At 42.4% G+C, this 1,086,846-nt stretch overlaps 6 protein-coding genes, 3 long non-coding RNA genes, 1 other non-coding gene and 2 pseudogenes across 29 annotated transcripts; 4 read left to right on the top strand and 8 right to left on the bottom strand.

The window, feature by feature from the left end:
• Positions 1 to 18,699: 18,699 nt before the first annotated feature.
• LOC116570443 (cathepsin L1-like) lies at positions 18,700 to 22,546 on the bottom strand. Its single transcript, XM_032307579.1, has 8 exons — positions 22,481 to 22,546; positions 21,942 to 22,077; positions 21,529 to 21,651; positions 21,283 to 21,429; positions 20,876 to 21,100; positions 20,268 to 20,430; positions 19,291 to 19,408; positions 18,700 to 18,823 (listed from the first exon to the last, which is right to left on the bottom strand). Exons 2-8 carry the CDS (start codon positions 22,065 to 22,067, stop codon positions 18,724 to 18,726), a joined length of 1,002 nt encoding a protein of 333 aa, XP_032163470.1. The 5' UTR covers positions 22,068 to 22,077; positions 22,481 to 22,546; the 3' UTR covers positions 18,700 to 18,723.
• A 6,066-nt stretch (positions 22,547 to 28,612) lies between these two features.
• On the top strand, positions 28,613 to 31,935 carry LOC116570447. The gene is made up of 3 exons (XR_004277433.1): positions 28,613 to 28,697; positions 29,862 to 30,142; positions 31,400 to 31,935. It is a non-coding gene; the product is annotated as an uncharacterized LOC116570447 (long non-coding RNA).
• A 20,783-nt stretch (positions 31,936 to 52,718) lies between these two features.
• FBP2 (fructose-bisphosphatase 2) lies at positions 52,719 to 85,160 on the bottom strand. Its single transcript, XM_032308562.1, has 7 exons — positions 84,870 to 85,160; positions 79,991 to 80,153; positions 77,891 to 77,983; positions 64,747 to 64,887; positions 62,273 to 62,410; positions 56,410 to 56,529; positions 52,719 to 53,124 (listed from the first exon to the last, which is right to left on the bottom strand). Exons 1-7 carry the CDS (start codon positions 85,037 to 85,039, stop codon positions 52,930 to 52,932), a joined length of 1,020 nt encoding a protein of 339 aa, XP_032164453.1. The 5' UTR covers positions 85,040 to 85,160; the 3' UTR covers positions 52,719 to 52,929.
• An 11,581-nt stretch (positions 85,161 to 96,741) lies between these two features.
• FBP1 (fructose-bisphosphatase 1) lies at positions 96,742 to 121,566 on the bottom strand. The gene is made up of 7 exons (XM_032307714.1): positions 121,164 to 121,566; positions 111,022 to 111,184; positions 108,676 to 108,768; positions 103,229 to 103,369; positions 99,802 to 99,939; positions 98,693 to 98,812; positions 96,742 to 97,070 (listed from the first exon to the last, which is right to left on the bottom strand). The coding sequence occupies exons 1-7, from the start codon at positions 121,331 to 121,333 to the stop codon at positions 96,879 to 96,881; spliced, it is 1,017 nt and encodes a 338-aa protein (XP_032163605.1). The 5' UTR covers positions 121,334 to 121,566; the 3' UTR covers positions 96,742 to 96,878.
• Positions 121,567 to 203,725: 82,159 nt separating this feature from the next.
• Positions 203,726 to 536,285, top strand: AOPEP (aminopeptidase O (putative)). Of its 13 annotated transcripts, none has more exons than XM_032308866.1 (17): positions 203,727 to 203,825; positions 235,194 to 236,129; positions 251,436 to 251,602; positions 271,549 to 271,702; positions 279,756 to 280,001; positions 389,497 to 389,686; positions 393,651 to 393,757; positions 413,416 to 413,518; positions 414,146 to 414,253; positions 425,626 to 425,669; positions 435,342 to 435,402; positions 460,322 to 460,384; positions 460,798 to 460,872; positions 514,307 to 514,423; positions 530,790 to 530,876; positions 531,939 to 532,051; positions 532,587 to 532,674. In XM_032308866.1, exons 2-16 carry the CDS (start codon positions 235,333 to 235,335, stop codon positions 532,014 to 532,016), a joined length of 2,397 nt encoding a protein of 798 aa, XP_032164757.1. In that variant the 5' UTR covers positions 203,727 to 203,825; positions 235,194 to 235,332; the 3' UTR covers positions 532,017 to 532,051; positions 532,587 to 532,674. The 13 variants fall into 13 exon arrangements, 12 of the variants coding, with proteins under 12 accessions (XP_032164763.1, XP_032164761.1, XP_032164765.1 ...); XM_032308864.1 differs by having other exon boundaries at positions 531,936 to 532,051; XM_032308863.1 differs by lacking the exon at positions 531,939 to 532,051 and adding an exon at positions 535,773 to 536,285 and having other exon boundaries at positions 203,728 to 203,825; positions 532,587 to 532,731.
• LOC116571110 lies at positions 414,530 to 417,073 on the top strand (annotated as a pseudogene).
• Positions 536,095 to 539,765, bottom strand: LOC116571111. The gene is made up of 2 exons (XR_004277712.1): positions 537,873 to 539,765; positions 536,095 to 536,593 (listed from the first exon to the last, which is right to left on the bottom strand). It is a non-coding gene; the product is annotated as an uncharacterized LOC116571111 (long non-coding RNA).
• A 3,811-nt stretch (positions 539,766 to 543,576) lies between these two features.
• On the bottom strand, positions 543,577 to 807,482 carry FANCC (FA complementation group C). 3 transcript variants are annotated; one of them, XM_032308876.1, is made up of 16 exons: positions 807,399 to 807,482; positions 722,095 to 722,308; positions 720,277 to 720,361; positions 715,831 to 715,925; positions 638,896 to 639,009; positions 637,865 to 637,929; positions 610,651 to 610,815; positions 589,775 to 589,931; positions 579,196 to 579,248; positions 577,783 to 577,882; positions 570,434 to 570,509; positions 567,703 to 567,784; positions 565,264 to 565,438; positions 560,903 to 561,109; positions 544,275 to 544,454; positions 543,577 to 543,887 (listed from the first exon to the last, which is right to left on the bottom strand). In XM_032308876.1, exons 2-15 carry the CDS (start codon positions 722,257 to 722,259, stop codon positions 544,302 to 544,304), a joined length of 1,692 nt encoding a protein of 563 aa, XP_032164767.1. In that variant the 5' UTR covers positions 722,260 to 722,308; positions 807,399 to 807,482; the 3' UTR covers positions 543,577 to 543,887; positions 544,275 to 544,301. The 3 variants fall into 3 exon arrangements, with proteins under 3 accessions (XP_032164767.1, XP_032164768.1, XP_032164769.1); XM_032308877.1 differs by having other exon boundaries at positions 722,095 to 722,337; positions 807,399 to 807,477; XM_032308878.1 differs by lacking the exon at positions 807,399 to 807,482 and adding an exon at positions 735,446 to 735,475.
• LOC116571109 lies at positions 805,456 to 807,399 on the bottom strand (annotated as a pseudogene).
• Positions 807,483 to 869,188: 61,706 nt separating the features above from the next.
• LOC116571268 lies at positions 869,189 to 869,352 on the bottom strand. The gene has a single exon (XR_004277826.1). It is a non-coding gene; the product is annotated as a U1 spliceosomal RNA (small nuclear RNA).
• Positions 869,353 to 893,273: 23,921 nt separating this feature from the next.
• Positions 893,274 to 963,836, bottom strand: PTCH1 (patched 1). 6 transcript variants are annotated; one of them, XM_032306525.1, is made up of 24 exons: positions 963,749 to 963,836; positions 953,566 to 953,758; positions 934,353 to 934,542; positions 931,182 to 931,251; positions 930,996 to 931,087; positions 929,407 to 929,605; positions 928,987 to 929,108; positions 928,035 to 928,182; positions 927,077 to 927,208; positions 926,519 to 926,674; positions 925,774 to 925,872; positions 925,118 to 925,243; positions 918,874 to 918,992; positions 917,819 to 918,221; positions 917,074 to 917,383; positions 912,333 to 912,475; positions 910,119 to 910,302; positions 908,414 to 908,694; positions 906,540 to 906,677; positions 903,562 to 903,704; positions 899,910 to 900,009; positions 899,143 to 899,397; positions 896,937 to 897,492; positions 893,274 to 896,189 (listed from the first exon to the last, which is right to left on the bottom strand). In XM_032306525.1, the coding sequence occupies exons 1-23, from the start codon at positions 963,749 to 963,751 to the stop codon at positions 896,938 to 896,940; spliced, it is 4,161 nt and encodes a 1,386-aa protein (XP_032162416.1). In that variant the 5' UTR covers positions 963,752 to 963,836; the 3' UTR covers positions 893,274 to 896,189; position 896,937. The 6 variants fall into 6 exon arrangements, with proteins under 6 accessions (XP_032162416.1, XP_032162414.1, XP_032162418.1 ...); XM_032306523.1 differs by lacking the exon at positions 963,749 to 963,836 and adding an exon at positions 955,424 to 956,517; XM_032306527.1 differs by lacking the exon at positions 963,749 to 963,836 and adding an exon at positions 954,448 to 954,697.
• LOC116570036 lies at positions 956,600 to 1,011,138 on the top strand. The gene is made up of 5 exons (XR_004277261.1): positions 956,600 to 958,270; positions 990,835 to 990,973; positions 1,000,068 to 1,000,113; positions 1,004,728 to 1,004,850; positions 1,008,983 to 1,011,138. It is a non-coding gene; the product is annotated as an uncharacterized LOC116570036 (long non-coding RNA).
• Positions 1,011,139 to 1,086,846: the final 75,708 nt, after the last annotated feature.

The following is a 1,086,846-nucleotide window of genomic DNA, read 5'->3' as shown; positions in this document are numbered from 1 at the left end:
CTGTAATGGAATATGATATAGCCATGAAAAAGGGAAATCTTGCCATTTGCAATGATGTGGTTGGAACTAGAGGGTGTTATGCTAAGCGAAATAAGTCAATCAGAGGAAGACAGTTATCATATGTTCTTACTGATGTGTGGAATTTGAGAAACAAGGCAGAGGATCATAGTGGAAGAAAGGAAAAAGGGAAACAAGACAAAACCAGAGAGGGAGACAAACCATAAGCGACTCTTAATCTCAGGAAACAAACTGAGAGTTGCTGCAGGGGAGGGGGGCAGGAAGATGGGGTAACTGGGTGATAGACATTGGGGAGGGTATGTGCTGAAATGAGCACTGGGTAATATTTAAGACTGATGGAAAAAATGCCTACTTCTGAGGGGATGGTGAGGGTCATAGAGGATACGTTATACCTTGGTGAGCACACAGTCCCTCGCATGTGGCTACTACTGTTATTCCTAAAGATGTTCTGGAATTTATGAGGGCCCTTAAACCATCAGAACACCCTAGTTGGGGTCATAATTTAGATCTATTACTGAAGATTATGGAATTATCAGACAACACAGAAAAATAATGGAACATGTGACAAGACCTTGAGGTCTGGGCACGTGAGCACGTGAGGTCACAAGACCAGCAGAGACCAGGAAAGGATTAAGAACACGAGACCACAACTCTCAGCTGGAGCCTCACGGGTGCTCTGTGCTCAAATGGAGCTAGAAATCCGATGGAGAATCAAGAACTAAGGTGACCTTGGAGGCTCTCAACCAAACAAGCTTCCACCAGCATGGCTTCGCCCCTGGCTTTCCCTGCCCGCTGAGCTCCCAAATGCACACGATGCACTGAAATAGGTCGTGTGGGGGCAGACTGTTGGCAGAAGGAAATGCTGTGTCCAGGCCTTGCCTCGGTGAACTCTGCTAATCCGTGCTCCGTCTGGGAAGCTGGTGTTCTTCCTGCTCTTCTCTTGCACGTTCTCAGAAAACCAAGCCAAAAGCCACTTTGGAGACTTCCAGTGGCTTCACTCTCCAAATGGTCCTGGCATATCGGACTTGCCAGAAAACATGACTTAAATGATTCTCTTAAAACTTCAGTCTCTATGTCCTGGGCCTATCCAGAATCTAAAGGGAATGCAGTGGTTTGTTGTAAAGGTGAAGAGTGTGAATGTTTCACTACCAGAGGAACAAGGAACCAAACCAGTTACCTGGCTCGTGAGGAGCAGGGTCACACTTTCCCGTGTTGTGCTCCTGGGGATGGGACAATCATGCACCATTGCCCTGACTTGTCTCCTCCCCTTCGAGTTTTCCTGAACGACTTAGTAGTAGTTGCATTCAAGGATCCTCAGAGGATGATGGCCTCTATCCTTCCAGCAGCTTCTTCTGTTCCTTTTTCTTATTATTAAAAAACAAGTAACTTTAGAATGTGTACTTTTATAAAATGAAATGAAATAAAATGAAAACAAAATGGAAAAAACATGCAGCCAACCTCCCTTCCACCTTCTTGTGGGCTCTGGAAGCCAGTGGACAGCTGGGACATAGTCACAAACACTCTGCTTTGGGTGGTGGCCTTTGTGCACCATAACAGCCCATATCCCATGTTCCAGATGAATGAACCGAAGCTTTGAGGGGCCTGGCAGCTTCCCTGGCTGGGGAGCAGGGGGCCAGGGTTTGATCTTAGGAGTTGTTACTCCAGACAAGGCAGCACACAGGGCAGGAGCAGACCTGGGATGGAAGCTGGCCATCAGCAAAGATCGTTAAAGAGAACTGCAGAGGGCAACAGCTAATGTTTCATGCTTCCGTCCTGGGGACAGCAACCAAGGGAACACACTCCTCCCTGGGGCCCCACATCATTACCCCAGGCACCATGGCCAATCCTCTGCCACCGTGTCCACTTCAGCATTTCTGGAAAGTTCTTCCTGTGCTCTGTGACTGTGCACAGACTTCTAGGGAGATCCTCTCTTCTCTGTGAAGGAACCACCACCCCTGGCAGAAGAAGCTCCACTCCTGAGTTATTTCCTCTAGAGCAGGTTGGGTACGGTTGGCAGGGCTGTGGGGAGACCGTATTTAGATGCTGAGGGGGTCCTATAGCCGCCTGCAGACGTGTGCCATGTGTGAGGCAAGGGGAGTGATACTTTCTGTATATGTCTGGGTTCTTCTCCCGTTTGTGCTCCATTTCTAGGGACTTGTCCCCTCCTTAGAGAGACATCCTTGTCTCACGGATTATCAAGATTTCAACAGCAGGAATGCAAAGAGAAGTAAGAGTCACTGTTCAGCACTCGACAGCCCAGTTAGAATTCCTGAGTCCACAAGGACCCTGAAAGCCAACTGTGAAGGAAAAAAAAAAATACCTTAATCCCAAGGATAGAGAATTCCTCCCATAAGATCACTGTCATCAAGGAAAGAAGTGTCCATTTGTCTAGTGGCATGGGAGGAAGAAGGGAGAAGGGTCTCCCCGACACTCGGAGTGGGCAGGGGTTTCTCAAAGGCTGAGGGCCATAACCTGCTCTCACTCATTCTGTGTGAGGCTGGTCTGGGGTGGGGTGCTCCGAGGCTTCCCAAGCACAACCATTGGCAAGGAGGGGGCGGATCACACATCCTGGGATGACTAAGGGCTTCAAAAACACAAATTGTTATAAAACCCCAGGACACTTGCACAGCCCTTGGGAGAAGGAGAGTGTCCGTGAATGAAGGAGATTACAGTTTGCACTGGGGTATTCTAAATTACATTTGTTTTAAGAGTAAAGGAATATACCAGTCCTTAATAGTGTGGAGAGTAATTATGCCCAAAGTCTGGGTTACAATCAGGTTGAGTATAAAAAAGGCTGATTAGCTCACAGAAAATGGAAGGAAGTGGCGGAGGGTTGATGCACTCTGGGGAACTGAGGTTTATATGTTCTCTTAAGGCTTGTCCTATGATCCAGGGACATCACCTTGACTTTCCGTCCTTCTCAGATGCTAGCAAGGATTAGGGTTAACAAACGCTTAAGTCAGAGTCTCTCTAATAGGTTAGGACATTTTGTCTGCATCAGCCACGTGCCCTCAGATGTTAGTTTCTCAGTCCTGGCTGGGGATGTGCTTCCCCGCTTCCCACTCTCCTCCATCTGAGCTGTGTGCACTCCTGCAGCAAAAGGCAGGAATGTTCTAGGTTGAGGCATTGATGAAGTCCCAGAACCTAAGTCAGGTTCGGTGGGGTGAGGAGGTTCGGAGCCGACGACTAAAGAAAGAATTCTTAAGACATCGTTGGTGCAAAAGGTGATTTATTAGAGCACAGGGACAGGGCCCGTGGGCAGGCGGAGATGCGGCTGCCCCGGGTTGTGAGGAGTGATTGGTTATATACACAGGAGTTGGGTAGGTGAGGACAAAGGGGTGTTCAGAAGGGCTATTGGGGCAAAGAATACTATCAGGATATTGAAGGCTTAGTTGCTATCAAGTAAAGACAATTGGAAGTCTGGTGGAATGTTACATTCCTGCTATCAAGCATCCTTGTTAATGAGATTTAAGTTTAGAAGAAATTTAACTTTATTTATTTTTCCTTCTACTTCCACCTCCTTCGGTTTTTATGGAGGGGAGGGTAACATTAGGCTTGAGGAACTGAGTTCTGTGTCTTTGGAAATTGGGCTATTGATAAGGTAACTTCTTTGTTGTAATCTCAAGGAAATTTGCAAACCAAGGGAGACTCCTGTCTTGCAGGATTGCGATCTCAGCAGTTTTATCATTTTATGGCAGTCAGGGGTGCCTGAGGAATGCTACACATATGGAGGGGAGCGGATGAAGGGGGGTGGGTGCAAGGCGCCAGCTTTTGCTTTGTCCTCAGCCAGCCTCCTGCTCTCTCATCATTCCCCCCTGAACAATTTTGACCCTTAAATCTTTAAGGTGGTTGAAGGTGGAAGGTCTCATCTTCTGTAACTTCTTCATGCTGAATAGGGGCGTAGAGCTGTCCCTACCTGCTCGGGTCAATATTGATCAGGGTAGGAACGTATAGGGGAGTTACAAAAGGTGGAGGCAGCTGAATCCAGCGCTGATAGTGAAGAGGCGTCCTCGCGCGCGACAAGGATCGTCTGTTGTGGTGAAGTCATTGTAGCAATGGAGTCTCGGCACCAAGTAGAGAAACATGGAACAAAGCAACATATTAAGGTTAATAAGGCGATAAGAATGAGAAGCCTGAAAAGGAGATTTGGCCATAGTCCTCCTTCAAACCAGGAACTTAACCATTCGCTGAGAGGGAAGGATCTTGTAGGGCCTTATTCTGGGTATTCATATCTTTTATTAGTCCTGTGACATTTTTGTGATAGTCTGGGATGTACACACAACATTCTGTCTTGATGATTGCACATGTGCCGCCCTGGGCTGCTGTCAGGACATCTAAGGCCATCCTATTTTGTAGGACTGCCCTGCGTATCTGTGACACTTCGGTATTAAGTAGGGAGATGCCATTTAGTGAATCATTGAGTGCCTTTGTAGTATATTTATTAAGGGCTTCTACATGCCACATGACATCCTCTAGTCCCGCAGATGGAACAAAAATGGATGCTAAGTGATCATATCATTTAAAAGCAGATTGTGTCCATCTTTGTTTCAAGTTGGGGAGATTAGCTGGAGTTGTAATGGTTTTAGTAATGCGCCCATGAATCCAGGCAAATCCTGAAGTACAGCGACCCATCCACCCTGGAGGAAGCCAGGCCCACAGGTTAGTTCCACATATCCAGTGGGTTCCATTTGGAGCTGGCCATCTGATGACAGGTCGCCTTGCCCAGTCAGTAGCAAACCAGTCAGTAGCCTGGATTACTATTACTTGGGAACACATTTCTAGTGATAGCCATCCCAGATATCGTGTGTTCTTTGCCCAAGTATCACTCGTATGATTTCTTTGTTCCCAGCATAAAACCACCTTTTGACTGAGCCTTCCAATCGTGGGTGTAAGCCACAGATATGTATCCCAGATTTGATATATATCATCCTTAGTATAGCGATAAGGAGGGTTTCGTAACTTAGGCCCATATTTGATTGGGGAGTTATGGCTTGATAGCAATCCCCTTTCCTTCCAAATAGCTCCATGGGCATGTAGTACCAGTAAAGCATATTTGGAGTCAGTATAAATGTTAATTCTTAGGCTCTGGCAATTGCAAAGTGCTAGTGAGCACTATGGCACACCTAGCTTATCTTATTTTTTCTATGAAAACTATTGTCATCAGAAAACCAACTGTCAGTCGTATTTTTAACAGGGGCATCTTAAATCTGGACAAATAGAGTAAGCAAGATCAATAACCTCTTTTGCTCTATAGAGAAAGAAGTACAGGTCAGGTTCAGGCATACAGGTAACTAGGTTTAAAGTTTGACAAGTTTTAAGTATTATTTCTGGCATATCTGTTAGTGTAGCCCAGTATTTAATAAGTTGGCCTCCATCATCTATTGGTGGCCTTTGGCTTCTAAGACAAATCTGGACCTGATGTGACATCATTACAGTCAAGGACTGTCCCATAGTGAGCTTTGAGGCTCTTTTATAGGAGGGCTGTTCCATAGTAAGCTTTGAGGCTCCTTTTATGAGGGCTGTTCTATGCTTAGCTAAAGCATCTGTTTGCAATTGCACCTCAACACAGGTGGCCTCTAGGATAAATATGACTAAGGGATGAAACCAATAAGAAGACCTTTGAGTGGTCCAACCTTAACAATATCCTGATTACAGAGGATCATTGTCAAGTGGGAGAAAACTTGTCAAGAGATAAGGGGAGTCCCCCATGAATCATCCAATCGACTCATAAAGAAAGTGGGGTCATCCATTATCTCCACAAGTCCATCGTTAATCCTATGGAGTGAGACAGGTTGGCTTTTAGGCAATTTCATTATTCCAGTTGTTTAATCATGTGCCGTGGGGTCTGCTAATATCCCCACAAAACAGTAAGATCGACTAAAGAAGCTATTGTGTAACTTCTCTGAAGTTTACCTCAAATTGTTTAGCTTAGGTAAACAACATTTAAAGACAATCAAATCTAGAATTTAACACCCATAAAGGTGTGTTACTAAAACATAATTTTTTTCTCTCTAAAATAACCCTCATTTACAGAGATAGCCAAATCAGGACTAATTCACTTGTGAAACAAGTCCAGTTTTAACAAACTTGGCCCATTATTTCCATAAGCTCAGCAAGAACAGTGAGTGTGATCAATAGATCTTTTAGAATATGCTTTGCTGGAACTTCTTATAAGGAATCTCTAGGTTGAACTTTTAGTAGCCTCTCCAGGCCAGAAGCCAAGCCACGAACTTGCCATCAGGCATGCCTGCAATACCTTTGGGCGAATTCCTCTTCCCGAGACTGCACCTACCAAGGAGTGACATTCTTTACTCACCTGGTGAGGCTGCTGGGAACTCTGTAAGCAAGGTATCAGGCCAACAGTCCCAAGGGGCTTTATGGCTCCAGGTTTCATAAAGTCAACCTTAGTTCCTTTAAACTGTCTGCTCAGATCTGAGTCTTTTCAAATATGACATCCCAGTCAAAGCCTTGGTAAAATAACCAGTTTCCAATGGTGTCCTGTTACAAGGAGAACAGATTCTTATTGAACTTATGCAAATGACTGATTGCCATGGAAGAATGCTTACTGAGACCTTTTGGTTTCAGAGGGTTCAGATAGAGAGAAAAGCTTGAATGCTTTGAGCACTTTTACAAATGAGCACTTTTACATCTCTATAAGTTACAGATAACTAGGAGGAAGTATCCCTAGTCTGGAAGAGCAAACATTAGAGAGAACCAGTAATGTTTAAAGTAAGAGACACAACACTATAATCTTTTAGTTCATTTAGTCCCATGTTACTAATTCTGGTGAATGCGGCTTTAGTCAGTTCTGGAAATTCTTACCCATTTCAGTTTTAGGATTTTCAAGTATATCAAATATCTGTATTTGTCCTGAAAGTCCTTTATAGGAATCTCCTTGAAGATAAAACTCATTTTACAAGAGAATTAAAACAATTATAAATTACAAAAACTCAGAATGGATAGGGTTAGAGCTAAAGAGACACGGGAGTTTACAATTTAGCTGCAAGGAAATCAGGTTATTTCTGTGATACATAATATTTCCATAATTACAGTATCAAGCAGTGGTCTCTCAAAACATTAAAACTGTAGGAAGTGCGTAGAATCTCTAGAATAGTTATAGTATTTTCCCATATGTAACCCAAGGTTTATCATTGGTTCAGTAGTATTTCATGAGCAACTTCACATACCAAGGAAAAGCCTGAGTTAAAGAGATTTACAATTTAAATCTTGTCAACATTTGCTAAAATCTTAGAAAGTTTTAAAGCACATGCCTAAATATAATTAGGGATGTTAAACACCTGATAAAACTGAACATAGAAACTTGTTTTTCTGGGCAGGCAAAGAGAAAACCATTTTCTTAACAGCAGATCAATTGATCTAAGAAAACATTGTCCTTTTGAACAGAGACAATTTCAGTCTTGTACAAATGTACCTTTAAAACCCATTCATTTCAATCTTAGTGCATTCTTGACCATAGCTAAAATTCCTTTTCTGAAGATTTCCCTTTACAAACCTTCTACAACTTCCTTTGCATTCAGGTTTTGTCCCAAGCCATTTCCTTCTAAACAACCATCTCATTTAGGACAAAATTACATTCTTTCCTTCAACAAAATGTATTCCCATTCCTTAAATCTTTCTTACATATAGAGTTTCCCTTTATTTCCATCGGTCTTAGTTACACTAAGCAGAACTTTGTGTTCTTAGAAACACATTTAGTTATTAACCAATTGTGAACTGTTACAACAGAATTCTTCAGGTGGCAATTTATGAATCAGTTAAGTGGCAAACAAGTTTACCAACAGATTTAAATACTCTTAGTTTCTTTGCAGTAAGAAGTCAAAAAGCACAAACCTACATCCAGTAATTAACGACTTAGCATTTTATCCTGTTTGGTTAAGACCTAGATGTCCACAATTTAATTCCATTTGTCATCCAAGCAAAACTTTAAAACTTTCGGGTTACCAAAGACTTTGAAAGCTACTTCAGCAATTACCCATTAGAACTTTGAGACAGACAATTAACCACCAGTTTAGTCATTTCTTTGCTAACAAATTTTAATAACACAAGCTTATTTGACCTTCAGTAAACTTTGATAGAATAAAAGCTTCACATTTACTGCTGTTAACTTCAAAGACGCATCTATCTTAATTAAACCAACAAACTTAACTTAGTTCCAATACTGATTTACGTTCCACCTGGACCCACTCCACTTTGAATGTTTACCTGAGACATGCGTGGGAAGATCTGGAGTGGGTGTTAGGTCCAGGGGCTGCGCTTCTTGCTCCTTGACAGTGAAGAGAGAAGGAGCTGTGGTGCATGATCTAGAGGCTAGCCATGCAGGCTGCACGCACCTTGGTGCAGAAACACAATAAGGGGGAAACAGAGGAAACAAAGTGCTGCCAAGAGGCAGAGAAAAGATTCCCGGTTTTAGAGCTCATAAGCCCCAACAGAGGAGCAGACACCATGCTTTCCCTCCAGCAAGGGGGGAGGGCTTAGGCAGTCCAAGTCAGGCCAGAGAACACAGGGAAACTTCCCCAAAACAAAGAGAGTTTCGGCAGCTGCTTGGGAATATTCCTTATGGTCTCTGTCTCGAGTTAGACCAACCCCAGTTGGCTCCAGTTATAGCCATTAACACGGGAAGTGAGTGAGGGAGAAGCCCCCACATCTATTAGGAGAAACAGAGAAATAAAGCCAGAGTCTCCTTTGCTAGGGATGGCCCAGCAACCTGGGTTTACTAGAAGAAGGCTTATTTACGTAATTATCATCGAATATGTCAGGAGAAAGTTTACAGCTGACTCATTTGGGCAAACACATTCCGCAAAAGCCCCCTTAGTCTGGGGTCCTGGTGCAGAGCAATGAAGGCCTAGGTATGAGCAATGCAGGCACCCTAGGTCCATTTGCCCTGTTTCCTGCAGAGATCTAACTAATAGATCCCACTGAGGTCATGCAGTGTTACAGCAGCTCAGTCCTTTCCTAAGTTTTGCAATCCAAATCATTTCCAGTGGGTTAAAAGGCACCCCAAGGTAGAGTCCTTGGGAACTGAAACAGCCTACTGAGGCCATGCTTCCAGAAAAGTAAAGAAGGTCCATTACCAAATCCCCCAACTCCTGGGTGGCGTCCCACACAGGGTATGTCAGAGGTTTTAGGTGTCAAAAGCGACCTGAGGCGTCCCTCAAGATACGCTATTGATCACCATCCTGCCTTCCCCAGAAGGCATTCCTGCCCTAAGAGGCCCTGGAGGGGTGCCGGCGTCCCTCCACTTCCCCATCGCATCCTAGGCTACAGATGGGTGCCTGGTGAATGCACTAAAATGCTTGTGCCATGCTATCCTACGTCCTGAAGACTGCATACTGTTTTGCCATATTAACCCATGGAAATGCTAGAGAAGTTTTGGCAAGGGGAAATTACTCAATTTCATAGCTTTAGGCGGTTTGCCGAAGACACTGATGAGAAACAGTAAAGACTGAAATCCATCATGGTCTATGCGACATTCCAACACATGTGGCCCTTACAGCCAACTTCCCTAGGAAACGGTCCCCGGTTGCGTTTTAATTCAATCGGGTACTGGTTTCGGCCGGCTCCCAGTGGAGGTCCCGCGGCCAGAAGTGGCTAGACCAGGGATGTGGAGGGGATCACATTAGATCAATCAGGAGGAAACCTCACACGGGAGTCTTAAGATTGGCAGCCATCCTGGTGACTTAGTTGGCTGTCCCGTGCCCAAGAGAGACAACTTTATATAAGAACAGGAACAAAGAGAGGCCATCAAGTTTCTGGGTCTTATTGCCATTCCGGCCAGGGTACTAGCTTACAGCCAAAAGGCAGACGCTCTCCTCCCCGTACAGTAGCCACGGGCTAGAGGATTACAGCCTGAGCAACTGACATGCAAGTGTTCCAATAAGACCATACTCCTTGAAAAAGCCCTGGAATGAGAGCAAAGGAAAAGGAGAGAAAGTACTCACCAATTTTGCACCGAAGCTCAAGTCCAAATGTGAACTCACACACCTCCTGGCTGGCTCGCCAAAAATGATGAAGTCCCAGAACGTAAGTCAGGTTCGGTGGGGTGAGGAGGTTCAGAGCCGACGACTAAAGAAAGAATTCTTAAGACGTCGTTGGTGCAAAAGGTGATTTATTAGAGCACGGGGACAGGGCCCGTGGGCAGGCGGAGATGCGGCTGCCCCGGGTTGTGAGGAGTGGTTGGTTATATACACAGGAGTTGGGTAGGTGAGGACAAAGGGGTGTTCAGAAGGGCTATTGGGGCAAAGAATACTATCAGGATATTGAAGGCTTAGTTGCTATCAAGTAAAGACAATTGGAAGTCTGGTGGAATGTTACATTCCTGCTATCAAGCATCCTTGTTAATGAGATTTAAGTTTAGAAGAAATTTAACTTTATTTATTTTTCCTTCTACTTCCACCTCCTTCGGTTTTTATGGAGGGGAGGGTAACATTAGGCTTGAGGAACTGAGTTCTGTGTCTTTGGAAATTGGGCTATTGATAAGGTAACTTCTTTGTGGTAATCTCAAGGAAATTTGCAAACCAAGGGAGACTCCTGTCTTGCAGGATTGCGATCTCAGCAGTTTTATCATTTTATGGCAGTCAGGGGTGCCTGAGGAATGCTACACATATGGAGGGGAGCGGATGAAGGGGGGGGTGCAAGGCGCCAGCTTTTGCTTTGTCCTCAGCCAGCCTCCTGCTCTCTCATCAGCATGATTTGCTTAGTACAGAGTTCACCAGTGTTATTCTTATGCATATGGCTCTCTGATTTTCCCAGCACCATTGGTTGAAGAGACTGTCTTTTTTCCACTGGACATTCTTTTCTGCTTTGTTGAAGATTAGTTGACCATACAGTTCAGGGTCCATTTCTGAGATCTCTATTCTATTCCACTGATCTAAGTGTCTGTTTTCGTGCCAGTACCATACTGTCTTGATGACTACAGCTTTGTAATAGAGCTTGAAGCCTGGAATTGTGGTGCCACCAGTTTTGTTTTTCTTTTTCAATATTCCTTTGGCTATTTGAAAAGATCTTAAATATCTTCTAAGAGCTCTACTTTTACTGAGAGGCTGAAGGAGGGCTCATTGTCACCTGCCCAGTTCCTAGTGAGACTAGAACCTGAATCTGACTTTTCCAGCCAGAACACTTGTTGCCCTTGACCCGCAAGGAGGACAAGAAGCCTGGTTCGGAGTTAATGCTTCATCTCTCCTTTATTTCGTCAACTTCCTTAGCTTATATGCAGCAGGGTAACCAATAAGGGGCCAAGCAATGGGGAGAGCCAATGAGAGTCTTGTTACTATGCTGATTAAATTTGAAACAGCCAATGACTATGTCCTCCTTTAGACGGGCTTCACCAGAAAGTTCGTTGTTTACTTGCAGCGTATTTTGCTGGCAGTGAGCCAAGCGCCATCTTGTAATGGTGGGGACTTTCCCGGCCGGAGGCGGTCCCGGACAAACACTCTCTCTGGATGACATTGAACAGAGAGGGTCTCCCTTATTCCCAACCCCTGGGCTCTGTGCTGTAGGGAACCAGGAGGAGAGGACAAAATAAAGGGAGACCCTGTTCTGTTTTTCAGATCAGAATGATCTGTTTTCTTTCTTTTCATTTTTATTGTTGGTGCAAATGTCAATACTTATTTAAAGTAGAAAAAGAAATCACAACATACCAGTTTTTAAAAAGCTAATACTATGTTAAACATTATAAAATCCAGAGAAAGAATATACAATTTTTAATAATTAACTACCTGACATAGTTTTTCTCAATAATTTTTTTCATTGCATACTCTCTGTGTTTTCAAATGACAATGCTTTTGTAATTTTCTATAAGCAGAATTGGAATGATCTATTTTCAACAACATGTGATCATTGCACATATTCACACAATACAAGGAAAGTAAACAACATTATAACATCAACTTCTAGAAATCACTGTCAATAAGATGACACATTCTTAGAAGACACTTTTTTTTAAAGATTGTATTTATTTATTTGCGAGACAGAGAGAGCATGAGCAGGGGGAAGGGCAGAGGGAGAAGGAGAAGCAGGTTTCCTACTGAGCGCAGAGCCTGACAAGGGGTTCAATCCCAGAACCGTGTGATCATGACTTAAGCCAATGGTAGACACTTAACAACTGAGCCAGCCAGGCACCCCTAGAAAACACTTTATGGATATGTACATACTATGTACATAGTATATGTGTGTGTGTGTGTGTATGCATACACACATATTTCATACATATATATTATATATTTGTATGTATGTTTATATATGTATATACACATATTTGCATGCACACATGTGCATACATCTATACATATATATATGAGAATACATTCAGTCCCGTAACCTGTTTCTTTCACTGCATATTTTGAGAACATGTTTTGTTATCAATATGTAAAGAATGATAACCTTTCTATGCATGAATAGATGTGCAACACAGTATATCTCTGAAATATTGCGGATACCCCAGAAGACATTAACCGGCCCTTATAGATGTACATTTCAGTTGTTCCTTTTGTTGTCATAACCAATTCTGCAGTGGCATATCTTTGTGCATTTATCTTTCTTTTATTTGAACTATTAGTTCCTTGGGATAAATTTCTGGGGGAATTTGAGATAACTGCTGAGTCAAAAGGTATGGATACCTAAAATTTGAAATCATACTGATAGATTGACCTCTGGAAAGCTTGTGACTGTTATGTTTTCCTTCACAGTTCATGAGAATGCTTAATTTCCCATGCTACTGAGCACACTCGTCTTTTAAATTTTTGCCAGTGTCATGTGCATTTTAGTATTTAGTATTTTAATATTTAGTATACATTTAGTATTTTAGCATTTAGTACACATTGCTTTTTATTAACATTTATTATTTTATTAACATTTTCCCATTTGCTGCCGGATATTTGTGGTTCTTTTCTGACTTGTGTGATTATTCTCTTGACTGGTTTTCCATTTGGGAACTCATCCTGTGGTAAGATCTACAAGGGGTCCTCGTGTGGTCAGCCTGTTCACCTGCTATTGGTCATTCATGGGCTGATGCCTTTGTTCTCATTCGAAACCTCTACTCCAACAAGATTTATGGTATTTCTTTTTGTATAGGAGTTTTATTTTTTAGTCATAACATAAAAATCATCTTTCATGGATTCTAGAAGAGACACTCTTTAGCTTAGAGTGGAAGAGACTATGAAACATCTCCAAGACTGAGAGCGTGTAAATAATTTTGATTTTATCAACCTCACAATTCACAACCTGTCACTTTTGCCCTCAATGGGTTTATGTGTGCTGGCAAAATATGACCTTTCGAAGGAGAGGTACAGGAAACTGCACTTTTGAGAACTTCACTTTGAAATGAAAGAAAGAAGAAACTTATCTGAAGTTTCATTTTGGGGGAGCAAAGTTAGGTCCCAGCATCCTGTTGACTGACTGCCACTTGGTTCCATGGGATCGCCAACTCTTTTTCACTGGGGTTCAAGAAGGCTTCCAGGGACAGCCAACCCAGCAGACCACACCATTGCCTTTCCACCACAGAATACATGGCCTCTCTTTCCATATCCCTCAGAAGTTGGTGAGGGAATGTATCACTTGTAAATGATTTGTATCCCTCTTCCAATTTAGAACGACTTCACACACTTGGTCTGGAAATTTTTTGACTCTTCTCCCACACCTGTCTTAGAAGTTCTCTTAGAATGGCAGACATACTGAATGATTTTTGGGGGCTTCATTAATAACCGCATGAAATCCAGAACAGCCCACTGAGAGACAAAGAGCGTCCTAAAGCTTGGGGTAAGCATAAAGCCCTGATATTAGGGCATATGCATGGGACTTTCCAATGCAATCGTTCCATTTAAAAGCAAATATAAGTGAGCAACCAGAATCTATATATATGTGGTAGCTAAGCAAACAAATGACTTGAGGGATTCTGGCCTGAACTCTGAATTTTTTTTTAAAGGTTTTATTTATTTATTTGTCAGAGAGAGAGAGGGAGAGAGCACACAAGCAGGCAGAGAGGCAGGAAGAGGCAGAGAGAGAAGCAGGCTCCATGCCAAGCAAGGAGCCGGATGCAGGACTTGATCCCAGGACTCTGAGATCACGACCTGAGCCAAAGGCAGCGGATTAACCTACTGAGCCACCCAGGCAACCCAAGAACTCTGAATTTTTTAAAGTTTTTACTTAGATTCCAGTTAGTTAACATACAATGTAATATTAGTGTCAGGCTCAGAGTGTACTCATTCAACACTTACATACAATACCTAGTGCTCATCATGACAAGAGCACTCCGTAATCCCATCACCTATTTAACCATCTCTCCTCTGGTAGCCATCAGTTTGTTCTCTATAGTTAAGAGTCTGTTTCTTGGTTTTCCTTTCTTTTTTTTTTCTCCTTTATAATTTGTTTTGTTTCTTAAATTCCACATATGAGTGAAATTGTGTGGTCTTTGTCTTTGCTTGACGATTTATTTGCTTAGTATAATACGCTCCAGCTCCATCCACATCATTGCAAGACACTAGAGAATCTCTTTCTGAAGAAATAACAGAACTAAAATTGAAACAAGTCAAAATCAGAAAGGTTATTAAGGAGATGCAATAAAAAATGAAGGCTCTAACTGCTACGATAAATAAGGCAGAAGAGAGAATCAGTGATAGAGAAGACAAAACAATGGAGAATAAAGAAGCTGAGAGTAAGAGATAAACAACTACTGGGTCATGAGGGGAGAATTCGAGAGATAAGTGATATCATAAAGCAAAACAATATCAGAGTAATTGGGATCCCAGAAGAAGAGGAAAGAGAGAGAGAGGCAGAAGGTATACTGGAGCAAATTATAGGAGAGACTTCCCTAATCTGGAGGAAGGAACAGGCGTCCGACTCCAGAAATGGAAGGAAAACTTGCAAACTCAGTGGATGAAGCCAGCATTACCTTGATCCCAAAAGCAGACAAAGACCCCATCAAAGAGGAGAATTACAGACTAATATCCCTGATGAACATGAACATGTAAAAATTCTCACCAAAATTCTAGCCAATAGGATCCAACAGTAGATTAAAAGGATTATCCACCATGACCAAGTGGGATTTATTCCTGGGCTGCAAAGTTTGACCCAACATCCACAAATCAATCACTGTGATACAATACATTAATAAAAGAGAACAAGAACCATATGATACTCTCAATAGATGCAGAAAAAGCATGTGACAAAGAGCAGATCCTTTCTTGACTAAAACACGTCACAGTGTAGGGATGAAGGGAACATACCTCAATCATAAAAGCCATACATGAAAAGCCCACAGTGAGTGTCATGCTCAACGTGGAAAAACTGATACATTTTCCCCACCGTCAGGAACATGGCAGGGCTGTCCACTATCACCACCGCTATTCAACATAGCACTAGAAGTCCTAGCTTCAGCAATCAGACAACAAAAAAAAAAAAATAAAAGGCATCCGAATTGGCAAAGTAGAAATCAAGCTCTTCGGCTTTGCAGATGACATGATACTCCACCCCCAATTGCTAGAACTCGTACAAGAATTCTGAAAATTGGAAGAATATAAAATCAATGTACTGAAATCAGTTGCATTTCTATACACCAACAATGAGACAGAAGAAAGAGAGATTAAGGAGTCAATCCCATTTGTAATTGCACCAAGAAACACAAGATACCACCAAGGAGGGAGCCCCATGAGGGGCTCAATCCCAGGATGCTGAGATCATGACCTGGGCCGAGGGAAGAGGCTTAACCCACTGAGCCACCCAGGCACCCACAATACTCACATTTTAAATGGTGGACCCTAGAGCTGCAAACTGTCAGGACTGTCATTAAACCAGACAAGCCACGCACAGTGCCTGCCTCAGTGGGGACCCCATGACTATTTTTATTTCTATGTTACAAGGAGACATACATACCATTCCATACAGGGTACAGATTTCTCTGGAATGAACCAGTTCTTAAGGACACATAGACCCTGAATAATTCATTGAACACATACAAGGTAGTTTTTCAATTTCAAAACAACCAATAGCATTCCAGCTCCTGGGATGCTTTACGACAGATTTGGCTTGGAAATCACTCACCTGTAAGCTGTCTTGACTTCATGCTCCCCAGGAGATGGATGTAGTGATCAAGTCTCTTCCCCTTTCCCTCTGAAAGGACAGACCCTGCACATACAGACCCGGTGAGCATGCCTCCGCAGGAGGAGTCCCTTGTGCTGGTGGTAGCAGCTGTTGGGCCCGTCCCTGCTGCTCTCCGTGCAAGCCTGGACACCTTCCGGTTCTATAAAGAGGGTACGCATCTGTCTATGGAGAAATAGAGGTAGAAAGATCGGAAAAGCACCCTAAGATACAGCAGGAGTGACACTATGGTACGCAGAATTCAATGTAGAATTTGGGGCGGGGGGCTGTGGATTTCACACAGTTCATCCTGCACCCATAACATTTATGCCTTCTGTTTCCACCTGTCATGACCAGATCCAAATACCCATGATTTTAAATACATTATCAATATATTGAAATGGCTACATAATTTGATTGGTATAGCTTGCTTTACTTTTTCCCAGTTGTTAGACCTTAAAAATTTTTAAAGAATGTTACTACTGAGATTAACACTGGAAAGGGTTCTTAGGCAAGTCATTTTGTGTTCTGGTGTTTTTGTAAGCTCACATCCATAAGGAGAATCACAAGAGATATTTTTTTATGCCTCTTGACTATTGTTTACAAAAAGATTGTGACACTTTGTGTTTCTGCTAACATCAGAGGAGGGCCTAAACCCCTAGCTTACCTAAACAAAACTGCCTGACTTTTAATCTTAGCTGGATTTATAGTGCAACTGAATTTTGATACATCTCCCTTACTCTGGCTGATAGGCTGATAAGCTCTCACTACCCCCAGGTCACGCGGGAAACCTCAGCCCAACATTAGACTTTACTTTCGGGCATTTATAATGCTCTAAACCGCAGCAGTGAAGACCTGAATCACGGCGTTCTGCTGTTTGTTTATGGATCTGAAGGAGAAGAATCCGAGAACCAAAACTATTGCATTATCAAGAACAGGTATAGAAAGCCAAGAATACTTATCTTGGACATTGAAAAGGGAATCCTTTTTGGAATCGGTGCTTGGAGACAAGTCCCCCAACCCTTGAGCACACTTGTTTAGACAAGTGTGCTCAAGAAGCGTTTACCCCACGTGGCGGGAACACAAGCATATCATGGGACGACCACAGGAAGGTACTGTCTCAAGCTGGGGGTCCTGCGATAGATTTCCACCACTGCATTTCTAAATTGGATTTTTAAAAACTCCTGCACACATCTGGCCTGAAGATTTTCCTTTTCCTGCTCATGTTTCAGTTTTGTGAAAGGTCTGGGAAAGAAGGACTGTGTGCTGGGTTAGAACTCGAGCACGAACAGGAATGGCCTCTTCGGGTTCTTTCTGAATCTGTCCTGGCCTCTCGTGCCCTGCTCAGGGTCGGGTGTGATTGTTCATGACGGGAAATGTGTTTGTTCCTCTGGAATAATTGGCAAACCCTGGCTTCTTTCAACTGGGGCACGGACTGGGGCACACAGGGTTCCATGCTGATGGCCAAGGCCCTAGACAACCAGTGTGGAATGACCACCATGGCCAGCTTTCCTGCTATGTGGGAGCTTTCAACCAGCAGGAATGCTAAGTGGAATTTGTACTGAGGTTGTAGATTAGTAAAAAAGCCACAAGGTTTCTTTCTATAGCTTTCCCAGCTTTGAAGTCCCATGTGTGCCGCAAAGGCTGTCTCTGTACTTCGCAGTGCAGGGAGGGCACCTCTGCTATGGCAGACTCGTCTCCTGCTTGTTGGGGACAGAGGACCCCCTGGGCGCCCTCGCACCCGCTGTTTCCCAAGGAGTTTCGTATCCAGATAATCCATGTACCATTGTGACACATTTTGGGGTGTCCTTCCTGGCCCCCACAGTCTCTTCCTCTAAAACTCCCTGATATGTTTACAGACTACTAGCTGAGCTGGGGACTGTGGAGAGAGAAACCCAGTTAGTAACTGAGGGGTGGGAAATCTGCAAAGAGTAAGAGGACATAGATTAGAATGAGGATGAATAACAGGGGTGAAGGGGAATGGGAGGTCCAGGCTTCCAGCTATGGAATGAGTAAGTCCCGGGAATAGAAGGCACAGCATAGGGAATATAGTCAATGATGTGGTAATAGCACCGTAAAGGTACAGTGTGAGACTGACAGATACCAACTATCCTTGCGTTGAGCGTAGCGTACTGTACAGGTTTGGCAAATTATTGGGTTGTGCACCTGAAACTAAAGTAACATTGTAACAATGTTACAGATGTAACAATCATTTATACTCAAAACAATCGGACCACCCAGTATTCTCCCAGGGACCACTGGCCTATCCACGGATATCCTAGAGCCCAGTCACATTTGGACTCTATAAGAGTTAAAGTAGTAACATTTTACCTCCCTTCTACTTTGAAGTTTTTTATTAAAAAATAAAACTTCATACATTTTTTAAAAAAATGAAAATCCAAAAGTTATTAGACAAGTCTGTCATACAAAGGCTTTTACATCAGTAACGAGCGAAGTGGTAACATTCCTCATATAAAATCCACACAGTCAGATCCCAGCTTGGGTCTTCAATGGTTCATGTGTTTTATCCCATATCATAAGATGTGGTCGGCTTTCGAACAAAATTCATCTTCTCGATATTTGGTTCCCAGTCAAGGCCTTCTGTACGCCCTCATCTCACACGACAGGAAAGCTGGCCATGGTGGCGATTCCACAGTGGTTGTCCCGGTCCTTGGCCAACAGCATGTAGCCCTCCATGCCCCAGTTTGTACCCCAGCTGAAAGAAGACAGGGTTTGCCATTTATTACAAACAATCAACCACATTTCCCCTCATGAACCATCACACCCGACCCTGAGCAGGGCACCAGAGGCCAGGACAGATTCAGGAAGAATCCGGAGAGTCCGTTCCTGTTCCTGCTTGAGTTCTAACCCAGCACAGAATTCCGTCCCCAGACCTTTCGCAGACGATGAATGGAAACACAGAAAAAAGAAGCTCTTGGGGCCAGATGCATTTCAGAAATGAGAAAATTTTCAAGTTGAGAAACGCAATGGTAGCAAAACCATGGCAGGACCCTAGCAAGCTACTGCCGTCATCACATGAGTATGTCCCTTCCCCCTTAATGGCATAAACACTTCAGGGATTTCAGAAGCGTGCTCAAGGGTTTGAGGATCTGCCTCCAAACACTGATTCTAGAAAGAATTCCCTTTTCAATTTCCAAGGTAGGTGTTCTTGGCTCTTTATACCTGTTCTTGACAATCCAGTATTTTTTGTCCTCCGATTCTTCTCCTTCAAAGCCATAGCCAACCACCAGAACGCCGTGATTCAGGCGTGTATTGCTGCAGCTTGGATCATAATAAATGCCTGGAGAAGAGAGATTCAGTGCTGAGCGGGAACACCCAAGTGACATGATAACATGTGACAACAACCTAGTGACCACAGCAAGGGCAGCATCTCAAAATCCGGTTGTGATAGCAATTGAGATAAGGTTTAGAAATCAGATCTTTTCATTTAGCTAGGCTAGGGATTTAGGTCATCATCTAGTACTACCAGAAATATATGTTGTCACAATGTCTTTTGTGAAGAACAGTGAAGAGGCGTAAAAGAGCACTTGTTGAAACTTTGTCATTCTACCCTATGATGTCAGCCGAAGAAGCAGCAGAGAACAGAAAATTACTTGAGTCAAGGGGTTCTTTCCAGTGTCTATTTCAGTAGTAAAATTCCTTGGAAAATTTCAAGGTCCAAACATTGGAAAAAAGTGAAGTAAACTACACCAGTCAAGTTATGTAGTCATTTAAATATATTTATAGGGGTGCCTGCGTGGCTCAGTAGGTTAAAGCCTCTGCCTTTGGCTCAGGTTATGATCCCAGGGTCCTGAGATCGAGCCCCACGTCAGGATCTCTACTCGGCAGGGAGCCTGCTCCCCCCACCCCGCACCCCGGTCTTCCTGCCTCTCTGCCTGCTTGTGATCCGTCTCTCAAATAAATAAATAAATAAAATATTTTTAATAATTAAATATATTTATGAAGTGCTTAAAAGCCTGGGGATATGGGTCAAGTCATGCCAAATGGTGACAACAAGCACAAGGACTACATATACAGAATGAGCCACCATGCTAAATCCATACCCTCCTGAGTCCCACATACAAAAAAGCCCATCTTGTTGTATGTCATGCTGGTTACCCGTATTTTCTGGCCAATTTTCTAGGTAGACAAATGCTCACCTGTTTTATAGAACTGGAAGGAATACGGGCTTGAGTCTACAGCAGCAGAGACGGGCCCCACAGTTGCCACTGTGGTCATAAGACCATCCTCCTCATTTAAGACGTGCCAGAAGGTAGTCACATTGGCGGCAGATTTCTCAGGCCTGTATCTGCAGTAGCCATTCTTTCAAAGGTAAAGGGGAAGGGACTTGATTAATACCGTCCACCTCCTGGGGAACACGAGCTCAAGACAGTTTGCAGCTGAATGATGTCCAAGTCGAGTGTGTTATAAAACATCTCAAGAGGCAAAATATGATTGCTTGTTTTGAAATTGAGAAATGAGGCAATATCTATTCAATGAGACACTCCTTTGGTCTACTTGTGCATAGATTTTTCACTCTGGAGATCTGTACTGTATTTAGAACGATATTTGTATTGCTGTGTGGCTGAGAAGTGGGAACACCTGTATGGTAACCCTCTAGGTGGAGAACTGTGCCAGGCTAACAGATTTTAATCTGTTCTGACCATGTGCAGATACAGAGTCTACAGTCTAAAATGAGAATTTGAAATATAGGCTTTGTTTTACTGAATATACTCAACTTTGATAAAAGATAAGGAAGTCTGTTTACCCTTGCAAGATACGGGTAGGATTCCTCAGATTCCAGGCCTCCGTTGTCCATAACATATTGGAAGGCAAAATCCATCAGGCCACCGTGGCAGCCCTCATTGCCTTGAGACCAAGAGCAGTCCACGAGGTTCTGCTCGCTCAGTGACACAAGTTTGCCCGTTTTCCGGAACATCTGTCCTTCAAGGGCACCAGCTGCACTAAAAGCCCAACAAGATTGACACTGACCCTGAAAACACAATGATACAGCTCTTAGTCTCAAAGTTAATAGCAAGACTTGACAATAGCCCTGACATCTGCAAACTCTTCCAAAACATAACAAACTGTATATGGTTTCTCAACTTCCATCACGAGGGCACTGGTTCTTCTTGGCTTTGCTCTTGGAAAGGGAGCTGCCGAGTACTGTCTCACCTGATCCTTCACGGGGGTCACGTAGCCTTTCTCTCTCCAGTCCACGGACGAGGGGATCTCAGCAAAGAGAGGTGCTTGGAACACATTCCGGTCCTCTTGCTTCTGGATTTTAAGGTCACTCAACACCTGTTGGAATTCTTCACTGGTCTTCAAGGAAAAGGAAATAGAATGTTGACAAGCATGAGATTTTTTGGAAAAAATCCTTAGAGGAAGCACAAAACATTCAGCAACTCCAGCTGCACTCACCAGGTCACCAAAGTCATTCATTGCCATCGTGAAGCTGTGTTTCCCTTGGCTGTACTCCTGGTTGTGCTGTTCAATCACTTTCAGATTCATCTCCCACACTGTTCTCCTCCGCCCTTCTTCATCCTGGAGACAAACATGCAACCATCCTGTTGATTTCTATCTAAGCCCAGCTCACCTGCACCAAGTGGATGTGCTCACAGAGGGAGGAGGGACCTGGACCAGGGCTGGGCTGATGCTCCAGGAGCTGCTCTCCAGCAACCACACAGCAGGACATCTGTCCCCATCATGCACAGTCACAGTGCCCTGCTACCTGCCTGGGTACCAGTGGCCTCCAAAAACTACTCTCCACTGTGGACTCCCACCAGCATGGAACATTCCCTGGGGTCTCAGTGGACAGCTCAGATGTTACCAACCTTGTGGTATAGTCTCTTGTGGGCCGCCTTCCACTGGGACCAGCGTGCATCTAAGCTCTGATTGGGTTGTGGAGCAGCTGAGGCTATTCCCAGGCAAAGGGCAGCCAAGAAGAGAGAAGGATGCATGTTCCAAAACCTAGGAAGGGAAAAGAAATGTGTTTTGGATTAGACCAACCATCTAAAGAGCCATCCTTTATTCTGAGGTGTTAGAACCACTCTGGTACAGTAAAGACATTGCGTTAATCCTCCCACGTGTTTCCACGGGGCTGTGGAGAGGTGGCGCGTGCAGGGGGCCTGCTGGCCTGTTCCCCGCCCTGCAACCCGCAACCCACCTGCTGCTTCCAGAGCATGTAGATGGCAATACAGGGAGTGACAAGCCCTGAGTCTGGGGTGTAGGGGTCAAGCTGCCATGCCTAGAGGGACCAGGCCCTGGAAGAGTGCCTCCCCAGAGCCCTAAACCCCTGGCCCCCAAGGCTGGTACCCCCCTCCCCATGTTTGAAGGGGTAGCCCTTCCCTTCAGTTCCAGGCTGGGATCTCACCTGAGGCAGGTGCAGTCAGAGGTGCAGGTCGGAGGTGTCCAGCACGCCTGCTGATGGGTAGGAGACTGTCCATTTAAGCCTGGGATTTGGCCCTGCTGGTCCTGCCCCTGGCACCTGCCTGCACAGCAATTGGCTGAGCCAGCCTGTGGGAGGGGGCTCTGTGCCCTGGAGCTGGGGGCCTTGGGGCATGTGATAGCTGGGTCTCTACTTGTCCCAGGGGAGATTGTGCCTGCCTCAGGGGACCCGGGAAAGTCAAGTGAGAGGACTCGGGAAAGCCCTGTAGAAGGGGATCCAGCACCTTCCTAGGGACCTCGATCAACTAAATAACAGGAATTTATGTGTTGGCAGGTGGTTCACAAAAAGAGGCTCACAGGGAGCCCCAAGTGGGTTTCCAGCATCACCCTGCCTATCCTCTAGTCTTTGGTTAAAATCTCCCTGAGGGCTGAGAACAGGATAATCTAGTCTTATTGTTCCTGTTAATTCCAAGCAAAGGGGCAGCTGGAGGAAGTAGAGCCCTCGGGGGATAGTGTTATCACTGTTTCAGGGGGTGCTGCCTGTGCTCTTGGGAGAATCTGGAGACAATTGCTATTGTCCAAACAGGGGATGCCCTGGGCAAGGCTCAAGTGCTTTTCAGCAAAGGAACGGATGGTAGGAGTGTCCAGGGAAGGTGTGGTGTTTTGGAATGTTCCTGTCCTGACTGCCCCCACCGGGATTCTTCCTCCCTCCCAAGCCTTTCTCAAAACCAACAGAAATGATTTACTTCCAGAAAAATATGGTTTAACAAAGGGAAGAAAGACGGAAGGTAGAAACTGCTTTTTCCTCCCCACTCTCTGCCTCATGGATGATTGTGTTTCTCAGTGTCCAATGTGCTTTTCTCGAGATTTAAATTTAAATGTTTTAGAAAAACAGCTCTTCTAAAGAGGAAAAAAAAACAAAGCATTCATCAGCAGACCATGAATTTTCCCTCTGATGACCAGTTTTGCTCTTCTTAGGAACACGATTCCACGCGTCTAGACAGTGGGTCACAGCCTCCTTCTCTGGACCTCCGTGAGACTCCCTAGTGAGCTTCCACACTCCTCATCTCCAGCCCTTCTCTGCTCGGGGAGGGCAGGGGAGAAAGGAGTTCCATACAGGGGCCGGGAGTCAGGGCGGGGCTGGCATGAGAATTCTGCCCCTCTCGGCTAGTCCCCCACCCTGGCAGGCTCCGCAGCACCCCCAGACTCAGTTTCCTCGTGCAGGATGTGGGGCAGTGATTTGATTTTCCTCAGAGGATGTTTATGAGACTGAATGAGCTAACACAGGTCATGCATTAGCATAGAGTAGGGCTCATTCCATATTGCTTTCTTGTGAGGTCCAAGGGAAAATCCTTCCAAAGGTCTCGCTTAATTTAGAAAATATTTATTCAAGGATTTGTTACATAGGCCATCCCTACTTACTTCTTTACTTCTGGGAAGCCAGGTTACCACATAATGAAATGAACCCTAAAGTATAGGTAAATAAGCTTATATGTTAAAAAGCCAAGCTACATCTAGTTAACATTCTTTTTTTTTTTTAAACATTTTATTTATTTATGACAGAGAGAGAGATCACAAGTAGGCAGAGAGGCAGGCAGAGAGAGAGGGGGAGGCAGGCTCCCCGCTTATCAGAGAGCCCGATGTGGGACTCGATTCCAGGACCCTGAGATCATGACCTGAGCCAAAGGCAGAGGCTTAATCCACTGAGCCACCCAGGTGCCCCGTCTAGTTAACATTCTTAAATCATGCTCCCAAACTGATATACAAGGGACACACATATCCTAGGATTATGTCCACAGTCCCTAAAATATTGTCTCACGTTTGACCCGTTATGCTAGAGCTAATATCACATTTTCAACTACAGATAGCTTATTTTGCCTATTACAAATTAGGAGGTCATCGAGGGTGTTTCTCTAAGAGCGATCAGGGTAACAGCCAGATGATGTTTCATACCCAGCAGCATGGACGATTGTGACGAGGGGCAACACCTGTGTGCGTGAGCACGTGGAGTCGTGGGAACTCTCGGCCCCTCTCGGTGCGGGTGCAAACAGTAAGCCACTCTGGCAGGGGCTCCGCGGCTTCTTATAACAGGAACTGCACACCCGACACTAACTCAGCATTTCTAGGGTCCGGTTTCTACCCACGTGAGCATGTTCTTTTACGCATTGTAACTTCCAGCGGGAAAACACAGGAGAATGAACAAGCACCCTGTAGTACATTCACACTCGCCAATTGAAAGGAACAAGCTTTCTCTGTGTGCACCAACACAGATGATCCTTTTAAGATTTATTTGAGAGAGACAGAGAGGGAGAGGAAGAAGCAGGCTCCCTGCTCAGCGGAGAGCCTGACTCAGGGCTCGATCCCAGGACCCGAGAGCATGACCCGAACCGAAAGAAACACTTAACTGACTGAACCACCCAGGCAACCCAACAGAGATGATTCTGAAAAACACTACGTCAGGAGTTGCCTGGGTGGCTCAGTCAGTTAAGTGTTCAACTCATGATTTCGGCTCCCGTCATGATCTCAGGCTGTGAGATCAAGCCCCACGTCGGACTGCACACTGGGTGTGGAGCCCTCTCTCTCCCTCTCCCTCTGCTCCAACATCATTAAAAACACCATGTCAAGCAAAAGAAGGTACATATTAAAAAGTACATATAATTAATTGTATTATATAAAGTTCAAAAGGCAAATATAATCTGCGGTGACAGATATCAGAACAGTGGTCTTGCAGGGGAATTACTAGCTGGAAGGAGGCATAAGAAAATGTATTAGAAAGTTGGGAAATTCTGTATCTTGATCTGGGGGCTAGTTCCGCGGGTGCCTACATTCATCGAAACTTACCCACCTATGTACATAAGACCTATCCATTTTACCCTATGCAAAATTCTACATCAACAGAAACTTTGTCAGGATAAAATTTGAGATCAAGGCAAAAAAAGTTACATAGTAAAAAAAAAACACCCAGAAATCTGTATCAGGATATTGAGCAGATTCCTGCCTTTTCTCTCAAAAGACAAATCTGTAGCAAGTAGCCAAGAATCTTTCTACTGGCCCTAGAGCTGTGCCCCCAGGAAGACTATTAAAATCTGTGCTCCTTGACTCGGTGGGAAAAAGGAGCGACAGCAGGTCTCGATGCAAAGATTAAGAAAACTGACTCAATGTAAAACCTGAGTAATTAATGGCTCAAGTAGTCGGTTGTAAGATCTCCTTGAAGAGCAAGTGATAGGTAGCCCAAAGCAATTGAAATCATTTTCTTAAAAATAGAATTTTGGCAAAGACATCGGGATGTTGACAGAGTTGATAGCAATGTTGAAGAAAGAAACAGAAATCAGGACCGAAACAACTGGAATCTTGGGCAAATCTGGGATCTAAGCAGCAGGAACTATTAGGCAATATTGTCAGGGCTCTGTTGCTGGAAGGAAGAATTCACACTGTTTCTTTCACCCTTGCATCATTCTGCTTCCAAAAACCTGGGAGACACTGTCTATCGATATTTCCTCTCATGTCTAGGGGAGGGAAGGCATCTTAATTACAGCCCCATTAAGACTCCATGCAATAGGGAAGAAACAAGTTTCCCGAAAGAACCCACAGTGCTCCTACCAAGACCAGAGGAAGTGGATGCTGGTGGCTGAGAAAAGCTTTGGTTCAACACAGCAGCCCCCATTTAGCTTCTCAACACACAGATAAATGCTTTCTTTTCATTAATGTTTTTCTTTAGAGAAAATTATAGAGTCACATGCAATTGTAAGAAATAATACAGAGAAATCCAATGTCCCTTTTACTGGTATAAAAACAGACACACAGATCGATGGAACAGAATAGAAAGCCCAGAAATAAACTCACGCGTATAAGGTCACATCACTTCAACAAAAGGGGTAAGAATATACGAAAGGGGAAGAACAGACTCTTCAGTAAATGGTGCTGGGAAAACTGGGCAGCTACGTGAAAAGAATGAAACCGGACCACCGTCTCACACTGTACACAAAAATTAACTCAAAATGAGTTAGAGATTCCACTGTTATTTCTGAAAGCATAAAACGCCTTGAAAAAATAGAGGCAATAAGCTCCTTGACATAGGTCTTGGCAGTGTTGTTTTTGAATCTGACACCAAAAGGAAAAGCAAAAAAAGCAAAAACAAGCAAGTGGGGTTCCACCAAACTAAAAAGCTTCTGCAAAACAAAGAAACCCATTAACAAAATGAAAAAGCAGCCTACGGAATGGGAGAAAGTATTTGCAAATCATGCATCTGATAAGGGTTTAAAATCCAAAATATTAAAGACCTGAGAGAAGGCAGTAACAAAAGATGCCTGGGTGGATCTGTTGGTGAAGCATCTGCCTCTGGCTCAGGGCAGGATGCCAGCGTCCTGGGATCAAGTACTGCTTTGGGCTCCTTGCTCAGGGTGGAGCCTGCGTCTCCCTCTGCCTGTTGCTCCTCCATTTCCCCTGCTGTGTTTTCTCTCTCTCTCTCTGATGAATAAATAAATAAATAAAATCTTTAATAAAAAATAAAATATTAAAAAAGAATGCAAAAGCAAAAAAAAAAAAAAAGATTAAAAACTGGTCAGAAGATCTATATAGACATTTTTCCAAAGAAGACGCACAGGTGGCCGACAAGTACAAGAAAAGATGCTCATCATCATTAATCATCAGGAAAGGAAAGTAAACATCGCCATGAGATGTGACCTGCACCAGGCAGGATGTCACCATCAAAGACGAGGAATGAACAGCTCGGTGAGGTGTGAGGGAGGGACTCCGCTGTGCACTGGTGGCGGGAAGGCAAACTGGTGCAGCCCCAATGGAAAAGAGTACAGAGTTTCCAGCTCATTAAATGCAGAACAACCATAACATCCAGAAATCCTGCTTCTGGGTATTTACTCACAGAAAGTGGAAACAAAACTCAAAAGGATGATCTATGTGCCACATATTCATCGCAGCATTACTTAAAAAAGCCGAGACATAGCAACAACCTAAGTGTCCATCAGTGAACGAATGCATAGCGACATAGAATATACACACAACGGAATATTACTCAGCCATAAAAAAGAATGGCATTTTGCCATTTGTGACAACATGGATGGACCTTGAGGGCACCATCCCAAGTGAAATTAGTCAGACAGAGAAAGACAAATACCATACGATCTCTCCACTGTGTGGAAGCAAAACAAAAACAAAAATCGAGCAAACAGACAAAACACTAAACTAAGCACACAGACACAGAAAGCACATGATGATTACCAGATACAAGGGCTGTGGGTGGGAGAAAAGGTATCAGGGTCAAAAGGTAAAGAATATTACAAAGAGAAAGATAAGGGAGCCTGACAGTAAAAGCTGTTGATTCCTCCTGCGATCTCAACTTCTGTTCCATCCTTAGGTGCCGTTCCAGCATTAGCTTGGGGCACAGAGTGTAGTGCCTCTCCCCTGCGGGTAAGAGGATGAACAGAAGCTGATACACCTTCAATTACTGTGTGCAGAAAGGGTCTCTCTTAACAAGGCTTTATTTTCTTCCCTCTGTTTCCAGATGGGCTGGCACGCACAGAAGAGAAGCTTTTCTGAAAAGGAAGTGCCATTCTTCCTGGAGCTTAGCGCAGGCGGCAAGGAGTAACCACCACATCCCACGTTCTGAAGGTTTCCTGCCAAGTTTCCTGGCATCCAGCGCTGTCTGTATCCCTCGGTATGATGGGCTCCAGGTCAACGACTCCGCAGCAGACACTGCCAGCTTCTTCGCTTACTCGGGAGGGAGAGAGTCACCCTGGCTGCCTCTGCCCTCTGCCAGCTCAGCCGATGCCACGTTTCATAGACTGTTACTTCTAATGCCCCATGTCCACGTCCCGGTCTTTCCATTAGACGTGATGCTCCCAGCTTCAGGTGACAGAAGCCTAACTCAACATGCTTTCACACAAGTTCTTGTGTTTGCATGTGAAACAGGGCAGGTGATCTCGAAGCACAGCGGGAGTCCCTCAGAAGCTTGGTGGGTGTGGGACAAACCTCCCCGAGCCCTGTCACCGCGCCCCGTGCACAATCCTTCCCCCCCATCCTCTCTAGCTCCCGGCTCCGGGCTCCGCTCTCGGACTTCTCAGACTCACTCTTGGCAATTAAAGTCCCATCCATTTCTCAGGACGGCATCCTCAGAAAAGGGAAAGGATCCTGCCGAATCGCGCAGACGGTATTGGAACAGTTCCATTGGCTCTACTGGGCTGTGGCAGGTGCTCATTTTAAATCATCTCTTAGAGTGTAGGTGAAGGGGCAGGTCTCAGCTTGGTCCCAGGGACAGGTCTGGTGGGCAACATCAGAAACACTCCCGAGGAGGAGGGGGTGATGGAAAAGGGGAAAAAGATGGCCATTGCTGGGTCGTAGGGTAAATGAAGGTTTGATTTTATAAGAAACTGGTTATAAAGGAGGGGAATGCAGGGGCAGGAGGGCCAAAGGTACAAACTTGTTATCGATAAATAAGATCTGGGGACGTAACGTCCAGCATGGTGACCGGCTTAAACACGCCACGTTGTACATTTGAAGGTTGCTAAGACAGTAACACTTAGAAGTCTCTATCGCAAGGAAAAATAATTGTAACTACATGAGGGGAGGGATGTTAAATAAAGATATTGTGGTGATCACTTTGCCATTTATACACATATCAAGTCATTGTGTTATACACTTTAATACAATGTTATAGCTCAGCGATATCTCAGTAAAATGGAGAAAAGAAACCACTAAATGACATTCCAGAATGGCTGCACCTTTCCGTCCCCCATCCAAGGCTGAGGGACCCAGTCCGTGCACATCCTTATCAGGTGATGCCACGACTCTATTCTACCCGATCTAGTAGATGTGGGACGATGTGTCATCCTGGCTGACCCTGCATTTCACTAACGGCTAGTCGTGATGAGAATTTCCTCCTGTGCTCATCGCCGTCTGCGTGTCTTCCTTGGTGAAGATAAGAAGTTTCCAGCACTCCCCTTTGTGCCCCGGATGGGCATAAGTCAGGAGCTATTTCAGCGTCAAACGGGAGGGCGCTGCCCTTGTCTGTGTTCTGTCCAGGGCTCACGCACAGACCCCGTGCTGACCACGGCTCATTTACGCGGTCTGCCCGTGAACACGGGACGGTCAGCAGTGCGTCTGATCGAGAAGGGTAGCGAGTGTCCTCTCTCTCCGAATCGTCGTCAGGACCCTTGAGGCTACTTTGAGAAGCTCCTCAGAACCAGTGTGCACTGCGGTTGTCTCTGCTCAGAGAGACTGTCTCTGCATCTCTGCAGTCGTGGGCTCTCCTTTGCACTTAGTGACAGGAGGCACTGAGCTTAATATCCTAACCACATGCCTTTTTTTATCCTGAACAGGAACATATAACTGGTTATTTGTTATTAACCCCCTAGTGATGTATCCAGGAATCATACTGTCAGCAAGAACTCCAGATCTGTGGGCAGCAATGAAGGTCACGGGAAGACTGTGTCATCACCAGGTGTCTGTCACACAGTCTCCATCCCCTTCCCAGATCCTGGAAATGGAGCCAGAAGAGGACGAGGGGGTCTGGAGGGCAGTCGGCTGGGTCATCAAGACACCAGGGAGCTGGAATGGAGGCAGCAGATGGTGCCGGTTTCTCCTGCCCGTTTGTCACATCATAAGCATCTGTCTGTCCCTGTTGAGCAAAACATTTGTGAGTTCATGTGACCCTGACCCTAAATGTGTGCCCTGGGGCAGGAGGGTTCCTGGGATATGAGGCAAGGGAGGAAGCATGGAAAGCTGGTGAACGCTGTGCAGATGAACAAGGTCAGAGCCCAATAGCACTGGGTCCTGAAGATTTGAGACCAGATTTGTCCTGTGTATCCTACGCTTTAGAGATGAATCCTGAACACTAAAAGCCTCTAGGGCAGGGCTTCTTAATCTGCAGTCCACTGAACGCTTGGGTTCATGGATACACTTCAGGCAGCCTTTATTAGTCAGGGTTCTCCAGAGAAGCAGAACCGATAGGACGTAAATAGACAGAATGAGATTTATGATAAAGAATTGGTTCCCATGATCATGAGGGCTTAGAAGTCCCAAGATCAGCAGTCAGCCAGTCAATAACCTGGAGACACAAAAAACCCAAGGTGAAGTCCCAGTGGGAGCACCTAAGGACCAGGTGTTAGACCTGCATCACCAATGGTCTAAGTTCCAGGCAAGCCCAAGGCCCAAGATGAGCCAAAGTTTCAGTTCCTGTCCAAGGTCAGGAAAAGACCATTGTCCCAACTGGAAGTCAGTCAGAGTCCTCCATTACTCAGAAGAGCGTCGTGGTTTGGTTTTATTTTGTTTCTATCTATATAGGCCTTCAGCCGGCTGGATGAGGACTGCCCACATTAGGGAGGACAAGCTGCCTTACTTTGTTTACCAGTTCAAATGTTAATCTCACTCCAAATCATTCTCACAGACACGTGTGAATGTGTGAATATGTGTTTGAGTATTCCTGACCTAGTCAGGTTGACACAGAAATTGAACCATCACAACTCAAGTCCTTGTCCACTTGGCATAGGTACACATCCTCTCAAACCATGATTTCCAGTTAAAGACAGTAACAAGGTCAGAATTCTGCCTAACATGATCCAACTAAGCTGACACAACCAAGAATGCACTAAGGCCTTGACCCAAAGAAGAAATAAGGTTCTTGAGTGGTCTTTATTCCTTTTCTTTATACCCCATAACTACAATACTATGTCGTAAATTCCATAATACCTAAATACTATGACACAAAGTTAGTACATCTTATGTTACACAGTAAAGAAATAAGAGAGGGAAAAAGACAAGATATCTTGCACACAAACACATACGTATTCATGACAGAATAGGAAGGAAATGCTCATAATAATGGCAACCCTCATTTCTGGAACTGGTTATGTGGTCTGACATATCTGGTATTTACAACTGCTTCCTTCCACAGGTTCCATCCCCTTCCCTAGTACTGGAGATGGACCATTCTGCATCCTCATGGACCTCAGCAAACACCTCAGCTGGTCATGATTCTTTACCAGGTGTGGTGACCCAAAATTTCATCTCTTCAGGGTCTTGGGCCATTACCAGTCTGCTGGAGTGGGTCGCTGTAATTTTCTGTTGAGCTTAATCCCAGATGCCCTAAGGTATCTCTTATATTCCAAACATACTCTCCTTTACCTTCATTGTGGAGTAGCAGCCCATTTCTTCTTGGTAGTAAGGGTCAGTCACCACAGCCGGCACCATAACTCCCTTCTTTTCCTGTTGACTCAAAAGTGTGAAGAATGTACATGGCTAGGCAGAAGTCTTAACTTCCAAGTCAATGGAATTGTTGTGTATATTCTGGTGGAATCATTTCTCCTTGTGCAACTAGGACATCCAAGGCAGAAGAGAATAAGGTGATAAGAACAGGTAGCATAAATTTTATCAGTGGACCACTAGGGGTAGTAGTGAATAGTGACACTCCCGTGTCCACCACTGAATTCTGGAACCTTTGAATTTTGGTTTATTGGAGAAATAGCACCATACTAAATGCTGGTTCAGTCCACATACAGCCTCCTAGAGAGCCTTGCGTCAGTCCTGCAAGATACTGCCACCAAGCTGGTGCTGTTACTCGAGTCTTCAAAGTCCATTCCACCATTCTATCAAGTCAGCTGTTTTGCATGTTAGGGAACGTAATAGGACCAGTGAATTCCATGAGCATGGGACAATTGTTGCCCTTCATTGGCTGTAAAGTGAAAGTCCTTGAACATAGCAAGGATTCCACAATAGACAAAGCATTCTATAGTGCATGGGTAGTAGTTTTGGCAAAAGCATTGTATGCAGGGAAGGCAGGTCTTTACCCAGACTGTCCATTTCAGGAAGAGCAAAAGGTTTCCCCTTCCATGATGGAAGTCGTCCAATGTAATCCACCTGCACCAGGTAGCTTGCTTATCTCTCTGAAGAACGGTGTCAGGGCCCATTGTTGATCTTTGATGCCGGCACATGGGGCACTAAACAGTGGCCATTACCAGGGTACCCTTGTGAATAGAAGTCTGTGTTGCTGAGCCCATGCATAACCTCCATCCTTGCCACCATGGCCATTTGGTCCACAAACCCATCAGGCCATGGGAGGGGTGGCTGGGCATAGAGGCTGATTGCTATGCACAAAATGGATCATTCTACCCACTCGATTACTAAAATCCTCCTCTGTTGAGCTCTCCCCTTGGCGAGCATTCACACAGTACACAAATACCTTCAAAACTTCTACCCATTCAGAAAGGTTTTTTCACATATTTCCCCCCAGATTTCCCTGGGCCAGAAATCCAGTCACGGTCCACCCAAGTCTTTAGTCATCTTGCCAAACAATGGGACACAGCTCGTGAATCAGAATATAATACCATGTTCGGCCATATCTCCTTCCAAGCAAAGTGAACCACCAGCTGTGCAACTAGAAGTTCTCCCCCTGGGGAGACTCTCCCTTCTCCACTGTCTCTTAGAGATGTCCCAGATAGGACTGAAGTAGTGTAGTTGTCCACTTTCAGGCGAGCCCTGTCCGTTGTGCAGAGCCATCTGTAAACCAGGCTTGTGTCTTATCTTTCTTTGTCAATAGACTGTAGAGAACTCCCAGTGAGGCCATAGGAGCAGGCTGGGCGAGATAAGGCAAGGCTGGGAGCCATGACATTTGGGCTGCTCCTTACGGTAAATTACTCACACCTTCAGGGCCTGTGTAGGACTAATTGCACACATACCACTTCCATCTGATGGAGGAGTGCTGCTGTGCATGTCCAACTTTATGGCTTGGTGCATCAGATAACATCCATGCATGATGGGCTCCCCAACTCACACTGTAACCTGATGACCTGGGGATAACTGTTCAGTCTCTATGAAGGCTCAGGAGCAGGCAGAGACCTCTTTCTCAAAGGAAGTATACAGTTTTCCCCCGAAATCCTCAGTGTCTGTGCTGTGACTCCTCTACAGGGAACTGCCAAAGGCTCCAACCTGCCACTACCCTTCGAGCACCACTGAACGAGACCTGAGTGGCAGAGGAGTCACACAGCTACTGCACCTGCAGCAGAGCTCCTCATGTTTCTGAACCTCATCCAAAACCAGCCTTATTCTTTGTTCCTCGGGAAATAGGTGGGGCATGACATTCACAGGAGGACTATGTTGTTTCCAAAATCCAAAGATGCCAAAACCCAAAGGAGACCTTGTGCCTCTTTTTTGGTTTGGGGGGTGAAGGGGTGCAGATACGATACCATATCCTTCTCCTTAGAAAAGATCTATTGACCAACCCCATACCTTTGGGTCCCTAGAAGTTTCTCAGAAATAGAAGGCCCTTGAATTTTTGTCTGATTTATTTCTCACCCTCTAACACAAAAATGTCTTGCCAACAAGTCTAGAGTCATTGTTAGTTCTTGCTCACTAGATCCAATCAGCATAAAGTCATCAATATTGTAAACCACTGTAATATCTTCTGGAAGGGAGGGGCAGTCATGGTCCCTGTGAACTAAATTATGACATAGGGCTGGAGAGTTGATATATCCCTGACATTCACCAAAGAAAGTGTGCTGCTGGCCTTGCCAGCTGAGGAATAGACTTTTGGCTTTATTGGCATTTTCTTTAATAAAACAGAAAACTGGGCCACACTCTTCAGGTTATGGAGAGTTTCTGACCATTCCATGGACCCTATCTGAGGTATGGAAGTGATGGTCTTGCCAGCTGAAAGCTGCTTCTGGTTGGTCTCATGGCAGACATGGAGAAAGAGGCATTTGCAGAGACCAAAGGTATACACTCGTACCAGGGTGTGTTAATTTCTTTAAGCACGACAACCACATCTGGTTCAACACTGATTGAAGTGACCACCTGCTTAAGCGTATAATGATCTACTGTTAGTCTACAGGGTCAGTCTGTCTTCTGCACAGCCCAAATGGGAGAAGTGAGTGGGGATGCGGAGACCGTCACCACTCCTGTGTCTTTCAAGGCCTTGATGGTGGCACCATCAATATCAGCACCTTCTCCAGGAATGTGACATCGCTTCTGGATTATAACTTTGCTGGGGAGAGACAGTGCTAGTGGCTTCTGCGTCACCTTCCCACTGTAATATCCCTCACTTCATAGGTCAGGGAAGCAATATGAGGATTCTGCCAAACACAGGGCTCGGTTTATCTATTCCAATTATGCATTCCAGAATAGGATGGGGTTGGGGACCCACTGGGTCCACTGGAAGATGGATTTGTGCTACAACTCCATCAATGACTTGGTTTCCGTAAGCCTACACTCTGGTGGACGACAGTGACATTTTGGGTTTCTTGGAATCAGTGTTGATTAGGAGCGAGTGTCTGATTATTTCCAATGTGGTTACCCTGATCAAAATCAAAGGTTCCTTTAGGAAAGGCTGAAGAAAGAATAACAGGAATAATCTTTGCTGGTTACCAGGATCCTTCCTCAAGGGGAACTGGACTCTCCTTCAGTGAAGGGTCCTGGGTCTATAAACTTGCTGACGTCTGGGAACTGATGAAAGGATGCGATTCTCTTTTATGGATCAGGTTAGACTTTTGTTCATTCTACCTGAACTTCTGTGCTCAGTTAGCATTTAGCAGGCTTCCTATTTATTTCACATCCGGGAACACTGTGACCAACCAGCCAGCGCCACAGGTCTTCATGAGTCAGACGCTTCTGACTGGTGCTTTGGTTCTGCTGACCATTACAAACTATAGAAATGATCCCTGAAAGTATAGTCTTCTGCTGACCATTACAGTGAGCGTGCCCGCCCTGCCTAGGGCTGTTGAGTGCAGACTTGGCCCCTCACAAGCTCATTTCTCACAGAGTGGTCCAAAGTATGTCTTCTGCGTCCTCCCAGTGTGGGTGAGACAATGACAAGTTGCAATGACAAGTCCAATCTAACATTCCAGTTGCCCTTGCCTGTAAATCACTTCCTCTACATTCAACCAGGGAATGCCTGGCATTTCCAGCTGGCTCTCTGTGGGCCACCATTTGGTCCATGTTTCATGAACAACCAACCACACCATTAGACCCTTTCTGAGTCCCCAGGATGCAGCATTAAATGCAGAACCTCTTCTTAGGGAGCGCATATCTACCAATCCATTCTTTTTTTTTTAATATATTTTTAAATTTATTTTTATTTATTTGACAGACAGAGATCACAAATAGGCAGAGAGGCAGGCAGAGAGAGGGGAGGGGAAGCAGGCTCCCTGACAAGCAGAGAGACCGATGCGGGGCTCAATTCCAGGACCCCGGGATCATGAGCTGAGCCGAAGGCAAAGGCTGTAACCCACTGAGCCACCCAGATGCCCCCTACCAATCCGTTCTAATCCAAGTTCATGTTCTCCTTCCCACTGTCTCATAGCTTAACATCCATTTTCATGCATGTTCCCCAGAGTTGTTTGTATAAGTTAGAAAACTCAAATAGTTGCTTTGGAATGTAGTGTATTTCCGCGTGGGTCTCACTTTGAACCTCACCTCTAGGGGTCTGCTGAAAATTGAGTTTAGCTTTAGCAAGCAGGGGAGGTTGGGGTCCTGTCTTTGTCCACGTGGACTGCCTTAACAAAATACCATAGACTGGGGGACTTAAAGAACGGAAATTTATCTCTCCCAGTTCTGGAGGCTGGGAATTCAAGATCAATGTGATCGTTGATTAGGTTTCTGGTGAAACCCCTTTCTGTCTTGCACATGGCCACCTGCCTGTCGTATCTTAAAAGTGGACTTTCCTTGTGTGCATGGGGAGAGACAGAGATCAGTTTCTCTATATCTTCTTATAACGCCACTAGTCTTATTAGATTAGGCCCTCTCCTCCACCACGATGTTCTCATTTAACATTAATTACCTCTTAATTGCTCTATATCCAAACACAGTTACACTGAGAATTAGAACTTTCATACTGAATTGTGGGTGGTACACTATTCACGGCACAGGCTAAGACTCTATAAAAGGGAAAAGAACATCTTTCTTTTTTTTTTTTAACTTTAATCAAAAATTTGCATTCCTTTCAAGTATGTCTGTCACTAACAGACAGGATATTAACAGTACTCATGACTTTGCCATCATGAGAAATCAGTTGTTTCGTATCACATTACAGGTGGTCCATGTATCTTAGGAAATCGCTTACGCTTGTCACTATTTCAAAATAATAGCATTCGAAGATCCACCACTGCAGACACACATATTATCATGTCACCAATATATTTGTATTTTGGTAAGTGTATTTCAATATCCAATCACCTTGTAATTTCATGTATTGCAAACATTTAACAGCATTATCAAGAGACAGGGTCTTTGGGCATCATCAGATTGCCAGAGGTGTCAGGGCTGAATGTCTCCCATAGAGGGAAACCTGTATATTTAAGTTTTTGGACTTCGGGCTGTGCTCTACTGGTTACGAGGTCTTCAGGATCACCCAAAATTGTCTCAGAACTGAGAAGTGGACAGCTGAGCTGACATGTCAAACAGGAGGTCCCTTTAACAAGAAAGGAGTTTAGTGACCAGGCTGTTAAATAGAAACATGTGGGGCACTACGCAATCATGGCCAAGAATTCTGCAACTATGCTGAGGATTATTGAAGCCTTGAAAAGAAGGCTAAGTTGGACTAATCTTTAGCTAGAATTATTAGCAACCAACTTTTCTGAAAGAACCATGCTCTCTAGCATAGTTTTAAATTCCCCTCACTTAACGGAAACCTGTCCTAAAATTAACAGGCGATTATTTTCTGGATTGTGAATCAAAGCTTAAAATGTGTCCTCTTTTGAACAGATATTTCTCAAAAATGGCCACTAAACACACGACAAGTTACCCAGTATCATTAGTCATTAAAGAAATACAGACTAAAATCACACTGAGAGCCCTCATTCTGCCTACTAAGATAGCTAACATTGAAAGGACTGACAAGATCAGATGGTGAGGATACAGAGATACTGGAAATCTTATGTTGCTGGGGGGGAGTTAAAAACGGTACATCCCCTTTGGAACACTGGCTGTTTCTTAGAAAATTAAATCATAGGTGTCCCTCATGACTGAGCAATTCACTCCTGGGTATTTCCTCAAGAGAAATAAAAGCAGGTTTCCACAGGACAGATTACTCTAGAATGTTAATAGCAGCTTTTTTGTAAGCACCGAAAGGAGGAAAGAATCCCAATGACCATCAACAGGAGAATGTCTGGATGAGTGTGGACACCGTGCCCTGCAGAACCATCCAGCCACGAGGAGAGGGAACTGCTGGCAAGGGCAACACTGTGGGTGAAGATCATTGACGTTATGTTGAGTGTGAGAGCAAGACACACACAGGAGTGCCTTCAGTGTGATTCCACTGATGGGAATGACTAAACATGCTCCAGAGATCTGTGGTGAAAGAATCCAGCAGTGCTTGCCTCAGAAGGTGTGGAGGGTGGACGTGGACTGGAAGAGCAGCTCGATGGATGGTGCTGGTTGGCTTGGACGTTCTGCCGTCTGAGTGTGATTTTGTTCATACAAGTAAATGTGTTTATTAAGACTCATCCATGTGTAACATAGACCATTAAACGTGTACCACAACTAAAACAAAATGGCACATGGACTCTCCCATATAGTAAACATATGGGAACATTTCTCATGCCAAAATTGTTTTTCTCTCTGTAAAATTATAATTAATATACATGCATACATAAAAGACGTGTCTATCTGGTCATTATGGCCAGAGTGTCAGCCCCGAAAATGTGCCTGATGGACAGGGGAAAGAGAAGTGCTGGTGGGGGATGGGAGGAAGGCGGGAGGAAGGGGCGTTCCCCAGGAAACCTGCCCCAACTTAGAAGAAAGGATCGAATCAAAGAGGACACAGGCTGATGTATGGAAGGTTGTTGAGATGGGTCAGAAAGAAATCGCGTTATGTCACTAAAAATAAAAACTGATATTAATTTTCTGCAGGAGAAATAGTCCTAGCCATATTTTTCAGACATATTTTGCCCAAGACATTTCCTCTATGAGGTGAGAGTTATTTTCTCCTAAGGAAAAATGTTTTGTTCGTGTTTTCTTCTTAATTTAGTTTTCCCAGGGGCGTCTGGGTGGCTCAGTGGGTTAAAGCTTCTGCCTTCGGCTCAGGTCATGATCCCAGGGTCCTGGGATCAAGCCCCGCATCGGCCTCTCTCTCTGCCTGCCTCTCCACCTACTTTGTGATTTCTGTCTGTCAAATAAATAAATAAAATATTTTTTAAAAAAATTTAGTCTTCCCAGCTTTAGAACATCTAAAGCTGACTGATTTAGCATGTAAAATATTTTAAAAAATAATAATAATGGAATCTTATAAAAGTCTCAGCATGAAGTGTTTCTGGAATGCAAGGAGGAATTCACACTTCTCCTCCAGGGAACCACAGAGTTGACTGGGGCCAGAGGCAATTCTGATATTTCCATAAACTACAAAACAAAACAATGACATTCCACCATTCTGCCCTGTTCCTTACTTGTGGATGGGAGATAGCATTCATTCATTCAACAAATATTTATGTAAGACTTGTTATATGCTACGTGAGTGGTGGATGCAATGGTTCCAGGCAAAGGTAGACAATAATCAAATGAATAAATATGTAGTAATTCAGGCCACTGATGGAGGAATGAAACAATTCTGGGTTCAAATCTTGATTCTGCTTCTTAACAGCCGTATGCCCGTGGGCAAGACCCTTCACCTCCCAGAGACTCCATTTATTTCCTCTGTCAAAGGAGATTAAAAATGCCTACTTCTGAGAGGATAGTGAGGGTCGTAGAGGATACCTTATACCTTGGTGAGCACACAGTCCCTTGCATGTGGCTACTACTTCCTAATGATGTTCTGGAATTTATGAGGGCCCTTAAACCATCAGGACACCCTAGCTGGGGTCATACTTTAGATCAATGACTGAAGATTATAGAATTATCAGACAACACAGAAAAATAATGGAACATGTGACAAGGCCTTGAGGTCTGGGGACGGCTAAGCACGTGAGGTCACAGGACCAGCAGAGATGGACAGGGGATTAAGAACACGAGACCACAACTCTCAGCTGGAGCCTCATGGGTGTTCTGTGCTCAAAGTCCGATGGAGAGTCAAGAACTAAGGTGACCTTGGAGTCTTTCAACCAAACAAGCTTCCATCATCATGGCTTCGCCCCTGGCTTTCCCTGCCCACTGAGCTCCCAAATGCACACGATGCACTGAAATGGGTCGTGTGGGGGCAGACTGTTGGCAGAAGGCAATGCTGTGTCCAGGCCTTGCCTCGGTGAACTCTGCTAATCCGTGCTCCGTCTGGGAAGCTGGTGTTCTTCCCGCTCTTCTCTTGCACGTTCTCAGAAAACCAAGCCAAAAGCCACTTTGGAGACTTCCAGTGGCTTCACTCTCCAAATGGTCCTGGCATATCGGACTTGCCAGAAAACATGACTTAAATGATTCTCTTAAAACTTCAGTCTCTATGTCCTGGGCCTATCCAGAATCTAAAGGGAATGCAGTGGTTTGTTGTAAAGGTGAAGAGTGTGAATGTTTCACTACCAGAGGAACAAGGAACCAAACCAGTTACCTGGCTTGTGAGCAGCAGGGTCACACTTTCCCGTGTCGTGCTCCTGGGGATGGGACAATGATGCACCATTGCCCTGACTTGCCTCCTCCCTTGGAATTTTCCTGAACGACTTAGTAGTAGCTGCGGTCAAGGATCTCAGAGGATGATGGCCACTGGCCTTCCAGCAGCTTCTTCTGTTCCTTTTTCTTATTTTTTTTTAAAAACAAAACAAGTGATCATTATGAAAACTTTAGGAAGTATAGATAAGTAAAATGGAAAAAAACATGCAGCCAACCTCCCATCCACCTCCTTGTGGGCTCTGGAAGCCAGTGGACAGCTGGGACATAGTCACAAACACTCTGCTTTGGGTGGTGGCCTTTGTGCACCATAACATCCCTTCTCCCATGTTCCAGATGAATGAACCGAAGCTTCGAGGGGCCTGGCAGCTTCCCCGGCTGGGGAGCAGGGAGCCAGGGTTTGATCTCAGGAGTTGTTACTCCAGACAAGGCAGCACACAGGGCTGGACCAGACCTGGGATGGAAGCTGGCCATCAGCAAAGATCATTAAAGAGAACTGCAGAGGGCAACAGCTAATGTTTCATGCTTCCGTCCTGGGGACAGCAACCAAGGGAACACACTCCTCCCTGGGTCCCACGTCATTACCCCAGGCACCATGGCCAACCCTCTGCCACCGTGTCCACTTCAGCATTTCTGGAAAGTTCTTCCTGTGCTCTGTGACTGTGCACTGACTTCAATCAGGGCAAAAAAGAGAGGGAGACTGGGGATTCCTTCTCTCTTCTCCATGCTGGAACCACCACCCCTGGTAGAAGATGCCCCACTCCTGAGTTATTTCCTCTAGAGCAGGTTGGGGTGCAGTTGGCAGGGCTGTGGGGAGACCGTATTTAGATGCTGAGGGGGTCCTATAGCCGCCTGCAGACCTGTGCCATGTGTGAGGCAAGGGGAGTGATACTTTCTGAATATGTCTGGGTTCTTCTCCTGTTTGTGCTCCATTTCTAGGGACTTGTCCCCTCCTTAGCCAGGGACATCCTTGTCTCACGGATTATCAAGATTTCAACACTAGGAATGCAAAGAGAAGTAAGAGTCACTGCTCAGCACTTGACAACCAGGTTAGAATTCCTGAGTCCTCAAGGACCCTGAAAGCCAAACTGTACAGAAAAAAAAAAAAAAAAAAGATTTCCTAATCCCAGGAAGAGAATTCCTCCCACTAGTCCATTCCCTGGAGGAGTGGGGGGAAGAGGGGAGAAGGGTCTCCCCGAAACTGGGAGAGGAGCAGGGGTTTCTCAAAGGCTGAGGGCCATAGCCTGCTCTCACTCAAGCTTTCTGAGGCTGGTCTGGGGGCGGGGGGAAGGCTCTTGAGGCTCTGGAGGCTCCACAAGCACAACCATTGACAAGGAGCGGGGAGATCCCACACCCTGGGGTGACTAAGGGCTGCAAAAACACAAATTGTTATAAAACCCCAGGACCCTTGCACAGCCCTGGGGTGAAGGAGAAGCTCATGAATGAAAGAGACTAGAGCTTGCTTTGGGGGGGCTCCTAATCACAATTATTTTAAGAAGCATAAAGGAATATGACAGTCCTCGGGAGTGTGGAGAGTAATTGTGCCCAAAGTCTGGGTTACAGTCATGGTTGAATACGAAAAAGGCTGATTAGCTCACAGAAAATGGACGGAAGTGGCGGAGGGTTGATGCACTCTGGGGAACTGAGGTTTATACATTCTCCTTAGGCTTGTCCTATGATCCAGGGGCATCACCTTAACTTCCAGTCCTTCTCAGATGCAAGGATTAGGGTTAAGAAACATTCAAGTCAGAGTCTCTCTAATAGGATAGGGCATTTGTCTGCATCAGCCACCTGCCCTCAGATGTTAGTTTCTCAGTCCTGGCTGGGGAACTCCTTCCCGGCACCCCACTCTCCTCCACCTGAGGTGCGTGCACTCCTGCAGCAAAAGGCAGGAAGGTTGTAGGTTGAGGCCCCATGATTTGCTTAGTACAGAGTTCACCGAACTCAAAATCCAAGCCGTCTGGGCATGAGTCCAACCCAGGCCGTGCCAAACGGTGTTACTGGAATGGTCAGGCTTGGTGTCAAGGATCACTGGTGCAGGAGGAGAGCCCGGCCCCAGGAGCACAGGGCTTGGGTTGGACGCAGGTGAGACGTGACCCCACGGCCTCTCAGGCACCTGGGGCGTCTACACAGCGCTCAAGCTGGTGCAGGTAAGATACTCAGCCCGCTCCACCCCTGCTTGCCGGAGCGCAGGCGGAGGACAGGGGGTGCCGGCAGAAGGTCCTGGCTGGCTGGTCACACTCACAGACCGAGGACATGGACACGGGAATATCCCAGGGGAAGGAGAGCGGGAACGCTTATTCTCGAATGTACTTGTTTCTCGGATTATGAAAGTGGGACACTTGCAAACAGGAATGTAAGACAGAACAGCGTAGTCCGCTTTTCGGTGTATTTCTTTGCAGACTGTTGGTCCAGCCTGACAGAGGCTGCGAGGTGCAGAAGCACGAGCTTGTCCGCTTTGCCGTGAAGCCTGTCAGAGCGACCATGGTCAGGAAGAGACTTCCCTAGTGACCGTGGGCTCCTGCTCGCCGAGAGCGGACCAGACTGCGCATGACAGGTCTTCCCACACCGCCCGAGTTGTCACCGTGAGACGGAGGATTAGAAGAGACTCGCGTGCGGCACCGTGAAAACAAGCATCTCGCGGGGAAGCCAAGTCTTAGAGGGAAACCGTTCATCGTTGCTAACTCTGACCCCTAGTGGTGGGAAGCGGCAGGCCCGGTGGAGCAGCCCCCTGGGCACCCTGAGCAGAGACAGAGCGCCCCGGGGCTCCTCTCTGGGGACCGCAGGCCGCCTCCCCTGCAGGCTCCTCCTGGACACCTGCTCCCCCTCTGCTCTGGGTATGTCCTTCCTGCTGCAGCCCCACAAGGCCACAGCCAGACCCTCCGCTGGCCGCAGAGCGAGTCTGGGAGTGGCTGCCAGACGAGCCGCGTGGGGAAGACCCAGGGGCCCCAAGCGGCTGCACACGGAGCAGCCGGGATCCATGCGTGCCCCCCCGCTCCTGCGTCCTGCCCGGTGGCTTGTTCCTTCTCCCCCTGCACCTTCAGGAGCCAACGGCAGGGCCAGGAGTCTAAGGCAAACCTGCAGCCTCTGTCTGAGTGATCTGTGTGTGCCCACCGGGGCCTTTCTCCCGGGAAAAGGAAACAGTCCTGGCCCTTCTGGAGGGGCTGGGGTTGGGAGGAACCAGGGCTGTGGCCTGGGAGGGAGCAGAGCACGGCCCCCCAGGCACAGCAAAGCCTCTGTGCACTGACAGAGCTGCTGTGTCCATGACCACACCTCCTTCCGCAGAGCCACAGTCAATCCAAGGAGCCTGTCCCCTCCTCCAACCCGGTCTCCCCCAGGAGGCCCTCCTAGCCTGCCCATTTCCTGCTCTCCCTCTCACTTTCTCTTAGGGCCCCCAGATGTCTCCAGGGGGCAGGGGAAGCCCTATAGTTTGCTTTGGGGTGAATCAGGAATCTTGTCAGTCACCACACCCCAACCAGCGATTCGTGCCAAACAGCCTAGATCCTTGCTGACATGATGAGAAAAGGCCTCAGGGTAGCAGTTCCCATACTTCCCTGCATACTGGAACCGCGGGGTGTTTCATAACTCCAGCGGGCTGCATGCGCCCACCCCCTTCTGGGCACTCTGCTTCCCTCAGTCTGAGTGCAACCCCAACACTGCAGTTGTAAGCGCTCCCTGTGATTCTGACATGTATCCACGTTTGGGGACCACTGTCTTAGTTGGAAGAAATCTGAGCCTTGACTAAAGTTGTCTGACTTCCAGCCACAACACTTCTGTCAGAGACCCAGGATCTGCTCGGTACACAGGCAGAGGACCTTCAGTGACAAAGGTTCCTGTCCATCACGGAGCCTCTGCAGTGACAAGAAAACCACCAGCAACCAAATGCCCCCCGTTTGCCCAGCACTTTACAGTTTGCCAAATACAACTCAAGGAGACACTCTTCAGGCTCCCAAAAGAAAAGTCTGCCAGCGTCATGGAAAGTTCAACCTTTGGCGTCAAGGACGAGGTTTACGTCCTGAATCTGCCCGCCACCAGCTGTGTGGTCAGTCACTGGGCCTCCTGGAACCTGGGCTTCTTCATCTGCAAGGTGGACACGGGGGCCCTCACCGCACAGGCACTTGAGCGGATCAGAGAAAACCAAAGGGAAAGAAGCAGCAAAGCGGCAGGCACAGAAAAAGCAAGCAGCGGTTATTATGAATAGAGCACTGAGAATTTCCCGGAACTCGCTGGCTCTCTGTCCAAGATGGAACAGGCTGGGAGCTGGATGTTTGCATTCTGGCCTTGCCCAACCCTATGCCCCTGAGCCAGGTGCTAACTCCCCGGTAGCTTGTCACAAGGAGCAGGAAGGACCTGCAGAGTAGGCCAAGACAATGGATTCGTGGGGAATTGTAGCTCATGTCATCTGGAGGAAACCACCAGCGTGAAATTCATACTTTGGGGTGGGTAAGACTTCCCATCCTTGTGAAACATGAGACCCCAAGCAGCTCATGTCATCGCCTCCGCTACCCCCCATTCATTGTGAAATTTAAAAAACCACCTCTACCCATTTCCTGACACTCCGGGGGGAGCCACCCTCTATTAGACCCCCTCATGTGGATCCTGAACACATTCTTGGGGAGAAATCTGTGTCTGCACTGCAGGGGGGAGGGGGCTTAAGTTGTCTTGTCAGTCCATACGTTTGTACGTAGGCCAGATTCTCAACAGAAACACTGCTTTGTTTTCATCTCCACTCAGTTGACATGTCTAGGAGCATAATTTTAAAGAAAGTTTTCTAGGGAAGCCATGGGCTTCCTGTTCCAGAAACACAACCACAGTCCCTCTGGGGACAGCTCACCTCCTGGGGCCACAGTGAGACTCCGTCAGTGCAAGGTCCCAGGAGCCTCAAAGACAAGCCTCGTGGGCAAAGGGCTCTGGGGAACAGGCTCCTCAACCCCTCTGGGCGGCGCTGCCCTTGGTACAAAGCCCCCTCCTCGGCTGCCCTGTGGGGCCCGTGGTCTCCATATGGACAGGAGCTTCCCAGCGTCCGAAGCCTCTGTGGAATGTGCTGGAGGCCACCATGGGAGTTCTGATTGGCTCCAACTCTGGACGGCACATTTTGAAAAGGAATCAAAACTATAGGTGGAGATTCTGGAGGACAGTTTGCAGAAGGGGTTTAATTACAACTTAGGAGTCCCTGAAGTGACAAAACCACATTTGACCCCATCGATGTCCAGAGTCCACATGGGTTTTACTAAACCTTAATGGTGTGGCCCTAGAAAAGCCCCTCCAAAGTGAGGGTCTCAGTTCACTCTTCCTACAGGCACAGCGGCGACGTGCCTGTCAGGGAGTGTGGTCAGGAGAGCTGAGCTTCGTGTGGAAGGCCTTAGTGAAGGGGAAAAGCTAGTTCAGTTTGGAAGATGAAAACAATCTGGGGACGGATGGTGAGGATGGTGCCCAGCGCTGGGCGTGTGCTCGTTGCCCTGTGCCGCACAGGGAAATGCAGCTCAAACAAACAATGTTTTTTAACTTAAATAAAATTAAGGGGCACCTGGGTGGCTCAGTCAGTTAAGCGGCTGTCTTCGGCTCAGGTCATGATCTTAGGGTCCCCAGATGGAGCACCGCGACGGGCTCTCTGCTCAGCAGGAAGCCTGCTTCTCCCTCTCCCTCTGCCTCTCCCCATGCTTGTGCGCTCGCTCTATCTCTCTCTCAAATAAAATATTTAAAAATAATAATTAATACGTAAATACATTTAATTAACATAGAGTGTATTAGTAGTTTCAGAGGTAGAGTTCATTGACTCATCCATTCTATATAACGCCCAGTGCTCATCACATCACGTGCTCTCCTTAATGTCCAACACCCAGTTGCCCCACCCCCCTGCCCACCGCTCCTCCAGCAACCCCCAGTTTGTTTCCAATGATTAAGAGTCTCTTACAGTTTGTCTCCCTCTGTGATTTCGTCTTGTTTTGTTTTTTCCTCCCTTCCTCTATGCTCCTCTGTTTTGTTTCTTAAATTCCACATGTGAGTAATATTGTTTTTCTCTGATCACCTTATTTCGCTTAGCATAATGCCCTCTAGTTCCTTCTACAACCTAGAAAATGGCAAGATTTCATTTTTGATGGCTGCATAATACTCTTTTTTAAAAAACTTTTAATTTTTTTTATATTTTTTTGCTTCAGTGGTATAGACCTGTGAATCGTCAGTCTGACACAATTCAGAGCACTCAGCATAGCACATACCCCCCCAATGTCCATGAAACAACCACCCTCTCCCTCCCTACCTCCCCCCAGCAACCCCCAGTTTGTTTGTGAGATTAAGAGTCTCTTAGGGTTTGTTTCCCTCTCTGGTGCCATATTCTTTCATTTTTTCCCTCCCTCCCCCCATGGTCCCTGGCCCAGCATCTCAAATTCCTCATATCAGTGAGATCACATAATAATTGTCTTTCTCTGATTGACTTATTTCACTTTTTGTAATACCCTCTAGTTCTATCTATGTCATTGCAAATGGCAAGATTTGGGGGATTTGATGGCTGCATAGTATTCCATTGGATGTATATATCACATCTTCTTTATCCATTCATCTGTTGATGAACATCTGGGCTCTTTCCATAGTTTGGCTATTGTGGACATTGCTGCTATAAACATTCAGGTGCACGTGCCCCTCTGGATCACTACATTTGTATCTTTAGGGTACATATCCAGTAGTGCAATTGCTGGGCCATAAGGTAGCTCTATTTTCAACTTTCTGAGGAACCTCCAGTTTGCATTCCCAGCAACAGTACAGGAGGGTTCCCCTTTCTTCACATCCTCGCCAGCATCTGTCTTTTCCTGACTTGTTAATTTTAGCCACTCTGACTGCTGTGAGGTGGTATCTCACTGTGGTTTTGATTTGTATTTCCCAGATGCTGAGTGATGTGGAGCACTTTGTCACGTGTCTGTTGGCCATCTGGATGTCTGCTTTACCAAAATGTCTGTTCATGTCCTCTGCCCATTTCTTGATTGGATTATTTGTTCTTTGGTGTTGACTTTGATAAGGTCTTTATAGATTTTGGATACTAGTCCTTTATCTGATGTGTCGTTTGTGAAACTCTTCTCCCATCCGGTCCATTGCCTTTTGGATTTGTTGACTGTTTCCTTTGCTGTGCAAAAGTTTTGATCTGGATGAAGTCCTGATAGTTCATTTTTGCCCTTGCTTCCCTTGCTTTTGGAGATATTTCTAGGAAGAAATTGCCACGGCTGAGGTCAAGGAGGTTGCTGCCTGTGTTCTCCTCTAGGATTTTGACAGATTCCTGTCTCATCATATGGTTCTTGTCCTTTCCTTTATTAATGTATTATACCACATTGGTTGATTTGCAGATGTTGATCCAACCTTGGATCCCAGGAATAAATTCTACTTGATCATGGTGAATAATCCTTTAATGCACTGTTGGATCCTATTGGTTAATACCTTGCAGCTTTTGAGGATGAGAGTGAAAATGGCAGCCTCCAAATCTCTGGCCTCGAGTCAAAATCTCAGGGCCCCACTCCTCAGTGTGCCCTCCGAGAAAAGAAGTCATCTACTCCTGTCTCCCTGGTCTCCAACTGCACTCTGTGTTCACCCAGCCTGTGATTGAACACTTCTTTGTGAAGCACACAACCCCGTTTTGAGTCTCCAAACCCTGAAGGTGATGCACTCCTGCGCCACTCCTCCCAGAGGAAGAAGGGGATGTCACCAGTTCCACACTTGTTGGTCCCCAGCTCATAGAGCAGTGGCCCATCTATGCCGTAGTTCACAGTTTGTTACAACCTGGAGTGGAGAGCCCACTCCTGGACTCACTCTTTGAAGGTTCTCCACTCTGTTGCCTGGGAGCTCTGCCACACTCAAGCACCCCTGATCTTCCTGTAACCCCCAGGATCCTGAGACAACACTATCCCAGCTAGGGTTCCACCCCCTGCTTAGCAGCCTGAGACATGTCCCTCACCAGAGCAGACTTCTAAAAGTTCTGATTTTGTGCTCTGCTGCTTTATCACTTGCCAGTAGCCGGCTGACAGAGGCTCCCTTCTCCTGCGGTCTATCTTCCTATGTATTGCTTCCAATTCACTTCACCACACTTCCTACCTTGCAGACAGTGGTCACTTTTCTATTCGTTGAGTTGCACAGTTATTCTTTTCTTAGATGTCTGGTTGAGTTTGCAGGTGGTCAGAATAATCTGATAGCTATCTAGCTGAATTCCTGGGACCAGACAAAATTAAGGTCTCCTACTCCTCCACCATCTTGGACTCTTCTTCTCAAATGCTTTTTCTACATCAGTTGAGAAGATCATAAGATTCTTGTCCTTTCTTTATTAATGCAGAGTATCCCATTCATTGATTTGTGGATATTGAACCAACCTTGCAGCCCAGGAATAAATCCCACTTGGTCGCGATGAATAATCCTTTTAATGTACTGTTGGATCCCATTGGCTAGTATTTTGGTGAGAATTTTGATCCATGTTCATCATGGATATTGGTCTGTAATTCTCCTTTTTGGTGAGGTATTTGTCTGGTTTTCAGATAAAGGTAATGCTGGCCTCATAGAATATGTTTGGAAGTTTTCCTTCCATTTCTTTTTTTTTTATTAAACAGTTTCAGAAGACTAGGTATTAATTCTTCTTTAAATGTTTCGTAGAATTCCCCTGGGAAGCCATCTGGCCATGGGCATTTGTTTTTTGGGAGATTTTCGATTACTGCTTCACTTTCCTTGCTGATTATTGGTCTGTTCTGGTTTTCTATTTCTTCCCGGTTCAGTTTTGATAGTTTATATGTCTCTAGGAATGCATTCGTTTCTTCCAGATTGCCTAACTCATTGGCATTTAGTTGCTCATAATATGTTCTTATAATTGTTTGAATTTCTTTGGTGTTGTTTGTGATCTCTCTTCTTTCATTCATGTTTTTATTTTTCTTTTTTCCTTTTGATTAGTCTGGCCAGGGGTTTATCAATCATATTCTTTCTTTCAAAGAACCAGCTCCTAATTACATTGATCTCTTCTACTGTTCTTTTGGCTTCTGTTTCATTGATTTCTGCTCTAATCTTTATTAATTCTCTTCTCCTGCTGGGTTTAGGCTTTATTTGCTTCTCTAGCTCCTTAAGGTGTAGGGTTAGGTTGTGTGCTTGAGACTTTTCTTGTTTCTTGAGAAAGACTTGTATTGCTATGTACTTCCCTCTTAGGACTGCCTTTGCTGCATCCCAAAGGTTTTGAACAGTTGTATTTTCATTTTCATTTGTTTCCATGAATTTTTTAAATTCTTCTGATTTTACTAGTTGACCCATTCATTCTTTATTAGGATGCTCTCTGGCCTCCATGTATTTGGGTTCTTTCCCAATTTCCTCTTGTGATTGATCGAGTTCCAGTTTCAAAGCACTGTGGTCTGAAAATATGCAAGGAATGATCCCAAACTCTTGGAATCTGTTGGGACCTGATTTTGTGACCCAGTATGTGACCTGTTCTGGAGAATGTTCTGTGTGCACTTGAAAAGACCATGTATTCTGTTCCTTTAGGCTGGAATGTTCTGAATGTATCTGTGAAGTCCATCTGGTCCAGTGTGTCATTCAAAGTCCTTGTTTCCTTGTTGGTCTTTGGCTTAGATGGTCTGTACATCTAAGTACACTGTACTAGAGACAGTGAGGAGGGTTTTAAGTCCCCTGCTATCATTGTATTATTATCAATGTGCTTCTTTACTTTTGTTATTAATTGGTTTGTAAATTGGCTACTCTCACGTTAGGGGCATAAGTATCTATCATTGTTAGATTTTCCTGATAGACCCTTTAAGTATGATATAGTGTCCTTCCTCATGTCTTATTACAGTCTTTGGTTTAAAATCTAATTTGTCTGCTTTCACGATTGCCACCCCAGCTTTCTTTTGATGTCCATTAGCATGATAAATAGTTTTCCACCCTCTAATTTTCAATCTGGAGGTGTCTTTGGGTCTAAAATATGTCTCTTGCAAATAGCATATTGATGGTCTTGCTTTTTTATTCAATCTGATGCCCTGTGTCTTTTGATTGGAGCATTTAGGCCATTTACATTCAGAGTAACTATTGAAAGATGTGAATTGAGTGCCACTGTATTATCTGTGAAGTCATTGTTTCTGTATAATGTCTCTGCTCCTTTCTAGTCTATGTTACATTTGGGCTCTTTCTTTGTTCACAGGATCCCTTTTAATATTTCTTGAAGGGCTGGTTTAGTGATCAAATTCTTTTAGTTTCTGTTTGTCCTGGAAGCTCTTTATCTCTCCTTCCATTCTGAATGACAGCCTTGGTGGATAAAGTATTCTTGGCTGCATGTTTTTTCTCATTTAGCACCCTGTATACATCATGGCAGTCCTTTCTGACCAGCCATGTCTCTGTGGATAGGTCTGCTGCCATCTAATGTTTCTACCCTAGTAGGTTAAGGAGCTCTCATCTATAGCTGCTTTCAGGATTTTATCTCTGAAATTTGCAAGCTTCACTATTATATGTCAGAGTATTGAATGATTTTATTGATTGGGGGGTGGTTCTCTGGGCCTGCTGGACTTGAATGCTTGTTTCTTTCCCCAGATTAGGGAAGTTCTCAGCTGTAATTTGTTCAAATAAACCTTCTGCCCCTCTCTCTCTATTCTCATCTTCTGGGACCCCTATTATTCAAGTACTATTGAACTTTATGGTGCCAATGATTTCTCAAAGCCTCTCCTCGTGACCTAGTAGTTTTTTCTCTTTTTCTCAGCTTCTTTATTTTCCATCATTTTGTCTTCTATATCACTGACTCTTTTCTGCCTCATTTACCCTAACAATTAGAGCCTCCATTTTTTACTGATCTCAGTAATAGCATTTTTAGTTTTGACCTGATTAGATTTAGTTCTGTTATTTCTACACTAAGGGATTCTCTAGTATCTTTTATGCTTTTTTCAACCCCAGCTAGTATCTTTATAATCATTACTCTGAGTTATAGCTCTGACATCTTATTTATATCCATATCTATTAAATCTATGGCAGAGAGTATTCCCTCTGCTTCATTCTTCTGTTGTGAATTTCTCCTTCTAGTAATTTTGTCCAGAAAGGAAAAGAGGAAAAGAATGAGAAAGAAAAAGAAGGGGGGGAAAAAGGAAAAAAAACTGTAATAATCAACAACATCTTCAGGAAGTAATTCTGGTGTACACTGTGTATACTCTGCTATGGTGTTTTGGCTGCTCTTTCCCACTGGTCCTTCTCTACAGAGTTCTTCCTTGTTTTGGGAAGGGGGGGTACCTTTGAGTAGGGATGCTTTGGGTTTTTTGTGGGGTGTGTGTGTGTGTGTGTGTGTTTAAGCCAGAAGCTGATGTTTTCGAGTTTTCTTTAATTAGTATACCTGGTATATGCTGGGGTTTGTGTTTGTCTTCTGAGGGAAAGGCCTGCTGTGCTGGCTTACAAGCTGACTTACCCTTAGAACTTGCTCCTGCCAGGTCTGGGGGTGGGGTTTAGTGTAAGGGATTGAAGCCTCTACCAGAGGTGCTGTGTTTCTCTCTGGAATCTGTGCTGGTAGACAGGAAGAGGGCATCATGTAGAGAAGGTAGAATATGGTGTCACCTCATCCCCTTGTCCCTAGGGGGGCAGAACCCTCAGCAGCTGTTGCTCAGGAGGCCCTCCCAGATAACTGAACAATCTCCTATGGCCAGGCCTTCATCAATTTCCTGCCCTAACCTTTCTATGTCCAGGTCATCAGCATGCCCAGAGCCACAGATCTACTGTCTTTTATCTTGGCCAGTGGCTGGGATTCAAAACTCTAAGTTTTAAAGGGCCTGGTAAGGTGTGCATATCCAATGTTGTCCCCAGGCAGGGAGGATCGGGCTGTGTCCAGCACAAGTCCATCCATGAAAAGCCTTCACACAGTATGTGTGCAGAGGCTAGAGTTTATCATAACACTGATGGAAAGCTGGGGCCAGGCTATCAGCCATCTGCACTACTCCCTACTCCCTTTTTCCTAGAAAAGCCATCACAGAGGCTTGGATCTATTGTGGCAGACAGTGAAGCAGCAGCCATGTTACCTGTCATTGGCTCCAGCCTCCACACTGGCCACAGACAGTCCAAGAAAAGTGACTATTGGCGCATGCACGCAGAGGTTCAAGCCTATTGTGGCTCAGGGCAAAAACTTAAGAGGTTTTCTCCCCTCTGTGCACCCCCCTGACCCTACTGGAGAGCTCCCCTCAGTGGCTCCCTGGCTGTCCCTTTGGCTCTGGAGAGGACAAATAATCCTCAAATGCCCTCTGGAAAGGGGAGCAATTTTTCCCTGAGCAACCCAGGGATCCACTCGACAGCTACTTAGGGGGTCACAAACTGCTGCAATCTTTCTGACTTCCTCTCTCTTCCTGACTTTGCTCTGCAAACCGAGCTTACACCCCTTCCCCACTCCACGGCTTCCCAATCCCCCAGTTCAGAGCTGTGAACCACACTTCTGCCAAATTCCCTCACTCCATACTCCTCCCATCCTTTTCCTAGTTTTTCAAAAACTTCAAGGCTAGTCTAATTGTATTTAAAACAAAACAAGTTCAGGGTCTGCCTAGTACTCTGCCATCTTGGAAGCAGTCTCCACTAGGTTCAAATTTTAAGCCAACCAAGACAAATTCTTAACTGATCCCTAAACCTTTTGCCCAAAAAATCCGTAGCTGCGAATTCCCTGGCTGTCAGACTTGGAACTCTAATCCTATTAGCTGTTGTGCTTGAGAGAAGACAAATCAAATTTGTTCTTTTCAAATGTGGGTTTTTACTTTGAGCCCTTCCCATGGAGCATAGAATCGTCTCTGGCTCCTGGAGCCCGGAGGAGCACTTCATTGCTGCTCTTCTGGGGCTGATTCAGGGGTTTGTCTTCTGTGACTCATCACCACTGTTTACAATGATTGTTTATTTTGGGCCCTTAATAGAAGGGACAAGACAAAGAAAAGGCAGCATTCCTGGTGAAACGCACTACCTGCCTGCCTGGCTTTTCTGTACACAGGTGAGGTACTCTTTCACATCATCTGGGGACCCCAGAATGAGGGGAACTCGCTGGTGAATGGACTCCGGTTTCACGTCCAGCACGGGCTGGGTGCCTGTGGTCGCCAGGCCTCCAGCCTGCTCTATGATAAAGGCCACGGGATTGCACTCGTACAGGAGCCGGAGCTGTGGGAGAAAGAGATTCAGGTGGACAAGTTCTGCAAGTGGCCCCAAATCCCGAAGCCACACCCCTAAAGCTCGATGGGGAATTCCAGCAGCTGAACTTGTGTCTTATTAGCACGACTATGCCAGGTTCATGGCCATGTCTTTGGGGCACTGCTGGTCAGTCTCTACCTGTCTTGTGATCTTTGTGCTTATGAGAGGCCTGCCTCCTCCCTTGGGAGATGAGACCTAGATCCTTGCTTGCTGTTAGTTCAACAGAGAGCTAAACTGATGCTGAGCGCTGGTCAGGAGCCTGTGTATGTGAGGCCTCACGGCAAGGGAGCCATCCAGCTTGGGTGAGATGGAAGGTCACCTAGAGAGTGCTAGGTGGTCTCTCAGGATAACTTCAGTGTTCGGGATCATGTGAAGAACCCCACATCATCGACCTAACTAGGTAGTTTGCTGGGGTTTAAATGGCCTTTTCTCTTGGCCCCCAAGACAGAGTTAACGTCCCCTGCTTGCACTCCCACAGGATCCTGCACATTCCTCTTCCTATATTTGTCACACAGAGGCGTGTTTCATATCTGCCTTCCTCCTTACACGCTCGCCCTTGAGGGCAGGGACAGAATCTGTCTGGGTTGGACATTGTGGCATCTCCCTTCCCAGTAATATCTGACCCAAGGGAAATGTCCAAACAAGGCTACTGTGTCCCTTGCCCAAGGACTCCCAGTGGAAGGCAGAAATGGGCAGAGTGGGGAGGGTAAAGTCAGCTTGTGCCCTGCTTTCCAAGTCATGCCCATGTACCCAGGGCTGAGCTTATCCTGAGCAAGGACTGCTTCTTCTAACAGGCACTACAGGAACCAACAGGTGTCTGCCCTGCGTCCCAGTGAGTGCTTGGGGAATTGAATAGAAATGGGCTGGACCCAATGCCCTTTTTAGGCTTGTTTCTGTGATTGTGCTATGATGCACTCCTCACCAACCCACCCCCTACCGAAAAACACACACATATCCCATTAGATTCAGGGTGACAGGCTAGCTGCATGTTCTAGCCCAGTATCATACTGTCTTTTCCTTCCTTCCCAATAGGTGCAAAAACCTGTATTTAAAAGATAACAAGTTCCTTCCTGTAATCAGCTTACAGAGTGGTTGTGCCAGCTTTCTATAGCCTTTTCTTTCCCATTCTCTTCTTCAAACCCTTTCTGAAGATCATCTGAAACTCTTTGAGAAGCAGTCATATCTTATGCTGATTTTTGAATCGTTGTTATTTCATGGTGAGAAGCAAAATATCTCTGGTCTAGGTTAGAGAGACAGGCATTTAGGAGAGAATAAGTTAAGATTCTGGGGGTATTTACTGGCACTTTGGTAAAACAGTGTACACTGCCCTCCACCCTAGACCTCCAGGGTCCAAAGAAGCCCCAGTGGGTGTGGACACACTTGGATCCACTAGTTTGGTCCCTGTTCACCCAGAAGAGGGACACTGGTGGCCAGCTGGTCCTGCACAGCCACCTTTCAGCTTCTAGAGTTTGGTTTTTTCTTCGTCCTTTCCTTGCTCTGGGTGCTTAAGGATGAGGGATTTGGGATGCCAAAGTCTCAGACTGTAACCCAGTAGCCTTTGTTACCATGTTGATTCAGATATTTAAAAGAAAAAGAAAAAGCACAATATCCTCACATAAAGTTTGTCTTTGAGCCAACACTGCCCTTCACCTAAAGTTGTCTTTATAGTAAATTCATCTTAAAACACAATGTGCAGGGCTTCGTGTCGCTTTGACCTGCAGCCCATGTGATCTTCTTTTTTATTTTTTCTACAATTAAAATCTAAACAGATAGACAGAGAAAAGCACACACAGGAGAAAAGGCATACGCATCTACCCCAGCACCAAAACACACACCAAAGCACTCACAGAGACCAACAAAGCTAAAACACAGAGATTAGGAACCAGCGGTATTTTCAATAAGGATGGTGATGGTGTCGTGAATATAGATCTATACATGGAATTATATGTCTTTACAGAAATGTCTCGTGATTCCATGTGCATATTTTCTGGCTTATTGTAAATTATTTTTAATAATTGGTAAGAAACAGACTAATGTTTTCTGTGTTGGAACTGAGCAGACAGCAAGCATGTTTCTATGCAAGCATTTCCTCGTTTTCCAGACCTCATTTAATACCCTGTCCCCGCACCCGTCATGCAGACTTGGCTGTGATTCTTACTTCCGAAGGTTATAATATACCTGAGCTCAACACTCGCATGAAGAGAAATTCCTGACACACTAATCTGCATATTAAAAATCTTCCCACTGGTCTCATGTGCTCTTAGATTTCTTTTTTTTTTTTTAATTTTTTTTCTTTTTAATTTGACAGACAGAGATCACAAGCAGGCAGAGAGGCAGGCAGAAAGAGAGAGGAGGAAGCAGGCTCCCTGCTGAGCAGAGAGCCTGATGCGGGGCTCAGTCCCAGGACCCTGAGACCATGACCTGAGCCGAAGGTAGAGGCTTTAACCCACTGAGCCACCCAGGCGCCCAGATTTCCTATCATGGCTTTGAGTCTGGGATTCCAAAAATTCAAATTGCACAGCCTGGGACACAGATATACACACGGCCAGTTGTGGGTGTGTTTGAGAACACAGTAGATCTTTATTTTGATTTGTCTACTTACCTATGATTTCTGTGGTTGGTCAGACATGTTTCCATGGGAGGGTCTATTCAGGATAGATGCATTCGGATCTTAAGATTCTCATCTGATCATACAACTATTTTGGAGTTTGTGTCATAAAGTTGCAGTAAGATCACCCAGGGGCTACCTTTCCAGAAGTATTAAATAAGTTCTGACCAGAAGTTCTTACTCTGAAGTTTGGGAACTCTCTGGAGGATTCATCGGTAGACTTCAGGTCATCTGTGAACCCCAAAAAATGTATGTAATGCCTGTTTATGTGCATTTATGTGCATATGGAAGTGGATCCATAGCTTTCATTAGATTCTCGAAGGGTCTCTCATCCAGAATTAGGTGTTGCTCAAGCTACAAGTCAGGCACAGCACGTAAAAAGCGGCAGTTGAACACAGCTGACTCATGGTGAATGACAGGCCTGAGACCAGGGAATGCAAAGACCAGTGAAAATGGCCATTAACATTTTCAGCCTCCACCGCAGCCTCAAAATCCATTAATGGGAAATACGCTTCTTTTTTCTTCCACCTGCACACTCACAAACAGACGTGAAAAGGACAGAGCAGTAGCCAAAAAGCAGGCATGAAGAGAAAGGGAACTCCAACTGGCTTACTGACCAACACAGCCAGGGGACAAACGAGAATTACCTTGCCCTTCGGACTTTTCTGATTCGCCGGGTACAGGAAGATCCCTCCGTAGACCAGGGTGCGGTGCACATCGGCCACCATGGAGCCCACGTACCGAGCCCCATAGGGCGCACTGCCATCCTAGGAGGCGGAGAGAGAGGAGACAGGATGCTCGCCTGGATTAGACACTCCCTTACCCACGTACCCTGCCTTAGGAGGTTTACAGAGCAAAGCAAAGTAACTGTTAAACCCTTCTAGGGAAAGAAGGTGACATCAGCAGCATTTAGGCTTGCGTTAGACAAGCAGGAAATAGTCACCTCCCACCAAAATGAATTGGATTGCAATAAAAGCAGGTACTACCAGTGATCCCAAACCCTGAATATTAGGTGGAATGCAAAACATGCCAATTACTCTCCTAGTTAACAACATGAGTAGGACTGTTCACAAATCGCGTGTAAACTCAGCCCAATAAGTAATTTTTCAGCATCTTATTTATGCCTGGCACCAGGCCAGGCCCTGAGGATGCCAAAAACAGGAAGATAGTCTCTGCCCCCAAGGAACTCCCAACTGAAGGGAGGGATTAACATACATAAATGAATAAAAATAAATGAATTTACAATTTTATGATAAAAAGAGGAATAACCCCATTTTAAAGATAGACCAAAAACTTAACCTATACCACATGACAAGTTAACTCAAAGTGGTTGGAAGACCGGCACATTAAGAGCTAAGGCTATAAAACGCTTAGAAAATATCAACAGACTTTTGGGGGAAGAAACTTGAAAGAATTGGTATTAAAATTCTCTGACAAAGAAAACAAGAACATTTGTGAAAATGAAGAGTAAGGAAAAAATTATCTCTACCAAATCTAAGAGCACACAGTGAACAATATTTACATATGCAAGGAAGAAATGCAAACACTGACCAGTAGCTCAGAATAGAGCCCAGTTATGGGCCTAAAGATAGACAAGAATTTCATTTATGCTGAACAGGACCTTTCAATCAGTGTGGGAGAGGACTATTGGGGAACAAACTGCACTGTGCTAACTCCTTAGAGAAGAGGGGTGTAGGATCCTTACCTCATTTTTTACAGCCAAATTATTTCAAGATGGGGAGAGACTTATAATGAGAAAATAACAAATAATTTAGAACAAGGCTGTCCAGTGAAATTCTCTGTGGTGATGAAAACACTTTTTTAAAAAGCTTTTATTTATTCATTTGAGAGAGAAAGAGAGACAGAGATATCAACAGAGCATAAGCAGGGAGGAAAAGGAGAAGCAGGCTCCTGGCTGAGCAGGGAACCAGATGCGGGACTTCATCCCAGGACTCTGGGATCATGACCTGAGCTGAAGGCAGATGCTTAACCACCTGAGCCACCCAGGTGTCCCAGCAAAACACTTTTTATCACCAATGTCCCACTCGGCAGCCACTCACCACTGTTGAGCTCTAGTAACGAGACAAGTGTAGATGAAAATAGGATGATTTACATGTTATTTACTGGCAATTAATTTAAATTTAAATAGCCACATGTGGCAATTAGCTATTTATTGGACAGCACTTCTATAGGATCAAAAGCTGAAAGTCTATACATATTTCTAATATGAATAACAGACAAAAGCTAGTTTCCTTCATTTACTAAGTGCCTATCCAAAGCAACAAGAAAAAGATAAATAACACTAAGTAAGTATTTGCTAAGGATAGAATTAGGCAATTTACTAAGACAAAAGTAGGTGCTTGATAAATACATAAATGTGCTTTATGACATAAAGCATAATTAAACATGTGCAGATCGAGCCACAAGGTTCACCTTTTCACCATCAAAGGGACAAAAATTTTAAAAGATTCACCATATCTCACACTGGCAAGGACATAGGGAAATGGGTACTCTTTCATATGGTGCTGGAGGCTATAAATTGATGCAACTTTTCTGAAAGACTATTTGGTAACAAAAGCCCGTGAAATATTCATATCCTTTGACCCAGCACCTTCAGTAAGACATGTGCCCTACAGATACACTTGCAAAAGGTTATGAGTATATACATTTGGGATCTCTATGGCAATTATGTCAATCTCTAAATCATGAAAAAGAAAATCAGGTGAAACTAATAGGGTCTACCTAATGTTCTAAAAGGGTAGTGGTACAGATATGGAGATGAATGTGCATAACCCTTCCCCCCATCCCAGCTCAAAGAATAAAAGCAACACTTGGCAGTGGTCATCCCTGCAAAGAGCCCCTTGAATAAGGGAAGGAGGGTTTCACCTTTAATTTTGTATATTTCTGTATGTTTTACATTACCTAATCCTAGATTATATTTTTTAATTGAAGTAAAATCTACATCAGATAAAATTAACAATTTTAAAATATACAGTTCAGTGGTATTTAGTGCATTCATAATATGGTGCAGCCATGACCTCTATCTGATTACAGAACATTTCCATTGTCCAAAGGAAAACATCATACCCATTAAGTAGTCTCCGTCCTCCCTTCCCCCCAGACCCTGGCAACCACTAATCTGCCTATGTCTCTACACGTTGACCTAATCTTAGCAAATGGCTTTTTCCACTTAGCATAAATGTTTTTGAAATCATGCTATCGATCAATACTTCAATCCTTCTTATGGCTTGTAATACTCCCTTGTATGAATGTACCATCTTTTATTCATCCACTCATCCGTTGATGGGACATTGTTCCCACCTCTAGTTATTGTAAATAATGCTGCTGCAAATATCTGTGTGCAAGTTTTTTTCTGAATATATTGTTTTGATTTATTTGGGGTATATACTGAGGAGTGGAATTTCTGGGTCATATGGTAACTCTATGTTCAACTTTTGAGATATATTACTTGTTAAATTTTGTTAACAAGAAAAGAAACTAGTTTCAATCAGGTGGAAATATTACAGATTATTTAAAAAGAGTTAAAAGTACTTAATAAAAGAAAGAAATGGCTTCATCCCAATATCCCCCAAGCTAGCCTCTCCTGCTTTCATCTCTGTCCTTCTCTCTTCTCAGAGAATTGCTGAGGGAAGGGCGCACAGATTCTTTTCCCTAATTTCCTTTTAATCTTTCTAAGGGATCACTGTCAAACTCCACCATAGCCGGGAGGATGCCCACCACTCTGTTGAGGATATCCCCCTCTGTCCAAAGTCAAAATTCCTTTTTGTATCTATAGGAGGAAATTCTGGAATCCAACTTGGGGTTTCACTGTAGCTCTGTTTGTCTTATCAGTTAGAACTGTTAACTCCCAATCCAATCCAGCACTTCCATCAAAATGATCATTGTTTTTTTACATCAAGAAGAAAGTCCCTTCCTGGACTATCAAGCGTGGCCTGAGGAAATTATCAAGCATTCACACCAGTGTCCTGCTGTTACATGTAGACTAAACTTTCAGGGCCAGAACCAACTAATGCCTAGTTTTCAGTTTATGGATCTTATAAGGGATTTTATGTAAAAAGTAAGCAAAACCAAAATCTTCTAGAGACAGAACAAATCCTTTTATGCTAGGGGAAGATGTAAATTAAATCTGGAGTTACACGTTAAAAAACAACTGGAGGATTCTGGAGCCTTGCTTTATATTGGGGAGTATGTGCCCTCCTTTGCTGTTGAGAAGGGTCTCCTCTTTGCATCGACATGGAAATATTGATTAATACATTGTGCTCAATAGTCTATCATTTCCATGATGAGTGAACACTGACTTTCTGTTTTCTAGGAGGGATTGCTCCACTGAACAGCTGTTACAGAGCAAGGAAGAGATCAGAATAACTTGCTATTTAGATCCTACTGCACAAGTCCTACTCGTTTGCATACTGGGTGCAATAATGAGCAGCCATCCATGGGCTATTTGAGTGACATTAACCTGTTCTGTATGCAATGCACACACTCCCTTTTATTTTTGTCTCACTGTCTCCATTCTGAGAATCTGTAGATTACTTCTATGATATAGTGAAATGTTTAAGAAGTTACCCAGCACAGTACACTTTTTCAAGTGTGGATGAAAATCCATTCATGGATCATAAAATCCATTTATGGGTCATTGCTAAACATGTTTTTGAAAGAAATGAAATGCAATCCAAACAAATGGACTGGAACAGAACAGACCAGATCAGATCAGAACAGAATAGAATTGAATAAAAAACAAAAGAAAATAATGAAAACATATCTTAGAGCACAGTAGACAGAAAGGCAGTTTACTTCTGTTTCAGTGTGCGTGTGCATGCTTGCACAAGTGTGCTCTGAATTAGACATAAAATGCATTTGTTATTAATGGTCACAGTAAAAAATTCTTCAGAACCTCTGGCCTGATGAACTTCTCTTACTCCTGGGACATCTCTTGGGAAACTGTGTAGATCCTATTAAGGTTATTTACTCCATTTTGCAAAATTACAGTGGGTAGCTTTATCTTAGAACTTAGTGTCTTTCTTCTAGCTGTAATCAAACCATCTAAGCTGGACTGTGAGAAACGAGACAAGAGAAACCCTTTTTTTTCTTTTAAAGAGCAGAGAGCCTTACCTGGGTGGAGAAAAAGTTAAAATGGAGTTGAGAAAGATCTTAAATAACTCCTAAGAGTTCCGGTTTTACTGAGAGGGCAAGGGATTCATGTTTTTTCTCTGACTAGCATAATCATCATGCCCTTTGAGTGGTTTTCCATTTGGGAGCTCATCCTGTGGTAAGATTTACAAGGGGTCTTCGTGTGATCAGACTGTTCACCAGCTGTCAGTCATTCATGGGCTGATGCCTTTTTTCCTCACCTGAAACCCCTCCTTCAAAGAGACATATGATAATTTTTGTGTAGGACTTGTATTTTTTAGTGGTACTTGTATTTTTTATGGGCTCTAGAGAAGGCACCTTTTAGCTTAGAATGGGGGCCACTTTGAAACATCTTCAAGACCAGAAACACGTAAATAATTTTGAATTTATCACCTTACAATTCACATCTTGCGACTTTTGCCCTCAAGACATTGGATGGGTTCGCGAGTGTTGGCAAAATACAACCCTATGAAGGAGAGGTACAGGAAATGGCACTTTTGAGAATTTCACTCAAAAAATAAATGAAAAGAAGTAGAAATTTCTCTATAGCTTCACCTTGGGCCTGCAAAGGCAGGTCCCAGGATCCTGTTCACAGACTGCCTCTTAGTCCTGTGGCATCACAAGCTCTTTTCCCAAGGAGTTCATGAGGACTTCCAGGGACAGCCAGGCTGGCCCACCACACCACTGCCTTCCCACCACAGGACAAAGGGTGTCTCTTATGGAATTCCCCAGAATTTGGTGAGAGATGGTCCCACTCATAGACAAGCTTGCATTCCTCTTCAATTTAGGCCAGACTTTACACAGTTGACCTGGAAAGTCTTTGACTCTACTCTCACACCTATCTTAAAAGTTTTCTTAGAATGATGGACATGTTGAATGGATCTTGAGGACTTCATTAACAGACACATGAAGTCCAGAACTTGGTAATCCCATTGAGAGACAAAAAAAAAAATCCTAAAGCTTGGGGTAAACACGAGGTCTTGATATTAGGGCATATGAATGGGACTTTCAAATATAACTACTCCACCTAAAAGCAAATAAAAGTGAGTGACCAGAGTCTATATATGGTAGCTCAGCAAACAAATGACCTGACAGGTTCTGGCCTGAATCCTGAATTTTGAAAATGTGGTCTGTTTCCTAGAAAAACTAAACTAGGGAGTATTCTCTTAAGTAGGTAACTTTTAGCTGTCAAAGACATTGCTTGTTTATGAAGAAAGGCAGAGCCCATCATTCTCGTACTAATCAGATCCATAAACAGTGGTATCAACTCTTTCAGCCAGACCCCCAAATCCGGCACCCAAACAGGGACCCACTGAGGCAGCATTCTCCCTGCTACTGCCTTAAGCTTTCTTCACTCACCTCAGGAAATTTCTTTTTCTGCACATATTCTGTGGTGGCAGCATCAAAATATTTGGCATAGCCCTCATTGAGACTGTAAATCTTGCCTTTCTGTTTTATCTTGACATCTTTTTCCACCAGGACAAATTCACCGAGAGCCTAGAAAGATGAACAGAAACACCAGGAAGGAGAGAGATACCAGGAAACAGAAGCCAACAGCACTGCCCCCAACAATCAGAGAGCATCAGAAGGTGCGGGCCTCCTCGAGGACCCAGCAGGTCCTCATCCTTCGGCAGCTCCAGCCGCCCTCCAGCAAGAGATGAAATAATTCAAAGGAAAGAGGGAACGTTTCCTTGGTAATTTTCACTGCCTGTCAGGTCACTCTTTCACTGGGAACTTCTAAGTATTAATACCCCCAAGTTCTCATCCCTAGTTAATTCCTGATGTTTCCAGGAAGATTTGGGCCGTCGACAATGAGAGGAAGAAGTTCCATGGAAGGGTTTCATCATAAAGTTGGGGGATGTAGTTCCCTACTAATGTGTGGTCCATTGATTTTAATGACTTGGTCTTAGAAATCACAAAAAATTCCCAGTATCCCAGTGACTCTTATACAGGGTAATAAGGAAATCAGAAACTGTATTCACTTGGCATAAGGAATAAAAAGGATAAAATGAAAGAAATCTTCAGAATTATTTAATCAGATTATACCCACGGCCCCCACTGTGGTCACTCCGCAGGAGACCCCTCAGGTACCATTTATCTGAGTGTTTATGGGCGTGATTAACTGGTTGCAGGCATCACCTCGAAAGGCTGGATGTCTAAGTCACTAGGATAAAAACCAGGCTTGGAATGTAATCAGTTTTAATGAACTTTGAAGACTAAGAAAATGAAATCCCCTGGGACAACAGCTCACAGCAGGCGGCTAGACTAGAATGTTCCGAATAAACAAAGCAATTTATAATCCCAGAATATAAAGAGGCAAGACCATGCTGACCATGTCTGAAATAAGACAGTGATGAGAATACTCAGCAACCACAAATGTAGCTAAGCATCCCTCCCCTCTGCTGCATGTGAGGGACGACTTCTTCTTTACCAGTGAATCTCTACCTTCACTTTAATCTTCCTACCTCCTAGATAAAAATTACTGATACACAATCATTTATGGTATCCACTCTCAAGCCAGAATGGACCCTCTCTTTCTTGAATCCTCCCAAGATTATCAAGCAAAAGTGCACTTGCTGTAGACTAAGTCCATGCCAGCTCCCTCCTGGCAGGACTCTCTACTGTTCTTCTAGAGCACAGCCATCCTTGTTCACTAAGTCCTACTTCTTTTTGTTATAGGAAAGTTCCTGATAGTCTCTGGCTCCTGAGCTTTAAGAGCTTGCTGTGGACATTTGTGGAGTAACACTTCCTAAAAACAGCCTAACTCCCTTTGAAGAAGTAACTCTTCTCATTGGATGCCAATCTAGGAAGACTAAGCTGGCTCTCCTCCAGCCCAAGGTCAGGCATGTGACTTAGCTTGGCAAATGAGATACTCCTTTTTGGCACTTGAAACCTGAGTGAGAGACACAGAATCAGGGGTAGGGTCCAGGCCAGACTGGCCATGCTGCAAGCCCGTTCCTGGGACTCCTGCATCCGGGTCCTCAAGACCTGCCCATCCCCAGCCTATGTCCTGAGCTTTACCATTAATATGGTAACATCTTTTACTTAATTGGGAAGAACATGTACATTAGAAGGAGTCCCACAAATCCATGCTGTCCAATGGGGTAGCCACTAGTCACATGTGGCAATTTAATTTAATTAAAATGAGACAAATTTGGGGTTTTTTTTTAAGGGTTTTATTTATTTATTTGACAGAAACAGCAAAAGAGGATCACAAGCAGGGGGAGTGGGAGAAGAAGCAGGTTTCCCACCAAGCAGGGAGCCCGATGCAGGGCTTGATCCCAGGACCTGGGATCATGACCTGAACCAGAGACAGATGCTCAGCAACTGAGCCACCCAGGTGCCCCAAGACAAAGTTTTGAAACCAAGTTTCTAGTCACACTAACCACATTGCAAGTGTTCAGTAGCCACAAGAGGCTAGTGTCTGCCATATTGGACAGCACAGATAACAGAACATATGCCAGGTCACAGAAAGCTCTATCGGAACATGCTACTCTAAAAATATCCATGTTTCTGTCTAGACACTGGCAACATTAGGCTTTTTAAAATGATTGTATTTCCATAAGCCAAAGAGGTTGAATGCATTTTTGGATTAGAAAAATCCTTAAGGGCAGAGGCTGGGCTGATATGACAGACCCCACAGAACCCTTCAAAAGCCCTCTGGGGGGGTGGACACAGGTCATTAACGTTCATTGATGTTGGTGTTGATTCCCCAACCAGATTCCCTTGTCCCAAAAGCAAGTATTAAGTATGAAATTACCCCAGCCAACTGGAATTAAAGCACAGAGACACAGGGAGTCCTCAGTACTGATATGAACACACTGGATACCTACTGGGTCAAGCATGAAGAGGTCCACTCCTTGCCCAGTGGAAAGAGCCACCAAGGTTGCACTACCATAGAGGGCATAGCCCGCAGCCACGATATTTCGGCCTGGCTGCAGAGCATCCTTTTCAGAAGGCTCGTCCTCTGAAGTCTGTGGAAGAGAAAAGAGAAACATAGGGTGTTATCGTCTCTGGACAGAACACTCTACCAGAGGCCTGGGCTTCAGACCTCCTTGAACCACTGAAGGAAATGCAGTCCTTAGAATTTTGAGCTGAGGCCAATGCATCTGGAGGGAATGCATTGCCATGGTAACAAACGGTTCGAGCCAAGCCATTGCAGAGACCATTCTTGGACTCCTTGCTGGTTTCTGAACACATCCATCTGCGTCCTGCCAAAAAGCACCCCAAAATGCTAAAACCACAGGCCCTCTTAAAAATTATAAGCCAGGCTCCTTAACTGTTACAGAAACCAAGGTCATGAAGCTCTGATCTTGTGCCCTATCCCATTGTATGTGCTCAAGAGCCCTTGGAGGGAAACATCTTTATCATCTGGATTATGTAGATGCAACACTCAGGCCTGAATGTTTGAACAACTCACCTGATTACTTTGGAAAAACAAGTAGCACACTGCTGGGCTCTGCTGTGAGAGCTGAGTTGGGGAGCGGGAAGGAGAGGAGGCATGCCCTGCTCTTTCCTCACCTTCATCCGGTTGTTCTGGCTTCACAGCAAAGTCTTCAGGGATGGGGGAGAATTCTGGACTAGTACTGGAACTGGCCCTGGCCCCTAACATCCCTGTGGGCGGCAGATGTGACAGGAGCTTGGAAGGAGAGGCGAATGGGCAGACTTCGATCAACTCTTCAAATCAGAAGACCCAGATGGATTCAGCTCCACAGACCATGGCAAATAGCTGTGACAAATGTGACAAGCTGAGGCTCCAAACTCACTTTCCCAGAGCCTGTCATACCCAAGGAGCGTGGTGCTCGGTGTGCAAGGGTTAAATACGAATGGTTGGCCTCATTGCTTCTGGGCCCTTCTATTCCCCACTCTCTATTTTCCAGCACAGCTTCCTCTGCTGTTTAATTAGATGCTCTGTTCTCTCTAGATGCCAGTGGATTTGGGCTAAAAGGCCAGTCCAGAAATACTGCCTGGAGATTCCCTACTGAGCAGAAAATTCCAGAGAATTGCAAAGTGGTGGACGTGAAGTTATGAAGACACACTGGTGATTATGTCATTAGGAACCAGAACAACAATATTGAGCCTGAATATTATACACACATCTAAAATCTGTCAACTGGGGCACCTGGGTGGTTCAGTGGGTTAAGCCTCTGCCTTCGGCTCGGGTCATGACCTCAGAGTCCTGGGATCGAGCCCCGCATCGGGCTCTCTGCTCTGCAGGGGGAGCCTGCTTCCCCCTCTCCCTCTCTACCTGCCTCTCTGCCTACTTGTGATCTCTCTCTGTCAAATAAATAAATAAAATCTTTTAAGAAAAAAATCTGTCAGTTATGTTAATTGACTCCCCTGAAGAACAACTTCTTCAGGGTAAAATAGTTAATTTATATTTATTTGGGGCTTTATCTTTTTCAAAGTACTTTCCCATCCTCATGCTTTTGTGAAACAATGGAGACTCTCCCTAGTCCTCATTTAAAAGTGAAGGAATGGAGGTCAGGGGAGGTACCCACACATTTTGAAACAATTGAGCGACACAGCTGGGATGGACCCACATATCCCAGTGCTAAGCCAGCATCCTTCTCCACACTGTCACGGAATATGGGTGGCTCAATCTGTTAAGTGTCCTACTCTTGGTTCCTTTTTTTTTTTTTTTTTTTTAATGCTATGTCATGTTAGTCACCATCTAGGACATCATTAGTTTTTGATGGAGTGTTCCATGATTCACTGTTCACATTTAATACTCAGTGCTCATTACTCCACATGCCCTCCTTAATACCCATCACCGGGCTACCACGTCCCCAATCCCCCATCCCTCTCCCCTCTGAAAGCCTCAGATTGCTTCCCAGAGTCCATAGTCTCAGGCGGTTTATATCCCCCTCTGGTTTTTCCCCGTCTGTTTTCCCTCCCTTCCCCTAATATCGTCCATGCCATTTCTTATGTGTCACATATGAGTGACACCATATGATAATTGTCTTTCTCTGCTTGACTTATTTCACTTAGCATAATCCCCTCCGGTCCCATCCATGTCGATGCAAATGGTGGGTGTTCATTCCTTCTGATGGCTGAGGAATAGTCCATTGTATAGATGAGCCAACTCTTGATTTCTGCTCAGGTCATGATCTCAGGGTCCTGAGATCGAGCTCCACATCATCCTCTGCACAGAGCACAGAGCCTGCCCAAGATTCTCCCTCCCTCCCTCTCTTTCATGTGCGGTCTCTATCTCTCAAAAAACAAAAACAAAAACAAAAAACACCTAATTTCCTTTTTTTTTAAGATTTTATTTATTTGACAGACAGAGATCACAAGCAGGCAGAGAGGCAGGCAGAGAGAGAGGAGGAAGCAGGCTCTCCGCGGAGCAGACAGCCCGATGCAGGGCTCGATCCCAGGACCCTGGGATCATGACCTGAGCCAAAGGCAGAGGCTTTAACCCACTGAGCCACCCAGGCGTCCCAAAGCTAATTTCCTTTTAATAGTCTTTATCTTCCCATTTTACATTCTTTCAAATAACTTTTTTTCTTGCAACTAATTACATTTCCACCTGACTTTCTCATGTGTTCAATAAATTGGCCTTGTTTCTAATTCCTGGCCATGTATGCATTCTGAGAACCAGGCCCTGGAGCAGACTCTCAAAGAAGACAAGCAGTATCAGCATCCCCTGTGATCTTGTTAGAAGTATAAATACTAGTCCCCCCACCACTCCCCCAACCAGGTTTTGGAGTCGGAAACTCTGGGCCTCCGGAAAGCTTGCAGGTGATTCTGGGGCATGCCAGTTTGGGAACCACAGCTCTAAAGCATGAGCTCTCAAGAATCTTTAGAAAAGTGGAAGTTGTTTGTTTTTTTTTTTTTTTTACTAAAATCTTCAGTCGTCACCATCGAAGCTTCTGAAACACCTTCACTCGGCCACCAGATGGACCACATTTTCTGTGTAGGAAACCAGAGTTCTGTCCTGCTGATTTCTCCCTGACCAGAGGAGCTGGGGTCTTGCAGTCCCCACACAGCCTAGCACTCTCTCCGTGGCCCTCTGGGCTCTGTGCTGGGGCTTGAAGGGAACCACTCCTTCCCCACTGGCTTCACTGCTTCTAATAACAGGTGGAACCCTCTGGCCCACAGAAATAAGAAAAATAGTTTCTAGATCTCAAGACTTCCCTCTAGCCATTGCCCTATCTCTGTCTTCATCTAGGTCTGTGAGTCTAGAATGCCTGTCTACCTAGCTGTCTGTCTTCTGCCCCCACTGCAGCCTCCCAGAAATGACCCATCTACCACCTCAGGAGCACAAGGTTTAGTCCTCTTTACCCTACCTCTGGGCAATGTCGGGTCCCTTGATATGGGTCTCCATCTTGATATGGGTCTCTCCTGACCATTCGTCTGCTTCCCTCTTTTCCGACTCCCAATTTTGTGATTTATAAGAAATATCTATTTGCACATTCAGATGACCGAAATGCATTTCTCCTATATATTCCGTTTTCACCCACATTTCCTGGCTCACAGTTTCCAAAACCCTCAGACTTCCCTAAGTGTTGAGAGTGATAAAATGTCTTTGTCATGCTGATGAATGACTTTTGGACGTCACTGGAAGGAAGCTGGCTTGTTGCCAGGAGAATCAAGCTCTGTAATTTTTAGAAAATTGGAACTTTCGACCTCACCCCCTGCAAAGGTGGTAAGGGATGGAGACTGAATCTACTGCCAGCGGCCAATGATCTCATCAGTCAAGCGTATGTAATGAGCCTCCATAAACCTGAAAAGGACAGAGCTGGAAGAATTTCTGGACTGGTAAACACCCAGAGTTTCAGGGAAAGTGGTGTGCCTAGAGAGGGCAGGGACACTCTGCACCCTTTCCCCATACCCTCCCCTAGGCATTTCTTCCATCTGGTTCTTCCTGAGTTATATCCTTTAATAATAAACTGGTGACCTAGCAACTTTTTTTCTCTGAGTTCTGTGAGCTGCTCTAGCAAATTAATCAGAACTGAGGAGAGGGTCTTGGGAACCTCTGATTTCTAGCTGGTTGGTCAGAAGCACACATAACAACAGGGCTTGCAACTGGCATCTGGATTGAGTGGCCAGGGGGTGGATGAGGTGGAGGGCAGTCATTAGGACTTCCAATCTATAGCAGGTCGGTCAGGAACACAGTACAGATAATAGCCTGGGGTTGCCTTGTAAGAATGAGCCCTTCACCCCTGGAATCTGATGCTATCTCTGGGTAGATAGTGTCAGAAAAGAGTTGAGTTCTTGGACACCTGCCAGTGTCTGAGAATTGCTTGGTGCAGTGTGGGGACCCTATCTCACCTCCATGTTGGAACTGCATCCAGGAACCTTTCATGGCCTTTCAAACTCTCTAGCTGTGCCTTCTTATTTGCTTTTGCCACCTCCTATTCCTCTGACCCCTTAAATGTAGGTGCTCCTCCTGATTCCTCCCCACCCTTGGGGTATATAACCAGTGCAAGATGCACTTTCTTATCCATAAGATGCACTTTCTTACCCAAAAGTACTCTGAGTTGCTGTGAGACAAATTTAATGAGGGCTGGGATGAATGTCTGACTCAACCTGGCCCAATCAGAGTCTGCTCCAGAAATCCAGACTTGGGGCTAGAACACCCTGGTTCATGTCAGCCTGGGAGCTGTGGGACAACACTTTCCTTCTGCCACTAGCCAGAGAACCAAAGAAAACCTGATTCACAGAGAGAGGAAGGAGTAAAGTGGCCAGGTGGCAGGAAGGCAAGATAAGAGACTCTTTTCTGGTCCCAGCCTTCTCTGAAGCTGCCATATTCCTGCCTTAGCGTTTCCTAATCCATTCCTGCCATTTACGCTAGAACCCTAATCAGTAAAGCTCTCTTCTCAGTCTACACACTCCTTGGCAATCGTACCCACAACCAGAGTTCAAAGCCCTACGCACCTACCGATGATTCCTGAGAGCCCAGCCTCGGAGTCACTGCCCACTGGACAACCCTAGTCAGGTATCCTGAAGATACGTCAAACTCAAGATGGAATTTGCCGGGACGCCTGGGTGGCTCAGGGTCCTGGGATCGAGTTCTGCATCAGGCTCCTTGCTCAGCAGGGGGCCTGCTTCTCTTGCTGCCTCTGCCTGCCACTCTGCCTGCTCGTGTGCACTCTCTCTCTCTGGCAAATAAATTTTAAAATCTTTAAAAAAAAAAAAAAAGATGGAATTTGCCTGTCCCATCTCACCCCCCAAATCCCTGCTCTGCTCTCATTATGTCTTGTCTCAGCAAATGGCACTGTCATTTGCTCAGTAGAAACCCAAGAGTCACCAGCCTCTCCCTTTCGCTGACCATCCTCCTTGCCCTCACCCACGCCTTCCTCTCAAGTCACTAAGACCGGGCATTCCTGGCACCTCCCTTCTCAGCTCCATGGCCCTCTCTCCCTCCTCACCACCTCCACTTCGCCCCAAGTGACCTTCACCTCCTGCCTGGTCCCCCAACTCCACCCTTGCCCCATCTGGACCCATGTCGCTTCTCTGACTGTCTTGTTCATGCCTGTTTTCCTACCACTAGGTGCAATCTGGCCCATGGTTATTGCACTCAGTTGAGAGACACACACAAATACACACGCAAGTTTATACACATGCATATATATCATATATGTACATATACACATGTACATATACACATGTGTATGTACATATATGTAAATATATATATATAATATATATTTTTAAAGTATGCGTACATACTTTTTCAGGAGCAGGCTGGGCAGGCAATTGCATAGGCATTTCTAAATTTAATCAACCTCTTATTTAAAATTTAGATTTCTTTTTCCCTAAAATTTTTTAAACTTTGTTTTAAAATAATGGTAGATTCACAGGAAGTGTGTAGATAGTACAGAGAGCCCCAGTACCTTTCACCCAATTTCCCTCAGTAGTTTCATGACATACATTTTACTATGGTACAATATCAAAACTGGGAAACTGACATTGGTATTAAGTCCATGTGTCGCTCTTTGCCATTTTATCACATGTGTAGACACCACATAAAGATACAGAACTATTCCACCAGGTGGAGAAATCTCCCTCATGCTACTCCTTTACGGTCACACCCAACCTCCTCACCCCACCATCCCTAACCCCTGGCAGCCACTGATCTTTCTCCAGCTGTACAAGTATGTATTTTTTTTTAAGATTTGTTTATTTATTATTAGAGAGAGAGGGAGCATGGGGGGAGGGGGAGGGGGTGGGACAGAGGGAGAGAATCTTTCAAGCAGACTCCCTGCTGAGCACAAGCCAGATGCAGGAGTTGATCCCACAACCCATGAGATCACTACCTGAGCCAAAACGGAGGGCTGGATGCTCAACAGACTGAGCCGCCCAGGTGCCCCTGTGCAAATATGTCTTTTAGAGAAGATTACATAAATAGGATCATATATTTTGTGAACTTTTGAAATTACCTTTTTTCACTCAGCATGATACCCTTGAGATCCACCCAAGTTGTTACATGTATGGATAGTTTATTCCATTTTATTGCTGAATGCTTCCTCATGGTAGAGATGTATCATTGTTCAACCACTCACCTATGGTAGGATGTTTGGGTTATTTCCAGCTGTGGGTGATTAGAAATAAAGCTGTCACGAACAATCACATGCAGGTTTGTATGTGGACATAAGTCTTCATTTCTCTGGGATAAATGAAGAAACTGCCAAATTTTTCCCAAGTGGCAGTGTCACTTACATTTCCACTAACAACACATGAGGGACATCATTTCTCTCCATCCTTCCAACATTTGGTATTGTCACTATTTTATACTTTATGGGTTCTATTGGATGTGTAGTGATGTCTCATCATGGACTCACTTCACATTTCCCTAATGGCTAATGATGTTGAACATCTTTTTATGTGCTTATTTGCCAAAAGACTCATTTTCACCTGCTTGGTGATATGTCTCTTCATGTCTCATGTTCTAATTGGATTGTTCAGAGTTTTTTACTATTGAGTTTTGAGAGCACTTTTATGTTCTAAAAAGGAGTCCTTTGTCAGACTGGTTTGTAAATATCTTCTCTCATGCTGTAGCTTGTGTGTTCATTCTCTTAACAGAGTGTGATTTTTGAAGAATTGCTCCATTTCATCTGAGCTGTCAGATTTATGTGTGTGCAGGTGTTTACAGTATTCCTTTATTTTTCTTTTGATGTCTCCTCATTTTTTAAAATACCAAAACAACTTTGAGATGAACAATCTAGTACACAAATATGTGTTTCCCTAAAAAAAATAAAAATTAAAAAATTAAAAATAAATTTTAAAAATATGTGTATCTCTGATTATTCTTAGAAGAGAAATTCCAAATAATGAAACTATTGGGTAAAAGACTATTAATACATATTGAAGAGTTGCCCCTCAAAAAGGTTGCATTAACTTGCAACTTTACGATCAGTGATAAAAGTATTTGTTTTTTTGTTTTGTTTTGTTTTGTTTTGTTTTGTTTTGTTTTAGAGAGAGAGAGAAAGAGAGCACATGCACATGCACCAGTGGGATTGTGTTGGGGTTGGAGGAGGGGAAGAGAAAGAGGGAGAGACAGAATCTTTAGCAAGCTCCAAGCTCAGCACTTGTGACCCAAGCCAAAATCAAGAGTCAGATACTGGGGCACCTGGGTGGTTCAGTGAGTTAAGCCTCTGCCTTCGGCTCAGGTCGTAATCTCAGAGTCCTGGGATCGAGGCCCACATCAGCCTCTCTGCTCAGCAGGGAGCCTGCCTCCCCCACCCCCATCCCCTGCCTCTCTGCCTACTTGTGATCTCACTCTCTCTCTCTCTGTCAAATAAATAAAATTTAAAATCCTAAAAAAAAAAAAAAAAAAAAGAGTCAGATACTTAATTGACGGGCCATCCAGACAACCCAAAGCATTTGCTTTAATCCAATCTGATGACTATAAGAGAACATTAGCTTTTCAACTTGGTCAATTCGAAGGCTAAAAAAAATTATATTTCTTTTGTTTAATTTCCATTTTTTAATGGTTAACAATGTAAACTTCATAGGATTCTTGGCCATTTTTATTTCTTATTTTGTAAGTTGCCCTTTCATGTATTTGTGTATTTTTCTCCTAGCGTAATTGTCTTTGTGTTGATTATTTTAATACCTTTTTACATATGAGAGATAGTAATGCCTTATATGTTTTAAATCTATTTTCCTCAAGTGCTATCTGTCTTTTAATTTTACTTATAGTGTCCTTTTCTTTTGTAGTGCAATATTTTGGTAATTAAAATTATTCAGGCATCTGGGTGGCTCAATCAGTTAAGCATCTGCCTTTGGCTCAGGTCATGATCCCAGCATCCTGGGATTAAGTCCCACATTGGGTTCCCTGCTTAGCGGGGAGCCTGATTCTCCCTCTCCCTCTTCCCCTCCCTCACTGGTCGTGCACCCTCTCTCTCTCAAATAAATAAATAAAATTTTTATAAATAAATAAATATATATGTATATATATTATCCATTACAGTCCAAATTATTTTCTTCTCTATCTTTATGGTTAGATAGGATTTCTCCTACATCAAGACAAAGCCAGACAAATAGTCTTCTATGTTTTATTTCTCCATGAAATTTGTTAACCCATCTATAATTTATTTAAGCTCATGAAAAATAGAAAGACTCATTTTTTTCCTGGCTTTGAGACTTCAAAGATCTACTTCACATTAGTCATCTCTATTACCATGACACTCTCCTCAGGAAATCTCGGAGTAGTTGGCAAACAATTTAGTGTTATCTTTCTCTGATCTTTTTATTTCTTCCTACCCCAATAAAACATCTAAATCTGTCAATGTAAAGGAAGGGATGCACCCTATGGTCACTTACCAGTAAAGTTAATGGGAATTGCAAAGGTTCACTCTGTTTGGTTGTAGAGGGTATGGAAAAGTGGACCATTTTTCTTTTTATTGAGGTATAACTTACACATAGCAAAGCACACACATCTGAATTGTATAGTTCAATGAGTTTTTACATATATGTAATATACACTTATGCAACTACCAAAATCAATTTACAGAACATTCCTTTTTTTTTTAAGATTTTATTTATCCATTTGATAGAGAAAGCAAGAGCATGCACAAGCAGGGGGAGCCGCAGACAGAGGGAGAGGGAGAAGCGGGTTCCCCATGGAGCAGGGAGCTTGACCTGGGGCCTGATTCCAGGATACTAGGATCATAACCTGAGCCGAAGGCAGACACCTAACCAACTGAGCCACCCAGGTGCCCCATTGCAGAACCTGGGGCCTGATTCCAGGACACTAGGATCATAACCTGAGCCGAAGGCAGACACCTAACCAACTGAGCCACCCAGGTGCCCCATTCTAATAACCTAGAGAGACTCTTGCACCCTCCTCAATCACAATCACCTTCCCCAAAGGTAACCTCTACCCTGCCTTTCATCATGTAGATATCAAAAGGATAATCACCTTTGCCTGTTTTGGAACTTCATTTAATGAAATCCTAAAGCATATGTTCTTTTGTAACTGGCTTGTTTCACATTATGTATTTGTAATTTTATCTGTGTTTTTGCACATGTCAGTGTTCTGTTCTTTTTCATCGCTATGTAGTTTTCTGTTGTATGAATGCATCACAATTCATTTATCCATTCTAACGCTGATACACAGTTTGGCTCTGTTTGCCCACCAGGGGCTATTACAGATTACTTACCGCGTGTCTTTGGGCAGACCCGAGCACTCACTTATCTTGGGTGCGTACCAGGAGTGGATTTGTTGGACCATAATGTATGACTCTACGTTAATCATCAACAGGTGCCATCCCAACTTTCTAAAGTGTTTGTGCTATTTTTGCTCCCACCAACAACGTACAATTCCCAGTTTCTTCATCGACACTTGGTAGGCACTTTTCATTTTAGCCATTCTTGTGCGGTGAATGATGTCTCACTGTTTTAATGTTCATTTCCCTGATGACCAATGATGTCGAGTATCTCTCTTGTGCTTATTATTAACCAGCTGTGGAAAAAACTCTCTTCAGTGAAGTGCCTGTTCTAATCTTTGCCCAGCACTGTGATGAGATAATGGCATATTTAATTCATTTGTAGAAGTTCTTTACTTATCTACCTAGAGGTCTCTTTTTGGAATTATGTCTTAAAAATCTTTTCTGCCAGTCTGTGGTTACCTTTTCACTCCCTTAATTTTGACTTCTGATGAACGAAAGTTCTTAATTTTAATGAAGTACAGTTCATTAGCCTTTTCTTTCATGGCTATTGCTCTCTATCTCTTGTTTAAGAAATATTTACCTTCCCCAAAAGCATGAAGATATTCTCCTGTGGCTTTTTTCTAGAAAACACTGGTAGTTTCCAGAGGCAGGGGCAGAATGGTGAGGGGCAGAAGGTTGAAGGTAACTAAAAGATACAAACTTCCGGTTTTTCGATGCTAAGTCCTAAGGATGTAATGTACAGCATGGTCACGATAGTTAACAATACTGATTGTATATTTGAAAGTTGCTATGAGAGTGGATCATAAAAGTTCTCATGACTAGAAAAAATACATATTTATTTTGTGTATATGTATGTATATATGTATCTGTATGTATATGGACATATATACATACAGACCTCAAATAACTATGTTGTTCACCGATTCTAATACAGTGTTACACGTCAGCTGTATCTCAGTGAAGCTGGAGGGGGGTGAGAAGCTATGAAGAGCCTGATGGGCAGAGCTGGAGAGCCTGTTTGAACACCTGACCTGCCGGGTCCTGACTGGTGATTCTCTCTGTGCTTCAGTTTGTTCACCAGTAGGAAAGTGACAGCAGTAAGTGCACCTGCTTCACAGGCTGAGGCAAGGGCTGAGCCAGGGGCTTGGTGCTTACAGGTGGGCAGAACGTGGCCAACTCATGATCTGTAGTCCATAGTATTAGCCATAATGAAAAAGTCAATGCTTAAAACCACCTCAAAGGTATAACTGGTACCTTTTTTTGGAATCTCATGAAGATCACACCATCCATCCCTTTATTTTTATCTCTAAGCTGTACCTTAAAGGGAGAAGCAAAGCTCCTTTATTCACCAGGCTCATTTTTGCTTGACCTCAAAACATCACCTTAGTCTTCCACTCTCTCAAATACCAGAGAAAGTGTCCACAGTCATTCTCGCCTGCCCCCTCAGCAAATGTCTCCTTTGCTCTCTCGGCAGGAAAAAAAGAGAGAAGCACCAAGTGGGAAAGCAAAATTCTCAGAGGTTCCCTCCAGTCCAGGCTGGCTTGGCCTCCATTTGGTTCTCCACGACAGGAGTAGCAGAGCCCACTCCTGCTCCTTGACGTTCTCCTCAGAAAGAAGCTTAGACTAATTCACATATCCTGCTAAGGTTACTTTTCTGCTAAGCTTTTGCCCCTTGAAAATCAAATTCTGGCCTCTTTCTTTGAACAACCATCAGCCAAGTAGAAATATCTTCAAATATCAGTATCTACAGACAACACATGAGGTGACATGGGATAGATCCAGTCTTTCCCTCACGTTTATCATCTAAGAGCACTAAGGAAAACATTCAGAGGAAGTTAATCACATGCACATTACAGAATTAGTGCCAAATCACTGCACAGAAAGTCAGTGATACCCACGATTTGATCCCAAGTAGTTTAGTGGACAGAATGTGTGCTGTGGAGACAGTGGCATGGGGAGGGGCCTCCACAACCAGCCTGGAGGGAAGATTACCCAAAAGAACAATCCTTAAGACCATCCAGCAGCCTTGGTCTCCCTTCTGACTGAAAGCCCCCAGGGCAGAGCCCAGCCATCCTGACTAGAGTGAGGACTGATCCTCAAATTGTGATCCAGTGTGGGTTATGCGGTTTGCCATGAAGTCTCCAGTGATACAGGATGGTCACAAACCAAGCCATAAAATCCTCTCTGTTGTTAGGTATGTGTGGTAGGCAAAGGCCCCAAAAAGATCCTAATCCCCAGAATCTGTGACCGTGTTGTATTATTTGGCACAAGGGACTTTCAGATATAATTAGGGTTACCAATTTAAAATAAATCATCATGGATTATCTAGATGGGCCCAATCTAACCTAATAAGGCTTTATTTTTTTAAGAATTTTTATTTATTTGACAGCAGAGGTCACAAGTGGGCAGAGAGGCAGGCAGAGAGAGAGAGAGAGAGGAGGAAGCAGGCTCCCGGCTGAGCAGAGAGCTGGATGAGGGGCTCCATCCCAGGACGCTGGGATCATGACCCGAGCCGAAGACTTAACCTACTGAGCCACCCAGGAGCCCCTCTAATAAGCCTTTAAAAACAGGGAACTTTCTGTGGCTGAGGCCAGGGGAGATGAAGCAAAATAGGGATATCAGAGAGATTAGAAGTCTGAGTAAGACTTGACCTGCCTCTGCTACCTTTACGGACACAAGAGTCACAAAACACAGAATGTAAGAAGCTTCTAGAAGCTGAGAATGGCCCCAGCATCAGCCAGCCAAAAAAAGCCAGGGACCTCCATCCTACCACAGAACGGAACTGAATTCTGACAACAACCTAACCGAACCTGGGAGCAAACTGCCCCACCCCCAGTTTCTCAGGAGGAGCCCAGGCTGGCTGACACACAGATCGTGGCCTTACGAGATGCGAGCAGGGAACCCAGCCATGCTGTCAGACAGCTGACCTACAGAATGGTAGACAATAAGAGGGCACTGTTTTAAGCCTCTAAACATGTGGCCCATTGTTACAGCAGCAATAGAAAATCAATACAATAAGATTTGAGAAACATAACAAAGAAGCAGAGGAGTCCTCAAATGCCATCAAGAACCTAATACCACATCTAATATCTGTTCACAACCAGATTTTCCAAACCAGGTCCCATCTGTCCTCTGATGTTACCATCCCACCGGGGCAGTGAAGAGGGCAGTCAGAAAAGTACCAGTTCAGTTCTTCCGGTGAGGATCCCGAGACTGAGCGAGCTATGGTTTGCCTACAGTGGCCTGTCTGGTTAGTGGAAGGACAGAGACTAGAACTCCAAACTCGTGGCTCCCAGCCCAGCAACCTTCCAGAAACTCCTAGAGGGAGGAGACATTAAAGATCAGACCATCTACCTACCTTCCTGTAGATGGCAAAGATGGTTCCAATGGAGGCCAGGCAGTCGATGTTAGAAGATCCATCCAGTGGGTCAAAGCAGACCACGTACTTCCCCTAAATGCACGGAGAGAAGAACCACCTGATTGGTCCCCTTTCAAACAACACACTCCATGTAAGTGGCTGTAAATGGCAGGCAACACTACATCAAAAAGTGATTGAGAGCAAAGGGTTATCCTTACCAAAAAATGCAATTACTAAGGGTGGCAAAGTATATCAGCATCTATGAATCCTAAGCCCAGGACCAACCTGCCTGTAGACGGATGAGCTGATGCCCACGTGAGGCAATCCAGGTCCCATCCACCTCCTCGCTTCCTCTGGCTCTGCCCTCCCCGGCCCCCTGGAGACTCAGGGCTGCCGATGGTGTGACAGGAAACCCAGTCTGAAACTGACAACTGGCCCAGAGCGGTAGAGAAGCAGAAGGTGAACCCGGGCCAGCTCTATCCATAGCCGTGGTGAGATCGGTTATAGATTTATTCATGTCTCTTGCTGAACCCCTCTGCAGACAGGCTTTCCTCCTTTTGGAGCATTTTTGCCAAAAGACTTTGCCAAAAGAACAACATTCCAGAGCCTCTGGATCTAAGAGAGCTAGTATCCATAAATAGTCATGGGAATGAAAATACTGTCCCAGGTTTTGCTGCAGCCGACCCACCTGTCCTACGTGAAGACCAGAAGACAGAGTGGGTGGGATCTTTCTAGCTCACCCCACTGCTGTTACAGGCTGCTCCAGCTGTCACTCCGTAGAAAGAAATCACCAGATACTTTTTACAGGCCTCTATGTGCAAGGTTCCAGGAGAGCTGGAGTGATGGGAATCATAGTCTCCTGGCTAATTCCACACGGATAGTAGAACATCTAGGAAGACAGGAGTCATCTCTTCCACCACTAAAATTACTTCTCCCTGACTTTCTGGTGAGTAATACCCTAGCTTAAGCTGACCTTTATTTCTTTTTTATTCCTTGCTCAGTGGGGATGAGGGCAGATTAAAAAGTGGGATAATCCATAAATTTGGAAATTCCCCATTCTCCCTGTAGATAATTCAAGTGAGCCCATTCATTCAGGCATGCATGCTTTCTACAAATATCTGTTGAACATCTGGAACATGCAGGAAAATGCTCAAGGAGCTGGCATGGAAGTAGGCATGGAATATTCAAGAACTAGCACTAAGACCTGTATGGCTTGGGTCAACTGGTGGGGAAAATGATGAATTAGATCGGAGAGATGATTGGGGGCATATCAGTGGGAGCTAAACGTTGAAAATGATCAGCGTCGTTTAGTTTAAATTGTGTGACACAGCGAGAGTAAAGTACTTTGCACAGTCTCTGATATACAGCAGGTATTTAATAAATTTGGCTTTACCTGTTCTGTCCTCTCATTATGAAGAAATGGTCTCCAACACCTAATGTATAAAACAAGGACCAGTCCCAGTATTTATTTTGTATAATAGCTGAGCATAGGTTGAATTTTTGGCCACCAGCAAACCTCTGTCTTTAATGAACTGTTTGTGAAACCAGAATGACTACAGACCCTCCCCAGTCACGCCCTGCACTGACCAGGTTTGCCATTGTATTAAGGCAACAGCACATGATCCTTACGCTTTCTTTCCTACATGAATCTGTTTCTCAGGCACAAAGAGATCTCTGCCAAAACCAGAGCTCCCTTGGAGAAGTGTGTGTTGGGGTAATGGGGCATAGAAGTGGGATGGGTGCTCTTCCTAGGAACTCTACTTTTTATTGGACTTAATGACTTTGAAGCCACAAAAAAAAATGCAACACTTATTCCGGGCACATGAAAACACATGAACCCCACCCATTGAGGCATTTCCAGTAAATTACTCTGTTTTACTTCCTGAATGAATCACTCCGTCATAGAATTTTTTTCACTAGACAGTGTCAGACTTCTAGCTAAAGAAGTATGCAATCCATTTTTTTTTTTCCAGGAAACAGAATTTAAGGAATCAAGGAAAATCCCAGAAACTAAAGAAAAGCAAAGCAACCAGATTCTTCCCGACTCGGTAGTGCCATCTTCTGGTGAAGATGGGAACTGCATTCCAGCCCTGCTCTCACCCTCTTCTCCTTGGCGGTGATAATCGCGTCTTTATTCTCCTCCGAAACCAGGACGCAGGTGCTGTAAGAGGACTGGAGCATGTTGATCACCAAAGAATTGGATAACACGTCCAATTTCTTCACCTCATCCCCGGTCACATTCACGCTTCCCGCAATTCCATACCTAAGAAGAGGGGAGTCTGAATTAAATCACTAAAGGAATCCAAACTCCAGCAGAGAAGCCCAGAAGCCATTGTATGCCAGCTTTTCCCCTCATGGCTGCAGAGTCTCCAAATTATACAGACCAAGTGTAACATGACTCACAGTGGGGATTCTCAACTTTGCTTCCTTTACACTTAAGGGATATATGGTCTTATCCCCTTATTTTCACAAAAACCTTACCGAGAACTCAGTCTTAATAAAACACAAACCAGCATTGGGCAGTGGGAGGAGAAGGAAAAGGGCTAGTTCATAAACTCAGACACATTGCTGTCTTTACTGACTCCAGCAAATAAAGGCTCATGGCTTTCCAGCCCGGAAATTTCAAATATCTGTTGATTACCCAAATAGTGGACCAGTGAGTGGAATGAAAAATAGCCCCATTGACAGCTTTGTGTTCCTTACGAAGGAAAGTTGGGGACACAATTCACTAGTTTAATTTTGTTCTTCATTGCCATTTCAAGCAATGTAAGAAAAATTCTATCTAGCTTTTTATTTTAGAATATCCATATGCAAGGTCTCCCAGTTCCCACCCTCATGGACAGGATCCTTCTAAAATACCAACCAGAGGGACGCCTGGGTGGCTCAGTTGGTTAAGCAGCTGCCTTCGGCTCAGGTCATGATCCCAGCGTCCTGGGATCAAGTCCCACATCGGGCTCCTTGCTCGGCAGGGAGCCTGCTTCTCCCTCTGTCTCTGCCTGCCACTCTGCCTGTGCTCGCTCTCTCTCCCTCTCTCTCTCTGACAAATAAATAGAATCTTTAAATTAATTAATTAATTAATTAATTAATTAAATACCAACCAGATAACTCTGGTCTCACCCTGAGTTCCCAGGTTCCCCACGGTGGACCTGAGGTCCCACCAAGGAAGCCCTGTCCCACTCACCTCATTCAGCCAGTCTCACCTCCAGAATCCACCGGACACACACTTGCCTTACATGTACCCCTGAGTTTGCCATCCTACCCCCACACTCTTCCACACTCATCCCTCTAAAAGTGGAGTGGCTATTACCCCGCTCAAGCCTTTTTCATCTCAACAGTACAACAGTCCTGTGGCCACCAGCACCCAGCAAACTGTTCCCCTCCTTTTCACCTTCACTCATGGTGTTTCTCCACAGGAATGCTCTCTGCCAACTATCAGCTTTTCACTAGTCTCCCTCCTTGTCCCTTCTGGAAGGTTCCTTGGTCCCACTGTAGTGGGACACTTCCCCACACTGGACACATCCCCTATCATCCCTCCCTCCCACAGCAGTTCATGACCTGTTCATGCAAAAACCTTTCCTGCTGGACTGTCTGTTCACTGAATGCTAGACTGCTGGCCTACTGTACTGGTTTCCATAGTGCTCAAGGACATAGTAGATGCTCAATACACATTCAATGAATTATGAAGAAGGCATGGCAGGAAAGTAATTTCCCTACTTCTCCTTTATTTAATGTCATTTATTTGTTGAAGGAATCCTCAAGTGGTTCTAACAGGTAGCCAGGGTTGAGAACCACTGATCTACCCTCTGCAGTAGACAACTCATTTCCCACCCTCCTTGACTGACAGCCTTCTTCCAGATGCCATCTACCCTTAAACCCCCAACAACACCCCTCCTTCCAGAAAGAATGAAAGCTCATTCATACTGAGACCTAATTGTCTGACAACTGCTCCAAGTTAGGTCACAGATGCAAGAGAGCTTTATAACCCACAGGACAATATCTTTTGCCATTTTAACTAATATTAAAACTTTACTGACAATTTTTGGGGTGCCTGGGTGGCTCAGTTGGTAAGCATCTGCCTTTGGCTCAGGTCATGATCCCAGGGTCCTGGATTCCAGCCCCACATTGGGCTCTTTGCTCGGCGGGAAGCCTGCTTCTCCCTCTCCCACTCCGCCTGCTTGTGTTCCCTCTCTCACTGCGTCTTTCTCTGTCAAATAAGCAAATAAAATCTTTAAGAAAAACGTTACTGACAATTTTTAAATGGAATATTCTACCACTGACAGTAGAAAACCATGAAGATGTTTCCAGAAGAAGCATTCTAGCATTCCCTTCTTCTTACAGCCACGAGAAGACCAAAAAAGAAGGAAAAAAAAAAAACCCATGAAAATTTCTGATCCCTTTGGTATTCATTAAGTTTGTGCCTAAAAATATCTTCCCAGAAAAAGGAAGCAAAAGAATGAGGGGCTTGAGGTCCCCTAAGTGAGAAGGGACAGAAGTACGTGGAAGTCCCATTTTCGTGAGCAGAATTGCTCCAGGACAGAGAGCAACCCTCTAGCAATATGAGAAGCAATTCCCTTGCTGTTCCATTGTCCTGTTAATTAATCTCAGCATTTCGTTAGAAAGAAGGAATTTCCAGACAATGGGCTTCTCACGCTGCCACTTTGGTGTTTCTTACTGAGGGGCTAGGGAAGGATGTCATCTGAATTGGCAGGGTATGGGGCTCCTGCCAGCCTGAGGACCCCTGTCTCACGGCCTCTGAGAAAAAGGTGGAGCCTGACATCTTGATTCGGTGGTCTGCACCTGCCACCTAGTGGACAGTCAGCAGCATGGCCCAGCCAGCCACAAATTTCCTCAGATCTGCCCTGGGAACCACTATAATCATGAGAATTTACTGAGCATTTATTATGGATCTGGCCTTTTTGAAATCTTCATCCCATGGATCCACTAAGCCTTACAACAACCCTGTAAGCTAGGGGCTGTTAGCATACCCTCCAGGTTACAAGTGAGAAACTGAGGTCCCAGCAAGTGTAGATAATCACACGGAAGGAAGAGCCAAGTTCAATGAAGCCCCTATTACCCAGTTCCTGAGTCTACTTCATCTGGACGCTCAACAGCCACAAAGCTAAGAGTTCTGAAGCCAATTAGTACAACCCTACCACAGCCGCCATTGCCTAGCTAAGCATCCTGCCAAGAGGAGAAGCGCATTAAGGTGGGTAGAATATACAGAAATGTCAGCAAGCAGCGGAGATGCCCAGAAAATGGCTCTAAGCATAGCAGGGCCCATATTGCAGGGACAGGGAAAGTCCCTATTTAGTGTCACTCAGCATAACTCATCACCTCATAGGAACAGGACAGAGGCAAATGGCTTCACCTCGCATTCACGAAAGTTCTTAATTGTAGAGCTTGGCCATTATCGCTGGATGACACAATAATACAGTTATAGCACAGAGAGTGGGGAAAGACGATCATAATACATCTTTATTATTTATTTATTATTATTATTTTTTTTTAAGCAGGCTCCACTCCCAGTGTGGAGGCCGATGCAGGGTTTGAACTCATGATCCTGAGATCAAGACCTGAACTGAGATCAAGAGTCAGATGCTTAACCAAATGAGCCACTCAGGTGCCCCATAATGCTATCAATTTTTTTCTGTATTATAAGTACTAAATTGTTAAGAATTAATACTTTAAATTATCAGATTTTGTTATTTCTTTTTGTTATTTCATTTTTGGAATAATAATAATGGGTCCTTTCAACTTTTGAGAAGACCTCCACTGGACTTTCTCTTGGAACCCCAGAGAAAATCAGCTTCTTTTTACCACAGACTTAAACTGGACACTTGGCTTTGTGAAATTTTATTAAAGGTAAACCTCACTAAAATTGAGTCAGGAGGCCAGAAGGGGGAGCCCTCACACTGGACCACTGGAGGTCATTGCCGAAGTGTTGTCAATTCCAAACCCTAACAGAAGAATCCTCCAGGAAATCATCAATTAATTACAGACTTCTATAAGAAAAGATGTGGGTGGCATCTCCTACAAGAAACTGACTAGCCCAGCAACGCAGTCAGTAAAAAACCGTGAAGGCCCTGAACTCTTGTTTTTCACCAATGGGCTTTCGTTCAAAACAACCCCTGCCAATTTCCTCCTCTGTAAAATAACCTTCTTCTCCTTTGTTAGACCAGCCTCTGGTTTTTGGCAGAGCTTACTTGTCCCAGATTGCAATTCTCTACTATTCCTAATAAACTCATTTTTGCTGGCAAAGTAAGCAACTTATTTTTAAGGTCAGCAGCTGTGACAGTCAGCAGCTGTAGCATGAACTTGGCCTCATTCTGCGCTTGGAAGGAGTACAGAAGAGAATCAAGTGGAAGAGCGCTCTGCATTCCTTCCTCCTCAACCCAGAACATCCCAGCTTCCTGCACGCCAAGCAGAGAAGATAAAGAGTCACAGAGAAGAAACAAAAAATTGTCTTAAAAGCAAAAAAGACTCCTTTCCAAAATAAGACTGAAGCTTCAGGGCAGGGAGTTATTTTGTAAATGATTCCTAGCTCCTAGCACATTGGCAAAGTTCATGGCAATAAAATGCTCATATCTGCTAGGAGCTAAAGCGAAATCTCAAGTGTTTCTCACTGTTGCTTTGCGCAGCAAGAAACAAATCATGATAATTCAACCTATATAAATGCAACAAGCCCCTGAGCTGGTCATCATTATAATACATGGCAACTGGAAAAATTATACATTTTTTTTTAAAAAGAAAAAGAAAAAAAAATTTTTTTCCTCCATACCATCTCTCCCAGTATTTTGTTGTTTTCTTGAAACAAGTCAAGAGCCCTTCATCAGAGACAGAAACTTTAAAAGCACCTTCCCTCCAGACACAGAGGCAGCTTCCCCAAGCACCTGCAGGTTTGCCCATGCCCCACCCGTGCCTGAATCCCTGCGTGTCAAGGGCGGGTCTGAGCACCCGCACCTGCTCCCCGCGGACTCACAGGTGGGCCAGGCCGGCCTTGCGCACAGCCGAGGATATGGCTTTGATGGCCGTCAGCATGGAGTTCAGCAGTTGCGTGAGCTCCCCAGTCCCTTTGGCCTGACGCCCCTTTTCCATAACGTAGCGGGTCAGGGTGAGCATGTCCGTTTCAAAGGGGCTTCTGTCCGACATCGTGGCGGGGAACTTTGCAAATCCTTCTTTTCTCCCAGGAAGCCCTGTTTATCTCGAAAGGCTGTAGCTCAGTCGGTATCAGAGCTGGTTCCTGCCCGCCCTGCCAGGACCGTTAAGGAAAAAGTGCCCCAACCCACGTGGTTGAGACAACTGGGCAAGCCCTCAAGGAAATCTCTCTGGCAGGCTGATTTGGAAGGATGCCAAAGCACCATAAGCAAGCTGCAAATAGAATCAGGCAGCCCAGAAACACACACCTCATTTTTCTTGATGATCCCAGGAAGCAACCCTTCAGTAACTGGTGGGAGAAGAGAAATCCAGCCACTAAAAAAAAAAAAAAAAAAAAATCCATAAAACCCTCTCCTTCCAGGACTCAGGATGCTTTGCATCTACTACAGAACCCAATTCCCCTGTGCCTATGGGAGGCACGCTGGCAAGTAACTTATCTGGGGTATAGGTCAGGTGATGAGATAATCCTGGTTCTGCTTAGCCAGGGGTCTTTCATAAACGTTTGCAAAGGGGGCTTCTTATTTCCAAAAGCACGTGTGACCAAAGGGGTATCCATGATAGATAACCAAATCTAGAAGAAGAAAATTACCCTCCTAGCGCAGTGTCTCACATCAGGGTTTTTTTTTATCAAGTCCTCTAGATTTGCACTTTTTTTTTTTTTAAAGATTTTATTTGTTTATTTGACAGACAGAGAACACAAGTAGACAGAGAGGTAGGCAGAGAGAGGGGGGGGGAAGCAGACTCCCAGCTGAGCAGAGAGACCGATGTGGGACTCGATCCCAGGACCCTGAGACCATGACCTGAGCCAAAGGCAGCGGCTTAACCCACTGAGCCACCCAGGCGCCCTAGATTTGCACTTTCAATTCAAAAATGCTACTTGCTTACTGAAAGGAAACATTACGAAAATATATAAAGAAAAGTGAGGGGCACCTGGGTGGCTCAGTCAGTTAAGCATCTGCCTTCGACTTGGGTCATGATCATAGGGTCCCTGAGATCGAGCCCTGGGATCAAGTCCCCCATGGGCTCCCTGCTCAGAGGAGGGTCTTCTGCTCCTCCCCCTACTCGTGCTCTCTCTCTCTCAAATAAATAAAATCTTGAAAGAATGAATAAAGGAAAGAAAGAGAGAGAGACCTCACCACCAGTCCAGCCCCCAACCCACTCTGTAGGACTAACTGGGTTGGTGGGGGGTCTGTATGGGTCATAGGCACTGGTGGGGGCCTGCCTAGGGTGGACCAAGAAGGTTCTGTAGGGGCACACACACCCGGCACTGAGTCCCAAGCTAGTTAGCTACCTGCTAGATATCCCCGGGAAGTTTCCTGAATCCTCAGTTTTCTCTCTTATAAGTGGGAATAGCAGTAAAACACCTACCTAGAGTCATTGTCAGGGTTAAAAACAAAAAGATGAGCCTGGCACATAATAGATACTCAGTACCTCTGAGCTATTATAGATATATATATATAACTATTTTAGATGTATATTTTTTAGATGTGTATTTAATAATTACATGTACCTATGGTTTAGATGTATGTACGACTATTGTTAGAGTTTTTATTTTTGTTGTTGTTAGATTTTTTAGATGTATATTAACTCTTATGTATATATAACTATTTTAGATGTATATGTAACTGTTATGTGTACATATATAACTCCATTTTGCAAAATAGAATATGCACATGCTCTGTCGAATATAAATGAAGACGTTGCGATGGGATTTTTTTTCTGACAATTAATTCAATCAGAATGTGTTTAGCTGCAAGCAAGAGAAAACTCAGACGACTTAGATATGCGGGAGTTTATTTTTCTCATGTTTTCTCATGAATTCACTAGGAGTGGCTGCTGGCATTTATTTAGCTACTCAAAGTTTCCATGAGGAGCCCCTCTGTCTCTTCTGTTATCTTTGGTCAGCTGGCTTATGCCACTAAGCTAAGACACCTCAAGAGCACAAAATGGCAGCCACCATTCTGAACATCTAGCCCACACTGAAGACCCAAAGAGGGGAGAAGGGCGCTCCCATCACATCAGTTGCCTTTTATTAGAAAAGAAGTATTTCCCCAGAACACTCTCCCCCGCCCTCTCCCTACACACACACCAGTGGACTTCTGCCTATATAGCTTTGACCAGATTTATGTCATATGGGGACCCCTTGTTACGGGGGTTGAGCACTGGTATTCCATAGACCAGCCCATCTCAAGTGGCTGCCATAGCAAACATCTCAGAAGTACACATCCATGTTGGTACACAGAGATATACTGCAATCCAAGGTGTGGACAGTTTGATGATTCTGGAAATATTCACTCTTGAAACAATGTTTCAATGAGCTTCCATATCTTTGTGCACCTGCTTGTGTGAGCCTTTAGTAAGATACAGCTGTGGATACCTGCTCTGTCAGAACACTTAAATTTTGACACCACCAGCATCTAAATCAGAGAGCTCTCTTTTTTTTTTCTGAGAGCTTTGGGAAATGGTGAAAACTATGGAGGGAACCTTCTTTACTTGCCGAGTCATGTTGCCATTAACGAGTAACAAGTTTTGTCTGATCAACAATGATTCTTCTGACATGACTATAGTAGGAGATGTAACCGGGTGTTAGGAGTCCTGGGCCAGTAAGTGAGTACACTTACTGTGTACTGGTTATTGGTTTCCAGATCTCCTTTGAAGTACAACATTGTCATCACAGGATTTCCCATGTGACGGTACGAAAGGATGCCGGTCAGTGAGCCTTCACATCTTCCCTGGAGAAAGGATTATGTCTATGCACACTAACACCGATTCATGAGTATTTGTAGCAGCTCTATTTATAATGTCAGAGACTGCAAACCCAAGTGCTCCTCAGTGAATGGATAAACAAACTGGGGTAGAGCCGTAAAATAGACTAGAGTTCAGCAATAAAAAGGAGCAAACCTGTTGCATGCAGCCCCGGGACGAATCTCAAAGACACTGTACTAAGTGAAAGAAACCACTCTCAAAGATTACATGTGATATGATTCCATTTATATTTTTAGAAAACAAAATTAAGTATAAAGAGAACAATTCCATAGTTGCCAGGGTCTACAGGTGTGGGGAGGGTCGAGACAAGGACTGTTGCCTGATGGGACTGTTCCCTATCCGAATTATGGTGATGGCAATTCATTTTTTTTGTTTTGTTTTGTTTCGTTTTGTTTTTTAAGATTTTATTTATTTATTTGACAGACAAGTAGGCAGAGAGGCAAGCAGAGAGAGAGCCCGGGAAACAGGCAGAGCCTGTTGCCGGGGCTCTGCTGAGCAAGACAGCCTGATGTAGGGCTCGGTCCCAGGACCCTGGGATTATGACCCGAGCCGAAAGCAGAGGCTTCAACCCACTGAGCCACCCAGGTGCCCCGGTGATGGCAATTTGAATCTATACGTGTGTTAAACTCAAATAGCTTTACACTTTTTTAAAAAATTCATATTACTATAGAACAAAATACAAAATGGATCATGGACAGTCTGCAAACTGTACCAGTCCGTGACCAAGTTAGTAGAAATATTCAAAATATTTAGAAATGTCTATAGCCATTGTCCTATGTTGTGTTTGCTCTGTCTGTATTAAAATGTGATTTAAATCTAGCAATAAGGGGCGCCTGGGTGACTCGGTCAGTTAATCATCTGCCTTTGGCTCAGGTCATGATCTCAGAGTCCTGGAATCGAGTCCTGCATCAGGCTCCTTGCTCAGTGTGGAATCTGCTTCTCCCTCTCCCTCTTCTCCTCTCCCCTGCTCTCTCTCTCTCTCTGGTTCTCCATCTCTCTCTCAAAAAAACAATGAAATCTTTAAAAATAATAATAATAAATCTAATAATAAAATGTAATTTAAATTTAAATGAAATTTTAATCTAATACTAAATAATCAGGAACTGCATTTTATATGTAATTGTTTTTTATTTCATTTTTCCAGGTTTGGGTTTTTTTGTTTTTTTGTTTTTTTAACCACTGTAACGATTTTTTAAGCACACCGTGCAGTGGCATCAAATAGATTCACAGTCTGCTGCATCCCTCAGCTGAAACTCTCCTTAAAGGATAACTCTCTTCTTTGGCCTTTCCTGTAAGTCTTTCTATTATGTTTTATAAAAGTATATGTTAGCAAGATTGGAAGTGAAACCAACCAACCAGTACCTCGGGGTAAACTCCCAGAGAAGCTCTGCGCCCAGGCACACGCCCATGTTAAGAATACGAGAAGACTGGAGACCTTGGAGATGGAGGAGGGAGTGGTATTGGCTAGTGTCCTTTCTAAGTGGTCATGACTCATCCACAAAGGTAACAGGGGAGGGTCTGCTATTTGTGCCACCATCTGGCGCTGGGCGCAGCGATCACACCCCTTTTGCAGCTACACTTAAATGTTACAAGTTCGAGTTACCTAGTGGTCTAAAATTGCAACTGATGACCTTTCAGCAAATGCCAGAGTTCCTTCAGGGCACACAACAGGGTGGAAACAGAGCGGCCATGGTGGGAGCCGGCAGAGAGGGAGAGCGGTACCCAGCCCTCATTTAGCTCAGGGCCACTGATCTGCCAGTGACTCCAAGGCTGCCTGGAGCCCTGCTCTGCTTGATGGCGGATGCTCACAGTCTGAGTGAGTAAGGACAAGCAGACGCCCTGACAGTCGAGCCAATCTTGCTCTTGGATCAGGATCTGAAGACAAGGATCTGGAACGTGACTCTAGAGATCAACCAAGGGATGCTTCTTCGTTAGCAAAACCCTGCTAAGAGAGTTTCCATTCACTCCCCCATGTGATCCCAATGTACGGGGTTGCTTTTTAAGTTGTCAATCAGAGAGGATTTTATTATAAGAAACAGTGCCATCAGGCAAAAAAGAAAAAAAAATGCGATTGCTGCGAAATGTTTAAAAATGTGCACACATTTGCCCCCGTAGGACTGCAGTGTTTGCTGTGTATCTGAGTGGAACACCGAGGCCGTTGTAAGCTGTTCCACGTGGGGAATCTGGTTGTTTTTTTAAGATTTGAATTTATTTATTTATTTGTTTGTTTTTTGTTTGTTTGTTTGTCTGTTTGACAGAGAGAGACACAGGGAGAGAGAACACAAGCAGGGGGAGTGGGAGAGGGAGAAGGAGACTCCTGGCTGAGGGGGAGCCGGATGCAGGCTCCATCCCAGGACCCCGGGATCACAACCTGAGCCGAAGGCAGACGCCCAATGACTGAGCTACCCAGGCACCTTGGAAATCTGATTGTTTGGGGGATTACCCTGTTTTTCCTCACGCACCAGTGAAATCAGCTTAAGCTTCAACTTTGCAGGATAAAAGAAAACAAAGATAGGAAATCAAGAATCCAATTTCTACTCTTCTATAATATACTAAGTCCAGTTTTCAGTGCCTAAAAACTGTATGAGGAAGTGCTATATACATTCGTCAAGTGGAAAAAACAAAGTTAAAGTGGAACGAGCCCATGTTAGAGCTATTTTTTAATTCAGTGGTAACCGCTGTGCTTTTTATTCTTATTCTCACCATGCTATGCATTTTTTAAAAAACATTTTAAGACTTGGGATGCCTGGGTGGCTCAGTCAGTTCAGCATCTGCCTTCAGCTCAGGCCATGATCCCAGAGTCCTGGGATCGAATCCCACATGGGACTCCCTGCTCAGTGGGAAGCCTGCTTGCTTCTCCCTCTGCTTGTACTCTCTCTCTCTCTGACAAATAAGTAAAATCTTAAAAAACTAATTTTAATGAACTATTGGGACTTCATCAAGATCAAAAGCTTTTTCACAGCAAAGGAAACAGTTAACAAAACCAGAAGACAACTGACAGAATGGGAGAAGATATTTGCAAACGACATATCAAATAAAGGGCTAGTATCCAAAATCTATAAAGAGCTTATCAAAGTCAACACCAAAGAACAAATAATCCAATCAAGAAATGGGCAGAGGACATGAACAGACATTTCTGCAAAGAAGACATCCAGATGGGTGCCTGGGTGGCTCAGTTGGTTAGGCAACTGGCGTCAGCTCAGGTCATGATCCTGGAGTCCCAGGATCAAATCCCACATTGGGCTCCCTTCCCAGCAGGGAGTCTGCTTCTCTCGCTGACCTCTCTCCTCTCATTCTCTCTCTTGCTCTCTAAGAAATAAATAAGAAAAATACTAAAAAAAAAAAAAAAGAAGACGACGACGACATCCAGATGGCCAACAGACACATGAAAAAGTGTTCCACATCACTCGGCATCAGGGAAATACAAGTCAAAACCACAATGAGATAACACCTCACACCAGTCAGAATGGCTAAAATTAACAAGTCAAGAAATGACAGATGCTGGCGAGGATTCGGAGAAAGGAGAACCCTCCTACACTGTTGGTGGGAATGCAAACTGGTGCAACCACTCTGGAAAACAGCATGGAGGTTCCTCAAAAGTTGAAAATAGCGCTACCCTATGACCCAGCAATTGCACTACTGGGTATTTACTCTAAAGATACAAACGTAGTGATCCGAAGGGGCACGTGCACCCCAATATTTATAGCAGCAATGTCCACAATAGCCAAACTATGGAAAGAACCTAGATGTCCATCAACAGATGAATGAATAAAGAAGATGTGGTATATATCTACAATGAAATACTATGCAGCCATCAAAAGAAATGAAATTTTGCCACTTGTGGTGATGTGGATGGAACTAGAAGGTACTGTGCTTCACTAAATAAGTCAATCGGAAAAAGACAACTATCATATGATCTCCCTGATATGAGAAAGTGGAGATGCAATGTGGGGGGTTTGGAGGGTAGGAAGGGAGGGAGACAAACCATGAGAGACTCTTAATCTCACAAAACAAACTGAGGGTTGCCGGGGTGGGGGTAGGGAGAGGATGGTGGGGTTATGGACATTGGGGAGGGTATGTGTACCCTGGGGCTAATAATACATTATATGTTTATTAAAAATTTTAAAATAAAAATAATTAATTAATTGATTGATTGATTGATTTTAAGACTTTGGGGGTTTTTTCTTAAAGATTTTATTAATTTATTTGACAGAGAGAGATCACAAGTAGGCAGAGAGGCAGGCAGAGAGAGAGGGAGAGGAGGAAGCAGGCTCCCTGCTGAGCAGAGAGCCCGATGCGGGGCTCGATCCCAGGACCCTGGGATCACGACCTGAGCAGAAGGCAGAGGCTTTAACCCACTGAGCCACCCAGGCACCCCCAAGACTTTGGGTTTGGGGGTTTTTTTTTAGAGCAGTTTAGGTTTACAACAAAGTCAAGAGGAGATGCGGAGATTTCCCTTTTCTCCCTGTACCCCACACGTGCACTGTCCCTGTTACCAACTCACTCACCAGAGTGATACATTTTTTTTTTTTTTTTTACAAAGACAGACCTTCGTGGACACATCAGAATCACCCAAGGCCCGTAGTTTGCCTTAGGGTTCAATCCTGGTATTGCATATTTTATGGGTTTAGACAAACATATAATGACATAGATCTATCATCATATCATACCATACAGAGTATTCTCACTGCCCCAGAAATCCTCTTTGCTCCACCTGTTTATCTCTCCCTACCCCCCTCCCCTACCCCCATCCCCCCAACACTGACCTCTGCCAACCACTTTTTACTACACCCATTGTTTTGCTTTTTCCAGAATATCATACATATAGTTAGAGTCATATGCCATGCAGCCTTTTCATTTTGGCTTCTCTTAGAAATACACATCTAATTTTCTTCCATGTCCTTTCATGGCTTGATAGTCCATTTCTTTTAAGCACCAAATAATATTCCACTTTCTGGGTGGACCACAGTGCGTTTATCCATTCACCCACTGAAGGGCATCTTGGTTGCTTCCAGGTTTTGGCAATGATGAATTAAGCTGCTCTAAATAAATTTCTGCAGATTTTTGTATGATTTTTGTATGATGTATGATGATTTTGTATGATGTAAGCTCCCTTGGGTATCAGGTCCTGTGATGGCTGGGTCATATGGTAAGTGTATTCGGTTTTTCAAGAAAATTGCCAAGCTGACTTTCAGAGTGGCTGTACCACTTGGCATTCCCACAGGCAGTGAGAGCTCCTGTTTCTTCACATCCTCATCAGCATTTGGTGTTGTCAGTGTTCTGGAATTTGGCTATTCTAAAAAGTAAGTAGAGGTGTTCCTTGAATTTGCATTTCCCTGATGACATATGACGTGGAGCATATTTTCGTATGCTTATTTGCCATCTGAGTATTTTCTTTGGTGAGGTGTTTGTTAAGGTCTTCAGCCCTTTTTTAAGCAGTCATTTCCTTATTGAGTTTTTAAGAGTTCTTTGTATCTTTTTGGATAACAGTCCTATATTAGATGTGTCTTTTGCAAACATTTTCTCCCAGACTGTGACAGGTCTTCTCATCCTCTTGACACTGTGTTTCCCAGAGCAGTTTTTCATCTGCATGAAGCCTGCCTTATCAATTACTTCTTTCATGGATCATGTCTTTGTGTTCTATCTAAAACGTCATTACCATACCCAAGCTCATCTAGATTTTCTCCTGAGTTTTAGGGTTTATATTTTGGCCTACGATGCATTTTGAGTTAGTATTTGTGCTGGGTATAAGATGTGTCTAGATTCACTTTGTATATGTGGATGTCTGGCTGTTCTAACACCATTTGTTCAAGAGACTATCTTTGCTCCATTGAATTCCCTTTGCTCCTTGGTCAAAGATCAGTTGACGATATTTATGAGGGTCTGTTTCTGGACTCTCTATCCTGTTCCACTGATCTCTTTGTCTGGTCTTTCACCAATACCACACTGTCTTACTCTAGATTTTTAAAAATACCTTATTTACTTGTTCATTTATTAGAGAGAGCAAACATGAGCAGGGTGAGGAGCAAAGGGAGAGGAACAAGCAGACTCCACACTGAGCACGGAGACCAATGGGGAGCTCGATCCCACAACCCCAAGACCATGATCCGAGCAGAAATCAAGTTGGATGCCCAATTGACTGAGCCACCCAGGCTCCATTAATTTCTGTAGACTTATAGAAGTCTTGTAGTTGGGTAGCATCACTCCTCCAATTATGTTTTTCTCCTTCAATACTGTGTTGGCTATTCTTTTGTCTGCCCATATAAACTTTAGAACTAGTTTGTCAATACCCATAAAATAAACTTAACAGAATTTTGTTTTGGTGGCCTTGAATCTATAAATCAAGTTGGGAAGAACCAACATCTTGACAATATTAAGTCTTCCTATCTATGAACACAAGAGTGATTCTCCATTGATTTAATTCTTTGATTTCATGTATCAGAGTTTTGTAGATCTTCTATTTTGTTAGATTTGTTATGTATTTCATTTTGCTGGGTGCTCCCTCTGGAGCTGTAGGGATGAATCGTCCAGCTTCTGGTGGCTGTTGGCATTCCTTTCTTTGGCTTGTGGACACATTGGTCTTGTCTCTGCTTCCATCTTCACACTGCATTCTCTGTGTGTCTCTTAGAAAATCGCATTATCATTCGATTATGGACCCACCCAGGTAATCCAGGATAATCTCACCTCAAATTCCTTAATTAAATCTGCAAAAGATCCTCTAAGTAAGGTCATGTTCATAGGCTCTAAGGATTTGAATATGGACATGGCATTGGCAGGTTAGGGTTGAGGGAGCAGTAACAGGTTGCCACAATAATCATTCTGAAATTTTGAGAACCAATGATGCTCATCTGGAGTTTCTACCCACTTCCTGGTCACAGGGTGTTCCATCACCCAGTGGCATAGTATGGTGGCAAAGCCAGGCCAGCCAGGTGCTTTAAGTCAAACTGGACTTAGCTTTTGGTGAAAAATGAAACAAGCATGCCATCATGGAGAAACTCCTCTGCTGATATACTTTGAAATATTTAGAATTTAGGCTTACGTCCTGGCATGATTTTAACTTGGAACATGAGGGACACAGCTACGGAACCTGTAGGAACCAAAGTGAGACCTGTAGGTGGCAGCAGGGAGGCCTGGGGAACCTTTACAAACCCTGCTGACGCTGTTACTGAGGAACCTAATAGAAAATCCCCAGGTGAGTGGTGAAAGGGGGTGTTCTCCTTTGCAAAAAGAATACTATGTGTTAAGAGTAGGACTACACGTGGAGCCTTAGATCCAGCAGACCTGAGTTCCTGCCACACCACCACGTAATGCTCAGTGAACACTCTCCCTTAGTCCTCATCTGTGAAAGGCATCTCAGCATTTCCAAGGTCAAATCCAGATCTGAGATTCCACAAATCAGAGAATTACTGTTCATGCTGCTGATTCTTTAAGTCTGTGACTATCTTCCTCAGTGTTAAAAAAGACTGGATGCACCTATCCACAGCGAACACCAACAAGTACCAGTTGAAAACTCTGAAACCAATGGCCTCATCCAAAGTCACCACACAGAACATACCAATGGTACAGCAAAGTTATCTGTGATTTTGTTTGGTTTCATTGTGGCACTGAGTTAAGGGAGTATCATTTCCCATCCAGCTCTCTTAACAGTAAGAAATGGCTCCCAGACCACCCATCTCCCCCACTGCTTTTAGAACCAGGAGTTACAACAAAGCTACAAGGTGGTTAAAAATCCAAAGGTGTAGGCACCTGGGTGGCTCAGTGGGTTAAGCCTCTGCCTTTGGTTCAGGTCATGGTATTAAGGACCTAGGATCAAGGCCCACATTGGGCTCTCTGCTCAGCGGGGAGTCTGCTTCCCCCACCCCCACCTTTTGATCTCTGTCAAATTTAAAAAAAAAAAAAAAACTTTAAAAAAAATGATCGTAAAAGAGCTACTTTAAAAATATATATATATCCAAAGGTGCTTTTTGAGTTCTGGAGACGTGAGGCCTAGACACAGGTCGAGTTGGAAAACTACTGGCTTTAGGTCCAGTCACTGGACAAAAGCTCATCCAATGCTTAACATCAAACCAAGTTTCCCATTAGAAAATGCTCAATTAAAAAAACACTAAATTAGCAAGAATTGGAGGGGAAAGATAGATTTACACATACACATATTTAAACTCATTATATAAACATACTGACACACTAAATATACTTGATTTAAAATATTGTTAAACCCATTAAATGTATTAATTTGTATTTCCTATGAACCTATGTATGTATCATTATTTGCCCAAATCTAGAGCTCAAAAAATTCCAGATTTTTAACATGTAACTTGCTTGGCCATTTTAGCCCAGGTCAGCTGAGAAACTGCTTATATGGAGACTCTAGCAAGAACTCTACTAGCTTGCAACGAATTTCCTTGAATCTTGTTTTTATAACTTTTTTTCCTTATGGTCATTAGGCCTTAGGAATGCCTAGGCTCTGCAGCCAATCACTGAGTAAGCAAGCCTTCCCTTGCGACTCGGAGGGTTGCACCCACAAGTGAGGCCAACAGGCCACAGATGGGCCGCCCTTGACTTCTCACTGTCCAGTACCCAGGAAGGCGTGAACACCTCCGCCCAGGTTAGTTCTGCGTGCTGACCTCAACAGTAACTATTCCCTGGCCAGAGAGCACTCACTGGCTGGAGACCTTGGGCAAGTAACTCCCCCTCTCCATCTTTGGGGGAGAAGAGTACCCAATTCCCAAGGTTCTTGTAAGAATTAACCACGTTATCTAAGGATGGGGCATTCGCTGTTATCCTTACTGCTATTTGACACAAAGCAGATTTATTTTATTTATTTAATTTTTTTTTTTTAGGAAAAGACATTTTTATTTCTCCCCATGCACTCAAAATATGCCCTCAGCAGCATTACTGGGACAGGAAGACAGCACCAGGCACTACAGTGAATTTGATAGTGAAAATATCCATGCTTTTTATTTCTGCTGTCTAGGGCTGTGGATGCAGTCAGAAAGGGACAGCACTGTGCAAGACGAAAAGTCCAAGATAAATGGCCATTCTTTTTTGTGCTGGCAAGGCCAGGTCTTCATTTGGCAGTGTGCTTCTTATAGATCTCCAGGAACTCCTTCACGTCTTCAGGCGACCCCAAGATGACTGGCACCCTCTGGTGGATGTCAGTGGGAACAATGTCCAGTATAGCTTCCTTCCCAGTGGTAGCCAATCCTCCCGCCTTCTCCATGACGTAGGCCATTGGGTTACCTTCGTATAGCAGTCTCAACTGGGCGGGGGGAAAAAAAGCCAAGAGCAACACACTCACACCAGCAATCACTACACAGAAAAGGGATGCACTCTGTAGCCAACTTGTACAGAGCTGGTCGGAGGAGTTTCCAAGGTAACCGATACTCTCTCTTTCCATCTTCGAGGTTCTAACAGTCCTCACCCTCACTCTGAAGGCTGCCTCTTAAAACCTAATGCTTAATTTAACCACTTGGTTGAATTAAGCCATTCATCAAGCCATAGCCAACAACAGATTGTCTTATGCAAATGTGAGACAGACCACCTGGACTCAGGACTGAATGACATTTTGGCAGAACTAACGGTTCCCTTCTCTTTATAGCATGGAAACTGGACCTAATGAGTGACTGTGTGTTTTGGATGGAGCTTTGCCTATTCTAAAAGCATTAAACGTCCATGGTAGTGTCTGGCTGCAGACATCTGGAAAACAGATTGGCTCCTCCAAACAGTGTAATATTGTTTGCAACCCTGTACACATTCCTTTTACAATTCTCTGAAGGCTTCAGGGTTGGGATTTAGTATGTTATCCATCTTGGCATTTACTTTAAATATTAACTTTTTTATTGTCTGCATTTTCATGCAGTCTGCCTACTGAGGAGACAGCTTCTCACAGGTGTTTCCTGGCCGTATTTGCATACAGGTGTCATGGCCAGATTTGCAAAATAGGGGGGAGAAAGGAGGAACCTCAGTAGGTGCGTTAAACAATTTTTTGAGGCATTAAGGAAAGTGCTACAGAGTAGGCTAATCACACAGGTTGAGAGGCCTGCGGTCGCGATGGCAAGAACAGTGGTTTAAGTAAATAAGGCGGCCTTCAATGACCTTCCAACAGCTACGTACAGACACCTGAAGGTATCTGGAATGTACACATTTCTATCTGTATCTTGAAGGGATTATTGTTCCTATTCCTTCTCTCATGTATTAAAAAATAATAATAATAAAAGACAATCTACTAAAGAAAGCAAAGGGACAGTATTTGGGAAGGAAAGACACTATAATGGAGAAGACTAAGTGGGCTGTCCCTTAGCCAGCGTACAAAAGCAGAGCCCCCATCCCCAGCCTCCATCCCAGCCCCCACGGCTTCAGGACACCGTGGGCATTTCTCAGCACAGTGCTGGTTAACAGCTCACCTGAAAGCTCTAGCTTTCCCCAGAGATTCTTTCCTTCCCTAGGAAGGTATCGTTTCCAAGCAGCCCATGTCAGCTCATTAGTTATTTCTATTTAATGCCTTTTGAAAGCTATCAAAGGAAACCTCTATTTAGATACATACTTTATTTTCTGCCTTGGTAATGAAGCTGAACGTTTCATTTCACACTGTGAATGGCATTCCTTTTGCCCAAGCCCCCCAGTGGAAGCATCCATCCTGACCATAACACTGTTATGTGGCTTTAGCGATGGAAGCGATCTCCCCCGACCATCTCCCGCTGATCATCACCTGCCCTTAAGACAACCTTCAATCTAGAAATGATGCCCCAGACATCCTCAGTATCGTACTACCGAGTTTAACAGCAATGTAACAGCTCATCTCTCTCTCTTTCCAAGTCAAATCCCCTATGCTGCAAAATGGAACCCACTGCTTCTCAACCACTGTTCAGGGTATCTGATTACCTTTCCATTGGGGCTCTTCTTGTTTGCGGGGTACAGAAAGATCCCTCCATAGACCAGGGTGCGGTGGACATCAGCCACCATGGAGCCGACGTACCTGGCACCGTAAGGGGCTGTGTTGTCCTGCAAGGGGAAGACCAGCAGTAATTAGGGGTGTGGAAGAAAGTGTTGTGTGTGTCCTCTCTGCTCATCCAGTTCAATGATCATTTAATGAGCACCTACAGGTGCGTGATTGGAGCTGTGCCAGGAAATGTGATGAAATTCCTGAGCCCCATATGCAGAGACAGCCAGCCTCTTACACATTTAACAAGGTCAAATTAACCTGCAGAAGCCTCCAGGAAGTGGTTGATTCTGACTACCGGGTAAGGACAGACATTACAAACCCTGCCGGCTGAGGACTCTGCCAAGCTAAGGAGCTGGGCCAGGGGGTGGAACCCTCTGAGCAAAGCCTGCAACCCACAGGCACCCGCTGACTACCTGGGACCGGGGGCCTGGGGAGGAAGCCGGTGCACTGCAGGCCAAGGTAGGAGAGAAGCAAGCAGGAGAGCATGCCTCTGGCCAGCCCAGAGCCCCCGAATGTCATCCTAACAAGGGCTGGGCTTCCTCCTCATCACACAGTGGTTTTCAATGGCCTTGAGTAGTAGAACAATGAATCAGATGTTCCTACATAGAACCGGCTCTGTGAACAGCAATTTCCTCTCTTGTAACCTCTTCAGAAAGTACCAAGACGGACATGCTCAATCTTGAGAAATCCATCGGCCATGCCAGGGAAGGAACCTCAGTTCAAGAACTATGTTCTGTACCATCCAAAATCAGGGACCACAGAAATGGAAATGTTTTACTGCCATGAGTTCATTCATCTGGCTGACCTTGTTATTTGGATTTTCTTCTGCCAGGAGAAAGTAGTAGAAGCTGAAACAGACCCTCTTGACTTTTGACATCCAAGAGCAGGAGTTCCAGTCCCCAGGACAAGGTGGGAACCTCACCCTGGGGTCAGTGCACAGCGGACTCCAAGCTCTGGACATTCCTGCCACCTGCAGCCTCCAGGGTAAATCATGAACCAAGAGATTCCTACGTAACTTACCAGGGCCTTCCGCACAGCCCTCACTTACCGAGGGAAACTTCTTCCTCTGGACATACTCTGTGACAGCAGGATCGAATTCCCTGGCATAACCCTCATTGATGCTGTAGATGTTCCCTTTTTTCTTGATTTTCACATCTTTGTCCACCAAAATAAACTCTCCAATGGCCTGAAAGGAAGGAAGGAGACGGCGGTGCTGAGCCAGGCCTGTGTGGGGGTGGGGCAGGCGCCCCCGAGGCTGCTTCTCCCGGCCCTGGGACACACTGTCCCTGGCCTGCCACTCCGTAACTGTGATCAGGCCCAGGAAGAGGTAGAGGGCAAGAAAGGAAAACAGGAGGAGAAGAGAGGCTGCGCTGATGTTGTCAAGTGATCGAAACCGTTTGACTTGCCTTTAAAACGTGAAAGGAGAAAGAGAACAGATGAAGTAGGGAGGACAGAAATACAGAACAGCAGAAACACGGAACAGCAGAAACACACGAACAGCAGAAACACAGGAACAGCAGAAACACGGAACAGCAGAAACACACGAACAGCAGAAACACAGGAACAGCAGCAAAACCTGAGGAAGGAATAAGCATTGTGTCCACTCATGTGGAATTTAAGCAGCAAATGAGCAAAGGAAAAAAAAAGAGACAAACCAAGAAACTCTCTTAATTACGGAGAACTGCTGGTGAGGATGGGGGAGGGGGCACAGCATGGGGGAGGGAAGGGGCAAGGGACGGGGATTAGAGAGTGCACTCATCATGATGAGAAAATAAATAGAAAATAAACAGCTGTGCCCTCGAGGTGGGGAAGGGGGAGAAAAATGTGTGTGCAAAGCAACAATTTTGCAAAAACAAAACAAAATGAACCAACTGTGGTGGGCACGGAGTCACACCAGCATTTCCCCTCTATGTGCTACCAAAGGAAAGAATCCTGAGTGCGGACTCAGAGCCTCTATGAACTCCATCCAGGTGCTCTTGTTCGGGATCTGCAAAACATCTCTCGGAACTCAGTCCTGCCACCAAGTTCCGGTGCCGAGCTGATGCCTTCAGGGCTGAGGGTCTTTAGAGGAGACTGGAATCTGGGGAGAGGGTTGGCAGAGAGCAACTCCTGTTGCTCTGGACTGAGGACGGTTTGGGGTTCCCGCGTGCCCTTGAAGCTCTGCCCCGGTAGGGAGGGGGCTCCACCCTGCAAGCAAGCGTGAGAAGGAAGGAGGTGCCACACACCTCTCCTGGGCCATTTATCCCCATCACAGAGAGTGCTTCCTGCAGGTTGGGACTACGATCGAGAAGGGGAGGGAGAGGGGGCAGACAGGAGGACAGGACGACGACAAGGAGGGTGAGGAGGAGAATGGAGGAGGAGGAGAGAAAGGACACGAGAATTAACAGCAGTCCTTGAAAGGCTTCACAGGAGTCATTTATTTTTTTTATTTTTATTTTTATTTTTTTGGTATTTCCAAAAATTCTAACTGCAGTTCTGTAGAAACGCTTTTTTTATAATCAGAAAACTAGGTATCTTTACAAAGTAGTGTCGAGAGCCAAACCATCGCACAATGGGCGCTGCAGGGGTCCCAGAACTGTGCTCCCCCCAGACGGCCCACCCTGGCATCCAGCCAGAGCATCCAAGATGTGAAGGAGCTGAGTCTCCTGCCCACGCAGACAAGAGCCTGAAAGCCTTCTGAGAGTTCAAGCCCGCTGGAGATGCACACAGAGCAGCAGGTTTCTTTGCAGCAGAAACCGCCAGCCAAAATTAAAAGAAAGCGCTGAGGGGGTCCAAGGTTCGCCCCACAGACAGGGGCCAGGGGTGGGCTAATAAGCAGTGGCCCCAGCAGGGGACTATTAGAGCAGACCTGTGCTGTTCTTCCAAAACACTGTGGAGACATTACGTCTCGTGACCGCCAAAGCCCATTATGTACACAGAAACGAACAGACTCCCAGAGACACCAGTCTACGACCTGGAAAAGGTATCATTTCTTCTACACGGCTATAGACTCGAAGGGAACAGAGAAGTCACCAGAAGAATGCCTGGGGAAGCAGTAAATCTTCCGCAAACCAGTCCATGTGCAGACTTCAGTGATTCCAGAAAGTGTACGCTGGGCTCAGGGTGAACTTTGCTCTGGGTGCTACACCACTGTGTTCCCCTGAGGTCGCCCCATTTGGAGGCTTAATCTAGTGTTGTTCCCCTACCCTTGTTTATTTATTAAACGCTGGTACTTCCAAGGAGCCAAAGTCCAGTTGTGCAAGAGTGCAGGGGGCCAAGGCAGCCTACGTCCTCATCGCTACGACCTGCCACATACGCAAAGCCTAGAGCTACCTGCCTCCTGCCAACTCCTGCTGTCGTCTCCTGCCAGCTGTGCGTACCCTGTGTTCAGTGTGTCCACAAAAAGCACGAAATAAGGTCTCATTACTGTCCTAGGAGGAAATGTCTAAAACTAAAATTGTTTATAAACCCAGTTCTTTTCCCTTTGGAGACTGAATCAAGTTCATGATGAACATGCCGACGTACTGAATTCTACGTTCAGTGGGAGGTTGACTTGGGCCAAACAGTCAAAGTGTTTCTGCAATTCATCGGCTCCACTGAAACCGTCATCTACCTGAGTAACTCCAATTAACAGACACAGAAGAAACTACCCACAAACTCCAGCTGTTAATGAAGATTGTTCATGGCACCCTGGGCTTCTCTCCACTAAGTAGCTTTTCTCTATCACGGGGAATGAGGACTTACCCTCATTTCCTTTACTTTCTCTTCCTTGAGTTTATCAAAGCCTCATCAAGCGTTCCCAAGGCATTCATGGCATACACACGACAGCCACGGGATCTGGTAGCTCTGTCTGAACGAACAATGCAATCCACTCCCTCATCTGGGGCACCCATTCACCTCTGCAGAACAAGCTAGTCCTGGACGCAGTGGGTGGCATAGACACCATCTACAGGCCTCATCTGGTCCATAAATGCGTTTTAGCTGGCTAGCACTTATGTTTTACAAATCCAGAAATACTTTTTTTTAATCCAGTGTTTCTCAAGCCATTGGAGCCCTTGGCTAGACTGGGCGCCCTATTACCCAATAGTTAACAACTGCTAGACCTCTCCGGGTTACCCCTGTCCCCACCACTGCATTTGGCCTTCCTTACCCCCATCCCCCACACCTCACTGATTTACATGGCCTGCTTGGACTCAATGGGCATTTCAGTCATTTTAATAATGTCTGTTTTAAAGAATTAATCATGGAACAAAGACTCCCTCTTGTGCTATGGAGTATTATTTTTCCACATTATTGTACTATTTCTCACCTCAGTCATCTACTCATGACATACACATGGTTCCTCCATCTCCTTCAGCCCCTTGCCTACTCCATCTCTGGCCTTCTGTGGGTCTCATTTCCCACCTCTATGTACCCCCCCACACCCTTCCACACAAGTTAACAGACCCTTGCAAACAGTCACCAGCCGAACACCCAAACTCCCACAGGTCTCTCACCGGGTCCAGCATGAAGCAGTTGACGCCATTCACCATGGCCAGGACCAACATGGTGGCACTGCCGTACAGGGCATAGCCAGCAGCTACCAGGTTCCTGCCGGGCTGCAAAGCATCCTTCTCAGAAGGCTCATCAGTTGAACTCTGGGACAAAAAAGAACACAAAATGTTTTTTTGTTCTGTGTTCCATTTCTTTTTTCCAGTTCAGAGATTATCAAGGTGCCCTCTCCTAATGCTACAGGCCATCTTCCCAGATGGGGCCTTCCTCCACACATCAGTAATATCCTGATTGTATTTACCACAGCAGCCACATCCCGCTCCCTGCCCCCGTCCTCCCCTGCCCCCCGCCCCTACCACAGATTTCCTGCATCTGGATCCTTCTTTCCAATCAGGGTCCTCCTCCAATTTTACTAATTTGATAATTCCTTCATTTCTCCATTATCACTTCCCAAAATAAAAAAATTTTTAAAAGGCACGCCTTCTTGCCAGCTCCCGCTAATTGAATCTTATTACAGGCATCAATGTCTTCCATCTGCCTACCCCATCTTTATTTAAGCATATTAATGCTGGGGCTGAAGGACTGCTCTCGTCTGGCCAGGAAATCAGTTTTATGAGCTCTCACCAGTGGTGGCACGTGCTACAGTGGGCACTCCCGCATCCAGCCATTCTCAGAAATGCAGGGACTTGGAATTTTCTCTCTGGTGTCAGTACACGGTAGGGCAGTTGCTTTCCGGTTTTTTGGCAACACCCACCATAAAAAATACATGCACACCATAAATGAGTACCAATACACACACACACACACACACACACGAACTATACAAACAGAATAAAGCAACGCTTACACATGGAACATTACACGCTCTGTCATCTTTCCTGCTTCAGTAAAAACACAGCCCAGTGGGTCATGTGACCATAGTTTGATACTAAGGGGACACTTTAAGAGGATGACTCCTAAGCAATGTTTACTTGATTGATTTGTCAAGCCTCAAAACAAGCCCAAATACATCTTTCAGCTCAAATACTCTCTACTTGAACTTAACAGAAATGAAAATGGGCAACTTCTGCCAATTTCATTTATTCCTTTCCCCAACCAGAGATTCCAGTGGCCAAAATTACGTACGGAAATCTGTATCACAATCCTGGGGATGGAGGTCATCCCCAGCAAAAACATTCCTGGTAATTTCTTCCTGCAACTTCTGAACACGTATCCTAGGAGTAGAGCCTACGTTTACTGAGCCTGACTTTGTGAGGAGGGGGGTGTTCCTGAGAATCTGCATTTTACTGTACCCCACCCTGACTCTGGCACTAAAGTTTTTATATAAAGCAGAATCCCAAGGACCTTTCTCTCCTTTCCCCCCTCATCCCCACTCCTGGGTTTAATAAATGGTTTTCACATAAGGTGGCTGGTTGGTTGGTTTAGGTCAAGTTATTTGATTTAGTTTGCATTCACGAACAGGGCACTGCCTCTGAATACAGACTACATGTAGTACCAAAAATGAGTTGTTACCCAAACTCCAAATTTTACCAATGCCCAGCCTGAAAAAAAAAAAAAGAACCAGCTTCATTCAAAGCTGGTGACATACAGGATGACTCAGCCTTCCAACTAACTATCCCCTCCATCCCCAACTAGTTAACCCTACCAGGGTGCTGAGCAATCAGACCAGCAATATGTAGACCAAGTTGACTAGGAGCCATTAAAGACTGGGAGCACCACTTCTCCACTAAGAAAATCCCCCAGGAGGTCCACCTCACCTAGAACCATCCATGCCTGCCTCTGTCAAAGACGCCAAGAGTTAACAGGCTCTCCTGAAATGTTGTCATGTAGTCATCTTATCCTCTGACTTTTAAAAGAAATGGTACCATAGTCTAGGATCCACACACTGAAGAGAAAAACAATGCCATGGAATCATGGATAAGGCAGCAAATTCTTTCCTAGCCTGGTCTTACTAATCCATGAACTCCTTCCTTCAAACCCCAGCAGGGAAGGCCTTTGCTCTCAAGGATGCATCACATGCTCACGCAGAGGCTCACAGGATGACCAAGTCACATAAAGCCCTTGGCCAAAATTAGAAAGCTCCCAGATCCCGCCTTTCTCTGCCTTTCCCAGGCCACAACCCACTGGGGATTATTGGTTTGTCTTACTCCCCGCAACCTCCTCAAATGTCTACAGGTAGGCACCATGGATTCTGGAGACCTGAGGTGGTGGCAGTGAAGAGTATCTGGCAATGTGGGGACAGGCTGTCATTGTCACCAGATGGGTCTTTCCCCAGAGTAGTCAACCCTCCTTGGAAGGGCTCATAGAGCATTCCAGGTGTCCCCCATAACTCAGCCAATACTGTTCACCAATCATCATGCTATGCAATTAGCCTAAAAAAAGATACATACAACGGGATAGGGCCCCTGCATTTATAATCAGCAGTGAAGATGGGTTGGTTTTTGCCTGGCCAGCATCCACTCTCTTCCCCACATATCAGCACATTCATCTCCTGAGATAATGCCTCCCTTGCCCTCAGCTCTCAGGTAGGCACATGACCCTCTGGCCAACATTGCATGTCTCAGGCCATAGTGATTGGCTATGGCATGGCCACGTGACCTAAGCTAAACCAATCCAATCAGCTCCACTGAGATGACACTCCTATTGGAATTGTGGGGAGAGAGGCTTGCATCTTCCACTGAACTCACTGAGAGCTGGGTGTGAGCCTGGACCTGCTCCACCTCAAGGGAGGAACGTAGTGGACAGAAGGGTCTCCTGATGGTGTGGTCTGAGTCCCTGAATGCAGCAGCACCTGAAGCACATCTATCCACTGAGCTTCCTAGTTACGAAAACCAGTAATTTTCAGGGCATTATTTCTCATTTTCAGTACTTCCCCTTTACAGATTAGGAAATAAGAGGCAGAGTTACTTTGCCCAAGGTCCCATAGACCTGTGTCAGGGTCAAGAAACAACATTCCATATGGTTATTAATTAATAACTCTTTCAGTTAAAGGACTTGGATTCTGAAACTGCTAAAGCACTTTTGGCCTAAACTAAACTGTGTCTACTTGTGGGGACTGGATATATTTAAAGGATGCTGCAAATCAGAGTATGTCCAGTATAGGCTGACCACACTAGGGAGAGATCTGGAATCTCATACTGACATATGTTTATCTTAAAAAAATTTTTTTAAAGGGAGGGAGGACAGGGCAGGAAAGCCAATTCCAAACACTTAAAAATAGAACAAACACACAAAAGACCTTATTTTCAGATGCTCTGAAAGGCCAATGTGCATTAGGGAGATATGGTTGATTCAAGATGTGAACGAACATTCTAACTACAATGTTCACTCAACCTCAGGAGAATTCTCCCCGCTTCTTGGTGTCTCCACAGCAGAACTACCTGCGACACTGGACCATGTGCCTTTTGAGACACCTTTGGAACCTGTTTCCAGGCATCACGAGGGCAAGGCCTGATCACTGTTGCCACATTCAGTTACCAATACTGTTGCTCACAGAGATGACCTCTAGCCTAGAACCAGTGCCGCAGAAAGCGTGGAATGTGTCCTCTGAAGCATCAGACCGAACAATCGTTTACACCCCGTAAGCCCTCAAAATGGTTTCAAACAACCAGTAACGTTTAAAAACTGCGATGGCAAAAATGTGGGGGTCATACTCTAAGTCTTTCAGAGAGCCACTTTAGGTTTCTTAAGATAGCACGAAGGCTTGAGTTCTAGCATTTGTTAACTCGAGCTTCTATTGCAACCTGGTTTGATTTTTTTTTTTAGCTGCCAGCTAGTTTTCTGGTCCAGATCCAGGCCTTTATTGAGGGGGCTGAGGGGTAGAGACGGGGGCCAGCCAACATCAGCAGCCCCGTAGTTTTGGTTAAGTCATTAACGAGGAAGGAGGCTTCCCTCACAGAAGCATTTTGCTAGAAACCTCTCCTGCACTACTATGGATTATCATACTTCGTAAGGAAAATTACCTCCCTCCATGTCTGTTAACACGAATGGTATGTTTCATGGTCTGACCTGGAAAATAAGTGGAGTTGTTCCCTTTGCCTTTTTGTTTCGAGCCCTAGAACCTTCTATGACTCCAACTGTCTTGATGTGGATCTGCCTTTCGGCCAAGACAAAAAAGCAAAATGCACTCTAGCGAGGGAAGAGCAGCATCCCGTGGTGGACCATGGGTCTGGAAGGAGATTCTGTGCCACACTGGACAACAGATCACTCTGGAAAAGGAAGGTACAACTACGATCTCAAGCTGTGGCCTCCGTCTGAAGAAGACGGCTGGAGGAAACGCACAGGCCCGCTGAACGAAGCTGCCTCATACACGGAGATGAGGAAACGGGGTCCGGCTCAACCTCATCTGGGAGGTTTTATTTCTAAAATACACAAGGGCTGAAGCCGGGATGTCGGACTTTAGATTTGAATGTTTACGATGGGCCCATGGGCATTCATTCTGTTTCTCACTTGTCTGTGTACCTGAGTTGTTCCGAACACATGCACACGCACGTGGGCACACAAGGAAAGGGCAGGCAGGAGGCGAGGTGCTCACACACGAGAAATACCCGGAGCCGGAGTCCCGTCCCCATACTGCACCACCGCACAGCAAGCTCTCCACAAAGGGACAGACAGTAAAACCTTCAAGGCTTTGCCACCACCATTCTATCACAGCTACTTTACCTGGCACAGCACAGCTCAAAATCAGCCAAGGGCAGTATGTAAACGAATGAGCTGATCATACGCCAATAAAACTTTATTTGTGGACAGTGAAAATTAAGTTTTATATGAATGTCATGCATCATAAAACATTCGTCTTTAGACTTTTTTTCAGCCATTTCAAAATAAAGGGGGTATTTTCTGCTCCCAGGCCATACAAACCAGGCAAGAAGCTGGATTTGGCCCCAAGGAGTCTTGGTTTCCAGACCCGATTCAGAGGATTTAAAGGACAATTTTGACAATCTCTTGTTAATAATCGTAATTTGCAGTTTATACAGTATGATCACTATAACGGATCTATACTTTACTCTCTTAAGAAAAAGCAAGAGTTAAAAAGGTGAAATATTGGCCGCCCGGGTGGCTCAGTGGGTTAAAGCCTCTGCTTTCGGCTCAGGTCACGATCCCAGAAGTCTTGGGATTCATCCCCGCATCAGGCTCTCTCTGCTCAGCAGGGAGCCTGCTTCCCCCTCTCTCTGTGCCTGACCTCTCTGCCTACTTGTGATCTGTCAAATAAATAAATAAAATCTTAAAAACAAAGAAAGGTGAAATCTCTCTCTTCCCACCCATGTTTTACTTCATTTTCTTTTAAACCACTTAAAGGATCATCAAGCAAGCTGAGAAACTCAGAACCTAAGATACAAACCTATGTCAAGCCTCAGAGTTTCATGACATACATTCTGCCTACTCCACCAAGAATGAATGTCAGCCTTAACTTTTTATCTCAAACCAGGGCTTGATTATTATTACATTTCACCTTTTTGTAGATGCCAAAAATTGTTCCGATGGACGCAAGGCAGTCGATATTGGAAGATCCATCAAGGGGATCAAAACAGACCACATATTTACCCTGAGCAAAGAAAAAGGAAACACAACTTTACAATGTAGAACTTTTCAAATTGTAACAAAACAATGTATATACAAAGATGATAAAACAAGGGAATCTAGGAGAAAGTCCAAGAAATAGTCTGATTTATACTCTGTAACGGATGGTATGAGGTGCCATACAGAACATGAACAGTTTATCTATCCCAAAGGATCACTAGGCAGAGAAACATAACAGAATAGCAGATACAAATGAAGATGATGAAATACAGAAAAGTCAGTCAGAATTTCCTACACTGTTGATATAGATGAATCGCTATTTTGGTTTGAGTTTCCTGACAGCCAAAGGAAAAAAAGAAACAAGCCTGGTCACTAATTTCTCTTTATTCATAAGAGAAAGAAAGAAAAAAAAATACTTTGGCTGAAGCAAAGGTGATATTAAGGCTATTTAAAAGAACTTCTCTCATGCACATCTTACAGATGCCATGAGGTTGCAGCAGTGCAGAGTTCCCAACAATAGCCCTACTGCAATTCCTAAATGGACCCTGTGTCTTGGTGGGACTACCAAAATTTCATTCTTTGAACCAGATTTTCAATGACATGCTGGAGCTGGTTCCTATAGTGTCCAAGAACTAATGTGCACATCTCTTCCCAAAATTCTGCCTTCAGGGGCACCTGGCTGGCTCAGTGGGTTAAAGCCTCTGCCTTTGGCTCAGGTCATGATCCCAGAGTCCCACATCCAGCTCTCTGCTCAGCAGGGAGCCTGTTTCCCTTCCTCTCTCTCTGCCTGCCTCTCTGCCTACTTGTGATCTCTGTCAAAAAAAAAAAAAAAAAAAAAAAAAAAACTCTGCCTTCAGTGTGATGTCATGTTGGCAGCTTGAAATACTATGGTGCTCATTCACATGGTTGAAACTGTCAGTCCAAGTTTTTTTTTTGTTTTTTTTGTTTTTGTTTTTGTTTTTGAGAGCACATGCACAGATTTGGATGGACGAAGGCAAAGGGAGAGGGAGAGAATCTTAAGCAGGTTCCACACTCAGCACACAGTGAGATCAATCTCAAAATCTGGAGATCAGGACATAAGGAGTCCCCCCTTTTAACTGAGCCACACAGGCACCCCAGAGGATTTTATTGTTTTGGTTTGTTTTTGGTTTTGGGTTTTTTGTTTTTTGTTTTTGGAGAATTAACCAGTACACCACTGGGGATTTTCCATCTCCAGATTAGCCACTTTAAGATGTGGTTTTTAGATCTTCTGCATCAAATTAAGAGGTTTCCCTGATTCCCTGACCTGTAGCTCTTAAAAATCACCCTCCCCATACGGAGGAAACTGTCATCTGGAAAACAGAAATATGCCTATTATCAGGGCACATTATAGTCGGGGAAGTTTCGGGTTAACTGATAGAAGATATTAAACAAAATTCAATCCACATGCCTAAAACTGCCAACTACCTTGAGAAACCCAGCAGAGAAAAACATGAACTTTAAATCATGAGGTGGTATTTTAGGAATGATGTATAACAAGCTCATCAGATGTGGCTCCCTACCCCTCTTACAAAGGTCAAAACTGGGTTATCAGACAACCTCTTTAAATTCATCTTCCAACTGGTTTTTTGTTTTTTTTTTTTCCCTAATGCTACTCCTTCCTGTCCCCATTCATCTCGAACAAGATGGTGACCCCATAGAACTCCACATCCCATCTCCAACAATTTTTTTTTTATTTGTGATTGTTTTTCTTCCAAAGCTGACTATACTTTCACTTTTTCAACAATTTATTGTCAAGCCCATACAAGCAGCCACATACCGAGCTAGATGCTAGAATGCAGAAAGAATATAATCCGTACCTGTCTTCAAGAAGCAATCAAACTAATGGGATCCCAACAGACTGTAACGCATGATCAGTGACGAACTGAAAGTTTAGATTAGCAGGAAAGGTGAATGGAAGGTTGACTATTTGGTGGGTAGAGATGAAGAAGAGGCAGTTAACAGAAGTCAGACTTTGAAGAACCTTGAACATGAACACAAAAATTTATTAGGGTGGATTGAGTATGAGTGTACGAGTCTAACTAACGCGTGAGTACACGGGGGGGGCGATAATGCACTTAACTCTAGTGGTAGAGTGGACAGTCAAGGACAGATCTGAGATATAAGGTAGAATCTGTGCAATGGTAACTGATGGACATAGGCTGATTCCTAGGTCTGAGCCTGGCTGAGCTGAGTCATTTACAAAACCAGCATCATGATTACACTGAACCCCCCACCCCCAGCAGAAATTCAGACCCACCCTTTTCTCCGGCTCCACTATAATGGCGTGCTTATCTTCTTCTGACACAAGTACACAAGTGGCAAATGATGACTTTAACATGTTAACAACCAGGTCATTGGAAAGGACATCTAGCTTCTTCACTTGATCACCGGTCACGTTGGTTGAGCCAGCAATTCCATAGCTAGAGTGAAGAAAGTCACAAAAATGTAAGCCATGACAACAGAATAGACACCATTGCACCTACAAACCCACTGAAAGCAGGTGTTTGGCAGGCAAACAGGAACGATGACGAGGGGTCTGGGAGACACAAAACAAGAATGGTCATCCCCCCGATCGACTCCTAGTTGTAAGAGCAGTTATTCGCCTGTCCAGTACCTGTCAAGTACCCAGCACACCTTTGTGGGTAAATCCACATTTCTCAACCTTATCTTTAATGGCCTCTGAGAAGACTTTTTGGCTTTTGTTCCCTAATCACACTCCTCCATGAAATTTTAGTTTTACCACAAATACAGTGTCTATTTGCACTTCGTTAAAAAAGACTGATTTCTTTTTCACCAACCCCCAAAACCAGTTTTTCCCCTGAATGCACAGGTTAGCCCAGAATCAATCAGCTGAGAGGTACAGCAAGCAAGGAAACTTCTGGATAGGGTAGCACCAGACATGTGAGCTAAGCCAAGAGATGCTATGATTTTATAGCTGCATAGTTCCTAAGAGACAATACAGACTGGCCCCACCACTTCATTCTATAGAGGAAAACAGGAGGCTCATCTGCAGATCTAACGGGCTTGCCCAAACCAGAGAAGCAGAGCAGAGGTGAGAAGCCCGCTGACTCCCAGGCCAGGCCTCCCTCACGGGCGTGCCACTGGCCCTGGCAGGAGTCCTTGGGCTGCCAGAGAGAAGACTCTGGAGTCTTGATTCTACTTTCAAGGCATCCATATATCAGCTTTAATCCCCAGAACCGGAGTGGCTTGGGCAAACAAAATGCAGCCTAGTTTGTGAAAATGGAGAAGACACAGGTTGTCCTACCTGGGCTTGAACGGCAGTGCAAAGAGGGTGAAGCTTTAGAGAAAGGAAGCACAGGCCAAGAAGAGAGACTGGATGTGGGAAAGGAAGGTAGGAGATGAAGACCCCGCCTGACAGCTAGCTGAGGGTGGCTGGCAAGGGAGGTTCCAGAGGCCCTGGCTGAGAAGGCTGGGAGCACTCGCCTGCGAACTGGCGGTCCCAGCAGCCCCTGCTTCAGCTCCTGCCAACACATCTTCTCTTCACAGACAGAACTCGCTGGTCTCTGGCTGAACGAAAACGCAGCCAGCACCAGAGACTGTCCCATCCCAAACACCTCGCCTGGCCTGACTGGCTCCGGAAGGTACATCCGGCGTCACAGCAAGCCCACCTCCGGTGTCGCCGTCACATCGTTCCCTAGCCCACCTGGAAACCGCATCTCCTGCACCCCACCCGCCCTCGGCCCACTGCTCCCCTTCCCAACCTGTCGCTCCTCGTTCCTGAGTAAATGACCAAGCCATCGGCCACACTTGCAGCTGTGGCCCAGTCCCCTTTTCACGTTATCTTTTTCTCACCCAACTCTAAGGCCGATGCTGGTGGACAGGCAAATTCTAGGTGGGGAGAGAGAGCTTGGCAAGGTCACCAACCCAAATCAATCTCCCTTGCTGACCCCACAAGCCCTAACTGTCACTCCTCCTTAGCCTGAGATGTCTTCGCTGAAGTCACACTACTAATTCAGGGGGCAGACAGGCTGAGCTTTCTGACAGGGACCTGTCTCAGACCTCACCACTGCCAGCTGCTTGTCCTTTGTCTCCTCTGGCACATGTGCCCACGGAGGTAAGGATACTTTGTGCTGTGCTAGAGCATTCCATGAAGCGACCCATGCAAGCAGTAAGCACAGCCTTTGGCACCTACCAGGGGAGGGGAACGTCCATCACCTCGTCTGTTCTCTCAAGGGAGCCCTTATTAGGATGCTGCACCTGCTGCGGGACGGGAGGGTGGGTCTCGGGAGACCCCTAAGCTTCATCCCCCATCATGTCAGCATGGCTGGTTCATCTTTCATTCCCATGAGCAAGACAGAGGCTATGTGTTCTTCCACTGTGTCCCAGGACATAGAGCCCTCAAGAAATTACTCATAGCATGAATGAATGCCATTCACTGAGGAAAGCAAAACCCTGAGTTCAGAGGAATGAAAGAATATAGAAGTCATTCCACACCTTGGAAGAGCTGGGAGAAGCTACTGGCATGGTCCCCAGAGGGGCAGGCTTATTGGAGCCAGCTCCACAGAGGCCAGGCCGGGGAGGCTGGGGCAGAGGGACAGGGCACCAGAGTCAGGCATGGGAAAGGCCTATTTCACACTTCCGCCCACGTCCACCTGCTCATGTTAAGTGTCTCATCCAGCAAGATGGGCAAAGAGGAGTCAGGCCACAGTGCCTTTTCTCAAAGGCATCCTAGAGGCCTGTGTTGAGCGTTCCTTCATTTCCCAGTATCTATCACCCTCCAGAACTGTTCTCAGGGCTGGGCTTGCAGTGCAGAGCAAGACAGATGAGACCCCTGCCCTCCCAGAGCTGGATCCCGGTGAGCAGACAAACCAGGATGTGCTGCAGAACGGTGGAGACCACCAGCCAGGTTCCTCACCGCTGCTCCAGGGTCCTGAGCTCCTGTTCTGGGTCACAGAGGGCGGCACCCTGTGTGCCATCGAGGTCAAGTGCACGATTTAACACACTGCAGATGAACACTCTGGGGACCTCGCTATACCTAGCACCAAAACAGCCACTTTTCCCTGCCCAGCTGCTACGGATCTCCAGCCACTTCAAGTCCCCTGCAAGGCCAGGCAGTTACCTCTCGCTCCTCCTCCCGACCCCACAGAAGATCCCTCCTCTGTTCTAACCAAAAGGACCCTTTCCCAACTATCCTCCAGTTGCTTGTGAAGCATTTAAAAAAAAAAAAAAAAGGGCGCCTGCGTGGCTCAGTGGGTTAAGCCTCTGCCTTCAGCTCAGGTCATGATCTCAGGGTCCTAGAATCGAGACCCGCATCAGGCTCTCTGCTCAGCAAGAAGCCTGCTTCCCCCTCTCTCGGCCTGTCTCTCTGCCTACTTATGATCTCTGTCAAATGAATAACTAAAACCTTGAAAAAAAAAAAAAAAACCACAAGAGAGAATATTCTGGGCCCTCAAACTCAAAATTCAGGCACTTTGTAACTTTCCTGGGACATCTGGTGGGAGGCTTTCCCTGGTGAGACCCGGTGGTAAAAAAAAGTCTTCATGGCACAGGTAGAATCAGGGTTCAGGAGAAGAGTTCCCAGATGCCATGTCCTTCTAATTACAACCAAGTATATTCTTTGCATTTTGTCTTGGAACAAGAAGTCAGCCATGACTGGTGTCTGTCCCCTGTGTTACTTGCTTAAGGATGAGGAGCCAGACAAGGCCATGCTCAGTCAGGCTTCTCCAACACGCCCCAGGAGGGGCCGTCAGAAGAGCTGAACGGCACCCCTGAGGAACAAGCTCAGTGAAAAGCTGGAAGCCAGTTAAGTCTCCAGTAACTCTGACAAGAGGAGAAAAACCTCCAGTAACACCCTCCAGGAACTAATTAGCTGAAGAGCACATGGAGTTTTTGTTTTCTCCCCAAGTTCTCAAAAACCCCCTTGAAACAAGAAATTTCTTCATTCTCAAGGCTGCAAAGGATAAATGACAAGGGCCCTTGCTATGTATTCTGATGGCCACGAGGGGAGAGAAGCTGTTACCTGCCGACAGAACTGGTCGCAGATACGGCCCTCGACTTCCAGGCAGGCAGGCCACACTTGTGCCCACACCTGTGCCCGCCCACTTGAACTAGGACTTGCTGCACCCTGATCACACAGGGACAGACATTCCTTTGCTAACTTGATCAGCTGAATCAAGTGACTCGATTTACCAAGGAAGCTTTTCCTAAGTTCAAGTTATCCCAGAAGGAAAGGGAGTATTATTGGCTTTGCTCCAGAGGCTGGGGCACTCTGTAATGAAGTTCAAATCCTAGCTCTGTCACATGCTAAGTCAGCCTTGAAAAGCCACTTATCATCTCTGACCCTTGGTTCATCCGTAAAATGGGAATTAACTTAACTGTATCTACTTCGTAGTATATGGGGAGGCAGGGCTTAGAACAGAGCCTGGCATATATAGGCCAGTGAGCAAAAAATGTAATCATCCCACTCCCAATTCAATTTTCCTTGGCAATAATACAACCATGCTGAGACGCAAGGCGGGTCCTAGCAAGGACAGACAGCTGGGTCCAGTCTGCCTTTCCCTCTTACTGATTCTGTATCAAGGTGTCTCAACTACCTGGTTCTTTCTGCTTCCAGATCTTTAAGGATGATTGGCTAGTCACTGATGCCACCAAACAGCAGCCCTGTTGTCTCCAACAGAGCCCCACAGGCATCCACTAAGTAAACTTTGGCTGATACAGGGGAGAGAGAAACCACGACCTCTAGACCAGTTTGACAGGAAACTTCTGGAAGTCACCCAGAGCAGAACCATGTCACAGGTAACTTCACAAAGAAAAGTACTTGAAGTTTACTTTTGAGCCTAGTCCTACTGAGGTGGTCTTTCATTTGAAATGCCTAAACATTTCACTTCATTTTTATTCAAATTAGTTGGCAGTCCCAGTGGTTCAAGGGTGGGAAGCATTCCTGTGAGGGTTTGAGCCCTTTTGCATGTTCCTTTTCATGCCCCTTTCTGAAGGCTGGGAGCAAAAATCAGTTTGAAGACCTGCTACCACAGTATCTCTTCTTTCCCTTGTATTTCATAAACCTCACCGAAAATTTGAAAAAGCTACATTGCTTTAATTCATACACAATAGGAACTCCTAAATGAATAAAAAGCATAGGTTCAATTTGGCCAGTGTTTTAAAAGCCTTAGAAATCTGGATAAAATTGTTGGCATTGTTTCAAATTTGAACATTATTTCTATGATAGATGAGCCATCAAGTTTGCAATTTCATTTATCAGGGGAAGAAAGTTGCCTTGAGCAACATTTCCAAAGACTCAACCAGGGTTGGAGGCAGGCAGGGCTCCTCCCAGGCAGGGAAGAAAGCTCCCTTTGCATTTCCTCCCACCATCAACAAGGCATCGTGAAGCAGCCACCAGGCAAACAGAAGAACCGGAGATGGAGCTCACTTTCAGGACACCTAACTGAAGAGAAAGGAAGGTCGATTATTATGTAATCTTTATCACAAATGTCGAGGGTAGCAAGACCTGTTATTGATTCCGAGGTAAATAACCAACCGTTCACCCAGACAGAAATATCCAAGGGTCGGAGCAGAAATTCCTTGAGGAAGAAAGAGATGCCAACCAGAGCAGTTTTCAAAGGTCACAAGCCCCAACCTTTGTTTGTGTTCATGCCAGCTCGAGGTGGGCAAAGGATGCCCTGGGGCAGCCTGTGCTCCTGGCATGGAAAGGAAATTACAAGTCACTCTTTGGCAATATAGGGAAGATAATTCAAGATTATATATAAAATATCTGATGACGTTCCAGGAGTTTAATGTCAAACTCGGCAAATTTGGAAATAAACACATGACCAGATCTGCTAATACCAAAATTAAAACTGAAGTGATTATTCCCTTCCATCAAACCACTAGGAGCGCCCCATACATAAAAGCAACTCTTCTGGACACATACAGGAGGAGGTTTCCTGTAATTAATCCGATGGTGCAACATTGTTTTTATATGGAACATTTCATGCCGGAAAATTAGGCCTGGAGATGTACAGGGCTGTATGGGGCAACTACTAAGGATTAAAAAGCAAACAAAGATGTATCAATTTACAAAAATATAATCATAATCTTCACCCTAGGAAAACGATGACCCTATGGACACCTGTTTAATGAACTCACCCAACTCTGAGGTTGAAAACAAACAGTGGTCTCCATCTCACAAGTGAGGGAACACTGAGGTTCAGAGCTAGGACATCCATTGCCAAAATCCTCACAGGATTCAATGGCAGAGCCAGGACTCTGAGCCAAGCTCCATGACTCCCCAAAATGTGCTCTGAAAACCCTGTGTGTACCTATTCTGCAAAATCCGGCCCTGATTTTTTCTTCTCGTCCTCTCCTGCCTCAGGGAAAAGGTACCAAAAGCCTGTGGCCCAATCTTGAGGCAGGGCTTCATGGCCTAATCCCCCAACTGCAGGCTGGACGTGGTACCTCGGACTGGGCAGAGCTCCAGCAACCCCTCAAGTTCACTGTTTCCAAAATGTTGGGATCTTGCCATCCATGACCAGCCTCTAAAACCAGCTTCTGCTTTGGAATTGTTTTTGGTTTTGGTGTTGCTTCGTGTTTTAATGGTGTCCTTGCCCTCTCAGTCCACACTCAAGACGTCCCTCAGGCTCTCTTTACCGTAGGCTCTCGCCTCCAATTCCTCACCCCTCCACCCTGAATGGGTTCACCCCATTTCAGCTTTGTCTCCCAATTCTGTACTTCAGCCATATCCTCCCCAGATTAGTCACTAATCATACCAATGACCTCCTCAGAAACTTGTACTCTGCCCCCATGCATGCCCCCCCGAAATATATTCACCCCAGCCACTGGAAGCTCCCCAATGCACCCACAATTTCACACACACACACACACACACACACACACACACACGGACTCTAGGCTTGAGTCCAACCAAATAAGCACATTTTCCAGGAATGTTTTCCCACCCACCACTTTCCCTTGCACAACTTGCCCAGCTCAGAACACTCTCCAGCCACCAGGCCTTAGGACAGCTGCCCACTGCCAGTGCTTATCTTGATGCACAATCCTTTGCATCCATGCACACTGCATTTTTGGAACCTCTGTGAAAGCACCTTTCAAGATCTTTATTGGGTTTTATAACAAATTCCATCCTGGTCTAATAGCATAAGCTGTTCTCATCTCCATTCTCGAATTTTGTACATTGCAGGTGCTCAACACGTTTTGCTGAAGTAAAAAGAACCAGTAAATTCTTCAAGCAGTGATTTGGTGACACGTACATAGGAAAAGCCTAAGCCACTGGAGAACCACGTTTTCCCCTAAATGAGTGAAGACAAAGATATGAGCAACAACTTCATTTGAACCATGAATTCATCAGATCCACTTAACAAGCCACACTGTCCGTTCTCCTCAGAGAACAAAATGCTGGTCGCCCATTGTAGGCATCTGCATCCCTTCCCTCTGGGAGTGGGTAGAGGGGAACCAGAAACAAAGAAATAATAAGGCTTCAAGAACAGGTTTTCTAGAAGTCAATTGCTCCTTGAGGTTTAATTCTTAATTTGCCTCAAAAATAAAATAGGTGACGGGGTGCCTGGGTGGCTCAGTGGATTAAAGCCTCTGCCTTCGGCTCCAGTCATGATCTCAGGGTCCTGGGATGGAGCCCCACATCGGGCTCTCTACTCAGCCGGGAGCCTTCCTCCTCCTGCCTGCCTGCCTCTCTGCCTACTTGTGATCTCTAACTGTCAAATAAATAAATAAAATCTTTTTAAAAAAAATAAAATAAAGTAAAATAAAATAGGTGAGATTTGGAGTTTAGATGAATTTAAGTGACTTCTGAAAAATACGTTGTAGTGTAGAGTCCCCAGCCTGGGCAACAGGCCCACTCACCTCATCTCCCCTGCACTCAGGGTCCTAGGCTGTACAAAGGAGGGCTGGACAGGGTGACTTCTCAGTCTTTCAGCTTAAACTCTAGGATTCTATGCCTGTATTAACAAAAAAACTGGCTACAATATCAACTGTTGGTTGACAGAGAGGGAGCAAGAAAGAGCAAGAAAGCGAGAGGATACTCCAGGCTCTGCTCTCAAACTGCTGATGCTGTGTCCCTGGTTAAGACTTCATGGCTGAGCTCCCTAAGCAGGTCCCTGTGAGCTTCCTGCAAACCTGCAGCCTCCTTTTGCCGTCTGGATACGTGGCCTTCCAGTGCAAGCCTTCAGGCGTAGTAGCCAAGTCACTTGCAGGCACACTGGCCTATTTCAATAACGAATGTGATCTGGAGGCCTGGCTTGAGATCTTGCCTAACTGCTATCTGCCCAACTGACTACACATCATACAAAGATAGCTGAATTTCCCACAGGAGTATGGAAGGGTCCAGATTCTGAGCCATACCCTGTCACTACCTACACAACCAAGCATGAAGCCCTGTTTCATAGGTAAATTACTGGAAACAAAGATCCGCAACAGCCAAACCTAGAGAAGAGTTGAATAGATCATTTAGCCCTACAGAACCCTTACAAGAAGGAAGTGGATTTAAGTCCCAACACTGAAATGTTCACAATTTCAATGCTGTTATGTTACTGAATGATGACAGCGAAGTGCAAATATATTACATGCAATGCCGTTTGTTATTTACATGTAGGCCTATGTAATAACATACCCATATATGTTTAGATGGAGTACGAAGTACTAGATGGGAAAATGGCCAACAAATTAAAAGTTGGTACCCCAGTGAACAGAAATGAGGGGGTGCTTTCCCTTTTTTGTGTTGAGTGGTTGGCACTTTCGCCAAGGACTTCAACTTTCTAAGTTAACAGCAGCACCAGTATTTTTTTAAAAACCTGGTATTTACAACTATCTAGCCTAAAAACACCCATTTTCTTTAGCCAAAATTAGCCCTCTTTGTCCAGATTCCCCTATACAAGATCCTCAATATCTTAAGTCACTTAAAAGGGGGGAAGTGGGTTGCCTGGGTGGCTCAGTCTTAAGCATCTGCCTTTAGTTTGGATCATGGTCCCAGGGTTCTGGGATTGGGCTCCCTGCTCAGTAAGTCTACTTCTCCCTCTCCCACTTGCCCCTGCTTGTGTTCCCTCTCTCACTGTGTCTTTGTCAAGATCGATCGATCTTTTCCAAAAGCAAAAAAAAAAAAAAAAAGGAAAGGAAAAATGTTGGGAAGATACACCTCAGTCCAGATCTTGTATGTCTGAGTCCTTTGGGGATGGTGAAAGGTACTTACAATTTTTAAATAGAAGAAATGCCAAGCGCTCTATTAACAAAGCTCCCTGATTCTCAAAGGCAAGGAAATCAATGAAACACCTATAATACTTTTCAATTAAATCTGAACTCAGATTTTAACCCAGTGCACTTCCTAGAGCTCAATCTCCATAGAAATGTATTACTAAGGGCTCTAGACGAAATAGTAACGGAGCCACCACCTTCCTAACATACTCGTCCCAATCCCAGCAAGGCCTGTCTGTGCTTGACATCTGTAAATAAATGTCATCAACACTCCTTTAAGGGTCAGCTCCACCAACCCACAGTGTGGGGCTGAAGCAGAATAGCTTTCCAGAAAAGCAATCTAGATTGCTAGATTGCTAGATCTCCAGATCAGCTGAGCATCACACACTTTTCCGTAGTGTTCAAGAGCAGGAACATTAGGAAGCTGTGTGGGCAGTCAAACTCCTCTAGCTTCAACTAAAGCGAAGATCAGTCTAAGTGTTAAAATACATGTGCACATCAAAGTGAACCAAAATGTATGGTGTTACCTACAAAATGCCTCGTTAAGATGCCCACTGAATCCCCATGTCCCACAACTCCCTTACTACTCACAAAAGATCTGCAAACCTACCACAGAAGGTGGAATTCTTCATAGAAATGCAGAATCCCAGGCCCCACCCCAGACCTACCGCAGCCCTTTGCACATCAACACTGCTCTGGGCATGCGGGCTTCCTCCCAGCTTGACTTAGGTTTCCTTTGCTCCTAACGGAGCTTGTTTAGGGTCGAGGTACTAAATAACAAACGTGACTTGGAAGCCCAATTCCCGAGAGTGAAGGAGGTCAAGGCAGATAAAGGGAAAGGAAGCACCGCTGCAGGCACTTTTGGGGGTGGTGGGTGGGGGGTTCACCAGTCGGCGGCTGAAAACAGGTGCAAAGGCAGCTTGCTCAGCCCAGGAGCGAGGACTGCATTATGGAGGCAGGTATCAACCGTGAGCCAGGTGCCCCCCACTCCCACCTCCGGCCGGTCCCCGGCTGTGAGAGCACTCCCAAACTCAAGGGCGGGGAAACCACAACTTGGGTGCAATTGGGGGAAACTTTTGTCAGAGAAGCCACCAAAAGAGAGTAAGTTAGATTCCCATTGGACAGGCTGGCTGACAGGGCCAGGAGACCACACATCAGACTCCCAAGGCAAATCCCCAACTAGACAGACAGGACGTGGTCCAATGGCCTGGAGGCCTGACTCACAGGTGCGCAATGCCCGCCTTGCGCACGGCCGTGGAAATGGCTTTGACCGCCGTGCAGAGCGAGTTGAGCAGCTGGGTCATCTCGCCCGTGCCGCGGGCCTTCCTGCCCTCCTCCATGACGAAGCGGGTCAGGGTGACGATATTCGTGTCGAAAGCCGCCTGGTCCGTCATGATGAGGCCGGGCTGCGGCGCGCTGGGCGGCAGGTGCGGGATACAGGTGCGGGACACAGGTGGTAGCGCCTGAACACAGGCGGCGGCGGCGGCGGCGGCGGCGGCGGAACGCAGCGGGAAAACAGAAAGACGGCGACCAACCTCTCGACGGTTCACAGCTCACCGGCCAAGGCCAGGTTCCTCCGCCCTCCCGGGGAGCTTATAGGCGAAGGTCGCCGCCCACCCCCACCCTCCGGAACACCTCCGCGCCGGGGCCTCCCCCCAGCTGTCCGAGTGCGGCTCCGCCCACGCCGATCCCCGCCGCAGGCATTGCCCCCGGCCGCCCCTTCGCCCCCCCTCGCCGCTTCCTGCTCTGCGCTTTGGCCCTGCCTCGCCTCGGCGCCGGCTGCCCGCGGCCCCCAGCTCGGCGGACTGGTGCTCAGGGTCACCTGCACGACCTCCTTCAGTGCCCACCGGGACCCCGCCTCGGAGGGCCGGCCCTCACCCCTTGCCACGAGTTGTAAGACCGAAGTTCGGCAGGTTACCGCAGGTTTCCCCGCGGCGCGGGGTGCTGGGGAGGCCCGCACTCCAGCCCGCCCCGCGGTCTCAGAGCTCGCGCTTCTAGCCGCCGACCACCGTCCCCACGGCCTACCCCTAAGCCCCGTCGCCGCCTACCCCTGCTCTCTGCTCCCTGCTCCCCGCCAACCCGCGTGGCCTGCCACCGGGCTCTTCTTACCAACCTCGGGAGAAGTGGCTTCCCTCTGCCTCACTGGTCTGATGGCCCGTAGCTGGAGTTTCATGCAGGCCTCGTCCTTTCAGGATTCCTAGAAATCCAGAACTATTGGAGACCACGGTTTTCTGTATCTGTGTTTGGCAAAAAAAAAAAAAAAAAGAAAAGAAAAGAAAGAAAGAAAAAGAAAAAAAAGAAAAAGTCGCAGAGACCGGGAACTGTCCCCAGAATGCCACATTGAGACCCGAGACTCCGTAGACCACATCCTGATCTCTTCACAGTCACTACACCGTTGTCTTAAGCTGGTGCATACAATGATTCGTGGAACCACATTTATTGAAGACCTACTATGTGCCAGGCACTGTCCTCTGCTGCACTAGGGACAGAGCCTGAACAAAACAGATAAAATGGCCTTTGGGGCTCTGGGTTGGCTCAGTCCTTGGGTGGACTGCCTTCAGCAGGTCATGATCCCAGCATCCTGGGATCAAGCCCCACGTAGGACTGACTCCGTGCTCAGCAGAAGCCTGCTTCTCCCTCTCCCACTCCCCCTGCTTGTGTTCCCTCTGTTGCTGTCTCTCTCTGTCAAGTAAATAAAATCTTAAAACACACACACACACACAACTCCTGCCTTCTTTGACCTACCATTTTAACAGAGACAATAAAAAAATAATAATAATAAACCAAGCGCAGATTTGTATGTTAGATGGGCTGTAAGAGCTGTAGAGGAAAATGAAATAGGAAGTGGGGACAGGGAACATTGGGGCGAGGGGTTAAAAACTAGAATAGTGAAGGAAACCCTCACTGAGGACAAAAGTCTCCGAAGCAAAATATTTCCTTAAATATAACATCTGAAATGTAATGACGGCTACTGTGGCCTAGAAACCAGTAACAGTAGCTCCAGTCAAGAGTTTGCCCTTTCATGTGTCAGACATGTAGCACCTAAGGATCTCAGACAAGCTAGGACCCTGAATGCTGCCTCCTCCAGTTCAGTCTCCCTGAAGTGTAATCCCTCGGAAAGCAGCCCTGGTAACCTTGGAAGAGCTCAGGATTGGAGTTAGACAGGCTTGCTGGATTCCCAGCTCCAGCCTCACTGGCCCAGAGACCTAGGCCAGTTACCCAGTCTCTCTAATTCCAGTTTGTCTGTATAGTGAGATGATTATTCTAGCTGGGTGTCATGGGTGCGCCATGAGATGATGTGGGCAGAGCTCTCATTTCCAAGCCAGGCACAGAGAACACATTGAACAGATGCCGGAGACCTCTGTATGGCTCTGTTATTGACCCCTGTCACCACCCTGCGATAGGAAGCCTGCAGCCTACAAGGCCAAGCAGATGACTTACGCATAGGCCACTTTGCCTGGGCAGGGCAATAAGGTAGGAACTCGTCAAGGGAATATTTCTTAGGAATTGACCTTTTCTTCCAGACTGAAGAAAAAAGGGAATGGGGTGAGTGAAGAACTTGCAGAAGTATAGGCAAAGAGAGCAGCAGGTGCAAAGGCCCTGAGGAAGCAATGGGCTGGTGTATTCAAGGAATAGCAAGAAGATGGCCAGTGCAGCTAGAAGGGTGGGTGAGGGGAAGACCCACAAAAGATGAGGGGAGAAAGTGAAGCGAGGACCAGATAATGAAAGACCTCCGGATCATTAACAAGACACATGTGTTCCATAAATAGTATGGTGAGGAGCTACTGGAGGGTTTTAAGCTGGAGTGATATGACCTGATCTAAAGGCATGGGAATGAACTGCAGGGCTCAAGGGGGAAACTCAGCTGGAATTTGATCCAGCCTCTACTTGATTGCCTGTCAAAGATGAAGAATGCCGTCATAATCCTCGTAAATCTTTCCGTCTCCAGTAAGTATTTTCACTTCCTTCAACTGTTCCTCATAGGGTATGTCCTGCTTTGGGCCCATTGACTTCTTGGAGCTCCTTCCCACACCATGTTCTATTTCTGTGATTCTTTCTCTACTCCGTCAGCCCCACCCCATGCCCCAGGGGTCTGTTCTCTTATATGAGAAATTAATCCTATTTTCTTTCCCCTGGTGATAATTTTAGCAACAGGCTGGTTATTACAGCAGCAGGAGGGGGCAGAGGGGAAAGCTGAGCTGAGGCACCATAGCAGTAGAGAGCTTACCCAGCCCTGCCAGGAGCTCTAAGCCAGGATGGCCCTTCAAAGTTCTCCTGAGTTGGGGCAAGGGGGTCACCCTTCATACCCCCATATCAACCTGGCATTAGCTATAGGCAGCCCTGGAAAGGGGCATGACCCAGGATAGGTGGCTCTCTTCTGCTAGGGCAATTGTCCCAGGAGCTGGAGAACAAGGCTTTTGTTCTCAGTGAAGAACTAAGTGGCCTACCCCAGCATCCACCAGAATCACAGAGGACTGGAGCTGTCCCTACATCGCTTGGCTTTCCTCTCCTCTATGCATCATCACTTTCAGACATCCCTCCTCTCTCAGGAGCAGGTATGACCACAGGCATTTCCAGACCTGTGTTCCACTGGCTCGGCTCTTCCCCCTGGTCCCAGCAAAAACCCAGGATTGAGCTCTTACTGGCCCAGATCGATGACCTTTTCTCTGCCAATGATTATTGTTACAGCGGTAACGGGATCAGCTCTAATGTAGAGAAGGCGCTACACATGTTAGTACTCAGCTGTTATTCAGAGCCAATGCAATCGTGAGTAAAAGCGTAGTGCCTGGAAATTGGTGGGTGCTCAGTCTACAGGGTTGCTGGGGCTGCTGTTAGGAATTAGATGGGTATTCAGGGTCGGTTGCTGAGATGGAACATTCTGAGGCCAGGGTAACGTAAAATAGCATGAGAAAGACAAAGATGAGTTGAGGGACAGTGAGCAAATCAGGTTGACAACTTGGAGTGTTTCAATGACAGACCAAGAGCTGGCAAGCCTGTAAAGTAGGTTGGCAGAGACTACAGAGGGTTTGAACAGGATAACGAGGAGTCTGCAGATTGTCCTGCGGGCCACTGGCACTCTGCTCTGCAAAGTCACCTGTCCAGGAAGAATACCAGAACAGAAGAAAAAAAAAAAAAAAAGCTATAGCAATTGGACAGAACAAATGTATGCCTGTTGACTCAAACAATAAATCTTTGGGAACTGTATTTTTCATCTTTTCTATTCCATTTTTTAGAAATTAATTTTTATAAAAACAATGGTCCATGATGGATTGGAAATGTTTTGGTTTTTTGTTTTGTTTTGTTTTTTTTAATTAGTCCTTCCCCCCAGAGAGTTTGGAAAGCACCACTGAGACCCATGAAGGCCATCTGAGTTTTATGACAAATGACATGTACGGGATACCACTTTTCCTAGATTGAAGTCGAGAGAAAACGGAGCTCCCATGACCTTCTGGGTGAGCATCTCTACAGGCCAGTGGCAGCGGAGACCTTGGCGAGGAAGGATTCAGGACAGGGGTTCCGTTTCTACTGAGGGCTGGACTCCACGGGGCGTCCACGTGCAGGGAGAACTGTGACGCAAGTGGGAACCAATCTACCGAGAGGCCCCCATGCTTCAGACACCACAGGGAATCAATCTGGGACTCCAAACACAGTACTCGGGCAAGACGACGTTGCCCCCTGTCTCATCACACAGCCCGCCATCTCCGTGTAGCCTTGGCCCTGCTGCGTGCCTGGGCCCCACCCCCAATCAGGTCACATTGGTACTGCTTCTGAAACAGCTCTCCCATCCCCCCACTTCTAGCTGGGCCCCCTTTCTCTCACCTCCCGTCTCTGCCCTGAATGCCTTATCTCCCCTGAAGGCACTTAGATTTTGTTACTCCCTAACTCCAGAACCTCTCCTGGCTCCCCACGATCTGGGGGAAACACCCAACTCTTGAGTGAGGCATTGAAGATCTACCACCCCCTGTCTCCAAACCCCACCTTTCTACCGAAATGCCCTCTTCTCCCTCTCCCAGTGTCCCAGCCCCCCTTCCCCTTTTGCCTTTCCTCCACGTCATGCTCTACCATGAATTAGTAACTATGACAACGAACAAACTCTCCAAGGCGACTCCCTGAACCAAAAAATGTAAGGGACCTGGGACCCTCCCATGGTCACCTGGGGGTCATCCAAGACCTGGCTGCCCTGTGATGCCCTCTCATTTTAGCAAATGGGAGGAAAGGTCAGAAAGCAGGCATAAGGAAGTGACCTTGGCCGGGTTTCGTGCTGGTGTCCCAAGGGCTAGCTTAATCCCTTCTTGAAAAGAAAAGGATCAGGGTGAGGCTCCTTTTTCACCCGGGTTTTGGCTACGTAAGAGTCTGGATGTGTAAGGGGAATTACAGTGACTTGGGTACACAGGTACTCATCCACTCAGTAGGTGCCCAGAACCTACTGGGGTGTTCAACCCCGTTTGTAGCAGAAGGTAGACAACTTCACTCGAGTGTCCAACGCCACAGAGTAGTCAGCAGCAGTGTGGGACTCTGGACCCCAGCACTAGACAGGTTGCTTCTTAATCTCAGATAAGACCAAAAACAGAAACACCCAGAAGCCAGGACTAGGTGAAAGCCCCGACCAGATGAAAACCAGCCTACCTGAGGAATGTCACTTAATCTCTTTTAGCAGACAACTAGATGTTTTTGCAAGGTTCCTCACTTCTCTTACGTTCTTTGACCCTGAGTAGTAATAACAGCTGATATTTGTTGAGTGCTTGTTACACGCGCTGCTATCAAGCTAAGTGCACTTTTAAGCCAATTATCTCATTTGATCCCCTGTGCTCTTATGAATAAGTGCCGCCGTGATTGCCCTTTGACAAAGGAGGCTGTGGTCTGGAGAGGTTAAGTTGCTTTCCCAAGGTCACAGTTCCTGAAGCAGAGGAGCAAGTTTCTGACTTCGACGCGCTGACTCGAGTCCACACTCGGGCTTCCAGAATCGCCAAATCCAGGTCTTCTGTGAGGCCTGGCTCTCTTCAGCCTCAAGCCTGGGCCACCAGCCGCTTCCTCACCGAAACAGTCCACCCACCTCCCCCAAGTTCACTTGTCCTTGGTAATTTCTGGCCACCAGACAAGTCTCTGGAGGGCCAGTCCCCTGCGTCAGGCCCGCTAGCCTCCCCCAAGGCCTTCCTGCTGTCCTGACCTTCTCCCATCATCTCCCTGCTCTTTACTTTCCCAGTTACTTTTCTGCTGTCCACACTGGGCTATAAGCTCCAAGAAGGCTAGGAACACCCCCGCCAGCCCCAGCCGCCTTGCTTCCCCAGGGCATAGAACAAAACCCTGCATCCTGACAGGAAAATGTGTTCACTCAGCAGCCCTTGCTGAGGAGACGCCAAATGTGAATGCTGCCTCACCTCAACCGGTTCTAACTGGCTGAAGCAACACTGGTTGCTAGGCCCATCCCAGAAGCCATTTAAAGACTCTTTTGTGACAAAGAACAATGGGACTGTTTCTAAACCATCCTGTCCAGGGTGCCTGTTGTCAGTCCTTAATTAGGATAGCCACTATGAAACCTGTTTTTTCTAATTCATTTTAGGAAACCCTGAGTTTCTTTCTCCCAGAAAACATGTCAGTGAATTTCTTCACTGTGTGTTCCCTCACCCGGCAAGTAAAAATCACAGCATTATTATTATTCTCATTATATTTGTCAATGGCTCTGATACTCTGTCTTATTCTTCGACAGCACATAGTGGATTCAATGAAGTTTTTGATGAACATCATAAATACATAAATACATCATAAATACAAACACCGGGTGAGGGAGGATATGTCCATGGCTGCCTGAGGAACCAGGAGGAAGGCAAAAATCACTTCTCCCCAAGATAACAAGGGGGACGTTCATAGAGCAAGTGACCTGGGTTTTGGTGGTCATCATTTACTTTTTTCTAATCCAATGCTTTCTTAGTTCCAGCCTGCCTTTTCCAGCATAGATCCCACAAGGCGTCAGTTCAATGTCATTCTTAGCAATTGTCTCAATGCCTTGCCCTTCTGGCTTCCATCACCTCCCCCTAGACGTACCCAACCATCTGCTCTCACCCCCAGACACTGCCAGAGAAAGTCCCATTAACTGGATACATGGGGCCCTCCACAAATTCATGAAGTCGTGCTTTGTTCTCAACACTGTCGGAACGTTTCTCTACTCAATTCATTCCCTTATTCTAAAACTTCCAGCTGTTCACCTCCTCCTTCCCTGATTAACTAAAAGCCTCAGGTAGGAGCTCTTCAACTTTTCCTGCCTCAGCTAGAAATCTAGCTACATCGGTCCCAACCAATTCTCTTTCCCTTCTCCTAAAGCCAATCCCGTATCTGAGCTTGGAGCCCATCTACTTGCCTTCTCAGCGGAATGCCCCACCTTCCCCGGGTCCTTCTGGCTCATTCAGCCACCCCTCTCTCAAATGGATCCATCCCATTATCGGTTAAAAATGTTCAAATCCTTCATATCTTAAACGGAAACCAAATCCTTCTCTCTCTCTCTTGCTCTTTCGGACTTTCACTCTCTTGCCTCTCTCTCTCTCTGTTTTAGTAATCTCTGCACTCGATGTGGAGCTCACACTCACAAACCCAAATTCAAGAGTCACAAGCTCTACTGACTGAGCCAGTCAGGCATCCCTCAAAATCCTTCTCTTAACCCTCTTACTCGTCTCCAGCTACAGTCTCACAGTCAAAGCTCCTGAGAAGATGGAAGAAGGGTCATTGAGGATAAAAACTCCCTTCATTTCATCACCCTACTGGAGGTTAGCTTTCACTTCCATTTGCTCTTAGAAAGAACACTTGCCAGGGTCACTGATGACTTCTATGTTGCTAAACTTAACAGATAATTCTCAGTTCTCCTCTTGACTTCTTAGGAACACGTATTCGACCGCTCCCTTTTTCTTGCAACACTCTGTCTGGGTTTCTTCGTCACACTCTTCTGCTCTGCCTGTTACCTCTTGAGTTCTTCACGGACCCTCTCAGTGGGTAGTCTCCCAAGACCAGCTCATGATTTTAATTACCATCTGCTTTCTAATGGTTTCTAAATCCAATCTCCGGGGTGCCTGGGTGGCTCAGTGGGTTAAAGCCTCTGCCTTCAGCTCAGGTCATGATCCCAGGGTCCTGGGATCGAGCCCCACATTGGGCTCTCTGCTCTGCAGGGAGCCTGCTTCCTCCTCTCTCTCCCTCTCTCTCTCTCTCTCTGCCTGCCTCTCTGCCTACTTGTGATCTCTGTCTGTCAAATAAATAAATAAAATCTTTTTTAAAAAAAATAAATTAAATAAATCCAATCTCCATCTTGGATCTCCCCTTAGAGTTCCAGACCCACATATCAAATTCCTTCCTTTTTTGTTAAGCCTATTTCTAAGAGCAGTTTTAGGATCATAACACAATTGACAGGAAGGTATAGAAATTTCCCATATACCTCATGCCCCACACATGCCTAGCCTACCCCATTACCAGCATCATTCACCATTTGTCACTAAGGATGAACCTACATAATCACTTAGTTTACATCAGGTTTCATTTTGGGGTTGTACACTTCCTAGGTTTGGACAAATGTTTAATGACATATATCCGTCATTACAATATCACATAGAGCATTCTCACGACCCTAAAAATCCTCTGTGCTCTGCCTATTCATCCTTCTCCCCAACCCCATTGCTGACAACAACTGATCTTTTTTAGTGTCTCCATAGTTTTGCCTTTTCCAGAATGTCATAGTGGAGTCTACAGTATGTAGCTTCTTCAGATCAGCTTCTTTACTTAGTAATATTCATACAAGTTTCCTCCATGTCGTTTCATTACTTGATAGCTCTTTTCTTTTTAGTGCTGAGTAATATTGCATTGCCTGGAAGTAGCACAGTTTATTTACCCATTCACCTACGGAAAGACATCTTGATTGCTTTCAAATTTTGACAATTGTGAATAAAGCTGCTATAAAGTCCTTGTGCAGATTTTTGGGTGGATGTAAGTTTTCAGCTCCTCTGAGTAAACACCAAGGAGCCTAACTGCTAAATTATATGGTATGAGTATGGAGAGTTTTGGGATGCCTGGGTGGCTCAGTCGGTTAAGCATCAGTCTTTGGCTCAGGTTGTGATCCCAGGGTCCTGGATCGAGCCCTCTTATCTGGCTCCCTGCTCAGTGGGGCCTCTGCTTCTCCTGCTCCCTCTGCCTCCCTCCACCCCTGCCACCCCCTCATGGTCTCTCTCTCTATCTTTCACAAATGAATAAATAAAATCTTAATAAAAAGAGAGAGAGAGAGAGAGAGAGAAATCACTAAACTGCCCTCCAAAGTGACTGTGCCATTTTGCATTCCCAACAGCTACATATGAGAGTCCCTATGGTTTTACATCTTGTCAGCATTTGGTGGGTGTCAGCTGCAAATGCTTCTTGACGTCCCTACCCAGATGCCCCAAAAGGCATACCAAACTCAAGACTCGTGGTCTTCCCACCCCCTCCACACCAAACCAAATCTTTGGCCAATATTATATCTTTTGGATGATAACATCACCAACCGGACAGAAACCTAGGATTCTTATTTGATACCCTCTTCCCTCATTCTCTATATTCACCCCACACTCGACTTTCGTGTTCATTTTACCTTCGTAATGCCTTCTGGATTGGTCCAGTTCTCTTCAGCTCCTCTGGTGTCGGTGCAGCTCAAGTTTTCATCTTTCACCCAGACTATGGCAAAAGCCCCTAACTCTCCTACCTATCTTATTCCCTGTGTTGCAGCCAAAGTAATGTTTCCAAAACCTTGACATGATCATGGATCCCCTATGTTGAAAATCCTTCAGTGGCTTTGCTTCTTCGTCTGTTTTAAGTAAAGACCTGGCCTTCAGAGCCCAGGCCGTCTGGCCCCCCGCCTCTCCGGTGTTGTTTCCCATATTCCATCACTAGTCCCTCCTTCCCTCTTTCCAGTTCAGGCACATTGTGCCTCTCCCTCCACAAGACCTTCACACACAGGGTTGCTTCTGAATAGGATGCCCTTCTTCCCCTGCTCTTTGTCTGGCTGGATCCTGCTCACCTTCTTTTTTTTTTTAAGATTTTATTTATTTGAGAGAGAGCACAAGAGGGGGGAGGGTCAGAGGGAAAAGCACACCCCCCACCAAGCAGGGAGCCCAATGTGGGACTCGATCCCCAGACTCCAGGATGATGACCTGAGCCAAAGGCAGTCGTTCAACCAGTGGAGCCACCTGAGCACCCCACGTACTCACCCTTTTACATCAATCAGTATCAGGTCCTCAGCAAAGCCTTCTCTGACCTGGCTCAGACCAGGTTTTTAGACATTATGGAAACAAATGTTCCCTTCAGAGCCTTCCTATCAGTTTGTAAAACATACACACTGATGTAATTATATGACGGATGCCTCTTTCCTCCCAGTAGCCTGTCCTCTTGCTGAGAACAAGGGTATGTCTATTTTACTCATTGTTTGATCCCCATGTATTATTAATATAGGGTTAGAAAGACTGTAAACCCTTAATAAATATTTGTTCAATTATGACTGAACGTGGGGGGGCAAAGCTGCTGCTTGTGAGTTTTCTGAAGGAGCGGACTGTGATGAATTCCCTAGTGTACCTTTGGAACCTGGCTGACTCTGGGCCCTGCACCTAGTAGGAGCTTAATAAATGCTGGTAGGACTGAATTGAATTGAATTGAATTGATGCTCCATGCCATCCATCAGAGCACCATCCCAGCTCCCCTCTGAAATAAGTCTTGAGCTATCATTTACTGAGCAGAAAACTATGTGCTCATTATTACGCTGAGTGCTTTTCGTGTGTTATCCCATTTAATCCCAAAGACATCATGAGATGGATATCAGTTTTTTTCAATTTTTATAATTGAAGGAGCCACATCAGTTAAGATCTCTATCGGAAACAGATGACACACCCAGCTCAGGATGATTTCAGAAGAACTGCATGACGGTTCTCTTAACAAGGCTTTGTGCAGGGGCGCCTGGGTGGCTCAGTGGGTTAGGCCGCTGCCTTCGGCTCAGGTCATGATCTCAGGGTCCTGGGATCGAGTCCCGCATCGGGCTCTCTGCTCAGCAGGGAGCCTGCTTCCTCCTCTCTCTCTCTGCCTGCCTCTCTGCCTACTTGTGATCTCTGTCTGTCAAATAAATAAATAAAATCTTTAAAAAACAAAACAAAAAAAAAAACAAAACAAAAAAAAAAACAAGGCTTTGTGCAGGGGGAGAGTAAGACACAGGAGAGGATGTAATACTCCAGAACAAGTAAGGGCTGGGAGGAGTTCATTACTATTTCTAGCCCTGAAGGTTACCAGAGCCCATACACACAGGGAGCAGGGAGGAAGGGGCAGTCAGCCAGGACCTGAGACCATGGATGGAGGGATGTGGCCAGCCATTGGTGGCCCAGAAGGAACATGAATAAAATGCCCCAACCTCACTTTTCTCCCTCATTCTGCAGCACTGTACTGGCTGAATCCAATGGGGAACCAGAGAACAAAGGAATCTTTGATGCTATCCTAGAGTCCAGCTTCCCAAGGCCTATAGCAGCTGGGGAAGGATGGAGAATGGAGATGGAGATGCGAACTAGAAACACCCAGCATGAGTCCCAAGACCACCGCCCTCAGAGACAGAGCTCTCTTCCCCAAGGTCCTCACTGCCCACCTCTAAAATCCTCATAAAACATAGACTTGCTGTGCATGTAAATCTCTTCTTGGAATGGAGATTGAGAAGTTAGGGTTCTTCTACTTGCCAAGCACTGATGACTAGATATTCCAAGACTGAGTCATTGGCTGGGATAGCATGGGGCAGTGGCCCAGGGGATATTGGAAATACCGAGAGGACATAACGGGGTGGTCACCAATCCAGCATCTTCCCATTATCCATGCCCAGAAGGATGCAGAAGAAGGGAGAGTCTGTCCTGAACTTAATTCATGCACAGGGTGGAGAGAATATAAAATCCAGCCACCTTTAAATCTCATGGTTTGCATCTACTCCTATACTTTAAAACAGATCATTTGAGGGGTGCCTGGGTGGCTCAGTGGGTTAAACCTCTGCCTTCAGCTCAGGTCATGATCCCAGGGTCCTGATATCTAGCCCCGCATCAGACTCTCTGCTCAGCAGAAGACCTGTTTCCCCCTCCCCCTCTGCCTGTCTCTCTGCCTACTAGTGATCTCTCTCTCTCTGTCAAATAAATAAATAAAATCTTTTAAAAAAATAAAATAAAACAGATCATCTGAGAACAGGCTAACTCAACTAACATCCATTTCACCCTGATTTAAATCTGGTGGCTATAGCTCTAATGACACATTCCGTGTTCTTAGACTTCCTCAGTGGCTCAGTCTCTAAAATGAGGACCAGAGGACATGGAGACATCCCACACTTGCATAATTTTAATGACTATCTGCAAAAGAAGTACAGTGAGCTACTGTTATCTATTATGAACATTCTTTCGAACATCTTCCCCTTTCTATCTTCAACTGAAGCTTTAGACTAGTAAACAACTACCAGCTGAAGAAGAAATCCAAAAGTCATTAACCAAGAAGCACCAATTCTAGCAAACTTGACTCAGCAGGGACAGATGTTCCTCCTACTTCCTTAATAATTAAATCCAGCTCCTGCTGGCCAAACATTTTGTTGTTGTTGTTACGGAACCACAGGCTGCTTGAATTTTATTATTTCTTTGTCCAGTTTGCATGAATTTGTCTTCAATAAACTTCTTTCTCTATAAAGCCCCTATTCCCACCATACCTAGCAAATTACTGGATGCATTTTTTACATGGAAATGATGAAAAAACATATTTTAAGACAATATGAACATGTCAAAATCAGTCATAGCTTTTATACTACTCAATAGACAACTCAAGCTTTTTTTTTTTTTTTTTTTTTTTTTTAAGAGAGGCATGGAGCCCAACACGGGGCTCGATCTCTCAACCCTGATCTAAAATCAAGAGTCAGACACTTAACTGACAGAACCACCCAGACAACAAACTTAAACAAACTTGTTTAAGTTTGGCCAAATGTTGACATCGAGAGTGAAATAGAAGGACATAGTGAGTTGAATGGTGGCCCCTTCCAAAATATATGTCTGCTCAGAACCTCTGAATATGGCCTTATTTGGAAAAGGTTCTCTGCAGATGTAATGCTGAGATGAGATCACTCAAGATTACCCAGGGATGCCCTAAATCCAAGGACAAGTGCCCTTATAAGGGAAAGACAGAGAGAAATGTGAGACACACAGAAGGACCAAGGTGATGTGAAGAAAGAGGCAAAACTGGAATGATGCAGCCACCAAACCAAGGACCGCCCAGAGCCACGAGGAGCGGAATCCTTCAAGGAAGGATTCTTCCACAGAGCCATCAAAGCAAGCACAGCCTTGCTGACACCATGATTTCAGGTTTGATCTACAGAAAAGTGAAGGAATGCATTTCTGTTGGTTTAAGTCATTCAGGTCATGGCACCTTGTGATGGCAGCCACAGGAAACTGACATAAGGACCATTCAAATGCCCTAATTGAATTCCTTCACTGCAGATGAGGGAAATAATAGCATTCGCAAGTATGAGATGCTTCACATAGCTGATCATGTTCAGTCTTTATCACAGCTCTATGAGGTGACTGTTTCGCTCAAGGGAACAGAACTTAAGTCCAAGGAAGTTCAATGATTTGTTCGAAGAGCCTTTGAGCAATGGTAGCTTTGGTGGATTCTTCTTGCAAAGCTGGTCTTTTCCCAAAGAACCTCTCTGCCTGTGGCTCGGCGAGCTCCAGCAACTTGTCCACATCACACAGGGGATGAGAAGCAGTCTAGAACACGGATCGTTGTTTTTTGGGTTTTTGTTTTTTTCCCCTCCCCATGTCCGCTATAGGAGTCTACCCTGTACAGCAGGTTGAATCATAAGGTCAAAACAGTTGAACAGTTAACCTTCAACTGATAAACAGGATGACCTCAAAGCCCATCACCTAGATCCCGGGACCAAATAAACATTGATGTCTCCAAACACAGGGGTAGTGCTGTGGGTTATTTGAATGGGCGGTACAGGCTGTTCATTTGTTCATGAAATATCCTTTAAGATTCTCCAAACACTCAGAAAATCAACATAATCAACAGCTCCCCAAGGCCAAGCCTGTTTGGGGACCCTCCTTTCTGGCCTACCTTGTAAAATGTTTTATTTACAAGCTGCAAGGATACCACTTCAAAGTCCCAGAGGTTCCAATGGTAATGAGTGAATAATCCAGTTGAGCAAGTAATCAAAAGAACAATAACAATTGTTCTTACCATAAAGCCCCCCAGTTTGCAATTACTTAGCCATTTAAATTCACTTCATTTAGAAAATTTTGCCTCTGAGGCAGACTGAGGCTCTGTCAGAGGCTAATTAGATTAAATTAGGAGTGACACATTAGCTGAGGAGACTTAATTCATGTGGGGTTCTGTGCAGCTTTAATTATAATCGAGATACAACCAGAACCACACTTTGGAACATTTTCTCACCTCTGCCGGTGCTGGAGGTGATTGGATCCCAGGAAAGATGATCTGGGTGGTGCGTGGCCAGCCTAGTGACCCAAAGCTACTTCATCACCAGATTCTGCTCTAGACTTCCTCTCTCAGCTGCCACTGAACAGTCACAGGAAGTGACTTCAACAGATCTTCCTTTTTAAAAAGTAGCTTTATTAAGATGCAATGAACAAACAGCCCACATTTAAAATACACAATTTGATAAGTTTTGACTGTATGTATACACCTGTTTAACTACCCTCATAATCAAATAAGCAAAATATCCATTGCCCTCCTAAATTTCCCCATGTCCCTTTATAATCTCTCCAACCTGGACCCCACACAAACTCAGGCCAATCACTCATTTGCTCTTGTTACTATAATTCGTATTTTCTAGGATTTCATATAAACAGAATCATACAATATGTACTCTTATTCTTTCACACAGCATAATGATTTTGACATCCATGTTGTTTCTAGTATCAGTAATTAATCCCTTTTTATTGTTCAGTAGCATTCCATCGAAGGGATGTACCACAATCTGTCTATCTATTCAGATATTGAGAATTGTGGGCTGTTCCCCATTTGGGGTTGTTACAAATAAAGCTGCTACAAACTTCATGTGCATATGTCTTCATTTTTCTTGGGAAGATACCTAGGAATAGAAAGGCTAGCTTACATGGGAGTTACATGATTTGCTTTTTCAGAAACCACCAAACTATTTTCCAAAGCCATTGTACCATTTTACATTCCCATCAGCAGTGTATGAAAATTCCAGCTGATCCATATTCTTTCCAGCACTTGATATGTTTAATTATTTTAATTTTAGTCATTCTGATAAGTGGGTAGTGGTATCTCATTGTAATTTTAACTCCCACTTCCATTATGACAATGATATTGAGCATATTTTCATATCCTTATTTGTCAACATGTGTCTTCCTCTGTGAGTGTCTGTTCAAATCTTTTGCCCATTTTTTTCTTCTGCCCATTTTAGAAATTTAGTTGATTGTGTTCTTACTGAATTTTGGAAGTTCTTTATATATTATGCATGCGAGTTTTTATCAAATACATGATCTGCAAATATTTTTTCCCAGACTGTGGTTTGCCCTTTCTCTTAATACAAGTTTTGAAGAGTTGAAATTTCTAATTTTGATGAAATTCTGTTGACCAATCTTTTTATGGATTATGGTTTGGTGTCATATCTAAGAAAATCTTCGCCTAACGTAAGCTCACAAAATTTTCTCCTGTTTCCTTCTATATGTTTTACAGTTTGAGGTTTGCCTTTAGGCCCATTATAGTTTGAGTGCATTTTTCTTTGTGGTGCAAGGTATAGATCCAGGTTGAATTTTTGGCGTGTGGAAATTCAGCAGTTCAGCACCTTCCTTTCTCTATTGAATTGCCTTTGCAACTTTGTCAAAAATCAATTGTCCATGTATGTGTACATCTCATTTCTGGACTCCATATTCTGTTCCACTCATCTATTTGTCTATTACATCAATACCATATATTTTGACTATTGTAGTTTTAAAGATTTTATTTATTTATTTTATTTGAGAGAGAGCTTGAGCAAGAGGAGGGGGGAAGGGTAGGGCAGAGGGAGAAGCAAACTCCCCAGGGAGGTGAGGGGAGGGGGAGGCGGAGGAGGAGGGTGGGGCAGAGGGAGAGCGAGAAGCAGACTCTGTTTAGCAATGATCCCAGGACTCCAGGATGGTGTCCTGGGCTAAAGACAGACGCCTAACTGATAGCCAGCCAGGTGCCCCTGAATATTGTGACTTTAAAATAAGTCTTGAAATCAGGTAGCATTAGTTGTCTGACTTTGTTCTTGATCGTAAAAGTTTGGCTTTTCTAGGTTTTTACATTTCCATATGAATTTTATCGGCTTCTACAAAATCCCACAAGAATGTTATTTGGCATTATGATCCACGAATACAGCATGTTTCTCACGTTATTTAGATATTCCTTTATTTTTGCCAGCAATGTTTTGTTTTTTTCAGATGTACTTATCTTGCTCATCTTTCATCAAATGTAGTTCTCAGTATTCTATAATGATGTTGTAATAAATAGCATGTTTTTTGAAGTTCAACCTCTGTTATTTCATTGTTAGTATGTGTAGAGAGAAAAACTGTTATGATCTTATATCTGACACCTTGTTATTTTGTCCAGCTTTTTCCAGGTATTTCAGATGGACCGGCAAACCTAGTCCCTGTTATACCTGTTGGCTTAGAAGTCCTAAGGCTCTCTGAAAATTCCTAATTAGAATTTGGATTCCTGGGCACCTGGGTGGCTCAATGGGTTAAAGCCTCTGCCTTCAGCTCAGGTCATGATCTCAAGGTCCTGGGATGAAGCCCCGCATCAGGCGCTCTGCTCAGCAGGGAGCCTGCATCCACCCCCCACCCCCCACCCCCACCCCCCTCCCCCCGCCTGCCTCTCTGCCTACTTGTGATCCCTCTCTCTCTGTCAAATAAATAAATAAAATCTTTTTTTTTAATGTCTTATTTGCTATAATCACGCCCCAGAGTCAGGGCAATTGGTAGGCACCTTGAGAAGGAATTTTCTGACCAGGAAAGAGGCTTGATTTTTCTAGCCTCTAAATTCTCCTCTTACTGAAAATTCCTATAGGGTAGTTTTTCTCAAATTCTGATGTGCATTAGAATCATCAGAGGAGCATATATATATATATGTGTGTGTGTGTGTATTTAAATGTTTTATTTATTTATTTGAGAGAGAGAGTGAGCAAGCAAGGGAGAGAGAGCAGGCGAGTGAGAGAGCATGAGCCGTGGGGGTGGGGGGGAGCAGCGGAGGGAGAGGGAGAAGCCCACTCCTTGCTCAGCAGGGAGCCTGAGGCAGCGCTGGATCCCAGGACTCTGGGAACACGACTCAAGCTAAAGCCAGACGCCCAACCGACTGAGCCACCCAGGTGCTCCCAGAAGAGCTTTTAAAAATATAGATTCCCAGCATTCCCTCTACTCAGCCCAAGGAAGCTGAATCCCAGGAAATCTGTAGCATATTTTTAAGCCACTCCACAGGAGATTCTGTTATATACCTAAATTTAGACACCTCTGTTATAACCAAACCTTGTGAACCACCCAGTTCAGCCACTTGGAAAATCCCGAAGCTGTAAAACTTGTCTCCTCATTGTTGCTATTCATTGTTTTCTCTACTCAGGCTCTTAGGTTCTGCATATCTCTCCCCAGCAAAGCAAGTTGGGCAAATTATTGTCAAGTTGTTCTAGGGATATCATATTGGCATGTTTTCTCATACTTCCTTCCAAGAGAAATTGCACAGTCAACAGCCTGTCCTTCCTGGGAGGCCCTGTGATCCTGCCTCAGTGCCGTCCCCTGGCTGCCACAACTTACTGGGCTCAGGGTCAAGCTCTGACCTGAGAGCGGTAAGAGCAGGGTATATCCTGGGCCAGTGCGTTCCTGGGCCTTCATTCTCTGCCCAAATGTCCAGAATGGGTAAATCTATAGAGACAACAATCAGGTGGTGGTTTCCAGGGGCTGTGGGGAGAAGGGATGGAGTGGGCTGCGTAGGGTAATGGGGTTTCTTTTGGGGGAATGAAATCCATTGGGACTAGATAGGGGTGGTGGATGCACATTATAATTGTACTAAATGCCGCTTTCAAATAGGACTTTCCACTAAAGAACAAAAGTCTGAGAAGTGGGTGCTGTGGTGATGTGAGGCCCTCAGAGCCCCCAGAAGATGGTGTTCCTCAGGAGATCCTAAGGGACACACTTTCTGTGTCAAGAATAGGCTCGTGACGGGACACCAATATCACTCCAAGTTCTATGTGGGCACCTCTGCAGGCAGGCCAATGGTAGAGAGAAAGTCGCAGAGCTCAGCTCTCTGAGAGCAGTGGGGATTGCCTCTCACCCTGGAAGCAGGAAGTCAAATGGCAGGCCCCACGTGAATGGGAGAGGGAAAGTCTCTGTGTCTTCTTTTCCTTGGCCTGGATTTTGAAGGGGAGTCAGTGACACCTACAACAGAGTCCTAAAAAGGAAACTTAGATCTCTTAAAAATCACTTTAAAGGCAGCACAAGTACAGAAGCATGATCACAATATATTGCTAAGTGAAAATAGTAATAACGCTATCTAATACTATTTTTGTAAAATAAACAAAAAAAAAAAAACAGAGAGAAAGACTGGAATAATTTTCAAGTTACAAGTAAATATATTTTTTTAAGATTTTATTTATTTACTTGAGAGAGAGAACAAGTTAGAGAGAAGACGAGAGGGGGAGAGGAGCAAAGGCAGAGGGAGAAGCAGGCTCCCCACCGAGCAAGGAATCCCATGTGGGGCTCGATCCTAAGACCCCAGGACCATGAACTGGGCCAAAGGCAGACGCTTAACCAACTGAGCCACCCAGTCGCCCCTCGAGTTACAAGTTTAAACGAAAAACAAATAATAAAACATACTACAGTATGCACAAAATCCTTAAATTTGTGTTTAAAGGACAGTATATATAACTGATGGGAAAAATCGTATCACAGAACTTCTAATTTAAATCACTTGCTTTTATAAGAAAAGGCACATAGTGAGGAGAAATAGAATAGAATAAGGAAGCCTGTTTGTGGAGGAGAAAAGAACACTGGAAAAAGTCTGCCGAGATCCACAACATCCTGCTCTTCTCAGCCATTTTCAAATTATCCTCCCAGTAGTTTTGCTGTCTGGGCACAAATCGACACATGCCGGTAATGGGAGCGTATTAGAGCAATAGGACTCTGAGGAATCCACCCGGCTTTTAAATGTGGTTCCATTATGGGATTACGCGGCGCCTCCAAGTCCAATAGCCACGCACAGAGGATGGGAGACGTGACCCAGGGAACCAGAGCAAAATGACAAAGGAGACCATTCGGGATCTATGACAGCAAATCACTTTTTCTTCTTCCAAGGAACCACAGAGCCTTTTAAAAAAACAAACGGAAGAAAAATGCGGGCAGAAGTACCCCTCCCTGGGATAAACAGATGGGGAAGAAGAAAGTAGAAAGCAGGTGAACTGCCAAAGAAAAGGCAGGAAAGTGGAAAACACCAAAATTTCCGAGTTAATTATATACCACTGCTCAAGAAATGAGAGATAAGAAACCAGAAAAACAGTAATTTAGGGAAGGTTGAACAACAATTCTTTTCCCAGTGGCAAAGAAAGGGAGAAGCAAGCGTCTCAAACGCCGGCAATTATGCAGATGGCGGAAAGAGGATGAAATGTCGTTGAGGACGCAAGCCCACATAATCAGGGAGAGTATTAGGAAGACAATAGCAGTCTGAAGTGTTTACTCTGTGGCGGGAGCCAGCCGCTCAGCCCGCACTTAGAAGGCATTATCTGAGTTGTGAAAAATTACCCTCAGAAATCATGGAAATTAATGGAGAAGTTAAACATTGATTAAAAACAAGATTAGAGATTACAGGAGAAAGGTCGAGGCTGCCGGGGCAAAGAAAGCTGCATCAGCTTCTTTTCTGCACCACCCACTGAGCGGGTCGTGTTTGATTTGGAACCTCGAGGTCCAGATGTAAGTGGAGCTTCCGGACACCCCGTCCTCTTTGGGGACCTCAAGTCTGCACTGGAGGGAAACAGCCGGTGGTGTCAGCCGTTTTTGCAAAAAGCCAATGATGTAACCGGTGAACGACGAGGACCCCTGACCCCTCCGTGACGTGCGGACCCAGGGAAGCGAAGCCAGCTTTTGTTTGTGTCCAGGTAACTGGTTGGCTTCAGCAGTGGCCAGCATTCAACACGGAACCCAGCCCCTCTCAGCACCCGATGGCGTGGACTCCATCGCGCAGGTGAATGAGGCACCTTGCTGTGGACGGCAGTTTTGCCTCCCATCCTCTTTGCCAGAAACGTCAAGCAAACAGGAAAGCACTGGAATAGACAAAGGAGGGGCTGCTGTTTCTTGGCAGGGAGCTGGAAATGAGGAAGGTTGCTGGAATATGCACAGAAGCACTTTGGGGGTGCAGGTGAGGAAGATGGCTTTTCTTGATGACTCATGAGTTTGCACCAGACACCCTTCTGTGTGGGGGTCCTTTTCACACCAAGACTGAGATCCAGCTAGTGTCAGGTCCTCACAAAACTTCGTGAAAATATGAATGGCACAGAATCCTCAGGCAGTCGAGAGACAGAAAGGAAAATTTCCTGTCCTCCTCCTTTGATCTGATTTGGGGTGGGGGAATACGTGTGACTGGCTCCCTTCGCTAGAACGCCATGAATCAAGACATACATAAAAACTGTACATGACCAAAATTTTCGCCAGATTTCACTAAAATATTCTCATGTGTCTTAATTCATGACGTTCTAGGGAAGGGAGCCAGTCACGCATATCCACAAGAAAATCAATGAGACCACAGGAGGAGGACAGGAATTTTTACCAGGAAGAAGATTAAAAATTTTGAAATAAATTTTTTCTCTAAAAGGTTAACTTCAAACCTTTCTACAGGCTGTAATACATACCACCTTCTGGGACAAATGTTCCATATGGATAAATGTGTGCTTTCCTGTGACAAAGCAAGGAAGTACTAAGCATCAGAAATGTTTCATACAAATGTTAAGAAGAAAAAATAAAATGTTCCTTTGCCCAGCAACTCTCATTGAGTCAGTTGCGTTCATTCCTGCAGCCAGCACCCCAATTTCAAATTGAATGAAACCTCTGGCATTTGTCCTGATGCCTAGAGTTTTGAGGTATGACAGCGTTGATACTCTAGTACCCCACAGTTCCAGGAAGTCAGGTGATGACATAATATAAATTCCAAAATGAGAATAAGTTGTGAAAAATATTTGTGTTTCAGATCACGTGCATTAGTATTCAGAGAGAAAGGAGCAAAAATGGCTCTTCCCAGAGCTCCCCCAGAACGTGACTGACTGTAAATTTATGCCTCGCACTTAGGAGAGTGAAATGTATCAGTCAGCAGCAGAAAATAGAAGGGCCCTAGGGACTTAAAGCACAAAAGGGTTTAATAGTATGTGAGTTTCGTGCTTACAAAATCATCAGAAAGGTTGGAGGGATCGCCCTCTAAGGTGTTGGTCTGACTCCCTTGCCATCAGAGAGCTGGGGAATCGAGAAGCTGTCCAGGAACGATTGCTTTCCGCTTCAGTGCAGGTCAGGGATCAGAAAGCCTCGTGGTCTCAGCTGTTCCCGCAGAAACCCATCTCTTGTCCTGCATCTGCACTGGCAAAACTGCGTGTCCTTTCATGTCTCCCGACTCCAGGGGGCTGTGCTGCTTGCAGACAGTCTCACTTTCGTCCCCAGGTCTGCCTGCAGAAAGAGCAAAAACATGCAAATCATATCCAGACCCCAACTGTGAGAGTCTGGAAAGGAGCTCTCTTACTTCCTTTTTTTTTTTTTTTTTTTAAGTTTATTTATTTATTTATCTAACAGACAGATATACAAGTAGGCAGAAAGGCAGGTGGGGGGGTGGGGAGCAGGCTCCCTGCTGAGCAGAGAGCCCAATGCAGGAGATCATGACCTGAGCCGAAGGCAGAGGCTTAACCCACTGAGCCACCCAGGTGTCCCAGAAGCTCTCTTACTTCTGAGGTGGGTGCCAGAAGGCACCCTGAGGGGAGCTGGAAATGATGGCAGCAAACCATCCTAGCATCACAGGTGGAGTGAATCAGGACTGGGCCTAGAAGCCAAAGAGCCGAATGGGATCACTAACTCTCCCCTTGCCAGTAGCGATGTGATGGCCATGAAAGCTCTTGGTTCCCTCATGTGCAAAACAAGGAAGTTGGACTACACCCTTTCTAAGAAACCTCTCAGTTCCTGAAATAAAAGTGCACTTCGATAAACCGGATGAGGAGAGACCATCTCCTGTCACTATCCTCCTGCCCTTTGTTCCCAAATGTAGCATCGTTTTGTCTTTGTGGTTCTCATCCTTTCTTGGAGGATTACTGTGGCAGCTGGAGCTGAGCTGTTTTCTGTTTAGAGGATTCCTCTAGAAGCCCTCCAACAGCCCACCTTGGAACTTGACAGTCCAGTGGAGTTGAGTGTAGTTAGAAGTAGGAACAGAGCAGGAAAGAGAAGTTGGCAGAGCTGAAGTTCTCTGACCCCACGTCTGAATTTCCAAGAGTCCCTGGAGGCCTCTACCATCCGCCCACATTCCTCGAGTAACTGTTGTGAACAGAACTGAGCTGGAAGACCCATTTTGTGGCCCATGGTGCTGCATTGGGCTTCTACACAACCTGAGAAAAACCCCTTCTTCTTAAGAGACTCTAAGAGCAGTGCTTCTCAGACTTTGATGTGCATGCAGAGCCCCAGGATCTTTGCAAAAATGAAGATCCTCAGTCAGTGGGTCTGAGGAGGGGTCTGAGATTCTGCATGTCTGACAAACCCAGACATGAGACAGACTCAGACTCATGAGACATGAGTTTCCCACTGCTTGGTACACCGCACTTGGAGTAGCCAGGTCTGCACTTACAGACACCACACTCCGACCCAGCTTCACCCCAAATGGAATGAGTTAAATGCAGATATCTGTGACAGAATGTCATAAATTGAGGATTATGTGAAGAACCCTGAAGATAAGTGTTTGAGAGATTTTTTTCGCATTAAATATTAAGTACCGATCCTGAGATAAGCACCATACACTGTGTTGCTCAGAGAGAGACACATATCCCAAGGGTTCTGGTTGACACAGTGTCTCCCCTTCCTATATCATCCCTATTTCCTTGCCCACCTTTTCTTCTGAAGCCAGCTTTCTGGGTTTGGGCCTCAGTTTTCTCATCTATAAAATGGGGATAGAAATATTTATCTCTAGGACTGGTCAGAGGAATCGGAGACACTGCACGCCAAGAGCACTTGGTATATTACTAGAAACTTTGAAGGTTGTTTCCTCATTATTGGCGTCATTGTCTCAATCCTTCTTCACCTTGGCCCCTCTCTTCTCTCAGGTATAAAGAAAGATACTAGGGGTGTCTGGATCGCTCAGTTGGTTGAGCTTCTGACTCTTGATTTCAGCTCAAGTCATGATCTCGGGGTCATGAGATTGGGACCTGCACTTAGCTCTGCACTAAGCTCACTCAGCATGGAGTCTGCTTGAGATTCTTTCCGTCTCCTTGTGCCTGTCCACCTGCTCATGCACTTTCTCTCTCTCTCTCTCTCTAATAAATAAATACATAACATCTTAAAAAGAAAGGCAGGCAGGCAGGCAGGCAGAAAGGCACTACTCACAACCACTTCTCTCACTTTCATAGCATGGCTAGTCTACCATTCACCCTTGAAGGATAAGGAAGAATATTGAAAAGCATGAGACAGCAGCGCCTGGGTGGCTCAGTGGGTTAAAGCCTCTGCCTTTGGTTCAGGTCATGATCCCAGGGTCTTGAGATCGAGCCCCACATCAGGCTCTCTGCTCAGCAGGGAGCCTGCTTCCCCTTCTCTCTCTGCCTGCCTCTCTGCCTACTTGGGATCTCTGTCTGTCAAATAAGTAAATAAAATCTTAGAATAGCACGAGACAGAGAACGACCTGTCATGTAAGTTATGGCAAGAAAAAACAGAAAAAATGAAAGACAAAAAAGAAGAAATTGAGCAAATAAGCAAAAAGGAGGCATAAGAAATAAGTCAAGCGCAGAAAGACAACTATCATGTGATCTCCCTGATATGAGGAAGTGGTGATGCAACATGGGGGCTTAAGTGGGTAGGAGAAGAATCAATGAAACAAGATGGGATTGGGAGGGAGACAAACCATAAGTGACTTAATCTCACAAAACAAACTGAGGGTTGCTGGGGGGAGGGGGGTTGGGAGAAGGGGGGTGGGGTTATGGACATTGGGGAGGGTATGTGCTTTGGTGAGTGCTGTGAAGTGTGTAAACCTGGTGATTCACAGACCTGTACCCCTGGGGATAAAAATATATGTTTATAAAAAATAAAAAATTTTTTAAAAAGGAGGCATAAATTAAGAGTGTTTATGGCAGCTTTGTATGTAATGACAAAGAAATTAGAAACGTCTTAAATGTGCAGCATTCTAAATACAGGTGTATAAAATATGGCACATCTATATATAGAGTATTGTGTAGCCTTACTCTTTTGTTCAGATTTTCGTGGCATAGAAAAGGCTTAAGCTATGATGTTTGGAGTAAGAAGAAAATGAGGCTACAAACTGGTCAATTAAAACATACAGAGAAAAAAAGCAGGAAGGAAACATGCTACGGCATAAATCTGAGTGGCTGTGATTTTGTTTGTTTCTTTGTGCTCTTCATACTTCCCGAGGCCTAGTAGTGACAGTGTATTCTGAACACAGTGTGTGAGGTGTGATTGCTGCTGTGCTGCTGTCTCTCCCTCTTTGCCACCTACCAGTTGGGCTAGTCATTGCCCACAGTTCTCTGTGTCTCTATTTCCTCGTCGGTCAAATGGGGTTAGTGATTTGCTTAGGATGAAATGAATGAACATTTATGAAGTGCTTAGAACGGTGCTTTATACAAAATAAGTGTTTTGCAAATATTGGCTCTTGGTATTTTCATTGTTGTTCATGTTATCAGAGGAAAATTAGTGAAAACTGAGAAAAAGATCAAGAATTAAAGAAAAGCATGTATAAACATTAGCATATCTGTTTTAAATAAACTTTTTATATTGAACAAATTTTAGATTTATAGAAAAGTTGGAAAGAGTTCAGAGAGACCCTATATATCTCTCACCCAATTTCTTTGATTGTTAATACTTTACATTATTGTAATATATGCATCAAAACTGTGAGAGTATTATGGGTACGTTTCTATTAACCAAACCCTGGCTCTTATTTGAAATTCACCTATTTTTCCATTTATGTACTTCTTCTCTTCAGGGATTAAATTTTTGATTGCTAACTAATGTGGTTGGGTTGTTTTTAATTAGGAAGCATACGTAAAAGTTTATAAAACAAAAATGCACCATTTAAAAGAAATCAGAAATAGAACATCACTATTACCTTAGTATCTCACTTGGTATGCTTTTCTCATCATATTTCCCTTCTACCTTTCTACCCTGGAGATTTTTTTTTTTTTAAGTGCTCTACAGATTCAACACAACTCCTATCAAAACCTCAGCTTCCCTTTTTGCAGAAAGTGAAGTTGATCCTAAAATATATGTAGAAATGCAAGAGATCCAAAATAGCCAAAGCAAACCTGAAAAAGTACAAAGTAGAAGCACTCACATTTCCACTGTGATGCTACAACAATCAATACAGTATAATACTGGCATAAGGATAGATACATAGATCAATATAATAGAACTGAGAGTCCAGAAATAGCCATTCATTTATGTCCAACTGGTTTCAACAAATGACAATAAAATTCAATAAAGAAAGGGTAATTTTTTCAACAAATGATGTGGGCCAACCAGGTATCCACATGCAAAAGAATGAAGTTGGACCCGTACCTCACCCCACATATGAAAACTAATTCAAAATTGATGAAAGACCTAAATATAAGAGCTAAAACTACAAAACTCTTAGAAAACATAAGTGCAAATTTTCATGACTTTAAATTAGGCAATAGTTCTTAGCTATTACATCAAAACACAAGCATTTTTTTAAAAAAATGACAAATTCGACTTCATCAAAATCTTTTTTTTTTAAGATTTTATTTTTTATTTATTTGACAGACAGAGATCACAAGCAGGCAGAGAGGCAGGCAGAGAGAGGAGGAAGCAGGCTCCCCGCTGAGCAGAGAGCCAGATGCCCGGCTCTGAGATCATGACCTGGGCCGAAGGCAGAGGCTTTAACCCACTGAGTCACCCAGGCACCCAAACTTCATCAAAATCTTAATGCTCTTTTGCTGTAAAGGACACTACTTAAAAAATAAAAATATGATGCACAGAATAGGAGAAAATATTTGCAGATCATATATTTGATAAGGGCCTTGTATTAAGAGTATGTAAAAAATTCCTACGACTCAACAGGAATAAGGTGAATGTCCCACACAGACAAACAGGCAAAGATTTGAAAGATATTTCACCAAAGAAGACATAAAAATGGCCTATAAGTACAAGAAAAGATGCTCAACATCATTAAACACTAGGGAAATGGCAACTTAAAACCACAAAGGGACACCACTTTAAGCAAGTCATGATAATGATAATTATAATAATGAAAAAAAAAAAAGGCTGACAATAATAAGTATCGGCAAGGTCAGGAACCTTCATGCCCTACTAGGGGATATGTAAAATGGTACAGCCTCTTTGGAAAACAGTATGACAGTTACTCAAAAAGTTAAACAGAGTTACCATATGACCCAGTAACTCCACTCTATATATCCAAAAGAACTGAAAACATATATCTACTTGAAAACTTGTACACAGGGTGCCTGGGTGGCTCAGTAGGTTAAAGCCTCTGCCTTCAGCTTGGGTCATGACCCCACAGTCCTGGGATGAGCCCTGCATCGTGCTGTCTGCTCAGGTAGGAACCTGCTTCCTCCTCTCTCTCTCTCTCTGCCTGCCTCTCTGCCTACTTGTGATCTCTATCAAATAAATAAATAAATAAAATCTTTTAAAAAAAAAAGAATACAAACAATCCAAATGTCCATGAATTGATGAATGAATAAACAAATGTGATGTATCTATGTAATGAAATACTATTGAGCAATAAAAAGGAATGAAATACCGATGCACGCAACAATATAGAGAATGCTTGAAAACTGTGCTAAGTGAAAGATGCCAGTCACTAAACGTCACATATTGTGGGATTCCGTATAAATGAAATGTCCAGAATAGGCAAATCTATAGAGACAGAAAATGATTAATAGTTACCAGGTGCTGGACAAAATGGAGTGACTCCTAATGAGGATGAGATTTTTCTGTGGGGTGATAAAATTGTTCAGGAATTAAATAGCGGTAATAGTCATACAACTTTGTGAATACACTAAAAACCTCTGAATCGTATGCTTTAAGAGAGTGAATTGTATTGTGTGTGAATCATATTTCAATTATCTTTCCAGAAATATTTCTCAGATTAAGCCCTAATAGTAGATAAACCACAAAAGCAAAAAAATAATTAATTAAATATGTTCTATTTTTCACAGACCTGAGTTTGTAGCTTGAACATCACACTTGCTACAACTATTTGAGACATCATTATGTTAATGTTTAAATTTGCTCTCTCAGGGGCACCTGGGTGGCTCAGGGGGTTAAGCTTCTGCCTTTAGCTCAGGTCATGATCTTGAGGTCCTGGGATGAAGCCCTGCAGCGGGCTCTCTGCTCAGCAGGGAGCCTGCTTCCCCCCTCTCTCTCTGCCTGCCTCTCTGCCTACTAGTGATCTGTCTTTCAAATAAATAAATAAAATCTTTAAAAAAAAAATTTGCTCTCTCAGTGGTCTTAGCACCTCTGTGCATTCCCAAGGTTTGTGTGTTGACGCCAACCGTCTCTACCTCTGGGGTCCCCTAGACCATGCCAGAACACCTTTGTTGGTGCTGTGTGCCATGAGCTTTGTGGATTGTGGTATTTTATAGAAATACAAACTCTCTATTTGTAACCCTGTTTCTGACGAAGAGCAGCCCTGCCCTTGCTCATCTCTCCGCCAGGATTCCTACATCTGTGTTTCCATCCCTGACCTTGGAGTCTTCTCTGGACCACAGGAGCGTTCACAGTTAGCCGTTCTTCTGTCACTTTCTCTATCCACACAGATTCGGCGTACTTCATAAAACCACATGGTGAACAGAGCTTCTCTTCCGTCTCTCCGTCACTGTTAACAGCCTGTATTTCCTCCTTGATGGAAGTTTAGTAGGCACCCACACAACCTCACTTCATTCCCACAAGACCTTTGTGAATTGCTCTTACTGCTGTTTTCCATTTTACACACACATTTGAGTCTTTTAGACTCAAAGAGTGAAAGGCGTGGCAGAGCCAGGACTCAAACCCAGGTCTATAGCCTCCAAGCCTCTAAGGAAATACTGTGTCCTCCGTTTCTTCTGTTCCTCCACAGCCAGTCAGTCACCAAGGTGCAGCCTGTGTGAAGGACTGAGCTGCTGAAAGGTTTAGCACTGATAAGGCTCTTCTGCTAAATCATCCTTCATAACATTTCACCATGTGGCCCTCACCATGCCCACTTCCACCCTAGGTGATTCTCCGGTTCCATCATGATCTGGAGGGCCTGTTAAAACACAGAACGTTGGGCCGCATCCCTGCACTCCATCCTGCATACCACCATTCTATTAATTGGCCATCGTTTTTTAATTAATTATTTTTATTAACATATAATGTATTATTAGCCCCAGGGGTATAGGTCTGTGAATCATCAGGCTTACACACTTCATAGCACTCACCATATCACATACCCTCCCCAATGTCCATAACCCAACCACCCTCTCCATAACCCCCTTTCCCCCAGCAACCCTGGGTTTGTTTTGTGAGATTAAGAGTCTCTTATGGTTTGTCTCCCTCCTGATACCATCTTGTTTCATTTTTTCCTTCCCTACCCTCCAAACCCCTCACTCTACCTCTCAAATTCCTCATTTGATTGGCCATCTCGTTTCTTTCTTCCAACTAACTTGTGAGTCTGAGGAATGAAGCTCATACCTCCTTGTATTTTTTCTGCCTCACCCACCACCCCACACCGGCCTAGCTTGTTCCTCCGGGTCTCACCTGAACCCTCATCCTGAATTCTAATCCCTGCCTGTGGCTAATACCTTGACCTTGGATAGTCACGCAGCCTTTTCAAAGGCAGTTTCCAACTCTCTAAATGGTATGATGGGAATGGGTGTATGCAGAGTTACTGAGAGCATTGAATGAGAATAATGTTGACATAATCAAGTGGACAGTAGGTGTTCAATAAACCCTTACTATTATTATTTCCCACTCTGCCCCTTGTCCACATTATCCATCTTTGCCTTTACTCATAACTGCCCTCTAGCCTAGAATATTAACTCCCTTCTGCCCCTTCTCTCCATCTAAGCCGCTCCCACCCTTTCCAAATCCACCTCTCCTCTGTACCTCTGTAGATTTGTCCAGCCCGTGGGGGCTCTTTCTCTTAAATTTGGAGTGCTTAGCTATCTTTGTCACTCATTAGTCCAGACTCTCAGACTGCCTTACAACATCCTTTTCACAGTTGTGTTAGTTAATTGTCACATATCTGCAAATAAATTGTCAGAAGCTCATGCAATGTTTGCATATTAGTGTCCATAGCCCCAACCCAAATCTCTAGGAGCATTTGCTGAATGAGAATTTCTGTTCTTAACAGACTCAACAGAGAATTAAGGTATTGAGTAACAAGGAACATGAGAATTCCAATTTTTAAAAGTCTTGACTTCAGGGTTTAATTTGACTGTGTTAGCACTGGATCTCTTTTCATTGGGGCTTAGAATATTGTTTCTTAAATGTGAGTTTCTTGGCTAAAAGGCAGGGGGTTGCCAGTCTGTAGCGAAGCTTGTAACCCTTCAAAATAAGTGAGTACCATGTGGGGGAAGTCAAGAACCAACTCTGGGAACTTTGATTTCCTTCCCTCCCAGATTTAAAGGAACAATCCTGCCCAGTCAGACAACAGATGGAGATACAAAATTTGCTCTTAGTCTACATGATACTTAAAAAAAAAAAAAAGGTAGAAACAAGGTGGAACAAAGATTTTCACCATTCTCTGGATTCCTGAAATAATGTTGAAATAGACCTTTTCCTAAGGAGCCATTATGAGCTATTGTGTTTGGCTACTACAGAGTGGGTCTTTTCCATTCAGAGTTATTCAATTTTTGCTTATTATTATTCTGCAGAAGTGTTTCTGGATCCCATCCTTTCTCTCCACTCTCATGCTACAGTCAAATTAGCAGCACATCACTGTTGGACCAAGTTCCAAGTCTCTCACCGCACCCAGCTGTCTCCAGTGTCTCTCCTTGTGGCCAGCTGACGGCAAGTCCTCATCATTTCATAGATGAATACAGGTCTCCGGCCAATGGCTGAGCACTTCAGACTCCCCATCACGTTTTCTTTTAGCAATCATTTATTTGAATACCTGTGATTGCTAAGGTTTTAAATTCGTTATCCTGTTTAATCCTCACAAAACCTTGTAAGGAGGTTGTATAATCTCCCTCTTCTTCATCAAAGAGCTGGAAGCCACAAGCCAGAAGCAATGGGAATTTGGCCAGCCAGGAGTATACACTGACCACTGAGATAAGGGAAACAGGAAGGAGGTGGGCAGTGGATAGATACCTCCTCTGCCATGGAGTTGAAACCCTTCCAGAGTGGTCCCCCTTGGAGACTGGATATGCCTGCCATACAGTCTGCTGGTTCTCTTCGTGGGTCACTGTTGATACCATTATGTCTTCTCTTGCCTCACAGTGCCCCCCTTCTTTGTCCCCACTGCCCTGGGTTTGCACCTTGCAAATAAGATTTCAGCAACTCAATCCTTGCCTCAGCCTCCACTTTCTTTCTTTCTTTTTTTTTTTTTTAAGATTTTACTTATTTATTTGATAGACAGAGCTTACAAGTAGGAAGAGAAAGAGGAGGAAGCAGGCTTCCCACGGAGCAGAGAGCCTGATGTGGAGCTCGATCCCAGGACCCCGGGACCATGACCCGAGCTGAAGGCAGAGGCTCAGCCCACTGAGCCCCCCAGGTGCCCCTCAGCCTCCACTTTCTTGAGGACCTGGGTTAAGGCAATTATGTTCTATTCCCAATTTACAAAATTAGGTTATTTTTTTTAAGATTTTATTTATTTATCTGTCAGAGAGAGAGGAGAGAGAGACAGTGAGAGAGGGAACACAAGCAGAGGGAGTAGGAGAGAGAGAAGCAGGCTCTCTGCTGAACGGGGAGCCCAACTCGGGGCTCCATCCAGGACCCTGGGATCATGACCTGAGCTGAAGGCAGATGCTTAACAACTGAGCCACTCAGCTGCCCCTAGGTTATTGTTTTAAAATGGTTCACTGAGGCACAGTAAGAAAAATAAACACAGTAACATAAACCACAATTCAGAAAAAGCATTCCACATATAAGCAGTGGGTAGGATTCTCTTGTGAATACAGAATATAAGTCTGTGTGGATCAAACAAGTGATTACTTCATGTAAGAGAAAACTAAAAGTCAAGTTGAACATGTATTGTATTCTTTGAAGCTTTGTTAAACTTCCGCTTTATTTTCACATAAAACTCTGAGCTCTCCAGCAGAACAACTGAATTTTTCTAGGATGACTTCAAGACAATGCTTTCCAGTATGCAATTTCACTGCTAAGGTCTAAGAGGAGACAAAAACTATAGAGACATCCTTCGAACTCCTACCCCTGTTAGTAAGAACAAGTAGTTTACTTTGCTGCCAGGATGCTTATAAAACCAGTCCGAATTTACAAATGTTATGCAGAAGAAAAAGCAGAAAAATTGATTCACAAAATTCCTGTATAAAACATCTCTGTGGACATCACATAAATCCAATGGCATAAAATGTGGAAAAGCCATTACTATCATATGTATATGAGCAGATATCTTACTTTATAGCTGGAGAGAAAAATGCTCATGTCCAAAGTATGAATCAACTTTTGGCATATATACAGGACAAGTTAGGCTGAACTACATAGCACAACAAATAAACACAGAAACCACACCTTTGTAAAGTTTGATGCAGCTGGGTGAACCCCTCCCGCCTTACACCCGGCCCCTGTAGAACAAGGGTCTTCCAAGATCATTGCAGCATGGAAAGAGTTGGCAAAGGCACATCAGCTCTTAAGTATATTGGCCTGGAAGTGACACCGTGGGAAATGCTGGGAGGAAACAATGCCGGGACATCGTAACACTGTTCCTGCCATTCTACTTGCAGGAGGGAGAAGAATTAATGACTTTGCTACAGCTAACTACCAAGGAGAACCCAAGCTATCCAAAAATGATGTGTGTGTGTGTGTGTGTGTGTGTGTGTGTGTGTGTGTGTGTGTTTGATTAAATAACCTGAGCAGTATCACAGCAGGGAGCCTGCTTCCCCCTCTTTGTCTCTGCCTGCCTCTCTGCGTACTTCTGATCTCTGTCAAATAAATAAATTAAAAAAAAAAATCTTTAAAAAAACAAAACAAAACAAAAACCTGAGCGGTATCAGGGGAACTGGAAGAGCAGTCACGTGATCACGACTGAAGGAGGGTTAGCTTTGTGTCCACAAGAGGGGGCATTGCTAGGTAAAGAAAAGAGAAATGGATAAATGCCTAGAGACATACAATTTCCCACAACTGAAGCAGTAAGAAATGGATTATTTGAACAGACCAATTACCAGCAATGAAATTGAATCAGTAATCAAAAAACTCCCAACAAACATTAAGTCCAGGATCAGATGGCTTCACAGGTGAATTCTACCAAACATCTAAAAAAGAGTTAATTAACACCTATTCTTCTCAAGCTCCTCCAAAAACACAAAAGAGGAAGGAAAACTTTGAAATTCATTCTGTAAGGCCAGTACCACCCTGATACCAAAACCAGATAAAGACACCACCAAAAAAAAAAAAAAGGTGAACCACAGACCAATATATGTGATGAATATAGATGCAAAAATCCTCAACAAAACATTAGCAAACTAAATCCAACAATACATTTAAAATATCATATACCATGATCAAGCAGGATTTATTCCCAGGACGCAAGAGTGGTTCAGTATTCACAAAACAATGAATGTAATACATCACATCAATAAGAGAAAGGATAAAAACCGTATGATCATATGAGTAGATGCAGAAAAAGCACTTGACAAAATTCAACATCCATTCATAATAAAAAACCCAACAGCGTATTTCACAGACCTAGAACAAACAATTCTAATATTTGTATGAAGCCAAAAAAGACCCTGAATAGCCAAAGCAATCTTGAAAATGAAAAACAAAACAGCAGGTATCACGGTTCCAGACTTCAAGTTAAATCACAAAGCAATTATTTACATAGTAATTAAAATAGTGTCATTCTGGCATAAAAAATTTAGGTCAATAGAACAGAATAGAGAACCCAGAAACAAATCCACAATTCTATGGTCAATTAATCTTCGACCAAGGAGGAATGAATATACAAGGGGACAAAAGATAGTATCTTCAACAAAATGGGAAAACCCAACAACTACATGCCAAAGAATGAAACCAGACTGCTTTCTTACACCATACATAAAATTAAACTCAAAATGGACTAAGGACCTAAAGTGAGACCTAAAATCATAAAAATCCTTGAAGAGAGCATAGGCAGTAATTTCTCTGACATGGACCATAACATTTTTCTAGATATGTCTCCTAGGAAAGGAAAATAAAAGCAAAAATAAACTATTGGGAATACATCAAAATAAAATGCTTCTGCACAGTGAAGGAAACAATCAACAAAACTAAAAGGCAACTTATGGAGTGGGAGATGATATTTGCAAATGATATATCCAATAAAGGGTTAGTAACCAAAATATATGAAGAACTTATGAAACTCAACACCAAAAAACCCAAATAACCAAATTTAAAAATGGGCAGAAGATATGAACGTTTTTCCAGAGAAGACATCCAGATGGCCAAGGGACACATGAAAAGGATGCTCATTGTCAGTAGTCACCAGGGAAATGCAAATCAAATCCACAATGGGACATCACCTCATACCTGTCAGAATGGCTAAAATAAAAAAACACAAGAAACAACAAGTGTTGGCAAGGTTGTGGAGAAAAAGGAACCTTCATGCTCTGTTGGTAAGAATGCAAACTGGTGCAGCGACTGTGGAACACAGTATGGAGGTTCCTCAAAAAATTAAAAATAAGAACTACCCTATAATCCAAGAATTGCACTACTGGATATTTACCCCCAAAATACAAAAACACCAATTCAAAGGGATACATGTACCTGTATGTTTATTGCAACATCATTCACAATAGTCAAGACATGGAAGAAGCCCAAGTGTCCATCAATAGATGAATGGATAAAGAAGACGTGATATATATATGTATATATATAATGGAATATTACTTAACCATGAAAAATAACAAAATCTTGCCATTTGCAATGACATGGATAGCGCTAGAGAGTATAATGCTAAGTGAAATAAGTCTATCAGAGGAAGACAAATACCATATAATTTCACTCAGATGTAGAATTTAGGAAACAAAACAAATGAGCCTAGGAGAGAGACAAACCAAGAACCAGACTCTTAATTATGGAGAACAAATTGCTGGTTACCAGAAGGGAGGTGGGTGGAGGGACGGGAGAAATAGGTGATGGGGATTGAAGAGCACATTTTTCATGATGAAAAAAACAATAAAATAAAACAGGCCACATCTGAAGGTCAATCTACACTCAGGGTTATCCCCAGAGAATAGCCGCGGTGGGCGATAGCATATTCCTGAACTTGAATCAGTATTTAAAATGGAGAAAATGGCACCTGTAATCCAAATCCATATACTTTCTTTCCCCGTACCTGCATTTGGATTACAGGTGTTATTTTTGTGGTGGCGAGAAAAGAGCAACAAATACAAGACATTGCTTTTCCAAAAAGAATTATGACAGCTGTCAAAATGAAGAATGCTCACACGGGTTTTTGAAATGAAGAATGATAATTTCAGTAAAGGTCATTGCTATGATTTCAAGATGATTGTTCAAGGGACATCTGGCAGCAAAATTTTCAGTCTCTTGGAAGACCTGAATCAATCACTTCAGGCCCAAACTATAAAAATGTTTAGCGTTGAGAATAGGTTATCCAAACTTTGGTGAGGATGGCCAAGCTCAGGTACCTGAGTGGCTCAGTTGGTTGGGCGACTGCTTTCAGCTCAGGTCATGATCCTGGAGTCCCAGGATCGAATCCCACATTGGGCTCCCAGCTCCATGGGGAGTCTGCTTCTCCCTCTGACCTTCTCCCCTCTCATGCTCTCTCTCATTCTCTCTCTCTCAAATAAATAAATAAAATCTTAAAAAAAGAAAGAAAGAAAGAAAGAAGGAAGGAAGGAAAGAAAGAAAGAAAGAAAGAAAGAAAGAAAGAAAGAAAGAAAGAAAGAAAGAAAAAGATGGCCAAGGTCTGTTGCCAACAGCTTAGTTCCTAAGAGCTGGACACTCCTAACTGTAGGTGACTTTCTTCGCTCATTGGTGGAATAGCTGATGGCATACTCTTAGGCATACATAAAAACTCAAGCTCCAAAGTTGCAACAGAACATTAGGAAGTTATTTCCAAGAATCTATGCTGCCCAAGAATGGATTAGATGTCCATGCAATCAAGGCTACCTCCTAGAAGAAAACTCCATTTTTCAGCTTTCAAGCAGGACAAGCCCATCCTAGCCGCAGCTGCAGGGTGCTAAGAGGTGTCCCTAAGGAGAAATCTCTCCCCAGAGAAACTATCTGGCAAGGTTACCCCATACTTGTCATTGGTAATGACCTATTCCTTTGAGGTAGGATACTCTCAAAATAAGGAATAAAAAAATAACGAATGGGGAGCCTCATCTATGCATCAATCCATTTACTTTCTAGCCAGATACATATTTTTGGTGAAATATTATAAACATAGTATCCTTGTCACTAACATGAAATGTATTATTTAAAATATTAAACAAATATTTGTAGTTAAAATTGTGATGAATCTTTTAAGTTCTCCTGAAATTGCCCGAGTGCGCACTGCACATCATTGAACAGCTCATAAATGAAAAAATGTTCCAGGAACATCCTTAGCTGCTCCTGTGAATGGCCACTGGGGAGTCAGGGGATTGAGGGCTTGTCTCCTGGCTTCTGTTGGCTCTAGGCCCCAGGGAATGCTGGGAGGAGGAATGTGATGCCATAGTCCCTGAGGCCCTTGTACTCCCTTTACCTGCCTCTCTTCCCTTTGTTTCCTGGTGGCAGGTGTGAGCAAGGCTAGCCAAACACTTAGGGTCCAGATGGTGAATTTCCATCCAGATATGAGGAGACTGTCATTAATTAAAGGCCTGGAGAACAATAGCAACTATTGGCCAATGGAAAAGTTCTCTACACAGTGACTTCTAGCACCTGGAAGGCAGGAAGATTTTGCTGGTGTTGCAGGTTGTCTAATATTATGGTGTTTCTTAATTTTTTTTGCCTATATGTCTCAGTAAATAATATACTTATATTTATAAAGGTGGGCATGTAATATATATTAATATACAAATACACATACAAATACATGAGATATATAGATAGATAGATAGATACATACATACATACATATACAAATATATGAGATATATATAATGGAAACAAAAGTTCCCCGGATCAGTATTTTCCCTTCTCCTTTGAAATACACTCTGATAGGGACACCTGGGTGACAGCCAGTTAAGTGGTAAGCATCTGCCTTCGTCTCGGGTCATGATCCTGGGGTCCTGGAATCGAGACCCACCTTGGGCTCCCTCCTCAGTGGGGAGCCTGCTTTTCCCTCTTCCCACTGGTCATGTGTGCACTGTCTCTCTCAAATAAATAAATTAAATAAATAAATAAGACCTTTTAAAAAAAGAAATACACTCATATTTTCTCTTCTCTCATTCCCATTCTGCTCTATTCTGCTTCCTTTTAAAAATGTTGCTCAAATGGAAAACAGGTCTGTGGTTTCCAGGGGTAATGAACAGGATGACAAGGAGGGAGACAGATGACCATAAAAAGGTGACACTGACTTCCGGGGTGAGGGAGAGTTCTGTATCTTGATTATGGTGGTAGTGGTCACACAAAGATATACATGTGACTGAATTATACACGCACACAGAAAGGCAAGCATGTAATAATTTGAAATCTGAGTCAGGTCACTAGTCTCTAGTAGTTAAATACGCGTTGTCAGTGTCAGCCTCCTGGTTCGGATAAGGTGCCATTGTCAAGGAAAGCGAGCTTCCACTGCGTGAGGCTTGGTGATGGGTACATGGACCCTCTCTGAACTATTTTTGCAACTTCTTGTGCATGTCTAATTATTTAAAAGCAAAAATATTTAATTTTTTATTATTGATTTTTTAAAAGATTTCATATATTTATTTTATTATTTATTTATTTATTTGGCACAGAGAGAGATAGAGCACAAGTAGGCAGAGAGGCAGGCAGAGAGAGAGGAGGAAGCAGGCTCCCTGCTGAGCAGAGATCCTGATGCGGGGCTTCATCCTAGGACCCTGAGATCATGACCTGAGCCAAAGGCAGAGACTTTAACCCACTGAGCCACCCAAGCATCCCTCATATATTTATTTTAGAGAAAGAAAGCTCAAGCAGGGGGAGGGGCAGAGGGAGAAGCAGAAGGAAGGGGGAAAAAATCTCAAGCAGACTCCAAGCTCAGGGGGACTTGGGGCTCGATCTCATAACCCTGAGGTCTTTACCTGAGCCAAAACCAAGAGATGGACACCCAACCAACTGAGCACCCCCTGGGACCCCCAAAACAAGAATGTTTTCAATGTTACTCAAGATGCGTTAAAATGATATCGTGAGGTCACAATCCATAGCTTGAAAGCGAAGCCCTTGTTCACCAAGGGTGGATATTGGATCAGTAAGTGGCTGTGGCACATGAACTTGTCCATCCAAAGCGGGCCATCAGCCTGCACAGACCCGTGTATCTGAACAGGCTGGAACTCTACAGCCTCAGCTTTATTGGGAGGCTTGAGACGTTTGCCGAAACTGGACATGTGACTACGTGGGATGTCAGTTACAACACTGGAAGTGGATGTGAGTTAAAGCTCCTCTGTTGTGAAGATCGGATTTCTGAGGGTAGCTCTCTCTTTCCGACTTACATGATCCTTGAGCAATAAAGTTTCCAATGTTGACACATAAGCCATGTTTCTTGCCCTTTTTTTGACAAAAACACTACTTTGGTGACTCAGTTTCTCCAAATGTGAGGACAAAAATTCCAGTAATCTCCCTAATTCATAGTACTTCCGGAGATAATGACCGTTTGTTCTCAGATGGAAGTAATTTCATTAGCATAAGTGGATGCATATTTTATAAACACAGGCCCATGTGTTTCATATTCTTCTCATATTTATTTACACATTCTGTAAACACATGTATACACAGAGCCACATGGACATTTTTAGAAGAGCACATGGAACATTTTGCACATGTAAATACCACAGTTGATGCCTCGGGGGCTTTTTTTCTCAGGTGGCAAATCAGTTACCACTCAGAGGCTCTTGGTTACTACCTTTTCCCAAGTAAGAATGTACCCTGCAGTGCGTCAGCCTCTTGGTTTCCTCAACCTCCTTCCTCCCCTCAGGATATCCAGGCCTCTAGAGCTTCTAATTTATAGGGAAACTGATGTATCCTGAAACGGTAATGATTTCTAGTAAGTCAATATCATGGCGTTCCCACATAATGTCTCCAAATATACCCAGCCTTAAAGAAAAGTTTAATCAGATTGACAAGGTGGCAACTTTTCCCCGAGTAGATCCCATAGCTCCCTTCTATGAACACCAAAGGTCTCGGACATACTTGGAGTCAAGTTAAAGTGAGCTCATTCTGGAAACTTAGGCCCGCCCACTGCTGGGTGGGGAAGCTCGTGGGATGGCAAAGGTAGCACAAGGTAACTCTCAGATTGTAAAACATTTTCTTTCGGGGACCCTGGCTGGCTCATTGGCAAGAACATGTGACTCTTGATCTTAGGGTTGTAAGTTTGAGCCCCAGGGCAGGTGTGGAGATTACTTAAAATGAATATATAAATTAAAACTTAAAAAACAAAAATAGTTTATCTCTACTGAGCCTCCCACATGAGGCTGAAACAGACCCAAATGTTATCTCTTGCATCAGAAGCAATCAGTTAACTATAACCCAATGTCTCTTGAGCTCAATTTGATTCTTTACTAGATACTAAATATATGGGCAGGATAAGAATGTTAGTAGTAGATGGTACTACTCCAATAATCTCCTGATTTAAATGGCATGTTTTGGTCCCAAGGTGGTGTGATCCTCCCCCCCCTTTAAATTTGTTAAGGTTTTGTTTTTGGCTTTTTTTTCTGATAGTGAAAGCAAAAGTCATAGCTCTTTCCTGTTAAGGACTTATGTTGCAGCAGGAACATGCTAAGCTCTTTTACATTCATCCTTACAAAAGGGCAATGGGGCTGGTATTCTTTTCTTTTTTTAAGATTTATTTATTTGTCAGAGAGAAAGAGACACAGAGCACAAGCAGGGGGAGTGAGTGGCACGCAGAGGGAGAAGCAGACTTCCTGCTGAGCAAGGAGCCCGATGCCCGACTTGATCCACGGACCCTGCAATTATGACCCTTTACCCAACTAACTGAGCCACCCAGGGACCCCTGGGGTTGGTATTCCTGAACTCATTTTATAGATGAAAAAATGGATGCTCAGAAAGAGCCAATAGCTTGCTCAAGATTAAACAGCTAAGTAGTAGCTACGATGTGGAGCTAACGCCCATGGCTGTGTTGGATAGTGTCCCCCCAAAGTCATGTACTCCCCAGAACCTCAGAATGTTACCTTACTAGGAAATAGGGCCATCCCAAACGTAATTAGTTAAGGGCATAAGAAAGTAGGATGGGCCCCTGCTCCAATACGTCTGGTGTCTATAAGAGAAGAAACACAGAGCTCAGGGAGAATCCTGCCTGACAACAAAAGAGACAGAGGTGGGGGCCATGAGGGTTGCGGGTGACGCCTGAAGCTCAGAGAGAGACCCAGACCAGATTCTTCCCGAGAGTCTTTGGAGAGAGGACGCCCCTACTGACAACTTGCTTTCAGACTCCCGGCCTCCAACATTGTTGTTGAAAATTCATTGTTTCAAGCCACCCGTTGTGTGGTACCTTGGCCCTAGGAAACTCACACTGCCCACGATATACCCTACAACCTGTTTACTGTGAAATTTTCAAAAACAAAGAAGAAAAATTACAACATCCTCGTGATCTCAAGTCCCAGAGCCAACCACTATGGATTGTTACATTTCCAGGTTCCCGTCACTTCTTCCCCAAGGCTATTCCATCCGTTTCTACCTTTTAAAAAATGGTACCTTCACTTTGTGCCTTTTGTGTGTTTTCTTCTCTTTTGTTGTTTCATCAGCTGTACTCTCTATAGGATGTGCTTTTAAAGTAGTGAGAACAGCTGTAAACCCCAGAATTCTTTGTATTTTATCACCATCATGAACAACCTCATCCTCATCCTCATTTCAGCTCATTGGGATAGGTTCTATTGAGAAAGAAGATGGTCAGACCCATCTTTGACTTGGAACACTGGCCCTAAAAAGGGAAAAGCTGGCAATGTGTGAGATCCCCAGAAGATGGCAGTGTGGATCACAAAAACCACACCATCCACGGGGCCCCTTAGCCACCAGCGTGATAGGTGGCAGGTGACAGGCTTCAGCCGAGGAGGGGCCTTTGTAAAGAACACTGGAAACAGCAGCCGCACCACTAACTGGCCTGAGGCCCCTTGGAGTGAATGTTTTCCAGCCTTGCGGGGTCCTTTCTTCTTGCTAAAGAGAGACATTGAACTGCCACTCCAAGCCTTTCTTTCCAGTTCTGACATTGGGGATCGTTGTCACCAATAGTTTGATGTATCGACTACAACCTCTAATTTCTGTCTCTTACTGATCTGAGGGTTTAAGGCAGTCATCTCAGTTCCCCTATATAGAGACTGTGCCTAAAAGAAGGGAGGGCTGAGAAAGAATGAAGCAGAGAGAGCTTGGGAGGAGCAAGGAGACAAAACACCTGAACAACGTCTACTAGCTGTGTGATTCTGGCGTGCTCACGTAACCTGTCTGAGCCTAAGTATCCTCTCGTTTTATTTGTTTTGCTTTGTTTTGTTTTGTTTTTCATGGGGGTAATGTCTGCTCTGCTGACCCTCCACTGTCAGAGAACAGCTCAAATGAGAAATGACTACTAAAGCTATAAAATATTTCTATCAGCAATTATTTTCATAACTATAGTCTAGCAGTAATTCTCAAGCATTATCTTGGATCAGAATCACCAGCAGAGCTTATTAAACCATGGAGTGCTGGGCCCTGCCCCAGAATTTCTGATTCAGTAAATCTGGGGTGAGTCAGAGAATTTGCAGCCCAGAGAGATCCCGAGGTGACGCTGGTGTTGCTTGCAAGGAAGGTATCTGGAGAGTCACTGGCTAGAGCAAGGGTACCAGCAATTTGGTACTCTGGAGGCCTTGTACATTTCTTGGAACTTCCTAGGCTACTGCTTAATGCAAAATTAAAGAAACCCTTTTCAAAACATTAGGAAATGTTGTCCTAGTCTTTATACTGTGCATATGGGTGGTCAGTAGACAAAGATGTAACTGTCTCTTAGATTGTGTCACTTTCGCTGGTCTGTGGTTTGCAGGAGCAGGTGTTTTCTGCCTTATGGTGACTGCAATAGTCCACTCACCATGGCTGCCACTGTGAGCTGGTGGCTGCCACATGCATGGTGGAATTGATGTGGCCCAGGGTATTCCCCTCAAAGGCCAGAAGGGAAGCTCAGTGAGGACCAGGATATGTCTAGGGAAGGCTTCGAGGAGTAGCTGGAAGAGTTTGGGTCACTGATGGCTTTCCAGCCCCTTACCCTGCTCTATTTTTGCTGTAGTGCCCAGTGTCTTCTAATTATATTTTTCTCTCATTTATTTTTTGTTTGCTGTTCTTCTCTTTGCCCCCAAATGTAAGGAGCAGCAGTTCTGTTTAGTTCAGGATATGAGTACAGACACACAAACATTGCACTGAAGGAAGAGAAGATAAATGCTGGCCATTTCCTGCCTTTCCCAGCTGCTCATGATTCCTCCTAGCACACATGAGTCTAGTTACCTCCTCCCAGAATGACGGGAGGCCTGCAGCACGGTTGTAGGGAACAACATACCAACCATGAGGAACCATAAAACCCAGGTACTCAGTTCACTCTCAGAGCATGAGGTAGGGCTTACTGTATTTAGATTTTATGACCGTGCTCCTGCATGTTCTATACCTCACGGATGCCGAGGTCGAAACTGAGTAGCTATTCTCGCCAGTCTGATATTCTGTTTTTTTCAATCCTGTAACTCGTGACTTGGGCTTTTGAATGAGACCAGTCATAAGTTCAGAAAGGTTGGTTCAGGATGATGATCAAGGTTCTGCCTTGAGAGAGACTAGAAAGGTATACAGAGAAGGCTCAGGGGAACTAGAAACTCAGAAAAGGTGTAACCTGAAGAAAACAGGTATGCACACCTGAATAAATGCTCCCAGAGTACAACCAGCTAAAAGGGCCTTAGTAGAACCAACATCCCCTGAACACTGACAACATGCAGGTGGCAAGCCTAGTGCTTCATCTTCAGGACCATCTCATTCCCTAGCAACCTATAAAATACATGCCGGGCTGTGCCACATGAAATTGGCATCCTTAGACGTCAAAAAAGGTTGAGTGCGGCAATACCATTGGACTTGAACTAAACGTTATCAATCCCATTTTATAGATAAGGAAAATGAGCCTCCGAGGGAGTGAAATAAGCTATCATCAGTCATTTGGGTAGAAAATGATGGAGTAAAAGATTTTGAACCCAGATCTGGTAGGCCCCAAAGACCATTCTCTCTCCACCATATTATAAGGCTCTTGGAAGAAGGTTAAGCTTAGGAAAAGCCCTACTACAAAGTCGGTTTGTATTGTGCTGGTCAACATTTCTTTTAGTAACTTACAGTTCTTTACTCTTCCTTCATAGTCATAAATAATGCACTTTAGGAGAACTGTAAGTACTATGTTGAAGGAGCCCTGAGTACTGAGCGAACCACAAATGGCTGTTTTCAAGTTATCAAATTTTAATAACATTATTTTGTTGCAATGCTGCATCTAGCCTTTTAAAGAGAACGTTCCAAGAACTCATTACATGATTATAAAATAATAAGACTCTTTTCACAGAGTGAGCAACAAAAGCCAGTCCCTCCTTGTGGCAACACTCAGAATGCCCTGAATTTTTTTTTAAATCCTAAGTACATAATCCTCAAACAAGAGTAGATAAAGCACAAAGTAAGGATAAGGGGGGAACTAAATAGAACAAGATCAAAATTAATCTGGCACCTAATGATGACATTCTTGATCATATCACTAAATGGTAATAGTCCAGGTGTTGGTGATTTCTCAAGCAACTGTGATGGGAATGACTTTTACACATGACCAAGTTGAGTTTTGGGGTTTCTCTTCTTTAGTATTCTGGTCTCATTGTTGAAAGTTTTCGCTTATTGTGGGTTGTTTAATCCTAAATGTGTATACTTGCATGACACAAGTAGAAGCTTAATAAATGTGGAACAAATAAATAATATTGAAAGAAGAACATCTTTGTATCATTTTATCAAACAGTTTGGTTACCACTGCACTAAACATTGGGATGAAAATAAAGCAGTGGGGCACCTGTGTGGCTCAGTTGGTTGGGCGTCTGCCTTTGGCTCAGGTTATGATCTCAGGTCCTGGGATGGAACCCCACATCGGGCTCCTGAATCAGTGGGGAGTGTGCTTTTCCCTCTCCCTCTGCCCCTCCCCCCGCTCCTGCTCTCTCTCTCTCTCTCTCTCTCTCTCGCCAATAAATAAATAAAATCTTAAAAAAAAAAAAGGCAGTTTCTGGTTGCTTACATTGGATGTCTTGAGATGAAATTTCTGTGATCTGACACTGATTGGTAGATGATGTATAAACAGACCAGAAACAGTTCCTGAGTTCACGAGCTTTTGCCACTACAACATTAAGAGGGGTAAAAACGTGAGGGTGGCACTTTAGCTTTCCTCACTTACGCACAATGGGTAGAAAATATTATTTCCACAGTAGAGACAGCCACTCTCCTATAACTGGATTTTTTCTATTGTAACAAGTTGTAACAAGACATAATATAGACACACAAGTGGCTGTACCAGAGGTTTAAATTTATAAAGATTGTGGTAAACTGGGGGTGCCTGGGTGGTTCAGTCAGTTAAGTGTCCGACTCTTGATTTCTGTTCATGTTATGATCTCAAGGTCTTGAGATGGGGCCCTGAGTCAGGCTTGACCCTGGGCGTGGAGTCTGGTTAAGATTCTCCCTCTGCTCTTCACCCCAAAACAATATTTCCTGCATGTGTTCTTTCTTTCTTTAAAAAAAAAAAAAAAAAAGAGAGAGAGAGAAAGAAAGAAGAGAAGAGAAGAGAAAAGAATGGGAAAAACTGATTATATGAGGATTCTTATGACCAACTTCACTTAATTAAGGATCTTTTTTTTTTTTTAAAGATTTTATTTATTTATTTGACAGAGAGAAATTACAAGTACACTGAGAGGCAGGCAGAGAGAGAGAGAGAAGGAAGCAGGCTCCCTGCTGAGCAGAGAGCCTGATGCAGGACTCGATCCCAGGACCCTGAGATCATGACCTGAGCCACCCAGGTGCCCCAAGGATCTTGATAAGAATCCAATATATACGACGCTCCATGGTATCTGTGATACCTGGCATCACCTTGTTTAAGAGGAAACTTGTTTCCTAGAATCTCCCCCTATGTGGTTCCAGGTTAGAGTTGTCCAAAAGAGGGATTTGCATGAGGAATTGAAGCAAGAGCCATACATTTTGGAAGATCATGGCGGTTAGACACAGCGACAGACATTCTTTTTATTTATTTATTTATTTGACAGAGATCACAAGTAGGCAGAGAGTCAGGCAGAGGAGGAAGCAGGCTCCCCACGAAGCAGAGAGCCCGATGCGGGGCTCGATCCCAGGACCCTGAGATCATGACCTGAGCCGAAGGCAGAGGCTTAAACCACTGAGCCACCCAGGTGCCCCAGCAACAGACATTCTTACAGGTGCTGGAAGGTTCCAGGTTGTTCCATCTCCTATACTCCCTATCTCACTCTTCTTTCTGACTCTGGCTCTGCTGACCAATGGCAACTCTCAGGCCCCTCACCAGTCGCCCAGCTGTGGAGCCCCAAAGACAACAGTTTCTCCCCGAGCTGCTTCTTGGTGGTCCTACTTGAGGGACTGGATGTGCTTGGCTTCTGGGCCTGATGATGCTGACTCCTTGATCCCTGAACCCTCCTTTTAAGTCTTCACTTCCCAACACCTCCCACCATTTTGTAAGATCTACTTCCTATAACAGATCCTGTCTTTCATAACTCAAGGTGATTCTGTTTTCCCAATTGGACCCTGAAAGAAACAGTAACGATTTAATTTGTAATAGTTTTATTGTTTTTTTTTTTAAAGATCTTATTTATTTATTTGACAGAGAGAGTGAGAGAGGGGGAACACAAGCAGGGGGAGTGGGAAAGGGAGAAGCAGGCTTCCTGCTGAGCAGGGAGCCGCATGCGGGGCTCAATCCAGGATCATGACCTAAGCCAAAGTCAGACACCCAACAACTGAGCCACCCAGGCGCCCAGTTTTGTTGTTTGAAACTGAATACATACTCATAATTTTAAAAATAGAGCAATACCGAAAAGTGTAAGGAAGAAAGCCAAGAAACAACCCCAAATCCCATTTACTTAGTCTCAATAACCAGAAATAGATGCAGTGTTAATTTTTCACAAATTTGTCTTTGGGGTTCTACTCATGCACAGAAAGATGGAGAAAATCATTGTAATGGATCTGGTAAATAATTAAGTTTAATGCCATTGCCACCTTGAGTTGTATTTGTGGTTTATTGCTTGAATTAAAAAATAGATGTGTTTACTTCCCATTGCACAAGCCTGATTGACAAGCATATATGTAGAAAATTTAAAGTGGCATTTCTCCCTCATTTTAACTAGGGTCCATATAAAATGTTTTTGCTCCAGTTATAACTATAACTGCCCTTCTTCAACCAAAGAAGCAGAGTTGAGTGTCATTTGTGGCACACTCCATTTCTAACTTGAGTATCGTTGCATTTTTTCCCAGAAGAGCAATCTCTTGGGAAAAGAGTCAGGGTACTTTGGGTAAGATGTCATAGCAACAGCTTAAATGGGGAAAAGATTGTGGAAATATATCTTCCCACACTTTCCAAACGCAGACTTATGCTCCATTCATGCTTTTAACCATGAAAGACCCAAATACAGCATGAGAAATTGACATCATTTGTTTTTTTCTAAAGCATCCCTTAATTTCCTCTCCTGAAAACATGTTGCAAGAGGAAAGTTTGGCCCTTGGCCTTTTGCCATAGATAGATCTCAAGATCTTCCAACTCTGCAAACCCTCCAGCATGTACCACAGGATGGAACAATGGAAATGAGCTGAGCTGTGTTTGCTGGCCAAGTGGTCAGGATCACTCAAGATCTTGAGGGCTCTCTCCTGCAGACCAGCCTCCCAGAACAGAGGATTGGAGTCTGCGCCCAGGCATAAGGGTCAAGTTACTTGAGCTCAAGTATTGAATCTGCAGCCTCCTGGACTAATGCAGTAATGCATTTGACTTTCAGTCTGAAGATTCATAGTCGAGCTCCAGCTCTGACACACACGTGATCTTGGCTAAATTACCCAACCTTTCTGTCATACAAGGTGAAGATCAAAATGACATAGTGTCTCAAAACATTTTGGGAATTATAGAATGCCATATGTATACAGTGTATTAGGGCAATCCAAGTGCCTGGGGTGCAGAGTTCGCTCCAAAGCATTTCCCGAATTTCCTACAAATTCTCGGGGCTTTGTATTCTCAAGGTCATTCCTGGCTCCATCCTTCTACTTTCTCTGAGTCTTATTTCTGGATCACCTCAGGTTCCCTACTTGCTGTCCCTGTGCCGTATGTGGCAACCCATTTGTAGAATTCGGGTCCTTTCCTCAATTTTCCTCCCCAAAACTTCACACAAGGCTGTGCTTGTAGCAGACTTTGCTCAAGTTTGTAAAGAAACAGAGTGGCTTTTCAGACACTCCAAACACCATAAAACTGAGTCATTGAATGAAGTTTCCCTCCCTGCTCTTTGATGTATTTCCCTCAGAAAACCAACATTGCCTGCACTCACCCTTGTCTCTTGCTACAACCCCCTAACAGGCCACCTCCTGCATATTTAACAGTGCTCCCTGCGCTCTGTCCAAGCAAGCTGCCATCACCAGGTGTCTCCCTTTCTTCTTCTCCACTCCCAGTCTCTGGGGGGGAAAGGGGGTGATAAAAACATTTTATCTTCTCCTGGAGAATAAATTGTGTTACCATCACACTTCTGCCTTAAAAGAAACAGCTATAGTCCACTTGCCTTTAACAATTTTTTCAATTATTCATTCATTCAACGAGTATTGATGTCTTTCAAGGCGCCAGGTCCTGTTCTAGATGCTGAGATAAAGCTACTAAAGACAAAAATCCTGCCATTGTATTCTTTTTTTTTTTTAATTTTATTTATTTGACAGAGAGAGAGATCACAAATAGGCAGAGAGGCAGGCAGAGAGAGAGGGAAGGGGAAGGAGGCTCCCCACTGAGCAGAGAGCCCGATACAGGGCTCGATCCCAGGACCCTGAGATCATGACCTGCACCGAGGCTTAACCCACTGAGACACCCAGGTGCCCCCTGCCATTGTATTCTTCAGACAGCAGGTGGGGAAGATAATAAACAAATGCACAATTAAAATGAATGTATATCCAAGTATGAGAAGTAGAGAAAAATAAAGCATGATAGGGCAATAGGGAGAAAGGATACGGGAAGCTAGCTTGCAATTTTATACTAAGCAATCAGGGAAGGCCTCTTTGAGAAGGGGCCATTTAGCAAAATCCTGCAACATCCTGGGGAGTGGGTCATGAGATTGGGGGAGGAAGGGAGATGTTGCAGGTAGAGAAAGGACCTGTGCAAAGGCCCCGAGGCAGCTTGCGATCACATCTGTATTCTATCTGCCTGAAAGAGAAGATTTCACTTTTAGTTTAGTTCAATGTTAGGAGTTCCTTTAAGGTTAGGAGTTCCTTTTAGGGTCCCAGAAATTCCTCAAATTTATCCTTACCTTCCTTCTGTATTTTCTTTTGGTTCTACCACCTAAATATATCTTGAATCCTTCCCATCCTCACCATCTGACATACCATTGCACGTGTTTGTGCATTCATGAGTTCTCCCCTGGGTTACAGACACAGCTTCCTAACTGGAGAGTCCAGCCCCCTTCAGTTCCTCTCACAGTGATTTATAATTCCAATACAAACCCGGTGCTCTGTGGCATTAAATAGCTCAATCAACCCCTTCCCACCCCCACACACTTAGAACAAAATTCTACCTCCTCAGCATTGCTGTAGCAAAGATTACCAGTGCCCCCACTCATGTCCTCTAGCACTGGCTGTTCCAGGACATGCCCAAAGCATGCTATTGTAAGCACCTGCTTGGCTCTTCACTTGAGGGATTTCTTTGTTGTGAGCAATGGGCCATAAGTGCCAGGAAATTAATGCTCCTGGGGAGGAACCCTCGGTCAGTGATAAATGGGAATTGAAGGATAAATTCTCCATCTTCCTGGCCCCTGGGGCAGAGAAGCAGGGGGAAGAAGGAGAGAATAACTTTGAGATATTTTCCATAGTATCGCCCAGATTTTCCCAATGGAGTTGACCCCAACTGCCCACAGTAGCAATCTGTTCCATGATGCACATTATTTTTGCTTCCGTCCTTTCCCCGTCTCGCTTCTCCACTCCTCTACCAATGCTTCCTAGAATCACCCTGCCCCGCCCCAAATAAACTACTTGTACTCAGATCTTTGTCATTTTGTTATTGTTGTAAATTGAATTGTGTTTCCCAAATGATATGGTGAATTCCTCATCCCCAAGTACCTGTGTATGTGACCTTATTTCCTGATGGATGTAATTAAGATGAGGTCCCACTTGATTAGGGTGGGCCCTAATCCATCCAATATGATTTTTTTTTTTTTTTTTAAGAAGAGAGGAGAAGGCCATGTGATGACAAGAGCAGAGATCGGAGGGGTACTTCTGCAAAGCAAGGGCTCCAAGGGTTGCCAGCAATGTCACAGGCTAAGAGCAAACCATGGAACAGATTCTCCCATAGAGCTGTCAAAGAAAGCAGGCCCACACACTGGTTTCAGATTTCTGGCCTCCAGAACCACAAGTCAGTAAATTTCTGTTGTTTGAAGCCTCCCAGTCTGGGGTCCTTGGTTACGGATCCCCTAGGAAATTAATGCCGCTAGCTACTGCCTCAAAACTTAGTGACAAAAACAACAGCCATTTTCTTTAATCTCCCAACTTTCTGGGTGAGGGATTTGGGCTCAATGAAGTCTTCTGTCCCATGTGCCACTGACTAAAGTTACTCACTGTGATTCAAGGCCAGAGTACCTGAGACAGCTTCTCACTGTGTCTGAGATCACTGTGAAGGGGCTTCGAGGATGGCTAGAAGGCTGGCCTCAGCTGGGACTGTTGTCCAGAGGGCCTCCATGTTGTCTCTCTAACATGGCAGGTCTAGACGTGGCAGCTCAGGGCTCCCAGAGAGAGGATGTCCCATGAGACTCAGGCAGAAGTCAAAAGGCTTCTTGGGACTTAGTCTCGGAAGTCCCGAAGGTCACGGGTGAATAAACAAACAAACAAAAACCAGTATTAGACCCATAAATACAGAGAACAAACAGATGGTTGCCAGAGGGGAGAGGGTTGGGGAGATGGGGAAAATAGTTCTGAAGGGGAGTAGGAGATACAGGCCTCCAGTTGTAGAATGAATAAATCACAGAAATAAAAAGTACATCATAGGGAATACAGTAAATGGTATTGTAACAGCATTGTATCTTGACAGATGGTAGCTATGCTTGTGGTGAGCCTAGCACAACGTATCCCGTTGTGGAATCACTATGTTGTATGCCTGAAACTAATGTGACATTATGTGTCAACTACACTCAAAAAAAATTTTTTTAATGGTACTTCTATCATATTCTGTTGGTCCAGTGGATCACTAAACTCATCGCAGGTTTAAAGCATTGGGAATAAGACACCACATGTCTCAAGAGAAGTAGCAAAGAATTACATTATCTCTAATCTACATCATATTGTCTCAGGGTCAGCTGTTGGAGGAGCCCAACCTAAGACAGCAACCTACAAGGGTCTTGGTCCTGACTCTCCAGGGGCATCTCTTGCCCTCACATTCCGCTTTGCTACCTGATATGCCAGATTCCTCTCTATTTTCTAACACCCCATATTCTGTCTTGCTTCCATGCCTTCGTATACTTTATTTTTTTAGACACAAAGTAAAAACAAAAACAAAAACAAAAACCTATCTTTCTATCTACAATTGATGTTCATGCTCTTCCCTGCCTAGAATGTCCTTTCTCTGATCTTTGCTTACCAGGCAGGTGGACTCTTCCTTCAAGACCTACACTACTGGAAGGCTCTACCTTCTCTTATCCCAGCAAGGTCACATGCTTCTCCTCTCACTTCTGTCTCAACTGCTGGCTAAACATCTGTTTGCTTATCACTAAGTTCCTCAGGAGAGTGGACTAGTCTGTTCTCTATCTGTGTATGCTCTCGTCTGTTGATGGATGAATGGGTGGGAGACCTAGGTGAGAAGACAATCAGATGCAGTTATTTGATTTAAAACGATGGGGCTGGGCACCTGGGTGGCTCAGTTGGTTAAGCGAGCCTTCAGCTCAGGTCATGATCCTGGAGTCCCAAGATCGAGTCCCGCATCGGGCTCCCAGCTCCTCGAGGAGTCTGCTTCTCTCTCTGACCTTCTCCTCGCTCATACTCTCTCTCACTGTCTCTCTCTCAAATAAGTAAATAAGATATATTTAAAAAAAATAAATAAAATGATGAGGCAGGTTACCAGAGGGCAGGTGGGTGGGGAACAGGGTAAAGCAGTGCTGGGGATGAAGGAGGGCACCTGTCATGGTGAGCACCAGGTGATGCACTGACGTGTTCAATCACCATATCGTACACCTGAAACTAGTATTCCACTGTATGTCAACCACACTGGAGTTAAAATTTTAAAAAGTAAAAATAAAACGATGAGACAATATATGTACTTGATTGTCTCTGTACCACCATTTAACTCTGCTTGTTCCCTAATAGGCTTGACTGATATCTTAATAGAGGAGATCTCTTTCTTGTCCCATGTCCTGTTCTTGCAGCTTTTATAAGAAGTTACAAGGGCTCCCAACAGGGGAGCTTTTGTTCATAGACTCTGTCAGAGTTCTACTGAATAGAAGCTGGAACAAAACATAAAGGCAAGAGCAGGGGTCGGTAAAATTTTTCTACAAAGGGACCATCAGTAAATATTTTAGACTTTGTGGGCCAAGAGGCAAAAAAGAGGATATTTTGTATAGATGATTATATAACCAATTTCAAGGTAACCTTTGAAATATTTTTTTTTAAACATCCTTGAGCTGGCAGACAGTGGGCCAGATTTGGACCATGGGCCATGGTTTGTCAACCCAGGGTGTAGCAGATGGAGAGCTAGAGTTGAGGCGAGGAGAGCTGGTCTCAAGCCTTATCTTGTCTCATGTGATCTTCAGCAGCCTCCTCCCGTGCAGAAGGCCCCGCAGAGATTCTGAGAGGATGGAGCAGAGTCAGGGATCCTGGCTAACCTCCTGTGTCCCAAAGCCAAAGGGAGTGCTGGATACTTAATCCTTGCGGCGCAATGTTCAGAAAGGAACATGTGAGTTCCTGGGAACAACTGTGAGCTCAAGCCCCACCCCAACACCACACAGATGGCCTTGTGATGCTGGGCCATGAATAATGTAAAGGGACCTGTGTGGCAGACCTCAAGCCGATGCAGAGACAGTAGATCTAACCGGAGGCCCCTGTCCAACAACCCATCCATTTGGATGAGTGCCCCCAAAAACATGCCTTTCACCGTCAGGGTACCAGTTCCTCATACTCAAGTCCCATTATCCAGGAATGAAATAAGCCCTAGGGTTCTCAGCCAAGGGCTACAGTGTATTCCTAGGGCATCTAAAAATATATAAAGCTGTTTCCTATCAGCCCACTGAGCATATTTATGGAAGGGCATATGCCAGAGAGGGCACAGGTTCTGCAATTCCTGGAACAGACCCACAATGAAGACGTGTCCTGACCAAATGCCATCACTGCCTCCATTGAGAAACTTTGCTACTGAGGCACTCTGGTGTCCCCGGGTTATTGGAATGGGGACAGGAAAGACATGCTCCTCCTTACCTTCTTCATCTAAACACAAAGGTGCTTGCAAGAATCAAGAGATAATGGGGCAGGCGCGCCAGGGTGGCTCAGTGGGTTAAAGCCTCTGCCTTCGGCTCAGCTCATGATCCCAGGGTCCTGGGATAGAGCCCCACGTTGGGCTCTCTGCTCAGCAGGGAGTCTGCTTCCTCCTTTCTCTCTGTCTGCTTCTCTGCCTACTTGTGATCTCTGTCAAATAAATAAATAAAATCTTTAAAAAGAGAGAGAGAGGGGCAGCTGGATGGCTGGATGGCTCAGTCGGTTGGGTGTCTGTCTTTGGCTTGGGTTGTGGTCTTGGTCACGTCAGGCCCCCTGCTCAGGGGTAAGTCTGCTTGTCCCTTTCCTCTGCCCCTTGCCCGTTCATTCCTTCTCACTCAAATAGATAAATAAAAATCTTTTAAAAATTATTAAGAGTCAAGAAATAATGCATATGTAACTCTTTTGTAGACTGTCAAATGTTAAAAATCTAAAAATCACTGTTATTGTTACAAACAAGAGTGTCCTCAGGTGACTCCAAAATGTGATGCCTTTTTGAAAAAGTAAATGAGATATAACTTGCATTCAGTAAAGCAGACAACTCTTAAGTCACAGCTCAATGACCTCACATGTATGTATATACTTCTCCACCACCCAGATCATGCCCCTTTCTAGTCAATACCCCCTTCCCAGAGGCAACCTGTCTTCTGAACTCCCCATAGATTAATTTTGCATATTCTTGAACTTCATATAAATGGAATCATACCATATATGCTCTTTTGTGCTTTCTTTTGAGATTCAGTCATATTATTGCTCCTATCAGCAGTTTATCTCTTTTTATTTTTTTTTAAAGATGTTATTTATTTATTGGAGAGAGAAAGCACAGAGAGAGAGTGAGAGGGAGAAGCAGACTCCCTGCTGAGCTGGGAGCCCAGCGTGAGGCCCAATCCCATAACCCTGAGATCATGCCCTGAGCCAAAGGCAGATGTCCAACTGACTGAGCCATCCAGGTGCCCCAGTTTATACTTTTTATTGCTGTGTCATGACATAAGTCTTTTTGGGGTCAAAATAAAATTTTTTTTCTCACACTTATAGCAGAAGCAACAAAAAAAAATCATTTCATTCCCCTCATGACTTCTGATCCTGGTCTCTTTGCCAGCCTCACTCCCATACTTGGGGAATTACAAAGTCAATTAGCTTTCAGCTGTGTTGGGTTCAGACCAGACTGTCATCCCTAACAAGGACAAGATCTTAGAGGGGAAATGGATCTGTTAGCTGAACATTCATTCATTCATCTACTTATCTGTTCTTCCAATCAAAATTTGGTTGTTTCATAATTAACCATTTTATTTACATAGATATAAGAAAGACAGACTAGTCTCTCAACTTGGGAACATGGTGCTTTAAGACAAAAAGTACACATTCTTCAAACAAGACGTGGAGAATGGAATGGAAAACTCCACTGAGTGCTTTCCTGGCTTCTTGCCATTCTGTGAATACTTAATGACATATATATTTTTAAAGCCAACTGTTCTCACATTTAGGCCAATTTTTCTTTTGCTAATATGGTCTTTTCTTGTCTTCGATCCAAAACAGATTGAGAATCTAGGAAGATATATTCTATCTACACTTTGATTTCACCAATAGTCTGCTCAGTTTCTACTAAGGACAATTATTTATATGTCTTTAAATATTAATATTGGTGCTAAAGAACACAAGGCCGATGCAACACTCCGAGCCCAAATCGAGTAAGAACTCCCGCAGAGATGCAGGTGAGGGGAATTTTAGAAAATTTAGAAAATTGGTCAGTTGATCTGGTAATGCCCATTGCTGGAGGTGATGTGCCCCTCAAGGAAATGAATGAGCCCACAGGGACCAGTGTCTGTCACCAGTCTGTGTGTTTTGGTACGTGGTGTCCAAAGCATTTTCTGAAACTGTCAATGGTGCTATATTAAGTTGAATCTGGACTTCCTTAGAAGGGAGAAGGGTGGGGTACTCCCCACCCCTGCTTCTTGTCACTGGCATCACTGCACCAGTCAACATTCTCAATATGAGCCTTTGTATTTCGGTCCCAGAGTTCACCCAAGTTTCGTTCTTAGATTAACCAAAGAGGTAGTTAGGAAAGTGTTATTGCCACCCTGAGGAGTTTATGAGGCTAAATGAATTCTGTAAGTAATGCAGTTAGGAAGTGGAGGCTCTGCCTCTTTTCTTCTTCTGCCTCCAGGTCATTTTAAACACTGCCCTAGAAGAAACATCAGAATAAGCCCTTCAGAATATTTCAAAAAGGCTAATTAAAAGGTAGGCTCCTGGGTGCCTGGGTGGCTCAGTTGGTTGGGTGACTGCCTTCAGCTCAGGTCATGATCCGGGAGTCTCTGGATTGAGTCCCACATTGGGCTCCCGGCTCCGCGGGGAGTCTGCTTCTCCCTCTGACCTTCTTCCCTCTCATGCTCTCTCTCACTCTCACTCTCAAATAAATAAATAAATAAATAAATAAAATCTTAAAAAAAAAAAAAAGCTAGGCTCCCTATTTGCATTCGATTAAATATAAATCTTGTCTGTAGACTCAGAATTAAGTTGCTTCATTTGTCCCACTGAACTGACTAAAAGTAATCAGGTATTATGACTTCTTGTCAAAAACTGCTCCCTGAGGGCAGTGACTTTGTTTAGTTCACCTTCATATCCCTGGCACCTAGATCAGCACCTGACACACAGAAGATAGTCTACAAATCCTTGTTGAATAAACAAGGGGATGTAGAAAGGAATGATGGAAGGCAGGATAGAATAAAACTCAGATAAGTAAAGTGGCTTGCGCAAGGCCTCACAACCACGGTAACCTGGATTTTCAAGAGATCGATCATAAATACCACCACTTTGCTACATCTTTTTACTTTTTCTTCATATCTGTTGGCAGTATTCATGGTCTTTATGGGGGTAAAGGGGATGAAAGCGGTGAGAGGTTGCCATTTTTCTAGATGGACACTTGTAACAAGTCATCAGTTACTGCATATCCTACATGAAAAAAAGGGCAACAAAGATGCTCTGGGAGTGGATGCTGGTGACTGGGTAGGACCACCAACCAGCCAGGAGTAACTTGCTGACTTACGGCATATGATTCCAATCCACAGGTGACAACATATCAGAGACCTTAGCGAGGCTGTGACATTCTAATTCCACAGATATTAAAGATCTGGCCAGTTAGTTGCCCCAAGGGCCTTTTTTCTTTTTTTTTGAAACCACATCACCTAAGATCCTTGTGTATCACAAGACATATCCATAGAAAAGGGAGAGTTGATACCTGATGCTCTTTTCCTTCATGCTTAGGGCATACTAGAGAAATATATCTGCTCATGAATATGCAAATAATTGATTTAAAGTCTAACTGAGTCGTAAGAAAATTCTTGAATCACCTCCTGGTGTTCTAGGAATTCAGTATTTCTCAGTGCAAATATCAGACTCCTACTCAGATATACCAAATGGAGACTTGGCTGCTTTTGAAGCATCCATTTGCTTAGGAGAATAAAACCCACACTTAGGAGAAAATGTGCCTTATTCTATTTGATGTTCCAAATGCTTCTTTGCCTAAGGATTACTCCACAGGGATGCCAACACAGACAATGCAGCTTCATAGTGAAAGGGGGATCCCATCCAGCTCGGTATTACCTATTGATGTTTCACAAAATTGTAAGGCTCACAGCAAGGAGAAGGAGGAACCAATGCAGATAGACATTGCTCATGCTCTTTAAAAAAGAGGAGATGTCAAAACAGGGTGGTACCATGTAGCACACCGGATGCCTTTTTAAAAAAATGTATGCGTGTACCTTTCTTTCTCCTTCTAGTCTGTGTTTTCCAGACAGAGAGCCAATCTGCGGCTTAACAACGTTTTCTACCAGCAGAAAAATCATAGTAACCAAGCATACCTGAAAGCTCATAATTTTCCTGGCCAGCCATCTTGAGGTTTATTCCTTTCATTACATTAGAAATGGAGGCTAATTAAGGCACTGTGGCTAGAGCAAGCCAAATTGGATTTTTCTTATAGCTCTCCCTTCATCTTACAGAATGATGTCATTAAATGTTCAGACTATGAAATGCTAGGGACAGCCTGTTTCCACTGCACGATGGGTCATGCTGGAACGCGAGGGAAATATGCCACAGAATGTCATAAAGCTTTACAGAAGTACAATAAAAACCTACATGGAGGCCAAGCAGAACACGGGCATTTACTTCTCTTTGTAAATAGACTCCACGAAGCCAGAAGGAACATAGGTGGGAAGTCATGCAGGAAACGGTGAAGCAGACGGCATCACAGAGCCACTCTGCGGGCTGTTTGGTCTGGGGGCCTCGTGAATGACCAGTCATCACTCAAAGGCTTTCTGTAGAACACAGGACCAGGACTGCCAAATCACATGCCTTCTTGGCAGATCTACCGGACCACAGGCAGCTCTTGAGTTATAGGTCTATATTACAAGGCCACCTGATACCTGTTTATAATTGAGCAAGCTCCAGTGGGCTTTCATAAGAGAGATATATTAGTCAAATCAGTTTACCTCATTTGTTTGCATGAACCCTGTGACTTGAAGAGTTAAGTGTTACGTTATAGTCCCCTTACCCAGTGTGTTCCATATAAATGGTTTTCTTAAATTGGAGTAGCCCTATTTCACTCTGAAGTGAAAATTATTTTGTCAGACTCCTCTGGTGTTATTCTTTTCATGTGTCTAAGTGGTATTTGAGTCCTTAACCTTACCCAGACATAACCATTTATGCTGACGTTGATCAAAACATGTGACTATTACCAACTATCCAGAATATACTACTAATGCCTACTCTGGGTAAGGCATGGTCCTCGGTGCTGGGAGGTAGCCATTGATCAGAAAGGTATTATACCTGCTCTCAAAAAGATAAGCTAAACACACAGTAAGAAGATTAACAACATAAGACAGCCTATGAAAAGGGCAGACAAATATGGCAGTTGAAATTAATAACTGAAAGAATATGAGGGAAACAAGGTCAAAAGAGATTAATATAGCTTAGGAAGATTGGGGAAGGTGTAAAATTTAAGAGCAGTGACCTTTAAGGATGGGTAAGCAGAGAAAAGCAACAAATAAGTGGGAATTGTTAGGAGCCATCCGATTAGAATAAAAGTTTGGCCATGCTCCACTTATGGACTATCTTAAATGCAAAGCTAAGGAACTTGTTTTTATAGGCAACGGGGGAAATACAGAAGTTTCTTAGTAAGGGACTTACATGACTTGGGACTGTTTTATTACAAGAAACAGAGAAGCCAACTTGAACTGACCGAAGCAATAGAGTGAGTTTCTTAGCTTACATAAGGGAAATACCTACAGGTGATGCTGGCCTCTGGTGAGGCTTGATCTAGCTGTCCCAACAAGGACATCACGGAACTGGACCTTCTTTATGTCAGCGGCATCCTCAGATGCCATATTGTCCCTCCTTCCCAGCCCATCCTCCCCTTTGGGAGCTCCAGGCTCTCCACCCACAGTAGCAAAATGGCTGTGGCAATCCCAGACCCCAGATTTCCTCCTCCTTCCAGAGGAAGAGTGAACATCTTTCCTGGTAGCATCCGTGGAAGAAAGAGGGTGTTTTCTTTTTCAGCGGTCTCGAGCTCTCCTTGTGTCTTTTTTTTTTTTTTAAGATTTTATTTATTTATTTGACAGACAGAGACCACAAGTAGGCAGAGAGGCAGGCAGGGAGAGAGGAGGAAGCAGGCCCCCGCTGAGCAGAGAGCCCGATGTGGGGCTCGATCCCAGGACCCTGAGATCATGACCTGAGCCAAAGGCAGAGGTTTTAACCCACTGAGCCACCCAGGCGCCCCTCTCCTTGTGTCTTGATGGATCTGACTGGGTTACTGGCTTATCTGGGAACCAGTGGAGGAAGTGAGTCGGTAAATGAAAAAAGCTGATGGGTTTAAGTAAACCAGGGTCAACACCAGGAGAAGGTGGGGGGTGGGGTGGGGTGAAGGGTGCAGTCAATCCCTTTTAAACCACAGAGCTCAGAAGGAGGAAGAAGAGATTTCTTGAAGGAATATACAAGTACTGTTAGAACAGAGAATGGCCACTGGGTGGCCAGAAACTGACAGATGGCCACTAGAAGGAAATACATGATAAAAGTAGGATTGTATGATAGGCAAGACCCGTCTATCATGTTATAATATTGAAGAGGTATGATTTAACTACCTAGCTAGCCATCTCTCCCACTTTTGCCTAGCCCCATGTGCGCACACCTTGCCCTTTTCATTTTAGAAAGTCTTAGAAAGGCATCACCTTGTTCCATATAGACCCAAGGGTGATTTCTCAAATAGAAAGAATTCTTAAATTTTTTATTTGGAAATAAAAAAATATCTTTCTAGAAACACCAACATTTTTCAGAAATCACATCTGTGGTTGTCAAGTTTGTTCTGTATACCGACCAGCCAAGAGAAGACAGTAGGCATTCAGAATTCATGAGAAAAGTGTGGTCGGTCTTGAACTCTGCCTTTTTGTGTGTGTGTTCCTTTTTCAAAACCACTGGGCTCAGCCCTTTGGCCCTGACAAAAGCAAATTTTGACACTGACTTCAATGGAGAGAAGGAAGCCACATTTTCAATAGAAGGGCATTTTTTTGTCTGGCTTCAGTCACTGCAGCCGGAACCCATTGTGAACTACAAAGCTATCTGTGCACAAATTAGGAGCACACCCACTGGCCTTGCCAGCTGTTCTGCCTTCTTCAATGAAGTCACAACTGTCATTGCCACCACAGTTCAATGCCACAGCAACAATTGTAAGGGCTTAGTGTCTGTATTGCTCAAAGTTTCCGGGGGTGGGAGAGAGAGACAGGTGTCCCCCACCTGGCTTCCTCCATCGCAGGTTCACACCCCCCCAACCCCAACACTTACTTCTCTGCCCTTTGCAAATGAATGCAGTTCCAGGACGTGTGAAACTAGGCAGTGCTGGGAGGAAATCCTTGAATGAGAAGGAAAGACAGCGAATTCAAAAGAAGGCCGTTTGACAGTGACTCCAGACATGCCCCTTATCAAGCACATCTAAGCTTGGCATGAATTCTCTAACCCTAAGAGGGACTCTTTTATGCATGGAAGACCTTGAATTCACATGAGCTGGCAGAATCATTACAGCTCTCGATGGGGAAGGAAAATGCAAGTTCAAGTCAGAAAGAAAAATGAAGAGCAAAGCAGAAGTCTTCCACCCCCAGCCCATGCTTATTTGTACTCACCCAACAGCTGGACAAAGAGGGATTTATTCTTATCCTCTCTGGCAGTGAACTTACTCAGAATGCGAACGTTGATTTGATGCTGAGACCAAAGGCTCCAGGTTTCAAGAAAAAAAAAAATCATCTCCCCCATGGGGTGGCGATGGCACACCCTTTCTTAAATGTAGCAGCTGATGAATGACCCATGGGAGATAATACTGCATGACTGGAAAAAAATGATACAGATGAAAAGTGAAGAGAAATGAAACACTGCAAATTGCTTCATACTGAGTAGACAGGGCCTTGGTATAGAGAGTCAGAGAAGGAGAATGCAGGAAGCCACGGGGTTGGGGTGGGGAGACACCGTAGGATGTTTTCCCCCTCCCGGTGTCCCAAGCATTTGGGTCACTACTAAGGTTCCTGGCATTTAAGCTGGTGGGATCTATTTCTGCTACTGATGGCACCAAGGAAGTGACCTTGGACCCGCCTTTTTCCTTCTCTTTCTCCCCCTCCTTCCCTGTTCTAAAATACCTCTTTGCGAGGTAAGTAGTTTGGACTTTGCCAAGTAGTTTCTAAGGCCCTTGAGCACAAAACGGAGGTAAACAACTCTAATTCAGTTTTCTTTTCTTTTTTTCAAAGGTTTTTATTTATTTATTTGACAGAGAAAGACAGAAAGAGAGAGGGAACACAAGCAGGGGCAGTGGGAGAGGGAGAAGCAGGCTTCCATCAAGCAGGGAGCCTGATGTGGGACTTGATCCCAGGACTCTGGGATCATGACTGGAGTGGAAGGCAGATGCTTAACGACGGAGCCACCCAGGCATCCCTCTAATTCAGTTTTCTGACAGCTCACCAAATAAGTAATACTGAGGATATTGCTTGCTTTTGCCAAAAAAAGAACAGGAGGACCATATCTTTGTGCCACAATAACCCCATCTTCTTCTCGGCTTCTTATCAGTCTGTGTTCACGACAGGGAGTGACACAGACCAGCTCCTGATGAAATCAGTAGTCTTCCCCACAGCCCCTGCACTCCCCCTGTGCCACCACGTTCCAGTCATTGAAAAAATAAAATAAGATTTCTGTGTTTAGTTCTTCTGGAGGTTTCCATCACAACTCTTTATTTTATGCTTATTTCTCAATTTCTTGACTTAACATGAGACTATTTTCTTTCTTTCTTTCTTTTTTTTTTTTTTAAGATTTTATTTATTTATTTGACAGACAGAGATCACAAGTAGGCAGAGAAGCAGGCAGAGAGAGAGGAGGAAGCAGACTCCCCAGGATCCTGGGATCATGACCCGAGCCGAAGACAGAGGCTTTAACCCACTGAGCCACCCAGGCGCCCCGAGACTGTTTTCTACCTCTGGTAAGAAAGATGATGTTTTAATTGACTTTTGTCTCTCCCATCTCTTCCTTCTGCTTCTTTAGCGCTTGAGAATTAGATGATGATTATTAGATTTTTCTATGGTTGGTTTCTTAATTATAAATAATACACTATACTTAAATATTATGTCATAATACTTACATACTATGTTAAACATTATACTTAAATGTTATGTATTACTTATGTACTATGTTAAATATTATACTTAAATGTTATAATATTATATAATATAAATAGCATACTTGAATCTCTAGTTGTTCTTCCAGCAATTCCTCCTTTTATAAGATGAAGATGTTACCTAATTGGATGGGGTTTATTTCCTTTCCTCCCTACCCCCTGCTCCCCACCTTCTATTGGCTATGCCCTTTCCATTACATCCTGAGATGCAGCCTAAACCTCCAAGCCCTCCATGCTTTTGACTGAGACTAGCTCTTGAAGTGGAAATCCAACACACAGAGATAACCACTCACTTACCCTATGTCCCTGTCAAAGGGATGTATTCCTTTCCAAGGTCAACTACATTACCAAGCACCAGCTCAAAGAGGCACCTCTTTGATTGGGAGACATAATCCTAACAGAGGGTTTTAGCCTCCTACACATTTTCCTGGCCTAAGAAATTTAAGATGTAACCTCCTTGAAGCTTGCTGCTTCAATCACTGTATTTGCGTAAATTAACATTTCAACCTGTGAAGCAAGTGGTTTCTTAACAGCCTTTTTTGATGCAGAGAACAAAAGACCCAATTACAAATGTACAGAACTTTTGGCAGCCAAGTGCCCCATTTGGATTGTTAATGGTTTCAAAGTGTATTCATCCGCACTTAATGGTCCCCTTGAGTGGGCTTCTAAACATATAGAACTCAAACACCCTTCTTTCCAGTAATGGAGATCAAAATGTAACTAGAGTTAATAGGAATAACTTTGCTTCTTGAAATATAAACTGGAAAAATTTCCACAACAACCAGATATTTCTTCATATTTGACAGAAAACAATCCCCATATACAAGTTAAAGCTTAAGTAAGGGCAGTAGTATAGCCATACTTAACTTTTTTTGAGCAGCCACTAAGATGTGCAACTGTCCTAGTTTGCTTGGAACTTCCTCATGTTTAGGACTGAAAGCCCCACATCCCAGGAGATCCATCCCACAGTCCTGGAAAAATCTGAGATGACTGATGACCCTACATATGGTAACAATGATGACAGTAATATTTTTTGTGCTCGTTACGGGCCAGGTACTATATTAAGTGATTTAGATGGTTTAAAATTTAACTTTCATAGTAACCATACAGAGTGGGTATTATTAGTATCCCATTTTAAAGATGGGAAAACTACCGCTTGACAAACTCAAATTACTTCCCCAATTTCATTTAACTAATAAGTGGCTGAGCTAAGAGATTCAAACACACGTTATCTGACTCCGCATTTTTTTCCTGCATTAAAAAAATTCCATCACATTTCGGATTAAGGTTGTCGGGTAAAACACAGGGCCCCAAATCAAATTTAAATTTTAGAAAAGCAAAAAATAATTTTTTAGTATATTCCCAATTGCATGGGACATACTGACACTAAAAAATTTTTTATTTATCAGAAATTCAAATTTAACTGGACAGTTTGTAATTCATTTGCTAAATCTGACAGCCTTAATTTGGGGCAATCACCTTTTCCAGTAAAAATAAATTTTTAGGGGTGTTCGTGTGGCTCAGTTGGTTAAGCATCTGACTTCAGCTCAGGTCACGATCTCAGGGTCCTGGAATGGGGCCTGAATTTGCCCCCCACCCATCAATTGGGAGTCTGCTTCTCCCTCTCCTGCTGCCATTCTGCTCATTCCCCCCCAACCCATGAAAAAACAAAATCCTTCTAAAAGTAAAATAAAATAAAAATAAATTTTTATCAGGGCACGTGTGTGGTACGGTTGGTTAAGTAGTTTCAGCTCAAGTTGTGATCTCAGGGTCGTGAGATTGAGCCCCATGTTGGGCTCTATGCTCAGTGCAGAATCTACTTGAGTTTCTGTCTCCCTCTCACCCTGCCTACCCCCTGCCCTCTCTTTCTCTCTCTCCTTCCCTCTCTCTCTCTCCCCCTCTTGAAAACGAATAAGTAAGTAAGTAAGTAAATAAATAAATAAATAAATATTTTATTGGTGTTTTATGTGGCCAGATATATTTATGGGCTGGTGAGATCTAGGGAAATAGGTTCAAATTAAAGGAAACCAAATAAATTAGAGCAAAAATACATCCATGTGTTGTTTTATTTGAGAAATCTGGTTGATCTAAATAGGCTCTTTCTGAGCTAGGGTAGTAATTCTGATATATTTGACTCTGACAATAGAATGAAAGTAGGGGACATTTACTCGTTCATTTAGTCATTCATTATGTATTGAGTGCCTACTGTGTTCCAGGCACTATTCCAGATACTAGGTTACAGCCAAACAAAAGAAACTCCTAGTCGTCCTAGAGCTCACATTTTCTCGGGGGGAGATGGGCACTAAGTCGATACACTAGCAAGTAACATAGCTTCTGGGAATGCTATATGCCATGAAAAAGAATATAGTAGGAAAAGTGGTCGAAATGAAGGGGGATGTTGTAATCGATATAGTCAAGAGAAGGTACCCAGTGAGGGGTAAAATCCTAAACGAAGAGAGCAGAGCCATGTGGATGTGTGGGAGGAAAGAGGCCAAGTAGAAGAAACGGCGAGAGCTAGGGCCCAGAGGTGAGAGTGTGCGGGCCGTGTCAAAGGCATAGCACAGAGGCTGTAGGCAATTAAGTAAATTGCAGAGTAGGAGGCAATGAAGCCGGAGAGAAAGAGGCAGGGGTTAGTTGCTTAGGGCTGATTGGCTGTGGTCATAACCTTGGATTTTATTCTAAGTGTGAAGGTTTACGAGCAGGATGATAAATGATCAGGTTTATACTTCAAAGGCTCCTGGTGGGTGCTGTGCAAAGGAAATGGTGCTGCAGAAGTAGAGGAGAAAGATGCTTGTGGCCTGAAGTGAGACAGGAGCAGGAGAGAAGTGTTGCATTTGGGATATATGCAGACAGTGTGGCCCAGCCAAATCTCTACCCGTGTTGTCTCAAGTGACTCTCCAAGATTAAGGAGCACAGCTACTTTACATTATGATAAGCTATTTGGACCATCACTTCCGTGCTTTTCAACGTGGCTGCACTTAGTAACCACCCAGGGCACTTAAACAATACTAATGCTTTGGTTCCACCCTCAGAGAGTCTAGAAGTACAAGCGTGGACATTGGGGTTTTTAAAGTCTCCTTGGATGAGTCTCACGTCAGCCACAGTGAACACTTATGATCTAAGAATGGTGGGAAGGTTGGGGTGTGAGGTAGATGGACGTTTCCAGGCATGGGGCAGGAAAGGAAGGAGGGTAGATAAATGAGGGCCAAGAATTCATCAACGTGCTTTCCTTTTAAACAAGTTTTATTGAAAGCCCTCAGAGATGGCCATAAACATGTGTGGTTGCAAATGCCTCTGGCTCAGGAGAGATCATGTAAGTTCTTCGTGATTACATGCATTGGGGCTGCCGTGGCCTGCCACGCTTCCTGCTTCCCTCTCTCATGTGCACTCAGAAGCTGGGCCGCTTGACAGCCCTATGGTTGCCTAGCCCTCAGGGCTTGCCAAGGCCTTAGTAGGGACCTAAGCTGCTAGTGTCATCTCCTTCATCCATTTCTGCCTAAGGCAGCTCAGTTTCCAAGGGATTTCAAGGTCTTAGAGATTGCAAGATAAATTGGGAGGTGACCCGAGAGCAGCTCTCTTTTGTTCCTTTCCAGGGAAGGCATATGGCGAACATTCCCCTCTGCTCAGGAGCAGCCCTGAAATTCTCTTGCCATTGATGGGAAAACTCAAACAAAAATCAAAGTAATAATCAATGTCACTTAGTGAATTAGTGATGGAGACAGGAACAGAATCCAGACTTTCTAACTTGGGGATCCCCTGCTTTTAAGTCTAAATGTTTTTTATTTTAATCCAGCTGTGCTGAGTTAATAAGACTTTGACGAAATCCAGCTCTGTATTTTGTAGAGTTAACATATTTGATATTTACCTCAGCTATTTGTTGTCTGTTTAATAAGTTTTGTTTGTCTTCCCAGATGCACATTATTCGGCAGTGTATAATCACATACGATTGTTTACACCATTTACTGTTTGCTTTCAAGTCTTGCCAAGAAGGACTTGGTGTAAACTAGCTGTCTGCAGCAGCCACACTAAGTTAAGCCTTTAAAAGGGTCTAATCGAGCCTATGTAAATAAACAAAATGATATGGAAAATAACTCTGTACAAATTTACTACACGGCTGCCCAGGTGGTAAATATGCAGACCTTTTCTCCTAGGGAACAGATCAGATTAAATCTTACTCAGGACAGAACGGTCCTTGTAATGATTACAGAGAGTTATTTAAGTTTTAATTCAGAACTCCATTCAAACCCTGCACACACACACGTGCACGCACACACACACACACACACACTCCTTTCAGTGGCAATAAATTTCAGGCATGTGGTTAGCAAAGTTTCACTCTTTCATTTTCAGAGAAAATGCTCAGTGAAGGAAATTTCATATCTGACCATTAGAAGGTCATGATAGCTAGGGGGAGCACAGGTGGTTTGCTCATCTTTTAAACTAATAAAGGAGATCAGCAAAATTCACCCACTAACTACTTAGGCTTAAAGAAACTAGAGCATAAGGAAAACGATCTCTTTCTGAAAATGTCCAGTATGATCCATCTGGCTGAGAGTTAATATTTATAGTCATTTGGGTAAAAAGTGAATTTGACATTCATTTCCTCAGTAAATGGTCGTTGGATAGGCACCGTGTGTCAGGCACGGTGCTGGGCATCACAGCCAAGGCAGCAGACTGGCAAAGATAGAAGGCCTAGTCTTTGCTCTTGAAGAATAACTAATATCGGAGATTCTGTCTTCTTTATGCCTTTGTTCATGCTCATTCCTCCAGTAAAAAGGCCTCTTCTGACACTTCAGAAGAGGCACACATCCTTCAGTTTCTAAGGAACCATACTACCTATACCCTTCCTTATTTGTGCGCCCGATTCCTCCTGCTTTGAATCCCATGTAATTACAGAGACTCCCACACTCCAGAAGGCCTCATCTCCTCGGTCTTTGTATCCTGTGCCTAACAAGACAAGCATTCAAGAAAACACCTGTTGAATCAGTGAGTGAGTGAATGATGGTAATATTTCTTTGAATGATGGCAAGCTCTTTGAATACTTGATTGGAGTATTTGAATTTACCTCCTCTGAAGTGGTAACAGAACAGTATTTGAATCTGTCCACTTTGTTTAATTAATAACAGAAAGGTTTCTCTTCACTAACATCCTGGGAGAGCATTTCTGTTTCATCTAGCAAATTTTATTTAAAGCACCTTTTTTGAAATTATTGTTGATTTTGGAGCGTGTGTGATGAGGGCATTGTGGTTATGTTTAAAGGGGAGAGTCCTTGTGTGTCAGAAATACATACTGAAGTATTTAGGGATGAAATTAGGTGAGGTCTGGAATGTGTTTCACAATAACTGGGGAGGGATAAAGAGTAGGAGTTAAGATGAAGAAAGATCAGCCATGAGGTGATCCTTGTTGGAATGACGGATACATGGAGGTTCATTCAACTATTCCCTTTACTTTTGTATATTCACTTTACTTTACTTTACTTTACTTCTGTTTAAAATTTTCCATACGTAATTAAAATAATTTTTCATTTACAGAAGAGAACAATCAGACATGAGTGTCACAACTGGACAATAAAATGTAAAACTGTAGGCCAAAATTGCTTCTGTTCAGAATGCCCACAACACTATACTTTTTGGACAAAGTAGAAAATCACAGACTGATACAACCGTAAATATTCTCACTACAGAGCCAAGTAACATTATGACAATCTTTTCTTTCTTTTATTCATTTTTCTAGAATTAAGAATTTCTTTGTTTTTCTAGTTGGATATCCTTAATTATTTGCATATGTTCTATTATAGTGCAATTCAAAGTATGGCCCCATAGACCAACGATATCAATGTGGAAACTTACCTAAAACTCTGAAAAAAATGGATATCCATACACACACACAAAAATAAAGAAATTGCCAAACTTTTTCCAAAGTAATTGCACCACTTTAAATACCACCAATACTGTGTAAGAATTCTAGTGCCTCTACACCCTTGCTAACATTTGCTGTGGTCAGTTTTCTTTTTAAATTTTAGCCATTCCAGTAAATTTTGTAGTGGTATAATGTTGTGATTTTACTTTGCATGTTCCTAGTGACTAATGATGTCAAACACAATTTTCATGTGTGCATTTGCCATCCATATATCTTCTTTAGAAGATTCTGTTGAAATCTTTTGCCCATTTTCTACGGGGTTGTTTCCTTTTATTGAGAATTTTTAATATATTCTTTCATAAGTCTTCATTGCATATATTCTTTGAAAATATTTCTCTAGTGTGTGGCTTGTCCTTTCATTGTTGTAAAATTTTTTCAAAGAGCATAATTTCTTAATTTTGATAAATTCAAATTTTTCCATTTTATTTTCTTCTATGGATCATGTTTTTGAGCTCAATTTCTTAAAAAAAAAAAAATTAAACGTTTGAGCCAGGCATTCCTTTCCCAGTATTTACCCAAGAGAAATGAGAGTGTATATCCACATAAAGATTTGTACATGAATCCTTGTAGCAGCCTTATTTACAATAACTAAAAACTGGAAACAATGTCCATTAACAGATGAATGAAAAAAAATAAATTGTGGTATGTCCATACAATGGAATTCTACACAGCAATAAAAAGAAATCAATTACAGTTGACCCTGGAATGACATGGGTTTGAACCCATGCTGGTCCACTTAAATGTGGATTTTTTTTTTCAATAATATAGTACCATACCATAACTGTATTTTCTCTTCCTCATGACTTTATTTTTTTAAAAGATTTTATTTATTTATTTGACAGACAGATCACAAGTAGGCAGAGAGGCAGGCAGAGTGGGAGGAGGAAGCAGGCCCCCTGCTGAGCAGAGAGCCCAATGTGGGGCTCAATCCCAGGACCCTGAGATCATGACCCAAGCCAAAGGCAGAGGCTTAACCCACTGAGCCACCCAGGCGCCCCTTTATTTATTTATTTTAAAAAAAGATTTTATTTACCTCATGACTTTCTTAATAACATTGTCTTTTCTCTACCTTGCTTTATTGGAAGAACATAGTATATAATACATAAAACATACAAAATATGTGTGAATCAACTGTTTATGTTATCAATAATGCTTCCAGTCAATGGTAGGCTATTAGTAGTTCAGTTTTGGGGGAGTTAGTGCCAGAACCACTCAAGGGTCAATCTACTGACACACACTACAACATGGCGGAATCTCAAAATAATTATGCTGTCAAAGAAACCAGACCAAGAAAGAATAAATATTGTAGGATTCCATTTATGTGAAATTCTAGAAAATGTGCACAATCTATACTGACGAAAAACGATCAGTGGTTGCCTAGGGAGGGGGATGAGTGTGAGAGAAGAAAGCATTACAAAGGGACAAGAAGAACTTTCTGGGATGATGTTATGACATCACAGGTGTAAAATTATCAAAAACTACCAGATTTTACACTTTAAATTATGTGCATCTACATACAATTATCTCGTCAATTATCTCATGGTACAGTTGTTAAAAAATACTGACATAATCATGGTGTTATGTGTGTTGAGGGGAATGTTGGGGAGTGCTTCTCTTCAGCAATTTCACAGCAAGGGAGATGGCTTTTATATCTATTAGAAACATGCTGGTACCATCAAGAAACTAAAATATCAAAATAAGTTCATAGAAAGGGCAGTGTACATTGAGAATGGTTAGGTACTGATTTAGTTGGTCTGCAGCAATGCAAAAATTGCAGAATTTCCTCAAGATAGAAAAACAATGCTGTGAGCTATTTGTGTGTTCAGTTGGTGGTGACTGTCTTGCTGTCTATGTGGCCCGATCCACTCCTCCTTTCACGTTGATCTGTTGCAGCGTTTTGTCACTTCGTTTTTCATTCCCCAGTGCATGGTTTTCATCCTTCTTTGGTTGTTTCAAAGTGTCACCATGATCAATTCGTTTTTCTTGGAAATGTCAACCAGTTGAGGAGGATATCAACAGAGAAATTATTCCTTGCAATCTGACTGCCTTCACCTCTCCACGAATTATCTCTGTCTTTCCTCTTTTCTACCATTACCTCTTCCCTCAAATGATCTAGGGTATCTAGAATGGTTGCATTGGCTGGTTGAGGACACTGAACCTGTGACTTTGTGCCCTTGTCCCCAGGCCACCTTTCATGCTATGCTTTTCCTGTGACTCCAGAATACTTAGTTTCACCAGAGGTTTGCTGCAATATAAACTGATTTCAGAAAAACTCTCCCTGGGGGTGATCATAAGTGATCTGGATCCTCATGGGACATTAAACACTCTGAGGACACTTATGATTGGTATTTTGGGCTATTTTGAGGTGACAACAGTTTTCTTCTGCTTCTGGGCACCTCAAAAACGCAGCCCTACATCGGAGAATTCCCTAGGACCACCACACGCTAGGAATGTTGACAATATGCCGGGACATTCTAGATCTCTGTGTGTTCACACACAGACAGGATTATGCAGATGCCGCTTTAATTAAAGCCATGGGGCTTTTATTTGAACAAAGTTCAGAAATCAGTAGAAATTCAGGACTGGAATAGTCAACATGTCTTCGATCAACTGTGAAGTAAACTCTACTCGTTTCTGGAAGCTGGCAGGGCTCAAGCCAAGCCATCTGGTGTCCCTCCAAGAACGGCTAAGGCCACCCTCACTGCATCTGCAGAAGTTAAAGCAGATTTGCAAATCTTACAAATGATTTAGGTAGGATACTACATTGTGTCATTGGGTAGGTACTTTTAGAAAAGCCATGAAGTGTGTGCCACTTTTAAAGACTGGAGCTTATGCTCAAAATATAGTTTGAGGCATAAAGCCCACCCACAACAAGTTTGCCAATATACGGTCTTTTAAACAGAAAATGTGAAATAAAAGATGGTGAAATTATTTATGACTGTAACTAGAGATTTGGCAAGCTTTACTTCATATCTTGATAAATCATCCAAACACTGAACAGCATTTGTGTTCAACTGAGATAGAACTGGAATTAATAGGGTAATGTCATCCAAGAGTGTATATTATTAATTCTTAATGGCATGACATTATTTTCCCTGATGGAGACATTTAATGTCCTGGAATCAGAGTGAAGAGTAATGTGTTAGGAAGCAAGTGTTGTTGCTCCATCACACCCCTACACGGGGCTACCTACATCCAAGATTGTCATCTTTCTTTTTTATCATTTGTTCTTGTTTCCCTCTTTGAAGTTGTCACCTCTATCTGAAGTAATGGACCAAATAGGAGTCATAAATGGCTCCTTTGTACCCATTGGTACGGGGCCATGTACCCATTAAATGCTCATTAAATTGATCTCAGAATAAGAGAAGTTTTTGGAAATTCTCCAACTGCTATTCAGGGAGGCAGTGGACTGTACTGGTGAAGAGTTGTCCTAGTTTGGGTTCCCCCAGCCGCAGACTCTGAGACAAGGATTTAGGTGCAAGTAATTTATACCAAAGTTGATCTCAAGAACTACTGAGGAAGAATTAGGGAGGGAGGAAGGCCAATAGGGGTAGATGAAGGATGGAGTTGCCTCTGTGGGCAAGTGAGGTTAATTTCTGCCAAGGATGCTTTGAGAGACTTTACACAGCGTATCTCAGCACCATGAGTGAGGGATGAGGAAGTTGGCCTCTTCATTTACCAACTCTTGTCCTCACTGGTGAGTATCACTTCTATGAGTTAAATCTCTGGGCACACATTAAATGGATGCCAGACAAGACCCTCACACAGAGATATCCAAGAAGCGTGGACATAGAGGGAGACTATTTGCAAGTGACCTCACAGGTGGGCATGTGGAGGGCTGTCTTCAGGTGACCTTTGAGGTGGAAATGAGGGAGATTATCTGCAGGTGCCCTCCTGGATGGGCCAAGGGGATATAGGTGCAGAACTTAATCACCTCTGCTACAAGAACTCTGGTATGGCAGACCTCAATTCAAATCCTCACTCTAACACTGACTAGATGTTTGGTCTTGGACACAATCTTTCTAATCTCTCTAAGCCCTGATTTCTTCCTCTGGGAGAGTAATAATAATAATAATAGTGCACACCTAGTGGCAGTTCCAGATTGAGGCATGTTAGGAAGGAGTGCTTAAGGACTTGTCTAGAAGCTGCATTTCCACAGTAAGCACACTGTTGTATTAGAAGAATACATGTTTCTTTGCAGTGCCTGATAAAGATTATAAGGTTGTTAAACTTCCCTAAGTTAGTCCCCTAAGGTTGCCATTGTACTTACCATAGAGAAATATTATAAAGATAAAATGCCTATAAGGCAAATGTGATTGCATCACTCCCCTCCTTAAAACTCCTCAATGGCTTTGCACTACCTTCAGGAAAAGACCAATATCCTTTAACACAAGGTACAAAACCCTGTAAGCCCTGATACCTCCCTATTACTCAAATATTTCCAACTTTTCTCCTCTCTTCTGTAAGTTTCTTGGGTGTACCATGTATGTGTTTGCCACCGGATCTTTGCATGTACCATCCCTCCTGGGATGCTACTCAGCCCTCCTGTCCACAGGCTAACCTGAACTTCCACCACTTAACTCTTAGGGTTAAGGCTCCAATTCTTCTCCTTGCTTGGGCCAGCTCTGCCTCCGCCCTACACTACTCCCACTCTCCTATCACCCATTATCTTCACTGGATGGCAGGGAGTTGATTCCCCGGGGACTTCAACTTTAGCTTCCTGAAAGAAAATCTCTTCCGAGGCTAGGGAAATAAAACGCAGAACACAAAGACTTCTTGGGACAGGGAAAGACAGCCACTCCCCCTTCACTCCCACAGCACTAAGAATAAACCCCAAATTAATATCTACCATAATTATCTCATCAAAAGCTGGTTTCATATCTCACCCATATCCATTCATTATTAATATAGGAAAGCATTGCTTAGTGCTTTAAATTCCTCACATACATGTAGTATCTTTTCAAGATATTACTGCATTTCTGTTAATGAAAAACTTCGCAGTCAGCAACTGTTTTGACTATCTGCCTTTTCTGAGTACAATTCTTTCTTTTTTTCTTTTTTCTTTTTTTTTTAAGATTTTAACCATTTTTTGACAGAGAGAGAGAGACAGCGAGAGAGGGAAGAGAGAGGGAATACAAGCAGGGGGAATAGGAGAGGGAGAAGCAGGCCTCCCGCTGAGCAGGGCTCAATCCCGGGACCCTGGGATCACGACCCCAGCCGAAGGCAGATGCTTAACGACTGAGCCACCCAGGCGCCCCTTCGGAGTTCATTTCAATGAATGAAACTAATTACTAATGTCTGCTTTTCTTTTAATTCAACCAAACAGAAAATATTGAATTATCAGTTTCTCTGAATGAAAACCAAAAACACTGATGGAGAACAGGAAACATTATGGTAGAACATATTAATGTTTTTTCCTGTGTTCAAAAGAATCTCCCAGGGGATTCTGAGCTATCACTCCACCCTGACTCATGCTCTCTAAAACTTAGCTGGCAATAGGAAGCTACCTTTTTTTTTTTTTTTTTTTTAAATACATAAACACTGGCTACCAAAATAGTGAGGAATGGTCAGGTTGTCCCACATGCAACTTCATCATAGGATACCTTCCTCTGAAAAGTTAAAGATAGATATAGAAAGAGAGAATGGTTATGAGTCTCCTCTACTGATTTCATCTTTTCTGTTCTTGAGAATTAAAAAAAAAAGTTTTCTCTGAAATTAGGTCTTAATAACTTAACAGAGACTGCAGTTCATGAGAAGGAACATTAAAAATAGGCCAGACTGTATCATCTCAGTGGATCTCCATGATGTGATTAATCACATTAGTTTTCTGGCAGCAGAAGTAAACCTTACTGAAATGGTTGTGCTGTCGTCATTCTTATAGGCCAGCAATTGCCCAGAGCCACATGTCTAATTTCATCTAAAATTTTTTTTGCTTCATCTGCTGTGAGGGGTACTTATACACTCTTGGCAATAAAACACGAGATTTGGGGATCAGCTCTCCCCTCATCCTCTTCTAGAGAAGGCTACCGGCAGCCATGTTTGTGTCACATGACTTGTTCTACGGCCAGAGATGACTGGATTAGGGGTGGACCCTTGACCTAAAATTGTTTTAATCATGTTCCTTCTTTCAGTGATTTGGAATTGGAATTAGGAGATCTGCTATCTTTTAGAAGGAAGAGATATAAACCTGAGTCTTCTGAGATGACCGTCTTTGCTTATTGCATATCTACAGACTTAGACAAAATAGATCTAGGAAGAGAAAAAAGAATAGTGCAGAAATACTTTAAAACAAGAGAAGGGAGAAGAAGAGAGAGTTCTGCAGGCTTCCCATGGTTCCTCTGACCCAGCTGCATTCCTGCCTTTGGGTTCTGTGAGTCACTACTGTGTTTTTATAATAAATTCCCTTACGTGATACTTGAAACCAGAGTCACAACTAACACAAGCAACCAGCCAGTGGTAACCTTTTGTTATAAGACAAGAGATTAATGTTTATCAATCCTTTTATGGAAGTGTTTGTATTTTAAGTGGGTTTAAAAACCAGATTCCTTAAAACATTGTTATTACTGACAGTAATGGAGCTAGAAAAATTCAGTGACTTTTGAAGGGCTTTCAATCAAGTTGAATCCCACAGATTCTTAGAAATATCTCTGTAGGTTGGGACAAATAGCACATTTTTGCTACTGCTTGTGAAATCATTGTGTAGGTTTTTTTTGTTGTTTTGTTTTTTGTTTTGTTTTGGTGGGTAAGTTGCCCCTGATCTTGCCTGTTTCTGATCCTATCATCAGTGAGCAGTGAAATTCACTACCAACTGCATAAACATGACTAGTATGAGGGGACCTCCTACAGGGTGGGTTGCCAGGGCCCCACCTCTTGTGAGAAGGCCCCACCAGAGAGAGCTTTGTTGGTGTCTTCCCAGAGCTATATCCCTGGGTTTGTGCCTGGATAAAGTATTACCTTGTACTGTGTTGACTCCATGTCTGTATATAGATAGAATATGCCTTTTTTCAGTTCCCCAAAGAGAATGTTTATCTTTTCTTGTGCCCACTTCCCTTCTTCCACAAATGTGGCACAAAAGTCATATGAGTCTTTTCTTGAACTCACCCAATTCTTTTAATAAATAAAAATTCTTTTAATAAATAAACATCCTGAGCACCTTCTGGACTAGTCAGAGCTGGGTGTTGAGACCAGCTGCCCACACTAATTTGAGGCTGGCAAACCACTTAGGGTTTCCCATTCTGTTAACCACAATGACCATTCTAGGGACACCCCACGCTATATCCATTTGACCTGTTGCACTTGATCTTGTCCTCAGCTTTCTTGGTTTCTCAACCTCCACTCCTCTCCCCAACTTTTTCCTTGTTTGTCTTTTCTCATCATCCTGGCTTTGCTATCTGGGACCCATCTAGGATACAGGTCCAGAGCTCTGACCTGTAACGGAATAAGCCACTTTTATCTCTACAATATCCTGGAAGTAGTTTGATGTCAGGGACATATTTGTTCATCTTTGTATCCTCAGAGCCCAGAAATGTACCTATAAATGGCAGTGCTCAGGAAGTGTTAAAAGAGAAAGAATGAACATGACTGTATGTATTAATGCTCTGTCTCACATAACCCCTTTTCCACTGAACATGCTCCTGCGTTAGAGAAGAAAAGAGAGACCAGACATGAGTGTAGAGGGGCTTTCTTTTCTAGAAGCCAGAGGCTTTATGTAGTCCATGGCTGAACCCCTAAAGGGATTATCTAGAATCCTTTGAAAACTGTTGTTTCCTCCTCTAGTAAAAATGGGTATGTTATCATGAATGCCATTCTCTTTCTTTCTAGGAGTCCCCATATCCAAACTTGGATGGTTCCCTGTACCTCTTACTTATTTTAGTAAAAGGAGCATCATTTCAGTTTCATTGCCTTGGAAATGACCCTGTTGCTTTAAGCCACAATACTCTTCTTCCATTTACTTCTGGCATGAACCACCAGTTATAGTGATAAGATCTGTGGCTCAAACTGCTATATGACTAGACAGTTAACCCTTAAACAGCAAGGGAGTTAGGGACGCTGATCCCCTCCCCACACTGTGCAGTAAAAAATACACATACAACTTGGGACGCCTGGGGGCTCAGTCTGTTAAGCATCAGACCTTTTGATTTCCAGCTCAGGTCATGATCTCAGGGTCAGGAGATCGAGCCCTTACTGGGCGTTTGCACTCAGTGTGGAGTCTGCTCGATTCTTTCCCTTTGCTCCTCCCCCTGCTCCCCCTTCTCTCTCTCTCTCAAATAATAAATTGAATCTTAAAAAAAAATAAATCTTAAAAAATACACATATAACTTTTGACTCCCCCAAAACGTAGCTATTATAGTCTACTGTTGGCCAGAAGCCTTACCAATAACATAAGTGTATGTTTTATATATTAAATGTATTACAAACTGCATTCTTACAATAAAGTAAGCTAGAGAAAAGGAAATGTTATCAAGAACATCTAAGGAAGACCAAATACATCTACAGTCCTGTACAGTATTTATTTAAAAAAAAAATCCATGTGTCAGTGGACCCACACAGTTTAACCCCATGTTGTTCAAGAGTTGACTGTATATAAAATCTATGATAATCTCTTCAACTCATGTTGACCAAGTCATTGAGATGATTTGTGGCTCATGGCTGTCAGGGCAGTCATTACATTCAACTTTCATTTACCAACCACCCTACTCTGGTACGATTTTTCTTTTAGAAACTTGCAAATATTTCAAATCCTGTGTTTACATTTTGACACATTCATTCCACCTGTCTTTCATCAATCCACAAGGAGTTTTGTTTTATTTTATTTTATTTTTAAAAGATTTTATTTATTTATTTGACAGAAAGAGAGATCACAAGTAGGCAAAGAAGCAGACAGAGAGAGAAGGGGAAGCAGGCTCCCCGCTGAGCAGAGAGCCTGATGTAGGGCTCGATCCCAGGACCCTGAAATCATGATCTGAGCCAAAGGCAGAGGCTTAACCCACTGAGCCACCCAGGCACCCTCACAAGGAGTTTTAGACAGATTTTTTTTTTTTTTTCCCCGTAATTCCTGCCTTAGGAAATCATGGCATGCAACCCATACTGGATTCTAACATACTCACTCCCTTTGGTATGACGTGTGGGTGGACTATGGTGACATTAAATGGGCCAGAGACAAGCAGACAGGCTTTAGGCTAATTTCCTTATTCTTAAGGAAATTCTATTAAGAGCTGAGGGGCTTATGTAACTATGTTTGGTACTTATGGGAACTTAGAAAAGTAGAAATTTGAAATTAATAAAAAAAAAGGCCATCATAAAATCATTTAGTGACATTCTCTCATTATACAAATGAGAAAAATGTGAGCTCAGAGAAATTGAGTGAGTTGCTAAGGGCCATGTAAATAGTGACAGAATCAGGAACAATTATGGGCTTTCTTGGAGTGGATGGGGGTTTAGCAGACCACTCATACCCAGAAATCCTGGGGCCTCTTGTTAATAAGGCAAGGCACAACTTTATTTTCTAGGGAACACAAAGACTCATTTTCTTGCTGTGAACTCATTACAATTCAGCCTAAAACAATGGTAATGGCATACCCCAAACGGCACTGGTTAGAGGTAGGCAAAGGATCGTTTAAATCTACTGTACAGTACAGTAAATCGTGGAGAAGGGATTATCAGCACATTTGAAAGAATAAGAGAGTAGCAGTGACAAAAACAAGAACAGGAGTAAGAACAGAAGCCTCAGCAGTGAGTAATATTTAAATATGGGAAAGAAGGCTTGGTACAGAAAAGAGTGAAGAGAGAAATCCACATTGTCCAAAATGCTGGGATTCTTTTTTTCCTCTTTTAAAAAATTGCACACACCAAAAATTAATTAGCAGCAGCAATAACCACAAGCCTTACTAATGGGAAAAATCAGAAGCAATATTGTTTACTAAGAAGTCCAGAGATAGCTATCAGGGTCAGCATCTCAAAAATGTCAGTAATGACTCAGGATCCCACGCTCCTTCTCCCCCTCCTTTCTCAGCATGTTGATTTTTCATCCTTATGCTTACCATCCATGGTCAAGATGGCTGCCGAACTCCAAGTATCTTTTCCCTCATGCCAGCTAGCTCTTCTTTTATGACTTTTTTAAAAATTCCCTTTCTAGATTTTATTTATTCATGAGAGAGAGACAGAGAGCGAGAGAGAGCGAGCATATGCAGGGGGAGGGGCAGAACGAGAGTTGCCATGCGTCCTGCAAATATAGGATATTCTATTATCTAAAATTTGATAGTTTGGGGAGCCTGGGTGGCTCAGTTGGTTAATCATCTGACTCTTGGTTTCAGCTCAGGTCATGATCTCAGGGTTGTGAGATGAAGCCCCTCATCAGGCTCTGTGTTCAGCAGGAAGTCTGCTTGAGATTCTCTGCCTCCCCACTTCCCTGTGGCCCCCTCTCTGACTCATGCCTGCACGCGCTCTCTCTCTCTCTCTTTCTCATAAAATAAATAAAATCTTTAAAAAATAAAATTTGGGGCATGCCTGGGTGGCTTAGTGGGTTAAAGCCTCTGCCTTTGGCTCAGGTCATGATCCCAGGGTCCTGTGATCGAGCCCTGTGTTGGGCTCTCTGCTCAGCGAGAAGCCTGCTTCCTCCTTTCTCTGCCTGCCTCTCTGCCTACTTGTGATCTCTTTCTGTCAAATAAATAAAATCTTTAAAAAAAATAAATAAAAATAAATAAAATGTGAGGATTCTATTAGTATGAAGAAAAGAGACTGGATATTGGGGGTAACCAGTAGTCTCTGTCTTCCCCTCCTCTATCATACATAGTTAACCTCAGTCAACTCAGAAAGGCTCTTGAAAATGTTCCAATATGCTAAATCTCAGTGGGGATATGAGCAGATTTCATGGGCTGACAGCATCAAGGGGAAAAACAGTCATTAATTAAAGCATATCTCATGTATGCACTCCAGTTACCCCAGAACTTAGGAAATACCTCTGCTTGTGGCATGAATAAATAAATACTCACAAGTAAGAGTTTTAGAAGTGAAAGACAAGCTAAAGATTTTCAGGAGTTACTGAGTAAATATAAGATGTTGACTCTGTCATTTTGATTCTGTGGTGTGATGATTTTGTGTATATGAACATAAACATTTAAATCAAAATTATACCTACATCAACCATTTTCATTAAAAAACAGTTTTTCTAGAATTTGTTTTTTTTAAGAGAAAGAGCACATGCCTCATGTGGGGGTGGGGAAGAGCAGAGGGAGAGAGAGAGACAATCTCCAGCAGACTCCACACTTAGCATAGAGCCCAACAGGGGGCTTGATCCCACCACCCTGAGATCATGACCTGAGCTGAAATCAAGAGTCAGATGCTCAACCAACTAAGCCACCCAGGTGCCCCTTAGAAAACTATTTTTTAAATGTATGATGGCAGCATTAGAAATAAAATTCCCAAACACTCTTGGACCCAATCAAAACACTTTCCTTCTGTGAAAAATTTCTTTAAGAAATTATCTTTGATACACCTTTGAGATTTATCCTTAAGAAGTAAGATACAAGTTAAGGTAAACCAAAAGCAGGGGTCAGGTAGACTTTACCTTCAATTTGCTGGCCTGGATATTTCTGATTTACAAGCTGAGGGATTCTTTTCCACTGATAGACAAATAGTATATTTAAAAATGTCTAAAGGCTGAAGCTACAGGTGTATAACTAGAGACAGGGAGTTAAAAAAAAAAACAGTGGAGTGACTGGATGGCTCAGGCAGTTAAACATCTGACTTCACACATCAAGATCAAGGTGTCCTAGGATTGAGCCTCACATTTGGCTCCACACTTGGTGGGGAGTCTCCTTGTCCCTCTCCCTCTCCCTCTGCCTTTCCTCCTGCTTGTGCTCTCTCTTACTCTCTCTCAAAGAAATAAATAAAATCTTAAAAAAAAAGCAATGAGTTTTAAATTCTTTAAATTTAAATTTTCATTTTTAATCTGTATTTCTATAAAGAGTGAAAGTGTCGATATTTGCAAAATTGTATTTGAAAGAAAACATGTATGATATTGCTGTTTTGTGAACAAGGAATAGAAAATGACTTAAATTTTTCTGTTTTTGTGATACAAGAAACTGATGTAAAAGTATCAGGAATTTTTAATATTTCAGATTTAAACCAAAGAAAGCATCTCCTCTGTAGGAAAGATGGCACTCAAATAATTATAGTTTTAACTGTTGTGCAAAAAGTCTTCACAGAACATACACCATATTTGACATAAGCCAGAGCAAATCCTAGAAATCTATTCCTTTAAAAAAAACATGTTTTTCATTATTATCCAAATAACTGAGAAACAAGTGGCAAGAGAAAAAGACAATGGAAGGGGATCTTTATCCTTAAGAGAAACAAACATAACAATATAAAGTGTCAGCTAAAGTATGAACGTGATCAGTAATGCATGAATAACTCAGAAAAACAAGATAGCGCTTACCAAGTGTTGTTGTCTTTGCTTGAGTGGCTGGTTAATTGCCATATGTAGAGTTTCAAGTGCGTACTTTTCCAGTTTTCCAAGTTCTTTTTACCCATTTATCATCAAAATGAGAAAATTCTTGCATGTAAACTAACTTTCAATAACTGTTAATATCAGAAATCACCATACTCTTAACTTCAAATCCAGGCTTTTCTAAAATTCTACTTGAAATCTTTAAAATATATATTAAATTCTTAAAAAAAAAAAAAAAAAGGCAAGCATGGGGCACCTGCCTTCACAGGTCATGATCCCCGAGTCCTGGGATCCAGCCCCACATCAGGCTGTCTGCTCCGCCGGGAAGCCCGCTTCTCCCTCTCCATCTCCCTGCCGCTCCTCCTGCTTGTGTTCTCTCTCTTTCTGTCAAATCAACAAATAAAATCTTAAAGAAAAAAAGAAAATGAAATAATAAGAAAAGCAAATTTCATTATGCCAATGAAATGTCATGTTTGATTTTATATTATAGTTAAATGGTTACTTGCTTTTCCATTTTACTAAAATTATTTTCACTGGAATCAGTTCCAGTTTTTCCACATAAAAACTTCACACTGAAGCTATAATTCAGTGTTATTTTTTTCTTCATGAAAAATTAAAGCCATTAGAGCTTCTGATATTATGAGCTTTCTTTTGTGGTTAATTAACCAAGACCATTTTTTTTTTTTTGTGCACAAACCTTGTAAATTTTATTTTGTCAAGCAAATTTGGTTTTCCCATCAGCTTTTAATAAATAACAACTTCACCATGTCTGTTTTTCTCAAATTTTCCAGTTTTCAATGTTACCGACCAGTAGTTCTTTCTCATTTTTTATTCTATAGCAAAACTGTGCCTAGTTTGAGCCATTGCTAATTTCATTTTGTATTGATTATTTTTTATCAAGTCCAGTTTTTTCTGTGAACCTAGTCACAGTATCCTTGGTATTAAAACAGCCATGCAAGAACCCCCCCCCAAAATTCGAGAGAGTAACTGTGGTATGTTTGGTGGCTTTAGAAAACATAATTTTACAAATGGAACAGATCTTAGAAATCAACTAGCTCAATTCTCTCATTTTACAAGTGAAAAAACTGAGCTGCAGAAAGGTTATGTGGCTTTCCTAAAGAGAGATACAAATGCTTCATCAAAGTCAGTGGTTAGTTAAGAATGGAGGTGATTAAAAAAAAAAAAAGAATGGAGGTGATAAAAGAAAATGGAGATAATGGGCAAATGTGATAAATATCGAGGAGATCAAGGTCAGGACGTGTTTGGTTGGACTGTGAGATAAGGGAGAGAGATGAGCCAGGGATCATTCTGGATTTCAGGCTTGGGTGCCTGGGTGGATGTTGATACTGTTAACTGAAACAGAGAATAAATGAGTGGGTTAGGTTTGAGGGTGGGGGCAGATGATGAGTTCAGTTTTATTTATTTAAATTCAATTTAAGGGCACCTGGGTGGCTCAGTGGGTTAAGCCGCTGCTGCCTTCGGCTCAGGTCATGATCTCAGGATCCTGGGATCGAGTCCCATATCGGGCTCTCTGCTCAGCACGGAGCCTGCTTCCTCCTCTCTCTCTCTGCCTGCCTCTCTGCCTATTGTGATCTCTCTCTCTATCAAATAAATAAATAAAATCTTAAAAAAAAATAAATTCAATTTAATTAACATATACTGTATTATTACTTTCAGAGGTGAAAATTCAGGGGTTAATCAGTTGCATACAACAGCCAGTGCTCATTACATCATGTGCCCTCTTTCGTGTCTGTCACCCAGTTACCCCATCTCCCCACCTATCTCCCCTCTGGCAACCCTCAGTTTGTTCCTATAGTTAAGAGTCTCTGATAAGTACAGTTTTAAATGTCAAACCTGAGATGCCAGCTGGACATCAGGTGAAGTTTGAGTATTTCAATAGGAAATTTTGAAAAGGTTTGGGTGGAGAGGCAGAATTGGGAGTTATCAAGTTACTGGTGGTAGTCACATGAAAGTGGATGAAGTCACTGTGCAGGGAAAATACCCTCCACAGAGGCAAGCTTGGGGCGTGCAGATGTGTTTTGTTTGGTCTAAAATAAAAGTTTGACAAAGTTCAAATTAGAGACCGACATTTAAAATTTAAGAAATTTTATGTAAATATTGATTTATCTTTGAAAATGAGGTTCTGACAGCACCAAGCCAGCACTCTTGGTTGGCAAAAATCTTCCAGAGCTGAGTAGGGACCATGAACTCCAGTTCTCCATAGTCTCTAATCATGAGCTTCACTCTTTTGTGTTCAGTGCCTGAGGGTCTAGGCTTTTGGGGTTCCAGCTTGATGTAGCATAACAAGATCAAGGAAGAAAGAGTTAAGGAAAAGGGAAAGAAAGAGGATCCCCTCAAAAACTGAGAGACAAGAAAAGAACCAAGAGGGCTTGGTAACATAGAGGCAAAGGGATTGGGGTGGAAGGAAGAAGAAGCAAATCTTGCAAAACATTAGAAATTGTTTCAGCTGCATTATCTGGTTTTTTTCTAGGCCCAAAATTGAGGAGTAATTCTGACATCTTTCCTTTCCTTTATTGCCTTACATAATCCATCTCCAAGTCTGTCATCTCTAGCTCCAAATTATTCTTTAAATTCATTTCTCTCCATCATTTCTTACAGCATCAGTGCAAAAGCAGCTTGCTCTCTTTGCATCCTTTGTCTCCCAATAGTCCATAGTATACACGACATCTAGGGCGGTTTTACAAAAACAGATCCTGTCACTTGCATGTCTAACTCTTCACTGGCTACCCATTACAGTCCAGATGAAACCCATGCCGTTTATGATGACGCAGAAAAGCTCTACAAGATCAGGGCTCTACTTGCCTTGTTGATCTCATCTTCTGTTCTTTCCCTAGGCTCCTTTCTCACTTTCTCTTATACCCTTCCCGTAGCTTTCGAACATGTCGATCCTTCTCTTTGTTGTTCTTCCTTCAGCTCTTGACAGAGCTGACTTCTCAGTTCAACAAGCCTCTTCATAGTTACTTCCTTAACATCTCAAACTAATGGGGCAGCCTCCTTCCTTTAGTTTCTGAGCAACTTTTCTCCTTCCACACACTTCTGATCTCTGGGAACGCATGTAGATTTGTTGAGTTATTCACCGTTTACTTTCTTAACTAGAAAGTAATCTCCAGAAGATAACTGTTTTGTTCACTGCTGTACACCGCCCCCCTCCTTCCGTTAACACTGCTTGCCGGGCACACAATAGGACTTTAATAAATTGTGGAATGCATATGCACACTACAGTTATATATACCACGTACAGGGTAAAATAACGAATAAAAAGTGCACTATTGTTAATTCAGTAATTTTTTTTTTTTCTTAAATGCCTATAAGATTTTGCAGTTAGAAATAACCCGGTAAAAAGGTAATCCTACAAGGCAAACCCAAATCGCGCCCGTCAGACCACGCTCGCCTGCCGCAGCTCCGCGTTTGCGCAGACTTCTCCCGGGAGACTCCGCCCAGCTCTTCCGGAGGGGGCGGGCCGGACCGACGGCGGTCCAGGCGCGCTTGGATGACGTCACTAGGCGCGGCCCGGGTAGCCCTTGGTAACCCGGAGTCTGCGGAAGTGGAGACCGGTGGGCAGGCGGCTAAGACAGGTAACCCGTACGCTCCCTGTTGGGTCCATGTCTTTCGTGTTCTCTGGCGTCTTGATGGCGGCCAGCACAGCAGTTTCCCATTGAAGGCGACCGGGAACCCTCTTAAGTCCTCATCTTCCTTCGGTGGGGTCCCCTTTCCCTCTCAGTCCTCCAGACTGCTGAGGCTGAACCCGTCCTGGGGACTTCGGCTGAGCGGCCACTTCTTTCCGCCTCAGCACTCCCGGTGCCGATGGACACTGACTTTCCTTTCCCCGTAGCACAGACCATTCTTCAGCCTGCATTTGCCTCTTTCTTGCTCTCTTGCCTCCAGGCCCACTTTGCCCACCCCTCTCCGGTTCTTGCCCCACAAGACTCCTATCCAGGCTTGTTTAAGGAGATACAGTTTACGATTCTCTTCAATTCCAGTTGGAGTGAAACCCAACGCCTTCCCTGCCCCCGCAGCTGTCTACTTCCCCGCTCCTAGGATCCTTACTGCGTACACCAAGCTTTGAGTTTTGGTGTCCCTAAAGAGCATTCGTACTGGCGGAGTTTTGCTTCTTAACGCATGTATTTGTTGAGTAAGGAAGTGGCGTAGTAATGTGAAAATCTATTGTACTAATAAATGATACACATGGGATCCAGTCAGCTGTTGAGATGGATGGAACTGCTACAGCATTTCATTAAAATGTTCCTTGTTCCTGGCTTTCAAGTAGTGGTAACAAGTGCCTTTGCAAAAAGTTAGCCGTCAAAATAAATAAGCAACAGAACCCCACTAGGAATGTTTAGACAGAAAAAAAAAAAATCATCTTGTTGATAAAGGAACGTAGGTATTACAAAACCAACCAGGGTAGCAGAACCCCACTAGGAATGTTTAGACAGCAAAAAAATAATAAAAATTCATCTTGTTGATAAAGGGGTATGGGTTATTACGAAACCAACCAGGATCAATATGGGAGGAAAGGGAGGATTCTGAAATCTTTGGTCCATTGAAGGTTTGGTTTTGTATTTTTTTGTATTTTGTGTTCCATTTTTGAATAGAGCCTATCTTCATATAATTTTGAGAAGCCTGCTAATGACTGGCTAATTGGCAAGATTAGATTCTTCTAATATTAGGGGGACAAAGTAGAGTAAGATTAGGGAATAACAGTCACTCATTGTTAACCATCTTCTGTATCTCAGGGATTATGTTTGAAACTTTGCATATGTTTTCTTCTTAGCTCACACAACAGTCTTGTGAGTTAGGAATCTTTATCCTCAATTTACAGAGAAGAAAACTGAGGCTCAGGTATGTGAAGATAACTTGCCAAAAACTCATAGTTACTGAATGGTGGAGGCTTTAAGTTCAGGTCTGCATATGACTTCAGTGCCTATACCTTTTCTTTCTTTTTTTTTAAAATAACTCTACTATAAATGATCAAATTCTAGGCTTTTCACAATAGTCTCACATAATTCTCTGAGTTTATTCTCTCATCAGTCTAAGTGATGAGTTTATTCACTGATCACTCTAAATGATTTGTAATATCTTCAGTATACTCAAGTTCTTACATACCTGGAATTAGAACACCCAGAAAGCTTAATTTATGATCCTCCCCACCCACACACACACTATCCTTATCTTTAAGATTGAGATAAGAGGCAAGCACGACTGACTGCTCAGTACAACCCTTTTTAGACCCCTCAGGGAATGAGTAATTCTGTATTGTTGAAAGTTTTACCCTTTTAGAAATGAAAATCATACCGATCGTTTTGGATGGAAAAATTTTAAATGCCCTAAACAATTCCTTGCCTTCTTAAATACTAAGTATACTGACATATTTTAACCTTTTCTTATATCTCAGAGCAGTCATTCTAAATATTACTTACTGTCCTGTGTCGTGATACAGTGATTTTCTCAGAGCTCTTATTGTATTTGACTGCCCAGATTGCTTTGCTTCGTTCCTCTTTATGGCTGAATAACATTCCATTGCATAGATATAGCATATGCTATACTTCCAACGCATATTGAATTATGCTTCTGTATACTCACTTCATATGGTATGAACTTAAAACTTGGTGATTTGATTTGTGAACTTCTAGAGGATGGGGATGGAAATATCAGTTGAAATAATGTTATTGAACAGTGAACAAAATACCTGGTAACAGTGTTAAACTGGAGCTTGAGCCTGTATTACAGTGTGATTGTTCTTCTCACCTAAGACTTAGTCTCAATATAGTAAGGAAAATAATAATCATGATAACATCACCTGGTATTACACCTGTTTACACCGTGCCAGACATTATTCCAAGCACTTTACCTGTGAAGTAGGTACTATCACCGTTCTCTTTTACAAATGAAGAAACTAGGCACAGAGAACTTAAATTAATTGAATTGTTAAATTTACAAGGCTGGTGGGTGGTGAAATTCGGATCTGACCCCAGGCTGGGTGGCTTCAGAGTTGATTTATCCAATGTTTGATGTTGACACTTGGCTCAGTATCAATTTTGCCATGTAAATTGTTTTGCCTGCCACATTCTTCCTCTACCCTCTCTTTTTTATACTGTTTTAAAAATAAAACATTGCTTCCGAGCTTAGTTGGCAGTGGAAGAACATCTGAACTCAAATTGTCAAAAGGGTGACAGGTGCTTCTCATTTGGTTGGGGCGATAACATTTGAATGACATTCAAACTGCATTTTCACAGCTTAGTTCATATTTCTTTCTCTTTCTCTGAGAGCCTGTCTTTGAAAAAGCAGGGCCTGAAATATTTTAAGATCTCATATTGCATATCGTGTTGGTGTTTGACTTTAGATATTGTACAATTCCCACATCCTTTTTCTGTGGGTAAAAAGAGCTTTTTGTTTATAATCCTGTTTCTGACTGTCAGAATAGTTTATGGCACATTTATTTTGTTGCTAACTCATTACTCTGTATTGTTTGATTCCTGAAGAAATTATCTTGAGATAGCATTTTTAGATACATAATCAATTTCACTCTCATTTTTTTCTTGGCTTTTTCCTTTGCTTACATTTTATTTCTTTGACACTTGCAATTGAAGGTTTAGTTTCTGAAACTGATGGGAATTGGGATATGCTTGATAGTTTTGGCAGCAAAGGAGAGACATCTCAGCCTATTTCTTTTGCACTCATGATATTTTGTGTGTGTAGCAAGCATGGTGCATATTTGGAGGTGTGAACTGTCTGAGTAATGTCTGGCAGAAATCGAACTATAGAATGAATGTTGAGGATACAAAGGGGCCTTAGGTATTTCTCTCATACCCTTCACTCAGCAGTCGGGAATCTGAAGCCTGTGATGATTAAATGATTTGCTTATATTCAAACAATCCATTTTTAAAAAAAGAAATCCAGCATTCTGTGTTATTTTGAATCATACCTCATTGTTTTTGTGTAGCATCCTATTTGTAAGAGGAGACTCCCTTTTTTTACTCTTAGGTACTTAATATTCTATATGTTTTAGGTGAGAGGAAATGCCCGGAATTGGCTAGGTCACCAAGAGAATGAACCAATATGATGGATCCAAGTGATACATAGGTTAAGTCAGTAGGGCTTTGCAATTGTTCCTTTGTGGGTGAGAGTAAGAAATCTGAGGTATCTGGGTACCGGAGAAGATGGTGGTGTTGTTCATTAGGAAAACTTAGAAGAGGTTGGGATTAGTGTATGCGTTCAAAGTGACCAGAGGATGGATTTCATTGACATGTTAGAAAAATTGAAGCTAGAGCTGGGGGGCACATCAGCATCTAGGAAGGGGGAGAAGGAAGCACCAAATCAGTAGGAGGAGATGGAGTGGTATCACAAATATCAAAAGAAGAGAGAATTTTAAGGAGGGTATGGTCATGTATGTTCATACTCTGAAATTCAGGACTGGAAGAATCTGCTGAAGTTGATATATAGGGAGTCATTTGCTTCCACTGTGGAGTTTTCTTGGCATGGGAGGGGTGTGCAGTGGCCTGGGAGGGAGATGGAATGACAGGGATAGGGAAGGAAGACAATTCTTGCAAGGAATTTGGCTGTGTGGGGAGAGAGAAGAGTTAGAGAAAGATGTGGAAGTAAGGAAGGGTTTTTGTTCAGTTGTGTTTTTTCCCTGTAAGAAGAAATTGGAATAATCACTTATTACTGAGGTGAAAAGGGCTGAGAAAGAGGAAGAAGTTGAGAGAAGGAATTTAGGGGATGGGTGAAGCAGGGTCCCAGATGTCAGTGGAAGGTGATAGAGCACAGGCCACGATCAGGGAGTGCTGGGACAGGAAGGATACCCACTGCACCTTCCTGGGAGGGCTGGCTCAAGGAAGGGTGGGGAGAGATATGGTAAGTTTAAGGATGGGGAGGGAATATGTGCAAGTTCTTGTCTGATGGTGGCAAGATTTCTTAAGCAGGTAAATTTGCTGATATTGAGTGTTGATTTGGTGAGGTGAGGATTGAAGGGAGGGGTAGAAGTTCAGAATAGTCACTGAGGGGAAAGAACAGGAGTTAAGAGGGCAACTAGAGAGAGACACGAAAGGTTGCCTGCCTGGTAATGCGGGGGGTCCTGTTGAGGTTGGAATCTGTGAATATGTAGTGTCTGCCTTTTTCATGGTCATGTGATATTTATTTAACTTTTTTTTTTTTTTTTAAGTTTTAATGAGTTCAGTACACTGAGTTTAGAAGTAGAAAACTTGGGTGGTTCAATTTGTTGAAAGTTAGGTTTTATAGAACAGGTGTCAGAAGGATGAAAGAGCAAGAGAATTGAGGTTAAAATGTTCTGAGTGATTGAAGAAATGAATCACGTTATCCAAAGAAGGCCACAGAGAGATTCTCAACTTAAGAAACATTATAATTCTCCCTCATAGGGGCTGCCCTGTGCATGGTAGATGTTTACCGTCCTTGGCCTCTACCTACCAGATGCCAGTAAGCAACCCCTCCCTTGGAGACCATCAAAAATGTCTCCAGACATTGCGAAATGTCCTCTGAGGGGCAAAATCATCCCCCAGCTGGAACTTCTGCCCTAGGGCCAGAGGGAGCAGACGCATTGAAGATAATGGAAAAGTCGAGGGACTGGAGTTCCAATGTAGTAAGAGTTGGTGAGTAAGCAAGAGAAAGAGTAGGAAGAACAGGAGGGCATACTCTGATATTAGATTATGGAAATGAAGTATTTCGGTGATGGAGCTGTTCCAAGTAATGAAAATGTCAAGAATGGGCCATTAGTTTGCTGAGTGGAGTGAAGGCAAAGGTTGTTGGCACTGAGTAGGTAATTTTGGGAGAGGGAAAATAGCCAGTAGATAGTGATGGAGCAAGCTGGGGAAGCAGCTGACGAACAGCCTGAGTTTCTGAAGTGAGAACAGAACTAAGATTTTCTGAATGCTTGCTTCCTTACTCTATCCATTCAGTGTTTCTCAGCTCTTTTTCTAACGTTATCAATTCCCAGATCTTGTACCTCCCTTCTGTAATGTTTTAAAGGTGTGGAATTTATCCAGTTTAGTTTTTCTAGTACTTTTTTTTTTTTAGGTGAGAAGTTCTTTTTTGTTTCTTTTTCTATATTCTCTTGATCTGATTTTGTGGTCCTTTACCTCTAAATATAATACGTTCCAAAAGGCCCTGGTTATGTGCTGTGTGACCTATTTTCAGGGTATTTCTTTTGTATTTGGGGATCTCATTATGAAGTCTGCATTTTGGCAGAAGTGTCAACATATCCTTAAGTCTTACAACCTCTTCGAGCTCTTCTTTTCCCTTGCTTTCCCCGAGCCCCATTGTCTTCTCTTTTGTTCCTTATTGTTTCGTATTTGTTTTTAAACTGTAATTATATGTATGTACAGTGTTGATTGAGAAGTAATTACAGTGGACTCGGTAAGCCAGACCATAAATACTTGTAGAATACGCCTTTGACTGCTTTCTCCTGTGTTCAATAAATCCGTACTTCAGTGGAACGTTTTTTGTTTTTTGTTTTTTACTTTATTTAATGTGCTTACCTTGTGTTATTCACCCAGAAAGACTGGGCACTAATTCCTACCTCTTTTATAAAGCATTGAAAAAAAAATCTTAATCTACAGATACAAGCTAATGTAGGTTTTTATATTATATCACAAGTGCTGTCATTGCAAAATAGGAAGTAAGTAGGTGGCATTAAAAGCCTTGACATTTTTACTTGATTCTTATGTGAATTATTTTTTGTGGATGCTGATCTATTTGATCAATATGTTATACTATATTTGGTAAGGAATAATAAGTAGCTTTATTAAGGAATATGTTGTGATGGCTAAATCCTCCAATGGTGATTAACAAATGATATTTTATTACTTTATTTCTATACTTAAATATGAGGATTTCCAAGAAAAAGATTAATTGGTTACCTCAGTAAAAAGTGATGACCATTTTTTCATAAGGATTTGATCTGTCTTGGTGTATATGATCTAGCACCTCAAAGGAGAAATGAATTGTTCTCACCAAACCGCAAAGACGGACTTTCATCCTACCAAAGGCATGCCAAAAGACAACATATTGTCACAGAAGCTATGCTTTAAAAAGCAATCGCATCCATCCCATCCATTGTTCTCTAGTGGCAAATGACACTAAACGATTTTTGTGCTCAGTCTGCAACCACACTCAGTATGTGGACAGATACAGGATTCTTTAGGGGTCACATTGGAGCACAGGTGTGCCCAAGGACTTTGGCTGTTGTTCGTGACAAATCATTCTGATTGTGAACATGGCTAAAGACTTTTTTAATAAAGAGAGTGTTTTAGGTTTTGGAAATACAATGATTATGTTGTGTTTCGTCATGTTCTTACAATAATTTAAGGAAGTCATGTTTTTCACACTTCTTGGTAAATCGTTAATGTTATGCAGTATTTGCAACATTTAACCAGCTTATGGCTAACACTTTAAAAACACATTTCCCTGTTGGTGTTGTTCTGTATCATTTGCCAGGTTTATTCTGTTTCCTTAAGTGTATATAGGAAAGTCTCAAAGAAAAATAAACTGTTTAACCTTACTTTTTAATCTTCTAATTAATTTTAACATGGGTCCCAATTACCTATGTTCAGTTGTGTATTCAAGTTGAAAAGGTAATGGAGACTGTGAAGATCTTCTAAAGATACTGAAGCTATATCAAATGCATTTTTTATCTTGCTCCCAAATACTATTCAATTTCTGGGAATTACTTTAAATCTCTTTTCTTGGAAGGAATAACTGCATGCATGTTCAGTTCACCACTTAGAACCTGATGCTAGAGTATATTTTAAATCTAATGGCATGGATTTGAAAGCTATTTATAGGGAGTGGGGCACCCATTTGTAGTGTGTAAATTCCAGACCTATCTCTCAATGGAGAAATCTGTTATATATTTATTCCCATGGAGGACCAGAATGTAAATTATGAGATCTGAAGTTGTCAGTATTTCTATTGAATCTAATGTTACCTTTAGACACAGTACTCCTCATGAGAGTTGTCAATAGCTATAGCCCTGTGACAGTCACCAAATAAATCACTAAATGGAGGGAGCCTGTCTTGATTTCTGGCTAAAGGAAATGCAGTTTCCTAAGACAGGAACAGAGGGACCTCTTGCCCTTCCTACAGCTTTCCTGCTATAGGAAGTATGGTTTCCTATAGAGGATAGAAAGGTTATCCATGCAGGGTAGGATTGGGGGCTATAGGTTCACACAGAGGTCAGGAATTAGGAGAGGGATGGGAAAGGTTCATCTCTGCAGTTGGCAAGAAAGGACAAGTTTTTCACCTGTACTGCAAGTTTTGAATGATGGGAATTTCTTGAAGAAACTGAGCTGAGCCCTACACAAGAAGCCCTGTAGAAAATGGTTAGAGAGTTTGCCAGATGGAGGCTTTTTTTTTTTTTTTTTCCTTCTTCCAGCCTCATTGAACTTCACAGTGAATCCTAAATAATGCTGGTTGTGAGGAGACCAGAGTTAGCTTAAACCACTGGTTCTTAAAGTCTAGTTGCTACCAGCAGTGTTAGTATCACCTGGAGCTTGTTAGAAATGCAAATTCTTGGAGGCCACTAGTTGGTATTTTAAGAGGATCTTCAGATGATTCATTTCAAGTTTGAAAACCACTGTTTCAGGCAACTCAAAGTGGTTCAGAACCACTTTGCCTAATTGTGGTGTCAAAGTCACAGTGTTGAGAAAGAATGAGTGAAAACTATATTGCATACTGGAACATCCTTTAATCTTTATTAGGGATGAAGTTCTTTTTACAGAGTATGCTTTTCAAGTTGTGTTTTCTAGTTGAAGGGCAGAAGAGATGTGGGTACCTACACTAAAGATCTAACAAGCTTGTTCGTGGAGTATATTCCCTGTTCATGGATGCAGTTCACGCTGGAATCTAAATTCTTCCAGACCGCAGTAGAAGACAACTTTTCATTTTGCTTCCTTTTTCATTTTAAATATTTATCCCTTGATTTCCTTTTTGTACTTTGTGTAGGCAGTGACCTGTGAGAATCCTATTTTCATGGCTTTTTGATAGCAAGAGTTCAAGTAGCTAAATGGATCAGAAACATTAAAGTAGAATTGCCTAGACATCTTATTTAAGATGTGGATTATTGGCCCCTGTCCCTTGAGACTCTGATTTAAAACATCTGACACAGTGTCCAAGAATCTGTACTTTTTTTATTAGACTTTTTTTTTTTTTTTTTTTTTTTTTTGAGGAGAAGGAGTGGAGGGAGAGGGGGAGAGAGAGAATCTTAAGCAGGCTCCATACCCAGCGAGGAGCCTAACATAGGGCTTGATCCAGTGACCCTGAGGTCATGACCAGAACTGAAATCAAGAGTTTGATGCTTACCTGACTGAACCACCCAGGTGCTCCCAAGAATCTGTATTTTTAGCAAGCACCACTCTCATTAGCCTGCCCCTCACCGTTTCATTCTCAGGCACATGATCTTCAGACCACATTTTAAGAAACACTTTTTGGATAAAACACAGTTTTATCCTTGGGGAGTTCTGAAATACAGATGTTTTCCCAAGTTTCTGAAGATACTCACAGATATGAATCTTTTAATTGCTAGTACTGAAGCTATCTGCATGTTTAATACCCACTGGGAAAGTGTACAGAGATGCTTGGGGTAAAATTCTAGAACTCATGAGTATTCTTCTTCTTTCACATAAGAAGTTTGTCTAGTCTCTCCTGTTTATTTCTTTGTTTATTCATTTGTTTATTTACAAATGCCCCTGAAAGACCAGTTTGACAGTGTAACGTTATAACACAAAACCAGTCAGATTTAAAAATTTGTTGTTCTGTAATTCATGTTTCCTGAATAATCCTAATGAAGCCTACGTTTACATTTATGGGGCTGCATATTAAAACTTCACACGGAAAAGGAATGAATTAACTTGAGAAAATATTGGAAAAGTATATCTTTTCATTCTCCAAGCCATGTGCTAGAAGCCCATAAGGCATCAAGAGTGTTAAGAAAATACTGTCAGTGAGCCTACAGGCTAATACCCTAAGTTCACTCTGAGAGGATGGCAGAGATTTGTCTAAAATGATTTAAGATTTTTTTTCCTGCATAGAATGATATAAAAAGTTATTTTATCTGGCATCCAAGAAAATGATTCAAGACCAGGAATTGGGGCAAGAAGCATTTCTCTCTCTCTCTCCCTTTCCTTTCCCCCCCCCAGTTGTCTTTGGAGAGAGCCTCTCCTTACTGTCTTTCTCTATGCCTCACTATCCAGGATTCAGCTAGGGCTTCTTGGAATGGATAAGAATAAAGGCAGTGGCATGTAATTGTTTCACCTATTTAGGATGGATAACTACAAAAAGAGGTAGTCCCCTTTGCAATGAGAAAAGGAAGTTAAAAAAAAGTGATTAAATATTTCAGTGTCTACAGTGTGGTTTTGTGGAGAGGTGTGGGGGAGTTGTATCATGACATTCTACATCAGGAATGGGGGTAAGCTGCTCTTAAGAAGCTGTTTCAAAGCATCCATAGTACTAAAATTTTAAAATGAAATCTAACCCGTATTTCTTTTTAGATGGGACGAACAGGTGTGGTAGAGCCCAGAACCTCTCTACCCCAGAGTACTACTTTAGAAGTGGGCCCTTTTGCTGGCTTTCAGTACTGGTGTTGGCAGGAAGGAAGCAAGGTCAATCAAAAGCCTTCCCCACCTGTCCATTAGGCAGTTGGCTGTCAGCCAAGTTCAGCTCTGTTTGACAAGCAGAGCATGGCAGTAGCACCTGAACTGTACCAATCCATGCCCAAGAACTTGTAGAGAAGACCTAGCATCCTTGTTCTTTCAGCTGCTTCCCTTATGGAGACCTATTGCCTGTCATTTTCTCTACCCTCCATTCCAGTATTACTCTCAAATACCTTTTCTTGGCTGAATGCCAGCCTTGTGGTTCCCACTGCTAATGGACTTTTATAGAGTAGGATAGTCCTAAATTTTTACTGTAAAGTGGCTTTCTGAACATTCTGATTTCCTTCCTTATCATTTTTTAAAGTGTAGCTATAGATATGTTAACAGGCTCAGCTGTTTTTTTTAAACCAGTGTTTTCTGGATTTGTATACAAGATAATTTAAAATGGTACATGGGTAAGCATCTTTGAATTTTAATAGTTATGTATCTCTTTTAATGTATGTGGGGAAATGCAAATTAGCCATTCAAACTCATGTTTTCATGGATTTTATAAAAGGTGAGGCAATGGTCAAGTGGATTAAAGAAAAAGTATTTAATAAATAGTAAGATGATGGTATGAGGATGGCAAAAATACGGTGGTACATATATGACTGAAGTTTGCGAGCTAACTCGGGGCTTACACTTTTTGAAATAGTCTTTAAAATAATATACAAGAGGGTGCCTGGGTGGCTTAGTTGTTAAACATCTGCCTTCGGCTTAGGTCATGATCCCAGGGTCCTGGGATCGAGTCCCACATCGGACTCCCCGCTAGGCGGAAGCCTGTTTCTCCCTCTTGCACTCCCCATGCTTGTGTTCCTGCTTTCATTGTCTCTCTCTCTCTCTGTCTCTCTCTCTCTCTGTCAAATAAATAAATAAATAAATAAAATAATACACAAGAGGTGGGTGGGAGAATGGGGTAATTGGGTGAGGGGGTTAAGGAGGGCACATGATGTGATGAGCATTGGGTGTTATATGAGACTGATAAATTATTGAACACTATATCTGAAACTAATGGTGTACTGTATGTGGGCTAATTGAATTTAAATAAAAATTAAAAAAGAAAAAAATAATATACAAAGTAAATTCTAAGGTTGAAATGCCTTGCCACATTGGAAGATGTGTACTTGGCATAGCATAGTTCTTTAACTAAAAATTCCTATTCATATCGAGTGCATCTCTTTTAAATAGCCCTTTTAAAACACTAAGCTTGGGTACCTGCGACTGCCTTTGGCTCAGATCATGATCCCGGAGTCCTAGTATTGAGTCCCACATTGGGCTCTCTGCTCACCGGGGAGTCTGCTTCTCCCTCTGACCCTCTCCTCTCTCGTGCTCTCTCTCACTTTCTCTCTCAAAAACAAAACAAAACAAAACAAAAAAACGAAGTTAAAATAATCCTTGCTAATATGTTTTTTTTTTCTTGCTAATATGTTTTTACTGAATCTTTTGTTGTAAATTATGTGAGATTTTCTATCCTCTGTAGGACATGGGTAAGAAAACCACTGTAAAGCTTTGTTTAAATGGTTTGGTGTTCTTTATTTTTATTTATTTATTTATTTATTTATTTTTGCCCCTTTTGAAAGTAATAGCTTTGGGGCATGAGGCTGGCTCAGTCAGTAGAGCATGTGACTTTTAATCTCCGGGTTGTGAGTTCACGCCCCATGTTAGGTGCAGAGCCTACTTAATAAATAGCTTTATTGAGATAAAAATTTATGTACCATAAAACTCACTCTTTAAAACTGTATAATTCAGTGGTTTTTAGTATATTCAGAGTTGAGCAGCCATCTCTTGTGTCTAATTTTTGGGTATGATCACTCCAAGACGAGCCATGGGCAGTCACTCCCCATTCTACCCTTTCCTCAGCCCCTGGCAACCACCTTTGTCCCTGTGGGTTTGTCTACTGTGGACATTTTATATAAATGGAATGGTATACTATGTGGCCTTTTGTATCTTCCTTTCAATTATCATGATGTCTGCAAGGTTCATCCACATTACAGCATAGAGCATGCTTCATTCCTTTTCATGACTATAATATTCCATTGTATGAATAGATCACATTTTATTTGTCCATTCAGCATTTGATGGACATTTGGGTGGTTTTGCGTTTTTTTTTTCTTTCTTTCTTTTTCTTTCATTTTTTATTTTGTTTTTTTCTTAAACAATACTTGAAAATACCTGGGGTCTTTGAAGCCATTACTGGATGACTTTCTGGGTGTGTTATAGAGGAGACTCATGCAGTGAGTGGGAACTGGATTTTGAATACTTTGTTATCATGGATTCAAGGAGTCTATTTTTTTGCTGGTAAAATATGTTTTCCTGTGAGCTGGAGCAGTGACTATTTTTCCATAGTAGAACATTTATTAATAAAGAAATTATTTTCATAATACCTCTTTAAGGACTGAATTTTCAAAATAGCTTCTGTTTAAAAATGGTGTTTTTCAACAATTTTAGAAGAGGAAATCTTACTGAAAAAGCTGATGTTTTTGTCTATATTTTCTTTTCCGATTTCTTTATTTTTACCCAACTGAACTCTGTAACCCAGCTCTATTAATCTAGATCCTGTTTCCGGTATATGAATATTTATAGACAATAATAAATTATATTCTCTTAATGGTGTTTGAAAAGTTTTGTTAACTTTTATCCCAGCACAAAAATTCCTGGGTGGTCTGATTAAACCCTCATCTTTAAATATTAACTATCAAGTCAGTTCTTTTTATTTTTAAAGGTTGTATTGACTGAATTATATCCACAAAAGTGTACAGTACTTACTTTTCTTGGGCCTGTGGTGTGCAAAGCACTTCATAGAGTAATAACCCTACCTTTTGCATCTGCTGAAGTCATACCTGATTTCAACATTGTATCAAATTCTGCAGTGAGGACAGTTGGTGAATTTGAGTGTGAACTGAGATAATGAAGGTTCTAGAAACTTTGTTCTGTGAGAATCAGGTGAAAGAACTGAGGTTGGGAGAGAAGACTCTGGCAAGTGTGTCATTATGGCTCTCCCAGACACCCAGAGCTTGTCTTGTTCTGGAGAGTTTGGGTGAAAGAAGCATCTGTCATCAGGGCTGGTACTCCTGCCAGCTGAGGAGGCCTAAAACAGGAGTTTGTGTTCTAATTTTCCGTCCTCATACACCTTTCCACCATCTTCCAGTTCTGGGAATGTCTTGTCCAGTGTCTGAGGGTAAGAATGATTTCTGGAGAGTATCTTGCCTACTCAAGGATATGTGGCATGTTATATTATTATGTGAATATACGACCTTATCTTAAACACATAGAATAAAAAATGTAGTGTTGTTTAGTATAATGTGGTTTTATTAGGTCAGGATTTTTTTTTTTTTTAAAGATTTTATTTATTTATTTGACAGAGATCACAAGTAGGCATAGAGGCAGGCAGAGAGAGAGAGAGGAGGAAGCAGGCTCCCTGCTGAGCAGAGAGCCCGATGCAGGACTCGATCCCAGGACCCTGAGATCATGACCTGAGCCGAAGGCAGCGGCTTAACCCACTGAGCCACCCAGGCGCCCGGATTTTTTTTTCTTAAGATTTTATTTATTTATTTGACAGAGAGAGACCACAAGCAGGCAGAGAGGCAGGCAGAGAGAGAGAGGGAAGCAGGCTCCCCGCTGAGCAGAGAGCCCGATGCAGGTCTCGATTCCAGCACCCTGGGATGATGACCTGAGCCGAAGGCAGAGGCTTTAACCCACTGAGCCACCCAGGCACCTCTAGGTCAGGATTTAAATTTACCTTCCATTTGGTGTATGTGGAAGGTTTTGCCACTCCTTAAAATGCAGGGACCTGTAAAATAGTAGCAGCAGAATATGGTGTTGTTTAAGAGTGGTGGGGAAGACTGGTGATGTTGGGTGTCCATGTTCGTATGGGGATGCAGGGGTAGTTCTTGAGCTTTTTCAGTGTTGCTGGTCTCATTCAACTTATGATTTTGAATATAATGCACTTTGCTGTGCTTTAAATGAGCATTTTTTATCTAGGCTTGGCCTGTACCTGAAGCAGTAGACTGTAGTGCTGACTCTAGGGTCTGGAGGCAGAGCCCATGAATCTAATCAATATATCAAATATCATAATATATAATTATTATAATATATAATATATTATTAGATAGTAATATATCTAATATAATCTAATGATAATATCAAATCATTATATCAAATATCAGATAATCAGATTCTGCCATCTAATAACTATGAACTTGGAGAAGCATCTTAATCTCTCTAGGCTTTAATTTATTCATCTGTAAAATGGAGATGATAGACCTACCTCATTGGGTAGTGAGGAGTAAATGAAATGTACTGAATGTGCCTTGCCTGTCTCATAACAAGCACCCAATAGATGTCAGATGCTATTGCTAATTATTGCTCATGGTTGCTAATTATTGCTCCTAGTGTATAAAGGTCCAGTACTTTCTCGAAGATTTCTCAGTAGTCCAGAGGAGTTCTGAATTGACTGAATCTCCAAAGGGGAAAGACTCTGGTCTCCCTGCTCTCTCTAAGGCATTTTAGGTTCATGATGCTTGCTTGGGACCAGCACATTTTAGGGAGGTTTGGGGTGAATGGCATTTTCCTGGCTGGCCATAGTCTGGATCTCTTCCACACTTTGTTCCCGGAACCTCTGAAACGTGGAATGTTTGTGGAATGGGTGTTTCTCTGGCATTTTTTCAGAAGTTCATGGCTAAATGCGCAGTTATTCCACAGAAGCACTGGAATGTCAGAGCACTTTGAAAAATTGTACCACCTTATGCTATAGGAGAAAAACAGTATATTTGTCTCAGGGGAGATACAGTAAAGGACATGAAAAAAGAGTTTAAGTTAATAGGATGACAGAGTGTATTATATCTAAGTCTTCATGAGTGTCATAAAACTATATTCAATTTTCTATGATTGAGGCATCCATTCAACTAGTGTTTTTTAAACATTTATTCATACTGCTTACCTTTATTCTCTCCTTGTCCAGGAGAGAGAGTATTACAAAACACCTTGGTTTTTGTTCCTGACACTGCTTCTCAAATCTAGATAGGATCTTCATGCTCTTTTCCTGGTGACAGATTTCCAGGGCTTATCCTGGTTTTCTCTCCTCTCCACCCAGTCCTTTCCTGGGATGTTATTTTTCCCAAAACTGGCTGCAAATTGGCTACACTTGCTTTAGCTTTTACCTTTCCTTGTTGTCCCCGTGGTTATCTTCAGACCCTTTTGGGATTCAGGATTTTACTGTGAATCCTTATGGAAAAAAATAGAAAAAGGTTAATAAATGCAGGGTCATTTAAAGATTTGGAGTTTTTACAATGACAGTTACCATTTCTGTGCTAAGACAGTAACTGCTAAAATTGTAACGGAAAGACAATGAACAACTGGGGCTTCTGTCTTCCTTGTGCTGAACACGAAGCTCACCATATTCTGTCTCTGATTCACCTTTTATCTCCCCCCCATCCACCCTAAAAGTCCTCTCCAACACTAGTAGAGAATGATGAAATCAAGAAAGAGCCATCATGGTCTTCATGACACCAAGTAGGTAGTTTGCATTTCCAAGGACCTCCTGCAAGGGTGATAGTCTGTTTTAATATGTACCCAGGATTTGCTTTAATCAGGTGACAGACATAGAGACAAACTGCCTTTGAAAGAAGAGTTTAGGGGCGCCTGGGTGGCTCAGTGGGTTAGCCTCTGCCTTCGGCTTGGGTCATGATCCTAGGGTACTGGGATCAAGCCCCGCATGGGACTCTCTGCTCCGCCGGGAGCCTGCTTCCCTTCCTCTCCCTCTGCCTGCCTCTCTGCCTGCTTGTGATCTCTGTCTGTCAAATAAATAAATAAAATCTTTGAAAAAAAAAAAAAAGAAAGAAAGGTTTATTATTTATAGTTCCCAAGAGAAGGGGGCACACCAGCAAGGAAGCACCAGGGTTGGTCGGGAGGCAGAAGGAGCAAGGGGAAAGCATGAGCATGAGTCTTTATTGTAGTTTCTGGGGGATGACAAGGCAGGGCGAAGTATGCAGACTAGGACTGGCTAGTTTGAGTGATTTTGGAGGGCTCTGGGCTATAACAGTGGTCCCTAGTCCTTGGTATCTTGCCCTGGGAGGGATTAGGGTGGGGGAATATTGGTTTGGTGTTTGAGAATTAGAGGAGGTGGTTGAGGGTGTGAGCTCTGGATTGGCTGATTTGTACATTAGCTGGCCCTGGTAGGGCTTGTCTGGGATCAGCAAGGCCCCAAGATGTCAAAGCATCATCAAAACAGAAAGTAAACATGGTGAACAGACATTCTATCCAATGGAGCTGTATGTATCACAAAAGGGTTCTTTCAGCAGCATTTTCTTATTGAATGATATAAAGAACAGTAAGCTGGCTGCCTGCACTCTAGGAGTTTATAGTCTAGCTTAGTAGATAAAACTTGCACGTATAAAATAGTGACTACTCACGCAGGGCACAAGACTATGTGCCAGAAAGATTTACAGAGTGCAGTGGAAGTTCAGTGGAAGGAGAGACAGAGTATTCTAGAAGCCATAGACGGCAGTGGTTAAGAGGACAGACTGCTGAGCTCATCTGGCTTCATCATTTGTTTGCTATGTGGTTTTGAACAAGTTATTTAATCCCTGTGTTTTAGTTTCCTCATCTGTAAAATGAGTTTAATAGTAATAGTCCTCATCTCATAGAGTTAGCTGAGGAGTAAATGAGTTAATACACAAGAAGTCCTTAGAACAAAGCCTAGCACTTAGTATTCAGTGTTCACTGTTAGAACTGTGGAGAAAAGTTCGGTGCAGTGGATAGAATTGACTTTTACTTAAAGAGAAGAGAGAGGGGCAATGTTCCTTTTCTGGAACCTGGGCCGGTGGGTGGCTGGAAGTGAGCCTGAAAAAGTCAGGAAATGGGAGGTTATTCTGGTAGGATGAGACTGAAAAAATAGTTGGTGAGTTTTGAATGCTAAGGAGTTTACATTTTCCTTTAAACAATAGACATTCATTTGAAATGCCTTTTTTTTTTTTTTTTTTTTTTTTTTTTAAATAACAGAGACAGGACATTAAATTTGTGCTTCCAGGAATCAGTCTTGGTAAGCATGGTTTTGGAGAGAGGAGAGGCTTGGTACAGAGTGTTTCAGTCAGGGTAGGTTAAGTTAGCATAGTAACAAACAACTCTAAAACCTTTGTGGCTTTAAAAAAGTAAAGGCATGTTTCCTGCTTATTGATGCATGTCTGTCGCAGCTCACCTGGGGGCTGTACTTAAAATCATTCAGAGGCGCCCAGGCTGATAGAATAGCTACCTAGCCACCATTTCATATTTGTTTGCTTTAGAGAGGAGCGAGCACTCGGGAAAGACATGTGCTAGCAGTTAAATATTAGGCGATCACAGGCTTCTGAAATTGCCATCCTCCCATGTTTGAGGGTTAGAGACCCAGGAAGAACTGGAAATATCTGTAAATAGCATGAATGACTGCTCACCACAAGGGAGACTCGTTTCGAAGGCAGTATCGTCTGGATCCAGGTTGTTGCAGGCAACGTGGAGAAGAGCTGGATAAAAGAAAGAATTTGAAGGAATACAATTTAAAGGTTCACAATTGGGTAGAGTTATAAAGGTGGGAAGAGTCAAGATGAGACAGAACATTTAGACCCAGTGGAAAGTGATGCTGCCATGACAGAAATCAGGAAGCCAGTGTGTGTTAGGGCGTGATAGGGGGTCAATTGAATGCTCTGCAGGCCACCAGAGCTGTGCTCCCTGAGGACGAGTCGGCCGTCCAGTGTCACCACACACTGTGGTTGGTCCACAAGGAGATAAGGACAAAAATAAAGAGTCATCATTCATAAACTACCATAGTAATTATTTTTTTCCCTCATAATGGTTTATTCTTTTTGTGCTTATGTTAAATCTGATAATAAAATTATCAAGCTTGTATTTTGTAATTTTTTTTCCTTTTCTTCTTTTGTGGTTTGTTTTGGTTATGTTTTACAAAAGTGTTGACCTGTAACAGGGTCAAAAATAACCAGCCCTTCACCACAGAGAGTTTGAGACACATTGCTTTGGAAGCGACAGGGACTGATGGAGGTCAGGAGGTAAGTCCTTTCCATAAGGAGATTAGTTGAGTACGGGACATGTGAGCACAAGACAGACTCCAAAATGAGAAGATGCCCAGGACTGGGCTTTGGGGGAACGTCCATTGTTTGGGGGCAGATAGCTAAGAGGTGGTATAGACTGTACAGTCTCCCAGGAATCATCACAGGTGATGGGAGATTAGTAGTGACAGATGCCACAGAGAGTCAAGGAAAAGAACTGAGGTCAAGCTAGATTTGGCAAGAAGGAAGTCACTGTGGATGTTTAAAAATAAACTTCTAGTGAAGTGGTATGGTCACATACCAGATTTCAACTGTTGTAAGAAATGTGTGATCATAAAATAGAAGAGGGTATGAACTGTTGGCTGGAAAAGTTTGATAGCAAAACAAAGGCAAAAGCTGGAATGGTAGCTATTGGGCCAAGGACAGGAAAGCACATTTTGCTGTTATTGGATTTTTGGTTTTTTTGTTTTTGCTATAGGAGAACCTGAGTAGCTTTAAAGGCTCCTGTCAGCTGGGAAGTGGGGACATAGACATGGGAAGGAAGGAGGAGGTGGCAGTGGTCCATGGCAGGAGGAGTGGAGAACAGACGCATGGAGGGAACCTGGGGGGTGCGAATGGGCACTGCCTGAAGAGGAATGGTGCCGTGACCCTGGTAACTGCTGGGAGGTAGCAGACGCTGGTTAGTAGGGGAGATGGATGAGAATTTGGAAATCTCAGTGGATTCAAAACAGGAAAATGAATGACGGGGTATTACTGGGGTGGAGCACTGATGTGGTCCGAGTTCATTTGGCAGGGACTTGGAAGCCCTAGTAAGACCATCGGTGAAATGACGCCCAGCCTGGGAGATTGAGCTTCTTACTCTAATCAACACTCAGTAAATACCAGTACTGCAGAGTAATGGGGGGAGAATAGGGAGGTCATATCATCCCCAATCGTGGTTATAAGAAGAATAAAACTATGGTAATAAATGGACTTAAGATAAAATTTAATTAAACATCTTACATTTAAAAACAATCGTTATTTAAAGTATGAAAAGAATACAAGTATGATGTTTTAGTTACTCTAAACTTAGTAAAATTTGAAATGTCTCTCAAAACTCCTGTCAAGGGTGCCTGGGTGGCTCAGTGGGTTAAGCCGCTGCCTTCGGCTCAGGTCATGATCTCAGGGTCCTGGGATCGAGTCCCGCATCGGGCTCTCTGCTCAGCAGGGAGCCTGCTTCCTCCTCTCTCTCTCTCTGCCTGCCTCTCTGCCTACTTGTGATGTCTCTCTGTCAAATAAATAAATAAAATCTTTAAAAGAAAATGTCTTCAAAAAAAAAACCTCCTGTCAAAATCCTCTGTTAACTAATTTCTCATTTTCATTGAGTACGGTCTTCTAAGTATTAGAATGGGAGAAGAGCTGGGTAGAGAGGTAGTGTCTCTTGTTTGTGCCCGTTTGTCCCTTCCCTGACTGGATTATTCTCCCTCCACAGTCCTGACCCCAGCCCCCGTTACCCCTTCACCTTTGCTCTTGTCTGTGATGGGCCTCTGGTTTTCCACACGTCATTGATACAAGGCAGCATGTTTTGGTTACTCTGTAGGTTTGCCATGCAGTAGAGGCCATAAGATAATAGTTAAGAACACTCTTCAGTAGAGCTACTTGAATTCAAATCTTAGTAACCTTGAAGGGCACCTGGGTGGCTCAGTTGGTTAAGCATCTGCCTTTGGCTCAGATCATGATCTTGGGGTCCCGGGATCAAGCCTTGCATTGGGCTCTCTGCTCAGCTACCTTTCCCTTTCTTCCTTTCTTTCTGCCTCTTCCCCTGCTTGTGCAAATGCTTTCTCTCTCTCAAATAAATAACATCTTAAAAAAAAACTTGGTAATCTTGTATACTTAGCATCTCTGAATATCATTTTCTTATCTGTTAAAGGAGACAGTAAGAATAAAAAACATTGCCAGGGATTAGGAGAGTTTCAGATACATAATTAAGCCCTCAATAAGTATCAATTATTTCTTCTTCTAGATAAAGTATCTAACAGATGTTTTCACTAGCTTTTAGTTTTTCATAAAACTGATAAATCAAGTTATTTGCCTCTGGATAATGGAGAGTTGTTAGTTAGTAGGTCTTGTGCCTTAAACAAGATGGCAAAGAGGGGAGAATAAAGGGAATCCATAAGGACAAATCTTCTGGAGAGGTGTACCCACAGCGGGCTGTGTTACAGTGGTTGAGTTCTTTCTTGTGCTCTATTGACATATTAAATGGTTTTGATACAGATACGTTGTTTTCTAGTTTATGAAACCTTTTTTTAAAAAATATTTTATTTATATATTTGACAGAGACACAACGAGAGAGGGAACACAATTTGGGGAGGGGGCATGGGGCGTATGGGAGAGGGAGAAGCAGGCTCCCTGCTGAGCAGACACTGAGGCCGGGCTCTATCCCACAATGACCTGAGCTGAAGGCATATGTGAGCCACCCAGGCGCCCCTAGTTTATGAACCTTTAATTGTTGAGAATGCCAGGAAGCAAAACAGTGTTGATGAAGACACATTTAAGGAGGAATCAGACCTGTAGTTCACCAAGTAAATAACCTTTCCAGTGCCTTCACTGGTCAGCTGCCATGGGGACAAGAATGACTTCTTGAGAAAGGGGTAGAAAAGTGAAATTTCCTGTTTTCTATAACTGTAATGCATTCTCCCAGGAATCCTTTTGCGATCACTCTGCTATAATTTAGTTTAAGTGGCACTCTTTAGAAAACTGAAACAAGCTCTACTTTGCAAGCAAGTAGCAATCAAAGGGATAAATTCTTTTCTCTTTGAAAATAGAGTGAAATCACTTCCAATCTGATCTTTGCAACCCAATGCCTGCTGATAATGGGAGCATAAACACATTAGGCACCAAAGAAGAATGGCATCTGGATGCTGAGATGGGATCAGAAGAGCCAGAATAAACACAAGCTGCCATCAGGGAGGCTGAATTCCATCATATCACATCACGTTCAAGCATAATTCAGGCTAGTCATATACTGATGTGAGTAAAATCAGTTTTTGTTTGCAGTTTTCACATTTTAGACCTGTCCCCCCCTTCACCTCCGCCCTTGACTGGTTATAATATATAAATCAAGCCACAGCTGATAGTGATTTGCTTTCTTTATCCGGAAAAGGCCTTTTACTCTGGGGTTCTGACTTGGCTTCATTGCCCTGATCCTCATCACAAGCACTTTCTGTAATTCCCACAACAACATTAACTCCAGTTGTTGTGTGTTTTTTTTTTTCCCCTGCATATACATATCACAATAGTTCTTTCATTACGTGATCACAAATTATATGCAGTTACCCGTCTATGCTTCATGAAAGCTGTACATTTTAAAGAAAAGAGAGGCTATTTAAAGCAAGACCAGAGGCTACAGTTTATCTTATTTACAGTTTGGCTTAAAGATTGGTATTTAAGTTAGTATCATACCACATGTGGTAATCCTGCAAAGTGCTACATATTTTTATTTATATTTAAGGGACTACAGCAAAATCCCCCTTTCAGTATGTTATCTTGCATTATTTACTCAATGATAAATGACATTGCCTCGCAGGTATGAGTTTTGCAATGAAAGACCCTATTGTAGCATATATTTGTACTAAGGGGGGGCAGTGCAGGCTGTTAGAATTAGGGTTCCAGAGGGAATTTAAACTGAATATTCTGGTACCTGTTCAGTTAAAACATATAGCTTAATGTTGCATTTTTATTCAAAGTAGAACAAAAATAAAAAGAAATGAACAAAAGTTAAAATGCTAGAAACCAATAAAATGAAGGCATGTTGGCATAGCCTAAACTCAAAGATCAAAACTGTAGCAGAGATAAAGGTGATTATCTGATTGGCTTGTTTCTGCTGTTTAAAAATAACTTCATCCTTGTCTGTTACCTGTTTCAGACACTGGTGAACCATTTCTATGAAATTATTGACATATAAAAATGAGCTGAAAGAAAAGTTCTGAGGGGCCAGTTTGATAATCACTCAAACCTTTGAGTAGAAAACCTGTTCCGTGCTATGTCAGTGGGTCCACGAGTCATGAGGATTTCTGCTGAGTAGGGAAAGAACCAGTTATTTTGGAGAGTGTTAATCTTTTTGAGTTTGTATTTGTTTTGAAATAGAAATAAAAATTTAAAAATAAATAAGAGGAAATACCAATTTTGAATCAAGTGGAAATTACTTCAGGCCCTGCTCATTCAGAAATTTGGAGAATTTAAGCAGCTGCTGTTTTACTAAGTACAAAAATAAGGAGACTTTATAGCAAATTATTATAAAATAAGTAATATCTTAGGACTAATATATTTGAGGCCAATGTGCTCCCCCAAATTCACTTAACACTTAAAAGATAACCATTCCATTATTTTCTGGGCCTCCATTATTTCTGATGAGAAATTATGTGTTATTCTGATGAGAATCCAGCTGTTATTTGTATCTTTTTCTTCCTGCATGTAATGTTATTTTGTACTGGCTATTTTCAGGTTTTTATCCTTATTTTTGGTTTTTAGCAGTTTGACTGTTGTACCTAGGTGTGGTTTCCTATCTTGTTTGGGTTTGTTCTCAGAGTTTGAATCTTTACATTTGTATCTCTCACGTTTGAAAAATCTTAGCGATTTTAAAAATAAGTAGTTTATTTTCCAATATGTTCAGATTTACCAAGAAATTTGCAAAGGTAGTATGGAGTTCCCATATATGTATGACCCAGCCTCCCCCAATATTAGCATTTACATAATCATGGCATATTTGTGAAGTTATAGAAGTAAATTGGCAAAATGCTGCTAAGAACAGTTTTTCCACTAGTGCCACCCCCCTTTTTTCCGTTTTAGGATCGAGTCTACGATACCACATTACATTTTATCATACCCCCAAGTCTCCCTCAATCTATAACAGTTCTTCAGATTTTACTCGCTTTTCATTGACTTGACATTTTTGAAGAGTACTGGCCAAATATTTTTTAGAATGTCCTTCAGTGTGGATTTGTCAGATGTTTTCTAAACCTTAAACTGAGGTTATGGATTTGGGGAAGAATACTACAGAGGTAAGCTGCCTTTCTCATTGATGGAATCATATCAGGGGATAACGATACCAACATGGTTTATCCCTGTTGATAGTAACCTTGATAATGTGGTTAAGTTTATGTCTGCCAGATTTCACTACTCTAAACTTAGTATTTTTCCTTTCCCATTCTCTATTCTTTGGAAGCAAGTTACTAAGTACAGCTCATACTCAAAGGGAAGGAAGTTAAGCCCTACCGCCTTTTGGAAGATGTCATATCTACTTATTATTTGGAATTCTTGAAGGACGGTGTACCCTCCCTCCCCATTTATTAATCATTTGTTTTTATCAGAATAGAGTTATAGGTTATTTATTTCATTCTTTAGGTTCTAATCCAATGCCATCATTATTTTCTAGCTCAGATTGTTTGTCTTTGGCCATTAGAAGCTCCTACAGTTAGTTCTTGTGTCTTTTTTAGATGCCCAGTTCCCACACCTCACCTTTTTTTTTTTTTTCCTTTGGTTGGTTTGTTTGTTTTTAACTTTCTTCTTTTTTGGGCCTATCTGATGCTCTGGGTGTATCTTGCATTTTCCCTGCCACACTCCTAGAATCAGCCCTTTCTCCAAGGAGGCCTGGTTCCTTTCATTGGAAAATGGTATTTAGGAACCATTATCTCATTATTTTTTAACATATTTTTTGCTGCAGCATTCTTGCTCATCTGAGCTTCTTGAGATTTAAGTTCTGTGTATGTTAAACCTTTGTTGCATGGGTACCTGCAGCTTTGTTCATTGATTTCACACTTTTTCTCTCTGTTCTTCAGATTGTGTAATTGCTATATAAATATTTTCAAGATCACTTACTCTTTCTTCTGTAATGTCTAGTTTGCTAGTAACGTCAGTGAATTCTTAATTTCATATATAGTATTTTTCAGTTCTTAAAATTTCCCTTATTTTTTTCCAGCAATTTGTTTCTCTGCTGAGTTTTCCTTAGTTCATTCATTATGGCATTTATGTCCTTAATTATAATACTAATACTAATATACTATATTAAATTCCCTGTTTACTAATTCTGATATTTGGTCCACTCAAGTCAGTTTCCATTGATTGCTTTTTCTTTAAGTATGGGTCATATTTTCTTATTTCTTTTTATATCTAATAATTTTTTACTTTATTGTAGACATTGTTATTGCTACTTTAGTAGAACCTGGATTTATGTTCCTGTGAAGAGTATTAATGTCGTTCATTAGCAGACGTTTAACTCCAGTGAACTCAAACTTCCATCCTTACCTTCCCTGCAGTGGGCTGCAACAGGAATCCTAGTTCAGTATATTTAGCCATACTTGGACTATTTGGTCTCCCCCTATGGTTCAGGGTTTCATTAGAAAATTGGGCAGTATATATGCAGATTATGGGGCTCATAACTTTTCTGAAGTTTTCCTTCTTTACCATCCAGTTGCTGAGTCAGTCCTGAACTCTGTTCTCTGATTTTTTAGCCACTAAGATTGCAGGTTTCAGTCTGAATTTTAGCTGCACATGGCCTACTAGAGCATACTCTCAGATGAAAAGCTATGACACAGGAAACTCAGTGCCATTCCCTTCTCCCAAGTGTCAACTCCCTACAGTTTTTGTCAGGTTTTTGCTCATTTTCATGTGCCTTCAGATTTTTGTTGTTGTCTGGAGTTTATAAGTGCTGCCAGTAGGAGAATTGGTCTGATATAAGTTACTCTGCTATTACCAGAAGTGGTATTCTCCTTCATTTAAGAGGAAGAATAATATTAATTAAGTGATCAAACAAAAAATGTAAAATGAAAACTATTATACTGTGAAGAAGTACTCAGTGCTATGAGATCTAATGATAGGGAGATTGACTTAATGAGGTCAGGAAAGATTTCCTCGAGGACATGGTCAGGGGAGAGAGAGTTAATAAAGAGAATAGAAGAGGATTCCATATATTTGTTGAATGAATGGGTAATATGGTCCAGCTTTCTCTGCATCTTGGCTTCTTTCTTTGCCAGTATTCTTATCTTCTCCATTTTTTTTTTTTTAAGGTTTTATTTATTTAGGGCACCTGGGTGGCTCAGTTGGCCAAGCAACTGTCTTCGGCTCAGATCATGATTCTGGAGTCCCGGGATCAAGCCCCACATCGGGCTCCCTGCTCAGCGAGGAGTCTGCTTCTTCTTCTGACCTCTCCCCTCTCATGATCTCTCTCTCTCTCAGATAAATAAAATAAATCTTAAGAGAAAAAAGAAGGGGTCAAGGCCCTGATATCTATTCAAGGAAGAGGTACCTGGCTATAGACCTAGCATATGTTTTTGTATTATTCAGAAGACTACTAGAGATTGACCTGAAGTAGACATGTCAAAGAAAATAAATAGATTGTTTAACTGATGAAACAGTATAGGGAAAAAACAACTTGGAAAAAATGCAACAAAAAGCAGAAAAAGTAAAAGCTAAGTAGCAAAGAAAATCATAGTAGATGGACAGCACAAAATAATTGGCTGAGAGATCAATGCTATTACAACAGTAATCATGATAAATTAAATAAATTTACTTCAGTTATTAAAAATGATAATTATATTTTTTAAATGCAGCCAAATATTGCTTTAAAAAGATATCCAAGGCAAAACAACCCAGAGCAGTTAATACTAAAAACAAAGGGATAGAAAAGATATCAGGAACAAAATAAACCAAAAGAAAGCAGGTGTGACAATACCAATCTTGGGCCAAATGGAATTTCTAGGTGTTTCATCCAGCAAACACTTGCCCATGTGCACCAGGAGACATATAAGGATGTTCATTGCGGCATGGTTTGTAATAATGAAAAAATTAAAAGAATTTAAATATTAGCAGGGAAATGCATAGACTAATTGTAGTAGAATATTCATATAGGGACACTAAGCAGCAGTTAAAGGAAACAAACTAGATTTATGTGCATCTGTTTGGCTGTATTTCAAAACCATTGCTTGAAAGAAGTAAGTTACAGAATAATATGTCAGTGTGACACTTCTAAATACAAAATAATACATTTGTCCTTCTAAGATTCCTTCTAGTTCTGAAATTATTTTATCAGATTTCACAGTAATAAGCCATGTTTGTATGATTATATGGATTTGAATGTCTGAGGAACTATGCCCAGAAACAGTGTACTTTTCATTAAGTGAACTAGCTGTCATTAAGAGCAATCACTGTATCCTACAGAGTGAACACACTTGGAATAGCAGAAAGCTATCTTTCTCTGGACAAGTAGTCTGTAAAATTAAATATTTTGTAACAACTCATAGTGTGCTCAGTACTATATAGTAAGCTTATGTGCAGAATTTCTCCTTTTCCCTTGAGCTGCTTATAGGAAAAGAGATGTGGCTTGGAGGGACAGGTGAAGACATGAGAAGAAAAAATGAGAGCTATTTGGAGGAAGATGTTGGTTAAGCTTGATTTTCTACTAGACCTGTGCAAGCCAGAACCCCTATTCTGTGGATAGCTAGAAATTATAAAGACCCTCAGATGTCAATTCCACAGATAATTACTGAGAACCTGCTATGTACAGGGCTTTCTGCTCACTGTGGTCATGCACGCAAAGATGAATCAGGAATCCCTTGTTGCTTACAGACCATTGGAAGGTACAGGTAGCTGCAAAATGAAGCAGATTAAGTTGAGGGTCATGAGAATGATGTGCATGGCTTTGTAGCTTGAAAGGAGAATGAAATTGTTCTCTTTAGAGGGATCTGGAATGGCTCTCCAGAGGCTGTTTTACACATTTGTAGATGTGTGCATTTATGTTTGGGTGATTGAAAGTGGCAGGGCAGTTTCTTCACCATGCCATAACTCTGTTTAGTTTTTGATCCTCTCTTCCTCCCCCTCCTCCTGCCTTTCTCAAGAAAAATACTGCTGTACGTTAATTCTTTTGAAGCCTTTAATGGTATTGCTGAGACAATCATTTAAGCATTTAAAATACATACCACGTAGTACCCTTATTTTAGAGGCAGCAGTGGTTAGCCACTGGAAACTAACCATTGGCTTTGATAAAGAGGGGGATTTTATATGTTATGGCTTATGACAGAGAATGGAAAAATGCTTCAGCGAGACAGGCTGGCATTTTAAATTGGAGCACAATAATAGCAAAAAGTGCTGAAGTCAACAGACTGCTCAGAAATATGGTTACTATTTGCTGAGAGAGGCCTTACAAGATGGCCCCGTACAAGCATTTGGAACCACAGTTATTTCAGTTCATACTTAAATGTGGGATTGTGACCCTGATTGACGTCAGTGACAGTTGTATACCTGCAGAGAAAGGAGATTCAGGTCATCCAAGAATCCAAGGCAAGGAGGAAATGGGTGTAATAAGCAGCGACTTACACATTATATACATAACTTAGATTGGAAGCCATGCGAGGTGACCATGATCTCAATCTTCTGGGGTTGGCCTAAAAATTCTCCTTTTCCCCCCAAACTATTAGAATATGAATTGAGTCTAGTCCACACAACTTGAAGACAGAATGAAAGAATGAAAATATAGAAGACAGTCTTACGAGGTGACATTTGATGTATGACTTGGACAATATGAGGAAAATGGCCTCAAGAGCTGGAGGATGAGAATAATTCTTCTTCTTCTTCTTCTTCTTCTTCTTCTTCTTCTTCTTCTTCTTCTTCTTTTTTTTTTTTTTTAAGATTTTATTTATTTATTTGACAGAGAGAGAGAGAGACAGGGAGAGAGGGAATACAAGCAGGGGGAGTGGGAGAGGGAGAAGCAGGCTCCCTGAGCAGGGAGCCCAGTGCAGGGCTCAGTCCCAAGACCCTGGGATCAGGACCTTAGCCAAAGGCAGATGCTTAACTGACTGAGCAACCCAGGAGCCCCTGGAGGATGAGAATTCTAAGGGAAGAACCCGCAAGGAGAAAAGCATCAGAAATGAGTGACCTTGCCAAATTGCTTTACCTCTCTGGTCCTCTTTGTCATCATTGGTAAAAGTAGAGAGTTGGACTAAGTGAGCCCTAAGGAATTCGTGAGCTCCAAAATGCAAAGAAATGAAGACTTAGTTAACATGGGCAACAGGGCTAAATATTTTTGTTTGTTTGTTTTCTCCTGGTTTAATTGAGATATAATTGACATATAACCTTGTATTAGTTTAAGGTATATAACATAATGCTTTGATAGATGGATGTATTGTAGTGTTTGTTTTGGAAGATGGTAGCCCTGGGGGGTGTTTGAAACATTAGGAACAGGATGGAAACGAGAGGAAGTAAATGTTGGCAAGACAAACATCTTCTGTCAGATGCAACAAGATTCCAAATTAGTGGGAGAAGATAGTGTTTGGGGGAACAGCTCTTTCTTCTTTCTGATGTTTCCTGTCTTGTGAGGGGAGCTTAATTACTGTAGCATTGCCTATCACTTTATTTCTTCTGCCCTAGGGGAGGTGGAGTGGGAAGAAGAAATTGAGCATGTTCTACTGCTTTCAGTTCTTCCCTTTTGCTTTTGGGCAGCAATCCTGATCTTAGAGGGCTTTTCTCCTTACTTCTCCAGGCCCTAATTCTTGGCCGGGAATGGTACCTTCTCCTCTGGGAGCTTTGACCTGATCCAGTGTTTCTTGTGATCCTGTGGGTAAATCTTTTGAATTTGGGGATTCAGTTTTCATGTACCTTTGGCTGCCATGCTGAATCATACTGTCCAATTTAGCCTTCGTCAGTAATGATGGTGATATTTTGGTATCTTTCTGCCACATCCTCGTCTTAGTTTTTGGTTATGTTCAGAATTTGGATGGGCAAGAAGAGGGCCATTCGTTTGGCCCTTTCAGACCCCAAAAGCTAGGATTCAAGAGGAAGGGAATTAGCTTTGTTGAGAAGGGATATTGTTTCCTTTGAATCTGATGGGGAGAAGGCAGTAGTTGTGAAGAAGTACAGATACTTGAGCCGTGATGGAGTTTCAGAGATTTGAAATCATCTCAGTAAAGTAGGAGGCCAATAATCAATGGAGAATGAGTCAGCAGGTGTGGAACTGGAAAGTTAAGAGAAGAAAAGAGTGTGGGGGGTGCATTTAAGAATCCACTGAAGAGAAGAAAACTGTTGCCAGTTAGGGCGACATGGTGATGTTAACAGGCTTGGATATGGTTGGCGCTCAAAGACCACCTCATTATCTGCCACCAGTCACAAAAGGGGTGAAAACTGGTCTGTAGAATATGTTTTAGTATTAAATTATATTAATTTTCACGAACAAATGGAAAGATCTATTAGGGTTAGACAATGAACATATTGTTACAGAAGCTAAACAGTTCTTCAGACATGGTTTACATAGCCCCTAAGTTAAGCCTTGTCTCAATGGATTCAGATTTTCTTCTTGTCTGTGTGTGTGTATGTGTGTGTATATACTCAGGTTAAAAAAAAAAAAATACTAAGTAAGGTGTTTTTAACCTTACTTTCAACAAAGACTGCATATTAGCAGTACCCAACATCAACAGGATGATGTTTTAACATTTGTTGTTTTTCATTACGTAGATATACCCAATGGCTTTATTGAAGGTTGCTATTCCTTACACGACAAGTTCAATTGCTTTCATGCAGAAAAGAAAATACTCTGCTTTCTTCCCTTTGCCCATTGATTCTTCTAGAACTAAGGGGAGTGCCAGCTTCTTTATAAAGTAATCTCAAAGTATTCTTTGCATCCCTGATTTCTCTCAATTCCTCTTCCTTTAAAAATCAGATTGTGTATCCCCACATGCAGTTTGGTGGAGGGTGGGAGAATAGGGAGTAAGGAAGGATTGCGGGAGGTGATTGCACTTGAACTGGGTGTGGAGAAAGAATAGAATTTGACAGGTGGTTATGGCTGTGTGCCAAGCATGGCACATAGCTTAGTCCAAAGAGTGTGGAGGCCTGGGATCAGATCGGAGCAGAGTGTTGAGCAGGCCCTTTGGCTAGAGGGCAAGGATGCAAAAGGTGTATGGTCTCTACAGTGGGGAAAGTAGCATGAAACAGGATTGGACAAGGCTGCAAGAAGCCAGATTTCCCCCCCCCCCCACCGCCCCCATTAGGGTAGGTAAGATTTTTCTGAGGAAATAGGCTATGGAGATGTAGAAAGTGAAAATTCAGTAGGTTTGATTTCTAGAATTAGATTCTAAAAGGAAGAGAAATAAGAGTCTAGCAGACGGACAGATAAAATCTGAGGGGAGGGGAGGAGGAGTTAAACAGAATGAAAAGGGAGGTTTCAGTTGTACTTGAAAAGCAGGTGATACTGTTTTGTAGTTGATACAAGAATACCTCCTGTTATTTAGAAATACAAAAATTATTTTAAATATATCTACTCTCTCAGAGTTGTTATCCCCCCCCCCCTTTTTCATCATTGGTAAAAGAATAAAAAATAAAGTACAGCATATGCTGAAAGAAATCAGGTATACAACAGGGACTGAAATAATTTCAAATAATTTTTCTTTTAGGCAGATTGCTATTATAAAATAAGAATACATTTTGATTCAGAACTTTTATGAAGAACTTGGGCATTTTATTACAACATCTGTTTCTACATTTTAATTTCTCCTTTTCCTTTTATAGATATTTGCATACTTTTTTTTTTCCAAATGAGAAGACCTTTTTGTTTGCCACAAGAAAGCTATTATCCAGAATGTTAATGGGTTTTCAGCTATTAAGATGTAATGATATACCTTGAGTATTTAACTATAAATTTGAAAAATCTCCATGAACAATCTCAAAGGAATACTTAGAATGCACTCCTGGTAAATTGGCTCATTTTCCTGTAATTTACTGGAAGTGCTGATATGAGAGCAGTCCTAATGTGAAAAGTACATTAATCCCTGGAGTTACATTTTATGTATTAAATTATTACTCTCAAAGAATAAAACGTATGAGGCCATTTAGCCTTCATTCACATTTGTTACTTAGAATCACAGTAGAGAAACAGTCACTTATCTCTGATGCACAAAATTAGAAATGTTGCATTTAATATCTTTTAAAACAAGAGGCACAGTGATGCTCAGTTTATGCCTTTGCATAACAATTGCTCTTTTCCCAAACAAGGGCTGTTCTAGTTAAGAACAGGATTCTTCGGGGCTTTGTGGAGGCCCCTTTCATTCCATTGGTAATTGAAATATTTTTAGAAACCCATAATGCAGCTTTCTCTGATGTCAGTCAGAAAGATTAGTCTGCCTTCTAGCCCTGAGCTTCTACCACATTGGGGGTTATTAAAGGAGCTAGTCAGTTTGCTGAAGCAGTGGTTGTAGGAACACTATGAGTCTTATTTGGAATTTTCTCTAATTGTGTTTTTCTTCTTTGCCAGGGGACTGAAAGTTGTGGAACCACAATTTGTGACATCAGGTGTTTTTTGGGTAAGCAGCCATTTATGATTCTGGAAGATTAAGGCAGATAGGAAGCCCCTTCTGAGACTGTAACAAAGCTCTCGAACAACAGCCGACACCATGGACCTAAAGCTGGACCCTTCCCGGGATGACCTGCCTCTCATGGCCAACACCAGCCACATACTGGTGAAGCACTATGTACTGGATTTAAATGTGGATTTCGAAAGTCAAATCATTGAGGGCAGCATAGTGCTTTTCTTTGAGTCTGGGAACAGGTTCGAGAAACAGAGTGGTTCCACCAAGGAAACCCGCCAGTCAGAGTCCAGCGAAGCCTGCAGATTTAGGATGCCTGAACCCTGCCATAGTCCTGGGACAGATACAAGGACCTTCTCACCTAAAACAGGATATAATGATTTTGCAATCTGTGGTAAAGGTGAAAAAGATACTTCTGGTAAAGATGGTAACCATGACAACCCGGAACAGGCTTGTGGGATTTCTAGCTCAACATACTGCTGTGACACAGGGAATCACAGGAATGAGGAGTTTTTGCTGGTGTTGGACTGCTGTGATTTATCTGTGCTAAAGGTTGAGGAGGTGGATGTTGCTGCCGTGCCAGGTATTGAAAAATTTACAAAGTCTCCCAAGCTCACAGTTGTTTCTGAGGAGCTCAGGAATCAGATCGTACATGAACTTGTGACTCTGCCGGCAGATCGTTGGAGGGAGCAGTTAGACTATTATGCTGGCTGCAGCCAGGCTCCTGGCTGTGGGGAACTTCTGTTTGACACTGACACTTGGAGCTTACAGATCAGGAAGACAGGGACTCAGACAGCTACTGACTTTCCTCACGCCATAAGGATATGGTACAGCACCAAACCTCAGGGGCGATCAGTTACATGGACCTCAGACCAGAGCGGCAGGTAGGTTATCTGGGCGCTCCACGGCCCCCTGCCTGGTAATCGCCACACTGGGAAGTGAGCCTTTGCAACGATGCTCTTCCACAGGGGACAGTCTCGGGGCAAAGATGCTCCTCTTTCTTCTGTGGCATTACCCATGTAGCCTCAAATCCCTAGGCCCACAGTGAAGCAGGTGAATTCCTAGGCCTGCTCAACTCTTAATAGGATTATTTCCCTTAAGTCAGGATGAAAGGATTACTTTCTCAAGCCCGTGTATTTCTGAGTTAGGAGATTGAAATGCAAGCCTAATAATGAAATCCTGAGCCTTGCTCTCCATTGGGATCTCTGCTGGCGACTTAAGTGCCGTAGATAAGAGTGATACAGGTCTCTGAGCAAATCCTTTCTCAAAGTTCCTTCCTATTCCTCCTGAGGGAATCAACTGCCACCACATTGGGTGGGTCTGAAGCCTGGCCAGGTCCTTCTTCCAGATAAACTCAGCTCTGCTTTGTGACTTTCTTGCCCTACCTATTCCTTGGCAGCCATGCTTCCCTGGACTTTGTCAGTTGTCATATAGTGCAATCCTGAAAATACGGGGAAGGACTGGTTCTGAGGAACGTGGCACGACCTGCTGAAGCTACACACTTGCTCCTTTGGCTGCTGTTCTTCCTATTTGACACCAGGAGACTCCATCTTTTTTTTTTTTTTTTTTTTTTAAAGTTCTATTTAGTTCCTTGAGAGCGAGCACAGGAGCCCGGGGTTGGGGGCACAGAGGGAGAAGCAGACTCCCTGCAGAGTGGGGAGCCTGATGTGGGACTTGATCCCAGGACCCTGGGATCATGCCCTGAGCTGAAGGTAGCTGCTTAACCGACTGAGCCACCCAGGCGCTCCTGGAGGCTCCAGGTTTTGAGTGTGGAGAGAATTGATGAGGCATTGATTGCCAGGGGCGGTGTTTAGGCAGCCATTTGTCCTTTTCTTCTTGCCCTTCCTCCAACAGTTGTTCAGGGTTCTTAGAATTTGAGAATTTTAAAATCAGACTTCATTGATTCGTCATTATTTTACCTGTTTCTTTGTGCTAATGTACTGCAGGTCGGTACAGTAATTATTGTAGAGCTTGGCTAGAGAAATGTTGATCTCAGTGACCTTGTTTTGAGTGACTCCCTTGACAGAGCGGTGATCTTAAGAAATTGCTTGGATCTCTTCCCCAACTTACCTCCTAAAACCTTTTAGTTTTTTTTTTTTAAGCATCACTTTGACTTTGAGCTCTAATTATACTTTTCCTCTCCTCCAATCTTGCCTCTCTGCTCTGCTCTTCCTCCCCACTGAGAATGAGTTCACTTCTTATTTCTGTTGGAGTCTGAGGCAGCCTTTGAGAAATTGCAGTGTTGGTGCAAACTTACACTGGTACAAAAGCATACTGATTTATATATAGAATAACATTGGATATTCTTGTGAAAACAGGAAAAGAAACAGGTGTTCTTATTGTATCTTTAAAATTTTTTTGAAATTATTAAGGGTAGGGTTTCAATCAGATCTAACAAAATATGGCTTCTGAATATTTAATTTAGGAAATCATAGTTTTTAACATTCCCAGGTATTTCATTTTTGAATTAGAATATTGGGGAAGAAGAATCTGTTGACAGTAGTTGGAAGAAATACTCAATTAATGGCTTCAAACATGGCTTTCTTCTCAGTGCTCATTACACAGAAAGAGATTAGACTTGTGTATTATATTACATGTCAGGTGTTGAGTAGGAATGAGTTATAGATAAATGCTGATTTTCATTAAGAAAACAAAGAGGGGCTTGGGCACATCTTGTTCCTGCAAAGGTTGACTTGGCAAAATTACTTGTGATGTTTCCTTTTCTGATAATTCAATAAAATGCATGATCACAGTAGGAGTTTAAACTGTATCCTTGGAAGTTTGTGATTATACATTAGTAAATAAATGGCATATATGCAGCCTTACAAGAATAATAAATTTTGTTTTAAAAAAGAAATCCTTAAAAGATGTTTTCTCTCCCTTTTGCCTTTTTTGGGGGTAATTTTATTACACTCAGGATACTTTTCCATGAATGGCCACCGAATCTTTCTAAACTCTCCCACATGCATACAAATAAATCTAGGTTTATATTGGTAACTGTTTGGATATTTTAAGGACTTTTTTTTTTTAAGATTTTATTTATTTATTTGAGAGAGACAGAGCGAGAGAGGGAACACAAGTAGGAGAGTGGGAATGGGAGAAGCAGGCTTCCCGCTGAGCAGGGAGCCTGATGCAGGGCTTGATCCCAGGACTCTGGGACCGTGTGACCTGAGCTGAAGGCAGATGTTAACGACTGAGCTACCCAGGAGCCCTAACTTTAAGGACTTTAAGATGCCAACGGATCCCAGGTTGCTAGACAGAAAAAAATTCCTTAGTGATAAGAGCAGATAATAATTATTAGGGCTCCAGGGTTTTATGAATATTATTATGTGAAAATATATAAAATTTTACAATTGTGTGAAAAATATAATTGGGTAGAGCTTATTTTCTCCATGGGATAGAGTCTGCAATTACTAAGACCAACATTTTATTCTTGAGTGACAGAATACCGTCAGCGTACCTATATTCTTAATACTGGATACAAAACATTTTATTCTCATTTTACAACTAGGAGAAGTGAATGAAGTTACTGAAAGTGCCTTGAAAAAAATCCATGTTTCAGTTGTAAAAGGGAGCCACATTTCTTATTTTTGATCTTTAGCATGTCCCTTATTGTATGCAGAGATCTCAGTACATTTAAAAAATATATTAGCTTTCAATAATTTTTCTATTTTTAAGGAGTTATTAGATGCAAACTTAAGAAAATCTCTAAATTGGTACCTTCCCTTTCAAGTTCTATCAGTGGCTTCTCCCCTTGTGACCTTCACCTGACCCCATCTTGAAAATAAAACTTAAATTATTTAGTTTGATAATAAATAAGAGATCAAAGGATCCCAGAATGGAAAGCAAATCATGACAAAACAATCTAATTGTATTAAAAATGTATGAAAATGGGGCGCCTGGGTGGCTCAGTGGGTTAAGGCCTCTGCCTTTGGCTCAGGTCATGATCCTAGGGTCCTGGGATTGAACCCCGCTTCGGGCTCTCTGCTCAGCGGGGAGCCTGCTTCCTCCTCTCTCTCTGCCTGCCTTTCTGCCTACTTGTGATCTCTGTCTGTAAAAAAAAAAAAAAAAAAATCTAAAAAAAAATGTATGAAACAACCTCATTGTAGGGGTTTGGGGGGCAAAGGTGCTGAGCTAGGTCACTTTGGAAATGTGTGGAGTTTGTAAGACTGAAGGCAGAAGGAACTGCACCTAAACACTGTGCTGTAGTTGATAAAATTATTTCTTATGGGAGTACAGGTTAACAATTCTAGTACCACTATACATGTATACTGAAACTGAGCAATTAAGTAAATTAAGTAAATCTGGGAGCCAGGTTTCTCACTGTTGAAGTGGGAGGTTACAGATGAGCAGGAGGAAGAGGCTAGAATGATCTCTGTGGTAACAGAATTGGAGACATCACTATAAACTCATGTTTAATGTTTAGTTTAAGATGGTTACAGGTGGTTGCATATAGAAATAATTATAAATAGGTGTTTCCCAAGGATTAGTGTGCACATGTAAATTTCCTTGCTTGTCATCTGGGAAGGTCTAGAAGCACAGTGCCTGGGTCTTGATTTCTAATACCATTCTCCAATAATGAAACCAGGGCTTCTTAGAGGAATGGCTAGGACTACGGGAAATGCACAAGATGAGCCTGGAGCATCTTGTAGTGCCAGAAAATAAGGAAGTACTCAAACAATAGCAATAGTAGCTGGCAACTTGAGGGCATATGCCCAAGGTCCAAGGAACCATCGGAAAGAATTCCTAATGACCAAAGCTGAGCAACAATATAAAATGGTCTGGGATGATGACCTGAAGTATAAAATAAATAGTCATGAGCTCACGTTGCTATAAATAAACACATGGAGAATAGACCTATCTAAGGTACAGAAGTTGTCCAAGTTATTTAGATACTCCATCCTCAAGGAGGTGAAACATGACTCTGCCCCTTACTAAGTATGGGCTACATAGAAGCCCGACAAACACGACCTCAGTGAGGAGATCAAGGTTAGCATCAAAGTGAGGAGTCATGGGGTGCCTGGGTGGCTCAGTGGGTTAAAGCCTCTGCCTTCGGCTTGGGTCATGGTCCCAGGGTTCTGGGATCGAGGCCCGCATCGGGCTCTCTGTTCGGCGGGGAGTCTGCTTCCTCCCCTCTCTGTCTCTGCCTGTCTCTCTGCCTACTTGTGATCTCTGTCTGTCAAATAAATAAATAAAATCTTAAAAAAAAAAAGTGAGGAGTCATGTTGATAGTGTGATGTGATGAAATGACATCTTTGTGATTGTCCTCCCCCAAGCCCATAACCTCAGTCTAACCAAGAGAAAAACATCAATAAATCCCGACTGAGGGACATTCAACAAAATACTTGACCAGTACTCCTCAAAACTCTCAAGGTCAGGGCTCTCAGGTAGCTCAGTCGGTTAAGCATCTGCCCATCTCGGGTCGTGATCCCAGAGTCCTGGGATTGAGCACTGCATTAGGCTCCCTGCCCAGTGGGGAGTCTGCCTTTCTCTCTGGCCCTCTCCTAGCTCATGTCCTCTCTCACATAAATAAATAAAATCTTAAAAAAAAAAAACCCGACTCTCAAGGTCGACATAAACAAAGTCTTAAGAAACGGTCCCAGTCAGGAGAAGCCTAAGGAGACATGATGATTAGAAGTAATGTCATATCCTGGAACAGAAAAAGGACACTAGGGAGAATGAAAGAAATCTGAATAAAATACAGACTTTAATAATGTATCCATACTAGTTTATCAGTTGTGACAAATATACTGACAAAAGGTGTTAATAACAGTGAGTATGGAGTAAATGGGAAATCTGTGTGTTATCTTTGCACATAAAAGTAAATCTAGGGGTGCCTGGTGGCTTGGTCGGTTGGGCCTCTGCCTTTGGCTCAGGTCTTGGTCTTCGGAACCCTGTATCGGTCTCCCTGCTCGGCGGGGAGCCTGCTCCCCCCTCTCTCCCTGCCTGCCTCTCTGCCTACTTGTGATCTCTCTGTCAAATAAATAAATAAAATCTTAAAAAAAAAAAAAAGTAAATCTAAGTCTAACCAATAATAATGTTTATTACAAAAAATAAACTTCAAATCTGGAAAACAGTCACCATCTTTCTACCTTGAAAGCCCTTATAAAAGTCAGTAATTTCTTTCTCCCCATTATTATTCCTTTTTTCTGCCTCATTATTCTAGTTCTAAAGTGAAGTGTCTGATCTTATAAAAGCTATCTTTTCCTACTGGGGCTTAGCCATTGTGGGATTATGGAAGTTCTTGAACTGAAAAGATCTTTCTTGCCTCTATCATATAGATACTGGATTACAGGTAACATTTAAAAAGGACCACCAAAACAGGACCCCTGGGTGGTCAGCGGATTAAGCTTCTACTTTCACTCAGGTCATGATCTTGGATCCTTGGGATTGAGACCACATTGGGCTCCCTGCTCAGCAGGGAGTCTGCTCTCCACCCCTCTGCCTCAAGGCCTACTTGTGATATCTCTCTCCCTGTCAAACAAATAAATAAATAAAAATCTTAAAAAATTATTAGAAAGGGGTGCCTGGGTGGCTCAGTGGGTTAAAGCCTCTGCCTTCAGCTCAGGTCATGATCCCAGGGTCCTGGGATTGAGCCCCACATCGGGCTCTTTGCTTAGCGGGGAGCCTGCTTCTTCCTCTCTCTCTCTCTGCCTGCCTCTCTGCCTACTTGTGATCTCTGTCTGTCAAATAAATAAATAAAAACTTAAAAAAAAAATTCTTAGAAAAAAAAGGACCACAAAAACAGACACCTATATGATAGTCTGATACAACAGGCTTCTTGGAAAGCCTGTTTACTTCGTGTAGTGTGATTCTTTTCTCTGCCCTCTAAAAATATTTTGAGAACTATTTGAGAACATGGGCAGAGTCAAGAATGTGTTAAGGGGTTGTTGCAAAGCTAGGAAGGGAGGGGACTTAATATTTTGGTTCTAGATCTTCAGTATGCTTAAGAAAAAAACTTTTAGAAATGAAAGTCTTTAATTCAAAATTTATGTACTTTTCTATTCCACTGAATAAAATGTTATTTAAAACCAAAAGCATTCTCCCGTTCCCTTTTCCCTTAGGATCGTTAATAGTTGTGGAACCAGCCCAGTGGTCTAGAAAACCTGGGTTTAAGCTAATGACATCACTGAACATGAGCTGAATGGAGTGGAAATTCAGTTAAATATAGGAAACTTATTTTTGAAACTCCACTTACTTGGATCATCATTAAAGATAAGGAAACTGACTAGGAAAATACATTATAATTTAAGGTAATATTAAAAATTTTAAATTTCTTAAATCAGTATGATATTGTTTTGGACAAGGCCAGGATGAAGTTGGCAAAATACTAAAGAAAATCATTTTTCTCTATCATGTTTCTTACTTAGCTGTTGGACCAAGGAAGATGTAGACTTTTGGAGTATTTTTAGTTTGACATCAAAACCAGATGTTAAAACATGTCTTTTTTCTTCCCCCATGAAATTAGTTTCATTGTTTAATATCTTACTATAAAGGAAAGTTTGAAAAGAATAAGCAAAGAGATTCTCTTTGGTAGGAGAGTCCAGGTCTAAAAGGAACATTTCTACAGTTAATCCTTTTTTTTCCTTTCCTGCTTCAAGAAACCAACACAAAATTCCTGAGAACTGAAGTGGAAATACACATTAATGCTATAATATCATTGTAAGATTACAGGAGGAATTGATAATCCCAAACTTGAAGCTGTTTGGAAGAATTCTATTTTAACCTGTTTCTCCCCTTGATTATAGATCTGCCTCTATTTACCAGAATCCCAGGTGAGTCCTAGTAGAAAAGGTAATAATGATGGGCAGTCTTAATTTACACAAGTAACCCAAATGACTAACCAACCAAACAGAAAAACCCTGAATAACTAAACATCAACAGAAAATAACAAATCACAATGTTGGAAAGAACCTAGAAAGTGAGAGCCAGGTGACCAGAATACTTATCTGAGCTGTGCTGCCCATTAGCTGTGTGACTTCAGATAAGGCCCTTTATATCTCTGGAGCTTAATTTTCTCATGTGTTAAAAAGAGGTTTCATCTTAGGATCTCCAGATGAGACTTCCAAATGAGAAATACTGTCTTTGCCTTTATAAACAGCTTGCCTCTGTGGGTGTGTGTGTGTGTGTGTTTTTAAAGATTTATTTATTTATTTATTTGGCAGGCACACACACACACACACACACACACACACACACACACACACACACACACACCCCACCTCCACCCCCCGCCCCCACAAGTAGTGGGAGCCGGAGAGGGAGAAGCAGGCTTCCTGCTGAGCAGAGAGCCTGATGTAGGCCTTTGTCCCAGGACCCTGGGATCATGACTTGTGCCGAAGGCAGCCGCTTAAGGACTGAGCCACCCAGGCGCCCCACAGCTTGCCTGTTTTGCACCCAAAACACTTGTGCTGAAAAGTGGTGAATTTCTGACTCAAAGCCACTTCCATTCAGTCTTGTGCATTTCGTACACAAAATCTGAGTCAAAGCAGCATTTTCCTTTGCACTTGCCATATGTCCAGTATGATTGAGAGGGATCCCAGTTTTGGTAATTGTGCCATGAAGGAGAATTTATTAAGGAAGGTGTGTGTGTGTAAAGTTGGGGGGAGAGAGTGAGTCATAGTTGACATTTCCTGCTTTAGTAGCCTGCCTCTTGGTTTTTGTGGCGCAAGAAAGCAAGAGGGTTGCTTGCTTATAATTCAGGTTTAATGAGAACGTGGAGTCTTACTAAAGAACGGGTGCAGGAAGAAGAGATGATAAGGAATTGGAGGAGGCCTGAAGACTTTGTAACCCTGGCCAGTTTTCTAAAAGAATCAGGCTCATGGAAATGTCCCATCTGTGGCCTCCTGTCCTCCGGAGACCAGATCAATACTTCATTGTGGGAAAACATCCCAACAGCCACACCATGGCAGCTCGGCTCATCTTATCACCTGCTGCCCGCTTCTCCTAAGGCAGCCCTGTCCCCCGTCACTGAATGGTAGTACCAAATCTCTGAAAATGGGTGGTTTTGTGGAAAGTGGTGGGACCTCAAAGATTTTTTTTTTTTTTTACAGATTTTATTTATTTATTTGACAGACAGAGATCACAATCAAGCAGAGAAGCAGGCAGAGAGAGAGGGAGGGAAGCAGGCTCCCTGCTGAGCAGAGAGCCGACATGGGGCTCGATCCCAGGACCTTGGGACCATGACCTGAGCCGAAGGCAGAAACTTTAACCCACTGAGCCACCCAGGCACCCCTCAAACATTTTTAAAATTAAGAATTACCCCCTTTTCACACTGACTACAAAAGGACAAATGCGTGTCGTTGTCAACTAAAGAGAAATAATATATATAATGTATGTGTGTGTGTGTATATATATATATATATATATATTTAAATATTTTATTTATTTATTTGAGAGAGAGAAAGCATTAGAGGGGGGAGGGTCAGAGGGAGAAGCAGACTCCCCACTGAGCAGGGAGCCCTATGCGGTACTCTGTCCCGGAACTCCAGGATTATGACCTGAGCCAAGGCAGTCACTTAACCAATTGAACCACCCAGGCGACCGCCCAAATAAATAAATTTTGGACTAATCCCGTGCAAGTTTTCCTTTATGGATGGCTCCTTAAGAAAATGAGCAAGCATGTGAGAGTTGACTGACCCCTAACCTTGGAAGGTGTATGTTTTAGTCTATTTGGGTTATGATGACAAAGTACCACAAATTTATCTCTTTGTGTTCTGGAGGCTGGAAGTCTAAGATCAGGGTGCCAGTGTGGTCAGGCTATCATGAAAGCCCTCTTCTGGGTTGCAGACTGCTGACTTTTGGCTGCGTCCTTGCGTGGAGGAAGGGGGTAAGGAGCTCTGTTGGGCTTCTTTTATAAGGGTGTCAATCCCCTTTATAAAATCCTTGTCCTCATGTGACCTAAGAACCTCCAAAAGGGTGTGCCTCCTAATCCCAACAGTCAGATGGGCATTAAGATTTCATCATAGGAATCTAAGGGGGACACATTCAGCCATAGCAGCATAGTTAGTGTGTCTCATCCTTGTTTAACCACGGCACGAACACACAAACATGTATGAAGCTGAGGGAGTAGCCATTCTGGCAAGTTCTTCCTCAGTTTAGAAGTTCCATAATGGCAGCAAATCATGATAGGTCTGCTCTCATGCTGTCTTTCGATCTTCTTTCTGATTTTCAGTGTCCTTCTCCCCACCCGCCACAACTCCTGTGCCGTTTAACTGGACTCCCCAGGGAGCCTTTCACTGGGTGGCTATTCCAGGGCATGTGGGATGAGCCCTGGTGTGAGAGAGTTTTCCTGCTGGAAGGAATTATTGAGTCTGGAAATGAAGTTCTGCGCATTGGAGGCTGGCGCCTTCACATCTGTCCCGTGAGCGTTTTAGCAACATGGCCGAGGTGCAAGGCTGTGTGTGTTGAATAAACACAGCTGCATTTACTTCAGTGATTACACATCCAGATAGCTGCAGAGCATATTTATAAATGTGCATAGATTTTCCTCCCCTCTTGGGGCACAGGGTATGGGGAGAGGAAATCAACTCTCTGTAGTTGTCATTTATAGTGGTGGGAGCCATCTTGATTCTTGAATCACCATGTGGGCAGTATGATTTTCATGACTCCCCCCATGCCCCAATTTTTGTCACATGCCCCAAATTCCATCACTAGAGTTTTACCCAGTGGTTAAGTTTTCATCTCTTTTAAAAATATACTCACTTGAGATGCCTGGGTAGCTCAGTCGAGTCTCTGCCTATGACTCGAGTCATGATCCCTGTGGCCTGGGATGGAGTCCCATATTGGGCTCCTTGCTCAGGAAGGAGCCTGCTTCTCCCTCTGCGTCTGCTCCCCTTGCTTCTGCTCTCTTTCTATCTCTCTCACAAAAAAATAAATAAATAAAACAATAAAAATAAATATATATAGTTACTTAACTTTACATTGTTTTAGATGTTTGTGCTAGGGTGTGTGACATGCATAAGGATATCAGGTTGTAAAAGCTCCAAAGGCTATTGCTTATGAAGTCATTGGTGCTTGGTGTGGGCTCACTGGGAAGGAAGGGGGGAGGCTGCATCTGAGAAAGAAGAAAAGTCCCAAGAATGGAATAGGCTGGAGCACAAAGATAATCTGTGTTTTCAAGAAATTTTGCCTAGGTGATGGTTTTCCCATTTGTGAAAACATTCCAATAAGAAAGCAATTGAGTCTTGTATCAGATGTGGCTGTATTTATAGATGGGGCTTTTACACTTTCAGAGTTACAGCTCTGGAGACCAGAGGGAAGTGTGGTGTCTCTCTCATTTGGATGGGGACCCCCAAATGTGGGGCATCCCTGTGAGATGGGGGCTGGCAGCACAGGCAGTGCAGAATTCTCTGGAAGCACAACAAAGGAGCAAGAAGTTTATTGAATATACTGCGGGGTGAGGCAGGCAAGACCACAAAGGAGAGCCTGTCTGCCAGGAGGTGGTGGTAGTGGTGGAGGGGAGGGGAGGTTGTACTTAAAGGGGGAAGGTGAGCAGGTATGGGGATGTATGGAATTTTCCATTTTGGGGTACCTGTGCCTCATTGTAAAGTAGCCCATTGATTTGTTAGGGCTTATGTGTATTTTGAGGTGGGTGGCCTGATGGGTCAGATGGTCACTGTGGGCCCTTTTGCCTTGCTCTACATTCCATTGCTCCAGCCTGTTGCCTAAAAGTGCCTCTGCGGAAAGCAAGAAAGAAAACACATGGATTTTAGCAGCAAGGTTGCCCCAGTAGTGTAAAGAGGAGGTAGCAGAAGAGACTTCTGAGGACAGTGGTGGGGTGGTGGTGGTAGGCAATAGCTTCTTGGGAGCCTGGCCAGGTAACTAATCCCCATGGTGGGAGAATTCAGGTGCCCAGGGACAGTCTGGTAGAAAGAGCCTTTGAGAGGATGCCAGGGGGCGGAGTCAGGACAGAACTCTAGAATGAAATTTCTAGAGCTAGACAGACCACTTAGAGGGGAAAAATTGAGAATGAGAGAGGAAAGGATGGTGATAACATGCTTTTCAAATATCCAGCCAATGGGAGGAATTCCTTCCGCACACACACCCGGATTTATGGGTGGCACCCAGACTCAAATCTGCTGGCAATCAATCAATAGTTCATAAACCTCTCATTCCTCAATGTTCTGTGATCGGTCCAATTTCAGGCACAGTCCCACTGCTGAATGCTGTACTGTTTGTGCTTTAGAAAAATCGTGATCTCTGTGTCCATACAAGTGTCCTCTGCCATAGTGTGTGCACAGAAAGCCCTGTATGTGCAAATTAAATAGGGACTCTTCTTCTCCCTTGTCCCTTCCTATGATCTTGCTTGTCATCTTGACTCTCTGTTTAATTGCTTTGCAATCCCTCTTATCGCCTGAGCCAGAAACCTGAGAAAATTCTGTTATCTACTACTGCATACAAATCACCCCAAACTTAATAGCTTAAAAGAACGAACATTTATTATCTCACGCAGTTTCTGAAGGTTAAGAATCCAGGAACAGTTTAACTGGGTGGTTCTAGAAGTTTCAGGATCTCTTACAAGGTTGCAGTCAGCTATCTGTCAGGGCCACAGGCCTCTCAGGGCTTGACTACAGATCGAAAATTCTTTTCCAGATGCATTTGCATGGTTGTTGACAGCCTCAGGTCCTCACTGCCTGTGGGCGAGAGGTCTCTCTTTCTGCTGCTTGGGCCCCTCCATAGCCTGTTTGAGTACTGTCTTGACATGGCAGCTGGATTCCCCCCAGAGCAAGTGATAGAAGAACCCCTAAAAAACCATATTTTTAAATTCTCGGTTCTCAGGAATAACATCTCTTCTGCCACATCTTATTGGTCATATAGACCAACCCTAGTACAGTGTGGGAGGGTACTTCGTAAGGATATGAATACCAGGAGGCAGGGGGCATTGGAGGCCCACTTAGAAGCCAGCTGCCTGAGAGAAGCTTTCCTTCTCCCTCTTCTTCAGCAGCTAACTAGGTCCATCTGATTCCTCCTCTGCAGTCTTTCTCAGATGTGACCTCATCTTAAGTCTGATTGTTTCTTCAGGGAACAGGTGTGGAGGCTGATGGGGGAAGCCTTGGGGACCATATACCTAAGGGCACAGACCAAATGCAACTTCATAGGGAGAAGGAGAGCAAACCTCTTGGCAAGCCAGTCTTTTGGGGAGGATTCATTCCCTGTGCGGGGAAGGGGATATCTGTAACATCAGAGTCACCCTACAGAAACCAGGTGCTGAGCACAACAGCAAGAGAGCACAGTTGCTTTCAGACTTGACCTAATCTGGAAATGTTGGGGTTCAGGGCCAACTGCCAAGGAAGAATTCTGGAGACCTCTTTTGTGCAAAAAGGTGGTTTCATTAAAGTACAGTTAAAGGGGCCATCTGGGTGGCACAGTTGGTTAAGTGTCCAACTCTTGGTTTCTGCCCAGGTCTGATTTCGGGGTTGTGGGATCAAGCCCTCTGTCAGGGCTCAGTGTGGAGTCTGCTTGAGTTTCTCTCCCTCTCTATCACCACCCCCCCAGTAAATAAATTAATTAAAAAAAATAAAGCACAGAGACAAAACCCTGGGCAAAAAGGGCTGCACTTGAGTAGTGAGGACCGGCTGATTATATACTTGGAGTTGGGGTTATTAAAGACAAAGGGAAGTTTCCAAAAGGACTTTCATATGCTAGAGAAGACTCACAGGATCCTGGAGGCCTAGCTGGTGTCAAGCTAAGGTTGTTTTTCCCTCTAGCAAAGCATTAACATTAAGACGATTGGGAGTTTCTGGAGGAATGTCATACTCCGCCTGTTTCAAGTATTTGTCCATGGGCTGCAGGTTATAAGGGCACTTAATTTTATCTACATTTCCTTCTGTCTTTGTTCTCCGCATCACTAGGACTTAAGACCATGATATGAGGTCAGCTCCCTTTTTTTGCCTGAAAGTCTTAGGAAATCTCTATCTAGGCAAGGGTCTGCAGCTTCCTTGTAAGTATCACAAATAGTTTAACTCCACAAGTCTACTTAGATCAGAAGTGGCTACTTAGATTGGAAGAAGAGCTCTTGAACTGACGAAAGTTGTGGGATCTGCTTTAGTGAGAAAGAAAGCCTTGAGTCTTAGCATCTACCATTGTCAGAAGAAGCAGGAGTTAAACCTGCCATTTGGCCAGTGGGAATACACCCTGTTTCCACTGGGTGAGACCTTCTCTAAGGTGGGCTTCTGGGGAAAAAGCAAAACACTTAATAGGTAGGATTTTCAGAAGTAGGCATATCTTAATTACTTGAGCTGCTACAGCACCCTTCCCATTGGGTGCATCCACCACTACCAGCCCCACCTGGGAGGAATCAACCCTAGTAGGCTTCCTCATTAGGTTCTTCAACAGCCTGAGGCTGCACAGTTAACCAAGATTAAGTCAATTGACCAAGGCCCCGGGGGACCAAGGTGGGCATTGAGAACTCATTAGTGGGAGATTCAGAGTCTTCTATGAAAATTTGCTTTTGTTCTTAGATTTATCATCTTGGGATCAGAGGGATAGGTTTATGCCTAGAATAGAGGTCTGCTGTCTGCCCCCCATTGCCATTTGACATGTGACTCAGAGAGGTCAAGTCATTTAATAAGTTGGCCAGGACTACAGTCTCCTGAATCTTTCCTTGCCCCGTCTTAGACCTGTGAGTTATTATAGCGTGTACACTACTAGGATAGGTAAACTGCAACAGCGTGTTTGCTCTGAGGTCCAATTTCTGCTCTTGTTGTGATCTGTGGATGACAAGGAACCTCATTTCCCAGGATCCCCTGTCTTCTGCTTCCTACTAAGTTTGGCCCTTGTAGGGCAGTGGGAGAAAATTTGAGAGCAGGAGTTGGTGGAGAAACGAGGTATTTCTTCCTCCCTCCCTGTTTCCTTTCGCATCTCCAGAAGTGACTGAGTCTTCTCTGATCCCAGCACCCATTGGACAATCCCTACTGTGACTCTGGCTTCTGTCAGATGACCCCTGCTGCTGCAGCCCCTGCCAACTCCTTCAACCAGAGGACTCACAGCAGCTACTTACCACTGTGGCTAATCCCTGGGTTGCCTCACTTTTCCCTGTTTGGCTTCTCACCTCTTCTATCACTTAGATCACCTGTCCCCTAAGTTAAATCACCTCTACTTGTTAAGATCCAGACTGGTATGTCTTTTCCTTACTGGGCCCTGACTGATGAAGTTGGACCAGCATTCTGGATATTTGGGCACTTTGTAGGAACACAGTAAGTGTTGAGTCATAATGATGCTAATGAAAAAGGAAAATCAGTTTACCCAAGAGAGTTAGTGCTCTGCTCTGTTGATTTACTCTGTAAGTCAGGCAGATATATATAGAAATACTATATCGTATTTCTTATAGTTCCTGAAAAGCAAAAGGTGGAGACATTTTCTTAAGACATTTTCCTGGGGGTCACTCTTGTGCCTTCAACTCTGTGATATCAAAAGAATGGATTCTTTCAATCTCAGATTTTTTCCATTGCTGCCTTCTGACTTAATCACAGAAAGGATCATTCTTGGTATGGGTGGGTTTGTAATTTTTAATTATAGAAGAATGAGACTTAATGTCATACCATTTGGTTTCCTACACTCGCTTTGTAATGGCTCTACGCTTGGCCTTTCCATCACAAGCCCCGTTGTTGTGACCTACAGTCCTGTTTATATGCCAACCCCTGTTCTTGGCCTCCACACAAGGATTCCCACAAGGGTTCCATTTGAGATGGTGGTTTCCAAGATTGGGGATATCTGCCCGCCAGCAACTGGATTTGAGACCACCAGCTTGTTTTTCCAAACATTAATATCTCGGTGATCTCCAAACATATTTTCTTTTCCAGAATGTTTTCCAAAAGGTTTGTAAGAATGTCTCTAAAACTTTTTTTCTTTTGAAGGTGTAAGGGCCTAAGGGGAAGGACAAGGTTTGTATAAATTTTAAATTGGCAGACTAGTATTTAAAACTTTATCCAAAAAAATATTTTTCCCTTTTAAAAAAACCCCCTCTCTTTACATATTTAAGTAATTCATTTGGGAGAAATTACTACTCGACTGTTCACATAGCCAGCCCTTGGCAGTTTCAGTTCAAAATGCATTGAAACCAGTCAGCTATAAAGCTTTAAATGTTTTCTCTTTGAAAGCTCAACTTAACCTTCACTACCATGGTGGTGAGAAAAGTGACAACTCATTTAAAGATTCCCCCGTTTTGTTTCTTTGTCTTTCTTCTGCAGGCCATGTGTTTATACTATAGGATCTCCCATAAACAACAGGGCCCTTTTTCCATGCCAGGAGCCACCCGTTGCCATGTCAACATGGCAGGCTACAGTTCGAGCAGCTGCATCTTTTGTTGTTTTAATGAGTGGGGAAAATTCTGCCAAGCCAACACAGCTTCAGGAAGGTACTGTACATGTGTTCTGTGCTTCTTTCTGTAGTGTGCGCATACTGGACCCAGGGATCTAATACGCAATGTTTTTCTCAACTTTAAAAGAGCTCCTTTATGAGTTGGGTTGAAATGAACATACTAGAAACATTTTGCCAGAAAAATGGCAGGGGATGGGGAGGGGCACTTGGGAATCTGGACAGCGGATGAGGGGCTCTTCATGCCCGAGTTATCAATGCCTAAATTATTTTAGGGGTTGCTCTTACCTGGTGGTTGGTGGGCCTTAAGTGGGTGGTCCTGGTTGAAGACTTTGGGGCAGGCAAGTGTGTCACGGAAACGCCGTTCATTACAGTTCACTTGTCTGTAGTTCAGTATGTGGGGCGCTAGAGCTACTGTTGGCTGGCCTGCTGGAGTTGTCCTGCTAAGGCATCTCTTCTGCACACCACTGGCCCATTTGGCTCCTAAGTAAAGGTGTGTAAGAAAGATGGAAGGCGACTGCTAATGCATCGAGGTTTTGTCTTGCTTATGGCAATAATTAACTCTTTCAGTTGAGATCTGGAGCAGGTTAATGCCAGGTAAATTCTTACTGTGTTATTTCTTCATTTAAAATATTGTGTCTTCTCCCACGTACTTATTGTAGAAACTTTAACATTTATAGAAAAGCAAAAATAATAAAATTATTTTTGAGAAAATGGTTGTTAACATTTTGCTTCCTTTCCTGCCAGTATTTATTTTTATTTTTTTCCTGCCAGTATTTAAAATCTATATGTATGCTACATGTTACCAACTACATGTTACCATTTCAAAATGTTCATCCTGGCATAGAACAGTTTTATATTCCATTTATTTCATTCTAGTATATCTGAATGTTTTCCACATCACTATGTATTTTTCAAAAATATGATTTTATTGTCTGCGTAATAATTTTATTGTATGAGCATATCAGCTTTTATGTGATGTTTCCATATTATTAGACATTTTTATTGTTTCCAGGGGTTTTTCCCCTCTATTTTATTGTATTAAATTCCTGAGAAGATAATTTGTTTAAAATGAGAATTAATGAGTCAAAGAGTTTTGAACACGTTTAAGGGTGTTGGTACATTTTTCAACTTATTTTCCAGAAAGGTACCAATTTACACTCCTATGAGGGTCCCAGTTACTGAGAGCGTCCCGTGTCTGTTGGACAAGAGAAGGTCTCTCTTTAATTGGATTATTTCGATGATCAGTAGGCCCCACTTTTCCTCCAAGTATTCTTAACCATTGTCATTAACTCTTCACTTCCTTTGCCCATTTTTATTCTGAGGCCTTAGGGAGGCTTTCAAAAGTTTGTTTCATCTTTTAATTTGATGGGCTCTTTAAAAAAATAAAGATCTTGGAGCTTCCAGGTTGCTAAACATGAAGATGCTGGGAGAAAGTGCAGAAGCTCTGAGCCCTTCCCCGCATACCTTCTCCCCACATCTCTTCCCTCTGGCTGCTTCTGAGTTGACTCTCCACTGTTCATAAAGGCAGTAGAAAAGTGCACTCGTGAATGGTTTCTTTGGGGTTCGTTTCTTTCCAGGGACTCCCCTGGTCACAGACTTACATTAAGTAAATCTATAAGCTAGTTTCATATATAAAAGAATAAAATAAAATAAAGATATTAATCTTTTATGATGTTTGTGGAAAGCATTGTTCCCAGTTTATAGTATACCTTTTAATTTCATATAATGTTTTTGATTTATAGGAGATTTTAATTTTTATGTAGTCAAATCTGTCGAGTTTCTCTTAGAAAGTTTTGCTGCTCTGAGATTCGCCATTTTGTTCTGATATTTTTATTTAAGTTTTAGTTTAATTTTTGTAATTTAACTCTTTAATTTGTTGGTAGTTTATTCTGGTCAGTGTTGCAAAATGAGAACTAAACTACCCCCCCCCCCACACACACACAGGAAACCAGTTGTTCCAAGATCATTAATTAGATCTTTGCTAACTTGTAATATCTCCTTTTTTTTTTTTAAGATTTTATTTATTTATTTGACAGAGATCACAAATAGGAAATCATAAGTAGGCCCAGAGACAGGCAGAGAGAGAGAGGAAGGGAAGCAGGCTATCCGCCGAGCAGAGAACCTGATGTGGGGCTCTATCCCAGGACCCTGGGATCATGACCTGAGCCAAAGGCAGAGGTTTTAATCCACTGAGCCACCCAGTGCCCCTCTCCTTTTTTTAAATTAAGTTTTTTATTTTAATTCCAGTATGGTTAACATATACTATTACATTAGTTTCAGGTGTACAATCTAGTACAGAATTCAGCAATTCTGTACATTACCCAGTTCTCTTCATAAGTATACTCTTTTGATTTGTGATATCTCCTTTGTCGGAAACTGGATTTATGCATGTACTAGAGTCTTCAGTGAGTGTTAACTTGATTCTCAAAGTCAAGACAAAACAAGACAAGTAATATATATTTTTTTAATTTTAAAAAAAAAAAGGTCACAAATACATGGCTCCTTTTTTTTTTTTAAATAAAGATTTTTATTTATTTATTTGACACAGAGAGAGAGATCACAAGTAGGCAGAGAGAGAGGAGAAGCAGGCTCCCCATCGAACAAAGAGCCCAATGTGGAGCTGGATCCCAGGACCCCGAGATCATGACCCAAGCTGAAGGCAGAGGCTTAACCTACTGAGCCACCCAGGCACCCCAATAAGTGGCTTCTTTACACATGAGCAAAGGCCAAGAAAATTGCAATAAAGTCTTCTTTTCACTCCTTATTTCCAGCTACCCAGGAACTGCCCCCCAAGGCAATCAAGGTGACCAACTTCTTATGTATATAGTATAGTCTTTCCTTTTTGTTGCACGAATCATCACATGCTGTGCACATTGTTTTGTATTTTGCTTCCTTCTTTAGAATAAATTTATCTTATAGCAAATTTCATAACTGAACATAACAGAAAGCTTCCTCATTATTTTTATGACTACAAAGTATTCCATAAATGACTGTTTCACAGTTTAGTTAACCGATAGCTCTTGACTTCGCTCTAAATTAAATAATAAATTTAATGGGCATTTACTTCTCTCATCTTCCCTCACTCACATTCCCCAGTTTTAATTAATACACATAGATATTATCTTTATACTTTTTTTGTCTTCTGTCTTCTCTTCTAGGAATTATAATTACTGTTTTATATTTTCGTTCAGTTTCAAACCATATTTGTAATAAGTATTTAGACTTTCTTTATTTTTGAGCTCTTAAATTTGAATCAACTCTCACTTGGGAAATGACATATATATATGTGTGTGTGTGTACACACACACACACACACACACACACACATGTACATATATATTTATCATATATGTATTTTTAGGGGGGGAAGGGGCAGAAGGAAAGGGGGCAGAAAGAATCCCAAGCAGCCTCCACGCCCAGCATCGAACCCAACATGGGTTTGATCTCACAACTCTGAGACCATGACCTGATCCAAAATCAAGAGTCAGATGCTCAACCAACTGAGGCACCAAGGAACCCCAGTAATTTTTTTCTAGAAGTGTGGATATTTCTGAGCCCTCCTATACTTAGGTTAGCTTTTTATTGTATTCAGTTGTGAGCAGTCCTTGGCTAGGTATTCTTAGGACTTTTTTTTCCCCTCCTAAACTGACTCAAACCTTTTCATTATTATCCCTTAGTATTTCTGAGGAAAAATCTGATATCATTTTTTAAAAAATTCTTTGAAAGTAGTCTGATTTTCCTGCCTGGAGACTCACAGATTAAATTTTTTAATTTATGTAACTCAAAACTTCCTAGAATGTAGCTAGTTGTGAGGTACCATTTTTAAAAAATCAAATTTATTAAAGTATGACTTAAATATAATAATGTACACACAGTTTAAGTATTGTTCATGAGGTTTGGCAAATATATACACCTATGTAATTAATCAGCACTCCTATGAAGATGTAGACTATGTTTGGTACCCTGGATATTGCCCGTGCCTCCGCCATCTGTCCAGTCAAACACTGATCTGAGTTCCCTATCTGTAGATTACTTTTACCTCTTCTATGGGTTCATATAAATGGAGTTATTCCGTTCATATAAATGGAGTTATACTTTTTTGTGTCAGCCTTCTTTGGCTCTATGTGTTTGTGACATGTATCCATATTGTTATAGGTAGCAATAGTTTATTCTCTTTTAAAGAAATTGATGGGGGCATGTAGCAGCCTCAGCATATGACCCTGATTTCAGTGTTGTAAGTTTGAGCCCCAGGTTGGGGTAGAGTTTACTTAAAAATTTTTTTTTTAAGAAATTGATGAATAGTTAATATGAATAAACTGCAAGTTTTTTGTTGTTGTTGTTTGTTTTTAATCTGCTCACCTGTTGAGGGAAATTTGCATTATTTTTGGCCATCGCAGAATATATGCTGTGGATATTCATGTATAAGTTTTTTTGTGGATATCGATTTTCATTTCTCTTGGGTAAATACCCAACAGTGCAATCACTGGATCATATATGTATATTTTAACCCTGTAAGTATCTGCCAAGCTAGTTCCAAAGCGATCGAATCATTTTTTATTCCACTAGCAATGTATGAGAGTTTAGCTGCTGTGTGTCCTAGCAAACACTTGGTGTTGTCAGTCCTTTTAATTTTAGCCCTTCAACTGGGTGTAAAATGCTATCTCCTTGTGTTTTAATTGCATTTCTCTGATGGCTAATGATCCTGAGCAACTTTTCATGTACTTATTGTACATTCGTAGATCTTCCTTTAAAAGCATCTCCTCAAGTCACTTATTCATTTACTTAAAGTGGATTTGTAAGTTGTTCTGTTATTAGATTGTATATACTGTATATATATTGAAATTATATGCTCTAGATACAAACCCTCTGTTGGATGTGTGTATTGCAAATATGTTCTCCCAGTCTGTATAGTTGGTCTTTTCAGTTTTTACTTATACTCTCTACCACTGATTTTCTAGACATTCTGTTCTTTAGTAATTACAGTACAGATTTGTTACTGTAACAGTTTCTTGTAATTCTTCCTCATCTTTTTTATCATGTTGCTTTGTTGTCTTTTGATCTTACTCTGTTACATTGTCTCAGCCTGATGTCTTCTCATGGCTTTTTTCTGTTTTTTCATAGAAGACATGTCTTCTTGTATGATAATGGGAATGCCAGTTTCCTAAGATCATTTTCATTTCTGTAGTAAATTGATTTCTGAGGCTTGTTCTTCCTCTGAGTTCTTAGAACAATGTTTTCTTTCTTTTTTTTTTTAAATATTTTATTTATTTATTTGACAGACAGAGATCACAAGTAGGCAGAGAGAGAGGAGGAAGCAGGCTCCCTGCTGAGCAGAGAGCCCGATGCGGGGCTGGCTCCCAGGACCTTGGGATCATGACCTGAGCCGAAGGCAGAGGCTTTAACCCACTGAGCCACCCAGGCACCCCAGAACAATGTTTTTTTTTTTTACCTTTAAGCATTTTTTCTTAAAGTGCTCATGCCTTGCCTCTTTGGTATGTACCAACAGACAGGAGAAAGTACATGGATTTCCCTTCATTCTGGTCACTGACCACTTGTGTGCGGCCTGAAGCCCTCTCTCTGTTCATCACATGCAAGGCTACTGAAGTGCATGGCTCCTTTATCCAGGCTCTGGCATCTCCTTGCCAGTTGTCTAATGAAGTTCTGCGGGCTCCCATAGGATCTTTTTCTACCCTCCCTACTAGGTTTCATGACATGCTGACTTCACTGAGTACATCAAACACTACAGTCTCAAACAGGCACTGATACCCAGACTCTGCCATCAGACTCCATTGCTGTTACTGTGATTTATTGTGATGACTGCATCTCCCAGGATGCTGTGTGGCTCTCCCTAACCCCACCCCACCAAGGCTACATACTTCCTCATTCATGATTTGGCCCTGCAGTTATGAAGTAAAGGTTTAGCAAAGTTGAGCATTATTTATCTTTTCGGTGTGTGGCGGGGGGGATATCTCCAGATTCACCGGAGTTCACTTAAATTATTTGTATTAGAATGATATTTTAGAAAGTATAAATATAAGACTAGGCATAAACTCTTGTATATTATATGTGTAATATTACATATTATAATAATATTATATAATAACTCCTATACATCTCTAAAGCCAAAATAAAATATAAATTAAACATAGACCAAACTATTAAATCAATAAAATTCAAATAAGCAACTCAGTTTTAATGGAGAGATGAATATTTTGCTGTGATAAAATTGCCCCTCACGATATGAATGTAGTGCTGACAGCTTCATGAAGGTTCTTTTGAGATTATTTGCCTCTTCTACCCTGAGCCACATTATGATCTTTTTCTCCACCACTTTTCTTTCATGTGTTGTCAAGCTTTTGTTTACATGGCATACCGTGATGTCATCTAGCCTTTACTCACCAAAACGACATCCTTATGTTCTTTTCTCATTATCTCAATAGTTAAAGCAGCACTGCATGTCCCTGTGCAGTCATATGCACTAATGCAGATGTGAACTCTGAAATTTGGTAGTACCCGGTTATATCTGCATGATCCAACCTCCTTGCGAAATCTGTTTTTGTAAATAAAGTTTTATTGGAACATGGCCATTGCCTATGGCTGCTTTCATGCTGCTGTGGCAGAGCTGAACCGTAGCAATAAAGACTGTATGGCCTGCAAAGTCTAAAATATTTACTAACTAGCCCTTTACAGAAAAAAAACCTTCTGACTCCTTTGATATCTGTCATTGTCTGTCTCTTTGAGGATTATAGAAAAAAAAAAAAAAAAGAATTGACATTAAAATTTCCATGGAAAATGTTCATACTTGCAGGAATTGTCTGTGGATCTCTTTCAGAATTAGCAATTCAGGGCAGAGTTGTAACAAAGCAGATGCTAAATTGTGATTTGCTTACGTTCATACCACTTAAATTTATGCGATAGCATGGGCTTCCATTCATACTACTGACACTTATGCGATATGGAGCAGACTTTACCAATTTAAGTGGAGGGAGGATTGAGCTAGATGAGGAAAAAAACTCTGTGCCTAATATTGCAGTTCCCCTGCAGTCCACAGCTGGGGTTTTTCAAAGGACAACCAGGAAAGAGTACTAACAGAGCTCTTTGCCAGACCCAAAGTGGCTGTCCTGAGGATGGAATAATGTCTCCAAATGTCTCTGCACTCCTTAGAGAAAAAGGGTATGTGGCTACAAGATGATACTACTTCCTTTCCAAGTTATGTTTTCTAGATTGTAGATTGGTCTCCTAGGACCTCCACTCTGTTGTGCACAATGCCCTTTAAAACGATGAGCTCTCCTTTAAAACTCTAGCGGAAAACCCAACCCACAAGTCACAGTTTCCATCACAATGACACATCAACATGATTAGCACATTTGCCAGGCCCCAGCTGATTTCTCGGAAGAAGCAAAGCACCTGGGAGCAGCATAATGTGATGAAGCAGATACTAGTGACAGAATTGACAGCAGCCCTTAGGCAGGGGACAAAAATCAGAAGACGGACCTCTGAGTCCTTGCTACATGGGGGAAATCCTTCCTCCTAGCTGTTTATAAAAAGAAGGCTGATGGTTTAGATTGTAGCTTGATAACCATCATAAGAATTTTATTAGCTCAGAAGTCACCCACCTTTTTTTTTCAAGAAGGCTATGTCAAAGCTATAGATTTAGATTGACTTGTTTGGTTCCTTTATTATTTAACTTCCTTAGCATAATTGAATTTGGGCAGGCAGAAATTTAGCCTGTGTGTTGTCCTCAGCCTCTATTCCCTGCCGAAATGTAGCTCAACTATTAAGCACAGAGACCCCATGCCCAAAAAAGTACTCTGTATGTAATAGGTGCTTGATACTTGGTTGAATAAATGTGTTCTGTATGATCAGGTAGAAGTAATATGTTCATGGAAGGAGCATTTAGAAGCACTACTGAGGGGCGCCTGGGTGGCTCAGTAGGTTAAAGCCTCTGCCTTCGGCTCAGGTCATGATCTCAGGGTCCTGGGATCGAGCCCCTCATCGGGGAGCCTGCTTCCTCCTCTCTCTCTGTGTCTACTTGAGATCTCTGCCTATCAAATAAATAAATAAAATCTAAAAAAAAAAAAAAGAAGAAGAAGAAGCACTACTGAATAGTAACAGAAATGATTTTGGGGTCATTTCTGTAGTTAGGCTTCTGCTTAGAGTTTATACCTTTTCTCTATGCTTAATAAATAGATTTTAAGAGAAAAAACTGCAGACTACATTCCTGTTTTTCCCTGTTTGGCAATTCTTTTGTTTAGTTTTTTTTTTTTTTTCAGGGTCTAATTTAGTATATTCCTACTTCCTAGAAAAATAAAACATTCCACTTGTTTTTCATGGAAAGCCTCAAGTAAATAAAACTAACTTAAGCTCCTTATAAATGTAAGAAAAGAAGCATATGAACAAGTGAAAGGTGGTAAAAACTATATGTGCCCTCACAAAGTATCTGATTTCATTTTTGTGCAAAAGTAAGAGACTGTAGACATTACTTCATCCTGGGCAAAATGCTACTCTGGCCTGCCCAAGACTAACTCTGACATTCTCTCTCTTGACTCTGTGTGGGAAATTCCAGGAAAAAGCCAAGATTTCAAGGTCCAGACCCTCCTGTGTGCAATTGAAAGCCAACTTTCTTCCTTTTTAATGGTTCAAAATGAGCAATACTATTTAGACTGCTCCCACAGTATGCGAGCAGGAATTACGTAGAAGGAAATGGTAAAGTAAAAGACATTTAGGAATGGTTATGATTAATAAGAGTTTTCACCACAAAGAGAGAATGCAAAGTAGAGAAAGCTTCTTGTTTCTAGAACTGAGGAAACTTTATTCTGGGCACATACATTATATTTCATGGGGTAGGAGTATGGAGTGAATGCATTCATCTTTTCTCTTTAGAAAGTTACTGGTGATTGAGACAGTGTTCTGCTCTGTTAACCTCCCTCATGAAGTCTCACATCAGGCCCTGGCACTTTCCAAATCTTTGTCAGTTTGTGATTTGCCTTTGACTAGTTCTTTCTTGCCCTCCTTCTGTTGCACTTAACCATATTTGCCATCCAGGAAGGTCATCATGATTTCTTTTGGATAATGATGATTCTGGCAGGCATGTTCCACTTCTTTTTGCTATGGGTTTTTGTCTTGGGCTTGGCATTCATGGATTTTCTCCTGTGAGCGAAGTTCCAAAGTGTACCTGTGACCATCTAGAGCAGTAGGATTTGGTGTCTGGTTTGCTGACCCACTTGATACTTAAGGTTAAGGGGAACCAAGTAATTTGTGTCACAGGTCAGAATGATGCGTGAAATTTGGAAGAACAATTTCGGAGCTGCATATTCCTTTAGGGATTCATTAGCCACGAGGGAAAACCTCCAAATTTATGGAGGTGCTTGAGCTCTCAGCTCGGTAGGTGGCGCTCTTTTACCTGGTTCACAAGAACGATCTTGAAGGTCATTCTCTTCTGGGTCTCCTGTGCCGCAGGCGGTACCATGTTCAGGAAAGCTGAAGCCCTGCTGGGTGGCATCGGTGCTTGAGAAGCGGTGGCATGACCTGGCACATGGCCTCGGTTAGGCAGTCCCGGCGCATACCAGTCCAGAGCATTCTTACTGTCTCCTTTGTTCTGGTGCCAGTTCCCGCCCTTGAGTAACAGCAGAGAAGAGCTAACGAAAGAGTCACGCCATGGGTATTCAAGAGGGTGGCACTAACTCATAAAACCAGAACGTGTAGACACAGCAACTACAGAATAGTGAAAGAGAAAAGACTGGGGTTTGCTGAAAGACCCGAGTCACTGGGCTAGGAAGCCAAGGGAAGAAGAGCAACCCAAACTGGGACCTTGACCTCTTTTTTGTGTGTCTGTTATTACAAGAAATACATAAGATGTATAAAACATGCACATTGTGAATGGTGCGACTATCTACATTTACTTATTAATACACATTTTCTTATATACATATGTTCCTGTACATATTAAGCATCTTGAATTTGTGATACAAAGATATGCCAGAATCATGAAATAGCTTGTTATATGGAATGGTTTGGGCTGCAAACTCTGAAGTTAAGAAGAGTGGCGAGAGAAGGATTCAGTGATGAGGTAGGAAACAAGCAATGACTACAGAAGGATTGAGGAAAGAAATCTGATATGTTAAGTAAAAGCATGTATCAATTCGATGTTTCCAAATGCTTCATGTTATTTGTCTAACCTACAGTGCAAGAGTTTAAAAGATAAAGTGAATGCTTTTAGTAGGAAGAATTTAAGAGCCTGTCTTAATTTTCAGTGAAAACAATAACTCTTTACATACAGAAAATTATGTGAGATGTTTAACTTTGCAAAGATAAATAATCTGCTTTTGCCCCTGTAGAAGCAGAACGGTTATAGGTGCTGTGGCTGTATTTTTGCAATGTGTTTTGTGAGTATTTCCAAGACTCCCCTAGAAACAGGACAGTGACTTAACCATACATTTTGTCTTTACTTTATTATTCGTAAATAGTTTATATATATATATTAATTTTTTTCTTTTCATAAGAATGATACTCCCAAATAATTGGGAAGGTTTTTCACAGAAAGTTTTTTCTTTTTTTGGCAGAAAAGTTCTCTCTCCCAACCGTGGACTGATTCCATCATGTTCTTCCTTTTTTCCTCTTCAGTCTTTCTCCCTTAGAAGATAGAATCTTCAAAAATATTCATAGGGCAGGTTTGTTTTTTTTTTAAAACGTGATACATAAGAAAATAATTAAGGCAATTGTTTTAACGCTGTCTGGTTAGAAGAATTTTTCAGAGCTAAATTTTAAACTGCTTCTTGTGATTGGAAAAGTAACCCATTTCAAATCCTTAACCTACCCTACAAAAAATACAGTGATCTTATGTTTTTTCTGAAGAAAAGTACAGGCCCGTTTTGGTCAGGAACATGTCTATTTGGATCTTGTAGCAGCTGTTACTGTGATTATAAGAACAATCCTTGATACGAAGTATCTCTGTCTTTCTAGTGAGGCAATCAGAGTATAAGAATTTTCCACCCTAAATAAGTTCCAATTTGAGAACGTGGTGTAGGGGTATTCAGGAACTTTCTGAGGCCCAGAAGGGAGGCGAGATGGGTGGCTGCTCAAGCCTGTTGGGTTAGGGAGTGCCACTTCCTCTAGGCCCCTTCCTACCTCCCCCCTCCCTGTTAGTCTTGCTAATGAATCCCGCCTGGCCGTGAAATTATCCAGTGGTGTGATGGGCTTCTGGCCTTTGCAGAGGAAAAACTCTGGGTTAATTCAAGTACAGCGTGTTCTCTTTGTTTTGCAGCTGGTGTAGCAAGGGAGTCTAGGGCAAGTGGATTGAATCAAAAAGGAAAATGAAGGCATTCACTGTCTATTTCATCGAGGATGGCTCATTTAAAGTAAACACCATTTAAATAGTCTCCAAATGGCCCATTCTATATGAAGTCATACAGGATGCCCCCTTTGGGCTGTCATTCTCCTTTAAATGGATCGCTTTGTGTGCACTGCGTTTTAATGCCATTCAACCTTAAACCCCATATGTGGGCCTCATCAGGCCACAGGCTTCAGTGCACATGTGGCAGCCATACCTTCAACATTCTTTGTCTCTGCCTCCAGACAGTCAGCCCAAGCAACAGGGGGAGGGAGTTGTAAAGACAACAGCAGTTAACATTTCTTCAACACTTATTATGTACCAATTACTGTGTCTAGTGATTTCTCCGTATATTATCTAATTTAATCCTCACATAATCCTAGGGGGCAGGTACTACGATGATTCCCTTGTTACAGGTGAGGGGATTGATGCATAGAGGGATTAAGCAGTGTGACTGGTAAGTGTGGCTCTAGGAATTGAACCCCAGCAGTCAGATTCCAGAGCTGGAGCTCAATCAATGGACACATTCAGAAGAAATAAGCTCTCATCAATTCTTTTCTCAGGGTAGGCTTATCCCAAACAATAGCTAATCCAGAAATTATTTCTCTTTGTCTTTGGAATGCATGCTCTGCTTTCTGCAGGCAGAAGTTCTACCTTGTTACTTGCCCTTTTTGCAGTCGGGTTTGAGGATGAGATCAGGTATTCCTTGAGTGCCTAGCTCTCTGTGGCAGTGGGCAGTCTTCATACAAGATTGGGCTCAGTGGAATAATCCATCAACAGACAACCCAAATGAGGCTTTCCTACCAGACATGCCCTCATAGTAAGAAACTAGTAAAAACCTCCCCCAGAGAACTGGAAGCATTCAGTTGTCACAGCAGTGGCTCCAAACGTTCACCCAGGGTTGGGCAAAAAGCCCAGGGCTGGACAGCTTTAGGGAACTTCTGTAAAGGGTCCAAATAGGGTCTCTGGGAAGCGTGGTCCTGGCCAGTTCCTTTTTACCCTTCCCCCCCATTGATCCGCCCCTGTATAACTGGTACTTGGTAACCTAGAAAACCTTTTTTTTTTTGCTGTGAAAGCCTGAAGTCTGAAACAGTTTATTCCACTTGAGCTCTACTAAGTAGAGGAGCTTCGAGAATCTTAAAAAATAAAAAATCTTGAGGGTGGTATAGAAGAAAATCATCTTGAACATTTAAAATACGGGTTTGGGTGATGTTTTCCATACGTGCCCCCCACCCCCATCCTTTTCTTTCCATTGTTTAACTTCAGAGAAGACGACAAGGGAGCAATGGGAGTTCTGAAATATTTTTGCTGGACCTAACTGAGGTTCTGCTACCACTTTTGCTATCTTACTCCCAAACTTCAGGTCATTTAAGGTTTCTGCCTTGAAAAGAAAAGAGAATAGAGGAGAAGAGAAAATTAACGTCATTTCTCTCCCCTGCTACATTTCTTTATGGCGTCGTCGTCTTCTTCTTCTTTTTTTTTTTTTTTAAGATTTTATTTATTTATTTGACAGAGAGAGACACAGTAAGTGAGGAAACACAAGCAGGGGGAGTAGGAGAGGGAGAAGCAGGCTCCCCGCTGAGCAGGGAGCCTGAATGCGGGGCTTCATCCCAGAACCCTGGGATCATGACCTGAGCCGAAGGCAGAAGTTTAACAACTGAGCCTCCCAGGTGCCCCTCTTTATGGCTTCTAATGCCCTCCCCACATCCCCTCTAGGATACAGATATTCTGATAAAGGCCCTGGGACAGGATGTGATTTGGGCACTCTCTGTGACCTTGTGCAGGCATCTAACAGATACCCCTTATTCCATTAGCATTGTCCTCTCTGGAAAGCAGTTCTGGTTCCTGCTGTTTCCACAAATCTCTTCTTGCCCATGTGCCAGATGTACGGTACCAGAACCGGAGAGACAGCAAAAATCAGATCAACACTTTTGATGCAAATTGTAGGGAGAAAGCCTACTGTGTACACAGTTTCATTCTTTTCCCTCCCAGCTTTATTGAGATATAATTGACATATAGCATTGTTTAGGGAATACAGTGTCATGATCTGATGTGTGTATATGTTGCAAAATGATTAGCACAATAAAGTTGGTTAACACATCCATCACCTCATTTAATTATAATTTCTTTGTTTTAAGAATTTTTAAGATCTACTTTCTTAGCAACTTGCAAATACATGATACAGTATTAATAACTAGAGTCACCTGGCAGTATATTACATCTCCAGAACTTATTTATCATATAACTGGAAGTCTGTACCCTTTGACCCCCTTCACCCATTTCTCTGCCACATCCTCTACCCCCCAACTGCTGTCAGTCACCAGTAATCTGTTTCTATGAGTTTGATGGGTTTTTTAGATTCCACAAATATGTGAGATCATTCACTATTTGTATCTCTCTGTCTGACATATTTCACTTAGCATAATGCCTTCAGTGTCCTTCCATGTTGTCCAAATGGCAGGATTTCCTTTCCTTTTTCTTTTTAAAGATTTTATTTATTTATTTGTCAGAGAGAGAGAGAGAGAGCGTGAGCACAGGCAGATAGAGTAGCAGGCAGAGGGAGAAGCAAGCTCCCTGCCAAGCAAGGAGCCCGATGTGTGAGTCGATTCCAGAACGCTGGGATCATAACCTGAGCAGAAGACAGCAGCTTAACCAACTGAGCCACCCAGGCATCCCAGGATTTCCTTTCTTTATGGCTGAGTAGTATTTCATTGTGCATATATACTGCACTTTCTTTATCCATTCTTCTGCTGATGGACACGTAGGTTGTTTCCATGTCTTGGCCATTGTGAATAATGTTGCAGTGAGCATAAGAATGTCGAAATCGCTTTGAGAGAGTGATTTCATTTCCTTCGGGTGTATACCCAGAAGAGTCATTGCTGGATCATATGGTAGTTTTATTTTTAATTTTTTGAGGAACTTTTGTACTGTTTTCCATAGTGGCTGTACCAGTTTACATTCCTAACAACAGTGCACAGGGGTTCCTTTGCTCCACATTCTCACCAGCACTTGTTTCTTGTCTTTTTGATACCAGCCATTCTGACAGGTGGGAGGCAGATCTCATTGTGGTTTTGATTTGCATTTCCCTGATATAATAAGTGATATTGAGCACCCTTTCATGTACCTGTTGGCAATTTGAATATCTCCTTTGGTAAAATGTCTATTCAGGTTCTTTACTCATTTTTAATCATATCTTTTGCTATTGAGCTGTATGAGTTCTTTATATATTTTGGATATTAATTCCATATCAGATACGTGGTTTACAAATATTTTCGCCCATTCTGTAGGTTGCCCTTTCATTTTTTTAAAAAAAGATTTTATTTATTTATTTGACAGACAGAGATCACAAGTAGGCAGAGAAGCAGGCAGAGAGAGTGGGAGAAGCAGGCTCCCCGCTGAGCAGAGTGCCCGACATGGGGCTCGATCCCAGGACCCCGAGACCATGACCTGAGCCGCAGGCAGAGGCTTAACCCACTGAGCCACCCAGGCGCCCCACCAGTGTTTTATTCTTTAAAGCGTTTTTTAAATAGGCTGTTGTCTCTTACTTATCTCTAAATTGTCTCTTTCTTCTTAGGTATATTTTATCATTTTCATATTACCTCAGGACCAAAAATATTATTCTTTTTTTCTTAAGATGAATTTAAGAAATTAATTTCTTAAGATGTACTTAAGAAATTAATTGACTGATTATTGTAATATTTTTATACTAGAAAGGCATATGTTCAAAGAGTCAGTTCTGTTGGGTTTATTTTAATTTAATTTAATTTTTAAAAAGATTTTATTTATTTACTTGAGAGAGAGATTGGGAGAGAGCGCAAGCAGGGAGGAGTGGCAGGCAGACAGGGAGAGGGAGAAACAGGCTCCCTGCTGAGCAGGGAGCCAGATGCGGGGCTTGATCCCAGGACCCTCAGATCATGACCTGAGCCAAAGGCAGATGCTTAACCCACTGAATCACCCAGGAGCCCCCGTTCTATTGGGTTTATTTTACTTCTCCCAAAAATAGCAGTCTTCAGTATCTCTATTGTATTTCTTCTGTTTCAGAAGTAACCACTTTTACCTGTTTTATTTAGCTAATTATCTGGTGTATATGTCCATGTTGTTCAGTAAGATGCATGATGTTTGCATCATGCAAGTAAGTAAGATGTTTGGGGATGATAAGGATTTAGCTCTCTCCACCCTACCATCACACACATACCCCTTCCCCAAATCCCATCATCCTGATATAATTAATATCATAACCTTGATTAGATCAGTATTCTTTATATTATTGTATCTATGCTGTTAACAGTTGAGTCTTGTACAACTTTGATTACATTATTATTTCTGTACATGTTCTTTTTTCATGGGGGCTACTCATTGTGTTATTATTTGTTTTTCCTATTTGCGTGGTTTTCTAAGTACTTACCAACCCCAGAGGCTTTGACAGTTGTTTAAATCTGCTAAGATGCTCAAATACATCAAGTTTTCTATCAGTTTGCTCCTCCTAAAAAAAAAAAAATTGCTCCTCCTGAAGCAGCCTCTCCCCAGGCTCTGGAAGGTGCTCTGAAGAGCAGGGTTGCCCTCTCTGCTGGGCTGTAGCTGGCTCCTGGGATCTCACTTCTCCATTATTCTACAGGTTCCCTTTGCTTCTCTCCTGTGTTGGCTTGTTCGCCTTCCTCTTGGTTTACTATATCTTTTTGAAGCATATTTTACATACTTAAGTAGCTTCCAGAGAATAGAATACGTGGGAGGTGAATTTTTGTGAAACTGCATGTCTGAAAGTGTCCTTATTATATGTGATTTTTTTTTTTTCCTCTTTCTGGAAGCTTGTGGAATCTTGTCTTTGTCCCTAGGGTTCCAAATTTCATAACAATATATCTCGATGTGGATTGATTTGTATCCAGTGTCCTGGGTGTTATATGCCCTTATGAAGTTGGAAGCTCGTGGCCCCTTAATTTGGGGGAAATTTTCTCAATTTTTTTAACTGATGCTTTTCCCCCTTCTATTTTCTCTGTTGTCTTTTTCTAGTACTTCTATTACTTGGATATTGGACCTGCTGAGCTTTTCTACTTTTCCCTCTTTTTTTTCTTTCTTTTGCTCTACTTTCCGGGAGACTGCTCCAACTTTATATTCCATCTCACACCTTTATTGAGTTTTTCTTTTCTTCTGTCACGTGTTTCATTCTCTTTACTTTGGAATGCTCCTTTTGTAAATCATACTGTTTTTATTTCAGCACGGCAATATTCAGCTCCTACTGGGTATGTGTTTGGTGTTCTCTGAAATTTTCTTCTCCTTACGTGACCAGTGACCTTTAACTTGCTTGTTTCTGTTTGTTTTGGTCTCTCAGTGTCACAGCAGCGGCTTTCTAGAGGTCCTGAAGTGCTTGATTTGTCTGTAGGCAATTAGGAACGGGGACTAAAATGCTGATGGGAAGCTCTGAGTGCTTGAGTAGGGCTTCTCAGCTGTGAGTTTCACCTTAGGCTGATCATAGGACACCTCAGAAGTGAGTCTCCTTAGTTGTCTTCTCATGGACTATTTAGCGTTTTTTTCGTTCCTCTGCCTGGAGGGTAAAAGCCTGATTGCCTGCTTTCAGGGAACCAAACAAGAGAAGATGGCTGGTGGTCTCAGCATCTGATATGCATATGTTCGTCTAATCCCATTCATTTGCCGTCAGTTGTGCTGTTTAACCCCCTCCTCCCCCTCGCACCGCCCCCAATCTGGAGCCCTCTCTCTTACTCTCTTTAGAAAATGAGTCTCCAGTTATTTGCTGGGGTTTGGGGGGGATGGGGAAATAGGCCACATTAGCGGTAGAGATTACTTAAAAATAAAAAAAATTTTAAGAATCCCTTTACTATCCTTTAATTGGGTTTGGGGAAGAAGCAAGCATAGCCTCATGTGTGCAGTCTTCCATTTGTACCTGGAAGCCTCACCATTGCTGTTTAGTTACTGATGCCCAAGTGACTGAAGCTTTTAAAAGGGAAATTCAGTGGCCCATGGTAAACGCTCCAAAATATCCTTCAGAGAAGGAATGACCAGACCACAGCGCTTTGAGTAAGAGAATTCGGTTAGTCAAGATTTTTTCTTCTAAACCGAGGCTGCTGAGAAGGTTTAGTTCCTCATCTGCACCCTCCCCCCAGACCTCTCATTGTGTTGCCCCATCCAGACTGAAGTTCTTGTGGGACAACCGTAGAGAGGCATCAGACTGCAGAGGATGAGGTCCTGAAGGGAAGGTGGAAAAACTGAGGGAGGGGGCCTCGGGGCAGTGCGTCCTGTGGGATCCACGTCACGCTTTTATCAAGACTGCTCTGCCTGTCTCTGTGCCCTTCTTACTGGCTGGGGATCAGAGCGGCAGTGCTCTCTTAAGCCATGGCTTTCTTTCAAGCTCCAGAGAAACTACACACATCACTGGACTGGCTCCAACATCACCGGATTTGGTTGTCTCTTTAAAGAGGAGCGTGCCTTCAGCTTCTTAGCTGTGGCAAGAGGGATCTTGTGTGGCTGTTCTGACTCCAGAAACAGGATAACCTCACAAGCATATCTACCTCTGGGATGGGTGTTCAGTAGTTTCGAGCCTGCCCTTCTATAGTCCTTCTTCAAATAGCTCCTCGAGTGACTTCAAAACTTGATGTCATGTCGTATTAATTCTAACTTGATATCATGTTTTTTCCCTTATGTTTAAACCTTTGTTTCCTATTGAAAATTTTGTTTTTCCTTTCTTTTCTTTCCTTTTTCCCTTCCTCCTTTCTCTCTCTCTCTTTCTTTCTTTCTTTCCTTCTTTCTATCTTTTCAACAAATATTTATTGAGTAGCCATATCTGCCAGGTCTGGGGATTGACATAGTCCCTGCCCTTGTGGGCTTAGGTCCTGGCAGAGGCCCAGTGGAAAGTCTTGGGGTGGTGAGATGCGGCAGTGGGAGGTACAAAGGGGGATGGATGCTTCCTAGTTTTGGGCAAAGAGGCCCGGGGATGTGAGGGGCGGTGGCCCGAATCATAGTCATGCCCTTTCTGGCTGATGTCTCCCTGCTGCGTCCATGCAGCCATTAAAATTTTGTTTTTCACTGGAGGAGTTCTGTAATGTATTTCTTTGGATCTAAGTTAGTATAATTTCAGGGGATAATAAATAATGACCCCTCCACCTTCCTGAGTTCAGAATTAGTTGTGAGACAAAGAAGATAAGCATAAGGAGATAAAAAACGAACCTTTATTATTGATTTTTACTGCCAAAAGATTTTGAAAAATGTCATGTTAGGTCTGTTGGCCAATATGGGCATGTTATTATTTTGACCCTGTATTTGACCTCTTATCTACTCACTGACCTAATTGGCAATCATAGGTCACTCCATGAGTGTCTGACCATCTAAAACTTTTTATCAAGAATAAGAGGAATAGCTCCTATAAAGGCGTTAGTAAGAAGCTGAAAGAGAGGCTAGAGGTATTTGTGTAATGGAAGTTCCCTCAATGTAGAGTTCCTTCCCTCCATGAGGAGAGGAGAAGTGTGTTCCATAAACGTGGTAATACCAATTTCCCCGAAGGCACACCATCAATTTATAGCAGATGTTCAGGAAGAAAAAAAAATACTGCATTAGATCAGGTTGTATGACACATTCAGATTTCAGAAACATTAAAAGCATTTTCCCATCTTAGAAGTCAGGAAGGATAGTGTTATAAGCAATCAGTCATTTGTTCTTTTGGTAAACACCTTCACTCCGTTTGGCCTGAGTGGTGTGCACACCTCTGCTGGGGCGGGGAGCTCCTGATGAAATTCCAGGCCTGTTACAAAAGAGCTGGGAGTCCTTGGCTCCCCTGAACCTCTCTCTAGGCCTGGTTTTCATGTGCTTAGTGAGGAATCGGGGACCAGCCCAATACATGAACAGAGAAAAAGGATGAAGGATAAACTTGAGCTTCCATAGCTAATTAGTTTCAGAGTTGGGACCAAAATCCAGGTATCTTCCTTTTCTAGTCTCATTGTTCTCTACCATGTCCAGTTGAGACTGATTCTTAAATCGAATGTATACAAAACAGTTTAGCACCACAGAAGTGATTGCTCATTTGTTCATTCATTCATTCATTTACTTATTCATTCAACAGAGCATCATTTTTGGTGCCAAATACTGTGCTAGGCAATAAGTATGAAGAAAACATGGTCTTGGGGCGCCTGGGAGGCTCAGTCGGTTAAGCTTCTGCCTTCAGTTCAGGTCATGATCCCAGGGTCTTGGGCATCAGGCTTCCTGCCTCTCCCGCTCACTCTGCCTGCTGCTCCCCCTGCTTGTGCACACAGTCTCTCTCTCTGTCAAATAAATAAATAAAATCTTAAAAAAAGAAAAGAAAACATGTTCTTGTCTCTATAGCAACATATAGCCTCTGCCTTTACGTGTTTGTAGCCCTTACGTGACCACCTCAAGTACCATCTTTTACTTATAGCCTGACTTGAAGCACTTCAGACTGATCCCAGGTCTTCGAGGAGTTACAGACCTCGTTGGCTGCCCCGAAATAGTCAGCCCTTTGTGCTCTCCCTAAGACCTGTAGTGATGCTCCCGCCGTAGGTAAGACCCACCCCCAAGAATAGCTCGTACCATCATAGCACACAAGTTCAAGTGCCTAAAGAGAAAAACTATAGAGTGAGGTCCAGAACCCTTTATTGGCCTCATTATGGTTCTTTCTCTCCTTCTGCTTCTAGGGTGCACAAGCTGGCATTACTACGTCACCATGCCAATGCCAGCCTCCACCTTCACTATTGCAGTGGGCTCCTGGACAGAAATGAAGCCAGAGATCTGCTCGTCCAAGGATCTGGCAGCAGAGAGATCCCTCTCACCTTCTGAGACTGACTCCAGGTTGGTATTTGGGAGCTTGCTGAAAAACAAACACTTAAAGGACCAGTATGATGCATTTATTCCAAGCACTGGGAACGTGAGTCATCCCTGCTGAGAAGCTAGACCAAAATATGATTAAGCAAAGCAGGAAAAACCCTACTGGGAGGATAAGAGAGTTGAGAGGCAGAAACGTGGGCATATTATTCATGCAGAAAGAAAGAGAAAAGGAGGACATACGAAGTCCTCTGTGAAGTCAAGTGACATAATTTTATGTGTTGGGGTAAGTCAACAGAATCCTCAGACTCAACATTTTACCTCCTTTATTTTTTAACTTTGGTCTTTAGTGCTTAGTTGGTCAAAAACACAACTTAATGAAAAGGGGGTGCTTGTCTGTTGGATCACTTTGTGGGCCACCTGCTGTTTAGATTCCCGGGACTGCTGTTAGCCGTTCATTTGTAGGGATGCCCGCTTCCCCCACTGCCCAGTGGGGCTAGTCAGCCTGCTTTGGGGCACCAGACACATGGTAGCTGTTGCAAGGTCATGGGGCTACAAGTAACCTACTGGCTCAGAACTCTTATCTTCGGTAGCGATTTCTTCTTTTTTCGGACTGATCAGAGCAAAATCTGTTTCAAGTTTTTAAAAAGCAACACAGGCTACTGGGTATTCACTTGCAGCCTCCGCACACGTTTAACTATTTCTAACTTCGAAAGCCAGAAGAGAGGAGGGGAATGTCCGTAGGAGGTACAAAGTGTTCAAAGTGTGGGGCGTTGCCTCATATTCATCTCTAGGACTTTTACACCCAGCTCAGTTTAATCACTTTTCCTGTTTACACAGAGTCACTAGGTCCAGTACCTTCCGGAGGAGAAAGCCCAGGGTAATGGTACAGATGGCTAGCTCATCCTGGAAGACCAACTAAGACATGCTTTGGAGCTCAAATTCCTTCTGTGCCAGTTGTGTTTTGCCATGTTGCTTTCCCTCCTCCCGCAATGGCTGCAGTGGCTGGTTGGTACTATGAGGACAGAAAGCTATTAAGCCCCCTCCTGGGACAGGCATGTTTTCACTGCTTGCATTTTGCTTTTTGGAGGAAGGGAGGTAGTTTCCACTTCCTGCTTAGTAACTTGGCTATTTTGGACTATCTTCCCTGAGCCATATAGAGTATCCTAGGGTTTTATTAAAATCCTTGGATTTTATCTATGCACACTTGAGAGAAGAGGAGAGTTGTGGACAGAAGTGATACATGTCACTTTCACATGGAAATATTTAATTGCATGTAAGACCCTAAGTGATCCCTTCCCCTGACACGGAGCTCAGAATAGGCCTCATTTTGCAATCTCAGGTAGCCCAGATTTCTGTGTGGGGAGGACAGGTGCTCTGGAGAATTACTTGGATCCTCAGTGGACTTGTTATGAGCAAGAAATAAACTTTTTTTTCGTTAAGCCACTGAAACACTGGGGATGTTTGTTATTCAATGTCTTCTAGCCCATCCTGAATTGATACCAAAATCACTGGATGTTTGAAGTCAGGGAAAGTCTTTTTTCTTTCTTTTTAAAGATTTTATTTATTTGACAGAGATCACAAGTAGGCAGAGAGGCAGATGGGGGGGGGGGTGCAGCCTCCCCGCTGAGCAGAGAGCATGATGTGGGGCTCCATCCCAGGACCCTGAGATCATGACCCAAGCTGAAGGCAGAGGCTTAACCCATTGAGCCACCCAGGCGCCCCGAAGTCAGGGAAAGTCTTGATCTAAGTGTCATCTTGGTTAGTCCTGAGGGTATGTCTATAAGATAAATAGGCTTTATGGTCTCTGTTTTATAGATAAAGGTACTGAGGCTGTAGACAACAATGTGTCCGGGTTCATAGCTCTACTGAGTTATAACACCTGGATTCCTATCTGGGCTTAACTCCATACAGAGGTGATTCAGAATCTTACCTGGGGACATTCTTTTTTTTTTTTTTAAGATATATTTATTTAATTTAGAGTGTGCAAGCAGGAGCAGTAGAAGGGGAGGGAGAAGGAGAGAGAATCTTAAGCAGACTCTATGTGGAGCCCCATGTGGTTCTTGATCCCAGGACCCCAAGATCGTGGCTTGAGCCAAAACCCAGACTCAGATGCTTAGCTGATTGCATCACTCAGGGGCCCCTATCTGGGGACTTTTAAAAACTGTGTATAATGTCCATGCCTCGCCTGGAGTCCAGTCCAACTTCATATCTGGAGAGTCATTCCCATACTGAGTCACTGTTACTGATTGTAATGTGTTACACTGGTACGGAGGATGGAAGTTGAGAGTTCTGCCTTTGAGTGTGAAGGTGCCGTCTGTGCTGCTTGGGTAGGTTTCTTGGGGCAAAGCCATACTTTCCTGCTCTGTGGAATAAAGACGTGGCTTGGGGTTCTCCAATTCTTCATAGTAAAGAAGCAGCTTCGGGGCTGCTTGACCATCAGAGGACATGTGCAGTTGAAGTCTGTGCGCCTCAGGGGAAGGCAAAGGAAGAAATGTGTTCTTTTGTCTTTCTAGCCATATTCCCAGGGATACGAGGTTGGGGAGTGGGCAGCAAGCATTTCTTATGTGTTCCCTCTGCTGCCCAGAGGCCACTGAGGTGGCTTTTCCTGTTGTTTGCATCCATAATTCTGAAGGAGGAGACCATAGCCCCTTCACGTTGGCATTCTGGGAAGAGACGGCATCTGAAATTCTGGTTGGGGTTTAGGAGAAGGGGTCCAGTTTGACTCTTTACATGTCCTTTTGAATTGACCAGCTGTGACACAGGGAAAAGAAGAGCACAGGAAGTTTCATAACTTACAGAAGGTGAATTCGGGACAACTCGGGGGTATGGCCTCAGTGGGCTTTCTGATACTCCGTTCCCAAGCTAGACGGACTCACCCATCTAGTTACCTCCACAACCCAGGCCCACACAGCCTGCCTCGTGTCCAAAACGTCCCCTGTCTGTGGGCAAGCAGATTAGAAAAGAGGAAGCCCCGTGTGGCCAACCCTATCAGAGCAACTCAAGCCAGGTCAAAGGTGCCAGTCCAGGGAGGCACACTCTCATGTGGGAACGCGAGGCCCAGTCCAGGGAGGCACGCTCTCATGTGGGAGCGCGAGGCCTAGGGCATGGAGTCCTTCCCACACGCTCTTCCATGTCTGACATGCTATGACTAAGTTTTCCCTTCATTTATCACCGTGCTTGTCCATCAGAAATGTACTGCTGATAAAATAATAGCTTGCATTTGCTTAATCCTCCCCTGGCTGCGCGCTTCGTGTGCGCTGTCTTTAGTCATCAGAGGGTAGCTTTGTGCTTTTATCCATTAAATCTCTGGCTCCGTGCTCAGTTTGCCAACAAAGGTACTCTGAAGTGCCAACTGCAGTCGTGTTTTTGGTTATGTTCACATCTGGTCCCCTTGCCTTCCCCACCCCCCTCTTCCACTTCAAACCCTCCTGAGACCACCAGTTCAATTCACGTAAATGTAACTTTTATAGGGGCCTTATATACCACAGGCTTTCATTTGCCTAAAGTGTTCATCTGGGTCCCAGAAATTTGGCCAAAGTACTGGTCACTGAACTTTTGAGCACTGCTCATGTGGGCTAAATTATAGGAAGAACATTCCCTCTTCCAGCTCCAATTCCACACGTGCACCGGCCCACTCTGGGGGAGCGTTTTGGTAAATATGTTAATTAGAAGGCACTTGGGTAAACAGTTGAAAGTTTATTAATTTTCTTCGGCTGCAGCATAACCATCTCTAGCCACAGAGGAATCTTTGTATTATGTTTAACCTCTGGAGACCTTTGGTAAAGCATTGTCTTACTTTGGGCCCATACAGTTTAAGTACGACAGGAAACTTGGATAAAGTCCAGAGGAACTCAGCAAAAATGACTAAAAGCGTGGAAAATACGTACCATGAAGGAGAAAAGGCACTGAGGTTGCTCATCCTAAAGAAGGGAATGGCTTGGTGGGAGAAGCAGTCTTCTTGAGCGTTGTGAAGTCTATGGAAAGTGGCCTGTGGACCTTGCAGTCTCTATTTCTGTACCTTTGAAAGGCTAGGAAAGAAGGAATGATTTTAAATCATGAGGGGAAAACTGCCAATTTCCAGTACACCCTTTGCTATGAGAGAAGCCTTTCCAAATCTTCCTGGCTTGGTGTGATTTCTCCAGCCCTGGCTCCCTGGTGTAGTTCAGCCTTCTGGTTTTTATAGCACATACTGCATTTTGCTTTATAATATCCTAGAATGCCCTAAGGAAACCCATCCAACTTTCAGACACGACCACATCATTGTATATGTTGACATCATTGTCAACGACTCATTGGGGGCTGGTGGTGGCATTTTGAACACTTGTGATTTTTACGGTATCCAAGCATCTACTCTGCTTGCTAAAATATGTTAAGAAATTGTCTAACCATCTTACTGTGTCACTGTACTCATCAGAATTTTAAATTTTTTCTTCCAACCAAAATATAAACTCCTCAAAGGTAGGGTTGGAAATTTATTCATATGTGTGTCTGCAGCATACCTTGGGGTGCCTTGACTAGAGCAAGAATGCAGGAAGTAATTACTGAAGTGTCAGGTAGAACTGTGAAAAATGGACATGCATTCCCAGGGGAAACTTCCAGTGATTCCTTTTGAGCCTTTGACAGGGAAATGTCTGTGTCAGCTACTTTCAATACATCTCGTTCTTGAAACAAGAGGAAGACTGAAGGAGAGAACCTCTTTAGGCAATTTCCAGTCTTGTGATTCTGAGTAAAACGTAGTCAACCCTTCTTCCACGGAGAGACCTCTTATAAAAAATTTCATCCCAGCAATCATAGGAGAGGGAACCAATGATCTGGCTCCCATCATTTACCAGCCTAATATTTATTTCACCAGTTCTTCCCACTCTTGGCAGTATTAATGGGCAACATTGACAAGGAAGAACAGGAAACCAGAGAACCACAGAGCAGCTGAGGTAGCTTCTAGAAAAATCCAGGACCTAAATTTACTCAAGAAGATTAATGCAGTACTTGGGAAAGGAAGGTTGGGAGGGAGGAGCTTATGATGACTCAATGTGATGAAAAGAATAGTTCCTATTCCTTAGGAATGTTGTGTGGATTAATTGGGATAATGGACATGAAGTGTTCAGAACAGTTCATGACATGTAATAAATATTCAGTAGCATTTGTGGGAGGAGTTATTGTTTATTATTCTCATCACCAGTGCAGATTATTTATAAATAACAAGCATTATTATTAATCTTAACTATTACAATATTTACCCTGATTACGAGTGTAGGCATAGGGAATAGTGATTTACAAAGGTCTGATTTGCTGATGATGCGAGTAGGTTGGAGTGGGCACAGACACAGAAATGAACAGCTGAAGGTTAGTGGGAAAGGAAGCATCTTTGAGTTAATTCTGGCTTCATGGGGGACAATTCATGACATTATAAATGTACAGTATTCCCTCACCACTTCAGGAACAAGGCTGTTGGCATGAAGAGAGGCGACGGCCTCATGTGGAGAGTTGCCATAGAGTCGCAGCGCCAGAAGAAGCCTTAGAAACCATTTTTTGGTTTGTTTTTAATTAAAGTATAATTAACATATACTAAAATGCACAGATCTTAAGCATTTGGCTTGATGAGTTTTTGACCATTGTTTATACCCTAAACTGACAGAGAACATTCCAGCACCTAGTAAGTTCCCTCTAATCAATTCCTCCCCTGCCCCTGCAGCCATTTTTGTGAGACCACGTTAGACAAGAAAGAGACTGCAAGTAGTGGGGGGCTTGCCTCATATCACAGTTAGCCCATCTGAGAACAGCACTAAGCCCAGCTCTCCTGATCCTGACGTCAGAACCTTTGTGTCATCTTTCCTGATGCCACTTCCATTTTTTAAAAGATTTTATCTATTTATTTACTTATTTATTTGAGAGAGAGAGAGAGAGAGAGAGATCACATGCATTTGAGCTGGCGGGGGGGGGGGGGGGGGGGGGCGGAGGGCAAGAAAGAGATGTCAAGCAGACTCCCTGCTGAGTGCAGAGCCTGATGCTGGGATCTATCTCAGGACCCTGAGATCATGAACAGAGCCGAAATCAAGAGTCTGATGCTTAATTGACTGAGCCACCCGTGTGCCACTTCCATTTTATTGGGAGCCTTAATGGTCTCACTTATCCATAGCTTGATTGTGTTAAAGCCCCGCATTTTCTCCCAGGCTTTGATCATGAAAAACGGTACTAATACACCTAGCTGGAGTAACCTTCATTCCCCTAGCTAGAGCCGTCTGTGTCCAGAGAGAATTTAACTCACCTTTTCTCTTCAACAAATTGGCTTTTTTTTGGGAGAGAGAGTGTGAGCCCTTGAGCTGGGGAGGGGAGAGGGGCAGAGGGAGAAGGAGAGAGAGAATCCCAACAGGCCCCATGCCCAGTGCGACCCTGATATCATGACCCAAGCTGAAATCAAGAGCCAGGTGCTCAACAGACTGAGCCACCCTCAAACTGACTTTTTGTTATACCTCCAACTATTCTCTGACCTCTCTTGGCTGCAAGAAATAGTGGCCCCGTGATGCATTTCTAGATAGGCCCGTGGAATGCCTCTTTGCGAAATTGTGCTTTGATAGAATTTAAACTTAAGCCTCAGCTTTGTTCTGAAGATGCCTCCACACCTGCAGCCTCTCCATTATTTCATGTGCTATGGAAGTTTTTTAGTAGAGTGTGAGCTTAAATTATTATCGCCCATTATACATCTATGTAAATATATTAGGTGGTTAACTCAATAAATGGCTTCATGAGACCTTTGAGTACTTGTCATGGGGTAGACATTTGCAACACTTTCAGTTAAATGTTTACCAGCGGACACCTTGCCTCAACTTTCTCCATAAAGCAAGGGTATCAGTCCAGGGGTATTGGCTAGCATTCGATGTCAGTCATTACCATTGAATGGTCAGTTTGTTACCATTTTTCTTACACTCACCAGGGGTGAAATGTCTCTGTGCTGGAAGCCATTGTTCTACACACCAGGCTGGGGGAGGGCAAGGCTAATCTCCATAGTTATGTGGATCTCCTTGGGCAGTGCTGGCCTTGGATGAGTGAAAGGCACTTCAGAAATCTGGAGAGGAGTTATTGTTGTGGTGCGTACCTCTTGGGACATGCCAACATTTTAAGGTTTCTCGTTATTCACTGTGCTGTGACTCCAACAAGCACTGGTAGTTAGAATTATAATTTGTAAATTAAAATTAGAGGGGCTTTCCATTGTGTTTGAATAAAGGATGTGTTAACAGGCCAAAAAAGAGAGTTCCCTTTGATGTGGGTTTCTGCGGGTAGATAAGTTCTCTGGAGGCCTATGAGTCAGGTTCTAGGAATTCTTGTTCAGCTCCACCTTTGACAGAATAACTGGTGGCTTGGATGGTACCGGCTGGGCTCTGATCTGTTTCTTAAAAGGTTGATTCAGTTCCATTTGTACCGAAAGAGCACTGGGAAAAGCGTCATTTCAAGAATGCCTCCGTATTATTCCCTAAGAACACAACTTCTGATGGCCTTTAGTAAGAGCGCCTAGATACTTTTTAGTAAAATGGGTTGTGTTCTTTTGAAAAGTTGAAACCTATCCTGTCATTTGGTTCATTATTCTTCTTGAGTCCACATATTTTTTTCTAGGATATTCCAGAATGGGATCCCAAATTTGGCTTTGAACCATCCTTAACGTTCTGAGTTACGAATTGTTTCTGATTTGGAGATTTTTTTTTCCACGTGATATTTGAAAAGCACATTTCTGAGGGCAGAAATTTTACGTTTTATTTTCAAGAGGGGGTTGTTTTCGTTGTTTTGAGTATTGAAGGGTTTTCCCCTGTTATTCTAAAATAAGTCGTAAAATCTACTTTCACTTAGCTTAGATTGAAGCTACTCAGAATTGCAGCACGTCAAAAAGTATTTCGACCAATAGGTTTTCACTGCTGCACAGAAACAGACAAGGCAAGAATTCAATTGAACTGCCTGGATTGTGAGCCCATCTGAGCCACTGTCTCTTAGAAGTTGTGCACATCTGCGAGAGTTGTTCACCTCAATGGCAACAAGAATAAACCTGATTTACCATAAAGCGCATCTCTTCATTTCATGTCGTTCCCAGGTATGTTGGCATTTGTGGTCACGTGGAGTACCCCTGCCGCTTCCAGAATCTTTCTGCTACCACCCAGGAAATTATTCCTCATCGGGTCTTTGCCCCACTGTGCCTCCAAGATGCCTGTCAAGAGACCCTCCTGCATCTGATCCCTCCCTGCCTCTCGGCAGCGCACTCTGTCCTGGGAACACACCCGTTCTCCAGGCTGGACATCCTCATTGTTCCTGCCAACTTCCCGAGTCTGGGGATGGCCAGGTATGTTGTGCCTTGGCGGCACTAGGATTACATGCTTCGGAATTTCTTTGATGATTTTCTGCTTTCCCTGAGCTCTGTCAGGCTGCCATTTGACTAGGGTGGCCATGCTTGGACATCTCTTTGCTGCCTTGAGAGGTGGTTTGTGTGTGGACTCCACCACATGGGAGGGAGCCCTTACGTGTCATGGGCTCAATCAACTGCCTTGAAAATAAAAAGCTCATGTTGTTGCCTGGATTAAAAACACATTGTGCCCGCAGAGTGAGGTATGTTGGATCGTGGCTGATGAGTGGCTGGTTAGCTTAGGTGGTGAGAGCATAATGCTAACGAGCCCAAGGTCATAGCTGGGCAGAGCACACAACTTAGTTCCAGGGCCACAGGCTGCTCACCTAATCCTGACCAGCTGTCTCATCCATTCTCGCCATTGGTCACAAGGGCAATGACTTGAGAGCCCCTGTGTCAGAGAGACTGTGGATGGATCAGTGTAAATCCATCACCACTGCTGGAAAAACAGCTCAAAGCAGATGGCTTACTGGGGGGGGAGGGGGGGAAGTGAGAGGAGTCACTTGTCTTGCTACTATTATTTAATATAATAAATGCATTAGTCTTACTGTTATCTCAGTTTTGCTCTCGTGGAAGATTAAGACATGCAAGTTGAACCTTCCCCTTTATATTATTTTCATCTAAAACTCATTCATTAATGCTGTTTTTCATTCAGTAATAGATACCTGCATTTCCCCTCAGCATTTTACTTGTTATGTACTCAGGATTTTACTCAGTTATATTTCTGTTTGAAAATCGTAATCATTAACAGCGAATATGCTTTACTAAGGATAGGAAAAATAGGCTCATCAAAGCATGTGACTTTAAGTTTTTCCCTATTAGTCAAGGAAATTCCTGCTGCCAATTAATTTCCATGCTTTTGAACAGCTGTCATTTGTGGTGTTTTCCCTGAAAACTGCATACATTCTTCGTAAAACCCATGAGTAGAAAAGAACTGACCAGAACATTTGCTTTTGATCTTTACTACATATGTATACTTTTTAAAGCTGGCTGGCTATTCTTAATCCTTGAGGAGGTCTGAGAAAGTCATTTAGCCTGATTTTTATCCTGTATTTATGAAGATAATGGGAATGTAGAAACTAAGATAATTATATATATTTGGTAACGTGCATCAGTATTGTTTGGGATGTCTATAAATAGAATTTGTCTTAACAAGGGGGCTTCTTTGGTCCCTTTGAAGAGTCTGCTGGACTTAATTTAAGCAGAATTATTGGCGAAGAAAGGGTTGTTCATTAAATGTTTCTCATTTGTACCCAGTTTTGAGGGGCTGTGTTTATTTGGGAGTTTTTAACACTTGATGAGAGTCGCAGTTTTTCAGGGCATGTTTACTAAGAGTTCTAAGTTCTGACCTGAGGGAACCAGAGGCAGAGTATTTTTCATACAGAGGACCTCATTTTCTGTAGCTCCTTCCCAAGAGCAGTCTGCCAAAACCAGAATTTGTTGACCTGCAGGCCATTCTGCAAAGCCTCTCTTTGCAGCTTTGCGTGCCCAAGCAGGTAGGCAGTGGGTTTGCTGCTTTTTGGGATATTTAAAGCGACTTAAACATGCTCAACTCTGTATTTTGAAAGTAAGAAGCCTAAGAACCCTAAGGCCAAATGGTACTGGGCACCAATGTCAGAAAATATGGTGATAATAACTCAGCAGCAACAAGACTGCTTTTATGCTTAAAAACAGAAGAACCGTACATTTAAAAATTTGTGGTTGGTTGTCAGATATCATTTTCCTCCCATTTTTTTCTTCCATTTTAGACTGTGGAGTAGTCTGCCCTGGTCTAGATGTTTTCCTGGGCTTAGTTACTGTTCCCCGTATTTGAGCTGCGGAGGGGGATTGTGGTATCTTCCACTGCAGAGGGGGGACTGTCGGGGGAGGGGAGAAGCACTCTGTTTTTCCTAACTCGGGCCTAAATTGATTCCACTTGCTTGGCTTGACTCTCTAGGGATCCCAACACCTTGAGCCACATGCGATTGAGTGGGGTTTATGACTCAGCTGGCTCCCGGGGCCCTGCTGCCTTATTTATGGTCAGGGTTTTGCTTAGGGCTCTGTAAAAGCAAAACTGGAACAAAAAATGACAGTCTTATAGGTCAGCTCTGTCCCCTAAACAGGAACAGAAAAATCCCAAGTCTAGTAGGAGCCATCCCAAAAGACCTCCGTACTGAAACTTGTCATTGTTTTTGTTCATTGTAATGCACTAGAGATCAAAGGATTTCTTGGTAGATTAAATGGTTTTTTGCCGAGTCCACATTTTGTAAACATGTATGCAAGATCATAAATTCCATACCTCTGGACTTCTTTAGTGATTAGGTCTTAATCATAATGAATACCATTTTATACCAGTGTAGTATTCATTTTCGGTGAATGGCATTAAACATTCCCACATGAACTAAAGTGGGTAAATTGTTAGTGACCATTTTGAAGAATTTTTTAAATTTTTGGATGACATCCATAAAGATCTCACTGTGTTTTAAATATTACACATCAGAGTTTGTATGGCTAAGCATAAAACTCTCCTCTCTCTTTGGAGCCCGATTCTGATATTTCAATAGAGTGGGGAGAAACACACTTGTATAATTTGAATGTATGATAATGACCAATCAGTTTATCAGCAGGTAAATGACAAAAAGACAGCGTTTTAGAACTTGGAATGCTTTTCCAACATAACAGTAACTAGACTATCTTTCAAGACTGCATGTTGTGGTTTTTGGTCACCTTTTTGTATAAGAGGATCGACTTATCAACCTCACCCTTCCTTTTTTTAGTCACTGTTCCAGGGTAGAGATACTTTCATTCTGTTCTGATTCTGAGAAAAATCCCTAGTTTGCCTTTAAGACACTACCGACTAGTTCTAGTCTGTAATTTTCTCATTTAGTGCATGTAGGCTCTTTGTTTTTGTTTCGTTTTGTTTGTACCTTCCGAGTCTGCCATATAAGGAGCTGTGGAGTGTACCTTTTTTCAATTGAGTAATATGGTGTCTAGCCAAAGATATGAATGCATTTTATGTGAATCTCCAGAACATATAGACACACTCTCTTCATGTTGATATAATCAGCATTCTTCCATTTTCATTGTGTTCTCGTAGTTTCTCAGGTGTCTCAGCTAGGGATGGACGAGTGAGCCTCATTTCCCAGGTATTGAGAAATACATGAAAGGAGCTCATCATCATGCTTACGTTCTTTGTTATAATAATAATAATGTTAATGGAATAATATCCTGGAACCAGATTTATGACAGTTGCTTAAAAATTAACACCTCAGTCTTACCTCTTTCGTGTTTATAATAAATGCTTTGCTTCACCATTTGTCTTTCAGCAGCTCACAATTACATGTCACGGGGCATAATTAGGTTGGCAGAACTACCTTGCTGACATCCAAATACATTGTTTTTTTTTTCCCTTCCTCTGTTTGAATTTCAAGAATCTCCTGCAAATCATTTCAGAGCGGTTTTATGTCTAGAGCATTGACTAAAAAAAAGCTGTGTTTTCTGTGACTCTACTTCCCAACTCTACCATTCATCGGTAGCTTCACCCCTGGTTCCACTTGGAAAATTGTGGGGGAAAAAAAAAGTGGCAGCGTGGCAGACATTAGGCGACAGTTCTGCTTTGACTCGTTTTTCCACTGGTTTCATACCCGATTGTCTTGTTCGTCTGTTCATTGTTTGTTTATTTATTCATCTATTCATCCATCCAGTAAATTTCTATTAAGCCCATACTGTGTGTGCCAGGTAGGATTTAAGATGCCGAGTCTGCAGGGGAGAACAAGATTGATGCGATCTCTGTCATCACGGAACTTAGTACTAGTCAGGGGAGAGAATTGTGTACTTTAAAATCAGGAACTAAGATGTATGCTTTGAACAATAAAAACCAAGTCAGTGACAGAGTGGTTGTTAGGGTCTGGGGTGGTGGCAGGCAAAGGCTTCTTTAAAGAGTGGCAGGTACCGTGAGACTTGAAGAACAGAAAGGAGCCAGCCTCATTAACAATCTGGGGGAAAAGAAAACCCAGGCTGAGGGAGTTCAGGTCCAAAGGCCTCTAAGTGGGAACCCCTGAGATGGGCCGGAGGAGCAGAAAGAAGGGCAGCGTGGCTGGAGGGCAAAGAGCTTTTAGAGTGACTTTTCTTAGTTCCTTCCTTACACTCCCAATTTTGGGTGCCAGGAGGTCCCACAGTCCCTCAGGTCTTAAGTCACCGAGCCACCTGTGCACCAGTACGAGGAGAGTGAGACATGGCAGCGGTTGAGCGAGGATTGGTGGTTCCAGGCCATCAGGTGTTATGGGGAGAGGGTCGCAAGAGAGGCCAAGTCTTTTCTCAGTTAGAGGACCAGCAGTGCCATACCGTCTTGTGATTGGCTGGTGAGAACCTGCCTTGGCTTAGCAACTGCTGTCCTTGAGCAGAATTCGCCACTGCAGGAGCCTCAGAGCTCCTGGTGCAAGGACCAGCAGCTCTCCATTTGGGGAGCAGGGAGAAAGCAGGCCCAGGGCTCCATGTTTTCCTTCCCCGCTAGCGGCTGAAGGATTCCTTCCCAGCTTTTCTGACATGGCAGGTCACGGGGAGGGAGGCACTGTTTCTATGATTGCTCATCCTAATTTTTAAGTTTCTCAAAGACTGAGCACAAATAGGATTGATAGGGAGCAGAGAGAAATAATCATCAATTACTTAAGTACCTTCATTGGGCTTCGCAGCAACGAAAGACTGTGAAGCTCCCTATTATACGTGGCTTGTTCTAAAAGATGTGATTGTGCAATAAAAGGCTTCTGGGTGCTTATACTAGTTCCTGACTGTTGTAGGCACAATTTTCTCAAGTACCTCAATTTGGGAATGAACGGTGTGCACATACACGCCCAAGAATGACCGTCACCAGCTTTCCCTCCGCCCCCTCCTCCTGGGGTTAGACAGGGTGTTGTCCTGTTTATTCTTATCTCCCAGCCAATGTGTAATAGAATAAGCAAAACATAACATGCTGGTACAAAAGGCCTGTTGTTCGCAGCCTTCTAATTGTGCTCCTTTCTGCCGGGAAAGGAAGCAGTCATAAATTTCTGTCATTATCTTAAGTAGTAAGGTTTCACAGCTTTGGGAATTTTTCTGTGCTTGTTCTTTGTTGGCTTCTACGTGAAGTTTTTGTCCCCCCACCCCCCAACAGACTGAAAATGCCATATTTTTAAACAGTCCTTTACTTTCGGGGGCCTGTGACTTCATGGTTTCAATGCAGGATGCAACCATAGTGATTCTCTCCTTTGGGAATCTGATTTGAGCCATGAACAAGTGTACCTTTCTCTTCCCAAGAGTTGCCAGCTCTCCTCTCTCTGACGTGCTAAGGATTTGGGTTGGGGGTGGGGAGTTGTCTACGTGTGGGTTTTGTTTCTTTGTGATTGCTCTTTGTCTCCCAAACTCTCAAATTCTTAAATTTCTTTCCGAATGGATTGTTTTCAGAAATATTTTGAAGGGGCATTTCGTTCTGCTGTTTTCGAGAGTAATTCTCTTGTGTTTTTCAAGTAGGTGGGTGTGAATGATAGAAAGCAGCTCATACCACCCTTTTCTTTTTCCTGCAAGATTCTTGTTCTTTGTTTACTGGCACGCCTGCCACTGCCGTAGTGATGAACACGTGGGGGAGTAGTGAGGGCCATACCGGGAGGCTGAACTCACAAGCATCCCCTTTGTCACTTTGTTTGGGTTCATGTCTCCATTTTGGTTTTGGTCTCTATTTTTCTTCTTGGGAAAATTATCTGACTTTTATTTCCCTCCTATCTTACAGAGAAGGTTCTCGTGTGTCTTTATCTTATAGAGAAGGTCCTTGTGTTTTTCTTTCTTTACCAGAAACTGGTATTCCTAAGGTCACCTTCTTCTGGGACCCTGAGAGTCCCTGGCTTTAGTTTTGACAATACCAGTTTATACTGAGCGAGGCAGGTAGGGCGAAGGTGGATGTATGATCCATTCTTTGTGGTGCAGGGGCAGGAGGGTCTATGATGTCCCACGTCACGTAGAGCCAGCAACACGGAGAAAGATGTAGAAGGGCCTTATCCTGGGATGGCTGTTGGTATCTGGGGTTCAGACTTAAGCGAATGTTTTCTGTAACCCTCTCTGAGGTTTATGTGTTTACTTCAGGGTCTATCCATGGAAATCATAGTGTCATGGAGTCTACATGAAGATCAGCATTCACCACGGGCTCAGCATGAGGCAGCCACAGAATCTGGGTACCAGGCAAATTCTTGGATCACATGAATATGCTGGGGCCAGGCTCCGTCTCCCTCTCTATTCTGTTGGAACAACAGCAGAGTGAACTCACAGCTTTTGGCTTAGCCAGAATCTTCTTCTTGCCATCTAACAGCTGTGCTGCTTGTCAGACCCAGAAGTAGCATTTTATCATCATTACGCCATGATTCCTCACGCTCTGAAAGATTATGCTTAAGTGTTTTGTTTTCTTTGAACTGTTCTCCACACACATAGACTGACAGTCCTACCTTCACAGAACACTGCTGGGGCCATCCTTCAAGAGAAGTTGTCAGGCCTTTGAAAGGCCTTCCTGAAGCAATCATCCCTCTGCCTACATTTGTAATCTTCTTCTCTCCATAGGCCCCTAATCTCTTCCAGCCCTTGAGCCTGAGATGGCCAGTCGGCACGCACTACCTTTCCCTTTTTCCATTGCAAAGAAAAGCCTTTTATTTTCCCCCCTCCCACTTACTTCTCCACAGAAGCATTATTACTGAGTAGAACATCCACTCTATGGGTGAGAAAGAACAATGGAATTCAATGCGCAAAGTTGCCTGAATTGGAATATTCCCAATCTTGTGCGTTCTCACTCTTCAGGCCACTACGCAGAGGGAGAAAATGCTACCAGCTTCTGGACCGTGTTATATATATATACGTGCGCACGGAGCTGTGTACATATTTCTTTGAAGGCTAGACTCCTTTGGGGGAAAACGCCAACTCTGGAAACAGTCCTCAAGCAAGGTACAGTGTATGAATAGCTCTGCTCGGTAGAAACATTGCCTCTGTTGTATCACAGCCCATATGCACCTGGAACCCCTGACATCTGAGCCACAGAGGCCTGTGGGCATCAAGTGGATGAGAAATTGCCTTGTCACTTGACCCCACCTCTGAAATGTAACTGGAAGAGGGTAGCAGCTACATTTTGTTAAAAAGTAATGTTCACCTTAAAAGGCTGTAGATGTGAGGAAGCGCGCCTTAAAAAAATAGATTACTTTTTAAGAAATTGATTACTTTGTGGGATTTGCAGGTATAATGCAAAAGTTCACCCTGATTTAACCCGAGTGGAGCTCAGAGGAGAACATGTTCTATTTCTTGGTTAACTAACCATGCTATTTATAGAGGTGACTCCTCAGAAAGTCTAGACATTGTTCCGGGAAGACAGAATGCCAAATCTGCCCTTCACTTTCCCAGTTAGCTTGCTGAAAATAACCACCTCCCCTTCTCAGCATAAAATGGAAATCTTAGAATTCCCTTTCAGGAGAGTGTGAATGATGCTAGGGCTCCCCGGCCAGGACTTGGGGTGGTGAGGAGGAGAGGGTGGTGCTCTTGTGATCCTGGGGACCCACTCCCGGCCTTTGCTCCCTAGAAGCCAGCTTGATGAGTTGTGGGGACTGTGGTTGGCAGATCCTTATTTTTGAGTTGGTCTCCTCATAGAAGAGACCCTGAGGACCTACTCTGAGAGTGAGCCAGCTGCAGTTTCTGGCTTTTCCCACACATGTGCCATTTCTGAACGTGCTATGGAAAGCCGGCAGTTGGAAAGGGCTGGATAGGCAAAGCCAAGAATTCATTCGGTAGACATGTTTCAGTGGGCAGGTGTGATGAGTGCTGATGATTCTGTGGCTGAAAGGAAATAGGAAACTTTAGTCTGAATAAGGGTTTTCTGCAGCAGGTTCCAAGGAAGACTAGTTTTATGGAATGTTAATAATGCGGGAAAAGGAACTGTGGCTTAATTAATTCAGGAAATGAATGGATTAAACAGAGTTAAAATGGAGTCTTTGCTGGAGAACTTCTAAGAAAGCCTTTAATATCCTTATTATCCTGATTTAATATCCTGGTGTATGTGTGCCTTTTGAGGACAGGGCCAGAAGAAGGTGCACTGTTCCTCTGTATGCCATGCCCAGGGATCCCCCCTTGGTAGTGTGGCTTCCATGGGACCATAATGGTCTTGAAGAAACCAATCCCTAAAACAAACTTTGAGAAATGATTCTATTCCAAAATAGCCTGGAGTCTGCTGTACAGCTGACTTTTCATGGTATCAGTGTTACTTGAAGGGCTGCCATGTGTCAGGCCTGGCAAGGGCCTACATTTATCACAGTGAGGAAGATGGGCCCACAGTGCAAGAGGCCCCATGCTTTTCTGATTATACATCTTTTTTTGAATAGTCACCCCTTCCAGATAGTTCTATGTGTTCATAAGTTGTATACATTTAGTACAGTGTTAATTTCCTGGGCACACTACAAAATACACACAAAAATAGAAATTTAGAAGGATGAGAAAAAGTATTTTTAAAGAACGTGTTGAATGTTATGTTGAACAGGGGTGGAGGTGATTCAATTTCATTTGGCAATTTTGAGAGAGAGAGAGAGAGAGCACGAACGGAAGGGGTAGAGGGAGAGAGAGAATCTCAAGCAGATGCCTCACTGAGCCCAGAGCCTAACACAGGGCTCGATCCCACAAGCCCAAGATCACAACCTGAGCTGAAACCAAGAGTCGGACACGTAATCAACTGTGCCACCAGGGCACCCAGAGGGGGAAAAAATTTAAGAATTTCTACCTCTTTTTATACCCCAATGGATGTGCTAGAACCCGGGATCCCTTGAACCCGTGTCCCACTATGGAGACTCTGATTCAGTGGGTGAGCAGCAGGATCTTGGCATCTGCAATGTTAGCACTTCCATGCCGGTGCTTTTGCTAAGGTGTTAGAGGGCGGTGTGTTTGGTGGTGACTTTGTGGAGGGCACACCTCTGAACAGGTTAACTATCTTCCTGGGGACTCTCAGACTCTGTACCCTGCCATCTTCTCTCAGGTGAGACTGTCAGATTGAGAAAAGAGGATGGTGTGGAAGCTCCGTGGTGATGCTCTTTGCTTGTCTGTTACTCTGAAGGAAGATGTGTTCCTGAAGGGCTGGGCCCAGTGACAGGCGGGGACCCCAGGCAAGTCTTCCTCCCTGGCCCAGTTTTCTCCTTTGAAAAAGTAAGGGGCTGATTTGGAATTGCCTGTGAGTGTCTTCGAGCTTTAACATTCTTTGATTTAATTAGGTCTGAGTTTTTATGTTGAACAGGGGTGGAGGTGATTCAATTTCATTTGGCAATTTACATCCACGTATATTTTCTTTTTGATGTAAGGGCTAGTTAGATCATAAGCCTGGGATTTTCTTGTACTCCTTGGGCAGCATACTCCGCCCAGGCAGTGGGCGTTTAAATTTTAGGCCCGCAAGCAGAAGGTTCAGAAGGGGCCTCTCTTCCTCCTGGTTAATTGCAAAATAAACAGATCTCAAGGGCAAGGGCCCCTTCCTTTCATAATAACCGCCTCTGCTCAGTGCCCCATCCGTGCAAAACAGCATTTCCAAATACCGCATCAGGAGCGCGCTCCATGGATGAAGGCCTTCATCCTCCAGCCCAGACATTCACAGCCAACACCCCCTCCCCTTGCCCCCTCGGAAATGGCAGCTAACTTGGTCCCCCCACCCCCACCCCTGTTTTTAGCCTCCAGATACCTCCATTTGCAAGCTAATAAGTTGCACGTACATATGTTTGAACAGTTGTCAGGCTTGTCTGCCGCTCAGACTGTGCCTTGGTTTAAAACAAACAATAACAGAGAGCCCAAAGGAGGGCATGGATGAAGACATTTTAGTTGTACCTGCAGGTGGTGTTGTTTTGACCTTGACAGTCAGTTTTAAACGACCTGTCAAGCACCTTTGTGTGCTCCTGGGCACACCCACCTGGAAGATATTATATCCCCTAAGCTTTATGTGCCCCAGCAGGCAGGCACCAGGTCTCTGGATTTTGTTTTCATCGTTGGAGGGTTAACGCATGCATGGCAGGACTTTAGGGAGGGGGCCCAGCTACAAGCGCTGTTTTCATTTAATTCTGATTTCTCTCCTCCCTGGGCCTAACCCTCCCTGCCCTCAGGCCCTTCCCACCACCCCCCTTCCCCTCCATCCCCTCCAGACTCCCTCCTTCCCCCAATCAACCTTCCCTGCTCTTTCACCCCTCTGTTTGCCTTCAAACCATTTCTTCCTGGCTTTGATATCTTCTTGAGAGCTGCAAGCAATCAGGAAATTATGGGCCCCAGAGCTCAGCAGGGCACATTGCCTGGTAGGGGGCTCAGGCCCCAGGCCACCGTAGAAAACCGGGCCCAGAAAGCCTGCCAGCCTCCAGGACCCTCCCGCCCAGCCCCTTTCCCCTTCTGGTAACCAGTTTCCCTGGGGTAGGGGGCGGGGACACCTCCTCAGCCTCATTGCTGTCTGGGGAAACAGGTTTGGGAATGATTTTGACCTTACCTATGTGGTCCAGGGTCACCTCAGTTTGAAATTTATCTTTTTCAAGCTTGAGTGTCCCCTCTGCTTTCTGAGCCGTATATGGTGGTGCTGGAAAGTTGGGGTGAGAAGAGTGAATGGACGCAAGGAGACCTTTGGGTTCAGCCAGTGCCAGGATAGTTCAAGTTCTTCGAGAATAGAGATGATGGCTCTTTACTTTCAAGTTATTCGAGGATACAGATAAGGGATTTACAGGCAGTGCCTCTTTCTTGACATCCATGTCTAAGGCCCCAAGTTGCTGAAGGAAGTCTATTCTGTATTTCTAAAAGACGAGATGACAGAGAAGGTGCTTGTTCTCGTGACCAAATGTATATCTTATCACTCTTGTAAGACTTCCTTCAAGGTCTGAAAGAAATAGGCCCAGTTCTAGCGACTTAACCGACATTGCCACACGCGCCTGTGTTCACAGAGGTGGCGGGAGGAAGCAGGGGAGGGAGTCTCAACGGAGATCTGACCCAGGATCCAAGAGGAGACCAGTGCTTGTCAGCCTGTCCTCCTCAGACCTCTGGAATCTTCCCAGGCCCTGGCAGTGCATCACACCATCTCCCTCCTGGGGACGCATGCCATGCACACTTCCCACACACTGCCACAGGGGCACCTGTGTACCAGGACCCTGTTACTTAAGATTGGCACAAGTCCCAGTTGGAAATGAGGGGTAGAAGAGGCTGAGGAGTGTATGGTGTGGGAGACTGGACTGGGTCTCTGAGAATGGAAGAGAAGCAGAAATATGGGTGAGGCATGGCATTCACGTCCCCTGCTCTTCCCACGGGTCTGTGAACCTTCACGAAACAGGGCTTTGTTTGGTCCAAGCTGGTTGAGTTGGGCTTCTGTCATTAAAATCCAGGGTCCTGACAAATGTACAAGGGCTCCTTCTTTTTCACCTGTACAAACAAAAGCAGCATTAGACCTAGGATTGGAAAAAGGAGTCATGGGGCGCCTGGGTGGCTCAGTCGTTAAGCATCTGCCTTTGGCTTCAGTCATGACCGCAGAGCCCTGGGTTCAAGCCCTACCTCGGGCTCCCCGCTTAGCAGGAGGCCTGCTTCTTCCTCTCCCACTCCTCCTGCTTTTGTTCCCTCTCTCTCTGTCTCTCTCTCTCTCTGTCAAATAAATAAATAAAGTCTTAAAAAAAAAAAAAAAAAGGAAAGAGAACAGTGGCTTTGAGCTTCTCAGGATCCTTTTCCTCCCAGTTCATTAGTGGTGATGCGACCTGTGTGACTCTTAACAGCTTAGACGGTCTTCATGTATGTTCTCCCTCATCTGAACCTCCCAGACAAGCTCTCAGCCCGGCCATGGCCCAGCTTCCTTCAAGCCCAGCCCAGCCCAGCCTTGGCTCTCCCTGTGGAATCCCTCCTGCCTAGAGAGGCTCTCCACCTAGGCCCTGCCGTGATTTTCCATCGCCCAGGCAGGGCAAGCTCTGCTTTCTGTTCAGCCCCCTAGTTTATCTTGTGGGGTGATGAGTCTCAGCAGGTGCTGACAGCCAGGATCAGGGTCGAGGCCTCTGACTCTTGGCCTTAGAGGCATAGGGCAAGTGGATTCTAAGGACGGATTGTTTGCTGGAGCTGAGGAGTAGAAACATGTAGACCCCAGCATGCATGGGTTGTGAGCGAAGCAAGGGCAAGCCCCAGCCAATGGAGTGCACTTCCTATCCTTTCCTTTGGTTTTTTCCTCCTTGGTTATCCTTTTGAACCATCGTGCTGTGGCCACTTTTCAGAGCCTCTATCAGTCCTTCCTCCCGTCGGGATGCCATGTAAGATGATAGGAAGAGACACAGGTTTCAGAGTGAGAAAGACTGGGTGTTGTGCAGCTGTGCCATGGACTTGTGAAAACTCAGCCCAGTTACTCATTTGTGAAAATCTCTAGGACCGCTCACCACCGAGACTCATGTTTGCATTAGATATGATCATGTGAAACATACCAGCTACATCGTAGGCTCTTGGCAGATACTGGTCTCTTGCTTCAGCAGGCTTGGAGAAATGTGGTAGTTTTGTGAGTCCAGAACCACCTGAGATTGGCTGTTTATTAGCATGGATCACAAACTCTGAGGTCCCTACCAACCCAGAATGTCCAAGATTCTCTGAAATAATAGCTCCAGGCAGAAAATAAAAATAGGTATGACAGGTTACTATGGTAGCATGAAAACATGAATGGTTTGTTACGAAAAGTCACTGAGTCCAGATTACTCAGACTGTACAAATGGAATTTCTCAATTCAGTGAAGGAGCATTTTAGAGTAGCGCATTCCTGTTGGCTCTTCCTTTAAGGATGTAGCTTGAACTTTAGTAGTTTACATACGAACTTTTCCAACCCCCCCCATCTTCTCCGTTAAAAAATTAAAGAAGGCAGCAGAGTAAAACTACTGGACATCTTTGGTTCATGTCAGATGCCTTTCTTAGTTCCTTTTCTACATGTAAAAGAGTTCCTAGTCATCTGGGGACTTGGGATACCACCTGGACTGTCCAAGCCCCCCCAGAACTCTGCGTCTGTGACCTTGACCTCCTACCCTATCATGTATGGATCAGAGATGGAGCCCTGTCCCCTCCTGAGGCAGCTGTGTCTGATCTGTTCTTGGTGGTTTCAGAGGCATTGTCTGACCTGTGCGTAAAAGGACTGGGTGATGGAAGCTTCCAGAGAAACCCTGTGTCACCACACCTGCCGCTTCCGAATGGAGCCAGACAGACTCCGCATCAGGAAGAAGGCCAGGATGGAGGGGCATGAGCCTTGGCGGGGGAGCGGGGTCAGGGTGACGTCCTGCTCCGCTCTGATTTGAACGCCAGCCCTGCGCAGGCTGCCTTCCCAAGGGCCCTCTCCCAGAAGCACACATAGCGTGTTGTAAATAGTAAGCACCTGTGTTGGTTGAGATGCTCCTGTAGGCCAGAATGGGATTGACTCGAGACACTTGGGCAGAGCAATCAACCTTAAAGGGCCTTTGAATTGTAAGTTTCTTTAGTGAAATTGTTTTCCTATTTTTGTTCCTTACCTCTGTTCCCATCTACCTTATTCTTCATTCCTTAGGTACTTTTATTAGCTTTTTATATAACTTCCTATGTCTCCTCATGCAAATGCAATAATAAATATCTCATAAAACTATATAGATTTTACTCCTCCTCCCTTTTCTTACACAAAAGGAGGCAGAGCACACACACTGTTTACTCTGTGTCTTTCATCACGTAACATTACAGCCTGGGCTTCTTTTTACTAAGTCTTAGTGAATTCTCTTTCTCTTTCTCTCTCCCCCACCCCCTTTCTTTTTGATTTAGTGGCATGGTGTTCTGTTCTGAGGATGTTCTCTGTTTATTTTTCCAAAATATGGGTCTTTGTGTTTTTTCGCCCAGTGTTTTACTGTTGGCAACAATACTGCATGGAGGGCTTTGTGCATCTTGAGTCCGTAAATGCACAAAACTTCTGTTAATATACCTGCCAGGTCATGGGAGTTAGGGAGGGGTGTGCCTCTTGCTTATCCCCTACTAGTGCTGTAACTGCAGGGGAGCCCCAGGACTTCTCTGTTTGGAGAAATTTCAGAAGCAGTCGAATATCAGCCCTTTTGTAGGCTCACCACAGCGTGGAGGAACCACCATGCTGAAAAGCGGGGATGGAAATGAGTAGTCAGTCTTCACCCCAAACCGAAGGCCTTTGTTGTGAGGCTCTTGCTCACTTAGATTTCAGTCTTGCCAAAGTCACAATGGATGATCCTCTTCTCGGGGTTTGGTAATGATGTTGTTCTTCAGATTTCTTAATTTCAGCAATTGTGAAGTTGTGTTCTTCCTGTTCTCAGTAACTTCAGAAATTTAGAGAAAGCCTCTTTTTTCCAAATGAATGTACGTATTTGACATTTTTAAATAGCATTAAGAAATGCCATTTATTTTTCTGGTTAAGAGAAAGAACTAAATATTACTGATAGGTTTGGGCTGTTGGTTTTATTTATTTGGGTTGCACTGTGGTGTTGAGTGAGAGGTTGTAGCTGGTGGAGGGACCCGCAGCCGCGTGTTTACTCCGCAGACTTGGAGGTGGGGAGGCAAGCGTCTGGGCTGAACCCAGGCCAAAAGGTCAGCAACCAGTCTTACAAAATAATGCCGCTGTGCAGGTTTCAAATCAGAAAGTTTGAAAGAGAAAAAGGGAAAATATTCTTTAACCTCTGTAGAGTAAAAAAGTGAAGGGGGAGAGCTAATGCCGTGTCTTTTTTTAAATAGGAGGATGTTGAGAAGACAGAGATTTTTAATGGTTTTAATCTTCAGATTTGGGCATAAGGCCAGGCATGATCTGAAAACAGAAAAAGTGGAATGAAATGCCAGAAAGGGAGATGGAAGTAGTGGGATATGGAAACAACCAAACGTGACCGAATTTCCAGTCTTCTCAAGGAATGGGTTGGATTGTGGCAGAGTTACTGAAAACGTGTTGTTTTTTTTTTTTTTTTTAAGTTCAGATGAATGTCCATGTGCCACCCCCCACATAATTCTAGAGCATATCACCCAAAACTCAATTTTAAACAGTAAGCAGAGCCTAGGCTGCTACCCCATTATGGTTTCATGTTGGCTACAATAATCAAATTTATTTTTCGGTGACATCAATGGGAGGTAAGCAGGGGACATGATTTATCTCAGCTTTAATAAGGCATGACACTAAAGAACAAATTCAGAAAATGTTCTTTATCAGCATAGCAAATAATTTTTTTTAATCTCTAAAGGGTAACAATTTTAGTGGATACAAAATTTATAGAAGCTGTAGGCCTTGGCACTGTGTGTGTGCAACCACACACACACACACACACACACACACACACAGAAAAGCATTAGTCTGTTGACCTCCCTGGTACGGAATTACCAGAGATACACACACAAAATACAGTGACCCCGGTTTGGCAGGACAGTCATCACTTAGGGGGAACAAAGAAAACTATCGCAGAAGGGCTCAGAGGCTCAGGGAGTGCCATGAGGGGAACTGCTGGTTATTTGTGTCACTTCCCCTACCTGACAAGACCCCTGAACCCCTTTAAGGATGTGGTGATCTTGTTAGAAACTGAAGCAGCAATGGAAGGTCGTTTTTCCTGTGCTTTCGAATGGATGCCTGATCTGATGGAAAATAGACTTGTGCTTTTCAGACTCTAAGGCCAAGGGAAATGCCTCTTCATAAAAAGAAAATTATAAGGAAGTCCTTTTTTATGGCTAACCCTTGCTCCTCTTGCTGCAACAACATACCTTCTCCCATGGCCCCCTCCAGCAACAAAGAGCTGGTCACCTCATTGCTGAAGAATGGGGTGCTTTCTTGCTTATTTGCTCTGTTGCTAAACCTTCCAGCTTTTCCTTTTCTAGGCTAGATAGTCCCAATAGTTTTGAGCTCGTTTTTGGTTTCTGTTGGCCTTTTCTTTAATCATGTCACTTGCTTCTTCCGGATCAGTTTGTAATCTTCTTCATAGTCCAGAAATGGAAAAGTCCAAAGCAGGAAGTCCAAAGCAGGAAGCTACAAAATGTATGTCCTGGATGACTAGAGGCTTCATTTATGGAGCACTTCATTCTAGGCCCAGCCCTGGGCTGGGACACTCCATGGGTTGTCCCTTGTAAACCCTACAGCGGCCATAGGGTGGAGGCGAACATTACTGGTATTTTGTAGATGAGGAAGCTGAAAAGAGTAGTCGTATCTTGCTCAATCTCCCAAGTGACATAGCTGAAACTTAAGCCGGGTCTCTGACAATGGAACCCCTAGCCTGAACCACGTCTCCCTGGTGCCATGATTTCATTCACCAATTCCAAGATCTTGTATTTCATAACTGTGCTGGACCACTGATTCGTTTTCCATTTAAAGACTATCACAGCTCCCTTTTGCTACTTACTAACACACGGTTAGTCATTCCTTACTTCAGACTGGTCTGCATGTGTTCCTGGAAATTCATTTATTTAACCGCTTTTCTAAGTTCTTTGATTCTCCTCGAATTCGAATTCAAGCCCTTAGAGAAACTGTTAGCCCTCTTAGCTCAATGCCCTGGAGGATCTAATGAGGTCTTACCTGGTAAGCCCAACCCGGACTCCCCATGGGAGTCTTGGGTGTCCAGTGCCCACCCTGATGTCATCCCCGACACTTCCCTTGGTCCTTCCCTGGGTTTCCATGGTAGACAGAATGGAAGGAGGTTGGAGTGAGCCACAGTGTTGGCTGCCCAGTGGTGGTGAATTTTTAGGTATTGTCTATTTATTCAAATTTGGAGAATTTCACAGTAACTTCAGAACTGGGGAAATCTAACTTGGATTTTGTTTCAGGGCCCAGGTTATTGCATGCTCATGGTTCTCATGGAGAATCCGGGACACTGCCAAGATGTCAGTTTGTGCAAGCCATGCCTTTGGAATAAAAAAATAAATAATAAATAATAAAATAAAATAATATAAATATAAATGTATAAATATGTATATAAAATAAATTTTAAAAAATAAATAAAAAACTCACCTGACATTGAGTTGTAACCCAGCCTGCTACATAGTACCAGGCGTGTAGATGACATTCAGATTATTTACTAATTATTTGTAAAGTGAGGGAAAGAATGCATGTAGGAATAGCTACAGGGATGAAGGTAATTTGTGATTTCCCCAGTGTCTGGACACCAGTTTAAGCAAGAGATGGTAAGACAGGAATCACCATTCCAGTTGTCTTCCAAATTACAGTTAAAGTAAAGTTCTCTCATGACACATTTTTTTGGAATCGCAGCAACAACAACAGCAGGGGCGCCTGGGTGGCTCAGTCCATCGAAGCCTCCGACTCTTGATTTCCGCTCAGGTCATGATCTCAGGGTCGTGCGACTGAGCCCTGGGTGGGGCTCTCTCTGGCTCATCGGAGAGTCTGCTTTTCTCCCTCTCCCTCTGCCCTCCCCCCTGTTCGAGCTCCTGCTCTCTCTTTCTCTCTCTCTCAAACGAGTTAAAACAAAACACCCAGCAAAGCAATGTTGCAGAATCCCACGCTCCTAAAACAAGGATTTCAAAAGTCTTTGGTCTTTAGCTTTCCTTTCCTTCTCTCCTTTTCTGGTTTTTGCTTAAAGATGTTAAAACCAGCCAAGGATGGTCTCCTGCGAGTTGCTTGCAATTATACCCATCATTGCAAGTGTAGTTTGGCATCCAGTGCATTTAAAAACTCAGAAGTACTTGGATGCACTGCTGGGAATAGTCGCTAACTTTCAGGTGGAACCAGAAAATAAATTATTTCTGCCTCTACGGTGATGCTTCTCCAGCCGTTTGTCAAATTCAGCTCAAAACAGGATTTTGAGTACAGAATATTTTTTCTGGTTGCCGTGTAGCTCAGCGAGTCTGTGAACCATGGGAGTGTTATTGAGAGCATTTGCAGAAGGGTGGGATGGGGAGCTTTAGCGCCCCAGCAAGAAAAATGTTTCATTATTTACAGAGCAAGGCAGTGAACCCCAGACACTTGAGTTCCCTGTCTCCTCGAGGGAATTGGTGATGCATTCCTTCACCTTGACGGAGGAAAAGAATTAAACAGAAACAACCATTCTTTTACATTTCTTTTCCCACTTTCGGTTTTGCTCTCGAGTTTTCGCAATGTACCCTTCTCAAGTCTTGAAAATACAACTGCTTCCCATTTGGTAAGCTCTTTTCCCCCCCCTTCCATTTGGCAAGAGCATTTTCCTGTGTTTTCAATGGCACCAAAATTAACATGGCTGTTTTTATTTAACAGGAACAACTTCAAGTTTTCTATTACACGCCCAACCAAAGAATCTTTGATTTTGCCCTGGCATTTCCCAAGATGTTAGCATGGCTTTGAAAACAGGGCTGCTCCACTGCTGTTGCAAAGACAGGCAGGGGCAGCAGGGCAGATTGGCGAGGCAGGAGTGAGAGGGAGAAGGGAGGAGGTGAGGGGAAATTTGCCTCCCCCAACTTGCTATTTTTAAAGTTTGCTTGCCTACTGAATAGCTCAATTTACAAATCCTACTGGATATCATTTTGACCTTCCCCAGTTTTCTTCCCTGTTGAAAGCGTGATGGATGCGTTGGTGGGACACAAACCATTTGCTCTGTAGATTTTGCCATGTGCACGCTTCCTGATGAGCACCAGACCCTCCATTCCTCTCGATAGGGGATACCCGCATGGTCAAAGGCATCGTGAGTGCCGGAGGTATCCAAGCCCAGAATTTCTTAGGAGGTGGGATCTCAAACCCCAATTAGAAACACTCCAGGAAACACACATCTTTATTTGTTAAACAAATAGTCTTATGTGAGCCTTGGCGAAGACACTCACTTATTTTAAATAAGCGAAGTAAACATTATCCGTGCAGGGGAGCGCCTCCTTATTTTAGATTGTAACTTTGAAGCCCAGTTTTAAGGTTTTATGTTGGAACATGCACTGTTCTTTTTTCCTTGGCTTGGGTTCTAGAGAATGTTGTTTCCTCATTTAGTAATTGGAGAGTTAATGGGGTTCTTTGTGATGCTACTGTAGAAGAGAGACTGTGTTTTATTCCATTCTGGGGCTGTAATTAAAGTGGCGCCCATCAGCGTGCTTAGAGTTAAGGTTGCTTCAGCTTTTCCAGTATAAACTCATATTTCAGGGGTTTATAACCAGCTATAAAAATTTGCTTCTAGCTACAGACCTGGCATATTCCTTGTCAGCCTAGGAATAACCTTTACTTTTGAAAATATCTTTTACAAAGGATAATTAACAACTCAGTTTACCTGCTTGTAACCGTTACAAGGATACAAGGAAGTAAAAATAGCTTTTTTTTTTTTTAGCAAAAACGTGTGACCCATTTTTTTAAATATGGGCAGGGTTCTTAGATATTTGTTACGCCTTCAAAGGAAAATACAGCAAAATCTCTGTGAAAGCTATTTTAAAAGGATATTGTTTCAGTGTTCCTCATGGCGACAGGCAGGGCACTAGTAAATGCCCGCCTTGTTCTTCCAAGACATGAACCTCCCATAGGAATACTGGCAAAGCTGTTTGTCAGTGAGCTTCAAGTCATTGTAACAGAACTCCTGGCCAAGGAGCACAGAGCAGCCTCTTCCTGGCAGATGGAAATATGGCCAGCCCTTCCGGTGATGAGGCCACGGCTACTCATCTATCCCAGCCCTAGCCTTCTGGGCCCTAGCCTTCTGTCCCAAGTAGCACGTTGGGACACAGTGAGCAGCCCAGGGACAAAGCCATGTTAGCCTCCCACCTGGGAGGCTTAGAACCTTCTCGCAGCTCTTGCTCTGAGTCTCACAAGAGTAGGGAAGGAGAAGAGGGAGTTGGCCTCTCTAGGAGTCTCTCTCCCTTCAGCCCAGTGGCAGTTGCTGCCTCAAGGAGATTTTGGTGAGGCCATTTTTGTACCTGCTGAGGGATGGGTGTGACACTGTTTGCACCTGTGATCCAGAAGGTCTCCAACTAGAACCTTCTTTAAGGCTTCAGGTAAAGCAAGTTTACCTTCAGCTGTTCCTTCTCTAGCAGCTAGGGTTTTGATTGAGGCCATGTAGTGATACTGATGGTAGTGATGATTGGGATGGGGGAGGTGAGAAGGCATTCGTAGTCCTGGTGATGGTGTTGATGATGTAGCTGGTGGAGGTGGGGGTAGCCGCAGTGGTGATCATGGCGGCACCCACTGTGCAAGTGGAGGAAGTCATAGTGGTGCTGGCTGGTGAGGGTGGTGATGGCAGCCCTAGGGGGTTACAAACTTCTGCCTGCCCAAGCTCTTTGCAAAAGCCATTCCTCATCTTCACAGAAGCAGCAGCTTTAGGAATCTGCTTGTTGTGCCTTCCCAACACACAGTATGCCAGTGGAGCTAACAATTGGCTTTTGATAGATCTTGCCTTCCACTGAACTGGTATGGTTTGCAGGAGAGGTGGGTACCTTCCCTTTTTAAGAGGCAGGTCTCCATTTGAGAGCCGGAGAATAGCCTGTCTTCTTTTCTATGGCTTCCAGTTTAGGACCAAGGAACATGGTGCTGACCTGAAGCTCTAGAACCCTAGAGCTGTTAGTAGAGACATTGTGGGACATACCTAATGTTTTTACCAAAGTTGAATTGCTGGTATGTCCCAGAAACAGTGCCCCGAGCTTTACGTATATGATGTCTGTAAATCCTCTTAACACCTCTGTAAGGCAGGTTTTTATCATTTTTGTTCTGCAATTTAGGAAAGTGAGGCTTGCCTCAAAGGAAACAAAACTAGGGTTTGAAAATCATGGTCTTTGTGACCTCAGATGCTATTTACTTCTTCCTCCACGGTGGCCACTGAGCTTTTCAGTCCTCCTAGAACATTCCTGGAAGGTTTCTTGTCTTTACTTAGGTAAGGGTATGGGAAGAAATTTATAAGAGAATATTCTGTATTTGGTTTTCTGCTCTAACTTAGCATGAGTGCAGAGAATGTCCTTTCTCCCTACATATTTCCTTACACTCATAGTGTACTTGGATGACCCTGTTAAAATTCATATGGGAACTGTTTGGAGGCTCTTCCCGCATGTTTTCAAGGCTGGAACTGTGGAGTGATCTTTTCCTGACCTGGCTGGTCTTTGGCCAAATAGGACATTGAGCAAGCCAGAAACCAGGCCCCAACAGAAAAAAAGCAAATAGAGATAAATATTTATCCTCATCCCAGTGGGATCCCTACGTTTTGAGGATCAAAGGCCTACTTTGTGTGTGTCTGTTCGTAAGCCTTGGGTAAGTATACAGAAGCAGGCGACCTGTAGTATAGCAAAGACTCTGTGGTACCCAGGCTCTGTAACCCTCAAGTAAATTCCCTGGTGATGTTTGAAAACAAAACAGAACAAAAAAACCCATAATCCCATTTACATAAATAAAAATATAAATTATATTCCCTAGACGCAGAATAAGGAAAAGGAGAAACAGAGTGGGAACCAAAAGAGAAAAAAAAGAAGAGAAGACAGAAAGTAAGCAAAGAAAGGATGGAGAGCCATGGTTTGGGGCTTGATGCTGAGGGATCTTTTTTATAGGAAGCACGGAAGCAGATGATAGATGTGTACTTTCCTCTTACTGTGTGCGTCTTCTCAGCTTTCTTGATAGTGTCCTTTGAAGCATAAACATTTTGTTTGGATGAAGCCCAGTTTATCTGTTTCTTCTTTGGTTGCTTGCTCCTTCCGTGTCGTATCTGAGAGACTGTTGCCTAATCCAAGATCATGAAGATGTGCACCTATGTTTTCTAATAGTTTGATGGCTTTAGCTCTTACGTTTAGGTCCTTAATCCCTTCTGAGTTGAGTTCTGTGTGTGGCATGAGAATGTCATCCTTTGCATGTAGATACCCATTTGCCCCAGATTTTTATTCCTTAATTCAGCAAACATGCATGATACACATATTGCATGCCAGGCATTGTGATAGATGCCAAGGACACAAGTGTCAACCCAACAGCCATTGGTTTCAGAGTGTTTCAGAACCTGGAGACAGCAAAAGCAATTTAAGAAATTTGGTGTTAAGATTGACTTTCTGAGGATTTAGACTCTTGAACAGCATTTGTTTTTGTTTTGTTTAATCTTGTTTTCCCCAAGGAAAACTGGGAAATGAGGAAACCTGCCTGAGGATTACCTAGAATGCTTGTTAAGAGGGCAAACGGAGTGATTTTCTACGTATGTGATTCTTGTATAACTAAGATAGAATACTTTATATTAAAAGCCAGGTAGGCCTGGTTATTGTTTCCTCTAGGATAATTATGAAATATCTGAATAACACTGATTTATATTTTTTAACATTACAAAAATCAGACCTCTTCTGTGGTCTTATTTTGAAATCCAAAGAAGTGAGGCCATTGTCTAACCACATACCAGACTGCAGTTGTGGAAGTCATTCTTCCAGAAGCCTATTGAGGAAGAAATGTTTTAGATGGGAAACATGATACATGTCTGGAAAGGGATGTTAGAAATTGTTCCCCATTGCTAAATTGGATGCGCTTCACAAAATAGGCCATGCCCATGATGCCAGGGCATTGGGCAGAGTTTCCCTGAGCAGCTGACTGCAGCTGCTCTTGCAACCAAAATTCTTCTTCCTTTCTCAAAAAGAACACCCACAAAATGACTGTGTGAGTAACCCCCGACTCGCCCTGGCCACGTGGCAGGTGCCAGCTGGCCCTAGGTAGTATCCATTATTCCCTTGAGCCTAGATTTCCTTTGCTGTTTGTCCTCTGAATAGAGAGGGAACAAAATGACTTGACTCTAGCTCCCTCTGGGCATTTGAGGCGGTTGGTGGGTTGGCTCTCACCTGACATTATGACTGCAGATGGCACAGAGGAGTTCTGGAAAGGAGAAACACGACGATGCATTCACATGATTGTCTATCTGCTTTGCCTGTACCATCCAGGGGTTCATGTGTGTTCAAGAACAGCACACAGAGTGACTACATGAACTGCATCTGATGTTTGACTTTTTCTTTTTTTTTTTTAAAGATTTTATTTATTTATTTGACAGAGAGAGAGATCACAAGTAGGCAGAGAGGCAGGCAGAGAGAGATCACAAGTAGGCAGAGAGGCAGGCAGAGAGAGGGGCGGAAACAGGCCTCCCGCTGAGCAGATGTGGGATCCATCCCAGGACCCTGAGGTCATGACCTGAGCCGAAGGCAGAGGCTTTAACCCACTGAGCCACCCAGGTGCCCCTGATGTTTGACTTTTAAAATAGGAAATGAGGGGCGCCTGGTTGGCTCAGTGGGATAAAGCCTCTGCCTTTGGCTCAGGTCATGACCCCAGGGTCCTGGGATCAAGCCCCCCATCAGGCTCCCTGCTGAGCAGAGAGCCTGCTTCCCTTCCTCTCTTACTGCCTGCCTCTCTGCCTACTTGTGATCTGTCTGTCAAATAAATAAATAAAATCTTTAAAAACAAAAAAATAAATAAATAAGATGGGAAATGAGCTACTTTCAGCACGTTAATTGACCGGACCTCAAACTTTTTCTGTATGCTTAAAGGGACTGACAGGGCCAAGGTGAAGATCATTAAAATTATTACGTTAAGTTCTAGAAGAAAATATGAGTGAGTTCCTAGTTTAGCCTCAAACTGAAGAAGACTTCTGGATTCAAAATCTAGACCCAAGAAAATGAAAGTTTGATAAATTAGGGCACATGAAAACAAAATACTTTCTGCATGTAAAAAAAAAAAAAAAAAAAAGCAAAACAAATGACTCATTGGGAAAAAATATCTGCACTTTATGCCATAGACAAATAAATAATGAGTTTCTAAAAATGAAAGAGGAAAAAACCCCCAATAACCATATAGAAAACTGAACTACAGATATAAACAGTTCACAGAAAAGAAATGCAAATATCTCTTAAACCTATGAGAAGATGTTCAGTTTTGTTCATCATAGGAGAAATGTAAATTAAAACCACTCTCATTTCTTATCTATCAGAATGGCAAAGATCCGAGCGTCTGACAACATACTTTGTTGATGGAGCTGCAGGGAAATAGGCAATTTACATTGCTCGGAGAAATGCAAAACAGTTTTTAACCTCCATGGAGGGAAATTTACATATCTAACAAAATTAGGTGGTTCTTTTATTCTACAGTCCATCTTCTAAGATCCTATCCTAAAGAAACATTGGCAAACACAGGAAAATACTTGTGTATAAGGTTATTTGTTAGCACAGCAAGAGACTGGAAATAGCCCAAATGTCCATCAGTTGGGGCTGATTTAGAGAAACTATAGTTTTATTCACATAATGGAGCTCTATGTAGCTGTAAAAAGAAGTGCACACTGTCTCTAAGGCCGTGTATTCTTTAGGATGTATTGTTATGTGAAAAGAGCGAGGTGGAGAAAATGTGTGTAGTATGAATTGTTAAATTGATACTAAACATCAGTTCCTTTGGTATTTAACAAAAACAATGGAAATAGAAATGAGAAAACTTTTTAAGGTGATTACCTATAGTGGAAGAGAATAGGGTGACAGAGACAGAGATCGGAGCTACACTCCTTTTAACTATACCTTGTGTTATAGATTTGCCTTTGGAACCAAGAAAATGTTCTATATGATTATAAACCTAGGTATTTTTTTAAGCAATCCCTGAAAATTAAAAGCAAAACAAAACAAATGAACTTAACTGTGTTTCAGATTGGCAGCCTCACTATATACAGTAACTATTCCAAATGCTTTAAAGTACAGTAATTTGATTGCCTACTTCTAGTGGAATTACTGTGGTCTATCATAACATGAGTGGTAGTGATGCTATTTATTAATATGAGGTTTTGTCTATTTTAAGATAAAGCAAATGAGTAATTAGGCTGGGATTTGGGGGGACAAAGATTTAAGCTGTGGAAGAAAGAAGATCCAGATGTAAAATTGATGAAATTAAGTAAAAACTCTGTAATCATGAATTTGACATCATGTAGTTCATCCTGAGAAAAACTATCTCCTGTTTGTGTCAACTGAAAGGCTGAGGGATAGTGTAGCAATGCATCTCTAGCACAGTTTTGTGGTTTCTAAATACCATTTCTGACTAAAAGGAACTAGGACTCTGTAAAGAAATGATTGTTTCCAAATCTGGCGCAGAAATTGCACCACTTGTGGTGGAGGTTTTTTTGTTGTTGTTGTTTTTGTTTTTGTTTTCTTTTTGGTCATACTAGAAAACAAAGAAACTGTCAAAGATTGCTGGAGCCACAACCAAAGGACTCAAGAACCAAACTAAAGAGGTTTCCTGGCTGGGCTCGGAGGCTCAGCCACCCCAACATCCTCATGGGCGCCTGGGTGGCTCAGTGGGTTAAGCCTCTGCCTTTGGCTCAGGTCATGATCTTGGGGTCCTGGGTCAAGTCCTGCGTCAGGCTCCCTGCTCAGTGAGGAACCTGCTTCCCCCTCTCTCTCTGCTTGCTGCTCTGCCTACTTGTGATCTCTCTCTGCATGTCAAATAAATAAATAAAATATTTTTAAAAAATTAAAAAATAAAGAGGTTTTCCACTGGGGCAGTGTGACTATCAATAGGATAGTAACTGCAATGGTTTAAAATACATCAAATATGTTTAAATCCATGAGTTAATAATAATAAAAATAAACTTACATAATTGCTCACCTTCTAATGGTGCCAGAGAATGAATTCATTATTTTGAAAACAGATAAATAAAGAGAGAGAGTCAAGCATTTATCCTGTCTTTCCTGTGTACACTGTCTCACAGTGTAATCAAATTGTTAAGAAGGGGAGTCTCTCTTTATAGAAGAATTCCAGCTAATAAATTAAGAAGTGATGATAGAATGGAGTATTAGCATTTTGCAGCCCCTAGTTAATTAATGGATCTAGGCAATGATCGTTTTGTGTCTACCAGAGGTTGGGGGGCGGGGTACACAGCTCATCTCTGTTGAAATTTTCTTGGCCAATGAAAACCAAACAGCCTGAATCTGATCCAGCCTCTGGAGCTGATTATCAATTTACAGGAAATACAGAAGACAGAGAAACAAGTTAAATGATTCTACAGGCATATAATGAGCAAAATCCGGGCAATATTATAGACCAAAACCCTGTCTTTTGCAAATAAATTGCAAGGAAGGAGGAGCATTGGAATCTAAAAGAAATTTAGAGAAATACCGACCAATTCTAATTATGGGCCTTATTTGGATTTCATTGTGGACAAAATAACTATAGATAAGCATTTATGAGAAAATCAAGGAAATTTTAATACTAGACAGTTGATTATATTGAAGAATTATTATAACATTTAAGATATAATAATAGTATTGTGGTTTAGTTTTTAAAAAGAGTCCTTTTAGAGCTATATTGCAATTATTTGAGGGATACAAGATGTATATCATGAAACCGTTACAACATGTTATAGTGAATCGTCTAAGAAAATATATATTGAATTATTTTTGTCTATTTACATGATTCTTTCCTTAATAGTCACTAAGTCTCTGGGCAATGACCCTTTATTTTCATTTCTCTAATCTCAGTGCCTACTGCCATGCCTTGTCACTGTAGAGCCTCAGTAGCTCTTTGTTGAATGAATATTGAATCACATTTAAGGATTAAAGGGTATGATAGTGGCATGTATTTAAGTATAATGAGAGCTCTAGACTGAGAGAAGAAAGAGATCTTTGACATATACAATTATCAAAGAATGCTTCGTGGATGAGGAAGGATAGATGATGTTTTAAGGACGGTAGGAAGAGCATCCTAGCATGACAGGAAGAATGGCATGAGTCCCCAGGATGATAGGGCAGCACTGATAATGGTGCCTTCAGGGAATGGGGTACGTGGGAGGAGGGGGGAACTTGAAGTAGGTCCAGCTGACCTAGGAAGTTGTTGAAGTAGTTTGAATGTTAGAATGGAAATTTTATACTTGTAATGGACAGTGAGGAGCCATTACAGATTCTTTAAAAAGGAACAGGCATGATAAAGAATACGGATTCTCTAAGAAGATCCACAAATATATGGTCAATTCATTTTCGACAGAGGCGAGGTTAATTCATGGGGAAGGGACAGTCTTTTCAACAAATAGTTCTGGAACAACTAGATAGCCACTTCCTTCCTTCCTTCCTTCCTTCCTTCCTTCCTTCCTTCCTTTCTTTCTTTCTTTCTTTCTTTCTTTCTTTCTTTCTTTCTTTCTTTCTTTGACAGAGATCACAAGTAGGCAGAGAGGCAGGCAGAGAGAGAGAGGAAGGGAGGCAGGCTCCCTGCTGAGCAGAGAGCTCCACGTGGGGCTCGATCCCAGGAACTTGGGATCATGACCTGAGCCGAAGGCAGAGGCTTTAACCCACTGAGCCACCCAGGTGCCCCTAGATAGCCTTTTTTTTTTTTTTTTTTTAAGATTTTTCTTTATTTGACAGACAGAGATCACAAGTAGGCAGGGGGGCGGGCAGCAGACTCCCCGCCCAGCAGAGAGCCTGATGCGGGGCTCAATCCCAGGACCCAGGGATCATGACTCGAGCTGAAGGCAGAGGCTTTAACCCACTGAGCCACCCAGGCGTCCCTCTAGATAGCCTTTTTAAAAAAAATTAATATTTTGGGGGCACCTGGGTGGCTCAGTGGGTTAAAGCCTCTGCCTTCTGTTCAGGTCATAATCCCAGGGTCCTGGGATTGAGCCCCACATCGGGCTCTCTGCTCAGTGGGGAGCCTGCTTCCCCTCCTCTCTCTCTGCCTGCCTTTCTGCCTACTTGTGATCTCTCTCTGTCAAATAAATAAATAAATAAAATCTTTTTTAAAAAATTAATATTTTGGGCACCTGGGGGGCTCAGTTGGTTAAGCGTCTGCCTTTGACTCAGGTTATGATCTCAGGGCCCTGGGATTGAGCCATCTGTTGGGCTTCCTGCTCACTGGGGATTCTGCTCGCCTCTCTTCCTCTGCCCCTTTCCCTGCTCAAGCTCTCTCTTGCCCTCAAATCAATAACATATTTTTAAAAAATTAAAAATCTTTCCTGTTTGAAAGACGAGTGAAGAAAATTAAAAAGGCAAGCCAACAGAGTAGGAAAAAATATTCATAATATATGTCTGACAAAGTACTTTTATTCATAATAAATAATTCTTAAAACTCAATAAGAAGACAGTCCAATAAATAAGTAACAAAGTTTTTTAAACAGATACTTTAGAAAAGTGAATATGCAGATTGCCAACAAATAATTGAAAAGTGATCAACATCCTTTGTCATTTTGACCCTCAGTGACGCCTCAGTTGACCTCTACACATTAGAGGAGATACGATTAAAAAGACTGACTGGCAATATCAAGTTTGGCAAGTATATAGAGCAACTGAAACACTCATACTTTGCTGGTGGGTATACAAAATTGTACAATAATTCTGGAAAATGGTTTGGCAGTTTGTAAGTTCAATATACATTTTCCAAATGACTCAACCATTCCACTCCTAGTTAGTCCCCTAGCAGAAATTAAAATTGTGCGTATGTCCACACAATAACTTATACACAAATACTCATTGCCGCTTATACTAGAAACAGCCAAATGTATGCCATTATGTGCATGGTTAAACAAATTGTGGTATATCCGTGCTGTCCATATAATGGAATCCTACTCAACAATAAAAAGAAATGATACACCTAGCAACATAGTTGAATCTCAAAAATATTATGCTGAAAGAAGCCAGACATGTAAGAGTACATATGGTATAATTCCATTCATCTGAAACTCTAGAAAAAATAAATCTTTGGTGACAGCAGATGAGATTAACTGAGTTAATCTCTTGTAAAAAGTACAAGTGAACTTTTTGGCAAGATGGAAAATATTCTATACCTTGACCATAGTGGTGGTCACGTGGGTGTACGGATTTGTTAAAACTCATCAGAATAGACCCCTTTAAACTAGTGTGTTTGATTAGATGTAAATGAAGCAAGGGGAAGGCCCCCACAGCACATACAAGAGTGATTTCCCCCACAGCAGAGCTGATGTAGTCCAGGTTTTGCTTTGGCTCAACTCTTGTCTACTCTGTGGTCATCCCTGGTGTGTGCCTTCCTGACTTTGGCCAGTACATCTACATCACTAGATACATCAAGGGCATTGGAGAAAATTTACTGATTGATGGAAGAGGGCGCAGAAGATACTCAACCATCCAATAAGCCTCTATTTTTTCTCCTTTAAAATAAGGAAATCTAACTACTCTCCTGGTCTCTTGCTTTCCTGCATTCCCCAGTGACTATTGCAATTTAGAGGTGTAAAGCCTCCTAAGAAAATGCATTGAGACTCCTGTTTATTTTTAAATTTTGCTCTGTTAACCAGACAAGAGCAAAGACTTTAACACAGAGTTTGTAGACCAGTGCTTGAACTTTTTTTTTTTTCCTGCTTCAGTTGAAACTCTATCTGTGTAAAAATCAAAAAAGCAGGTGAGTGGAGGGAGTGGAGGGCCAAGGCAATTCTGTGTTTATGGCTAGTCCCAGTGTCTCTTCCAGGCAATGAGTTCAAAGGCTCCTTTGATTGTTTGATGTTTTAGTGGGATTTTCTGGATTCTTCCGTCTTTCCTTGTTTTTGTCTTTGTTCTCTTTTCACCCCCAAATCAGTCAATCCCAGAGGAGGGGATCTTGAGGTCAGAGATATAGGGTACAGAGTAGATAGAGGTATGTAGCTGGGTGTGTTTATCCACAGGAGAAAGCGCCTTGATAAGATTGCATACATTTGGATGACTTTTTTCCCCTGGCTAGTTTGTGTACTTGTGCACATGCGTGTATGCATGCAGCCATATTTGCAAGTGTGCAGTTGCACTTTTTCCAAGGAAAATGTAATTGCCACGTAACTTTAGACGTGTATGGAACTCCTACAAACATTCATATACAGGTTTTGGTAGGAACATAAGTTATCATTTCTCTAGGGTAAACATCTAAAAGGGCTACTGGTCATATGTTAAGAGTATGTTTAACATTAAAAGAAACCCAACTATTCTCTCAAAGTGGCTTTACAGTATTACATTCCCATCAGCAGTGAACATGAGTTCTCCTTGCTCCACATCCCAGCCAACCCTTGGTATTGTTAGTTTCAAAATGATTAATCATTCTGTTAGGTATGTAGTGGTATCTTATTGTGGATTCTCATTGCGTTTCCCTACAGTTAGTGATGTTAAACATTTTTTCATATGCTTATTTTCTTTAGTGTAGTATGTAGTCACATATTTTGCCTATTATAAATTGGGTTGTTTGTTTTCCTACTATTGAGTTTTGAGATTTCATGACTTATTTTAGATGTAAGTCCTTTGTCAGATATGTGTTGTGCTAATACTTTCTCCAGCCTGTAGCTTGTCTTTTCATTCCCTGATATTATTCAAGATACTGTTAAAGTCTCTCTCAAAGACCAAGTGATTTTAATTTTGATGGAGTCCCAATTTGTCAATCTTTTCTTTATAGATTGTATTTTTGTGTTATGTCTAGGAATTCTTTGCCTAATTCCAGGTCATGGAGATATTCTGTTATGGTTTTTTTCTATTTTGGAAGTTAATAGTTTTAATGTCTTATATTTAGATCTGTGATCAATATTGAGAAAAAATTTAGGTCAAGGTTCATTTTTTGTCTATGGATACCCATAGACATGCCCATCATTTGTTGAAACACTACCCTTTTTCCATTGCATCTTAGTCCAAAAATCAGTGACCATATTTTTGTGGGTCTGTTTCTGGACTTTCTCATCTCTCTCACACTGATCTGTGTGATTTTCCCTCTCCAATAGCATACCTGTTTTGATTACTGAAGATTTTATAATCTTAAAATTGGGTAGTGAATGAATCTTCCAACTTTCTTTTTTGTTTTGACTAGTTTGATTCTTTCAGCTTTCCATATAAATTTTAGAATTAACTTATCTACCAAAAAAATACTGGAATTTAGATCAGATTTGCATTAAATCTAGAGATAAATTTGGAAAGTTGACATCTTTACTGTAAGTCTTTACTTTGAGTCTTCCAGTTCATGAGCATGGCATATCTCTCTATTTATTTAGGTCTTCTTTGATTGCTTTCATCAGTGTCTTGTAGTTTACGGCATACAGATTCCTATACTTGTTTCACTAGATCAAAAGCTAAGTATTTAATTTTTTTTTTTTAGAGTTACTATAACTGATACTCTTTTTAAACTTTGGTTTTTGGTTTTTCAAAGCTAGTATATATACATATGATTTATTTTTGTAGGTTGACCTTCTATTTGTGATCTTATTTCTCATTTATTAGTTCTAGGAGTCAGGAAAAAAAGGACAGTTTTATTTCTTCTTTTGTAATTTGTTTGACTTTTTTCTTTTCTTGCCTTATGTGCACATTGATGTTGAATAGGACTTGTATGAGTAAACATCCTTGCCATGTTCCTGATCATAAGGAAAATGCATTTAGTCTTTCACCATTAGGTAGAATGTTATCTGTAGGTTTTTGTAAATGTCCTCCCCAGATTGACTATACTCTCTTTTATTCCTGGTTTGCTGGGAAATTTTAACATGAATGGATGTTGAACTTTGTCAGATGATTTTTCTGTATTAACTGATATGATTATGTGGGGTTTTTTCTTTAGATTGTCAATAAAGTGGATTACATTGATTTTCAAATACTGAACCACCTTTTCATTTCCAGGATAAACCATACTTGATTGTGTTGTATGATCCTTTTTCCTTATTTCTTCATTTAATTTACTAATATTTTTTGAGGATTTTTTTATCTCTTTATGAGGTATATTGGCATAGTTTTTTTTTCTTTTATTATCTTTGACTGTTTTTGACATCAGGGTTATTCTGGCCTTATCAAACTGAGTTGGGGAGGGTTGTTGTTTTGTTTTTGTTTTTGTTTGTTTGTTTTTGTTCTGTTTTCTGCAAGAGATTGTGGAGATTTGGTGTTATTTATTTTTTTATACATTTGGTAGAAACCACCAGTGAAACCATCCGGGCCTGGAGAATTTTCCTTTTTATTTTTTTATTTTTTGATGGAATTATCTGATAAATGTCTTATTTTTTTCTCTGCACCTTTTATTTTTTATTTTTCAATACATAAAATATATAGCCTTATATTTTTGGTTTAGTGATTCATCCCTTACTTATAACACCCCATGCTCATCATAACAAGTGCCTTGCCTTGCTTAATACCCATCATTCTTTTAGCCCCCCCCACCTCCCTCCATCAACCCTCAGTTTGTCCTTTGTTGTTAAGTCTCTTATGGTTTGCCTCCCTCTTTCTTTTTTTCCCCTTCCCATATGTTCATCTCTTGTTTCTTAAATTCCACAAATGTGTGAAATCATGTGGTATTTGTCTTTTCTCTGACTGACTTATTTTGCTTAGCATAATACACTCTAGCTCCATCCATGTTATTGCAAATGGCAAGATTTCATTCTTTTTGATGGCTGAGTAATGTTCCATTATATATATATACACCACACCCTCTTCATTCATTAGTCAATGGACATTTGGGCTCTTTCCATAGTTCGGCTATTGTTGATGGTGCTGCTATAAACATCAGGGTGCATGTACCGCTTCAGATCTGTAGTTTTGTATTCCTTTGGATAAATACCTAGTAGTGCAATTGCTGGGTCATAGGGTGGTTCTATTATTAACTTTTTGAGGAACCTCCATACTGTTCTCCAGAATGGCTGCACCAATTTGCATTTCTCTGGGACTTTAAATGACACAGTGTTAACTCTTTTTAGTGGTATTACATAAGAACCTGAAGCTTTAAGCATTAAAAAATTTTTTTTCTTCTCTCTGCTGTTCAGCCTAGATTCTGTCACTATATCTTCAAGTTTATTGAATCTTTGTCACGTTTAATCTGCTATTGAGCCTATCCAGTGAGGACTTTTTTTTATCTTGGTTCTTATATTTTTCAGTTTTAAAGTTTTCATTTGGCTTTGCTTCGTATCTTCTGCTTCTTTGCTGAAATTTTCTATTTATTTCAAGAGTGTTCGCTGTTACTTCCTTGAACATTATTATAACTACTTTTAAGTCTTTCTTAGATCATTTCAACATCTCTGTCATCTCTTGGTTGTCATCCATTGACAGTCTTTTCGCTTGTGACTAACAACTTGATTCTTCTTGCGCCAACTAATTTTGGATTATATTTGGGACATTTTAAATTTTATGAGATTTGCGTCTTATTTAAATCTATGACTGGGCGCCTGGGTGGCTCAGTGAGTTGAGCCGCTGCCTTCAGCTCGGGTCATGATCTCAGGGTCCTGGGATCGAGTCCCGCGTTGGGCTCTCTGCTCAGCAGGGAGCCTGCTTCCCCTCTCTCTCTCTCTGCCTGCCTCTCTGTCTACTGTGATCTCTCTCTGTCAAATAAATAAATAAAAATCTTAAAAAAAAAAATAAATCTATGACTAATTGTTGATTTTTTTTTTTTTTTTTTTTAGCAGATAATCAATGCAGTTGGGTTCAGGCTAGAAATTTGACCAGTCTTCTGTAGACTATGGTTTTAGTGTCTGCTTTGTTTTAAAAATCTTTGTATTGCTACTTGGGTTTGTCCCTTCTGTGTACCACTCTATGGGAAACCTAGTGGTCTTTCCCTTAGGGCAGTTCTCAAACTCTTTGGAATGCTGTTTATGATCAGATGGCCATATGCATGGCTTGGGAGTGAGCTCAGGAGTTTTTAAACAATGTTGCTGGATCCTGAGTGCCAGCCTTCCCCCCACTCCCTCCACCGCTTGCTTTGCCCTGTCTCCCTGTTACTATCTAGTTCCCTGACTCTCCTCTTTTTTGGTCTTCTTGCCGGAAAGCTGGGGCTTTAGTTGCCCCCTATGTCATACACTAACCACATCCATGCTCTTGTCCAGGGCCAAGCAGCAGAAGTACTGACAGAGGGGAAAAAAAAAAAAAAGCATGCGTATTTACCCTAGCCTTTTGGGACCACAGCTTCAAGTGTAAAAGAAGTTTCCCTCCCTCAGTTTTAGGTGCTTTCCATCCAACTGTCTCCACTGCCTGTCACCACAGCCACTCAGGATTGCCTGGGGCTGGGGTGTGAGCGAATAGAAAAGAAAAGAAGAGGAAGTAGGGGATTTCTCTCTACTTCTTCTCTCCTCCCCCTTCCCTTTCCTCCCTCCCCCCTTTCGCAGAGCTTTAGGTTTTCTCCTTCTGCATCCCATTCCCCCTTTGAATTAGAGAATTTCTTCTGGAGTTCTCTCTTTCCTTGCCTTAGTACCTATCATTGTTTTGAGTCCAGTCTGGGCAATATTGCAGGGAAAATGGGGATTTCACTGATTCCATAGTATTTTGAGTTCTGGTCTTTATCTAGAACTTTTTTGTCACTATTTATTTTTCAGTCTTCAAATACTTGTTTCATGTATCTGCCAGTATTTCAGGTTTGCCTTCATTGGGAGACAGAGGGTGAAGTGGGCTTATTCTGTCTTATTCACAGCCAGAACTCCCCTGGACCTTTATTCTTTTAATTGACATTTGGGGCCCCTGCATGGACCAAGAGTTTTTCTCAAAGGACTTTACAGTATTCTTAATTTTTGCTCATAGCCTGCATTATAATGACACTAATAAAAGTTTACTGAAATTTTTATAGTGGTAGTTTAAAAAGTTAAAAATTTATCATACATTTTTATTCACCAAAACTGGATAAAGTTCAAAAACATTTTCATAGTGTAACTGGAATGCTTATCTTATATGGAAGTAATAATAAGGAAAAATAACCAGAAGTAGTAAGAAAATGTTCAAGCCTTCAAAAATGCCCATGCTTGCCTTCCCAAAACTTATTCATGTGCCAGTAAACTTACTGTATTGTTTGAAGGCTGTGGGGAGCCAAGTCCTGTGGTTTTTCATTTTCTGTCAGCGGGTGAAGTCATTTGTGTCCCCTCTGCTTTTATTTACTGAGGCTTTGTGTGGTACAACAAGTAGAGGGCCACAGTGCCAGGGAAGCGACGCCCTTGACCCTGCAATACCTAGTCTCTCCAGAGAGGTCAGAGAGGCAGGGCTCTCATGCCTGATTTCTCCTCAGGCTGGCTCTGGAAGCTCTAAGAACAACCCGAGTGTAATGGAAGCCCTGCTGCCCTGCTGCCGCATTCTGGCCCAGGTAGAGTGCAGAGTTGCAGACGGTTTCTTCCTAGTTGTCACCCTCCTCCCTCCCCACCTCCCCACTTCACTCCCTCTGTGTTGGTGGCACTGCCACTCATTCAGTGACTTAAGACACAAAGCTTCACATCAGTCTGCCCTCTTGCTGACTTCCCACTCACTCCATCCATCACCAGACACTGCCCGTTTTTCCTCCAAAGTATCTGTGAGTCCTCTCTTCTCCCTTCTGAGGGTACTTCCTGATTAGAGTCCCTGTCATTTCAGTGGGCTTTTAAGAAGGCCTCCTCCTGGGTTCCCCTACCTCTGGCTCTGCTCCCTCAGATTTGTTTTCTGCACTGCTGTCAGAACCATCCTCCTAAAATACAAACCTGATTATCCAGCCTGCCTGAAAAGCGGCTAGAACTGGCTGCTTATCACCTCAGCACAGCACACAAGGCCCTTTCCTGCCTGGCCCTGCCCCAGTCTCAACATGGCGCCCCACAGCAACACAGATTTCGTCTCAGTTCAAAATCTTCCACCACTGGAGCTTTTTTGTGCCTCTGCACCTTTTCTCATCTTGTTCCTTTTGCCAACCTTGTCCTCCCTATTCCCCCACACCCCCCTCCTTTGCTGCCTGGCCAGCTTGTACTCTGACAACTCACTTCAGGAGTGTCATCTCCGGTGGTCCATCTTCGATCCCCCGGCGTGGTTGATCCCATCCTCTTCTTTTCTCATGGTGCCTTCCGTATATTTCTCTCTTGTACTTTGTGTTCTCTCTTGTGATGGTCTGTGCATGTTTCCTTCTCTTAGCCTTAGTTCTCAGGGAGCTCACAGTCTACTGTGTCCGATTCGTACTTCTGTCGCCCGCGCCTGACACAGCATCTGCGTCTAGAAGAGGTTAATCCATGAATGGCTAGTTTGTTATCATGACCATTCTTGCTCCTGTAGTTTCCTGGGTGAGTTGAGTGCCAGACATAGAATGCCTATGAGCCTTTGAAACCATGTTTTTTAATGGAAATCATAGGTAAAATTCATTCTGTTTAACCAGGACTCTCCCTTTGTCTTGTCTAGTATTACTAGACAAGTAATTACTAATAATAACCATTGAATACTCTCTTATTTTTCAGAACAGAGAAGATTATATTTACACAAGCCAAACTATAGATTTTGCACTTGGCTCTTTGTTTCCCTCTAATATACCTTCTCATCTATTTTTATGTACGTCTCAGTGTTATTTTTTTCAATTATTGTGATCTCAGTGTTGGTAAGATCTATGCTATGGAAAATAATGTCTGATAAATCTACGTATAGTTATTGCTTTATCTAACTATAGGTGGGCTGTTGTAGCTTTCCTCCACACAGTTGCTCAATTATACTTGGCACACATACTCCTTACATCCATAAGCACACTGCTACTTTGTGCCAGAAGTCCTTAACATGGGGGATGCAAGTGAATCCAGAAAATGTGTCCTGGAAGAACTCATGGGCTCAGAGGGCAGGCAAGCCCTCAGGTAGGAACAGCCCAGCTGGGGGCTGCCTATGGGAGTGGAGTTCATGTGAAACCTGTTAGGCCAGGGCATAAGTGACCCAAGCCGGTAGGTGAATACCATGTGGAAATTTAAAAAAAAAAAAAAAGTCCATTTTAGGGGCACCTGGGTGTGTAGTCGGTTAAGTGTCTGACTCTTGGCTCACATCATGATCTCAGGGGTGTGAGATCAAGCCCTGTGTTGAGCCTTGTGTTGGGTTCCATCCTCAGCGGGGAGTCTGCTTGAGACTCTCTCTCTCTCCTTCTTTCTCTGCCCCTAGCCCCTGCTCTGTCTCTGTCTCCCTCTCTGAAATAAATAAATCAATCTTTAAAAAAAACATAGTGTCCATTTCAGGAAAAAGTGAAGAAGCCCAAGAATTTTTTTTTAAACTTTATTTATTTATTTGACAGACGGAGATCACAAGTAGGCAGAGAAGCAGGTAGAGAAAGAGGAGGAAGCAGGCTCCCTGCTGAGCAGAGAGCCTGACGTGGGGGCTCGATCCCAGGACCCTGGGATCATAACCTGAGCCAAAGGTAGAGGCTTTAACCCACTGAGCCACCCAGGCGCCCCGAAGCCCAAGAATTTAATCACTCACGCAGTCTGTCAATTAATAAATATTTCTTGAACTCTTACTATGTACCAAGTACTATTCTAGATATTCCAAACAGACAAAGTTCATTCCATTATAGAGCTTAAGTTCTGTTGGGGAACATAATACATGTGTGTCATAATGTGTGGCAAGATAATGAAAGTGCTATGTAGAGTCAAGAAGGGTAAGGGAACTAAGAGCATAGAAGTTTGCTGTTGTGCAAATAGTGATGGTCTGATGTCTTCCTTCTCTGCTTGGATACCTTTTATTTCTTTTCTTCCCTAATTGCTCTGGCTAGGACTTCGTTTGTTGAATATGGTGCTGTGAATGGGCACCCTTAGGTCTGATCTTTGAAGAGGAGCTTTTAGCTTTTCACCATTGAGTATAATGCTAACTATGGGGGGGAACTTACTATTTAATATGACCAATTCAGGTGGGACTTTCTAATAACGTGATACTTGAACACAGACTTGATTGAATCGGGGAGTGGGCCAGATGAGGCAGAGCCACTGAAGTAGGAATGTATTTAGCAAGTTGGAAGAGCTGCAGGAAGACCAGGCTGCTTATGTTGAATGAACAAGAGGAAGTGGTAGGAAGTATACATAGAGAAGTTGCTGAACACCCAGTTGTGTAAGACCTTCTAGGTTTTTTATTTTGAGTGGTATGGGGAGCCACCTGAAGGTTTTGTGTGGCTAGTAAGAGGATTTGATTTGTATCTTGAAATGGTCATTCTGGAAGGATGCCTGATATTTTGGTATAGGGGATGTGGACAGGTAAAAGCAGAAGCAGGCATATAAATTAGAAAGCAAATGGGCAAATCAATGTGAGAAAAAATGGTAGCTTGGTTTGGTAGTAGTGGGGTAGTAGTAGTGAATGAAGTAAGAAGTGTTCACATTTGGGATATTTTGAAAATAGAGCTGATGATATTTTGGAGCGGGTTGTGTGTAAGATGTGAAGGAAAAAACCACTTCAAGATTTGTGGCCTGAATAAAATGTTGGTGCCATTTTATTGAGGTGGAAACAGTAGGAAAAGATAAGGTTGTAGGAGAAAATCAAGATAGGCTTTAAATTAGTTGATTTTGAAACATCTAAGAGTAACTGTAGCTGAAATTCAAAGGGAAACCTGTGGCTGGAGATAGAAATCTGGAGTCTTTAGGATACAGATGGTATTTAAAGTCATGGGACTGAAAAAGCACATTGTGGAAGGAGATGGAAAGAGAGGATAACAGGTGTGAGGACTGAGACCTGGTGGGCAAGAGTGTGAGCCCCTGAGAAGTGAGTTATATGAGGACTGATAATGGACTGTGGGATTTGGTCTAGTGGAGGTTACTGATGATCTTGAAAAGAACAGTGGTGGTGGAATGGTTGAAAAGGAAGCTTACTTGGAGTGAATTCAGAAGAAAATGGGACAGGAAGTTGAGACATCAAGTACAGGAATCTCTTTAAAGGAGTTCTATTATAAAGGAAAGGAGGGGAATAGGGAAGTTGCTGGACAAGCTGTAAAGTCAAATGAGCGTGTTTTAAGGACAGACTATATGAGAGAACATGTCTATGCTGATGAGAATGATCTGAGTAAAGATGCAGAAGTGATGAGAAGGGACAAGTGATGATGGCACATGTGTCGCCATGGCCAGAGGTTTGGGGATCTAGAGTTTAGAGCAAAGTGGGTCTTTGATGGGAGCAGCAAAAGTTCACCCCACTGTCAGTGAAGGTGACATGCACACATGGAGGTGGGTGCAGGTAACATGGTAGATTTGGGGGTGGAAGAACTAGGGAATTCCGTATTGATTGCTTCTGTTTCCCGCACTGGACGAGGTGGAGAAAGCCTTGGCTTAGGAGGACATTCAGGGACTATTGCTTGGAATGGGTGACATCTCTCTTTGGTTCTTTATGCTGGTGGTTTCTTGTTAACACCTACTTTTTTTGGGGGGGGGGAAATTGACTAGATTCTTATAGAAGATTGAAGAAAATGAAATTCATTCAAGAAGTAATGAAGCAGAACAGTGTTATTAGGTGCCGGGCGAGTAGCTGATTTCCTTAATAGGTTGAATCATTAATGGGGTGGGAGATTGGGGCCTTCTGTGTGGTAAAAGAGGAAACAGATATGAGTGGGAGAAAATTTGAGTTATGTTGAAACCGAAACAATCTCATTAGTTACTCTTAATATCCTTAGACATTCTGTAGGGACAGTTGATACCTCTTAGCAGTTGAAGAATGAGAGCACAGGGCATTTCAATAACTGCTCATAGCACCCAGCAAAGTCGTGGTAGATTGAGGATTTAAATGGTTTCCATGAATTCCCAGTTCTTCATTTGGTCCCTGGACTAAAGTGAAGTGCTAAATCTTGACTTAAGCCACCTGCAGGATTGGGAACATAGCTTTAGTCTTTAATGTTCAGGCCCTTGCTGCTTCTTGTAATTTCTACAACTAAAGTGGGAATTATTTGGCTACTGGCTCCAGGGGAAACGTAATACTGCAATTAGTTGTTTAGTTCCCAATTTAAGGCCCTCTGTGGAAGAGAGCATCTCATCAGCATATATTTGGTTAATGAGGGTTAATGAGTAAAACATGGAGCCTGCCTCCGTGATGGCTGTAACTGCTGTGCTTCCTGCCTTCTGCAAATGCATTTCCAAGTTCACGACTGGGGACGCGCACACACACATTATTACAGTAAACATGAACATCCAGTCTAAGATGCATCCTGATTTCAGCAGGGGTAGGAAAGATAGGCAGAGGGAAAACGTGTTAGAGCTAGAAATGAGATAGCTCACATTTTCACTTGACATTGTATTGTGGAAATATTTACACATTGAAGGCAAATCTGTTTTGTTTGAAATTAGTTTTAAGAGTGTTTCACTGCTAAGCCTGACTCCATAGACTGGTTTTAGGATTAAAGGAGACAATGCATGTAAGGCATTGATAGCAGTCTCCAGCACATAGTAAAGGCTCAGGAAATATTCATTTCAAGTAATAATATTTGTAATTGTATTTCTCTGAGTATATTTTCTTTTTTTTTTTTTTTTAAAGATTTTATTTATTTATCAGAGAGAGAGAGGGGGAGAGAGCAAGCACAGGCAGACAGAATGGCAGGCAGAGGCAGAGGGAGAAGCAGGCTCCCTGCCGAGCAAGGAGCCCGATGTGGGACTGATCCCAGGATGCTGGGATCATGACCTGAGCCTAAGGCAGCTGCTTAACCAACTGAGCCACCCAGGCGTCCCAACTCTGAGTATCTTTTCTGGGGAGCAACAGATTTTCTGAAGTATTTCTAATGATAAAATGTTACCTTTTAGTCAGGACCGTCTTTTTGCTAGCAGTAAGAAGAAATGGACCTTTTAATTAAGTTATTAATATGCAAAAACCCCGCAGATGAACTTATTGAACACCTAATTGAGCATGGCACTGGGCTCAGTGCTAATCAGAGAGAAGCCTTCTCCCCCACAATCTGGTCCTTGCCTATTAGTTGTTTATAACCTATGACAGATGCCATGGAGATGAAGATGATCACTAACATTGACTAAGCTTTACTGTGAGCCAGAGTCTGTTCTAAGCACTACGCATTTACTCCTCCCAGCAGTCCTTCTTAGCTAGGGAGTCTGGTCATTCCTTTATCAGAGAGAAGATTGAAGCCAGCACACCCAGTTAGTTGAGGATGTAGTGGGATTTCAGCCTACTGCCCAGCTCTCTTAAGCACGCTGCTCTACAGACTGTTTCTAACATGAAGTAAACTGAAGCAGACCCCATTGCTTGCCATTAGGCCAGTGGGACTGGCCTAAAATCCAGTCCCACTCTCTTGCTTGCCAGAAGAGCCTTGATTTTGTTTGGTTATTTACCCTGCCCTGTGTTTCTCAGAGAAGGCGAATCCTGTCCACATTTCCCTTAGTACATCCTGGTTCATCTGATCCATTCATGGTGTCCATTTCCCCTTGCCAAAACTCTGGTTAGGCAAGGGCATTTGACATGATTCTGGCCAAGGTAATATGAGGGATAACGTTTTGCAGACTTCTGAGAAAGAGAAATGGGTTTCTTCACTGAGAGAAGTAGGCACATAAGGAAGGACATCTCTTTTTTTTCTCTTGATCTTCCCTGATCACATTTGGATAGGAAGCCTAGCAACGTGGCAGCCATCTTGACATGGACATAAAAAGGAAGCCAGTACTCAGAATAAGGCACTGCAGAGACAGTGGTGGACAAGCAGGCTAGGACCCCACATAATATGCCTGGAGGCACTTAGCTCCTGCGTGTGTAGGAGAGAATACAACTCCTCGATATTTAAGCTAGCTTGAGTTGGGCTTTCTGCCACCAATAGCTAATGGTATCCCCATTTGGAGCATCCCCACCACGTGTGCCTTGGCATGCCAGTTCTGCAGATGTGTTGCAGAGATGCTGAGATATAGATGCCCTCTGCCTTCAGGTGTTTGGGGGGGACCAGGGACACCCAGAGTCCCAGGCCTGTTATCTTTAGCCGCAGGCAAGCTTGATGTTTAATCCAGAAAATTAAATCTTTTTCTATGTGTGTTAACGGCATGGAGAAGGTTGGGAAGATGAAAAGATGCTCCATATCATATGTCACCAGAAAATGCATATTATAACAAAGACAAGGCCTCACTATGTGTCCCTAATACTTAAATCCTAATGGCCAAAATCCAAATGCTGGTGAGGATGGGGAGCAACAGGAACTCTCATTCATTGCTGGTGGGAATGCAAAAGTGTGCAGCCATTCAGGAAGACACTTTGGCAGTTTTCTTCCAAAACTAAACACACTCTTACCATGTGATCCACAGTCATGCTCCTTGATATTATCCAAAGTTGAAAACTTATGTCCACACAAAAACCGGCACACTGATGTTTATAAAGGCTTTGTTTGTAATTGTCAAAAGTTGGAAGCAATGAAGATAGCCTTCAGTGGGCAAGTGGGTAAATAAACTGTGGTCTCTCCAGACAGTGGAATGCCATTCGTCACCAAGAAGAAATGAGCTATCAAGCCCTGAAAAGATGACAGAAAAACCTTAAATTCATATTACTAAGTGAAAGAAGCCAATCTACATACTGTATGATTCCAACTCCATGACATTCTGAAAAGAACTATGAAGACAGTAGAAAGATCTGTGGTTAGCAGGGATTGAGGTAAGGAGGGCTGAGCAGGAAAAGCACAGAGGATTTTTTAGGGCAATGAAACCACCACGTATGGTCCTGCGGTGGTGGGTACATATCATTTTACATTTGTCCAGACCCATAGAGTGTAACACCGAGAGTGAGCCCTAATATGAACTGTAGACTCTGAGTTGTAGTAATAAATCACTGTCATCGCAATAATGCGGTGTTCACAGTCATCACTTCTAACAACCATCCCACTCTGGTTGGGGAGGCTGATAGCGGGGGAGGCTATGCATGTGTAGGGGCAAGAGATATAGGGGAATCTCTGCCTTCCATTTAATTTTGCTGTGGACCTAACTCTGCTCCTAAAAAGTCTATTTTTAAAAGTCAAAATACATGAAAAGCCCTATGAGTAAGATGAAAATGTACCCAGGGCTGTTACAGTTAGCTCTATTGGCTGGCTAAAAAGGTTGGGAAACACTGTCCTAAGTGATCAAAAATATATAATAGAGACATTATGTGTCAGTGTGTGTCAATAATAAGAATATTTTAAAAGGGAAGTGTAGGTTCCTAAGAAAACATCCTTTTTCCCGTCACTCTTTCAGTCTGATGACCCTCATGACCCTGTTGAAGTATAATTTCCTCTGAGAAGCCTTCCCCAACTTCACAGGTCATTAATTGCTCCCTCCTCTGTGTCCTATAGAAGATTTTTCATATTTCCATTATAGTACTTACATCACTGTGATTTAAAGTTTGGCTTTTCAGGTCTGTCTCTGCCAGTAGACTATAAGTTCTTGAGTGAAAAAGAGTTCCCTATTGAGAATGGCTGTCAGGAGGCCATAACTGAGCTCAACTGCAGTACCTAATGAAGCTAGATGTGGTGGTCATAGAAAAATAGGTCCCAGAGTATTGATTCTCAATCTTGACTGCTTTTTAGCAACATTCCTGCCTGGTTCCCATCTCCAGAGGTGGTGATTTATCAGGGGTGGGTTGTGGCTTGGATGCTAGTACTTTAAAGGACCCCATGATTCCAAAGTGCAGTTAAGTTGAGAACCACTGTCCTGGAGGGAGAGAACAGAGCCAGAGGGAAGGATGACGGAGACCATTTTGAGAGCTGTGATGACAGTAGATGTAAAAGGCACCAGCATCAGTAGATCTACTGGATCCAAAGAATCCAGCAGGGAGCTTGTCACTGTAGCTCTGATGAGAGATGGTGATCCTAGCAGGTGGGTGAGAACCTGTGCGCATAATAATGGAGGAACTACCATGTCAGATCCCTTCTAGCAATGCCATCTTATGACAGTGATTCTCATCCTGCCTACACTGGGGAAGCTTTGTAAAACCGTAAGTACTCAGACCCCATCCCAGAAATTTTCGTTAAACTGATGTGGAATGGAGTCTAGGAAGTCCTACTTCTTAATTTTTTTAAAGGTCTCCAGGTGATGCTAATGAGTTGCCAATATTGAAAACTACTGCCTTTAAGAAGAGCAGTAGAACTTGACCCTACTTCGATAGGAGAATTTGAGCAGAGGTTATCCCAAGCTTCTGGGCTTGAGATGTTGGGGGTAAGTTTGCATAGACCAGGGGTGGTGAGAGGCCTGGCTGGAAGTTGCATATAGGGTCAGGGATAAGAGGGAAAGATAAGAAGATAACTTATTCATGAGGTTTGGCTTGAGTGGACAGTGGGGTCCGAAATCAATGACAGGTTTTGGCTAGGTGTTACACCGACCAGCTGGGAGGCTGGGAGCAGTTCCTCAGTGTGGCTCATATGGATTCTACCACCATCATTTTCTATCAGGTGGTCTGCAGGTGCGTTGGCAGTTTTGGGGGATAAATCAATGAAGTCATTTTCTTCATACACGTTTTACTTATTGGAAATAATACTATTTTCACAGGAATCCTGTTGTTAATAATCTTTATCCTCTTAAAGGTAGTGTATGTGCTAGAAAGACTGTCAGTCACTTCGTCTCAGATAACACTTGGTCAGCTGAAGGAAGTTCATCTCAGCTGACATGTTTTTACACCATCCACCATTATTGTTCACATAAATTTTCATGTATCATAGCTATACACCAATTTGAAAGTATAGCTCAGTGGTGAAGGGAAAAAGTAGAATGGAATGAGTCAGGAAATATTAGCACTCAGAGTAATGTTAGAACTATTAACAGTGAACAGGACACCGTGAAAATATAGAATATGTATCTGTCGCTGGTGGGACAAATGATTCCTTGAGTAGGATGATTTAACAAAGCAGCCAAATAAAGAAGGAAGAACAGATGAATATCTAAAATTAGATTTTATTGAATCAGGAATCCACTCAACCCCACCTCACTTGGTACTGTCCTTTTATCAGATAGTGGCATTGAAGTCATTGAAGCTTTTCTGTCACTTTTTAAAAAGATTTTATTTATTTGACACAAAGAGAGAGCACAGCAGGGGAGTGGCAGGCAGAGGGAGAGAGAGAGAAGCAGACTCCCCACCAAGCAAGGAGCCGGAGGTGGGGCTTGATCCCGGGACCCTGGTATCATGACCTGAGCTGAAGGCAGATGCTTAACCAACTGAGCCACCCAGGCGCCCCCCTGTCACTTTCAAACACAACAGAGATAAACCTATTACATTTCTCCAGAACAAATCCATAATTGTGCTTTTCAAAATAAGATTGATGAATTCTGCAGTGAAATCAGAGGACAAGCCAAAATGAAATAGTATTCAGTGGTATACTCCACAAAGAGGTACTGTCAAAGGGTTCCTAAGACTGTCTCCAAAGTTAGTGACAAGCAGAATTCTCCAAGAAGGCAGGCTTGGGGATTTGGCAAAATTCTCTCATGGATGGAAATTGCGTGATATCCATGGTATAACAAGTAGAGAAAAGCAGTTACTGTGGATATATATTCTAGCAGATCTTTTACTTTGCATTGGGCCAAATCAGTGATGTGCAGGTTAAGCATCAACTCTTGGCATGTATGTAGTCCTTCTATGAAAAGAATTGCTTGAAGAATTTTTGTTCAGAAAAACCCTTGTCATCAGAAAAGGTAGCTTGGTTTGGTGTGGTTAGGTTTGGTTAATGATTGTGTTGTGACCCGTGAAGGAGAATGCAAAAGGTAAGGTGGGATGGGTAGTGACAGATAAGGAAGGAGAAAGAACATTGCTACATGAATAAAAGAAATGACACTAGAATGTGAGTAGCAACATTATTCTCAGAGAACAGTTTGCGGTCTGTCATGTGCCTCTTGATCCTGGTTATAGTCGAATGAGTAAAAAGTATGACAATTTCTCATAAATGAAGAAAAAGGGGAGCACGTAGCATAGTGGAGGAAGGTACCTCACAAAAGAATTTGGAACGTGGTATCTTCATGTCTTCATGACACTGATTAGTGTCTGTAAAGATCATTTCTTTCTTTCTTTATTTTATTTTATTTTTTTTATTTTTAGATTTGGAGTGAGAGCGAGCACAGGCAGACAGAGTGGCAGGCAGAGGCAGAGGGAGAAGCAGGCTCCCCGCCAAGCAAGGAGCCTGATGTGGAACTTGATCCCAGGACGCTGGGATCATGACCTGAGCTGAAGGCAGCTGCCTAACCAGCTGAGCCACCCAGGCGTCCCATGTAAAGGCCATTTCTATTGTTTGGGTGGCTTTCTCAAATGATAGGCTAGTTGGGGGCTGAACTAATGTTCAGATATTTACTGTTGGGGCGCCTGGGTGGCTCAGTGGGTTAAAGCCTCTGCCTTTGGCTCAGGTCATGATCCCAGGTCCTGGGATCGAGCCCCAAGTCGGGCTCTCTGCTCCGCAGGGAGCCTGCTTCCTCCCCTCTCTCTCTCTGCCTCCCTCTCTGCCTACTTGTGATTTCTCTCTCTCTGTCAAATAAATAAAATCTTAAAAAAAATAAAAAGATATTTACTGTTAAATACAAGAAATCCTGTTGTTGTGTGTGTGTGTGTGTGTGTGTGTGTGTGTGCGTGTGAGGACAGAGACCCTGTCTCGTTTCCTACTGTATCCCTAGTACCCTGCAGTGTCTACAGTTGTTCAATAAATAGTTGCTGAGTGAATGGATCTTCATTCCTAAAAGGAAGAACTGATGGTGTATTTTAAGTTATGTTTTATTATCTTTTTTTAAAAAGATTTTATTTATTTATTTATTTGACAGAGATCACAGGCAGGCAGAGAGGCAGGCAGAGAGAGAAGAAGGGAAGCAGGCCCCCTGCTGAGCAGAGATTCCAATGCGGGGCTTGATCCCAGCACCCTGGGATCACGACCTGAGCCCAACGCAGAGGCTTTAACCCACTGAGCCACCCAGGTGCCCCAAAGTTATGTTTTATTATTTTTTAAGGATTTATTTATTTGTTTTAGAGGGAAGGGAGAGAGCACTTGTGAGCAGGGGTGGGGAGCAGAGGGGGAGAGACAAAGAAAATCTCTAGCAGACTCTGCGCCAAGCGTGGAGCCCAAGGTGGGGCTCAGTTTCATGACCCTGAGGTCATGACCTGAGTCAAAACAAGAGTCGGACACTTAACGGACTGATCCACTCAAGGACCCTGTAAGTTATGTTTTAAAACCACATCCAAATGCTGTTACATGGTTGCCAAGTGCAACCACAAAAAAGATTTCGCATCTATGGGTTGTTTTCTTCCCTGATGGAAGGAACATGCAGCCCAGTAGTTCTTGGCTCTAAGGTGCTCATGAATTTATGTTTACCAGGCCCCATTTATGTTTCCTTGGTGAGAAATCACCCCATAATCACCAAACACTTGCAGCCCTTCTGACAATTTCTACATGGAAGGTTTCTAGTTTAGTAGAAATAAAGACTAAGAAACTACCTAGAAGCAGCTCCGACTAGTTGTCTTTATATGTATGACAGATTAGTTTGTTGTTACAGGTATGAAGTCCGATATACATTAGCTAAATACTATAACACTAGGTCATCCCTCTCACTGATATGAACTTATTTAAAATAGTAACTTTGTAATATGTTTTCGTTTATCACTTAAAAATTGTGAGGAATCTTTTTATTAAAATGTGCCTGGAATTGTTGTTGGTTGACATGTGGGTCAGATGCCCGTTATGTTTGACGAATAATGGCCTAGAGATAGACAGAATGTATTTGCAAATTATCCTTATAAAAACTACATTATATAAAGTCCCAGGCATCCTCTTCTTGAACTCTGGGGTGAGACGCAAAGAACATATGACAAAGGAGAGGCACACCTCTGTCATCAGGTGTTCACAGGTCACCACTGAGGAAGCATTAGAATATAAACCTGGCAAAGGGACACGTACATGGGGTTCATATCTTAGGACCTACTCACATCCTGAGAGTTCTCTCTACCAATGGCCAAGAAGCAAGCTCTTGCAGGGGAGGCTGATACTCTGGGCATTAGCTCTGGGGTTGAGGGGTGTACACAGCAGCAGGGAGGTTAGTGCCCCTGAGTGCCATGGCTGGGCACCCATCACATCTGGTGCCTTTGACTCAGGCCACGTGCTCATAGATGAGCCCGCACGAGCACACCTGCCCGGCACCTGCTCTCAGCAGAAGTATAGCGTCATCATGGGCTGCTGTCTTCACGGAAGCTCATAACGACTGAGGTGTAAAAACAGGGTAGGCTCTGTGAAAACAAATTCTTTGGCCAAATAGCTCTTTACCACCAGGGACATTAAGGGGAGGACAAGGGGAAGGGAGGAGGCAGGAAGATGATGGGATGCTACATCTGTTTGAATATCGTATCAAAAGAACTGATAAAGGGGTGCCTGGGTGGCTCAATCGTTAAGGGCTTGCCTTCCACTGAGGTTGTGATCCCAGGGTCCTGAGATCGAGTGCCGCATCTGGCTCCCTGCTTGGTGGGAAGCCTGCTTCTCCAGACTCTCCCACTCCCCCTCCTTGTGTTCCTCTCTTGCGGTCTCTGTCAAATAAATAAATAAATAAATAAATAAATAAATAAATAAATAAAATCAATCTTTAAGAACAAAAAGTATAGCTCATCATGGAATAGGTTTACAGTGCTTAAAAATGAATTTGCCTCTAAGAAATACAAGGTAACTTATTTTTTAAGCTAGCAGACGTACCTCTCACATCTGAATCAGTGTAGAGAGGCAGAGCACATAGCACCAGAGGAGGGCCTCATAGACTTGAGTTTGAGTCCCAGCTTGGCCCCTTGTTGGCTGACTGTCCTTGGGGAAGTGACCTCAGCTAGCCTCAGTTTCTCAGGTATAAAATGGGACAGTTGAGCTAAATGATCTCCAGAGTTCTTTTCTACTGTCAAAATATTCTGACAAGTGACGTGCTTTTTTAATAAATCTGACTGCTTCCAAATATGCTCTGGGCTCTGTGAAAAGCATCTTTGCTCAGGAGATTTTCTTACATTGAAACGTCCTCACCTTCCTGCCTTGCGCTCTGTCAAGACTCAGCAAACTTGAATCACTGCACCTAATTGCCTCAACCATATTTTCTCGCTCCCTCTCATCTGGAGCTTTCTTTATGCTCTCTTACAGCAGTTCTTATGATCGTCATTTCTTCAACCAGATTTTAACTGCTGTGAATTCACCTCATGTATGTTCATCTTAAACTGCAGAGCCATATTGACAACAGCTTTGAAAATTTCCGATTTCCTTTGGCAGGATTAATTTCCAGCGACTTAATATCCTTTTCCCATCTGGAAGCTCTGAATGGAATAATAGCAAGATGGCTGCTCCAGTAAGAGGGCTATTATTCCTGTCCTCTGGGTGGGAATACTGAGGGTGTGTTAAAATGTATTTCTTCACAGTGTGTCTCACCTCATAAATATTATTTGACTTCGTATGATGTTAAAATGAGTCATTGGAAATTTATATTTCTAGGCATCTTGTCGTATAAAATTATAGATTGTCTTAAAGCAGAGTGCATTATCAGTCTGCCAAATCCAGACCTTAATATATGAGGCAGAACTAAGACCAAGAGGTAGGCTGAAAGATGAACTTGAAAGTACAATGCCTTTAATTTCGTGGACTATGATTCTTTAGCTATTCTAAAGCAGTTCTTTACCTCTTGCAAATTATTTCCTTTATTATGGAAGTGAAAACAGAAGATCTTCGTGGATCCAAAAACATTTTGGAAGCAAGATGAAGACATTGTTGCTTTGGTTTTTATAAAAGTCTTGAGCTTTGAAACATTTTTTACCTCTACTGGTCAGTGGTTTCTTTTGTCTTGCCTTATAATTTTCTTCTTCCTCACTGCTAATTCTTGACTCGGGGAATGCATGGCAGGAGTGGTGCCGAGAATGAAGATGTGATGGTCACCTGTGGCCGAACAATGTATGGCAGAGTAGAGATGGGGAATGTTGGGAAGGAGTAAAACTTTTCCAGATGTAAACCACTATATATTTTAGCAAAATAATGTTGTGGACTCTATATTAGTTTCCTATGTCTGCTGTAACAAATTACCCCAAACTTGGTGGCTTGAAACAATGGAAATTGATTCTTTCATGGTTTTGGAAGCCAGAAGTCTGAAATCAGTATGACTGGGCTCAAATCAAAGTGCTGGTAGGGTTAGACCCTCTCCCAAGGCTATAGAGAGAATCTGTTCCTTGTCTCTTCCAGCTTCTGTTGGATGCATCTAGGACCTGTCTGGGTAATCCTAGATCATTTCCCCATCTCAAGATTCTTAGCTTAATCACTTTCCAAAAGATCTTCCCTCTTTTTTTCTTTCTTTACTTTTATTTTCTTTTTTCTTTTCTATCCTTTTCCTTCTTTCACTTCCTTTCTTCCCTCCCTCCTTCCTTTCCTTTCCTTCCTTTTTTTTTTTTTTTTTGCCGTATAAGGTAACATCCACAAGCTTCAGGAATTAGGACATGGATATCTTTTGGGGGACCATTTTTTAACCTATCCCAGACTCTAGGTTCCTATATCTTCTATCTTCTGATATAATCTGGTAAGTGTTAAGAGCATACATATATTAATATATTAATTCAACACATATTTAATTAGGACTTAACTATGTGCCTGTCACTAAATTCTGTGGCTATAGTGATGAACAGATAGACATAGTCCCTTGTCCTCATGGGGCTTATAGTCTGATTGGGGAGATGATCATTAAATTCTTGAAAAAAAAATACTACAAATTGGTAAACGCTACACAGAAGAGGTGGCTTCTAGCAGGGTCTTGAGGAAGGTCCATCTGGAGAAGTAATGTTTAAACTGAGATTTGAAAGACAGTGGGATATGAACCAGGCTAGGAACAGAAAGGAGAGCAATTCATGCAGAGGGCCAGCCTATGGCGGGAAGGAACTTGGAGTTTGGAGGAACTGAAAGAAGTGTTGGTAGAATTTACAGAACTTTGGGAAGACTGGGGTGAAACAAGACTGGAGATGTCATCGGGGCCAAAAAAGGCCGGGCCTTCTAGAATTGTGTGCTTCATCTCAAGTGTATTGGGAAGACTGGGGGCTTCAGCAGTGGCAAGATAGGAACAGAGGTGGGTCTGACATGATCTGGTTTATGTCTTTACAGAATTACTCTGGCTTCTGGTTGGAGGATGGGTTGACAGGAACAGAGTGGTAATAATGGCTTGGTGAGGTCCAAGGTGTGACTATAGTCCAGACAAGAGGCAGAGTTGGTTTGGATCAGGCTTGAAGATTCTGCTGGTAGAGAAAATTGGAGAGAGGCAAGATAGGCTCTGGAGAAATGACAGGAAGTTCTCAGAAATCAAGAACTTTATGTGAGCGAGTCATGAGGAAAGTAGGAAGACAGGAGGAGGAGTGGATTTGAAGAAAAGATCCTGAATTCAAGTTTGTACATGCTAACCTTAAGAAGTCAATGCGCACCGTGCCTGGCACAGAGCACACCATAAATAGTAGCTTCTGTTTTAGTCATTTCAGAATCATAACTGGCCTTTGCGTCTGTACATACAGGTTCTAGTTCTGGCTAGGCCACTTTAGATAAATAAACCTCTTGGGGCATTAGCGTCCTCCTCTGTAAATTGGAGGCAGTCGAAGTGGATACGTTTTGTGGTCCCTTTCAGGTTTAATATGCCTACGATGCTGTGAAATTTCTTGGTCTTGACCACCTGGAATGCTCCTCTGGCCAGCTGGGTCTGCTTCAGAGAAGCTGATGAACTAGAACTCTGCATATGGGTGGCAGTTTCTGGTGGAAGCTGACGCAGAGGGAGCCCTGGCCAAGGCAAACTGTGGCTAGCGAGGAGGCCTCATGACGAAGGGGAAGGATGTGGTTTGAGGAGAGCAGCAGCTGCTGCTGTCACCAGACAAGCATGAAATTCGCTGGGCTGCAGAGGAGAGTGCAGCCGAGGATGGCTGTTTATTAATTGACGAATTAATGTGATTTGGGGCATATGGAGAAATGGCGACGGGCAGAAAAGAAGACGAAGTTAGAAAATCTTATTTCCTTCTTTCCTGGGCGCTCATCTATTACCGGCAGAGTCATTGTTGGAGCCAGAATGGGTTTCGGGGATAGATCATCTCCAATCCAGCCCCTCATCACTGACAGATACAGAAACCAAAGTCAACGACAAGTTCCACAGCAACAAGCCATGGTAGCCCTCAAGTCTTTTCACCACCTGGCCCGTGCTTTCCTGTTCCACCAGGCTGCCACGGAGGGTTCCTGGGAGCCATTTTAGGCCCCATTTTGGAAAAAGAATCAAGTTTGGTTTCATTTGCCTTAGAGCAGACTCCCAGAGAGATGGTTCATTCCTCCTCACCTCTAGACATAAAAATACCATAAGATAATTCGTTACATTTTGGGCCCTCTCCTCTGTCTGTGCTTTATTACTCAAGGTAAAGCTGCCTGGACCCTGATTCCATCAAAATCCCTCTGTTCATCTGATCTCATCTGGGCTCCTCAGTGGTATAATGACACTTGCTCTTCCAAAACACATCCTGCCTGTGCCCAAGTCACTCCTTAGCGTAGACAGCGCCGTTCTTTTCCTCAGGTGTTGGTTGGTCAATTTTTAGAACCTGAACAATGGCTTTGTTTATGAGGAACAGCTGAAAGGGAACTTATGAGAAAAGTTGCTCCTTCATCCTGTGACTGTGGTTAGCATGTGAGTAATCAAATTCCCTGGCCTCTTCTTTGGAAGCAGTGACTGCTCAGTCTGTGGCTTTGCTGTTGTTTCACAAAGTAGGAGGCAGAACACCCTACCTCTGCCTAACAGTTGAACTTAGAACACCTCATCGGGGAGGTGAACAAGACTTCACACGTGTCCGTTGCCCAGTAAGAAGCACAGTTCTCTAGAAGTCACTGTTGGGCTGAGCGTGGAGCAGGATCCCTGAAGAAAAGCAGGACGCTGGGCCCGAGGCGTCTCGGAGAGTAGGCTCAGGGAAGTCGTCCGTAGTATCAGGCATGTGCTGTGTGTAAGGCAGGGACAATCTGGAGCAGAGGTTCCTCTCCTGAATGAGGGTGTGAATGGTGAGGTGAGCCATCCTTTATGAGACTCTCTTCAAGGCAGAGAGACCACATTCTGAGAAAAGGGAGGGCTTGATTTCCAGAGGCCACACATCTGGTTGACCTCCTTCCAGTCTCCTTGAACATGCTGTGCTCATTACTGAAACAGAGGTTTCCCTGCTGTCCATCCCCACCCTGGGGACACCCAGCCAGTTTCTACGGCTGCTGCGGATTCAGCCCCTTTTGAAGCTCACCTCAAGGGCCAGATCCTCCCTGGAACTTTACCCAAGAACCTAGTCCTCATTGGCGCTTTGGCTTCTGCATTCCTTCCACAATTGCAATCTCATTGCACACTCTCACTCTTTATTCTTTGCTGCTGTGTGTTGTTTCCGCTGGGAGGGTGTGTTGGGAAGGAGGATGGGCAGTTTTTTCACTGGCTAAATCACTAACTTCTTAAGGATTAGAACTCAGTCTTGAATTTCTTTATATTTTCTCATAGTATCCGACTTAATTCTGAGGACAAAATATGTGCTGACAAATACTTCCCTCTTGTTGGAAAGAGTCTCAGTGTGTTTGTCAAATAATGGATTTTTAAAAGACACGTTAAGTCTACCTGTGCCTATTTTTCAGATTATTTTCAAAATCATATCACTAAAATTTAATGTGGCTGCACAAGACAGAAAACTCAAAATATAATGACTTAATTATGGTTGGAATTTCTTGGGGTTCCTGGGTGGCTCAGTTGGTTGAGTGTCCAACTCTTGATTTCAGCTCAGGTCATGATCTCAGGGTCATGAGAGCGAGCCCCATGTCAGGGTCTGTGCTGGGTGTGGAGTCTGCTAGGGGGATTCTCCCCGACCCCACCCCTCATTCCCCTCTCTCTCAAAAAAAAGAAAAAAAGATAGGACTTTCTCGATGGGACCAAAGGGAAGAGGGAGATTGTCCAGGGTGGGTTGGTCTCCGCAGGGCAAGCACCCAGCCTTAGCGTTCTTTCTCTCTTGCTGCTCTGCCGTCCTAACAGGTGATGTTCATTCTCAAGTTCAACACATACTCTACAGTGGCTGTTTGAGCTCTAGCCATTACATGCACAATTTAGGCAGCAGGAAGGAGAGGGGGAGGAGGAGGAAGAAGGGACACAGGGTTTGCATCAGCTGTGTCTCAAGGAGCTTTCTCAGAAGCTGCTGCAAAATGCTTTTGTTTGCATTTTATTAGTTCATACCTCCTGACCCCTAGCTGCAGGGGAGGCTGGGAAATGTAGTCTTTATTCCAGGCGGCCATGTATTCAGTGGAAACTTGGGGGTATTCAAGAAGAAGGGGGAAAACAGCTGGAGATTTGGACACATGGGATCAACTGGATAAAGTGAGGTACACTGGAATAACTGAGTCTTTTTTTTTTTAAGATTTTATTTATTTATTTGACAGACAGAGATCACAAGTAGGCAGAGAGGAGGGCGGGGGTGGGGGGGGTGGGGGAGCAGGCTCCTGGCTATGCAGAGAGCCTGATGATGCAGGGCTCGATCCCAGGACCCTGGGATCATGACCTGAGCGGAAAGCAGAGGCTTAACCCACTGAGCCACCCAGGCGCCCCTATAACTGAGTCTTTTTAGCTTTGTCTCATCAGACCATTTGTGAATTCTCCAGTGAGCCACTCTTTGGGTCTACTATGTGCCTGGTACTATGCTATGTGTTAACAATAGAGCAGAGAACAAGACAGATGTGGTCTTTACTTTCAGGAAGTTTACAGTTCAGGTTGGGGAGACAACAATAAACAGGAGAGCAAATAAGTGTGCAAGATGATATGAGATAATAGTAAGTACTAAAAAGAAAATAAAATGACATGGCCTTAGTTGGTTTCAAAAACTATCCATCTACTGGGTGTGCTTACAGTTGTTTACTACATCAGTGAAACATTGGGCCTTCCTTAAAGCCATTTTGGTTTCTCTCTTGGATTGTGCTTCTAAATCTCCGTGAGCTTTTTAGGTGAAGAAATGCATTAAAAATTGCTTTGCTAGATCAGTCCTAAGAGGATTTATTTAGACTGGATAGTTTTAAGCTGACGTTTCTAAAAAGTTTATATCTGAGTATGTTTATATTAATTAAGGTTTTGTTTATATAATGTAAATGCACATTTTCAGGAGCCATTTATTTAAACATGTAAAGACCATTAAGAAAAGTGTTGTCAGTTTTAGAAGAGACTTCTAATGGTATGTGTTTAATAAAGCTGTGTAATTTATATAATACTTAGAAAAATGTTAATGTTTTAAACTTTTTTCCCAAGGGAGGAATTTTTATTTCCCTACGTTCCAGACACAATGGTATGATTCAGTTATTTAAATTTTATAATAGGTTGCTATTAGAGTCAGATATGTCTTTGCGAAGGAGTTTTTTGGGGTTTTTTTTTTAAGTCAATAAAACTAGCAACACTTGTGTGGCTTTGATTTGATATGCTTTGTCCCAGTCCAAGCTGATTTCTGGACTCCTGGAGTAAAATTGCTGAGGCTGAAAGAGACATTTCATGAAACTTTGATTTTGTGACTCTCATTAACCCATACCCGAATGACTTTCTACTTTCTAGTATTAATTTTCAGCTATTTCAGGCCATGGCTTATCATCTCTCAGTTATGGTGGAGACCACAATCTGGAGAAGAAAGAGAACATCCACGTTGTTTGGAGTATGTTTAAGTAAGAAGTCCTGGAGAGCAGTTTTGGACTGGCCAAGCAGGAATGTTACTCAGCAGCAGAAAGCTGTGCGCTGAAGACGTGCTGAAAACAAACCAGGGCTTAGGAAAAACAGGAAATTTGACCAAACAGCTCTTCCTAGTAACAGGTTTTGTGTGTCTTTGTTAAGATCATCACAGCTTGTTTTAATTCTTCTTTAACTTCCTTTCCAAAATTGGGTGTTGTGTTTCTTTGCAATTTTATACACAGCTTTCATTTAATAAAGCGCTCTTCCCTTCAGACCAACCACGTTCCGATAACCGGAACTGCACACAAGAGAACTCCGTAATGAAATTGTGATGCTGTGTACTCGTCCATAGGCAAGTTGGTTTTAGAGACTACTAACTAGTGGGGCTTTTGCTAGCATGGTGCTTAAACAGCCTTCCATGCCAACCTACAAGTGGTGATATGATCTGGCATTTGGAAGAATGGGCATATGTTTTGATTACCATTCTTAGCCTTATTCTTATACTCTGAATTTTAAACTTGACCCTTTGTTGTCATCGTAATGCAAGAAACCATTCCATTTAATCTGGGACAGCTGCAGATGTTTAGAGACTAATGCATAAGTTCTCACCGAAATCTGACCTAAAACGGACAGATGTTTGAACTCCTATGTAAAAATCTATTCTAAACATTCTGGGCTACTGCTAGACAGGAATGCCAAACATTCCCAACCACAAATTATACTTGATAATAACCACCTTGATAACAGAAAGCAGCAGACCCCCAGTTCCATTCCATGATCTGGAAGAAGATAACAGGTCATTGGCATTTCAGCTCAGCTCTGCTGTATTTACTGATGATTATGGCCAGTGCAAATTGCATCGTTGTGAAACTGTTAATTCATACACAAAAATTCTCTGAGCACAAAGACGTAGACTCTCTTCTCCGTGTAACTGGGCGGGAGCTGAGAATTGCTAACAGTGAAGCAGGAGCCAGCTGAAAACCGGGGAGGCTGAGTACACAAAAAGCCATATGGCTCACGGGAGGAAATGGCCACGCGTTCCCTTTTCAGTGTTCTGAAATCAACGTATTCCTGAAGAACCATTTGAATAAGCTCACCAGCATGTTTTATTTTATAAACCGTGGGGCGGGCTGGTTATGAAACGGGAAGCCTGAAATGTGATACATCCATCTTAACCAGCTCAGGGTTTGATTCAATTCTTCAAGCTTTAATCCTATTAACTCTCAGGCACAAAGGAAATGCAGGGCTCCTCTCAGCCCAGGCCTCATGGCATTTGTAAACCAAGTCTTGAATTTTACAAATAAAGCTCCTTGGTTGACCGAAAATATAACAAGCATCAGTGGAGCCACCTTTCAAAAAGAATATTTTAGATTGTTTACTTTAAGAAAAGCCCTTACAAGAGACTGATGACTTCAATCGGTGTATAGATTTTGAGTTTTTGTTTTGTTTTGTTTTAAGAACAGCTCACTTGGATATGCAGATTTTTGGTGTGAAGCACACTGAATATGTGGCTTTTTTAAACCAAATCTCTGGTTTTACAACCAAAGCTCATTGGTTGATTAAAAATATAAGCAGCATCAATGTAACCACTGTTCAAAAGAATGTTTTTTTAGACTGTTTGCTTAAGGTTTTGGAGGGTTTGGTGATTCACCATCAGTTTATAAAATCGAGGATTTTTTTTTTTTAAAAGCATCTTTACTTGAGTAAGTCAAAGTTTTGGTGTGAAATGCATCACACTTATTTCTGGCCTTATGTCCTTTGGACCCAGAGCTAACCCAGCAAAATACCAAGATCTGATTATGATGTTGTTGGGAGTTAATCTCATTGTAGTGAACATGAGCTAATAACACATTAGTCCATATTATATTATACCCTTTTCAGCCTGTGGCCTGCTGTTTTGATTAAATTTGGTTCCTGCCATTCAGATTTGAAACCGCAAAGTCTCCCTGTTACCACCTATCCCCTTTACAAAGCCTTTCTCTAAAATTTTGAACTATTTTAGATCTCCATTACTTACAGAATTGTGGCCAATGTAAAATGTTATCGCTAATGTAAAATCAGAGAGGATGTTTCCCTCCATCCCCTTTCTGTTCAGAAAAACTTGCTATTTACAGGTGGCGGGCTGTCATTAGCACAGCCTGCTCTGTGCTGTGGTGGCCTGGAACGTCTAGTCATTTCGGTTTACATAACAGTTTCACTGGGGTGTTTGCTTTCAGAGGTCATGTCAATGTCAACCTCAGCAGCACACACACAAGTCTGCCTGTTCCATGCAGTTGGCCAAGGAAAAGAAAATATTCTATCCAAGCATTCCCCCCCTACTTTGTTTCCTTAGCCGAAATTATTTGAATATACATTGAAAGAGTGGTAAAATTCACCTCATATTCTGAAGAATAGGTTTATTTTTCTGTCTGACTTCCTATCCTGTCTGACTCTCTTCCTGCCTGAGAGGCACCTGGCCTATTAGCTGGAACGGCTGACTGCTCCCTTTCCAAACACCTTGGCCTGAGTTAGGAATGACACTGGGTCAGTACCCCTTCAGACCCTCACCAGAGTCCTCCCCGCTCTGAGAGGATGCAGTCTGATTCAGAACATCAAGGAACATTTCCTTGGTGAATGAAGTTGGCTTCTTATGTCCTAGTGCATGGACTTCCCCAGAGCTCAGTAATTTAAGCCAGTTGCCTTATATTTCAACCATGTCAAAGTATCAAATAAAGGTATAACATCAGACCAGCTAGGAAAATGAGAGTAACATGTTTATAATATAATATAATATAAATCTAAAGTAACATGTTTATATAAATCCTTCCTGTTTTCTCAACCCTTGCTCCTCTGGCTGTTTTCCATTCTGACAGTCAGAACACTCTGGAGATTTGCCTACAGACAGTGGCCACCAATTTAAGGATTTGTTGATTATTTATTAAGGAAAATTGCAAAGCTCAAATAAACAAACCCAGTGCTGGGTAAAACGGTTGACCAAAATTAGCAATTCCCAAGATTCATTAGCATTAATGACCCTGACCACCAGGTTGGGCAGGCCTTTGTGTCGCTCAGTCCCCAGGAAAGCAGTTTGGAGGTCTTCTTCTTTCCAGACCCAGATACCCAAGATGTAGCACTGTTCTCCAAGTGGGGAGGCCAGTCTGCTGCGAGTGAGAATACCTGCCCGTCCCTTGATCTCTGGGATTGTGCTTTCTGACCTTGGAGAAAATCTGTTTCAAAACTTTGATCTTTCCAGCCATTGCAGTTACACATCACGTGTCTCCTGGGCTTTTGAGCCATTTGAGGAATGCTCGTGAAATGGTTTAAAGGTAAAACTAAAGTCCCTGGTCCCTAACTGGAAAACTCAGGGGGAGCCCTAAGGAGTTACCAGCAGCCCAGAACTAGGCCTCTAAGCTCTAGTCTGTTGAGTGTATAATGATGAGCTTTCTTCCTCTCTCTATTTCTCTCCTCTCTCTGTCACACACACACACACACACACACACACAGGTATTCAAGACACCTTCACCAAAAAGTATGACCATATCTACCTAATGATATTTGGGAAAAGGGTGGTTCCAGAAGAGAATGTGGTTAACATTACCAAATAACATTAGGAAAGGGAGTATATATTCCAATTAGATTCTTACCTTCTCTTTAAAATGGCAGACTTGAGGCACCTGTCTGGCTCAGTCGATGGAGCATGTGACTCATGGTCACAGGGTTGTAGGTTCAAGCCCCACGCTGGGTAAAGAGATCAATTAAAAAAAAAAAAATGAAAAAAATCTTTAAAAAAGTAATAAGATGGAAAAAAAAAAGTAGTAAAATGGTAGACACTTCAATCTTGCTTTCTTTCAAAGCATGTATTTGAAACTTATGCAATCCAAGATACTATTCAGGAGATGAACTTAAATACACATACTGTCAATTAATTGAACATTCATTTCAGACTACTGGAAACCATACCTCGTTGGAAGAGAACTCAGTAGTTAACTTTTCCCCGGACTGGCTACATAATTGGTTGGGCTCAGTACAGAATCAAAATTTGGGGCCCCTTACTCAAAGGCAAGGAAAAAGGGCTTTACCTTTTATTCCCCAGTCTCTCTCTCTCTCTCTCAACGTGTTATGATATGTTTTATTTACCATCTAATGTTAGTTTTATGTAAAGAAAAATTTTAAAATTAAATTATTAGTGTGAATTTTACAACTCATCTTTATATTATGCCAAGGCTATTTTAAATGCAAATATAAAACATTTAACTCACATCCAGAGTCATTGAAATTACACAGTTCTTTGTAGCACATACATACCTGTTTTTTGGTTTTTTGTTTTTTTCCTTACTGGAAGTAGAAAGGTTGCAGAAAACTAGCTCACTGTTTTTATTTCACTTCTTGATACATGCCCATTCTACCAACACTCTCTACTTTTGACTTCCTGATGACTGAGGGAGAACTAAAAAGAAAATGAGCTATAGATCGCCCTGTCCTTCCCTTTCCTTCTGTCCCATCATTTTCAGCATATGTGGGTGACTAGTATAGAGAAGTAACAGCAGTAAGAAATGATTGTTAGTGTTTCTTAGAACTCTTTTGCCGTCTTTCTGCATTTGAAGAATATTCTGGTTCAAATGGAAAGCAGAGCCTTTTGGGCTGTCGGCAAGCCCACTTACTCAGTTTCAGACATAACACAGCTATCTCGTGCCACTTTGAGTTTTCCTGAACTCCCACGCAGTGTGGGTCCACCAGAATTCTTTGTTCATGGGCATTGCGACTGCTATGTATGGGTAGGGTGGCAAGGACCATTGGCTGACACATGTGATGCACATTAATAGCTTCTCTGCTCATGTGTGTGCTCCCTTGTCCCCTCCATCTTTCCTTAACAAAACACAAGTTCAAAGATAACATTAAGAATTTCAAGATTGAGACATTAAACCGAAGCACCAGGAACTCAGGGCCCTGCTGTGACTGCATAGGTTACATGCCAGTGAAGTTGGCCCTGAGTACTCCTGGACTTTAGCTGACTTCCAGGGTAGACTAAGATCCGAAATGGTGTAGGGCTTCAAGCTTCACTGGTATGATTTCCTTTGGCCTTCTGGGAAGGTCTTGAAAGCGGGAATTAGCCGCAGACTGATGTTCTTCCCTGACCCAGGTTGGCTTTAAATCCTCTTGTTCTATCAACAAGTGGTCCAAAGGGCAAGAGTGGCTCTTCTTACCTTTAGCTCAGCTCCCTCTTATCAAACCCTCTTCCAGTCCTTCCTCCCACCCAACCCAGTGAAATGGAAATAAGAGTTGCTGGGGTCCATTTCATTATCACTAAGAGTTCACAAATATCATCAGACTTTATTTCTCTCACAGATCAGCAGTTTTCCATCATGGAATAATAATAATAATAGTATTTTTATAATAATATAATATAATAGCATTATATTATTATTTAGAGAGAGAAAGAGAGAGCCAGGGGGAGGGACAGAGGGAGAGAGAGAGTGCCAAGCGGGCTCCATGTCTAGTGCAGAGAGCCCAACACAGAGCTCGATCTCAAAAGCCCAAGATCATGACCTGAGCTGAAATCAAGGGCCAGATGCTTAACCGACTGAGCCACCCAGGGCCCCCATCATGGAATTATTATTATTTTTTATATTTTCTTAGTGCAAAATATTTCAGACATGTAAGAAGATTTAGAGAGGTACATCAGTATCACCCAAACAAGACCTAAAACGTTACAAATATAATGGCAGTTCCCTGTGTTACCTCCCCGCCCCTCCCTCCAGCAACCACTATTATTTTTAAAATCTTCTGCATTTCTTTATAATTTTATTTTGTATTTTTATACTCTCAAAACACTTACTTAGTATTTCTGGTCATGTTTTAAAGCTAATGTGAATGTGACTTCAGTCCATATCCGGCAGCTTGTTTTTTAGCCTCCATTGTATGTTTTTGAAATGTGCCTATGTTCTGTGGCAGGAGCCTTTGTGTCCAGTTTAATTTTATGTTTCCGAAGTTCCAAGTGTTTGATCTTGTACAGAATTGTTGATTGTTAGTGAATGCCCCATTTCTAGCTTGGGTGAATTGCATCTAGTGATTAGCCTTTGAGGCTTTATTTAACCAAAAATTTGTTTGGAGACTTGAGTCATCAACCCTTATCTATTTCATTGAGTTTCCATTCAGCCCATTGTCTGGGCAAAATATGTGTTGGAAAAGTTTACTAGTGTTTCTTGGCAATCATTAGCTGTGGGATGGCACAGCCATGCAGAATGAGTTGGGTATTGTTTTTTGGTTACACCATTTACCTTTCAATTAGACTGAATCAGTGTAAAAGGAAGCCTGTAGAGATACAGAATCCAAGCCAGATAAGACTCATCTTACTTAGAAGCAGAATGAATGATTACTCATCTATAGAACGCCATTTGGGGACAGCCTATTTGCTGTGAATATTTCTCCAAAGGTTACTCCTTTATGTAATCATTGCCCAATACCATTATATTCATTGCTTTTTAGAGTCCGTAGTATTAAGCATCGCAGGTTGATATGAGTGACATTATCAAATTGATTCCTCTCTTGATAGGAAGGATGGGGTATGTTAAGGGCACTTTGCACTTGGGCAGGGGAAAGCCATAAAGTTTTTTTTTTTTTCTAAAGGAAGAGGAAATGGCCAAAACATGATTATTTTTTTTTTAAAGGAGAAGAGTACAGAGAATTAATCATAACCATTTCCATTTCTAGAATACCAATTACATGCCCAGCACATACTAAGTGTTTTGCATACACTCAAATCCCACTCAGTCGTCAGCAATGACCCTGCGGAACCGATGTCTGTTTTATCATTTTATAAATGAAAGAAGTTCAAAGCCATGAAGACAGTCCCCTCACAGTCCCAGAATTGCTAATGGAAGGGCCAGGATTGGACCCAGATGTGGCCACAGAGGCATGGCTCTTACATACTCCGGGAGACCCGGCTTGCTGATGCCACAGTTGAGCGACAAACCAGCCCCTCCCTGGGCAGGAATCGCCACTGAGCTTGGCAGAGCGTGACGACGCATGCGTGCTGTGCCTGTTGTGGCTAGGGGATCTAGAAGTTGGATGTGGGTCTGCTCAGTGGGAAAAGCAGTAGAATGTTAGTGGTTATGTGGTTTCTAAGGAAGAGCCAGAAAAACTAAAAAGTCACCGTGATTTGGGTTTTTACAGACCCGCCTTTGGCCTTGAAGGATCCCTGCCCTACTTAAGGTCTGTCTGTGGCCGGCTGGCTTCTGAGGGGTGGTCAGGCCATCACCCGCCTCCCTCTGTATGGATTGGGTTAGACCAGAGGCCTCTGCTCTGGCACAAGTAATTTTCTTTTCTCAGTGCACGTGGCTGCGTGTTCCTCTTTCTCTCCATCACTCTCTCAGCCTTTTGCCCCAGCTCTTTTGAAACATGGGCGTAACTCTGAATTCCTTTCTCTAAAAAGGTCTGTGCCCTGGAGTACATTCTGATGCCCCACCCTGACACCATATTTTGGAACCTGTGTCAGCAACTTTTCTACTCACTCTCATTAGAGCCCTTTCAGATGACCTTGATTCATCTTGCTATCTTTAGCTTTTCTCTCTTAACCATAGGCCCAGGTAATGCTAAAACCCAAGCAATCACAGTATCTCTGAGCCTTGGTTGCTTTTCAGCCTTTCTGTTTTAAACGTGTCCTTTATTTATCATCCGCTCAGGAACCTCTCTGGGTTGATGGCATAATTTTCAGACTTCCTGACATCTGAATGCAGCACGTACACTCCCTCCTTAATGTTGGCTGATTTTAATCTTCTCGGCCACAATAAATCTGACACATACCTCAAGCCAATGGCATGCTTGTCTTGATATTTTGATCCTTTTTCCTTTACCACAGTGATTGCTTGATTTAAGAAAGTAGCTCTGGCATGTACTGTTTTTACTAACATTGAAGTGTCAAGTCGGCCTTGACTTTATGCAACCCGTTACCAACCTGATCCTTCCAGACTTAAAAGTATTTTGCTTATCTGGTATTTGCTGGTATGGAGAGCAATTAGGTGTTTTTTGTTTGTTTGTTTGTTTGTTTTTCCTTTCCTGTCTTGTATCTCATAGAATCAGAAGAAATATGATGGTTTGAAGACTTTTTTTTTTTTTTTTACTAGTTTTTTTATAGTCCAACAAGATACCTATAGGAAGTGAGTGGTTCTGCGACAGGAAAAGTAGGACCTAGAATTTTCGTATCACTTCCTCTCTTTTCTTCTCCAGGTCTTATTTGGGTGGCATTTCTTTGCATATCTGAAAAACTGGTCCTCCAAGTAGGGCTTGTTTAGATAAGTATCACATTATGCTGGTGAAGATCTAAATGAGGGTACTGATTCTTTAGTTTGTTTTTGTTTGGCTTGTTTAGTTTTTAAAGGTCATCTATCCAAGTGAAACCTCACTTCCACACTATATTGGGTCTCTAACTGATGAAGCAATAGAAACGCCTCTTTGAGGCCAAAGTTCTGTATTGTATTGTTTAGCCTCTTGAAGCCATGTGTTTGCTGTACTCTTGAGTAAAAGAACTTAAATATCTAAAATTCGTTTAACCTCAAATCCTATTATCCCCAAAGAGGCTACCCCTTATTTCCATGAGCTATGTCCACCACCCGAACTCAATCAGTAACTATTTGTTGAAGTTACATTGCATGTTTTCTGAGGCTTAGCTGTAATACTCCCTGTGCTTGAGTAAGCTGCCTGCTCAGCTGGGAAAAAAGGCAAAAAGATTATCTCACAGTAATAAATGCTAATTGTGTGGTACCAATCATTAGTGCTATGGAACTTTAAGGGAAATGAAAATCGCTGGAAGTTGGAGCAGTCAGGGGCGGCTCCTGGAGAGGTTTCTCAACTTGCAACATTAGTTAAGCTTTCCACAGGGAAGTTAAGTAGCAAGACAGGAGGACTCGTCAAAAAGGAACCCAGAGGTCAGGAGAGGTGACAAGAACAGAAAATATATCCAAGGGCAGTGAGTTAGAACACAAATAAATAGATCAAGAAGGCTTGCAGAGGTTATGGATGATCCAAAGAAAAACCAACAAGGAAAGGGTGGGAAAAGGAAACAGGAAAAAAATGGGGAGGGAAAAAAAGATGAAAATGAATCACCTAATTAATGGGTGGGAATGCCGGATGATGGTTTCCAGGGGCACTGTTTCCAGGCCAATTATCTGTCAAAAATGCTTTGGCGTCGTGGCCAAAGGAAACCGAGGCGAAAAACTCCCTGCTAAAATACTTGAATGCCTTTCCCAAACCTCGACTTTTCTTTCTCTTATTTGAAAGAAGGCGTTACACTATTTGCCCCAGAATATGCTTTTAAAGCCCTGATTCTAGAATTCTTGGGAATTAACATACATGTGGTGTGGTCTTTATCTCATCACTTTGGGAAACACCTGACATCTTTGGAGCCAAATCATAACTTAATAAATTACAGTCGCCTGGGTGGTTAGGAGGTAACTCCGAGAAGGAGCTCGGGACTTCAGCCAAGTTGGAAGAAGGAACAAAGAGGAGGGGAAATTGCTGCTCTTCATTTCACTTTTGTCTACCATATTTGGTTTGTTCATCAGAATTCATCAACCTGCAGAATCCGAGCCATTATTTGGGGACCCTAACATTTTTGTTTGTTTTCTTCATTCTATTTTTTTTTTTTTAAGATTTTATTTATTTATTTGACTGACAGAGATCACAAATAGGCAGAGGGGCAGGGAAAGAGAGAGAGGCTCCCCGCCGAACAGAGAGCCTGTTGAGGGGCTCGATCCCAGGACCCTGAGATCATGACCTGAGCCAAAGGCAGAGGCCTAACCACTGAGTCACCCAGGCACCCCTCTTCATTCTATCTTTTTACTTCCATGTTTAATACACTGACTTAACAAAGGGTGAGACAATGCTTAGTATAATTTTTTTTTTCAAAATGCTTCTTTAAAACAGTAATAAGTTCTCTGTCTCATCAGCAGGGCTTTAAAAAGTTGTAGGTAGTAACTGATAAATTCCTGATGTAATTCAGTAGAGTCACATCCACTGTGCTCCTTGAGGTGAGAAGATGACATGTCCTACTTTCTGTGGGGGTTGAGTCAACTCTTAGTAGGAGACTAGGTATATTCGGTCTTATGTGCCGCCTGGATGTGGGACACAGCTTCTCCTCAATAAAAAAAGAGGGAATAAGCCAGAGCATGTAAAGAATATGAGAGAATTATGTTTGATTTTGTGAACATGGAGAAATACGGGCTCCCTTTAAAACTAAATAGAAAAAGATGGAAACTGTGATTAGAAAATTGCCTGTTATAGGTCGTTAAAAAATTATTTAAAAAATTTAAAAAATTATTTTAAAATTTTTAAAAATAAATTATTATTTATTTAAAAAACTTTAAGTGTATTATACAGTTCTTATTTAAAAGATTTAAAAAATTATTTTAAAAATTTTAAGTGTATTATACAGTTCTCCTGTGTTACCATCCAGGCAGAACCTTGAGTGTTCTCAAAGGCATGGCTCAACCACCTACTCCCTTTTTTTAATCCTAGAAAAGTACTGATGATTTAATGTTCTTCTGCAAGGATGGCTTCCTTTTGGTGGTATTTATTTTTATTTTTTTTTAATTGGTTACGGACAGCAACCAAAAGAACATTCTCTTTTCAAAAAAATAACCACAGGAAAATAGCGTTATTTTTATAATGATAATACTTTATACAGATCTGTGGTCTTTCAACTCAGAACTTTCAAGCACTTTTCAAATGTTGACTCATCGATCCATGACACACTTAGAAGATTGGGCAATAATTCTGCTTCCATTTGATTTCAAAGAACTCACTGTGTCCTAAGACATGTGGACTCTCTTGTTACTTTTTTTTTCTTCCTTCTCCCTTTCTTCCTTCCCTTCCTTCTCTCTTTCTTTCCCCCTTTCCTTTCCTTTTCTTTCCTATCCCTCCCTTCCTTCCTGCTTCCTTCCTTCTTTCCTTCCTTCCTTCCCTCCCTCCCTCCTTCCTTTTTTTGTTTTTTGTTTGTTTGTTTGTTTAAGGCCAGAAGAAAAGTGGCTTTATCCCAACCCACTAGGAACTCAGTGTGATGAAGGAAGGAACTGTGGAAAAGCTCTACAGATTTTCAGTAACACATGCTACAACTTAAAAACCAGAGACGGAAGTCTCTACATATTTTTGAAGGTCCTGAAAGGCATTCAGAAGATTTCGAGCCCTAAATTATTCCAAGATACAGAAGGCAGACTTACTTTGCTGAGTTGACATTTTAATCAGTATTTTTCTTATTTTTTTTTTTTAACAGAACAACTATGTTATTTCTAATGTCCTTGCCGAATATGAAGTTATGACTTTCACCTATGTAGAGAAAGATGATCAAGGATAGATGGATTGAGTCTTGGCTGAATTCACACATAAAAATTTCTCAGGCCAAGAACAGGAAAGTAGGCTGTCAGTAATTAAAAGTTTTATGAAATATCCATTAAGATTTTGTTGATTAATGGTCTCAAGATTTAGCCTTTATTGTCTTACTGATTTCCTGTGGTAGGTAGAGTTCAATGGCCTTTCTAGCTACCTTTGAGTTGTTAAAGTAGAAGACTGTATTAAGGGCTTTTTATTTTTTATTTTTTTCAGCTCAAGGGCCGTAATTTCTCACCACATGCTTTTTAACTCCTCTACTTCCAGTTCAAGAATGCTATCAAAATACTTTTAATGAGGGGTGCCTGGGTGGCTCAGAGGGTTAAAGCCTCTGCCTTCGGCTCAGGGTCTTGGGATCGAGCCCCGCATCGGACTCTCTCCTTGGTGGGGAACCTGCTTCCTCCTCTCTCTCTCTGCCTGCTTCTCTGCCTGCCTCTCTGCCTACTTGTGATCTCTCTCTCTGTTGAATAAATAAATAAAATCTTTTTAAAAAATACTTTTAATGAGTATGGATCATTATGCACAAAAATAATAAAGTTATGGGAATAACGTAGCTGCTTCTAAGTATTGGAAAAATATGTTTCTCTGTCTCTCAGGCATGCATCTAGCATAGTGTACTCCTATGAAACAATTTGGGTTGATCACAGAAGATATTAGTTAAAACTTTTAAATGTGAATTGAGGGTTGAAAAAGAGATACTAGAGACCTTATAGAGAAGGTGAGAGAGAAGACCCATAGAAAGATGGGTATTTGGGACCTCCAGCCCAGGCAGAGTTTCTGAAAGCTGGGACCAAGGGCAGACCTCTGGCTACCACTTTATTATTTTTTTTTATTTTTTTTTTTTTAAGATTTTATTTATTTGACAGAGAGAGAAATCACAAGTAGGCGGAGAGTCAGGCAGAGAGAGAGAGAGAAGCAGGCTCCCGCTGAGCAAAGAGCCCGATGCGGGGCTCGATCCCAGGACACTGAGATCATGACCTGAGCCGAAGGCAGCGGCTTAATCCACTGAGCCACCCAGGCGCCCCTGGCTACCACTTTATTTCTCAGAACTACACCTCAAGATGGAGTCACTTCCTTGAGTGTCTCCATTTTAGGATTTCATGAGGCACATCCCTAGCTCATGCTCTTCTGCTCTGGGATGTGAATTGCTATCTGGATCTCCTCTGGGGACCTTTGTCTTCAACAGCCCCAAGCAGGCCCCAAGCCTAGGGGGACTTCCTGCCCCTCTTGGTCTGGAGAGAGATGGAGAAAAGAAGAAACCAAAGAAACCATGAAATACCTTTTACTGCTGCTATTTACTTCTTCCTTTGTCTCAGATTCCCCCCATATGTTAGCAGGTAAATTGTTAATGAACAATTAGAGGTGCTTCAGTGAGGCTTTGAAACCCAAACCCCCATGATAGCCGTTCTACCAGCTAAAGAATGAATTCTTAAAGAATTGGCTGTGATACTCCAACCTGACTGCTAAGAAAGCTGAAGGTGAGATTCTGTTTGGCAGTTAGAACTTTCTGACTGGACACATAGTTAAGCTAAACTTGAATTAGCATAAAATATGAAACACATGTCACCAGCCCCAAAAGAATCTGTGATGGCCTCAGTATCGCAGAGAACACACACGCTAGAGCTGGGACCACAGGCTGCTGACCCCAGCCCTGCCACTTGTGATCTCGGGCAAACCGCTTAACCTCCCTGCACCCAAGTTTCCTCATCTGAAAAATGGGAATGATATTATTATAGTATCTCACAGGGTTCTTAAGTTGAAGTAAATTAATAATACATCAGTAGCTCTGTAATCAGGGACTGGCACAAATAGATGCTACAGTAATATTTGCTGCTATTATTGTTGTCATTGTTCTGTACTAAAAAATATAAAAATAGCTTATACTGTCTAACATTCAGACGGTTGAAGGGGAAAAAACATGGAGGAGTACACATTAACAGGAAGTATTTATGATCCTGGGCCTGGTCATGGCTAATATCACCCCTGTCCACATTCCATTGGCTAGAACTCAGTCACATGGCCACACCCAGGAAGCCTAACATTGGGAGTCCAATAGCAAGAGGAGAATGTAGATTTTGGAGAAGAGAACGCTCTACCACAACCCCGAAACCCATCAGTAATCCCCTAGCTTTTTCCTTCTTTAGAGAGATCAAGTGGGCAAAAGACATGTGATACATGTAATAAAATACATATTTTGCTAGCTGAACAATGAAATACGGGGCCCGAAATTTTTTTTCTGACTTGTGAAACCTTTTTATTTACTGTGAAAGTCTTACAAAATCATCAAAGTTCAGTTAGTTTGATTGTATATTTAAAAAGTTACCTTAATTGAAAAGGATATTGCTGTGTGAAATCCAAGCAGTGCTCAGTGACAAACAACTGACCCGTCATTATAAAATCTACATTCACTTCATTGGTTCGGCGGCCAGGGCCACTGCCAATATAATCCCGAGGTTAGTACAGATGAAACCAGAAAGTGTTGGTGAAAATTAAAACCACAGAGCATTGTGGAAAATTGAGAGGTTTGGATGGGATACAAGGGTAAGAACAATAGAAAATTATCTGATGAAAAAGTTAACCCAAAGGAAAAGCAAAAGTAATATGCATCTATCAGGTGGTGGGCACTGGAATTTCCTTAGCATTTTTTAAAGTATACAAATAAGATATAGCCAAGGGTCAGATGTGCTTTGCTGAATTGTATAAACGCTCTTGAGAAGATGTCTGTAAAATGAGTCTGTAGAAATTCAATGTTAATGCTTTAAAAAAGATACCTTTGTAATCTAGCCCAACAGAAAAGGCTTAAACTCCTTTTAATTACATGGTCTGTAAGCCTAAGTAGTTATTCTTTTTTTTTCTTTAAAAGTAGATCATCCCACCAGGTCACATTATATATGTATGAAAGCAAACTTGTGATAATTTTAAAAATCCAGGATCAGGGGATGCCTGGGTATCTCAGTGGGTTAAAGCCTCTGCCTTTGGCTCAGGTCATGATCCCAGGGTCCTGGGATTGAGCCCTGTGTTGGGTTATCTGCTCAGCGAGGAGCCTGCTTCCACCTCTCTCTCTGCCTGCCTCTCTGCCTGTGATCTCTGCCTGTCAAATAAGTGAATAAAATCTTTAAAATTAAAAAAAAAAGAAAAGAAAATTTTAGACTGATTTCCTACAGTGGGATTGTTCTTTGTTCCTTAGTATTATTGAAATGTGGGGCAGTGCGGTTCAGTTTTATACAGGATTAATGCAACATTTTAAATGAAGTGTCTAAGTCCCAATAGTTGAAATTATCTTTAAAATGCCTTAAAGCATTCACAAAATATACTACATGTGGATTTGTTTATATAACCTATTATGTAATATGAATGTATAGTATAGATTAGTGTACAGCCGTGATGAAATAATACATACAAGTATTGTCTCATGGCACTATTTAAATTATTATTCTCTGTTTTTTTCTTATGAGTGGGTTTGGTTTAGTCCATGCAAGTTAAATCCATGGACGATGGCATTCCCTGATAGAGAGGAACAAACACTGGACTTGAGCTGGAAGTCCTGGCATTTTATGACCTTGGGCATCATTTGATCTTTCTAAGCCTTACCTCTGTTGCGCATAAGATGAAGCTACTACTTATTTCATAATTTCAAGATCAAATGAAATGATGTGTAAACTCTAACATGCTATAAATATCAAGAGGTTCCCACTAGATTGAGAGTACCAAGTGGGCAAGCACTGTATCAGTCTTATTGCTAGTGAATTTTCATGAGTCTCTATAGGAAGTCCTGTTGGATGATCAAACCAGGGAAGAAGTGCAGTCCTATATTTTCTGCCCAGAGACAGACACACTCCAATGGACTTATGCACAGAGTAGTGTTAACATATCTGAAGTAATTAAGGCAAATTGGTTCTCTCTTAAACTTCAGCCTGTATAAAAGAGAAGCTAGTGCTATTCATGTTTAAGTGAAATAAGCCCATACTAGAGAAATCTAGTATAAACACTAGAAGTTTCCCTCATTAGGCAGTGAGCAGTGAGTTTTATTGGGAATGGATTTGTCAGACTAAATTTTTTTCTAATTATAAGGCCATTGTTTGCTTTGACTATCGAAAATAATGTGTGTTCACCAGACTTTTTCCTTTTTTCTAATATTACATCTTAAAAAGATAATTATTTTAATTACAGTAGCATATAAATAATTTAATGACAAGGAAAGGAGTAAAAATGAAAGTGAACCAAAAAAATCCATTCTTAACAGCTGAGGGGACAGCATCAACCAATTAGAATTTTATTCCCTTCTCCATAAAAGTGAGACTTTAAGCATGTTCGACCATAGTGCTCCTAAAACGTTAATCCATCATAGAATAAATTGAGTGCATGTGTGAGCATGCGTGTGTGTGTGTGTGTGTGTGTGTGTGTGTGTGTGTGTATTTTTTATTTTGGAATAATTATGGAGTCACAGAAAGTTGCAAAGAAATGTACAGGGAGGTTCCGTGTACTTACCAGTGTTAACATCTTGCCTAACTGTAGTAGGATATCAAAACCAGGATATCAACATTGGTACAATAAACAGAGTTATTCAGATTTCAGCATTTTACAGTTGACCCTTGAACGATGTGGGAGTTGAGGGCACCGACCCTGCACAGTCAAAAACCCACATGTAACTTTTGATTCACCCAAAACTTTACTAATAGCTTTTGGTTGACTGGCAGCCTTGCTGATAACATAAGTAGATTAGATAATTAACACATATGTTGCATGTTATATATATTATATACTGTATTCTTATAATAAAGTAAGCTAGAGAAAGAAAGTCTTATTAAGAAAATCACAAGAGAAAATACATTCACAGTACTGTAATGTATTTACTGGAAAAAATCCACATGTAAGTGGACCCACACAGTTCAAACCACTATTGTTCAAGGGCCAGCTGTACATACATTTATTTCTCTCAGCATTTTACATGTGTGTAGCTCTCCGCAATTATATTCTGTATGTAACTGCTCTTCAGAAGTTTAATTATGATGTGTCTAGGTATGGAGTTCTTTGGTTTTATCTTATTTGGAATTTATTTAGCTTCTTGAAACTATAGGCTTATGTCTTTTTGCCATGTTTGGGAAGACTCCTATCATTATTTCTTTGAGTACTTTTTAAAAAAATATTTTGTCAGTCCCACACTCTTTCTCTCCTTCTAAGACTTTGATGATAAGAATGTCAGATCTTTTGTAATTTTCCCACAGAGCCCTAAAGTTCTGATTATTTTACTGTTGTTCGAATCTAGTAAATTTTATTGATCTGCCTTCAAGTTCACTGATTCTGTCCTCCATTATCTCCAACTACTGTCAAGTCCATCCAGTAAGTTGTTGTGTTATTGTGTTTAACATTTTAGGTATTGTGTTTTACAGCTCTATAATTTCCATTTGTTTCTTTTTTAAAACTCCCTTTCTTTGCTCAGATTTTCTTTTTTTTTTTTTCATTTATTTCAAAAGAATTTTTAAAAAATTTATTTATTTGACAGGTGGAGAGGCAGACAGAGAGAGTGGAAGGGAAGCAGGCTCCCCGCCGAGCAGAGAGCCTGACGCGGGGCTCGATCCCAGGACCCTGGGATCATGACCCGAGCCAAAGGCAGAGGCTTTAACCCACCGAGCCACCCAGGCACCCCGCAAAAGAATTTTTTTTAAAGATTTTATTTATTTGTCAGAGAAAGAGAGCACAAGCAGGCAGAGTGGCCGACAGAGGCAGAGAGAGAAGCAGGCTCCCCGCTGAGCAAGGAGCCTGATGTGGGACTCGATCCCAGGACCCTGAGATCATGACCTGGGCCAAAGGCAGCGGCTTAACCAACTGAGCCACCCAGGCATCCCTCAAGAGAATTTTTAATTGATTGTCTAAGCACTATTTTATGATACCTCATAGAAAAGGTAGACAGCATATATGAATAGATGGGGAATATCAACAACAATAACAACAAAGGACACTAAGAAAGAAGTGAATGGAAACTCCCAAAATGAAAAAGAGCATAAATGACACATTTATGTAATGGGATAAAGAACAGAATAGACACAGAGGAAAAAAGGATCAGGGAACTTAAATCAATAGATTTTATCTGAAATAAAATGAAGCATTTTTTCATTTTATGAATGGGGCATCTTAGAACTGTAGAACATTAGCAACTGGTCTGACACATATGTAGTTGGAATTGCAGAATGAGAAAAGAGAGAGAATACAGAAGCAAAATACTTGAAGTGATAAGGGCTAAAAATTTTATAAAACTAAGAAATCAATCTACAGATTAAAGATGCTCAGCAAATCCCAAGCAGGATAAGAAACTGCAAAAAAAGTACATCTAAGCATATGATGTCAAAATGCTAAATATCAAAGATAAATAGAAAATCTAAAATGCAGCCAGATTAGAAAGAATTATTACAATCAGAGAAACAACATTGAAAATGATGACAGGGCGCCTGGGTGGATCAGTAGGTTAAGTGTCTGCCTTCAGCTCAGGTCATGATCTCAGGTCCTGGGATCAAGCCCCTCATCGGGCTCTCTGCTCAGCAGAGTCTGCTTCTCCCTCTCCCTCTGACCCTCCTCCCCAATTGGGCTTATTCTCTCTGTCTCAAAAAAAAAAAAAAAAAGATGACAAACCTCTTCGTAGAAACAATGGAAGCTGAACACACGGTAGTTTTGCCATAAGGATGACAGATCAGCAGAGCAGAATACAGAATCTAAAAACTGACCTGTACACATACAGTCAAATTGTTTTTCACAAAGATGCCAAGGGAAATCAGTGGGGAAATGGGACTGAAAAAAACTAGATAACACTGTAGAAACAAATGAATCTAGACCCCTACGTCACTCTATAAATAAATATTAATTTGAGATGGATCGTAGAGCTAGATATGAAAACTAGAGTCCTAACTCTTCTAGAACAAAATATGAAATATTCCCTTGAGGGGCGCCTGGGTGGCTCAGTGGGTTAAAGCTTCTTCCTTCAGCTCAGGTCATGATCCTAGGGTCCTGGGATGGAGCCCCACATTGGTCTCTCTGCTCTGCAGGGAGCCTGCTTCCCTCCCCTCCTCTACCTGCCTCTCTGCCTACTTGTGATCTCTGTCTGTCAAATAAATAAATAAAATCTTGAAAAAAAAATATTCCCTTGACCTCTTAGTGCAAACAGATTTCTTAGAACATAAAAAGCACTAATCATCAATGATAAAATGAATAAACTTAAAAATTCTGATTATGAATTTTTAGAAATGAACAAGTTAGCCATAGACTGGGATAAAATTATTCACATTATAATGGACTTATATTCAGATATATAAGGAAGACAAATAACTCACTTTGATAAAAGCTTGAGTAGTCACCACACACACACACACACACACACACACACACAAATTAGAAATGGTCAATAAGAACATGAAAAGATAAAAAATCATCAGTCATCAAGAAAATGCAAATTCAGGGCACCTGGGTGGCTCAGTTGGTTAAGCAACTGCCTTCGGTTCAGGTCATGATCCTGGAGTCCCCAGATCAAGTTCCACATTGGGCTCCCTGCTCGGTGGGGAGTCTTCTTCTCCCTCTGATCCCTCCCCTCTCATTCTCTCTCTCTCTCTCTCTCTCAAATATATAAATAAAATCTTAAAAAAAAAAAAAGAAAATGCAAATTCAGACCATTCTGAAATAACATTTATACCCACAAGAATGGCTAATGGGTGGATAGGATTATGTTAGCAAGTATGTGGAGCATCTGGAACTCTTGTGTATTGTCTGTGGAGCTGTAACATTGGAAAGCCACTTTGAAAAACTTTTTGGTATTTTCTTATAAAGTTAAAAATACACCTACCATATGACTTAGCAGTCCTGCTCTGAAGAACTTACCTAAGAGAAATAAGAATATATCTATAACGGGGATAAAAATATATGTTTATAAAAAATAAAAAATTTAAAAAAAAAGAATATATCTATAAAAAGACTTGTACAAAGATACTTATAGCAGCCTAGTACTTAATAGCCCCAAACAGAAGCAACCTGAATGTCTCCTAACATCAGAATGAATAAACAAGTTGTGGTCTACTGGTACAAAGTCAATTAGTACTTATCAAGACAACACAGATGTCAAAAACACTATGTTGAGCAAAATCCAGGTACTAAAGAATACATATGATGTGATTTCATTTATATGAAATTCAAGAACATGGAAAATTAATTTATGTCCTGGAACTCAGTGGTGGTCTTTGGGGTGGGGTGACTGGAACAAGGCATGAAGGAATTGTTTGGATAGTGGAAATATTCTGTATCTTGATTTGGGTGGTGGTCACTTGTGTGTATTCAATTATCAAAACCTATCAAGCTGTTTAAGATCCATTCATTCTATTGTGTATAAATTTTAATTCAATGAAGAAAAAAGAAATCTCACTAAATATCTTAGAATGGAGTTCTAGGCCTCAGCACTGCCATTTACTAGTAGTTGCACCTTCAGGAAGGTGTTTAACCTTTTTGAGGTTTTTGTCCTCATCTGAAAAGTGAGCATCAAAGCAGTATCTACCCTATGGGGATGCTTGAGGTGTAAAGTGGTTTAATACATATAAATAACTTAGCATAGTGCCTGGCATCCAAAAAATATTCATTAAGTATTAGTCATTATTTTTTATTGTCCTTCTTTTTTTTTTTTTTTCCCAATTGGAGAAACAGAATGGTTTACTACTTTGCACAGGGATACTGGTAGTATTTAACAGAAGTGGAAAATTAATCCAAACAGTCTCACTCCAGAGTGAAATTTGTATATCAAATTGTTTTAGAAGGACACGGAGAATTACTTATGATTAATTGATTCTTTGGTTGGTTAATTGGTTAATTAAGCCGACACAGAAACATGATAGGCAGCTAATCAATCTTGTAGTATTGAACCATACTGTAGGAAGATTAATCTGGTAGTGTTTTCCAGGATTGACTGGGTCATACAGAAACTGGTTAGTTATGAAGCAGTTAGAGCCATCCTGAGAAGGGGGTGATGCAAGCCTCAGTAGGGTAGTAGAAATGGGATTAGAAATGAAAGAATGGATTCTAGATGGTGGGTAGGTGGATTCTTGATGACATGACAACTGGTTGAATGTGGACATTGAGGGATAGGGTGGAACTGAAGATGACTCTGAGAAGAATGGTAGGGCCATGTAAACAAGTAGGAACATCACAGGAAGGAAGTGGTTATGGGATCAGGGGTAGGGGAGTCAAGGTCTGAGCAAATGAATGTGAACAACCAGCATAACACCCAAAAGATACATTGTGGGTCTGTCAGCATAATGTCTGATAGATAGTTGGATCTCTGTAGCTGCTCTGGAGAAGTGGGCCTGGAGGGTCTCTCAGAGCAGGTCGGAGAGACACATGTTAGTGACAGTTGGCTTTCTCTGAATGAGCAAAGCAAGGAGAAGTGAGAGCTAAGGGTGGCAGCAGTTGAAGAGTGGGGGAGAAACAAACTATGGAGCAAGGTGGCTGTTGATGTCTGTGTATAACGACAGTGCTGTTGTTGCGTGACCAATGGATATATGTTTTGTGCTATTTCTTAATGTGGTTCCCTCCCTTTCTCCTTCATAGAATCAATATATTATAAAAATTATTGCATTTCTTAAATTTTAAAAGGCCTTGGTGTGCCCTTTTAGAAAATTGAGCTCCAGGGGCGCCTAGGTGGCTCAGTGGGTTGAAGCCTCTACCTTTAGCTTGGGTCATGATCCCAAGGTCCTGGGATCAAGCCCCACATCTGGCTCTCTGCTCAGCGGGGAGCCTGCTTCCTCCTCTCTCTCTCCCTCTCTCTTTCTCTCTCTCTCTCTCTACCTGCCTCTCTGCCTACTTGTGATCTCTGCCAAAAAATAAATAAAATCTTTAAAAAAGAAAAGAAAAGAAAACTGAGCTCCAGAGATGTAAAATTATAGCTAAGATCACAGGACCATGAGGTAGAATGTCAACCAAAGTACTAGCTTTTCTTAATTTTCCTCTTGTTGATACAGCAGGTGTCTACTGAACATTCTTCTGGGTACTCTCTAGGATAGAAAGGAATGTAAGATTCTCAAGGACCTTATTGTTTTACTAGGAAGACAAGAGATATATTAAACAGCTGGGTAACAGTACAAGACCCTTTAGATCACATGCCAAAACACATCTGTCTAGTCAATGAAGGTCACAAAAGTAGAGACACTCCAAGAACTCAGCCTGATTTTATATGTGTCAAGACTTGAGCCTTAAAGATGGGTATAACATGAGCCAAGGAGAAGACATTTAAGAAAAGAGAAGAGGGGTCATCTGGGCGGCTCAGTTGGTTGAGTGTCCAGCTCTTGGTTTCAGCTCAAGTCATGATCTCAGGGTCGTGGGTTCGAGCCTGGAGTTGGGCTCCATGCTTGGCACAGAGTTTGCTTGAGATTCTTTCCCCCATTCTCTCCCCCTCTGTTCCTTCCCCTGCTCACATGCTCTCTCTTTAAAATAAAAATAAATAAATAAAATCTTAAAAATAAATAGAGCGTACAACTGGGTTTTTAACAGCCTATATATCATCCTGTTTTAACCTTTTTACTGACTCATTTTACCACGGATAGCTATGAAGTGAATGGCTTATTATCAATTAGTCTTGTGTCCGTGTGAGGAGAAACTGCCTAGGGCCAGTTAACCCCAGAAAAATAAACCCATTGAATACAGGGAGCATTTATTCATGAATTCATTCATTCAGCAGCCACTTACTGAACAACTCTGTCCCAGGCATAGTAGCGAGGTGTTAGAGATACAAACACAAATCACATAGGTCTCCTGCTCTGAAGAAACCAGTCATGCAGAAACAACTCTATACTATTCTTAGACAGAAAAACATAAAGTGTATAATTGTCTGCTTTAAAAAATATTCCTAGTTAATGGATCATTTATAGAAATTAATCACATCAGGACCTACTAAAAATGTTATCTAGTTCCTCAAAAGAAATAAGATTATCTCTGAACCCAGTGCAGTAAAATAATAAATTAGGAAATAAGAAAAGACCAATATCCCTCTCCCCCAAAGTCTTCTCTCTTCATCTTTACATCAAAGAAGAAATTAAATCTAAACTGGGAGAATATCTAGAGAAAACATAAAACACCATCTAGCCCAATCTATGGGGTGCCACTAAAATTGTTCTTGATGAAAAATTCATAGCCCAAATCAGTTCTTAAGCAGTTGGAAAACAATGATAAAATCAACCTCAAGAACACAGAAGAGGTAGAGATCAAAGCAGACATGAATTAATTAGAAAGCACGAAAAAGAAAACCAGAATTTATAAATGCATCCAAAAGTTGATTTTTTGCCAACAGCAATAAAACAGAGATAGCTTAATTAGGAGGAGAAAGGGAAGAACTAATACAGAAGATTAGAAACTAAAAATGGCAAACAACAACAGATGGCAAGGAAAATTTTTTTAAAAAATCATAAATACTACTTTGTGAATTTTTCAGCAAATAATTTTGACAATCTGAGTGAAATAAGTGATTTTCTAAGAACAAATGAATCAACAAAAATTGATACCAAAAGAACTGTTATTAGACAACTGAAATAAACAATACCCACAGAAGAAATGGAGAAAGTTACTTGAAATTCTCCTAGGAAAACCACCGGACCCTCGTGGCTTTATAGATGAATTTGCTCAGATTTTCAATAAACAGATAAGTCCTAGCTATAAAAATATTCCCATAGAAAGGAAGGCTTTCAAATTATATATATGAAGCCAACAAAATACTAATTCCATAATCTGACAATTTAAAATAATAACATACTACAAGCTATTCTCATTTGTGAGTATCAATATAGAACATAACAGACTATTGACAAAAATAATGGAAATACTTAACATATCACAAGCATGATAAACCAAAACCAGGTGAGTTTTTTACCAAAAGTATAAGAATGGTTACATCTTTTTTTTTTTTTAAGATTTTATTTATTTGAGAGAGCAGATTGAAAGAGAGAGAGAACACGAGCAGGGGGCAGAAGCAGAGGGAGAGGGAGAAGCAGACTCCCTGCTGAGCAGGGAGCCTGATGCAGGGCTCCATTCCAGGACCCTAGGACCACGACCTGAGCCGAAAGCAGATGCCCCTAGAATGGTTACATCTTAAGAAATGTATTAACAGGGGCACCTGGATTGCTCAGTGGGTTAAGCCTCTGCCTTTGGCTTGGGTCGCGGTCTCAGGGTCCTGGGATTAAGCCCCACTTCAGGCTCTCTGCTGGGCGGGAGCCTGCTTCCCCTGCCCCAGCCTGCTGCTCTGCCTTCTTGTGATCTCTGTCAAATTAATAAATAAAATCTTAAAAAAAAAAAAAAAAGAGGAGCACCTGGGTGGCTCAGTGGGTTAAGCCTCTGCCTTCGGCTCGGGTCATGATCTCAGGGTCCTGGGATTGAGCCCCCAGTCTAGTCAGGTTCTCTGCTCAGCGGGCAGTCTGCTACCTGCTCCCCCACTGCCTGCCTTTCTATCTACTCGTGATTTCTGTCAAATAAATAAATAAAATATTTTTTAAATTAAAAAAAAAAGAAATGTATTAACATAACTTACTGTATTTATAGGTCAAAGATATCAATACTCAGTAGTTAATAAAATTCAACAATATTCCTATAAATGCTCTTAGAGAAAATAGGGAAAGGTGAATTTTTTTTTTTAACATTATTTAAACTGTATGTGTGTGTGTGTGTGTATGTGTGTGTGTGTGTGATCAAACACTGGCATTATGCTTAATAGTGAAACAGAAAAGCATTCTGTTTAAAATGAAGATTAAAACAAGGCAGGGTACCCACCAACACCATTATTATGTAACATAATTTGGATTCCAGAACAGTGGGCCATTTTCCTGTTTTTGCAAATAAAGTTTTATTGGTAAACAGTATCTCCCATTCATTAAACTTTTGTCTCTGGTCACCTACCCACTATACTGGTAGAACTGAGTAGTTGTGACAGAGGCTTTATGTGATAAACCCATAAGACTTACTGTTCGGCTCTTTAAAGAAAAAATTGCTCATCTCTGTTCTGAATAATACAAATAGACAAGACAAAGAAATAAGATCTATAGATATTGAAAGGAGGGAGCAAAATTATCATTATTTGCAAAATTCACACAGGAAACCCAAGACAACTGAACAGAAAATAAAAATAATAGGAAAATTCAACAGGATGGGTGGTTACAAAATACATTTCTTAAAAATCATTAATTTTCTACTTTAGAAGCCGTAAAAAGTATAGTGGAAGAAGAGCTTTAGAAAATCATAAAACATGGGGCGCCTGGGTGGCTCAGTTGGTTGAGTGACTGCCTTAGGCTCAGGTCATGATCCTGAACTTCGGGGATCGAGTCCTGCATTGGGCTTCCAGCTCCTTGAGGAGTCTGCTTCTCCCTCTGACCTTCTCCTCTTTCATGCTCTCTCTCACTCATTCTCTCGCAAATAAATAAATAAAATCTTTAAAAAAAATAATTAAAAAAAAAAGAAAATCATAAAACAAGGGACACCTGGGTGGCTCAGTCCGTTAAATCTGCTTTGGCTTGTGTCATGATCCCAGAGTTTGAGGACTGAGTCCCGCATTGCCCAGCGGGGGGTCTGATTTTCCCTCTACCCTTCCCTCCTCCTGTGCTTTCTCTCTCTCTCTCATAAATAAATAAAGTCTTTATTTAAAAAAAAAAAAAAAGAGAGAGATTGAGAGAGAGAGAGAGAGAGAGGGGCGCCTGGGTGGCTCAACCGTTAAGCGTCTGCCTTCGGCTGAAGTCATGATCCCAAGGTCCTGGGATTGAGTCCTACAACGGGCTTCCTGTTTGGCGGGGAGCCTGCTTCTCCCTCTCCCACTCCCCCTGCTTGTATTCCCTCTCTCGCTGTGTCTCTCTCTGTCAAATAAATAAATAAAATCTTAAAAAAAAAAAAACAAAAACACAGGGGCATCTGGGTGGCTCAGTGGGTTAAGCCTCTGCCTTCTGCTCGGGTCATGATCCCAGGGTCCTGGGATCGAGCCCCACATCAGGCTCTCTGCTCAGCAGAGAACCTCCTTCCTCCTCTCTCTCTCTCTCTCTGCCTGCTTCTCTGCCTACTTGTGATTTCTGTCTGTCAAATAAATTTTTAAAAAACATCGAACATTGTATATTAAAAAAAAAACCACAAAAATTTTTCTTGAAATTTGGAAACATCTGAAGCAAAACCTAAACTTTCTTGAGGATCCTAACAGAAGAAAAATGATAGAAAGTCTTACAAAAAAATTTCTCATTATCACTTATTTTACATTAAGCTCTTGCAGAAAGACTCACCAGCCCCAAGTAATCTTTAAATTCAATTTGATACCAATTAAAGTATCAGTAGGATATGGGTTGAAATGGTGCAGCAAGAGGGACTTAAAAATGGTATTAAGTAATGTAAATACAGATGATTGCACACAGAAAATGTATAAATATGTGTATATACATGGGTTAGTATACACACTTCTATTTCATTATTCTGTTAGCTCCCAGGACCTAGAAGCCAAGAAACCCTGGCAGCAAAGATCATACCCAGCACCCAGAGTTTGACATTAGTAATAATATTTTCCAGTAAAAGAAACCAGATTCCTTGGAGGAAATGGCTGATTCTAGGACTGGGGCAGGGAATATACATGATAAACCTGTAGAATCCTCTAACGCCAGAAAGTAAGGAAGTACTGAAAACAAAACCCCCAACAGTGATGTGGTAACCAGTCAGTGGGACGCAGGAACCAACTGAAAGAATTCTCACTGGCCAAACCTGGAACAGTTTGAGCGATAAACAAATAATGCAGTATTAGAGAGTAACCCTGGTCATGATCCCACACAAGTGCCTATGAATCTGCACTAAGTAAACGATTGAGTAAAGAAATAAATAAGGGAGAAGATACAGGTCTCCTGTGCAGAGTTCCAAATACTGTATGTAGAAATTTCCCACTGAAGTAGCTGGATCATAACGCCCGACCTCTTAAGTGTAGGCTATGCGTAGTGACTTCCTTCTAAAGGATACGGTGTGGAAAGGGGCAGAAGTAACTTTACAGATGAGAAACCTGACAGGTACTCCTACCACTTTAACCCGATGATCAAGGTCATTGTCAACAGTGATAAGTCATGTTGATAGCATATTCTTCAATGTGATGAGAATAGCACTTTACAGCTGTGGTCTTTTTCCCCAAAACCTGTTAACACCTCACTATGAGGAAAACATTACGCAAACCCACATTGAAGGACATTCTGTAATATAACCTGAGCAGTACTCCTCAAAATTGTCAAGTTCATCAAAACCGAGGAAAGTCTGAGAAACTCTCACAACAAAGGAGGATGAGAAGACACGACAGCTAAATGTAATTATGGTCTTGAATCGGATCCTGGGATAAAAAAAGGGGACATTTGGTCAGACTGAATAAACTATGGACTTTAGTAATGCTGTGTTAAGGTTGTTTCGTCATATTAGTATACATTTGGACAAATGCATTTACCTCTATATAGACATTTTGACAGATGTGTCATACTGATATAGGATGTTAACAATAGGGGAACCTGGATGTGGGTTATACCGTCTTCACAACTTTTCCATAAATCAATTCTAAAATTAAAAGTTTAAGTAAAAAAGAATACAAATTGAATGTAAAATATAATAAGGTATAGAACTCAGCCTCAATAAATTTCCCATATAAATATATATTTTTAAAAAATAGAAGAAAAAAGCCCCAAAAAATCATCTGAAAAAAAAAAAAGTGAGAATGGATGGAAAAACATCTTTTAAAGATTAATAACCGGTAACGGGTTCTAGTTCTATCATACATGAAAACATGTTATGAAGATACACTAATCAGAGTAGTCTGTTACTAGGAAGGAATGAAGCCCTTGAAATGGAATAGAATAGCACTAGGAACTAGATTCAAATACATTGAGAATTTTTCATATGCAAAAGGTAATGTGTCAAATCAGCAAGGAAAAAATGGTAAGTAAATGTTACTGAAATAACTTACAAGCAGTTTGGGGGGTACCTAGTGGCTCGTCAGTTAAGCGTCTGACTGACTCTGGTTTCAGCTTGGGTCATGATCTCAGGGTGTGGGATCGGGTCCCATGTTAGGCTCTGTGCCCAGCAGGGAGTCTGCTTGAGATTCTCTCTCCCTTTCCATTTGCCCCTTCCTGGTTCTCTCTCTGTCTCTCTAAAATAAATAAATAAAATATTAAACACACACACACACACACACAACTTACAAGCAATTTGGAAATTTAGCTGCAAACCATATTTCTTTCACAAAAATCCAGATCAAACATTAAATGTAAACAAATGAACAAACCAAAGTAGTAAACAAATATGAATATTTATACTCTTAAGATGTGGGGATTATTTCGTAGACAATAAAACCCAGAAACCATAAAGAGAAATGGTGATAAATGGGTTTATGCTAAAATTTTAAACTTCTTTATTGAATGAAATGCCAAAAACAAGACCAGAAGCAATAAAACAAATGGGGAAGGGGAATATTCATAACACATGACAAATATGGGGCTTGATTCCTTATTTTATAAAGTGTTCTAACAAGTATTTTTTTTTTTTTTTTTTACAATCTCTCTCCTTAAAATGAGGATAGAATGTAACCCAACAGAAAACTGGGCAAATGAATCTGGCATTCTCACTTTTTTTTTCTTTTTTTGTGGGAGGAGAAATTGCTTTTAAGGCAATTTGGCAATATTTACGAAACTTTTAAAAGCGTATTCTCTTTGACTCAGCACTTCCACTGCTGGGAATGTCACCAAAATATGGGTGGATGAATGGGCAAGAATGTCCTAGTATTGCCGGTAAAAACAAAACTCCAGAAACCATCTAGGGCCAGGTGGGTGCAGTTGGCCACAACAGTCAATGGATTTCTCTGTGGCCTTCAAACGGAATAAAGTAGAAGAACTACATGTGGGAGGTACAGTATCATCTTAAGAAACAAGACATAGGGGCACCTGGGTGGCTTAGTTGTTAAGTGTCAGCCTTCAGCCCAGGTCATGATCCCAGCCTTCTGGGATCGAGCCCCGAGTTGGGCTCCTTGCTCTGTGGGGAGCCTGCTTTTCCCTCTCCCACTCCCCCTGCTTGTGTTCCCTCTCTTGCTGTCTCTCTCTATATATATCAAATAAATAAAATTAAATCTTTAAAAAGGGGGGAAAAAAAAAACCAAGATGCGGTGGGCATCACACTTTTGTCCTCTATGAAAATATTTTCTGAGAAGATTCATAATAAGCTTTTAACACTTCATCTTGGCAAAGAAAGGCTCAAAGTGGAGGACCAATGAGAAGAGCATTTTCCTCAACATTTGCTTGTTTTTAGACTGAGATCTTTTCACTGCACATGTTTTTAATTATTAAAATTATGAAAACAGAAAAGGAACAAAGTAAAGACAACCTTTGTCGATAAGCATCACAAGATTTTAGAACTGACATTGCTTGAGCCCCAAATTACCATCTAACTAGAATTAACAGAGTTATAATAAATTTAACCAAAAGCAGAGACTTGGCACTTGAATCTGTGTTGCCTTTTTTTCCCCCAGTAAATATGTAGATTGATTTGACCTTTCTGAAATACTAAATATAGGAGGCGCTTGGGTGGCTCAGTCAGTTAAGCAGCTGCCTTGGGCTCAGGTCATGATCCCAGGGTCCTGGGATCGAACCCCATATAGGGCTCCCCACTCAGTGGGGAGTCTAATTCTGCCCCTCTCCCCTGTTCATGCTCTTTCTCTCTCAGTCTCTCTCTCTCCATCTTAAATAAATAGATAAAATCTTTAAAAAAAAAAAAAAAGGAAGGAAGAAAGAAAGAAATACTGACCCATAATTCATTCCCATGGACTTGCAGGACTCAGAGGGGTACCCAGGGTTGCTATATAATACAAAGAGCACTGGATGGGGAGTCAAAGCATGGATGTCACCACTAACTTGCTCACTGTGGGACTTTCCCTTACCCTTTCTGAGCCTCTTTTCTCCTTTGTAAAATGAAACTACTGGGTAAAATGTGGTGGCAACAGTCCCTTGTTATCAAAGTCTATGATTTATGAACATTCTACTCTGACCTAAGCAATTGTGATAACCACAGTAGCTAGCTAATGTAAATGTTATTCTTCAAAATACATCTTTAAGGACCCAAACAGTACTATCCCTGGGTCCTGCCAATATCTAGGGCAGGTGGTTCTCCACCCCTTATGGAGCTGAGTGCAGAGCTGCTTTTTCTCACCATTTCTGAGCCTTTCAGATCTTCCCTGTGCTTCCCTCTCTGTCTAGAGAATCTCTTGCATTATCATCATCATCTTCCCCATTTCTCACTGCTCCTGCCCCAGACTGCACTAAGAAAATGTTTTATGGTACTTGGATAGGAGATATCATGGGACACGAGCTATTCCTTCTGGAATAGTATTCAATACTAATAATTCTCCTTGAAACGTTTTTCTGTGCATGTCTGTATCTTTGTCAACTTTCAGGTTTCTCCCTGAGAGAGGAGAATGGGGAGTGTTGATAATCCAAATGTCATCTATATTTGGCTTCAGCGTGTTTTCTACTTAGCTTTTGGTTCTAGATATATCTGAGATTCTGGGAACTGACTTTAAACAAAATCACGAAGCTTTGCAGTGAGGATACATCTGACTCACAAGTTAAGTGGGATGCTTCCCCGGTGCCCCATTTCTTAGACCTTGCTCAGGTCTTTCCTACAGTAAGTCTATGCTTGGATTAGCTCACTTTCTCTCAGATCTTGGCAAAACTGACCTTTCCATATTCCCTAAAGTCAGGCGTGGTTACCATTTGGGTTTCTGTTTCTAATCCATGCAAAGTAGAGTAAGTAGTGTGAAACATCATTGCAGTAAGTAATTAGATGGGAGATTTACCAAAACAAGTAGAATGTGACACCCACTATCGATAACCAGGAAATCAAATGTTCATAATCTCCCCTGACTCGTGTGGACTTGACTTATATTTATGGCAACTTCCACCTTTTAATGGGGAATGACAATGAATAGAGTATTTGGATTTGTTCAAATTAAAAAATAATTGATTGCTTCCTTCTGTGCCCCCATACCTCCCAATACGTTCTTTCACTGTGGCAATTTTAATAAACTAGTATAGTAAAGTGTAGTTTATTTTTATTTTTATTTATTTTTATTTTTTTTAAATATTTTATGTATTTATTTGACAGACAGAGATCACAAGTAGGCAGAGAGGCAGGCAGAGAGAGAGAGGAGGAAGCAGGCTCCCTGCTGAGCAGAGAGCCTGATGCGGGGCTCGATCCCAGGACCCTAGGATCATGACCTGAGCCGAAGGCAGAGGCTTTAACCCACTGAGCCACCCAGGCGCCCCAAGTTTATTTTTATTTTTGTATTACATTTTTAACTGAGATATAACTGACATGTAACATTTTGTTAGTTTTAAGTGTGTGATCTAATGATTACATATTTGTGTATATTGTGAAATGATCACCACAATAAGTCTAGTAAATGACCATCACCATACATAGTTTAGCATTTTTGTCTTGTGATGAGAACTTCTAAATAAAATCTTTATTATTTATAATAAAATAAAAATGGGCAGAAGACATGGACAGACATTTCTCCAAAGAAGACGTCCAGATAGGCGACATATGGTCATCATCACTCATCATCAAGGAAGTGTAAATCAAAACTACAGTGAGGTATCACCTCATACCTCTCACAACAGCTAAAATCAAAAACACAAGAAAGACAAGTGTTGGCAAAGATGTAGAGAAAATGAAACCATCACGCACTGTTGATGAGACTGCAAATTGATGCAGCTATTGTGGAAAACAGTATGGAGGTTCCTCAAAAAATTAAAAATAGAACTGCCCTATGATCCAGTAATCACACTACAGGTATTTACCCCCAAAATACAAATACACTAATTCAAAGGGATTCATGCACCCTGCGTTTATTGCAGCATCATTTACAATAGCCAAAGCAAAAGCACCCCAAGTGTCCATTAGTAAAGAATGGATAATTGCCATTTTCAACAACATGGATAGAGCTAGAGAGTATAATGCTAAGTGAAATAAGTCAGGCAGAGAAAGAGAAATACCATATGATCTCACTCATACATGAAATTTAAGAACCAGAACAAATGAGCAAAGGAAAAAAGAGAGAGAGAGAGACAAACCAAGTAACATACTCTTAACTAATGGTTACCAGAGGGGAAGAGGGGGCAGGAGGGTGGGGATTAAAGAGTACACTTTTTATGATAATAAAGTGAAATGATTTTAAAATATTTATTCTTAGGTGTTTTATTCTTTTTTATATAGTTGTAAATGGGAATTGTTTTCTTAATTTCTCTAAGAGTTTGTTATTAGTATCTAGAAATGCAACTGATTTTTGTATATTGATTTAGTATCCTGCAACTGTACTGAGTTTATTGATGAGCTCTACTAGTTTTCTGGTGGAGTCTTGGATTTTCTTCATATACTATCATGCCATCTGCGAATATTGACTGTTTTACTTCTTCCTGTCCGATTTGGATGCTTTTAATTTCTTTTTCTTACCTGATTGCTTTGGCTAGGACTTCTAATATTAGGTTGACTAAAAGTTGTGAGAGTAGGCATCTTTGTCTTTTTCCTGATCTCAGAGGTAGAGTATGATACTTTAGAGTATGATTTAGCTGTGGGCTTGTCATATATGGCCTTTATTATGTTGAGGGAATAGTGAGTGTTTTAAATGGGAAAAGGCCCTGTGCTTGTCATCCTTGAACCCCCTCCACTTGGCTCAGTGTTCCACATATGGCCAGTGTTCATCTGATAACTGTGCCTTTTATCTTTTGAATGTGGGATTAACCCTGAGTACTTAGGACTACCCTCTGGTTCTCAGTGTCCCACACACATTTTGCGGTCCACAAGAGGATAAAAAAAATTATGACTTTTTCCATCATTTTCACTTAAACACATATACTTTTCACTTAGGAAAGTGCTTCTGAAACTTTAACATGTATATGAATCAACTGGGGATCTTATTTCAAATTCAGATTCTGATTTGCCAGTGCTAGATGAGTCCAAGAGTCTTCATTTCTTGTAAGCTCCCAAGAGATGTTGATGGTCCTGGTCCCAGACCACATTTTGAGTATCAAGAACTTAGAGTTGACTTATGTGTGCTGTTAATTGACTATTTAAGTAGGAAAGAAAGTCATGTTTCCAGTGAATATGTTATTTTGTGTTTCTTACTCACACATATGTAGAAAGGGATGAATAGGGTTTTGTGTGAATGATGTTGAGAAAATGAGAAAGAAAATAATGAAGCTGGCTGGATCTTACTTGGTGTTCTGTGCTTCAGCTCAGCAAATGAATCCAGAGTAGGGTGAGCAGGTCAGCTGTTAGAATACAGGTTACTGTGTAGGTGAAACTCAGCTGCTACTCAATGTTTTACCCACCTGCATGCCCCTTTTTAGGACGGGAAGCATAGGTAGGTTTTGTATCCAAAAGAAATGACAAGGACTGGCATTTTAGATAGATGGGTGGCAATTGCCCAATTGGGAATTTACCCAAGATAGCAGTGGTGTGATTTGTGTGACGTATCTCCTACAAAGTTGTGTTTGTCTACCTCCAGTACAATTTAGGTGCATTTTCTTGCGCTCGGTTTCCTACCATTTTCTTAATGTGTATTGTGTGTGCACACACCATTTAAAGAAGAAAATTGGAAGCTCATTTTTATCTTTCTGGGATAACTTTTGGCATTTCCATTCCTTGAAGTAGTTCTGCTTGTTTGCTTCTGCTGTAAAGATTGTAACAGGCCCCCGTGCTGGGGGAAAATGGTAGCAAATGGATCTGTAGTCAGACGCAGCAGGTGTCGTCCTCACCCTCTCTTTATGGTAATTGAATTGATTGAAGATACATGGAAATCCAAACTAGATACACTTTAAAAAATATCACTAAAATACTTGTGATTACTATTTGATTGCCATTTGATGCTCTTTGACTGTGCACCACAACTACACTATTTGGCCTTCATTTTGTCTGAAATGGTGCTCTTTGCTACATCTTCAGCTGAGTGCCCACAAGCCTGACTAAATTAATCTCTCTGAAAATATAGAGGGTGAAATCAAATGATTTGAGGGAAGTCTGGCCGAGACATTCATGTATCAAAATTGTACGTGACTTTGGAAATCCTTACAGCTTCCCTGACACAGTAGGTATGATGTCTATGTTAGAGATAAGAAACTGAAGCCCAGAGAGGCAATGAACTTGGCCTAAAGTCACACAGTTATTGTGCACTCGGGCCAGGATTTGCACTCAAGTTATGTCTGGCCTTGAAGCTTGTCAGACTTGCCAGCCCTCTGACTGTTGCACTGCGAGTCCTCTAGGGCCACTGGGCAGTCATCTGAAGCTGTGTTTAAGAAAATCATGGGAGGGGCACCTGGCTGGCTCAGTTGGTTAATCTTCTGACTCCCTCTCTTCACCCTCTCCCTCTACCCCTCCCCCTGCTCATGCTTGCTCTCTCTCTCTCTCAAATAAATAAATTAAATCTTAAAAAAAAAAAATCACAAAGGGGCACTTGGGTGGCTCAGTCGGTTAAGTGTTTGCCTTCAGCTCAGGTCATGATCCCGGAGTCCTGAGATCGAGTTCTGCATCGGGCTCCCTGCTCATTGGAGAGCCTGCTCTTCCTCTGCCTGCTGCTCCCGCCTGCTTGTGCACTCGCTCTCTCTCTCTCTCACTCTATCTCAAATAACTAACTAACTAACTAAATAAATAAATAAATAAATCTTAAAAAAAAAAAATCGCAAAAAACGTCAATGGCTCTCCCTCTCACACTGCAGATAGAGCCCTGCCCCTCAGCATCTCCCGTCCTCCTGTTTCCTTCAGGCTTCTCTTTTTAAAGCCTGCCATGATGTGAAATATGACAGCTTCAGTTAAAATATCCTTCTTATCATGATTAACAATGAAAATGAGAAAGATCCTTTCATTGTACATTTCATACCCTGAAGAGTTTCGTTTTGCTCTAAGTGGTCTTTTTAAACTGAGTTCTTAGTCTTCTGAGGACGTCAACTTTATTTTCCAATATTCTTTTTTTTTTTTAAATCTACCTGAAATACATGTATTTGTGTCATTTAGGCCACCAGTCTTTATTAGAAATAAGTGTCTTCGCATAAATACTGGTAGTTTGGAAACAGTTGAATGTACTAGAATCATAGCACAGATTTCAGCTGCACTGTTAGCATCCTCACTAAGGCGAGTTTATTGTTCCAGTTTTAGTCATTGTAATACAGTCCTGTTTAATATTGCATGATCCGTGGGTTGCCATAAACTTGGTACAAATTGGAGTGCTGATATAACATGAAATGAAGCGCCTTGTCTGAATGTTGCTTTTGTTTTGCATTTAACAAATTAGTATGTTGACATTTGTCACTGATGGATTTCATTATTTGCTGAAAGGGTTTTAGGGGGTTTGACAGCATGAATGGTTGGTCCTACAGACTTTTGAGAATTGATAAAAGCATCTTTGTTCTTTGTACAAAAGCACAACAGATATCTTATTGATGGATACACAAAAAGGGATGGCTTGTGTAGCTGCAACATAAAATAAACCAAGAAAATAATTTTTGAGTTGCTACTTATGCTTTTATGTGATTTTTTCCCCCTCTCGTCCTTTTTTTCCTGATTAAAGAATGCATTTCATTCATCTCGGTAACAAGCTCAAGAGCAGTTGGTGATCTTTTAGTAGATTTAAAATATTGGTTTCTTTATGCTCCACTTACATTTTGTTTAAGACAAGTGGTTGTAAAATGTTATAAAAACAGAGGCGCCTGGGAGACTCAGTGTGTTGAGCCTCTGCCTTTGGCTCAGGTCATGGTCTTAGGGTCCTGGGATCGAGCCCCGCATCAGGCTTTCTGCTGGCAGGGAGCCTGCTTCCCCCACCCCCTCTGTGCCTGCCTCTCTGCCTACTTGTGATCTTTCTCTCTCTGTCAAATAAATAAAATCTTTTTAAAAATGTTATAAAAGCAACTATTGTGTAGGCATTGCATTAAATAATGGTCCCAGGCCCTCAGATAGCAGAGAGGTGAGATGGAGTCTGTTTGTGGATCAAGAAACTAAGAGTTACAGGGACTCCTGGGTGGCTCAGTGGGTTACCCTCTGCCTTCAGCTCAGGTCATGATTCCAGGGTCCTGGGATAGTCCTGGGATCGTCCTGGGATCATCCTGGGATCGAGTCCCACATCAGGCTTTCTGCTCAGCAGGGAGCCTGCTTCCCTTCCTCTCCTTGCCTGCCTCTCTGTCTACTTGTAATCTCTGTCTGTCAAATAAATAAATAAATAAAATCTTTAAAAGAAAAGAAAAGAAACTTAGAGTTACATACAGAAAAGAAAAAAAGACAAAAATTTAATTTCAAAGTCTAATTTAATCAAAACAGTAAAAATATATGTTCTGTCATTTCTTGCCTATCATTATATTTATGGGGATAGCCTTGTCATTCAAATGTACCTTCCCTCTACATGTCATTGAGCACTTATTGGAAAGTTGCTCACCTCACTCTTTTGCCCCAACCGTCTTAAAACCTATCGTAAAATATATTCTGGGAAGCACACATACACACATGCACACACATGTGCACATGCACACACACAGGCACACATACACACGCTTCCAGTAAACACCATGATAGAAAGCTACACATAATGAAATCTATCAAGGATCAGATAATAACGCCCATCACTAACAACTGCCAACACTCAGACTAACTCAGTCAGACACTGTGCAGAACCATCCATCACCCCTGTCATTTCAGCGGGGAGTAGAGATCAGAGCCCGGGAGGGAAGGGCTGCAGAAGCCCTTGAGTGAGCAGAGCACCAAGTAGGTTGGGGGTGGGGGGAGGATGTGCAGATCTGAATTCGTAAACAAAAACACAGGAACCAAGAGAGGGAGAGAAGTGAATAACTGAGCACAGAAGTAGAGTTGAACTTCCAGCATGTTGCCCCCTGCTAGACTGTGATCTCTCCGACCACCTTAGTCTCTGCCCCTTTTGTTTGTGAATGTATCCCGTGCACCAAGCACAGAAGCCTGGCACTTAGCAGGCTCTCAGTAAACGTCTGCTGAATGAATGGATGGTTCAGCTCCAGTATCTACCCTCTGTGTCCTTTTTGTCCAACCAAGTCTTGTACCAAGAATTTATGTTCTCAGAATGAATTCACTTTGTGAACCATGGAACCGAAGCTGGCCCTGCTGTGCATGTGTCCAGAGTCCCATTTGAAGAGGGGCTGGAACGCAAGCCAGCTACACATGAGCTTGATGGCCCAGGTCTGTCTTTCCCTCTTTCTGAGTCTTCATTTTGTCACCCGAACGGGGAAAAAAATCCACAGCCCTCAAAAAGCTGTTGAGGTTCAGTTAAAAAGAGAAAGAACAGCTGGATGTGAAGGGCCTTTTAAAGTTATAAGGGTATTACTATTTATTAATTGAAGAATTTCTCTTTTGGGAGGTCACCGATAGGAGACTTAATTTACTGAAGGAAATAAAAACACATTTGGGAGTGACGTAAATCACTCTGATATATGAGTGATTTAAGAGCTGAACCTGCAGCCACGTGTGGAACGTGTAGACAACCCTGCTGGGTGACTTCTGCATGCTGCTTCTCAGTTGTCCCTTCGCTGTCACCTCGGGGTTCTCTCTGCAAAGGAGAAAGCTGAAGATCTGAGAAATCTAGTGTTTGGCCCCAGGCCCCCGAGCAGTGTGGTTTCCCAGAGTCCCAGGGGGCAGGGTCGGCTGCTAAGTGCGTTTGACCCTACACATCAGGTTGTTATGGGCAAAGGTGTAGGGGGAAGGGCCTGTTATGTGCCCCTTACACACACACACACACACACACACACACACACACACATCCCAGCCTCTCCAGGGCTTCCTCCCTAGCAGGATCTTGGGCCTCAGAGCATCAGTGGACATCTCTTCTTTTGGCCAACCATGGACCTTCGTTGTAATAACCCCTCTGCAAACTAGAATGCAAGGTATTTTCTCCTTCGAGCTGCTGATAAAGGTGTAGGCTCTGTGTCGGTCTAGAAAGTGAGCTACCCTGGCCAGCCAGGGACCGAGACGCAGTCCGTAGCCTATTCGGAGCCTCAGTTTCCTTTCTTGCTGTTTGGAAGTGGTGGTTACACCGAATGACCATTAAGTGCCTTTCCAGCTCTGAAACTCTTTGAACTCCAGGCCTCTTCCTTTCCAACTTATGGAAATTATTTTCCCCACTTTTCCTGAGAGGGGAAGTATAAGACCCCAGGCTGTCTCTAACAACTGCCAAAGCGGCTGGTTTTTAATGGAAAGTCAGCTTCCTTCTCAGGTTGCTTAACATAGCAGAAGCTTCTGGAGAACAGAGAAGCCCAATGTTTCCCCCTAGCTTTTTGACGTCATTTGCCTGTGGGTGGGTTCCCGTCCACTGCCACCTCTCCAACCACACCAAATTTTATTGCACAGATTTAAAGAACACACCTCGGTGTGGCAGGCCACCTAAAGAAGCAGTTTAGCTCGGGAGCCCCGCCGCTAAGCTGTGGCCAGGAGAGCTAGTTTCGGTCCAGCCACGGACTGTGCCAGCATCCCGTCTGGAGGAGTAAATTAGCCACCCTCTCCTCCGGGCCCCCCGCCAATACAAGCGGACTGTTCCCTTTACACTATCTCAGGGGGGATTTGAAGAATCAATTCTAAACACAGACTTGAAAGCACTTAGCAGTCTAAGAGAGAGCATAAGAAGGAGGGACTCACATTTGTGGTGTTTTTCTCATGTGCTGGTACAAGTCAAGGCACTTGAAGAAGAGAGTAGACAGAGGGAGAAAAGGAGAAACCAGACCTACCCTAAGCCCCTGAGAAGCTACAGGTCTTTGCCATAGTTAACACTGTGCACGTGGAATTTAAAAATTGCATTATGTTCATTTGCAACTCGTAACTCTGAGGCCTTAGAAGTATATCTGTTAACACAAATACTTTGCCCTTTTGGTGCTTTCAGATGTCAGAGAGTTCAGCCGAGTGACTGCGTCTCCAGCCACTGATAAATAACCTAGAGATGTTCATCTTCTTCCAGTATTTTCCTTTTTAAGCTGAAAATAATTTTGCCAACCCTCCTAGTATGTGTTTAGGTGATTCGTCTTAAATGTGCACAAGGTGGTAAATCCAGAACTGAACTCGGTCGCCAAAATAAGCAGCGTTGCCCATGACATTATGGAATAAAAACACACACTTGGCTTGGTCTCGCCTGCTTTGAGGCTTCTATGGCCTGGTAACGTGAGCAGTGTTCACGGTGAGGCACATATGTGGAGATCACGCCACACGGATGCTGTGAGTCAGGTCTGTTCTCAGAAGGACTGAGGTAATGGCTATTAATATTTTATTTCATACATTACAGTGTTTGCTTTTGCAAACACTGTAGTTAAGGTTACCTGCATTGACGCTCCCGCATAACCCAGTTTTTCTTTATGCCAGGCTTTCTTTCCAGAGATGTGTTCAACTCAAAGGTCAATTTGCAGAGCCTTAAAAAAAAAAAAAATGAATGAAAGAACAAGAGAGAAAATTCTAAAACAGTCAGGTATACTGTTAGAGTGATGCACTGAAGATGTGACACTTTTTCTACTTAGAAATAGTATGGAATGTTCTTTCTCTGCTTTGTTATTTTCCTCCCATGTGAAACCGGTGAACGACGGGGGAAAAAAACGGGTAATGTGGTTGAAGCTCTCTTTTGGGGTAGCCCTCTGTCAGTGGGAGAAAAGGCCAGATCTTACCAGAGGGAGCATCCCAGTAAGCAGCTGCTGTTACGGCGTAATGTTCATCTCAGAAGCATTTTGTGGCCGTGGCTGTGGCTGCGGAGTATGGCATACAGGGATTTCTGCCCTCAGTCACCACGAGCTTCTAGCTTTGCCTCAGCCATGGGGCCTTTGCCTTAGGCATGGGGCCTGTGCTGGTTCTGCTGTGACTGGGATTTCGTGAAATGGTTTTGAACAAAATGTCTGTCAGACCTGGGTCTGATGTGAATTTCCTGTGGCACAGAGGCAGCTCCCAAAACGGGGAATGAATGAGCTAGCTCTCTGGGTCTTTGTTTTCTCATATGTAGAATGAGGAGGGGTGAGTCTCTAAGATCCCTTTTGGATGTATTGTCCAGGGATTCCAGAACCAGTCTCTTACCTAACCCACTTTGGTATTAACGTATCTCCCTGGCCCAGCCCATCTCCCCCCTATAAGCCAGATTCTACATAGGCCTTTGAACCCCATGTCCCTGCCCAAGATCCGCTCTTCTTAGCCCACCCCACCCCCAATCCCCATGGGCTAATTTCTTTTCCTTGACAGAGCTCCCTACGCTCATCTTTCCTCCTCACCTCTAATACTCCATCAAAATGAACCCGTTCTCTTTCCCAGCACCCTTCCTGGCAGCTGGCTAAACATATGTGGCATGCATGTTCCTCTTGCGGGCAGTGGCTGTTATCTCCCTCTGGGCCCTGGGACCATATAGTACCCGAGTCTAATGGGGGTTGACTCTGTTATGGAAGAGTCCGGCATCTATGCGAGGCTGGGTTGCTGAAATCACACCATCCGACTGGGGTTCCAGCTTCTCTGCTGTGATGTTCTAGGCTCATTCCCTCTGGCTTGCAGGTGCAGACATGGGTCTTAGGTGGTCACAAGCTATGCGGCACGTCAGCTGCACATCAGCTTGGCCTCCCTCCAGTCTCCCTGCTCTGGCCACTCCTTCTGCTGCTTTTGACTTCAGGATCTATTCCTGACCTGAAACACCTGGCTGCACACTGAGCTGGCGCAGGCCAGGATGCGGGCAGTGGAGGGGGGCACTGATCAGGGGCACCACTTTCTGAGGACAACACACTGTCATTTGCCCCGGACCTATCTTCGGCACTTCCAGTGTGGGATGAAATGGTGTTTCTAATTCTCTGCTGTTTAAGAAGTATGGAAATTTTCAAAGATCTTGTGGCAGCTCCCGACCTCTCTGTAGAGAAGGATCTTGGGTCGGGGAGGAACAGTCTATAGGACGAGCCATATGAGATTGCCCATTTTGGGGTGTCGAAAATGTCGAAAATGTCGAAAGTATCAGCAGTTTCATATGGGTCATCCCAAAAGTGGAAAAGATGGAGGAGAGTCAGGGCCTTGTCCTATTGTATTTGCTTAATCAGCATGCTGGCTTTTGCTTAGAGGACGTCAGTATTCTACATCAAAGAACATTATTGTAGATGCTATTATTACTACTACTGCTTATGCTATTATTATGACTACTACCACTTGAGGCCCCTTTAGAAACAACTGATAGTAGTAGAGGGACGCTTAACCCACCCCCATCCCCCAGGAGGTGCCACTGCCCTAGCCCCAGGCCCTGGTTTTCTGCCTTTGGAACTAGTTCTTTAAAACAAGCTTTCCATTTTATGTGTGTTGAGTTTGAGGAGTTCTTTATAGATCCTGGATATCAGCCCTTTGTCTGTAGTGTCATCTGTGAATATCTTCTCCCATTCTCTGGGTTGCCTCTTTGTTTTGTTGACTGTTTCCTTTGCTGTGCAGAAGCTTTTGATCTTGATGAACTCCCAAAAGTTCATTTTTGCTTTTGTTTCCTTTGCCTTTGGAGACATATCTTGAAAGAAGTTGCTGTGGCCAATGTCAAGGATCTATAAAGAACTCCTCAAACTCAACATACATAAAATAGATAATCATGTCAAAAAATGGGCAGAAGACATGAACAGACACTTCTCCAATGAAGACATGCAAATGGCTAACAGACACATGAAAAAATGTTCATCACCACTAGCCATCAGGGATATTAAAATCAAAACCACATTGAAATACCACCTTACACCAGTTAGAATGGCTAAAATTAGCAAGATAGGAAACAACGTGTGTTGGAGAGGATATGGAGAAAGGGGAACCCTCTTACACTATTGGTGGGAATGCAAGTTGGTACAGCCACTTGGGAAACAGTGTGGAGATTCCTTAAGAAATTAAAAATAGAGCTACGCTATGACCCTGCAATTGCACTATTTACCCCAAAGATACAGATGTAGTGAAAAGAAGGGCCATCTGTACCCCAATGTTCATAGCAGCAGTGGCCATGGTCACCAAACTGTGGAAAGAACCAAGATGCCCTTCAACAGACGAATGGATAAGGAAGATATGGCCCATATATACAATGGAGTATTATGCCTCCATCAGAAAGTATGAATACCCAATGTTTGTATCAACTGGAAGATATTATGCTGAGTGAAATAAGTCAAGCAGAGAGAGTCAATTATCATATGGTTTCACTTATTTGTGGAGCATAAGAAATAACACGGAGGACATGGGGAGATGGAGAGGAGAAAGGTGTTGGGGGAAATCAGAGAGGGAGACAAACCATGAGAGACTGTGGACTCTGAAAAACAATCTGAGGATTTTGGAGGGGAGGTGGGGTGGGGGGTTGGGTGAGCCTGGTGGTGGGTATTATGGAGGGCACATACTGCATAGAGCACTGGGTGTGGTACATAAACAATGAATTCTGGAACACTGAAAAGAAATTTTAAAAATAAATAAAAATTAAAAAAAAAAAAGGTAAAACAAGCTTTCTCCTCCTCCCTGTCTCATCTTGTTGGACCAACATGGTTAGTTTCAGCGATAAGGGACGTTAAGTGATCAATGGCCTCCAACAATGTGGCTGCCACAGTTTCATTTTTGAAATGTCATGGCAATAAAAAAGCCATTTGCTAATAAAAGGTGGGATTCATTGCCGAGTGGCGTTCTGCCCATGCTGTCACTGCCTCACCCAGATTTCTCAGAGCTGCCGCTGGCTTAGTATCGTAGTTGTATGATGTCATTTCAGTCATAACGTAATTTTCCAGCTGACCAGGATGGAAAGGGGGTTTGTTATAGTGGCATGTTTTCCACTGTGTCTGAAGGAAAATGAAGCCAGCATGGATATATGACAATATCAGTTCTGTTTTTACAGGTGTCTGGAGGGTACAAGGTACCTTTCACTTGCAACAGAAATGTGACTCTAAGGCAAAAGAAATTAAAACAAAACAAAACAAAACAAAACACCTTTTCCTCAAGAGATTTAAAATTTCAAATACGCACGTAATTAGTGTTGGAAACTGGCCTGGAGTACACTCAGCTTTAGGGACTAAGGAAAGGCTGCCCTATCTCTGGTCTCCTTTCTGTCCCTACTAATGGGGCTCTGGCTGAATCTTTGCCTTAATTTTTCCAAGAAGAAAATGACCACCTCCCAACATGCTTGTTTGTCTCTCTCTTTTTTTACTTTTCACTGAAGTACACTACCTTGCAGAAGAGTACACAAGTGTACAGCTTGTTGAATGTTCATAAATTGAATATACCTTTATAACTAGCACCCTGATCAAGAAGGAGAATGTGGGGGCACCTGGGTGGCTCGGTCGTTAAGCATCTGCCTTGGGCTCAGGTCATGATCCTAGAGTCCTGGGATTGCCCTGCATCAGGCTCCCTGCTCAGTGGGAAGCCTGCTTCTCCCTCTCCCACTCCCCCTGCTTATGCTCCCTCTCTCGCTGTGTCTCTCTTTGTCAAATAAATAAAATCTTTAAAAAAGAAAAAAAGGAGAAAAGAAGAAGAAGAAGAAGAAAGGAAGAAAGGAAGGAAGGAAGAAAGGAAGAAAGAAAGAAAATATGACCTATGCCCCAGATGACCCCCTTTCTGCCCCTTCCCGGTCACCTCCCACCCGACACACACGAGACCCAGTGTCCTGACTTCTAAAAGCAGTGAGACTGGTGTCAAACTTCTGACCTGCAGAACTGTGAAATGATAGATTTGTGTCGTTTTAAGGCACTGCATTTGTAGTCATTTGTTAGAGCAGCACTGTTAAACACCAATGCAGTTGTTATTGGGAGAGCCACGAGTCAAATGCAGGACTCTGTCCCCAAAGCCTGAGTTCTTAAAAACCACCATAACATAACAGCATTGCCTTTATCTTTTTCCTGGAGGCCAAGAAGGTAAAACAAAAGTCCAAATGTCAGCCAGCATCATGTTAAGTTGAGAAATAGGTAGACTGTGTCCTTGAAGGACATCAGCTTGCCCATCCTATAAGTCCCCATCTTCAAATTGCCTCCAGCTAGAAAAATATGAAATACATTACTAAAACTTCCATGTGAATTCTTAGTGCATTGTTTCTTCTGAAAGAATTTGCGTTCTAAGGGATGCAAGGAATAGCTCTCTAACATCTCTGAGACGGAGGGTTGTGCAAAGGTGTTGTAGCCAGCCCTACACCCACAAGAACCCCCATCTTCCAGCTGCCTCGCTCGGCCTTGGGATCAGATAAAGCCAAAGAGCCTCTTCCCAGTGCTGCCTTACAGCTTGGGGTAACCAGTGAGAGGGAGTCTGCTGTAGACTTTCTAGGGCACATTTTGCTTTCTTGATTAAAGGGATAGATATTGCTGGCACAGCACCCCTTTTCTCCCACTTTTATGTTCTATGTTAAACATGAAAGTGGTTCCTGGAGCTGTGGTAACCAACTTGGGACCAAGAGGTGGCAGGCCTGAGGATGAGAGTGAACACAGTAAGAACGGCTGGCAGAGTGGGATGATAGAAAGACCCAGAGCTGTGATGGCATGGCTGAGTCACTGAGCCAACCCCAGAAACCACCCTCTTCTGGGGGTCTTGTTATAGGAAGGACGAGACCTCCCCTTGCGTTTGCCAGCCTGTGTTGTCTTTTCTGTTGCTTGCAGCTAAACATACTACGAACAGATCCAGGTGTCTTTTCACGAGACCAGAAGGCAACCGCCCAGGAATGGGCCCATGGGCACCAAGAATTACTTAGGAGAGGAACTCTTGTGACCCTCCCCTACACTTCCAGCATGGTGAACACATCAGAGAGAAATGGGAATTAACTATAGATATCCAGTAAAAACAGAGAACTTCCATTTGAAAAGAAGAAAGGGAAAGACTAGGAATTTTAAACAAAAAGCATAGTTAAAAATCAGGAGACTGGAGAGGGAAACCTTTTATTTGTTTATTATTTTGTTTCTGGTGTAGTTTATTACCTTTTAAAGGGAAATGCTGTTAAGTTCAGTATGTCTGAGAATGACCATCTGCCCCATACTTTCTAGGACCACCCTGGAAAATATGAGACATATTGTCCCCTTATATCCTTAGGCATGCTGTGTTAGTCTGTTTGTCTATTTGTGGAGTCAAATAAAGATGAGGGGATATGGCTATTGTTCTTAAAGGCAAAGTTATTTATGAACACCCACCCCCCCCAGCCAGGTGATCCCTTATCCTTAATGGCATTTTTTGATGCAGATGAGTACTTCAAAAATTCAGAGAGACATTGACTTTGTAAGCGACCACTAAGAAGATCTCTGACTGGATAAAGATAACTCAGGCAGGCTAATCCTTTCAGCAAAGGTGGTGATATATGTTGTGGCAGCTGAATGCTTCTTGACAGCCTAGCCAGAACAATCATCGAATTCATTCATTTAATTCACGAATTTCCCTTCTATTTACACTTTCAGCAAACATGGCAGCTGTTTGCTTAGCTAACAAGCTCTGCCTTCATTATAAGCCATTAGTGACTAGTAATAATTGAAACTGTGTTTGGATTTCAAAAATACAATAAACCTAATTAATGCCATGCTTAGTAGTATGGAATTTGTAGTGACTGACTTGAGGGAGGCTGAAATTTGGCGCCTCTGTGGAGCAAGAGTTTGCTAAACTGTTTTCTAGACATGAACCAGGTTGATAGAATTTTTCATAAGGAAAACTAAATAAGAGATTAAGTCCACATGCTTCTAAGGAGTCAGGCAGCAAATTTAAATGAGTATATGGCAGAGCATCTCTTAGAACACTTGGTCTTCTCTGCCCACTTTTAATGGAGACACGGGTAGGAGAAATATTTTGCCGGACCCCTGGGTGGCTCAGTCGTTAAGCATCTGCCTTTTGCTCAGGTCATGATCCTAGGGTCCTCAGATCAAGCCCCACGTCGGGCTCTCTGCTCTGTGGGGAGCCTGCTTCTCTCTCTCCCACTCCCCCTGCTTGTGTTCCCTCTTTCGATGTCTCTCTGTCAAATAAATCAAATCTTTATAAAAAGAAATATATTGCTTTTCTCTTAATCCTGCTAATAAGAAAGGAGGAGAAGAAAACACTCCTGATAAGTGGACTGAGCCAGTGGAAACAGAAAGTTGGGGGGGAGATGGAGTCTGAGGGCCTGGGGCCCCCTCTGAAAGGGCCAGCTGCTAATCAGCTGCAGCCTCTGACCCAACTCTGCAGGTGGGGGCCCAGTGATCTGTTCTAACAAGCCCTCCAGGTAAGGTTGCCAGGTTTAGCACGTATTGCATGGGATAGGACATACACTAAGAAGTTATTTATTTTTTATGTGAAATCCGGATTTAACTGGGTGTCCTGTATTTATCTAGCAACCCCGCCTCTAAGTGATTCTGAAGCCCACTGATATTGAACAAGCGAAACACACAGATGAGCCAGGCTGCCTGTGTTTGAATCTGCTTCGTCGCGGATTAACCGTGGATCTTTGGACAAGCGATGTGACTTCTGTGGCTTAGTTTATTTGTGTATAAAATGGGGTTGATGATAATAACAATACTGTGCCCATCGTGACCTTGTTGTTAGAACTGAATGGCTTAGTGAAGGTGGAGTAAGCAGAATGGTGCCTGGGAGAGAGTAAACATGTCTTAAGAGTTTATTGGCATCGTTAATAGTTTGTTTTTCCTCTTCTTCCCTCCCCCCACCTCCTTTTTCACCACCATCGGACCAACCATTAGAGACAACCTGAACTCTGCTTCCTCTCATTCTGTCTTCCTAGATCTACCTTTGGTTCAGTTAGAGATCTGATTCTGTTAAGCCATGCCCCAAGGCAGCTTGGCTTTGAAAGCTAGCTGACAGTGTGGCTGTCTAGCAGGAGGACCCTGTCTTCTGCAAGAACATCTGCTTCAGGACTCACTCCGTCCGTCTGCGGTGCCCTGCCGTGCCTGGGCCTCTGGCCGTCCAGACCCGCCTTTCTGCCTCGCGTGTGCTCTCAGCCGCTCCCGGCACAGTATTTAGATATCTTTCTGACCACATCTTGAGATTTCAGATTCCCGGAGTGCCTCTCGGTTGTGGAAGCAACGGGTGACCTCCCCACCCCCACCACCCACCAGTTAGCATTTCTGTGTGTTCTTTGGGAAATCCCCACCTTTTCTTTTTCTAGACAAGGAGCATGGGAAGACATGATTTGTGGACCTAAAGAGTGTTCACACCGTATTTCAAAGGAAACCCGTGACCACACACTTCTTACTGAGGGTTGTGCAAGCCGCCTGAACATGTTCCTTCAGGAAGCAGCTTCCCATCCTTCCACATGGCCACAAATGACAGACTTATCTGCACAGCGAAAACCAACCGGATGAGCTATTATGGGTCTCAGGCGCGCCATTTTGTTGCTGTTCTGGGAATGAAGCAAAATGCGTTATTTTATTAAATAAAGCTTTCCCCTGTATCACAGGGAAAGCTAATTTTATTAGCTCTTTTATGGGAACAAACAACATCACCCTGGTGGGGAGGATGGCAGCAGGAGGGGACGAGGGAGTGGAGGGAATCACATTTTGTCATCCGTGTGCTCCAGTGGAGGCTGCCAACGTGTTTTCATTGGTAATTACTTACCAGAAGAGTTCTCCAGATCCTGCAGAAAGTGCACAGCTCTCGGTTCTTAACTAATTTTGTGATTCAAAAGACATGTTTGGCTGCGGTAAATACTGTTCTTATAGTTTTGATATGGGTGGGTCCATGGTGTCCAAAACCCCGTGTTTGGTAACTTCAAAAAAAGTTGTCTCTGTGTTCTCCTCTGTCAGAAAGCAGAGACCGCTTAGGTGCATGCTACGACTCAGAAGGGAAGAAGTCCAAATACAGTTGGATCGTTCGAATACTAGCCTCTGATTCCTTAGCTTTAAAACCTGAGACATCCACTTGTAGCTTTATTTCACTTTTTAGAGGAGCTGAACCACTAGATACCAATACTGCCACCATCCTCAGGCTGGGTGGCCCGAGCTAGAGGTAGCCAATTCTTAATAACGGGGTGCTAGTGCTGCCTGCATTTAGCACGCAGGGCTGAGGTCTAGATAGCATTCGCAATGGGCGATTTGCCCGGCAGGGTGGAAGGGCAGTGTCCACTGCTCTGCTTTTTGATAGCGAAGTACTCTGCCAAAGATGGCCTCTGTTTTCTTGAGTCAGAAGTGTTCTCTGTTTTGTCGCTGCCGTGCTATTATTTTCCCCATTAGCAATAGGCCTGAGGTCAATGCTAAACCAAATTATGAAGCAGGCAAAAATGTTTCGGTGTCACTGAGTGCTACCCCTTCTTCCCTCCTTGTGCATCACTAGGAGCCCCCTCTCTCCTAGCTGTCATCTGCGCTCAGCTTTTGAGCATTTCCCCATTTTCCATGAGCATCCATCCTGAACCCTGGTAGGATGCAGATCTCAGTCATTACCACCTCCGTGCGCAATGAAGGCATAAGCTTCTTCCGTACGATAACTGCTTTAAACCAGAGATGAGAAAATTGTAGCCCCTGTCCATAGGTTGGTTTGTTTTGACATGGTGTTTATAAAAATTGCTGCGTATTTCCCCTCTATTGTTTTCTACTTCCCTGTTATAGTTACCTGTTGCCCTACATCCTTATCATTCCCTAATCTACTTCCTTCATCTTGTTATTCACCTCCCAACTTGTTGTCTACTTCCTCCTTCCTTTTGTTATCTGCTTTCTTTGTTTTATCTGTTTCCCACCTCTCCATGTCCCCTTCCCCATTTCCGTGTGCCTTTCCGCTTCTCCTTATCTCCTTCCCCACCATCTCCTTGTCTCCTTCCCCCTCCTTATCTACTTCCCCCATCTCCTTGACTCCTTTTCCTTCTCCTTGTCTATTTCCCCCCTCCTTGAGTTTCCCCCTCTTCTTGTATTTTTCCTCCTCTCCTTGTCTGTTTCCCTCATCTCCATGGTTCCTTTTCCCTCTCCTTGTTTATTTCCTGCTCCCATTTTCCTTCTTCTATTTCCTCATCTCCTTGTCTACGTCCCTCATCTTTTTATCCACTTCCCCCATCTCCCACATCCCTCATTTTATTATGTTCTTGACTCCTGTCAACCTTTGAGTTTGTGATCTGCTTTAAACCATCTCTTCTTGGGAAAAAAAAAAAAAATCAGGTGATTGTTCAGGGCAGTGAAACTACTCCCTGTGCTGTGTGATACTGTAATGGTGTTCACGTTCATACATTAGTCCAAACCAATAGAATATAGCACACCAACAGTGATCCTCAATGTAAACTATAGACTGTGATAATGATGCATCAGTGTAAGTTCATCAATTGCAGTAACAAATGCGCCATTTTGGTGGGGCATGTTGATAGTAGGGGAGGTTAGAAATGTTTGAGTAGAGGGAGTGTATAGGAACTCTCTGTATCCTCTGCTAGTTCTGCTGTAAACCTAACGCTGCTCTAAAAAATAATGTCTTTTTAGGAAAAAGAAATGTTCGGCTTTAGTAAAAATGGGTGGGAGATGTAGGCCAGGGAAAGTCTGGTTTGTTGCTCTTCTTAAACTCCTGGGGAATAGCCTCAGCACCTTTGCACCTGCTTGTCTATCTAAGCATCCCCTTGAAGTGTTTCCTGAGGAACTCCTGGCCTAGGACAGAGTTTGGGAGAATGAGGTGTTACTTCAGGAATTTAGGTCCTTTGAGGACATCAGAAGTGGAGTAGTGAGGTTTTCCTTGCTTTGTGCCCTGTCCTTTCCATCATCACTCTACTTCCCTCAAGGAAGAGGCTGAAGCTCTATGATCAAAAGGTCTGGTAACCTTAGGCCAGTCTGGCTCTGACATAGATATAGGGAACAGAGGTCCCAGGGCATGGCTGGTGGCTTCCCTTGGGCGGACCGTGAAGATGTAGTTCCAACAAGGGCCTCATTGCATCACTGGACTTGAGCTGGCACAGAAGGATGGGAGCCCAGAAGTTACAGGTCTAAACACAATGACCCTGGGCCAGTGGATCAGAGTAAGGCTTCAGCGTCAAGACCGTATGAGTAGAAAAACTCCATTACTTGCCAGCTATGTGACCTTGAGCTAGTCACTTTACCTTTCTCTACCTCACTTCTATAATCTGTAAAATGATGATAATAAAATCTATCTCCTGAGGTCATGAGGTAGGTCAAATGGGATGATGTGTGTAACAGACTGTGCCTCAAACCCAGCAAATGCTCAAGTGATAGGAATCTTTAGAAGGAGAGTGCGTTTTTTTGGTAGAAATCTCCGGAATGTGGCCCTGGGCGTTCTCTTAGTCACTCTCTGCTCGGTTTATCTTGGCAGTTTCAGCCAAAATCCATTTAGGTAAATGAGTCGATGTTTTACTGCCTATTTCCCATTCAGAATTTTTTTTTTTTTTTTTTTTTTTTTTAAAGATTTTATTTATTTATTTGACAGAGAGAGATCACAATTAGGCAGAGAGGCAGGCAGAGAGAGAGAGGAGGAAGCAGGCTCCCTGCTGAGCAGCGAGCCCGATGCGGGACTCGATCCCAGGACCCTGAGATCATGACCTGAGCCGAAGGCAGCGGCTTAACCCACTGAGCCACCCAGGCGCCCCTCCCATTCAGAATTTTTAAAGGAAAACTTATACTTAATGCTACCCTTTTCTTTCAAACCTAGATCCCACTGTTGATTAGATATAGTGAGTTTTCTTCCGAGGTTTTAGAGCTGGTTTCTACCTCAAACTCCTGAAAGTCCCTGTCCCCGAAAGAACATTCCCTCATCTTACGTAGCTCCAGTTTGAAGACAACCTTGTGCGGCCCCAGTGGGATGCCAGATGGGGCAAATGGAATGAAACTAGATCCTACTGAGCGGTCTCAGAGCCAAGTGGGAGCAGAGGCTCTCGAGGTCATCTGGGTGCCCCTTTGCCTTTGGGACCACAGATGCATCCCCTACATTAGGCTGATGTAGGAGTGGGAGACTACAGGAATTCACTGCAGAGAAGAGGGGCCCCAAGTTGAGCATTTTGATTTGTAAACACATAGGTTGAAGTGCTTGGCACATACCACATCACAGCTTAAGAAGAGAAAACCCATTCTGAATCTTAAGGAGTGGTACCTAGATTTGTCCTCCCTTGCCGATTGCCCCAGGCTACCATGAGTCCTACTTTGAATTTTCCAAATTAGATGAGCAAGTAATTAAGTCATGCAAGCAAAAGTTGCTTTCACGGGATCAGGAGACGCTTTAAGCTCTCCAGTTTGACTCTGGGCAGGGGGTGGAAAGGAGCCCCTGTTCCCCTTGTTTCTTGGTTCATCCTTCCTCTCCATAATGGGATATGGAAGTCCACGTATTGTTGAGATTGTGAAAAAGTTTGAATCACTAAGAAGTTCAAGCTTGAGGAGCGTAAAAGTCGGTTTCCTGGATGCACTTCCCAGGGATCTGTACAAAAAGTGAATCTGCACTCCCCAGGGAAATTGGGATCAGCTCCAGTATCATGGGAGGGGTGGCCTGGGACTCTTTTTGTCCTCAACCAAAAGCCGGTTCCTGTCCTGCTGGTCCTCCCACCGGCCAAGGCAGCAACACGGAGCTGGAATCGGTAAGTGCTGGATCTCTCCCTGGGCAGCAGGATGGGCGCTGGTCGCATCTTCCTGGACAAAGCTGAAATAAATCACAGAACAGCCCCTGCTTAAGATCTGATGAAATTCTCCATTTCCGCTCCAAATTGAATTCCTCCCGAAGGATTGGAGGGGCTCTTGAGAGTAATGAAGGCACTCCTTCCTCCTCTGCTAGAAGCATGTTTTAAATTAACAGATACAGCCTTCTAATCTGGGTGGGGAGGTAGCTTTAGGAACAGTCTTGAGAAGCTGTTTTCAGGCCAGAAATGGTATTTTTTAATCTCGAGGGGCGAGGCAACAGACATCCAACACCACATGTACTCCTCTGGAAGGAGCAGCCCTGTTGGTGGTCTCCTGGGAAAGAATGAGAACACGTGTCCTCCTCTGTCCCACTGTCCTCCTCGACCACTTGTAGCAAAAGGGAATTTATGATGGAGAATACAACTCTGGGGGCTGGTGCTTTCTGAGAGTTGAAAGTCCATCTCTTATTTGGGAAAAGTGGTAAATTCTGTGAATTTAAAAAAAAGAAACCTGTTTTTAGGATGAAGATATCATTGAAGTGATTATCTTCTGTCCTCTGCAATGATGAATCGACAATTTGACATTTGTAGAGGCAGCCGACACAGGCCCTTTCAGGGGAAAACAAGAAAACCTGTTTTCCAATGGGTCTTGTCAGAGTGAAGACGGATGACCTGCTGGCTGATTAGGACCATGAATAAGGCTCTGAGAACTCGAGAATGTGTGAGGAAACCAGGGGTGAAACTTATAAATCAAGGTTAAGGTAGAAGTAGAAAATTCTAAACATCCATTCTATCTTGAAGGTGGGCAGGAAATAGATTATCTATTCGTAAAGGAATATTTAATATTACTCCTTGAAATGAGCTTAAGAGCATTATCCTTTTCCCCACTCACTGTTGAAAAAAGGCAGTGTAAAAAAATCCTACTTGACAGGAGAAATTCTGACTTTTAGGGTCGAAAGGAGAGGAGGAAATTCTCCTTGAAAATAAATTCTATTGGTTCTTTTATGTCAGAATTTTGTTAATAGCCCTCGAGAAAGGTTATCAAAACCTGACTCCATGTTTTTAATTTAGTTTTAAGAAGGAAGCCATTTCCTTTATAGGGAAATACGACCCCAAAGTAGCCCACAGGTAAAATCCAGCCTCAGAGGGCGGACTCCACTGAAGGAGGATTTAGGGTCTGGTTCTCAACTGGAAAATTGCTTTTCATGGAGAAGGTCGTGTTTTCCACTGATAATAGGGTCCCTTATATCAAGTGAAACGCCCTTCCTTCCGACCCAGGAGGACATTTCAGCTTTGATCTTTCTCAGAAGACAGTAGGAAGTACATTTATTCCCCACTAGAAAGATGGGGCTGGGGATGGGAAGTGGGAGTATAGGATTCCAGCCATGTGGGTCCATCCTGAGCACAGCCAAGACGCACTGGGGCCCGGGACCTGGTGGCGTCCAGGCAGGTGGGGAAGGAGGTCTGATGGAGACAACAAAGGCCGTTGGAGGGAAAAGATTAAAGGGCAGGAAAATGCACAGCCACCCCCCCCCCACCCCCACCACCACGCAGCTGCTTTCGTGCATTCCTTCAGGCTCTCTAGACTTTGATATTTGCATAAATGGGCTTTGGCTAGGTTTCCACTCTGGGACAGAACAGAGAGCAGTCACCGAGGACACAGGAGGCTTTCTCTTGGTGATCAGTCTGGCTGTGATTTCAGCCATCAGCTTGTGTAACCTCCCCGGGTTGAGCGGACTGGTCAGCCCTCCAGTCCCTGTCACTGGGTGCACACCGTCTGTGTCTCTGGCCTGGAGACCCTTCGGCCGCAGGCAGGCTCGGCTTGGAGCCTGTTTACAAGGCCTGCAGTTACTTCTGTTTTGTTTTAGCCAAAAAGGGTGAAGTGCTGCCAGCAGTATGTCTGGAATGTTATTTACTTGGTACATTTCTGTGGCTTTTCTTTGTAGCGCTGCACAGGCCAGAGCAAAGGGTCATTGACTTGCAGATGCCAGGTTTCGCAGTTTGTCTTCTCCGTGGGGCGAATTTCTCAGTAAGAAGGAGGTTAGCTCCTGTGTCTCTCTGGTCCTTCCTCCCCACCTGCCTTCCTTCCACCAGTGCTCCCTCCCGTCCTCCCCTCTTTCCTGCCGCCCCCCCTTTTCTGAGTGAGTGCGCTGAACTACTGTACTCCTCCCTCTCCCGTGTCCTAAATGCCCCGAGTGCACTTTTAATTCCTGGGGTTTCTGGTGGACTGCCGAGGGCCTGGCAGGCGCTTTTCATTTGCGTGCCTGCCCTGTTATTATTTCACATGAAAGCTGTCTCTTTTGGCACACATGGCTCCTGTGATTTCAGGGGAGCTCTTGGAGCTGAATGGGCGATGTTGTGCAAGGGAAGTACAGGTGGGGCATTCTCTACTGGTGGCCGTGGGGGCGGATGACAGATCCAAGCAAGGTCCTGGCTTGTGCCGAGCCAAGGTGAGAACAAACAAATGGCTTCTGAAGGAAGGAACCAGGGTGCGTGGTTTCTTAATTCGGGAGGTTTCACAACTGTTCGAGTTCAATTGATAGAGGAGAGGTTTTTTTGTTTTGCTTTGTTTTGTTTTTTAAAGAGCAAATTCTTCATTTAGACAAACTGTAAACAAGTCCCAGATCAATGAGCAATGTGGAAGGGGACGCACGGAAGGTTTTCTGTCCGCGTCTTGTTTTCAGCCTCCCTTTCTCCACCTTCTACTATGCAGTTCTAATCGTGGTATTTGGGGCTTTAAAACAAGGTATGGAAAATGAGATTAAATAAATCTCTCCAGCTGGTACCAGCCCTGGGGCCGTTTGCACACCTGGGTGGGTTACCTTCACCCTACCCCCTGCCCAAATTTTCTTATGTCATGTGAATGTATAAGCATCTACAGAGAGATGAGACCTTTGAAAGCTTTGCCTTATGGAGACTCGGACTTTCTCTGAGTCTCTGGGACACCTCGCCCATCCGCGATACCTGTTAGCATGTTCACTCCGTAGCCAGCCCCAGTCTGTGATGGAAAATTTTGGTCCCATTCTTCTCGGCTTTTCCTGTCCTTCTGCATGACTTCTCCATTTGCATGTAAGCTGCCCGGATTTTTGGCTGAAGGGGCTTCTTTGATCACTCTCCTGACAGTATGGGCTTCACATTCTCACACCTGCTCTTCTTTTACAGTCCAGATTTCAGGGTAAATGCTTCCATCGCCTCGTCATTTCTTGGGTATAAAACTTGGGTGCAGGTTACTGATTACGGGTAATAGCCGTTGGATGACGGAGACGACTGCTTGGCACAAACAGCTCCCTGAACCGCTGCCAGAAACGTAAACTGCCACTTTATTTATTTCTGAAAGCATCTAAGCTGTGAGCCGATCGGTCATGATCTAGCATGCACATGATAATAACAGGCTCGAGGGGCTGAGAAAGCCGCCCCATGGGGCAGCCGCGAGGGCAGGCTCTAACAAGACTCCCGTGTGTTTTCTCCCCCATTATCCACAGCCCACACATCATCTTCCTCTCTCAGAGCGTCTTGACAGGAACGAGCCATCTGTGTGGGACCCGGCTGTGCCATGAAATCGCTCATGCCTGGTTCGGCCTAGCCATCGGGGCCCGGGACTGGACGGAGGAGTGGCTGAGTGAAGGGTTCGCCACTCACTTGGAAGACGTGTTCTGGGCCGCAGCACAGCAGGTGGGTTTACAGTGACCCTAAGCATTTCCCGACCCGGAGTCATAGTCTGTTCACAGGCATCTGTTCACATTCCACAGATCAGGAGAGGGCTTCTTGTGCGCTAGGACTATGCTGGATGCTGGGCCACCGGGGTGGGGGGGCGGGGGTGTTCTCCCTGTAGGGATGGGTGAGAGGTCAGCAAAGCAGACAAACACATTCCTACCACGTCGGTGGTGAGCACTGTGAAGGCCAGTGAGGCTGGACAGAGAGTCGGGGGTGATCTCAGTTTTAGAAGGCACCATGAGAAGGCCCCTCTGATGGTGGACATTTGAACAAAGACTAGAATAGAAGGTCATCCCATGGCATGACCACTGGTTATGGTTGTGGTGACACCACCAACTTGTGTCTAGTTTGTTGTTTGTTTGTTTTTTAATAATAAGATGAAAATTTACATCAGGAGGCATAATCTCAGATGTCTTCTGGCATGTAATGAAGAATAAAGTGGCTGGTGTCATAGGTTAGGGCATGCCGAGGGCTGAGACAAGCTGGCAGTCTCCTCTGAGCTCCGCCACGGGTGGCGGGGCTGGCAGGAGGGCGTGGTGGAGCCTGGACTCCTGGTTGTTTAAAAGGAAGTTCTAAATCTGGATTTTTACATGAAATTTAGTAATTTAAAAAATCCTATGCCAACTAAACAAACAGCCTCTACTTTAAAGAACTGACTGCCAGTTCTAATGAGGATATGGCAGCTAAACAGCCTCCTGCTTATTTTTCCGTTCCTAATATTTGGTCAGTCTTTTCCCTGCCATCCCCACCCTTTCCATGCTGAATTAGTTAACATTTTCTGAAATCCTCAAGTTTGTGCATACCTGAATGCTTCTGTTCAAGCTCCTCCTGCCTGTTGAAATCCTGTTTATTTCTCACTAACCAGCTCAAGGTCACCTTCTCTGGGTAGCCCAGGCCGATCATTCCACTCACAATACTTACTCTTCTAGAAGCTTTGAACTCCCACGGTATCTAGTGCTTACCTCTTTTGCCTCGCTTCTTTCTTCTCCCTCCTGTCGTCCTCACGTAGACTGCGACCTCTTCCAGAGTGGAGCTGCAGTTTTACTCACCCTCTCACCCCTCTCCGCACCGTGGCCGGCAGCATGTGCACCTGTGTCCCCTGCCACACAGTGAAGACAGGCCATGTGGCAGATTTAAGCAAGGTGGTGGGGTTTGGTGTCAGACTGGGCAGGGAATCCCAGCCCTGCTGTTGACTGGCTCTGTAGGTTTAGGTGGGTTACATAGCCTCCCTGGCCCTCAGTTTCCTCATTTGGAAAAACACTTGTAAGAATTTGCAGACTGGCGCAGCGAATGGGATAATTATGAATGACACAGGGAGCTCGTGCAGGAAACGCCGGTTCTCTTTTTCTCCTCTTTCTGTTCATATTTTCCACCCCCTGACTGATGCACAATAGGCACTAAGCAAGGGTTAAATAGGCCAATATAAGCAAGACCCTATCGTCATCCCTTCTCTGGGATGCTTCTGTCCTGAGACAATCAGATTTCTGCTGTTCTTGGTAATCCGAGTATTTTTCAGGCATCTAACGATGATCTCTCTGTCCTTTACCTGCCATCTCCCCAAAAAGCACTCCTCGTCTCCTTGGCCCCTGCCCACATCTCCAGAGGGTCAGTTCTGAGTCTCATTGCTTAGGTCCTTCTTCTCACTGCCCTGAATATGGCCGTCTTCACTAATAGAGGCATGAAGCCGGTCTGGCCTCATCCCATAGCTGCATACCTTCCATGGGTCTGTTCCCTGCCAGACCTGTAGGGATAAAAGGATGAGTGAGACCCAGCCCTGCTCTGAAAGAGGTCAGAGTTTAACTGTGAAGATAAGAAAAGCATACAGCAGAAGGAAGAAGAAAATAAGTTGGGAGAGAGAGGTAAATACCAAATATTGTATGAGTTCAAAGGTGGGAGAGCTCAGGCCTGAGCAGATCCAGAAAGTCTTTTGGGAGAAGGTGACTTCTGACATGGGCCTCAAAGGTAAAGTAGGAATTGAGGTCTCTCTGCTGCTCCTTTTCCCTTAGCCTGGCATAGGGGACAAGCCACCTCACTATCCTTTAGGGTATAGGCAGTATCTCTTCAAGTTGTGAAAGCACTTTGATCTGAAGTCAAGTGGCCATTCTGGATTCCAGCACAAAGTTTGGAAGCCTTTGCAGAGCATGTCGATCACTCTAGCCCCTTCCTTGAAGGGTGAAACTGAGATGCTGTTGGTTTCTGATGAGTGTCTGCAGCAGACCTTCCAAGCTGGACAGAAGGGCTCTTCGGGGCGGGAGAGTGTGGGCTGGCTTACAGGACTCTCCTGGTCAGTGGCGAATACCTCCAGGGAAGAGGGAGTGATGCACATCCAACACTGGGCAGCCCAGACAGACTGTGCTCCGTAGCACTGAATGGTAGCGAACACGGCAAAGTGAGGGAGTGGGAAACCGCTGAACGAGGATAGAGAGTGGTGTTCCATAGGGAGAAGGGAATTGAGTTCATTGCAAGATTACATCACATAACTTGTCATCAACCTGGGTAAGGTCTGACCTCCTTCACAGGTGTCTTAGCTCAGGCTGCTGTAACATAATACCACAAACGGGGCGGGCTTGAACAACACTTGTTTTCCCCTAGTTCTGAAGGCTGGAAGTCCAAGATCAAGGTGCTGACAGGCTTGGATTCCCGTGACACCTTCTTCCCTTGGCTTGGTGGTGGTCACCTCCTCTCTGTGTTCTCCCGTGGCCATTCCTCTGTGCACATATAGAGAGCTCTGGTGTCTCTTCCTTTTCTTGTAAGGCCACCCATCCTATTGGACCAGGGACCACAATAATAACCTCATCAATTTTAATTACCCCCTTAAAGGTCCCATCTCCAAATACAGTCACATTCGGGGTTAGGGCTTCAACATATGAATTTTCCACTCATGATTCGTTCCCTAGCAACAGGGAACACGGAACCTGTGGCTCATCTGCCTGCTCCTGGCTACTTGGCACCTGTCTCTCCCGAGATAATAGCTTGCTCCCCGCCTGACTATACCCCTCACCATCCTCTAAACACATCACGCTCTTTCCAGGCCCCTTGAACCTTGCACATGCTTTCCTTCTTCCTGAAATTCCTCCTCCCTGGGCTGACTCCTGCTTCCCTTGGGGGGACCGACACAGGCCCCACCACCTCCTCAGGGAAGCCTTCTGACTCACCTGGCTGGCCAGAGAGCATCTCTTCCTTAACCTCTACCACCGCTGTACTCTGATGGCCTGTGTTCTGACAGACTCTGTCCATAATGGACCCAGGGTCTGGCAGAGACTCGGTAAATACCTGTTGGATCAACTCTTAAGGATCTTTCATTTCCAGAAATGCTTGTTGAGACTGACATGTCCCTCCCAGGTGGCTGTTCTAGTGCCCTCCCTTACAGAGGCTTGAGCCGTGGGGCCTCATGAGCCCGGCGGCCGCGGCCCATTCTCGCCAGCAGGCCAGGGTGTGATGGCGTCCCCCTCGCCCAGAGTGAATCCAGGCAGTACACTTGGGTTATATGCAAACAAGAATCATCTGGGCCGCATTAGCAGGCTCCACTGTAAACAGCCCTTAACCAAACCGAGGGCTGGGAAAAGTAGGAGGTAAATGGAGGGGCCAGTCCCCACCCTGTGCAGCAAGACAGAGCCGCAAAGGGCTGGAAGGACTCAGTGGAAACGACCCTTTACGGAAGCCTGCCTTTTCTGGGCCCCCCGGGTGTGTGAGGCAGACAACCCGGCACAGCGCCATCACCGGCAGAAGAGCGAGGGGCTGAGTCTTCGTGTGAGGACCTCCCAGACCCCTTGCCCCTCAGACTTTTCTGATGGGGTGCCAGGCACAGTGTTTTCACCCTGAAACTGAGCAAGCTACTCTCTTGGGCCGCTGTGACCCTGCACGAGGACAACAGTGACTGTGTTCTGTGCGCATGTGTTTGTGTGTCTGTGGCCCTGAGCAGCTGGCCCCCCACGAGGCGCAGGAGCAGCAGGAGCTGAAGGCATGTCTGCGCTGGCTTCGCCTCCAGGACGAAGTGCGGAACTCCCCCCAGGAAATGCAGGTGCTGAGGTAAAGCGCCATGAGCTCTCTTCCCCTTCTCTCCCTTTGTCCCCCACCTCTTTTCCTTCAAGACGGGCATTGGGGCCATCTATTAGATCTGCTGTGTTTCCTTCTTAAATCACGTTGGGTTAGGTCACCCATCCTCCCAGGGACATGACTGCCCTGTTTGAAGTCCTTCAGGGCGGGCGTTTGGATTTGCCTTCTGACGTTTCCTGGTGTCTCTGCTGAGGAAACACGGACACAAGGCCATTTCCAGGACCAGGACTTGTTTGAAGTTCTAATAGTCACTTGGTGTGGTGATTGAGGACTTGGACAAGGCAGGGGTTTGGTAGCCTGACAGACAGTAACCCTTTAAAGCCAAAAGAACAACAGCAACAGCTATAACAGCCCTTTAGGAAAATACTGATTCCGAAGTGTTTAGTAGTAACAGATATTGGTGTCAGTGGGCCCTTTTGTTTTGGGTCCTCCCAGCAGGAGGCCACTCCCATGCGTGGGGAAGCTTCTACTCCCGGCTCCTGTGTGTGGTGTCCACGTGTGTCTTGCCGCACTTACTTGTAGGATTGCTTCTTGCCATTTTTTCCAGTTCTGCCCCTCTGCTTTGCTTGTTTTCTTCATTTCTCTAAATAGTTACTTATCTGCAAGCCCAAGCCTAGGCCCCAGGAATACTGCGATTATTATGACAATAGAAGCTTTGGTCCTGCCCCCTCTCCACAACAGCCAGGGGTGTGGAATCTGCCCTCAAACAGGTGGGGAGACAGCCATCCAGCAGTGCCCCCGCCCCCCCCCCTCCCGCCCAGTGTAGATGTCAAGGCCAGTCTATCTTTGGGGCAGAAGCCAGCCTGAACCAGTTTGGTTGTTTGTTTTTATTTTTATTTAGTTAGTTAGTTAGTTTTTGTAAAGATTTTCTTTTAGTTATTTGTCAGAGAGAAAGAGAGCGCAAGCAGGCAGAGTGGCAGGCAGAGGCAGAGGGAGAAACAGGTTCCCTGCTGAGCAAGGAGCCCATTGTGGGACTTGATCCCAGGACCCTGGGGTCACGACTCGAGTCAAAGGGAGACGCTTAACTGACTGAGCCACCCAGGCGTTTATTTTTAAATAACCACCTCCCACCCCCCCCCCCCCCCCCCCCCCCCCGTTCACAGGGACTGCCCACTGAGACTGAAGTTTGAGGACAATGCACGGAGCCCAGCCTGACTCCAGGGACGCTGGCTGGTGCTTTTGTGCAGCATGGCTGCATGGGGTGTGGCCACTCTGGTGGGTCTTTGGTCATCGAGTGTGGCGAAGAGGGAGATGAGAGCGTCCAGAATAATTCTAGGCTTTTGATTTGAGCCGCTGCATAGACGGTGAGGCCATTTGGTGAGACCTCCAAGACATCAGAAGGAAAAGCGAAAGTCCCAGTTTTGTTAGACGTTAAGTTTGGGGAGCTCGAGAAATCGGTGTGGCGAGAGGGTGGGGTGTTGCCGTGAATGTTAGTTGATGAAATGTGCTCTTGGGTTATAAGCAGGCCAGCCGCACACGGGGAAGTCAGTACGCACATGCGGAGAGCCTTCTCTGTGGACTGGGTGGAGCTGTGATCAACCCTGCCGGCCCTGATGGCCAGGAACTTTTCCTGTGTGTGTAGAGCTGGGAGAAGAATATGTTATTTTTAGACCCTTGTGCTGGAAAGCTTATTATGGCATTTGTTTTTCTTTTTCTTAGTATTCAGAAATTGTGTTTGCCTAAATTTAGGCTAACCATGAAATGACTGCATTTGGAAGATTTGTTGCACATCGGTATGGAAACTCTTGTTATCGGCTGTGCTTACAATGAAGAGGAAATGCTTCTGAACCTGCACCGAATTATATAGCCAAGGTTTAGTTCACTCCCATCCTTTAGAATTCTCCCTTAAATGGGCATAGAGAGCCTAGAAATTACTGAAAGTGAGAGAAAAAAAAAGAATGAGAGTTATAAAAATTTATCCTCAGATTTTATTTTGGCGTCATATGCAAATAAGACCTTGGGAAAGAAGTCACTTATAACAAGACAGTAATCAAAGATGCTATTTCCACCCCCTCCTTAAGATAGCCCATGGCCTTGAAATGATGGATCAAGAACAATTTAGAAGTCTTGGTTTGTGTCTTGATATGTTCCTCATGCCTTGGTGTTGACAGAGAAAATAGAAACTTCTCTTACTCATCTTTGTAGCAGCTTTCAACATGGTCGACCACTCCCTCCTTCTGAAAACACTTTCTTCTTTGGGCTTCTGTGTCACACTGTCCTGGGTTTCCTTCTGCTCTGCTGCCAGTCCTTCCCCAACTCTCCTGCTGGCTAGTCAGCGTCTTCACTTAGATGACTCATAGCTCAGAAAGAGGGATTAAGGGGTCCAGCATCACGCAGCCAATCCAGAGCAGAACAGAAATTGGAATCCAGGGATTGAAACGACCTTCTTTTCCCTACACACTTTCTCTCTGCCTTTAAGGAACTCCGTTAAAAACAAAAACAAAAACCCGCTGCAGGTGTCTTGAACAGTGAAAGGACGTGAAGGCCAGAGTGAATGAAAAGTGTCCTTGGACCAAGTATCTTTGTCTTTTGACACATGAGTACATGTGTCTCATTATTTTAGCTATCAGGGAAAAAAGAAAACCTGACATTGTGTTGATTACAGAGATATTGGAGTATTAACAAAGTGAGAAGAGGAAGAACTAAAATTGCACTTGGCTCTGGCTTGCTAATTTTAGTCATTTACAAGAACTGTTTCCCAGTCGTGTCTTCCATATATCCAGTGTTGAGCATGGCTCTCATCAGATGTGTCCTGGATTGACTTAGTTGTGAGATTCATTTGGTTACAACAGTTCCTGTGTTTTCCTTCTCAGCCTTTCTTGGCTGGGAAGCCTTTAACGTGGCTGCAGGCTCTTGAGGCCTGGTGATTTGCTCAGAAGGTTAGGGGGTCACATTACTGACTCCACGCCTTTTCTCATTTGTTAATTATTAAAGACGCTTTTCCCGTAGACCAGACCCTAGTGGCTCTCCTCCGACTCTCCCTCACTTGTCCACTGACCCTGGGCACAACTGTGTGCCAGGCGAAGCTGATCTTGCTGCTATCCTACTCTGCCTGGCTGCCACCACTCTGCTCTCCTCTTGTTTCCACCCCCACCCTACCCTTGACCTTGCAGCAGTGGTGACTCTTGCCTGGGAAGATGGGAAGGGCCTTCTGCAAGGCTCTCGTGCCTCTGTTCCCCGGGGCACTGTAGGATTCCTGCGTTCTCTCTCTAAAGTGCTTTACTCTGCATTAGCTAGCTTTACTCTGACAGGCCTGTGGGCTGGAAGAGCTACGGTGGCAGGGTCAGAATAAATTGCTGTTGGTTTTTTATTATTTGTGATTTATTATCACTTCCCCTCTTTTCTGGATTCATTGTTAAAGTTGGGCTCGTGCTGACAAAAATGTGAAAATATATCACGTTGAGGGGCGCCGACAGGCCCCAAATCCAGTGTGGCTCTTTCTTCTAGCTACTGCTTACACAAGACGACAGAACTCTGGAGAAGCGCAGAGAGCTTCTCCTGCCTTCCTCATAAGTGCCTCATACCCTGGTCATATTATGATTCCCAGGGAAGTCCCAACTAGGCAATTCTCCACGGACAAAATGTGATCTGCATGCCAAAGGCTCTGTGAGTTTGCATGATGCCTAAGTACTGTATGTTCCACTTAAAACTATAAGACTTTAGGGGCGCCTGGGTGGTTCAGTCATCTGCCTTGGCTCAGGTCATGATCCCAAGGTCGAGCCCCACTTCGGGCTCCCTGCTCAGTGTGGAGCCTGCTTCTCCCTCTGCTCTCCCCCTGCTCATGCTCTGCACCCCCCGCCCACTCTCTCAAATAAATAAATAAAATCTTGAAAAATAAACAATATGACTTTTGAAGTTAGTCTACATGTACACCTCTAGTATACATGAAGCTTTCACCTCGGAAGTTTTTCTCAAAATTTTTATTTCTGATCCTTGAAGAACATAGCAATATTTTCCCACCCACATGTGGGAACTCATCCACTCGCAGCCACCAAACCTGCCTCGTGGGAAAGCTCCCCTCCTTTGAGAGTCCCTTGTCGCTGCCACACACCACCTCTAGCCCAGGGCCCAGGCCCTGCTGCTCCTCCATCCTGGGGTCCCAGAGTCCCAGTATGCCCACTTCAGGCTCCACCGGCCCTGCAGGCTGGGAACAAATCCTTTCCCTCTTCCCTAGGCAGCTCCCTTCCCCATGGCCTTTAGTATCCATCCTCCCTTCCCCGCTCTTCGTTCCTTCACTTGCCTCCCGTCCCCCAGGGAAAACGGAGGCCATCAGCCATGTTCTTCCTTCAATTCTATAAACACATCAACATCCACAACTCTCTGACTTCTCAGAAGCCCGAGAGATAACTTACAGGTCTCAGTGTAACTAGAGACACATTTCTAGTTCCAGAGGTGGCAGTGGAAATGTGCACGCATTGATGCAAATCTAGAACTTATATATATATCTAAGTGAGCTTTAAACCCTCTGCTCATGAGGAAGAAGGGAAGGAGGGATCCATATATGAAGGGAGAAGGAAGCTCACATCACTTTGGACCATGGGCCAGGGTCATGAGTCTAGGGAAACTATACTTTTTTCCTGAGGTCATTTTGCCCTTCTGATCACCAGGTTCTGTAAACATATTCCAGTCTTTATATTACTGCAACTCCTCTGCTTTGTTTGGTACTATTGATGACTCTTCTGTTCTGGGAATCTGTCACCTGGCTCTCCTGAGCAGGGAGAGAAGCAGAGGGAGAAGCAGGCTCCCCGCCAAGCAGAGAGCCTGAAGCAGGGCTCAATCCCCAGACCCCGGGATCATCTCTCTTGCCATCATTTGCTTTCACCCCCTAGCTGCCTACAGTATCAGTTTTCCAGGGCTTCTGTAACAAGCTACCACAGGCCAGTATGTGCAAATGTACTTCTTACACTTCTGGAGGCTTAAAGTCCAAGATCGAGGGGTCAACAGGCTTGCCTTCTTCTGCAGCCTCTCTCCTTGCCCCTTCTCGTTGAGTCCTCATGCAGTACCCCCTCGGCGTGTCTGCCCTCCTGGTGTCCCTTTGTACGTCTGCATCGCCTCTTTTTGTAAAGGGTACCAAGGAAATGCCTCATTTTAACTGACCTCACTCTTTTAAAGGCCCTGTCTCTAAATGGAGTCACCTTGTAAGGTACTCAGCATTAGGGCTTCCACGTAAAAACTTTGAAGAGCTATAATGCGGCCCATAACATCTACTGTCTACTTGCTCTTTCTTACCTCCTTGTCTTGTCTTCAAGTTGTCTCTATTAGAATAGCCTCCCCTTGTCACATGACTCCGAATCATCACAATTCAGCACACATATCACTGTGTTCCAGAAGTCTCAGGCTCTCGCCTGACAAGATAAGCACATGACCCTCGTCTCTACTTCCTAAATGCTCCGGTTATGCCTCCATCCCTGATCGTACTATGTCATTAGACAATTATATTTAGAAAGAATCAAGTTATGTTGTCAATATTTGACCATTTTTAACCAACGGAAACAGCAGTTTCATATGATCTAACCTAATGCATCTTTCTTCTGGGTCATGAGCCTTTTGAACCCAGGGACTATGTCTTCCTTACCTTTGTTTCCCACAAGGTTGGGCACTGAATGGGTACTTGATACATGTTGAAGAAATGAACGTCATAGATGACACAGCCTCCGTCCCTGAGATTTCTATATTATTTACATAGAGTTGAAATACTGGTCACAAGACAGTGGATAGAAAAACCCTAGGCTGTGTCCTCAGAGTTCTTAGGACCGAGAGGTTACTATTGGTAGGCTTAGCTAGAAAGGGCAACTGGGAAGGTGTGAGGTTTAAGCTGGGATGGTTAAGAAGGGCTAACATTGAAACTGGGAAGGAGCTGGAAGGAAGAAAATTCGAGGAGCAAAGCCTGGCAGGCATATACAATAGATTATTTGTGGAAATGCGCCATTAGTGAGAATGAGCTTCCTGGAGAGAATAAACATCAGGAACCCGTGAGACCAAAGGGGCGAGGGAAGGACAGGCTAAGTAATGGAGTTCCCTAGAGGCCAGATTCAAGATTTTGCATGTGACCGTCCGGGCACTGAGGAGCTATTTTCAGTTCCAGGAATGACATAATGAAATGGGAGTTCTGGGAAGATTACCGAGCCTGTGAGATCATGCATGATCAGAGATACAGAGTCTCCAAGCCAGATGGAATTGGGTAGCCATTTCAGGAAGCCACACCTGGGTTTAGAAGATCTTGGGATGCTCTTCCCAATTGGCTCATTGGGTGATATTCAAAACTGGTTGAAGTGTCAATACAGCTTCAGAGAAGGCTTCTAATAATATGATGTAAAGCGTTCTCTGATGGCAGATAAGAACTGACCCACGAAAGGAAGTGGTTGAATTTGTGGGCTTTGTGAAGTTTGTTATGTATGACTATAACAGAGTGAAAGGCAACAGTCCCAGTTCCTTCTTGGCCAAAGCCTGATCTGTCCTGCCTCATTTTAGAGAAAAATCGTCTGAGAATGCAGGCCTGGGCTCTCTCCAGAGCTTGTAGGTCTTCAGATCTCAAGCCAGGAGGGTAGTCTAGGGTTTAGAGACCAAGCTTGGAAGCCGGAGTGCCTGGATTTGAGTGCCATCTTGATGCCTCAACTTGCTGTTTGACCTTTGGAAGTTCCACAAGCACAGTGAGCTTTGGTGTCCTCACTATAACATGGGAATTATAACACGGGAATTATAACACAACAGTCTTCTTCAGAGGTGGGTGTGGTGGATAATGTGATGAATACATACAAATCAGTTAGAATACATGTATTGGGTTGAATCACAGAGAATTTCCATTTTGGTGGATCCGAAACGGGTCAGTATTGTCCATTTCCAGGGGTTCATCCTATAGTAAATACTCAACACGTCTTAGGGGCTGGCATCTAGACCCTCTGACACCTGGTCAATGTTTGCTGAATGACAGAGGTCACAAGGACCCAGCCCCCACAGCCAGCCCCACTATCTCTTCCGGTTTCTTCTGGTTTCTATCTCTTTCGCTGTTGCTACCCTCCCCTGGCGACCACACAGGCACCCTGCTCCTCTCTCTTTACCCACCAGAGCCTGGAAACACCTACCTTTCCTCTTGACAAGCTTGCAATTCACTAGACTGCCCAAAAAGGTAGTTTTCTTAAGAAGTTAAGAGGATGTTTAAAAAGGGAGAGGGTAAGGGAGGCAAGAGTGCCTGGTTACAAATGAAAAGATAGGATTAAAAGCAAAAACAAACAAAAAAAAGTTTGAACATTAAACAAAGATGCTCAAACTAATAGCTTGAGGTAAGAATTAACTTGGCAATGCTTCTGAGACAAATGGAATCTTCATACCTTCCTGGAACGTACTTCTGGTCTAATCTTTACATTAGGGCCCTGCTGGTGTCCCCTCTGGCTCCACTCCATACAATTTCCCCGGCATTCTATACAGAATCTGACCACGACCCTGAGAAGAAAACACTCCTTGTCTCCTCTATGACTTCGGGTTCCAGCCACTGAAACTGGCCTGCACTGTTCCTGACGTCTCCCCATGTGTATCTGGCACTTCCTAACCTCCACTCCATCCCTCAGGCCCGGGACCCCCTTCACCGTCATTGTTTCTGTCTGGTTCTCTTTTTTAGAACTACACTCACTAGCAAGCTAGCTATGTAGACAGTTTCTACCCTTTCGTGACAGGACAGGGCTGTAGCTGTGCCAGCATTTTCTGAAAAACTTGAAGGCTCTCAGCTAGCCAGAAACAAAATCTGCGCTTTCCTGTTGTTTCGAAGACCAGCTCTATCCCCCTGAGCTGCCCACTCAATTCCTGTTTCCTGTTGGAGGGACTCCCTCAGTTCTCACTTCTTTTACCCGGCAAGGATGACAGACATGTCCTGAATATTTGAACTCAAATAACACTCCCTGTTCATTTTTCTAGACCATTCCCTGGTTACTCATCACTCAGGTATTTCTAAGGGAGGGATGGAATTCTCCTTGATAGGTCTTTAATTACATATTTACTGTACACAGTGTTTCATTTTTGCAATTACATTTGGTAGGGTTTTTTAAGTCTAAAAAAACATAAAAAAGAAATAAAACAGTTCATAATCACTGCTTAGTTAAAAGTGCATAACAGGAAAATCCAAACAAATTTAGAAAGATGTACAATTTCATCACCACCGTTGGAGTCTTTGCCTTAAGATAATCCCTGCTAGCATTTTCTTGTGAATCCTTCTGAAAATTAATTTTTTAAGTATGTATGCATACTTCTATATTGCCCTGTGTGGCGCTGATTCATTATAACCCCACTTGCCTGTGAAATATTTTCCTTAAAAAATAATTCGAATACCTAAACTGATCTATAGTAATTCACTCTTATTTTGCCCTTCCTCTGAGGACATTTCATTCACCTAGCCGGTCCTAGTACGATATACATTACATTCTTGGCTAATGAATGTTAGTTTCCCATTGAGAAAAACTCTCATCCTCAATGAATCCTTCCCCCTAACATGGCCATTTTGTTTGTGTTTTGGCCAATAGTTCTGACCCAGAATGGCTGACCAAAAAATAATGCAGGTATTTGCCTGGACCTGCTACAAAGACCCAAAAGAAGAATATTCTGCTACACTTTAAATGTACTCTATAAAAAAAATGACTTCTTCCTCTTCCATGTCAGCAGTTGAGGAGAGAAAGAATGGAAAAGAGGGTTAGTAAAACTGTCTCTTTTCCTAGATAACATTATGTTATATGCAGGAAATCCTAAGAATCCTCCCTGCAAAAAAACTCTTAGAACTAATCACAAGTTCAGTAAGGTTACAGGATACAAGGTCAATAAATAGAAGTTTGGACAGGTATAAATAATCTGAAAATGAAATCAGGAAAACAAATTCATTTATAATAACATAAAATAATTAAATACTTAGGAATAAATTTAACACAGAAGTGCAACACATATACTGGAAACTACAAAACATTGCTAAAAGAAATTAAAGAAGAACCAAATAAATGGAAAAACATCTTGCAGTTCACGAGTTGGAAGACTGAAGATTGATAAAATGACAGTACTCCCTGTACTGACCTATGGAGCCAGTGTCAGAATTTCAGCTGCCTATTTTTTTTTTGCAGAAATGGACAAGCTGATCCTGAAGTTCATACGGAAATTCAAGGGATCCAGAACGAATAGCTAAAACAGTCTTGAAGAATAACAAAGGGTGAGGACTCACCCTTCCCAATTCCAATACTTAGCACAGAGCTACAGTAATCACCATAGTGTGATACTGGCATAAGATCAGACATGTAGACTAATGGAAGAAAATTGAAAGCCTAGAAACAAACTCTTCTTTCTTTTATGGTCAGTTTTTTTTGATGGGTGCCAAGACCGTTCAGTGAACGAAAGAATAGTCTTTTCAACAAATGGCCATGGGACAACTGGATATCCACATACAGAAGAATGAAGTTAGACCTTCTGCTTCATGCCACATACAAAAACCAACTCAACATTGATCAAAGACCCACATATAAGAGTGGAAACTATAAAACTGTTAGACAAAAATCATAGGTATGAGTCTTCATGGCCTTTGGATTAGGCACCAGTTTCTTAAACTAAAGTACAAATGACCAAAAGGGGAAAAAAAATAAGTTGGCCTTCATCAAAATTAAAAACTTCTGTGTTTCAAAGGGTTCCATCAAGAAAGTGAAAAGACAGCGCACAGAATGGGAGAAAATATTTGCAAATCATATATCTGAGGGGACTTGTATCCAGGATATACGAAAAACTCTTAGAGTTCAGTAATAAACAGACAAATAACTCAATTGGGTAAGGGGAGAAAATATGGGAAAAGGATCTAAATAGACATTGGAAAAAATGAATGGAATTGAATGTCAGGGATGTGGGGCCTTTTTTCTGGGGTGATGAAAATGTTCTGCAGTTGGGCACTGGTGATGGGATGGAGATGGGAACCTTATGAGGATACTAAAACCAGTGAATTGTACTTTTTAAAAAAATGACGAATTTTATGATAATGTGAATTACATCTTAATTTTTTTAAAAAAGAGGGATCTATGGAAATCATTGGATATTTTATAACATCTCATAACATCATCGCAGCTTTAGCAGGGTCGGTTAGCAATGCCTGAAGGAGAGATGGAAGGTAAAATTATGGCAGGAGGCAGCTGGTGTCCTCAAGGCACTGGGTGGGACTCAAGGCACCATTTCTAGCACTGGAGGCCTGGAAGACATCTCCACAGTGTCTGTGGTGTAACCACGCACCTAGAGATGATTCACTTCCAAGAAAGCATCCCTCAAGCACAAGTATATATGCATAAGTGTGTGTATGTGTGTGTGTGTGTGTGTGTGTGTTTCCACTACATGCTCTACCTCCCATTTTTCTCTTAATAATACAGTCCTCACTGTTGTTCTGTTATCAACACATGTAGGCTTTTTCTGAATGTTCCACCACTCACTACGTAACTACCTGTTAACTGTTGGACATCTTAGCGATTTCTGTGTTTAGCTTTTCCAAACAATGCTCTGGTGAATGGTCTTACTGTTACTGCACAGCCTGTTAAATAGAAGACTTAAATCGTACACCGTTGCCCATGAGACTGGATAGAGAGCTGTTCTCCCAACTACTCACCCTGTTTTCTATCCTGGTAGGTATGGGGCTGCAAAGCCAGGCAAGGCTCCACCCCCTGTGGCTTCCAGTCCCTAGCGCCGTGCCATCCTCCGCCCAGGAGGGAAAAGTCCTTCCTCAGTTCCCACAGACCATCTGCTCCTCTTGGATTCATGAGACGAGCCCTTCCGCTGCCTCAGCATACAGCACCACACGTGCTATTGGTGTACAAAAAATGCCTCTGGCCTCCCTTACAAGATGAAGCTGGTGTTTGTCTCATTTGCCTCTTTCCAGGAGGAATCATGGGGTTTTTTCAGAGAAGTACCAAAAAGTTTTCTCTTGCTCCCTTTTCTCCAAGTTCTTTGTATTCCTGTGTTCTGAAAGTGTGTGGCCGACTGACAGCTTACGATTTGTTATGATCCCCCTTGCCCTTTTAACCTGGCTTATGAGGATGCACGCTCAGGCTTACCGCATTTTCCCAACTCCATCACCCCCCCCCCCCCCCCCAGACTACGACACTGGAAACAGGATAAGCGAAGCAGTAAGAACTGCTTGAATCCTATATTCTTAGGCTCAATCTCTCTCCGGTTATATGTGGTTGAGTAAACTTCAGTTAAGTTTCCTCTAGTTCATTTAGGTATTTGTTGGTTGGTTGGTTTTAATCAGAATTACCCTTGATGCTCATTTGGCATGACCAAGGCTGCAGGGCAAACCTACTGACTCCATTGCAGGGGATAATGCTGGCTTACATCTAAATGCTGCTGCAGCTGAGGGGCACCTGGATGGCTCAGTTGATTAAGTGGCTGCCTTTGGCTTGGGTCATTATCCCAGGGTCCTGGGATCGAGGCCCACATTGGGCTCCCTGCTCAGTGGAGAGCCTGCTTCTCCTTCTCCCTCTGCCTGACGCTATGCCTACTTGTGGTCTCTCTCTCTCTCTGTCAAGAAATAAATAAAATCTTAAAAAAAATTGCTGCAGCTGAAGCTATGCTGGGCCGTTTTATCTCCAAAATCATAGAATATTAGGGTCAGAAATGACCTTTAAAGTGATTTCAGCTAACCTCCCATATCCCTGACAGCCAGCCACCCGGGTTCTACTGAAGATTTCCAGGCCAGTTCTCCCTGTTCTAGAAAGCAGCAGATTCCCTGTTGGGTACACTCATCTTACAGGGGCTTTCCTTGGACTGGGCTGCCCTGCCACCCTATAACACCCTCCAGGTCATCTCCTTTACCTCCCGAGTTGCATGGGATTTGTCTTGTTCTGCCCCAAAAAAATCCACATATTTGAAGACCGTGGTCTTTCCTTTCCTGGTCACTAGGTCACAAGTTTTGAAAATTCATCGTACATAACACAAGGTTGGGAGAATCCTTGCCTCCTTGGGTTTGGTCCTTTGTTGTCTTTGTTGACAGTGGCCTTCTCCAATTGTGACACCTAGACTGAACACAGCACACAGTTTGAGGTTCAGCCTGTGAAGAATGCAGTGGGACTGTTACTGCTTCTCTTATATGGCTGGACTAGAAAAGAATGGACCAGCACCAGTTAAGTTGGGTTCGCTCACATATACACCATATTTCATTTTTTAAACCACTATGATCTACCTTCTCATTGTGGTCTTACTATCCCAACCCCCTCGCCTTTTTCTCTCTTTAGTAACATTCACTGAGTGGTTCCAATGTGCCAAACACTGTTCCAAGCAGTCTATATACCTTATCTCATTCAGTCCTCAAAATGGCCCCATGAGATTGGTATTGGCCATCTTCCTTCCCGTGTGATAGATGAGGAGACCGATGTGTAGAGGTATTAAGCATTGGGCCCCGTTTCCACAGCTAGTAAGTGGCAAGCTGGGATGAAAGTAGAGGAAAGTCTGGCTCCAGAGCCCAGTCTTGACCTCTGCTCTGCTTGCTGTCTGACCCCCTCCCAGCAGTCCTTCCCGCTACCTTCTCATTGCTCCTGTTGAGCCCATCTACCAGTGTGGTTATTAATTTGGAAGCCACATCAATCACCTCTGGCTGAATGCTGAGTTTACAGACAATTTAATATATTAAATCTTCTTCATAGGCCAAGGTTAGTATTTTTAAAACCTCTGTCCTTATTAACAATTGTCATATTAATTTTCGATCTTCATTTCAGCCTGTGCTTGCTGTTCTTGACGTGGATGCTGTCAGTCAACCAGCTAGACTCCCAGCTTGGACTGAAATGCAAATCTGTTACACCAGAACATCATGATTCTTTGGGCTCAGCCCTAAGTACTGCTCCGTCCTGGTTCTAGCAAGTAATTAATCAACAGCCTTGAGTTCTGTTTTTTTAACCTACAAACCATGAAACAACCACCAGACACTTACCACTTCTACATCCATTCTGCTAGCTGCCTGTAAAAGTCTGGGTGCATGATACCCACAGTGAATTTCTGGATGTGGCCTTTTAGATCTTATGCTAACTCCTATAGTTCATCATCTTCTGTTCTAAGCACTCATGAGCTGTCTGTTCAATAACTCAGTCTCAAATTTTGCCTTCTCTCCTCTTATACCCTCTTCCTTGGCAAATCAGAAGAGCATTTGTCTTTCCCCACCAGTCCCTTCCCCATTGTCTCCATGACGGTACTCCCAGAGGTCTGTATTGCCGGTGGAAGCTTTCAGAGCTGTGGCAGGTCGGAACTCTGGAAGGGAGTCCCCTTCCCCTGTCCCAGGTATCAGTTCCCACAGAACAATGCTCGCTCCGCCATATACATCATTCTCCCTAGCGGGAAGGTTGGAGCAATGTCGGAGTCAGGTAGTTATGTTGGTTCTATCACCTCTTAACAGCTGGTCTTCTTTATGCTCTGAACATGGTTTCTAAAGCCCCTTTCATTGTCCTGGACATTCTCCATTAGCATCAGCTCATTTTGACTTTTCACCTTCTTGGCAAGGATTTTACAGCTTCTGGGCTCTTGTATTCATCTTTGGGTTTTTGGTTTTTGTTTTTTTCTTTCTCCAGGATAACCTGCCCCGCCCCCCCCCCCCCGCCCCCGCTTCCATCTTTTGAACATGTCCTCTGAAAATTCACCTTATGGAAACATCCTGCACAGTCATAGTGGGGTCTGTGCCCTCCATTTTCTTCTCATCTCCTTTGAAAACATGTCCAGATTCTCCCTTGCTATGTTGAATATGGTAATATATAACTCAGATCATTGTATTCATCTGTTCTTTGTTTTTTCTCTGGGATTATGTTTCTTAGGAATATCTGATTTATGACCACTCAAAACCTGAGGACTGTTTTGGTTTTGTACTGATTCTCATTACCTCCTGCTTTTCTGAATTTCATCTTTCACATTCCTACCCTGCTTATCAAAATATGTGGACTCTTCGTGTTTTCTACAGTTCTGCTAACTACAGAATCTTTCCTTGTCACCTTCTTCAGCAGCTGACATCTCCAACCACTGGCTCCTTTCACCGTCAGGGGACAGAATATACCGTTGTCACTTTCCTCTGGCTCCTCGGAGGGAAGCCTCCTTCTGTCTTATATCATCTCAGCAATTGCCTTTTTCAACACGAGAGCAATACCTGCTGTGTTGGCGACAGGATAATGGTCCCTGACGGGGAAGAAACTTCAGGCTGGGTAACTGTTAAATCCATTGTGAAAAGCACACAGATAATCAAACTTGCCAGACAGTAGCCCTGACATGATACAACGTCATTTGTTAAAGGTGTGCATGACTATCTGTGCTTCTCTCTGGTAGTCAGGTCGGTGGGAAGGAGGCATATTTTATAGAGGGGAACATTGTTGCAAGAACTAATGGAGGATATAAGATTCCTGTACTTCGAATCATTCCGCCTTCCTTTTATTTATTTATTTTTTTTATACCCAGAAATGTAGTATAATCTTCTCACAGAGTGGTGTGGACTGTGGGCATGTGTGTCAGGAATCTGACCACGCCTTGCTCTCTAGAACTTTAGGCGACACCTGAAATTTGTTCTTTCTTTCTGTTTGTTTTCTGATGATTCAGCAAGGAGCAGCTTAAAAGACCAACACCTGAAGGGTTTAAACTCAAAGTTCGGTTTCGCAAAGAAAGGCGGAACGGCTCATGTATGTGCCACATCTTCTTTAAAATACTTATTTGGGAATGATTTTAGGCTAACAAGAAATTACTAAAATAAGAGGTCCTGTATACTCTTTGCCCAGCTTCCCGTGAGAATAGGTAGTGCCGCAGAGTGAGGTCTTGTGAATGGTTTCTCCTGTTAGAGGCAGGGTCAGCGGCATTCTCTGAACTCCAGTCAGAATGTGTGATGACCAAAACAGCAGCATATTCATGCTGGGCTTACAAAATGCCAACAGGAGCTCTGGCAAAGCGCTGTTGGATGCCACGGCAGCCTGATGAGGTGTTTTGGTCATGATCACTATCCCCTTTCCACAGACGAAGGATCGGGCTTCATGAAGTTGGGTGTTTCACATGGTACTTAAGTGGCAGAGTCAAGATTCACCCCAAACCGTTAACCAGGGTGTCGGATTGCTTTCCCCATAGGTCTCACCTGTGCACTTAGGGCTCAGCTAAGTACCGTGAGACCCGTTTCTGCACAAGGGTACTACTGAACTTCCTCTGTCGTGGGTGGGGTGAGTGAGGGCCTGCTCCCGGCCCTTCACGCCATGTGCTTCAGTCGTGATTGAGAGACAGACAAGCGTGTTGAATCACTGGAAGGATATTGTCTCGTTTCTTTCTGTCTCATGTCCGGGATGCTTAGTCTCTGGCTCAGGCACTAGAGTAGCGAATTTATAGATGAAGATATCTCGTGGCTCTCGCTTCTGCTGCCAAGGGGTAGGAGATACAGAATGCTGGCAGATGGCCTGTTGGGGCTGTGGCAGAGCCAAAGGTGTTCGGACCCAAGTGGACACGCCTGAGCACCTTTCTGAGGCATTTTCCCAAATCCCACCTTTGGTGACACTCCTGCAAAATCAGTCCTTTCTTCGGGAGGTTTGATTCTAAGTCAGATCACTGTGTATCAAATACCACTGCTATCTGACAGCTCTTTCAATGTCCATATTGCTTCTGAGCACAGTGGAAGGGTAAGAAGGCAGGAAGGGAAAGGTCATGCTAATCTTGGTTGTTACAGTTGGTGCCAGGTACAACAGAAACCAGGGGCATTTAAGCACAAACGACCTTGGTAACTTGATCTCTCACATTCCATGTATTCCAGCCACAGGAATAAACACTGGTGTGTAAGTTCAAGAGATGCTTAACACTTTTGTGTTTGCAGAGTGCTTCCAAATGATCTGAGCCTCCTCACACTCTCTGTAGGTAAGGAGCTGAGCTTCGGGGAGGGTAAACAGCTTTTCTCAGTTTCTCCACTTCTATCTGGCATAGCCACTCTGGGGGCCTGGGTCTTGGGGAGGTCTCGGTGTTCAGCAAGGACTTCGGTGTTCCATGAACTCGGGTTCCAGCCTCAACTCTGTCACTAATTAGCTTTGTGGTCTTTTCCACGTCTCACTTTCCAGTGCTTTAAATGGGCATAATCATAGTACCTGCCGCAGCAGGTTCTTCGGAGGGTAGGACAGGATATATGTAGGAAGAGCTTGGCAGAGTACCTGGCACAGGGGAATAACAGGAAGTAGGAGCTGATAATAATAGTTCAGTTCTTCATCCATTAGGAATGAATCTGGCTATAATTAATAGACTAGTAAAGCAATCTTGACTTAAACAAACGAGAGTTCCTTAGACAATAAAAAGTTGGAAGGCAGCCAGTCTTGGGCTGGCCAGCAGCTGAATGATCATTAAAGATTGCTTACTTTCTTTCATTTGATGGATTCTGGTCTCCATAGTGTAGTGACTTATTGTCTCCTGGTTGCAAGGTGGCTGCTGTGCCTCCATCTACCAGTCATACTTCTGTCTATTGTAAGGAAAGCAAAAGCTTTCCCAGAACGCCACCTCAACTGCAGTAGATGTCTGCTTTTGTCTCATTGGCCTGGACCATGTCTTTTGACTATTCATAGCTGCCGAGACACTTGGAAATTGAGCATTTTGCTTTTTAGATTTAATTGTATAAGAGGCAAGAAAGAAGGTAGATGAGAATGGGGCTGAGCCAGGTGTGTCTGCCACAGTTCTTTCTGCCTCTCCTGGCGTCATTTAAAATACATACTTCAAAAAAAAAAAAAACAAAAAAACATACTTCACTGGTGCTCAGGTGCTCAGGTGCTCAGAGGGCTTAGTTAATCCTCGTCTTATGTTCATGGTACATGAACAGCAAAGCTCCTTTCCTAGACTAATTCTCTTTTATTCTCACAAAGCATGTACTGCTTTGCATGCATCTATTTTTTCTTAACTTTCTGATCGGAATGTTACATACATAAAGTACATAGGTATTTCTAGATGGCTCAGCAGATTTTTATTCTGTATCCTTGCGAAAGCACCACTGAGATCAATATATAGAACATTCTCAGTGTCTCAGAAACCTTCCTCTTTTTCCCCGCTCTGACAGTACTCACCCCCAAGGATAACCATTATTCTGGTTATTCTGGTCTCTGTCCCCATCAGTCTCTTTTGCCTGTTCCTTGACCATAATTATTTAAGTGGAGTCATACATTGGCATGTAGTCTTTCTAGGCCAGTCAACTGTTTTTGCATGAAGGGGGAATTGATTTGTTTCCTGCTTTGTGTCCGTGCTTTGTCTCTCTGCCTAGACCTGGGATAAGAGGCATCAAGAGAGCTGGAGTAGCACAGAAATGGAAGTCACTTTTTTCCCATTCATGGAGTATTTTCCCTCGTAAAAACCACTCCCTTAGATTTCTTATAAAGCTTCCCTGCACACTGCTCTCTCCAGCACAACGCCTACTTTAAAAGGAATCTCTTGGGGACTTGTATATTTGCCTTGGATGCTGTCAGCCTAAAAGAATTTTTTTGAACACTTCTTCATTTGGAGAAGGTGAAAGAAGAAAGTAAGAGAGGGATGCTTTCTGGAAGGACATATTTAGGCAAAGGAGAAAAAAGCACCAACAACAGGCGTCACTAGGAACTTGAGCTAGAAGCCAGCCTTTGGAGCTGAGATTGACATGGGTCCTCTGTGTCCCTCCCCTTCTGATGGTTTCAGTACAAAGCGTGAGGCATAAGAGGCTCACAGCAAGTCTGTTCCTCTTGGGGCTGGGAAAGCTGGTTTGGATTTAGGCTGACCCTGAGAAGCCATCCTTCTGCCAGGGCTGTGGGTGGTGGGCTTTTGCCTGTCAAAGCCAGGGTGGTTTTCTTTAGAAAAACCCTCAGTCCCAGGACACACTGGAGAGCAGGAATAAAGCTGGTGCTTTTCAATGGAGTCTTAAATGAAGATGAAAGAGACTAGTTATCGTTGCAAGTATGGTCATGTATGTAAGTCAGGGATCAAGCACAAAAATGGAAACTATGCAGTTAGCTCTGGTGGCCGGTTGTTGTCTCTGCTTTAGGAATCTGCTGGTCCCGTGCCTTCTTTCTGGTGAGATAACCTAGAATACTCTGCAGAGACCTAATCAGAGGTTCTGGCTTGGCAGCTAGAACATACTGCAAAGGTCCTGACTGGCAAGGTGGGCCATCTTCAGGCACTTCCATTTGGGTCTACCATCGCCACATGTTGGTATCTGTGACCATATGGAATTAAGTGGATGGGCCACTGAAACCCATTGCCTCTAACATCAGATGAACAACCTTGAATTTAGCAGTATTAATTGCTAACAAATTTAGACTATCCTAGTAAGTTTATTGAATAATTTTTGTATCTCTGGTCCTTGCTAGGGGCTTTGTATAGTATCTCAGTTATTCCCCACAGGAACTAGGGAGTTGGGTGGGATTATTCCCCGTTTGCACATGAGTAAATTGAGGATAAGAGAATTTAAGTAATCTGCCAGTGGGGTTGAGATTCAGCACCAGTTCTCTTGGATTCTGAAGGCCACGTACTTTGTGACACCACACTACTTTTGAAAAATAAGCTCCCGCCCTTTCTGACATGCCACCCCGCTGATCAGCTCTTGCCTCTCCTCACCCCAAATCATACTCTTCAGTCTGTCTGTCCAGTTAATGACTGGTTTTAGAATAGCGGAAACTGTAAACACCTTGTCGCTCATTTAGATTTTCACTAGTTGTAGAAGCTTCATTATTACCCAATTATATTTTTTAAAGTAATTTAAAAAAATACTTAAAGTTATAGGGGCACCTGGGTGGTGCAGTTGGTTAAGCGTCCGACTCTTGGTTTTGGCTCAGGTCACGATCTCAGGGTCATGAGATTGAGCCCCGAAATCTCACTCTGTGCTCAGCGGGGAGTCTGCTTAAGACTCTCACCTTCTCCCTCTGCCCCTTCCCCCCAGCTCTTCTCTCTCTCTCAAATAAAAAGATAAATCTTAAAAAAGAATACTTACAGCTATAGAGCAAAATGGAAAGCACCCTGACAAGTAAAAGTAGACATTGGTTATAATGCTGACCATGACTCAAAACAAGCTGTGAGACTTGGGTTGCAGACTTATTTCTGTGCGCCTCAATTCCCCTCATTTGTGAGAAGAACAGGTTAAAGTGTATGCTGTCAATGCCTCTACCTGTTCTAAAAACATGGGCCGTTATGACTTTTCTTTTTGCTTTTGATATTCTAAAATGACTTCAGAGTACAAATATTTCTTAAACCTTAACTGCTTAAATGCAAATTGAGAGAAGTGGATAACATTGGGGCTTTCAGAAATTTTTTTTTTAAAAGATATTAGTTCCTTGCCCTTCTGAGTAAAGCTGCATTTTCCATTGCATTTCCCAGTCCATCAGTCCCACTAAAAGAAAAGCCCTTAGATTCTTAAATAATTCATATTGGAACTCAGATTCCTTGAGGGTCTGGCAGGCTTTCATGTTGGATAAGATGATGTAAAATATTGCCAATAGCCAACCTCAGGTTGCCAACCCAAATATAAATCCCTCCTTGTTTAATATATGAATTTATAATATAAACTTTTAAATTATACCTGGTACAATTGAATAGACCTCAGACACTGTTGAGCAACTTTGAAAATAAGAAATAAGATGATATTAGGATCTAATTATTGAAAAATGTGCATACTGAAATGAAATTTTACCGCATCATTTTAGACCCAATAAAGAGAAAACTGGGCATGTGAGTGACTCAGGATCTTCTGTCATCAAACATGGGCTCAATCCCGAGAAGGTCTTCATGCAGGTTCATTACTTAAAGGTAAGTGCATCAAAGGGGCAGAAGCCAGTTGTTATGGGAGAACACTGTTCAGGTTATATATATAAACATATAAATAGGGCTGGGCACAACAAAGAGACTTTCCACATTGTAATGTCATTTGACTGGGCAGGTATCTGAGAGTCCAATATTTAAAACACTCCATCCTCCCAAAATGCTACATGAATACAGTTTCCTGGCCCTGAACTTCCCTTCTCTCTGTTTCATGTCAGTTTTGAAGAGCAGAATCTTGAAATTGCTGTTAGGTTCCAAGTGGACGGCAGGAGGAATAAGGAAATATTTTACGTTGCAAAGGCTTTTCCTGCTAGCTGAGGGAGACAGGAGCTGGGCCCCTCTTCACTTTTGGTCCACAGTGGACATCAGGCTTCAGGTAAACTGAGGAAAACGGCGATGGTGATACCATTAACAGAAGGGTTGAAAGCAAAATAGTTGTTCCCTAATTTCCAGGTCCAGCCTTACTGGGAAGATCTGAAGGGCAGCCCCCTACAGGTCAGGCAGAACATCCTCTATGTGCAAAAAGCACTGGTGGGAGGTTAGAGTTGGCTGCATAGTAAGCAACTTTCTCATGAATCCATGATAGACATCTTTTTTTTCCTTCCTTTCTTCTAGGGCTATTTCCTTCTCCGGTTCCTTGCCCAAAGACTTGGAGATGAGACCTATTTTGCATTTTTAAGAAAATTTGTGCACACATTTCATGGGCAGTTGATCCTTTCCCAGGTAATTTGTGAGTCATCATGAGTCCATGATACATAATTGAGGGGTGTGTGGCATGTGGGGACTAGTATCAAAAAGTATCAAAAGTATCAAAAAGTAGGGAGAAGCGATGCCTGGGTGGCTCAGTTGGTTGGGCAGCTGCCTCCAGCTCGGGTCATGATCCCGGCGTCCTGGGATTGAGTCCCACGTCGGGCTCCTTGCTTGGCAGGGAGCCTGCTTCTCCCTCTGCCTCTGCCTGCCTTTCTGTCTGCCTGTGCTCGCTCTCTCTCCCTTTCTCTCTCTGACAAATAAATAAAATCTTAAAAAAAAAAAAAGTAGGGAGATTTATGATTTAATGCACTAAGAAAAGTAGGGAGTTAATGAGGTGAATACAGGGAAGTGTTGTTTCGGGGAGGGGGATCTCTCCCTATAGCTTTGGGACAGACTGTAACCCAAAGCTGTTCTGTGCACAGGGATGTGGATAGTCTCACCTTATGTGACCTTAAAAACAAAAATAATGCAATCCTGCTCTTCCCTCTACCTGGAATGATCTTTGCAAGGTTGTCTTCTTCTTATCCTTTTGTCTTAGCTTGAATACCACAATCTCAGAGTCACCCCTGCTGAACAGATAATGTACCCGCCATGTTATTTTTGCCCTTTGCCCTTTTCATTGCCTTCATTGTCATTACCATGATTCGTAATTATATTGTCATTGGTGGATCCATTTGTTCTTTTTCTGTCTCCTCCATTCTGTGCATGAGCTCAACAAGGTCAGACCATGCTCTTTAATCTCACCCCCAATATACAATTGACATACCGTATGTGTGGCATACATATTTGGTGAACGAATTGATTAATAACAAGATACACTGAAATATTCAGATAGCCTGGCCCCCAAACTATCAGAGAGAGACAGTCAGCTTATATTGATGTCGGGCCAAGCTGCACGTAGTGAGAAAGTTCGCAAAGAGAGAGAGGCTCTGAAAACAGTGCAGAGAATAGAGGATGCAGCCTCAACACAGATTGGTCCACTGGGTGTTCTTGACATTTGACAGTGGTGCTCATACAGTTTTGAAGTCGTGTTGTCCACAGTGTTAGATGTGATGTATGGGTGTGTACAGTCTGAATACATATGGTGGGAGTAGCGTGAGTATAACAAGACGGTTCCTTGCCCCTACATTCTTTTTTTCTTTTGGTTGGGGGGAAAGGGGGAACCTTCCTAAACATATATTTGGAAAGGCATTTTGAAAATAGGCTCAGAAGTTTTACATGCTTGGGGACCAATTAGCCCAAACTCCCACTGGCTAAAACCACTGCACACTGAGCTACTGCAATGTTAAATGAGCACGTTGCCCGTCCCTTGACTTCTGAGGCGCTGATGTCAACTTCCCGTTGGAACACTTAGTGCCCTGTCTACCAGGTCGCTCAGGTTTTCTTTTGTTTATCTTTTCTGAACAGCAGATTTATTGGTTTTTCATGACAGCTTTATGGAGATAGAATCCACATGCCATAAATTTCACCCTTTTAAAGTGTACAAGCCAGTGGTTTCAGTATATGCATGAGGTTGTGCAACCCTCACCACTCTGCCATTTTCAGAATATTTTCATCAGTCCCACAAGAAGCCTCATACCCATTAGGTGTCACTGCCCCACTTCTACCCTCCACCCCCACCCCAGCTCCAGACAACTGCAAACCTACCATCTGTCTCTCTGGGTTCGCCTCTTCTGGACATTCCACATAAACAGAATCATAGAATACGTGACCTTCCGTGATGGATTCTCTTATGTAGCACAGTGTGCTCTGGGTTCATGTGGTAGCACAGAGCAACACTTCATTCCTTTATTTTGAATTTTACTTTTTAAACTTTGGTAAAACATATGTAACAAAACTTACCATTTTAACCACTGTAAAATGTAAAGGTCAGCACATTAACTACATTCACATTGTTGTGCAACGGTCAGCACGAAGCATCTCTAGAATGTTTTAATCTTCCCAGACTGAAACTCGGATCCATTAAATGATAACTCCACCTTGTTTCTTTCTCCCCCAGCCCCTGGCAACCATCGCTCTACTTTCTGTCTCTAGGAGTTTGACTGCTCCAGATACCTCATATAAGTGGAATCGAACAATATTTGTCCTTTTGTGACCTTTTGTGACTAATGGCAAGGTTCATCCATGGTGCAGCACATGTCAGAATTGCCTTCCTTTTTAAGATTGAATATTCCGGTCCTCTCTGCACTGGGAACAGCTCTCCTGCTACAGCCCCTCATTCCCTGAAAATGTCAACCTGTGCAGTGCTCTTCTCCACCTCTTCTTGGTCAGGAGCACCTCTCAGCTGTTGAGCTGATAACTGTCTGCAGTGGTGCTAAAACCACCCAGGACACTGAGAGATGAGAGCCTCAGCAGCCTGGCAGCCCCACATTCCCTGACCTCACTTATTTCTAGCTGCAACTTCTGCATTTCAAGGGACATCTGCTGCGGCCAAGTTTATTGGGGCTGGGGCTGCCATGGTAGGGGTGGCTAGCTCTGGAGCTGGAAATGGGACTGTGTTTGAGATTCCTGGCATCATTGGTTATGCCAGGAATCTCTCTCTGAAGTAACAGATCTTCTACACCATTCTTGGCTTTGCCCTCTTGGACACCATGGGGCTCTTTGGCCTGATGGTGGCCTTTCTCATCCTCTTCGCCATGTTAAGGAGCGGTGTCCACCTCCCATAGGTCTTTCTCCTGTGTCTCATCTGCCCTGTATGTTCCTTTTCCTATACCTCTCCAGACAGCCTGGGGAAAGTGGTTGGCTCAGGGTTGGACAGATAAAAGACAAATAAATACTGTATTAATAAGAAAAGAAAAGAAAAGAAAAGAAAAGAAAAGAAAAACTGAATATTTCATTGTCTTTATGGACATTGCCACATTTTTTTTTTGTTTGTTTATCCATTCATCCATTGATGAATGCTTAGGTAATTTACACCTCCTGGCTGTTGTCAGTAATGCTGCTCTGAACATTCATGTACAAATACCTGTTTGAGTTTCTGCCTTCTAGTCTTTTAATTGTATTTGAGGAACTGCCATACTGTTTTCCACAGTGACTGCACCATTTCACATTCTCACCAGCAGTGCACAAGAGTTACTATTTTTTCACATCCTTACCAACAGTTGTTTTTTTAATAGTAGCCATCCTTGTAGGTGTGAAGTGGTATCTCACTGTGGTTTTAATTTGCATTTCTCTGATAGCTAATGATGTGGAGCATTTTTTTTTTTTTAAAGTAGGCTCCACACCCAATACTTGAACTCATGACCCTGAGATCAAAGAAACTCAGGTTCGGGGCTGCCTGGGTGGCTCAGTGGGTTAAGCCTCTCCCTTCAGCTCAGGTCATGATCTCAGGGTCCTGGGATCAAGTCCCGTCTGCTTCCTCCTCCCTCTCTCTCTCTCTCTCCCTCTCTGCCTACTTGTGATCTCTCTCTGTCAAATAAATAAAATCTTTAAAAAAAAAAAGAGAGAGACTCCGATTCCACCGACCTACCAAGCCAGCCAAGGCGCCTGGGTGTTGAACATCTCTTCATGTGTTCATTGGCTTTTTATATATCTTCTTTGGAGAAATGTCTGCTTAGCTCCTTTACCAATTTTTTATTTGGGTTGTCTTTTATTTTTGAGTTGTAAGAGTACTTTATATGTTGCAGATGCAGGTCCCCTATCAAATATATGATTTGCAAATATTTTTTCTCGTTTTATGGGTTGTCTTTTTACTTGATAATGCCCTTTGTGGCACAGAAGTTTTTAATCTTGATAAAGTTCAATTTATCTTTTTTTTATCCTTGGTTGCTTATATGTTAGCTATCTTATGTAAGAAAACATTGCCTAATTGAAAGTTATGAAGATTTACTTCTGTTTTCTTCTAAGTGTTTTATAGCTTTAGCTCTTATATTTAGGTCTCTTATCCATTTGAGTTCATTTTTGTATACGGGGTAAGGTAGGGATCTAACTCCATTCATTCATGTGAATGAATATTCAGTTGTCTCATGACCATTTGTTGAAAGATTATTCTTTCCTTCCATTGAAGTGTCTTGGAATTCTTGTTGAGAATCAATTGACCATAAATGTAAGAGTTTATTTCTGGACTCTTAATTCTGTTCCATCAATCTGTATTTTTGCAGGTACCACAGTAAGTTTGGAAATTATTGCTTTTCAACTGACACACACTCATTATAAAAATTCAAGCAATACATAAAAGTACAAAGAAAAATGTGAAAAGCTACTTAAAATCCCACCACCTGTAAATACCCATAATTAATATTAGGTGAACTTCATTCCAGAAATTACACTATTCTCTCTCTTTCTGTATGTTTCATGGTAGGTATACATGCATCTGTATGTTAATGTGTACATGCATGTAATGATACAAAGGTATATGTAGAAGTAATTTTATAAAGGTAGGATTATATTATATGTGCATAGTCAAAAAGGATGATTACAAAAAAAACTTTTATTTTTTTTTCCTCTTTAGCTATTTATTCCATTCTAAAAATGGAATAAATTTTTAGTTTTATTCACTTCTGCAAAAGTTTGGGAAATTAGCAGTTATGTACTTCTACTACTTTTCCCCCAATTCAAAATTTTTCATAATTAAATATTTTTACATAGTTAAGGTTTATATCATTTGTTATATGTGCTGTAATCATACTTTTCATACTTGTATAGACTTAGCTCTGGATTTAAAGGACTTTGATTCACCACCAGTCATTTTGCCATGCTTCTGTATTCATGAATGCTTTATTTTGATTCCACTTTATGTTGGCCGAGTTTTGTTATCAAACTGATGTTCAAGTTGCAGACTCACTGCTTTTGTGATTTTTGAACTCTTATGTGCTTGAGAATGTTTATCGGTTGCCTTTATATTTGAATCACAGACTGGCTAGGTATAATATTCTCTGGTCACATTTTCATTTCCTCGGAACTTTGTGGCTATTGCTTAACTGCCTTCTGATTAATAATGATGTAGAAACTTTAAAAAAAAAAACCATTTTATTTATTTATTTAAGAGCTGGGGAGAGGAAGAGGGTGGGGGAGGGAGGATTAGAGAGAGAGGGGCAAGCAGACTCCCAAGCCAAGAGTGCAGCCCGACTTGGAGCTCTATCTCTAAATCTGGAGATCATGACTAGAGCCAAAATCAAGTCAGATGCTTAAGCGACTCAGCCACCTTGGTGCCGCTCTGTAGAAACTTTTGAAGTCAGCCTAATTTTTCCTCTTTATGCTACTCAGATGACAGAAGAATTCTTTCTTTATCTTTGACATTTAATAGTTGACTTAGAAAATAGCTTGGTATTATGAGCCCGCATCAGTTTTGTTTTGTTTATTTTCCTGCAAAGGAGTGTGCCCTTCCAGTCTTAACTTCTGTTCTTCTTTCTTTCAGCGAAATTGCCTTAACTGTATGTTTGAACACATTCAGGTTTTTCTCCCTCGCAGGACTCTGGATTTCAAGATTGCCAGTTATCCTTATGTTATATCATCTTTGTCCCCCATATCTTTCATTTTCTAATTGCTTTCATCTTTTTCTTCTTCGTGGTATGTGTTTATCTCAAGTGACATTATTTTTATTCTTAACATTATTATAACATTATTATTAATTTTTTTCTTTAATGTCTATATTTTTCTTACTTTTTTGTGTTATTAATTGTCCTGCACTGGTATTATTTTGGTCCTTAATTTATTTTCTTGGCTTTGAAATCTCTCTCTTCATCTCATTTTGTTTTGTCATCTAGTCTCTGAGCTTTCATTTTATTGACTTTATGTTCTTATTATCATCTTTTGTTAATTTATTTTATAGTGTAAAACAATCATAGAAAATTTTCTTCTATTCCTTGGGTTATGTTTTCTTCAAGACTGGAGTCTTTGTCTTTTGTCCTATGCTTCTGAGTTCTGTCTCTCTCTCTTTATGTGGGTTTTTGTCACATTAATTTGCATAGTTGCCATACTTCCTTCTTGCTCACTCTCAGCATGAGTAGCCTGACCTTCTATTTACTCTCATATGTGTTGGAACTTGAGTCTTGATTTTTTTTTTTTTTAAGATTTTATTTTTATTTATTTGACAGACAGAGATCACAAGTTAGCAGAGAGGCAGGCAGAAACAGGCTTCCTGTGGAGCAGAGAGCCTGATGTGGGGCTTGATCTCAGGACCCTGAGATCATGACCTGAGCTGAAGGCAGAGGCTTAACCCGCTGAGCCACCCAGGTGCCCTTGAGTCTTGATTTCTATCCCAACTCATTATAGACATGTTTTCTTTCCCTCTGAGCTACAGTTCGAAGTTTGGATGTTGTGCATGGAGGGGGTGGAGGGGAAGAGCTCCACTGGAGCTGCATACAGCTCTTGTTGCAAGGATTCAGCTCCCCTGATTCTTGAATTCTGTTAAATATTCTAGCCATTCTCCTCACCTAATTTGGGTGCAGCTTTTTCCCCACTGCACATACTCTCTCAATTAATATTGTTTCTCCTGTTTAGCATGGAGCTTTAGAAGCTCTACAGCTCATTAAAGAGCATCTTTCTTCCTTGTTTATTTCCCAGCTTTTGCTCATCTCTCTCCAGTAAACATTTCTAGTCCCTTCACAGTCAAAAAAAAAGAAAAAAAAAAAAAGAGGAAAGATACTCCTGTTTCTTTCCAAATGTGTGGGTATTCATGAGAATTTGCAGGGTTTGGGCAATTTACCAGTCCCACTACTGCTAAGCATGAGGTTGGGGGTGGTGCAGAGGGAGGGCTGGAGGCTGTTGGAATCTTATGTTTCTTTCCTTAGTTGTCTCCTTTTGAAGTTTATGCCATGAGGCTGTCCTTCTTTCCTTTTTTGGTTGTGTCTGGTGACATTTCTTCCCCCCTCCCTTTTTTTAGTGGATTGGGTTTTTGTTTATATTTCTTGTTAGTGATGAGGAAGGCTGTGATCCAGTTTCTTTGCTCAGAAGTCCTTCAGTTTCTTCTTTTTCCAGTTTGCTTCTTAATCTTTTCCCATGTGAATACCCCCAACATTCTGGTTTATCACTGTCCTGGTCCCCACTGCAGGTTAACAATGGCTTCTTGCCGGGCAGTTCATGTCTCGGTTCTTATCCTGCCAAAACTGTCCTTGCTTAAATTATTTAGTTTTTTGTTTTGCCTCTTCTACCTCCTCCTCCCCATGACCATGGTAATAACTAAACCTGTGCAATTATTAATCCATTGCCCGTTTATCCCATAAATCTATGTGTACCTCCTTTTTATTGAATATTTTTACCAGGACTAAAAAACAATTACCAAATTAGCCATGTGCCAAAAATCAGTGTCTTTTTTTTTTTTAATTATTCTTAATTTAGTGTTGTTAGGTATTAATCAAAATAAACTGTCTGGGACTGACCTGATTAGTGTATAGATTATTAAGAGAGTAGGAAATGGAAAAAATTTTCTCAAGGAATGTATTTTTTGATTCGGGTGAGGGCTTGTAATAATTTCTAAGGATCCAAATAAAATTTTACCCTAGCCCATTGTCAAAACAGCAGGAGGCCTTTTTTGGTTTTGGGTTTTTTTTGTTTGTTTGTTTGTTTGTTTTTCTTTTTCTTTTCTTTTCTTTTCTTTTTTTTTTCTTGTTTGCCTTTGGTTTTAATCTCTTTTCAGACATACTGTGGAGGTGACAAACTGGGGCTCTGGCATTTATTGCTAGCTAACTTTGTCTATGATCCTAGACTCAGCCTTGAAGGAAAACCCTCCTTGTCCATTTAAGATTTATAAATTGCCTTTACAAAACTGCCAATATGCTGAAGGGAAGAGGAAGGTGGATGAAAGAATTGAAAAGAGGTGGTGAGGGAAGTAATAATCATAGGACGCATTTTTCTTTTAATGTCCTCCTATTGTGGAGGGTGGGGAAAAGCTTCTATCATGAGTCCACTCCAGGGGTGTATGCCAGTTTACAAAAAGAGCCAGGAAAACTAGCATGTCATGGTAAATGATTAGGTCTATGAAAGGAGTAAGAAAGGCCAGTAGGGTTCAATCCACTGAGAGCTGGTACAGCAATGGGGCCAAGAATCTCTTTGGATTGGATGGAGCCTGGACAGAACATCTAGCACTGTGGATGGGCATTCACATAGCCTCTGAGAATATAGGCACCATGACTTAGAGATGCTTGAGGTGTTGGGGTTTTGTGATCCATTGTGATCCTCTAGACTCATTGTTCCCAGCATTGGTTGAGAGCCTCCATCAAGCTGCTGGGTAGCCTCCAGGTCTCAGCCCTAAGTCAGGAGAGGCAGATGGCCACCTACTAGGAGGCAGGACAAGCTTTCTTAAAAACGAAGCAAGGTTTGTTGGGGACCTCCTGTACTTTTCCTATATTGACACAAAATTCTGGAACATTGTGTTCTGCAGTCCTATAAAGAAAGATCCATTTGTAATTGGAAAATGGAACTGGGCAGAATTAAGGTTAACTCTGAATTTCCTGTTTCTCCTACAGTTCAATTCTCCCCCTTGTCATTGAGTTGATATCATTCCTCCCCCAACACACACACATAATTGAGCATAAGTTGCTGGACAAATATGGGATAAGTTGATAATGGACTATAAAGAGATAATGAAGCAAATTTAGTAAGAAATTATCAGTGCAGCACTCAGATATTTTTTGAAGATTTTAATTTATTTGACAGAGAGAGAGAGAGAAAGCATACAAGCTGAGGGAGCTGCAGACAGAGAGAGACGGAGAAGCAGGGAGCCCAATGCGGGGCTCAATCCCAGGACCCTGGGATCATGACCTGAACAGAGGGCAGACGCTTAACCGACTGAGCCACTCAGGCGCCCCAGCACTCAGATTTCTAAGAAGCAGGAATACTGTCAGTAAGCCAGTAAAATATTTGCAAAGTAATCAGCATATCAGATTGCGATAAATTAATTTCTAATTTAGCCTTTTTGCAAAGTAAGTGTCAAAATTATAAAAATAATGACTTTAAAAACGTCAAAGAAAAATAATTCTTCACATTCTAGATATGACTCATTTCCCTTTTTTCTCCATATACCCACTGCAGGTGCTAGGAAGGACTCTAGATGTGAGACCTTATTCTGTCTGGAGTTGTCCCTTTCCGTTTTGATTGCATGATCCATGTTTTTTGTTTTTTTTTTTTTTTTTAAGATTTTATTTATTTATTTGACAGAGAGAAATCACAAGTAGACGGAGAGGCAGGCAGAGAGAGAGGGAAGCAGGCTCCCTGCTGAGCAGAGAGCCCGATGCGGGACTCGATCCCAGGACCCTGAGATCATGACCTGAGCCGAAGGCAGCGGCTTAACCCACTGAGCCACCCAGGCGCCCCTCCATGTTTTTAATATTAGTTTTGTTACTCTTTGTATCATTTATTGTAGGTGAAGCAACAGTAGACAAATAATGACTTAGAAGGAGAACAGAGGTTAGGAGAAATAAATCTTTCATTAGCAGTTCTAGCAGGGAGACTTCGCCTCCAGAAGACCCGGCCCTAGCCATGTATAAGCACACAGAAAGGGACGGTGGCTCCGCCCAGTGCCATGATGGGGCGAGAACACTAGTCATACAAATTGTTTGCAGATTCCCATTCCTCTCTCATTCTGGATGTTTGTAATAGGGCGTGGTGCTGCTGCTTCCATCTTGCATTGGGTCCTCCCTGGATCTCATCAGATCCCCCTGCTGGTGCTGACCCTGGATCTGCAGACCTGGGTCTTGCGGGTAGAGCAGAGGGTGTAGCTTCTTTCTGTAGGAATTCTGGCTGGGTAGTGTCTTGTTTGGTCATCTGGGCTTAATGCACAGGCCCTTCTTTAAAGGACTTGTTTTAAAAGATTATTTTCAGCTTATTAAAAGGAAAACTTCAATTGTAGATCTTATTGAATGTCCAGTATCAAGTGCAGAAAGTTAAATGTTGTTCTTCTCCGTCTCATGTTCTGTATTTGTCCATAAAGCTTCTTCTCAAACCCTTCAGATAACTTAGGGTTAACACTGGCCTTCGGTCACTTGGCAAATGAAAATGGACAACCCCCACTTAAATTCAAATTTCAGATAAACAACAAATAATTTTTTAGTGTAAGTATGCCTCCAATTTAACTGGGCATCCTGTAATTTATCTGACAAATCTGGTTGACACCAAATCAAGATTCCAGAATTAGTTGGTGTAAAAAGATTGGTCACAATACTCAAGGTGCCAATTAAATATAAATGTAACCTTGAACATTCATATGTGAATATTTTAGGCCTATGGTATTGTAGTTATGTTTTTAAATGGTCCTTATCTTTTAGAGATATTTATTGAAACATTGATGGTGTTATATAACATTTGGTATTCACTTCTGAATAATACAGGGGACAGGTAAGAGGTTAGGACAGATTGGCTGTGGGTTGATGGGTACATGAAGGTTAATTATGTGCTTCTCTACTTTTGAGTGTGTTTGAAATTTTCCATAGTACAGGAAAAAAAATAGTTGTGTCTGAGTTACACGTTTAGCTTGAAAAAAATCTATTATTGAAAGATCCTAAATGTGGACCAATAGGAGATGGCGGTATCACTAGAAGCAGCTTCAGACTGAGGCAGGGGTCCATGAACCATTTTGTAGTTGTAACATCTTTGTTCCTCCACTGGGATATGAATTGTCTTGATTTTTGTCTTCATCTTTAGTTGTTGTTGTTTTAGGTTTTGTGTGGGTTTTTTTTAAGGATTTCATTTATTTATTTGACAGAGAGAGAGATCACAAGTAGAGAAGCAGGCAGAAGGGGAGAGGGAAGCAGGCTCCCTGCTTAGCAGAGAGCCTAATGCTGGGCTGAATCTCAGGACCCTGAGATCATGACCCAAGCTAAAGGCAGAGGCCCAACCCACTGAGCCACCCAGGAGCCCCTAGATTTTTTTTTTTTCTTAAGAATCTGTATACCCAACGCGGGCCTCAAACTCACAACCCTGAGGTCAAGGGTCACAGGGTCACTGAAGGAGCTAGGCACCCCTGTCTTTATCTTTCCATAGAACAGTGCAAGAATGTTGCAAGGTAGTTCCTAGCCTTTTGGAGTTGAGAGTGTTCAGGTGTCACAGGATCTCGAGGGAAAGCTTGGGAGGTGGAAAACCTGATTAAGTAGAAAGGGGATAGTGCTTTATGCTATGGGCAGCCTTTTGAAAATAGTTAAACATGAAATAAACTGTTGGTTTAGGTCAAAACAACAAATAGTACATTTTTCAATTTGTTTGTGGTTTTTACAAAACAATTCTCTTTAACTGATTGGATTGAAGCCCTGGTAAATTAATAAATAGGGTATATAGTCTAATAAGTCAACACAGGCCTAGCTTCCCTAGCAGGTGAGCTGTCAGCAGCTGGGAGCACTCGGGCTCTGGCAGGATTCCGGACAGAGTTATTTATTGATGGACATCTTTAATGGTTTGCTTTTTTCTTATTCCAGGATTTCCTTCAACTGCTGTTGGAGAATATCCCAGAAGAAAAAAGGTGAGGACCAATTTAGGAATTAAGAGCTCGGTTTTACTTTTCATGTTAAAAAGGACCCTGCCATTGTTTGGCTTGTTACAATCTAGAAAGTTCAGTCTTCGTCTCTTGACAGAAATAGGGACCTGGCCCAGGACAATGAACCAGACCTAAAGCTAGGCCCCTGTGGATATTGGGAGCCAGGGGGCATGCAGCCTTGGGAGGACCCAGAGTCAAAAGTCCTGAAAGTAACGTGAGAGACAAGCCAAGGACACTTTGTGGCCTCAGATGTTGTAAAAAAAGATTGGAGGAGAGGAAAATTCTAAGTGAGGGTTCTTTAGTTAACATGGCTTCATATAAGGAAGTACTGTTTCATTGAAGGTCAAAGTGTCATGTAGTAATAAGCCTGGGATTTGAAGTCAGACTCTCCTAGGTTCTTACCCCAGCAGGGCTCCTTCCCAGCTCTGAGATTTGGAGCAAGTTACTTTATCCCTCCGAATTTCAGTGTTTCACCCTTGGGAGGAGTGCAGGAGATAACATCTGTGTAAAGTAGGTGTTCAATCAATGGCCGATATGACAATAGTCATCTTCTGGGCCTCAAGCCCTGTATACAGGGTCTATATACAGTAAATCACTTAATCCTTATTACGGTGCTCGCCCCCCCAACTACCACCATCTTCATAGTGGGTATTAGAAGCCAGCACTTTCTGTATGCAAGCCCCCAGTTAATCCTTCAACCAACACTATTTAGCTCATGCCATGTCTGTCCCTATTTTACTGGTAAGAGCACTGAGGTTCTGAGGGGCTGACCACGTACAGGAGGAGGAGGTTTAGGACCTACATCAAAGTTTACACCAGATTCGTTCCAACCCTCTCCTTCTCATTTCTTATCTTAATTTAGACACCAAAAGTGAATACCCTGAAATATAATTCTCAGTAGCAAAATTGGTATGTAACATTAAAGGGGGGCATCTTGAGAAATTAAACATTACTTTGAAGAAGAGCCAATGTTCTTCTCTTTTCTGATCCACAAGTTTAACTATGTTTTTATGCTCACAGTAGGTTTCCAAATGTAGAAATGAATTCTTTCACGCAGACACTGACTTGGACCTGGGCAAGGCCATCCTCCATGTAGGTGGGCCAGCATCCTGGGCAGTCCAAATGGAGTGTCTTCTAGCGAAGGTGGCAGGGTTCATGCCCCCAGGAAATGACATGCAAATTCAGGATGGGGGAATCCAGGGGCCATGAAGACACGAAGATTTTTTCCCGAGTGTTGGATTTTTGGCCTTTTCTTTAAACTCCTCCTCTTCCACCTTCTACTTCAATTCTTGCGTTATTGTTAGCCACTTGTTTTTTAAAATTAGATGTGAACACACACACACACACACACACACACACGTAAAGCAAGCCAGTGCATCATACAGAATGAACATACCCATCTTATTTCATAAATTTCTTCATTTCTACCTCTTTGTGTTCATGCCTTTTGATGCCGAAGGCAGTCTTATACAGGGTGATTGCGTGGGGGCATTAGTAATTGCCCAAGATAACTAGCTTTTCAGGAAGCTGCTTGAAGGAAATGTGGCTTGTTTTGGAAAGTCTGAAGTGTTTTGGATTTATCATCCTTTCTTTTTAAGCAGACATATGGGGTTTTTTTTTCATATGCAAAGATCATATCAGATGTGGCTATTATTCGTAAGGTCAGGAACAACAGTTTACCTGCAAGTTTCTGTTTGTTTGTTTGTTTGTTTGTTTTTTCCTTTTTCTTCTGTACCTGCTCTGGAATAACTTTTGAGGTTCTCTGATAAAATGGAGCAGTTTCCTTAGAAACTAATGCAAGGGAAAAAAGACAAGACAATTACTAGAAATAGCATATTCCTATTACAAAAGTTTGTTACTATACGTTCTTTTGGGAGAACTTCTTAGGGTACAAGTATAGCAAATTTCATGGAAGCTACAAAGTGCATTTTTCATTTAGGAGGGCTTCTTTCTTTTCATCCACTTCCTAAGAAGGTTATGAAGTTAATGGGGATGTCCCTGAGCCCTCTGGCTTCAGGGAGCCTGGATCTTATCATTGTGAATATTTATTGAGGGACACACTATTGGGCCCACAAAGAGACTTCTGTTGCAATGATGGCAGAGCAGAGTCAGTCTGTTTAAGGGTGGCCACTGACCACCAACCTTCACCCCCTGAGAGGACGGCTTTCCTAGTTAGGGTCATGTTTTGGCTAGCAGGTTTAAGCTTCCTTTTAAAATTCCCCTTAAAAGTTAAGGCGATTTCCTTCCTGCAATGCAATGCATCTATTTCAGCAAGTACACCAGAGCTTTTTTTGAAACTCGAACATCTTCTTTCCTGCTAACTAATGTCAGAATCGAATTCAGCTATTAAAACAGATCGTTTGCCCTTTTACCTATGCAGCATATTGTACCAATTTTATCTGGGTCTCCAAAGGCCCCACACCTACCCCCAGAGCCTCTAATCTGTGGCCTGGCTGCAAACTGATCCTTGGGCACATCTGTCAGGCACGTGAGCCATTGTTAGTGGGGCAAGGTTCTTCAGATTAGACCAGCCACTTAGTGTTCAGGGGCCGGTATCCTCCATGTCACACTGTTTTGCGTTGTTCTCTTGCTTCGATTAATTTAACGTTATCTATTGAGCACCTCCCTAGCAGGCTTTATGCTGGATGCTGGGGGACAGAAAGGAGTAGGTTCCATGTCCAGTCTGGAGAGAGCTCCTTGTCAACATGAAGATCTGTGTGAAAACAGATCATTATGTCTCAGTGTTGGAAGTGCTCTGGGGAGTTTCAGAGTCCTTGGTACCAAAGGAAAGGCCCGTGTGTCTTAGCCTCGAGCCTTCAGGCAGAGAGGTACCCCTCAAGGTTCTCAGTAGGAGAATGCCGTCAGCAGATTGGAAGGCTGCTCCAGCGGGGAGCTGTGGAAGATCCATGTGGGCTGGGAGGACTAGAAGTCATGAGATCATTGAGAAACCAAGACAGCTGTTCACTCACGAGATCTATAGCTGGAACCCAGGCAGGGGTGTGGCAGGGGCAGGAGGGTTTGGGAGAAATGAACAGATCCGAGGGATGTTCCAGAGGGGCCATGGTTTAAGACTGGGTTGTTGGTTGTGAAAGGTACGCGGAGGAGTGCAGCACAACCTGGCTTTTCCTTCTGCACCACTCAAGGGACACTCTGGAGTAGCACCGGAAGCAGAGTAGGCCGGGAGTTTGTCTTGGGAATCCCTATGGGGCAGGAGGAGTGGGAGGGAGAGCATTTGGAGGTAGAGGGGAGGGAGGTGAAGGTGTTGTAGACCTCTTCAGTGTGAAGAGTGAGTGAGCTTTCTGTTTACATGTTGATGTTTTATGAGACCAAGGGAAGGAAAGCTAAAAGTGCTTAGAAGGAAATCCAAATAGACCCTGGGTGCCAGCTGGCCCTGCCCACCTCATACCTCCACCCTGTCAACAGTGGCTTGCTCTTTCTTTCCTTTTTAAAGATTTATTTATTTGAGAGGGGGTAGGGAGAGCAGGGGGAGGAGCAGAGGAAAAGGGAGAGAGAGTCTTAGCACGGAGCCCGATGTGGGGCTTGATCTCACGACCCTGAGATCACGACCTGAGCCAAAACCAAGAGTCAAACGCTTAACTGGCTGTGCCACCCAGGTGCCCCAACAGTGGCTTTTTCTTTGCTCATCAGTTACTGTGTCTGTGTGCACGTCCCTGTGTTTGGTGTCATTCACTGCCTTCCTTCCCCCGGGAGCTAGGGAGTGTTTGCTCAGTGACCTCAGCCATCTTCATTATCTGCCCGAATACAAATGACCCCTTTTGACTGAGAAACAAGTAACTCTGGGCACGGTTCTGAGATGCTCACTATTTGTATCTATATGTAGAGAGGGAGCTTAAAAACCTCAACTATGAAAATTTTTAAAAATCTGTGAAAAATGTTGGTGGCACTGCCAAACGAGGGTCTTTTGCTTTCAGACCCTGAGTGCCGAGGCCCCTAATGCTTGAGCTCATCCAGTACCTGCCCCTGCAGAGTTCCTTCTATCTGTGGTTTAGTTCACGTGGCAGTTGTGGGGGGGCTTTAGGAAGTTGCACTTTCCTTCAGAGGCGCGGACAGAAGTGATGCAGTTGGGAGCCGAGATGGTGAAGACCTTTCTTCTGATCGGCTGCAAGGTGATAGGCACAGGTGGCAGACACAGCTGAGAGTCAGCCCTGCATCCTCGTCCCTCTGCCCTCGGAAATCAACTGAGCAGGCAATACAACAAGTATAATACCATTTTTGCAGGAGGCTGGGTCTGTTCCTAGGCATGCTAACATCACAAAGGGAAGAGCCACCGCCTCGCAGCTTTCTCAGCTTTAAACACAGCTTGTCTCTCTCACCAGCGTCATGCCACGGTGTCCAGCGTATTCTGTCCCCTGCGGTGTTAACTATGTGTGACCAGGTTTATAGCTCAGGGGACCTGGAGAAAGAACGCCTGAAACTCAGAGTTGCCTTACAGGATGTAGGAGTGCCGAGAGGGAATTCTGCAGCCAGCGGGTAAAATAACCTGCTGTTCCAGATGCCCAGGAGGCTTGGGTAATGAGGCGGAAGTACCGCTCACCAGTACAAATGGGGGGCATGCAGTTGTGGGTCTGTGTACTTTTAGCTATCTGTATAAAATCAATTTCCATAGTGATCAGACATGCAGAAGAGTAATTTCCTGTAAGTCCTGGGTCCCAGCGAAGTGGAAATGCTTCTGCTTGTCATTGTGATTATTTAAGCCACATGATCTCAGAGGGGAAACATTCACCATTGGCTTAGACCCTGAGTATCTTGATTTGAAAAAGTCAGCTTTTGCTTTACCCTGGCTATCTATCCAAGTCCAGACCTAAAAATTCACCTGCACCGTCATCTCAGTTATTATGATCAAAATAGCAAAAACTACGTAATTGTACTTATTCCCTCCAAACTTGAAACTCATTTTTCCCTTGCGGATTAAGTATTATTGGGACACTGGCTGGCTCAGTAGAGCATACAACTCTTGATCTTGAGGTTGTGAGCTTGAGGCCCATGTTGGGCATGGACCCTACTTTAAAAGAAAAATTCAGCATATCACAATCTCATAATTTCCTTGGGAAGTAAGGTCACTTACCGTACCTTAAAAAATTTTTTTCCAGTAGCAGCTTAAGTTATTGTTTTCATCATCCTCTCATAGTTTAAAATCTCATTCCCTGTTAGCAATCCCCAGACAGACGTCAGTACAGTTCCATTCCAGCAGTGGTACTGGGAGTCTAGAAACCTGGGTTTTTCTTTAGCCCTTTGTCTGGCCTGACTTTGGCCAGTTTTCTTATGCTACAGTGTCTCCATCTGCTCAAAGCCAGACAACAATTGACACCCACTTCATGAGGATATTATGAGAAATGAAGTGATAATGGTTATAAGATGCTTTGAACCTTTCCAAAGGAAAGTGATCTGAAAACACATGTTCTTTTCATTCACGATAGAGTGTCTTTTGCTCCTGGATGCAGCTGAACGATGAACTCTCCTGCCCTCACACTTTTGCCCCTCCCAAGGGCCTCCGCATCTCTTCAGAACTATAATCGAAGGGCAGACAAACTGGGCCACCACAGCAGGGGCCAGGCCGCCTTCAACAGGAGAGATGTGAGCAAGAAGGAGAAGGCAGGGCTGTTTGGAGCAAGCACAAGCCCCCCTTTTCCACAGGCTCGCCTGCTCCCCGAAAGCACAGCCAATGTATTCAGTCAATGACTGAATTCAGCCTAGCAGGAAAAGTGGGGGCTTTGCAGCCAGGCAACATAGACTTGGATCTGTGTCGCCTTCCCGGAACCTGCATTTGCTTCTCTTTGACATGGGGATAGTGCAAATATCGTAAAGTTTAAATGAGACTTTCTCTCTAGTGCCTGGTACACAGTAGGTATTCAATAAGCAATAGCTACTACTTTTATACCTTTACTTGGAAATGGGCAGAGGGGTTTTGGTGCCACTCTGTGACAGTACCCATGTGTGCAAATACTAAATATGGCAAAGCAAAATTTGCCTTACTACTTTCCAATGCAATAACCACACAGTTGGCCCGGCCAGCTGTTCAGGTCGTAGACTGTAGCACAGATTGTTTATAGCCTCCACTTTGGTCTCCCTGCCTCTGGCCTCATTTCCCTCAGTTACTCTTCTTCGACCCCCTTTCTCCTTTGCACCTTCTGCAGCCATACTCAGAGCCTCTTCAGTGAGGCCAAGGCTCGGTGACAGGATGTCAGGGTTCTCACAGAACACCCCTTTTTTCCCCCTCACCTCATTCTGTGTGCCAGCCCTGTTGACCATGGCTTTGGACTTGCCTGCTTCTGCTCCCTTTGCCCTGCGTGCACTTTCCTTCCATTTTGCTGGCCCTGCCCCATCACTGGGGACAGCAGGGCCTTCCTCCATGACATGGTTCAAGCTTTGCTTCCTTTAAGATTCCCCTGACAAGCCTCCCACTGTCCTCCTCCTAGCTGAGCCACCTGAGGCAGCCCCGCCTCTTGCACACGTAGTCCCACAGCTCTGCATTAGTGCTAGTGGCACTGTGGGCATGCCTATCACGTGTCCCTATCAGACAGTCACGTCCTGGGGGGTCCCAGCTCAGCCCTCCACAGAACCTCATGCCCAGTAGGGACCCACCAAACCAATGCCACAGGGAGAATCATGGCCTGTTCTTCAGTTTTCCAGGGCTCATCTCCCCGGCCCCTCCCCATGCCACCCTTAAAGTTGTCGTATTTCAGCTAAGATTCCCTGAAGGAAATTTATGTCTGCGTCCTCTTACTCACTCCTCCATGGCTCTGCACAACAGCTGTTAGTCCTCCTTTGTAAAATCACTCAAAAATGGCCGTGAAGTCATCCCAGACTTCTCTTGTTCAGGACATTGAACCCCGGTTCCCTCAACCCCCCTCGTGGACCCAGGGCACTCGCCCCTTTGATCCTCACTACGACTCTTGTCTAAATCCTTTCTTAATCCTCTGTCTTCCTCTCTAGTTGTGCAAGGTTTAAGAAAGCTCGTTTTCCTAGAACCACAGCACAACAAAGCTCTGGTCAGAGTCAGCCCCTTGCTTTGGCTTTTCTGAGTTCGCGGGAAGGAGGGTGACGGGAGCCCTTGGCCCCAGCGCTCCGGACGCCCAGAGTGTCCCTCTCTGGCTGGAAAGGAAGCAGATGAATGGACGGCTTAGGAAAAGCTTCAGGGAAGGAAGGACCTGGAAGAAAGCAGGCGTGCCTCTCAATCAGGACAGACAGCTTAGAGCACCAGCTGATCCCCCACAGCTGTTGAGGCCCCAGGGCAGGAACCCAGCACCACCAGGTGAGCCTTCTCCTGGGTGCCAGACAGTAAGGTGGGGATGGTCTGCGTCCTTCCCATCAAGAGCGGGCCTTCCAGGGAGCCTCTTATGTTCGGTGGAAATCGTACAGTCTGTCTGCCCCTACAGCCTTGCACCTTTCATTACAAAGTGAAACAACTTTGAGTTCTTCCGACACTTCTGTAAGGCTTAACCTTCAGCCCCACTCTCCTCCTCCTCCCAGCCTGCGAAGGGCATTGCCCGCACCTCTCTGTGCAGCCAACCGGGCTCAAAAAACAACCGTGCTCTGGATCTAAGGTGCTCTGAGAGCCACCTCCTCCCCTCCAGTCACCCACCCACCCCTGCCCCACGTGCTGCACACAGTCACACAGGCACACTAGTGCACACGTGCACACAAACACATGCCTCACGCTCTATGTTACAGCAGGAAGCAGGCTGCTTACACCTGGGTTGATGCTGTTGAGTGGCCACAGAGACGTAGTGGGCCGAGGCAGGGGGATGGGGACACCTGTGGGCACCTGCCAACAAGGCATGCCCAGTAATTCCACTGAGTTGGGGAACCTGAGGAGCCCAGTGCAAGCATGTTTGGGAGGTCATCATTCTCCCCTTTTCTACTTCTGGCCTCTCCCACACAGGGGCATCATCTTGAAATGAATCCAAACCATTTACTCTGCATAGTCCCTCCGGCCCCCCGCCGCCCCGTTTTCTCTGGAAATACTGACAGTTGCTCCCTTCTGCAACCTTTGCTTCTCCTCTGGCCCAGGAAGACTAAGGTGACTGGCTTCTCATTGGGGAAGAAAAGGTCGATAAAATATTGGTCAGCCCCTACTTCCCCAACCCCCATACAGGTCCGCTTCTCCCTCCTCCCTTTCTCACTGTTGCCCAGCCGGGAGCAGAGCCCAGGAGGTGAGGGAGCACTGGGTTCAGCACCTTAACAATGCCGATGGACAGAATTTTATCTTTCCATAGCTTCTCTGCAGTCCCTAAAGGGAGGGGGAGTTAGGGAAGGGATATGATTTATATATGTTTGTTTATTTGTTTATTTATGATGTAGTATGTAATATATAAAATTTGTATAGGTTTGGAACCTAACACATTGGGAATCTCTTACTGGAAAAGGTGATTTTTTTTTTAAAGATTTTATTTATTTATTTGACAGATCACAAGTAGGCAGAGAGGCAGGCAGAGAGAGAAAAGGGAGGAAGCAGGCTCCCCACTGAGCAGAGAGCCCGATGCGGGGCTCAATCCCAGGACCCTGGGATCATGACCTGAGCCGAAGGCAGAGGCTTTAACCCACTGAGCCACCCAGGTGCCCCGGAAAGGTGATTTTTAAATTAGAAGGGAATACTTCTTATTGAAACAAAAGTAAAATGTGTTTTCATTCGTTCAAATAAAAAATATCTATGGGAATCATCTTTTATACCAGGAACTGTTCTTTCTTCTGGATTTAGAGAAGCAAGTTGAACAGCCATAGACCCTAATCTCAGAGAGTTTCAGACCAGTGGGGGAGACAGTTAAAGCGCCAGTAATGGAATAAACGACAGGCACACACTGCTGGATGCTGTGGCACAAAGGACAGGGAGTGAGGTGAATGCCACCCACACAGCCTCGGAGAGGGCTCAGGAGAGGCCTCTGGGAGCAGAGATGTGAAGCAGGAGCTGGGGTTATCTAGAAATGGGATGGGGTCGCTTTAAACGTCATTAGCCCAGGAAGACAGGAAGACCCAACCTAAGGTCTGCTGACCCCAAACAGACTGGATACTTAAGGAATGTAAGGAGTATTCAAATCAGCAGGCCACGAAACCAAAAGAATTTCAGCTGACTTTGGGTCAGACTTAACGAGCAACTGTCATATTTCAAACAAAGTAGCCCGTGGGCCTGCTTCAGAGGTGTACAAACCATGCGTGGTCCCTGCTCCTGGGTCCCTCTGCGCTCTTGCAGTGGGTCGCGCCATTTGTGCTCATCGCAGCCCTTCGTCACGACAAAGTTCCAATTTCATTTTGGTGTATTAAATGCTGGGGCCTTCCGATTTCACTCTGCTGCCTACTGCAAGGAAGCAGTTGTGCCTGATGTGTCCTGTGGACATGCTTTATCCTTCCTGAATTGTCCAACCCAGCAGCCCCCTCGGGGCCTTAAGAGCACCTACTGTGGTGTGTCTCTGGTTCTTAGATTCCACCCTGCACGTTCCTGTTGACCGAAGTGGCGCTGTGTGACTGAGCGCCTTCTGCGCTTGAACCTGGGACAGCCTTGCTTTCTCCAGCCGAGTGGCTACCTCTCTGGAAGATCCATGCTGTGATGTACCTTTCCCTCTTTTCAGAGGAAAAAATGCTGTGTATGCAGTAGGTGCTCTGTAACGTTTTAATCCTTACCTTTTTGTTTTATTTTTAAAGGCTTGGGTTGTCTGTGGAAAACATCTTCCGAGACTGGCTGGAGAGTTCTGGAATACCACAGGTGCGCTCAACAGAACTGCTCGGGAGGGTCTGTGGGGGATCGTGGAGCTTGCTGCTTAGCAGCTCGATTTTGACAATCATTTGTTTGTAGGTGTAGATATAAAAGTAATCACTGTGCTGAGTTGGAGTGTCCGTACATCAGGAAATAATGGTGTCCCATCCTTTACGTCTGCGATCACAGTATATGCCTCTGGCCTCTGCCTCAAGGGACTGTGGTGCCGTAGTGGGCGTGCTGGTTGACCTCAAACTGTGTGTTAAGCAAGGTCTTGCAAAGTGTGGTGTGTATTTTGGGTAGTGTCACCAGGCAACACTTCAGGCCATCAATGGGTTGAGCAGGTGCCTCTGGCTTTGGAGACGGCCAGATGAGTGAGTGAGCTGGCTCGCCTGTGGCTCTCCTCTGACCTGTCATGCCCTTAGTTCTCCATCATTTCCCTGATGCAGCTGCCCCTCAATGTCCTCCCCTGCTTCTGCATCCCTGCCTCTAGCTGGTCTTACCTGAATGAGCCACGTCGATTCATTTCTCCATCTTACAGACCAGGACCTGTCCCCGCTGGAGGTGGTTCTACTGTCTCCCGCCCTTTCAGCCCAGGGGCGCGTCTGAGGGAGAGATGTTTCCAACCAGTCCCAGCTCCGTGGGAACTGCCTGGCTTGGAGCCTCCCCTCCCTCCTCTCTGCCCAGGTCCTGTGCTTTCTGAATCCTGACGGGCAGCCCCCAAGTGCTGACCCTTACCAGAGCATTGGCCATGGGAAGTTGAGGGTGGCATCCTGCGTGGGGCTGGCCAAGGTACCCTGCAGGCCTGGAGCTTCCCAGTCTGGCCTGTACACCCTCCCCGCTGCCTACTCTCCCTCCCAGCGCCCCCCGCCCCCCACCCCACAGCAGCTGCAGACCCATCAGAGTGAGCCCCAGTGTCTGGGAGTGGACCCCCATGGCTGTGAGAAACTCAGCCCTAGGCCCAGGCAAGTAGCCCCCTTAGCCTGCTCGTTTCCAGTTTCATGGCTGGTTATATGAGCTTCCCCTTGGGAGTGTCTGAATGTCACTGAATGTCTGTGAACCATGAAATTAAGGAACAGGAGGGGCTGCTCTCCATTACCTTTTCATCCCTCTCCACATCTTTGTCCTAGCTATCAAACAGGGGAAAATGTCGGCCTCCAGCCCCCATGAACTCTTTCCTAAAAAGGACGCAGTGCCTTCTGTCCAGGGATGCGTGTCACCTGTTACAAGTTATTTGTTTGGCCCAATCCTTCTGGGAGCAAAAAAGAATAAAACCCTGAGGTCTTAAAGAAGCAAAACAAAACAGGTGGGTAAGGCAGCACCTGGTTCTGGGAGGCAGCGCTTTCAATGTGTAGGTATTACAAGGAGGTTCTGTGATTTCTAAGACAGGGGGCTTCCAAACCCGGCCATTCACTGAGGAGAAGAATCTCAAAAACAAAGTTAAGGTTTGTCTGATCCCAAAGAGCCAAGCGTTGCCGTCTTGTTTTAGATGGGGGCAGAGGGCATTCGCCAAAGGTGTGGGCCTTGTATTCTGAGGCAAGGCTGTAGCAAGGCGCCCAGACATTCTTTCCATGGCCTGGAAGCTGGGAAGAGTGGGGAGCTCAGAGAGCAGAATCCCGAAATTTCCTGGCTCCAAACAACAAGGCTGCTGTGTTCAGCAGTTAGCCCCGAGGGAAGAGAAAAGAAAGAGTCCTTAATCGAGTGCCCAGAAGCAGGCGCACCCCACTTGGGCTGTAACACTGGGGCTGACCCTCTCAGTCCCGGGAGGCTCCCTAATTTCCCCTGAAGAGAAGGAGGCCTTGCCACCAGCGGGAGCTTTTTGCTTTTCATTAAAAGGGGGAGGGGCGCGGCAAAGGGAGAGGTTTGCCTCTGAGCGGTACATTTTTTCCAAGGTCTAGTTGCATTTGTGACAGCTTATAGTGTAGACAAGAATTTCTGCTATAAACTGACGAAACCTGCTGTCAAAACACAGCCAGGTGCAATGAGGCCAGCCTAGCTATAAATTGTCTTTAAGACCCAACTGGTATTTCCTTGGGCGCTTAACTGTTCAGTAAAAACAACAGCGTCAGACAGAAAGGACCCTGATTTAGTGCACATCTTTCCATTGGTGAATGATCAGAAGGCGCCTTTTCCTCTCCATACCCATTCTTTGCCGTTATTTACATGGTTGGTGATGATTTACTTGCTTGCGGTCCTTTCTGCACTCCTTGAGAGTTCCTTCTCTGTTCCACTGCAGTGAAAGGCTCTGCAAAGGCCCCAGACCCTCTGGGTGCAGCAGCCTGGCAGTGAATGGGACACCTTGTTCTTTGTCCCCATCATTATAATATAAAGTTACTAGTGTGCTTGGCCAGGATTGACAAGCAGAGTACTGAAATCGCTTCGATGCTCTTTGTTCTCGTTAAAAATTTCTGTCCTCCAGCGATTGAAGTCATTCATGACAAAAGAGTCACGTTCTCCTGGTAAAGTTTTCATTCCACAGGTTACAGAGGCTTTTTGTCTCCTCTCAGGAAGGCTTGCCTTGTGGTTGGCCTCGATTTTCCTTTTTGGCCACACTGAATGGAAATCACTAAAAAAAATGTGGAAATCACTTCAGCAGCAATAAAAGTAAGCATGAGCCCCAAAGAAGTAAAAGAAATTGGATCCAAACCTCTTTAAAGAACACCCAACCCTGTAACCTTTGGCTTTGCAAACAGATTTAAAATTGATTGTACCATCGGTATTATAGATTATTTCCTTTTATGACTTTTTCCCCCCTGGTTTTAGAAGTATTACATATTTATTTTAGAATATAAAAAATTTCAAAATAAGAAAATTAAAATGGTCCAGAGATAATTTTTTGATATAAATCCTTTCAGTCATTTTTCTGGAGGTCTGAATACATGGTTTACCCTTTTCTTTGTCTCCCTTTTTAAAACTCAAATAATGTGTTCTCTGTAGCAAGTTCAAGCAATAACAAAATATAAAAAGGAAAGGCCGTTGTCCCCTTCCGTCTTTCTCTGCAGAAATAATCCATGCCTGCTAACAGCGTGGTGTGGGTCCTTCCACACATTTTCTGTGCTATACAGAACAGAGGTGCATATCCTTTTTAAACAAAATTGGAATCTTATTATCCAAGCTGAAAGTTCTCATTTAAAAGTATATCTTAAGCAGCTTTCCATATCCCCTTTGATATAATTTAAGAGCAGTAATTTTCAACAGCTGCCTAGCTTTCTAACGAATAGTACTGTAATTTGATTTACTCCGATTCCCTCCTTGCCCCCCCATAGTATACATTATGTCTAAGAAAGTCGCCCATTCTGCTAATTTGACCGTTCTATAAATAGATACTGACAACTTTTCATGTCTGCCCAAAGGTCTCTTCCAACCCCCCACCAGCTTATATGCGCATGTATTCCAACTCCTTTTAAAACATTTATGTGCAGATACATTAGAAATAACTTTTCCCATCCAGCCTTTCATCTGTACTTCCTTATTTTAGTTGCTACAGAATTCTCTGACTCCTCTTTTTCCTTGAGTTCCTGGCCACATTGCCAAGTCCTGGTATCCTTTTACCCATATTTATTACATTTTGAATTTTCTTTCTTTTCCTACGGCCTCCCCCATTTCTCATTATATTTGGCTTGGACTGGTTCGGTAGCTAATTGGTTTTTTAGCCACCAAGCCGTCTGCATCAGTATTAAGTGGATCTTTCTAAAAGATTCCTCCTCACCAGAAACTTACTCCCCATTAACTATGGATTGAGAATAAACTCTTTGGCCTGCTATTTGAGGCTCTCAGCAGAACTGCCCCGGCTGTCTTCTTAAACCTTAATTTCTACCCTCCTAGGCATATGCTCAGCCATACTTACCAATCTCTAAATGTTTGTTTCTTTGCCGTGGGTCTTCCTTTGTGCATTCCCTTTTCTCCTTGGAATGCTTTCCTTTCCATGTATTTAGCAAGTGTCATGACCCACCTTACATTGTTGCTATTTGTATATGGGTCTCATACATAGGCTTCCCCACCCTGGGGAAACAAGGACTCTGTCTGACTCATCCTTGTCTTACTGCTGTGATGCGCACAGTCGATGCTCGGGGTCTCGATGTCCAATATGGCGGCCACTAGCCAAACGTAGTTATTCAGCGCTTGGAAAATACCCAGTGGCCTGAAGAGCTGAATTTTTTGTCTAATCCAAATCTAAATTTAAGATCTAATAATCCAGTTTTTGTTTGGAACAACTTTGGATATGTGAATGCATCTACTTTTTTTAACCTTCAATTTTATGAAATCTAAATAGAGACCAAGCATTTCTGATTAAAATTTAGCACTTGAGGTGGACTGTGAAAACACTCAGATTTAGAAGATTTATTACAAAGAAAGGAAGGCAAAATATCTCTTTAATGGTTTATAAAATACTGGTTACGGGGCGCCTGGGTGGCTCAGTGGGTTAAAGCCTCTGCCTTCCGCTCATGTCATGATCTCAGGGTCCTCGGATAGAGCCCCCACATCGGGTTCCCTGCTCAGTGCAAGCCTGCTTTTTCCTCTCCCTCTGCTGCTCCCCTGCTTGTGCATGCATGCATGCATGCCCTCTCTCTTTCTGTGTCAAATAAATAAATAAAATCTTTTAAAAAATTAAATTAAATTAATTTTAGCTGTTACATCTTTTAAAATGTGGCAACTAGGACATTGTAAATGACAAATGTGGCTCGCATACATTCCCAGTGAACATTACTGCTCTAAAACTATTAGTTGCATTAAAATCTGAGTGCATGATGCCTTAAAATCCCCCACCAAATAGATGTAACTGAAATCATCTGTATTTTTGTCAAATGTGTGGATAAAGATAGAGCTCAGCCCATCCATAGACAGCGTTCACTGTGCTGTGACTGCGCCGATGATTACAATACACGGATGGGAGTGCTTATTCACAGTGGGCATCCTGAGGGCATGCACTAATTACCAGCCTCACTTCAGCTCTTAATTTCGCCTCCCAGGCAACCTGTTTCCTGAGGTACTAACAAGTAGCTCACTGGCACCAGTGAACCTCACGGCCCTTCTGTGGCTCCGTCCGCTCTCTGGGGGAAGCGCTCAGCAGATGTGAGATGGCAAGATCTATGGGCGCTGGGGGCACTGATGATGACAGAGAAGATGGGTCATAGCCAATCACCTCGGGTGTCTCGGCAACAGGCAGGAAGCACCTCAAGCCCCGAGATTCACCCCTGCACCCCCACCCCAGGACAGCAGGTTCTTGCAGCATCTCGGAATATGCCACTGCTTTTCAAGCAGACACGTGCAAGTTGCCAACGGCCACACAAGCAAATGATGGACGACTTCAGTCTCATAGGGAAAATGCTGAGGTCACAGAACTGAGGAAATTTGATAAGATGTGATGCTTTTAGCACAGAGAGAGCCAGTGGTTTATGAGGAGAATAACTCGTAAACTTCTTTTTTGCAGTTTATGTAATCACATCAACATAAGTTTAAGGCCCATTGGGATACTCAGTCTCGGTGGTGTCTATAAGAATTCTACATTTAACGGTCATTCCCGAAAAGTGAGACTAGTTATTTTGTAAACTCCAGAGAAATGATATTTTTCAAATTACGTGTGCTATGAGATCCTGGCTTCTTTTTTTTATCAGTAGTAGCAGTTGCTATAATGGGGTGTGTTTTTTGGGCTTCTAATAATTTGGCTGTCTTTTTAGTCCAGTGGTTTGGCTTACATTTTCTGAGTGACTGAATAACCTGTCAGGGGATCTTAGAGATACATTGACTAGATATTCTGGTCTCAATTGGGGCAGGGCCCATAATGTCAATGAGCTACCACAGTTCACTGAAGAGCCCACAAATCACTCAAAGTGCTACACTGCTCCGCATTCACCAGAGATGAGGAGAGAGTTTACTGAAGTCCTTTCATCTGTAGCCTGATTTCTTTCATTTTTGGCATCCGTGCCTTCGTGCTCATATTAGTTAGCTCAGGCTGCCATAACAAAATCCCGCAGGCACAGGTGGAATTTTGCAACAGACATTTATGATCTCACAGTTCTCGAGGCTGGAAGTCCAAGGTCAAGGTATGGGCCAGGTTGGTTTCTCCTGAGGCCTCTCTCCTTGGCTCGCAGACGGCTGCCTTCTCCCTGTGTCCTCACACGGTCTCTCCCCTGTGTGTGTAGAGATCTCTGTCCCAATCTTTTCTTTTAAGGACAACAGCCAATTAGATTAGAGCCCATTTCTGTGAACTCATTTTACCTTAATCACTTTTTTTTAAGTCCTGGTCTCCAGTATAATCACATTCTGAGGTATTAGGGGATAGGACTTCAACATGTAAATTTGGGGGGAGGGGAATTCAGCCCATAACAATGCTTTTTCCCAGCACTTCCCTAATTCCACATTTCTTGTGAATCCCTTCAAAACGGCCAATAAAAATCACCCAAGTCAACCTATTGCCCTAAGGATAAATATTTTTAGGGGTCTATGGATTTTTGGAGCCCCTAGCGACATTCTGTGTTGTGGAATGAGAGAGAAAGATATGTGGGAAGGAAGGGTCTATTCTGGAGAGTACTAGGTAACTGAAGGTCTGTGCTGGGCGTCTGTATTTTTGGGGCTATATGATCTGACACTGTCTAAATGCACTGACCTCTTGGGAGCACCTGGGTGGCTCAGTGGGTTAAGCCTCTGCCTTCAGCTCCGATCATGATCTCGGGGTCCTGGGATTGAGCCCAGCGTCCGGTTTTCCGCTCTGCAGGGAGCCTGCTTCCCCCCCCCCCCCCCCCCCCCCGCCGCCTGCCACTCTGCCTACTTGTGATCTTTCTCTCTCTCTGTCAAATAAATAAAATCTTAAAAAAAAAAAAAATGCACTGACCTCTTCAAAGCAAAAGGCACCACGATGTACCAGGAGGCATTTTCCTCTGGTGCCCCAAATGAAAGTTCTGTGTCCTTTCTTCCTTTTCTCTCTCTTTCAAAACACAATTTCCAGAAAGAATATGAATCTCACTCACAATAGTCTAAGATGAGACTCCAAGTGAATAATAAGGATTAAAAGTGTTTCCTCTCCGGGGCGCCTGGGTGGCTCAGTGGGTTAAGCCTCTGCTTTCGGCTCAGGTCATGATTCCAGGGTCCTGGGATCGAGCCCCACATCGGGCTCTCTGCTCGGCAGGGAGCCTGCTTCCCCCTCTCTCTCTGCCTGCTCTCTGCCTTCTTGTGATCTCTCTCTCTGTCAAATAAATAAATAAAATCTTAAAAAAAAAAAAAAGTGTTTCCTCTCCCTTGAAGATTTCCTTTGTAACTGTATCAGAGCTTAGACATCTAGGGAACTGCCAAGCATCCCACACCAGATGGATGAGATTTGCAAGAGGAAACTTCCAGGATCTGAAATTGTACCTCCTTGTCCTGTGCCTCCCCACCCCCATTCCTTCCCTTTGTCCCATGAATATAACTGGTACTCTCTATCCTTTCTGAGGGATTGTGGATGGCTCAAGGATGAGAGAACATGGGCTTTGCCCTCAAGATGCTTAATAATTAAGTGGGGAAAGTAGGTACACGTGTAACCGACCCAAGGCAGAATGCAGTAACTTGTGAAAAATGGTCTAGCTTCCAGCATTTGGGAGAAAGAGGTCGTTTCCCATTGTGGGAGCAGGGAGGGTTGAAGTACCATCGGAAGCCAGTCTTAAAAGACACATAGGGGAGAAGGCCATTTTAGACAGGCAGAGAGTCAGAACCAGCATCTAGGGGATCTAGGGGCTGGAAAACAGAATATGCATGTTTGAGCAGCATTGGATAGAATCCGTGCTCAATGGGCTGTGGCTGAGGAACCAGTTTGTCATAAGCATAATTAAGGCTCAGGGGGTAATGCCCCAGGACCAGAGGAATGGATGCAGCTTCCTGGTGGAAGGGGAAAGCGCTCTACCAGCCAGCCTCACTGTCACTCCCCTCTCCCTCCCCAGCCCCAGCCTCTGCCACACTCTAACCAAGGTCATCTGCCCCCCCCCCCCATAATAGAAGGATCAGTGCTTTTTTTTTTTTTTTTTTTTTGTAGCGATAAATACATCAGGTGAATGCATTTTTTTTTTTTTAAAGATTTTATTTATTTACTTGAGAGAGAGACAGTGAGAGAGAGCATGAGCGAGGAGAAGGTCAGAGGGAGAAGCAGACTCCCCATGGAGCTGGGAGTCCGATGCGGGACTCGATCCCGGGACTCCAGGATCATGACCTGAGCCGAAGGCAGTCGTCCAACCAACTGAGCCACCCAGGCGTCCCAGGTGAATGCATTTTGACCACAGCTTGGAAGAGTAATCTTTCCTCTTGTTGCGATAGGCTGGTTAGGAACAGGTGTATTGTTGCCTGCTTTGTGTGGAGAGCAGGAGCTGCAAAGGTATTGATTAGGAACGCAGGACACTGCCAGACTACACAGGAACTTGGATATGAGGCTGGAGGCTTGCCACAAGATTCAAGAGCCACAGAAGGCTACCAGAGGCCTGTGAAAGGGTGCTAATACTTGAATGGCAATTAGGTCCCTGGGCAGGTGGCCCAGCAGCGTAGCTAGCAGGAAGACACCTAGATGAAAGGACAGGGCCCTCCCCTCCATTCGGGTACTAGGTAGTCTCCAGGAGTGGGAAGAACAGTGAGAGAGATCTTCACCCATTGGTTTTCAACTTTGAACTTTCAGGTCCTGGAGCTGTTCGCTTACATGGATGCTTTTTAAAAGCATCATTAAGTATCTGGATGGCTGGTGATATCTCCCTAGAAGGCACAGCAATGGGCTGAGGAAACTCTATAGGTGTCCTCAGAGAAATACATAGGAAGCCATGAGAAACAAGTACAGATTCGCGTAATGCAGGGACATGCCTGAATCCCGCTCAGTGAGGAGGGAGAACAGTCAGGATACTGACCTTGACTAAGGCCTGGAACCCTTCAGGAGCTCAGATTGGACATCTGTTTTTAAAGATTTTACTTATTTATTTATTTGACAGACAGAAATCTCAAGTAGGTGGAGAGGCAGGCAGAGAGAGAGAAGGAGGAGGAAGCCGGCTCCCTGCTAAGCAGACAGCCCAGTGTGGGGCTCCATCCCAGGACCCCCGGGACCATGACCTGAGCCAAAGACAGAGGCTTTAACCCACTGAGCCACCCAGGTGCCCCTGGACATCTGTTTTTTTTTTTTTTTTAAGATTTTATTTATTTATTTGACAGAGAGAGATCACAAGTAGGCAGAGAGGCAGGCAGAGAGAGAGAGAGAGAGAGAGAGGGAAGCAGGCTCCCTGCTGAGCAGAGAGTCTGATGCGGGACTCGATCCCAGGACCCTGAGATCATGACCTGAGCCGAAGACAGAGGCTTAACCCACTGAGCCACCCAGGTGCCCCTGGACATCTGTTTTTAAAGTGAGCTCAGAGGAGGACATGTAGGCCTGGCTCTCTTATGTGGATGAAGAGCATTTGAGAACTTGTTTCTTTTTAAAGAATGGAAATTCTGAACCAGCCCAGATGGACACAGACATGATTGGGGTGTGACACCATGGAGAGAAAAACAATATTTGCTTGCCTTTGGAATCAGAAGGAAAAGGAAGCAGGAGCCACTAGCTTTGAAAAGTCTACTTGGTTCCATCCAGTTGATAGAGACAGTTGGTAGTGGCCTATGCACACATGGTTTTCTTTTTTCTTTTTTTTTTTTTAAGATTTTATTTTTTAATTTATTTTAGAGAGAGGGGGGAGAGAGAGAGAGATAGGAAGTGGGAGGAGGGGCAGAGGGAGAGGGAGAGAATTGCAAGCAGACTCCATACTGAGTGCAGAGCCCGACATGGAGCCCAGACCCATAGCCCTGGGACCGGGACCTGAAGCAAAACCAAGAGTTAGATGCTTAACTGACTGAGCCCCACACATGGTTTTTAATAAGGAGACAAGTGTAGGTATTTTCTGGAAGCATAGCCTTGCAAACTTGGGTTAGAGGCCTTTAAGGCCATCTAGCCCAGTTATGCTGAGATCTGGTTATCAGAATCGCCCAGGAAGATGTTTACAACTACAGGTCCTGGAGGCATCTGGGGAGCTCAGTCAGTTAAGCATCTAACTGTTGATCTCAGCTCAGGTCTCAATCTCAGGGTCATGAGTTCAAGCCCCAGATTGGGCTCCACATTGGGTGTGTGCGCATACTTAAAATATAAAAATACTATAGATCCTGGACTCAAGCCATACCCAGTGAATGAGGATCTCTTTAAGTAGGACTGGGACCAACTGAGAGAATCCATAATCATGTCACATTCTGCAGTATATTGAATCAACAGAAGTTTTCTTATTCCTTGAGTATAATCTAAACTCTTAGAATCGTTTAGTTTTATGTTCCTCCTGAGCAATCCAAATATTTGGCTTTATGGTTTGGTTTATTTGTTCAACCGTTATGCCAAGCACTATGTGCTGGGCATCGGGCTTACAAGGCTGACAGGACACAGTCCTGCACATGAGCACATGGCCCATGTGGGCATCGACAACCAACTGTTGTTCAAGGTGTGCCCAAGTAGCCTCTGCCCTGAGCTTGAGACCTGAGAGGATCCAAAGAAGTTGACTTTTCTGTTTGCCACAGTCAGCTGGGAGACCAAGCCCATTGGAAGACCTGGAGGCAGGAGATTTGGCTGTGCCCCACTGGGTCACAAGTCAGCCAGCTCATGTGCAAGGGAGCCAATTTAATTGTCCTTAAGGTGCAAAGTCTGGCAGGTCATGTTTGGACATAGGGGCGTTACCTGTTTTTCAGGTTCATACATATTGTGTGCCCACAAGAGAGATTCACTTAAGTAAGGACATTGCCGCAATCATAAAGAAGAATACCATTTAACAGGACTTCATTGTAATGGTGCTTTGTCTTTTTCATAGAGATCTTTGGAAGGCAGAAACAATGTAAACTTAAAGGATTAGGACAAAGATATCAGCATCAGGTTGTAAACCTATACATCAATAGAACATCTGCTTCTACTTTAAGAACTACCCCTATTCTCTATTTTATTACCCTGAAGACATATTCTGGCAGACTCTTCATCAAAGGCAGATTCTTCTATGCTTGCATTATGCTCTTGCCACCCCCAGGAAAAGCCCTGGGACCCAGCGGTGCGGCAAGCTGTGCACATGGGTGCACAAGTAGACAGGGCCCCTTGGCACCCTGACATGCCACAGTATTATGGCGCATATGATGTTCAGCTCTGCATTTCCTGCTTCTGGACAGCAACTCTGACAGTGGCCCTCCACCAGGCTCGCGGGGACTTTTGCCAGCCCTCGCTAGCAGAGCACCTACTGACAAGGAAAGCTATTAGGAACACTTGGCTGATTTTAGAACATGGGGCTTTTTCCCCTTCTCTTTTGTGGAGAGCCATTATGTCAAACAAAATAGGTGTATGTTTACTCTGTGCATGGTATAGAACTCTTGGGTGTGGCCCCTATTGCTTCCTGGTTAAATATTAGTCTTCTCTGGTGTTGCATGACTTTGGGTCTGCTTTAGAATCGCCCGCAGGACCAACTCTTGGTGAGGAGCTCTTTGCTGTTCCCAGGAGTGGTGGCCTGATCTGCCCAAGCTGGGAGCCCCTGTTAGAGGTAGAGCCGCAGCTCAGATCCAGGACCCTCAGCCTCCTGTCCATCCAACTAAGGTATTTTGTGTTTTTTAGCAAGGTTGCTTTTAATCCAAATCAGCTTGAACCCATCCTTGCCTGCATTTTTACAAGACCTATGAAGAGATAATAAAAGAATACAGCAGGGAGCTCTGAGCAGTGATGATTTTTGATGTAATTAATGACTGCTCTTTTTCCCCCGAATCTGTTCTTCACTATTCTTTAGTGGGCAAAGCTGTGCTTTGTGCATGCAGTAATATGAGCCTCACTTGCCAAGACTTTTCAGAAATACGTGTCATGGTCTGTACTTCCTTCGTCCATGTGATATCTCTAAATGGTAGTAGCCTGCTGATCTGACGGAATGTTTTACATAGGAAATTCTGGGCTTTACTGCATTGAAAAGTTGGAATCTTTTTTGGCATGAATGAATACGAGTGTGTGTAGAGGTGCTTTGCTTTTAGAAAGACACAGCTATTCCTCCCTTGAGATGGAAACTAAATTAGATAATAAATATCAGGTCACCCAAACAACAAATGAGAAAAAGCAATTCGTCGAACAAAGAAATGTCTTTTTGTGCCATCTAAAGCATTTAAGAGACGCCTCCTTTATCTTCTTATTTGCATTCAAAAGCCAATTCCAAGTAGAGTCCCTGCCTTTTGCCCTCATTTTATCCTCTCCACTGACCCAAAGCAGGAGAGCTTGGAGGGCACAGCCCAGAGGTGGCCCAGCAGCAGGTGTTATCACATTTGTCAGGATTACAGTGATTGTCAAACTGCCCAAATCCATCTGTCTGTTTCTAAACAGGGCAGCGTGCCTGTCACATGCGTATCTTTGTATGGCAGTTGTCTGTGATGGTGCTTGGTAATGGATGTGTTCAGTTCATTCAACAGAAGACCCTGTCCTTCCAGGTTGGTCCTCCAGCTTGGGCCTCTGCAAGCTCAGTGTTCTGCTTCCGGTCCTATCTATTTATAACTGCCACTACCATATCTAAGTATGGTTCAGACAATTTGATGCATAAAATGCAAGGCCGCATTATTTGGAGGTCAAAGAGCAGGAGCAGAGGCTGGGTGGGAAAGGAGAGTCAGTTGTGTGCTACCCAATTTGCTGTTTTCACAGAGGATGCTGTAGTGAACTTTTGTTCTGGAATCTTAATCCTATATTGGATGAAGGAGGTAATTGATATATTAGATGCGTCTTTGGAAGCTGTGTGGCTTTGGGCGAGCCGCTTGCCTTCTCTGAACCCTCACTGCTTCTTTGGGGAATGAGTGGGGGTTGGCCTGGGTGAAGGCCAGAGCCGGTTTTTGGCCTCATGTCACTGTATGCTATGCCTGGTAGCTGAAATGTGCGCTCTATCTAGATGAGCCTGGTTGCTCTGAGAGGAGGGAAGTCTGGCTTTACTTTTCTTCCAGGTATCTCCCTTTCCAACCTAGGAATCTGTTGCCTTGCCCACAGACTGGAAACTTGCCCTTGGTTTGGAGTGGTATTGGAAGAGTTTTCATGTGTTTCCTCCTGAGTGGTGTTTTACAAAGGTACTTATCAAGAAACCTTGTCTGTGCATTTCTTTTCTCCTCAGCTGGAAAATTGTTATATGAAAGATTATTGGGAGAAATCACAGGTAATAATCAACCTGCAAGAGCATTTAGCCTGGTTGATCATTGAACAGGCATTTGCTTCTATTGCAGATCAATTATTCACAGATAGTAACCTGTTTGATCCACTAGCAAGAGATGAAAAAAATTTTGCTTGGGTTGTCAATGCCTTGAAATGCCTGTAGATCGGTAAAAGCTGCAAATGAGCTTTACCTCAGATAGTGGCAACTATTACTTCTAGGATACGTTTTGGGACATAAGAGTAAATACTCATTTTTGTCTCTTGTCCAGATGATCCAGTGAGTTCTAGCAGGGGAAGAAGACATTGGGGCCAAATGCTCCAGAAGCAGCCCCTCATTTTTTATGCTGATTTTATATTTAAATCTGTAGGTTATTTGCCGCTTTAAAAAGTAAAACCAGCAGAGCCAGTAATGAAATGTTTGGGAGAAATTGCTACAGTGATCACTATAGAGCTTGTGGCCGAATGTTGCCATGTTCCTTATATTGAGAAAGCAGAACCTATTTGGCATTGAGGTATAACAAGAAATGATCAAACCCAGATGCTTTCCTAAAATTATATTTTTGGTACATTTATATGTCTGTTAAAAGTGTGCTACATGCTAAAAATATTTTCCTTTGTAGGCTAAGGGAATTTCAAACCACATCGAGGGCTCTATAGATCAGGTTTTTCTTAAAGAGCATTAAGGGCATCCTGGTTGTTATTAGTCCCGACCTTCCAGTATGACATTATTTATGCCCCAAAGCTCCACAATTCACTTCTTAATTTCAGCAACTTTACTGGCATGAAAATGCATGGAATGGAGGCCAGAGTCAATACATCGACTGGGGCCCATGACTCCTGGGCAACAAGTGATACTAGGGTTGGACTAGAGAGAATGCCTTCACCCCACCATGGCCTATTTCCATGGAGAGAGGCCTTCCACATCTGGTGGCTCCTCCAGCCTTCCCTCCAGAGGCTCCATCTCCCCTTCTCTGTGTTCCCTTCTTCCTCCATCGTGCATGCTGTCACTTTTCCATGCGGTCAGCCAAAGATACATTCTCTTTAAGACTGTTCTCTGTTATAATTGTTACAAGGTTGGCTTCTCTAGAGTTCTCATGGAGTCTGTCCTCCTCAAATTGTGTTTCTTCATCACTGTTATTGATTTTATAACTGAGGGATGTCTGCCTGGGTTTTGCATAAGTGCTTCTAGCAAATGAAATTATAAATGGGTAAATCCAAGAACATGGAAGTCGGGTAGCTCTGTACAGAATTGTATTTGTGGTTTTTTTAAAAAAAAATATTTTATTTATTTATTTGAGAGAGAGAGCGTGAGAGAGAGGATGAGCATGAGAAGTGTGAGGGTCAGAGGGAGAAGCAGACTCCCTGCCGAGCAGGGAGCCCGATGTGGGACTCGATCCCGGGACTCCAGGATCATGACCTGAGCCGAAGGCAGTCGCTCAACCAACCGAGCCACCCAGGCGTCCCTGTATTTGTGATTTTAAGCCTTCTCTCTTTTTAATTATTACATTGGTTTTAAATGCATGTAAATTTTAGATGATTTTAGATGTTTTTGTATCTAGTGCCTGTCATGTTGGTACCTTCAGAAAACAATGTCGAAATATCAAATTTCAATTCTGATATTCTTAGGACAACAGTGAGCTTATTGTTTTGAATGCGATGGGACCAGAATCAGAATGATCTCCTTTATCGTAAAGCATATGAGAAAGAGAATTTGCTTCCTTGTGTCCCCTGGTCCTTTGGAAAGAGACAGGCACTTGTCTGTCATAGCTTGGCCATGCCATATCACTGTGGGCTCCATGAGAGGTGTCATATCTGTGTGGTGGTCAGGTGATGCTTTTTGTTATGATGCCACAAGTCATTGCATAGGTTCAAAAAATACAAGACAGGCTTTTGTTTCTGGGGTATAAGAGGCAGGGAATTAGTATCTCCTGGTTTACTTTGTGCCTCTGGGTTTATGTGCTGTCTCATTTCATCCTCAGCACTGCTCTGCGAAACAGCATCATCTGCTTCTAATAGGCCCAGAAAGGTTGTGTGACAAGCCCAAGATTGCACAGCTTCTAGCTGGTAAGGACCAGAGGGTGCCTAGGTCTAGGTTCTGAACTGTGTATTTCTCATGACACATGGCTTCGTACAGAGCTTGTTAAACCGCATGCACAGGCCAGCACTTAGAAACAACAACAGCGTATTTAGTTGTATGTTAGCATGATTTCCAATGCCCTTGAACCTCAGAGAGCAAGGCAGTGAGATAAGAAATGCTCAAATAGAAAGCAAAGCTAAAGTGAACTGCTGTCTATGCTTTAAAGTGAAATCCATAATTATAAAAGAGAAATGACCAGAGACTGGTAGGTTTAAGAGAGTCTAACATACCTAATATTAATAGGGATATAAATTCACTGGGTAGATTCTCAAAGGCTACATATTAGGTGTTTATGATGAGTCTAATAAAGCTTTAATGTTCTTGGTGGTTCTTTTTCATCTCTCATACTCCTGAGCACAAAAGCCGTGTTGTATGCAGAATGGCTGGGTTTATCCCTAGCAGAGAGAAGTTATGTTTGGTATCTAAAGAACAATGAGAGTTTGCTGCTTGGCTGATCAATGCTGGATCAAGTTCACATTCCCCAGCTCCTACTCTCCCACCTACACATGCAGGGGGTGGAAGCAGAGCAAAAGAGGGAGGACGGATCCTTTTTTCACAGAGAAAGAGATGTGAGCTTGGGCTTTCCTAATATGGACACAGCTGGGCTTGTGTAGCATTAAACACTGATTTAATCCACTACTGGAGGAAACATCATACAAAAAGTAAAGAGATTAGCAACCAATTAATTCTGGCCCTTCCTGTTGTCGTCCTGGAACGCCTTTTATATCGATTTAAATGTTTGGTGAACAAACATTCTGGAAAATAGCTTTCTCATATATTATTTATATTGGGGACAGCCTTCCCCAGGACCCCCCCCCCCCCCCCAGTTGTGGTGGATTTTACTTTCCCCACTCTCTGTGTTCTTACTTCTGAATAGAGGTGGGACAGTTTAGGCCCATTGTACTTGTTTGCAAATTGTGACTTCATTGGGTTCTCTTGGGAAGCCAGATGACAGGCAATCCAGTCTGAGTGCCAATGTTTTTAAAAATAGACATGCTGGAAAAAGAAGAAGAGACATGCCAGGGCCCCAGATTCCCAATGCATAGCTTCCTTTGAAGGCACCGTGAAGCAGGAGGCACTTACAGACACCGTATCCACTCCCTCTTAGGGAATAACCAAAGGGACCTAGACATGAGTATTTGCTTTTGAAGCTACTGAAATGTTAACATCCGCGTTTATACTTTTAACTAATTAGTAGTTAATATCTTTTGTAAGGCATTTTGCCAGAGTAGTTTTCCTATAGCATCAATGTAGTGTGTTTTTCTAAATAAGGAAGCCCATTTAGTTAGAGCATGATGCGCAGCACTAAGGAAGATCAACCTGGGTTGCTTCCTGTGTGGAACAGTAGCTTCTGCAAATAACAAAGGGTCTTTTCCATTGGTACACACTGTCCCTAATTGCAGCCAGCAGTCTTCCAAATGCAAAATATTTGTTTCCAGGGAATCCGTGGCAGCTATCGACATAAGTAGAACAATGTCTATTAGAACAATGTCAAGGGCATGAGTGGGAAATAATACCTCATATGTATGTGAGGTTCTAGATTCCCTGAAAGACAAGGATCTTTTTGTTCAGGATCCAGAATTCTATTACCCATGAACCTGGAAAAACTGGAAAAAACTCTAAAAACTCAAATATCTATCCATCCATCCTTGCCTCCCTTCTGGTTAGTGTTGGGATCTTCCACTTCTTTTTGTTTTGTTTTGTTTTTGGATCTTCCACTTCTTTTTAATTCGTGTGTGTGTGTGTGTGTGTGTGTACACACTTAACTAATCTTGCCCAGAAGTTTATCCCTAGGTGTAAGCTATAGGAATTGCTAGCGTGGGTCAGGGCAGCAGCCCATTCTGCCCAGCATTGTGTCTGCTGTTTACCCAGAGACTTATTGAAATAGAACTTAATAGATGGCTGTCCTCTGTGGCATTGACCTTGAAATTTAGATGTCTCCCAAACATCTGGAATGTCTTAATAGTAACTTGTGAGAGATGGGTCGTCATTAAAATGATCTAAACCGGTGGTTCTCAACACTGGCAGTACAGTGGAATCACTGGGGGAGAGTTGGGGGTGGGAAACACTTCAAAAAGGACTGATGCAGGGTCCTACTCTTGGGATGGGAATTTCAGTGATCTGGAGTGCCACCTGGTTAATGGGATCTATAAACCCTCCTGGTGATTCTAATAAGCAGTCAGGGGACCCTCTGATTTAACGCCGCCCCTACATAACTTTGTATTTCACCTGTGAAACTCTTTAAGGTCAGAATGTCCATGAATGTTAAGCTCCTGTAAAGAATTGCAGTCATACAGGTGCTGAAGGGGGTGTACAATATCTGTTTTCTGAAATGGCTGTTGCAATAGACTTTTATGGTATGGGATAATATTTTATGGGCTGTGTTTTGATCTGAGGTTGATCTGATCCACATAACAAGCAACTATTTTAAAGTAAGACTGTCATGCTAGATGTTCCCTAAGCTCTCATGCTGGAGTAGAAAGAGTACTGCACTTCCAGCCTGGAGATCGAAGGGCCACCCAACATTAAGTATTAAAGAAATGAAATTTGGGGGACCTGGCTGACTCAGTCAGTAGAATATGTGACTTTTGATCTTGGGCCTGTGAGTTTGAGCCCATTATTCGGTGTAGAGATTACTTAACAAAATCTTTAAAACAAACAAATTAAAAAAATGAAAATTCCCTGAGACTCAGTTTCTTCATCCTGAAAATGGGACTGTGTGAGAAACAAACTGCGGTCTGTATGTGGAAGCCCTTGGCGGACCACTGAGACCTTACAGAATTGGCCACTCTGCTTCTTTCTTCCACTTCTGAGGTCCCATGTCTTTGATACACATAGCAGATGGGTACTTTTTATGGTTTAAGCTCACTTCCCTCCAGTTTCTAGAATGTTGCATTGCTTCTAGAATTTGATAAATAACAGCTGCCTTGCCTCGTAAGCACATCGCATGTGCCTGGATCTTCGCAGTTCTCTAAGAAAGGAGGCATAGAGAGATCACGTGACTAATATATGGCCGAGCCCGGATTCAAACCCAGCACACTGCCCGTGTGCTGCTTATACTATGCCAGGTCACACGAGTGTCCTGAGGACAGGGACGGTGGCTTACTCATCTGTGTTCACAAAGTCTAGTGCTCTGTTTTGCAGTAAGCTCTCAGTATGCTTGTTAAGTGACTAACCTGTCTCTAGTTTACATTCTTGTTCCCGAGGTCAGAACCTATTTTCTCTGGTTTTGATATCAAAAGAAGTAAAATATTTAGTTGGTTAACATTTTTTTATTGTAGTTTAGCACCAAGTTTATATAATATTGTATTTACTTTTATTTTGTTTTGCAACAGTTCTTTTCCTTGAATTTTACAAGTAGGGCATAATCATACGTCCTTACCTTTTGTGCTTCACTTCTAAGTGTTTTTAATGGAGAGAAATATTAGAACCATGACATTTTATCAGAGCCCCTTACTCTCCCCCAAAAAGAAAAAGAAAGTTAAAGAAAGAAAAAATAAACCCAGAATATTTTTTATTTATTCATACTCTTCCTTGCCCAAAATGGAGTTAAGACAGCTTCTAAAGCAAGATAGAGTGTGATAAAAATAAATTAAAATATAAAAAAACAAAGCAATGTGAAAATAATAGTAGGAAAATAAGATGGTGCCAGGAATTAAATTGTCATACAATATGCACCCCTTGAAGTTCTTATGCTTGGTTTAATGTAGGGGCACAGCATTTTCTAGAAGAGGGAAAAGGGATCAATTTGCAATGTTCATGAGGTAAAATAAACCAGGTGCCCGAGTCCCCCTATTCCTGGTGTTGATATCAGGCTCCCTGTGGGGCCTCTCAGAAAATTACTATTTAATGTAATAAACAATCCTCTGAAACTATCCTTACGGTAAACACTGGGATGGGTTTTATGGGACTGTTTCTTATAATGCACCTCAATAAAGGTTGATGGCTTCTTACCAGAACATAATGTGATAAAAGGAATTTCACAGAGCACCAGTAAGACGTCGTCCTGTGCCAGCGGTATGGTGGTCTGCACTAATCCAAGAGGATCTTAGAGTATCTAGGGCAGGGGTTTGGGCAGTCAGGAAGGTCTGTAAACCTCCTGACAGTTGATGCGTGTGTGAGAAGGGAGTAGGGGACTGTTCATGATTGTAGGTGTATTTCTGTCCAGGGAGCCAAAAGCTGATAGCTAATGCTTCATCAGATTCTCGGAGGGAATCTAGAAATGGAAGAACTGAGTGTGTTCCCTCAGGCAGACTCTGCAAAAGTTTCTGAATAACAGTGAGTTTGGGGTTATGATGCCTGAGAGGAAGAGGTTCTCTTAGCCAGTTCAGGGCAGAACAAATGCGGGAAGGATTTCCTTTTTTGAAAACTATGCTTTATAAGGATTCCACCAAGGGCTCCATTTAGCAGGGCCAACATCCTCTTGAGAAAGAAGAATTAGGCATTTATTCTAACACAGACACAAAATAGTCAATAATAGAAATGATAATTTTTTCTAAAATCAAAGATATCATAAAGGAATGTTATCTTCTAAAAGGGTAGAACAAAATTTAAAGGCCTAGAATTTGAGAACGTTGACCCTAATCAGGATTATTTCCTTGTTATTATTTGCAACTTAAACTAATCTTGATATTATTTCTGGTTTTGTATAGGTGCTTACTTTTTAATTTACCCTCAATATATGTTGGCTATAGAGCCCTTCTGAAACAAGCAAAAGCTTCTGGACTTCTCTATAGTGTTTGATATTAAAAGATCTTCTGACTTCTTATAGCAGATAGTTTTTCCTCTCCTGTGCCTGGGGGAGTGTAATTTGCCATCCGAGGCTGTTTGGACTAATTAAAGGGCTCCTCTTGTCTGCCCTTTCAGCTTTCTGGGTGACTAGGAAGGCGTTCTGCTGCTTCTCATTCCTCTGGACTGTAGCTCACCATGAAGCAGAAGCACGTGTCCATATTAATAATATGAAATTGATATCACTACCATATTCCAATGAAAAGAGTAATTTCCTCTTGACAAGAAGAAGAAAAAGAAGAAGAAGGGAAGAAAGAAAGAAAGAAAGAAAAAGGTTTTCTTTCTAAAAGTAATCTCCAGCCACTAGATTAAGTAATGCTTTTATTCTAAAGCAATGGCATTTTCCTCAGCCTCTGAAGTGTCTTCAGCTATTATAAGCTGCATTGACAAGAAAGTTTCTTAAAGCAACTTCCTTTCAAAACTTGGATCTCTATTAGACGAAACATTTTTTAAAACATAATTCAAATAGAAAACATCTGTTTTTAAAAGATAGCTTTAAAGTGCTTTTACCACTTTCTTAAAGATAGTTATTAGAGTATCCATCCCTGGCTACAGAATTCAAATTTTATTTTTTTAATTATTACTTTTTTAAAGAGAGAGAGCGGGAGAGAGAAAGTGTGCATGCATTCTGTTGGGGAGGGGGCAGTAGGAGAAGAAGAGTTTGAGAATCCCAAGCAAGCTCCACACCCAGCACAGAGCCCAGTTGGTTGGGTTTGGGGGGTTGGATCTCACCACCCTGAGGTCATGACCTGAGCCTAAATCAAGAGTCAGATGTTTAAACGACTGAGCCACCCAGGCACCCACAGAATTCCTTAAATAAGTATTCTTCCTCCAGTTTTTCTACACCCTACCTTTATTGGGGCCACCCCATGAAGAAAGGAAGATTTAGACAGGCAAAAGGAGAAATGTGTGGAGGTTATATTGAACATAATAAAAATAATTAATATTTTCCTTATAAAATAAAGCACGTGGGTAGCTTAGTCCCTTAAGTGTCTGCCTTTGGCTCAGGTCATGATCCTGGTGCCCAGGATCCAGCCCCAAGTCAGGTTCCCTGCTCAGTGGGGAGCCTGCTCTCTCTTTCTTCCTCTGCTGCTCTCCCTGCTTGTGTACGCTTTCTCTCGCTCTCAAATAAATTAACAAAATCTTTAAAAAATGTATCTTTCCGATAATTTTGAAATGTGTTACTATTTCATTCTAGATCAAACTCAGCTCCAAGCACTGCATTTTGGAATACAATTTTCATGATTAATATAAGAGGGAATTAAGAATCTTTATTTCTGGGCACCTGGGTGGCTCAGTGGGTTAAGCCACTGCCTTCAGCTCAGGTCATGATCTCAGGGTCCTGGGATCGAGTCCCACATCAGGCTCTCTGCTCAACAGGGGGCCTGCTTCCCTTCCTCTCTCTCTGCCTGCCTCTCTGCCTGCTTGTGATCTCTCTCTGTCAAATAAATAAATAAAATCTTTAAAAAAAAAAAAAAAAAAAAAAAGAATCTTTATTTCTAAAAAAAAAAAAAAAAAGAATCTTTATTTCTCATTTCTATTTTTATTTTTACTTTTTTTTTTTTTTTTAAAAAGAGGTCATTTTGGAAGTACCCTGGCAATGTAACCGATGTCCCATAGTCTCTTTCTTTTAAAAAAAAGGCACAATTTTTGCTCTTTACAAAATAAGGTATTTTAGTGGAGAAACAAGCAGGAGTTAATTAGATCTTCATCTTGAGACTCTACCCCTTGAAATTTCATGTGCTATTCATTCAGTCATTTGTTCCTATAGCTTCCATTTACTTAGTTCACATTTATTTAGCATCTACTATGGCCAGCAGTATTTTAACTGACCTGACAAAAATCAAAAACTAAAGAGACAGGATCTCTTTCTTCCTGGACTTTAAAGTCCAGCTGGGGAGATAAACATTCAACAAATTAATAATAATTTTTTAAAAAAAGGTGTAATAGAACTGTACAACACAGAGTGAACCCTGCTGTAAACTATGGGCTTTGTTTAATAATGGTGTATCAAATATTGGTTCCTGAATTGCAACAAACATACTACCCTAATGGAAGATGTTAGTAATAGAAGAAACTGTGTTATGTTGGCACATGGGAACTCTGTGCTTTTTGTATAAATTTTTGTTATCTACTCTAAAAAATAAAATCTCATAATTAAAAATAAATTTTAATAGCTCTAAAGTGTAAGCAATTTAGAAGAAATAAACAGGATGCTATTCGAAGGAATAGTGGGGGTGAAATAATTTGGAATGGGGAGTAAGGAAAGACCTTTCTAGAGTTGTTCAAGGCCAGAACTAGAGAATAAGTAGGAGCCAGCCCGGCAGAGAAGAGAAAGCTCATTCTTGGTAAAGGAAAGTGATATCATTTGAAATACCTTTCGAAATATTATTCTGGCTTCTCAGTGGAGGATGGATTGTGCCAGTGGGTGTGAAGGTGCAGGACTACAAAGGAGAGGAGTTAGGAGGAAATTAGAGTGGACCATAGCTTTATCACCTACACACAGTAGCAGAGTGACAGTAGGATTCTTTCCTTTGCTCAGCTTCTGCCAGAAAGCATTAGGTTCTCCATGAGCTACAGAGTAGGAAGAAAGGAGACTGTCATTGGCAGTAAGACAGGGTTCCCAGGTCTCAATTCCTAAGATCTTTTCAGTGACTTAATGGGATTTTTAGTGTGAAGAATAATTGTATGTGTGTGTGTGTGTGTGTGTGTGTATTTGAGACTACAATCAGATGAGAATTACAGTGAAAAACAAGCCTTCAAATACTAACTATCCATCTGTAATAACAGATTTTCATAGAAGTCTGTTTATGATTAATTTTCAATAGTTTCCTATTCCCACTACTGGATTGTTGGAATTTATTTTATTTTTTGTTTCTTTTTAGGCTACATGTTCAAAAATTGTTGATAAGTCAACAAAAAAGATACTTAAGGAAGGTCTATTTAAGCAGGATGCTGTTTTGGTACATAAGTATTGGAAGGTTTTTATCAGAGTTCTTAGGGGTGGTGAATTCCCAAGGAAGAAAAGTCTAGTGGGTAAAGGGAAGTGTCTATCAGTGATAGATTTCTATTGATTCTGAAACTGTTCTTAGTAGCAGGAAAGCTCAAACAGTTCGGGATTTTATTTCCATTTGAAAGTAAATAGCTCTTCAATTACATAATCCACTCCATAATTTTAATTTTTATCTAGCTCTGTATGTGTACTGGAGATGTGCAAGGCATTAACTACTTTTATGCATTTGTTTTGCAGTGGAAAAATTGTATATGATAGTTGTACATTATATATAAAAAGATCTGATACCACTTCAAAAAATCTTTAGCAAATGAGCATGCATTTCATAGTCCTTACCTAATAATAATAGAAAATGGCTAATCTGCCTATCTAACTCTATAAGTACCTTTTTTTTTTTTTTTTTGTATTCTGGAAACACAAAAACTTAAGTGAAGAATTCCCCATTTGAGCAGACCTGCTGTTTATTTTAGAACCTATAAGTGCATCATCAATGTAATTTTAAGTAGTCCAGTTATGAATATGGGATGAAGGGATAAAATCAAGTTTTCCACTCTGATGTCTCCATTAAGAAGCTCCTCTTTGTGTAAAATACTCCGTGGCAAAGTTGCTTCTATTTAAAGTAGTGAGTTTGATCTTGGCTTTGATCTAAAGCTTTTGATCTTGAAAGAAGGATGGAGTAGCAATAAAGAGAGGGCAAGACAGATTTTCTTTAAAGAAATGCGATAAAGTTAAAGGGATGGTCAAGATCAACAAACGCGAGTGCGACCCGACTCTTCTCCCCAAGCGCTCACCCCCATTCTGGTTCAGCCAACTTCTCATGCGGATGGGCAGAAGTGGTGTCTGAGGAAAAATTTGGAGCATGGCAGACTTTACAAACTAAGTGGAAACTATCCCCCTAATTATGAAGACAGAGTGTCGCCTTTTAAATTCTCCCCAGTCGCTGTGGGGGTCCGCGGGCAGGGTGCGCGCGGCGCCTACGGCACTTAGAGCGCACAGGCTCCGTCAAGGCGCGGGCGGTGCGCCTTCTACGCTCTCCGGGTTTCTCCCCCGGGAGGTCACCTGCCACCGCCCCGGAGTCAGGAGGGGCCACTGGAAAACGTCTACTTAATGGCGTCTAATCCATTCCCGGAAAAAAAATCCACTAGGAAAGTTCCTTTCCGCTCCGCGAAGGCCATCTGGACACTTAGGTTTCTGACCCGAAGAGGGAGTTCGGCTAGCCTCGGGGGTGGGGGCGCTTCTCGAGCTAAGCCCTGTCGCCTGCGGCCGGGCCACGCTCTTGATCGCATAGTGGCGGAGAAACCCTTGCGCGGGTCCGCAGGGGCCAGCGGAGAGGGTGGGGGCTGGAAAGGTAAGGCGTGCGCGCCCAGGTCGATCCGCGCGTGGGAGGGCGCGGGAGCGCAGGCGCGGGCGGGACGCGGGGAGAAGCGAAGAAAGACGTTCGTAAAGAGAACAATAAAATAGCCGGCGCGCCGGCGGGGGCGGGGGCGGGGGCGGGGGCGACCTGCGGCGAGGACGGAGCGGCCGCCTATACCTTTAAGGCAGGCCCCGCCCCCGCCCCAGCGCCCGCCCTCCGCCCGCGCCGCCGCCCCGGCCCCGCGCCGCCCCGCCGCCCGCGCTGCGCCTTAGGTGTTGCGGGCTCCGCGCGCCCGCGGCTCTCTGGCGGGCCGGCCGGGCAGCGGTCGCTGGCTGGGCGCGGGCGGCGGGGCCTTCGCTCCCACCCTCACCTTCCGCGGGTGAGGTAGTGGGTCAGCGCGCCGAGCTGGTGGGGCGCGGGGGAGGGAGGCTGGGGTGGCTCCCGGGGTAAACTTGACTCTTTCCCCTTCCCCCGCAGCCGCTGCAGAGGGAGCGCCAGGCCGGGGCGGAGTGCGGGCTCGCGCGGCAAGTGAGCGCCGAGGTGAGTGCGGGAGGCGCGCTCCCTGCGCTCCCCTCCCTCTTTCTCTGGGGCGGTGGGTCGGACGCCGCATCCCCATCGCGGACTCCCCGCGGCGCCGACGCGCGACAGCGGTGGGTAAGATGGCCCCATTCCGGGGCTCCGGCGCACACCGGCGCGGGGGTGGCCGACCGGGCCCGTGACCGGAGGGAGCGGCCCGGGCGAAGGTCACGGCCTCGGCGCGCCGCACACGCGCGCGTCTTTTGGGTCCCCGGCGCTGAGGCATCTCGGCGGGCCCGGAAGGTGCTTGTGGCTTTCCCAGGTGAAGCCCGGGAAGGCAGCGTCGCGAGGCTGTCGATCGTTTCTTTCTCACGCAGAGGGACGGCCCTCAGGACTCGTCGTCGTGTTTAAATTGCTCTGTGGTTTTTGAACTTTAGGTCGAGAAATGGATTCGAGTGAACCGGAGACCCCGAAAACGGAAACGAAGGGAGGCTGAAGAAGTGTTTGAAAAGGTAGGGTCCCCGAAAGACAGCACTGGGTGGAGTTCTTGAGAAATCTCCCCGTCCGCCCCTGAGGACTTGGTGGTAACAATAGAGTAGCATTTTTTAAGTTTTAATTCGGTGTCCAGTAAGCCGAATAAATGTGGGTGGTTATTCAGAAATACTGGTTGATAATATTAATAATCATGGACATACTAGGGAGTAAGAGAATGACTCGGGGTGGAGATCTGTTTTATACCCATTAAATAGAGCATAAGCGGATTCCATTATTTTATTAGACCCCTTGGTAGTTCTTATGACAGTTGTTAAGGTACCTATAAAAAGGGGGGTGTTCTGAATATATTGCCCCCAATATCAGGTTTCTCTGGTTGTGATAGATAAAGTGGCATACTTACTCATTTAGCCTTTAGATTTTAAATTAGAGTAATCTTAAAAAACGGAGGGAGATGAAAGAAGTGGATTTCTTTTGAAACACTAGGAAGGGATTTTATTTACTGTAAAGCAAATGAGAAATTTGTTTTTCTAAATTTAGAATTTCAGTATGTTACTTTGCAGAAGTTTGGATTACCTATTTTCTCCTGAAATTGTGTTAAATTAAAACTTGATTCGTCATTGTAAAAAAAATTATGAAATAAGGTAAGTTATGTGTTGTTTTCTGAATAATGTTTTACCAGTGTTAGCAGGTACGATTTTTGTTGCATTTACTTAATTACTGTTTTTCGATTCTTGATAGCACCAAAGGATTAAAATAGATGTGTGTTGTTTTTCTGCTGCTAGAATGTATGATGAATCACTCCTGATTCTGAAGCCAAATTCTTGCTGATAGCATTGCTGCCAACTTCTCTGATGTGTTGCCTTAGTATGGGCATTGCAGCGTCCGAGAATGTGCACAAAGCACATCATAATGAAGGTGATTCCAAAGTTTCAGAGTGCACGTAAGGATACCAAGGGCAGCTTCTAAGAGAATTGGGAAAAGAACTGGCCTAGGATCCTGGTCATTTGTAGGGAGACAGTGCATGAAAAGCGGTACCACAGCCCTACCTTTTTAAACAGTCATATCTGTCACTTGAGTTAAACAGTAATAGAAAACGGTTTCATTTTGAATATACTTGAATTTTCTGACCATACCTCGGCATGCCATGGTAGGTTGTGTTTGTTTAACTTTCATGCTCCAGGTGTTTTAAAAAATGTCCGTGAGGTGATGAATGAGATCATAAAATGTCCAAAGAAGGGAAAAGTTTTATGGCTTGTTTACTATTCAAAAGAATATTTTCTGGCTCTTATTTTTTTAAGCCAAAAAGGATGGTTACCCAGATGCACAATATGTCACGGGTGAATGAAGGGAAGCCACTGCCTTTGTGGATTACTAGGTGCCATCACTCAACATCTGAACTTGAAGGAACCACATGTGTGACACCCACGATCTGAGCATTGCCTTCTGAGAATGAGAAGGAGGGCACTGAGGATTTCACCTCCCAAGAAAATGGGGTTCTTTGCTGAGCCTTTCTTCTCGATAGAGGCTGTGTATGAGAGCTAGGGTGCACGTTTGGCTTTTCTTCTTAGAAAATGTGGGCAGCAGTTTTAAAGAGGATACAGAAATAAAGTAGGTTGGGACCAACGAGCTGAACTTCCTTTCAAGGAGTGAAGCTTAAAGCTGACTAGCTTTGAGGGAGGGGGTGGAGAGGGCCGGAAGATAAGATATTTCAGAGCTGGATCAGAGAATATTAATTATCAGCGTGTCCAGTCTTTCTTCCTGGCTCTGCCCAGCAGCCAAGCCCTTTGCCCCCTGTTTTGCCTCTTTTGCAAAGAGGGGTTGAAGCTCTCTGAGGCAAAGCATGCGATATTTTCAAGGGCAGAGTGGGAAGGGAGTGGGATCAGTGACCAAGGGCATTAGAGCAAGTTCTGAAAGGCACAGAAGCCACCCTGCAGCTGGTGGCCGAGGTGCCGTCCCCTGTTTGCCCGAGTGTCTATTCCGAAGTACAGATCGAATTCTGTGTGGTAATGAGTAATTAAACCGAGATCATTTGTTAACCTTTTGCTACAATTTGAACCTGTTATTAGTAGGAATCTGAGTAGTTGAAATTCACTGTTGAGTTTCATAAATGTATTTAAATGTCTGCCACAGCGCAAGTAGCAGCAGATTAGTCAATTTCTCCTTTTTAACACATCCACTATCTTTTTTTTTTAATCATTCAAATAAAACTGCGGTATTTTCGCTTTTGTTCATTTTCTTTTACTGTAAAATAAGAAAATTAGTTTAGTCATTTCTGGTAGGCCTAATTTGAAGTCTGTCCCTTGCCTGTATTTGCCTACTTTGTTTTCTTTGCCCACTTCTCCCGCACACTGCCCTTCCTCCATCCTCCCAGTCTCTGTTTACATCTTTCAGGCTCACGCAGAATTCAGCCCAGATGACTGAACTTGGTTAACTAGTCTGTGTTTAACTGTGGGAGGGTAGGAACATTTTTCCTCCAGTATTTACTGACTTGTGGAAAGCAGAGTCGTCTGAGCTGCCTGAGGAAGGAAAACAGAACAGCGGTGCGAGGCCAGAGTCTGGAAGCGGGCAACGGGGCGAGGAATTAGAGGCAGTGAATGTGATCTTACAGGAGATATTTGTTTTCCCCTTAAAGAAAATCACGAAGGTGCTAAGTGGTCAGCACAGGCTGATCTATGGGTTGAGTTTTTCAGTGAACTCAGAAGGGGAAGCAAAACAAACTTACCCTGTTCTCAGCTGTGGGTTAAAATAACGAATAATGAAATAAAGTAAACTGGGGTGAGTGAGAGGTACCACGCGGAGAAGTGATTTAAAATGTTCTCCTGGCCCTTCCAGGTTCTTCTGCTTACTGTGCAAGTCATTCCCACCCCTCACCCATCAGGTAGCTGTGCTTATAGGTTTTCAGCTCTCCTCTTCCTGAAGCTACATCAGTCTGCCTGGCACACCTTTTGTCTTCTCTGACATTTACTTTCATTTTATTTTTCTCTTCACATCTTTGCCCCCTTTCCAGTGCTGCGACTCAGTTCCTTCCTACTGGTCTCTGTTTTCTTCATTTCAGATGACAAAACTCACCTCTCTTTTGCCTCTGGTCCTCAGGTGTATTTTCCTTACGTTCTGATAGTCTTTCTTCTTAAGTGTTTCACATTCCTTTCATTTAGTTGAACAGGAATGGATCGGCCTGCTCCTCAAGGGACAGTGAAACAATGGTGGTGACAACAGCGAATTGTATAGCGTGTGTTTTAAAAATAATGTTATTAGATGTTGCTGAGTGGCTGTTGGTTTTAGAAGAGGAACATAATTTTTTTTCTGCTTTTATCTTTAACTATTCGAAGATAAATGCAAATTATCCATCACATTCAAAGATTAAGGGATAATACACTTTTATAAATACACATAAAATACGAAGTTTTTAAATCTTACTTTTTATTTTAAGGGTTAATAATACTGTAGTATAAAGAACAAATTGCATATTGAGGAAAATATATGAATGGCGTATGATTCCTTTAGAAGAAGAAAATGCCAATTTTGAGATTCAGAAGAAGCACCTAAAATCCTATTTGAAGCATATGTGATAATGTATGGAGAATAAATTTTAAGATACTAATTTCTGGTCATCGTCAAGTACATATGATGATGTCACGCATATGCATTGGCAAACTTTCAAAACACTGAAAATTCAGTAATAACAAGGTTGGCTATTACTATTAACAGGCTGTCCCTACATGTGTTAGTTTCCAAGCTAGTGGTTTTGGTGAGGGTGAATGTCTGGCCTGTGTTATGATTAGTTATAAGCAACACTAGGTGAGGTGCAAATGGTTTCTAACAAAAGCACCCCTTAAAGTAACCTAATTGTTCTTTCCTGCTGGAACCTGAAAAATAGTTTTTTAAAGCACGAAATTGTTAAAAATTTGGTCAAGTTTTCCTTGAAATATCAAGCAGAACAAAGATCTAGAAAGAAGGTTGTGAAAATGTGGACTTCATATCATATTTAATGGCCATTTCAGTTGGAGCCAAAGGATAAATTCTGCTTTCTGAGTCTTAGAGAAAACAAACGAGGGCACTGTTTTCATTGTGATAATATGCTTCCTCGATTCTGAAGCATTTTCTCTCACTTTTAGTTCATTTGCTTTTTCCATTCGTTTGATTCTGAACTGCAATGATCATGTTGGTATGAATGATAATTTACGGATTTAAAAAATTATGTATAAAACCCAATTTGGTTTATGCATTTTGCCACATTTATTGCTGCTTTTAAAATGTTTATACGTTGGAAGAAAATGCTTTTACTGCAATTCTAATATTGAAATGTTCAACATGTTAAAGGTAGGTACAAATTTTAAACTATTTAACAAAGTGCTTTACTGCTGTTTGTCTTTTGTGACAAAGATCTGTTTTATATTAAGTTTATGATTTCTGGAAAACGATTTAAGACTAATAAAAATTATCTGGCTCTTACTTGGACCTGTGACAGCAGACGGTCACGGTGTTAGGCTTGACTCTGGAGCCGTCAGGATACAAAGCTTGGCAAAATGGCACAAGATGAATTTAGAGAGGGCTGAACCAAGGGTCCCTTCACTTTATAGGATCTACCCCACATTCAGCAGAATGGTAGGCTTCAGGCAGCCACTCTTATGCAACTGAGGCAGCTTTGGTGTTGAGTGGTTTCCCAGGCATTGGTGCTCTTGCTTCTTTTTGAAAATGCTCTTGCCCTGTGAGAATTCATAACTAGTCTACATTTATATAGCTGTAATCGCTTACAATAGCTTCATTGATACTTGATCTCTATAGAAAAGCTTTATGGGTTCTAATGAGTCACTGCTCTTGAGGCACCAGCCGCCTTCCCTATCTGTGAATGGCTTTGTGTCCTGTGTTGTACTGATTGTGCCTTTGGATGACAACTTACTTGAGTGATGGGGAGAGGCAGAGTAATTTATTAAAAGTAATTACAAAGAAACCAAACAAAAAGAGTAATTACAGTGCTGTTAATATGCAATTCGTTATTTTATTGCTGCAATATTTAGAACTGGGTCTTATTTGTGGGTCTCCCTTTCTTCCTTGTAAATCTCTAGCAAATACATAATTTATCAAATTCTCTGTACCCAGGTCTCAAGTTAGATCTGGTCTCAAAAGATCTTGGCTTTTTCTGCCCCCTCCCTTCTTCTTTTTTTTTTTTTTTTTTTTAATCTGGACCAAGGAAGAATTGCTGATAAAATGTATTTTTGGTAGCCTCAGGAAGGAAGTCTGATCTGTGTGATTTTATACCATTAAGTTTTCATTTGTTTTGTAGATTTATTTTCTTAAGAGTCTGCCATTTATATAAAATATTCTAAGAATTATGAGTGTACTGAAATCCCTTCCATTTTTGACTAGCACAACTCAGAGAATTAAAGTATAGTCATCCACTTACCCTCACGCACTTATTCACGTATTTTAAAAAGAATCTGTGAATGGAACTATTAATATAATAATAGCTGACACTTGTCATGTGTCAGGCACTGTTCTAAGTGCTTTGCATGTATCTGCTCATGTAAATGCGCCCTTAAAGTGGTACCGCAGACCGGCAGTATGCCATGAGGGTGTCGTAGACTAGGGCAGAAGCTCTGGCAGTAGGTGAGGTCTAAACAAGTCAAATAATTGCTTCAGAAAAGAATGCTTTGGGTAAGATTTAAAAAAAAATTTTTTTTAACCCAAGCCATTGACAGTCCTAGACCACCAGCATAAAGCATACATTTCTAAATGAGGAAAATCCCACCCGGCGAGTATTTTGAAAACACTTGAAAGTGTGCAGATAATTACACTGTTGTTGATTTTAGCAGATTCAATGCCAGCAGCCAGCAGCTCTTCTATGCCATGAAAGATGAAAGCCATTTTAATATAAAACACGAGTTTGGCTGGAAAGGGGAGGCGGGCAGAGAACAATTTCATGACTTTTTAGTTACTTTTATAGGAAGCATTAGTTACGTTCCTGTGATAGAATGTTTTACTTGGCAATTATTCTCATCTGAGGCATTTTAATGACTTCTGCTCTGTGCCTGGTATCATCTGGCACTAATGAGATGCATTATTTTAGTAGCACCTACCGGTGTCAGTATAGTTGAGGGCCTGTTACCATTTCCATTCATCTTCTCTTTTAGGAGGCAGGCACTGTATCTTCAGGTATAGCCAACCTGTATTTCGTTTGTATTTCTGGGTATCAGCATACAGCAAAAAGGACACTCAAGCCTGTATCTCTAGCACTTAGAGAAGGGCCTGATCACACACAGCCTCGAAAAGTAGTTGTTCAATGAATTAGGTGAATGAATCCCACTCATGGTACTTACCTTATTAAGTCATACCTGGCTATTATGTGTTTAAGAAGTTGTAACGGTCCAGCTTTTATTTATTTTGTTCTTTGATGACAGAAGTTTTCATGAAAGCACATTCAGTAGAGCTGTCTCAGTTGCCATGGGTCATCTTGTTCATCCCTCCTGTAAAGAGAGCTCAGAGCCAGGAAGGCCTGACCGTGGTCCCAACTCTGCCACCTAATTGTGTGCTCCTTGATTTTGTCACTTTTGCTTTCATCTGAAAATCCTTTCATTTAAAAGGCCAGTTAAGCCAATGAACAGTAATTATAAAATTAATGCGTATGTTTGGTCTTGATTCTTTCATACAGTTTTATGATACTTTTTTTTCTTTCGTCCATTTTTTCTATTTAGATGGCTTGGACTTTTGTTCTAATGGTTACTTTGACATAATAATACATTTTGGTCTCTCTTCACTTTTTTTTCTCCTCTTGTGTTTTGCTTCCCTCTGTGAGCACTAGTGAAGTTAGATATTAACCTTTTCTTGCTCCTCCTCTCTTTATTTTTTAATCATGTGACATGAAATAGGTCTTTTTTGCTTCCAAGTAAATACCTTTAATATGGTCAGTAAACTGTATTATTTATATGTTCTTCCCACTTCCTCCCTTTTTTGGTAGTTGTATTAGATTTATGATATCATAGCATGTAGACATTATTTTTTTTTTTAAGATTTTATTTATTTATTTGACAGAGATCACAAGCAGGCAGAGGCAGGCAGAGAGAGAGGAGGAAGCAGGCTCCCTGCTGAGCAGAGAGCCCAGATGCTGGGATTGATCCCAGGACTCAGGACACTGGGATCATGACCTGAGCTGAAGGCAGAGGCTTTAACCCACTGAACCACCCAGGCGCCCCAGCATGTAGACATTGTATACTAACTACCATATGCTTTATAAAATAAAATAATTTTAATTCTGCAAGTAAATCTATAATGTTATCAGCCACCCTCATACAACTGATCAGGGATTTTGGTTTTTTGAAGTTACTTCTAGAGCAGATTTCTCAGGAAGAGCATGGGGGCAACTGTATTCCTTGAGTGTTTGCATATTTTTAAGTTTGTCCTCTTTCTCCATGAAGGTCAGTTCATCTAGATGTAAAATTCTTGATTCATGTTTTCTTTATTTAAATATCTTGAGCGTGTTACTCCATTGTCTTTCTGCTGGTCTCATTTTTTTCCCTCAGAGCGACCTGGTCTTTGCTCCTGGATACCCAGATTTTTTTTTTTCTTTAAAGTCCAAAAAATGTTCCTTGACTGTGTCTCACTGTGGCTTAATTTTCCCAGTTGTCAACTGGCTTTTGAACTTTATTTTCCTCATTTGTAAAATGGAGAATAGTGGTAACCTCAAGAGAGTGGATTTGAAAACAATTAGGATACTGTGTATAAAGTGCTTTAAATTTATTTTATTTCCTTATTACTCTTCAAAGTCCCGTGTTAGGAACTTTAAAATTTAGAGTACTTCATTTTATGGGCATTTGGATTTGACTTGGCTTTATATTTGTGAGAAATCTGAAGTGGGTCCTCTGAAGTCTTTTGTCTACATCTTAGCAGTATATAAACGCCCGCTGATTCCATGTGGTAAACAGGCTTTCTGTGCCCATGCATGGGAACTACTGGCCTAAAAGCAGTGGTGCTTTCTGAAAGTCTCTCATGTAGAAAACTCCTTCTCCATTTTACTCTTCATACCCTCTTGCCCAAAATAAGTTACCTTCCCATACAAAACTGGGTTTACGTGATCATGGTTTGTGCACAGTACAATATACAGGAAAAAAATTAAAGGACTCTGTTTTTCAGATAATGAAAGCTGAAAACCCAAGTCAGTTCTAATCAGCCAGCATGTCTTCTTGGATTTGTTATACATAAGACCTGTGTAAGAAGCTGCTGGAACATACCAGAGTAACAGGAGATGTCATTTCTGGCCATGGGAGATAAAACACACACATATCAAAGATCATTTCCAAAGCAGCATGTGATAAGTAAATTCAAACCAGTATGGCATAAACTAAGGACATGAGTATATGATGCGTTTTACCGGAGGCCACCCTGGATTCGAGTTTCCACGCCTGGGCCTTGTTTGGATAAAACAACCCTTTACACATGCAGCCTGGAAGTTATGGTGGGAAATTGGTTAACTGAATTAACTGAATCCATTTTAATGCTTTTACCTGATTTGAAAGCACAGATAAGGGTTTGACTGACATACATGTAAATAACATGAGTGTCTTTATTTGCATATGTGACTTTTAAAAATAAGTTCATCCATGTTTTGCATGTAAGGCTGGAACCTATCATAGAAATTCTGTTGACACAAATCAGGATGATTTGAAAACCCAAGGCTAGAAATACAATACTGCCTACAATTCCATGTATAACACATTCCGTATTAAATTCTGTATTTATTTGAACAATTTATTTACTAACTTCACTGCATATCCACAACATACTAAGCCCTGAATAAGGAGTACAGGGTACAGAAAATGGAAAACAGTCCTGAAACAGTTTACAGTTGAATGTAAAAAAACTGTATAGAGTAGGAAACAGAATTGAATCCAGCCTCTATCAGTGGTACAACAGGTGTGTATACAGAGCATCTTGGATCTCTGTAAGGAAAGGGAGTCCTCTCACTGTGGGCTTGCATTTTCCATAAGTCTTCTCCAGGATGATTTCAGGATGCAAATAATTCCAGCTTAGTCAACTTTTGTTATTTTGTAGAATTGAGGATACCATCATTTCAGTTCTCAAAATTCTGATCGTCTTCATGAGAACATACCGAAACTGGGAAATCAGTATTTCCTTTTGGCTCTTGTGCAGTCAGAGGCCTGCAGCAAGTTCCAGCTACCAAGCTACCTCTAGGCTTGAGGATGTATAAAGTTTTCAGCCTCTTTCACTGTTTTTTCCCTTTGATTTGCATTAAGTTTTGGGGTTTTGTCCCTTCCCTAAACATTTGGTCTTCAAGGCAAAAGGAGAAATGAGAATATTTCAGAGTTAGGGGTGGTGACTGCAAGTTCTAGAGCCCTTTAGATTCCTCTTGTGATTTTGGAATGTTGTCACTCAAAAAGCATCCCACTTACTCTCAGCACCACAGATATAGCATGACCTCTGTTTTCTAGAAAAAAGTTATTAAAAAATAATTATACACCCCTTTTATCTTTCTGCTGATGAGTACAAATAGACGCACCAGGTGGACTACAGAATGGCATTAAGCATGTACCCAAATCCTTTTAACATTTTACATTTCCTGTCAATCAAGAAATGTTTGTTTTTCAGAGTGTTAAATTCTAAATCATAGGTATGGGAAGGTGCAGACTTCATATATATATGAAGCAGGAAAACAAACTGATTTGCTTTAATATCAAACCGTGTAAAGTAGGAAAAGATCTTTTCATAGAAAAGGCAATAGTTGTCATTTTTTGTGACCTCGTTTGTAACTGAAAACCATAGAGTTCATTTTCTGTGGCAGTTTTCATTTGGTGTCCAAGAAAAATTCATGATCTCCGTCAAGGAGGAATAGCAGGAAGAATCTAGAAGAGAAGCCAGTCACAGCTCTGGGTTTGTGTTCATGCACAAATTTGGTTTCTGAGTTTTTCTCCTTAATTATCAGCTACAGGACCTTTAGTTTTCAGTGTTAAAGGCACAGCTTTAACAGTGATCCCTAACAGTGATGGTAAAGGTCGCTGAGTGCTCCCACGCGCAACAGAAGATAGTGGTTCTGATTCTCTCTTGTAGCAGCTGTACCAAGTTTTATGTATTATGTCTTTTATATGCCATGAAATGCACCCATATCCAGTTTCTTGAGTTTTAAGACACACAGTTGTGCAGCCATCGCCACAGTCCAATTTTAGAACATTTCCATCATCAGAAAGTTCCCTTTTGTCCATTTGAGGTCAATCCCTATCCCCTACCCCTAAGCCCCAGACAACTACTAATATGCTTTCTGTTTTTAGAGTTTTGCCTTTTCTGGAAATTTCCTATACATGAAATCATACACACTTTAACCTTTTGCACTTGGCTTCTTTCATTTATCACCCCGTTTTGAGGTTCGGCAGTATTGCATGTCCCGGTGTTTGTTCCTTTTTGTGACAAGGTAGCATTCCATTGTGAGGATGTGCTGCATTTTGTTTTTCCGTTGAGAGGTTGACAGATGTTTGGAGTTTTTGCAGTTTTGCCTTACTATAACTAGTGTTTAACTTCCTTCATGCAGACATATTTCTCCTGGGTAGATATCCAGGCCTGGCATGGCTTGGCCATAGGGTAGAGTAGCTTTCCAAGAAGCTGCTCAGCTGTTTTCCAAAGTAGCTGTAGCATAGTACATTTCTACCAGTGGTGCCTATTGTTCCCAGTTCCTCTGTCTCCTTGTCAGCACTTGGAATTGTAAGACTTCTTTATTTTAGTCATTTTCATGGGAGTTGAACCGCGCTTTCTCCACGTGGTTGCTTTTATTTCTTGTGAGGATCTGAAAGTATCTTATCCCCTAATGTGCTGTTGTCCTCCATTTTTATAGATCGGAAGGCAGTGGAGCAGTTACTGGAAAATCTAAATGTCTTGCCCAAGATTCCCAAATGAGTCACTGAGCCTAGAGTCCTCACGCATCAGTTGGAAATAGAGCAGCTTGTTTTTGTTCCAACTCTTGGCTCCCTGTGACTCAGACTCCTCTTTGTCCTCATAGCCTTGTTGGGTGTGGCTGTCTTTTGATCTTTGTTGAGTGATCCATTCTTATCCTCTCGGAATTTGGTCTGATGAAATCCAGTTGTTTTCTGTGGAGATGGGCTAGTGTCTTCTTGGAAAGGTGCTCCTGTGCGGTACACAGGCCTGTCTGCTTCGGGGGTGGTCCCTGTTGACTGAGCCAGTACCTGTCTGTCGTCCTGTCGAAGGGGGTAGATCCTTGCCTCACCAGAGCTTTGTGGGAGTTAGGTGAGGTGACTTATCTAAGACAGCTGGCATGTACTAAATATTTTAATATGTTTTATGCCACCTCTTCTAGTGCCTGTGAAAGGCTGATTACCTTCTGACGTGGACAGTAACACCAGTCATTGGGTTTTTCTTCCCTGTGATCCTGAGACAGGAAAACACTCTTAAATTTATTTCCTAATTAAAAAACAAAATTCAGCCATGGTTTCTTCCTGTTCTTTGGTCCCCGGCAAATGTAGTAGTAGTACTTTTACAAGTTTCTGTACATGCCCCGTTTTCTGACTTATTCTAGAAGACTCATCCTGCTTCTCAGAGCATTTCATCAGCGTCTCTCTTCAGTTTGTCCAGATTGGAAACTCTCAGAAGTGCCCTTCTGGCTGTAAACTGTAGTCTAGCAAAGCTCCATTTTAGACCATTACCTTTCTTACTCTCAGAACGTCATTGCTTTTGCACCTTTAGGCCAAACTGTTTTGATACGAAATTCCTTTGAAGGCTGGTAGGGCTTATACAAATGCCCAGCCATTGAAAGCCACTTAATATGGGACACGTCTCGGTCTCCCTGGTCATTTTGCGGGACCTGGCCAGTTGAAGCGAAAGTTCCAGTTACCTCTGTCACCTTTCTCTAGACAGGGTCGCAGTGTTACATTTATTTCAGAACAAAAAGTGAATTCTAGTACAGGTGGTTTGTCTGTGAAATGATTATTTTCTCTGAAGTGAGTGTTGGTCACACTGAGTTTCTAAATGTTAAAGGGAACATGAGGGAGCACCTGGGTGACTCAATCGGTTAAGCATCCTGACTCTTGATTTCGACGCAGGTCCTGATGTCAGGGTTGTGAGGTGGAGGCCCGTGTTCGGCTCTGTACTGAGTGTGGAGCCTGCTTAGGATTCTATCCCGGCCCCTGCCGCCACCCCGTGTTTGCTCTCTCCCTCCCTCTCAAAAATAAATAAATAATAAAGGGAACATGGCTTTTAGATCTATGAAAATCTCTCTTGGTCTGATGCTGCCGCACAGCACATGGGGAGGAGCTAAGAGGTCGGGAACTTCAGAAAATGTAATTGCCACCACCAAGGAGCTTCTAATTTTTTAAAAAAATTTTTATTAACATATAATGTATTATTAGCCTCAGGGATTAGGGAGCTTCTAAAGTACCTGCTGGAGCTGTCAGTCAGGTACCTGGCGCGGAGTGTCCTAGTCGCTGTGGTGTTAAGAAAGCTGCTTGAGGTCCTGAATACTCAGGGGTGCTGGACGGCAAGAGAGGAAATGAGGGGGAACATGTCTCATGGGAAGTTGAACAACTCGGGTTTCACTTCAGCGCTTTATTTGGGAGGTTGTATGGGACAGAGCTGCTGGACTCAGGGGCAGACTTTGCAGCTTCTCAAGGGCCAGCGGTTCACTTACACGTGAGAACATGGAGGCCCCAAGAGCTTTGGGTCCCAGGCTGGAGAGCTGGCTTAGGATCAGACAGAGCCCAGGTCTGCCCCCCCCTGCCACCGCCCTTTTTTTTTTTTTTTTTTTTTTTGGCTCTTTTCAACTGTTCCTCCCAAAGCAGGGGGTGGAGACAGAGTAGCCTTGGGTTCCAGGTGAAGAGAAATGGGTCACACGGGTCTTTATTATGTTGAAAGGCAGGGACACCTGTGAGAGGCCCAGAAAAAAGGTTTGGGAGACTTGGGATGACCCTCCACGGTCATCCCTTGTCACCTAGGAACACATGCAGAGTGGGGGCCTTTTCCTAGTAGACGGAGGCTTGGTGGGGCATGGACCGTGTCCGATTTTGAGGGCTCAGTCGTTTCCGAGCACAGAGTAAGACTTTGTGGAGGGGCAGCTAGGGTGTCTGCAAGGGTTGATGTGAACTTTTGCTTTTCATGTTAAATTAGTGAATCCTGCAAGGCACAGATTATTTGAATTTTTGCGATTCTTATCACAGTCCAAGCAACTGCAACATGAAAATGTGGTGGTGGTAGTTTTTCAGTCCAATGTGTGACCAGATAACTAGTCATTTTATTTTGGAATGCGCTGAGGGTACACCCACAAATTCCTTTTCTTCAGTCTTTGCAGGTATCTTTTATGGTTACGTTATTTATTCTGAAATGCAAGGCTGCTTTCCACATTTACATGTATTCCTACCTTGCTGTATTGCACATCTAGAGTCACATTTTTCTTCTGTCTCTCTCAGCTCATAGTTTAGATCAAATCAAACCACCTCCACTCCCAAATGCAGTATTGATAAAACTAATGCTGAACTTGGATTATGAAAGGTTTAGTTCCCAGAACTCGCTGTACTGTTGGCAGGGCGAAGTGAGTAGGAATATTCTGATTTAGGGAAAAAACTGCTTATATTTTTATCTGTAACACAGCCGGTAAGATACAGAAGGATAGTGCCGGAAATGAGCAGGTGAAAAGGGAATGTAGCTACTGAGTGCGTCAGACTTGCAGACGGGAGGGGGGGGGTGTCCTCTCCCGCCCCCCAGCAGAGTGAAAGGGGCAGGAGAGAAGGCCCAGGATGATACTCCTGTGTTGCTCATCTGGCATACTTTGAGTCTTCTTTAGAGATTAAGTCACTGACTTGGTTAGCAGTAGCGTTACCCAATCTCAAAGCACCACATTATCTTAAGACAAATCTAAATGACGCTGAGCTGCCTTCAACAAAGGATCCTGTGTAGCGCATGCACGTACAACTTGGGTGGTTGTGTGCAGACATACGCACTCACCTTCCATCGGCCTTTGACCTGCAAACCGGGAGGTGAGGGGCGAGACCTGCTGGTGTGACCACTGTCTCCCATCTCAGAGCGAAGCTGCGGGCGCTATTTCCAGAGCTGGCGCTGTTTGCCTCTGACTCTGACTCATGCTCCCGGAGAACTGCCCTGTGCATAATGCAAAGTCATTGTCATCATGAGCCATCCTAGGGAAAGGTTCAGTGGAAAAAGTGAAGGTGGAGCAAACCACGCTCTGGAACAGGAGGCGAAAGATACAGGTTTTGTTTGGTTTTGCTGAACTTCATAGTCATGTCTTTGAAAACTGCAGTAATCCTGGTGGGAGTTCGTGATAACAGAAGAGAGGAAATCAGGCTTGTTGCTGCAGGACTCCTCTTATGTTCAGATTCTTAAAGCAGGTGGAGAGGAGAGTAAAATAATCCCGGGATTGTTGTAGATTTTGGACACATATTCATAATTTCTCAGTTTTTCATTTTTTGTGTTAAACCTATTTTGTGATGATGAACTGTTACAGAGAAGAGAAAGGGATGTATTATAAATATATGTAAACTTCAGGATTCTAATTACTTATCTTCAAAATGATCTTCCAATAATCAGGAGGGTGAGGCACATCATTTACATGAGGGTTAAGAATAAAGAAGTTATCTCTTTGCTAGTCGTGGTGGGACTTTTTCCTGTGAAAAACTATTACCAGCATATCTGGAAATACTTCCTTATTATTTTAAGACCATTCTTTATAGTAAATCTTAATATCAGAAATAATTGAAAGTTGGGGCACTTGGGTGGCTCAGTTAAGTGTCTGACTCTTGGATTCGGTTCAGGTCACGATCTCAGGGTTGTGAGATCGTGCCCGGCATTGGACTCCACATTCGGTGGGAATTCTGCTTGGGATTCTCCCTCTTCCTTTGCCCCTCCCACTCACTCTTTCTCTCTCTCATAAATAAAAAAATCTTTTTTCAGAAAAATAATTGAAAATTAAAATAAAGTAGCTGTTGGAAGAGTAGCTCACTAGAAAGAGTTCATGTGTTGAGAGCATTTATTTCCCAGGCAGTTTTTTGACTCAGTTTCCTTAGCAAGAAAAATGTTAATCTTTTGTGGATGGACCCTTTTTTTTTTTTTTTTAAAGATTTTATTTATTTATTTGACAGAGATCACAAGTAGGCAAAGAGGCAGGCAGAGAGAGGGGGGAAAGCAGGCTCCCAGCTGAACAGAAAGCCTGATGTGGGGTTCAATCCCAGGATCCCGGGATCATGACCCGAGCCGAAGGCAGAGGCCTTAACCCACTGAGCCACCCAGGTGCCCCAACCCTTTTTTTTCTTTTTCCCAGAGCATGTGTGGTTTCCATTAACTTCTTTTTTGACCGAACTGTGGTGATGGCTGTAGCTGATGCCTGTGGGTCATCTGTGCTCCTAGAATTGAACTGATACTGTGTCATCATATGCCCTCGCCGCTGTTGTCCTTCACAACCTGGAAATCATAGACAGGTAGCTGGAAATCCCATGTTTATCCCTTACTGGTTTTTTCATCTTGGACAAACTAGTTTGTGAAAGCTTCAGTTTCCTCATCTATAAAATAGTTACTATAAAGCATTTAGCAAAGAGCTGCCACTGAATCGTTGCTCACTGACAGTAGTTATTAATGTTATCAGGGATGGGCTTCTCTGGTACCGTCATCATGGGTGAAAGTCATTTATCATCTGCGGTGTACTAAGAGAACAGAAGGCACCCTGAGAAGCAATAGGATAGATCCAGAAATGTAGCTGCAGAAGAATGGCATGTTTGGAATATCTGCCTGGTGTCTGAGCCAGCTGGAGCGTCCCCAGCGTGAAGACCAGGGAGGCAGCCCGGTTACTTCTGTGACAGGTCTCAGCTATGCCTAGAGGTGCACCTCTCTCCTAAGCTAACCCAGGAATCTGCTCTGTGGGGCCGCTTTACCGCAAGCAAATACTACCTGGGGTTCTGTTGGAAGTTTCCATTAGGCTCCTCCAAGAAAGTTTTAGTTGAAGTCCTTAGTCGTGGTTCTGTTCATTTGGGTTGAGGTCTTAATTAAAGTCATCTCAGTTGGCAGAAGCTCTGGCCAGCCAGAAATACAGTTCTTGCTGGTATCTGAGTGCAGTAGAATTCCAGGAAGTTTTCAGAAATAAGTGTTGAGATATCCCTGTCCCCCAGCAACTATAGAGGTCTGAGTTTACAATAACTATTATTCTTATGTAGAGCTGGCTCCAAATAGTGAGTTTCCCCAGGCGTGGACTTACTAATAGAAACCCACTTAGACCCTGAAGAAATGGGCCCAGTGTTCATCTCAACTATGAGTAATGTATTATGCATGATTTAAAAAGGCTTCTCAGAATGTCCTTGCTTATGTAAATCAAGAATCAATATTTTTTAGAAAGAAGTTTTTATAGATAAGCCATCACATTATTTGATAATCAGACATCATTTTCAAGTAGTTAAAAGGGTCATTGGACAAAACCCAGTGGGCTGACTTTGCTCCCTAATTGCTAAGGATTGAAACTCCACATGCCCTCTAAATTATGAACAGGCTTGAATTTTTTATGGGAAAGAAATTATTTTTTTATGTAGGATAATTTTCATGTCAAATGTTGTATTAGCCAGTGAGCTCTATCAGAGTATACAGGTTGCTGCTTTTCCTCACCTGATGCCTACTTTTCCTCTGTGAACTTTATTTTAAATAGAGATGAAAGAATGAGCGAGAAAGTAGGTTTGGAACGAGGAGAATGAATCATGAGAATACACTGCTGGTCCTTCTTATTCGTCCTTGGCATTCCTGGAATATTCTTACCTCTGTTGACAGAGAGCAGCAGTGGCAGGCTTGCTCACGGTAAGGGGCACTGTGGGCCCCCCTGAGAAGGAGCTTGCTGGAACATTCTCCTCGTTTTCTCCCAGGCAGTGCCGTAGCTCTCCATGAGTGGTAAGAGCCACTGGAAGGATTTCATAGGCCCAGGGAGGGTGCCTCTCAGCGGATAGCTGCAACAGTATGCAGGCGTGTGCCTGTGTGACCCCGTGTGAGTGCCTGCTGCCCCAAAGATGGTGTGTTTCTCCATTCTGGGCTGGGCGGGGGCCCCGCCATGGCAGCCGGGGCTTGTTGGCCAGTTTGTCTGCCAGTGTGTCTCTTGAGTCAGGGCGAATGCTGGTTCGGAGAATAGTTTTATTGCTTCTGAAAATAGAGGAAATACTCAAGAGTGCTGGGAGAGAGGAGGATAAATATAGCATTTCCGTTTTCCTGCCCATTCTACTGTTTTCCACAGCATTTCATTTTTCGTAAGATGGATTTTTATCTTGCCAACTTCAACAGAAGATAATTGCATACCGTTTCTATCAGATTGGCCCTCTTATCACTTCATGTACTTACTATTACTATTTTTTTCCTTTTTGAAAACTTTTGTACAGGGACATATAAGGTGGTCCTAAGATTCTTGTCTTCTAGACATGGTGCGTGTGCTGTGGCTTCTGGTGGGACCTCTTGTGAGTAGATGGCAGCGGCAGTCTTGGCTATGGGTGGTCAGAAAATTCCAGATACTGACTAGCTTGTCCTTGCTCTTACTCCTTGCATGACCCATGTCCTAGAGGGCCGTTCCACGTGTTTGTCATCCTGCCCCTTCCATCAGCGGGCACTGTCTACCCACAATGCCCAGAAACAGTGCCAGAGACCATCCAGTCCGTTGTCCTGTTGGGAAGGGGTCCGTCATGAGTCTGCAAGGCAGAGCTAGCACACTGGCTGGAAGTCCCTGCCCAGATGAGTAAAGTAAGAAGTTTACTTAGTAGGTGCTTGGCAGCAGTTGACTCAGTAGGAGATGGGAGAGGAAGGCTAGATAGGTCATCTCAGGGCATTGTACATGGTGTGCCTGTTTACCAGACTGAGGTTTCTCATCATGTAAAATGATTAAGTTGATACCAATTTTAGCAAATAAAACCTAACTTTGAGTTTGGGGAGGTAAGTGGCTTGTGTTACTGAATACAACCATTTCCCTGGCTTCTCATTGCTTGAGTGTTTGGAGTGTCCATTAGCATGCTTAGCCCAGTGCCTGGCCTAGGTTTGCCCATGACAAAGGTCCTATGTTCATAGGGCAGTGGACTCTGCGTTCCCAGGCCCCATCACTGCCCCCGCCAGCAGTGTGCAGTAATAAGTAAGCTACTCGTGGTTACCGGCTAATAGGGCCGTGACCTGGTTTGAACTCCGTAATGAGGAAAGAGCAGATTTATTTGCTCCCCTTGCACGCCTCCCCCACCACCATGCTCCTTTATTATCTTTAAGAGGAAATTGAATAGCAAAATTCTGCATTCTCATAATGTTAATGGCATGATGTCATCTTTTCCAGTCTGAAGTCAAGAAAGAGGGACAACCAAAATACAGTTTGAACATCTCATAGCTGCCCAGGGCTTTAGCTGGAGGCTCTGTGTATGTGTGTGTTATGTGTATGTTTTTAACAGTGTGTCTAAGGTATAATGTATAGGGTATAAAACCCAGTGTACAATTCATTGGTTTCTAATAAATTTGCCAAGTTGTGCAGTCATCACCAGAATCTAGTTTTAGAATGTTTCCATCATGCTGGAAAGATCCTTGGTACCCATTAGCAGTGACTCCCTGTTTACCCCACCCTGCAGCTGTGGGCAACCCATAACCTTCTTTCTCTTTCCATAGATTGACCTTTTCTGGATATTTCATATCAGTGGAGTCATACAATATGTGATGTACTGCGTTTGCCTTCTTTCATTTAGCATACCATACCATTTTCAGGGTTCATCCATGTTGTAGCGTGTACCAGTGGTTTGTTCTGTTTAATTCTCGAATAGTGTTCCACTGTAAGGCTGTACCACATTGTGTCTGTCTGTTCACCAGTTGATTGATATTTGGGTTGTTTCCAGTGGGGGACTGTTGTGGATGACACTGCTATAAAGGCTCACCAGGTTTCTTTGTGGTTGTGTATTGTTAGTTCCTTTGGGTGGGCACCTGGGAATCTTAACAGTAAACTTATGTGTAACTTAACTAAGAATCTGCTGGATTGTTTTCCAAAAAACTATACTGTATTACATTCCTACATGATGCCTGAGGGTTCTAGTTTCTCCACACCCTAACAAGGCTCTATTTAAGGAATAACCTTAATCTTTGACTTTAATTTGATACTCTTATTCAGAAAAGAAAGGTAGAAACTGTTTTAGTTTTTTTTACATTTTTTCAAGCATTGTTAATCATGTTAACCAAAATTGTAGTCGTCAGTACTCTGTCCTCTCTAATCTCTAATTATGTGGGTTTTTTTCCCTAGACTTGATAAAAGTTTGGAGGGTGTGTGTATGTGTGTGTGTGTGTTTGTATGTGTGTTTGTGCGCGTGTGCGCGCGCGCCCATGTACATGCATGCGCCCATGTACATGCATGCGCATGCGCACGTGTGATACATTGTTTCAACATTAAGTTAGTTTACTTTGAGAAGGGATTTTATTTTTTGTGCTTTTCTTTTTGTAACTTTCTCTTTTGTTCATACCAAAGGTTGTTAAGTTTATATTTCTAATTATACACAGTCTTAATGTAGAGTTAGATAAATGTATGTAGAACCATGTTTTATGGTGCATGAAAGAACCAATTGGTAAGTTTTCTAATTTATAGAATTAGGTAGCTTTTAAGAGTTCTTTATTAAAAATGCAAGTAGGGGTATTTGCATGAACCTGGGCTATTTCCAAAGGCCTCACAAAAGTTGTACAGGAATTTTTGCCATCATTTGACATGACAGGGATTACTGTGTACCTTTACAAGTGATGGAAGTTGCTTATTCTTTTTGTTTATTCTCAGATTTACAGGTGTGCTTTATTCTGGCAGTGAGCTTATCAAATAAACATTTTTCTAACCAAGTCTTAGTCATGACCGAGCCTCCTGGGTGAGGTCTGTGACCGCTCCTTAGGTGCCCCAGGACACCTGCTGCAGGCCTGTTGGTCTTTGGAACAATTTGTGCTTGTCCAGGGTTGGTTTTAGCAGTGACAGGGTAAAGATGATGTTCTTCCAGGGGCGGGAGCACCTCACCTCCCAAGAGAAAAGGAAGAGGGGTACCCAAGTTCCCAGTGATATAAATGCATGGGAGAGAAACAGCAGCAAAGATGTTCTCTTATGTTCTGATAACTGAGGAGACAGCCACAGCTGAATAAGGTCTGTGGCACCTGGTCTGGCCTCTGTTTCTGTTCCTGCGCTCTGACGTGTGGGCAGAGTTTGGTGTAAAGGAGCAGTTCTCACGGGGCAGAACCACTGTGACTGGGGGCTCTCGGCTTACGGGCTGAGCCCAGGAACAGTGTGCCTGCAGTGCATAGCACTTCCCATTGTGGTTGCAGTATGCTGCTGCTTGCAGTCTTCAGGTGCCTGCTCCGGAGTTAGGTGAGAATCATGGGGCCAATGTCAGAGCTTAGCCCTGACTCTTACATGCACGGTTTTAATATTTCCTGATGTCTCTAGGAATGTGACTGCCAGGTCAATCTGGGAGGATTGTATTTTGCTGAATTTTTGCCTAAATACTTGCCATTTCAGAAAACCTTGTCCTCTGTGGGAATGCTTTTGTGTCTGAGTAACTTACACAGCATGTCTGATTCAGTTTGCACTAATAGCTGTGTGTTTATGGGGATTCTTCAGGCCTCTTATTGCTTCATTATGTCTTTTAGGGTTCACAGGCTTGTAAATACTGAAATTCACATTAATGCATCCGGACGCACTCTCCTTTTAATTCTCCTTTATGTTACAGATGGGGTATTCTATTAAGGTTTCCCTCATTATATGTATTACGTATGTGAGGATATCTAAGAATTTCTTTTCAAGGTAGTTCTGAAAGTGAGGTGTTATTTCTGATACTGTGAAAGCCATGGGCTCCACATTCCAACAGGCTTTCAGTCCATGTTACAGCAGTGTGTGGAAGGGAGTGGCAGAGCTAATGGGAGGTAGTGGCAGCTCTCAGAGGGTGCAAGGAAGGGGGGTTGGTGGGGGTGGGGGTGGAACAAATATGCGGATACCTGTGGAGGGCAGGTCACTGAGCTGTGTTCCTTTGCTGTAAGTTGATTATCCTGTGGGCTCTGCAGTACTCCCTAGGACTGCTTGCTGCCTTCATCACTGCAGAATCCTCCCTGTCACCATGTACACCCTCAATGGGGAATGGGGGGCCCTCACGAGCCTAGTCACATATTTCTGAGAAGAGATGTGGTAGGATGAAGAACTGAGCTGTCGGGCCTCATGATGACATAACTGAGTTCCTGAGGGCTGTTGCATAGATGCACACATTAAATCATCGTACCAGTCTCAGTTTTCGTGGCCTTTGCCCTTTTGTCTACGTGTGTTTCTGTTGAGGAGCCGTGCCCCTGATCCCCCCGGAGCAGCCCTTCCAGCCAGTACTTCCTCAGCAGAGCAGTTCCTCGGAGCGCTCACATCTGCATGTCCTCTGTGTGTGCAGCATTTCCCTGTCCTGGGCCCTCAGACACCTGACATCCTGTCATGACTACTGGCCATTTTGGTGCGGTGCCAGTCACTCTTCATCCTTGGGTTTGAGAGACATGGCATTCTGCCAGCTCCTCACGATTTTAGCACTGATTCCAGTTTGCAGATTTTCCAATAGTGCTTATTCTTCTTCCATTTGTTATTGATATTTTGGACATTTCAGTGTTTAAAAGCATCTTCTCCAGCAGCTTATCAGGGACACACCAGGAGGGAAAAAGTGTTAACTCAGCCTTCTCATGGAAGCAAGCTCCTGAGAAAGGTTTCCTAAGGGGCAGGGAGTTGAAACTAATTTTAACTCCATTTCATTTGTAATAACCAAATCCACTATTAGTGTAATAAGTTGAGTTTCCCCTAAACCTTGCATGGGTCTTTGAGAGTTTCTTGGTCAAATTGGAGCGACACCGCAGGGTGGCAGCCCGCCCCATGGGGCTGACTGGGGGGGCTCACTGGGGATCCTGGTTTATGTTGCTCAGGTGGTTGAAATCTACACTGAATGCTGAGTTGACTGGCGCAGGGTGCTAAGTTCCTAGTTTCTGCATAGAGTAAGTTTGTTTTCCTGTGCGGTATCTTTCCTGTATTGTTACTTCAGTTCAGTGTGTTTAGCTCCCGTTCTAGTTTCAAACCAACTTGAGCCAAGATAATTAACATTTTTTAAGTGATGTACTTAAAACAACACCTGGGTGGCTTAGTCAGTACTCTGTTTCAGCTCAGGTAAAGATATCAGGGTCTTGGGATCAAGCCCCACATTAGGCTCTGCATTCAGTGCTGGGTCTGGTGGAGATTATATCCCTCTCCTGCTCCTGCACGGTCCAGCGTGCTCTCTCTCTCCCGCTTGCCAAAATAAATACAATCTTTTTTTTTTTTTTAAGTGATACACTATTTATTAGAGAAAAATTAGAAAATACAGGGAAATATAAAGAAGAGAATGGAAGACTGCCTATGATCCAGTCATCTGGAAAGCTGTAGACTCTTACTATTCTGGTGTTTGTCTTTCAAGTCACTTAGTGAAAAAAAAAAAAGCTATTGAAAAAGAAGGGGAGTGTGTTTTGTATTTGTGACTTCAAAAGGTGGTTCATTCAGGCTACTTTTTATTTTTTCTAATTAGCTGAATTCACTGATTTTGAAACTTAGCCTTTTTGGAAAGACCTGTTTTATACCTTTCATAAAAAGGTACTTGACTGACAGTGAGTACTAGAATCCTGGCTTTCCCAGAGACTTGTGTACCTTAACTGAATCCATGTGGAAATGATCTTGTGAGTAAACTTTTACAAATGCAGACTGTGATCTAATGTCATGATCTCACAAATGGATGGCAGGAGCGGGCGCCAGGGCTGTGAGATTACTCCTTTTACCTTTGACTTTCTGCGTGTGACTTTTGGTGTAAAAAGTGGCAACAACCATGCTGTGTCTCCTCCTTCTCTGTCATCGGGAATCCAGGGGCCATGCAGGAGCGGAGGGCATGCTGCCAGCTCACCTTGTGACTTGTGGGTTGAGCTTGCAGTCACAACAAGGGAATCATGGAAGATGAGCCTCTGTTCAGCAGTTAACTGTGGGGGCTATTTCTGTTCTATTTCAAGAGGCTGAAATTGATCCTCCCAGCTTGTTTCTAAGGAATATGCAGTGACACAGCTGGCCTGTCTTTTCTGGCTTCTATTAAAATGCAAATAGTCTTAACTTCAGAGTAGTATAATTGAGTCCTAAAAGGGGTTATAACTGATGCCTCCCTCTTCTTCAGTATTTTTGTGTTTTTGTGCTGCCGGGCTGGCTTTTCTGGCTATCTTGCTGTGTACGTGGGTGAGAACCCCTCCCAGAGAGGCTTCGTCCCGATCTAGTAGAAAGTCTGGCACTTGCCGTGCTCCGTGCATACCTGGGGTGCGCAGGCATACACACACGCACACACCCGCTGTGGCCCACACAGAGTAAATGTCGTATACAGATTTGTGCGGGTGAATAGTGTGAATTGTTTTGGTAATAATAGATCTCTGCATTTACCGGTACTGACTTAAATACAGTGGAGTCGGTCCATCTGTCTCCTTTTGCTCATCACGCATCTGCTCTTTTTTAGTTTAGAATGCCGTGAATCGTAGGTAAGCTCTCTTTCATCACAAACCTGCAACAGCAGGACCTGCTCTGGTTAGGCATGCTGTTGTACGTGTCCCCTGAATGCCAGCACATGGTGCCATGTGGGTCTTCGTTTTCATGTGAGAAGAAAGTAAGTCCCTCAGAAATTCTTTCTAACAACTGATACTTGACTGAGACCTCCCCTTCCGTCAAAGGCCAGAAGCACAGCTCGTTGCTCGTGCCCTTCTGACAGCCAGCTGGTGGAGCAGATCATCCGAGCTGCATGCTTGTGAAGACCAAAGGGGGCCACTGGGTTTCCCTCCCGCAAGGAACCAAAGAATTGCTGAAGCTTCCCTGTACATCTTGAATCCTCGTCTCAGCCCAGCTCCCAGAGGGTAGGAGGAGAATGAAAACATGAGTGTCCTGAACTGTTACTGGATCATGTCATTTAGGGTCATTTTTAGAAGTGTATCCCAATTCTGAGAAGCGAACGTTACCCGCTCCTCGTCTTTCAACTTGTCCCAGATATTTGGAGCATTGTCCTGTTTGTGGACCTCATGCCACACTGAAGGGCTCTGATATTCCACAGCCCCCACCCTTTCTTTTGATTCCATGTGTTTCTGCTAAAGATGTCTTCTTCCAGTGCTCGTGGAGGGGGCGGGGCATGAATAAGTTGTTCAGGCCCCCATAGTTTTTTGTACTTTGTGGTTTCTCTTATCCTGTTGTGTTAACCATAACACGGAAAGGGCCTGATCAGAATGCACATGTCTGAGGATAATCAGACGAGTGTGTGTTGGCCCAGAAGCCCTCCGGTGTGGTGGTGAGTGGGCCAGAAAACTTTCTACCTCTTATCATGTATGTTTGAGAGAACCCCATTGGTCCTGACCAGCCAGGGCCGGCTGCTTCTGGGAGCATGCCTTTCCTTTTTGGGTCACCTTGTTGGTGCTCTAGGTACACGTGCTGGCCCTCCTGGGGCCCCGGGCTCATCAGAGGGCCTATCCCTTCTGGACAGAGCGAGCTTTTGCCTCCAGGGAAACAAGCAAGTTCTATAGCACTGTTTTTAAAAAGATGCCTCTTGGGTATGTTTTCAGTTAAGTAAGTTCTGCCATTCAAAGATATTTCTGTTGACCCAAAAGCCACAGGGCAAACTCTGGAGATGTTTTTCTCTGTCCTTTGAAAGACAGCGATGTTCACCCTTACTGTTGGTGTCCAGTGGGACTGGTCAGAAGAGCTGATGTCCCGCCAGCATCCGCTCTGCTCTGTTGGCCTCTGAGAGGCCCATGATCCAGTTGCGGCACATTTTGGTAGCACCAGAGGCCGAGCTTTGTAACTAGTAAACACTGGGTGTTACAGAGGAACAGATACACGTTTCCTGAAACAAGCTGGTAAATACATGACTGAATAAAGTCATAGTAGGGTAATCTGTAGTTGTCCTCACTTCTGGGTATGATGAAATAGCCTTTATTCTATGATAAAATAACCTGACCACTAATTTTATAGGTTGTGCTGCCCCGAAGCATTCCCAAGTTCTTTACCAACTGGGGACGTGTGTGTGTGCAGTGGGGATAAGGATCTGCCTGATACTGTGCCAAGTGCTAGAACACCCAAGTTCATTTTAGGATGACTGATTTTAGAGGAGCCTGGGTGGCTCAGTCAGGCAGCTGGTCATGATTTGGGGATCATGAGCGCACTTTCTCTCTCCCAAATAAATAAATAAATAAGAGTTTCGAATGGCTGTATTTAGAATACCAGTGTAACTTCTGAGGAGATTTCCGTTAGAACGGTGGAGTTGGAGGTACACCTTACATGGTTTGAAGGAAGGTACCTCCAGCTTCAGTCAGCAGAGACCGCTAATAGCCGCAATGCCAAGGTCTGTTAAATCTCTGAGGCTGTTCTCTACCACAGGGTCCTGGAGGCCAGAGGTTGGCACATTTGAGGTGTCAGCCTCATGTGTCCTCATTAAACCCCTTTTTTGATACCTTATCCTTCTTGCTGGTGCTGGTCTCTCCCCTACCTGTTGATTCAGGTGCCCTCCCAAGTGCCCAGCCCGTCTCTTCGTTCTCATCTCTCATCCACCGCCTCCACGCCCCACATGGTGACTTTTGTCCTGCAGAATCTGCTTGTCCAGTTTCCCTCTCCTTCCACTCAGCCATGGTCCTCCATCCAGCCTTTCTACCAGAGCTATGTGTTAAACCAGTGTGTGGGCGTCCCTCCGTCGGTCAGTGGTTCTCCATGTTAAGAGAGACTTCACTGAAAAAAAAAAAGAGAGAGAGAGAGACTTAAGGTACGAGTTCATAACTCAGAGTTCCCCATCTTCAAAAATGAACTACTAGGTTAATTATATGACACTCTAATTAATAATAAAGTAAGTCTCCTTAACATGCCTCTCCCCTAAAAGATCACATTGGAATATTTGACATTTAGAAATAGGAGCTTTGGGGCACTGGGGTGGCTCAGTGGGTTAAAGCCTCTGCCTTCGGCTCCGGTCATGATCCCAGGGTCCTGGGATCGAGCCCCACATCGGGCTCTCTGCTCAGCAGGGAGCCTGCTTCCTCCTCTCTCTCCCTGCCTGCCTCTCAGCCTACTTGTGATCTCTATCTGACAAATAAATAAAATCTTTAAAAAAAAAAAAAAAGAAAGAAATAGGAGCCTTGTGTGATTCAGCGAATCACACTGATGTTTTTTGTGTTTATTTTGTGCTGTTTCAGAAATGGGAATCAAGAATGAATTACATAATGATTGTGCATATGGATGTAGTAAAAATCATATTGTATAGCCAAAAGTTAAATGCCCATAATTCTGTGTACCAGGCGTTAAATTTGGCATACTCTACATAGAAAATTGTAATCCTCATTTGCTTAACCGAATAGTGATTATAAGATGTTGTATGTTCTCTGTCCCTGTTTTGCTGCCACCTCTGTTAGTGCAGATCTCCGATTGACAATGAGAGAATTGCTTTCTAACAGACCTGTTGATGACATGTCCCTACTTTGTCTCCTGAGATTTGGTTCTGAGTCCCAACATTCATGTTGTTTTGCTCTTAGGATACATTCATGAAAACCTGGATTTTCAGTTACATTTGAAACTTAATCATATTTTTATTTCTTGCTCAAAGCCAAGATGTAAGTAGCGATTACTTCAACTTTAGTCTTACCATCCTTTTGAATAATAGCTTAGACTGGTATGTTCATAAAGTGGATCCTTAATAAAGGAAAATACGTCCAGACACCCACTAAATCATTCTTTTTCACCCCCATTTTCTCCTTCCTTGCGATATAAGTTGATTTGATAGAATAGCATCAGGATACGAAAGGACAAAACTGGTAAAATACAAATCGAGTTCTCTGACAGATCACAGATCACAGAGATGAGAGAATTTGAGACCATGCTCCTTACAAGTTGAGATGATAAATAGGGCAGAAATGGCTAGGGGTGAGGATGAAACAATTTAAAAGTAAAGATGAGCTAGTATTGGAACTCTACTTGGGTATTAATAATTTTCCCCTTAAACCACACATTGTGGCCTGTGAGGCCTCCTTTGGCTCATCAGTTTTTATGTGGGCTAAAGGAGCTTGTTTGGAAGATGTAAATATCCTCATGTTTTTTTAATGGAGAAAGGTTGGAACAATTATGCTTTCAATTCTGATCAACTGACAGTCCTTGATTTGACATGAGCCACACTGAGAGAAAGCACATACTGTTTCGGTGATGTAATACAGATCTCTAGAAAGAGAAGCTTGACAAGCAGGCCTTGCTGTGATTCTGGCTAATGGTTGGATTGGATTGATTGAAACGTTTCTGGTTTTGTTATGAACCTGGGAGAGAAGTGAGAAGACATCCTATACACCTAGCATTTTATTTAATAATCTGGAAGAAAAACATTTCCATCAGTAATCACATATCGTTTTTTTTCCTGAAACTGGACATTAATTGTTGGCATATTTGAAAAACCTGCCCCAGTTATGCATCCTGTGGGAGCTGTCCATAACCAGAGCTAACCGTTTGCCTCACGTTGAGGATGAGTATGAGCATCTTGAAGATCTAAGCAGTAGTAACTCTCTAAGGAATTTCCTTTGTACTGTGCTTTGCTGTTTTTTTAAAATTAATCCCTTTGACACCAGATTCATACAGTATTTTTTTAAAAGAAATTGCTACGTGGCATAGCTTGTTGGGAAAAGTAGGCACTGCCCCTTCATCATTCATTTTCCCAGACTTATCACACGCTTTCTGATGCTTCATCTAGAAAATAAAAAATGAACACGAGTGTTTGCAGACCCCAGGGAGGGAGACGCTCCTGCAACATCGGTCACAGTGAGTTTTCTTGAATACAAAGGATTGTACAAATATTCATGTCTTAAATCTCCCCAAGTTTTTGCTGTCTAGTAATTGAGACATCTTTAAGAATTCCTGCTGTGGGGTGCTTGGGTGGCTCAGTTGGTTAAGCGATTGCCTTCAGCTCAGGTCATGATCTTGGAGTCCTGGGATGGAGTCCCACATCGGGCTCCCAGCTCCATGGGGAGTCCGCTTCTCCCTCTGACCTTCTTAACTCTCGTGCTTGCTTGCTCTCTCTCACCAAAGAGTAAATAAAATCTTTAAAAAAAAAACAAAACAAAACTGTCCTTTAAAAAAAAAAAAAAAGAATTCCTGCTATGTTTAAGGGTTCCTTTATGAGGATGCACCTGTGACTCTGTGGGAGCACATTTCCTTTAAGCCTAAGCTTCTCTAAGCTTGAGAGCAGTTGGAATCTTCTGGGGAGTTTGATTGCTTTTTGAAGATCTTAACACTGGTTTTCAGAAGGACATTTAATTTAGTTATTTGGAATTGTAATTCATGAAGATGGAATTTACCTGGTAGGCCCTACTTGCTTTTGGTCCTCACCCTTGGTGGGGGGGGGGGGAGATAAAAAATTAAAAAAATCAATCCCAAGTTTTACATAAATTTGTAAGAGTAGCAACCCATTCAAAAAGTGTGGTTTTTTTATGCCTTTCAGCAGATATCAGAATGGTGAGGGTTTATTTTTGGTTTTGGTTTTTTTTTTAAACATGGGGAGAACACTAGTTTGTTTCACATGTCACCAGGTATGACAGAACTGAGATAGAGAGGGAAGCTGTCCCATGAACTCCATGTCTGACCTGGAGACACAGGGCTTGAAGTCAGCTGGGAGGTGGGGATGGGAGTCAGTGGCCCTGAAGGCCCTTTGATCTCCTTCTTCATGCCTGGCCTTAAGCCTGCCTTAGCAGTCAGGGCCCCAAGTGTCATCTCTTGCCAGTTCAACTGTGCGGCGATCAGATGCAGTGGAATTTGGCAGGTCATATGTTCTGAATGTGCCACTTACAGAAAGTAGTAGCATCTTTTCAGCTTCGATTCAAAGCCGGTATGCTGCTCCTCTGTTTGCACACCACAGATGTGTGAGATATTCCCAGCCTAATTGTGGGCATGAAAATTGTAGAGAACCCATAGAGGCGTTCACAGTGTTTCACCAACATGGCCTCAGAATGGTGTTGGTGGTTTCGTTATGAATAACTCTTCTGTGAAGTTTCAGGAATAATGTATTTTTTCATCCACCTTTTAGCCTTCATTGTGACTTGGAAAAAAAAGGATTTTCTTTTGTCAATCTCTAACCATTTTATCTTAGGAATTCTTTCTGAAGTCATCCTTTATTTTACCAGAAAGCCGATTAGAGTTCATTGATAGAAATGATAGGCTGTACAAATAACTATGGAAAATATCTTTGTCCTTGGCACCTGGAAGTCATTGGAAGTATTGCTGCATTCAGTTGTAAAGGGTGTGCCAGGTTTCAGTGTTTGAAATTATGATATTAAAAACACAGCATCTTGGGCACCAAAGCTCGATGAATTCAGGTGTTCTACAGAAATTTAACTTGCATTTTTTTCCCCTGTGATACTCACATTTCTTCTCCACCCCTCAGTTTCTGGAGTACATAAGGTATCATCTTTGTTCTGGGCACAGTTTCTCTAGGAGATTACCGAAGGACTGGGACAGACCATTTTAAGATGGTGAAAGGTTCAGTTTGCTCAACTGAAAAGCCTATAAGCGCTGTTTTTTCTCTTCAGCTGTTCTCTGCAAGCCTTCAGACATACTGGGAAAAGGAAATGCTCAGTCCTGAGAACTGTGGTAACATTATAATTGATTAATCTGGGTAGTGTAGCCCATTACCTGGCAGAAGAAGCTCATAAATTCCTAACAGTTATCTGGCTTCACTTGGCGATTGATAGGGGTTCTGACTGAGCCCCCACTTACAGAATGTGATCCAGGAGTGTGGTGACATGGTGGGGAGGTGGGCACCTCAGTTGTGTACAAAATACATGGAGTTCTCTAGGTGAAAATCGCTCAGTGTGGAGAATGCTTTTAGTGTGAGAAACCTCCTTCCATCCTTCCTTCCTTCCTTTCCATGCCTCCATCCATCCATACTTGCTCTGTGTGGAGCAAGTTCTCTGCCACGTAGGCCTGTATCTCTCTCTGGTGTAAAGCTACACATATGTACTACACAGGAGAAGGGACCTAAGTTTCCTAAAGAATTAAGTGAATTTAATCAGGGTGAAGAAAACACTGATTTCTCTTGTTATACCAAACGGGATGGTGTAACGAAACCAAACTCCCTGGAAAACTAGATACCATCAACCTTGAATGACAGGGATAGATAGGAATGAGCCCAGCCTGAGTGTACTTGGGAGAACATGCTGTTTCCAGCAGCTGCAATTTAGCATGCATCAGGCTGTGAATTCTTCTGTGCTTTGGTTTCTAGGCAACTTGCACAGATTTTAATTCTGAATATAAACATATACACACACTTCTTCCTCTCCTCCCAAATCAAAAAAACTCTGAATAAAATGATACAAAGCCTAATGACATAACCCATGTTTGCCACAACTGTTGGTAACTACAGCAAACAAATGCAGGCCACTACCTGGCTGTTTAGAGATTCTGGTGGTTAAATCTAGGAAATGAGGACTTCTTCTGTTGCAAAATGGTTACTATTTGTACAGTACAAACAAATTGTGGGTATTTTGCCACCAAGGTACCCTGCAAGAGAAAGGGTCTCCTCATGAAAATGGTTTCTCTCATTAAGGGAGATATCTTTTCCTGTATTTTTAATTAGTCTTGCATTAAGATTGTTCGAAGCTCTAGATCTCCTTATTGACAGCAGCAGGTTCTGTTCCTGAAGGGGTCCTGGATGGTTTCTTGAGTACTGGCCTATCTCCCCTTTTCCTGTTGGCAGCTCTCAGGACTCACAGAACCCTGTTTGGTCGAATCAGTGCCTCCACTGCCCCCAGGAGGGAGATGGTAGAAGCAGCCGCAGAGTCAGTGTGGCTTACTGTTGCCCTGGGGGATTTGGAATTGAAGATAACCATGGGGAGTTTATAGACCAGGCGGTTTTCAAAGGGTTGCCAGTAAATTTGGCAATCGAAGTGATCTTGTTTGACTAGGCACTGTTTAGATTCATGTCGAGAACTGCTAGGTCTAGGTTTGAAAGCAGGGTTATTGTGGATTCCTTGAGACAGACAGAAGTCAAATAGGACACCTGTGGGACTTCGTCCATTGCCTTTAAATATTTCACAGTGTAGTGGCCGGAAGGTCTGGGCGGGGATCAGCCAGGCTGCTTGATGCGCTTTGGGAGTCTGCACCTTGAGGACTGTGGATCAGTTGGGAAAGGTCCAAAGTTTAAAAAGTAAAGTCTGTGAAACAGTTTTTTTTAAAAAATGGATTTGTTCTGTTTAGTAGCAGCAGCGTTTGGGACTTTGGGGATGAGCTGGCTGTGGGGTTCTAACCTTTGTGCGTCTAGACAGACAAGTCACTGAGTGCCTCTCCACTTAAAACTCTCCTATAATGAGGAAGCCAGACATCCTGCCATAAGGATTTCTTCCTGAGTTCAGGACACAGCACAAAATAAAGTGACTTAAATTGTACTTGTGGGGGGACGCCTGGGTGGCTCAGTTGGTTGGACGACTGCCTTCGGCTCAGGTCATGATCCTGGAGTCCCGGGATCGAGTCCCGCATCGGACTCCCAGCTCCATGGGGAGTCTGCTTCTCTCTCTGACCTTCTCCTCGTTCATGCTCTCTCTCACTGTCTCTCTCTCAAGTAAATAAATAAAATCTTTAAAAAAAAAAAAAATTGTACTTGTGGGGTTAAGAATCGTATTTTTGCAAATAACAAATCAATATATTGTGTTCCTAATAGAAACAGTTAATAAATTCGTATTTTTTTACATGGCTGTGTCTTAAGTGCTAATTATTTGTGGCTTCACTAAAAACTGGGTCACATTTCCAGTAAGTCCTATCCTACAATTACAACACAGCAGTTTTCTTTAAAAATACTTCTCCTAAAGGTTTTTAGGGCAGGCTATACAACAGAAATGACTTAGGAGTTTACTAATTTGTTTACCCCTGCTATGAACATCGTGTTTGTCCATTGTCATTCATTCATTTTTCATGTTACTACTTTTTTAAAATCTTTACATTAGCCACTGGTGTTATTTACCAGCAAGAACAATGATTTGTGGGGCGCCTGGGTGGTTCAGTGGGTGGAAGCCTCTGCCTTCAGCTCAGGTCATGGTCCCAGGGTCCTAGGATCGAGCCCCAGATCGGGCTCTGTGCTCAGCAGAGAGCCTGCTTCCCTCTCTTTCTCTGCCTGCCTCTCTACCTACTTGTGATCTCTGTCTGTTAAATAAATAAATAAATAAATAAATAAATGAATAAAATCTTTTTTTTTTTTTAAAGATTTTATTTATTTATTTGACAGAAATCACAAGTAGACGGAGAGGCAGGCAGAGAGAGAGAGAGAGAGGGAAGCAGGCTCCCCGCTGAGCAGAGAGCCCGATGCGGGACTCGATCCCTGGACCCTGAGATCATGACCTGAGCCGAAGGCAGCGGCTTAACCCACTGAGCCACCCAGGCGCCCCAATAAATAAAATCTTTAAAAAAAAAAAAGAACTATGATTTGTAACAGCAGACTAAGTAAGATTGCTCATATTTTTTTTTCTCAGAGGATGTTAGATTTTTATAGTTATTATATGATTGATACAGTTCCTTTTCCCACAGAACTGAAGCATGTTAAGGATGCTATTTTAATTTAATTCTGTGAATATAATAATAGCAGTATGAGGAAACTCAGGCCTTGTTAGCCCCCTTCGTCCACAAGCAGCGGCATGTGGAGGAGGATGGTTTCTCCCGAGTCCCAGAGGACAGCCAGAGGGGAGAGGTGCACAGGGTCAAGCAGCTTTGAGGCCACAGCTTCACCAGTGGGCTCTTCTTCCCCAAGCCCTTCCACAGGCTTGTGCCTGCATTGATAGGAATTATTTTTCCTGTGCTTTTTAAAATTTAATGCCCAGCCTCTTTTTTCTGTCGCTCTCCCCTTTAGAATTACAGTGCTATCAGGAATGGGTTTCCAAGAACTAGAGATGAGGGAGGGCTGTATTTCACCATGTGCAGTTATGCTAATAAAAATGTATGGTCAGGGCACCTTGGTTACTCAGTCAGTTAAGCATCTGGCTCTTTGATTTCGGCTTAGGTCATGATCTCAGGGTGCTGGGATCGAGTCCTATGTAGGGCTCTGTATTCAGCGTGGAGTCTGCCTGAGATTCTCTCTCTCTCTCTCTGCCTCTCCCCCTGCTTACATGTGCGCACAAACTCTTTCTCTAAAATAATTAAAGATAAAATCTTAAAAAAAAAAAAGAAAGGGTGGTCGAACACAAAGCCAAGTTTAGTTTTCAGACTTAGACCATTGTACAGAAACATAAGTACTTTTTTCTAAAGGGAAAATGTCACAGCCCTGGGCCCAGGTGTGTTTCCTCTTAGGTTGCTTCCCACTGCCTGAGGCTCCACATTTTCTGTGGCTTCTCCAGAACCTGTCTCCATCCCTGGGATTAAAGAGAAGAGCATAGAGCTCTCTTTCACTTACTTCTGACCAGCTGCTCCAAGAGACATCTACTGGTGAGATGTCTCACATACCATATTCCTGTTCCCTCCTTCGCTCCTGGTGGTGTGTTCATGGAGGTGAGGCCATTCCTGACAGAACCACCTCCACCTCAGTCTTCCTGACTCGTTAGGGACAGGGTCTTACTTTGGATATGATCCTTGCTCCTTTCAGGCCGGTTCAGCTCCACAGACAGTAATGCCAAAGGAGAGCCAAAAATACAAAAAACACTGATCCAAGTGAGGTACACTTGAAAAAAATTGCTTTTTAAAATACAGGACATGACAAAGACTTGCCCTTCCTCCCTCAGTGAAGAGTTTGTCTGGAAAGATACAGTTGGTTAATTGTTTCTCCTTGGAAAATATAATAGTGTGAACTTCTGAAAACATCAAAATCGGGCAGTTTCCTTATAGGCTCTGCACCATGGGAAAAAAAAAAAGCAATGACCCTGATCTCATGGACATGTGGATTGCTCCAACCTCTTACCGTTCCTTTTACCACTTAGACATTTCTTCTGGCTTCCCAACCACAAGGCCCCATGCTCTTCAGGAACTTGGCCAGCTTTAGCACACCCAAGTAAAACATCTGGGGGCAAAGGAAGACCCCTTCAACAGCAGCATTGTGCCCTTTGAACAGTGGAGGAAATGGCCCCAGGAAAAGATTGTTTTGTGCTAGAAAAACAGAAAATGTGGGGAACTATTAAAAAATTAGTTTGTGTTTTAAATCAATTATGTAGTCACCTAAAACCTGATAGGGCCCAATTGTAATTGCAGCATTGTGTGTATCCAGAGTCCTCATTTGTGTGTATATGTTGGGCCGGGGCTGGGGAAGCGGGGGGAGGAAGGTGATGCTTCAAAAAACTACAATAAACTGGGCTGTGATCTCACCATATGTGTTGAATTGAACACAACTCTTCTGCTTTTAATGAAGACTTTAGCCTTTAGGGGTAAATAAAACATCACTAAACAGGGATGGCCTGAATATTTTTTACTGGCTGTAATAATTAAAGCCATGAAAAAGGTGGTGGGGTTATGTTACTTATTAACTTGAATCGCTCTTAGATTTGATCAAGACGTGGTTGCCTATGGCGTTTTGTTTCATGTTTGTCCTTTGTTTCATTGACATGCTCTGCCTTGGCCTCCGTGGTACCATAAAAGCAGCAAAGCGGTTAGGAACCAGACCCGAAAGGGCTTTTATTTTTATTTTTATTTTTTAATTTTTTTAAAAGATTTTTTATTTGTTTATTTGACAGAGAGGGATCACAAGTAGGCAGAAAGGCAGGCAGAGAGAGAGGAGGAAGCATGCTCCCTGCTGAGCAGAGGGCCCGATGCGGGACTCGATCCCAGGACCCTGAGATCATGACCTGAGCCGAAGGCAGAGGCTTAACCCACTGAGCCACCCAGATGCCCCTGAAAGGGCTTTTAGACCTCCTCTCTAGTTTTCTTCTCCACTCAACCTACCAACCCCAGCAAACTTCTCAGATCCTAAACTCGAGCCTGAAATTCTCTGTGAAGCTGTGTGCTTGGGGATGAGGGGAGGGACCTGGAAGAAGTTCTCCCCTCTTAAGAGGAAACAGATCAGAGTGTAGGTGTAGCTGAGAGCTTTTAAAGGATGTTTTTATTTTGAGCATCAGTGACATTGATTATAAGGGGAACTTGGAACCCAGATGTATTGGTTTTCTATTGCTGGTGTAACAGATAACCAGGAATTCTGGGACTGAAAACAACACAGATTTATTATCTACAGTATCTGGAGATAAGATGTCCAAAATCAGTCTCTTTGGGCTAACCTCAGGGTGTCAGCAGGCCTCTCTTCCTTTCTGGAGGCTCTGGGAGCATCTGCTTCCTCATCTGTTTCAGCTTCCAGAGGCCCCTGCAGTCCTTGGCTCATGGTCCCTACCTCCACTTTCAAAATGGGCAAGGCCAGAGCCGTTCCTTCTCATACTGCTCTCTCTCTGGTTCTCTCTTCCCTGCCTGCTTTCTTCACTGCTAAGGACTTTGTGATTACCTCCGGCTAGCTTGGATAATCCAGGATTATTCCATTTCTAAGTCATCTGATTAACAACCTTAATTCTCTTTTGCCAGCTAATCTAAAGTACTCACAGGTTCCAGGGATTAGGATGTGGCCATTATCCTGCTTCCCACAATAGAGAGTGTTGATAGTGAAAGGTTAGTGAATTGGGAGTTCTTAGGTTGGCCAATAGACAGATACAGGCTGTGTAGTATTAGAAGTAGGTTTTAGGGGCACCTGGGTGTCTCAGTCAGTCAGGCATCCAGCTGTTAATTTCGGCTCAGGTCATGATTTCAGGGTCCTGGGGCTCTGAGCTCAGTGGGGAATCTGTTTCAGGATTCTCTCCCTCTGACCCTACCCCCATGCACGTGTGCTCTTTCTCTTTTTCTCTCAATAAATAAATCTTAAAAAAAAAAAGTGGATTTTCATAGCTTCTTACCAAGGTTTCTTACAACTACTACCTGGAAAAATTATGTATGTATGTACATGTACAACAGTAGAAAAGGTCAACTGTATTTTTAGCATAAATGGGTTTCTATTTTACTGTAATATCTAATGTCAACTACTGAATAAAGAGAAATTTTAAGTCTGACATACAAATATTTTAATTTTAGTTTGGGGGAGATGGCATTTCTCTATTCAAAAGAATGATCCAATTATAGTTTTATTGACTTAAGAATAATTGAATTATTTTTTGTCTTGTGAATTTTTTGTGTTTTAATTTGTTATTAACATCTAACCTCATGGGAAAACCTCTAATAAAAATGATACTCTATTTTTGACGCTCTAAACATCCTTTTTGGTACTCACATCTGTAAATTTTTGTATAGTTTTTAAGCACTGTGTGCTTTTCTTGTGTCTTAAATGGCTCGACTTTTCTGCATCCCCTTTCCCCAGCCATCTCTTTTAAGGCTCTGGGTGGTGTGTGCCCATGTCTGCAAAGCCATGGCAAAGTCAGCTGAGATCACAAATGTGTGCAGTTCTCTGGGAGAAAAGCACCATCTACATTTGCATAAAGCGGATCAGCAGTGGTTAAGCTGTCAACAGCTTCCAAGTAGAAAATGTCCCTAAAGTAGATATGACATTTACCTGTAATAGCTTTCTTTGCCTGTGAAATTAATGGTATGAGGCTTTAAAAAAAAAAAAAGTATTATCTTTGAATTTCTCTTTTAAAGTTGATCCTATTTTAACAAATTTTCATCATTTTAGTTGCTAAAATTAGTGCTAATGGGCACAAAATTGAAACTTTGATCTTGCCGCAAGACAGGTGACATCAATTCGAAATTGGCTGTGCTCGGTGCTGGGTGGGGAGATTGAAAGAAAAGACAGTGCGGCCTTCTAGGAGCTCAGATACTCGGGGTATGCATAGCAGAACTCCCCTAGTTCTGTTGCATGGCAGCGTGGGACCGCCAGCGTGGGGATGGACAAGAAGACAAAACCCAGAAAGCCCAAGGTGTTGCTGGAAGGATTCTTGAAAAAGGTAGCCCCTAGAAAGGGATTAGGAGAGTCGAGGGCATTCCAGGTGAAGGGACTGGTATTAGCAATTCTTATCAGTTTGCAAAAATAAGTTTGAAGATCTGAGAGGATTGGGACTGGCACAGAGTGCATTGGATGACACACACTGGAGCTTACAAGGCACTCACTGTGTCAGAGAACAGAGAGAAGAAAAGGCCAGAATCAGAGTTGTGCGTTAGCAAAACTGACCTGTCCCGGTGGGCGTGGACAACGTGGGTTTGTAATCCAGGCTCTCGCCACCACGCAGGCCTAAGGAGGCCCTGGGACCCTCATAAAGGGAGGAAGGCGCTGCACATCAGGGAGGGTGGGAGAATGGAGGACTGCTTTGAAGACTGCTTGACACTTGGCGGTTACTTTAGTATGCTCGACGGTCTGTCTCAGTCGGCGCTCCACTCCCTGTAGGCGCAGTTGGTCTTTGGGGAGCATGCGGGAGGAGGGTGGGCGCTTGTAAAGTCTTGCCCAGGACCAAAGTCGGTTTCTAGCCCGAAAGGGCGCCGACGGTTTCCTGGCATCCTTAAGCTGGATCTCCATCCAATTCTTTGGGCTAGAGAGAGCGGAAGTCGCGGTGTTTCCGCCCAAGGTCACTAGGTGAGTAGACCCGGGTTCTAGGTGACTCGCCTGCTGAGGGCCCCTCTACTGCCTGCTATTTGTGTTCGGAGGAAAGGGCGCTGTTTTTAAAGAGAGGCAGTCTTATCCCCCGCACCAGGCAAGACCCTGGCCCCGCGCGGCGCGGCGCGCAGAGTGTGCGTCGGCCCTGTGGACACCTGCGCGGCTGAGGGGCGGGGCAGGGGCGGGGCCAGGACACCGCCTCCTCCGTGGGAGCCCCGGCGTCCCGCCCACCGCCCGCTCCCTCTGCAGGTAGACTCCTGCGCCCCGTGCCCCACTCTCTGACTGCGAGACCGCCGGGACCCTGGCGCGCGAGCGGACCTTTATCTGGGGGCTGGTGGCTGGTGTCGGTTGGGGGTACGGGGCGACGAGGACGAAGCGCGGCCTGTGGGGCCCTAGGGCCCACACGATTTGATTTGGTTGAAACTTTCTTGGGTTAGGTGTACTCCCGCCTTTAGAGCCAAGCATTTGGGCACACCTGGAATTCCCTGAATCCCTCTTGTTTTTCGTCTCCCCTTTGAGGACTGCCTGCGCCTTGCTGATGGACGCTGTGCGCGTTCCCCTCCCGGCGAAGGTGTGGAGGGATCCTGCGCACTCACCCAGGCTCTCGGCTTTGGAGCCCGAGAGCGTCGTTCTCGTCGTTGGTTGCTGCGCGAGAGCAGTGGTCTCCTAAGAGCTTGGTACTTTAATTTTGTTCTCCGCCTCCGCCTTTCATAATCTATTGTCCTTGTGCTTCTAATTAGGTCATTCTTTGCTTTTCAGAGACTAAAGTGCTCCGGGGACAGGTGTCAGTATAGTTGTACCTGCCTTTAAACTTAGGTGAAGCTGGTTGAGAGCACGGAGCGAGACGTGCAGATAGATTTAGGGCAGCATCGCCCGGCGGACCCCATGGAATTGATAGTGGCCTTTGGGAATCTGCTTTTGAAAAGCTTTGGAAAGGTGTCGTCGCCCCTGCTTTGGAGAGAGGTGGGGCACATGGTGCCGCCCCAGTGGCTCTGTAGTGCGGGCCAGCGGGAGATTGCGCTCTGCTTTAGAAAAGGGCTTCTTTCAAAAAGCAATAATCTTAACAGTAATTTCGTGGGGGGTAGGGCTATTAATTTGACTTCCAAAGGGGGAAATGGTACTTGTAATAGTAGCTTGAGCAACTAGTATTGGAATCAACAAGAAATGAATCTCTGATGCTGAGAACTCGCTCTTACATGGAGATACTTTCAGGACGTTATGTGTTATTTCATCTTAACTCCTGGTGTGTTTACCTTTCGGTTTAAAACAAAATTGCAGATTTGACCAACAGCTTAATTGTCAGTGAGTTTTTTGCTTTTAAAAATAAATGTTAAAATAAGTTTGTGTCCGCGATGAGGCAGATAGCAGCACGGGTGCTTGGCTGTTAGATGTTAACTTTTACAAGGCATTTTAGTATATTTTAAAACATTTCTTTATTGTCTGATTGTCATTGCAGAATATTTGTTGTTTATTATCTGAAAGAACATAACGTGGATTTTTCATACTGAAACTTTTTTAAGAGTTACACTGAATTTTTGTGTTCTTATACATTTGAAAACATGCATAAAGCTTATTAATGTTCTTAACATTTAAAGGGATCTGTCCTGTCTTGTACACAAAGAGATTAAATTAGACAAGAAAACTTTAAAGCCATTTAAAGATTTAGATGTTGAGTTAGTGGGGAATTTTGGAAGGATAGGTTTGGGGGAAGTACTATATTTTCTCTGGAGGAGGTTTCTCCCTGTGTTCTCAATTGCTTACTCTATTTTATGTGTTTATGTCTCAGGCACCTGGTCTTCTTAATTTAAGCATTTAAGAATATCTTCTTATTTTCAGGGCTTTAACCTTTTAAAAGAGTTAACATTAACATTTGAAAGTGTTTCCATTTGGTTTTAGTTGTTTCTTACTTTCTCTACTTGTTTTAACTTGAAATTAGTTGATTTTCTTGTTAAGAGATTGACTTTTTAAGTGGTTACTACAGCGAAACTAAGTTGTGTTCAGAAATTTGTCCTGTTAACATCTGGAAAGGCAAACAGCTGCTAACCAAAAATCGCATTTGTAACAAACTAAGATATGAAATTCATTTTTCATAACATGAACAGTTAAGATTTCCTTCATTTGAAAATGGAGAAATTTTCAAGCATATCCTAGTAAGTGCACCGAGTGGGACTGAACACTATACTACTGAAATTTTGAAAAACTTAAAATCTGTGTTTGTGGAAAAATATACTGAAAGGGGAGGAGACATATAAGACAAGTAACCTGTTTTGTGCAACATTTATGTAATGGTTGTTTTTATTATTTCTGTTCATTGCCTTTTTTTTTTTTTTTTTTTTTTTTTACTCTTTCACATAAACTTTTGAGTGTTGAGTAATTCTTCTAAAATGGATGCAGATTGCTTTAAAGATCAAGCCAGTACTGGACAATAAAATAAGAAAGGACTTTTTTTTTGTTTTTGATGCTTTATTTTTCTAACACATATTTTATGGTTATAATTTTACTCACCCTGAAAATTCCAGTGTACATTTAAAATTAGAACAAAGAGTTTCATACCCAAAAGAGCTGTGAGTGGATTATTACAATTTTCTAGGGGAAACAGACCTGATCACATCCCTTCCTGAGGGTTCCTTGGGTTTGGGACCATATTTATCTTCCTGGTTTTATTGTGAAGTGTATCTGTCTTCAAGAAATGCCTTATTCCTGGGACGTAAATTTCCCCAAATCTTTGAAATAGCTATTCTGGGTGGTGGTGGTTGCAATTTGATTTTGTTGAACTCTATTCTGGTGACTTTTATTGACTGGGATTGCTGGAAGAGTCTTGGAAAAAAGACTGGTCTCTTTTGTGCTATTGAAATATTCTGGTTGTTTCTGTGAAGATGCAAGTCGTTAGACATTAAAGCTGTTCTTGCACCCAGGAAACATGAGTGTTCGCATGTGGTGTTTTCCTTCTTGGACTGGCAGGTAACCATTCAGCTGATGTTAGTGTGAACAATTAGCAACCTCCACCCATACTAGTTAAGAATTGCGCAGATTGGTTACTATAAAGATGCCCCGGGTAGTGTGTTTCCCTTTTATTCACATAGTCTATAAACTGTAAGAAAACAGTCCTCCCACATCTCTGTTCATCTCGCATCTTTCCGCCAAGTGATCCAGAAATATTCGTTCTGCAGGAGGGACCAAACTTAAAAAGTTAAAAAAAAATTTTTTTTTTGAAACAGTGGTTTTCTTTTTTCTTTGTTACATGTAGCTGGTGTGTGCTGTTGTTTTTCCACAGAAATGCTGATATCCTTTGTGAAAGGGCATGTATACCAGAGGTTAAACTTTTTTTTTTTTTTTTAAGTACAACGTGCAGTGAGAGAAAGTCTTCACATTCTATAAATTAGAGGAAAAATTGCTACAGCTGTGATTGCCTTTGTTCTCAAAGCCACTTGAATTGCAGGCTGTGTTGGGACTGGTTCCTACATTGTTTAACTGCTGAGACTAAGACTTCTAATTAGAGTAATTACCGGGTGGGAGCTGACTGGCGGGGAGGGGTGGGGGCCAGGGGTGTGGCGGGGCCGGGGCGCCGCGCGCTGGGAACGCGGCTGCCTCTGGCCGCGCGGGGCGGGGCGGGGCGGGGCGCGGCGCGGCGCGGCGGCCTCTCTGGGGATTGGCCGGGGAGGAGGAGGCGGCGCGCGGGGCGGCCGCGGGAGATATCAGCCGGCGCCGCGCCTGGGCCGGGCGGACTCCAGGCTCCGGCCCGCGCCCCGATGGGAACCTCAGTAAGTAAGACGTTTTCCCCTCCGGGTAGACGGCTCCACCCGCCTCACGCAGCCCTCCGCGTCTGACAGCTGCGGGGGCCCGGGGCCGTCAGCTGGTGTTCGTTAGGGGAATTAGAGTGGTTTCTTCTCTGTCTACCGAATCCCCTTCTCGTTTTCTTCCTTTGAACCTCAGTATTTGCACCAAATGAGCTTTAGCGGGAGGGAAAGCCAAGTTTGGTTCACTGTTACTCGTTCTGCTTCATAATCCTGCCCTTCCTTATTTGCTCATAGCTAACAGCCCATTCTGTGGAGTTCGCGTTCCTACTGCCGTGGTGATGCCGTTTGATGTGAATGGGGCTCTCCTTGCCTTCGGAAATACTATAGGGTGCTTCTGACGGGCTGTTGCCTTTATTTCCACGCTTTGTAGTTGTCAAGAGTTTAATTTGCAGAGTGTGTTCGAGGGCCTGGGCGTCGATGTTGTAATTTTGGTCCTGTTGTATGGACCAAGCCTTCAAGGAAAAAAGACCAGGTAAACAAGTGGTTCTGATGGCGCACAAGAAAGCTCGTTTAAAGGACAAACCCAGCAGGAAAGAACAACAAAAATTACTGCTTCTAGCTGGAGCCGCCTTTAGAAATGTTGCACAGAGTAACTTTAGAGAACTCTCTAGGGAACTGCTCTCCTAAGGGTGTGTGCTGAAGTAGAGGGGTTCTGGTCGTTGGTCATAATTCCTACCTAACAAGAACGTTCTTGGATGGAAATGTAGACTTACTGCCCTACAGCTAACCCAGACAAAGCAGGAAAAAAAAAAAAAAAAAGCTGCATTTTAAACTTTGACTCTGAAGAGAAGTTTGTTTGGCTTACCCGGGATGGAGTAGCCTCTTCATTTTTTGTCTCAACTATTACAAGGTTTCCAGATGAGTCAAAACCCTACATTGTGAAATCAGTGATGTGGTTCTCAACCTGTGAGATTGCCTTCAGTCATTTTAAAATCTGGGTATCCTTTTTTCATTTTGGGGGGAATCCATGATCACTGGTTTTTCAAGTTTATTTATTTTAAATAAATCAAGCTTCACTTTGGTATAGAATGTATAGATTATAATAGGTATGCTTTAACTTTGATATATTGTAAAAGCAAAATAGCAAAAAGTTTGTTAAAAGGTGGAAAATGCCATTTTTAAAAGTACTTTTTAGTTTTAATTAAAAAATTTAAAGATCTCTATAATGGAAACTATGTTTCATTACCCCCCCCTTTTTTTTTTTTGGTAAAGATAAATTTCAAGTTAGTTTACACAGATAATTCGGGATACTAAGGGGAAGGAAAGTTTGCTTTTTCCAGTGGACTATTCTCCATTAAAATTGAATAAACAGAAAACTTAGAAACATCTTAACATTTCCTGTAACTTTCAGAAGTTCTGTGCTGTTAATTTTTTACATAAGCACATTATACCTACAAAAAGGAAGATATAAAAATTAATTGCTAAAACTTAACTACAATTTTTGTGAAATTTCTTTAGGAATCTGTTAGGAATAACATGCACATCCTTGAGATTTTAGATTGCTCCTAGAAAGCACATCATGGGTTTAGTCATGTTTGTGCTTATACCTCTTAGAAAAGTATTAGTGGATCTCTGACCTACCAGGATTTTAGATCCATAGTTAGCAGTTTTAGGATTTTAGATGCATAAATTTTTAGATCCGTAGTTAGTAACCGTGTGTTTGCATCTTTGAAGACTTACTTCTGTTGGATTGACTTTCAAGTACTTGAATTCAGATGAGAAAATATTTACATGGCAGCAAACAAGGCCGCATTTCAGATTTCCTGTTCCTGTATTAGCTTCAGGCTGCTACAGGCCGTGAGTCCCAGCTGGAGCTCACAGTAGACATAAGATTATAATATATGAACTCTTCTAGCAATAATGTGGACATTTCACTCCCAAAGAATATTTTTATAAAACTTACCATTTTAGTTTACTTGTTTAGTTGGGAATAGAGTCTGTCACGATGGGAAGTACATTAATTCGTGAATCATTCAACCATTTGTACATAGCACGCAACTTGGGAGTAAGCATATCTAGCTTCAAACATGTCTGTGTGGTTTTATTCCATTTTCGTTCACCTGTTTTGCCTTTTCTGATGTGAATCCACAAGGCAGCCACTTCATACAGAATGCTGGCCCAGTAGGAACTTACATTCCCTTCAGGTGAGCTGGTGTTGAGGTAAAGGAGAGAGAAGAAGTTGAAAATGGAGCAAACTTTTTTTGAAAGTACGTGAAACTTGTTCCCTTTCTTTCTCCTGAAGTTCTTAAATCCACATCTTTTTCAATAATCCGAATTACTGTAAGTGTCAGAGTGACCCTTCCCAAGTTAATCCTTTGCTTTGTTCCTCATGAAACTTTCCAGAGTTAATCCTGGTTATAAATTGTCTCGAATTCTGGACTCGAATCCAGAAGTGTACAGAATTTGAGCGAAATGTGACTCGTGCTTTATATATATTCAGTTCTGTGAAATAATTCTCAGCCATTGGACAGTCAGTGGAACCACTCTCTCGACGTGTATTTATTAAGTAAACACAACTTTATTGTTTTATTGCCCACAGTCACTCATGCAGCTTGACTCCTCACCCTTGTCTGCCCTACCCCCACCCTGCCTCCTTAGTTGTGGTTGACTATACGTGTATTTAGGGGCATTTCTCCTTGTCAGCATTATGATAGAAACCACAACACATTTTAGACATGTGGCTAAAGTTATGCTTGGTTTGGATTTGGTAGAAAATATAGAAAGAATATTAGAAAGAATATTAGAAAAAAAAGTCTAACCCAAAGATGTTCTTGTTGTTTTGACTATGCCCCTGTGAAGAAGAAAGGGTGGGAGCCAGGAGTGATGAAATGTTAGCATTCTAAGCCAGAGTAGACACCCAAGAATGAAATTTGTTTATAAATTATGTTTTGCATTTAAAAACATGTTGAGTATGTGTGTCCATCTGTGCCTGAGTCCATGTCCATGCCGAGGCCAGTGATTGACTTGGTTTCTCCTTCCTTCTGTTTCTGGTCTTTTTCTCACCTTACAGTTTTTTCAGTACCATTGTCTTAAAATGCTTTTGTGGCTTACTTTTTTTTTAGCAGGTAATTTCGATAATTTGAAAAAATTTAATCTTGAATACCAAGTTTTAACAAGGAGACTCTAGAAACCAAAGGGCAAGTCTCTCTTAGAGGTACTATGAAGTTTTTGCAATTAATGCCGGATGGGTTGTTAACAGCTCCTGGTACAACCTGACTTAAAATTTTATTAGTTCTTTAAAGACATCACGGAGTCATCATTTTGTTAAATACAGTTGATTACAATTGCAGAGGCATTTCAGTTATTTTACCATTAGCTTTTAAAATAAGAACTCTCTACCACATCTGTTATTAGACAGAATGCTTATAAAACTTTTTAAATTGATGTATTTGAATGTGTATAGTTTTTGGATTTGTTTTAGTTTAGAAGTGAGAATCCCTTCTGGCTTGAATTTTCATTTGTAGATATAAGTTTTCTTGTAATAGATTTAAATTGGCAAATCGTTGATTGCCAACTGTTCTTGCAGTCATTCTTACTGTATTACAACGCCTGCTGTATTGGACATTAGTTCCTTTGTTTGAATTTGATAAACATGTGAATGTCAGACCAGGGGTAGATGGCACAAGAAGTGGGCACTGTTGGGTTACAGTCTATAAGGAGTTACCTTAAACTTTTTCCAGAAGTTACAATGCAGTTTTGTTTGAACTCTATTCTTTGTTTCCACTTGAGAGGATCCTGTTTTTGTCCATAAGATACTGAAGAGTGTATTTTCAATAAGAGCTTCGTTTTTGTGTTTTTTCCCATTCACTAGTTGTTTAGAGGGAAAAGTATATTTTTAGACTAAATGTTCCTAAGGGTTATATATTTGTGCTTATGAACAACTTTTGTGTATGTTCTGTAGCTCACTCTTTACCAGGGACATAAGGCTACATGAAATATATTCACCCAGATATTACAGAGGGGAATCTAAACTTGTTACAGTTATTGACTGAAGTGTTTAATTTGTAATAATCCGGCACAGACTGTGATTTTGATATTTGGGGGGTAATATAGGAAGTTAGAGAAAGAAAGGAAAATTCTGAATTTTAATGAAGTACAGTTTACTGGGTGTTTTTTTTTCCCCTCTTGGAAAAAACTGAAAATATTTGATAGTTCATTTATATTGTAAGTGACAACATAAAAATCCGAGGATGCAGCTGTTTGATGCAATGCTTTATATATGCAAAGCATTCAGAAAATATAGGATTTATAGCAGTGTTTGAGTGTTGTGTGCACAGAACTAATGTCTTCTATCTGATGGTGTTAGCATCTTTATGGAGAAGCATGGAAATCTGAACTTCGGAGACCTGTGTTATTTTCAGGTATTGTTGTTCTAAGACTAGAGAGATGCTGACAGGTTTCTTGTGACACTGGTGCTAGAGACTCTGCCCGTACTAACAAGACCTCTTCACAGAAGCCCGCCCAGTTGCCAGGTGCTAGCTCAGCACTTCGTTAGAGCACGTGCTTTAATCATTTACACATTTCAGTGCTTAAATTAGATTGCAGTATTGAATTTCTTCATAAAGTAGATCTTCTGTTTATTAAGTAAGTTATTGGGAAATGTTTTTGACATGATTTAAGAAAAATAGTTTACAGCTGAAGGCAGGAAAAAAGGAAAAGACCAGGCAGGTCATGCGCTCTACTATTGAGCCCTGGGTTGGTCGCGGTACTTCCAAAAGTGACACCACAGAGATTAAAACCAACACCGTCATTAGCAGAGAGGATTCTGATATAACTGACCGGCGCATCAATCATTCTCATGTTTTCACATTATATAAGGGTCACAATTTCATCTGCTAACTTAATTTCCCCAGCTTTTGTAAAAGTATTAACCAAACTATATGCTGACACAATGCCCATTATTTAAAGTGCATAAAATACAACCCTCCTCAGCTTTTATGGCCATGTGTACATTAATGGTTTATATCGTGATACATTTTGGAACATAAATCTTTGTGAACATCTCACGTTGGAAATTCCCAGAATATTACCAGAGTACTTAGGATCTTCGTGTCTGTTTTGCTTACCCAGCAACCTGCCAGAACAATAGCCAAAGGGGCCAAAGGGACACAATTCCTGATCTGAATTTTATGCTTCTCAAGAAAATCATTACTCATGAAGGAAAAAAACCTATAAATTCCTAAGTGATCAGTCCATTCACTCTGCCATGACAACAGTGGCATGCTCAAAGTCAGGCTTGTTTAAGACTTTCTAAAGAATTTGGCATGCTTACAGGTATCAGAGTACTTCTAACTTTTCTTGATTTGCAGGTTTTTTTCTAACAGGAATCTTAGAATTAATAATATTGTCTATATTTCAGTGCTTAAATTAGATTGCAGTATTGAATTTCTTCATAAAGTAGATCTCTTTATTAAGTAAATTATTGGGAAATGTTTTTGACATGATTTAAAAAAATAGTATTGTCTATAATTCTGATGTATTAATAGACAATGTTAATTATTGTATTATAGACAATATTGTCTATAATTCTGATGTATTTATTTCGAATAAGAGTATATGTCTTAAAAAAACAAACAAACAAACAAAAACAAAGAGTATATGTCTTATGAGCTGGAATTCCTAACTTATAACTAGTAATATTTTCTAACTCAAAATTACAGTTGCATACTAATTTATGGCCCCCTAAGGTCCAGCATGTGTATACGTTTATTGTGAAAACTGTCAACTGGTTTTATATGTCAGATTGTAGCCATGGTATGGAACCACATAATGGAATACTATGCAGCTATTAAAAAGAATGAGGGGGAGCTATTTCTGTAGTATGGTAAGATGGCAAGAAATGTGTGCAAGGGGAGTTTACTGTATATTTTTTTTATTGTATTTAAAGACAACCATGTAGTTTTTTTTTTTTTAATTTATTTATTTGACAGACAGATCACAAGTGGGCAGAGAGGCAGGCAGAGACAGAGAGAGGGGGAAGCAGGCTCCCTGCTGAGCAGAGAGCCTGATGCAGGGCTCAATCCCAGAACCCTGGGATCATGACCTGAGCGGAAGGCAGAGGCTTTAACCCACTGAGCCACCCAGGCGCCCTACTATATTTTTGTTTCCCAAAATGTTTTGCATTTTTTTCCCCCTGTGAAATGAATTATATGAATATTTGCTTCTGCTTGAATTTTCCTACTAAAATTTGACTACAGGCATAGTCCTTAAAGATGTTTGAAAAATCACAAAGGACTATGCTGGCTAAGTATGTCTGTTGATTGCTTTCTGTATTTTGAAGGAAATTATTTTCACTCTTAATTATTTTATTTGGTGACTTTCATTTGTTGGTAAATGGAGTTTGTGTCCCCAAAATATAAAAGACCTGGGACTTCTTTTCTTAAATTTGGCAATTCTTTAAAGTGTATTAAGTTTTTGTGTTAGCATGTAGGGATTGATTGTTCTTTTGTAAGTTTTGCTTTTAGTTTGTTTTCAGTAGCAACTCAAACCAATTACTTTTTTCTCTATACAAATTACTGAGTTTAAACCAAGAATATTTTTTAGTTATATCATGATACCTTAGTTGACAACAGCTCTTAGGCATACACTTGTCTGTGTACATATTAAGTAATTTAATTTTTGCACTTAAAAACATTTATCATTAGGAAAATGACAGATGATGGAAGTTCATATTCTGACATCAACGTGAAGAACATAGTCCTGGTGTTTGGGGTCTGGAAGGTCTGCTTCACCAGGGCTCTGGGGTTGTAAGGAAGGAGAATTCCTATGTTTTGAGGAATATTTTAAATTCTATTGTAATTATATCCCATTTTCAGAAGTCATGATACAAAAATTTATATAACTTAGAGGTTTTTACTTATTTTGTTTTATTTTGGGTCAGAGCACCATCTGAAAAATTATCTGTTAAGGCTTGACGTTGGGTCCTGTAGTCCGTTCCTGTTGCCCATAAGGAGAAGAGTACACGAAGGGGCACTGTCTGTTCTCGCACTGTGGCCTGGGGGGCACCTGAGGCTGTATGGTGTGGTGTGTGTTTTCTGGGAAGAGCAGAAAGGAATTTATTCGACTTTAGGGAAATTTTCTAGAAAAGACTTTTTATATCTATGGGATTACCTTTTTAATCCAAAGGGCACAGAACTGCTGTCTCTCTTGTGCCTCTGCACCTGAAAGCCTGTGACTTTGAAAGGTCAGCTGCTTCAGTTCTGGTTTGGACCCCGCTTCTGTTGAATTTCAGCCAGCAAGTCTCCAGCATACAGGAGAATTTGAGATTTTTCTCCCTCCCCCATTTCTTCTGTTTTTGTTCAGTGTAAACAGTTCCTGCCGTAGTAACATAGACAAATATAGCAGAGAATGCTTTTCTGGAAGAAGAATGCTCCCTAAGCATTTTTTAACCATTTTTGGGAAGAATTGATCTTTCTGTGTATTTCAGACAGACTGAAGGAGGTAGGCTGTTGCTGTAAATTGAAGTGACATCATATGTATTGCCCCCATTGATCCGCTTTTAGTCTCCAGCCAGGATAAAAGGAAATGGCAGCAGGGAGGAAGCAGGCTTCATTTAGGCACCGATCCAGAGTGATAATGGGGTAATAATAGAACTCACGCCACCGTCAGTCGGTGGCTGCCTCAGTCCCAGGCTCATTCCCCGTCTGGGAGCCTCTAGGAGACTTCCTCTGTGTGCGGCTGCCGCGGGCGGGCGGCCTGGGCCCCGAGGGGAGGCGCCCTCCTCCTGAAGTGCTGCAGGCAGCGGTGGCGCTGCTTCGAGTTGGTTCCTGCCTTTGGAAGGTCAGTGGTGGGACGTCTTGGTGACATTTTCTGATCCAGGCGTGAGCTGGCCTGTACTGCGTCCTGCTAATGGCAGACATGGTGGAGGGGCTCAAGTTGCGTGGGTGGTCCTCTGGGAGCCGGGAGTGAGTGATGCCCCTCTGACAGCGGTGAGGGGCTTCTGGAAGAGTCAGGGCTTGTTTGCTTTGTGCTGCTTGTAGACTAGGAGGGTGGGTTTGGAAAATTCATATTTTCTTTCAAGAGCCTGTGTGGAAACTCTTTAAAAACCGTTCAGAGTTGTGTGGCTTCCCTCAGCTCTTCAGTGGACTGGGAAAAATACCAGGTAGACTTCTTTCTTCTTTGTACGTTTCTGGGTAATTCGTGACTCCAGAATCCTCCCTCCTCAAAGCAAGAGTGCAGACTTCTAAATCCTGAACAAATAGCATTTGTATTGACTGACCCCCTTTAGCATTTTACGTTTTTTATTTAAGTAAGTTTTACAGTGCCTTGAAGTTCTCTTTCACACACACAGTACATACATGGCTTTGGCACCCCGCTGTCTTATTTTGTCTAAGTTTCTGAGGCAGATGAATTCATAAAATGCCATGTGGTTTCCCTATGGAAAATAATCACCACATCATGAAGTCCTTGTCTGTGCAAAGGAAGGGACCTTCTATTCCTGTCACTGTGAGACTGCGGCGCAAGCACATCAGACCCTCAGGAAGAAAGGCATGTTCTCGTATACTGTTCGGAGGAGCTGCTTTCTCAGGAGATAACGTTCTGAGACACGCACTTTATTTTTTTTAATCACCCCATAGTGTGACGGAAGCTCTCAGTACTGCTGCATTAAAATACAGTTGGCCTAGAAGTCATGTGAAATTTAATTTGATTCCTACGTGGGCGGGGGTGGACTGACCCACGCATTTCCCGTCGCCGTGGTGCCAGCTGCTGGCGCGGGGGTGGGGGGTGCCCAGGACCGCATTTTGAGCACGTTCGCTGGTGTCCGCTCACTCCCTGCTGCTGTGCGAACGCTTTGGTGTATTACATAGTACTTTTTCATTGTAGGGTGGCTTTACAGGGAGTAAATGTTTATTTTATGAAGAGAAATGTACTGTATTAAAGGGAGCTGCTTACCACATTTTTGCTTTCATATCTTCTTTTTTCGGGGTCTGTAATGTCATGTAAAAAAATACGTAATGTTTACTTATTTGTGAATGAAAGATACTGAATCAGTTTTATTGTCTGTGTACTAAAATAGCCTTTGATCGCTGATTTTCTCTACTTTCCTCATTGTTTTGAAACTGCGTTTTTCCTGGTAAATTGGAAGAGTCGCAGTTGGAAGCCAGATGGCTACAGGTTGTTTACTAAGAGAGAAGCATTTCTGCAAGCCTGCTCTGAAGCATAGGACTAGCAGAACTCCCGGCATTCCTTCCAGAGAAAGGGTCTCTGGCCTCTGTGTGGGTCCTCGTTGCCTTCTGCCTGCCCTGAACAGGCGGCACAGGCCGACCCTCCAGCAGCGCTGCCGGGGTCAGGGGGCTCTCTGGCGGGGCGTGCGGCCTGCTGTCTGCCTCTCCTGTTAGAGTAAATGAAACGTGTTCAAGAGCCCTAAGGGTTGGACCCCCTGCCATCCATCTCCGCTGTCCCTCTTCAGGCAGGGGGCTTGGCTTTAAATATTTTTCCATCGTGGAAAATTTGAGGAGGACAAAGGTCTTCAGTGATCCTTTGGTTTTGTTTCTCTGTGAGGATGTGTGACCTTTCTGCTCAGAAGAAAACTTTAGGATATAAAAGTATGAATCCAGACATCTTGATTGGTTCACAAGCTAGTAATTCTTTGGTTTTAAACTGGAGTTGTGTTTGTTGGTTAACCCATTTGGGGTAAGTTAAGGACCAGGTGAATCAGCTTACTCAAGGGCTTCTTCCCTCCTTCGGTCTCTCTAGTTTAAAGCAAGTCCTAAACTTGAGTTGTAACAATAGGCTTCTTTGTAAGTGCATACACGTAATAGGGAGATGCTTTCCTTCCTGCTCCTTCCCTATAACTCCGCAGGTTGGCAGGGCCGGTTCCTGCTGGGCTTAGTAAGCCAGCAGGGCCTGCGCCGCCCGCTGATGGGGGTTCTGTGCTCTGTCGGGTGGGCCCTTACCCAGAGGCCAGCTTCCTGCATCTAGAGTGGCCTCGATGTCAAGCTCTTACTCCTGGGGCTGGCTAGCAGTTTTGAGAGTGCCCATCAGGGCATCACAGTGTAGGGCTGGATGGGCCTCTGACTCCTCTGGGGCTCTCCCCTCCACAGCCCCTGCAGAGGCAGAAGCCAGGCCACCACCTGCTGGGGGCAACTGGGACACACTTTATAAAGGGCCCTGGTGAGGTGTGAGAGACCGTGATGGGGGAGAAAGGCTGGCTCTGTGAAGTGGGCTCAAGTGCAGGAGGACAGTTGGAGAGTGACCTAAGGGCACCTGAGGGGTGTATTAAGACTGGGGCTGAAGGATGAGCCTCCACCAGAGAAAGGCCCTTCTTGGAATGTAAGAAAGATCTGGAGAGGGAGGCCGCAGGATGCTGTGGGTGGGAAGGAGGGCTGAGGGAGCCTGGGCTCCAGGCAGGGCCTGAGGAGATTGCTCGTGGTGTGGACGGTGAGGAGGTTCCCTAGAGGCTCCCTAGAGCCCTGGATTTGGGCTGTTTTATAAAACAGCAAATTTTTGAAAATATAAAAGCCTCATGTGTCGGAAACTATAAAAAATGAAAAACTGGCATTTTTGTTACTGGTTGTTACATAGTAATTTGATATCTTTAAACATTTTAAAGGCACATGACTTACAATGGAAAGAAAATGAAGTGTTAGCTGTTCTTTGAGTCCTCCTGTAGGACCTGACGGGTCAGTGCTGGTTGTAACCCTCTAGTTCTGCTGAAGACACCTTGTTTCAGCCCTGTTAACCTGAGAGAGGATCCACAGCATTGAGTCTAAGGGGAATGAAGTGATGTTATAAAATAAAAATGCCCAGGAACCAAGTGATGTACATCCGTGTTTTTCTCTAGGAAAGCAGTTTTATTAGCACTTAGAAGGGCACTGTGAGAAAGCACAAGAAATGCTTTCACTGTGAAGGTGCCTGGGGAATATGGTGCATGCTCTCTACTCCGCTTTCCTCCGTGCGTGTTGGGCAGTGTCTGTGTGTGTGTGTTTGGAAATGGGGGTGGGGCAGAGTCCACAACTGGGGGCCTAAAGGTAGAGAAGGTAGCAAGAGAAGCCAGTGATTCTTAAGTTTTCTTTTGAAGTGACAACGTGGGGATTAAAGTCCAGGTGGTGGTGTGAATGTTCTGTTGATAGAGGATTGACTTCTAGACCTGTAAAATCGAGTTAGCGGATGGGGCCTATCTGGTCATAAGCAGGGAGGGAGAAAAAGCTAAATGTAGATAATAATGGAATTCAAAGTCATAATTTTAAAACCCTGACTTCAGAATAAATATTTTTCAGTTTCTACAGTTCCCACAAAATGTATCTTAAATTTGTTTTTTCCTCCACCAAATAAACATTTAAGCTTATTTGAGCACTGCCCAGTGGTCGGGGCTGATCCAGTTCAGTAGTGAATAAGACATTTTAAGTTCTTGGATTTCACAAATACTGTTGGCACATAAATCTTCATTGTTTTTTATGTCCTATGAAAGCGTCTTCCTCTCTATGCCTTTAAGTGATAAACACCATTTTTTGACTGTACGAAAACTCAGGAGTAAGAAGAGTGATCTTGTGCATTGTGTGTGTGAAGATTATACATACACACATGTATAAAATCACCTGTACAATCATTTTAAATTTTTTAATGGAATAGTAAACTTTAAACTTTTATAATGGGGGGTTGTGAGAACTGGTTCTTGTTTCATCATGTGCCCGTTTATTTCTTGCTGTACATTTGCAAGGCTTAGGTGGTACAGGAAATCTGAAAACTGTTTCTTCTTCTCTATTCGCTTAAGATCAGATGGCTTCTTGAATCTTTATCTGCGTGAAATGATATTTTCTGGCATTTACATGCCATAAAGAAAGAACTCTAATGAACCATGATAATGTTTTATTAAGCTCAGTACAGTTTTTATCATTTCACAGCACATATGTATATTCAGTCATCATGTTGCACACCTTAAAAAAAACACATTGTACAACCTAAAAATAAAAAGATAAACATTGGATCTTTTGATCTGCTCTAAATATAGAACTGACACGAAAAGCCATGGAGAATGGGGCTTAATCAGGCCCCAGAGTGCAGTGTCTTTGGGGATATGGTGTAAGCTCTGAGATTTTACCAAGGTCAAGTCTCTAGTCTTTTCACAGACTTTTTGCTTTTGCCCTCAGCTCCTCCCAGACCAGCTCGTCTTGCTTCTGGAGCATCTCTTGGAGCAGAAGACTCTGACTGCCCGAACTCTGCACAGCCTTGAGAAGATGTACCACCTCCCCCAACAGGATGCAGAGGTAACCAGGATGGCACTTGGGGTGTAGACGGTGGCCCCCGCTGTTGGTGACCAGTGAGGGTCCCATTGCCTTCCAGGCCGTTGAAACTGCTGTTTTCCCTTAGCGGTGTCTGTGCTGTGTGCTCCTGAGTGCGGAGCAGGTACTTACTTCAGTGAGCAGAGTGTGATCCGCTCCCTGGTTGTGCTCACTCTGGGAGGGGGCTTCTGATCCTGGCTGTCACTAGGCTCTCTTGAGGTCCTGAGATTTTTCCCGTTTACTCCTTAAATCATAAAGTCAGACATAAGTCTCTTAAAGGAACGAGCAGACAGGGTGGAGTGTTTTTGAATTACAGACTCAGGCGGGTCGTTCTGTGCATGGTCACGCCATCCTGCTGCACATTAAGGAAACTCGGCTCAGACGTGCCAGAACTTCCTGGTTGCATTCAGTTAGGACAGGAAAGGAGCCATGTGTAAAGGAAATGAGAACTAAATCTAACAGCCATGGTTTGAAAAGCAAAACTGGATGCTTGTGGGAAAGCAATATGATGTGGTTCGTAGTATCTTTTAGCTTATTGTGAAGAATGTGGTGTGAATCCCAAGATGAATTCCAGGAGTTTTTATATACATAAAATAGTAAATATTTATTGTATTAAGTCATCTGAAGTAAAAAATAAGCACATGGTCACAGCATGAAAAACTCTTTTATGTAAAACTCCTAAAATTGCAAGCAAGTTTGGTTTGTGTTCGGTTGAAGTGACTGAACATTTGAGACCCATCCAGGGCCCAGTGGAAGCCTGTTGGGGACACGCGGCTCTTGAGTGTGTGATCCGTGGCTGTTGTGAGATATGCCACGAGTGTAAAAGGCATCATGGATATTGAAGACATGGTGTACAAAACAAATTATTTCATAATTTCTACTTATGGATTACAATTTTGAAATATTTCATGTATGTTGGGTTAACCATGAAAACTTACACAGCCACTAAAATGGAGTAAATCAGGAAAAGCTCACTGTGACATTGTTAAATTAAAAGGTAAGATGGACATTGTTACCCATTTTAAAGCACCATAAATTCAGGAGTTAATGGAAAAACTTCAGAGAAGACACATGTGGCTTTTTACCCACCTGAGCTTAGATCAGACAGTTTACTGTTGCTCTTTATTTCAACTCTTATATTTTTGTTTATGGGAGTTTCCAAATGCCAGCCTGTTATTTTTAATTAGTGTGTAAAAGACATTTTATTTATAGGCATGAGGTTATGTTTTAATCAGAGCTGAATTCTTCTGAAATGCCAGGCCCCCGTGACCGGTAGTGGACAGGCGAGGGCAGGCGGATCAGAGCAGGCGCCAGCACCTGTCACTCTGTGCCTGGAAGCTGCGAGGCTCAAGACCCTGTTTTACCGCCTTGTTGTTCCTTTTAAATAAAACTCTTCTAAAGAATACACAGCACTCCTAGCTGCAGGCTGACTTGGCCTGCTTTATCTGGAGTTTGTTGACCCCTGCTCTGGGGCCTGCTGGGTTGAAGTCAGGGGTGGACTGGGGGCCAGATTGAAGAGAGCCTTGAGGCTGTGGCATGCAGTTGGGATTTTTTTCTAACAGTGAGCTTCCACCCGGCCCCTTTCCTAGGTTCTCTGAGGTCCTGGCATGGAGTGAGTTACTGACAGCTCGTCTCACTTTGAAGTTTCCTTGAAATGTCACTCAGAACCAGAAAAGCAACAAGATTTTGGCCAAGCAGGCCGTTTTCTAGAAACTTTATTAGTTAAGTGTGATTTCTTGTGACGTTGATTAGTAGGAATTTAGTTGAATAACCATCTGCCTTTATTTTAAGTGACAGTACATTGCATGGGTGAAAGAATTATTATTTGATGGGAAGGTCTTAAGGATTCTGACTTTATTCTCGGTGCTTTTCCTTGACCTAGATAAGTAAGGATCGTCCTTTTCAGTCATTATCAGAGCTTTGAAATATGTCGTAAATAAGCAGTCTTTGGAAAGCTGGCTGAATTTACTGGAGTGTGGCAGGCTGTGTCTGGAGCACGCCTGTGGGAAAGGGCTCTGGAGTGACTTTCCTGGCAAAGAGCAGTGTGAGTTACGGCCCTGCTGCTCTTTGTCCAGGGTGCTGGGACTTGGGACCAAGACTTCAGCCTCAGAGACAACAGGGCTCTCCAGCACAGAGCAGGGAGTGGTCGTTTCCCTGTGTCTCCAAGGTGTACGGAAAGGCTGTCCTTACTGTCCTGGAATGGGCCACCGCGTTGCCACAGCTCACTGAAGCGGAGTCTCCAGCTGCTTACGGCCCAGCCTGCTCGGTGGGCTGTGGCGCTCCTGTGCTTGCAGAGCAGCACGTTTTCGATGCGTCCCACCCGAGTATGCTCAGCTGTGTGAGGGGCCTGTCCTGCCGTGAATCAGAGCCGTCTGTCCGGCGGCTGCTTCACCTTCTGTGCTCTCACCCTCTGGGCCCTTCCTTCCCTCCTCCCTTCTCTGGGTGGGCAGGCTCGTGCAGCCCCACTGGGAGTTTTATTTTTAATGCTTCTCTAGGTAGCTCAGTGTCTGGATCAGCTCTTGCTTCAGGGCTGCAGCTGTGTTCCCAGCGCGTCAGGCCTGCCGGTCAGGATTTCGGCACGTGGCACCCAAGCTGGGGTTGTTCACGGGGTGCTGCATGTCACTTGGGTGGGTGTCGGCCTTCTGCACGCCAGTCCAGGTTATGGGCCCCCTGGCTTCCTGGTGCCTGCGTGTCACCCATGGCGTGGGAGGGATGCCATGTGCTCTCAGGCTTACTAGAAGAGTGCTAGAAGACAAATGTTACCAGAAGCTGGGCAGAGTCACACGTGTCCTCATAGGTCATTTTGTGCCTTGCCTGCCCCTTCTCATTGCCACCACCTGAAACGTGGGGTGGTGGTGGGGGGATGTTTGCCTTTCTTAGCCTGGAGAGTAACCCTAAGTACGGGAGTCCCCCATCGTTTACATCCTGAGCTACGAAACTACTAACCATATGTGGGGCTGCTTTTAACCAGGATGGAAAATGAGCTGAGGGGAACCTCAGTTCACAGAAATACATCGTCTACAATTTTGAGCATATTGTCTCAACTAAAGAGCCATGAAAGTTAAAAAATAGAAGTTTAACTGATTCTTGGAACAAAGGCTATTTTCTAAGATCCCTTCTAAATGATGACTTTCCTGCCCTCTGTAGCAGGTCTCTTGAACTGTAGCAGAAGCTGCTGTGGTGGGGGAGGTAAGGATTCACGCAGCTTGGCTCTGGGACCTTTTTCCCCAAGAGGTCCCCAAGTGACCTTGAAGTTAATTTCTTTCTATGGACTGCAGATAAGCACTTCAAAATTAGGGGCGCACAGAGCACGGAGTGGTCGTGAGTTTTCAGAAATTCAGAATCAGTAGCTCAGCATCTTACTTGGCTTAGATGGGAACAGAAGACATTGGTCCGGAGGGTCTCCAAGGTGTCCTCTCTGCTCTGGTGCTTCAGAGCCGGAAAATTAATTCTCTGGGAGAGGCCGTTACCAGCATCAGCTCCTCCCCTCATTGCGTTCAGGGAAGTACTGAGGGCAGAAAGGGGAAGTCTCCTGGGCTGGATTGGGTTGGAGTGGGACAGCTGGGCACCAGCCCTCTAGTCTCCCGTCAGGGGACACGCCTTCATGGCCGGTCACGGGGAGGGAAGGGATGGCGCCCGCTCCTGGTCTTGGGAGCTCCTCATCCATGCCTTGCTCTCTTCCCCGGCTGAGCACCTGGTCCCGGCCAAGGCACCGCTTTGGTAAGGAGCTCCACTCTAGTCCCAGACCCCTGAATGGCTGGTGACCACAGCCAAGTCGACCCCTTTCTGGTGCCATTTTCCTGTCTGCACAGCCTTTGCCTGGACAGGACTGCAGACTTCTGGCTTTTATGGTCACAGCCAAGTGGCAAAGAGAGTTTCACAAAACCAGTTTTACTCTTAGACTTACTGTCATTTCCTACTTCCTATTTCATTTTCTTTAACAATGTGCATTGTGATGCAATAAATTGATTTTATGACGGACCAAATGGGTCTCAGCCTGTGGTTTGAAAAATGCCAGGCGGGGTGACATCAGGGTTCTCCTCACCACTTCCCCTAGTTCCTCCCTGGGAACCATGGAGCCTCTGTCTCCTCATGATTAAAATGGAGCCCTAAACCCCTTCTTCATGGGACTGTTAACAACACGATACGAGAAAATGTCTGCGAGCATTCATGGCTTTCGTGTCATTTCTGTTCACGTCAAATTCACAGTCTTTCATTTGTTGTGAAATGGTCAGATTTTGTTATTTATCTGAAACAACCTTTATAGGGGAGAGAAAAGCATAAGCTAGCTGTTAGGAGCCCCTAACCATCAGATGACAGAGTTCTTGAGTGGGGGGATAGGGTGCAGGGGAGAACTTGCTGTTAATCGCGGTTTCCTAACCTTGGCACTTCCAACATTTTGGACCAGGTAATTCTCTGCTGTGGGGTGCCCTGGGCCTTGTAGGAAGGTTAGCATTGCTGGCCTTTACCCATGAGGCGCTAGCAGCAGCGCCACCCACCCCCGATTTGGCAATCAAAAGTGTCTCCAGACGTAACCAAATGTCTCCTGGGGGCAGAGTCACCCCCATTTAAGAACCCCAGCTCAACAGCACTGGCTGATTCACAAAAGGCAATTTTTTCCTTTTATCTAATAAAGTGCTTGACAGTTGGTTACAACACAGCATGGAGGAACTAGAAAGGTAGTTAACGTTTAAAGGCCATCCTGAGTCTGCTGTACTTCTGAGGCTCCAAAGAATGTAACCTTGGGAGAGGTGAAAACAAAATCTCTCACCAGGAAGGAAAAGAAGGAACTTAGAACTAACACAGTAGTAGCAAGCAAATCTGAGGAAACAGATTAGCAGAGAGGGACAAACCTGTTTTACCACTAGAACACAGAAGAAGCCATGCCAGCATCTGACTACTCCGCTGCGAGAAGGGCACGTTCAAGGTTGATTGCAAATGGAAAAACATCGAACAGACCTTTCCCACATTGCTGCCTTTCCTCCTCTTCCTGCTGAGGAGCCCTTGAAAACCCGATAAAGGGCCCCTCCCATGGTGGGCTTCACATATGTGGGGAGGGCGTGTATTTGGGTACGTGGGAACTAGGAGAAGTCATTGTTTGCTGGAACAGAAAACACCGCAGCGTGTCTTTGAAGTCCGGAGGGGATGATTCCAGGAGTGCGGTGGTCTGACAACTCTGGTGCTGATTTCTGATTTCGTTTGGGTCCAAAGCATAGTTTTTGTGAATTGAGAGAATTTCATGTTTCACAGATCTTGGCTTGTTAAAAAGGCAGAGAATAAAAGCTTAGTCCGGGGGCACCTGGGTGGCTCAGTGGGTTGAGCCTCTGCCTTCAGCTCTGGTTGTGGTCTCAGGGTCCTGGGATCGAGCCCTGCATTGGGGTCTCAGCCTGCGCCCCCCCATCCCTCTGCCTGCCTCTCTGTCTGCTTGTGATCTCTCTCTCTCTCTCTCTGTTGGGTGAATGGATAAAATCTTAAAAAAAAAGGTTAGTCTGTTGCTGCATCTCTGAATTCTAAAGCTGACCCATTGCTCTGATTGTGCCTGTTCCTTTGAATGCTAACCTTCCATTCAAGGTCACTGTCATCTTCCGAAGTGTTCCGCTCCCCCTTCCCCTTCCCTCCTCTGGTTGCTTTTCCATAGCATGCCAGCTACAAAAGAAATAAGGCACATCTATTTTGTTTTCCTCACAGAACAGTTTAGAGGAGAGGTTAGTTGTTGTCTCTTCAGGCTCTGTTGCCACTTCAGGATGCTCATTTGGTTACGTTTAAAATGCTGCGTCCTGAACCCCATGCCTCCTCCTGCTCAGTCAGCCCCCACGCAATGTACCAGCAGAGCGATGCCATCGTCTGGCCGTTGTGGGGCCCGTGAGCCTGCTGCTGTGGGACGGTGGCCCCGGGCAGGGGAGCCTCTTCCTCCCTCCTCTCAGAGGCTGTGCACACACCCCAGGACCTCCCCACATCCTTAACCATTGTCTGGAGGTGCCCTCCTGGCCTAGAGCCCCATGAGGCAGTTTTGGGATTAAGGATTTAAAAAAAAAAAAAAAAAAAGACGACGACCATTGTGGAGAGTCAGAATGGTGTGTGGCAATTAGCGAGGTGGTTTTTCAGGGTGAGTTATGAGGTGGGAGTTTCCCAAAACACCAGCCATATCCAGCACGGGGCAGTTTGTCACAATTTCTTTGCAGGGACGAGGGGTCCTACTTGGTGATTTGGTGACATGGTTAAGCTCAGGTTGCAAGTCAAGAGGTTAAAGGCTGTTGAACCCCAACTTTTGGATGTGACCTATAGAGTGAATTAATACCCAGTTTTTTTAAAAAAGCCAAGACAGTGCTTTGGAGCCGGTGGAGGAGGCGGCGGCAGTGGTGGTGCTCAGCCGTCTCTTTGACGGGGTATTGTAATTCCTTTTCTAGAGTTTTGAAAGCTTGGGCGGGATTGAAAAAAGAGATTGGGGTAATTTTCTTCAGTTGCTTTAGACATACCTGTCTTTTGAAACCTTGTGCCTTTAATGATGTGGGGAAAAAAACAGAGCTCTTACATAATTCTTTAGTTATATTTGTGTATTTTTCCTTTGTTGTATTTGGTTTCTGAAACCGTTTTTAGAACATTTCCTTCCAAGTCATGAAGATATCTCTAGGTCTTTCTTGGAGTTTTCTTTCTTTGTTACTGTTCGGTGCCCCTAGGTTTTTTCTATGGAAATCTTATAACAAATTGTCCCCTACTATATTATGGTAAAGGAATTTTTTCAGAACTTATCCAAAATGAAGAGTTAAAAAAAACTTTTATATTTTAGATTAATATTCCTTTCTTGTTCCTGAACCCAGGGATTTGTATTCCATTTACCTTGAATCATTCTAGCATTCTGGGGCTGTTCAAATGTGTGTTAAGTGATGAAGATAAAAAAATGAGCCATTAATGGCATAATCTGCTCAGTGTTCCTTAGATGGACGATTTAAATAAACACTTAAAATCAGTCAATGGTATTTATAATTTATCTGTAAATAGAAAAAAAGGGAAAGAACATGTATGTTGGTGCTTCTGGGTTCTTTATTCTTCCAGCAGTAGATTAGGTATTTCGTGCTCTATTTCTGTGCTGAAGTCTGCAGCAGAAAAGCACACTGTTGTCTACGAACACTGGCATCTTTTTCACACAACTGAACGGAGCCATATTCACAGGTAAAGTGTCCCGTAAATACCCTGAAATGGAGGGGGCACTTGTGCCAGAACTCTCCGTCTTTCCAGATTGCTTTTCTCCCCTGGACATGTCTCCTGCTCCCTAGTTTCCTGTCACACCAGGATTTGAGGGTTGGGGGAGTCTAGCCTTCGAGCTGTGGAAGCCACGTACCACACATGGGATGCAGGTTCTGCCTGAGTTGTGTGGGGGGCCCCTCCCCGGGGCAGCTGCTGTGGGGCGGGGGGCAGTGCTCTGTGGCTCCCACACTGTTGTTGTGGCCACGCACGCCCTTTCGTGTGAGTGTTTGTGCTGGTCCCTGAGAGCAAAGGGAAAATTGGATTTAAATTGTTTAAAAAATTAAAAGCTCCCACTTACATCCAAATTGTGGCATTTTGTGTGTGGGTCAGTGTGTGAAATTTAAGGACCAGCTACATTTTGTGGGGTGGCAGGAACATTGATTTTTTAAAAGCTACTTGGTCTGCACGTTGTTGCACTTGCACCTTGAACGACATGGAGCCGTGTTCCGTAGCCCGAGTGGTCTTGCCCGTCTGTGGGTGGGAGCAAATAGCTTTGCTGTCAGGTCACCAGGTAGTTTCCTCCAGAACAGACTCTGTAGAGCAGTGCCCTTTGCTGAAACAGCCTTCCCAAGCTTGACTCCTGGGTGGTTTTTAATAACAGTTTTGAGAAATAATTCAGAGGCCACTGGAGTCACTGTTTCAAGTATACAGTTCAGTGGTTTAGTGTCCTCGCAGAGTCGTGTGACCATCACCACAAATGATTGTGGAACATCATCCTCCTCCTTCAGAGAAACCCCAGTGGCCTGTGGCTGTCCTTGCTGTTGTCCCCGCCTGCAACCCCGGTCCTGGGAACACACTCATCTGTCTGTCTGTCTAGATTTGCCTGTTCTGGACATTCATACAAACAGGATATGTGACCTTTTGTGACCGGCTTCTTTTCACTTCGCGTCCTGTTTTCCGGAATCCTCTGTGTCTTAGCATGTATCAGCACTTCATTCCTTTTGTATTGCCAGATAGTTCGATCGGATGCATTATAGCCGTTATCCATCCATCAGCTGAGGGACAAGGGACGGTTTGCACATCTTGGCTGCTGTGAATAGTGGTTTTATAGGGAGGGTATTGAAAGAAATAGCCATTAAAAAGAAGGGAAGGGAGGGTGAAATGTTCGCAGCATGTGTGGTATGGCTAGAAGTTGGGCTCAGAAGGCCTCCTCGTTCCGGAGCTGGTGTCGTCTTCTGCGCTGCGGTCGTGCAGCTCCTTCTCAGTCTTCTGCTCCCCCCACCCCGCCGTTCCCTGGGGCACCCTGTTACATTCTCTCACAGCGTTTCTCACAAAGGTATTGCTGGTTTCCTGGATTTTTCTTAGACCTTCTGTTGACTACAAGTTTCAAGAAGACAGGAGTTGTCTGTTTTATTCACTACTTTATCCTCAGCATCTGATACTTACCTGTTGGAGAATGACCCTTCCCGAGTCTCCAGGTCTTCTGGAACAGCAGCTAGCACCTGACGTGACTAGGTCCCTCCCTCCAGGAGGGAACGGTCCTTTCTGATGGAGTCAGGGAGGCCCTCCAGCCTCGAGTCTGCCTCTGAGGAGAGGTAAGAGAAGGCACCGGTGTTCCTTCTGAGCTTATCGGAGGAGGTTACCCATGGTCCCGCTTTCTGCCAACTTTAGTAAAAGTCTTCTTTTCAGTACCGGCTGTGTGTCACATGGTAACGAAAGGAATAAAGAAGGTGGAATGTGTTTCTTCCTAATCACAGACTTCCGCGTTAGAACGGACTGCCATCCAGTGCTCAGTTTTGTTGGGAAAGGAAGGCAAATTGTGCCATATTTCAAGGCGGACCCATCATGGGCTCCTGAGTTCTGCTTTTTGAAGCCAGTTGCACTGAATAGCATGAAATAGGTCCACAGGAGAAGGAAGGAAGGTTAGAACTTGCCCTTGTGAATTATGTCAGGCTGCCTCTGCTAGTCCTTGACGTTTGTCATCCCATTTATCCTTCCGGGGGCTCTGGGTGGACATGCCAAGTGTGAGGCGGTCCTGAAGGATCCAGGATTTGCCTGTTGCTGCAGCTCTGGTTACATCTGGCTGTGACCGGTTACAACCAGTTGTCCGTCCCCGGCTGACTCAGGCATGGGTAGTGAGAGCCCTGAGAGACCAGACAGCCTGATGCCGCATTTGTTGTCCTTACCCTCCCCACCCGGCTTTGTGACAGCAAATGCGGGAACTTCTCGTTCCTTCTTGTTTCAAAAAAGTGCATGAAGGTGGCAGCTGAAGGGAGCAGGGAATATGGGAGCAAAGAGAAGTGCTGGAGTCACGGCACAGATGTGGCATGTCTTGAGGGGACAGCCACACAGCTGAGGGGTCTGTCCTCTCTCTCGTGAGTCACACCAGACCATCACACAGGCCGTGGAAGGCAGCACTGGCTTGGAGACGCTGTCTGTCCTGGAGCCACGCTCCGCGAAGGCCTTCTTGCTGCCAGGCTGCCGAACCGGCTTCCCTCGCCAGCAGGAAAGCCGCTTTAGAGCAAAGTTAAATCTAATTTCAGACACAAATTGAAAAAGCAGGTTCATTTATTGCAGTGTTAGACTTAGTAATTCCCACAAGCCGTGAGCCTTGGTCTTTCTGTTTACAGATATAAAATGGAACTCTCAATGAGGTTTAATGGGCTTCCCAGATCATGTTTCCTAGATAGATTTTTTTCCCCTTTAACAGTAAATTTTAAAATCAAAAGGACTGAAAAGAAAGGGGAGTACTTCCTGTCATAAATAGGAATGGGTGACATTCTTCAAAGCATTTTACAGCTTCCAACTGTGCCTTATAATTTCCAAGTAGCTGGAAAGCATTCTGAGTCTTTAAAAGGGCTACATTCGATCAGGAACATTTATCAAACATTTGTCAAGCCAGGCATCGAGACGGGGCCTCGAGATGACCTGAAGGTGCCCGGCCCCTCTGCTCTCCCCAGGCGTATGTTTCAGGGTAGGTACGTACATGGGCAGACAAGGGAACACGGCCTGTCCGCGAGCACTGGGGACGGTTCAGATCTCAGACACAAGCTGAAGACAGTGGCCAGTGGGCGTGGAGTGCTGCTGGGCTCGGCCAAAGGGGTGAGATCAAGGATGCCCACCGATGGGCCCAACGCCAGTGTTGCTGAGTGAGGCAGGGCTGTGGCAGTGCCATCTCATGTCACAGCCTCCTTGTTAAAAAGCCAAAGGCAATTAACACACTTTGGGACTTTTGGGGGACACACAGACTTTAATGGAGCTGTGGTAAGTTAACAGAAGGGCATCCCCATCACTGTTTTTGAGCAAAGGTTTGCGGGCTACGCTACTCTAGTAAGCCCAACAGCGGCAGGCATCGAAAAGGAAAAACACAAAATAATATATCCATGTTGAACGCTGCTGTGAAGATCATCAACGTTTGAAGATAAAGCAAGGGAAGCAGTTCCCTCCAGAGCCACAGGTGCTTTTTCAGGCTTGGACACTGATGTGCACCAAACCAAACCCTGGCTCCAGAACGACAGTGACAGAAGCAGCGTGGCTGATTTCCTCTCTCTGACCTGCGCTCGTGTGTGTGGTGGGGGCGGCTCGTGGCGAGGAGAACCAAGCCTGGGGGCATTAACTGAGTTACCAGAACTAATTTTTTTTTTTTTTAAGATTTTATTGATTTATATGACAGAGACACAGTGAGAGAGGGAACACAAGCAAGAGGAGTAGGAGAGAGAGAGAAGCAGACTCCCCGCTGAGCAGGGAGCCTGATGCAGGGTGATCCCAGGACTCTGGGGTCACGTTTTAAGCCAAAGCTGAGCCACCCAGGCGCCCCCAGAACTGAACTCTTGTTTTTACGTCTGCAGCAGTGTCTGCTCAGCCTTTGTGAATCCATTTATTCTTCAGGCACAACAGTTCTGAGTCACTGGTTTTCAAACTTCAGCTCTGAGGAACTCAGGGCCCTACAAGTTTATGGTTTATTTTAGAGGTGTTTCCTACCTGACGTGGAGGTTTTTAAACTGCTTGAAGAACCACTAACATTATTTTCTCTAATTTGTCTTTAGAATGTTTCAGAGTTGACTTTTACTGAAAGTTAGAAGAATGATGTTCAAGAAAAGTTTGAAAACCACTTTGGAAAACTAGTCTGTTAGTTAACAAGCAGACTTAGAGGGAGCATTCCCATAAAGAATGTTTTATTTCTTTGAAATAGCTTCATGGAAAACATAAAAATTAAGGGAAAAAAGAAGAAACTTGAGGTAAAAGCTATAAAACAGCCTTAAGAATTGTGAGGTGTTACTAAGCATGGGATCTGGGTGTGTGGTGATTCAGAGGGAAGCTCCAACAATGTGGGGAGACTAGGAGTGAGCTGGTGTAGGGGGTCACTCTTCCCAAAGACTGCGTTTCCTTGATGTCAGGTCACCTGTCCATGCATGATGCCTTATATATGCATTTGTGCTGGGCCCACTGGCTTGAGGGTCACTCTGTTTCTGAAGGAATTTAACCCACAGCGAGAAAAGGACTCAGAGGCCCCACATTTAGGAATGTACTAGATTTCCCGGCAGGACCAGGATGGAGGCCTGAGCCAGCTCACGAGGACCTCCCAGCTTTGTGTTCTGTGACCTCATGCAGGTAGCTTTGGGGCTTGAATGTTTACCAGCACCCCTTCACCTGGCCTCACTTGGGGACCTGGGGTGTAGACTTCCGCCCTACTAAGCAGGGGTCAGCAAAGTATAGCCAGGCCAGCCCCGCCCACCCAGATAAATAAACTTTTATCTGAAGATAGCTGTGCCCACCTACTTATAGACGTCTAGGCCGCTTTGGCAGTACAGTGGCAGATGGGCAGCAAAAAGCCAGCATCACTGTCTGGCCCTTGACTGAGAAAATTTCCCAACTCTTGTTCCAGAGTTTGGTAGGAAACTGGTTCTGGATACATGAAAATTCTCAGGTTGAAAAGACATTGGGGTGGGGAGTGGACTTATTCTTCAGCAGTCTCTCTCCTGTTTCCAGGAGAGAACAACTAAATAAGGGGGAGCCCCGGCATGTCCTGATGAAGGTTAGGGTGTATCACACAGAGGCCCCGTTGGGTCATGGGACTTGTCCTCTTGAATCTGAGACATGGATTGGGAATACAAATGACCCCTATGAGGCAGGTCCCAGTTTTTGAGCACCACGGCAGGTGAGGGGAGCGGACCAGAGGTAGTTCAGCTCAGCTGAGCCTTTGGGTAGTAAGGACTTCCTTGAAGTGGCAGAAACGCCATGGGCCTGGGGCTAAAGGCATGGCTGAGCTGGGTGTTCTGTCTCCACAGGTGGTTTGGGAAATTCCCAGTGCCTGGCCCCTGGCCCCCAGGCCTCTCCGCCCCTCTCTGGGGGCACCCTTGCTGCTCCTCCCACAGGGAATCTCAGACTCCTGAAACCAGTCGCTGGGCAGGCAGAGCCGGGGCCCAGAGGCCTGGGGACCTCATGCCCCTCACCCCCTCTCCACCCGAGAGCCCAGCCCTGTCTGCACCTTCCCTCGCAGGCTGCTGTGCCTCACACAGCTTCCAGGCCACCCTCTGGACCAGCAACCATCTGACAGGCACCTTGCTCTCACTTCACCAGTTAACAGCACTTCCTTGAGATGATATTCCAAAGGTTCTATCAACTCAATAAATAACAGAACTTGTGAAGTGAAAAAGCCAGAAATATGCCACTTCTGCTAAGATGACAAGCGCTCACTATATGGGACTCTTCGCTGCGCTCGCCATGGGCAAACCGCAGTCCGTCTCCACAGCAGCCACAGGAGCGGCGCTCTTCTTCCCCACCCTGGGGCGCAGGGCCGGGCTGCTGGGGCTGAGTGGCAGACCTCCGGCCTGGGGCCTCGGGCACTGTGGCTCAAGGCATGGTGGGTCATGAAATCAATTGAGTAGATCATTAACCGGCATAAAGAAAAAGACAGAAAATAGCAGAGTGAGGGCAAGGATTCTGCGTGTGTGCGTGTGTATCCACAGGTATACGTGTCAGAGGCAGGATCCCTTTTGGATACCCAGACCCTGCCGTGTGCGCACTGGCGGAGCAGCAGGAGGGAGGAGGGTGCGGACCTGGGACCATGCTCTCTGTCACCTGAGGCAGCTCTGCCTCTCTTCACTTCTGAAATATGCCCCTTTTCTCATCCTCTTTGGGTTCTGGTTCTTCTGCTCCCCTCTCTTCCTCCCTCCCCAGTGCTGCCTCACCCCTTCTCTGTCCGGCTGACCACACTGATGGGCTTTGGGACTAGGCTGTTGGCTGCCTGGGCCCTTCTCAATGACTCCCGGCACGAAGTTGGAGTGAGGTGAATTTGAGTCCTAGTTCAGAAGGTCATTCAGTGTTTTCAACTCTTGACAGAACTGAACTACAATAAAACATGGATCTTTTAGTGTGATTTGATCCATGTTGGCCTGTGTGAGCGCCTACAACACTGAAACTCAGGAGTGGGACCCAGGAGCCACAGAGGCTGTGGAGGCATGTGAGGCGCAGGCGTCGTTGGGGCCGTGCACTGTGCTCGGTGAGCTCACTGAGGAAGTTACAGGGCAACCACTACCCCATTATTTAATTAATTAAATAGAAAATGAGGAAGAGCGGACATACAGGATGGACCACTTTCTCCTCAGAGGCCTGCCCCCAAATTCTCTGGCCCTGGCCCCCCAGCACAGAGAGCCTCACTCTCTCTAGTTCCAGTGGGGGAAGGAGTGTGAGACACCAGTGTGACGGCCTCTGTCAAAGATTATTCAGGTTTTTCGGGGATCTGGAGAGGGAATATTCTGTCAGTACCCACTTTGGAAATATTGCTGGGAAAAATTGAGACAAATGTCATTTTGCTGCCAGTTTTTTGGGAGGATGACACCCCCCCCCCCCATTATGTGTGGTGACAAGTGGCCATGTGGATTGGGTCCTGGAGTTTAGGGGCTAAAAAAATGAGGGTTTTCTTTGTGAAAAAAGTAGGAAGAGAGGTAAAAGCCCTGTGTGTGAGCAAGAAATATCTGTCAGTCCCTCAGCCTCACGCAGCATCTCTGTGATGTCTTTTAAACATCCTGTCACTGAAATATTGAAATGCACTGAGCTCTTCTGTAAAGAAAAGACTCATTGTTTTTTTTTGCTCTTCTAGGGGAGGGGATGCCGGACTGTGCTTCCTGGATGCCATGTTGGCTTTCGGGGGTCAGAAGACAAGATCTCTTATTAATTGTGACAGTAAACTATTTTTAACAGTAAGAGAAGTGAAAGTGCTGGCTTCATGTTGGTGTCAAAGAGCCTTTCGCTTGGGCCTCCTGGACCTTCGCCCACTTGTGGTGGGACCACCCTGACTCCTGCTTGCCTGGAGGCCTTATTCTGCCACAAAATAGGCCCCCATTTAGGCTTTGTTATTCCTGTCCTTGTGCATCAGGGAGAGGCGAGCACCCGTGTGCACGGGCGGAAAGGGATGCTCTTTCCCGAGGGCTCTGGGTGGGGCACAGAGCAGCAGTCTGTCCCGCAGGGTGGTTCTCCCCGGGGTCCTTCTCCTGGCCTTGCCGAGCTGGCCCCCATTTTCCGCAAGTTCACAGGGTGCTGCAGTGAGGACTGTGACTGGGAGAAAACCGCGAAAGGGTGTCACACCAGTGGGACTTGGTTGGGTGCTTTCCGGGGCTCGGGAGTGTGGGGGTCTGTGGTTCTGGTTGGTGTAGTGTGACGAGTTGGCCTCTCAGAGCTCTGTTCACTTGTCTTTTCTGTGAGAATATTTTAGGGCTGCCCTTTCCCTTTTATGGTCTGTTCACTTCTGTTGGCTGTGTAGGAAAGAACATCTTGTGGAAGATGGAAAGATTGCCAAGACCCATCCAGTCCAGACTCTTCCCGTTTGTTGTGATGCTCGGAGGCTATTCGCTCATTTCCATGCGCCTCTGAAATTCCTTCGTGGATGTAAAGATCGTTGGCATCCTGGCATCTTGTCCTTGGATGTTCAAAGGGCTTGCTGCCCACAAGCAAAGGGCAGCCCCACCAGAACCCTAGAGTTAACACCCAGTCTTGGGGTATACTGTACCCCAAGGGAAGGGTTCTTCCCCAAAGACTTGTTTCTTCATTTCTACATGTTTTTTGTATATCTGTTTATAGTAGATTAAAGGAGAGATCCGGCCAGCAGTGGGTAATGATATAATTTACAGGGGCCCAGCCGAAATGTTGAAATTGCTTACATTATCCCGTTGCCACAGATGGATTACTAGGAGGGTCTTCCTCCTTCAAAGGCAGTAAAAACAAAGAGGGAAGGAAGGAAGCTTTTTTGGTGCTTGTCATCACTTCCGTGGAGGGCTGATGTTGAGGAATAGAAAGTGGTGGACTGTTTGCTGTGTGTAATTGGGAGGACTTGGGGCAGTAGACCTGGGCCTGCATCTGGATTCTGAAAACCAAATTCGGGTAGGCTTTCCACCTGAAGAATGTGCCAGAAGTGCCAGGAGATGCTGGGGCTCTGCCTCTACCAGCAGAGGCCACTAATGCTAGGACCAGACTCCCATAATGTCTGGAGGGGGCTGGGTTTCCTGGCAAATTCATTCTGGGAAACCTTGCATCAGGTGGATCTGGACTGAATGGCCCCCATAGTGAGCTGGGCTGTTCGCGGCAGGCTGTGTAGACGTGTGGCACTCTGTGGGCATGCCTTGGAGGAATACTGCTTGCAGCAGGTGCCCTGCTCTTTCCTGGCCCCAGGTGCCCACCCCACGGGCCGCAGGGGCGTGCTGTGCGTCTCCTCAGCAATGTGGACGACCATGGCTTCCTGCTTTCCTTGTGTTTACGGTCATGATCAGCAGCGTTGAACCGAATTGGTCCTCACTGGAAATTAAGCTGGCTGTGGTTTTGAAGAGAACATCTGTTGACTGCGTGTTGCAGGCAGAGCTGGGCTGGCTGGGCTGGGTGCTCCACTGCCTTGTTGTATCTTGTCTGGTTACACCTTGGTGTCTTGCAAAATTGTGTTTAAAAACCTCAGCTCACCTAACTGAACCATGTCGCTTCTTCCCCTAAAGTTGAGGGCAGGCCAGGAGAAACATGGTTCCTTTCTTTGTACATGAAATTAAACTAAAAATTTACAACATGTCAGCAACATTAATACAGTTGAGAGAGTAACTTTTGCTACTACAGATTCTGTCATTAAGACAGGCTGAGGAAACCCCCGGTTTGTTGCTTACTGAACTTTCTCTCCTTCCTTAAGGTTCGCCATCGATGGTGTGAACTCATTGTTAAGCACAAATATACAAAAGCCTACAAAGATGTGGAGAGGTTCCTCCAGGAGGATCAGGTAAGTTTCCTTTTTCAGCAGATGGGAATTCCTTTAATGCTGTCCCAATTGCTCGCTGCACTCACTCACACAGGACCCAAGTTGGGAACTTTTCTTGCATAACAAATATTTAAACATTTTCCAAAGATCTTTAAGGACTAGGTAGGAGCTTCTCTAACACATTTTGGAGCTGATTTTCCCCTCTCTCGGTGTCCCTTTAAATCATGAATCACACCCTTAGAAGCCACATTGGTTTGACGTGGCTGTGGGCCACTGTCCTTACCACATGACGCACATGCAGACCTCACAGCATCACCAGGTCTCGAGCCAGGCCGCGGCTTAGCTGTCCCCCTGTGTGTCTGTGTCTGCAGAATGGGGCTAATCAGGGGGAGCCCCAAACACCCAGGACAGTCTGGTGTGTACCTGCGCCAGCCTTGCCCTGCCACGCCCATTTCCAGTGTCCTTCCTGCGAGAACTTTCCTCACTATTTTCAGGGGAAGGTGGTCACCTTCCTGAGAGCCCGCAGGAAGCACTAAGGTGCACGAATATGTTTGGGGGTGCCTCCCTTGCCCCCTCTGCACCAGCGTGGCTGTGGGTGGTGGTGTGTGCGCCACGGATTCTGTCAGCTTTTGGAAGGCAGCCTGCAGCTCGTTGCTGTTAGCGTGACCATTGTGTGGCACCGAGCGAGCTTTGCGCCGGGCACTGTGGGCTGACAGAATGGAGCCATGCTTCGGTGGCGGTGGGGCAAACAAAGGGACTTTTGAGAGGATCCAAGTATGGAGGGGCAGCCAGTAGGGAAGGGCTCGTTCTTCCCACAAAGAAAAATACATGACTTTGTAGCAGAAGAAATGTCACATTTGCACAGTTGGAGCAGAGGTGTTTAGAAACACAAACAGGGACAAAATGTAAGCAGCAACTTAAGGTTTCTTCTGAAACTGAAACTAACTGCTTTTTAAGAGCCAACACCTTTGCCAAATAAGGATTACCAAACTCAGCTTTTTCAGGGAAGAATTTTTGAGCCCCGGCCTACCAAGTTTTTATCTTGCGATGGAAACTTCATCTTCTTTTAATTTGCTCCAGCAGAATGTAATCCATGGCATTACTGCTTGGAACAAGCGAAGAGGCAGAACCAAAGGGTTCTTGTGGTCTTCCAGGATATAACTGGCCCTTTTCCAAGCTGCAGGAGAAATGCAGGGGTAGTGTTTGCTGCCTGGGCAGGGGCGGCTGAGGGGCTCGGACGGGCTGGGCTGAAGGAGCGGGCACTTTTTCCTGGGTGGTGGGACGGTTCTCCCTCCCATGGCGCATGTTTTGTGCTGGTGTTTGTTCTCCAGCTGCGGCTCAGGACGCTCTCCTGGGAGGAAGTCTTGTGACCGTGTGACAGGTGCATGGTGCCTCGGGGGCTGCTTGCAGCCGCGGGGATTTCTGTGGTGGGCACTGTGGGGACCTACCTGCCTGTCCTCATGTTTCCCACACAGTCCTCCATGGAGAAACGGTTTGGTCACCGAGGTTCTGTTGATGGAGCGGATAGCTAAGGATTCTGGGGGGATCAGTGTGAACAAGAAAGAAGGGATGGAAAACTGTAGGTTGCAGAAGTACAGCTGGTCAGCTGTCTCGTCTTTCGAGGGTCTTTGTAATTTCCAGGTGGGCAGGTGGGTGCACAAGCAGCACGGACCGCGTACGTGTGGACATGAACTTTCTCTCCCTTCCTCGCTGCGCCTCTGCGCCCTGCAGGCCATGGGCGTGTACCTCTATGGGGAGCTGATGCTGGGCGAGGACGCCACGCAGCAGCAGGTCGCCCGCCGGTGCTTCGAGCTGACCAAGGAGCAGATGGACAGATCCTCAGCCGAGGTGGTGGCCGAGATGTTACTCTGAAGAGGTGATTCTCCCCTTTCCCTTCCTCCGCCGCTCAGCTCTAACCAGAGATTCCGCGTCAGAGCCACATGAGGTGATAAGGAGACGCGGAGCCACGGCCCTCTGCTCTTGCTTCGTGGCCAGTGGCCTGGGAGTGCAGGCGGCCCAGGTGCCTGCGGGCAGCACGAGGCCCGGTCTGGCCGGAGGGGGCCTGGAAGCAGAGGCTGCCGCCCTGGCAGAGTAGCTCTCCTGCGCGCGGTTTTGGCCAGTGGAGTTTTGTTCCTTATAGGGACAAAAACACAGGCGAGCACTTGGAGTAGGTGTAGGTGGTGGGCTGGGGAGGCCGGTGGAAGGACTAATCCAGCCATCCAGGTGAGCATGTTCCCGTGTTACCCTGCACGCTCAGCTCAGTGCAGATGTCTGTGTCCAGCCCCCCATCTGCAGAACTTGAGGGGCCTCCCGCCACAGTGCACCTCTGGACGGCTCTGTGCCCGGCTTATGTCTGCCCTTGTACCGGAGCGGAATTTCTCTGGTCTGCACGGGAGTGGGAGTCCTGAATTCTTCAAACTGCTTCTGATTAATAGTGCTTGGAATTGACCTGTTAGATTGACATCCTAGAAGTTCATTTTTAACTAGGTTTCTGCATGTTAAAAGTCATCCCAGTGGTCTGGGAAGCTCTTAGGTAGAACTGTGGGGTTGGAGCACAAGCCGATAATGGCTGCCATGGCTTTGGCTGTCTTCTCAGTTGTTCTTCAAGATTTTATGTGATATAATAGGGCCGAATTTCACATCTTTTTTTAACTTCTCATCAAATCTCAAGTATTTTTGATGTTTATACAGCTTCTCTACATGTAGAATTCTTAATGGTTATTTAATATTTTATGTAGATATTCTAAACCTGTTGTCAGATTTTCAGTGTGCTTCTGATGTTTTGCTGTTAACAAAACCATTTCTAACATGTTGAAGTATCTTATTTGAAAGAACTCTTGGTACTAAGAAGAAAAAGGGGTTCTGAAAAGTATGATCCTGTTCTTCCAGAAGAGTCCAGGAACCGTGTTTGCCGCCAGGAAAAGGAAATAGTTGGCAGTATTTTCTACGATTGTACGTCTTGTAGTGAAACAGCGGTGTGCAGCCCCCCTCCCCCCACCCATCCCCGTGATGGGAGCGCATCCTAGGCCGAGCCGGGCCAGCAGAAAATACAGCCTTTCTTGCCACCACCCTTGTGTAGCTGTAGTATAAATCCTATCTCTCTTAGATTTTTGTTTCTTGGAGAGTTTGGGTTTCTTGAAGACTGCATACAGTGGGCTGGTTCCCCCGCCATCCCCTTGCTGCTGCTTGTGGGGAGCCATTGTGAGTTTTCAGGGTAGCCCATTGTGAGTTTTCTGTCCCTGCCCCTTGTGGGTGAATGCAGGGCCACATGCGCGCCCCTTCTCCGTAGCCCCTTCTGTGACCGTGGCACCTTCCAGCAGGAGACTCCCCAGCCCCACTCGCTGAGAACCCAGGCCCGTAGGTGGAAGTGGCGAAGCACACAGGGGCAGCTGTTGGTTGCATTTTTCATTTCATTTTCCAAAGCTGCATGGGTGTGTGTGTGGTTGCTTCTGAGTCCTTTTGCTGTCGGCTAAGCCTCTAGGACACCAGGTAAAACGCCCAGCAAGCCACAGTCAAGGCCATGCGGTAGCTAGAGGGTGGACGGCGGCGCCCGACATGGGCGGAAGGCGGCGCGTGCAGTGTGGGCTGTGAGCAGGCACAGTGCTGCTCCGAGTGCTCTGGCTGCTTGGGTTCCTGGCATGCTGATTTGTGACTTAAGATTAAAATCACATTGCCAGGGATTACCACGCAACCATGACCTTGGCTGCTCCTCCAGAAGCCATAGTTCTCTCTCTCTGCAGTTCGGAGAACAGATGCATCTTGTAGCTCTTCTCCGGAAACAGAAGAAGCAACAGCCGTGGAAGATGCTCGGCAGCCTGTTCCTTATGCCCAGCCGACGACCTCTCTGCCGAGGTGCAGAGCTTAGCTGATTGGTGAACAGTGACTGGTTTCCGCTTTGTTCACAGTGGCTAAGTTCTGCACCTGAAGAGAAGGTGAGATGGGGCAGTTAAGTTGGAGCTGCTGGGGCAGAGGCCGCCCTGCGTGGCCCGCTTGGTGCCAGGCGCGATTCTGGAGGATGCGAGACCCGCTCAGCTCTGAGGATGCACTTTCTCCTGTCGTGAATGCACGAATGTACCAGAAGTCTGTGGAAATAATAAGTCAACTAGTTAGACATCTGCCTGAAAAGTCAAATGTGTTGAAAGCTGCAAAAATTCTTCTTCTATAAAAACTAAAGCCAAACGCATCACCAAAAAACCAAGTTAAAACTATGTCAGCAGTTGGTTGCATGTGAGTAGGGCCGGTGCTTTCCAAGGCGGCCCCTGGTTTCAGTTTCCCCGAGCACGGTAACCTCTGTTTTGTGTCCGCAGCCCCCCGCAAGACGGCGCCGCGCCCCCAGCTGGGGCACTGCTTCCCGGGCTGCCGATTGGACCCGCCCTCCGGTGCCTACTGAGCTGATATCAGTTCTCATTTTACACACTGGCTCAGTTCAGCAGGAACAGGAGTCGAGCCCTCGAGCAAAAAGCCTTCCTGTTTGTAAGTGCCCAGAGGCTCCGGAGCTGGAACCGCGCTCACACGAAGACCTCACGTCGGTGGCGGCGGTGGCGCCCGTCTGTATGTGGCCCTGGGGTGCGGATGCTGGTGGAGTCCTAGCACTGTGTGGACTCGGGGGATGAGCTTCCACTCCTAGAGGCAGAATGCAGTTAGCGCTGCGCCGGACGCGGGCCGGGCCACCTCTTTGTGGCGCAGAGTTCAGGCTGTGGAAGCAGGTGGAGTGAAGGGGCCTGAGCTGTGTGGTGGAATGACGGCTGGGGTATGGCCGCTGGCACCCCACTGGTGGGGTCGTGAGGTGCAGCCGGTCTCGTCTCTCCTCCCCCAGGTCCTCTCCAGAGCGGAGAGCAGAGGCACGCAGAGGTACAGGTTTACAAGAATTCCTTCGTTGTTACCAGGCAGTAAATTTTATTGGTGTTTCCTTTGCAGGAAAGATCACAGTGAGATTCTTTTTCATGCATCTACGCCTAGCCCTAGTGGAACCAGGATCGCGTTGACCCTGGACATCAAAGAGAGGGTAATGGGGCTGCTAAAGCCGTCAGCCAGCAGCATCCACGCCCTGGTGCTTCTCTTTCCGGAGGCTGCTCTCCCTGGAGCTCACGGGCCACATGGTGCCTTTGTCCCTTGCCCTGAACTTGCCACCTCAAGATACTGAATCTGCATTGGCTCTCTTCCATGAGGTGAAGGCACTTCTTTCACACAGATGCTGAAAGCTGTCTGAGATACATTGGGAAAGCTGCTGGTCGTTTCGCATTGATCCCCTCAGCACATGGCTGACCTGGAGTTTTCCAGAATTCTCGGAGGTCACAGTTTCTGTATCCTGGGACCAATGATGATAATTCTCTAGATCTGTTGAGATTCTTCCAAAATGTTAATACTCTTGATGTAAAAGGGCAGGGTAAGAATCCAGGACATACTCAAAATAAAACGTAATGGATTATTCCTTTTATATTCCTGTGTGCTTCTGAATTTAATGTTTTTTAAAATGAGAAATGGTGTCACCCAAGGGGTATTCTTTGCAAGCTGGTCTCTTCCCCCCTCCTACCCACTCACCTCATCACTGTCCTGGGGGGTCGCTGTCCTGGGGCGGCTGTGGGAGACCCTGCTGCTGGCACCTTTCCCGCGTGTGCCTGGAAACCAAGCTGTGGCGCCACCGTGCAGCCACCAGGCTGCGTGCTCGCCACGGTCCCGAGATGGTGGCCCCAAGCCCAGCTCCCCGGCCGTGTGCGGGACCCCGCTGTGCATCTGGCCTGTGGGAGGAAGCGTGGCTTTAACACATTTCTTCATCAGAAGCTCTTGGTCTTCAGAATTCTTTAAATGGTTACTGTTTAATGTTTCCTGGGGGGATGTTCTTTGATGGCCTCATGTGCTCTGCATATGAGGATATGTGCTTTGTGTACCACAGTGGCACAAGAATCATTTTGATTTTTGAATTTGAATATAAGAACGCTGCTTCCTCTGCAGACATGGAATAAATGGTCTGCGTGAGCATGTCTGGCCCTGCCAAGTGGGGCAGGAAAGGACCGAGGGGCACAGGCCGCACCTGCCCATGTGCACACAGCCACTCGGTATGTCCATGTGGCTGTGAGCAACCAGTTGGCCCAGTAGTTAGGTGACGCTTGTTTTTCTAGAAAGCACTGAGGCAGGGCTGAGCCACCCACCCCATGCATGGGATTTTACACAGAGACCACTAATTCCCTTGCTCCTGTGATCCCAAGTCAAGGAGTTACCGCCGGTAGGTGGTGGCCCATCCCGGATGGGGCGGCGGGGGGGGGGGGGGGGGGCGGTGGGTGTCACCTGAACGAATGCCCCTGTCACTACCTTGGCTGAGTCCTAGGTGGTGTCTGTCTGCTTGGCCTGTGGGCACCGGGGTCCTTGCCTGTGCCTGGGGTTTCCCCCACAGGAACGGGGTTGGGGTGAGCGGATGCTCCGAGTTTCCTCAGAATCCTTAGCGGGTTTTCCTAGCTCAGCCCTCAGCCGCTCCTCCAAGGGCTGCACCTGAGCCTGGCCCACACGGCGGGATCCCTGGTGTGCGCCCAGCGGCGAGCAGACAGAAAGCTCGGCCTAGCGCGCTGTTTTCCCCACGTGCCATCTGATTGCAGAAGCAGCTTTATGCTGGTAGCCGTGGCGGACCACCCGGGGCGTGTCCGAGGATTGGAGTTAGAAAGCCCACTGCCCTCCTGGGTTGCTTTTCTCCACAGGAGCACAGAGCAGCTTCTACGAATGGCCTTGGAGCGGACGGGAGAATATACAGGGGGCCCAGGAGCCCTGGGGACAGAAGATGGGCTACTGTGGAGACCAGGGTCGGGGTGTGCCGGCGAAGGAGGGAGGCTGCATGGCCCAGGTTCCCATGGCAGGACCGCCCCCTCCCCTAAGATCCCCCAGACAGGTTTAACTAGACAGATCCCCAAGGTCCCCTCTTAAGTGACAGGATGTGAATGTGGGTCCACATGGCTCAGGATGTCCCTCCCTGTGACAGCTCCTCATGGTCTGGATTGTTCACTCTTAAGCTCTCCAGGGACAGCTTACCTGTCACCCTGCGGGCTGAGGTTAGGCCTGCACTCCTAATCCGATTCACTGTAAGGATGGGCCTGGGTGAGGCCAGGGTCAGGTAACACCTGCTTTGGGAAAGAGGCATCTGGAGTAGGGCACAGTTACATCACCATGGAGACAGCACAAAGACCTGTCTGCCTGGCAGTCTTGTACCTTTCTGGGTGGCAAAGGTCCTGATCTCTGCTCCCCTAGAATGCCTTTCTGGCCTTAGCAGTTCAACAACCCCTGCTGTCGTCCTTACGTTAAGCAGAAATGGAGGGCTGAGTTGCCCCCCAGAAGCAGTGTGAGAAATTGAGAATAAACCTGCTTCCCAAAATGACGGTGTGCTCCCCACAGAGGGCCCGGGACAGGAGGGGCCGCTGGTCACCATAGGTCCCTTGGCTCAGTGAGAGCACTCCCTTGGGTGGTGCGTCAGTCTGACCCTGAACCACACTCAGCCTTTCCTGGTTGTCCGGAACCAAGCACTTCACAGGGGTGGTTTGGGGCCCCCCCGCTAGCACTAATCCTTTAGCAGGCTCGTTCCTTGTGAGGTACCTGGCTCGCTGAGACCTTCCTAGAACATGGGGGCCACTGAGCAAGCCTGCTACCCCCCAGCCAGGCCACCTAGCACAGAACTGGTAGGGTGTTAACAGGTTTATTAAAAAAAAACCAGCAGCAGCCTTGCTTACCTGCCAGTCAGCTGTCCCCAGAGCCAAGGACTCCAGAATGGAAGCGCTCCTCCACCCCTTAGGGAGCGGACCCTGTGTCTCTGAAGAGCAAGTCATGCTGGGGACAGGAGCACAACTGCTGGGTCAATCCATGGTTGGACATCGGAGGGGCCAGGCCTCCGATGTCCCAGGGGTGCTCCCCACTGTACTGCCCGGTTGGGCTGAGGGGCTGAGCTTCAGAAAGGGGGTGGTGAAGGGACATCCCCAGGATCCCTTGCTGCCCATTCGGCTCCCCCCACCTGGCCTCTGGGCCGGGGCAGAAGCAGTGCCAGGTGCCCAGGCCGAGGGGAGAGAAATACAAGGGAAGAGGTTTCAGTTCTCCCTCTTGGCCTCTAGTTTAGGATGACAGGGTTTCAAAGCACTTATTTTTACTAGAATTTCAAATCAAAACATTGAAATAATAGTCTCCATCCTAAATGAGGTACAGACATGGCACAGTAGCAGGCAGAGCCCAGTGCCCCCAAGTATAGAAAACCAGAAATATTAAACGGTGTCCCTAATCTTCAACCATCCTTTAAAAATGAAGACTAGAGCTCCAAAAGAAAGGTCTCGGACAGATGTTTCCAGAGCATGCTGTCTTCCTCCCGACCTGCCTGGTTCAGCGCGGACACTCGGTAAAGCCCGAACGCAGGGCGTCCACCATGATCAGAGCTGTGTTCTGGGCCAACGCTCGGTTCTGTAACTGAGTGGCTGCGTGGGAGAATGAGGGGCATAAGAGGGGCTCTGCCCACCCCTTCAGCAGGGCCAACCCGCACTGGGGAAGGAGCAGCCCGTCCCCACACGGCACCGTGCCCCCCTGCCTCTGCTGGTGGCCTGGAGCAGCAGGGTCCATCCCACTGCATTCCTGAGCAGTCAGGGAGAGGCTGCCGCAGGTGCCAGGGCGGGTGACAGCGTGCAGCTGCTTTGGCATTGGATGGTCCCTTGGAGTGTCCTCTCCCCACGGCACCTGGGGCTGAACTGCCTCTGCAGAGAGTGGGGTGGGGACCCTCTGTGCGGGACCCAGCTGTGGCAAAGCCTCCATACCGACCAGAGCCTTGACTTGCTGGAGTCTCTTCAGCTGGAGGTCAGGGCTGGGTGGGTAGAGACGGCCTATGTGGCTGAAGCTGCAGGGAGGTGGGGGCTTAAAGGGCGGTCTGGACCTCCCAGGACAGTGCTGGGGAGGGGGGGACGGGGGGGGGGGCTCAGTGGGGAGGGCATGAACTCGTAGCCCCCCAGGCCATGGTCTTGAGGACAATGACCTCGGCCTTCCCATCTGGGCCCTGGGGGTTTACAAGGCGGAAAGGAGGAGAGACGGACTGGGGCTATTCACAGGCAGGGTTTTATAGATCTTTTCCCACCCTGTGGTGCTGTCTGGGAGATTGATTGGCCAAATAAGGCATTTCTGTTCCAGTCCAGAGGGTGTGAAAAGAGGGAGGAGGCCATCGGCCCAGCCTGGGGGCGGAAGGAAACCGGGAGTTCCCAGGACCAGGACCGGCCAAGAGCCTTCTGCTGGGACGGTGGGTGGGCATCGGGCACCCTGGAGTTGGAGCAGGACAGAGGCAAACAGGGCCCTCAGGAGAAGACAGCCAGAGCAGCCCACTCTCGGGAGCCGGGCCTGGAAAGGGTCGGTGACAGCACCAAAAACGTGTGTATCGTGTGCGTGTGTGCATATGTGTGTGACAAATGCAAAGCAGAATGCAGAAATGCAGGTAAAGTCCTCTCTGATCACATATTTCCATCGATTTCAGACAGTGCACAGAAAACTGACCTGGCTCCTGAAGCGTGTTGGAGAGAACAGGAGTTCAGGCCTCTGGCTTCTCAGCCCCAAGGACTGGGATGGGACAGGCTGAACTTCGGGGATCTCCCCAGCCTTTCCTGGCTGCTCTGCCACTTCCACTGTCACAGTCGAGGGGAGGTGGGTGCAGGGCTCCCTGCCCTGGCGGCTCCTCTGGGCTTGGTCTGGAAGCAGAAATGCAGGGTGCACGCCACGCTGTTTCCCTAAGTCTTCTTGGCGCTCCTTCTGCTGGCCTTTGGCGATGGGTCCACCACTGTGAGGCCCGGCCCCAGTGGCATGGGTGGTGCCGAACTGCCCAGAGTCTCATGTTCCAGAAAGTTCTTTCCGGCTCTTAAGAGTCTTCCCTTGTTGCACTAGGCCTGGCAGAACAGGCCATGGAGGCAGAAGTGAGTGTCCTGGCTGCTCCTCAGTGTTTATTTTTCCATATAAATTTTGGAATCGGATTATCTGGTTCTCTTATTAGGATCCGCTTGAGCCTAATTTATATCTCCGTAATCGTGTTTCTATAAGGACATCTTTCCAGAAATAATGAACCACCAGCTAGAGCAATGGTTCTCCATTGGAGAGTGGGCGGGGAGGTTCCCTGCGACATTCTGGAGAAAGTCTGGTCTCTCCTGGCTGGTAGGTAGTGGGGAGAGGCCAGGGATGCTGCTCCCCGCCCCCACAGCACGCAGGACACCCGCCACAGGCTTACCTGCTCCACACTGTTCTAGCGCCGCACAGAGAAACAGCCTCACGTGCCCACACGCTGCCTGCCAAGGGCTCTCCTCTTCCTTCCCCTGCGGAGAGGTCGGACCGTTTCACGGGCTCAACCATCTCTACTGCTCTAGAAGGGCTCTGAAAACCTCTATCAGGTTCATCCCAGACCCAAGCTTGAGGTCTTGGAAGGACTTCCCACACTCCCCTCGGGGCTGCCCCCCAGGGGCGCAGGCCACACTGCTGCTGGGCCATGGCCCCCGGGGGTGCTGGCAGTCTTCGGAAGCTTTCCCTTCACAGTGACTTCACTAGACACTGAAGTGATGCTGAGCCAACTCCGAGTCCCCTGGGCTGCGTTCCAGTGCACGAGGCCACCCCCACGCTGCAATGGAGAGGGGGCAGCAGGAGTGCACAGAGACATTGTTGCCAGTGGCAGCTAAATTCTCTCTACAAATGTGGTAAAAACAGGTATCACGAGCACAGTGCTGGGGCCTCTCCCGGGGCCTGTGAAGGGCCAGGGAGAGGAAGGCTCTGAAGCTCACGGCTCATCAGTGTCCCGATAAATCTGCCCATGGTCTTAGCAGCCCCATTCTGCTGCAGCTGGGTCTGCAAATGACCTAAGAGCAGGTCTGGTGCAGGCTGGTGGGAGAGACAGAACCTGCTGTCCTTTTTCTTCTTGTAGGCTCATCAGGCACGTCTCCACTTGGCAGCTTTCTTGAACTTGCAGAGAAAAGCCCAAACTGCACTGGAGCCAACCCCTTTGTTGAGCGGCTGAATAGCCACCTCTCCGGGTTTTCCGTGTCTGAGACCATTAGGTGTCTTCCTTGTGAAGCCACTCGTCAGTGGCTTCCCCTGCATTCTCACCAGATCCCATTTGTAGCTCGAACCCTACTTCTTTGAACTTCAAAAAACTGAAAGACCCCAAATGTCCAGACTTTCCCCCAGTCCAAGGCAACCGGACGAGGAGGTGGCATTTACTAGCTCCTTCTCAGCCTGCTCCAGAGTTTCTCTGCCCTGACTCCTGTGGCCGCTGGGTGCGGACTTGCTCAGGAGTGGAGGGAGCGCAAGACTCCTGGCTTCCTGGGCTGTCGAGGGGAGGGAGGGCTTGCAACCCGTCCACTGTGCACTCCCCCTCCATCTGCACTTTGGGAGACTCCTTCCTCCTCAGCGAAGTGAATGCAACGATGCACAAGCCCTTCTGAAGAGGTCGGCTCGTGCCCCGCTGAAGACCAGGGCCTGCCAGCGAGGCCGCACAGCTGTCCCTCCGGTCTGGGGCACAGTCCCGCTTCCCTGTGTTTCCCCCTGTGAAGCATTTCTCTCCTTGTTAGTGACTTTATCAAGGGGGGAAGGGCAAGGGGAGAAAGTAAAATCAGTAAACAAACCAGTACCTGCTGTCCCCTTGATAAAAGCCCTGACAGTCGGCGGGGGGTCACTCCAGACACAAGAACCACCAGGCTGCCAGGAGCTCACCAGGGCGAAGACTAAAGCCCCATCAGATCAGATAGTCTGGTAGGGCTGGCTCAAATGTCCAAGGCGTAGGAGAACTTAGAGGCTTTGTAAAGGAACTAGAGATACTAGAAAAAGGCTGAGATAAGATCAGGACAGGAAGGAACCTTCCAGAAACGCAGCTTGAACAGTCTGAGGTGGGTAAGTCTTGCTGATACTGTTTGCTATGAAATAAGGCATGAGTGAATTCCCACCATACGAGCTGGATTCCTGACAGGCACTCACGGTAGGGATTCTCCAGGCTCCCACACAACGGTCCCCTTCTTCATGCCCACAGAGGTTGCTCACAGCTTCCATGACAAATAACACAGATGTCCTCAACTCCAAATGAAGCCTATAACTCATTTTTCAACTACTGCACATGTTGATGAAACCTTTTTATATGAAAGTAATAATGGTGGTAGTTACATCTATTTTACCAGAACACTGCTTTAATTGCAACATTTCTCAAAAGGCAGGCTCAGGTCAAAAATTCTTGAATTTTCCAGAACTTTAGATGGATCCATATACCAAAACAGTAATACCCCTAAAACCACAACCTCTAATCCAAAAAATGTTACTCCTGCCTCAAACAGGAGTCCAGACTAAGGGTGATTCAGAGATTACTAACACATACATGAAGGTGGACAGAAAGTTCTGACTGACTCAACGACCAGAATGCACACAGAAAAGCACATAATCAATGCATATCAAGAAAAAACCTGAAAGGGGAAACATTTTTTAATTAATGTGAAGTAATATTGGGGTTACCAATTCTTTATCAGAAATTTCTAATTCCCAGGGCACTGGGTGGCTCAGTTGGTTAAGCATCTGATTTAGGTCATGCCTGGGATCAGGCACCTCATCAGGCTCCCTGCTCAGCAGGGAGTCTGCTTCTCCCTCTCTCTCTCTGTTCCTGCCCCCCGACTCATGATCTCTTTCTCAAATAAAATCTTAAAAAAAAATTTTTTTTTGAATTCCCGCTTTGGTTAACTAAACAACTGAGATACATAATTGCTTCTAATGTTTCCAGAACATGTCCTATACTCTCCCGTCAACCGTTCTTGAGGTCATACGAGCTCCTTTGGTGGCAGCATTTAGCGAACAGAAAGCAAAGAGAGGTAGCACTGGAACCGGCTTTACCCCGTTGACAAGTACCGTCCTCCACAGCAGTGCTGGCTCGCGTGCCCACCAATGAGCAGTGGTCCCGTTCGCTACGACTTTGCTATCAGTCTCAAGTGGACTCTGTTTTCCCTTCTAAGGTCCCCGAGAGGCTCCTTGATGAAGAATTTCTCAGGGAAGCATTCAGTGTGGCTTTATCTCAAATCCCTGCAGGTCAAAAGAAACACCAATAACAGTAACATGATTTCTGAAGAAGAGACCTGTGCAAAAGCACGAAGTTACTTTCTAAACTGATCCGTGGTTCATGCATTTCTTGGTCCAAAAACTTTGAACCACTCAAGTCACAGTTGCATATCTTGGTTTGATATGAGGGAAAACAGAAGTAAAAATCTGTTCTCCGATGCAAGCCTTTTCTTTAGTGGGCTGAACAGGCAGGGAATGCTCGAGGCACAGTCCAGTCATGAACAATAAACTGGACTGAGTTTGGGCTAAAGGACCTGTCTTCTCACTTCATAAGATATGGACCAGCAGATCATGCCAAGCTGTCTAGGGCTCATTCTCACTACTCATTCCATGAAGAGACAGTCTCCTTACCTCACGAGGTCGCAGGGAGCCCGGTGCCTACACGGCAGTGCCAGCTGGGCACAGCTCTGCGAGGAGTTCTCTGGCCAGCTTTCTCGGCCTTGTGGCTTCCATGCGGAGATGATCCCATCTGTACAAGGTCTGGTCAAGAAAGCCAGTCATCTCATGGGTTAACTCATCAGTCGGAGCCATCTGCAATGAGGACAGAGGAGAAAGAAAACTAACACACCAACCAGGCAGATTCACCTCTTAGTCCAGTGAATCAACCATACCCATCCTTCCCCGAAAAGCAGCTGCATTCCTTTTAGCTTCGAAGGGCTCTTGTTTTGTTTGCAAGGTGATTAGGGAGCAAGTCTGTTCTCAGAGGGTGGCCATCCAGTGGGCAGTGTCATTTCCTGTGACCACCCTCTTCGGACGGCAAGACTGAGCCTCACAAGGGCTACCGAAAGGCACCGCATTTCCCGGAATGCCGTCACAAGCCGCACCGTTATCCGCCGTGGGGAGTGAAGGCAAGTGACTGCCTGCACACAGCTCACACTAACACGAGAGCTGGAAACCGCTGGAAGGAAAATGCCACCTGTTTCCACACGAACAGCTTTATAAATGGCATTCTTGGGCTAGCAACCTGGGCCCACTTGTTTTTTAATAGCCATCTAAGGTTTTAACACCTGATTCTCAAGGGAAGCAGGAAATGCAGGAATTGTTAGCTCTGCTAAATATAGCCTCAAGGCATTCTTAGTTGTTGGTGCCTAAGTATTTTCCTAAGAATTTCAGCTCAGCAAAAAGGGAAGGGTGAGAATCTCACAACTGAATTGTGTGAATAATTTCCTGTGATTTTTTTTTTTTTAGACACAAGCACATGAAGAAGCCCTGATTCTGGAACTGATCTATATACTCACTTTGTGTGGGACACTTTATACAGACCCTTCAGTCAAATGGCAGCCGAAGGTCAGCTTCCCACCCATGTCCACACGGGGCCTCTGATAGGGTGACCGCCTGCCCTGGGGCACTCGGACAATCCCACCGCCCCGAACCCCTTCAGCCCAGGGCCGCTGCTGTCGTGGACCAGGCACCGAGGCAGTCACTCTGGCAGCAGAGGATGCTGGGGGCACAGCGTGACAGCATGACTCTTCAACTCCAGTTGACAGGGGCTCTGCCAGGGTGTAGGGGGCAGGCCACTGGCCACGGGGGGCTTTTCACTGTGACTCTTGGTGTCCATATTAACCACTGTGTGGGGTTTTTTTTGTTCTTGTTGTTTTTACTGTGTTATTTTAGTCACCATACATCATTAGTTTTTGATGCAGTGTTCCAAGATTCATTGTTCACATACCACACCCAGTGCTCCAGGCGGTCTGTGCCTCCTTAACACCCACCACCACGCTCACCCCTCCCCCTACCCCTCAAACCCTCACTTTGTTTCTGAGTGCACAGTCTCGCATGGTTTTCACTCAGAATCACAGATGCTGTGGATGACCTCTATCAGATATAGTCTGTCTTTGCGGAGAAACCGCATGAGCCTCCCTGGAACACCTTAAAAGAGTCAACCTACTTCCTAGGCCCTAAGTGTGGGGAGAGTGCCAGTGACCCCAAGGGCTCCCCTGAGCTGTAGCCATAACAGCTGACTGTGGAGGCCACCTGCCCTGACCTTTTGTCCCCAACCTTGTGTCATCTTCACGAGCCAGGTATGGTCTCTAGTTCTGCATGCCTGCCTCCCTGCAGCCCAGGCAGGCAACCTGCACTGTGGGCTGACGTGCATCTGTCTAGAGATGAAATTCATTTGAGTTCAACAACTATAGATCTGAACTCTCTACTTCAGATGTGAGCTAACTTTTACCTGGAACTTCTGTGGTCCAGCAACAAAGATGGCAGCAGAAGGAGAGAGAAACATGAACTCAGGACAGGATGGGAGGCAGGAGAGAGTGAGCCTCAAGGGCAGGAGGAATCCCAACACCACCTGAGCTGCTGCTGCCTTGTCCTTGTCAAAGGGGCACAGAGGAAGTGAGCAGGGCAAGAAACCTAGTAGCCAGGGGAGCAGAACACCAGGCACGATGGGGCAGGGCTTCCACGGAAGAAGTTCAGTGGAAATTCTCAGAAGCCCAAGGTGGGAAGAAGCTGATTACTGGGGCCTGTGCAGGAGCCCAGGGGAGCAGTGTGTAGGGAGGAGGCTGGGGTGTGGGAGGCCACAGCCTTTAGACAGGGCTCAGACACACAGCCCCTGCTGTGCACAGCCTAGAGTGTACACAGCTCCCCAAAGTTGATGCAGGGATAAGAAGGGTAAGACCAGGAGCTCAGGAGCTGTTCTGCTCGGGCCTGTGTTCACATCAAAGCTGGGTCACGGATGGGATCCTGAGGGCTCCTGGAAGAGAAAGGCCATTTCACCACAGCCAACACCTCAACCATTTGCCACCACCTGCTCCCAGGCCAAGCAGACCTAGCCCAGGACTCCTTCCAGGGTGCTTTCAGAGAGAGGAAGTGATGCGATGGGGGATGAGGAGAAACCGTGAGAGGCTGGCAACGTGCAGAGGACTCCTTCCATCCGTCCTTCTGTAGCTGCATCAGCCAGGATGCCTTCAACCTGTTAAGAGCCACTGCAGGAAGCCTTCCAGTTAGGAAGTCTGGTATGTTACTAAAAATAGTTTCAAAACACCCACAAGGACAGTGTCCAGGAGGTTCTCTAGATCATGATGGATGGGCTCCCAGGTGCCCAGACCGCTAGCACCTACTAAAAAGCCAATGTGTAAAGAGAACTACTGTGTTTTCCCTTCAATGAATTTTTTTTGCAGCCGAGCAGAGTTATGATATTGTATGAAGACTCACTGGAGTTTTCCAATTTCACTTAGCCTCTGGTGTAGGTCAGCAGCATTAATGTATGTCTAGGACTGGACTGTTTTGTGGGAATGGGCTGCCAAGGAGAGGCAGCAAACATAAATTTGTGATAATACTCTATCTCCTTATTCACAGCATCTTCTCTACGGGGTGACTTACGGATGATCCAATCTGAATGTGGACTGTTTCCCCAGAATGGGTGGATATGTGATTGGGGTAAACGGACGAGTATTCTCTGGGCCACTTTCTTCTTTTTACAGGCCTGCCATCATCTCCATGGTTTGTGAAGCAGGGCAAACCCCAACATGGGCCTGCTTCTCCATTCCCAAGGTAACAGGATAGAAGCAGAACAGGAACTCCCTGAGGAGAAGGAGAGCACAGGCTCCGGGAGGAAGAGCTTGAGTCCCAGCTGCCAGGCTTGAGAAAGCACCCTCTGGGCAGCAGCTCCATCCACAGGAGGGCATGGTCTGGAGGTCAGAGATCAGGTAACCAAAGTACCACCAGTGTTTTCATGATTCACAAGTGCCTGCTGTTGACTTATCATGTTGAGAAATAATTGCAATATCTTATTAGTTTCAGGCTTATATCGTAGTGATTTGATATTTTTATATGTTATGAAATGATCCCTGTGATGTCTAGTTATCAGGTTGTCATACAAAGTTATTACAATAATACTGGCTATATTCCACATGTTATACCTTATGTCCTCATGGACTTATTTTTGTTCATTTGTTTTGTTTTTTAGATTCCATATGTAAGCAAAGTTGTATACTTGTTTTCCTCTGCATGACTTCTTTCACTTAGCATATACCCTCTTAATCCATCCATGTTGTTTGCAAATGGCAAGATCTCATTCTTTTCTACAGCTGCGTAATATTCCATTACGTACATATACCACCTCTCCTTTATTCATTCATCTATTGATGGACACTTAGGTTTCTTCCATACCTCGGCTATCGTAAATGAAGCTGCAATAAACAGGGAAGCATATATCTTTTCAAATTAGTGTTTCCGTTTTCTTTAGGTAAATACCCAGTAGTGGAATTACTGGAATGTATAGTAATTCTATTTAAAAATTTTTTGAGGACCCTTCATACTATTTTCCACAGTACTTGCACCAATTTACATTCCCTCCAACACGGGAGTTCCTTCTTCCACATCCTTGCCAACACTTGTTTTTCTTGTTTTTGATTCTAGCCATTCAGAACAGGTGTGAGGTGATACCTCATTGTGATATGGATTTGCATTTCCCTGATGATCAGTGATACTGAACATCTTTTCTTCATGTCTGTTGGCCATCTGTATATCTTCTTTGGAAAAATGTCTATTCAGGTCTTCTACCTATTCTTCTTCTTCTACCTTCTACCTATTTTAGGTGTTTGCAATCTTTAGATAAGCTATCTAGCTGATCTCCTGCTAGCTGAAGTAGTCTCAGCCTGCTACTTCTCCGCCATCTTGACTCCTCCCCCCCACCTTCTACCTATTTTAAATGAATTATATTTGTACTTTTGGTGTAGAATTGTGTTTTTTAAAAAGAGATTTATTTATTTGACAGAAAGAGAGACATACTGAAAGAGAGGAAACACAAGCAGGGCTACTGTGAGAGGGAGAAGCAAGCTTCCTGCTGAGCAGGGAGCCAGATGCAGGGCTCGATCCCAAGACCCTGGGATCATGACCCAAGCCAAAGGCAGACCCTTAACAACTGAGCCACCCAGGTGCCCCTTGGTGTAGAGTTGTGTAAGTTCTTTATATATTTTGGATCTTAACCCTTTATCAGATGCTATTTGCAAATATCCTCTATTCAGTAGATTATTTTTTCATTTTGTTGATGGTTTCTTTTGCTATGAAAGCTTTTTATTTTGGTGTGATTCCAATAGTTTATTTTTGCTTTTGTTTCCCTTGTCTGAGGAGACACATCTAGGAAAATGTTGCTAAGGTCAATGTCAAAGGGATTACTTCCTATGTTTTCTTGTAGGATTTTTATGGTTTCAGGTCTCACATTTAGGTCTTTGATCCATTTTGAGTTTATTTTGAGTTTATACGGTGTGACACAGTGGTACAGTTTCATTCTTTGGCATGTAGCTGTTCAGTTTTTCCCAGCACCATTTATTGAAGAGACTGTCGTTTCCCCATTGTAGATTCTTGCCTTCACTGTCATAAATTAGCCATATAAGCATGGATTTACTTCTGGGCCCTCTATTCTGTTCCATTCATCTGTGTGTCTGTTTCTGTGCCAATACCATAATGTTTTCATTATTATAGCTTTGTAGTATATCTTGAAATCTGGGACTCTAATACCTCCAGCTTTATTCTTTCTTAGGATTGCTCTGGCTACTCAAGGGTCTTTTGCGGTTCCATACAAACTTTCAGTTTATTTGTTGTAGTTCTATGAAAAATACTATTGGTGTATTTTGATAGGGAGAGCACTGAATTTAGAGATTGCTTTGGATAACATGTATATTAATTCTCCTAATGAACATGGTGTATCTTCCTTTTGTGTCATATTCAATTTCTTTCATCAATGTTTTGTAGTTTTCAGAGTATAGTCTGTCCCCTCCTTGGTTAGTTTATTCCTAGGTATTTGATTTTTTGGAGCTACTGTAAATGTAACTGTCTTCCTAATTTCTTTCTGCTACTTTCTTGTTAGTGTATAGAAAGCAATATTAATTTTGTATCCAGCAACTTTACTGAATTCATTTATTCTAATAGGTTTTCTGGTGGAGTCTATGGTTTTCTATGTGTAGCATCATGTCATGTGCAAATACTGAGAGTTTAATTCTTCTTACCAGTGTGGATGCCTTTTATCTTTTTTTTTTTTTTTTTCTTGTCTGTGGACAGGGCTTCCAGTACTGTGTTGAATAAAAGTGGCAAGAGTAGATGTCCTTGTTTTGCTCCCAATCTTAGAGGAAATCTCTCAGTTTTTCTCCATTGAGTATGATGTTAGCTGTGGGTCTGTCATATACAGTTTTTACTGAGATACCTTCCATTTACACTTAACTGTTGAGAGTTTTTATCATAAAGGGGTGTTTAATTTTGTCAGATGCTTTTTCTGCAAATATTAATATGATCATATAATTATTATCCTTTGTCAATGTGATGTGTCATTAAGATTGATTTGCAAATACTGAACTATCAACCCCAGAATAAATCCCATTTGGTCATAGCAAATCATACTTTAAATGTATTGTTGAATTTAGTCTGCTAATATTTTGTTAAGCATTTTGCATCTATGTTCATTAGGAATAGTAGCCTGTTATTTTTTTGTTTTGTCTTATATTTTGCAGTGCTTTTGGTTTTGGAATGAGGGTAATATGCTGGCATCACAGAATATATTTGGAAGCTTTCCTTCTTCTTCTACGTTTTTGGAATGGTTTGAGGAGAACAGGTACTAACTTTTCTTTAAATGTTTGGAAGAATTCACCACTGAATCTCTCTGGTTGTAGACTTTTGTTTTTTGGGAATTTTTGATAACTGATTCAATTTCACTACTAGTAATTGTTCAGATTTTCTATTTCTTCCTGATTCATTTTAGGAAGACTGTATGTTTCTAGGAATTTATCCATTTATTCTGGGTTGTCCAATTTGATCTCATGTAATTTTTCATAATAGTCTCATAATCCTTTGTATTTCTGTGGTTTTGGTTATTTCTCCTCTTTCATTTCTGATTTTATTTGGGTCTTCTCACTTTTTTTCTGCTTAAAGGTTTATCAATTTCATCTAACTTCTCAAAGAACTAGCTCTTATTTTCACTGATCCTTTTGGTTTTCTTTTTTCTTTCTTTTCTTCTTCTTCTTCTTCTTCTTCTTTTTTTTTTTTTTTTTTGGTATCAGTTTCATTTATTTCTGCTCTGAACTTTAATATTTCCTTCCTTATACTAACTTTGGGCTTTGTTCATTTTCTCCACTTCCTTTAGGTGTAAGGTTAGATTGTTTGAGATTTTTCTTGTTTCTTATGGTAGGCCTGTATTGCTATAAACTTCCCTCTTAGAACTGCTTTCACTGCATCCCCAAGATTTTGAACCATTGTTTTCATTTTGTCTCTATGTGTCTTTCTGATAGCCTCTTTGATTTCTTCATTGACCCACTGGTTCTTTTTTTTTTTGACCCACTGGTTCTTTAGTACCATGTTGTTTAGCCTACATGTGTTTTGTTTTTTCTTTTTTCTTTTTTTCTTGTGATTAAGTTCTAGTTTCATACCATAGTGTTTCAGAAAGATACATGTGTGATTTCAATCTTCTTAAATTTATTGAGATCTGTTTTATGGCCTAACATGTGGTCTATCCCGGAGAATGTTCTGTGTACACCTGAAAAGAATGTGCATTCTGGTGTTCTGGGGTGTAACGTTCTGGGGCTGCTCAAAGACACTGTTTCCTTATTGATTTCCTGCCTGGATGATCTAGTCAATGCTATAGGTGGGGTGAGAAAATCTCATACTGTTATTGTGTAACTGGCCATTTTCCCCTTGAACATCTGTTCTTTTTGCTTTACGTATTTAAATGCTTCGATGTTGGGTGCATAGATATTTATAATTGTTATATCCTCTTGGTAGATCAATGCCTTCTCATTACATAATGCTCTTGTCTTTTGTTACAGACTTTGTTTTGAAGTCTGTCTTCTCTGATATAAGTATTGCTACTCTGCCTTTCTCTCTCTTTTTTGTCTCCATTTACATGGAGTATCTTTTTCCATCCATTCACTTTCAGTCTGTATGTCTCTTTAGGTCTGAAGCAGAATGTCTTATAGGCAATATATACATATATATATGGACAGTACATACACACACATATGTATATATACATAAATACATATGTATTTATTGCCATTTTGTTCATTGTTTTCTGGTTGTTTTTGTAGTTCTCTCTTTTTTCAAAGATTTTATTTATTTGAGAGAGACAGAGGATGAGCAGAGAGAGGAAGAAGCAGACTCCCTGCCAAGCAGGGAGCCCAGTGCAGGACTCAATCCCAAGAACCCTGAGATCATGACCTGAGCCAAAGGCAGATGCCCAACTGACTGAGCCACCCAGGTACCTGGAGTTCTTCTCCTTTGTCTCCTGTTCTTTTTCCTTATGATTGATGGCTTTCTTTAGTGTTATGCTTGGCTTTTTTTCTCTTTATTTTTTTGTATCTATTAAAAGTTTTTGGTTAGTGACCACCATGCGGTTCATATGTAACATCCTAATTATATAGCCGTCTATATTAAGTTGATAGTCACTTAAGTTTGGACAAATTCCAAAAGAACTTCATTTTTACCTTCCCACCCAGTGTTACATATACTACTACTTTTTGCTACTTTTGTCACTTAACCTTCATACTAGCTTGGTAAGTGATTGTTTTACTATCTATATGTGTTTCCTTTCACTCATGAAATTTTTTTCGTTTTTATAATTTTTTTACTTCCAATTATGGTCTTTTCCAATAAGAGAATTCCATTTAACATTTTTTGTAAAACTGATTTGATTAAGATGAACTCCTTTGAATTTGTTTATCTGGAAAACTACCTTTCAATTTTGGATGATAATCTTGCCAAGAGAGTATTCTTGCTTGTATTTTTTTTTTTCCTGTTCATTCCTTTAGGTCCCTCATTTGTTACTAATTGCTTCTCTCTTTCTGCTTTTAAAATTTTCTCTTTATCTTTAATCTCTGACATGTTACTTATTACACATCATGGTGTACTAAGTTCATCTTGTTTGAAACTCTCTGTGCTTCTTGAACCTGGATGTCTATTTCTTTCCCCAGACTAGTGTAATTTTCAGCTATTATTTCTTCAGGTAAGTTTTCCGACCCTTTTTCTTTTCTCCTCTGGGACTCCTACAAAGCAAATGTTTGTTCACTTAATGTTGTCCAAGACACCCCACCCCTTAACCTCATTTTTAAAAACTCTTTTCTCTGCTCAGCTTGGATGTTTTTCCATTACCCTTTCAGATCATTGATCCATTCTTCTGCATCCTCTAATCTACTGTTGATTCCCTATCATGTACTTTTCATTTCAGTTATTGTATTCTTCAACTCTTGATCGATTCTTTTTTATATTTTCTATCTCTTTGTTAAAGTTCTCAGTAAGTTCAGCTACTCTTCATTCTGAGGAGTATCTTTATGGATCATTACTTTGAACTCTTTAGCAGGTAGACTGGTTATCTCCATTTCATTCAGTTTTTTTCCCTGAGGTTTTGTGCTTGTTCTTCTGTTTGGAGCATATTCCTCTGTGTCTTCATTTTTCCTGACTTTCTGTGTTTGTTTCTATATATTCAGTGGTACAGTTACTTCTCCTAAACGTGAAAGAATGGTCATTTTCCATGTAGAATGTCTGCGCCTGGTGACTCTGACTGGATGTCTGAGTCTGTGTCTGGTGCAGGCAGGGGTCCCAGGATGCTCTGTGCAAGGGGCCTATGACGGGACAGCAGAGGCCAAGGTGGGGAAGGGCTGGGTGGCCCAGGGTGCTCTGCACTGAGGATATCTCAGCAAGTCACGTGGAGCCGAAGTGGTGCTAGACTGCATTTTTGTCACTTTGATGAGACGGCTGGAGCTAGAGTGAATGCTGACCAAGGCTTGGGCTATAGAGGCTAGAGGCCCAGGCTCACGGAGGTGATAGGCTGACTGGGGCACCTGAACCCTGCTCCCATCCATGCTATCAAGGTGGGGGGAATGTAAACCATGGTGCTTGCCAAGGCCTTTGATCCGGAGAGAGTCCTCCCCTGCCCAGTGACTGTCAAGGTTCTAGGGATGGATCCTTTATATTTTAGTTGCTCTTTTAAATCACATTTTTCTGTTTCCCAAGGTGTCTGGGGCTGTATGGGCTAGAGGCATGGGGCTTGCTGGCTTTGGTGCCCAGACCTGCCTCATGTCTGTACTATGAAGGTGAAAGGAGAACATAAATCATGGTGCTCAGCAGTCCCTCTGACCCAGAGAATTCCAGCAGCTCCTCTACTATTTAGCAGGGCTCTAGGATTGATTCCTTTATATTTTAGTTGGCTTTTTAAACTATGGCTTTTTTTTTTTTCTGTGCCCCAGGGCAGACAAATCTACTCATGGTCCCTCAGTACTATCCCTCTCCAATGTAGTTCCAGTGTGTGTGGGGTGGGGGCAGGGGGCAGAGGGTTTCCCTTCGTTACCGTGTCTCCATCTTTCTTGCCATTCTCTATGTGGTCTATCTTCTGCTGTGCAGAAGATGTTCAGTCAGCCCTCAGTTCTTCAGAAGGAATTATTCTATAAATAGGTATAGATTTGGTGTGTCCATGGAAATAGGTGAGTTCACCATCTTCCTAAATAGCCATCTTGGACCAGAATTTACAACTTAATTATTTTATAATTAAGCTTTTCCCTCTTAACTGCCTTCACCTGTTTCACCTCCCCCCGCCCCCCCAACAACCACCACTCTGGTAACTATCAATTTGTTTACCATATCTATGAGTCTGTTTCCATTTTATTTTGCTTTTTCATTTGTTTTATTTTTAAGTTTTTTTTTTTTTAAGATTTTATTTATTTATTTGACAGAGAGAGATCACAAGCAGGCAGAGAAGCAGGCAGAGAGAGAGGAGGAAGCAGGCTCCCCGCTGAGCAAAGAGTCCGATGCAGGGCTTGATCCCAGGACCCCGAGATCACGACCCGAGCTGAAGGCAGCGGCTTAACCCACTGAGCCACCCAGGCGCCCCTTGTATTTAAGTTTTAATTTTATTTTTTTAAATAGTCAAGGACATTTTAATTTTATCTATCTATCTACTTTAAGTAAGCTCTATGCGGGGCTTAAACTCATGACCCCAAGATCAACAGTTGCATGCTCTGCCAGCTGAGCCAACCAGGTGCCCCCATTTTGTTTTTTAGATTCCACATATAAGTGAAATCATATGGTGTTTATATTTCTTCTTTACTTATTATTTTTTTAAAAATCTTCTCTTTATTTTACTTAGCACAATACCCTCAAGGTCTATCTATGTTGCAAATGGCAAGATTTCATTTTTTAAAATTTTTTATGGCTGAGTAATATTCCAAATACATACCACATCCTTTTTATCCTTTCATGTACTAATGGACATTTACGTTGCTTCCATATCTTAGCTATTAAAAATAATGCTACATTGAACACAGGGCTGCATATTATCTTTCTGAATTCATGTTTTCATTTTCTTCAGATAAATACCCAGAAGTAGATTTGCTGGATTATATAGTAGTTGCATTTTTAACTTTTTAAGGGACTTCCACATTGTTTTGTATAGTGGCTGCACCAATTTACAATCCTGCTGTAATGTATAAGGTTCTCTTTTCTCCACAGTCCTGTCAACACACCTTGTGTCTTTTTGATAATAGCCCATCTGACAGGTGTGAGGTGATATCTCATTGTGGTTTTGATTTGTGGTTCCCTAATGGCTAGTGATGATGAGCATCTTTTCAAACATCTCTTGGCCATCTATATTTCTTGGGAAAAAATGTCTAAGTCCTCTGTTCATTTTTTAATCAGGTTTCCCCCCTTATGTTGTGTAAGTTCTTTTTCTATTTAGATATTAACCCCTGATCAGATGTATGATTTTCAAAAATGTCCTCCCATTTAGTAGGCTATGTTTCATTTTGTTGATGGTTTCCCCCACTGTGCAAAAGCTTTTTAGTTTGAGGTAGTACCATTTATTTTATTTTAGCTTTTGTTGCCCTTGCCTGAGGAGACTACTTCAAAAAAAAATACTGATGTTGAAGATGAAGAGCTTACTGCCTATGTTTTTTCTTCTAGGAGTTTTATGATTTCAGGTCTTATATTCAAGTCTTTAATCCATTTTGAATTTACTTTATATGCGGTGTAAGATAGTGGTACCGTTTTCCCAGCACCATTTATTGTCTTTTCTCCATTGTATATTCTTGTCTCCATTCCTGTAGATTAACCATATATGTATGGATTTATTTCTGGATTCTCAATTCCATTCATCTCTGTGTCTATTTTTTGCCAATACCATATTGTTTTGATTATGATAGCTCTGTAGTATAGTTTGAAATCAGGGCACATGTCACCTCCACCTTTGTTCTTTCTCAAGACTGTTTTGGCTATTTGGGATCTTTTTTAACCACAAATACACAAACATAAAAAATTTAGGTTTCTTTGTTCTAATTCTGTGAAAGATGCCATTGGTATTTTCGTAGGGATTGCAACGAATCTGCAGATTGCTTTGGGTAATAATTTTAAGAATGTTAATTCTTCCAAACAATCACCATAGAATATCTTTCCACTTATTTGTGTCATCTTCAATTTCTTCCATCAGTGTTTTATAATTTTCAGAGTACAGGTCTTTCATCTCTTTGGTTAAATTTATTCCCATAGGGTGCCTGGGTGGCTCAGTCCATTAAGCGTCTGCTTTGGCTCAGGTCATGATCCCAGGGTCCTGGGATCAAATCCTGCATTGGGCTCCCTGCTCAGCAGGAGTCTGCTTCCTCCTTTCCCTCTACCCCTCCCCGCTGCTCATATGCATACTTTCTCTCTCAAATAAATAAAATCTTTTTAAAAAGCAAATTTATTCTTACATATTTTATTCTTTTCAATGCAATTGTAAGTGGGGCTGTTTTCTAAATTTCACCTTTTGATGCTTCATGATAGAAACATAACCCATTTCTGTATGGTAATTTGTGTCCTCTGACTTTACTACATTCATTTATTAGTTCTAATAGTTTTTTGGTGGAGTCTGTAAATGGTGACAGTTTTATTTCTTCCTTACTAATAGAGATGCCTTTTTTTTTCCCCCTTGCCTGATTGCTATGGCTAGGACCTCCAGTGATATGTTGAATAAAAGTGATGAGAGTAGCATCCTTGTCTTTTTTCCTGATCTTAGAAAAAAAGCTTGCATCCTTTTTTCACCATTCAGGATAACGTTAGCTGTGGATTTGTCATATATGGCCCCTAATATGTTGAGGTACATTCATTCTATATCCACTCTTTGATATCCATTTATCATAAGTGGATATTAGCTTTGTCAGATACTTTTTCTGCAGCTGTTGAAATGATCATATGATTTTTATGCTCTGTTTTGTTGAATTTGGTTTGTGACTATTTTCTTGAGGACTTCTGCATCTATAGTCATTAGGGATTTTGGTCTGTAGTTTTCTTTGTGTGTGTGTGGTGTCCTTATTTGGTTTTGGTGGCCTCATAAATAAGTTTGAAAGCATTTCTTCCTCTTCAATTTTTTGGAATAATTTGAGAAGGACAGTCATTAACTCTTATTTATTTATTTGTAGAGAGTGAATGGGGAAGGGGCAGAGGGAGAGAGAGAATATTAAGCAGGCTCCACACCAAGCATGGAGCCCAATGCAGGGCTTGATCTCACAACCCTGACATCATGACCTGAGCTGAAATCAAGAGCTGGTCGTTTAACCAACTAAGCCACCCAGATGCCCCATTAGTTCTTTAAATGTTTAGTAGAATTCACCTGTGAAGCTGTCTGGCCCTGGAATTTTGTCTTTTGGGAGCTTTAAAATTATTGATACAATTTCATTACTTGTAATGAGTCTACTCAGATTTTCTACTTTGTATTCAGTCTTGGACGGTTACTTGTTTCTCAGAATTTATCCGTTTCTTCTAGGTTTTCCAATTTGTTGCTCTATAATTGTTTGTAGTAATCTCTTATGAGCCTCTGTATTTCTGTGGTGTCAACTGTAATTTTTTTCATTTCTGATTTTATTGATTTCAGCCCTCTTTTTCTTAATCAGTCTGGCTGGAGGTTTTTCAGTTTTATCTTTTTAAAGAACCACACTTTAGTTTCATTGATCTTTTCTTATGTGTCTGAGTGTGTGTGTGTGTGTGTGTGTGTGTGTGTGTGTGTTTGGTGCCTCTTTCATTTATTTATGCTCTGCTCTTCATTAGTCCCTTACTTCTACTAACTTTAGGATCTGTTCTTCTCTTTGCAGTTCCTTTAGAAATAAAGGTAAAAGTTAGGTTGTGTATTTGGGGTTTCCTGTTTCTTGAGGGGAGCCTGTATTGCTGTGAACTTCTCTTTCAACTGTTTTTGCTGTATTAATTTTGGAAAGTTGATTCCATTTTCATTTGTCTCATGGTATTTCATTAGTTTCAGGTGACAAAAATACCTCCAACACTTTCATGATTCAAAAGTGCCTGTGGCTGACTTTTTGAAATAACTTTTAATATTAGACCAGTTTTAGATTTATAGTTTACTGAAAAGATAATACAGAGAGATCGTGTATCTTCCACAACCAGTTTTCCCATTGTTAACATCTTAATTTTATAGTACATTTGTCACAATTAATAAACCGATATAGATATACTTTTAGTAACTAAAGGCCAAGCTTCATTTTGATCTCCTCAATTTTCCCCTGATGTCCTTTTTTGGTCCCAGGATCACATCCAAGATACATTATATTTAATTTTCAAGTCTCCTTATGCTCCTCTTGGCTGCAACAGTTTCTCACACTTTCCTTTTTTTGATGGTCTAGACAGTTTTGAGGAGTACTGGGTAGGTATTTTGTTGAATGCCCCTCAACTGGGACTTGTCAATTACTTTTCTCAGTATTAGACTGGGGCTACAGGTTTTGGGGAGGAAGACCACAGAAGTGCCATTTTCATCACATTATCCTAAAGGTAGCTATAATCAAAATGACTTATCACTATTCTCGTTGACCTTGATCACTTGGCTGAGGCAGTGGCTGAAAAGCAACTATTACACTTATACCTGGCCAGAGAGAAAACGTTAGTTGGTACTGAGGTCTATGGACACGTGGGACATTTTTTAGCTTTCAGCTATGAAGTTCATCCACCCTAAACAGACTTGAAATTAAGTGAGGTATGCACTGTATAAAAGTATACAATAGATTTTGTGCTGGGGTGGGTGCTGAGGAGAAGGCACCCAGCATGCGTAACAGGTGAATCCTTTTCTGCTCTTGGCAGTGCCCAGGCTCCTGAGAGGACTTCTGTCTGAACATGAGAGGCAGGACTGACAGGCTGGCTGCTGCAGCCTGCCTGCTCCATGCTGACTGTTCTACTAGGACTGAGGAGAACCTCCCCAGTGCTGGCTTCTGAGATTCTTGGCAGTCCCACTTATCACTGGGACTCCCTCATATTCACATTCAAACAGAACCTGCCCGGGGAAGGGAGCAAGAGGGGGCTGTCTGGGTGCTGGGAACATTCCTTTCTTGAGTTGGTTGCTGGCTGCATAGTTATTTTTGGTTTATGAACATTAATCAAGCTATTCATGTTCTGTATGTATATTACAAGTTAATAAAAAATAGAAACAAAAGCAAATAAAAATTCTAAGAGCCAGCAAGTGGGTGCTTTTTAAACTTGCTCTTTTAACCATTTTTAAATGGACAACTCACTGGCATGAAGTAAATTCATAATACTGTACAACCATTACTATTATCCATTTCTAAAACTTTGCCTTTATCCCAAACAAACTCTCCATCCCTCTCCCCTGCCCAGCTCTTGGTAACCTCTATTCTACTTTTTGTCTCTAAAAATTTGCTATTTTAGGTACCTCATATAAATCAATTATACAGTATGTAACCTTTTGTGTCTTGGTTATTTCAGCATAATGTCCTCAAGGTTCATCCATGTGGTACCATGTATCAGAACTTCATTCATTTGTAGGACTTAAAAATATCCCACTGTATATACCGACCACACTTTATTAATTTATTAATAAATTAATAAATTTATTGATTGACACTTGGGTTGTTTGCATCTTTCGCTGTTGCACGTAATGCCATTATGAACAGGGGTGGCTAAGTTTCTGTTTGATTCTACAAATTCTTTCACAAAGAAATAGAATTGCCAGATCATATGGTAACTCTGGTTAATTTTTTCAGGAACCATCAAACTCTTCCACAGTAGCTGTACAATTTTAATATTCCCAACTGGAAATATGAGACTTAACAATTTCTTTCTTTTTTTTTTTTTGAGAGTTCCAATTTCTCTACATCCTCACCAACACTTGTTCTTTTCCATTTTGTTTTGTCTATAATAGCCATCCTGGTGGGTGTGCATCATTTTGGGTTTTGTGGGTTTTGATCTGCACTTCCCTAATGGCAAATAATGTTGGGCATTTTTTCATGTGTTTAATGGCCATCAGTCTATCTTTGGAGAAAAGTCAATTTTGATCTGTTGCCTACCTTGTATTTAGATTTTTGCTCTTGTTGATTTGTAAGAATTTCCAATATACTGTGGATACTAAACCCTTTCAGATATTTGATTCCCAAATGTTTTCTTCCCATTCCATGAGTTTGTCTTACTAATATCTTTTGATGAACAAAAGGTTTTCATTGTGATGAAGTTCAATTGACTTATTTGTTGTCATTGCCTGTGCCTTTGGTGACATTATCCAAGAAGTCACTACCTAATCCAATGCCATGAATGATACTCACTTCTGACTTGGACCATTCTTTATCCCTCACATCTTCTGGGTTTCAGGAAGGAATTCATTGTAAATAGCAAACATACATTTTTTTAAATTAACAAACAAAACTCTTTGGATTGCTACAGTGAACACACCTCACTGAAGAATTACTCCTCTTCATGAGGGGAATGGAGTCATGCAATGTAACTAAAAGAAGAAGTACATGGGGACACATAAGACCTAGATTTGGCTATGGGCCCTGGTAGCAAGCTGTGACCTAGAAGTCCCCTTCTTTCTCTGAGCCTCCATTTTCTCTTCCATGTCATGAAGGTGTTGCAAGGGGACAGGCTCTGGGGTCCCAACTGTCCTGCCCATCCATGTTTGGAAAGCACCCTGGTACACACCCTTGTCAAAGGCCAGACCCTTGGCCTCTTCACTAGAGACAATCCACCTCTTTCTTGGAATGTGAGTGAGACAGCGTGCTACAGAAGGGGAGACTTACAAGGGTGAGGACTTCCCGGGCAATCACATGGGCTCTAGGAGTCCAGAGCAGGAAGTTCAGGAGGAGGCGCCTGATGAGCTGTTGACACAAAGGTGGTCTGGGGTCTCTGTCTCGGCTCTCTGCAGCTGCTGCCTGAAGATCCTCGGCTGAGAGACTCGGACTTCCAAGCAGCTTTTTGAGGCGGATGAGCACTGCCTTTACCTCTGCCTGGGAAGTATAAGATGAGAGATTAAGGAAGAGTCAAGACAGGCACGGTTCTAGGATTTACTTGGGACTTTGAAGCAAGCCTCCAGAAAGAAGAGAGGACTGGTGCCCGAGGGAAGGCAAACAGAGGCGACTCATGTCTGAGCTTACACACTGCTCCACACAAACCCAAATGGGCGTAATGGAAATTTCTTGACTTTTCTTTCGTCTTGCTCACTAAGCAGCCAAGGCACCATGCCAGGAATTTTTTTTTTTTTTTTAAAGAAAGGAAATGGAGAAAAATCCTCAGCAGAATGCAGTCAGATTTTTATATTGTGGGAAAAAGAACAAAAAGCTCCTTGAAGACTCGCTCACTATCACAGCCACAAATCAATTAAAGCCCCATGCAACTGGACCTCCACTGAGCCAATGTTCCGATAAGAATGAGGTTTGCCTTTTGCCTTTTGCTATCTTTGAGGGAAGGAAACACACACACACACACACACCCCACATTTGTTTTGTTTTAGACACTAGGACAGTCTGTTCATACATGTTTAAAGCCCAAGCAGAGGTCACAAGTCTGTGGAATGCACATAATAATGGTGATTGTTGTAGGTCTGTGGGTTGTTTTTGCATAAAAAATTCTTATTTCATGCTGAGACTTCTGCTTGCTATAATGGTACATCAAGTTGTGACTTGGAAACAAAGAAAAAACTGAAAAGCCATAGATCCAAAATGCCACATGGCACTCATGAACAGCTATGTTCCGTCACTTTCAGAAGAATACTTGGGCCTATTCTGAGAATTCCCATGACCAATTTTATGGATTTTGTGTCTTTTTTTCCCCCCCCTGGAAGTTAGGGCCTCATTCAATGAAGTCTGTCATAAACTCCAGTACACTAGGAGTGCTGTGTGAGCTATTCTGACCACAGTCCAAGACCGTGAGAAACTGTACCATGGGGCTCTTCCACGGAGAATGGCTGCATTCCAGAAGGAGAGGGCTACTCTCTCACCACCTGCTTCTGTCAGCTGGGCCCAGCCTGCCCTCATCTGATGGCATCTATGGTAGCCCAAGACCCTCCTGCCATCTGAATGGTGTACAAAAATGTCAGAGCTTAGGAAGCTCTGCCTTCATATCCATTTTCTTCTTGACTGAAGAATATCTTCTTGACTTTCTGCCTTTGTCCAGTACTCCCTAAAACTGGTCTTCATTCCAGACCATCTTTCCCTTTAAATGCCTTTCATGTCCATAACTTTAAACACTTTTTAACTTGTTTTTAGGTAAAAGACATAAGCTTTCTTTTCTAAGCAATACTTTTTATCCTGCATTATGAAAATTTACATATGCTCACGGTAGAATTAGAATAAAAAGCATATAACCCCACTACCCAAATAAAAGTTCTGATCTAACTTAATCTCAGACTGGTCCTGCTCCCTTTTCTCCAGAGGAGATGGAGGAAACCAGGTTCGCATCCTTGTCATCTTCTTCCCATGCCTTCTGAACACAGCACTATGTTTTCCTACAGTTTTCACAATGCACTGGAAGCGCGTCATGTATCTATGGTCTTTGAGAACGTGATTTTTCACAGCAGAATGCTAGTTCATGGTTAGAATATGTCACAATTTATTTAGTCAGTTCTTTACTATTGAAAGTTAAGGCCATTTGTAACATCTACAATTACAATAATGCTCATGTCTTACACATAAATCTTTGTATGGCTCTCTAATTACTTCCCTAGGATAATTCCTCAAGGTAGAATGACAAAGTTAGAGAATGGCCTAATTCTTAGGGATATACAAAAACACAGGCATTTTTTGTTTTTACTGTGATCCAATTCAAAGTCAGCAAGAGAAGAGAGACACCGGCTGGCAGTGAACATGGTCTGCAGAGAGCAGGGCGGGACTTTGTGTGGCAGTTGCTCTTGCTTCCTCATTACTGAATCTCAAGGACGGCTGGAGAGACAGTGCTTCTAGCCACGGTTTACTATCAGGGCTGAGCAATTAACTGGATTTAATGACACATTTTGAGGAAAAGGCACAGATGTTGTCAGGCTCATTCAAATCTCCCAATAATCACATGTTCAAAGGCAGCTCACAGTTTGTTTCTCAAGTCACCCAACAGACCATCAAAGGGATTAAAGCTTGAAAAACCCAGGAGACCGAGAGGTATGTCTTACTAGTTAAACTAGGAAAACTGGGCCCATTTGCTCCTCGGGACGTCACACACACCAGCGCCTCCACCTGGGCACAAAGGAGGAAGAAAGAGGCTTTGGGATCACAAACATGAAGTGTGGCTTCAATCACAAGATGAATAGACACCTCTGACAGGGTAGCTAAGACGGAAGCCAGTATGCTGGCCCTAAACTAGCCTGAGTGAAGAAATTAATCTATTTTTTTAAGAGGTTTTATTTATTTGAGAGAAAGCAAGAGAGAGCATGATCTGTAGGGGAGGAGGCAGAGGGAGAGGGAGAAGCAGACTCCCTGCTGAGCAGGAAGCCCAAGATCATGACCTGGGCTGAAGGCAGACGCTTACCCAACTGAGCTACCCAGGTGCCCAGAGCTAATCTATTTTTATCCAGTATGCCTAAGCATCCTGGAGTAAGAACTATGCACAGGTTTTATTTAAAAAAAAAAAAAAAAAGACAAAGTTAAGTATTAGAAAGACATGCCAGTGCAGAACTTTCTAGAAATTACATTTTTTGGGGGGACAATTTATTTCTCTATAGTTCAAAAGTGAACCTCTGTTAGTTTTTATAATCAATACAGAATTTAACACATAACCTTCCAACTTAGCTTATAAACAATCAAAGTATATATAACAGGGTTTTGCAAATCCTTACTGCTACATACATTTTAACTACTACTATAATTAAAAATAAGGATTTCCCTTAATTAGAATTAGGATTTCCCTTAATTAGTTTAACTGATATTTTAAAAGGGAAATAGAAGGCTTTCTTTTTAATCATACAGCAACCCTCAAATACATTTTGTGGATTATGATAATTTCTTTAAAATGTTCTATTTTGGGGCGCCTGGGTGGCTCAGTGGGTTAAAGCCTCTGCCTTCGGCTCAGGTCATGATCCCAGCGTCCTGGGATCAAGCCCCACATCTGGCTCTCTGCTCCGGGGGAGCCTGCTTCCTCCCCTCTCTCTCTCTCTGCCTGCCTCTCTGCCTACTTGTGATTTCTTTCTCTCTGTCAAATAAATAAAATCCTTTAAAAAAAATGTTCTATTTTTGATCTAAAATAAATTATCGCCAAATTTCAAGTTTCCAAAATCCAAAACTCTTTCCTTCCTCTACCATGCAAGCTTTTAAACAAGTAAAATATACTGACATATCTGTATTAGTCTCTGCTTTTTTCCAACAACGGAAAACATCAAGCAAATAGGAGCACTGTTCTCAATATAAAGAAACCTGTTCTCTTTAATTATTGAAATTAGCAAAAAGTGCTAGCAGTTAAAGTCTTAAAAACTGGCAAATAAATGTATGCAAGGGAGGTGCCAATGCCTTTAATCAAAGCGTGGCTTCCTGTAATCATTACACTCCACATAAAACAACAACTCTCTTTGCCACAGACAGTCAGTCTAGCACTTAGTGGCTCTGTTATTTACGGAATGCCCAAGACCTTTTTCAGAAGCTAAGGGGTTAACATCAGATTACTTTAATAAGAGTTCTAAACAAAGCTGGTAATGTGAGGACCTGTTGACTGATCAAAAAAGCAGTAAGTCAAGATAGGCCGGGCTGCTGATTAGAGAGAGGACTGTGCTCCTCAGAAGAGCAGTCAGACTCTGCAAAGCAAATGCTAGAGGAGGTGGCCCCTGGGCCAGGAGCATCTGTAAACGAGGGCAGAGGTGGCAGCCGAGCAAGAACAGATAAAACGTGGGGGACAGAAGGGCTATGCCTCGTCTACTCGATGCCTCCGAAGAAAGCAGAGTGGCAGTGTCCTGTCTCTAGTCAACTCTGTGAGGAAAGAAGACGTCTCCGACCACACACCCAGCACGCACACACCTATCTGGGTGGACATCGACTTCCTTCCACAATGAACACAGTGAACACTCAGTGCTTAGGTGCCTGGGGGTTAGTAGAAGACAACCCCCCTACAGGGCCCCTTCCTACAGAATCCTTTCTGATCCCGAGACGGACCCAGAGCCCCGCACGCAGTGGGCCTTGCCACCCACCATGGTCTGTGCTCGCTGCAGACTCCCGTCATGTGGGCTGTAGCTGAATGCCAAGAGCCAGAGCAGGGCCTCAGGGGGTTCAGCTTCTGACATCACTAACTGCTCAGCCGCGATATCGGCCCATCCTCCAAAGTGAATGAACAAAAACCAGCACTCAAAGGGGCCTCCGTAGGACCTGGAACAGAACCAAAACACATGGCAGCCGGCAACTTGATTTCTTTCTCTTTTTGGTTCTTAAAGCTACTGTAATGTTTGTGAATGATTGGCTTAAATTGTTCTTATGCACTGAAGTACAACTTGCAAGGAATACAAGTTAGACTCAGAAAAGTAGCTCACAATGCCATGCTGAACCCATCACAGGGCCATCAAAGGCAGGTCTTTCAAAACACCAGGTGCCCTGAGGACTTCACACATTTAAATTATATCCAAGGACCATGAGCGAGTACAGGCCTTTGACAAAGAAAGATTCAGGACCATGACCAACAGGAATGCTACAAGATGAGAACCTGCAGGCCTCCTCTGCTTTCTAGCTGGCCTGCACAGCTGGGCTGCCGTGGAAAGTGGGGCCCCCAGCCATGAGGCGGCCACCCAGGCAGCTCCAGAGCAAGAAATGAGGGGGCTCCTGTGGGTCCAGATGGAGACCAGGGAAGGGACGCAGACAGAAACATGCACTATTTCCTTTCTGACAAAACACAGGGTTCTGGTCAGTATTTTGGCAATTAGGAATTTTGAATAGGCTGCATACTGTATTCTTTGCTGTCATCACATGTATGTCCGAGCTGAAAAGTTAGAAGCTTTTGTGAAGCTTTCCTTTTGTCATGCTGGGAACTGAGAGGTGCACTGGTTGTTGAAAGGGTAGACTTTGCTCAAGGAAATGACTCATTACTATGCACAGTGACAGTGTCAGCAGCTTAATATCTCCCCTAGAGAAAATGGAGCAGGATTGGCCTGAGATCAGGGTAGTTCAGAACTTTCCTTCTGAACCAGGGAAACTCCTGGAACAGGAGAGTTCTGCGCCTCCCTTGGTTGGATCTGGGCCTGCTGTATCTGTTCTAAGAACAAGTGATTAAATGTTATAAAACCAAGCTTGTGGAACAGTGGAGACAAAAGAAAGGAGGGTATTAATCTTACTTGTCCCACAGGAGGGAGATGTGGTGCTCTGTGGGCCACCTCAGTGGCCGGCTGGGTTATGATGTCTCAAAAGCAAGGGACAGGCTCCACAGGGCTTCTCCCCTACAGACCTCACTATAACGAGAGCACCAGGGCTCTCTCACGCTTCCCGCTCACAGGTGGGCATTGCACCTGGATGAGAGCTTAGAGTGCGGCTTGCACAGATGGGCCTGGTCCTTGCTGTTTTCTGCCAGTAACTGAGCATGTGAGGCAGTCCCAGTGGCCAGCTAAGAAAGCATCTAAACCTGTTCACCCACTCCTCTCTGCAGGTGGAGACTGGGACCTACTTAAGGCAGATCTAGGTTAGGTAGGAGTCCCCCAGGGTTTGGGGGCTAGGTCCGGCTCTGCAAGAGAGACAACCTAAAAGGATGCACATGGGAAAGGATGCACATGGGACTGACAGGTGTTACAGGTCATTACTATGGCCAAAACTCTAACCCTGCTTGGCTGCTAGTTCTTTTTGTCTCATTTATTGTTGGGGAGGGGTAGGTGAGTAACTGGCACAAAGCCTTCATCAGTGACTGTGAACATAAGGAGGACCAACCAAACTTTGTGATGGCTCAGTGAGGAGATAATAGAGGATTTCAAGAGGGAATAGTGGCAGAAGGAACAAATAAAGACAAATAAAGTTTCAGTAGCTTAGTAGAGACAACAAATAAAATATTTACACTCTACAAAAAGTGTAAGTCAGAGGAAGCAGAAGGATATTATGCCACAAAGAACATAGTAAAGCCCAAATGTGATTGCTTTTAGGAAAATAATGTGAGAGGGTACTTAATATCATGTTAGAAATTAATTCATATTAGAATGGATTTTTTAACTTTAGACACACATTTATTAAAAAGAGGAGGAAAGGGGGGCATTTTATCCTACTGTGCAAGAGAAGAATTTCTCTTCCCTTGAGAGTAAGAGGAAAGGAGAAGCCAAGGGACCCAGAGGGCACTGCCCTTCTCCTGCGTGGCTGGGGGCGGGGCAGCATGTAGGCACCGCCTTTCTTACACAGTCTATTCTTCTCATTGTTATGCTTGTATATTTCAAAATTTAATACAGTTTCTACACAAGGTATTTACAAATGTACCTGTTGATTCTGAGCTGCTCAAAGTGATACGTGTAGCTGGCTATGTGCTTCCTCCATCCTCAATCAGCAATGTGCTTACCTCTTTGGGGATGGTCGGTAATGCCGACCCCTGTCAGCCCTCCGTGAAGTAAAGATCAGGATCAAGAGAGAACACTACGATGCAGACCTAGGAGTCGTCAGGATTTGCTTACCTGTGAGTCTGGTCTTCAACTATTTCTCGGAGCATTTCGGAAATATGTTTCAGTGGCTGGTGCCACAGTTCTTGTGGGATCTCTGTGGGCAGAGAGACACAACAGAGGGAACTGAAGAAAAGTCAAACCCATTAGGACTATCTGCTGCTAAGACCAGAAGAGCTTTGGAAAAAGGACTTATTTCTCCTGGTCCATGGGACCCACACCACTGGCCTCATGCTATTCCCAGCCGATATCAATCCCTTAGGCCTGGGAAAACCTCATGTTACACAGAACTGAACTTCACAGGCTCTTTAACTCAGGTACACGGAAAGCGACAAACCGCATAAGCAGCCTGCCCTCGGACTGGAAATGTTGTAGGGCAGATAGCCCAGGTTTTTTTCTTCTTTACCCCCCCACCCCATCACTGACAATTCATGATTTCAAAGTACATGGAGATGGTGATTAAAGGCAACAAGGAACTAAGGATAGGCTGCCCAACTGTTTTTCTAAGACTATGATGAATTCAGAATATGATTTCAGGTTTAAACGAAACAAAAGGCCAGGAAAATAATACACGGTATCCTACAAACAAATGTCCTTTCTTGAGTTAGTTTTTCTGGTTTGACAATTATCCTATGATTTTAGACACATCTGAACCTGTATGTGTCTGCAGTTCAAAACAACATCTAAAAAAGTTACCACTTTTCCATGTGGTGACAGATTCTATAATTAAATACATCAGAGGATAATGTAAGTGATGGGGTAGGCACTGCCAGCGACTCCACAAATGTCACGGATACAGGATCATATGTTATCTTTCCCTCCTTTGAATGTCCGTAAGACTTCACTGGTAGCCTCTGAAGGCGTTTCATTTTCTTCTTCGTATTAATTATTTCGACCCTCATTTCATGTGCCCCTCTACTTGTAACTCTTGGATAGTCAGGGCTCATAAGTGATCTTTTATACCCCACAGGTCTTTACAGTGGGCACAAAATCAATTTCTGATGAATAGAAAATTCTACTATTAAAAAATACTTCAGGGACATCTGGGTGGCTCAGTCAGTTAAGCGTCTGCCCTCAGCTCAGGTCATGATCCCGGGGTCCTGGGATTGAGCCCCACATCATGCTCCCTGCTCGATGAGGAGCCTGCTTCTCCCTCTGCCCCTCCTTGTGCTCTTTCTTTGTCTCAGGTAAGTAAATAAAGTATTAAAAAAATACTTCAGGGGCACCTGTGTGGCTTAGAGGTTAAAGCCTCTGACTTCGGCTCAGGTCATGATCCCAGGGTCCTGGGATCGAGTCCCGCATCGGGCTCTCTGCTCAGCAGGGAGCCTACTTCCCTTCCTCCCTCTCTGCCTGCCTCTCTGCCTACTTGTGATCTCTGCCTGTCAAATGAATAAATAAAATCTTAAAAAAAAAAATACTTCACTTTGTGAACTTAACATTTTACCCCCCAAAAGTAATATGCTGAAAAAAAGAATAGCAGGAACTACTGCTAAAATTCACTTACTTATTTTTGGACATAAGTCTGGGACAGTCACACAAAGGAAAAGGTAAATGGCTGACATCATGCCCAAGGTATCACCTTAGTCTTTTGTTTATAGATTTCCCAACTTAAAAACTAACAATTCCCGTATTTTTTCTGGAGCTCATTCAGCTTTTCACACAGGCTGAGCCCAGGCTTCTCTAATCTGACCTAAGCTGTAAAGTGTACCCCTAGAAAGAGAAACGCTGACTTAGTTCTGTCTCGTTATCAAGATTTTCTCATTGTGTTCCCACAGGACGAGTTTCATAACACTGTCGACCACAGGTTCCTTTAGCCTCATTATCACCTCTACCACTCGCACCTGAGCGGAGGGGCTCAGATGGGTCACTCTGGGTGAGAATCTACAGCTTCTGGAAAAAGGAACAAGAACTGGATTTTGTAAATTGCTCTGAAACTTTGAATCATCTGCTTTCCTTGATTAAATCAATTTACTCACGTCTCGGGAAAAAATGCAAGGAAAACTGACATAAAAAAGGAGTATTACCAGATCTTTCTATCTTCTTTTTCCCTCCACAGTTAAAAATGCCTTCTTCTCTGGCAGAGTCTCTGCCTTTCTCTCAGATGCCAGGCTTCCATGAGAAGGACTTTATTCTCCATGCCTGAAATGGAGCCTAAACACAAGTTCCTGCACATGCTAACAAGTCCACCCCAGTTGGGTTAAGGATGGAATCAACACTTCCCAACTGGATGTGGCCAATGGAAGGCTGGCAAATGAGATTAGAGAAGGCCATGATCTATACACTTAACTGAATTCTTTCAAAAGTCTTCCCTTGACTCAGGAGAAATTTCCCCTAAATTTCCTAGGCTTTGTTCATCATTTTATCTTTCCTTCTGTAACAAGTGGCACAGAGTAGAAAGAATGAAATACAAACGTCTTCCTCAGCCAAATCTTAGCCTGTTCCTGGCACTCAGGTGGATCTGGCTAGCACCAGTAGAGGCCTATGTTATCTGGAGCAGACTATCAAAACCTAATGAGAGGATGATTTTTTCCTTTCTTTTGGTAAGTGATGATAACTGGGAAGTCCAGAAAATTCTCATATCAAAATCCCACAGAATGTGAGACCCTGAGAGGTTGAAGGGATGTTAGAGATGACCAAGTCCATCTCCCCTGTTTTATAGATAAGGGACTGGTAGTGAAGGGTCATGATGTGTCCATGTTCTTTCTTAGAAATTATTTTAATATGATCAGAATCAACTTTCACGTACCTTTTGGGTGTTGCAGCAGCACCATAACAAGAGATGGAGAGCCATAAGGAAAGTAGGTCTTGAATGTAAACTTCAGCTACAATAGAATAAAAAATTCAAAACCACATGAACATTTGGGTTGAAAGAAATATTAAGAAAGAACAAAATACTGCATCATCTGCCCCCAAAAGACCTACTAGTACCAGCATGGTCAGAATGTTTTCTTAAACGTTTATTTTTTAAAAAGTGCTTCCAATAACCTTGTAAATATGTTCCAGAAAAATGAACCTTTTTGAAATCATCTTCTGAGGCTTAAGAAAAATAAAGTTATGTTCCTGGTGTCGTTATAGCAGTTCTTTACCTCACCTGAACCCAATTATACACATAAATCTCCTATTTAAGTGAGAGTTTCCAAGGCAGTTTGAGATGCTAGGTATTCCAGCATGATTTTTATAAGTTTTTTTTTTTTAAAGATTTTATTTATTTGTCAGAGAGAGAGGGAGAGAGAGCGAGCACAGGCAGACAGAATGGCAGGCAGAGGCAGAGGGAGAAGCAGGCTCCCCGCCGAGCAAGGAGCCCGATGTGGGACTCGATCCCAGGACGCTGGGATCATGACCTGAGCCGAAGGCAGCTGCTTAACCAACTGAGCCACCCAGGCGTCCCATTCCAGCATGATTTTTTAACAACAAAAAAAGCATGAAACAACAATGGTGCTCACAATACTTTGAGGGCTAAAGTGCTATAGTTTTTTATACCCTCTGAACGCAGAGTGGCTTTTAAGTACTTTTATAAAAAATTAAATGAAAATCTAGAAAGAGTGAAGTCAAAACAGAGAACATTTCTGTCACCCCAAGAAGCTCCTTTGTGGTTCTACCACTCCCCAGCAACCAATATTTGGATTTCCGCAAGAGAGTTTAGTTTTGCTTATTCTTGAATTTCATATAAATACAAAGAGTACGCATTCTTTTGTGTCTGGTTTGGCTCCACATCTTTTTTTTGAGATTCATCCATGTTAACTATGCTTGAGTCATTCTTACATTCTTTTTTATCGCCTGTAACAATCACTGTATGAATATACTGTAATGTTTATTTATTCTCCTACTGAGGGGTATTTGGGTTGTTTCCGGTTTGGGGTATGAAAAAAGCATCAAATTAACATTCATATTTATGTCTTTTCGTAGACATGTGCTTTCATTTTTCTTGCGTAAATACCACAGAATGGAATTACTGAGTAGATGCCTGTTTAACTTTATTAAGAAAATGCCATGTAGTTTTCCAAAATGGTTGTACCGTCTCACATTCCACCAGCAATTTATGAGAATCCCAGTTGTTCCACATAGCAAACATTTGATATTGTCAATCTTACTAATTTCAGCCACTCCAATAGGTATGCAATGTCACCTCTTTCTGCATTTACTATGCATCTTCTTGACAGCAAATGATGTTGAGTGATTTTCATGTGTTTATTGCCAATTTATATATCTTTTTTGAAGTGTGTATTCATTTCTTTTGTACATTTAAAAAAAAACGAGTTGTTTCTTAGGGAGTAAGAGCTTTATGTAATCTAGACACAAGTTCTCTGTTAAATGTACGTATTAAAAATATTTTCTCTCGCCTGGTGGCTTGCTTTTTCACTTTCTTAACAATGTCTACCAAAGAAAAGAAAATTTTCATTCTGATGAAATCTATAATTTACCCATTTTTTCTTGTATGGTTTATGCTTTTTTTTTTTTCATCCCTTGTAAGAAATCTTAGATGGTTCCAATGTAAAATATATATATATATTCTCCTACGTTTTCTTCTAGGAGCTTTATAGTTTTAGCATTTATGTTGAAGTCTATGATCCATCTCAAATTAATTCTTGTATTTGTGAGGTAGAGGTTCTTTTTTGCCATATAGATATCCAGCTTTTTCAGCCCATCTGTTCAAAATGTTCTTTTTCCCCGCTGAATTGCCTTTGTGTCTCTGTCAAAGACCAACTGACTATACACGCACATATACATGTATATATAAAGGATGAACTATATGGATATGTATTTCTAGACTCTTCACTCTTCAGTTCTACCAATCTATCTATCCTTTTGCTGATACCTCACAGTCTTGATCACGTAGCTTAAAGTCTTGAAATCAGGTAGTATGAGTCTGCCAGGTGTTTTGTGGTTTTTTTTGTTTTTAATTTGTTTTTCAAAATTGTTCTGGATATTGTTCTGGAATTATATGGGTTCTCTCTTCAAATATTTGTTTCTTTAAGCAATGTTCTGTAGTTTCCAGCGTAGAGGTCTTATACATTTTTTATTAAATTTACTTCTAAGTATTATTTAAGATTAATTTATTTATTCTGGTAGGGGGAGGTCATGTGGACAAGGGGCGGAGGGAGAGGAAAGGCAGATTCCTCATTCAGCACAGAGCCCAATGCAGGCCCAATCTCAGGACCCCGAGATCATGACCTGAGCCGAAACCAAGAGCTGGACACCCAACTGCCAGCGCCCCCCAAGCGCCCCTTAAGTATTTTAAGTAACTGTGCATTTGCCTTTCTCTCTCTGCTTCTGTCAATTTTTGCTTCATGTATTTTGGAACTCTGTTATTAGGCTCATACCCATCTATAATTGGTATTTCTCCTGACAACCTGACCGTGGTGCCATTATAAAATGTCCCTCTTTATCTCTGGTCATACCTTGTCTTGAAGTCTATGTCATCTGCGGCTTGTAGTGCCATACCAGCTTTCTGCGCTTATTATCTGTATAACCTTTCTTTTCTTTTACTTTAATCTACCTCTGTCTTTATAGTTAGAATGGATCTCTTGAAAACAACATATAGTTGGATCTTGGTTTTTTATCCAATCTAACATTTGAGCCTTTTTACTAGCATATTTAGCTAATTATTATTTAATTTTTGTAATTAATATACTTGTTAGTATGTTTGGGTTTAAGTCTACCTTTTGAGGTTTTCTTTTGTCCCATTTATTTATTTTTTGTTCCTCTGGCAACTAATAGTCCCGTCTTAATTACGTCTCAAGTCCATCAGTTCGTGCCTTCATTTCTGGGCATCCGTGACCCTACAAAACCCTCTCCCACTTCTCATATAAGAGATCTAAGGAGACAGTTAGCAGAGACCCCAATGTAGTTTCCTTTTTTCAAGGCTTAAATCTCCTCCAATTTCTATGTACTTTTTTGGTTGCTCTCTAATACCTTCAAATTGTTTTTAAACATAATTTGCTCAGAGTTTATAATTTTTATGGAAGATTTAGTCTAATACATTATTGGACTCTGCCACAGTTGGAATCAGAAACTGAACCTATATGCAAGTTTAGAAAAAGTGGCTTGTTGTGGCAGCACTAATCCAGCTGGGCACGTTGATGGAGCTGCACTGTACTTGCCAAACACAACAGGGTGAGAGGAAAGGATAAAAAGAAAATGCGAAGCACTGATGACAAACATTTCTGACAATGGGAAAGAATGTGGATGAATGGGATTTCTCATAAACTGTTGGGGGGAGTATAAATTGGCCCATCCACATATGAGACCAATTTGGCAGTATCTACGGAAGCTAAATCTTTGCATACCTAATAACTGGCACTTCCACTCCTATATATCCCAGAATGTTCAGAGCAACCTTATTTCTAAAGGAAAACAAAATCTGGAAACAACCCAGAGGCCTACCACCACTTTCCCAACAATATACTATGTAGCAACACCCCACCATGGCTACACACAACATAGGGCAATCTTGGTGAATGGAAAAAGCAAGGCTCAAAAGACTGCATATAGTATGCCACTCTTGTCTGTTGTTTGTTTTATGAAGTGCCAAAAAGTATAGAAAACATGGTTTCGGAAATCCCATATATGTGATCACACTATTTTCAGAAAAAGCAAAGGAACGATAAACATAAATTCAAAACAATGGCTATGTGGGGGAGAAAGGCCAGGCTATGTGGATACAGATAAATTATTGTTACCGGTCCAGGTCTCGTTTGGATATCAGATTCACAGATACTCATTTTATTAAGAATAAATGCATGCATGAATGAATAAAACATAGAAAGGAAGGAGAGTTGTTCATGGATTACACAGGACAGGGGGTGTTCTGCATTAAGGATTATGATTAATCTAAAAATGGGCACTCAAGAAGGCAGGAGATCAATGATGAGAAATGTTGTCAAGGAAGGCAATCAGTAACAGCCCTACAAAGGGAAATGATATAATATATTATATGAAGGCCTGTGCAAAGATAAGAGGTTACAGCTCTCTTATTCTGAGCCCAAAGTCAGGGCAATGACTTCTTTCGTTTTTGGATCCCTGCCCTGCTTTCCACTGGGACTCAGTGTGTACCCCTTCATATCACCAGAGCCATGTAGCCTGAGCAGGGTAATATTCTAAATGAAGAGCAACAGAAATAAAAAAAGAAAAGAAAAGCAACAGAAATAGAACGAACAATCCTAAAATTTGTGTAGAACCACAAAAAACTGTGAGCAGGCAAAGTGATCTTGAGAAAGAACAAAGCTAGAATCAGCATACCCTCTGATTTCAAACCTTATTACAAATATATAGTAATCAAAGCAGTACAGTACTGGCATAAAAATAGACCTACAGATCAAAAAAAAAAAGAACAGAGGGCCCAGAAATAAACCCACACATACATGGTCATGGAGCCAAGAATATGCAAAGGGGAAAGGATAGTCTCTTCAATTAACGGTGTTGGGAAAATTGGACAACCACATGTGAAAGAGAAGCTGGACCCCTATCTTAACAACATATACAAAAAATAAAACTCAAAATAGATTAGAGGCTGGAACATTAGGACCTGAAACTATAAAATTCCTAGAAGAAAACACAGATGGGAAAATCCTCAACGATGGCCTTGGTGATTTTTGTATCTGATTCTAAAGGCAAAGAGAACCAAAGTGAAACTAAGTAAGTGAACCACATCAAACTAAAAAGCTTCTGTACAGCAAAAGATACCATCAGCAGAATGAAAACGCAACTTACAGAATAGGAGAAAATATTTGTAAATCATATCTGAAGAGGGGTTAATATCTAAAATATATAAAGAATTCATACAACGCAATACAAAAAAAATCTGATTAAAAAAAAGAAAATATGAACAGACGTTTTTCTGGAGAAGACCTACAGATGGCCAACAGGTATATGAAAAGGTGTTCAACGTCATTCATTACCAGAAAAATACAGATCAAAACCACAATGAGGCATCACTTGACATCTGTAAGAATAGCTAGTATCAAAAAGACAAGAATAACAGGTGTTGGCAAGGATGTGGAAAAAGAGGAACCACAGGGCACTGCTGGTGGGAATGTAAATTGGTGCAGCCACTCTGAAAAGCAGTATGGAGGTCCCTGAAAAAGTAAAACTATAAATACCAAATGATCCGGTATCCCACTACTGGGTACTTACCCAGTGAAAATGCAAACACTAACTCAAAAAGTAGTTAACTAACTGCACCCCCTATGTTCACTGTAGCACTGTTCACAGCATCAATGACATGAAAACAACCTAGGTGTCCACTGACGGATGAATGAATAAAGGAAATGGACTATTATTAAGCCGTTAAAAAAAGAGCTATCTTGCCATCTGCAACAACATGCATGGAACCTGAGGGCATTATGCTACATGAAATAAGTCAGACACAGACAGGTAAATACCATATGATCTCACTTATATGTGGAACCAAAAAAATCAAAACAAAGCAAACAGCACATGAGCTCAGAGGTACAGAGAACAGATCGGTGGTTGCCAGAGGCTGACTAGGGGGTGGGTGAAATGAGTGAAGGGGATCAAAAGGTACAAACACTTCCAGTTTTAAAATAAGTAAGTCTCATGGATATAATGTACAGCATAAAAACTAGTTAATAACACTGTATTGCATATCTGAAATCTGCTAAGAGAGTAGATCTTAATAGTTCTCACCATAAGGAAAAAAAATTTGTAACTTTGTGGTGACAGAAATTAACTAGACTTACTGTGAACATTTCACATTATACACAAATATTGAATCATGTTGTACACCTGAACCAGGTATTTGTTAATTAGACCTCAATAAAAAAAATAAGAATAGACAAATTAATTAAAACAACTGCAACTCCAGTCCAAATACACAAGCCCTCAGCCAATAGCCAGGAGCAAGGCTGATAAGCACACTTAAGCTAATGCTTTAACCACTGTCTTCCGCCCCAGGCTAGGTGTTGTTCAGCCGTAAAGGGACAAGTCTTCTAGAGGTTGGTTCCTAACTGGGAATACAAAGAATGCACAAGAGAGGAAAAAAGATATTTATAATCATGCCTCAGAATGGGTGTGAGAGCCAACCAAAACCTTTCTGCAGAGCTCTCCTCCTTCCCGAATGCCACGCTGGGTACCACTGAAACATGGTTTGCTACATTCTATTCAACCTCCTTAGGGAAAAAGGATGGGAGAAAATACATCATAAATATTTATGATTGCCTTAAAAAGCGGAAACATCTGCTAAAACCTGAGAGGTTTCTTTGGTGTAGGGTGAGCAGAGCTAGCGCCACATAGCATGGCTGTTTTCAGTCAGGTTGCGGAAAGCATGTGAGGGCCTGGGGCCCCCCTCCTGGGAAGCTGCAGTGGACCCAGGTACCTGGACAGGCAAAGCACTATACACAGTACAGGTCACTTAACATGCCCGAAAGTGAAAGCTCTGGGAGAATGCTTCCTGTTTCACAAGGTCCCTCTAATCAGTTCCCGGCCCCTGGCAGGGGTGGTCTGACTTCTACTGATGGAGCCTCACAGTGTAAGTCTTCCTACGGCCCCCACGCCTGGCTTCTTGATCGCTGATGTGTCTGACTTGCACCTCTTGGTCACTGCCGTTCCAAGCTGCTTCTCTATAATGATTCAAATCTCTTCGTGTCACTCTCACTGGCTCCTTTCTCTCCTGGAACACAGTTCACATTTGGGTCTCTCCCAACTAGGCAAGGGAACTCTAGTAATTAAGAATGTTGAGTACTGCTTTGTAATATGTGGCATTTCCTTCTTAGCACATGCCATATAGACTCCGGAATGCCTGGGCAGGGCAGAGGCCCACTTGGAAGACAGCAGGCAACCCAGGGCCCAGAAAATGCCTCATCCAGGTGGCACGTGCTGGCAAAACAGTTCTCTGACACTACAGTAGGCAAATGCTTCTGGGTACCAGGCACAGGGCAGACAGGAACGATCCTGATTTATTTTCAATTAAAATGGTTTTACCTTTGCTGGGGGATTCATTTGGAAGCGTTCTTCATAAGCAAAACAGTCCATCAACATTACTAAAAATAAAGTGTTCCTTCCTGGTGATTAGCTAGATACTCTTAACAAGCCTTTTCTGTCCTTGGGGGAATGAATAATATATGCAATATAACAAACCTGCTTGTTTTTTTTTTCCAGAGCTTCCACAAAGCACCCTGTAAACACCTGAATAGCGGCTATTACTTCTGGGGCTCCGTTGGTTTCCAGGAGCGCATACCTGAGCAATGCAAAGACAGACGACAACACATTTAATGATTAATCTGGCAAACACATGAGGCTGAATTGTAAAAGGGAGAGTGGAAACATTTTTGTGCCATAAGCTTCAGCAGTATCTTAGCTCATCAGATTTCAGTCCTTGTGTGAAAGTAGGAGAAATTTGTCATTCTTTTTCTAAGTTCTTTCCTTAAAATAGCAATCTGTGGAGCTTCCTTTCTTGGTTTTTAAATTATTAAGCACTGAATATCCCTTCCATACAGGCCTGAGTGCTCTTTAGAAATACTCACACGCTGTATGCCCAGGCATGCAAAATCAACAGACCTTTTGCTTTTTCAAGTGGAGAAAGAGCTGCCCAAGGGGTAAAACGCCTTGGTCAAATCCACCCAGCAAAGCAGTGGAAGAATCTGTGGGAGAATCTGCATCCTACCTGGATTGATTTCTGTGCATTTTCTTACAACTAATTTTATGCTGAAACAAAAGATACCACCTCAAACTTTGCTCGCTTTAAGCTAAAAAGATCATTCTGACCTACTCCCGTGCTCACTTATTTAGCCTGAAGTTGGTATGCTTCAGCACCGACTCAAGGGCTGGGTTATTTGCTGTTGTAAAAATTCCTCTCCCCAGTGTTGCTGTCTGCCCAGGAGGCTCTGCTGCTGAGGGGAGGAGGACGGCTGGGGGAGGGTAAGCTCCCCCCTCCGGGCTGCACCAGCACCTGGGAAAGGGGACGGAAACCCTCCCTGGGCAACAAGCTCCCACTAACTGCCAACCATAACCCTACCTGCTATCCAGTGGTCTCCCATCCCTCACCATCTGGAAATCCAATGAGCTTCCTAAGAAGTACTCATATTTGCAAAATTAATGTGTTGCAGAATAACATGCATAACTGATTTTGCCTTTCAGCTCTCTTAAGAATGGCATTATTTATTTATTTTTCTTGGTTTCTCCTTAGCTTTAAAATCCTTTAAAAAGATTGGTCAGCCCTCATGTGGTGAAGGAAGTACACTGCTATGCTTTATTTTGAGCTGAGAAAAATCCAACATGAACAGTTAATGATTTAATACCTAATTCAATTTTGCCTTTCTATTATTATTACTAAAATTTTAAATGGCTTTAAAAAGGTTATTTTAATTCTTAGGCATTGGCTTTTAAATATACATTGACATTTCAGTTTTACCAAATAGCTCAGAGCGGTAAGACAGAATCAGAAACTAACTTCTCCACGGTAGAGCCAGAGACTATCACAAAAATTTTTATTCATATTTGGAAACTGAGCTTTTCTGGATCGGTTATTAGTAAAAACGGCACACCATTTACCTGAACGTTTCATCGACAACTCTGAATACGGCAGGGTGGCAGGCTGCTTCAGGCTGTGAAGGAAGAGACCAAAAAAAAAGTAAAATATCAGAAGCACTTCACTGATAACATATGACCAGTAATTATCAGAGATATGAGTTGTCCAGAACTGCTGGTGTCTAGAAAATGGGTGTATCCCTTCAGGTTAGATAAAACAAAAACAAAAACAAAAACAAACAACCCTGAGTACATGGAAAAAGGTTTGCATTACAAACACAAACTGGTTCTCTAGGAGCAAAGAGATTATGGGCAAGCTTTATTTCCTCTTTATACTCCTGTATGTTCCACATTTTATCCAATGGGCCAATATGATCCAGAGAAAGAATCAATAAGTATCATGGGAAATTTAAAAATACCTTTCACCAGCATGCTGTAGTAAAGGCAGAGCCTGCCTGTGTAGCTAGTTTACACTTGCCCATGTCTGGCTATCCCGCCATGGCCCAGAAGTGTCCCAAGGTCAGGTCTGGGTCTGCTCTCTTTTTATTCCTCCTTATTATGCAATGAGTACATAGTAATTTAGAAATATTATTAAGGATAACAGTGACTACTACCATCCTGGTCTAAATAATATCACATCTCAGTGCACTATGAATTTAGCAGCTTAAATTATTTAGGATGAAAAAAGGGCCCATGAAAATAAAATATAGATACCATCACCTTGAACAAGAAAAGTAATTTATTCTGTGAAGATTTTTGTGATGATTTCAATATGTAGAAGTTGACCTACTGTGGCCTAGGTGGGCTTCAGTGCGCCTGTCCCAGGTTCTCTATCTTTTCAGCTAGAACTCAAAGCGTAAGATTAAAGCCAGATGAAAATGCCATTTGGGGCGGGGGAGGGGGGCGCCTGGGTGGCTCAGTTGGTTAAATGTCTGCCTTTGGCTCAGATCATGATCCCAGGATCCTGAGTTCAGCATCAGGCTCCCTGCTCAGTGGGGAGCCTGCTTCTCCCTCTGACTGCAGCTTCCCATGCTTGTATTCTCTGACAAATAAATAAACAAAACCTTAAAAAAAAAAAAAGAATATGCCATTTGTGTTCTGAAATAGAGATTTTAGAGTAGCATCCGAATGTGAGTAGATTAAGCTCTACAAGGGACATTTCTTTGAGTCCTTGATATGACCAGCTTCACAGCCCCCTCAACAAAAATGAAGAAAAGATATGCTTTGCCTCCTAAGTTTTCTGGGTCATGCTGAAGAATGGAACCTATCTCCATTGACTTTTTCTTTTCCACTCTCCAGGATGCACTTTTGAATTGTAACATTGAACGTATGCCATCTAGTGTTCACATCCTGCTACTACAGGCTGTCGCAGGAGGCTCCTGGCAAGAACACTGCCACTTGTTCAAAGGATGGGAAAATTTCCTTTTAATTACTGGAAGAGAGAGATTTGTTCTTTACAAGTTACAAATTACTACTCTTTAAGCAGAGTAACCCATATTCCCTAATCCTTAACTGATGTGTATTTTTAACTAAAATAAGACAACTAAAAATTCTCATAGGTAAGTTCATTATGTACTCAAGAAATAATTTGGCAGGACCATGGCTCAACAGAAGGGAGGCAAATTATTTCTTGGCTTTGATCTCAGGCAAGTCAGTTAATCTCCCTGTGTCTCAGACCCACTGTAAATAATAACAGTTATTAAGAGGTCACTGGATAAATGCCCAGAAAATATCGTAAATGTTTCTACATATTCATAATGGAAAAATCAAACAAGAAGGGAAAAGCAAACTATATGTCTTACAGCGATTCATCAGATTTTCCAAAAATTTTTCAAATGTTCATAGATGGACAATATGCCTGAAAAAGTGTTTAAGACCAAACAACACTATCACGTGCCCACAAGCAGACAGACATACAGAGCCTGAAAATGTACTGATAGAAAACCAAAATTAGAAATGGTAAAATAGTACTATTCTTTTTGATCCAAATGGTCTAATTAATCCAGAGCCACTAGGTAAACTTGATGGTAGGAGAAAATCATTCAGTACTAATTACAGGGGAGTGCCTGGTTGGCTCCAGTCAGTTAAGCATCTGCCTTCAACTCAGGTTATGATCCCAGAGTCCTGGAGTGCTGGGATCAAGCCCTGCATCAGGCTCCCTGCTCAGCAGAGTGTCTGCTTCTCCCTCTGCCCTTCGCCCCACTTGTGCTCTCTCTCTCTCAAATAAAGAAATAAAATCTTTAAAAAAATATTAATTACAGGGATTTCTAAATGGCCAATGAAAAGATAATCCAATGGGTAGAATAGGGGGAGAAGCAAGAATGTTCTAACTCACTTTGTTAAGAGAGGACTAGAGTTTGGACATACTTTTTTTTTTTAAGATTTTATTTATTTATTAGACAGAAATCACAAGTAGGCAGAGAGGCAGGCAGAGAGAAAGGAGGAGGCAGGCTCCCTGCTGAGCAGAGAGCCCGATGCGGGGCTCGATCTCAGGACCCTGGGATCGTGACCTGAGCCGAAGGCAGAGGCTTTAACCCACTGAGCCACCCAGGCGCCTCATGGACATAATTTTATGCAGTGTTTTCTATCAAAACCGCTCAATCCAATGTTTTAAATGTCTCCAGAATGTGTGGGACCGCCTGCTCTTTCCATGCCAATGGACTGACTCTCTGCTTAGATTTCCTTCTGTCTAAGTATTTCAGACTTTTGTTTGCTCTCAGCCTGCTTCTACAACTCATTTTAGCTTTTACAACCGATAAAATGCCAGGAGGCAGGAGAACTTTGCTGAAACAACAGTGGCGGAGATTCTGATTTAAAAACCAGTCTTCCTTGCTGCCCCGAGCTGAGAACAGCTCTTTCTCATCCGCAGCCTTTACTGACGGTTTTTAAAGTGAGACTCTTTACGCTTCCCGAGCACATAAATTCAGGGTCAGTGAGTCCCCTCATGAGGCTGGAGTGTTCACAGGCCAGGCATATGTCCCAGTGACATCAAATCACAAAAGCAAACTTAAGCTGCTTTCCTTATCAAGAGAATCCTCCAAACAGAATTAAAGTCTTAATTTATGCTTCTTTGGAAGCCATAAATCCCCCCCCCAACAGTCTTTATAGCATCCTTGTGAGGAAAAAGCCAAACATTTAACCCCTCTGTGCCCTGTCATATTTGTAGAATGGGACCCTACAGTAACCCACCACAGGCCACTCTGCAACCCAGAGCTGCGAACCCTAGCTCTAAAGCCCTACAATCCGGGTGATTATCTTTCTTGTAAAAATGAGGGAAAGAAAAACTTTCTTGGGTTCCATCTGTTTGTCTGTTTTTCTCCATCCTACCAAAATCTGTTTCTTCTCAATCTCTGTTCTTCTCCATCTGGCCTAATGATTTCCATGTACAGATTATTTCAAGTCTAGGGAAACTATGTCACCAAGAGGCCATCAATAACACACGGTTTGCCCCACTCCCCTCCCCTCACACCACCCCCAATCCTTTCACTGAATGTCGGGGGGAGAACAGAAGATGATGATGGAGAGCTCTGGACTCCGGCTTCCTTTTCTTATGGACCAGATTGTTCCGTTGGGTGTGCATCTCCTTCCCATCTCCCACAGCTCCCGTTTATCTCCTCTCTGCCTAGGACAGCCCATTCCCAGCCCTCAACAAAACCAGGGAAGACAAAGTCAACACAGAAAAATGCGCTGTGGCCATGTGCTGTGCTCTCGGCCTGTGTTGTGGGGGAAAGGTGAGAGAGAGGCCAACTGTACAAATAACATCCATGCCTATGCTCTGCCCTTGATGCCTAATCTGTTATTTTCATCCCAATTCATCAAGGATTATTACAAGCCACTTGTCACTTGAAAGAGGCCTGAGAACATGGAAGAACAGAATTCTCATGGAAGAAATCTTTCCTCTTTCCTATGATTTTCTGATTCCCTGTGTGTGCTCAATAGAGAATGGGGAGAAGGGAAAGAAGAGAGAGAATACAAACGAGAAGGGGAGATTGTACTATGATTCAAGGTAATTCACAGACAAAAGTGAATGCCTCACAGAAGAAAGGGCAGTGAGGAAACAGAAAAGTTCTCAAGCCTTTTCCATTTATCATCCTTCATATCATCCTTAGATATTTTAATCTAAAAAAAATAAAGAGGGAAATCGGAGGTAAGAGATAAGATGAAATTCAGGAAGCCAGGAACAGATTTTAGGATAGTTAAATATTTTACTCAGGAATGGTCATTCTCTTTAAGAAGAAATGGCTGACGAGAAGCTTGCCCTCCAGTGCACGCAGGAGCCGGCAGTCCCAGCCCACTCCTCTGAACCCCTGATGGGTGGGAGCCCCTATGGGGTGTGACTACATGATACACGTACATAATTAAAGGGTAACTATATTTATCAGAAAATAACTTTCCTCTTTTAAAAAAGGGATTCTCCAGGTGATTCATTCTAATAGTAAACTCCTTTATGGAATTCAAAAAACAGTTTGATTTTTTAAGATATCGACTTATATGAAATATGAAATATTTGTATCTATTGTGTAAGGTAAAGCACCTTTATTAGTATGTATGTTTTATTATACCATTTTCTTCTTTTCTGCTCTCAGAATGCTAAACATAAGACTGTAAATATCCCTTTTACATTTCAGGACTTATTTTGTTTCAAAATACTCAAGTTTCTTTCAACAAATTTGAGCTTGGAAAAATTATTCTTTCTTTTTAATCTTTACCAGATGTTGTTTACACTATAAGCAATTTTTTTCAGTACTCCATAATGCAATTATTGTTTAATTAGTGATAAATGTATCATTTCTGGGCTTAACAGAAAAACAACTTAAGCACCAAATATACTTCTTTTAAATTTACCCGTGCTCTCCAATGTCAGCTCTGGATGCAGAACTAAGATCCCCCAAACCTAAAGTTCCTTCCACCCTTGCCCAGTGGCTTCTACCTAGTGAGCCTGTGCAGTTTGAGCAGAAGATAGCCCGTTAGCTTCCTGCTGCTTCTTGGCTCAGTCACTAAGTGGCACTGAAACCCTGAACACTGCACTGTCTTTGTTTTTTTTTTTTTTTTTTTCTTCTCTCCCTTCATTTGTCTGGTCAGTTGCAAAGTCCTGCATCCCCAACAGTAAGAATCCTCAGCACTTGCAATCTGGGCCTCCTTCTTTGCAGAGACTAAGCTTAGAGCGGGGGAGGGGTGTATGTGTGTGTCTGGTGCCCCCTAGAGGTCAATTCTGGGAAGTGTAGCTATTGTCTCAGATGCAGATTCTTCCCCACCCCACCCCCCAAAGATTTTATTTAATTCACAGAGATCACAAGTAGGCAGAGAGGCAGCAGAGAGAGAGGGAGAAGCAGGCTCCCCATCAAGCAGAGAGCCCGATGCGGGACTTGATCCCAGGACCCTGAGATCATGACTTGAGCTGAAGGCAGAGGCTTTAACCTATTGAGCCACCCAGGTGCCCCTCAGATGTAGATTCTTTACCTTTTTGCTACAAGCATAAGGCACCACCACACTTTTCTATCTGACCACTGCTAAATTACATGCACCACATTAAAGAGCTGGAAAGAAAGAAAGAAAGAAATGCTTAAAAGACTGCTAATGAAAAAGCAGGAAAAGAAAACCCTAGAACATTAGTAAGAAGTTATTCAAGCACAGAAAACTGACATCATCTGGGATGTAGAGTTAATTCTTCTGTATAATCTTTTATTAAAGGGGAACTGTGCTGGGAATGTTTTGCAAAGGAAGTTTTTCTTTTTGAAGTGGCTACAATTGCTCTTTGGAGAATGAAGACAAGAACACATCCTATCTCACATCAGAGAGATCCTATCGCACATCAGTGTCCACTGAGGTATCTGCATGTTTTTTACTCTTAAGCTCTTACTAGATTAAGAACCAATTCCTTCCCACCTCCCCTCCCAAGCTTTACTGAGGTGTACTTGACAAGATAAAGGAATTATTTTAATTGAGCTACAAAGACTTTCAGGTAGGACGGAATATGAGGAGTATTTTCCGATTCAAATCTGAATAAGCAAAACAAAATGAACCCCGTCGCCCTTTCCCCTCTCCTCCCTGCTCTTTCCTGGGCAAATCTTTTTGTGAAGGCGAGGGAGCAGCTTCTCTGGATCCAGCTGGAGGGGCAGGCGGCATGCGGGGTCAGCCAACGAATGAGTGAATGAAAGGGCATGGGAACCGGGGTACATCCCGGCCCTGGCATGCAGCAGGGCAGCTGAGCACAGCGCCACCGTGCCACCCAGCCAGGGCTTCTCATTCAAATGTGGAATAGAAACAATAGCTTTCTGGGCTCCACAGACAGAATTGTAACTGGAAAACATACCATTCTTCTGATTCTTCTCAGTCTTGGGAAACCAAACAGTGTCAAAAAATCTGCATAATTAGCAAGCGGCTTTCACTGCTTTGGTGACATCAGTTTTTAAGGTAGGTCTGAAGCTATGGATTACGGTCTTACAGTGTGTGTTCTGTCAAAGAAAATACAAAACTATCTGCTTTGAAAAGTTTCGGTCTGCAGAGTAAATGACAAACGGAGGCTAATACTGCAATTTATTTAGAAGCCACCAGATGTGGCAGGTAGCCATGAACTTGGGGGCAGTTCTGCCCATGGAACCCAATGGGTAAGTCTCAAAAGTAAACAGGTTTTGAAAACTTGTTTTTATTTTATTTTTTTAATAAAAAATAAAATATATTTTATTTTAAATAAATAAATAAATATATTTTAAATTTATTTTAAAGAAATAAAAAATATTTATTTGTCAGAGAGAGAGAGGGAGAGAACATGCACATACAAGCAGGAGGAAGAGCAGGCAGAGAGAGGAAGCAGGCTCTCCACTGAGCAAGGAACATGATGTGGGACTCAATCCCAGGACCCTGGGATCATGACCTGAGCCAAAGACAGACACTTAACTGACTGAGCCACCCAGGTGTCCCTTGTTTTTTATTTTAGAAGTCAAAAAGATATATATGCATTTAGAATTAAGGTAATATTAGATGGGTGCCTTATTCTTAGTCTTCAGGCCTTACAAACTACACATTTAATGCAATCTGTATCAAAATACCACCAGCAATTTTCACACTTCTTAATTTTGTATGGAATTCTGAAATTTGTATAGAAGAAGACCCTGAATAGCCAAAGCAGTCTTGAAAAAGCAAAGCCAAGCCGGAGGCATCACAATTCTACACTTCAAGTTATATTACGAGCCGTATTAACCAAAACAGTATGGTACTGGCACAAAAAGAGATACGAAGATCAATGGAACAGAATTGAAAATCCAGAAAATCCAGAAATAAGCCCACAATTATATGGTCAATTTATCTTCAACAAGGCAGGAAAGAATATCCAATGGGAAAAAGTTTCTTCAAGAAATGGTGTTGGGAAAACAGGACAGCAACATGCAAAAGAATGAAACTGGACCACTTTCCTACACTGTACACAAAAATAATTTCAAAAAGGATTAAAGACCTATATATGAGACCTGAAACCATAAAGATTCTAGAAGAGAACACAGGCAGTAACTTTTTGGACATTAGCTGTAGCAACTTCTTTCTAGATATGAAACTTCTTTCTAGCTATGTCTCCTGAGACAAGGAAAATAAAAGCAAAAACAAACTATTGGGACTACATCAAAACAGAAAGCTTCTGTACAGCAAAGGAAACAGTGAACAAAAAGAAAAGGCAACCTATAGAATGGAAGAGGATATTTGCAAATGCCATATTCAATAAAGGGTTGGTATCCAAAATAAATAAAGAACTTATAAAATTCAATACCACCCAAAAAGAAGCAACAAACGAGCAAAGGGAAAAAGAGAGACAAACCAAGAAACAGACTCTTAATTTTAGAGAACAAACTGATGGTTACCAGAGGGGAGGTGGGTGTGGGAAGGGGTGAAATAGGTGGTGGGGATTAAGGCTAGACTTATCATGATGTGCACCAGCTGATGTATGGACGTGTCGTATCACTACAGTATACAGCTGAAACTAATATAATACTGTATGTCAACTACCGGGAATTAAAATAAAAAGTTAAAATAAAAAAAAGAAGAAAAAGAAAAGAAAATACCAGGCTTGCGAGTCCCTGAGAGGCCACAGCACATTTGGGGAGATCATTTCCCTTTGTACAACCTGTACCACACTTTTATCTTTTGTTTTTGCAACATCTTGTAACTATAGAATTTCCAGGGCTATTTCTGGATAGTCCCAAGAGATGGAAATATAATTAACAGTGCTCCATATAAAATACAAGTTACGTAGACCATCACACTTTAATTACTCTCAGAATCCAACTCTAATGTAATAGGTATCAAGTTTCTTCTGGAGGAAAACACAGCAGGCCCCTGATCTCTCCAGATCTCTCTGATACTTCTGCACGGCCTTGTCGCTGCACCGATACTGTACTGCGATAAATGAATCAGATGATGCAATTAGGAAGCAGGTTCTTCAGGTTACCCGTGTAATCACTCAGTCACGTCACAGGCATATTCCAGCCCGCCTGGTCTTCTGGCACTGTAGACCCAGGAAGCCTGAGGAGAGCAGCCCACGCCAATCAGGGGCTTGCAGCTCTGTATTGTAATTACCTCCTTGAGCCACAAGGCATACAGAGGTCACATCCTGCCAATGCCACAATGAATTAAACCAAATAACACCCTCTGGAATCCTCCTTTAACTATAATGGAAGCTCCGAATCCCTACACACATGAGACTGATAAATACTTCTGTAGATCAACGGACTTCGAAGCTGTCTGCCTGGGGGACATTAAACAAAGAAAGCTGGAGACTGAAGGCTCTGCAGTGCAGTGTTCAGTGCGGGGGCCTGCCTGCTGGCTCTCATATGCCAGGTGATCCTGTGCTTTCTGAAGCGCTTTCAAGCCGGAGGGCCACGGGTTTAAAAAGGACATGGGGGAGGTTCAGAGAAGAACCACAGGACCAAAGAAAGCCTGCAGAATCAAACCGACTCAGAAAAGCCAAAGGAAGTGGGATTTCTCCATAGGGACAAGACCTAAAGAAATAAGGACCCTGAAAGCAAGGAAATAACTCAGTTACTGCATTTTGTCCCTGAAAAAAGACTAGTGAAATTAAATTATACCAAGTACATTTAAGTTAGAAATACAGATTTACCTGATAATAAAGGTAATGTTTGGAATGGGCTGCCAGGGACTTCTAAAAAGCCTTTGTTCATTCCGAATTTTACTCAACTATTTTTATGTAAGGTGCATTCTTATTTCTCAACCTTACTCTGCAACTCTTTTGAATGATGAGGTCAAGCAGTAATTTTCCCAAACCAAAACACCTCTCGTGCTCTCTCAGTCTTATACATCTATCTTCTTTTCGTCCTTCTTTTCCTATCAAACACTGTAAACGTCCACATCAGCTGGGCTCAGCTTGTGCCACTCAGCTTGCAGCCATATGGCTATGGGCGACAGCAGCACCATCCACAGCCGCCTGGGAGGCCCCAGAACATGAAGGCAGACAAGAGCCTGCGGAGTAAGGGAAAGGCCTGGCAGTCACACAGGAGAGCCGGTGGGGACCCAAATGAATAATGGGATGGAGGAAGAAGGCAACTGAATTCAACTAAAATTCCCTAACACAGCCTCCAATTCGAAAGAGAAAACAAAACAGGAAGTTCCAACTAAATTTAAAAAAAAACCAGAAGGTGTCTGGGAGGTGGGCGTTGTGTGAACTCAAGCCAACCTCAGAGCTCCCCCCTTTCCAAGTCTCAGCTCAAGTGGGGAGGTAAACACTTTCTCTTGCCCAGTTTTCCTAGCCCCCAACTGAAGATCTGACCGTTCACCATCTCTGAAGTAATTTTCTCCACCTGTACAATAGGAAGAAAATCTCTGAGCCTTATGTTCCCAGGTTATGAAAGCTAATGAGAAAACATGTTAGAAACCACTGAGGTCCTCGTAAAACAGATGCCCAGGGAGCGCGGCACCTCCTGTAGTTTTTGACTTGTTTTTTCAGGGTGCATTGGTCTTCAGTCCTGCTCTCACAAGAATGCACATAAATTCCACAGAGTTGCCTCCCAAGAAGGGAAAACACCGCCATGGTGAGATTCTGAGGACTGCCTGTGAGTCCTGCCATCTGACCCTGGTTTAGGAAATGAAGCCAGTCCATTTGGCCCACTGAGCCCCCAAATTCCCAGGCCTGAGAAGTCCCAAGTGTAAGGGAGGGCAGGTGAGCCACCACATGGAGGGAGGGTTCAAGGCTAGAAGGCTCATAGCAAAAGAAAACACAGAATTCTTAGTTGTTTTAACCTTTCTTCCACGATTTTGTTTTATACCTCCTCTCATTTGTAAGATCTTCATTTTTTAAAACTTACTTTTCATGTGGAAATAAGAAATACTGTTTTAAAACAGTGCGCCTTAAAACCAATTCTTGTGCATATGCACTATACGCTGTGGTGCACTGATCCAGTAAATCTCACACCTCTCCCCATTTTCCAGACGTGATCCAGCTATGCAGAAAATGCCCCTATGCTGGGTATTTCTATAACAAAAGGCAGTTTAAAAGGTGCCAACTGCTCTCTTGTTTACATTTCCCTTTGCTTTGACAAAAAGAGATGATACCCAGGGTCCTCTTTAAGGATTTTTCTCCTCATCAAAGCCCAGCACGTACCAGTAATGAATCTTTCAAAAAGCATTCGATCCTTCTCAGGAAATTTCTCGCACTGGAGATTAGCTTTTCAAAAAGATGCAGTGTTGCTTTTTCAAGGCTGGGAAGGTGCCGAAGCCAGAGGCAGACTACAGCTGACTCGGGGAGAGAGATCTTCTTCCTTTCAGAAAGAATAAACACATATTAAACAGAAATGGGTTACTAAGAAAATAAGATTGAGAGAGATCAAAATGCAGTAACGAGTCCAGTTTGCGAATCTTCTTTTCATCATGGCCGTACAGCAGTTAACATTTACAGTAATCAATGAATATTTACCAAGCGTCATTTGCAAAATAATGTGAATCTGCTTCCAATTCAAGAAATTAGAGAAATGCCCAAAGTAAGAAATGCTTTCCAAAAGGAAAAACAAGCAGTAGTGATGGGACAAGTGTTAGTGAGGGAAGATTTAGTGATAAAGAATAAGATGGGAAAAGGCCTTTAAGTATACAGTCCTGAATTTAAAGAAACAGTTCTGTTTGAACGTACATTGTAAGGATTTCAAGTATGTAATCAAACCTGGGTTTGAGTCCCAGAGCCACCACCCACTAACTTGGTGGCCTTGGGAAAGTCACTTAGCCTCTAAACCTCAGTGCACTCCCGTGTCGTGTGGGCCTACCTCCCTCACTGTGTTCTCAGAAGGATCGAATGCAATAATACATACATGTTCAGAGATTAGGACAATGCTTGACATCTAGTAAATATTCAGTGACTGTATTTGTGAATCTGTTGCTTGAAAGTTAAAAAATATTTTCCTTTAGTAATAATTTCAAAAATAGCAGCTCTGGCCTGGTAGAGCCATAGTTTATCCCCACCATGATACTCCATGGGCCCCCAATATTTTGTGTAGCTACGTTTCCACAGGAGAATGTACTTGGAGGTCCTCCCAAGTCAGGTCAGTGAATCAGGGGCTCTACCTCCTCTCCTGGAAGGTACCATGAGGGCACACCTAATTCTGATCCACTGGAGGCTCTGGGACAGCAGTAGGGCTGTCGCCCCAGGGCACTCCCTGTGAACACAGGGTCTCTTTCGGTCTAGGGAGACTTCTCTTTGTTCTTTCAGCCCAACTTTCCAAGGCCTCCCTCCCTCTTCACCTGTGGCACCACAGACTGCAGAGTGCTTTCCAGGTTCTGCCCAAGATGTTTACTGCCTTTACTAAGAAAAAGAAAAGCTCAGGGCACAAAGGCTCCCTATTAGCCCCAAACCCCTTCAGGCCTTCCCTTCGCCATTGCTTCTGGGCCATTTCTCTGCAGGAGCTGGCACGAAGCCCAGAGCATGAGTGCAGGGGCAGGAAATGAATAGGCGAGTCACAGTGCAATTTCTTGTGATTTCTCTTTATTCTTCTCCCTCAGCGTAACTCCTGTAGACCTTTGTCTTGGATTAACTCTGGGGCAAGGCCAGACAAAGCTGAAGAGTTGGAAGGACTCTCAAAAAGAAGGAGCGAGGCCCTTCTGACACTTTCTCATCTCACTTTCTCACCCTGAGCTTCAGCTCTTCTGGGAAGTCTTGCAGGGCCCCTTCCCCTCACCTCCCCACACCTGGCCAGGGGGCCCCTCTCCTGTATCACCTGGCACATTGGAGGGCCACACTACAGATGTCCTCTCTTATGCCACTGGGGCTTTGGGCTGCAATTCCCATGCCACCTCCCCTCTCATCCTGGATGACAAGGAGCTGGTGGGCATCCAGGCAAGGAAGAGGAGCACTTTCTGTGTGGCACTCAAAGTGCCAGGCGCAGGACAAGCAACTGGGAACAAAACAGACCTAGTCTGTACCCCTAGCACTTGGGGCCCAGTGGGAAGTACATGTACATATACCAAATTGAGGAAAAGGCAATGAAGGAAAAGGACAGGCTGAGGTAAAAGAGTAACAGAAGGGGCCCGACTTGGATCGGGTGGTCGGGATGGCTTCTCCAGCTGAGTTGAGATTAGCTAGGTGAAGAGTAGCCAGAAGGGCATTCTGGCAGAGGGAATGGTAGCCTTGATGGTCCTGAGCCAGGGAAGAGCAAGGTCAGAAGGAGAGAGAAACCCCAGACTAGAGAAGGTGAGGTGGTTGTAAGGCTTTGGGATTAGAAATTTTCGGAAATTAGAAATTTGGGAATAGAAATTCAGTGATTATTCTGGTCTGAAGGACTTTACAGAGAGGAGTGCCAGGATGCCGTTTACAGTCAAAGATCAGTCCAGCTGCAGCAGAGAGAACTGAGTGTGGGCCTAGAATGGGTGTGGGGAGCCCAGGAGCCCAGGGTAGCTGGTGCTGGCGTGACCTGGGCAGCAGTGGAGGAGTGAAGTGTACTGGCACCTACCTCAGCAGTAAGATCAAAAGGAACTGGCAATGAATGTGCTGAGAGGTGGTGAAGGTGAGGTAGGAATCAAGGCTTCCCAGCTTTCTTGAGCAACTGAGCTGGATGGAAAGAAGGAAAGATAAGATCTGTGAAGGATTTACTGAGAGCTCAGTTTGGGTATAGGAATTTAGAATATCTGAGGTACACTCAAAGAAGAGCGACTAAATAGGTCCTTGAATATCCAAGTTGTAAGTTGTGGGGAGAGGCCTGGGCTCAAGATCTATATTAAGGAAGCATCAGCCAGCATGGAGTGGCATGGAAGTGGAGAACTCCAAAAGAAGTCTGTGTGGGAAAGAAGAGGGCCCAGGTCTGTGCCCTGAGCAGTGCCAACAGGCCAATAAAGATGAGGTGTTGCAGGTGGAGGAGGCAGGAGACACACCAGCAGGGAACAATGTCACCAAGAAAGCGAAGGCCTGGCTCTGACTAGCACTGCTGAGACTGAGGACATGGGGAGGGAACCACATGCATGACACTGGGAGGCCCTTTGAGACCTCCCCAAGGACATGGTTTTCATAGCATGACAGAAGCCAAGGGCAGTCAATAAGGAGAGAAAGTGGAAGTGCAGCCATTATTGAAGAAAGGTCTTCAGAGGGACAGCTATGATGGGAGTGAAAGCGGCAGGCTGCACAGTGGTGGCCTGTGTGCAGGGCGGTATGGCGGACTGGTGAGCCAGGGGGAGAGGAGCACGAGAGGCTGAGGCCTGGTAGCTGCCATTTATTAATCACTTACCTGAAACCATGCTAAGCATTTTGCTTGTATTTTAATCCTACAAAACAGGTACCTTAATTATTCTTATTTTATAGACAAGGCATCTGAGGTTAGAGAGGGACCAAGGACTCATAGCTATGATCTGCACCCAGGAGGTCTGATCCCGGAGCTGGCTGTACACCTGTTTCTCCACTCCGTGGACTGAAAAGTGGAGGGTGCTGCTCAGAAGAGGGGCCCTGGCCCAGGGGAGCGAGCAGACGGCCTTCCTGGGTAAGCAAGATGTATGGCCCCATGTTGACTCCCCACAGTGTTTGGGAAAGTCTTTTCAAAGTCTAGGCTGTCAGCCAGTTTTAGTCACATTAATAGACCCTTGGGAGAGGTTTCCATCTAGCATTCTACAGGAGAACATCCCTGGACAGGGACAAGGGTTATCTGTGGCCTCTGTCATGAACCACAAAGCCCACAAGAGGCTGGGATGCTCTGGGTGGCAGAGGAAATTTGGTTGCTCAGTGGTTCCTTCCTTCCCAAACAGTAGGGATGTCTTTTGACCTGCATTCACCACATGTTATTTTATTTTTTTTCAGGATCCATATGAAGTAACTATGTACAGCATTAGAAAAGTTTCTCACTTCAGTGAGAGGTGTTTTTGTTGTTGTTGTTATTGTTGTTTTTTAAAAAGATTTTATTTATTTGACCGACAGAGATTCCAAGTAGGCCGAGAGGCAGGCAGAGAGAGAGGGGAGAAGCAGGCTCCCTGCTGAGCAGAGAGTCCTTTGAGGGACTCAATCCCAAAACCCTGGGATTATGACCTGAGCCAAAGGCAGAGGCTTAACCCACTGAGCCACCCAAGTGCCCCTTCAGTGAGAGTTCTTCATGCAGCACCATTCCCAGGACCATGTGCATCAAGTGTGCATCAATTTTACCTAATGGTCACAGTGGCCGAGTGATGCCTGGCAGCACAAAGGTATGAGTTATTGAGAGTGGATGAACATGAGCAAATATAAAAAGGAAGCTAGTGTAAAATGGGTAGTTCCATCAAATATCTGAAATAGAAGATATTGCTTAGTTAAAAATTTACATAAATCTGCAAAATTATATACTCAAGTCAATTAAGTATATAATATATTTGTTCTATTCTCAAGACACGGTTCTATTCTCTGTATTGTATGGTGGGCTCTGGGAGGCTTAATCATTAGTGGCTGCCTTCAGCTCAGGTCATGATCCCAAGGTCCTGGGATCGAGCCCCACATCTGGCTCCTTGCTCAGCAGGGAGCCTGCTTCTCCCTCTGCCTGCTGCTCCCCCTGCTTGTGCTTGCTCTCTTCACACCCATCCTCTGTGTCAAATAAATAAACAAAATATTTTTAAAAACACAAAACATAAAAAATTAAAAATGTGTATGTTAACAATTACCTTTTTATTACTTTTTATTCAGAGTATGCTCTATTATTTGCTATGATTAAATTTATGAACCCACATTTAGTATTTGAAAAAAACAATCATTTTGCTCTAAAACATCAAAAATTTAACTCTTTATAATCAATACTGGAGAGGAAGAAATCATCAAAACAGTATGATCTTAATATACTTGCATAACAGAATTTGGACCAACACATTCATATCATGTAAAATGTTCTAGAAGTGTACCAGGTTGGTTTTGAAATAAAAAAGGCAAATAACATTATATGTCCATTATATCTCAATAAAACCAGTGGCTGGGGAGAGGCAAATTATGAAAGAATGCAAATGGTCAATAAAAGTATGCAGATTTTCAACCTTATTAAGAGTAAAGGAAGGTAAACTAATACAGCTATCATTTTTGTCCTCACACATCAGCAAATGTTTAGGACAACATTCAGTGCTAAAGTAGGTACAGGGGACACAGGTTCTCAGAGGTGAGATGGAATGGCTCTGCTCTTTTGGTTATGCACACCACCTAACAAATTATAAAGCAGACATCATCCTGGCCTTCATAACCATACTTTTGTGAATCTGCCTGGCAGAAATACAAGCATCAGCTGGAGGACAGTCACTGTAGCAATGTTATAAAAGCAAAATTAAAAACAACTTGAATGCACGTATTGGAAGTACCAGAATAAATTAGTGTCCATTCATATCAGAGAATATGGTCCTATTTTATAAAAATGAGCTGGATTTATATCCTTGAGGGCTAGTCAAGATGTGTTGGTGAAAAAACAGGTGTAATGCTGTTTTTGGTTTTTGTTTCTAAAACTACTTAAAAACTATTTTAAAAAAGAGGAAAATTGCTTTACATAGATTCTTATGTTTATAAGAATATAAGGTATGGTTATCAGAAGTACTAGAGAGGGATAATGAGGATAATTGACATTTTCTGTATATGCTTCTGTATTGTATAGTTTGACCTGATAAAATGAATATATATATATTTCTGTGGAAATTTAAAGAACCAATAAAGTCACAGAAGATAAAAATGTTTTAAGGGACACTGAAAAATTTCATTCTACTGAACATGTGTAAGTCATAGAAACTCTAAGGCTGTCCTTTTTCTACTCTAACTATACCTACTCCATCCATCTAGCCTACACAATGATCAAAAGTTGGTTCTCCCAAATTCCTAGCTAATAATCATGGTATGTTTTCTGAATTATAGCTACGTTTTAGGAAAATGAGATTGGGTGTTTGGGACTTATGTGTAATACATTAAAAGTTTCTTATTTAAGAGGCACCTGAGCGGCTGAGTCATTAAGTGTCTGCCTTCGGCTCAGGTCATGATCCAGGGTTCTGGGATCAAGCCCAAATTGAGAGCTCCCTGCTCAGCAGGAAGCCTGCTTCCCTCTCTCCCACGCCCCCTGCTTGTATTCTCTCTCACTGTGCTTCCCTCTGTCAAATAAATAAATAAAATCTTTTTAAAAAATAGTTTCTCATTTAAAATAGGAGAAATAGGCTACTGGTCAGTACTTTCCTGTAGAACATCTGCATCGTACTACCCTTTTTTTTTTTTTTTTAAAGATTTATTTATTTATTTAAGAGAAAGAGAGAGAGAGAGAACGAACATGTGTGTGAAGTGGGGGGAGGGAGGAGCAGAGGGAGAGAATCTCAAAGCAGACTCTCAGCCGAGTGGAGAGCCTGACATGCGGCTCCATCCCACGACTCATGAGATCATGATCTGAGCTGAAACTAAGAGCTGGACACCCAACCCACTGAGCCACCCAGGAGTCCCAAACATCTGAATCCTAGTAACAATTCCTGACACAAAGCAGGAGAAGCCTGACAGGATACTACGTGTCCAACTTCTCCTGCTATTAAAGTCTACTTGATAAATGCCTCCTTGGCATTTAGAAAACTGTACTTTGTTTTTCCAAAATAGTGAGGCTGTTGTTTGTCCCATCTTTTCCAAAAAGAGACAGTATATAAAGAAACCGTTTCAGGTGGTCAATAATTTTGGCTCCAGTTTTTTTGTCTAGCTACAATAAAAACAGAATGTGAAATTCGATTCTTTGCAAGAACAGTTCCAAATGAGGGCAGTGCCTGTTGGTAGGGAATGTCAGAGAGGCAAAGGGAAGGAAGAGGCCTCCTCAGTCAAGACAAATATAGGCAGTATTCCACCTTTCCAAACCAGAAAGAGATCAGGGCTGTTTGGGTTGCCAGAGAAGCCCACAAAAATTGGTATCAGCTTTTCTGGAGAAGTACTTAATTCCAAGGAATTGGAAAGAATACTCTCTATTATATCCCAAAGGATATAATATGTATTTCCATGTATTCCATAATATGCACTTCATGTATTTCCATGAAAAGTTGATTTAAGAAGTATAACAAATTTGAGGACTGTGCCATTATTGCCACTTACATGTTCGAAGAAATCACTTTTCAAAACAAAGAGCAGAAACACCAAGCAAAGGAAATGTCCAAACCCAAACATACTGGAATATCTATTACAAATCAGAATCAGCAGGTTTTTATTTGAAAAGTAAACCTTTTCAATGCCTAATTTTGTGACCATATCTTATTAAAGTTTTTTTTTTTTTTAAAAAAAGAGGATCTCAGGAAGTTTAAATAAATGGATAAAAGAAGTTTCAGTTATTACTTCTCTTCTTTGCTACCTTTCTGTCCTTGGTATTACCCTAGTCTTTCTTCATTTATAGACACTTGCCTTTATCATTTGACAACACTTGAACCCTGATTTTTCTTGTCTGAGCTGAAAAAGCAAAGAACCAGAAGCTTGGCAAAAGGTCAGGTTTTTCTTGCAATATATTTTCTTTTACTCCAAAGGTAAGCACCTTTGGAGGCTGTATTAGTTCTTTCACCAACAGGATTTAAAAAAAAAAAATTTTAATAGGAAATAAAGTATATATGTGGGTGTGTGTGTGTAGTATATATGTATATACCTATACACACATACATATGTATGTATGCATATATAGTTCAGCAAAAGGAATTTAGCTTACATTTGGTCTTGGCTCAGTAACATTTCCATTAGAAGGAAAAGATGTAAGCTTGAGAAAACTTAATAAAACATTATAAAAAATGATATAATTACTAAAGTCAACAGCAAAAGCAACACGTGAACAGTTACAAACATTTACTCTGAGTGTGAGGCTCCATGCTAAACATATTACAGACATGAGACCCGTTCAAATACATTTCAGTGTGCCTTATGTCGGTTCCCCCACCACAGTTACAATAGGCAGCACCCTTTGAGCTCTCCAAAGTGTTTTGGTGAAGATTATAAACTGTACGGTCACACCGTGAGGCCAGTTGGTTGGTCAGTCCTGCATCCATTCTTCCTTTCATTTGTTCAACTGACTTACTCATTCTAGTATGTAGAAAAAACTCCACCCGGTCATGAAACTCCTCAATATTTCTGAAGCAGAGTTAGATTTACCTTAGAGGCCACGTCACATTGAATCACTTATACTCCACAGACCCCTGGAAGGATTTCAGCAGCCCTCCCAGAAAGGTTGTATGCAGCCAGCAGCCTGTATACAGGCAACTCCAGGAACAGACCTGAGAAGTTAGTTTTGACATTTAGGCCAATAAATTAAATATTTCCTCTAGGTTATCTAAACTGCAGCGGGGGGCGGGGGGAGCAAGAATCCGCTGTTTAAAAGAAGACAGGCAGCCCTTTTCTGAAAATACATGACTGTATCTGGAAGCCAAGGCCACAGACTCCCGGCCAATAGTAAAACAGATGAAATTCCACTAGTGTGTTGTGGTAGGCAAACAGCTGGAAGTCGAAACACAGGGCAGGGCGCACTGGTCAAAAAAAGTATGTGGTTTCTAAATGACCACAGAGCACATCTGGGGAACTGCTCAAGGGGCTGGAGGGAGAACAGTCCTGGGTACGGGGTGGTGACTTGCACTGACCGACTGAATCAGCCTCCCCATGTCAACATGTGGCTGGGATGCTCTGTCCATGGGAAAGTGTCCATGGAAAAGTGCCATCCCTTACGCCACTACTTGGGGAACTTGCTGAGCTGAAGCCATAGGAATTGGACAAGTTGAAGGCCACCCAGCATTTCTGGACTGTCTGTCCCCCATGGATTAGCAGATATAATTTTCCAAACCAAATAAATTTTATTAGTTGCTGAGGGAGAACATGCTATCAGAAGTAAAATAAACAGCAAAGGAGTTCAGGCCTACCCATGAAGCCACTGCACTCAGCATTCTGCCTGAGCACTGCGGGTGGAGCAAAAGTAGCTATTTTCTGAGAATGTCTCTTCCTCACCAGTAATTTCTGAAACAGTTTTGAGAGGTTTCACAGGGGATGTCAAGGGGCGTTCTCCTCCCATTTCCCTTTAATTCAAGTTTTTTTTTTTTAAGATTTTATTTATTTATTTGACAGACAGAGATCACAAGTAGGCAGAGAGGCAGGCAGAGAGAGAGGAGGAAGCAGGCTCCCTGCTGAGCAGAGAGCCCGATGCAGGGGCTCGATCCCAGGACCCTGGGATCATGACCCGAGCCGAAGGCAGAGGCTTAACCCACTGAGCCACCCAGGTGCCCCCATTAATTCAAGTCTTGCTGAAAAGCCTGGAAGCACAGGTTGCTAAAACCTTATAATTTGATAAAATGTATTACTAAATAAATCAGAAATACAGCTGCAATGGTGAAAGGCAAAGAGCATTTTACTTAAAAGTAAATACTTTGAAAAACTGCGTTGGAGTATGAAAAATGAAAGTTGGTAGGGTAAGCCACCAGAAACTGAAGTATGTACTCAGGTAAATGATGTGAAGCATATTTATTACATTGTACAATATTTTAAATTGATTATTACTAAGTATCTTACATAAATAACAAATATAATTGATCAGGGGCGCCTGGGTGGCTCAGTGGGTTAAGCCACCGCCTTCAACTCAGGTCATGATTTCAGGGTCCTGGGATGGAGCCCCACATCGGGCTCTCTGCTCAGCGGGGAGCCTGCATCCCCCTCTCTTTCTGCCTGCCTCTCTGCCTACTTGTGATCTCTCTCTCTCTGTCAAATAAATAAATAAATAAAGTCTTTAAAATATATATATTTGATCAGACTCCTTAGGAAATTCAGACTTATTGGGTAAACTCTGACAGGTTTACAGTAAGTAAAAAAAAAAATTGTATTTTTTAAACATGAGAATTCAGTTTTGATTTTTTTCAACATCAAATAATTTAACCTATTTTTTCTAAATCTTACTTCAACAAATTCCTGCATTACAACATTCCATGTAAAATGAAATTAAAATTTACATTTTTACATTAATTTTTAAGAGTTATATGTGAAAAATAGCAAATATCCTACTGGTAATTACTTACTCTGAGCTAACTGAAAGAATAATAGTGATTTTGAGATGTTCATTTTCCAAATGCAATGATATAATAAAAATCAGTTTAAAGATGGGGAGAAGATATGCTTACTACAGATAAAAAAATTCAAAGAAAAAATCCCCCAAAATACAATAAAAACCTTCAAAGTAAAAAAATGTCTAAAACCTGTATGTGTGGAAAACATGTAAAACACTCTTTTAAGATCAAAAAGTAAACCTGAACAAATGGAAAGACATAAGTGTTCTTGGACAGGTGGGCACAAAGCCTTCATGTCAGAAACAGCCAGTTCTCTCTCAGTTAACCTATCTATTTCCCAAGAGCCTCCCCCAGACAACATTAGCTATCTTTCCTGAAGCTAGACACAATGGTTTCAAAGTTTACTTAAAAGATAAAACAAGCAAGAATTGCCAGAAAAACCCTAAAAAGCTAGAGAAATGAGGGAGAACTAGCTTTATTTTTATATTAGGTATATTTGAAAGGGTCCATGATTAAAACAAAGTGGTACTGGCATGTGACTATACAACAGGCCAAAAAGAAAAACCACAACAAAAACCAAAAACCAAAAACCAACCCAAAGAAAAGAAAAAAACAAAATAGGCCCAAATGCATACAGGAGCTGGAAGTGTCATTAAGAGAGCAAGGAGTTTGCACACTTTATCATACTTGAAATGGCAGAATACTCTGTAATCTGAGAGTGGGTAAAGCAACCATATTACTTCAATAAATACTTTGCAAAACCAAAACAAAGAGAAATTGGGAGCCTAGAGATTGAAAGAGACTTTTGAACCTATTAGTGAATTTGGGACTGATTCTAAAAGAACCAACTGTAAAAAAAATTTCTGAGACAATCAAGAGAATTTACTGTCTGACTAAATATGTGATGGTGCTAAGGAATCAGTATCAATTTTTAAATATAATAATGCTATTGTAGTTAGTTATACAATATATATTCATATTTTGAAAATATACATTTTCAATTACACTCTATGAAGACTTCCAATTTCCTGTTGCACACGAAAGGAGCTTGGAAGTCATCACTCTATCTTAACAACAAGTACAAGTACAACAAGTACAAAGCAGAACACACTGAAAAATCAACAACTCTTCTTTATCCTTAAAAGAGGGTAGGACATAGGACAAATCTTGGCCCCCAAGACTGAAAAGACAAATAAGCAAATACAAGAAATTGTGACTTACTCAAGTAGAAATCTGTAAGTAGAATCTACCCTAGGAACCAGTGCCAGGTAGGAAAACCTGAACTAGAATTAGTGAGTGCCTGGAGGTTCAGTGTGGACAACTCTGAAAGTGAAAAACTTCTGTGGGATCCAGTCATAGAGGGTCCCCATAATATTACGAAATTTGCCTCCAGGAGGTTAACCAGGTTCTCACAGTAAACGTTGGGAGTAAATCTACTTCTGCTTTAGGTTTTGAATACGATAGAGCACTCCATTCTTAACAAGGTCCGCCCTCAAGGAAAACTAGTTTACCAGAGCCTAACCTCATGTCATATGCTCAAAGCCTAACAGACCTGTGGGAAGGCAAATAACCAATTCCAGCCAGCTCAGGGCATCTGTCCTAATAAGGGGAAGGAAAAAAAACCCAAGAAACCTGTGTGAGGTTCACAGTCAGAGACATAAGCTCACTAAAGGACTGAGACCTAATTTTAAGACCATAGAACACTTTCCCCGCTCTCCTATCTCACCACTGAACTACAAAAGCCTATTTACAGCAGTCTTGTTACATAGTACATCATCTCTAGCTATCAAGAAAAGAGTGACAAAGCATATCAAAAGGAGACAAACCCCCACAATTTTAAGAGACAGAGCAATAACCAGAACCAGGCATAGAGAGATGTTAGAATTACCAGACTTGGAATTAAACACAATTATGATTAATATGCTAAGAGCACTAACAGACAGCATGCCAGAACAGATGGACAATGTAAGCAGAGATGGGAATCTTAAAAAAACAAAGAGAAATACTAGAGATCAAAACCACTGTAGCAGAAATGAAGAATACCTTTGGTGGGCTAAACCATAGACTGGCTGAGGAAAGAATGTACGAGCTAGAGGATATATCCATGGGAACCTTGAAAACCAAAAAGAAAAAAAAGACGAATAAAACAGAAGAGAATGTCTAACGAATGTGGAACAACTATAAAATAAGTACCATACGTATAGTGGATATACTAGAAGAAGAAGGAGAGAGAAAAAAAATTTTTTTTGAAAGTAATGACTAAGAATTTTCCCAAATTAATGTCAGGTACCAAATCACAATCCTAGGAAGTCCAGCGAACACCAAGTGGGATAAATGACAAAAGACTGCACCTAAGCATATCATTCTGGAACTACAAAAATATCAAAGATAAGGAAAATATCTTGAAAGAAGCCAGAGGAAAAATACAACACCTAAAAATTTTATTTATTTATTTATTTACTTGTAGAGAAAGAGGGAGAGTGTGAGTGGGGGGGAGGGGCAGAGGGAGAGGGTCTTCAAGCAGACTCTCCCTGAGTGTGGAATCCCATGCAGGGCTTGATCTCACAACACTGAAATCATGACCTGAGCCAAAACCAAGAGTAAGACGCTTAACCAACTGAGCCACCCAAGTGCCCCTACATCTTAGTTATGGAGAAAAGAGATAGGATTATATCCAACTTCCTAGAAACCATGCCAGCAGGAAAACAGTGGAGTGAAATATTTAAAGCATTGAGATAGGGGCGCCTGGGTGGCTCAGTGGGTTAAGCCGCTGCCTTCGGCTCAGGTCATGATCTCAGGGTCCTGGGATCGAGTCCCGCATCAGGCTCTCTGCTCGGCAGGGAGCCTGCTTCCCTCTCTCTCTCTCTGCCTGCCTCTCCATCTACTTGTGATTTCTCTCTGTCAAATAAATAAATAAAATCTTTAAAAAAAAAAAATAATAAAGCATTGAGATACAAAAAAAAAAATACACCATCTGAAATTCTGTACCCTGTCAAATTATTCTTCCAAAGTGAAGGAGAAACAAAGTCTTTTCCAGAGAAAACAAAAATTGAGGAGTTTTGTTGCCAGTAGACCTACCCTGTAAAGAAATTAAAGGAAGTTCTTTAGAGAGAAGAAAAGTAACATAGGTCAGATACTCAGTTCTCCATAAAGAACATCAAAGAAAAAAATAACGAAGGCAAAATAAAAACTTTCGTTTATCTTATTCTTAACTGATGTAACAGAAAATAGACTGTTCAAATAATAAATAGGAACAATGTACTTGATTATGTATGTTTATGTGTGTATATATGCGTAGGGTGCTTACATATAACTGAAATAAATGATACAAGAGACAGAAAGGAAGAATTAGGATTATTTTGTTATTTAAAGGTACTCATTGCGGCGCCCAGGTGGCTTGGTCAGTTGAGTGTCCGTCCATCCAATTCTTGGTTTCAGCTGGGGTTGTGATCTCAGCATCATGGGATCCAGCCCCAAGCTGGACTCCGTGCTCAGCAGGGCATCTGCATGTCCCTCTCCCTTCCCCCACTTGGACTCTCTCTCTCTCTCAAATGAATAAATAAAATCTTTAAAAAATAAGGTACTCACTATCTGTGAAGGGGTATAATATTATGTGAAAGTGGATTTGGATTAGATATAAATGTATATTGTAAACTCTAGGGTATTTACTAAAAAAGGTAAAAAAAAGAATATGCTAAGAAAGAAGATAAGAATGGTATCATGTTAAATCTTCAACTAAAATCACAAAAGGCAGAGAAAGAGTGGAAGACCAAAAGGAACAAATAACAAGGGTAGCAAATATAAAACAGTAGGAATATAATAGATATTAATAAAACTATGTTAATATCACTTCAATCACAGTCAATCATCTAAATGCACCAATTAAAAGATAGAGACTGACAGAGCAGGTCAAAAAACAAGATCCAACTATATGTTGTCTACAAGAAACTAACTTTAAGTATAAAGAAACATACAGATCAAAATTAATGGATGGAGAAAAATATACCATGCTCACACTAGTCAAAAGAAAGCAGGAGTAGCTGTATTAGTTTCAGACACAGTAGGCTTCAGATCTAGCAAAGTTATCAGGAATAAAGAAATTCATTACATTTTTTTAAAAAGATTTTATTTATTTATTTGACAGACAGAGACCACAAGTAGGCAGAGGCAGGCAGAGAGAGGAGGAAGCAGGCTCCCTGCTGAGCAGAGAGCCTGATGTGGGGCTCGATCCCAGGACTCTGGGATCATGACCTGAGCTGAAGGCAGAGGCTTTAACCCAATCTGCCACCCAGGTGCCCCAAGAAATTCATTACATATTGATAAAGGCATAAATTCTCCAAGAAGATATAATAATCCTTACCTTGTATGTGCCTAATCATGAAATGTAAAATTACATGAGGAAAAAGTAACAGCATTGCAAAGTAGATGAATCCACTACCACAGCTGAAGCCTTCAACATCCCTCTATCAGAAACAGATTGATCCAGCAGGCAGAAAATCTGCAAGGACATAGCTAAGCTAACAACATCATCAATCAACTGTACATATTGCCACTTTTGTATACTTCATCCAAACACAGCAGAATATGCATTCTTCTTAAGTTCACATGGAATATTCACCAAGATAGACCACATTCTGGGCTATAGAACATACCTTCATAAGGTGCCTGGGGGGCTCAGTCATGTAAGCATCCAATTCTTGATTCAGCTCAGGGCATGATCTCAGAGTTGTGAGATCTATCCCCACAGCTCTGCACTCAACGTGGAGCCTGCTTGGAATTCTCTCTCTCTCCGTTTCCCTATGTCCCTTCCCCCCCTGCTCATGCTCTCTCTCTCTCTAAAAAACAAGCAACCCCCACAAAACCTAAATAAATAAAATACATCCTCACAAATTTAAATGAATAGAAATCATACAATGTCCGCTCACAAGATCACAATTCAATTATAAACTAGAAATCAGTAACAGAAAGATAACTCGAAAATCCCAAATTATGTAAAGATGCAACAACACACTTCTAAGTAACAAATGGATCAAGTAAGAAACCTAAAGAGAAATTTAAAATATTTTGAACTAAAGAAAAATGAAAACAAAATTTATCAAAATTTGTGGGATGCAACAAAAACAGTGTTTAGAGGACAATTTATAGCACTAAATACATACTCAGAGAATCAGCAATATCTAAGATCAAGAACCTAAGTTTCCACCTCAGGGAGGTATTTAGAAAAAGAAAAGCAAATTAAATCCAAAGTATACAGAAAAAAAGAAAAAGTAATAATTAAGACAGAAATCAGTGAAACAGAAAACAAAAAATCAACAGAGAAAAATCAGTGAAACCAGAAGGTGGTTCTTGGAATTGATCAATAAAATCAATTAAGTCTCTATCCAGGCTAACTTAAAAAGAGAGAGAGACAGAGAGAGAACAGAAATTACTAATGTCAGAAATAAAAGCGGAGACATCATTATAGAGTTTATGGACATTAAAAGGATAATAAAGGAACTGTATGAACAATTCTATGCCAATGCATTTGGTAATCTAAATAAAATGGACTACTTCCTTGAAAGATAACATTCTAACACAACTCACATAAGAAGAAACAGGCTGAGTAGGCCTATACCTATTACAGAAATTAAATTAACATTTAATAACCTTTCAAAAAAGAAAGCACCAGGCCCTGCTGAATTCTACTAAACATTCAGGGAAGAAATTATACCAATTTTCTATAACTCTTTCAGAGGAGAACAGCAGAGGAGATACTTCTTAACTCATTTTCTGAGGCCAGAAATACATTAATACCAAAAGCAGTCAATGACATTATAAGAAAATGTAGAGATCAAAACCAAAACAAAACAAACCTTAGAGACCAGTATCTCTGATTAACATAGAAGTAAAAATCCTCAACGAAATATTAGCAAATTGAATCCAACAATGTATAAAAAGAATTAGACATCATGACCAAGTGGAATTTGTCATAGGTATGCATGGCTGGTTTAACTTTTAAAAATGAGTTAATGTAATCAGTCACATTAAACAAGCTAAAAAAGAAAAGTCATGTGATTATATCAATAGATACAGAAAAAGTACTTGATAAAATCCAAACCAATTCAATACAAAATCTCAGTAAACTAGAATGGAGGACAACGTTCTCAAATTGATAAAGAATATCTTCAAAAACCTAAAAAGAATATTGTTTTTTACAAAAACAATTTTTATTTATTTATTTATTTATTTGAGAGAGAGAGAGAGAGAGAGAGAGAGACAGCGAGAGAAGAAACACAAGCAGGGGGAGTGTGGGAGGGAGCAACCTGATGGACCCCTCGACTATGACCTGAGCCTGAGCAGAAGGCAGACGCTCAAGATTAAGCCACCGAGGCACCCCAAATTAATATTGTTAAAATGTTGATATACCTAAAGCAATCTATAAATTCAATACAATTGCTATCAAAATTTCAATGGCAGTTTTCACAGAAATAGAACAATCCTAAAATTTTTCTGGAACCACAAAAGTCCCCAAAGAGCCAAAGTAATCTTGAGAGAGAACAAAGCTGGAGTCATCATGCTCCCTGATTTCAAACTATTTTACAAAGTTACAGTAATTAAAACAGTATGGTATTAGCATGAAAACAGGCATACAGATGAATGTAATAAAACAGAGAGCCCCAAAATAAAGCTATGCATATATGGTTATTCTATGACAAAGGAGCCCAAAGTACACAATGGGGAGAGGACAATCTCTTCAATAACTGAACTTGGGAAAGAACCAGCAAAATAATACTAAGTTATACACCACTACAAAAGACCCTGAATAGCCAAAGCAATCATGAGAAAGAACAACAAAGTTAGAGATATCACAATCCCAAATTTCAAGATCTACTACAAAGTTACAGTAATCTGCTATGGTACTGGCAGAAAAACAGACACACAGATCAGTGGAACAAAACAGAGAGCCCAGAAATAAAGCCATGCTTATATGGTCAATTAATCTGACAAAGGAGACAAGAATATACAATAAGTAAAAGACAGTCTCTTCGACAAATGGTGCTGAGAAAACTGGACAGCTATATGCAAGAGAATGAAACTGGACAACTTTCTTACACCATGCATCCAAATAAACGCAAAAGGATTAAAGACCTGTGAGACCTAAAACCACAAAACTCCTAAAAAAAAGCATAGGCAGGGGACGCCTGTGTGGCTCAGTCAGTTAAGCTGCCTGCGGCTCAGGTCATGATCCCAAGGTTCTGGGATCAAGCCCCACATTGAGCCCCACATCAGGCTCCCTGCTCATTAGGGAGCCTGCTTCTCCCTCTCCCTCTGCCTGCTGCTCCCCCTACTTGTGAGCATGCTCTTTGTCTAATAAACAAACAAACAAACAAAAAAGCATAGGCAGTCATCTCTTGGACATCAGGCTCAGCCACATTTTTATGGCTTTGTCTCGTTGGGCAAGGGAAACAAAAGCAAAAATAAACTATCAGTACTATACAAAAATAAAAACTTTTGCATAAACAATGAATTGTGGAACACCGAAAAAAATTACATTAAAAAAAAAAAGCTTTTGCACACCAAAATGAAAACCTGCTGAATGGGAGAAGATATTTGCAAATGTATATCTAATAAGGGGTTAATATGCAAAATATATAAAGAACTTCTACAACTCAACACACACACACACACACACACACACACACACACACACACACACCCCACATACATCTCACAAAAAGTCTAATTAAAAAATGGGCAGAGAACCTGAATGGACATTTCCAAAAAAGACAGATGGCAAACAAGTAAGTGAAAAGATGCTCAACATCACTGATTATCAAGGAAATGCAAATCAAAACCACAATGAGGTATCACCTTATACCTGTCCAAATGGCTAGAATCAGAAGGACAACAAATAACAAGTATTGGTGAGGAAGTGGAGAAAAGGGAACCTTTGTGCACTGTTGGTGGGAATGCATATTTATGCAGCCATCATGGAAAATTAAAACTATCCTATAATCCAGCAATCCCATTTTTGGGTATACATCTAAAGGAAATGAAAAGAGGATGTCAAAAAGATATCTGCACTCCCACTGTGCATTCACAACAGTCAAGATATGGAAACAACCCAAGCATTTGTAAGTAGATGAATGGATAAAGAAGATGTGATATACTTATACAGTGGAATATTATTCAGCCACGAGAAAGAATGAAATCCTGCAGTATGTGACGTGGATGGACCCAAGGGCATTATGTTAACTGAAATAAGTCACAGAGAAAAACACAAATGCTGTATGATATCACATAAAGTGATATCATACAGCATTTGTGGAATCTAAAAGAGCTAAACTCATAGAAACAGAGACTAGAAAGATGGTTACCAGGAACTAGTGTGTGGTGAAATGGGGAGATGTCGGTCAAAGAGGACAAATTTCCAGTGGTAAGATGAATAAATCCTGGGGATCTAATGAACAGCATGGTGTGATTATAGTTGATACAGTATTATGTATTTGAAAGATGTTAAGAGTAGATCTTAAATGTTCTCACCACAAAAAAGAAATGGTGATTGTGTGACATGATGAAGGTGTTAGCTAAGCTATGGTGGTAATCATTTTGTGATATAAAAAGTATATCAAATTAACTTGTACATCTTAAACTTATATAATGTTATATGTCAATTATATTTCAATAAAGCAGGTGGGGGAAATGTAAGTAAGTAAATAAGTAAACTAATATTTCCTTTTGTGCCTCCATGGAAACATAACAAGAAGTACACTTTGTTGTCTAATTTTGCAATAATATTTAAAAATTTTTTGGAAAGGGGCACCTGGATGGTTCAGTCAGTTAAGCCTCTCCTTCGGCTCAGGTCGTGATCTCAGGGTCCTGGGATCGAGCCCCACAGTGGGCTCTCTGCTCAGTGGGAAGCCTGCTTCTCCCTCTCCCTGCTTCTGTACCCTCTCTCACTGTCTCTCTCTCTCTCTGTCAAATAAGTAAATAAATAAATAAAAATCTTGAAAAGTCTAAATTTTATCTAAATTATTGTAGATAATGCATAACATTTTAATTTTCTTGTAATTTGCTATTTTACTCAAAAATAAAATTCATTTATAATATATTGTCTTACATTTAAGAATGGATGACTGACTTTACAGGAGAATTAAGATTTGCTTTCTCAATCATACCTGTTTCACTGGGAAAAGATGAAACCAATATACCAGAGACTTCCCTGACTCATGACCATGAGACATCTACTCCAAAGGAACTGGACTAACCTCTAAGTGAAAGAAGAAAACTATTTTCCCCTTGGTTTCATATATGTTACTCATTTACCTTATTATGCCTTATTCGACAGAATGTTTTCAAATACTCTTAGAGTGCTAGCTAACTGTGGCATCAATTTGATATCAATCATTCAGGGTCGAAACAAAAAGGAATTAAATAATTCAAACACAGATGTAATAAGTAAATATTTCATCAAGAGAATTACACTTCTCGCTTAAAATGGAACCTCTAGATATGGCTAAACTTAGCTGTGTCGCTTGTACTCATCTTGTATCAACACTAACTGAGAACAGGGGTTCTGTTAAATGGGTTGGGCAGTGCACACTTATGGAAGAGAAATACTTTAAAGTGTTGAGCAACTCTTTTGAATCTCGTGGTTTTTCCTGGAACAGCCATGTTGACCTTTGCACTCCCAGTATAACAGCACTAGCGAGTAAAACTACTTCCCCCCACACGAGCCAAGCAAAGGAGCTAGTCACTGTATTCTTCACCACTGCCTGCAGTAATAATACTGCCAGTCTTGCACAGAAATGTGCTTGAGGAAGCAGCATAAGTATTAATTTTACTCAATTTTACACTTGAAAATACTTTTTATAAAAAACGTTCTGTGTGGTGAAAAGAAAAGCATGCATACTGCACTTCTGCTGTGTAACAGATCAGGATAGTTGTGGGGAAGAAAAGCACTTGTAACTGTACGAGCAGCAAGATCAAGGAGCTGCCTTTTGTAATGTAAATTTACTTAAAAGAATGGCAGGCAGTGGGTACTCAGAATTGAGTATTTGGCACATACTTTCTCAAAAATTAGTGAAATGACCCCTGCACCTCAAGGCAAACAAATGACAGCATTTTGTAGCCAATGATAAATTTGAGTTTTTAAGCACAGATTTGAATCTTGGCAAATTTGTTCCAAGTCAGTGTGATACAATGTCCTAATTAACCTAAAGACATTTCTGATGAGATTGCCGCTGACAAGAATGAAAGTGTTGATGCTAAAAAATAAACATGTCAGGGCCAGAAGATCTGCATAACTTAATAAACCAGTATCACCCAAAGGAAGCATGCATTAAAAAACCAGCCTACAAAATCCTGCTTGGGCAGAAGAGCTATCGAAAGTATACCACCAAAAAAACCCCAACCAAACAAAAATGTATCCCACATTCAGTGGGTTTGAATGTAACAGTATGAAAAGCTCATTGTTGTAATTTCAGATTCTGTGTAGCAACTAACCTTAAAACACTACCATTTTCAAATTTTGGTGAGGTATCTATCCAAGGAGAAAATCCACAATTATCTGAGATGGCTACTACAATATTCTTGTCTTTTCCAACTATAAATCTGTGTGAGGCTGAATTTTCATCATATACGTCAACCAAAACAATACATCGCACCAGACTGAACAGAAGCACCTATGAGAACTGGCTGTCTTATGTCAGGTAATAAAGAGATGTGCAAAAATGTAAAACAATGCCACTCCTGTTAAATAATTTTCTTCTTGGAAAAGATCACTTTTTCATAAAAATATGCTATTTGTGTGAAGATGCAATCAATTATTTTTAAATGAAATGATAAATATTTTAAAAACTTGTTTTAATTTCAAACATGGTAAAAAATATTGGTAAATACAACCCACATTAAAAAAAAAAAAAAAGTTCATTGGGATCCTCAATAATCTTTAAGAGCATAGTGGTGCAGAGACCAAACGTTTGAAAACTGCATTTCTAATATAATGAAGCATTCTAAGAAATGGAAAAGCAAAGGTGGCTGAGAAAGTAAATGCACATCACTTACAGCAGAAAGGCCTCATTCACAGCATCAAAGAACTCAGGCCAGAGCACTTCCTGAGGTTCATGTCCATGGTAGGTGAGAAGAGCCTCCACCAGTGGTTCAATATCTGGCAGAGTTACAAGTGGGATACAAATTCGTGACAGGAGCCTTATTTTTTCAGGAACTATTCTACAGAAAAAATAAGAAATAATTATCCAAATCTCAGAGGCATGTGTAATTAAAGACAAAATCTTCATGCTGAAGACTGATGAAAGTTACTTGCTTTGTCCCTCACATAAAAAGGGCTAACACCACTGATGAACCTTTCTAAGAGAAATCCTCTTGGAGAACTCTCCAAGAAGAAATCCTTCAGCTGAAATTTCCCTTTCAATGTCACTTATTGTCAGGACTTTGGCATTACTATCTACAGGCACTTCCAATTTACCACCCCTAAAACAGAACTCTTGAATTCCTTGCCCAAATGTTCCTTTCCCCAGTACTGCTGATCTCATTTGCTCAGGCGAAAGCCTTTCAAGGCCATCCTTGATTCCCCCCCTTTCTTATGCCCCTTACCTAATTCAGCATTGATACTGTCAATTCATTTGACAACTTCTCTACACTCCATCACTACCCACTAATTCATCATCACCTGTGGTCTGAGTTACTGTAGGAGCCTCTTTACTTTCCCCCCAGTTCTGCCCTCAACCCTACTGTTTATCATAATAATAGTTCTCACAACCCTTTAAAAATTCAGATCACTTCACTTGTCTGCTCAAAGCCTTGCAATGGTTTCCCACTTCCAAGAAAAAGCAAAGTGTTATACTGGCTGCTGTGGCCTTCCATGATGGGGGTCGCTTCTGTTTCGCTGGCTTCATTTTCCTTCTACTCTTTTTCTTACTCATCATGGCCCAGCCTTATAGGCCTCCTCCAATTTCTCCAGATGAGGTCCTGCTTTTCATTCTGCCTGGAACCTACGGTTAGCTCCTTCATTTCATATAGATTTCAGCTCAACTGTTGCCTTATGTTGATGGCATCCCTGACCATCCCATTTAAAAGCACTGACCAATATGGTAGCAGTGAGCCACATGTGGCAATTTACTTTAATTTAAATGAAATAAAATTTAAAATTCCATTTGTCTGTTGCGCCAGCCACATAACAAATGCTCAACGGGCACATGAGGCTAGTACCTTACATTACTGGACACTGCAAATTTCCAGAACTTGTCCACAATGAAGGAAGCACCACAGGACACCAGAGCTTAACACAGAAAGTGCCCTCCCACCCCATCTATCTCTTTTATAGTTTTACTTTCCTTCAGAGTACTTTTCATTACCTGACCTATAATGTATTTATTTGTTTATTGTTCATGGTCTGTTTCTTCCTGCTAGGATGTCAGCTTTATGAAGACAGGTACTTTTCTCAATTTGCTCTCTGCACCATTCCCAGCATGCGGGAAACAACTCCTTACATATACTACATGCTAAGAAACAGATCTTAAATGAATAAACAAACAACTAGAGATCAATACAATGAAAATTTGAGATGTAGGCTATTAGATCTTTTTCTAGTTATATTCATGTATAATCAGAAATGGAGAAATTTAGTTTTGTGTTTTCTGAAACACAAATGGAACCACAACAGAAAACAAAAAGCTGTCCCCCATTTTTTTTTACTTGCTGCCTATTATTAAACCAATATGTATGTTTTGAAATTTGACAATGTCTTTATTTATAGGCATTTAGGTTATTTCTAATTTCTCATCATCACAGACACCACTAAGGTAGGACCTTTGCACATGCCTATCTGAGACCATGTGTGAACATTTGTATATTGAATTGCACTCCGAAAGACAACCATTTTTCTTTTCCCAAACTCCAACCCAAGTGCATAATCTCCTCACAATACATTCAAATATATCTGACATTCTAACATTTTCATCATCTTAAACAAGTTTCTCCTAGAACCCTCTGACCTGTTACAACCCAGGCAGGTCACTTTTTTATTCCCTTTGTAGAGTTATCATCTTGGGATCTCTGTCCTGGGGATTTCCTTTACTTCTCTCCTAAACCCTACTTCTTTTTCTTTCTTGGTTCATTCTTCTTAAGTGAGAAAGGTACAAAAAAAATTATTTGAGACCTTAGGAAAAGGTACAAAAAAAAAGTATTTAAGACCTTGTATGTCTCAAAATATCTTTATTTTATCTTCCCACTTGGTTGATACTTCGGCTGAGTATAGAAATCTTGTAACTTTCCAACAAAATTGTGAAGGTGTGGTCCTACTGTCTTCTAGCTTTTAGTGTTGTTCTTGAGAAGGTCCATGCTATTATGAATCTTTATCAATTATGTAAGTCCTGTTTTTACTCCCTTGAGGGTTCTGGAAATCTTCTTTGAAATTTCACACTGATGTGCTGGTATAGGATTTATTTTTATTCATTGTGCTGGGCACTCAGTAGAGTTTAAATCAGAAAAGTTCTCTTGATTGTTTCTTTGATAATTTTCTATCCATTCTTTTATCTCTTCTCTCTCTATGAGAACATCAATCTTTTTGAATATTGAACTTCCTGGACACTTTTCTGTCCTTTCTTCCTCATTTTTCATTTCTTGGTCTTTTTACTCTAGATTTTGAAAGAACTGTTCAAATTCATCCTCCTTTTTTTTTTTTTTAAATATTATTTATTGAGAGAGAGAACATGAACAGGGGGAGAGGGGCAGAGTGAGAGGAAGAAGCAGACTCCCTGCTGAGCAGTGAGCCCAGCATGGGGCTTGATTCCAGGACCCTAAGATCATGATCTGAGCTGAAGACCCACTGAGCCACCCAGGTGATTCCCAATCTTATCATGGTTTTCATTACTACTCTCTCATGATTAATTTACAGGAACTTTAATAGCCTTTTTTAAAAAATAGCATTCTGTTATTATTTAATGGATATAATATTATCTTTTATTTTTATGGAGGCACTAATATTAATTTATTTGAGATATTTTCTTTGAATAATCTTTTTTATTTGTATTGCTTTCTATTTTTTTCATATTATATGCTTAATATGATTTCCTTAAATATCTGGTGACCATTGCTGGTCTGCTTATATACATTTTTTTTTTTTTTGAGCTGGGTATAGAACACTTTATTGATGATACAGCACAAGATAAGTCTCCCTGAGCCTTTCCCTTTCTTCAGGAGGTCTGGGATAGAAACTGTGTAGAGATCTGGAGATTCTCAGTGTGTTGAAGTTTAAAGATTAAACTTTAAAAATTACTGAGAATACCAAAGAGCTTTTGTTTATGAGGCTGTCACTTTCAACATTTATGATGTTTGAAATTAAAGCAGAGACACCTGAAAATACCAACTCACTAAAAGTAACAATGATAAACTCATTAGATGTTAACATAACTAGATTATACAAGACAAAGAAATAGTAAGAAGAGTGGCACTCATTTAAATGTTTATAAATCTTACTATATGGTCTGAAGGAAGACATCTGGAAATCCTTTATACATTTCTGTGTTCAATCTGTTGTACTGTTTTGAACAAAGTATATGAAGACAGTTTAGCCCCACACAAATATGTAGTTGTAAAAGGCAGGAGTATTTTAATAGCCTCTTCATATACTACGCATATTATCTTTGACAAGACCAAAGCTCACCAAGCACTGCCCACCCCTTCACTACAAGCCTGTCTATGAATGCAGGTACAGCTGCCCATCATGGGTCTAGGGTATTGGAGATGGGTAGTCTTTACCATGATAACAGCTGAAATTTAGTATCAAAGGCATCCCCTCAAAGCAGCAAGTCTTCAAGAGACTCCAGAGTTCCTAAACAGTTACATCAGGCAGAGTCTCTCAGTAAAATTTTGGTCTAGGTAAAGAGGTAGACTCCAGGCCCTTCATACTCCATTAACTTCCCTGACATCCCCCTCGATCTCTTATATTAAAATGGAAAAACAAGGGACACCTGGGTAGCTCAGCTGGTTAGGCAATGGGTCAGGATCTGGGGTCCTAGGACTGAGTCTCGCATTGGGCTCTGTGCTCGGTAGAAGCTGCTTCTCCCTCTGTCTGCTCTGCCTGCTGGACCCCTGCTTGTGCTCTGACAAATAAACAAAATTTTTTTTTTTTAAGATTTTATTTATTTATTTGACAGAGAGATCACAAGTAGGCCGAAAGGCAGGCAGAGAGAGAGGAGGAAGCAGGCTCCCTGCTGAGCAGAGAGCCCAGTGCGGGGCTTGATCCCAAGACCCTGAGATCATGACCTGAGCTGAAGGCAGAGGCTTAACCCACTGAGCCACCCAGACGCCCCATAAACAAAATCTTAAATAAACAAATGGGAAAAACAAAACCAAAATACTCTACCTTTTTACTTTCCACTTCTCTGTCCTTTTGCACTTTATCCCAGGGGAACTATTTGGCTCAATCTTTGAAGTCATTATTTGCTATTCAGCTCTAGCTCCTATTCAGCCTTTTATTTTTCCCTCTAAGTCCATTTTTAGAAATGTAACCAATTTATTAGTATTTCAAGGATTTGGTAGTTTCTCTTATTATTCTTAGGACAATTAATTTTATCCCTTTAAAAAAAACCGCTTGCCCAATGTAATGCATTTAATTAGTGTATTTGTATCTTCTGTTTCATTGCATTTAGTTCATTTTTCTTCATGGTACTAGTTCTCCATGAATCTCTGGTGATTTTTGTTTGTTTGCTCTTTCTGGGATTTGGGATTCCCCATTAGCCTCTCTTTTTACTATAGCCTCCTCTGGTACTCGTGGGGAAGGTCAAGATGCAGTGCTGGTTGGGGTTGCCAATAAACCACATTCTGCACATCAGAGCATCCTCAGAACTGTTGGAAATTAATAGCCATTTGGTGCTTATTTCTCCAAATCTTTCTCCGCCCTTCCTGTTAGAAACAGGACATCTCTGTCATCTCTTGTTTGAAGGCAGTGGATAAGGAGGAGTGTAGGGAGCCAGCTTCTGTGAATTCTAAGAGTCCAACAAGCTGTTTTGTTGGCTGCCACATGCCCTGCTGCTCCATGAATCCACCCCAACGTTACTTGTACCTTTGCAGTAGTACTCTCCTGCAAGCTTTTTGGGCTGTGATGTTTCCCTTAAAAAATATCCTACTATCTTCCATTTGAAGCCTTTCTTGTAATTTGTGGGTCATCAAATGCGCCCTTGTTTTACAGTATTATATACTTAATTGTTAAAATTCACCCATGATTTCTAGGAGTTGGAGTATAAAGTGAATGCTATGCCACATGTGCACCTAGCCCATCACTTGATTTATTCTCCTGCATTACATTTTCATCTTATTCTCTCCTGATTATGAGAGCCACTATTCTTCAGAGGTCTTAAACTTTATTATTTTTTAAAATTTATTTATTTTTATTTGGGGGGGAAAGAACACAAGTGACAGCATGCACTTAAGTGGGGAGAGGGGCAGAGAGAACTGCCAAGCAGACTCCCCATCGAGCAGAGCCCGATGATGTGGGGCTTGACACCACAACCCATGAAGATCATGAGATCATAACCTGAGTCGAAAACAAGAGTCAGATGCCTAACTGACTAGGCCACCAAGGTACCCCAGATCTTGTACTTTAATCTTCAGAATCTGGCCAAGTACTCTGCATCAGAGCTACTCCAAAAATACGATCCTCAGAATCAGTAGCATTAGTATCAGCATCCCTATGAGTGGGGCCAAGAAACCTGCTTGTTAACATCTTTCTTAAAAAATTTTATTTATTGGGGTACCTGGGCAGCCCAGTCGTTAAACGTCTGCCTTCGGCTCAAGTCATGATCCCAGAGTCCTGGGATCAAGCCCCGTGTCAGGCTCCCTGCTCAGTGGGGAGCCTGCTTCCCTCTCTCTCTGTCGAATAAACAAATAAAATCTTTAAAATTTTTTATTTACTTTTGTGAAATAGAGTGTGTGAGAGAGTGTGTGTGTGTGTGTGTAAGAGAGAATGAGCAGGGGGAAGGGGCAGAGGGAGAAGCAGCCTTCATCCTGAGCAAGGAATCCCATACAGGACTCAGTCCCGGGACCCTGGGATCATGACCTGAGCCAAAGGCAGATGGTTAACCAACTGAGCCACCCAGGTGCCGCTCTGCTTGTTAACGTCTTAATGTAAGATGATCCTCATGCATACAGAAGCCGGGAGAAATGCTGCTCTACACTATTTCTTCAGTAGCAGTCCCTAGAATAAGATATCAATCTCTAGTAATAATCTGAATACTTTAAGGAGACATGATAGAACAGTATTTAATATTTTTATGTTAGTTAATTCTTATAAATTTTCTGTTGAGCTATATTATTTTCTTGGTAACCAACCGTAAAATTCTCACAGAAATAAAGTTTTGTCAAACTACACAATGACTTATTCTTATGTGTGAACATTTTGTCTTTTTTCCTCAAATGATCACCTTTTCTAAAACTCACTTCTTGTTCTGTTCCACTTTCCTAAATGATCCCAGTCTCTTCAACAACAGATATCTTCCTCAGTGCTCTACCATCTTTCACTAACCCACCACGAAGGTGGATTTAGATCTAAAAATAATTAATGTTTTCAAGTTCATCATCTAAGTTTAACAAAGAGAGGGATTTAGCTTGAGTTGTAAATACCTAATACTTCTGGAATTTATGAACTTACTGGGTAGGATAGAAGAAAGGGGAGTTGGTATGTATGTGTGGAATGTGGAATTTTTTTTGAATCTAGCAGAGTATTTTGCATAAACTAAGGGCTCCATGGATGTTTGAGAAATGGTAAAATAGTTTTGCATACTCATAGTAAATCCAGAACTCTGAAATAAAGAAGCAGGGAGACAGTGCTTCTATCTTCTACCCTTCAGCAATCTTCCTCTCTAGAAGACCTATATGTGCAACTTCTCTCTCATTATCTTAAAAGTCTTACATTCTCGGGACGCCTGGGTGGCTCAGTCAGTTAAGCCGCTGCCTTTGGCTCAGGTCATGATCCCAGGGGTCCTGGGATCAAGTCCCACATCGGGCTCCTTGTCCAGCAGGGAGTCTGCTTCTCTCTCTGCCTCTACCTGCCACTCTGCCTGCTTGTGCTTTATGACAAATAAATAAACAAAATCTTTAAAAAAAAAAAGTCTTACATTCTCTAGTTACCTTAAAAGAGAGGAGTCGGAGTCTATCGCTGGCTACTAGCTGTGTGGAAAAGACAATCCTGGCACCAAGGACATTCAAAAGAGCACTGATGTTTATGGGCTACAGATTGTATCTACCAATTAGGCTGAGAAGGTCCAAGAGAACTTTCCTGAAAAATTCTAAAGTCTCATATAAATTTCAGCAGCTCTTGGTTCTACCAAAATGCAGGCAAGGTCAACTGATGATCTTCTGAAGGGCTTCAAAGGCTCACAGCCTTCACGGCTTCCTCTTTCGGTCTGAAGCCTGCCAGAGTGTGGAGGTCCCACTTCGTCTATAGTTATGCAACACTTTCCAGACTAGATTACGCTAAGCATTATGTCTTGATTGATTGCCAGAGCAGCACTTCCAAATGATTTTTGCACAAAAATTCAACTGCAGAAGGCTCAACAGTAACCATATACTGCTGGAAATATCATTCCCATGTGGCTATACTGAAGCTTCCAAGCCATCTGCAGCAAACCATAGAACTACAAGATAAACTGATGATGTTCAGAAAACCCAGAATGTCACTCCTTCTGGACGGTTTACAGCAAAGAACAGGAGAGAATTTAAACATTCTGTCACTGAATTGTTGATTTTAGTTGGTGGCAAGTGAAATTCTATTTAAAATGCTATGACAAGACCATTTATCAGGCCTCTAAAAATAATGTAAAAGAAAACCAAACAGATTTTCCTGTTTTTTTGTTCCTCTGACATTTTATGCATTGAAGTTATGAGATTCATTCTATATTTTCTACAAGACTTTTGGGTCTTTTGAAATGAACTTTGAAGATTTAAGTAGTAGGTGCCTGGGTGGCTTAGTCAGTTAAGTGTCTGCCTTTGGCTCAGATCATAAACCCAGGGCAGTGGGATCAAGTCCCATATCAGGCTCCCTGCTCAGCGGGGAGTCTGCTTCTCCCTCTGCCCCAACCCCCACTTGTGTGCTCTTGCTCGCTCTCTCTCTCTCTCGCAAAAGTAAATAAACAAAATATTTAAAAAATTTTAAGTATAAAAAAATGAAAAAAAAAAGTACAGATGCCCTCTGTTAAAAACAAAGAGAAAAACAACTGCATTGCTTACATGGTGTTTAAGTTTGAGAGGCTCTTAGTGGCTTGAATATTTTAAGTCTTCCTAGGGGAAGGAAAGTAATGAGCAAATTTGTGTCTCATAAATAGGGGAATATCTACATCCAAGTATACCAGAAAATAGTGTGCCTAATATATTCTCACTCAACTTTTTTGACTTTTAAATCTTAAAAATGTACAGAAAACTTCAGGTATGTACATAGTAGGAGAAATTTATATATTATGATGATGCGTATTGTAGTTATTATGGTAACTTATGATAGCAACAACTATAATGGCTCCAGCATGTTTGGCAACTCTTTCAAATGTTATCATGATGCCATTCCACTACCTGATTTCATGAAATGTCTCTACTTGATACAAGAAAGTACACTTGGTTGGACTTAACAATTCACTAGAGAACTGTAGATGTGGAGTTCTGAGTCTTACATAAGCTTTAAGAGACCCAGAATCTTTTACGGATGGAGAACAGAACTTCCTGATTTGAGGTCTTAAAAGTAGGACTTTAAAAGCTCATAAAGAAACAAAAAGAATGCTGAGCATCAAATTGCTTTTTAAATTCAATCTTCTGATAAGTATAAATTAACTTAATTCAAGAGACTGAATTTCTCTAAAAAACTCAACACATTAAAAAAAATAGCTGTAAGACATTTCTTACTGAATTCTAGAATTCATTCAAAAATTAAGACTCCATAGTAAAAATTATTCAAAAGAGCAAATTAGGAATGTATGAGATGTGCCAGTGTCCAGAGGACATTCTACTAATGGAAGCATCTCATACTCTTGGTAAATTCAGTTAAGAATTTTACTAATTACATCACTAACTTGCTTTGACTAAAGTTAGAGTTTTTAAACTACTCATCAAGTTAATCACTGCTCTATCCTTACCGCTGCTGCCAGCTGGACTGCCAGTGTGGACACCCTTCAGTAAACTTTGCTCTGCACCAGGGAATATGGGGTAGATGTGCATATTGTTTTTGAAGAATACACATCCTTACTGAAGAAACAATCAGAAATTTGGGAATGAACATGCCCCACAAAATGATCCAATCTGGCACAAATGGAAATTTCTCAGATGCAAAGAGAATATTAGCTAATAGCTTCCAGCAGGCTTTCCTAATTGTGGTCAGTAGAGTTTAGATGCCTTTCTGAACTGCTACCCTCTCCTGTCTGAGGGTGAGAAAATGAAAAGCACACATTCTGAAGAAAGAATCTGAAAGACCAGTAAAATGAAATAATGGGTACAGTGCAAAAAGATCTAAATAAAGGGGAAAAACTGCAGAGAGGAATAAATACTAAGCAATCTGAGGATGATTAAAGATGATTGTGTTTTCATGAACTACACCTGCCATTTTGGAAATAAGAACCCGAGGCAGGAAATTATTCTTTTATTATGAATATTATCTTTTAATTTTCAGAATTTTACTAGCTAAAACTGTATTTACATTTTTTAAGTTTAATTATAAAATTATAAGAAAAACCTAGGGAATTATTAATAACATAAACTGGGTACTCATTGCCAAGATTTTACAAAGCTAACATTTTATTGGTATTTTCAGTTGAGGTTTTAAAGAAATAAAAATGTTTCAATTACAGTTGAAATACCCTTCTCCTGTCCCATTTCCTCTTTTCCTTCCTAGGAGCTGGCAATCCCCTAATGTGAGTCCTTTCTGTCTAGTTTTAACACTTTTACTTTATATGTATGTGTTGTTTTAGGACATTATGGGTATCTTTTTGCAACTTTCTTGCTATTCTGTTCCATGGGTCTATGTGTTTGGCTTTATATCAGTACCAAAGAGACTTAATGACTATAGCTTTGAGTTATGTTTTCAAATCCAGAAGTGTTAGGCCTCTATCTGTTTTTCTTTTTAAGGTTTTTGGCTGTTTGGGGTCTTCTATATGAATTTTAGGGCCTTTTTTTCCATTTCTGCAAAAGAAAAATGTGATTTGGATTTTAATAGGACTACACTGTATTTATGGACTGCCTGGGGTAGTATGGACACTTAAACAATATTAAGTTTTCTAATACCTCAACACAGAATGCCTTTTCATTTATTTGTGTCACACTTAATTTTTTTCAGTATTGTTTTATAGTTTGCAGCATACCAGTCTTTTATATCCTTGATTAAGTTTTTTCCTGGATATTTTGTTCTTTTTGATATTATAATGGGCTTTTAAAAAAATGTCTTATTGGACTGCTGTTAGTGTATAAAAACACAACTGAGGGGCGCCTGGGTGGCTCAGTGGGTTGAGCCTCTGCCTTCAGCTCAGGTCATGATCTCGGGGTCCTGGGATCAAGCCTCAGATTGGGCTTTCTGCTCAGCAGGGAGCCTGTTTCCCCCTTTCTCTCTGCCTGCCTCTCTGCCTACTCACTCTGTCAAATAAACAGATAAAACCTTTAAAAAAAAAATCCCCACACAATTGATATTTAAATATTGATTTTGCATCCTGTAACCTTACTCAAATCATTTATTCGTTCTAATAGTTTTTTCTGTAGAGTCTTTAGGTTTTTCTATGTATAAGATCATGTCACTTAAAAATGGTAAACTGGGGCGCCTGGGTGGCTCAGTGGGTTAAGCCGCTGCCTTCGGCTCAGGTCATGATCTCAGGGTCCTGGGATCGAGTCCCGCATCGGGCTCTCTGCTCAGCAGGGAGCCTGCTTCCTCCTCTCTCTCTCTGCCTCTCTGCCTACTTGTAATCTCTCTCTGTCAAATAAATAAATAAAATCTTTAAAAAAAAAAAATGGTAAACTGTCCCGTAAAATTCAGATGCCCTGAGGGGCGCCTGCATGGTGCAGTTCATTAAGCATCCAGCTTTTGGTATGGGTTCAGGTCCTGACCTCAAGGTCGTGAGATCAAGCCCCACAGGGCTCCATGCTCAGTGTGGAGTCAGCTTGGGACTCTCCTCCCTCTCTCCCTCTGTCCCTTCCCCCTGCACACTCTCTCTCATTTTCTTTCTTAAAAAAAACCAAAAACCAAAAAACAATCAATCTTAAAAAAAGTTGGGGGGGGGGCGCATCTTGGTGGCTCAGTCGGTTAAGCATCTGCTTTCACCTCAGGTCACGATTCATGATCCCAGGTCCTGGGATGGAGTCCCACATCAGGCTTCCTGCTCAGCGGGGTGTCTGCTTCTCCCTCTCCTTCTGCCTCCGCCCCCCGGCCCCGGCTCATGCTCTCTCTCTCTCAAATAAAGAAATAAAGTCTTAAAAAAAAAAAATAAAACAAATTCTGGATGCCTTGGGGTACCTGGGTGGCTCTGCCAGTTCTAAGTATCCTACTCTTAGTGTCTGTTCAGGTCATGATCTCAGGATGAAGGGACTGAGAGTCAGGTCTACCCTCAGCTCAGTCTGCTGAAGACTCTCCCTCTCCCCCCACCCCCACTCTCCTCCCATGTGCACTCTCTCTCTTTAAATAGATAAATAAAATCTTAAAAAAAAAAAAACATAAAATAAAATTTGGATGCCTTTTGTTTCTTTGTCTTGCCCAATTTCTCCAGTACTTCCAGTATTCTGTTAAAAAGAAGTGGTAAGAGAGGGTATCCTTGCTTTGTTCCTGATTTTAGAAGGAAAAAATTTTGGTCTTTCACCATGAAGGATGATGTTAGCTGTAGGCTTCTCACACATGGTCTTTATTTTGTTGAAGCAGTTTCCTTGTATTCCTAATTCGCTGAATGTTCTTATCATGAAAGGGTGTTGAATTTTATCAAACAGTTTTTTCTGATTTAACTGAAATTATCATGATGTGGTTTTTTTCCATCATTAGGTTAACATGGTGTGTTACACTAATTGCTTTTTGTATATTGAATCGTTTTTGCATGCTAGGAATAAATCCCACATCATCATGATGCACAATGTTTTTAGTGTATTGCTGACATTGGTTTGCTTGTATACTGATGAAGATTTTTACACATCATCAATATTCATCACAAATATTGGCCTATAGTTTTCTTCTACTATCTTTATCTGCCTCTGGTTTCATGGTAATGCTGGCCTCATAAAATGAGTTTTGAAATGTACCCCTCCTCTTCCATTACTTCAGAGAGTTTGAGAAAGACTGGTGTTAATTCTTTAAATATTTGGTAGAATACTCTAGTGAAACCATCTGGTCCTGGGCTTTTCTTTGTTGGAAAGTATTTGATTACTGATTTAGTCTCCTTCCTGTATAGATTTGTTCAGATTTTAAAAAATTTATGATTCACTCTTAGTAGGTTGTATGTTTATAAAAAAACATAACCATCTCTTCTAGGTTATCCAATTTGTTACAATATAATTGTTCATAGTAGTCTCATTCTTTTTAAAAGTTTCTTATTTAAATTCAATTTAATTAACATATATTGTATTCTTAGATTCAGAGGTATAATTTAGCAATTCATCAGTTGCATACAATACTCAGTGAACATTACCTCAAGTGCCCTCCTTAATGTCCATTATCCAATTTCCTATTTGCCCACCCACCTCCCCTGCAGCAGCTCTCAGTGTGTCTCCTATAATTAAGTCTCTTACGATTTCCTCCCTTTGTTTTGTCTCATTTTAATTTTTTCCTTTCCCCTATGCTCATCTGTTGTTTCTTAAATTCCACATATGAATGAAATCATATGGCATTTGTGCTCCTGACTTATCTCGTTTAGCATAATGTCCTCTAGTTCTATCCACATTGTTGCAAATGGCAAGTCTTTTTGATAACTAATATTCCACTGTATGTATGTATGTGTATATCTATATCTATCTATCTAAATATATATATATATATATATTCTTTATATATAAATTCATCTGTCAATGGACATCTGGGCTCTTTCCATAGTTTGGCTATTGTAAACATTGCTATTATAAATACTGGAGTGCATGCATCACTTCACATCACTATGTTTGTATCCTTTGCATAAATACCTAGTAGTGCAATTGGTGGATCATAGGGTAATTCTATTTTTAATTTTTTTATTTTAGGATTTATTTATTTATTTATTTATTTATTTATTTATTTATCTGACAGACAGAGATCACAAGTAGGCAGAGAGGCAGGCAGAGAGAGGAGGAGGGAGGCAGGCTCCCTGCTGAGCAGAGAGCCCGATGCAGGGCTCCATCCCAGGATCCTGGGATCATGACCTGAGCTGAAGGAAAAGGCTTTAACCCACTGAGCCACCCAGGCGCCCTCTATTTTTAACGTTTTGAGGAACTTCCGTACTCTTTTCCAGAGTGGATGCACCAATTTGCATTCCCACCAAAAGCGTATGACAGTTTCCCTTTCTCTGCATCCCTGCTAACATCTGGTGTTTCCTGACTTGTTAGATTTAGCCATTCTGACTGGTGTGAGGTCATTTTGGTACTGATTTGTATTTCCCTGATGTCAAATGATGTTTAGCATTTCTCCATGTATCTGTTGGCCATCTGTATGTCTTCTGTGAAGAAATGTCTGTTCACCTCTTCTGCCCATTTCTTGACTAGATTTTTTGTTTTGGGGGTGTTGAGTTTAATTTTTTATAGATTTGGTATACAAGACTTTACCTGACAAGACACTGGCAAATATCTTCTCACATTCAGTAGGTTGCCTATTAGTTTTGTTAACTGTTTCTTCTGCCGTCATGAAGTCCCAATTGTTGATTTTTGCTTTTGTTTCTCTTGCTTTTGGAAATGGTCTGGCAAGAAGCTGCTGTAACCTAGGTCAAAAATTCCTCTAGGAATTTGATGGATTCCTACTTCGCATTTAGGTCTTTCATCTATTTTGAATTTATTTGTGTGTGTGGCATAAGAAAGTGGTCTGGTTTCATTCTTCTGCATGTGGCTATGCAGTTTTCCCAACACCATTTGTTGAAGAAACTGTCTTTTATCCATTGGATATTCTTACCTACTTTGTTGAAGATTAGCTGACCATATATTTGAGGATCCACTTCCGGGTTTCCTGCTCTGTTTCACTGAATTACGTGTGTGTTTTTGGGTCAGTACCATACTGTTTGGAAGATTACAGCTTTGTAATACTGCTTCAAGCCCAGAATTGTGATGGTTCCAGTTCTGATTTTCTTTTTCAACATTACTTTGGTTATGTGAGGTCTTTTCTGCTTCCACACAAATTTTAGAATTCTTTTTGCCAGCTCTGTGAAAAATATTGATGTTATTTTGTTTGGATGCTCTGGAAGTGTAGACTGCTCTAGGTAACATAACATTTTAACAATATTTATTCTTCTAATCCATAAGCATTTCTTTTGTGTCTTCCTCAATTTCTTTTCTAAGTGTTCTATAGTTTTCAGAGTACAGATCCTTCACATCTTTGGCTAGGTTTATTCCTAGGTATCTTATGTGCCATTATACAATGGGATCGATTCCTTGATTTCTCTTTCTTCTGCCTCATTGTTATTGTATAAAACTGCAACTGATTTCTGGGTATTGATTTTATATCTTGTGACTTTGCTGAATTCCTTTATCAGTTCTATCAATCTCTGGATGGAGGCTTTAGGGTTTTCTACATAGAATAACATGTTGTCTGTGAAGAAAGTAAGTTTGATTTCTTCTTTGCCAATTTGGATACCTGTTATTTATTTTTACTGTGTGATTGCTGAGGCTAGGACTTCCAGTATTATGTCAAACAACAGTGGTGAGAGTGGACACCCCTTCTCTGACCTTAGGAGGAAAGGTCTGTTTTTCCCCACTGAGGATGCTATTTGCTGTGGGCTTTTCATTTATGGCTTTCATGAAACTGAGATATGTTCCCTCTATCCCTATACTGTAGAGTTTTTATCAAGAAAGGATGCTGTATTTTGTCAAATGCTTTTTCTGCATCTATTGAGAGAAACATATAGTTGCCATCCTTTCTTTTATTAATATGGTATATCATGTTGATTGATTTGTGAATGTTGAGCCACCCTTGTAGCCCAGGAATAAAACCCATTTGGTTGTGGTGAATAATCCTTTTAATGTACTGTTGGATCACATTAGCTAGTATCTTGTTGAGAATTTCTGGATCCATGTTCTTCAGGGATATTGGTCTATAATGCTCCTTTTGGATGGATTTTTTTTTTTTGGTTTTTTGGTTTTGTTTTTGTTTTTTTTTTGTTTTGGGATCAAGGTAACGGTGGACTCATAGAACAACTTTGGAAGTTTTCCTTCCATTTCCTTTTTTTTGAAACAGCTTCAGAAGAATAGGTATTAACTCTTCTTTAAATGACTGGTAGAATTCCCCTGGGATGCCATCTGATCTCTAGACTCTTGGTTTTTGGAAGATTTTTAATTAGTGATTCAATTTCTTTGCTGGTTATGGGTCTGTTCAGGTTTTCTACTTCTTCCTGTTTCAGTTTTGGTAGTTTATATGCTCATATGTAAGAATACATCCATTTCTTACAGACTGCCCAATTTGTTAATTGTTAATAATATTCTTTTTTAAAAAAATATTTTATTTATTTATCTGTCAGAGAAAGATCACAAGTAGGCAGAGAGGCAGGCAGAGAGAGAAGCAGGCTCCCTGCTGAGCAAAAAGCCCGATGTGGGGCTCGATCCCAGGACCCTGAGATCATGACCCGACTGAAGGCAGCAGCTTAACCCACTGAGCCACCCAGGCGCCCCCATAATATTTTCATATATTTGTATTTCTTAGATGTTGGTTGTAATATCCCCTCTTTCATTCATGATTTTATTTATTTGGGTCCTTTCCCTGTTCTTTTTTATAAGTCTAGCTAGGGGTTATCGATCTTATTCTTTCAAGGAATCAGCTACTAGTTTCTTTGGTCTGTTCTTTTGTTTCTCTGATTTCTATATAATTGATTTCTGCTCTAATATTTATTATTTCTCTTCTCCTGCTAGATTTAGGCTTAATTTTCTGTTCTTTTTCCAGCTCCTTTAGGTATAAGGTTAGGTTGTGCTTTTGAGATTTTTCTTCTTCAGAAAGGACTGTTTCCAATAAACTTCACTCTTAGGATCACCTTTGCTGCATCCCAAAGGTTCTGAACTGTTGTTTTCATTTTCATTTGCTTCCATGTATTTTTTTAAGTTCTTCTTTAATTTCTTGGTTGACCCATTAATTATCTAGTAGGATGCTCCTTAACCTGCATGTATTCGCGGTCCTTCCAAAATTTTTCTTATGATCGAGTTCAAGTTTTAAAGTACTGTCATCTGAAAATATGCCTGGTATAATCTCAATCTTTTTGTACCAGTGGAGACCTGAATGTGACCCATTATGTAATCTATTCAGGAGAATATTCCATGTGCACTCCAGAAGAATGTGTATTCTGCTGCTTTAGGATGAAATGCTCTGAATATACTGTATAGTCCATCTGATCCAGTGTTGTCATTCAAAGCCCTTGTTTCCTTGTTGATCTTCTGCTTCGATGACCTGTCCATTGCTGTGAATAGGGTGTTCAAGTCCCCTACTGTTACTGATTTATTATCGATTAGTTTCTTTAACTTTGTTAGTTGACTGGTTTATTTATTTGGCTGTTCCCATTTTAGGGGCATAAATATTTATGATTATTAGCTCTCCTTGTTGAACAGATTCTTTTATTATGACATAGTGTCCTCCTTCATCTCTTATTATACTCTTTGGTTTAAAATCTAGTTTGTCTGATATCAGGATAACTACTCGGGCTTTCTTTTGATGTTCATTGGCATGATAAATAATTCTCCAACTCCTCACTTTCCATTTAGAGGTGTCTTTGGGCCTAAAATGAGTCTCTTGTAGACAGCATATGGATGAGTCTTATTTTTTTGTTTCTGTTTTTGTTTTAGTTTTTTTAAATCCAATCCAAATACCCTATATCTTTTGATTGGGGCATTTAGCCCATTTACAATCAGAGTAACTAGTAAAAGATACGAATTTAGTGCCACTGTATTACCTGTGACATTACTGTTTCTGTCTGTTGTCTCTGTTACTTTCTGGTCTTTACTACTTTTGGACTCTTCTTTCAAAGAATCCCCTTTAGTATTTCTTACAGGGCTGGTTTAAGTGTTTACAAATTCCTTTAATTTTTGTTTATCCTGGAAACTATCTCTCCTTCTGTTCTGAATGACAGCCTTGCTGGATAAAGTATTCTTGGCTGCATATTTTTGCCATTTAGCACATTGAATATATCATACCAGTCCTTTCTGGCCTGTCAGGTCTCTGCAGACAGAACTGCTGCCAACCTTATGTGTCCACCCTTATAGGTTAAGGACCTCTTGTCCAGAGCTGCTTTCAGAATTTTCTCTTTAATCTTTGAAATCTGCAAGTTTCACTATTATATGTTGACTTATTGACCTATATTTATTGATTTTGGGGAGGTTCCTCTCTGCATCCTGTACTTGAATGCCTGTTTCCTTCCCTAATCTGGGGATTCTCAGATATAAATATAGTTCTTAGCTGTAATTTGTTCAAATAACCCTTCTGCCCTTCTTTCCCTCTCTCCATCTTAGAACCCCTGTTATCTGGGTATTATTTCACTTTATGGAATTGCTGAGTTCTCAAAGTCTCCCTTCCTGATCCAATAGTTGTCTTTGTCTCTTCTTTTCAGCTTCCTTATTTTTCATCATTTTATCTTCTGTATCACAGACTCTCTCTTCTTACTCATTTATCCTCACCTTTAGGGCCTCCATTTGGGACTGCATCTCAGTAACAGCATTTTTAATTTCACTCTGACTAGATTTCAGTTCCTTTATTTCTTCAGTAAGGGATTCTCTCACGTCTTCTATGCTTTTTTCAAGCCCAGCTAGTATCTTTATAATCACTGTTTTAAATTCTAGTTCAGACATCTTACTTATACCCATATTGATTAAATTCCTGGCAGTGAGTACTACCTCCTGTTCTTTCCTTTGGGGTAAACGTCTCTGCCTTATCATTTTGTCCAGAAAAGAACAGAACAAAGAGAGAGAAAAGACAACAATAAAAACCACAGAAAAAGAAAAAAGCAGAAGAAAACAAAAAATAAAACAAGAAAAAAAAATCAAATAAGAAATAAAACAAAAAACTAGATCCTGGGTGTATTTTCCTAGATCCCAAAATAGGAAAGAAAGAGAAACTTATATATATACACACAAAAATAAGATACAATGAAAGGAAGCCAAAAATTATATATATAACATATACACATACACACACCATATATATATGTTTATAAATAAAAAGTAAAAAAAAGAATTGAAAAAATAAAATAGCTACACAACAACAACAAACAAAATCCTGAAAGACTAAAGAATTAAAAAACCTGTTTTCTCCAAGAGCCGAAGCTTTGCAGTTCTCTATGATGAGTAAAGGGTGCAGCCAGTTGTTCCTGCTGGTCTTCTGAGGAAGGGGCCTGTTGGGCTAATTTTCAGGTGCTCTTGCCCTGGTAGAAATAGTTCTCTCTTGCCAGGGGGCCCTGCTCAGCATAAGCAGCTCCAGATTACATAAGGTTGCACTGTTTTGCTCCCTGAGGGCTTTCATCACAGATAGGCAGGATGAATATGGTGGTGCCCCACTCTTTACTCCTGGAGCTGAAAGTTCTCAGCCTCTAGTTTTCAGTGAGCCCTCACAGAAACGTAGTCAATCACTCTTGTCTCCCTGGTTTCTGTCAGAACTCTGTGTTCACCCAGCCTGTGACTGAGCATTTTTATCTCGGGCAAGTTCTGAGTTTCAAGTCTCCAAATTTTATGTACTCCTGCAGCACAGACCCATGCTGTTCCTCCTCCAGGACGGAGGGGAGTAGTCTCCCTACGCTTCTGCCCTTGCTGGGCCCTTGCCAGGGGAGTGGCTGGAGGACCCTGCAAAGGTTTGCAGTTTATGGCAACAAAGAGCAGAATGCTGGCACCTAGATTCACTGTTTTCAGCCAGCTTCCCCATTCCAATGCCTGGGAACTCTGCTGCCCTCAGGCACCCCCATTCTTCTAACACCAGCGATCCTGAGACTATGCTGTCCCACCTGGGATTCTGCCCCACTTCACTACCTGAGCACCTTTAAGCCTGTCTCCCTGACTGTAGCAGACTTCTAGAAGTTCTGATTTTGTGTTCCACTACTTATAATACTTTGCAGTGGCCTCCTTAAACTGGTTCCCTCTCCTCCATCTTATCCTCCGAAAAATCACCCTGGATTCAAGTCTCCACTACTTCTACCTTCCAAAAAGCAGTGTTTTTCTTTTCTTTCTTTTTTTTTTTTTACAGATTTTTATTTTATTTATTTGACACAGAGAGAGAGATCAGGCAGAGAGAAAGGAGGAAGCAGGCTCTCTGCTGAGCAGAAAGCCCGATGCGGGGCTCGATCCCTGGACGCTGATCTCGTGACCTGAGCCGAAGGCAGAGGCTTAACCCACTGAGCCACCCAGGCACCCCAAAGCAGTTGTTTTTCTATTTGCAGAATTGCAACATTCTTTTCTCAGACGTCCAATTGATTTTGCAGGTGTTCAGAACAATATGAAAACTATCTAGCTAATTCCAATGACCAGATGAACTTAGGGTTCCCTACTCCTCTGCAATCTTAACTGCTCCTCCATAGTCTCTTATTCTTTTTATTTCTGTGCCACCAGTTGTAATGTATTCTCTTTCATTTCTGGTATTTGTTGAATCTTCTCACTGATTTCCTTAGTCTAGTTAAGGGTTTGTCAATTTTCTTGATCTTCTAAAAAAATTTTTTTTTCTATTCTCTCCTTAGTTTATTTCTGTTGTAATCTTTATTATTTCATTCCTTTTGCTATCTTTGGGTTTACTTTGTTCTTTTTCTAATTCCCTGAGGTATAAAATTAGGTTGCTGATTTCAGATCTTTTTAAAAGAAGGTATTTACTGCTACATACTTTCCTCTTAGTACTAGTTTTCTCTCATCCTATTCTTTTTGGTACACTGTGTTTTCATTTTCAATTTTCTCAACATATTTTCTTTTTTTGTTTTTAATGGATTTTATTTATTTGGGCACCTGGGTGGCTCAGATGGTCGGGTGACTGCCTTTGGCTCAGGTCATGATCCCAGAGTACCAGGATCGAGTCCCACATCAGGCTCTCAGCTCCGTGGGAAGTCTGCTTCTCCCTCTGACCCTCTCCCCTCTCCTGCTCTCTTTCACGCTCTCTCTCAAATAATTATTTATTTATTTGAGAGAGAGAGAAACACAGCAGGAGAGGGAACATAAGCAGGTGAAGTGGGAGAGGGGGAAGCAGACCTCCCACTGAGCAGGCAACCCAATGCAGCATTGGATCCCAGTACCCTGGGATCCTGGGATCCTGACCTGAGCCAAAGGCAGACGTTTAACTAGTGTGCCACCCAGGCGGCCCTCAACATATTTTCTAATTTCCCTTGTGATTTCTTTTTTGACTCACTGGTTGTTCAAGAATGTGTTGTATAATTTGCACATATTTATGAATTTTTTAAAAATTCCTAATTTCATACCTTTGTGGTTGAAAGAAACACTTGGTATAATTTCAACCTTACATTTCTTAGGACTTGTTTTGTGGCTTAACATGTGACCTATCCTGGAGAATGTTCTGCATGTGCTTGAGAAGAATATTTTGCTGTTATTGTACAGAGTGTTCTGTATGGATCTATATGGTTCAGTTGTTCTGTTTTTCAAATCCTGTTTTCTTATTGATCTTTGGTCTGGTTGATCTGCACATTATTGAGAGTAGGGTATTAAAATCTCCTATGATTATTGTGCTACTTTCAATTTCTCCCTTCAATCTTGTCAATGTTTGCTTCATATATTTCAATGCTCTGCTATTAGGTGCAGAGACATTTATAAACTGCTGTATCTTCCTGGTGACGTGAACAGTTTACCATTATACAAGGTCTTTCTCTCTTACAACAATTTTTGATTTAACATATTCTACAGAAGTAAAGCCATTGCTGCTCTTTTGTGGTTAAAATTTGCATTGGCTATCTTCTTCCATCCTTTCCCTTTAAGCTTCTATACATCCTTACATCGAAAATGAATCTTTTGTAGGCAGCACATAGTTGGACCTTTTCTTTTTAAAAAATCCATTCAGCCATTCAACATCTTTTGATTGGAGAGTTTAATCCTTTTACATTTAAAGTAACTGCTGATACAGAACAACTTAGTTTTGCCATTTCATTGTTTTCTTTACATGGCTTGTGGTTATTTTGTTCGTTTTTCCTCTCTTGCTGCCTTCCTTTGTGTTTCGTTGATTTTTTTTTCTTTTTGTAGTGATATGCTTTGGTTCCCTTCTCATTTTCCTATGTGTAACTCCTATAGTTTTTTTTTTTTTTTTGTCTTTACCATGGAGATTACATAAAATATCTTATGGTTACAACAATCTATTTTAAACTGATAACTTCAGTTACACACAAAAACTTTACTCCTTTTTATCTCCTCCTCATGCTTCATGTTATTATATCTCTTTGTTTTATACCCATTAACACAATTTTTTAAACGATTTTATTTACTTATTTGAGAGAGAGTGTACAAGCACACCTGCAAGAGTGGGGGTGGGGGAAGGCACAGGGAGAAAGAAAAGCAGGCTCCCAGCTGAGCAGGGAGCCCCACACGGGGCTCAACCCCAGGACCCTGGGATCATAACCTGATCTGAAGGCAGATGTTTAAGTGACTGAGCCACCCAGGTGCCCCCATTAACATAATTCTGTGGTTATAGTTCTTTCTTCTGCTTTTATCGTCTAAATTTTACCAGATTTAAGAGTAATTTATGTATCACCATTATAGTATTATAGGATTTTACATTTGTTTATATATTTACCTTTACCAGAGAGTTTTATATTTCAGTATGCTCTTGTGTTCCTGCCTAAAGTCCTCTGGTTTCAACTTGAAAAACTCCCTTTAACAATTCTTGTAAGGCTGGTCTAGTGGTGATGAACTCCCTCAGCTTTTGTTTATTTGGGAAGGTCTTAATTTCCCCTTCAGTTTTGAAGGATACTTTGCAGAATATAATAATCTTGGTTGGCAGGGTTTTTTGTTGTTGTTGTTGTGTTTTTTTTAAGCACTTCTGAATATGTCATCTTGTTCCCTTCTGGCCTTAATGTTTCTGCTGATAATCTGGAGAACTTCCTTGTAGGTGTTATATTCCTTGTGTTCTTTTTTTGCTTTTTCTGGCTGTCAACATTCTCTACCTCTTAACAGTTTGATTATAACATGTCTTGCTGTAGATCCTTTTGGATTTATTCTATTTGGGAGTTATTTGAGCTTCTTGAATTAAGATGTCTAGTTCCTTCCTTAGATTTGATAAGCTGTCTTTTTCTCATTTCTGTGACAACTGCAATACATATAACTGGTGCACTTGATGGTGTTCCATAAACTCTAAGGCTTAATTAACTTTTCTTCATTCCTTTTTTTTTTTTTTAACTTGATTTGATCATTTCAAGTGACACATCTTCAAGTTAACTGCTTGACTAAGACTACTGTTGAACCCCTCTATTAAATTTTTCAATTCAGTTACTGTGTTCTAGCTCCAGAATGTCTATTTGGTGTTTTTTTCTAATTGCTATCTCTTGATATTCTCATTTTGTTTATGCATCATTTTTCTGATTTCATTTAGTTATTTATCTGTATTCAACTATAGTGCATTGAGCTCCTTTAGGATGATTATTTTTCTTTGACAGGCAGTTCATAGCTCTCCACTTCTTTAGGGTAGGTTTGTGCAAATTAATTTTGTTCCTTTGTTTGGGCCATGTTTTCCTGTTTCTTTGTGTGCATTATTTTTTTGTTGCGTTTTCTGCAGTCAAAGAAATAGCCACTTCTTCCAGGCTTTATGGACTTCCTTTTTACAGGAGAAGACTCTCACAATTCAACCTAATGAGAGAATCTGGGAGTCCTCTGAATCTTTTATGGGGATGTGTCTTCTCTGGGATTGTTTATGCAATTTCCCAGAGAGCTTGCCAGTTTTTCAGGAGTTTGCAATCTCTTCCTCCCTCTGGTGTTTGTCTTTGGTACTGCAGGTTCTCTGGTGCTACAATAAGCCAATAGCTCTTTGGTTCTCTGCAGACTTCTGACCTCCAAAGTATGCTGGTTCTGTTACTGCTTCAAGTCATGGGAGACTGAAATGAATCCCTAAAGTAGCCCCTTCAGAAGATGGAAAATTAGATAAACATTCCACTCTTTTTTCTCACCCCCTGCCCCATCTAGACATTAGCTGGGAGCTGGGTGTTTTCTCCCTGAACCTACCTCCATCCGCAGCACTCAGTTTCCTGGTGCTGCAAGAAGCAGCTGAGGACTCTCTAATGTTCCTCAGTCCCCAGGCACTGAAAGTCTGCTGGTTCCCCATCAGTGGTCAGAGTCAGGCAAGTGAGACACTAGTCCCTCAGGTGACCTCCCCAAAGCAGGAACACTGAACATATTCCATTCTTTTCTTTCCCCCTCAAAGGAGAAACTATAAGCTAGAATTTTCCTCCCAATCCCACAATACTGAGCCAGTTTAGGAGAAGGGATACTGTGGTTGATATGAAATGACTTTCTTACCCATTTCAATATGGTTGTTTTTAACTTTGAGTTTGTCTGGGTATTATAGCATCTTAATTGGTTTCTGGAGTTCTCATAAAGGTTCTTTGGGTCATACACCATTGCTAAGTCAGTGTTTCTGTATGGAAATAGGGCTTCCTATTCTACTGTACTGCTGACATCACTCTTGAATTTTTTAAAATGTTATTTATTGTTTTCCTTTTTTAGTAATAACTTACTTATAACTTACTTATATTTCTTGCCCATTTCTATACTGGAGTGTTTGCCTCTTTATGATTGATTTGCAGGAGGCATTTCTATACTTCCCATACTAATCGTCTGTTTTATAGGTTGCAAATATCTTCCAATTCTCTGGCTAATGTTCTCCACTTGTTAATAGCATTTTTGTTTTGCTGTTGTTTCTTCTCAGTTAAGTTTAAAAAAAAATCATTAGTTTGACATAGTTCAGGATGTTGGTAAAGGGTGTACATATACATTGTATCCTACTGATGTTTTAAGTCCATTTTAATAAAGTTCTAATTCTATTATTCAACATTCATCTCAAGGCAAAACTGAAGTCTCTACCTGGCATGTAAATAAATTATTGTAAATGCTTTCCTTGCCTTCCCAGGGACTCTTCTCATTACTTTTTAGGTATAATTTATATCCCATAAAATGTACCTATTTGAAATGTTCAATTAAAGATTCTTAATAAATTACTAAGTTGGACTAATGATCCACTTAGGACACTTCTATCACTTCAAGATCTTCATTTGCAGCAAATCCCTGTTCCTACATTTAGCTCCTGGCAAGAGCTAATCTACTCTCTCTATAGATTTACCTATTATGTACATTATAAAAATGGAATCATATAATATATGGTCTTCTGTGACTGGCTTCTTTCACTAAGCATAATGTTTTTGAGGTTCACACACATTGCAACATGAATCAGTAGACTGTTCCTTTCTTAGTGAGATACAGTATTCTACGGTATGGACATAAGATATTTTGTTTATCCATTCGTGAGCTGATGGTTATTTGGGTTGCTTCCACTTTTTGTTTTTTTGTGAATAATGCTTCTACGAACATCTGTATACAAGTGTTCATGTGCTTATCAGCCATTTGTATATATTTTTTGATGACCTTTTCCAATCCTTTTTAACTGGGTGGTCTTGTTACTGAATTCTTTATACATGGGTTATTTGTCTTATTACTGAGTTCTTTATATATTCTGGGTAGGAGCCCTTTATCAGATACATAATCTGAAAATATATGCTCACAGTTTGTCTTTTCATTTTTTAAATGGTGGTAACAGACAATACTTATTTGTTTATCTATCCAGTTAAGGTGGTCCTTTGGATCATTTCTGGTTTTGAACTATTACAAAATTGAGCAACTGTGAATATTTGTATAGAAATATTTATGACTACCTATGTTTTCATTTATTGTGAGTAAATACTCAGAATGGAGTTGATGGATCATATGGTAAGTGTGTGCTTAACTTCACAATAAACTACTACATTGTTTACCAAAGTGGTGATCCCAAGTCACATTTTCACAGAGAGTAGATGAGAGATCCAGTGGTTCCGTATCTTCTCTAACACATGTTGATGTAAGTGTTTTAGTCATTTGAGAGAGTGTACAGTTGGTATCATGTTTGGGATTTTTCTTTGCTTTTTTTAAACTGTGGTAAAACATACATAATTTTTATTTTTTTAATCTTTTGTACTTGGTAACCATTTAGTAGCATTAAAGGCATTCACATACTGTGTACCCATCACCACAATCTATACCCAAGGCTCTTCATTATCCCTAAGCCCTAACCAAACCTATGGAACCATTAAACAGTAACCCCATTCGCTCTAGCCCCTGATAAACTCTATTCTTTCTATCTCTATTGAGTTTTCCTCTTCTAGGTACTTCATACAAGTGATATCCTACATTATTTGCCCTTCTGTGTCTGACTTATTTCACTAAGCTTGATGTTTTCAAGGTCCATCCATGTTCTTGCATATAAAAAATTTGTATTCCTTTTTATGGCTGAACAATATTCTACTGTATTATGTTTATCCACATTTTATCGACTCCACGTTTTGCTAATGGGAACTTGGGAGTGTTGCTACCTCTTGGCTATTGTGAATAATGCTGCTATGTATGTTGGTGTTCAGATATCTGTTCAAATCCCTGTTTTCAATTCTTCCGAATATATATCCAGGAGCTGGGTCTTATGGTAATTCTGTTTAATTTTTTGAGGAACTGCCAAACTTTTCCACAGTGGCTGTACCATTTAACACTCCCACCAGCAAGACTATCCTTTCAGGAATCATTTCTATAGTTTGTTACATTCCTACCAACAATGCACAAGTTCTACTTTCTTAACTTACTTGCCAACATTTATTATTTTCCATTTTGCTTGTTTTTTAAATTAGACGTCATGCTGATATATGTAATGTGGTATTCCACTGTGTTTCTGATTTGTATTTCTCTAATAATTGTTGGTGCTGGACGCTGTTTCATGTGCTTACTAGCCAGCTGCATATCATCTTTGGAGACATGTATAAACAACTCTTTTGGCCCATTTTTGAACTGAATATTTTGTTGTTGTTGAGTTAAGGGAGTTAAATCCTTATTGGATACATGACTTCCAAATGTCTTCACTCAGTCAATGGGCTGTCTTTTTGCTTTGATAGTATAACTCATAAAAATTCATAATTTTAATGAAGTCTAATTTTTCTACTTTTCCTTTGCTGCTTGTGCTTATGGTGTCATATCCAAAAAAATCACTGCCAAATCAATAAATGAAGATTTTCTCCAGTGTTTTTGCTTAAGAGTTTATAGTTTACTTTAAAGATCAGATGATAAGGATCATATAGGCTGAGAGCAAAGGCCATTTCTGATAGAGCTTTAATTAACAACAGCTTTATAAAAACAAACAAAAAGCAAAAAACAAGGATAAAAGTCCCTCATCCCCAGACTCTCTTGTTAATAATTCGTTAAAAATGAAATGCTCACCAGGGCACCTGGGTGGCTCAGCCGGTTAAGTGTCTGCCTTCGGCTCAGGTCATGATCCTAGAGCCTTGGGATGGAGACCCCGCATCAGGTACCCTGCTCTCAGCAGGGCTTCTGCTTTTCCCTCTGCCTCTGCCCCTCTCCTTGTTCATGCTCCCACTCTCTCAAATGAATAAATACAATCTTAAAAAAAAATTGAAATGCTCACCAATGAAGACGCTTTGAATTCTCTCAGAGTGAAGAATATTTTGTAATGTGATTGATTGCCTTTTAATTTGTCTGAATCTATTTGTTTAGTCTAGATTTTGGAGTATTATGTTTCTTAAAATATGTCATATGTCCACATCACATACCTGTTGCCTTGTAAATACTGTTTGTGTGTGTGTATTTTTAAGACACAGAGTGTACACACACTCTGAGCTCAGCCTTTCCTTTGTGTTCTCTACTGTAAATGTAGGGTTTTTTACTCAATGGGTCACAAGAGATACTGCATGATTTACTGCCCTCTAAAAGTTGAAAGAATAGTGATTAAAAAAAGTTTCATAAAACTCACCAATTTGCCATGTATAAATAATCTCTCCATACAGAATATAACTCTAACTATGAACATGCATTTCCAAAGAATTATAAAATTTTTCTCTCATAACCAGACTGATACATTTTGAAACTTGAGAAAGGGGATGTTTAGTTTAACACCTACCGCCTTTGAGTGTTAAATCCATTAAGATGATTCTCTCGGAGTTCAGACACTAATGATAAAACCATCTGTAAAACAAAATCATTTGCAGGTTAACTCATACTGCAAAACAGGATTACATCAGTTCTATTTTTCTTGGTGTGAGTGATATTTCCGTTGAGATTCCCTCCCCTCCCCTCCCCGTCCTCTCCTTGTTTTACTTTGTCAAAATGAAAAGAAAGCAGTGCCAAGTCCATTTACTAATAACTTGGATTTTATTTTTAATGTCTGTTATTCCACATTCCAATTTAAGCAAATAAACAATAGACAGATCATTAATTTCCTAAGAAAATGAAACTCGTTAAAAATAAAACCACATTGAAATTAACTTATTTTTTCCTTCCTAATTTAGTTCTAGTAATTTTTTAAAATGCTATTTATGTATAAATTTCTAAACGACCAGAACAGTTAACAAACATTAAAAATCTTATAACAGTATTTAGAAGATCATAAATTAAAATTTCTTGAATTTGGCCAAAATTCAAGGCAGAAGAAAACAAAACTATAATACTAAGATGTGAATATATATTACTATTTATAACATTGTAATGTATATTACTTTGTAATATATATTACTATACAATATAAATTACATTGTAATATATATTACTATTTACAACACTGAATTTTTTGCTTTAATGTAAAATTCCTTAAGGTTATCTTAACTACAAAATTTGTCCAACAGTAAAAGGGTGTGTTTATACTGGCTAAGGAAATCTCTTCTCCCAAAAATCTTTGAAAGAATAAATGAGATCTGTTAAGAGAAAAGAGGGGTTGGTTGATTTAGAATAACCTCTCCTGGTTTCCTTTGTTTTTCTCATAATCTCCCGTCTCACACTTCTTCCTTACATGGCTGTAAGTCCACCCAAGGTAAGAAGAGATAAACAGAGAAAAGTTAAACAACTTTCCTGGAAGAGTGAGGTATTTCTTACCCTTTTTTGCCCTGGTACATTAAGCAACAAAAATTTCAATACTAATAAATTAAAAATACTCACATTTTTAAGCAAACCAGGATAGTAATCTGCAGGTGTAAATTCAAGACCTTGAGTAAAAAGACCAACTTCTTTAGTATCAAATCTGAATGCTGAAAGTATATGAGATAACAACCCCTGAAAACCATAAACAGACAAAGTTATTAAAAGTGAGTGCAAGTGCCTGTTACCTCTAACGCCTGCAGTCTAGGTCATCCGTAAATGCACTCATCTCTATAAAATGATTAATCGTAATTTGTCCAAATACCCAGTTCACATGGATTCATGGTATAAAGAATAAGTCACCATTAAAATTATCACATTACAAATAGGTCAATTTAAACAATTATTAACAGTGAAGCAAAAATATATCATGAATGAACAGTGCTTTAACCATATAAAGATTGGGATCATGGGGTGCCTGGGGTGGCTCAGTTGGTTAAGCCATCTGCCTTGACTCATGTCATGATACCGGGGCCCTGGGATCGAGTCCCGCTTCAGGCTCCTTGCTCAGCAGAGAGTCTGCTTCTCCCTCTGCCGCTCCCACTGTTTGTGCTGACAAATAAATAAATAAAATCTTATTGAAAATAAAGAATGTGATATTTATTGTTTTTAAACTCAGCAAAATATTTTTATCAAAGTAGCTATAATAATTTAACACATGACAAGAAACAGACCACAAACTACTAGGCAAAGCTGATGCAATAAATGGTGTTACACAGGAATGCTATTTGAAAAAAAAATTAGAAATGTTAAACATCAATGTAAAGAGATCAATGTAAAAATGAAGTAATAAGAAGAAAACATAAGTATTTTTCAGGCATCTGAATGGGGAAGAACTTTGTAAACGGAGAATCAAAAGAGCAAATTATTGGTTGTTCTAAACAGAAATAAAACCTTGTGCTTTCAGAAATTAAAACAAGCACAATCTAGGAAGAATATTACTAACAAATAACAGATCATAAATAATGTGCAAAATATAGCACTAAGAACATAAAAATGAGTATGAACAGAAAATTCATAAAAGGAAATACAAATGTGCAAGAAACAACCTCTAAATGTTCACCCTCATAAACTCTAAGGGTGAATTTAAACATCAACATACTATTTTTCACTTACTGAATTAAAGATTTTTACAGACCTAAATACTGAATGCTAATCTGGGTTCTCTGAAACAGGTACTCTGTGTGAGCCACTGAAATATAAATGGGTATCCCTACGTCCTGCTGCTCTGAACCACACTGAGGCACCCCCAGAGGGTCTGAGTGCATGTAACACGGCTCCCTACCCACCCCCAAGCTTGGATTGCCAGGGCTAGTCTACCCAGGGGTTATAACCTGAACAAAGGTGCCTTATAGGTTAGTAAAAGCCTGCCTTATAGAGAGCAATTTGAAAATACATATTAAAGGTTTTTAAAAGCATTCATAACTTTTCATGTATCTGGCACATGTTTAAGGAAATAAATCCAAATATGATGATGGGGATTATATTCAGAGATGTTCACTACAATGTTATTTCTCATAGTGAAAAATGTCTAACAGCAGGAACTGATTAATTTATAAAGCCTTCATTGTAAACCATTAAAATGTTTATAAAGATTTCATGAGAGTATTTTACAATGTCAAATGAAGAAAGGAAGATACAAATGTTAATACACAGCAACAATCTCATCAATATAAAAAATAATCCATACATGGAAATGAAAAATATTGGAAGAAACTATCACCAAATGTTAACAGTCTCTGAGGTGGTGCTATTATGAGTATATGTATTTTTTCTACTTCAATACATTTTCCAGTTTCCTATGTGTGTATGTGTAATATTACTATAATAGAAAAAAATTACTTTTTGAAAAAGTGTTGTATTTGGAACTATTTTTCAACAGCAGCTTTACTGAGATACAATTCATATACTATAAAATTTACTCTTTAAAGTGTACAACCCCATGGTTTTTAGTATATTTACAGGGAAAGAGCCATTTTATTCTTTTTTAAGTCCTGCACTACATTTTATAAGTACACATTATGACATAAAATAAACTATGTGCCTCTAAATGTATGAGTCCACACACTTGGTCCACAAATACTTGGAGGACCATTGAATCCAGGGAAAGAGGATGTTATTACCTCAGTCAAGAGTAGGCCCCACCAAGCCAGGACAACAAACTTACCAGTAATGCCCAGGGTCAATGGCATCATTTCAATTTTATCATGAACTGTTTTACATACTCAAAAAGACACAAAATAATATGACAAATTTCACCCATCATCACATTTAACAAGCATTAGAAACACCAAGGAGGCCTTCTGTGCCATCTCTCCTTTTCCCCACCAGTTCTACAGCCGTCCTTCCTTCCAGGGAGAATTCTAGCCTGATCTGGTATGCACCCTTTCTTGTAGACCAGGTACTTTCTCCCTGTGAGCTCAGACTTGCCTCATGATTCTTAAAACAGGACTCCAGGCAACACTACTAAGTCATGCAGGTTAAAAACTGCTGCCCTGCATGCAATCCCATTTAATATTTTCAAACTGGAAAAATTTACAGCAAGTTAGGGGCGCCTGGATGGCTCAGTGTGTTAAAGCCTCTGCCTTTGGCTCAGGTCATGATCCCAGATCATGGGATCGAGCCCCACATGGGGCTCTCAGCTCAGCGGGGAGCCTGCTTCCCTTCCTCTCTGCCTGCCTTTCTGCCTACTTGTGATCTCTGTCAAATAAATAAATAAAATCTCTCTAAAAAAAAAAAAAACTTATAGCAAGTTAAAGTGCCTTTGATAAATTACTAACTACTTAGCAAAAGATACTGATGATATTTTAAAAACCCAACAACAACATCTATCACATGACTTTACAAATACAAGTCACTGATGGGGGAGAAAAACAGATATATAGATGGTTAAAAGTAAACTTCTTATAAGGTATAAAATACTTAAGAGATCAGGGCATCTGGATGGCTCATTGGTTAATGTCTGTCTTCAGTTCAGGTCATGATCCCAGGATCCTAGATTGATGCCCACATCAAGCCCCACATCAGACCCCTGCTCAGCAGGGAGCCTGCTTCTCCCTCTGCTCTCATCTTCTGCTCTCTCTCAAATTAATAAAATCTTTTAAAATGAAATAAATAAATAAATAAAATACTTAAGAGGCTTTTTACCAGAGTGAAAAAGAAAAGGCTGGATGGAAGCCATTTACATATTATTTGTCTTTTTCTCTCTTTCAGTTCAAAGCTGTCCTTTAAAATACAGAAAGCAAACAGGAACGGAGGACAGCCCAGTTGGTTTCAACCATCAAGTGCAATCTGGCTGAGAGTAAGCAGTCATGGTCAGGCTTACTGGCAAAGCCAGGGGAGGTAAATTACAGCCAGTGTGACAAATAAATAAAATCTTTTAAAAACTCAAAGGCCCAGGATGTGAGTGTTTCTCCTCCTTTGAGGAGCGGTGTGTACAAGTGAGTTCTGCATAGCTCACCTCAGTAGGAAGCCTACATCATGTACGTGGAAACTGGGGCCTGACTATGTGAAGTGCCATGCAGGTGCTCCAATGAAGAAAAGGCCAGTCAGGCCAGGCACATCTATGTGGAGGCACCCAAACCAGACCCGACACGGGGAGGGAGAAAGCTGGACTTGGTTTGGAAAGAGGCTGGGCCAAGAACTCAGAGCAGGGGGCAGTCTGGGTTTTCAATGGTGGAGGTAAGCTAGACCGAGGGATGGCAGTACCGGAAGTGCTTAACTTTCTGCCATCAGACTTTCAGCATTCTATTTAACAAACATTTAAAGCACTAAGAGCTGTTCATATGACAAATAACAACTCACAGTTTATGCTATGAGTATATTATTAAATCTGTGTTGGAGATGAGGAAACTAAAACACACTTAGCTTAAATAACGCGCCCAAGGCTGGTTACTTATTTTATGGCCAAACCTTGTAAGGAACTTCCCTGTAACCACTCTCCATGGGTGGATGGAATAGTTTTCTTTTTTATTTTTTTTAGTTAACTTAGAGTTTTTTGGGTTTTTAAAATATTTTATTTATTTGTCAGAGAAAGAGAGAACACAAGAAGGTAGAGTGGCAGGCAGAGGCAGAGAGAGAAGCAGGCTCCCCACCAAGTAGGCAGCCTGATGTGGGCCTTGATCCCAGGACCCTGAGATCATGACCTGAGCCAAAGGCAGCCGCTTAACCAACTGAGCCACCCTGGCATCCCTGGAATCATTTTCTAACATAACAATGTAAAAGTGATTGATTGCTGGACTTATTACCCTTTAGCTCTTAATTAGTCTCCAGGTAAAGCCTAAACTTATTCCCAAAGCTAAGCACCCCACTAGGGCTGACTTTCCCTCACTAGCTTGTTCGGAGCCACACAGGGCTACAGGCTCTTTGGCCCCTAAGGACTTTAGGATGTTCTAGTCCCTCTGCCATGACTGATCCTCCAGACCTGGTTAAAAGCCACTTCTTGAGGGGATTCTAACAATTAAGACAACTAAGATTTATGGAATGCTTTCCATGTGTGAAATACTTTGCTAAGTTCTCTAAGTATGGTATCTCACTTAAAGTCCCATAAATCAAGTTTTTAATAAAATTTAATTAAGCAAGTTTCAATTAAACCACCTATAAACAGGTGGCTGCTGTCATAATTCACATGATTGACCCTTAAAGAATTAAAGCACAAAATACTACAAGCTTAGTTGGTATAAAAAGTAACAGTGTATGTACAATAGAAGGAAACCAATTTCAAGGCTGTAACAGAGATAGGTTAAGATTGTAGATCTTAAGGAAAAACCTGCCAAGGCTTTTCCCTATAAATCCAGTGCCTCCCAGAAGCACTCACATCCTGGGCCTTGGACCAATGCGTGGAGGCTGGTTTCCTAAAAGTACGTGAGTTACTTTGGCAGCTGAGCCAATGAAAGTTTAAAAAAAAAGAAAGAAAGAAAGATGAAAATAAAGGAAAAGAAAAGAAAAGAGAAAAAGAAAAAAAGGGAAAAAAAAAAAAAAAACAAGGACATTCAGTAGATTCAGAGGGTGCGACTAGGGATTGTGAATACTTCCTGAGTAATGTTTAAAATAGCCATAAACAGTTCCCTTGATGGTATTCACAATGCTTGCATTATGTAAGCTGACTATAACATTTAAGGTCTTGGAAAAATGAAAACAACTTAATTGGCAGACCTGTCCTGGCCTAAATTCCTAAAATGATATGGTTAGAAACTGGTTTTTAAAAAATCAAATGCTGTAAGTATTAGTTCCCTGCCCCACCTCCTGTTTAAAAAACAAAAACAAACAAAGAAAACCCCCGAACTATACTACTCAGTGTTGGCAAGGATGTGGTGAGAGGGGCACTTTGTCCCTGCTGGAGTACAAATCTGTAAAGCCTTTCTGGGAAGTCACTTGATGATATATATAGCCAAAGCATTACGGTTCATATCCTTTTACTCAGTAATTTAATTTCCAAGAATATATCTTAATGAAAGTTTTAGGTTCACAGCAGAATTACTTATAACAGTGAAAAACTACAAGCAACCCAAGTACCCCACACAACACTGGATTGGTTGAATTCATCATAGTCTATGCAACAGTGTGAATTATGTTGAAAAAGATATTTAATCACACAGAAAAAGATTATGTAACATTAATTTAAAAAGCAAGCAAATTGTATGTTCAACGTGATTTTAATTGTGTATGGAAAAACAGTGCTGAGAAGAAATAAAATAAATAGTTAATACAGATTTTTTTTTCTAGCAGTGATTAAAAATTTTTTCTTTCAACTATCTGTATTTCCAAAGTTTCCACAATTACCAAAGGTGGTTACTTACTCTATGGCCAAAACTTACATAAGGAACCTCCCTATATCCACTCTACATGAGGCAACAGGAATAGTTTTTTGTCATAACAATGCAAATCTGATTGGTTTTCAGCATAAGACTCTTTATGGCTTACTTTTTATCACAGAAAATGTTTTGTAAAACAAAATTACATGCTTTAACTTATGTCTGTTTTTTCCCATAATTCCCTAGTACGAATTGCTATGGAGGGCCACAGGAGTTTTATCCCTGGTAAAATAAGCATAGATCCTCAGAAACAGCATACTGAGGCTGGATATGGTCACATAACTTCAGAACAGATACCTCAAACTCTAGACTTTAAAATATCTCTTTTAAAGTAAACTTAAAATTTGATAAGCACTTCTCCTTGCTAAGAATTCTTTTTACCGCCACCTAGTGGCTAAAAAATTCATTCCTACTGTAATATGCTAATTGATTATTTTGTAAATACTGACAGAGCAATCTTGGAAATTCTCTATTTCAGTCCTCTCGTTTTACTAATGAACTGAAGAGGAACAGCGTTTCTGAATACAGAAATCAGCATCCACAAAAAGGATGTGAATGTAAACATGCAGGTTCCGACTTGAAGGACACAGAGAAAACATGCAAATACATCCCCCTGACTTGCGATCTAAAATCCTTAAGGGTGGAGGGTGTAGGAACAAACACAGCGGTGTACAAAACATGTGAAGCCCAATTTTGGTTCATGCAGGAGTTTTAAGAACTGCTAATGTTTGAAAAGCCATTTTAAAACTGCTTATACCATGAAGGTGAAGTTTCATAAGGAGAGAAATTTTAAATAAATTAGAGGAAAATCCACTGCCCTTGTTTTCAGGTGTTCTCTTCTGTCCTCACCTCACTATATCTGCTCCATCTTGTAACAGGCAGCACATTTACAGGCGGGTTAGGAAACTTGGAGCAATGAGGCTGTGGTTTGGCACAGGGTTGGCTTGTGGAAGAAGGACTGTGGTTTCTGCTCAGGCTAGGAGAGCCAAACTGTGGTCAATCTTCTTGAACTGAGACAGAGCACATATTTCATGCTTCTCCAAACAATTTCTTCATCTCATCATTAAGTCTTTTAGAATTTCCAACACTTTGGTCTCTACTGCATCTAGCTCTTTATATATAAATAAAAACTGTTTGTAAACAAGGATCCTTTATTCATTCAACAAACACACTGAATGTGATGTATATTTAAGCCATGCTATTAAGTGGTTGGGATGAGAAGTCCCTACAGCCCAAGGAAGGGAGATGGCGATGGAAACAGCCATAATATAAGACAGAATGCAGTGCGTGCTGTAACAACGGGGTAAGAAAATCACTGTGGGAACAGAGGAAATAATGATTAATTCCAACTGTAGGGTTTCAGAATGCTCCCAGAGATGATGACTTCTGAGCTGATTCTGACAGCTGGGTTCGGACAGAAAGAGTGAGGGGAAGGAGGCAGGGAAAGAGAGAAAGAGAGGCTGTGTGATGGGACAGACAGAGAAAACCACTAGGGAAGGAGCAGAGAGAAGTAGAGTGAAAGGGGCCATAGTAGGCAGGGCAGAGACTCCTGGGGAAATGCTCCTGTCACTCCTCCCGCTCTCAGCCTTTGCTGCATGCCAAAGCATAGCCCTGCCGCCACCCCCTCCCAGCCTTGCCCTGGGGAGGGGGAGTGCTCAGCCCACCTGGTCAAACTTCTCTTTCCTGGTCCTTGAATCCCTGCAATTTGGCCAGCCCTGCTGTCCTCACGTTCCCACCTCTGGACCATTTTTTTCTCCTAAGAAAACCCACAACCTCCACACATTTCTGACTGCCAAAATTACACATCCTTCAAAATCTTCTTTCTCCAAGACTCCCGATCCAGTTCCTCGGAGGATGAGATCAGATTCTCCTGAAATCTCCATGGTATCCTATCTGTATTTCTTTGACAGTGCCTACCAAGTTCTGCCTCACACTGTAGTTATCCTTTTCCTCCTCTACTCATTAGCCACAGGCTCCCCCAAGATCTTTCTACCTTCATACTCCCTAGAGCAACTGTTAACTAGCCCTCCGCTTTGCATACACTAGGCATTCAATAAACACTTGCAGAATAAAAATAAATAGAATGGATTGCTCATTTATAGTTACTGAACAATATAATTACTGCAGGATCCCTCTGTGACCTCGTTACAGTAGAAAATGATAAATTTTCCTTTTTACAATTTGCTTTCCTAAGTTTCAGCCCATAAAACACCCACAGAAGAGTGGAAAAAACATGACATTGCTTAAGTGCTTTAACTTCAAAGGGGTTTACTTAATTTGGTAACACTGACTGGAACCTGGCACACCACTGTGAATGTAGTTTCACTGAATAATATGCTGCTTTGGGGCTACTAAGTTTGTGACAATCTACAAGTACCACAGGATGAGAGCACCCAGAAGGGACAAGGAGAAACAGCAGCAGGGACCATCTCTGCTGAAAGGGGCACTGGAAAATCACAAATCTGTCTTGACTATCCTTGAATAAAAACTGTAACACATAGGTACACATTTTAAAAACTTTTTCCTGCAAACTTGAATGGTAAAACAAAGCTTTTACTAATTCAATCTAATTTATTTATTTTTGACCAAAAAATTTAATCCTTGAGGTATAGCATGTGTTTAATCTTCTCTTAAGCTTGTACAAAAGCATCCAGTCTATTCAGTTGTTGGCCAACAGAACTGATGCCATTTCAAATATTGGCCAGGTTCATTTACCATATAAAAGACCTGTGCCCAAATACTGAATTAGTCACTTCTTTTTTCATATTCTCATGGCATTTTATATAAACATCTAGCAAAACATTTTTGTTATTATCCTGTTTGTTACACTTAATGTTAAAATTTCCAATTAAATCCCTGAAAGTGATTTATATTTTCCTAAATTAGATACTATAGTGAAAACTGGCTAATTTTCTTAAACACAATCTTAAATCATCATTTCCCTTGACAACAAACACCATCTAGAATACAGACCAATATATAAGCACTGCCTAAACATATTACTTCACCAAAAAAGAAGAAAAGTTGCCCTCTATAAAGCAAACTGGACCAGCAGTGCTCTGTGCATGGCACTACATGACAAAACAACAAAGAAGATAAATGTCACAAAATTTCAAGACAAATATTAAAGACCTACCTAAATGGAGAGAAATACTGTGGCCTCAGCAAGAAAAATTCAGTATCATAAAGATGTGTAAATACTCTGTCATAGAGACTCAATGTAGTACCATTAATAATCCTAAATAGATTTTTTTTGGTGGAACTTCAGAAGCTTTTCTAAGACGTACATAGAAAAGCAAGCACAGCACATGTTAAGGCAAATAATAAAATTATAGAAATAAACACATAGCACGACTCCAACTCTGAAGTTCAAAAGCAGGCACACTATACAAGGTGTTAGTCAGAGATACATATACAAGGGGCAGAACTACGAATTCTGCAAATTATTTCTGGATGAAGGTTCTAAGAGACAAAGTGGGATAAAGCAAATTAAATATTTTACACCATCACAATTATTCTGTGCCTGTTAGTCTGAAGCACCCATAATACTGACACTTCTCAGCAAAAAAGTACCATTATAATGATGTAGTTTCACTGCTAACTCTTCTAAAATTTGAAATCTTTAATATCTAAAATTATAAGGAAGACTGTTTTCATGTTATGTTATAATGCATACCCACTGCTCTTCATGAAACTATAAAAGAACTAAGATATAAATTGCTTGAAAAGTTATTTAGAATTCTGTAAATTAAAAACATTTTCTAAGTCTCAATAGTATTTTTTTTATTTCTATAAATTAAGGATTTAAAAATATTTCAAAATGTAGCTTGCAAATGTAACTGGCATACCACCAGGTACTAGATTAATCTGCATTCCAAATCAAGAATAAATGATATGGTTTTATTTCTACTATGTTCCTTCTAAAAATCAGACATGTTTAATTTAAAATTATTTTGAGGGAAAAAACCCTCATTTTCATTGCAAATATTTGTGATTATGCATACTTCAGTGAAGTGGTAATAAATAGACTTTAAGGAATGAAAACAGCATAAGCTTAGAACTTATACATTATTTCCTTCAACACAAGATAGCAGTCTAAATAAATTAGCCTAAATAATGACAATTCCCAATCTGGAACCCAACAATTTGTTCCCACCAGTCTCACTTATTAGTCTTATTTGGGCATGGAAGGTTCAGTCTAATAAATCTGCAATTACCACAGTTCCTTTTATTCCAATTTAATATTGAAACTGTAAATGATTTCTAATTTTATAGAATCAGTATCTACTCAAGCCAAAGGGAAACTAGCCACATAAAATGTGTTGAGAAACACCCTTCCCTACTACTGGGGAAGCATGGTTCAAGAAATTAGGGTGCAATATTCAATATCTAGTCATTGATTATTTTGCCATTTTCATAAGCCACACACTGTGAGGTTTAAAAGTTCAAATATGATTGCAAATCAGGGAAGAGGCCAGAGCATAATTGCTTTCTTCCTCAGAAAACTTTAAATCCTACCATTTAAAACAAATGGATTTATTACTGGGAACTCTTTTAAGTAAAGGTTAGCGCAGAGAAGCTATGTATCGATCAAGCCCTCTAGGAGGCTGCTGAAATACCCTTAAGATAAGTAGGTTTTTCTCAGTCTCTGCACTGTTGACATTTTGGGCCTGACAATTCTTTGTTGTGGGGGGTTAACCCGTGCTTCCCTGGCCTCTACCAACTATATGCCAGTAGCAACCCCTGCCCCAATTTATAACCAAAAATCTCTCCAGATATTGCCAAACCCCCTTAAGAGCAAAACAGTCCCAGCTAAGAAGCTCTGGTTTAAACACACGCCAGCTTTTTAAAATTAGTTTGGATTACAGTTTGTGCATGTCCCTGCTATTTCTGATACAAAGATGAGTACTGGTAATATAAAGAAGACTCTGTAATTGATATGGAAATAACTACAGGAGTTAGTAATACGTGAAGAAAGTAAGTTACAGAATAATACATGCAGCATTATTCCCTTTATATGAAAAGAAACCAAGAAATTAATGTATTTTCATATATAAATGCAAAGACTAGAAGGATCTATAGATCTTCCACAACTTATGATAGGGTTATGTTCCAACAAGCATATCATAAGCTGAAAATATTTTAAGTTGAAAGTGCATTTAACATCCCTACCTAATCCACCCAACATCACAGCTTAACCAGGGCGACCTTAATTAACTATGTTCAGAACACTTACATTACCCTGTGGTTGGGCAAAATCCCCTGAAGCAAAGCCCATTTTATAATAAAAATTGACTATCTCACGTAAATTATGAAATGCTGTACTGAAAGTGAAACGCAGAATGGCTGTGTGGGTACAGAATGGTTGTCAGTGTTACAGGTCCTTCACCCTCGTGATTGCTGGCTGATGGGAGCTGTGGCTGCTTAGCATCATGTGAGAGGATCATACACATATCCTTGGCCTGGGAAGAGATCAAAATTCAAATTCTGAAATATGGTTTCTACTGAATGTGTATCACTTTTGTACCATCACAAAGTCAAAAAATTGTCAGTTGAACCATTAAAAGTCAGGGACTATCTGTACAGTCTGTTGATACCAGAGATTACTTCTGTGGAGGGGTATGGGATTGGGAGAAGCCTCCTATGTTCGGATTGTTTGATTTTTTTGGTTTATGAGACTATATTTATGTATTATTTGTGTAATTTAAAAAATAAAGGAAAGAAAAAGGTTGTGGGATCTTAAAATTAAACAGACTTTGATTCTAGTTATATAATCTTGGGGTAATTTTTTTCTTAAACAGTATCAGACTTCCCTAGTTCCCATTTCTATAAAATGTTAAGTGATAAAATTGATGTTTGTTACAAAACTAAGTGAGGCGCACGCATGAGAGTGTTGGCTCGCTGCATATCCCTGATCGTCAGCAGCTGCTCTGCTCAATCTCAGTTTGAGTAAGGAGAGACTAGGACAGCCAGCCAAGTAACCCTGCTCCTGGGTTTGGGTTACGTTAACCTTCTCTCTCTTCATTATCACGGTCAAGGTCCACCTCCTGCCCCAGTCTTGCATATACTTATCTGACAGGGGGCCTACCACCTCTAGGCTTATTATCTTCATGATCAGGTGAGAAATGAATGAAGAGACCAAGGAAGAGCCAGTGGAAGGGTGATCTACCTCAGTGTTTCTCCTGGCGTGATGTGGAGACACGCACCTCAACCAGAATCATCTGGGTTCTATCACCATGCAGACATACCACTGAATCAAAACCTCTGGGTATGGAGCTCCCACCTCACTGCATTGTGAAGTTTAAGGATCACTACCCTAGCACCTGCCCACGCCCAAACACTATGTATATTTATCTCCCATCCACTGGGGAAGAAATCAAGACAGAGAGAAGCCCCGGTCATCCTATCACTTCCCTACCTTTGCTGGAGTTAATCCTTCTCTGATCCAAAATCTACTATAACAGTAAGCCAAACAAGCTTTAGATCATCCTGTACAAGGTTACTTGAGAAGCTGAATGAGAATACTTTGGAGTGGAAACATCCTAGGACTTGGGAGTCAAACATTCTTAGGTTCAACTGGCAACTCTTGCTCACTGGAAAATATCACTTACTGTCACTAAGCTTCAGTTTCTAAATTATCTCTGAAATGGAGAAATTAATACCTCTAAAGGCTAGGAGGACTGAAAGAAATCTTGTATGAAAATCACCTGGCTAGAGATCTGGCTCACAGTAAGTGCTAAATAAATGTTAATTCTCCTGGTTCAGTGCAAGAGCTGACAGGCCAAATGTTTAGATGTTACCCTTATTAGGAAGAGAGAAAGAGGTCTTTGGTGCATTCTGTCTCATAATCTGTTTGCCTACAAATCAAACATTAAAAATCACTTATATCAAAGTTAAATATTTGCAATGTTCCCAAATTAGAGACACAAGCTGCACTCCCCAGGAAGGCAAGTGTGTTGTCACTGTGGCCACAGCTCCAGGATGCAAACGAGCTGATGTTGTTCATGTGGTCCTCTCCATTAAAAAAACTCCCCTTGGCTCTTGCCCCTGCCTCCCTCCTATCATGACCTCATTTTCAAAACACCCTCCTTCCCATTCCAGCTGTCTTTGCTTCTGGGGAGAGGACACTGTCAGGGAAGTCCACAGGCCCAATGAAGAAGGTCAGGGTTCCTGGAAGGCAAAAATTCCCACCCACTGAAAGGCAAAACAGTCTTCTTTGTACTTATTATTCCTGTCCATATGTTTAAATCTTCATAATCAATACAACTTATATCCCTAAGATTGCTGTTACCTGGTAGGCTGAAACAATCAAGTGTTTGGGTCTATTTTCTCTACAGATGATCTCTTTGTTTCCTACTAACTTCTACTCTCTGCAGTGCTCCACTGTATAATGTTTTTAAGTCCAGCTCTCATACCCCAACTATTAAACTTCCCCTGTATGATTTGTGGTCTTTTGTCTTAAAGCTTAATCTATCCTAATCCTTTTCTCGTTTCACTCTGAACACTCAAAATTATCATCTGACATGCCTTCACAATTTTAAAACATAATACTGTAAATAAGAAATTATGAATATACTGAAAATCAACTTCAACAGGAGAATTTCTTTTACTATAAAATTTGGTATATGCAATATTCTCAGCCTGGCATAGTATTTGGACATTCTGGTGTGCTATTCAAATCTTTTGTACATCAATTAAATGTACCAATTGCTTTCTCTCAAAAGATGAAACAAAGTTATTCACATCTCTTTTGCACTTTCACATCCACAGCCAAAACAAACTACCGCAGACTTCTGTAGCTTTTCCTTCAAAATCCTGCCTTCAATGCTTTTTTTTTTCTTCTTAAACTTTATGTGTCCCATTGCAGTTTAAATGAAATGATCTACAATAAAAACCTAACTGGCCTGGTATTTTTAGAGCCCTTTTTACTATGAAATAAACACTCAAAAATCTGGAGAATTGCAGTGGTTAAGTACGTAAGCGAGAAGGAAGGCTGCTCATTCACAGAACTGTGCAACACCCATTGTTTACATAGCCTATTCCATGAGCAGGATGCTGACATAACACAATTCACAGAATTTCCAAACACAGTTCCAATCATAACAAAGTCTGCAACTTTTACTTTTGCTTACAGAACCTCTTGCTTGCTCACTCATTAGTTCCGGGGTGGGTGGCAGGGGATGGGCAGGGAGATACAGTTGATTTTCCAAAAACTAAAACCAAAAGGCTTTGGAAAATAAGCCTGAACTAAAACAGCAGTATGAATGATTCAAAAAAATAGCACTAAAATATATCTATGATCACATAATACAGAAAGACAGGGAAAGCAGACCTAGACAGGCAGACCTAGAAATGTATGCTTTACATTTACCGTAAGCAGGTCACGTGCTTAGTAACTACCTTGCCAAGCTTAAACGATCACTCCTTTGCAAGCACCCTCAGCTCCCTACTTGCCACCCCCACCCTTAAGTGCTGTGGTGCCTGCCATATGAAACCCCAATCCTGTGAACCCATCTCTACCTTCTTTTCCCCAGTGCCCAGACAGCTAACACTGGTGAGAACATCAGACACAGGAGCTGCCTGCTCTGGCTCGGACTTCATGACCACAAGCCTTGAATGGGCCTGGCATTGCCGCACGGCTCTCCGATGCTTCCTGGTCGATTTGCTCCACAACTTTCTGAGTAATTATTTCTTATCTCCTCCACTCTCATCACACCACAGCCCCTTTCCTACAACTCCTGGCAGAGGACCTCATCTCATCTATAGCTAGGAAAACAGCAATTAGCAAGGAGCTCTCTCATGTCATCACCAACCAGTTCATAAACTCACTTACATGAACAGCCCCGTTTTCAGTCTTTCCCCCATTCTGATGAAGAAGTGTGTCTCTGCTCCTATAAAGCGAAGTTGTCACTTGGGCTCTGCCCCCCTCTCCTCCCCTCCTTGCCAGGACTCTCTACAGCAGCGATCCTCGTTGTCTCTGGCACCATCATTGGACTGTTCACACCAGTTTATAACCATGCTCTGAGACCTCTAACTTGGAAAAAAAAAAAAAAGTTCTTGATCCAACACCTCCTTCCTTCTAATTACTGCCCATTTCTTTGCTCTGCATTTAGCAATTCCCTGAGAAAGTTTTCTAAACTTGCCTTCTCTATTTCCCCCTTGCATTCACTCCCCAGTATTCTCTAACATCACTTCTGCCTCTACCAAGTCACTGATCCCAAGGCCATGATGAAACCAATGGTCCCACCTCTACCCCCATGCTGCTCACCTCCTCAGTGGTATCCTAGGTGTTGACTCTTCTCCCAGCGCTGCCATTTTGCATGCCTCCAGAACACACTCCCCTGCCCCACACATGTGGTGGTGCTGCAGGGCGCAGAGGTGGGTGTGTGGTGTCCCTGGCTTCCATGTGTCTGAAACCTTTCTGTCTTAGCTGGTAGCATAGTGTACTACAGTTTCTCTCCTCATCCAGTTCTCATTTGCTGGTACTTCCTCAAGTGCTGGGAGTCCTCAGAGCTCAGTGAACCTCCAGGAGATCTTTTCTTTGTTCTATCATTTTATTTTTTTTTTTTAAAGATTTTATTTATTTATTTGACAGAGAACACAAGTAGGCAGAGAGGCAGGCAGAGAGAGAGAGAGAAAGAGAGAAGCAGGCTCTGCACTGAGCAGAGAGCCCGATGCGGGGCTCGATCCCAGGGTCCTGGGATCATGACCTAGGCCGAAGGCAGAGGCTTTAACCCGCTTGAGCCACCCAGGCGCCCCATGTTCTATCATTTTAGATACTGTTAATTACATGTCTTTTATAAAGCCTTTGAATCTTCTTTTCATGTCTGTTTGCTGACAGCTTCAAGTCCTACTGCTCCCCTTCCCCCCTTCTGCCCCACATCTGGACAACTGACAAGACAGCTGACAAGGCCTTCGTGTTCCTTCCTGTGGCCCCAGTGCGAAGTGCAAACCTCAAAGGGCTCAGTCCACACAAGACAACTCCTGCCCAAGCTCATCCTATAACTACCATAAAAGCCAAACCAGCCTCCTCTTCAAGGTCCCTCAAGTCACTTCTGGAACAGCTGGGGAGCCAGTGCTGATCTCCCTAGAGAGCCCCGTTATATACATTTTAAATCTCTCACACCCTCTTCATATGGGTGAGGTGCCCTTTTGGTTTCAGTGTGAGACCACTGGTCTACACATCAGAACCAGGGGTGTTAGGAGGCCCATCTCACTCTTGTTGGGTGGCTCCAACACATTCCAAAATTCTAGCTCCCACCCTGTTCCTTCCCCTATGCTCCAGATTCAAATACGCAACCAGCTTACTTGGTATCTTTGGATGTGGAAGAGAGATCTCATATTTTACAATTCTAAGACTACTGTTATTCCAACATTCCCCAAACCACGTTTTCATTTTTGTTGTCTGAGTAAATGTCACCATCCACATGGTTAAGTTCAAATTTTAGCTGTTACCATCAATTTATCCTTCATACCCTCCTCCTCATCCTCCGTATCGGATCAATCAGCGGTCAGTTATACCTCACATACACTCTGCCCCGTGTATTTCTCTCCAGTGCCACTGTCTTCCCTCTGATCCTGTCCACTATGACCTCTCACCTAAGGTCACAGCCTCCTATCTGCTCTCCTTCTTTTTATTCTTGCCTCCCCCCCACCCCCACCCACTTTCCATAGGGCAGGAAGAAGGAGTGTCAGGATGCACCTCTCTCAGGGGCAAAACAATATTACAGTGAGAAATTCTGTGACTTGGAGCACCTGAGTGCTCCAATTAAGCATCTGCCTTCAGTGCAGGTCATGATAGTGGAGTCCCAGGACCAAGCCCCACATCCAGCTGCCTATTCAGCGGACAGTCTGCTTCTCCCTCTGTTCCTCCCCCTGCTTGTGCTCTTTCCTTCTCTCCCTCTCAAATAAATAAATTAAATTTAAAAAAAAAAGAAAGAAATTCAGTGAGTTTTGATTGCAGTAGTAGTTCTGATGGGACTGGTCTAATGGAACAGCGATCCAGGGAACAATGGGATCAGCCCCTCGGTAGCTATCACATGGTTGAGACCACTGACCTGGCAGCAGTTACCTTCACTTACTTCAGGATTTAAAGACAAGCAAGTCTGTTCAGTCTCTAGTTCCTGTCACAGATACTTTCACTGAAACTCAATACCCCAGTGATGTGAAACCCAATAATGAAACAGACCTATGTCCTGGTTTTATAACCCAGCCAGCTTTCTAAATGTTTTTTAACATTCAGAGTGTCACTTTCTCATTTTCAAAATAAAGATATATTTTTTATAGGGGACTGTTAAATGAATTTATGTATGAACAACTATACAATGAAACACAAATTTAAGTTGTGACTGTAACCCTTTCTGACATGCCTTTTAAACAAAAAATACTGTTAATTAGACTGAATTTTTTTATTACTAATAATTTTAGAACAGATAGAGTAAAGCTCATTATGGAAATTTCAGAAATCTAGTGCTATGCTCAGATGGTAAAGGTTACTGGAACTTGCACAATTATAGAATTCTGTTTCCAGCTTGTATTCCCTCAGATGTCAGTCTTTTCCTAAACAGTTTCATTTTCTACCACTCTCCCTGACCTCCATTCATGCATGTTATATGTGAGAATGGGAATAGGCAGGAGGATTTCAGCAAAAAAAACGATAAATTCATATACTGTTTACACCAATGGAAAAAAAAAAAAAGAGTCTCTTGCCAGAGAGTTGTTTTGCTACCTTTTACAACCTTTATCACTGCGTATCTATGTTCAAAATAAGTGGATATTTACTGAGCACCTACTGTGTACCTCACTTTGGAGATGTAAGAGTCAACAAGCCAGTGCAGGCTGCTGCATTCGCAGTTTACCTTCCAGTGAGGGGAGGAGGAAGAGGGAATGAGTAAATAAAGAAGCACACGATAATGATAAGACATGTGATCAGGATGCTGTGACTAGAAAAAGCAGGAAAGAAAGAATGGGTTTATTGTTGAGAAGGAACTGAGGCAACTCTAAAGACAGCATATGACCAAGACCTGAAGGAAAAGGAAGGAAGAGCATTCCAGGCCCTGGATGAGCAAATTCAGGTCAAAGGCAAGAAAGAATGCTGCTGAAGAAACCCTAAGAAAGCCAGTGATGCCAGGCCGTGTGAGCAGGGGTAGAATGGTAAGCCACAGGATGGAGATAAAATAAGCTTCCAATCACACAGGATCTTACAGGCTGTGGTAACAACTAGGGATGCTACTGCAAGCAAAAGAGGATGAAACTGAAGGGCATTTAGAAGGAAAATAATTTGATTTAAAGTTTTAACAACTATTAAATTGAAGCTTTATTTTGTAGATGGTGAAGAGCAATGACAATGTCTCTGAGGAGGGCAGTGGCATCATCTATGCTCTACGACGATGGGGTTGGCATCACCGTGCATGACGAACGGGACGAAGAGATGACACTGAGCCCGAGACTAACAGCCAACTATCACATGAAGTCACAATGTGGCGAGTGCCTGAACGGCCCTGACAGCAAAGGACCGAAAAGATGAAAAGGAGACAGACTACATGGGTGGCAGGGACAGAATCTGGTTTGAACAGAAGAAACTGTAGGAAGTTTTCAACTAAGACACACAAAGTGTAAAGGTGGAGGCCCAGGAAAAGGAAAGAGATAGTTATTCAGTTTCGGCCACGATGCCCCTTGCTTCTCATTCTACAGTTACTACTCTGCTACCTCACTGCATTATTCTAGTCCAGTGTTCTAGTTGTTTCTCACCCAAGGCTGGGTACCAGTATCATTAGACACACACCAAACCTACTGAAAAAAAGGACATAGTGGTTATTTTAAAAATTTCCGTCAGTGATTCTGATGTGCAGCCAGGGCTAGAACTCACTGGCACAAGCAGAGTATAAAACCAGGATCAATTTCTTCTATTTTTTCGGGAGAAGATTATTTTGGTCATTTTCCTTCTTAAAGAGCAACTTTAGCATTTCCTTTACTGTGGGTCAGCTGGTGATACATTCTCTTACTTTTTCTCTGAAAATGTCTTATTCTGAAAAGAATGACAGCTTCCCCCCCCCCCCACCCTCTGGCATTTAAAGATCTCATTATACTGTCTTCTAGCTGTCATTACTTCTACGAGAAGTCAACAGTCAATGTAATTGTCAAAGCTGGTATCAGAGTGACAGAGTAAGGCACTTGCCTTTGGTGTGAAAACGGACACACTGCCACATTCTTATCAGAAATGTATAAGCGGTCCAACCACTCTACATCCTCACCAGCATTTAGTGTTCTATTTTTAATTTGAGCCATTCTCATAGGTGTGTGCTGATGTCACACTGTGATTTTATTTTTGGCATTTTTCTGATGGCTAATGATTTGACCATCTTTTTATGTGCTTATGTACCATCTATATGTCCTTTTTTGTAAAATGTCTATTCATATCTTTTGCCCATTTTTCAATCGAGTTGTTTGTGTTTTCACTGTTGAATTTTAAGACTTTTGTTCTTTTTTTTTTTTTTTTTTTTTAAGTAGGCTCCACGTCCAGCATATAGTCTAATGTGGGGCCCCAACCAAAGACTCCAAGATCAAGACCTCAGCTGAGATCAAGAGTCAGATGCCCAACTGACTTAGCCACCCAGGTCCCCCTAGATTTTTGTCTCCTTTATGTACTACGCTTTGGCATCAAGTCTAAGAACCCTTTACCTAGCTCTAATTTCTAAAGATTTATTTTTTCCCAGAAGTTTTATAATTTTACATTTTATACTGAAGTCTCTCGCCCATTTTCAGCTAGTTTTTATGTAAGCTGTAATGTTTAGGCTGATGCCCAAGTACACCAGCACCACTTGTTCCTCCACTGAATTGCTTCTATACTTGTCAAAAATCAGTTGAGCCTATTTGGTGTGGCTCTGTTTCTGGAGTCTGTCCTGTTCCATTCACCTATGTGTATATGCCTCTTGTTAGAGGCATATCACCTGATGTAATTATTGTAGCTATTAGAGTAAGCCTTAAGATTGAATAGAGTGACTATTCCCATTTTATTCCTCTTTGTCAAGATTGTTATACCTATTCTAGGGCCTGGGCCTTTCCACATAAGTTTTAGACTAAGTCTATGTGTACAAAAAAACCTTGCTGGGATTTTGACAGGAAATGCTTTAAACTTAAAGATCAATTTGAGGATAACTGACATCTTTATTATGTTGAGTCTTTCAATGCATGAATGTCTGATGATTTAGGTATTTTTAAATTAATTTCATCAGCATTTTATTACTTTTTATTTTTATTATTTTGATCACTTCTGGGTAAAAGTTATAAGCATATGTTAAGTATGTATCTATAGTTTTCATTTTCTTTAGGGGTAACTATAAGTGATACTGTTTTTAATTTCAGCTTCCACGTGTTGTTAGTATATGGATATATAGTTGATTTTTGTGTGTTGGTCTTTAATTTGATGACTCTGCCGAACTTACTTATCAATTCTTTTTATCAATTTCTTTTTTGTGATTTTCCACACAATTATACTATTTGCAAATAGGGACAGTTTTATTTCTTCCTTTTCAATATAGGCCTTTTATTTCTTTCTCTTGCCTTATAGCAATGGCTAGAACCCCCAGTGCTATGTAAACAGATACCCTTGCCTTGTTTCTGATCAGAAGGGGTAGCATTCAATCTTTCACGATCAAGTATGATATTATTAGTTGTAGGTGTCTGGTAGATGCTCTTTATCTAAAGTCACGGTAATTCCCCCTTATTCCTAACTTATTGAAAAATTTTTGTCATAAATGAATAATTAGATCTTCTCAAATACTTTTTTTGCATCAACTGATATGAAAATACGATTTTTCTTCCTTTGTCTATTAATATGGTAGGTTACATGGATTGACTTAGTATAGGTATTTTAAAGTCTGAGACTTTTAATGCTAGTATCTAAAACTCCTATGTGTCAGTTTTGCTCTCTGTTGTATCTACTGATTCAATATTGCTTTTTTGGCTCTTTGCGTGCCTAGTTATTTATTTTTTGTGTGTGCCAAATATTACATTTACTACACTCCTGGTAGAAATAATAGCTTCTTCCAAGGAGGCGTCTACTAGACCTGAAGCACTAGGAATCCAGGACCCTCTTAATCTAATTTCAGAAACTAAGATGATCTGAAACTAAACTGACTCCTTGTGAGGGCCTGTCCACTTCAATTTACTCTTAAGGTCACTCACTCAGGGTCCCAACCTACAGTGAGGGGTTCCCCAGGGTTTCCTCACTGGTAAGGACATAAACTATAATTCTTACCCTCCTGCAGTGCTGTTAAAAGCACCTTGCTTCTTGAAGTTTGGTCCCCCTGGAATTGGTAGACACCTTCAACCCCAAACAATGGATTTACCTCCCTTAGCCTCTCTCCTTCCCTGGATCCTGACATGGTAAACCTTTACTGTTTTATGGACTTTTTCATGCCTTTCAGGGTGTTTTTAATACATCGTCCAGACTTACTCCTTCTCAGGAAGAGGGTTTTGAGTATGCAATAGCTAGAAACAGAAGTCCCCTATAACCTATTCCAATTATTCAATGAAAGTTATGAACCCCCTTCCAGGAAACTTATCTATACCAATAAGATTTTAATATAATTTCATGGAATTTGCTGACCCTCTGAAGCCCATTCATAAACTTCAGGGTTCAAAGTCTTCAAGTTAAAAAGCCAAATATAGTTAAAAAAAAAAAAAAAAGGAACTGCTAACCAGAGTGCAGGGGTACAGACCTCTTTCTTTGTGTTAGTCCTCATGCTAAAAGAACAGCCCTATAATCATGCTTATTTTTGTACACACTCCTTACAGTCTCTGCAGGAAGCATGGCTTGCTGGTACTTAAAGTGCTGGGCTGACTCCTGAGGCAAACCTGTGGTGTTTATACAGGAGAACTTTCTACTGCTGCTGTTGGCTGTGATGCTGAACCCTGAGGAGCTACTAGGCAGAGGCCAGAATGTTTTGTCTGAATCTGCACATGTTTTAAGCTGATGGAGCCATCTAAAGAGGCTTTCCTGGTGGGTGGAACAACATAGCAGAGATTCCCATAGGACCCCAAAATTGTTGTGAAGTGGGCAACAGTGACCAATTTCCAGAAGTCCCTAGGAGATAAGCCAGCCTCGGCAAGGAATATGGCTTACAAGCAAGAGTATAATCAGAGGTCTGAGACTGAGACCCCTAGAATAGGCACATGACTCCGTGCCAAATGTAATGGCTGTATCCTGGTCATCACAGAGATGTTCTAAAGGCACCCAAAGCCAGCACTCAGAAGAAAGACATGCTTCATGACTTAGCAGGAGCTAGGGCCAATGGAATTTCTAAAACGCTACCCTACTTGACTGGAACTAAATGTTGACGATACTAGGCAATAAAGGGCTGTAGAGAAGAACAACAGTTCTCAATGGGACCAATAAAAATCCATTCCCTTCTCCCCACCCCAAATTTGAGTCTCTGTTAGCATTTGCTAGTCAAGGAAGACTAGAAATACATCTTATACTGGTGAATGGTCAGACACAACTTTCAAATGTCCCACTGTTTTTAGTTAGAACTCTATCAGGAGTTGTCCACCATTATAGAAAATCACCTCCCAGAAGGCAAGGCCAGTCATGGTATTTTCCTCACCATCACATCACCCTCCTATATCAATCTACACTTGTGGTGGTCACATTCTCAGAGAACCTATGTGTAGATGCATACATCAGATTATTCATTACGTCTTCTAGGGTCATAATGTCAAAGCACTTACATTTTGAAATGTATATTATTTTATATACTTATCTTCATTTTAGTTTTCTTTATATTAAAGGAAACATAAGGATTTCTTTCTTTCTTTTTTTTTTTTTTAGGAAGAGTATTTATGAATTTCACTTCAGGACAGCTAAGGGGACATTATAAAATGTTCTTAAAAAAAAAAAAAAAAAAACCACCGGGTGTTGGGTCTAAATGTGTTGAGAATTCTGCTATGTACCATTGTCTTTAAAATAATCCATATCACATACTCCACTCAGGCTACACTTTGAAAGTCCCTACGTCTCTTAAGGTCCCTTTCCAGTAAGTAGGACTTTTATTTCACTTTCTTGCCTGATAACAGTGGCTAGAATTTCCAGTGCTATGAAAACAGATGTCCTTGCCTTGTTTCTGATCAAAAAAGGGTAAAACATTCAACCTTCCACCATTAAACATGATGCTACTAGTTGTAGATACCTGGCAGATGCTCTTTATAAAGTTAAGGTAATTTCCCTCTATTATTAACTCATTGAGAGACTCTTGGTTTTAGCTCAGGTCATGATCTCATAGGTCCTGGGACAGAGACCCCAGGCCAGCTCCACTCTCAGAGGAGAGTCTGCTTGAGATTCTTTCCTTCTGCTCCTTCCCCTGACACATACACACACATGTTCTCTCACTCTCTCTCTCAAATAAATAAATAAAATTTTAAAACTGAATAAAATAAAATAAAATAGTAATCGAGGAATAAAAGGCATCTATTTCAACTTCAAGATATTTACTTGAAGAATAAGCCTATCTCAATCATGAACATAACAGTAAAGTGTTCTTTTAGATTTAGACAATCAAAATGTACTCTCTAGAACAAGTCAGCTGAGATGATGCCAAAGTTGTCGTGTACTGCATCTCCCAACAAAAAAGCAAATCCATACAATGCAATTTAGTATTTTGCAATATAAGAACACAAGGAAAAAGACAGTCCATCTTTGAAAACTTTTAACTATACAACATTAAGCATTTTAGAACTGATTTTTTAAAATTTTAAGTATGTATGTATGTATGTACATATTTAGGCTCCACACCCAGCATGGAGCCCAACACAGGGCTTGAACCCACAACCTTGAGATCAAGACCTGAGCTGATAAAAGGAGTCTGATGCTTAACCACTGGGCCACCCAGGCACTGCTGGAATTGTTTGTTTCCTTCTTAAGCAACAAGCAAATGTTAACTCTGCTAAAGCATGTTTTTCAAATAAGGTGGGAGGGAAAGGGCTGCATCTAACACACACAGGCCCCCTGCACTCCTCACCTCTCATCCATCCCAGCTCAGTGAACCTCTGTGAAAGGAGTGTAGGAAAAATAAACGGTGCTGCTACTATGGCTCAGACCACACAACTCTCTGATGGAGCCATTCCAAGGCTTGAAGTTCCATTTGAAAGTCACTAACGAAATCTTTGGAAGCTAAGGGGGAAAAACACACACACACACACACAACAACAACAAAAAAACAAGCCAGAGAACTGGAGGCCTGACGAGCCCTGAAGCCTGTGCTTATCCACACTCATTAAAAGTAATCACAGGTCCAGTCCAGTTCTGTCCTTCCTTCTGCACTCCCTTCAAAGCAATCCACTAACAAAATTGCTATTTTTGTTTTCGGGGGGGAAAAAAAGGGATGAAGGAACAAAGACAGACTCCACATAAACTAAATGTGGAAAGAAACCACATTTATGCCACCACGTAACAAGAATGACAATAGTTCTTAACTAATCCACTTTGAAATCTGTTGGTTTCACACCCAGTGATTTAAAATTTGTTCCCTTTGCGTAAGAAACACCACACTCTAAGACCAGCCAAGACACAGAAGGCCACCTACTTAGACAGTTGTAGATTCCTTTTTAAGTGATAGGTAATAGCAGGTTTAAAGGTTTCCAAGTTTAAAAAGATTTCCAGAAACCAAGTCCCTTAATATACTCCAAACCTCAGATTAGCAATGTTGCATTACTTTCTATAATAACATATACACCTACATTTTGCTTACTTAAAGAAGCGTTTGCAGCTGTACCATGTAATACAGAAGACAGATGGCTCTTGACTACTATAATCTTGGAAGAAAACTGAAAAAAATCAACTAGGTATTTGGCAGAACTCAACAAACAGCATAATAAGCTCATTATCATGCAAATCACCTACAATGCCAAATATAAAATTGCCGTATTAAGCTCAGAGAAGGAGGAAAACTTTCTACCCATCCATGTGACTAGAAACTAAATGGAAGACTTCAGGGGCGTGGTAGTTATAAAAAGAACTGGGGAAACTTCCCCAGCAGAAGTGGGGATGTCTAAGCACAGAGGACAGGGTGTAATGGGTGAGAGGCTGGTCTGGAGAAAGAGCCAGCTGTCCCAGCATGGGACAGAAGTTATACAACTTCCTACAGACAGCGGATCAACAACCCCCACCATAAGTTGCCAAGGCATACTCTCTGTTTCTGGAGGTACTTCAAAGATAAGCAATCCCTTGTTCTAAAGATTTAAGATAATTTTAAAGAGAGGAGAAAGAGCCATAACATCTCTTACCTGTTTCCATTTCCAATATATAAGTTTGGTCCATAGGGCAGTTAGCCTCTTCCTAGTCAAAAGTAAATACATTCTAAAGGATTAGTTACAAAGCAAGACAAACTATGGAGAAGTAATAATAAAGGCAAAAATAATGGTTATTTTGCCAGTTACCTTTTTTAGTCCTAAACTGTAATTCAATAGAAAAACAAAAAAATATTAGGTAACTTAGGCCGATGTGGTTAGAAATATCTGAAGTACAACTAAGATTGATGTATTTAATGCTTATTACAATTTCCATAGATTTTACAATTGCCATAGAATCAAGAAAGATGACAATCTATAATGTTGGTTACAAGCCATGCATTAAAATACAAATGGGTGCAGATTATGTCAAACTAGAAAGAGGCAGTTAAGTAAGTAAAAGCGATCATAATTATGCAACCTATGGCTCCTTCTTAAATTTATAAGAGGACACTGGACGTTTGGCTTGATAGAACTTCATTTCTAAAAAGACTTATCATGGGGCACCTGGGTGGCTCAGTGGGTTGAGCCTCTGCCTTCAGGTCAGCTCAGGTCATGATCTTAGGGTCCTAGGATGGAGCCCCGCATGTGGCTGTCTGCTCAGCAGGGAGCCTGCTTCCCTCTCTCTTTCTGCCTGCCTCTCTGCCTACTTGTGATCTCTGTCAAAAAAATAAATAAGTAATCTTTTAAAAAAATAAATAAACAACTAGATAACTAAATAAAAAGAAACATCATGGGTGCCTGGGTGGCTCAGTCAGTTAAGGGGCTGCCTTCTGCTCAGGTCATGATCCCAGCATCCTGGGATAGAACCTGGCATCCAGCTGTCTGCTCAGCGGAAAACCTGCTTTTCCCTCTCCCTCTGCCCTTCCTCCCAGCTGTGTTCTAGCTCTCAAATAAATAAATAAAGTCTTTAAAAAATAAAAAGATGGGGTACCTGGGTGGCTAAGTGATTTAAGGCCTCTGCCTTCGGCTCAGGTCATGATCCCAGGGACCTGGGATTGAGCCCTGCATCAGACTCTGCTCAGCAGAGAGCCTGCTGGCTCCTCTTCTCTCTTTCTGCCTGCCTCTCTGCCTACTTGTGATCTCTGTCTGTCAAATAAATAAAAAAATAAAAAATAAAAAGATACATCACGAAAATTGTTCTAGAAATGTAAAGTGGACAGTTAACTAAAACCTCATGGTTGTGGACTAATTTCATACATTTATAGGCTCATTTGGATCCGACTCTCAGAGGAGCCAATAGAACACTGATTTGAGAACATTAATAGTCCCAATATCTATAATAGCAATTCTTAGATTTTCAGGTCCTAGGACCCAAAAGAGATTTTGTTTATATATGTTTTATCTTTTAATATTTACTGCATTGGTAATTAAACCTCAGAAAAATTTACAATATTATTATTACCATAGTCATTAGAGATAATAAACCCTTTATATGTAACAATATTATTTATGAAAAAAATATTTTCTAAAACAAAAAAATAGTGAGTAGAGTGGCACAGTTTTACATTTTTTGCAAATCTCTTTGATGTCTAGCTTAATAAATGATATCTGTATTCTCATAGCTGCTGCTGCATTCAATCTATTGTGATACGTTTTTTGCATTCAATATTTGAAGAAAATCCAGCATCACAAAGATACAAAGTTGGAAAAGACATGGCAGAACTCTTAGAGACCTGAGGGTCCTTGGACCACACTTGGAGAGCTACTGATCAATAACACAAAACACAATGATGAATATTTACAGTTAGGGTGGAATGAGGATAACACAGAACTGCAAATATAAAAAAAAATTTTAAAAAGAAAAAAGAACTGCAAGTATCATTGGGAGCATATAAATACCATGTTGGTAATATGTCAATATGTTCTTTATAGACCCAAGACAACAAAAGGAAATTAATTTCAAGAAAAACAATCTGAATTCATGTAATATATTTGTTTTAATTTCATTTAAAAAACCACAAAAAGTAATATGTAGCACATTCAGTCTTCTAGTTTTCCTATTACTTCTGTCTCTCATATTGCTAAGTATCTTTTTTATGAAAGGAGTTAAAGGGGTTACATCTATATAAACCCATGACTCTCTGTCATGAGGACATTATCAGCTTAATTACATACTGGTAACTTGGGAAATGTTCTGAAAGCAACGTCTATGAAAAGAAACCTGCTGAACCTTCATTGAGTCTCATGCAGCCCATTCTGTGGGAACCACAACATATACCTGAAATGAGGTATTAAGAACTCTAAGGTGTGTTTTCTGTGGAGGAGGGTTTACCCCGGTGTCTTAAGGCAAATTCTGAGATCCATCAGGAAGCTCAAGGAAAGGCAGACTGAATACTCAGTCTTAAGTATATGTTAACTGGTACTATTAAAAAAAAAAAAAAAAAAAAAGTCAACATCCCTGCTTTTGATATGGTTACTAAACTCTAAATGGTAATTTCTCAAACCAAAACCAACCTGCCTCACCCCTACTCCATTTAAAATTAAATGTAATCCTTCATTTTATAGATGAAAGACAGTTCTAAAAGAAAGTTAAATTCAGCATCGTTAACTTGTCCCAGTTGCACCCAGACTCTCAAGTTCCAATCCCCTCTGCCAAAGGGTCCCACATCAAACACAGGATGGCTCCCCATAAACAGACTGTAACATAACATAGAACAAAGGGTGCCCAAAATAGCTTCAAAATACCAAAGGGGATTAGCCAGCAATTTTTTTTCTTAAATTAAGCCGTTGTGATCTAAAGCTTGGCAAGTAGCATCAGAACAGAGAATTAGATTAGCTTTATCATAAATGAAAATGACTAAAATATTTTGTAAGTGCTTCCATGAACAACAATAAAATTCTCCAAAGATCTATGTATAACACTGGATTTTTTATAGGTATGACTTTAAAAGGAACTAACCCCTGGTTTTGACAATGTCATTAAAAATGTAAGCAGTTTATTTATGATCAGTTTATGGAAAAAAGTACAGTACAATATGGCTTTATTAGGGACTGTGTCTTATGAAATATAATTTGCAAACTATTTTCTGTTTTTAAAAAATCTCCTTTATATTACTCAATTATATATGCTAATATAAAATATTATAATGTCATGTCTTATTAAAAAATTGATGACCAGGAACAGTCTGTTTATAATTTTAAGCAATAAGACATTACCCCCTTAAGGAAATCAATAGGGGTGAGGAGATAAGAGTATATATTTGTAATATTAACTGGTCTTATATTAACATATCTGTATTTTTCCAAGTCTTTCTTTTAAAAATCACTCTTTTAGGGAGAAAACATTAAAGCTTCAGACAATACATTATCATCTGTACACTTTGTCATTTAAAATAACTCCTCCCCAGAAAAACTGACCAAAAGCTTTCATAAACTCTGTAATTCTCATAGACAAAACTAGTGACTTTGCATTTCTATCACTTGCTCCTTTTGCTAATATTCATAAACATAAAGGGCTAAGATAATAAAAGTTTCTAAAAGGGGGGGCACCTGGGTGGCTCAGTGGGTTAAAGCCTCTGCCTTCGGCTCAGGTCATGGTTTCAGGGTCTTGGGATCGAGCCCCACATCGGGCTCTCTGCTAGGCGGAGAGCCTGCTTCCTTCTCTCTCTCTGCCTGCCTCTCTGCCTACTTGTGATCTCTCTCTCTCCATCAAATAAATAAATAGATGTTTTTTAAAAAAAAGGTTTCTAAAAGGGGAAAACAGATTGTTAAAAATCAAAACAGGGGCACCTGGATGGCTCAGTGGGTTAAGCCTCTGCTTTTGGCTCAGGTCATGATTTCAGGGTTCTGGGATGAAGCCCCACATCAGGCTCTCTGCTCAGCGGGGAGCCTGCTTCCCCCTCTCTCTCTACCTGCCTCTCTGCCTACTTGTGATCTCCCTCTCTGTCAAATAAATAAATAAAAATAAAAACAGGCTAGCAAAGACATTCTTTAATAATTAAGAAAAAACTCCACAAATGATTCAGATTTTCATTCAGTCAAATAAATATCAAAAGTAACAAGGGGGAGAAGTTAAATGTTTTTAAAAAATGAAATAATAAAAATTGATGAAATTCATTCTACCAGGGCTTACTATGAGAAGTTCCTAACTTCTAATGATCACAGTATCTTATGGATCATTTTCAGCTTTTATGTTGAAATAAAATTTTGAACGTATAATTTTCAAAGAAAATTTTTAAAAACCACTGGCTTCATCTGATAAAAGCTAACAATTTAAGCAATAAACATTTAGAGGAGGAGTCTAAAAAAGGAGGAGAGAAAGGGGGAAAGCAACTTAAAAAGAAATGCAACGCTTTCTCAAATTAAAAATCCTGAAAAGTCTGTGGAATGCTGTTTACTTGTGCTCTGCTCACAATCCCCCTTGCTCAGAGATTGGACTGCCTGAGATGTCTGCGACCGTGACCACCCACACTATGGGAAGCACTGTGATTAAAGAGTGCTGTAGTCCAGTATCTGCCAGCATAGTCTGTGCCATGTTGTAATTATTAAATTTGCAGTCTTTTTATAATCTGTTGCATGTGTTGTGGCAAGTCCCCTACATTGTCTAACAAGAAAACCACTGAACATGAATAGCAAGTTATTTTTACCGTGCACAAATGGCTAGAAAACTGGATACTTTACATATTACACTTTCAACTTTCACAAAAATGGTTTAACTAACCAGATATCTAACACTACCATGAAAACAGATATGTTACTCCAAAGGGACTTTCAGTCCTCTTACAGAAGATAACTGGCCCAAGTTAAATTTCTTAGTAAGTAGCTAAGATGTAGGTTAAACATATACCAAGAAACAATTCACCCTTACAACTATCCAATGATTAAATAAACAGAAGCATATTAAGGAATACAGGCATAAAATTCTGTAGGTTTATTTACTCCAAAACTTCTGTTTTCTATAAAAAATTTGCTTTCTGTTCTAATTATGTTCACAACAGTAATATGGCTTTAAAGATATATTCTTCAAGGAGTATTATCACAGGTGATGCTTAAATGTCAGCTAGGACACCTCTGGCTCACCAATTTCCCTGACCTCACCCTCCCATCCTTGCTGAGGGAGCTGTCACTTAGGCACAGCTGGTCTTCTCTGTAGGAACTAAGACAACACACAGTTTTTTCTAAGGGATCTTAGGTAACTCAGTCGGTGAAGTATCCATCTGATCTCAGGGTCATGGGATCAAGCCCCACGTAGGGGTTCGTGCTTGGCATTAGAGCCTGCTTGGGATTCTCTCTCACTCTCTCCTTCTGCCCCTACCCTGGCTCCCACTTTCTAAATAAATAAATACATACATACATACATACATAAATACATAAATAAACACATAAATAAATAAATACGAACCAACCAACCAAAACCCAAAGTTTTTTCTGAAAGTCTTTTTTAAAAAGCTCTCCTAGAAAATAGCAGGCAGGCCAGCCCCAAAGTAAGACCTCCAAACCTCTACCTAAACCCATCTACATAGGGGCTCCTGCCTTGGGAGGGGTGCGTGAGTGAACTCACACAGACAGCTGGCCATGGATTCTATCACTAAAATGGAAAGAAACCAAGAAGAATTAAAGAAAACAAAAAAACATAAGAGTTTTTTTTAAAAAGATCCTTTCTAGAAAAGCATAAAATCAAAACAACCAAAAAATTGTGACCCATCTCTGTAAGGCTCCTGCCAAGACAAGTCTTTCATCTGGAGGACAGATGACAGTCTCATTTCCCTCTTCCTTGTGATCAAAGTCCTTGAAGATTATTTGCATAGGTTAAACAAGGAATGAGGGTCCTTCTTTCCCAAACATACCTCAAAAGGCCACAAAATCCCCTAAAACCACAAGACCGAGACTGAGAAAACCAACTTTGAACTGTGCTGCCCTCCAGGAGACTTCACATTTCCATCCCTCTCCTTGGACAAATGCTCCTGTGGATTGCGGATGGCTCCACTATTCAGTGCTGGAGCAGGGAGTATCCCTCACACAGCTGTTATAACCTTGCCCTACACCTACCTTATTATATACTTTACCTGTGGCAAAATGCTACAAAGTAATAAATGACACAAAGCTGTGTGAGCTAAGAAATGATCTTACAACCAAAATGCAGTTTACGTTTAGAGGCTTAAGTTAGCAAAATTTACCTTGTTCCAGAGATTGGGGAAACAAATACATAGATGGATGGATGGATGGATGGACGGACGGATGGACGGATGGACGGATGGACGGACGGACGGATGGACGGACAGAATAAGTTTATAAAGTTATTCACTTAAACTCCTCTGGATGATTTACAGTTCCTTTTCGATGCTATTTCAGAATTTTACCAATAAATTAGATGTTTATGAGTATGACACAAATGGCTCTAATTGCAGCCAGCCTCTTCATGTAGCTGTCTGGCTTTTTATCGCCATCTTCGAATAAACTTTTCAGGGAGGAGGGAAGCAATTCAGAGAGATCAGAGAAGAGAAACATATTAAACTCTTTAAAAGACTTGTGCTAACCCACAGCCTTTCAAGAGAAAAATCACCCATATATGCCCTTTACTACATCACTACCTTCTTATATGGAAGCCATGTACTTTTCTTTGATTAATCTGACACAATTTCAAATTTAAGAAGTTTGCAAGAGGGCCACACATCTTGGGCTCATAAAGTTATTGTTCCCAGCCTACTTAGCTTAAAAAATAAAATGGGGTTTAGAGCTTACACATACTTTAAATATCTCATTTATACACATTATATAGAATACACTAAAACTCATACACATCTCCTGAATTTTAAAGTGCCTGATTTAGGGACACAGAGATAAAAGATTAAAGCAGATGAGCCTGTGTTTTTCTGTATTATATACTGGCTTCAGTGTAAACTAGAACAAAAATAATACCTGCAACATTTGCAAATCGTTTACTCTTTAAACAAGTACTCCAAAAAAAAAAAACCCAAAAACTGTTCATTTAAATCTGCAGGTGATGGCATCATCACTGTTGTTTCATAGATAAGAAAGCTGCTAAGTTGCCAAGGTGAATGGACTGTGAGCACCAAGTTCATGGTAGGTGTTTGTACATGTACACACATGTCCTATTCCCTGGAACCTACGTTACTTTATATGGCAAAAGGGAACTGAGGTTGCAAATGGAATTTAAGGTGCAAATCAACCGAACATAAGATAGGAAGATTATCCTGAATTATCCAGATGGGCTCCATATAATCATAAGGGTCTTAAAAGTAAAAATATGGGTGCCTGGGTGGTTCAGTCATTAAGCGTCTGCCTTCGGCCCAGGTCATAATCTCAGTGTCCTGGGATAGAGCCTGCATCAGGCTCCTTGCTCAGCAGGGAGCCTGCTTCTCCCTCTCCCCCTCGCCCTGCTTGTATTCCCTTTCTCACTGTGTGTGTCTCTCTCTCTCCGTCAAATAAATAAAACCTTAAAAAAAAAAAAAAAAGTAAAAATAGGAGGCAGGAGAAGGGTGAGAACAGAGAGAGATGGTAGTTTTGTGAAGGACTTATTGGCTCTGGAGGTAGGGGAAAGAGCCACAAGCCAAAGAAAGTAGGGTAGCCTCTAGAAGGTGGAAAAAGCAAGAAGATGGATTCTTTCCCAGACCTGCAAAAGCAATGCAGCTCTGGGGGTACCTGAGTGGCTCAGTCAGTTCAGCATGTGACTTTTGATCTCAGCTCAGGGCTTGATCTCAGGGTCGTGGGTTCAAGCCCTGCACTGGGATCCACACTGGGTGTGGAGCTTACTTTAAAGAAAGAAAAAAAAAGAAAAGGAATGAAGCTCTCCTGACACATGATTTTAGCCCAAAAATACTCATTTGGTCTTTGGACTTCCAGAACTACAAGATAAAAAAATGTATCATTTAAGCCATTAAATTTGCAGTTATTTGCTAAAGCGGCAATAGGAAGAAACCTAGTACACAGCTTGTCAGTGCTAGGGCCAAGATTCAAATCCAGAGCTTTAGACTTGATATTATTTGTTATGTCCCTTAGCATATAAATTACGATTTTTTAAAAATCTTCAAATGTCAAATGCATTTAAAGTTACATAAACATGGAAAAGAGGCCTTAATGGGATCATGTTACCTATCTGAAACTTACCTAACTAGTAACTTCCACCCACACACCTCAGTACTGGATGTAATCAAGAGATAAATCCAAATTTTAGGGTATTCCTAAGAAAGCCTCTTGAGTATTTATTCAACGTCATTACATATAGTTGCAAACCATTTAGTTCTTACTACATTTAGATCGGATCAAAAACACCATAGAAGAAAGAGAATAATGCATTCTACAGGCAAGCACAATGACATTAGGAATGGCAGTTAATGAACTATTAAAAGTGTAAAAAAAGGAAAAAAAGAAATACCCACATATGAATTAAAGCAAAATGAAATATCTCAACTGCTGGGAGAAGTACCCATTTCAATAAACCATCTCCATTTAAAATTCTGGGAGTTATCCTTGATATTTCCTCACTCCATCCCCACTTTTATGAAATACAATGCCAACACCTGTTGTTTATATTTCCAAAATGAATCTGAAATTACCTGCTTCCCTCCATCACTTGATAATCATTCTGGTTCAAACCCCCATAACCCTTTGCCTGGAATACTGCAACAACTCACTTCCAATCTCTTCTGTTTCCACAGGGAGTCGGCTAAAGATTATTACCTCAAATTTATGTTTCTAGACATATATTTAGAGAAACTCTAGCACATGTACATCAGGAGACATGTACAGACATTCACAACCATACTATGTTTTTAAGGTAAAAACCTAGAAATAAGGAAAATACTATACAGCAGTGAAAATGAATGCACTATTGCTACACATACCAGTGCAGATGAATCTCAAAAAATAAAAACAAAAAATAACTGAGCAAAACAAGTGGAAGAATATGATTTATATAAAATTCAAAAAACATGAAAAATTATATGTTGTTTATGACTAATATGTAGTCAAACTATTTTTTATAAAACAAGGCAATCATAAACAGAAAATTCAGGATCAGAGATAATGGGAAATGTGAGGGGGGTGGAGTTTGTATGGCTGACTTTGAATGTAAAAATATTCTTTTGCTAATGCCGAATGGTAGCACTACTTAATCTATGAAGGTCAGTAAGTGTTATTTATTATTCTTTAAATTCTACAATAGACATGTTTTAAAAAAACAAGAGATGTTTCTATTAAAATGGTAAAAAACAATTTTGAGGTTTAGAGGAATAAATCTTAATCAAATCAGAAACTCAGCAGGACAATTACAACAATGACAATAATAATGAACATTAGCTGAGCATTTAACATCAAGCATTGCTCTTAAAACTTTACACTTACACACATCATATATAATTATTTAATCCTCCCAACAGCACTATAAGGCGGCAAAATTATTTTCCCTTTGCGGATGAGAAATTTTATTTCTGAGAAGTTCATGACTTGTCTAATACCAAAGTAATAGTTGGTAGACCCAGGATTTAAACCCAGGCAGTCTGGTGCAGAGTACCTGTGCATAACCATTCCAAAACATGCAGTCTCAAAGTGCTTTAATTCCTGTCTGATCTGATATAGAGGCCCAATGATTTTTTTTTTTAATTTTACAATCTTCAATTAACCAAGGACAATTATTACAGAACAAATACTCTTATTAAAGTATTTCATGTACACTCTGCAAACTCTTACAATTTATATGCTAATAGGGCAGGTTACAATAGAACTTTGTAACCTGAAAATGTTAGCTACACAGAGGGCAAGTAGCATATTAATATATATATGCTAATCTATAAAACTGACTTAACTTTCTGAAACTATATTAATTTGTTCAAAGGTTTTTAAAGCACTCTCCAGTTATCTTCAAGACTTCCGATCCTAGCAAGCTACTGCAATTATCTTCTTCCCTATACAAAAAAAAGGGAAACTGGACAAAATGATTTCAGACATTTGACAAGAGGCAGCACCAAACTGCCTGATCCCTGAAAGCAGAAAAAACCAATGAGGTGAGTCCTATGAGCAGCCTGGCTTTCTGACTGGACGCACTTTCTGAAGGATGGAACAAAGAAAGCCATTGCAAGCAAAGCACAGAAGTTATCACTGAGTTAAGGAGACTGAGTTTGGAAAGACAAAGGCAGCTGGAATTTGAGGGCAAACAGGAAGCTAAACAAAGAAAAAACTCCAGAAATCAACATGGGGGTTGTGCCTTTAGCTGACTAATAAGCCATGTAAATTCATGTATGTATATGGTGAAATTCCACAACAACAAACAAAAAAATGCCAAGGAGTGATAAACAAAACAATTCCCAGAAATCACACAAGACTAGCAGACATTGGAATTCTGTGTTCAGGCAATCATTAGCAACCTAGAAAGGGTCACATCTTAATAGCAGGGTAAAGTTAGCCCTAGAAGAAGGTTACTACAGACCTACCCAGCACAGTTTAAATTCAAGCCTGGAAGGGACTAACCTTTCTTCAAGGATCATAAATGTCTGCCAAGATAAAACTAAACTAAAAAGACAACATAACCAAAACATTCAACAATTTAACAGTCACAATATCTAGCATCAAGCAAAAGGTTATTAGGAGGCGCCTGGGTGGCTCAGTGGGTTAAGCCGCTGCCTTCGGCTCAGGTCATGATCCCAGGGTCCTGGGATCGAGTCCCACATCGGGCTCTCTGCTCAGCGGGGAGCCTGCTTCCCTCTCTCTCTGCCTGCCTCTCCATCTACTTGTGATTTCTCTCTGTCAAATAAATAAATAAATAAAATCTTTAAAAAAAAAAAAAAAGGTTATTAGATATGCCTAGAAGCAGCAAAGTATGACACATAACCAAGAAAATTAAAGAAGCTGAAAATGACAGAGATGATGCAATTAGCAAGCAAAGACCTTAACAGTTATCTGTATATATTACAATTATATATGTTAAGGAATATTATGACTATAATAAGGAAAGAAATGGCTGGTAAAACAAACAAACAAACAAACAAATCCAAACAGGCATACCAGGACGTCTGGCTGGCTCAGTTGGTAGAGCATGCCACAAAAACAAAACAAAACAAAACACCCACAGGCATACCTTGAAGATACTGTGGGTTACGTTCCAGACCACTGCAATAAAGTAAATACTATAATAAAGTGAGTTAAATTAATTTTTTGGTTTCTCAGTGCATATAAAAATTATATTTATACTACGCTGTAGTCTATTAAATGTGCAATAGCATTAGCTCTAAAAAAATAATGTACATGCCTTAACTTTAAAATACTTTATTGCTAAAAATACTAAACATCATCTGAGCTTTCAGCAAGCCATAATCTTTTTGTTTGTGGAGGGTCTTGTGTTGCTGTTGACAGCTCTTGACTGATCTGGGTGGTAGACGCTGAAGGTGAGGTGCCTGGGACAAGTACTTAAAATAAGACAACCATAAAGTGTGCAGCATCAACTGACTCTTGCTTTCAGGAACAACTTCCTGTAGCATGTAATGCTGCTTGATCATATTTCGCCCACAGCAGAACTTTCAAAACGGGAGCCAATCCTTTGCTTTATCAACTAAATTTATGTAATATTTGAAACCTCAATGGTCATTTCAATAATCTTCACAGCATCTTCACTAGATTAGATGTCAAGAAACCGCTTTATCTGCTCACCTATAAGATGCAATCCCTCTTCCTTTCAAATTTTATCATGAGATTGTGCCATTCAGTCACCATTTCCAGGTTCCACGTCTCATTCTAGATCTTTCCCTATTCCTACCACATCTGCAGTGACTTCCTCTACTGAAGTCGTGAACCCCTCAAAATCATCCAGGAGGGTTGAAATCAACTTCCAAACTTTTGTTAATGTAATATTTTGACCTCTTCTCATAAATCATTAATGATACCTAGAATGATGAATACTTCCCAGATTTTCAATTGACTCCGTCCAGATCCATTAGAGGAATTACCATCTCTGGCAGCTATAGCATTACAAAACGTATTTTTTTTTTAAAGATTTTAATTATTTATTTGACAGATGGAGATCACAAGTAGGCAGAGAGGCAGGGGGGAAGTGGAGCAGGCTCCCTGCTGAGCAGAGAGCCCGATGTGGGGCTCAATCCCAGGACCCTGGGATCATGCCCTGAGCCGAAGGCAGAGGCTTTATCCCACTGAGCCACCCAGGTGCCCCACAAAATGTATTTCTTAAACAGTAAGACTTGAAAATTGAAATGACTCTTCGATCCATAGGCTACAGAATGGATATTGTGTTCACAGGAATTAAAACATTAATCTCACTGAGGGCGCCTGGGTGGCTCAGTGGGTTAAGCCGCTGCCTTCGGCTCAGGTCATGATCTCAGGGTCCTGGGATCGAGCCACACATCGGGCTCTCTGCTCAGCGGGGAGCCTGCTTCCTCCTCTCTCTCTCTGCTTGCCTTTCTGCCTACTTGTGATCTCTCTCTGTCAAATAAATAAATAAAATCTTTAAAAAAAAAAAAAAAAAACACATTAATCTCACTGTACATTTCCATCAGGGCTCTTGGGTGAACAGGTGCATTGTCAATGAGCAACAATATTTTGAAAGGAACCTTTTTTTTTTTGGCAGTAGATCTCAACAGTGGGTTTAAAATATTCAGTAAACCAGGTTGCAAACAGATGTGCTTCATGAGGCTTTGTTGTTCCATTTACAGAGCGCAGACAGAGTCGAGTTAGCATAATTCTTAAGGGTCCTAGGATTTTTGAAATGTTAAATGAGCATTGGCTCCAAGTTCAAGTCACCAGCTGCACTAGCCCATAACAAGAGATTCAAGCCTGTTCTTTGAAGCCAGGCATTGACTTCTAACTATTAAAGTCCTAGATGCCATGTTCATCCAATAGAAGAAGGCTACACTGAAAATCTGTTAAGTGCACTACCTTTAAAAATTACCTTTGCTAGGGATGTCTGGGTGGCTCAGTCAGCTCTTTGGCTCAGGTCATGATCCCAGGTCCCAGATCCCAGATCCCAGCCCCACATCAGGCTCCATGCTCAGCAGGGTGTCTGTTCATCCCTCTCCATTTGCCTCTACCCCCGGCTCTCTCTCAAACAAACAAATAAAATCTTTTAAAAATAATAATAATTACCTTTTCTAGACCTTCTGGATAACTTGCTGCAGCTTCTACAACAGCACTTGCTGCTTCAGCTTGCACTTTCAAGTTATGGATATGGTATCTTTCTCTAAACCTTATGGACAAACCAACCTTGGTTAGTTTCAAACTTTTTTCTTTCTCACTCACTTCTCTCTGTGGTCAAGAGAGTTAGTGCCTTCCTTGCTCTGCTTGTTAGTGTCTTCCTTGCTCTTCCTTTGGCTTAAGGGAATGTTGTGGCTGGTTTAATCTTCTGTCCAAACCAATAAAACTTTCTCCGTATCAGTAATAAGGCTGTTTCACTTTCTTATCACGTGTGTGTTCGCTGAGGTAGTATTTTTTAATTTTCTTCAAGAACTTTTCCTTTGCATTCACAACTTGGCTAGCTGTCAGGTGTATGAGGCCTAACTTTTGGTTCACCTCAGGTTTTGACATGCCTTCCTCACTAAGTTTAATCATTTCTAGTTTCTGATTTACAGTCAAGACATGTGACTCTTCACTTGAGCACTTAGAGGTTATTGCAGGGTTACTAACCGGCCTAATTTCAATATTGTTGTGTCTCAGGCAATATGGAGAACCAAGGTGGGGACTTGCCACCTAGGTGACTGAGCCACCTAGACATCCTCCAGCACCAGTGGAGCACCACTTAATCTATGAAGGTCAGTATCATATATGGGCACGGTTCATGGAGCCCCAAAACAATTATAATAGTAACACCAAAGCTTAGTAATCACAGATCACCATAACCAATAGAGTAGCAATGAAAAAGTACAAAATCTTGCAAGAATTACCAAATCTGACCAAAAAAATCAGTAAGTAAGCAAATACAATTGAAAAATAGTATTTAAATTAAAGCAGATTAAATACTACAGAAGAAAGATCACTAAACTAAGAGAATACAACTGAAACTATCCAAAATGAAACAGAGAGAAGAAAGGATAACATATGACAAGAATATCAATGACCTTTGGGAAAATAACAAGTGACTTAACATATATGTACTTGAAAGCCTAGCAAAGAAGCAAAGGGCATGTTAAGTATTTAAAGAAATGATGGCAAAACTTTTTTCCAAATTTTATAAAAACTATAAATGTATAAATATAGGAAGCTCAAAAGATTCTAACTAGGAAGAATACAAAGAAAACCATAGTATGACACATAATTAATTTTTTGACAACATGTGTTAAAGAAAAAAAATCTTAAAAGCAGGCAGAGGGGAAAAAGATGAATAAAAAAGATAAAAATGACACTAGCTTTCTCAAAACTCTACAACACAGTCAACCAATTTACATCTTTAAAATGCTAAAGGACAAACAACTTACCAAAACAGAATTCTATATTCAGTGAAAATATCATTTAAGAATGAGGATGAAATGAAATCTCTACAGAAAAACAAAAGTGGAGAGAATTCTCAACAGCAGACATGTATTCCACCCAATGTTAAAAGAAGTTTTTCAAGAGAAAAGAAAATGTTATGAAATGGAAATGAGCATTTACACAAAGAAAGAGTGCTGACGATAGCAAATATATGTATTAATATTAAAGATTTTTTCTTTTCACTTTTGTTAAAAAAAAGTAACTGATTACTTAAAGCAAGATTAATGACAATGTACTGTGGGTTTATAAGACTTTCATTTAAGTATAATCTACCATAATAGTAAACAAAAGGGAGAAGAAAAGAAATGGATGTAAATTGCTATAATGGTGTAATATTATACACATACATACTACACATACATACTATAAAGGTAATGAATCGTAGAGCTGTGTTGCCCTATACATTAACCAATGGCCACTTGCGGCAAATTAGAACTTAAAACATGACTTGTCTAAGTTGAGATTTCTTATAAATAACTTATATTCTGAATTTCAGTGAGTTAGTATAGAGAAAAAAGAATGGAGTATCTCATTTTTAAATACTGACTACATGTCAAAATAATAATAACTGGTTGTATTGTGTAAAATAAATTTTTTTTTAAAGATTTTACTGCACTTTCACAAGAGGGCACAATCGGGGGGAGGGGCAAAGGGAGAGGGAGGATGCAGATTCCCCACTGAGCAGGGAACCTGATGTTGGGCTCAAACCCAAGATGCTGGGATCACGACCTGAGTCAAAGGCAGATGCTTCACTAACTGGGCCACCCAGGCACCCCAAATATATATTTCTGGGCTCTCTAGTCTGTTCCATTGATCGGTGTGTCTGTTTTCTGTTTGTTTGTTTTAAAAGATTTTATCCATCCATTTGACAAAGATCACAAGTAGGCAGACAGGCAGGCAGAGACAGAGAGGGGGAAGCAGGCTCCCTGCCGAGCAGAGAGCCCGATGCAGGGCTCGATCCCAGGACCCTGGGATCATGACCTGAGCCAAAGGCAGAGGCTTTAACCCACTGAGCCACCCAGGCGCCCCTGTGTATCTGTTTTTGTGCCAGTACCATACTGTCTTGATGGTTTGTAATAGAGTTTGAAGTCTGGAAATGTGATGGCACCAGCTTTGCTTTTCTTTCTCAACATTCCTCTGGCTATTCAGGGTCTTTCCAAGTTCCACACAAATTTTAGGATTATTTGTTTCATTTCTGGAAAAAAGGTTGATGATATTTTGGTAGGAAATGCATTAAATGTGCAAGTTGCTCTTGGTAGCACAGACATTTTCACAATATTTGCTCTTCTAATCCATGAACATGGAATGATTTTCCAATTTTTTTGTGTCTTCCTCAATTTCTTTCCTGAGTATTCTATAGTTTTCTGAGTACAGATTTTTGTCTCTTTGGCTAGATTTATTTCTAGGTATCTTATGCTTTTGGGTGCAACTGTAAATGAGATCAACTCCTTAATTTCTTTCTTCTGTCTTGTTCATGTATAGAAATGCAATACATTTCTGTACACTGATTTTATACTCTGACACTTTGATGAATTCCTGAATGAGTTCTAGCATTTTTGGGGTGGTGTCTTTTCAGTTTTCCACATAAAGTATCATATCATCTTCAAGAGTGAGAGTTTGACAAGAATCTTCTTTGCCAATATGGATGTCTTTTATTTCTTCTTCTTGTCTGATTTCTGAGGCTTGGACTTCTAGTATTATGTTGAATAGCGTGGGGACAGTGGACATCCCTGCTGTGTTCCTGACCTTAAGGAAAAGCTCTGTTTTTCCCCATTGAGAATGATATTTGCTGTGGGTCTTTTTTTCTATTTATTTATTTATTTATTTATTTATTTATTTATTTATTTATTTGACAGAGACACAGCGAGAGAGGGAACACAAGCAGGGGGAGTGGGAGAAGCAGGCTTCAGGTTGAGCAGGGCACCCAATGCAGGGCTTGATCCCAGAACTCTGGGATCAAGACCCAAGCCGAAGGCAGACACTTAACTACTGAGCCACACAGGCGCCCCTGTTGTGGGTTTTCCGTAGATGGCTTTTATGATATTGAGGTACGTTTCCTCTATTCCTATACTGTGAAAAGCTTAATCAAGAAAGGATGCTGTACTTTGTCAAATGCTTTTTCTATGTCTATTGAGAGTAACATATGGTTCTTGTTCTTTCTTTAATTAATGTAGTATATCTCACTGATTGATTTAAGGATGTTGGACCAACCTTGCAACCCAAAAATAAATCCCATTTGGCTGTAGTGAAAAATTCTTTTAATGTATTGTTGGATTCTATTGGACTAATATTTTGGTGTGAATTTTTGCATCCATGTTCATCAGGGATATTGGTCTATAACACTCCTTTTTGATGGGGTTTTTGTCTGGCTTTGGTATCAAGGTAAAGCTGGCCTCATAAAATGAGTTTGGAAGTTTTCCTTCCATTTATAATTTTTGGAACAGTTTCAGAAGAATGGGTATTATTTCCTCTTTAAATGCTTGGTAGAATTCCCCTGAGAAGCTATCTGACCCTGGGCTCGTTTCTTGGGAGACTTTTGATTACTGCTTAAATTTCCTGGCTAGTTATGGGTCTGTTCAGGTTTTCTATTTCTTTCTGGTTCAGTTTTGGTAGTTTATACATCTCTAGGAATGTATCCATTTCTTCCAGATTGCCTAATTTGTTGGCATATAGTTGCTCCTAATATTTTCTTAGATTTGTTTTTATTTCTTTGGGGTTGGTTGTGATCTCTCCTGTTCCATTCATGATTTCATTTATGAAATCTATTTCTTTTCCTTTCTTTTTTCTCTTCTTTTGGTAAGTCTGGCCAGAGATTTATCAATCTTATTAATTCTTTCAAAGAACCAGCTCCCAATTTTATTGATCTGTTCTACTGTTCTTTTGGTTTCTATTTCATTGATTTCTGCTCTGATCTTCATTACTTCTGTTCTCCTGCTGGGTTTAGGCTTTATTTGCTGTTCTTTCTCCAGCTCCTTTAGGTATAGGGTTAGGTTGTGTATTTGACACCCTTCCTGTTTCTCGAGAAAGGCTTGTATTGCTATGTACTTTCCTCTTATGACTGCCTTTGCTGCACCACAAAGGTTTTGAACAGTTGTGTTTTCGTTTTCATTTGTTTTCATGAACTGTTTAAATTCTCCTTTAATTTTCTGGTTGACCCATTCATTCTTTAGCAGGAGGCTCCTTAGCCTCAATGTATTTGAGTTCTTTCCAACTTTCCTCATGTGATTGAGTTCCAGTTTCAAAGTATTATACTCTGAAAATATGCAGGGAATGATCCCAATCTTTTGGTACCAGTTGACACCTGATTTCTGACCCAAGATGTGGTCTATTCTGGAGAATGTTCCAGGTGCATTCAAGAAGAAAGTGTTTTCTGTTTCTTTGGGATGGAATGTTCTGAATGTATCTGTGAAGTCTCTGGTTCCATGTTTCATTTCAAGTTCTTATTTCCTTGTTCATCTTTTGCTTAGATGATCTGTCCATTTCAGTGAGGGGGGGTGTTAAAGTCCCCTACTATTATTGTATCATTGTTGATATGTTTGACTTGTTATTAATTGGTTTATCTAATTAGCTGTTCCCATGTTAGGGGCATAAATACTTACAATTGATAGATCTTTTTGGATAGACCCTGTAAGTATGATATAGTGTCTCCTTTCTCATCTCTTATTATAGTCGTTGCTTAAAAATCAAATTTGTCTGATATAAAAATTGCCACCCAAGCTTTCTTTTGATATCCATTTGCATGGTAAATGGTTTTCCACTCCCTCACTTTAAATTAGGAGGTGTCTTTGTAACGAAAATGAGTCTCTTGCAGACAGCATATCAATGGGTCTTGCTTTTTTTTTTTATCCCATCTGATACCCTGTGTCTTTTGACTGGGGCATTTAGCCCATTTACATTCAGGGTAACTATTGAAAGATGTGAAGTTAGTGCCACTGTATTGCCTATAAAGTGACTGTTACCAAATACTGTCTCTGTTCCTTTCTGGTCTATGTTACTTTTAGGCTCTTTGCTTAAAGGGCCCCTTTCAATATTTATTGTAGGGCTGGTTTGGTGATTGCAAATTTTTTTAGTTTCTGTTTGTCCTGGAAACTTTTTTTCATCTCTCCTTATATTTCCAATGACAGCCCAGCTGGATATAGTATTCTTGCATATTATTTCTCATTTAGTGCCCTGAATATATTATGCCAGTCCTTTCTGGCCTGCCAGGTCTCTGCCAGGATAGGTCTGCTGTCATTCTAATGTTTCTACAACTGTAGGTTATTAATATCTGGTCCCAAGCTGCTTTTGGGATTTTTCTCTTTTTCTGAGATTTGCAAGCTTCCTATTAAATGTCAAGGTGTTGATCTACTTTTATTGATTCTGAGGGAAGATTCAATGTGACTCCTGGATTTTGATGCTCATTTCCTTCCCCAAATTAGGGAAGTTCTCTGCTATAATTTTCTCCAATATACCTTCTGTCCTTCTCTCTCTTCCTTCTGCTTCCGGGATCCCAGTTATTCTAATATTTTGCTTTATGGTATCACTTCTCTCTCGAATTCTCCCCTCATGATCCAGTAGTTGTTTCTCTCTCCTTTACTCAGCTTCTTTATTCTCCATCATTTGGTTTTCTATATCACTAATTCTCTCTTCTGCCTCATTTATCCTAGCAGTTAGAGCCTCCATTTTTTTAATTGTACTTCATTAGTGGCCTTATTGATTTTGACTTGGTTGGATTTTATTTCTCCAGAAAGGGATTCTCTAGTATCTTCTATGCTTTTTCCAAGCCCAGCTAGTATCTTTATAATCGTCATTCTGAACTCTACTTCTGACATCTTACTAATGTCCGTATTGATTAGGTCCCTGGTAGTCTGTACTGCCTCTTGTTGTTTTTCTTGAAGTGAGTTTTTCCATTTTGTCATTTGGTCCAGAGAAGAACAGAGGAATGAGAGAAAAAAGTGCTAAAAGGGTAACAATGATCCCAGAAAAATATAACTAAACAAATCAGAAGAGTCCTGCAATGCATCTGGGCGGGGCGGGGCGGGGGGAGAAAGGGTAAAAATAAAAAGAGAATATGATGAGGCTGCTAAACAGAATAGAGCCACACACACTAGGATGTATAGCCACACACATTTTGGATGTATTTTGGTCTGTTAGAACAAACTGCCTCCCAAAATTTTAAAGAAAGAAAAACTTACATATATACAAAAATAAGGGTAAATACAATGAAAGAATGGAATACAACTGTAAAAATGAAAATTAAAGAAAATTTTAAAGAAGGAATTGATATGACAAGAAGTTGATTCAAAAAAAAAGAAGAAAAATTTAAGAAAAAAAAGGAGAGAATGTGATTAGGCAGGTGAATAGAACAAAGCCATACACTAGATTTAGGGTACATTTTGGTCTGTTAGAAGAAACTGCATCCCAAAATTTTAAAGAAATAAAAACATGTATATACAAAGAATAAGGTTAACTACAATGAAAGGATACGATATGATTTTAAAAATTAAAAAAAATTTTAAAAAGGAATTGATAATATAAGAAGTTGGTTGAAAAGGAAAAAAGAAAAATTTTAAAAATAAAGAAAATTTTAAAAATTAAGTTCGTAAGACTAAAGAATTTCAGAGAAAAAACCATGAATTCCATGTGCTGAATTCCCCTACTGCAGAAGTTCTGCAGTTCTCATTGATCAGTAAACTTGCTCTTTAGTGAAAGTTCTTGCTGATCTTCTGGGGCAGGGGCCTGTTGCAGTGATTCTCCAATGTCTTTGTCTGAGGTGCAATTGTGCTCCCCTTGCCAGGGGCCAGCTAAGTAGTCTGGTTGGGTTTGCTCTCAGTAGCTTTTGTTCCCTAAAGGCTTTCAATGCAGCTTTAGAGGATGAGAATGAAAATGGTGGCCTCCCAATCTCTGGCCCCAGAGGAGCAGAGAGCTCAGGGCCCCACTTCTCAGTGCACCCTCAGAGAAAAGCAGTCAATCACTCCATACTTCTCTGGCCTGTGACTGAACATTTTATCTCTGGAAATGACCCTGTTTGGAATCTCTAAATCCAGCAGATTCCTGGGATGTGCTCCCACACTGCTCTTCCCGGGATCTGCTGTTTGTTGGGCCCATGCTCAAAAAGCAATGATCTGACTGTGCCAGGGATTAAGGTTTATGGCAGCCCCACACTGCGAACCCCCTCCTGGGCTGCAGCTGGTTTCCCTGCTCTGATACCTGGGAGCTCTGCCATACTCAGGCACCCTCAGTCATCCTGTGACCCCAAGAGTCCTAAGACCACACTGTCCCAGTGAGGGTTCCACTCCCTGCTTAGCCACTGGAGTGATGTCCCTCACCAAAGCAGACTTCCAAAACTTCCGATTTTTGTGCTCCGCTGCTCTTTCACTTGCTGGTAGCTGGCTCACAGAGGCTCCCTCCCCCTGTGGTCTATCTTCTCGTATATCACCTCAAATTCACTTCTCTGCCTCATTCTACCTTCCAGAAAGTGGTAGTTTTTCTTTCATAGAGTTGCTGCTATTCTTTTCTTTGATATCCTGTTGAGTTTACGGGTGTTCAGGATGGTTTGATAACTATCTAGCTGAATTCTTGAGACCAGATGATATTTAGGTCTCCTACTTCTCCACCATCTTGCTAGACCTCCCCAATTTTTTTTTTTTAAAGATTTTATTTATTTATTTGACAGACAGAGATGATTACAAGTAGGCAGAGAGGCAGGCAGAGAGAGAGGAGGAAGCAGGTTTCCTGCTGAGCAGAGAGCCCAATGCAGGATCCCAGGACCCTGGGATCATGACCTGAGCCGAAGGCAGAGGCTTTAATCCACTGAGCCACCCAGGTGCCCCCGAAATTATTTTTATAATTAATTTCACCCATTTAATTTTTAAATGTGGCTATGGAAAATTACTTACATATGTAATTATGGTTCCCATTATATCTCTAATAAGTAGTGCTGTGCTACAGCAACCCTTATAAGGTAAAACAAGAATGTCTAGCTATTAAACTAAAGTAGAGATGAAATAGAATAGCAAGGATAAATATTTTTTAAGTTAGGAGTATAGGAAAAAATAATGAACAAATGAGAAAAACAGAAAATAAGACCATGATATTAGATATGGCAGTCTTTTTTTTTTTTTTTTTTTTGATGTGGCAGTCTTAAAAATGGTCCTACATATCTTTGATACTTTTCACCTTGAGAGGTGGGGTTTCTGTCTTTTTCCCTTGAACCTGGGTAAGGGCTTGTGTCTACTACTACTTTAGTGAGTACAGTTAAAGTGTCACACTATGTGATTTCTGAGAGTAGGTCACAAAGAATAGGAAGCTTCCATGTGTTTCTTTTAGAAACATTTTCTTGAAACCGAGCCACCATGCTGTGAGGAAACCAAAAAGCCCTATATAGAAGCCATGGATATAGAGGGCTAAAGCTAATAGCCCTAGGTGAGGTACCAGCTAACAGCCATCATCAACCATCATTAATGGAGTAAGTCTTGGGATGATTCCAGCTCCAAGTCATTCCATTATGACTAGCATTCAAATCTCCCCATCCAAAGCCCCTGACATTGAGAAGTAGAGCAAGCCATCCCTAATATGTCCTGAGTTCCTGACTGATAGAATCCAAAAAGGCATTAAAATGATTATAATTTTATGCCACTAATTTTGGGATAGTTCGTGACTTAGCAATAGTAACAAATACAAAATATTTAAATCTGGCACAACAATAATCACATTAAGTAGCAATATTTTAACATTCCATGAAAAGGCAGCAGCTGTCAGACTACAGGAAACACACTATTTATTTATTTATTTATTTATTTATTTATTTATTTATATCACGAGGAAGATTAAGAGAGAACAAGTGGGGAGGAGGGTCAAGGGAAGCAGACTCTCTGCTGAGCATGGAGTTGGCTCAATTCCAGGACCCTGAGATCATGACCTGAGCCAAAGGCAAATGCTTAACTGACTGAGCCATCCAGGTGTCCCACAAGAAACCCACTTTAATAAGACATATAAGGTTATAAGTAAAAAGGATGAAAAGGATATACCATGCAAACACTAATCAGATAAAAGGTAGGGTGTTTTTTGTTTTTCTTTCTAATATCAAAGTACACTTCAGAACAAAAATTATTACCAGGAAAATAAAGTCACTTTATTAATAATAAAAGGCTTGATTCTTCAAAGATGTCACAATTTTAAACATGCTTACATCCAATAACAAAGCTTCAAAATAAATGAAACAAAAAAAGTGACAAAATTGAAAACAGAAATGGATAACTCACAATTATAACTACAGACCTCAACATCATCTATCAGTTAGTAATTGGTAGAAAACAGAAAATCAGTACGGCTGATTGAACAAAAGATTTGAACAATGCTGTTATAGGGGGATAATTCTCTATTAGTCTCTTGTATTTCTGCACATTTTGTGAGCCAAAGCAGTGACTGCCTTTGTGTCATACTATCTTTTCAAGGATGCTTCTATAACAAAAACAACTTTGGAAGAGAGAGGTAGGGTCTTAATCAGAAGCAAAAGGCAGCTTTGTTTACTGTCTTATATAATGTTTCTCTCCAGGGTAAAAGGAAGTTTGCCTGCCATCTATTACAGAAGATTTAACTACTCCAAGCTGAAGGTTCTTCAGATATGACTCATACCCTCCTATTTACCTGGGACTCTCTGCACCTCCTAGAAAAAACAGGGGACACAGGGACAAACATATACACCAAAGTCATACTGTTTGCTGTGTTATAATAAAGCCCTTTGTTTCTACCAGCAGGCATTAAAACATGAGACTAACCTCCCTAACATGCAAGGAGGAAAGAAATCTGAGACCTTCACAGTCTCCAACAACTATCAACCATGTTGACCCAACCCACATCTACAGAATACTCCATCCAATGTTACTTTCAACGTAATGTGGAAGTCACCATAACAGACCAAATTCAGAGCCATAAAACACATCTCAGAATTGAAAGGAACTAAAATAATAAAAACATTTTCTCAAACACATCAAAATTAAGTTATATATCACTAAAAGAAATATGAAAAATCCTCACATATTTGAGAATTAAACAAAACATTTCAAAATAACCAGAACTGAGAAAAATTATGAGAGAAAATTAGGAAATATTTTGAGGAAAATGTAAACACAACGTCCCCAAATTCAAGAGAAGCAACTAAAAGGTAAATTATAGCTTTAAGTTTTATGTTTCAAATGAAGAAATGTCTCAGATCAAGTATTTAGGTTCCAGCTTAAAAGTTAGGAAGCAAATATCCAAGTAAATCCAAAATAAGAAAGGAAATAACAAATATGAAGGGAGAAATAAAAGAAATAGAAAATGCATAAACAAGAGGTAAAAATCAATGTGGCCCAAAACTAGGTCTTTTTAATAACTTAGTAAATTTGTCAAACTCTAGTCATGGTAAAAGAGGAGAACAAGTCCAAAAAAAAAAAAAAAAAAAAAAAAGCACGTTCTAATGTCAGAAGTGAAAGTGAGGACATCCTACAGATGTTAAAAGTATTATAGAAGACATTATGTCAACAAAGTTGCAATGAATAAATTCCTTAAAAGGCAAAATTACTAAAACTGACTCAAGAAAAATATAGAAAATCATAACAGAATTCACCTATTAAAGAAATTGAACCAATAATTTAAAAACTTCCCCCAAAAAGCATTTCAGGACCACATAGTTTCATTAGTGATATTAAGCAAAAATTGTTTAAAAACTCCTACATTCACTTAGAAAACAAAGGTCAATTTATTTACCTGATATCAAAATCAACAAAGGCATTATTGGGAAACTACAGAGCAATATTCCACATGACCATGAATGTAAAAACTTTTAAAAAAATTTTATTTATTTGTTTAAAAATTAATTAATTAATTAATTAATTAGCAAAAGAGACAGAGAGTACAGGGGGTAGGGGCAGAGAGGGAGAGAGAGAATCCTAAGCAGACTCCATCCTGAGCCCAGTGCAGAGTTTGATCCCACAACCCTGAGACCATGACCTGAGTCAAAATCTAGAGTTGGACACTCAACCAACCGAGCCACCCAGGTGCCCCTTAAAAAAATTTTTAGCAGTAGAAAGCAACAATATATAAAAAGAATAATACTACATTACTAAATGGGGTTTATCCCAGTAATGAGAGGTGGGGTTAACAACCTAAATTGCAATAAATACTATATTGACTATCTTAGCGTTGACAGTATAAAGGAGAAAAACATACAATTATTTTAACTAATATGTAATCATTTAAAACATTCAATATTTGATAGTGTAATGTCAGCAAAATGCAGACTAGAAAGTCTCAGGCCCTCATTCCCTCAATGGAAATATCAAGAAAACAAACACAGATTGACTGACAAAAACAACTTAGCAGGAATTCTGAACAGCAGTCAAGGATTTGTAGCAACCAATTAAACACCCAATCAAGAAAAAGCCACCCTCAAAACAATATAAAATTTCATGGCATATTTGCTTGCCCTTGTCCACACCTCCTCCCCAACCCCATGTAGTTCAGAAGGAAGGGGCCCAATTTCTAGTTTCCTCCCTCCTAACAACAGAAAAAGAGTGAAACGTGTTTGTAATATTAAGGGCTGCCTGTAGCCTGCCCAAGGGACTGCTTTCTCTGTTGCGTGACTTGGAGCTCCAATGCAGATGGTGGCACAGTTTAGATTTCAGGCCTTAAGTCACAGAAGGCAGTAGTGAATACTGCAGTGTGTAAGAACTACAGGGGTTGGGAGACCAAGAGACACCTGGTGTAAGATTATAGGCAAACAAAAACAGTAGGACACCCAACACTATATAAATAGGCAGGAAAGGGACTCTTTAAATAATTAGGATATTTTAGTGCTTGCTTCAACAGCACACATAAAAAAAAATTAGGATATTTTAAAGAAGCCATGTATACAGAAAACTTGGAAAAAGAAAACGTACAGGCCCAGGAAAAGTCATCCAGAAGAGGTCTGAGAAAACCTTAAGCCTTCATGTCAGGCTAACTAGGAAAGTTTCTCTCACACAAGGCAAGCCTATTAAGACTGAGAAAATTGGATTTCTAAATAACGAATTTTCAACAAATATAACCAGGCAGGCAAAGAAAAAGGGAAATATGGACTATTCAACATAACAATATGAATCTCCAGACTGATCCTAAAAGAAACAGACTTTAGACTTCCTATGAGAAGACATAAAACTGTCTTAAATATGCTCAAGGCTCTAAGGAAAAACACAGAGAACTAAAGAAATTCAGAAAAATTACATCTGAACAAAATGAAAATATCAATACAAAAATAAAAATGTCTTTTAAAAAACTGAAATAGAAATTCTAGAGCTGAAAAACAGAACAAAATTGAAAAATTTACTGAAGGGATTCAATAGTGGGTCAAACCATCAGAATGTAGAATAATGAATTTAAGGAAAGGTCATTTGAAATTATTGAATCAAAGGAACAACAACAACAAAAAGAATGAATAAAGTAAAGAAAGCCTATGAGACTTAGGGAACCCATGAAGAACACCAATATATTCATTATGGGAGTCCCAGAAGGGGACAAGTGAGAGAAAAAGGCATAGAAATTATCTGAAAAAATAATGGTCAAAAACTTCCTAAATCTGAGGAAGGAACTGAACATCCAAATTCAAGAAATGTAAGGACTCCAATTAGCATGAACAAAAAGAGGTCTACATTGAGACATACAATCAAACTGTCAAAAGTCAAACACAAATAGAAACTTGACAGCAGCAAGAAAAAAGCAACTCATCACAAATAAGGAAGCCCCTGGAAGATTATCAGTGACTTACTTAGCAGAAACACTGCAGGCCAGAAAAGAATGGGTGATAATTCAAAGTGCTAAAGAAAAAACTGCTAACAAAGATTATTGTATCTGGCACAAATGTCCTTCAGAAATGAAGGAGAAATTAAGACCTTTCCAGATAAGCAAAAGTGAGGGGAATTCATTACCACAAGACCTACCATACAAGAAATACTATAGGGAGTCCTTTAAGTTAAAATGAAAGGATGCTACACAGAAACTCAAAACCATATGAAAATATAAAGTTCTGTGATAAAGTTAAATATGTTGACAAAAATAACTCATGTATTATTATACTGAGTTGTGTATAGCCATTTTAATTCTTTTAGGAAATTTAAAAGAAAGAAGCATGCAAAATAAATCTAATTTAATGGGTGCACAATATATAAAGATGTATTCTGTGACATCTATTTCATAAAGTAAAGAGGCAGAGTTATAAAGTAATTTGATTGAAGTTAAGTTGGTAGCAAACAGAATCTAAACTAAAGGAAATAAGAAAGGGAATCAGAACATGTCACTACAAAAAATCAACTAAACACAGAGGAGGAATAAGGAACAAAAACTTATGACATCCAACAAAAACATAATGGCCTTAGTAAGTCCTTCCTGTGATTACTATAAATGTAAATAGAATAAACTCCCCAATCTAAAGAGAGATTAACAGAATGGGTTAAAAAACAGAAACAAAAATATACAGCAGATCCAACTATATGCTGTTTAAAGTGAATTCATTTTAGATCTCAGGACATGCATAGATTAAAAGTAAAAGCATGAAAAAATATTTCATGCAAACAATAAGCAAAAGAGAGTAGAGCTAGATATACCACATTAGACAATAAAGACTTCAAGTCAAAAACTAATATAAGAATCAAAAGACAGGATATAATGAAAAATGTGCCAATTCATCAAAAACCTGTAACTATAAACATACATATACTAAACATTAGAGCTCCTAAATATATGAAGAAAGCAAACACTGACAGAATTTAAGGGAGAAAGAGACAGCTCTACAATAAGAATAGAGACTCCAATACCCCACTTTCAACAATAGATAGGATAACCAAACATAAAAGCAAAAAGGAAAGAGAGGACTTTAAAAAAAAAAAAGCACTACAGACTAACTGGACTTAAGAGACATATATAAAACATTCTACTCAACAACAGTAGAATGCACACTTTTCTCAAATGTACACACAGTATTTTCCAGGATAGATGATATGTTAGGCTACAAAACAAGTCTTAACAAATTATAAAAGACTAAAGTCACACAAAGTATTTTCTCCTATCACATTAAGACAAAATTAGATGATAATGGTAAAAGAAATACTAGAAAATCCACAAATAATATGGAAATTAAATGTTACACTCTTTTTTAAAAAGCACACTCTTAAACAACCAGTAGTTTAAGGAAGAAATCACAAGGAAATTAGAACACATCTTGAGACAAATGAAAGTAAAAACAAAATATATAAAAACATATAGGATACAGCAAAAGAAGTGGTAAGTAGGAAATTTATAGCTGTTAATGTTTATATTAAATAGAAGGGATGCCTGGGATGCCTGGGTGGCTCAGTCAGTTAAGCATCTGCCTTTGCCTCAGGTCATGATTCCAGGGTGCTGGGATCGAGCCCCACATCAGGCTCCCTGCTGAGCAGGGAGCTTCTCCATCTGCCTGCTGCTCCCCCTGCTTATGCTCTCTCTCTCTCTCTCCCTCTGACAAATAAAACCTTAAAAAAAAAAAAAAAAAAAGAAGGATATTAACAAGCTGACTTTAAACCTTAAGACAGAAAAAGGGGGCTGCCTGCATGGCTCAGTTGGTTAAGCGTCCAACTCTTAATTTCAGCTCAGGTCATGATCTCAGGGTCGTGGGACGGAGCTTCACATGTCCTGGGATCAAGCCTCACGTGGGACTCCACACTCAGTAAGGAGTCTCCTTCTTTCCCTCTCCCGCTGCCCCTCCCCATCGCTTACATGCACGTGCACGTGCACTCTCTCTCTAAAAGAAACAAATCTTAAACAAACAAACAAACCCTAGAAAAAGAGGCACTAACTCATAGTTGCCAGAAGGAAATAATAAGCATTAGAGAACAGATAAACTCTAAAAGAGTAGAAAAACAAACAAATATCAATGAAACCTAGGTTTGCTCTATGAAAAGAATACAGAACAAAAATTGACAAATGTTTACAATGCCTGAATGAGAGAAAGAAAGAGAGAAACAGAGAGCGCAAAGACAACACAGTAGGAAATGAAACAGAGGACATGTGACAGAAATAAAAAGGATTTTAAGAGTGCTCTAAACAACTATAAACCAACAAATTAGATAATGCAGATAAAATAAACAAATTCCTACAACAACATAACCTACCAAGACTGAATCATGAAGAAATGAAAAAACCAAACAGACCTATAACTAGTAAAAAGATTGAATAAGTAATCAAAAACCTCCCAGCAAAGAAAAGCCCCAGACCAGATGGCTTCCCTGGACAATTCTAACTAATTTAAAGAATTAACACCAATCATTCCCAATCACTTCCGAAAAATTAAAGAGGAGAGAACTACATCATTGTATGAGGACCAGTATTATCCTGACATTAAATCCAGATAAAGACGCTTAAAAAAAAATTATAGGCCAATATCTCTGATGAAAAATGATACAAAGATCTTCAACAAAATACTAGCAAACCAAACTCAGGAACACATTAAAAGATTATAACCAAGACTAAGTAGAAGGTGTTCCTCAAATGCAAAGATGATTCATCACACAAAAATCAATCAATGAAATAAATCACATTAACAGAATGAAGTAAAAAAAAACACGTGATCATGTGAATTGATTCAAGAAAACTATCTGATAAAATTCAATACCCTTTAATGATGAAAACACTTAACAAACCAGAAATACAGGAACATTATCTTTTAATAAAGACCATATGTGAAAAGTCCACAGCTAACATCATACTCAAAGATGAAAAAGTGAAAACTTTCCCCCCAGCATGAGGAGAAAAGCAAGAATGCCCTCTCTTGTCACCTCTTTTCAACACAGAACCGAAAGCTCTATTCAGGGCAGTTTAGTAATAAAGAGAAATAAAAACTATTTAAACTTGAGTAGTAAAATTATTTCTGTTCAAAGATGACATGATGTTATGCGTGGAAAACTGTAAAGATTCTACCAAAAACACAATAACAAAAAACAAAAACAAACCCTGTTAGAACTAATAAATGAATTCAGCAAAGTTGCAGGATACAAAGTCGACACAGAAAATCAATTGTGTTTCTCATCACATGAACAATAATCACCAATAAGGAATTAAGATAACAATGCCATTTATAATAGCATCAAAAAGAACAAAATACTTAGGAATAAACTTAGCAAAAAGAAGAAAGACTTAAAAACTAAAAACTACATGTGCTGGTAGAAATTAAAGAAGATGCCAATAAATGAAAAGGCATCCCTTATCTATGGGTTGGAAGACTTAATATTATTGTCAGTACTACCCAAAACAACCTACAAATTCAACATAATCCCTACCAAAATCCCAATGATGTTTTTCACAAAACTAAAAAATCTACCCACCATTCAAATGGACTCTCAAGTGTCTCTAAATAGACAACGCAATCTTGAAAATGAAGAACAAAGTAGAGGCCTCACACTTCCTGATTACAAAATTTACTACAACCATGCAGTAATCTTATGGTACTATGAAACAGACTAACAGAACAGACTAGAAAGCCCAGAAATAAACTCTTGCATATATATTCAAATGATTTTGAACAAGTGTGAAGTGCATTCAATGGAGAAAGGGCAATCTTTTCTACAAATGGTTTGGGAAAATTGGATATCCACATGCAAAAAAAAAAACAAAAAAAAACCCCTTGCAGTTGGACACTTATCTTATACCATATACAAAAGTTAACTGAAGAAAGATCAAAATTCTAAATTTAAGGTCCAAAACTACAAAACCATTAGAAGATAAACATTGAGGAAAAGCTTCATGACTTTGTATGTAGCAATGATTTCTTACATAATGATACCAAAAACACAGACAACAACAAACTGATAATCGATATTTCATTAAAAAATTTAAAACTGTGCATCAAATGGAACTATCAGCATAGTAAAACACAATCACCTAGTATGAAAAAATATCTATAAATCATGCATCTGATAAGGGGTCAACATTCAGAATATATAAAGAATTCTTACAGCTCATTAACAACAAAACAAAACAACTTGGTTCAACAGTGGGCAGAAACTTGAACAGACATTTCTCTAAAGACTTATAAATGGCCAATAAGCACATGAAAAGGTATTCCAACATCACTAATTGTTACAGAACTGAAAATGCAAAACCACAATGAGAAACCACTTTTTACCATAGAATAACTATTACTAAAAAGAAGCAAACAGAAAATAAGTGTTGGAACGATCTGAAAAAAGCACACTCCTGGTGCCCTGCCACACACTGCTGATGGAAATCCACTCCAGACAATATGAAAAATAGTATGGCAGGGCACCTGGGTGGCCGAGTCAGTTAAGTGTCTGCCCTGGGCTCAGGTCATGATTCCAGGAACCTGGGATCAAGTCCTGCATTGGGCTTCCTGCTCAGAGAGGAGTCTGCTTTTTCCCTTTCCCCCAACCCCTCTCCTCTGCTTGTGCTTTCTCTCTTAATAAATAAATAAAATCTTAAAAAAAAAAAAAAGAAAAAGTACGGCAGTACCTCAAAAAAATTAAGAGTATTACTACATGATCCAGCAGTTTCATTTTTGGGTACAATCCAAAAGAACTGGAAGCAGAGAGTCACAATTATTTATAATATATAACATATAGTAAATAGTATATAATATATAAAAATATTAATTTACAATATATAAAAAGCAGAAGCAGCCAAATGTCTCTTGACAGCTCAAAGGACAAATGAAATGTGGTATATACATACAATGGCATATTATCTACCCTTAAAAAGGGAGGAAATTCTAACATGTATCACAACCTTGGAGACATCATGCTGAATGAAATAAGCCAGTCACAAAATGACAAATATTGTATGATTCCACTTACATGAGAAACCTAGAGCAGTCAAATTCACGCAGACAGAAAGTAGAATGGTGGTTACCTGGGGCTGGGTGGGCAGGTGGGGAATGTGGAGTTATTGTTCAATGGATACAAATTCCAGTTTTGCAAGATGAAAAATCCCCTAAAGAGGGATTGTACTGATGGCTGCACAATAATGTGAACATACATATGCAACCGAATAGTACACTGTAATATGGTTAAAATGGGAGCCGCCTGGCTGGCTCAGTCAATAGACATGCAACTCTTGATCTCAGGGTTTTAAGTTTGAACCCTACATTGAGTGTAGATGTTACCTAAAAAATAAAATCTTTCAGAAAAAAATATGGTTAAAATGGTAAATTTTGTTATGTATATTTGACCACAATTCTTAAAAATTAAGTAAAATGAAAAATAAAAAATATTCAATATTCATTTATCATAAAAACTTTAAGTAAGTTATAAATACAAGGGAATTCGCTCAACATTATAAAGAACACCTATGAAAAAATCCACTTAAAGTCATGCTAATACTAGGGGTACATGGGTGGCTCAGTAGGTTAACCATCTGCCTTTGGCTGAAGTCATGATCTCCAGGATTAAGCCCCACATCAGGCTCTCTGCTCAGCGGGGAGTCTACTTCTCCCTTTGTGCTCTCCCTCTTTCTCTCTCTCTCAAATAAATAAAATCTTAAAAAAAAAAAAAAAAGTCATGCTAATACTGAAAGTCTAAACGCTTTCCCCCTAAGATCAGGAAACTGGCCAGGTGTCTGCTCTCAAAGCATATATTCAACATTGTGCTAAAGGATTTGCAAGTTCAATTAAACAAGAAAAAAAATTAAGGGCATATAGATGGGGAAATAAAAATTAAGATATGATTATGTACAAAATCCAAAGTAATCTATGAAAAGCTGATAAATTCAGCAAGGCCCCAGGACACTAAGGCAATAAACAAAAAGTATATTTCTATGTATTGGCCACAAAAGACTGTAAAACAAAATAAATAATAAGCATCCGAAAACATAAAATACTTAGATATAAATTTAACAAAATAAGTGCAAGAAATGTACACTACAGACTTCCGGGAAAGATGGTAGACTAGGAGGATCATAAGATCATACGGTCCCACTGACACAATTAGGTAACACCCACATCAATGTAAATAACCCAGAATACAACTTGAAGACTGGCAGAATGTAGCTAAATATAGTGAAGAGGACACACTGAAGAGGGTAGGAAGAGCAGAGATGCAGATAGGAGACAAAGACCACCATGGGATATCTGCAGGAGGGACGCAGCAGGCACAGAGTGGGGTGAGGGGCAGATCCCCGCCAGACACAGCAGGCAAGGGAAACCCACGGGGTAAGATGAATCCCTTTATCATTTGGCTTTGAAAGCCAGAGGAGCCTAACAAGCAATATGGCTTAACATCTGCAACTTTAAAAATCAGCAGATTTGACTCTGGAAGAGCCAGGAGAGTAGAGTTCCACTTAAAGAGATAGCACAACAAACATCACCCACTGATACACAGCACAGAAGCAGCATTTTAAAAAAACACCTGGAGTATATGGGAAGGAGATTTATTTACTAATTTTGAAGTGTATGCTGGAGGGGCAAGGATCTTTGAAAGACCTCTCCAGGGATACAAGAGCTGGTGGGCACCACTTCTCTCTCCTTCCCCCCAGGCTAGATACATGGAAATCTGTGGGAAGCAGCATAGCTCCAATATACTCTACCTAAACTGCTAACAGTAAGCCCCACCACTGCATTGCTCTTTGGACTCACCCTCTCCTCCTTGGCCATGGCAAGAGTTTTTCTTGGTGGCTGCAGGTCCCCTCCAATGGTGGATCATCACAACCTTGCTGGCAGCACACACCCTGCCCCTACATTCTCCTATGGACCTATTCCCTTCAACCTGCCAGGAGCTGGCAGGATTTTTTCTAGGCACCTGTAGGTCCCACCCAGAACAGGCCAGAACACTCTTGCTGGCACCGCTTAGTCTGCCCCTGTGTTTTCCTATGGACTTGACCCCTCCAATATGCCCTTGGCCACAGACCATCCAAAGCAATGCCACAAGCCTGGCAATGACCAAGCACCCCCTACAGGGTCAGCACCACTCCAAAGTGACTCCTGCCCCAGAAAGGGGTGGAAGATAACCACACACACCAGTCCAATTGCAGTTTCAGAAGTAGAATGGGGGCAGATATCAGATCCAACTGTATGCCCTGCCCACGAATAAAAGCTCCTCAAAGGACAACACAGGGAAAGAACCCTACAATTTGGTGTTACTGCATCTCTGACAAATACCTGGTATGATTAAACTCAAGCCCAAGGAAACCCCAGACTGGCCCACTAACAGAGGGACCAAACCATGCCTAAAACAAGCTAGACTTGGGGGTGCTTGGGTGGCTCAGTCGTTAAGCATCTGCCTTCGGCTCAGGTCATGATCCCAGGGTCCTGGCATAGAGCCCTGCCTCAGACTCCCTACTCAGTGGGAAGCTTGCTTCTCCCTCTCCCATTGTCCTTGATTGTGTTCCCTCTCTTTCTCTTTCCCTGTCAAATAAATAAATAAAATCTTTTAATAAAGAAGAAAAAAGTTAGACTTATCTACCTATAAGAGACTCTTATACTACCTATAAGAGACTAATTTCAGATCTAAAGACACATGTAGACCGACAGTGAGGGGATGGAAAAGCATTTATTATGCAAATGAAAGTAAAAAAAAAAAGTCGAGTATTGATACTTACTTTGAATGAAAACAAACTTTAAAACAAAAACTGGTGTGCCTAGGTGGCTCAGTCAGTTAAGTGTCTCACTCTTGATTTCAGCTCAGGTCATGAGATCGAGACTTGCATCAAGCTCCCCACTCAGCAGGGACTCTGCTTGAGCTTCTTTCCCTCTGCCCCTTCCCTGACTCCCAGTCTCTCCTTCCCTCTCACTCTCTCTAAAATAAATCTTTAAAAAAAAACAAAGACTGTAACAAGAGACAAAGAATGACACTATATAATCATAATAAGATCCCTTCATGATAAAAATTCTCAAAAAAAGTAACTTTAGAGGGAATATAATAATTCAACTTAATAATTAGTCCATATAAGAAAAACCCATAGCTAACATCATATACAATGGTGAAAACTGAGAGCTTTTTCCTTGAGGCCAGGAAAAAGACAAAGATGTCCACTCTCATCAGTTATTCAATATAGTACTGGAAATCCTAGCCAGAACAATCAGACAAGAAATAGAAATAAGAGGCATCCAAATTGGTAAGGAAGAAGTAAAACTTTTAGTATTTGCAGATGACAAGATACTATATACTGAAAACCTAAAAACTACCAAACTACTGCAAACACCAAAACTACCAAACTAAAACTTCCAAAAACTACCAAAAAACTACTACAACTGATAAATGAATTCAGAATGGTTACAGAACACAAAACTAATTATACAGAAATCAGTTGCATTTCTATACAGTAATAATAAAGTGCCAGAAAGAGAAATTAAGAAAACAATTATATTTACAATTATACCAAAAATAATAAAATACCTAGGAGTAAGCATAACCAAGGAAGTGAAGGACATATACTCTGAGAACTATAAAATATTGATGAAAGAAATTGAACATAATACCAACAAATGGAAAGATTTTCCATGTTCATGGATTGGAAGAACAAATACTGTTAAAATGTCCATACTACCCAAAGCAATCTATATATTTAATGCAATCCCTATGAAAATACCAAGAGCGTTTTTCACAGAACTTGAAAAAATAATCTTAAAATTTGTATAAGAACCACAAAAGACCATGAATAGCCACAGCAATCTTGAAAAGGAATAAAACTGGAGGTATCAAAATCCCAGATCTCAAGCTATACTACAAAGCTCCAGTAATCAAAACACTATGGTACGGGCACAACAAAAGACACAGATCAATGGAACAGAATAGAGAGCCCAGAAATAAAACCACAATTATATGATCAGTTAATCTTCAACAAAGGGGGCAAGAATATGCAATGAAAGAATATGCAGTGGGTTAAATCTCTGCCTTCAGCTCAGGTCATGATCTCAGGGTCGTGGGACTGAGCCCCACATCGGGCTCTCTGCTCAGCCGGGAGCCTGCTTCCCCCTCTATCTCTCTGCCTGCCTCTCTGCCTACTTGTGATCTCTGTCAAATAAATAAGCAAAATCTTTAAAAAAAAAAAAAAAAGAATATGCAATGAAAAAACAATCTCTTCAACAAATGATGCTGGGAAAACTGGGCAGGTACATGCAAAAAAATGAAAGTGGATCACAAAAACAACAAAACAGAACAAAACAAAACAAAACAAAACGCAACCTCAAAATGGATTAAGGACCTAAATGTGAGACCTGAAACCATAAAAGTCCTAGAACACATAGGAAGTAATCCCTTTGACACTGGTCTTAGCAACATTTTTCTACATCTATCTCCTGAGGCAAGGGAAACAAAAACAAACTATTGGGACTACATCAAAATAAAATGCTTCTGCACAGCAAAGCAAACAGTCAACAAAACTAAAAGGCAACCTACTGAATGGGAGAAGATATTTGCAAGTGACATATCTGATAAAGGGGTAATACCCAAAATATATAAAGAATTTATACAACTAAATACACATACAAAAAACAAATAATCCAATTAAGAAATGGGCAGAAGACATGAACAGACAGAAATGTCTATTTCTCCAAAGACACAGATGACCAACAGATACATGAAAGATGCTTAACATCACTAATCATCAGGAAATACAAATCAAAACTACAATGAGATATCATCTCACACATCAGAATGGCTAAAATAAAAACATAAGAAAAACAATTATTGGCTAGAAAGTAAAGGGAAGCCTTCTGTACTGTTGGTGGGAATGCAAACTGGTACAGCCACTACGGAAAACTGTAGGCAGCTTTCTCAAAAAATTAAAAACAGAACTACTACATGATCCAGTCATTCCGTTACTGGTATTTACCCCCCAAATGAGAAAACATTAATTCAAAAGATATATGTACTCCTATGTTTACTGCAACATTATTTACAATAGCTAAATTATGGAAGGAAACTGTGTCCACCAGTAGATGAACGCATAAGGAAGAAATTGTACATAGAAGAAATTGTACATAGGTACAATGGAATATTACTTAGCCATAAAGAAGAATAAAATCTTGCCATTTGCAATGACATGAATAGATTTGGAGGGTTAAGTGTTAACAGTGTTAAGTGAAATAAATCAGAGAAAGACAAATACTGTATGATTTCACTTATGGGATTTAAGCAGCAAAATAAATGACCGAAGTAAAAAAGAGACAACCCAAGAAAACAGACTCTTAACTACAGAGAACAAACGAATGGTTACCAGAAGGAAAGTGGGTTGGAGGATGCATGAAACAGGTAAAGGGGATTAAGAATATACTTATCATGATGAGCACTGAGTAATGTATAGAATTGTTGAATCACTATATTATACATTTGAAACTAATAAAACATTGAATTAATAATTAAAATAAAAATAATATAAATTTTTAAAATTTTAAGAATTAAAAAAAGGAATGTATACTAGAAACTATAAAATACTGGTGAGAGAACTTAAAGAAATACAAATAAATGGACAGCTAGGGGAGCCTGAATGGCTCAGCTGATTAAGTGTCTGCCTTCATAATCCCGGGGTTCTGGAATCAAGCCCCACATTAGGCTTCCTGCTCAGTGGGGAGTCTGCTTGTCCCTCTCCCTCTCTTACTCCTACCTGGGCTCTCTTTCTCTCTCTCGCTTTCTCTGCTCTCTCTCAAAAAAACAAATAAAAATCTTTTTAAAATAAAAATTTAAAAAAAAAAAATGGACAGCTATACTATGCTCCTGAGTGGAAACACTTAATATTTGTTAAGATGTCAATTCTCCTCAAATTGATCTATAGATTCCAATCAGAATCTCCTCAAATATTTTTGAAAAAAACTGATAATAAATATATCTGGAATAACTAGATATCAATTTAGAAGAAAACATACCTCTACCCTTGCTTCGAATGCATATAAAAAAGTTAACTCAAAGTGGATCATATATCTAAATGTAAATAGAAGTTAACACTATAAAACTTTTGGAAGAAAACACAGAGAAAGTCTTTATAAACTTGGTATAGCCAAAAATGTCTGAGGACACAAAAAGTTTGAATCAGAAAGAAAATAATGGACAAATAAAGATTTCACCAAAATTTAAAACTTAGGCACTTGTAGTATATTATTAAGAAAAGGAAAAGGAGGGACGCCTGGGTGGCTCAGTTGGTTAAGCAGCTGCCTTCGGCTCAGGTCATGATCCCAGCGTCCTGGGATCGAGTCCCACATTGGGCTCCTTGCTCAGCAGGGAGCCTGCTTCTCCCTCTGCCTCTGCCTGCCATTCCATCTGCCTGTGCTCGCTCTCTCCCTCTCTCTCTCTGACAAATAAATTAAAAAAAAAAAAAAAAAACTTTAAAAAAAAAAAAAAAAGGAAAAGGCAAGCCACAGATGGAGTGAATGCCCGTCCATATACACATATATTATATATAAATATATATATTTTATATATATAAATATATATTTTTTATATATATATACAAACGTGTGTGTGTGTGTGCGTGTGTGTGTATAAAATGTATATAAAATATATATATCTGGCAAAGAAACAGTAGCTAAAATATTTTTATGAACATATAATGTATTATTTGCCCCAGGGGTACAGGTCTATCAATCATCAGGAAAAAAAATATTTTTTTAAAAAAGCACTCTTAACATTTAATGAGATGGCAATATTTTTAGGAGGCAATTTTTAAATAAGCAAAATATCTGAATAGACACATCACAGAAGAAACAATAAGCACATGAAAAGATGCCTTAACATCAAGTGATGAGGGAAATTCATATTAAAACCACAAAAGAAGACCACTATACAACCATGAGAACAACTAAAACCGAAACAAACTGAGTATACTAAACGTTGGTGACTATGTGGAGCTACTCGAACTCTCATGCATTGCTGGTAAGAATGTGAACCATTTATGTTACGTATAAATGTATCACACAATCCAGCAATTCCAATCCTAAGTATCTATCCATGAGAAATTAAAACATGATTACGTAACTCTTATACAAGTATGTTCACAGCAACTTATTCATAGTAGCTAAAAATCAGAAATAATCTAAATTTCTATCAACACATAAATGGATAAACAAAATGAGTGTTGATACAAAGAATATTCAATACTAAAAAGGAACCAACTACTCAGATAAGCTACAACATGGAAAAATCTCAAAAACACTATTCTGGATGAAAGAAACCAGACGAAGAATCAATACTATATTGCTCTGTTTATAAGAAATAATAGAAAAGAGAAAAGCAAATCTGTGGTGACAGAAAACAGATCAGTAGTTGACTAAGGCCAGAGTTGAAAGAGTGACTGTAAAAGGGCAATACAGAACTTTTTGTGACGACAGAAATGTTTTACTTCTTGATTGTGGTGGTGGTCAGAAGGATGTATACATTTGTCAAAACTATCAAACTACACACTTTAAAAGGATACATTTTATTGTATGTAAAATTTGCCTCAATAAAGTTGATTTTTTAAAAGAAAGTGTTATAATAACCACAATACATTATTGTAATTCAATGAAACAAAAGCACACAAATTAAAAGAAATATTAAAAGGAAAATCCACCCAGACCCCACAATCCTAAAAAAGTTTTTCCATTTCTGCTTATAATCTTAGTGAGAGCATATATATTTTGCACAGCTGTTCTTGTTTTGTATAAATAATTTTACATCCAGCTTTTTATTTATGTCATATACATTTTTCACATTTCACAGGCTATGCAAAATGACATTATACTTCTTCAAATAGATTTGCTATAAAAAAGTAGATATGCTGTAATTTAGTTAACCACTAATCTTTAGACATTTGCTTCTCATTTTTTCCTATCATAAAAATTACTGTAATGAACATCATATATAAAGATCCTTTTTTAATTTGAATACTATTTGGGATAAACTCCCAGGAATCACAGCTAACTTTTTTTTTTTTTTTTTAGAAATTGTGTATTAGTTGGATAGGGCTGCTGTAACAAAGTACCACAAACCGAGTGGCTTAAACCACAGAAATTTATTGTCTCAGGGTTCTCGATGCTAGAGTTCTGAGATCAAGGGGTCATCATCAGGATTGGTAGTTTCCCGACAATTTTTGGCATTCTTTGGCTGGCACCCCAATCTCGGCTTTCATATTCACATGGTATTCTGCCTTTGTGCATGTCTGTGTCCAAATTTTCCCTTATGATAAGGAAACCAGTCATACTGGATTAGGGGGCCCCCCTACTTCAGCTGACTTCATCATCTTAACTAATCAATTCACATGCCAAGATCCTATTTACAAATAAGATCACATTCTAAGGTTCTGAGATTTAGGACTTGAACGTATGAATTTAGGGAGAACACAATTCAACCCAAAACAGAAGTTATACTTGTTATTAAAAACTCAAAAAGCAGGAAAAAAAAATATGAAAGAAATAGTAAAGGCCCTTCTCAGTCTCTACTTTCCACAGAAGTTATAGCTATTAACCCCTTAACAATTCTAACATTTGAATTGACACCTTGGCCTCCCATAAAGGCATTTATTTTTCCTGATGTACCACAGACTAAATTTAGCATGCAATTTTAGTTCAGTATAAATGATAGAGGGGTGATCTCTGAACACTTGAACATTTGAACTTTCTTTTTACTCACTTGAAGGATCTCTGCAGGGTCCCTAGCATATCTCAGTATCCTAGAACCACAGACTCCAAAGCAGTAGAGATAGACTGGCTTAAGTTTAGCTGGCAGCAGTGTATTTTTTGAATGGCTTTAAAGTCACACCTAGGTTCAAAATGGTCTGCCACTTCTAGCTAGTAAATTACTTCTCCAAATCTAAATTCTCTTATCTATGACACAGGGTAATGTGTCATGAAGTCGTGAATATTTAATAAGATAATTCATCTAAAACACATACTAAACATCCAATTAACAGTAACACTATCCATCAAAATTTCTTTACATTTTTAAAATTGTGATTAAAAACACATAACATGAAATTTACCATCTTAATCATTTTTAAATACACAGTTCAGTAGTGTTAAGAATATTCACATTATTGTGCAACAGATCTCTAGAACATTTCTTCTTGCAAAACTGAACTCTATTAAACAAATCCCTTTGGGGGTGCCTGGGTCACTCAGTAGGTTAAGCCTCTGCCTTCAGCTCAGGTCATGATCTCAGGGTCCTTGGATTGAGCCCTGCATGGGGCTCTCTGCTGAGTGGGGAGTCTGCTTCCCTCCACCCCCCGCCTGCCTCTCTGCCTCCTTGTGATCTCTCTCTCTCTCTCTGTCAAATAAATAAATAAAATCTTAAAAAAACAAAAAAACAAAAAACAAACAAAAACAAATCCCTTTGCCCTTCTCCTCTAGCCCCTGTTCTATTCTCTGTTTCTATGAATTTGACTACTTTAGATAACACATGTAAGTAGAGTCATACAGTATTCTCCCTTTTTTAAGATAGGGAAATGAAATATGTAACTTCTGTAATATCTCAGTAGCAGAGCCAGAAGAAATCTGGACTTTCTGATTCTTAAAAGAGGGACCCAGCTTAGGGTTTTCTGTTTTTGTTTTTTTAATTTCAGTTGAGCTACAAAAGCTGCCTGATAGCCAGCATTTTTATAAGTACTGCTTGTGTCTACTATGTAGTAAAGGACTATTTAAACCAAAAAGCCTTTAAAAGACCTGGAAATCAAGATTTATGGATTTAAATATGTCTGGTTCTTTTGCCATGCTGCTAATTTATAGAAACTCCAATGTTGTCAATATTAAATAGAACCAGATCTGATAGGAATAGTCAAACTAAGATAAAGTGTAACAATGTCTAGGTCAAAGAGAGTAAGCCAGTTATAGTTACCAGCTTATAATGCCTGAATCCTGGGAGGGATGAATGTCAGCTCCCTAAAGAAATGCACATGTGGTCTGGGAAACAACTGAACTTCAAAACAGATGTAGAAATCATGTCACCACATGTAGTGCAGACATCCACATGGCCCTCAATGGTGGCTATTCACTATGAAAGACCTCCACAACAGACATTACTGTTTAAATTTACTTTTCACAGGAATTTATTCCAAAATAGCCCAAAGAGCACTGCCCAGGCAATTTAGATTGAAATACAGTGAGCCTATGTCTTAGAAACATATATTACACCTGTAACACATACACCTAAAAATTCCCTTTTTACCCCAGAATGAGATTGGGACACAACAGGAGAACTGGGTGAAGGAGTTATAATAAGGAGAAGGCTGGAAGTTATAGAAGGGGATCTGGTCAATGTTCTATTAACGAAGCCAGGTCAATTAAAGTTATGGCTTAGTGGAAAAGCCAACATGATCATAAAACAAAAATAAAACAAAATAAGCAGAAAACATAAAACAGGTCATCCGGAGAACATCACCAAACATCTCAAACATCCTGTTCCTAATTGGCAATAAATGCCTAAATCTGGCCCATCTGAGCAGTGGTAACTTACTAAAAAACAATCTGATACAATTTAGAATTAAAATAAGCAGAAACCCACCTAAAAAACCCATTCAAGAACACAAATGGTATCCCATTTTGCCCTCTCAAGAGGAAACAAATGTTTATTCTAGGAAGTTCAATAATAAGTTCAGTGTCTTCACATTAATGACTCAGGAGACAGTTACCAATCCCCAAAATATGCACAGAGAGAGAGAAACATTCACAATTCAACTTCATGTGTAGAATGAATGCTGATTACACTGAATGGATGTAAAATACTCAGGAATGAGAAGAGCAGTGTTTGCACATTTTCTAGAACCCTGCAAATCCTAACTACCATATTTATACTGCAAAACTATGAAATGCTGAGGACACTTTATCAGGCTAAATAAGAGCATGGTATTTAGTAAGACAGATGCTATTTCATGGAGTTACGGAAGTGTGCTGAATTGGATAGCCTACTACTAGACACCACTGCCCTAAAACAGTACGGCAGACAGCTTTAGTGGTTTCCAAAAGCCATGGGGAAAACACATTTACAAAACTATACAATTTTCTACGCTTTCCTTTTTTCTCAGTCAGTTCTATTCAATAACAGACCAAAAAAGGAGAGAACTCAATTTGTACTATAGTCCCTGCTTTATAGGCCCCAAAAGGAAAACCAAAAGGCAGTGAGAAAACAGGGTCTCTGCACTCCACTGTTCTGGAAGATGGCACAGAAGACAAATATTGGACAGCTGCTGGGCTGACCTGTGGCCTCCTCCTTCCTCTTGTACTTTTACCATCCACCATGATGCTCAAGTCAAAAACCTAGGAGTTGTCTCTTAGATTAGAGGGAAGCAAATTGCCTGTCCTCATGTTTCCAGAGAAGACGGAATGTCCACCCCACTCCCAGGAGGGAAAAGCAGAAAAGGAACAGCTTTGGCATCTGTGAAGGAGGTTGTGATGGCACATTGGTCTCATTAGCCATCTCTGCCTTGCCCAAGATCAGACCTCCTTCCCTGAGTGGCCACATTCCAATGTCTAACAGAGGCACAGGCATAAAGGCGCAGCCCTCTTGTCCCAAAGCAGGAAAGTTCTGAAGGGTCTCCCATCTCTGTCCCTGTAGGCACAGCAGAAGTTTCCATTGAGACTGCACTAGCTGAGCTTTCCCCTCTGTACGATCCTGTGTCCTTCCTTCCCCCTCGACAGCTGTCACTCTCTGCACATTATCTCTATCTCAAGGCCAGATTTCTAGAAAGCCCAACCTATGACATCATCTGTCAGTCCTGTCACTCCTTTCCCCAGAACTGACCTAGTTGGTCAATTTGGTAGAAGAAAGTGAAAAAAAATTCCTCTCCCAACTCTGTCTTTCTGACTTGCCTCATCTGCAGAAAGGATATATTCTAGTTTACCACTGCAACATGCTTAGTCGGGCAGGCTCATTCCCTGCCAGGTAGGCCTACTATAATCCAGCTAAGCTGGGACCGGCTCACTTGTCTACCACAGGCAGATGGGCCCAACTGAACCATTGACAGACAAAGGCTACACTGTTAAATCTGTTTTAAGAGTTAAGGGACAGGGGCACCTGGGTGGCTCAGTGGGTTAAAGCCTCTGCCTTCGGCTCAGGTCATGATCCCAGGGTCCTGGGATCGAGCCCCGCATCAGGCTTTCTGCTCAGCAGGGAACCTATTTCTTCCTCTCTCTCTGCCTGCCTCTCTGCCTACTTGTGATCTCTGTCTGCCAAATAAATAAATAAAATCTTTAAAAAAAAAAAAAAGAGTTAAGGGACAGATGTTCGACATCCATCTACCTAACTGGTATATCTCAATAGTTCCTAACTCAGAAGACAGAGGTGTTATTAGTCCCCTAAAATCTTTCAACACTATCCTAAACTGCTCCCCTATCCTTTCCCACCAAATTACTCATCCGTACCAAGTCCTGCTCTCCTGTACTTTCAAATGTATTTTCAGCACTGAAGCCACTAATTCATATTTATATAATATAAGTGCCCCCCGCTCTCCTATTTAAACTCCTCTAATTAAAATCCTTGCTTTCCAGGTTAAGGACACTCTTTACTAGGGGCCATTTGAACCCTCAGGATCCAGCCCTGTCTGCCTCTCATGCATAGCCAGTATATAATAGATGGGAAAGCCCATTCTTATTATCATTACCAGGAAAACTTTTCTACCTTTTTCTCTGCCTACTGTCCTACATGCACCTCAAATCCCTTTCATTTCTTCCAGTTCCATGAACACCCGTAGCCTTTGCCTCCCAGGGAACGCCTATGTCATGATGCAAGCTCCACTGCCATTTTCTGAAAGCCTTCCTGACCAGCCCTGAAAACCTCCCCAACTCCCAAAGAGGCTTTTTTCCCCCCTTCTCACTGGGCTACCACAGTACCTTCAATATGCTGTCCTTCTACTCCTTCACATGGTACTTTGCAATGAAACCACTTGATCCTGCAAGGCAAGATCTTCATATCCCCCAATATCTGCTGTACATGGTAGGTACTCAGGATGTATTTATGGAATAGGTGAATAAAGGACTGAGAAAGACTAGAGGAGAGCAAGGCAAAAAAAGGTATACCAATCACGACCAATGCCCCTCTCCCAATGCCACAATTAAAACTTTCAGTAGCTCCTTCCTTTGCCCTATGCTACTAACTTATGAACTCATAAACTGGTATCCATGGCCCTCCAAATTTTTTCCCAAACTGTTTTTTTCTAATCTTAATTTCTACTTTTCTCTTTTACTCTCCAACCTAAATGGAAAATCATTTTTTCTTGTCTATACCCAACCCTCTGTCTGTTCACTATCTTCTTTCCAAGTGGAATCCACCCCGCCCGCCGCAACACACACACCAGGGTTTACCATCTAAAACCATACTCCTTTATTTACTCAATCAGCAAATAATCACTGCTTTCTTACTATGTGACAGATACCATTCTATACTTTTAGAACAAAGTCTCTACTCTCATGGAACTTGTAGCCTAGATAGGAGGGAACAAGCAGACGGGGTGGGGGGGAATCAGTATGTCGGGGAGTGATTAGCACCAAGAAAAATCAGTCAAAATAAGGAAAGTTGAGTGCCTGAGATAGGATGATGAGGAAGGCCTCTCAGATAAGGTGATATCTAAGCAGTGGCCTGAGAGAGATTCTAGAAGGAGCCATGTGGCTCTCCAAGGAAGAGCTGTGCAAACAGTTGCATACACTCTAGGGAGGAGGATGCTGGGTGCAGGAAAGTCACGCTATATTTGAAAGTTTCAAATGTGCAGAATAAAGAAGTAGACAGTTCAAATGCATTTAAAGGAGAATTTTCAGGAGATGAAAATCAAAGAAAGAGATATTTTTTAAAAGAAGTGTATATGACCAGTCCTTTGTTATTTGGTAAGCTGTAACACTGAAAAAAGACATTACTTGCAGACCAGTCTCTTTTGCCAAGATCCTGTGGTGGTGCTCAACTACTGGGTTTATGCTATTAGTGTGCAACCATGGAAATGAGTGTGAGGTGACCAGCATATTGGGAATTTACCGCAGGATTGTGAAAAAAGGTAAAAGAGACTTGAGGCTATGAAGGACTCCTTCTTTATTTCATTCATTTTTAATATATCTTATTTGTTTAATTTAATCCATTGAATGAAATGGATTATCTCCTTTAATCTTCAAAAAAAATTAAGTAGGAACTGTTAAAATCTCCATTTCTGGTGAAGTAAGGCTCAAATAAATAACTTCAGTGAAGCTAATGAGAGATGGAGTAGGGATGTCACCGCATTTCTGCAGGTCTTAAGGGTTAACTTGCTTCAAGTTCCCACAATCCTCACATGCTGACTTAAAGTCCTTGATCTGTTAACAGAATTAATTTACTCTGAAATTTGCAGACCACTGGCCTTGGGGAATAAAGGACCAGAACGTGCGTAGGCCACAGTGGCCAACAAGTCTGTTTGAAGCTCCCTTAGCTTTCTGATTAGTCCAGCAATCTTTCAGCAAAATGTTTTTCATTTTTAAGGTTATACAAATGACTTCACTGACCTCCCTCTACACATCTGTAGACCTCACCCTCCTTTGCAGAAAGAACAGGGCACTCTCACACAACGCCTGGATACCAAGGACTCAGATGTTCCTGCACAACCCCCTCTGGGCACCACGGAACTAGAATTTCTTGCACAACCTCCAAGCATCAAGATAACTCTGTAGTTGGCATTACCAAGTCTACACGTAATCAAGAAATGTCACAGACCACTGCACTCCCTTTAAAAATCTCTTGGCCAAGCAGAAAGCTTGGAGTTGGCCTTTGGACAAGAGCCCACCTTCTCCCCACATGGCCAGCCTGCTGAATAAAGCTCATATTCCTTTACCATAAACATTCGTCTCTTGAGTATTGGCCTTTACAGCAATGGGCAGACGAACTTGGCTTTCAGTAACAGGGAGGCAAATTAGGTGGGATCTGGTATCGTTCTCTCTCAGGTCTCCAAACATTATGTATGCTTGGTGACAGAATACAAAGAAAGTATCCATTTATCCATAAATGTGAATGCTAGAAGTTTCCTAACTTTTATAAGAAAAATAATATAATTTATATTCTAGGAGAACTATGTGACCTATATATGCTTTAACATTTTTGTCCAGTTCTCCCCCTATAAGCTCTGTAGGCCCTGACTCTGCCGCGTGTGACACACCTTCTGTTACTCCAAATGTCCGGCGTAGGAAATCATAATCACACCAATGTGAAATGAGTCCACCTGGGTGACTGGGCTGCTGCATGTGCTTGGAGCTCCATTCTCACCTTGTTCTTTCTCACATAAGCCAAGAAAGGAAACAGGGCCCATTTCAAAGTGTCCCACTTGTATTACTATTCCAACAGTGTGCTGGAATGTCTCCTCTAGAAACCTGGACTTGTACAAGGCTCTGGCATCTGTGAGCATCTGCCCAAGTCAGCGTTTCCCAGGGGCCTCTGCTGAAAGGCTGGAGCCACTTCACAGGCTCCAGCCAGTTCGACAGCCTGAACTGGGGTCTACCTGCTCTATTACCTGATGCAAAGGTGGGCAAGATGCCTCCCGGGTCCTCGGTGTATGCTGCTGGATCCCATAGCTCCCACATAGGCATTTCTCTTTTGTGGATGAATGTTGAGTTTTAAATGTTTAACAGGGACAAAAACAAGAATACCATGCCACCACGCTGCTGCTGTCCCTCTCCATGGAGGCCTTCTTTAATACACATCTTCATCATAAGTGGTGGTGGAAAAACAACTCTGAATCACCTATGCAACTTTTAAGTAACTGTAATTATTTTGCCAAATTCACTGTTGATTCATACTATCCTTTGAGTAAATAAGATTTTTTTTCTTTTGCAATTGCATATGTGTACACCTGAGTTTTGAAACCCTTCAAAAAATATTTAAGCCCACAAATAAGTCTGTTTTCTCAAGTAGGATGCTGTTGGCTGCTAGTAAAAACAACTCTAAACCAAACTGGCTTAAACAGGAAAAGGAAGTACGAGAGCACTGAAGTCCAGGAGAGGCTTGGTCTAGGGCCCAAACAAAACAACCTGAATGTGACCCTCTTTCTCTTTCTCTCAGCTCTGTTCCCTCAAGACTAACTTCACTCCCAGGCAGGCTGTCCTCCCAGATCCACAGTGACTAACAATAACTTCAGGGACTACCTAATTCATGTTCAGCAGGAAAGATAAAACCCACCTCCCCCCAATCAATCACACAAAAGTTGTAGGACTGAATTTCCAGTGTGGGTTAAATGTCCATCTTGGACAATCTCTGTGAGAGGTGATCCTGGTTAAGCCAAGCAGGACTAACCCCAGGACCGTGGTGTGGTAAGTCTCACCCAAGATGCACAATGCACAGCTGAGAAATGCATGCTACTGTAAGAAGGTAAGAAAAGAGGGAGATGGATACTGGGAAAGCAATTAATAACTATCCGCCAAATGTGTAAATATAAAAATTCAAAGAAACAAAGAAACTGCAGGTTTTAGAAAGTCAAGCAAATAGAATACAGGTAGGAAAAAGAAACGAGTATGGTGTTTGTTATTTCAAAAGTAAAATCAAAACAATTATACAGGACTACCAATGTTTTGTCAGGGTAGAGCTGTGAAAGAGAAATCTCCTGCATCCCCAGCCTTGTCCCTGAATTTCACCTTGCCTCTACTGTCTTTCACTAGTTGCCCTTAAGAAATATGCTATTTTCCCTTTTAAATTACCATTCAAACTTGGACAATAATTCTTCCCCTACGTTTCAACATCTGAGCTGAGCCAGGCTAGTATTTTTAAATCCTAAACAAAACAAAAGCAAGTAAAAATGGAAATTACCAACAGTGTAGATTAATCCTGTTTCCAAAGCATCAGTGTCTGTCCCTTGGCTCACCAGTCTTTAGTGCAGTTGTTCAAGCACCAAACATACTGTCTCTTCTGACTCCCTTGCCTTACAACTTGGTATACATAATACCATCATTTCTGAAACCACTGGTTTCCTAAAAATTCAAGACACTCCCTGTTGAATACCTTGACAATGATGTGTTACACCAAAAATAACAAAACACACAACTTGGGGTTCACTCAAAACCCACTGTTTATGAGATTTCAGTAAAAAGAAAACTCTCGTGAAAGGGTTCAGCCTTTTTGGCTAATTGGATGAAATACCCACACATTAAAGAGGATAATCTACTCTACCCAATCTATTTAAAAGTTGATCACATTCAAAATTACCTCGCAGAAACCGAGACTAATGTATGACCAAATATCTTGGCACCACATAGTCCAGTCCAGTTGACACAAAAATTAACCATCAGAGATAGATGAAACCAACAGAGAGATTTAGGATTATATCTACACGCATAGAGACACTTGACTTACAACCAAGGTAGCACCAAACACCAGTGAGCAAAGAACTTTTCAGTAATGGTGTTGGGACAATGGGTATCCATGCAGAAGTGAAGTGAAAGTGGATGCCTACTTAGAGCACACAAAAAACAGTCACACCGACCTAAATGGGAAAAGCAAATCAGTATTCTTTTAGAAGCTAATATGGAAGGTGTTCATGACCTTGAAGTGGGGGAAATTTCTCTTACACTAAGACATAACATGTAGATACAAAGTTTAAACGTAACACACACAAAGGATTTCAATGACTTAGTATGAAGAGAGAGCATAAAATAATCTCAATAATTGTTATATTGATTATATGTTTAAATGATAGTATTTTTGATATACTGGGTTGCATAAAATATTATTAAAATTAATTTCACTTATTTCTTTTTGTCTCCTAAAGCAGCTACTAGAAAATTCAAATTATCTATTTAGTATGTATTTTGTGTTGGACAGTCCTGCACTAGAGTGTTAGATATGAACGACCACCCATTCCTTCTTGAAATGCTGCTGGTTTTCTCCTTCTACACCTCTGACTCTGTTTCTGACCCACAGGGTAGCTTATTCCTGCACGCACTCCCTACTGACTCTGTTTCTGACCCGCAGGGTAGCTTATTCCTGCACTCACTCCCTAAATGCCAGTGTCTCCCAAGGTTGTCCAGAGGTTCTTTCCCATCCTCATGCTAGATGCCCTCCCTGGGCAATTTGACCCTCACCCAAGGCTCCAGTGTTCCCAAGCCCTGAGGACTGTCAGCCCAATTCTTTGTAAATCAGCTCAATCTTCCAAGAACAGTACGTTCAACTCCACCTACACTTAAGTACATCTGCACTTTACCTGCTATTACATCTTTTGAATATTTACCTTATTCATATCATAAACCTGGCTCCTCTTCTCCATTTCATTCAGGGCTGCATGATTTCTCACCTTCATCACTAGGGTAGTTTCCAAAGCGCTATCCCACTCCCTTCCAAATCAATTACCTTTTGCTGTTAAGTTTCTAAAATTCAGTCCAAGTCAAACATTTTCTTGTTTAAAATACTGCCTTCTGGGGCACCGGGGTGGCTCACTGGGTTAAGTCTTTGCCTTTGGCTCAGGTCATGATCTCGGGGTCCTGGGATCGAGCCCCGCATCAGGATCTCTGCTCAGCAGGGAGCCTCCTTCCCCCCACTCTCTCTGCCTGCCTCTCTGCCTACTTGTGATCTCTCTGTCAAATAAATAAAATCTTAAAAAAAAAAAATACTGCCTTCAAAATAAAGTAAAAACTTGTTTCTTTTAAGATTTTATTTATTTTTTTGTCAGAGAGAGAAAGAGCACAAGCAGGAGAGCAGCAGGCAGAGGCAGAAGTAGGCTCCCTGCTGAGCAAGGATTCCCAGTGCCAGACTCGATCCCAGCACCCTGGGATCATGAGTTGAGCTGATCGCAGACGCTTAATCAACTGAGCCACCCAGTCATCCCCAAAACTTCTTATAATCATACATTAGGTTTCATGCTTCATCACCAGCCGTACAAAACCCCAAGCTCAACTATTATCTAAGTACCTACAGTTCCCTGAAAGGGGCATTTTTTTTTTTTTCAAGATTTTTAAAATTTATTTAAAAGAGCACATCTTTAGGTGTGCTCTTTCTGCTGACAGGAATATCCTTCCTAAAGCTCTATCCCTGCCCTCCTAGCCACCCTTCCAAACTCAGCTGGTGATATCACCTACTGTAGGACACATCTACAAAGCCCCAAGTCTGAACGAGTGTCCTCTGTATTTCTATCATACCTATACATAGCTCTGGTTACCAGTCTATAAATTCCCTGATGGCATGAGTTAAGATTTCAAGTTAACCTTCCTGTGCTATATTTTATACGTATCTATTGATAAATGGACGCAGTATTAAATAAGAGAAAGCCACAGAATAAAATGCAAGGCTAGAAATTTTTAAATAGGCCAATAAAGTCATGTGTTTAAATGAAGAAAGTTGACCCAATGACCCTACAAACACTTTATTGGGTGGCCTATTTCAGGACTTAATGAACTAGCCAATACAAAAATATATCCAAAGTAATCATTAAAACATCAAAAGCAACAATTTAAAAAACTGAAGACTATATATGTTATTCTATTTCTATAGCTTTGTTTTTCAGACATTTTCTTCCCTAGTTCTACTTATCAGTTCCTTTCTTTAGCTCTTTAGTATAATTTACCTTCCAGTTAAAGTTTGCACCTTTCCTTCCCCAACCCAACCCTTTTTCACTTCTACTGTCCCTTCGATTCTGCTTTTAAATCTAACAGAAAAATATGAACACTGTCTTTGTCAGCTCTGTCAGCAATTTTGTATAAAACAAAGGAATGGTTAAAAAAGCAGTGAATGGAATGATATCACCAGTCAGACTGATAGACAAAACTGTATGCATTAATCTGGGTGGGTGATTTCATAATACTAAGCAGCTAATCTGAACCATATGCATACTAAGTGGAGTCCGACAGGCATCAGCTAGTCCGTGGGGTTATTACAGCACGACAGCGGGGGGTATGAGAAAAGAACAGGCGAGATGCTGGTGGTGAGGGCAGCCACAGCCCAGCCTTACAGCATTCGCCAACTTGTGCCTGCCCTTCAAGAGAAAGCAGAAATAGACAGGGGGAATGCAGGAAGCTGTCAGCTATGCGGTCCAACACAGTCAAGGAACCAATTTGACGTGAGCAGCAGCAGCCAACGATTTATTCTGTGGTGCTAGTCTGAACACCCTGGCCTGGATACCAACTTCAGGTATAAAATAAAGACAGCAGCTCCCAGGGCACTTCTGAATTTTCATTTTACTACAGATTAGATCCTGAGAGAGAGAGAAATACTTAGACAGAAATTACGTAAGTATTTAAACTAGGTTGATAAGGAGGAGCAATTTTTTTTGAAGGATAGCAAACGCTAGAAGGAAAGAGTGAACATTCTTTACATTACCTGAAAGCAACTTTTCAAAATCACGCAATATTAGGTCTTCCAGGTATGAAAAAGTTCACCCTAAAGACTGCTATCTTCTGGAACTCACAATCAAGCAAAAATGAAATCTCTTGAATAACTACACCCAGCAAGATAATGGAACAGCGAAGACTATTTGAAAAAGTTCTAAAACATCACAGAACTGGACTGTCAAAGAAGCACCTTTTTAATCAATTCAATGCAAAGCAGTACAGGGCAGGATTTACTCTTACCCGTGTCCAGGAGTTAAGTTTCGATTCTTCAGAATTCTGTGGTTCTTTATTAATTAGACAACATAAGCACCATATTAGAATTTTCTGACTTTCATCTGCAAAAAGGAAAACTAAAATAAGTAGGTTTAATCAAATAGGAAGAAAAGATAATCAGTATAAAAATTCTTTAAACACTGTATTTAAAGGTAATATATGTATTATATTTTAGGAAAATCTCAAACTACTAAATTCATGAAACAAACATCCAGGACCATCTGTGAAACTTAACTTCATGGGGTTTTTTTATTCTTGTGGTTTTGGGATCACTTATGTTTAGCCCTTGTGTGGTCAATTCCCTTTCTTATACAGCAACCATTTTTAAAGCCAAAAGAGAATGAAAGAAACAACTAAAAGGACTGCACGTTTCCCAAGATTAGTTCTCTTAAAGCATATTTCAGACTGATAGTAATTTCAACCTTTTAAAGGCAATATAACTGTTATAGGCAGTACTAAGGATTTCTGTCTTAATCTTTTAATCTTCTAGTTCCCCAAAACACCCTCACTTCTTAAAAAAAAAAATTAACGAAAGGATCGTTTTAAAACATATTCTGTTTTTCTAAATGGTTTGGATAAAATAGAAGCCTCTGACATGTTCCTCATTCTTTAAAATTTAAAACTTTACCAAATATGTGATGAAAACGCTGAACTTTGAAATCTTATACTTGGCAAGAATATCTACTCAGTGAGCCATTTTCTTTTTCCTCGTTTGGTAACAGAGTCCATTCCAGTTGGAGATTTTACAACACAACTGAGAAGCAAGAATGATGCATAAAACTGAAGACATCAGTAACTACACAAGAGCCAACCAGCTGAGGAAGGCCAGCACCAGGAACCAATTATCTGCAGAATCACCTGATACCCCTTACCCTCTCATCTTCTATGGTCTAAGAAACACAGCATTTCTAAGAGCTATGGGAACAAGAAATAAGGAAAATATCAACAAGAAATAAGGAAAATATAACCTTTTATAAAATATAAAAGCTACCCCTGCATTTTCAACCATATACTAAAGAACACTAATAGTAAATGTTTATTAAGCCTACTTTTCTCCCCTATAAACGTCATAAGTTTCTGCTCCCATAATAACATCTCTGGACAAACTTTATCAGGGATTATTCTGAGGGACATTCATTTTTTTCCTAGTTTTTAATGAGCTCAAATGTCTCACCGACTTGCCTATTACAGGTATATTTCATGAATCATGTCATTTAATCTCTGAAGATCCTAGGATTCTTCAGGCTCAACCAATGCCACTGATTTAAAATTTGACCACTGCACTTCCTGTGCTTTAAATATTAAAAGAAAGTCTAACTATCTTCATGTCACAGAGTGTCAGACACATCCATTGATATGCTTACTACACAAGTGGCTTCCCCTGTTAGGAAAAAAAAAGCAACCCGATGGGACGGCGGGGAGGGGGAGAAAAAGAAAGAAAATAGTATTTTATGGAACTTAAGTTATCTAAAAGATGGAAATTTTCCCCAGGTGTTGAGTGAATCTGCACATTTAGTTCAACAAGTGTATAATTTTTCAAAATTGTCCCTCAAAACAAAACAAAAACAAAAACAAAGAGCAGCCAGAGAAATGTTCACCCAGCCTTTAGGAGGTGCCTTCCCTTGCCCAGGGTCAATGTACTGAAATGGACTAAAATGTACTGCTAATGGGCTTATTTTGTTTTAGGGATTTATAGACGGAAGCCATCACTTGTTATTCACGAGTGCCACCAACACTCACTGCAGGGAGAAGGCATCTGTCAGGTTCCTCTCTGAGGCTCCTAGATTCAGAGTGGACATCCTGCAGTCCAGCTGAGTGAGATGGGAAAACACCTGGGATTCACCATGCAAAGAGTCACTGCCACCAGGTCTTCATGAAAATTTGGATTCTAAAAATGAGTGGAAGGGGAAAAAATATGCCAGCATATATTTGCCACATATTTTTTTGTATCCTGAGCTAGTATTCCAAATGAAAACTAAATTAATTCTTCAAAATTCTTTTAAAATTCCTTAATTTACAATTTAAAAGAATGAAGATAGCATTTTTTTTAAGACAATAAATATTTGTTATTTTAAGCTGCCAAGTTTGGGGGCAGATTTTTATATAGCAATAAATACCAAATAGTGAGGTTATAGCTGTTATGCTTAATCCTGAGGGCAGCCATAATTCCAAGAAATTGAAAGCAGTAAACTTATGTAGAGAACACACCCGAATAAAAGGTATTCCCTCCCTTTCCATTATCTGTTTTTTCTCTCCTCTTCAGGTATCTTTTCATTTCCAAATCTTTCCTCCTCCTTTATTATCCTTATTTCTGATCCAATTCTCACCTAGCATTATCAGAGACTTAACTTCTTTCTTTGATGGAAACTGTCACCTTTCCTGTATTTAAGGTTACTTTCATATTATAAAACCATAAGAAAAGACCCTCTCCTGACCAAAAGTACCCAACTAGCAAAACAACAATAGTAACACAGGCAAGAGTTAATTCATCCTGGAGTTCTGTTGTCTGTCAGTCTTCACTAAGCTCAGAACCCAAGGCACACCTCAAACAGGAAGCTGAAATTTAACAGGTAATTCAAAACATAACCGAGGCACTGAAACAAAAAGAGATGAAGGATTTGTTTCTGGCTGTCAGAGGGGGCCAATGTAATGGGGAGAGGTGCTAAGGAATGATCACACACAGATACAAGTTTAAGGCTATAGGGAGAAATCAGTCCAGTCTCCTGCTTTTACAAATAAGGAATCTGAAACCTAGCGAGTCTGGTGGCTCATCTCAGAAAGTCCCATTTCATCTACTGTTCTCTAAGAGTCAGCCCCAGTTTGACTTCCCCTGAAAAACTCTCCTTTAACTCTCAGCTCCCTGTTCAGAGCTCCATTAACACAAACCATTTCTGAGTCAGGCTGATCTGCTGGGGTCTCTTTTCTCTGTGACTGGATGCTTCCAGTGAGAGAAATCGTGGCCATGTTTTCATAGGCTTCGCACATTAAAAAAAAAAAAAAAAAAAAGCTTAGTAAGTATCTGTCCAGTGAATATATATATTCATGTGAGGCTGGTTGGTGTTCAAGCGAGAACTGGGCCACTTCAACCAGGATGGTGTGATCCTCAGGACAAATCATTATAACAATGCAGGCTTTAGAGGGGTGGGATCCTAGCTTTTATCAGTTTTACATTATGGGGAAAGTGATTTCTTTGCTCTAATCCATAATTACCTATTCTGCAAAACTATCGTCAAGCAAATATTATACTAGCTAAAAATACGGTCAAGTCAAGGCAATAAACCTCAACTGTACACCTTCAGATGTGCCTGCTCTCCCCTATGCTAGGCCCTGAATGACAAAAACAAGTAAAACCACAGTCCCTGCTCTCGAGAAGTATTCAGTCCTCCAGGACATCAGACAGGCAAACCGATAATTACAAAAGGGTGCAGTAAGTGTTAGAATTCAGGGAGATGCGATCAGCTATGGGGACACTAAGAGAAGTTCCTAACTCAGCTCCAGCAAAACTATTTCAAAGGAAGTTTAAAAGGACAGAAGACGAAAACAGAGCTCTAGGCAAAGGAGTCACATGTCACAAGCCCTGACATCACATGCCTTCCAGTCACTGTTAGTAACTCAACTCAACTTGACTACCATGTGTGTGGTGTGGTTGTGGAGGATTACACAGGAAATGAGGCTAGAGGCAGGAGGTCAAGAAAGGAACATCTACCCCAAAGTGTCCCCAAATTCCTCTTCACCTTGGTTAAAACTACAGTGTCATCCACAAAGAATGTCAGGGCCATGTAAGGATTAGGACACTGAAGAATGATTTTATGCATGGAAAAAGGTAGAATGTGAGTTAACATGAAATTGTTAAACAAGAAATTATTTCATTATTATAACCATTTCACAATGAATTAAAAATGAGGTTTGATAATCATCTGGAAGAGTCTACTCTATAACACATGTTCTATTTTCTTACTGATATGCATGTGTATAGGTGTGTCTATATACGTGTGTGAGATAATCTATGTGAACATATATGGACAAGAAAAGAATGTCATCTTTTTTTGTTTTTTATTTTTTAAGATTTCATTTATTTATTTGAGAGATAGTGAAAGCAAGAGAGAGCACAGAGGGAGAAGAGAGGGAGAAGCAGACCCTCTGACTTGCCGCTGAGCAGAGAGCCCAATGTGGAACCCGTTCCCAGGACCCTGAGGTAATGACCTGAGCAGAAAGCAGATGCTTAATTGACTGAGTCACCCAGGCGACCAGGATGCCATCTTTCTAATGGAACAATGAATAAATCTTAATAGTTATTTTGTAAACAATGGGACAAAATTTATCATTTGAAGCTCTGTATTTTGTTAAACAATGCATAGATTAAAATTATTATTAGAAGTTTGTATTTTGAGAAGACAGGCTTTGGAGTCTTACCAAATGCTAAGATAAAAGGATTCCAGCAAGTTTTTGCCAAGAGTTGACCAATTGTGGGGAACCTTTCAATGATCGTATTTGAATCCTATAGAAGAAAAATATGTTTTGGTCAATAAAAGGACACCACACAACTTAGAGAGTTAAACTGATACTATAGGTTGAAGGAGTCTGAATATTTAGTATATTTCAGAAAAGTGGGAATTTCAAATAAAATTTAACAAGTAACCACCTTACTTCATCTTTAAACCATACCACCAAAACTTGAAGATGTACAGCACATTTACATAAAATCAAGCTTCTTATAAAATTACCTTTATTTTATTTATACTTAGGAAAGGCCAATTTGTTTAAAAATATAAAAGAATGTATAGCAGTGAACAAAATATTGTGGGTTTTTTTTTACTCCACCATAAGAAAGGTTCCTAACTCAACTTTAGTAGGGCTATTTCAAAGAAGGCTTGGGAGGACAAGAACTCTAGAACTTGTAAAAAGAAACAAAAGCAGCTACAGCATAAAGATATACATCTCTGTTTATGACTATTTTGGTTACCAAATGCGAAATGACATCATACTTACTCTACAATAATCTGAAACCAGATCAAGCAAATAGAAAACAGCTTAAGATTAAACAATCTACATGCTATTGTAGCATGTATAACTGGCTCTCTTCCCACTTCTTTACCTTTCAAGAAAATTCAAAAATAAGACCTAAATGAGGTAACATGTATATAAGCTGAAATGTAAGCTGCTGCACCAATAAATTCTTCACATTTGTCTTAGCATCAAGGCCAATCCTAGACTTTCTGGGACCAATTTAAAGCCAAGCTGCAGAAATCCAATTACAGAAAAACAATTTTAAAAGGTAGTGTCAGTTGCTCATACAGACTCTATCTTTCCTTCTAGTTGCTAAAAACACATGAACTCATATCGTCAACATGAGTAATTCTTCGAATTTCTGACTTGCTTTTTTAAGGGAGGTTTTCCTTTGTTATATTTTTTATAACAAAAGAACATCTATGTTAAATGAAAATTTCACTTTTCATTTTGAATTTAGAAAGTAAGTATAAAACAAATAATATTTTCATAATATAAAAGCATGTTAATTTATTAAAATATCCATTGTAGTAAAAATGGGAAATGTCAAAACAAAAAAATATCAAATTTGAACACATTATACAACAGCAGTGAAGACACTCAAAATCTTAATATTCACCAGAAAAGACCACTTGAAATATTCAAAAGAAGAGATCTTATTATTTATCATCTCATGGTAGAACCAACTTTAGGACAGCATTAAAGAAAGGGTAAGCATTGGGGTGCCTGGGTGGCTCAGTCAGTTAAGTGTTCTACTGATTTTGGCTCAGGTCATGATTTCAGGGTTGTGAGGTCAAGCCCAGCGTTGTGCTTCGCTCTGGGCATGGAGCCTGCTTAAGATTTTCTCTCTTCCTCTCCCCATCTTTTCACCCTCTCTTAAAAAGGGGGGGGGGTAAGCACTTAGGAAAACTCTTCAATATTTTAAAAATGCAAAGGCATTTAAAAGAATCCCAATTATTACCTGACAACAAGTGTCAAAATCTTGTTTTTTTAAAAAACAACTTTACTGGTCAGGAAGTCCCATATGACAATGTAACTAATCGAGAAGATTTAAATCGTAAGAAATCAGAGGTCAGGAAACAGCCCCCTGTCTGTATTACCTATGGATAATTTGTCTTTCCAACCCAACAATATATCAGGTCAATACCACAAGTCCCTGACCCTAGATAACATTCAGGCTTAGTTAAATGTAGTAGAGATTTGTTATTTTGGTCTACCACTTACCATCTCTTTCAAAACTTCATACATCTGCCTCAGGAACTCCTGAAATCGAGGCAGGTGAAGGCAGGTATCTTGCTGGGTTTCCAAAGTAGAGGCCTGGTCCCACACAGAAAGCTTCTGCATCCAAAACTGATAATCAGAAGAAAAGCCTACTGAATCTTGAGCCATCTTGGAAAAAGGGAAAAGGTGATGGACCTTCACAGTGGCCTGCCAAGCACTGAAAGAAACAGTGAGCACACATCAAATCTAGAAGAAAGGGGGAAAATGAAACATTTTTAAAAGGATTTTTATTGGTGATTTCATATTCCACTGATGAGTGAAAGGGGGAATATAAGGGACTAAAATAGAATGCCTTCGATGGAGTCATCATTGAATTATTTTAAAACGTGTCACCCAGCTGTAGCTCCAATTCTCACCATCTGAACTTTTATCATGAGTAATATTCCACTAGAAGTCATTATACCTTCACAGACACATGCTAATTATACACAGAAAGCACACAGCTGATAATACTTTATATCTTCTTTTTAAGATTGAGCTATTTTTAAATGTTCTGAAGTTCATTTGGGTATTTTAATGTAATAGGAAATCAAAAACATCCTCGGGTGTTTAATAATAGGCTGTGTCTAAAAATGTTTTTGAAGTTTTCATGTTTTATATGCATTTCTGGCTTCTCATTAAGGTGTTCGAGAAATTCGCTATGCATTACTGTCTACTGAAATTTCTTTCCAGTCTCTCTTCACTTTTTAGGAAAAAGTAAAATAATTCATTCCACATGCATCATTTTGAGCAACCTATTTGATTAAAGACTAGTATATATGCTTGATCTCAATTAATTCACAAGAAGAAATCATATTTTAGTAAAATATGAAAAACTACAATTATTGAGGAGGTGTACTAGTCCTAAAGGACAGAACCCCATCGTCCATAAACGTGACTTACCACACCTGAAGTACATGTTAGAAAGGCAGAGCTGGCTAAATAAACCCAGGTGTCCCCCCACCATCCCAGCTCCTCACCATCCTCACCCATAAGAAGCACACCGGGCAGAAGAGGGAGGGCTGCTCCTCAACTGTGCAGGCTTTTACAAGGCCTCTGACTTTCTTGGGACAGGGATGATACTCAGCTATATGATTTCAAAAGACAGCTCTGCAAAAGGTGAGTTTAAACGTTCAGCAGCAATAATTAACAGATAAAATGGTCCCAATTAACCAAAAACAACAACAAAGGGGGTTTCATTATTAAAGAAGAAAATCAAAATACTTAAGGAGGTCATACAATTTGGTTGCAGTACTCAAAACTAGAGCAGGAAGGTGGAAATTTTTAAATAGTACTAAAAATTTGATCTTAAGTAGGACCATGAGGGAAAAAAAGGTATAATCATGGGGGAAATACATGCATCCTGTCAAATGGCACATAATAACCAAAAATTTATTCCTTCTCCCTGAATCCTCCCTTTCTCTCATTCTCCTTCTTATCCAAGCCATCACCAACACCTGTCAATTCTACTCCTAAAATAAAAAAGCTTGATTTCATTCAACTTATCCACTTCTTCCTAATTCCACTGCTGCATCCCATCCCATTCCCATCCATTTCTTCCCACCCATCCATCTCCAGTTCCTTCTCTGCAGTCCACAAAAACAACTTTCCCAAATGAGAATCACACCCAGCACACTCCTGCTTAAAACCTCCCCCCAACTTCAAAAGCTTCCTGCGAAAGAAATCCTGACTCCCTGTAGGAAAGATCCTAGCTCCTTCCTGCAATCTTTGAAGTCTTGCAAAAACTTAGCTCTGGCACCTGCTCTCTTTTCCTATGCCACCACTCCTCCACTGCGTACCATCTGGTCCAGGCCTCTCATCTGTTCCACCAACACATGGAACCCTTTCCTGCATTACTGCTTTCTGCTCCTTCCTCCACACCTCCTATCCCATCAGTAGTTATTTGCTCACTTAGTTACTCCTTCCTCTACCTGTATATAAATTCCCTGTCTCCTAGAATTTAACAGATGCCTGGCAAACAATAAATATTAGATAAAGAAATAAATAATTCACTGCTACTTTTCAAAGTATAGTTCTAAACTAAACACCATAACAAAATGCCTTTCCAGATATAGCAATTTAACTTTTAAAAGGTAACTTCCCCAGAAAAAAAATTTTTAAGGTATATCTATGTGAAATTTTATTAATATCCCATTTTAGAAATACAGTAATAGCTTATACACACATATCCTTACTATGCTCTTGACAATATGTTAAGTGGTTTACACACAGTAGCTAATTTAATCCTGTAAGCAACCCTATGAAATGGGTACTATCATTATCCTCATTTTACAGAGGCACAGAGAAATTATGTAATTCCCCAAAGTAAGATTACATAAAAGCCCAAAGGAAGTAACTGCTAGGAAATAGCAGAGCTACAGGTTGTGGGATTTGATTCACAGAGTCTAGCTCTAAAGTCTGTGTCTTTTTTTTTTTTTTTAAAGATTTTATTTATTTATTTGACAGAGAGAAATCACAAGTAGATGGAGAGGTAGGCAGAGAGAGAGAGAGGGAAGCAGGCTCCCTGCCGAGCAGAGAGTCTGATGCGGGACTCGATCCCAGGACCCTGAGATCATGACCTGAGCCAAAGGCAGAGGCTTAACCCTCTGAGCCACCCAGGCGCCCCAAGTCTGTGTCTTCAACAAGGAAATAAACCGAAGAAACAAATTAATGGATTTCTTACATAGTTCACACAGTTCTAGGTGAGGCCTTTTTAGATATCTGGAGACACTAAACCGAAGACCTTTTTGGTAGAAGAGACAGAAAACATCATTTTATTACTGCCAAATTACAAACAACATTTTGCTTAGCAACAGGAATACATCTGATGGTTTTAAATGGAAACAGCTTTAGGGATCATGCAGCCATGGTCCTGAGGGGCTGTTCTACAGCCTGTCTGAGGGGAGATGGTCATGACTGGGAAACAAGGGTGACCTGATTGTGATGCTTAGCAGTGGGAGTGCTGCTGGCATTTAGTGCCCAGGAGCCAGGGATGCTGAGCATACTGCAATGCATTGGTTCAGCAGTGCACGAAAAATGGCCTTCCCCCAAAGGCCAATGACACCCCTACTGAGAAATGATGACCTAATCCAAACACTCTGGAATGGGCATCTGTTGACTATGCCTGTTGAGCATTCCTCCTCCCTTCTTTTGGTTACAACACCTTACTGTCCCTTAAGGAAAGAACTCCTCCATTCCCCAAGTCTTGGTGAGCCTATTAATCAAGGCACCTTGTGCCATCCATGAGAGGTGAAATTATGATTCAAGTTAGGCAAACCAGACCCTGTGCTGGGAATCTGAATCTTGAAGAGAATGATATAAGGATGGAACTAAGTCATTTCAAAGACTCACTCAGTCTAGATCCAAAGGACCCTACATCATGTCCTTATATTAACAAAGTATAGCCTTCTAGCTCTCTATTTTTTTTTTTTTAAGATTTTATTTTTGGAGTGCCTGGGTGGCTCAGTTGATTAAGCATCTGCCTTTAGCTCAGGTCATGATCTAGGATCGAGGCCAGCATTAGGCTCCTTGTTCAGCAGGGAACCTGCTTCTCCCTCTCCCTCTGCCTGCCACTCCCCCAGCTTGTGCTCTCTCTCTCGCTCTCTCTCTCACCAAATGGATGAATAAAATCTTTAAATTAAAAAAAAAAAATTTATTTTTAAGTAATCTCTATACCCATTGTGGGCTCGAACTCACAACCCTGAGCTGAGATCAAGAGTTGCACGTTCCACCCACTGAGCCAGCCAGGCGCCCCTCAGCTTGCTCTTTAATTCTGTCCACTACCCAGGGCTTTCTGCAAAATCCTTTTTTTCCCCCTTAAATTAACCACTGTTGGTTTCTGTGGTTTCAAGAAAAAAAAAAAAAAGCAACTACAAACTGATATAGTTTCACATATACTGATATAACATCTAATATAAACCAGATAGTGGGCTGCAGGCAACAAACCTTTGAAGAAAGAAGAGGAATTTAGAAATGGTCACTGGGCCAAATCATGGAAAACAGCAGGGAAACTTCTGTTCATATTAGGGTATTAGAAACCAGAAGTCCATGGAACAAGAAGGTAATGCAGGTCAATGAGGTATTGCCTATGATCAGGGACCCTACCTTGTTATAACCTTCTAGTAGGAATGGCCAAGTGAAAGACTGGATTATCAAAAAATGGTATCTGATAATCTGTAAAAAAACAAAAACAAAAAAACAGCAAAACAAAACAAAAAAAAACAACCGTCTTTTCAACCAGGAAGCCAGTTGGTCTTAGTCAATGATATTGCGCTACAAAGACACAATCAAATGGTGACTCCAACTCAAGCTGTACTTTCAGATGTGGACCCTACTGGAGAAAACTAATACCACCCCAGGCACCTAGAATGCAGTTATGAAGCTGGTAATTAATGCATTTCTCCATTGGGATAACTTGAGGACATGTGAAAGTGGTCTGAACCGCTTTCACCTCCCTTAGAGGTATCAACTCAGAACACAGTGTATTACACTAGTCTACCACATTGAAGTTATCAGGCTGACAGAACAAAGAAGAGATTAAGAAGACACAGGTTCCTTGCATGTATTTCAGATAGTGGGATATAAATCCCATGAATATACAGGGCCTGCCACTTCAGGACATTTCTTGCAATCCAAGCATCTGTACCAAGTCAGGATATGCCCTTTAAAATAAGGATAAACAACAAACTAGTACCAGTGGTTGCCTCCAATGTGGACCAGATAGCTGGATAAGCGCAGAAAACAAACATGGGTTTTACTGTCCACCTTTTTTGCATCTTTTCAAAACATTTGGCTGACATCTCTGGGACTCATGAACATAAACTCACATGGGTTTTAGACCATTTATCTGCTTCTACCTATTTTCTGGCAGTGAGAAATATGAGTAGGACCCAGAGCAAGAATCACTGCACAGTTGATTCATGCTAAAGTGCTCTGCCACTTGGCACACATGTCCCAGCAGATCCAATGGTGTTTAAAGTGTGTATGGAAGGGGCGCCTGGGTGGCTCAGTGGTTTGGGCTGCTGCCTTCGGCTCGGGTCATGATCTCAGGGTCCTGGGATCAAGCCCCGCATCGGGCTCCCTGCTCCGCAGGAAGCCTGCTTCCCTCTCTCTCTCTCTTTCTCTCTCTGCCTGCCTCTCTGCCTACTTGTGATCTCTGTCTGTCAAACAAATAAATAAAATCTTTAAAAAAATAAAATAAAAATAAAGTGTGTATGGAAGATCTGGATTCTGGGCAGAGCCAATAGCGGGCCTCAGTGACTGGACTGACTGTCCAAGCCACAGAGCTGGGTGTGCCCAGCAGTACTCTATCATCATGTGCAAATTATGCCTTCTTGAGCAAAATGCATGAGTGAGGTTTTTGGATGCAATCTGTGTTTGTCTTTCCTGCTGTGTCATATAATTTTTTTTTAATTCCCTTCCCTTTCATTTTTCCCGCTCCTACTACTGCATATATAGAGTATATTATTAGTAGATAAATTTTCTAAAGTCTGTAATTTACCAACTATCGCAGAGATGGGAAGAGGAACTGACATTATCCAAAAATCTTGGGCCTGAAGCCAGAAGCATTAACCAGGCATTACTTCAGATATCTCCCTTTTTGAAAGGAAAGCTAAATTATATTAATTGGAAGTGTTTTAAAAATTCTTTGTGTGGGGCGCCTGGGTGGCTCAGTGGTTCGGCTCAGGTCATGATCTCAGGGTCCTGGGATCAGGTCCCGCATGGGACTCTCTGCTCAGCAGGGAGCCTGCTTCCCTTCCTCTCCCTCTGCCTGTCTCTCTGCCTGCTTGTGATCTCTGTCTTTCAAATAAATAAATAAATCTTTAAAAAACAAATTATTTGTGTAGACAGCAGTAGGTCTGAATGTCCTGAGTAACCAGCAAGTGCAAAGTAGTCGGTATCTGTGGTTTTGCCCACCTAGCAACCTTTTCCTATTCCTTTAATATGAATGCACCCCACTTTCACTCTGAAGAACTGCCCTTCATCCATTCCATACAGTCTTTTTTTTTTTTTAAAGATTTTATTTATTTATTTGACAGAGAGAGATCACAAGTAGGCAGAGAGGCAGGCAGAGAGAGAGAGAAGGAAGCAGGCTCCCTGCTGAGCAGAGAGCCCGATGCGGGACTCGATCCCAGGACCCCGAGTTCATGACCTGAGCCGAAGGCAGCAGCTCAACCCACTGAGCCACCCAGGTGCCCCATTCCATATAGTCTTACTAAGACTATGAATCAAGTTGTGCTTCTTTAAGAGTGAGAGAGTTACATAGTTTTCACAGATGAGGCTAACAGAAAAGAATGCTATGCAAATAAAATAAAGTTTACATCTCTTTATCTGACACCACTCATAAACAGCCGACTTTTACCCAACAGAGAGAACAGCTTATAATAATCTCACTTAAGGCACAGGCTACATAGTACAAATGAACTTTTATGTTTTTTTTCCCTGTTTAATGACTATTTTTAAATACAGCAAAAAGCAGACAAAGCAGCCAAAAGAACGCCTATGTACCCATTAATTAGTTCAAGCAAATCACAGACATCATACCATTTTACCCAAAATACTTTGATCTATATCTCTCTTTTCTAATGACTCCAAAAAAAAAAAAAAAGGAAAGAAAAAGAAACTTAACTACACTATCTTTCACACCCAATAAATCCAGAAATAATCATCTAATAACCCATCTACATTCAAATTTTTTTTAGGTTGGGTTGTTTATATTAGTATCCAAACAACATCCACACATTGCATATGGACAATACTGATATCTCTCCTTTAATCTGTTATAAAATGATATAAAAATAAGCCTCCCTTAATCTTTAATAATCACCCCTTGATTTTCATATCATTTATCCCAAAAAAAAAACGAGTAGAAGAGGCTAATAGAATCTACTGTACTGACTAATAGAATCCTCCACACTTGTGCAGTTGGCTGATTGCATTCTTCTGGCGTTAGTTAGCATGTTTTGCTAACCCCTATATTGCCTACAAACTGAGAGCACAATTTATAAGTTTTTTTAGGTCCAGGGTCAATCTTTTTCCAAGAATACTTCATTTATAGTGGTGTGTGCTTTGAGTCAAATGAGAAAGCACATACTGGTTGTCTTATGTACCATAATGTGGAAACTGATCAGTTGTTTCACATAGAGCCATCCATTATAAAGTTCACCATCAACACTTTCCTGAATGGTCTTCTGAACTGATGATCATTTTAGATCCTTTAGGGGATGACAAACAGTGATTTTGCTTTTTTATCCACTATCCTGCTTTTATGATGTTTCTTGACATATTAAAGCCTTACAGTTTTAGGTAGTAAGAATAACAATCTTTTCCTATGGCAATCCAACATTACATCTCTCTAACACCATGAAATTGCCAAAAGCATTGTTAACTTCCCTGACCGCCCCCCCACCTTCAGGTTCTTGGTCTCTCCCAGCTTCTCAAGAAATGGCAATGCCCTGAGGGTGAAAAGCTGCTAAAGAATCTGTTCAGAACTCTGCACTTCCTTTCATGCCAGTGTTAACCCCTTGAGTACTGAGTATCTGCAGTTTTCCAATGGCTTCAAAAGATGTTTTATCTGGCTCTTCTTGGCACTGTAAATAGCTGGAAGTAAAAGTCTATCGTAAGTTCCAAGACAGGGGAGGTAAACAAAAGTATAAAATTACAGTACAGAATATATTTAGTGGAAACATACTTAATTAAAATTGCATCCTATTTCAGTCCTATGTCAGATAATGGTAGACTATACAGTTGAGACCAACCTACCTGTTGGCTACATGCAATACAAAAACATAATTTAAAAATCATCAAGGAATCAGAAAAACAGTGTTAAATGATAGAGAAAGATTTTAGCACATGGGTTACATAGGCCTAGGGATGCACTTCTGATCCTGAAGATGCAGTTAAAATGCAAGGTTAAAAAGCTTTTTCAGGAGTCTGGAAGATACAAACAAAACACCTCTTTGAAGGAAAATAACATCTAACTATTCCTAAAAATAATTTTTCAAATAGAACAAAAATTATATAATGAAAGACAATCAAGCACATAGGAAGAAAAGAACACATGAAGAAAAACTCCAAAACAATGGACAAAAATGAAAAAAAAAGAACAAAATAAATAAAACAAATAAAAGAATATGGTAGAAATTCTAAAATTCTAAAACTGAAAAAACAAGACAAAAAAAACTAATTAAAACTAAGAATTCGACAGATGGGTTCAATAGCTGATCAGACCCAACTGAAAACAGAATTAGAGAACTTGGAATATATAGAAGAAGAAACTACACAGAATTCAACATGGAAAATAAAACAATGGAAAATATAGGAGAATGGATAAGATACAAAAAAATACAGCAAGATAGCCAGAAAACATACCTCTAATACAATAAAAGTGTGTGGGGGGAGGCCAACCCAGAATACTATACCCAACTAAAATATTTAAGATAAAGTGAAATGAAACATCTAATATGTCAGAGAATCTGCCACCAGTAAGCCTGCTCTTAGATGAAAAATGGTCCCAGACAAAATTCTGGAGGCATGAGAAGAAATGATAACAAAAACGGTAGATATGTGAAAAAATTTAATTTAACATTTGATATAAAATAAGAATAATATCACTGAAGTTTTAAAAATATATATAGAAATTAAGATATAATAAAAACAACAGTATACAAGCCTGGAAAAAAATAGTTAAAGAGTTCTAAAGTTCCGCATTTTCCAGGAAAATGAAGATAAAAGAGTTAACATTAAGTTTTGTTTTTTGTTTTTTTTAAGATTTTATTTATTTATATGAGAGAGAGACAGTGAGAGAGAGCGTGAGCAAGGAGAAGGTCAGAGGGAGAAGCAGACTCCCCGTGGAGCTGGGGGCCTAATGCGGGACTCGATCCCGGGACTCTGGGATCATGACCTGAGCCAAAGGCAGTCGTCCAAACAACTGAGCCACCCAGGCGTCCTTTAACATTAGGTTTTAATAATTCAAGAATGCACACTATAATTTCTAGATATCCACTAATAGAATATCAACAGGTAGTATATAATTTCCAGGTTATCGGAAAAATTTACAATTTAAAAAAAAAAAACAAAAACCCGAAAGGGGAAGAATGGAGAGAAAAAGGAATATAGAATGGACAAGATTTAAAAAAAAGCAGAGTGAGATGGTAGATTTAAACTCAAATATATCAGTAATTATACAATATACTAATGGCTTAAATTTCTGAGGAAATACATTTATTTAAATTCTAGTTAGTTAACATACAGTGTAATAATACTTTCAGGTGTACAATATCATGACTCAATACATCCGTACATCACCTGGTGCCCATCACAAGTGCAGTCCTTAATCCCCATCACCTATTTCACCCATTCCCCTTCCCCTTTGGTAACCATCGGTTTGTTCTCTGTATCTTGGCTTGGCCTCTTCCTCTCTCTTTCCCCCCCACCCTTTTGCTCATTGTTTTGTTTCCTAAATTCAACATACAATTGAAATCATACGGTTTTTATCTTTCTCTGACTGATGAATTTCATCAGTTTCATCATTTACTTAACATAATACTCTCTTGCTCCATCCATGCTGTCACAAATGGCAAAAGTTCATTCATTTTCATGGCTGAGTAATAGTCGTGTGTGTGTGTGTGTGTGTGTGTGTGTGTGTGAGAGAGAGTATGCATACACCACATCTTCTTTATCCATTCATCAACTGATGGACATGGGCTGTTTCCGTAATTCGACTATTGTAGATAACACTATCAGTTTTTAATTTAAAAAAAAAGGGGGGGGTGCCTGGGTGGCTCAGTGGGTTAAAGCCTCTGCCTTCGGCTCAGGTCATGATCCCAGTGTCCTGGGATCGAGCCCCGCCTTGGGCTCTCTGCTCAGCAGGGAGCCTGCTTCCTCCTCCCTCTCTCTCTCTTTCTCTGCCTGCTTCTCTGCCTACTTGTGATCTCCCTCTGTCAAATAAATAAATAAAATCTTAAAAAAATATATGTTGCTACAAAAGACACATTTAAAACATAAAGATATGGTGATTCAGAGAGACTAAAAGAATAGGGAAAGAAAAACCATACAAACCTAACCAAAGAAATCCAATACACTGTACCAACTCAAATACACTTTGGGACAAAAAGCATTACCAGAGGTAAAGAAGGTCACTTAATAATGACAGTGTTTGATTCACCAGGAAGATTAAACAATTCTAAATTTGTATGCTCCAATAATATGGAAATGAAAAAAAACTATAAAGCTCAAAATATAACACAGAAACTGACCTAACTGCAAAAAGAAACAATCAATTCCAATCATACTGGGAATTTTCACACATCCCTCTCAGTAAATCATAATCATGCAAAAATGCACAAATTACAAGCTCTCCCTCAAAGAACACTCCAAGCTTATTTGTTACTGTGCACCAGCAGAATGTTCATAGCAGCACTGTTCATAATAGACCCAAACTGTAAAGAACCCAAATGCCAGTCAAGAGTAGAATGAATTAAATGTGATATAGTCATACAAAGCAATACTATACAGCAATGAAAATGTGGGATCTACCACTAAAGGCATAGAGATGAATTTTCAATCATAATATTGAGAAAAAGAAAGCAACCCGTAAGAATATATAAGATATGATTCATTTACACAAAGTTCAAAATCAGGTAAAACTAAACTGCAGTGGTTACCCTGAAAAGTCAGGAATCCTATTACCATTAGAGGAAGAAAAGAAGAACAATGGCAATCAGGATGCTGACAATATTCTATTTCTTGACCTGGATGCCAGTAACATGTGTATTAACATTTTAATAATTTATAAACCATGAGTCATGTTTATGTGCTTTCCTCTATGTGTTACTTTCCACTACCCACCCCAAAAAGCTTCAACTTCTAAATATACATTTACCATCCAGATATTACCCCAAAGGAAAAAAAGAAAAAATGTTATAGCTTACAGTTCCTAATCATTAAAGTATCTGAATACAATAACAATTTTTAATTATTGAAAGAATCTATAAGTATTTTATATTTTCTAGCTGAGTCCTCTGAAAATATTACAACTGTCAGAATTGGCCAGAGATACATCCTAGTGCTTGTTTTCTTTCTCCTTCCCAGCCTCAAATAATGACTCCACTTTCCCAGTCTTGGCTCTCAGAAAGACAAAATCCACAGCTTTCTCTACCTGCCCCCTCTTCCCAGTAGCTATGTGGCTACTGCTTTGCCCTAAGAGGGCTATTGTCATAAGGTTGAAGAGACATCCAATTCATCACTCAGGGGAGAGTAACCAGTGAGAGGTCTGTGCTAAACCAGACAAAATGAGGCTGTGTCCATGCAGCTAAAACAAAATGCATGCCTCATAAAAGAGAGGATTCTTCAGTTTCAGGGTAATTTCAACTTTTTTCACAAATGCATTAATTTTTGTATCCCAGTTAATCTGCACACTTACTAGACAACTGAGATACGAATTTACATCTTTTGACTGATACCAAATTCTTGATCTTGCCCCAAACGTAAATCTTTGAATTCCTTATGAGTCTGCTTAGTGTACATGCCCTCACATGGATGTCTATGCCCATATTCATTTCATTGGAGCAACTGGAGAAATAATGTTTAGCATCATTTAAAAGCGTAAAAGAAAGGTGGATATCAATGACATTAACTCAGGATTTTAACAAGAATTTTGTACATAAATTATATATGCTTATGTGGCAAAAGCAAATGGCATGGAAAGTTGGAAGGACATACTCATTTTCCATTTCTTATTTCTCTTTTGGCACATTAACCCTGTGTTAAGGAATCAAAACCATGATTTCACCTTCTCCACATACACAGACTAAAAACAACAAAAGTTCTTAGTCCTCTCACTATATATTTCCAGGGGAAAATAAAATGACTTCAGAAATAATCATATAGAAGAGACTAAAGAAATGTCTTATAAGCACAGAGAGCTTAGACACCCAAATGCAATCGACTGTTTAGTAAAGGATCCCCATGTACTTCTCATGTCTCTGCTTCTTGCTATCAGAGGAGATCCTACAGAGGAAGGAGGCAGAAGTAAGAGGGATAAAGTAGCGAGGGAATCCAGCCATCAGAGCCAGCAAACATCAGATATTGAAACAGGGCTGGTTCAAAATGGTGTCAGCTCTAGGGGTGACTGGATGGCTCAGTTGGTTAAATGTCTGACTTCAGCTCAGGTCATGATCCCAGAATCCTCGAATCGAGCCCATCAGGCTCCCTGTTCAGCCAAAAGCCTGCTTCTCTCTCTCTCTGCCTACTCCCCCCACCTGGCCCCACGCCCCCGCACTTGCATTCTTGCTCTCTCTCAAACAGATAAATTATCTTTTAAAAAAAAAAGTCGTGTCTGCTTAGGATCACTGCCTCCCCCTCTTCTCTCATTTATACACCGCTTGAAAGTTACTCTGCTACTTGCAAAGTACTATTGTATTAACTGAGATCACCATGGCACAAAGATACACCACTATCCATGAGGGTTCACAGTGTTAGCTACCAAGACAACATGGCCTGCATTCAAAATAGAGCAAGTGAAAAAGAGGTAATGCTTCAGTGCTAAAAGGTTCCCCATTTTGGTGATTTCTGTTCTTTGGGAAAAGGATGTACTCAAAAACTTAATGGAAATGTGCTTCACAAAGAATACGGATTTTACCAAACACCATTCATGAGAAGTAATGAAGGAAAGAAAGGTATCACACTTAAGCAATGTCTGAAGAACAATGATGAAGAGGAAAGAAACAAGTAGGTGACAGGCTGGGGCAAAGTATCTTTTATATTAATTAAATTAAAATTAAAATTAATTAAATTAAATTCATTCATTCATTCATTAAAAAAACAAAGCCATTTCCCTTAATTTAAATATCAAATGTTAAAAGCCTGGCAAGGGACAGCCCCCAGACCAGTGGTTCTCAAATTATCTTTCAACAACAGTTTTGGAAATATATATAGTTCCCAAAGTTTGGGTTCCCAAAGTTCCATGTTGATACCTGAGTATTTAAACAGCCCTGACTTTAAAAAGTAAACCCTGCAGGCCCAGGCAAGAGCACGCAAGATGTTCCATCTACCATAGCACTGGGAGGGATCAGGAATGGCATGAGCCAGCAATTCCAGCCTCTCATTTAATATTACGTGACATTATTATCCTCTCTTAATCTACAAAGTTTCAGGATGGAAAATCCCTTCTATAATTTAACCTGCAATTTTCTGATCCTCCATTAGTACTCCTGTTGAAAGGCAACTCGCTATCGCAAAAGGGCTGTCCCATCTAGAGACAACTCAGAACTCAACTGATTTTAGATTTTCTGAAAAATCTATAAAGAATCCTTACTCAGATACGATGAGGAATGTGGTGCCTTTAAAGTCCTCTCAAAGGCTACAACGGGCACAGATGTAAAGGAAAAATATTTTAAGAATCACTTCATTTTAATCATTATTGTTTTCTTTCATGGCAAACAATAAAGCCAAGTATGCAAATAAGAGCAGCCACGGCTACATTTTGAACAGTGTGAGAAATCCAAAAGTAGTTATTATAATTTAATTGTGAGCATTGAGTAATTACCAAGTTCCTACCATCTGTATCTTTTAAATCAGTACAGTGGGTAAACATCTAGGATGAAGTCACCAAAGTGAAAATGATCACAACAGTGATATAGAACTTTAAAGTTTTTAAAAAATTGTTTAATGAAATGAAACCTTGTGTAAAAGTTCAACACGTAAAAGGGACAGACCTGTGCAAATCATGTATCAAAAAAGGGTTTAGTAGCCCAAATATATTAAAAGCTCCCATAACTCAATGATGGAATGGAAGGAAGGACCCCTGTTTTTAAAAAATGGACAAAGGTGGGGCGCTTGGGTGGCTCAGTGGGTTAAAGCCTCTGCCTTCAGCTCAGGTCATGCATGATCCCAGGATCCTGGGATCGAGCCCCGCATCGGGCTCTCTGCTCAGCGGAGCCTGCTTCTCCCTCTCTCTCTGCCTACTTGTGATCTTTCTCTCTGTGTCAAATAAATAAATAAAATTTAAAATAAATAAATAAATAAATAAATAAATAAATAAATAAAAATTAAAAATGGACAAAGGACTTGAATAGATCTCTCTCAAAGACATACAAAAGGCCAATAAACACATGAAAAGCTGCTCGACATTACATTATATTACATAACATTATCATTATAGAAATGCAAATCAAAACTACAATGACATACTACTTTACACCCATGAGGGTGACTATTATTTAAAAACACAAAAAAATAGCAAGAATTGGTGAAGATACAGAAAAACTGGAACCCTTGTGCATTGTTGGTAGGAATACTAAATAGCATAGCTGCTGTGGAACACAGTATGGTGGATCCTAAAAAATTAAACAATGAATTACCATATAACCCAGCAATTCCACTTCTATATATACACACAAAAGAATTCAAAGTTAAGAGCACAAATGGGTATTTGTACACCCATGTTCATAAGAGCATTATTTACAATAGCCAAAGGGTAGCAATAATACAAAAGTTCATTGAGAGATGAATAAATATACAAAATAGGTATATACATACAATGGAATATTATTCAGTCCTAAAAGGAAGGAAATTCCAATACATACATGGACGAGCCTTGAAAAGATTATGCTAAGATAAACAAGCCAGACACAAAAGGACAAGTATTATATCATTACACTTACAGGAGATACCCAGAGTAGTCAAACTCATAGAAACAGAAAACAGAATAGCAGTGGTCAGGGACTAGGTGGAGAATTATTATTTAATGGGTACATTGTTAAAGTTTGGGAAGATGAAAAAGATCAGGAGATGGATGGTGGTGAAGGTTGTACAACACCGGAAATATAATCAATGCTGCTGAACTGTACATTTAAAAAATAGTTAAAATGGTAATTGTGTTTATATACACTGTACTACAATTTAAAAAAAACGAAAAAGAAAAAAGGACAGACTTGAGCGTGGCTCTGGTCAAAGCAAAGATAGAGCCTAGAGTACACACTATGTCCCTGCCATGTTCTCCTCTCCAAGGACCCCTCATCAGAAAAGTCCTACCTACACTGCGAGTGGTCTACCTGACAGTTATAACTCTTCTGTTGCTTCTTTGTTAACAAAATCAGTTCATCCAGGAATCTCACAGCCATGGGTCTTGAGGAAGATGGGATGTGTCTCAATGCCATGGGCAAAGGTGTTGATTAATGGAGACCAAGAAATAGGAAACATTTTTAGGACTCCTTTATTCTTAAACATTGCTGAGGACATTACTGAGAGATTTTGTTTATGTGGGTTATACATACATTTACCACATTAGAAATTAAACCTGAAAAAAATGTAAGATCCAAAAATATACATACACACATTTCATTAGCTGCCAGAGCAATGATACCATCATATATCATGTAATCTTTGACTCCACTGTAGATTAGGGAGAGAATAAGAGTGGATGATGTAAATGATGTCTTAGCATTATTATAAAAATAGTTTTGCTCTTATGATCCTTGTGAGAGGGAATGAGGGATACCCAAGTGTTCTTGAGCCACATTTTGAGAATGGCTGATGTAGGCCAGTCATGGTATTTCCACCTCCCCTCTACTAACTGTAGGAATGGCCAGTTTCTCTACTTGGGACAATGACAACTGAGCTTCAGCTGAAAGGTTTCTGACAGAGCCTTTCTCAATCTAAAATAAATTCACATTTTTTCATATTAGATATTGTAGTCTTCATTTGACACTTAGGATGGCAGCAGTTGCCTTGAGATCATCCAGCAGTAAATACACCTGAGGGGAGTGGCCAACAATCTACAAAGAGCAGAGCAGAAAGATGGACCTGGGTCCTCTCACTAATACAGCTGAAGCAATTAAGTAGCCAACCTACTTTGAATTTTCCTTTGGGATTAAGACATCTTTTATTGGGTTTTCTGTTACCTGCAGTCAAACACATCCTAACTGGCACATATCCTTAGGACCAAGTTTGCTAAGTACATTCGGAGACCAATGCTGTACACGGTTGCTGGCACACAGAAACTTAATAAAGATTTGTTGAATAAATGTGTGGTACATAAATAAACAAGTCATCTAAGGCTGTTGTAAAGGAGAAACTAGATAGATAAAATTTGAGAAGATTTTGTGTTGATAGAAGCCCATGCAGCTCCCAGACTGTCAACATTTCAAAGTTCCTTAAAAACTTCATAGTCTCAAACTGGCTATGTATCATGACTGTCAGGGACCCAGAAAGTTAGAAATTGCCTTCCTATGGTCTATTCCATCTCTAGGCTAGAGGTAGGAGCGGTAAGTCTATACATGCCAAATACGGCCCATTACCAAAGCGCCAGCCTGATAAAAAGTACTATTTTTTTTTTCCCCCTGAGCATGAATCAACTGAAGTCAATTCTCCCATGAAAGAAAAACCAGAGATTTAAGGGCAGAATGCTGTGAAACACTCCCTATGAAAGAAGAAAAAGACAAATTAAATACCTAGCCTCCAATCCATGTCATCAACTAGGGGCACAATGACCTTATCAGAAAATATTTAAGGATACCTGGCTGGCTCAGTCAGTAGAGCATGTGCCTCTTAATCTCAGGGCTGTGAGTTCAAGCCCCACACTGGGTGTGGAGCCTACCTAAAAAGAGTGAGTGGAGAGAGAGAGAAAATCTAAACTTCTAGGAATATAATAAAAAATAAAATTAAGAAATGTATATCCACCTATGCTTAAGGTTGACAACACACCTCCTCAGCCTTACTGAAAGTCTGATACCATTTTCTTTTTTACTAAAAAGTAATGTTTCTTTGCTTCATTATTTTAAATAAGACTGGCCAATTTGCCCCATGTTTGTGAGTCACAAAAGTCACAATAAAATATTCTTGTTTCCATATAAAGTGCTTAAGAAAGAAATTGTATCTCCCCCTCTAAAAACAATGAGGATTTTTAAAAAGTTCCACTAGGAGGAGCTGGCTTTTTCTCTGTTGAGTTTCTCCTCGGAGACAGTCTAATCAAAAGCCAGACCTGAAATTTGCAGATATTTTCAAACAAACCTCAATTGTAAACAAAATCTAGTTCTAAGGCATCAGAAGTAACTGCAATCCAGGAGCACAGTGAACATAGTTTTCAGATGACTTTGAAAGAATTAAGGAAATTTAATCTAGCAGATAACTCTGCCTAAGGATTTATGGAACTCCATTCTCCAGTCTATGTCTCTAGGTGTGTGAAGAAAAGTGCCGCTCTCTGGACCAACTTCCAAGGAGAAGCATCCCTTTGTGATAGTGCTTGTTTTGGAAGCTACCAAGGCCAAGCCCCCTGACCTTGGTCTCCATCAGAGCACCAAAGAACAACCACTGAGCTCAAAAATAAAACAAAAACAGAAACAAACAAACAAATAAAACCCAGTCTTCCTACATAAATTCTGCTAGAAATAGTGGTAACTAACTTTCCTTGAATTCTTCTTAAATTTCTTAGAGTAGATTATGACATTTGGTGAGACAAGAAGTTTGAAAAATGGCCTGAGGAGCACATTAAATACTAAAATATTAGTAATCTTACCTTTGTCACTGCTGATTTGGCTTCAAGTTTTTTCTGCCTCTTTCTACCCTTGGTTCTACTCATAATTTACTACTAAGTAAACAAAACCAAAAAAAAAAATCCCACACAAAAAATAAAGTGTAGGGAGCCTACACCTTATTACAGAAACTCTCAAGAACACTACAAGTAAAAAGATGGCAGTGTGTTCCTTGCTCTCAAGCAACCTGTGGTTAATGAGAAAATCAGGATCTATAAACAGAAAAAACACAATCCCTTGTGGGAAGAACCGGGCGGGAAAAAGAAAACAGAAGGTGCTGCAGGGAGCACTAAGAAGGGGTACCTCACCCAGCACAGGGGTGTCAGACACTTCCAGAGAGAAAGGATACTTATGCTGAGTAAAAACATGAAGTATGAGCAGGAGTGAGCCAGGCAAAAACATTAAACAAAAACCAAAAAAAAAAAAAAAAAAGAAACTCATACGATGCTACTACACGGCACAGGAAAAGCTAAGCTACCCTTTGATCCATGTTTCTCAAACTCGAAGAAAAAACTGCTGAGTGTTCTCAGAGCCATCTAAAACCATTTTTAACCTGTTAAATACAAGTATAAAACTATTATGCTTATAACTCTCATTCACCTACAAAACTTGACATGCACAAATGCCAACAAATCAAAAAACTGAATAAAATTTCAATTGACAAAATGAATTTGGTGTGATCAGGACAAAGGTTACTAATTCTCACTTGGACTGGTCATGTAAATCTGATACTGGCTACCAAAAGCTAGCAGCAGCTTCTGTCATTTGTTACCATGCGTGGGGATGGCTAAATTCACCCTTTTCTCTTTTTAAACTACGGTGAAACAGCAATCTCTTACTGAGCTCAAATATATGATTCACTTTCTCACCTCTATTCATTTCTCAAGATCTAAAAGTAGTGCTACTTGACACCAATATGAACATAACTGCAGGCACTGACATCTTTAAGACACTGTTTAGTTAGAATTGTGGGCATTTAGCTGTTTGGAAACAACCAAATATTTAAATTACCATCAAAATGAAAAATAAAAGGTGAAATCCTTGTAGGGAACCATGGAATCCTAATAAATCCCACCTGCTTAATCCCACTCATCTTCCTGGGGCTGCAAGCCTCTGAAGGAAGAGCTTAATAACTGTATGCTACAGGTCACTGAACTCACACAAAAAAGCATTTTTGTGGTTAGCGTTTAGTACTATGTAAAACCAAATATCTCACTTTATTTCCTTTAAACCCCCAGTCCACATGACTTCTAGGTAAGATGGCACAGTAAATTCACTTTGATGGAACCTCTCTACTCCAAACATACAGCAATGAGAGGGAAACATAAGAAGAGAAAACCAAAAAGATGTAGGCAAGCTCAAAAATAATATAAACATTTCTGTAAAACAGATACGGGGCAGAAACTCAAAGGGGGAAGCCCTCAAAGTTAAAACCTTGAGCCTCCTAAGTTCAGGATCCAGGAACCGAAGCTGGAAGTATCAGTCCTACAAAGTTTTGAGGCTAAACATAATTCACAAAAGACAGAGTCAGACCTAGCATCACTGTGTGACAGCATGGTCACACAGTTACCTCCATGGTAACTGGAGGAGGCCTCCCATTCCTTAAAAAAAAAAAAAAAAGGCTGTAAGCTCCTTGAGCCATACAGAGCTGGGGCATAGGGAGGAAGTAGGACACGGGCCAGCCAGTGGTCAGCCCATGATTGCCCAAGTATAAACTACCACTGTGGTTCTAGACTGAGGTTCCATGGAAGCCACCCAAGACAATTCTAAAATAGCTACCATGAATGAGCAGAGAGGAAGAGAGGTGGAAAATGAATAAATGAATGAAAACAATACAAAATAGATCTCATTTAAAACATGCCATTCAAACAAAGTTCTAAAGTACTTGAAGAAATCCAATGCCAATAAAGGCACTGGAAGAACAGAATCAGTCATCAGACCACTAATTCACTTCAGATGAAATTAATATTATGAAACAGTCCAACAAAATAAGCATATTAAGATGCTTTTAAAAAACTAATTGAAAAAGAATTAAAAATTATAAAACAAAAAGGCAGAATTAAAACAAGAGATGGTTAAAAAAGAATCAATCAGAAATTATGTGGATGAAGAATATAGTCATTAAAAAGTTTAATTAAAACTTAGCACACAAGATACTTTGAACTGGACAGAATTGAAGAAAGAACTGGTAAACTTGAAGATAATATTAATAAAGAATTCACTCAAAATGTAAGCCAGAAAAAAAAAAAAGAAAGAAAGAAAAGCATGTAAGAAAACTGAGTGATAGCTTCACAAACATCTAAGAGGTATCACAGCAAAACAAAGCAAAGAAAATGGAAAAGAAGAAACATTTAGAGATAAAAGCTTAGAATATTCCATTCTTGAGTTCTCAGATTAAAAGTACATTCTGGGGGTGCCTAGGTAGCTCAGTCAAGCATCCAACTCTAGATCTCAGCTCAGGTCTTGAGTTCGGGATCATGAGTTCAACACCGTGGAGGCAGTGGGGGTGGGTGGGTAGTATATTCTGAATACTAAGAAAGGTAAGTTTAAAAAACAAGCAGATAACAATAGGAATACCCAGCTGACATGGAGTCCAGCAAGCACTTGCACCTTCCTTAGCAGCTGGTAAATACGAGGTGAACCAACTTTCACTGCAGAGAAACTTCCTGAGAAAACAGATCCCTACATGTTTTTGGCAACTTCTGGCAAAAAGAAATTTGTCCTGTTTGGAATGAATACTTGGTCTGGATTTGAATTTCTCTTCCTGCCCACTACACTTCTGCCAGCAGCACCAAACGTGGACTTTACTAGATGCCTTGTTCATGATCATAATATCACAACCAACTCTGAACCAAAGAACTCTATATGCAGCAAAAGAAGTGAGGCAAAGGGCTGATGCCAACCATGCTCACTGTCAGCTGTTGTTATTACTGGCACTGCTTGAACTCAATGTTCTTCCTCTGTATTCCTTCATCATTTGTCAGTTTCCCTCCCATATATTAATTTTATTCTCCTCCATCTTCTCTGAAGCTAAAGGAAAGGAAAACATAAAGAAACTAGAATGATAGCCTGAGTTATCTGGAAAGGAACTTGACTGAGAGGTTCACTGATGATTTACAATAAAAAAAGAATGGTCATGGGGAACCTGGGTGGCTCAGTTGCTTGAGCGTCTGCCTTCAGCTCAGGTCATTATCTCAGGGTCCTGGGATCAGCCCCCCATCAGGCTTCCAGCTCAGCGGGGTGTCTGCTCCCTTTGCCCCTCCCCCAGCTTGTGTGCTCATGCGGGTGCTCTCACTCTCAAAAGTAAATAAACAAGATCTTAAAAAAATTAAAAAAGAATGGTCATAGAAAACTGGTAACATACATCACATCACAACTGTTTAGATAAAAACTAGAGCCAAAAAAATTTTTAGGAAGATTTTATTTGAGAAAGAAAGAGAGAACGAGCACAAGAGAAAGGGCAGAGGGAGAGAGTATCCAAACAGACTCACACTGAGTGGGGAGCCTGAAGCAAGACTGGATCTCACCACCCACGAGCTCAGGCACTGAAACGAAACCAACAGTTGGATGCTTAACTGACTAAGCCACCCATAGGGGCCAAGCCATGAAATTTTTTAAAAGCTTAGTAACCTCTTAGGTTCCCCTGGAAAGCAGAGCTCAGGTAGCTTTAGAGAAGGTAAAGACATGAATTTACCTCATTTCCAGAACAAAACAAAACAAAACAAAACCCTCTCAACAAAAACACCCTTATGTTGCTATCCAACTGATATGCCTGGCCATGACCCACAGGATCAATAGGGACACCCACTGTGGTTTCAGAACCTTTCTAAAAACTATGCTATATTATGGCACAAGAGCACCCCCTACTGAATTAGTTCCAAGGGAGAAATTAGTCCATTTGTTAAAAAAGGGCTATATACACCTACTTCTACCCAGCTGTTTACCCTGGCTTCAAAAAATATGACTATGGAGGGATGGACTTCAAATCATTTCAACCTAACTAGCTGTCTCTTTCTCTTTTAAAACTAGGCCCTTGCTAAGATCTGAAAAAGAAACAGCATACCTTCTCCTTATTACCCCCATTTTTGCTTTAATAACCACAGCAAACCGAATCTTGATAGTACAAAGTCCTCTTACCTCCTATGCAGCTTCAGTTATCTTAGTGAATACTGTTAACTTGTAGATCTCTTCACCTGTTTTTGAAGGGGCTGAGAAAACTCAAGGGGAGAAGCTGTAGGAGTTCTAACAGGTCTGGAAAGGATACACAAAGAGTCACTCAGTCAAGTCTTTCAAGTCTTTCAAAAGCCCAACTGGTGAATTGTGCTTTTTCAACTCACTTAAAGATGACTACAATATAGTCCCCCACGCCCACCCTGAAGGTATTTAAGATGAACATAAAGGTTCTATACCAGCAAAGCTGGAGGTCAAATGATATGTTAGTAAAACAGAAAATGGTCAGTAGGGAAAGATAATTTATGGGATAAGTAACAATTAGGACAGAATGGGTTGTTTCTCCTATGCTGTATACATACAGAAAACAACGAAAGCCAGGCAAAAACAGAGTTCTTTCTAGAGCCCTTCACGGCTTGTGTGAATGAAGCACCAACGTATTGCCAATGACAAAAAACCCAACACAGACTCACTCACTTAAACAATTTGTATAAATTCTAGCCTATATGTCACTTAGCTTTATTACATTTTATTGGTTTGCTGGGGGCACTCTATTTATGAGCCATTGTGTATGTAAGCACTACTATGCTTCAGTTGTGATAGAAAAGCAGCAGCTTGTGTTTATTCCCAAGCATGTTGTATTCCCTCTCATCCAGGACTAGTCAGGCTTTCCCTTAATGGTCAGAGCACTCGCATGAAAATAGAGAAAGGATCCTCCTCGCAGCACAGTCAAGAAAGAAATAACACATATCCCTCAAAACACCAGTCATCTGATGCCAATCAAAGTACAGATCTGTTCATTTGTAAATCAGAGAAACTTCAAAACAAAATAAATGTGCCTGTATTCTATATCAATTACTTCGCAAGGGAAAAAAATGACCACTTAGAAAAATTCCAATCACAGTTCTCTAGTGCATAAATGGCAATGCTAAATGCAGTCTGTACTACATTGTGTGTTTGCTAATGCCCCATGGCAAGGGGCAAGAGACACAGTGTCACAGGGAGGGTAAATCCCACTGAATGTGAAAACCTCAGGGAAGAGACCTGTTGAAAAAGAATGAAGTTATGCAGGGACAAAAATCCTAAGCTGAAAAGAGCAGCTCTTTGACATTTATTAAGCAGAAAAAACAACCTGGGATTCACAGCACCATGGAATTTTTTTTTACAGAAGTGTAATATTAGGTTTTACTTTTCTAACATAAAAGATCATAATGTTAGACTATACCAACAGGGATTTAGCAAAAATTTAGCAAGCCTGCCAGGATTGACCTATTAGAATTCTTAGGGTCCTTATTAGAATTTCAAGTGTAGTAGATATTTGCAATTACCTCTCCAGCACCCATTTTTCTACCTTCTTCCTTCCTAACAAGACTTGAAATTTTCTAGCCAGCAGATTCTGGTTAAAGAAAAATGGGCTCTGATTGGGTCAGAGCAGTGGTTCTTAATCAGGAACAATCTTGACACACAGGGGACCGATGACATTGTTTGAAGACATTTTTGATTGTCATGACTGGGGAAGACAGTGCTATTTGCATCCAGTAGAGAGAGGCCAGAGATGCTGGTTGTGAATTGGTTTCCAACCAATTTCACAACACAAAGAAGCCAGCTTTAGGATGAAGGCTTCTTGCTATAAGACCTCTTAAAAAGATGCACCACTTTGGACAATGATTGCTTTTTCCCCCCTTTCACTACACAACATTTTCAGGCTATTTCACACTAAGTAAATCACTATAAGCTAGAATTTTAACATAGCTTCAAATAAATAATGGCAGTTTCTTTTTAAGAATATCCTATGAAACAAAAATGCTTAAAAATTGCTTCAAATATGCTATCTCATTTGTAGTAGGCTAAATGTGGCCCCCAAAATATATGTCTACGTCCTAAGACCCCACAGCCTGTAAATGTCTTCTTTAAGAAGACAGGAATTATAGGCAGATATCTCAATGATCCAGGGAACCCTTTCACTTCATAGAAGAGGTAGTAGGGTGGCAGAGGGATGACATACCTTCCTTAGACTAGCCATTCGGTTAGAATCTCAGCAAGAACAGAATCCAGGTCTCTTAGCACCTACTTCAGTATTCTACTTGAATTTCTATAAAGAAATTGAAGAAAAATGTGATAATGAAAGAGGGGAAAAACAGCAGAAATTTTTACTATTTTGAGAAAAGATGAAATGACATAGGCATTCTTTAGCCTAGAAAAGGGAAGGATGCTGAATGAGTTAATATATGCCAGCAGGTAAAGGAAACAATGCCAAAAGGCTACCCACACAAACTTATTTTGCACTGATAATCAAACCTTGGTTTTCCATATTTCTGTGTCTATCAACCCAGAGTCTTCAAGATTTTTAATTCTATAAGAATCTATTTGTCTACTGGCACTCTATCTCAGCTGTAGAACAAAACCCCACACAACTAGCTTGAGTCAAAGGGGAAGGGAGGCATTCTGAAAAGGCTAAAAAAAAAAATAAAATCTCCAGAAGGAGTCAAGATGGCGAAGAAGTAGCAGGCTGAGACTACTTCAGCTAGCAGGAGATCAGCTAGATAGCTTATCTAAAGATTGCAAACACCTGCAAATCCATTGGCAGATTGAAAAGAAGAACAGCAATTCTGGAAACAGAAAAACAACCACTTTCTGAAAGGTAGGACCGGCGGAGAAGTGAATCCAAAGCGACGGGAAGATAGACCCCGGGGGAGGGGCCGGCTCCCGGCAAGCCGCACAGCAACGGAGCACAAAATCAGGACTTTTAAAAGTCTGTTCCACTGAGGGTCATCGCTCCAGAGGCTAAACCGGGGCAAAGCCCACGCAGGGTCAGTGTGGCCTCAGGTCCCGCAGGGTCACAGAAGGATCGGGGGCGTCTGAGTGTCGCAGAACTTGCGGGTATTGGAACGGGAAAGCCGGCTACAGAGACAGAGCCGACAGTAAGCTCGCAGCTCAGGGTTACCTTGAACCGGTCGCAGGCTAGTGAGGTCGGAACGCGGCCGGAGATTAGGCAGACGGGAGTTACTGGGCGCTGTTCTCTGAAGGCACACTGAGGAGTGGGGCCCCGGGCTCTTGGCTCCTCCGGGCTGGAGACCAGGAGGCCGACATTTATATTCCCGTCCTCCGGAACTCTACGGAAAGGGCTCAGGGAACAAAAGCTCCTGAAAGCAAACCTGAGCGGATTACTCAGCCCCTGGTAAGGGCGGTGCAATTCCACCTGGGGCAAAGACACTTGAGAATCACTACACCAGGCCCCTCCCCCAGAAGATCAACAAGAAATCCAGCCAAGACCAAGTTCACCTACCAAGGAGTGCAGTTTCAATACCAAGGAGAGCAGCAGAATTCCAGAGGAGGAGAAAGCAAAGCACGGAACTCATGGCTTTCTCCCTGTGATTTTTTTTAGTCTTGCAGTTAATTTAATTTTTTTCTTTTTCATTTTTTTCTCTTCTTCTGCTAAAATTTTTTTTAACTTTTACCCTTTTCTTTTTTAACGTTTTTAAACTAGTTTATCTAATATATATATTTTTTCTTTTCTATATTTTTCTTTATTCATTTTCTTTTTTTTAAATTCTTTTCTTTTCTTTTTACTTCTTTTTTTTCTTTATTTCTTTTTGAACCTCTTTTTATCCCCTTTCTCCCCCCTCACGATTTGGGATCTCTTCTGATTTGGCTAAAGCATATTTTCCTGGGGTTGTTGCCACCCTTTTAGTATTTTACTTGCTCCTTCATATACTCTTATCTGGACAAAATGACAAGGCAGAAAAATTCACCACAGAAAAAAGAACAAGAGGCAGTACCGAAGGCTAGGGACCTAATCAATACAGACATTGGTAATATGTCAGATCTAGAGTTCAGAATGACAATTCTCAAGGTTCTAGCCGGGCTCAAAAAAGGCATGGAAGATATTAGAGAAACCCTCTTGGGAGATATAAAAGCCCTTTCTGGAGAAATAAAAGAACTAAAATCTAACCAAGTTGAAATCAAAAAAGCTATTAATGAGGTGCAATCAAAAATGGAGGCTCTCACTGCTAGGATAAATGAGGCAGAAGAAAGAATTAGTGATATAGAAGACCAAATGACAGAGAATAAAGCAGCTGAGCAAAAGAGGGACAAACAGCTACTGGACCATGAGGGGAAAATTCGAGAGAGAAGTGACACCATAAGACGAAACAACATTAGAATAATTGGGATTCCAGAAGAAGAAGAAAGAGAGGGGAGCAGAAGGTATACTGGAGAGAATTATTGGGGAGAATTTCCCCAATATGGCAAAGGGAACGAGCATCAAAATTCAGGAGGTTCAGAGAACGCACCTCAAAATCAATAAAAATAGGCCCACACCCTGTCACCTAATAGTAAAATTTACAAGTCTCAGTGACAAAGAGAAAATCCTGAAAACAGCCCGGGAAAAGAAGTCTGTAACATACAATGGTAAAAATATTAGATTGGCAGCTGACTTATCCACAGAGACCTGGCAGGCCAGAAAGAGCTGGCATGATATTTTCAGAGCACTAAACGAGAAAAACATGCAGCCAAGAATACTATATCCAGCTAGGCTATCACTGAAAATAGAAGGAGAGATTAAAAGCTTCCAGGACAAACAAACCAAACCAGCTCTACATGAAATATTTGCAAACACCAAACCAGCTCTACAGGAAATATTGAAAGGGGTCCTCTAAGCAAAGAGAGAGCCTACAAGTGGTAGATCAGTAAGGAACAGAGACCATATACAGTAACAGTCACCTTACAGGCAATACAATGGCACTAAATTCATATCTCTCAATAGTTACCCTGAATGTTAATGGGCTAAATGCCCCAATCAAAAGACACAGGGTATCAGAATGGATAAAAAAACAAAACCCATCTATATGTTGCCTACAAGAAACTCATTTTAAGCCCGAAGACAGCTCCAGATTTAAAGTGAGGGGGTGGTGGAGCGCCTGGGTGGCTCAGTAGGTTAAGCCACTGCCTTTGTCTCAGGTCATGATCTCAGGTTCCTGGGATCGAGGCCCGCATCGGGCTCTCTGCTCAGCAGGGAGCCTGCTTCCCTCTCTCTCTCTCTGCCTGCCTCTCCATCTACTTGTGATTTCTCTCTGTCAAATAAATAAATAAAATCTGTAAAAAAAAAAGTAAGTGAGGGGGTAGAAAAGAATTTACCATGCTAATGGACATCAGAAGAAAGCAGAAGTGGCAATCCTTATATCAGATCAATTAGATTTTAAGCCAAAGACTATAATAAGAGATGAGGAAGGACACTATATCATACTCAAAGGGTCTGTCCAACAAGAAGATCTAACAATTTTAAATATCTATGCTCCCAATGTGGTAGCAGCCAACTATATAAACCAATTAATAACAAAATCAAAGAAACACATCAACAATAATACAATAATAGTAGGGGACTTTAACACTCCCCTCACTGAAATGGACAGATCATCCAAGCAAAAGATCAACAAGGAAATAAAGGCCTTAAAGGACACACTGGACCAGATGGACATCACAGATATATTCAGAACATTTCAACCCAAAGCAACGGAATACACATTCTTCTCTAGTGCACATGGAACATTCTCCAGAATAGATCACATCCTCGGTCCTAAATCAGGACTCAACCAGTATCAAAAGATTGGGATCATTCCCTGCATATTTTCAGACCATTGTTCTAGCTCCGAAGCTAGAACTCAACCACAAGAGGAAGTTTGGAAAGAACCCAAATACATGGAGACTAAACAGCATCCTTCTAAAGAATGAATGGGTCAACCGGGAAATTAAAGAAGAATTGGAAAAAATTATGGAAACAAATGATAATGACAATACAACGGTTCAAAATCTGTTGGACACAACAAAGGCAGTCCTGAGAGGAAAATATATAGCGGTACAAGCCTTTCTCAAGAAACAAGAAAGGTCTCAGGTACACAAACTAACCCTACACCTAAAGGAGCTGGAGAAAGAACAAGAAAGAAACCCTAAGACCAGCAGGAGAAGAGAAATCATAAAGATCAGAGTAGAAATCAATGAAATAGAAACCAAAAAAACAATAGAGCAAATCAACGAAACTAGGAGCTGGTTCTTTGAAAGAATTAATAAAATTGATAAACCCCTGGCCAGACTTATCAAAAAGAAAAGAGAAAGGACCCAAATAAATAAAATCATGAATGAAAGAGGAGAGATCACAACTAACACCAAAGAAATACAAACTATTATAAGAACATACTATGAGCAACTCTACGCCAACAAATTTGACAATCTGGAAGAAATGGATGCATTCCTAGAAACATATAAACTACCACAACTGAACCAGGAAGAAATAGAATGCCTGAACAGACCCATAACCAGTAAGGAGACTGAAACAGCCATTAAAAACCTCCAAACAAACAAAAGCCCAGGGCCAGACGGCTTCCCGGGGGAATTCTACCAAACATTTAAAGAAGAACTAATTCCTATTCTCCTGAAACTGTTCCAAAAAATAGCAATGGAAGGAAAACTTCCAAACTCATTTTATGAGGACAGCATCACCTTGATCCCAAAACCAGACAAGGATCCCATCAAAAAAGAGAGCTATAGACCAATATCCTTGATGAACACAGATGCAAAAATTCTCACCAAAATACTAGCCAATAAGATTCAACAGTACATTAAAAGGATTATTCACCACGACCAAGTGGGATTTATTCCAGAGCTGCAAGGTTGGTTCAACATCCGCAAATCAGTCAATGTGATACAACACATCAATAAAAGAAAGAATAAGAACCATATGATACTCTCAATAGATGCTGAAAAAGCATTTGACAAAGTACAGCATCCCTTCCTGATCAAAACTCTTCAAAGTGTAGGGATAGAGGGCACATACCTCAATATCATCAAAGCCATCTATGAAAAACCCACCGCAAATATCATTCTCAATGGAGAAAAACTAAAAGCTTTTCCGCTAAGGTCAGGAACACGGCGGGGATGTCCATTATCACCACTGCTATTCATAGAAGTCCTAACCTCAGCAATCAGACAACAAAAGGAAATTAAAGGCATCCAAATCGGCAAAGAAGAAGTCAAATTATCACTCTTCGCAGATGATATGATACTATATGTGGAAAACCCAAAAGACTCCACTCCGAAACTGCTAGAACTTGTATAGGAATTCAGTAAAGTGTCAGGATATAAAATCAATGCACAGAAATCAGTTGCATTTCTCTACACCAACAACAAGACAGAAGAAAGAGAAATTAAGGAGTCAATCCCATTTACAATTGCACCCAAAACCATAAGATACCTAGGAATAAACCTAACCAAAAAGGCACAGAATCTATACTCAGAAAATTATAAAGTACTCATGAAAGAAATTGAGGAAGACACAAAGAAATGGAAAAATGTTCCATGCTCCTGGATTGGAAGAATAAATATTGTGAAAATGTCTATGCTACCTAAAGCAATCTACACATTTAATGCAATTCCCATCAAAGTACCATCCATCTTTTTCAAAGAAATGGAACAAATAATTCTAAAAGTTATATGGAACCAGAAAAGACCTCAAATAGCCAAAGGGATATTGAAAAAGAAAGCCAAAGTTGGTGGCATCACAATTCCGGACTTCAAGCTCTATTACAAAGTTGTCATCATCAAGACAGCATGGTACTGGCACAAAAACAGACACATAGATCAATGGAACAGAATAGAGAGCCCAGAAATAGACCCTCAACTCTATGGTCAACTAATCTTCGACAAAGCAGGAAAGAATGTCCAATGGAAAAAAGACAGCCTCTTCAATAAATGGTGCTGGGAAAATTGGACAGCCACATGCAGAAAAATGAAATTCGACCATTTCCTTAGACCACACACAAAAATAGACTCAAAATGGATGAAGGACCTCAATGTGCGAAAGGAATCCATCAAAATCCTTGAGGAGAACACAGGCAGCAACCTCTTCGACCTCAGCCGCAGCAACATCTTCCTAGGAACATCGCCAAAGGCAAGGGAAGCAAGGGCAAAAATGAACTATTGGGATTTCATCAAGATCAAAAGCTTTTACACAGCAAAGGAAACAGTCAACAAAATCAAAAGACAACTGACAGAATGGGAGAAGATATTTGCAAACGACATATCAGATAAAGGACTAGTGTCCAAAATCTATAAAGAACTTAGCAAACTCAACACCCAAAGAACAAATAATCCAATCAAGAAATGGGCAGAGGACATGAACAGACATTTCTGCAAAGAAGACATCCAGATGGCCAACAGACACATGAAAAAGTGCTCCATATCACTCGGCATCAGGGAAATACAAATCAAAACCACAATGAGATATCACCTCACACCAGTCAGAATGGCTAAAATCAACAAGTCAGGAAATGACAGATGCTGGCGAGGATGGGGAGAAAGGGGAACCCTCCTACACTGTCGGTGGGAATGCAAGCTGGTGCAACCACTCTGGAAAACAGCATGGAGGTTCCTCAAAATGTTGAAAATAGAACTGCCCTATGACCCAGCAATTGCACTACTGGGTATTTACCCTAAAGATACAAACGTAGTGATCCAAAGGGGCACATGCACCCGAATGTTTATAGCAGCAATGTCCACCATAGCCAAACTATGGAAAGAACCTAGATGTCCATCAACAGATGAATGGATAAAGAAGATGTAGTACATATACACAATGGAATATTATGCAGCCATCAAAAGAAATGAAATCTTGCCATTTGCGACAACATGGATGGAACTAGAGCGTATCATGCTTAGCGAAATAAGTCAAGCAGAGAAAGACAACTATCATATGATCTCCCTGATATGAGGAAGTGGAGATGCAACATGGGGGCTTAAGTGGGTAGGAGAAGAATCAATGAAACAAGATGGGATTGGGAGGGAGACAAACCATAAGTGACTCTTAATCTCACAAAACAAACTGAGGGTTGGTGGGGGGGGGGGGGGGGGGGAGAGGGGGGTGGGGTTATGGACATTGGGGAGGGTATGTGCTTTGGTGAGTGCTGTGAAGTGTGTAAACCTGGCGATTCACAGACCTGTACCCCTGGGGATAAAAAAATTAAAAATTAATAAAAAAAAAAATCTCACAGATACTCAAGGAAAGAAAACAAAGTTAGCTGGATCAAGTGAGAACTAGGACTAGGAGCTCCTGCCACAATTCTCATGGATCTGTACATGTGTCCTCCACTATCAGCTCCTCTCTGTAGACTACCTTCCTCTACTGACTCATGGCTTTTATTGTTTCCCCTGGCTGGCACATGATGTAAGTTATGTAAGTATATGGGATAGTTCAGAACCTGGTCACAACTCAAGGTGATCTTTCACCCCAAGCATTCATCATCATCTAATTAACTCAATATCTCAAGGTCTCCATTCTCAGGGAAGAAGAATCCAATGGGCTCAATTCAGGCAATCGAGTCTCTAGACTGGTTTCTACTAGATCAGTTGCTCATCCTGCAAAGATTGATCATTTGGGTAGTAAAGTCTGGGAAGATTCTTCCAAAAGGGGTGCAGGAAGGAGAAATTAATCAGCATGTGCATTAAGGTACCCAAGAATTATAAAGCTGTGTTAGGTAAGGCTACACAGCAAGAACATGTCATTTCTGTTTTGAGATCTGTGCAAGAAGTGACCATAACCTCTAAACAGAGAACAGTAAACAAGTTTTTTAAAGAATTTTTTACTTATTTATTTGGCAGAGAGAGAAATCACAAGTAGGCAGAGGCAGGCAGAGAGAGACGGGAAAGCAGGCTCCCTGCTAAGCAGAGATTCCAGGATCTGGGATCATGACCTGAGCCGAAGGCAGAGGCTTAACTCACTGAGCCACCCAGGCGCCCAAGAATAGAAACCATTTTAAAATTTTCTTCTACCTCTATGGGGCTAAAGCAAAACCTTACAACTTAGGGTTGTATTATCAGATTTTGTCATTTGTCTAGAAGTATCTCCAATTAGCAGATCAACAAGGAAATCTCAAGAAATAAAAGAATATTTCTTTTACACAGTATGGTCACTGACATATTGTTAATAGGAGAAAGAAAGGGAAGAAAGGAATAAAAGGGAGGTATCAGCCGTCCTTACATACGTAGAAATTTTCTGAACTATATTATAGTCAAAATACATGTAGTTCAACAATTCAGTAAGGAGTGGAATTGTAACAGAACTGATTCCTTAAGTAATTTTAAAAACAAAAGAAAAAGTCTCACAGAGATTGAGGAGTGGAAGATAAAAAGGCAGAGTACAGAGGACTTTTAGGACAGTGAAACCAGTCTGTGTGATAATATAAAGGTAGATACTGTCTTTATACATTTGTCTAAACCACAGAGGTACCACCTCAAGAGTGAAGCTTAGGCAAATGACGTAACTGGATGATTATGATTTGTCAATGTAGGTTCATCAGCTGTAACAAATGTACTACTCTGGTACAGGATGTCAATAGTGGAAGAAGTTGTACAACTGAGGGGAAATGGGATATACAGGAACTCTGTGTTTCCTGCTCAATTTGGCTATAAATTCAGGCCCACCCTCCCATCCCCACTGAAAGAAAAAAAAAAAGGCTATTTAAAGAGGCCATGGTGGCATAAGCAACTATGGACCCACAACATTCAAAACTACTCCAGACTATGGACATAAAGAACAGAAATATCAGGAGAGTGAGAAAAACAAGAACGGATCTCAACTACATCTGGCAGCAGCCACAGCCCTCACACCCTATATAATAAAATTAATCAGTTCTCTGAGCTCCAATTTCATACAACCAGATGCTTGGTTTATCCAACAGGGTAATTCCTGTTGGTTGCACTATGAGGTATTATCTGCTTCCAAGTCTAGTATGAGAACTCCTCAACCACCAGGAAATTAAATACAAAAGCTTTTATTGCTTCTTCCCCTAACGCTCCCCTTAAGATAATACGCATTTCCAATGTCCACTAAAAATTTCATAGGAGCAATCTCTCACATCTAACATATGAAGGGTTTTTCTTGTTGTTGTTGTTAGGTTTGTTTGTTCGTACAGACGTTCTCATCTTGACTTACACTACAGGATATTCTAAGAGTACCACATGGCCTCTGACATTCTTAATTCTGTGGGCTGACTTTTCCTTAAACCTTTCCTCTAACAGATGCTCCTCTTCCTGCCACAGGGAGCCGGTCTTTCTCTTACCCGCCCTGCATCATCTTCAAGACAACTCATTTAGGGGCAAGGTAATCTTAAATAACAACATGATTATGTATGTATTACCTAGCCTACATCTTAATAAAGTACCACTGCTCATTCCTTGTTATGCCCCAAGAACTGTATTTGGTCTGGCAATATTCAAAAGGTTTAACTACATCTACTTGGTGGGATTTCAAAAACAATAAATAACTCAATGAAACTGTATGACTTATTTTGCCTACTAACTGTGAAGAAAGATCTCGACAAACGTCCACTAGCTTAAAAAGCACAACTGTGGGGCACCTGGGTGGCTCAGTTGGTTAGGCGTCTGCCTTCGGCTCGGGTCATGATCTCAGGGTCCTGGGATCGAGCCCCATTGGGGCTCCCTGCTCAGTGGAAAGCTCCCTGCTTCTCCCTCTCCCACTCCCCCTACTAGTGTTCCCTCTCTCTCACTCTGTGTCTCTCTCTGTCAAATAAACTTTAAAACTCTTCAAAAAAAAAAAAAGCACAATTGTAACATTTGGTAATTAAAGTTAAGTTTTGAGAATAAACTATTCCACACTTAATTCTGTCATGCAAAACGGGTGAAAATTATTAAAACAACAACTATTTAAAGCTTCTAGAAATGGTCCCAAAGGTAAAGAGCAAATTAAAAAAAAAAATTATTCAAGAAAACCTATGCAAATTTGGTAAGAAAGTGTGTGGCACTTGAACCAAGAATACTCCCCTACCTCTCTCCTCTCAGCTGAGCAAGAGTACTCCACACTGCAAAAGCCAGAATAGCTCCCTCTGCCTGCAGCTACTAGCCAGAGGGGAATTCACCCCAGGAGGAGCAGGACTGCCTCCAGCTGCCAGTTGCTGAGGCTTAGTTGGAAAGGAGTATGACTGACAGGTGGAGGCTCCCTTCTTCCACCCAGACCCCACTGCGGAATGATAGCTCTAACTTGAGTGTGCCACATCAAGAATAATGAGGCCCTGAACATTCCTGCCACAGTAGTTCCACACCAGGAGTGGCAGCTGAGTAGACCTCGGGCTGCTGCACCTCCACCAAGCATTCCCCAACTAGAGCAAGAATGCCAGTCAAAGAGAAGCTTTTCATTGTCATCACCCCAGCTCCAGAGCCCTGACTCAAAGACTTTGCCAGAAGGGGGAAGCAGGCCATAACAGATAGCTTCTAACCTCTACCCAAAGAAACTTTCCTCATTTGCAACAAAGCATGGAGAAGTTCAAGCCTAGTGTGTGCTCTCAAGAACAGTGAAGACTGTGGTGAAAGGCAACTGGGAGGAGATTCAAGATACACGCTAAACTGCAGGCCAGCTGTTTGCAAGAGAGAACTGGGAATCGGTTGGGAGAAGAAGCGCTCCTGGGGTTGAACAAATGTCAAACACTGACCTCTGAAGTAATTCCTTCAAAGAAGACATAATTTGATTAGATTCATTTACAAAGCAATTTATATCTCAGAGCATTATTAAAAACAATAGAGTAATTATCCTGTAATCAATGGAGCTCAACAGTTGGGTATGATCAGAAAGAGAGTTGAGAAAACCCTACCAGTATCACTGTCATCCCAAGGTAATTATGGGCATATGCAAAACTTCCGAGGAACAACATCAGAAGCTTAATACTGTTGGAAGGGAAACAGACTGGTCAGTTAATAGAGAAATAAACAAGCAAATAATATACCAAGGCCTGAAAGGGGGCAGTAGAGGACAACCAGTGCCCAAGGCTGCTATAGTGTATTATATGAAATGTCCAATTTCCAACAACAACAACAACACGTGAGGAAGCCCATAAATAAGAAAGTATGACCCATTTACCAGGGGGGATAAGCAAGCAACAGATAATGCCTGTGAGTATGATCAGATGTTGAATTTATCAGAAAAAGATTTTAAAATAACAATTATGAACATATTCTCACAAATACAGAAATCGATAACTAAAGAAGTAAAGTATGATGATAATATTGCATCAAATAGAGAATATCAATAAACAGAAATTATTAAAAAGAACCAAATGGAAATTCTGGAGTTGAAAAGTACAACAGAAAAAAAGGAAAAAAATCTCACTAGGATGCTTCAATAGATTTGAACTGACAGAAGAAAGAATAAGCAAACTTCAAGAAAGATAGAGATCAAGAGAGATATCAGAAAGAAAAAAGAATGCGGAAAAATGAAGTAAGCCTCACAGAAATATGGGACATCATTAATTGTACCAACATACTTGTAATGAAAGTACCAGAAGGAGAGGATAGATAGGAACAGCAACAACAAAAAGTCATTCAAGCAATAATGGTTAAACTTTCTCAGTTTATTGGAAAAAAAAAAAATCCAAGATCGACTATAGCAGACTTCTCAGCAGAAACAAAAGAGACCAAAAGAGAGTGGGTAACACATTCAAAGTGCTCAAAGGAAACTCTGTTAACCAAGAATCTCATATCCAGCAAAGTTACCTTTCAAAACTGAAGATGAAATCATAAATTTCCCAGATAAACAAGAACTGTGATAACTTGCTCCTTAGAAGACCCACCTTACAAAAAATATGAAAATAAGTTCTTAAGACTGAAAGCAAGTAACCACAGAAGGTAATTCAAATCTACATAAAAAAACAAAGAACAACAGTAGAAGTCATCATAAATGCATATTCTTCTTGCCTATCATAACTGACAAATATCAACTGTATGAAACACTACATACATAACGTGTCATTAGGACTATAACATACAAGCATGTAAGATATATGTGATATATTTGTCAATTACCAATGCAAATGAGGTATGTGGGAGCAAAGTTGTAATAGGAAATTACTACATATGGTAAAGGAGTATCTATAACAATACATTTTTGGATCTGTAACATTAAAAGTGCAATATGTATACTACAAAATGTGGGGAGGAGAAGGCAATAAAGCTATATAGAATTAATGTTTCTATATACCACTGCAATTAATCTGGTATAAATCTGAAGCTGATTCTGATATATTAATATATATATGGTAAGCCCTATAGAACCACTAATAAAAATACTCTAAAAGTATAGTGAAAACATCATTAAAGAAATTAAAAGGATAATTTTTTTAATTTTATTTATTTATTTGACAGATAGAGATCACAAGTAGGCAGAGAGGCAGGCAGAGAGAGAGGAGGAAGCAGGCTCCCTGCTGAGCAGAGAGCCCGATGCGGGGCTCGATCCCAGGACCCTGGGATCATGACCTGCGCCGAAAGCAGAGGCTTCAACCCACTGAGCCACCCAGGCGCCCCTAAAAGGATAAATTTTTACATGTTTACTTAAGGCAAAAAAAAAAAAAAATGCAATAAAAAAGACAACACAAAGAATGAAAGTAAATAAATAAAAAGTAAATGTGTCAAAAATCATCTAATTTTGGTTGACCCTTGAACAACATGGGAAGGGGGGTACCACATGCAGTTGAAAATCTATGTGTAACTTTTACTCCCAAAAGACTAAAGTACTAATAGCCTACTGTTGTCCAAAACCCTTATTGATAACATAAACAGTTGATTAACACATATTTTTTATGTTTTATATATTATATACTGTATTCCTATAATAAGGTAAGCTAGGAAAAAAGGTTATTAAGAAAATCATAAATGAAAAGAAAATACATCTATAGTACTCCACTGTATTTATTAAATAAAAAATCTTACCTACATGTGGACCCATGTAGTTCAAAGTCAATGAGTATATGGATAACATCGCTAAATGTGAGTGGAATAAACAACCCAACCAAAAGGCTGAGATTATCAGATTGTATTTAAAAATGTAATAAATTTATATTTATACTTATATAGAAAACATACTTTAAATTCAAAGATACAAATGGAAATGGAAATAAAAAGAAAAAGATGTATCATGAAAACATACAAAAACAAGAAAGTTGGCATGACTATACTAGTATTAGAGAAAACAGACTTTTTTTAGCTTTTATTTTTTTAAGTAATCTTTGCACCCAAAGTGGGGCTTGAACTTACAACCCTGAGATCAAGAGTCACATGTTCTACTGACCGAGGCAGCTAGGTGCCCCAGAGAACAGACTTAAAAACAAAAAATGTTACTAGAGATAATGGAGGGTATTTTATAATGATAAAAGGGTCAATCCATGAGGAAGATATAATAGCTAACAAAGCATCAAAGTACATGAAGCAAAAATTGACCGAAATGAAGGGAGAAATAGAGACTTTAATGTTAAAAAAAAATGTCAAAACCTCACATTCAGTAATAAACAGATAAACCAGACAAAAGATCGAGGAAATAGAAAACTTAAATAGCCAACTAAACCTGAAAGACATCTCTAGAACACTTCACCCAACCATAGTATGTTCTATGGAACATTTCCCTAAAAAAAGATGTACAAATGGCCAACAAGCACATGAAAAGATGCTAGATATTATTAACCATAATAATATCACCACTTGATATTATTATGTGAAGTGACACCACTTCACAACCACTAGTCATGGTTAGAATCAAACAGTCAGATAACAACAAGTGTTGATGAGGATGTAGATAAATCAAAACAACCATACACTGCTGATAGGAATGAGAAATGATGTAATCGCTTTGGAAAATTCTGGCAGTTCCTCAAAAGGTTATAGAATTACTACATGACCCAGAAATTCTACTACAGTATATACTCAACAGAACTGAGAACATACATTTATATAAAAACATGTACACAAATGTTCATAGCACTGTTTTTAATAGCCAAAAAGTGGAAACAATCCAATGTCCATCAACCGATAAATGAAAAAGCTCAGACAGAAACATGAGAGTGACTAATAGGTATGGGGTTTCTTTCTGGAATGATGAGAAAGTTCTACAATTGGGCTATGGTGATGGCTGTCCAACTTTGTGAATGTACTAAACTACAATGAAATGTACAATTGAAATGGAGGACTTTATGGTATATGAATTCTATCTCAATAAAGCCATTGAAAAAGAAACTATGAGGGGCACCTGGGTGGCTCAGTCAGTTGAGCAACTGACTCTTGATTTCAGCTCAGGTCATGATGTCAGGGTGCTGGGACTGGGCCCCAAGTCGGGCTTCATGCTGGGTGCAGAGACTGCTTGGGATTTTCTCTCTCTCCCTGTGTACCTCCCCACAACATGCATGCTCATTCTCTCTTTCTAAACAAAAGAAAAGAAAAGAAACTATAAAAGAGTATAATATAGAATAGCAGTTTCTGAAACAATGCCCTAAAGAATTAATTTTACTTCTAATACGTTAAGGGTCTATAATGGAGTCACAGAAAGAGGTGGTTCTTCCTTTACTTTAAGTCTTTCCGAAAGCAGGAGAGTCAAGTTTGGTATAAGATTCAAAGAATTTTAGGCAATGTCTGAAGCAAACACAAACTGTAGTAGAATTATACATCTAGGACAAGCAAAACTGGGTGTTCTATGACCACTGAAGGCTAAATATAGGGACTTGGTTAATTCCCTCAGGTAAAACCCTGGGTTTACCCTAAAATAGGCTGAATCATAACTTTTCAAAATTTACACAAAATCCTCAAGATCACCAAATTTTGCACTGGAATAAGTAAGAATTGAAACTAATCCTGAATATTCTTTAAATTCCAAAGTCAGATGGAAAAACCTGCAATCCAGAGCTGTTCCCGAACTCCCTTATTTTCTTAATTACGCTTGCTTTGTATTGATTTTTTTTTTAACACCTCCAACCTGCTCCAAGAATATTTAAGGTGGTTAACCTTTACTCATTCAATTAGGCCCTGTAAAATACAATCTCAGGCAAATGGATGAAAAAAAAACTAAAAATGTCCGATATCCCAGAACCTGTGAATATGTTATCTTACATGGCAAAAGAGACTTTGCAGAGGTGATAAGTTAAGGATCTTGAGAAGGGGACATTATTCTGTATTACTCAGGTGGCCCAATGTAATCACAAGAGTCCTTATAAGGGAAGGAGATAAGCCAAGAGCTAAGGAATGAGGGCAGCCTCTAGATGCTGGAAAAGGCAAGGAAAAAGATTCTCCAGAAGTAATCAGCCTTAGCACTCCTTTATTTTATCCCAGAGAAACTAATTCCAGAATTGGCCCCTTCAACAGTGTAACACAGGAAATTTATGTTCTTTTATACCATTCAGGTGGTGGTCAACTATTACAGAATCATGGGAAGAAACAGAGGTTAGCACACAAAATGGCACCAACTAGCTCTGTATGTTTTCATGGCCAACCCCACACTGGCAGACAAATCATGAATCAGTTTGGCCAAAAGCTAAACAGAAATCAACTGTAAAGAAGAACAACTGTTCCTGACACTCTTTCAGAGGAGAAATTTCTTAGGCTCTTTATAAAAAGATGTTCTGCCAACTCAGATAACAAAGAAACTACCTATGTACACAGGTTTCCAATCTAAAAAGTTCTAATAATAAACAGTTTCTACAGTTGGGTTGGAGATAGCAGTGTAACAAGATCCTGAACTTACTTCCCCCTATGGACACAACAAAACTATACTTGCATATGGAATAATTCCCTCTGAAAGGAATTTGAAAAACAAATGAACAGAGCCTCCATAACAAAGGATAAAAGCACAGCACTGAGACAGAAAGAGAGGCAGAGAACAGACTCACCAGTAAACAACCACCTCCCAGCCACAGCCACTCACAACTGGGAAGGATAGCAACAACTCGGAACTTTTTCCTGAGGAGCAAGGGATTCAAGTTTGTGCCACACACAGCACACCAACTCAGATCCTTCACAAGAGGAAAAATTTTCAAAAACACTGCGCTTTGAAAATAAATGAGGATTACATTCAGAAAAACTTAAAAAAAAAATGCAGGGAACAGAAAACGTGCTCTTAAAGTCCTCCTGCAATGACTCACTCAACCAGGACACCAGTGCAAAACTATCAGTTTGAAAGGTGCACAGACCGTAAGTAAATTCAACCCATTTACTAACCTTTAAGTATTTGCTGGAAAGTCAGAAAACAGCAAGGACCCTCCCTTGGAACTGGAAGACTGGTGGGAGCAATTTCTGCAATCTCAGCCTACATTACTAATACCAGCACTGGTGGGTACCATTCCGGAATTCTCCCTCCAACTTCCTGGTGCCAATAGGTGCACCCTACTGAGAACCCCACACACCAACTCACCATAGTAGTCACTGACTTGCCCTATAGCTGCATGGAGGGTCAGCCTTACGACCAGTGGGCCACAGCATTTGCAGTGAGGTCAGGAGACAATCTCAACCATCAATGAGCCACAGCAGTCACAGATGTGCCCCACCCACCAACATGACAGAGCCATGGCCCCACCGCAATAAGAGGGCACACACAGCCTACACAGAGAACACCCCATGAGCTCCTGGCTCTGGTGACCAAGGAGATTGCACTTCTGGGCCCCACAAGATATGTCCTACATAAGACCACACACTTTCAAGACTGTCAGAGTTAGCTGGCATATGTACTATATAGAAACAAACACAGAGAGTTGGCAAAATGAGGAGAGAGGGGAATATGTTCCAAACAAAAGAACAAGACAAAACCTCAGAAAAAGAACTAAATGAAATGGACAAAAGCCATTTACCTGATAAAAAGCTCAAAGTAATGATCATAAAGATGCTCACTGAACTTAGGAGAAGAATGAATAAACATAGTGGAAACTCCAGCAAAAAGATTTAAAAAATAAAAGAAAGCACCAAACAGAAGTTATAACTGAACTGAAAAACACTACAGAGGGTTTCAACAGCAAACTGAACGAATAAGAACAATCAGCAAGCTGGAAGTCAAAGCAAAAGACTCCCTTAGAGCAGCAAAATCAAAACAGAATTTAGAAAAGTTAAAACAGGGCGCCTGGGTGGCTCAGTGGGTTAAGCCACTGCCTTCGGCTCCGGTCATGATCTCAGGGTCCTGGGATCGAGTCCCGCATAGGGCTCCCTGCTCAGCAGGGAGCCTGCTTCCTCCTCTCTCTCTCTCTCTCTGCCTGCCTGTCTGCCTACATGTGATCTCTCTCTGTCAAATAAATAAATAAAAAACTTTAAAAAAAAGAAAAGTTAAAACAAGATCCAACTATATGCTACCTGCAAGAGACTCACATCAGAAGAAAGAACACACATAGACTGAAAGCGAAAGGATAGAAAAAGATATTCTGGGGCGCCTGGGTGGCTCAGTTGGTTGGACGACTGCCTTCGGCTCAGGTCATGATCCTGGAGTCCCGGGATCGAGTCCCACGTCGGGCTCCCAGCTCCATGGGGAGTCTGCTTCTCCCTCTGACCTTCTCCTCGCTCATGTTCTCTCTCACTGTCTCTCTCTCTCTCAAATAAATAAATAAATAATCTTAAAAAAAAAGAAAAAGAAAAAGAAAAAGATATTCTATGCAAATAAAAATGAAAGAGAGCGGGAGTAGCTATAATCATATCAGACAAAACAGACTTTAAAAAAACATCGTAATAAAAGAAAAAGGACATTACATAATGATAAAGAGGTTGATCCATCAAGAAGATACAACATTTATAAATATATATGTACCCAACATGGAAGTACCTAAAACATAAAGCATATATTCACAGACCTAACATGAGAAATTGGATGCAATACAGTAATAGACAGAACTTTAATATCCCACATTCATCAATGGAGAGATCATCCAGACAAAAAATCAATAAGGAAACATGGGCTTTAAACAACATTAGATCAGATCGACTCATGAAGTATAAGTAGAACATTCCATCCAAAGCAACAGAATACATGATCTTCTCAAGTGCGTGTGGAACATTCTGCAAGATAGATCACACGTTAGGTCACAAAACAAGTCTCAATAAATACAAGAAAACTGAAATTATACTAAACATCTTTTCCGATGACAATGGTATAAAACTGGAAATTAATTACAAGCAGGAAATGGGGGGGGGGGGAACCACGGAGATTAAACAGCATGCTACTGAACAACCAATGGGTCACTGAAGAAATCAAAGGAAAAAATAAAAAAAAATCTACAGACAAATGAAACCAGTAATAGGACATAACACCATCAATGGGATGCAGCAAAAGTGGTTCCAAGAGGAAAGCCATAGCAATAACACGCCTACCTCAAGAAATAAGAAAATCTCAAACAATGTAACTTTATATTTAAAGGAAGTAGAAAAAGAAGAACAAAATCCAAAGTTAGAAGAAAGGACATAATGAAGATCAGAGTGAAAACAAATGAAATAGAGACCAAAAAACCAAACAAAAACAAACAACAAAAAAACAGTAGAAAAGTTCAGTGAAACTAAGAGTTCTTTGAAAAGATAAACAAAATCGTCAAACTCTAGACCTGACACTGTAAAATTCCTAAACAAAAGTACGGAAAAGAGGGTTTTGCATCTGTGTTCATACATATAAGCTCTCTGACACTAAGGTGATATATGACTCCAAAAGCAAGGGAAACAAAAGTAAAAATAAACAAATGGACTACATTAAACTAAAAAGCTTCCGCACAGCAAAGGAAACCATCATCAAGACAAAAAGGCAACCCTCTGGAGGGAGGAGATATCTGTAAACCATATAACCAATAGGGAATTAATATCCAAAATACATAAAGAACTCATACAACAAAACAAGAAAAAAAAATTGACTAAAAAAGAGCAGAGGATCTGAATAGACATTTAGCCAAAGAAGACGTAGAGATAGGCAACAGGCACATGAAAATACATTCAACATCACTAATTATTAGGAAAATACAAATAAAAACAAAAGTAAGATATCACCTAACACTGAGAATGGCTATTATCAAAAAACAAGAAATAACAAGTGCTGACAAGGATGTGGAGAAAAGGGAATGCTTGTACATCGCTAGCAAAACTGTAAATTGGTAGAGCCGCTATGTGAAACATTCTTCTAAAAATTAAGAAGAGAACTGCCATATGACCCAGGTATTCTACTGGGTATTTTTCCAAAGAATATAAAAACATGAACTCAAAAGGTTACAGGTTCCCATATGTTCATTGCAGTATTATTTACAATAGCTAAGATATGAAAGCAAACTAAATGTCCAAAAAGTGAATGGATAAAGAAGATATGGTATATTTACACAATGGACTATGACTCAACCATTAAAAAAAAATGAAATCTTGCCATTTTCGGCATGGATTGACCTTAAGGGTATTACACTCAGCAAAGTAAGTCAGAGAGAAAAAAGAGAATACCATGTGATTTCATTCATACATAAATCTAAAAAATCAAAACAAAAGAATAAACAAAACAAGACAAAAACAAACTCACAGATACAGAGAATACATTAGTGGTTACCAGAAGGGGAGGGAGTAAGGAAAAGGGATGAAGGGAGTCAACTGTACGGCAATGGGTGGTATTAGACTTCTGGTGATCACTCTGTAGAGTATACAGTCTTGAATTATAAAGCTGTATACCCAAGACCTACTTAATTAAAAAAAAAAAAAAAAAGATTTCTCTCCAGAATGTGTTATGTTATTCAGTAAATATATAGTATTCATTCTCACATTTTTTATCTTTGGCCAACAAATTTTTTATTTATTTTACTTTCTCTCAGATATCAAAATTCTATTTATTTTAAATTTTTTTTTTCTTTTTGCTTTCCCCTTTGCTCCTTGGCTCAGACTCTCTAGTTTCTTTCATTGTATTTGTAGGTGGGAAGAAGAGGGAGTCTTAAAATTCAAAGAAATGATAATCACTACAATGTCAAATTGGACACAGGCCCGTATTTGAGCAAATGAAAAAATAGTAAATCTGTGAGCATTTCTTATGGATAAGGAATATAACTTAATTTTTAATATCTTGAAAGATGACCTATTTACCAATATATTTTAAGAACAGAGTCCAAAAATTACTCCGAAGAGTTCAAACAATAATTATTTGCAAAACATCACAAGATAGAAGAGAAAAACTAACCACATTAACCTTTCATTAAAAAAAGCATATGATGGGTGCCTGCATGGCTCAGCTGGTTAAGCATCTGCCTGATCCCAGGGTCCTGGAATCAAGCCCCCCATGGAGTCCCACATCAGAATCCCTGCTCAGCGGGAAGCCTGTTTCTCCCTCTCCTCCAGGCTCATGATCTCTGTCACAATCTCTGTCTCTCTCAAATAAATAAATAAATCTTTAAAAAAAAAAAAAAAGAAAGAAAGAAAGAAAAGGAAAGGGAATAAAACTGGTCTAAATTTCTATGCATTACCAGTTTCAAGGGTGGCCTATACAAATTATTAGATCACAAAATCAGTTTTTTAATTGGAAGCAACTTTAGGGATTGTCTAAATGCAAATTCCCCAGTTCATAAATGAGATTCAGACCCTGTATCAGTCACTTACCCAACTAAACTCAGAATGACTTGAGGACTCTCAAAAGCCGTATTATTGAAACAATAAAAACAAATACACTGAAGAAAGCTCAATGACCTTGACCCAGCCCTGCCACGCTTCCAGACTTTGTTCTGTACTACTGTCTTAACTTTGAGGTATACTTTCTAGTGGTGATATACAAAGATTTTCTAAGGAGTACACAGGCACAATTAGTTTTAAGATCAATTTCTAGATCTTCAACTTTCTTAAGTACTCTTAGTCTGTTCAGGCTGCTGTTAAAAAATACAAAATGTGTGGCTTTTAAATAACAGAAACCTAATCCTTACAGTTCTGAAGGCTGGGAAGTCCAAATTCAAGACACTGCAGATTCAATGTCTAGTAGGGACCTGTTTCCTAGTTCATAGACAGCCATCTTTTTGCTGTGTATTTACACATTAGAATGGACTATGAGGCTCTCTGGGTCCTCTTTCATAAGGGAGTAATTTCAGTCATAAATGCGCCATCCTCATGACCTAACCGCCTCCCAAAACCTTACTTCCAAATACCATCACTTTGGGGATTAGGTTTCAAACTATGAATTTGGCATCATTCTCTTTCCTAAAAATTATGTAAGAACTGAAGTCTAAGCCTCTGTTTTCCTCCCTCTCCTGTCATAATCATTCCTCTCTCACTTTGTAGAAGAAAGCTGTGATGCTCCACTGTGTAGTATGTTGTAAGAAATACGTTTTTTGATCTTCATCGAATGTTCCTGGCTCACAACTCCCAAACCCTTGGAATTTCCTAAGTGATAAGAGTAATGGGAACATCTTCTGTTATATTTGGTCTCAAGTTCTCAGTTACTGAAATAGCTTCACAGCCGTAAAGGTGAAATGGGTGTCTTGTTATGTATAACAAGCCACTTTTGACCACACTTGAGTTTATGTTAATGCATTTGGAAAGCTCCTAAGGATAGAGGCTGGTTGTCAGGGGAACCAATCATGATTCATGGGTTGGAACTTTCAGTCTCACCCCTCCACATACACCTCCAATGAAGAGAGAGGGGCTGGAGGCTGAATCAGTCCCCAATAGCCAATGATTTCATCAATCATATCTACATAACAAAGCCTCCATAAAAATCCCCAAACTTTGGGGTTTAGGAGAGCTTCCGTGTTGGTAAAGAATGCATCCATGTTCAGGATGGTGGTGCATCCCAAACCCCACAGAGACCAAATCTCCTGCACTAGGAACCCTCTGCTCCCTTCCTTTCTGACACTATCTCTAGGTGGTATCAGAATGAGTTAAGTTGTGGACCCTAGCTGGTATCCACAAGTGTGAGAAGCAAAACAAAGTATTCTGTGAGCAGACTATTAAAAATAAAGGAGAGGTACCAGAAGGGAAGTGGGTTTTTCCTTCTTTAAAGAAGCCATTCCTGATTCTTACTCCATCTGACTCTCACCATGGTACATGATAGTGCTAAGATGCAAAACCCAGGGCTCCAAACAGAGGTCACTCAAAAAATCTACACTACTACATTTCTTAACAGAAATATCACTACCCTCCCCAATCTACCCATCAAGAACTGCAACTGGCATGAAATTTTACTTTTATGTTTAACAGATTTTTAAATTTGTCAAATGTTTACATCATTTTAATCGACTGTATATTAGGAATAATTAAAAGATAACTCAATTCTGGAGCACCTGGCTGGCTCAGCTGGAAAAGCATGCAGCTCTTGATCTTGGGGCTGTGAATTTGAGCCCCATGTTGGGTGTACAGATTACTTAATAAACCTAAAAAAAAATAAAAATTATAAAATTTAAAAGATAACCCAATTCAGAAAAAAAATTAAATTATAATCTTAAATTCTATGCATTTTTAATTATAGAATCTTTTGAAACTCTATTACCTATATTCTTGTGAATGCAGTGAATCTGTACTCAGTCAGAGGCAGTCTCTCTACCTTTCAAACTATGTCTAGAATGTCCTCAACTTCCCTACACTTGCCCCACTGTCATATGAAACTGCATCCTCTCCTGAGGTCTCCTGGACCCTTCTCTTTCCCCACCCAGACTACACTCCTATCCCTTCCCATCTCATTTAACACTTTTCTCCATCCACTGTTCTCCCCATCCATCACCTCCTTTTCTCTTGGCCTATTAAAACAAACAAACAAACAAACAACAACCAAAAAAACCCACTTTCTTTCCTCATCCTGAAAAAGAATAAAGTAAAAAGCTTTTCCTTGATCGTATCATCCTACACCCTTATTTACTTTCACAGTCAAGCATCTTGAAAGAATAGTCTACACACTCGTTCACTACTGTCTCCATTTCCTCAGTAATTATTCATTCCTCAGTTTCCAGAAATGACTTCGGTTTCTACCATCATGTTGAAGATATCTGAGCAAAGGTCAACAGCAACTCTGTGCTACCAAGCCTCCTGAGACAAGTGCAGTATTAATTGTTCTGGTCTTGTATGCCTTCTCTGCAGCATCAAACAGTTCAGTGCTTACCCTATACATGCCCTCCTCCCTTGGTTTCATGGACATTACTCTTCCTTTCTCCAACAGTACCTTCTAAGTCAGCCCTTCTGAGAGCTCTTCCTCTGGCCATCATGCAATGCACATGCTTCTAAGGATTTATTCTCTGTCCTTGCAGATTTTCAATTGTGTGAAACATCTCACCTATACACACAAACCACGAAAGCCTACCCCCTTGCCATTTAAAAAAACCTAGGCTGACAGTCTCACTATATCCCTGCCCTGGTAGACTGATCTTGACCATTACCAAGGAAAAAATTCTAATTCTAAGACCAAAGGGACAATAAGAGAGGCTTCTGCAAAAGATGAAAAATAGGGTGAGATTTATGCTTCTAGATCCCTCTACCCTTCACATGTTGATCCTAACTCCATACTGATAACCCCCATATGATCCTAACTCCATATTGTCCCCTAGGCCAGCTAGTGATCCCTGAACTCAGACCAGTAGCTGATTCCACCACACACTACTACCTTAGGGACAAACAGAGAAGCAACTGTGCGGCATCTGAACTGACCAATTAATTCTAACCAAGAGACACTCTTAAGTGACAGCTTTCTAAATTAGCCAAAAACTACACAATCAACTACTTCCAAAAACTGGGTCAGAATTTTCACTTTAATTTCCCTAATTCATTCACCTCAGTAGTCCTGATGAGAGGCAGTGAGGAGGAATGGTATAGAACACGGGGTAATATTAAATGTCCAAAAATGATAAACCAAGTTTTCATTTACTTATCAGTTTTCAACTACGGAAAGAGGGGGAAGGTGAGATTAAAATGGTGCTCTGCAATGAATCACTTCCATCATTCACCCTTATCAGTATCAGTCATCCCACCAGTGTTAACTTGGGCCACCCAAGTATCCTTCTTGAGACGTAGACTTGGCAACAGAACAAGACAGACTGATGACAGAGAGACAGAGATAAAAAGGAGAAACCTCCTCATCTTCAGGAAGGAGTGAAACAAATCTCAACAGTAATGTAGCCTGGCCTCTAACTCTTTTATTAAATGCAAATGCCCTCCTAAGAAAAGGCATACCATACTTATAAATATTAATATGACTATCTAAGAAGGGATTTGTTGACAATGAGTAAAGTGGTTGTATCCCACCCAGTATTGGGAAAGGCACAGATGACCAAGTGCCAGTGACAGGTAAAATGAGAAGGTGTCAAAGACAAATTCTGCCTATAGCCAGCCTGGGCAATTTCAAAATATTCAGTCTGCCATTTCTGAAATATTCATTATAAAGGATAGAGTGCAAGACCAGTAAGGCATGGTCTACACTATCAGAGAGTACTGAACATTGATCATTGATCATTCTGTGGCTGTTACTATGATTCTGAATCTACCCTACAAAGCTGTTTTAAACACTGTCTTTCTAGGAGACCATTTTGCTTACGGGAAATGCAATGTTACCTACATCTGTATAAACACAAAAGAATATGCTTGACTCATTGTGTCCCACCATAATATTAGGTGCAGGATGACTCATTTTATGAGTCAAGAATTTAATGAATGGCAACTGCTTAACTATTTTGAGCTGCTACCAAGCATCAAGTCAGCCTTTCCAAAAATATGAATGCCTATTTCTGAGTCACCAATGCCTCCCTCTCTCCATCTAATAAATGTTAGTGTAACAAAGTGATGAAGGACTTTGGAGGTAGCTGCCAAGGTTTGAACTCCCACTCTGCCAGATATAAGCCCTGTGACCCTGAGAAGTTATTTAACCTGCCTGTTCTTCAGTTTTGGTATCTGTAAAATGGGGAAAAAACTAATAGGGCTACAGTGAAGCTTAAAATGGGTCAATATACAGAAAGCACTTGGACCTGTGCCTGGCATTCAAGAAATGTTAGAAACTATCACTAATTATTGAATTTCTAATAAAAAGAAGCTGATGGCTTTCTCCAAGATTTCTCCGCTAGGTAGAAATAATCTCCCTTGGAAAGCCTAAATGTTGACAACACTGCTCATGAAAGCCCGGGAGTCAACAATGAGAATAAGCATCAATGGCCTGGACAGGCTGTGCACCACACAAACCTAAAAGCCCCAAAATTGTTTACTGTAGCACAAATATTGGAGTCAGAGGTTTCAAGATTTTGTTAAGCCAGTTCTTGCTACATTCAAAATAAGGTAATGTAAGACGGTTTGGTCAAGTGTCAAGTCATGGGTTGTACGAACACTAGTTTACAGCAAAACTGACTATAAAAGTGATATGGTTCTTATTGGCTTTATTAAATTATATTTGAGGCCTTTTATTTTTCTAGCTGCCAATAATAGGGAGAAGAGTCCACTTGAGAACAAGAACCAAATTTAAATTAATTATAAATTTCAACATAACTTGGATACCTCAGGTCAGCCTCTTTCTACATGCAAGACCAAAGACAGTATAGTTTACAATTTAATATCCAAACATATCACTAGCAAGCTAGGTTCCAATCCCAGCTACCACTATTAGCTGTAAGGCCCATAATATTTCATCCCTCTATAAAGGAAAAGGATATTGATAATCTCATAGAACCAAAAGAGAAGATAACATGAGAAAAATGTTAACAATAAACAGGAGTTATAACTATTAATAAATAACACAAGAAAATGTCACTTACTCAAGCTCTGAGACACACCCCCACACACAAACGCACACAATTACAATTAAAAATGAAAAAAGAATCTGAGCCAAGGAGTAAGAAAATAATTTTAATTTCTTTCAATACAGCGGAAAACAGATTTTGATACCAGGAGAATATGAAGATAAATAAAATGTTATGTTGCCAAAGCAAAGAGGTGTGAGAAAGAATCATAGACAGTTACTAAATAACATAAAAGAATTTGGAAAGAAAGAACTTATTTTTCATTAGGTATCAAAGGTGAAGTCTATTAGGCAGGAGGATGTATGATGGAAAAACTCACCCAACCAGAGTAGGCTCTGAGATACTACAATTTAAAATGATTATATCATAAATTAGGTAAATTAATATTTGGAATAGCCAATTTAATATAGATTGTCATAAATTTATTCTGTGTAGTTTTACACTTACCTTTAACACACTTTATGTTCTGAATTTTATGTGTATCACAATAAAAAGGAAAAAGGTAAAGGATATGCATAGATAATCTACACAAGAAACACACATTTATTCTTTCATTCAATAGGTATCTACTTTTGCTAATATTCAATACCAGTAATCCAAAAAGCAGAGAAAAACAAAAGAATACCACATTTTGTCTGTAAAACTAGCAGTACAAAATAATTCCCAATGCTGACAAGAACAGAGTTAAATAGACACTCACATACACATTTGTGGAAGTGTAAATGGCACAGGTTTTCTGTAATGTAACCAGAGAAGTACACCAAAAGCTTTGCAAGTATTTATGCCCCTTCACCCACATTCCTTACCACAGATGTACACAATGACTGATACTATCTGGCCTTTACCATATACATAGTAATATTTTACTGATGGGGGCGCCTGGGTGGCTCAGTGGGTTAGGGCCTCTGCCTTCAGCTCAGGTCATGATCCCAGGGTCCTGGGATCGAGCCCCGCGTCGGGCTCTCTGCTTGGTGGGGAGCCTGCTTCCTCCTCTCTCTCTCTCTCTGCCTGCCTCTCTGCCTACTTGTGATCTGTCAAATAAATAAATAAAAATCTATAAAAAAAAATTTTTTACTGATGATCTCAATCTCTAACAATAAACAATTATTTAAATAATTTGTAACACAGCCATATGAAAAAACACAGAAGACCACTCATCTCATGTGACATGAAAAAATTCATGTGTTGTGTTAGTTAGATCACTAAATTTAAGACTATAAAACACTATGGGGATGCCTGGGTGGCTCAGTTATTAAGCATCTGCCTGAGGCTCAGGTCATGATCCCAGGGTGCTGGGATTGAGCCCTGCATCTGGCTCCTGCTCAGTGGAAAGCCTGCTTCTCCCTCTCCTACTCCCACTGCTTGTGTTCCCTCTCTTGCTGTGTCTCTGTCAAATAAATATACAAAATCTTAAAAAAAAAAAAAAAAAGACTCTAAAACTACATATAACATGACTACAATTTTCTAAAAAATAAAAACTGGAAAGCTAAACCCCACAATGTTAACAATAGTTATCGCTATGTGATGATAGTTTTAAAATTTTTTATACTATGCTTTTTATTATTTTCCAAATTTCCTATGATAATCATGGATTATTTTTATAACCAGTGCAGTGGTCTTTCTGGTTTACACCCAAAATACCTATGCCACCTAAATCAATCCTGATAATTCCACTCCTATTGTCAATGACTGTATCCTGGGGCCAAAGAGGAGAGAGAAGAAGACACCTAGAACGGAGGCTTCAAGGAAAGGCTCCCTTGCTCCTGAGAAGGAAAGTAAGAGCAATATTGCTTTCTTCTAAATAAGGCTGCATCTAGATGATTCATTTATCTATCATTCAATACACATTTACCTGAACATCTAACTATGCAGTTTCAAGCTATCTATAAATATGGAGATTATATTTGCTATTATTTCTAGAAGTCCTAATATAATAACTTTAATAGCTAAAAACACAAAAATCGTAATTATCACTGATAATGGAAATTTTCAACCTTTAATATTTGTAGGTCCTCCTTCTGGGCTCCCAGGAAAGCTATAGTTATATTTACTAAGGTCAAAATGACTCCATAAAACCTCAAACCATGTGCCCTATTTGGCCCCTGTGTGTGTACTGTACATATGCTTCATTAAAGAAAATAACCAAAAAGGAGCATTCTGAACACAAAAGATAAAAAAAAAAAAAAGGGAAACTTCCCTATTCCCTTAAGATTAATGTCACACTGCCCTGCATATGCTAGAAACCTAAGATAAGGTCTGCAACTTTCTTGAAATGTCTTTTGTCTAATGATTTGTAACTTTGTATGTAAAAATGTATATGACCCTAAACCAAATGCTCCTTTGCCAGAGCATTTTCTTCTTTGTGAAGACTGTGCATCCCAGGCAGCTGTCCTAACTTGGGCTCAAATAAAACTCTCCACCTTTTTTTAGAAATTCTAGAAGGTTCATTTTGCATTGACATCCTCCATCTTCCACTTTCTTCTTCACAGGAAAGGGACTTTGTTAGATAAATGATAGTACTGTGTAAGAAAACAAAACAAACACACTTACCACAACAAAAACCCAAACCGATCACATATAAACAAAACAAAAACAAAAACAAGGTAAGATAGTTTCAAACCATCATTGCCATTTAACACATTACGGACAATAGTAGAAAAGACAAGAGGAAAAGGGAAACTCTGGAAGGAAAATTAAAGGTTCTATTTCTCTCATGCTAATTTTGAGGTTGTAAAAAACTACATGAATCTTCAATTTCCATGCACCCAAGAATATACTAAAGCTAATGGCAGTTGTTAAAATCAGAGTAGGATGCATGAGTGGCTCAGTTGGTTAAGAGTCTGCCTTTGGCTCAGGTCATGATCCCAGAGTCCTGGGATGGAGTCCCACATTAGGCTCCCTGCTCAGCAGGGAGTCTGCTTCTCCATCTCCCTCTGTCCCTCCTTGCTGCTCATGCTCTCTCATGCGCACTTTCTTTCAAATAAATAAAATCTATAAAAAATAAAAATAAAATTTAAAAATAAAATCAGAGTAATTTTAAGTGTCAAAACTTGCTTTATGTACTCATGATGGAAATCTTTTTCAAAAGCAATTACATAATTCTCTGTCTTTGTAAAAAAAATCCTAAAATTTGGATGACTCAGGGGGTGCCTACCACTGAACATTACTGTATATTTTTATAATATAATAATGCCCTTAGGGATCACAGAGGTGTATATACTTCTTTGCCCCTACACTAAACAGCCCAGGTGGCTATGTTTTTTCATATGACATTTGTTGGCTCATGTTTTAATTTGGAAAAAATGCTATGAAAATAGAAATCATCCACAGTTACTAATATTTTTCAAAAATTGTTTTTCAGGGGCATCTGGCTGGCTCAGTCAAAGGAATGTGACTCTTGATTTCAGGGTTATGAGTTCAAGTCCCATATTGGGGGATAGAGATTACTTATATAAGTAAAACTTAAAAAATTAATTTTTCAGGGGCACCTGGGTGGTTCAGTGGGTTGAAGCCTCTGCCTTTGGCTGAGGTCATGATCCCAGGGTCCTGGGATCGAGCCCCACATCGGGCTCTCTGCTCTGCAGGGAGCCTGCTTCCTCCTTTCCCTCTCTCTGCCTCGCTGCCTACTTGTGATCTCTGTCAAATAAATAAATAAAATCTTTTTAAAAAATTATTAAAAAATTTAATTTTTCAAAGGTAACAAAGACATAAATCACCTTAAATGCTAGCAACTCATTATTGATTTGTGTGTGTGTGTATATATATACATACACACACACACATATTTAAATATTTTATTTATTTATTTGTCAGAGAGAGAGAGCAAGCACAAGCAGGGGCAGTGGCAGGCAGAGGGAGAGGGAGAAGCAGACTCCTCACTGAGCAGGGAGCCCAACGTGGTACTCGATCCCAGGACCCTGGAATCATGACTTGAGCTGAAGGTAGACATTTAACCGACTGAGCCACGCAGCTGTCCCCTGATTCGTTTATATAAAAAGACATCAAATATACTAAGGTTATGCGAGGAAGCAAATAGCTTCTTCCTCAAAAGGGTCTCTTAATCTACTAAAATAAAATGATGGTAATTATTATTATTTCAGCACCTAACACTTAACATAGTGCTTACACTATGACAACAATTATAAGCGCTTTACACAAAGCTCAATCCCCACAATCCTATTTTACAGATGAGGAAACTGAAACAAAAAGCTGTTAAAGATCTCGCCTTATGTCACAAAGTGTGTGAGATAGGGCTATTCCCTGAAAAACACATCACATGCTCATCCACATCACAAATCACTGATGACATGTCACAAAAGGAGATGAAAGTTGAATATGAAGAGTAACTTTTGTTTGTTTTTACCCATATCCAAAGTAACATTTTTCAGAGCCCACAACCTGAAATATTTGGCTTCTTTTCTTAAAAACTCATGTTATTCTGAGCAGTCCCATTCCTCACTTCTGTCCACACTGCTTAATTCCTCTCTTAAGTCTAACAACCCAATGCTGTCCCAGCCCATCCCACCGACTCAGTGCCTGCAGTCACATGCTAAATGCTCAGTGGGTCCTTCCAATAGGCAGAGGCTATCTCTCTATCTGTTTACACATCCTAAATTTACCCAACCAAACTTCCAAAGGGAAACCACAATGTCTGCCTCTGCCAAAGGAGAAAGGGAGCAAAATGTTTTCCACCCAGTTTAAAAGAATTCTATTTGTCAAACCAATCTGATGATGCTGGATGAACTGAATACTTCCATCTGACTGCTGCACCATCCACTATTTAATAAGAAATTGTTATGATTTCCAAATGGAAATCATTCAAATTGCCTTCAAGGAGTAAAACTAGAATTTTTTTCTTTTTTGTCAACAACAAAAAAGGAGGCAGCTGTAAATAAGAGCCACATATCTGCAACATGCTTTTTTTCTATGTAAGAATTTATTTCTATCCACCTCATATAAAAATTCAAGACAGATCTCCAAAATAAAGGTTGGAGTCAATTTTTTTTATTGTTATCTAGTAGTAAAATCAGTTTTTCCACCTGATAAGTTTCACCCATTCACCCAAGTTCAGTGCAGTTTCTCTTAAGAGCTCTGAAATTTTAATTCTCAGCTGCAGATTACTGTGTCAAATTCTTAATAATCTACGTATTAGAAAAGGGATATAAGAGAAAAGTAAAATGATTGGCATTCAATATTAACAAGTGGGATAAGAAATTGTTTCTTCTTTTCTAAAAACATTCTTAACTTTCTCTAAAACATAGGCTAATGTTCAGCAAGAAAGTATAATTTGTAAAGTCCTGTTTTGTTTATAATTTCATTGTTCACATTGATCATGTCTTTTTTATATAAGATAATCTGTCTTTGCTAAGACCATATATAGAAGAAAATTCAACTCACTATGGCTGGTGTAATAACTATTGTTCCAGAAGACCTTAGTTATAAATGTTGATGTACTTTATCTGGCCATGCAGTTGAAAACTACTGGATCATTTCAAGACAGTGATTTAATCTTAGTATGCACTAATATAAACTCTATTGGCAAGTTGTAATTTAATATGTATACCATATTTATGGTTGTGCTTCGCATAAATGTCCCTTTACATGTTCTCATAACAGCTAATAGTTACAACACTTAGCACATGGATTCAGCGTTAAGTCTGGTCCCTGATAGGGGCGCCTGGGTGGCTCAGTCATTGGGCGTCTGCCTTCGGCTCGGGTCCTGGTCCCGGCGTCGTGGGATCGGGCCCTGCATCGGGCTCCCTGCTCGGCGGGAAGCCTGCTTCTCCCTCTCCCATTCCCCCTGCTTGTGTTCCCTCTCTCACTGTCTCTCTCTCTGTCAAATAAATAAAATCTTTAAAAAAAAAAAAAAAGTCTCGTCCCTGATATTCTGCATTACCAAGCTCTTGCCATGACACACATTCCCTGTGCTCTTCCATCTTGAGTACAGTTTGTTGAGTATTTACATCTCGTGCTTCTGATTAATCCTATAGCATTTCACTCTCTTCCTTATTTCCAATTATACTTCCTTTCACTATTTTCTGTTTGTCTTAGAGTTTCATTTCATCTAAGAATTTCATATTAATCTACAGTTTATCCTTTATATATATTAGTAGTGTGTCTTCTACAATTTCTCACAGGTACTTCAGTTCTTCTTTTTCTAATTTTCCAAACCTTAAAAATATCAGTCGAGGTAAATGTTCTGATACATACAAAATTCTTATATATAGCATTATCTATGTGTTTCCCAACAGTGAAGTATACATAAATTTAAAAAGTATGGTTTTCACACAATCATTAAGTGTCTGCATATCCACTGGATTGGAGTGGGAACCTATAAACTACATAACCAAACCTTGAGTATACTATAAAGACAGCACTCTATAAAAAGGTAGCTGCCTTTTAGAGGAGAATAATAATTTCATGCATTAACACCAGTTAAGTTAAAGCTTATGATCATATAAAATTCATAAATCATCCCTCTTCACAAAATTGACATAAATCCCAATATTCAGGGATGCCTGAGAGGTTCAGAGGATTAAGTGTCTACCTCTGTCACAGGTCATCATTACAGGGCCCTGGAATTCAGCCCTGCATCAGGCTCCTTACGGAACAGCTTCTCCTTCTCCCTCTCCCTCTGCCCGCTACTCCCCTTGCTTGTGCTTTCTCTCTCTCTCACAAATGAATAAAATCTTTTTAAAAAATTTTTTTAAATACTCATGAATTCTCTATCATCCCTTCAAATTAAAAAACATTATTTTAATTTTAACCTTAAATGTAAGATACATATTGCAGAACAGAACTTAAACATGCCTAAAGTTTAGGCTTGCTAAGAGACTGCTCCCAGTAAACTAGTCTTCATGTAAATCTAATCTTGCAGTAAACTCTGAAGACTGCCGGGGGATTGCAGTGCATCAGTTACTCCTACTGCCTGAGTGGGCAGGCATATTACTGGGTTCCAGAACACTAACACTCTAGCAAGGGGAGAGGGATAACCAAAAACATATAAAACCTCATGAGAACTGCTAAAGGGGTTTCTCATGCAAGGTAGATCCACCATATGGAAAACTCTGGGGCAACTGAGAAGCCTATACTTCGGTCAGGGATCATGCATGCTTTCCTCTTGATCCAAAAGTTTCTAAACTTTTGCCATTAAGAAAACCAAACATCTCCCAAGTTTACCTTTTTGTAACCAGTATGCACATTAACCCACAAATCTTGCTTGTGCTCTCTCTCTCAAAGAAATTAATTCCCAGAAAGATAAATGCCTTATTTGGGGTTCCCCAGAAACAGATAATGAGAAAACAATTTGAGAAGAGATCATTAATTGGACGGTAAACACTATTAGACAAGTGGAGGTGACAAAGGGAACAAAAGTGAGCTAATAAAGATTTATTAAGCCAACTACCTGGGTAGGTAACCGGAGTTCAGTCCAAGAGCATTTTCTGGGGATCGGTACCAAACACACTCCTCAGAAACAAAATATATAGTAAAACTGCAGAAAACTAAAGGCACAGAGGAAGCATACAGAGTCTCAATGTTCTGGATGAAACTGGTAACCCAGAATTCTATAACCAGCAAAAGTATTTTTTAAGGATGGGGGCACCTGGGTGGCTCAGTTGGTTAAGCGTCTGGTTAAGCGGCTGCCTTTGGCTCAGGTCATGATCCCAGTTTCGTGGGACTGAGTCCCACACTGCACTCCTTGCTTGGCGGGGAGCCTGCTTCTCTCTCCCTCTCTGCCCCTCCACTTGCTTGTGCTCTCTCTTTCAAAGAAATAAAATCTTTTTTTTTTAAGTTTTGTGGGGTTTTTTTTTTTAAAGATAAAGGTGCAATAAAAACATTATCAGGTAGGTAGATTTTTTTTTTTTTTTAAAGATTTTATTTATTTATTTTGACAGAGAGAAATCACAAGTAGATGGAGAGGCAGGCAGAGAGAGAGAGAGGGAAGCAGGCTCCCTGCTGAGCAGAGAGCCCGATGCGGGACTCGATCCCAGGACCCTGAGATCATGACCTGAGCCGAAGGCAGCGGCTTAACCCACTGAGCCACCCAGGCGCCCAGGTAGGTAGATTTTAAAAAGCGGGAGAGTTTACCAGTAAACCAGCAAAGAAAATTCTGAGGAAAGTTCTCTTGGTAGAAGAATTATCCGAGGAGGCAGATGGAAGGCAGAAGTAACAGAAGAAAAAAGCAATTATGTATAAAATGTAAACAACTGACAACAGTAAAAGTGCATCAACTAGGAATTAAACTGTTATAAACTCTTTATATTGTCCCAGAGAAGACCAAAGGTAGAGTTCTGTAAATTAAATATGTATGTTGCAGTTTCTAGGCTAACCATTAAAAAGAACAGAGTATGTAATTTTGAAACTAACAAATAAACTATGAAATGATTTTTTTTTAAATCATCAAAAGAATCCAAGGAAGGAAGGAAAATGAAATACAGAGTGGTTGAAGCTAAAAGAAATGAGGAAATAAAAGGCGGACTTAAATCCAACTATATTGCTGGTCACATTCAATATAAATATACTAAAGAATCTAGTTTAAAAAAGATGGTTGGATTGAATTTTTATAATTCAAACATTCACTGTTTATCTGAGTGACAACTAAAACTTAAGGATAAAGAAATGCTGAGTATGGCTACAAAAATTAACAAAAAGAAAGGTGGTGTAACTATTTCTATTTAAATCAGCTTTACAGCAAAATCATTACTCATTTAATAATTATAAAAGTCAATTCACAACCTGGTGAATTGCTATAATTGCTAAATACTGCTATAAAGACTTATATTTGGTATATACCAAATAATATAGTATCAAGCCACATAAAGCAAAAACTAACAAAACTCTAAGAAGAAACAGAACAGTTCCATAATCAAAATAAGTGGGATGGAATTAAAGCATTTATAGCTGTGAATGTGTTTATTTTTTTAAAAGACTTTAAAATTAATGTACTCTAACCTTATACTACCACTCAAAATGGATCAGAACTTTAGTATAAAGGCAGAAACTATAAAACTCTTTGAAGAAAACAGAGGGGAAAGGCTTCATGACATTGGATTTGGCAAATAATTTTTTTTCATTTTAACATCAAACTTACAGGTAACAAAAGAAAAGTATAAAGAAACTGGACTTCAGGGGCACCTGAGTGGATCAGTGGGTTAAGCTCTGCCTTTGGCTCAGGTCATGATCTCAGGGTCCTGGATATGAGCCCTGCATCGGGCTCTCTGCTCAGCGAGAAGTCTGCTTCCCCCCCTTTCTCTGCCTGTTGCTCTGCCTACTTGTGATCTCTCTCTCTCTCTGTCAAATAAATAAAATCTTAAAAAAAAAAAAAAAAAGAAACTGGACTTTATAAAAATTAAAAACTATATAAAATTAAAAACTTTTCTGTAGCCATCATGGAAAAGTTTAGCAGTTCCTCATTGTGGATTACCATATAATCCACAATGCTACTCCTAGATACAGACCCAAGAAAAATGAAAACAGGTATCCAAACAAAAACTTGTGCACATACATTCACAGCAGCATTACTCATAATAGCTAGAAAGTAGAAGCAACCCAAATATATATTAATAAATGAACAGATAAAATACGGCATATCTATACAATGGACTATTATTCAGCCTTTAAAAGGAATGAAAAACTGATAAACGCCACACTATGGGTGAACCTTGTGAACATGGTAAGTGAAAGAATTCAGCCACAAAAAGCCACATACAGCCCAATTCCATTTATATAAAATATCAGAAAAGACAAATCCATAAGGACACAAGCAGATTAGTGGTTGCCAGGGGCTGGGGTGAGGAAGAGGTTAAGCAGGGATTGGGAAGTGACTCCTTACTGGGTAAGGGGTTTCTTTTTGGGGACAGTGGAAATGTTCTGAAATTAGGAAGTGGTAATGAGCTGTACAACAACGTGAGTGCACTTAAAGCTAATGAATTACATGTTTCAAAATGGTTAAAATAGTGGTCTTTTAAAATTTAGCCTCAAGGGTGCCTGGGTGGCTCAGTGGGTTAAGCCACTGCCTTCGGCTCAGGTCATGATCTCAGGGTCCTGGGATCGAGTCCCGCATCGGGCTCTCTGCTCAGCAGGGAGCCTGCTTCCTCCTCTCTCTCTCTGCCTGCCTCTCTGCCTACTTGTGATCTCTCTCTGTCAAATAAATAAATAAAATCTTTAAAAAAAAAAAATAAAAAAAAATAAAATAAAATTTAGCCTCAAAAAATAAAAGCCAAATCATATAAAATTCTGCCATTAAAATCTACTCAATGTTACATCACTACTACAGAAGGATGAAGCATCCATTCACTGAACTAAGAGGTACCAAAGTGATTCTAAATGATGAGTGACAACACTTTAGAAGGATATTCATGCCTTATAGCTGCACCCAAGATGAAACATCCGAAAGAGCATGTTATAACCTTGCAGTGAGGTCCTTCTGACCTTGTGGTGGCCATCAGCAATAATATCAGAAACAAAACAGGCAGTGGAAAAAAGACAAAGGAGACGGTTTTAAATCAAAATGTGGGAAGCTTGAAGGAGAAGAACAAAAAAAGATGATTTTTTAAAGAATACTTTATAACTATTTTTCCCCTTTCTAGCTTTTCTAGAAATTTCTTTACATGAGGCTAATGAGAAATTTCCTGCTCAGGCATTCTTAAATCTCCACTTCATTACTACATCACAAGTGAGGAACGTGTCATTTAGCGACCCTAATATTAAACTACCTCACTGGAGTTAGGAATATCACACACAGCTTCTTCAAATTCCTCATCACCATCTCTGTCTCCATCTTTCTCATCCGTGTGGAGACATTCCCAGTCTGTAACTCTGTAACACCTTCACCTTCTAGAATGCAGGAGGAAACTTTCCCCTAGCATTATGATTGGTTAATGCTTCACATTAACTTTGTGTTACACAAAGAAAATCATGTCTAAAAATTATGAAGTCAAACTGGACTCACACGAAAGGTTATTTTAGGAACTGACAAATGTCTTCAATATTGGATATTTCCTATCTGTTATCCAGCTCTGACCTTTTACAGAATATCTCCATAAGAATAATGAACTCTTCATATCCTCATAGCACAAACTATTCATCTACCCAACTTCTTCATTTTCTCATTCACTGGAGCAATATTCACAATGGCAAGCATACTCACTGAAACAGGCTCACCAACTTGATGACTTTCATGGACTCATTCAGGTTATAGTTCACAGCTACAATTTAGACAACGTAGTCTTTATCCAAAACTTTACGGTTCACACGAAGAACCAGCATTTTCTTAGACTGTAAGGTTTTCTCTTCTCTTTCATCAATAGGACTAGCGGTTGGCTTTCTTTATGAAACCATGAAAAAAATGCTTTATTACTTCATGAGAACTAAGGTACAAGCTCTGATGATGGGTGGATAGTAAAGCTACCCTGAGAGGCAGGTTATGAGGGCTGAGACAGGCTTCCTATGTCAATGTCTCATGCCCCCAAACTGACTCACAGTACCTACTACTCAAATATAAGTCTCAGCAAAACCACAATTCAGTGTATGTCATCAATTTTTTAGATCAATTGTGAATAGTCAAAACTACACAACTTAAATCTCAAAATATAAAGTCTGCTGCATATTATTTTATAACCCCTCTATATTAATTCCAATTTAAAATGACATAAGGATAAAAATACACTGATTTCACATATGAGGAGGCTTCATTTCCAGAAAAAAAAACAAAGAGCCAGATGTCTTCTGGATGACAAAGATGACTTTGGTAAAGTAAGTGAAAAAAAATCATATATGAAAGAACTATACTTTTTTCATTGCTCCTTTACATAGTATATCAAATCCATAGTCCTTTGTTAAGACTTCTTTTTTCTTATTCAAAGGTAATTCATTTGCATTTTTGATAGGGTTTTAGCAAAGTATAAATTAGGAAATTACTCAGCCTTTGCGGTACAATACTTCGGGCATATTAAATTCTCCTGACTATAGAAATAAAAGTACTCTCAGAAACAACAGTTCCAGACAACACTACCTTAGGAAAAATACATGGTTAATGAATCTGTCAGGAAGGAAGGTAAAGCTTAAGTGTTAAAGATGCTAAGAAGTTTTAGGCAGAATTTGGGGGTTAGAAAGAGAAAACGCAGGGTATATTAAGATAGCCAAGTAAGCACACATCCTGTGTTAGGACAAGACTGGACTGGCTTGACAGGTGGAATATATATCAAAATAAAAAATATCAAACATGAACACTGGCATTCACATTCAAGACATTCACAACTGGACTATGGCCAGTCCCTCTCATTCACAGAATAGCTTATGGCATGCTATATTACAAATATTTCAAAATTGTAATTAAGGTTCAAAGAAAATTCACGGCTTTAGTGGTTTCAGGAGAAGAAAAATGTCTCATGACTCAATGCTCTTGAAAACACTCCTAAAACCCCCTTCATTCCAAATGATAAAATTAGTTATATTCACTGAACTTAAAACATAATCTAATGCTGTAGTATAAGCAGTCTGTGGTACAGGAGATTCAGCCAGAGCGCTTAACCCAGACTTAGGGTGTCAAGGAAGGTCTACAGGGAAAGAGATCTGAACCATAAGCAAAGGTTCATTAAGGAAACAGCAGGTAGAATGTTCCAAGCAGAGGGAAAAGCATTTGTAAAAAACTGACGCAAGAGGACCGGTCTTTAGACAAAGCATAGACTAACAAGATATAATGCAACTCTTTATAGAATCTTGCCAAAATCAGGGATTACTCTCTTCTCTGGGAGAGGCCTACAGCTGACTTCTTTTTCCATACCAAAAACAAACATTTTAGGGTATCTAAGATAGAGACCAGCTGAACAATTACTCTATTAATGCTTTTATATTTTTTTAAAGATTTATTTTAGAGAGAGAAAGAACACGTGCACATGTACATGCACAAGAGTTGGAGAGGAGCAGAGGGAGAGAGACTTCAAGCAGACTCCCCACTGAGCATGGAGCCTGACATGGGGCTCAATCCCACGACCCATGAGATCATGACCTGACCTAAAACCAACAGTTAGATGCTCAACCGACTGAGCCACCCAGGCACCCCAATGCTTCTGTATTTTGACCTCACCATTTTTATCCCTCTACTGGTGACATTCCTTCCTTTGTTCCTTCCTTCCTGCTTCTCCTTCCAAGACTTTCAGGAATCGCATTCTCTTAGGGAATAATATTCACATTCTATAGCCAACCTGTTGGCCTGTTTAGAAAACAGCTTCAAAAGGAGCAGATGGGGGCACCTAGGTGCCTCAGTCAGTTAAGCGTTTGCCTTTGGCTCAGGTCATGATCCCAGGGTCCTAGGATCAAGCCCCACGTCAGGCTCCCTGCTCAGAAGGGAGTCTTCTTCTCCCTCTCCCTCTGCTATTCCCCCTAGTGCCCTCTGCTTGTGCTCTCTGGTTCTATCTCTTCGTCAAATAAATAAAATCTTTAAAAAAAAAAAAAAAAGAGCATCAGATGGTTAACCCCTTTATTATCAGTTCTTTTTTTTTTTTTTTTAAGATTTTATTTTCTTATCTGAGATACAGAGCAAGAACAAGCATGAGTGGGGGTTGTGGGGGGGCAGAAGTAGAGGGAAAAGCAGGTTCTCCACTGACCAGGGAGCCCGACACAGGGCTCAATCCCAGGACCCTCAAATCATGACCTGAGCCAAAGGCAGATGCCTAACCAACTGAGCCACAGAGGGACCCCTTTTATGACCTGTCCTAGTTATTACCCCAAAATGACAGGCTGTGATGGCATCCGATCACCTCCATTACTTTGTCTGGCCCAGGATCAGTAGACAGGCTCTCTATAGTTTGTAATAAAAACATTAAAACAACATCAAGCGTAACTTCTAGATGGAGACTTCTTAGAGGAATCTGCCAACCAATATAACTAACTACCTTCTCCACTATGTATGATGGATCTGTAGGAAGAGGGGTGCATAGATCTGACAGGGGCTTACTAAGGAACAACAGACATAGTAAAAAGTTCTTGCTTCTCATAAGAAAAGAAAGTATCATGAATAGTGTTAGGGGGACTTCAGGCTATAAAAGTAAATCTAACCAAGGCTGTCACCTTGCTCAGGCAAGCAACAGATGAATTGAAAGGAATTTATAAGATGTGGTCAGGACCTTGGACTTTCCTGTAAGAGCAACAGGAAGCCACTGAAGAAATTTAGCACCAAAGTGATATCATCAGATTTGTGCTTTAGAAAGATAATACAAAAGCAGTGTAGAAAAGGGGCTAGAAGGGGAGACAGGAAGACTGTCTTCTAATTACCTGAGGCGCAGTCAAGTGGCATGAAAGAATGAAGAAAAGTTTCCAGATGTGAGAGCCACTTAAGAGGTAGAGTGTATGATATTGACTATCTGACGAACACAGCAAAAAAGGAACAGGGAGGAAACAGGGTGGTGCTCAGGTTTCTGATTAGGGAACGAGGTGTATAGTACCAACATGTACTGAAGGAACAAACCAGGAACTAAGGACTTACTTGGCTAGTAAGATGAGTTCAGTCTAGGGCACAATGAATACAAGACACTTGGGGTATCCACTCAAAAACATCCAATTAGCAACAGGATATATGAGTATGAAGGCTTAGGAGACAGATCTAAGCTAAAGACATAGATGTGGGAACCATCAACACACAGAAGGTAATTAAAGCCTTGGAAATGGATGACATAATCCAGGGAGGATGAGAAAAAAGGACTGGGCCATGGACAAATGGGATGTAAAAACTAGGGAGGGTTTAACTGACCTGTGGACATTTAACTGAAGAAACACAAAGGGGAGGGGGACTAATCATGACAGTAGTTATGTTAGGGAGCAGTCCTGCATTAGTTCTCCTGGGAAAAATTAGCAGACGTGTAGTATGGAACAGGAGGAGCGCCCACCCACTCTGTTCTTGGCTCTAGTTTCCAGGTTCAGTCTGCCACCTTTACAAAGACTACAGTCATCCAAAATAAATAAAAATCAGTAAAAACGAACTGGCAAAATCATTGTTGTTCTAGTTTTCTTTTACTTAGTAGATTCAAAACTGATACCATCTGTGCAGTCAAGCAACGTATGTTACACTTAAATACAAGACTCATTCTTGTACCACTAATGCAATCCAAAAGCTGTATCAGGACAGCACAGACATAGAGTAATATCAGATGTAGTTTTAAGTGCTATAAAACAAAATGATTCTACATTTTGGTTCCAGGCTTTAAAAAGTACTATAGTATATGTGGTTTTGTGTAAGATTCTAAACTACAGTCAAATTCTTAAACTAGTTTTTTTCTACTCAAGTGCTGACAGGAAAAAATATAGTTTCAGTCTGACCTTATAGGTGTATACCATTTACCCTACTTTTAACTTGATTTAAACCTTACGGGTACTCTTGCAAGACAACAAAAATGTGCATAAGTGAGGTCAATTAATAACCAGTTTCTAAAATCTACTGAATTTTTTGTTGGGCAATATCAAAATCCCTATAATTTGTAATGAGTAATAATAGAACTTGAAATTTTTACAGTTTTAATTAAGATTTCCCCAAAGACAAAAAAAACACATTATTTTTAAGAAATTCTGATTCATCTGTATATCTCTTTAAGTGCTTCATTAACAAGTATTCTATTGCTAGATATAATAAATATCCACAGACCACATCTTAGTAAAAAGTTATCCAATTTAGTACTAAAGTTGTCAGCAATGTTTAATTGTCTTCCAAATATAAAATCTTATTTCACAAGCCCCAGAACAGGTTCTATTCCTTAGTCAATATATTTTTTTAAGATTTTATTTATTTATTTGACAGACAGAGATCACAAGTAGGCAGAGAGGCAGGCAGAGAGAGAGGAGGAAGCAGGCTCCCTGCTGAGCAGAGAGCCAGATGTGGGGCTCGATCCCAGGACCCTGGCAGAGGCTTTAACCCACTGAGCCACGCAGGCGCCCCCCTTAGTCAATATTTAACCTTTCTACAGTATATGTGCTGCCGAAGCAAGCACAATTTAACCTTTCTTCAAATAAAAGTTAACACTGACATAAAACACCTCTGTATACTGAAAACTCCTATGCTTTTGAAAGTTTTTCCATTTTTCTCTATCATCCATTCACAATGTATGTGTCTGATAGTAGTTTCTTACTGTCATGTTGGTTTACCCTTGCTGACATATTTTTCTCACATCTCCTATGTGGGCTGGTCTTTCCACCCATGATGTGTGCTGATCTCCTAGGAAGTAGGGACTTAGCAGTCTTCTTTTTGTAAGACTGTACATACAACCCATGTGATATTAGTGTCCAGCTGATTCTATGGTCTTCCAAATACAAGGAATCAAAAAGGAATTAGGCTCCTTAATACCTTGTTTTATATTAAACACAGAGCAAGTGGCATATTTACCACCACCTTCCTCACCTCACCTTCCCTATCCCCATCCATTGAAAAATCAGATCAGATTTGGAAGGAAAATCTGATTAGCATAAGACTAATTTTAAAAAGGGAATAAGTCTGAAGAATCAGAAGCAGAAAGGTGAAGATAAGAAAAAATGATCAAAGAAAAATGACTAAAAGGAAAATGTGAGCCAAAGATAATAAAAGGGAATAAAATAAATAATAATGAAGCAATAGTATCCAACAATGACCAAGAAAAAGAAGCCTGTAAGAAATAAATTCAATCTCTTGCCTAAGTCGATCACTAAACCACAGCTCACAGGACAACTAGCAACTTTTAAATCCCAGGCCAGGGACATGTGGTTATCCCACCCTGGTACTTGTTATGCCAAGTATAACTGCTGACTTGGGATGCTCCTGAGTCAACGGAGCGGACCACCATCATTTCTGTTCCCTGCCAAGAAACACATCAGCAACTGGGGGCTGGAGGGAGAGCCAGTGGCAAAGACAGCACAACAGCAGGCCAAGGACTGCACACAAGAAGTCTGGTACTGAGGTTAAAATTAAATGAAAGGAAGAGAAATAAAGACAAAGGAGAATGAGAAGAGCAAACACAGCATCAAACTGAATTCTTTCTATATACAGGGAAAAGCAAACATCTGGAATTATTTGGTGTTAAGTGCCACCAAATTTAAGACTTTGTTCCCATCTTTCAATTGTTTCTTAGTAACACTACACATACACACACACACAGAAAAACAAACCTGGAGGCTAAAATGAAGAGTCCTTAAAGTGGGTATAACAATAACCATTTAAAAAACAAAATGCATTTTTAAAGCAACAGAGCAATTAACTACACAAAGACATATTCCTGACAACTTGGAGAGACATTCATCCTAAATTCCTAAGTAAAATGAGGAAGCTGGAGACAGATATGTATGATACAGAACATTTTTTATAAAACCATGTCTATATAAGCACAGGAAAAATCTTTAATGTTCCCAAAAATCTTTAATGTTCCCAAATAAGTTCTGGTATTATGAGTGATTTCTCCTTTTAAAAAAAGAATTTCTGGGGCGCCTGGGTGGCTCAGTGGGTTAGGCCGCTGCCTTTGGCTCAGGTCGTGATCTCAGGGTCCTGGGATCGAGTCCCGCGTCGGGCTCTCTGCTCAGCATGGAGCCTGCTTCCTCCTCTCTCTCTCTGCCTGCCTCTCTGCCTACTTGTGATCTCTCTCTGTCACATAAATAAATAAAATCTTTAAAAAAAAAAAAAGAATTTCTGTGTTTTTAACATAATTAAAATAAAAATAACAACAATCTCTTAAAATAAAAGGAAAAATATCCCTTTCTAGATCACACAGTCTTTACCTTGACTTAAGTGTGTATAGAAATTACAAAAAACCCCTTTCACATTGAACACAGCTTTGAGAGACCTATTCTCACCCAGCGGGGAGATGGGGCCACTGCCCAAACCCAGCTGCATTATGGTGGAAAAAAACACACAAGCTGTGAAGACCAACGGAAAGAATCTCTATTTACTAGCTCCATGACCCAGGGCAAATTATATGAAATTTCTGAGTGCTGCCTTCACTTGGCTTCAGCAATGAAATAATACCTACTTCACAGGGCTTTATTGAGGATTCCTGAGAACAGCTCCCACATACAACAACATGGATGGGGAGAATGGGTACCAGGGAGAATTAGAACCCTTCTGACCACTATTATACTTATTATCTCATCAAACAATCTGTTCTGAATAATGCCAGATTGTTTGCAGCTTCCACTGACCTCCCCTTGGCTTATGATTCCTCAGACTAATCAGTGCTCAGCAAAGCAGCCAGGTAACTGATGTGTCCTTTTATAACATCTGTACTTACTACCTCCAGGAGAATAAAACAGGAAAGTAGGTGTCAGAGAACAAATGTGTGCTTATCCAAGTTCTATGTCCTACACATACACAAGCAAACCCAGGAGGGGCAGAAAACACCTTTTCTAAAGGCACATACTGCAGAAGAGTGACCAAATGAATAGAACGATAATTGGAGATATTGTTATAGGCTCTGTTTGACATATTATGCTTTACCAGAATTTGCACTACAACTATTGTTCATTTCTTAGTGTTGTTTCACAACCTTTAAGAATGCCCACCAAAAATTTTAGTATTCATAAGTATGTCTTGAACCAGGAAAAGTTCAGAACCACTGAGACAGAAAATAAAGGAGAGAGGAGAGAGGTATGAAGCAACAATCTAGAAGAAGGCTGCCTGATAGGACTTTATGCAATGATGGTAATGTTCTATCCATACCTATCTCATCCACTATGATAACCACTAGCCACATGTGGCTACTGAGCATATAAAATGAGGCAGGTAAAAATGAAGAAATGATTTTATTTTATACTAATTTAAATTAATATGATCAAATGTGGTTATTGACTATAGTACTGGACTGCAAGATCTAGAAATCTTAATAATTGTGCTATTCAAAAAGGATGGTATGCGGATGAGTCAGCTAAAAGCAAAGACAAAAACAGAATCAACAAAACAACCAAAAAGCCAACAAAAACAGACACCTAGTACCATGTTAAAATTCTCTTGCTCCACACAGAGTACACCTTGAAAACACCTTGATAAAGCTGAGGTCCTCATCTGATCCCAAGCTGCCTCAGTCTGCTCAGGCTGCCATAACAAAAAACCATACAGTGTGGGTAACTTAACACAAATTTATTTTCTCAATTTTAGAAGCTGGAAAGCCCATGATCAAGGTTCTGGATGACTTGGTTCCTCGTGAGGAATCTCTTCCTGGTTTGTGGATGGCCACCATCTCTCTGTATGCTCACACAACCTTTTATTTGTGCACATGCATAGAAAGACATCTCTCTTTAAGGTACCAATTCTTACACTAAACCAAATTAGAAGCCCAACCTTATGACCTCATTTAACCTTAATTACCTCTGTAAAGGCCCTGTGTCCAAACACAGACACTTTGGGAGTTAAGGCTTCAACATATGAATGGGGGTGGGGCAAGCAGAATTCAGTCCATAGAACCCTCCACTAAACCATAACTAGCTTTCTTACCATGAGTTCCAATATTCCACAGAATATATTTCTCACCCTTAATTCATAATCTCCTAGAGGCTTGGTCTTCTACCTACTCTTACCATACCACCAGTTTACAACCATGTAAGGCTTTAACGCTGCCTTCAGACACTTCTGCAACTTACAAAGATTAAAATATAACTTTGAACCTCAAAAATGACTTCTTAACTCCTAAAATGATTGTACAGAAAAGCATTAACACAGCAGGCCTGAAACTGCTCTTCTCAGAAAGGACTATTTGTAACACTGGTGCTTGGCTAGACTCTGCAAACTTGGATAGTGCAAGACCTCCCTAACTACTAAGAGGGGCTCACAGTGCCTAAACTGTACAGACACTGCGATTTCTGCTGACACCTGCTTTGCCTCTCAGAAGGTCTGGAATTTGGTACCTGCTAGGCAAATGATGACTATGTGACCAGCCCCCAGTAAAAACTTCGGGCACCGACTCTAATTAATTTCTCTGACGGGTGACATTTCAAACATTACCACATTCTGCTGGAAGAAATGAGTCCTGTGTGACTCTACAGGGAAAGGACCCCCAGAAGCCTGTGCCTGGTTTTCACCTGACTTCATCCTATATACCTTTTCCCATTGCTGATTTTGCTTGGTATCCTTTCCCTGTCATAATCATGATGACAATACATGCTGAATTATGTGAAGATTTCCTAGTGAATCATCAAAGTTGGAGTAGTCTAGAAGACATCTGACACTTCAATCCACTTCTTAATTTATATCACCAAACATCTACCCTAGTAAAAGAACCCCATATTCCTCTATTTTAATCTTCCCAAGTTCCACTCCAACCCATAATTCGCCCAGCCCAGGCCTTATCCAGTCAATTTTCTACAATTACCACAATCACTCAGGTTAAGATAACCATCAACTCTCTGTGTATCAGTGGTTCTGTAAGTGGGGTGAATATGCTCCGAGAGATAGCAACAGGGTTTTTATATATATATATATATATATATATATATATATATATATATATATATATATATAAAAATGTTCATTTCCTAAGTCTTTTAGTAAAAAAGGCATTCCCAGGCATTTCTCCATGTTGAGCCTCATTTTAGTTGATCTTTCTGCAAGGGAAGAAGCTGCAGAGCACTTCTATCTGCCTATAAGCTTCTTTCTCCAAACAGCCTTAAATGTCAGCGCTCCATAGGTCTCCACGTTCTGCTGCTTTCATCTCATTTCCCACAGACCATTCCATCTACTTCCCTAACCTGAGCTTCTACTTACATTCCCTACATCTTTGAGTTCAGCTTTGTCGCCTGTCCTAAGCCCCAGAATCTTAACCTCCAACACCTACAGGAGAAATATTTCTATGAATCCTACTGATCACTCAGACTGATAGTCTTCTTGACACTTCTGTACAAAAAAAAAATCATCTAGGTCTGTTTGCTTTACAATTCCTTTGGTATGTCTAGAGCTACTATATCACAGCAATCCCAAGTTACAGAAGATTATTTGAATTATTTCCTTAACATGTCTTTTTTATATTCCAGCCTACACTGTTCCCATTTAGAGATTCACTATTACAGTAGAGCCTGGTGCAAAGTTATGCACACACCAGACATTTAATAAATTTTCAGTCAATAATTAATATCATCACCCATCTATCAGATCTATGGCAAACAGAATGGAACACCATGCTGGTAGCTTGGCTGCATGTAGAAATGTCATTCCTGGTAATCTCAATTTATTAGTTCTACATGAATCACAATTTTTAAAGAACAGTTTAGAATAACCAGCTAGCCATTTGAGGGATAAAATGTGTATGAAGCTTTAAACTTTAAAAATTAAATCATTAAAGAAAAGAAAAAAAAGAGGGGTATTTGCTGGAGGAATTTCCATATAAAGATGGTAGATTGAACATAAACATAGGTTTCATTCCTCCCTGAAACTGTACAAAGATGAAAATAAAGGAATTTCCTTTTCATTCTTTTTTAAAGTATAACTTATAAGGATGAAGAGATAGAAAAGGAGAAAACAGCAATAGAATCTGACAAGCTAGAAAGTGACAGGCCAACGGTGACTAACTTAATAGACCAGAAAAACACGAAACTGAGAAGGACAACAACACAGCTAAAGCCAGCCCATTTTACATCCCATTTTATACCACTGGACTCCTAATAGGATCAGGAAATGAAGAAATCTATGACATCTAGAAATAGGGATGAAGGGAGACCTAAAATAAAGTCAACTGGTTTAAAGGTTATCTAAGAGGCAGTTAGAGCTCCACAGCCTCATTCTAATTCGTGGCAGCCCAGCCCCCAACCTGACCAAGAAGAGGTAGTTTATTCTCTGGAGACGATAGAACAGAGGCTCTCTGGATTAGAAGTCAACAGACACAGCTAAGAGTAGAGCCACAGTGCCACAAACAGGGGATAGAATGCAGCAAAGGTGCAAGGTTGGGAGTTAAATAGCAATGTGTAAATGAACTGAACATTGAACACTGAACTCTGTACCCCATGCTCTGAGTTTTCTACCCCACTCAGGCTTTAGAACAGTGGTAGTCTGGCTTACAGATGACAAACAACTCTAATAAGCCTAAAAGTAAACACCTAAAAATATGGATATGGGAGAATTCCCCAACATTCGGCCCAGCCTCATCATAAACGGGAATCTCAAGTCAGTTAAGTATCTCCCATGAACTCAGAACTTCCAAGGAGACTTTTAGTTCCCTGTTCTAAATAAAATCATACAACCAAGGACTGATTACTAGACATCTGAAGAAACCTCAAACACAAAAGATGGAAAACAAAATATACAGATAGGTCTGACTTTTCAAGGTGGCAGAGGAGTAGGAGAACTTAGTTTTGTCTGGTCCCAGGAATTCAGCTTAAATACCCATCGAATCATTCTGAACAACTCTGAACTCAATCAGACATCTAAGAAAAGAACAGCTGCAATTCTACAAATAGAAAAGCAACCCCTTTCTGCAAGGTAAGAGCTACAGAGAAGTGAAACCAAGGCAATACACAGCAAGGAGAGGGAGCTTCCATCAGCCAGCTGCCAGAAAGTGATACAACAGTGGAGAGCAAAATTGGAACTTCAAGTCTGCTCCGATGGGGGACGTCCCTGCCTGAAAGGTGCTCAGGTGGTAAAGTGGGGCAGAATCCTAGATGGAACAGTGCACTCTCAGGATCCCTATGTTCACAAAAAGAATGGGGGTGCCTGATAGCAGCAGAGTTCCTAGGCAACGGAATGGGAAAGGCAGCTGTAATCAGTGAGCCCAGGAGTGGGCTTTCAGCTTAGTGCTGCCATAAACCACGAACCCTGGCACTATCTGGCAACCACTCTCCGAGCAGGGGCCCACCAAGCAGTAGAACCACAGCAAAACCCCTGTCCTTCCCCCAGGAGAAGCAGCTTGCCACAATAGTTCATAGGGTTTGGAGACCCAAGACAAGGTGCATACCTGAGATAAAAATTCTGGGTCACAGGCCCTGTAAGCACCAAGTGTGAATAGGTGTGAACCAGGGAGACAGGAGTGACTGCTTTTCCCTGAGGGCACACTGAAGGTGTGGGCATGAGCTCTCGGCTCTAGCATTGGAGACTGGGAGGCCACCATTCTCATTCTCAAAAATGGCATGGAAAGCCCTCAAGGGAACAAGAGCCACATACAATCCAGAGCCACTTACTTAGGTTCTTCCTCCCCCCACCCCCCATGCAAAGGTGGTGCAATTCTGCACAGTGTAAAGATACCTGAGAATCAGTGCAACAGGCCCCTGCCTTAGAAGATCAGCAAAAACATCTGGAAAAGACCAAGATTACCGATCACATGGGACTGTAAAACACCAGTGCAAGGGGGAAACAGTATCTAGAAATCATGGTTGCTTTTTCTCATGATTCTGTAGGCTTTTAATTTTGTGTTTTTCCTCTTTCCTTTTCAACCAATTTCTTATTTTATCAACTTTTTAAAAGTCTTTTTTAATTTTCGTTTTTACAGTTACAGTTACATTCTATCCTTTCATTGTATTAAATTTTATTTTCATAAATATATTTAAGTTTTTCTTTCTTTACAATTTTGGGATGCAATTTCTTCTAAGAAACAGAATAAGATACACCCAGAATCTAGTACATTTCTCTATTATCTTTACCTGTGTAATTTTATTGTTTTTTTAAGACTTTATTTATTTATTTAACAGAGAGAGCAAGAGAGCACAAGCAGGGGAAACAGTAAAAGGAGAGGGAGAAGCAGACTCCCCATGAGAAGGGAGCCTGACACAGGACTCAATCTCAGGACCCTGGGATCACGACCTGAGCTGAAGGCAAACCCTTAACCATCTGAGCCACATAGGCGCCTGTTATTCTTCCTTTATTGTTTTTTTTTTTTTAAGTCTCTTTTAATTTTCATCTTTACAGATACATTTTTTTTTTTAAGATTTTATTTATTTGACAAGTAGGCAGAAAGGCAGGCAGAGGGAGAGTGAGAAGCAGGCCTCCTGCTGAGCAGAGAGCCTGACCCAGGACTCAATCCCAGGACCCTAAGATCATGACCCAAGCCAAAGGCAGAGGCTTTAACCCACTGAGCCACCCAGGTGCCCCTGGATACATTCTTATTTATTTTTTTTTTAAGATTTTTTTTTTTAATTTATTGGAGAGAGAGAGGAGAGAGCACAAGCAGGGAGTGTGGCAGGCAGAGGAAGAGGGAGGAGCAGACCCCCCACCAAGCAAGGAATCTGATGCAGGACTCAATCCCAGGACCTTGGATCATGAATGAAGCAAAAGGCAGATGCCTAACTGACTGAGCTACCCAGACGATAGTATTTAATTGTATTGTATTTTCATTGTATTAAATTTTATTTTTGTACATATATAAGTTTTACTTTCTTTCCAATTTGGGATCTAGTTCTTTAACAAACACACCAAAATACATACAAGATCCAGTGTATTGATCTGTTCTATTCACCTGTCTGTTTATATTTTCTCTCTTTTCTTTTCTCAATTTTCTTTTTGGTTTCAGGTCCCTTCTGATTTTGTTTAGTGTGTATTTCTCTGGGGTCATTGCAATTTTAGTACTTCTATTCTATGGACAGAGTGACAAGATAGAGAAACCAAGATCAAAGAATAGAAGAGGCAGTCCTGGCTGAATAGTATAGTATATAGATAGATACTATAGATATATACTATATAGTATAGATATAACTAAGATGTCAGAACTACAGTTCTGATTGTCTGAACTACAGTTCAGAGTAACGATTATAAAGATACTAGCTGCACTTGAAAAAAGCATAGAAGACACAAGAGAATCCCTTTCTGGAGAAATAAAAGAACTAAAATCTAATCAAGTCAAAAATAAAAAAGGTTATTAATGAGATGCAATAAGAAATGAAGGCTCTGCTAGGATAAATTAGGCAGAAGAGAGAATTAGTGATACAGAAGACAAAATGATAGAGAATAAAGCAGCTGAGAAAAAGAGAGATAAACAACTATTGGATCATGAGGGGAGAACCTGAGAGATCAGTGATACCATAAAGCAAAATAATATAAATTAATCGGGATCCCAGAAAAAGAAGAAACCAAGAAAGAAGGGCAAAAGGTATATTAGAGCAAATTATAGTGGAGAACTTCCCTAAGCTGAGGAAGGAAGCTGGCATTCAAGTTCAGGAGGCACAGAGAACCCCCCTCAAAATCAATAAACATAGGTCAACTCCTTGACATATAATAATGAAGCTATTATTACATGTCAAAGAAACAAAGAAAAAAATCCTGAAAGCAGCTCGGGACAAGAGGTCTGTAATCTACAAAGATAGAAACATGAGACTGGCAGAAGACCTATCCACAGAGACCTGGCAGGCCAGAAAGGACTGGCATGATATATTCAGGGAGCTAAATGTGAAAAATATACAGCCAAATATACTTTATCCAGTAAGGCTGTCATTCAGAATAGAAGGAGAGTTAAAGAGCTTCCAGAATAAACAGAAAATAGAAGAATTTGTGATCACCAAACGAGCCCTTCAAGAAATAAAGAGGATCCCGTAAGTGAACAGAGAACCCAAAAGTAACATAAACCAGAAAGGAACAAAGACAATATACAGAAACAGTCACTTTACAATGGCACTAAATTCATATCTTTCAATAATTACTCTGAATGTAAATGGGCTAAATACCCCAGTCAAAAGACACAGGGTATCAGACTGGATAAAAAACCAAGACCCATTGATATGGTGTCTGCAAGAGATTCAGTTTAGGTCCAAAGTCATCTCCAGACTGAAAGTACGGGGGTGGAAATGCATTTATCATACTAATGAACATCAAAACAAAGCTGGGATAGCAATCCTTACATCAACCAAATTAGATTTTAAACCAAAGGCTGTAATAAGAGATGAGAAAGGATACTATATCATACTTAAAAGGGTCTATCCAACAAGAATATCTAACAATTATTAAAATTTATGCCCCTAACATGGGAGGAGCCAAATAAATAACCAATTAATAACAAAGTTAAAGAAACACAATAATAATATACTAACAGTAGGGTACTTCAAGACCCCACTCACTGACATACACAGATCATCTAAGCATAAGATCAACAAAGAAATAAGGGCTTTGAATTACACACTGGACCAGATGGACTTCACATATATTCAGAGTATTCCATCCTAAAGCAACAGAACATATCTTCTTCTCAAGTGCACATGGAACATTCTCCAGAATAGATCACATCCTGGGTCACAAATAGGTCTCAACCCAGTACCAAAAGACTGGGATCAGTCCCTAAATATTTTCGGACTTCAATGCATTGAAACTGGAACTCAATCACAAGAGGAAATTTGGAAAGAACTCAAATACACGGAGACTAAAGAACATCCTAGTAAAGAATGAATGGTTCAATCAAAAAATTAAATAAGAATTAAAAGAATCCATGAAAACAAATGAACATGGAAACACAACTGTTCAAAACCTTTGCAGTGTAGCAAAGGTGGTCCTAAGAAGGATATAGCAAATAAGCCTTTCTCAAGAAATGAGCAAAGTCTCAAATACACAACCAACATGAATGAAATACAAACAATTATACGAAAATATTATAAGCAACTAATGCCAACAAATTAGGCTCTCTGGAAGAAATGGATATATTCCTAGAGATGTATAAACTACCAAAACTGAAACAGGAAGAAATAGAAAATGTGAACAGACTATAACCAGCAAGGAACTTGAAACAGTAATCAAAAGTCTCCTCATAAACTAGAATCCAGGGCCAGATGGCTTCCCAGGGGAATTCTACCAAGCATTTAAAGAAGACTTAATTACCTATTCTTCTGAAGCTGTTTCAAAATACAGAAATGGAAGGAAAATTTCCAAACTCGTTCTATGAAGCCAACATTACCTTGAGCCCAAAAACCAGACAAAGACCCCACCAAAAAGAATTACAAATGAATATCCCTGATGAACATGGATGTCAAAATTTTCACCAAGATACTAGCTAATAGGATCCAACAGTGCATTAAAAGGATTATTCATCATAATCAAGTGGGATTCACTCCTGGGCTGCAAAGGTGACTTAACATTTGCAAATTAATCAATGTGATATACCTCATTAATAAAATCAAGGACAGGAACCATATGATCCTTTCAAAAGATGCAGAAAAAGTGTCTAACAAAGTACAGCATTCTTCTTTTGAATAAAACTCTTCACTGGGCAACTGGGTGGCTCATTTGGTTAACCATCTGCCTTTGGTCATGATCCCAGGGTTCTGGAACCAAGCTCCACATTGGGCTCCTTGCTTGGCAGGGAGCTTGATTCTCCCTCTTCCTCTCCCTCTGCCTGCCTGCCTGTGCTCTCTGTCAAATAAATAAATAAAATCTAAAAAAAGAAAAGAAAACTCTTCACAGATAGGGATAGAGGGAACATACCTCAATATCATAAATGCCACAGATAAAAAGCCCACAACATATATTCTCAACGGGGAAAAACTGAGAGCTTTCCCCCTAAGGTCAGGAACTTCAGATGTCCACTCTTACCACTGTTGTTCAACAAAATACTACAAGTCCCAACCTCAGAAATCAGACAACAAAAAGAAATAAAAGGCATCTGAATCAGCAAAGAAATCAAGCTCTCATTCTTTGCAAATGACATGATATTCTATGTGGAAAACCTAAAAGACTCCACCCCAAAATTGCCAGGATTCATACAGGAATTCGGGAAAGTGCCAGGATATAAAATCAATGCACAGGGGCGCCTGGGCGGCTCAGCAGGTTAAAGCCTCTGCCTTCGGCTCAAGTCATGATCCCAGGATTGAGCCCTACAGCAGGCTCTCTGCTCAGCAGGGAGCATGCTTCCCCCTCTCTCTGCCTGCATCTCTGCCTACTTGTGGTCTCTGTCAAATAAATAAATAAAATCCTAAAAAAAAAAAAAAATCAATGCACAGAAATCAGTTGCATTTCTATACACTAATAGCGGGACAGAAGACAGAGAAATTTAGGAGTCAATTCCATTACAATTGCACCAAAACCCAAAAGACACCTAGGAATAAACTTAACCAAAGAAGCAAAGAATCTGTACTCAGAGAACTATAGTACGCTAATGAAAGAAATTGAGGAAGACACAAAGAAATGGAAAGACATTCCATGCTCATAGGTTGGAAGAACAAATATTCTGAAAATATCTGTGCTACCTAAAGCTATACATTCAGTGCACTCCCTATCAAAATACCATCAATTTTTTTTTCACAGAAATGGAACAAATAATCCTAAACTTTGTATGGATCCAGAAAAGACCCCTAATAGCCAGAGGAATGTTGAAAAAGAAAAGCAAAGCTGATGGCATCCAATTCCGGACTTCAAGCATGGTTACAGAGTTGTAACCATCAAGACAGTATGGTCCTAGCACAAAAACAGACATACAGATCAATGGAACAGAACAGAGAGCCCAGAAACAGACCCTCAACTCTAAGGTTTACTAATCATAGACAAAGCAGGAAAGAATATCCAATGGAAAAAAGATAGTCTCTTCAACAAATGACAGCCTCATGCAGAAGAATGAAACTGGACCATTTCCTTATACCACACACAAAAATGGACTCGAAATGGATGAAAGACCTCACATTTAGACAGGAATCCATCAAAATCCTTAAGGAGAACACAGGTAGCAACCTCTTCAACCTCAACCGCAGCAACTTCTTCCTAGAAACATCGCCAAAGGCAAAGGAAGCAAGGGCAAAAATGAACTATTGGGACTTCATCAAGATCAAAAGCTTTTTTGCACAGTAAAGGAAACAGTCAACAAAACCAAAAGACAACCAACAGTCTGGAAGAAGATATTTGCAAATGACATATCAGATAAAGGGCTAGTATCCAAAATGTATAAAGAATTTCTCAAACTCAACACCCAAAGAATAAATAATCCAATCAAGAAATGGGCAGAAGATATGAACAGATAGTTCTGTGAAGAAGATCTACAAATGGCCAACAGACACATGAAAAAATGCTCAACAACACTCGACATCAGGGAAATACAAATCAATACCACAATGAGATACCACCTGACACCAATCAGAATGGCTAAAATTAACAAGCCAGGAAACACCAGATGTCAGGGACGATGTGGAGAAAGGGAAACCCTCTTATACTGTTGGTGGGAATACAAGCTGATGCAGCCACTCTGGAAAACAGTATAGAAGTTCCTCAGAAAGTTGAAAACAGAGCTACCCTATGACCAAGCAACTGCACTACTGGGTATTTACCCCAAAGATACAAATGTAGTGATTCAAAGGAGCATGTGCACCCCAATGTTTATAGCAGCAATGTCTACAATAACCAAACTATAGAAAGAGCCCAGATGTCCACTGACAGATGAATAGATAAAGAGGATGGTGTATGTGTGTGTGTATGTACACACACTCAATGGAATACTAATCAGCCATCAAAATAAATGAAATCTTGCCATTTGCAACCACATGGATGGAACTAGAGGGTATTATGCTAAGTGAAATAAGTCAATCAGAGAAAGACAATTATCTAATGATCTCACTCATATGTGGAATTTAAGAAACAAAACAGAGAATCACAGGGGAAGGAAAAATAAAATAAGACAAAATTAGAGAGGGAGAAAAACCATAAGAGACTCCTAGTCATAGGAAACAAACTGAAGGTTGCTGGAGGGGAAGGGGTAGGAGATGGGGTAACTGGGTGATGGATATTAAGGAGGGAACATGAAGCAATGAACACTGGGTGATATTATATAAGACTGATGAATCACTGAGCTCAACCTCTGATACTAATAATACACTACATGTTAACTAAATTTAAATTAAAAATACACAGATAAAAAGCAACAAGGCAGTCACAAGGAGGAATGAGAGACTTTAAAAACTTTTTCAAAAAGTTGTTAACATTCATATCTTTATAGTACAAAGGTGTACCTAAAGCAATCTATAAATTTAATGAAATAAGGAGAGAGTATTAACATGAAATAAGGAGAGAGTATTAACAAAATGAACATTCAGAGGATGATCTTGGAAATTAAACACATAACACTAGAAATAAACTCAACAGAAAATTAAGAATTTAAAGTTGAAGAAAATGTCTCAAAAGTAGAGTAAAAAGACAATGTGATGGAAAACAGAAGAAAGATAAGAAAGATTATCAGTCCTAGAAGCCAAATTCCAAATAAAGGGGTTCCAAAGAAAATGGAAGGGAGGATACAGTGAATACAAATTTTTTTAGAACTAAAAAACAAGAGTCTCCAAACTGAAAGGGCAAGCCAAGTGCTCAACACAATGGATGAAAAGAGCATCATTGTACATTATGGCATATCATCAGATAATTATATAAACTCTAAAAGGTAGAAGGAAATGGAACAATGCCTTCATAATTCTGAAGGAAATTTATTTTTAATGTGAAATCTTATGTCCATCAAAATATCAATATCAAGTGTAACTAGAATCACACACATTCAACAGGCAGTGACCAGAAAATACTTCACCTTCCACACACCCTTTTCAGAAGATACTAGAGTATATCAACCACCAAAACCAGGGAATAAACCTAGAAAGAGAAACAACAAGACATAAAATCAGGGAAAGGGTAGAAGAATGGATGATAATGAAGGAAAATCCTACAATAACTGAAAAAAAATTTTAAACAAAAAGAGGTTTTTTGTATGTGCTCAGATCTCCTTCTCAAAATACAGAATTTTATGTAAATGCTAAAAGAGTTTACAAAACCTCCACAAACTCTTATATGGGAGTTGGGGGGAAGGAAAGCAGAAAGAAGGGGGAGAAAAAGCAACAGCAGTATTGTGGTATACCAGTCTTCCATACTGTTAGAAAAAGCCAGTTCTGATCAGCTCTGTGCTTTCAGTTACCAACTTTAGGTTACAACGGAGTACTTGACAATGGCTGGCTTCAGTTCTTCGGGTCAGAAAATGTTTAAGAGAAATTAAAGAATAAATGTAAATAAGGGAGACTCAACTGCCTTCTTTTAATAAATGTTGCCTCTTTTTAATCACGGACTAAAGATAGTTTAGTAATAGTCATTCAACTATTTTACTACCCAATTTAAAGACTTCCTCAACAGTCCATTGGAAAAATTCAGTAAAGGTAAATGGAATTTTAAAAATGTGGTCACCAGGGGCACCTGGGTGGCTCAATAGGTTAAGCATCTGACTCTTGCTTTCAGCTCAGGTCACAATCTCATAGGTTGTGGGATCAAGCCCTGCATCAGGTTCCCTGCTCAGCAGGGAGTCTGCTTGAGAGATTCTCTTCCTCTGCCTTTCGCCCTGCTCCTGCATTCTCTCTCTCAAAATAAATAAATCTTTAAAATAAATGAGTTCACCAATAAATAAGCAAACAAAAACAAAACAATCACCCCACTCCTAGAACTATCTGACCCTTTCAAAAGAGCCTCTAGCAGACTCCTGTATACTCTTATTTATTCAAAGAGCCTCCAGTGGACTCCTGTATACTCTTAAATTTGACCCCCCCCCAAAAAAAGAAAATAAGATTTCATAAGAAATCAAAGCACAGAACGTAGTTCTAGAAAACACTAAATTGCTTAACTGATACCTCACCAGTAATCACACTAAGTGGAAAATGAGGAGAAAAACAAATTGAAGTACTGCAGGTTTACTGAAAGAGAAATTCACAAGAAATATGCTCAAAATTATTTAGATTAAAATTCTTTCCTTAAACACAGCATTTTAAATGGTCCAACTGATATGATTTTAAAATATCAACTATTTACTATCTTTTTAATTGACTAATGCAATTGATTTCATTAACAGCTAATTTTTGCCAAATTTAATTCTAAGAAAACTCATTTAAGTTAAAAGAGCATAAAGAATAAAATACTGTATTATTGGATTCCTACAATTCAAAAGGAACAGAATCAATTTTTTTTTCAGGATGCAAATAAACATGCCATACTTCAGGTTAAAAGCATATTCTATTCCAAAATTAGCAGTGAAAATAAGCTTGAAAAGAAATTACTTCCCAGCCTTGAATTCAGGGGCATTAATATTAATGACAATCCCACTCATTTCAAAGGCATGCCCCAGAGTGTTTATATTATGAAAAATGGCTCTGGAATGTCATCTTCAGTAAATTTTAAATTGTTTAATCTGAGGTTTTGCTAGATTTTTAACAGCTGCACTTGTGTTTATAACTATAATAAGATCTTTACAGTATGGCACTCCTTTACACATTTTTTAGATCTGGTTGGTAGAAACATGTTGTACTGATCAATGGAGAAATGAGTTTGGTATCTCTCAATAGGTACAAATTTGGTCAGAATAAAGTTTTGTTTTGGATTAACATTGTACAACAAATGCATCATAGACCTTCAGAAGTTTTACGGTATTGGTTACAGAAGGATAGGACAGAAACTTCCATTCATATACAAACATTTGGAAAATGACTCAATTTGTGTTTGTGGAATTCAAATTTTGTTTAGGAAGAAGATATGCATATCAAATACACTGTGGATTCAATTTGTTTGCTGGCATTCACAGAGGGTCTCAGGGCAAGTTACCAAGCAGAAACTGATTAGGCAGTATTCAAAAACCTACATTTCTTCTAATACCTTTATTTACATAGTAGAAAAATGCAACAAAAAAGTCTGCCAAAGACTTAAGAATGTTTCAACAGGGAGCATCAGCAGTCCTTGGCCATGGGGCTGCTGGTGCAATGAAAAGAGCAGCAGACCAGAGTCAGTTTCAGGGTAACAGTCAACAGCTTTGCCACTAACCTCAGTTTCTTCCTCTGTAAACATTTCAAAGAGAAGTTATTATTGAAGGTGAAGGTTTTCTGCTAAAATAAGTTGAGTCTGGGTAACCAGAAGTGCCCAGCTATTTTAGAAACTGCAAAGATTATCATCCCATAATAATTAAGACATATTTAAAAGTTGCGCAAACAGAAGCAGCCCCAAAAGTTCTTCAGCACTATCCTCTTTGGGCTATCTCTCAGGAACTCCTAATCCTAGTCAAAACTAATTTCTTGAAAAGCTTTCACTCTATTTTTCCTCCATTTTAAATGCCTCTCTTACCTTGGCACATGTGGTTACTGTGAGGATTACATTCAATCTCTGTGAGAATAACTTGGAAAGTGCAAAATACATTTAATGGGGCTTATGACCGAAGTGCTGCTACAAATAAACCAGGAAAACAAAAGAAGTTTCAAAAAAAATCTATGCTTTTAAAATCGATAAATTTTCTAAAATCAGTAGGACCAAAGCTCTGATTTCTAAAGGATATACAGCATATTATTGTTCAGAAATAATAATAAACTTTTTTCTATAAGCATGAAACTTCAAACTCACCAGAGAACAAAGAATACTGTAGTACTTTCCATAAGAAGTATGAAAAATTTGTTCAGAATTGCCCATTTTTCCCCCCTAGGTATTACTTAGACAACTAAATGCATTTCAAAATGATTCAAGTGTTACTAAATTACTTTAGACAAAGGTCATAAATTCAAATGTCCAGAATGGATAAGTTAAATGAGTAAAGCAATCAAAAGGGCTTAAGGCTATTGGAAGACAAACCATCATCCAAAGAAGACAGGCAGAACTTAGCTCCTGCCAGCTGATGCCAAAGGAGAAGTCAGAGTTAGTTATCCTACTGCCTTAATAAAACTCAGAATATATGGATTTTTAAAGGTGAAACTGCTTACTGTTTAAATGTTAGTGAATGATCAAAAAATTGTAAACATCATGCAAGCCATACAAAACTTAACTGCAAAGCAGATCTGTTCTCGGCTTTATTACCTCTACCATGTTTGTTTTACATGGATGTATTTAAAATACCATTACAAGGTAGAAAAAAACGTTGGTGACTTTTTTTAATGCTTCAATTATACTATGACTTATGTCGATATATTCAACAGAGTTCATTTTTTCTTTTTTTCTTGAAGTAAAACTTATCTCCACTGTGGTCTTTATTATTTCATCCCTTCAATTTTGGGTTTTGTTTACTATTCTTTTTCAAATTCCCTTAAGTGAAAAGTTAAATAATTTTAACTTTAACTTAAATAAGTTTGATAATTTTCCTTTTTCTTGATGCGGACTATATCACTATAAACTTCCCTTTTAAAACTGCTTTTGCTATATCCCATAGATTTTACAATGTTCTCTTTCCATTTTTATTTGTTTCAAGGTATTTTTTCATTTCTGCCGTTTTGATTTCTTTGTTGAGCTAATGGTTGTTCAGTAGCATACTGTTTAATCTCCAAATTTTGGTGTTTTTTCCTTTTTTTTTCTTGTAATTGATTTCTAGTTTTATACCATTGTGGTCAGAAAGGATGCTTCATATGATGCCAGTCTTCCTAAATTTTGAGATTTGTTTTGTGACCTAAGATGTGATATACCCTGAGAATGTTCCATGTGATCTTGAGAAAATGTGTATCCTGTTGCTTTAGATGAATATTCTGCATGCATGTATTAAGTTCCTCTGGCCTAAAGTGTCATTTAAGGCCAATGTTTCCTTATTGATTTTTTTGTGGGGGTCTAGATAATCTATGCATGGTTGTCAATTTCTCCCTTTAAGTCTGTTAATATTTGCTTTATATTTGTAGGTACTCCTATGTTGAGTGCACAAATATTTAAAAGTTATATCTTCTTAAACTGACCCCTTTGTCATTATGTAATGCCATTTCTCCCCCATTTGAGAGCAGTCATTTATTAATTGACCAGATTACAAAAATAGTCATGGTAGATACCTTAGTTCATCCTTCTAATAACCCTATTGAGTTGGTCTTCTCTGTTGCCAGCATCTCCACCTTCTACACAATGGGTGGTCTTTTTCTTCATTTCCCCTTACGGAGAAGATAATTTGGAGGGCCATAAAAAGTTGTTTGTTTCTTTGAAACGTTTTCCAACAGTATAGACTTTGTGAATCAGATCCTCCTTGCAGATGATGCCATATTTACCAAGAGACTGGGCAATCAATGTGTTATCTGTCAGAGCAATTCACTTCTTATTGATTTTGCCATAACTACGCTTGTAGATCAATTCATTCACCAACTTCATAGCATGGTACACCCATGTTATGTATGGTTCCACAATCCTTAGCTTGTTAACTGAAGCCCTGTTGAATTTAACAAAGGTGCCACTGAAGATCTGGCGAAGAAACTGCAACACTTTCTGAACCTTTGGGCTCACACCATTGATACCTCTGATCCTAAAGACAAGTGCCAATTTGGGTTCTGCAGGTACACAGAAGTTGTCAGCTTTTCTTGCCATCCTCACCATTCAAATCTCAGTTCTGCACATCTGCCTATAGATAAGCTTCCTCTTCACCTTTCAAAGCATCTTTTGAGCAAACTTCTTCCTCAGACCCTTGATCTTCAACTCTGCAAAATTCCTTCGCTTCTTCTTAAGGGTTTCTGGCACAGCAGGAACCTTCTTTTTCTTCTCTTCTGCACCCTCCATGGTTCCAGCTGGGAAAGAGCTGTAATGCCCTTCTCTGTCCTTTACTACAGTTTGTTTTAAAATGTTCTTTTTCTGATATAAAGTATAGCTACAACAGCTTTATTCTTGTTTTTACTTACATGGACTATCTTTCTCCATCCCTTTACCTTCAGTCTGTGTATGTGTTTAGACGTGAAGTGAGTCTTTTAAAAATATATATACAGATGAGTCTTGTTGGTTTTTTTTTTTTTTAATCCATTTAGCCACTCTACACCTTTTGATTGGAGAATATAATCCATCTTTGGAGAATATAATCCATCTACAATAGGTAATTATTGATATGTATGCACTTAATACCATTTTGTTAACTGTTTTCTGGCTGTTGTTTTATAGTTTCTTTTTCTTTCTTCTTCTCTTCCCATGCAGTTTGATGAATTTCCATAATGTTATATTTACATTCATTTCTCATTATCTTTTGTACATGTATATACAGGTTTTGGCTTTCTGGTTACCATAAAGTTCACATATAACAGCCTGTACATATAACAGTCTATTTTATGTTGGTAACAACTTAAGTTTGAACGCATTCTAAAAACTCTCATTTTCACTAATCCCCCCTCAACATTTTGTGTTTTCATGTCTTCTTCTACATCTCTTTATTTTGTGTATCCAACATTTATTCATGATAAGAACTCTCAACAATATAGGAAGGAAAGTTCTTCAACCCGATAAAGATCAATAATGAAAAACTTGTATCTAACGTCATACCTTTGGTAAAGTTAGATGCTTTCCCCTTAACACCAGAAACAAGTCAAGAATGTCCACTCTCCCCACTTCCATTCAGCAATGTACTGGAAGTTTTAGCCACCCTGCAAAACAAAAAAGAAAAAAAAGTACCCAAATGCAAAGGGAAAAATAAAATTGTCTATATTGACAGATGACATGATAGTGTATGTAGAAAATTCAAAGGAATTCACAAAAAACCTGCTTGAAGTAATAAACGAGGTTGCATAATACTAGGTCAAACCAACTGTATTTGTATTTTCATATACTAATAATGAACAATCCAAAAATGAAATGCAAAAAACAATTCTATTCACAATAGCATCAAAAAGTAAACACTAAGAAATAAAATTAACAAAAGAAGGGCAAGACTTGTATAATGATAATTACAAAACAATGCTCTAAGACATTAAAGACCTAAACAAATGAAAAGACATTCCATATGCTATTACATTTCTCCCCCAAAAGAGATCTAAGAGTCAATGCAGTTTCTATCAAAATCCACAACAGTAGGCTTTTCGGGGGGGGGAGGAGAGGGGGATGACAAGATGATACTAAAACTTAACATGGAAATATAAGGAACCCAGAATAGCCAAACCAATTTGAAAAAGGATAAAAGCACTGGAAGACTTCTATTACCCAATTTCAAAATTTACTATAAACCTTCCATAATTAAAATAGTGTGGTGCTGGTATAAAAATATAAATACAGATCACTGAAACAGAAATGAGAGTCTAGTTATAATTATAGTCGACTGATTTTTTTTTTAAGATTTTATTTATTAAGAGAAAGTTGCGGGGGGAGGCTGGGTGGCTCAGTGGGGTAAAGCCTCTGCCTTTGGCTCAGGTCATGATCTCAGGGTCCTGGGATCGAGCCCTGCATCGGGCTCTCTGCTTGGCAGGGAGCCTGCTTCCCTTCCTCTCTCTCTGCCTGCCTCTCTGCCTACTTGTAATCTCTGTCAAATAAATAAATAAAATCTTTAAAAAGAGAGAAAGAGAAAGAGAGAGTTTGTGTGCATGTGGGGGGGTTGCGGAGCAGAGGGACAGGGAGAGAGACTCAAGCAGACTCTGTGTTGAGCATGGAGCCTGACACGGCTTGATCTCTTGACCTGAGCCAAAACCAAGGGCTGGACACAACCAACTGAGCCATCTAGGCACTCCTATAGCAAATTGATTTTTTATAAAAGTAGGGAAAGGTCAGTTTTTTTCCAACAAATAGTGCTGGCACAACTGGACAAACACATACAAAAAAGATAAATTTGGATCCATATCTCATGCCACACACGAAAGTTTATGGAAATTAATCATAAATCCAAGATATGACGGAAAAAAGAAAACCATAAACGGACTTCCTCAAAATTAAAACTTCTGTACGTCAAAAGATACCATGAAGAAAATGAAAAGACAAGTAACAGAATGAGAGAAATTATTTGTAAAACATGTGTCTGATAATGGGCTCCTATTCAGAATCTACACAGAATGCTTACAACCCAGTAATAAGACAATCAACTGTGAAAAATGTGTTAAGGAAACCTATGTCAAGTGGTGCCTGGGTGGCTCAATGGGTTAAGCTTCTGCCTTCGGCTCAGGTCGTGGTCTCAGGGTCCTGGGATAGAGCCCCGCATTGGGCTCTCTGCTCAGCAGGAAGCCTACTTCCCCTTCTCTCTCTGCCTGCCTCTCTGTCTACTCATCATCTCTGTCAAATAAATAAATAAAATCTTAGGAAAAAAAAAAAAAAAGGAAACCTAACTCAAAATTGGAACTGGGAAGCCATGAAAGGAGAGCTTTCACATAGACCCATTTATTGCAGCTTGCTTGGTCCAGCAAGAAGAAAGATTTCCTCTCTGCACAACAAGCTACAGGCCCCCAACAACAACAACCATCCTTAACTGTAGCCAATAAGAGGCTGTCATCACTTCACTCGCCTACAGCCAATGAATAGCCACGAACATTGTGAACTCTCATATTCTTCTAATGAACTTTGTCCAAAACAACCCCTCCAAATTCCTCCTTTCCTCTATAAAAGGATGTTCCTCTCCATTGTTCTCAGGATTTGCCTATCGTTCACCATAGTTTCCTTCTCCTGAACTGCAATTCCTCAGCTATTTCCAAATAAACTTGATTTTTAAAAGATTTTTATTTATTTATTTTTAAAGATTTTATTTGTTTATTTGACAGGCAGAGATCACAAGTAGGCAGAGAAGCAGGCAGAGAGAGAGGAGGAAGCAGGCTCCCTGCTGAGCAGAGAGCCCGATGCGGGGCTCGATCCCAGGACCCCAGGACCATGACCTGAGCCGAAGGCAGAGGCTTTAACCCACTGAGCCACCCAGGTGCCCATTATTTATTTATTTGACAGACAGAGATCAAAAGTTGGCAGAGAGGCAGGCAGAGAGAGAGGGGGAAGCAGGCTCCCTGCTGAGCAGAGAGCCTAATGCCGGGCTCGATCCCAGGACCCTGAGATCATGACCTGAGCCGAAGGCAGAGGCTTAACCCACTGAGCCACCCAGGTGCCCCTAAATTTGATTTTGCTGGTTATTCACTTACATTTTTTTTTTAAAAAGGTTGACATTTCCTGGTGTCAGAATCCAAAGGCAATGAACCCAAGAGGAACTAACAACCCCTAGAACCACATATGGCACCCACTTGTACCCCTTATTGCTTTCTGCTTGATTTGTCTTCTTCCTTTCAGTTCAGAAAGTCTTCTCTCAGCTTCAAGCTCCCTCCTTTTTGTTGAGCTCTCCAACTTAATTGGCAATCTGTTTTCTTAAAGGTATAGTCCTTTTAGTGATATTCATTTATATTCTGAACCTCTGTTTTTGAAGTATAAGAAGATCCCAATCCTGTAAATTCTCTCAAGACAGTCCTCCTTCTGAGATGCTAGTCAGTTTTATGTTCAAAAACTACAGTCCCCCCTCTTGTGCATCCTTAACTAAGTGGGATAACTTACAACTCCAATGGCCATTGTGGAGAACCTTCAATCACCCAAACTTTTATTTTTCAGAACCAAATTAGAAGACCAGAGCTCTAAAATTAAACAGACTAAATGGGATCCCTATCTTAATTGGTACCTGGAGGCTTTCAAATGTACCCAAAATACCTTCAGAGATACCCATCCTTTTCTCCTTAGTTTCTCTGGCCCTGTTCATTTATTGGGCCAAGATTTCTTAGAAAAATATCATGCTGGGATTTTTCTTCCAAAAGGTGAAAATAATTCTAGAATTTGACAGCAGCAACTGAAATAGCGAACTGGATAAGACAAATGACCCTTCAACGTCTTTTATTTGCTCCATCTCTGATATCAATATAGCTATTCCAAGGACATTAATCATTTGTCCCTAGTGGATCAGCTACCATCCTCTCTATGGCAAAATCCTCAACTGATATTTACAGGATCCATAGTGCACCTCCTGTTAAAGATCCAAACAAATTCTTCAAAATCTCTACCCAGAATTAACCAATACCCTATAAATAAAGAGGCCCTTCAAGGCATTAAGCCAATTACAGAAGTCTATTAGACCTGGTCCCTCCTTATCCCCTGCACCAGGCACTGCAACACCATTTTAACTGTGAAGAAACCAAATGGCCACAGAGGGAAGCTCATCAGGACTCCTGAGCCATAAACAATATTGTCATTGCTTTGCCACTCTGTTGTCCCTAACCCCACCGTATTAGCCTCCATCCCTACTGAGAGCAAATTTTCTTCCATGATTGATTGATGAAATGTTTTCTTCGGTATCCCAGTAAATAAAATTAGTAAGTATCTTTTTGCCTTTGCTTGGGAAGAATAGCACTATAACCTGACCAATAATGCCCCAGAGTTTCATGGAAAACCCTTATTTGTCACAAACCTTAAAGCCCGAGCCAGATGATACCAAATTCCCTGGAGACTCTACTTTAATAACATATGTGGATGACTTACTTCTCTGCTCCTCTTCCCAAGCCTCCTCATAATTAGATAACGTGTTTGCTAGAACTCCAAGCCAAAAAGGGATAGAAAGCCTCTTAAAAAATTGTAATTTGTTTGAATTTAAATTTGATACTTAAAACATTTAACCTTAGAATAAGGACAGCTTCTAGGGGCGCCTGGGTGGCTCAGTGGGTTAAGCCGCTGCCTTCGGCTCAGGTCATGATCTCAGGGTCCTGGGATCGAGTCCCGCATCGGGCTCTCTGCTCGTCAGGGAGCCTGCTTCCCTCTCTCTCTCTCTCTGCCTGCCTCTCCATCTACTTGTGATTTCTCTCTGTCAAATAAATAAATAAAATCTTTAAAAAAAAAAAAAAAAAAGAATAAGGACAGCTTCTAGATCACACAGGCTTCACGGCACCCTGAACTTCTCAAAGCCCAAACACTAAATATCAGCTGTGAGGTTTTCTCAAGTTGACAGGCTATTGTTGCAACTGGATCCCAAACTTTTCCCTTATGGCCCAACCTTTATAAAATTTGTTTAAGGGCACCTGGGTGGCTCAGTGGGTTAAAGCCTCTGCCTTCGGCTCAGGTCATGATCTCAGGATCTGCTGCTTTGGCTAGTATTAAGGTCCAGGGGCATTCTACGCTTGACTCTCTGAAAGGTACAGGAAATCACCTCACTGACTTTTCCACAAAAAATCCTGGTCTCATAGGGTCCAAAAGTCAAATCTCTGTTATGGTCCAAAGGAACTCACCTCCAAAGGGTAGCCTGGAGAGACTGACTAGAGACAATCAGCACCAGAAAAGGAAAAACAATATTGGCAATCAAATGGTGGCAGGTATGATAAAAAGAGAAACTTGTGTTTTGGGCCAAATAAAAGCTCAATCCTGCCAGAAATTCTGTAATTCTAGTTCTTTCTTCCCTTTTTTTTTTTTTTTAAAGATTTTTATTATTTAACAGAGATCACAAGTAGGCAGAGAGGCAGGCAGAGAGAGAGGAGAAAGCAGGCTCCCCACTGAGTAGAGAGCCCCAAGCGGGGCTCAATCCCAGGACCCTGGGATCATGACCCAAGCCGAAGGCAGAGGCTTTAACCCACTGAGCACCCAGGTGCCCCTCTTTCTTCCCTTTTTAAATTAACATACAATAAACAAGTATTATGTTCATTTCAGGTTTGTAACACAATGATTCAACACTATTATACATTCTTCAATATTCATCAAGATAAGTATACCTCTTATTAGTCTTTATTTATTTCCCATCACTTCATCCACCTCTCCTCTGGCAACCACCAGTTTATTCTCTGTATTTAGGAATCTGGGCGGTTTTTTGCCTCTTTTTTCTGTTTGTTCATTTGTTTTTATTTCTTAAATTCCACGTAAGAGTAAAATCACATGTGTGTCTTTTTCTGCCTGACTTATTTCACTGAGTATTATACCCTCTAGGTATATCCATGTTACTGTAAATGGAAAGATCTCTTCTTTATGGCTGAGTAATATTCCTGTGTGTGTATGTGTGTGTGTGTGTGTACACCATACCTTCATCCATTCATCTATCAATGGACATGCTTATTTCTATATCTTGACTATTGTAACTAATGCTGCAATAAACATAGGGTGTATATGTCTTTTCAAAATATATATGCTTTCATTTTCTTTAGGTAAATAGCAGCAGTACGATTACTAAATCATGATAATTCTATTTTTAATATTTCGAGGGGTACCTGGGTGTCTCAGTCATTAAGTGACCTTTGGCTCAGGTCATGATCCCAGGGTCCTAGGATGGAGTCCCAGACCAGGCTTCCTGCTCAGCGGACAGCCTGCTTCTCCCTCTCCCACTCCCCCTGCTTGTGTTCCCTCTCTTGCTGTGTCTCTCATTATCAAATAAATATTTTTAAAAAATTTTTTCAAGGAAACTCCATACTGTTTTTCACAATGGTTACACCAATCTGCATACCCACCAACAGTGCACAAGGGTTCCTTTTCCTCCACAACTTCATCAACACTTGTTATTTCCTGTCTTTTTTACTTCATCCATCTGACAGATGTAAGGTGATATCCCAGGGAGGGTTTGATCTGCATTTCCTTGATGGTTAGTGATGTTGAGCATCTTTTCCTATGTCTTTCAGCCATCTGTATGTCTTCTTTGGAGGAATGTCTATTCAGGTCCTCTGCCCATTCTTCATTGGATTTTCTTTTCTTTTCTTTTCTTTTTTTTTTTTTTTTTGGTGTTCAATTGTCTAACCTCTGTATGTATTTCAAATATTAACTCCTTATTGGATATGCCATTTGCAAATACCTTCTCCCATTCAGTAGGTTGCCTTTTGTTTTGTTGATGGTTTCCGTCACTGTGCTAAAGTTTTTTATTTTGATATGTTCCCAATAGTTTATTTTTGGTTTTGTTTCCCTTGCCTCAGGAGACATATCTAGAAAAATTTTTTATGGCCAATGTCAAAGAAATTACAAAGAAATTTCTTCTAGGAATTTTATAATTTCAGGTCTCACATTTAGGTCTTTAATCCATTTTGAGTTTATTTTTAAAGTTCCCATTAGTGACGACTGTACATGCTCTAAACCAGTGGTCTATGGATAAAATGATAAGGTTTCTGAATCAATACCAATGGGGAAATATTAGCAAAGCCACAAAAAAGGCCTACTCTGACTACCCCACTTGCCCAAAACACAATCCAGGGAAACCTAGCCTCACTGCTCCTGGGTACTTTAAATTGCCAAATGGTTTGCATTCAAGGTTTGGAAAATAGACTTTATTCAGCTACGTCCATTTCATTGGTACAAATATGTCTTGGCAATGATTCATATGTCTTCCCACTGGGCCAAAGCCTTTATATGTAGATAAGCAACTTTTCCTCTTCAGTAGCTAAATAAGCAACTTTCCTCTTCAGTAGCTAAACTGAACCTTTAACTTTTAAAGATAAGCAACTTTCCTCTTCAGTAGCTAAAATCCAACTGGGAAAAAAAAAAATCATCCCTACCTGAGGAACCCCTCTTAAACCCTACAGTGATCAAGAAGCTCATTGTAGTGGTCAAATACATGGTGAGTCTGTGATGTCCGGCTGGCTCTGTAGCATTTTCACTGTCAATTATCATCCTTCACATCCTTCCTTCACTTACCATCCTCAGTCTTCAGGACTAACTGAATAAAACAGCAGCAAAATCAAATCTCAACTGGCAAAATTTGTGGAAAAGTTTCAAATACACTGGCCAAAAGAACTGCCTTAGTCCTTCTTAATCTCAGATCCACCCCTCTGGAATCCACAAGTTCTCACCTTTGAGATAATTATTGAGTGCCCTATGCAAATGTAGCTTCAACATTTTTTGACCCACACCTAATAAAAGGAGATATACTTCAGTACTGCAAAGGTCTAATTACATCCCTTGAAAACAGTAATGCACTAACAGAACAATCTTTTCACAGCATGTTCCCAGGAGATGAAGACCCCAAGCACAACACCCTGTAATCTCGGGATGTCCTTTATTAGAAAGGACAACTTCAAAAAGACTCCTCAACCACACTAGAAAGGTAATTATTGACTAATTCTTATGCCAGCAAATTCCATGGAGTTGACTCCTGGATCCATGGGTTTCATCTAAAGAAACCCTCAAACACGGACTAAACATGCACACCAAATGGTGACCTAAAATTAAGGATTTCCAGGAACTGAAGCAAACAACAGCTAAAGCAGAGTTTTCCCAAGATGATGAGGGTAGACCTGTACATTCTCTCCTTTCTGCTTTTTCTCGCCTTATTTTCTTCTTCTCTATGCTGGAGAGACAATGACCTTGTCTGCATTTTGTAGAAGCCATCTTTGGACAAAAGGTTTGAGCAGTGGAAACTTGGCCACCCACCTCCAAATACCCATAAGCCCTAACTGACCAAATGGCTACTTACAACCAGTCACAGTTACCAAAAAAGGGAAACTTCCATGTCCCCATACCTCCTCACCTTCCACCTTTAAAAACCTACTACCGTGGCAGACAATCTCTCCTTCCCTATCTTGCCTCCTGCTTCCTTGGGTGTATTAAATAAAATTAAATAAATTTCTATCACCTTTGTTCTGCCTCAGGTGAATCCTTTCATTGCCCACACTGCTGGCTTCCACCCCATCCGACTGGGAGAGACACCACACATTTCCCTTTCCCTGGCAAAAGGGGAAGAATTTCTCACTGTTCGATCTGCCATCAGAAACCCGGATCGGTCCATGACAGCTGTGAACTTCTAGTCTTCCCTGAAGCCAACTTTGCCTCCATCTCCAATGCAATCACTAACTATACCCTCATCCTTCAGGGTGTTTCTTTCATTTTTTTTTTTCCCCCAAGCAAAGTTTTTAAAAAATTTAAATCCAATTAATTAACATAAAATGTATTATTGGTTTCATAGGTAGAGGTCAGTGATTCATCAGTCTTAGAATAATACTCAGTGTTCATAAAATCACTCTTTTACCCCATCCCCCCAATGAGACTCTTAATCACAGGAAACAAACTGAGGGTTGCTGGAGGGGAGGGAGGTGAAGATATTTCTTTCTGAGTCAAATTTCTACAACAGTTTCTACAGATCTTCTCTACCCTCTGTCCCATCATAACTCTCAATGCAACTCATTACACCCATTCCACTCGTACATTTCCCCATTCTCACTACTACCTCACAGCTGCTTGCTGTAGCAAAATAACCCCTGTCTGTATGGCCTTCAAGAACAGAGTCCACAGAACAAGAGAGTTTCTCCCTAATTATTCCCTAAAAACCAGTGACCCTGGGCTCAAAAGGGCCAACTGAATAATCCCAACTAATACCATTATTAATAATCAAACCACAGTAGGAGTCCTATTTGCAGTATGCGGTTTTATCTTTGTGGTGAATCACTGGGCCTCTTACTGGGCCTATGAATGTGTAGACCACCAGGGGCAGCCTGTGCATACTTGGATTTCTAACTGCCCCCACGGACATCCACAAGAAATCTGAAGCCTCACATAGGTTTTCCCAACTAAAACTTCATTGCCATATTAAAAAGGTAACTCCCAGGAGGTATGTGTGACTCTGGATTTGCCTCCATCAGAAGGGTGATTTTGTGGACTTCCATGACAATGGACAAAATGAACAAAGGACTAGAAATCTCCCTCTGGAACTGGGAAAACTTGCCAAGCCCTGCGGTAAGACAACAGGAGCCCAACAACAAACACTCCGTCACTTGCTAAAGCACAGGCATTCCTTATTTAACTGTGCTTCACTTTATAGCACTTCACAGATACTTCAATTTTTTTTTCCACACACTGAAGGTTTGTGGCAACCCAGAGTTAAGTCTATTAGTGCCATTTTTACGAAAGCATTTGCTCACTTTGTGTGTCACCTTTTAGTTATTCTCATGCTATTTCAAACTTATTATTATATTTGTTACAGTGATCTGTGATCAGTGATTATAACTTGCTGAAAGCTCAGATGGTTAGCATTTTTTAGTAATAAAGTCTTTTTAAATTAAGGTATGTATTTTTTAAGACATAATGCTATCATACACTTAATAGACTACAGTATAGTATAAACATAACTTTTATATGCACTGGGAAACCAAAACATGACTCGCCTTATTGCAATATTTACTTTACTGTAATATTTGCTTTATTACAGTGTTGGAATTGAACCCACAATATCTTTGAGTTATGCATATAGCCTTTGATTACCTACTTGCTGAAAAAGGAAGCATTTATGCAACAGCAAACAAAACCTGTTGCACATGGATAAATCCTCCAAAGTGGAAACCCGATCACATAAAATTAGCTACGATAAATTCCACCTGAAGATCTAGAGTGCTCTGCTCTATAGCCAGTCACTTTTGGGTTTGGGCTCCTGGTTCAGGACTTTTATATATACTGATGTCATTATTCTGCTCCTCATATCATTCTCTATAATCATTTTTAAGCTTTGTATCTGTTGTCTGTCAAAGCCTTGTAGAAAGGACATACCCACCTGGATGATGCAGCCTCACCACTTCAAGAGATCTCCAATGCTTATAACCTTGATAAGATACAGACTTTGAATCAGAAATACCTGAGAGTTCTCCCTCCCACTATTCCTTGTTACTCAAAGATGGCTTCAGTGGTCTTCAATCTGTGCACCTCCCTATGCTGTGGGACAGCATAGGGAGTATAGGAAAGGTCCTTACTAGCACCAAAAGACAAAAACAATTCTAACAAGGAACAGACGGCTCAACATTTTATCAGTGATACTAACAAAGATTTGAAAAGGTGTTAAGGAAATCTAACTCAAAATTGGAATTTTGAAACCATGAAGAGATGACTCACAACATATCACTTGTCCCAGCTTACACAGTCCAGCAGTAAGAAGGAAGGTTTGCTCTCCGCCCAGCAACAACAAGCTGCCCTCACCTACAGCCAATGAGAAGCTGCCACCGTTTCAAATTCTCATTTTCTTCCATTAAATTTCTGTTCAAAAGAGACCCTCCCAAACTTCCTCCCTTCCTCTAAAAAGGACATGCCTGCTTTGCTCTCAGGACTTTTACGGTTCACCACAGTTTGCTTGTCCCGAATTACGGTTCCTCTGCTGTTCCTAAATAAACCTGATTTTGCTGCCTGAATCACCTACCTTTTACCTTTAAAAGGTTGACATAACCCAATAAAAAACAGATATTTCAAAACTGACAAAGAAACTGCTAATATGCATATGAAAATATATTCAACATCATTGGCCAATAGGGAAACAAATTAAAACCACGGGTACAGCCCCATTCGAAAAGTCTGGCAGTTTCTTTAAAAAGTTAAACATGAACTTATGATACAACACTGCAATTCCACTCATAAGTATCTATCCAAGAAAAATGAGAACATATTTGCAAAGACTTGCACATGAATGTCCACAGCAACATTATTCCTAATAGCCAAAAAGTAGAAGTAACTCAAGTGTCCACCAATTCCACAAACAGATGAACAGAAAAACAAAATGCGGTATATCCATACAATGGGATACTATTTTGCAATAAATAAGAAGTACTGATACATGCTACAAAATGGATAAATCTCAAAAACATCATGCTAAGTGAAAGAATCCATTTATATGGGTGCCCAAAGGCTAATCTATAGAGACAGAACACAAATCAATGGTTGCTTGATTGCCTAGCTGAAAGCCACAGCTAGGATCAACTACAAACTTGCATGTGCTAACTTGTTAGGGTGGTATAAATGTTCTAAAAATGAATTGTAGTAAGCACTGCACAATTCAAAAAAAAAAATTACTAAAAATTACTTAATTCTTTAGAAAACAGAGTATACAGAGTCAAAAAGGTGATTTCCATATGAACTTGGCTTCCCTGTAACTAGAGAAATGTACCAGGAAGATTATAGATGTTCTTGTATCAGAGACCTTAAGAGGGAAATGATTTCTGCATACCTAGCAGAACTTAAGAAGAGCCAAAGAGAATGGATCAGTTAACACTGCAAGGTCTCTTCCAAACAGAGTAATAAAAAAGAAAAAAATGGTATCTAGTAGAAAATAAAATGCTCAAGATTTGTAGCATTATCAAAAAAAAAAAAAAAAAAAAAAAAAGATTTGTAGCATTATCTAACTTTTCTTGTAAATTAAGTTTTTTCTCTACTACAGTTTTGTTGAAGCACTGTTAACTCAAAGTACCTCTCCCATAGGTGTTCTTTCATATTAAAGTAAGTCATTCAAGATCCATAAACAAGAACAAAGACTATACATACCCCAACTTAAATTTTATAAATCCATTTGGTACTGATTTCCAGCCTGCTTTGAGGCTCCACTACTACCAATTTGGAACTGCCACACCATGCGAGGTTTTTCTACCCATGTGGCCTAGGTAATCAATCCAACTTTCTACTGGCCAGGCTGGCCTCCTTGAAGCTGGTTTTCATAAATACAAAATCTGTGTAATTGTTACTGGAACTACTTGCTGAAATATGGAACTGGTTTAAAATACTATTTATTTTTAAATGTACATGCACAGTTTCACATACATGCAGCAACACATCTTCCACACCCAGTTAATGCTTTTCATTAGAGTACAAAAAATTCCAAAATACTTTGCCTTTCTTTTCTGGAAACTTAATAAATGTTTTTCAAGAAATCAAGAGAAATACAACTGAATAATGAAAAAGATTAATTAAAATGTAATATATACTAAAGTAAAATTAGTCCAATTCTAAATAAGCAGGACCTAACTAACTCTGGGGAAAGAGGTCTTTAATACAACGAGGAAAAGCAAATTGTTTTGATGCATATAAATGCTTCTTGCCCTGTGAATCTGGCACAGTCCATTATATTGAAACGTTTGATTTAAGTTTAATGGATAGTCACAATGAACATGTTTTCTATCTAAGCTTACGTAATAAATGATCCCAACACATGGTATGAATTCAATCATTTGTAACAACCTTTCCTCCCCTCTTTAGGGAAATAATGAGAAAAGGTTCTGAGCTGCACATCACTGAAGCTGAGCGACATCCATAAATAGCTGAAGTTGGGTGGCCCAACAGTGCCCTCCTCATGTGATAAATGGTAAGTCAATCACATCAGTTAGCATGCACTAAATGGGCAGGTTATTAGGAAACCGGCAGCCAGGGATTCTTACAACAGTTTCAGATTAGGAGAAAAGCACTGGCACATGCAAGTCTTTGCTGGCAAAGTCCTCGGCCTCTTTCCTTAAAAATTCTGGTCCCAAATTTCTCATGTTTCAAAAAGTCCTGATCTTTTCCTCCTCCAGACTTCTAACCCATACAAGATGACCACAGAAGATTCACGGTTGTAAAAGCGCACACGTAAATACAAAAAAGCAAGCCAAGAAACAACACCCCTCCTCCCCCAAAAAATCCCTCAGGGATTTGGACGCGACTTGGCCTGGCGCTCAAAGAAAGACTGTTGCGGGTAGACGGTCGCCGATCAGAACCTTCCTCCCCGTTTGCGATGAAGGGCCTGGAGGGCGGGAAGGGGTAAGAGCCTCACTCCCTCCCAGCGCCCTGGGGGCAGGGGGACGGAGAGCAAGCGGCCAGCTGTAGAGGGTGATGGGTTAGAAGAGGCGAATTTTCACAGCTCCACGGATCCGGGGTGAAGAAATTCACCTTCGCACCTCTCCTTTTAAGCAGACATAGCTGCCAGCGTTCAATGAACAAAAAGAACCGAAACGCCCACTCCGAGGTCGCACCGCTCTGGGGGCTCCCGTCCGCGTGACCCCTGCGCCGGCTCCACCTCCGGGCCTGGCCCGCCCTCCGTCCCCGCCCCTCGCCCGCCGCCCCGCCCCTCCGCGGACTGGCGCCACCTCAAAACTCTACCCACCGCCCCTCTTCACCCCTAGCACACGGCGGGGGCTCCGCTCAGCCACCTAGACGCGCCCGGCACGGCGAACGTTCTCGCGAGTCTTCCCTCCCTGCGCTCCCCCTCCCCACCCCCATCCCCAGGCTGACGTGTCGGCCAGACCCCCGAGGGGAGCAGCCGCCTTCGCTCTCGTTCTGCGGCCTCTCTCTTACCGGGTGGTCTGCGCCAGAGCTGCTTCAGCAGTTTGGGCAGTGGCAGAAAGGACGCCTCCGCCCGGGTTCTGTGGCTTGCAAATTTGGCTTTGCCCCGTACTGGTTTTTTGTTTTGTTTGACTTTTTTGGAATTTTCCCGCGGTCGCTCGGCAGTGGAGCGGCGCTCGCGCGCTCTAGACCCGCAGTGCACTCTGGGGCCTGGCGAACGGTGCCGCGCCTCGCCGCGGCCTCGCGGGAAAATTGCGATGAATCTCGCGCTCTTGGGGGAGGGAGGGGCGTCTGGCTCCGGCCCCGCCGGCCGGAAGTCGGCCGGGCTTGGCGCGCTCCAGGGATCCTGGGGAAGCTGCAGCTACCTTAGCTTTCAGAGCAGTGGCAAGGGCTAGATGGCGGGAGAGACCCGGGGAGGAGAAGCCTGGGGTTTTTCAATCAGGTTGTTGCCCAAGTGTTGCAGGATTCAGTCCAAAATGCAGAGGACGTAAAATGGAGATGAGTGTTTTAAAAGAAAAATTGAAGCTTTGTCAAGGAGTAAAACCTCTAAACAAGGCCTAGCATTTGGTTTTGTAGTGTGGTCATACACAAAAAGGGAATCTTTTGGGGGTTAGTAATCCTTTTCCCTCCCAATCAACTCCATGCAGTGTGAATGGGTTTCAGATAAATTCAAAGAAACCACCAAAAGAAAAGAATATTCTGTAAAGTTCCATTCCTTTTAATAGCATTTGCTTATCTTGGTGATTTTTTAAAATTTAGTGCAGGGAGGTTTTTCATAGATGTTTCAAAGAAAGAATCTGTGGAACGTAACCAAGCTTTTTAAAACGTTTTTTTTTTTTTTTGAAAGATATCAGTGCCTCGCATTTTTTTTATTTTAAGAATTTAATCATTTGACAGAAGGACAGCAAGAGAGAACAAGCCGGGGAAGTGGGAAAGGAAGAAGCAGTCATCCCGCCAAGCGCGGAGGCGTCTGATACGGGGCTCCATCCCAGGAACTTGGGATCATGACCTGAGCGGAAGGCAGAAGCTTAAGGACTGAGCCACCCAGGCACCCCAAGTGCCTCAATCTTAAAACTACAATTTAATGGGTGCTTTCAGAAAAACTTATTACAAGGCAGTGCATGCATGTCATAAAAATATTCAAACACTTCCAGCTTTCGGTGATGAAGGAATACCCACTTTCTATAAGAAGAGATTGAATACAGGGATTAGGTTACATCAAGTTTACACAGGTCCTAAGTGACAAACTTAGCCCGTAGGTGAGTGGTAGCAACGATCTTTTTTTTTCAAAAAGGGAGATACAAAAATAACCCAATCCAGAATTTGAGGCAAAAATAGGGAGGATCTGCAGCTGGATTAAGAAATCAGGTGTTAAATATATTCTTGCCAATTAAAGAGGTGTGTGCTATATTGATGGGTACATAGCTCATTGTGCATAAATCTAAAGCAGAACCTGTGTAGAGAGATACACACTTGAGTGACACTCATCATGGCCTTGGCCATAAAGAGAAAGTCATTGTGTTTGTGGTGACAATTGTGAGTAAGTTAATATTTAAGACTTGGCCTCTATCAGCAAAGAAAAGAAGCCATTTATTTCCTAGAGAAAATGCTATTGTGGTACTCAGGTCCTTTTACATATTTGCTGAAAAATTATTTCCAGTATTTGTAGTATTAATAATTGAGGTCTCGGAACACCTGGGTGGCTCAGTTGGTTAATAAGCATCTGCTTTCAGCTCAGGTCATGATCCAGGAGCCCAATGACTGAGCCCTGCATAGGGCTCCCTGCTTAGTGGGGGCGTTTCTTCTCCCTCCCACTCTGCTCCTCTCCCACTCATGCTACTCTCTGTTTCAAATAAATAAAATCTTTAATAATAATAATTGAAGTCTTGCCATATTGCAGTTATAGGTCTTTTTGATTTAGTGGTTAATAAAGATTTGCTAGGCTAATTCAGCTTTACTATAGATAAAAGGATGTCATGTTTAGGCCTAGTTTAGACCCAAATTAGTAGCATTTATAGTATAAACATATAAAAATAAATTTATGGAGGCTTACAGATACTTTTATTTTTTGGCATCCATATGTATGCAACTATCCTAATATTTTAATCAGTAATGACATGAACATTTTGTAAAATGCCTGAAAAATTTCCTGAGAAATACCTAGATACAAATCCTAGTTTTGGGGCACCCGGGTGGCCCAGTCAGTTAAGTGTCAGCCTTCAGCTCAGGTCATTATCTCTCTGGGTTCTGGGATGGAGCCCTGCATCAGACTCCTTGCTCAGCAGGGAGTCGGCTTCTCCCTCCCCCTCTGCCCCTCTTGCCCATGTGTGCTCTTTCTCTCTCTCAAGTAAATAAAATCTTTTTTTTTTAAAGATTTTATTTATTTATTTGACAGAGAGAAATCACAAGTAGACGGAGAGGCAGGCAGAGAGAGAGAGGGAAGCAGCCTCCCTGCTGAGCAGAGAGCCTGATGCGGGACTCGATCCCAGGACCCTGAGATCATGACCTGAGCCGAAGGCAGCGGCTTAACCCACTGAGCCACCCAGGCGCCCCTCAAGTAAATAAAATCTTAAAAAAAAAAAAATTCCAGTTTTAATCAGCTTATAAAACTGAGTGTGTGTACCTCTAGAAACAGTTTTGGTTATGGTACAGAGTCTAATTATATTTAAATAATGTAGCAAAAGTGAAAAGTAGCCTGTGTAGGTGAAAATTATTTCATTCTTAGAAATAATTAGAATTTATTCTAATGGAATCTATCCATTAAAATCATTATATTCTAGAGGGAAAAACATCACAGGTGAGTGCCACAGAGTACCTGATATCAAATCTTGTTTTAAAATTCAACAAACAAATATAATCAACTGTCTCAGAGTCTAACCATTGTAGTAAGACTCATATTTCCAGAATTAGTCCAGACACCCAAGTAGTTTTCAGTTTTCATATGGTATCTCAACACTGGATTGTCCACAGTTCTGATACTCGCCTGTGCTGTCTCAACTGTGAAGATTTAGTGAGTATTTCTTAAGTTCAAGCACTGGGCTGATGCCTTGAACTGATTATTTAATTATTACAGTGATCTTACGTGGTTGGTAATATCCCAATTTCACAGCTATTGAAACTGATGCACAGAACAGTCTGCTAATAGTAAAGGAGTACCTTCAAATCCAGATAGATTGACTCTGGTGCTTTGCTTCTTACCACTTGCTATGCTCTCCCTCATTCCCCAGGCTTGGTACTGGACCACTTCCTAAGTTCTTGATGGGGCAGAAGTTGGGGAGGGGGTGATATGACTCTAGAGGCTTATGTATGGTAATCACCACATTGCTTTCCTCTTAAAACATTCTGTTTGAAGTAATGTGCATGGAATTAGAGAAGGAAACAAAAAGAATGTGCACAAAATGCTTTAAGAAATGGTGCAAGTAATAGTGAAGGTCTTCGATCTGCCACCCTAATGGGGTAAAATGACCTGACATCAGGACCCAGAGGGAGGCTGGAGGTGGAGATTAATGGAGGAAAAAAAAATGTACAATAACTGTGACACATAAATTTCCCTCTCCTCACATGCTCACTCTCTAGGGGCTACTGAAAGAATATACTTTAGAAGGACATATTTGTACTAATTGCCTCACTCCTTGCCACAGCTATTTGAACTAGGAATGGTAACATGACCCTCACTGAATCAATGAAGCTATTGCTGGGGAATCTGGAATGGCAAAATAGAGATTGTACCACAGGAGCCAAACCCCCATGCCAACAAAACTTACTGGGGGAAGAAAAATATATAAGTAGTAAAGAAATTTGGTTCACAGAGAAAAGCAAAAAAGAACTTGAAAAGCCATGTTATTCCATGAGAAATAGAGATATCTTCCATTCCCAACTTTTAAAAGCCCAACTTTAAGGCAAACTGACTATATTTTTCTGTTCTTGGCTGTCTGTGAGATTCCCCTACATCCTCATAACAATTACCCCTTTATATATCGTTCAATGAGTTTCTCTCTTTTTATTTTAGAGAGAGAGCATGCATGCACACAAGTGTAGGGGGAGGGGCAGAAAGAGAGAATCCCAAGCAGACTCTCTGCTGAGCAAAGAGACTGATGCCGGGCTCATTCTCACACCTCTGAGACCATGACCCAAGCCAAAATCAAGAGTTGAACACCTAACCAACTGAGCCACCAGGTGCCCCAAAGAGTTTTTCTCTCTTTCTGCAAAGTGTTAACTTTGCAGAAGTTAAGAAATAAAACTGTCAGTTATTTGACCAGCAAAAATTGGTTTTATTTGACAATAGCAAGAGAATTGCAATTGCGGACATGCGAGCTTCTGCAAAACCAAAGGCAAGGTTGGAGAACAAAGGAGAGGACTACTGTTTCAAAGGGGAGGGATTTTGAGGGGCTGTTATAAACAAAAAGTCCAAATTCGGAGTTCCAAATATACTTGCTTTTCATTGGTTGAGTTGGGACAGTCTCTCATTGGCTGCGCTGTTGTTGGGGTAGGAGAAAATCTTACTGCCTCATGCTGAGGTAAGAATCTATAGGCTTCTAATCCCCTTGTTGGGGTGGTGGCCTGCAAGAGGACACATGGTAGGGTGAGAGCTCCCCCTTCTGGCCTCCTGACTCCATTTTAAATGAAGTTTACTTTATGCAATTTCACAAAAGCAGGCCCTGTCTATGGACCTGGAGGTGGCAGCTCTTCTTTGTGTCTCTAGGTGTTAGCACTTTGGCTAACAGGGGAGATGATAAATTAGCCAGTGTATTACCTAGCAAGAACTTCTAAGCAGAAAGTATGAAGCATATAGGCTGTATTGAAGACACAGATCCATCTGTGTATCTTGGAGCCAGGAGAAATCTTACAGGTCACCTGTGCAGCCCAAGAATTCCCTAGATTTTGAATTTCTTGTACCAGTAAAATGTCAATAATATTAGAGGACTAACAGAGTTAACAATTCATTATCTGGTCAGGTAAAGACTTTAGAAGGGGAAAAAAAAATTAACATCATGTCAATTTTTTAAAAAAACATTTTTAAGTTTAAGAATAGATGGGGTGGGTGGGGGGCTGAATCCGAAGACTAGTTCTATAAACGTAATAAATTTGCTTTACAGAAAACCCATTACATTGTCCTTACTGATCTCATTTTACCACTTTCTCCCCTTGTTAGTATGAGAACACTACTTTTACTTAGCATGGCTAATGTGCCCAATTAAAAAAATTACATTTCCCAGACTCCCCTGTTATTAGGCGGCCCTCTAACTTAACTGTAGCCAGAAAAACATAAGTGAAAGCTCTTGGATGGGATTTTCAGAAAGACTTCTTAAAAGGTAGCAAGACAAGAGGAAGGAACTCTTTAGCCCATTTCCCCTTTCAACTGCTTCCTACCTAATGTGGGGCAAAATGGCCGGAGTTCCAGTAGTCTTGAACCATAAGTTACCCCCAAGGATGACAGCCATGGAACAAGGATGGCAGAGCAAAAGAAATGGATTCTGGGTGTACAGTAATCATCGGAGTCACCTAGTTTGCCTAACACTGAGCTTGTTTTACAATAAAGAAAAATCTGGTTTTTTTCAACTAGCATTTTGGATCCCTGTTGCTAACAGCTGAACTCAACTAAGGCACTATGGTAGGGTCTGGGATTAACGTGGTGAAAAAAAGAAGAAAAAAAAAAACCCCATATTCTCTGCGCTTGTAAAATTTATTCTAGTGAAGGGATCTGTCTTTGGTTCATCAACAACTTTCCTTCCAGCAGCATAGATGAGTAGACATAGATCTGTTAAAATGAGATAAACTCAAGAGAATAGCAAGTTTCATTCTAATGAAGGTAGGGGAGGAGGCCTAAACCACACCAAGAGAGAGGAAGGTAAGGGACTCTCTTAGCCATTTCTAAAATTCTATCAACATTGTAGAATGGGAAAACAAATTTATCCTTGTGCAATCTCTAACACAGAATTTCCAGAAAACAAAAATCTGTCATTTTGGGGCACCTGAGTGGCTCATCTGGTTAAGTGTGCCTTTGGCTCCGCCCATGATCCGGGGGTCCAGGGATTTGAGCTTCCTGCTCAGTGGGGAGTCTGCTTCTCTCTCTCCCTCTGCTGCTCCCCCTGCTTGTGCTCTCCCACTAATGTTCTCTCTCTATAATAAATTAAATATTCTTTTTTTAAAAACTGTCCTTTTTTCATTAAGCTCTATTTCAAAAAATATATACATATTAAGGCAGTGTTTGTCTGATTTTCTTTATTTCAGTAAAAAATGCATTCCTATTTCGAACATGCATTCCCACCAATCATGGTGTGTTGTAACTAATATAGCACATTTTATTGCCTGCAGAAAGTACTAAATTAAATTTTTAAATGAGCACATGGTTTAAAAATATTTTTCCTCATAAGTATTTCATAATGGTTCATTTAACATGAAATTAAAATTAAAGAACTGCTAAGAATAAGCACTTAAAAATTCCAAATGAAAAGAAATTATGCACATTTATGATCTGATTAATTCTGGCAACTATGAAGTCAAAAATAAGTAAGTTTCATCCCATTCCTGGGTCTGTTTCAGATTGACCCTTTAATTGCCTAGTGTTTTCCAGCAAGAGTGCATCTTTCTGTTTATTCATGTACTAAATTAAGGTTTCAGAACATTCAAGTTGCACAACAAAACAATTGTTTGCAGTGGGGGTGATAAGAAGATGTTAGTCAAAGGATATAAACTTCCAGTTGGAAGATGAATAAATTCTGGGGATCTAATGTATAGCTTGGTGACAATGTTTGACAATACTGTATTATATACTTGAAAACTGCTAAGACAGTAAATCTGAAATGTTCTCACCAAAGAAAGAAAGAGAAAAGGTAATTATGGGAGGTGGTGGAGGTGTTACTGAACCCTGTTGTATAGTCATCTCACAATATGTATGTGTATCACATTGTCACGTTCTGCACTTTAAACTCATACAATGTTCTATGTCAATTATATCTCAATAAAGCTGGAAAAAACTGTTGCATGTTAAAGGAACAAACTTCAAGCATGACATCCACATGTATATATATTATGCTTTTATTACTCAAGATCTAAGATCTATACGGGCAAGTAAAATGAATTAGCATTTAATTAGCACCTACTATGTGTTAAGCATTTTGCTAAGCCCATTACCTTTATTGTCTCTATTTAGTTTCTCTGACATAATCTCATTACATGGAAGTATAATGAACATGTCACTCCCATGTTCCATGTAAAGTCAACAGAGATTTGATGTATCTGAAGAAATCGTTTTATATATAGCAAGTATACATTTTATATATACTTGCTTATTATATATTTATATATATTTTACTGAAGAAATCATTTTATATATAGCAAGTATACATTTTATATATACTTGCTTATTATATATTTATATATATTTTATATATATATAATATATATATAATTATATACATACTTGCTTATGACAGACTATCATTAATAGAAAACCACTTTCCTCTGCTTATGTTTGGGACTCAAGAAATTTTAGAAGCTTTCATACTTCTTGTCATCTGTATTTATTTCCTATTGTTTCTATAATGAAGTACCACAAACTTAGTGGCTTAAAACAATACAAATTCATTATCTTGGACTTCCGGAGGTCAAAAGTTCCAAATAATCTCGATGGACTAAAATCAAGGTGTCAGCAGGGTTATGTCCCTTCTTGGGGTTCTAGGGGAAAATCCATTTCCTTGTCTTTTCTGGCTTTTGGAGGCTGGCTGCATTCCTTGGCTCATGGCCCCATCCTCCAATTTCTCCCTGTCTGATTCTGACCCTCCTGCCTCCCTCTTATAAAGACCCTTGTGATTACATTGTGCCACCTAGATACTGCAGGATAATCTCCCTACCTCTAAATCCTTAACTTAATCACACCAGCAAAGTCCTTCTTGCCACATAAAGTAACATTCACAATTTCCAGGAACTGGGACATGAACATCTTTGGGGGAGGGAGCATTATTTAGCTTACCATACCCCATCTGTTTATTCAAATGAACTTTCATGACTTCATTTCAGATAATGATTCATTAAATGCCATTTGTATGTTATCTCCATAGTACCGAAGGCAGTTGGAAACCATATAACTATTAGAAAATCTTTTTCTTTCTGCAAGGACTCTGCTTCTTGTAATATTTGTGGCATATTCCACTAATATTTGAATGAATGGTGAATCTATTTCTCAAACCAGAATTGTCTCAAACCCCTGTTAACTGCTTAACTATCAAAGTTGGCACTGAACAATAATAACTTCACAGTCTATCCATTAGCACTAACTAACCCACTCAGACCAGGTAAAGATCTATTTCCCACCCACCCATAGGGCATTTCTGCAAATCACTAGATTCAGTGCTGGGCTAGTATCTGCAGTCTCACTGAGGCTTGTTTTCATGGCTTCCTCAAGCGGCTCACAGTTGCAGGCACAAATCGTTGTGTTGCTTCCTAGCTACTCCATATGCTCCCATCATAACTCCCAATAAGACCACACTCATCTGAAGAGCTGAAACCAAGTCCTCTTCTTGTAGAGCTCTCAAAGGCCTAGCAAAATACTGGACCAGAGAGAGTAAGCAAGTACCCCAAAGTCTGCATTTGGCCAACAGAGTTAGTTAAGCTTGGAGGGTGCTTGGGAAAAAATTAATTGAAAAATATTTAGAAATCAGAAGATTTCACAGAAAATTGTATATCTCCAATTCCCTTTAAGAAATTGGGCAGTATAGACACACTAAGCCAGCATTTCTGCCTGGGAACTATTAGCTGGAGTTCAGGAGCAGAATGCCCTGTCCACAGGTAGAGCTTCTCCAGCCGTATGGTCTCCACTGAGCCCTGACTAACCCATACAAGCACTTAAATCTGAAACTCCCACACTGGGTACCCTTGTAGAAATCTTTAGTGATCTGCCTTCTGATAGTATCCCTTCATTTTTCAAGCATGGAAACTGCTTGTTAAACCCCTGTTTGGCCCAGGAACTACTTGAGGGTATATCCACAAAAAATTTTTTAATGTATAAGCTGTCCTCTAAAACCTTGCGATTCAAAGTATAATCCACAGACCAGCAGCATCACTGTAAACCGGAAGCTTGTTAAAAACCTCTACTGAGGGGCGCCTGGGTGGCTTAGTTAGGTTAAGCCTCTGCCTTTGGCTGATGTTCTGATCCCAGGGGCTATGGGATCGAGCCCCTCTATGGGCTCCCTGTTCAGGAGGAAGTCTGCTTTTCTTTATGTCCCCCCCCCCCACACTCATGCTTTCTCTCTCTCTTGCTCTGTATTTTCTCTCAAATAAATAAAATCTTTAAAAACAAAAACAAAAAACCAAGCATATCCTTGTGACCTAGAAATTCCAAATCAGGCAATATATCTGAGGGTCTAGAAAAACTCTCACATCTTTAGTAGATGGGTACACCAAACAAATCATTGCCTTGTAGTTTGTGATCGTGAACAATTAGAAACAACCGAAAGCCCATCAGTCGGGGACTGGCTAAGTAAACACAAGTCTGGACATCCCCATGACTGTCGGGCAGCGGCAAAAAAGGAAAACACCAGCGCTCTGAATCAACGAGCATCGCCAAAGCAGGGTAGCAGATTGCGGAATGACACGCATCTAGTCTGATACCATTTACATTCTTAACATGTAGTGCTGTGTAGTTCACAGAACATACAGAGAAAGTTCTGGAAGGCTACTCAGCATATCATAGTAGTGTACACTTTGGAGGAGGTGGAGAGGAAGGGGGTCCACCTGGCAGAGAAGCGGGATAGTCAGAAAAGACTTGAGTTTTATATGTGGTGTTTTCATTTTTCTTAAGGAGAATATATTTATGTATTTCTTCTATAATAATTTTAAGAGAACAAGTTAAAGGGGTGCCTGGGTGGCTCAGTCGGTTAAGTATCATGATCCCGGGGTCATGATCCCAGGGTCCAGGGATGGAGGCCCCTGCTGGGCTCCCTGACCAGCAGGGAGTCTCTTTTCTCCCTCTGCACCTCCCCTGGCTTGTGCTTTCTGTCTCTCAAATAAATAAATAAATAAATAAATAAATAAGCGCTACTGAAGCAGGATTATACCCAGGTGATTTGAATGTATATTAAAATTTGAGAAGGGCCGCTGTAGACAAAGCTTATGGCTAACTCTCTCTTTCTCTCTCTCTCTCTCTCACACGCACACACACACATACCCCACACACACTAACAACAAGACCAGGCCTAGCTCACTCATTCATGTGTCATAGAAATACTGCTCTGAAAATTATTACCATGTCATTCTCTTCTGCTTGTCTAAATGTAGAATCAGGGACACGTGGCTGGTTCAGTCGATGGCGCATACAACTCTTGATATTGGTGTCATGAATTTGAGCCCCACCTTGGGTATAGAGATTACTGAAACAAATGATTAAAAAGATAAATATAGAACCAGAAACATCCTTATGAATGGGTAGGAAGAGATTTAAAATACCAAGAATATTCAAAGGAAGAAAATGAGGTAACTTATAAGGTTAAGGCCAGGAGCACCTAACTTACCTATATAATTCACCTGTCGTTCTTGATGGCAGAAGGAGGATACATTACAGGGAAAGGAAAAGGAAAGTACCACCTTTTTTAGCAGGGAGAACGGAGGAAAGACTATAGAGGCCGGAGAGACAGTCCAGGATGTGAGTGTACAGAATCTATGGGACCCACACTCAAGGCACAAGGGTCTTTTGTCCTCATTCTTCTCTTAAAATCTGCCTCTGACAAAAGGACAGGTGACACAATTTAAAAATGGGCAAAGAACCTGAAAAGACATTTCTCCAAGAAGATCCACAAATGACCAATAAGCATCTGAAAAGGTGTCCCACTTCATTCAACAGGGAAATGCGAACCAAAACCCCATCATACTTACTAAGATGGCTATTATGTAGCTATTATTATTATGGCTATTATTTTCCACAATGGAAAACAGCACTTGTTGGTGAGGAGGTAGAGAAGTTGGAACTCTCCTGAACTGGTAGTCAGAATATAAAAATGAAGCAGCTGCTGTGGAAACCAATTCAGCCGTTCCTCCAAAAGCAAAACAGAGAATGACCAGATGACCCAATTATCTGCTGCTACCCCAAGGAATTCTCACCCTGGAGAACTGAAACTGGCGCCTCAGTCAGGTCGTGTACACCAGTGTTTGTGGCAGCATTATTCCCAACAGCCAAAGGTGCAGACAACCCAAGTGTCTACCAAGAGATGATGGATAAACAACACGAGGTCTACACACAACAGAATATTATCCGGTCTTAGAAAGGAATAAAGTTCTGTCAAGTTCTGTCACATGTTACCACATGGATGAACCTTGAGGACGTTATACTAAGTGAAATAACCAGACACACACAAGTACGAATATAGTATGACACTACTCCTTACAAGAAATATCTAGAATAGGCAGATTCATAGAAATGGAAAGTAGATTAGAGGCGACCAGGGGCTTAGGGAACGGGGTAATGAGAATTTCTGTTAGGAATGTTGAAAATGTTTTGGAAAGAGTGGTGACAGTTGTCTAATATGACAAATTGCAAAATGCGATACAATGGTTAAAATGACAATTTTTTTTTAAACATTTAATTTATTTATTTGACAGAGAACACAAGTAGGCAGAGAGGCAGGCAGAGAGAGAGGAGGAAGCAAGTTCCCCGCTGAGCAGAGAGCCCGATGTGGGACTCGATCCCAGGACCCTGAGATCATGACCTGAGCCGAAGGCAGCGGCCCAACCCACTGAGCCACCCAGGTGCCCCTAAAATGACAAATTTTATGTTGTATGTATTTTTCCCACAATAAAAAATTATTTTTTTGCCACAACAAATAAATACATATTTTTTTGCCTCTGGAGCTTCCCACACCAGTGTAGGTGACTTAAGACTTGATGGTCAGAGTGAGTGGATAGTAAATAAGCCCAGCGCTGCTGAGCCCAAAGGATGGAGGTTGGAGGGAAACCACGGAACAGACCCCAGTGTCTATAGCTGGTGGCCACTAACGTTATGATGCCAAGTCTGGAGGGAATCACTCCACACTGTGATCAAACTGACAGAGACCAAACCAGGGGTGAATGACATCTGGGGAGCTACAAACAGAGGTGACTAAGAGCCATCATTCCGGAGGCCAGAGAAATCAGCAGACACCTCAATTGCAGCCCCCATCCCTTCTCTGTCATCCTAGGAGTTGTATAAGACATACCCTCCATAGTTCAAGATACCATCTTAAGAAGAGAAGCAAGGGGGCAGGGGAGGGGTAACTGAGAAGATAAACATTTCTGAGAAGGCCGAGCCACAACTAAAGAGACCGATCACATTTAAGTGAACAGATGAGAATCCTTGAGTCAGATAGAGTTAACAGTTAATTTTTAAACTCCTTCTGTGCTCTCCACTCCCACTATAAACCAATGGGTAGGGATTCACAAAGAATAGACTGAGTAGAGACGAAGAAATTGCCTCCAGCCCCTGTTACCTCTTTTGGTTTCTTGGGGCTTTTGCATTCAATTTCAGGCCCTGTGGTGATCTGCTTTGGAGAACTGGACTTGGACTCCTGGAGTCACCTCCCTTGCAGGTGCAGACTCTGACACTGAACCTTTGCTTGGTTTCTTCCCCTCCCTTGTCCTTCCTGTCTCCTTCCTGGAATCTTTAGGGGGTCCTCCCTAATAAACCACTTACACACAAAAGCTCACCTCCAGGCCTGTTTCTGGGTTACCAACCTAAGATGTGCCTTTTCTCTACCCTCCCAAGATTTTCAACCTTGCCACATCTGTTGCTTGGCTGACGCCAAAAACATTTGAGTCTGTGGTCCCTGTTCTAGACGTTCTGCCTTGTTTGTGGGAAGCACTGAGCCAGCTCTGTGCTGGGAGCACCTCGGGGAGGGAAACTTTGAGTAAGGTCTGCAGAACCAGTTAATGAGCAAGATCACAGAGGTGGGCTACCAACTCCTTCCTTCTCATTTTAGCCCCCCCCCCAAACTTGATTCTGCTTCTATATGCCCAGCTCTAGGCAGGTGAGGTGGCTCCAGGGGTTCAAGTCCATTTTTCCAAAGTGACTCACAACAGAACCTGACCCTAAGGGCAAAAGCAAACTCTTTAACATTTACAAGGTAACATGGATTTCTTAGAGGAAATATGGACTAGTCAGAAATAAATAAAAATAAAACCAACGTATTCAAAGCCTCTATTATATATCTCTGAATCCATTAACTTTGTTCTCTTTTGCTGCTTTCCATTGGATGCTTTGAGATTCCTTCTGCTAGTTTCAGTTATACCATATTTTTGCTTAGCGATGGTTGTACTCATATTTATTTACCCCTATGGATTTCTTAAGTTTATCGCCATTGGCATCTTTCCCTAAGAGGACCACTCCACAGCTAGTAGTCTGGTCCCAGGTATCATGATCTCTCACCTGGATCACTGTGATGTCTCGCCTTTAGATTTCTCTGCTTCCGCCCTGTAGCCCCATTGTCATTTTAAAAGCCAAAGTGGGGTGCCTGGGTGGTTCAGTGGGTTGGGCCTCTGCCTTCAGCTCAGGTCATGATCTCAGGGTCCTGGGATCGAGTCCCACATCGGGCTCTCTGCTCAGCAGGGAGCCTGCTTCCCCCTCTTTCTCTGCCTGCCTCTCTTCCTACTTGTGATTTCTCTCTGTATGTCAATTAAAAAAATAAATAAATCTTAAAAAAAAAAAAAAAAGCCAAAGTGGACATTCATTCCTCTACAGAACATCCTCCAGAGGTGCCCTATCTTGACTCAGGGTAAGAAGTCCACGTCCAAGTCAAAGCTTGGCCCACAGGGACCCATCGGGTCTGAACTCCTGCTCTTGCTTTGCCACAGCCTCTGTTCATCCCCTCTTAGCACACAGGGCTTCGGCACACTAGGATTTTTCTCCTCCTTCAGCGTGCTATGGAAAGTCCTACCTTTGCAGTAGCTGTTGCTTCTTGTTTCTTTCACCTCGTTCCTGTCTTTGTTCAGATGTTCTTCTTAATCAGGTATATCTTCGTCATCCTATTTAACATGAAAACTAGAAACAAAGCAAAAAAAAAAAAAAAAATAGCCCCTCCTATGCTCCCTTTACCTTTACCCTACTCTATTCTCCTCCTCCTCCTCCTCCTTCTTTTGGCCGAAGCACTAATTTTCTCCTAACATTTTATAGAATCTACTTATTTATTACATTTATTGTTTATTTTATGACTCCTCCAACTAACACGTGAAGTCTTAGAGGGCAGGAATCTTCTACTGGTTTTTTTACTACTGTAGCCTGGATATCTAGGCCAGTGTTTGGTACAAAATAGGCAGTCACTGCGTATTGATGGAATGAATGAATGAGTGTGACGATGCTCTACTTCTCTTATAATTTGTCTTCCAATTTTCTTTTTTTTAAAAAAACATTTTTTATCTATTTGAGAGAGAGCATGAGCAGGGAGAAGGGCTTGGGGTGTGGAGGAAGGAGAGAGAGAATCTCTCTTTTTTTTTTAAATTTTATTTATTTATTTGACAGAAAGAGACACAGCAAGAGAGGGAACACAAGCAGAGGGAGTGGAGGAGAGAGAGAAGCAGGCTCCCCGCTGAGCCCAGAGCCTGATGCAGCGCTTGATCCCAGGACCCTGCGATCATGACCTGAGCTAAAGGCAGACGCTTAAAGATTGAGCTATGCAGGTGCTCAGAGAAAGAGAATCTCAAGCAGACTTCCTGCTGAGTGTGCCCGACCCCCAGCACCAGGCTCTATCTCACAGCCCTGAGATCATGACCTGAGCCAAAACCAAGACTCTGAAGCCTAACTTCCAGGTGTCCCTTTTCTTCTAATCTTCTAGTTGTGTTTTTCCTTTTAATTACCAGGATACTTCGTCATCTTGAGTTTTGAGTATTACATTAAAATTTACGTAATTCTGCAATCATATATGATTTACAAAATCTCTTTCATGTTTCCAAACATTCCTTGTTTATGATCTGTTTGTATCACAGATGCAATACCTTTTCTTATTTTGAAGTTTTCTTGAATTATCTATGCTTTCTCTGCATTTCTCTTTTTCTTTCCCAAAGGAAAAGGTTTCTTCAAATTTATTACGAGCTTCTCCTATTCATATTTAAGATTGAGGCATTAAAGCCTCATTGGAAATTCCACATACCTGGGTAGAACCTGTTAGTGGGTTGGCCTCACTGGGTGGTGATAGGTGTCAGCCTGTCCTTTCTGGAGGGGAACCCCAAATATCAGTATCTATGGAACTGGGGAAGGGGGGCTGGTTGTTTCCCAGCAGAGGAGAAAGCTTAGCTCTAGCCTGGGACCATACTCCTGGCTACCAGTGTTAAGGGCCTGAGCAGATACACGGGGCTTTTGGGTGTCCCAGCTCAGTGTGTAGATGTGCACTTGTGATTTTCAGGACAAACTTTATCCCTGTTGGACCATGTATCCCCAGAATTAGAGCCCAGTTACTTAAATGGGTCCTATCTTCTGCCTGTGAAGGGGCGGGGCTGTTCTCCGGCTGTGTGGTGGGTTGGGGGTGGAGTGCTGCGGGAGGGTCTGTGTTTAGCTCTACTCTGTCCTCCTGCTTCTGAAGGACCCAGGGACTTCCAATTCCAGAACCATCTCAGGGTTAGGAGTGTAGATCTGCTCACTGCTGATCTTCCCAGCAGGCTGAGACGTTCCGCTTTACTGAGACAGACGCCATCCACGGATCTGCTTGTCAGCTTCCGAAGCTTTCTTGAGTTCTCCCCTTTTTTGCCTCTTCTTTCTTTATTCTTCTGGGTTCATGCCTGTTTAACTTATTTTGCCCTGTTTAGTGAAGTATTGAGAGGGAGCAAAAATTAAAATTTATTAGTCACTGTATTTAATTGTAGGTGATTTGTGTTATGTTCAGTATAAATAATATTTATGTAAAAATAAAAGAAAAATACTTTGGCCATAGGACAAACTTAAAGTAGAGCAGTAGTTGTAGTAATTATTAAAAAAAAACTACTCAAAAAAATTCATTTTATGAAGATGAATCACTGACTTAATTAAGATCAATATCTGTGTTTAAGGTATTATGTAATTTTTAGTGCGTAGTTATATATAATGACCCAGGGATTATGGAATTGAGTTTATGTGAGGACACTGATTATCAAATAAAACTGAGTTTTACTTCGTTTATACCAATTTGTGTCATACTATCTTTATTTATTAAAGATTTTATTTATTTATTTGACAGATAGAGATCATAAGTAGGCAGAGAGGCAGGCAGAGAGAGAGAGAGAAGGAAGCAGGCTCCCTGCTGAGCAGAGAGCTGGATGTAGGGCTTGATCCCAGGATACTGGGATCATGACCCGAGCCAAAGACAGAGGCTTTAACCCAGGAGCCACCCAGGTGCCCCGTGTCATACTATCTTTTAATATTATCTTAAGTATGTACTTCTTAGAGGCATATAAACATGTTTAAACGATGGGTGGAAGCAATGTGATTTGAACGTTTATAACTATTATTTACTCTACTGAGACACTGTTTCCAACAATTTAAACCTCACATCTGTTTTAGACAAATACCAAATTCACCATTTCTCCCATCCTTGTCATTTTTGGTGAATTTCTCTCTCTCTTTATTCAAGTATAATTAACATACAATGTTATATTAGTTTCAGATAACAATATAGTGATTCACCAGTTCTATACATGACTCCATGCTCATCACCATGCTCATTCTTTTTTTTTTTTTTAAGATATTTTTAAATTTTATTTGTCAGAGAGAGCGTGAACGCACACAAACAGGGGGAGCAGTAGGCAGAAGGAGAAGCAGGCTGCCCGCCTAGCAGGGAGCCTGATACAGAACTCAATTCCAGGACCCTGGGATCATGACTTGAGCCAAAGGCAGACACCTCACGGACTGAGCCACCCAGACATCCCTTCTAGGATCCTCATTCTTAATCCCCTTCACCTTTGCACCCATCCTCCCTCTGATGTGTTTCTCTTAAAAGCCCAGAAGATATTAGTTAAGATTTATCTTTTATATTTTGAATTACAAAACTAAGATTTTATTTTTATTTTCAAATATAAAGTATTGAATATGAAGTACTCCAAATCACGTTTTCTCACTTTCCTAGATTTTAATTAGTTCCCCCTGCTGGGGGTGGGAGGAAGGACAGTTGAGCCTTCCAGGTTGGCAATTCTATGTTGAGAATAATTTTAGAAGCAATGTGTTTTCCCCCCCTTATTCATGAACATAACTGTTCTGTGAAATTTGGGGCAGGGGAAAAAATTGTCAAATTCTCTAAGTATATTACTACATACAGTGATTTCCAGAGGGAGCCCCTTCCCTTCCAGGCTTGATTAAACCATTGTAATAATTGAACGCTGATACAGTGTGCATCTGAAAACTGAATAACTAGATATACATCTTCATCACGAAAAGCAGTCCCATGATAAGTTACCATTGCAAAACTAAATGGACAGCATTTCACATCTCCATAACCACAACGCAATTGTTATTTCGTGCTTTTAGTAGCTTATTTAACTGCATCAAATTTATTGGTGGAAATGTTATTTTTAAAATCCAATTATAGAAGTATAGAGAAGTATAAAAGTGAAAAAAGTAAAATTGTAAAACTAAGGTTTCACCAAAATTTTAAACTTTATACTTCAAATAATATCATTGAGAAAGTGAAAAAACAGCATTGACAGAATGAGAGAAAATATTTTTGCATGATATTGCTGATGAGGGACTTGTATCTAGAATGTATAAAGAATTGTTACAACTGAATGACAAACAGATAAAAAGACTGATATAAAAATCAAGCAAATTAGGGATGCCTGGGTGACTCAGTCATTAAGTGTCTGCCTTCAGCTCGGGTCAGGATCCCAGGGTCCTGGGCTTGAGCCCCACATCAGACTCCTTGCTCAGCGGGGAGCCTGCTTCCCCCTCTCCCACCCGCCCTGCTTGTGTTCCCTCTCTCACTGTATCTCTCTCTGTCAAATAAATAAATAAATAAATAAATAAATATTTTTTTAAAAAATCAGGGCGGCCTTGGGCGTCTGCCTTCGGCTCGAGTCATGATCCCAGAGTCCTGGGATTGAGTCCTGAGTCCACCTCTCTGCTCAGCTGAAACCTGCTTCTCCCTCTCCCTCTGCCTGCCTCTCTGTCTACTTGTGATCTCTCTCTGTCAAATAAATATATAAAATCTTAAAAAAAAAATCAATGAACTATTTGCATAAACATTTCTCTAAAGAAGATATACAAATATCCAAAAAACACATGGAAAAATTCTCAATTCCATTTATTATTGTGGAAATGCAAATCAAAACCACAATAAGACACTACTTCATATTGACTAAGATGTTTGTAATTAAAAGGCATGACAGTAAGTGTTGATTAGTGTATGGAGAAATCTGAACCCTCCCACATCACTGGTGGGGTGTACAATGTACAGTTACTTTAGAGAAACAGTTTGGTTGTTCCTCAAAATGTTAAAATGGAGTTACCATATGACCCGGCAATTCCACTTTAAGGTATCTACCCCAAAAAACTAATAACATATGTCCATATAAAAACTATACATGAATGTTCATAGCAGTGTTACTCATAATAGTCAAAAAGTGGAAATAATCCAGATGTCTGTCAACTTCTGGTTGGGTGGACAGAGGCGTATCCGTACGAAGGAAAGTTCTGGTGTGTCCGTACAAAGGAAATTTATTCCGCCATGAAAAGGAATGAAGTACTGATACAATGTAACATAGCTGTACATTGAAAGCATTTTGCTAAATGAAAGAAGCCATACACAAAAAACCACATAGTGTCTGATTCCATTTATATGAAATGTCCAAAAAAAGCAAATCCACAGGAAGAGAAAATAGATTAATTCTTCCTAGGGGCTGAGGTGATGGGAATAAAAGGCAGGGACTGATAATGACCATTGGGTGGTTTTTTGGAGGGGGGCGGTGATACAGAGTTCTGGAATTAAATACTGGTGAGTGGTATACAATATTGTGACTATACTAACCTCACTGAATTGTACATTTCCAAAGTGTGAATTTTTTGGCATGTGGAGTAGTGTCTCAGCAAAGCTATTATTAAAAAAAAAAAAGTAATTTCCCTAAATATCTCAAAAATTCTTTGATTTACCAAGTAGTTGTTGGAATCAAGATCTTCCAAGATCCACACGATTTGGTTGGTTGATAAATCTCTTAAGGCTCTTTTAAAACCCATTCATTTCCCGTCTCTTTCTCATGTCACTTATTTGCTGAAGAAGCCCCTTAAAAGCTACATTACCTTAGTGTTATCCTTGTGTTGGAGTGGTAAGAGTATATAATAGTGAATTTCCTTTATTTCAGATTTTTTTAGCCCCTTTAACATTCCATTTTCTGGAAAAAATAAGCCTGTTCCCCTGTTACGGGAATCTCCCGAGCTTTCAAAGACTTAGATTGTCATTAACCCGCTTCTCTTACCATCCCCCACTAATCATCCCCTCGACCTCCCTCGTAGCTGACCTCTGCCTGTTCTCCATTACCCTCCGGCCCAGCCTGGCCTCCCCAGGGTAGCATACAGAATTGCAACTCCAGATGTGGACTGACCAGAGACGCACCCATTGGGATGATTATTTCCCTTGATCTGGACGCCATCCTTCTGTTAATATAAATTAAGGTCTCATTACGTAGTTCATTTGCCAGCTCATACTTTTGACTCATTTTCTCCTTGAAATCAACTGAAACACCTAGAGTGTGTTTGCCTGTGGCTGTGTACGTTTTTTCACATAAACTTCTTATGCCTGTTTGTGTACTTTACCGTGGCATTTATGAGCCTAAATGCAGGTTTTTAGTTTTAATTGTTTGCATTCAATTTCATCTTATTGATTTCTGTCCATCTGTGCAATCTTTAGAGATCTTTCTGAATCCTGAGTTTTATACACTTTACAAATCCAAGAAGCATACTTCTCGGGTGCAAGGTCAAATACAGAACCCTAGAGCTCTCCTTTAAAGACCTTCCCTTCCATGTAACATTGATCCATTGCCCCTTTGACCTCGTTGGTGTAATCAGCTATGAATCCACCAAATTGTACCATTATCCAGGCCTTAGTTCTCCGTGTGCTCCACAAGAATATCATGAAAGCCTTTGAGAAATGCCCATCTGAAACCAAGAAATAGTTCATTTATTTCCAGACCAGTTTCATTTTTCCTTACCTTTCATTATAGTTTGCTGAAGAACACAGGGGTTTCCTTGATCTTAAGAATGAAATGAGCCCCCTAGATTCTAGGACTAGATTATTTTGCTGAAAATTTTGATATTCATATTACTTTGCTCACAAATCTATAATTTCTAGTCTTTGATATGTAGTCTTTAAAAAAGTGATCACTGAATTGTTTTAATAGACTTCTGTTCTCATAGACTTACTGATCGTTCCCTTCTTTCACCTTGTCTTAGAATTCTGTGTTATTCACGTGACATTTTGGATAAAATATTTATTGACTTCTGTATTTTCTTTTCAGAAAAATATTACCTAATTTTCTAAATTTCTTTCTATTTATTTAAGCTCTCTGAGTCTCAGGATAAACAGCATATGTATGTAGTGTATATCTTAACTACTTATTCATTTTTACATCCCGTAGTAGGGAACAGCTTGCTTAAATCCATATACTACTCTACAGAAAATCAGAATGCAAAAAGTAACCGCTGAATCCAGCCATGAATGTGGTGAAATCAACTCTAAGGTAAGCTGAGAGTCTCAGAGACTCCTTCTTGCCGTGTTCTTAAAGAAAATCCCAGACTCCCAATAAAACGATAGGCATTCATGAGACATCCCCAGAATGGCAAGAGAATCTTTCATTTCTGTGATGCACCCTTGCAGGACCATGTTAGGCTTTGTGGTCTTCAGCAATGTGAACATGGCCAGGTGAACTTGATGCGCTGCTGTTTTCACTGTCACTCATCCAAGGAACATTTGTGTTTGGAAAGCGTGAGTAGGTTTAGGATTACAAGGAACTGGCAGCGCTCCCTCTGCCTGATGGGCTGATCCCACTGTAGGAAGATCTCACGTTCTTTCTCAAGTGGGGCTGCTGGCCGTGCATTCCGAATGGAAAACAGCCAAACTCTGGACAGCAACACATGGTTTGGTCTCTGCAAGGTGCACGCTTGATCCTGCTCAGAGAATTTGTCTCCTGCTAAGATAGTAAACAAAGCAGTAAATAAAGCAAACATTCTGTGGGAATCTTATGTGGGGGGTGTGGGGATGGGTGCTCTGTCAGAGCTGACATTTCAGAAACATCTTCAGCCTGGAAGAGACATATGGGTTTTAAGTTACTCAGCCCAGTAATGAATGGACTGTGCTTCAGGGAGACATTCTAAATGTAACCATATTAATGGAGCTCATAACTTTACTAGTAGATTAATGAGGATCTGAAAGATAGGGTAAGTCTGATCTGTTACTGGATAATGTGGTGATTAATGTTCGTGATGTAATAAGGAAGCCCTAATTAGGAAACTACAGCGGGAAAACCCCAACAGGCTTTTTCACTTAACCAGAGTTTCCACCATTGAAAGAAATTTTGAAGTGTCATTTGATGAAGTTTATGGACTCTGGATGTAAAAATCAGAGGAAAGCATATTAAATGTTGCATCGGGAGTGAGCAACTGAGACTTCATATCTTTCCTTATGAAAATTCCTACATCAGAACAAATTATTGTAAAAATATGACTTGTGATTACAGTAATAAACTGGCCTATGTTTGTGATGGTTCAACTATACTTCATACTCCATTCTTTTAAGATATGGGAAACATACAGCATCATTTTCAAGGGGATGTTCACCTACAATCCAATTTTCATTCTCATTGTAACTTTTAATAAAGTCATTCAAAGTATCAAGGACAAAACCAGTGACTTCCATTTTTTAAAAGTGAAGTTTACACACTCTTTTCATTGGACTAACAAACATTTTAGGATGCCAGATCTTGGTGATAGTTTTCTGTACATACATAGTATATTTATATTAAATTATTCTTTCATCTTGAAAGAAAATTCTAGAAATAAAAATGTAGAAAAATTTTAATCTATCATGTACATACATACATAATAAAAGACAGACATTTTCTTACATTTGAGCTATATACATGAAACAATTATACAACTTTTTAAACAATACTGGTAAAATGCTTTTTTGCATCCTACTTAGCAGTTTCTAGAGGTTAATGACCAGATTCTAGAGGTTAATGGCCATCTGAGGACGATCAATGAAGCAAAGCTTTGTCAGAACCATTAACCTCAGCCAATCATTAATTGCTAGAAATGTCTTGGGTCTAGGAGGTTAACTGTAGTACAAGATTAAGGAGAAGGAAATAAAAACTCTTAATACTATCTTTATGAGCTATGCTCTTTAATGGAATGTACATGGCAATTATAGGCCTATCAGATAGTTTAAACCATCATTCAGCATTCTGTCCAACAGTGCTTATAATCAAAGGTCTTTAATTTAAAAGGGACATAAAGTCTATTAGTTTCTGTCTACTTCAGTTGCTTATGATTAGAAAAGTCTAGCCATTTGTCTGTAAGTTCACTTGGGTCCTCAACATGGTCTGGGACAAAGTCAGGAAGTCTTCTCAAACCACTACAATTTAAGTACTCCCCAACGTTTCTCGGGTCCCAGAGAACTCCCCCTGAATCTTTCAACTTCAATTTACCACTGAAGGCTTTGTGTTGAGCCAGGAAAACATCTTGGGTCTGCAGCGTCCACTTTGTCTTCAGCACAGGAGACCCTCAAAAATGTATATTGATTGGACTATGTAAATGTGAACCAAGTCTCCTTGTACGTACCTAACAAGAGGCATTTTTACTTTCAAATGCTACACAACGCAACTGACCAGAACAGTGATGCCCATGACGTATTATTAAGTGAAAGAAGAAAGTATTAAGGTATTAAACTATTTTTAAAAAAGAATAGAGAATATTTTTAAATTATTTGAATTAGTAAATAAAGCCACACGATTATGAACTTATGTCACTAGATGACTCTCTTTTAGAAGAAGTTCCAGATTTCTTAGAGAACAGGTGAGTTGGGAAGCTCTAGGCAAACAAAATAAAAATCCTCATTCTACTTAAGCATCCTACTTAACCTTGCCTTACATCAGTCATCCTTTCTTATTAACCTCTCACCCTTAGAAGCTGCTAGGGATGAGGGAGGGGAGTGTGTGGTAGACTTGGGGAAGAGGGGACAATTATAACATGCAAAGTTTTTAAAGGTAGCTACAGCCCTAACAGCCACTCATATTTACTGAGAGCTGTCCTCTGAGACTTTCAAAGCATTCATAAATGCTATCGGCTTAATCCTCTGGGATGAGTGGGTGGCAAGATTCTTGATCTTTACTTGATAGATATTTTATTTATGTCAGAGAAAAATTAAATGCCAGCAAAAGATCTTAACAGGAAGTAATTGGATGATGAGAAAGATTAATTTTAATGTATGTTTGTAAGTACAATTCAAGCAATCTACACTTCACTCTTGATTTTCAGCTGCATTTCTTCGCTTCTTCCAATATGTAAGGTTCCCATGTGGTCAGAGTCCAAGAAACTGTTCACAGTGGTTGCCTTAAGGGAGAGAAGTTTGGTAGCTGGAGGGACAGACTAGAGGAGGGGGAGATTTTCACTGTATATTCTTTTGTACCTTTGGGAAATAATTAAATTTTAAAGACACACAAAACAGTTTTCAAGAGAGCAAATTCAATCAGAAGATCCACTCTCTTAAGGGACGCCTTGGTGGCCCCATTAATTAAGTGTCAGACTCTTGGTTTCAGCTCAGGTCATGATCTCAGGGTCGTGAGATCATGTCCAGCTCTGCACTGATCATGGAGCCTGCCCTCTCACTCTACCCATTCCCTACCCCTCTGCTTGTGTTCTCTCTCTCTCTCTCTCTCAAAAAAAAAAACAAAACACACACACACACACACACATAAAAAACCCCACACTGCTCCCTTGATGTTTTCCCTTCACTCCCTAGGAATCTTGGTGGCTGTAAGGTTGTAATATTATACATTGTAATATTCTGATAGAAATCGTTGCAAAGGGGCACCCAGGTGGCTCAGTGGGTTAAAGCCTCTGCCTTTCGCTCAGGTCATGGTCCCAGGGTCCTGGGATCGAGCCCCACATTGGGTTCTCTGCTAGGCAGGGAGCTTACTTCCCCCACCCCCACCCTGCCTGCTTGTCTGCCTACCTGTGATCTCTGTCAAGTAAATAAATAAAATCTTTTTTTTTTTTAAAGAAATCATTGCAAAGAAATGAATACAAAATTTACAGTCCATGTTAAGTGTATAAATTTAGAGATTTAATAGAAATGAGAAATGCAGTGTGCTGGCATATTTTCAAATCACCAAGAGGTTTTAAAGGAAAGGGTCATCTTCCCTGTTTTCCAGATCTTATCCTGCCTTCAATTCCTTCAATTTGGTCTTGGTTGAATAAAATAGGTGTAAGGTCTCAGGCTGACTAGTAACGAAATACAACTTTATAGCAGAGACAAGGAAAGAAAGAAATCAAGGTAACTGGTGTGTGTGTGGGGGGGTGTAAGAAACATACTTAATGATTGTGTATATACAATTTCGCACCCACCTTCCAATGTTTGACATTTATTCCAGTAAATCCCAAGGACAGCATCATTTCCAGACCCTATATTCCAGCCTAGGGCAGAAGAACCTAGGGCCATTTCTGTCCCTGACTTCGGTTGATTTTCAGGCAGTGCTTCTCCATCTGTGAAATATGTAAACCCCCAGGAAATGAAAGTGCCTAACTCTCTTGTTAAAATGCAGGTTCTGGTTCAGCTGATCTGGAGAAGTGCCATAGATTCTGCATTCCAGGAGGCACACTTTGAGTAGCAAGGGTTTGATAGAACTCGTGTCCGCTAGAACTAGATTCAGTTGCATAAGCTAATTATCCTGACACCAACAATGAAGGGGTCCATTTCCTCAGCGAACAAGTCTAGAGACTGCCAGGCTTGGGTTAATGTGGCATTTCCACAATGCCATCAGGAATCTCAGATCCTTTGACTTGTGCTTTGCTATCTTTCATGTGTGATTTTCATTCTCATGTTCAGAATATAGTGGCTGTCCTTCTGCATATCACATTCATTTCCCATGCAGGATGAAGAGTTCATGGCAGAGGGCAAAATGTATATACCAGCTGAATCTGCTTCTTATAATCAGGAAAATAACAGCTTTCGTGGAAATCCAAAATGCTACTTCTCATTGGCCAGTAGACTGTTGGCCAGACTATGTAACATCTGCTATATGTAGCTTCAAGAGATTGAAATAAATGTATAAGCCGATCATATTGTCTGAGCAAGCAAATATATGCTCTGTTAGAAAGGGAGAAGGAGAGAATGGATACTGGGTATATGTGATTGGCAGAGTAGGCTCCCCAAAGATGTCTGTGTCCCAGCAACTGTAACCTGTGATTGTTACCTTGCATGGTGAAGGGGACCCTGCAGATGGGATTAAGTTGAAGCTTTTCAGATGGGGAGATTTTCCTGGATTATCTGGGTGGACCCAATATAGTCACAGGGGTCCTTAGAAGAGGGAGGCACGAGGGTCTCAGAGAAGGAGATATGACGATGGGAAAAGAAGTCCAGTTGACATGGGGATGCGAGCCAAAGAAAGTGGGCAGCTATTGAAAGTAGAAAAAGGCAAGGGAATGGGTTTTCTAGAGTCTCCAGAAGGAGTACAGCCCTGTGAAAGTTGCAGTCCAGAGAAACCTGCTTTGAAATTCTGACCTTGAAAACTATAACATAAATTTGTGTTTTTTGAAGCCATAGATTGGCAGTAATTTGTTACAGCAGCCATAGGATCCTGACCCAGTATCTGCCAGCGTGGTCTGCCACAGAGCTCAGAAGAAGCAGGGCTGCAGGGAGGAGAGAGAAAGAAGTATGAGGATACAGCACCGCATGCGGAAGGGCCATGCCTGGTCACATAACACACGCCATGGGTAGTCTGTATGGGGGCGAATGGTTAAAGATCGAGAAGACAGACTGCAAACACATGAGTGCACATGCATCCAGCAAATGAAGACAATTGTCCTGACCTACAGACATTTCCAAGTTTGCTTGTTCTATTGGCAAAAAAATATTTCTTCAGTGGAATCATGGAGTATAAGGAAACCAGGGTGATTAGCCAGGCAAAACCCCTCAATTTACACCTGAGGAATCAGACTCAAAGGTAAAAATGTGATCCCCACAGTCATGTCCTGCCTTCTCTGAGAGTGCTTCCTGCGCACCCCACTGCTGCCGTGTCTAGGAAGGTTGCCACATACAATACACAACACTTAAATGAAATTTGAATGTCAAATGAACAGCACATAATTTTTTAATATAAGTTTTGTATGAGTTTCCCTATGGCTCCTGTAACAAATTACTACACACTCAGTGGTTTAAAGCAACACAAATTCATTACCTGATAATTCTGTGCATCAGAAATCCCACTGGGTCTCACTGGGCTAAAGTCAAGGTGTTGGCAGCGCTGTGTTCCTTCTGAAGGCTCTAAAGGAGACTTGCCTTGCCTATTCCAGCTTCTAGAAGTCACTTGCATTCTTTGAGTTGGGGTCCTTCTCGTATCTTCCCAACTAACATTGTAGCATCCTGCAATCTTTCTCCCTGTCTCCAACCCTCCTGCCTCCCTCTTATTAGACCTTTGTGATTGCATTGGGCCCTCCCAGATAGTCCAGGATAATCTCTCCATTTGAAGAGCCTTAATTTGATCACATCTGCAAAGTCCCTTTTGCTAGTTCAGGTAACATATTCACAGATTCCAGAGCTTAGAATGTGGACATCTTTGTGGACCATTTTTTCTATCATAAGTATGTCCCAAGTATTCATGGGACACACTTATTCTAAAAATGTATTCAGTGTTTTCCTGACATTTGAATTTCCTGGGCATACTGTATTTTTATTTACTAAATGTAGTGATTCTGGTTTTAAGGGGTGTTGATGGGGTAGATCTTCCATGGCATGATAAATTTTACACCTAAGACTCTAGTAATAAACAAAAAAATTGTTTGGACTGGTGAACTGCTTTTGAAATAAGTGCTTCCCACTTTGTAAAAATGGATATTAGCTTCTTAATATTTGGTATCATGTTTTTAGGGAAAAGCTGCTAGGCAATTTCTATGAAGTTAATCTTCAATATGGATATTTTACTCCTAAAAATAACTGAACATATTGCAGCAGTCAGAGAGAAAGGATGCCAAGTATTTATTTTAAACATTTCCAATTTTTCCAAACACCAAATGGTTCAATTCTCTCAACCAGATCATTAATAAATCTGTTATCCAAAAATGTGGGTCTAAACATGGCTTAGCTTGGCTGTACTTAATTATTGAGTGTATAGAATGTCTTTCTTTTTTAACCAAAACACTTCATGGGTGAGAAAGGGACCAGGAGGTGGGATTACTGTAGCCCAGTGTGGGTTCAGAATTGATGTCTCTTGGACTGGCAGTGTTGAAACAGGACCTGATTTCCACTCCAGTTGCTTTCTGGATAACCCCTGGAAAAGTCGTGTCTGTGGACGCCGGAGTCTCCAGGCCATCTCCTTTCTACTGGCTTCTCTGGTCTCTTCTCTAGTCTGAGGGTAGCAGGGGACCTCCCCTTCTAGTGAATTTAACCACCTTGGACTCCAGAAATCAGTCAAAATGCCTTTCTTTGAGCAGATTTCCTCACATCTCTTTTATTTATTTTTTTATTTTTCAAAAAGATGTTATTTATTTATTTATTTATTTATTTGTTTGTTTGTTTGTCAGAGAGAGAGAGAGAGAGCACAAGCAAGCAGAGTGTCAGGCAGAGGCAGAGAGAGAAACAAGCTCCCCGCTGAGCAAGAAGCCCGATTCAGGACTCAGTCCTGAACCTGGATCATGACCTGAGCCAAAGGCAGCAGCTTAACTGACTGAGCCACCCAGGAGTCCCCTCACACGTCTTTTAATGATTAATTAAAACTGATTATAATTAGCAGTATGCACTGGCATGCTAGTTCAATAATGTTCAAGTCCATTCAAATTGAAAATAAGTCCCAAACTGTCTTAAATAGATTGCTCTGATGTTAGGAAAAAAGTATCCAAAACTTAGAAAGGAGGCCAAGAAGATGACCACCTTTTTAATATCATACTAAAACATTGTTTAACAGAAGCATTGAAAGATTATTTAATTATCTGGGTCTAGGAGGTTATACTATTATTTTACTTTGTTTGCTACCATTTTTTAAAGACTCAGACTCTATGCAGACTTAAGTATTAATTTGTGTCCCATCCAGGAGAAATGCAAGTTATTTCTCTCAAGTAGAAAAGATAACCGCAAGGGTTAGGATTTCGTTGCTCTGAAGCACATCAACCAGCTTTATTTCTAGTTTAGTAATGTTCTTCTAATATCCTATTTATTTATTTACTTATTTTTTAAAAAGATCTATTTATTTATTTATTTATTTATTTATCTGACAGAGAGAGATCACAAGTAGGCAGAGAGGCAGGCAGCGAGAGAGAGGAGGAAGCAGACTGCCCATGGAACAGAGAGCGGGACTCGATCCCAGGACCCTGGGATCATGACCTGAGCCGAAGGCAGACGCTTTAACCCACTGAGCCACCCAGGCACCCCTCCTTTTTATTTTTTTAAGTGCCTTTCTTGATGAGCTATAGAATCCCTTGTACCACAGAAGTTCTTTAATCCAGCTTTACACTCTTCACATTCCTAGCAGATTCCTCATAAATTAATGAATTGAATAAATTTTTTGACATGAACTCATCCTATATTTATATGACAGTCATGTTTTTAACTTTTTGAAAATTATACTTTGACACTGGCTAAGTCCATGTGGCTTATGCTATGGATTTGCTTTACCACCTTCTTTCTGCATAATGTGAAGGTCCAAATTTCTTAGCTTGGCAATCAAGGTTCTTCATATTTTGGTCCCACCTGACATCCCTTTGGTGAAGCACTCCCTCAACCTTCTCTCTCCCACCCACATCATCCTCTCCTCAGGAGGAATTAGAAGTCCCCCCCCCCCCCATCTTTTGCACCAACATCCCCAACCAAGTATTTATTGATAAATTGAACTATTTTCTTACGCTTGTGGTTGACATGAACCTAGAAGATATTCCGATAATGCATTTCATCTCTTAGCCACAGTAATTGTTTCTTGGGGTGGGGGTGGGGGTCATATGACCCATGCTGCTTCAGCCAGCATTGTTCTCAGGACATTTAGGGGAATGGTGTGACAACATCACTCTTTTTTCCCTGCTGGCAGTGGATAAAACTAGCCCCGGGAGCTGGCAGCAGCCATCTTGGAACCATGAGAGGAGCCGACCTCAGGATAAAGCAGAAAGCAGCTTTGAGAAAAGGAAAGAAGCTGAGGCCTTCGTAACATGGTTTAGTTTCTGGATCAAGCCTTAAGATAGCCCTCCTTCTGGACTTTTCAATTCTGTGAGTCAGTAGATTTCACTGATCATTTAAGCCTTTTTGAATCAGGCTTTCTAATACTTCCAGTCAGAAGCATCTGAGCAAATATACCTGCTTCAGGCATTTGTCTATCCATCAGTCTTTCCTCAGTAATTTTGTATCTGCTTAACTTCCGCCCGAAGAGAAACATCTCTGTGATCCTAGCACCTCACACAGCTTCTGGTTCATTCAGACTCAATGAGTGTTGCCTGAATTCCTTCTAAGAAAAGGCTTTTGGAGTCTCTATCTCGACATTAATACAAATAATGAAATAAAAACCTACTTTCCTCCCTTTCTGGCGGCTCCAATATTTCTAAAATTCCAAGGCTCCATAACCTTTCCCGGCATCCCATTCATCACACCTGTAGCCACATGAATCTCTCCATACCCCCACCTCACTCTGCCTACTCCTGCCCGCTTCCTCTGGAAATTTTCAGAGAGGAAATGCCTGGGCAGTTAGCCAGGTTGGCAATCTGTGGGTCTAATAGAGCCCTACATAAATATGCCCACATCCTACGTCAACAAGATGCCCTTGGACACGTCGAACGTGATTGTGGAAACTCAGCATGTGACATGGAGACCTACTCTGAAAGTTGTGTGCTCAAGCAACACTTGAGTGGTCCTCCAAGCAACCACACTTGGCGACCAGGCTAAGAAAATCACTGGGAAACACATCATACTGGCAGATCCAGAGGGCCTGAGATTGAGTCTTTTCTCAATGACCAGGCACAAATGCTCGAAGACACTTTGGAATCATCTTTCCCAACCGACACTCACAATGTCTCACTCACAAGTGCACTTGTCTTTCCTGAGAAACCACTTTTTGACAACATGCCTTGTGTGAAGATTAACTATTCAAACTATCTGTGGGAAGCACGAGCCTGGAAAATTACTTTGTACTTCATATATTTTCATACATTGACCGTAGTGAGGAAAAATCTTACTTTGAACAGGTTCAAGGAGCTAGGAGCCAGATGGATTTGGTTACTTAACCTTGAAATGCAGTAAGTTCTTCAGCGTCAAGGGAGGGGATTGGTAAAAAGTGCGGATATCAATTCTAAAAGTTTTGAATGACACGGAGCACTGCTGTTTCCATAATTGAGATGTTACTGTTGTGTTGGTCTCCCAGAAGCTACTTTGTCTGGGACAAATGGTTACTAATAACCTATATATCATTTATCATCTCTCCATGTTAAAATAGAGTGAAATAACCAGTATCCATCTGGTTTTTATACCACAGGCCAGAAACTTCTTTCCTCCTCACCACCTGGGGCCCCTTAGGAGTGTGGTGTTTGGCCACTTAAACATGCCATTTCCTCAATCCCTGTATTTCTCTCTCTCTCTCTCTCTGGATTCAGGAAGCACCCAGAGGTAAGAATAATAAGTAGGTGTGTGTGTAAGTCACTCGCAGAAGGAAGCAGAATTTATGATTTGTGTCTGACAGATTTGTTAACACGTTCCCTAACACTTTTTTCTCTCATTGACTCAGTAGCTGATGCTATCACAGGCCTGTCATTAGCAGAGTGGCTTCTCTCCCAGCTGGGGTGTGGCTGTGGGGACCCAGCAGGGGGACACCCATAAGTTATTTTTAACAATAATGACCTGCCCCACAGGGTCATTGTGGACTTTGGTTTTGAAAGGCGAGCCTGAACTTTCCCGGCATTTGACTGCATTCACATTTTAATGGATGTTTTCTGCACCCAAACTGAAAATGTTTAAAGGAAGCAAGATTAGCACTTTAATACAACAGAGGGGCAACCATTATCTCTATACTGTCTGAGATGCCCTCGAATTTCTAAATTTATTTTATTTTTTAAAAAGATATTATTTAATCACTTGGCATGAGGGAAATGCAAATCAAAACCACAGTGAGATACCACCACCACCTCACACCAGTCAGAATGGCTAAAATTAACCAGTCAGGAAATGACAGATGTTCTCCAGGATGCGGAGAAAGGGGAACCCTCCTACACTGTTGGTGGGAATGCAAGCTGGTGCAGCCACTCTGGAAGACAGTATGGAGGTTCCTCAAAAAGTTGAAAATAGAGCTACCCTATGACTCATCAAATGCACTACTGGGTATTTACCCTTAAGATACAAATGTAGTGATCCAAAGGGGCACATGCACCTGAATGTTTATAGCAATGATGTCCACAATAGCCAAACTATGGAAAGAACCTAGATGTCCATTGACAGATGAGTGGATAAAGAAGATGTGGTATACATACACAATGAAATACTATGCAGCCATCAAAAAACCTGAAATCTTGCTGTTTGCAATGGTGTAGATGGAACTAGAGGATATTATGCTAAGCGAAATAAGTCAATCAGAGCAATTATCATATGATCTCTCTGATATGAGGAATTTGAGAGGCAGGGCAGGGGTGTCGTGGAGAGAAGGGGGGGGATAATGAAACAAGATGGGATCTGGAGGGAGATAAACCATAAGAGACTCTTAATCTCAGGAAACAAACAGGGTTGCTGGGGGTGGGGTTGGGGAGGGAGAGGGTGGCTGGATTATGGACATTGGGGAGGGTATATGCTATGGTGAGTGCTGTGAAATGTGATAAGCCTGATGCTTCACAGACCTGTACCCCTGAAGCAAATAATCCATTATATGTTAATAAGAAATAAATGAAAAATTTAAAAATTACATGTATATATACTTGTGAAGCCATTACTACAATCGAGACAATGAACAAATCCGTCACCCGAAATTCTTCATGCCCCTTGGTCCTCCCTCCACCAACTCAGCTGCCTTTGAATTCCGGATTCACAGAAACCATGTGAGGTGATATTTATTGTTGCTTAAAGCCACTAACTTTTGAGGTAATTTGTTACATAGCAATAGGTAACTAACACACAGTCTAATAAAGCTCACTCAGATTTGCCTCAGCTTAGAGACAATTTTTTTCTGACTCTTCTTATTTTTATTTTTCTACAGATCAGCTCCTTCTGGACCATGATTGTTAGATTCTTCATCTTTTCTTAATGAATTACATACTTCTGTTCCTAGTCAGAGTCCTGTTACCTGAATGCTCTTTGACTCTGGTGATATATGATACCTACTTCATTTCTCATAGCAAGCAGACCTTCAGTTCTGTAGTCCTGAACTATTCCCACACTCCATTTAAAAATTTCTTTTCTCCCTGTCCCAGTCCTGTCTTCCAAGCAGCTCTGTCCCTTGCATTACACTTTTCTTGTATCGTCCATTCTTTTTGTCCTAACAATCTCTTTTTCTCTCTTTTCCGATTTTATAATTTTCCAAATATACCATTCCCTAAATGTGCCTACTTTTTCACAATACTGGTGGCTTTGCATATGTGATTTGTTACAACCATCTATTCATTCATTCATTCATTCATTCATTCATTCATTCATGCATTCTTGTGTTCCTACCATGTGCCAGGCACTAAGCTAGGTACTAAAGGTACTTCTGCCTTGAAACACCCTGGCTTCCAAATGCCTCTTCTCTATCCGAACTTCACGTAATCAGTTTATCTTTGATTATGGGCTCATTCAAGGTCAGACACTGTGTTAGATGTGCTTTAAGTCTCAGTTCCAATTACCATCTCTCTCACAAGACTTCCTTTTTCCTCCAGCCAGAGTTAATTGCTTCTGCCACACTCTATACGGGTACCTTGAATAATGTTTTGCTTGTTCATTTGTTTATGCATTCATTATTTCATCAGATATTTTTGAGAGCCTGCAGTATGCCTGACACTGTTAGAACCTGGAGAAGCCGTGGTGTGAGGTAAGTGCCAACAGACATTTGTGCCTAACGCAATGGAAACTCAGAGGTGGAACCACTAATTGTGTGTTCTAATTGTTTCCTTTAGTTCTTGTATTCTTCATAGACCTCGAGCTACCTGAAGGCATGGATTACATCTTCTTCTTGCTCTGCCCAGTACCTAGCAGAACTTCTGGAAAAGGGAAGATACATGTTAAAGATTTGTTGTGTGTTGGAAGCCCACCACTATGCTACCTGGTAATTGGGAATCAACCTGCTTTGGATCATTGTGTAGCCACCGATCTCTCCTGGCCTCCACACATTTTGCTTTGTGCCGGTTCTCGAAGTTGATTTACAGCAAAAGCTCACCTACAACTCAATTGCATGGCAGACGCCCTGCCCTGGTCAGGCTGGTGACACTCCAAACCCAGATTTCTGGGAGATTTCTAGGAGAAGGGAGGTAGCTCGTGAGGGGGTGGCCCAGGAATATAGGGATTTGAGAGAGAAATAAAGGGGAAAAAAATAAGCTGTTGGAAGAGACGATAGAGGCCAGACACAAGGCTCCTCTCTCTCTCCATTTTCCTAGGGCCAGTTGGCCCTGGTAAAGCACAACAGGTAGTTGCAGACTGGGGTCTGAAAATAGATGACCTAGAAACAAAAAAATAACTGAGTAACATTTTCAAATATGCCCCCAGCCCTGGGTGAAGGCCTGCAGTTGCCAACCTGCTGAGGTCCACTTTCCTGCCAACTTCAGACTGCAGCATGGTTACTGCTGAGAGATGTATTAAGAGCTGATGAAATAACTTGCAGCTTTTACACCTAACAATGCAAATATTCCCCTCATTCCTAGATAGCCGGATATGCTGAGCAGACTCTCATGAACTAGTTCTGGTGTGCCATCAGATTTCATGGTTTAGAATCTATCTCCACTTACTGAGGTGGTCAGCGAGGCTCTTCTCCAGGCCCATTAATTCATGAAAGAAAATGAGATGATGAGATCACAGTAAGCACAGAAATATTCTGCTGTTTGGAAGACTTGCATTCCAGTGTGGATATTAAGCTAATTTGCTTATCTTAATCCCATCTTTGTGTTAACCTGCATTTCAAAATGGTGACGTGTTCTGGAATCTCAGACCTCCCTGTGGAGGAGTTAGGCAAAACTGAGGGGTGAGACACCCTTAAAGGCACTGCCACTTTGCTAAAAACAAAATACCCCTGTAATAAATATACTATGGTAGAAATCTCTTATGTCACAGAGTCTCAAATGAAAGCATTGATCCATTTATTTCTCTTAATTATATTTGATAAAAACAGGATTCATCACCAAAATAATTACATTGGTCATAATTCAAAAATTATCTCCAAATGTCTAATTCTACATCAGTAAGTTAATTTATTTTAGTAAAATGGATTGGAACAGACACAGTTTCATTCAAGCTAAGTTGATCTGATTACCCCTGTTCTTGGTTGATTTCTTTTGGAGGACTTTAGGCACCCCTGGAAATACCAGTTAGAAAGATAACGTATCCTGAGCTGTTGCTGCTGCTTCTTCTTCTTCTTCTTCTTCTTCTTCTTCTTCTTCAATCCCTCAGTAGACAAGTTTGTCTACCCTTCTGGGAGGAATACTTCCTCTGATTCAATGCTCTTTCTCTCTTTCTTTGTCTCTCTGGAGAACACCCACTCACCTTGCAAGAATCAGGCCAAAGGCCATATTATCCATGAAAATGTTCCTAATTCCCTGCTTAACACTGGAAGAATTACACTCCTTCCTCCGTGTACATTTCTGTCTCCTATTACCATGTGTGTGCACAAATATTTTTAAAATTAACTTAAGCTCTTAAATTTTGAGATAATTGTAGATTCATGTGCAGTTGTAAGAAATAATACAGGGAGATTTGTATACTGCTTATCCAGTTTCCCTCAATGGTAACATTTCTAGAAACTAAGCACAAAATTGCAACCAAGGCATTGATCTCGATACAGTCAAGATACAGAATAGTTGTATCTCCACAAGGATCTCTCATTGCCCTTTTTAGCTACCCCCCTCAACCACATACAAGTGCCCCCTCCCCTCATCTTCAACACCTGGCAGCAGTTAATCTGTTTTCCATTTGTATAATTTTGTCATTTCTCGAATGTTCTATAAATGGAATAATACAGTATATAATCTTTGGGCACTGTTTTTTTTTTTTTTTTTTTTTCCACTCAGCGTTAATTCCCCGGAGATTTATTCAACTCATTGCATGTATCAATAGTTCCTTCCTATTGAGCAGTTCTTCATGATATAGATATAACCAAGTTTATTTAAGGGCATACACACTGGCGATTACAAATCAATCTGCTACCAATATTTGTGTACAAGTTTTTGTGTAAATGTAAGTTTTCATTCCTCTGAGGTAAATGCCCAAGGCTGCAATAGGTGGCATGTTCACTTTTGTAAGAAACTACCAACTTGGGGTGCCTGGGTGGCTCAGTGGGTTAAAGCCTCTGCCTTCGGCTCAGGTCATGATCCCACGGTCCTGGGATCGAGCCCCAGCATCGGGCTCTCTGCTCAGCAGAGACCCTGCTTCCTCCTCTCTCCCTGCCTGCCTCTCTGCCTACTTGTGATCTCTGTCTGTCCAATAAATAAATAAATAAATCTTTAAAAAAAAAAGAAAGAAAGAAAGAAAGAAACTACCAACTTGTTTTCTAAAACAATTTTAGAAAGCTTTACAATTTTACATTCCTGCTAGAAATGTATAGGTAATTCCAATTTCTCCACATCCTTATCAGCATTGGGGTGCTCACAATTTTTTATTTTTATTTTTAGATTTACTTATTAATTTGAGAGAGAGAAAGAGGAGAAGAGAAGCTCAGAGGGAGGGGGAGATAATCTCAAGTAGATTCCCCACTGATGGAACGGGATGCAGGGACCCCACAATACGAGATCCCATGACCCTGAGATCTTGACTGGAGCCGAAATCAAGAGTCTGACGCTTAATCAACTGAGCCACCCAGGAGCCCCTCACTATTTTTCATATTGGCTAATCTCATAGGTGTATAATGATATGTCACTGTAGTTCAAATTTTTACATTTCTTTGAAGGCTAATGATGATGACATCTTTTCATGTGCTTACTTGCAGTCTGTATACCCTTTTTGGGGTAAAATGCCTGTATCTTTTGCTTATGTTCTAATTGGATTCATTTATTCATTCATTCATTTGTTTTATTCTTGAATTTTGAGACATCTTTATATAGTCTAGGTTCTTGTCCTTTGTCAGATATATATGACTTGCGAACATTTTCGCCCAGTCTCTAACTTGTCTTTTCATGTTCTTCACAAAGGCTTCACAGAAAAATGGTTTTGATTTTGATAATGTCCAAACCATCAAAATTTCCCTTAGTGTCTTGTTCTTTTCCTATCAAGTGTAAGAATTCTGTGTCTACCTCTAGATCCTAAAGATTTTCTCAAAAGTTTTATTGTTTTACGTTTTACATTTAATTTTCTGATCCACTGGGGTTGATTTTTGCATCCGTTATAAGGTTTATGTCTATGTCCAATTGCTTCAGCACCATATTTTGAAAAAAACCATCCTCCCTCCATTGAGTTGCTTCTGTGTCTTTGTCAAAAATCAGTTGAGTATATTTATGTGGGTCTAGTTCTCTCTTCTGCTCCATTCACCTGTGTGTTCATGCCTCTACCAATATCACATGGCCTTACTATAGCTGTTACGGTAAGCCTCAAATTGAGTGAATCCATCCACTCTATTCTTCTTTGTCAAGATTGTTTTAGTCATTCTAGGGCTTGTGCCTTTCCATATAGTTTTTATAACACACTTGTCTGTGTCTACAAAAAATCTTGTGGAGATTTTAATAGTATTTCATTAAACCTACAGATTAATTCAGGAAGAAATGACATCTTTACTATGTTGTTCCAGTTGGAAGCAGTTCAGGAACTAGTGTGTACTTCCTTTTATTTATGTTTGCTTTGGTTTTTAAAAAGATTTTATTTATTTGCTTGATAAAGAGAGACACCGTGAGGGAGGGAACACAAGCAGAGGAAGTGGGGGAGGGAGAAGCAGGCAAGGGCTCGATCCCAGAACCCCAGGATCATGACCTGAGCCAAAGACGGATGCTTAATGACTGAGCCACTCAAGCACCCAAAATGTGAGTTACTTTTTTTTTTTTTTTAAAACAAAAAACATGTGAGAAAACAGGTACCATGAATGAGAGTCAGCAAAACAAGACACAATAGAACCAGACTAGCAAAGATACCAAGAATGATCACACAGAGGATACACATGAATATGTTGGATTATATTTGAAGAACAAGTAAGGGCTATTATATGTATGAATAAAGACCAGAAAACTTCATAATAATCAAGCAAACACAGCAAGGAAGTGTGAAGTGATAGGAGGAGAGCCTCTGAAGTGCATGCTGGCCTTACTGTGGGAGCCCCAGATGCCAGGTGAAGAACAGAGGCCTTTGTATAGAGACACAACTGAACCACTGAAATCTGCAAAAGGGAGACTGCTGCATGTTACGTGAGGCTTAACTAGGACTAATCTGGTACCTATGTGCAGAAGAAACTCAAGGGGAGAAGATGGACAAAAATCAATCAACAATTCCATGGCAGGAGTGCCAGCATGTGATCCTAAGAAGAAAATGGAAAAAATGTGTGGAAGGGAGAGAAGCATCGTGATGGAGAAACCAGTGATATTTGGTGCCTGGCCCTCAAGGGACTGGGGAGGAATCTAGTCTAGGCCTCAGAGTCTCTGACTGACATCTTTTATTTCTTCCTTCTAGAAGTTTCCCCAAACCCAAATCATCTGGTTTACCCTCAGCTTCCTCTCAGTCTTCAAGAGTACCTATGGCTGGGCACCTGGGTGGCTCAGTGGGTTAAGCCGCTGCCTTCGGATCAGGTCATGATCTCAGGGTGCTGGGATCGAGTCCCGCATCGGGCTCTCTGCTCAGCGGGGAGCCTGCTTCCCTCTGTCTCTCTCTGCCTGCCTCTCCATCTACTTGTGATTTCTCTCTGTCAAATAAATAAATAAATAAAATCTTAAAAAAAAAAAAAAAAAGAGTACCTATGGCTGGGTATGAGCAATGCATAAACAGAGGAAAGCTGAGGGATCCTGACTGTTCTGGAGGCATCAGGATGCAGACCCATCCTCTTACCTACCAGACACATATGGACGTCACACAACTCTGCTGATACTAGGGTTATAATAATCATGGGTTAAAAATTACAAAGCCCATTTGTATACCCTGTCTCATTTGATCCTTGAAACAATCCTTGACATGGGCTGACAAGATGTTTTATTACTTTTATTTTATGAGTGATGAAGTCGAAGCTCAGCAGGGTGGCAGGGACAGTCCCCACGTCACACAAGCAGTTTGGTTGTAAAACCAGGACTAGAATCTGCTAGGTGAAAGCTCTTAATTTTTCCGCATCTTGGAAGGGGAGATCTCAAGATGGAACCTGTTGGCTTTTGTTATGTTCCATTGTGTTTGAGTCCTTGCATAGGTACTGGGTATACAAAGAAGAGAAATTACTGGAAATTTTAGTTCTAGCTGGTTCATAGCTATAAAGAGTGAATTGTGGAATGCAATAACGCATTTTGCAATTTCTCCGATGCTTTTGATCATAAGAAAATAGGATAGGGGAGAGGGGCTCCATTGTGGGGGCAGGGATGAAAGAGAGGAACAGGGTTGCTTAGAGAGATACAGTTGTAAAGGGGGATGGCAGCTGAGTTTCTGACACTAAATTTTTTGGTGCCCTATGGTGTTAATTAGACATTTCTTTTCAACCTGATTGACAGTGCATTTTAATGAAGAAATAACAGAGCCCAGCAGAGCCTGGCAATATATTCTTTTCTTACAAGTTACAAGCTGAACTTCTCTTGGCAACCTACATCTGGTTTGCTCTGCTAGTAAGTCTGTCAGTAGAACAATGTATAGGCTCTTTCATTTCAATAGGTTTGCTGTTATTAAAGCCTTCTGCATTTTCCTTAGCTTAATTCATTAGAGTTGTTAAATTTCATCAAATTACTTTCTTTAAATTACACACACACACATACAACACACACACACACACACACACATGAAGCACAGTTTTGACCAGTCTGAATAAAAATAGGATAGTATGGAAATGTGTGAGCTTTGAAAGAATGAGCCTATATGTTAAGGATTGTATAATGGAAGCTTCATGGAATTATTAAGGTATTTTTATTATTAAGGTATTTTTTTCTCCCTTTAAATGGGATATTTCCTGGAAAATTAGAATAAATCCTAAAGGATCCCCTAAGCCCTGTGTGACCAATTGGAAGCAGAAGTTCTCCACGCACTGAACGCCTTGGCCACCTAGGAGTGCTGATGCTTGGCTGATACTTGGCTAAGTATTTTTTATTTTTTAAGATTTCACCTTTGTTTTACATTTACAAACAGGTGTTTGAAAAGAAATACATCTTTTTGTGTGTCTGTTTCTACCCAGGAGTAAATGCCCATCTCTACCAGAGACTAACAGGGATCTTTCCTTTCTATCGATGGGCCAGACACCGTTAAAAACAGGCAGGAGAGACTGGGTTGATGTACCGTCCCTCTGCTTGAGGACAGGGTTGGGAGCAGGGCTGAATCTACAAATGAGGGGTTAAGTGACTCTGGTAGAGGGCCGTAAAGCCAGAGAGCGAAGCAGATTGTTATAAGCTACTCCTCCAGGAAAATGGAATCCATTTAAAAAATTCCGGGAATAGCTTGGAACATGCAGTGTTCTTAAACAAAGGACCTTTGTGACACTCAGAATTACCAAATTTAGGAGGGGAAAAGACTCACACCTCACCTGCCTCCCTTCCCTTGGTCTACTGCCACTGCTTTGTCTAGATCAATTGAAAAGACCCCCAAATTTGGAGTCTAACCATTTTTGTGATGAGGGCAAAGGGGGGGTTGTACCTTATTAAAGATTCTGTCCCATATGCTATTTCCAGGTGTTTGCCCACCTGGCTTTCATGATCTTTAGTTTGGTATTAGATGGCTTAGGCAGGAAAAATCCTTGAATTCTTGCTTCATACAAACTTCTTCTATTGCTACAGGCATATGATAGAAGAGGATCATAGTAAGAATGACATTGAAACCCATCCAGTGACTACTGTTCATATGTCATCTTTTAGAACAGGGTTATGTGACCATCCCTAAATGCAGAGGAAAGTGAGTGATTTCTGGGCCCACTGCTGCCGCAGATAAAGTCTAAGGCTGGTGGTAAGGAGAAAGGAGAGAATGGATCTTGGAGGGATACCAGCAGGTTCCGCCAACTCTTCCAATTCTCTTTTGGAAATTTTGACATTTCTTTTTTTTGAAGATTGATTTGTTTGAGACAGAGTGAGCTAGTGGGGGAGGGAAAGAGGGAAGACTAGAACAACAGGACTATTCTTGGCTTCCCTGAGTTTGATTACTTGAGATAATCATGCATATTTGTCTGTGACTGGCTTCTTTCCCTGAGCATTTTATTCTGGGTTCATCCAATGTTGTCACATACTGCAGGATTGCCTCAATTTTTAAGGCCTAATGATACGCCACTGGAGGTATACACCACATTTGTTTTGTCCACTCACCATCAATGGACATTCAGGTTGTTTCTGTATCTTGGTTAGTGTGACTAGTGCTGCAATGAACATGGCAGTGTTAGTATCTTTTCAAGATCCTGATATCAGTTCTTTCAGATAAATATCCAGATGTGGGATTATTGGATCATATGGTAGTTCTGTTTTTAATTTTTTAAAGGAACCTCCTGTTTTCCATAGCTGTGTGCCATTTTTCATTCCCTCCAACAGAATACAAAGTAGCCCCCCTCTCTCATGGTAGTTTTGGTTTGGATTTCTCTGATGATGAGTGATGCTGAACATCTTTTCACATACCTGTTAGCCATCTAGATGTCTTCTTTGTTTTGTTTTTTGAATATTTTATTTGTTTATTTGACAGAGAGAGAGGGAGAGAGAGAGAGACTGCACCCATGTGGGGGTGCACATGAGCACCGAGGAGGAGCAAGGGCAGAGGGAGAAACAGACTCCTTGCTGAGCAGGGAGCCTGATGAGGGACTCGATCCCAGGACCCTGGGATCATGACCTCAGCCAAAGGCAGATGCTTAACCTTAACCATGCAGACACTCTGGATGTTTTCTTTGGAGAAATGTCTATTCAAGTCCTTTGCCCATTTTTAAAATTGGGTTATTAGGGTTTTGGGGTTGTTTTTGCTATTGAGTTATAGTTCTATATATTAGAACTAACCCTCATTGGATATATAATACACAAATATATCCTCCTATTCTGTAGGCTGCTTTTTTACTCCTTTAATTATTTCTTTTCTGTGCAGACATTTTTTATTTTGATGTAGTCCCAGTTGTCTATTTTTGATTTTGTTGCCTATGCTTTTGATCTTATTATATCCATGAGATGACTGGCCAAGGCCAATGTCATGAACATTCCCCTACGTTACTTTAAGCCTCAGACCTCAATTCCACAGATGCTGTGACCGTGAGGTGCCCATTAAGGTGAAGGTGGACAGTGGGATTTGAATCCCTTTGCTCCCTGCCCCAGCGATGGAAAATTGGCCTGAATGATGATCTCTGAGGGTCAGGGCTTATGCCAGAAGAATGACTGGAAGTAAGAAGGGCGCCTAAACCACAAGTGAGAAAGGGCTGGGAAAGACTGGGAGACCAGAAAAGTCCAGGGGTCCCCAAATGGAAATGGGAGGCCAGTGAGGGGCCCTGGCTGCCCAGGCTTATGGTGGGTGGCCAAGGCAGGGCTGGGGGAGCCAGGCTGCTGTGCTGAAAGCTCTGGGCTCAAGGAAAAAGGCAGGAGCCTCCACTCCAGGTAAAGCTCCTGGGTCCCTGGTATTCCGTTTACGAATGTCTGCTGGAATTATGCAAGTCTGCTGTAGTTAACGTAGGCTTGACTTACAGTTTTTGATGTTTAAAAGCTAGTATCATCTGCTTTGAAATTATGTTAGCAATGCTGTTGTGGGCACTTTCTAGTTTTTTCAAAAGACTTTGATGTGCTTACATGTTTGCTTCATGAACTACCTGGTACAGAAATGTCTCTGTTTCTCTCCCTAGGAAACCAATATGGAGGAGTTAGATCACTTGCTTAAGGCTCTGCGGCTGCCCCTGTGCAGGCTCTCCTTTCTCAGAGAAATGAGCATGATGAAAAAAAAAAAAGAAAAGGAAAAAAGAAATGAGCATGATGATCGTGTACCGTGCTTCCACAGATAAAGCTTATCACTTATCACAGCGGTTCCCCAAAGACCAGGTCGACCAGAGGCTCCGTGGTCACAATGACTGGCCAAATCTGTTGTCCGGGTCCCTCCCTCTGGGCCACCCACTCAGCCCCCTCCTCAGGCATAGGGTGGCTTCATTCAGTCAGCAGCTGGATCCCTGGCTGCTGTCCTGATCCTGAGGACTCAGTGGTGCTGGGGGTGGAGCGGGAGGAGATGGGCGCTTGGCTGCGGAGCATGAAGGAAAGGACCCGGTGGGGCCCACGAAGTTCTCTACTTCTGAAAATGAGAACAGGAATGCCCAACTCAGAGGAAATGTGAATATTAGAAAACGTGATGCTATGAAGTTAACTTAGAAACTGAAAATGATGCAAAGCTAGAGGGTAATATCATAAGAATTATTTTTGTTGTCAGTGTTAACAGTAATACTAATATTTCTTTCTTTTTTTTTTTTTTTAGATTTTATTTATCTATTTGACAGACAGAGATCACAAGTAGGCAAAGAGGCAGGCAGAGAGAGGAAGAGAGGAAGGGAAGCAGGCTCCTTGCTGAGCAGAGAGCCCGCTGCAGGGCTCGATTCCAGGACCCTGGGATCATGACCTGAGCCAAAGGCAGAGGCTTTAACCCACTGAGACATCCAGGTGCCCATTACTCATATTTCTTGAACACACACTATATGCCGGGCACTGAGCACAAGGTACACATGAATGATCTTATTTAACCCACAGAATAAGCTCGTGATATGGGTATTATTATCCCCATTTTTATAGATGATGATACAGAGGCAAGATTAAGTGACTAGTCCAAGGTCAAAGCTGGTAAATTATAGAGCTAGGCCGGGAACCCAGTTATTCTAGCTAATCTGGGAATGAGTACTTTGTATGATTTCCAGATCTTTCATTTTTCATGTTGTCATCTTTGGATGCTTTTTTAGTTTGTTGAGATCTAGTTTAAAATCCATCACTTAAAACTGAAAAAAATGCTTCAAATAGGGCCTTAACCATCAAAGAGTATGATGGGATCATCACCTCCTTTGTTTGAGACATTAGGCTTTCATTAATACATCCCAACATTTTATTGGCTCTTTGAACGACGAGGTGACATGAATGGCTTATCTGGATTCGAAGTCTCCTAAATTCCCTCAGTCCCTTTCTCTTGACTTGTTGGTAAACCGGCTCTCCCTGTCTCTAAACTTACACAAATGAAACTGAATGTCAGTCTTTGATATGTTGCCTTGGTTGAAGCTGCAGGCAGAGTGTGAACTCTGAAGGAATCATAAAATAATTCTGCTGGGTGTTCTAAGCAGGATTCTTCAATGCTAATTATTATTGTTAAATGGGTGAGTCATCCAAAAGAGTTTCCTTTTCAAGTTGCATTGCATCACATGGGAGCTGTTTTAAATAGACCGCCCTTCGCACAAACATTTTCATCTTAAAGCATTCAGGCGCCACTTCTGTGTAGGAAGAGATGACCTGTCCTCCCTACCTGGCAGACGGGATGACTTCGTAGCACGCTGCGAGGGCCGCAGTGAGCCCTGAACTCCTGGTTCTCTTCCCGCTTCATTTCCGGAGGGCTAGATTGTATCTCTTCATAAAAGGGAAAATCTAGCAGGAGAGAGAAAAGGGACTGAGCAACCCAACCAATCTTCTTCCGAATTAAAAGCAGGCCACTCACATAGCAAGGGGGATTCTTTAAAATGAGGTCAGGAAAGGGGGACAGATGGGGTAAGAAATCGAATTCAAGTATTTTAAGTGCTGCTTTTAACAAGGTAGGGCAAAACCAGAATGAATTCCAAACAGTCCTGGAGAGAGAGAGATTATGATCCTCGTATACATAGGATGACAGGGTAGAGAGAAACAAGGGCCTTGGCTTGCAGAATCTGAGTGAGCCACGCAGGGATTCAAGCTAACTGCTTAATTTGCAGACAAATAAGAACAATATGAGTTTCACTGTTTGGAGGAGGGGGAAATCTCTTCTTAGGAAAACAAAACAAAACAAAGCAAATCTTCACCTCTCCGTGCATATTTTCCTTCTCTGCAGTGATGAAAGTGTTTGCGCTAATTTTCCAGGGAGACCAGAAAATATGTATGGTCTGTTTTGTCTCCAGTGGCATCCTGGGTCACTGAGCACCGTCATTCAATGCGATTTGTTGATGGATAGATGGAAGAATCAAACCTTTCAGCATTTGGGGGAAAAAAAACAACCAGAACCCAGCGTCTGTAGGAGCCCCCATTAAACATAATTTGAAATGTTAAATCTAAAAGGTACAGAAAAATGCCATGCCACGGGAGGAAGCCCACTGTCACGGGAGAAGACAAGACAGATCCATTTTGCCTGTGTTGGATAAGATCATGTTTCTAGAGGCTGAGTGACAAAAACAGAGTGTTCCATGTGATGTTTGAATGGGCCAGATTTGGGAGCTCCATGTCAATTGTGTGCAGGAAGAAAGGCCCAAACTGCTAACCAGGGTTGCTCAGAGAGCTGGTGGGCTATGAGTGGACGGGGTGGGGGGGAGGGGGAGGGGCAGGGGAGGAGCAGATAATTCTCCGCTTGGACGGGAAAATTCTCCACCAGCTCATTCCCAGCTGAAAGCAGAAAGGGGACACACCCGGACACCCCCTCCAGTTCCCAAGGGAACCAGAGGCAGCCTGAGCTCTCCCCTCAGTGCCTCTTGGGTCATTGAATGCAGTGGCATCTTCCCTGGGGCTGGAGTGAGATCCCAGGCAGCAACCCGCATGGGCCGCCGCCCCTCGAAAGGTTTGTCTGGTTGACTCCATCCTTCGCTGCAGGCCCCACATGTCGTCATCCTCTCGAGCTCGGCCGAGCCCATTTCCCTGACCCCACATAGGATATTCAGAGCAAAGTGGATGACTGGGAATGGGAAAGAAGGTTCCTTGAGCCACTCCCTGCCACACGCCAGGCCTGTGGTAAATCCTTTCTGGCAATTCTCTTAGGTACCCTATTTTTCCACAGTAGGACATGAAGGCTCAGGGACAGTAAGTGACGTTCAGAAGTCAGGCGTCACAAGAGGACGGTAGCCTCTGTCTGAGTCACAGCTTCAGGAACCCAGAAAATGGCTTGGGCCCAGAAAAGTACCAGCCCTGGGCCTTTAGGAAGTAAGTCAAAGCTTAAGGTATCATGCTTTCATTTCCACGCTGAGAGGGATGACGTTCTCAGGCCTAAAACCCTTAAGTGCCAGGAGAATCTTAGCTTCAGCATGAAGGGAGGGCCCAGAGGCTAAATTCCAACTTTGTCCCAGGTTGGCCTCCCAGCAAGCTGGCTTTGAGGGATTTCCAAGTCGGACTTCTGTTGGGGAGTGCGCTCAGGATCTAAGTCCACGGAAGGGATCCTCTAGGCAGGACTGGGCAGAGGGAGAAGCTGAGTTGCCAGGCAGTCTCAGCAAAGGCCTCAACCTACCCCCAGCAGCTCTGGAGCTGAAGGGGCTCTCAGAGGCCTGAGCTTTCATACCCCTGGCCCACCACTCATCGGATGAAAGCTTTTCCAGGGAAGGTGCGTGAACTGGGGAAAAGTGTCTCTTCTGAGCCAAAAGGCAAATCACAGGGAAGGTTTCCCTTAGAGCTGTTGGCAACCATGGCTCAGTAGAGCTGAGAGAACCAGGGGCTCCCCTAAGGGATAATGAATGTGGGTAACGCACCCACCGCATGGCTGTATAAAAACACTGAAATCAACAGGCCCCGGACAGGACGTGTGGACCGAGACCAACAAACAGGGTAGTTAAAGCATCTGGTCTTCACATATGAACATTTCTGAAATCGGGGTGCATTCATGCCAAAGCAGGCTTGCCAATCCTTCTCCTAACCATGCCGGCCCCAAAGCTGTTATTAAATTGATAGTGGGGGGCGCCTGGGTGGCTCAGTGGGTTAAGCCTCTGCCTTCAGCTCAGATCATGACCCCAGGGTCCTGGGATCGAGTCCTGCATTGGGCTCTCTGCTCAGCGGGGAGCCTGCTCCCCCCCACACCCGCCTGCCTCTCTGCCTACTTGTGATCTCTGTCTGCCAAATAAATAAATAAATAAAAATCTTAAAAAAAATTGATAGTGGGAGTTAGAATAGGTGATCTTAGAATCGAGGAAATACTGTATTTGATTTACTGGCTGCTGGGGGTAAAGGAATCTTCTAGTCTGTAAACTGCCTAAGCAGAGGGAAACCTTGCATCGCTCACAGCAGGATGGTAAGGGCTGCCCTTGCTTCTTTGCCACTGAGCTGCTTTCCCCGTTTTTTTGTTCGTTTATGTTTTTAGCTTGAGCCCCTGAAACAAGTAAACAAATAAATGAGTACGGATAAATTGCAGTGTCTGTTGTGGGTGCCTGCAGGGCCTCTTGAACTAATAAACTACCTTAGTAAATGGCTTCAGATGTCTTTTTCAAATTACTCTAAAAACCTCCCTAGGAGGTTGAGAACTCTGTTATTGGAAAAGGCTAATGTTAAAATACAATTTAAAGTCCACAGCAATTTTTTAGGTAATTATTATTTTATCATTACAGTACCTTTATAATATTTATAAATAGAAATAGTATTCAAGAGATTGTGCCAAAGCTCAGTGTTTTCTGCTTTCTTCATGCTCCATACCTTTCCTATGAGCAGCTTCTTTCAACTTTTTAGTCTTTCTTTCCTGGCACTTACATGCCCATAATTCTAAGTATTGTGTGTACCCTGACCTCTTTCCATTCACCCATTTTATCTACTCACCTGATATTACTGTAGAGGATCCATCCCCTCAGCCTTCCCTCCTCTGTCCCCCAGTATAATTACGTCACGAATTTTAGAATTGGTTAATATTTAGTATTTACATTATTTTTTTTAAAGATTTATTTATTTGACAGAGAGAGATTACAAGTAGACAGAGAGGCAGGCAGAGAGAGAGGGGAAAGCAGGTTCTCTACCGAGCAGAGAGCCTGATTCCGGGCTCCATCCTAGGACCCTGAGGTCGTGACCTGTGCTGAAGGCCGAGGCTTAACCCACTGAGCCACCCAGGTGCCCCTAGTATCTACATTATTATGGTTATATAAATATTGTTCTCAGCTGAGTATTATAGAGTACTCTGATCACAGTACCTTCCTTCCTTTTCTTTTTTCAGTTAATGATTGCCTTTCTTTTTCTTTTCCTTAGTTTTCTTTCCCATACCTTTTAATAACCTGTCAGTACAACTTTCTGCACACAGTCCTCAGGCTTCCTTGTGAAGCCATCCATCTGTTCTCTTATTTACTTAGAGACTTACTTAGAGACTTCCCTCCTGCAGACCTCCATTCTCCCTCCTTCTGGGCCCGTGGCACAGCTCTTCTCCTGACACGTCTTTTCTGTCATCCTTGGACTTGCCGTGCCTTTTTCTGGGATTGTATTATCTAGTTCCTAGATCTTATATCTTCTCAAAGTGGTGGGACAAAGAACAGATATACCCACACACACATGTACACATGTATTTGTATACATGCACATACATATATCATCTGTTAAGTTTATTGTGGTACCATTTGTATTCAGTAGAAGACACAGATCTTAACTGTATAGCTCAGTGAAATGAGTGAATATTCCTGAGTAAGATATAAAAATTTCTACCCCTCAGAAAGTCGCTTGTGCAACCACGGATCTAATTTCAATCACAATAAATTAGACTTGTTTTGCTAATTTGAGAACTTCATATAAAAATAGCTCTGGAAATCTGGCTTCTTTCACTCCGAGTAATAATTTTGAGATTCATCTGTTGTTATGTGGTTTGTTAATTTTGATTGCCAGAACAACTATACAGATGGCCTCGAAGAACATGGAATTCAGTGACACTGCTCCCCAGCCCCACCCTGTGCAATCAGAAATCCACATATAATTTTGACTCCCCCACAACGTAACCACTAATAGCCTGCTGTTGATCAGAAGTCTTACTGATAACATACATAGTCAATGAACACTTGTCCTGGGAGGATAAGCCTCCCTAACAGTGGAGGGGGCATGAAAATTTTTAAAAATTGAGCAGAAAGAACCGAGATTTTTTTTTTTCCTCCAGGGGAAAGCGCGAACGCAGTCCCCCACTACCACAAATTATGCAGTCGAGTTTCCCACATTTGGGGAAATCGCAGGGGTCAGCATACCCGGAGTGCAATGGATAAGCCTCGCCCTGGGAAAACCACCTTCGTGATCATGGTATCTCCCCTGCCAGGTAAGTATGAGAACGGAGATTTTTCATGTACTCCTTGCCTTCACACATGCAAAGTTCCCCATAAACAACTTCCCCCACCAGAGTGGTACATTTGTTACAATTGATGAACTTGCATAGATACATATTTTGGGTTTGGATTTGCTTCCCTACATACCATGTTTCTTCCAGCAATTGCATTAATGGACTTATTGAATTCCTTATGCATCTTTGTGTTTTTGACAAAGGAGTTCACTCCAGGAAGAAGTAAGGCAATGGAAAAATGAAAGTAAGTTTCACTTCCCACATATGCATTTGACTTTGCAACAAAGAAGCCAATTAAAGATTAGGTGTGTTACCAACAACACCTTGTGAAGTTGGCATGTTGTCTTATGGGATATATTGCATACTTGGAATCAATGACCAATAGTGTGGTTTCTCCCATTGCCAGAGTTAATGAGTTGAAGAGGGCATGACACCTCTCTTTATTGGATTTACCATCTACTTAAAAATTTTTTCCTTATTACCACTTGCAAAGTTTGTTTATTGGCTCTGTTATTTTAGGGTTTATTGATTTAGGATCTTAGTATCCAAGAAAGGAATGTTCCTAATGGGCACACAATCAGTGAATTAGAAGCTGTGACTTTCCTCTTGATCATTTGAGGGTCCTCATACCACTAAGTAATCAAGAAAAAGTTGGACTAAGCATTGGCTGGTTTGATTTATTCTGCCTCTCCAGGAGAATAGGGCTTATGTCATATAACAGCACTAGGGAAGAGTATGAGTGAAACTCAGAGGACCCAGGTAATGGTTTGACCATGCTCAATGGTAAAAATTAGTGGAAGACCACAGCAACCCTGTGCAGTGAGACAAAGGGCTCAAATTTCTGTTAATAAAGATTTGGGCCAATCCATTGGATAAATAACCCTGAAAATAAGCCCCCAATTAAAGGGGAACACAGAATGAGTGGTGGAATATTTAAATTAAAAATTGACAACTGAAATGAGAAATATATACACCATAATCATGAAGGAAATTTAAAAACATGTCTCTGGGTAGCTGAAAAAAAAAATGATACAGAAGATTTGAGCAAAGGGGCACCTGGCTGGCTCAGTCAGAAGAGCATGCAACTCTTGATCTCAGGATTGTAAGTTTGAATCCCACATTGGATGTAAAGACTGCTTAGAAATAAAATCTTTAAAAAAAAGAAGATTTAATCATGACTGACAAATTTGACGCAAATTATACATAGAACGTGTCTCCAGAAACTACAGAGTAGCAGTCTTTTCAACCAAACTAGGGACATATAAAAATTGACAATCTAATAGGCAAAAGCAAGTGTCAGTAAATTTTACAGAGGAATGTTCTCTGACTGCCATGAAAGTATGTTAGAAACTGCTCACTAAATCTAAATGCCTAATTAAAAGAAAACATTATTCTTTGGTTGGAAATGAGCACAAAGACACCTAAATATATTGAGTCAAATAAGAGATTATAGTGGAAATGAGAAAATATTTAGGCTGAACAAAAATAATACATATTAAAACATATGGAACATAAAACATATAAAAATAGAAAAAAGTCTAAAAGTAAATAATTGTAGTATATAGCTCATGAATTCAAAAAAGAACAGCAGAATAAACATGAAGAGGATTGCAAGAAGAAAGCTGTAAACATAGGAGCAGAAGGTACTGAAATACAAAACAAACATATAAAAGGAGGACCGATAAGGTCAAAAAGTTGGTTTTTTAAAAAGATTAATAATTGAGAAATTCCTGGCATGACTGATCAAGAAAAAAAGACAGAAGGCACAAATAAATCTGAATCAGGAATTTTATGAAGAGACATCTATATAGATGTTGTAGACATTAAAAATATTATAAGAGGATATTATGAAAAACTTCATATTAATACATTTGAAAATTACAAGGTGGAAACACTTCTAGGAAAAAATATAACATGAAGTTTGATTTTAAAAATAGAAAAAATAGATTGTTCTAGAATAGTGAAGTCTAAGAGAAATATAATTTGAGCCAAAACTGTGAGCCATGTGTGTAATTTGAAATATTCCAGTAGGCACATTTAAAAAAGTAAAAAGAAACAAGCATGAGTAATTTTAATAATGTATTTTATTTAACCTTATATTCAAAATATTGTCATTTCAACATGTAATCAATATAACAACTATTAACAAATATTTTCATTCTTCTTTGGTACTAAGTCTTTTGTACTTAAGTGTATTTTAGGCTTAAAGCACATCTCAATTTGAACTAGCCACATTTTGAGGACTAATGTGGCTAGTGGCTACTATATTGAACAATGCAGATTTAGACCAATGTTAGAAAAACTGCTAGACCAGATATCAAGATTTTATTTATTTATTAAGTAGGCTCCAGACCCAGCATGTTGCTCAACACGGGGCTTGAACCCATGACTCTGAGATCAAGGCCTGAGATGAGACAAGAGCTGGACGCTTAACTGATTGAACCACCTAGGCACCCCTTAATTTTATTTATTTGCTTTTTGTAATGTAGTAATTAAGACAGTGTAAATTTTGTGCAGATCTAGACAAATACACCAAGGGCTGTTTTATTAATATCAGGAAATGCATATTAACACCAGATTTCCAGAAATGGAAATTTCTGATAATACCAAATGTTGGTAAAAATATGGAGCAATGTTTTATTTATTTGCCTGGGATGCAGTTATTTACATGATCAATTTACTTTTTAAAAATATTTATTATTATGGAAGCAACACTGAAGAAAATTAGAAAATGGTAACAAGCAAACCAAACCAAAACTAACCCAAATCCTGTTTCTAGTACCTAGAGATCACCAGTACGACACTTGGTGTGTCTGTGTGTGTGTGAATTTTGGAGGGAAGGTGAGAAAGCCTTGCTTTTCAGAAGTCTCAGAGATGCCATGGTTTGCTGAAAATATTAAACCTGTCAAGAAGGCTGGGAAGGTCTGAACTTAAATCTTTACATTTGTCAAGAAGGGTTATCTGAAATGGAATCTGTAACAATGGGAATCTAGAGGCTAAAAGATTAGAATTTTTAATATTGCATTATAATGCTTATTGATTTTCATAAAGACAATTTTTTTGGTAGTTCATAAGCAACTTTTTGTATATAATTTTTCTATTTTTAAAAATAACATTTAGAAAATATTAAAAGCATGCAGAATATAAAAATCTCTCCAACTCCCATAAATGTATCATTTTGGTATGTTTCCTGGTGTGTTTAAAATAAATTTTATTGTGTGGCTTTGAAAAAAGTAATATACATGCACTGAAAATAAGTGTAGAAACTATACAGAAGTATTAAAAAAAATCCATAATCTCAAAAGCCAGTGGATCCCTTCCAGCTTTAATCATCTTGCTTCTTTATAAACTTTTTAATACAAGCCAAGCAAAGCAGCTTTGAGGCTGCACATTTAAGATGAGGGGTAGTGAAACATTTCTCCACTTCAATGAAACTAGGAAATCGAATGGGGTCTCCCTCACACAGTCGGGCGAAGGAAGCTGGAGCCACATAATAAGGCTCTGCTCCGGCATGTATAATTAAGGGGGTATGTTGGTAGATGTATCATGAGCAAAAAAAAAAGTCACAAGATCTAAGGAGCCGAGCGTGATGGATTGCTTCCTAGCAGGTTGTTTACCAGAGCGGCCTGTATCTTCTGCAAGACAAGCTCTGCAAAGAAAATCACATTGTTGAGGATCCAAAGGGTGTATTTAGATGGACACAGACATTTAAAAATCTCTTGGATGGACGTCTGAGTGGTGCTGCCCTTTTTCAGTTTCAGAATTCCCACCTGGAAACTTACTTTGCCAAACCAAACTACCCTAGGTCCGGTTAGTTTGCAGTCTGTTTTTTCCCCCCATGGTCACCTTGGCCTAAGATCTTTAAACCATTGTCATTTTTCTCCACGTGTATTTACCTTTTCCCACCAAAACAACATATTACAGTCTACAAAAGTTCTTTAAGATAAAATTCAAATTCTGTCAGTTTCTGTGCTTGGTGGTAAGATGTTCCATTTTAAGTCAGTTAGAAAAGTGAATTTTTCTCCAGGTCTATAAAACTGGTTATGCCTGTATCAGAACAGAGGAACGAAAGTGAACTTGGATCATTAACCATTGTAGTGACACATCTCAAAACGGCAAGTTGATTCAGTATCTGAATAAAAATATAAAGATACAGACAGAATACATAGGAGCAGACAATAAATTGGATTTTCAAATTTTTATTCAATTTCTTGAGTATTATATACACACGATGAGTGTCCAGAATTAAAATCAAAATTGGAGGCAGAAAGGCAGCAAGGAACTGAGCATCCAGCTCTCCCAGGTCAGGGTCTATGTCAGAGGCACGTCTTCTTCCTACCATCCTGAGATCAGTTCCTGGAGCTTGTGCTCAAAATATGTTTGTTGATGGACTGACTGAATGAATGAGTGAATTAGTGTGTGAGCGCGTGGAGTTGTAGCCTCTGCTGTAGATGTGTGTTGTAGCCCGTGTGTTTGCTGAGTCATTGAGATTATGACTGTGTGGGCGCTCAAAAAAAACAACCAAAAAACCTTTTAAAATATAAAATCAGCAGATCAACAACTTTACTCATGGATCTGTGCTAGAGACTATAAACACAATGATGGGTAAATCTTCATGCAGGGAACATGCTGGATTGAGATTCAGTGACAAATGAATATTAAATGTGTTTGCGAATACTGAAAGCCATAGGAAGAGCGAACAGCTTTTAACTGAAGATCTGCTGATTCCCAACCCCAAAATTAAAAATAGCTTTAAGTGCTTCTTCTTATGAAAACAGAGAAGAGACTCTTAACTATAGGAAACAAACTGAGGATTGCCGCAGGGGAGGAGGGTTGGGGATGGGGAAACTGGGTGATGGGCATTAAGGAGAGCACTTAGGTAATGAGCACTGGGTGTTGTATAAACTGATGAATCATTAAATTCTACCTCTGAAACTAATAATAGAGTATATGTATATGCTTCATTAGACTGAATTTAATATAGATTGAATTTAAATAAAATTAGATTGAATTTAAATAAAAAATAAATAATAAATTCAGAGCACACAAAATTCTTATTACTGTTTTTTAAAGATTTTATTTATTTATTATTTTAGTTGACCGAGAGAGAGTGCACATGAGTAGGGGGAGGGGCAGAAGGGAAGAGGGAGAGAGAGAAGCAAACTCTATGATGAGCATGGAGCCCGGTGCAGGAGCCCTGAGATTGTGACCTGAGCCAAAACTGAGAGTTGGATACCTAACCAACAGAGCCACCCAGGAGCCCCTACATTCTTCTAATTTTGTTGTAATTCACTCCTTCTCCCTGTATCACTGTTAACAAAGGCCAAGTATATCTGCCTAATTGGTATATGTTGGGGTCAAACTAATATCATGAGCGGCTGGATAAAACTTGACCTGAAGTTTTGATTGGATCAATTTTCAAGCCCCACTGACCCAGAAATGTAGGGATGATGTCTACCACTCACACATTAACCATTCTGCGTGAATATTAAAATCATGCTTCACTGGGACACAAGGGTGGCTCACCTGGTTAAGTGCCTAACTCTTGGTTTCAGCTCTGATCATGATCTCAGGTTCGTGAGACTGAGATGTCAGGCTCTGCACTCAGCAGAGAGTCTGCTTCTCTTCTTCGCCTTCTTCCTGTGCCTTTCCCCCAACTTGAGTGCACATACTCTCCCTCTAAAATCAATCAATCAATCAATTTTAAAAATGAATCAGTCTAACAGGCTAAGCTCACCTGAAGTGAGGGAAAGTGAAAAGCTCACATCCTATATCAACAGAACATTAAAAGAGTCCATGAATTTGGTAATGTTAAGTCAAGCCAGAAGTGTGTTCATGTGTGGGAGGTAATGATGGCTGCCTGAATCCAAATCTCTCTCTTTCTATCCTTATACATCTATTTCCTAAAACATAAAACACCAAAGAGTACAAATAAAATCATGCATGACCCCTCAGCATTACTAGTACACAGAGAATTCCATGACCTTCAAATTACCTGTAAACAAAGAAATAAACACCAAGTTCCACTGCAGCAGATGTTGAAAGCAGAGAGAGAGAGACTTGTGTGACCCATAAGAAATAAGAGAGGGAAGGAAAAGAGGCAGATGAAGCATGGGCAGAATCAGTCCAGAAGAGTCCAACCAACAGGAGGTGTCAAGATAACAAACACATGTCTGGGACTTTGTAATTCCAAGCACCAGCGACAGGAAAGGAGGCTTAAGATAAGCAGCATCAGAAGAGGCATCCTTGAAGAAGCATTGCTACTTCCACGGAAAAATCAAATAGAGAAGGGGTTATTGCCCCTGAAGATGTTGCCAAGAAGGACAAGAAGGAAATAAGAGGGAGAAGTTAAAGATCATGCAAAAATAAAAGAGAAACAAGGTGTTCAGGAGACATAATGGCCCACAAAGACTAACAGCAGCTCTTCCCAACTCTGTGTTCAGTGACATCCTATTGGTAGCTTGAAATCCACCATGGAGGGAGGATATGTACCACAGCTACGATTCAGCCTACCTTTCCCCTTGGAGATCTGGTTGCTAAGGATTTATCAGCACATACTGGACCAATCAGTTCTTTCCCCCTGCCAACACAACTGTCAACATCATCTATCAAAGAAACTGTGCTTTAGTAAGCTGGCATAAGAAGGTACTCTTTAGCTAGGAAAACTACTCATAAGATAGCTAGAAACTGAAAGATCAAGATGACTTCTTATAAGACCTTTATAAAAAAAAAACGAACATGTTGGTGGTCACATTTGCACTGATAAAAATTCTCCCAAAACTCATTCACAAAGCAGAAGAAAACTTAACAGAATTCTCTAAATTGAATTAAGTATCCTAAAGCAAATATATGGAAATAGATTTCTTTATTGAATCATGAATTTTAAAATACCCCAAAGAATAGAAATGGTTGTAAAACAAGAAGAAATGTAACATGAAATTGATTGAGAGCTATTAAAAGAAAAAGATATAAATATCTGATAAATTAAGAACAAATTGAAAGTCCCAAAGGAGAATAAATTTCAATAGAACTGTAATAAGGGGTATCAAAAAAGAGTAGACAAGCAACCAAGAGAATTAAAATGAGATACAGAAGTTAAAAAGATCTAAGAGAAAGTGGTTAAAATGGAAGGCAGATGACAAAGGTCCAACACATGAATAATGTGGTCTTTGAAGAAACAAACAAAACATTGGAATGGAACTAGTATTTAAATTTTTCATCCAAAAATTTCATCCTGGAAATTAAAGGACATTTCAGTCTACATATAGAACTACAAGGTAACTTTGAAAATTGACATGAGACAATTATCCCCAAAACATATCTTAGTAAAACCATTAGACTTTAAGACCATAAAACAAACAAACAAACAAAAATAAAAACAAAAACAAAAGACACCCACAGAGCCTCCTGGTGAAAAGGTCCACTAACTTCCAGGTCAGAAATCAGGCTGGGCATCAGCTTCTCATGAACCACATAGGAAGTAAAGCAACAGTGAAGTAGCATTTTCATGACCTTCAGGAAAGAAAGTGCTAGTCAAGGATTTTATACCCACCTCAGCTATCTAAACCATGGAATACTGTGCCCTTCCTGAAGAATATAGGAAAGAATGAACTTCATCCAACTAAGTAATAACAGAGGAAATTTTAGCAAAATAACCAATGGTGAACATGTAATATAGTCAATTGCTGAGCTAAGAGTAAAGCAAGGAAGCAAACATGGGTGGAAAACACATAAATGTTGTATGTTCTCACAAAGTAGAAAGGAAAGATCCAAAAATGTGAGGAGACAGGATAAAGGCAGGGAGAGCAGAATATAATCATTGCCTATTGTAGTAAGTGAATGTCAGAAGATACCACACATGGGTCAGATAATAAGAAGATAAATACAAATAAAAGAACTTATGAAAACTAAAATATATAAAAACAAAGGTAATAACTAGAACACAAAATTCTTAAATACCAAAAAAAAAACCAATTAAAATTAATGTACATGATAGATTTAGTAGAGAACGAAGGGTATCGAATACAGTATAATATTCACTGTGATTACAACATACAAACTATGACAGAGTTGAGACCAAACATTGGTCATCTTGTTAAATGTGAATAGGTTTCACTTGCCTCTATGTGAAGAGATCTTCAAATTGGCTGATGTAACAAAACCCAACTCTATGCTATGATTGAAAAGACATACCTAAAACACAGTGAATCAAGCAGTCTAAAAATAAAGAGATGGGCAAAGATTTACCAGGCTAAGGACACAGTAAGAATTCAAGGATCATATATATAAAATACAAATATAAATATCATATATTATAAATAAATATAAATATCATATATGAAATATAAATATAAATATAATTTTGATATAAAACAAAGTAGATTTTTTTTTAAAGATTTTATTTATTTGTCAGAGAGAAAGAGGGAGAGAGAGCGAGCACAGGCAGACAGAATGGCAGGCAGAGACAGAGGGAGAAGCAGACTCCCTGCCGAGCAAGGAGCCCAATGTGGGACTCAATCCCAGGACGCTGGGGTCATGACCTGAGCCGAAGGCAGCTACCCAACCAACTGAGCCACCCAGGCATCCCAAAACAAAGTAGAATTAAAACCAAAAAGCATTAAACAAGATAAAGAAAGACACAGTAAAGTTAAAACCCTAACTCACAAAGAATTGGAACCTGTACTGGAGGGGAAAATACTATAAAGAAAACTATCCGGATAAAACTGTCAAGTTTGGAATATGGACTGTAGTTTAGATTAATAGTGTCATATCAAAGTCAAACTTCTTAAATAAGAGAATAACCTTGCTCTTAGGGAATTCACAGAATTATTAAGTAGTAAAGGTACATGACGTATGCAGCTCATGCCTAGTAAAAAAAAGTAGTGAACCTGGGTAAAGAAAAAGGTAATTTGTGAGGGCACCTGGGTGGCTCAGTCGGTTAAGCGGCTTTGGTTGGAAATGATGATAAAGACACGTAAATATATTGAGTCAAATAAGAAATTATAATGGAGGGGCACCTGGGCGGCTCAGTCATTAAGTGTCCGCCTTTGGCTCAGGTCATGATCTCAGAGTCTTGGATTGAACCTGGCATCAGCATCCGGACTCCCTGCTCAGCAGGGAGCCTGCTTCTCCCTCTGCCTGCTCTGCCTGCCATTCCCCTTGCTTGTGCTTGTTCTCTGTTTCTCTCTTACTCACTCACTCTGTCAAATGAATAAATAAAATCTTTAAAAAATAAAAAATAATTTTAAAAAAGGTAATTTTTGCATTTGTACATTGGTTACTATGCATTGGGTAAAACTCATCCGAAGATCCATTTGAGATTTATGCATTCCTCTGTATGTAAATTTTACCTAAAAAATTCCACCAACCATAAACAAACGTTAAATTCCAATTAATAGGTGCACATTGAGGTGCTCCAGGGGGAAATACACCGTCAGTGACTTCCAAATCCTTGCAGAATAAGATGGCTTGTTGGACACGTGAGAGGAACGGATGGACAGTTTCACATGTGATAAAAGCGAATAGAGCAGTGTTCATCATAGAATGGAGGTCGTGAGTATTTGGTTCTTTCAACTGTTTCCATGTGTTTGAAAACGTTCATAACAAAATGGAAGGGAGAAAAGATAAGTCAGTAGTGTGATGTTGCAGATTTTATCAATAACTAGAGGGCTGACTAGATTTTCCACTTTCCAGCACTTTCTCTGTTTACTTGGCTTCTGTCAGCCTTCGCCATCCCAGTCTGGTCAAAAAAAGTCTTGGAAACCTCAGGATCGCCACCACCGGCTGTGTCTCACCTGGGTCTGCTGTACTGTGGATGGGCAAGTTGGTTCACCTGCAGAATTGGGCCCCAGATCTAGCTGATTTTCCTTTTTCTCTAGCTTGAGATAAATCAGGCCAAGGCTCTTCATACTCTGAATTTTGTTCCCTTTAAAACACACGCACAAACCCCCACCTGTCTTTGCCTGGGTGAGGCCAAGCTAGTTCTTGCTGCATGGAAGTCTGGTTCTGGTTTATTTTTTAGGGTTAAGAAAAAAGGCCATTAAAATTCTCTCTGATGGTTGCATCGGCCCCTGTGGGGGGAGGGGAGAGACGGAGCCAAGGCAAGAAATGTCCTGGTAAGCACAAGCCCCCTTAAAAATTTTCCCTTTCTTTCTTTTTGTTTTTCCTTTTTTTCCCTCTTGAAGCCGCTCTCCCTGGAGTCAAAGCATTTTACAAAAACAAACCACTCCAAAGCTTTCAAGTCCAGGGAAAGCTCAAGCAAAGTTAATTAACATGAAGGTTCTCACAAAAGTTAATTAACATGAAGGGACTCACAAAAGCTGTCTGTTGGCATCTGCTCGCCTCCCATGTGCAGCGGTCTCTTTGTCTGATGGCAGACCCCAGCCCGGCCCTGCCCCACAGCATCTCCCAGGGGCCAGGCTACCTTCGCTTCTCCCAGAACACATCCGAAGCCTTCACGACATTCTAGGAGGCTCTTTGCTTCCGTGAGGCTCCGTGGCTGCTTGCATGCCGTCCCTGAAGAAAGCTAGTTTTCAAAATGCGAGTTTCAAATGGGAAAGGAGGAGAGAAGGGTTGGGCTGAAATCTCTCGCCATCAGAGGACAGCTGTTTCTCACAGAGTAATGAACACCATAAAATATAGAATCACCAGGGACAACGCTCTACTCAAACAACATAGTATAATGAACAATGAAAAATGCAGCACATTAAGTGAGAACATAATTAGGAAATAATATTACATTGATATCAATAAGTAATATTGAAAACTATTTGTAAGAATCCCATCACGAAAATGTACACCCTCTCTGACTTTGCCTCTGCTCTATGAAAGTTACTTTCCTCCTGAAAGAGGAATTTAATGTAGCTAATTTTTTCGTAATCTGTGGTTTAATTGATCAAGAGATCATGAAGTTTTTTCAGTGTCAGTAAACATGTAGTTTCTGCAGTCCCACGAGTACTTTTCTGATCTTGCAGAAAATCAAATTGTCACGAATAAATATGCATAAAGGTCTTGCCACATCACGTATCAGGCCTCTTAATCTGTACTCAGCCAAATATATGTGTGTGGGATTTATTGAACAAACCACGTGAAACAAGCTTATTGCTCTTAAACAAAGAAAGGCTTACTGTGGGGATTCCCCCCCAGAAAGCAGTTGTACAATTGTGCCAGAAAAATCCATCAGTTTGGATTTATGGAGTTATGTGTCACTGACCTAGAACTTTGATATCGGCGATGTTGGCTCGGAATGCTGATTTGGTTCTCTCTAGAGACTTTAAAATGTCTATTTCAGAGTTCCTAATGGTTACAAATCTTTCTTCATTCATGAGCTGCCCATGGGGAACCCTCACAGTTCTTTGCTTATCCAGAAGCTGGTCTCGGTGTGTTCACTGGGATTTATTTAGGACTTTTTGGGGTGCAGGACTGATGTGACCAGGATGCAAATAGAAGATTCAAGGAAGACTTGATTTTCATGGCAGATATTTCCTTTTGATGTTGCCAGTTTTGTTTTCTCAGTTTTTGTTTTGGTTTGTTTTGATTTTTGTTTGATTTTGCAAATGCTTCTTATAATTTCAAGTATCACTAAGACCACAGGGTTTAACTGCCGGGTGACTGCCTGGGTAGCTTGCATAAACAGAAGACTCTGAAGTGACTGGCTCAGGAAGAGGAAAGAGTGCCACACACTGGAGCCTTTCCAGTGCTTGAGGCCATGGGAACAGGTAGAAACGCAGTGGCTTGCTTTTATTTGCTCCCATATATAGGGGAACTCCAGTTTTAGGTGCAAATTTAGGTAGTAGAGACCAGAAATGCTTCTAGACAAGTCCCAGACAGAAAAAATGTCCATATCTGAAAAAAAGAAAAAAAGAACATTCTGGACCACAGGAAGTGTACTGTGCAGTTTGAGAGCCTGTCGTGGATTTGAATACTGGCTTTGCTCCCTCATGGCTGGAGGACATTGTATATTACTGTGGTGGATTGATGTTCTTACCTCTCAGAGGTGAGGAACTAAAAGCATTTCCCAACTCCCTTGCAGCCAGGAGTTAGGATCTGACAAGTCACCTCCCGGCCATCCAGTATAGTCAGAGAAGGTGGAAAGTAGAGGGGAGTTTGAGGACATATTGTGTTGCTTCTGGTGTTTCTCTTAATTATGGTGGCTTGGTTCAGGAGCTGTCAAAAAACTTTCCAGTGTCACTCTTGGCTTCTCCATCTTCAAAGAGGCAGAAACCCTCTTGGTAGTCTGCTTCTGTGGCTTTGACATTACTCCTCAAAACCCAGCCCCCAGTTTTTTTCTCCAGCCTTCTTGGTAATTCTGTTATTGTATTCAACTGTTTGGTACCTTGTGGTGACTCTCTTTTTGCTTAAGCCAGCAAGAATGGATTCTGTTCTTCATCGCGGAGTCAACAGAGTTGTTTATGTTCTTCATGGTGGCTTCTGAAGGTCTCCTTGGCTAGGCTCAACGATAGTCCCCAGCATTCTCCTTCATTAGTTTTTGGTTAGAGTTATTTTTCTTTGAGGACTAGGGAGTTGGAAGGGAAGCAGTGAGCATTTTATAAGAAGGTGCATGCACCTTCCCCAGTATTTAATCAAACCCTAACACGAACATGTTGTGAAGGAATATTACAGCTGTGATTAAAATACCTAATCAATCACATTTAAATTGACCAAAACGGAGATGATCATGGGTGGGCCTGACCCATCAGTTGGAAGATCTCCAACAGAGGTTTCAAGCTTTTCTGGAATTAAAAGATTCTCTTCCTTTAGGTCATGCCTCTGGAGTTCCAGCCTGCTCATCATCGTCCCTTCTTGTCTGCCCTAAGGAGGGCCTTGGATTTGCTTAACCAGCCCCCACAGCTGCATAAGCCAGTTTGTTGTAATAAATCTGTCTATCTATCATCTATCTGGCATTTCTTTTATTGACTCTGCTTCCCATGTTGGGTCCTAACTGATGGACTCTCTGAGCCTCGGTGGGATTAGTTGCGTGGTGGGACTTGATGTCTCATTCCAGGCTTGCTCGAAGGGTTACGTAAGGAAGTGAATGTGAAGCCGGTACCTGCAGAGATGTCAACTCAGAGACAGATGTCAACTATCACTGCTCCCATCTGACCCTGGACATTTATGCACAGAGTGCCAATAGCTCTGGCAGATAGGTAATCTCAAAAACCGGTCCCATCTACCACAAAAATATCAAAATGACCCTGCCAGTTCATAGTGATGCTTCCCGCTCCTGAATTTCTAGGTTCTGCTTCCCTGTTCCTGAAGCTTAACCCCATCTGCCATTTAACATCCTTTAACCATCTGACACAGAGCCTTATGCATCATTTACTGCCTCCCAGCTCCCACCAAGGTCTCCAGATCAGGCATATGTTGGTTAAATTGACTCCAACTCAGATACTATCTTAAGCTACATAATATTTTTTGCATGTAAAATACCTACATGATTAGGATCAAAGGACCCATTTTTGTCTTCCTTTCCTCAGCTCACCCCAAGAACAGGTGATGATGGGAAAGGACGGGGGGTACAGCTAAATCCATGACTACTCTGAGATCAAATGGGGTATCTCTTTAGTATGGAAGACTTGGCAGCTGAGAGGTTAGGTCATTCCTTAGGATGATCATTTGTTTGCTTTTGTTATTATTTGTATTTGCCGGTGGGAAACACTCTCAATATTCCTGGATGTCTCTCTCCTTGAATAATTAATCATAGATTTCCCGCACGGACTCAGCAATACCCAAGAGAAATGAAAAAAGTATGTCCATACAATAATTGGTACATGAATGTTGATAGCAATGCTATTCGTTATTGCCAGAAGGTGGAAACGACCCAAATGCCCATCAATGGGCCAATGATGGGCAAGATGTGCTGTAGCCATCAGTGGAATATTATTTGACCTAAAAAGGAATGAAGTGCTGATTCATGCTATAGCCTGGATGAACCTGGAAAACATTACACTAAGTGAGAGAAGCCAGTCACAAAAGACCATGTACTATGTAAGTTCATTTGTATGAAGTGTCCAAAACAGAGCAGAAAATAGGCTAGTGGTTGCTTGGGGCTGAGGGAGGTGGGGAGGTTAGGGAATTAACAGTGAAAAAGGAGATGAAAATGTGCGAAAATTGGCTATGGTGATGGTTGCACAAGTCTGTGACTGTACTAAAAACCACTGAATTGTACACTTTGAACAGATGAATTGTATGGTATGTGAATTATATCCCAATACCACTTTTAAGTGAAAACAGAGAGTAAGGATAAAATTAAGTCAGCAAACATATTCTCGTTTTTGATGACTTTTATGTTTTAGCCAGCAAATACACATGCTTCAGGTGCACCTGTCCCATCCCCAGGTTCTTGATTCTTCTCCTAATTTAAATGCCTGTCAACTGATTAACCCCCAACCAACTCATTTGCCATCACCTTAAGTTCCCTCAACAGTGAATGTTCATAGCCATATTTGCTATTGTTACTACTATCTTGGAATTTGCCGCACTGCCCAATTCTGCTGCCTCTTTAACTGCTCCTCATTTTTCCCTTCATGGGTTCCTTTTCTTCTTTTTGTCCCCTAAGTTCCATCCTCCCTCCTTTCCACCTCCACTCTCTCCTGGCAGGTGCTCCCCAACTATCCTTTTTATTCTGACGCTTCCCTGATGGATGTCGGTCTGGACCACTGGGAGCATCTCCTCAAGTGTTTAAGCACCATCGGTCCAGAATGGCCTCCGCCCTGTCCCAGACTGCATCTGTTCCTCCTCCTTCCCTCATTTCAACTGCCGGCATCCCTGTCCTCACAGCCACACAACTCAACCAGGAAACCTGGCTGTGGTGAAGGCTGGGCTACTCCCGCCAAAAGGGGACTCAGCATTCTTCCCAGCTGTGGGGTTGTTGGTGGCTGACAGCTCAGCTCAGTCTCTCTTTGGGAGTTGCACTTGGTGGAGGAAACATATCTGGCCTGATATCTTGCCCCTTTCCTGGTGGCAGCATGAATCCTGTGACTGGTCAATGTAAGAGTGTAGACCTCGGGCGCCTGGGTGGCTCAGTGGTTGAGCCGCTGCCTTCGGCTCGGGTCGTGATCTCAGGGTCCTGGGATCGAGTCCCGCGTCGGGCTCTCTGATCGGCGGGGAGCCTGCTTCCTCCTCTCTCTCTCTCTGCCTGCCTCTCTGCCTACTTGTGATTTCTCTCTGTCAAATAAATAAATAAAATATTTAAAAAAAAAAAAAAGAGTGTAGACCTCTATAGCCTCCTTGCTCTAACTTGATCCAACTTGGAAGGGCCATCTCAGCCCCCACAGGACCAGCAACATGGCAGTTCAACTTCTCCCTCTGCCCAGCACTTCTTCTTCTACTGTCCTATATGTGTTGACCCTGGGAGTGCTCCCCAGTGAACGTTCTACATGTCTTCTTCTCAGAGTCTGCTTCTCATAGAATCAAACCTGCAACACCATCAATCACCTTTGACTTCCTCAATCTCTTCTCCTGTCAGTGAAAATCCAAAGCCTGTCTGTGTCCTGTGAATCTGTGGCTCCCTTATCAAGCCCAATGTCATGCTGAATTTAGGTCATTCAGGACAAAACGAAAACCTGCTTCCAGTTGGCCAGAACACAAAGATTTTCAGAACTGAAAATTTTGATAATGGGTTGGCTGTAGGTACAGCTTGATCCAGGGTTCAAATGATGTAAGCAGTTTGTACTTCATCTTCTTGTTTCCTTGGCCCCGCCTTTTGCAGTATTGGCTCCTTTCTCATAAAAGCTCTCTACCGCTCCAGTCACACAGAGGCTGCACGTTTCTCATTGGAAAGCAAATCCTACCAAAGCACATCTACTCTTAGATGTTTCACATGGAGCTTCAGAACATCAAAGAGATTCTGATTGATTCATGTTCCCATCCTTGAACCAATAACTGTGGCCAGGAAATGATGCTCTTATTGGACAGTCTGAGTCACCTGATCAACCTTGAAGCCTGGGCCGCTCTACCTGAAGCAGATATACTGAGGGTTGGAAAAAGGTATCTTCCTCCAGAAGAAACTTGGGCTGGGAACCCAGGCAGTGAAGGGATGTTGGAAAACACAAGCAATAGGTTGCTGCTGTAATTGCATTTGATAGTCACTGCAACAGCCTATGTTCTTCCTGCTTCAAGGTTCTATTTCTGTACCTCTCATCCATCCTTCAGTGCTCTAAAACATAGGCACAACCAAGTATCTGTTTAACAATCTTCAAGAGGACAAACGGATAAGGCTATCGCCAGTAGGCTAGCTTTCAAGGTCACCTTTTTCCCTACATGTGCCCTTCCTAAACTTCTGGGAGCTTAACAATCACCTGCAGAGGAGGTACCTGGGTGGCTCAGCTGGTTAAGTGTCTATGTGTCTACCTTCCCTGAGGTCATAATCTTAGGGTAGTGGGATGCAGCCTGCATGGGGCTCCCTGCTCAGTGGGGATTCTGTGTCTCCCTCTCCGCCTGCCCCTCTTTCCACTCGTGCTTTCTCTCTCTCAAATAAATAAGTAAAATCTTAAAAAAAAAAAATCACCTGGAGAAGAGCACTTTGCTGGCTCAGTTAGAAGAGTATGACCACTGATCCTAAGTTTGAGCCCCATGTTGGTGTAGAGATTGTTTAAATAAATAAAGAAAAAAATAAAAAGAAAAAAAAAGGTAAAGAATTACCCGGAGAACTTATTAAAACAGATTCCTGGGCCTCAAACCCAGAGATTATGATTTGGTAGGGCTGAGGGTGGGGGAGCCTGTGAGTTTACCTTTCTAGCAATTTCCTGGGTCATGTTGAAGCCACCAGTCCTAGGACCACACTCTGAGAACCATAGTTCTTGGGTGGTATCTGCTCCAACATAATAGACCTAACATTTTCTAGACACACCCTAAATTTCTTATCTTCTGGGACTTAACTCAGTCTCTTTCTTTTATTGGTAATGCCCTACCCATGGTCTCTCCCCACTGAAATCCTATCCATAAAGGCCAAATTCAAATGCCATCTCCTTCATGACATCTTTCCTGATCTAGTCATCCCTTTAAGTCCCATTTTGCTTGAATTACTCTTTTTTTTAAAAAATTCATCATATTCTATATTATATTTAGTTGTACATCTATCTTCATTTATCTAACATATTTCTTTTTAAGATATAAAAAAAATTTGTTGACTTTTTTTGTTTTTAAAATTTATTTTTCTAAGCAATCTCTACACCCAACGTGGGGCTCAAATCCCTGACCCTGAGATCAAAAGCCACATGCAAAATCTTACCAACCGAGCCAGCCAGGCACCCTGCTTTTTTGTTTTATTTTGAATAATTATAGAAATGGTGAAATGCTTGAAAAAATAGGAGAAAATAAACACACACACACACACACACACACACAAGTCAACCTTGGGACAATTGGGGGGATTTGAATATGTATTGGGTATTATGCGACATAAAGGAATTATTGTTAGTTTGGTTTGGTGTGGTAAAGCAGGGTGGTTAGGGTACTAGAGGGGGAGAGAGGGAGGGAGGGGGTTGGGTAACATGGGTGGGGTGGGCGGGATGGGCTTTCCGTTATGGGATGCATAAGTCACAGGGATGAAAGGCACGACCCAGGGAATATAGTCAATGAGGTTGTAATAGCATTGTATGGTGACAGATGGGAGCCACACTTGTGGTGAGCCCCGCGGAATGTATAGACTTGTCAAATCGCTCTTTTGTACACCTGAAACTAATGTAACATGCTGTGTCAACTAACTTCGTAATGAAGTATCTGTCAGTGGAATGGGATGATGTCTGGGATTTATGTTCAAAGACCCCAGCAAGCCAGGAGAAATTGGAGCACAGACAAAACAGAACGGGGAAAAGTTACCAGTTGTTGGAACTGGATACATGGGGGTTCATTTCTCTATATTCTATGTGTGTGCTTGAAATTTTGCTATAATAAAAAGCAAAGTAAAACAAAACAAAATGCACCTGTATGTGTCATTATATTTATATATATTTGTAGGGAAATAGAAAGAATCAGATTTTAAGGTTCTTCGTATCAGGGACTCTGGTCCTGTTATTCTTTTCATCCTGCCCAGGATCAGGAACGGTTCCTGGATCCAGATAGGGTTCTATGCTCAGTAGCCAGCTGTAATGGGAATGCACAGGAGAGGCAAACAGTAACATAGAGTTCCAGTGGTTAGTGCTTAAGGCTGGTGGGTCAGAAATCGTGACTCTCATTACAATTTCTAGCGGATCTTGTAACTTTCTAGTGTTCTCATCTGTAAAGTGGGAGAAATTAGAGTAGGTACTTTGTAGGGTTTATTTGCTTAACAAATGCTATACTTAACTGCATGCTATGTTCCAGGCATGGTTCTAGGCTTTGGGGAATACAGTAGTAAATACAATAGCCAAATATCCTTGTCTTCAAAGAGCTAACATTCACTAGGGTGAGATAAAATAATAAACTAATCAGTTGGCTAAATTTAGAGGATGTTAGAAAACACTAAATGCTATGGAGAAACTTAGGCAGAAGAGGCGGATGGGGTTCTGGGATTGGGGTGTGGATTGTATTTGCGGTTTTGAAGTGGGGGAGGGGCAGGTAGCCTCCCCCCTCTCCAGAAGGCGGCCTTTCAACAAAGACCTGAATTTGGTGAGGAAGTGAGCCATGTGTCCATCTGGGAGACAAAATATGTAGTCCTGGTGGAGGGAAGAATTAAGCACAAATATCCTGAGGGAAACCGCTGCCTGATGTGTTTGAGAAATAACAAGAATTAGCCCATCTGTACAGGGGCCAGAGTGTGTACATGAGTCAATGCAGAGACATCATATTCTAAGGAGTGGCAAGCTTTTTCCGTAAATGACCACACAGAAAATATTTCAGGCGTTGTGGCCATATGGTGCCTGTTGCAACAGCTCAGCTCTGCCCCTGTGGCATGAAAGCAGCCTCAGACTGTACAAAAGTGAGCATGTACATGTTGGTGTTCCAATAAAACTTTATTTACAAAAACAAGTCCTTGGTCTGGATTTTTAGTTTGCCAGCTCTTTCTCTCAATACATTCTCTCCCTTGAAGATTTTGGGAAATAAATGGAAGAGAGAGAAAAACTAACACGTAAGACAAAGGAACCCTTCCTCTATTCTCTGTCTTCCCCTTTGGTGTCAGATCAGCATCATCTCCAGAAATTACTCTGGTGTGGGGCCAGGGAGTCCTGTCCTGGCCTCAACTTCCCGGAGCTGCTTCTTCCTCAGGCTTTGCCCTTGTCTCCTTTTTCTTACCTCACCACGGTCATTCTTCCGATCTCTGCTAGTGCTCCTGCTCCCTGGGGCGGCGTTCCAGCCATAGTCTCCGGACTCTGGAGAGGCTTCCCTTTGGCCTTGATGTTGAGTCTGCCTTGACTATGTAAGGGAGCATGGACAAGCCTCTTCAGGTGAAAGAGAACAAGTGAGAGAGGAGGAAATTCGGAAGGGGTCACAGTGGACAGGTCGGGACTTGTGACACAGTTGGGTGTGTCTGGGCAAGCGCGAGCATGCCCGATGGTGTTCTGTGGCCCCGGGTGGATGGCGGCCGTGTCCTCTGCTTTGGAAGGATCGTTCACAAATTCAGCCATCCTCCCTCGCTTGCACGTTGAAAATGCCACCTTAATTCTGTGTGCCTTATGATTACGAGCCATTAGAGACCATTAGTGAATGAACTATGAAATTTCAATCGTGAAATGCAAACTCTCTTGTGAAATGCAAACCTAGCTTCACATATTAATTGCTTCTAATTAAGGAGAAACATTTTAGCCAATTAGCTTTTGGAATTTAAGTGTAATCAGAAGGATAATTCAGAGATTTGCTAATTGCTTCCTCCACTGCGGCTGTTTGCCTTTAGTGCAGATATATATGCTGTGCACCTGGTTGTGGACCCACGCCACAGCTGAGGGGCCCTGGAGCCCTGCTGCACATCAGTGGTGTAGAGGGCAGGCATTCTTACCTTTGAAATTAACATGTAAAACACATGGCGAGGTGGCGGTGAGGGGGAAGGGAGGTGATAAGGGAATAAGAACATCAGACTGCATTAGATTCGGGTCCTAAGTCTGACTTGACTCCAGAAGTTGCTGGCCAACGTTGAGAATGTCATAGCACATCTCCAGACTTTCTGAGTCTAAGATGGCCAAGGCCTGGGACAGCTTTGGGCTTCCATGATTCTGGACATATTCGTATGATTCATCATGGCCTTCCATGATTCCATGTAAGGTGGGAACTGAGTAAGACAAGAAAAATCATCCATCCGATGGACGATCCCAGGGTGCTTATTGATGTTTTGGGCCCAACAGAAGTATTATGGGCTGGCAATGGCTCTCGCAGCCCGTGGATGTTTTGTCTCTTGGCATTTTATTCCATTCTTTTTTTCATGCCTCTTCCCCAGTTGAATGGTCTTTTCCTAGTTTTGCTGGCAATTTGTCTATGTCCATGGTATCAGCCTCATTCTCTGGACATCTGAGCATGTGCCCTGTGACAGAGAGCTGTTTCTCTCTCAGCCCGCAGCGGACCACCTCCTGCTTTTCTCCCTTCCTGCCCCATCTTGCTTCTTGTCTTGCCGCAAAAGAGCCTCTCACCAGGAGTCCACCTACTGCTGCCGCTGATTGAAATTTGTAATTACAAAGATTATCCTTTTGGCATCTTCATGTGGGCTTAAGGCTGCAATCCTCACCAGTCAGAACTTGCTCGTCAATGTCTCCTCCATCTGTGTGATTTTTCTCTTTATAAAAATAAAACCGGTTCTTGTCCACCACCCCCTTTTCCACGAGAATACAAGCTGTTGTCCATTGTGTACGAAGATGCTGCTGTTGACAGAGGTATTTTCTGGGTTTGCTTTTGTGTGAACTCTTCTCTGGGTTTAGTTTTTGCCTCAGTGAGACCTAATATCACACTCCAGTGCCCTCGGTCTTAGGTCCTGGATGGGACACCAATGAATGAAGAGAACCCGCTCCAGGTAAAAGAAATGCAAAGGGGTTCAGTTGACTCTGAGGAAGATGAGGCTGTGTTTGCCTGTTTGAGCTACACTGCTCCCTGGGGTGTGTCTCATTGTCAGCGCAAAGTCTCCCTCTCAGTCGAAAGGCCCCATTCTCTTGGCCCCAAGAAAGGGAATTCCTAAAGGGTAGGCGGGAATCAAAGATCACCAAAACACACTGCCATGTAGAATGTCACACCTGCTTTGGCCAGGCCAAGCTTGATCTGGATCATCTCTACTGCTCCCTTCTTTATGTAACAGAGAGCCCCAGGTCCCTCTGCTTTCCTGAGTTCTACCAAGTTCCTAAGAGATCGGAATGTTCCTTCAAGATCCCAAAGATGAAAGTTGTCATTTCCTGGAAGGGAGCCTTCGCAGAAAATGGCATCCACCACGCTCTCCATCTCGACAATGTGAACCATGAAGCAGATTTGTGTTTGAGGCGTATTCTCATTAGGCACAACCTTCATTAAAAGTGATTAAAACTTGGCAGATGTTCTTTCTGGATGATTAATAGGCCATCTCCACTTCTCCTTTTGGGAGGTCAGTTGCCAGTTACCAAAAATGAAACACCTGCCTTCACATCGACGCGGCTGCTGCCCAAAATTTAGCAGCGTGCAGCATTCCCAAAGCTGTTAAATATGCCCATCGTGCCAAAAATAATGGGGCCTTGTGTTTACCTAAGTCCTGAATAAATATGGTGGATTTTGGGACACAAATCTGATTAAAAACTTCTCCCCAGGCCAACATGAAAAACTAAATTAGCTTACTTAGTTAGGTATATGTAATTTATAAAGAATATAAAATTGGATGGCAACGAACGGTCATTTTGGTGGTGTAAAACTCCTCTAAAAGAAAGCACCTCTCAATTTGAATTCCAATTAATGCAATTAATATTTTCCATGCTCAGTTTCAGGGGGCACCTACTCCCCATGACCAAGCGAGAGTTATGTGTGAAGTTCACCACCGACGGGTTTTAGGAACAGACTGTAGATTAGACCAGGAGAGAGGAGGATGAGGTTTTAAGACAGGAAACCCTGCTTAACACTTATGAACACTTATTGTGTTCAGATGAAGCATCCATTAAGGAGGACATTGTATTACCTGAGCATCTTATTCAGTGTGTGGTCCACAGAGGTTCCCTCTGGGCCAAACCTCATCACAACCAGCACTGCTTTGACCTTCAGAAGTATGCAAAGGACACATATTATCTTTAGTTTATATACAGATGAGGATATGGAAGCTCCAAGGTTTCAAGGGACAGGTCCAAGTCAGAGTGGGTCCCCTGCAGCCCTCTCAGCGGGAAGGGTGGACTGGGGTCTGGCCCGGAGTGACCATCCTCCCCTGCTTCTGAGGTCAGAAGCTCATGCCCTCCACTGGGATCCTGCCCCACAGCAGTGGCAGAGCACTGAAAAGGAATTCCCTTCTCCGGGTTCCCAGACACAAATGCTGTTGATAGGTCTCCACTCTTTCCCGTGGAGGAACATGTGTTTTTTGTGGAAAGACCAAACAGAGGAGTCGGCATATCTACGTTGTTTCCAGATCTGGCCTGCACTGGTTAAAATTATAGAGCTGCGGTCACATGCAGCAGGAAGGGGTTTAGGGATTGTCGCTGCTGGTGCATCAGAACTACCAGGACAGCTGGTTAACGCACGGATTCCTGGGTCTCACTCCCAGGAGTCTGACTTAGTAGGTCTGGGGTGACCCTGAAGATTCTTCTGTTCTAGAAGCTGCTGAGGCACGCCAATGCTGCCAATCCATGAACCACACCTGAGGATCATTGGCCTACGGTAACCCTATCTTAAAATGGGTCAGCGAACTCTATCTCAAGGGCCAGTTAGTAAATCATCTTAGGCTCCATGGGCTGTAGAGCAGGTCACAACTATTCAACTCTGCCACTAGCTGGAAAGCAGTCACCATCTGTATGTCGCTGCTCATGTCCATCTTGTGAGAAAACTTGACAAGAACGGGAGGCCTGTGGATTGCAGTTTGCTGACCCCTCACTGGGTGTTTCGAATAATTTGGGTTTTGAGTTCCTCCCCACCACTCCTTGCTTTCCGGTGGGTATGATACTCCTGGTCTTATTTTTTCTCCACGGCTACGATGAAAATGAGATATAACCGAATCATAAACACCCAGAAAAAGCCATTCTGTATCAGGTTCAACCAGTACCACGTTGTCGGCTACCCTGAGTTAAGTATGGTACCTTCCTTTATTTGAATAATCATCACATTGGTCTTGATCAGTGTTTCCTCTAATTATTAGGCATCACATAAAAAAAAATAAGAATGTTAAGAGAGGACAAGGGGATCATTTTGAATGGTATTTAGGAACTTCCCTGGTGTCAGAAAATAAAAACCTAGAGTTCTTCTTATATTAAGAATGCTTCTGTGCAGGGCGCCTGGGTGGCTCAGTGGGTTAAGCCGCTGCCTTCGGCTCAGGTCATGATCTCAGGGTCCTGGGATCGAGTCCCACATCGGGCCCTCTGCTCAGCAGGGAACCTGCTTCCCTCTCTCTCTCTGCCTGCCTCTCTGTCTACTTGTGATTTCTGTCAAATAAATAAATAAAATCTTAAAAAAAAAAAAAAAAGAATGCTTCTGTGAGGGAGAACAAGAAAGCATTCTTTAGCAAGGTTCCTAAGACAAAACAATGAAGTTTTTGGTGGCCTGACATGCTAACCGCCTTTGTAAAACATTCTGTTAATACAATTAAAAAAACATTCTATGACTAGGGTTGCCTGGGTGGCTCAGTGAAGGGTCCAATTCTTGCTTTCCGCTCAAGTCATAACCTCAGGGTCCTGGGGTTGAGCCCCACATTGGGCTCCACACTCAGTGTGGAGTCTGCTTTTCCCTCTCCCTCTGCTCCTCCCCCTGCTTGCACATGTGTATACACACACACATACACACACACACTCTCTCTCACACTTTCAAATAACAAATAAATAAAATCTTCAAAAAAAAAATTCCATGAACGAAGACATAACCAACAAGTTATATTATTTTTTATTCATGTTAGAATTTCTATCAGTGTTTGAACATTAATATTTAGAGAGTTTGTACATTTTTGCCTTCCAAGGTTTAAAATGAGAACCACACTAGGTCACAAATGGTAACTAATACACATTTCACAATTGCATGAATATTTACTCGATCTCTCACTCTCTTAACACTGTTAAACATTTTCTTTTCCTTGCTGTACTTACATTGAAAAGTGTGCCCCACTCATGTCTCAGCAAAGTTCCAGACATTATGGATTCATCACATATAAATTCTTTAAAAATATACTTTTGTCAAAAGACTTGATGACTACTATGTACACTACAAAAATAAATTTTCATATAAATAAATTATATGGCATACTTTTATCTTTGTAATTGAAATGACACAAACCCATTTCTGCCAAAACTGGCAGATAATGAGACCCAGTTTGAATATTTATTTCCTTTAAACTCCTTACACTAACACCTACCATGAGTCTTTAATGAAAATGTTATATACTCTGAACTATTTAACATTAGTAAGCACTCTATACAAATAAAAATTCTGTTCAAAAGTAAAACATAGCTGTAATAGTGTTTCCAATAGAAATAAAATCCCTGCATTTTTTTGTTATAAACTGGCATGACAAATACTGTAGGAAAACATTCTTATGATACAAAATTATAAATATCAGCAAAGATTTTAAAAAAATTAAAACATCCAAATGAACAAACAAGACAGACAAAATAAAACTATTTTTAAAAAGAGAGAGAGAGAGAGAGAGAAATTCTGGCTGCCTGCCCGCCCCCGGGTTCTCCCTTTGCCAAAGTGACTGTGGGAGAAAGTTCTACACCGTACAGAAAGCAGGGCCGTGTGAGCTCTCATGAACCACACAAGCTGGGCTCAGGAAAGGAGCAAGGAGGGCGTGCCACGAACGAGAGAAGCAGACCTCAGAATTCTGCACCATCTCTCTCTTGAATGCAGGACATAAGTTTTCTGAGCAGAGCTGGATATTAGGTGGACAGACAGTGTGGCCGACGGAGTCACTGGACAGTAGACGCAGGCCCCCCGAGGCCCCTGGCACGTGAACACACACACCTGGTGGCCACAGGGGGCTTCCAATGAGTATCTTACAGTTTTGTGGCAAGGTTTTGGGTCTGAGGTCACTATGCTGCTGGGTACTACCGGGAGCCCATTGCCTTCTGACTGAGTTTTTCTGTGGTGAACAGGAGGACACTGTGGGAGCTGCCACTGGCATGCTCCCACAGAGCTGAGTCTGGGTACTGACCACCTCCCTGACACACACCTCAGAGCAAGACAACAGAAGCAAGACAGAAGCAAATCTAAAAATCATACCTGGTTGAGAGACCTGCCTCCGGACACGTTCTTAAGTGGGGTGTATGGAATGAACATCTCTCTGTTCTAGGGTCAACATCCCGTTGAGGGAACACAAATGAGGCTGAGAGGAGGGACACAGTCTGTTGAGGGCGCGTGGGCCCATAATGGGAATATTCACACACCGAGAAGGATCCTTTGGAAGCTCCTAACCTGCAGAACTTCTGACTCCACATCACCACACTGGAGGCTCACTATTTATTTTTCAAGAAGATACAAACAGACCCAGAAAGTCCCAGCCAACTGTGCAATTTAGGAAGAAGGGGGAGTTTAAATTGTAGGGACTCAAAACATCACCTCTGGGTTGACTGTGGTGAAAAACTAGAATCAACAGGTTTTTCTACTCATAGCAGGGTCATGGTCTCTGAAAGATTTCCAATCTGCCCTTACGTTTTTGAGGGTGCATGTATATGTATGTGCGTGTGCACGTGTGTGTGTCACGAGAGGTACAACAAAGGCTGCATAGTCTAGAGTATATGTTCATGGCCCAGCTGAGGCGCACCACTGAGCGTGTTCTATAATAACGCTTTAATACCAATGAAGATGAGCGGATGTTAGCTCTAAACCCTGAGGTTCCACCGTCCACCACAATGATCCATGCAACGGAGCCCGTCTCCTCTGAGGCATGAATTGGGAGAGTCTGGATAGCAGCCAATGATCGCAAGAGAGCCCTGGGCCTGAAGGGAGTCCGGCGAAAGGGTAAGGCGACATTCAGGGCTAGCTTTCCACCAGCACCAAGCAATAAAGACATCCTGACTCTTCCAGCTCAACTAGGGCAAAGCCCACTGAGGGTTACAAGACAGTGAAAAGAAACAAAAAGAGAAAAAAAAAATAAAATCACAGTACAGTACATTGGGAAACCACACACATGTTCTCACACACACACACACACCCACACACACACATAGCCAAACGGAACCACATCCCACTACACCTGGAGAAGCCACCGGGGTCAGCGTACCTTCTTCATATCTGCTCATTAAACAACAAAATTATCACGCATAGCGTGTTTGAAAGTTAACAGTAACATTTCATACTACCACAGGGTTGTGATATGCAAATTTAAAATATTTTAAACAGAAACCTTTACAAAATAATCCTATTACATAAGCAATATTTGCATAGAATTATACAGGTAAATTATACAATATTTAAGCAGCAGCAACATATGCTGAAATTTAAGACTACGTTAGGCTTGTTTGTGGCACAGAGACCCATGCACAAATCGGGAGGGGCCCCGCGGCGGCCTCCCCACCGCCCACTCTGGGGGTGGGGGTGGAGAGAGCCCAGATCGCACTACTGTACATCCGTTCCTTCGTATATTACATATGTGTACACCTCTTAAATATTTATAGAACTATTTCACAAAATAATACAATCAGTTACAGTAACGCGGAACTGCTCTCCCGGAGCGCACGCCTGAGGGACTCTAAGCGGTTCTCTTCAAGCAGTTCGGGGGTAGAGGGGGTTGGGGGGGTGGGGGACTTCCAATCTTTGGCCTCTGCTTCAGATTTTACTCACCCTTTAAAAGAGAAAAAAAAAAAAAGTCAAACAAAGCCACGGGTGTATGAGTTTGTACTTAGCACCAAATCAAGGAAACTGGTCAATGGCGCTAGAAATCAGCATAGGGTGCTGGGTGAGCACAAGAGGGGCTCCTCAGGGTGGGTCATGAGCCCTTTCCCGATGTGAGGGTTAGGGTTCTCCGAGCCGTGTATCAATCACAGCTGTCACGGGGCTTTAGAGAGATCGAAAGACAGGTGGAGGGGCACCTGGGTGGCTCAGTGGGTTGGGCCGCTGCCTTCGGCTCAGGTCATGATCTCGGGGTCCTTGGATCGAGTCCCGCATCGGGCTCTCTGCTCAGTGGGGAGCCTGCTTCCCTCTCTCTCACTCTCTGCCTGCCTCTCTGCCTCCTTGTGATCTCTCTTTGTCAAATAAATAAATAAAATCTTTAAAAAAAAAAAAAAAAAAAAGACAGGTGGAAGCCAGCTAGCATCCCCATGAACTTGCACTAATTCTCAACAGGTCTACAGCAAGGGAGTGACCCAGTTTGGGACTGGACCGGTTCCCCAAGGATGAAAGAGCTTGGATGTGGTGGAGACCAGGGGTCACCGGTGTTTGGTTTGGGCCACACCAATGCCCAGGGGCTCCCAGAGCGGGTGGCCTGAGAAGCCCCAAGGAGCTCTGCTCTCGGTCCCCACCCCCACACATCCCTCCACTGCTGCTGAGGGGCAGCGACTCGAGGGCCAACACCCGCCCACCCTGCACGTACCTCAGTTGGAGCTGCTGCCCCGGGGCCTCTCCTCACATTCCACGTCCTGCAGCTCTATGACTTCCACCTTGGAATCCCTCCTCTCGCACCGGACGTTAAAAGGCACGTGGGGGTCCTCAAATAGCCCGTACTCAGTCTCGGGGTAGTCCCCGTAGCCCGGGCACAGTCCCCCTCGGGGGTTCCACGTGGAGCCGGGCCCGGGGGCGGGCGGGGGGTGCACGGCCACAGTCACGGACGCCGAGGCCGTCACAGTGGTGATGGGCTGGCAGTAGCTGGGCGCCGAGCTGCCCATGGCAGTGAACGCTGGGTGCCGAGGGTTGTTCGAACGGGCTCCCCGGGGGCCCGCACGGTCCCTATTGCTAGGGCCAGAATGCCCGTCAGTAGAAATTTCGAAAGCGTCTCTGCGCGGTCTGTAGGGGGGTGGCCGCAGGCCTTCTCTGGGGGGTTCCCTCCGGGGCTGCTGGCTTGATCGTCCAGGAGGCAAAGGCTCTGTGTCCAGGGGGGGTTGCTGGCGAGGGTTTGAGGGTGGGTGATGTCTTGCTTCAGGATGGACCACCTGCAGAGAGTGAGGGCAGGTTAAAACAGGAGGGACGCCAGCCCCGGGCGGGGCGTCGCCCCTCACTGCGCCCCGCCTTCCCTTCTTGGCTCCGGCTCCTGCCGGCCACCCACACACAGCTCTTCACCAAGTGCTCAGTCAACCCCACAAATGGCTGGAAGAGGCCCCCGGGGAGCCAGCGGGGCCTTCCACCCACAAAAGAAAAACTTGTTCTTTTAGAACCTCCCCAACGTGGCAGAGGAGGGCCTTATTTGGAGCCTGGGTCTAGGCTTTCTCTAGCGCAGCTGGCTGGGCACACATGGCTGTGGCCCCTAAATGCAGGGCTGCGGTCACAAAGTCCCCGCACTGCCTCCCTCCTGCTGTTTGAGCCCCACCCTGCACTGTAGGTCCAATCCCAAGCTCCTCCTCTTGGAAAACTGCTAAGTATCTGGCTCTGGCTCACCCCAGCGCTGCATGCTGGCAGGATGTCGATGCCTACACCGTTGACTACGGCAGTCATTAGGAACACAGGGCTCTTTGCCCTTAACTGAACACAAATTCCAAATGCAGTTCCTTCGTTGCACCAGCCACATTTCAAGGGCTAAACAGCCACATGTGATCAGTGGCTACTACACGGGCGAGCACAGAGGGAGCATTTCCATCATCGCGGAAAGTTCTATGGGGCAGCGCTGCTCTGTCCGGTTGTTAGGAATCTGGTTTCTGGGTCTCTATACAAAGCGTGGAGCAACACAGTGGCCACATCAATCAAAAGGACCGTGACCAACTTCAAAGTCGTTCAGCTTGTACCTATTTTTAGGCTCCTGCTGAACCAAACCAGATTCACACTGCAGCTCAGCAGGCATCGTCACGGGGGGTAAGAGGAGGAAAATTTAGGTTATTTGGTCGGCCTCTCTCTCTTTCATGCGAGGGCTGCTCTGGCCTGGGACTGGAATACCCATTTCCTGGAGGGACAGCAGGAGGCCCTCAGTTGGAGCAACACGAGTCTTAGAACCTTCCTCAACCTTCCTAGGGTTTTGTGTACTATGCTCTAGGCCTGGGCGGGGGGGTGGGGGGGTGGGGGGGGGCTGAGCACTTCCCCGGGAGCAGAGAGAGTGCAGGACATGGCTGGGGCTCTCGGAGTCTTTGAGAAGGGGCTCCCGGGCTGCTCATGGCTTTCCCAAAGGCTAAGCTTCCCATTTCTAGTAAAGTCTTAGACATCAACAATTGAAATCATTTTGTACTGGGGGATTTAAAGGTAACAGAAGTGGGAGGGGAAAAAAATCACTGTTGGCAATAAAAATACCACTACGTTTTAAAAAAAAGTATTATTCTAAAATGACGTGCAGCTAAAAAAAAAACAAAAAACAAAAAACAAAAAGCAGCAGCAGGAAGGCAGGCTTTCCCTCTGAGCCTCAAGCTCCAAGTGTGCTACGCCTGAGTAAGATACATGCCAACGCTACTCAATGCTGGGGATACTGGTCCCCGCCCTTGGCAATCCCTAGGACACCCAAACACAAGGAATGAACGTTTTTATAGTTTCAGAGGCAAATCTTGGCAATTTCATATGATTCTACATAATCTTTACTTTATTTTAAAATCCTATCTGTCTGGGATTTTGCTGTTCACAGGAGATGGGGCTACCCCTACCCCCACCCTGTCAGGGTGACTTACAGTGGAGCGGGCAAAGACAGGGTTTTCTGTGGCTTCCACGATCACTTGGTGGGCAGGGCCTCCGGTGCCCTGCTGGGCCTCGTAGTGCCGAAGCTCTTCACTGATGCCCGACACCGTCGTCTGAGAACTGTACTCCGAGTCAGAGGAATCAGACCCATTGTTTGCATGACCGGGGGGCACGGCAAAGCGGACCACGCTGGGGGGCGGCTCGGGGGAAGGGGTGGGCAGTCGGTTCAGCCCGTTGGCTGGAGACACCTGTTTAAGGAGATTCCATATCAGAAGGGTTATCATCCATTTACTGCTGGTCACACTCCGACTGCAAAGCACTGTACGGCTCAGTGGTCTCTGTACCCGTCCCCCTATGGCCCGGCCTCTCCCACGGCCCTGTCTCACCTCCCCCACTCTGCCCCTCGACAGCTGGGGCCCAAGATCCAGCCTCTGCTCTTACGCTTTGGAAAAGGCAGGCTGTGGCCTTTTTACTTATTTTCAAGCCCAGATATTTATCTTGGGTGTTAACTGCTTCATGGATACAGAACTACAAGACTCAGACCGGCAATCACTTGGTTTAAGACACTGAAACAAAACAAGTACGACATCCCCCCAACTATTACATTGAAGAGAAAAAAGCCATAGTCGTGGAAATGTTTACTGAAAAAGCAGATAGTAATGTTGAGATACCTTAAATATCTAAATTCACAGGGACCCTGGGACAAACAGCTTTCAGGTGGCCTTAGGGGTGTACGTTATAGCCTGGTATGATTACTGACCTCGGGGTATGGTCCGAAGAAGGACAGAAGGACTGGGAGCAAAACCAGCCCGTTGAGAACACCCAGGATTGTTAGGATTGCCAGAACAGCAAAGAAATACCTTGAAGATAAAAGGGAAACAGGAACATTCACTGTGGCAAAAGTAAATGAAGCCAGGCTTCATATGCCCAAATATTATGTAGCACATCAAAACACAAAATTAACGAAGCCCACACGGTTGCAAAGGCTGTTACAAATCTGTGGTTCAAATTCAGCATGAGATTAGGTTTTTTCCTTTTTTGCTTTCCTTTTTTTTTTTTTTTTTTACCTTGTGACTCTCGAGGACTACATTCCACAATCCAAAGTGTTAGTTTGTGAAGGGACGAGAGAAAAATTAGTTTGTTAATTTGCTGAAATCTCCTGGCATGTAATGTTATTTATGAATGTGTTACACAAACACAAAAATATGGAATGTGAGCTGAATGGCTGAGCAGATTGGAAGCACAAACACAATGCAGAGGGGCCCCGTCCGTGAAAACCCAGCAGAAGCAAACAAATGAAGTGAAGGGTGTAGAATTTAAACAATTTAGCTCAGGAGGAAAAGCAGCCCACTTCTGCAGGCAGCTAATCCACTGTGAAATGCTTCTGCATCTTAGAGCAGAATCTCTAATTAAGTCTCCAGCGTATCAGGTAAGGCTTTCCCTGGGCTTTCATTAATCACAACTTTCTGCCGAGAATTCTGTGAGTTCCAGTTTTACCAAACGGCTCCGATTGCAACCTTTTTAGAACACAAGAACCAGCTTTCTGCAAAAGAAAGCGCTGCCCATTCTGTGGTTGCTGGGGCATTTGCGGGGGAGGGCGGCCCACAATGAGGGGGCTGCTCTGTGGGCCAATCTTTTGTTGAACAATTTAGCATCTCTGAATACTCTTGTTTTGCGTCAGCCAATTCAAACATAAAGGCCTCAGCACCATGAAGAAGAGGAGAGTGCGCAAGTGGCCCTGCTTTCCCACCATTGAGGGCTAAGGTCTGGGATCCTTCATGAATACCAAGGTAAACCTGTCAGCTCGGGAGAGCGGCTGGCCGAGGCTGCGCCCAGCTGGAGGGAGTGGGCTCCACTCTAGTGTACGTTTTCTGGAACTAACAGTGTCTAGGGCAGCTCTGCTGGAAGGAGGCTGTGGTAGGGGAGAGCTCAGGATGCTCCGGGAAGGGGTGGGGGCAAGATATTTATCTGTTAATGGTCCTCTTGATCATAAAACAGAACAGGCACCCAACTTCGCCATGACTCTGTATGTTTCGACATTAGATGAAAGGAGTGAGAATCCCTATAAAAATACAAATACCTCGCAGCTATTGTAAACACTAGAAACTTCTGAGCTGCATTAGTAAAAAGCAAGCCGCCAAAGTCTTGCTCTAATGTAAACTGCTGGAACTTCAGGCTGAAGCATAGCTCAGCGGCAGCATTACAACATTTGCATCCCATCCATCTAACTGTAGCATAAACAGACCAATTAGATTTCTGACGGCTTAGCGTATACAATGTCTGCTCATGCAGTTGACCTCAGTGAGGGCTTTATCAGGTTAATCCATCCAGTTCTAGAAAATGGGAAGCCCTTTTAAAGTGATCGAAACAAGAACCCTGATATCTCTGGGAGAGAACAGGGAGCCAGGGGTTAGATGAGAGCCAGGACTCTGCCCTCCATCCTGGTGCCCAGCTGGTTGCTGGGATTCTGGCAAAGAGCCCCTCTGCGGCTCACTGGGCATCCCCACAAGGCTGAGTGGGATCCTCGGAGATCTCATCCCGCCCAGAGCTTCCCATGCTTCTGAGATGCCTGTGAACTCCCTCTCCCCCCCTGCAGACTGTAAGCCACATGGAGGGGGATAGGGTCCACGTTACTCGCTGCTGTGTACAATGGCGCTTATGAGGTGCTTGGTACATTGTGTCCAGGGAAAAGTCACGCAAAAGAGACTCTCCTTGACACAGGGGTTTTGTGCCATAAAGAAACACCTATTAATGTCCAAATATGGGTAAGCTAAGGAAATAAAGGAAAAGCCAAAGTCAAGTTAAGAGCTGAAAATAAAACTCTGGCCAAAAGCTTGATCTAATTTAGGCATACATCTACCTGGTATTGGCAAACAAGAATGTACTAATTGGCTTGTGAGCTGATTAACAGTGTTGTGCTGAGCAGACCAGCAGCATGGGTATCACCTGGGAGCTGGCTGGAAATGCAAACTTCAGCTCCACAGCCTCCCTGCCCCCCAGCGAAATCCGAGCTGCTCCGCGCCTGCAGAGCCTCGGGTGAATCACAAGCTTGCTGCGGTCTGAGGAGTTTGGGTCCGCACTGTGATCATGGGCCTACCTCTCCACTGGCATGCACTGACTACACCAAGGGAATGCTGGGCCTCCTTCAAGGAAGGCTTAGTCTCTGCTGCCCAACTGCCCAGTGGGGTAGGCCACAGACCCACGGGATCCTGATCTGGCTTCTGCAACAAGGGAACTTGGACTGAAACTCAAAACCCTCTTCTTTTCACTTGAAAACACGAGACCTATCACAGGCCCACACAGCGAGAAAGTCTGTTTAGATTCTCCCCCAGATTCCTAAAGCGTCCCAACCCAGACAGTCATGTCTCATGTTCAGTTCTGCTTTAGCACGGTTCTAATCCCGGACTGTCTTCCTATGGATGGCTCTGCCCTTGCCTGTCCACGGAGCAGCAGCAGCGTTCCACCCAGGAGCAGCTATTTCCTAAAACCACGGGGGCTGTTGGGAGCAGAGAAGGGTCCTTCCCTGCAGAAGGCAAATTTGTTCTCCTTTTCTACGTTGCGAACTCATACTCTTCATAAAGCCCCCAGAAACTGCTTGCCTGGGGATCCAAAAAGAAGGATCCAAACTAGGTCTGGATTTCCGACATTTGACACTGAAGTTACACATTTACTGCTCCCTAGATCTTACTTAGAACTTGAATGTGAAGTCTGGGTGTGCAACCTTTGCTTCTTAGAAGAAAATGTAGGTGATAATTTTAGTTATCTTAGAAAAGTTAGAAAAGTTTTCTTTTCTATCATTTTGAAAGAAGTCAGAAAGAAGAAAAGTTAGAAGAAAAGTTAAGAAGTTAGTTAAAAGTTAAGTTAGAAAGAAGAAAACTTAAGAAGAAAAGTTAGAAAATGTAGGTGATAATTTTAGTTATCTTAGAAAACTTAGAAAAGTTTTCTTTTCTATCATTTTGAAAGAAGAGTGAAGGTCAAACTCAGTCAGGGGAGGGGAACCAAGGTCAGAATTTGGGGGTACTGGGCGATCCCCTGGCTTCACGCTGTGGAACTCTGCTGCTTGTCACACTCTCCATCTCTCCTCCCCAAGATGTTCCCTAAGACGGCTCTAGAAGAGAGCTTGTCCTTCTACCTCCCCACAGATCTCTGAGTTAAGAAACTCAGCAGAAGAGGAGTCACGGACCATGGTGATCATTTCACAGTGAATTCGTAGGGCACAACATCGTGCTGCATACCTTAAAAAATATATGATTTTTTACTTGTCAATACACCTCAATACATCTGGGGGAGAAAGAGTAGAGTCATAATGAAGACGTGCTGCTATCCACAGGGCACAGAAAGGAATATGCAACGGAGATCGTAAAGATGATAGAGATTCTTGGAAATTAAGAACTGTTTCCCCTCCTGCTTACCTGACAATGAAATCGAACTCCGATCCTGCAAGCATCAGCACTCCCAGCAGAGTAGAAACAGCGCCATCCAGGACAGGTGCGAACATGTGCTCTAGGGCAAGCACGGCCCTGCGGTTCTTATCGCCAATGGCCGTTAGAAAGGCCTGTGCAAGGAGGAGAGGCGGGATGAGCAGGTTCCCGGACCGAGTGCGGTCGCTGGGCAGCTCTGTCCAACACGCTACGAGCTGTCTTACTCGGACTGTGCAGACCTTCTCACACCTTCCTTTCTAGCTCCTGAAATATTTAATCTGGGGTGCTCAAGTACTAAATCTGGGCTTATGCTTAAGTGGCCTGCTCGTGATACTGTGTCATGTTTGGCGTTGATATAAATCTTGAACCACCACCAAACAAGACAGCAAGCATATTTACTTTAAATTAAAAACCAAACCAAAACTATACCAACAAGAGCAAAATGTCCCCTTCTTTTCACTATTGCTCCCTGGGAGTTTCTTCCCCAACCCATGCGATCCCACGGCTTTTGCATGGGAGGCCCACGGTGTGAAGATAATAGCACCCTTCCTGACTTTGTGGGAGGTCAAGATCTTTCTTCCAAGTGGGCTTAGTTGAGAGGCGAGTGCAACTGGGTGCACAGGCTGATGCAGGGTTCAAACTAATGGGTCTGTTGTACCTCTAAGTACCACGGAAGTCTCACAAGAAAAAATACAGGACTCAAAATTCACATCGCGCCTGTTCTAACTCTGTGTGGTCATATCACCCCTTCCTTCGCTTCCCAAAGCCCCACTAGGTGACGAATACTACCGATGCCAATGGCAACATTACAGAGTAAGCCCCAGCGAATCGGACTGTTGGCTTGAAAGGGTGACCATTTTGACAGGAGTCAGTTCATGTCATACTCTGCCTTGCCCTCCGGGGGGGGCCCTGACAGGAGCTGGCACAAGTCCTTTCTCTGCCTGAAAGGGATATGCTTTCTCTGCAGACCATAGCTCCCGAAAACCAAGGCCTATCACACATCGGGTGCACTCCTATTCTTTGTGTTGCTTCTGGAAGAACACTACGTTGTTCTCTTGAACAGATGAAGAAAGAAAAGCATACAAAAATGTGCTAGGAGTTTCCGTACCTTTCTCTAAAGTACATTTTCTCTAAAAAATACACATGCTTTCCCAGGGTGGGGAAGGGTATCGGGTCAACAGAATTGCCTTTCTGTCTTGGGAGGAAAGCAACAAGACAGTCTGGAACCATGTTACTCTGTGCCATACTTGGGCCATGAGGCTGTAAGAGCTAAATAGGGTTTTATCATCTCTCACCCAACTTACACTGTGGGAATAGTGAACTGACAGGAACCCACTGATTCCTTGAAGAGAGTTCTTCACCAACCTTATTCCATCATTTTATAAACCTTGAAAGAGCAGCACCTGCCTGCTTTCAATAGACCTTCACACAGAGGCTGGGTGAGAACAGCACATCCTGCATGTGATGGTCTCATGATGAAGATGTGGGCTATAAGCATTTAGCAGGGGTGACTGCTCCCGAAGCCAAGCTGCCTCTTGAGCTTCCTTAAATTCTTGGAATTAAACCTTGCACAAATGGTGGAAACATTCCTTAATTGCTTAGCCAGCACTGGTGTGTGCATGTACATTCATGTCACCGCACGTGTAAGGCCCACGGTGCCACCACAGGTTGCACTTCTCATTTCCACTGTAAAAACCTGTTCTAGAACGTTCTTGTTTGCCATGCTAGCTATCCCCCCAAAAAGTGGTTTTCCTTTGCATCAGAATAAAATGACCGGGTGGATTCTTAACTCTTATGTCAAGTTTTCTCCTTTTTGAAGAAATGATATTAAGAATTAATTATGTTCTAAGCTGTAGGCTGGTGGGCTCTTCCTTTAAAAAAAATCCCCTCTCCCTCCTCCTGGCTCAATGGAGGAAAAGAATTCAGATAGGTTCAAAATTTAGAGAATATTGCTTCTAAATTATCAGCTTTTTGTTGAAAATAGGACAACCTCAACAAAACATTCCTTCTGGAACCCAGAAGTTTACAGTCTCTAAACTGCATAAGAAGGCTCCTGAAAGACTCCTGGCGGAGAAACCAGAAGGCACAACACAGAGCCTATGTGTACATCCACGCATGTGCAGACATGCATACGCCATGTGCTAAGCCCCAGGAAAATCAACGCTAGTAACCAAAAAGGCAAGGCTAAAAGTATTTGGCCCAGGCTCAGTGCTAGGTTTCCTACCTAGGGCATTCCAAACATCAGTATTTCTTCAGTCAATAAATGTTTATTGAGTGCCTAACAATAACCCCAAAGACTAAGGTTATAAGCACGAGTGTGGACAGAACGTAAGTCACACACGGCTAGGAGATTTTGGAATAAACTCCTGATAAATGTACACGATGGGCTTGTCTTTGGGTTTAAAGACTCCTCCTGATGTTTAGCTTCCTCCAACAAACTGTGCACAGGACTGGACACAGAGAAGAGGGCGGCACATTCTGTTGAGAGCAACCGTGGTCCTCTGACTTTTTCTTCTCTCATGAATTTGGAGGCAGGGAGGTTGAAGGAGCTGGGTGGGCTTAGCAGGAAGAACCAGTTCCTCTGCCCCACTGGCTCCCGGCTCTGTCCTCGGCTGCTGGCAGGCCCCACCTTGCCTGTGAGTGTGGTCTCACTTGATCTCTGCTGTAGAACTGTACTTTTACAAACTGCGTGCGCATTTGTGTGCTCACACATGTTCATACCATCTAACTTAGGAACAAGGTTGACAACTTACAGACCTGTCATGACACTAAGGTCACCAAATAAGCACCATCCTTCCTGGTCCCCTGCTGACCCCAAGAGGGAAGCCTCCTCACTAAGCCCGTAGTAGTAGTACGTGTGTTCCTTGGTGTTGGAGAAAAACAAAAAGGTCCCTGACCTGGAGACTACCAAAGCTAAAGGAACAGATGTTGCCTTTCCATCAAGTTATTGATGAAGAGGTCTCCCATACCAGAGCAACGTGAACGGTGAACTCCACTCCAATGCCAACGGAAGCGATCAGGATGACCACGGGCACGGCGCTCAGCTTGATCCCAATGAGGCCCATCATGCCAAAGAGCTCGACCGTCATCAGAGCCAGGACTGTCACCTTTAGAAAGACGCAGGGGATGAGTGGATGGGCACAAACACTCCAAGTGCTGACAGCAGGGGAGGGGGGTCCCTCCAGATCAAGAATAGAGAAAACACCTGGGACCCAAATATAATGAACACGCTGACTCGCTTTCACTCTGGGCACCTGTCTTTATTTTCTAATTCACCATGTCGCTGCTGAGAAGGGAGACTTCAGGACAATTTGGGGATAGCTGCTTTGGGCCAGCAGCCTGTTTAAGGAGTACAGAAAGGCAAAGCTTAGTATTACTACCGCAAGCTGTTTTTCCAATATATCTGTTCTAGAAAGCAAAAAGTACAATAAAAAAAAAAAAATCCACAACTATTCCCTTTGAGTCATCTAAGAATTACACAAACACGGACTGGTCACTAGGTACAAGTTTAATATACTTTAAACCAAGGTATTTCCTTCTGTTTTGATAGTAATCATCAGAAACTGTCCTTGAATTTACAAGAGAATTGAAACCTGCAGAGTTTTTGGTTGCCTGCCTCCATCCTAAAGAAAGCAGATAGGACGGGTGAATAAAAGTTCTTTCTTTGACGTAAAGGCAGCTCTGCTTTTGTTCAGAGAGTGCATGGGTTAAGAGAGGATGCGGCGGGAGAAAGGGGACTTCTGGTCAGCTGACATGGGTCAGGTTACAGGCGCCTTCACTTTGAAGAAGTAAGGAGCAAGCCGGGTGGACGGAGCAGACAGCTCAACCCAAGGAAAAGTCCTGTTTGCCTTCCATCGGCCTTGTAAACATTTGCGCAGAGATGGAAAGAAAATCTGCAAGGTAGCCTATGGAGTTTCTTGGGCCAAAGGGGAGAAAACACAAATGAAACAGTAAACTTCCTACAGATGGAAGAGAAGGAGTGAATGAGCTTTCCAGATCGGGGGTGGGGCAGTGGACAGCGGTGTCAGGGAAGTCCAGAAACAGTTCCCTTTGCTTTCTTTTAAGAACCTAATGAAAGATGGACGACATCAGTGACTTAAGTACCATGAAAACCCCTACAGACTAAACATTTACCTTTTAACATACCTGCTGCACAGACGTATGGTGCAGAAATGAGACCTGGTCTCTGTTTTTATAATTGTGGCATTTTGAAGGCTATACCACAGTTCGTGGAATTTAAACACTGCCATGATTTTATTAGACTCCACATGAAACTTACTTCAGATCTGGGAGAATTATACTTGGAAAAAGGATGCCAAAAACTCGGCTAGTAATACTGGTTCATCAATGTCCTTCAAGTTTTAAAACACACACAACACACAAAACCATCTCAAAAACCATTTTACCCATAGACCACTATCCTAACTTCTCTAATTACCTCCTCCACCCCTTTTCTAGAAGAATCTTCTCTATGTTAGGTCTGGGATGTAGTCACAAGAGGACCCTTTAAGTTAAAAAAAAAAATTAGTTACATTTGTATTTAATAAATGCTCAGAGTGTTTGTGTTTAATAAATGCTCAGAGGGGTTATAGACAACGTGTTTTAAAACTTCCCTGTCTTTACACAGACAGTTGAAAGCTGTAGGACAAGGAACACAAGATAAAGGCCATTAACGACTCTACCTGGCCATGAACCTTGCCACCTCCTGCAGTATAAATATAGCAAGGGTGATGCAATCTATACCCTCCTCCAGAGGCCCAGACATAAACACAGCTTCCCGGCTGCAGCAAGAGCTAGGCCAAAAGGAATCTGACTTCCACAAAAACCCTGCGAATGAACTCACAATGATCCCGGCCGTCCAGGGGTTCAGGAGGAAGACAGCACACACCAGGAACGTGCAGGCCAGCACCACGCTGATGGATAGCAGGAGCCAGTGGCGGAGGCCGATGTACTGCTCCCAGAAGAGGAAGGGGTAGCCGTTGGGGTAGCTGGAGAGCCCCAGGCTCGTGTAGTTGTTGCAGATGGTTCTGACCTTTTCAATGGCTTCCACGAAGTCTGAGGTGTCCCGCAAGCCGTTGAGGTAGAAAGGGAACTGAGCGTATTCGATGGGCTCTGCTGCTGGGACTGGACAGGGAGACAGTGGGAAGAGGCCACAGCTGAAGGCTCGGGGCAACGGGACAGAGGCAAAGGGGCGTGACCTGGGTATCGGGGAGCCACTACACACCCCAGGGCCGGCCCTCCCAGACCCACAGCGCGCTGCTCTGGGATGACCAGAGCAGGGACTCTGCCACCAAGTTCCCTGACTGTGCTTCTTTCAATGTGAAGCACAGACTGTCCCAGGACGGCCTTTGGGTATTTACAATCTTAATCTCTGGTTTAAAAGAGTTTTAAGCAATGATCAACATTTGACTTTTTTCCAGTGGGGGAGGGGAGGAACCTGGGGCCTGTGTATTTATTTAAACTTTGATTTTAATCTAGAAGCAGTCACTTTTGTGATGGGTCTAAACAAGAATTCAACGGGGGGAGCATTTTTTGTTTGACTGACACAAGGGAAAATACTAAGTTCAAACTGTTTTCCTCAATCACTTACCAGAACAAAATAACTCGAAAGTCATGCTTTCCTGCGAAAAACGCTTAACTTTCTTATCCTTTTAGTGATCTAACACACTTAAACCTTCCATGCTTCTTTTTTAATGCAATGCTAAGTCTTCAGCAGCAGGGGAAGAAATCCTCACACAACAAGCATTTAGTTACTGCCGTTGTGTGTTCCAGACCCTTTGGGGTCATTCAGTTGACTTGCTAAACATGATTTGCCCTATTATAATCTCAACTATAAATTTTCATTAAGACAAGCCTTGGCTGCTTGCCACAAGGCTCTGGGGTTTAGATACAGAGAAGCACAACCCACTTCCTCTCCGGCCACGTTTGCAAAGGGACCCGTCTTCTTTGTCACGTCCTCCCTCGGCCTCCTCTCCAAGGTGGAAGCTACTAATATCTCTAACATCAATGCAAATTAAATCCATACCAGACCACCTTTCAAAGTCAGGGCTGAGAGGAGAAAGGAAGAGGACGCTGCTGTATACAGGCTATTCTGCTCGGGTTTAAACAGCTTTGACAGAGTACAGGTGCTTGGTGGCTTACAGGAATGACCCAACTTGCCAGAAATTCCTTCAACACCAGAGTTGACAAAGCTAAGATAAACATATAATCCCCAGCGATAAAACTCTGCAATAGTAAAATAACACTCGACCTGGAGGCGTCCCCAGCTTTCACATGGAACAGCTGGCATGAAAGAGAGCTGCCTGGTGGGCGTCCTAGGGTGAAAGCTACAAGCGGAGATTAGGGACTCTCATTTCCCAACGTGATAGAGCACGGGTTGTATTCCATTACACATCCTCATCTGTCTCCCAGAGTTTTCAACTCAAAGAAATATATTGTTCTGTTTACACTTTTGAACCCTGGGTAGCGTCAGCAGACGAGGGCCATGGCCGAGCTGGGGAGAACAGGGCGAGGCCCCACGTGGCGGGCCCCCACGGAGGGCTACTTACTTCTGAGTCTGGTTTCGGGCATGTAGTCGGCTTTGTCGTGCACCCACTCGGGACGGTGAGGCCGGATGTTGGCCTGGGAGGCGGCGTACGCCACGGGATCGTTGCTGACCCAAGCGGTCAGGTAGATGTAGAACGCGCTGGGGTTGATGATGCCGTCCGCGTCCACCAGGCGCCGTTTGGTCAACTGCAAAATGGGAAGCAGAGGGTGTTTCAGAATGGGGCCGGGGAAACACACTCCTGTCTGGAGGTAGAAGGAAAAGCAGAGCCCTACACCAGCATCTGCAACACAGCCGAGGATGCCCCCTCTTTGAACATACAAGTAATTCCCGTCAGAACACCTTTGGTTTCTTTCAAAATGCACTTATCAGAGGATGCCATACTCGGTGTGTTTGTAACGCACACACAGTTCCGCAGATGGTCCGGGGATTGACGGAACCAATTAAATCTGAATGCTAAAAGACTGTCTGCAGCCAAGGCAGAGAATGAACAATCTGGAGAAACATATTTATAGGAGGGGAAGGGGGTAAAAAAAACCTGGCAAGAATCCCCATACACGTCTGTGTGCAGTTAACCTCTGCTGTTAACACTGAAGGAAATGCCACCCAGTAAATGGAGGAGAGCTATAAAAATAAAACAACATCTGTATAAATTTTGCTAACACTAGCCTCCTATGACCTGTGTATTCACAAAATGCCCATCGCCAGAAAGTGGAAGGGATTGGTGCACAGCCACGGTCCTCTGGGTACCCCGATTTTGGAGAGAGGAGGTCCCACTCCGCACAGCCCATCCCAGGCCATGGAATACTACGCTCCCTCTATCTAAAGTAGGTCTTGGGGCTCTGCTTAGGTGCAAACACTGTGAGACACACACACACACACACACACACACACACACACACACACGCACATCCACACACACTCATCCACAGAAATATATTTTTCCTGTTTACTTTAGATTCAGGCCTGACTCCAGTGCTTTTGGCCTTCGCAACAAAATGAGAAACACCAGTGACAGCAGTTAATAGAGAAAGAGTAAAGGAAGAAAGAGTCGAGTGACAAAACGAAATTTCAGGGGTCTGGATTCAATTAATCCCCAGGATATGGAACAACTGCATGTCTTCAAGCCGTCTCTGGAATTACAGCGCACAGCTCGTGGCCTCCGTGCATGGAGCATGCTTTTCTCCCTCCCAGGTGCAGGAAGTGATATCCAGGGGCCGGGCCCAATCCCATTTGTTCCACGGTGTCCCTGGTCCCTGACGCCTGGCCCAGCCACCGTGCATCCCGTGCTCTCTCTCCCACAGGCTCCTCTGCCTACATCCTTGTCAAACCTGACAGCCTGCTGCACGGGGCCATAAAGCACCAAGTTCACACTCCATAATAACTCTGAACAATGTACTTTGTAAATCTGTCACCTTTAATGCCAACAAAAAAGGGGAGACAATAAACAGAGCTGCTGGGAAGATCATTAGCATGACGGTTTTCTGCCTGAGGGGGAAGCAAGTTAGCTACGAGCCGGTAGTAGTGTTGGACTCTGAAGGGTCCAAACATGCTCCCCAACATGCCTGAGGAATCAAAAGGGATACGCTGGAATCTGAGCATCACAGCGAAGATGCAAGTGCAGTCGGAGATTATGATTACGAAAAAGAAACAGCTCTCGTTACCCAGGGGAGTAAGCAGAATGGCAAGGGCACTCAGGTTCCAAGGACTGGCATTTCTGTTTGCCCCACTCATGACAGAGCCGTCTGTCTGTCCTTCTCCACCTGCTGGGCCAGGGGGACCCCAAGGAATCGAAGGCAACCAAACCTCCCATCCTTCTAATAACCTCTCTGATCCATCCACCCTAAATTCTGCTCATTCAAGTGACTGTTACCATCCTTCCAAGTTTGAAGAGAGTCAACACCAACATGGTAATGAGTATTGGAATTCAAAAGAGAACAGTACAACCCAGCATTTCTAGTATCTGAGAGAGTCTGTCCTGCCCCAAGGGTTCTTAGGGGGAACAAAGGCCCCACATGGTGATCCACATGTCCCCACTTGACAGAGGAGCAGACTGAGGCACTCAGTTAGCTGATGGGATGAAATGAATCAGAGCCAACTCAATATTCTCCCAGCCCTTGGTGCCTCGGGTCTCTAGAGGGCACAGGATGGGCAGGCAGGTGTTCTCTGCTCAATGATGCCACAGGAGCTTCCAGGGTGTAGGGGGCGGGGAGAGTACCTGGCTGATGTCAATGGGTTTATCACGGCTGCCAGTCTGCACCAGGAGTTTGTAGGCAAGGACCCCATCATCCGATCCATTTTTGTAATTGTTTGGCATGATTTTCCCAGTTTCCCAGTCACTGTCAAATGCATCCTGAAGTCCTAGAAAAGGCAAATGTATACAATGTATTAAGATTCTTCACTGTTATGATCCAGGCCATAACTGGGTGGGCTGAGGACAAGGAGCCAGTATCAACCTTAAACACTGTGTGCTACTTGTTTTCTAGTTCAAGTTCAAGTGATACCCTTAGATTTTTCATGAACTTCAGCTTGCTAATAATCACTGCTTCAAAGGGAAGAAGGGAATACGTGTTTCTAGGAAACAAATATACATGTTTTACCTTTACACAGAAGAAACCCCCTCTTCTCTCCCCAAGGCTATTCCAAAAGAAAGGAAGGGAGAGAGCTTGGGGGAGCGGGCGGGCTGGGTGAGGAGGACGACGTACAGGCTCATCAGGCAGTTCACACCGCCATCAGGTGCTAAAGCCGTGGGTTCTTCAGCACAACCAGAAATCCCACTCAGAGGGGGAAACGCGCCTTCGAACTCCCAACTTCAAACAGCAACTCAGCTGCTTCTCCAGCCCAGGGTGAGTGAACATGATTCTGTCAATTTGTTCCATCTGTTCGACTTGTGGAGCTAATACAAGCTGTGGGATCGGCTGCCAGGTTGTGTAAAGATCACAGCCAACACCTATTCACTCTCCACTGTTCCTCTTTGCCACCCTTCCTCAGAGGGGGGGCGTGCAGGAGGGCGAGGGGAGGGATCTCGTGAGCCCTGTGTGCGCAGGGAAATGCCTCACGGGGTAAATTTGGATCAGATTGAGAACAGGAAGCCACAGGCCAATACAAGGGGGCTCTGTGAGAACAGATGACAAACCGCAAGCACAGGGAGGGAAAGGAAAGGGCTTTCTGAGTGTGGGGGATGGGCGAGCCCACCAGCCCACCACACACAGCTGCGCTTGGCCTCTGTAATCAAAACCATCATTACAGACCTGATGGTTTGACTACAGCTGTAAAGAGATAAGCGTGCTGGAAGAGAAAACAGGGCCCTGGTGACCCGGCCTTAGGGGCTGAGTGATCCCGTGTGCACACGTTCTCCCCTGACTCCCCCACCTCCTTCCCGCCGCCCTGCTCCCCGCCCTCCCCAATTCCCTCCCAAGTAGAACTCCCGAGCCCCAGCAGCTCAGGAAACCACATCTTTTGGAACAGGCTACATTCGCATAGGTTAGACATGGCCAGTAAGAAGGGAAAAGAGTTCATTTCATGACATGCCTTGAGTGACTTCAAAGACCACCCCCCCCATACTGGTCCCCTCAGTGCTTACAATAATTAAGCTCTGGGGGTTTGAAGCAGGAGGAGAGGGAGCACAGGACCCTGTCTCTCTCTTTAAACCTTCCTGCCCACATTGCCGTGGGGCATTGTTTTTACACCAACAATGTAGGGATGAGGCCTGGAGGCTCTGTGCTGAAAGGCCGTGTCTGGGGCGAGTGTGGAGGAGCAGTGGGCGGGAGGGACCACCGGCACAGGCCGTGCTCCCGACTCTCTCACAAGACTGTTTTTCACAGCAAGGCAGGCACACAACAAGCTGTACGGAGCAGATGTGATTTTATTACCTAAAACCTTTTTTTTTGTTTTTGAAAAAAAATAAACAGGAGAGGAAAAACAACCCCTTGTACCTCCCCACTCCTCCAAAAGAGACCTGGTCTGTTTTCCCCACCTTAATAGAATTTTCATCACTTTATGGCCTGTGTGGGACTTTAACCCTTTCCCTCTTGACCTGCAATCCCAAGGAGCCACTCACGCTCAGCGAGCATGGGGCCGTCCCAGCATTTTACATTCATCGCTCTTCTTACAACTACCTCATGAGACAGCTCTGTTAGCCTCATGGTTCCCGCTTTACAGATAAGGAAACCAAGGCACAGAAAGCAACGTGACCAAGGGCACCCAGCAGGGCTCCAGGGCAGGCTTGAACCATGGTTGCTCTAAATCACCTGAGCACACAGAGGCACTCAGAAAGTTCTCCGCTGAAGACATGAATACGGTCAGCCAAGTTACCGTGTACACCGATGAAGTCTAGTGGCAAACAGGGTTCCAAAAATGAGTGTAGTTTTAAGATATGTATGCACTAAGAATGTGGGGACACCCTAGAGTGAGCCAAAGGAAGAAAGATCGGATCTGGGGAGGCCAGCCCTGTGGGCAGCTCAGCTCAACTCATCACCGGCGCCACCAGGCCCCCGCGCCATTTGCCGTACTTGGAATACAAACACGAACGAGAACTAGTCATTGACCTTATGGAAGAGTGAAGTCCTTCTCATCAGATTATTTTATTTTCTGACTAATTAGCAAAAAGCTCAGGGAACAATGAACCGGCCTAAGAGCACATGTACAACATAGGATTCTATACACAAAACAAGGGACGTGGATTTGCCTCCGTTGCCCACTGGCCAACATTTTATGCTCTAACACGCGCACACTGTAGAAGAGATTTGTGACATTTTACCTCCTTCACAGCAAAACATGAACGTTTCAGCTAGAACTTTTCTCATTGTAAATTTTTTGCTAAATGTTATTTTCTAGGGAAAAGTTCTCAGCTACTTATTCCAATTGTCAATTTCTCTTTGATAGGGGACCCTAAGAAGGAAACATATAATTTAAATTTTATCTGGACAGTTCAGCGTGAAACACAAACACCACTGGATCACGATACAGTGTGGTTTTTATCTGCAATTTCACCTTATTGGCATGTGTGTTTCAAGATGACCTGGGGTACTGCCACTATGTATTTTTATGACTTAACCACCTCCCTTGACCCCCAAACTAGTGGGATGTTGATAAAGACCAATAGCATGACATGGTTTTTTAGTGATAATTCCACCAAAAACCAATGAGGGGTCCCAACACTTAATAGCCACACAAAATGTTTTTGAACAATTCAAGGACAGCTGATTCCTTGCAGGAAGTGTTCAAAGACCCAATCAACCCCTTGACAGGCCGGAAAACTGTCTAGGCAGCCCAACGGTCCCATTATCTGGCCATTCTGTGTCCAGTGCTCTCTGGTGCACCTCGTAAGAGTCATATGCAGAGTTCTTGGGGGTGGCTGGGGCCTTGACTTGGGAGCACGAATGGGTCTTACTTGGTCTACGTGGGTGCTGTTCGCTTAGGAATCAAAACAACATGATTCAACTGCACCTTTAAAAAAGTGCAGTTCTTGAGTCCAGTTGCTTTAGGTCTTTAAAGGGATGAAAGCATAGGGATAATTTACAATATGCTATAAAAAGGTTAGCCCTCACCACTGCCTGAAGACAATACCCTCTGCCCTCTTCCCAAGCTCCGCCTAACATGCCATATTGAGCGTCCAAAGGAATGGCTGAAGACACTGAAATCAATTCTACAATAACCCTCCTTTGCTCAGATACGGGCCCTGCTGCCGATCTCTTTGTCATTTGTGGCAAGCTATTTGCATGTCTTTGGTCAATGGGGGAAAAATGAAAAGCAGGGAATCTCTCAAACTGTCTGGTCCTGTTTGGACTCATTATCTGAAAGACACAGCCTCCCAAACTACTGTAAAAAAATAAGACTTGGAACAAATTCACATTAATCTCGGGAGCATGTTAAAAAAATGACAGTAACGTCACGTAGTTCTCTTTGCCTTTCTCAAAAGAAGAGGTCAAATCTGGTATACGTGTATGAACAAAATTCTAGCAACAGAACTCAAGGCCAGTAACTGTATTGAAGAATTTTCAGTCAGACTCAAGTTGTTTACCATTTCATGCAAACTCCCAGGGAAATTGGCTGCTTAATCTTTACCTACAAGTGTATTGACTTAAGACCAAAAAAGGCACTTGAATCTGTGTTTAAACAAGCCTAATTAAGTGGGAAATTAAGACAATCATTTGGATAACTTAAGCCAAAAAATGTTGGGGGCCATAATTATTTGGGTATTTCACTAAAAGCATTTTTGCCTGAATTGTGTGGATAATTATCTTGATTCCCCACTTCACTTTGCATGTGACAACATGGAATAAATGAACAGATGTTCTTGGAATCACTGAATACATTCATATTCAGTCAGCAGTTAGGAGCAAATTTAAGCCTTTTTTTTCCCCCTCCAGTTGACTACTCTTTCCTAGAAACGTTTCTAAGGACAAGGTAACAAGTTAAGCAGAATTTGATTATGAAATACTGTGAGATGTGATTAAGCACTTTTAAGTTTATTTCATATGCCAAGTCAAAAGATGGTCAAAATTTGGAATGTTACATTACATTCACAAAAGATGCAAAATTTTTACCGGTGTAAGTAAAGTCATAATTTGTCAATACGTCAGTCTAGAAATTCCATTGACGCTCTGATTTCACTTGATCATCAAACTAACCACCATCCAAAAAGAGCACTAGAAGCATCTAGCTCCTCATTTTATAACATACTTTCCCATTTCCTAATGGGCACCCATAAATTCTAACAGAAGTTCCCGAGTCCCCCATCTGAATTGTTTGCATCATTTTATAGGTAAAAGCCAGATTTGGGAGGCTGTCCCAGAAACAGAATTTTAAGCAACACTTAGAAGTCAATGAAACATGTCAGTGTTACGTTATAATCTAACACTTTAAGAGTGAACAAAGGGAACTTGTGGAAGCTGATCATACCAAAGACCGAACAGTGAAAGTTTACAAACGGCGCCCAGCCTCTAGCAGCACCTCACCTTGGAGCCAGTCTCTGAAGTAGTGCAGCCACATTTTGGGAAGCTGTTTATTTTCTTCCAACATGACATACTTCACATTGCTGAAACTCTTGTGAAGGTCATAAAGTAAGTGCTGGATATTCGGGTAGTCTGCTTTCTGGGTGACTATATACATGTTGTAGAAAGAAAAGTATTTGAATTGTGCAGCAATAAAGTCATATTCTCTTGTTTCCCGAGGCACAATGTCTGTAAGGTCCAGCCCATCGCGCACTCGGGTGGTCCCATAAAGGCTGACACCCAGCAAGCCCAGGAAAAGGAAGATCACCACGACCTGTAACACAGTAAGAGGCACAAGATCAGACCCAGAGGACAGGACCAACTGTCCCTTGACAAAAGGAAGCTGTTTGGTTCAGACCTCACTTTTACCCCCACAACGGCCCTGATGAAGCATGTAGGGGTCATTCTCCAGAAAGAAAAATAAGTAATTATAGTAATCACATTTTAAAACAAGCTCATGAAAAATAAAATGTTTACAATTGTTGATCTAAATTCACAGAAGCATTTGCTACATAGAGATTCACTCCTGTAGAAGATGAGCTCATTAAAATGGCCCCACATGCTAAATGGATGGACTTTTTAGGAGGCCTGAATACATCACACCCAACTGGGTGAATACTTCACCCAATGAAGCAACCTGATGAATTCTAAAGGAGACTGTTTTGTTAATTCTTGAAGACAGGAAGAATCTCCTGTTTTGGTAGATTACCTTGGCTTTTGGTTTCAAGAGGAAAGGAGCATAATGTTTCTCGGCAAAAGATGAAAGTGTCCACTTGGTGCAGGGGGGCTCAAGGCAGTGGAGGCTGGAGTCGGAGAACTGGGAGAGAAGGTCCCTTGTGGAGCTGGTGCTCTCGGGGCTCTGGCAGCTGAGGGTGTCCTGGGTCATGGTGACGGGCTGCACGGAGATCTCGGAGCGTGGCTCGGCAGTGGTATAGTACACGTGAGTGTGGGGGTCGTACTCTGTGCGGAGCTGCACTGTGGACTGCATGGTGATCTGGGTTTCATGGGTGAAGCTGTGGCTGCTGTAGGGGGGCGGGGGGCTGTAGCGGGTGTTATCGTGAGTCTCCGTGTAGGCCTGAGGTTCAACCTGAATCACTCTGCTGACGCAGGGGCTAAGAGGGGAAAATATGTTGCAATGGTACAACTGAAACAGGGATACAGTGCTTTCATTTTTGCCAATGACTGACAATATCCATTTTACATAGTTCTAATTTAGAAGAAACATATCATACTGCTGAGCTCCATAAACACCACCTGATTTAACCATCTGGACATAGACACTAGTAAGTCAAAGGAGGCCAAATGGATGGCCAATTCTGAATGTGACTGGCAAAATCAAGTTGCACACTGATGAGCCCCTTTCAAAGTGTAATTCCTAAAAAACACACAACCCCTCCCCTCAAAACCCCATAATACCCCAAAGGCTGTATTTTTTTCTGGATGGCTGGTTTTCAAGCCTTTGTTCTGCCTGAATCAATAGAGATACGACACACTCCCAATAATCAGCCAAAGTGATCCAGAATAGAAATAGCGAGCTTATGGATCACAACCCCAGAGCTGTGAGTCTTTAGTCAGGGAGGGGAGAGCCCCAGTGACGCGACATCCCCAACAGAGCATCCTCTCTCCATCATCTCCTCTGCCTCCATCACATCGGTACAAGCCCAGTAAACTACACGTTCTTCCTAGTCGACAGATGAAAGAGTGCTCTAACCCTACCATTCTGTACCCAACAAATAAAGGCCACAGCAGCTCATGAAACTGTACCTTGTAAAACAGCAGAAAATATCCAATCTCCTGTCCTCACGTCGATACAAATCCATGCTGAGAATCGCAGGAAAAATTAGCAGAACCATAGCGAAATTGAATACCACTACTACAGCCGCCTGGAAGCAGAAGGTAAAGAAAAAGTAGAGGTCACCAGTATGTCTCCTCCCAGTCAGAGGACTGCTCTAAAAATAAAAGAAGTTTTCAACAACATCTTTTCAATTCTCTACTGAAGTGTTTAAACTTGAAATAGATGTTGGAGTTTCTCAACATTTTGCTTCTCTTCCATCATTAAGAGACCATTTGACAGGAACAGGCCCCGTCATTCTGATCCTTTCCATCTCTTAGAATTTCATGAACCCATGATGTACAAACACAGGAACGAAATGAGTCTTGCTCACAACCTAACCAAACCAAATCTAAAAGGCAGAATATGGAATATACTTGAGATGTTTTAATTGAAAACAAACATTCTCCTTTCAGAATATTTCTAAGAGTTTCACGCAACTCTGATTTTATACTCAGAGTATTTATACGTCAAGTGGATTGGGTATATCAAAATGTCACCTTTAAAACATGAAATAAAATTTCAAACATGTCCCCTGAGGTTTTTAATAGGCACATTCCAAATAGCCTCGGGAGTAGCCTGTGGGGTGTGCGAGCACAGTAACATGAAAGGTCAAGGAGAGGGAGGCAGAAAGAAATTCCTGTGTGTGATTATAGTATGCAGAATAAATAAGTACAGATTCAAAAGTCACTCCGTAACCTAGAATAAACACAGGGCTAGATTCTGTAGTGCTTTGGCAAATCTCCTGCTGACCTAGTAAAAATTACACAATTGGGCTGTTAATAGGGGAAAGTCAACAGAGGACAGTTGAAAGGGCTCTCCCATTCACACAGGAATGGAAAGAAGCGGGACACAAACACACACACACACACACACACACTCCAAATGGAATGCTAAGTAACCAAGAAATCATCAGAAATTTTTTTGAAAAATAAAAAGTCTCAGGAAGTTTTCCAAAGAACTACTCAGTTCTAAAACGTCCTCCAACTGGGAAAATGTCTCTGGGGGAGAAAAGAAAACCTGCTTGTAAGAGATACCCAACAGAATCAGAAGAGACCTCTGCAAAGGGCTTCTGATAATAATTGTGAATTTATGCTCAAGGTGAAAGATCAGGGATGAGGTCTGGAAAGGCACCTTTCGATAATTAATTCCCTGTCACGTCTACAAAACCAAAAAATCATCAAGAGTCTTGTTCTAAAAATTACCTAACTCCTCTCTTCTTAGTCCGCTTTGAAATTCCTCACCAACTTGAAATATTTGAAACCAGTGAACTTAACCGCTCTAATGAATGGTCTTTAAAGGCCTGCTGGATTGACTTAATATGAAAATCACTATTTTGACTAGAGGATTCACCTTAGAGACAAACACTTTAAAAAAGGAAAGTGAGGACATGGTGCCGGGAATTGGAGACACAGAAATAAGACAAGGACTGACCTACCATAAACTACAGTCCAGGCTAAGAAATGTAGTAATCGGGGTGCCTGGGTGGCTCAGTCATTAATCGTCTGCCTTTGACTCAGGTCATGATCCCAGGGTCCTGGGACCGAACCCCACATTGGGCTCCCTGGTCAGTGGGGATCCTGCTTCTCCCTTTCCCACTCCCTCTGCTTGTGTTCCCTCTCTAGCTGTGTCTCTCTGTCAAATAATTAAATAAAATCTTAAAAAAATATATAGTAATAAAAGCTTGCAAAGGGTTCCACAGCAGCTCAGAGAGGGAGGAGTTCCCACGTAGGGGCATGCGTGGGGGTATGTGGGGGCAGGGGGTGGTCAAGGGAGGTTCTCAGGGAGGTGTAGAAGACAAAACTGGCATCTGCTGGGGCCGAGGAGGAAGGATGTGCCACGTGGAGGAATTCCACAAGCTGTGTCTAAGAGGGAGACCCAGAATTGTGTTGCAGGCAGAGAAAGAACAAAGGGGGAGTCATGGGAGACCAGGTAGTTAATACACAATTCACTCAATCCCCACAGCAACCAGGACTGCCATAATCACTGCTGTTGACACTAGTACCTAACAGAGACTCCACGGTGCAAAGGATGGTCACCAAGTCTGTGGTTACTGAGTAAATCAAATTTAGACATAGGCTTGGTGTTGAAGCCCTCAGCCTGACTGAGACCTGGGAGTTCTTGTCACCTGGTCACTTCCTGAGGGGATGGACACAGGCTGGGCTGGGTCTCCTGACCAAGCCGACCACAGGGATGCTGGCAGGGATGGGTCTGATTCTCAAGGAGATTTTTCAGGAAAACTCAGTCCTGGAGGCGGAATCCTTTCAGCTTTTCTTTCTATGACCAGCATGTTTAGAATTTGGGGGTGGAATGCAACAGAACACTCCCGGGCATCTCACTCTGGACAAAAGTTCCTAAGGCTACAGAACCCAAGCAGCCCAGGTGCTCTGGCAGGAACAACACCGAGGCTTCCACGGTGGCTGGGGACACATCTGCTACCAGCTTTATCCCCCGGAGGACTCTGTGGAGGACATGAAGGACCCCCAAATTCTGAAGAGTAGCGTCCTGTCTGCTATCACTGCCAAGTGGCATGTTGCATACACAGGAAGGACATATCCGGACAGGAAAAGGGCACAACTTCCACGTCCCATTCAAGTGCACCCAAACGGTAAAGACCAGCAAGCAGCAAGGACTTCTCAGCAAGGGAGAAGTGTCACTGCTGGTGCAAAGGGGAGTCTAAGACATCGTAAGAAAAGATGAGAAGATGATGGGGATGATTTGCAGGGTCAATCAATTCTAATTACTGTGCTTGAAGGAAATGTCCCTACCCATTCTGTTCCCCCGGCCTGTGGCAGAACACCTACCGGTGCTCTGCTGAGACCCTTGCAGAGCAGAGACAAACTGACCCTGCCCAGAGGGCCCTCAACTAGAACTCCTCACTGTGTGGAACAATACAGGCTTCTGTTCTGGAAGTTTCCATTGAAGAACAAATCCCATTCAGGTACCAGCAAAGCCCCAGTGCAGGGCACTGGTACCCAAAGAATTCGACGGTGCCATTGCTTTCTGGTATAGAGGCATTTGGACAGATGGATGGAGATTGGTAAGGAAGTCTAGGACAGTTTCTTTGGGAAAAAATAATTTTATTTATTTTGGTAAAGTTAGACAATCGCGAAAGTTCCAAAAAGACAAATCCTAAATTAACATGGATTTATTACTGGACAGAACCACTATAATCTCTTTCTTCTGAGGCTTAACCTATAGTATCCTGAGAACACAAACGCAAATGAATACCTGGAGGCACAACTTAACCCAATTCACTAAAAGAAAGAGAAGCTATATCAGGGTCAACTTTGAATGTCAATATATTTAAAAGGAAACCAGTGTAAATTTCTGATGGCTACAGCAAAAAGCACAACACATTCACTCTCTTTTCTTCTTACATTTTCTTTTTCTTTCCTTTTCCTTATTTATTTATTTTTTAGTTTGTTTTTTTGACAGAGAATGAGCCAATAATATGGGAAGCCAGTCATTAATTCAAGAGGACTCCTGGAAGGCCTCAGTTTTCTAAAGTGGCACCCCAGGGGCTTGGAATAGAAACGCAAAACACACAGTACTCATTTCATTTCGGTAAGGTGCTTGCTTACCTGGGGAGAACTTTAGCGTACTGGCTTTTCTAAAAGGCGTAAGGGAAACTCATGTAGCTTTTCAGACCACCACACCATAGGGTATCATTAAAGGACAGTCTGCCTTGATGAATCATCAGTGTACTGAGAGAGGAGAGGACAAAATGAGAGAGAGACACACAAGAAGAAATGAAGGAGCGTGAAGCGGAGCAGAAATAAAGAGCAGTGAGGAAAAGGCGAGCGGAAAGGGCGAGAGGCGGGAGAGGGTCTCACTGTCACAGGAGGGGGACAATTTCTCAGCACTGGCGTCTGCTGCGGGTGAAGGCAGGAAGATTGGGAGACTGCAGACGGGCATACCCGTGCAGAAAGTCATTCTAGAAAGGTAATTGTCCCAACACTTAAGCGGGCCCCTTTCACTTGTCTTCTACATCACTGAGCAGTGAGGCAGCTAGATATATTTTCATTTTCTTATTCAGATTTAACTTTATGCATTAGTTCACTTATTACTTCTACTTTTAGATATTTATAATAAACCCTTTATTCTTTTCTTTTCTTTCTTTCTTTCTTTTTTTTTTTAGTATTTTTCTTTCAGGGGTGATGGTTGCAGTAATTGGTATAAAAATCTTTTCTCATGTTCTGTCTTACACTAAGTATTAAGTAAGTCTAATGCCCCAGACACAGCAGAATCATTAGCTGCTCAGGTCTTCATAAGCCATCGCTGAAATGAAATTCAAATACGAAGACTATGAAGCAGCGAAGAGTGTGGACAAAAGCATACAGAGAAACCAAACTTACGATTTGTCAGTTTCTCTTCCTGGACACAGGAAATCACCCTTCTGGTGATTAACAAGAGTAAAGCAGTAGGAAGAAGCTGGATATAAGAACAGCTTAAAAAGTGACCCCAAGGGGCGCCTGGGTGGTTCTGTTGGATAAACGACCCCAGCTCTTGATTTTTGGCTCGGGTGACGATGTCAGGACTGTGAAATCGGGCTCCGCACTGAACGTGGAGCCCGCTCTCTTTCTCCCTCTGCCCCTCGTTCTTTAAAAAAAAAGGTGACACTGAAGGTATTTTCCCTTAAAAACCTGGCCATCTCATAAATTATCGTCATACTGAGAGAGGATAGATGATATCATAGTGATAGAGAATAAGGGGGAAACCACCGCTCCTCTCTTGGAAAACAGTTGAAACTTTAAAGTGTGAATTTAATTCACAAAACTTTGGTAACATCTTTGCGATACCAAAACCTGAAACCATTTGGGGCTTAGGAGGACCCCATCCCAAACCGGTCAGTTAGCGTTCTTCCTCCGCTGTGCTGACCAGTGTCAGGATTCCTCAGAGTTTCCAAGCAGCTGCAGAGCCCTGCCAGCACTCCAGACCAAGCACAGAATGGACCAGAGCTGTGTCCCCAGCCTAGGGAGCTCTCCATTCTTACTGTTCGTATAAGCTGGCTCTCTGCGCCACAGAAATATCTTGGTGGCCTCTAGGTGTAGAAGGGCCTGGTTTGGGAAGAGAGAGCAGAACAATGCAGGAGCCACACTGCTCTGCAGAAGGAGGGCAGAGGCATTTTGACTTTTCTTTGCAGCCTGAGAGGAGGGTAGGAGACCAAAAGAAGAGAGGGCTGGAAGAGACTGTGGAGGAGCTAAGGGAAGAGGCGGTGAGTGAGTGCGGGCCACCGACAAACCCCTACAGGCGGAGGATGGCCCCTATATTTGGACGGTGGGAGCTAGTCCAGCGGACCCTCGAACAACACGGGTTTGAACTGCACGGGTCCACTCTGAGGTTGACTGTTTCCAGTAAACACACTGCAGCACTCGAGATGTATTTTTCTCTTCCTTAGGTTTTTCTTAATAACGTTTCCCCCTAGCTTATTTTGTTGTAAGTAAACAGATGGATTAGGCATGTGTTAATTGATTGTTTATGTTATCAGTAAGGCTTCCGGTCAACAGCCGCTATTAGTAGTTAAATTTCAGGGGAGCTCAAAGTTATATGAAGATCTCACTGTGTGGGAGGGGTATCAGCACCCCCAAGCCCCATGTTTTTCAAGGGTCAACCGTACACAATTCCAAGTGATCACCTGGCCGGTGTATACCGCAGCCTCTTCCTCTTGGTCAGGAAAATCTGCTCTGTACAACTGCCTTGTGTTGCTGCTTTAGGGAAACAGAGAGGGTGGGTGGCGCTTTGGGGCTGAGGAAGCCAGCAGGGAAGCCCAGTGGGCACTGGCAGCAGGGATGGCCATGATCTGGCCACACTGTGGATGAAACCAGAGGACTTCTGGCTGTCCGGAACAGGGGAGCTTCTCAGCACCCTATACAGAGTGGCCCTCGTGTTGTTTTAGTCTCACTACACAGCGAAGGACCACTCCCTAAGGCAGCAGGTCCTGGGGCTACCCAGTGTCTGGGCTCTAGGACTAAAAGAAGGGGAAGAGCCCTGAGATGTATTTTAGAGGGAGTGTTGGGCTTGTTGCATCAGGAAGCTTCTACCATAAGAGCCCCAGATGCGGACACGCTACCTGGATTCTGGCAGCAGTACCAGAAACACGTTAGAGGGGGAGGGGAGGCGGGCTGCTCGGCCTCCGTGCTGTGCTCGCAACATGTTTCAGCCCTGTAAACTCACCTGGAGGGAGAAGGCTCGCAGGGCGGGAATGGGGATCAGTGCGGCCATAAAGAAGGCGGTGACGTTGCTGATGGAGGTGAGGGCCACGCTGGCTCCCGTGCGCTTGAGGCACTCTCCAGTCCTGTCCTGAGGACGAGAAACCACAGTGCTGAGAGCTGCACAATGCGGGGTCCCCTCATGCCACAGGTCGGGCCAATAGTTCAAATAAATTCAGAACACATGGAGACAACATGTAGTTTATCATGCTGACGTCAGAGTGGAAGAAAGGGTTATCTCTGCCTACCCCTGATACTGGCATCGAAAATGCTTTCAGGACTACCTATACAGTCCTGTGCGTTCCCGACTACCGCATCCAAAGCACAGAGCTGTGAGACAATCACTGAAGTCAATTTTTAGGATTTAAAAGGGGTGTGTTGGGAGAGGAGGGAGGGTGGGGACAAAGTGACCCAAAAACCCCACAAAAATCCAGAAAAGCAAATACGGGCTTTGAAATAGGTGTTCTGCAATTCTTCTCATCTCTTTCACTCATTTAGAGGCAGTAACATGTCATTGACTTGGTCTCCTAGGCCAGATTCAAGAAAATTAAAGGACAAATACTCAAGAACAGAGGTGATTTTGGCTGGCTCCAAAGCTTTCTGCTTTTGTTTTTCTATTACCTCAAAAGGGATTCTTTTATTCTGTCCTGTTTCACTAAATGCATGTGCCAGAAGGAAAACGTCATCCACGCCAACGCCAAGAGCAAGAAATGGCAAAACCTGCAGTGAACACAAAGGGTGGTGCGTTAGACACATGAAGTCCAATTCAGTTCCTTCTAGAGCCATGGAGAACATTGCCCCAGCAGCTACCCTCAGGGCAGCTTACAGCAGCTCATGGTGAAGAACCTAGTTCCCAGGTTAAAATCCCCTGGATCTAGCCCTCTGGCTCACAGGAGGTCTTATCCATTTCTATTTTTAAGCCCTACTATTTTTTTACTTAAGCTAATAAATGATAAGGAAGCTAACCCATCAGAAGCAGTGGTTCTCAGAACACGATCCCTGGATGCGCATCATGGAGAACAGGTAATTAGAAACTCCAGGAGTGGAGCCCAGCAATTGGAGATGTCACCAGCCCTTCGCATGACTCTACCGCACACTCAAGTCTGAGAACCATGGCTCTAATGAATGACCTTCACTGCGTTGATAAGTGAAGCTTCTCTACCACCACCAAGTCCCCACAGAACTTCCACCCAGTGTCAAGGGCTCCACTCAGGAGATAGCAACCCCCCCGCCTCCCAGGAAGTGTGGCATCTTGGTAGTAAAGGTCGGAGGACCTGTGGGTGACATGGACACAGAGGAGGCCACTGGGCCAAGCCCGGGGAGGGGTATTTGTCGACAAACAGTGGACGGATGGCTCCTTTAGTACCTGAGTTGTTGCAGCGTTAAAGGAAATCCCGATCAATGAGCACAGGCCCAATCCTGCAGCCACTGACAGTGCAACCAACAGGACGCCAGCCAGCCCCACGGCACCCTGGGACTTGGAGCAGTCCCAGCGCAGCATGGTTAAACAGGCATAGGCAAGCTGCGAGCAGAACAACGGGGTGGGGGGCAGGTGAAGGAATGAGGAGGGGGAGACAGGGAAGGGGGAGACACAAAACAAAAGCCAAACATTAGAATGTGTAAGGATTCTAATGTTTTCCCCCACCCATCACCCCAAATCAAAAGGTAGAACTTGTGAAATCCAACAACAATTTACACTACAGACATCACATGAAATGATATGAGTCAAAGATGGGCAAACCGCAAATGGGAGAAAACGCTTTACACGACCACTTTTGAAATCAAAGCCGAGCTCTCTCTGTCTTGGATGCACGTGTGTGTTAAGAGCAGTTAAAAAGCAGGGGCGGTCATGGAAGAGATCAAACCCAAAAACTAAACCAGCTCTCCCCCCGTGCTCCCCCCGGAGAACTGAGCTGACTGTTACCATCAGTAGGTAGCCACTGGCCACTCGGATGACACTGACATCAGAGAAGGACTTCAGGATGTCGTCCAGGGTTGTCGTGGTAAAGGAAAGCACCTTCTGAGTGGAGTTGGGAGCAACACTTTGATGAACCACCTGTGGTCACGACATAAAGTCCCAAACAGAATGGAAGTGTCAGTGAGCTTCAAGAGCACAGACCTTGAGGGACATGTCCCCTCCACTCAAGCCTCACTTTATTCTGATGCATTAAAAAGGGTTCTACGTGATTCAGGTTTGAACTTCGGACTGACGTGAAATGACCCTGGTGCCGGAACAATGAAGGCCACTGCCGGTCAGCTGGGAATGTGGTGCCATGGTGAGCTGGTGCCCGACGTCTACAGCATCTCTAGGTCCTGTGCACCTGAGGCCGACCTTCTCCTCTCCGCGGCTCTACAACAGACCTGTGGTCCCATCGGCTCCCCCCAATCCAAAACAACTCATTCTTGTGGCCACTCCTCCCCCCTTCATTCGCTGGCCACTTTTAAAAGGTCACATGCAGCTCAGCAGAGGTCACTGCTTGGGAAACAAAGGCCAGCTCCTGTCACATGACCTAACCAAGGGGGACTGCAGCTGTGAACAGATTCTATGCTTTGCTAATGTTTTCCAGACACTTGCTAACCCAGTGTTTTTTTAAAAACTGTTACGCCTTCGCTCTGGAGTTCACAATTGGTTACTCAAAACGTCTTACGCGTCCCAATTAAAATTAGCCATCACCCACACAGGAAGGTTTCCATATCTAGGAAAGGAAAAAAAGTTTTCGCTCTACCAGGTCCCCAAAATGACAATTTGTTTTGAAAACAGGTTCTAGTGAAAAAACAAAACAAAACCAAACCCGTTTTAAAACATGGCAACAATGAAGCACGGAGTAACTGAGGGGTTTGTACCCAGATTCAAAGGTGGGCGTTGGAATGCGCCGATTTACCTCCACGTATGTCCTCTGCCAAGCCTCCAGGATGGCTGCTGCCTTGTCCTCGTTCCAGTTGATGTGCGAGACATACTCGTACCCCTTGAAGTGCTCATACATTTGCTTGGGAGTCATTAACTGAAACATGGTCTGCAAGGCGTGGGCACTGTGACAAGGAGGCAAAGACACGACATCAGCATTCCCAGGAAGCTGTCCTTCCTGCTTAAACTCCTGAACGCACGCCCTGCCTCACTCACGGCCCTTCTCTCCTACAAGAGCACATGTTTCCATTAAATGGGACCTGGATGGTGATTTTATTTAATAGATGGATGTACCATATTAAAGGTGTAACCTTACAAACCTTTTACAGATATACCCCAAAATTCAATTAATAAGCAATTTCCTTTCTCAGTTTCTAGTCAGTGAGACAGGAAGGGTAGGGGAGCAGATAGCTTGACCAGATACGCTGGGCTCGGGAGTGTGCGCTCGGGTGTGCAGAAATCCCAGCCGACAGCCCTCCCCAGGGAGAGATCTCAGATGGAGAGCCTGATGCTTGACCGAGGGGAGTCTGCGAGTGCCCAGAGGAGGGTTCTTGTTCAGCCGTCGGCTGTCGGCCAGTCTGTGACAGAACTGAGCTCCTACCGCTCCTCCCTACTCGCTGTGACCACTGCCGCCCGCCTGCCTTACACTTGCCCCCATTTTCTACGTAATAGGTCTTCTACAAACCTACAGTCACTAACTATGGTCCCGATGAAAACAACAAATCGCTTGAAAAATTCCCCACAGGGTGGTTTTTCAAGCTGGTCTGGTCCACTAGTATTTCCTAATATTCTATTACACCAGACGGCTAGCTAGGATAACAGTTAGGTATTAGTACAAATACACTTGCAGATGTCAGGAGGAAAGTGGTTTCTGAGGAAAGGACAAAAAAAATAGATGGCTTGGATTTTTCCTCCATGTGCTGGATTACCTGACAAGCTTCCCAGTGCTATTCTTGACTGTGCCACCCACAATCAGTTCCTCCTGCCAGTGCATATACTTTCGGGATAATCCATGACATCCACCGTTCAAAACAAGGGCCACATCAAGAGGCTAAAATAAAAAGACAGCCACATAATTATGGGAATTAGCAGGCAGGTCACATGCCTTGTTAAAATCCAGTGCATTAAGGGCTTGTTTGTTTCAGAGAGAACATTAATAACAAGGCTAATGAGAGGCATACGGCAAATCTTGCAGCAAAATTTAGCTCTATAAACAAACTTAGCTCCGCAGACAAAAAAAGATCGTTGAAAATCAAATCTTAAAAATGAAAATAATAGGACTAGGCATGGGAAGAAGACAGCAAGCTTTGCTCTCGGTCCCTGGGAGCAGAATCAATGACTGTACTCACTTTGGTTGCATTCTTGTTGGGGGCTGTGGCCGGGCAGTCTGGATCAGCCGGGTTGAGGCAGGGCCGGTCCATATAACCATGACCAACTTCAGCCTTATTCAGCATTTCCTCCCAGCTGTCCACTTGATAGTTTATTTTCTTTAACTCTTCCAGGAATTCCAAAGGGTCAAAGTTTGTCCACTGCAAAGGAGGCTTACCTCTGTGAAAGAAATTAGAAGGCGAGACCATGAAAAGAGGCTTTTCCAAGCCTCTGAGCCTGTGCAGATCGTGTATACTGCGTCCGGGCTGCACGAGGCTTTCTGGGAGTGCTGCAGCGCGGGGACCCTGGCATGGAAAATGAGTGCTCCTTTCCCGGGGATCTGTATGCAAACCCGGTCAGGAAAATAACTCATGAATGGAAATGGCAAGCAGAGAGCTTGTAAGTTAACGAAGAGATCAAAGACTCGTTACTGGCTACTATGTCCTCTTTAACACCTGAAATTAAAATTTGCCAAAGACTGAAAACCAAAAATAAGGGTTGGGGGTGGTGGGGCAGTGGCAGGGGGCAGGGGGGAGAAGAGGGAATCATGATGTCAAATTAGCACTTCCCAGCCTTATAAATGCTTTGTAAATGTCATCAATCAAAATATTTGATCTCCATTACCTTCAATAATCCCATACTTATGAGTTCTCTCTGACAGCCTGGCAGTGGACCCCGAAAGCCCCCTGCTGCCTCTGCCATCACCACCATCAAGGCCACTTCCCCCCACACTCACTTTTGAATCTGTGCTGTTGACAGACCAGAAAGGCTTTTGGCTGCCTGTTATGTGGTTCAAACCACACTGTAGCTGCTTAACCAGGCTGAAGTCATTATTCAGAATCTCCCAACCAGAAAACACAAAACCCCTTATTTCCCATCTAAAACTGTACACTGAAGGTCAGGGTATGGCCACTGCAAATTGCTTTTGCAGATATGCGTAAGCTAGGACAGAAACAATAACCCAAGCACGAACTCTTGCATAATTAACTGAAAATGTCTACACTGATTAACAATTATTTCTTAAAAGATGCAGAGTATATAATATCCAACTGGTAACCTGTGAGGCATCCCCTACCATGGCCTTCAAAGATAGCGGATTTCCCCCTTCAATGTCATTAATGTGATCCAAAGAAAGGTTAGTGTTTTACTCTGCAGGAATCTTGAACTTTAACTCAATATATTTAATTCTGACATGTACGCACTAATACATTCTCTTTCCTTACAAAATAACTTAAACCTATGGCAGTGCCTGGTTAGCAAAACTGCGAACACTTTATTAAAGAGTTAAAAATCATACATACTGAAAGAATTTGCATTTTATTTGCATATAAATAGGTTGGTAAAAGTGAATGAAATTTAATGGTGCCTTCAGAACTTTTTTTTGAAAAGAGGAAAAACATTCTGCTGACGTCCCCTCTCCCCCAACTATTCACTCAAAAAATGCCCGTGGAATTTCAATGTTTTTATTTCTTGTTCAAAACTGAAATAGAATAAACAATGATCCAGTAACATCCGAAACATTCTAAACTTTAGAAATCACAGACAGCAGAAAATAAGATCACATACTTACAGTAGGTATGCTGTCCCAGATTGTAACTTTGCCCCTTCCCAGAAGCAGTCCAAAGGTGTAATAATTAAACAAGGGTAAAGATATTCTATTATCTGTCAAAGTTAAAAAGAACAGGCCACATGTTAGGATAACACACACCACTGAGGAATTTTTGAGATTTTCTTGGAAAAAAAAAGGAAACTATACCTGATCCATGTAACCTGTTTCTGTGATAAGTTCTCCGGATTTGTAACACAAGTGTTCCAATTTCCACTGTCTAGTGAAATAGAAAGCAGAGACAAACATTCTTACTGTAATAACCTAAGGAAATCAGTGCAAAATTGGAACTATAGAACATTTAGAAAGAACTGCAATTTCGATCACTTTTTAGTATCTGTCAAAAGGAGCACAACTTTTGCCAAGACTCAACAGGCTTGCTTTAATGAATAGATAATACTCAATTGTATATAACATGTGGGTGTTTATGTAAATAAATGCTACCAAAGTACTTGAAAAGTCTTGTTTTCTTAAGTATCCTCCCAATAATCTTGTTTACACCATTAATCTGCTTTTTCCTACATACATTACAATTTCAGGGAAGATAATTCAGAGTTGAATTATCACAAATTCAAAATAAATGGAGACTAATTAGTAAGGTTTCTAACATATTAACATATATTCAGGTGGGAAAATATTACTGACTTTTTTTTTTTTTAATTTACTGGAGTTAATGTCCTTATTAACAGTGTTCAAAATGAATTCTCCTGCTCTTCACCATGAATGCTGTTAACAACACTGCCAGGTGGCCAGATTTCCTACTTTCCAGCTTTTTATTCTTGTTCTATAGACAGGACATTAAATATACTGTTCCACAATTACCTTACTATCTATCACCTATCTCTTATTCTGTCATCTCTATAAAAATGCTCTGTAAGCCCATGCCTTTCCAAGTGTCTCAGGAAGATAAACTTACCTTGAAAAAAGAGTAAACTTTAAAAGGGTAGGGATGGCAAAACCAGAAGAAAAATACGTTTTTAAGTCTCTCTAAACTGCTCTATTTTGTTGGTCTCCTCTTTTTTTTTTGTATTTGTCACCCAAAGGAACGTTCTGGACTTAGCCCACTTCCCTATGGAACCTTCACATCTATCCTGCAAGGTCCCCAACGAAATGCCACCCCTTCCCACTAGGCTGTTACTGCCCAGTGCTACTGAAAATCACCCCTTCTCTTGAACTCCAGAGCACTGCTGGTCTGATCTGCTTCATACCTGGAGTACCTGGGCTGGGGAGCGCCTGTGCTTGGCTTTGGATGCACCCATCTACACTGATGTCTTCCCTCTTTCTAACCAGACCATCAGCTCCTGAGTGAAGGGCTCAAGTTATTCATCCATCCTTCCACCCACCCATCCACCCACCCACCACGGATGCATCTTTGTATATATTCATTCTGAATTCCACACAGCATCAACATAGACTATCTGGCCTGAGGAGGTCCTCAATATCACTTGGTCAGTGAACTCACTTCCTTGAGAAGGGCATGACTGTGCATTAGAGAAACCTCTAGGGGGTCTTGGAGCCAGAAGAAAGCATTTGAAACCTGGCTCTACTGTTTAATAATTATAAGACCTTGGACAAATGCTCTAATTGATCTACTTCCTGGTTTTCTAGCTTAAAAAATGAGAAGGGTTGAACTAGGTGTTCTTTAAAGCTCATTGCAATGCATACAAGTTCTCTGGTTCCATCACACATAAAGAGTGTAATTTTATTGTACAGACACCCACATCTTCTCCTTAAGTGTGTAAGTGACAAGTCCCTTCAAGATAGGGTCCCCCTATGTTAAAAATGGGTCAGCATGCTTGCAGTGGCCCTAGAATGCCCATTTCCACATTCTTTACTGGGCCTCTCCCTACAAACTTTGCAAAACTGCGTTGGGTAGTTGCTTCCTCTACAGAATGGGAGGGATGTGCTGATAGAGCAGGGTGTGCTCACTAGTCAAGTCTACCTGACCAAAGTGCCAGAATCTCTCTTTACGTTTTCCCTTTCATCCATTACATGTACCTCATTTTGTTCTCAGAGCCCCCTAAGGAGAGTAGACCACATGTGATCAGTAATTTTCAGATGAGGCAACAAGAACATGTGATTCATGCTGGATGCTAGGGCTTGGTCTCCAGCAACATGGGTCTTAGCCAGTCCAGTTGAGCCCACGGAGAGTGGAGGTTACCACAGCAGGGACAAGTCCAGATTTTCCTTTTATGCTTTCTCTTCATTCTCCCTGGCCACTGAGTATGCCTACAAAGCCACTTACTCACCTCTCCTGTGAAAAACTGTACTATCAACCACTCAGTTAAAAGGTGCTTCAAAGCAGTGCCTGGGTGGCTCAGTTGGTTAGGCATCTGACTCCTGGTTTCAGCTCAAGTCACGATCTCATGTGCCGTGGGATCGAGCCCTGTATCAGGCTCCATGCTCAGTGTGGAGTCTGCTTGGGATTCTGCTTCTCCCTCTCCCTCTGCCTCTACCCCCACTAGTTCTCTCTCTCTAAAATAAATTAAAAAAATAAAATCTTAAAACAAAACAAAAAAAGTGCTTAAAAGCCTTGGTGAGGGACAGGATAAGGTTAGGTAAATTCCAACTCAGTGGTCCCCTGAAAAGAAGGTTTAGTGACAGTCTTCTCAATAGCTCAGGGAGAAGACCCCGTTCAAATTCATAATCTAGGCAGTTAGTCAATCAATAAAATCCAAGTGCTCACCCTGATCTAAACGCTGGGGTGCAAGGATGGACAAGAGATGTGGTCCCTGCCCTGAATAACTCACTGTTTCAATAGAGAAGAAAAAGGACTGTCAGTTTTGATCCAGAAGTCTTTGTATGTTTTTACTATACCCACAGCATTGTTAAATTAGCTATGAAGCTAAAGGATAATATTTTGTGAAGCAGTATATGACTCCTTTCAGTAAGAATTCACCAGAGTGGCTCAACCTGTTGGGCACTTTGTAATACATACCAATTGCCAATAACTGTGGGGAGTACAAAGTAACCAGAAGTAAGTTCTTACTTTTTCCCCCCCATTCTTTTAAAGTAGACGAAAGGCAATTCCAACGGTAACTTCTCCGAAAACATCTTAAGCAATGACATGTCTTCAGAATGGGTATATAGCCCCACAAACAACTGCTTGAAGGATCAGATTCATTTTGGGTATATAGGGCCTAGATACTTACTGAAAATACATGAACATGTATTTGATTTATCACTAATCTCTAGAAACAAAAATCAAGATTTTTTTTTTAAAGAATCACTTCATTAGAAAACTATCTGAACTAACACTCTAAGCATATTTCCAGGGCAAGGTAACTTACTAAAACCAGAAGCTTCTTTCCACCAGCTTACCTGTTATACATATATACATGGACTCGGCTGGCCTGGAGGGCTGAGTCCAGGTGTTGTCGGAGGGCTTCTGGGGTCAGGACATTAGCACCGTCTTCTTTCGGGGTCTGAATCATGAGTTGAGGATTAAACATAGCCTCTTCTCCAATCTTCTGGCGAGTATAATTTAATTCACGACTTACTCGTCCACCAACTGACAAACATGTACAGGCTTCAATTAGAACAGCAACATCCCCACAAATTCATGTTCTGTTATCTCACTAGAGGTGCAGAATACGTGATAAATGATCTCTGGTCATGAACATGTATGGGAGATGTTTGGGGGTGGGGGTGGGCAACATTCACCATTATTATTATTGGCGACGTTCATTTCACCAATAAAAAACATTAAAAATATTCACTAAACCCGTGAACAACTGTCCTGCCCATTGCATATGCACTTAATGCATACGTGTTTGTGCACCTCCTAACTAATACACCATATGTGTGGAGGGGGAGGGGGAAGGAAAACTTGAGACACCTTTTCCCTGCAGTCCAGACCAAACACCCCTGTTACAATTTCTTTCACTTGTGTAAACAACGTGCCCCTGCAGCCCAGTTCAAGATAAATGGCTTCAATTTACACTCTTCTTCTAAATAATCTAGCAAAAGAAACAAGGAAAGGTGGCAAATGTGTGTTCAGGACAAAACGTGCCAGGAGAAGATAAATAATGTGATTCACATCAGCTGGACTTGAGAGGAACCAAATGTCTCTGCCATGGCCCGGACAGCCAGTCTCTGGGTCCTGGCTCCACCAGACTCACCTGGCAGCATCCTGGAACAGAGGTGCCAGGTTCTGAGTGGCCCGGAAGCAGGCAGCCTGTGTTCCAGAAGCTCCCCTTGTGATTCTGAACCTGCTGCAGAGGCCAGAGCCCCAGCCCCAGGACCAACCGGCTCTCCAGCAGGCCAGCCACAGTGGGGCAAGCCACAGGCCAGGGCGGCAAGGTATGCGGCACATTGTTACTGCAAACTGCTTTTTTGCCTACTTCCTTAGGCCCTGCGTTATATTTTAATTATGGTTTTAGAACAGGCCAAGTGCAGAATGCTGCCACCTGGCTGGGAGGTATGGGGGGGAAGGGAGTTTCACTTCCCAACAGGATAGGTGTGCGGGGATACTGAAGGAGAGTGCTCTTGGAGAGGAGGGTGCTTTGACCCAATAGAGCCACAGGGAAGGGGTTGTTCAGGAAGGGGGCAGGAGGGCAGCAGAGAGAGAATCCTAGAATAGCACCCCCCCTTCTCCCCCTCCCTACACACATACTCTAAGGCCAGCTGATGAATCTGAACAGTGAGTCTGAATAGTTCCTGAAGTCACTGGTAAGTTGCATGTTTACTCAATAACAGGCCTTCAGCAGCAGTGTAGAAAGACCCTTCAACAATCATCCTAAGCTTTCCCACGAGGAGGATTCCTTTTTCTTCAAATTTAGTATTCAAGGACATAAACATTTGGTTTGGGCAAGTAAGTAAGTACTGGGAACAACGGGTTGTTTAGCTCTCTTGGCATATTTTATAAACAAGGGGGCAGGCTAAAAAAGCAAATAATGCCCTCATTAGGAAAGCTAGTCCAGATTCACAGACTGGCAGGATCATCTGTGCAGGTCCACGCAGATGGTCAAGGCCACTAAGGACTACTGTGAGGTGAGGCGGAACATACTGTGGGGTGTGTCAAAGAGGAGGAGAACGGTGGGGAGCCGGCAAGGGGGAGGGGGGGGCAGAGAGGCGGAAATTACCAATCGGTTACAGAACCTATTAACCCTCCTGGGGCAGAAAACGTTGACAGATGCCCTGGGGAATTGCGAGGACCCTGCCACCATTCTGAAGTTAAAGAAAGACCACATAGGAAAACATAGGAAACTTGCAACAAAGGATAAATTTACAAGAAGTCCCAGACCTTTTCAGGATGCTCTTCTAAAGCTGCCTGCAGGCAGGGTCTGGCTCCTTCTGGCAGGAATCACAATGCATTATTTCAACCAATTAACTAGTGAACTGAATTAGACTCAATCCACATTCTCTGGAGATAAAAAGACTGTTTGAGGCTAAAAAGCCAATTATTAATCCAGAGGTCACTTCTGAAAAGCTACAGAGCTCCAAGCCAAGGAGCTCCAAATAGCCTTTTGGGGGGAAAAAGGCTGAACTTCTTCCCCTTTTTTGGGGCATGACATCAATGCCCCACACCTATAAATCATAAATATTTCCACCAGCTCCTCAAGCATTGGCATAGCATATGATCCCTTGTTCTGCTTGCAAAGTTCTGCTTCCTTTTATCTTTCCTGAACCTTAAGACTTCAGGTAAATTAAAACCATGAGGTACAAACAAAAGAGTAACAACAAAGTGGGACCACAGACAACCCCCCCCCCTTCCCTGCCTAAGAGCAGCAGCCTGACACTATAATGGAAAAAGGTGAAGCCCCAAGAGAAGAACACGGGTGGCTCAGTGGGTTAAGCTGCTGCCTTGGGCTCAGGTCATGATCTCAGGGTCCTGGGATCGAGTCCTGAATCGGGCTCTCTGCTCAGCAGGGAGCCTGTTTCCCTCTCTCTCTCTCTGCCTGCCTCTTTATCTACGTGTGATCTCTCTCTGTCGAATAAATAAATAAAATCTTAAAAAATAAATAAATAAATAAAGATCACATCAAGGTTCATGCTCCTGGAAAGAACTTTCTATGTGCTTTCAGACCAACCTTACAATAGGTCAATTATTTTATTACAGGGGGTGTCAGAAAGGATGCTATTTGCTGTAAGATATAAAATGTACTTCATAGGCTTTATAGGGTCACTTTTTAGATGGTTTAAGACATACATTTTAAATAAATGCAAATATTTTAATAAAGGTGTATGTCTGTCATGTTTCTGGAATTGAAAATCTTTTTGTTCGTTCATCTCTGTGTTCTAGGGATAAATTTAGTATTTTGCTAACATGACAACTGGTTTCAACCAAGACCAGACTATCACTGTGGGTAGACAGAGCAGCTAGAGATGAAAGACCCTGAATCTGAAGTGTCTTCAACCACCTAAGCTGTATCCCACTTTTGAGTACTGTTAAATTCAACTTCTTTTGAACTGAATACTACACGGCCATATTTTATTTAATATTTCATCTTATATTTAACCAAATATGAATGTCTTTGCAAAATTATTCAGTCACTTTAAGAAAGTCTCACTGACATCCACTTTCCTTGACAGAAAGCCATACCACAGTTCATTCACCTGACGAGCAGATGAGGACGCCTACTGTGCGCTCAACGGTGGGGTGCTGCGGTGGGTGAGGACAGCGTGTTCAGCTCCAAACAGCTCGCTGGCCAGTGAAGCACAGCGCTGACAGACAGACACATGGATAAGCTAACCTCATGGCAGGATAAGTGCCATGGCAGCAATCAAGGTGGTGATGCCACGTGAGTCACTGGGTGGCAGGGAAGAGGAAAGACCACTTCAAATGGAGTGGCCCGGGGAAGATCTAAATAGAAGGAACATTCAGCCTGACTTTGAAGGGCTGGGGGAACAGTGCCTGGGCAGAGGAACCAGCCCCCTTTTTGGCTTGCAACAGAAGAAAAAGGAGGCCGGTGTCGCTGGAACGCGGTGAGACTATAATTATGTCATTCACTTGGTTGCGCTGGTAGACTTTGCTCCTTCTCGGGTGTACCTGTGTCATAAACTGCGCAGCATTCATATGCTCTTACATCAGTATTCACCCAAGGGGCTCTGGAACGAGCTACCAGAAACAGAAACCTCTCTGGAAGGAGTGATTTTACGGACTCACCTGACTTCTGCTACCCTAGCAAAAGCCTAACCTAAATCACAGCTGAGTGACAGCCCAGAGCTGTTCCTAATCTAGCCCATCTTCCCCATCAGGCAGTGGTGTGAAGCTCCACCGCCATGAAGCCCCACAGAACCCCCTTCAAATGGCTAAAATCCCAGGTGCAGTCTGGGAAATGGTTTCTGACTACTGAGCAGAATGAGCCATAATTCTCAGTACTGATGATGTAGATATGGGTACATACTGACAGCTAGGAGGTTTATGGAGAATATTTACCCATTTCCCTTCGGGAAAGTTTATTGCTATTTCTTAATTTTTCTGCACGGAGCTAGTACAATTAAAGACTTCCGCATGACAAAAGGGGAAAAATACGAAGGCTACTTGGTAGGGATCTCAATGAAAAACAAGCCCAATGCAAAAATAACATGCCTATTCCTCATATTCTAAAGTCCTCTTATACTCTTTTCCTCCTTCCAAGTGCAAAAACTTTTAACAATAAAATAACAACCAAACTCTTTGAATGAGATGCGTAAAATATGTTATCTCAGGATCCCGGGACACAAAATAGCCTTTCAAATTTGTGTACGTTTTCCATTTGCAAAGCCATTTCACATTTCTTTACCTATTTATAAATATTTTGCATGGTGCTGCTTCCGCACTAAGCTGGGGCAAGCTGGACTGGACAGTCACATGATGAGAACCTGGATCAGAAGGGCTGGGTTCTGAGTCGAAGCTTTGCAACAAATCCTCGACACAGCAGGGCCTCAGTAACCTCTGTGAAATGGGATGAAAATGCTACTACTAACCTCATATTGTGGTGTGGTATTACCAATGTGTGAGAAATGTCCCAAACCCTTAACCAGGAGCTGAGCAGGCATCCATTCATCTGGTCACTTACTCATTTATCACAGGCCACGGAGCATCGCCCTTATTTTACAGAAGAGGAAAAGTCGCTGCAGTGTGGGGGACTTGCCCAAGCTCACCCAGCCAACAGGAGGTGGAACCAACCCTCAACCCAGCATCCAACTTCCCTGAGAGAACCTTGTGGCTCCTGAGCACTTGTTGAGGACACAACTCTAAGAGAGCCAAATTCCACACACCAGACCATTCCAAGCTCACAGCTAGAGGTTTTAGAATGCTCCAAAGTATTACAAGGGACAAACAACTGATATTTTTTAATTTGAAGGACAACAACATTGTCTCCCAGAGTGTTTCCTGACACCGAGAAGATAGCTTTTCCAGTAGAGTCCCATGGGTGGCTGCCAACAGGCCCCCATTTTCCTTCCGGTCCTCAAGGGGGGCCTGTCTTAGAGGGGGCAGAGAGATGAGGGCATACAGAAAGCAAGCCATCTTATGCCTCTTTACCTGGAAATTCTCTAGAAATCTAAGGTTCAAACCAATTCTTTGAAAGAGGTGGGGTAAAAAAGCATCACTTGTGCAAAGAAGTTCTCATTCAAACTCTGCTGATCCTTTCCTCCTGAAATCAAACCATTATGGCTTTCCAAGGTGAAGAAAGGTCAGCTCAGGTGGGAAACCATTCCACCCAGGGGTCCATACCTCAGGGCCAATGCTATTTCAATCCATGGTCGAAGAAAGATGCTGCCCTCGTGACGCTCTCCCGCCTGGTACCATTCCTCAGCACAGCCTCTGTGCGGAGCTTAATAAACGCCTGTGGCACTCATGCAAAAAGCTTTTAGCAAAAGCTTATTGTGATCCACATAAAGGTGATCTGAGGGACCATACGAAGTGCTGTTCCCAGTAAATTCCAAGTCCTTTCAGGGAGGCACTGCCCGCCGCCCACTTACCTCGGCACACCAGGCACATGCGCACACCCGGCGTGTCAGAGGAATGAATGAATGAACAGCCTCAATACAGAGCCTTGGGAACAGGCAGTCATCTGTGTAAGATATTAATTCTTCCCAAAGCCTCAAAAAGTCAATCAGTCAAAACAAATGACCCTTTCAGCCTGAAAAGTACCCACTCAGAGTCCAATTAGGAAAATGGGGTCTGTGTATATGCAAGCTGAGCATTTGCATTTGATTAATCCCATGAATTCTCTAACAGCCTCTAGAGAGATTTTTTTTCTTCCCCTTTAGTTACTTCAGGTCCTTCTTTCAATGTTGCGATTAGTTATTGTGAGGGTGAAAAACTACAAATCTCCAAAAGGGTGTAACTGCAAAATTATTAGCACCAGCTCATTTTCTAAATTGAAAAAAATGAAGATTCAGTAATTTGGGCAATTGGCTGAAAACTCCTGAGCTGTGAGTTTTAGTCACTCTTCCAGCCATCTCTTTTATTCATGACTAGCCAACTGCTGCTTAAGCTTCTGGGCTGTTTTTCTCCTCGTGGGATTGTGCCCTTGGGTGTTGCCATGGGAAAATGCTAGAATCAGATAGCCCAAAGAGAATTTGCCTTCATGAAGTGAGCCCAGTGAGTGAAAACCACGAAAACAAGACAAGAGCAGGACACATCCCCACACCTCCCCAGGGGCAGCCTAGGGCAGGAGGGGAGGAGGGGAGGGCCGAGGGGGGTGGTAAGGAGGGCGGAACTCAGTAGAAGAGGTAGCAGGCCTGAGCATGCCCCCCCACCACAAGCCCCCATACCAGCTGTTTGTGGTGCCATCTGTTACCGCCCAGGCTGCTTCTCTGAATGGCTTTCCCTGAAGCTGCCCGCTCACCCTGTCGGACACGATCAGGTCAGCCCAGCACTGTACCCACCCCAGACCTGCCGCCTGCCACAGCTCCCCCCACCTGGTATTCTCGCTCTCCAAGGCCACCGGCTCCCAAGATGACACTGAGTCTATCGGGAGACCCATTCTTCCCCAGTCACTTACTGCTGTGGCAAATGAGGGCTGCGGTCAACCCCACCAAAGCCAGGCCACGTGAAGTCGCAGCTGCAGACTCAAGGCTGTTCCTGGCGTCCAGCAGGACGTAACAGAATGGAGCTCTGCTCTGTCCCTAGCTGTGCGCTTGCCCACTGTGAATTGCCCCAGGCCCTACGGTGATGTCACCTGAATGCTCAAGCCCACAAGCAAGTAGATGCAAACCTAAGTCCTTTCTTTCTGCAGGAGCCGCAAGCCTGGGAGAGGCAGAAGGAGAGCAAGCAGCTCAGTCAGAGGCAGTGCCAGCCCAAGAAGCCCCGACATTAGTGCTGTGATCAAGTCCTAAATTCTTAGTTAAGGCCTCCTAAAGTCTTCATTAAAACAAACAAACAAACAACAAAAACCACACAACCCAACCACTACAACAAAAGCCAAGTGCTTGCATGGTGGCGGGGCTCTCTACCCCAGCATTCAGGCCGCTGAGTAACATTAACCCCAGCTCCCTTCTCCTAGCTGCTGTGGGGCTGACATCACCTTTCTGCTCAGGACAGTCTTTTTGCCATTATCCAGCCTGGGCCTCCTCCTGGAGCTGCACAGGGGCGAAAACAATGAGAATCCCCACCTCCACAGGCAGGCCAGGGCCAAGGAACATCACACCCGCCCGGCGGCTTTATCTCCCACACCCTCACCGGGAGCTACCCTCAGGGGATTCTGTTGCCATCAGGATTAGCTGGATTAGGGGTTTATGCATAAGGACCCCCTGGGGCTGGGAGGAAGTTTCATCACCAGGTCAGCATGGTGTGAACTCTGTTCTGTCACCACCACCACTCCTTACAGCCACCAACTGAAAAAGGGGAGGGGACAGCAGGAGAAGCGCTTGGAGTGCAAAATGCATGACCTCGGAACAGCCATAAATTCCCCCATCATGCATTTCCAAGGGCGTGGGCCATTCAAGACGGTTCTCTTGTCAAGCAAGAGCCCTACCGAAATGGGTCTGACAGTGGCGGTGAGCGTAGTAGTAGCCGAGCTGCCCCAGAAACACAACACAAAGAAACTTGTAGTCCTTTGCTAAAACCAGTCAAGCAATTTGGGAAAAGAGCTGCGCTGTTGGAACCTTATATCATAGTCCTATCCCATGTTGGGGGGCGGAGGGTCCCATTTATGTGAAGGAAAACAATGGGGGATGGGAGTGGAGGGTGGGCAGTAAGAGGTCGGCCTAAGCCAGAGGACCTACTCTTAACTCCTTTTCAAAACTCAGTGACTGAAACTTTGCCTCCCAAGAAATCACTTGGCCCTTTTACCTACCCAAACCCGCATCCTGGCTGTCGCTCATGGGCTCCCTGCACGAAGCAAACACAATTTATAGAGAAAGCAGTGGGATTTCTGCAAGGGTGTGCGAGGGTGTGTGTGTGTGTTTTATAGAACAGTCCCTCTTGCACAGAACTGGGCTGTCCCGTCAAAGCCGTGTCTGTTATATTTCTGTCTTTCCCTTCTGTTTGGCGCATTCACCAACAAGAGAAAAGGAGGTAAGCTTTGGCGGCCCTGACCTGCAGCTGGAACACAATACTTTCGCACAGCCCTGCCGACCCCTGACATAAATTTTACACCGCAGCTGGCATTTACACACTCAGCATTACCATATGTATGGCTGCTCGGTGCTAATTATGCTAATCACCTGTCTAACTCGCTGCTGCGAAAAATGGTTGTATTTAGCACTCCAGTGCCTACCAATGCAGCTTACTGTGTGGCTGAAATGTACATTCAGACGGCCCTGAATGGCAAGATTTTTCCACGTTGCTGGCTACATTCAGGCCTCAGAAAAATTTATTCAAGTCAACTGGTTTCGGTCCGCAACAAAAAAGTTACGAGAAAAAAGTGAGTGTGTTCTTGCCCTAACATTCTGGATCTGCTTGCAAGCAAAATGATAAATCAATTGGTGTGGGAAACAAAAAGGGAGAGAGATTTCTTTTGGGAGCCATGTGAAACTGTAGCCTATTTAAAAAAAAAAAAAGAAAGAAAAAAGAAAAAAAAGAAAAAGAAAAAAAGGGTCATCCTATTCCCCAAATCTCTAGAAAGAGCAGTTAATAGATATTTAGCCCTAATCCCAATTCTCTCAAATTGCAGGCTTTGTTTGCAATTAAGCAAGGTATTAAACATGTGCAATTTTTTTTTCTGGATCATGTGTGGACTAAAATGATGGCATCATATTTATTGTTTTTAAAGTTACTACAACAATGCTAAAAAAGCATGGGGGAAAATCAGGTAAGAGGAAAGAAATAATTTCTTAGGCAGCAAGCGAAAATTCTTTTGTTATACTTAGAAAACTTCTATTTAAAAAGACACTGTGTCTATTTTGTGAAGTTTTCTAGTTTCTCCCCTAAAGGAGCTAAGGAAATCAGGGAATGGGGGTGGGGAAATGGGAGAATTCAAAACAGAAATACAAAAGTGCTGGGAGAGAGTCAAGAAGCCTACATTCTCCTTAATCTCAAAAATTCCCATTTTTACCATCACTGTTTCTCAAAGCAATGTTCTCAGAGCCCTCTGAAGTATGGATCTCTAAAATCGGGATAATATTATTGCAGGTTGTTTAAACAATTTCCCAAGTTCAAATTGAAACCCCATTTCCTCCTAACTCACAAAATACCTTCATATTAATGTTTAAAAACCCTCAATTTAGTCAGTTTAAGGACTGCTTAGTACTAGATTATTTGGACGTACAGATAATGTCTAGGCAGTCCAATTTCCTCAAATCGCCGGCAGCACTATAGAAACACGTCTGACTGGAGGGGCGGCCCAACACTCTTACCTTCCAAGGATCATCATTAGTAGATGTTTTACTGAAATCTAGACACTGGGAGCCAACTGGAAGGCCATTTCTTTATAACATATCTTATGATACATCTATATAATATATCTATATAGATATAACATATCTATATAATATATCTGTAATATATCTTGGGCTGGCCCCCCAGAGCTACCACAGGTCTGGACAGCTCTGTGCCCTAGCTTAGGTGTACACACAGAAGGGACACCGACCCAGCAGGTTTTCTCAGACCCAGGAGAGCGTGGTGGGAGAAGCTGCTCCTCCTCTTGCTTCACCCCCTTGCCCTGTAACTCACAGCAGATGAAAAGGGTGACGCTTTTTCCCAGATGCTACTGGGAAAACAACAGCTCAGTTCCTATCAGCCCCTCCCCATCCTGTTCAACATTTTATCAATTTATCTGACCCAGTGAGGCAACATGATCCAAGCCACATCTTGCTCTCTTTGGCATCCCAATTCAAGTGGCTTTTGTTTGCCAGTAAAAAGTATTAATTCCTCTAGGTTTTTGTAGTTCCAAATCTTGACTGTGCCGACAAAAGCCCAAACACCATGACCACTGCCGGCCGCTGTAGAGCCCAGGGCATACCTCTCGGCCCCTCCCGGTCTCTGGCTCTTCTTTAATAGAAGCGGACCACCCTGCCTCATGGCACAGAGCAGTGTTTACATTGCAGTACTTGACTGTGTAATACATCTGGCATTTTTGGGCAGGATTCCTGAGCTAGGGGCCAGAAGCCCTTAAGCAATGATTTAAGGGGAAAAAAATCGTGCACATTGACTTCACAAAGCCCACTTCTAGTTCCTTTTGCTTACTTTTGTACACATTTCTTCAGTAACTGAAAACTCTTCTGGTTGATAAACTGGGGAAACTGATTCTTTCCATTTATCTTAACGACAAGACATCAAGCTTGTGTGGTGGTACTTGCTTCTCACTAGCCTCATCTCACCACACTTCACCAGTGGTACTGTGGGACCCACAAGCTGTGTGGACGATTTGGGCCAACTTACACCTGGGTTTCTAGAAATAAGGTCCTACCTCCACATGATACATCTCTCCAACAACAAACTTGTCATTCATTCGCAGATACCTGACTGCCCGCCAACAACAGTTTCCCTAACACATAGTTTTTCCAACTATACTATAAACCCAAATACAACAAAATAGTTATAGTCTTGAAGGGACTGGGGATAGAATGCATCTTTCCCATATCTTTCTCTACAACAGTCAAGAGGTTTCTCAGTGGCAGCATTCTACTGTTTTGGAAGATGGAATTATTCATGTCAAACCTAGAGATACACACAAGTAGAAAAATAGGTATTACCATATAAAGGAAAAAACAACAACAACCCTAAATCCAGTTTAAGGGAAACAAATCCAATAGGTTTTATCACGAAGGACCCAAATTCAGAGTTTGGGAGTGGAGAACAAGTAAAAAAAGTGCTTATATCTTGATGACCCTGATGATAGCTGTGTGGTCAAGGAGGGTTCCCACTAAGAAAATCCCAAGGAGTTTCCTCCTTATGTACTGCTGGAAGCGTCTTCATGAGCAAAACCATCTGCTCTCTGGGACCTCTCATGTGGATGGTCCATCTAATGTGGCAAAGTCAGCCACAATCTGAATAAGGAACTCAGTCCTCTTCGGTGTTCCTTTTGCCTTTGGAGGGAGTTCCATGCAGGGAGAACCTGAAGCATGGTGCCTGGGTTAGAATGTCTCGGTTTACATTTTACTTAGCATCTCAAGGAATGCTAAAGGGCATTTAGCCCTTTATACAGTTCTTCTGTATTTCACACAACACGTTAAACACAGGGGACCAAGACGAATTTCACACTCCATCTGTCGGTGAATTCTAAGGCACCTCAAAAGTCCAAAAAAATGCCACGGCTCTTCAATAGGGGAAGTGCATCTTCTGCTGACAAGACCCCATCAAAGAGTAAGGTCGGGAACCAGCCCGTACTAAGGTAAGAACGCCAAGGATGCAAACGGCATCTCCCACAGCTGGTTTGAAATGATACATTTTCTGATTCCCTCCTGTCAGTTTGTGATTAACCAGATTTACTACCATTTCAGATTTCACACTCGTAACTCCAGAGATCCACTGGGAGGAAATGATTAGGGCAGTTTAGGAGTAGGTGAGGGGAAAGAAGGATGGGAGAGGGGAAGGGGAGGGAGGCAGAAGAGCTTCTGGGAGCCAGTGAGGGCAAAGGAAATAGTATTAGGATCACACGGGTCTGGTGATTATTTAGGGGTGTCTTCTTTCAAAATAGTATCAAACTAGCGCTGAGCTAAAATACTATACTTCTGCAAAACAGCCTCTGGTCTCCTGTATAATGCTTTCAAATATTTCCGTAATTGTTTTCAAAGGTAAAAAGACCTTCAAAATCAAGCCCCCTCCATCTTCCCTACCTCCCACCCCCACAAAATAGACCACTCTTCTGGGTCTAAAACTGGGCAGACAGCTGGCATGAAGCTGGGGTGGGGGGAAGGGCGAATGGTAAACCATGAAAGCAGCCCCTTCCGCTGCACAATTGTGACCACCACCACCCCTCCACCCCCATACACACACACACATACACATCAGGAGAAGAGGGGCAGACAAGTTACAGCTTGGCCTGAGTGGACAGAGCTCTGGGGGTCACGGGGAGGTCAGCTTTGAAGGAGAAATCCCAATGAAATATAAACACAGCATTGTGGAAACCAGACAAATCTCCCATAGCTTGTCCAGCCAGCGTTAATCTCGCCATCAGCTGTGGTGCATAATCCAAACAAATGGATCCGGTGGCTCGTACATCTGGAAGCTGTCATCTTCTGGAGCCTCCAAGCAGCAGTCCATGTATCTGATACAGCCCGTCGCCCAACCTCGCTTCGACACTCCTTCGGCGGGTCAAGGATGGTGGGCAGTAAAGAGACACAGGAGATTCGGAGGGTCAGGTGCCCTGGGAAGAAGGCACCTGAGGCTATTTGGTATTTTCAAGCAATTATTGTTGGGTGTTGATTTTTCAGTCATTTTTCTCCAAAACCACAACTCCTTGCACCTGCATGTGGGCACCCACTATTGCAATCTGACCTGATAAACATCTTAATTTTTCAAAGTGCACAGGGGACCAAGGAGAAGAAAGGAGCTGCATTTCAGCAGGTCTTTCTATCCCTTGTGAAATGCCCCCAAACGAACAGCCCCAGAGAGCAGAAACTGGGGGATAATTTTGAAAAGGGGAGGTAAAGTTAGAACCCACTGGGCCCATACAGGCTCAAGACCTCAGCCCCTTACCGTGTGCCTTTGGCTCTGCTGCCGAAGGGCACGGGGTGGGGGTGGGGGGGAGGTTTGTGACGGGAGCATCTGGAGGAGACCTAGACCACGGAAGAGCTAATGCACGGCACAGGCTTCCAAACGGAGCTCTTGTTTCAATGTGAACTAAGTCCAGTGGTGTCTTTTCCTGTTTTTTATAAAGTCACGTTCATACTAAACCTTCACCTTACTGTTCTTGAAATGCAACGAGGTCTGCCTTCAAAATTAAATTACCCAAAGGAAGAAAATATTCGAATATACAGCTTTTTCTTTCTTCCATGGCTTGCCCTTCTATCTCTCTGTCAACTTGTCATGCTGGATTTTGTTGTCTTTTTTTTAAATTGGACACTTAATGTAATTCTAAGAAAACAAACTTAAATTATTAGAATAGAAAAAATTAGTTACCATTAGTTACCTAGGCCAGTAAATATAGAGGTGGGGAGGGGGCATTACCTTAAAGAAAATTCTTTTGCACTTATGGCAGTGCCTTTGCTGTCACAACTCCATCATAATAAAAGTCTTCCCTCTGCACAGCATGGGTCTTCCAATTGGAGTCTATTATCGAAACCAGGGCTTCTCAATTGGAGTGACTTTGTACGTTCTCTCCCCCCTCAATTTGGCAATGACTAGAAAAATCTTTGGTTGTCACAACTGGGAAGTTGCTACTGGCATCTAGTAGGTAGAGTTCAAGGTTGCTGCTAAACATCCTAAGAGGCATAGGGCAACCCCCATAACAGAATTATCCAGCAAAATGTCCATAGTTAGAAAACTTGCTCTAAACGGAAAGAAAGGATAGTGAAGGTCATGTATTCCTACAACTGCCTGAGTTCAAGAACGCTGAAGGCATCATACTAGCAAGGAACAAACTTGAGAACACTTATAAACATCAAACAGGCATTAAAAACATTTTAAAATTTTTTCTTAAAAAAAAAAACAAAAAAAAAAAACCAAAGTCAAGGGGCGCCTGGGTGGCTCAGTGGGTTAAAGCCTCTGCCTTCAGCTCAGGTCATGATTCCAGGGTCCTGGGATCCAATCGGGCATCGGGCTCTCTGCTCAGCAGGGAACCTGCTTCTTCCCCTCTCTCTCTGCCAGCCTTTCTGCCTACTTGTGATCTCTGTCTGTCAAATAAATAAATAAAATCTTATAAAAAAAAAAAAGAAAGTCAAAACTTGTGTCCTCTTCTCTTGCTTGCCCTCCAGAGATGTTAATAACCAAACATAAGGCAATATAGATTCATTTCAAGGCTATTACTACCCTTTGCAGTAAAAGAAGCCAGGGGCTGGGCAAAGCTTGAGGGGAAAAAAATGCTCAAAGAGATAAATGAACATTCTGTCACTGAAGAGCTGTCACAATGAACTTGTGTCTGAGACAGGGCTGGAGGGTGGGGGTAGATATTAAACGGGACAGGAGGATAAATGTGTTAAGCAAAAAGAAAAAGCCAACCAAGAAAGGGCAAGATTACCAAGTTATTTCCATTCTGTGCCCAGAAGGGTGAAATCCAGGTGAAGCATGCCAGTAGCAGGGAGGGCCCTAGAGGCCAGATACGCCAGTACAGAGAATGAAACAGGCAAAGAAGGGCTAAGAGGGAGAGCTAGCAGCCACTCACCCAAATAGCCTGCACACACCAGTGACCTTCCTGCCATGCGGCTTGGCCTTCCAGGCCTCTGGGGTCCCCACCCGTGACCTGAAGTTCCAACCAGAGGCAAGTATTTGGGAGTTCTCCTGGAGGCCACAGCCCAGTCCACTGAGCCTTGCTCCTGGAATGCCCCAGCACCCTCAACTCTCCAACCCCTGGTGCCTGGCTCAGTCCCTCCCTGTCTAGGCTGTCCTAGAAGGTGTTCCTGCCATCCTGAATCCGGTCTGTGTGCCCCCTGCTGGGTGGAAGTCTGAGAGCACAGACTGTGGCCTTTTACCAACACCTCTCTGGAACTGTGTGCAGTGCCTGGCACAGAGCAGACAGAGAGCGTGAGCTGAAGGGGTATTTTTGTATTTAAGGAACAATTAGTCTCTCCCTGACCTTGCCGCCACTGGCATGTGTTTCAGTAACTGCAGATGTCCTGTACATCATTCCACAAACTCTTTTCCTGAACCTCATGACTCTAGTCACAAGTGAGCTACATTTGATATATTTTACTTGCAAATACTATAACCCTCAGACCTGAGCTAGTACCCAATGTATATTGAGTTTCTTAAAAGAAACCGGTTGCTGTTGCAGTGAACGCAGCCATCATTGTATGAACGTTTTGACAACAGAGTCAAAGAATTCTTATCACCAATGTGATAAAAAAATATAAGAGAATCTTCCTTCCTCTAGCTTATATTGGTCTGCACAATGTGCCCAATGTATTCAAACTGCCTTTATAAAGCCACATTTCTCCAGCATGTCGAAGCTGAAAGTCCAATCAATGATACAGCCTATCAAGTGGACCCCTTTAATTTGCTGGGTATACTAAAAAGACATTTATTTTGGCAAATACAAGGACATATGTAGTAAGTCTACATGGATACACAAATAAACACAGTTGAACAACACAGGTTGGAAATGTGCAGGTCCACTTATATGCAGATTTTCTTCAATAAATACAGTATAGTACTGTAAATATATTTTTTCTTCCTCCTCAATTTTTGCGATAATGTTTTCTTTTCTTCAACTAACTCTATTCTAAGAATACAGCATTTGATACACGTAACATACAAAATATGTGTTAACTGACTACTTATGTTATCAGTGAGGCTTCCAGTCAACATAGACTATTAGTAGTTAGGGTTTTGGAGAGTCAAAAGATACACATGGATTTTCAACTGTGCACAGGTCGGCACCCCAAACGCCCCACACCGTTCAAGATACATGTATTTGTGTAGAGATACATAGATACACACATTTCCAGTTGCCTTTATCTATTTATCTATGTAGTGTGTGTGGCATGTCTTTAAAAGGAAAAAAAAAAAACAAACCACAGGGTAAGTAAACATTTTCCCAAACTGTCCCTCAGCATTCCTCTCTCCTTAAAATTTCCTATGGTTTCTCAGTCTGTTCCTTTTTACCTAGAGAAATAGGCAACCTCTATACATTTGGTTTCTTTAGTGTAGCAAGCACCCTTGTTTATGCTCAGAACATTTATAGTCTCCCTTAAGAAAGAAACATCTAACAAGCTTCTTTGCTGATAGTGATGAAGAATTTATCAGAGATTAAAGCACAATTAACCTGCATTCCAAGTTGCTACTCAGAGAAGGAAATTCCAACTCCTGAAAAAAATGCTTACACTACCTACTGTTGATATGAGCACTAACCTCACTACACATCATAAACAAGAACTCTTCACTTGTTACCTCTTCTTTGAATTCAAGTTAAAATTTTAAAATGGGGGGAGGGGCGCCTTGGTGGCTCAGTGGGTTAAAGCCTCTGCCTTCTGCTCCGGTCATGATCCCAGAGTCCTGGGATCAATACAGGGCTCGATCCTGTACCGGGCTCTCTGCTTAGCGGGGGGGCCTACTTCCTTCTCTCTCTCTGCCTGCCTGTCTGCCTCCTTGTGATTTCTTTCTCTCTGTCAAATAAATAAAATCGTTTAAAAAAATTATAAAATGGTATGATGGCCTCATGTGAAACCCTGGTTGAGTTTACTTGTATTTATGAAACTATTGCTTCTTCTACATGGGAAGAGTCCAGCACCCAGTGAATGAATATGAATGAATGAATGACAAATCAAGAGACCAAGTAGATGTCAGTCATTAGAAGGCAAAGTGGACATTTTTGTAAAATTGAATAATGAATCAGTTATTACAGGTAACCACATCACATATACTATTATGTCATAAAAATAAGGAAAGGAAAAGTGATTTGGGGGAAATCGGAGGAGGAGATGAACCATGAGAGACTGTGGACTCTGAGAAACAAACGGAGGGTTTTAGGATGGGTGAGCCTGGTGGTGGGTATTAAGGAGGGCCTGGATTGCATGAAGCACTGGGTGTGGTACATAAACAATGAATCTTGGAACACTGAAAATAAAATAAAATTAAAAATATAAAATAAAAAAGTAAGTGTAATAATAGATAACTACTTTATTGAGTTGTAAGGCATGTGCAAATGATAGTTGAGCAGCAAGTAATAGTATTAAGTAAATAACATTTAGTTAAATAACATTTGGTTAAAGAATCCATGAGCCACGCTGAAATTACCAAAACAGAAATGGGAAAAAAATAACTGAGGCCCAAAGTTGGCAAAATGACACCTGTCTGAGGTGTCACTCCTTCACACTCTCTCACTAAACTAGAGCCCAGGTGAGACTGCCACGTCCTTCCAGGACTTGAAACGAATTGTCTCATGCAGAAACACAGTTGCTTCAAGAAATATACAATGCTAAGAAAATAAATCACATTATTTCTCTTTACACTTGGGTCTACTGAAAAAATCTTGCTCAAAACAGCAAAAAATTATCTTCTGTCATCACCACTGATACTAACAAATGTGCTGGTCTGAGTGGTGTAAAGTGAACAGAGCTGGGAAGTCCCTCAGCTCATCCCTTGCTCTCCCCTAGAATCTACAGTGGCTCCCCGCAGTCTAGCCAATCACATCATTTCCCAACTACAGCGCTATTGTCCTGGGCACACCTGCGTCATAGCATCCTATTCCCACCACACCAGGAGCCTCCACTCAGCTGGGGCCTGTTGGACTCCCTATCCCAGCTCCTGCCCAGACATCCCTCCCTCCTTCTCTCTCTCCAGGTCATCCTAATTTACCTCACCACTTCCATGGAAGCTTTTTTTCCCATTTGACTTTCATGGCCCACTTCAACGGCGAGCTCAAGTTTACTGCAAGCCCACTGAACTACAGTATTTCTAATTGCGAGCTTTTGTGCACAAGGAGTGTCTCACAGACTTCAGCGACCCTTACAGTACCTAGCACAGTGCTAGGGAATGATAGGTACTCAGTAAACTTGGTGCTAATGTATCATAGGTGCTCAATAAAACTCTTATCTACCAAAGACACAGAAGTGCTCAACTGAGGTAAATTAACCCACGGATTCAATCCAAGGAATAGTTTGTATTAATTACCAACCTACTTAAGGCAAGGGTGTTTTCTGGTCTTAATTATTTGGACTATTATTTTAATTGTCACTTCTCAATTAAAGACTCCACCATATGCTGAGAGCTGAATTTTCACAAATAAGGTAAACTTAACAAAATATTCTCCAAGGTTAGTTTTCCAACAGCATTCTGAAAGGGATCACTGACGTCATCACACATAAAACTCTTAGGCTTCCAAATTTTGTGTTAAGTAGCTCTCACTAGGAATGCTCCAGATTCTCTAGTTTGAAATGTCTACATAATTACCTCAATCCTTCCTTCCCATCTCATTGTAAGAGATATCCAAAAGCAGTATGTAGGGGTTAAAATATTTCCAAATAGCAAGACTGTTACTTTCCAGAAAAAGAATAAAAAACAAAACAAAACAAAACAAAACAAAAAACAACCAAAAACCAAAAAACCCATATCACCAAAAGAATGTAAAATGTTTCCTTCGCGATGGGCGAGGGGGATCTATTTTAAATTTTACAACTGTTTAAAAAAAAAAAAAAAAAAAAGGGCTTCAAGAACCCCCAAATTGAAGAATGCTGGATAAAAGACTGGCAGAGCCCCTTGGAGAGCTCCTGTGTGGCCCCTCCCTCCAAACCCGAGTTCTGAAAACACATTTCTTCTTTCAGCCTGCAAAACGCAGCCCTGCCCCGAAATCATTCCATTTATAAAGCCCCCACCCTCGAGGAAACATTAATCTACTTTGCAAACATGCGTTCCAGTCTATGCTTTGCTGTTTTTTTTTTCAATTCCTTTCCTCCCCACCCCCACTTTTTTTTTTGTACCTTGAGACAAATGTTTTTTTCCCCCAGAGTTGAAAGCTGTCCAAAAACAGGACCACACACGCCGCCGCCTCCGCAGGCCCGCGCTGCGCCCGCCCCCCGCCCTCCCCGGCGCGGCGGCCGCGGCCGCCGGGGGCGCGCACACTCCTTCCAGCCGGAGGGGTGGCCTCTCTCTGCACCCCCCCGCTTCTTTCTCTTTGGACGCGGTGGGTGGGGGTGGGGGAGGGAAGGACGCCGAGGACGAGCGCCGGGAGCCGAAAGGCCTTCCCCCAGCAGCGTCTCGGGCGCAGCAGAGGCGAGCGGCGGCGGCGGCAGGCCCCGGGGACCCCCGGGCGCGCGGAGTGGTCCGGCCCGCGGAGGGGCCCCGCGCCCCCGCCGGCCCGCCCTCGCCACTCTCTCCCACAACACCTAGCAAAGCGCAGCGCCCCGAGTAGATTACAGCGCGGCCTTTGTCGGGCGGGCCTGGCTCCCGGCCAGGCGCCCAAACAATAAACAATTCCCCCTGGTGCGGGCAGGGGGTTCTCGCTCGCCACAGAAAGGCTCTAGGTGTATGCTGGCAAATATCTTTATCAGTTGGAAGGAGGAAGGGAAAGGGGCCCGGGCTGGGGGGACGAGAGGGCGCCGCGGCGGGCGCTGGGTCTCTTACCTTCCACCCACAGCTCCTCCACGTTGGTTTCGAGATTAGCTGCCTTTAATCCCACAGCGAAGGCCCCAAATATGAGGAGGCCCACAACCAAGAACTTGCCGCAGTTTTTTTGAATGTAACAACCCAGTTTAAACAAGAGTCTCTGAAACTTCGCTCTCAGCCACAGCGGCGCTTTCCGGCCAGTAGCTTTCCCCTGAGGATGAAGCAGAAGGGAGGAGTGAGCGCTGGGGAGTCGCGGCCCGCGCGCCCACGCCCGCTTGCGCGCACCCGCCCGCTGATCCGCGACAGCCGTGGGGAGGTGGGGGTGCCCTTGGGCCTGGATCCCAGGCTGGCCCGGGGTAACGCGAGCGGCGTGGGGAGGCCTGGCCGTAAATCAAAGTCTGGATGCAGCGTGGGAGCTGCACCTTGGCGACAGCAGGGGCGCCCCCACGCACGACCCGCGTAGCCTCCCCGAAGGTGTCTTGGGGGCGCTGGGGAGAAGGGCTGCAAGAACAGAGGGAAGGGGAAGCCAAGGCAAACAGGAGAGAAGTCACTCAACAGAGGCAATCTTCACACGGGAGCTGGGAAGGGAGGGGCTGCGGAATGTCTGCGTTGGAGCCCACCATTTAAGAACCAGCAAACCACGGGTCGCTTCCCCGCAAGTCGAGGGCCATCCCTCACCCCTCTCCGGGTGCCCCCGCAGGGAAGGGGGCTGGGGGAACGAGCTCGCTCTGTGAAAAATGTATTGCGGGCTTCCCGACCTTGACCCCCGCCCGGCGTGGTAGTAAGTGGGGATCCACGTGGTGAGCGCGGCCGCCGGAGCTCACTCGCGACGCATTTCCAAAGCGTTGGGAGACGCTGTGTGAGCTGAATTAGGAAGTGGGGCAGCCATCTGTAACTTACGACAATATTTGTGATCGGAAGAGGGCGGCCACATGGATCTTTCCCTCCTCTCCCTTCCCATCTGGTTAAACGTAAAAAGTAGCCAAGTGCACAGGGGAAGGGCCCAGGCCGGCGCAGGCGGGGGTCCTGGCTGGGCTGTGGCTGCTCCCGGCGGCGGCGTTTCCCCGGCGCTGGCCGCTGCCCCGGCGGGCCCCCGTCTGGGTGCTCGCCTTCCCCGGATTCCACACATTTCAGCGAGCCTCGTAAACACAATGAACCCGGCCGCTTGGCAAGACCGGCACCGCGGATTTAAGGTGGCAATTTGTTTACAACTTTCCCTTTCCCCCCAGGCTCTGAGAAGAGGTGGCTCAAAAACTAAAAAGGCAGACGGGAGATGCCCTCTTCCAAGGATAATTTTTAAGGGGGCCGAGATTTCATGCTCAACAAAAGCAAAACCCGCTGCCAAAAAAGGAAACCACCTTTATTTCGGCTCCCTCCCCCCCTCCTCTCTCCGCCTCCCTCCACTACGCCTCCCCCTCCAAGATGTTAAGAAATGTGGCAGCATTACAGGGGTTTAGGTTGCAAATAGGGGCAGGGGCGCGGGAGCAGGGGTCTCGGGTTGAGGGCACTGGGCAGTGCCGCGCTGTGGCCGCCCTCGAGGTGGTCCACTGTGGACCGCTTTCCAGTGCTCCGGAAAAGGCATGCCGGGGAGGGCGCGTACACACGCGTACGTACACACACACACACACACACACACACACACACACACCCTCCACCCCCTGCGGACCTCAGACAGCCCTTTCCTCCGAGGACCGGAGGGAGGGTTTGAATTTTTCAATCCCCACTTGTCTGCCTCTTTTCCTGGAGAAGTGTGTGTGAGTGCTAGCGTGCGTGCGTGCGCGCGTGCGTGTGTGTGTGTGTATGTGTGTGGCGGGGGTGATCCCAAAGAGGAAGAGGAGGGAAGAGTGGGAGGAGAGGAGAAGAGTCTGAAATGCACCTTGGAAATCTGCTCCAGAGCGAAGGCGGCGTCGCAGTAGCTGGGCCGGTGCAGATAGTCCCGGTCCAGCGCGGCGTTGCGGCGCAGCCCCCCGGTCCGTCTGCGCCTCCCTCCGCCAGCCGGCCGACCCGGGGCCCCGCTGCAGCTGCCGCCGCCGCCGCGGTCCTGGGGCTCGGCGGCGTTACCAGCCGAGGCCATGTTGCCGCCGCCGCCGCCGCCGCCGCCGCCGCGGGAACCGAGGCTTCCCGGGCGGCCCGGCGCACTGCTGCCGCCGCTGCGGGCTCCCGGCGCGCCCGGGCGCTCGGATGGCGAGGACGCTGCTGGCCGCCGGCAGTTCGGGCTGGGGCTCCGGTTGACAGACCTGCTGCTGTTGCTGCTGCTGCCGATGCTGCTGCTGCTCACACGGCGGGCGCTGCTGCCGCTGCGGCCGCAGCTGCTGCCGGGGAGTCAGACCCTGCGCCTTCCATTGCCACATTGCGCGGGGGTCCCGAGGTCTCTGCGGCCGCCGCTGCCCACATCCAGTTCTCGGGAGGGCGAGAGCCGGCGCGCGGAGCCAGCCTGTCCTTCGGACGCTAGCGCGGCGCTCCTCGAGATCCCCAACTCCCCCTACCCGCCCCCCGCCCCGCGCCGCGACCCCTTCACTGCAGAAAGCGCCAGCAAATCCCCGCCGCTCCCGCCGGCCTCGCCGGCTCCCTCGGCGCCTCCCGGGTCGCTCGAGCGGCCGCGGAGGGTAAGCGCAGAGCCACCGCCGCGGGGTCCGTGGGTGCCCAGTGGGTCTCAGCGCTGCCGGGCCGGGGCAGCCGCCGCCGCCGCTCCTCTCGCGGCGGCTGCTGCTGGCGGTGGCGGCTCCTGAAGCTGCTGCTCGGGCTGCTCGGGCTCTGGCTGCTGGGTTCGCGGTGGCTGTTCGGTCCCGGACTCTGCTTTCTTGTGCTCCTCGCCGACCCGCTGGACCATTCTGCCCCAGTGCAGCGCGCCTCACTCGCTCCCGGGACTTGGGGACTCCGCTCTGTGTGTGTGCAGCGGGCAGCGGCCGCAGCAGCTCCTTGATTCAATAGATGAGATGGAAGAAGAAAAAAAAGAACTCTCTCCATTTGGAGAAAGAGGAGGAGGAGGGGTGGGGGTGGAGGGGGAGAGACCGAGCGAAAGAGAAAAAGGCTGGAGCTCCCGCCCCCGGGGCTGTCAGATGGCTTGGGTTTCTGCGACGCGATTGGCTCGCGGAGGGCAGAAATTACTCAGCAAACATGACTATTATTAGCTGCTTAGCAACAGCTCACCAAAGTAGAGAGACCACCCAGGTAGGCAACCCCAGTGTGTGCATCCCCGGCTTCGGGGGGAGCCTCCGAGAGCGCCAACCTTCTCGCATGCAATACTTCCATTAAGGAATGCTCCCCCCTCCCTTTTCTTTCTTATTCTTTTTCTTTTCAACAGTGTCTTCTTTTTGTAAGACGCCTTTTGCGCGCGCACACACACTCACACACACACATACACCCACGAGCATTTGCCTCGCGATAGACACGGGGGGAAATGTAATATTTTTTTAAGCGCTTAAACAATTTCTGAAATTCCTCAAAGAAAACCCTTTCAGAGGCACCTTGGCCTCAAGCTGCAGCAAATACTGGGAGGTCCGGCTTGAATTCCCAGGCCTGCACCAATAATGACAGGGTGGTGGATAGGGCGGCAGTGTGTGCCAGATTTTTTTTTTTTTTCTCCTCTCTTTTCTTTTCTAACTAAAGAGAAGACTTAGGCTCTCGCAGGGAACAACGCCTCGCATTAAGATAAACAAAATGGAAAGTTAAAGAGGAGAGTAAGGACGTTGGGAAAAGCCACCCTTTCTTAAAATCCTCCCCCCACCCCACCCCAAAACCCAAAGCAGCACAGTCCCCGTTTGAAGGAGTCAGTTTTTTAAAAATGTGGAATCCAGACACCAAAGCAATCTTGTGGAGGCAGAGGCGTTTTTATTTGAATCTTTAATGTGACATATGTAAAAGAGAAACAACAGAATCCTTTTAACAACCAGGAGCAACGGAATTTTTCCATTGAGAAAGAGAAAAAAGTTTCCCTGACTATTCGGGGTTCGTTTGGACTCCCCCTTTTCTTACCCGTATGTCCTTGTTTAAATTATTTAAAGTCCGTTTTAAACGCTCCCCCCCAAACTGGTACGCATCCTGTTATATTTAATAATAGCGTGACGTTGGGGAGAATAAAGGCTTTGATGTTGGATTCATTCGAAACAAATTGTGCGCTGATTGCGAGGACTTGTCAGTACACTGCGGCCAGTGTCACCGAGACATCCCGGGGATTCGCTTCCCGTTGGGGAAGAAAACACGCGACCCTCTGAAGTGGATCCTGCGGCCAGAGACAAATTAAACTACCTACATAGTTACGCTTTTTATTTAAAAATGTAATTTTTGAAGAGCGTAATTTGTTTTTCTTGTTTGCAAATTATGAAATCCTCCCTGAGATAGGGACCAGACCCACAAACTCTCGATTCTGCTTCATTTTACTATTTTTCCCTTTCTTTTTTCAAAACGTGGTTGAACTGCAGAGGGAGACCCGCGAAGCTAGAAGCCGACTGCAGCCGTGAAATGGGGCAGTGTGGCTTTAAGATGCACACGGTGTGTGTTCATTGAAAAAAAAGAAGAAAGAAAGGAAAGGAAAGAAAGAAACCCAGATGGAGGGAAAGGGGGAGGAGCGGGGGGGAGAAGGCGGAGCCCACGCGACCACGTGACCCAGGGCCGGGCCGGGGCTGCGCGCGCTGGGCGGCCGGCCGGCCTGAGCGCGCGCGCGTGCGTCCGCCGGCGCGCGCACCCGAGCTCCGGGACTCCCCGCGCGGCTCAGGCGGAGCAGGTAGGGAAGTCGGTGCGCTTCGTTCGCGCTGGGCGGACTCCAAGTCTCCAGCGCGGCCTCCCGGGAGCCCAGACGAGGCTCGCGCCCCGCCAGCGCGGACAGACGTGCCGGACGCGCCGTAGTACATTCCTGAAGGCGGTCCGGCCCCCTTACGTTGCCCAATGTCCGCGCGGCCTCCCCGCGGCCGGCCAATGGCCGAGCGCACGGGTCCCTTCCCCTTCAGCGGCCGGGTGTCCGCGGTCCCGGCCTGGAGGGGACTGCAGCGGGGCGCGCAGGCCACCGGGGCAGCCCACGCGGCTCTCTCGGGGGGCTGGTCGGCAGCCCTCCCCGCCCTCCTCCTTCCTCTTTGGCGGTTCCCCCTCCCTCCTTCTTTCCCTCTCCCCTTTTTCCTTCCTCTTTCACCCCTTTCTCCTTCCTCTCTCTCCAGCCTCACCACCTTCCTTCTAGCTTTTTCTCCCTCCTGGTTTCGTGGGAGGCCCTGTCTCCTGAATTCCAAACCAGCGGAACGTGTGCGGTACCCCGGGCGGGGAAGGGTGTCCCGTACGATAGAGACAAAGACAGCATAAGTGTCTGAGGATGTTTAAGAGATCAAGAGGAGGACCGGAGTACCGGGCCAGCGCGGAAATTCAAAACTCAGAACTCCGGAGGAGCACGTGATTGTGTGCGCCGCTCTGGGAGGGCTGTTAAAATCCAGAAGCGAAGGCAAGCACCATGCAATTAAAATGGCACATAAATAAATAACATCGCAGGAGGATGGGGCTCGACACGTAGCGAGTTTAATCTTGAAGCGATATCCTGATTTTTGTTATGTTTGCTAAAGAACATAAAGTAGGAAAGGAGATTTATTCCAACTTTTCTTACTGAGTGGTTCTGCAGACGTTTCAAGTCAAACTATTACATGCTTGCCGCTGGAAATTATTTTTTAGAGAGTTGGGGGTTGTACCCCTAGTTTTACGTGTCAGTCTGTTTGTATTTACATCGTGCTGTATATAGCAAGGTAATCATGTTAGTCATAGGTTGCTACGTTTGTCTCTTCAAATTCCTTTGCAGCATTTTAGACCAAAACATTAGTTGTGCCTCCCAGTCTTTTATACAGCAATTTCAGTTAGCTGCTTGGATTATGGAATTCTAAAATGAAATTATAGGCTGTGTACTCATCGTGGTTCCTTATTACTCTCTGCGCGCAGCTGCATATCCTCTTGTGCTGACTGCTGCTACGTGTGCACCATTTCAGTGGCAAAGCCTTTTCCACTCGGGCTCATTTCCCTTAGTTTGACTTAATTCCTAAACGTTTTGAACATTGATCTCCCGGGTTCTCAGCGCCCTCAGCCTCCTCACCCGCTGTTTGATAGGTTAACTTTTCAGCATCTCAGACAATAGTCCCGGCCTGTAAATTCTACGAATAGGTTCCAGAACGCAGTCCCCAGCCTGGGCTCTAACAAGCGCTATCTTAATCTCCCCACCCCCACCCGCCGCTTCCCCTGTGGTCTGCTTTTTTCATACACAGAGATGAATTACTTTGAGGATCTAATTGGCCTTGTTTCTGTAACGTTTTAAGAAAGGGAAGAGGAGCCAGTGTAAAAGCCTGCTCGACTTGGGTGGTCAGGGCTGAGGCTGCCCCCAATTTGCCTCATTGCTGATGCATGCGAGTGCGACATTCCCAGCGATAATGTTGTTCCTAATCAATCTGCCCTTATTTACATTTGTAAGCGTTGCCGGCTTTAATATGCATGCCCTGTGCAGGGGACCGCTGCGCCACACCGGGTTTGTTAACTTCAACTAACCATAAGAATGCTCCAGACCTGGGATGAGGCTGGCTGGAGGAGCCAGGTCTGTGAAGGTGTCTGCTGGGAAGACAGACCCTTTAGTGGCCTGTCTGCAGCGTGTCTCCCCTCCTGAGAGTTACCAAATTAAGTGAGAGCTTGGGGCCTTTTCAACCAGTAGGAGTTGCTGGCCCTCTTTGGAGAAACCCTTGAGTGTTCTGTTTCCCCTTTCCAAGTAGAGGGGAATGCATCATATCAATGCATCACTTGTCACTTAGGTCTTCCCACCATACTCTAAGACTTCATAGGACTCCGTAGTTTTCAGATTTCCTTAAACTTTTAAAATATGAATATGAAAAATATTTCCCCTTCTCTGCTCCAATACTTAAAATATCTGTGGCCACACCACACACATCTCAAAAATGACATCCGATCATCCAAGTGATAACATTGAAATGAAACATCTGCCCTTTGTATTTGGACATTCCAATGATAAGCAATTGTGGGAGCTGGACTAGGTTGACTAATGAGAAACCACTGTGAGATTTAACTTTTCACTGGTTTCTCAGATCCAGCTAAATGGATCTTTAAAATCTAGTGTAATTTAGCTACTTTTTGCAAAGTAGAAATGAATAAACATGTTAATGTATTCTGGTAAATTGACCTTTGGGCATTGTTATAATTTTGCCTGAGTTTAATATTCTTTTCCACAAATGCAAAGAATTGCAAATGTTACATTAAGTCCCACAGTGTGCCTGTTGAGTGTGCCTGGGATGGGGAGAGGAACTGGGGATTTGATGTAATAGTCTATTTCTGGGTGGGGAGCCCAGGGTAGAGGATGTGAATGATGGGCCAGAGCCTGAGCGGTTGAAAGCAGGTACTTTGGATAAGGAGTCTAGACTTAGTTCCAGCAGTATGCCACCATCCACCACATTTTCTTGGCTCTCTAAGAATGCCTTATTATTTTCTCATTGGCAGCTTTTGTATTTACTTAAAAGGTGATGGTAGAAAATGAGTCTAAAAGGTTTCAGGGGAGGGGGGGGAAAAAAAGATTCAGCAGCCACAGAATGAGAAACCCCTGAGCATGACTCCCCTCCCCTTTCCCTTCTACCTTCTGTTTCCTCCCCCTATTCCCTCCTCCCCAGGACTGGAGGAAAGGGAACAGCTCTAGCCAACTTGTCAAAATAATGCTGCTAATTACCCCTGATCTCCTTTAATGGGAAGCTGCTCCCAATTCCACAATGGAGTAAATGAGGGGTCTACAGCACAAACTCAGGAGCATTGGCATTTTTTGAGCCTGCAGTGAGCTTGGGATGGGGCAGAGATGTCCTGAGAAGGTCCCAGAAATCTCCACATTTATTACTCCAGGTTCAAATACTAGCTTGAAAAGGGGAATTAGACTTTATGCGATGCCAAAGCTTTTGGTCACCAACTACAGAGAAAATGTTTAGAGCCTAGAGTGAAGTTGAAAGAAAACATAGCATTGATCCTTGTACTGATTTTCCCCGTTCTCAAATATCTTCTTCGCCACATTACTCCAGTGGATAGAGATGTAGTCTAGAAAGACCCAGACTCTGAACATTTTTTTTTCTCCATCTCTCTCTTGCCTCATCTCTATCTCCCCATCTAATATATCTATATCAAGCTTTGCATTTGGCAGAAGGCACACCATTCATTTCAGTGATCTCTGCCATTGGGTCTTGCATGAAAAAGAAGCTGAGCAACATGATCCCTTTGACCCACTGCTGGAGCAACAAATTTATTAGAGATATAGGCATGAGAAATGAAAGGGAAGTAAAACAATTCCAGCTTATTGTGTGTCTTTCTTTCATACTGCTAATCCGGTTTACACATCACGCCTACATGTCTCAATAGGGCTTTATACACTGTGGCAGAGGCGGGAGAAAATAAAAGGTGTGTGTGTGAGAGAGAGGGAGAGAAGAGAGGAATGAGGATAAAAACAGGGAAGACAGATATTTTAATCCATATTGAATTGCTTCATCAGTTTTTCTATCTGTAGAAAGTTGAAGACAATTTATAAAAAGTCTTCCCCCCCCCCACGAAATAAATCCAAATGGTGTGAACTCCTGTTGAAATAGCTTGTTAGATTAGGACTAGATTATAACCAGAAACTAGATACACTTCTCACAGTGAGTTCGAAATGAAGCTAATACCCCAAATTGAGAATGGGCCTATTGGTGTCCACCTTAATTCAACATTTTAATATAAAAGATCTTGGACCCAAAGGTATTTTACACCCTTGTGGAAGAAAGCTGGGTGACAGCTGGAGCACACACAAACTCGCAGTTGAAAGCCCCTTGTTTTACAACATGGGGGCACAATGCACCTGAGGCAACGATTTATCCGGAGGTACCACCCAGAAATAATAAGTTACAGTAACAAAGGATGACACCAAAAAGCATTGTCTTTCTTTGTGAAGGCAATTAATTGCATGTTGAACTACTGGCAGGAAAAAAAAAAATTGAACACAAAGAATGCTGAAAAAGGACTATTGTAGTTTAAGACCTCAGTTATACAATTATTAAATATTTAGGGCCGCCCATTGTGGGTCTTTATTATTTATGTCTGGTTCTTTTAGATTTCCCCTCCCAAGGGAGGAAGGAGGGATAAAAATGAAGAAGACAGTCTTCTCTCCCAGGTCTAGAAAAGAGAGGTCTCTCTGGGTGTCTTCCACAGGCAACAATCCATATGGTTCTTCTTAGGTGTTGGAAACTGAGATCTGAAAACTTTGGACTGATTGCTCATCCACACACTAGGCGTCATTGTTAACACGGACTAAAATATCCGGAGGCATAGCATGTCATCCCAGAGGTACAGTCTCTGGAAGTCCTGTGGGCCCCGGGTTGGCATCGGGTCTAAAGGGGTCTGAGTCAGCCTGCCCCACCTCAGGGCTCCCCTGAGGCCACACTCAGCACCAGCTAGCCGCCGACCTCTTTAATGGGTGGCAGGCACCAGAAGGCCTGGTGTGCCGTGGGCGCAACCGCCAACACGTACCTCTCTCTCACCCGTGGCCCCTTCCTGAACTCAGAAAAGCACCCCGGCCTTTTTTCCCACCAACGGCGGAGGGGGCGGGGGCGGGGGGGCATGTGTGCGCTCCGGGTTTCTAAGGCGCTGCTCGGCTAGCCCCGGGTGTCGCCCTGAGGCGTGCGGGTGCGGGAGCGTGCGCCCGTGGCCTCCAGCAGGTCTCCACGAGCGCCACCGAGACGAGAGGGCTGGCTCCGGTGCGCGCGCGCCCTCGGCCCCCGCCCTCCCCCCAGCGCTGTCACTCTCCGCACCAGCCCTTCCGACCCAGCTCTGCCTCCGCTGGCGAGTCGGGAGCCACCAGCAGGCTGAGGAGCGGAAGCCAAGGTGGCGACCCTTTCAAGCGTGAAAATGGGATCCCAGGCGACCCCCTCCGTGAGAACTCCCCCCGGAGCCGTTCCCCGGCCCGGCCCGCCGCGGTCGGCCCCCTCCCCGCCCCGCGGGGCCGGCCTCGGGGGGCGGGGGCCCGCGGCGAGTGAGCGAGTGCGGAGACGCTGGCCGGCGCTCCCGTGGCCCGGCGGCGCAGCCCACCCAGCCCGGCGGCCCCGGCGCGCCCGCCCCTCCCGCCGACCCTCCGTCCGCCGCGCGGGGCGCCCGGCCCCGTAAACCCCGCGGCCCCGGGGCGCACGCGGCGCAAGGGCGAGGCGGCGGTGGCCGCGCCGGCTGCACTCACCATAGCCGGCCGTCAAGCCCTGCCCGGAGCGCGGGTGCCGATGGCGCGGACGCTGGGCTTGGGTTTCACATCAATTCCTTTTTTGCCCTCGCCCCCCTCTCCTGGTGCTCCGCTCCTCCGTCTTCTCCCCGTCTTCCCTCGTCTCCCCCTAGCCTTGTCGCTGCGGGTCTCTTTGTCTTCCCTGTAGTCGTCTTTTTCTCCGTCTTCGTCTTCGTCTTCTCCTCCTCCTCCTCCGTCTTTACAAAAGGAACGGAAAGTGTAAAAACCCCGGCGCACTGGGCCGCCGGAGGCTTTCGGCGGAGTGCAGCGCGGACTCACAATTACAAGCCTGTTTCTATTAAGCAGTTCCATGGCCCTCGGCGTGGGTGGTCTGCCGCGCCATAGGCAGGACCTGTCAGGGTCACGTGACAGATCCGAAAACTTTACCCCTTTACAATAAACTCAAGGAAAGCAAAGTAAACTCGAGGAACGTGCTATCAGCACAGCCCTCCTGGGTAAACAGGCGCTCCCCTCCCCGCCTTCCTGGGAGGCGCCCAGCCGCGCGAGCTCCGGCGAGCCCCGCTCGCCCCCTCCCCGCCCCCCGCGGTCCTGTCTGCTGGGGGCCGCCGGGCGGGGGGTCTCGGCTCACCACCTCGCCTTCCCCACCTTGCGGTCTCCCACCGCTGCCCCCCCACCCAGCCCCACGTTCTTTGCTAACATTGAGCGGATCGCCCGAACCCGGGGGCGGGGGTTGCTAGGGGAGCAGGGAAGCTCACTGCAGCATCCCCAGCGCTCCGGGAAATGCGGGGAGCCCAGAGCGCTGCCCAACACCACCACCTTGCCTGTCCTCAATTCTCAAAGCCCTTTCCTGCTCACATTCCCACGGAAGTCCTGAGAAGCTGGGAGCATTCTGGCTGACAGGCCTACAGGCTGACAGGGAGGCAGGGAGCCAGGGAAGCCGGGCCGATAACAAGAGCCTCCCTGGGGAAACGTTCAGTGCACCAAGATGTATGTGGATTCGCGTCTTTTCTGTCCGAGGTCCCTGGGAAGCTGCTGCTTCTAAAGAGACCAAGGTGGAGTCCCTTGGAAACCAAGATTGGTAGCTGGCTGAGGAATTACTAATTGATATTTGCTTTTTTTTCCCTTCCAGTGACTGTGGTTTTTGGGGTATGCCACCCAAATGCTCCCACCCACGCTGCCTTCCCAAACGAGGCAAAGCTTGGGTGATGGGGTTAGACGGAAGTGCCTCCGTGCTGAAGGGCTCTCAGCCTCTTGCCCTAAATGGAAAAGCCCTACTCTGGAAAGACCCTGCCAGTGTTTAACATTTCATCTGCTCTACCCTGCAGGGTAGACTTGTGTTTCACACACAGCTGCAAGGTGCTATTTTAAATGGTCCACATTATGAATATAGATGAATTACAGATGGGAGGAGGGTGAGATAATTTATTGAAAATATTAAGAGTTAACTAGCTGGTCTTTTAGGTAAAGCCAGCCTTTCCTCATGTCGTTCTGGGCTGACAGTATTATTAAACACACACACACACACACACACAACACCTAGGAGTCACAATTTGTCTCCCTCCCCTCCAAAGATGATATACCATTCTTTAATTAGGTTATTTGAGTTTCCAGAGGGCATATGTTTGAGATGCATTAAGTAATTAAGCATTGGAATGCTGGGCAGCCCTGTGAATTAGGCTGGACCAGAAAGTCATTTCATACCAATTGACTTTAGTAAAAAATGGTCTTAAATGGATATTACCCATTTATCCAAGCTGAGCATGGATTCTAAGAGTCATAATAATTGGAAAAACAAACCCACCAACGTTTCTTTTAAGAAATACTACATTTTGGGGCGCCTGGGTGGCTCAGTGGGTTAAGCCTCTGCCTTTGGCTCAGGTCATGATCTCAGGGTCTTGGGATCGAGCCCCCGCATCGGGCTCAGAGAGCCCGCTTCCCCCTCTCTCTGCCTACTTGTGATCTCTGTCTGTCAAATAAATAAATGAAATCTTAAAAAAAAAAAAAAGAAACGCTACATTTTGGTGTCATATCAAAGACTTTATTCATACCTTGGTATAAACTTGGGTGGGGTGAGAAAGAGGAAGATAAAAATACTTCTCCAAATAGAGTAGTCTAGACTATGAAAGAGAAAGGGGGATAAGAAAAAAAGAGAAACAGCTTAGCAAAAGACATTTAAATGGTCCACAATATCAAGTCGATAGGTATGCTAATTTTGCAAAGAAATTCCAGCAGACCCGTGGAATTTGCTTTTCCTAATTAAAATGACACCCCCCACCCCAATATCCCCTTCCTCTGCCCTCTGAAAGCAAGCTTGGCTACAGGCTTCTTGAGTACCCTGCCAAGGTTAATAATCAGAGATAGATCCAGGTTTAGTGGGGCCTGATGCTTATGTAGTTTGGGATTGGGGGAGGAGGGTGATGTGCTTCTTTAGAAACTCAAAATTACAAGCCCAAAATCAGTACTTGGCTTTGGAAGGGGTCTGTTCAGGATAGAGGCCTGAAGCCCTGTGAGCTTCCTGTCCCCCTTTATAGTGCAGAACAGGGAGATTACAGAGCTCCCCAGATTTTGTGGTCTTGCATCCATTAGTTAAGATGGAATGTGTTCATATTATGTCCTATTTCAGTCAAATGCTTTAAAACTGGGAGCAAAGACAGCTTTGAGTGCAAGTAGTTGGAGTTGGCCTGTGGAGATGTAAAGAATCAGGGAGAACAGCTTTGGTGTTGGAACCTAAAAGGTCAGTAAGGAGGGGAACTCACTGGAAATTCTTTCTCCCAAGAGCAACCTGCCCTTTTCCTTCCTCTGAAATCAGTTTTTGAAAATAACCTCAGTGCTGTGCCTCTCTTCCATCTACTCTTAGATGTTAGAAACCTTAAATCATCAAGTCTGAGATACATGTTCTGCACGGCCCAGAGCCCCATGTGTAGTTACCTTCTGGCATTTCTCTGAGACTCCCCACCAGGGCAGGCTCTTTCTCATTAAACAGCTGCCTCTACCCTTCTGAAGTTGCTTGTGCCCCATCCCTTCCTGCAAAACCAGCTATGGCGCTGCTCAGTCTGATAACCCACTTGGCGTGGAGGTGTCAGTGACTGACAAGGCTTCCAGACGACAGAGCTCAGCTCTAGCTTCTGAGTCTGATAAGCCAACTGACATCAAGGTGTTAATGGCTGACCAGGGCTACCTAGGCAGCATTTTTGCAGGTTAACTTGGACTTGTGGAACCAAACCCCGAGGAATAATTCTGAAGTTGGAGATTTCAGGGCATTAGCCACTGGGGACATATCAAAAGAGGGGACAAAGGAGGGACTTCTTGAAACAGGTCTGAAACAAATCGCATGGGTGTAACCAAGTCTGTGGCGGGGCAAGGTCATCCCTTGGCTTTGCTCGTCTTTGTGAGTATCTGTTGCTATTTGAGAAACAGTTGTTACCCTTGTTGCGCATGTACACACAGAAGCGGGCGCGCATGCATGTGGACACAGTTTTCATTCTGCGTCCCCCTCTTCCCTGGCTCCTGCCAAACACTTTCACTCAATCCCTCTCTCAGAGCAACCTCCAGCAACTAGAACCCTTCACATGGATAACTGAGGGTTCAGAGGAAACATTTGTCCACATCTAAGAAGCCATCCACCGCTGTTGCACACACTCATCTTGGGTGCATCCATCCTTTGATCTTGGATCAGACGGATGGAGCTCTCATAAAAAGCAGTTTGCTCCGTGTTGGGATTCCAATTCTAAAATGATCACCCAACTTCACCTCTTGCCTCCTTCCTGTCAGGAAGATACCCCCAGCCAAGCCAACTTGGAGAATGAGGGCTTTGAAGACTGGAGGGGTAGGGAATATTTAAAGGTGGTTGGTTGGAATTGGGAGGCCGGGTGAGCAACTGAATAGCAGTGCTAAAACACTGAAACAGTCAAAGGAGAGCTGTCTGAAGTGAAGATGTAAAGCAGGATTGCAGCACGGAAAAATCTTAACAAACAGCTTGCGAACAGAAGGGTGGGGTGAGATCTGGAAAGTCGAAACTGAAGGCTCCAAGGGACCCCATTGCTGAATGGGGAGGCTCACAGAGGCACTGGCATGTCCAGAGATAGGACAGCAATCTCAGGACAAGAAGAAACAGGAAGAGAAAGCTACCAGTGGAACCCATACCTCAAAAAATGAAACTTAAAGCAAGTTGCTTACTCTTGGCAACTGATGTCCACATAGGACTTCTTCTGATGACAGTCCCCTATGTGGAAGGTCCACAGGGGACAAGCCTTGCCCATGATGAATGTGGTAAGAAGGAAATGCCAAAGAGTTGTAAACCGTGGGAAGCAGGTGTGGCCAGGCAGGCCAATGGGGACTTGGACAGTGACAGTGACGGAATGGGGTCAGGGCCAGGAGAAGCAAACAGCTTATCAAAATCAAGCAGGTCAGAAAACTTACCACAAACTTCTAATTGTACCTAGGAAGGCTAACAAACATAGTCAATGGAGTCAATGTTAAAAAGCAGCCTCTGCCTGCCCCAAAATGCTGTTTTACAGAACTGGCATTCTTGCCACTCAGAATTCCTCATTTGTCTTGATTGAGATGGGTGGGAAGAGGCACAAACTGGAACGCGCTTACCTGTGCTACCTGACGGAAACTCCGGAGAGGTGAGCCAGGATTCATGTTCATGCTGTAAGTGACAGGAGTGTGAGAAGCAAAGGCTCCATGTGGGTGAGATTTCAGGGGGAAAGTTTGAGGTGGGAAGGGTGAAACATCCTTGAGCCTTGTCACTATACTGTCTTCTGGGGGCTACTCGGCCACTCGAGCAGGACTGTTGGTAACTCTGAAGAACCCTCACATATACAGAGAGTTCCTCTCCTTGTGTCTGTGAGGAAGACCTCTCTGAGGAGCACGGGCCTGGAGAGATCCCGGCAGCCCCATGGGGAGGGCCCTGGGGCCAGGGGCACCTTCTCCTGCAACTATGCCCAGTCCTTGATAGAGGCTTGTGTTTGTGGGAGTGGGGAGTGTAGACCCGGCTCTGCCTGCTCTGCCATCTGACCCCAGGGGTGACGCCTTCCCCTCCATACCTGGATTAGCTTGCTGGAGTTGCCATAACCAAGTACCATAGACTAGGGACTTCAACAACAAATTTATTTCCTCATAGTCCTGGAGGCTAGAAGTCTAAGACCAATGTCTTATCAGGGTTGGTTTCTTCTGGGGCCCCTCTCTCTCTTCTTGTGTCATTACATGATCTTGCCTCTGTGTGTGTGTGTGCCCACATTTCCTCTTCTGGTAAAGACCCCAGTTATATTGGATTGTGGCCCACCATATGATTGCATTTTCATTTAATTGCCTCCTTAATGCCAACAGTCACATTCTGGGGTACTAGGGATTAGAGCTTCAAGGTAAGAATTAGGGCACGGTATACAGTACAGCCCCCTAAAAACACCCAGACGTTGAAAGGAGCTGGCAAGGACTTGAAGGACAGGTTCCTGCAACATTTAGTGGGAGGAGTGTGATGGACAGGACCTGGGTGCTTCTTGGCTTCTGGTGCTAGGAGGACCTGACCTGCCACCTCCCAGGAACACCTCCACAAATCTGACACGGGTGACACATTTCCTAGGAATGCTGGTGGTCTAAGAAAATGGTCTAAAAATGGCTTTAGGCACCAGCAGAACTTTAATCCCCCTGCAAAGAATGAGCCCTGCTAGACTAATTATAAATCTGTCTTCTTTATTTATTGCAGCGCGTTCCTTCAGGCAATAGTTTCCAAGGCTGGCTGCTCGTCAGAATCACCTGGGGAGTTTAAAAACAAAAATGAAGAAACAAAAATAGAGTCTTTGCTCCCATCCCAGAGCTATAGAATCAGAATCTCAGCCCTGGGGAACTGACATTTTTTCAAAAGAATCTCCTTAGAACACGTGTAGTAAAATGCCACTGGTAGGATCCCGGTTGGGTATTGACTGTAAAATCTTTCCAACTTTGCTGAATGTTTGAAGTTTTTCATAATAAAATGTCAGTGAGAAAATAAAGGGCTACCTGGGTGATCCTGATATGCAACTAGCTTGGAAGAATTAAGAGACGGTTAATTTACAAATATGTTAACATTCTCCTCTCTAACGGTACTTGTCACATTGCATTATTGCTGTTGATTCATCAGGTAAAAGATTCTTGAGCTCCTACGACATGCAGTCTTCTGTTAGGTACTGAGGAATGGGGAATGAAAAAAACCACCTTCCTTAAAAACACCGTGAAACACTATTACATATCCATCAGGTTGGCAAAATTTTAAAGTCTGACCATAGCAAGTGTGAACAAGATTGAAACAATGGGAACTCTGGGGAACCATTGGTTGGAGTTCGGGCTGGAAGATTGCTTTTGGAAAGTAATTTGGCATTGCCTAGGAGTTTGAATCCCACTCCTGGTTATATGTCTAAGAGAAAGATGGCACCCCTGAGGGGCATTCAAGAACATTACAGCATCAGCATTTGTAATGGTATGAACTGGACACAACTAAAATGTCTATCAAAGCAGGTGCTTGGGTGGCTCAGTTGGTTAAACAACTGCCTTCGGCTCAAGTCATGATCCTGGAGTCCTGGGATCGAGCCACATATCAGGCTCCCTGCTCAGCAGGGAGTCTGCTTCTCCTGCTGACCTCTCTCCTCTCATGCTCTCTCTCTCATTCTCTCTCTCAAAGAAATAAATAAAATCTTAAAAAAAAAAAATAAAAAACAAAATGTCCAGCAAAGTAGCAAAGATAAACTGTGGAGAATTCATATAATGGAATTCTACCAAAAAGTGAAAATAAATGGGGGCCCTAGCTACCTTATAGCAACAAGAACGAATCCTACAAACATCTTGGGTGAAATATCTAGGTCAGGAACAAGTCTCATTATTTGCTTATACAGGTGAACACTTCTGTTTAGCCATCGTGATTTGAAATAGGGTACCAGCCTGCCCTCCACAGAGTGGTCCACTCAGTTCAGTGCCCCCCACGTCCCCAGGCATATAATTCTATCTGGCCTCATCAATCATTTCTTGATACCCCCTCTGCTGGTGTTTCCAGTGCTTTCTAACTTTTTATGACATGATATACATGGAAAGAATGATAATATTGGTATAACACAATGGACTAACCTGGGGGGGATTTGAAAGCAATTACCTGTGGGGAATTTGGAAATTTTACCTCTTTTTCTATTATAAAATTATAACAAATATAAGTAAAATAGATAAATAAATAGGGAAAATATTAGGTCTGAAATTTGTGTAAAATTTCCAAATGAAACCTTTTCAAGTGTTTGATTGAGAAAACTGAACTGCCTTCCAGTTTTTTTTCTGTCAGCTTTTATACCTAAAATGACTCTGAGGAAAAGTCTCAGAGTAAGATATGAATAATAGTCTCTTCAAGATGTTTAACCGATGATATCTTGAAATTCTTTCGGGGTGCCATGATTTAAAACTTTGTATGAGTTGTTGATAGAAATTTAAAAACATTTTTTAAGCATGCAAAATTTATACCTGTTGAAATGGAAATCAAAAGCTCAGTGAGCTATCTTCCTCATACATGGTAGGATGGCTGTTATCAAGAAGGTAAGGCATGGGGCGCCTGGGTGGCTCAGTGGGCTAAGCCTCTGCCTTTGGCTCAGGTCATGATCTCAGGGTCCTGGGATTGAGCCCCGCATCAGGCTCTCTGCTCAGTGGGGGACCTGCTCCCCACCCCCCCTTGCCTGCCTACTTGTGATCTCTCTGTTTCAAATAAATAAATAAAATCTTAAAAAAAAAAAAAAGAAGGTAAGACATAACAAGTGCTGGGGAGGATGTGGAGAAAATAGAACCCTCGTGCACTGTTGGTGGGAATGCAGACTGGTATAGCTACTCTGGAAAACAGTATGGAGCTTCCTCAGAAAATTAAAGATGAAATCCAGAAATCCTACTTGTAGGTTTATATGCAATGAAATTACTGTCTTGAAGAGATATCTGTGCTACTCCCATGTTCATTACAGCATTATTTACAATAACCAAAGTGTGGAAACAACCTAAATGTTTATTAATGGATGAATGGATCAAGAAAATGTGGTGTGTGTGTATCTATACATATACACACATAAACAATGGAGTATTATTCAGCTTTTAAAAAGAAGGAAATCTTGCCATTTGGGACAACATGGATGGATCTCGAGGGCATTATGCTAAATAAAATAGCCAGACAGAAAAGAAAGACAAAAATTGCATAGTAGCCCTTATCTGTGGAAACTTAAATAAATAAATAAATAAATATAAGAAAGTGGGACTCCCAGAAACAGAGGAGGTGGTTACCAGGGGCTGGTGGGTGGGAATAATAGGGAGAGGTTGCTAAAAGGACAAGTTAAAAGGTGAATTAGGTCTGAGGATCTAATGTATAACATAGTGACTACAGTGGAGAACACTGGATTGTGTAAGTGAAATTTGCTGAGAGAGTAGAATTTACGTGTTCTCTCACACACAGAGAAGGTAAATATGTGAGGTGGTGGATGTTAATTAGCTTGATGGGGATTATCTTCACAATATATTCCTATATCAAATCATCACATTACATACCTTAAATATGTTGCCCTTTTATTTGTCAATAAAGTTGAAAGAAAGACAAAATTTACATTTGTTGAAATTATACTCAAAGAATCTAACAAATTCCTTGGACAGATTTCCTTTTTTTTTTTTTTGCTTTGATGAATATCATACTGAAATGTCATATGATAATGTAAGTGGATTTCTAATTTCCTATGGGTGTTTTTTTTCCCTAGGGCTGTCATAACAAAATATCACATAGAAGATGGCTTAAAAAAAACAGAAATTTATTCTCTCACAATTCTGGAGACTAGAAATCTGAAATTAAGATCTTGGCAGGGTTGTTTCCTTTCACAAGCTCTGAAGGAGAATCTGTGCCAGGCCCCTCTCCCAGCTTCTACTGACGGCCAGCAATCTGTGGCATTCCTTGGCTTGTAGATGTGCCCTCCAGTGTCTGCCATCATCTTCACATGACATTCTCCCTGTGTGTCTGTCCCTGGGTCTGTTGTCTTCGCATAAGGATACCAGTCCTTAGACTAGGGGCCCACTCTGTTCCAGTATGACCTCATCTGAACTAATTACATCTGCAATGACCCTATTTCCAAATAAGGTCACATTCTGAGGTACTGGGGATTAGGACTTCAACATCTCTTTCTTGAGGGACACCATTCAACCCATAACATCATGGAACTTTTGAAGCTCTAATTTGCAGAATATGCCCCCCAAGTCAACTCAAACACCATTAAAATAGCGCACCAGCTGCAAAAAGGAGAGACGCATTCAATATCACAAAGACAGAGAGTTAGGATTCCTGGAGTCTGTTTTCTGTCTTATACCCTCAACACCAATGAGCTACAAGTGAAACATGACCCTGCCCTGGGCAACTCAGGGAACCTTCTTCAAGGTATGCCACTGCAGCTGGCCCCTGACATCGGGCACCGCCAAGGCTTCGCTACACTATCATGATGGAGCAGCAAGTGCTGGAGGCCAATGGGGACCCCAGTGGTCTAATCCCATTTCACTCCACTCCAGGAGTTCCAGCTCAGGCAGCTTTGTGGCTGGAGACAATGTTCTGGGCTTCAGCCTCCTTGGCCAGCAGGGCTGTGCTGAGTAGGACTGACAGGTTGTTACCTTGAAGCATTTCTGACAGTGTTGGTGACCTGCTCATGCATGCAACAACAGCATGTCGTGGAAAAGTTTTCCTCTCCTGCCTTGGCCTCTGTTCTGTTTCTACTTCTCTGACTGTTCCTCCCCAGCTTCCTTTGCTGGTTCCTGTTCTTCCGTCCACTCCCAAAAGGTTAAAGTTCCCAGGGCCCGTGGCTGGCCTTAGTTCCTTTTGCAGCTTCTTCTTTTACTCCTGTAGGTGGGACAGGGAGCCCACTGGCACCCTAATCGCCCTCTCAGCCATTTACCCTGAACGTCAGACTCTACATCCGGCTGCCTCCTGGACGTGGGTGCTTCCCAGGTGCCTAGAACTGAACATGTTCTGCCTACCTCCTCCAGTTGAATTCTTTGTCTCCAAACCTGCTCTTCTGACTTATTTAATGGCTCTTCCATTAACAAGTGGTCCAGCCAGAAATTACCTTTGATGATTCCCTTTCCATTATCCAAAGAAGTTTACCAACACCATGTCCACATTCCTTGGTGTGGTTTATAAGATCCCTGGTGAATCAGTCAGTTGCCTTCCTCTCCAGCTGTATCTCCACACCCTGCTGCTCTTTCTGAGCCAAACAGAATTATGTGTGGTTTTCTGATTTTTTTCACTTTCCTCTGCTTCTGCCCTTCCCTTTCTCTCCTTCCTATACCTTCTACCTATACACACATCCTTGAAGGCGCAACTCAAATGTCCCTTCTGCCGCGTGCACAGGGATGACATCAACTCTGCATAAGGGGTCAGAAACTAATTTACAAGTAAGTTTTTAATGTTTTAATAATTTAATGTTTTAAATGTCTCTGGCATTATTGGTCATTTTGCAGTTAAAGGATTAGCCATTAGTATAATTACCAAATAATTTTGGTATTAAAATCTAGAGAAGTGGTCCTCAGAGTAGAGTGTCTGGATCAGCAGCATTGACATCCCCTGGACATTTGTTAGAAATGCACATTCTCAGGCTCCACCTCGGACCCGCCAAATCAGAAACCCTGGGGCTGGGGCCCAGCAGTCTGTGTTTTTAACAAGTCCTCCAAATGATGCTGATGCCTGCTAAGACTTGAGGGCCAATATCTAGACGTGGCCTAAAGGGAAAGGGAAGAGGCATGGGGAGCTTGGTCTTTGTAGGTAGCTACATAGGGCTGTCCTTGGCCGTGATCTGCACCTCTCCTGTCTCCTTCCCCGGTTCAGCCGCTCATCTTACTGACTCATCCCAATATTCCAAGATTGGTTGCTTACCTAGCAAAGAAGACTATAAAATGCTCCCCAAATGGGACAGAAATCATCTCAGTATCAGAGAGTGGGTGTTTATGGCCCAGACTCTTCATCTCCTCTTCTTCTTCATCTCACAGCTCAGGCTCTCCTGGTTTTGAGTTATTGGCCTCCTGTTGGATCAGTTGTTTTCCTGACTTCTCATCAAACTGGCTGGTACCATATGGCTGCTTCCCAAGAATATGAAACACCACATCACCCAACCGCCCCGTTTTCCCACCTCCAGACTAGTCACAGGTGTCTGATCCTCCGTCATCCTCCTTCTCTTCCCATAAAGGACTGAGAGACAGATTCTTGAGACAGAGCCTGGGTTCATGCTTATGTTCTAACTTGCTTTTCAAGCTTGCTTCTCCTAATCATAAGGTAAGTCAGATAATTTCCCAAAAAAGGAATCAAGAACACAGAAATAGGGGCACTTGGGTGGCTTGGACTGTTAAGTGTCTGCCTTCAGCTCAGGTCATGATCCCAGAGTCCTGGGATCAAGCCCCCCTTCAGGCTCCCACCTCAGTGGGAAGGCTGCTTCTCCCTCTCCCACCCCCACCCCCCACTTGTGTACCCTCTCTTGCCGTGTCTCTGTCAAATAAATAAAATTTTTTTTTTTTTAAGATTTTATTTATTTATTTGACACAGAAACCATGCATGACCTGAGCGGAAGGTAGAGGCTTAACCCACTGAGCCACCCAGGCGCCCCAAATAAATAAAATCCTAAAAAAAAGGAACACAGAACAAATTCTTGAAAATATGAAAGTTTAATTTCTGGCAAAGGTGATAACTGACTTTGGTGGGAAAGACTTAATGTGATGGTGCTGACTCAAGTGGCTATCTCCTAGAAGAAAATATAGTTGGGTCCCTATCTCAAGCATTTGCAAAAATGAATTCTAGACAGAGCATTTATATGTAAAAAGGAAAACAATAAAAATAATATAATTTAGGGGACATAAAACACGACCTAAGGACTTAAGAAAGCCTTTTAACAGAAGTAGGAAATTCAGTCTGTAAGAGAAAAGAAAAACATACTTTAACCCAAAAACATAAATCTTTTTTTTAAAGGGCAAGGAGCCCTGATCTTTTTTTTTTTTTTTTTTAAGATTTTATTTATTTGTTTGATAAGGGGACAGTACTAGCAGGGGGAGCGGCAGTCAGAGGGAGAGGGAGAAGCAGGCTACCTGCTCAGCAGGGAGTGGGATCCCGGGACCTCGAGATTACTTCCCCAGCAGAAGGCAGGTGCTTCACCTACTGAGTCACCCAGGCACCCCTAAACATTTTTGAATGGTAAAAAATACAACAAACTAAGGGGTGCCTGGGTGGCTCAGTCAGTTAAGTGTCTGCCTTCTAACTGTCTTCCCCTTGCAGGAACCTTTGGCCCCAGGCTCTCAGGGACTATTATAATAGTCTTCACCCTGGCTCCTGTGCAGGAGAACAAAGTCCCGTCCCTAAGGCTCAGTTCCTTTCCACCAAGCCCTAGGCCAGGAACCTTCAGTAGGTCCCCAGCACTTACCAAATAAAGGGTGAGTACGTAGCCTGGCTGCCAGCACCTTCCCATCAACGTCCTGCTTTTTCACCTGTGCTCATGCCCAGAAATCAGTAATCACTGCCTGGGTGTCATGCCACAGCCTGTAAGTTAAAACAGAACTCTAGGACTTCCTGGGGCTTTCTCAGTGTAAAGGACAAAGGAGCTGGAATAGGTCATGCAATGGTAGCTTCTCCCCAGATTGTTAAGCATTGGAAGTGTGTGCAAATTTCACTTTCTGGTTTGTGCTTTCCTGCAAAATGTCTCCTCATAGGAAAGAAGTTTCCCATATTAGCATGTAAAACCTTGCAACGGCTTTGCAGACAATTTTAAAAACAATTAGGCTCAAAGATATTTAAACAGTTTTTGAAAATCTTCCTTTTTAGAATTGTGGTAAAATATACATTAAATAAAATTCACCATTTTAGCCATTTTTAAATATTTGGTTCAGTGACATAAAGCACATTCACACTGATAGACATGAAGTACATTCACACACACCATCCATCCCCAGAGCTCTATTTCTCTTATGAGACAGAAACTCTGTGCCCATGAAACACTAACTCCCCATTCCCCTTTCCTCCAAGTTCCCAGTAACCACCATTCTACTGCTTGGCTCTACAAATCTGGCTACTCTATGTATCTCATCTAGAAGCAGTCATACAGCATACGTTCTTTTATGACTGGCCTATTTAACGTAATAATATTAATATAATATCCTCAAGGTTCATCCATGGGGTAGCCTGTGATAATTTCATTCCTTTTCAAGGCTGAATGGTATTCCATTATATGGATTTGCCACATTTTGTGGATCCATGCATCCATCGATGGATACTTGGGGTGCTTCTACATTTTGGCTATTGCTAATCACACTTCTATGAGCGTAGGTGTGCAAATATCTCTTTGTAGGCTCAAATGTTTTACATGTTCACCCATGTTAGTTTGGGTCAGGCCAGTGTTTGCTGGTGACAACTCCTCCATAATAAAGCTAACTTTAGAAGATAAATTTAGAAGATAGATTCAGTCTCCATATTGGAAGGAGCTCTGTCTACTTCACACGCTTGGATGACTTTACGATTAGAGAGCCTACACAACGTCTAACTAGTCAAATCTTTATTTTGCCTACTTACCCAGAAACAACTTTGGTAAAAAGTTTATGCCACTTTGTGAATATTAGGTTTCCAAAAATTACACAGGTTCAAAAGAATAAGTGAGATGGCATGGAATCAAGATTCACTTGAGGAAAAATTAAGACACTGACAAGACACAATAAGGTTGTGGGAGGCAAAGTACTGGTTCCCCAAGAGACTTTGCTGATATAATTAAGGTCTTGAAATGGGGATTTTATCCTGGATTTTTTGAGTAAGTGGGTCCAACGTAGAGCCTTTAAAGTAGAAGAGGGGGACAGGAGAAGAGGTCGAATGCCATCTGAGAGGAACTGCCCTCTCAGATGGCATCCTCTCCTCATCTGAGAGGAACAACGGCAGCCCTCGCTGGCTTTGACAGAAAAAGGGACCATAAGTCAAGAATCACAGGCAGCCTCTAGGAGCTGGAAAAGGCAAGTAAGCAGATTTTCCTGAGTTCACAGAAAGAAACACAAACCCGGTGACTCCTTGATGTTTGCCCAGTGAGACCCGCCGTTAGACTTCTAATCTACTGAACAATAAGATAATACGTGTGTGGCTTTAAGCCACGGTATTTGTAGTTGAAAATTTCAGAGCCAGTTTTGATAGCCTGAGAGTGGAGGATTCTGAGTCAGTTCAGGTCAAACAGGAAAGTGGCATGGTGGAGCAGAAGTGTCTGTTATGGTGGGGTGACAGCACGTTGACCTCATGTTTGCCACTGCTTTCCGGCCTCACCATTCACCATCTCTTTCAATCCTTTCACTTCCTTCGTTGCTTTCCACAGAGCACCCTGTAACAAAAGTGGAAGCAAAGCTCTCTCTGGTCAGATGCAAGCTCCAGGAATGTTAGGAACCATTTCAAAGGCAGCTGCCAAAGACACTCCATGATGGTTGGTGGTGGGTCGCTCTAATGATCCCGAGAGTGGGTGCCAGCAGGGTTCATGTGCTCTCTTCTGGTTTCCATCTGCTAGAATCCACATCTCTGTGTGTGATACTGCACTGGGGCACATTTGGGCTTTGCCCCCAGTTCCTTGCCCAAGAGCTTCTAGAACGCTTGGAATTTCCTGAGTGATAGTGGTGAGAAGAATGTTTATAATAAGCCCTTCTCAACTACACCTGAGTTTATGCCAATGAGGTGACTCTCCGTGGGTCTCCAGAGAGCTTTAGGATGGGGGCTGGTTGTCAGAGGAACCAACCATGTGATCAGAGGGGTGGAAGTTTCAGACCACCCCACTCTACCATCTTTACTTGTATCAGTAGTGTTTGGGAGCGGAGAGGAGCTGGGGATTGTGTTCAGTCACCAACGGCCAGTGATTTAATCCATCTCGTCTTCCATGAAGCCCCTAGGAACTTGGGTTCGGGGAGCTTCTGGGTTGGTGACTATATCCATGTGCCAATTCCATGGGAATACAAACTCCTGCACTTGAGACTCTTCTGGACCTTTCCCTATGTACCTCTTCACCTGGCTGTTCATTTGCATCCTTTGTAATATGCTAGAAATAGTAAGGAAAGCAGCTTTCTGAGTTTCAAGAGCCATTGTAACAAATTGTCACACCTGAGGATAGGGCTATAGGAACCCCATACAGGGGTGTGTTTATACACAGTCTTATGGGAGTGAGGGTCTATGCTAATTCTGGGTAATTAGTGTCAAGATTGAATTAACTTGTAGGACACCCAGTTGGTGTCCACAGAAAATCAGAGAACTGCTTGGTGTCAGAAGTGTTGCGAGTAGAAGCAGATTCTAGTACTGTGCCTGAAGATTCTTCTCCCTCCCGAAAGCCAAATCCATACAGTACCTCACAGTACCCAGGAATTAACCCTACCCTCACCTCCACTCCTGCAGCAGGTCAAAGCCAAGTCTAACGGTTGTAGATGGACTCCCGGAGGTTAGCACTATGATACCTGACTCCCTCGGCTTGGGTTGGATAATTCAGAGGCTTGTGTTTTGTGCCCAGTTTCCCTGAAACGTTAAGCCTCATTCTCCCATCACCCACCCACCCACCCAAGAAATAAACTCCCCATCTCAAAGCCTTAACTTAATTACATGGCCAAAATCTCTTTTTTTCCAGGTAATGGAACATATTTGCAAATTCACAGAATTAGGATGTGGATGACTTTGGGGGGACTAGTATTTTGCCTCCCACAGCCTACCCCCCTCAATAGAGTTTTATCAGTGTTTTAAATTTCCTAAATGGAATCTCACTTCCACACTACTTATACTTTCTAATCCGTGTACCTCTCTTACATTCATGAAGCTGGATCTTCTGTTTCTCTGTTCCTGCTTTCTCAACCCGCTATGCATTTCCAAATATCAGTACTTAAAACGAAGAAATACATGCTCACGATAAAAAGCCAAGCAGGCGGACGGGTATATATACAGAATGGAGAGTAAGTGTCCTTGTTCTACTCTTGACCTCCAATCCTCCAGATCCTCTCCAGAGGCAGATGTCATTTTAGGACTTTTGTTTCTCTCTTAAGATTTTCTTAAATATAATTAAGCCTGTATACATATCAAACCACCACTATATTTTCTACTTCCAAAATTTTTAAAATATTCCTTTCCATATCAATATACATGGTTTTTAAAATTTTTTGCATTATCCTGTATCTGCCAGGCTTGAAGATAGGGAATTCCTGTGTCTCTAGGTCTGAGATAAGCTGCAATTTTACCCTCACCCCTTTTAAAAAACAGCGAGTCTCTTATTTCTAGGGTCTTTTTAGCACAACCTAGTGCTTTCATTACCACATCTGTGCTAACATGAGCAGGCAATACAGTTTGCCCAACAGGAGTCATGATCAAGATGTCAACATTGACAATGACAATGCTAATTCCTTGCCATTTTCCTCTCAGCGCCAACTCTTCACGCCCATTTGCTTTTTCCGATCGAGTTTTTATGAGTCAGGAGTTATTATTACATGTGAAACCTATTTCGTTTATCTCAGCTGTTCCATTGCTTTAAGGAGAACATTTTAGTAGACAAAGGGCATGGACCACAGTGCCTTTGAGCAGGTCTTCAGAGGATTATGTCTCTAAAGGAAGCCCACTGTGACTGAGGGAAAAGGAGATAGTGGTTGTTGAAATGGGAGGGGACAATACAGGAACCTCAACACCCCCATCACTGTGTTTACAAAACAACCATTCCTGAGGCCACGTTTTGGTGGTTTCCTCCCAGGGGTAGCTTGTTCTTTCATGGTATTATAAACTGGCCTTTTTACAACGTCTATGTTAAAAGAACAAGAAACTGGATCACCCCGGTGGCTCAGTGGGTTAAGTGTCTGACTCTTGTTTCTGCTCAGGTCATGATCTTGGGGTCCTGGAATCAAGCCCTCACGGGCTCTGCACTTAGCACAGAGTCTGCGTGTTCCTCTCCCTCTGCTCCTCCCCCTGTTCTTTCTCTCTCAATCTCTCATTTAAAAAAAAAGAAGAAAGAAAAGAAAAGGAACAAGAAACCAAATTCCCTCTAGAAGAGGTGATCTCAGGGGACTCCTTATCAGCTGGAATATGGAAGACCCTCATATTTCATGATCTAATTTGATTTTCAAGTTGTTCCAAAGCCTTTCTGCGGCAACACTCCTTGTAATTAATTGTTGTAGACAGTGGAGTCAGCTCACACTTTTTTTTTTGTCTCTGGAGAATGCAAACCCTGGTAGAAACTTTGCATGATAGAGAAAGTTAACAGTATGGGGCAGAACCTCGAAGATTTGTGTGTCAATTGAGCTACTAGCTCCTCAATCTCCTGAACATTTGATCTTAACATTAGCTACAGTGATCTCTTTAGTTGTCTTTTAATAGTTTTGTAGTTTTAAAAAGGATTATGGGGTCAATGATTATTTTTTTTCTTAGTAGTGGGCTTTCCATAGAGTTAGGGAGATTCTTTGAACTATAATAAAAGAAAAAGTGAGGATTCTGAGAAGTTAGAACTTTTAAATAATTCAGGTTTTTTCCAAAACAAAATAAAAATGCTATCACTTTAATGTATAAATGTATAGGAAGTTATTACCATCCGTTCTCAGAAGGATGGGAATTTGGTTGGTTCTAACTCACTTGGAGTATACACAGCAAGTTCCATCAAATAAACCCCTTTATTACTCTAACAGTCTATTCAAGGGAAGTTATTTTAGGTAGGTGGGTTTTTCTCTGTTGAGGGGAAAAACTCTGAAAACAATTTCATGGTCTAGATCAATGCCCTAACGGGTCCAATTTTGTGTCGTGATCAGAGACTGAGGGATAGCAAGCTTTTATGATGTGATTCATTGTACAATTACCAGCTATTTCAGGAAATTCCTTCCCGACTTTAGATAACAGTTACTTTGTGCCCGGAGCACTGGGAAGAGCCCCTTATAATTGTGTTCAAGCTCGGCTGGTTCAGGCACTGCCTTTAGTCACACACCACGGAGATTCATTAGACCTTCTTTCTCACCAAGCACTTGGCCACACGGAATGTTCATTTGGAAGTTTCAGTGAAAGGCCCATAGAGCTCCGCTCTCCTGCACAAAGTTGTCCTGTATTTGGTCAACTGACTGTTGAATAATTGGCACAGCTCTCGATGCCAATGTGAAAGAACCAGGAAAGGCAGAGAGTGCAAGGGCCCGGGAGTTGGGAAGGCCACGCTGGTCTTGCGTGAATTCCACTGTGTGTGGAATGGGCGGTATGTAGATATTTATTGAGCGCAGGCATAGTCCCTCCAGTATAGGGTGGTGCTTCAGAACTTAGACTCTGGAGCTGTGCATTAGTGCATGGCCTTGGGGCCATTAACTACCCTCTCTCTTTAGCTGTAAAATCATCCTAATAATATCTACCTCCCAGGGCTGTGATGAGTTGGGAAGTGAAATCATAAATGTAAAGGGCTCTGCCCAGAGCAAGCACTCAGGCGATGGGAATTATTTCTGTGCAGTCCATTAGCACGACAGATACTCCTGGGGCGCTGGCCATACCCCCGTCCCCACCACTGCAGCCCCTGCTGGCCCAACTTCCAGCTGTGAGTAGAAGCATTTCTGTGCCCCAGGGCTTTTCTCCAGTGGCCAAACCCGCTCTGTGGCCCAGGCTGGAGGAGCTGAGGAGTAAACTCTGGAAGGAGCCTTCAGGTAAGGTTTGACTGGCATATACATACCCCAGATCTCCCGCCTGTGACTGAAAGAAATCGGAATCCAGAACCTTCCACCGGCTCTGGAACTCCCGGTGGGGCTGATCTCAGTAACCCCCGGGGGATGGCTTTTGTGAGGATGAACCTTTTGTTGGTTGTCTTCCCCACCCTTCTCCCTACTGCATTCCCCCACTTTTCAGTCCCGAACAAGCTCCTTGCACCCAGATCCTTCCTCAGAGTCGCTTCTGGGGCAACATACATTAAGACATTCCCTTTGAACACGAGGAAAGAATTTTCATTGTTAATGTTGGACTCAGTCATGCCTGTTTATATGGGTCCAGGTCCCGAAATTCCTACAAGGAATCTTTTTTGCTGGCAGGATTTGAGGCCTTTTAACCAACTGAGTCATAACTGGTTTTTTTCTTAATCAGTACAATTGATCTAAAGGGCAGCTCTCCAGGAGTCGCTGCAGTGAAAAGACTAACCGTCTCTCTGGGATTTGCTTCTTCCTCCGCAGTAATTCCTGTTGCTGGAGTAGCCATTCATTCTGCCTTTCAACAGAGGTGTCTGTTGTCACGCAGATTCAATCCCAGAAGGTGACACAAAAACATCACAGCTCTCTCTTTGATTACATGGGGCATCCTTTTTTTGAGGCAGATAAGAACAATAATACCTCTACACGTTAGTGATTCCACCTCTGGATGCTGTTTTGAACTGAATGCTTCCTAGATATTTTTGCAAAAGGAGGAAACACTTAATGAAAGTTTTGAAGCTGGCTGTTATTTATTCCAGAACCATTTATGGCTAGTGGGTGGTGAGCACGGAGGCCCAAGCCCTGGTCATAAAAAGATCAGGGAGTCCTGCTCCCATCACAGTTGAGGAAACGACCCTGTGAAACACTGACTGAAAACACAGGTCTGAGTTCTTTAAACTATTTTTACAAAGCTTGCCTAACACTTTTGAAATTCTGTAATATTTAATCAGCAATATCCTGATTAACTTTCCATAAAATTACATGGGTTGTTCAAAGTGACCTTTAAAAACTATTTTTGTTTTATTTTTATTTCATTATTTATTTATTTTGAAGATTTTTCTCTATTTTAGAGAGAGAGGAGTGGGAGGGGCATCGGGGAGGGAGAGAGAATCTCAAGCGGACCCCACACTGAGTGCAGAGGCTGACTTGGGGCTGATCTCACCACCCTGACATGATGACCTGAGCTGAGATCAAGAATCAGACAGCTAACCAACTGAGCCACCCAGGTGCCCCTTATTTTTATTTTAAAAAGTGTCCACGTTATATGTTACATGAAGGATGGGATGAAATGGCTTTTGATTCGCCATTTCTAGTTGATTCCTTCTGTTTAGAAGGGGTGCCTGGGTGGCTCAGTTGGTTTAGTGTCCAACTCTTGATTTCAGCTCAGGTCATGATCTCAGAGTTGAGAAACTGAGTCCATTTAGGGCTCTGTGCTCAGCGGGGAGTCTGCTTTGGATTCTCTCTCCTTTGCCCTCTGCCGCTCCACTCTCTGTCCTCTGTCCGCCCCCACATGCGTGCTCTCTTTCTCTCTCTCAAAAAAAAAAAAAGTGTTTAGGGAGAGGGACTCTGATATTCTTACATGAGTGTTGTACTAGTTTTTCATTTCATCTTGAAAAGTTATATCAGATGAATCAGCAATAAAGAAATATTCTGTCAAAGGTTATATGTGAACATAGCTTGTATAATAATGACTGAGGTAGTAGAAAGAGCCTGTGGAACTTATGTTTTGGGAAATATTTTTGGCTAATAATTCTTAACCCTTCCAAATATCCAAAATAGATATTTTTAGAGAAAAATGCGTACACCTGCTTGTACATGCATTTATTACTTCAGCAGGTATTTTCTGAATACCTACTATGTACAGAGCACAGGTCTAAGAGCTGGGGGTATAATGTCGATCCAAAACCAGATATGACGGGCGCCTGGGTGGCTCAGTGGGTTAAAGCCGCTGCCTTCGGCTCGGGTCATGATCTCAGGGTCCTGGGATCGAGTCCCGCATCCGGCTCTCTGCTCGGCAGGGAGCCTGCTTCCTCCTCTCTCTCTGCCTGCCTCTCTGCCTACTTGTGATCTCTGTCTGTCAAATAAACAAATAAAAATCTTTTAAAAAATTAAAAAAAAATAAAAAAAAAACAGATATGAAACTCAGGGTCCAAGAAACAGATATCACTTAATGAAACAAATGAGTGTATAATTATATAGTGAAGAAGTATAGTTATAAAGTGAAATGTGTTCTGAGGAATAGCTATATAGTTCCATGAAATCACCTAATAGTGGGATCTGACCAAAGGTGAGGAAGAAATATTGTGCTGAGATGTGAAGGATGAGTGGGCTTAGCAAGGTCACATGGGTTAGGTAACAGAGTGGGGGCTAAGAATGTTCCAGATAGAGGGAGTAGCGAGCGCAAAGATCCTGAGATAGGAGGGATTCGGCATAATTTGGATCTGAAGGCTAGTCTGAGCCAGAGCAGACAATGGACAGTGGGTCAGATGAAACTAGAGAGAGAGGCTGAGGCCATGTTCTGAAGATTCTCTAGGTCATTTAAGGAGGTCTATCCTTATCCTGTGAGCCTTGGGAAGTCAATGAAGGGCTACAAATAAGAGAGAAATGTGACAGGCTTGTCTTTTGAGAAAACAAAGATACTCAGATTGCCAACAAATATACTAAGGTGGGAGTGAGGGAAGGTCAGAGAGGATAATGGGAGGGATGGGTACTTAGTTGGCTACAGTGGAATTCCAGGGGGAGACATGTCAGTTCCTTGGAGGAGGGTAGTGTGATGGGGAGAGAAAGTGACTAGGATCCACCGGTAGGTAGAATGTGAGGTTGATAGCACTTCAACCTCACTGGGAATAGCGTAGCTGTGAAAAGCAAGAGAGAGGGAGGTGTCAGAGATGGCGCCTAGTTTTCTGACTTGTATTTCTGTATGGAGGGTGGTGCCATTCACTAGGATTTGGGGGAAGATCATAAATTCACTGTTCAACATAAAAATTTTGAAGTGCTTTGGGCCCACTAAACAGAGTTGTTAAGTTGCAGTAGTATATAGATCTGGAGACCAAACTGTTCATTTTTATTATTACGTAATTCATTCTTTCCAAGTTTAAAAAATTAAATAAAATATGCCAAGTTTGTGTTTGCAAGGGCATATGTGTTTCCCATCCATTTATATTATCCACTTTAACTCACAAAAATCAGTTGAAAGTACACAGAATGAAGTTTTCTCCCCACCATATAAGATTAAAAAAAAACTTTCTTCTTATGTTTTCTTACTCTGGAGATAATTACATGAAGGTAAGTCCTGGAATTGTGATGTGTAATTTTAACTGACAACTCTTTTGTAATTTCTACTGAACTTGAAATACAGAGAGTTGGTGTTGGTGTTGGCAGTGAAAGTAGTGGAAATGCCCACCGATGATCTGTTTCCATATGCCCCTCTGACCACTTCTTATTCTATGTCTCTACCTGGACAATTCTCTCACTCCCATGAACTTCCTGCTCTTCACCTAATAGTTACTTACAGTGTACCCTGGTCCAGTGGCAGGATGTACAGCAGTGAATAAAACACATAAAAACAAACAAAATCCACAAGTTTATAATGCTCGAATATGGAAATAACTCCCAAGTCAAGTTCAGCTCTGACTTCTCTTCAGAGATTTAGATACATCTACACACAACAATTGCCAGGAACCTTTAAATTTAAGATACCTGATGAAAATCAAACTCCTTATCTTTTTTGTTCTGTATCAGCTCTCTTGAATTTTCTATTGGTCCAAAAACGTGTGCATCCTTCCTTCCCCTCTGCCCTCAACTCGTTGCCCAATCCATTGACCTGGGAGCCATCCTTAATTCCTTAATTTCTCCCTGTCCCTCACTCTTAAATCCTATCAGTAATCTAGTCCCCCTATTGCTTCTACAATAGTTCTCACATTTGTCCCCTCATGTGGCCCCCAGGTGCCCCTGCCTAATGAAGTTGGCACTTACCACCTCTTGCCTGGACTCTAAGAACCACCTTGCTGGTCTCTCTGATTCTGTATTGTGTCCTTTAAATTCCTTCTCCATGCAGCTGCCAGAATGACTGGTCTAAGAGCAGATCTGGCTGTGATCCTCTTTAATGACTCTAAGCTCCTTAAGGTGCCATTCAAAGCCCTTGTCTTCTGCCCACCTCTCCAGTTCACCTCCTCTGGCCCTGTCCTTTCTTTCAAATACAACAAGGAGGGGCCTGTGGTCACCATTGCCCAAACCCGGATGGTCGTTCCCTGGATTCTTCATGCATCTCCTGCTGCTCATCCTCTAAGACTAGGCTCACGTGCTATTTCTTCCATGATTGCTTATCTCGCCCTCTAACTCCCTCCCTAGGACCAGGCAGACGGTCTCCAAGGCATCATGCCAGCGCTCCTTTACGTGCTGTCTTGAAATTTCCTGCCTTGCATTGGGGTTGCCTGTTTCCTCGTACTTTGAAAGTAAGAACTATGTCTTAGGCAATGAGTGTAGCCTCAGCGCCTGGCAGAGTATCTGGCCCACAGAGGGCCAACAATCAATGTGTTGGACTTGTTGCTGAATGTGTGTGTGTTAGAAGTCTTTTCTACTGGGGAAATTTCCAGAACATGACGTGTGGTTTTTCTTTTCATGGAAGTACTAGGATAACATAGAAGGAGCCCTTTAATCTAAACTATTCTTGAAAGAGATGGGGAAATAGGACTCTCCACAGGAGAAAGCTCTTGTCTGCGGCTAAAAAAGAAAAAAAAAGGGCGAGACCATGAAAATGCTGTGGTACCTAGAAGTCTCAATATGCTGTTGTTTTTCTTTAAAAGAAAATTGACTTTTACAAATGTCTCAAATGTAATAACAGCAAAAGATATATGGAGCAAGGGAGTCACTGATTATTTTACATTCTGGAAGCTTCGGCTTACAGACAGGCTAACGCTGTGTTGAATTTGGCGTCCTCTCTTGACAAAGATATGTACACAATTGATTCTATCACCTAGTTCTTTCCTGTCTTCAACTTATTTTCCTACAACAAAGGATGGAAAATATTCACAACTCAGAACATATGTATATTTGGAATAGTTGGTCCTTTCTTTTTTTTTTTTTCTCCTCTGAAAAAATGTACTTTGATCTTCAGCGTACCACATGAAGGTCCTTTGAATGTACTACCTAATGGGGAAAATAAATAAGCCAAGAGCTGCTGTAACTTAAGATGTTTGCCTTGAGAACTATTGGTCTTTCTGTCAGTCTGTCAGCCTGCCTGTCTTTGTGTGTGAGACTCTCCATTTTGACTGCTGGTGTTCTGTGTAAGTACCTTCGAGGTTTTCTTTTAATATCTAAACACGAGCTTCTCCTGTTCTTGCCAACTGCTATAGAATTTTTTCGTCATGTAACGAGGGTAAAGTTTCTTTGTTTCTTACTCAGCTTTGCTTGCTAAAGCTCTTAAACAGCTAAAGAAGACCTCACCACAGTACAAAGGATGATTTTTCATCTCTTAATTGATTTAGTAAAAAAAAAAAAAAATCCCCAAATTGCACATTCATTTGGTGAAAATGGAAACATTCAAGGTGTAGTGGATGCTGTAGTGTGTGGCCCAGATTCCGACTTTAAGACAGAGCACTCACTCTCCAAGCTGCCAGGAACAGTGGCTGATAACAGCTCATAGTCAAGTCCCCCTTTGGGAGTTGACGTCAGCCTAAGAAGACTGCCTGAGCAAGCTTCCTGGCCTGCCCCACATACAGCAGAGTCCCCGAAATCTTCCCCAGGAAATCCAACCCAAGACATAGGAATTCAACAACGAAGCAGCTCAGGGAAAAGACTGCTGTATTAGCCAGAGTCTTCAGAGAAATATTATCAATGGGAGAAATACATATATATCCTAATATACAGATCATGAGATAAGTATCCCAATATATTTGATATATATCCTTAAAAATACCATATATATCCTTACATATGTGAATAGTGTTTGTTCTTATATATCTCCTATTGGTTTTGTTCTCTGGAGAACATACAGTTGACATTTGAAGAACACGGGCTTGAACTGGGCAGGTCCCCTAATATGTGGATTTTTAAAAAAAAATACAGTCCTGATAAATACAGTATTGTATTTTCTCTTCCTTCTGATTTTCCTAATAATATTTTCTTTTCTCTAGCTTACTTTATTGTAAGAATATGCTATATATTACATATAATATGTAAAATATGTGTTAATCAACTGTTTATGTTGTCAGTAAGGTTTTTGGTCAGCAGGCTATCAACAGTTAAGTTTTGAGGGAGTCAAAAGTTATACACAGTTTTTTGACTGAGCAGGCAGTGAGTAACCCTAACCACCTGTTGTTCAAGGTCAATTGTGTATATACATGTAATGTATACATAAGAAAATATGCATGTAATGTATTACATACATAAATAAAATAAATCAATCTCTATCGAGCTTGTTAGCTATTTATCATCTATATAAATTCCTTGCCTGGAGTAGAGGATGGCTCAGTGGGGACCAGGAAGACTGCTAGTGTGTACAGGATTTCTTTGAAGGGCATTTGACATGTCCTAAAATTAGATTGTGGTGATCTAATTCAGCGTATCTTTGAATCAGTTTAAGTGTCGTGTCAAACACAAGTGCCTTTTTCAGCTTAGATTTTTGGAATGTTTGGATACAAGCATGGCCTTGGAGATGATCTGTAGCTTTCGGACTGGAGACAGACCACTGATTGAGAAAGCAGCAACTCTGTTGATTGGCTGAGAAGAGAGCACTGGAGACTGAAGAGTCCATAGTTTTAAGATTGTCCATTCACAAAAGGACTACTTCTTCTTCAGTATTTTTTAAAAATTTTTATTTATTTGAGAGAGAGAGACAGAGACAGAGATAGTGAGAGAGAGCCCAAGCTGGGGGAAGGGAGAGAAGTAGACTCCCCACTGAGCAGGGAGCCCAAAGAGGGGTTCCATCCCAGGACACTGATCATGACCTTAGGCCACCCAGGCACTCCTACAAAGGCACTTCTAACTCTGAATTTTCTCCAGCTCCTTCACTTCTCTTTGTAGGTACATAGGGTGGAGGTAGAAGAAGTCTTGGTGGGACAACCACATAGCATGGTGAATAACACACAGCTTGTTCTAGGTTAGGAATATGCTGCTTTTGCTTTATTCCATTTCTCAGTATCCTTTTAGGCCAAACATTTGAGCCATTGTTGGTCCTCTTAGCTATAACAGTGTTTTGGACCACTGTGTTCAGGGAGTAATATACAATAACAAATATTTATTGAGCACCTATTGTGTGCTAGGTACTGTTCTGGTGCTGTGGATTTGTGGTGAACAAATTTGACAATGAATTATAGTCAACATTTGCTTACCCTAAAACCATGTACTGAGCACCCACTGTTTTTCGTGGATGGTGCTAGGCTCCAACTAGTGATGAAAACTCAAGAACAAAATTGCAAGTATAGAAAATCATGTTTTAATGAATCGTGGAGTCAAATAAATCCAGGTAGGCAATCCCAGCTTCCACCTCTTTCAAGTTGTGTGACTATGGGGAAAATCATGTAAGCCAAGAAACCTCAGTGTTCTGAGCTGTAGAAGGGACAGAGAGAGGGGAGGAATCACCTGTCTCATATCTCGTAAAATTTTATTCAGAAAACACATTTCATTAAACACCCAGCTCAATGCTGGTCCTCACTAAGAACGAATGATAGTTTCTGATTTTTAGCTCACTACCATGGATTTGGATTATGGTATAAGTAGAAAGCCATTTTATCTATCTACTACCTATCTAATTACCAACCAACCTATCTATTATTTTAAGGGTCTAACACAATTCTTTTACTTATTTTTATTGAAGTATAATTAACATACAGTGTTATATTAGTTTCAGGTATACAACACAACGATTCAACAATTCCATACATGGCTCAGTGTTCATCCTCTGGGACGTTGGGGCCCCGTTGGGTCAGTGTCCGACTCTGACTCTTGATCTCAGCTCAGGTCTTGATCTCAGGGTCATGAGTTTTAAATGTTCTGAGATTCCACAGTGAAATACCCAGGTTTAAAGATCATGCTAAGCCCTCCTAAGAATGCAAGTATAACAGAGACAGAAAACAAACAAAGCTCGTAAGTTACTGTGCTGTGTCAGAAGAATGCTGAACCAGAAGCTGAGAGCGGGCTGTCACTCGGTGCTGACCCCGTTAACTTCTTCTGCGACTTTGGGTGCAATTTGGGACATTTCCAGGACACAGATTTTCTCACCTATAAATGAGGAAGTTAAATTATGAGTTATTGAAATGGCTTTCTGCATTAAGAGGCACAAACTTACTTTATTTACAAGATAAATAAGTCATGGAGATGAATAGTACAGCATAGAGAATACAGTCACTAAGACTGTAGTGGTGTTGTTTGGTGACAAAGGGTGACTATGCTTTTTTTTTTTTTTAAAGGAAACACAACCACTGCATTTGTGCTGAAGGAGATGTAAAACAAAATCGGAGCAGTGTGTCTTCACAAGCGGGTCTTGAAGCTAGCCTGGCGGCAGGAGCCAGGCTCAGATGATCGTGTGAAGGGAGTGCTTGAAAAACAGTAAGAAGAACCTCAGTATTATCTCTGAGCCATGGCCCATCCCCAGGGAGAGGTGGATTTGCTTGTCCCATGAGAGTCTCAGACCCTGGAGGAGAACCTGGGTCTTGGGCCGCTTCCCCCACTGCTCTTTTGGCTACTCGTATTCCTTCATCTGAGCTGCACACCAGGATCCCCCGGGGACCTATTTTTTAAAAAAAAAACAAAAAACCCAATGCCTTGGCACCAATCCAACCCCATTAAATCAGAACCTCTGAGGGAGGGGCCTGGCTTTTAATATTTTTTAAAGAAGTTCCCAGGTGGAGCGCCTGGGCGGCTCAGTCAGTTAAGCATCAGCCTTTGGCTCAGGCCATGATCCCAGGGTCCTGGGGTGGAGCCCCACATGGAAGCCCGCATGGGTCTCCCTGCTCAGTGGGGAGTCTGTTTCTCCACCCACCTCTACCCCTCCTACCCCCACCTCCATGCTGTCTCTCTTTCTCTCAAATAAATAAATAAAATCATTAAAAAGAAAAAACCCCCAAAACAGAAGTTCCCAGGTGATTCTAAAGTGCAGCCAGGGTCCCAGACTGCTGTGCCACACCCAGCCACCGTGTCGCCACTGCCAGCTTCCTCCTTAACTGTCTCCCATGACTTCATGAGCCTTCACCTAACTCATTGCTTTCCAGCTCCTGGCTCCTTGCTGTTTCTGAATGGCTGCAACCCTGTTCTCCCCTGCTTCCTACATGCGTGGAGTTGAATTCTTACTGTGTGCAATTACTCTGTACTGGACATTTCACTTTGTCTTGGCAGTCCCCTCTGGCTGCATCCCTGCTTCTCCCTGGTGGTGGAGGCCATAACATCCACCACTGATTGTGGGTTCCAGCTGGCTCTAGAAGTGACCATTCCGGGAGTTCAACTGTGGCTCCCAAAAAGATCTGTCATATTCGGGAATGTGACCTTGTTTGTAAAGAGTCTTTGTAGATACAATTAAGTGAAGGTTCTCCAGAGGCAATCATCCTGGGTGTCTCAAGTCCAATAAGTCTCAAGTCCCTGGGTGGGCCTCACGTCCAACAAGTGATCCTAATAAGAGACATCTAGGGAGAAGGAGGAGGCGCTGTGAAGCCAGAGGCCAAAAATGGGACCACAGAGTGAGGAATGTCCAGATCTACTGGAAGCTGGAAGAGGCAAGGAAGGATTCTCCCCATGAGTCTTTGAGGGGGAGCATTGCCCTACTGATACCTTGATTTCAGACCTCTGGCTTCCCGAAGAGGGGAGAACACATCTTGCTCATTTCAACCCACTTGGTTTGTGGTATCGGTTACGGTAGCCTGAAGACACTCCCAGAGATGCTGTCTCCATACCCTGTTTGTGTGTGTGAGACTGTGTCTGTGAGAGACAACCATCCAATTCAACACGCTTCCTTTGGACTCACCAAATTTTGCTTTTTATTATTATTAAGTCCAGAAAGCTTTGGGGTGTCCACAAGACAAAGCACCTCTTTTCTTCTCTCCCTTCCAGCCTTCTCTCTATCCAGACTGAACAGCACCCACCAAGGACCACCTCAGAGTGGCCACATCCTGGCATCTTCCAATCATTTCACAGGTTTTAATTGTTCCATATCATGATTCCTTTAAAACAAACAGAATTTATGCCTGGTTGTTGCACACAGTTGCAACAGTTTCGGAGTATAGTTTTGCCTTCTCCTGCTGGTTTCCTCCACCCATCTTCCCACACCCACCTACGGTGGCCACGAATAATCAAGGGCAGTACAGCGATGATCCTCTAGCCCTTTTTCCCAGGCAGATATTCTGCAAGCGGTAACTGACTGACAGGAAACAGAAGCTCTGGGGATGCCAGGCTGGCTCAGTTGGTAGAATGTGCGACCCTTGGTCTTGGGGTTGGGAGTTTGAGCCCCATGTTGGGTGTGGAGATGACTTAAAAATAAAATCTTAAAAAGAAAGAAAGAAAAGAAACAGAATACACTTTCTGAAGCAGGCAGGGGTGGGTGCTTAGAGCCCACTGATCACTTCTCTGAGGATCTGTCTGAAGAATGTTCAGGACACAAGGAGCAAAGGTCATTTGGAAACCACTGGCTGTAAGGGGCCAAGTTCCGAACTAAGGTAAGGCAGAATTAAGGAGATGCTCACTCTCGGGGTTATGCATACCTTGAATCTTCAGGTTGAGTGGAGAAGACCCCATCAATGACAGAGGAGGAGGTCCCAGATCTCTCTATTTGTGGCTTCTGGGTGTTTCAGAAGGAGGAAGAAGCTGCAACACTTATTTCCGGCTACATACATCAGTCCCACTGTGCTTGAAAGCCTCCAGTGTCTTCCCATTTCATCTACAGTGAAAGCCAAAGCTCTTGGTGGCCCCACACAGTCTGCTCTCCATGCTGTCCCTGACATGATTTCTCTCTGATCCCAGCTCCCGGTCACTGGCCCTAGCACTTACATGACTCCAGTCACATTGCCCTCCTGCCTTTTCCTTCAACACACCAAGTGTGCTCTACCTCAGGGCCTTTGCACTTGTTGCTCTCTCTGTGTGTGCAATGCTTTTTTCAGGGATCCAGAAGACTTGCTTCCTTACTTCCTCCAGACGTCTGCTCAGGTGCCACCAGATCAGAAAGACCTTCCCTCACTATTTTATGGGAACAGTTCTGGCCAACCCCATCACGCATTGTACCCCTGACACCGCTTTCACTTCTTGTGTAGCAGTGATTGCCAGCTGACTTCGTAGCTTCAGACAGCCAGACTGCTGCAAGTTTTGTGAGAAATGGTACAAAAACAAACCAGATGCTTTCTCCCACTGATTTCATTGAGCACTGGCTGCTGAGTGCAGGATCTGCTCTGTTGATTTTGGTTCCCATATGAAAAGCCCCAGAGGTGTCTTTTGGAAATGGGGTGTAGGGAAGCCACACACCCCTGAAAGCATTGGTTCATGTGTTTGTGAACTCTCTGTTCCAAGGTGCTAATTGTGTATCTGTAGGCTGCCTTTTTCTCCTTGGCTTCCAGGAAGTTTGGGGCCAAATTTGAGACAGAACTATAACAAAACTTTATAGGACTTGAATGTCTCAGTCTCTGGTTGGGATTTTCCAGACTTATTTACATTGTCCCAATGCTGGTTATTTGTTCCTGTTTGGTTATACTCTATTGTTTATTCTTTCTGCAATCCAAGGATGAGGCGGGAGAGAAGTTAGTGAATTATCGAGGGCACAGATGATACACACGTGTGACGAGCACATGGGCCTCTGGCCAGCAGGTACTGCTGGAAATGTAGCGTTACCCAGGATGGAGAGGAAAAACACGGGTAGCACAGTTAAGTCTTGAGGTCAGGGTTTTGCTCACATATCCTTAAACGTAATATAACACGAATAATGTGGACCCATAAACTTACAGAATCTCTGAGGTAGAAGAAGTTGCTGGTAAATCCAAATACTTCCTTGTAGAAATAAGGGAATTGAAGACCAAGCAATTTGCGTAAGGCCCCAAACTATTTATTGGCAGAAATGAGAAGAGAATCCTTTTCTCTCTCCTCCTGGCCCAAAGCTTTTTCCATGATACCACCCACAAAGCTGCAGTTCTTCCCATTTTGTGTATTAAATTTTTTCACTTGAGATCCTTGGAAAATGTGTTAAGAGGTTATGCCTGCATATGTATAATACTTTTTCCTCCACAGACTTTCCAAACTCAATAAAGTCATGGCAGCCGAGTGCCCCCTGATCATTTTCCTCAAAGCCCACCATGATTTTAATGCTCCAGCTTAGGAACAAACTCTTTCCAGCAGCCTCCCTTTGCGAACGGGCTCAGAGCTGGGAGGGGAGGTTGAAACACAGAAGGCGCTCCTCCAGCTGGTGGGAACCCATCGGGGCAACAACAGAGCTCTGGGACCTGGGGATCAGTGGTGGGTGGATGTCAGGTGGTAGGTGGGATCATCCGAATAGGGGGTTTTGGGGGAAAGCTGCCAGCTTGGGCCAGGAAAGGAAAGATAGGGATTCCAGATGTGTCCCAAACATGTCTGGTTTCAGTCAACATTGGAGGAATCCTAAGTGTAGTTTCTCAAAAAATCATAGAACCCAAGAGGGGTTGAGGAGTAGGCTAAAAAGAGAGAAAGCGAAGACCCCTCACATTAAGTATCACAAGTGTCCAAGGAACTGAAACACAACCCTATCCAACCCAACCCAACCAAACCCAACCCAGCACAGGCTTCTTTGGCAGGCAGCATTAGTAAGGGATTAGGACCTAACTTTAAGAGGCAAGTTGTTCTGATGAATGGGTATATTTGGCTAGTTTTGGCTGAGTGGTTTTCAGTGGTGACTTCAGCCTAGTTTCCAGGTACCGTGGCTTCTTGTTTACCAGTCAGGCAGGTACAGAGCCCTGTGGATTAGGGCGGGGTCGAGTGGGGAAGGAGCCTGGGGCCCAGGAGCTGCTGCCCAGAGAGAAAACTCTGCAAGCTTCTCTGTTAGAAAGGCAAGGGAACAGTGGGTCTGCTCATTCCGTGCTCCTGCATTTTGTGAGTGTGTCTCTCTAGAAAACCAGTCTTTTTGTGCAGGGCACACTTGCACTGCACATGAGCACTTAGGGATTTCATGACACCACAGAGACTGCCTGATTTTCTCTATCACACATTGCAAGATAATGGCCCCTGGCCCATGATAAATAAGCAAAACGATCCCAATGATAATCAGATAGCCGCTATTTTAAAAGCTAAGAGAGTGATCCGTGTAGTTTAGAATGGTCATTTCCCTCGTGAGACACACAGCTGTGACCTTAGAGACCCTGCAGTGCCATTCTGAGCTTCTCCCTTGCTTTGTTTCCAAGTTTACTTAAACTGTTGGTGGATTGCAAGTGGTCTTTGTATCTCCATCCCCTACCCATGGGCTCCATGCCTGGATCAAAGGAGCTCTTGAAGGCACGGTTCTGAAGCCCCCAGCTCATCATGCCAAGGCAATAAGTTGGGAATCTGGGGAAGCTTTCTAACTGTCCCTTAAAATGCTTCCCAGCTATGAGGTTGTCTTTATTCCCCCAAGCCTGGCCTGAGGACTACCTGCATTAGAATCTCTTGAGTTCTTTGTTAAAAATGTAGCTTCGTGGGCCTGACTTATACCCATTGAATCAGACTCTCTGGGACTTGGGCTCAAGAATTGGTATTTTCAATAAGTGATACTTACTCATCTTTAGTTTTTAAAAAAAATACTTTGGTATTAACCCTAAAGTAAACATGTATGTAGCTATCACCTTGGTCAAGAAATAGAACTTGATTATCAACCATGCAGATACCTCCTCATGCCCCAACAGCTCCCCCAAAATAACTAAGATCCAGATTTTATGATGATCTCTATTTTGCTCTTTCTTAGGATTTGTGATTTCATGTTTAGGGATACCTTTAAGCATGTATCCTTAAACACTGTAGTTTAATTTTGTCTGTTTTTTTGTTTGTTTGTTTTGAGTTCTATATGAATGGAGTCATACACACTGTAGCTTGGGCAATGGATTTTTTTCCCTGCCTCGCCATTATGTTTATGAAACTCATCTGTGTTATTGCCCGTAGTTGTAGTTGTGTTATATCGCACAAGCTCTAAAACATAATTTATGTATCTAGCCTACTGTCGGTGGGCACTGGGTGGTTTCCGGTTTAGGACTGTTATGAATAATGCTGCTTTCAACATTCTTTTTTTTCAGATCTTATTTATTTATTTGACACAGAGATCACACATAGAGAGGCAGGCAGAGAAAGAGGGAGAAACAGGCTCCCCGCTGAGCAGAGAGCCTGATGCGGGCCTCGATCCCAGGACCCCGAGACCACAACCCGAGCCGAAGGCAGAGGCTTAACCCACTGAGCCACCCAGGCGCCCCTACTCTCAACATTCTTGCGTATGTTTTTATTGGTTATGCAGTAAGTGTGGATTGCTGGGTATGCTTATCTGTAACATTAGTAGATAATGCAAACTGCTTTACAAAGTGGTTATTGCAAGAACCTTTATCTATATCTATATATATTTTTAAAGATTTTATTTATTTACTTGAGAGACAGTGAAAGTGAGAGGGAGAGGGAGAAGCAGACTTGCCCTGAGCGAAGAGCCCAATGAAAGTCTTGATCCCAGGACCCTGAGATCGTGACCTGAGCCAAAGGCAGACACTTAACCCACTGAGCCACCCAGGCACCCCAAGAAACTTTATATTTTTGCAGAGTGGAAGGTGGAAACAACCACAGTGAGCTTTATATGTAATTCATTGTTATTTCCTTCCCCCAGTTTATAGAGGTACTGGAGGGATTTGTTTTCAACCGGAGTTTTGTTGGTTTAATTCCCCCTTTGTTGCAACTTTCTGATCTGTCTAGAAATGAAAATGGATATACACAAGAACCTGCTATGTGCCAGGCATAGTGTTAGGTTCTAGGAACACAATGGTGAACAAAATAGGGAAGAGCTCAAGCTTTGAGAAGCTTTAAGTCTAGTGGGGAAGTGACATAAACCAGAGAAGATAGGAGAAAATACATAATTACAAACTTTGAGACAGTCTGCACGGAAAGAACCAGTGCCGGGAGAGTAGGAAAGGCTGGGGGTGGGATGTACCATGTAGGCTTGTGGGTATGGGGAGGGAGTGGGAGAGAGCCTGGCTTGAAAGTGGCAGTTAGCTCAGAGCTGAGTAAATCTCATGAAGAGTCAGTGAAGGACATTCCAGCAGATAAGATGTTCTCTTGTGTGGGCTCTGAGAAAAACAGGAGGTTGGCCTGTAAGGAATTGGAAGGGAGACATAATGGAGCATGGTGGAGGGTATGTGAGATGAGCCCGGCAAGGTGGGCAGGCCCCTGGCATGGCGTGTCAATGTGGCTCAGCCTGCTGCCCCGTTGAAACGTTGGCTCTGGCTACTACACAGAGAATAGCTTGTCAGAGGCCAGGCATGGAAGCAGGCAGGCAGGCCAGTCAGGAGGCTACTGCAGAGACTGGGCCAGAGATGATGTCCAGCTGGACTCGGATGTTGCCAGGAGGCTTGGAAAGATGTGGATGAATTTAAGAAACATGTTGGAGTTGGAATGGAGAAGTCTGGTAATGGATCATCTTTGAGAAGAGAGGGACAAGGGTGAAGAATATAATTCCCAGGTTCCTGGCCTTAGTACCTGCACGAGAGGAATTGTCCTTGATAAAGAATGGGGACATCTTTTTCATGGACATCAGATTCCTGTTATAGTGCTCGAGACCTACTCTATCCCCATCCTCCTGACATTTTTCTATACTCAGTCTCAAAATAAAAGAGATCTAGTTTTGGTTAACCAACTTTCTTTCACCTTCTTCCATCATTATTGCTTATTGACTGAGTAATTATTGTATGCTTGTTGTGTCCAGAGTTTCTCAGTCATGGTTTTCATGTGTGAATTAGTCAATGGGTTTTGTGTATAAGTCAACCTCCAGATTTAAAATAAGGGTAGGCTTTCCTGACAGGGAAACCAGATCTAGACCTGGTTCTTGGAACAAAAGCAATTGCTTAAAAATTACCTTTTTTTTTTTTTTTTTTAAAGGGGACTAGTTAAGAAACATGGAAAACTTATGTTAAAACCTAATTAAAAAAAAAAAAAGGTCTGAACGGAGAGATGTAAAAGAAATGACAGAAAAAAAAAAACCAACTCAAACTCTTCACTAATGAATTGGACTACACAACATTTTCCATTCAAATTTTTTTCTTAAAAGAATTTTAGCTATTTTGAGGCCATTTGAAGTGGGCCTCCTGTATTAAAACATAAGATATATTTAATTTCTTCAAGATGAGCTCCTTTGAACATAAAGATATCAGAAGTGTTTTTAGGGTAGAGTTTGTGAGGAAATTCTGAACTTTTCAGACTGGCCTATCTAGTGTATTTAAAAAATTTGGTTCAGGTTCCTTAGCTGGACCATCAGAGTCGTCCTTGGGACCCTGGAGTCTTAGCTGGTCATTTGGAAGCACTGGAGAAGAGAGAAAAATATGAACGGATTGTGTGGCCATCTACCTGCGGCTCATCGCATGTAACCATGAAGAGGTCAGATTTACTTAATGGCGAACAACAGAACCCACTCAGCTAGTTTCAGGAGAGTTAGGGCAGAATTTCCAGGAAGACCAGGGAGCTAAGCTTGGGTACTATATAGGAACAAGCAACCAGAAAAAGCACCAATCCCACAAGGAGACTTTTTAGCAGAAACCTCACAGCCCCCACTGCCAGCTAACCAGACCACGTTGCTGGGACCACAGAGAAGCCCTTGGCCTCTAGGAGAACAGACACCTCCATATCTCCGTGCTTGCTGCAGATCCCATGTCCCTCACTCCGTGCCGCCTTCCATCACTCTTTGCTGCTTTCCAAGCCTCTCATGGATGCATCTGTTTGGTATAATCTAGAACGCTTGCTTACTCCCAGAAGAATGCAGACAATAATCCGTTCCAACTGGAGAGCAAGTGCTTCTTAAGGGAGTCTGGGAAGGACGGATCTCCCTCTTTTGGCCTCTCCAGATCAAGAATGTATACCAGACAGTGGAGGTGATGTTTGAAATAATATGCAGTATCTGCCACAGACGACGAACAAAATCACCAAAAGAAACGATCTTCTCAAATTGCTGGTCTCCTTCTCCCAGCACCAATTCCACTCAGAAGATAACATTTACCTGGGTCTTGCCTCCATTTCCCAAACATGTCCTTGCAGGCGTTCCCTCTGTCAGCATGAGCTCTGTGCCACTCTGACAGAGCACGTGGGGACACGTCCATGTGTAACCAGGAGACTCGGACAACCTGACCCCTACTTTCCGTGAAAGGCCCCTGCACACCAAACAGTCGAGAAGGTTTTTTTTTTTTTCGTCCATGGCCTTTCTCCTCCCTGACTTCTGTTAGGTATTTCAATTTTGGTCAGATCATGGACCAGAGGGTATTTCTCATTTTTGGAGTGTAGTTCTAGAGTTTACTCTAAGATAATATAAAATGTTAGGTGTAATGGATATAGTTATTTGCGGTGATGCTACTATAATTTTGAAAGTCGAGCTTTCCCCATTCACTGCAACCTAAAATGTGGATAGTGGCCACAATGCTCACTGTCTAGTTTCGTGGTATCATGGTGGAGACAAAGGGGTTTTAAAAACTTCTTGGGACTTTCTGTTTTCCAGTTCGGCAGGTAAGGAGCTTGGGACCACCACTCTGTCCTCACAGCAGGTAAGAACGTGAACACATGGAAAAAAATCAACAACTCTTCTTTTTCTTTTTTCCCCCAAAGATTTTATTTATTTGTCAGAAAGAGAGCACAATGGGATGCCTGGGTGCCTCGGTCAGTTAAGTGTCTGTCTTGACTTCAGGGTCCTGGGATTGAGTCCTGCATCAGGCTCCTTGCTAAAGGGGAGCCTGCTTCTCCCTCTGTCTGTTGCTCTCCCTGATTGTGCACTCTCTCTCTCTGACAAACAAACAAATAAAAAAGAAGGTGACATTAAAAAAAAAAAAAGAAAGAAAAAAGAAAGAGAGCACTAGCAAGGGGAACTACAGGAAGAGAAGTGAGGACACAGGGTGAACCACTGCCCCAGGTCTGGGGAGACAGGTGAACATAAGAGGTCACGGCTCATAGGCACAGAGCCTAGCAGAAGCTGTGTAAGAACCCGTGCCACGTGGGAGAACAGCAAACATGACTGATACATTGTGGGAAGCTCAGTGTAGACAAGTCTGAGTTCAAAACTCCCCAGGGAGACCCTTCACACGTTTGTGAGATCTACCCACGTGAGCTTGACTATGTCCTCACAGTAAACATGAAATATCCGGGGTGGGGTTGGCGGGGAATTCCCTTATCTAGCAGGGGAGGAGAGAAGGAACCATTTTGAAATGCGCCAGGGCCCTTAGCTCTTCTAAACAAGGCCTGCTGTCAGGGCAGACTACTTTACCAGAGCCTAACCTGGGAAAGGAAATACCCAACTCCAGCCCACTTGAGCCACCCTGTCTTACTTAAGAAGAAAAAAAAATGAGCAACACGTGAAGTTCAGAGTCCAGGGGCATCTCCATGTACAGTCCAGTCCTCACCCCATATCTCACTACCGAGTTACTAAAGGCCTATTTATAGCAGTCCCTTGTACCCAGTACCTCACATCCGGCTATCAGGAATAAATTATAAGGCATACGAAAAGGTTAAAAAAAAAAACCAAATTGAAGAAATGGCGCAAGCATCAGTACCAGACGTGGCAGGGATATTGGAATTCTCCAGCTGGGAACTTAAAACAATTATTCTGAGGGCTCTAATGAATGAAGTAGACAGCATGTAAGAACAGAGGAAGCAGAGAGATGGAAATCCTTAGAAACAACAACAACAAAAAAAACAAGTCAGAGATCAAAAACACTGTGACAGAAATAAAAAATTCTTGGATCCAAGATGGTGGTTGCAGTCCCAGACCCTTGTGTTGAAGACCCCAGTGCTGCCGCTGTGGGTGTGGTGATTTAAAGCAGTGCTAGCATCCCCCCCGTCTGATAGGAAGAGAACAGCACTATGTGGACAAGGATTGATTTCAACTGGAGTCCAAGCAAGAAAGTTCTTGATGGCTAAAAATATAAATACTCCCATGACTTCCTCAAAGATGAGTTTGATGTCTGGTTTGACAATATCATCATATACCCCAATACTGCCCCAGAAATTGCATTCTATGAAGCAGATGGGACAATAGTAAATGTCTAATTGATGACTTCAAGCTTTTGAACCAGGAACCTGATCATGTTTATTGGCTCATCTCATGGCTCTGGGCCTGGGCCCTTGGTTAGCAGTCGAAATCCTGGATCTGATTTAGAAGCATGAAGAAGGGGGTGCCTGCATGGCCCAGACGATTAAGAGGCTGCCTTCGGCTCAGGTCATGACCCCAGGGTCCTGGGATCAAGTCCCATATTGGGATCCCTGCTCAGCGGGGAGTCTGCTCCTCCCTCTCCCTCTGCTGCTCCCACTGCTTGTGCTCTTTTGCTCTCTCTGTCAAATAAATAAATAAAATCTTAAAAAAAAAAAAAAAAAAAAAAACCAGAATGAAGAAGGGTAAGACCAGTGAAGATCCAAGCTATTGAGACAGAAAAGAGAGACCTTTGGTAGCTTTGGTACTTACTTCCTAGGTCTTATTCGTGGTTCAGCTTCTAATAAGACCTGAGCTCTAACACACCCCCTCCCACCCTAACCCAGTTTCCCTGAAGAGTTACCGCAGGCACTGCTGCAAAAACCAGATTTGTTGCTGGGTTTCACATTGGGGTGCCCATGGAGGAAGCAGATAGGACTGGGCCCATCAAAAACAATAAAGTGACTTATAGCCTCTCCTTGCTTAGGGGAGTGGAGAATTCTGGAGATGGGTGGTAGTTGAAAGTTAATAGAGAACCTTTTTGGCTTTGGGAAATAAACTGCTGATAAAAGCAGTTCTTGTTTTTTTTTTTTAAAGATTTTATTTATTTATTTGGCAGAGAAAGAGAGCAGAGGCAGGTGAAATGGCAGTTAGAGAGGGAGAAGCAGACTCCCACCGAGCAGGTAGCCCTATGTGGGGCTTGATCCCAGACCCCAAGATCATGACCTGAGCTGAAGGCAGATGCTCAACAGACTGAGCCACTCAGGTGCCACAAAAAGCTGCTTACCAGTTAAAAAAAAAAAAAAAAAAAAAAAAAAAGGTATTGGAGGAGGAAGAGGAAGAAGAGAATCTTTAGCAAATTATTAATAAAATTGTGGCTCTCTGGTATGTATTTTGTGTGTTCTCTCCCTAATAAAAGTCATAGAAATAAGCCAGGGAGAACTTAGGAAAGCCAACATATCATATATTTTTGTTGAAGAAAGTCATTTATTTATTCACTACCTTTTAGAATGTGTTTAATTTTAAAGTCTGCATTTTTTTTTCTTTTTCTTTTTTTTTTTTTTTTTAAAGATTTTATTTATTTTATTTGACAGAGAGAGAGATCACAAGTAGGCAGAGAGGCAGGCAGAGACAGAGGGGGAAGCAGGCTCCCTGCTGAGCAGAGAGCCCGATGCGGGGCTCGATCCCAGGACACTGAGATCATGACCCAAGCCGAAGGCAGCGGCTTAACCCACTGAGCCACCCAGGCGCCCCTTAAAGTCTGCATTTTAAAGAAGGGCTTTCATATTGGTGCAAAGGAGGAAAACGTCAACTCTTCTAAAAACCTATTCCAGCAGAAACTCTGCATTTCCACACCATTTTTAGAAAAGCAGATGTGCTTAATCTGCCACAAATGATTCTTCATAAGCCATTCCTGGCTCCTCTGGTCTGATTTTTCGTTTTAGAATCCAGCACAAAATGGAATCAAAGTTCACAAGGTGGTTCTTTGGACCCCAGGTCCAAGGTGCTCTTAGGCTGGCTCAGGTAGATGAGGGGTGTTGAGCCCCCCATGTCAGCAAAGGAGCCAGGCTCTCTGGAGGTAACATAGGGGATCTGGGGTATACCTGGGGCTCCTTCCCTCATGTAGCATCGCTCCTGAGAGTGCCGGCATCTTCTCAGGAATGTCCTACCTTCTCCTGGGCTTGGCCTCTCTCTCTCAGCCTCTCCTACTTCTACTGGTGTCTCCTTGCTCCTCTTTTCTTTATTAACTGGCCCTTCTCCATTCTGCTCATGTTGTTTTCTTCCTCAATACGTGGCTTCTTTATAACTTCAGTGTGCTCATGGCCTCTGGTGGCTTCTCCTGTATTTCATGTGTCTCCTCTTTCTGCATTCAGCTTGGGTCCTCTCTTTTCTCAAGTAAAGTTTGCGAGAGTGAGGGTGCCCATTGGCCTAGCTCATTCTCACCTCCGTCTGATCTTGTGGGCGGCTGGGAGCGGGCCCATGATTGAACACATGGTTCCTAGGTCTTTGGAGAGAGCGGGGCCCGTGTGAGCCTTGGACTCTGGGATTCCTGAACTCACTATTGCTTTTAAGCTGAATCCATAACATTCCCCTGGATCCATCTTTGTGATAGAAAGAAAAACCAGAGAGCAAGCACTATTTTCCCAACCTAGTTGAAAAGGAAGCAAATGGTAAGGTAGAAATATTGATTGCCTTATTCTTGATTCCTGGAGAATTTGGGATAAAATCAGTCTCTTTATTTTACTGGGCTTCAGTCTAGTTCCAAGAATTCACTCTCTTCCATGTTCATCAGGTCAAACTCAAAGTGTAAGTCTGTTGACTTTCTCCTGGGAGCCACAAGTCCTCTGCTAGAAGGGGCTGGAACCCTTCCCCCTTCACGTGTCACCTTGGCACTTTCCTATTGTGTTGACCCAGCTGAGGACACTGCATTGGAAACTCCCTGAGATTGGGCTGGGGGAATCTTGACCTACGAGTGTCTGCAAAGGGAGAGTATGGCGGGTACCTCATATCATTTAGGTTTTAGGTATCTTCATCTGTCTGTGGCTCACTGCTGAGACACGCAGTCACTTGATGATGTTTCTTCTTCTTTGTGAGCATTTGCTTTCCCCAGTGTCTCCTAACCTTGTCCTGTCCTTTTGTTTCTGTCAAAGTCCCCTCTGCCAACCTGTAGTTGTTTCATTGAGGGAGCAATGAGCCTGCTACGTTCAGCCCAGCAGGGAGAACCTGTTATGGGGTATATGGCGGGACAGGGAGGAACTTTTATGAGGCATGCATGAGCTTTCATCTCTGCTTACCTCTTGAGCTTCTCCCCTACATTCCCATCTCCTGCTCCCCCTGAACTACTTGTGTTACTGGCTACCTGCCGTGTCACTTGCTCCTGAGTTCCGTCTGGGACAGGTTCTCATTCTATTTGCCTTTTTCACTCTTTGCTGTTGCTTCTTCCAAGCAGCCTGTCCTGATTCCTCTCTTTCCGGAACAGGCCTGAATTCTCTGCCAGCAACAGCCATGTGCTCCCGAGACCTCCAGTACATCTCCTCTTTGCTGTCATTGGCGCTCATTCCCTGGAGCGAGGACTCCTGGACTGCTGTACCCCCAGTGTTTGGTGCGTGGGAAATGCTTAGTAACCCTTGAGAATGGTGGAGGGTTTGAATGGAATCTTCTCGTTCACTCTGGATTTGGGGTGATATTATGCATTCCGGTAGGAAACACTTGTGGTGCTTCTTTAGTAACAATAGCCAGAATTTCTAGAACGACATGTTATATCCTCAGTGCCCCATTAAGTGTTAACACGTATCACAGGTTCTTATCTCTGTCACTCTTTTCAACCAGTGAGGTAAACACTATTTTTAACTCCATTCTACAGACTGGGAAATCTGGGCTTGGAGGGGGAAAGGAAAGGCCCAGACCACCCAGCAGGTGCATGGCCAAGGGGGAGTAGGAACCTGACCCCAACCCTCTCTGCACGCTCTGACTTCTGCTGCCATCAGGCCCTGGGGCTCCTCCACTCAGCTTAGGGGTTAGGGACCTACAAGAGACTTGCGATGAAGCTCTTGGTGTCTTGGAAGTCCCTTTGCTTTCCATACCTTGAAAGTGTCTTCAGCTTACACAAACAAGTAAGCAAACAAACAAACAAAAACAGCAGGGTGTCCTGCCAACTGAGGTGTGGTATTTTTTAAAAAAGTTGTAATTCTTACTAATTTCTTATTCCCCTCCTCTGTTTTTGGTTGCCTTTTGTTGCCTCTTTATGCAAGTAATACCAGAGTGCATTTTTCTTTCTCAGGGATTCAGATGAATTAGGAATACGTGGAGAAAACTGGGAAAAGCCTTTCACCACTGACTTCTCCTCACTGGGATTCCATTTCCTTTTTCGGAGATAACCATTGTTAACAGTGTGGAGTGGGTCCCTCAAGTCCCTTTCCTGTGCATTCGCACACATAGATGTGGCCATGGGGTAAAGCTCTCTTTCCATAGAAGGGGCGTGATGCTCTGCACGTGGTTTTGTCACTTGAATTTTTTTTTCCTGCTGGATGTTGTATGTTGGAGATCAATCTCACTGTATTTAAGAGCTCATAGTACTTACATCTTTCGACTCTTCCCTTAATGATGGAAATGTGGGGGGTTCCCAGAAAGATGGCAAATCACAGCTTGCTTCTTCTCTGCAAAAGTGTTTATTTATTTTGCTTTAAAAATGCTCAAGAAGAATGCTCGTTTCTTATTGGGCTTTACTGCTCCTTTCACACACTCATACAATCAGTGCCACTCACACTTTCTAGAATGTGGAATGCAGTCCACTTTGTTTTGGTAAAATTAGTGACTGACAATGTCTTCCCCCTAGCCTTTCCCCTCCCGGCTGAGAGAGGCCCAGTCTATTGTGCTCCTGGAAGTCACACAGGATGTTGTTACACTTGGCTACCCAGTGGCACAAAGGTCTCCGAAATTAGGCCCAGCACTAGCTGAGTCCGTGTTTGCTTTTCAGATACCGACCATTGACTGGCACAGGGTTGCTACCTGCACAATCAGGGCTTCCAGGTATGTGTGTGTAGATGTGTGGTGTGTATGTGTGGTGCGTGTAGTGTGTGTGTATGTGTGGGGTCTGTGGTATATGTGTACATGTGGTATGTGGGTAGGTGTACGCGTGGTATGTATGGTATGTATATGGTCTATGTAGTGTGTGTGGTATGTATGTGTGGTGTGTGAAGTGAGTAGTATATATGTGTGTGGTGTGTATGTACATGTGCTGTGTATAGTGTGTATATGTGTGTGTGGTATGTGTGTGATGTGTATGTGTGGTGTCTGTGTGTCTGGTATGTGTGTGTGGCGTGTATGTGCATAGCATGTGTGTGCTGTGTGTGTGTGTGTGGTGTGAATGTGTAACATGTGTAGTATATGTGTATGGTGTGTATGTGTGGTATGTATGTATGGTGCATGTGTGGTGTGTGCAGCATGTGTATGTGTAGTGTGTGTATGTAGAGCGGTGTGTGTGGTGTGTATGTGTGGTGTGTGCTGTGTGTAGTATATATGTGTGTGGTGTGTATAGTGCGTGTGCATGTGTGTGGTGTGTATGTGTAGTGTGTGCGGTATGTGTATGTGCGGTGTGTGTGGTGTGTGTGGTGTGTGTATATGTGTGTGTGTGGTGTTTCTGTGTGGTGTGTGTGCGTGGACGTGGACAGCAGCCCCTCCTCCGCAGGGGCACACTCCTGTGAGGGTCTGGCTCCAGGGGAAGGAGGTTACACAGGAGTCAAGCAATAGAGGGACATTGCTCCAGACCCACTCCATTTCGTCACTCTGAACAATTATTTCCAAGTCAAGAAGTTAATGAATAAGTATTTCCCATTCTGTATAGCATGTTCTGTAAGGAAACTAACACTGTGTAACGAATCTGCAGGATCTCGTTGTGAGAAAAGCTTGAGAAAAATCTCTTGCTAAGAGGTACCGCTATGGAGAAAACACTAGGTAACACGTAGCTTGCAAATGAATTTTGGGGTTTAATTTCATGCAAATCCCTGACTTGGACATTTGGTTTCAAAGGCCTGTTGGCTGCACTGTTTTCTGTGATCAGAGAGACACACACCATTGATGTAACAGCCCGATGTTGATCTTTTTTTCTTAATTTGGTTCAGAGTTACAATTTTCTCTTCCATTAGCACCTAAAATTTTCCATTAGAAAATTTCCTTTCCACTGGTGTCCGGAGATGTCCAGACGCTTGTTCCATAATATTTAGTGTCTGGAAACCACAGCTGAGTCCATGTGCTGCCTCAAGGCCGTTATTTAAAGCCGGCTCACCGCCTTGGGCTCTTAGGATTCTAACTCTGAGATTAGATCCACTATGACACCAGAGCGATCAACCTTTTCATTGAAAAGCTATTGAGAATTGGACTTGGGAATTATAGTCACACAATTTTTAAACTTTCCTTTCCTCTCTCCCTCCTAACTTCAGGATACTGTTTCTTTTCCCCAAGTGTCCAAGTATTTCAAATTTTATGTATTGCTGCTTTTTCATTTCTTTAAACAATTTTTTTCATATTACATAAGGAATTCACCTCATTGTTTTTTAAAAATTGTAGAAACACATAATATAGAAAGTGAAAACCCCTCTCTCTCTCAGAGATGAGTTTGTTGTTCTTGGGTCTCATGTACTTTGGTTTCACTTTTCTCAGACAATGAAATTTGAAAATAACCCCTAAAAAATACAGAGGTGAATTCACGTATTGATTTAAATATTCATGACCCATACTGCAAGTTTCTAGGGCGTGACTAGTTTCTGAGACAATTATCAAGAGGAAAAAAATAGTATACTGAGGTTAATTTCAGGGACCTTTCAGTAAGTACATAAGGTTTCTTTTATCCTTTGATTGAGGAAATCTGAATTCTTTATTCTATTTCCCTTTGAGGCTGGTAACTGGATGACAATGGACAGCAGAAATCAGATGGAGGTGGAAGGAGCAGTATCAGCTTTTAGGCCTCAAAACACAGGGCTCCTGGGAATCGCTTTAAAGGCAGCTTCTTGGGGGCAGCTCCGTAGGACAGGACCCTGGCCGCAGAGTTCCGCCTCTTGTGTGGAGGGTCTCTGCTGGACCTAGGGCCTCAAGTAGACACGCAGAGCTGTCCGGGCCTTGGCTCTGCCTTCGGAGCTGACTCCCCACCTGCAAGCAGACGGGCCTGTCTACCGACTCCCTGCTCCTGTCACCCAGCTTGCAAGCCAGAGCTTCTGGGCCAGGGCCTCCAGGGGCCTCTGGGGGATGAGAAGTCTTCTCTCCTGGAGGGTCCCAGGAGCAGGGCGGGACAAGGCCTCTAGAGGTATGGTCTGGTTTATCAGCAGAGTCAGAAACAAGCAACTTTACCACTGAGGACCTGATAGCAATCTCTGATTCCTCCAGCTTGGCTGTGGGGCTGAGCGGGTAGCTCTTTCCTCCCAGAGCGCCTGCATTTTTTGAGGATGGAGTGAATGTTTGTGTTTTCATGAGGCCATGCGAAAGGAATGTGAATATTAGAAAAGAGCCCTATTTGTTAAAATGATAATTGCTCAAATGCTCTGGAGCCGTCCATATTCGCTCTTCTATGGTCTCATGAAAGCCCAAGGAATAGGGCAATGTCTGACCCTGTTGACTTGGACTTGCCGAGGCCCTTCCAGATGATAGAAATCTGCTGTCATTTCAGTTATAATTTTCACTAATGACTTGGATTTCCCTTTGGCCACCAAATATTTCAAAGTAACTGGTTTTTTTTTTTACAGCATCCAAGAGCTGGCTAGCCCCATGGCAGTTGCCCAGGCTAACGACGCGGGGTGAGCGTGTGAATAAAATAATAAACGAGTGTATAAACATGCATAATTTATTTGAATCAATATTCATGCCTGATTACACCGTGGGCCGTTTCAGATGTTTGAAAGCCAGGCCTGGCCGGCCCGGCAGACACCCCCTGCAGTAATTCCCTCAGGAAGTGAGCTCACCTCCCCTCCTGGAAGAGCGTTTATAAAATGCTTGTGTTCCTCCTGGTGCCAACTCTGCAGGGTTGGGGTCAACTACGAGTTTCAATTACTCCTTCAAACTACTGAGTGAGTCCTTGGGAACAAGCTTGCCTTCTTGGGCCTTTAAATTGGCTTCCTATCTTGCAGATAAAGTGTGGTGCCGGGGCCTTCCCACCAGGGAAAGGGGAAGAACAGCAGACTGAGTGGGCTTGGCCTCTTGTCGTGCTCTCTCTGGGCCAGGCGAAGAGGGGTCGGTGCTCTGGTTTAGGGGGATGCTCAGTGGATTCACACATCTGCTTGTCTTGGCTTTAGTCATCTGAAGGTGTCAGGCTCCATTAACAGAGATTTCCATGTTGAACAGCATCATGGGCCAGTGGTCAAGCGTCAAGTCAGGACAGATCAAATCAGACAGACCTGGTGTGAATCCTGCCTCTACGTCTTACCAGCTGTGTGGTCGGGGGCTACTTACTTCACCTCTCTGTGCCTTTGACTTCCTGCCTGTAAGGTGAGGATGATGGGAGGGCCTTCCCCAGCATATTGAAAGAGTTGAGAAGAAGGCTGGACTTGTAAAAGGACGAGTGGGGAAACTACCAGAATCAGTGAAATCCTGGCTCTGTGAGGCTCTGTGCGCGGACACACTATGTGAAGTGCCCTGAGAGGAGGAGGCGAGCCCCTCGCATTTATCTGCACCTGGTTCAGAAGTTTAACACCAGCTAGTGTGTTCTTTACGCCCTGGTCATTTCCTGGCCAAATATTTTTTACATTCCTTCTATGGCACATCAGGGGTAGTAGACAAGCTCTCGTTTTTCATCAGGTCCTGGATTGGCCCCGGGCGAGGCACCCAGACACCCGTAGGCTTACATTCTATCCCCTTCCTGGGTCATCCCAGCAACCCATGTCTTCCCCCTCTTGCAATAATACAGCAAAAACACCTCTGGTAGGCCTAGAGGTCTTAGAGACCATAAAAAGAGACCATAAAAAATGGGACCATTCTGTGTGTGTGCGTGTGTGCGTGCGTGCGTGTGTGTGTGTGTGTTGGGTGAGTTTTTGAGCTGCAACTTGAGGAAGATTAAAGGGGCTGTTTCTTTGTTCTCTTACTTCCCCCTTCTCTTTCTTTTCAGTGTGGGTGGCGAGGTAAGACTCTCAGGAGGCCTGACTGGGGCTCTGAGGAGCAGAGCTGAGAGCGGACAACGTAGGCAGGCTCTTCCCTCACTTTGTCCCTGCCCGGAACCGGTTCTGAGGGGGGGACCTCCATCAAGATGCTGGAGGGAGCGCCCCGCCTCAGAGAGGTTCCATAACCTGGAGACATGGCCACCGGCGCAGATCCTGTCAGATCAGAGGTGCGGTGGCAGTTACATGGAGAAGGAAAGCAGCAAAGTGGTAGTGGAGGGTGGCAGAAGCAGACACAGGCCTGGAGGGAGGACAAGAACGAGAAGCCAGGAGGCAGAGAAGTCATGAGGTGCAGATATGGGGCGGGGGAAATAGAGAGTAGAAAGTAGAAGCAGGGACTCTGGAGCCAAGTATGGGGACAAGTGGCTTTGAGAGTCCCTCTGGACCATTAGATCCACTGTGAATGGGGACGGGCAGGAACAGGATTTCATTTCTCACTGAGGTTTGATTAGATGGATGTGTTTTTGTAAACTCCCCCTGTTTAAATCACAGCTTCTCCAGCTGCCATCTGTGCATCTCTGGAGGTCCACAGACCCAGTCTCTGCGGTCTGCAAGCTTTCTGAGAATAAGCTTGGCTTAGAGGCAAATTGAAATAATTAATATATTCACATTCAGGATCATTTCGACTTACACGAATACTGTAGCCACTGGCTGCGTGTGCCTATTGAGCACTTGAAATACAGCTAATAGAAACTGAGCTGTGCTCTAAATGTAAAACAGATTTCGGAGTCTTAGTAAGAAAAAAATATATAAAATATTCCATTGGTAAGTTTTTGTACTTATTATCTCCTTGAAATGATAACCTTTTGGTTATATTGAATTAAATAAAATATATTATGAAAATTAATTCTGTCCATCTCTTTTCATTTTCTTAATGTGGCTACTAGAAAATTAAAAAAAATATATGCAGTATGTGGCTTGTATTATATTTCTATTGGATTATGCATTCTCAAAGGGATGATATCGTTCCTTATGGGGCAGGAACTGATTCTTATGGAGTATGGTGAAAAAAATTATAATCTCTTAAAATCTTTTTTTCTATATGTAAAGCACAGATACACATACAGCATATAACCAGATACACCATATGTCTGTGGTATTAAAATTTCATGAAGGGTGATTTGGGAAAAAATGTCTAAAGAAGCTCCTTGAATGGATAATAATGAAAAAATTGAGAAGCAGTGATCTTAGATGAACATCTTATAACCCAAGAACTGCTATGTATGCATAAGCTTGTGTCTGCATTTATGTCTGCGATCATATCAGTGCCAAAAAGATATTTTAGTTATCTTGAGTTAATAGGTGAAGAATTGAGGTAGTGTTCCGCAATGATGAACTTGTCCTCAGTGAGGGCAAAATGATACCAAGGTGTACCTTTCAAGGAAAGTTTCAAGTCAATATCTTAGGGAAGAATGTGGGGGGAGTGAGCTGTCCCTTGGCTCCTTGGGGGCCATATTTCCAAGATCACCAGCAGGTTCATGTCTAGGAGACAACAGAATCCATCTGTCATATCGCATTGACTAATGGATGCTACCTTGACTTCCATTATTTTTACAGATATTTTAAACACGTAGTTTGTTAATCTGTGTCGGATTTCTACAGCACCAGGAGCTCCCAATTCAGCAGACGATGAGAGGTGTGATTTGCACCACTAAAACCCAACAAGTATAATTAAATAAAGGAGGAATCAGACAGAAGATAAAAATGTCAGCTCTGTAACTGACACAAATTAGCTGGAAGGTCATGGCATAGATGGGTTACATGTCACCCCAGAATGAAACTTGGCCACCTGGCCTTAGACCGAGCTGGACAACATCACAGATGCATGGCAGACTGTGGAGCAGCAACTGAACCCTGGGTGACACTGCCAGCCTCAGCCAGGGAGGGGGCAGGCGGGCAGCACCGAGGATGCCCAGTTCCTCTCAACCAGTCAAACCTTCCCCCACTCCCACCTCCACCCTACCCTAGTTAGGGACTCCAAGTGTTAAGCTAATAGATGTTCCTCCTCATGGAATCATGGGGAGAAGGGAATAAATATTTCCCTCTACCAGTTCCTGGTTTTATGCTGGTACTTATTCAGGTAATGTAAAAAAAGGGATTTAGGTTGACATTGAGGTTTGTAAGACCTTTAAAAAAAATTCTTTTTCCCCCGAAACATTTATTCAGAGCCACTGACCTGTCTGTCACATGGAAATCTGAGTATACTTCCGACAGTGTGAACATGGGTTGACTTACTTCTCTGTGGAACAAGTCCCACCTGCCTTGCTCTGCATCCTGGCTGGCGGGGTCTGCTTCTCCTCTCTACATCTATGATTGTCTACAGCCTCACCCCTTGAAGCCTTTAACTCTATAGCAGAGAGGAAGGCATATGGACAAGCACACATGTGTTTGGAATTGACAGCTTGTTGTTCAAATCTGGGGGTTGCCATTTCCAAGTTGTGTGACTCTGGGCCAATTACTTAACCACTTCCTGCCTCACTGTTCTCACCTGGAAAGTGGGTTGATGTCTCTCTGCCAGAGCTATTAACAGGAGATACACACTTAAACTCATTCAGTGTTCAAAACCCTTCCCTTTCCGTCTTTGGTTTAGTTTTCAGGCCTTTTCTAGTGTGGCATCGCTTCAATTTTCAACTCTTTGAATGCCCATTTGCTTTACATAGTAATCAAACAGAGCAGCAGTAGAAGGAAAGGTCAATGAGATCAACCAGGCATGAGGCTTATGCAATTTCAAGGTATAATTTTCAAAAAGTTAAAGGACTCTCGAACATATATTGAGTGATTGTGTAATCAAAGACTTATTTAGCATATTAATGAGAGAACCAAAGAGATAGTAAAACAGCTCTGAGGGTGGATAGGAAAGACTGGGGGAAAAAAATGCTAAAATCACATGGCCAAGTTAGCCATGAAGCTGGTTATTGTCCCACAGCACCATTAAACTGCAGCCTGTGGCGGTATCTTCTCTCCTGGGTCACTGCCTTCTTAGTGGACAAACATAATTTTCCACTCTACAATTTAATATCTCATGTTACAGAGTCTAGGCTGTAACCAGTAGTAAATATTGAGGCAAACAAAGATGACCAACTCTAGAAGTCAGGTGACTCATTGGACTACTTAGACAACACTCTGTTATGACACGGAAAGGATAGGGACTTTGCTCTAAATTCACATTGTGGATAATTTTTTAAGAAGCGTAAGTAAGATCTGATAGCAAATATCGATGACGGAGAGGCTACCTATTCTGGATAAGGGTTGGCATGAAACTTTCAGTTATAAGTTTCAGTTATGCCTAATGAAAACTCTTCCTTAAAAATGGAAAAACCACCCAGCTGCCATTTGAACTAAATTTCTCTATTGGGCCCAGCGATTTTAGCACAGTTTTTTTTTTTTCTCGTTCCAATGATTTCCCACCATCCCAAGCAGTGAGTATCTTTGGATACTATCAGAAGATGCAGTCACACCACACACTTGACAATGATGCTTTAGGACAATTTCTAACCACTAGAACCTCCTGGGTGTAGGATCTTGTCTTGAACCATATTTGAACCTTTTGGTATGAGAACCCTGCTGTTGGCTGGCAAACCATAGCTTCCTGGGTTTTAGGGAAAAAAAAAAAAAAAAAAAGCTCAAGAGAGGCGCCTTGGACTTCAAATGGCTATTACAAAACATTTTGATGAGTTAAGTGTAAATGAATCAGAAGCATATGGATTTAATTAGCCTCTAAACACAGCCATTTCAAAATGTGGGGAAGGAAAAAAAAAAGCATGCTTGTGTCAAAACACATCTTGGGGTTTTCCTGCTAAGTTCAAAATGATGGAAAAACAGATGGAACCATCTGCCTGGCCTTCAGGTTGTACTCTCCACTCGGACTGTCTTATTGGGAGCTCAGAGCAATGGGAAATTTCTACCACAGAAATGGACAGCGTTTCGGCGTCGTGTTTGCCGGCCCGTTTGTGGCCTACAGTTAATTAATCCAGGCCTACGCATGGCTGCAGAACATGCAACTTCCATGTTTTTGAAGAGGGTCCAGGGCGCAATCCACATGGGACCATGTGTGTGGTCTTCTTTTACAGCTGAAAACCCCCATATTATTCTCCTCATGCCCCTATAAGTTTTTCCATGTTCCTCCTGAAGCCGGCCGCGGAGGCGTCCAAGTGCTGGATACAGGCTACTCCTGTTGCCTGTTCTTGGTGAAGCCGAGAGGCGTCAGGCAGAGAGGCAAGGAACAGACATGCGTTTTCACTTAAACGTGGAGCTGTTCTTGCTCCCCAATGAGAAAGGTGCTAAAAGTTCAGGGGTCAAAAGCTGCCCCCACGTAGAGTGAAAGGAGGGGCCTGCTCATCTGAAGGAGGACCTGCCTCAGGAGGAAGTCAACAGAATGGAAACATAGGGGCAATTTTTTCCATAATTTTTCCAGAAATCATGTATCGGGTCTCTGCTTTTTTCTGCATTGAGGTTGTCCATATTTACTGCGGAACGGACCCATCGGGACACAGCCACACATTTGTTGAACAAGAGCTCACAGTAACCTTGTGAATAAGGCACAGTCATGCCCATTTTTTTTTTTCTAAGATTTTTATTTATTTATTTGACAGACAGAGATCACAAGTAGGTAGAGAGGTAGGCAGAGAGAGGAAGGGAAGCAGGCTCCCCACTGAGCAGAGAGCCCAATGCGGGGCTCGATCCCAGGACTCTGGGATCATGACCTGAGCTGAAGGCAGAGGCTTTAACCCACTGAGCCACCCAGGTGCCCCAGTCATGCCCATTTTCCAAGAGAGGAAATCAGGCTGATTGAGATAAAGAGATCTGCTCAAGTTCTGTCAGTCAGGAAGTGGTACAGCTGCATTTGGATGCAGGTTTTTTTTTAAGTCTAAGAGCGCACATTTCCTGCTATTCCATATCTACCAAGGAGGGATAGGGGACTTAGCAGTGTTATTTAAGTGCAGATCCTAAACTTTAGCTTGCTGGCCAAACAGGCCTTCCAACTGTGGAAACAGAACATATCCTGGGCTTCTGAACTCATATCATAATCTGCCTGGGACATCTGGTTTATGCCTGTTATTATTATTATTCATATTATTTTTATATCATTTTATTATTAGTAGTAGTAATTATTCATGGTGTCCTGTTTCCCTCTCAAAAGTGTCCCAGTTTAGGTGATAAATTATTTGGATACTCTATGATGAACCCCATCTCATAGGTTTTACTTGGATAAGTCATTGAACCTTTCTCTATCAGATGTTTCCTGTGTTTTTCAAATCAATGTTTTTGTGTATGGAAGAGGAACATCTGTATTTTTAGAGAGTTTGGGGATCTCCAGATATAAACACCTGGTGTAGAATTGATACATTGGTTAGATACCCACACAATTCTGTTCTGACCAGAAATCCCCACAAATTGTGCCTTAGTTCTGACCAGAAATCCCCACAAATTGTGCCTTACTGAAAAGTTAAGTGAGGTTTTTCTCAGTTCTCTCAAGGAAGTGTGGTAAGGTATGCTCTCCCCAAATTCCCATATAGGGAAGCTGGTCTTTGGGCCCTGTACGTTTCCCTATCACTGTTCCTCCTCTACCCTCACGTAGTCTTTCCTTGTGCCCATGCACACAGTGTGCCCCCAGCCGTCCTCTGGGTTCCTGTAATCTCTTGCATTAGCCCTCACTAGATCTTTCACTATATCCCATCAATGTTCAAATTCTCTCAACCTTTCCATCCTCAGACACATCTCAGTAAAGTGACCAAGTGCCCTTTTCTGTTAATCCTTCTCAGCCCTGCTAGTGGAGATACTTGGGGCAAGACGACATTTCATTTGTTCATTAAGTCACAGAGCTCACAGGTAAGGCCAGTCCCTGTGGGGGATGGGATGTGAAGAAAGAGGCAGAGGGAATAGTGTTCTTCTTCCAAGGGCAAGAAATTCCACAGAGAGTGAGAGTCACAAGTGAGAAGCGGAACAGAGCTGCAGTATGGCCTCCCTGATGACACAGTTTTCTTTGTGTGGACTTGTCCTGTTCTCTTCCATGGGTTGGCCTCCTCTGCGTCTTCACTGTCATGTCCCTCTATGGTGCTGGCTGGCACTGGGGCTCTGTGGCTCCCATACACTCTCTCTGTCCCCTTTCCACATTCTAGCACTTACTGTTCATTGCTTACAAGCAAAAGAAAGCAACAATAGTTAACTTACCCAAGAAAGGAGCATTTGGGGGAGAATATGGGCTATATGTTTGGTGGGTTCTATCGGAAGCAGACTTTGAGAAAAGGATTTGGTGCAACTTTTTAAAAAATTTTTATTATCGAAGGACAGCTGACATACAACGTTATATTAGTTTCAGGTGTACAGTATAGTGACTTGACGACTCGATATGTTACTCGATATGTACAGCTACCCTCTGTCACCATAGAACCTTATTATAACATTACTGACGATATTCTCTATGGTGTACTTTTCATTTTTCCTTTTTAAAGATTTTATTTATTTGAGAGAGAGAGTGCACACGAGCTGGGGGAGGGCTCGAGGGAGAGAGAGAAGCAGACTCCTTACTGAGCATCCCAGGATCATGCCCTATGCCAAAGGCAGATGCTTAGCCCACTGAGCCACTCAGGTGCCCCTATGCTGTACTTTTCATCCCTGTGACTTATCTATTTTAAATGATTTTCTAAAGGATTTTATTTATTTATTTGAGAAAGAGAGCACGAGTGAGCATACAAGCAGGCGGGAACGGCAGAGGGAGAGGGAGAAGCAGGCTTCTGACTGAGCAGGGAGCCTGAGGTGGGCTCAATCCCAGGACCCAGGTATAGTGACCTGAGCAGAAGGCAGATGCTTAACTGGCTGAGCCACCCAGTACCCTGACATATTTTATAACTAAAAGTTTGTACCTCTTAATCCCCTTCATCTATTTTGCCCATCCCCCAGACCTCTTTCCTCTGGAAACTACCAGTTTGTTCTCTGTATTTTTGACTTTGTTTCTGGTCTTTTGTTTGTTTGTTCATTTGTTTTTGAACTTATATGGTATTTATCTGTCTTATTTCCTTTAGCATAATATCCTGTAGACCCATCCATGTTGTTGCAAAGGCAGAATTTTATTCTTTTTTAAGGCTGAGTAATATTCCATAGTGTATCTAAACCACATCGTCTTTATCCATTTATCTATTGATGGACACTTGGGTTGCTGTCATATTTTCATTATTGTAAATAATGCTGCAATAAAGGTAGGTATGCATATATCTCTTTGAATTAGTTTTTTTTTGTTGTTTAGGTCAACACCCCAGAGTGGAATCCCAGGACTGTATGGTATTTTCTATTAATTTTTTGAGGACTCTCATCAGTTTATATTCCCACCAGTAGTGTATGAGGGCTCCCTTTTCTCCCCATCCTTGTCAGCACTTGTCATTTCTTGTCTTTTTGATACTAGCCATTCTGACTGGTGTGATGTGATAGCTCACTGTGGTTTTGATTTGCATTTCCCTGATAATGAGGGATGTTGAACATCTTTCCCTATATCTGTTGGCCATCTGAAAGTTTTCTTTGGAAAAAAATTATTCATTAAAATGTTCTCTGCCCATTTTAATAGGATTATTTGTGGGTTATTAGTTGTATACATTCTTTATATATTTTGGATACTAACCTGTTATCAGATATGTCATTTGCAAATATCTTTTCCCCTTCATCAGGTTGCCTTTTGTATTGTTGATGGTTTTCTTTGCTGTACAAAAGGTTTTCATTTTGGTGTAGTCCCATTTGTTTATTTTTCCTTTTGTTTCTTTTGCTTTGAGGAGATATACCAGAAAAATGTTGCTGCAGTTAATGTCCAAGAGATTACTATGTTTCCTTTTAGGAGTTTAATGGTTTCAGTTCTCACATTTAGGGCTTTAATCCATTTTGAGTTTATTTTTGTGTATGGTGTGAGAAAGTGGTCCAGTTTCATTCTTTTGCAGGTAGCTGTTTAGTTTTCCCAGCATCCTACATTGAAGAGACTGTCTTTTCTTCGTCATATATTCTTGCCCCCTTTGTCACGGACTAACTGACCATATAAGCATGGGTTTACTTCTGGACTTCCTATCCAGATCCATTGATTCGTGTGTCTATATTTGTGCCAGTACCTTGCTGCTTTGATTGCAATAGTTTTGTAGTATATGTTGAAACCTGGGATTTGATTTCTCTGGCTTTGTTCTTCTTTCTCAGGATCGCTTTGGCTATTCAGGGTGTCTGGTGATTCCATAAAAATTTTTGGATTATTTGTTCTAGTTCTGTGAAAAGTACTACTGGTATTTTGATAGGGATTGCATTTAATCTGTAGATTGCTTTGTGTAGTAAAGACATCTTAACAATATTGGTTCTTCCAATAATGAAGATGGAATAGCTTTCCATTTATTCATCTCATCTTTAATTAGATCTGAGATTTCATCTCAGATGAAAATAATTTCACCTGAGTTTTAATTTTCAGAGTACAAGTCTCTCACCTTCTTTTTGGTGCAATTGTAAATGAGACTGTTTTCTTAATTTCTCTTTCTACTACTTCATTATTAGTGTATAAAAATACAGCAGATTTCTGTATGTAAGTTTTGTCTCCTGCAACTTTATAGAATTCATGTATTAGTTCTAATAGTTTTTTGGTGAAGTTGGTTTTTTATTGTTGTTGATGTTGTTGTTGTTGTTTTTGAAGAGAAGATCTCAGGAGGCCTAGAGAGAAAAGTGGAGAAGTTGGGGAAGGTAAGGCAGCCACTGTAGGTATGGCAATTAACAGATTTCTATTCTAGGTGACTGGGGCTCTGATTTAATCTCTGCTTTAACCCAGTCAGGTGTGAGGAAGCTGGAGCATTTAGACTCCCTTTGAGCTGTTGCTAAGAACTGCTCCTGGAATACAGTCTGCCACAGGCCGACAGAGTACACTCCTAGTCAGAGAATGTCTTCACATAGAGTTGCAAGCACTTGAAGTAAAGAGCTAGCAGCTACGTGAAGGTTTGTCTCCAAGATGGTTACCACGCATCAATTTGTTCTCTTTCTGTATGCATACATTTCCTCATTGAGACATGGAAGTTACTCCTCAATCCCTTGAATCTGGGCAGGCTGGTGATTTTTGAGAAATAGAATATAGCGAAAGCCATGCCTTGCAACTTGTGACTTTCTTAGAACACTCGTTCTGGGAGAAACCAGCAACCCTGGAAGAAGTCTAACTTCTGCAAGACCCCCTGACTGTGAGGAAGCCCAAGGTAGCCATATGAAAAGGCCACATGGAGAGAAAGTGAGAGATGCTCAGTCAGTCTTAAGCTTTTCCAGCCATTCTAGACCAGGTGAGCTAAGAAGGCTTCAAAAGAACTTAGATGCAGCTGTAGGCTGGCTGCAACTGTATGAGCAACCCCAAGTGACAGGCAAAGTGGGAAGGCTCAGTCATATGTTGCCAAAACCTCAGTGTGTCTCCTAGCAGGGTCAAGGTGGGGCAGTGACCTACAGAAGGGGGCGTACCCAGACAGGCATTCTACATTGGCCACACAGGAAGAGGTTATGACCCCAGACCTTAGGCTGAGATCCCAGCTTCACCAGGGGCAGGAGAAGCTACTCAGACTGCGATGGCCAATTAGCTTCTCTGAGATCACAGTACCTGCTCATAGGCTTGTTGGGAGAACCAAATAGAAAGCATGAGTACTGCTCGATACAAAAGCTTTTAGTGGTGGTAGGACATCATTTTATCTAAAGTTTGAGATCAGCCACCATATTTGATGCTCAGTCATCAGCGAAAGGACTAAAGCCCTCCATGCAGGAGGTATAGGTGTTGCCGCTTGTACCCTACAAATACCCGTCACCCTTACCTTTTCAGTGCATGCTGATTTTGAACTGCCATCCCCTGCATCTCTTGGTTCGAGGGCTTTCTTGGTCTATAGGAGTGAGCTCTACCTAAGCAGGTCCAAGGGCAGGGAATTCATGACCACTCTTCTCCCCCAGCAGCTCCCAACCAATGACTGTTAGGAGTTGGTGTATAAAGTACCCCAGTACCCTTACCCATAAAGTGGGATGCTTTGGAATCATGTGTTCTCTCGTATCTTCCAGAATTCTCCAGAGACATCAATCTTCAATTGTCCCAAGTGGCACCTTGCTGGATTATGCTTCCCTAATTGACAGCCTATCCTACCCCGTGTCAATTCCCCACTCCTAACTGGTGTTTCCTAGGATCCCATTTCAAGTAAACGACTTGCATGGGAATTCTTATCCTCTGGGGGAACTCAAGCTAAGAGAGAGAGGAAGATTCCCTGGTCTATAACCAGAAAGATCCTAACTCCTGCTGTGTATCTTGTCATTGCTCCTGAACCTCACGAGGATGGTGTTCGAAACACCCAGACTCCAATCTTGGGTCCTGTGGTCCTCTGACCAGCTTCCTTTGTTGTTTAGCTGCTCCCCACTCAGACCTCGGAAATATTAGCATCAATTTTCTTCTTTAGGCCCCACTCCTTCCTGACTCTGTGTTCTTAAGAGATGGGCTCTGCCCCACTAAGATGCTTCTAACACTTGATTTGCAGAAGAGGGAATGTACCTAGAGGCTGTGGGATTTCTAAAGGGGCAAGTTCAAAATTCATTTCATTGTTCTTTCTCTCTATAAAGGTTTGCAGATTTTGCATTTAACACTCTTTTAATGTGCTCGATCAAGGTACATATTAATATTTTCAATTGCTTACTGTCAGATAAGATTGATGGCTCAGTAAGGTGGTCCATGCTTATTCTTGGAATTGAGGGTTTTCTGGTAGTTCCCAGGTTCTTATCTTGACCTGGTGGGGAAACATGGGTCACCAGGTAACCTGGAACCTAGGTCTTTTCTAGGGTATTTATTATTTCCAATGAGAGCTAGATGGGACCCAACCTGGGCCAACGTGGGTTTTCTCAGTTCCAGTTTGGCCCCACGTTGGGAGAGCTGAGCCAGGTGACTTGGTTTTGGGGACACCAGGTGACTTGGTGCAAGACTGAGTCCTTCTAAGTCTCAAAGTCAGCTCTTTGCTCCAGGCAGATATTCAAAGCATGAAAAGTAACGAAGGTCTTAGTATTTCCTCTTTTAAGTATCTTCCATCTCTTGGAACTACTCTCCTCTTTTGAAGAGCATTGGGAGATGGAAAAGAGGAAAAGAGAGTGTGGTTTCCTTGGTGACTCAGTGATGCTCTCAGTGCATCTGCCTTCCTTCAAGACCTTAGGTTAGCTTCCCTGAAATGGGCTCTGCCGAGTTAGCCCACTGCTGCTCTTCTCTGGAGATGTATAAAAGGACCCCTTCCTTCTTTCCCTTTCTGAACTATGGACACCAGAAAAATTTAGTATTTGTTGAAAAAGACATTAATAAGTTCACGACATCCCTTGTCAATGCCTGGGTGATTGGGAGAAAAAGGTGAATGGGCAGTGTGCCTCAAAACGTCATGGGTGTGTGGGAAGTGTTAAACCAGATCTGGGAGCTTGAGAAGGGATCTTGTTACTTAAAAAAATGCACCAGACAACATGTTTAACTGAAGTCATTGCCTTTTAAAATTAATCCAAGAAGCTAATGGGATTTAATGTCATGTGATCCTTGCAAAGCCAGTGCCCAGTCCTCTTTTTTCCAGTTTCTACCCCAAATTTCATTCAAACATAATGTGCCAATGGAGACAAAGGACAAAGAGAGAGGGTAGGGCTGGCAAGCAAATTAAATGGCCTTTATCCCTCTAGCAGGCAGGCTAATTTACAGCCGAGGCTTCACAACAGGCACATTATTGCGACAACATCTGTATTTTATAACGCGCCCTGTGACAGCGGTTCTGCCATTATCTGCTGTGTGTGTTGGAATCCGGGCTGTGCGGAGCGCCCAAGGCATGGTTGGGGAAGGCCTTCTTTGCACAGTGATTGGATTTATGGCCCCGGTCTCCATCTGAGGAGAGATTAGCAGGACTAAGGCTGTTTAGTTTGGCAAAGACGAGAGGAGCAGGGGATGTGATAGGTACATTATAGAAGATGATAAATGAAGAAAGGGAAGGCTTTGGGGGTCCCTTATTTGCCATTGCAAAGACACTTAACAAACTCCTGTCCCCACCCCAAGCATGTCATTCACACAGATGGTTGGAGGCTGTAGAGGAGGCAGAGGCGGGAGAGCCGGCCTGGGGGAAAGGCGCTGCGCTGATGGGAAATGTCTGGGTGGATGTATTTATATGAAATAGCACCTATGGTTACATTAGCGAGGATCGGTTTACCGGGGCCATCCATCCTACTTTAGAGCATGGTGACAAGGCTGGCTGTGCTTCCTGTTTCCCGAGGGAGGGGGCCCCAGACGACTTGGCACCAGTCCCCTCCACGGGGTGTCTGGGTTTCCAGCAGCCTTTTCTCTGTAGGAGGTGGAGAGGGAATCCAAGCATTGAATGGATGCAAATATTTGGGGGGCTGTGGGAGGGCATGGCAGGATGTTGCCAGTCCTTAGGAATTTAGTGAGGGTCAGTATCAAAGTGGGCCACGGAGACAGCCCGCTCTGAATGGAAGGGACCTGGAAACTACTGGATTTTATGGTTCACCTGGGACTTCCTGGATCTCTGGCCCCGAAGAGAACTGTCTCCTTTAAAGCCTGGGGCATGTGGGGCAGTAACCTTGGACAGCTAATGGTAGCCATGGGTCTTGGCAGAGTCTCTGTGGTATTCTGACTTTTTCCCCTGGCTCCTTTTTCTTCCTCAGTTTCCCCATTGAAGACTGCCATCTTCTGAGGCCCCCCGAGGTTGGGGATGCTCTGGCGGGGGGGCGGGGGCGGGGGCGATCAGCACTTAGTGTCTGGCCAGCACTTTGAAATCTGCTCTGCTTCTGGGGGCGGGGGACGGGCACTCGCTGTAAACAATTCCACAGTGACCCCTGGGTGGGGAAGCAGTTCTTCGCCGTCCACCCTCCCCCTCCCAGGGGCTCCTGGAACAACTAAAATGCGACCTCCTTTGCCAAACAGCTTTCGGTGACTTGCCCTGCCGTTCTTCCTCTCTTCCTGCAACTCTCTCCGCCCGCTTGCCCTGGTTCTTCTCTCTCTTTGCGTCTTCTGTCATTGTTTATTATTATTATTTTTTATTATGATGCTTTGTGTAAGCATCATAATTCAGAATTCCTCCTGTCTGTGTCTGGAAAGCTCTTTAGGTTGTGCGGCAACCCATTTCGGTTGCTGAAATGGAAAATGCAGCAAATGCAAACCCGAACGGGGGCTCCTCATACCTCCAATGTTCTGAGGACAACAGAAAGGACAGTAGCAAGAAAGCTTTTTCATTTTTTTATTTATTTGCTTTTATTTGGTTTGTGGCCTTGGACAAGTCGCCTAACATTCTGGGTCACTCTCTTCAGAAGAAGGCAAACCTAAGCCCTACCCGACACGTGCACACACGCACACACACACACACACACACACACACACTCACGGGGTACCTGGGGGGGGGGGCGCTGCTGTACCTGTTCTGGAAAGGCTGAAGAGAACATATGTGGGCAGTTAGGATGTTGACTGGTGGAGGGACTGGCAGACTCCTGGTGAGAGCAGATAAGCCAGAGTATCTGGACAGCAGGCTGCTGCTGAGAGCTCAATGGCTTGGGGAATATTATTTTAATGTATACCTTGATGTGTTATTTATACTAATTAACCACAAACTAGTATGCTGCTGTGCTTTTATAAACGACAGAATTGGAGGAGGCAATAGTAAAGCAGATTTAACAGGTATCTCTAGCCAAACTTAAAAAGCTGAGTGAAACACATAGTGTGAGGGGGAGAAACAAGGACACGCCCCAAACAGAGTCTGCATTTGCTGGTCATGGGCTCTTGGCCTTGGGAGGGCCTTTACCATCTCTTAGCCCTGGTCCTGTCTTAACGTATTTGGATGCAGTGTGTAAGGTTTCAGACTCTAGGGGAATATGACAGAAAGCACCTTCTTTTAAGGGACCTGCAGAGAGGAAGTGTGAATGTCATTCCTGATGTCTTCTGTGTCCTTGTGAAGGTTTAAGGGGAGATCAGAGTCTCATTTCCAAAATAGCCCAGGACAGGATCCTGAGCCATAGTCCACAGGTCTTGGCTCTTTGGTTTTGAATACTTGGACATTTTTTAGATGTCTAGAATAGGCACATGCTATGAAGAGCCACTATAACTTCTCATTTAAAAGCTGTGGTCCAGATCATGGTTAAATGTCAAGTCAAGGTGCGCCTGGGTGGCTCAGTGGGTTAAAGCCTCTGCCTTGGGCTCAGGTCATGATCTCAGGGTCCTGGAATCGAGCCCCACATCAGGCTCTCTGCTCAGCGGGCAGCCTACTTCTCCCTCTCTCTACCTGCCTCTCTGCCTACTTGTGATCTCTCTCTGTCAAATAAATAAATAAAATCTTAAAAAAAAAAAAAGTGTTGAGTCAAGTCAAAATGACAGGTTGTGTTAGACTCGATGTCCACTGCAGGTGTTGTGTTCCTTAACAGAGAGGGACAGTATTTCAAGAGACACAGTCCCCTTTTCAAGACATTTTGACCTCCCCCTTCTCAGTTCCATGTGTCCATCCTCTTCTCGTTCATCTCTGGGGCCCTATAACCAGCAGTCCAAGGGAGGGCAGGGTAATGGAGGTGTGACAGGGATTGTTGGGGCCAGCTGTCACCCGCCCTGTTCGACTTACAAGGGGGTGCAGGGCGTCCTGGGCCACCCACCCTGGTTTTATTTACTTCCAAGCCACTGTGAGGTCTGGGAGTCACTCCCAGGCAGGGCCCTCTCCCTGGCAAGCGAGTCATCTCAGGGGGGTGGGAATCGCCCAGGGCAGTGCCTTTGAGAGATGTGGCTGACTCTGTCTCAGTTCTCCAGGGTGGTCAGCCTGTAATTTCAAGATTTACTGGCCTCACGGAGATAGCCACAAATGGGGCAACAACAGTAATTACAAGAGGCCTCTCTGCTAATCCCCAGTTACAAATGCTAGTTAGAAGCGAAAGAAGCTTCATGCAAGCATTTCCTGGACTTGCATGGGCCCTGTGTCCTTTTAGCTTTTATTTTCCTCCCCTTAAAGAAGGGAGAAAAAGGAGAGAGAGACTGAGGCAGAGAGAGAGAGAGAAAAAGAGAGAGAGACTGATTCTTACTTAATTTCATTGTGGCCACATGGAATTAGAAAGAGTCTTTGAAGTTCAAATTATTTTAATGCTGTTTCGGTTTGTTTTATATTTGGAATTGGAAAAAATTAGGAAGCTGGATTCTTAAAACTCATGAGAACCATGTTGTAGGTTCTGCCAGTTTGTGGCTGAAGATGGGCTGAACAGAATGATTTTAGGGAAAATGTCTCCAGACTGAGCAAAAGCAATGAAACTTCTGGGACTCTTGCCCTCCTTAGAGAAGCCTGGAACGTGAGTGAGTCCTGGTGGCTGTTCCCCCCCTCCAAGCCCTGTTGGAGGGAGCCTGTTTCATATTGTGCTCATTATCCTTAGAGAATCTTCCCTGAGTCAGTAGGAACTTTAACCCCATGTGCTGTGTAAAGTAACAAGAGACAGCCCAGGCTTCTGGAGATGGTTCATGCCCTTTGCCAGACCATTTGCCCTCCTGGTCTTGGCCTCTCTGGAGGCAGTTAAAGGTCATTCCCTGAACCCAGGAGGGCTCTGAAAATGGAACTGACCCCAGAGGAAGAGAAAAGCATTCAACTGTTTGCTTCTGATTCTTATCTTTGTTTCCAAATGTTTAAACTACCCTCGGCTCTTTTGATGTGCTTCTGAGGGCTACACACACCCACCGCTGAGGCTGCTTCATAGCACAGGGAACAGAGGGAGGCCATGGTCATAGGTCAGGCCATCTGCACTCCCTTCCCTTGAAAGGCCCATTTCTTTAAAAGGCCTGTGGTTTGAGTTTTGTCCTTAGAATATCCCCTGTGCCCACCTTCTGCCCTGGAAGAGGCCATCTCCTCCTCTCTGTCTGTGGGTCCTCCTCTGCAGAGCGAGGAAGTTCTGAGCTCAGGTTTTCTTCTCTCCCACAGAAAGCTCCTATGTGGGGAGCAAGGCAGTGCAGTTACCACAGCTGGTGTCACGATAAACCTCTCCAACCCGTCCCTCTGCTCTTGGAGTCAAGCAAGCACTCAGGAGGGGGATGGAACTTCCTGCAGGGTTTTCTTTTCCCTATTCAGACAATACTCTGACAACTAGAATAAGAAAAACATTTTTTACTGAAATAGTCGACACTTTCCCTCTGCTCCAGTGAGCAGGTTCCAAAGTGGCAATTCCTAAAAGTTGAGCCCAAGCATATTTATTTGGCCTTGACCAAAGTGCCCTGATTTGGGGCACACTCACCAAGTCCTTGGAAACCAGGTAGATGTCTGGGGCTTAGAAATGAGGGTATGTGTTTTGCAGATCTGAATTCAAGAGTTGACTCTCTCACTTACCAGCTCAGAGACGGTGAGTAAGGCACACCAGCTCTCTGTGCCCCAGGCTCTGTCCACCACATGGGAATGGTGGCAACATGGGCCCCGTGAGGACTGCAGGAGGTGAACAGATGACAGATTCCAGCACACTGAATGGCAGACAATGTCTAGCAAGCACTTAATCAAATGCCCATTGAACCTGAGTTTGAATGAATGGATGAGCCTTCTCTCACTGCCTTCTTGTACCACATACCGGAAGTCTAGTGTCCCTGCCATGGATTTGTCTGGTCGAGGAGGGTTCCTCCAGCTGCACGTTTAACAACAAACGAGTCAAGCGAAGCTTCTATTAAAACCCATGCCAAACCCTGAACCCCAAACCTGCTTATTAACAATGAAGTTGAGTCACTCACCTCTTTTTAGGCTTATTCTCTTTTCTTTTTTAGCCACCATTTATTGATCACTATTTGCCAGTCCCCCCATTTTTTTTTCAAACCTTTTGCATGTAGTGTCTCATTTAATTCTTAAGTAATACTTGTGAGATGCGGTGGTTAATTTTATGTGTCAAACTGACTGGCTCATGGGCTGCCTGGATATATAATCAAACATTGTTCCAGGTGTCTCTGTGAAGGTGGTTTTGGATGTGATTAACATTTAAATTAAAACTGAATAAAGTAGATCACTCTCCCTAACATGGGTGGGCCTTATCCAATCAGTTGAAGACCTGACTAGAACAAAAAGGCTGACTTTCCCCTGAGTAAGAGAGAATTTTTCTTCCTGACAGGTTTCAAACTAGGACATCAGCTTTTTCCAGCCTTCAGACTTACACGGAAACATTGGTTCTTCCTGGGTCTTGAGCTTGTTAGCCTTCAGACTGGAACCACACCAAAGGCTCTCTTGGTTTCCAGCTTGTTGCCTCACACTGCAGATCTTGGGACTTGTCAGCCTCTATAATTGTGTTCCAATTCCTTATAATAAACCTCTCTTTACATATCCCACTAGTTCTATTTCTCTGGGGAACCCAGACCAACGTATGAAGTTGGAACCATATTGGGTATATGTCATGGATTCAAATCCTGCCTGCATCCCTGGCCTCAATTTCCTGATCATTAAAATTTATACATATCTATTTGGCTTATCATGGTATTAAATGACATATGCAAATGCTGATAACAGTGCTTGGTACACAGGACTTTCGTGGTAAGTGTTAGCTGTTAGGACAACTGAGAAGCTCAGAGAGGTTAAGTTAACTGCTGAAAACCATACAGGTCCTGACAGAGCTGTACTGGCTAATTCAAGAAACTTCTCTATCCTTTGGACCAAATTCCTTTCCAAATGTTTCCCTCATCATGGAGTGGTCTTACCTTTGAAGTAGGCTGACTGGGACAGAACTGTGTCTGAACCCCCATCATTTAACTGCATGGCCGTGTGGGTGACTTTGGTGTAAGAGCAACTCTTACCCATGGCTCACCATTCTCTGTAAGATTGAATGTGACCCAGAGCTTGCCTTTGCCCTTTTGGTGGTCTGCTTCTGTTTCTTCCTCTACCTCCTGCCCTCCCCAGAGCCCTCCATCTGCCTTGCTCTTCACCCTCTGGCCAGCCTGCTGGAATTATCCCCTGGCTATGGTAGCGGGCTGTACTCCCTGAGCCACTGTGTGTGGGGCTGTTCGGCATGGAGGCACTGGGCACAGAACACAGTGTTAGGGCCTGTGGGGTGTGGAGGGAGGGAAACACGCCCAACTCCTGAGGTGCCACAGTCAAATGAGGGACATAGGACATGCCAAGGAAAGGCCTGAGAACAACATTGAGCACCTGGGGCCACACAGGCACAGAGCATGACCATCTCCACTTACCCTGATAAATGACAGGAAATGATCACTGAAGGCACTGAAACTGGATATGGCCAGTCAGGAAGGATACCAGGAAGAGGTGTGCTGAGGACTGTTCTTGAAGAATGGATATGACTTAAGAGTCAATGGGAATGCATATATATGAATTTCTTCAGTAATTTTAATTTTTAGCCTAAAGCTGAAATGATAACGTCCACTTATGAAACGCTATGAGCCAGTGGTACCTTGTGTACCCGTATAGGGCCTTTTACACATTAGTTTATTTAATCATCTCATTCCATCAAATTCCCTCAGTTATTATAGTTATGTTCATTAAAATAGCAGTAATAATGATAATCTTTGGTTAAGCAATTATGATAGACCAGGTGTCCAAGGACTGTGTTTAGTATCATTCTATATATGTAGCACCTGTGGCACAGAGAGGTTGAGTGACTTGCCCCACATCACACAAGGGAGGGGGGTAAGTGGTGAGTCCAAATATGACATAACAGAATTGGAATCACAGTGATGACCCAAACTTGCTCTACTCCTCTAATTTGCCACTCTATTTTTTTGAGAATTATCACATGGCAAAATGTGTCATTCATGTATGCAAATCATATGCAATGTGATGTGCTGGTGATGAGTGTTGTAAGAAGATTGTCCCTGTGCTCAAAGAATTTTCCATTTCATTGTTGTGCTTACGATGAGTATCAGTGCTTTACATTGAAGAAAACCATTGATAGAGAGGTTCTCTTCTGGCAAGGGTTTTTTGTGTGTGTGTGTGGCCTGGTAAGACCAGGATTTACATGAAAAGTGTTGACCAGGAGCTTCATTGATAAGTTCATTTCCTGAGTAGAATTAATTTACTTGTTTTTCATGGTTAATACACACTAATGAAATGGCAATCAGTGTGGCATTGGCTTTTCCCCCCACCCACTTGGTAGCATGGCACCTACTCGTGGTTGCCAGCTTCTGTCACGGCCCATAATGATCCCTGCCTCTTGGTACTCGCCCCTGTGGAATCTCTCTCCTTGAGTATAAGCTGGACCTACTGATTTCTTTCTAATGAAGAGAATACAGCAAAATGCTGGGATATAAAAAGAGAGCAAAAACAAAAATATAAACAAAACCCCCAAACCCACAAAAAAAAACACACATAAACAGACATACAAACTAAAAAATGCTGGTACGTCACTTTTGTGATTAAGTACCAAGAAGCCTGACTTCCATCTTGTTGGCTCTCTGTCTCTGGGCAACAGCCAGTGGGGAACTGAGTCCGGACAACAACCACGTGATCAAGCTCAGGAGCAGATCTTTCCTCCAAGTAAGGCTATAGATAAGACAATGGTTCTTCTTCTTCTTATTTTTTTCCTTTTGTTTTGGAGAGGAATGCATGCAAGTAGGGGGAAGGCAGAGGAAGAGAATCAGAAGCAAGCGCCATGCTTAGTGCGGAGCCAATGTGGGGCCGGATCTATGACCCTGACAGGATCCAGGACCCTGACAGGATCACGACTAATGGTGAAATCGAGAGTCAGACACTCAACTGACTGAGCCACCCAGTCACCTCAAAACTGCTGCTCTTCCTGACACCTTGGATCCACCTGAGCCATGCCCAGGTTTGTGACTTTTAGAAACTTTGAGATGAGAAAGTTGTTTCAAGCCAGTAAGCTTGGGGTGACTTATTATGTAGCAATAGAGAACAACAGACCTTAGAGAATCAGGTACTATCTGATATCATGCTTCTATAAGCCCTTTCCCTTGTCCCTTAACCCAGCCCACCTGTGCCCTTCCCTAAAATAAAGAATATAGATTTTAAAAAAGGCCTTTTCCATGTTGTGGTATCTAAAATGATAAGCTCCCTCCTTGGGCAATTCACCAGTGGTCAGCTCTTGGCCCTCACCTTTCTTGAGCTTTAGAAAAGTGTTTAACACAACTGATCACTTGTTCCTCCTTCACACATTTTCTTCCCTTATCTTTAGGTCATTGCACTGTCCTGGTTTCCCTCCTACCTCACCGGCAGCTCTGTCTCAGCCTCATTTCCCAGTTCAGTCTCTTCTTCCCAACCTCTGGACCCCAGAAGACTCCACATCTGAGACCTTGGGCCTCATCTCTCCTCTATGGACTCACTCCCTTGGGGCTCACATTCCATTGCGTGACTTATATTTCAAACTCAGGCTTCTCTTTTGAGTCTAGACTTGTTTATCTAATTCTGCACTTGAGGTGTCTACTTGGAAATGGAATCGACATTTCAAATTCAATGTCAGTTGGCTCTTGGTGTTTTCCTGACAACCTGCTCCATCTGCAGTTGGACCCACTGAGTTGATGGCAATTCTAGACTTTGCTTAGGCCAAACACTTTGGGATCACCTCAGTTCCTCTTTGTCAATAAATCCTGTCAACTCTATCTTTAAAACACATCTTGACTGCAAGCTCACTACCACCATGGATGCTGTCCAGGTCCAAGCACACTTTTCTCCAGGATTATTGCACTGGCCTCCAGCTAGCCTCCCTGTTTCTTCCTTTACCCTGTTTAGAATGTTCTCTGTACAACAACCTTACCAGTCTTTTCAAAACCAGAAGTCAGGTGAGGCCACTCCTCTGCTCTAGCCCCTCCAATCCCAGGATTCTATGTGGGATGTCCTTGGTCTTCTGCTGTAGCCACAGTGGCTCTGGCTGTTCCCTTAGACATTCCTAGGACATTCACTAAAAACTATTAAAGCTAATAAATGAGTTCAGCAAAGTGGAAAGATACAAGATCAATATAAAAATATATTGTATTGGGGCTCCTGAGTGGCTCAGTGGGTTATAGCCTCTGCCTTCGGCTCGGGTCGGGATCCCAGGGTCCTGGGATCAAGCCCCGCATCGGGTTCTCTGGTCGGCGGGGAGTCTGCTTCCCCCTCTTTCTCTGCCTGCCTCTCTGCCTACTTGTGATCTGTCTGTCAAATGAATAGATAAAAAATCTTAAAAAAAAAATATATATTGTATTGAACAATCCAAAAATTAAATTAAAAAAACAGTACCACTTACATAGTATCAAAACGAATAGCATGCTTAAGAATGAATTTAATAAGGGGCACCTGGGTGGCTCAATGGGTTAAGCCTCTGCCTTCAGGTCAGGTCATGATCTCAGGGTCCTGGGATTGAGCCCTGCATTGGGCTCTCTGCTCCGTGGAAAGCTGGCTTCCCACCCTCCCCCCACCTGCCTCTCTACCTACTTGTGATCTCTCGCTGTCAAATAAATAAATAAATAAAATCTTTTTAAAAAATGAATTTAATAAATTTAAATTTAATAAAGTGCAAGGCTTGTACACTAAAACCAGAAAGCACAACTCAAAGAATTAAATGGAGAGACAACTTGTGTTCATGTGTTGGAAGACTTTGTGCTGTCAAGATGGAAATACCCCCCGAGGTGATTTATAGGTTCAATGCAATCTCTATCCGAATTTCAAAAGCACTTTTTTTTTTTTTTAGAGAGTAGTAAGTGGATTCTAAAACTTACATAGAAATTCAAGGGACCCAAAATAACCAACACATCTTGAAAAGGAAGAACAAAGCTGGAGGACTCTTACTTCTAAATTTCAGAACCTACAGGGCTATAGTAATCAAGACAGTGTGTTATAGATATAAGGACAGACTTGTAGATCAAAGGGATAAAATTGAGAGTCCATAAATTTATGCTCCATTGATTTCAAGGGCACCAAAACAATCAAATGATGAAAGAGAAATCTTTTCAACAAATGGTACTGGGACAGCTGAATATCCACAGCCAAAAGCCTGAAGTTGGACCCTTATACAATATACAAAAAATTAACTCAAAATGCATCATAGTCCTACCTACCTATAAACACTAAAGGCATAAAACTCTTAGAAGAAAATAGAGCGGGGAACCTCTGTGGTCTTGGGTTAGTATAGCTTTCTTATATATGAAATATACAAGCAAAAGTGGCAAAAGAAAAATAGATGAATTGTATTTAATCAAAATTGAAATAAGTTTGTACTGCAAATGATATCATCCAGAAAGTGAGAAGACAACCCAGACAACTGAAAAAAATATTTTCAAATCATATGTCTGATAAGTATTTGGAATATATACAGAACTCTTATAACTCAACAACAAAAAGACAAACACCCTAACTCAACAATGCAGAGAAGACCTGAAGAGCTGTTTCTCTAAAGAAGGCAGACAAATGGCCAAGAAGCACATACTAAGATGTTTAATGTCATTAGTCATTGCAGAAATAGACATTAAAAATCCCAGTGAGATACTACTTCTTACCCACCGAGATGGCTGTAATGAAGATGAAAATGAATGTAAGAAAGTGTCAGTGAGGATGTGGAGAAATAGTGGCTCTTGGGCATTGCTTGTGGAAGTGGAAACTGGTTCAGCAACTGTGGAAAACTGATGGTTTCTCAAAAAGTGAAACACAGGGTTACCAACTCTACAACTGGGAATATACCTGAGAAGATTGAAAATCAGTACCCAAACAAATACTTATCTATGAGTATTCATAGTAGCACTCTTCATGACAACCCAAAGATTACCCCTATTTACAACCCAAATAAACATTAGCTCATGAATGAGTAAATAAAATGTGGTATATCCATACAGTGAGATATTATTTGGCCCTAAACAGGAATGAATGATACGTACTACAACGTGGATGAGTCTTTAAAGATTATTTATTTATTTGACAGACAGATATCACAAGTAGGTAGAAAAGCAGGCAGAAAGAGAGAGGGGAAGCAGGCTCCTCACTGAGCAGAGAGCCCGATGCGGGGCTCCATCCCAGGAACCTGGGATCATGACTTGAGCTGAAGGCAGAAGCTTAACCCACTGAGCCACCCAAGTGCCCCGGATGAGTCTTAAAAACATTAGGCTGGATGAAAGAAGTCCGTAACAAAAGGTCCCATGTTACATGAATCCATTTATATAAACTACTCAGGCAAATGCATAGGGAAGGAACACTGAGTAGTGGTTACTAGAGGCTGAGGTAAGGGGGGGCAGTGGAACGGGGACCAGCTGCTAATGTGTTTGTGGTTTCTTTTTGTGGCAAAGAAAATGATGGTTACACAACTCTGGATATAATAAAAATCATTGAATTGTACACTTTAAATGGACATGTTTTCTGGTATGTGCATTATATCTCAATAAGCTCTTTGAAATAAATTATGTTTATATATTGACTGTCTTCTCTAACAAGAATGTAAGTGACATAAGAGCAGGAATCCTTGTCTGTCTTCTCCACTCATGTATTCTCAAGCCCAGAGGACTTGGGTGCTTGGGAAATATTTACTATGTGAATAAATACAGGACTGTTTTGTGCTGACTTTTTCATTTCCAAAAACCATAAATACCCCCGCATTAGGTAAGACTGCTAGCTATGGTTCATTATATAAGCCTATGTGTAAAGGAATTAATTTGCTATTTTTTAAAAAAATATTTTATTTATTTTATTTATTTATTAGAGAGAGAGAGTGAGACAGCACAAGTAGGGGGAGTGGCACAGATAGGGGCGGGGGGTGGGGGACGATCAGGCTTCCCAGTGAGGAGAGAGCCAGATGTGGGACTTGATCCCAGGACCCCAAGATCATGATCTGGGCTGAAGGCAGACACTCGACCAACCAAACCACCCAGGTGCCCTCATTTCCTACCTTCTTTGGATGGAATTTGGAACAGAAATAGTGGAGAACATAAGGGAACTCTGGAGGATGCCTGGCCTCCATGGGAGAGGAGGCAGGATGGGTTGTGGCAATGAGGGTTGGGCCTCATTCCATGACAATGGCCGGCTCTAAGTCAGAAGGTGTAGACTGGTGACCCGGGAGCCCTTCGGGCCTCGGATACATTTTCATGGCTCCTGGCCGTACATCTGACATCTATATATGAGTACCAGAAAGGTGCCCTGCTCTCTGGCTAACATCACTCTCAGTCTGCTATTAAGATGCAAGACTTGGTGGGAGAAGCTTGACTGGATTTTATCCTCCATATATCCCCTCATGGGCGTCCTTGAGAAGTGGACTTGCCATACAGCCTTATACAGTGGCTCGGGCATTAAAAAGATTGTCACTATGTTTCAGGATTCAAGGACACACAGCTTCTAAGGGAGGGGATGCCAGGAAATGCCAGTAGAGTAGTAGAGACCAAAAAGAAGATAGTTTAAGGTCCATGATCACACTTGTTAGTGATAGTGCTTTCTCCTGGTGGAGAGACTGGGAAGCACTGTAGGGCCCAGGCCTCAGAATTATCCCAGCCAGGAGAGAGGGAGCTGGGGCATTGACACACCAAGTCCTATCAGCCGGTGAGGCCTGCTCCTGGGCATTAATTTCCTGGCCAGTCCAGCCTTTGCACTCGGGCAGCAGAGCCTTCCAGTGCTTCAGAGAAATCACCAGGCCCAGAGTTGCTGTTATGGGGCCCTGGGAAGTCAGCTTGCACACACTGAAATGGTCAGGCCCTAGGATTTGAGCCCAGTACCCATTGTTTCTTTTTGGTTGGCAACATTTTAAAAGTGAGAGCGCTTATGCAAAAAGATGCATTTCTGGTTTCTTGAAGAAGAAGTGTGACAAGGGGTGCCTGGGTGGCTCAGTCATTAAGTGTCTGCCTTCGGCTCAGATCATGAGCCCAGGGTCCTGGGATCGAGCCCCATGTCTGGCTCCCTGCTTGGCCGGAAGCCTGCTACCCCCTCTCCCACGCCCCCTGCGTGTGTTCCTTCTCTCACTGTGTATCTCTCTGTTAAATAAATAGATAAATAAATAAATAAATAAAATCTTTACCAAAAAAAAAAAAAAAAAAAAAAAGAAGAAGAAGAAAAGAAAAACTGTGACGAGCTGGCAAAGGTAGGCTGACGTTCCCACTCGTGGAAGGGGCCTCTGTCACAATTCCTCAGCGGCCCCTTCCAGCTGCCTGCCCTTGGTCACATCTTGGACATGGCCCTGGTGATCGCTTACATCTGTGATTCTTGCCTGAGACCACACAACTCCTAGCCCAGTGTGTATGGGAGATGGCGAGCCAATGTGCCCTGTGAAAAGTGGCAAAAATGAAAACAAGATATAAATGGATTTTTCCCCCATTTCTCCCCAAAGAGCTATGACCCACACATGCTCAGCTTGTGAGAGTGTTGAAAACTCTTGCCAGTATTTTCATCTGTGTGGCTCCTTCTGCCCTCCTCCAAACCTAGGAGGGGCCAGGAGTTTGATCCGGGGCCCCTTCGCGCATGACCGACCCCTGGACTCGCATGACCAAGCCTGAGACTCTTGAGGACTCAACAGGCCAGCCCTTGTGTGGAGTCTCTGGTCTGGGCCTGGCGTGGGGCCAAGGCTTGGTGGTGCCGCCTGCTGGGGAAATCTGCTGATGCTGTTGACTCGGGGCCCACGTAGGGCAGAGAGGGGGCCAAGCTGGGGCTCTCGGACCAGGTTCCAGGATGCCTGCTGGTAGCACCTCCATAATCTGTTGTCACGGAAAGCGGTGTGAACAGTGGCTTTCATAAACTCTGTCTCTGCACCTCGAATGCAGGACGGGCCACCATCAAGGAACAGCAAAACAACTGTTGCAGAGCCAATCTTTGAACTTAGTGTCTGCAAATACAGAAAATCTGATTGTGGGCTCCTGTGGTTTTTGGCACTGGCCTCTATCTGTACAACCCTATCCCGGGTTATGTGTCAATTCTATAAAGGTGAGTTCTATCCTTAGGCATCTCTCTCTATCTCTTTGTGGTCTCTCCACAGAGGTCTCTCTAGCATGTCCATGTCAGAGCAGTGGGACTTCTTAGAGGCAGGCTTAGGGCTCCCATGGAGCGTTTCCCCAGAAGGAGAGAGCCCCTAGATGTTCCATCACCATTTATGATCTAGCCTTGGAAATCAAGGTGCATCACTTCCACAGACTCTACATGTGGGAGAAGTCACAAGGCCTGCCCAGAATCAAAGCCTGTCCATCTTCTGATGGGGGAGCCGCAAGGTCCTGGGAGAGCTCAGAGAAGAAAAAATAGTATATTTTCAGAAAGTGTAACCTGCTACGGTCTCCTACTTGGGCCCTAGTCTATGGGGCAGGGTGCAAGCCTAGGGTTGCTGGAAACTCTGGGGCTCTCGGGGGCTCTTGGCATCATTTGTCAGTGGAATTAGCCAGTGGAAATGAGACCACCATATCATGACAGCTGCCTTTGCCCCTGGGTGGTGTTTGGGGTTCGGGTGAACTACCAGTAACTTCTGCTTCAGAGATTGATACTAGAATAAATGGAAGAAATGTCAGATCACAGTCAATATTCATCATATTTCTGGGGTTTACTAGGTGACAGGCCTGCTCTTAACATTTCGAGGTTCAAAGCAAGCATACGTCTGGTGGCCTATTTACCAGGTGTCTAATTATTTACAATGTACAAATACAGATATTGTAATTATAAAATTTATGAACGAATTCTCAAATAAATCTCTTACCTTGCCCTCTAGTCAAATGCTTTTCATAACGACCTGGTAGGATAAACTTGAATTGGGATTTCTTGGATTTTGGGGAGTCCCTGAGTGGGAAGCCCCCAGCCAAACCCTGCCTGCTTCACCAGCCAGCTGTTCACACCTCAAGGGTTTGAATATGCCGGTCGGCATACTCAAACTCTATCTGCACAACCTTTAAACAGTCCCCTCTCGGTCAGTTCTTGGGCCTACATGCAGACCTTGGAAGTACGAGCCATCATGGGAGGTAGATCGGGACATGAGGCCCTCCAGCCCTGGAAGCAGGCTTGGAAGGTCTTTGAGCAGAGAAACTGAATCCCAGTTACTGCAAGTGTAGATTAGAAAAGAAGATCCGGGCTCCAGGTGGGCCTGTCCTGAGCTTGTGGCCTCCTCACTCCATATAGAGGACGGGGAGTGGCAGAGAGGCAGAAGAGGGCCAGACGAGTCCTCTGGAAGTTGGGGTGGTGGTGGTGCATAGGGCAGGGCTTTTCTTGCCCAGGACCCCTGATGTCCAGCTTGGTGTCTAGCCACCCTACTCCCCCCAGCCCCCCATCAGCTACTGGCCATGCTCACAGCCTCAGGGGTGCTTTCTTTGGGTAGATCTGGAGAGATTTCCCCAGGTGGGTGGCATGTAGCCCTTGTATGTCTTCAGTGTTTATGAAGATGGTCCATACTTTGTTTTTAGTTCCAGTAAAAGCAGAGGAGACTGGGAATTAGAGGGATTCCTGCACCTGCAATCATACACACTTTCCTTCAGAACTTCCTAGAAATAATAACTGCTGGGTACCCATGCACTGAATGAATGCTGTCTACGCACTATTTCCTTTCATCCTTACTGGGCACGAGTAAGTGCCTTATGAGGCACTTCCCTTACCTTCCACCTCCTATAGGTGAGAAAAGGGGGGATCAGAGAGGTTAAGTAGTGTGCTCAAGGTCACACAGCTAATGAGTAGCTGTTTAAGGATTTGAACTCAGGTTTCCTTAACTCAAAAGCACATGCTCTTCACCATGACTCTTGAGGAGAGCTTATATAAACAATGAAATCATTTCCCCTTGAATTATTGCCTAGTGGCTTCCTGGGAGCCTCTTTTTCTAGGGAGAGGATATCCCTGGATGCAGGAAGTGAGCCACCAACTAGTTTTCCTGCACACCTCTATCTGAAACTTGCATTTCGCATCCTGGCTTTGCCTTCAGCAGGGACATCTGTGAAAAGAAGCTGCGGCTGAATCAGACCACACAATGCTTTTGTGATGAGGAAATACGCCAGCGAAATGGGGGAAGAGATTTTTTTCTGTTTGGTCCATTGCCAAACCAATTCAAGACATACATAAAATTTAAGTCTTAGATTCCTCTTATTTTTGTTTCCCCTCTGCATTTGGCTTTCCCATGAGCAGTCTTCCATTCCATTTACTACTATCTTTGATTGAATTATGACACGGGAAGAATTTGCAGAAGTAGCCAGAGTCAATGGGTCTTGCTAATCCTGTGGTTAGCAGGTCGAATCAGCAAACACTTGGGTGTGAAGTGTCCAGGGTCAATTTCATTATGGGCCCCATTTGGAAAATGCAGGTGAGAAAAATTATATTAATAACCAGAAAAGGAGACCTTGAGTGGGTTTCCCTATATCATTTATCCCTGGCTGCCGTATGGTACACTGCAGAGTTCTGACTCTCCCGTAAGGAACCCATCTATTCCTAGGACCCTGCTTTCTCATCTGGAAACAGAACTCTATTCAACTTCACAACTGTTCTTGGTGCGGTAGCAACTAAGGTCCAAGGTAGCAGCTCTGCTTCCAAAGTACAGAGTTCCCAGGCTATATTCTATCTTGTGGCTGCTAACTGAGGAAGTCTATGAATGTGTGTGTATGCTTGATTGCAAAATAACCCACCACTGCGGGGCATTGTTCTAAAGAAGTCAGAGAAAGGTTGATATGGTCAACGGCAGGATTGTTCTCGATTTTTTACCCCTCCTTCTGTTTATGTCCTTTTCTTTTTGACTGGGCATGGTGAATATTTTCCTGCTCCAACTGATGTGGTGTTTGGCCACGTGGCTTGCTTGGCCAGCTGGATATTAGTGGATATAATACAAATGAAATGAACACTTGAAATGTGTGTATGTGATTAGGTCTGTCCTCTTTTCTTCATTTGCTGACATGATGATGTGCTCTGGAGATCTCGTTTGTCCCCAGAGACAAGGTAAGGTGAGGAGACCCAAACCACATTTGCAGCCTGGGGTCTGACTCAGCACCACGCCTGGCTGACCACAGAGATGTGAGCTCGGAGGCCTAATAAATCCTTATTGTAGCTGCCGGTGTTCTGTTTTGCAATGATATTGCAAAAACTCATGGATACGGTCTATCAGAGTTCTTGAGAGAAACAGAACCCATTAGATATATAGAGATATACAGAAAGAGGTTGATGACAACAGATTCGTTTGGGTGGTTCCAAATGTTGAGACCTGCTGCTCTGGCTGCGTGCGACCTGGAGGCTCCAGAGAGCCCGGGTGTATGTAGTACCAGTCCGATTCGGAAGGCCCAAGAACCAGGAGAACCAGTGTCCAAAGGCATAGGGCTGTGAAGTTCATAGCTGAGGTAAAATCATGAAATACACACTGAGAGAAAAAAAGGAACATTGTATGTATACTTGTCAGGACCAGATTTCTCAAGACTACCTTCTCAGAGATGAGTGAATGGTTTGTGTGTGCATAGATGGGGCTTTTTTCTGTTGATTCTTTTCATTCTCTGGGTGTGGATTTATTGGAAAGGATTACTTCTTTTGTAAACCGGTATCTGAACGACCTCGTAAAGCCACCCTGGGACAATATTTCTGTATTCACTCTCTGGCCGATCCCACTCTGTTCCACAGCTGTAGACCCATCTTGTAGCGGATCAGCTGAAATTCGATCTTACACAGGTGTTAACTGGAGGACTTCACTGATGGGTAGAATGGTTACCACCCATGAAGCATGTCTGACATTGAACTGATGTTCACCTTCCAAAATGATCCCTGTGTCCGCTTCCATCTTGGTGGACAAGAGAGTTCATCCTTCTGATTGCTCAGGCCAAAACCAAGGAGTCCTTCTGACCTCTCCCATTCTTTCATTCCTTATGTTCAATCTGTCAGCGAATCAGGTGGACTCTGTTCAGTACATATCCAGAATGCAACCATTTCTCACTGCAACCAAGGCTACTTCACTGGCCCAGGCCACCATTAACCACTAACCAACCGTCTTTCTGTTTAAACCCTGGACAACTTTAGTCTATTCTCAACATGGTGGCCAGAAAGATTCTGTGAGGGTGGAAGTCACCCATGTCAGGTCTCTGCTTCTCATTTCACTCACAACAAAAGACAAAGTTCCTGGTCCGGCCTATACAAAGCCCCCACTTCCCCTCTGACTCCACTCCTGCTTTCTCTTCCTCACCCTACTTAGCTGGGCTCCTTGCTTTTTTTTCTTTTTCTTTCTTTCTTCTTTTTTTTTTTTTTCTAAAGATTTTATTTTTTTAAAAAGATTTTATTTATTTGTCAGAGAAAGTAAGAGAGAGAGAGGCAGCAAGTGCGCAAGCGAGAGGAAGTGGCAGGCAGAGGGAGAAGCAGGCTCCCCACTGAGCAGGGAGCCCGATGCAGGACTCGATCCCAGGACCCTGGCACCATAAACTCAGCCCAAGGCAGATCCTTAATCGACTGAACCACCCAGGTGCCCCAAGATTTTATTTATTTTGGGGGGTGGGAAGGGGCAGAGGGAAAGAGCGGGGGAGGGAGAATCTCAAGCAGACTCCACGCTGAGTGTGGAACCCAAGACAGGACTTGATCTCACGACTCATGAAATCGTGATCTGAGCCCAAATCAAGAATTGGAGGCTTAACTGACTGAACCACCTGGGCACCCCTCGGCTCCTTGGTTTTCATGAAGTATACTGTGTTTTGTGCTTGTTATTTCTGCTGTTGGGAATACCCTTCCCTCCCCAGGACTCGGTGTGACTCCTTCTCCAGCTCAGCACCTGGCTCTCTGTTTGCTGACTGAATCAGTGAGGGACCTCTTGTCAATGCCTCCTGGGGCTGCCTCAGTATAGGACAGCAGAAAATGAAACAAGTCAAGAAGACGAATAGGCTTAGGTCGTTTTTATAACAACAGTATTTGGTCAAAGTTGGAGTAATATAAAATCTAGCCCAAACAACTGGAGGGTCCTGGGTGGTCTCTGAGCTCTGAGGGGTATAACTACATGTAATGGGGTGAAATTGAGCAAAGGAAAATGCTCTCACAGGGAAGCTGATTATATGTTGCCACTGAGTCCTAAGGAAGTGATAAAATCCCCTCACTGAAGTCAATTTTGACTACTTTGGGGAAGTACTCATCAGGCACAAAATGAGGGTGGGGGCTGCATTGGGGGAGTGTGTGGCTTCCTCCATCCCGTAGAGCCTCTAGAAGGCAGCAGGGTTTCCTTCATGAAAGAACCTAGTTTAAGACCAGGGTTGGAAAGTTTGATCTCAAAAAGCATTTTGAGGAGATTGTGTGGGAACCTTTTGATTTTCCTGAGTTTATAATCCGTAGACAGGAATGAGTTTGTTTCTCATCTCTCAGAACAATCTAGAAGCATCTCAGTGTAGATGGGAAGACAACAAGCCTTCTGGAGGCCAACTGACCCCCAAAGTCTGCTTCAGAAACTCAGATGGAGTCTGCATTTTAAATTCCTTTTATGTGGATTAGAGTCTCGTAGGGGTCAGGGGTTTCTGGTCAGGTTTGGGGTAAGGACAGGAGACAATGGCAAAGAAATGTCCCCCCTTTCGGCAAGTATGTGGAGGTATGTGGTAGAGAAGATTTTTTTTTTCTCTTTTCGTTTTCCCAACTTGTTCAAGAAAACAAAGGACTTGAAATGACAGCTCTCAGGCTAAACTCAGTCACAGACGTGTTTTGCTTGGCCCATTCCGGGTTTTTAGAAAACTCGGAGCCAACATTTAAAAATCGGGTGATTTCACATAAATATATGAATTTTGGAATGGCCTCACAATTCACTGGTATCCCAGTCCACACTCCAGTGGGGCAGAGGCCTCCAGTGCCCCTTTGAGATGGGGCTGTTTCTCGCCAGCTAACCGCTGTCCCCACCACTGTAGGGACTGTATCACCATTCGCTGCCTTCTGGATTTTGGATTTTGCCACTCCTGAGATAAAGTCATCTCTTCTTTCAAGAGGCAAGCCTGGGAATTTGAAAATTAAAGCAATTGCTTCACGGCACAAATAAATTGTACATCAGTCTGAAAGCTATAAACCTCACGAAGAGTAATTCCTTACGAGAGTCTACGCGGGGACGGAAACAAATCATTCCTTGTCTTCGTTTGGGTTTCCTAGAAGCAGAGCCCAAGCCAAAGATTCTTGTGCAAGGGATCTGTTGTGCTGGTGCTCCTAGAAGAGGGAGAGTCAGGGAAGCAGGGCCCTGGGGAAGGAGCTGGACTCCAGGGGGCTCTGGAGCCAGAACGGCACCGCAGCCCTGGTCCCACTGAGGCAGGGGGCGTCCTACTGTCTGTCTCCGGGGAGGCTAGTGGTGGGGGAACCTCCAGGCCAGAGGCTGGCAACCAGGGTGAGAAGGCTGTGAGAAGGCTGGGGTGGGAGAGTGTGCCCTTGACGGATGAGATCCAAGTTACCACACCTTCTGCCACCAGTGGTAGAAGTAATTCTTACTACAGGAGAATGAACAAATACAGGAAAGTTTTTTTTTTTTTTAAGATTTTATTTATTTATTTATTTGACAGGCAGAGGTCACAAGTAGGCAGAGAGGCAGGCAGAGACAGAGAGAGGGGGAAGCAGGCTCCGTGCTGAGCAGAGAGCCCCATGTGGGGCTCCATCCCAGGACCCCAGGATCATGACCTGAGCCGAAGGCGGAAGCTTTAACCTGCTGAGCCACCCAGGTGCCCCAAATACAGGAAAGTTTAAGGAAAAGTGAGTACTTAACCCACAGCTTGGAGATAATTGTTCACCTTTAGACACCGAATTATCCTTTCCTCTTTCCTTTAACTCTGAGTGCCGTCACTTGGGTTTGGTCCTCCTAAACTGTGGGAAATCCAGTGCCTTTGTCAGTGTTCTTGCCCATTCTGCGTGTGAGACGGAGGAGGGGGAGCGGAACTGGCCATGTGTCCAGCTCCCTGCTCAGCGAGAAACCTGCTTCTCCCTCTCCCTCTGCCTGGCACTCTGCCTATTTGTGCTCTATCTCTGTCAAATAAATAATAATAATAAAGGAAAGAAAGAAAGAAAGAAAGAAAGAAAGAAAGAAAGAAAGAAAGAAAGAAAGAAAGAAAGGGAAAGAAAGACACTCCCTGCCTGGCTTAAAGACTTCCGGAAGGTCTGGCCGGCCCTCCCTGGGGCTGCTCCCACCCAGCTCTCCTTCCTTCCCTCCCCGCCTCTGAACCGACTCTCCCAGCCCCTCTCCAGCTCAGTTTTCTCTCAGGGCATTTCTCCTAACGAAATCCTTGCAGGTTCCATCCTGTCTCGGCATCTGCTTCTCTGACCTGCACCAACACAGGTACTTATGTCCTCTGAGGGGGTAACTGCTGCTTCCCACACAATTTGGGGCTGTCTTGGGCCACCTCGGCTTTTGCCCCAGCTGGAGCATTCTGTGTGCGAGGGCTGGAGTGTCCAAAGGGAGAAAAGAAAGCAGAGAGGGAACCCCAGGATTCATCTGGCTGCTTGACAATTTTTCCAATACCTTCCTTTTCTTTAGGATTCCTCTCACAGGTGCTGAATCCTGGGCTCACTTGGAAGCCCACTCAAGAGGCCAAGGGAAGTGTGGGACCAGAAAACAGAGGCTGCACTGCCACACACCAGCAGACTGGGGAGGCGGTGGCAGGTCTTGACCCTGACCCTGCTGATCTTATCTCTTCTATTGTTTGCCAGGCTCCTTGTTCTCCATCTTGTACTGGTAAGACTTGATGTCAGGGTCACAAATTCTTATTCTCTGTCCCCCATGGCAAGTTCCTCACTTAGCTTTCTGATTCTGGCACTGCTGTTTTGGTTTCTTCCTACAGTGGATGCTATCCCTGGTCCCCGTGCCTTCCCTTGACATTCATCTCCACACATGGAGCTGTTCACAGCAGGCACCTCTGAAGTCTTTTTCTGGTCACAGGAGATGCTTGGCCTGATCTCAGGGTCAGCCAGAAGTGCCATGAGGTTGGTGTCCCAGAAGCAGCTCTGGCTAGTGATGGACAAGGTGTTGGATAAATGCCCTAGCTTCTTGCCTCTTGGTTGAGATTGCTCTGAGGGGGTTCTATGCAGTCTCCAAGGTTCCCCAGAGGACTGCCTTCTGGAGTACCTGGGTTACACAAACCTTCTACTGCCTTCCCATTTCCCAACCAGTGTTTCCTGGAACTACCTCCCAAGTCAAACACTAGTGCTGGGATCCTTATCTTTTTTTTTTTTTTTTTTTTTTAAGATTTTATTTATTTGACAGAGATCACAAGTAGGCAGAGAGGCAGGCAGAGAGAGAGAGAGGGGACAGGCTCCCCACTGAGCAGAGAGCTGATGCGGGGCTCGATCCCAGGACCCTGAGATCATGACCTGAACTGAAGGCAGAGGCTTTAACCCACTGAGCCACCCAGGCACCCCTGGGATCCTTATCTTGAGGTCTGTTTCAGGACAGTGGCCATGCTAGCTCCCATGGCTCCCTGCTGCTTTGGGTTCAATCTCAGGATAAATGGGAACCCGAAGGAGCAGTGGTGAAAGAGGCCCAGGAGGACCTGGGCCACCCTTCTGGCCTGTGGTGTCACTGCTGAGAACACTGAAGAGGAGCCCCCCTTTTCCAGAGGCCGAAGGGGCAGGGGACTCAGCCTAAGGATCCAGATGCAAGGGTGTCAGAAGAGGACCCTTGGATTATATTTGGCCCACGAATGATTTTGTTTGGCCTATAATTTTTTGAACTTGAATTAGTTGCCAAAACCAGAAGAGTTCACATAAAAATTCAGTGTGTCTTGCAGGAAAAAGTTGGGAGATACAGCTGACGATGCCGGTCAGCATCTCCCTCTCATGCCAATGACCCGCCCTAACTGACCCTTCAGATAGCACTCATGTGTTCCATTTCTATACCCCCAACCACCTGATTTGGTTTCCTTGGCTTGCAGGGGTCCTGTGGTCATTTGGGCTGGTGGCCCCATGCTGGGATTGCTGGTCCCCTAGAACTGGAGTAGAGGCATATGGCCCCATGCTAAATCACATGGAAGAAACAGAAATGGTGGGGCTGCTGAGCCGTGGGCTTACTAGAAGCTGATGGATGGACTACGATTATATTGGGAGCCCAGCACCTTCTTAAAAGAACAAAGCCAAAAAGGCCAATGAGCTCCAGTGGTTCTGAACCTTTGGCCCCATTTGTTAAAAATACTAAGATTTGGGCCCCATCCCCAGGAATTTTGGTTTGACTGGTCCGGGGGTTGGCCTGGGGTATGGCTATTTTGAAGAGAGTTGGTGTATGCTGGAGTTGGCTTGTATAGCTCTGGAGAGCCCATGGTGTGTATCTCTTGCTGATATTGATGGATGGGAGTCTTTAAACCATGGAGACCAGAGCTCACTCTGCCCCTCCAGGGGGTCTATTATTAGACATTAACCAGCGCAACCCTGAAGAGCCCCATGTTGGTCTAATGGGAACTGTGACACGAGCTGTGGCCTTCGCAGGGATTAGTAGCCCCAACGTGGGATTTGTTGACCAGTTTGGGGCAGAAAACTCTACACATGAAGGGCTTTAGGTCCAAGCTGGTGGAGGCCCCATGGAGTCTTCCATTTGACTTGAGAGTTGGAATTTCCATTCCTCTGATCATTAACTGTGTGACCTTGGATAAAATGTCTTCACCTTTGGGCTCCTGGCTTCCTGTGGATTCGGTAGGAAGAGCACTATACACCTCTCAGGAGGGTTGTAAGAATGAATGAGATCCCACAAACCAGTCATCGCCACCGTGTCTGCCATAGAGTCATACTCCATAAACGCCATTTGTCTCTCCCTTTGTCTGAAAAGGTACAAAGTACACAGTGTAGCTTCTCAAGCTTCCTTCAAGGAGCGTGTCATGACTGACCGCCGATCGGAGAGGGTGTTCGAGAAGATCTGCTTGGAGGCCTTGTGGGGAGAAACACCATGGACCGGTTCTTCTGTGGCTGGGCCTGGGCCCCCGGGGGTGGTAGAGTTAATTTTTCAGGTGGAAATGACTCTTCCAACTATGACTGCTTTCTTTGATACAGGAGAATCGAGGGCTGTTGTCTATTGAAAGAAAAAAAGAGCTACATTAATTACAGTCTCACCCATGACATTCACTCTGACTAAAATCTCACCACTCACCGTTTCATATGATCTCTTTTAACCTGAAAAGCAGCTTTTTTTTTTTTTGCTCCCTTTCTAACCCAGACCCAGTATTTAGCAGGGTAATGGGATTTATGATTTTGTTTACATCAGTCTCCGTGGCGATCCACCATAAAAGATCAGTTGCTTGGCAACTTGGCATTGTGGCGTTGCAATGGAGGGTGGAATTTTTTGTCCCTCTGAAGCGAGGGCTTAAGGAAGAATGAAAACTTCTGCTCATACTTCTCGTGAATGCTTTTATTTTCAAGGTCAACCAAATGTTTTTTTCAGGGAAGACTAATGCACTTTTCTTCAAGCGATACACCGTAAAATGTTTCTCCAAGATTATCCTGTCTCCGAGCCGAGGACAACGGGCTCTCCGTGCTTTTATTCTGTCCTTGCTGTTGCAAAATTAGGTTTGAGCAACTCTGGGACCATCATAATGGAGGGGGTCCCTCTCATTTACTGGCATTTTCTACACTCATTAGCAAATGCTTTTTTTTTTTTTTTTAATGAGCTGCTCTACACTCTGAATCACTTCTCCTCTTAGAAACCAGTTTCGTTTGGTTTGCAATTGGTTTACCACGATCCCTTTGATGAAGGGGTCAATGTTAGCTGAAGCCTGGAGGGCACAAAGCAGGACCCCAGTTTCCCTCTGAGGTTCCTACTGATGATAGGCGTTTCTTCCAACGATCAAAGGGCCCGTTTTAAAACATGCAAAAGCCCTTCCCTGACCTCTTTCTCAACACGGGTGCACACGAAGGGGAGAAGTTGACTCATACAGATATGCATGGACGCAGCCCATGTCAGAGTGTGAAGCCTGTAGTGGGAATCAACAGTGAAGGTCATAGGAGCTAAATGAACACCTGCCAAGTGCTTTACTTATAGTACCCGGCATCATTCTTGCAACAACACTCAGCCATGTGTAATCTGCTAGGGGGCCAGTCACAGTGATCCTAGCAATCGAGACCCCCTCTGCGGGGCGACGGCTCCCTCATCAGCAAGCTAAACTCAGACCTCAGCTTCTCGTGGTGAGTGATCACTGACTGCCCTGGTCACAGGCCCATCCTCACCTTGAGTCATTTAACCTCAAGACTCTTCTTCATCCCTGTGAGGTGTGTTCATAATCCACTGGGTTGTCGCTACCGTGAAGTATGCTTCTCGCACCCGAACGTGTGTGAGAATCATGTGTAGGTCTTGCTCATGTGCACACGCTGAGCCTCATCCTCAGAGCCTCTCATTTAGCGGGTCTCTGGGTTCTGGAAATATTTGATGAGATACTTTATGATGCACTGTTTTCATCTCACTTCTTGCCAAGGACGTGGCAGCTTTTGCGTTTGTCGACTGTTGACAGTTTACATGCATTGTGTAACATTTGTGGAGTGATTTGTAATTTACGTGCACTGTGTCATTTGGCCCAGTGGGGTATGGTTTGCCCACTTTACAAATTAACCAATGGAGGCTGAGATGGTTCAAGGGCTGGAGATATAACATCAACCAGGCCTTTGGGTCCTAAGTCCCTGTCTCTTCACTCCATGGGAGCTGACCAGCTGTGTGTCTGGTCATGAAGTTGCGTCAGTGCTGTGAGGCAGTGGGAATCACACTTCCTGAGGAGACAAGATGGAACCTTGGTGAAGAAAGGAGTCCCAAAATAGAGGCTGAGAGTTGAACTCTGACCACTCAGTTGGCATCCAATTCCCTATCCATTAAATAGAGATAAGAGTATTTCTATCTCAAAGGCTGTGCAGAGAATTAAATGTGTATAGTGGGTTTGTCCCAGAGTAAGCTGTTACTAGAATTCCCAGTAAATCAGAAAAGATACTAGCAGTATGAAGATAGCAAGACCATTGCTCACATGGATTCTAGATGTTTCATAGGCAAGGACACACTCCTGTGTTTTCTGATTAACTCTGAAATGCTCATACAAGTTTCAGAATATTACTTTGTGGTAGAATTAAATCTTGGTTCTGAGGTAGTCCTTATTTTGGAACATGACAGCCCATAGCTAGATGTCATATTGTTTCTTTTCTTCCTTTGGTTCAAACTAAAGCACTTGAAAAGGGGTTAAAGTAATTGGTTGTTCAGTCCACTCATGTGTAAGCATGTTACTGAAGAGTCAGGGATGGCTAGAGAAAAAGACTAATAAATTCTACTTATCAAGTATTAGGCGCCAATCCCAATGCCGGTGTGTGGAGGTGGGAGGTAGGAGGAAACCCTGCCCAAAGTTTGCATTGGAAGTCATTCAGCTGTCTCCAAAGCTGGCTTCTTAACCACTCTGCTATATTGCCATGCCCCTTAACCCAAAACAAAAGTCTACCACTGACTTAAAAAACAAAAAAATCTGAATTTGGGAAGAGAAGTTTCTGTCTTCTTTCTTATCCAAGCTTGGGCTGTTTTCTGAACTGGTAAGTCCAAGTGCATGTTTCATTTCATCTTGAGTTTCTTTTTGGCTCTAAAGCCCAATGCCTGAGTAAGGGGCACAGGGACATTTAAGGCAGAGAAAGATGGAAGACAGAGAGCCCAAGCCAATGATGCTTCAGGAAAGGGGCCCAAACTTGTGACGCCCAAGGCCAGCGTCATTAGACTGTAGTGTGGCTGGTTGGAAGCCATGGATGGTGGGCGCTGCATGGACAATGGGCTTCCCTAGCGGTTGCTTGGGTTTGTTGGGTGGCTCTGGTGCCAATAAGGTAAACTCTCAAGCTTGCTATAACCTTGGAGTGTCTGTGGCATTGCCTGCAAAGTTCCCTCTCCCAGGGCTGGAAAGTTCCTGGAATGACCTTTTAAATTGGGTAACTCGACCTCCTCAGCCAATGCATGAGCTCATGATGTCATCAAAAGAGCAGTGAGCTCTTTACAGCAGCTGGTATAAGGAGGCATCCTGCGGGGTGGCTAGAATTAACTGCATTTTCCAGACATGGAAACGGATTTAAGGAAGCTCGGTAAAGGGCCCAAGAACACATAGCTAGTAAGTAAAGTGTTCTGTGAAAGCATCCACACCTGAATCTGCCAATTCGAAAATACACGTCCTTTTCACTGCTCTCTGCTGCCTTTGATGGGAAGGTTCAGCTCCTGGGAATCTTCTAGAGTAAGAAAGGGCCTTGGGGAGAGAAGGCTCTTATAGAGGGGCTGTGGTCTCCCCAACCCACCTTCTCCTCAGGCCACCTGACAGAGAAGCTGGCGGGCTTTCATAGGTGCGGGAGGGTGCTGACAGACACTCATGGACCACAGTAGGCATGTCCTTTCACCCAGATTTAACTGGGACCCAACGTGGCTAAGTAACAATGGTGAAGGAATGTCAACCTGGCCTGAGGGAAAAAGAAAGTACAGGAATTGGGGTGCCTGGGTGGCTCAATCGGTTAAGCAGCTGTCTTCAGCTTGGGTCATGATCCCGGAGTCCTGGGGTTGAACCCCCTGTTGGGCTCCCCGCTTAGCAGAGAGCCTGCTTCTCCCTCTCCTGCTGCCTGCTGCTCTGCCTACTTGTGCTCTCTGTCTCTCTAATAAATAAATAAACTCTTTAAAAAAGAAAGAAAGAAAGAAAGAAAGAACAGGAACAAAGTGAGTGGATGGGCTAACAGCTCAATTTCACTGTATTTGGCTCTGCTTCAAAAAGTCCAGGTGGAAGGTGTAAGTGGCTTTCAACATGGATGGAGTCCCAGGAAGCTTCTCTGAGCAAAAAAGACAAATCCTCAAAGTCTATCATGCCATTTATGTAAAGAAACATAATTCCCACAAAGATACTATGAAGTGTCTGAGAGCACACACTTGTATGTATACATGTGAGCCCACACGGAGCCAGCAGGAATTTCTCCTAACTTTGGCTACCTCAGGGACTGGGACTAGAGTAGTAGACTTCAAAATTAACCAAATGTTTTAATTCTTGAAAGTAGAGAGAACTTGTGTATTATTTTTACAATCAAACACTAAATTAAAAATAATGGTTAAGAAAGAGAAAGTGGCTCATTGTAAGGATTGCTTGAGGGGTGACACTTTGATGACTCTGCTTTGACCGTCCCCTGAATAACTGAGGCTCAGAGGCTCCTTGCTGCAGTTCTGTAACTTCAGTCTTACAGATGGAGGCTCCACCAAGTTCCCATTGCCCTTAGGGTTTGGGTGAGCAACAGCCTTAGTATAGAGTAGGGAAGCCTTTCCCCCAGGGTTGATGGCCCCTCACTTTCTCATAGGCCTTTTACTCCATCCATTCCCTCCTTTTGAAGTGTCTTTAATCAGTTTTGTTACAGGAAAACTAAATGGTGAAAGCTTAAGGGGTCTTTACTTCCAGACACATCTAGATTTTACTAGGGAGTAAAGAAAGCATTCTGGAGGAAATGATGATCGCAGTCTGGGGACGCTGGCAACCAGGCTTTATGCGAGTGCTCCCATAGCTGACAAGAGACTCTAATTTTGCCTCAGACCAAAGGGAGAAAGGAGACTTGTGGTCTGTAAAGCAGGCAGATTCGTTTTAACAGAGAGTTCCTTCTCAACTCATTAGCCACAGGATTAAACAGGTACTCTTTTTTCCCCTCGCCTTAATCTCTGATAATCCCAGATAATCTCTGCACTGAAGATGACACTCCTCAGTGGGGTTGACTCATACATCCCTAACGTCTGGGCAGCCAGATGCCTGCTGAAGTGCAAGCTGTCTTCCTCTGGGGCCGAGTCCACTGTCTGGATGGGATCTTGGAGTTGGCAAGTAGATCTGTTGTCAGAGTACAATTTTCACCTTTCTCTTGACTGGGTAATAGAGCTGCAGTCTTAATAATCCAAGAGTCCAAGCCGCACAGTCTAAGAAGCACGAGGGACCTGGATAGCATATCCCTTTCCTTCCTTCCTTCTGGAACAGCATGGGAGGCCAGACTTCCTTGTTGGGTATTGAAATCACACAGCATAGTAAAAAATTTGGTGGAAAATAGACATGACTGGTGAGTGTGAGGAGGATTTGGGAGACCAAAGGGATGGTTCAATTAAAAATAACTACACTTTATTTTGATACAATCATTGACAAGCCAGTCATGCCCAAGAACAATCTTTATTCCTTGCTGTCAGTATGTGGCAGTTGTCCTTTCCTTGATGAGACAGCTGGTGTAGGGAAAAGAATATGGATTCTTGAGGTGGGAAAACCCGAGTTCAAATCTCGTTTCTGTGACTTATTCATGGTATAATCTTGGACAAACCGTTTGCCTCTCTGAGCCTTAGTTTCCCCCAGGAGAATCAAACTTATAATGCCCTTTGTCCACGGCTATAGAGCTTAGAAGACTATATCTTTAGTCTGCCTGGCACATACTATGTGCTTAATAAAAAGGGAATTTATTGGTTTATCTAACTGAAAAGTCCAGAACTTCAGGTATGACTTAATCTAGTTGCTCAAGCTGATTTTCATGCGGAATCAGTCTTTCTTTTTCTCCACCTCTTAGGCTGTTTCCCTTTGAGCTGGCTTCCCTCAAATGACAGCAAAGATGGACATCGGTAGATCGAGATTTATATTCTAACAATTGAGCAACCTTGGGAGAAAAAAGACATGTTTTCCAATTGCTTAGTATATTCCCAAATTATTCTAATGGGAGTGATTTAGGTATATCATCTTCCCACCCTTCAGCCAGTTATTGTGTCCAGAAGATTGGAATATGTTAGTCATGCTATGGTCATGTGTCTGACCTGGAATCTGGTAAACACACGTGAACCAGACAGAGGGTTAGGGGGATGATCCTAAGGAAAACTGGGATAGGCACCATTATCAGAAGAAGGGATAATAGATATTGGGCAGGGACAAACAAGAGACCCCAATTACAAGGGCATGTTTTTAGTAGATTCTCTAATTGTGAGATTGACAGCCTTGGAAGATTACTGTTCAACAGATGGTTGCCATTAATTTCCTTAGCTGCTTATAAGTTTTTTGATTCTCTAGTTTTTCAGAAATACCAAAGAGTGAGCAAATTAACAACTTCTTAATGGATATGCAGGATTATAATTTGAAAGTGGCCAGTGTCCTAAACGTCCATGGGAGTGATCATGCTGGAGTTGTTTGTTTGTTTTAAGTAAGCTCTGCGCCCAATGTGGGGTTGAACTCATGACCCCAAGATCCAGAGTCACATGCTCTACCAACTGAGCCAGCCCCTCATCCCCATACTGGAGTTTTAAAAGTAATTAAAATGGACTTCTAGAAAATGTTTTCAGCTCTTACTATCTATGTGGAGGGAATTTAGTAGACACCCCAGCTCCGCAAACTGCTTTAGGCATATTGCCCCAGGACATATGCTATTTCTTCTGTATTAATTGAGTACCTTTGAGAGTGGAAATTCCTAATACACTAGAAGGTTCTCTTCAGAGAACCATTAGAAAACACTGGGTTTGATTTGCTCCAATTTCACAATCACTGAGCAGCATACCTTGAAGACAAAGAGTCAAAAACCTTTACCACAAGGACACAGCAAGTGCCCCAAAGATTGGATGCTATTGAAAATATACAAAGGGCTAAGGGGGAACCAGACAAGGATAAATATTTGGGGGAGCTTAAAACCCCTTCATGAAGGACAGCAAATGGAATGGATTTTGAAGGGTATGGTCATGTTAGCAAAAGCTCTACCTGGCAGTATGAACCTGAGCATATATCATGATGGATTGTTTCCTGTTGGTCTTTTCATATAAATAGTGTTGCTATCAGCTAAGAATGCCTGGGAGACCTGGAGGGTATATAGCATGCCTACAGGTCAGTGAGGCTTGGGGTGGGGTGAGGGAAGAGAGAGAGAGAGAGAGAACCTGTGAGAGAGCAGACTTGGGGTTCAGCAGTTATTGGGGCTGAGAGGTGGGCGCCAAAATTTTGCAGTTCATTCTTTATTGGTGAATTTAAAACATAAGAGTAGAATTAGGTGTGGGAAGGGAAGACTAGGGTCATTCAAATGGTTACTTATCTAGGTCACCCCAGAAGTTTCTAAAAGGGGAACTTCGTGGGTATGGGTGGCCTGCCTCCTTATCTGCTTAGCTGTGTTACACAGCTGGCAATATGTTGTCTTTTAAATGGAGGCCTTGGCAATCCAAGTTTAATGACAACCACTTACACTCCAAGTATTGAAGCCTCCAGAGGATTTCTTCTTTCACAGCCCAAAATAAGAACAACTAGATTTCAAAGAGTGCTGTTGACCTCACAAAATGCCCTCATAAGCATTTTCTATGGATCTAAGAACAAAGTCTCCCAAGCAGTAGACATTCTGATTGCTTGCTTTGGATCTGGGGTTGTGGTTCCGAGGTATGACCTGCCTTGTAAGGAATGCATTTCTCTGCCCCCAGAACTGGCCTTCCTGCTTTTCAACCTTTCTTTGAGCTCTTTGTGTATGCTTTGTAGCTTGATCTGGGGGTCAGATCAAAAGCATTTCAGAATTTCATTTCAAGTTTCAAAAGCATTTCAAATTTCAGAATCTTACCATTGTTAGTGCATTAACATTATATGTAAATGGATTATAATTCAAAGGCAAAAAAGACGGGATTTTCTCCTTCCCCAGGCTGATGGGAACCCAGTGTCCAGCAAGGCTCTCCCTGAGAGCAGACTCTCTCAGAATCATACAGACAGGAATTTTCAACAGCCATTTAAATTGCTTCCTTCACCTCATACATTTTTTATCATGGCCCATGAATTTATGCCCTGGAAAGTCTTTTAAAGATTAGAAAAATTTTGCTTGGCTCCTGTTCTGTGTTATAATTTAGCTGGAAGGCAATGCAGAGAGCAGGCTGTTTTAAAAGGTCTATGACATGAACTGGGGTCCTGGGCCACTAGATTTTAATTTATACCATGCATGGCTGTCCATTTCTGTCTTTGGTCAGGTTACCTTTTGCTCTCTTGGTGGCCACCTCTCCATTTCTGAAAGGAGACCCTTATTCTGGAACATTAACAGAACAGGGACACTTTCCTGCTCTCGGCTTTCTCCTTTAAAGGCACCGAGTTTGGTTCCCATCTCTTGGATGCTATCCAAGATGAGTTTCAGAAGAGGAAAAAAAAAATCCTCACCAGGTCAGTGGGTAATTCAGGGCCCCCCAGAGTCTTCCCTGGGGATCATGTCCTAACATTGGTCTTTGGCAAGCCTCTTCTCTTCCCTCCTTTACTGGCCAGGCCTTGGCTCTGCGAACCACTTCCCTCTCAATGTGTCAGTATTTACTTGAGGGGGAGATAAGTCACGTGACAAGGGAGGTGTTTATTGCTCCCTATCTAGATTTAATGGGAAGGGAGCCGTAGAAGCTGTCTGGCATCTCATGTAGTGTCTGAATTCATGGACCCCGTTGCTACCCAAAAGGGGAGAACTGGTTTTAGAATTGAAATCGCGGGCGTGCCATTTGTGACTGTGCCAACCTAAACACTTTTCATATAGAAACCCCAAACATTCTACCCATGAAAGCCACCAACCTAAATAAGAAGGATTAGAGACCTCCTGATATTTGGAGAAGTTTGAAAAGAGAAAAGTGAAAGCCATGTGCTCAGTGGGTGCTGGCCCCTGCAAGCTGTAGCCACAATAAGGTGTCAGGGTGACAGGATTACACCAGGAAGAGGAACACATCTGTACTCATGGGCTGAACAGGAGAACTGTCAAGGAGAAGAGGAAGTTTGTGATTGGAAGGGTCTTGGCCAAGTGGGTAGTCTGAAATAAATAGCTTTGCTTGGCGGTTCTTTATTTCTCTTGTTGGCAGAGTTTGGGGGTAGGGTGAGTGAGCCGGGCTGTGTGAGGAGGGGATTACTGCAGACTGGCTTGTTCTTAGATGCTCCATCAGTGGCTGCCTGTGAGTGGAGGGTCCAGCAGTGGGCTTCCCTGGGAGAGGTCCCTTTTGTTCCACTAGGAAATTTCTGTAGGAGTGATTAGAAGGATAAATTATCAAAAGGAAAATCAAGAATACAGGATGCCAGTTTTATTTGGCTTTCTGTGTATGTGTGTGTGTGTGTGTGAGAGAGAGAGAGAAAGGAAGGGACGGGGAGGGGGGGAAGATGCATGGATTCCTCTTCAGTGAGTGAAGCTCAGCTGGTGATAGTTTTTCCCTGCCTTGTTCAAGGAGACACCAACTGAGATTATGAAGTGTCAGGTTGTTTACTAAAGGTCTTGGTGAGCTCTGGGGTAAACCGTACTCTGGATTCAGTCAAGAAAGCACAACTTGCAGACACAGGTCATGAGTGAACTTATATCAAAAATGGGGAGTACAGTTCTGAGCCTTTCCCAGACCTGATTCCATTTGATCCCATAATACCTCCCAGAGGGGGCAAGGCAGACATTTTCATTTTTTTGTTGTCTTCCCATAGATGGGGAGAACAAGGCGCAGAGAGAGTTTGGGTCTCCAGCCAAGGGTCTGCCTACCCTTTGGCAGAATCCTGTTCTCACCTCCTTTATAGGTTATGAGCTCATGAAACAGCTTTGCTGGGGGCATTGGAGCTACTTGAAAGGTAGCATCTTAACTAGCAGTTGTGATTCCAGTGGGCCCATCCTGAAAGCAAGGAACTAACTTGCCCACTTCTCAGGGAAGGGCAAGCTCAACAAACACAAAGCTTTGGCTTAAGGTGTGCAGTGTTATGGGAATAAATCCCAAATCTTGGACCATGGGAAGTAACTCTCACTAGGATTGGGCAGCCCCTCTCAGCAGTCCTGCAGCATGACTACTTCCTCAGCCTCTCTTAAATGCCTGGCCCTGGAAAGAGAGCAGTGCCCAAAGCAGACAAGACTCTCTGTCTCAATGGCAGAGGAAGCAGGGTTAGTAAGTAAAAGTGTGGAGTGTCATATGGTGGTAAGTGCTGTGAGGAAGAACTAAGAGCAGGGAAGAGGGACAGGGAGAGGGACAGGAAGAGCAAGAATTGCCCTTCTGAGCAGAGTGGCCGGAGAGCTGTTGCTGGAGGGGTACCATGTGGTAAAGCTGTGAAGACTGTGAGGGGTGAGTCAGGCAGGTACCTGAGGGAGAACATGCCAGGCAGAGGGAACAGCAAAGAGGTCATATTGCTGGGACCATGGGTGAGGGCTGTGGAGGCAGAGTGGGTCCATGATACCCACTGTTGAGGGCCCAGTCGCCAACTGAGAGGAGTCTGGCTTTTCCTCTCAGTGAAATGGAAAACCATTAAGGGTTTGGCCAGTGAAGTCATATGCTTTGCAAGTTCTCTGATACTGAGAATAGACCCAGGAGAGAGGCAAGGACAGAAACAGGGAGACTAGGAGCCAGGGCAATAATTGAAGGGGAGATGACAATGACTGGGTTCTGATAGACTTGATGGATTTTGGGTAGGGTGTGAGGGAAAGCAGAAGTCAAGATGAACTGGGGGTACCTGGGTGGCTCAGTCAGTTAAGCGTCTGACTCCTGATGTTGGCTCAGGTCATAATCTTAGGGCCATGAGATCGAGTCCCACGCTGTTGGGCTCTGTGCTTAGCAAGGAGTCTGCTTGAGATTCTCTCTCTCCCTCTCCCTCTGCCCCTCCTCCTGTTCTCTCTGTCTCTCAAATAGATAAATAAATCTGGGGGAAAAAAAAAAGAAGTCAACGTGAACCTAAACTTCCCCAGAGGATAGAAAGATGAAGTTGCAATGAGTTAAGTCTGTGGAAGGATGGAAGGACCGGGCCTTCGGGGAGGAGTCTTGGAACCCTCTTTTGAACATGTTAACTGTGCCCTTTAAACACCCTAGTAATAATGTTGAAAAGGGCTGGTGGATATATATGAAAGGAGTTTAGGGGTGAAGCTGAAGCTGGAGATGTACTTCAGCATATGATGTCATTGAGAGAAGAGCCATGTTCCTCCAGCATTAAGAAGTCACAGAGAAAAGGGGGACCTTGGGAAATGTTTTCTGTTAATTTGGAAATGAGTTTGTCCAGAGAGAGCTACAGTTTAAGTGGCTACTGAAATTTTTACTTCTAATCACCTACCTGTAGATGAGGTTCCTTTTTAGACTGGGACTTTGCAGGTGACACTGGCCTATGACTTTTCTTTCTGTTAGGGCAGCATGGACTGTGGTGCTTTGAGGAGCCAGAGAAGGACTCTCAGTCCTCAGCATCTCAGATAGAGTCAGGTGAGAAACACAGCCAGGTGGGGGTTAGACACTCTGCTCCCTTTAACCTGCTGGCAGAGCAGCCTCAAGCAGCTCCTTGAACTCTCCAAGCCTGGATTGCTTCTTTGTAAAGTCAAGACAATAATGGCATGTGAGTCATAGGATTGTTTCAAGGAGTAGGTAATAATGAGTGTTAAAAGCACTTAGCTGAAACATAGTAAGCTCTCAATAAGTGTTAGTTTTTATTGTTGTTATTTAATTTTACCTTTTTTTAAGGTACTTTGAGATTTGAAGTGAAAATTGGCAAAAAGGAGAAAAGTACCATTGATTACCAGGAGTCTAAGATAAATTTAAATTAAAATTAGGTGGCATTTTACTAACTCAGTAAATAAATTATTTAGTAAAATCTCTGCTTGAAAATACCCAAACTAAAGGGGGGAAATTCTTGGTGCTCCAGTATTTCTCCATTATTTACTTCAGCTAAATATAATTCTATTTGAGGAATGCCTGGGTGGCTCAGTTGGTTAAGTGTCTGCTTTCAGCTCAGATCATAATCTCAGGGTCTTGGGATCGAGCCCCACTTCGGGCTCCCTGCTCAGTGTGGAGTCTGTTTCTCCCTCTTCCTCTATCCCCGACCCCCACCCCAGCTCGTGCTCTGTCTCTATCTCAAAAAAATAAATAAAATCTTAAAAAGAATACAATTCTATTTGGTAAGCAGCTCACAATGGTTACTCTACGGAGACACCGAGATTTCAAAGGAGTTAAAGTAATAAAAATCATTATTTTCCTTTTTCAATATGGCTGAGTCTAGATCTGCTTTGATTCTCACTGCCTCTACGTCACTGGCTTCTTTCCACTCCCCTCACTCTTCCTTACAAAAGAAGGTTCTCTCTTACAAAACTTCTCTTACAAAACAGTGAGCTTCTTGGGGACAGCGTCATCTGTATCACGTAGATGTCAGGTGTCACTCACCTATGTACCCTCAGCACACAATGAACACTCAGGGCATTTTTGTTTAAAAAAAAGTTATTGATGACTGATTAAATGATTGACTAACTGAATGAATAAATGAAACTCAGTCCTTTCCAGGAAATTCTCCATGAGATGGAGAAGAAAGATGTTCATGTAGATCAATTAAAATACAGTGTGTGATTATTAAGGCAGACAACTTGTATAGGCAGGAGTTTTGAATTGGAGTGTGAATCCAAAGACCTCCCACAGTGTACGTGGGCTGAGCTGGTTTTAAGGGATCAACTTCAGATGTTCAAATTCCACATTGACTGAAAAATGGCTGTGATGGAGTAAGCCCATCACCTTTCTCAACTCCCTATTTACCTGGTTAAAGAAAGCTGTGGGCTTTCACTCATTATGAGTCTCTCCATGGGGTCTTGCACAGGGGTGTAAAAGTCTTTGGGGCAATAAAATTATGATTCAACATATTGGTGTTGGCAAAACTTCTGTAACTGGACACCACTGACCTCCAGAGAACCTAGTGTCTTTCTGTTATAGGCTGAGTTCTCCAGAAGCAGAAGCTGAAAGAGTATTTGGGGTGCCAGATATCTTTAGGGATCAACACCTGCCAAGGGAGAGAGGCAGAAGAAGTCAGACTGAGATGCAGGCCTGACAAAGGCTTGGCAACCCTTGGGGAGTTAAGCACTGGCCACCAGAGTGGTCCTCACTGGGCAGGAAAGGCACACTGGTTGGCTTTCTTGAAGCCAAGGCCAGCCCCAAAGGAGTTAATTGGAGGCCATCTGCTGGCTCACCTCCCACAGCTGGGCAGGGTTTCTTTGGAGGGGATCTTCATAGCATATCGTTAAGTCTACCACACTTTCACTGTGTTGTATGCAATTCTGCCATGGGTGAAATGTGGTGCCCAGAAAGGAAGTATCTGGGCCTGTGAATTCAGATGTTTGTAGAGTGAGGCAATAGGAGTGATGAAGATTTCTGTTCAACAATCTCTCCCCTTCCATCCTTAAAATAATGTCAAAGAATATATACTTCCTAAAGGAAGACTGTCAAACATGGAGTAAAGAAGGCACCAAAAAGCAATAACAAAGGTCTACTCCATTAAAACAATTAATTCACAATGTGGTGCTGTGCCTTCTTGATATCTAAGACAGACAGTTGGTCTACCATTCATTTGCCTATGCATTGATCTCTCATCTTAGAATTCAAATTCAGAAGTAAGGTGGTTGGCTAGCTTTGGGTATTATTAACACATAAAGTTGAAACTGAAATCAGTTTTTCTCTAACTGAAACTAAATCTGGTTTGGCTGCTTGGCTTGACAATGTGGACTGCTTTGCCAGATAGGTTATAGAGCAGACATTTCCCTGAACTGAATCAGCTAAATCTGAAAATCCAAGCTTTAGATGAAAATATACTTAAAGCATGTGATGAAATAAAATAATTTTATTGAAAATTGTATTGGTTAGAGGTGGGGAAGGGAGGTTGAAGAATAGTACTCATAAATGCAGGAGTTTTTTTTTTTTAAAGTGCAGGCGGTCTTAACTGGGGTGATGAAAATGTTCTGAAATTAGATAGTGGTTACGATTGTATAACTTTGTGAATATACTAAAATCCACTCAATTATGCACTTTAAAGGGGGGAGTTTTATAATATGTGAATTATGTTTCAATTTAAAAAGTAAAAAAAATATTGTATTGGCAATGTTGTATTGAAATAACAAGTATTTTAATTTTCCCAAACTTTTCAGTTTAAACAGGGGACCTCTAAGTAAATGAGTACCAGGTATAATTAGCAGTCATCTGAGAAGTCTGGGTATAGCCTTTTTGGTGTCTTTCCCAGAATTAGGAAAGCAAATGACTAATGACTGGGTAACAAATATATTTTCAGCTCTCATGATTTCTAATTCTCTTCTTTCAACAAAATTGAAGGAGGACCAAACTGGTTTGCCAGCTGATGGGTCACTACTAACTTTAGAGACTATTATGGAATCTTTGGCATCATAAAAGTTCTTTCCTTCATGTCTTATTTTTGGGAGAACAAGATTTCTCAGAGTTTTCTATCTAGAAGTGTTAAATAGGAATAGAAGTGACTCTGGATCCTATCTCATCTTAACAATGAATAATTTTCATTCATGGATACATCTAATTGAAAGTCTATAACATTTATAAATTATTTATGAAAAAATATACGCATAATATATTCTCTTGGTTGTGTTCTAATAATTATTAAAGATTTTATTTATTTATTTGAGAGAGAGAGAGCGAACATGAGAAGGGGTAAGGGGTAGAGAGAGAAAGGGACAAGCAGACTCTGCTCTTAGCACAGAGCCTGACCTGAGGCTCAATTCCACGACCCTGAGATCATGGCCTCAGCTGAAATCAAGAGTCAGATGCTTAACTGACTGAGCTACCCAGGCGCCCCTCTGATAATTATTGAAGTTATAAGTTGGTCTAGAAAAAGCTGCTTAAAACTTACAGACTTATAGTGATAATGAATTAAAATTTCAATGTATTTACATTTTCTGTTGCAGAAAAGAATGGTGTGATGATCATTTGTGAAAAAAACTTTCCAAAGTGAAAGTATATGACAATTGCTAAAATGTACAAGGAGTAAATAGAATGGAAATGTGAGTTCAAGGAGAAAAGGACCAATAATTTGATAAAGAAGACTTTTCATAGGGTTGCCTGGCTGGCTCAGTCAAAAGATCAAGTGACTCTTGATCTTGGAGTCATGAGTTTGAGCCCCACATTGGAAATAGAGATTACTTAAAAATAAATAAGTAAATAAATAAATAAGCTTTAATAAAAAGGAGGACTTTTCATGTATTTTTAAAATCGATAAGTTTCAGAGTATAGAGTTGCTCTGGTACTTAGAATCCACTGGCAACATTTAAAGAGCGATGTCATAATTTTATTTTAAAATGCTAATATTTACAATGCTAAGGAAATGACATCCTCTGGAACTATTTAAACTTCCAGTAAAAGTTTTTCTATGTCATCTTAAAACTGTGCGAGAGGGTGTATGAATTTTCAGACCACTTCTAGGGAGTATGCAAACCAAAAATTTAGGAGACCATTGCTTTGGGGGGCCAGACAAGGGGCAACTAGATCTGCTCCAATGGGTTGAGCCTTAAGAGGGAGTGATGTGTGAGCTGGACCTTGACAGATGGCGAAAGGTGTCTGCCAGGCGGAGTAGGGCCCTCGGCAGCTGCCAGCCTGGGGAGGCTGATGTTTTAGGGGCACGAGCCAGCTCCTGGCATTCTCACCAGTATGCCCATTACTATAACCTTGAGCCTCATGAATGTGACAATTAAGACCTTGGCCATTTTATAGGGACCTGAGTGAAAGATGGAGCTAAGTGATGCGTCCACATTTAGCCTCCAGGTGACATGGCCATAGACTGACTCCTTGGCAGCTGTGCTAAGTATTATTCTCCACTTCCTCTGCCCGTTGGCCAAACTTTTGCTTGCCTTCAAAGCTCACTGTTTTTCTTGCCCCCACGTGCATCTTAGGGTCCACAATGTGTCAAAAGGGCAGCCTACTCATCCTCAGCCTTCCAGAACTCGGACTGGCATTTTCCATCTCTGTCATCTGTGAGGTCAGTCTGAGACTGGATTTGGACAATGGACAAGAATAAACTTGCAAAGAGCAGTCTTTGTTTTTTGCCGTCTTAGTGAGAAAAAAAAACCCTTGGTGAAGTTGGGAGGTGGGGTTGGGTCTTGGGTTGGAGGGTTTCCAACGATCTTGAGAAGAAACTTGGGCTTTTTCACCCTCTGAGCCGAGTTCAGAAATTTGTAGATGTTTTTGGGGGGAGAAAATTTGTGCTGAAGACCTCAAAATTGTGTTTGTGTTGAATAGGGAGTCACAAAGCAGGTATGATATTCGAATGAGTTCTCAAACTTCTCGAAAATGCTACAATTAGAGCCTGTCCAGGATGGCTCTCCTGGGGGAACAGAGCAGCTCTGGGGCAAGGTCCACCCGGAGAAGAACCTCAGAGGCCCTTCCCACCCCCCCACCCTCAGCTTGGATTCTGCTTTTATGCATATTTATTTTAAAGTGTGTATACAGATGTGTGGGTTTTCTGGAAGGAATCTGAGAGGAGGGAGGCAAATGCGGCTGTGCTGAATGTTTTGAGCTCCAGCCATAGAGACCCAGAGGAAACGAGTTTACTTTTTCAAGCTTGCCCAGATGGGCCATGCGTGTGGGTTGTTAGCTCTGGCACTGGCCGCCAGGCTCTGTAAACACCGTGTGGCCTCTCCCCCAGGACGTGTGTTGACTGTCATGCCTTACCGCCTAATTGGCTGTCACTGGAGAGCTATGGGCTGCTTCTTTCTGGTCTCTGTTGTTCTGCAAGGAAGCCTTAGGGTTGGCAATGGGCATCAAGTTATTTGGTTCTGTCCCTTTGTTCGTTTGTTCATTTCCCAGTGGACCCAACTTAATGGCTGAGAGGAACTTGCCTTCTTTTCAGAAGACCTTTGTAGCATCTGTCCTATGTGTCTTTTGGGATGGAAGGGCAAGTTTAATTCGCTGCCATGGGTCAAGTCTTAGACGGGCCATGGGAGGCTCATTACCCTCCAGCCATTTCCTCCAGCTCCCCTTCCCCATAATCACTATTTTTGCTCCTTTCCGGGTCCCATTTTTTAATTTCCCCTCTGGATGAGTGCATTTTCTTTCTGCTCTTTTCATTCCAACCGCCCAGAAATTGCTGTGCAGGGTGGGGGTGGGGGGAGTGATGCACGTGCATATGCACGCTAAGTCAGCATGGACGAATGCCAGGTGCCAGGCTCCACAACCAACAAATCACACCCTCTCTCCAGCCCTGCTACAGCCCTTCAGAGACTTGTGTCTATAAATTGCGCCAAGACAGGTCTCCTGGAAACTTCCTTTGCCGCTGGCAGCTCCACACCCATGCATTTCCTTTTTCCTGCAAAAGATCCATTCCCGGCTCCAACTCAAGACAGAAGGTCAGTTATATTGACACCTACTGCACACAGACGTTGTATTTTCAGGAAAATATTTTCACCTTTGAAATTTTTCATGTTGGGTCCCCTTCCCCTCCACAATCCACTGCCCAACCACCCCTCAAACTCCTGAGGTAAAAGTCAACCTAAAGCCCAGCTCTCCAGCTGCACACTCCACCCACAGGAGGATGTGTGCTTTGGGAAATGTTTCCAATGGCAGCAAGGAGCTCCACAGAGATACTCATGAATTCTCCCTTCAGTGGGGAAAAGACACTTGAGTTCCTAGGCTCATGGCAGACTTTCTGGTTAGCTTGATAATCTTGGGCAGAGTTTCTCTCTTCCCTGCCTGCCTTTCTTACTTTGTGAAATAGGAGACTAATGGTTTCCCAGGAGGAAATATACATACAGGTAGCTTGTAAGTTTCCAGTGTTGGGATGTTTTATGGGATGGTGCTCCTTCCTTTATGATCAGGCCAGGGGGCCCTTTCCTGCTTTTCCACAGATGTCAATCTGTCTCCAGGAGTCTTGGGTTAAAAATCAAATATATTAACTTAGGGAGGAGGTGGGGTGGACATTTGTTGTTTTTGCTGTTCCCCATTCATACTAATAGCACCCCATTTCCTTTCCAGGAAATTACCTCATCCCCATTCTGTGCATTCCAGGGAATTAGCTCACCCGACTTGGTAGACTGTCAATCATGGTGCCCCACTCTCCCCAGCCAGGCAGTGGGCTTTTTCAAGAGGGGCTGGCTGGATTCTCCTGGTTAGGTGTCAAATCTGGATCAATGTCATGAGTCAAGACATATGTTGGAGCTAATACATGCTGGTGAGCTCCCTACCCAGCAACCATGGATCCTGGTTCTTCTGGGTCTGGAAAGACCCAACTTTATGTTTCTACCAGCCTGGGGCTAAATTAACAGGAAGTAGAGTTTTTTTTTTTTTTTTTTTTTTTTACCTATCTGATTTGGTGAGCTGGGAGTAACAAGTTAATTCATAAATTCTGACAGACTGAGGGAGAAAATGAGTCAGAAATGCTGGAAAAACTCTCTACAAATAACGGGATACTGGATTCCGCCCTCACCAAACATTCATGTCTCTCTGCATTTGTGTCAAATAAGGAAGGAAGGGCACTCACCCCTTCTTTCTGCTCTTCTTCCTCTTTTTGTTTCTTTCTTTTAATGAACAAAGATGGGTCTTTTTTGTTTGAGAATGCAGTTTTTTCTCTTAGTTATCTATCTAAATGAGTTGAAGATCTCTCTTTATATCAAGATGATCAAAAGTTTAGGGGCTCACTTTCCGTAACTGGAGTCTGAAAACCAAATTCATCATTCTGAAGTGTCTCCTATGGAATTGAAACTAGTACTTCAACTATGTCAAACCAGTTGAACAAAACAAGCAGAAAGACCAAAGTCACGGCTTCCCTCTCCTTCTTCCATCACCTAGGGCAGACAGCATAGTTTTCTTGCAGTCAGGCGTGAATCTTCTTTTGTTCCACCTGGGCTTTGGAGAGACACTTTTCTTTCAAAACAACTTTTCATTGCCTGAGTTCACAGGTAACCTTGATGTGAGCTGTACTTTCTCAGCAGAACACACAGGACGTTCCCACAATGCTAAAAGAAACTGTGATAATTGTGTGAGTTTTTCAGTGGCGAGCCACATTAGAGATGGGTCTCAAAGACCCGCAAGTCTGGATAACACAATCCCAGAGATAAGGTGGACATTGTCTCAGGACCTGGGGAATGATTGATATAAGTTGCACTTTTTCCTATATGGACAGAATAGTAAATAGCTTCCATTTCCTGGAACTCAACATAGGGGCTACTGGAAGGCTAAGGGGTAAATTTTCTCTAGTCTTTCCATTCTTCTTTGTAGTAGTCACAGAAATTAAAGATAGCTGCGATAACAAATATTCCCAAGTTCCAGTGACTTAAGACTAGTTCTTATTCACGTCATTTTACGGCAGCTGTCCTCCAAAGCAGCGACTTCTGGAATCATTGTGTGACTTTGCTATATGAGCCAAATGCTTGCAGTTGTGTGGGCAGAAGAGAGAGGATGAAAGGCGGACCAGATACATAACCACTTCAACAAGACGTGTGAGTTCGTTGGCCCAGACTAGTCATGTAATCAACTTAACTGTGAAGGAACAGGGGAAACAGGAGGGTGAAAACGGCTATCAGTGAAATGCCTTGAGAAGGATGTCCTTCTCAAGTCCTGGTGAACTGCTTCCCTGCCATAAGAGTTCCAGGAATGGTTCGAAACCTGCTCGTTGCTAAAGTACACGAGTATCATGACCTCTTCCAATATTGTAACTTAGGGCAGGCTAACCTTCTTAACCCAAAGAGATAAGGGAAAGGACTTTTGCTAGCTTTCCTGGTTAACATTGGGGCTTTCTTAATTTCCAGGCCCTAAAATTCAGGTGAATGCTTATAAAGAGGGTCTTGCTACACTTACATGGTCCCCAGATTCAACCCTTGCTTGAACAGCCATCATTCTTAGAAATAAACACAGAAGGAGTTTCCACTGGCGATACTTATGTAAAATGAGGAAAGAACTGCTGGGCCCCGGTTCTTTCCTGCCCAGAGCTTGTCTCATTTGCCTTTTCATTTTCTAGTCAGACTTATGCTTGGGGCTTTTCAGTTCACAAACAATGGGACTGATTTCCATTGGGTGGATCTGTCATCTGGTAGGTCACCCTGGAACTTTATGCTTTGTGCTCTGATTGAGAACAGAAACAAGTTAAAGAAGGAAAAAGGGCAACAAATCTTAACTCACAATTATAATGTGAATCAGTAACAAAGCTCTAAGTTTGGTGTGTGGGATGAAACATTGCTTTTTGTCCATCTATCTCCTGGTTCTAATTTCCAAGAACCAAGAAAAGAGCTTGAGAGAATCAGGAGGCAATAATGCAATCATGGGGAACTTGAGAGACATAATCAAAGGGAGGGTGAACTCAGTACGAAAACATCGGACCAAGGTTACAAAAGGGAAGCCAGGGGCCATCTCCAGTCCTCATACGTATTTTGATGAGCTTCTGGTTGGTTGGTCCACACAGCTTTGGGTAGACAATCTGATTTTATAGCCAACATTTTAAAGACTCAGAGATTTCTCATAAAAAGTCAGATTTATGACTTCTTTTGAAATATCAAAATTTGTGGCAACATTAAGCCTTACAAGAATAGGATTGTAAGAATTGGACTATAATCCAATAAAGCAACAGTTGGCCTTAACTAGTCAGTAGCTGTCCCCTTCAAATAGGACAGTGGCCTTGCAGTCAGTTGAACGTGGTTCCACTATTCCCTCTTGCACCCCCAACTCTAAGCTCAGTGTCAATCTTTATCCATGACTTGTTTCTTCTAGCAGTCTCATTCATTCACACCGGCTGCCTGGGCACTGCAGGTATATGGAAGGCATGACCTCAGGGGTTTCTGTACCTCAAACTCAAAGCTGCTGAAAGGCATTTAAGACAAGGAAGTACTGGTGGTGCAAAGAAAGAAAAGGAGGAATGAGGACCTTGAAGGCAACAGGAAAAAAAACTCAGGGAGTCTAATTGCATCCCAGAATTAGAGCCTCTTGGTGGTCATGTGATACACTGGGACTCCTTCTCTCTTGGCTGTGACAAGCCCAAAGGTCAAGGATAGAGGCTAGAGGAAGTGCCAGGTACCACCTTGTTGCAGGTGAGGGGCTGGCCATGGCCTGTGCCAGGCTTGTAAAGGGGAAGACAATCAGATGGGGGGAGGGAGGTATGAAGAAAGTGAATATAGACTACTTTTTGAGGAATTTTGCTGCCAAGTGGAGCAGAGAGAATCGGGCAATAGTTGGAAAAAACGAGATCAATATTTGTTTCTTAAGCTGAAAGCCCAGGATTTGTTTATTGATTGAATTATTTATTAGAAAGGAAACTGATGATTCTTTAAGAAGCATGTTAAGTGAAGATGTGGGGTCTCTGAATTAGTGAGAGGAAATGAGATTGCACAGATGATCTATACGTTAAAGTAAGAGGGCAGAATATAAGAAACAGGGGAAGTGATGTTTGGTAGATGATTAAGTGTGGCATGTTCTTTGATAATTATAGCTCAGTTGTCCTCTTTTCAGCTATTGGTAATAAATGTACTGAAATTGGACTTAATTTAATGTATTGGGTCTTATTTTCATATATGGTTGTGTAAGTTGTTCACAGCACAAGGGCACCTTGGCAAGAGGATGAAATGAGACAAAAATCCCATCCATGTTCTTCTCTGTGTCCAGCAGCATACTTGGAGCAGCGCTAAAAACCCTTGGAGTCAGGGGCATCTCTGTTCTCCAGTTTGCACAAAGCAGCAGATAGAAGGAAGAAGGAAATCTCTTTATTTTGTTCTCTAGTTCTGTAATGTGAGTCAATCCTGCTCAGAAATGAAAGTGTGAGATCCCTGAAGGAAGAGGCTGCCTCTTATTTGTTACCACCAACAGCACCCAGACCAGCATGTGGTTTCCTCTAGAATGGTCCATGGAACATTGCTGTAATATTGAAATAGATGTTCTATAAAAAGAAATGTGTGCCAAAAAAAAAAAAAAAGTGTGTAGGGGGAATCTGCACAGTGAAGACAGTCGCTCAGTGTCACAGAACAACATTGAGAAACATAGCACTCACCCTCTCTGGTCATGTATAATTGAGCTGAAAGGTGCCCACTGTGGTGGTCCTGGTGAGGACCTGCATGGAACACCAGCCCACCCCCAACCCCAGGTCTGTTGCGATGTCTCAGGGAATTCAGGCCCATGGGCAAAAGCTGTTCCTCTGGCTAATCTGAGTACTCCAAGGGATGTACATTATTTCCAAGAGTGAGGTTTAAGCCCTGGAGCAATCTGACTCAATATTTTCCTTTACCAGGAAGATAGTGTCTGTAAAATTCACTACATCATTCTCGCTCCATAGAATTATCTAGAGCTCTTTCATTACATTTTCTTTAGGCTTTAAACTCCTCCCAAGGTTATTTCCCTCAAAACCAAAACCACTCCTTTTTTTTGTTTGTTTGTTTTGAGAGAGAGAGAGAGAGAGAAAATAAAGTACTTAAAGGGTTTGGCTCCTAGGAAATACTCAGAAAATGGTGGTGATGTCACTGTCACCATCATCATCAACCTCATCTTGATACATTGATATCTTTGATGCAAAATTATAATCACAACCAGACTGCACTCCCTCTTTCTATCTTTTTTTTTTTTCACTTAAAAATCCCTCTTTCTATCTTGTAAACTTTTACCTGTCCCCTCCCTCCAAATGCCACATTTATCTCTCATCATATGACCTATTTTTCCCCAATAGAATTTCTCTCCAGCAGAATGTGAGAGCTCACTAACAAACTATGGGAGAGACGGACTTGGTTCATGTTTATTACCCAAGACATCCCTGAGTGAGATTCGAGTCCTCATAGGTTCTAGGTGTAAGATTGTCTGCGTGCACCCTTGCCTGCTGCTCCTGCTCAGAGCACCAGAGAAACAGAAGAAGGGGTTAAGGCCCAAGTTTGAGAGCCTGTGGTGCACCCTGCTTCCTGGAGGGAAGAGGATAGTCCGAGCTACTAGACACAGGCAGCTTTGTCTTGTTTGGAGATCCATGGACAGCCTCATTCTGGTCATTTTTATAATTCCTCCCAGTCTCAGTTCTCCAGGCAGAGCTGTTGGCCTCAACCAGAGTGCCCCAGGGAGGCAAAGGCCAACACTTGCCTTTGGAGAGAGCTGCATTCTCTCTGCAGGCCTTTGAACTTCCCGGGAGCATTGCTATGGCCTGTAGATCTTATCTGAAATGTTTTCTTCAAGAGGCCCATTCCCTCACCCTCAGCAGTGGTGTGACACAGGCCACTCTCTCATCTGGTTCCCAGCAGCTGGAAATGTGAATGTTTTCCTCCCGGCCAGCACACACACAGACTGGGGCTGCCCCCCACATGTTCTTGGAGAACTGGCACTCAGGCCCCTTTTCTTGATGCTTTGTTAACACACACTTCAAATGAGTGGGCAGGGCTTGATCTTAATCAAATGTCTCATTAATATCTGCCCTTGGCTTCCCTCCAGTTCCTGAGTGCCGTGTATGAGAGGCATTTGCATAACACACATATATACTCACACATGTGGTCATACCACCCACCGTCATAACATGAAGGTCTCAAGCATATGATGAGCCTATTTTTTCAGCAGAGATGGTTTAAATAAATGGATAGAATAAATAGTTCCTCTCCCAGCAGTATGTACTCAAGGTCACTCAACAAGGAAATGGGATAAAAGTTCTTGAGGTGAAAGTCAAGAACAAGGAAAGCCCTATTTGCAAACTGTCTTGTCTGTCGGTCTGTCTGTCTTTCTTTCTTTCTGTCATGAGTGTAGGTACAATCCATGAGTGTTTGGTTGGGAAGTATCTGGATATGTCCGTCGACCCAGATTGCCATGGGGTGTTCTAGTCCATTAAGTAAGATGGTTGCTCTGGCTTATCATTTGAAATGTTTTCCCCAAGAGGCCCACACAGAGACAGAGTTTGAGGTTAATATAAGCTTCAGGCTCTGAAGCTAGGTTTTTCCATGCTGAGTTCTCACAGTTCCATGCTGTTTCTCTCATTTTGGTGGGCATGCATGGGAATTAATGAGGGTAGTCATGGGTGAGTTGGGGTCCTTTTTAAAATGTAGGTTCCTGAGGTTCACCTCCAGAGGTGTCACTCCAGCAGGTCAAGGGTGGGGCCAGGAATCTGTACTTTGACAGCTTACTCCCCATATTCTGATGTGGCTGGTTCCAAAGATGGGGACCCTTTGAGAGCATGTGTGGATGTTCCCTCCCTTACCCCAGAGTTGCCACCATCGTGAGGCCCCCTGAATGCCTGGGGAACGTTGCTGCTCCTTTGTCTTTCTCATTCTTGGCAGCCTTGGAACAATTAGCACTGGGGCAGGTGCTGCCTGTTAACATGTAGACACGTTCTGCAGAGACTCTTCCAGGGGATTCTAGGGCATGGCTTGTCCTTCCTTTTATCTGAGTTTTCTCTGATAAGATGATGACAAGTGCCAAAGAAGTGTATAGACCACAGATTCTGAGATGAAATGAAAATGTCTTGAAGCAATTAAAAATTTTTTTTTCTTTCTTTTTTTTAAAAGTAGGCTCTATGCCCAAGCCCACTGTGGCGGTTGAACTCACAACCCTGAGATCAAGACTCACATGCTTTACCAACTGAGCCAGCCAGGTACCTAAGATCTTCTGCAATTTGAAGCCTAGAGACTTCTGTTGTTACTGCATTAAAACAGTGTGGGGTGGGGAAGAGGCTACCTCTCTGATGCTTTTGTTGTTTCTGATCATTTACTATTTGCCGGGTTCTAGCAACAGACATACCTGTTCACTAAGGACAGTTCATTATCCTGTCACACCTATCCTAAGCAAAGATTTAGTTGCCCCTTTTTATAACATTTTTATTTTTCAAATCACTTTAAATTTTTACCAAAGTAATATATGCACATACTTGTGGGACTCAAATAGTACCATAAGGCTTATAACAAAAAAAGCAATCCCTCCTGGAAAATTTTCTCATAGTGATTCCTTGTGAATTTCCTGCCAACATCTTTTCTAGTCTTGTTCTTGAGCTCCTTTGTGTGTTGAATATCCTGGGTTGATCCTCTGATTCTTTATCTTTTCTAGTATCCATCTCTTTATCTTTACCCTCATCTGAGGGATTACTATGTCTTTATGATCCAACCCCTTATGGTCATTTTTACTTAGCTACTATATTTTCTAATTTTCAAAATGTCTTATTAATTTTTACAGTATCCTGGCATTGCTTTATGAATGCAATACATTCTGTTAGTTCTCTGAAGTTTATGATTTCTGAAGTTTTGATGTAGCCCTCTAAATTGCTTTTGTTTCTTCTAAGACCCCAAGAAGGACCCAGTGGGGGCCAGAGAAGAGACTGATGCCTGTATTCTGGCTTTTGGGTGAGAGGGCTTGACTGCAGACTTTTACTTAAAACTCCTGTTCAGCTCAGTTGTGGAACCCAGATTCTTTCCTGGGTCTGTGTTTTTGCATTCAGGGCCTTTTTGGTTCCATTGCTGTAGACCCATGTTGTTTAATACAAAAACCTTTGGCCACATATGGCTGTGGAACGTTCGAAATGTGGCTGGTCAGAATTGAAATGTGCTGTGAAAGTAAAATATGTAACAGATTTTGAAGACATTTTGGAAAAAAAAGTAAAATATCTCATTACAAATTTTAGAAGATATTGATTACATATTGAAATAATAACATATTGGGTTAAGTAAAATGTATTAGTAAAATTAATTTTACCTCTCTTAATGTGGCTACTGGAAAATTTGAAATCACATCCATGGTCTGCATTCTATTCCTATCTCACAGAGCTGCTCTTCTGTGGTTGCTGGGATGGGGACCCGTGGCTGCACTGTTCCTGTTTCACCCCCACGCATTAATGGGAGCTGCTGCTTCTAGTACCTAGTCCTTTCTGGGCTCAGCACGACAAATCATTTGCTTCTCCCTGGTGTCCTATGCAGGCTTTTGGTTTCAACTTCCCCTGCTTCCTCTGTTCTGTTTAGGTCAGTTATCCCTCATCAGCTTTATACCTTAAAAAAGTTGATTGACATATCTTTTCTCCCATTCTCTTAGCAAATATTTGCCTCTGCTGTCATTTTAGTAGGGGTTTGGAAGGGAATGGCTATAAATGCATGTGATCATTCTGCCTTTTGTAAGTTATAATGGGCTGCTTGGCTCAAAATAAATTGGTAACTTTCAGGATCATGATAATTTCCCCTAAGGTCTATGTGCAGGTCAGCCAAGACTATAATAACCAATATCACAGACTGGGGGGTTTAAACAACAGGAATTAATGTCTCAGAGTTCTGAAGGCTGGAAGTCCAAGACCAGGGTGCTGGCTGATTTGGGTACCTGGAGAGGATTCTCTTCATGGCTTGTAGACAGCTGCCTATCATTGTGTCCTCACATGGCAGAGAGAGAAAAAGGGAGCAAGCTCTCTGGTGTCTCTTTTTATGAGGGCACTGATCACATCATGAGGGCCCTACCCCCATGTCCTCATCTAAACCTAATTTTCTCCCAAAGACTTGATCTCCAAATACCATCCCACTGGGGGTTAAGGACTTCAACATATGAATTTTTGAGGGGGACACTATTCGGTCCATAGCAGTCTCCCTTCTGGCTCATGGCCCAAGTTTTTAACCAAGAAAAGCTTCTAGACATACAAACAGCCAACAGACATATGAAAAAATGCTCAACATCACTCTGCATCAGGGAAATCCAAATCAAAACCACAATGAGATACCACCTCACATTGGTCAGAATGGCTAAAATGAACAGCTCAGGAAACAACAAATGTTGGTGAGAATGTGGAGAAAGGGAACACTGTTACACTGTCGATGGGAATTCAAATGAGTGTAGGTATTCTGGAAAACAGAATGGAGATTCCTCAAAAAGGTAAAAATAGAGCTACACTATGACCCAGAATTGTACTGCCATGTATTTACCCAAAGGATACAAACAGTGATTCGAAGGGGCACCTGCACCTCAAAATTTATAGCAGCAATGTCCATAGTAGCCAAACTATGGAAAAAGCCCAGATGTCATCGATGGATGAATGCATAAAGAAGAAGTGATACACACACACACACACACACACACACACACACACAGGAATACTGCTCAGCCATCAAAAAGAATGAAATCTTGCCATTTGCAGTGCTGTGGATGGAACTAGAGGGTATTATGCTAAGCAAAATAAGTCAATCAGAGAAAGACAAATATATGATTTCACTCATATGTGGAATTTAAGAAACAAAACAAATGAACATAAGGGAAGGGAAGGAAAAATAAAATAAAGTGAAAATAGGGAGGCAAACCATAAGGGATGCTGAACTTCAGGAAACAAACTGAAGTTTGCTAGGGGGGACATGGGTAGGAGGATGGGGTAACTGGATGATGGGCATTAAGGAGGGCATTGATGTAATGAACATTGGGTGCTACATGCAACTAAATTCTACTTCTGAAACTAATAAAATGAAAAGCTTCTAATTCTCCTCTACACAAATGTATTTGTCCCCCTGTCCCCACCCAGATGCTTGCCACCAGGATATTCGTCCCAAAGTTTTTTTTAATCTTTTTCATAGCAAAGCCTTTCCCCATCACCTTTAATATATAGCTTGAAGGCTTTTATTATGAAACTGATAGGACAATTATAAAATTTATTTGGACAAGCAAAGGACCAAGAATAGCCTAAAAAATCGTGAAAAAAAACCAAGTTGGTAGACTGATGCTACTTGACTTCAACACTATTAATCAGATAAATGTGGTATTGATGACAGACAGGACATGTAGCTCAATGAGGCAGAATAGAGCATCCAGAGATAAATCCACAAATATATGACTAAATACCTTTTGATAAAAGTGTCAAGGAAATTTAATGGGGAAAGGATACTGGAACAATGAGATATTTATACATATGTGAATATTCCATTGTGTGTGTGTGTGTGTGTGTGTGTGTGTGTGTGTGTGTATGATGAATCTCCACCCCTACTTTATGCAGGACAATCAATCAATTTGAGATGGATGTAAGATATAAATGTAATATTTATAATATTGTAATATATAAATGTAATATTTAAGACAATAAAACTAATAAAAGAAAACCTAGAGGGGTATCTATATGAACTCTGGCTAAGCAAACATTTATTGGAAAGGATACAGGAAGCACAAGTCATAAAAATAATGTAAGTTACAAGGAACATGAAGAAACATTTTGGGGAAAATGGAAATATTCTGTCTTGATAAACATTTTTCAAATTGGTTGAATGGTACATATTAGATCAGGACATCTATAGTGTATAAACTATGCTTTAAAAAAGTAAAATAATTAAAATATAAAATGCTGCATAAAATTCATTTACTGGGGGCATGTGCACCTGAATATTTATAGCGGCAATGTCCACAATAGCCAAACTATGGAAAAAGCCTAGATGTCCATCCACAGATGAATGGATAAAGAAGAGGTGGCATATATATACAATGGAATATTATGGAGCCTTCAAAGAACCCAAATCTTGCCATTTGCAACAACATGGCTGGAACTAAAGGGTATTATACTAAATAAAATAAGTCAATCAGAGAAAGACAATAACCATATGATCTCACTGATATTATGAATTTGAGAAACAAGACAGAGGATCATAGGGGAAGGGGGGGAAAAATGAAACAAGATGAAACCAGAGAGGGAGACAAACCATAGAGACTCTTAATCTCAGGAAACAAACTGAAGGTTGCTGGGGGGGATGGAGGTGGGAGGGATGGGATGGCTGGGTGATGGACATTGGGGAGGGTAGGTACTAATGTGAGTGCTGTGAACTGTGTAAGACTGATGAATCACAGACCTGTACTCCTGAAACAAATAATACATTATATGTTAATAAAAAAATTCATTTACTGTGTTTCATTTTATCAGAAGAACCTTAAGAAGTTACTCAACTTACTTTACCTACTTCATTAATTTACACATTCTTCTAACTGGTGTAAATTGAAATGTTTCTCAGTTTGTTATGAAATTTCTTTCTCTAAAGATATATCTTTCTTTTCAAAATTATTTTTTACTTTTAAGTAATCTCTACACCTGTTGTGAGGCTTGAACTCACAACTCCATGATCAAGAGTTGAATGCTTTACTGACTGAGCTAGCCAGGTGCCCCCAAAGATATATCTTTTTAGATAAGATGCTTGACCTACCTAACTGGTGGCTTGGAACTAAAAACAGAGAAAGCGCTTGGAGTGTCAAGAGCTGAGTCACATACTTTTACCTATGTTTTCCTTTATGGCCAAAATTCTCTTTCCAGAATTCTTATTCCATTGCATCAGCTGACTTTGCCAGGTCCGTAAAGAAGCATTTTTGTCTATATATCTGTATCACTCAGGAACCTTTCAGTAAAAAATTCATGGAATGGCTTATTCTTTAAGAAAAATGTATTATGTTATGAGAAGTTTGGAGGAAAGACAGTTTCAAAATGGATTACATTAGCAGCTTCATGACTTCCTCAAGGTCTTGGGTTCTTTCAATCACTTTTCAGTCTTTCTCAGAACATCCAGCTTTGTCCTCAGATCCTAAGTTCTCATATTCATCATCTACCTCATGGTTGCAAGTGGGCTGCTACTGTTCCAGGTATTATATCAAGAAAGAAAAGTCTTCTAGAGGATGAAGATCCATTACTTCTTGTGTTTTTTCCTTTTTTTTTTTTTTTTTTTTTGGTAGCTAGCATATCTTTCTCAGAAGCCACTCAATAAACTTCACTTGGCCATCTCATTGACCAAACATGCGAAGGGAACTGGGATTGCCACTGTTGAGTTAGACCCATCAGGTCCTTTCCCTGAGGCCAGTACTTGGCCATTCTCCTTGAAGTAATGGGCATACATTGTAGGGTTTATACCTGGCTGTAATCAATATCTGTTAGAAGACTGGAAATGGCAGTCTTGATGGATATTGGGTTAGCAAGTAACAATGTCTGCTACAGGAACATTTGTGTTTGTTCCGTTTTCCTTAAAAATGTAAACTTGACGATAGAGATTCTTTGAACCACTTTCTTGTGTACATGGTGAATAGTATAAGGGTGCACTCACAGTAGGCCTTTCATAGTATACAATTTAAATCTGCTCAAAAGGCACTCAGCAAATGTGTCATTCTAACTAAAGGGACAAGTTTAAGAGTGCAACCCAAATGTTAGAAAAAGTGATGTATTTTAAGACAAATGAGATTTTATTATACAACCAACTTGAGTGTCCTGTTTTGAGGGGATTTTCCTAGGTTCCCAAGTTATCCTGCTTATCTTGGTCTTCAGCGTGACCATTCAAGAATAGAAAGGAACCGAATCAGGAGAAGTTTGACTTTTTTAAGGGCTCTCATTAAAAACTGATGTTTTTGCTTAAAAGGAGACTTGTGTAGTGGTTTTGATGTCTACTTCTTCTGGCCTCCATTAGTGCTATCACCTGTCATCTAGAATGATCTGACTCAAAGGATACCTCCTTGATGGTTCCACCATATATGGGCCCAGATGTTATTTGAGCTGGGAGCTGGTTTTTCTCGGGAGTCAGAGGGAGCTGGTAGCTTTCAGAGATGCCCGGAATATCTGGGGGGCCCAGTTTACAAAGTGCTTTATGACAGCAGATGGAGTGCTTGGAACAGGGGATTCAAGAGTGGTTCGATGTCAGCACCCCTGCAAGGAGGGGGATCTTGTTAGTTGACCTAAGAGATTCCATTCTAATGTGCTGAAGATGGATTTTAGGCCTGGCCTTTGCTGAGGCTAAGAAAGATTCATTGCAAATTTCTGTTTACTTGTCTGGCTTTCATGGGATAGCCAGTGTTTTCCCTTGTCTTAGGTTATCTTTGGCTGGAGGGCAAGAAAAATAGTCAATGATGTCTTGGAAGTTTAAGTCTATACTATATGGCTCTTTTAAAAAATATTTGGTTATCCAGCAAGATATTTCTTGTGTTTCTACATCTACAATTTCCCTGTGGTTTGGCAGACCCATGGCTTTTCATGGCTGCCAGTCATATCTTAATTGGATCACCTTGTGGAAACTTCGGAGACATTTCCTAGAATTTGTTTCCAATTTCAGATGCCAACCCAGCTTTTATTATTTAAGGTGAGACAGACATGACAATCTTCTCATTTCCTTTTCTTTAAAAGAACTTGTCGCATTTTCCAAAATACCTCCCAGAGTGTGCTCACTGGGGATAGCATTCTCCTCTCTTGGCAAAAATGCTTTTGCTAGCTCTGTGACCCCTTAAATGATGGTAAGGGTTTTTTTGTTTTTGTTTTTTGTTTCAAATCTGATTGCTGAAACTTCAAAGGGGAAGAAAAACATTACTTTGTACTCATCCCTGGGCCTGTTATATTGTTATTTTTAAAAATCATGCTCATCTGAGTCCACCTTGGACTCAGATTATGAATGACAGATGAAAGACATATGTACTTGCCTTTTGTTATGAATTATGAATGTATTATGTATTATGTATGACATATGTACTATGTATTATGTATGAATGACAGATTACGAATGACAGATATACTTGCCTTTCTAAAAAATTTTTGTGGTACCAAATTATAAGCTCCTTGAAGGCAGGCAAAACATCTAATTCCTCTTCCACATTTTCAATATCAGCCAGAATATCTGATATATAATAGGTGCCTGGGACATACTTACAGAATTAAGATGCTTGAAATATATCCATGCAAAACACTGGAGTGGGTATTAAAATTTTTCCCCCAAATATTTAATGACATGGGGAAGATGGTTTTAATGAAAAAAGCAAGACACAAATTTTGCCTGTAATGGGATTTCACTGTTGTTATAAATGGGTATAAATATGTAGACACAGAAGAAAGACTAAAAGGAAATATGACCAAATAGGAAGCACAGTAATTTTAGGGTGATGAGATTAAGAGATAATTTTAACTCTTCTGTGGTTTCACTCATTTTCAAATTATCTACAATAATAATTTTATAGTTAGAAAACACTAAATGTTAAAATTTTGTGCAGTTATTTATTATTTTTTTTAAAATTTTATTTATTGGGATGCCAAGGAGGCTCATTTGTTAAGCCTCTGCCTTTGGCTCAGATCATGATCCCAGGGTCCTGGGATCGAGTCCCGCATTGGGATCCCTGCTCAGTGGGAAGCCTGTCTCTCCCTCCCCGTTTCCCCTGCTTGTGTTCTCTTTCTCTGTCAAATAAATAAAAATCTTTAAAAAACTATTTATTTATTTATTTATTTTGAGATTTTATTTTTAAGCCATCTCTACACCCAACGTGGGGCTTGAACTCACAAACTCCAGATCAAGAGTCACATGCTACACTTGCTGAGCCAGCCAGGCGCCCTTGTGCAGTTGGGTTTTTAAAAAATCATTTTCCTTAGGGTATTTTAAACCAAGACATTGCAAAATTTATTCGATTATGGCAATATTTTTTATTTAGTCTGACTGTGTGCCAGGCACTGTGTGTTTCACATTATTATTTCTTGTTGTTGTTACTTAATGACCTTGCTCCATGCGTCTTATTATCTTCATTTTATGGATGAGGAAATTGATGCGCAGACAGGCTAACAGGCTGCCCTGCAGAAGAGGGGATCTGGACCCGGCCCCGCTGATGTTAAGCCTCAGCCATAACCACACACCCCACTTGCTCTGAGCTGGACTCCACATGTCGATGCTCCAGCATGGACCTTTGGAACCTGTCAGACTTACGCTATTCTTTTTGCCCTTGGCTCATATATTAAAACATGTCATGGGGCACCTGGGTGGCTCAGTGGGTTAAGCCTCTGCCTTCGGCTCAGGTCATGATCTCAGGGTCCTGTGATTGAGCCCCACATCGGGCTCTCTGCTCGGAGGGGAGCCTGCTTCCCCCTTTCTCTGCCTGTCGCTCTGTCTACTTGTGATCTCTATCTCTGTCAAATAAATAAATAAAATCTTTAAAACAAAACAAAAAACAACTGCCCCCCCCAAAACATGTCATGACTGTACCATCTATCTGAAGTTTTTAGTCCTTTCTAATTTATGAATATTACAGACTTACCAAACACTGATAACATGACTATAATAGTAAAGGTTACCCTATGTGTAGAGACAAAGAACAAATGGGAAACATACCCCAAACTTTTGATGACAGTTGTCAGGGGACACTTGCTTTCTAGGTAACGTAGTTTTGCAATGTTTTCATTTTGTGTAAAGAACATGTATTATTTCTGGTCCAAAAGGGTAATGAAAATATGAGAAAAGATGGAAATAATTTGTAGCTGAAAGCTGGGTCAGTAAACTTTTTCTGGAAAGGGCCAGATTGTAAATAGCTTCAAATTTGTAGGCCATGTGTTCCCTTCACACTACTCAACTCTGCCAGGGTAGCAAAAAGCAATCACTGATATTTCAGAATGGAATGGACAAGGCTCTGTTCCAATAAAACTTTATTTACAAACAAGAGGCAACAGGCCAGATTTGGTTCATGAGCCATCATTTGCCAACCCTGTGTATTAGTGTCCTCTTAACATTATAGCAAATGACTGCAAATTAGTGACATATAATAGCACAATTTTATTTTCTTGCAGTGCACGAGGACAGATGCTCAAAATGACTATCCCCGGGCTAAAGTCTCCTGTGGGTTCTAAGGCAGCAAGCTTGGCTTGTGGCCTCATCACTTCAAACCCTGCTTCTCTTATCACATTGCCTTCTCCTCTTCAGTAGGCACAGCTCCTTCTGCCTTCCTTTTACAAGGACACCATGATTGCATTCAGTGCCCACCTGGGTAACTGAGGAGAATCTCCCCATTTCAAGATGCTTAACTTAATCATATCTGCAAAGTCTCTTTTGCCATGTAAATAAATACATCTACAAGTTCTAGGGATTACGATGTGGATACCTTGGGGGCCATTATTCATTCTTCTATACCCCTGTTTAAAGTAACAGGAGTTTTGCAGGCTGCCATAAAATAGAACATTGATTTAGGATCAAGCTCATTTGAGTTGGGGCCCCAGTTCCAGAACTATATATATGGCCTTTTACCTCCCTGGCTTTTAGCTTTTCTCATTTATGATGTGAGGGAATTAGACTATATGACCCAACATGCCTTCTTAGCTCTGTCATCTTTAAATTTTATAATTTATATAAAGAATATTTTTTTAACATCTGCTATATGTCACAGTAACCTTTATCATAATTAATATAAGTCCATTTTAAGCAGGTTTGTGTTAACTTATATCAGGGAAGATTCAATATTTATAAGCAAAATAAAGGAAGAGAGAAATTTTAACTATTCCCAAGTTAACATAAGTATGGGAGAATTATAGGCCAACCCCCTCATTAAGAATGAAACTTAAAAGTTTTTACATGCCATTCTGTACAGAAAAGCACTTCAAGAGTCCTCAGAAGTACTTTCAGAACTTGTAGATAAAGAATAATAAATTCAGGATGGTGAGGGAGATGGGATTGAATTATTATATGGACCTAGGTCAAGGGAAAATACAGAAAAGCATACACTTGGGCCTTGGGCAATTCTTAAAGATAGGCTGTAATTCTGTCTGTGAGTTTCCTAGTGAAAAAAGCAAAGAGGGAAAGATGATTGTGTAAGAATATTAATAGAATTTTGAAAATTGCTAGAAGTTCCATAACATGAGTGCTATTTCCCAGGTGTATCTCTGAACAGGGCCACCAAAGTTGTTCTAACAGTATCACGTCATTTACTCATACATTCAACAGTTATTCATTGATTGCTTACTACCTACCCAGCACTGTACTATTCAATTAGGGAGATGGTCGTGAGCTGCATAGAAATGCCTCTGTGTTTTTAGTGCTCACAGTCTGGCACTGGGGCAAATATTGACAAGTGCAATGAGTTCCATGAGAGTGGGAGAACAGCAAGGCATAGGGGTTTATAACAGGGAGGCTTAACTGCAGGTTATTAGAAATGTTTTTCTGCAGAAATGACATCCAATGTGTCTATGGGATGATGATAATTAGCCAAGCAAAGAGTGGAGAAGGAAGTTTCCGGGTAAGGTGGAGAGAATGGCTTGTGCCCATGTTGAGGATTTTGGACTTTGTTAATGTAAAGTGTATTAGAGTAATGTCAGCTGCTGTAGTGAATAACCCTCAAGGTTTCAGGGGTTCCGTGTATACCACAGTTTATTTATGACTCTTATAGTAGTCTTACACCATTTTTCTGGTAGGTGGGCAGCTTTACCTCAGGTTGTGATTCTAGTGTCTCCTCTGCCTCTAGGGACTTCTTGCCAACAGTGGAGGTGAAAGAGAAGAAGAAAAGTGGAGAGAACACAAGTAGACAGGAATGTCTTAATCACCTTGGCCTTGAAAATGACTCATACCACTTTGACATCATTCACCTGTAAGAAGTAGTCCCAGAGCCTCAACTACCTGCCAGTGGTGGGCAGGGAGGGGTGGGGGATAGAAGGATCATGTCTGGCTGGGCAGCCACTTGGCAGCAATATCTTGATTCTGGAAGGGGTCATGGCATTTAGAGTACAGTTAGTTATTTCTGCTGCAGGAGGTCCCTGGAGAGCTGTTAGCAGGATCTTGGTATGATTGAATTTGAATTTTAAAACGGCCATCCTGACCACAGAATGGAGGATGGTTTGGAAGGGGCAAGACTAGACACAGAGAGACAAGTTATGTTGCTCAATAAAATTAACAGTGGCCATTACAGCAGAGTTACTAGGGGTATTTCACAGTGACAGTCAAGGACATGATGCCAGTGTGCACGTTCATGAACTCCATTATGTCAGGGTTCTGTCAGGTGGAAATACACTCAACTGTGACAACCAAGGGATTCATTTGCTTTTTATAACCAGAAGTCTGCAGGTAGACAGCTGATTGGTTGATGCCTAATGTGACCAAAGGTGGTCCCAAAGGCTAGCTTCCTTCTGTCTGCTGCTTCACTGTCTTTAGTATGTGGTGTTTATCCTCATGGTCCCGGGATTGTTGCTACACTACTTGGCAGGGTCAAGGTGGGACAGATTGACAAGCAAGAGCTATTTCCTCTTGACATTTTATTCAGGAAGCCCAACCCAGGGACCTCCACATCTCATGGGTCACATGACTTCCCTGGAAGTCTGGGAAGGGAGTCTGGGAAGCTGAGTATTTCAGCAGCGTATGTGTGCATGTGTCCGTGTGTGTGTGCTCACACATGCACATGAAGGTATAGGAGGGAGGCTTGACCAAGAACTATAGGGGACATACTGGGAATGAGTGATGAGATGGGAGAAGCAGAGACTGCTACTCTAGGACGAGCCTTGCGGCAGAGGGTGGAATTCTTATGGAAAGCAATTGTGCCATAGTGGCCAGGAACGCCACAGGCTTTATTCTTGTGGGACCTCTCTGAAGACCGACAGATGGTTCAGGAGTGATCTTCCCCTCTTATTCCCCTCTTATTCACAGCAGGTACCAGTGCTTGCATGTTAGGGACAGACATCTGAGCCCTGTGATCTGGATGGTACTGGCTCAGTACAGCAATATGTGTCACCCACGTCCCAGGCTGGGCAGTGACACTGGATTGCCCAGCTTCGCAGAAGCAGGAGAGGGGGGGTATGAAGATGAGTTCAGCCCTGGGTTGCTCCCTCCCAAACCACTCCTGCTGTTGAGAGGGTAGTGAGCAAAGAAGCAAAGAAAGGAGAGGAGAAGTTGTGGGGTGGTGAGGAGATCTGAAAGCACTGGACCCCAAGAGTTCTCTTCTTCACACGACCACCAAGGTGGTCATCATGCCTGGTCATCATGGCTCCGGGCAGACCCGTGGTGTTAGCGTCTCTGCCTTGTAATACGTACATGGCAGTGACTTTCAGATGTCTTCTTATGGGATGGTTCCTCTTCAAAGGAATTTCAGGTGTTACTAATTGTGTAAGAGGGGTATTTGGGGGCAACGAACCTCTGAACCCCTGAAACAAATTCAACATGCAATGACACTCCTGTTTTTGCAGCCCCGTGCTTATACATGGTTTCCGTCTCACCAGCTGCGGTGGCTGTCCTCGAGATGGCATTTCAACTCCCTGCCCCTTCAGAGGCCCCTCCTCCAGCTGCCCCCCCTTCCCTGGTTTCCATCTATTCCCCATGATGTTTGTTGCTGACTGCACCTGCATTCTGGCTGCTTTGTTTGGAAAAAGGGGTTATGATTTATCATGCAGATGGTCACACAGTTTGCCTACTTTAGAGAAAGATGAAAAGGAATTTTACTTTTGTCTCATTTACTTCACTTACTGTTCAGATTGCCTGAATGGCATCCTAGTTTGGAGTGCAGGCATTCTTCCTCCTCAGTAGCCCCGTCTCAGACGGGATTTCCTCCAGTCTCTGAAATTGAAATGATGAAGCATCTACCAGAAGATGAGCTTGACATTTTCTTCTTTCAAAATGGGTGATTGGCCATGTTTTTTTTTTTAGGAGGACTTGAGTTCCTGATGTCTTCCTTGTCATCAGGCTGCTGTTCCACTGCCTGTGCTGACCTACATTCAGTGACACCCCGACAGCTCTGTCCTGCACCCCCACTTAGTCTGAAAGGCTTTGTAAATCTCTATGTTGCCAACATATGGGTAGGAGGTGTTTATCAAGGCATAAGCATCCATTTCTTCTTCTGACTGTGAACAGAAACCCAAAGAAGTAAGAGGACACAATCTGAGTTGGAAGAGCTACAGATCATTTCCTTCATGATACTTTTTTTTTTTTTTTCCTGCATGAACTGAAAGAGAATTATCCCTGGTATGAAAATTGAAACTGAACACATTAGTAGCAAGAGGTAACTGGGAAAGGGAAACGAGTTTGCCCTGGTAAGAGGCACATGGGTGGGTACCTGCGCCCTGGATGGAGAATAGGTGCCTCCGCGGGAAGAAAGATTTCCTCTGCAGCTAACACGACCACTAGCTCTGGCTTTTTTAAATGCCCCATTCCAGCCACCCTACATTATGTGTGCCTCCTGAGGGAAGCATGAAACACCGCCTATGCAGAATTTTTGCCAGAAATTCCAACCTGAAATTTGGTCAAGTCTGGATTTAAGTATCAAATTATAGGATAGGAGTGCCGTGTAATGAACAAATATATCTCGTGTTTGTCCCTGCTTCCTGTCTCAGAGCTTCAAAAACTCTTGGAATTCACCCATTGGTGGGAGCATTTTGTTATGCTAATGAGGAGATCTTGGTGGCTCTTAGATGGCTTCAGGATGAGGCTGGTCACCAGAAAGACCAACACTGGGATTAGGTTGGACCCCTGCTGTCCTCTCTAGTGGAGCTTTCCTTTTTACATTGGCATTTTAAACCACATTTGAAGGCTTTGAAAAGCCCTGCAGAAATGAAGCCCCATCAGCCAAGCTGGACTCAAAGTTTCCCAATCTACTGGCCTGTGGAGCACTTTCTTCTTGTCACACATATTAAACTCCATGGAATAGAGTTCTCTAAATTACCCGTTTAGGAAACAAACCATCCATTTGATTTAGCACAGAAATTTTCTTTAAAAGATCTTTTCTGAGAGGATTAAGAAAAAGAAAATACAGCATTCTTTTTGCTTTTATGAATTACCAAAAAATGAAATGCATTGAATTAGAAAAGATTTAGGAAGAAATCAGCTTTTTCAAAAGAATGTCATTTCCTATTATATTCTGTTGTACACTGAGCAATGTATCCTTACCTGAAAAATTTGGAAATGATTTACTAAATTTACAAAGCAGTTTTAAATATTTAGCCATGGCTCTGACTGATTTTAGGGGAAAGAAAAGAATCAAAACTTGATTATTAAGAAAATTGAAAAATTCTTTTATGTCCATCTTGTTAGTTAGTCCTTTGGTTCAACTTGAGGTAATTTTGCACACTGATAGTCTGTCTACCCATCATCTGAAATTTTAATAAATACGTAGTTTATATTTTCATTCATATCATTTTAAAAATGTGAGGTTTTTTCCACATCATTAAAAAATGTTGAACAAGGCAATTCTCAAGTCTGAATCCTGTGACACATCACTAATGAACCGAATGAATTAATTGATCCAATCATACATCAACCTACCCATGTTTATCCCCATTCAACCACATTGCTTACATATTATCAGGATTTTGTCAAACGTTTTTCTGATATCAACATTTTCTGCATCAACAGCATTTCTCTGAGCTACTGGTCTAACAACCATTCCAAAAAAGGAAATGAGGTTAATCTAAAATGGTTTGTACTCAGTGAGCCTATCAAAGCTCATAGCAATCACACTGGTCTTAAAATAATCTATTCATGTTAGTTGCCTGAGATTGAAATCATATGGTACTCAGCCTTTTCCTTCTTTATGGAAAGTGAAATAGGGTTTGCCCATTTTTTTTTTTTTTTTGTCTTTTGGTCCTCTCCTGGTCTCCATTATTCTCCAAGGTTGTTGCTAGGGGTGGATTCTACCATTAGCCTCAGGGATGATTTGTCTAGATCAGGAAATTAGAATTCATTTTAGAGCACTCATTATTTTCTTACATTCTATCTGTATCAAGGTCCAATCCCCTCTAACCAATATGCATTGTGATTTTGTTGTTGTTGTTCCAAAGTAATGTCTTTGAAAGAGAATGCAAACTCCATACTTGCTTTTTGCCATCCATCAACACTATATTATAGGTTTCCACAGCATATCTATCTCTTCTTTCTATGTTTTTCAAGTAAAGTTGATATGATCCATCCTATAGCTTGGAACTGCAAAAAAGTAGTCATGGCTATTTTTCAGAGTCAAATGCATATGAAATTAGCAAGGCACACAGTTCTTCTTGAACACCTGCCCAACCCATATTCCTGTCCCAGGGTTTTATAAGGTAAAGGGTGCTATTTTTGTTTCGTGTAGATGCTGTTGGAGATGCTCTTATCTACCGACTAGCTCTACCTGTTCTTACACTGGTTTGTTGCCCTTATGCACTGCTGGGATGGTGCTTCTGCTAGTTCAGTGCCTCTGGGATGGACAATTCTGGATCCTCAAGTATTGTGCTCCATTCTTGGTCTTCCAAGACTAGAGTCTTTGGATTCATCCTCATAAACCATACACTGTCCAAAGAAGTCTGCAACAGCTGGATCAGATAGTCCATCTGAACTAAGCTACCTTTTAGGCCAGAAAGAGTCCTTTCCTCAAGATCCCCCAGATTCTGGTGTGAGCCCAGATCTCTAGCCACATTCCCTTCCCTCATGATGAGTTCTCTTCTAGACCCTTCATGCTTTTCTTGCAGACATCAGTCAGAACACGCCAGATCCAAGAAGGTGGGAGTTGAGCTCTTGCCCTGGTCTCCAGGAGAAGTTGACCAGTATTTGAGCTCTGCAAACCACAGGAGAGGGGGCACCCTTTGCCAGGACACAAAGGCTCCAAGCCACTCACTCCCAAGGCAAAGGCGGCTTGGACTCCATATATTTGAATGATCAAGACAGTCATGACCATGAGATCCTATCTTGCTCAAAGGGATCTTCCAGTATCTACCTAGAAGGCAGCTTTTGAATTGGAGTTTCTCTAGTTAAAGTTCTGCCTATCCAGCACTTGCTGTTTGAACATAACTAAAGGCAGACATTTAAATTGCCTTCAGTGTTGTTGTTGTTGTTTTAACAAGCTTAGCTCATTTGAAAGTTTGGCTTTCTTCCTTTTCTTCTTTTAGACCTCTGATAAATAGAGTTCTATCACACACTAGTGGGAGAAGGAGGAGAACCATATTAATCTGGGTAGGCTAGGCTATGCTAACAAAGATACCTAAACATAAAATGGCAATAATACGGACACTTATTTCTCACTCATGTGATGGTACTAGGCTGGTCAATAAGTCATTGGGGCAGTCCTCCTCCCCTTGGCCACCCAGGAACCAGGCTTATGAGGACTCTCATCTACAATGTGTGGCATGTCAAGAATGTATCTTATACCTTACTTTTTATATGTGTGTATATATATAACTACTTATTTTGAAATAATTTCAAACTCACAGGAAGTTACAAAAAATAGCATAGTGAGTTCCTATACTTCCCTTAGTGACCCTTAGTGATTATATCTTACTTAAGCATAGTACATTATCAGAACCAGGAAACTGACAGTGATACAATAAAATTAACTCAGGTATAGACCTTATTTGGCTTTCACCAGATTGTACATACATTTTTAAAAATCTGTCTTACTTTAATCCAATGTTGTATGTAGGTGCCTGAGAGTGTGTGTGT

Source organism: Mustela erminea, chromosome 12 (genome assembly GCF_009829155.1).
Source record: "Mustela erminea isolate mMusErm1 chromosome 12, mMusErm1.Pri, whole genome shotgun sequence".
In the NCBI taxonomy this organism is placed as follows: Eukaryota; Metazoa; Chordata; class Mammalia; order Carnivora; family Mustelidae; genus Mustela; species Mustela erminea.
This window is presented reverse-complemented; position numbering and strand designations above follow the sequence as displayed.

Bases quoted from the DNA above. Each gene is read 5' to 3' on its own strand.
- LOC116570443 (XM_032307579.1), bottom strand. From the start codon at position 22,067: ATGCATCCTTCTCTCTTCTTGGCTGCCCTTTGCCTGGGAATAGCCTCA. The intron at 19,409-20,267 runs GTGAGCATTTGT...TCTCTTCTCCAG, and splicing joins CTTCCAGTTCTATAAAACAG to GCATTTATTATGATCCAAGC. The intron at 18,824-19,290 runs GTATAAAGAGCC...GTCTTCTTTCAG, and splicing joins TACTGGATTGTCAAGAACAG to CTGGGGTACAAACTGGGGCA.
- FBP2 (XM_032308562.1), bottom strand. From the start codon at position 85,039: ATGTCGGACAGAAGCCCCTTTGAAACGGACATGCTCACCCTGACCCGC. The intron at 64,888-77,890 runs GTAGGTAGATGG...TCTCTTCCACAG, and splicing joins TCTTTGCCATCTACAGGAAG to ACTTCAGAGGACGAGCCTTC. The intron at 62,411-64,746 runs GTAGGTATCCAG...TCATCTTTCTAG, and splicing joins ACCTCTTCATGCTTGACCCA to GCTCTCGGTGAATTTGTCCT.
- FBP1 (XM_032307714.1), bottom strand. From the start codon at position 121,333: ATGACGGACCAGGCGGCTTTCGACACGAATATCGTCACCCTGACCCGC. The intron at 103,370-108,675 runs GTGAAATGTAAT...TTTTTGTCCCAG, and splicing joins TTTTTGGCATCTACAAAAAG to AGTTCAACTGATGAGCCTTC. The intron at 97,071-98,692 runs GTAATCAGATAC...CCCCCCGCCCAG, and splicing joins AGAAGAGCCCCAATGGAAAG to TTGAGACTGCTATACGAAGG.
- AOPEP (XM_032308862.1), top strand. From the start codon at position 235,333: ATGGACCTAAAGCTGGACCCTTCCCGGGATGACCTGCCTCTCATGGCC. The intron at 271,703-279,755 runs GTTGGTATTTGG...TGTCGTTCCCAG, and splicing joins CCTTCTGAGACTGACTCCAG to GTATGTTGGCATTTGTGGTC. The intron at 460,873-514,306 runs GTAGGGTCCCCG...TTTTGCCCTCAG, and splicing joins CTGAAGAAGTGTTTGAAAAG to CTCCTCCCAGACCAGCTCGT.
- FANCC (XM_032308876.1), bottom strand. From the start codon at position 722,259: ATGGCTCAAGATTCAGTAGGCTTTTCTTCTGATTATCAGTTTTGGATG. The intron at 715,926-720,276 runs GTAAGACTCCAA...TCCTTTTTGCAG, and splicing joins TCCTTTTATCTTAGCATTTG to ATGAAAGTCAGAAAATTCTA. The intron at 579,249-589,774 runs GTACGTGCTGGG...CTTCCTTCACAG, and splicing joins TTTTGAAAGATTCATTACTG to CCTGAAGCAGCCTGCCACCC.
- PTCH1 (XM_032306523.1), bottom strand. From the start codon at position 955,621: ATGGCCTCGGCTGGTAACGCCGCCGAGCCCCAGGACCGCGGCGGCGGC. The intron at 908,695-910,118 runs GTAAGTAGCCCT...CTCCCTGTCCAG, and splicing joins GCCCGAAACCAGACTCAGAA to TCCCAGCAGCAGAGCCCATC. The intron at 899,398-899,909 runs GTCAGTAATCAT...CTCCTTAAACAG, and splicing joins TCTTCGGACCATACCCCGAG to GTGTCTCCAGCCAACGGGCT.